At 41.0% G+C, this 1,153,433-nt stretch overlaps 7 protein-coding genes, 5 long non-coding RNA genes, 1 other non-coding gene and 2 pseudogenes across 57 annotated transcripts; 8 read left to right on the top strand and 7 right to left on the bottom strand.

The window, feature by feature from the left end:
• Positions 1-50,052: 50,052 nt before the first annotated feature.
• On the bottom strand, positions 50,053-53,796 carry LOC138848466 (uncharacterized). Its single transcript, XR_016228919.1, has 2 exons — positions 53,267-53,796; positions 50,053-50,312 (listed from the first exon to the last, which is right to left on the bottom strand). It is a non-coding gene; the product is annotated as an uncharacterized LOC138848466 (long non-coding RNA).
• On the top strand, positions 53,784-82,465 carry AADAT (aminoadipate aminotransferase). 6 transcript variants are annotated; one of them, XM_089325505.1, is made up of 14 exons: positions 53,795-53,908; positions 54,409-54,520; positions 55,506-55,674; positions 57,475-57,607; positions 62,294-62,368; positions 64,738-64,947; positions 69,555-69,620; positions 71,283-71,365; positions 71,763-71,859; positions 74,220-74,281; positions 75,123-75,187; positions 77,102-77,208; positions 80,885-80,986; positions 81,904-82,465. In XM_089325505.1, exons 2-14 carry the CDS (start codon positions 54,454-54,456, stop codon positions 81,943-81,945), a joined length of 1,278 nt encoding a protein of 425 aa, XP_089181631.1. In that variant the 5' UTR covers positions 53,795-53,908; positions 54,409-54,453; the 3' UTR covers positions 81,946-82,465. The 6 variants fall into 6 exon arrangements, with proteins under 6 accessions (XP_051698528.3, XP_089181631.1, XP_089181632.1 ...); XM_089325506.1 differs by having other exon boundaries at positions 53,906-54,010; XM_089325504.1 differs by lacking the exon at positions 53,795-53,908 and adding an exon at positions 53,998-54,127.
• A 43,065-nt stretch (positions 82,466-125,530) lies between these two features.
• Positions 125,531-127,495, bottom strand: LOC149127761 (uncharacterized). The gene is made up of 2 exons (XM_089325503.1): positions 127,246-127,495; positions 125,531-126,201 (listed from the first exon to the last, which is right to left on the bottom strand). The coding sequence occupies exons 1-2, from the start codon at positions 127,360-127,362 to the stop codon at positions 125,815-125,817; spliced, it is 504 nt and encodes a 167-aa protein (XP_089181629.1). The 5' UTR covers positions 127,363-127,495; the 3' UTR covers positions 125,531-125,814.
• On the top strand, positions 126,733-169,079 carry MFAP3L (microfibril associated protein 3 like). 2 transcript variants are annotated; one of them, XM_008249776.5, is made up of 4 exons: positions 126,733-127,007; positions 151,118-151,155; positions 151,237-151,548; positions 163,407-169,079. In XM_008249776.5, exons 1-4 carry the CDS (start codon positions 126,961-126,963, stop codon positions 164,336-164,338), a joined length of 1,329 nt encoding a protein of 442 aa, XP_008247998.4. In that variant the 5' UTR covers positions 126,733-126,960; the 3' UTR covers positions 164,339-169,079. The 2 variants fall into 2 exon arrangements, with proteins under 2 accessions (XP_008247998.4, XP_069924394.2); XM_070068293.2 differs by lacking the exons at positions 151,118-151,155; positions 151,237-151,548 and having other exon boundaries at positions 126,744-127,007.
• Positions 169,080-258,943: 89,864 nt separating this feature from the next.
• Positions 258,944-260,095, top strand: LOC100355106 (protein phosphatase 1B pseudogene; annotated as a pseudogene).
• A 99,055-nt stretch (positions 260,096-359,150) lies between these two features.
• LOC103345455 (uncharacterized) lies at positions 359,151-389,586 on the bottom strand. Of its 3 annotated transcripts, none has more exons than XR_011386267.2 (3): positions 389,102-389,586; positions 384,672-384,730; positions 359,151-359,851 (listed from the first exon to the last, which is right to left on the bottom strand). It is a non-coding gene; the product is annotated as an uncharacterized LOC103345455 (long non-coding RNA). The 3 variants fall into 3 exon arrangements; XR_016228918.1 differs by lacking the exon at positions 359,151-359,851 and adding an exon at positions 375,385-375,519 and having other exon boundaries at positions 389,102-389,227; XR_016228917.1 differs by lacking the exon at positions 359,151-359,851 and adding an exon at positions 383,574-383,712 and having other exon boundaries at positions 389,102-389,227.
• On the top strand, positions 388,487-414,862 carry HPF1 (histone PARylation factor 1). Of its 4 annotated transcripts, none has more exons than XM_008249759.5 (8): positions 388,487-388,594; positions 392,179-392,338; positions 395,503-395,692; positions 397,752-397,850; positions 403,005-403,155; positions 404,502-404,589; positions 412,081-412,253; positions 414,633-414,862. In XM_008249759.5, exons 1-8 carry the CDS (start codon positions 388,544-388,546, stop codon positions 414,762-414,764), a joined length of 1,044 nt encoding a protein of 347 aa, XP_008247981.1. In that variant the 5' UTR covers positions 388,487-388,543; the 3' UTR covers positions 414,765-414,862. The 4 variants fall into 4 exon arrangements, with proteins under 4 accessions (XP_008247981.1, XP_089181627.1, XP_089181628.1 ...); XM_089325500.1 differs by lacking the exon at positions 388,487-388,594 and adding an exon at positions 390,475-390,560; XM_089325501.1 differs by lacking the exon at positions 395,503-395,692.
• A 70-nt stretch (positions 414,863-414,932) lies between these two features.
• LOC138848464 (uncharacterized) lies at positions 414,933-418,069 on the bottom strand. Its single transcript, XR_011386271.2, has 2 exons — positions 418,001-418,069; positions 414,933-415,164 (listed from the first exon to the last, which is right to left on the bottom strand). It is a non-coding gene; the product is annotated as an uncharacterized LOC138848464 (long non-coding RNA).
• A 3,399-nt stretch (positions 418,070-421,468) lies between these two features.
• CLCN3 (Cl-/H+ antiporter 3) lies at positions 421,469-515,818 on the bottom strand. 7 transcript variants are annotated; one of them, XM_008273874.5, is made up of 14 exons: positions 514,887-515,818; positions 500,739-500,914; positions 460,097-460,254; positions 456,542-456,641; positions 455,046-455,233; positions 452,591-452,713; positions 451,291-451,497; positions 446,398-446,478; positions 445,135-445,680; positions 442,415-442,601; positions 437,712-438,110; positions 431,957-432,173; positions 426,177-426,252; positions 421,469-424,463 (listed from the first exon to the last, which is right to left on the bottom strand). In XM_008273874.5, the coding sequence occupies exons 2-14, from the start codon at positions 500,896-500,898 to the stop codon at positions 424,305-424,307; spliced, it is 2,601 nt and encodes an 866-aa protein (XP_008272096.1). In that variant the 5' UTR covers positions 500,899-500,914; positions 514,887-515,818; the 3' UTR covers positions 421,469-424,304. The 7 variants fall into 7 exon arrangements, with proteins under 7 accessions (XP_008272096.1, XP_008272107.1, XP_008272119.1 ...); XM_008273885.5 differs by having other exon boundaries at positions 515,188-515,451; XM_008273897.5 differs by lacking the exon at positions 426,177-426,252.
• A 9,012-nt stretch (positions 515,819-524,830) lies between these two features.
• Positions 524,831-728,150, top strand: NEK1 (NIMA related kinase 1). Of its 23 annotated transcripts, XR_016228913.1 has the most exons (37): positions 524,831-525,476; positions 534,153-534,301; positions 536,472-536,568; positions 540,921-541,018; positions 543,820-543,903; positions 548,786-548,853; positions 548,984-549,070; positions 550,736-550,790; positions 552,316-552,516; positions 556,442-556,502; positions 562,112-562,263; positions 579,320-579,379; positions 579,845-579,904; positions 579,991-580,038; positions 580,190-580,264; positions 587,360-587,523; positions 587,605-587,736; positions 607,591-607,693; positions 635,459-635,542; positions 635,969-636,052; positions 636,244-636,321; positions 636,864-636,959; positions 647,498-647,629; positions 649,788-649,886; positions 651,086-651,151; positions 651,235-651,463; positions 659,858-660,010; positions 680,130-680,306; positions 687,159-687,279; positions 692,488-692,576; positions 693,516-693,763; positions 703,197-703,348; positions 703,732-703,855; positions 706,862-707,070; positions 708,701-708,831; positions 708,983-709,115; positions 726,752-728,150. XR_016228913.1 is itself a non-coding variant. In XM_008249720.5 (36 exons), the coding sequence occupies exons 3-36, from the start codon at positions 534,185-534,187 to the stop codon at positions 726,763-726,765; spliced, it is 3,858 nt and encodes a 1,285-aa protein (XP_008247942.3). In that variant the 5' UTR covers positions 524,853-525,476; positions 526,763-526,853; positions 534,153-534,184; the 3' UTR covers positions 726,766-728,150. The 23 variants fall into 23 exon arrangements, 15 of the variants coding, with proteins under 15 accessions (XP_069924388.2, XP_008247936.3, XP_008247956.3 ...); XR_016228912.1 differs by lacking the exon at positions 649,788-649,886 and having other exon boundaries at positions 693,630-693,763; XR_011386260.2 differs by lacking the exon at positions 649,788-649,886.
• On the bottom strand, positions 699,438-852,302 carry LOC138848463 (uncharacterized). 3 transcript variants are annotated; one of them, XR_011386269.2, is made up of 3 exons: positions 852,164-852,302; positions 841,086-841,242; positions 699,438-700,200 (listed from the first exon to the last, which is right to left on the bottom strand). It is a non-coding gene; the product is annotated as an uncharacterized LOC138848463 (long non-coding RNA). The 3 variants fall into 3 exon arrangements; XR_016228915.1 differs by lacking the exon at positions 699,438-700,200 and adding an exon at positions 834,046-834,428; XR_016228916.1 differs by lacking the exon at positions 699,438-700,200 and adding an exon at positions 839,670-839,876.
• Positions 768,513-770,073, bottom strand: LOC100346430 (SERPINE1 mRNA-binding protein 1 pseudogene; annotated as a pseudogene). The gene has a single exon (XR_016229918.1). The product of XR_016229918.1 is annotated as an SERPINE1 mRNA-binding protein 1 pseudogene (transcript).
• Positions 790,686-790,806, top strand: LOC127490469 (U6atac minor spliceosomal RNA). Its single transcript, XR_007918416.1, has one exon. It is a non-coding gene; the product is annotated as a U6atac minor spliceosomal RNA (small nuclear RNA).
• SH3RF1 (SH3 domain containing ring finger 1) lies at positions 852,252-1,047,812 on the top strand. Of its 3 annotated transcripts, none has more exons than XM_002709468.6 (12): positions 852,252-852,514; positions 854,077-854,565; positions 973,779-974,054; positions 975,041-975,136; positions 1,008,364-1,008,666; positions 1,013,478-1,013,588; positions 1,021,407-1,021,597; positions 1,023,434-1,023,604; positions 1,025,929-1,026,188; positions 1,026,987-1,027,348; positions 1,036,336-1,036,694; positions 1,045,427-1,047,812. In XM_002709468.6, the coding sequence occupies exons 2-12, from the start codon at positions 854,173-854,175 to the stop codon at positions 1,045,593-1,045,595; spliced, it is 2,691 nt and encodes an 896-aa protein (XP_002709514.4). In that variant the 5' UTR covers positions 852,252-852,514; positions 854,077-854,172; the 3' UTR covers positions 1,045,596-1,047,812. The 3 variants fall into 3 exon arrangements, with proteins under 3 accessions (XP_002709514.4, XP_017193617.4, XP_008247919.4); XM_017338128.4 differs by having other exon boundaries at positions 852,260-852,514; positions 1,026,987-1,027,036; XM_008249697.5 differs by lacking the exon at positions 1,013,478-1,013,588 and having other exon boundaries at positions 852,260-852,514.
• Positions 1,047,813-1,067,507: 19,695 nt separating this feature from the next.
• LOC149127760 (uncharacterized) lies at positions 1,067,508-1,081,853 on the top strand. The gene is made up of 2 exons (XR_016228911.1): positions 1,067,508-1,068,496; positions 1,080,986-1,081,853. It is a non-coding gene; the product is annotated as an uncharacterized LOC149127760 (long non-coding RNA).
• The last annotated feature ends 71,580 nt before the right edge of the window (positions 1,081,854-1,153,433 follow it).

The following is a 1,153,433-nucleotide window of genomic DNA, read 5'->3' as shown; positions in this document are numbered from 1 at the left end:
GTGAGTGAACCAGCAGATGAAAGATTCTGTCTCTCACTCTCTACTTCCCTCTCCTCTCCCTCTCCCTCTCCTTCTTTCTCATCATCTCCCTCTCTTTGTTTCGCTCTACTCTTCAAATAACTAAAATAAATCCTGTAAAAAAGGAAAGTGACCATAATTTCTGAAAATCCACTTTCTAAAAGAGTAAAACATTGAGGAATTAACTGTTTACATGTGATAATGAGAGTTGATATGACTTTAAAGGAGTCCTTATGTTTTAGAGATACATATTGGCATGTGAGTAATATCTGGGACTTACTTCAACACAGCCTGAGGCATGGAGTATGTAGATAAGGCAGCCATAAATTTGTACCTGTTGAAGCTTGGCCATGGGCAGTTGTGGACTGATTTTACTAATTCTCCCCTTTTTCATATCTACTTGATGATTCCCATGATACAATGTTTAAATCTTCTCAGAGATGCATCTGAAGATCTGTGCAGAGGGCTGAGCATTACAGGACTATGTGAAATAGTCAATACTGGTAATAGCCAAAATACCCAACCATGGGAAAAATCATCAGATGGATTATAGTATTGTGCCTCCAGTAAAAATCCATATTTTCAATAGCTAGTTAATGATATTAGAAAAATTTTCCTGATACAACATTGAGTGAGAAAAGATGTATATAAACACCAAACCATGGATCATGTAATTGAGGAAGGGGTCTTTTTCATCGACAAATTTAAAAAGAAACATCAAAATATGAACAATAGTTAATCTCTAGGTAATAAACTGTGATTTCTATTTTTTATTATTTTTCTGTTTTTTCCAATATTTTAAACTCTTAGAGTGAACTTTTTTTAACATTCAGTAGCAAAACATGTTATTAAAGAATCTAAAGAGCACAAAGAAACCTGACTGTTCAGGAAGAAGAAGAGTCACTGGAGACTATTTCAGGGGTCACTGTTCCACTATTTAAACCCTCGCTGTAGAGAGACTGCACACAGTCACACTATCTCCCTGACAGACTGAGCTGACTGTCATGTCCTGCTGACATTCTGGAGTCAGGAAGCCAGGAGCCAAGTCAGACCTGCCCTTCGCTGGCTTTATCAAACATTCTCCACCTGCATATTTTGTACACATGACAAAATAGGGGCAGTTGAGTAATTATAAACAGAACAACTATAAAAATAAATGAATGACCTAGCAAAGTTGTGAAAAAATGTAGGTGTATTATACATTACCAATAGTGCTAAATACTATTTCTAGGCCTCTGAAAGTAAAACAAAACCAACAAAAACTTGAAATGCACAATAAAAGGCAACTTAGATAGAAGATTCTTAATTGCCAAAAAAGGTGACTTTCACATTAATTTTAAAACTCCCAGTCCAAAATCTTTGTCCTTCAACTTCATTTACATTCAAAATAATGCCAAAGGTAAGCTGCTTGCCAAATGCTAGGTAAATGGATATATCTGATTATCATGCTACCATAGAGAGTGTCGCAAAAGAGTAATTCAGTATGGATGCTTGGGTCAGCATTAATTCTCAATCTGAATATTTTCCTAATGGCTGGACTCGTCCTTGAAGATAACTAGGTGAAAAACTTCCTTACCCCAAAATGATTTTCTGGGCTGTGAGCCTGTGAATTCAGACTTCTATTATTGTTGTGGTTGTTGCTGTTGTTATTTCAGAAGTGTGTCCTTGGGAAGAGTGTAGACTTTTTAAAAAAAATCTCTCTTTGTAGATGTTTATATCCTCTTTATATTAAAAAAAGAAAACTTCATACTCTATCCCCACCAAAAAGAAACAGCTCCTTTCCACAATTCAGGGCCTGAAGTCACCATATGTTCATGTCATATATAAAATACATTTAGAATTATTATATATATATGTAAAAATTATTTCATCATCACTGATTTCTTAACTTATAACTTTTATTTTGCAGGGTTCTAAATTGGTCCAAAGAATCTATAATAGCTGCTTCATTAGCACCCACATCTCAGATACTTGAACCCATGCCATAGAGAGCTAGCCTATTCCCAACATCCCAGAGTGGCTCATGCCTCTCACATGCTCACACTACATACCCTAGGTATGTATGCTTGTCTCTGGTTATGAGGGAGTTAACACCACTATGGGCTAGTTCACATGATAGGACCTAGAAGTTTGACTATCTACACAAATATATCCTCCAGACAACAGTACATCATCACAGTTACTTTGCTTATACCCTGGCCCCCAGAGTTCCTGTCACTTCACAGGTACCAAGCTTCAGGTCCTAGATTCATGGTCTCTCCATTGGCACTATACATCTGAAGCTGTGACCATGTCCACAAGCCAGACCAACTATCAAGGATTCCCTCAGCTACAACTTCCCATGTGGTAGGAAAAAAGATCAAGAAATTCTCAGTCTTGGCCACTGAAAACTCTAATAGATACCACCACCACTGAAGACACCCACAGTCTGAGCTGATGATGCCTCAAATGTTCACTAATGATTATCTCAGCTGACAGAACTTGAAGGATCCTGCACCACTACACCTTCACAGAACCACCCTCTCAATGTCAATGCCTGGCACTCACCCCTGAGGGAAACTCCCCTACAAAACAAACTCATAAACTCTGGAAGAGATGGCTCTGAGAGGAAAATGTGCAAATATCAATACAAAAGAACAAGAAACATGAAAAGCTAAGAACTATCATACAACCAAAATAATGTAATAGTTTTCCAGAAACCAACCACAAAGAAAAAGTGATTTATGAATTGGCTGACAAATAATTCAAAATAACTATTTTAAGGAGGCTCAGAAAAATAGAAAGCAATACAGAGCAAATTCAATAATATCAGAATATAACAATGGGCAATTCCAGGGCCAGCATTGTGGCAGAGCAGTTAAAGCTGCTGCCTGCAGTGCCAACATCCCATACGCCTGCCAGTTCAAGTCCTGGCTGCTCCACTTCTGATCCAGCTTCCTGCTATGGACCAGGAAAGCAATAGAAGATGGCCCAAGTACTTGGGCCCCTGCACCCACATAGAAGACCCGGAAGAAGCTCTACACTCCAGGCTTAGGATTGGCACAACTCCAGCCACTGCAGCTATTTGGGGAGTGAACCACCAGATAGAAGACCTTTCTCTCTCTCTCTCTCTCTCTCTCTCTCTCTCTTGCTCTCGCTTTCTCTCTCTCTCTCTCTCTCTCCCTCCTCCCTCCTTCCCTCCCTCTGTCTCTCTGTAATTTTGCCTTTCAAATAAACAAATAAATCTTTAAAGGGAGAATCTAAGATGGCTGAATGGGTACAACACGTACTGCTTTAGACAAGGGGAAAACAGCAGAAAAAAAAAAGCAGAGAAAGTACATTTCCAAGGGAGAGTTGGAGAGAATTTGCAGTGCAACTTCTACAGAAGGAAGAGGGAAGCCGTGGAACAGCATGAAAGGTGCAAATGCACACGAACAAGCATGGACACCACACATGATCCCTGCAGCTAAGAGCTGGGGGATATGCCAACTTTGGACAGCAAAGTGAGAGCAGACTGCAGCAGCCAGTGGCACTGGTGATATTACCAGAGGGAGAGCCTTGCAGACCACAGTGCCTTTGAGTCTGACCTGGAGCCCTAACTGGGTTACCTGTCTAACCCAGCAAAACAAAAGCATGTTTCTTTCACTCAATCCCCCAATAAGAGCAAATCCCTTCAAATAGCAGGGAGAAAATGCCATTTTGGCACCAGTAGTAGCTGCAGCAGTTCTTATGCACATATGTGATTAGGGGAATTTACAAGAGAGAAAAATCCTCATTCTCCACTGACTTAGTCTAGCTAGGAGGGTTGACAAGGGGCTAGACATTCATGTAGGACTGTGAGGTGCTCCCAACCTCTCAACATATCACAAGCTCGAGGGCTCACCCGCCAAGATGTAGCACCCACAGGCCTCTGGCTCTAGGAATGTCTGCTCTCTCAGTGGGTGGGACAGGATAGTGGGGTAGAGCACAGCCTCTGCAACCTGTGACTGTGGGAGCTTTACATGCTGAGACTGTGGGAACCATGTGACTGCCCAATAGGATGCAGAGTACAGCTAAGTCTCTGGGAAATTGCTGTATCCGGCGGCAGAGGCTCAGAGCTCCCAGATTGCCTGGGGAAGTTCATTGCAGAGGGATCTGTGCTCACGCTGAAGACTGCACAGATTCTTTGTGCAGTTTATTCAGCAATGTAGATGAGTGTTGCACCCATGATGGGCTAACCCAAGCCATTGTTTGTGATTATTTTTTTAAAAGATTGATTTATTTACTTGAAAGTCAGAGTCACACAGAGAGAGAAGGAGAGGCACAGAAAGAGAGAGAGAGAGAGAGAGAGAGGTCTTCCATCTGCTGGTTCACTCCCCACTTGGCCGCAATGGCCGGAGTTATGCTGATCCGAAGCAAGGAGCCAGGAGCCTTCTCTAGGTCTCCCACGTGGGTGCAGGGGCCCAAGTACTTGGGCCAACTTCTACTGCTTTCCCAAGCCACACCAGAAAGCTGGATCAGAAGTGGAGCAGCCGGGTCTCGTACCTGCACCCATATGGGATGCCAGCACTACAGGCAGCGGCTTTATCCACTATGCCACAGCGCTGGCCCCATTTGTGCTATAGACAACAGAGGTGATCATATTCTCCCCACATTGATACTAGAGGAGATCTACCATGCTCATGCCCATGGAGGATACTCATCCCACCCTGGAACACTGACCAGAGTTCCCTGGCTACATTCAACATGCTTCTGGGCATTCAGTAAAAGAACAGACACTCCACTAAGCCACAGAGAAACAGTTTAAAGGTAAAATTCATTAGAGGATAAAATGAACAAGAATTTCCATAAATGCTAAAAATAAATGCAGAAATTCAATAAATAAGAATAAGGAAGACAACATGATGCCCCCAAAGAAGCACAACACTTCTATAATTAGAATGTGACAACAAAGAGACTGATGAAACATTTGAAAAGGAATTCAAAAGAATGATCAAAGAATTAGTCAGAAGCAATGACAATTAATTCATGAGTTAAAGAAATCCACACATGACATGTAGGAAAAATTTTCGCATGAGATTGAGATTTTGAAGAGAAATCAAACTGAAATATTAGAAAAGAAGAATTCAATATGTCAAATAAAAATACAGTAGAAAGCCTTAACAACAGACTTGGTGAGGTAGAAGAAAGATATCTGAGGTAGAAAACAAATCTTTGGAAATAGTCAGACTAAAAAAAGGAAAATTAAAAAATTAGAAGCAATGTTCAAGATTTAAGGGATACTATCAAACAACACAACATACAGGTCTTAGGAGTTCCAGAAGTTGTAGAAAGAGAAAATGAATTAGAAGGCCTACTTACTGAAATAATCACAGAAAGCTTCCTTATTTTTGAGAAAGAAAGGGACATTCAAGTATACAAGGCTCATGAAATTCCTTATAGATGTGACTGGAAAAGATATTCACCATGATACATTGTAGTCAACCTTTCAACAATAAAACATAAAGGATTCTAAAATGTGCACAAGAGAAACATCAGATTACTTTCATAGATCTCCAATTAGACTCACAGCTGACATCTCAACTGAAACTCTACAGGCTAGGAAAGACATAGTCCAAGTCTTTTTTTTTGGGGGGGGGGGGGCAGGCAGAGTTAGACAGTGAGAGAGAGAGAGACAGAGAGAAAGGTCTTCCTTTCCATTGGTTCACCCCCAAATGGTGCGCTGTGCCAATCCAAAGCTAGGAGCCCGGTGCTTCCTCCTGGTCTCCCATGCAGGTGCAGGGCCCAAGCACTTGGGCCATCCTCCACTGCCTTCATGGGCCACAGCAGAGAATTGGACTGGAAGAGGAGCAACTGGGACAGAATCCAGCACCCTAACTAGGACTAGAACCCTGGTGTGCTGGCACCGCAGGTGGAGGATTAGCCAAGTGAGCAGTGGTGCTGACCAGTCCAAGTCTTAAAAGAAAAAAAAAAAACCATGAACCCAGGATACTGTACCCTGCAAGACTCTCATTCATGAATGAGGGTGACATAAAGACCTTCCATAAAAAACAGAAATTGAAGGAATTTGTCACTATTCCTCCAGTCTTACAAATGGTGCTTAAAGATGTGCTACACACAGGAACACAGAAAGATAGACATCATTACAAAGGAATGTGAAGGCAGAAAATCTGGCAGTAAAAGCACAAAGGAAATTCAATGCAAATAATGTGAATACTTCTGGGAAAATGTCAAGGTCAAGTCATTATTTATCAGTAGTAGCCTTAAATGTAAATGGCCTAAATTCTCCAATATAAAGATACAGGCTGGCTGAACAGATTAAAAAACAAGATCCATCTATCTTCTGCCTCACCAACAAAGATACATATAGACTGAAGGTGAAAGGATGGAAAAAGATATTCCAATTCCATGCTAACAGAAAGCAGAAATGAGTGGGTGTAGTCATCCTAATATCAGATAAAGTAGACTTTAATACAAAAAATGCTAAAAGAGAAGTAAAAGGGCCTTGTTTAATGATTAAGAGATCAATTCAATAGAAAGATGTGACTACAACAAATGTATATGAACCCAACGCCAGGACATTTGTCTATTTAAAAGAAATCTTAATGGATCTAAAGAGATACATGGACTCCAATGCAATAGTAACAGGGGACTTCAACATCCCACTTTCATCAATGGACAGATCAACTAGAAAGAAAGTCAACAATGAAATAACAGAGTGAATCTAAATTATGAACCAAATGTACCTAACATATCTACAGAATCTTTCGTCCTACAGTTGCAGAATACACATTCTTTTGATCAGTGCATGAACTTTCCCTAGGGTAGACCATTTGCTAAGCCATAAAGCAAGTCTCAGCAAATTCAAAAAAATTTAAATCATACCATGCATCTTTTCTGAACACAATGGAATGAAGCTGGAAATCAACTACTCAAGAATCTCTAGAAAATATGCAAAAACATGGAGACTGAACAACATGCTCCTGAGTGAACAGTGGGTCATAGAAGAAATGAGAATGGAAATCAAGAAATTCATAGAAATGAATGAAGATGTCAATACAACATATCAAAACTTAGGGGATACAGCAAAAGCGGTGTAAAGAAGGAAGCCCATAGCAATTGGTGCCTACATAAGGAAAATTGGAAAGGCATAAAATAAGTAAGCTATCAATGCATCTCAAGGACTTAGAAAAACAACAACAAACCAAATTCAATATTAGAAGGAGGAAAGAAATAAGGAAGTCAAATTATCTCTGTTTGCAGATGGCATGATTCTATACAAAGGGGAACCACTGCACTAAGAGACAATTGGAACCCATAAAAGAGTTTGGTAAACTTGCAGAATATATGATTATTAGCTGTCAAATGCTGGAGACAAAGAAAAATCTTTAAAACTACAAGAGAACATAAGATATATATTAGGGAATACTATTCAGCCATAAAAAAGAAAGAAATCTTGTCTTTTGCAACAAAATGGATGCAACTAGAAATCATTATACTTAATGAAATAAGTCAGTCCCCAAAAGACAAATACCATGTTTTCCCTCACCTTTGGTAACAGAGTACTAAAAAATATAATGTATAAGAATTAAATTGACATTTTGAGATTCAATGATTGTTTACAAACCTTGTCTCTACTGTTGAGGAACTGTTTTTTCTTCTTACTACTTGTTGAACTCTTTATGTAGTGTAGGGTTAATATTATGAGTATAAACTAAGCTTAAAATAGATCATTGTAAAAATTGCGGCTCATGGCCGGCACTGAGGCTCAACAGGCAAATCCTCCGCCTGTGGCACCAGCACACCGGGTTCTAGTCCCAGTCGGGGCGCTGGATTCTGTCCCAGTTGCCCCTCTTCCAGTCTAGCTCTTTGCTCTGGCCCGGGAGTGCAGTGGAGGATGGTCCAAGTCCTTGTGCCCTGCACCCGCATGGGAGACCAAGAAAAGCACCTGGCTCCTGGCTTCGGAACAGCGTGGTGTGCTGGCCACAGCGTGCCAGCCACAGAGGCCATTGGAGGGTGAACCAATGAAAAAAGGAAGACCTTTCTCTCTGTCTCTCTCACTAACTCTGCCTGTCAAAAAAAATAGTAATTAATTAATTAATTAATTAAAAAAGAGAGAGTGGAAATAGGAGAGGGAGGAGGAAGAAGAGTGGGAGCATGGGCAGGAGGAAGGGTAGGGTGGGAAGTATCACTATGTTCCTAAATTTGTATTAATGAAATACATGAAACTTGTCAAACTTTAAAAAAAATTTTAAAATATATAATAATGAAGAAAATGAGACACTTAACAGAGATATTTAATAACAGAAATAGAGAACTAAGCCAAAATTCTGGAACTGAAGAATACAATGAGTGAAATTTAAAAATGCATCAGTTAACATCAACAGCTGACCTGGTGAAGCCAAGTAACAAATCTGTGAACTCAAAAAATGGTTATTTGAAAAAAGTCAGTCAAGAGTAGAAAAGAAAAAAGGAAAGAAGAAAACCTATTGGATTTATGGGACACCATCAAGAACACTAACTTTCATATTATAGACATTCCAGCAGAGAAGAGAGAAAGTGCCAAAAAAAACTCATTTAAGGAGGTAGTGACTGGAACCTTCCCAAATCTGGGGAAAGACATAAACATACAGATAACAAGAGGCACAGAAGACTCCAATCAGCTTCTTCCCAAAGACTATACCAAGACATTGTCATCCAGTGAGATTTTCCATATGCCCAACAAGATAAAAAGGACATGACCCAAGCTATAGTACTGTAGGACTTGTAACCAATATGCTTTTTATTGCTGGGATGGATCGTGTAATGACAATACACATGCCTCTTGGATACAAAATCTCTCAAGCATCAAACAAAAATATTGACGGTTTTGTTTTTTAATATTTACGTCGGTAATCCCAAAATCTGCAGGCAGTGGTTCCAAAGAAATATTTCAGAATGTAAGAACTTTATCATTGCTTCCCCTCAGGAAGGTGGTTCCAAAAGTGTTACCTAATTGCAGACAGACAAATTCATGCCTAAATATGAAGAAAATGAGATGTACAGGTTGATTTTGTTTGATGCTGTTAAAACTATGTGCCTATCCTTGTGAACAACAAAGCTGACATATGTAGCCAATATGCCACACTGTATACAAGCTCTTCTTGGCTGGATCCATGAAAGCTTAAGATATTCTTAGTCATGGAAACTTCTACTGCCAGAATCAATAAGTTTGACTTTGAGGCTGGCACCACCAAAATACAGTTTCCAGAGAGAAAATGAAATAGTTTGCCAGGATTCAGGTTGTTCCTATTTTAATTATCTTGATGAGGCAATCTAGGACAGGTGAATCCAGGTCTTCTCCATTTAGCGATGTCCTGATGTTACTACAAATACTGTATTTTGAACTATTATTTCAGTACATTTGCTTGTTTTTGTTTTGCCGTTCTTCTAATGCTGATCCAATCACATCTACATACACACACACACACACACACACACACACACACACACACGGTGCTAGATAGTATTTTATTCCTGTCTCATTTCTTTTTAGTTTGATTTCTCTCTGGCATATTAAGGCTTCTTTTGTCTGATGCTATAATTTAGCATGCATTATTAATTCTCTTAACCTTACACTACTCACAAATTTGATGAGTGTATCCTCCATATCTTTATGCAAATCCCTGGTGGATAAGCCACATTAAAGCCATGATACCACTGGAAAAGTGATGTCCGATTAACAAGTTTTGTGTTCAGATGTTCAGTTAGAAACTCATCACAATAAGAGTGCTATCATTCAGTTTGTAATGCTCCCTCTGTGCAATATAAACAAAAGACTTTAAAGAAGATATCTGGGCCGGCACCGTGGCTCAATAGGCTAATCCTCCGCCTTGCTGCACTGGCACACCGGGTTCTAGTCCCGGTCAGGGCTCCGGATTCTGTCCCGGTTGCCCCTCTTCCAGGCCAGCTCTCTGCTGTGGCCAGGGAGTGCAGTGGAGGATGGCCCAAGGGCTTGGGCCCTGCACCCCATGGGAGACCAGAAGAAGCACCTGGCTCCTGCCATCAGTTCAGCATGGTACGCCGGCTGCGGTGGCGGCCATTGGAGGGTGAACCAACGGCAAGGGAAGACCTTTCTCTGTCTCTCTCTCTCACTGTCCACTCTGCCTGTCAAAAAAATTTTAAAAAATGAAAAAAAATAAAAAAGAAGATATCTGACTTTTGCCATAAATTAAGAAAATAAGTAATCTTCATGCTTCACACAGATAGCATACAACTGAGCTCTCAGAAGTCAAAAATTTATTGAAATAGAGTTGAGCTCTATCTTAACAGTAAAGTGACTTGGAGAGTCTTTATTGTGTTCACTACCATAAATAGGCAACTACTTTACACAATGCAATCACCTGTGACTGGGCTTTTCCACCATGGACCCCTAGTATTTGTTCTGTTCCCATAAATAGGACCAAGGCTTATTCATCGCTCTTTATTCTACAATACCTGCATACAGCCTCATACATAATGCTGTGGAGTCTACTTCCCACCTTTTTTAGGTCAAGGTGCTACCATTGTGGTGGAAGTCCAGAAGTCATTCGAGTTTACTATTCACTATTTAAGAGAGAGAAGAATACGCTGGCTGAAATAAGTATAATGCTCAAAGCATGAGGTGGAACACTGTTCCTCATTTAACAGATGATAATTCACAAGTATCTCTAGGTGTCAGCAGGGACATATTGTTCCTACTGTACAGTCAATGTCTTAATTATTAATTTTGGATGTTGACAATTTTGAATGAAGCACAATAATGCTTCTACTTAGTAACAAAAGTGACTGCTTGGCTGGGAGAGATGTTCCAGCTGGGTCATCCCAAAAGTCACAGGGTTTGGACACATGAAAGATGTATCCAGGCCACGTAACCATCCACTGTCTATCAGGTCCTAGAGGGTACAGGCCAAACCTATCCTTTTGCTTACTTCCCCTCCTTTTCAGAAGTTTTCCCCTGCCCTGTTTAAGCTTTCATTACCCCTCCCACAAGAAAATCTTTTTCCTCACAACAGAATTCAGTGTGCCCCTCCCAAATCAACAGCAACACAGACCATATTTATCATTTTCTAAGATAGAGGTTGTATATTTTCTGGAAAAAAAATTTCCCAGTCTACACATTCCAGTGAATAAGAGAGATTCTTTATGACATCATGAGAAGTTTCTATTTTCCCCAAAATGCATCAGAAACACAACCTGCATTTTCACGTCAAAACATAGGACAAGACTTTGCTGCACACAAAACACAAACTCAATAAACATTTCTTCAGCGAGTGTATCATGATCAGCATGACTTTACAGAAGATATTCTGAATAGAGGGCATAAAGAGAACCGAGGATGCATGTCCAGGCATGGGGTACAGCTGGACACTTCCCAGTAAAGAGCAGAACCGTCGGGCTCTCGAAAGTAGTGAGAGGCGCAGAATTAAGAAATCTTGTTCTTCAACTTTCCAGGGAGTTGAGGCGGGAGAATGAAGTTCAAGCAGACAGCAGGCATTAGCAGGAGACTGCCAAAAACATCAGAGAACCTGTGAACACCAGTGGAGCGACTCAGAACTCTACCTCTAGTGCCTGAAATCCCCTGACAGAATCCCGCGGCTGAAAACCAGTGCGGCAGAGACACCTCGTGGCCAAGTGTGTGAATGCTGCTGAGGCCAAGCTGCCTTTGCCGCTGGACCCCAGGCATTGAGGACATTGGTGCCAAGCACTAGGTCACCTTCACCTCGGTGTGTGCAAAAAGAAACACAAATAGCTGTATTAAAAATCGAGCCCTTCAGAGATGTCTTTAATCCATTCCATTTCATAGCCCACTCACTCTTTTTAGCTAGAGGAAAACTGAGTTCAAAAGAGAAAACTCGCTAGATAAGCAGTAAGACAAGAAAATGTGCAGGGCCTGAACTCTGAATGTCTTCCCTCCTTTGCCCAAAGCTTTTCCTGCTACTTAGACCACCTCAGTGCCAAAATCGTCTTTTCAGCCGGTCTACTATGAAAAGGAGAGATGATGATAAAAGGTTGATAAGACAGAGTAATAAAATGAATCCCAGTTTCCTGTCCTGCACTCACCTTCAGCAGGTTATTATAACAATGCTATAGGTCAGAGAGAGAAAGTCCCTGGGAATTGCCACTTCATTATGGTGTTTCTGGAAAAGTTAACACACTGTGGGTTCACCTCCTCAAACTGGGCTAGTTAACAACCCTCTCTATGACAATACCAATCTTGGTGCAATTAAAAATATACCTTCTTAGGACAGGACTTTGGCCTAGCAGTTAAGATGCTGTTAGGGGTCTCACTTCCCACCTCCCAGTGCCGATTCCACATCTGGCTATGCTGACTGTAGCTTCCTGCCAGTGCCGACTCTGGCAGGCAGCTGTGATGGCTCAAGTAGTTGGGTCCTTGCCACCCATGTAGGAAGCAGGGTTGTCTTCAAGGCTCCAGGCTTTTAGCTGGCTATTGGGAGTATCTGGGGAGTGAACCAGCCAATGGAAGATTGATCTTTCTCTCTCTCTCTCTCTGTGTCTCACACACACACACACACACACACACACACACCCCTTCCCATTCCTGTCTCCCTGCCTCTTAAATTTAATTTTTAAAAAGCTGTTACTTCCTTTCTTTTAAAAAAAGATAGATTCCTGAAGCAAAGGCCTGAGGTGCAGGTGATGTGTTTTCTGAACACCTAGTAATATCTACCGATTACTGAGTCCCATGAGAGTTGATTGTTAGCTCAGACTGTTGCAGCAGCTTTGCAATCCAAGCATTACTGTACACAGATTCTGTATGAGGAAACTGAACTCAGGACATGTGAGTGATATATCCAGACACATGCCTAAACTGCAAATTTAAGTCCAAGACTGTCTCCCAAAAGCCAGGTGCTTCCCGTATGATCCACCTTGTCTCTCAGGCATGTGTTGCATCCCTGCTGAACTTTATTCAGTGTAGGAAAATGGATGTCATAGAAATATTTTTACATGAATGTTGCATTGCCTGTGAATACACAGAGTAGTGTTTCTCTCTTACAGTTATGCAAGTAATTCCACTTGATCTCTTACCTTCCAAATCAGAGCAAACATTATTTTTAACAGCTTCTTAAATTTTGTTAGCATTTATTTCATATGCATTTTCAAATAAAATAGTTAATATTTCCTCTCAAGCAACATTCTCCAATTTTCTAAAGAGGAATTAAATTTGTTTATACTGCCTAAAGTTACAAAGCCTAGTAATGGCATAACCAAGCCAAAAATGCATATTTATTGTGTACTTTTATGCCCATTTCTTTCCACATACCATGACTTGTGTAACTCTACTGTCTAGACTTTAATTTTCTCCATGATGTGGTTCTACCTTAACTCTGTCAACTAACTGAAAAATAAGTAAAATAATTAAAGTTTTCATCTTTCATAAAATATTTATAGAATACCTCAGATATTCCAGGTAGTAGGAAAGAAGTTCATTCTGAAAACAAAAGTAAAAGAATAAGGAAGGGTGGCTGCGGCTGCCCTCAAACAGCTTACTAGCTATTGAAATGACCTAGGAGCAATATTGTAGATACTGCGAAGAATCAGCAGACTAATGGCAGGAGGTAGGAAACTAAAACCAGAAAGCAGATGGGTATTTAACTTAGTGCTTATGAGGCCAGTGAATACTCTCCCATGAACTATATCAGAATACCTGAGTTCAATGTCCAACTCCAGCTTCTAACTCTAGCATTCTGCTAACACAGACTCTGGTGGGGAGCCGTGATGGAGTGCCACATGGGAGACATGAATTGAGTTCCTTGTTCCTAGCTTCAGCCTCCCAGCCATTGTGGGCATTTGGGGAATGAACCCATAGATAGGATCTCTCGCTCTCGCTCTTGCTCTCGCTCTGAAATAAACAAACAAGAAAAAAGAAAAAACAAGAACCTTCACACTGAGTCTAACAGAGACCGGTGAACTTCGAGATTAATTATCATGCACATGTCCTTTGTTCCAGTTGATCATCTTTCTTGATGACTTTCTCCTACTCATTCCCCGCCCCTTCCTCCTATTCATGCATATCCCACCCATCCATGTGCAACAAGTGACCTCAGTTACACTCCATAACCTTGTAAGGTAATCCCTCAGTTCTGATCTCCATATTCAACCAGACACAATTTAAAGGGGACAATTCAGTGAGTAACTGCTGTAACACTGCATGAATTTAAAAAAGAAAAAGAAAAGAAAAGAAATACAGACCACAGAATCAAACACAGCCCAAACTGAAAATGTGATCCATCACGGGACAAATCTCACACAGGGACATCCTGCAAGGTGGTTGTTGCTGATCACGTATCATCATCATGCACAAGTCGGATCCAGCCTCCCTTAGAAAGACTCTATATGTTTTTCTGAATAAAACAAGAGACAGATCCTAGGCACACTATTCTCACAAGATTACAGCCAAGATAGTGACCAACATGAAACAGCCAAAGAGGAAAGGAATGCCTGGCACCCCATCAACCACCTCCACAAAATCAAACCTGGGAATCAGTTTCAGTGTTGAAGGAGCTACCCTTGCCAGCACCCACACATCCAGTAACAGCCACAACAAGGCCTAAAATTCCCACTGAGGAGGAATTTTAAAAATCCCACTGAGTGGGAATATTTTCCTTTTGTTTGGTGATCACCATTGTTTTCTTTCTTTTTCTTTTCTTTTTTTTTTTTTTTTTTTTTTTGACAGGCAGAGTTAGACAGTGAGAGAGAGAGAGAGACAGAGAGACAGAGAGAAAGATCTTCCTTCCATTGGTTCACCCCCCACAAACGGCCCTCCAGCTGGCGTGCTGCGGCCAGCGCACTGCGATGATCCGAAGCCAGGAGCCAGGTGCTTCCTCCTGGTCTCCCATGCAGGTGCAGGGCCCAAGCACTTGGGCCATCCTCCACTGCCTTCACGGGCCACAGCAGAGAGCTGGACTGGAAGAGGAGCAACCGGGACAGAACCGGCTCCCCAACCAGGACTAGAACCCAGGGTACTGGCGCCACAGGCGGAGGATTAGCCTAGTGACCTGCAGCACCGGCCACCATTGATTTCTAGATACAAGTTGATCTTGTGGATTAATGCCTCATTCACATTGCCAGTTTTAATTTCTACTATTACTCCCATGTGAACTCACTAAGAGATCTGAACAAAACTACAACTAAATTATCTTTAGCTTTTTACATTTTATAATAATAAAATTCAAAATATGTAGTTCTGTTTCTCTTCTTCCATATGTTAAAACACCCAGTTTTTTACCATCTTATTCCAGATTTTAGCATTTTTTCCATTTTTACTAAGCAAGTTGTTTCTTTTTTTTTTTAACTTTTATTTAGTAAATATAAATTTCCAAAGTATAGTTTATGGATTACAGTGGCTTTTCCCACCATAACTTCCCTCCCACTTGCACCCCTCCCATAACCCACTCCCTCTCCCATTCCATTCACATCAAGATTCATTTTCAATTATCTTTATATACAGAAGATCAATTTAGTATATATTAAGTAAAGATTTCGTCAGTTTGCACCCACACAGCAACACAAAGTGTAAAATACTGTTTCAGTACTAGTTATAGCATTACTTCACATTGGACAACACATTAAGGACAGAGATCCCACATGAGGAGTAAGTGCACAGTGACTCCTGTTGTTGACTTAACAATTTGACACTCTTATTTATGGCATCAGTAATCTCCCTAGGCTCTAGTCATGAGTTGTCAAGGCTATGGAAGCCTTTTGAGTTCGCCGACTTCCATCTTATTCCGACAGGGTCATAGTCAAAGTGGAAGTTCTCTCTCTCCTCCCTTCAGAGAAAGGTACCTCCTTCCTTGATGGCCCCATTCTTTCTACTGGGATCTCACTCGCAGAGATCTTTCATTTAGGTTTTGGGTTTTGTTGTTTTGTTTTGTTTTGTTTTGTTTTTTGCCAGAGTGTCTTGGCTTTCCATGCCTGAAATACTCTCATGGGCTCTTCAGCCAGATCCAAATGCCTTAAGGGCTGATTCTGAGGCCAGAGTGCTGTGTAGGACATCTACCATTCTATGAGTCTGCTGTGTATCCCGCTTCCCATGTTGGACCATTCTCTCCCTTTTTTATTCTATCAGTTAGTATTAGCAGACACTAGACTTGTTTGTGTGATCCTTTTGACTCTTAGACCTATCAGTGTGATCAATTGTGAACTGAAATTGATCACTTGGACTAGTGAGATGGCATTGGTGCATGTACCAATGCCATCTCAGCAAGTTGTTTCTTAAAGCAGAATCTGAAACTTCCACTGAACATTGTGTATAATCCACACAACCAAGTCTTCATCTTAAATTATTATTTCAGATGTTGGCCAAAACTCTCTCAATTTCTTAGACTTAAGAATGAGGTTACATTCTAATACAACACTGTACACCAAAAAAATTTTAAGTCAAAAATGCATTTTTGATCAGGATTTGGCACAGTGGCTAATACATCACTTAGGACACCCATTTCTAGTTTCCTAGTAATGTGTACCATAGGAGGCAGAAAGTAATGGCTCAAGTATTTGGGTTGCTGCCACTCACGTGGGACACCAAGACTGAGTTCCCAGCTTGCAGCTATGACCTGGCCTAGCCATGGCTATTGCAGATATCTGGGGAACGTGCCAGCAGATGGAATCTATCTCTCACTCTCACTCTCTCTCTCGCTCTCGCTCTTGCTCTCTCTCACTGCCTGCCTGCCTCTCTCCCTCCTTCCCTCCCTCTCTGCCTTTCAAATAAATCAAAAATAAATAGTTTTGAAGTGTATCTAATACTCCTAACCTACCCACCATCTTAGCTTAGCAACACAGCACACTGTAGAGTATTGATTGCTCCCCCTCAGAATCACACAGCTGACTGGGAGCTGGGCTCACAGCCTCTGCTCAGCAACACCATGCAACTGCATATACACCTGTATGTATGTATAGCCACAAAGGCATGCGCACAAGCAGCTGTAGAAGCATACAGTAAAGCATCTAGTTGCCAGAAGAAATTTCATTCAGGAACTTGCCCATTCATTCTGCCCCCTTCACTTAAAAAAAGTGTTAAATATTTTTAAAAATATAAAAAAGCAAATCTGAACTCAAAAATAATGTAGAGTTTTATAAAACTGATCTACACAGTGGTGTACAAGGCATGAAGACAGAGACCTATAAGATTCTGAGACTGGGAATGGCAGTGACTTTCAGTATTTCATCTGCCAAAGGAAGAGAGCAAACTCAACTGGCACCCGGAGAGAGCAGGATCCAAGATCCCCACGTGAGAAGTGGGGTGGAACATAAGGCTCCTTTTCCCATGAAGGTGGGATGAAAACAGCTGAGAGCACTTCCAGGGCAGAGAATGAAAAGATGCCACTTGCCGCCTAGTGGGAAAGAATGGAGAAGGCCACATAACTGAACACGTGTCAAGCCAAGTACTGCATGTGGAAAGCATCTGTGGTATTCTGTGGACAACAGCCACAGACTCTTAGAGCAGAGCTGACTGCATAATCCCTTGGAGTTTCGGAGGAAGCAATGATTGCCAGAAAGGAAGGGGGAGTGCTAGGAGGGAAAATACCAAGCTACCTATTCAGATCATCAGAGTTGTGAGGAAAACAAACACCATGAGATGGGGGCCAAAAGAAACTCAGCAGATGGGAATTCATTCTTGTAAATATGAAAATAAGAAAGCAATACAATGAAGACTTCAAAACATAAATTTGAGGGTAGGCATCTGACACAGTGGTTAAGATGCTGCTTGGGATACCTGCATCTCAAATCTGAGTGCCTGGTATCAAATCCTGCCTATGCTTGTAATCCCACTTCCTGCTACTGTGCACCCTCAGAAGTAGCAGATGTTTCTGGTAGCACAAGTACTTGGTTCCTTATAACCTGTGTGGGAGATCTCTGTTGAGTCCTCGGCTTTGGACTGGCCCAGCCCAGTTGTTGGCATTTAGGAATTTGGGAAGTAAATCAGTGGGTGGAAGATTCTCTCTCTCTCTCTGTCTTGCTCTCACTCTCTCTCTCCTCCTAATAAATAAAAATGAATACAATTTTTTTAAAAAACAGAAACAGAAAATTTAAGATCTCAACTAAATAGTGGAGAAAACTGCATTCCTATTTTAAAATCTAAATTAAGCAGGCAAATATGTGAAAGAATCATGAATATGGAAAAGAACCAATCAGAATTCCAGAAATAAAAATATCATCATTGGAATCTAAAGCTCAGAAAACTGAGTTAAACAATTACAAATGATTGGATATAAAAATTCATCATTTAAATATAGAACTAAGGGGGATGAGATTAAGATAACCACATTCCACCTCAGAGTTCCTGAATTGTACTCCTGGCTCTGGCTTCTAACTCCAGCAACCTGACAATGCAGATTCTGAAAGGCAACAGTGATGACTCAGATGATTGGGTTTTTGCCATCCACTTGGAGACCTGGATTGCATTCCTGGCTCCTAGGTTCAGTGCAGGCCCAGGCACAACTGTGTGGACATTTGAGGAGTGAACCAACAGATGTGAATGTTCTATATCTCTATTTCTGTCTCTATCTCTATCTCTGTCTCTCAAATAAATAAAAAAAAGTATTCAAATAAAAAACTAAAGAAAGCTCAGTCTGAACACAGAATGGTGATTACTAGAGGCTAGGAGGGGCTGTGGGTGATAGAGGGAGTTTTAATAATGAGTACCAAATTGGAATTAGACTGAAGGGATAAGTTCTTGGTGTTCCACAGCATAGCGAAGTGAGTATAGTTCACACTAACTCATAAAGTAATGTCAAAGAAGGGGAAATATTGACCAGTACACATTGTATACATGTATTGAAATGTCAAACTGGAACCTACAAATACAGATACCTACTATTAATTTAAAAAATGTTGAAAAATAACACTAATAAATTTACCAAAACACATGTATCAATAGTAAAAAAAAAAAAAAAGAGAGAGATGTTAGAAGAAATGTGGGACAGACTGAGAAGCTTCAAAACACATATAATATAAACAAGCTAGCCTATCCATGACACATGTGCTACAACAAGAACAGCAGGACACCAGATGAGTAACATCAGCCGTTTGACCACTGAGCAACCAGCATCTGAAATGACAGGGACAGCCTTCTACTGCAGCCTTCCATAGTCTTCTATCTGGAGATTCTATTCTGTCTCTTTCCAAAGACCAAACCCATAGACTCAATGTGCAAGGGTTGGGATTCTGACAGTCCTCAAGGTGATAGTGCTCCAATTTAATTATGGAGCCCTGAAGTTGACTGCCCATTTCATGATAGGTTGTATCTGCCATCAGACTTTGACCGGAAATTCTATTATGATGGTTATTATTATGAATCTCAGTAAACTTGTCTCTGCCAGCCACAACAGCTATTTTTGTGCTTCTCCTACATACTATAAACTGCACATCAATTAATTAATTAAGATCTTAAATACATATGCTTCAACTGGAGTATATTGGCCCCTAAGGCAAGGCTGTCCAATTTGACTAGGGCAGGTACCAATTAAGGATAGCATATTTTCAAGTTACTAAACATGTGATCATATGGTTATCTCAGATGAGGCATGGACAAGCATAAAAGCCCAGTCTGAACAGCATTTAGGTTTTGCCCTTACTGGTTAGTGGGAAGACATTCAAGTGTCCATTGTGGACTTTGATCAGAATGTCTCATATTTCCCATCCATCATCCCAACCAAGAAACCTCAAACTGATTACAGAGGCTGATTTTGTCTGGATTCATGGCTGCACTCTCACTCTCGTTGGTTACTCATCAAAGTTGAAATTCTACCCTTAGCAACAGTTCATCCATCCATTCACTTTGCTCCCATCATCCTATCAATAATGTATTATGGAGGCCAACGCTGTGGCACAGAGGGTTAAAGCCCTGGTGTGAAGCACTGACATCCCATATGGGTGCCATTTTGAGTCTCGGTTGCTCCACTTCCAAACTAACTCCCTGCTAATGCACCTGGGAAAACTGCAGAGGATGGCTCAAGTCCTTGGGCCCCTGTAACCATGTGGGAGACCCAGAGAAAGCTCCCAGCTCCTGGTTTGGATCCGCTCAGCTCCAGCCATTGCAGCCATTTGAGGGGTGAATCAGTGGATGGAAAACCTTTCTCTCTCTGTCTCTACCTCTCTCTGTAACTCTTTCAAATAAGTAAAAATTAATTAATTTAAAATAATAATATATTAATTTAAAATAATTTAATATTATGTTAGCAATGGCATGATGGCAGCAACTCAGATTGACATCATTGGGAACCAGGCTTAGACAAAGTATTGGAAAGTTTATTTGTGCTTAGATAATACAACAAGAGATATTCCATGAAGGAGATAAGCCCATGGGTTGTGAACCAGGTTGTCTGTGTTCAAATATCAGCAATTTTATATGTGACTATATGAGCTTTCTATACAGCAATTTCCTCTTCTACAAATGAGGCCAAGAATAGTATCTATCTCACAGAATTGAATTTTTTTAATGAATAAATCTTTTTATTTTATTTTTTTGACAGGCAGAGTTAGACAGAGAGAGACAGACAGAGAGAAAGGTCTTCCTTTTTCCGTTGGCTCATTCCCCAAACGGCCACTATGGCCGGCGTGCTGCACCGATCTGAAGCCAAGAGCCAGGTGCTTCCTCCTGATCTCCCATGCGGGTGCAGGGCCCAAGCACTTGGGCCATCCTCCACTGCCTTCCTGGGCCACAGCAGAGAGCTGGACTGGAAAAGGAGCAACCGAGACAGAATCCGGCGCCCTAAGCAGGACTAGAACCCGGGGTACTGGTGCCGCAGGCAGAGGATTAGCCAAGTGAGCCACGGCGCCAGCCCAGAATTGAATTTTGAAACTTGATTTTTAATCAGCTGGATCTCAATTTTTCTACACATATAAAACAACTTTCTCTTATATTAATATTTAAATCCCTAAGTAAAAAAGGAAGAAAGTTAAATATATGTGCACTCACATTTTACAATTGCAGTCTTCAAAAACTACTCTGATCTCACCTTCCAGATTTTCATTCGTGTCTTGCAAAGTTACTTGTATGGGACTCTTATCTTGCTTAAACTGCTTCTTACTTAGATTGGGAGTTAGGGTACACAAAAGTGAATTCACTGGATAACATGCAACTTCTATTAATTCCATATGCCCACGGAAGTCAGTCTTATAATCTTCCTGACCTAACAGGCACACTATCTGCACCTTACTAAGGATGGCCCTCACTAGCCACTTTACCCACGACCTTGTAAAAAATTTTTTCACATGTTGACAGCATCACAGTGAAACTTTCATCATTTTTCTCCCATTTTTTTAACTCTGTGGTAATAATCTATTTTTTACAAGGGACAACAGGCATGGAGAAACAAATGTCATTGCTGCTGAAAGTCATGGGTACATTAGTCATCTTTTCATTACTACAGCAAGATACCTGAGACAAGTTACTTATGAAGGAAAGAGACGTTTATTTTATTTATAATTCTGGAGGTCTAAGTTCAAGATAAGCCAACTCCATTTGTTTAGCTTCTGATGAGAGTGGCAGATGGCCATGAGAAAGGCTGGTCCACTTAAGACTTTCATAATAACAATTTCATAATTCACCTCCTGAGAATTACCTTCTGAGGGCATGTCCCCAGTGATTCAAGGACTTCCCACTAAGCTCACCTCCTAAGCACCATAATCATATTAAGTTTCCAATATCTTAGTACTATTAACTCATGACTTTGGAGTCTAAATATCTTTCATGAGTTCAGGAGCCAAACCATGTTCAAACTGTAGCATACACAATTCACAATCAAGTGCTATAAATCTTCATTGCTTCTGCCATTTGGCCATAAATCAATCACTTATTCTCTGCTTGGGAAGATTCTTGGGAAGAAAATCCCACTTTAGGCTCCATTTTTTTTTTTTTTTTTTTTTGAATGAACATAGATTCTTCTATTGACAATTGTACCTTTTGTGGAATATCTTCTCTCTTAGGGGTAGTGCATTAGACCTAGAAATCAAAGGTTATGGTCAAGCTATGCCAATCAGGCTCAATCTTTGGGCTCTGAATCTTTATTAGAGTAATACAAGAATGAAAACAGCTGGAATTTATTCCAGGGGTAATTCTTGGACAAGATCATAGAACAATTTTGTTCCAGCAGCTACCTGGTTCTTGTCCTTTATCAGACTTACTCTTTAGTTTTTCTCCATAAACTTCTAACCAATTCCCCCTTTTTTTTCTTTCAGCCTGTACTGACTCATGCTCCTTGGAACAAAAGGATCCTAATTGATAATATACCATTTATGGTCACAAGTTAAAAATTAAAATCTCCCATGATGCAGATTTGCTCTTCTCACTGAAAGTAGCAATTCCAGTTACATTTGACAGGCAGAGTTAGACAGAGAGAGACAGACAGAGAGAAAGGTCTTCCTTCTTCTGTTGGCTCATCCCCCAAACGGCCACTATAGCCATTAAACAAGAGGTATGCCACTTTTCATTGAAGAGGCACTTTGCAAAACAGGATTATGGTAGGAATCCAAAAAACTGGTTGTTTCCCATCCACCTCTGCAAATATGCTCTCCCTTTGCTTCTCTGCCCTGCCTCAGGCAATGGAGCCTCAGTTATTTGGATTTATCAACAGACACTGTGGCTTTCTGCTGTGCTCAGTTAATAGCAATACTTCAGAAAAGTGTGAAGAAAGTGAGATTAGGGTACTTAGCCCTGGGACTCCCTCCCTACAGATGAGCTTCAGGCTGGCTGCCTCTACCCCAGGCCACAATCTCTGCCATAAAGCTTGTTCCCAATCTCCTCACCACTATAGGACTGGGGTGGTATAGCCTGAAAGACTGAACTGTCTTAATGGCTCCTCCAAACGCAAGCCATGCCATGATAAATACTGCTACAAGTTAGAGTGTTTCATCTCCTTCCTGGTAGAATCCTAACTTATTTAGTAAAAGTAAATTCCAACTCAACAGACTGACCTTGTCTTCCACATGTAAGAATCGCCTGTTGCCACCACTACAATGCAGTCATTGATATACTGTGACTATGTTCAAGAAAGAAGTAGCAGAGATGATTTGATGGAACAATGACCCAGACAGCTGCTGTACTTTCCTTTTGGGGGCCAATCTCAAGGCTCTGCAAGATGAAGGCCCATGATAAGCTATCCAAATTTGTAGTAGAATTCTATTACTTTTTCTAGGGAAAAAGGTATACAGGACAGGTAGTAAGGATGGCTCTCAGCTAAACTTCAGCAGCAGGGAAAGTGAAGCACTGCTGTAGCCATAAGCAGCATTGATTCATAAGGCAAATACACACAACAGACAGAGCGCTGACACTGTAAATTTAAAAACAGTTCATGGAACAGTCATTCCCTTTTTTTATCTGATGTACATATATTTCTCTGACATCTCTTTGCTTTAGGCAAAGCACCTGAGCCATTTCCCCAGTTACAAAGTAAGGGTAGATGTGCCAACTTAAGTCCAAGGGCTGCTGATCCCTCAGGAGTGAGTGGAGTGTGTGTAGTTAAGTGCTAAATATATGGAAAGAGTAGTACACTGGTCATTTGCACTTAGTTGTGAGTATCTGCTTCGATTTCCACATACGTATATATGTTATTCTACTGTAAAAGCTATTAGAAATCAAAGCAAGTAGACTTGCAACCCAAATAGGAAAGGTGTAACTTCTTTAGATACTGAAGCAGAACTGTGGTGAGCCGTTGCCAGACTTTCTATAGCATAGAGATAGATTCCTGTGGCTCTCTGAGGAATCATATAATATGATAAGAAAGAAACAATTTAAGAGGGATGATGTAGCCCTGCAGCAAAACTATACCTCTCTGCTCTTCTGCATGGGCTACTCTGACCACTGAAGGTGTCTCACTTGATGTTAGCTGACATATATCCTTTGTACTGGTTGTCATTTTTTATGTTGACTCCAAGTGAGAGTAACCTTGCACTGAGGAAGTCATTTGCCCAGTTTTCAAATCCAGACCAGACTCTTTGTATGATCTAACTCAGTAACTAAAGTGGCCTAAATGTGAGGCTATTAGGCTGGCTCTCATAATAAACAGAACTTATTGCTTAGACTCTTATTTACTGGCTGTACGTCTTTAATCAAAGTATTTCACTTCAGTAAGCATCAGTCTCTACAGCCTACATCTACATCTCAAATAAAATGAATTTAAAACATTGAGAATAGTACCTGACACATAGTGAACATTCCTTAAATATCAGCTATTATTGTTATTACATTATAATGCCCGAAAAGAACTATAAAACTAAAGATCAGGCCTAAAGGAGTGATTTTTCACATTATAAATGCAGTGAAGACCAGGAAGTACGTTATAGGAATGCTTTTATACTTTAAACCTGCCCCAGAATAAGTGAGACTCATAAGATCAATTTTATCTAAATTCTGCAATAAAACTTCCTAGCAAGGCAGCAAAGTTCAGCTTGTGCACCAGAATTGAGTATCTGTGCTGATTACATTGGACAAGGCAGATAACAAAAATATTAAACAGAAAAAGTCAGAACCTGAAGAGATAGTGCTCAGAAGAGAACTTCATTTTAACCCTTAAGAGGAAACAACAAAAAGTTCAATCTACGCTATCTATAAAAGCATAAAAAACTTGGGCAAGAAGCGACTTCAATCTGAATGTTAGACTTTGCTTGACTTTAGATGTATATTCCCTCATGTCACACTTTGACAGCATGGTATGCTTAAAAAAAAAGTCAGGTAGCAGCTTGTATTTTCCAAAGATTGTCTCTACCATATTTCCCATCCTGTGTGCACCTCTGCGATATAACTTTGCGCTTCCCCATGAAGAAATGTTTGTTTCTGCACTAGATTGAATCTCAGTATGCTCTGTGGTGCTCTGATTAACTGAACACAAAAGGAGTCATTTTGTGCCAGTTTCAGCTGTAACCATTAACTGGCCTAGCAGCTGTGGTGCACAGAAAAACTTAAGCCAAATGGAGAAGCCATGGATCAGCCAAACATTCCACATCCCTAGCAGGGCTCCTCAGCCACAGTCAAGACCAACCGCCAGCCACATTACACAGCTATCCTGCAAATCCAGCCCAACAAAACCCTCCAAGGACTCATTCCCCATCTCCATCAGACTAGACCCAGGAGACCTCGGAGGAGAGCAGCCTCCAAGATCCATCAACCCACAGAGCCAGCAGAATACAGTTATGCCATGCCCTGACCTTCAGAAACTCTAAGATAATGAATCTGAGTTGTTCTAATCCACTAAATTTGTAGCGATTTGCCACACCGCAATTGAAAACCAGCAACTGAAAGAAGAAATTGCTCATCTGTGGAGTCCACATAAACCTTTTGGTCAGTAGCAACATGAATAGCCTTAAAACAAACTTTCCACAAAAAGATGATCTGGAATTTGTGTAATGGACAAGCTTATTGCTTTGTGTTTTTTTTAGAAAGCTGTTATTAATAAATATAAATTTCATAGGTACAGCGTTAGGAATATAGCAGTGATAAGCTTATTGTTGAAATAAAAATATTTTCCATTCCTACACAAAACTGGGTATATTCTCATGGCTAACAAAAGAACAGATATATTAAAAATGAACATTTGAACAAAGATTTCATAGTTGCTTTCGTCTGACTTTCTTTGTTTCCAAAAATTCCCATCCCCAGGGAGACAGTAAGGCCTCTAGGAATGGGATTAGGGACTTTATGAAAGTGACCCTTGCACCTTCACTGTGTAATGATACAGTCCAAAGGTATTGTATAAGAATCAGAAAGTCAGCCCTCACTAGACGTTGAACATGCTGGCAACTTGACCTTGGAATTCTCAGCCTCCCACACTGCAAAATAAATTTCTGTTGTGTACAAGCTACCCAATTTATGGCATTTTGTAATTGTAGTCCAAATAGACTAAGACAGTAGTCAAAAGAATAAACTTTATTTCTAAATATTTCACACTCGAAGTCATAAAGATATGAGTTGAAGCCAAGCAAGCTTTCTGATATAAGCTCTTTCTGCTAATAGCCTAAAAAACTTCCTCATTTAGTAAATAGTTTAATATCCCTCAAATATTTAATCATGAGAGAATCAAATGATAAATAGGCTAGCAAACATGACAATCTGAAATAACTAGGTCTGAAAATATATGAACTGCTCTTTCTTAAACATTCATATTTTAAAATGCAGACACTTACATATATCATGTACTGTTCTTTTGCCCTTTGTGGGGAAATTAGGCACATGAGGCAATTCAAAGATGGTGCCCAAAGGAAGTAAGGTGGGCAGAACATAAAGGTGTTTACCACCAAAGCTAACTGGCCACATAACATCAGGGGAAGTGACGACAACTGATAATGAGTGTATAGACATATGGCTAGTCCTATAAAAATCATCCCATAAAATGACTGTTTAAGTGATTGGTTGGTCCTTGTGCCCTGCCCCAATGACTCTGTAGTTTTGTGCTTTAAAAGGCTTTGTTATGCGTGCAATAAACGAGTTCCTGCTTGACTTGACTCCCCACTGCATCTGACTGTCTCCGGGATCAGGAGGCTGGGAAATGAGCAAGCAGTGCGCTTAGCTTTCCTCTGGCCCAGTCCATCCTCATTCAGGTGGACTAAGACCCTGCATCTGGCCCCCAACGTGGGGCACGACTAGTAATTTTCAGCTGAGGCTAAGCAGTCTCTCAGGGTAAGTGAAACGCTCAGTATGGGTAATGCAATTTCATCCAATGTGGACTCGGCCTTAAAGGCCTTACCCTATACGTCAGCCGTCATAACCTTGGCTCCTTGGATTCAGATGGCCAATCTCTTTTCTTGGAACACTTGGTCATGGGCGAAAAGAATCGCCCCTGAGAGGGAAACACTTTGATATATCATCTCCTCTGGGGTTTGACCCCACTATTACCACCCTTAAAGCTTCCTTCCACCCAGACACCATACCCCTACCTTCTGAGGGTGAGAGGGAGAAAGAGGAAGCACAGGACTTGGGAAAGCCCAGAGACTCAGAGGAAGATGGCGGAGAGAGAGAATGGGCTAAGTTTAATCAAAAAGTAAAAGTCACCCCACCTAGCCCATCCGCCCCAGAAGGACCGGAAACCACCCCCATACCTCCCGAAGGCAGAGGCAGCCTCCTGCTATGTAGAGCCGTGGAGGGAGCTACCTGATCTGGACCCTTGCAATTGCCCAGGAGGAGGGAGGAGAAATGAGGTAACCTATGTGGGAGCAGCCACTGGCATGGCAGCGGCCAGGCCGCTCGCTCTGCTGGTGCTGCTGCTCCTGGGGCCAGGCAGCTGGGGCCAGAGCCCCCACATGACACCCTGTGGGAGGATCACCCCACAGGGGACATGCCCACAGGGACATGGCCACGGCCTTCCAGGGCCCCTGGGTGCACCTGCTGCACTGCCTCACCGACCCCGCCGAGGGCTGCTGTGTGCTGGCCATGCACCTGGCCGGCCCGTACCCCGTGCAGTTGCTGTTGGAGCTGTGCGAGGAGCCGCGCCTGGCACTCGTGCAGCTGCTCGGCCTGGCTGTAGCACCACTGCCACGTCACACCTGCACGACGCGGTGCGCGTGCTGCATTGCACCCTGCAACGCAGCGCATGGAGCCCAGCGGGGACCACCAGAGCCGCAGCGGTGGAGGCAGGGGCAGCCCCAGGCCAGCAGTGGCCTCGGCGTGGGGCCAACAGCTGCCACCCACTGAGTCGAGCAGCGGCACAGACCCAGAGGAGGACAATGGCGGTAAGCGCTGGGGTCGGCAGCCCAGGTGGGGGCCCCGGCATGGGGGGGAGGGGAGGGCTGCGGCTCCAGGCCCCTCTCTCCACCGCCAAACAAAGCAGGGGATGCGGGGCCGGGTGAGGAGAGGCCGGGGCAGCTCGCCAAGAGGCCGCAAAGCAAATGCGAGCCGGTCGCAGACCCAGGCCCGAGCGAGCGCACGTCTCACAGCCCCGGGCCACACCTACCGGGTATGGGGTGTTCCACGGCCGCCTGAGGCCAGGGCCTGGCCTGGCCACCCACGGTCCGCAGGAGCGCTGCGCCCCAGGCACTCACTGGACCCGGCCAGAAGCAGAGGGTAGTGTGCGCTGAGTCACGGGACTGCGCAGGCACCAGTTCTGAGTGCAGCGAGAGGGCGCGCCCTGAGGAGCACTGGAGATGTCCTGGCCATGTCACCTCCTGTTCAGATACCTGTTCCGGCCCTCCTGCTGCACAGGCTGGGAGAGGGTTCTGCCCTCCTTCATCCAGACAGCAGGTCCCATCCTAGGTCCTTGGAGAAGAGCGCCTGGAGGGCTTTCAAGGAATTGCAGTACCATCACATGCTGAAACATCTGCACAATAGCGCGCGCATCACCGTGCAGATGCCACCCACCATTGAGGGCCACTGGGTCTCCACGGGCTGCGAAGTCAGGTCGGGTCCAGAGTTCATCACCTGGTCTTACAGATTCTACCACAACACCACCTTCCAGGCCTACCAGTTTTATTACAGCATCAACCGGTACACAAACCCCACCTCCTGGAAATGCTCATTCAGCTGCCTACCAGCTTGGTCACCAAGGTCTCCATCCAGTTTGAGGGGGCCTTCTCAAGTGGACCGAGTACACTCCAGACCCCAACCACAGCTTCTATGTCAGCCCACCCATCCTCAGTGCCTTTGTGCCCAGTGTGGTGGCAGCCACACCAGTGGACTGGGAAGCCTGCACACGCCGGACTTCAGCATGCTCTAAAGGAACAACTTTTAAAACAAAAAGAGGGGACCAGCCCCCATCTCAATGGGGGTGTGAGACTACGGGGATGGGTCACTGGATTAGTCAGAAGGGTCTCAGGAAAAAATCTTGAATGGATGTCAAATTGTTAATGAGACCTTAGGCCAATGGGTGGCACCCCAGAAGGGAGGGATGTTTTGACTATGCAGGGCTACAGGACTCACACCTTGTATTTCGATAGGAGTATTAGTGCACAACAATGATTCCTGCACGCCAGTGACCCTCATCCCCCATGTACTATATCACCTAAATGAAGAAGTGGCAGTGTGCCTACACCAGCATCAGTGACGAGAGGTTATGACCGCCGTGGCAGTAACCACACTCATAGGTTTGGGTGCCACAAGGGTTGGCTTAGGAGCTTCTTTTTTTTTTTTTTTTTTTTGACAGGCAGAGTGGACAGTGAGAGAGAGAGACAGAGAAAGGTCTTCCTTTTTGCCATTGGTTCACCCTCCAATGGCCACCGCGCTGATCTGAAGCCAGGAGCCAGGTGCTTCTCCTGGTCTCCTATGGGGTGCAGGGCCCAAGCACCTGGGCCATCCTCCACTGCATTCCCGGGCCACAGCAGAGAGCTGGCCCGGAAGAGGGGCAACCAGGACAGAATCCGGCGCCCCGACCAGGACTAGAACCCAGTGTACCGACACCGCAAGGCGGAGGATTAGCCTATTGAGCCGCGGTGCCAGCCAGGAGCTTCATTTTTAATAAAACTAAAAAAGGAGGGGTTCCAGGAAGTACAGGAAGTACAGGATGTTATGACAAAATTAATAAAAAAAAAAAAAACCTCTGTGTAGCCGGGACGTACTTCCTAATGGAGGTGTCCGTATGCTTGAACCTCAAATGAGGTGGGCATGCTCAAACTTCAAACGAGGTGGGCATGCTCGAACCTCAAACGAGGTGGGCGATCAGCTAAAACAAAAAAAGGGGGAATATGCGGGGAAATTAGGCACACGAGGCAATTCAAAGATGGCGCCCAAAGGAAGTAAGGTGGGCAGAACATAAAGTTGTTTACCACAAAGCTAATTGGCCACATGACATCAGGGGAAGTGACGACAACTGAAAACGAGTGTATAGACATATGGCTAGTCCTATAAAAATCATCCCATAAAATGACCGTTTAAGTGATTGGTTGGTCCTAATGCCCTGCCCCAATGACTCTGCAGTTTCGTGCTTTAAAAGGCTTTGTTATGCGTGCAATAAACGAGTTCCTGCTTGACTTGACTCCCCACTGCATCTGATTGTCTCTGGGATCCGGAGGCAGGGAAACGAACGGGCGGGTGGCGTGCTTACCTTTCCTCTGGCCCAGTCCATCCTCATTCAGGTAGACTAAGGTCCTGCAGCCCTTCTGTTTCATTTTATCAAAAATGGGAGAAGAGGGGATAGAGCTTCAGAGAAAGGGCAGATAAAAGAGAAAATTCAAAACAGAAATAACATGTTTAGTGACATTTTTCCCATTATCTCTTAATTTTGCCTAATACATCAAAACTAAAACATTGATGAATATTGAAGCTCACTCCAGTTAGGAGTGAATGTCTGTGTCCTCTCAAAATTCATTAACCCCCAGTTGTGAAAATATTTGGAGATGAAGTCATTGGGAAATTAACAGGTTTAGATGAGGTCATGAGGGTAAGGCCTTCATGATGAGATTATTTCCCTTCTAAGAAGGGATACCAGGGACAGGTATTGTGGCATAATAGGCTAAGCCACTGCTTAAGATGCCTTCATTCCACATCAGAGTGCCTGATTCAAGTTCCAGCTATGCCATGCTTCCAATCCAACTATCTGATATTGCACCTGGGAGGGAGATGATGACCCAAGTACTTGGGCTTCTGCAACAAAGCATGTGTGAGACCCAGATGGAGCTCCCACCTACAGGCTTTGGCCTGGCTCAGGCCAGCCTGTCGTGAGCATTTGGAAAGTGAACCAGCAGATGGATATCTCTCTTCCTTTCCCTGTATCTCCCCCCTCTCCCTGTAACTCTGCCTTTCAAATAGAGAAATACATCAATTAAGAGAGAGAGAGGTTGGCACCGTGGCTCAGTTGGCTAATCCTCCACCTCCGGCACCGGCACCCCGGGTTCTAGTCCAAGTTGGGGTGCTGGGTACTAGTCCTGGTTGCTCCTCTTCCAGTCCAGCTCTCTGCTGTGGCCCAGGAGGGCAGTGGAGGATGGCCCAAGTGTTTGGGTCCCTGCACCTGCATGGGAGACCAGGAGGAAGTACCCGGCTCCAGGCTTCAGATCAGCACAGAACTGGCCCTAGCGGCCATTAGGGAAGTGAACCAACAAAAGGAAGACCTTTCCCTCTGTCTCTCTCTCACTGTCTATCTCTCTCTCTCTCTCTCTCTAACTCTGCCTGGCAAAAAATAAAAAAAGAGAGAGAGAGATCAAAGTTTGCTCTATCTCAATCCTCCTGCACACACTGAAGAAAGCCTATGTCCTCACACAGCCAGAAAGTAGCCATCAACAAGCCAAGAGAGCCTTCACTAGAAACTGAATTCAGACATTCAGCCTCAAGAACTGTGAGGAATGAAGATCTGTGATTTAAGCCACCTGGTCTACCATATATTGTTAGGGCAGCCAGGAGGAACAAAGACAATCCCATATTCTTAAAGAGCTACCAGGTATGTCCTCTGAACCATATTTAAAAAGTAGCTAAGACAGTCCTGAGCCCATCACCCCATTATCACCTCCAGCCCATATGAAGAAAACTTAAAATTTCTAGGCGTTTAGTAGGGCCTCTGGGCAAGAATGTAGCTTTTCCCCTTCCTTTCCATGGAAGTTACTCTACTTCCAGGTTGAAGGGGAGGGCTCTGAAAGAGCCATTCTTGAATATTAGAGAAGCCTCCTAAAGATGAGACTGGGCTCTCACTGTCTGGTTGGACACACGGTTACAACACAGCAAACTGGTTGACCTGCTTCCTTTCTGTGTACAGACAGAAGGAAAATGACAGGACAGGACAGAGTTTAGAGGACAATGTGTTACTCCCACCTTTGCAAGAATATATGAGTTTCCATTGAGCCAAGTGGACACCCAGGAATGTAGCCAGCCCTGAACTAGTCTGTTTTGCCCTTCCACACTTCACAGAAGAGAGCTATTTCATTTAAGAGACTACCAAGTGTATTGTGTGTTGACAGAGATACTCTATGTCGTCTCTCATGACACACCCTGAAGAAAACCCTACTGTCCATTCCTGAGTTAAAAAAATTCCTTCTAGTTTGAAGTTTCCCTCTTGAGCCTTTTTCAGTTCTTAGAATCTGGGCAGTCCTTGAGGGACTCAGGAGATACACCCCCAAGGAAGGAGGTGAAGGCTATAGACTGTGCCTGTGAACAGACTCGAATCTTCAAGAGGCATTGGCATATGTGTAGGTGGCTTTCAGAGTCTACAGTATCACATGCTGCCAACAGTGCTTTGGCGTACTTGTGTTTTGTCCCACTCAGAACCACCACCCCTTGACTATTCCCTAGACTAGGTCCACTGCTTTAAGAGATAGGTTTCATCATTGTTCAGGATGGTATGGCCAATAGATCAGGAGACAACTGCCATTAAAAAGATTATTTGTTACAGATCACAGATGAAGGGGTAGACCATACTGTGGGGGAACACGCATCCCACAGGAAAGCACATGAGTCAACCAGGAGGCAATGGGAGGGGGGCAAACTGTGACAAGAGCCTTTATTGCATTTACAACAGGAAGGAACTGGTGAGGCAGAGTAAGCAGGCTTGGTATTGGCTAGTTTAAATAATTTAGTGGCCTCCAGGGCACATGGGTTGCCCTTGGTTATCTCTTACCTGGGCCTGGATTAATTAGGGAAGGTGGGTGGTGGCCCACAGTGTAAGAGCCCTATAGGGAGATAGTTGGGGATATGAGTTCTGGATTTTTTGGTCTGCATGTGAAAGTCATGCGCCTGAGTTGTATACTCTTCTCTAGAAATCAGCTAGCCTGGTCCAAAGCAGTAAACTACAGAAAATTTTAAAAGATGGTTAAAACTCACAGCAAAACATTGTGTCTCCTCACTGACATGCTCTCACATGCAAAGTTAGGCTTTGTTTCTCAATCCACAGGGAATATAAATCCCACTTCTTGATGAAATTGGGTTTGGACGTCAATCAGAATTCTGTGGATACAGGACTCATCTGAAAATCTATACAATTCTAGGACTGGTAAAATCCAACCTCTGTCTCTGCCACGTCACCTATTTTGGAGCCCAAGCAATATGGGGGAATGGAAGTTTCTATGGCAACCTGCACTGTGCCAATCCTGCTGGGAGTCAGCAGTGGTTTTTATCCCAGGATACTTTGCTATTTCCCTGATTTGTTCTAACACCTTCAAGAATTTAAGATAGTAGGCATGCATACATCAGTTTCTTATTGCCGTCCTCCCAAGCACAATTTCTGAACCATGTAAGGATAGTAGATGAAGGTTAGGTCCCTTCTTTGTGGAGTTTTAGGATTGTTTCACCTGATCCCCAGCTTGGGCTGTCAGACACAAGATATCCACTCTACTTCCCAGAGGCCTGTGAGGCTACTAGAACGTTCAGAGGGTTGAAGAGCTTCTCTTCTACTGCCAGGACACTGCCCAGCACAATTAAGCCTATGTTCAAAAAGTGCATCCCTGGCCAGAAAGGGCAGCCTTGGTCTTACCCTCTTTCCTCTGCCTGACCAGCTTCAATAACTAGAATTGAATTATCTTAGGTTAATCCTAGATGGAGAACCCCTGGTTCCTAGTTGGTCTGAATAGGACTGATGCATATTTTCTTCATCTAGAGCCTCCAGCCAAAAACCTCTGTACCAAACTCTCCAGCTTCGGCACACAGCTTTTGCTCCATCTTGCTCTTCCACACTCAAAAATTGTTCTGTACTACCCAAGCTCTCTACTCACCTTAAAGTGTCATCACAGGTACCTACCCCTTTTGTCACCATTACTTACAGAGTGCTTTGAGAACAAGAGTGACCACTAAGGCTGCTTATCCTGACATCCCAAAAGCTACTCATGTTTTTCACAAGCTGACGCCTGCTATTTTATCAGTACCTTCATTTTATGCGCTCATTTGCCCCAAAGGCAGTCCTTCATTATGCTAGAAAGAAACTTCCAGAAAAGAACTCTAACTACTTTTTTTTTTTTTTTGACAGGCAGAGTGGATAGTGAGAGAGAGAGAGACAGAGAGAAAGGTCTTCCTTTCGTTGGTTCACCCCCCAATGGGTGCGGGCCCAAGCACTTGGGCCATCCTCCACTGCCTTCCTGGGCCACAGAAGAGAGCTGGACTGGAAGAGGAGCAACCTGGACAGAACCAGCGCCCCAACTGGGACTAGAACCCGGGGTACCGGCGCCACAGGCAGAGGATTAGCCTAGTGAGCCACGGCGCCAGCTTCTAACTACTTTCAATAACCATTCTCTTCTAAGGAACTGCCTACCATAGCAGTTGTCTTCTCATGAGGAGCATTACAGTGAAAACAGTTCCCTATTGATCCCTACATGTTCCACGAAATGACCAAGAGCAGCCAACTGCTCCCCCATTCCAAACTGAACCATCCTCCCTCCTTCGAAATGCCCTGGAATTGCTCATTTGTCTGCTTACAGACAACCAAGAGCTACTGCATGCACCCATTAAAAAGTCTTGCCTGTATCCCCAAGCCTCATCTTAGTAGAATGGTTGCCAATCAGTTTCCTCTATAAAATTTACTCTCCTTTCTAACACCTCTGAACACCTAATGAAACAAAAGCAACATAGATGGGTTCCATTGCAACAGTCTGTCTAACCCTGCTGTGCCAATTTTGTCTTAGTTTGCCTTGACACTTCATCATACGGGGCATAATTTTTTCCACAGTATGTCATAGTTCTGAAACTTTCTGAAGACCATACCATAACTACTTACCTGTCTCTACAAACAATTTTAGCAAAGATAATGCTAAGCCTGTAGATCAATTCATGAGCACTTTATAGTAGTTGCAGTGAAATAGCTTCAGAGACACCCCCTGCTATGGGTGGGATGAAGTTTGTGCCCCCAAAAATTCATATTGAAATTTAACCCCAACCTAACATTGAAAAGTGATATGGCCTTTAAGACAGGATCAAGTCATTAAGAGGAATCAGTGTCTTCCCTGAGGGACTGCGCTCTTACTCTTTCAGGCCTGTGTCAGTGACTGGGAGAGTTTTCTGGGGCCAGCACTGTGGCGTAGCCAGTAAAGCCGCCGCCTGCAGTGCCAGCATCCCATATGGGCACAGGTTTGAGACCCGGCTGCTCCACTTCCCATCCAGCTCTCTGCTATGGCCTGGGAAAGCAGTAAAAGACAGACTGAGTCCTTGGGCCCCTGAACCTGCATGGGAGGCCAGGAAGAAGCTCCTGGCTCCTGGCTTCACATGGGCACAGTTCCAGCCACTGTGGCCATCTGGGGAGTGCATCAGCAGATGGAAGACCTCTCTCTCTGTCTCTCTCTCTCTCTCTCTGCCTCTGCCTCTGCCTCTCTGTAACTCTGCCTTTCAAATAAATAAATCCTTTTAAAAAATGAGTGTTCCATTCAATTATTGTTTACAGCTGTTGTCTATATTCTCGCTAAACTAGGGTCTTTCTGTTTTTTACTTGTTAAACTTCTTATTCTGTGAAGTATTTAGCCTTTTTACTGTAATATAATTTAAAATATGTAATGTAAATATAAAATATGGTATCTCAAAAACTAAAAAAAAAAAAAGAAAAGAAAGGGAGAAAGAAAAATGTAGCAGGGAAGGGAAAAGGAAGGTAGGAAGGAAGAGAATATCATTATGTTCTTAGCTACAAATCACATTGAATCTGTTTTTTAAAAAAACTAATGAAAAATTAAAAGAAAAAAAAGAATGAATTCAGTGAGCTAAGCTGCCACATGCAATGCCAGCATCCCATAACAGAGCACCATTCAAGTCCCAGCTGCTACATTTCTGATCCAATTCCAAGCTAACATCCCCGGGGAAAACAGCAAAAGGTGGCCCAAATACTTGGGCTGGTGCCATCCACATGGGAAACCTGGATGGAATTCCAGGATACTGGCTTTGGCCTGGCCCAGCCCCGGCAGTTGCAGCCATTTGGGATGTGAACCAGAGGACGGAAGATCTATTTCTCTGTCTCTTCTTCTCTTTCTGTAACTTTGCTTTTCAAGATAAAATAATTTTTTAAAAGAATTTTTAAAATGCAATTTAAAAAGAAGAAAAGAAATGACAGGGGGAAAAAAGCCCTTCCTAAACAAACTCTGCGGGAATTCCTTACCACCAGATTGGCCTTCCTGAAATTCTTAAGAGTTCAACATAGCCAGCGCCATGGCTCACTTGGTTAACCCTTTGCCTGTGGCGCCAGAATCCCATATGGCACCGGGTTCTAGTCCTGGTTGCTCCTCTTCCAGTCCAGCTCTCTTCTGTGACCCAGGAAGGCAGTGGAGGATAGCCCAAGTGCTTGGGCCCTGCACCTGCATGGGAGACCAGGAGTAAGCACCTGGCTCCTGGCTTCAAATCGGCGTAGCTCCGGCCGTAGCAGCCATTTGGAGGGTGAACCAATGGAAAAGGAAGACCTTTCTCTCTGTCTCTCTCTCTCACTGTCTAACTCTACCTGTCAAAAAATAATAATAAAAAAATTTTAAAAAGAGTTCAACAAATGAAATTTAAAGGGTGATAATTACTATAATAAAAAATGAAAAAATATGAAATTCACTGTAAGAGGCAAAGTCATAACCAAGTTCAGAATATTTCAGTATTAATGCTATGAAAAAAATTTTTATTTATTATTTATTAATTATTATATTATATTATGTATTATAATTATATATATTAATTATAAATTATTAATTTATTTAATAAATATAAATTTCCAAAGTACAGCTTTTAGATTACAGTGGCTTCCCCCCCCAATAACTTCCCTCCCACCCGTCTCCTATCTCCCGCTCCCTCTCCCATTGCATTCACATCAAGATTAATTTTCAATTATCTTTATATACAGAAGATCAATTTAGTATATATTAAGTAAAGATTTCATCAGTTTGCACCCACACAGAACATAAAGTGTAAAGTACTGTTTGAGTACTAGTTATAGCATTAATTCACATTGAACAACACATTAAGGACAGAGATCCTACATGAGGAGTAAGTGCACAGTGACTCCTGTTGTTAACATATTTAGACAAGGTCACAGTTAAAGTGGAAGTTCTCTCCTCCCTTCAGAGAAAGGTATCTCCTTCTTTGATGACCTGCTCTTTCCACTGGGATCTCACTCGCAGAAATCTTTCATTTAGTTTTTTTTTTTTTTTTTTTTTTTTGCCAGAGTGTCTTGGCTTTCCATGCCTTAAATACTCTCATGGGCTCTTCAGCCAGATCCGAATGCCTTAAGGGCTGATTCTGAGGCTGTTTAGGACATCTGCCATTCTATGAGTCTGCTGTGCATCCCACTTCCCATGTTGGATCGTTCTCTCCTTTTTAATTCTATCAGTTAGTATTAGCAGACACTAGTCTTGTTTATGTGTTCCCTTTGACTCTTAATCCTACCATTAGGATCAACTGTGAACTGAAACTGATCATTTTGACTAGTGAGATGGCATTGGTACATGCCACCTTGATGGGATTGAATTGGAATCCCCTGGCACGTTTCTATCCTTTGGGGCAAGTCCGATTGAGCATGTGCCAAACTGTGCATCTCCTCCCTCTCTTATTCCCACTCTTATATTTAACAGGGATAACTTTTCAGTTAAATTTAAACACCTAAGAATAATTGTGTGTTAATTAAAGAGTTAAACCAATAGTATTAAGTAGAACAAAAAAATACTAAAAGGGATAAAGTATTAAGTATCAATGCTATGAAAAAATTTTTAACCTTTACATTTTTAAATAGTCAAAAATAACTATAACTACAATTAATCATTATGGATATCACAATATATAAAAAAGATGTAAATTAAGGCAATAAAATGCAGATTGTTACAGGTAAGGTAAAAGTATAAAGAAATTTGGGGCCAGAGTTGTGGAACAGGAGGTAAGCCACTGCTTGAAGCACCAGCATCTCATCTGGGCACTCGATCGAGTCCTGGCTACTCCATTTCCATCCAGCTCTCTGCTAATGTGCCTGGGAAAGCATCAGAGGATGGACCAATTTATTGCTCACAATTCTGGAGGCTGAAAAGTCCAAGGTTAAAATACCACTGGATCTGGTGTCTGGTGAGGGCTCACTCTCTGCTTCATTCATGGTAACTTAATGCTATGTCTTCACATGGCAGAAGGAGTTAACAAGTTCCATCAGGCCTCTTTCTTTTTATTTCTTAAATATTATTTAAGGTATACAAGTTTCATGTATTTCATATATACAGACTGAAGAACACAGTGATACTTCCCACCCTAATCTCCCTTCCACCCACACTCCAACCCTTCTTCTTCCTCCCTCTCCCATTCTCACTTTTAATTTTTTTTTTAGATTTATTTATTTGAAAAATAGAGTTACAGAGAGGCAGAGAGAGAGAGAGAGAGAGAGAGAGAGAGGTCTTCCATTTGCTGGTTCACTCCCAAAATGGTCACAACAGCTGGAGTTAGGCCAATCCAAAGCCAGGAGCCTGGAGCTTCTTCTGGGTCTCCCAGTGGGTGCAGAGGCCCAAGGACTTTGGCCATCTTCTACTGTTTTCCCATGCCATTAGCAGAGAGCTGGATGGGAAGTGAGGAGCAGCTTGTACTTGAACCAGCACACACATGGGATGCTGGCACTGCAGGCAGCAGCTATATGCCACAACACTGCCTCCCCTTTTAATTTTTAAAACTATATATTTTCAGTTTGCTTAATGATTGTAAAGTTAACCCTACACTAAGTAAAAGAGTACCTTTCTCTGAAGGGAGGAGAGAACTTCCACTTTGACTATGACCTTGTCTAAATAAGGTCGGAGTTGGCAAACTCAAAAGCCTTCCATAGCCTTGGCAACTCATGACTAGAGCCTAGGGAGATTACTGATGCCATAAACAAGAGTGTCAATTTGTTAAGTCAACAACAGGAGTCACTGTGCACTTACTCCTCATGTAGGATCTCTGTCCTTAATGTGTTATCCAATGTGAATTAATGCTATAACTAGTACTGAAACAGTATTTTACACTTTATGTTCTGTGTGGGTGCAAACTGATGAAATCTTTACTTAATATATACTAAATTGATCTTCTGTATATAAAGATAATTGAAAATTAATCTTGATGTGAATGCAATGGGAGAGGGAGCGGGAGATAGGAGACGGGTGGGAGGGAAGTTATGGGAGGAAAAAGCCATTGTAATCCAAAACTGTACTTTGGAAATTTATATTTACTAAATAAAAGTTTTAAAAAAATAAAATAAAAATACTATTCCTCCACAGAAGAGACAAGGGCTGTAAACAATCATGAAATTTCAAAATGTCCATTTCACTCTGTCGCTCCCCGTCTTCATGGAGGAACGACACAGGACCCTGCGCTGTTCTTTTGTCTGCTCGGCCCTCCCCGGGTTTGCTGCTGGTTCTTCCCGGGTTGGCTGCTGTCCCTTCCACCTCCGTGGAAGGGCGGTTCCCCCTGCCACATTCCCCACTTCCGCAGGGGAGCGGCACACCGCCGGCCGGCTCTCTCGGGGGCTGCACAGGTGTTCCTTCAGATAGATGTTCCCCTTAGATGTTCCTGGTGCATGCCATCTCTCTCCTCCCTTATAGTCCTCTTCCACCAATCCCAACTCTGCTACCCACATGCCGAGTACACTGCTCTCCTCCAATCAGGAGCAGGTCCCACAGTTTATTGGTTGAACTGGAGGCAGCTGTGTAGAAGCTGTTTCCTCCCTTCTCAGCGCCATATTGTGGGAAAGCAGATGCATAGAATAAGTCTTAATTCCAGTAACTCAGTCTAGTCCGAGTTGCTCCCAGTTGCTCCCCACAGATCCCCCTTTCTTTTTATTTTTGGCGTTGATACGCGCCTGTCTTCGGTGCCCCACGGCACACACTCTGCTCTGCTTGCTAGAGTTGCCCACAGGTTCTTACAAGTCCTATCAATCAGGCAAACCGAATCCGGGTCCTCTCTTCACCATGTTGTGAGGAGGTTTTTAGGCGCTGATGCGTGCCTGTGTTCGGTGCCCTGCAGCGCATGCTCTGCTCTGCCTGCAGGTGCTTACAAGCCCTAGCAATCAGGCAAACCGAATCCAAGCCTTCTCATTGCCATATTGTGGGGAGACTTATTGGTGTTGATAACGTGCCTGTCTTCGGTGACCTGCGGCGCATAAGCTGCTAGCCGCCCGCAGGTGCTCATCGCCTCACTAATCAGGCAGACCGAATCCAAGCTCTCTCATTGCCATGTTGTGGGGAGGCCTTTCTATTTCTCTATTTCTCTATCTCCGGGCATTCCTATTTCTCCCATTTTACTTCTATCTTCCAGCATTCCTATTTCTCTCATTTTACTTCTAAACTTCTGTTTCTCTTATCCCTGCGGCTTCCCGGCGCCCGCCCCGAGGCTGCTTCTCGGCACCTCGCCCCGCGGCAGCTTCACTGCTCTGTGCGGCTTCCCGGCGCCTCGCCCCGCCGGCGGGCTCCCGGCTCTGCGCGGCTGGGCTTCGCGCGCACACTCCGCGGTCTCCACGCCCCTTCGCGTCCGCACCATGGCCTCGCGCCAGCCCCGCGTTCCCTATCTATTCACGCCCCGTGCTCTCTCTGCACGCAGCGGCTTCCGCGAGTCACACAGCGTAGCTTACGTCTCCGCCACTAGCATTCAATCCAAGTTCCCCGGACTAACCTGGCGAATTCCAACCTGGCGGCCCACGTCTCTGCCTCTGGTTCCAGATCTTCGCCTCTTGCTCCCCGGGCTGACTTGAAGAATTCCAAGATGGCTTACGTCTCCGCCTCAGCCTGCACTCGCGGCTTCATCCTCCCTAACATTTTTCTCTATCCGGTATGTTTCCCTAAGTTTTCTTCCAACAATATTCCTCCCTCATTTCTCCTGGCTTCTCCCCACAGTCCGTATCCAAGTCTAAGTTTCTTATAGGTTTCACTTTCACTTTCAACCTGCAGTCCGTATCTGAATCTAAGTTTCTTCTTGCTTTCACTTTAAATCCTAACTTCTTTCCCACAGTCCGTATCCGAGTCTATGCCTAGGCTTTCAATAGCTTCTTCCGACACCTTTTTCGTCCGGCTTTCCCCTAGGCTCTTTGCTAGTCTCTCTCTCCGGTATTTTCCCATTTCTTCCCTCCTAAGTTTCTTATCCGAGTCACGGCACCATTATGTCGCTCCCCCTCTTCGTGGAGGAATGACACAGGACCCTGCCTAGGCTTCATATCCGAGTCACGGCACCATTATGTCGCTCCCCCTCTTCGTGGAGGAACGACACAGGACCCTGCGTTGTTCTTTTGTCTGCTCAGCCCTCCCCGGGTTTGCTGCTGGTTCTTCCCGGGTTGGCTGTTGTCCCTTCCACCTCCGTGGAAGGGCGGTTCCCCCTGCCACATTCCCCACTTCCGCAGGGGAGCGGCACACCGCCGGCCGGCTCTCTCGGGGGCTGCACAGGTGTTCCTTCAGATAGATGTTCCCCTTAGATGTTCCTGGTGCATGCCGTCTCTCTCCTCCCTTATAGTCCTCTTCCGCCAATCCCAACTCTGCTACCCACACGCTGAGTACGCTGCTCTCCTCCAATCAGGAGCAGGTCCCACAGTTTATTGGTTGAACTGGAGGCAGCTGTGTAGAAGCTGTTTCCCTTCTCAGCGCCATACTGTGGGAAAGCAGATGCATAGAATAAGTCTTAATTCCAGTAACTTAGTCTAGTCCGAGTTGCTCCCAGTTGCTCCCCACACACTCCAATACATTTTAAAACAGGTATGTTTCCTCCTTACTGTTAACAGAAGATAATGCAAATGTATTTTGGAGGGGATAAGCCTTGCATTTTTTTTCTAATGGAAATTCTAGTTAATCTTAACTACATAAACTTCTTATATCGGTATTATCGATCAGAAAAACTAAAATTTGCTTCCACACATTTAAGCTTATCAAGAAAGTTTGTGTTCCACTAAATGAAAATTGAATTTTAATTCTAAGAACCTTTTAAATAATTACTTAATTTGTATTTACTTCTGCATCAGATCCCAAAACAGCATGCCAGGTCATCTCCCTGTGTGGATGCCTTCAATATCCTTGCATCAGGCCTTTCATAAGGGCACAGAGCCTGTTCGCAAAGGCTTGTACTCATGACCTAGTCATCTTGTAAAGGTCCCACATTTTAATTTTCCAGCACTGGACATTAGATTTCAAAACATGAATTTGGGAGAGGACACATACATACAAACAATAGCAAGGGGGCTTAGAAAGCAGGTTCCCACGAATCCCTTCTTTATATCAACTCCTTCGACCTTTTCCACCATCACAGAATTTATCATAATTCCCTAAGTGATTCTGACACAAGTGCTCTAAAGACCGTGCTCTCAGAAAAGCAATTCTTCAAAGGGTATCTAAATCACAACCACCAAGACATACATCCCTGTTTCCCTTGGTTCCTGTCCAAAATTAAAACCTTCGGGTTGTTTACACTCTCTAGCACTTCTATCCCTCAAGCTTTTCCTTGTTTCAACAATCCTTCTTTCTCTCTTCTGAGCCTCAGGGATGACTGGACCATCATTAACTCCTTGAGACTTTAAATTCTGCTCCACATCTCCTGGCTTTACCAAACTGTAGATTTATGGAAACCTGTAGCTCTCTCAGATAAAAACTGCTCATCTCCCTACTGCCCAACAACTTCACATTTGGAAAATAAGGATAGCATCTCTGTTTCTCCCAAAACCACTTCCATACTGTGAGTCCTACACCTTCTTGCAAAAGCTTGTGCTTCCTGAGACTCATGCTATTGGTTATACATTCTGTTTCTATGCATGTACTATTTTCACCTCTCCTCCCACCATTGTATACCCACCCCTTTCATTGTCAATGAAGACACTGACACTCAGCTCACAATATTCCTTGCAAGGCAAGTCCTGCTATCATCCTGGAATTATTATCCTGCTGGACAAGTGATTTAGCAGCCTGTTTTCATGTTCTTAACTTCATCGACTCTATCACTTTAGCTAACACTCTACAAACAAACTGAAATTTGTAATCACCTGAAAGCACCCACTTCTAATACTTCTAATACATCCTACTTCTAATTCAGGCATCTCACCCTCTGCTCATAATCTTTCCAGCCCATCCACTGTGATTCTTATCACATGGGCCCCCTCAACTTCCAGGGCACCTCCAGTCCATAGACTCCCCCTCCACTTTCCCCTTATCTAGCCATTGCTTCATTTCATCACTTCCCTCTTTTTTCTTAAGTACAATCTCAATTCCTCTTTCTAATATTTTAAACTCTCTGGTTCCATAGATCTCTCATTGCATACATGTGCAAAAACCCAAAACCTGGATGGGTCCAATTATCCTTCTTTGTTGCTAAGTGCTAAATGTTATTAAAGATAAAACTTGTAGTAGTGCAAATTGGCCTCCACCTATAGTCCCCAACCTCAACCTCAACTGGACCTGTAGCAATACTCGTCTCTATTTGCCACAGCAAATATTTCAAATATTTCCCCTTCATCAAACCCTCAATCCTTCTACATCTCCTTTCTCTGGTCGTAGGACCTCCTACCCATTTTGAAAAATAGATAAACACTCTTATGCCTGCTTCACCATTTTCCTACTTCAACCCTATTCATAAAATAAAAAGTGTTCCACTCTCCACTCAGTGCAGCCAAGTGTAACAGGCAGTTTGTTGCCATATAGGTGAAAGATTCAACATTACTGAGAGCAGACAATGCACACACCAGGATCAAAAGATATAGAATTTACTTACAGCAAGTGGTGAGAGACTATAAAAGATCAAGCCCTTTGCAACATGCTTGTCCCCCATGATCGGAAGACTTATGTAGAGATGATGTGAACACTGTGGTTGGTACACATCCTACTTCATGCTGCAATAGGAGGACCTCAACGCCTCTGAAATTTAAAAGTTTGGAGTATGCCTGAAGATTATTAATACAATACACCAAGCTCAGAGTAAGAAAAGATATTCCCTCAAATCATAGACAGAATAGACAGTGAGAGTTCTTTACATCTTTGCAAAAAAAAATGTTCCAGGCCTAAGGCCACTTTTATAGAGATATGTTAGAGGTACAAAGCTGTTCAAGACTGTCTTTCCCAACAAAACTATCTGAATTTCCATATAACACCAATAAATCCAAACTGGCTCTGAATCAAAAATCTCCTTCCAATCCCTGTATCGACCTACGGATATTATTAAATCTCTCTATGCCCCTTCAACTAACCTTCTCAAAAGAACCACTACTTCATTTCCTCACATTCTGTTCATCTTCAATCCACTCCAATTCTGCATATAGTACCAAACATTCCCCAAAATTCTTTAGGTCAGGTTAGCAATAACTTTACATCATTCATTTCAAAGACTTCCCTATTGTATCTTGATTTAACTCTGAAATTTGGTATTCTTCAACACTCTCTCCTTCTCTAAATTTTTCCTCTCTTTAGTGTCTGTGACATCACATAATTCTTATTTTTTTCCACCTGATACCTCAGTTTCCTTTGCTAGCTTTTTCTATTATATATGACCCTTATACTTTGGAGCAACCTAAAGTTGTCTTTCTCTCTGATGAAACTCAGCTAATTTTATTATTTCTGTTATCTTCTCGATCATTCACTCATTCATTCAGGCACTCCACATTTAGTGAGTATACATAGCGATTTGCCAGGCACTATACATGTTGCTAGTATTCAGAAATAAGACCACTCTATTGCATTGCTCCACAGAGCACTATTCACCTAGTATGTTATACAAGGCAGTGGTGCTGTTTAGTGGTTCATAAAACAAATATGGTAACTATTCCCATAGGCTTTACTGTTTCAACATAGAAGAAATATAAATAAAACAAATAATTTATAAAGTAATTACTTAGTACAGAAGGGATTTCAAAGGAAAAGAGGCAGGTTCAGTTTAGTCCATTCTGAAGAAGCAGCACTAAAGCTGGGCAACCTGAATAGAATGGAAAGTTACTGGTGAAAAAGTGTGAAGTTTACCAGTAAGAAAACATCAAGTATAAAGTAGTGAGGTAGAAAGAAGCTTGGTACATTGGATCTGCTAGAGAATTAGTATGCCTGGAAGGAAGGAATGAGAGAGTGGTGATAGATAAACTAGGAGTGGTAGACAGGAGCTAGATCATGCAATGAGTATAAAGTCCAAAATCTTCATATGGACAAACCCTTCTGTGGTCCAGTCACCTTGCAACCTCAAAGTCAACCCTCAGGGGCCAGTGTTGTGATGTAGCAGGTAAAGCCACCGCCTACAATGCTAGCATCCCATATGGGTGCTGGTTCATGTCCCGGCTGCTCCACTTCCAACTAGCTCTCTAGTAATGGCCTAGGAAAGCAGCAGAGGATGGCCTAAGTCTTGGACTCCTGCTGTCCATGTAGGACACCTGGATGAATCTCCTGGCTCCTGGCTTCAACCTGTCCCAGATCTGGCTTTTGTGACTATCTGGGGAGTGAATCAGCAGATGGAAGATCTCTCTCTCTCTCTCTCTCTCTCTCTCTCTCTCTCTATCTCTCCTTGTTTCTCTGTAACTCTGCCTTTCAAATAAATCCTTAAAAAAAAGTCAACTCTCAGCACCCACTTCATCACTCTCTCAACTCCATTTAGAATAAACTTCTGTAGGTTCCTCCACCTTTCCCCGTTTTCACATGAAGTCTTTAGGAAGTAACTCCTAAAGATCAACACACTTTTACCTATACACTAAAATGCAAGATCTGTAACAGCGGAACTTCATCTGTCATGATCACTGGGATACTCCCAGTGCCTGATGTCCTAGAAAATATAAGCACTTTGAAAGAATAACACAAAATTCAACAACATTTTCTTGAGCTGCACTAGACCAAACTGGATCAGGTATATTTTTCCAGAAATCCAGCTTTCAACTTAAAATGTATTTTAATAAAAGAATGTAGAAAATTCAATCACATTTTTAACTTTGTTTCTATAGAGATAAAATATTGTCATCTAATGTGGCAACAAATGAATTGTTGCTCATAATCTGTCTGAAAATTAGGAACTCTCTCCATTTGAAGTGTGCTTAATAATCATTACCACTTCATTTGATCATTTAAGACTTCAAGCTAATTGTTTACATATAAATTCTCTGAGCATTATAAGTGGAGAGGGCATCACTAACCAGAAAGCTTAGAGACAGGGAAGAAGAATAAGTGAAAATAAAAATGATATATCTTGGCCTGATGGGACCACACTGCTGCCTTTCCCTTTCTTTCCATAGGGTCAATTGTTCCAAACTTTCACTAGTGCATACTGGTAGCTTGGAAGAAACAATCATCTTTCTAAATAAATGTGGTCCTATTTCCATCATTCTCTCTTCCTGTCATTATTCTACTATTTGTCCCAACCAGCAAAAAAAAAAAACTAATGCAGTCCTGTTCTGCATTCTCAACTAATCCATGTGCTATATTGATGCTTACAATGCTCATTATTCTTTATGTGGTATACCGATTTATATAAAAATAACAGGTGCACTGTCATGTCTCCAAAAATCACAACAGTAATTATTCAAATACAAATTTCTTCCCATGATCCCAAACTCAATAAATAGTGCCACTATCCACATTTCTCTGTCATGCAAAGAAACATGGAAATCATTTTTGTTACCTCTTTCTCCCATCTCCATTTACAACCCAGCAAGTACTACCAATTTTTCTTCCCAATCTGTACACTTCTATTTTTACCTTCATAACCAATTCTCAGTCCAAATAAAGTCAATCCCCACCTGTATGACTACAGTAAGCTACTAAATAATCTTTTGCCCACTTTTGTCTCCTCTGTTCCATGCTGCACATGGAAGGCAAAATGCAAATCATAGAGAACTACCCTTCCCAATCTTTCTTCACCTCCCACACTCCCTCTATGACTACCACTGTCATCCAATTTGTCCTCTGCAATTATTTTTCTTATTGGACAAGGACCAGAATTTGGTCATAGCATACAAGGGCCAGCATGATTTGACCATTGGATATCTCAATTGTTTAATGTCTTCCCAGTGTGTGGCCTCTTTTCACATCTTTGAATAAGGCATGCTCCATTCGTTCAGGAAAGCTTTGCACATCCTGATCGTGCTGCTGGGAAAATTCTCCCCTTCATCCACTTTCTTTGTCTTCTTTTCCTCAACTTTTAGATCACAGTGGAAAAATCATTTCCTTACATAACTATCAACCTCTTACATAACCTTCAACCTCTAAGACTGCATAATAAACCATTGTACATTATTTATAGCTCATTAAGTATTATCAAACACTACATGTTTCTCTCCTCAGACCTTATCAGTGCCCATTAGAGTACTGGTACATAGAGGATATCAGATGAACATTTACCAAATTAATCCCTATCCTGGGGGATTTGACTTGCCAAAAACAACAACACTTTGCTACCCATTTTTAATCTAGTTTCACTGACATCTGAATATTCCCTCTCACCAAAAAAGCCAAGAAACTATAAATTCTTCTTTCTTTTCTAAGCATACATTAGATCTAATAGTATCTAGATATTACTTATCTCTCTTTACTACAGTTTGTAAGGCCAGAATACACCCCCAATAAATTTGGTTCTCTGAAAGTTAAATCTCTCTCAGATCAATAATAGATTTATGTGCTGAGGAACAAGTGTTCCCTTTAAAATTAATCACCCCCATCTCTGTGTTTTATATGCATACCATGCTCCTGTGCTCCATACTTTTCACAGTTTTATTATAATATGTTTTTAGTGCTCATTAAATAGACAGGCACATATACTTTCCCACTGAGAGAAGATGAGGTTTACTTGTCTTAGTAAATTCAGCCCACAGTTTGTACTTCGTAAGCATTCAGTGATTATTTCCAACTCAGGAGATTTATTCCACTTAAGCTTGAGAGAACTCCTTCCTAAGTTTTCTCAGAATATGCTGAGTTGCCTCTTTTCTCATTATTAATACTGTGAACAATAAAAATGAAAACAGCTGACAGTTATTAGGCACTTATATGGCAGACGTTATAAAGGAAATTTATGTGGATTTGATGGTGATAATAATCCTATGAAATAGACAACACTTTTATCCTTTTTTACAGGCTAAATGACTTAGCTTTAAAGAGGTTAAATAATTTGCCCAAGTACACCCAGCACATAAGTGGTAAGGCTAATATCTGAAGTCAGGCCATCTGATTCTAAGCCACATTCACTCACTATATTCTGCTACTTAGGAAGTAGTGCCCTTTCAAAAGGCAAAGCCACACGTCTCCACTTTGGGCATGATCAGGTACATTCCTACTGGACTCAATCTCCTACAGATAACAAATGTAAGTTCTGCACAAAATATAAGAAGGTAGGAAGGGGAGGGACGGAGGAAGAAGGCAGGGAGAAAAGTGGGAAGGAAAGAAAGAAAAATGGAAGGATCTGAAAAGTGAACAAAGGTCCATAGAACCAGCATAGACTACACATTTGGAAGAGGACAGTCCCATTTTTTACAGTTTTCAGGATGAGAACAAACAAATCGACACCTCATGGGGCAGCTAACTCCCATAGAAAACCTGCAGTTTCTATGCTTCCTCCTAAAGAATGAAAGGGCAGTGTTTGAAATAAACAGAAGCACTGGGAAATGGAGGGAGAAGTCTCAGAAGGGAAAAAGATCAAGAGAGGGTATTCCTTGGTCTGCACCTCATGCCCAGGCTAGTCCTTGAACCAACCACATGTGCACAGGGAAAACTCAAAGATGCCCAGCTAAAGATGAAAGAGCTGAATTGAAACCTGATCTGTTGCCCAAGAGATAAAAATTATACTTTGATTCTAACCAAATTAACTGCCTGCTAAAACAATAATTTAAACAGTCTTTGGAGGAATGTAATCAGAATCTCTATAGCATAACATTCACAATGTCATGGTAAATTCAAAATTATTCAGAATACAAAAAAAGACTACGAAAATGTAACTTAGTCCCAAGGAAAAACACAAAGGAAATGAACTCTGAAATGAGCTACATGTTTAAATTAAGCAAGAAAGGATCTGAAGGTAATGTTATAACAATTATTAAACCAACTATAACTAGCACAAAAGTTTGGCCAGGAAAACAGATTTATTTTGGCTCATGGTTCTAGTCCGAGATCAACAGATTGCATCTGGTGATGGCCTTCTTGCTGGCAGATCCCAAGGTAACACGGGACATCACATAGGAAGAGACAGGGAGCACACATGAGTGTCAACATCCTCTGGTCTCTCTCTCTCTCTCCCTCTCTCCCTCTTTCTTAAAAGCCACCAGGATTCCAACATGGGGGGTCCATCCTGATGAATTTATACAATCCTAATCACCTCACAAAAAATCACCTGCTTCTAAACATCATTAGGTTACATTTTCTCCCTCATAACATTTCGCAATGAGAATCAAATTTCAACACATGAACCCTTGGAGGACACATAAACTGTATCCAAACCATAGCAGAGTCTAACCCTTAGTGCCTCTCAACTGGGGCCTTACTGGAAGACAGGGCTTTACAGAGGCTACCAAGTTGAAATAAGGTCCTTATGGTGGCTAATCCAACGTGACTACTTCCTTCTTGGGAGGGGAATTTTGGACACAGACAACAGAAAGTGAAGATAAAGCTAGGGATCAGAGATGGAACTACAAGCTAACAAAAATGAAAGATCACCACCAACTACCAAAATCTAGGACCAAATTACATCGACCATCCAGCTCTCTGCTGTGGCCTGGGAAAGCAGTGGAAGATAGTCCAAGTGTTTGGGCCCCTGCACCCACATGGCAGACCTGGAAGAAGCTCCTGGCTTTGGATAGGCTCAACTCTGGCTGTTACGGTCATCTGGAGAGTTAACCAGCGGGTAGAACTTTCTCTCTGTCTCTCCCTTTCACTGTCTGTAACTCTACCTCTCAAATAAATTTAAAAAAAAATGAATAAATAATTATGTCGAGCATGTTCCTCCACAGATCCCAGAAAGCACCAATACTGCTGACACCTTTATCTTGTACTTCTAGCCTCCACAACCATGAAACAATAACTCTTTTGTTCCGAGCCACCCTGCTTTTGGTATTTTGTATGGCAGCTGCAAGAAACTAAGGCATCATGTAAACGAGCCACTTCACAAGCAGCTCTCCCAGTTCAAGTCAAGCTTTCAGATGGTACAACCTTGACCCTCAGCCAGCCTACTGGTTAAGCAGCTTCTCCATTTCTGACCCACAGAAATTATGAGCTAGATATCTGATGTCTTCACTGCTTTTGTGGACTGACTTTTGCCCTACCATCACCAAAATAAATTCATATGTTGAAGCTTGTCAACACGGAAAAGAAACAACAGAGAAAAATACCTCCATGTGTAACAAATTTATTTGGAAATAAGCAAAAAGGATCATATGCTGGGTTGCACACTAGGAAAAGCCACAGTTACACTTGAAGAAGGAAACGGAAGGCAAGACTTTATTAGCAAAAATAGATGAATCACACAAGCTGCTTGGATAAAAGTGCATTGGTCTTGGAGACCTGAGGTAGGAGCTGGCATCAGTTTATTGGTGGAGGTGCACTGCTGGGCAAATGTTCCATCCAGAGCACTTTATATGAATTGTTGTATTCTAAAACAACAGTAAAGACAAACTTTGTTACAGAAATATATGTCCACGTGTAAGATTAGCAAAGTATAGGGTGCATGTTGGAAGAGAAGGCATTTGTTCTGGGGTTTTTAGAAAGTCCTTAAAATAATAGGTATGCAGCTTCCTCTTTCATAACTCCCAGCTCTAATTTTGTCTGGGTTTAACAAGAATGACTTCATCTTGGAATCAGGAATTTCACAAGCCCTTACTTGCAGTGTGACTGTATTTGGAGTAGGCATTTCACAGAAATGATTAAGATTAAATGAGGTCCTAAGGGTTGGGATCTAATCTAATATGACTTATGTCCTCAAAAGAGGAGGAAGAGACACCAGGGATGCAGGTGCCCAGAGAAAATGCCACATATGCACACAGAAATAAGATGGCCATCTGCCAGCCACAGAGAACAGCTACAGGGGAAACCCAGCCTGGAAACTCCTTGATCTTGGACTGCCAGCCTCTAGAACTGTAAGAAACAAATTTCTGTTGTTGGAACCAGCACTGCGGCATAGCAGGTTAAGCCTCTGCCTATAGCACAGGCATCCCATATGGACTGTTCCACTTCCAACCCAGCTCCCTGCTAATATCTCTGGGAACGCAGCAGAAAATGTCCCAAGTGCTTGGGCATCTGCAACCATGTGGGAGACACAGAGAAGGACTCTGGCTCCTGGCTTCCATCTGGCCCAGTTCCTGCCACCGTGGCCATTTGGGGCATGAATCAGAGAATGGAAGATCTCTGTCTCTCCCTCTATCTCTCTCTGTAACTCTGCCTTTCAAGTAAAATAAACAAATCTTAAAATAAATAAATAAATTTGTTGTTGAAGCCACTCAGTCTATGGTATTTTCTTATAGTAGCCCCAGCAGACTAAGTACACAATTAAGTTTTTGAATAATTTGTCACATGATAACATACTCCCCCATGCTACCTCCCAAAAAACATACACATTTGAAACTCTATTTACCACACAACATGGTCACAGTCTAGCCCCAAAATGGATAAAAATTAGGAACTTGAGCAAAATTTCTGTAAAGTAACTTAGTGTTCTGAAGCTTCCTTCCCTCGGATTATGGTAAAGGCTCTGAGATAAATCTGTCAAGTGAGGAACAAGTGTTCCCATGAGTGATTTCTAGGCTTTAAGTAAACTAGCAGAGGATGACAGTATGCTCAGATTCTGTTTGTAGACTGTGACCATGACCAAAACTCTGGCAGGCAGACGAGAGGACAAGAAGCTGTGTTCCTAATCTAACTGTGAACTTCTGTCCACTACAAGTTAATCACTACCTCCTCTCTGCTTTCCTTATCTACCCCTGCTAAGGACACTGCATTTTATGAAGTTGCTGATCCTCAACGGACAAACTCTGATTCTTCAAGAGCAGTGACTCATCTCTGGTATCTTCTTAAATTCATCACAATTCCTTGTACAGAGTAAGAATTTGAGAAAAGTTTAGGGAAAGGATTGGTGCCTTTAATTCCATGTTCAGGCAGTCCTATCCCTAGTCCTTCAAAAGGCAGCACTGAGTGGTGAACCTTGCTCCTGCACCTTTCTTTCTCAACAGACTTCCTTTCCTCCATGCTCCTGACAAATCCAAAATCTGGTTTCTCTAGCAATCAATTTTGCCTTCAATTTTCAGTTTTTGATCAACTGGTAAGCTCATCCCAACTTAACTCTTCCCTATCCCTCTCATGATTACATCCTCTTTAAAGATTTTTTTTATTCATTTGAAAGACAGACTGAGAGAGAAAGAGATACCTTCCATCAACGGGCTGAACCAGGCCAAAGCCAGGAGCCTACAACTCCACCCAGGTCTCCCACATGGGTGGGAGGGGCCTAAGGACTTGGGTCATCTTTCAGTGTTTTCCCAGGTGCATTAGCAGGGAGCTGGACCAAAGTGGAGCAGCACAATGTGACAAAAAATGACCTACACGAAGGATCTCTTTGAGTGAGACTCCATTGGAAAGAAGGGGCCATCAAAGAAGGATGTACTTTTCTCGAAGGGAGGAGAGAACTTCCACTTTACTTATGGCCCTGTCTAAATACTGACGGAGTTTGTGGACCCAAAAGGTTTCCACATCCTTGGCAGCACATAACAAGAGCCTCGGGTGACCACTGACATCATAAATAAGAGTGTCAATTGTTAAATCAACAAGAGGGGACACTGTGCACTTGCTCCCCATGTAGGACCTCTGTTCTTAATAAGTTGTACTATGAGAATTAACGGTAAAACTTGTCCCAAACAGTACTTTATACTTTGTGTGTCTGTGTGGGTCCAAACTGTTGAAATCTCTACTTAGAATGGAGTTGATCTTCTGTATATAAAGATAATTAAAAATGAATCTTAATGAAGAATGGGGTAGGAGAGGGAGGTGGGATGGTTTGGGGGTGGGAAGGTGGGTATGGGGGGAAGAACTGCTATATTCCAAAAGTTGTACCTATGAAATTTATATTTATTAAATAAAAATTTCAAAAAAAAAAAGTGGAACCTGGTTCATACGGGATGTAGTTTTTATGTGCAGGTGGTGGCTTAATCCACTGTGCCAAAACACCAGCCCCATGGCTAGGTTCTGCCTCGTATTTTCTAATCGCAACCCCCAAGTGCCTCCCGCATCCCACAGCCTGCCCTGGGTGTTGCTTCTGTCTACCTGGCCCGAATCACCACCCCGTTTTTAACCACCCAGCACCATCAACCATCTCACCTATTCAACTTCAAGAAGGCTGAAGAGAAAAGCCAGTAAACTGTTTAAGGGTTGAGAGCCTGCATCTTAGGACAGTAGAATCTCCTTAGCGTTGATGCTGGGAAGACAGAGTGTGAATTCTGTCCTCGGTTTCTCCTACGCTACGCTGAAAGCTTGGAATGCAGCAAGGTGGTGGCTGTTGGCCTCGGAACTAATCCCCAAAGCCTGGACACGAGCACCTGCTTCCAGCATCCCGGGACCTCACCTGTTCGCAGATCTCTGCAACAAGAAGCGCCAGCGGTGAGAGAGACACCTCCACGTTGAATTTTCCATCCTATCGGAGCAACCAGACTTTAACAGTTTGGAACTCACTATGTGGTTAATGTCTCTCATCTGTCAAATTTCTTCTTTCTTCTCCCTTTCTTGAAGCCAGGTGAACCTAAGGAAAATTCTCTGAGCACGGCCATAAACCGGAAGATTCGTGAAATCCAACTTTGCTTATCTCATTTCCAGTACATATGCAACACATTCCCAACCTGTCAGAAAACTCAAGGGGAGCTGAAATACTAAAACTGAGGAGACTTTCAGAGTGAGTCTTCGAAAGTTTCTGTCAGCACACCACCGTCGCTCTAAACTAAATGCTCAGACCTTGGAGAAAGTGATGTTGGAATTCATCTGGGTCGCCTTGGTGACTTTCCACGATAACCCCTACAGTTTTATTCAGGAAACAGGAGAAAGAGGCCCAGCAAAGTACGGGTTGAGCCTGTAAAATGTTGAGTTCGCAAGGTCGCCTGAGGCCAGGTGAGGCGCAGCGCGCTCGCACGCACGCGCGCCTGCAGGCGCGGCGCGGTTTAGGCAGCGGCCGCAACGGATCAAAGCGACCGCCAGAGGGTACTCAAGGATCGAGGTGAGGTGGACTTCCGGTCTCCTCCGGCTGCCCCCGCGCGAAACCCGAGACCCGCGCCGGAGCAAACCCGAACTCTCGTGTTGCTGCGACTCCAGCAGCAAGGTCGAGTCGTGCTGGCCTAAAAGCTGTGTCAGGCACTAATCCAAGGCTGCAAATTTCTCGCGGCCAGGCCTCACGCCCATGCCCTGCGCGCTAAGGGAAATGACCCGGGACGGGGAGGTGCGCGCGGCCGGCGGCCATAGGCCGAGGCGCGGGGCGGGAGGGGGCGCGGCGAGGCGTCACCAGCGTGTGCCGGTGCGGCGCCGACTTAAGAGACCGCGCGGCATTCCGCGGGCGGACTTTGCGCTCCTGCCACCGGCCCCAGGCCAGGTTCGCCGCGGAGACCGACGCAGCCTGCAGCCGCGGAGCCTAGGCGGTGCTGTGCGGACGCTGCGGGTAACAGCCAGTGGCCGGAGTGAGCGCTGAGACGGAGGACTTGACCGGGCTCTTTGGTTTCCTAGTTATCCACAACTGAAGCCGGAGCTCGCTGCTTGGCTGTACCAGGCATGAACTACGCACGGTTCATCACGGCCACGAGTGCGGCCAGGCGGCCTTCTCCCATCCGAACCACGGGTGAGATGCGGAGCCAGCGCCGCTGCCCCCTGTGGTGGGGTTTTCCTCGCCGAGCCCCTAAGAATTGGGTGCCACCAAGTGACCCTCGGTGGCATCCGTTCATTGAACGGCGAGAGCTCTAAACGCGCAGGAACGACGTAGGCCCTGCAGCCCTTGTGGGCAAAGAGTGCACGGGCTGGGACGCCGGGCGGGCCGTAGAGTGTCGGTACCAGATGGAGCTGGAACTGCGGCGGAGAGGGACAGGTGCTGGGGACGTGCATGGACTGCACTGCTGTCCTGGGAAGCTGGGTGCCGGCCGGCACTACCCATGGTTCTGTGTGGGGCGGGGAGGGCCAGGTCAATGGCAGGGAAAGAGCTGAAGGAGCTCCCAGGCGCCACAGGCAGGGTAGGATTAAGTGGAGGAGGCTGTAGGGGCTCCTTGGTTTTCGCTGGCTTCCTGAGCACGGATGATTACTCCTCGATCACCCCAGTAGTCTCTCCACCAGTGCGGAGACGGGAAAGTACTCCATAGTAAACTAGCATCCTTAGTCCCTGTGGGCTGCTGTCTAGACATGCCGTCACGTGAGTAATTTAGCAACAACACAGTTCTGGAGGCTAGGAAGCCCCAGATCAAGATGCCAGCACATTCCATGTCAGGTGAGACCACGTTCAGTAATAACAGAGCCTTGTTGCTTTGTCCTCATGTGACAAAGGGAGCTACCTGGGGTCGTCACGGGCGGAAAGGAGCATACACACTCCCTCGGACCTCTTTTTAAGGATATTCCTCCCATTCATGAGGGCAGAGCCCTCCTAAAGGTCCCACCCCCTCATGCTATGACGCTGGGTGTTAGTTCCAACATGTGGATTTGAGGAACACCAACATTCAGATAGTTGCACAGTCCATCATAGCCATTGTTAAACTTTATACGTAGTTGACTGTAATCAACTGTCTCTGCTTATAAAAATCCTCAAAGAAATTATTTCTTTTCTCTCATGTTTATTATAGCTGATGTAATAGCCAAGGCAACAAAATCACTCATCTCCTTGGCTCCTGGATACCCAAATCCAAGCACGTTCCCCTTTAAGAGCGCTGTTATCACTGTAGAAAATGGAATGACCATCCAATTTGGAGAAGAGATGATGAAGAGAGCACTTCAGTATTCTCCAAGTGCTGGGTAGGTTATCAACAATTTCTTTGGGTCATTTTCATGAACAGTATTCTAAGGCTACTGGTAAAGGGACTTGTATCTTTTTAAACTGAGTGTTCAATGGTTAGGTTTAAGGAAAGAGTTTTCAAAGAATGATTAAGAGCAAAAAGGATATTAGGTCAGGCATTGTGGTATGGCGGGTTGAGTTTCCACTTTTTTGGGATGCCTACATCCCATATCAGAGTGCTGCTTCAAATCCCTGATGCTGTGCTTCCAATCCAGCTTCCTGCGAATGCATCCTGAGAGGCAGCAGATGACTCAAGTACTTAAGTACCTGCCCCCAACATGGGAGACCCAGATGGAGTTTTGGGTTCCTGGTTTCAGCCTGGCCCAGGCCTGACTATTACAGACATTTTGAGAGTGAACCTGCAGATGGAAGATCGATCTCTCTCTCTCTCTCTCTCTCTCACTCAGTTAAATAAGATGAAAATACAGTCACTGGGGAGTTTTAAGAATAAATACTCCTTTTAAAAAATGTGTATCTATTTTTATCTACTTCAAAGGCAGAGAGAGAGAGCGAGCGAGTGAGTGCCTCAGGAAGGAAGTGCCATTTGAGCTGAGTGAAAAAAATGAGAAGCCAGTGAGGTGAAGAAGTATTTTGGGAGAAGGGAGGACTAAGGAAGCAACAATTTAATGTTCCTGAGCAATTTTCTAATAATTATTAATAATTATCTAATAACCCTTTCTAAATAGACAGATATGCAAATATGTTCTCATAGGTTCAACTGTCTTTAATTCCTTCAAGGCAAGCTAAAACACATACCTTAAAACCTTATTTAGCTGACTATCTTTGAATGGTAAATATTTATGGAGAGCCTATAAATTATACTTAATTCAAATCTTTTTTCTATGATTGAAAAGTATATTGAAATAATGTTATTATATGTGAGTAATATGTGTTTGGGCTTTTCTCTCCATGATACAAAGAACTTATTGAGCCTGAACTTCTAGGTAGCTTACAGATACCTCCTGAAGAACAAAGAATCAATTACTCATTGAATGCTCTAGCATAAAACAGAACCTCAGGCTTTGGAATAAGAAAGATTATAGCTTCAAATCTCAGCTCATTGATTGATTAAATGACTGATTTTATGTGAATTTTCTAATCTCCAGAGAGATCTAGATTGAGTTCCCTGGGCTCCTGGCTGCCAACCTGGCGCAGCTTCACCCATTGCAGCCATTTGAGGAAGGGAGCAGAAGATGGGAGTTCTTTATCTGTCTCTCTTCTTCCCCACCTCCCCTCCCCACCCCGTGTGTGTGTGTGTGTGTGTGTGTGTGTGTGTCTGTGTCTATCTCCCAAATAAATAAGTAAAAATTTTAATGGGATTATTAATACTGACAGAGGCATTTGAAGGCTTTTACATTGAATGTATAAAAGACTTGTTATAAAACTACCATTTACTTCATGTCTATTTTTATCTTTTGGGAATTTTTTTTTTCAAATTTCATGTGTTTCGTAGGAACATAGTGATATTTCCCACCCTACAGTACCTTCTGCCCACACTCCCAGCCTTTTTCCTCCCTCTCCTATTCTTACACTTAATTTTTATAAAAATCTATTTTCAGTTTACTTTATACTCATAAAATTAACCCTACACTAAGTAAAGAGTTAAACAAATAGTATGACGGAAACAAACACTGTTCCTCAACAATAGAGACAAGGTCTATAAACAATCATTGATTCTCAAAATGTCAGTTTCACTCCATGTCTACTATTACTATGGTTTTTTTACTACTACAGAATTAAAAACACACTTTATGCTTTAGAATTCCAGAGCTTTTGTCCTGGCTAAAACAATTCCAAGTTAAATTGCACAGTCCTCCCACCATCCACTATCCACCTGATCAAGGACAGATGGATATCTGTGTTACATCTGGTAGCCAAGATGGGCTTTGTAAGGTAAGACTGAAAGGACAAGGTAACCTACATGAAGAATTAAATGTGTTCTTCTCACTGAACCACAAGAGGATCACATTTTGTGGATTATTGGTTGTCTTTCTTGTCTTCACTTAGAATTATAAATGGGAATGCAAAGACAAAATGGAATTCTTTGTATTCACTTCACATCTAGATTAAAATATGACTGTTATTTAAAGAGTAATAAAAGTAGCTTTCTTTTTTCTTTAGTAGAAATGTAAAAACTATAATCTTGCTTCCATTAATGGATTTTAATTAAATTACACAATAATTGTTTGTATGCCTAGAAATATTTTTTAAAGATTTTCTGAAATTGAAAAAAGTTTCTGGACGGCGCCACAGCTCACTTGGCCTCTGCCTGCGGCACCGGCACCCCAGGTTTTAGTCCCAGTTGGGGCGCTGGATTCTGTCCCAGTTGCTCCTCTTCCAGTCCAGCTCTCTGCTGTGGCCTGGGAGGGCAGTGGAGGATGGCCCAAGTGCTTGGGCCCTGCACCCACATGGGAGACCAGGAGGAGGCACCTGGCTCCTGGCTTCGAATCGGCGCAGCGCACTGGCCGCAGCGGCCATTTGGGGGCTGAACCAACGGAAGGAAGACCTTTCTCTCTGACTCTCTCTCACTGTCTAACTCTGCCTGTCCAAAAAAAAAAAAAAAGAAAGAAAAGAAAGAAAAAAGTTTCTTCTTTTTCCATTTAATTATGAAAAGAGAAGAGATTGTTTGGGTTTTTGCTTGAAGAGAATCATTTGTGATTCAATGGATTGATATTTTCAAAGTCTCTTTCTATGAAATGTTTTTCATAGGGAGGGATCCTATGAGCTTTTCTTACAGGACAACGCTCAAGACAATTTCTTCTTTAGTTGTCACAACAGCAGTGATATCAAAGAAGGAAGATAGCATAACTGGCCAAATGCATCAATAATTTAATCAATAAGACATGCGCATTTTATTACAGAGCCTTAATAGGAATCTAGTTATTATTTCATCTGTCACAGATGGTATTTTAGGTCCCTGTGTTTCTGTCAACATCTATTAGACAATGCTCCCAGCTGGTAAACAGCCGTCCCTTTTAATTTAGCATATTTGACATGTGTATAGCCCTAACCAACATAGAAAATATATATATATGATTAGGTTTGCTTTGATCTATTGGTAATGTACATGCCACTCAAGTGATTTCTCAGATCCCAGGATAGCCTGTAAAGCCTGAGCCAGTTAGGAAATTTTCAGAGGATACTGTTTGTTGTAAGAAGCCAAAAGCTCATAAGGAAAATATGAATTGAATATGATGGGTCCAGTTGGGGAACCAAAGCCAGATCTTCTGTCCCAATTGATTATTGTGCTCCCTGTTTGTTGTGAGATGTAGGTGGTTAGGGGTTTAAATTTTAACTGAAGAGTGATCCCTGTTAGGAATTTGGAAAACATTATGCTGAGTGAAATAAGCCAATCCCAAAGGGACAAATACCACATGTTCTCCCTGATAGGTGACAACTAACTGAGCACCAAAAAGGAAACCTGTTAAAGTGAAATGAACACTATGAGAAACGGTGACTTGATCAGCCCTCACCCTGATTATTAATGAACAACTTATTATGTTATCCCTCTTAGTATTTTTTTTGTTTGTTCTACTTAATACTTTTGGTTGAATACTGTAATCAATACACAATTATTCTTAAGTGCTGAAACTTAACTGAAAAGTGATCGCTGTTAAATATAAGAATGGGAATAAGAGAGGGAAGAGATGTGCAATTCGGGACATGCTCAAGCTGACTTACCTCAAACAGTAGAGTTAGAAACATACCAGGGGATTCCAATTCAATCCCATCAAGGTGGCATGTACCAGTGCCATCTCACTAGTCCCAGCGATCAATTTCTGTTCACAATTGATCATAATGATAGGACTAAGAACCAAAGGGATCACATAAACAAGACCAGTGTCTGCAAATACTAGCTGATAGAATCAAAAAGGGAGAGAATGATCCAACATGAGAAGTGAGATACACAGCAGACCCATAGAATGGCAGATGTCTTAAACAGCACTGTGGCCTCAGAATCAGCCCTTAAGGCATGCGGACCCAGCTGAAAAGCCTATGAGAGTATTTCAGGCATGGAAAGCCAAGACACTCTGGGGGGGGGGGGGGGAACCTATATGAAGGATCTCCGCAAGTGAGATCCCAGTGGAAAGAACGGGTCATCAAAGAAGGAGGTACCTTTCTCTGAAGGGAGGAGAGAACTTCCACTTTGACCATGGCCTTGTCTAAATATGATCAGAGTCAGTGAACCCAGGGGGCTTCCATAGCCTTGGCAGCTCATGACAAGAGCCTAGGGTGATTACTGATGCCATAAACAAGAGTGTCAATTTGTAAAGTCAACAACAGGAGTCACTGTGCACTTACTTCTCATGTAGGATCTCTGTCCTTAGTGTGCTGTACATTGAGATTTAATGCTATAACTAGTACTCAAACAGTATTTTTCACTTTATGTTTCTATGTGGGAGCAAACTGTTGAAATCTTTACTTAATGTATGCTAAACTGATCTTCTGTATATTAAGATAATCGAAAATTAATCTTGATGTGAATGGAAAGGGAGAGGGAGTGGGAAAGGGGAGGGTTGTGGGTGGGAGGGACGTTATGGGGGGGGGGAAGCCATTGTAATCCATAAGCTGTACTTTGGAAATTTATATTCATTAAATAAAAATAAATATAAGTTGAAAAAAATGATAGAAAGAAGGGCTTGAACTGGGGATTATGGTTTTCACAAGGGAAAGGAGGAATATATTTTGATGTATGTATAATTTAGTCCTAACAGACTCCTTTGATTTAGACTGGAAAGTTCAGTTTCCTGAGTCTAACGTCAGTAAGTATCATATCGTTCATAAAATGTCCTAAGATTTGTCAAACCTCGTCTTCCTTGATTTCTGTAGATCTGGTAACTGCCATCCTCCCACTCCTTTCTGAAGCACTCTCCCTGGCTCTCCCTGTACCCCTGGTGGGGGTCTCCTCCAGCCCACTTGCCCTGCCTATTTGCAGTGTCCTCTTCTACCTGGTCATTATTTATTGGGGCTCCTTAAGCCTCAGTCCTTGAGCATCTTATTTCCTGGGTCTGTACACATTCACTGGGTGCCTCCATTCTCACCCACATGGTATCTGAGTGCTAGTAACTCCCAAGCTCCTTCCATGTGTCCCTCTGCCCCCTGAAATCATTGCAGACTGTTTTCAAAGATACCTAAACCAAAACAGCTCCTCATCATCTCACTCAGATATGGATAATTCATTGGCTCTGTGTTTCCATGAAGGGCACCACTGCCACCGTGTCTGTAGTTCTGCAGCCAGAAATCCAGGAGCCATTTTATAGACCTCTTCCTTACTCCTGGATAGTCCATAATCAAGCTCTGTTGGTTTTTATTTCCTAAACATCTCCAGTTCTTCTGTTTAATTCAATCACTGTACTTCATATTATCCTAAGTTGTCCCAGAACTGAAGCATAACTTCCCAAACTAAAAACTTCCCAAGCTCTTCCCAAGATACTCATCCTACAGCCAGATTGATCTTTCCAAAATACATATCTGATAGTGTGACTCTTCCTCCCTACCCTTTCTTAAAATTGATACTTATCTTCCTTGGCCCAGACACCTAGCATGGTGTACTGTCTGCCCATATCTCTGATGTCATTCACTATCTGCTTTACACTCAACTCAGTCCCCAGATTTTTTTTTCCATTTTCTCAAAATGTGCGTGTTGCCACCCCCAATACTAACTCATCACTTCCACAAGGAAGCCTTCTCTGAATTCCCTGACTTCCCATTGTCTCTTACAATGAGCTTTTACAACTTTGTGCCTCTTCAGTTAATCACACTCACTACTACTTTTAATTTTTTATATCCTTATTTGGGCAGTTATTTGATAAGTTTCTAGCTTTCCCAGTGAACTGGCAGCTTTATGAGAGTAAGAACCATGCCATTTTGCACTGTATTTTGAACAGGCCTGACTCATAGGGGACATTTAATATAATTTTTTTTTTACAGGCAGAGTGGACAGTGAGAGAGAGAGACAGAGAGAAAGGTCTTCCTTCCATTGGTTCACCCCACAATGGCCGCTGCGGCCGGTGGGCTGCGGCAGCACACAGCGCCAATCCAAAGCCAGGAGCCAGGTGCTTCCTCCTGGTCTCCCATGCTGGTGCAGGGCCCAAGCACTTGGGCCATTCTCCACTGCCCTCCTGGGCCACAGCAGAGAGCTGGACTGGAAGAGAAGCAACCGGGACAGAATCTGGCACCCCAACCGGGACTAGAACCTGGTATGCCAGTGCCGCAGGTGGAGGATTAGCCAAGTGAGCTTTGGCGTCGGCCCATTTAATATATTTTCAAAAAAGCATTGAAAAGAATAAATGAATTTTAGGAATCACACCAGTTATTTTCTTTTTCATCTTATCGTAGCACAGAGGTTGGCAGACAATGACTTGAAAGCTGAATTCAGCACTTCATCTAATTTTGTAAATAAAGCTATGTTAGGGCTCTGTGACACCCATTTATTTCTACATTGTCTGTGACGGCTTTCTCACTATAAAAGCAGAGACTTCCTGTCTCCTACTCTAGAATGCCCAGAACTGGGGCTTGAGAAGGGGGTTCTGAGAATGAAATTATATTGTCCCACCTAACCTGTGCTTCTTTTATTAGGTATTTGAAATGATCATTAACCCTGGAGATAATATCCTCCTAAATGAACCTATTTATCCAGGAACACTTCAAGCTGTGAGTATACACTTTTACAAAAGGCACCTCTCTTGTAATAAATAAGAAAAGAAAAACATTCTACCTTTACAATTATCTGTCCATTGAAAATAAAATGGCATCTTTCATCTGTCAATAGCATCTTTTTTTTTCTTTTTTTTTTTTTTTTTTTTTTTGACAGGCAGAGTGGACAGTGAGAGAGAGAGAGAGACAGACAGAAAGGTCTTCCTTTGCCGTTGGTTCACCCTCCAATGGCCGGCGCAGCCAGCGCACTGCAGCCGGCACACCGCACTGATCTGATGGCAGGAGCCAGGTGCTTCTCCTGGTCTCCCATGGGGTGCAGGGCCCAAGCACTTGGGCCATCCTCCACTGCCCTCCCAGGCCACAGCAGAGAGCTGGCCTGGAAGAGGGGCAACTGGGACAGAATCCGGAACCCCGACCGGAACTAGAACCCTGTGTGCCGGAAGACAGAGGATTAGCCTAGTGAGCCGCGGCGCCAGCCCTTGTCAATAGCATCTTGAATGATATATTCAAAATCAGGTAATTGTATGAGATGAAACAGACATAGGGCCCACTGGTCCACTCCCCAAATGTCCACAACAGCCAGGATCAGGCCAGGCTGAAGCTGGGAGCCGGGAACTCAACCCAGTTATCCCATGGGGATGGAAGGGACTCAGCTGCTGGAGCCATGACCTGCTGCCTCCTGGGTGATGACTTGTAGGAATTGGGACAGGAATCCTGGCAGTCCAGTAAGGAATGTGGGCATCTTAACTACTTGCTCAAAGTTCCACCAGCATTTTTTTTTAAATCTAAATGTATAGGTACTAAAATTAGGTTGTAAAAATTGCGTCCAATTTTCTTAATTTTTTTCTTGAAATGTGACTTAATTTACATTTTTACATATATTTTAATTTCCATCTTTTATTACCATATGCATAAGTATAACCATGTTACATATAAATTTAATAAAGTTCTAAACTACTGTGGTGTTAACTAGGACTATCACATTAGTGTTAAGTCAGCAGAACTATAATATCCTGAATGAGGAAGCTGAGTTCCTGAGTGTGCTGGGCACTGTCAGAACACTGGTGAGAACTGGGTTTCTTTTGGGCTCTCTGCTTTAGGATGGAAATGTCTGCAAGTGAGCCCATTCAGAGAAGCATAGTCAGAATGAATAGGGAGCTGGAAACCACACCACATAATGGATGTTTCTAAGAATTGTAGTTGTTTTTCCCAAAGGAAGGAGACTTAACAAACAGAATTGTCCTTAAGTATATAAAAGTTAGCCATGTGACAGAAGAATTCTATTTATCTGTCCCCATGTCCTTAAATTAATAGAACTAAAGAGTGGACTTTGAAGGAAAATGACCTCAAACCAGTATAAGGATTTTGTAACCATCGACCTCTCTGACGGAGGAGGTGAAGTGCTGCCCATCGATGCATGCTCTCAGAGTTATCCACTTTGTAAACCAATGCCAATTATAATCATAAAGGTATTCAGTCTGAAGGGCCAGATCAGCTGTAGAACAAATGATCTCAGTATCTCAGTAGCTTGCCACCACAGAGGTTTCTGTCTTTTACTCTGTGTGCCCACTCCAAGACCACCATGGCTCCATGGCATCTTTACTCCAAGCCTTAAATCCACAGAAGCAGCCCCAGTCTGGAAGGTTGCCCATCTCACAGCAGACGGAAAAGAGGCCCAGAGAGCCACAAGTTGGATGTTGAAGCTCTGTTTCAAAGGAACACGCATCAGAATTATGTGACACTTCTGCACACAGTTTATTAGCCAGAGCAAGACACATGGACAAACCCAGTATAAATGGGACAAGAGGGCAGTCTTTGTGGAACAGCAAGATAAGGTGCCACTTTGGATGCCCACATCCCATATCTGAATGCCTAGTTCAAGTACCAGCTACTCTACTTCCAATCCAGCTTCCTGTTGTGCACCTAAGAGGCAGCAGATGATGGCCCAGATACTTGGGTTTGTGTCTCTAGTGTGAGAGACCCAGATAGTGTTCCTGGCTCCTGGTTTCAGGCTGCCACAACCCCAGCTGTTGTTGGTGTTTGCAGAGTCAGTAGATGAATGATCTCTATGTCTCTGTCACTCTGCCTTTCAGATAAATTAATTAAAACAATTTTTTTAATGGGACAAGAAAGTATAGTCTCTCCCCTCAGAAAGGACAAGAGATATTTTTGAACAATCACGGAAACCACCCCAGGGAAACCTTAGAATGAAAATAAACAACTTAAGCCCACTGGAGCATTGATTTGAGTGCAGGTTTATGGATCTAAGGGGATCAGCTGTAACGTTGGTTGGTGTTAAACCAAAGCTCAGTGGCACTTAACATGCATTCATGTCTGACTCGGGCTTTCCTTTTTGTACTCAACAGCTGCAGCCCCTGGGCTGCAACATGATTAATGTTGCCAGTGATGAATACGGGATCATCCCAGACTCCCTCAGAGAAGTCCTTTCCAGATGGGAACCGGAAGATTCAAAGGACCCTAAGAAGAACACTCCCAAGTTCCTTTATACGGTCCCAAACGGCAACAACCCTGCTGGAAACTCATTAACAAGTGACCGCAAAAAGGAAATCTATGAGGTATTTGCAAAGAATGGATGAGGTGGTTACCTTCCTGCTGCTTCTTGACCTTTCAGAATACTATGCAAGTTCCCTTACTTATTAGGCTCCTGTTTTCAAAGAAGGTAATTATTAATAAAAGGAAGTCATATATGCCAAGGACCCAATAAATTTAGACATAGTAAGTTACTGCTTCCTTTGTTAATTATTTTCTTTTAATTGGTGTACTAGAAACGAAACAATATGCTTGTTGTGATGTTAAATTTTATGAGATTATTTAATATCTGACCTCAAGTTTGATTTGTATTATTTCATATTTGTGTTGTTAACTTGTCTCTCTACCTCCCTCTTGTCATTTCATGTTACTAAGAATTCTCTAAATATAAGAGGCAAGCCTCCTATTTTGTAAAGTCTCTTTTAAGTACCTACCTAGCTTTTCACTGTAAATTTTTTTAAGTTTCAAACATTTATTGAGCTCAACAGAAATCTCTGAAAAAGAAGAGAAATACGACTTTCCTAAAGTCTTTTATGTACCTGACAGTGCTCCCTAACCTTTTAACTCCAAACAATCCTTTAGAACTGTTAGAACATAGTGCCAAAACTATGTTAAAACAGAGAATTAAATCATGTGCACTGGAATCATAAGAGAGATTATAACCAGTTTCTTTTACTTAGAAAATACAAAGTTTCAAAATACTGTCTTATTATTTTGAATACCATCCTGGGCTCTGTCCAGAGTTCTGTTCCCTACTCTATTTACACACTTGCCCCAAACAGCCTCATCCAGTTCCTTGCAGTCAGTCCCATTCTGTGTGTGATGACTCCCATGTTGCCTAGACCCCCCCTCCCTCTTCCCTCAAACTCCAGACTTGTATCCAAATTTCTACTGGACACCTCTACATGGATGTCAAATAGGCATTCAGACTTAACATGAACAATGGCCAAAGTACAACTCCTGATTTTCCCCAGACATCTCATCTACAACCACTCATGCATTCCATCTCCATAAATACTATAACCATGAACTATTAACCTTTATTCCTCCCCTTCCCTTCTCTCCTTCCCTCATCCAGTCTGTGATGTGGACCCCACCACCACCACCACTACCACCATGTTTATCTGAACCTGCCCATTCTCTGCTACCATTACTGACCCGATTTGCCAAGTCACCTCCCCACTGCTATCATAGAACCTTTACAAGGACTTCTTCACTGCACCTGCTGCTTCACACGTGGTCTCTCCCCAGTCATTCCTCACAAAGCAGCCAGTCATGCCTCTCCCCTGTTGCAGTATCAACATAAAGCAGGTTCGTGGAGCCCTGGTGGCTTCCCACTGCAATGAAAATAAAGTCCCAATGCCTTGATCTGTTTTGCAAAGCTAAGTCCTTTTATTTATTTTTTAAGTCTTTTTACATTCCACAAAGGTTTTATAAATTTTCTTGAGCAATATGTAATTAGTATACAGATTTATGGTATTATGATACTTTTTTTTTTTTTTTTTGACAGGCAGAGTGGACAGTGAGAGAGAGAGACAGAGAGAAAGGTCTTCCTTTGCCGTTGGTTCACCCTCCAATGGCCGCCGCGGCCGGCGCGCTGCGGCCGGCGCACCGCGCTGATCCGATGGCAGGAGCCAGGAGCCAGGTGCTTTTCCTGGTCTCCCCTGGGGTGCAGGGCCCAAGCACCTGGGCCATCCTCCACTGTACTCCCTGGCCACAGCAGAGAGCTGGCCTGGAAGAGGGACAACCGGGACAGAATCCGGCGCCCCGACTGGGACTAGAACCCGGTGTGCCGGCGCCGCTAGGCAGAGGATTAGCCTAGTGAGCCACAGCGCCGGCCTAGATTTATGGTATTATGATATTTTAAGACATTTAGAAGGCATTTAAAATAAACAGCATTCCCTTCCTGTCATTTATTTATGTTTGAAATCTTTGAACTCCTCTCTTCAGTTCTTCATAAAATATGAAAGTAATATCGTAAGTGATGGGTTATTTTGAAATGTAGTCCCCCCAGTGTGGAACACTAGAACATGTTCCTTCTATCTGTTTTTTGCCTGTTATCCACCTTCCCTGTATCTCCACTATTTCCCAACCTCTAGTAATTACTAGTCTAAATTCAGATCAGCTTTCCTTTTCTTTACCTACCACTTGTGAGAATATACATATTTGTCTCTCTATGCCTGGCTTCTTTCATTTAACATAATGTCCTCCAATTCCATCCATTTGACTACAAATGACAGAATTTCATTCTTTGTGGCTGAATAATACTCCATGTGTACATAAAACACATTTTCTTTAACATTGATAGGCACCAAAGTTGATTCTATACCTCTGCTATTGTGAATTGTGCTACAGTGAACATGGGAGAGCAAGTATTTTTCATATGCTGATCTCCTTTGTGTGTACACTCAGAAGTGGAACAGCTGGGTCAGATGGTAGAACTACTTTTTGTTTTGTGAAGAACTTTCATACTGTTCTCCATAATTGCTACACTGCTTTGCAGTCCCACCAACAGTGTATGAGTGCTCCTTTTTCTCTACATCCTCACCCACATTTGTTGATTTTAGTCTTTTTAATTATAGTCATTATAATTGGAGTGAGGTGATATCTCATTGTAGTTTTGATTTTGATTTGCATTTCCCTGATATCTAATAATATTGAGCATTTTTTTCATATATTTGTTGGCCATATGTATTCTTTTTTTAAAAAAGTTTACTTATTTATTTGAATGGCAGAGTTACAGAGAGGCCGAGGCCGAGGCCGAGAGAGAGAGAGAGAGAGACAGAAAGAGAGGTCTTCCATCCTCTTGTTCACTCCCCAGATGGGCAGACCGAGCCAATCTGAAGCTAGGAGCCAGGAGCTCTTTCAGGTCTCCCACGCAGGTGCAGGGACACTAGGACTTGGGCCTTCTTCCACTGCTTTCCCAGGCCATAGCAGAGAGATGGATCAGAAGTGGAGCAGCTGGGGCTCGAACCAGTGCCCATATGGGATGTACTGCAGGCGGCGGCTTTACCCACTACACCACAGCTCAGGGCCCTGTATTTCTTCATTCGAGAAATGTCAGTTCAGATCCTTTGTCTACTTTTTAATTGTTTTTTTTTTTTTAAGATTTATTTTATTTCTTTGAAAGTCAGATTACAGAGACGGAGGTTCAGAGATCTTCCATCCACTAGTTCACTCCCCAAACGGCTCAATGGCTCGAGCTGGGCCAGGCTGAAGCCAGGAGCCAGGAGCTTCATCTGAGTCTTCCATGTGAGTGACAGGGCCCAAGTACTTGGGCTATCTTGTGCTGGTTTCCCAGGCACATTAGCTGGGAGCTGGATCAGAAGTAAAGCAGCTGGGTCTCAGATGGCACCTATATAGGATGCCAGCATTGCAGGCAGTGGCTTGGCCCACTGTGCCACAATGCCAGTGCCAGTTGGATTATTTTTTGTTGTTGAATTTTTTTTGTATTCTTTTTTTTTTAACTTTTATTTAATGAATATAAATTTCCAAAGTACGACTTATGGATTACAATGGCTTCCCCCCCATACCGTCCCTCCCACCCACAACCCTCCCCTTTCCCACTCCCTCTCCCCTTCCATTCACATCAAGATTCATTTTCGATTATCTTAATATACAGAAGATCAGCTTAGTATACATTAAGTAAGGATTTCAACAGTTTGCTCCCACACAGAAACATAAAGTGAAAAATAATAGATGATTTTTTTAAAATGATGATGAAATCAGATCAGACCTATTGTCATGTTTAATCCCAGTGAGAGTCAAGTTGGGAATTGATAATTTCTTTTTTTTTTTTTTTTTGCAGAAGATCAGTTTTGTTTTACATGAAAAACATTAACAAATCTTAATCATCCTTCTTGCTGTAGCCACACTAGCTTTCTTTCTATTCCTTAAACACATCAAGTTGTTTGCTCACCAAACGGCCTTTGCTGTCACTCATCCCTTACGTAGTCCAGAATCTTCTTTCTTAGTATTTGCACATCTGACTCCCTCTGAAGGACTGCTCAATGATTAACCTAAAGTAACTCTTCTATTCCTGTCCCTCCTAAAAAGGATCCATTGGAATGCTCTGCTAAGCACGTAAATAACCTCTCCATCTAACAGATTTTTTTTTTTATTTATGTGAGATGTGGAGAGAAACACAGAGATCTCCCATCTGCTAGTTTACTCCAATGCCCTCAACAGCCAGGACTGGGCCAGGACAAAGCCAGAAGCCAGGAACTCAGTTCAGGTCTCCCACAGAGGTGGCAAGGACTCAACTACTTGAGCCATCCTCTCCCCCTCCCATTGTGTGCACGAATAGGAAGCAGAAGTTCTGGGCAGAGGCTAAACTTTACCCAGGTGCTCTGATATGGGACACAGCCATCCCAAGCAGCGTCTTAACTGCTGGGCCAAATACTCACCGAGGACTACTTTTGTTTGTTATCCATATTATTTATATTCTGTCTTTCCCACAAGAATGTAAGTTCCATGGGAGCAAGAATCTTTAGTTCCTTTTCATTTCTTTATGCTCACTAAGACAAGAGAGATTCTGTAGTTTCTTGAATAAATGAGTATATATACTTATGATTCCAAATTGTTTTAATTTTGGAAAGCCCTTTAAAATAAACATATTACTTTAATATTTTAGCTCGCAAGAAAATATGATTTCCTCATAATAGAAGATGATCCTTACTATTTTCTCCAGTTCAACAAGGTAGGTAATGATATTAACATATTTCACTATTAGAAGATAGGGTATTGTAACTTATTGCCATGCATTTGATAATTAGCCTGGCTGCTAAATCAAAGCTAATCAGTTTCACAACTTTAATTTTTTTTTAAAAGATTTATTTGAGAGTTACACAGAAAGAAAAAGCGAGGCAGAGAGAGACATCTTCATCCATTGGTTCACTCCCCAGTTGGCCTCAACAGCCGGAGCTGCGCCAGTCCAAAGCCAGGAGCCAGGAGCCTCCTCTGGGTCTCCCACGCAAGTGCAGGGGCCCAAGTACTTGGGCCATCTTCCACTGCTTTCCCAGGCTATAGCAGAGAGCTGGATCAGAAGTGGAGCAGCTGGGTCTCAAACCTGTGCCCATATGGGATGCTGGCACTGCAGGCAGCGGCTTAACCCACTACGCCACAGTGCTGGCCCCAACAACTTTAATCTTTAGTCTTCCAATTTTATCATAGAGTTAGTACTTTTCATTTTTTGGTATTACTCCTCTTCTAGAAATTACTTAGCTTCGTAATAGTAGCTCGTTGTCAATGCCATGCATGCGGACAGGCAAAGTTAGGCCGATGGCCATCTTTAACTGTGACTCTCAAGTAGGTTTCATGTTGGGTGTCAACGTCACTCTCTTGATAGAGGCTGACTAGAATGACGGCTCAGAAGGATGAAGCTGCAGGACACAGACAGCTGTGCTCAGTCAGTGATGTCCATTATGGACACAAGCAGCAAACCACAGGTGTGACATCTTGGTCATTGTGTCCCTGGATCATACCTGAAGAATAATGGAATTTATATTCATTCTCACTATACTTGTATGCCACTTTTCATGATGACTGTTCTCTGATAGACAGTGGAGTGGTACAGACAACCAAAGTCTGAGTCCTCAAAATCCAATAAGATTCTTTATTTGATCACAAAGCCACAGAGAACATGTACTTGGATTTTCCTCTTCTCCCACCCCCCCACCATTAAGTCTACTGAGAAGAAAGAAAAGTTTTCTGTTTTCTCTATAGAGCTTACAAGAACATCACTCTGCCTACCTACCACACTCTGGCATGACCCCTTTTCTCTATGTGAGAGTACTTGTAAATATTGACATCCATAGTTCGTGCTGACAAAATTTCTCATCTTCATTCTCTATGTGAGAGTACTTGTAAATATTGACATCCATAGTTCGTGCTGACAAAATTTCTCATCTTCATTCTCATCTTTTTTATCTCTAGTTAAATCTAAAGGTCTTCATTCTTACTCTACACAAGCCTAAATGCTGCTGGCCCTCTTCATTTTTATCTTGTGCCAAATAGTTGTTCCTAAGTTCTTTCTCTAAATCTATTTTTTCTGGTTTTCTGCCCTTCGAGGCAAGGAGGACCTGTTTGAGGTTTCTCTAAATTTATAATAATGGTATCTTGAGCAAATGAAGAAGGCCTGTGTGTGTGTTTGGCAGAAAAGCCATGAAGACAGGCGAATGTTACTTAAGAGCATGCACCTCTGTTTTGTATTCCATGTTAAAGGGTTGAGATAAAGGTAAGAGAGACTTGTGCTACTGCTATCCAAGCTCATGCCCTCATGTTCTACGTACAGTAATCATACAGGAACTAAGTTCTCAAACGGTTTTATTATTATTATTTTTGTTTTGTTTTTCATTTTAAGTCCCGGGCACCAACATTTCTTTCCATGGATGTTGATGGGCGTGTCATCAGAGCTGATTCTTTATCAAAAGTCCTGTCCTCTGGGTAAGACCCCATGTGTCTAAGTTCTTTTCATGTAAGTTGCTTCTCTTCCACTGGCCTGAAAATACCAGTTTGATTATGAATATGAATACAGGCCTTTTCTCTCTTTACTCATTTCCAGCAGTCAAAGATGCTTGGCCGTTAATCTAAATATAGGGTCTGGTCAGAGTTGTGGTATCACATATGAAAAAGCACTTTTGAAAAAGCTTGATCTGACTTGCATTATATTTTAAATGTACACTTAAATTTAAATTTATGTTTGAAGTGTTTTATTAGAATTTTTCAATTGTCTCAATGCATTTGTGCCCATGCCACCACACTCTTCCCAGCTGAGTCAATAAGATGATATGTATTAATTGTGACTATGGGATTGGTTTTGTGCCTTTTCTTTTTTGTGCAGGTTGAGAGTAGGGTTTCTAACTGGCCCCAAACCCTTGATTGAAAGAGTTGTTTTACACACCCAAGTGTCGTCATTGCACACCAGCACTTTTACACAGGTAAGGACAATTTAGGAAATAGGCATTTTTAAAAATCACATCAGAATAAAAAGTAGATGTTGGCAAGTAAGATTCAGTTAAGGTGAAAATCACCAGTATTGAATCACCAAAATTGTATCACCAATATTGAATCTCCAATATTGAGTCCCCAGTTCCAATATAATACACCAAATGCTACAGGTGTTTACTCTAAAAGACAAATGAGAATTGGATTAACTGGTGTTACTGTGCAGCCTAATCCAAACTTCTTAAGGGTCAGAGTATCTTATTCACTCCATGTCCCTAGCATCTATCCTAGGAACTCCGTAAAAATGTTGTGAAGCTGAATCAAATGGAACTGACCTTGGTGAAGTAGTATGAACTTTGCTGTTGTTGTCTTGGAATCTAAAACAAGAGCAAGGATTCCAAATCTATGTAGTGATTGATTTCTTGCCTTCATTGCACATGTGCTATCCTCTCCAGAAACACTGGTTGGAATGCATTTTTATTAAAGTAAAGCTAATTTTGAAGAATGTATATGTTTCCTCAGAAGTGTTGAGAAATTATTGGATAGCTATCACAGCTCAATTGTTTTATAAGATCTCAGGGTCAGGCATTTGATTCCGTGCTGAAGTCACTGACTGGAATGCCCGCAATCCGTATGGAGGTGACTTATTCCTCCAATTCCAGTCCAGCTTTTGTTAATGCAGCAAGTGATGAATCAAGTGCTTGGGTCCCTGTCACCCACGTGGGAGACCCTGGTGGAGTTCTGGCTGCCAGCTTCAGCCTGGCCAAGCCTTGCCTATTGCAGGAATTTGGAAAGCGAACCGAACCAATAGATGGAAGATCTGTCTCTTTCTCCCCCTTGCTTTTTTCTCCCTCTCCCCTTTCCACTTCCTCTCTGTCCCTCTACCTGTTTTTCAAATAAAATGTGAATAAATGACTACCTTTAATTAAAAGCAATAAAGAATTCAAAATTACTAGAAAAGTGTGTGCCGCTGAGTACATCATCTGTTTGATTTAGTGCATTCTATTTTTTGTTGTTGTTCTTGACAGGCAGAGTGGACAGTGAGAGAGAGAGAGAGACAGGGAGAAAGGTCTTCCTTTACCGTTGGTTCACCCTCCAATGGCCACTGCGGCCAGTGCACCACGCTGATCCGAAGCCAGGAGCCAGGTGCTTCTCCTGGTCTCCCATACGGTTGCAGGGCCCAAGGACTTGGGCCATCCTCCACTGCACTCCTGGGCCACAGCAGAGAGCTGGCCTGGAAGAGGAGCAACCGGGACAGAATCTGGCGCCACGACCAGGACTAGAACCTGGTGTGCCGGCGCCACAGGCAGAGGATTAGCCTATTGAGCCACAGTGCCGGCCTGATTTATTGCATTCTATTAAACACAGATATCCACATGTTTTTACAAAACTCAGAACATTTTTCGTGTTTTTTGAATTTGTTACAAAGGTAACAAATTCTATCTATAACTATTTGGAGAAAGTCTCCAAATATATTATCTAAGTTTATATATCTACCATTTAATTTTTGTGTTTAGAGAAGCTGTAGAGTCTGGTAGTTAATAGCATGCATCTGGAGCTGACAGTCTGACCTTGAATCCTGGCTGTGTGACTTCAGAGAAGTTAACCTTTGTGCCTCAAGTTCTCATCAGTAAAATAGAAATCACCTGCAAAATAAGATAGCTATTAAGATTAAATATGTCAATATAATATATATAGTATAGTAGTGCCTGGCACATAACAAATACTAAATAGTTATTTTTTTCTAGTCTGTCATTGTTATTAAATAACATTTATTATAATTCACTGACCATATAAGGTAGATATATGTTATGTCTTTTCATGGTGGTTTATGTGTAATTAAGAGTGATTTGTTTTCCCTGATCTGTGGTAATTAATAGAGAACCTAAAATGTAATGTATAGGACTGAAATTGACATTTTGAAATTCAGTGATTGTTGACAGCCCTTGTCTCAACTGTTGAGGAACAGTGGTTTTCTTTTCTTCATACTATTTGCTGAGCTATTTACTTAGTATAGAGTTAATCTTACGAGTATAAAGTATACTGAAAATAGATCTTTGTAAAAACAGTAGGAATAGAAGAGGGAGGAGGAAGAAGGATGGGAGCAGGGGCAAGAGGGAGGACAGGGGGAAAGTATCACTATATTCTTGAATCTGTATATATGAAATACATGAAATTTGTATATTTAAATATAATTTAAAAAGGAGTGATCTGCATGTACCTGGAATACATAAAATCTGTTCTCTATATTAATTAAAAATTTTTTTAAAAAAAGAGTGACTTGCTTTTTGGTTTGAAAAAAACATTTTTAGGTGATGAACCATAACATTAGTTATTCTCTTACTTCTTTTAGCTTATGGTATCCCAGCTTTTACACCAGTGGGGAGAAGAGGGTTTCCTGGCTCACACAGAGAGGTATTGAATCCTTTGTTAAAATGTTTGTGGACAAAATAGCAATTCCAATGGACAAAGGACAGATCACGCAGAGTATTGACTTAATATTCTTCCATCTTAACTATCCTAAGATAGACACTAGGAACCATCTGTTAGAAGTCAGACATCTGTTCATTTCATTAGCTCTCCGCCTAGAAAGTCTTGACTGTCAGGAGCAAACAGGGTATGATTTGAAAGTGGAATCCACCTTACACCTAAGGTAATCTGAAATTCCCACCAGATTAGGATTCACTTATTCAACTAATTTAGAAGGTAAACTATCAGACTTATAAATATTTTCTTTAATAACTAACTCTAAGGGTTATATGACACAGGAATTGGCTCAGATGAGTAAGAATATTATTTGCCTGAATAATCACATATCAGTGCAAGTTGTGAATTAATTTAGTTAGGTATTGTGGTTACTGCTAGGCCATTTAGAAGTAAGGAAAGATGTCCTCATTCCCAAACCAGTGATTCATCGTTTCAGTGGTGTTTTCTTGGATGTTGACTGTTCTACCCACAAATGATAGTCATTATTTTAGACAACCCAACACAAAGGCTCACTCTGCTACCTCTGTGTTCCATGATGCACACAGAAATAGACTGTGCTCTGTTCATTTTCATTTTTTAATTATTCCACAATAAGGGAAAAAAACAGAATGTTAAAAAAGTTTATCACCACGTAAGTTAAACAGAAATGTTCTGTTCTCTTATTTTAATCAAGACAGAAAGCAAATTCTCACAGCCTAGAGCCTAGTGCCTTTCTTGTTTCTGCAGTCAATATAGTGAAGACATCGTTTTCACTGATTTCTTTTTCTAGGGTTATTCATTTCTATAGGAACCAGAGGGATGCAGCACTGGCAGCCGCAGACAAGTGGTTAAGTGGTGAGTGGACCGTGCATGCGCCCTGGTGGTAAATAGTAGCACCTATGAGAGAGGGTGACCAACACACAGATTATTAACAATCCTGGAGGAAGAGAAGCAGCAGTTCAAGGGTATTCTTGCCAAGAGAATGTTACCCTCTCAATGATTATACAAGTAACTCTATAAATCCTGGCACAGTGTAACCTATCTCTACTCATCTGCTACAAAGAATTTGTGATTTAAAAGAAAGGCCAAAAATCAAGCAGCCATAACTTACTTAAAGCTAAATAATGTCTTATGTTCAAAAAATGTTCAAGTTATTTCAGAATTTGCCCCAGATAGAAAATACCGAACAACATATTCCATTTCTAACCAAACTACCTAAAGATAAATATGAGCAGACTTCAAAAAGTTCATGAAAATGGAATTAAAAGATGTTCATTTTGATGCAAAAAATTTTTGAAATCCATGCAATTTTTTCTTAATATGTGATTTTCATGAAGTCTTTGAAGACCTTTTAGATAAGACAGATCTCTCAAATGATTTTCTTTGTAATTAACATTACTTATTTGTAAAAATGTTCTTTTGCTAATTTAATGGCAATGTTTTACATTTATTTTTTATTATGGAAGAAACCTGGATGAATTAAATGGTTTTAATTACAAGATATGTGAAAAAGTTCAAAAAATAGAAATAAAAAATTTATTTTGGTGCCAATTCCATGCATATGAGGAATCTTCAAAAGATCCATGGAAAGTGCATATTTTGAAGAAACTATGCATGGATTTTAAAATTTTTTGCAATAAAATACACTCATCTTTTACTTCTGTTTTTCTGTGAACTATCTGAAGTACCCTTGTTTATCATTAAAAATGTCTTTAACATGAATATCAATAATATAAAAATATCAATTCCTTACTTTTGTCATATCCCATTCCCTATAAAATCTTTCTAAATAAAAATCAACTTTGGATAAGAGTTCTGTCCTACCACTTTGCACAGTAGTGCTAATGAAAAAGTTTTAACTCACAGCAAGTTTTCCTTTTACAAAAAATAGTAATTAAAAGCAAATTAATTATATTTTCTTCTTGATTGCTCTGTCTTAATAGTGAAATATAAAGCTTAAAAGTGCATCTGGAATTCTTGAGTTTTAAGCACTTGTACTTACATTCTGATAAAAAAAAATAATCTGTTGTACATCTAAATTGTTACATAAATGACAAATTTATTAACATGCTGTAAAACTTCAGAAAGACTTGAAGAATCCTCTTTTAAAACTGAAATGGGCTAAATTGCTTGATGCCTTATTACCATGTCAGAGGGCCTAGGTTTGATTCTTAATTCCAGTTCCCTACTCCAGCTTCCTGCTAATGCAGAGCTGGAGAGACAGCAGTAATGCCTCAAGTGATTGGATCCCTGTCACCCATGTGAGACATGGGATTGAGTTCCCAGCACCAAACTTTGTCCCAGCGAAGGCCCAGTCACTTTTTCTCTCTCTTTACAGCTCTTGCTGTCACTCTCACTCTCCCTCTCTTACTCTTTTTCCCTCTCTCCTTCCATGCTTCTCAAAATTTTTTAAATTTTTTAATAAAATAATTAAATGGAAACAGCCCTTTGGGTATTAGTTCTAGCTAACTGAAGGAGAGAGAAGCACTAGATTTCTTGCTCTCTGCTAAGACTGGCAATTGTAAATGTGCACAGAAGAGCTATTCAGCCTTCATCTGCATCTCTCATCCCCCTCCCTCATGCACACTGACTCTGAAATTAACCCAGAACATCATTTTTCAAGGCCCATAAAAATGTATCTTTTAAACTATTATCACTGAAGAAACTTTTTTGGAAGTACAAGTGTATAATTCCTGCACTTACGTGATTTTATAGTATGCTTGGCACCAACTCCAGTATACTTGAAAGATGTTTTTTTCTCATTTGTAGGTTTGGCAGAATGGCATGTTCCTACTGCTGGAATGTTTCTGTGGATTAAAGTTAAGGGCATTTCTGACGTAAAAGAACTGATTGAAGAAAAAGCCATTAAGAAAGAGGTAAAACTGGGAAGTGGTACACACAGGGGAGACCCAAAGAAAAGTGGCACATTTTCTTTAAAGTCATGCTTTACTCAACCAGAAATAAAAAGAGATGATTTTTGTTGCCTACCACCCAACTCATAGTGTTTTAATGATAATATCTCATTATTAAAAATCATAATGGGTTTTGAGTTATTTAATTATTCAGCTGGTCTAAATTAATGGAAATACAGCCACTCCTCTCAGCTGCTGATTAGCTTAGTAGTTAAGGACACTTATTGGAGTCGTACATCTGAGTTTGAATCCTGGCTCCATCCATGTGGCTTTGGATCAGTTAATCTCCTGTGCTTCTTCTGTAAAATAGAATAATAAGAATTCCTCTCATCAGGATTCTTGTGATTAATGAATTAATATGTAGCACACAGTAACACTTCACATGTTGTAAATGCTCAATAAGTATTAGCCATTAGTATTTGAGATGGATGGATGGATGGATGGTTGGATGGTGATGAAATAACAGGTTATTTTTAAACTCTTGGGGATGGGCCAGTGCTGTGGCATGGCAGGTAAAGCCACCCCCTGCAGTGCCAGCATCCCATATGGACGCTGGTTCAAGTCCTGGCTGCTCTCCTTCGGATCCAGCTCTCTGCTATGGCCTGGGAAAGCAGTAGAAGATGGCACAGGTCCTTGGACCCTCATACTTGCATGGAAACCTAGAAGAAGCTCCTGGCACCTGGCCTTGGCTCAGCCCAGCTCCAGCCCTTTGCAGCCATCTGGGTAGTGAACCAACAGATGGAAGACCTCTCTGTCTGTCTGTCTGTCTCTCTCTGTGTGTGTGTGTGTGTGTAACTCTGCCTCTACCTCTCTGTAACTATGCATTTCAAATAAATAAATCTTTAAAAAAAAAAGCTCTTGGAGGCTGGTGCTGTGGCATAGTAGGCTAAGCCTCTGCCTCCAGCACCAGCATCCTCTTCCATTACACCTTTATGCATTTTCCAAATTTCCTTCTGTGAGTCTATTTTACCTTCATAATTATTGAGAAAACCCCCTCTATTTCAAATACTAATGGCTAATACTTGTTGAGCATTTACTAAACACAGGTATTTGTCTAGGTGCTTTACACATACTAACTCGTTAAACCATCACTGCAGCCTTTGCGAAGGCCATTATCCTTCCTACCCATTTTATTTGAGAGCAGAACTCTTGCTGTAGTCATTGTTCTAATCCTCATAACAGTAAATAGTAGATACTTCATAAAAAATTTAATTGACTTATTTCAAACAGATACTTTTTATTTTATTTAAACGTCATGCATTTCATATACACAAATTTAGGAACATAGTGATTCTTCCCACCCTGTCCTCCCTCCTGCCCATCCTCACACCCTTCTTTCTCCTCCCTCTCCTATTCCCATTCTTATTTTTTACAGATCTATTTTCAGTTAACTTCATAGTCGTAAGATTAACCCTCCACTAAGATTAACCCTACACGAAGAGTTCAGCAAATAGTATGAAAAAAAAAAAGTTCCTCAACAGTCAAGACAAGTAAATTTTTAGATGACTCAAAGATGTAGTCATAGAAAATAATTTGTTAATAACCTGATCTTTCATAGCAAACTCATGCAACATTGGAAAGAGACACTTAAAGAGACCAGAGCAGGTTGTATACAGTCTCCAAAACATTTTCTTGCCAGTATCATCTATACTCAAACATGAGGTTTATTTAACTGTTGAATAATATCCTGCTGTGATACTGATAATAGTCTAAATGCCAGCCATTTGATAATTAGAGGTAGGCATTCAATATATAATAATGTTATATATTATTATTAAATAATTCAATATAAAATGTTAATTGAGGAAATAACATCTGCCATTGAGTGAACAAGTAGAATGCATTCATATCCCCAAATGTACTAATCCTGGCAGAGAAAATGTTCTGTTTGCTAATACTCATGATTCCAAACAGATACATTTTAACACAATAAAGTTTTTTTCTTTGCTTTTTTTTTTTTTATCAATGCCATTATCAAAACCATTTGGTAAGTAACTGTATGTATCTCTGGGCTGGGTGCTAGGGATGTAGACTTCATATTTTACTGTACTTTTTTCAGACTTCATTTATTCCCTATGTTTTGTTGCATGTTCCTTTACATTTTCCACATCATTTCCAACTGTAATTCCACTACCTTGGCCCAGATTTTGGTCGGCTTGCCTTTGGTCATCCTCTGCCTTGGTTCTAGTCCACCCCAAAGTTTTCCACTATATTGAGAGAATTAATAGTTTGCATTGTATGGTTATTCAGGACAAAGAAACCCGTCTTTTGTCTTGAAACATTTTCACGAGAGTGCCCCAACTCATTTCCCTCTGGCTCATCTGGTAGCAGACAGTATCCAGATTCATACCATGTCATCATCACAAGCAATTACTTAATAGTTTTGAAGACCATGATTGTAGTAGTTAATGCCAGCTGTTTTGAAACATAAACTCCCAAAATCTCAAAGGCTTAACACAATAGAAGATTATAGTTTACTCGTAAGATTCAAAGATGTGATCTGCAGGCAACTCTGCTCCCTCAGTGATTTGGGGACCCTGGTTGTTTCCATCTTGTTACATTTTAACCTTCAACACTTGGATCCAAGATTGCTACAAAATGGGAAAAGTGCAGTTGGTCACTGGTGGAAAGATTTTTCTAGGGGAGGCCTAGAATTTGCTCACATGGCCAGACACAACAAGAAAGGGGCTAGAGAACAGTGTGTATGCCCAGGAAGCAGATGGAGTTTACAGTCATTCAGCATTCTCTGCCACAGGTCATCTGGAATAGCAGGCCTGTGTCCCACATTGCAGTGTCTAGGTTCAGTCCCTGCTTCAGCTTCTAATTCCAGCTTCCTAACAATGCAAACCCTGGGAGACTGCATCATTTAATGGTTCAAGTAATTGGGGTCCTGGCAGCCACAGGGGATACCTGGATTGCCTTTCCTGCTTCAGCCAGCTGGGACCCAACTGTTGCAAGCATTTGGGGAGTGAACCAATAGACAGGAGCACTCACACTTCTGACCCACATCCCACCAATGTGTGTCTCTCTGCCTCTCATTAAAAAAAAAAAAAAAAATAGCAGTTCTCATCACCCCATCTTACACACTTTTTTAAGAAAAGATTTATTTATTCATTTGAAAGGCAGAGTTACAGAGAGGCAGAGGAAGAGAGAGAGGTTTTCCATCTGCTAGTTCACCCCCAAAATGGCCGTTATGGCCAGAGCTGGGCTGATCCAAAGCCAGGAGACAGGAGCTTCTTCCAGGTCTCCCACGTAAGTGCAGGGGCCCAAGGACTTGGGCCATCTTCTACTGCTTTCCCAGGCCATAGCAGAAAGATGGATCGGAAGTGGAACAGCCGGGACTCGAACTAGCACCCATATAGGATGCCAGCACTGCAGGCAGCGGCTTTACCTACTACGCCACAGTGCCAGCCCCTCTGTGCATTTTTTATACATAGAGGAGAGTATTTTCCACATTTGTAATAAACACTTGTCTAGTTTTGTTCATTATATGACATATACAATTTTTATATAAATTGTTTTGTCTTCTTGTGATTTAACTGTTTTTAAACTTAAAATTTCCTTCTCCACTTTGAGATCATGTTTACCTGTATTCTAGTTTTTCTTTCATAGCATGTTACTTATTTTCCAACCCTCTTAGGTCTTGCTGGTTCCAGGAAATGGTTTCTACATTAACAGCTCTGCTCCCAGCCCTTACTTGAGAGCTTGCTTCTCCATAGTTTCTCCAGAACAGATGGATGTGGTGAGTACAGTGTTCTCATCACCGTAACACTGTCAACTCTGGTTCTGGTGCCTGTGTTCACTTTGTGAGTTAAAACATTGCTTAATGTCTTCTTAGGCTTCTGAAAGCTTATTCATGGACCAATCATCAGCTAACATAAAGATCCCTTTTACTCAGTGACTAGATCTCTACAGACAAATGAGTCTAATGTGAAGTTAAAATTTGTTGTCTTCATGAATAACTGTTCAGAACATACTGAGCAGTGTTGGGAGAGTACCAGTGTGTTACAAGGAAAATCTCTTTCCTTTCTTCATGGAATTAACTGAGCAAAAAGTAGAGCTTCATGATAGTCACCAGTCTCTTTGCTGAAGAAAAAGGATTGGTGAGGGTAAAGAGAAATCAGTGAAGTCTAGCTTTCACTGGAATAACAGGAAACAGAGAAGCAAGATCCCAAGAGCTGTGTGTCTGGAAATCCAAAAAGAAGTTATAAATTAAACAGTGATATTAACCCTGAGGAGAGTTCTTATTTACCCTGGGGGATGGACATTTTTGCTGTGTCTTGGGTTTACTTGCTTTCTTATGTCATTGAATGTGCTTTTCATAAGTTCTCTCTGCTTTTATGTATGAGTAGAGTAGAATAGTTAAAAAATGTAAAATGTATATACAGGTAAAAGATTATATGAAATTATAAAATAATGTGAATAATATAGAAAAGGATCATTAGAAGGGCTTATTTATGGTCAAACAAAATCTAATGTACTTATAGCTATGTATTTTAGTAGATTCAACTGATGGCATCTTGCCAGATAAAACTGCCATGATCTTGATTTTTCATTGCCTTATCTCAACTTCCAATGGGCATTCTGTTTGAATTTTTAAAGTTATGTTTCCAAAAGAGATCCTAATCTCACCACTTCTTATCTTTTTTTCTATTTTAGGCCTTCCAGAGATTAGCTGAACTTATAAAAGAATCTTTGTGAAGAACTCAAACTAATCATAATACTCATAGAATTTTTTTCAAATGAATTATTTCTATTTAGCTGGAAGAAATCATCATGCATGTTAGCCTTACAGGTGGATTTCATCAAGCATATCATATCTGTAATTTAACTAGACAACTTTTAAAGTACTTTTGTATATCAGATTGCCAAAATATATTTATAATCTACTTGTGCCTTTTGATAAATTTTCAAGCTGCAAAAACTATTTTATCTTGGATTTTATTGTAAAGAGCTCTATAATTGCCTTTGAAACTAACATTTTACACAAAATTATTTTGGAAAATTTAAGGAAATATTTAAGTTCAAGGTGGTATATAATGTGTACCTTTTCTATTTTCAGGAAAATTTTATAGATCTTATTGCATATGTTGTAATTTGACCATTATAAATGATTTTTAGTAAGATTCCCATAATAGCCATTATGTTATACCACAGAAATCCCTTTAAAATAAAATTCTGAAAATAAACATACTTAAAGAATCAGAGCTATTAATATTAAGCAAGGAGGGGAGATCATGGGCTTAGAAAATTTTACTGCATTGCATTTTTGTAACACCACATAATTTATTAAAGCAGTCTTAGCAGTTAAATTCTAAACAATGAAATATTGGGATTTCCCTTTTTGATGATTTTCTTTCTCATCTTTTAAAATCTTTATATTCCCATCTGATTATCAAAGTAATATATGCTCATCTTAAATTTTCAGATAGATAAGAAAGCAAAATAAATCAAGTAAAAGTATCCACTCTTTCACCCTGTGATAACTGCCCTCAGCATTTAACATTCCACTTTTGAGATGTTTTTCTGTGCATGCACATGGAATATCTAGAATAGGATCTCATTGTCACAGTGTATCATAAATGCCTTGACTTCACTTTCTATCACTGTTTAAGAAAATACCAGAGTATTCCAACAACCAGTAACTGTACAATTACAAGCCCCTTTGAGGAGTGGGAAATTTATGCCATTATTTTATTCTATTTTCCCCAAAGAAACCATTTATTTAATGAGTATGAATTTCTTAAGTTCAGCTTTAGGAATATAATGATTCTTCCCATCATACCCACCCCCACTCCAACCCCCCCTCCTTCTCTCTTTCCCATTTCCAGTCCCATTCTCCATTAAGAAAAAAAGAAAAAAAAAAAAACTGTTCCTCAACAGTCAAGACAAGGGCTGTTCAAATAATTGTTTCTCAAAGTGTCAATTTCACTTCTACAGTTTTCCTTTTAGGTGCTCTATTAGTTAATCACAGATCGGGGAGAACATATGGTATTTGTCCCTTTGGGACTGGCTTATTTCACTAAGTATAATGTTTTCCATATTCATGCATTTTGTTGCAAATGACTGGATTTCATTTTTTTTACCACTGTGTAGTATTCCATAGAGTACATATCCCATAATTTCTTTATCCAGTCTTCAGTTGACAGGCATTTAGGTTGATTCCGTGTCTTAGCTATTGTGAATTGAACTGCAATAAACATGAGGGTGCAGATAACTTTTTTATTTGCTGATTTCATTTCCCTTGGGTAAATTCCCATAGTGGTTTTACCAGTTTACATTCCTACCAACACTGGATTAGGGTACCTTTTTCCCCACATCCTCACCAGCATTTGTTGTTTGTTGATTTCTATATGAAAGCCATTCTAGCTGAGGTGAGGTGAAACTTCATTGTGGTTTTGATTCGCATTTACTGATGGCTCATGATCCTGAGCATTTTTTCATGTGTCTGTTGGCCCTTTGGATTTCCTCTTTTGAAAAATGTCTGTTTAAGTCCTTGGCCCACTTCTTAATTGGGTTGTTTGTTTTGTTGTTTTGGAGTTTCTTTTTTTTAATATTTTTATTTATTTATTTGAGAGGTAGAGTTACAGACAGAGGGAGAGGCAGAGAGAAAGGTCTTCCTTCCATTGGTTCACCCCCCAAATGGCCGCAATGGCTAGAGCTGTGCCAATCTGAAGCCAGGAGCTAGGTGCTTCCTCCTGGTCTCCCATGCGGGTGCAGGAGCCCAAGCACTTGGGCCATCCTCTACTGCCTTCCCAGGCCACAGCAGAGAGCTGAACTGGAAGAGGAGCAGCCGGGACTAGAGCCCGGCACCCATTTGGGATGCCAGCACCACAGGCAGAGGATTAACCAAGTGAGCCACTCACCAGCCCCTATCAGCCTATTTTGATTATAACTGCCTTGTAGTATGTCTTGAAATCTGGTATTGTGATGCCTCCAGCTTTGTTTTTGTTGTATAGTATTGCTTTAGTTATTCGAGATCTCCTGTGTTTCCAAGTGAATTTCAGCATTATTTTTTCATCTGAGAAGAATGTCTGGTATTTTGATTGGTATCACATTAAATCTGTAAATTGCTTTTGGTAGCATGGACTTTTTAATGATATTGATTCTTCCAATCTATGCACATGAAAGATTTTTCCATTTTTTTATATCTTCTATTTCTTTCATTAATGTTTTGTAATTCTCATCATAGAGATCTTTGACATCCTTGGTTAAATTTATTCCAAGGTTGTGGGAAGCAACTGGGAGCAACTCGGACTAGACTAAGTTACTGGAATTAAGACTTATTCTATGCATCTGCTTTCCCACAATATGGCGCTGAGAAAGGAGTAGCAACTTCTGCGCAGCTGCCTCTCGCTAGCTTGGGTGATGACCTGCAGGAGCTGATCCTGCTCCTGATTGCAGGAGAGCAGTGTACTCGGCATGTGGGTAGCAGAGTTGGGATTGGTGGAGGAGGACTATAAAGGAAGAGAGAGACAACATGCACCAGGAACATCTAAGGGGAACATCTACCTGAAGGAACACCTGTGCAGCCCCCGAGAGAGCCGGCCGGCGGTGTGCCGCTCCCCCGCGGAAGTGGGGAAAGTGGCCAGGGGGAACCGCCCTTCCACAGAGGTGGAAGGGACGGTAGCCAACCTGGGAAGAACCAGCAGCAAACCCGGGGAGGGCCGAGCAGACAAAAGAACAGCACAGGGTCCTGTGTCGTTCCTCCACGAAGACGGGGAGCGACATAATGGTGCCGTGACTCAGATATGAAGCCCAGGCAGGGTTTAGTGTCGCTCCTCCACGAAGAGGGGGAGCGACACAAGGTGTTTGATTTTTTTTTTTTTTTTTTGTAGCTATTGTGAATGGGATCAATCTTTAGAAGTTCTTTTTTGAGCCATGGCATTGTCTGAGTATACAAATACTATTGATTTTTGTATATTGATTTTATATCCTGCCATTTTACCAAACTCTTCTGTGAGCTGCAGTAGTCTCTTGGTGAAGTCTTTTGGATCCCCCTATATATAGAATCATGTCATCTGCAAATAAGGATAGTGTGACTTCATCTTTACCAATTTGAAACCTTTGATTTCTTTTTCTTGCCTGATGGCTCTGGCTAAAACTTCCAGGGCTATATTGAATATTATGCCATTGTTATTTATTTCATCCTGGGGTATATAAACATCCCCATCATATTGTTTTACTGACTCTGAATCAGATGTTCCATTTTCTAACTGCTAAAGTTCTTGAGCAAATATCTCTACCTCCAAGGTCAAAATAACTGATTCCATGCCTAAGTCTCTATTTCTAAGCAAATGGTAGTACTTAGGAGAGATCAAAGAGATGCAGGGCATAGAAAAAGGCCAACATGAGGCCCTGACAATTCGTTAGCTGTGAGAAAAGGAAACTATAAATTAGAGATTCATAAAAGTAAAATATGTGCCTTCTTACTTTGTTTAATAACTTTCAACAATAACCCAATTTTCCTAGTCCAGAGACATAATGAGTGTTGTGCTTTGTTTTGGTGGGCTTTATTATTGTTGTTTTTAACATCATCATCATTATTTATTTATTTGAAAGGCAAATAGAGTTCCCATCTGCTATTTCACTCACCAAATGCTCACCATGGCCAGGGTCGGACCAAGCCAAAACCAAGAGCCAGATATTCAAGCTAAGTCTCCCATGTTGATGGCAAGAACCCAGTTACTTGAGCCATTACCACTGCCTCCCAGGGTCTGAGTCAGGTGCTGGAGCCAGGTATCAAATCCATGCATGGGCATCTCAACTGATTCCTAACAATGAGGCGCAAACACCTATCTGTGTGTTTGTTTAGACTATTATCATGGGGTGGTTGATCCCTGGCTTTTCAAGCACGCTGTTTCCCCTACCTGGTATCTATAGGAATCTGTATTTTCAAAGCAAAACAGAACAAGAGACAGGGAGAACCACTGTGCCTTATTACTCAACATCCATTTTTGTCCTTTAAGAATATTTTTCCCTCATTAGAGTACTTGAAAACATTAGGAAAATGCAGCCTCCTTCATTGGCTTTTGCCACTATAAAGTTTTAAAACATTTTGGGAAAGCACTTTGTCAGTGTGTATCAAGAGCCATTAAAGTGTTTAAACTGTTGAAAACTTAGACAAATTAAATTTAACAGAGTTTAAATGAACAGAGGAAAAAATTTCATAAACCAGGTAGGACTCAGGACCAAAAGTGGTTCACAGAGCACTGCTCCACAGCATGCGGAGGGAGCATGGACAGCTAAGAGCAAAGTGGCTTACAGAGAATTGGCCTGATTTGTTGGACTTTGACATTTGCCTTATTTGGAAATGTTTTGACAGTTTACACCCTGTGACTGACTGAAAGCTTGCCTGCTGTGATTGGCTGAGACTTGGCTACTTGGTACAAGAATATGCTCTCAAGCTAGGTTGCAGTTTGTTTACATATTAAGGTACATTATTGTTCACTATGTGTAGATGGAACTTCAGGCTAAATTTAATTTAACTTAATTCAGCCCCTTTGGTTAGCCTTACAATTTTGTGATTGACCAAAACCTTGTATACTGACACTACTTTATGTCATCATCATAAGGCACCTTTGTGGTCTTGGTATGGAATTCACAGTGTCAAATTAATTGGATGGTTCTTTATGTTTTCTTTGTTGTTTTGCTATTTTAAGTGTAATGAGACCATTTGATGTGCAAAGGATGGCTGAATGTGAGGATTTAAGACTCTTGCGTTTACAATACTTCAGGGAGACCATTCAGATGGCTATTAGGGTAATACCAAGTGACCCCTTAGCAGGAGTCTCCACAAACTGAACTAGTCAAACAATTCAGGGTTCAGGCAATATTGAGACTGTAACAGCATTCAAGTCATGTTGACTAGGGTCTTTGTTTGAGGCATGATGCTTAAGGATCAAAGTTTACTGGAATATGGCCTACTTTAAAGAGGTATCCATTTTTATAATTGGCCTGATAACACAGGTCATAGTTAATTTGGAGACGGCTAAGAGAAATATAAGGATTAGAAAACATTACAATAGCCCATCTTGCCACCCATCATTCAGGATGACAGCTCCCTTAAACATATCAAGTGTTTCTTCCCCCCTTCAAGTATTCAGTGGCAGTGTCTAAAGAATTAGCAGTGTTAGTCACCTCTGTAGTAGTAAAACCTTGAGAAAGATAGGTTTAACATTCAGTCTCATTCAGCACTGTATATAAGCCCCCAACGTGGATGAAGAGGAGATCTAAGGCTGTTTGAAATTCCATTGAGTGTTTTTATTGAACATGAGTGTTCTCATCCATTTTTCAGAGAATGGTATATATCCTTTTGCACCCCTGGGAGGTCTAATTGGCAACAAAATCCAGGCTTTCCCCAGTTGGCAGTTTAGCTTCAAATATCTGACAACAGTACACTACACCTTGACCTCCAATAGTCATCCCCAGAAACAATTTGCCCAGGAATTATCTTCATCTGTTTCAAGGTTGGTACCAACTTTGATTTCTGACTATAGAGGCATTAGGAGAATTTTCAGGGAAAGTTGTTAAGAAGGAATGAGCTAGTCCAGTTAGCAAGATCTGAACTATCAAGGAGCAGAACAGAGCAAGCAAACTGCAGGACCAATATAAGATCTTAGGATTGGGGAAGAGAGCCACCTAGTGGCATATGAGCAAAGGTTAGTTGTATTTGTCCCACAAGTCTGCAGAGCTCCTGAACAAGGCCCAATTGGAAACTTCACTTTTGTGGTCTTTTACAGCATGCTGTAAGGGTGCTTAATCACATTTAACGGAAAGGGGCCTTACTGGATTTAGACTAGGGATGTGCCAGCCATTGCTCATACCCACACAGGGAGTTCCAGGTCTTGTATGAGATACCTATAAACAAATCCTTTTCAAACAGTACTCTGGCAAGTTTTCTATATTTGGTAGCAATTGGAAAGGTCGTGACACTATGAATATTTCTAGCAAGTGTGGGAAAGCATACAGCAGTGGTGGTGTCTTGGAATATCAAGAATAGCCTGCCGTTCTTCCTTTGGGGTTTCAGGGTGAGTCTGGGAACACAGAGACACATTGGTATTGGTGGAACTGTTTCCTGATTTAGGGACATTGATCCACAAACTTAAAAAGGCAGGTTTCTTGCTAAAGCATAAGCCCTTGCCAAAGCCTTCCACAGATTATGGTCCCAAGGATTGATCTGTAAAGAAAGAGAAGGAATTGTGACAGCAGGAAATAGATGGAAAAGGACAACTAAAATAAGGTGCTCAATGACAGCAGAGAAGTCTTGATCTGTGGTCCTGAAAAAGCTGTCCATGTCTAGGAGGCCTTCTGCTTTTAGGGAAAATATCCTTGGTCAGCTTTCCTTAAGGTCTCTAACAGTTACACGCTTCCAGGAGTCTGGACAAGCACTTTGGAGTTGTGAGATAGAGACCCAAGGTTCAAGGCCCTGAATTTTTATTGCAGTGTCAGTGGTGAGAACTTAGCATGGCCCTTCCGATACTGTTTAAGGGTAGGCTCTCCGATACCATTTCCAGAAAACCCAATCTCCAGGTTCAAGATCATGAAAGGTTTGGAGTCCTCACTTTATCACAGAAAGCCACTTTTACCTGATGGAAATACACTTGGGCCAAATGCATTAAAACCTTGCTGTATTTAGTCAAGAGTTCAAGAGAGAAGGAGATCAAGGGCCAGAGCTGTGGCATAGCAGGTAAAGCCACCATCTGAGAGCCAGCATCCTATATGGGCACTGGTTTGAGTCCCAGCTACTCCACTTGTGAGCCAGCTCTCTGCTATGGCCTGAGAAAGCGGTGAAAGATGGTTCAAGTCCTTGGGTCCCTGAACCCGTGTGGGAGACCCAGAGAAGCTCCTGGCTCCTGATCAGCCCAGCTCTGGCCATTGCAATCATTTGGGAAGTGAACCAGAGATATAAGACCTCTTTCTCTGTGTCTCTGCCTCTCTGTAATTCAGCCTTACAAATAAATAAATCTTTAAAAAAAAAAAGAGAGAGAGAGAGAAAAGGAGATCCATGAGGTTCTGCTGTTAGGGGTATTGGCCTCCCAGTAGCTGTTCTGTAAGGAGTTAATTTTTTTCCAATGGGAGTAGATCAGATTGCCATTCATTAAAGCTAATGGTAATACCTTTGGCAAAGGCAATCCAGTTCATTCAGTTGACTTTGCCAAATTCAGTTTTAAAAGACCACTTGTTCTTTCAATCTCATCTGCCTTGTTAAAGATGTATGTATGTATGTGAATCGCAGAATGACAGAGAGGGAGAGAGAGACAAAGAGAAAGAGAGAGCTTCCATCCACTGGTTCACTCTCCCGCTCTCCACAACAATGGCCATGGCTGGGCCAGGCTAAAACTAGGAGCCAGAAACTCCATCCTGGTTTCCCACATGAGTGGCAGGGGCCCAAGTTCTTGAGCCATCTTCCACTGTTCATCCCAGGATAGGAAGCAGAGCAGCCAGGACTTGAACTGGCACTCCAGTATGGAGACTTGAACCTGCTGTGCCATGTTGCTAACCCCCTTTCAAAAGACTGAGGGTGATATGGGCAATAATAATGCCACTGTGTTTGTAACACCTCGTGTAACTGCTTTTAATTTGCCCAGTAAAATGAGTCCCTCTGTTGCTGGAGATTTTTCTAGGACTACTCCATATAGAAAACATGTTTGCTAGTAACTTCTTAGCTACCATCAGAGCATCAGCTTTCCTGGACATGAGAAAGCTTCTATTCAACAAGAAAAGATGCAAGCTATTATAAGAGCATACTAACACCCCACTGAGAGCAGCAGCCTAATGAAATCCATCAGTGTGTGTTAAACTGGTCCATCAGGTGGTAGAAATTCATCATAAGACATGATGTCTTCCCAGGATTATGGGTTTGACAAATGTTGATTTTTTTTATAAACTATTTTAGCAAGTTTAGAACCATCATCTAACCAGTGTTTCATCAGAATTTGGGTCATCATACCTGTTGTAAGATGAGTTGTAGAGTACAGAACCTCCAGGAAACATCAAATAATCAGGATCAGGCAGCCTCTAGGTCCTCTATGAATTCATGCTTGATACTGAATTTATATCCTTCCAGATACCAACTTTGATTTCCCAAATCAGTTGTACTGAACCGTTTATTAAATAGGTCATGTAGAGGAGGTGACTTGCCTCATTCTTACAGCATTCATTCAGATTACATATCCTAACACTTTCAGCACTCTCTCTCTAAGCATAAAAATCTGCCAGGGCATTCCCTTGATACTCAGGTTCTGTGTTACAGGTATGGGCTCCAATCTTTTTTAAAAATTATCTACTTATTTATGTATTTATTTATTTATTCAAAGGCAGAGTGACAGGACAGAAGAGAATGAGAGACTTCTTCCATCCACTAGTTCACTCCCCAGATGCCTACAACAGCAATGGCTGGGCCAGGCTGAAGCTGGGAGCCAGGAACTCCATTGGGATCTCCCACATGGGAGCAGGTGCCCAAGCACTTGAGCCATCTGTTGCCTCCAAGAGTGCACATTAGCAAGAAACTGAATTAGAAGCAGAGAAGCTGGGAATCAAACCAATACTTATCATAGAATGTATGTATAACATGCAGCAGCTTAACCCACTGTGCCACAAAACCCACCCTGGGATTCAGTCTTAGTAATGTAATTTGTGAAAGTAACAGGATAGGAGAAAGGAGTTCGTCTACTTGGGGGTCCAGTTTTTATAGGGTTCCCAATAGAAGTAAGAAACCTTCTTTGTTTCTATAGCATGCCAAAATCAGACTATTCTAGAAGCATCTCTACTATTTGTATAAACATTTTCTGACTAGCTACATGACAAGCTCAGGTGAACAAAAAGCTCTTAGGGTTGAGCTGATGTAAATTAGAGATGAGTTCCCTTTTCTGTTAACTAATTTTGCGTTGTAATAGCATCCCCTGCCTGATTCTAAGACCCATCAACAAAAAGTATGAACTCAGGATCTTCCATGGAGTATCTTGTTGGTCAGTACAAACAACCATTACTTCTGTTACTGTACTCACAGCATTGTGGTCTTCACTAAATTCAGGTAGACATAGTAGTAGCAAAGTTAAATGAGTTTCAACATTTTAGATATGTATTAGGAGACAGAACAATTTCATAAGAGGTTGAATGCTATATTTGACTGCATTTTAAAAGGCTTTCCCACAGTACCTGGAACTTGCAAATAAAGTTAATTTCCTGAAACTGGCTCGGGTGAAACCTCAACCAATCTGACTGCTTCTGGTACTGCTTTTAAACAGTCAGGGTATGCCTTAGCTACTGGGTCTAACTGCACTGAGCCTCCATTTTCCTCATATTCTTGGGTAAGAACTAATGCCTGATTTATTGTGCCCATGAACAACGTGAAAGGTTTCTTATAGCTTGAAAGTCCTAGAGTGAGGGGCTGTTTGAAAGCCAGTTTCCTTTGATTCAAAGTCTGCTCATCATAGTCTCCCCAGGGTAAAGGCTCTGGCACTGGTTTCTAGTGAGCGCTTCCAATGGGGAGGCCATTAGGGAAAAACATGGGACTCAGGATCTGTACTGCCCCACAAGTGCAAGTAAACCTCTTAATTGCCTTTTGGTTGTAGGCCAGAGAAAACTGAATAGTTTTTATTCTCTCAGGCAAGAGAGAAGTCCCTTCAGCAGTCAGGTCATGTCCTAAATAGTGGGCATTGTCCCTTGAAAACTGAAATGTTTCCACTGAAGCCTTGTGACCTTTATGTTCAAGTTCCTGTAAAGGGTAAACAAAGTCCATTTCAGAGCACTCTAGTGGAAGCACATAAAAACGGATCATGTACATATGAATGAGAACAGAATTTTGGGAAAACTGCAGGGTTGAAAGAAGGGGCTTCAATAAACCCCTATGGCATTATCCTTCAAGTGTACTGTTGATTTTTCCAAATATAAGCAAACAAATACTGTTTCTCAGTGGAAATACAAAGGCTGGGCAAAAGTTGATTACTGTGCACCTTCTTGGTTTTTGGTTTATATTTGACTTTGATGTTTCACTTGTTTTTAAGTTCTATTTCTTTGAAGGACAGAGAGAGAGAAAGAGAATCTCCCAACTGCTAGTTCACTCTCCAAAAACCTGCAACAGCCAGAACTGAAACTGGAAGGTGGGAGCTCAGTTTAGGTCTCCCATATATTTCACCTGGTATCCCCCAGTTTCTGTATCAGCACAAAGCTGGAATTGGGACCAGAGCCATGCATTTTGATATGGGATGTGCACATCTTAAGTGGCATCTTAACCACTATGCCAAATGTCTGCTCTTGTTGTTTCTTCTAATTACAGATCATTTATTATTTTTATGTCAGTACATCACATACAGATGATTCTTCAATTCTTTTTTCTTTTTTGTTTTTTTTTTAATTTGTATAAGGGGAACAAATTTCATGAGTCTTCAGTTCTTTAGAGAAGTAGTATAAATATTGTCCTATTTATTACTTAAGTTCTCATAATTGAATCCCAGATCATGATACTGATACTGACATTCAGGTGAACCCAGTTTGTAAAATAAACATTTCAAATATTTTGGCATAACCTGACAAAAGTATCTCAGTTGACTCGGGGTGATTGTTCTTCTTGTGGTCGTTACTACGAATGTCTGAGGATGCCTCATGCTTTCTCTGCTGAGTGTCCACTGCCTTATCTTGAATGCTCACATGATGGGTCCGTGGCTTACACATCTTTTTAAAAGCATTTGTGTTCTTACTGTTATATAGCTCTTTCACAGCCAACATTCAGATGCTGTGCACCAGAGAATATTCTTGCGGTTTCGGTTCTTGTGTACTTTTTAATTTTTGGAGCATCAGTGTATTTTCAGGCATGATGCTATTTTTCAGCGTTTAAGGAAAGAAAGACATGGTGACAAAGGATATAATTCTGCTTATAGATATATATGTGGGAATTGTTATAGAGTTATTTACTATCAGTTGCTTTTCCCTTGGCATGTTGTCCCTTAAACACTCTACAGAGGCCCACTCTGTGGTGCAGTAGGTTAATTCTCTGCCTGCGGCACCGGCCTCCCATATGGGCACTGGTTCTAGTCCCAGCTGCTCCTCTTCCAATCCAGCTCTCTGCTGTGGCCTAGGAAAGCAGTAGAAGATGGCCCAAGTGCTTGGGCCCCTGAACCCACATGGGAGACTGGGAAGAAGCACCTACCTCCTGGCTTCAGATCGGTGCAGCTCAGCCATTGCAGCCACTTGGGAAGTGAACCAAGGGAAGGAAGACCTTTCTCTCTGTCTCTCCCTCTCACTGTCTGTAACTTTACCTCTCAAATAAATAAAATAAACAGGTCCCTGTTTAAACAAAAGAAAAAGCTCTACAAACTTGTGTATATGAACAATATAGATTGAAAATCCAAAATGCAGGGCTGGTGCTGTGGCGCAGCAGGTTAAAGCCCCTGCCTGAAGTGCCGGCATCCCATATGGATGCTGCTTCTAGTCCCGGCTGCTCCACTTCCTATCAAGCTCTCTGTTATGGCCTGGGAAAGCAGTAGAAGATGGCCCAGGTCCCTGGGTCCCTGCACCCATGCGGGAGACCTGGAGGGGGCTCCTGGCTCTTGACTTTGGATCAGCTCAGCTCTGGCCATTGTAGCCATTTGTGGAGTGAACCTGCAGAAGGAAGATCTCTCTCTCTCTCTAACTCTGTCTTTATAATAAATAAATAAATCTAAAAAAAAAAAGGAAAAGAAAAGAAAAGAAAATCCAAAACGCTCAGGACCAGAGTGTTTTAGCTTTCAGAATGTTTTTTAGATTTTGGAATATTTCCATAGACTTTACCAGTTGAACATCCCTAATTTGAAATTCTGAAATTAAAATACATTATGCTGTAAAACTTTCAGAGTTTTTGATTAAAAATGCTCAAACTGGGGCCAGTGCTGTGGTACAGTAGGTTAAGCCTCCACCTGCGGCACCAGAATCCCACGTGGGCACGAGTTCAAGTCCTGGCAGCTCCACTTCCGATCCAGGCTAATGGCCTGGGAAGACAGTGGAAGATGGCCCAAGTACTTGGGCCCAACACCCATGTGAGAGACCTGCAAGAAGCTCCTGGCTTTGGCTCAGCACAGCCCTAGCAATTTTGGCCATTTGGGGAGTAAACCAGCGGATGGAAGATCTGTCTCTCCCTGTCTCTGTGTGTAACTCTATTTCTCAAATAAAAAATAAGTAAATCTTTAAAATAAATAAAGATGCTCAAATTGTCCATATATGTACATATATGTGAATGCATATTTAAATTTGCTTCCTTAATTTCATCTTACTCTTGAAGGTGTGGTGAGTGATGAGGTAGAGAGAGGAGTGAGGAGAGGGTAGGCGTAGGAGGGAGGAGTGTAAGAGGTCGGCTGTTTTTCCTACACCCACTGGGCCACAGCTTGCTTGTCATGAGCACCCTTGGAGAGGGTGGGCAGAAAAATGTCTGTTCAGTTGTTGTCTGACAGTCCTTTTGCTATCTGTTGGGAAGGAAGATTCAAGAGGAGTAAATTCTTTTTTTTTTTAAACTTTTATTTAACAAATATAAATTTCCAAAGTACAGCTTTTGGATTACATTGGTCCCCCCCCCCATAACTTCCCTCCCAACCGCAACCCTGCCATCTCCCGCTCCCTCTCCCATTCCATTCACATCAAGATTCATTTTCAATTCTCTTTATATACAGAAGATCAATTTAGTATATATTAAGTATAGAGTTCAACAGTTTGCACCCACACGGAAACACAAAGTGTAAAATACTGTTTGAGTACTAGTTATAGCATTAATTCACATTGGACAACACATGAAGGACAGAGATCCCACGTGGAGAGTTAAGAGCACAGTGACTCCTGTTGTTGGCTTAACAATTTGACATTCTTGTTTATGGTGTCAGTAATCTTCCTAGGCTCTTGTCTTGAGTTGCCAAGGCTATGGAAGCCTTTTTTTTTAACTATTATTTAATGAATATAAATTTCCAAAGTACAGCCTTGACCTACACACAGCCTCTGAAGACCAGGCTTCAGGAGGAGTCTGTCTCCTCCCCTCAGAGAAGCCCTTCTCACGGACATGGCCGTGTTTTCCATGGTACGGTTTGCGAATGCACCATGAGGTAATTAACCTTCCCCGTGACGTTACTTTCAAGACTGCAGTTCCATTTGCGAGCACTATTTTGACCCAGCAGGAAGCTGGATCAGAAGCAGAGGACCCAAAACTCACCATGCATTCCAACCTGGATGCGGGAGTCCCAAAGCAGCAGTGAAACAGCTGCACCCATGTCCATCCATTGTCCATCCTTCTTCTGTGTAGTACATGATTATAAGAATGACCACTTTTGTGTGGGGAAAAATCTTTAGGGATTAAATGTAAAAGATTTCAGCATTTTCCTCTATTTCCTTCTGGCTTTTTCTTGAGGAAGTCTGGGAGGGGTCCTTAGCATCCTGCTCAGGTCTCTCCGTTCTGCCGCTGCATCTGTTTTCAAGCTTTGCCAGGCCCCACTATCAGGTGAATAATTGGTGAAGTTCAGGGAGTCCTGGATCATAAGCTCCTCTGAGAGCTTACTTCACCAAATCCTCAGTAAATTTTGAGGACTTTCTCTCGAATTAAGGAAGGTTTTTGTGACAGCTCTAAGCTTAATTTTGGACCATGGAGTAAAACGTGGTTATGGCAGGCAGGCCTGAATGAGCACAGGGTCTCACTTTGTAAGGCGTTTGTCCAACTTCCCCTCTTTTACAATTTTCAGGGCAAAAAGATAACGGAGCAGAAAGGTGGTGGACTCAGAGTATTTAGGTAACAATGGATGGAGAAGGACCATCCTCAGCTTGTTGTGTAAGCCTTTTATTTGCCTTCTGTAAGGAATTTTTTAAGGAAGCAATTTTCATCTGATTCGATCTTTCAGATGTCTCTCTGGATCAATTTAAAAATATGTTCCTTTGTTTTTGATCCATTCTTTTCTAATGTGCCATGCAAGAAAATAATTTTTTCTAAATTAAGTCTTTATCTTTCACTCACTCCTTTGTATATGTGTATGTCTGTGTGTGTGTGTCTGTCACTCTGCCTGTCAAATAAATAAGTAAATCTTTTAAAATGGGCAAAGGGGTCAGGGCCTGTGCTGTAGCACAGCAGGTTATACGGCTGCCTGCAGCCTCAGCATCCCACATGGGCACCAGATAAGCCACTGCCTTGCATGCACACATGCCCATCAGAGTACCTGGTTCAAGTCCTGCCTCCGCTTACAACCCAGCTCCCTCCTATTGCACCTTGGAGGAAGCAAATGATGACCCAAGTCCTTGGGTCCTTGCCTTTCAAGTGGGAGACCTAAATGGAGTTCTGGGATCCTAGCTTCAGCCAGGCCCAACCCCAGATGTTGTGGGCATTTGGGGAGTAAGCTGGAAGATAGAAGAAGTATCTTTCTCTTCTTTTCAAATAGATAATTTTTTAAAAAAAAAAAACTTACACACTGCAGTAATTTTAATTCTAACTTGTTTCTAGTATGATTAATCACTTTTTTCTGAAATTGCACTAGTTCTGGGTCCATAATCTTACACATAAAATCAATTTGGTTTCCAGAGGGTGGGGTCCCAGCATCCTTGGATTCAGACAAAACTGTTGTCAAAAATTATCTATCCAGGCCCAGCGCTGTGGCACAGTGGGTTAAAGCCCTGGCCTGAAGTGCCTGCATCCCATATGGGTGCTCCACTTCCGATCCAGCTCTCTGCAATGGCCTGGGAAAGCAGTGGAAGATGGCCCAAGTCCTTGAGCCCCTGTACCTATGTGGGAGATCTAGAAGAAGCTCCTGGCTCCTGGCTTTGGATCAGTGCAGCTCCGGCCCTTGTGGCCAACTGGGGAGTGAACCAGAGGATGGAAGACCTCTCTCTCTCTCTCTCTCTCTCTCTCTCTCCCTCTCCCTCTCCCTCTCTTTCTCAAACTCTGACGTTCAAATAAAAATCTTAACAAAATTATCTACCCAAGGCCTCTAGCTGGATCTAATTCCAGTAATTATCAGGTCTGATCCTGGATGCAGTCCAATCTAAGAATTTCTTGAATAAACTCAGAGTTTAAAACACAAATTAGTGGCACTTGAATCAGAGAACTTGCCCACAACCTCCAGTTACTGTGAATTATTGAGGAGTACAGTGGTCCCTGGCAGGTGCCTTCACTAAATCACTCAGTCCTCCTGCAGGTCACTGGATATCTACTTTGTATCCCTCTTCTAATAACAATCTGTTAAGAAGAAAAACATTAAGATAAAGTAAATGTAATAGAGCTTATAAGCAGAAAAAAATAAAGCATGGGTGCAGAGACCCAAGGACCTGGGCCATCTTCTACTGCTTTCCCAGGCCATAGCAGAGAGCTTGATAGGAAGTGGAGCAGCCGGGACTAGAACCAGCACCCATATGGGATGCCGGCACTTCAGGCAGGGGCTTTAACCTGCTGCACCACAGCAACAGCCCTGCATTTTGGATTTTCAATCTATATTGTTCATATACACAAGTTTGTAGAGCTTTTTTTTTTTTAAACAGGGACCTGTTTATTTTATTTATTTGAGAGATAAAGTTACAGACAGTGAGAGGGAGACAGAGAGAAAGGTCTTCCTTCCCTTGGTTCACTTCCCAAGTGGCTGCAATGGCTGAGCTGCACCGATCTGAAGCCAGGAGCTAGGTGCTTCTTCCCAGTCTCCCATGTGGGTTCAGGGGCCCAAGCACTTGGGCCATCTTCTACGCTTTCCCAGGCCACAGCAGAGAGCTGGATTGGAAGAGGAGCAGCTGGGACTAGAACCAGTGCCCATATGGGAGGCCGGTGCCGCAGGCAGAGAATTAACCTACTGCACCACAGAGCGGGCTTCTGTAGAGCTTTTAAGGGACAACATGCCAAGGGAAAAGCAACTGATAGTAAATAACTCTATAACAATTCCCACATATATATCTATAAGCAGAATTATATCCTTTGTCACAATGTCTTTCTTTCCTTAAACGCTGAAAATTAGCATCATGCCTGAAAATACGCTGATGCTCCAAAAATTAAAAAGTACACAAGAACCGAAACCGCAAGAATATTCTCTGGTGCACAGCATCTGAATGTTGGCTATGAAAGAGCTATATAACAGTAAGAACACAAATGCTTTTAAAAAGATGTGTAAGCCACGGACCCATCATGTGAGCATTCAAGATAAGGCAGTGGACACTCAGCAGAGAAAGCATGAGGCATCCTCAGACATTCGTAGTAACGACCACAAGAAGAACAATCACCCCGAGTCAACTGAGATACTTTTGTCAGGTTATGCCAGAATATTTGAAATGTTTATTTTACAAACTGGGTTCACCTGAATGTCAGTATCAGTATCATGATCTGGGATTCAATTATGAGAACTTAAGTAATAAATAGGACAATATTTATACTACTTCTCTAAAGCATCTCTAAGGCACTGAGTGGCATCTTAACCACTATGCCAAATGTCTGCTCCTGTTGTTTCTTCTAATTACAGATCATTTATTATTTTTATGTCAGTACATCTCATACAGGTGATTCTTCAATTCTTTTTTCTTTTTTTGTTTTTTTAAATTTATATAAAGGGAACACATTTCATAAGTCTTTAGTGCGGCAGGTATGGCTAGACCTGAATAAGGGGAGTGTAATTCACTCACATGTGAGAGAAAGGGAGAAGCAAAAATAAAAACTGAATATAAAAAGACTAATGTATTTAAGGTAAAAAGGTCTTATATGATTCCTACTCTCATAAAATTTGAATACATAGCTCATCTTTTTCCTCTTAGCTCAATTTGGCTGATTTCCTTTATCTTTATTCCTGCTCTCAGATTCTTTTATTCCCATTTTATTTCCTGTACTTTTTGTAAACTGTTTCATGCCTTCTTTTATTTGTAATTTAGAAGTGAAATAAGCACCAATCTGTAATATGGTCATAATTTCAGTAACATTTAGCATTTATATATAGCTGATTAGCTCAGATACTACTATAATGTGTTCAGTAGAATCTTTGCAAAAGCAATCAAAATTAGAACCAAATGGAGGCTTTAACGACTTTATACTTAAGAAAGAAACTAGGTGCAGGGAAACCAACAAGGTTTGTCACTCCACCTCAGAAATCTGGGAGCCTGGTTTGAGCATTCAGATCTTCTGCAGCTCCCTGTGGTTGTTGCGTTGCATTGATCAGCATTTCCTCCAGGGCCTTCTTTTCTGAGGCTCCTTGATTGCCATCTGAGACAGGGAACCTGGGATCTCCTAGACATCTTAAACTTGCAGCCTCCCAGCAATGGCAGACACAGCAAAAAAGTTCAGCAAAGAAAAGAGGAAGGGAGAATAGATCTGCACAGTTCTAGGGATTCGTCTTAAGGAAATAATTTATGAACATTCACCACTGCATATATTAGTGAAAGAAGCAAACAGCCTAGATGTTTGTCCATAATAACATTCATTCAGTGCTCCAATCTGGCCCTACACATTTCACATCTAAGTCGTATTCATCTTCCAGGGTTCAGTTAAAGCTCCATTCTTTTAAAACATTTCATCATAAATTTATTTAGTTGTTAACATTGTATTTCAGAAGTTTTAAATTTATAAAACCAAAATTGTGTCATAATACAAAAAATTCCCATATACCTCTCACCCCTTGCCCCGTCACTAATAACTCCTATTATCTATTTGTCACAACCCAGCTTCCCTTATTTTTTTAATCCAAACCCCTTCTATCGCTCCCACCCCTTCAAGTTCCAGTTCTGAGAGGCCCTTGCCCGGGGCCCTAAGACAAGGTGGTGGCCCTTTGCTACTTATGCATACAGCACCCTATCTCTCTTCCTTTAAAGCACTTTCCACAATAATGATAGTCATTCCTCAAAGTCCTCTGGGAATTGGTTCCAGGACCATTCCCTCACCCCTGCGCTCTGAGGATACCCAAGTCTGCAGATGCCATAGTATTTGCATGTAAACTATCTGCATCCTCTTGTATACTTTCAATCATCTCTACATTACCTATAATACCTAATACATTGCAAATGCTAGGTAAATAGTTGATATAGTTATTGTGGAGGAAATAATGACTAGGAAAAAAAAAGCCTGGACATGTTTCATAAAAACGCAGTTATTTCTTTGAATATTTTCAATCCGAGGTTGGTTGAATGCTGTGGATGTGGCAATCACATGAAAGGTCAAGTGTAGTTATTTGTGCAATTATTACTTAATGCTCACCTGTTTTTTCCTCCTTCCAGACAGGAGCTATGTCCATTTCGTTTACCATGCATCCTCAAAGCCCATCCTAGTGCTTGGCAGAGAGCAGTCTCCCAGTAAATACATGTTGGCCTTAAATGGTACAGTTTTCACGGTGCCTCTTAGGGTATATGAATTTCAAAAAACTGTTTTTACAAAGAGGTTACTATTAAAACACAAACAAATTGACTATATAATTCAACAGCAAACTAACAAAAATTACCACTCACTGGTACACATTCTGGGTAGAAAAAAATTATTTGTCTAAGTTACATGGGAAATATTCAAGAAAGATTATGCAAAAGATTGTTTATAAAGCAGTTTACATGCTGTGATCCCATTTTGGTTTTGCTTAACAAAAGGGTATTTCCATCCAGTCAATCACCTATTTGAATGTTGATAATGCCAGGCACCATTCTCAGGGCTTGTGACACATCAGTGAGTAAAGATTCTTGTTATCATGGAGCTCACACTCTAGGATGGGAAAGAGACCATCAGTAATAAATACAGTCATATGCCACATGGTGGTATTTCCTGCATATATGACAGCGATCCCACAAGATTACATCAGCCCGTGACACTGCACCCATCTTTGGTTGTGTGTAGACACTCTACAATGCTCATACAACTGTGAAATCCACTAACAATGGGCTTCTAAAAACATATTCTTGTAGTTAAGTAAAGCATGACCATACAGAACATGTTATGATAGAAGTTCAAAGGGTGAATTTATCTCAGGAGAGAGTCAAGATGGTGGAATAGGGAGGCAGCTTACTGCTCTAGGTTAGGGGAAGATTGTTTTAAAAAAAAGTGTAGAGTTCAGTCTCAGGGAAGAGTTAGGGAGAAAACGGCAGAAGAAACTCCATGCAAATTAGAGGGAGACTATGGACCCACGTGGAGGGTGTGGACATGTAAAACTCAGGACCCCAGCAGCCGAAAGCCTTAGCACCAGCTTTAGAGTGAGGTGAGACCAGACTTCAGCAGCCCAAGCCACTGGCGATAAAGCTGTGAGAAGAGCCTGGCAGGAATCCAGCTTGGAGCCCTGTGGGGACAGTTACCTGCCAACCTAGAGGGTAAAAAGGGGGTCATATTTCTCTCTCCGACCACTCAGCATTGGTGTCTTGTTACTAGCTGAGAGATAGTGGGCACCATTTTGGACACATGAAATAGCTGTGCTAGGTCATGTCCATTTGCCCAGCAACCAGCAGAGAGGAGATGCTTGAGTCTGGCTGTGAGAATTGACAGGGCTGGGTATTTGTGATTTTTGGGAGTCTTGTGTGCTGGGACTGTGAAAACACTGTGGCTGTGTGAGAAGGCCAGGGTGTGGCTGGGACTTTGGGCAGTCAGTGTGGGCAGCTCCACATACTCAGGGCTCCCTGATCCCTTGGTGAGGGTCATTGCTGTGGGATCTGTGCTCACATTGAGAACTGCATGGATCCTATGTGTGGTTCTTATAGCAGCATGGATGAAAACTGTACCCACTTAGGCTAACACCTAGGCATTGGTCTCCTTTGAGGAGAGGATATAAACATGAGACTATGACAACAGAGCTGAACAAACCTCCCTTCTAATAAAAAAAAATTACCACACCCAAATTGGGTGTCACCTTAGACACTCCCCTCACACTGAAGCACTGAGCAGAGTTCCCTGGCCACACCCAGCACATGCCTCAGGGTATTCATTGAGAGAGCAGACACTCCACTAAGCCACAGAGGAAAGTTCAAAGATAAAAGCCATCACAGAGGGAAAAACAACAAGTATCACCACAAATGCCTAATAATAAACACAGCAATTCAAGAAACCAAGAATAAGGAAGACACATTAACACCTCCAAAAGAACACAACACTTCAACACCAGAATGTGAAGATGAAGAGAATAATGAAATGCCAGAAACAGAATTCAAAAACTTGACCATAGGATTACTTAGAAGTAATCAGAAGCGCCAGCGCTGCGGCTCACTAGGCTAATCCTCCGCCTTGCAGCACCAGCACACCGGGTTCTAGTCCCAGTCGGGGCGCCGGATTCTGTCCCGGTTGCCACTCTTCCAGGCCAGCTCTCTGCTATGGCCCAGGAGTGCAGTGGAGGATGGCCCAAGTGCTTGGGCCCTGCACCCCATGGGAGACCAGGAGAAGCACCTGGCTCCTGCCTTCAGATCAATGTGGTGCGCTGGCCACAGTGCGCTGGCTGCGGCGGCCATTGGAGGGTGAACCAACGGCAAAGGAAGACCTTTCTCTCTGTCTCTCTCTCTCACTGTCCACTCTGCCTGTCAAAAAAAAAAAAAAAAAGTAATCAGAAGCAAATTCATGAACTAAAGAAATCCATACATGACATGAATGAGAATTGAAATTTTAAAGAGAAATCAAAATAAAATCTTGCAAATGAAGGATTCAATAGAACAAATAAAAAATATGGTATAAAGCCATAAGAACAGTCTTGGTGAGGCAGAAGAAAAAATATCCAAGTTAGAAGACAAATCTCTGGAAATTTTATAGTAGACCTCCCCCCCCCCCCCCCCGCCAAAAAAAAAAAAAAAAAGAAGATGGAGGAGGAGGAGAAATAAGAAAACTAAAAAACAATGTCAGAGATTTATGGGATACTGTCAAACAACCCAATATACAGGTCTTTGGAGTCCCTGAAGATGTGGAAATAGAGAATGGATTAGAAGGCCTTTTTAGTGAAATAATTACAGAAAACTTCCCTAATTTGGAGAAAGAAAAGGACATCCAAGTACAGGAAGCATATAGAACTCCTAGTAGACATGACCAGAAAAGATCTTCACCACTACACATTGCAGTCAAACTCTCCACTGTAAAACATAAAGAAAATGTGTACAAGAGAAATATAAGATTACTTTCAGAGGATCTCCTGTTAGACTCACAGCTGACTTCGCATCAGAAACCCTATAGGCTAGGAGAGAATGGTGAGATATACTCCAAGTTTTAAGAGAAAAAAAAACTGTCAACCCAGAATACCATGCAAAACTCTCAATTATGAATGAAGGTAAAATAAAAACCTTCCATGAGAAACAGAAGTTGAGAGAATTTGTCACCACTCGTCCAGCCTTACATGAGATGCTTAAGAATGTGCTACACACGGAAACATCATTATCACTATGAAAGAGGGTGAAGGCAGAAAATCTCCCAGAAAAAGTACAAAGGAAATCCAAAGTAAGCAATAGGAATATTTATGGAAAAGTGGCACAGCCAAGCCATTACTTTTCAATAGTCACCTTGAATGTAAATGGCCTCAGTTATCCAGTTAAAAGATAAAGACTGGCTGAATGGATTAAAAAACAAAGCCCATCTATTTGCTGCCTACAAGAAACACAACTCACCAACAAAGATGCACACAGACTGAAAGTGAAAGGATTGAAAAAGATACTCCATGCTAGAAGAAACCAAAAAAGAGCTGTTGTAGCCATCCTAATATCAGACAAAATAGACTAACATAAAAACTGTTAAAAGAGACAAAGAAGGACACTGTGTAATGATTAAGGGATCAACTCAACAGGAAGATGTGACTATTATAAATGTATGTACACCTAATTACAAGGCACCTGGCTATTTAAAAGAAATGTTAAGGGATCTAAGGGGAAACCTAGGCTCCAATACAGTAGTAAGGGGAACTTCAATGCTCCACTTTCAACAATGGACAGATCAGATCAGACAGAAAATCAGCAAGGAAACAACAGACTTAATCAACACTATAGACCAAATGGACCTAATGGACATCTACAGAACTCTTCATCCCACAGGTACAGAATACACATTCTTCTCACCAGTGCAAGGAACTTTCTCTAGGAGAGAAATTTAAAAGTTTTGGATCCAAGCAACTGGGGGGTGGAGTTGACAATAATAGAGATGAATGGACAACGAAGTTGGTTTGGAGAGCAAGAACTGGAGTTTAGTTTTGCACATGTTGTTTTTGAAATATTTACTGGACACCTGTGCTAGGCTGTTTTCAACTCAGCGTCAGGGACACCCTCTTCTCAGTTATCTGCCAAAAAGAGGCTGAGGATGACATCTCCCAGAATCCCCTTCTCCAGGTAAGTCAATCAGTAAGAAACCCGAGATTGGAAAGACAAAACAAGACAGAGGCCATCATTCTCTGGAAGCACCTGCGGTCAGAGTGAGGTCCAACAAGTTGGCTTTGGAGTGAGCTTTCTGAGCATTGCTTGCTCTGAGAATTCCTTGTTATTCACAGCAGCTTCAGGACATGACTGCTGTGGGCTAAGAGAGCTGATGGAAATGTGCCAGCAGTTCTTAAACTCCAAGACATCCTCCAGATGTGTGCTTGCTGAAGGATGACCTGGAAGTGACAGCCTGTTTGACTGTCCCTCCTCACAGGGCCTTAACCATTGTTTACTTCTAATTCCCTTTGGGCAAAACTTGCCTTCTCAGAATGCACAGACTATCTTCTGCTTTCCTGACTGATACAATGTGTAAGTGTACATGTGGACTAGGCAATTGAAAACGGGAATCTGGAGTCAGGAGAGAGGTCAGGGCTGGAGATAAGATTTAGAAAATATCAGCAAATGATGGCAGAGGTTTAGAGAGAAAAAGTCAAGAACTGAGCCTCAAGCAGACCAACAAGAACAGGCTGTAGGAAAAAAGAGAGGAAAGTAGATGGAGGAAGGACCAATGAGGTAGAAAGGGCCAGGGAGCATGGAGGCAGGGAGGCAAGCAGGAGAGGATGGCCAGCGTGCCGAGCTCTGCCCATCCATCAGGGGAGTTACCCAAGGACTGAGAATCGCTCCACCAGATTACACAGGTGGAGGTTACTGGACCTGGGCAAAAACAGTTTTTGTAGAGTAGATGGTATTTGAAACGTGGATAGTAGTTAGATCTAAGAGAGAATAGGAGGAAAATAATTAACCTTGTAAAAAGCCTGGTAATATACATGGAAATGAACAAGCAGTATTACTAGGTCATGAGATTTGTTTATCTGGGTCATGAGATTTGTTTATCATGTCTGTCTATCAAGTAACTGAAATAAATATGAATTCCTTCTCTAATAAGTGAAATAAAAATTATTGGGGTCAGTATGGTTGAAGATGGGTTAAGCTGCTGCTTACAACAATTGGATCTCATATGAGCACCAGTTTGAGTCCTGGCTGCTCTGCTTCTGATCCAGCTCCTTGCTAATGCACCTGGGAAAGCAGTAGAAGATGGTCCAAGTCTTGGGCCCCTGCTGCCCATATGGGAGACCCCGTTGGAGTTCCTGGCTCCTGGCTTTGGCCTGGACCAGCCCCAGCTGAACCATCTTGTCTCCCCCTCTATGTGTCACTCTACCTTTCAAATATAATAAAAATAAATCTTAAAAAACTAAAATTTATTATAACCATCTGCCCCGAAATGCCTTAATCACTGACTTGCTCTTTCCTGAGGCTGGCACCCTCATTCCAAGGGGCTGAGGTCTGAGAAACAGGAAGTACAGATGCAAGGCCTCAGATGTCAGTGTCAGTTCCCAGGCATTGCTCCACCTTTTCCTATTCCCAAGAATTCAGAATTCTCCACGACCTGTTTGCTGTTCCCAAACCTAAATTACTGTCAAAAGTAATGGTACTCTGACAACTTCAAAATGCTTTTCAATAATTAAGTGTTTCAGTAAGTGTTTAAGGACCACTTTTCAGACAGCAAGAACGTGCTAAACATGGCATTTAACAGGATGAGCGTGTTTCCCAAATGCTTAATTTTCACCATGAACAGCATGTATTCAGGATAGTCAGAGCTTCATTCAGCAGATGGAGTCATTCAGCTCTACTCAAGAAATAAAGCAAACATGAGGAATTTCAGCACTTGAATTTGTAAGTCCATAAAAGGTTAAAAATGGGGCCAGTGAGGTAAAGCCACCGTTTGTATTGCCTGCATCTCTGGCATCCCTTATCGGTGTTGGTTTGTGTCCCAGCTCCTCCACTTCTCTCTCTCTCTCTCTTTTTTTTTTTTTTTTTTTTTTTGACAGGCAGAGTAGACAGTGAGAGAGAAAGACAGAGTGAAAGGTCTTCCTTTTGCCATTGGTTCACCCTCCAATGGCGGCCGCAGCCGGCACACCACCAGGACAGAATCTGGCGCTCCAACCTGGACTAGAACCCAGTGTGCCGGCTCCGCAAGGCGGAGGATTAGCCTATTGAGCCGCAGCGCCGGCTGCTCCACTTCTCATCCAGCTTCCTGCTGATAGCCTGGGAAAGCAGTGCAAGATGGCCCATGTGTTTTTGCCCTGCCACTCCTGTGGGAGGCCTGGATGACCTGACTCCTGGCTTTGGCCAGGCTATTACGAGCACTGGGGGATGTGAACCAGCAGATAGAAGATCTTGCTGGGGCTGGCACTGTGGTGCAGCAGGTTAACGCCCTGGCCTGAAGTGCTGGCATCCCATATGGGTACCTGTTTATGTCCCGGATGCTCCACTTCCAATCCAGCTCTCTGCCATGGCCTGGGAAAGCAGTAGAAGATGGCCCAAGTCCTTGGGCCCCTGCACCCACGTGGGAGATCCGGAGGACCTGGCTCCTGGCTTCAGATTGGTGCAGCTCTGGCCATTGTGGCCAATTGGGGACTGAAACATTGATGGAAGACCTCTCTCTCTCTCTCTTTCTCTCTCTTTCTCTCTCTTTCTTTCCTCTCTCTGTGTAACTCTGACTTTCAAATAAAAATAAATAAATCTTAAAAAAAAAAGATCTTGCTCTCCCTCATTCTGCCTCTCTCTTGATAACCCTTTTCAAATACATAAAATCTTTAAAAAAAAAAAAGACGTTTAAAAACAACTTGCAAAATCAAAAATGTGACGTTGTGTAATATCTATGAATATTACTCTCTTATTGAGATTAAATCAGTTAATTTGTTTTGTAGTTTCGTACAGGCACTCGTTTCCTGACCTTGTATTGCCAGTACCTCTCACAGTAGCTGCACATAGCATTTAATTAACGTTTATTGAACTAATCGTCTTACTTGCTCTTGTTTACTGGAAAAGTCATAACCATTATCTCCTCTCTCCAGCAACTGCAAAGTTAGATTTAATGAGTACAGACTGAGAAGCAGACAGATAAAACTGGAGATGCTGCAAACAGGGTGGAGGCAGGAGGATGTTTACCTGGACTCCCTGTGACTTCTGTCACACTACTGGTAATGCACTACATTCCCTAGTCCCCGGGATAGTATTCTGGAGAAGTATCTGCTGATAAGAGGGTCTTCCGAGTACATGAGTGGGGAAAACAAGGATTAAAAAATGGATTTGTCTATATAGATGACAGGAATAATCACACTGTCACATCTCGGTGAATCTTCTAACGATTGATGATAGACATGCGTAATAGCATCTTAAAAGGCTCAGAAGTAACAACAGTGAAGCCAAGTTCTTTTCATGCATTACTTAATTTAATGCCCCCAGAAAACTGGAAGCAGAATTATCAGTCCCACTTTATAAATGAGGAATATGAGGTTCTGGGAGGTTGCCACATAAGTGGTTAGGGGAAGCACAGGCCTTCAAACTCAGACTCTCTGTCCACAGAGTCGCAGTGCAAACCTCTGCCACCTTAGGGATGTGCTAAGTGATGGATGGCCTCTGGTCAGACAGAGGCAGAGGAGCCAGCCTCAGATTACTGTCTCAGAAGAGGAGCAAATAGCATTACCAACATGTTTGTGAAGCAGTGGTCAGAAGAAGAGATAGAAAAATAAAATTATTCAGCAGATTCAGCAACACATAGGGACCTCTCACTCCAGACAGATGTTGACTCATAATTGCTCAAGAGAAAGGAGACTAAATTGAACCCACTCCCTGAATCAAAGACTCAGAAATATGCAGCCATAGATTTGTTATTGGCTGTCATCGAGAGAAAAATGAGTACCAAAAGCTGGTGGGAATTACAGCTTTTGGAACACCCAGGTTTCAGTCATTTGTGACAGTCTAGGAGATCTCAGAAGCCTGTATGTAGGGCTGCTTCAAATTGTTTCACATTCTAAGCAATAGTGAAAAAAAATGCCATTTATTTGAAATGTAAAGTGAAGTAACAAACATTGACCAGCAGGTGGCTGCCTCTCCTCATGATGCAGCCTAAAAGCTTGCAGAAGATTCCATTAAATTTTTGATTCTGAATATAGTTCTAGAAATCCAGATATAACACATATTTAGAAGAAATTATTAATATAATATTATGTAATAATACCGTGGCCTGAAGTTTTATGACTAACGTTGACTAAACCTGTTCATCCAATTAACTGCAAGAATGCAAGATAATACAAGTAGGCATCAAGTGAATCGTGGAGACGTATATCTGTATTAATAAAAATTACAATGTCCAAACCATCCTAAGTCATAGTGAAGGTAATATATTTAAGCACTGATATTTAATACTTTTGCCTTCCCATGTGAGGCCTGTGTAATTTTCTATTACATAAGCCAAAAGATACTATTTTAAAAAGTGTTCTCATTCATTCTGAAGAAGTATGGAAATCTATTTTCAATTTTTAGAGTGGTTAATATATAGTTGCAATTTCTAAAGTATTAAAAAGTATATTTCACATACTATTCAAAATTAAAATGGCAAGCTCCATTTGTTAATTCACAGCAGATTTGTCTTTACTGAGCCCATGACAGCATGATATCACATTTTTTTCTTACTGACCTTATTTGCATTGAGGAAATCTCTGGCCTCACTAGTAGTGTAATAAGTTAACAAGCATGCTCTGCCCCTAGCAGTATGCTGGGCACTGAGAAGCAAGAGCAAACATTCTTGTCTTCAAAGAGAACATGATCTTGTTACAGAGATGGCCCGGTGGATTTCATACCTCTGGAAACTTTCTCAAATCCCTAAATACGTGCCTGCATGTACACTCCCAACAACATGTGTACATTATCAAAGCTGGTTTGATTTTTGCATCAAATACTCAGTTGGGTACTCTCAAAGAATTCAGTCACTCATTGCCACCTCACTCTTCAACCTCTTCATAGTTAATAGTTGATTAATCTACTTTTCAAAATTAAGGTGTTTAAAACTTTCATCTCAGAAAAGCTCATGTGCCTAAGTATCAGGATTCCTTTCAATGATAGACCCGGAAAATATTCAATCTATGGATGCCAGGTGTCTGGTAAATGCATGGCATGATTGATCATGTAAGGTGAAATGTGTGTTTCAAGTGCCAGAAAAACCAGGAGAGAGAACAAACCAAATTATTAAAGGTTGGTAATGCAGATTACTGGTGCCAAGCTGGGGAAGGTCTCTGGCCATAGCAGTCAAAGATTTCTTGATGGCAATGAAGGTGACCTATAATTGGGGTGGTGGGGTGACTCAGAGAGAGAGAAGAGCCATTAGGATTGGGAGGAAGGCATGAGAAAACACAAAAGAGCCTTATTAGGGAACATTGGGAAGACTCTGTGCTGAATTTTTAAAATAACATGCTGTTTACTAGCCAGTGACATTGGGTGCAAAATAAGGCTTGTACCAGAAGCTGACTGGTGTTAATCCTCTATAAATTATCCTCGTGCCAATCACACTATTAGGAGTGAATTGTGTGCTCCCCAAAAATGGATATGTGGAAATCCCAAGCACGAGTGTCTCAGAATGTGGCCTTATTTGGAAATGAGGTTGTTGCAGATGTAATAAATTAAGATGGGGTCATACGGGGTCAGGTGGGCCCTAATCCAATAAGGCTGGTATTCCTATAAAAAGGGGGAAATTTGGACTCAGACATGCACACACGGAGAATGCCGTATAAAGACTGGAGTTATGCTGCTGCAAGACGTGGAACTGCCAGAAGCAGAGAAAGGCCAGAATCAGATCCTACCTCACACTCATGGTCCTGTAAACAGCATCCTCTCAGACTTCTTGATTCCAGAACTTTGAGTCAATAACAAATTTCTGTTGTTTAAGCCACTAGGTTTGTGGTACTTGGGTACAGCAAACTAATAACACACATCAACCAAAATGCACTACCTTTAGTTCAATATTTGTGTGCATGAACACATGCAGTGAAATCAGGATTAAGATAGAGTCGACCCATTAGAATTGCAGATGGGGGCGTGGTGTTTCATGCAGACGCTGTATAAATTCAAAGACTGGGTAAATCTTTTGCCAATGTATAATTCAATGTGGCTAGTAGTGGAGGGTAGTGAAAAAATAGCAAGAGGGGCCAGCTGAGGCTCCTCTCCTGGCCCTGCAGCATATGGAAGGCTGCCTGCACCAATGATGTATACATGTCAGCTCACTAGGAACATCATCCTGGCTTTAGGTGAAAGTTCATACTGCCCTCCCAACACACCCTCCGAATTGCTTTCTTTGCTCAAACAGTGCACTGGTTGGCACATGTTCCACCTGGTATGGGGGAGCTGGGCTTTAGTTCTGACTGCAAACCTGAAAGATGATCCAAGAGGCTCCTGAGCCTGACCCTCAGACCTGTGCCCATCCATCTTCAGTGTACGCACCGCACTGATTCTGAAGAAAAACTCTCCATCTCTCCCTGTGTATTTGGTGCACTTATTTAATTAACTTCCCTATTTCCAAAAAGGAACTGAGGTGACCATCCCTAGAATCCCATTATAAGTGGTACAGCCTGAAATGGACGGCATGGCTACACATTCTATCAGGTCTGCAAGGTCGGCTCAGACGCCCAGCGGAAATATGTGTTTCTTCTGTGATATTGGAACAAGCTGCGCTTTCAATGACTGAAATAAGTTTTATCTGCCGTGAATTTCCCTTTACATGCAAGCAGGTAATCAAAGAAAAATCCATCAGTATAAATGACAAGGAAAAGAAGAAAAAAGTACTCACTTCTCATTTGCATTTTCAAGGTACCATCTATGTATTTCCCCATAGCAAACTCAGTAACACAATGTAACTCCTTATGTGCAGAGTGTTGGGATTTTTGTGTTTTTAATTTGCTTGTCTATATATTCTGAAGGTGACAATTTCTAAAAGATAAAAAAGATAGAAAAAAACTAAGACAAGAGCTTGTCACAGTTTTGGATGCTGAGTATCCCACAGTAGCCCATGTGTTAAAGGCCTGGTTCCCATGGTGGTGGTGTTGGGAGGTGTTGGCACCTTCAGAAGGAGTTCCGAGTGAGAACTCTTTGGGCCACTGGGGGCCTTGCCCTGAGAGGCAGTTCTCCTGGAGACCTCTTACACTCTGGCAAGAGGATTGTTATAGGAACCTAAGTTTGGCCCCACCCACTCTCTCTTCCGCTTCTGGCTTGCATGTGATCCTTCCTCCACACCGGCCCCACCACGCACTATCCTGGGCCCCTCACCAGAGCTGGCGCCAGGACCAGGTTGTTTGAACTTTGAGTCTCCAAAACTGTGAGTTCAGTAAACCTCTCTTTACTTCAAAAGTAGCCTGTCTCAGTGATTTCACTGAAGTAACGAAAAGCTGCCTATTAGATAGAGAACCAAATAATATGACAGGAAACCACAGAGTGTAATTAATGAACTAAGTGAATAATCTTTTCTAAAAAATAACTCTCCAAGCACTACAAATCCTGAAAAGTTTTTCTCACAGAGAAATACAATTTAAGAAAAAAGGTAGGGCAGCAACGTTGTGGTATATTGGGTAAAGCCACTGTCTTCAACACCAGCATCCCATATGGGTGCTGGTTTGAGTCCCAGTTGCTCCACTTCCTATCCAGCTCCATGCTAATGCACCTGGGAAAGCAGTGGAAGATTGCCCAAGTGCTGGGGCCCCTGCACCCCTATGGAAGACCCAGATGAAACTTCTGGCTCCAGGCTTCAGTCTGGCCCAGCCCTAGCCATTGCAGCCATTTGGGGAATGAACCAGCAAAGGGGAAAGCTCTCTGTCTCTCCTTCTCTCTTTCTTTAATGGCACCTTTCAGATAAATAAATAAATCTTTAAAAAATGAAAAAAGAAAAGGGGGTAGAGTGAGCAAATATCTACAACATATACATTTTTTACAAATTAATTTTTTAAACTTTGAAAGAATAAATCAGAGCCTAAAAATGTATATTAGCAACAGCAAAATGACCATAGGCATTTTCTCTTAGAGATCTAAATTTTTCTAAAGTATTCCCAAATAAGCAAACACACACACACACACCCAGTGTTGCACTAACATTGCACTGGAGTTGGCCACTTCTTAGGCTGCCAACCAGTTGTCCTGCTGTAAGCTGACTCCTCCATCCTGGGAGATGTGAGTCAGGGTAAGACTAACAAAGGGCGACACTATGTTCTAGATGAGTTGTTTTTCTGTTACTCATATGAGCCCAGCTCATAAACCCAGCGGGACTCAACCCAGTGGATTTTGAGTCTCCACCTTGGCTAAGATGATGCTGTGCAGGACACCATGACAGCAATGGTTTATTTTTGTGTAGAGCATAGCAGTGAACATTCAAACACAGAATTCCCTTGCACCTTTGTATATGAGATCACAAACACTGGAAGGTGGGAGTCTTATCCCCATTTTCAAAATGAAATGCAACTCCAGTAGCGGGGCTACACAACTGCGGGAAAACGTTTGTGGCAGCTGGCCAGAAGATGCTGCAGAATACACAGTGAGTAAGACTCCCTCCCAAGTAATTCAAAGTTTGGAGGTCCAGCTACTTTGCCATCATATAAGGCCAGGCCAACAGGAAAAGGGATTTTTTTGTACTGTACTCTGGGTTAGAAGTATTAAGTATAATCAAGTGCAAAGCGCAGAAAACTTCATGGAGCCCACAGAACCCACACTCTATCATTCAGTTTCTGATCAACAATATGGCAAGTAACAGAAAACCATTCCAAAGCTGAAGTTCTCCATAGAATATTCAGGAATAATCTCTGTGAAATTAGGCTATCATGATCACTGATATTTGGAACCTAAACTTCAGTCAATATTCCTGGTATCTAAACTGTCAAGTTGTTTGGGGATAAAAGTTGCACCAGCTTTGATAATTCAGGTCCCTTAAGCAGGTAAAACTAGGACCCTGGATGACACTTAGATTAATAAGGATATCATTAAAAGAAAGGCTTAGATACATACAGTGAACACACACAAATGGAACAGAAATATTACACATTTTTCCAAAAGCATTATTAATAATGAACTTCAGAAATAAAAATATAATCAGCTGCCCTCCAGATTTTGCGTGTTTTTCCTTATAAAGGTGACAAGCTGCACTATATACTATGCCATATGCAATCTGCCTTGTGACCACCTTAAGATGGTTAGAAGGGTTGGCACTGTGGTGTAGCAGGTAAAACCTCCACCTGCAGTGGCAGTGCCAACATCCCAAATGGGTGCTAGTTCAAGCTCCGGCTGCTCCACTTCTGATCCAGCCCTCTGCTATGGCCTGGGATAGCAGTAGAAGATGGCCCAAGTTCCTGGGCCCCTGCACTCACATGGGAGACCCAGAGGAGGCTCCTGGTTCCTGGCTTTGGATCAGCTCAGCTCCAGCTGTTGAGGCCAATTGGGGAGTGAACCAGCAGATGGAAGACCTCTCTCTCTCTCTCTGCCTCTCCTTCTCTCTGTGTGTAACTCTTTCAAATAAATAAATAAATCTTTAAAAAAAATATGCTTATAAAGAGTCCTTCTAAGACCCAGAACGAAGGAAGGTAAATTGCAAACATAAATGATATCTTGGATTTGCTGTCAAGAGGCAATATATTGTAAGCTGAGAGCGATAACTAGCCAAACATGACTTCATCAAGCAATTCTTTGCTGAATCAAAACCTTTCTGGGCTGGGGCCGGCACCGTGGCTCACTTGGTTAATCCTCCACCTGCAGCGCCGGCATCCCATATGGGTGCTGGGTTCTAGTCCCGGCTGCTCCTCTTCCAGTCCAGCTCTCTGCTGTGGCCCATGAGGGCAGTGGAGGATGGCCCAAGTGCTTGGGCTCCTGCACCCACATAGGAGACCAGGAGGAAGCACCTGGCTCCTGGCTTCGGATCGGCATAGTGCGCTGGCCGTAGTGACCATCTGGGGGGTGAACCAATGGAAGGAAGACCTTTCTCTCTGTCTCTCACTGTCCACTCTGCCTGTAAAAAAAAAAAAAAAAAAAAAAAAAAAAAAAACAAAAAACAAAAAAAACCACCTGTCTGGGAAAACTCCACTCCAGGATGCTTAAAGCATGGAGCCACATCAACTCTGAAACAATTTCAGTGAATCAGAAATTCTCATGGACTTACAGCTTCGCTTCACATGAGGTGAAGCCATATTTATAAGATAAAGGGAACTAGATTGCATGACTTCCATTTCTGGCCCTTCCCAAATAAGATACAGAAAATGTGACTCTTTCCTATGTTAATCCTCAAAGTGATGTGTATTAAAGTTATATGAGTTTAGGCTGGCACCGTGGCTCACTAGGCTAATCCTCTGCCTGCAGCACCGGAACCCCAGGTTCTAGTCCCGGTCGGGGCGCCGGATTCTGTCCCGGTTGCCCCTCTTCCAGGCCAGCTCTCTGCTGTGGCCAGGGAGTGCAGTGGAGGATGGCCCAAGTACTTGGGCCCTACACTCGCATGGGAGACCAGGAGAAGCAACTGACTCCTGGCTTCGGATCAGCGCAGCGCACCGGCCGCAACTGTAGCGGCCACTTGTGGGGTGAACCAACAGAAAAAGGAAGACCTTTCTCTCTGTCTCCCTCTCTCTCTCACTGTCTAATTCTGCCTGTCCAAAAAAAAAAAAAAAAAAAAAAAAAAAAAAAAAAAAAAGGTTATATGAGTTTAATATTAAAGCAAAATGGAGTAAATCCTGGGGACACACAGGAAGCCCAAATGTCTCCCCAGCCTCTATCACCTGGTCATCAGGTAGACACCTTCCAGGCAACCACTGTGACTGCCACCCAGACATCTGCATAGAGACGTTCCTGTCATCCCTCTCTTTGGAAATTCTGTGCGCATAAGAACTACTGGATAACAGCTGGCATCGTGGCACCGTGAGTTAAGCCATCACGTGGAACGCCACATCCCATAACAGAGTGCCTGGGATTGAGTACACCAGTGCAGTGCTCCTGATCCAGCTTCCTGCTAATGTGCACCCTAGGATAAAGACAGTGATGACTCAAGTACTTGGGTCCCTAGCACCCTGTGGCAGACCCAGATGGAGTTCCGGTCTCCTGGTTTTGGCCTCCAGCCTGGATTTTGCAGACATTTGGGCAGTGAACCAGCAGATATTTCTCTCTCTCTGCCTTTTAAATAATTAAATATAAATAAATAAATTTTAAAAGAGAACTACCATATGGATAATATACTCAAACAGGTTTGTTAAATTTTATGGTCAATGTAAGTGATTTTCTAGGTTAATCTTTAATACATTATAACTTTAGAAGCTCATCCTGCATGAAAAGCCATCTCCTCAAATATCAGTTGCTTTTAATAAAAAAAAAAGTCAGTTTTATTTTAGGCAACTATTCAAAATGAAGTCATTGCTTTTTATGTCATATACCTCCTTTCCCAAAGTATACCAGTTTATTTGAAAACTATATAAATCACCACTGAGTTTCTATTGTCATTGTAGACATTCAGCCAGTACCTCTGTGTAATATCCAGGATATTACCTGGATGCAGAAGCCACAAGAACATGAGGCATGTACATTAAATGTAGTTTACATAATGAACCAGTTTTAATATTGTGCAGATACAAATAAAATCATTTAATTTGCTGCTTATCAAAACTCTTGGTACTTATTAAAAATGTAAAATTCATTTTTAAGGTTGCTGGCATTTTTTCTTGCTGTAATTATGTCACTGAAAATGCATTCATCATGCTTAGTGTTTTTATTAATCTTCCATCATAAATAAATCATGGGATGAGCATCACTCTCCAATTTGTTTTATGGCTAAAAAAGTAAGACATCCTAGCTCTTTTGTAAATGAACTGTCACTATAAATTATGCTAGGAACCTAAATGATTACACAAATCTGGAATATGTATTTTATAATAAATTAAAATGTATACATTATACTTGATTTTCCCACTTATTCACAGTATTAGTTTCATTGATCCAAAATTTTGTATCTAATCCATTCTAAAAGTTCATCAGTTATAGAGTTCACTTCTTGTGATAACATTAAGAGCAAATCACACAGATGCTCATATAACATTACCCAACTTACCACTTCATAGACATGGTGGTGATCTATAGTCAGCTTAATGTTTAGCTTAACTTTAGCTTAGTGTTTAGTTTAACTCTCAGCTTATCTGAGCATTAATGCAACAAATGAAAAATATTCTCTCCCTAAAACTGTCAGTATGCATTTATTTATCCTAAAGATACTGATTCTGTTAAAAAGCTGCACTCCATGGATGAGAATTTGAACTGAAGACATACCCACACCACTTCTTAATTTTCTAGGTTCTGTCATTCTGTGGTTCCTGCCCTAAGCTACTCTTACTGAACTTACTGCCCCAACTGCAACTCCAGAAAAAGCTCCAGCTCTGGGAAGCTGGTGGGATTTGGAAAGACTCTGAGGAAATCCCCGGCCCCCCAGGCCCTTAAACAGGATAAGGTAAGGTATAACAGTACCTCAGCACTGCAAACCGGAAGGCCATCAGCCATGCTTGGTGCAGCAGTACAGTCAGAGGACAGTGGGGAGTCCTTTCAGCCCCAACACAGGCTTCAACCTCTAATGCCACCATGAGGGGCTGGGAGGTTGTAGTTAAGATCAATGGCAAATGACCACCACATTCGTCCATCACCACAACCCCAGTGACATGGGACAGGGGCCAGGAAGCAGCTGAAGCCTGAAGCAGGACAGGATCCCTCCGACAAAAGGTCCCCATCACCCTGTGTTTTCATCTTGCTGTCCCTGGCTCCAGGCACTGCCCGTGTAAAAGTATGTGTAGACCATCACCTTCTCCTACGAGAGGCGAAACCCTGACAGAGCCGGGGCAGAGCCACTCTTGGGAAGCCAGGGAAGTTGAACAGAAGAACTTCAAAGAGCAGATAGTAACACGATGGCCTCATCAAAGCTGGCAATGCTGCTTAACATGATTTCTTATTAGTTCCCTGTGTTCTGTAAGCAGATCTTATAAATATGAAAAGGTGTATTCACTGTGAGTCAAAAAGGCAAAAGTCCATGAATCAGGTATTGTGGTGGAATGAGAAGGCCATGCCAAGATGGCCACTGGCAAGCGAGTGTCAGTTACTCAGGAATGGCTTCAAAACCCACCTGACAACGGAGCCTGCCTGGCAACAGGCTGTGATTGGTTAGGGCATAAATTGCCCCTTGACCGGATTGGCTGCCTTGGCTATTTAAGCTGCTGTACCAACTGAAATAAACGAGTCTGTGGGCTGCTCGCCTCTGGCCTGCTTTCACCTGACTCCCGGGGTCTGTGTGGTGACTCTGGCCTCTTGCTCCCACCACGCTCCTCCTCTCAGAACGAAACAACTGCAACAAGGTATCTCCCATGTTTCTGATGTACCTGTCATATTCCATCATGCTTTTAATAACTTGTTTGACACAAGTATTATTTAAAGGAAATCTATGCCTGAGCCAGAATCTTCTAAGAAATAATCAACTACTTAATAACGTTGTCTTGGAGCCTGCATTGTGGTGCAGCTGGTGAAGCTTCTGCTTGTGACACCAGCACCCCCTACTGGAGTGCTGGTTCAAGTCCTGGTTGCTCTGCATCCATCCAGCTCCCTGCTACGGCCTGGGAAAACAGCGGAAGAAGGCCCAAGTACTTGGGCCCCTACCACCCACAAGGGAGACGTGGATGGAGTTCTGGGCTCCTAGATTCAGCCTGGCTCAGCCCTGTCTGTTGTACCCATTTGAGGAGTCAAACAGTGGATGGAAGATCTCTTTCTCTCTGTGTCTCTCCCTCTCTTGTTCACTCTACCTTTCAAATAAATAAAGAATAAATCTTTAAAAAATAAAAAGACTTGGCCTTTGAAAACTGTACTGAAAGGCCAAGAAGGAATGCTATCAGAGGGCGATAGCTTGGCTTGGATCTGACAAGTGTCTAAAATCCTTCCAGCTCCTCATTTCCCCATCAGCGTTCTCCTGAGTCATCACACAACATTATGAAAGGAAAGCGAACTCTCAAGAAAAATAAATAGCTTGAGTATGAGTGAAAACAAGAGACAGAAAATTGGGTTAAGACCTTTAGAACTCAAAGCAGCCAAGTGCCAAAAGGAGTACAAACTCAAAATAAAAACAACTCCAAGCTGTGAAAAGAATGGAAGCCAGAGTGAAGGGGTGTGGCTTTCCTATAAGTGACTACTTTGGGATCCTTTTATAAGATTAACACCTTCCAAGCTGTCCCTGGTGACCTCAGAATGTGGGTCCAGCGCTGGGAGGATTAGAGGTTGGTAAATAGCTAAGAGATAACGGGCAGTTTTGCTCCAAGTGAACTCATTACCCACTGTGTCTCTTATGGGCAATAAGCAATAGTGGACTTTTAACATAATTAAATCTAATATTCATGCAACAGTCAAAGATTCTGAAGAAGGCTAGGTATTCCCCTTTTAAGCTGAATCCATTTTCAGTAATTAGAACTGAAGGCAAAAGCATACACATGGCACTATTAATCACTGAAATCAATCACGTCGAAGAGATCTGCAGGGTCCTTTTATACTCTGCTCTGTTCTCTCCCTGTCATTGCCAGCCAATGTCATTACATTTATTAGTAATTCTTAGCTGCACTTCTTATCCCATACACTCCTTTCTGTGAGCAGGAAGTCATAATTTCTATTCAGTTTAAGAAAACTCCCCATTTCATTCTTTATTTTTTTATTTTTTATTTTTTTTTCTTTTATTTATTTATTTATTTTTTGACAGGCAGAGTGGACAGTGAGAGAGAGAGACAGAGAGAAAGGTCTTCCTTTGCCATTGGTTCACCCTCCAATGGCCGCCGCAGCCAGCGCACCGCACTGATCCAAAGGCAGGAGCCAGGTGCTTATCCTGGTCTCCCATGGGGTGCAGGGCCCAAGAACTTGGGCCATCCTCCACTGCACTCCCTGGCCACAGCAGAGAGCTGGCCTGGAAGAGGGGCAACCGGGACAGAATCCGGCGCCCCAACTGGGACTAGAACCCGGTGTGCCGGCGCCGCAAGGCGGAGGATTAGCCTAGTGAGCTGCGGCGCTGGCCCCCATTTCGTTCTTACATACAATCACAACAATCCTCAATTTTAGGGACTGTTAAGTTAAACATGTCTTTAAAATTCCTATTAAAGCAGTAAAGAAGGCTTATTGAAAATAATAGCAGAGGGGCCGGCGCTGTGGCACAGCGGATTAATGCCCTGGCCTGAAGTGCCGGCATCCTATATGGGCGCCGATTCAAGACCCAGTTGCTCCTCTTCCGATCCAGCTCTCTGCTGTGGCCTGGGAAAGCAGTAGAAGATGGCCCAAGTCCTTGGGTCTCTGCAACCATGTGGCAGACCTGGAAGAAGCTCCTAGCTTCTGGCTTCGGATTGGTGCAGCTCCGGCCGTTGCAGCCAACTGGGGAGTGAACCATTGGATGGAAGACCTGTTTCTGCCTCTCCTCTCTCTGTGTAACTCTGACTTTCAAATAGATAAATAAATCTTTAAAAAAAGAGAAAATAATAGCAGAAATGCTAAGCTAGTCAAATAACCTATGGACCATGATACTGAAAAAATAACCACTATTTTTCAGTTAGGTTGTTCATCCCAAGTTGTTCATATACTTGGCCAGACATTCATCTGAACATATTAGTATATTAGTCTTTTTGCTGCCTGACCCAAATCCAGGAGAATTATATTGGTAATAGATCTGAAATATCTCAACAAAAAGAAAAGCAGGATCAATAGCATATGGACGTGAGACCAAAGTCTTAATGGCATTCCTGACCAACCAAGGGGACTGACAGTATCTGTATTTTAAAATGTCCACCTGCAAGACATTCTAACAAGTGGCTCTAACACCAGTTACACTCTATAAGTCAACAAGGCATCTGTTCTGTGCCAGAAATCATGCTGGATTGGACTGAAAAGACTCCTAAAGAGAAGCTGCAGAGCTGAGATAAGTATATGCCTGAAAATCAAATGCAGTCCAAATAAGGAGGACTATTTCCTCAGGTGGGTAATTGCAGTTAAAACACAACCTCCACACAATTCCTCAATAAAGGAAAACTAGTCATAAGCAGACTCATACTTGATGGAGATCAAAATGAACAAAGCAATCACTCCTGGAATTGAGTACAAATTGTATTTACCTGGGGGGGGGGGAGAGCAAGCATCTCAAGGGTGGGCGTTTGGCACAGCAGTTAAGACATGCTTGAGACACCCACACCCCATGTCAGAGTGTCTGCTTTGAGTCCTGGCTCCATTCCCAATTTTCACTTCACTGCCAATGCACACCCTAGGAGGCGGCAGGTGATAGCTCCAATAGTAGAATCCCTGCCCTCTATATGGGAGCCCCAGATTGAGTTCCAGAATCCTGGCTTCGGCCTGGCCCATCCCTGCAGGTGAGCATTTGGGAAGTGAATTCAATGACAGAAGACCTCTGCCTGTCCATCTCTGTCTCTGCCTTTCAGATGGAAAAAAGAAAAAAAGAAAAGAAAGGAAGAAAGAAAATCACACTTGGACTGTGCCTTTGTGGGAAAGAAAAAAGTTTCAATTGGTCAGGAAACTTCATTTCTGTGTAGGGTTGGATTTCAAAATTATGACATCATCCAAAGTAAATTTTAGTGCCAACCTTGCTTTCCTTTTGTAACTACTCACTTGTAGATGTCCTGGGGCTTCAGCTCCTCTCTGGTAGGGCCTGTCAGGGTGGGGCCTGGGCTTTGCACAGCTGGCTTCCTGCTTTATGGAAACCTCACAGAGCAGAGGAGAAAGTCCTCAGAAAAGAAGCCATATGCCCATTTAAAGCAAGGCTTTTTGGCCTAGAAGTGTCCTCCAAATCCTTCCACAGGAAAGCCAATGTTCTCTACCTACCAACTGCCTGGCCAATGTGTTATTCTCCCCATTTTTGCCTCTGTGAGGACCCTGGTATCCCAAAAGACTTTTGTGATCCCCCCCTTCCATTCATCTCTGTCTTTTCTCTCCCTGCCTGTGCCACATTTCAAGGTTTCGCCTCAGCCCTTGCCCTGGTAGGAGCTTGTGTCCACACCCAGACTTTTGGTTCCACATTTACCCAAAAGATAAAAAACAGAATTTGCTTTCCTTCCTCCTTAATTCTAGTAAAGTACTATTCAAAATAGACAGGGCCATGAAAACCACTCACACACAAAATCAGAAATCAACTTGCTGAGTTTACTATGAATTTCTCATCAAGCAGAAGCAAAGGCTCAGTTATTCCAGCTGAGGTCACAATGAAGTCGCCAAAACCTTCTGTGGGCCTTGAGAATCCTAATTCTGAGCAAAGTGGTCTCTGGGGCCAAAGGATTCACCTGCGGGCCACACTCCCGGAGAAAACACAGATGTTGACTTCTTCAGATGTTTGTCAGCCAGTGATGTCTGCTTGCCTGCTCATTTGATGATTCGGATCCCCTAACTCCAACCTCATACAGTAGGAATGGGGAAGCTTGGCCTCACTCCTTCCTAGTGAAAGTGTATATATATAAGACTTGAATCTTCCAGAATCCAAGGACAAATCACCTGCCGTCAAGTTCTTTACAAAGAGTCCCCTCTGGAGCTCAACCACCTCCCTAGTCAGCATGTCCAGAGCTATTTTATGCCTCTCTCACGTACAGCTTCCCTCTAACCTCCCCATGCAAACACTCACTCACTGCTCAGGAAATCCCCATCGCTGCACACAGGAGGCAGAATTCTGGTTCATCCTTTCTCTGACCAATATTTTATGTCTCTAAATCTGAGTCACTGTCTAGAATGAAGCTCTGGAGGGTGAAGTCTCATTAGTGTCATGACCATTAGTGTCCCTGGCTGGCAAACTGTGCAGGAGGGAGGATTCTGGTGTGGTCTTGGAGAGTGGTCCAGGAAGGGTGTGGATCTTTTGCCCCACGGGAGTTGCAGGCGTGCCGTTTGATCCTTTAATTGTCTGCTCTTTCCAGCTGGAGAGCTGCTCAGACAGACCACACACGACCATGCATATCTCCAAAGGACCAACATCCACGCTCTAATTTCAGAAAGAGGAAGGGAACATTTTCCTAATGCTGACTCAGCCTTCTTATTCTCCTGGGCCAGCGAGTCACAAGATATAGAGAGAAATATTTGCTTCCTTTTATTTTTCCACCAACTGTCTTCTTTAGTGTGTTCTTTCAAACTTATAAGGAGAAGGAAATGGTATTTCAACTCAAATACAACTTTTAGTCCTCTTCCTGGAAGGGTATGAGATAAAAACTTCCAGTGCCCCACTCATTGTATGCCCAGGGAGGCAGATTTAGGACAGAGGTGCAGGAGAGTGGCATCTGTCCTCCACTGGTTGGTGCCCAAGCAAAACCCCTATGTAGCTCAACAAATGGAAAAACAGGCGGCTACTTCATTAGCTTAGTCTTCTACATTTTCCAACCTCTCAAATATAAGGTAGGACTGTTCAGCAAGTATGAACATATATAATGCTGTTTTTTAATGGACTGATAATAGCCCTCCCATTCACACGTATCTTTCTGCCAAAGAAATCCAATACAAGTGGCCAGCATTGTGGCACACTTGCTCTCTCTCTCTCTCTCTCTCTCTCTGTCTTTCCCTCTCTCTTTCTGTAACTCTGCCTTTTAAATAAATGAATAAAATTAAAAAAAATATATAGGGGCTCCATGAAGTTTTAGACCAGCAGTGATTATTTTCCATTTAATCTATAAGATTTGGAACTGTTTCTCAAATGTACTACACAGAAGCATCTGGGAAGCTTGCTAAAAAGCACTGCCTTTGGACCAGTCTATCCAGCAAGTCTGGAATGCGTTCATCACCAACCTGGGGAGGATGAAGGTGGTCTGTCCTCTATACTTAGTTCTAGGTGTTTTCAGCAGATAATATGAGCTGTTAGAGCTGCGAAAATTAGTTAATTCCTAAAGAGTTCATGTGCCCTCTGGGATGCCAGAGAAAAAATAAACAAAAATCTATTCTGAGGAGTAAACACGTACTTAGAAGCTACACCAAGGAACAAAGTGCGGTGATAGAGAACAATGGAATTTGTGGCTTAATAAGCAGCAGAGTGCTGTGCTTCATGCAGTTACAGACCAATAAAACAAGCACAGCAGAGTGGTTCACAAAACCTCCCAGTTTTTAAAGTTGAAGAAAGTTCACTGGGTTTAAGGCAGTCAAACCTGCAATCTCAATCGTATTACTTAAAGGTGCATACCCACTCCACAGGTTGTATGTGATATGACTTTGTTCAGGTATTTTTTCTTTGTAATCTATTTACAACTCTCAAAAAGAGTTTTTTAAAAATCATAACCTTTAAATATTACATGGATGCATATGTTTGTCTTTCATTTATTAAGCAGAATTCTATTGAGGACTGAAAACAAAGGCCATTGAGACATTGTCCTTGCTCTCAAGATTCCTACAGTGTACTGGAGGCGATGAGGGAAAATGAATCAACGTTAGGTGTCCAAGTGGAGACGCAGCTGAAGCATTCATGAGGAAGTCACCTTGGGAGCTCAGAGGACATTCAGCCCGAACTCAGTCCTGAAGACGTAAGTTTCCCAGGTGAACAAAAGGACAGGAGAGACAGAACAACTAACAGGTATGTGGAAGTCATATGATCTAATTCAGATTGGCTAAGACATGGGATACTAGAGGACACTGGCTAGAGACTTCTAACCTCAAGAGAAAAGCAGGGACCCGTTCATACTCAAAACTGGGATCTTATCCTGAGGGTACTATGATTCATTTGTGGATTTTTAGCAGACAATTATAATATAATTTGCTTAAAAAGAAAAGTATGGAGTGGGTGTTTAGCCAAATGGTTAAGATGACAGAGTTCCATATCCGAGTGCCTGGATGCAATTCCCAGCTCGGGCTCCTGACTCAAGCTTCCTGCTAATTCAGACCTTGTGAGGCAACAGCGATGGCTCAGGTAATTGTTTTTTTGCCACCCTTGTGGCAGACCTGGATTGCATTTCCAGCTCCCAGCTTCAGCCCTGCCTAGCAGGGTGGACTGTGCCAGGTGACCAGCTGGCTAACAAGGGAGAGGTAGATGAACACATCTAGGATAATACAGATTTATGATGTGCATGGCTGAAAAACTGGGAGTGCCAGCAATCAAACTAGGAAATACAAGCAGAACAGCTGCAGTTCACAGGTCCTGTTGGGGACACAGGGATCCAAGTTTCCTGAGGCTCACACCTGAGCATGCCTGAAATACACAAGCATAGGAATGAACCACTGGCATGGCCACAGGGACAACCGTCCTCAACAGCCCCTGGACAACGGCAATCATCAAAGATGAGGGCAGGAAGATAAAGGTCACAAAACCACCCCCCAACCCCAACCTCCGTCAGTTGGGAGGTACAACAGAGGAGGACCTGGAGGAGCAGGATGAGAAGGAACAGAAAGGAAGGGTCACATCATGAAAGCCTGGGGGAGCAGAAAGTTCACACAAGTGGGAATGGAGCATAGACTGTCAGACACCTTGCCCATCCTTACTCAGGCTAGACTACTTGTGGTGTGCATCTCTACCAAGTTCAAGAGCAGGGCGTGGGCTGTACCAACAATAATGGGATCTCAAAGCTCAGGAGGCACATGAGGGCGGTATCAGCACAGGTTAGGACTTGAGTGGGCAGCACCGAAGTGAACGTGTTCTTCCTGGAGTGACCTTCCACTAAGAAGATGTCTCCAACCAGGCGGAAGCTGATCTGGGGCTGGGTGAGGCTGAGACAAAACAAAGGTCAGCTCCCGCTGAGGTCATTTTCCATTGTCACACCACACTCCACCGGGCAGCTGATCCACCTGTCCGTCTTCTCCCTCCTCAGACAGAACACTGACAACCAACCCCGTTCCCCTCCTTGGTCTCAAAGAAAAGTTTTCACTGGGTTCTGGAAGTTACTAATTTCAAGTCTGCAAAACCTTTCCCTTGTAATCTTTTTCCAAGTGTCGGTCTTTCTTCTGTGCATGGGGATTAAGGGCAAGTTCCCACACCCACCTCAAGTATTTGTTAAGATAACAGGAGAGCATTTTGCAGCTTTTCTGAGATTTTAGAAGACAAGGGTGAAGGGAGGAGATAGGCAATGCAGAAATGCCTGAGAACACCGCTGCGGAATTATTTGAAAGTGGGGACACGGGTTAAATATTCATCAACAAGTGAAAATTCAGCTCTGTGGTGCAAATGTAAATTATGGTTATTAAGCACTTAGATGTCGGTTTATTGGAAGAAAGTTCATTGATATAAGACGTAATAGTGAAATAAATAAAATTGTTACTGGAGACACTATAAAAGTAATACCAACACAGGATCATTTCAATCTTGCAGGGGAAAAAGCAGGCTTCGGTTGCTTCCCAAGCCGGACACGGCGCTCCGGCACCGCACGAGGCCCTCGGCGCGGGTGTCCCGTCCGCGTACCCAGGCCGTCGCGCCCGTCTGGAGCCCCCCATCCGCCGCGTCCCGAGCGCCGGTGTCGTGAGGAGCTACAGCAGCCGCAGCCGCAGCCACCTGGGACGACCACATGCGCCGTCCCGAGCATGCTCAGTCGGGTCCTGACCCACTTCTGCCCGTCGCAGGTCGGCGAGCGTGGTGAAGGCGCTGCCAGAATCCGAGAAAAGCCTAGAGACGGCGAGCCGCTGACAGCCTCCTCTCCCAGACATTGATTCCTGACCCGGCGGCGAACAGCCCGGGTCGGCTGCAGGCGCCACCGGGAGCGTCAGTTCGGAAAGTCCACCTCTCCGGGTTTTCTTAGCCGCCGGAGCAGAAGAGGGCGGAGCCGAGTAGCAGGCGCGGGGAGGCGTGGCCGAAGGGGGCGGGTACAGAAGAGGGGGCGGGGCCTGGCCCGGACTGAGCGGCGGTCTCTGTGAAGTCTGGAAAAAAAGTCTACGCTGCAGATCATGCGGGGAAACTATTGCGGGTGTTAAAAAATAAACTAATTTAGGACAGTTTTTTTTATTATTATTACTAAGAGCCATTTCTTATTAGAGAAAACGTAGAAACTATAAATTAAAAAAATACAGAAAATTAATTTAAAAGTAACCCCGAATCCCACTACCCCGCAGCAGCAGCGAGCGCCCCGCCGGCCTCCCGCGCCGCGCTGCGCTCTGACACGTTCAGCTGCACGGCAGCCGGCCTCACGCCGTCGCGTGGGCTGCGTGGCTCCCGCTCCCGGCCCGGCATGCGGCCCCCGCCAGGCGCCTCCTCAGCACTCGTGCCACGCGACACCGGAGAGTTGCGGTGCGAGCCCCGCGGCGTCGGAAAGAGATCTACTAAGCCTCGGCTGGCCGAGCCGACCCCGGGCCCGCGGGCCGCCGCCGCCGACCTCCTGCGAGGGAAGCTCCCACCGCTCCCGCACGCTCACCCGCGCCCCGCCCCCGCCCGCGGCCGCCGCCAAAACCCGGCGGCGACGCCCGCTCGGCTCCGCGCCTCCGCACCGCCCGGCGGGCCGCACTGGGCATGCTCGGCGCCGGCCGGCTCCGGCTCCGGGAGGTGGGAGGCTCCGCACTCGCGGCCGCCCGCCGTGCAGCCCGCATCGCTGCCAGGCGCCGGAGGAGGCGGCTCGCCCGCAGCAGGCGCTGTCAGGCGTCGGGCGCAGAGCCGGGGGCGCGGCGGCAGCGGTGCGGCTGGCCATGGCGAGGGGTGCGCGGCGACCCCCTGAGTGGCGCAGCGGTGTCAGGTTAGCCGGGGCGTCCCTCGAAACGGCGCGGCGGGGCTCGGCGGGAGGGAGCCGTACCCGATCGGCGGCCGGGGCCGCGGAACTTTCGGGTGCCTGGGCTGGCGGAGCCCGCAGCGAAGGCTGCGCGCGGGAAGACAGCAGCAGCTGGCTGCGGGAGGGTCGCAGGATGCTTGGGAGATCCGTCCCGGGCGGGGGCTGGCGGGCAGGGGACAGCCGCGTCCCGGGGTCGCGCCCTCACCTTCCGAGGGCGAAAGCCCCGGTGTCCCCTGCGCTCCTTCGGGGAGCCTCCCGCGTCTCCGGAGGAGAAAAGGACGCCAAGCAGTGGCGGGGGTGGGGGGTGGGGGCCTTCGCCCATCCGGGGTCGCTTGGAGCCCCGTGCCTCAGTTTACCCCGCATAGGCACGAGGCTGCCCTGGCCGCGGCGCCTAAGGTCTTGAGTGCGGGTTCCCCATCGGGAACCGGAGGGCGCCGCGTCCTCCTGCCGCAGGAGTGCTGGGAGCTCCGAGTGCCACGAGCCGCCGCCTCTTGGCCGGAGCTCTCGGAGTTTGTCGCATTTGACACCACAGCAAGTTGACAGCGAATTGTTTGTTGGCTTAAAGTGGGGAAACGTGCTTCAGTGGGCTTAGGAAATAAAGTAATTGCAGAACTGATTTATTTTAAGCCTAATATTTAACACCATTACCTCTTCCAAAAAAATTACTTGACTTGCAAATTCCAAGATGCATAAAGCGAGCTAGCAAAAAAGCAAGAAGAATCTTTGCAGGTCTATTATGTGCTCATAATGTAGAAAATAATGTTATGGTTGAATTGTTATTTAAGAATACTTGTTAGCAGAAGAGTCTGGTTACTGTAGCAGTCTATTTTGCCTTATCTTGGAAACATAGCATTGCAGAAGAGCAATGTTTTTTGAGATTTTCTCACTTTTGTTTCTAAGTGAAACACATTTTTTCAGTTGCTACTATGTTGAAACATAGTAAAATTTCAGTATGAAATCCAAGATGGAAAAAGATGTCTTTTAAAACAATGTAGCTCTAGTGATATTTTACATACTACAGAAAAATGCACTTTGTGTGCCCCACTGCAGTTTTTGCAGTTTCTTCCTAGAACATTTAGTACTGCAGCTGTAAGAATTACCTGCATCTAATAGGAGTACGGTAGACAATCCTTGTTCTAGCAAGAACAAGTTCTGCCTCTAACCACAGCTAGATTCTCAAGCCTGTTTCCATAAGTATTGCTTAATGGGTTCAATTGTTTTATTTGTTAAGTTTGTTGTAAAACTTCTTGTTTGCATTTTTAATAGACCTTAATAGACTTTAAGAGGGTATTGACTTTTCATTGGGTTGTGAATAGTCTTCAAAAGTAGGGGCTTGCTTATAAGCCAGAGATGGCTCCAGCTCTAATTCCAGATATTTGGGTGATTTTCCCAGATTGGCTGTGTGCTGTACTTGTACACAACTGAGATTTAATATCAGGAAAGCCTTGAGCTATTGGAACAGCAGTAGCAGCAGCAGGATTACTATTTGTGAAAGTTAGACCTTCACTTCTCATTTTAGCTACATAGTTTGGTTGGAGATATTCATTGCTTCTAAATGTATTTCTAAGGACTTTTAGCAAAATTGAGAAGTTTAAAAAACTCAGACACAGATACTGAATTGATTTAAATTTTTTGTTGACACATAATAATTGTCCATATTTATAGGCTACAACGTGATACTTAGATATATGTATATAAAGTGTAATGATCAAATCAGGTAGCTAGCTTTGTGCTTCCTTTTTCTTTAAAAATGCATCAGGTTTAAAATCTGCATGGTTTGTTTCCTAATATGCATTTTCTATGAACTTTCTAAAGACTCCCTGGTATGAATGGATTTAAAAATTTTTTTGCACCAAAACAAACTTTTAATTCTATTTTCCGTGAAATTTTTGACATACCCTCCTATGCGGGTCTCATTCTCAGATTGCATTCCCAAATGGAAACAACCTTAGCCTTGGGTTTTTTCAGACATAGAGGAAGCAGCTAGGCCTTATTTACCTTTTGTGAAGAAGAGGTTTAAGACAGATCAATGGGCCCTTTTCCTGATCTAAAAATCCCAAGCCATGAAATTCAACCAAAGGCTTATACACACTGCCCTTAACTTCAAAACTTCTACGTTCTCCTAACCTAAAACTAACAAAAACCAACAGGGGTTAGGTTGAAGAGGGAGTCTGTTATTGCTCATGAAGGAAAAGTAACAAAGTAGAATTTGTATTTAAGTTACAAAACAGGTGATAATTGTTTATCTTTTGTACTAAACTATTGGGTTCTTGCAGCTCAACTGCTAGGGACATAATTTTTAGTTTTGTTTCCATCTTAGGTACTTCTTTGATTTGATGTTGTCACATCAGCTATTCATGGCAAACTATTGCCTTTAAAAGTAGATCTTCCCCCATATATATATATATATATATATATATAATATGTAATATATATTCAAATTCTTTGGCTTGCAATTTAAATACTTGAGTCTATTTAAATTTGACTTGCTGTGGATTCTTATTCTGTTTCTAAAGTGAGATACTGAAATACCAAATAAATATTCTAGCCAAGTTGTGTTTAACACAGCTCAAGCCAATTTCTTAGGCAAGTGGGATGGTTTTTTGCTTTTTTTTTTTTTTTTTTTTTTTTTGAATATCACTTCTAACTCAGCCTCTAACCCAGCACTTGGAATGTGACTAACCTCGTCCAGCTTAGCCCAGGAGGACCCGTAAAACTTGGACAGTATTTTGTATTCCATGGTCAGTCACATTAAAGTTAGGAATCGGGGCCGGTGCTAGCATTCCATAAAGGTGCCAGTTCAAGTCCTGGCTGTAAGGCTACCACAAAACACCAAACCCAGAGTAAGGGAACGGGTTTATTGGGGGAAACCCGACAGACGGGAGGGAAGGGGAGAAGAAGGAAAAGAGGGAGAAGGAGAGTGTAAGAGAGAGAGTGAGAGACATCAAGAGACAGAGAGAGAGAGAGAGAGGCCATGAGTTCAACACTGGTGGTTGGGCCATGGGGTCTCCTGGCTTCCAGCAACGGTGGTGGGAGCTAGAGCCTATAATGGTGTTCAGGCTGTAAATCGTACCATAGATAAGACTGTGCCATTATTTTTTTTTAAAGATTTATTTATTTATTTATTTGAAAGAGTTACACAGAGAGAGGAGAGGCAGAGAGAGAGTAAAACGTCTTCCATCTGATGGTTCACTCCGGAGTCAAACTGGCTGCAACGGCCAGAGCTGTGTCGATCAGAGCTTCTTCCACGCTTCAGGCCAACGTGCCGGCCCCAGGGCTGTGCCGTTTTACTAACACTGGCTGCTCTACTTCTGATCAAGTTCCCTGCAAAAGGCCTGGGAAAGCAGTGGAAAGTGGCCCAGGTACTGGGATCCCTGGAAGAAGCTCCTGGCTCGGATCAGCTCAGCTTCTGCTGTTGTGGCCATTTGGGGAGTGAATCAGTGGGTGAAAGATCGATCTCTCTCTCTCTGTCTCTCCCCCTCCTTCTCTCTAATTCTGCCTTTCTAATAAATAAATAAATTAATCTAAAAAAAGTTATGGATAGCTTTAAGGTACCACTGGTTTAAATTGACTATACCTTTCTGGAATGGTTAAAAGATTAAAGGGTTTGGTTCATTTGGTTTATATGTTATCCTCCAAACAGAAGCCCTGTAAATTTATTGGTCTTGACTCTGCCTCCACTTGAAATCTTTACTCATTAAAATATCACATTAATTTTTCCTTCCTACAGACTTTTATAGTTAGGCCTTGAGGCTGCAGAAATGAATAAGACGTGGTGACTCACCATCTAATTGGACAGAGATGCTTGAGGATGAATAAATTGCAGTATGAGATAAGTGCTCCAGGAGAGGAATGCACATGGGACTGGGGAGACCGAGAGGGACGAGTTCCTTGGACTGGAGATGAGGAGGGCCTCAAGGAGGTGGTGACATTTCCATAGGACCTTACCGAGTGCCTTAGGAATTGCTAAGAGTCTTCTAAGCAGGGGAGTAGACACTTCAGGCAGAAAGACCACCATTATGGTAGGCAGAATAATGGCACCCCCAAATATCGAGCTTTGGATTTTGCAGATATATAGTTAAGTTGGGGATTTTGAGATAGGGATACTATTCTAGATTATCTAGGTGGGCCCAGTATAATCACAAGAGGTAAGCAATAGAGCAATGCCATATGAGAAAGACTTGACTTGGCTTTGAAGATAGAAGGGGACCATGAAACACAGAATGCAGGCAGCCTCTAGAAGCAGGCAAAGGCATGGAAACAGATTCTCCCCCAGAGTCTCCAGGAGGGACAGAGCCCTGTCAACTTTTTTATCTTAGCCCATTAAGACCCATGTTAAACTTGCAAGCCACAAAACTTCAAGATAATATATTTGTTTTAAGTCACCATATTGGCAGTGATCTGTTCCTAGAGCCATGGAAAACTAGCAGAACCATATACAAAGAGAGGGTTGGTATGTTTGGAAAATGGGCAGGGACAGGAGGAAGGGATGAAGTGCTCCTTTTGTTGTGATGCGCCAATGTGATGCAAAGAAGTTTGGATTTTATCCCATTATAGATAAATAATGGGAACCCAGCTAAGGTTTTCTAAATAGCAACATGAAATGAACAGACTGCTGCCAGCTTGCTTCTCCTACAAAAGCAATGCGTAGAGCTAAACCCCAGTTTCACAGGGCAGTGTAGTAAAAGGTGTCTAACTAGAGGTGGCCCGTGGCCCATAGGGATCTGGAACCAGTGTGTTATAAGTCAGATCTATGAGTTGATTCAAAATGACTGTGTGTGTGTGTGTGTGTGTGTAAGCTAATACTTTATGAAGAGTTCTATTCACAATTCTTAATAGAAGAAAGGCCTAGGAAGTAAAGCAGAAGGGGCAAGTCCTATTTCAGTTACTTTGCTTCTTCTCATTGTACTCAACAGTGGTCCGCTGTTCTGCTGTCTACAAACTATGCACATATGAGCAGGCAGCCATGAAAGCTCAAGTTTAACAAAATTAATTTGAGAATGACCAGATTTTGCATGGGTTAACCCTGACCAGTCAGTAATAGCAGCTTGTAATGCCCCGCGCCTGTCCTGGCTCAGCTGGAAAATTGCCACAATCAATTAGCAGTGTTTGCCATGGGCTCCATATTTGGCAGGGGATGGGTGACAGCTCTAATACTGGATGACCTAGCTTCTCTGTTTAAATATAAGTAATCCAGTCATTCTTTCCAAACATTCAGCCAGTCTCTTTTATGTACAAGGCCTCAATATCTGCCCTGTAAAAGTTTATGGTCTGGTTGAGTTGACTACTCTGTGTCTGGAAAACCTAAATGAAGCAATCTTCCACCTTGCTGTTACAGAATAACTTATTCAAAACCGAACTACATATAAGAAAAACTTGGTAAGAGAGCAACTTATTTTCAGACAATGTGCTATTACCCTAAACTAGCAATATCTGATAGTAGAAACAACAGTAAAAGTTGATTAAAATTTATCTTAATAAAAACAAAACCATACTTTACATTGTGCAGCTTCCATCTGCATAATTTCATAAGATATTTTACTCAGACATCCTTATGCAATGATGCCATACTTCTCTGTCTCTCTCTTTCTCTCTCTAAGATTTATTTATTTATTTGAAAGAGAATTACAGACAGGCAGAGAGAGAGAGAGAGAGAGAGAGGTCTTCTATCCACTGGTTCACTCCCCAGATGGCTGCAATGCCCAAAGCTGCACCTATCCGAAGCCAGGAGCCGGGAGCTTCTTCCGGGTCTCCCATGCAGGGGCAGGAACCCAAGGATTTGGGCCATCCTCCACTACCTTCCCAGGCCATAGTAGAGAACTGGATTGAAAGTGGAGCAGCCAGTACCTGAACTGGTGCCTGTATGGGATCCCGGCACTGTAGGTGGCAGCCTTACCTGTTATGCCACAGAGCTGGACCTGATGCCATACTTATTCTCCACTACAGAGTACCAGCTCAGTATAAAGCACTCTGTTTCTTGGATCTTCTCTGCCTTGATCTTTGGGATACTGCACCCTTAGCTATTCCTATGATTTTTTTTTTTTTATTGCCCTTTCTCCAAGGGTTTCTTTTCTGCATTCACTGGACCTTTACCTTGGTCTTCTCATCTGTGGCCCAGTGTGTTCTTTTCTGGGTGATTTATTTTTCCTCATGACTGCATCAGTAATCCACATACCAGTGTCTCCACATCTTTATTTCAATCTAGCCTCTCTCAAGTTCATGTTCAATCCATTTACTAAGTTATTGATTTATTCAATATTGAGAACCTGAGGTTTTTTCATCCCAGGGACAGGTGTGCAAAAAGACATGAGAGTGAAATATAAATTTGTGGATAAAGGCTGGGGCTACTTTGGGGAGTACTGGAGGGCTTTGACAGATATGCAAGGTAAAGAATGCAGCATGACTGGGGACACAGAGCTGTTATGGGGAACTACTAGGAGCTCAGGAAAGGGTCTGTGATGGGGTGGGGGTGATGGCAGGTGGGAAAAGGGGCTGCTCCAGAGAAGAAGTTAAAGAGGTAGATGGGAATCAGGTGTGAAGGATCAAGTCTTAGAACTTGAGTCTTACACTACTGACAAATGAAAACGTGGACAGTGTTGTAAATCAGCTCTTTTTTCAGACTGACTTTCAGAGCAACAGGGCACATGGATTGGAGGCAGGCCAGACTAGAGACAGGACTTCAAGGAAGGAGTCTAGTTCAGTGGTGCCCGTAAGAGATGACAAGTACACCAGGGAAAAGCCAAGGGAGGTGGTAGCCAGAAACAGGACTGAGAATCTCTGAGATGCAGTGATTGATTTGTATGTCTGGGCAGGACCAGAAAGGAGGCATTTTACACAACTCCCATGTAATTAATTAGAGTATCTTAGCCAGGTGCTGCGGAGAGGAGGCAGGCACACCTGTCTTGAGAGATGAGGGGCTGAGAGCGGTTGTGAGGGCTCACCTACAGGGCGAGGCTGGCAGCACCAGAATCATTTCTCAGCACGTGGTACAGCACTTATAAGAGAGGCATCCCTGATGCTACCACTGCCCCCAGTTCCCCAGCTTCTGGGCAGAGCACTGGGGGCTTGCTGATGGGACCAAAAGAACATTGGTGTGGGTGGATTTGCCTAGTTCTGGACTGAGACAGCAGCTCATTCAGAGCTGGGCCCAAACTGACTTCTTTGTAATCAGTGGGAATGGGAAGCTTGCTGAGCAGATACTTAAATACAATCCTAAACTTGCCTTCCATTGAATATTTGAGTTTGCTTATGGTGCAAGGAATAACTTAAGGGAAGGGTTTGTTCTTTATTGAAAAAATTAAAAGGTTTGAGCAAAGGGCTCTAGAAGTATCCAATGATAGGGCCAACCGATTTCAGACAGGGCTGGCAGGCACAAGCTCAGGGCTAATCCAGATCACTCCCATTGGCACGTTACAGCTGTGCCTGTCGTAGACAAGAAAGGAGGTGTATATTCCCCAGGGCTGTACTTTCTGTCCCTTCTTGAAATCAGTGCAGGCTCTATGTTTGCAGCAATAGGGCCCATGTCAAGGAGACCAGCCACCTCCTTTCTTGCCCAAAGGCCAGACTCCCCTGGCTGGCAGTTAGTATAGAGCAACCATGTGGAAAGCTGCAAAGCCCACTCTCCCTGGCCCTCAGCAGGGGAAGGTATTTGAATGAAGACTGTGTTAGTGTTTGACTCCAAGCTTTACCCAGGGCTCTCTTCCAGGTGTCGCCAGGCGGCAATGGCTTAAACTTTCAGTAATAGAAGTGGGCATGAGCTGCACTACCCAGCTGCTGGCCCAACCTGGCTGCTGCTCTGCTTACTGCCTGCCTGTCTTTATGCTGTTTCTGCTGCCAATCCCAAGAGGGAAGAGTTTTTTTGTTGTTTTGTTTTGTTTTGTTTTCCCTACATCTGGGCTATTAGACTTTCTGAAGATAACCTGTTTTTCTCTATTTCAAAATAATTTCAAGGGACTTGAAACTCACTTCCAGGAAACTGTGGACTGTCACCAGTGCTTCACCTTGCTTAGCCTTTCTCCTCAGTGTGCAGGACCTACGGAGGACTTTGAGTCCCTCCTGCCCTAGTGGGGCTTCTCATCCTCAACATGGCTGCCTCTTCTCCCTTCTCAGGGCGTCAGTGTTTGTGTCCTAAGGAATGGGTCGTCTGTTCCAAAGCCCTCATTAGCATTTCCCCTTCTTATGAAATAGCATTTCTGGAGGAGGGCCCTAAACTCCCAGGATTCTCAAGACAAGCGTGCATAGCACACGCTCTGCAAGGCCCTATATCGTGGACTTTTATTCCTTGGCAGGCCGGGTTTATTTCTAACCCCTACTTGTCTCAACTAAGCCATTACTCCTGTTGGGGGAACTGTCCTCTCTCTTTTATTCCCCTTTCAGGTGTTAGCCAACCCCAGGGAGCAATCTCACCTTTCTAGCTTGTCCTTCTCTGAATTTCTCTGTATTTCTAATACATAGTTAAGTGTATAATTTTTCTAGTGCATAATAATTGCTTTATATTCAGATGTCTCCAAGACTCCAAAGCACCTTTTGTGTAAAGACCTGGTCTTAAGTGTTTTTTAATCCTTACAGCAATTGGTATTCAGCTGCTAATACAGTCTTATAAATACTTTGAGTTTTGTGTAATTGATATGACTGGCTGCTGATTGTTTTTATCACTTAGATAAAGCTGGCTGGCCAGCTGACAGATCATTGAGAACACATGCAAAATGTGCTAGGCCTATCAGGGACTTTCCCCATCAAAGTGAGAGAAAAGCAAAGTTCCTCCCTTCAAAAATTCTGTGTGGAGATCATTGAATGCCTATTTTCTACTTTGTTCTCTTTATGATCATTTGCCATATTGTCGTATCAACATAATATCAATTTGTCAATGGCACATGGTTTGGGGATGTCTCTGACAAGGCTGGTAGACAATTTTTCAGATCCAAACAAATCCTACAAAGGATTGTTTTATGCACAAAGTTTTAAAGTAACTATCTGGACATGCATGACAGATTGGACATCAGCCCAGGCTGTGTATTCAATCGTTGGTCACGGTGGACAGGGCACAATTGTACTGCACTGAGTCAGAAAATGTGGGCTCTGTGAGTGCTCTCTGTTCATGGCTTGGGGACTTGGCCCCTGCTTCTCACACTGTCATGTGGGCAGAAAAGTGCAGATCTGCCCTCACTTAAAGAGGTGGTGAGGTTGGGGTGGGGTAACAACTTGGGGGGAGGGGGTTGTAAATGTAAATATTGGGCAAATGTAAAGGAAGCTACTGTGCTCTTAAGAGTTACATCAAGGAGAGTTTGAATTACAGGATCCCCTCTGTGTTTCCCTGAGAGCCAGTTCTTAGTGAAAGAAACTATAAAAACACTTCACTTGCAGGACTGGGAGGAATGCTCATTATGCAATTCTGCTTTGTGATCCTAGGCTGGTAAAGGCGGAAAAGCTATTTAACTGCCCTCTCAGCAAGAAGCAAATAGATGAAGTTTTATTCTGATGAAAGAAGAAACCCTAGGTGATCCCTTTCTGAGTCGTGAATCCAAGTGGCCTTACTCAAAAAACTAGAGATACAGGAGTGAGGCTGGTTCCGTATTTTGAAATGCAGGTTAAGTAGGCAATTGCTTTTCATTTCAACAATAAGGGCATATATTTCAGTCATGGAAAGTAGCCCGGCAGGAGCCACAGCTCACTAGGCTAATCCTCCACTTAGCGGCGCCGGCACACCGGGTTCTAGTCCCGGTCGGGGCGCCGGGTTCTGACACAGTTGCCCCTCTTCCAGGCCAGCTCTCTGCTGTGGCCAGGGAGTGCAGTGGAGGATGGCCCAAGTGCTTGGGCCCTGCACCCCATGGGAGACCAGGAGAAGCACCTGGCTCCTAGCTTCAGATCAGCGCGGTGCGCGGGCCGCAGCGCGCCAGCCATGGTGGCCATTGGAAGGTGAACCAACGGCAAAGGAAGACCTTTCTCTCTGTCTCTCTCTCTCACTGTCACTCTGCCTGTCAAAAAAAAGAAAAAAGAAAGTAGCCCCCACAAACTCACCCTTTTGCAGCCTCTGCCTCCTCTTCCAGGTGACTCAGGACCTCTGCACCCAGAGCCTCCTTTGGAGTACACGACCCTCTTCAGTTTCACAGGGAAAAAAAAGGATGCATCTCTGAAACTGACTTTGAAAAAAATACTGGTCTATATTTTCAAGTTAGTTTTTTGGTAAAAAAATAGACATATTTACATAAAATATCCAAGCAATGGGTGAAATTTGTAGGAAATGTAGAGTCAATGGAGATGACCAGTAAGTTAGTACTAGATGGAATTTAAAGGGCCTAAAAGTAGAATAAATTCACTCAACATGTATTCACATCCTTGCTGCGAAAGAAGCATGTTTTGAGACCCTGGGGACACAGTAGTGAATGACATCAGTGATAGAAGCCCAGTTCTCCAGAAGCTCACATCTTAATGGGGGCAGAAATAGCATATAAATATATAGAAGGGGGCCAGCATTGTGATATAGTGGGCAAAGCTGTCACCTGCAGTGCGGGTGTCCCATGTGGGCACCAGTTTGACACCCAGCTGCTCCACTTCCGATCCAGCTCCCTGCTGGTGTCCCTGGGAAAGCAATGGAGGATGATGGCCCAAGTGCTTGGGCCCCTGCACCCATGGGGGAGTTCTGGAGGAGGCTCCTGGCTCCTGGCTTCATTCTGACTCATCCCTGGCCATTGTGGCCCTGGAGGGAGTGAACCAGTGGATGGAAGACTTTCTCTCCCCCCCCCCCCCCACTTTCTCTAACTCTGCCTTTCAAGTAAAAAAAAAAATCTTTACTAAATAAATATATAGAAGGGGAGTCTTTGAAAAGTTCATGGAAAATTCATATTACAAAAAAAGCATGGATTTCAATTTTTTTGCACCAAAATAGACTTAGCCTTTAATTCCATTTTTTTCTCAGAGCATTTTGAAGTATCCTCATATACAGCAGCTAATGCTGTGCAGACAAAGGCAGAGCCAAGGTAGAGAGTGATGGGATGGACACTAGTTTTGCATAGATGACCAGGGAGGACCTTGTTAGTAAGGTGGCATTGAGCGGAGGCCTAAAGAGCAGAAAAGAGGCATCCACAACTGGTTCCAGACAGAGGCAATAGTAAGTGCAAGTGTTCTGGTGTGCCTGGCACATTCCAGGATTAGCAGAGCCCAGTGAGGCTGGCAGCTGGTGGGGAGTGTGCCAGGGGGACAGAGGTTGAAAATGCAAATTGTGCAAAAGCCAGGAGCCTCCCCTCAGGCCACAGGAAGGCCTTCTCTGGCTCCTACCCTGAATGGAGCACAGCTGGGGAATGTACATTGCAGTAACTCATGAGTCTTAGTGTTCTCTTTTTTCAAATTTTTGTTTATTTGAGAGAGAGAGAAGGAGGTTCTATCTGCTGGTTCACTCCTCCAACTGCCTGCAACAGCCAGGGCTGGACCACAGCTGAAGCCAGGATGCTGGAACTCAATCCAGGTCTTCCACATGGGGGTGGGGGTGGGGGGAAGAAGTGAGAAAAACACTTCCACTAACAGTACCTTAAGAGTTTACCAGGTATCTAGAATCTGCAAGAAAATATAAGCTCACATTGGCTTCAGGCCAATATTGAAGAAAGCGTATTAAGAATATTGCTCTCTGCTTTGTAGCCATTGTGCTCCGAAGGCTTCCCAGGGGACATGCGTTTGCCTCCTCCATCCTGGCAGGGCTCTGTCAACCTGAACTTGTGGGCAGGTAGCTAGGGGTTAGCACTTCAATAAAACCTCTTTCTGATCCATGAGTTCCTCTAGCTTTTTTTTTTTGGGGGGGGGGGGCTAGAAAATATTGTGGCTCGTGGTGTCCAAGCTTCCAGATAGCCATCAGCTCCTACAGGACTTCACTCTGAATATAGGATTTAATATATTAAATACTCCCAGAGCTTCTTGAGAAATGGAGAAATGGACTTGGGAGCAAATGAAAACAAGAATCCCAAGTTGGCAGGATTAGGGCTATAGATTATCAAGTGACATAGCAAATTCATTGGACTAGAATGAAAAATTAAATCTTCCTATGTATGCATTCCAAATACATCAGGAGAATGTGTTGAAAGGTCATTATTTTTAAAGGACAGAGGGGAGTGTTGAGGGGAAAAAAAATCCCAACAGAAATATGTTGGGAAGGACAGGTGCTTCTGAACCAATAACAGGTTGAGTCAGGAACCTGCTAAGATTGGTGTTGATGCTGACACAGCGTGGTGACCCTTTTATCTGCATCACAATCAGTTTTGGGGACTCTCCTGACAGTATAAAGTACCATCAACCATCGACCAGTGCATCTGTCCTGTTTGTATTCAGTTCCTAAGTTTGATTTATTCCCTGGCTCATCAGATATGTGAGGAGATGTCTCTGATCAATTACAGACTTACCTTTACTGGATCTAAACTGTTTTAGTCAACTCATTTACAATGAGACTTTGTTGACAACAAGTCCGTGATGAAACATCAATAAGCTCTTCTAAAAGATATACCTGTAATTAGAATGGCCTTTGTTTCATGTCTTAGTTGCTGACATTTAAAAATCACCTTTATAGAACCAAGAGATTTTAACATAATCTCCATAATCTCTGGCCCCATGTGAATCCCAGGCCCCATTTGAATGTGAGCAGCCATGGGCTTTTTATTCTGGTTTTAAGCCACTAAGTTAATTGTGCGACCCTGGGCAATCATTTATTTACTCTGGGCTTCCCTTTCTCAGTTTGTATAAAGGAAAAACCTTTATGAAGACATCTAAAATTTCCTAGGTCTAATGTTCTAGTTCTGTGAACAAATATGTATGATAGACCTTATTTTCATCTTGTTATATTACACCTGTAGATAAAAAGCCTTTAATAGAATTTTTTTCTCTCCCTGCTTTGTAAGAGTTTGATTTTCAGTTTCTCTGCAGTAGTGAATCCCATGAGGACATCCCTTTTGGTGATCAAGTTAAACCAACTCTTGTGTTTAGTAGGATATCAGTATCTCACTTGCATATTAAAGTTACATTTTTAATGATTTGATGACCCAGGGTAATTTAAACATTCCACTTCTTAAAGCTGTACTTCGTATAATTCTTTCTCTCAATCAGAAAAAAATACCATGTAGAAAAAAGTGTGATGAAGATCCAAGAATAGTTTCTTACTACTGTGCACTATTGAAAATACAGTCATAAGCTGCCATACAGCTCTCAGTTTGTGACAGTTTATACCTTTGAATGTCATCCCTGCTGCCTGTCATTGTAACACCCTCCATCAGTCAGGTGTTCAGAGAGACAGTGAAGCCAGGAGGAGAGGTGAAGGGATCAGGAAGGAGCTACCATGGCGTCTCCTAGGCTATGCTGGCAGACAGGCCTTCCTCCAAATGCTGCAGCAACAGAGTGCTGCCCAAGAGACTGTTAGTTGAAATTCTTAATTTATGTACATTCCACTGGCAGTGCCAGACATCAGTTTTTGGCAAATGAGATGCTCCTTCCCTAAGAGAGTTGTTGCTATAATTGTAGACATCGCTGGTGTTGCTTTAACCTGCTACAAAATAGTCATTATATTCTGTATGTTCCAATTCCTTTGCCTGTTTGAATCTTGCCCACTGCGTTTAGTTCAGGCCCCTGTTTGTTCTTTCCTTCTTGGATGCTAAAATAGTCTAGGCCACCTCTTCATCAGCAGCCACGCTAAGGTCAAGGCCATCTTTTTTTTTTTTTTCTTTTAAAAAATGTTATTTATTTTAAAGGTAGGGTTACAGAGAGGGGAGAGAGAGAAAAATCTTCCATCCACTGGTTCACTCCCAAAATGGGACTGAGCCAGGCTAGAAGCCAGGAGCTTGATACTCCATCCGGGTCTCCCATGTAGGTAACAGGGCCCAAGCACTTGGGCCGTCTTCCACTGCCTTCTCAGGTGCATTAGCAGGAAGCTAGATTGGAAACAGAGCAGCTGGGATGCCAGTGTAACCTGTAGCACCACAATGCCAGCTTCAATGCCATCTTTCTAAACACAGAACCAGCCATATGCCTATCCTTGGCATTTATGGGTTTTAATTATGTGGGAAAGGAAGCTGCAGAATACATCCATAGTCATATACATTTCCTCAGCTGTGTCAGGTTCTCTTTAATCACTATTTCTTTGAATTTGTTGTTCCTTTTTTTGGGTCAACATCTCTCCTCTGCTCCATTTGGTGACTCCATTAAAATTAAACCAAGCATTCACTTCTTCCAGAAAATTCCTGGCTCTTCCAGACCACGTGGTCTTCTCCTTATCCCAGCGGATCCTTGATACCCCTTTGCTGGACTGCTGTCACATTGACATGTAATTGTGGACTTGTGGTTCTATATCTTCCACCGAGATTCTTGGAAGACCAAGAGTAAAGATTGTGTCTTACCTTTCTAGTCCCCAGTGTGCCTTGAAGGGTAATTTCTCAGTTATTGTATATTGATTTGAATTGACCTCCCCTGGATGCTTCTAAAAGTACCCCAGATGTGAGGCCATTCCATACTTTGATGTGATAGCATTTGCTGTCTGATTCGCATATTACCTTTGTCTAATCAGAGGCATCAAGGATCTGTGTACACATATACACTCCAGAACATGTAGAAGGAAGGAGGGCACATCTCTTTCTGAGACATGACTTTGGCCACTGAGACAAAACTTAATGGATTTATTGGTTAAATGATTTGATTCCAGGCTACAGTAACTGCTATAGAAACATACCTGTCCTACAAATTTCTTGGTCATTAACCAGATTCAGAGACCACCTTAGCTCCCTGAAACTGTAGAATATGCTGGGTTCGGTACTGTGGCTCAGTGAGTTACAGCCCCAGCCTGCAGTGCCAGCATCCCATATGGACACTGGTTTGAGTCCTGGCTGCTCCACTTCCAATCCAGCTCCCTATTGATGGCCTGGGAAAGCAGTAGAAGATGGCCCAGGTGCTTGGGCTCCTGCACCTGTGTGGGAGATCCAGAAGAGGCTCCTGGCTCCTGACTTTGAATTGGCTCAGTTCTGGCCACTGTGACTATTTGGAGAGTGAACCAGTAGATGGAAGTCCTCTTTCTCTCTATATATCTACCTCTCTCTGTAATTCTTTCAAATAAATAAAATAAATCTTTAAAAAAAGTTCAGTATATGCTGATCATGAAGAAATTAGGTGAGTCAGAATGGGTGATTGAGAATTTTAATGTTATAATTTTTCTCTAAAATGGCTTAAAACCACTTTTAAAATATGTTTTTAATAAACATTGTATGGATTTTATTTAATTTTAAATATGGGAAAGGAAGTTGCAGAATGTGTCCATAACTGACATGGCTTCAATGTGCTACCAGCCTTAAAGAGATAGTGTTAATGATTTAATGAATGTTATTCTCTTTCCAACTCATATGAATTTAATTTTCCACTTCTTGTTTCATGAGTAGAAATCTATTCTCAATCAGAGGCAGCTTTTGTGCCTTTGGTATCATTTGTGCACAGATCAAAATAGTGATGCATCTTAAGTAGATGCTGTGATAAAATCTCCTTGTGTGACTATACAGATTTCTCATCATAATGGGTGGGAAAATGCCAGCACTAACACTGCCAAGAAAAAAACAATAACATGTCTTCATCCAGTTCAAAACACCCTTAAACAAGAGGGCCTTTTCCTCCCAGTTCCAGAAATGCATGGACAAAATAGTCTTGTTGATGATAGGAAGAGAAACAAGAAATAAGACTCAAAAAAGTGTTTTATTAAACATTTCTAGGTAAAATACAATTGTTGGGAGGTAGGTACAGGGGACCATTAAAGAGGATACATTTGGTGTTTGCTAAATATTTTCTTTTGTTCTATTTATAGAAGGTAAAGTATTTTATGAAAGTTTTCCCAAAGGCCGTGTGCAAACACTTGAAACTGCACAATTTGTTCATTGTAGCTTTTGTGTTAAAGCCTGGTTTTGAAATCTGTGGTCTTTGTTCTTGTATTCTGAAGGACTGCATTTTTAAGCTGCTGGATTATAGTACTTATGGCCTACTCTTTAGTAGCTAAAATGTCTTTCACAATGTTAGAGTGCTATTAACTAAACTTTTTGTATTGCTGTGTAAAAGATCCTTGTCTAACATGCTAAAAAAGCTGCATTTATCTACATTCCCAAGATTCAGTTACACGATGTCTTGTGTTCTTGAGGTAATTACTCTTAAACAGTGACCAGTGGTTCTAAGTGTAGCTTCATATAGCAAGTATATAAGATTATGGGTGCCCAGTGTTAAGCAAACCCAACAGAACTATATGTGAGGGTTTCTGACCCCCAGGAGCACTCCTGAGAATTGGAAAGTTGTTTCCTCAACATAGAACAGGAAAGTGCAAGGATCATATGCCATGGAGAAGAGTGAGAAGTTTGGTACAAGCTGCAGGAATTAGGGGAAGGTTGGAAGACCTAGAACCTTGATGAGCCCTGGAACTCACAGCAATGGGATGGATGCTGGGTAGGCATGCAACAAACACTGTCTGTCTGCAACACCTAGGCCCCTCCCACTATCAACCCCCAAGCCCATAGCACCCAGAGATCATACTGAAATTAACTGTCTCTCTCTTCCCAACCATACAGTGAATGGATATGGCCTGCATTTTTTTTTATTTGTTTTTTGTTGTTGTTTGATTGATTATTTGCTTTGGTTTTTATCAAAGAAGCAAACAGATATCTTCCCCTCGTTTACCCTCTAAGTGCCCACAAGGCCAATGCTGGGCCAGATTAAAGCAGGGAACTGGGAACTCAATCCAGATCTCCTACATGGGTGACAGGGACCCAACCTCCTGAGCCATCACCTGCTGCCTTCCAGGGTACACATTAGCAGGAAGATGGATTTGGGAGTGGAGCCAGGACTCCAACCCAGGCACTCTGATATGAGATGTGAACATCCCAAGCCCTCTCTTAACTCTTCAGCCAAACACCCACTCCTGGCCTGTGATTTGTTGAGCTTTGTAGAATTCCCCATTTCTTGAATCCCTGGCAGTGTGCCCAACACATAATAAATACATTAAAAAAAAACTGAATGGAAAGAACGTGGTATAAGACACAGTGAATCCTTACTAAAACCACTAATTTATTAGTGTTCACAAGTTCATTTATTTTCAGAAATAAGTTTTCATAGAGTTTCAGGGTAAAAGCACTCTGATGTCAATAACCTGTGAATTGTATATCACATTTTCTGCACCTTAGTAACTTTTCGAACTGGGAAAGGATGGGAGTGAGAATGGAGAAGAGGAGGAAGTCAGTTTGCTGACTGAAATTCCTGCATTAAAACAAAAGTCCCTGCCTCTGTGTATCTGCAGGGCTCTAAGGGAGCTGGATGCAGTTTCAGAACAGTTGCAATATTTCTGGCCCAAAGTGCCTGCTGACACTATTAAAATATAATAGCACAGCTGTCTCCCTTCTTTATTCTTGCTGCCACAAACAATATGTTTGAAAGTAGAAACCAATGTGACTGGCCTCTGTTTGGAAACAGCTCTGGAGGTAACACATTTGAAAATTTGGTTTGATCTTCCATTTGTTGCATTCGCTATAACTGTTGGAGGGGGGAGTTATAGTATATTTACTATGTATATTTATTAGAACCTGTCTCCTAGTGTGTCATTTATTTATTTACTTATTTTTTTATTTTAAAGTCAGAGTTACACAGAGAGAGAAGGGGAGAGAGGGAGAGAGGGAGATAGGGAGGGAGGGGAGGAGGGAGGGAAGGAGAGAGGGAGGGAGGGGGGAGAGAAAGAGAGAGAGAGAGATCTTCCATCCGCTGGTTCACTCCCCAGTTGGCTGCAACGGCCGGAGCTGTACTAATCCGAAGCCAGGAGCCAGGAGCTTCTTCCAGGTCTCTCACGCGGGTACAGGGGCCTAAGGACTTGGGCCATCTTCTACTGCTTTCCCAGGCCATAGCAGAGAGCTGGATCAGAAGTGGAGCAGGCCAGGTCTCGAAACAGCACCCATATGGGATGCTGGCACTGCAGGTGGTGGCTTTACCTGTTATGCCACAGCACTGGCCCCTCCTACTGTCTTTACTCTGACTCTCCCAAGATATTTAGTAGGGCGTCTGCTCGGACATGGGCATCAGGGAGTCTAAGACGAATGACTCCAGCTCCTACCCTCAGATACTCACTGCAGCAAATGCCTAGATGGGCAGCTTGTGCCTTCTTGGACCGGGGTTCCTGCAAAGGATCCCTGTGCTGAGAGTCACTTGTAATGACTTCTGGTGATGGCATGGCAGTCTGTAATGTATTAAACGAAACCACAGCCAAGGATTTCTGTTTTTTAAGATTTATTTATTTGAAAGGCAGAGCTAAAAAAAGAGAGAGAGAAAGAAAAAGAGAAAGAGGGATATCTTTTGATTTACTGGTTTATTCTTCAAATGGCCACAGTGGACAGGGCTGGGTCAGGCTGAAGCCAGGAGCCAAGAACTCCATCTGAGTACCTCATGTGGGTGGCAGGGGGCTAAGCACTTGGATACACATCTACTACCTTCGTATGTATAATAGCAGAGAGCTGGATTGGAAACAGAGTTGCCAGCACTCAAACCAGTCTCATATGGTGTTGGCAGGCAGCAGTTTAACCCAGTGTACCACAATTGCTGGCCTCCAAATATGTCTCTTAAAACGCGTAACTTAAAATATACTCAAGAAGCCCAGTTTGAATCAAGGGTATTTTATCCGTTATGCTAATTCTTGATCACCAAGACAAGCAATAGGTAAGAGCTTGGTGTACATGTGATTGTGAACCCTTACACTTGTACTGTGCTTAGTGAGTATTTAGCCAAAACAGCCAACTTAAGGGGGTTAGAACTGGGGTCTTGGCCCAGTCTGTCTAAAACCCAAGCCCATGCTCTTAACAACTATTTTTTATTGAACGTAGGAGTTTTACAACCACCCTGATAAAAGGAACCACAAGGGTATTCAAGGAAAGAAAGGCAGTTGCAAAGTCACAGGAGGGCATCAGTCACGCGCTGCAGCCACACTGCTCCTAGCCACAGGGGTTTGGCTGGCAGAGCAGTGTGCTGGCCTCTCCAGGGCAGGAAGGCCCTCCAGTCCTAAGGGGCATGTGGAAATCTACAGCACCGTGCTGAAGAAATATATGCCCTGAGGCTAATTAATCACCACCAGGTACCTCTTCAGTTTTACTGTACAGAATTGGAATACTAATTTCTGCCTTTGGAGAGATTCTTCATTCATCCAGCAGACAAATTCATTGAGCATCTAACATGTCAGGGGCAACTTCAGACACTGCAGATACAAAGATAAATGAGGCAGACAGTGTGGTCACTGTGGTACTGGTGTAAGGACAGGCATAATAGGGCTGTGGAACAGAATAAAACAGTTTAGACATAGCCCCACACACATGCAATTGTTTTCAAGAAAGTCATCCATTGGAGAAAAGATGATTTTTCTTACAGAGGGTGCTGAATCCCCTGGACATATATATGAGGATTGGACCTTCACCCTTTTGTATACACAAAAATAACTGGAATGGGTCAGTGTGAAAACTGAAACTGGGGGCTGGCGCCGTGGCTCAATAGGCTAATCCTCCACCTTGCGGCGCCGGCACACCGGGTTCTAGTCCCAGTCAGGGCGCTGGATTCTGTCCCGGTTGCCCCTCTTCCAGGCCAGCTCTCTGCTATGGCCAGGGAGTGCAGTGGAGGATGGCCCAGGTGCTTGGGCCCTGCACCCCATGGGAGACCAGGAAAAGCACCTGGATCCTGGCTCCTGCCATCGGATCAGCGCGGTGCGCCGGCTGCAGCGGCGGCCATTGGAGGGTGAACCAACGGCAAAAGGAAGACCTTTCTCTCTCTGTCTCTCTCTCTCACTGTCCACTCTGCCTGTCAAAAATAAAAAAAAAAATTAAAAAAATAAATAAATAAATAAAATCTTATAAAAAAAAAAAAAACTGAAACTGGGAAGGAGTACAGGGAAACTCTTGGTAGCAATGGATATCTTGCGTATCTTGTTTATTGTGGTAGTTCCACAGGTGTATAGACTTGTCAAAACTCACAAACACGTGTACCTACAATGAGCACATTTTATTTTATTGTGTGTAAATTATACCACAGAAAGTCAGTTTTTAAAAGGAAATTATATCCTGTCACTCCCTTGCTTAAAAATGTCAAATGGGGGCTGGCGCTGTAGCGTAGTGGGTAAAGCCACCGCCTGCAGTGCCAGCATCCCATATGGGCGCCAAGTCCCGGCTGCTCCACTTCTGATCCAGCTCTCTGCTGTGGCCTGGGAAAGCAGTAGAGGATGGCCCAAGTCCTTGGGCCCCTGCACCCGTGGGAGAGACCCAGAAGAAGCTCCTGGCTCCTGGCTTTGGATCAGCGCAGCTCCAGCCATTGTGGCCAACTGGGAGATGAACTAGTGGATGGAAGACCTCTCTCTCTGCCTTTCCTTCTCTTTCTGTGTAACTCTTTCAAATAAAAATAAATAAATGTTAAAAAAATGTCAAATGAATATTAGATTAAGGTACAAACTCCTTACTCTAGTCTACGAACCCTAGGTGACTTGGGCTTGCATCTCTGGCCCATCCTATAATTCCTCTGCCCTTGCTTTCTTGCCCTGATGGGCATTCGTGGGATGGTTTGCTTTTGGTTTCCTAGAGTACTCTTCTTTCAGCTGTCACGTAGCTCAGGGCCATGAGCACTGAAGGAGGACCGAAGTCCTCCCGGACTGCATAACTCAGTAATGAGCACATTATGGTGTGTATTTTCAATATGTATTTTTAAAAGATTTATTTATCTGCAAGAGTTAGAGAGAGAGAGAGAGAGAGAGAGGTCTTTCATCTGCTGGTTCATTCTCCAAGTGACTGCAGTGGTCAGGACTGAGCCAAGAACTCTATCCAGGTCTCACACATGTGTGGCAGGGGCCCAGACACTTGGGCCTTATCTTCTGTTTGTCCCAGGCCATTATCAGGGAGCTGGGTTGGGAGTGGAGCAGACGGGACTTGAGCCAATATCCATATGGGATGTTGGGGTCACAGGCAGTGGCTTTAACCACCACACCACAACGACATCCCCTATAGCATCATCACTACTGAAATTCGTATTTATACATGTAGTTATTTATTGTGTGCTCTTGCCTTTGAGAACATAAATTCCACATAACATTAAAGATTCTGTATCTCTAGGATTCAGAATAATGTCTATCCAATAAGAGATATTCACTAGATATTTTTGAACGATTAAAAGGTAAGGAATTCATATCTTATAACGTAGGCAGTAGAGACATTGAAGGTTGCTAAGTAAAGGAATGGCGCTGCATAATTTGAGTTGTAGAATGGAAAGCTCTACCAGTGGTGTCTGGAACTGGAGTAAGACTGAAGGCAGGCAATCGTGTGGAATCTACCACATGATTTCTAGTAAGAAGATAGGGAGATCCAAACTGAGACTCATTGAGAGAAGACAGCAGGATGGAGTAGCGCCAAGCAGTGTTTAAGAGTGGAGTTGTTTGTAGTCAACAACATGTAATTCTTGGTGTTTTGAGGGCATGAGGGCAATAGTTGGATTGAGAAAGGTGCTGCTCTGAACTGAACTAAATGCTCTGAGAAATGCTACATGTTTAGCAGATAAGAAAATTAGTCGGGCTTGGGAATGTTCAATTTGAGTTACTGGAAACAAGCAGTTAAGATCCCTGCATGCCATACTGCAGTACCTGTGTTCATTTCCCAGCTCTGCTCCAGACTTCAGTTTTCTGCCAGTGCAGACTCTGGGAGGCAGTAGTGATGGCTCAACTCACTGGGTTCCTACCACCCAGGTAGGAGATCTGGATAAGTTCCCAACTGCTAGCAATGGCCTGTCCCAGCTCTGGCCATTGCAAGCATCTGGGGAATGAACCAGGGGGTATGAACTCTATCTACCTACTTCTGTCTTTCTGCCTCTCAAATAAATAAATAAAATGTAAAATCTGAGCTACTTGTAAAAAATCCAGGTAAAAATGTCCAGTGGACATTTCAGGAAAGAGTCAGGACTGAGGACATGGGTTTGAGAGTTATTAGGTATGGTGGCAATAAAGCCATGGCAGTAGAACTGTGTGTTAGAAGACAAGAGGGCCAATATTGACTCCCCAGCAGTTAACTAACTTTTAAGGAGTAGAAAGCAAAAGAGGAGTTACTAAGGAATAATGAAAGCAATTAGGAGGAACCAAGTTGGGAAGCTATGGAGAATTTTGAGAAAGAATGCCAATAGTAGCCATTATCATAGAGATTTGGTAAAAGACTAAAAACTTGGCAACTAGGAGAACTGGTTCCTTGAGCAAGAGCTATTCCAGGAAGGAGCAAATCAAATTCAAAATGTAGCTGTTTGAGGAATTGAGGAAAAAAATGTAGGTTGCTTTTCTCAAGGTAGGAAGATGTATAGAAGGAATTCATGCCTACAAGCCTTAGTAGATGAATGTTGGCTTTTGTTTTGCTTTTGAGAAGGTAGGATACTACAGGGCCAAAATGGTTGGCTTGAAAGCTCAAGATGGGCGCTGTCGCTGTGGCACAGTGGGTTAAAGCCCCGACCTGCAGTGCCAGCATCCCATATGGGTGCCAGTTCAAAGTGCTGGCTGCTCCACTTCTGATTCAGCTCTGTGCTATTGTGCCTGGGAAAGCAGCAGAGGATGGTCCAAGTCCCTGGACCCCTGCACTCATGTGGGAGACTCGGAAAAAGCTCCTGGCTCCTGGCTTTGGATTGGCTTAGCTCTGGCCATTGTGGCCATTTGGAGAGTGAATCAATGCATGGAAGACCTCTCTCTCTCTCTTCCTCTCCCTCTCCCCCTCCCCCCCCCTCTACCTCTCTGTAACTCTGTCTTTCAAATAAATAAAATAAATCTTAAAAAAAAAAATAAAGCTGAAGATGTCTATAAGTATTGTGGGAAGAGGATACTGAACATTCTAAGCCCTGATAAAACAGACTGTCAGATGTCACTGATGGCCTGGCAAGGATTGGAGATCATTTGTTTATTTTGGCAAGAACTGCACAATTGTTATCATTTTCAAAGTAGTACTCCTGTATCCTGGGTATAGGGGCCAGGATGACAAAGGATTAGCATGATCAAGTTTGTATATTGGCAGAGTAATTGTGGCATAGACAAGGGATGAAGTTATTGTGGTTTTAAGTCTGCATGTCTGGGTCTCGACTTAGAAATAAAGTTTGCAGGTCAGCAGTAGTGGGGGATATAGGCAGATTGAAAGATGTAGAAGAGCTAAAAATCCCAGTGAGGGGAGTAAGAGATCGAGAGCTGGAAGAATGGTTAGTAGAAGTTAAAAGATGGTTTGTTTAGAACTGCACAATTGCTTGGAACTTTAGAATTTAGAATTTAGAAAAGTGAAAGGCCCTTGTTGTAGCCAAGGATTAGTGGGTGAAATGGAGGGTAGAAGGATAGATGAAGGTTAGACCTTTGAACATGGAAGTAACAGCCACCTCTCTGCTACCCCATACCTACTGATCTTTTCTCTCCAGCCTCTGGGAGTTAGATGAAGACTGAACCCAGGGAATTCAGTGAGTGATCAAGAATCAGTAGATGCCAGTTACACAGAGTGCAGACAGCAAGATGGGGTGGAGCTCAAAGGAGCACAGGCACTGGCATAAGGGGGAAGGACTGTCCCAGAAGCCTTAGTGGAGTTACAAGAATGCCAGCATGACTCTGATGAAATCCTTCCAAACGCTGGCAGAGCCCAAGCTCTGACCACTGGAATAAATGGGAGGTCATATTTACTGGAATAAAAGTGGTTAAGGAACACATGAGGTGAACAGTCGGGTCATTTCCAGTGAAAACAGGTGAGGGGGTGGAAAGAGTCCTTGTGATACTAAAGGAAAGAAGCCTGAAATGATTTTTTAACTCAGTGAAGTAATGTGATATGAAATAAATTCAGGCTAAGAAATGTATTTGTTCCCACTAAGAGTCCTATGTTCTAATAGCAAAAATAACAAAATTACATTGTTATGACTTCTGTGAAAAACATAATTTAACCTTTGGAACATCTTCTGAATGTGTGTTTGAAAATTATATAGGTTTATATTTTACCTGGATTGCTAACTTTGTAAATATGAGTAGTATTTTTAAAAGTATGAATGCTAATATTTATGTATGTATGGCTTTTCTTTCTTAACAGATTCTTAATCAAGTACCAGCTCTGTGGATCCAGGACAGGTTCGTCCCATGGCCTGCTCTGAACAGTGTGTTGTCTAGTAGAAGATTCCATTGGCAAACCATCTCTCTATTGCCTTACAGAGCAAGCTAAGAAGATGGGTCGATTGAAGAGCCATCTGAAAGTGTGCTTTCTACCTTCTGTGCCCTTTTTAATCTTAGTATCCACTCTAGCCACTGCTAGGAGTGTGACAAACAGCACTTTAAATGGCACTGACATGGTCTTGGGCTCTGTGCCTGTAATCATGGCCAGAACTGACCATATCATAGTCAAGGAAGGGAACAGTGCCTTGATTAACTGTAGCGTTTATGGCGTCCCTGACCCACAATTCAAGTGGTATAATTCCATGGGCAAGCTGCTGAAAGAAGAAGAAGATGAGAAGGAAAGAGGAGGAGGTAGGCCTTAACGTCGACTGTCATAAAATGGAAACACAGGCTTTAGAGTCAGCACTCACCATGTTAGTTGTTCTTATGCAGGTCATCTAGTGATCTCATTTTGTCTCTGTTTTACAAAGGCAGAAGACAGACTAAACTTTCAAGGCTCAAAGTATTAATTCGTTTTTTTTTTTTTTTTTCCCACTCATTGAATCAGAAGACAAAGGCCAAATGCTGAATTCTTTTAAAAGGCCTCTTGGAAATTTACAATGTAATGCATATTCAAATCTTTATAGAGACATATGCAAAATGGATTTTCCTTAAGTATATGTTCCATTTATGAGGCAGTTTTGTTTTCTTTCATGGAGATGGCTCAAATAAACAATATAGCAGTTGTTGGAAGATGTCAGTTGAATTCATTGACTGTGAATTTAAAGACCACACTTGTTAAAAGAGGTCTACCCAAGCTCTAAACTCCTGGCTGGGATCATTCTGTGCTCCTGGAGACCTGGCTGCAGTCTCTAGACTAAGGCTAAGAGGGAGAGTGGATGCAACAGTCAGAGATGGCACACGGCAGTAGAAGAAAGCTCGGTTTTTAATGAATGAGTTTCTGACCAAACAGTGTGAATCACCTTTATAAGCAGTGCATTTACTTCGGATGACTCCAGCCAGAGACAGGATTGGGTCACTGGGAATCAGTAGGCTTTTTATTTTAGATGAGAGAAGTAATTGTCTGAAAAACCCAAGGCTGATCTGATTGGCCTGCAGGAGTTAATCTACTTTCTCAGCATGTACGTGGTGATGAAGTGGGGACTGGCTGTGGGGGAGCAAAAGAGACTACTGTTCTGAGGTGGAAGCTTATTAATTTCTTTCATTCATGTTGCACTCCCCATTCTATGACCCTATAACCAATGAACAGTCCCCAGAAGACTTTCTGCTCCAGGAAAACCTACATTTTTAATCTCTTTCCTTCATTTTATCTTAATTGCTTTGAAAAAGAATAGAGGCTAATGCCTTAAATCTTCCTCTGGAACTAAGTGAGTGAAATTTTAGTGCAGTTACATCTTTCTGGTTCACAGCTGTATTCCTAATGGTCAGGCTGCTGGAAGTCCAGCTGACCTTGAATGTGCCGTTTCACTATGGTGCTATCACTTAGGTGCCTTTTGGTCAGCCATTCAAGGTTGCACAGCAGAATAAAACTTCTTCCTATAATTCAAAATGTTATCCATTATCAATCATCTGCATGTTTAACCTGGGAGGGTGAAACTCCTTTCCCACCAAGTAAAGTTGTAAAACCATAGAAATTTTAAATTAGAAGGCATCATAGAAACATTATGGCCCAAATACCTTTTTACTGACATTGGCCCAAGTTTCTGCTGTTACTAAGTGGCAGTGACTAGAACCTTCATGCTGACTGTGGAAAGATGAGGGATCACCATCCCTAGCCCATGGGCAGGTTTCCATTCCTGCAGCCGCTTCTTCCACACTTCAAGTCAAAAGGAAAGGACATCACTCTTGTGAAGGGACTAGTAACCATGGTAACATATACACACTCAGGCCCCAGTACCTTATCATTCTTTCTACAGGGTTGGGCCAACTGCTAGGGGATCAGGGTGGCCGAACTGAGGAGAATGATGCCAGACCTGAACCTCGCTTTCACAAGGATTCTGAAATGCGGGTTACCCCTGAATATTAGAGTTGGGGCTGGGGCACTGAACCTTTGATTCCTAGGGAGGAAAAAACGCTACAGCATAGTGTTGAGGCTTGAATCTCAGTACCAGCATTTTGAGTATTGTCCCAAAGTGGTACCTTCAGAGATAATAGGTGATGTCTTAATTGAAAAGACCCTTGTAACTAATGACTCAATCTAGGCGAGTGGACTCTGTACCTTCTTTATCTGTGTATTGAAGGAGTTGATAGATGGGAGTCACATTTGGATCAGTTTTGGTTTGGGTGCTTAGGTGGTCTGTAGAAGTAGCCTATCAGTAAACCCTAGTGAGTGGGAGGAAAGCACAGAAAATGGCTCATCAGAATGTAGCACTCTCATTTGATTTGCAGCCAGTAGCCTCACTGATAAATCAGCTATTTTAAATCTCATAAGGAAGATGCACTTTAGATTTTTAAAAAGAACTCATGATACTAGTACTTGATGTTCCAGCTCAGCCTCTGTAATTACAATGCATAATAATAGTAATTTCAGGGAGCAAATAACATGGGATAATATACAAAGCATTATACCTAACAACCAGGCCCTACACAGAAAATAGCAGAAATGAGAGATTCATCATCATAAAAGATTAGAATTTTTGTGCTGCAGTGGCTTTTTAGAGAACCCAGAGTTCTTAACTTTTCATTTCTAATGAGGAAAATGCTCACAACATGGACATCGATTTCATTTTCAGGCTGATAAGCTAGAAGTTTAAATGAAGCAGTGTTTCATTTATAACTAAAGGGAAGTGACTGAATGTAGTTGAAAAATGGTGCTAATATCCAAGAACTTTACTGAGATACACCAGGACCATTATTAAAATCAAACTAACAAAATTAAGATCATTAACAACTACTGCCACTTACTAAGCACCTGTACCAGGCAACTAATTTCTAATTTCCATAATAAGCATGGCAATGAGATGATTAATCCTCATGGTTACAGAAGAGAAACAAGGTGATTGGAGAGGATGTTACAAAACCAGAGTGTGGCCAGCTGATCTTTAGTGTCCTGCCAGGCCCAGGGAACCCAGAGAGTCTATGCAAATTGATTGGGTCTTGGTAGGTGAAAAATGCTGAAGAGCATCCTGAGAATGTAGGAAGAATTCCTGGATGGAAGAGGCGCGTGGCCCCAACAGCAAAGACAAAGAGCGTTGGGTTCTGTGCTATAACTGTGTATGTGTGTGGACGTGTGTGGACATGGCATTTCATATATACAGATGTATTCAGAATCATCATGAGCTGTTCTGGCTGTAGTCTGTCATCTGCTTTGTGATTATCTAGAAAAGGAACAATTTCATTTTTTGTCTCTGCTGAAAAAGTGAGATAACTATTATTCATGCCAGCCCCAGCAATCCTAGAATGAATAGGGTGCTTTCTTGTCCTTGGCAGGAACCACAGCTGGTTTCCTTGGCTTTCCTAACGCTTGTCACTCCAATTCCTCAGGACCAAGAGAGGCTAATGTGTGATATATATATCTGGGAGATTTCTTTTGGAAGTTCACCAAAGCACCTGCTTAAGGTGGTCTACTAACCATATTACAGAAATAACTCAGAATTCGAATAACACTAATAACCGCAAATTACCAAGAAATGTGCCATTTTCAGGTTTCATTGAGTAGAAATGTAGAGTTGCCAGGATGTATTATGAAAAAGTCCCAAATATTTCAGGTACTAATTATCTGGTGTATTTCTCATCTGTAAAATGGAGAAAATCCTTTTTTCCCACTGAGTGGAGTTGTGCGTCTTGAATAAACTGTTATGTATTAAATATTTACCAGAGGACCTGGAATATACCAAAGTCTCAAATAAATGGCAACTGCTATTATTGTTGTTAATACTGTCCTATATGCTCACAGCAATAGATTCCAAATGCTTAAATCCCTGTTTGTTTAGGTAGTGTGTTATTGAACAGAAGGAAATGGTTTCAGAATGATTTGTAATTCTCTATTCCAGTTTCTCAACCTTTAAAAAATTCAGTAAATACAGAAAAGCTTATATCCTTTAAATGTTGTTTGAAATTTCAAAATACTCATATGACTGCTATGATTGCAGTTTGGAATTCTGCCCTCCATCAAAGGTCTACCTTTCTCAAAGTATCACTTTTGTGTACAAAGGGATCTTTGATGCCCAGTGTGATTCTACCTCTGAAAAAGCAATGCATGCAGAAATCACAAAATACATTATGCACAGGATGAACTGCACATTTGCCTAACCCAGTGAGTCTCAAGTGGGGGCCATTGTCTTCCTAGAGAACATGTGGCAAAGTCTGGAGACCTTTTCCATTGTGATAACAGGGCATGGGTGAGGGATCTTCAATTGTGATAACAGGACAGGGGGAGGGAGTGTGGGTGAGAGAGGAGGGAGTTATGCTGTTGGCATCTAGTGAGTAGAGGATGCTAAATAGCTAAATAGTGCACAAAACAGGTCCTATCACAAAGAACTGTCCATCCCAAATGTCTGTAGTGCCAAATCTGAGAAGCTCTGTTCTATGGCCAACTGAAGATCATTCCTCAGTCAGGTATTTGGACACATGGTGCATTTTCCCATAAAAGGGGTTTGATTTATGGTACTTAGGTTCACCACTGAGCTGTATCATGGGCCACCCTGGTAATCACCATTTGTTTGTTTCTTTAGTGAGTTTGGTGCACCAGTGGGATATGAACCCAGATAACTTTAGTCTTACTGGTGAAAAGACCCCTGCAGATCTGTCTCAGATAAGGATGACACTGGGATTCCCAAAATGGAAGTTCCTTGTAGGATCTGCATATAGGGGGCTCTTGTTTTAGAAGACCTAGCCACTCAGCATGACTGTTGGTAGCCTGCATGGAATTACTTGCTTGTGTTTTTTTTTTTTTTTTTTAATGAAGATTACCAGCCAGAGGATGAGATGTTTCTTTTTCTGGGATATAAAAAGACAGTGGGTTCCCTTCAGATATGAATACCTTGAAACAGAACTGCAGATTCTGAACAACAAATTCTGTCCACCTCTACCTTCCTGAGCTGAAAGCTGAGCTGAGCCTGTGTTATCCCAGGCCACCTTTGCTCCACATGGTGTAGGAAATAACTTGTTAAAGCTGCCCTTATAATCACTGAAGGAGGTCTCTTGGGAGGCTTAGAGGGTGAGGGGCAGCACAGGAGCGCTTGCGGCTTGTGGTGCTGATAAACTGCCTCTTTTTTTTAATTTTTTATTTAGTAAATATAAATTTTCAAAGTACAGTTAATAGATTACATGGCTTCCCCCCCCTATAATTTCCCTCCCACTCACACCCCTCCCATTTCCCGCTCCCTCTCCCATTCCATTCACATCAAGATTCATTTTCAATTATCTTTATATACAGAAGATCAATTCAGTGTATATTAAGTAAAGATTTCATCAGTTTGCACCCACACAGAAACACAAAGTGTAAAATACTGTTTCAGTATTAGTTATAGCATTACTTCACATTGGACAACACACTAAGGACAGATCCCACATGAGAAGTAAGTACATAGTGACTCCTGTTGTTGACTTAATAATTTGACACTCTTGTTTATGGTGTCAGTAATCTCCCTAGGCTCTAGTCATGAGTTGCCAAGGCTATGGAAGCCTTTTGAGTTTGCCGACTTCGATCTTATTCCAACAGGGTCATAGTCAAAGTGGAAGTTCTCTCCTCCCTTCAGAGAAAGGTACCTCCCTCTTTGATGGTCCCATTCTTTCCACTGGGATCTCACTCACAGAGATCTTCCATTTATTCCATTTAGGTCTTCCTTTTTTTTTTTTTTTTTTTTTTCCAGGGTGTCTTGGTTTTCCATGCCTAAAATACTCTCATGGGCTCTTCAGCCAGATCCAAATGCCTTAAGGGCTGATTCTGAGGCCAGAGTGCTATTTAGGACATCTGACATTCTATGAGGATAAACTGACTCTTTGCAATAGCTTCAGGGACCCATCTCTACTGCAGAGGCCTCCTAACAGGTGCACCTTGCAGTGCTAAATTTGTTTTCAATTTTGTATTGTAAAAAGGCATGGATCCTTTCTCTCTAGTAGCCTATATTTCAAATAGTAGAAAATCTGCACTACATTCATACACACACACATACACACACACACACACACACAATTTTATGCTTATTTCTAAAGTCCCAATTCAATGTGATACTCATTCAAGTGAATGTTGTACTTCATTGGTGTCTGAATCAACATTTGTTGGGACTCTACCACCTGAATATTTTATTTAAGTTGGTCTCAACCCAACTCCCACGTGGAATGTGGGGGAGTTTCCTTTTCCCCACCTTCTCAGCAATATAACATATACTCAGTACTCCACCCTCCCCTCCATGTATTTTGCCTGTCTGAAAGGTGAAAATGCTACATCCCTAAAAATTAATTCAGTCTCCTTACATCAAATTGTAATTTAATCCTGATTTCTTTTATATTTTTTATTCATTTCTATGAATCACCTAGTCGCATCCTTTTTCCATTTTTAAAAAATGTTTATTTATTTCTTTATTTGGAAGTCAGAGTTACAGAGAGAAAGAGATCTTCCATCTGCTGGTTCATTCCTCAGATGGCTGGAGTGGGGCCGAGCCAAAGCCAGGAGCTTCTTCCTGGTCTCATGAGTGAAGGGGCCCAAGCATTGGAGCCATCTTCTGCTGCTTTCCCAGGCACATTAGCAGGGAGTTTGATCAGAAGTGGAGCAGAGTGGGATTCAAATGGATGCCCATATGGGATGCCAGCATTGCAGGCAGCAGCTTAACCCTCTATACCACAATACCAGCCTCTCTTTTATCCATTTTTTCTTTTGGGTTGCTTGTCTTGACTTGCTTGATGTATAGTATTTCTTGGGGGAACCCTAATTCTTCAAATATTTTTATTTTCATTTTATTTAAAGACCTGAGAGACAAAGAGATCTCCCATCTACTGGCTCACTCCCCAGAACTCAGTTCAGTCTCCCATGTGAGTGGCAGAGCTCAAGTACTTGTGCCATCACTTGCTGCCTCCCAGGGTATGCATTAGCAGAAAGCTGGAATAAGTACCAGAGCTGGGACATGAACTCAGGCATCTAATATGGGATGCAGATGTCCCTAGAGGTGTCTTAACTGCTACACGGAACAACTACACTCCTTCACAGCCTTTCAGATTCTTGAAATGTTTTTAAAAGGCTTTCCTCTTTCAAGATTATAAAAATATTTTTGTAGCCTCTATTAATTTTATACTTTTACATTTAGATCTTCAGAGTACTTGGAATTTATTTCTATGTATTATATAAAGTAGGATATTACTTTATTCTCCATCAGGTATCTAATCAATTATCCCAGGAGTCTTTCCCCACCACTGATGTGAAATGCTGTCTTCCTCATTTTTAAAACCCCTACGCTCAGTTCTGCTGATTTAATCAGGGGTCCATGAGTGGGATGGAAGGCTGGTGTCTGAAGTGGGCTAAGGAAGTGCTGAGTGGGGAGGAAGGAAGGCCTTCCAGACAGAGGGGAAGCATAGGGAGAGGTCCTGTGGCGTAAGAAGTGAAGTAAGGCAAGTCTGTCATGCAAAATGAGATTCTGAGCGAGGAGGGGCCTCTCAGCCTCCCATGGGATGTACAGGAAGCTTTTGTGAATGTTGAGGCCCTTCCATAACAGACAAACTGACCTGGTTTTGTACCCTGCTTCTCTAGGAAACCCTTCCTTGCTGTCTCCCCACCCGCACCACGTGCCGTCACACTTGCCACAGGACACTGTAGCTGTCTGACAGTCTGTCCCTCTGTCGGGACTGGATGTTTTTTTGCAGTCAGCTTCCTGCCGTACTCATCTTTGTATTCTCATCGTCTAGCATGGCACCTGGTGCAAAGACAGTTTGTTCAAGGGTATTTGTTCACTGAATGAGTGAACAAGATCAAAAAGGTCCCTGCCCTTCTAAAAATGTCAGCTTTGTTGTGCAGCGCAGCACACGCGCTGCAGTACAGCTAAGAAACGACAGTTGTTCTATCACTACCGTCCTCGGCCTCACATGAAGGTTTTCACTTAGGATTCTCGTGTCTGGAGCTTCCTGGGGAAGACAGCGGCAGGTTTCTGGGCACTCCTGTCTCCAGCAGACCTGCAGCAGCCCTTCTCCTGCGCGTGTTATTATTTCAGACGAAAGCCTCACATGTATATACCACCCGATAGGACAGCAGTGAGAAGAGAGGATGGAGAGATGGATTTCCCGGGGGGAGCCACAAGCTGAGCAAAACACAGAAAAGGAACGAGGGAACCAGCGTGAAGGGTGTTAAGGAAACACTTTATGCATGACTTTTTGTATTATTTTCAGAATGGAATGTTAAAACATCTGCTCTCTTTTATTTCCTCCAGAACCATTGCATGGAGAACTGACTGACTTGGCATCCATTGCTGACATTTTAGGTTTTTATTTGTGCTGAAGTGAAGCAGCTTCATGAGAATTCAGCGCATTAGTTTGGCTTTTCCACTTGGTTTAAAATACACATGCGACAATACCATGTGTACCTGCTTCATGCCTGTAGCATGGGAGATTTCTTGTGATGGTCATTGAGGGGATTTTTTTTTTTTTTAACTCCTGGCAGTGAATGTTAGGACCCTTTCCAGAATGAGTTGCAGGGCAAGGTGTCAGTAGACCAGGCTGAATGGTAATGTGCAGCACAGAGACTGCTCTCAAGATGTTCCCGACTGGCCACATGAGATTCTTCTTGATCCTGGACCCAGCTGATGTGGGAAGACCCCTAAAACACAATTTGTGCCATCTTCATAGTTTTCAGAGCTGTAGGTAATACTAAACTATGCAGAAACCTATTTTTCAGTTAATTAAAGGAGAAGAGGCTTAGAGGAGATATTTGGGGTCATAGTTCTCAGGAAAAAATGAATGTATCAGGCTTTAAAAAGGAGAAAGAGACATATGTAACCTTTGAGGTCAGAGCTTTAGTTCTCCTGACGTTACAGTCCTTGGAAGTGCATGTGTGTGTGTTGTGTGTATGTTTAGGCTTCAGTACACTTGAACTTGCTTTGTGGTCTGGTAATAAGAGTGTTTAATCCAGGTCACATATTCATTTTACCAAATCACACCTGAGCAGAATCCCAAGTGGCATTAATATCACCTTAATCCATAAAATAAATATTTTTTTCAAGAGGCGTGCAGTAAAGAACTGAAAACTCAAGAGATGTTTCAGTGTCTCTGTCCTAGATTGGAAGTAGGAAATCTTATTTACCTAGGTGTTAGTGATAACTGTTTTAGGATCTTAATATATGTATTCATATTAGTCATAGGTTGTAGTTAAGGCAAAACAATAACTTTACACATACTTGGCTGAGCTTCTCAAACTAAGAGCAGATAAGATTAAACGCTGGGTAAAGTATATAAAAGAGGGTTCTCTAAGGACCCACTGTCATGGGCTGAAAATCAGAAGACACTCCTAAGTAATAATTTATCTGCTAGATATCTCACACTTTGCCCCAATATGAACCACATGTATCACCTAATTGGATTGTATTTCATTCCAAACTATGCCTTTTTAACAAAGTGACAAGAAACCTTTGAAGTATCTACCAGTTGTCTGAATTTAATTACTTGGTTCCAGGTTAGATAAGTACATGTCAGTAGACAATTATAAGCACTGAAAATAGCTATCAAGTTCAAGTTCAGGAACATTTAAAACTATTCACTAGAAAAAAGTATTTGCATGTTATCACTGGTATATATTTCTACACTTTATTTTTCTAGAATGACCAGAATCAATCATCAGTAAAATGGCTATTTCAGTGTGGGGAGAAAACTATAATACCACCAGATGCTTGTCCTCCTAGTTTGGTATTCTCTCCTGCTTTTCTTCCTTTACATCCAAATTTGAACTACTCTGTCAGATACAGATAATTTCTCCACAAAAGGGGCACAGGTAGGAGGAGGAGATAAACAAGTTGATCCTAAGCATTCCCCTTCTTACCCTCCCCACCCTTTTTTCTGCTATATTTTCCAACAAGAGAAGGTAGTCCCATACCTTCCATAGCTTTCTGCAATAGGCTGGAATTTTTTCCCTTTGTTGACAGTGGTTTACTTTTATGAAATATGCAGATTATAAGAATGAATTGCTAAAGAAATTTCCTTGGCCTCAGGTCATTATATATTTGGATGAATTTGCTGCTGAAGAATAAAAATTCATGTTCAGGGAATGAAAGGATGGAAACCTTGTTCATGCCCCATCTGAATGAGTGAGAATTTCACAGACGGGGTGCCAGGTTTGTCAGTTGATGCACATTCATAAGAAACTGAAACTTCACTAGGTTTTCCAAGCCAGTGCTGCTACTCTTAGGGGATATACACTGGCTGAATTGTCAGAAGAGGGTTACACAGGGACGCCAGGAACTGCTCTTCACAGATGTTCTTTTCAGAAAGCAAAGCAATGTGACAGCATCTATAGAGAGCCTCCAGCCAGATTCACCAAGGCTGGCGAGAGGGAGGAACTGGGGGCCCCCACGAGGTACCTCCTTGCTCCATCTGGCTTACGAATGTTTCTGGAGGAGAGGACACTGTCATACAACAGGCCCTCTGTTGCCTCCTTCCACGGTCTATCCAGCCCCTGGGTACTTCTGTGTTTATGAGATTGAATAAAAAACCAGCATATTCCTTTTGGAAAACATCAGGCTTTTAATTAGAAGTAAAAGTCACTGCTCTAAAGGGAAGAAACAAGTAATATATAATGTGATAATAGATACTTGAAAGGAAACTCCATGGTAAATTGTCCCAGCTCTCTGGAGAGGTTTCTCTGGTTGGCTTCAGGAACTAAAGTGCTTTCATGGAGAAATTCTGCCTGCTCCTTAGAATTCCCAGAGGCCTTGCCTGCAACCTGATTGTTTAATGGGCAAGTCAGGGAGGGTGGTATTTCAGAAGGGCTTGGACCCTAGACCCTGAGGCCAAACCCAGTATCATGTTTCACAGTGGTCCTCTTAGCAGCGGGTATGTGGGCTAAGAATTCATCCAAACTGCAGAGTTGCACGGGACGCAGAACTCCAATCCCAGGGCTGTCCTTTCCAGGGAGGGGGATGAGGAGTTGCGTTGCTCAGCACCTGCTCTCCTCTGAGTCAGGGTTATTTTCAACTTGATGGGTCTGTAATTTTTTTTTTTTACAAGGCCAAAGGAAATTGATATTAGTTCATACCCTGTCTCTCAATCTTCACAGTTAGCTTGTAACTTTAAGCATAGAAACAATTCATTACAGATCCTCAAAATTCATGTCATAATTTATGTTTAATTAACTGAGGTCATATAGGGATAACTCCAATCTTAAGAGAAACCCAGGAAAACAATTATAATTTAATTGATTTACTGCAGATCTTTTGTTGAATCTCAACCACTTTGTATTCTGAGAGGCATTAAACTTCCCAGTGAACATAGATTCAGTACAGCCATGCTGACTGAGCAGGTTAGAAAACCAGATGCTACAGATAGGAGTTCTTGAATAAGAATACAGTATTCTCCAGATTGCTTATTTCTCTCATTTTTCACTAGGATGTGGAGTTATATAACATGGAGTTTGGTGATTAAATGTATAGCCATTTGAGTTCAGTTCATCTTCTAGTTTTTTTTTTTTTAAGATTTTTTTTTTATTTATTTGAGAGGTAGAGTTACAGACAGTGAGAGGGAGAGACAGAGAGAAAGGTCTTCCGTCCCTTGGTTCGCTCTCCAAATGGCTACAACAGCTGGAGCTGTGCTGATCCGAAGCCAGGAGCCAGGTGCTTCTTCCCGGTATCCCATGTGGGTGCAGGGGCCCAAGTGCTTGGGCCATCTTCTACTGCTTTCCCAGGCCACAGCAGAGAGCTGGGTTGGAAGAGGAGCAGCCGGGACTAGAACTAGCACCCATATGGGATGCTGGCACTACAGGCAGAGGATTAACCTACTGTGCCACGGCGCCGGCCCCTCATCTTCTAGTTCTGTTCCCAAACTGATGACCTTGGGAAGGCTGTTTAATCTGCCTGTGCCTCAGTTTCCTCCTCTTGTAGAGTGGGGCCAGTATTAGTACGCACCTCATAGAGTTGTGAAGATTAAATGAGTAAATGCGTATCACCAGCACACAGTAAGCATGCCAAGTTCATCACTGTGAGTAGCAGGAGATGTTTCTAGAAATGTGTCAGTGTGTCTTCATGGGAACTGCACTGAATTCTCTTCTTGGTTGAATTCTCTTCTCTCCCCTCCAACAGGAAAATGGCAAATGCATGACAGTGGCCTCCTGAACATCACCAAGGTGTCTTTCTCAGACCGAGGTAGATACACGTGTGTGGCTTCCAACATCTATGGCAGTGTGAACAACACGGTGACCCTGAGAGTCATCTTTACCTCTGGGGACATGGGCGTCTACTACATGGTTGTCTGCCTCGTGGCCTTCACCATCGTCATGGTCCTCAACATCACCCGCCTGTGCATGATGAGCAGCCACCTGAAGAAGACTGAGAAAGCCATCAACGAGTTCTTTAGGACAGAAGGTGCAGAGAAGCTGCAGAAGGCATTTGAGATCGCCAAGCGGATCCCCATCATCACCTCAGCCAAAACTCTAGAGCTTGCCAAAGTCACCCAGTTCAAAACCATGGAGTTTGCCCGCTATATTGAAGAGCTTGCCAGGAGCGTGCCTCTGCCTCCTCTCATCATGAACTGCAGGACGATTATGGAGGAGATCATGGAAGTGGTGGGGCTGGAGGAACAGGGGCAGAACTTTGTGAGGCATACTCCCGAAGGCCAGGAGGCTGCAGACAGGGACGAGGTCTACACGATCCCCAACTCTCTGAAGCGAAGTGACTCTCCCACCGCCGACTCAGATGCCTCGTCCCTGCACGAACAGCCTCAGCAGATTGCCATCAAGGTGTCCATTCACCCACAGTCCAAAAAGGATCACGTGGACGAGCAAGAGGGTGCACAGTCTGAAGTCAAAGATGAAGAGGAGACAGAACCATCGGGCGAACATTCCCCAGACACTGCAGAGCCTTCTACAGATATAACATCCACGGAACTAACGTCTGAAGAGCCGACCCCTGTTGAGGTATCAGGTCGAGGGCTGCCACCACCTCACCCGGAGACTGCAGAGCCAGCAGTGACACATGACAAAAACACCTGCATTATTTACGAAAGCCATGTCTAATATCAACTCCGAAAAGCTATGCATATCAAGAAAATCAGGGGCTGCTCCTTGTAATACAGATGTAGTACGCACTTGCCGCCAAGCCTTACCAGGAGACTCTCATCCCTTAGGTAGGAGTGATGCTGTTTTAAAAGGGGAAACACCCGTGTGCAGTGTATGCGACTGGAATTTCCCCAGTAGGAAAGGATGCAAGCAACATCAGGGCGCGAACTGATCATGTTGGACAGAAGGTGTCTGTCCACACGATGTGAATTTCAGAGGCCATTCTCTGCCGAATCCTTTAATTGGTGTTGCCCTTTTGGCAAAGAGTACACTACTGTAAGATATCCTGAGTTAAGAGCCCTGTCCAATGCATACTGCATTGCTTTTCCTTTTAAAAATTATAGGTCTGCTACACTAGCAAATGCACGTAATTGGGTTTGTTGCACTTTCTTCTCAGTTTTACTTACTTACTCTCCCTGTTCCTTTATAATGGAGTAGTTAGTATTTAATACTACTTGCTCTTTGTTAGTCCTCTTTGCCACTTTTGTCCTTATTTTTCCCTCGTACGTTTACCTCACAGGCTTCAGTGTCTGTCATCAGTACCAGGGCTGATATCTACAGGTCATTTATAATGTTTCAAACTAGCTTTCTAGGCTCTTTTTTTTTTTTTCGTTCCCCAAGCCTATTTTCATGCATTGCTTTTTTTGTTTGTTTCCAGTGAAGCTGCTGTTATGAAACTGAGAAAAACTTTGCCCCCAGAATAGCACTTTAATAGTCAAATAAAAATGTATTTACTTATCCAATTCTGAGAGCCTTTTGGTGAGCTCAACTGGAGGGAAATTGTAACAGGTTAAATACACCCTTATTACCCATGGACACCTTTGTTTATGCTTAAGCAACATCAGCCTCCAAAGACTGATTCTTTACCTGGAAAACCTGTTACTTACAAAGACAGATACATTTGCTGAATTCCTGTAGGTTGGCTTTCCAGGAGGGCTTTTCAGGGACCATATGCCATAGGTTGATTCAAACACTTGATCTGACATTTGTGAACTAGTGTAACCAGATCTACTTTTCTTAAATGTATAGCTGACTTGTTGATGGTCAAGGGAGTGAAAAGTTAGCATAATGGCATAAACTTTCTTGTAGAGATTGTTCAATTATTGTTCAGTCACACAAGAAAGCAGTTACATATGAGGGTGCATCATGTTATGGAAAGAAGACAAAACTAGTCATTGAAAAGTACAATACCTGACTGTGCCCATGACCAGCTGCCTGCTTTGCAAAGTCTGGGACTCAGTTTCCATATCTGTAAGAGCGAGCAGAACAGACGAACCCTGAGCACCATTTCAGTGGTCTCACTCTAACAGAACCAAACATATGTTAGCATCCTTGCTCTCTTCCACAATTCCTTTAAGGGTTTTTGCCTCTTCTCTGGGTCCATCTAACTTTTTTGTGCTGCATTACTTAAAGAAGGAGGATCGGTTTTAAAACATTATAGCATATTAAACAAATTGTGAATTGTCTCCCCCAACCCCCAAATCATTAGGACCACTTGTACAATTTAGATTTAATCCTGTTGAGAATGAGTGTTATCACTTAGAGGTAAGGGAGGCAGTAACCTTCAAGCAGTTACAAGGCCATGACCATGTCAAGTGACAGGATTATGATGTTGGAGGTTCCATGGGCCACACTGGCCATGAGAGAGCATGTCTAGATGTTTAGTCCTCATTCTGTCACCACCTGGGGAAGTGACCATAGGCAGCAGTCTTCCTCTCTGTGGTTTAGTTCTCATCTATAAAATATGTAAGCAGCACTTGATCCACAAAATTGCTTTCAGCTAGCTCTAACACAGTTTTAAGGAAAATGTGTGATCTGTGATAGGCTCCATTTCACAGGATAAGCAAAACTGGAGCAAAAATGAAATGCCTGAGACGGGATCCTTTTGCTGATCAAACTTTATAGCAAACATAACTCAACTCTGTAACTCAGGGCAGTTACAGAAGCAGCAGCTTAAATGGGCTTATTTATAAATCACTGGTATGGAAGGCAATCTGACAAGACATGGAGGTTGATCAGACATCTCTTTCAAGCAGTGAACTACTGACATCTTGTTAGAAGTGTCTGAAGTGGCCGCATTAGTCGTAAGCAATCAAGCGAAATGATGACTCCTGTTTGGGTCCCCTGAACTAAGCTTTTGTGTGTTTAGATTATAGAAATATTTTATTTCCAGCTCTTAGAATACAAAACTTTTCCAGTTGTTAGTGAAGTTACATTCTTACCATGGATTTTGTACCCTCAGAGCAACAACAATATAAGAAGCTCATTTTCTAATATTGTGTGAAATTTTCCCCCTTATGTTCGGTTCTCATTCCTTCTAAACCCATGTGAAGATTTTCACATGGAAACTACAGGAGAAGGCGTCTATTCCATCTAGGGAAAATAAGCTACAATAGGGCAGATTTGTTAATGAAGCAAGAGCAGAAATGTGTGACCAAAGAATCTTTCCAGATTGGTTTCTGCTTCTTTAGTCCACAGTTGATTCAGAGATTTTCGAAACTTTCTCCCTCTTTAAGGCATCAACATGCTCTTCAAATAATAGTAGCCACTGTAAAGGGAGGTTGGTTTATAATGAGAATTTCTCCTGCCAGAAATTCTACATTCTTCCTCTCCATCTTACAGCTTCTTTATGAAGAGAGACCTCCTGCTAGAATATGAAATGCAGACCTCATGACTTCCTGCTGATTTTTCAAAGATCAAATGAGCTGTTCAGCTTCATAAAAATTCACAGGAGCGCATGAATATGTGTGCACATGCACTCTCATGCACATTGGATGCACTGGGGCAGTTTTAAAGATTTAACACTACGTCCTGAGCCCTGTCCTTAGCGTCTTGTGTAGGCATTCTGAAAATCAAACAATTTCTGGTTTGAGTCATCCAGATCACATACCTATCTTGCAGTAATTTTCTTGACATTCTGAAAATGATTCACACCTGTGTGCATATTTAATTCCTTTAGATGATCTGTAAACTTGGATGGTATTTATTCTAAATGGGGAAAATAGAATTTTATATGGAAAATCTATGTAATTTATAATGGTTTTGTTTTATATATTATATTTTCATATCTTTAGGGCACATCTACTATTCTCATCTTTTTGTACATCATACTTGGCAAAAAGAAATACTAATACTTGACTAAAATCTCTAGGAACCAAATGTGATATGTGTGATTATATAATGTGTAGAAATGGCTCTAAAACTATCTGAATGTTCTCATCCATCCCAAGCATTCTTGTGTCACTGGATCTAGAATGATTTGTCTTGGATCTGTATATCTTTTTTGCAATTAAGGCTCAAAGGCTTGACATATCTCTTACAATGGATTCTAGAATCCCCTTCCCTTTCTTTCTTATTGTATGTCTTATTTTTAATTGCATAAGTCATTGTCATTTCCTTTTGAAGAGCAAATGTGAGAACTCAAGAAAGCAACTTAATGGAAAAGAATGAATGAATTTAACTATGGCTATGTAAATGATTTTTCAATAGACAGATAACATGTTTCAAATCTAATGCTTGGGGTGTTATTTACCAGTGATCCAAGATCTGCTTGACTGTTTAGCATGTGAAGAAAATGTGAGGCGCAAAGAATATTTGCATGTTTTGAACAGGCACACTTGAAACAGTGCAGCCAACACAAATCAGCTTGACCAATCCCAGCCCCTGAAAGAAATATTTTAAAAAACCAGACTCCTTTTGTTGTACCATTCAAAATATGGTGTTGTAGCTCTGCTGAAATCCTTGAGTGGCAGTCCCTGTGGTTCTGTCAGCTTGGGATTTCCTTTCTGATTTTCATTTGGTCTGAAAATGGAGCAGTTAGCTTGTATTTCAGAGCCTCAAATTTCTCAGTGCAGTTAAAGTGCCATCCTTTACCCACCTTCACATGTCCTTCGGTAGTCCTTTAATTCCCGTTTCCCTTATTGCTTTTTAAACTAACTTATTGGTACTCTTTAAAGATCTACGAAATTTCATTATATTCACATACATATTTTGAGTACCTGTTATCTTCAAGATATTGATATTCACCTATTCACTTAAAAATCCTCCAGTTGATAACCAAGTTAATTTTCCTAATGATTTTTTAGGGTTTCTTCAGTGATTAACTGAGTTTAGGTTAAGCCAATCAATTTGTGGAGTGTGCGGTAGAGGGGGTGAGGGGTGGAAAAAATAAAACAGCCTTGCTTATTGTATTTTTCAAAGGACTGAGTATTTATCTATTATCCAAGAAAATATCATACGAGGATGCTAATGATCTTTAACTCAGATTTTTTTAGAGATGGAATTCCTAAAGGGGCTAGTACTAACACTACCAGCATCATAACTGAAGCAAGAAGATATACACATAGAAAGTTCTAAGAATATTCTGACAAATTATTTTTAACTGACAATAAAAGCCCCCGAATATATCTTTCAGACACCATAGAACTGCTGTAGTTGAGTTAGGATCAAAGATGTCTGCACTTGTGTTTGGTTTGCTGTATTACAGTAGTTCTGGATGTCATTGGTTAAGTGGGAAAAGAAAATAAATGTTATCTGGGCAGAAATGTTAATCTGGTGATTTTGTGAACTATAAAATGTTCACATTTTTAAAGAGATAAACAAATGACTAATATATAGGTTGATATTACAGTAGCAAAAACAACCATGTTACCCATTCTGTATTTGATTTTTGCTTTAATAAAGGGTTTGCACAGGTCTATGGAATGTGTGTCGTGTCCTGCCTGAAGGGCATGTAATTGTGGCCTGATTTACTATTTCAAATTATGTGAAACCTGTCATCAGTTCTTGTCCCTACCTTTTGCATCTGCAGCATTTCTCAGGAAAAGTAAAAAATGAAATAATTATTATGCAAAACCTTATCCAAATTCAGAAGACTTAACTACATCCAAGTTTTATAGCAATTTATTTTTATCTATATCAAGAAGTAATTTTTAGCACTTAACATCAAGCTTTGCTATACAGAATTCAAAAAGACCAGGACAAGCATATCCCCAGAAATTCCACAGAGAGAAGGCCCTAAGGGCAAAACTGCCACAAAACACCTAGACAACACAAAATCCAGGCCAAAGCCAAGAACACACTACATTCTGTAACAATCAGTAAGCTCCAGAAGCTAAACTCCTCTCAGATGAGGTGAGTTGCAGGATGTGTAAGAGAACCAAGAAGAGGAGTAGATGTTTGGCCTTGCAGTTAAGACAGTATTTTAAGATGAAATATTCCACATCAGAATGACTGGGATTTGAATCCCAGCTCCTTTCCCCACTCTAGCTTCCTGCTAATGTGCACCCTGGGAGGCAGAAGGTGATGGTTCATGCAATTAGGTCCCTGACACCCACTTAGGTCACCTGGATTGAGTTCCCTGCCTCAGCCTGACCCAGTGCTGGGGACTGCAGGTATTTGGAGAGTGAACCAGTGAACGGGAGTGCTCTCAGTCTCTGTCTCTCTCCTTATCAAATAAAAAAAAAATTTACTCAGTTATCAAGCTGTATATATAGCCACTCAGAATCAAACTTCAAAAAATTTAATAAAAATATGCTTGGGGGCAGGCATTTGGCACAGTGGTTAAGTCACTCCTTGAAATGCCCACAATCCACATCAGAGTGGCCAGTGTGAGCCCCAGCTTTTCTGCTTCCCATGCAGCTTCCTGATAATGCGTATCCTGGGAGGCAGCAGATGATGGCCCAGACCTTGGGCCCCTGCCAGCCATATTGATATTAAGAGTTCCAGGCACCTGGCTTCAGCCCCACCCAACCCTGGCTGTGGCAGGCATCTGAGGCATGAAACAGCAGGTGGAAAATCTCTTTCAAATAAAATGAAATTTTAAAAATGTTTAAAATATGCTGGCATTAATGAAAAAGTTAACAGTAGCATTACCATAGCAGAGAAAATAGGAAAATTTTGTTCTGAGAAATTTTAGTGAATATTTTCAAGACCCAGAACAAACAGCTGCTAACTACTTTTGCAGGTTTGGGGATGCCATGTTCTGCTTGGGGTTAAAGCAAAGGATACAGGTAAGGTTTAGTATTAATGAGTGATTTTCAAAGAAGTATACCATACTCACCGAGTTGGAAAATCGGTGTGAGGCTACCTGATTTTTTCCCCACAATGTCACCAATGAATAAATGGCTCAGCTCTGTTTCCAAACCTCTAGTAACTGGGGAGCTGATGGTCATACCCTGTCACTGATAGGTTTTAACTGCTGAGTCAAAGATCTGAAAAGTCATATTCCTGGTTCTTGAGCCATCTGTGCCTGGAAGCATGGGTCAGCCCTGCCACTATAAAATTGCCTTCTTGGACCCAGTGTTGTGGTGAAGCCTATAACACTGGCAGCCCATATCTGAGTGCTAATTCAAGCCTGGCTGCTCCACTTCTAATCTAGCTGCCTGCTAATGCACTTGGAAAAGCAGCAAATGATGGTCCTAGTACTTGGGCCCCTTCGACTCACATGGGAGACCCTGATGGAGTTTCTGGCTCCTGGATCTTGGCTTCAGCCTGGCCCAGTCCTGGTCATTGTAGCCATCCGGGGAATGAACCAGCAAATGGAAGATTCTCTCGCTCTCTTACTCCCTTGCCCTCTCTCTCAGTTACTGCCTTTTAAATAAGTTTTAAAAACTTTTTAAAAATTGTCACCTTTACTGTCAACACAGCACTCAGAACTAAATATATAAATATATTCATAAAAAAGAGGATTACAACAAAAGCACAAGTACCCTGGGTTCTACTATATTAATTATGCCACATGGTAAACATCCTTCCAAGTGAAAATTTTCTATCAACATGTATGTTAAAGCAAAATCAAGTACTCTCTCCATCCCTTGAGATACCCTAAGACTAAAACTCATTAAATAAAGTGTTGCTCAAAACTAGAAAAAAAAATGGAACCAGCAGATTCGTTGCCTCAGCAGATTAGTGCTTCTGAAGGAATACTAGAATTGACCTCCTGAAAGAAGTATATTTGATGGTACTTCAAAAAGTTCCTAGGAATTGCATTAATATACTAGCATGGATTACAAAAGTTGTCTGAACCAAAATAAGCATCTTTTAATTCCATATTTTTACAAACTTTATGAAGGGTAAAATCACAATTTTCTTAAGACAGATATCAGCAAATATTAAATAAGTTTAAAAAGAATGAAATTAATAATGCAATATACATTTTTTCAAACAAATTTCTTACTACCCCTATATTTTCAGCCTCTGGCCCAATGTGCATTGAAAAAGTAAATTATTTTGGTGAGCACTTGCAGGCAGCTAACTGAACACAGGGGACTGTTTAACCATTGGCTCATGTTTTAAATGTTCATCATGAAATGGGAAGACCAATGAGCCATGTGAAAAATCACCTAGGCACAGAACTCCAAGAGAAATAGGAGAATTTTATCTTGTTCAGTGTACAGCATCTATTTCCTGAAAATCTTCCTGACTTGGGTGCACCCTTGAGTGATCACTGCCTCTGGTTTGCAGAAGGATTACCAAATAAGTAAAGTCCCAGACCTTTAAGAGGATAAATTATTCTAACTGCCTAGGTTTGTCCACAACGTGGGCAAAAACAAAACAAGTTTGTCTGAAGAAGGTAAAATTATTCTGCAACAGCATTCCAGATAACCCTCACTGTTACAGTGTTTCCATTCTCTTCCTTGCTGGTATTGCATCAGCTGTCCAGCGCGCACATTAAGTTATTATGCATGGGCTAAAATGTTTAGTTATGGAATGTATTCTATCAGAAAGCTCATCTGCATGTAATAGATACCTCATAAGTTCAACATAAAAGAGCTCAAATTTAATGCTGGCTATGTCTGCAACTATTTGAAACACTATAAAAACCAGGACCTGGAAGTATGTATGTAGAAATATATTCATCTAATAAAAAAATTTTAAAGCATTAAAACCTCAGAAAATTTAACTACATGGTCTCCATTCTATGTGAAGGAGAAAAGTGACAACTAATAAGGGGAACCTATGACCAATATTTTTTAAAAGGCAGAATATCAAATCAGCCTAAATTATCTTCACAATAATAACCAAAATGCATTAATGATATATCTGAACAATTCCAGAACCTGAAAAAAATCCAGATTTAAACTACTTGTATTTTGTATTCTTGTTTCATGTTGACTATTTTAAGTTACCTTCTCTCATTCTAAAATAGATTGGGGGTGACTAAATTAACCGCATTTTACTTTCTGTAAATCCTTTGAAATTGGTAATTGCTGTGTTTCATGCAAGCTTACAAACTCACAGGCTACTTTATTAAATATTCCACTCCCAATCCTTCTGAATCAATGAGAGATTTACAGTAGGATTATAAAAGCACAGCAGCTGGATGATCTATAATGTTTATCTGGTGCTAAAAAGGGAAGGCTTTCTGCTATAACACAAATGAGACATTGTTATTATACTATGCTTACATAGAGGGTGTAGAGTGGAAAACAGTTCAAGAATATATAAAACATTCAATGTCCTTCCTTCAAGTCCTTATATATAGATTTGGTTTGCCTTTTTAAATTATTCGAGATTTTTTTAAAACAACTAAAAATAAACATCAATACACACAAAATTATGAACCTTCAGGCTATTTTCCTTTGTCATTAAACATTTATACTAATCAGCATATAAAATGCTAACATAGTAATAGTTTTCCCATTTGTGTAAGGTCTAAGGAAGGTGGTTATTCTTATGATATCTGATTTAGCCAGCTTATTACCAAAACAAAAATGGTCATCCAATTGCTTGCAAAACTGTATATACACTCATTGTGACCATCTAAGCCCTGACTACCATTGTGAATGAGCAGGTTCACTTATGTATTGCCTGTGTTGAGTTTTATCTTTCTGAATTCCCTGAGCTTTGGACATAGAACACATTTTTTAATTAGCCTTTTTGTTTTGAGATTATTGTGGTTTCACATGTCGTTGTAAGAAACTGCTGTGGCCAGGAAGGGCAGTGGAGGATGGCCCAAGTGCTTGGGCCCTGTGCCCGCATAGGAGACCAGGAAGAAGCACCTGGCTCCTGGCTTCGGATCAGCGCAGCCATTGAGGGGGGGAGGTGTGAACCAACGGAAGGAAGACCTTTCTCTCTGTCTCTCTCTCTCTCACTGTATAACTCTGCCTGTCAAAAGAAAAAGAAAAAGAGAGGAAAAGAAAAAGAAAGAAAGTAAGGAAAGAAAGAGTATTCTAGTACATAAAATGTCTGAAATTCACAAGTCCCAATGCTACGGCTCCAGAGTTGTAGGTAGAAAATCATGGGTAGGGGCCATTGTGGCCATTTGGGGAGTGAACCATTGGATGGAAGACCTCTCTCTCTCCCTCCCTCTCTCTCTTCCTTTCCTCTCTCTGTGTAACTCTGACTTTCAAATAAATAAATAAATCTTTAAAAAAAAAATCATGGGTAAAGTCTCAAACAACCTCCATAACATTGGTGGTCTGTTATCTTTGCATTTTCCTCCCTTGGACAAGGCAGGATTTAGTATTAAATGTCCAGTACCTTGGTGATAATGAAATATCTATCAATTCTGATTTTATTTTAAAAATATATAAGGGCCTTGGTTAAAATCTAATACCATCTCAAGTATTGGAATGTGACAACATTGTCACAATGTTGAGACCAGCTCAAAGGAAGATGCAGAAAGTAGACGACTGAACCTGGTAACTCTGCCACGTTCTTGTTCATAGCAACTGAAACACTACCAGGAAAGAGCCATTCCTTTAAAGTTACATTTTTCTTACTACACAAGAGCCCTAGACCTAGAAATATCTAGAAATAATTTCCCTGTAAGGAATTATTAAGCCATAGTATGAATTGGTTTAATCCTATCATGCAACTTCATCCCCTAAAATCTGAGTGACTGAGGAGATAAGAGTGTTGGAGGCCAGTGCTGTGGCATAGAGGGTAAAGCCACTGCCTGCAAAGCTCATCCCTTATGGGCACCAGCTGTTCCACTTCTGATCCAGCTCTCTGCGATAGCCTGGGAAAGCAATGGAAGATGGCCCAAGTCCTTGGGCCCCTGACCACTGTGGGAGACCTAGAAGAAGCTCCTAGCTCCTGGCTTTGGATTGGCCCAGCTCCAGCCATTGTGGCCATTTGCAGAGTGAACCCTCAAATGGAACTTCTCTCTCCCTTTTTCTGCCTCTGCCTCTCTGGAACTCTGCCTTTCAAATAAAAATAAATAAATCTGAAAAAAGAAAAAGAGTGTTGAAGAGAATAGCAAACAAGAGTGATATTGACTCCAAGGAAACTTCAGCAGAGCTGCCCTTGGATGTGGAAGTCTAGAGTACTCAGAAAGCATAAGAAATGCTGATCTCCAGCCAGCATCATGGCTCACTAGGCTAATCCTCTGCCTTGCGGCGCCAGCACACCGGGTTCTAGTCCCAGTCGGGGCGCCGGATTCTGTCCCGGTTGCCCCTCTTCCAGGCCAGCTCTCTGCTGTGGCCAGGTAGTGCAGTGGAGGATGGCCTTGGGCCCTGCACCCCATGGGAGACCAGGAGAAGCACCTGGCTCCTGCCATCAGATCAGCGCGGTGCGCCGGCCACAGCGCGCCGGCCGAGGTGGCCATTGGAGGGTGAACCAACGGCAAAAGGAAGACCTTTCTCTCTGTCTCTCTCTCTCACTGTCCACTCTGCCTGTCAAAAAAAATTAATTAATAAATACCTTAAAAAAAAAAAAAAAGAAATGCTGGTCTCTTGAAGCCTAAGATAAGAGTTGCCAAAGGGAAGCATGAAAAAAGTGAAAAGCAACTTTGACTTCATGCTGCTACCCAGGACCAGCCATGCCCAGACAGCAATGACTTTTTTTTTAATATATTATTTATTTTTTTAAATAAAGATTTATTTATTTGAAAGTCAGAGTTACACAAAGAGAAGGAGAGGCAGAGAGAGAGAGAAAAAGAGAGAGAGAGAGAGGTCTTCCATCCACTGGTTCACTCCCCAATTGGCTGCAACGGCCGGAACTGTGCTGACCCGAAGCCAGGAGATTCTTCCGGGTCTCCCCCGCAGGTGCAAGGATCCAAGGACTTGGGCCATCTTCTACAGCTTTCCCAGTCCATATAGAGAGCTGGATCGGAAGTGGAGCAGCTGGGAGTTGAATCGGCGCCCATATGGGATGCCGGTACCTACCTGCTACACCACAGCGCCAGCCCCCAGCAATGAGTTTTTAAACACAGCATAGAGTATATGAATCAACTTGTGTAAACTGATCATTAAAATCAGAGAAGATGATATTCACTGCCCAATTTCTAGCCAAGAAATCCCTTCAGTCTAAATTGTGCTTGTCTCCTCAATCACTGGAACCTCAATGCTTAACCGTTTTGGCATAAGTTCTTGGTATCTTGTTATAAAAATTAAGTTTTCAAATCATTTCCAAAAAGTAATTCCATTGATTGTGGAGGGAAGATTTTAGTCAAGTAACAAAATTAAATCATCTTTCAAATACTTGTTCTTTTTTGAATATGATTAATTAGGATACTTTATTTCCACTGGGCTCAAAAATATTATTATTGCCACACGGCATTGCTATTCTATATTTTCACTCAAAATTCAGGAGTATGCCCAAAAATCTATCTACCAGACCCCAACTATGACGTTCAATTTTATTCTGTTTTGAATCTAAGCTTTGCTGTATTTGCTCTGCATGTGATATATTTCAGACTTTCAAAATTGTTTATACTCATTTTTCAACAGTGGGCTTTGATATTTTCTGTCCTCCTTTTTTGGTATCAAAGAACATTTAGATAAAGCCAGATAAACCTTTAATTCTCTTCCCCTTCATTGCACTACTTGCCCTTTTTTTCTTCCCTGTCTTACACACAGGTTAGTTCAAGTAACATAAGCTTCTAGGCTCTAAAAAACAAAAACGTTGGGTCTGGCACTGTGGCATAGTGGGTAAAGCCTCCACCTGTCATGCCAGCATCCCATATGGGCAACAGTTCAAATCCTGGCAGCTCTACTTACAATCCAGCTCCCTGCTAATGCATCTGGGAAAGTAGCAGAAGATGGCCCAAATGCTTGGGCCCCTGCACCAATGTGTGGGATCTGGGAGAAGTTCCTGGCTCCTGGCTACTGGCTCCTGGCTCCTGGCTCCTGGCTCCTGGCTCCTGACCTGCCCAGCTCCGGAAATTGCAGCCATTTGGGGAATGGTTTTCTCTCTCTCTCTCTTTCTCTTTCAAATAAATAAATAAATCTTTATTTAAAAAAAAGTTAAGTAATTACCCCAAGACCACAATAGCAAGTGCAGAAGAGATTTTGCCACTGTTAGACTGTGAGTTCTACAAAGACAGGAATCGCATCTCTATCTCCACAATGCTCTCAAGAAACTTTGCTTGAATAAATGAAAGCGGTATATCACCCAGCTAATAAAGATTTAGCAGAGGTGGATTAAATGCATTTATTCTTAGGGCCCAGCTAAGGGTAAAAAGGTATACTTGGAGGATCACTTTGAACCTAAGCCATCCTGGCACACACCCCCTTTCCCAGGGTGGTGGCTGTGGTCTGGATGTTTAAAACCCACCCTCCCCTCTCCCCCAGTCTCAAATGCACAGGTCAAGATCCAAACCCCAAAGGGAGAGTATTAAGAGGGGTGGCCATTAGGAGGTAATCAGGCCATGAGGATGAAGCCTGCATGCATGGAATCTGTTTTCTCATAGAGGAGACCCCAAGGTAGCATGTTCACCCTGTCCACCACACAAAGACAAAGCAGGAAGGTGCTGTCTGAGAAAGCAGGCCTTCTCCTGATACCTTATCTGCCAGCACAGCACCTTCATCATGGACTTCCAAGACTCCAGCACAGCAGAAATAAAGTTCTGGATGAGCCACTCGGTTTACGGTATTTATGTTATAGGCACCCTAACAGACTAAGACAGTGGTTTTTCTGGGTGATTTTTTTCCCCAGAACAAAAATTACTTAAAACTTTTTTCCATTTTATTTTCTTGCCACTTTAATGCAATATTTGAAAGGGTGGTTGAAAAGGGTTTTGTCCACTCTGATTCTGTCATGCAGAGACAATTTGCTACAATTAGATATCCATGGTGAATTCAGAAGGAATAAATTGTGACACTGCAATGATTTCCATGTCATGATGTGTCATGTCCTCTGCAAGCACTTTATAGTCACCGGAGAATTGAGAGGAACAAATCACCTCCTTTTCTGCACGGCGGATAATAGGCAGGGACGGTAAATGCAGCCCAGTTATAGGTTAACATATTAACTGTCCAGAGTGCTCTGGCTTGGCGCTATGTTTCTTTTTCTCAAAATTATTTACCTCCAGTAATCTGACTTCTCCTCACTGTCCCAAACTCTGCACCTCACAAGCTCATTTCATCCTCCCTTTTGGAGCCCACCCTCCACTGACCTGCACCCTGCACTGTCACCACCTCCAGTCTTTGCCCTTGTTCTTCAGAGTGAACAAATTCATCTTCGAGACTTTGAGCTCTTGGGCACCAAACCCTATCCCTATGGGACAACTGCTCTTGCAAATTTTTATTTATTCATCTTTACTTCATTTGAAAGTCAAATAGAGAGAGATCTTCCACCTACTGGTTCACACTCCACATGCCCACAAGAGCTGGGGAAGCACTAGGCTGAAGCTAGGAACATAGAACTCCATTGAGATGTCCCACATGGGTGACAGGGACTCAAGGACCTCAGCCATCACCTGATGTCTCCCAGGGTACACATCAGTAGGAAGCTGGATTAAAACCTGAGGAGCAGACACTCCGATAAGGGATATAGGCATCCCAAGCAACATCTTACCTGTTTTGTGAAATGCCTGCCCCTATGACAAACTTCTTACGCACCCACGTGTCCTATTTTGCATCACACCTGCACAGGAGTTTATGTGTGCACATATGTTCACACTCACACACCTTACACACAACCCAGCACTCCACTGGCCACCAGGAACAGGCCAGCAGAAGGAGGAAGTAGTAACAGGGTTGTAATGCATCGTGATCATTCCCACAGTGAGTGTGGAGAATCAAGAAAGCCTATCTTACAAGAGCAGGAACCATATCTGTAACCACACGCTGAAGACAGAAATGCCCTCACCACAGAAACAGTGGATCTGTGTCTTGGTTCTAACTTGACCTTCCCATTCTAGAGGTGGAAGAGAGGATGGAACACCGAGACAGAGTCCCAACTTATTTCTGCTGGAGTCCATTTAAGGCCACTCTGTCACACTCTCCTTAATGGCCAAATCTTATAATTGCTGCTATATTAGTCTGAGAAGGGTCTTAGATCCCAGGGCTGTTCTCCAACCCGGTATCCAGCAGAGTTGCCAGTGCTACTCTCTTATGTAACATCAGCCTGCCCCACAGCATTTGCACAGTCACGAGAAGCTGGACTCTAGGTATTATTTAACTCAATGGTAGAAATCCTATTGAGCCCTCCTTGTAAATTATTTCTTTTGTGGCTGTGCTTCTCTGAGCACTTCTTGATCTCTTTATTACCATCTGATAAAGGCATGGTTAGATTTAAATATGCATAGAAAGTGGGCCCAATTTTTAAATATTTTTATGAGATTATATAAATAAAATCTTAATTGTTCTTGCTAAATAGTCAGGAATTTAATCTTATCAGTTATGAAAGTGCTTATTTTGTAATCTGTTCTTAAACTAACTGGGTCAAAACAAATCCTACTGTGGCACAGAATTACATTATCTTCTTACCCACTAGGCAATGAGTTTATGGAAATGAACAAGATAGATTTACTATATAATTTTCCTGATCTAAAAAACTTGGGTCTATTTCTACTTCATACTTTTTCATACTGTGTTGTAAATGTAAGGTATATAGCTGGAAGAAATTTAAGGGTAAGAAAATATCCAGTGATTTTAGATTATTCTCAGAATTCCCCCTTGCATGTGTGTTGTTTTTCTGCAGACCAGCTCATTATGGATTCCTGAGGTTCAACAGGATCTCCTGTGTGTTAATTGGTAACTAGGTAATTGTGCATCTCATCAGGATGCCTTCACGTGAAAAGCAGTGCACTAACCTTGATAAGTAGAGAAGTCTGCCAGGACAGTAAGCATTTATTTTTATAAAAGTATCTGTCATCCTGATACATATGATGCCCTGACTCATCACAAAATGGCATTTTTCTTTTTTTAGTAGAGCAAAACAATCATTCTTTTAAAAAGTTGAAGTGATGATCTTCAGGTGCAAAGCCAAAAAATACTAAGGAGTTTGAATAATAATACTGAAGCATTTAGCTGTTATTCAAACTATCAGAGTAAGAGAATCTCTGCATTAGAAAACTAAGTGTGGATTCCCTTTTGTAGTTGACATGAGGCTGAATTCATCATCCTTTAAACAATTCTCCCCATGTAGTCTATGAATGAGCAGCTGAATACAATGATTTATTTTTTGAAATTTTATTACATTTTTCATTACAATGTTATTATGAATTATGAGGAGGTTTAGCTACACAGAAGATACAACAGAAAACCAGTCGTTCTTTAGTAATTCAACTTTACTGAGTGTTTGCAATAGTCAAGGAAATAATGGGCTGCAAGAAGAGCACAAAAATGAGTAAGAACAGGGATGGGGGTACAGGTGTGCAGCAAAGTGGCCACTGGAAACATTCATGGCCCACATTGGAATGCCCAAAGCCTAGCCATTCTGCTTCCAATCCAGCTTCCTACTAATTGTACATCCTGGGAGACAACAGATGATGACTCAAGTATGGGGATCCCTGACACCCATGTGGTAGACCCAGATGTATTTCCTGGTTCCTGGTTTTGGCCTGGTCCAGCTTGGCTGTTACAGGCATTTGGGGAGTGAATGCATGGATGGAAGACCTCTATTCATCTGTCTCTCTTTCTCTGTGCCTTTCAAATAAAATGAAAACAAATAAATACAAAAATTTTTAAATAACAAAAATAGTCCTTGTCCTGAAAGACTTCACCTGTCTGAAGAGAATAGAAGCTTTGGGAGGGTTGCTGGTGGGAGAGAAGTTATTGGGGGGGGGGGGTCATTGTAATCCATAAGTTGTACTTTGGAAATTTATATTCATTAAATAAAAGTTAAAAAAAAAGATTTGTAGCAAATGACTAGACAGCAAAAAGCAACAATACCTTCATTGGTAAAGAGACAAAATCCTAGGGAAATATAAGGGAAGAATAGCATCCTTTGGGCAGGAAAGAAACAGGAGAACTTGGTCAAGAAAAAAGTAACTTGAGATAATCGGTGATAAAGATAAAGGTAAGGAAGAAACTCACTGTGGGATAAGGGGTTGAGGAAACACAGAGCAAAAGCGTCTCCTGAGCCAGAATGCAGGATGTGAGAAAGGAGGCTGCAAGGTTGTTTGGAACCTCCTCATTGACCTTGAGAGCCCAAGTGCAGAGCTCTGGCCTTATCCTTGGGCAGCAGTAGCTTCACTAGGAGAGAGTGAGTACAATAAACCTCTGTTTAGAAACATGAATGGAGAGACAGTGGAGGCAGACAGCTGCTCAGGAGACTATTGATGAGGGTCTGATCTAGGTTAGTGGCAGTGAAGGCAGAGGAAAAGGAAAGGATACGAGAGATATATCTAAGACGGCACCATCAAGACTTGGCAACACACGGATTCTGAATCAAGAGAGAAGGAGGAGCTGAAAATAAATCTGAGATTTTGAGCCTGGGTAACTAAAAGAATGATGCTGCCATTAGCAGAAGCAGAGAACACTAAGTTATTAATGTCATTGTTAAAAATCCACTTTAACTGGTTAAGATTGACAGAAAGTATATAGAAAGACGTCATTTGACAGAAATGTTTTTTGTCTCCCTCAGTGTATTGGGATTAAATATCTTCTTCTCCTTGGACTCCCTCAAGTGGCAGGACTGTAAGAGCTTGCTGAGTTAGGAAAACATGCAATGGCATTTGATATACTGAAAATAAAATACAAAAAGCCTGAGTTTCCTAGCACTTAAAAATGGAATCAATAATTAGTCTTCTGTTGGAAACAGGCTCATCATCTTTGAGCTCTTGACGTAGTAATTACTTGAAAATCTCGCTGTTCAGAAGTTCCTACACCAGTGAAAAAAGGAATTAAAAAGACATGTTGAACAAACAAGTGGAGATGGCTTAGAGAGGATGTTTTTGGCTGTCAGTAGGAGAAAACTCAAAATGACTTAAACAATATTGAAATCTTAAAAAAAAATCCCAAGGAATAAAGAATAAGAACTCTGGAGGTGGAGAGGTTCCTAGATTGGAGAGATCATCGCATAATTAAGTATAGTTTTAATATTCCTAATGCAACATCCAAAATGCCAGCAAATTTGAAATTTTTTGAGCAGTAGTATGATACTACAAGTGGAAAATTTCACATCTGACCTCATGTATAGTTCAGTCAAAATGCAGATGTCCTGAAAATATTATATAAAATTACCTTCAGGCCATGTATGTAAGGGGCAATAGGAAACATAAATGAAGTTGTGTTCTGACTTGGGTCCTTCTCCAAGACAATTCACTATGTATGTGCAAATATACAAAATCAAAGAAAACTGAAACCCCAAACTACTTCCGGGCCGTGCATTTTGGATAAGGGATTCCCAACTTGTACCAAGGCTTTCTTCAGCTTCCAACAGCCCTACTTCCCCATTTGTCCTTCAGCTAGGTTCCCTCATGACCTCCAGATGGCAAAAGCAGCTACAAGCATCATCTGTTCATGCTTGCTATTTGACAAAAAAATTGAAAAGGCTATTTCTTCTTGTTTGTCTTGTTTTGTTTCAAGGAGGGAAACGTTTCTCGTAAGTATAGTCAGCAGACTTCTCCCATATCTCATCGTGCAGGACTGAGTGAAATGCCCACCCCTAAATCAGGCTCTGACTTAGACCAGTCACAACAGACATCCTACAGTTTGTGACACCTCCCCTGACATCCTGAAATCAACAGCTATTAAGAGGAGTGAACAAGAGCAGGGTTATGTTAGCAAGGAAGACAAAAGTAGAGACAAATGGTAGTTGAGAAGTTACAATCCCAGTGGTGGAGGGGCAGTCAAGAGAGAAAATAAGCAACTTGAGAGTGAACTTGGGTGGAGGGCTTTTAAAAACATTTTATATCAATGAATTCAGAAAATTGAGAACAATCTGCCCTTACTTTCTGTCAGTCACAGGGAACTTTTGTAGCCATAGAAACTAGGACTGATTGGCATGGAGTTCTTGGCCTCTGCAGCCACCGTCATCGCTAGGAAGGGAATTCGAAGTCCCCGAAGGGCTAACGCTTGTTCTTGGGAGAATGTGAGAGCAAACCTTCTCATGCTGCCAAACTGGCACAGGATAGCACAGCCACTCTGCAAACGAACAGCGCACAATGAACAAGGCGAGGGGAAAAGCTTAAAGTTCTAAATACCCTCTTGAGGGAAAAGAGAAGTTAGTTCCTGGGAACAGTGAACAAATCCTTTCAGAAAAGTGGAATCATTGATTTCAATCATGAATGACTAATGATCATGATGGTGTGGTTTAGCACAGAAAGGCAGCTTCTGCAGCCAAGAGAACTACCAACCTTGTCTCCTGTGATGTTCCATTTACACTTGCTTGATAAAAGCATCCCAATAAATTAGACCATCTTAGGTTTGTTTAAATGCATCCATTTCACTTACATGAAGCATTTACCCATGAATCCAATTTTCATTTGCATTTGTTGTGTCTATGGGACTTTTCTTACTCAATTAGAGATGAATGATACATGTGTAGGGTTTGGGCAATATAAATATTACATATACAGCTGAGCTCTCAGTATCTTCATGTCAATACAATGGTCTTTTTGGCATGCCAATTTGCTTGATTTGTGCATTTGCCATCAATAGGCAATACAAAGGCCTTGAAAAATTCATCCTGAGCTAGCCAAATCCAACTGACTGCCCACCCATCCTTGCCCAAGCAAGTTAACAGATCACCCTGTTTGGGATTCTCAACTCCTTGAATCGTACATAAGCACTACCACAGTCGAGCAGTCAAGGATATTCTAGTCTATTTGTTAATTATACCATCCCCCATTCTCCTCTGATCATGCAAATCAGCATGAAGAATATGTGTCAAAACACCAAGACCAAAATATGCTACCACAGCAAATCATAATGATGATGATCAGGAGCTGGCATTTAGACTAGCGGGACACAGGTGTCTTATGTTGGGCTGCTTGGGTTCAATTCCCAGCTCCAGCTCTTGATTCCAACTTCCTGTCAGTGGAGATCCTGAGAGGCAGTGTTGAAAAAACTAATTCAGTTCCTGCCACCTATATGGCATTCCTGGACTGTATTCCTGGCACTTGGCCCTTGCCCCAGCTATTATGGTTCTGTCCATCTGTCTGACTCTGTCTCTCTGCAACACAAATAAATAAATAAATAATTTAAAAAGATTAGATTGTTTGGTGTAACAGTCATGGCACTGGTAAGTTGCCTATATTTCAGGCATTGTGGCACACCAGGTTAAGCCACCACTTGGGGTGTCCACATGCAATATCAGAACATCAGTTCAGGTCCCAAGTCCTCTGCTTCTGCTCCAGCTTCCTGGAAAGCAGCAGGTGATGGCCCAACTCACACAGAAATCTGGATAGAGTTCTGAGCTCCTGGATTCAGCCCGGCCTTACCCTGGCTGTTGTAAGCATTTGGGGAGTGAATCAACACATAGAAGACCTGGGTGGGGGGAGGTTTAAAATACGTAAGAATAAATACATATTTCTTGAAGATGCCTGGATTCCATATTAAAGTACTTGAGTTCAAGTTCCAGTTCCACTCCTGATTCCAGCTTCCGGCTAAGGTGGACTTTGGGAGGCAGCAGGCATGGTTAAGTAGTTGGGTTCCTGCCCTCCATGGGGGAAACTCAAACTGAGTTCCAGGCTCCTGGCTTCAGCCTGGCCCAGCCCCAGCTATTGCTGCATTGCCCAGGCACTTGGAGAGTGAATCAGTGAATGTGACTTTTTTTCTTTCTTTCCTCTTTCTCACTGTGCCTCTCAAATAAGGAAAGAAAAACAGTTTTAAAAGGATTATGACATTAATGATAATTAAGTTTAGCATTCATTCTACAAACACTGTTAATTGACTACTAGTATATATGCTAGATACTATTGTAGACTTTGGAAACATAACAGTGAACACAGCGAAGTACCTGCCATTATGGAGTTTATGATCTAGTTAGCACAGACAGTGAACAAGAAGCCCATTCAAATAAGATAACATTAAAAAGTAGTTATTGCTATGAAGAAAATAAATTGATATATGATGCAGTGTATAAAGTTGTAACAACAAGATAACCTCTTATAGGTGTGTATCTCTTCCTTACATACATATTTATAAATATTAGTAAAACTCTTGCCATAGATATGTATGAATCCACATAGAAACTTCCTCCAGATGGGCACACCAAAATTTTATTTTACAAAAATACCAAGTTGCTTCAGAATAAATGTATCAAACCTAATAAGTCTTTAACCTACCCAACAGATATTTACTGAGTGTCTGTAACCAACAGGTAGGCACCATTACAAATACTGGAGACACATTATCTAAAACAATAAAATTCCTTCTCTCATGTCACTAAAATTCTAGGAGGGCAATGCAGAAAATAAGCAAAAAGACAAATGTATAATGCAGCAGATGGTGATAAGTGCTAAGGTAAAAAATGATTCAGAGTTAGGAGGAAAGGAAGAATGTCTTTATGTCCTATGGGGTCATTATATGAAGGCCCCAATAATGAGAACAAACGCAAATCCCTGGAGCAGAGAGTGCTCAGTTACTGAGGAGAAGCACTGGGAGCTAAAGCAGAAGAGAGGCAGACTGGGTAGTGATTTGTCAGCAGTGTTATGAACGGTGACTCTAATTTTTTTTTAAGTTTTAAGGATTTTATTCAGTAAGAGAAACAGAAATGCACAGAAGAGTGAGGGCTTTATTCATCAGAGAAAGAGATGTCTAGAAGAGAAGTTAGGACCATACCAAGCAGAGAATAGGCCAGGGGCAGACCACATGGAACAAGCATGTAGGTAGGAAAGCAGAGAGCCAGCGACCCAAAGTCACACGTCCTGAAGGCAACAGGGGCAGCAAAGAGTGAGGGGACCCACCGTGCTCCAGGCCTTTTATCCATTTCCAAAAGGGAGTGGTTACAGTCTGATTGGCAGGTGGGCATACAGGTGGGGTCAGGTAGGGGCATGAGATCACACAGGGGTGTGGTGAAGGCATGGGCTTCCAGGTCACAAATCTAATCAATTTTATCCTGTCTGCCTACTTACATCACGCCCCTCTCAGAGACTCCAGTCCCTTAATCCTAAGGGATGTAAGAAGGGCATAGAATCATATCTTCTATAGCTGCTTCCTGCTTAAGAGGGGTGTAGCACAGGCCCTGCCTGTCCTGGGTCTGGAAGTCTCTGCCTATCTCATCTAACAAATTCACTTTATGAACTAGGACACTTCAGTCACCACCAATGGCTACGCCCCTGCATTGGGTGACTAATTTGAGGCAGGAAGCCTTTGGAAGGTTTTGGTCATGGGCATGGCATGACCTAGAGAGCTGTAAAATAGGTAGGTAACTTAATTACTAACCTAAAGTCTAAGGTTTAAAATGAAAATGTGTGGGGTAACAAGCCTGAAGTCTTGCCTTCACTAAACTGGGCCTGGTAGAGTATGGCACCTCTTTCTTGGAACCCCATCCCTCACACCACTTCACCTTTAGCCCAGGTAACTCATTCTGTCAAACTGCATACTGGTTTTGTCATTAGAGAATAGTTGTCATTACTTTCGGCAGCTCAGTGACTAAACTCCTTTCCTGTGTTTAAGGAATACCCTATCCTTCTGAAACAGAGGCTGGCTCTCACTTGAGAAGCTGAAAATTCTGAAATTCTACCAGCTTTCCTTGTGGCTAAGACATGGCCCCACAAATAAGACATACCCTCCACAGACGCTGAATAGGAAGACAGCAACCTGTGGAACCAGGCCCCTGCAACACCCACCCTCCTGAGGGCACAGAGTGGCAGCTCTTCTATTCCTCCCTGGCCAACAATACCAGTGGTTTTGTTGCCCATGCTACCACATGTGATTATAGTGGTAAAAGAAGCTGGCCGGTGCGGCAGCTCATTAGGCTAATCCTCCACCTGTGGCGCCAGCACTCTGGGTTCTAGTCCCAGTTGGGGCGCCGGTTCTGTCCCGGTTGCTCCTCTTCCAGTCCAGCTCTCTGCTGTGGCCCGGGAAGGCAGTGAAGGATGATCCAAGTGCTTGGGCCCTGCACCCTCATGGGAGACCAGGGAGAAGAACCTCGCTCCTGGCTTCAGATCGGCGCAGTGCACTGGCCGTAGCAGCCATTTGTGGGATGAACCAATGGAAGGAAAACCTTTCTCTCTTTCTCTCTCTCTCTCACTGTCTAACTCTGCGTGTCCAAAAAAAAAAAAAAAAAGTAACATCTGTACCCACAAACCGAGGAAGTACATTGTTTTCTATTGCTGTACAAGAAACCACCGAACAACAATTATTTTATTATACACACAGAATCTGTGGGTCAGGAATTCGCACATAGTGAAGATGTCTTATATTTGTTCCATGATATCTGGCACCTTAGATTCGATTCTAAAATACATGGAGGTGACTCTAACGCTTGGAGGTTAGAATCATGTGGATGCTTGACACTCACATCTTGGGGCTGGACTGGGAGAATTCAAGCAACTGGATGCTCACTAAACATCCCTTTCTCCTGTAGTCATAAGACCTTTCCTTATGGTCTCTCTGCAAAACCATAGGAAGCTGGACCTTATGCATAGTAGCTTAGGGCTCCAAGAGCAAGGACCTAGCCCGGGAAGTCGCATGGCATCACTTCTGCCATATTCTAATTTTTTTTTTTTGACAGGAAGAGTGGACAGTGAGAGAGAGAGAGAGAGAGAGAAAGGTCTTCCTTTGCCATTGGTTCACCCTCCAATGGCCGCCGTGGCCGGCGCGCTGCAGCCGGCGCACCACGCTGATCCAAAGGCAGGAGCCAGGTACTTATCCTGGTCTCCCATGGGGTGCAGGGCCCAAGCACTTGGGCCATCCTCCACTGCACTTCCTGGCCACGGCAGAGAGCTGGCCTGGAAGAGGGGCAACCGGGACAGAATCCGGCGCCCCGACCAGGACTAGAACCCGGTGTGCCGGCGCCGCAAGGCGGAGGATTAGCCTAGTGAGCCACGGCACCGGCCCATATTCTAATTTTCAAAGCAGTCACAAACCCACCTGATTCAATAGGAGGGAACACAGGCAATAGACACAAGGCAAATAGTTTGCAGCCATGTTTTAAAATCACTTCAGCTGTCTTTATGGAATCCTGTGCCATGATTTTATCCCTGGCTATGCAGTCTCTAAACCTGGCTATTCTGCTCTCTTCAGAAATTCGGTGGACTACACAATATCCTTTAATAAACTCCTTTTCTAGCTAAATTATCCAGAATTCATTCCTAGTGCTGTCTGTGGCAACTCTGACTGGGACAAACGTCAACCTCACTGAAGAATGATCACCCCAGACAATTCACTAAAACTGATAAATACAAATGGCCTTAAAGCAATGTAATATAGCTCCTCATTTCTGGAATGCAAGCCTTTGCATCAGGGCCAACTGCACATTTCCTACCTCTTACTGAATCCATTCCTCACATTCAATCCCTATTGCTGTTTCCCATGTTCAGCCCTTCATCTTCTCTTACTTCCTTGTTTATAATCTTGTCCCTGTTCAATCTATTTTCCAACTTGTTCACAGAAAGAACTACCAGTTCAGGTAAGCTCCTATGCTGCCTTCCACTCAAAACCCTCCTTATCTGGCCCTACAAAGGCCACCTACTTACTCATCTCCTTCCCTAACCTCATCCTTATCGCAGCACCACAGGCTTAGATCTCTTTCCTCAACGTTATGCTTTGGCTTTCCTTGTCTCTGGTATTCTGCTTCAAAAACAACAAGCTGCTCAAATACTCTCCTCTTCTGTCTTGCTCAAGGGACTCTTTCTACTTAAAATGCTTCCCTTCCTTCTTTTCTTTCCAACCTCCATCTACATATTCCTGGCTAACTCCTGCTCATTCTAGATCACCTCTCAGAATTCTTCCCTTCTTAGTCTGAGTTGGTTTCTCTCCTTTGATTATCTCTGAGGCTGTAGTTAGCGTACTGTATCTGCCTTTCAGAACTGTGAATCCATGAAGACAAGAGGAAGATCTTGAACATTAATGAGTCCTCGCTGTCAAGGTTAATACCAGCTAACAGTAAATGGATTTTGGTTAAATAAGTAAATAAAATAGACGGTGGGTTTTGTGTCTGATTGCGTTTGTGCTCACGGATGCAGCCGGACTCTTGTGATTAAGCAGACACAGAACACAGTGAAGCCACCATCAGTCCATTGTGTCAGCCTTTTTGTTATGGAGGCTAGTACTTAATAAATGATGGCAGAAAGAGTTTAGCAAATAATGGCAGCTTTTTCACACGGTGACTTCTCTGTTGAGCCCCAAGGGGCATGTGGAGCAGTCTGCTGACTTCATGCTGGCTTCTAGCAAAGACCTGCAGGCTCCAAATCGAGAGCATTTTTGTTACCACTGAAATCACTTGATAGTTGTTGTGATCATAGAACTATCTTGGGTCTAAGGACTTTTCTCCCTTTACTCTGTTCTAGCATTTTGAACCCCCTCAATTGCTGCCATGGATAAAAAATTTTGAGAAGTCCCTGCCAGATCGAAAACCTCCATCCACCTTCAGGATGTCAGTCTATATACAAGAGCTATCAGACTGCTGGGTCTAAGGGCACAGACACAGACAACCAATTGAAATAGCAGAAGAAAGAAATAGAAATTAAGAGTACCTACTGCTGCACATTTTTGACTACTCTTAAAACTTGCAAGTTGAGAGTTACCCATACAAACAATAATATTTTATGGGGAAGCTTGGGTTTTTAAATCTCACTATTCTACCAATTTATGATTTATGAATAGTTTTCCATAGATGGTCCATGATTTATCTAGAAACAGCATATTTTCAAGAATAGCTGTCCTAAGGATTGGTAAGCAAATAGAACTCTGAAACGTCATGTACCCTATAACCAGCAGATTAAACACATACAACGTCATCAACCACAGTCAGAGCGACTCATATAAAATGCTGAGAAACATGGTTTCTTTGTTTCTTTGCTTGTTTTCCAATGGAGGATGGGCATCAAATGTTGTGGGGTTGGCGGGAGTGCAGTATGTACAGATTCATCAGGTTGAAATATCTCAGAGGCTAAAATACATTTCCAATGGCTTCCCATGTAACTATTTTAAGCCATAGCATTTCTCATAGATTGGATGTGTGCCTAATCATACAATCAGATTGCTTCAGCTACCAGATGCATATGGGCAAAAATAATAATTCCACACCAAGTTATTATTAGCTTTTATGCCCAAATCATGACCATTTAGTTTTATTCTTTTCCTTAAATATATTTTTATTTTTATTTCAAATTGACACAGAGTAATTATACATACTTATGGGGTACAGCATGACACCTTCAATGTATATACAATGTGTAATGACCAGATCAGGGTGACCTATTTTTTTTTAGAAGTGATGTTGTCATAATCATTTTTTATAGCCAACTTGAATATTTTCCGCCTAGCTTGTGCCCCTATTAATAGTTCCCAGTAAGAAATCCTCTTATTAATGAAGTCCTTCCTTATGTGTCATCATTTTAATCATAAACCTTTAAGGAAGTCCTGCTACATATGTTATGTAACATGTTTTCCTTATAAAGCACTGGCATTGGACATTGCTATTATTATTAGGTCTAAGGCTCTGAAGTAAAAGCCAATCACCCAGAATAAGAAATACTGAAACAATGAGAATTACCTACTACACAAAGGAATAGAATCAGAATGGTCAAGTCCATAGTGATAACATGCGGATGCTCTTTACCTGACAGGAAGCATAGAGTACAGGAATCACTACACAAATGTGTATGTGTGTGTGTGTGTATGTGTTACTGAATAACAACTTGGGGAGTTTTATTTCAATAAAATTGACATAAGCTTTAAGATCTAATATAGGAGCCAGTGCTGTGGTATAGAGGGTTAAACCATTGCCTGCAGTGCTGGCATCCCATAAGGGCACCAGTTCGAATCCTGGCTGTTCCAGTTCTAATCCAGCTCTCTGCTAATGTGCCTTGGGAAGCAGTAGAAGATGGCTTCAGTGCTTGCACCTCTGCATCCATGCAGGAGACCTGGAAGAAGCTCTTGGCTCCTAGTTTCAGACAGGTACAGCTCTAGCTGTTGGGGCCATTTGGGGAGTGAACCAGCAGATGGAAGATCTCTCTTTCTCTCTCTGATTCTGCCTCTGCCTCTCCCTCTCTGTAACTCTGCCCTTCAAATAAAATAAATAAATATTTTAAAAAAAGATCTAATGTAACAATTCTAAGCCACTTAAAATTCTATTAGTGTTGTAATAAAAGTAGATTACATTGAAGTATAGCTATAACAGGCTGGTGCCGCAGCTCAGTAGGCTAATCCTCCACCTTGCAGCACCGGCACACCGGGTTCTAGTCCTGGTTGGGGCACCGGATTCTGTCCCGGTTGCCCCTCTTCCAAGCCAGCTCTCTGCTGTGGCCTGGGAGTGCAGTGGAGGATGGCCCAAGTCCTTGGGCCCTGCACCCCATGGGAGACCAGGATAAGTACCTGGCTCCTGCCTTTGGATAGGCGCGGTGCGCTGACCACAGCGCACCAGCCGCAGCGGCCATTGGAGGGTGAACCAACGGCAAAGGAAGACCTTTCTCTCTCTCTCTCTCTCTCTCTCTCTCACTGTCCACTCTGCCTGTCAAAAAAAAAAAAAAAAAGTATAGCTGTAACAACAAAAAGTGTTTCATTATTCAGAAGCTATGAGTTGGGTGTAACTTATACAAACAATATTTGGTGTTTTCTAAGACAAGAAGTTCAGGTTTAACATGAATTTAACTAGGCTAATTAACCCTCTGTTAAGAAACAGCCCTTCATGGAAAGTAAACAAACTTTTAAGTGAGTGTGTGTAATGCCAGTAAAAACTGACTTGTTTCCCTGTCTTTGAGGCCCACCACTTACCAGGCTGAGGAATGCACTTGTTGAGCCACAGGGGAAGAGAAGAAGGTGAAGTATGAAAGACTTGGCTTTGTTAGTTTTCCACCATTCCTTTCATTTTTGCACCTCATTCCTGATCCCTCAGATTCTCCAATTTCTCATCTTATATCCTGCTTCTACTGGGTCTTATGTTTGTCCAGCTATTCTAAATCTCTAGGTTTGAGCCTGATAACTTATTAAACAAGATCAAAGAAATGCCTTTGTTATGTTTCAGATACGGTTTGAGTGTGCTTACCAAAGGCTCATATGCTGGAGGCTTGGTCCCCAGTATGTCAGTGTTATGAGACAGCAGAACAACTAGGAGCTATGGCCAAATGGGAGTAAGTAGGTCTCTGGGGGATGTTCCCAGAAGAGATCAACGTAGTTTTCTCAGAAACCCAGTTAGTTCCCATGAAAGCTAGCCTGGTCCCCGAATCTCTCTGGCTTCCTTTCTTGCTGTGTGTTCTCTCGCTGCCACCCATGCTCCCTCCTTGATGCCATCCTCTATAATGTAATGTTTTCAGAAGGCCCTCACTAGAGCCAAGAAGATACCATTATCATGCTCTGGATCCCCAGAACTGTAAGTTAAATAACCCTCTTTTTGTTGTAAAGTAGCCAGCATTAGGTATTTTGTCCTAGTGACACAAAATGGATGCAGACAACCTCTGATGGAATTTCAGGAAAATAGCAATAAGTAATTTAGACCAAAAATGGGTGCTTGGAAAAAATGTGACAAAAGAATTTTAAACCCTTAGCCTTCTCCATTCTACCTACACTTAGGTTCTCAGGGTCAGAGGCCAAGAATGTTGGGAACATCTCATTATTCCTATTTTTGCCTATCACAAGCTTTGGCCAGACCAACCCCTAAATAATGCCCTTAAAATAGATGAGCCAGAGACATTGGCTCACTCTGATCTATCATTCTTCTGTCAATAAAACATTTTAAGTAACTATAAATAACTTAGAACATAGTTACTGGAAAATGGCAAAGCAAAGAGCTCATTCTACAGTGACATAAAAGTAACATTTAAATCAGATTGGACTGAAGCACTGACAACATTTAATAAAATGTTTCTAAGCAACAGGGTAGAAGAATCAAAAGTTTCAATAGAGCTGACATTAATAGAATGAAGAATCCAAAAATAGCCTCTTGTTCTTATAAGCAATTTGCTCTGGAAGGTAAAGCAAACTCTTTCCCAAAACCCAATTTATTGAATAATAAAGTCTTTCCAAACATCCCATGTATGGTCTCAGCATGGAATGCCCACCTTAATAGCCAAGGCTTAGGATGTACAAAACACTTGGAGACTAAGAATTGGGAACAACCAGAATTTGAATGTCCTCGCCACAGGAAAGCTGCTCCTTCAACCCTTGGGTATCAACATAACATGCAAATAAAGAGAAATGCTTAATATCCCCTTTTATGGATACATTCAGCCCATCTAAGTAGAAATTTTTGATATCCCATTGCTTGTTATGCCCTAGCTTTGTCAGCAGGAAAGATTTTCTGAAGAGAAATGAGTGTCTGTAATAGACCCGAATAAGTACTTAATAGATTCTGCTCTGGAAGAGAGTATGTGATCTTTTCATGTCACATTAGTGCCACAAAATCAAAGGCCTTTTCATACTTGAGATCAATTCTCCCACCATTGTTTTTGAAATGATAGCTTACAAATCAGTGAAATGTCACATTAGCTTATCCAAGAAATGAGTGCAGTATGTGTGAATGTCCCTTTTAAATAACAGTGTGAAGAAAAGGCTTGTGACATACAAATGTGTATTCTTGGCTCTCCATTACCAAAAAAAAAATTATATAATGAAGTAAAAAAATTAAAAAAGGAAGCCATTGTTTTGGGCACTAGTCTGATTGACAAACAGGTACTAGATATTTTGATTTCTTCATCCCTTCTGCCAGCTGGCACTAGCTATACAGAATCAAGGTAGAGAGTGTGTAGATCATTTGATGGGGGAAAACAGAGTTTGTGTGGAATAGACATACATTAGTATATACGTCTATGCAGAAAGCATACTTTATAGTTGCTTATTTAACATTTCTTAAAACACACACACATACACTCATAGTACCTTATATCCACTTAAGCAAACCAGAGATAACCTATGAGGTTAAGGGTACATAACTGCTCTGACCCCAGTGATCAAACACCAAAATAAGCCCCATTTTTCTCCCATATTAGGTCTTTATATATGCCATATACAAATTCTAGAACTATCATTTTGCTCTTTTAAACTGTCTTTCGTTTGAAAAGTAATCAAATGGGCCAGCACCATCGGTAGTGCTGGCATCCCATATGGGTGCTGGTTCGTGTCCCGGCTGCTCCTCTTCTGATCCAGCTCCCTGCTAATGCATCTGGGAAAGAAGCAGAGGATGGCCCTGCATCCACGTGCAAGACTCAGAAGAATCTCCCTGGCCATTGCGTCCATTTGGGGAGTGAACCAGTGGATGGAAGATCTCTCTCTCTCTCTCTCCTCTTTGTAACACTGACATTCAAATAAATAAATATTAATCTAAAATAAAAAAAGAAAAATGATCAAATTATCTTCATAAGTCTTCTTGGTAGGCTTTTTTTTTTTTTAACATTTATCTTTATTCAATTGAGAGGTAGAAGAACTGAGAAGACAGAGACAAAGAGCTCCTCCCCACTGGTTTACTCCCCAAATGCTCATCACAGCTGTGACTGGGCCAGGCCAAAGCTACAAGTCCAGAATCTGGGTCTCCCAAGTGGGTTCCAGGAAGCCAGCTACTCGAGTCATCACCTGCTAACTCTCAGGGTGTGTATTAGCAGAATTTGGAGTCAGGAGTGAAGCTAGACTTGAACCCATTATGGGATGAGGGCATCCCACGTGGTGGCTAAACCACTAGGCCAAATAACTGCCCCATTGGTAGGCATTTCTAAGGCAAGGATTTGATGTTAGAGTTTTTGTTGTTTTTGTTATTCCCATCACTTTCTAATGTATCTCAGTGAAGGTGTAAAGCCTATCACAAAGGAAAATGTTTTCAATTGTTACAGAAAAAGATTAGTGCAAAGTTCATTTAAAGTGTATGAAACCTAAAATCAAGCTGCCAATTGCCCCTATCATTTTTCTTAGGTAGCTGTGACCATGCATTCCCCATTGTTTTTTTTAACCATTATGTATTTTAGGTTCTAACATAGTGCTCAAAGGAATCAGATAGGTGAGATGCAAATTGAATGCAAGGCTAATGTTCTTTTACTCAGCCTGCAGCCCTAATACTTTTCATTTTGGTAATGTAGTGTTGTTTTCATTCAGACATAGTGCCTACATTAATACTGCCTGACCCAACTGACATCAGCACAGATACTTAAATGGCACCCGCCATGCAGCGAAACACTAGGTCAACAGCAGCTCATGGCAGCACAAAACAGTGCTGCTGTGATGAGAAACAGCTCCTTCTAATTACACACTGTGTTTCAGCCTTGAGAATCAAACTGCAGAAGAATGTTCTGCATTGTCCTAGATTAGCCTTAAACAATTTTGTAGGTGAGTCAAGAGATTTGGCCTAAGCTGGGGGCATCCCCTGCAGATAAAACCAAACTGGAAGGGCCATGAATGACCTCCATCACTTCACCAAGAATCCAGGCTCTTACATTATTGTTTAGGAGGTTCAAAAATGATATGAACCCATAAAATAGTATCTCCAGGCACAAGAGCTGTAGGGAACAGTGATGTACGCCAAATTAAAAAACTAGAGACTTATTCTAGTCTTGGCTCATTCACTGCCTACCTTCATGCATTCAGTGGAAGCCACACTTAGTTCCCTCCCAGACGTGCTGTAGCTCACAGCTGCCATTTATATCAAATTTAAGCTCATAGTGTTGTCTTCAGCCTCAACCACTGTTCTGCTCCAGCTGTCTGAGGGTGATCTAATGCAGTGGTGAAACTGAAATACTTGCACTTGAGTCCTTGGGCTGCCAATGATCAGCTATGTGACCTTGGGCATGTTATTCAATCTCTCTGGGACTCAATTTCTTAATCTGTAATGGAAAGATAACACCTATCTGATAGGCCTTGGTGAAGACTGAGTTGAAATTGTGATATCTATAGTACCTGACAGACAGCAGGTATTATGTGTTTGTTAAAGAAATAGTAGTTCCTTCACTTAATCTTCAGCTTTAAACCTATCTGCTCCGCAGAGCTTTCCCAAATAAATAGATGTGGTTTAAGAATCAGCAGACAGTTGCTGAGCTGGATTAGCAGTTCCACTATGCTGGTGTATGCATGGTGTCTGGAAGCAACAAGCCGGGCTACTCCTAGATGCTTGATCTACTTCATAGTCACCCCCATGTCTTTATTGTTCTTCTTGTTCCCTGTGTATGTGGCAGCCTAAATGGTGGTGTTCTCTATGGGGAACCATTTGTCACCCACCTTACTGCTCCTGGAAAACTTCTATTCCTCTTTCAACATGAAGCCCAAATATCACCTCCTCTGTGAAACCTTCCTGATTTCCTGGGTTAGGAAGACACTCTCTTTGCATGGTAGTGTTTTAAATGGCCACAAAATTATTTGATATTCCTCACACTGAAAATCAAGGTCAGGGCCAGTATTGTGGATTAAGCTGCCACTTGTGATACCAGCATCCCATACTGGAGTGTTGATTCCAGTCCCAGTGGCTCTCCATTGAACCAGCTCCCTGCTAATGAGCCTGAAAAAGCAGCAGAAGATGGTCCACATACTTGGGCACCTGCTACCCATGTGGGAGACCCAGTAGGAGTTCTGGCTCCTGGCTTTGGCCTGGCCCACACCAGGCCATTGTGGCCATTTGGGGAGTGAACCAGCAGATGAAAGATCTCTCTCCTTCTGTCACTATGCCTTTCAAATAAATAAATCTGAAAGAAGAAAAAAGAGTTAGGGTTTACATCCCTTCGCCTTGAATTTGAGTGGGCTTAAGGCTGACACATCCAAGACTATGGCAGAAGTGATTGCTAGAGTCTATTTTTTTTTTAAGATTTATTTATTTGAAACACAGAGTTACAGAAGCCGAGAGAGAGAGAGAGAGAGGTGTCTTTCATCTGCTTCCAGGTCTCCCACGTGGGTGCAGTGGCCCAAGGACTTACATCATCTTCTACTGTTTTCCTAGACCATAGCAGAGAGCTGGATTGGAAGTGGAGCAGCTGGGACTCGAACTGGCACCCATATGGGATGCTGGCACTGCAGGCAGCTGCTTTACCCAGTGCTGGCCCGACACCAGAGTCTTACAAGGCTAAATCACAAGAGGGGCTGTAGCTTTTACCTTATTTGCTGGCACGTGCTCACGTGGAGGCTGAGCCTGCCATGCTGGGGGAAGCTTGGCCCTTTGGAAAGGCCATGTGTACACACTTTGGTTGGCAGCCCTAGTCATCATTTTTTTCCAGTTGGGGTCCCAGATGTCATGGAACAGAGACAAACCATGTCTTCTCTGTGTCTTCTGTGCCCTCCTCTCCAAATTCCTAATCCACCAAATTTGCAAGAATCATAACATAGTTGCTTTAGGCCTGTAAGTCCTGGGCTAATTTATTATAGTAAAAGTAACTGGAGGAGCCGGTGCTGTGCTGTAGCGAGTAAAGCCACCTCTTGTGGTGCTGGCATCCTATATGGACACCGGTTCAAGTCCTGGCTGCTCCATTTCTGAGCCAGCTCTCTGCTATGGCCTGGGAAAGCAGCGTAAGATGGCCCAAGTTCTTGGGCCCCTACACCCACGTGGGAGACCCAGAAGAAGCTCCTGGCTCCTGGCTTCATATAGGCCCAGCTCGGCCACTGCAGCATCTGGGGAGTGAACCAGCAGATGGAAGACCTCCATCTCTCTCTCTCTCTCTGCCCCTCTAGCAAATAAATAAATCTTTTTTTAAAAAAAAAGTAACTGGAAAAAATTTTCTATGATTCAAAAAGACTTTGTGGGCCGGTGCCGCAGCTCAATAGGCTAATCCTGCACCTTGCGGTGCCGGCACACCGGGTTCTAGTCCCGGTCGGGTGCTGGATTCTGTCCCGGTTGCCCCTCTTCCAGGCCAGCTCTCTGCTGTAGCCAGGGAGTGCAGTGTAGGATGGCTCAAGTCCTTGGGCCCTGCACCCGTATGGGAGACCAGGAGAAGCACTTGGCTCCTGCCTTCGGATCAGTGTGGTGCGCTGGCCACGGCGGCCATTGGAGGGTGAACCAACAGTAAAGGAAGGCCTTTCTCTCTGTCTCTCTCTCTCTCACTGTCCACTCTGCCTGTCAAAAATAAAAAAATTGAGGGCGGAGCCAAGATGGCGGAATAGTGAGGGCGCGCTCCGATAGTCCGGGAAAATTTAGTTTAATAAAAGGGGAGTTACGGTAGCCTCAGAAAAAAGAACCAGGAAAATATTGCAGAGGAAACTCTTCTGGATCAAGTGGCCGTGAATCGGAGGACCTACTGGGAGAACAAGGTCGCCCACCGCGTGGAAGCCAAGCCGTGGGACCGAGCCGCGGAAGCCGCAGGGTCTGCGCGCCAGTGCTCGAAGGGGAGTGCGTGCCACACAGACAACAGCGGGGAGGCTTGGGACGTCCAGGGCTCCGAGTCCACACATCAGCGCTGGAAGGGGAGCGGACCTGCGTGGAGAGCGTGGGAGCCCACAGTTTGGGACACCAGCGGCAGACTCAACACACCAGCGCTGGAACGCGAGGTGAGCCAAACCTCAATAGCCCGAGACACCAGCAGGCAAGTGGAGAGAGGAGACTAGAGGGAACGACCCCTGGCGGGGGGGGGGGGAGTTCACCAGGCTAGCTGGAAGAGAGAGAGAGAAAAAAAAAAAAGGTGACTGGTACGGACACGGGTTTCTCTCTCTCCGCTCACCTCTCAAGGGCGAGCAAGACAAAGAGCAGGCGCCATCTTGGACATACGTCATAAGCAGAGCGACCTCAGGTCTGCACCGGCCCTGAGCCTAGCAGAAAAACCTGACTCTGGGCGGGGCGAATTAACAGGAGATTAGGACCTAGTAAATTTGTGGTGCTACTGAACTGAGACTGTGAAAAAAGAGACGGTGGGGGAGAAAACTCATGGAATTCACGTGAGCACTTTCCAGAGACGCTACAATTCCGTAACTTTGGCAACCCAGTGGGAGACTGAAGGAGAATTTGAGCCCACTCTGAGGGCAGAACAGATTCCCTGTGTGGTCCTTGGGAAAGAGCTTCCAATCTCTGGCTCCTGTGGGTATATCATTTGCCTGCTAACTACCTCCAACTTCGTTCAGCTGTGCAGAATAACTTCCCTTTTGAATCAAAAAAAAAGAAAGAGAGAGAGAGAGAGAGGTTTACCAAGCCTAACCTGGGAGTGTCACCTTTGGCACACCAAACAGAGCTCTCAGGCCACACCCATCTCAAGCCCTAAGGCTCCATCAAAAACAGATAGTCCACGTAATCTAGATCATAGTATAACAAGAAAAAGCACCATAGTGAAGAAACCAAATATCTCCAATATGACAAATAACAAACGCAAAAACCAAGGTAATAAAAACAAGGAAGTCACCATGAAGCCCTCAAATGAAAAAGACACCCCAATTCAAGATTATGAGGATGATGATATAGAAGAAATGCAAGAAGCAGATCTCAAAAAATTGATAAGAACATTAAGAAGTTCTCAAAAACAAATTCTTGAACTACAGAAATCCCTAATGGACAAGATAGAAAATCTCTCTCACGAAAATGAAATATTAAGGAGGAATCAAAATGAAACGAAACAACTAGTACAACAGGAAACTGGGATAGTGACTGAAGTGAAGAATTCAATAGATCAAATGAAAAATACAATAAAGAGCCTTACAAACAGAATGGGTGAAGCAGAAGAGAGAATATCGGACTTAGAAGACAGAGAACAGGAAAGGATACAGTCAGACCAAAGAAAAGAAGAGGAAATTAGAAATCTAAAACATATTGTCGGGAATCTGCAGGATACTATTAAAAACCCCAACATTCGGGTTCTAGGAGTTCCTGAAGGCATGGAGAGGATTAGAAGGCCTTTTTAGTGAGATATTAGCAGAAAATTTCCCAGGTTTGGAGAAGGACAGAGACATCCTAGTACAGGAAGCTCACAGAACCCCTAATAAACACGACCAAAAGAGATCCTCACCACGACACGTTGTAATTAAACTCACCACAGTGAAACATAAAGAAAAGATCCTAAAATGTGCAAGAGAGAAACGTCAGATTACTCTCAGAGGATCTCCAATCAGACTCACAGCTGACTTCTCATCAGAAACTCGACAAGCTAGGAGGGAATGGCGAGATATAGCCCAGGTACTAAGAGAGAAAAACTGCCAGCCCAGAATATTATATCCTGCAAAGCTATCATTTGTGAATGAAGGTGAAATAAAGACTTTTCATAGCAAACAGAAATTGAAAGAATTTGTTGCCACTCATCCAACCCTGCAAAAGATGCTTAAAGATGTGTTACACACAGAAAGAAAGAAACACGGTCATCAATATGAAAGAAGGTAAAGGAAGGAAACCTCACAGCAAAAGATCACAGGGAATTCAAAGCATATATTAGAACTTATCTTTGGCAAATGGCAGGGCAAAGTTACCACTTATCATTAGTCACATTGAACGTGAATGGCCTGAACTGTCCAGTTAAAAGACACCGATTGGCTGATTGGGTTAAGGAACAAAACCCATCTATTTGCTGCTTACAAGAAACACATCTTTCCAACAAAGATCCATACAGACTGAAAGTGAAAGGCTGGAAAAAGATATACCATGCCAACAGAAATGAAAAAAGAGTGGCTATAGCCATCTTAATATCGGACAACATAAACTTTACCACAAAAACCGTTAAGAGAGACAAAGAGGGACACTACATAATGAAAAGGGTTCAATTCAACAGGAAGATATAACAATTATCAATGTATATGCACCTAACTACAGGGCACCGGTTTATCTAAAAGATTTGTTAATGGACTTAAAGGGAGACTTAGACCCCAATACAATAGTACTGGGGGACTTCAATACTCCACTCTCAGAAATAGACAGATCAATAGGACAGAAGATCAACAAGGATACAGTAGATTTAAACGACACTATAGCCCAAATGGATCTAACAGATATATACAGAACTTTCAATCCTACAGCTAAAGATTTTACATTCTTCTCAGCAGTACATGGAATCTTCTCTAGGATTGACCACATACTAGGCCATAAAAAGTCTCAGCAAATTCAAAAGAATTAGAATCATACCATGCAGCTTCTCAGACCATAAAGGAATGAAGTTGGAAATTAGCAACTCAGGAATCCCTAGAGCATATGCAAACACATGGAGTTTGAACAACATGCTCCTGAATGAACAATGGGTCATAGAAGAAATTAAAAGAGAAATCAAAAATATTCTGGAAGTAAATGAGGATAACAGCACAACATACCAAAACTTATGGGATACAGCAAAAGCAGTGTTAAGAGGAAAGTTTATATCAATAGGTGCCTACATCAAGAAATTGGAAAGGCACCAAATAGATGAGCTTTCAATTCACCTCAAGGATCTAGAAAACCTACAGCAAACCAGACCCAAATCTAGCAGGAGAAGAGAAATAATTAAAATCAGAGAAGAAATCAACAGGATTGAATCAAGAAAAACATTCCAAAAAGTCAGCCAAACGAGGAGCTGGTTTTTTGAAAAAATAAACAGAATTGACACCCCATTGGCCCAACTAACTAAAAAAAGAAAAGACCCAAATCAATAAAATCAGAGATGAAAAAGGAAATGTAACAACAGACACCACAGAAATAAAAAGAATCATCAGAAATTACTACAAGGACTTGTATGCCAGCAAACAGGGAAACCTATCAGAAATGGATAGATTCCTGGACACATGCAACCTACCTAAATTGAACCAGGAAGACATCGAAAACCTAAACAGACCCATAACTGAGACAGAAATTGAAACAGTAATAAAGGCCCCCCCAACAAAGAAAAGCCCAGGACCAGATGGATTCACTGCTGAATTCTACCAGACATTTAAAGAAGAACTAACTCCAATTCTTCTCAAACTATTCAGAACAATCGAAGAAGAGGGAATCCTCCCAAATTCTTTCTATGAAGCCAGCATCACCTTAATTCCTAAGCCGGAAAAAGATGCAGCATTGAAAGAGAATTACAGACCAATATCCCTGATGAACATAGATGCAAAAAATCCTCAATAAAATTCTCGCCAATAGAATGCAACAACACATCAGAAAGATCATCCACCCAGACCAAGTGGGATTTATCCCTGGTATGCAGGGATGGTTTAATGTGCGCAAGACAATCAATGTGATACACCACATTAACAGACTGCAGAAGAAAAACCATATGATTATCTCAATAGATGCCGAGAAAGCATTTGATAAAATACAACACCCTTTCATGATGAAAACTCCAAGCAAACTGGGTTTGGAAGGAACATTCCTCAATACAATCAAAGCAATCTATGAAAAACCCACAGCCAACATCCTATTGAATGGGGAAAAGTTGGAAGCATTTCCACTGAGATCTGGTACCAGACAGGGATGTCCACTCTCACCACTGCTATTCAATATAGTTCTGGAGGTTTTAGCCAGAGCCATCAGGCAAGAAAAAGAAATTAAAGGGATACAAATTGGGAAGGAAGAACTCAAACTATCCCTCTTTGCAGATGACATGATTCTTTATTTAGGGGACCCAAAGAACTCTACTAAGAGACTATTGGAATTCATAGAAGAGTTTGGCAAAGTAGCAGGGTATAAAATCAATGCACAAAAATCAACAGCCTTTGTATACACAGACAATGCCATGGCTGAGGAAGAACTTCTAAGATCAATCCCATTCACAATAGCTACAAAAACAATCAAATACCTTGGAATAAACTTAACCAAGGACGTTCAAGATCTCTACGATGAAAATTACAAAACCTTAAAGAAAGAAATAGAAGAGGATACCAAGAAATGGAAAAATCTTTCATGCTCATGGATTGGAAGAATCAATATCATCAAAATGTCCATTCTCCCAAAAGCAATTTATAAATTCAATGCAATACCAATCAAGATACCGAAAACCTTCTTCTCAGATCTGGAAAAATTGGTGCTGAAATTTATATGGAGGCACAAGAGACCTCGAATAGCTAAAGCAATCTTGTACAACAAAAACAAAGCTGGAGGCATCACAATACCAGATTTCAGGACATACTACAGGGCAGTTGTAATCAAAACAGCATGGTACTGGTACAGAAACAGATGGATAGACCAATGGAACAGAATTGAAATACCAGAAATCAACCCAAACATCTATAGCCAATTATATTTGATCAAGGATCTAAAACTAATTCCTGGAGCAAGGACAGTCTATTCAATAAATGGTGCTGGGAAAATTGGATTTCCACGTGCAGAAGCATGAAGCAAGACCCCTCCTTACACCTTACACAAAAATACACTCAACATGGATTAAAGACCTAAATCTATGACCTGACACCATCAAGTTATTAGAGAACATTGGAGAAACCCTTCAAGATATTGGCACAGGCAAAGAGTTTCTGGAAAAGACCCGGGAGGCACAGGCAGTCAAAGCCAAAATCAACTATTGGGATTGCATCAAATTGAGAAGTTTCTGCACTGCAAAAGAAACAGTCAGGAGAGTGAAGAGACAACCGACAGAATGGGAAAAAATATTTGCAAACTATGCAACAGATAAAGGGTTAATAACAAGAATCTACAAAGAGATCAAGAAAATCCACAAAAACAGAACCAACAATCCAATTAAGAGATGGGCCAAGGACCTCAATAGACATTTTTCAAAAGAGGAAATCCAAATGGCCAACAGGCACATGAAAAAATGTTCAAGGTCACTAGCAATCAGGGAAATGCAAATCAAAACCACAATGAGGTTTCACCTCACCCCGGTTAGAATGGCTCACATGCAGAAATCTACCAACAACAGATGCTGGCGAGGATGTGGGGAAAAAGGGACACTAACCCACTGTTGGTGGGAATGCAAACTGGTCAAGCCACTATGGAAGTCAGTCTGGAGATTCCTCAGAAACCTGAAGATAACCCTACCGTTCGACCCAGCCATCCCACTCCTTGGAATTTACCCAAAGGAGTTTAAATTGATAAACGAAAAAGCGGTCTGCACCCTAATGTTTATTGCAGCACAATTCACAATAGCCAAGACCTGGAACCAACCTAAATGCCCATCAACGCTAGACTGGATAAAGAAATTATGGGATATGTACTCTTTAGAATACTATACTGCAGTAAGAAACAACGAAATCCAGTCATTTGCAACAAAATGGAGGAATCTGGAACACATCATGCTGAGTGAAGTAAGCCAGTCCCAAAGGGACAAATACCATATGTTCTCCCTGATTGGTGACAACTGACTGAACACCAAAAAGGAAACCTCCTGAAGTGAAATGGACACTATGGGAAACGGTGACTTGATCAGCATAGCCCTGACTGTTAATGAACAACTTAATACATTATCCCTCTTAGTAGTTTTTTTGTCTGTTCTACTTAATATGACTGGTTTAATTCTGTAATTAATACACAGTTATTCTTAAGTGTTGAAAATTAACTGAAATGTGATCCCTGTTAAACATAAGAGTGGGAATAAGAGAGGGAAGAGATGTATAATTTGGGACATGCTCAAGCTGACTTGCTCCAAATGGTAGAGTTAGAAACATACCAGGGGATTCCAAATCAATCCCATCAAGGTGGCATGTACCAATGCCATCTCACTATTCCAAGTGATCAATTTCAGTTCACAATTGATCATAATGAAAGGACTAAGAGTCAAAGGGAGCACATAAACAAGTCTAGTACCTGCTAACACTAACCGATAGAATAAATAAAGGGGAGAGTGATCCAACATGGGAAGTGAGATACTCAGCAGACTCATAGAATGGCAGATGTCCTAACTAGCACTCTGGCCTCAGAATCAGCCCTAAAGGCATTCGGATCTGGCTGAAAAGCCCATGAGAGTATTTCAGGCATGGAAAGCCAAGACACTCTGGCAAAAGATCTCTGTGAGTGAGATCCCAGTGGAAAGAACAGGTCTTCAAAGAAGGAGGTACCTTTCTCTGAAGGGAGGAGAGAACCTCCACTTTGACTATGACCGTGTCTAAACAAGATAAGAATCGGAGAACTCAGAGGGCTTCCATAGCCTTGGAAACTCATGACTAGAGCATAGGGAGATTACTGATGCCATAGACAGGAGTGTCAATTGGTAAAGTCAACAACAGGAGTCACTGTGCACTTGCTCCTCATGTAGGATCTCTGTCCTTAATGTGCTGTACACTGAGGCTTAATGCTATAACGAGTACTAAAACAATATATTTCACTTTGTGTTTCTATGGGGGTGCAAACTGTTGAAATCTTTACTTAATGTATACTAAACTGATCCTCTGTAAAAAAAAAAAAAGAAGAAATTATCAACTCCCAACTTGACTCTCACTGGGATTAAACATGACAATAGGTCTGATCTGATTTCATCATCATTTAAAAAAAATCATCTATTATTTTTCACTTTATGTTTCTGTGTGGGAGCAAACTGTTGAAATCCTTACTTAATGTATACTAAGCTGATCTTCTGTATATTAAGATAATCGAAAATGAATCTTGATGTGAATGGAAGGGGAGAGGGAGTGGGAAAGGGGAGGGTTGTGGGTGGGAGGGACGTTATGGGGGGGAAGCCATTGTAATCCATAAATCGTACTTTGGAAATTTATATTCATTAAATAAAAGTAAAAAAAAATCGGAATAATAAAAAAAAGTAAAAAGCAAAAAAAATAAAAAAATTAAAAATTAAAAAAAATAAATAAATAAAAAATAAAATAAAACAAAAGACTCTGTATACAAATATTAAAGCACTGAATCACAGTGGAGAATCATGATTTTATCACACTCTCTGGATAGCAAATTTCCCATGGCAAGAACTCTGGTTTGTTTACCTTTGGATGCGAAGAGCCAAATATGGTTTCTGGCACACGACAGATGCTCAATATGTCTGTAGAATAAATTTCTTTTTGAAGGTACAGACATCAAATAATATTGAATTAAATTATAATAAAATTATAATCTATAATCAGAAATTTTTGTCTAATGCCTCAAATTCTGTGACTTCACAAGAATTGTCTGGCTGTGCATATACATTTAACACCTGTGAATACACACACCTTTTGTGTGAGAATCAGCTCTCTCCCCACATACACTGCCTGATTTGTTGGGTTCATCATTCAAAGAGATCTCCTAAGTTGGATTAGCTTAGAGGAAATTCCTATTTCTTTTTTTTCTTAAAGATTTATTTATGGAGCCAGCACTGTGGCGCAGTGGGTTAAAGCCCTGGCCTAAAGCACTGGCATCCCATATGGGCGCCGGTTCTAGTCCTGGCTGCTCCTCTTCCGATCCAGCTCTCTGCTGTGGCCTGGAAAAGCAGTAGAAGATGATGACCCAAGTCCTTGGGCCGCTGCACCCGTGTGGGAGACCTGGAAAAAGCTCCTGGCTCCTGGCTTCATATCGGCACAGCTCTGTCCATTGCGGCCATCTGGGGAGTGAACCAGCGGATGGAAGACCTCTTTCTCTGTCTCTACCTCTCTGTAAAGTTAGATTTACTCAAAGGGAGAAGGAGAGGCGCAGAGAGAGAGAGAGAGAGGTCTTCCATCCACTGGTTCACTCCCCAATTGGCCTCAACAATTGGAGCTATGCTGATCCAAAGCCAGGAGCCAGGAGCTTCCTCCGGGTCTCCCACGCCGGTGCAGGAGCCCAAGCATGTGGGCCATCTTCTACTGCTTTCTCAAGCCAAAGCAGAGAGCTGGATAGGAAGTGGAGCAGCCGGGTCTCAAACCAGGGCCTATATGGGATGCCACCACTGCAGATGGCGGCTTTACCCGCTACACCACAGTGCCAGCCCCTAAGAAAATTCCTATTTCTCCCCTGCCACATAAACCAGGCCTAAGCATAAAACCCTCTTTGGAGTCATCCCTGTTGAATTAGCATGGAACCTGACAAAGAGCTGCCCTCTGGCTTCTGAACCAATCAGGCAGGCAGACTGCAAGAATCTTAACAGATTCTTTCATGCCCACACCCTTTAACGAGCAGTAGCTTGCACATTGTTCCTTTGATTATCAAACACTCTATTTTTATGCAGGTTGAGTAAGCCAAGAAAGTGCAGAGTTGTTGTTTTCATCCCAGCTTTGGCTGCCTATATATAGATGCAGATCATATGCTCACATAGATACGTAACATATATCTGTATATTCACACCACGTTCTCTCCACCGGGTTAGCAGCCTGATTTGGCTCCACTCTGCAGCTTAGAGCTCCTGTAACACGTCAGGGAATGCTGTTCACTTGCTCCTCTGCGTGTTATGGAGGCAGAATCTGCCAGTCCTGCTAAATGCCAAGCAGAAGCTTCATCCTGGCATCGTTTATTCTGTTGAATTTGAGGTAAATCTTTAATTCAGTGTGCACATGCTAATCAATTATGTCACTTCTCAGATGTCTACTTCTGTAAACAGCATTTCAAGAGGTCACATAAGTCAACAAGTCATGGAAAGGGGCTGCGATGAGACTATACATAACATTTACCTAAAACTTCAAGACTCTGAGATTTGGATTTATGGAAGGATGCTAATTTGTGACCCATAAAAGTGGGAGGTGAGAATTTCTGGGATGGGGTATAGGTGTGTGTATGGCCAATGCAAGGTGTGATGGATGGTGATGGGCCATGTGGGACAGGAGCAAGAACACACTAGCCAAGCAGCCATGGACTTGAGGGCTTCTGGCCTGAGAAATTTGGGAACCTAGTGAACTACATAAAAAGAGGGGCCAGTGCTGTGGCATAACAGGTTAAACTCCTGGTCTGCGGCTCCAGCAACCACTATGGGCATGGGTTAACATCCAGGCCGCTCCACTTCCAATCCAGCTCCCTGCTGATGTGCCTGAGAAAGCAACAAAGGATAGCTCAAGTCCTTGGGCCCCTGCACCCATGTGGGAGACCCAGAGGAAGCTCTTAGGTCCTGGTTTCGGACTGACTCGGCTCCAGCTGGTGTAGCCATTTTGGGGAGTTAACCAGTAGATGGAAGACCTCTCTCTGTCTCTACCTCTCTCTGTAACTCTTTCAAATAAATAAAATAAAATCTTAAAAAAAATAAAAATAAAGAGAGGCCAAACAGTTACTGAGCTCCAATTGATTTTCTGCTTAGGATTTGTCTAGCTATATGCCACCTCAAGGCAGGCAATTTTTTTTTTAAAGATTTACTTATTTATTTGAATGTCAGAGCTAGAGAGAGGGAAGGAGAAATAGAGACAGAAAAGTCTTCTATCTGCTGGTTCACTCCTCAGATGGCCACAATGGCTGGGGTTGGATCAGGCCTAAGCCAGGAGTCAGGAGTTTCATCTGGGTCTCCTGTGTGGGTGGCAGAGGCTCAACCACTTGAGCTATCTTCCATTGCCTTTTCCAGGCCAGCAGGGAGCTGGATCAGAAGTGGAGCAGCTAGAACTTGAACTGGTACCCATATGGGATGTCCGCATTGCAAGCAGCAGCTTTTACCCTCTATGACAAAGCACTGGTCCCATGGCAGGTGATTTTGACCTCGCTGAGCCTATCTCTGTGATAGTGGCTCTTCCTGCCAAGAGTGGTCCACCTCTAGTCTCTCTCTCTTCACTGTGTCCAGGGTTGCCTAGCACAATCCCATTCCACCTTCAAATTTCATCTCAACTTTTGTTTATTGCTTTTTTTTCCTGACTTCAGAAAAACTGTCCAAGTCTCCATATTGGATCTCAACTTTCCTGTCTCATATCTTCAGATATTACCTCTGAATTGGCTGCTTCCCCCTAGCCTATGAATGTTCTCAAATCTAGAAACACCTGTTGACTGTTGCCTCCTGCAGAGATCTCATTGTCTATTTTGAGAAATGTTAAGCCCCTGAGCATGATGTTCAAGTCCCTCTAAATATGCTTGAAATAGTTGTTTCCAACCTTATCTCCACTTCCCTCCATTCACGTCATCATTGCTGCATCTATCAGATTCTGAACCCTATGCCTCTAACCGCCTGAATTTTCCACATGTATATCTTTACTAAACTCTTCCCTTTGCTTCTCTGTCCACTGAAATCCCATTTACTCCTCTAAGTAAATCTTAAATCACATTCCTTCCAGAATACTTACCCAAGATCAACTGTAAAATGAATTTTTTTTCATGGGTACCAATATGTTTCAGCACAACAACAACCAACCCCAAAACCTAAGTAATCTGCGATAAAACCTGATTTCTTACTCTTTGTATGTATTAGCTGTGGATCGTCTCATTCTAGGGCCCAGGCTAAAGGAGCAGCCCAATCTGGGTCATTCTTGTGGCTAAGGAAGAACAAGTGAGAGGAGAAATCGGCAATGAACCTTACATCTTTTGCTTGGAGATGGCATCTATCTGGTTCTCTCACATTCCATTGGCCAAACCACATTGTATGGCCAATTCAGGTCTGGGAGGGTGGAGATATCTAATTCTCTTCTATGGAAGGGAAAAGTCAATAACTGCAAATATGATCTTACAGTGTTTTGCCTTCACCTTTATTAATGTAAAGTAGTATGCTTTCTTTCTATTCATTTTATTAGAAGAACTGTGTTTTGATCTTCTTTGTATCTCCATCTTATTCTTAATATTGAGATATTAGAATATTTAGAGATTGTAAAATACATTTGTCTAATGTAGGATATGTAATTTTGTTTTTAGTTAAATGTCTGTATAGTGGATAAGAACTGCATTTAGTAAATATTTATAGAACACTTACTTTGTATATAAAGCATTGTATGTCACACTGGAGATTCCAAGACAGTTCTATATAGTGAATTTGACTGATTGCTTAGTGAAGTTTTAACCAAGAGGACAGTTATAGTCAGGGTTTTTATACTGAAATACATAAAATAGGTGTTAATTAGTATAATTTGTCTATTAAAGTGCAGTTTAAATTCAGTATCAGTAGGTCTGATGGGCTCAGACTGAATTTTGATGTAAAAGTGGGACTCAGGGTGGGGCTGGGGAGGGCTTGTGGCACAATAGGTTAATTCACTATTTGGGATTCCCACATCCCATATCAGAGTGTTGGTTTGAGTTCTTGCTCCTCTGCTTCCAATCTAGTTTTTTGCTAATAAGGCAAGGCAAGTGCTTGACATTTCAAGTACTTGGATCCTAACACCTACGTGAGAGACCCAGATAGAGTTCTGGGCTTCTGTCTTTGGCCTGGCTCAGCCCTGGCTGTTGCTGGCATTTGGGGAGTGAACCAGCTGGTGGAAAACCTCTCACTCATTTGCTTGTTCCCTCTGCCTTTCAAATAAACAACGCTTTTTAAATAGGGACTCTGAAAACTGCACCTCTTCACCAGCGTTACGTGAAGGATAAAAGATGATAGAAGACAAGTAGATAAAAGGAATGAGACAGATGAGAGGGAAGATCCTGGGTAATAAGCAAAGCACCTGACAAGCTATGAGTTTCCACTCTTTTCCTAGAAGATGTGATGGCTGAGACTCCCTTGGCTATCTAGGGAAACAGAATTCCATGAAGGGAGGTCTTTAATTTTACAGATTTCTTCGTAAGCTATGCAACCTAGGATGAAAATCAGTGCTAGTAAGTTGAACAATATAGAGGGAAAGTGTAATGTTAGGCCTTATCTTTGGAATAGGTACTGATGATTAAGATTGACTTTCAACAATATTTTTAGTAGTGAAATACTAAGTCCACTATTGAAGGAAGTCCTATTCTCATCACACAAATACCTTCATTTTTTCATATTTTGTTCCAGTCTCAGTCATGGGCATATCCTTTTTTTTTTTTTTTCTGACAGGCAGAGTGGACAGTGAGAGAGAGAGAGACAGAGAGAAAGGTCCTCCTTTTCTGGTGGTTCACCCCCCAATGGCCGTTGCAGCCGGCGCACTGTGGCCAGCGCACCGCGCTGATCTGAAGCCAGGAGCCAGGAACCTCTACTGGTCTCCCATGTGGGTGCAGGGCCCAAGTACTTGGGCCATCCTCCACTGCACTCCCTGGCCACAGCAGAGAGCTGGCCTGGAAGAGGAGCAACCGGGACAGAATCCGGCACCCCGACCAGGACTAGAACCTGGTGTGCCGGCACCGCAGGTGGAGGATTAGCCTATTGAGTCGCGGCGCCGGCTGGGCATACCCTTTCAATTGATAGTTGCTGTGGTATGGGTATGGTTTGTCTCTCAAACAGTTCATGGGCTGGAATCATGGCCCCAATGTGGTGAGGCTGAGAGGTGGTAAGTGGAGATGAGAGGGTGGGAATGTACTTACAACAATGGTGACAGGGTTGTCAGAGGAAGCATCCCAAGAATGAGGAAGCTGCCAAGCCAGAAAGACACAGTGTCACTTCTACCATGTTTATTTTTTTTAAGGACTCACAGGGTCTGTGAAAATCTAAGGCAGGAGTGACAGAGCCCATTGTAGAGGACCATGTACTCTGGAAAATATTGTGGGCATTGTTGGAAAATACAATCAGCCACACTACCCTAATGTCAGGATTAAAACAGCAAGATTTGAAAGATATCTTGTTCATTGTGATGTAGAATAAAAATCGGGGAGCTATAATCATGTTGGTGAAAATTTCTATGAGAATAACCTTCCTCCTCTCTCTTATATTTTGCAATAAACTTACTCAGAAACCTCACGGGTCGGTAGGGTTGTGGAGGACAGGGAGAATGGCTCCTGGGTTTCCTGTTGTTGCAGGGGTTAGTACTACAGGATCCAGAAGGTGCCCAAGGTTACGGTCACATCATAGGGTCAACCCACTCGGGGGTCGTGCCCCTCACAGCTCCATCCACAGGCATTTCTACAACACCTTTGCTCATCACGCCTTTAACAGTCAAAGTTCTAAAGGTCATGTTTCAAGGAAATTTCCCAAATATTTTTCTAGCTTCCAGGATCTCAGCAGGGAAGAAAGGAGGATTAGGAAAACCAATCTGAGAGGGAATCCAATTCAATGAGAGAGGACCTTTGGAGGCATACTGACACCCACTTAAGGCTTCTTTTACGTTCATCCTCACAATGTTAGAGTTAGGATTCATCATATTCTGCATAATGAACAAAGAGGAGCTATATTTTTAGGCTTTGATTGTGACAGCAAAACCCATTTTCTCCTCTGAATCATGTATTCAGATGGCCACCCCTCTTCACTAGTCCACATCCCAATACACTAGAATTTGCATTCTGATCCCACCCTATTCAGCTGAAGCTGTTCCTGGTGTGGTCATCTAAACACTGATTACACCAACATGTAAGAGAGCAAGAAGGGAATTTCATAGGCTGAGCCTAGAACTTCTGGTGCCACTCTTCCCCTGTGCCCTAAATTCTACCCAACTGAGCTACTGTGAAGTGCTCCTAAAACACCTGTGTGTCTGCAGCCTCTGCACATGTGCCGTTTTCCTGGTGTTCACTTTCCCCGTTGGTCTATCTTTGGACTCTATCTTAAGGACAGTACCAGTGTTACTTCCTTTTTATACCTCTCCTTAATACTTCCTCTCTCATTCCATTAATTGCTCCTTATCTATATTTTCTATATTTTATAGTCTCCTCTTATACCATATCTGAAGTACTTTAGATGTTTAGATTTACTTCTTCTTACAGTGCATTGCACACAAAATGATAATTAAAATTTGTTGAATTCATGCCTCTGATCTTCGTTTGAAAGAAAGGAATTGTCACACTTGTTATCCATCACCCTACATATGCAGTCTCCCCAGAGCAGACGGATATGAGCTCAGGAGCATACACACAGTGTGCTCTGGTTCTGGAAGAAGGCTGCTCGGGAGCTTAGAGGAAATCCAGATACTTACAGGTGTACTGAGGTTCACATGAGTGATTGTGATGAGTCTAACACAGATCTAGGATGACTCTTTAAGGCTTTTACTGCAAAAACAATGACAGAAATTGAAGACATGAGATGGTGATGGAGGAAGTTACAGAGACAGGAGGCATGCCCCACCTTGCTCTGCTTCAAGTACTCTCTGGAATTATATGACCCAAATTGTACTCTACATAAGCCCAGTTGGCAGCCATTGCATTTTCTCAGACTACTATTCAATGTTCTTGAGGTACAGTTTTATTTCATCATTACTTAAAGAATCTAACTTCCAAATTTACCTTAATAGAAAACCTCTTGGCAGCAGGGAATAAAAATCTTATTACCTGTGGTTACTAAACTACTCAGGCAAAGTTCCAGCCCAGCATGGTCAAGGTTTCCTGCAGGGACTGACACTGTGGTATAGCAGGTAAGGCCGCTGCCTGCAGGGTCAGCATCCCATATGGATGCCAGTTCAAGTTCTGGCTGCTTCACTTCTGATCCAGCTCTCTGCTATGGCCTGGGAAAGCAGTGGAGGATGGCCCAACTCCCTGGGCCCCCTGCACCTGCGTGGGAGACCCAGAAGATGCTCCTGGTTCCTAGTTTTGGATAGGCACAGCTCTGGCCGTTGTGGCCGTATGGGGAGTGAAGCAGCAGATGAAAGACTTTTCTCTCTCCCTCTCCCTCCCTCCCTCCCTCTGTCTCTCTGCCTCTGCCTCTCTGTAACTGTGCCTCTCAAATAAATAAATATTTAAAAAAAAAGTTTCATGTATATCAGGATCACCTAAACAGTGAAGAACACAAATTGCTGCGTCCTATCCTTAGATTGAGCAGATCTGAACTGGGATCTGAGTACTCACCTTTCTAACAAATCAGTCCCAGGTGATGCTGATGCTACATGTCTGGGGACCTCACATTTTAAAAATATTACTTATATATTTGATATTATTTTTGTGAAAGAGAGAGAGAGGGGTCTTCCATTTGATAATTTACTCTCCAAATGCCCACAATGGGTAGGCCGGGCCCACTGAAGCCAGGATCCAGGAATGTAATAAAGGTGTCTCAAATGGGTGGCAGGAAGTCAAGTAACTGAGTCATCATTGCTGCCTCCCAGTGTCTGCATCAGCAGGAAGCTAGAGTCAGGAGCTGGAGGTGGGCACTCAACCCAGTCCCTCCAATAGGACATATGAGCATCTTAATTGCTAGGTCAAATGTCTACTCCCTGTGACCTCACTTTGAGAACTGGTGCTTTTGCTCATTTCTCATGTCCTTCTCCAGGTAGGATTTTGTAGGTCTTCTTGGCTTGATATAATGCTCCATAGCATCCCCATATAATGGGGTGTGATCACAGGCAATGAGTGTCAATAATGTGAGGCATGCTGCATCAGAAAACAACAGAGAGGTGGATATTAGCCACAGTGACTTAAGTTGCCACTTGGGATGCTTGCATCTAATATCAGAGTGCCTAGTTCAAGTCCAAGCTACTCACTTCCAATGTTCTAGTGCACATCCTGGCGAGCAGCAAAATGACGGCATAAGTACTTGGGTCCCCGTCACCCATGTGGGAGACCTAGATGGAGTTCCAGGCTCCTTGCTTAAGTCCGGCCCAACCTGCCTATGTGGGCATTTGGGGAATGAACCAGTGGATAAAAGATCAATCTTTTCTCTCTCTCTTTTTCTCACTGCCTTTCAAATAAAATGAAAATTAATAAAATGTAAAATAACAGAGACAAAGTTTCCAAAAAAAGAAAGACATACATTTAACTAGTAAGAAAAAAATAGGTATCTCACGAATTCTATAACACCAACTTTTACCTATGTCAAGGGTAAGTATGCCTCCCTTTGATCTCTTTTGCAAAGACTTAAAAAAAATTATCTCACCTAAAAAAGTTCTGTTTGATTTTTCTCAAAAACATATTCTCTTTACCCAATTGTTTGGCCAATCCTCCCTCCCATTGTTCTATGCAAAAACAATGCTGAATGACTTAAGGTCATTATGTTAATAAGAGTAATCACATACATACACACATTTTTCACAACTTGGTGTCAACTGGCACGTCACTTTGTGCTTTGGAATCAAATAAAATTGGCTCAAGTCCCCAGCTCACACACTGTGAGAAATTATTTAACCTTCCATGTACTTTGTGGGCTTATGTTTTTGCCTAGTCATCTGTAGCTACTATTTTCTTTTCTGTTTAATTTTTAAATCATTCTCATTCTTTGCTTTTTGAATTTGACACTTACACAGTTCAATCACCTAAATGAGAACCTGTATTCTCACAAACACTAGTCCTCTAAGACTTTTTTGTATTACGGGCCCTACTGAATATTTGTGGATAACAGAAAGGGATTAGATAATTCTAATTTAATTTAAAAATTTGAGTGTTAGACATCTTTTTAAATGCTAAAAAAAAAAAAAGCTGGGGCTGGCACTGTGGCATGGCAGGTTAAGCCTCCACCTGCAGCACTGGCATCCCACATGAGCACCGGTTCTATTACCAGCTGCTCTATTTCCAATCCAGCTCCCTGCTAATGGCCTAGGAAAGCAGTGGAGGATGGCCCAAGTACTTGGGCCCCGGCACCCATGTGGGAAACCCAGAAGAAGCTCTTGGCTCCTAGCTTCAGATCGGCCCACCTCCAGCAGTGTGGCCATTTGAAAAGTGAACCAGTGGGTGGAAGACCTTTGCCTCTGTCTCTCCCTCTTTCTGTCTGTGATGCTCTCAAATAAATAAATATTAAAAAAAAAGCTATCAACTTGGAAAAAGATAGGAGATGACATGGAGCCACACAAAAAGCCACTTCTGTGAACTCTATCAACACTTGGAATTGCTTGGCCTCCAAGATTCTTTCATTCATTCAACATGTATTTATTGAGCAACTGCCATGAATCAGTTCCAATGAAAGACACTGCAGGTATAATAACTACTAAGACAGAGTAGTGCTGGAGAGAGAAAATGAGGTTAGTAAACTAGACTATGATAGATTTGTGTTCGTAAGAGAGGTTTAACCTAAGCTAAGTGTGACTTCCTCTATATAGGTAGTAACCTTAGCTCCTTCTTGAAAGGTGAGTTGGAATGAGCCAGTTAAAGAGAGAGGAAGAGAAGGATGAGGTTAGAGGATTTAAGTAATGAATATCCTGAAATAACATGCCAAGGGATTTGTATTTCAATGGTAAAATGTAAATCGTAGTGCCTGGTATAAAATGAATTCTTATTAAATCTTATCCTTCATTTTTTATGCTATGGGCAATAGAAGTCAGTGAAGGATTTTAAGTGGTGTGTGTGTATGTGTGTGTGTGTGAGGATGGGGGATGGTGTTGACACAATAAAATTTACAGTGTGGAGCTCCCTTTGGCTACAGGGAGGAAAGAGATTACAGAAGATCACTAACAGCAGTAGTGAGGCAGCGTGGAGCCTGATGGAGTAATCTGGCAAAGTATGATGCTGGCTACAGAAGAATAGCAGTGGGGAAGAGAAAAAAGTGGTAAAGTGTTATATAGATGGGTATGGGGGTGACAAAAAGGGTGGCGCCAGGCAAATAACCAGTGAGGATGCCATTCTCTCAGACAGGGATCCCTGGGGAGAGGGGAGGGGCTAGGAGGAGAAGGAAATGATGCTTTCTATGTTCAGGTGCAATGCCTGTGGGACATACAGGCAGCTGGACATAGTTTGAAACTAATGAGAAAATCTGCACTAGAAATATGAGTTTTGAAATTTGGCAGCCTGTAGAGTAACTAAATCCAAAGCATGTATGAAGTCACCCTGAGGCAGATGAGGCAAGAAACTTGACAGCCAGCTTTAGTCGGAAGATGAACAGAGGTACAACAGTTGCTCCACAGGAACAAGACTCCAGAGAAACAGGAAAAAAACCAGAGAGAGCAATGCTACGGAAGCCAAGAGGGAAAGTATTTCAAGGAGATAGTGTTGCAAATTTCAGTGGAAATTCAAATCAGATTAAAAATGTAGAGGCCGGCATCATGGCATAGTGGGTTAAGCTGCTGTTTATGACACCAGCATCCCACATGGGCACTGGTTCATGTCCCGGCTGCCCCACTGCTGATCCAGCTCTCGGTTAATTGTGTCTGGGAAAGCAAGGGAAAATGGCCCAGGTCCTTGGGTCCCTGAACCCACATGAGAGACCTGGATGAAGTTCCAGTCTCCTGGCTTCCTTCTGGTCCAGCCATGGCCACTGTGGCCATTTGGGGAGTGAACAAGTGGATGGAAGATCTCTCTCACTCTCTTTCCCTTTCTCTCTCTCTGTAACTCTACCATTCAAATAAATTAATTTTTTTTGACAGGCAGAGTGGACAGTGAGAGAGAGAGACAGAGAGAAAGGTCTTCCTTTTGCCGTTGGTTCACACTCCAATGGCTGCTGCGGCCGGCGTGCTGCGGCCGGCGCACTGCACTGATCCGAAGGCAGGAGCCAGGTGCTTCTCCTGGTCTCCCATGGGGTGCAGGGCCCAAGCACTTGGGCCATCTTCCACTGCACTCCCTGGCCACAGCAGAGAGCTGGCCTGGAAGAGGGGCAACTGGGACAGAATCCGGCGCCCCGACTGGGAATAGAACCCGGTGTGCCGGCGCCGCTAGGTGGAGGATTAGCCTATTGAGACGCAGCACCGGCCTCAAATAAATTAATTTTTAAAAAGGATTTTAAAAATTTCTTTACTATTCTCTCAGTCTTAGTTGAAACTACTATACACTTTCGTGGGAATATGCCCTCTAAACTGTTGTTATTAGAATTTTTATTTATCCTTGACTTCATTTGCCCCCTTACATAGCTTAAATCCCTTAATCAGACAATTTAACATTGTCCTGGTGTAGCAGGCCAACAGTTCTGAAACAACTCATGTTAAACAACCTAGGTTGGCACTGTCTGCTGTTTATTATCCCTTTTTCTACCTGTTTCCACTTCTTAATCAACGTCTAAAACCTACCTCATTGTATGTGTTTGAAACATTTTCCATTTTCCTCAAAGCACAAATCCTCTCTCAACTCTCAAACTCAGCAAAAACATCCACTGGTGTGAGCTTCCTTGGAAACCTCCATTTTCACACTCAGACTGTCTTACCTCCTCCCCTTCTTTCCCTCTTTCAGTCTCCCTTTCTCAATCTGACCTCCTGTGACCCTCACTACTGCTCACAAACTACCCCTGAATGCATCTGATTTTCTTTCTACTTTTGCCATGGCATTCTAGTCTGTTATGAACTTGAACCGTTATGTGCTAGACAGACTCTAGGATGCCCTATAACCCTTGCCTAATTAATTCATGCCCTTTACCCCAAAATAGCCCTTCCCTAAAACCTCTATGTCCTCCAACAACCATTATTTTTCTATTTTTCATTTGTTAGAATAATTCTAGAAAGGTAAATAATCTCGATTAGCTGCGTTCACATTCTTATTACTCACTCTGTAGTGCATTGAAAATGACCTCAAATTCTTGGACATTCCTTCCATTGGGAAGTAGAGTCTATGTCTCATCCCCTTGACTCTGGGTGAGCTTTGTGACTTCCTTTTATGACCAGAATGTGGTTCAAACAATACTGTGTAATTTTAGAGAATGGGACTTAAGAGATCTACAGCTTTAACTCTTATGCACTTAGAAGATATCCTCCTGCAATCCCACTAACATGCTATGAAAAGCCCAAGCCTCAAGCATACACCATGGGAGGGATAAGCAATGCTCTGACATCAACAGCCCCAGCTGAGTTCTCAGCCAACAGCCAGCACTGACTGCCTGTTCTATGAACGAGTCATTTTAACATTCCTACTCAATCAAGCCTCCAGACAACTTCAGCTACCAGTGCCCTCACCAGCATCATTTGGAGCTGAAGAATCACCACACTGAGCCCAGATAATTTATAGAAATGTGAGAAAGAATAAATTATGCTATTATTTCTTTTTTTTTTCCTTTTCTTTTTTGTTTAAACTTTTATTTAGCAAATATAAATTTCCAAAGTACAGCTTATGGATTACAATGGCTTCCCCCCATAACTTAACCCCTCCCATCTCCCGCTCCCTCTCCCATTCCATTCACATCAAGATTCATTTTCTTTTTTTTCTTTTTCTTTTCTTTTTTTTTTTTTTTTTTTTTTTTTGACAGGCAGAGTGCACAGTGAGAGAGAGACAGAGAGAAAGGTCTTCCTTTGCCGTTGGTTCGCCCTCCAATGGCCACCGCGACCGGCACGCCACAGCCAGCGCACCGCGCTGATCCGATGGCAGGAGCCAGGTGCTTCTCCTGGTCTCCCATGGGGTGCAGGGCCCAAGCACTTGGGCCATCCTCCACTGCACTCCCTGGCCACAGCAGAGAGCTGGCCTGGAAGAGGGGCAACCGGGACAGAATCCGGTGCCCCGACCGGGACTAGAACCCGGTGTGCCGGAGCCGCAAGGTGGATGATTAGCCTATTGAGCCATGGCGCCGGCCTAAGATTCATTTTCAATTATCTTTATATACAAAAGATCAATTTAGTATATATAAAGATTTCATCAGTTTGCACCCACACAGAAACACAAAGTGTAAAATACTGTTTGAGTACTAGTTATAGCATTAATTCACTTTGGACAACACATTAAAGACAGATCCTACATGAGGAGTAAGTACACAGTGGTTCCTGTTGTTGACTTAACAATTTGACACTCTTGTTTATGGCATCAGTAATCACCCTAGGCTCTAGTCATGAGTTGCCAAGGCTATGGAAGCCCTTTGAGTTCGCTGACTTCAATCTTATTTAGACAAGTCCCTAGTCAAAATGGAAGTTCTCTCCTCCCTTCAGAGAAAGGTACCTCCTTCTTTGATGGCCCGTTCTTTCCACTGGGATCTCACTCACAGAGATCTTTCATTTATTTTTTTTTTTCCACAGTGTCTTGGCTTTCCATGCCTGAAATACTCTCATGGGCTCTTCAGCCAGATCCGAATGCCTTAAGAGCTGATTCTGAGGCCAGAGTGCTGTTTAGGACATCTGCCATTCTATGAGTCTGCTGTGTATCCCACTTTCCATGATGGATCGTTCTCTCCCTGTTTGATTCTATCAGTTAGTATTAGCAGACACTAGTCTTGTTTGTGTGATCCCTTTGACTCTTAGACCTATCCGTGTGATCAACTGTGAACTGAAATTGATCACTTGGACTAGTGAGATGGCATTGGTACATGCCACCTTGATGGGATTGTATTGGAATCCCCTGGCACGATTCTAAATCCACCATTTGGGGCAAGTCCTATTGAGCATGTCCCAAATTGTACATCTCCTCCCTCTCTTATTCCCACTCTTATATTTAACAGGGATCACTTTTATGCTATTATTTCAAGACACTGCATCTGGAGGTATGTAATAAGCAGCAATAATTAACTAAAACACTCAATGCTTTTCGTCTATCTGTGCTGCTGAATAAAATTTACAAGATGCCATTGGTTTGGACTGAGTTCCTGCACTAGGCTCAACAGACCAAACAAAAATGAAGTCACTCCCATCGAAGTTCCACGTCACCAAGCTGAAACTGAATTCTTTATCACAACTTCCAAGAAATCACATAAGTGAGAGATAACAGCCAAATCCCCAAACAAGCCAGTTATAGCAGAATAAGAAGTCCCCTCTGCTCTGACCTTTACAGAGAAAATAACTTTCATCAATACACTTTTTCTGTTTCTTCTCTTCTCAGCTCTTTACTGTGCATAAAAGCAACCTCCCCTGTTCAGCTCAGCAGAACATTCACTTTATTTTACAAAATGTTGCCAGATTCTAGAATTTTGTTGAAAATGCCAATTAAGATCCTTAAAATACATTTGATGTAATTTTGTCATCCGACATTACTGAAGAAATTCTTATTGAGAAGCTAGTTACCTTTGGCTCAAAATTCAGGTTTTTGGTTTTTGGTTTCTTTTGTTTTGAAACAGCTCCAAGGCATATGACACTAGTGACATTCTTTCTTTCTATTGGTGCAACTTTTTCTCCCTTCATTTCCATAGCAAAACCTGGCACTCAATTTCATCTCTTCATTCCCTAAATATAGATGCCTCCCAGGCACTGTCCTTGGACATTACTTTCTGTGCTGTTTTACACAGAAGTCACCAATCTCTTTTTTTTTTTAACTTTTATTTAATAAATATAAATTTCCAAAGTACAGCTTATGGATTAAAGTGGCGTTCCCCCCCCCCCAACTTCCCTCCCATCTCCCGCTCCCTCTTCCATTCCATTCACATCAAGATTCTTTTTCAATTCTCTTTATGTACAGGAGATCAATTTAGTATATATTAAGTAAAGATTTCAACAGTTTGCACCCACACAGAAACACAAAGTGTAAAATTCTGTTTGAGTACTAGTTATAGCATTAATTCACATTGGACAACACATTAAGGACAGAGATCCCACATGGGAAGTAAGTGCACAGTGACTCCTATTGTTGACTTAACAATTTGACACTCTTGTTTATGGCATCAGTAATCACCATAGGCTCTAGTCATGGGTTGCCAAGGCTATGGAAGCCTTTTGAGTTCGCCAACTTTGATCTTATTTAGAGAAGCTCATAGTCAAAGTGGAAGTTCTCTCCTCCCTTCAGAGAAAGGTACCTCCTCCTTTGATGGCCCGTTCTTTCCACTGGGGCCAATCTCATTTAAAAAACACCACTATGCAATAACGTTCAAATCCTTTAAAAGGCATAATAACCCAAAGCTCAATGTTTGGAAATGGGCCAAACAGGATTTTAATCTTGGACATGTGGCATTAGGCAAATGGTTTAACCTCTCTAACCCTTCATTTTCTCTGCTTATAAATCTGAATAATAGGGTCTTGCTCTTAGAGATATCACATCAGCCTGCCACAGAAAAAGTATTGAGTATATCAGTGCTTTCCAATGTTTTACACCCCTTACATACAAAAAACAGAACAATGGTTATATGCACTCTGGGGTTAAATGGAGGCAGCTACTCAGGTCAAAGAAAATAGGGCATGAGGGCCTAGCCTCTCTAGCCCCTCACCCAGCCCCCATCCCAGGCCATGATCAATATTTAGACCCATCAGCCCATTATTGGCACACCAGTGGGAAGCACTACAGGAAATGGAAGCAATTATCATCCTCATGGCAGGTCCTGACCTTTCTCTAGGGCTCCAAGCCCACAGTAACAACCTCTGCTGGACACTTCATGCCAAAACCAGATGGTGGCTCTAAAAGTGAGGGAACTGGGCCAGCAGCAGCATTTCCTGAGCCTGGTGGAAATGCAAATTCTCAAGCTCCAACGCAGACCTACCGAATCCTCAGCTCTGGAAAGGGGCCCACCAGAGTGCATTGTAACGAGCCCTCCAAATCATTCTGATGCAGGCCAACGTTCAAGGACCACTGGTCTATGGTGATGGCAACTCTGACCGGCTATTCCTGCTCCTCTCCCTCTGCGACCTAAGCTGATTTATTCCACGGCCCTCCCAGCTACCCTGGCCCAAACCTCCCACTCATTCCTCATTCCTTCAGCCACCTGCCTTCTGCATCTAATCAGTCACCAATCCTGTCTTATTCACAGTGCTTCCTTTCTCGTCTGTGTTCTCAAGACCATTCCTCAAAGGGGAAGCTAGTCTATGTCTCCCGTACCAATTCATTTAAAAGTCAATTTGCCTATAACCAATTCCACTAATTGCCAGTTAGAATAAAGCAAATCTATTTAACAATTAATTGCATGAAGTCAAAACTGCCCATAATTCATGACTTCTATTACTTCTAAGTTTACTGAGTTCTTGCTGCTCTCCAGATATTTGATAAATATCTAATTCTATTTTTCTAGTTGATTTTTTTTAATGTTTTAGTTTTCTTGCACTAAATTGGAGTTTGTTTTGGCTTTGGGTGTAAAATGTCTTTGGGTCAAAATGTCTCTGCCTGCTTACTCTGTCAGGGAGAAAGCTCCTAATTAATAATTTGAAGTTCTGAGCTCTAAGCCACTTACTACCTTATTGCCCCCAGACCGAGCAGGAACATCAAAGTCCATAGCCAGGAAGACTGAAGTGCTGTGAATGTCCTCTCACAAGGGGGTGACTGTCCCACTTTCTACATTTAGCCCTATCTTTTATGAGTAGTTAAAATGGGTTAATTTTCTGGAAACTAAGACAGAAATATCCTTGGACAACTCAACTGAAAATCCTTAAACTCCCCAAAATTAGTACAGTTGGCTCTCCATATCTTTGGTTTCTACAGCTATAGATTCAATCAACAGCAGATTGAAAATGCCCCCCCCCCAAAATGTTACATTGTACAGTTAGGTCTACATAGCTGCATGTATACCAAATATGTGCAGAATTCTTTCCTTATTATTCCATGAATGAAGGATGGCAACTATTTACATAATATTTCCACTGTATGTGAAGGATTGTGGCCTAGAGATGATTTAAATTATACAGGAAGATTGTGTAAATTATATGCAAATACTATACCATTTTATATAAAGACCCTGAATATGCATATACTTTGATATCTGGAGGGTCTGGGAATCATCACATTCCTGGAAGATAATGAGGAATGACCTTACAGGGCAGCCAAATTTTCTAGATCTTTCCTTACTCTGAGACAGTTTCTCTATCTGCCCCTCAAGGCAATCATGGCCCTAAAGAAGGAAGCAAGAAGGAGGAAATAGAGTAGGAGACCACTTGGTTAGAGAAAAAGGTGAGCCCAACCCTTCTGCCCTCAATGAATGCATAAAGAAAGAGGAAGGCACTAGGTTCAAGACTGAGAGCCCATACAACAAATGAAAGATGAGGAGAGAAGCATACAAGACTATTTAATATGTGTGTTACACAACACAGAAGCTTTCAGAAACGAAGATCCATGAATACAGAAAATCTATACATCTTTATGGACAAGCAGGCAGAGGTGTGGCTGGAGGACAAAGGGGTGTGATCTTAGGCTAATGAACTGATGGGAAGTGGGGGCAAGAGTAGCAAGCCTTGTTTGTTCAGATTCTTCTGTGTGATATTCCTTCACCTGGGATGTGAGGTAGAACACCTGTCACATGTGGGTCGTTAAGAGAGAGGGGAAAGGAGGAGGTCAGAGAGTGATCTTCCTATGTTTTATATCCTGTATCCTGAAGAAGAGCAAGAGACAGTGACAGTGGCATTTCTGCTTCTGGTTTTTTGTTTTTTTTTTTCCCCCAATTTCCAAGGTGCCATGTTCCGGGTAGTGTTTCCTATACCCCAGCAGGAGACAAGGGTCGGACACATGTGGGATCACTACTCCCTGCCAGCCTTACATCTGGCAGTGGCAGCAGCTTCCTATCAGAAGGAGGGGAAAGCCAAACCCAGAGAGGGACTCAGCAACAGGATGCCTGCTGCGGGTTCCTTACCAGGAGCAGCTGCAGCTGAGTGGCAGGGGAGGGCAGCCTGGTTAGGCAGAGCGAGCCTGAGCTCCTGGCCTGAGCCGCCCTCTGCTTCTATGCCACAGGAAGGCAAGTCCTTTCACACCGCAGTGTGGAACGCAAAGTCACTGGGCTGAGAGCAGTGGACCTGAACTGGGGCTGTGATGGCCAGGGGAAAAGTGACCCTTCTGCAGAGGTTTCAGAGGATTGAGGGAGATGCTGTTGAGACACAGAGCAGCCAGCAGACCTCACAGATCCTATGAGGTCAAATCAGCATGGGAAATCCATCAGGACCTGTTGGATCCAAGTGGTAACAGAAAGTGCCCCACCTTGCCTCCTGGGCAAGACCAGAGCGGCAGCCCTGCATGGTCACAGCGAGACTCCAGAGTACAGCAAGAGGGTCTAGACAAGAGCCTCCTTCCCTGTGTCACTCCCCAGGTCCCAGATACCTGGAGAGGAACAAAGAGGTCCCTGAGTGAATATTTTCTAAAGATGACCACTTAAGCCTCTGCCTATTAAAAGGCCCAATTGTGTCTCCTTCCCCTGCTCTCAACACCATCCAGCTGGGGAAGGGTGGATGAAGATTTCATTTCTACAGCAAATAAAGAACCACATGTGATTTACACATCAGAGTAGATATGTGCAAATCAGCACCCCCAATACATAATAAGAGAATTAAATGCAATCTGAGTTTGAAAGAAGATATAAAATATAACTTTAAGTTGAAAAACTCGGGAAGTTCTTGGAATTTCCAGCCTTGAACAAACTATTTTCTCCCACAAAGTAATGCCATCTTGCTTGCATTAATTTTGTAATTTATTAATAAATTAAAAAATTAATATTTGCAAAATATGTATAATGTGTAAAAAATAGTGATTCAACAAAAACCCATAGACCCTTTTGTAAACAGAGGTACCCTCAAAACTCTGAGGACCCTCCCAGACCCCTTGCAACTCTAAGGGAACCACTAATCTAGGTTCTACATTCATCATTTCCTTGTTTTCTTGGTAGTTTGTCTCCCTAAATAATATGCTGTTAACTTATGCAAGGTTTTTCTAATTTTTTTGTTTGTTTTTGTTGTGCACTTTATATCAATAGTCTTTGTTATGTGTATTGGGGCTCTTTTAGGCCAGCATTTTGTTTCTCAGATGATCCCAGAGTAACTTATAAGTAACTGTACTTCACCCATTTTCACTGCTAGTTAGTTTTCCAGTGCATGTTTATACCACAGTTTGTTCATCCACGTTTGGACTGTCCTAATTGTCAGCTTTTCCCAGAAGTGCCACCCTGAACACTCTTGTCCACACCTGAGCTGCACAATCGGTTTCCCTGAAGCTTATATCTAGGCAGAGCCAGCTTACCGGATGAAACGTGTGCAATCATATAGGCCTCTACATTTAGAACACTGTGTATGGTTTAAGTTCTACATCAATTTCTTGAACTCTTACTTTTTTTTAATAAGGGGTTTTGTTTTTTCACTTTTCACTGTCCCCCACAAATAAAGTAGCTGGTCCTACACCTGGAATGGACTCCCAGCTCACAGCATCAACTTGAGTAGGTTGCTGTACTGCTTGTTAGCAAAATGGTGTCGCCTTATCTAAAAGCACCGTCTCAGGCCCCAGGCTCCATCTTAGGCTCTGGCCCCAGTCGCCATCTTGCACAGTAAGCTTCGGTCCTAAGGCCAGCCTGGCTTGCTAGAAGTCAGGTGACTTAATGGCCAAACCACAAGTGTCAACTCCACCCCAACCTTAACAGGATTCGTTGCCCCCACTTCCCTACCGCCTGCAAAGCTGTAACAGGACCTGTTTCCCTCACCTGCGCTCTCTTGACCTCTCTGTCTCTATCCCTCTCCCTTCTTGCCCTTTCCCGCTCTCTCCCTCCAGCCTGTCAGGGTTTTCTCACCTAACAATAAATCTTTCCTTTAACTCCTGTGTTTGGTGTGTTTTATGGTGGCCTTTCACTGCTGTTAATTTAGCAAAAGGCTTTCCAAAAGTATTAAACCCATTTATGTTTCCCACCAGCAGTGGATGAAAGTTCATGTTAATCTATATCCTTGGCCACATTTATTGTCCAACTTTTAAAATTTTATTAATCTGGTAGATATGAAGTACATTTTATTATTTTCTATTAACTTCAATTTTGAGATCATTGTAGATTCACTTAGAAACAAAATAGAGAGCTCCCTCGAGCCCTTCCCTTGGTCTACCCCAATGGTAATATCTGCAAAGCTATAGCATGATATCACGATCAGGACACCAGCATGAATACAGTCACCCATCCTGTTCAGAGTTCCTGGTTTTATCTGTTCTTGTGTCTGTTTAGTTCTAGGCAACGTAATCACATGTGTACCTTTGAATAACCACCATCACAGAAAAGATAGAGAACACTTCCATTACCACAAGGATCCCGAGTGTCCCCACATCTAACTATACCCACTGCCTCCCCAGACATCCTTTACTACACCAAGCCCCTTCCATCCCCAACTCCTGACAGTCACTCATCTATTGTCCATTTCTATAATTTTTCAATTTTAGGAATGTTTATAAATGGAATAATATAATATACAGCCACTTGAGATTTCTCTTTTCACTCAGTAAATGCCCTTAAATCCATTCAGGTTGTCATTCGTATCACCGGTTCTTCTGTTTTATGACTGAGTAGTGTTCCATGCTATAAATGTACATGGTCTGTTAATCACTCATTTGACTTAGGAGATGAGTTGTTTCCAGGTTTTGGCTATCATAAATAAAGCTGCTGTGAACATTTGCATACTTTTGCATAGAGTCCTTTTGTGTTTTAAAAATGAATTCCCCTGAAAACTCAAGTTACACACTTTCTCATTTATTTACAGGCTTTCCAGCTGCTGAATAACTGGTGAGTTTTCATGACTATGGGCCCCTGGAGTTCAAGTTTCCAGTGATGATGTCCTTCCCACCAGTGCTGGGGTAGGCAGAATGGCCTGCAGGGATGTCCATGCCCTAATCCTGATGCGAATATGTTACCCTCCACAGCAAACAGGACTTTGCAGATGTAATTTAAGATAGAGACCCTTAAAGATTGGGAGATTGTCAGCTAAACCCAAGCTAACTACATGAGCCCTTAAAAGCTACAGACAGAAGAGATAAGGCAGAAAGGGAGGTGAGAAAGAAAGTGTGAGAAGGACTCAACCTGCTCTTGTTGACTTTGAAGATAATAGCAGTTCCTGGAAGTAGGAAATGTCCTTCAAGTGACTTGGGTCACATACACAAGTGACACTGCATTCTATCAATAACCCCAGGCAGATTTTTCCCCAGAGTCTTCAGATAAGAGCCTGGGGCCAGCCAACACTTCGATTTCAGTAGAGAGACCACACAAGCCCACCCAGACTTTGACCTAAACAATGGCGAGATAATAAATTTGTGTTGTTGGTAGCAATATAAAGTAGTACAAGTGCCTAACAATGGGAAGAGTACTGATGTCTGGCAGTATGTTCAATCCTATCCCTGTGTTACCAAGGATCACGTAGGAAAGAATTCAGACGTGAGAGAGTAGTGGTAAGCATTCCACCAAAGTTGGGAGAGAACTAATGAAAAGACGACCAGACCACATCTCAGGGAAGAACTGAGAGCCTAGTCTGCATTCAGATCGGGTGTGGGTCTTCTTTCTCCTCCCCCTATACCCCTTCTGGAATATTGCTAGCTAGAGGGCTTTCTGGGTGTAGAATCCCTCCCAGAACTGGATGAAGGGCAGATGAGAGTCCTCTACGCTTCCCCTAGGGAGAGGGCTGGGACCCGGCAAACCAGGTTATTGAACAATGGCAAGAGCAAGACATGTAAATGTTGATTTGCTTCCAAGACTTGCTTCTTCCATCACACAGAAATTCCCCTTTTTCTTCAGCCTCTCAGACACACATAGGCTCCTGTCTACCCAGGTACCTTAACATCCCTGTCACAAGTATTAGCTTTTCAACTGGGGTTCTGTATCCTGATTGTTGAAAAGGACTGTAAATTCCTGTTTAGCATGGCTCACAGAGGCAGTGGGGAATGTGATAACTTATATAAAGTGCCTCATGGATGATAGTGAGGTAGGGATTTTCAAGGGGGAAAGTTAAGGACCCTCCCAGATCAAAGGGAAGGTTAAGGACTCTCCCAGAACAAAGGAAGGGCAACATAGCCTATCCAGTAACTATGCACACACTCACAACCTTGTAGCCACCTTATAGTGATCCTATAGCCCAAAATACCCAATCAGAAGGTATGCAACCATATAAGGGAGACAAAGAAACTAACATTGTATAAAACGCAATTCCCGCCTTGTTGGGGGCTCAGATTTTTTGGATATGAACCCCACCCAGCCTTATGCCAGCATAAATAAATCCTGCTTCCTGCTAGAACCTCAGTGTTGCATTTCTCTCCCCCAGTATCCAGCTACAATAGAGTGACCAAAAATAGCCTCCTGGGGCCAGTGCTGTGGTGTACCAGGTAAAGCTGCTGCCTGCAATACCAGAATCCCATATGGGTTGCTGGTTCAAGACCCAGCTGCCCCATTTTCAATCCAGCTCCCTGGTAATGGCCTAGGAAAGCAGCGGAGGATGGTCCAAGTGCTTGAGCCCCTGCTACCCATGTGAGAGACCTGGGAAAAGTTTCTGACTCCTGGCTTCAGCCTGACCCTGCACTGGCCAGATGACTGCAGTCATCTGAGGAGAAAACTAGCGGATGGAAGACCTCTCTCTGTCTCTTTGTCACTCTAACTTTCAGATAAATATATTAAAAAAAAATTTTTTTTTGAAAAGGAAGAAAGCTTCCTCCCTTACCTAGGCCACATATTCCCACATTCATGCCTCTGCCTTGGCACTGATGTTCTAACTTCATCACTTTCACCTGCTGCCCATTATTCATGGCCCACGGGGATTTTGCCCCTTTCAAAAAGCTTCTGTGACCCATCAAATAGCCAGTCACATCCCACTCTTGTGAATTCTTGCCCCTTGCTGGTTTTTTTTGTTTTTTGTTTTTTTTTTTGACAGGCAGAGTTAGACAGTGAGAGAGAGAGACAGAAAGGTCTTCCTTTTTTCCGTTGGTTCACCCCCCAAGTGGCCGCAACAGCTGGCGCGCTGCGCAGATCTGGAGCCAGGAGCCAGGTGCTTCCTCCTGGTCTCCCATGTGGGTGCACAGCCCAAGGACCTGGGCCATTCTCCGCTGGACTGGAAGAGGAGCAACCGGGACAGAACCGGCGCCCCAACCGGGACTAGAACCCAGGGTGCAGGCGGCACAGGCGGAAGATTAGCCTAGTGAGCTGCGGCGCCGGCCCGACCCTTGCTATTCTTACCTCAGAGCAAGATTGGGGATCAAGTCTCTTATTTCTGTGGAATCTCAGGAAATGCAGAACTTTAAAAGTTTCTATTAGGATTCATTCATTTCACAAATGATATGCGGGAACAAGCATGAGGTGCCCCTACATTTTGCTCTTTCCCCTCCCCACCCCCAACATCCATAAACATTCTTTCAGTTATCTGAATCCTAGTTGTCTTAAACCATTTTGTGCTGTGATAACAGAATACACAAGATTGGATATTTTACAAAGAAAAGAAATTTACTTGGCTCGCCGTTGTGATGGGAAGCCTGTATCTGGTAAGGGTCTTGCTGCTTCATCCTGTGACAGAAGTTAGAATGCCAAGATAGCACGGCTGGAGTCATGACGCAGTAGATTAATCCTCCGCCTGCAGTGCTGGCATCCCATATGGGCACCGGTTCTGGTCCTGGCTGCCCCTCTTCCAATCCAGCTCTCTGCTGTGGTCTGGGAAAGCAGTGGAAGATGGCCCAAGTGCTTGGGCCCATGCACCCACGTGGGAGACCAGGAAAAGGCACCTTGGCTCCTGGCTTTGGATCAGTGCAGCTCTGGCCGTTGCGGCCATCTGGGGAGTGAACCAATGGAAGGAAGAGCTTTTTCTCTGTCTCTCCCTTTCACTGTCTGTAATTCTACCTCTCAAATAAACAAATAAAATCTCAAAAAAAAAAAAAAAAGCCAACATAGCACACACACTCACAGCAGAAGACAAAGTGGGTGGGGAAGGGAGCCAAACTCATCCTTTTGTAAGAAAATCATCCCCTGCAATAAATGGCCCATTCCCAAGATCACTATTACTAACACGTTTATGAGGGCAGAGCCCTGATAACCTAATCACATCTTAAAGGTCCCGCCTCCCAACAAAGTTGCATTAGGGACTCAGTTTCCAACACAAGAACTTTGGGAGAGACATTCAAACACAGCACTGGTTGTAGCTTCTTGGGACATAAGCCATATATAGAAAATCTCAACTTGCAATGGCTCAACTTACAATGTTTTGACTTTATGATGATATAAATGTGAGACATATTCAGTAGAAACTATACACGTAATTTTGAATTTTGACCTTTCTCCAGGCTAGTGGTATGTGGTATGATACGTACAATCCTGAGTGGCAGCAGTTTCTAGTTGTCCATGTGATCACAAAGGGACACAACTACACCCTGGCATACTGTGCTGCTAAGCCGTGATGTTCAGAAGCTGAGCTGGATCACATGCATTTCCAGTTAACAATATTTTCAACTTAGGATAGGTTTATTGGGATGTAGCCCTGTCCTAAATTGAGGAGCATCTGCGCTAGGATTAGGAAGTTAGGTTAGGTCCCTGTCAGAATGAGAAAAAGAGAAGTCAAAATGCTGGCCTCTCCCCAGTAGCTGCCTGTAGAAAGACAAAAGACCAATCCCACTCCTTTGAGTTTCTAGTTTTATCATGAGAATAGAAAGACAAAGTTACCTATCCCACCCTTCCGAATTATGTTTCCTCTCCCAAATTCATGCACCCAAGTCCTAACCTAGATTACCTCAAAATGCAACTGTATTTGAAGACAGAGCCTTGAAGGAAGTGAATAATTACAATGAGAAGGTGAGTTTGGGCCCTAATCCAATTGACTGATATCATTCCAAGGGCAGAAAATTTGGACACACACAGAGATACCAGTCTCTCTCTCTCTCTCTCTCTCTCTCTCTCTCACACACACACACACATACACACACACACAGGAAAGACCATGTTGTTGCAGGGAAAATGGCAACTAAGGAAGATGACCTTGGTTCTTGTCTCACACAGAAGAATTTCCACATGGACAGGACAGTGTGCAAGATTTATTTGTCAGGAACCTCCCACCACAGCAAGCAGGAGGGCGGCTCCAAGAGAGGAAGACCCAAGAAATTTGTCAAAGTGGGTGTCTTTTAAGTGCAATTTGTGTGAACAGAATAACAGCTAACAATCAATCAGAGGGCAGGGACAAAACCCAGGAGAAGGCCAGAATTGTAATCCTGTCTAGCCTGCTCATGATGAAACAAAAAAGCCATCCATTGGAAGAGTGGGGTAGGTAACTTTGTTATCCTATTCTTATGATAAAATTCAGAGGAGTGGATTGGTATTTTATCTTTCTAAGGCAGCTACTGGGGAGAAGCCATCATTTTGACTCTCCTTTTCTCATTCCAACAGGGACCTGACCTAACTGCCTATTAGCTCATCTAACTCCTCACAATGTGGACACAACAGGAATATGTCTGCAAGTTAAGCAGAGACACTTCAGGAGAAACCAAACCCTATCAATACCTTGCTCTTGGGCTTCCAGCTTCCAAAAGTGTAAGAAAATTCATTTTTGTTTAAGCTACCTAGTCTGTGGCATTTTGTTATGCTAGTACTAGCTGACAGATTCTGGGAAAAATATACTATGGAATAGACACCTGATAATAGGTAAATATCAGTCACAGGTGTATCTGGTTTTGCTTAAAGTTGATTTTACATTTAGGAATTTCCATTTCTTTTTAATTCACTTTGTATTTTGTCAGAATAGGTCTTTAAGAGCCACCACGAAGAGTTCAGAGTAATGGTCCAAGATGAAACACAAATCTGTATAACCCAAGGGTATTTGAATCTATCTTCCTTCACAGAAATAACCAAGTTCTGGGGCACAAGAGAGAGGACTAAGTTACAAGCGGAGACATCCTGCAATTCTCTAAGCAAACATTTCTATCCAACCCAGATCACTGATCACTTTTAGTAGCTGCCTTTAGTGTCCTGGAGGAGGCTGCGGATACTCCTGTGTATAGGCCCCTATTACTCTACCAGTGAAAGTTACTGAACAGCCACTCTGTGCCTCTTCAGACTGAATGAAAAGCTCCCACTGCTACTTGCCCTCTAACGTGCTTACGTGCTTCATCAGTTTTATCCTGACAGCAGGCATTGCCAAGAGGTAAATGTTTACTGTGCATTGTTCAGTTTATATATTTTCTCACCACTGGCAACTAAATAATTAACTGGTAGTGCTCTCTAAAGGTAAGAGAGACAGAGACAGAAGGAGGAGGAGGGAAAGGAAGAGGCTTTACCTTAATCCATGGTACCTATGCCTCCACAGCTGTAGTTTCATGCTTTGTCACAGGCTACAAAAGGGGGATAGCCACATTGCTGTCCTTTCTGACACACTGTAGTACAAACAGCCTTGCGAATAACCTAAATAATAGCATCCCCTCTTCTCCAAACTATCCCCTTTATCCCTTCCTACAAGTATAAAAGAATTTATCTGATATATATATATATATATAATTTATTGGCTTTTACACTTAAATCATTACTACAAATTTATTTACCTCCTTAGAGAGATTAAAAGCTCACAGGCCTGTGATAAATTCCAGCAACAAGCACAGAGTCTGGTACATATTTATTTAGTGAGTGAAACGCAGTTCCCAAGAAAAATAGCACCAAAGCCTTAGAGAGGAAAGCCATGTCTTAATAAATCACCTTCAGTCCCATGTCCCATTTATTTATTTCTGTAAGTCCCAATCTGAATTCCTCTGACTGAATATTTGAGCGTTCTAACCCTCCAGTTTTGAGCAGAACCTAATGCAGTGTCTTATCTGTTGAAGAGTAAAATCTGGCTCAAAGCAATACTTGTTCCCACCTCTTTTCCTCCATCTCAACAATCCCTCTGCCTCTGAAGCCCTTATGCTCTTCTTTGTCTTCTCAGATTCTCTGCCTTCATGTGTTATAGACAATTCTACTTCTTTCATAAAGCTTAGTCCAACTACTGAATTTCATTTTTCCTTCTAGAAATTCCTGTTGCATGTATTAGTACACACAATTCCCTTTTTGTTGATTCATTATTGCTGTTCCCCACCTACCACCAGACAATATGTTCTCAGAACTCAGTAACTTGGTTAATTGGTTTAACAGTCCCTACACATGCTACTTGATTCATATCAGGAATTCAATAATTGGCTTGTTAACTGGTTATCTAAACTGAGAGGCAAGTATTTGCCCATCGGCCCACATCTCTGCTACTTCCTTCTCATGTCTCCCCAAAAGGCAGAGACACCTAATCAATTTATCCTATTGCAGAACATTGAATGGGCCACATGTACTACTGGGAGGATGACTGTTAAAAATCATTCATCTATTCAGCCAATATCCATTGAGAACTGGTCGAGCAAAGACGACACTATTTTAGGACAAGCCAAGCCCAGGAGATGTAGCAGTAGACTTATAATGTCCCTTGTAGACAGAGAAGGTAATAAGTATATCAGCAAATAAATGAGATCATTTTAACTAGTAAAGAAGGCTAAGAATAAAATAGAACAGAGTAATGGGGCTGGGTAAAGAGGTGATCATTTACTTTAAGATATCAAGAAAGGTCACTCTAAGTAAGTGACAATTTAGATGCGATAAATTCTCTTAAGCAGAGAATTTAATGATCATCTAAATTGTTCTGTAACAATCAGATGATGGGCAGGGGAACAGAAGCAAGGCCAAAGAGTCCGGAGCAGATTTAGGGGGTAGATAGTGTCAACAGTGGTTAAGTGCAAGAAGAAGACAGCTGCCGGATCATGAAGAACCATGAAGGGCCATGATGACCAGGATGGCCAAGAGGTTGGGATTTTACTTTAAATGCTTTGGGAAGACACTGCTAGATTTTACACAGGATATTAATTGACTACAAGTGGACCCTGAATTGTGGCCGCAGTGTTGGGAATCATTGTTTTAAGGCAGGCATACAAGCAGGGATGTAGTTACCAAACTAGCAAAGTGATCCAGGCAAGAAACAGCAGAATCCTGGACAAAGGCGACAGCAGGAAAGTAGTGAGAAGTGTATAGATTCAGAAGACACTCTGGCGCTAAAACAACAGGATTTGCTAATGGATCAGATATTGTGGGTGGGAATAAAGAAAAGGCAGGAATCTGGGGCTAGCGCTGTGGCATAGCAGGTGAGGCTGCTGCCTCTGGTGCTGGCATCTATGTGGATGCCGGTTCTAGTCATGCCAGGCAGAATTAGTGAGAGAGACAGAGACAGACAGAGTTACAGACAGTGAGAGAGAAAGGTTTTCCTTCTGTTGGTTCACTCCCCTAATGGCCGCAATGGCCGGTGCTGCGTTGATCCGAAGCCAGGAGCCAGGTGCTTCCTCCCTGTCTCTCATGCGGGTGCAGGGACCCAAGCACTTGGACCATCCTCCACTGTACTCCTGGGCCACAGGAGAAAGCTGGACTGGAAGAGGTGCACCCGGGACTAGAACTTGAGGTGCCGGCGCCGCAGGCGGAGGATTAGCCAAGTGAGCCATGGCGCTGGCCCCTGGCTGCTCCACTTCTGATCCAGCTCTCTGCTATGGCCTGGGAAGGCAGTGGAGGATGGCCCAACTCCCTGGGCCCCCTGCACCTGCATGGGAGACCCGGAAGATGCTCCTGGCTTCAGATTGGCACAGGTCTGGCCATTGTGGCCAATTGGGGAGGGAACCAGTGGATGGAGGACCTCTCTCTCTCTCTCTGCCTCTCCTTCTCTCTCTGTGTAACTCTGACAGAAAGGAAAGAAAGGAAAGAAGGAAAGAGAGAGAGAGAGAGAGAGAGAGAGAGAGGCAGGAATCCAGAGTGACTCAGATTTTGGGCTTAAGCAACTGGGTGCTATAATTGATATGGAGAAGACATGGGAATGTGCAGGTTTAGGACATGGATTGGATATGGAGACTCCTGTTTTGGACATAACTGTTAGGCATTGTTTAAGCTCATATGGAAGGCTCAGTCAACTCATCATGCTTGTCTTAGGAGCACACAACTGTGTCTTTCTTCTTGTATGGTTACCTGAACTGACTGAGCTTATTATAACTTATACAAGTTATTCTTGTAACATAGCTGTCCAGAAGGAATGATAGCAGTATTTCAATTTTTAAGATAATGAAAACATCAAAGCTCCACATGGACCTCTAGCCTAAGTCCACATGCACCATTCTAGAGGTACGGGTAATAATGAAGGGTCACTTCATATAGGACCAAAACAATATGGTCCTAGAATCTCAGCTTTTACCCCTTTACAATAGTCATTTACCATATAGTTTATTGTTTCTATTTTTGCACTCCTATCTATCTATCTGTATATGTATTTTATATAGGAAGAAACTGGAAAATCTATGTTGATCATATGAATTTCTCTTGAGGTTTGCTTTAATATTATCTTATTCTCTAAGCTTTTGGCCTTGGGAGTTCCCAGTAATCAAACATTTCTTGGATTAGATCCTCTGAAGTTACCTGAATCCTTTGTACCGCACTGCTAAAAATTTTTTCCATTGCCTAAAATTATTCATTTTGGAGTTAGTGGTGATACCAGGATTAGACCAGGTTCAAGAAGTTTTTTAAAAGCAGGTATGCTACTGATGAAATTTGTATTCCTTTACAAAATACATTAAAAAAGAAACAAAAAAGGCAGGTGTGTTATTTTTTGTTTTTCTTTCTAAAATAGCTCTCTGGAGACTCTCATAGGAGACTAATACCATCAAATAATGCCAGTTCCTAACGCATCTTATTATATAGCTGATATTGCTTTCATACAAAATTGTACTACAGTAATTCCATTAGCATATATCATGGCTAAAAGCATCAGAAAACAAATAGATACTAAATTGTGCCTACAATAGAATTATTCACAATTCTTTTAAAGGAGCTTTGAGATTTTTTGAAATAACCTAATAATTAATTGATTTAGAAAACAGACAAAAATTTAATTATCAATTTGAGATATACTAATAACTCCATAAAAATATCAACCAGTAATTCACTTACACACTAGATTGAGAATACAAAAGTCAAATCATGCACACACAATAGTTCCTTAGTTATTGAAAGTCATTAAATGTTGATAGGGACTTTCATAAATTTATACATGCATATTTTAAAATATCCATATGCATACATGTATCTATTTCAATATTTTTAATAGCTACTCCAAACAAAAGAAACATACTTGAAATAAATTGAAATTCTCTTTCTTTGTCTTTACGAAGGCTCTAGAAGGCCAAAGGATCATGTTTGTCTCAAAGCCACCAGAGATTTACTAGGCACAAGTATTAAGGGAAAAAATGGGCAAAGGTCCTCCTCTTCTCCTCCTGACAAATGGGTCAAAATTGAAGTCTTCCCCAGAGGAGGTCCAGCAATCTCCCTCAGCAAAAAGATTCCTCTTGTTCTCTTCCTCATATTAGCAGCTTGTGCAGCAACTCTACATTACACTTTAAGAAACTGGGGATATTTACATTTAGAGTCCTGGGCAAAATATAATTGGTGTGAGTCCTTAGAGAAGTGAGAAGGTGTCTTTCTACTTGACCTGGCTTATCTGGTTCCTGTCTGGAGGACAGGAATTTTCTGCTCATCTTCCAACCTGGCACCCAGAGGATCTGAAAAGACTTAAAAGCTTCATAAGTCTAGCCTGCTGATTTAGCACCAATCCAGACTGATTTTCGAAGTAACTTTCTTAATTTAATTGAAATTTTTCTCATTTTTCTGTTATTAATCACTGGTCTAAGTGTTTTATGTTCTTTCTCACTAAATATGGCATTTTCTCCTAAGTATTCAAATTGGAGGAATTCATTCAACAATGTCAGAGTTGAAGGTATAAATCCAAGAAGACAAGGACCCCATCACCCCCTTACCAACTACATTCAAGTTGCTCTAACTTAAGTGCCTCTCTCTGCACCCAGTTTAATTTTTTAGAGACAATATCTGAGATCTTGTGTGACTTTTAAATTTAATTCTTATTCAATAGAAGAAGAAAAAAATAGAATTATGAGCTTCTCTTTGTGGTTTTAATATGTACTAACCTCAGCCGCACAGCATGAAGGGATGGGTGTAAAACAGAAAGCAAAGCAAACTTGTCTCTATTTTTGTGGGTTTCCCCAGCTCACTGGGAGGCAGTTACATGTGCATTGCCCCTCTCTTTTTCCTTTCCACCCTCTCAACTAAAAATAACTTCCCTAAAATCCAATGTTGTCTTGCAGGACTTACACAATGTTGTTTTTAAAGTAATGGATGTGGAAGGATAATTATTCAGTGGCCATCAACTTTGCTTCAAAATCATTCATCTGTAACTGATTATTTGTTGGTGATAATGTACCATTGGATACATAGGGGTTTCTATTTCAATAAGGAAGAAAAATTTACAAAAGTTTTGTCACTGACTTCGATGAAGTAGAAGTCTAAATGGCATCATAACACAAATAAATGCAAGCCACATTCTTCTAAAGCTACTCTCACTGAAAAAACAAAACACACAGAGAAATGATAAAAGGATCCCTTAGCATTTATGCTATAAATATTAATAGTGTCATGTATAAGTATAAGCACCACACCATTACAAAGAGATGTCTCATTTAACCTTTTATTTGTTCCCCTACAACACCCTGAGATAAAGGAAGGAATGCTATTATTATTTTTTTCCACATGGTACCAAACCTGGTACAGAGGCTCAGGGTCACACATTTTGTGAACAAGAGCTAGAATCTAGAACTAGAACTCCCTCACTATATTAATAATGTGCCATCCTTGAAATATAAGGCCAAGGTTTTGTGCTGCTTTTCCAGTAATTGTGATAGACAGTATAAGCCATAAACATTCTGTAGCCTGGTCATCAAATATCATGTGATGTACATTGCTTAAAAGGCTAGTCCCAATCTGTAAATATGAACTAGACTTTTTATTTGATTGGCCTATGTGGAGAATTATACTGTGATCTTGGTTACATTCTTGCCATGCTTTAACCAGAATATTTTTTTCCACCTTACTAAAGTAACTTTATAAATACCTATCCACCCTCCTGCTGAATGCAAATTTTTAAAAGGAACAAAAATATAATTTCTGACCAGAACAGAGAATATGGCATTTCACTGGTCACAGTAATTATTATATAGTTATCATATTCTATTGAGACTGGCACTGCTCTTCTCTCCTCCTATCGTCACCCCTATGTTCCAGTGTATTTTACAATCATTCAGCCCTTTTGAATAACCTTAACAGGACAGTCATTGTTGGAACTGAGATGCTATATTCATCAGACTAGGGCAGAGATTTATCTCCCTGGGTGGTACTTCTACAGTCTTCTACTGCTCTGGGTTTTCATCTGTTTGTTTTCATCAGATACAGCAACAGGTTATCATGTGCATTCTGCTTTAACTTTGAATACTGATCAGGTTTCCTCTACTTTCTATGTAGGATTTATGTAGTTTTGCCATTCTGCTTTCACTGGGGTTGACCATTAGGAAAGAAATTTGTGGATCCAATTGATACCCTTGACACCCAGATTTCCTGGATTCATCTTGAGCACTCCAAAGCTTGTGTATGCATTAGGGTGACGGGCTGCTTAGAGAATGAGAAGGGAAGCTTACTGGACACATCCGCTGAATTGGAGATAGGTTTTATGTGCTGTAAAGTGTTCCCATCTATTTTGACAATGACTCAATTTTTATAGTGGTGAGGATGGGAGGGTTGTGGGAAAAAAGTGTTTCCATGGAGAAAAGGAGTTTAATTTTAGAAAATTTTGTCAAAATGCATTCCATTGAACCGAGCACTCAGCTTCACAGTACAGCTCTCATGATACTGGTAGACATTAGGAGGCCAGTGTTTCTGAGATCTCACAAGCTTCACACCTACTCCTAGAACCGCATAAAGGCTACAGGCTTTTGAAGGAGTAATTCTAGGGACAGAAACTCAATTCTGTTCTCCTATTGGTGCAGTAGTGGGGAAAAGAGAATAGAGAATTTTAGAAAAGAGGAAACTCACACCTGCTAAAACATTTAGTAGCATTATAAGGTAAGTCAAGACCAAAATCACTGGGCCGGTGCCGTGGCTCACGTGGTTAATCCTCCGCCCGCGGCGCCGGCATCCCATATGGGCGCCGGTTCTAGTCCTGGTTGCTCCTTTTCCAGTCCAGCTCTCTGCTGTGGCCCGGGAGGACAGTGGAGGATGGCCCAGGAAGAAGCACCTGGCTCCTGGCTTCGGATTGGCACAGCACTGGCCATGGCAGCCATTTAGGGAGTGAACCCATGGAAGGAAGACCTTTCTATCTCTCTCTGTCTCTAACTCTAGCTATCAAATAATAATAATAAAAGACCAAAATCATTGCTTTCTTATCCTGAATTGGGAAATAGGACCACAGGGCGATCAAGAGACAACATACTGGGGCAGGCATTGTGACACAGCACATTAAGCTGCCATTTGGAACACCCACATATCAGAAGGAATGAGATGGAGTCCCATGTCCACTTTCTATCCAGCTTCCTGTTAACATGCCTGGGAGGCAACAGATGATGGCCCAATTAATTAGGTTCCTTCCACCTAACTAAGAGACGTAGACAGGGTTTCTGGCTCTGGGTTTTGGCCTGGCCCAGCCTTGGCTCTTGTAGGCATCTAGGGACTGAATGAGTGGATGGAACATCTTGATTCTCTCTCTGAAAATAAATAATAAATAAATGAATATTAAATACAACTTACTTCTTTGTATATTAATTCATAGTTACAGCTAACATGCATTGAGAAGTTACTATATACACAGGCACTTTAGATTAATTACTTCTTTTAATCTGCATAAGAAGGCTATTAGGTTTCAATAGTATACTCATTTTACCAGTGAGGAAAATGAAGTTTAAAGAGGTTAAGTATCCTACATGAAGGATCTCTGTGAGAGAGACACCAGTGGAAAGATATGCCATCAAAGAAAGATACACTTTTCCCTGAAGGAAGGAGAGAGCTTCCACTTTGCTCATGGTCTTGTTTAAATACTGACAGAGACTGTGGACTCAAAAGGCTTCCACAGTCTTGGCAGCTCATGTGAAGAGCCTCAGGTGATCACTGACATCATACATAAGAGTATTGTTAAATTAACAACAGGAGTCACTGTGCACTTCCCATGCAAGACTTCTATCCTCAATGAATTGTCAAACTTGTTTTCTTTTTTCTTTCTTTCTTTTTTTTTTTTTTTTTTTTTTTTTTTTTTTGGACAGGCAGAGTGGATAGTGAGAGAGACAGAGAGAAAGGTCTTCCTTTGCCGTTGGTTCACCCTCCAATGGCCTCCACGGCTGGCGCGCTGCGGCCTGCACACCACGCTGATCCGAAGCCAGGAGCCAGGTGCTTCTTCTGGTCTCCCATGGAGTGCTTGGGCCATCCTCCACTGCACTCCCTGGCCACAGCAGAGAGCTGGCCTGGAAGAGAGACAACCGGGAAAGAATCCGGCGCCCTGACCGGGACTAGAACCCGGTGTGCCGGCGCTGCTAGATGGAGGATTAGCCTACTGAGCCGCAGCACCGGCCAAACTTGTTTACAAAGTTTGTGTGTGTGTGTGTGTGTGTGTACATGCGTGCATGTGCAAACTTTGAAATCTTTACTTAGTATAGAGTTGGTCTTCTGTATATAAAGTTAATTGAAAATGAATCTTACTGGAGAATGGGACTGGGAATGGGAGAGGGAGGAGTGGGGGAAGAAGGGCAAGTATGTTGGGTAGAATCACTATATTCCTAAAGTTGTATTTATGAAATTTGTAATTGTTAAATAAAAGGTTTCTCCTGGGAAAAAAAAAATTTTTAAAAAGAGGTTAAGTAACATGTGCATGTTTTCTTCCTAGACTGTTACCAATCCTCTGTCTCCTTGATCTTGGAGTCTGTACTGTTTCCCACTGGCTTTTTGCCAAGGAGGAGACGCTTCTGTTCTGTGGGGCTGCCCTAATTCGGCCTAAATACTTAGGCAGCTTCCCAAGTCTTAACCCTTCTCAGAGACTCAGATGAAAGGCAGCTGCGTGTAACAGAAAAGAGACTGAACTAAGAGTCAAAAGCTTCTTTTTCCAGCAGTTGCACTTAATGATCACATGAACCTGATATAATCTTGTGGCCTCTTAGAACCTCAGATGTAAGGGGGGAGGGGGATACTTTCTCTTCCAATCTGACACAGTTGTTGAAAAGAGCAAATGAGGGGCCGGCGCTGCGGCTCACTAGGCTAATCCTCCGCCTTGCTGCGCCAGCACACCGGGTTCTAGTCCCGGTCGGGGCACCGGATTCTGTCCCGGTTGCCCCTCTTCCAGGCCAGCTCTCTGCTGTGCCCAGGGAGTGCAGTGGAGGATGGCCCAAGTACTTGGGCCCTGCACCCCATGGGAGACCAGGAGAAGTACCTGGCTCCTACCTTCGGATCAGCGGGGTGCGCCGGCCACAGCGGCCATTGGAGGGTGAACCAACGGCAAAAGGAAGACCTTTCTCTGTCTCTCTCTCACTGTCCACTCTGCCTGTTAAAAAAAAAAGAGAGAGAGCAAATGAGGAATACTGTCTGTGTGAACCAGCTTCGAAAACCATGAAGTGTGTCAAATGTATTAGAGTGAAGATGAGGGCGGATTTGAAGGGTAGCATCTATTTTGGTAATTTCATATACCACCCATGCTAGGTGGGTGGCTTCTAGGTATTTCAAGAGATTCAAAATAAAGGTTGAACCAGGAAGCAGTCTAAAAACACTAATGTACCCATCTCATTCATCTTTTTTCTTTTCCCCAATTTTCCCTTAATGAAGATTGGCTGAAAATATTGATGTTGCATTTTACCAGTGCTTTGGCCTTATGAGAGTCTCTCTATTTCCTTACCTGCCAAATAAACTTGATAGTCTAGATCTGCATTATCAACCCAGAACCAACCACTGATAGCTATTTCAATTCAATTCAATTCAATAAGATTTTAGTTTCTCAGTCTTATCAGTTGCATTTCTGGTGGCCACTGGGGACACTTTCATCGTCTGAGGAAGTTATATGAATAGCATGAATCTAGATCATTTGTAAAGGCCAGTTGAACTCTAACTCCTATTGAATTGTTTAACATCATTTATTGTTTTTTATATGCTTTGTGTTAAGTCCTCTTGCATTTGATACATGAATATACCTGCACACTATGAAAAAGACACTGGTTTAGTCAACAAAGTACATAGTAACCTTGGCACAGTACATATATTGAATATTGTTCAATTTCTAATTAAAACATTTCCTGAGACAATATATTTACATTAAAATCCTGAAAGAGAGAACTTTCAGTGTACTTAGAAAGAGGAGCCTTATTTATACCAACATTTTCTCACTTTCTTTTGAACCTAGAAAGGGGTTTCTTGTATATATCTTTGTTGTTCACCTAACCTAATTCTGCTTTAGACAAATGGATAAAGTGGATGCCTCTGCCCAGTAACCTTGCCCTCTAAAACCAGTAGCAGTTTCCCGAGTAGCAGCTGCTGCTTCCCTGGGGGTTTCAGCCTTTTCAAACAGTTACATGGAAGAAAAAAATAGAGTACATTAGTCTTCCATTTTTCTAAAATGCTGACACAAACATCACTCAATCATAAGCTGAAAATAAGCACTGAAATCTCCTAGTACTTAAGGACAAAAAAGTCAAAGATTAAAGTTTTCTAGTTGGTTGTATCAGTTTCTTTCTCTCTGACAATACTTGAGACTACCTATTTCCATCTTCTCTCTAATTTTTTTGACCTAAGAGAGGCCTTGGTCTATGTCTTTATTCTCCCTGAGTTATAAGCTTTCACAGCTATAGGTTTAAAGGCACCATGTTGTGAGAAGTTTGGAAACCTGGAGAAAACGGTGAAAGGGAGTATCTGAAGTCCCACTAGAGGCTCACAATGGCTATTACTACTTTGACCGACTTCAAGTCTTCTCCTATAAACACTTGCTTTTATTTTATTTCCCTTTTTCCTTATATAGACATCTTTATTATATAGGTAAGCAGCTGTATACTTAAAAAAAGTAACACTTCTATGTTTTACATTTACCAACATAAAATTAGTAGTCTAAATAGAGCACCTATTTGTTTTTACTCATTCCTTCTAAAACAATTCCAGTGTTAAAGGAGGAGACAAGAAGCTTTACTCCCTTTAAAATTAGTGTTGAGCCAGTTAAGTATGGTCAAATTTACTGATGCCAAGCTATTAAATAAGCGTTTGATGGGGACAGAGGAGGAACTTCCTGCACAAAGGAAAGTCTATGCAAGTTGAGAGTGGTCAAAAGAAAGTGCAGCCATCCCCTACCCATTTATAAGAAAACACAAGTTTGTTCATAGACTGTATAACTGTTTATTCAGATTCCCACTGGGGTAGTCCAAATACCAGGGCATTCTACGGCATATATGGATTGCAACTCTCAATTTTAAGAATCCTTCAAATTTTCAGTGGATTTAAGTCCAAAACAATAGTGTCCACTCTCCTACCCCTTAGATACTCAAGGACAAGTCAAAGCTCACCATCCTCCTCTTTAGAAAGCAACCATCAATGTGGCTCTGGCCTGAAAACTCCCGAAACCTGTGCATCTCAAGTCCAAATTTCAAATTCCTAGGTAAAATATTGGAACAGTTCAGTTTGGTCAAGCATATGCCTTGCCCAAGCTAAATGGGCCAGGAGACATTGTCAATGGATGCTAGAAGCTCCTCCATGCAAGCTGAACAATGATACCTACAGACACAATTACTGTCTAGCTTCCTGTAAAGAACTCTTATCCTGAGTAACACATTTTATAATGAGTTTTTTTACTAGACCTTTTTATTAGACTAACTAAAAATATGATAGGAGTATAAGAATAGAAAAGTAGAAAGCCTGGAGCAAGCATTTAGCCTAGTGGTTAACATACCTGCCTCTTACATCCCATATCAGAGTACCTGCTTAGATTCCTGGCACCACCTTCTTTTCTTTTCTTTTTTTTTATTTAAAGGATTCATCTAATTTATTTGAAAGGCAGAGTTACAGAGAGAGTGGGAGAGACAGAGAAAGGTCTTCCATCTGCCGATTCACTCCCCAAATGGCCATAACATCTGGGTCTCAGCCAGGCTTAAACTAAGTGCCAGGAGCTTCCTCTGGTTCTCCCATGTGAGTGCAGGGGCCCAAGGACTTGGGCCATCTTCCACTGCTTTTCCAGGTACATCAGCAGGGAACTGGATTGGAAGTGGAGCAGTCGGGACATGAACCAGCCCCAACATGGATGCTGACATCTCAGGCGGTGGCTTTACCAGTGGCTCCACTTTCTTACCCTATCCTCTCACTAAGGCAGACCCTGGGAGATTGCGGTGATGACTCAAGTAACTGGGTTCTTACCATCAACACAGAAGACATGGATTGTACTCCTAGCTAGAGGTTTCCCACTCCTAGCTTTGGTCCTGGCCTCCTACCCCAGCTGTTTCAAGAATTTCGGATGTGAATCAATGGGATCACATCTAACTAGCGCTCTCTCTCTCTCTCTCCCTCCTCTCTCTCCCACCTTCTCTCCCTCTCTCTCTCTCCCTCCCTCTCTCTCTCTCTCTCTCTCTCTCTGCCTCTCAAATACAAAAAAAAGAGTAGAAAGCCTATTTTGGGGCAAATGCTATTTGGGAGATTAATATAAGAACTCCAGAGTCAGAGGAAGAAGTTTCTCATGTGCTTCAAATCCAAACTGCAGCTAGAGTCACATTTGGCTAGTAGAGCAGCTATACTTTTCCCAAAGGCCACTGTAGTGAGAATAGCTCCTGGTCACTGCTCAGTAGGCTGACCATGTGATATCTGGTTACATTCTGTGGTACAAGTGCAGCAATGGGCGGAACTGGCAGCACAAATTTCAAACGCAGTCTCACCAATGAAGTCTTCCCTCTCCACCCAGCTAAAAGTCCTCTTCTTCCTCATCCTGCAGAAATGGTGGACCTCTGGGGCATGGCATTACTATATTCTATTAATTCATCCACATGATCTCCCATTTATCATTAGGCCAAATGATATGTTTCACCCATATAGTTTCTATGACTCAATCTATGTTACTGTTAGGACCTATGTTCCTGACTTTACAATATAAATGAATTGATTCTAAATTACATAAATATACAATTCCTCAAACAAAAAATAATCAAAGTAATTACCACATGTGACAATCTCCTGATGGTCTGACGTTAAAAAGGGGCAGCTCAAGATGCGATGTGACAGGGAAAAGTACAAAAGGACACCAACAGGACCAAGGCAGATGTGGCTTTCTCAGCAGCATCTGACTATAGCTTTAGTAAGGCAAAATTTGAACTCTGAAACCATTCTTCATATAAATTGTGCTAAATGATATGTGAGTAAAATTATTTCATATAATAACTTTGTTCAGTGAGCAAGTGTGTAGCCTAGGTTACAAGGCCCACATTCTATATCAAAGTGTCTCGGTCTGACTCCTGACTCAGACTCCTGCTAATGCTGATCCTGAGAGGTAATAGGTGGTAGCTCAAGTAATTGGGTTCCTACTCATGTGGAAGACCTGGACTGAATTTCTGCAGGACTCCTGGCCCTGGCCCTGGCCCTGGCCAGGTGCCTGTTATTACAAGCATCTGAACTCATGGTTGGGAGCTCTCTGTCTCTCTGCCTCTCAAACAAACGAAAAGTCATTAAAGATTTTTTTTCTTATGTTCAACTTAATGACTTACTAAATAAGTACATGTATTTATATAAGTAGGTTTTTTATTCGCTAAAATGAATTAGCATGTTTATGCACTTAATAAAATAGAACTCAATAAAGTTAAACTCAATGAGAAAAAAATGACTCATGCTCAAACCTATTAGAGATCACTTTAATCTGTACCAGTCCTGTGGTAAATACGACCTTGTAAGTGATCTTTGTCATTTATGCACACATTATCTCTTCTTACTCTTTATTGTCTCTTGCTCTCTCTGTGTTTTGTATGAAGGAAGTATTCAATAAATATTTGTTTCTGAAAGTTTACTCTTTCCTGGGCAAAATGAAATTGTTGGGCAGAATCACTGCAGAATGCCAAAGTCTGGCTGGGCTCTTCTCTCCTATCCTCTGCCTGTGCCCTGTGCCCCATGGGGGTTACATAACGGGCTGCTCAGCTCAGAGCCACACCGTCTCATGATTCCTCCCTCTCCTTATTCCCACTCTACCCACTGTGAATCCTGCCTCCCTTCTTCCCCTCTTCAGAACATAATTTTTGCAGTCTAAGACTAAGAAAACAGTGTTTCTCTGAATCTCATTAGGGGAAATATTTAAACCAGCAACTCATCTCTATTTATAAAAATTTAACTCGTACACCAAGAAAAGTCTAACAAACCAAAACCTTTTGCTAACCATTTCAATTCAGATTTAACCACACATAAAGGAGACCATTAAAGGTCCAATGAACTAGAGCTTTAACCTGGCCTAATGTACAATATTTAGCAGTGAAGATGAATTTCGATTGCGTGCTCCATTTTATTGAATTTGATTTTCCCGTATGGTGAGTAATGCTGCTTTGAAATTTGACTTTGCTAAGTCATTTTTCCCTACCAGATCTCTAGAAGACTAAGTTCAAATTTTGCGTAAATGCCTCAATTGCTGAGCCAAAAAGCTGGTACAGTGCTAATGCTATTTTCCAGACAAATGACCATGCAGGGCAACCTTTTGTTGTCCCTGTCTGGAACCTGTGTGGCAGAACAAAGAATCTGAGGCATAGGTGGGAGCTTTGCCAGTGGAGACCCTGACACCTGGACAGTGGCCATTCAGCAGCTCCCTGTGTCCTCAGAGGATGTCACAACTACACTTAGAACAGACCGAGGCTCCACCAGCAGCAGGAGCATTCTGTTTCCTGTCCTAACTCACAGCCTTGCAGGACTGCTATAGCCTTCATTTCCTTTTGTGCTGTAGAAGAGAAATTATAGCCTGATGTCAGCACAGTGATTACTAGGCCAAAATGGAATTATGCTATAGACTGGGAGACCAGCACCTTCTGGTTCCCAACAAAGATTTCAACCCTTTTTCTATCTCCCTTCCCATCACCCTGCATTCTCTTCAGTGTCTCTTTCTCTCTCAATAGAATAAAATAGAAAAACAGATCATCTCCATCTCCATCCCCATCTCCCCTCTCTTCCTAATGCAGTTCACATCTACAGGTCTGGAGGCCCCTTGGGCCTCCAGCAACCAAATAAACAGCTAGAGGAACCTGGACGCATCACTCAGAGTCAGGCAGATCTAATTGTATGCAGCTATTTTCCACCAAGGAAAAAAGACAGCAAGTTCAGGAACATTAAGAGACAAAAATTAAAGACATTTTGTTTTGTTCTTTTTCTCTAGGGCTGTGAATAATGTCTTTAGATCATTATGTGTTTAAGTTCTTGGTTTTTAGGTCTAAAATGCCCTGCCTGTCCAATGGAAATATTAAGTCACCAGATCAATGACAGTGCAGTCTGCATTGTTGCTAGGGCACATTACAGTAAATGATAATGTTAGTTACCTTTCCTTATTTATTCTTAGTGCAATGCAGCCATGCAGGGCGTGCTGTAACTCTCCAACTCCCTATAGCATATCTGCTGTTTGTTTCTCATTGTGCCCAGAATGTGAACCCACAGTCACTGCATCCTGTAGCATAGTTCTTGGGTGTTGTGGAAGGCATGATGGGAAAGGATGAGAGAGGGGAAGAATGGTAAGCACAGTAAGATAGGTAGGGGCAGAGAAAATGTGTATATGCAAACATATTCTGGAAAAAGAGAGACTGGCCCAACCATGCTCTTCCTAATACTTTCTCTACTTGGGGTCCAGGCACACATACAAGTGCCACACACTTTGTACTACGCATCACTGCAAGTGGTTCCTACCAAATATGGAAGCGACCCAAGTGTTCTTCCAGAGAAGCTGAAAGAATACACTTCTACTGTGGTCCTCTTAGCACGCTTTGTCCCAGCTCAGAAGGGGAATGCTTGAAGGACTTAAACAGCACAAGTTGCATTCAACACCATAGTGGGGAGAGAGGGGACAGCATCTTGCTAAGACACTCCAGGATTATCTTTGCATTTATATTACATGTGGGCTTCAGGATCCAAAGCCATTCTTTTGAATAATACTTTGGTATGTTTTCAGCTTAGGAGCCTGAGTAGTACTGGATGGAGCAGTAAAACAGTGAAGGTAATGGGAAAGCATTACTTTTCCCAAAGGTGAATCTCTATTCCACTTCAGCAACAGGCCCCAAATTGGGCATCACAGCTCTCTTCTTCATCATTACTACAATTTTCCATTCAATACAGCCAAGTGAAAAACAAGTATGTCTTTGCATTTGCTGTTAAATTTAATCAGAGACCACCTTTACAGCCACTCTGGATCATTATCATCAGCATAATTACTGTTTAGTGAACAATAATCACACATTTATGTAGCACAGATATGCAGGGAATCAACTAGAGGAAGGTAGAAGAGCAAGGAATGCCTGTTAAGATTTTACAGAAGCTGTAATTAATATTGAAAATTAACTAATTCATATAAAGGAACAACTCTGTATAAATGTTATTGACTCAATGGGTTGGGAAAAGTAGAATGAAGATGGAGCAAAAGAGACAAAGAACACCTGAAATTCCACAATTAGAAGTAATCTGTATTTTTCAGGTTTAAGAATTATCTCCAGTTAAAATGTATTATCGGGGCTGGCACTGTGGCGTAGCAGGTAAAGCCACCACCTGCAGTGCCAGCAACCCATATGGGCACAGGTTCAAGTCCTGGCTGCTCCACTTCTGATCCAGCTCTCTACTATGGCCTGGGAAAGCAGTAGAAGATGGCTCAAGTCCTTGGGCCTCTGTACCAGCATGGGAGACCCAGAAGAAGCTCCTGGCTCCTGGCTTCGGATTGGCTCAGCTCCGGCCATTGCGGCCATCTGGGGAGTGAACCAGTGGATGGAAGATCTCTCTTTCTGCCTCTGCCTCTCCATAGCTCTGCCTTTCAAATAAATAAATAAATCTTTAAAAAATACAATAAAATGTATTATCTTGGATGAAGATGTCCACTGACTCCAGAGCCAGCACTTATGTCTATGCATGTCCATGTATGCTGCAAAATGAGTTGAAACATGTTCATATTCTTTTTTTTCCCTCACTTTTTTTGTACATGACATTTTTCCCTCTTCAACCACAGGACCCCACTGGCCTGAGGGAGAATCTGAAGCACTATGGAAATGTAAAGACAAAGCAAGCTTTTGACTCCCAGAATAGGACTTTGAAACCCACAGAAACGTAACAGTCTTGAAAACCTAAAAGTTTGAGACGGAAACTAATTTCTGAAGCCTCAAATATTTACTTTCCATCTCAGGAGCAAAACTAACAGAACTGATCATAAATTAACTCTAAGCTACTGGCAGGAAGAACTTATGAGATGCCACCAAGAAAATTCCAGCCAGAAAAAAACTTTGTACTTTGTATGTTTTTTTGCAACTTTATGATGAGGGAGTTGTGAAAATTAATTAAATAACATGCCTGAAGCATTTACCACATTTTTTAGCATGTGATAAACACTCTCATGTTTATAATAAATATTGTACTCACCACACTACCTAGTACATATTACCTCTCTTCTTGTCTGCTTCCTTCCACCTAGGCCATAACTGGATTGCGCACAGTTTCCATTTTATTCATCAATTCATTTTGGACTCCCATCACAGAGTTTGGTGCTTAATAAATATTTATTGAGGGAATGCACCTTGCCAGTTCCATGTGCAATGAGAGGGGAATGTGGCCCTTGCTCTCTGTTATCTATCTGCCTGACACCATTACCTCTAGCACCAGTCTATGACTGGTTATGTAAAAGAAATGAAAATCTAAAAATCAATCATTTCAGTCTTAGATTAAACATGAGGGTGTTTTTCCTCTCAAGATGCTAAAATAAAAATCACCTGTCTCCTTAAAAATGTGGGGGACTTTCTATTCTCACTGAGGTCCTTTCGATGTGAATTACATCTGTCCTGGATGATTTAGACATTCCTTTGTCTGAAGACAGAGAGATTGGGGGTGGGGAGCGGTATTTGTTACAATGACTAAGACACTGCTGGGGAGCATGCATCCCATATCAGGGTGCCTGGTTTGAGTCCTGGCTGCTCTGCTTCTAATCCAACTTCCTGATAATACACGCCCTGGGAGGCAGCATGTAAACGGCTCAAGTACTTGACTCCCTACCACCCATGTGAGGAACCTAGATGGAATTCCAGCATTCTGGCTGGGCCTGGCTCAGCTCTGGCCACTGCAGGCATCTGGGGAGTGAACCAGCAGGTGGAAGATTTCTCTTTCTCTCTCTCTCCCCCTCTTTCTCTCCCTCTGTGCCTCTCTGTCTCTGCCTCTGTCTCTCCACACATCCACCTGCCTTTCGAATAAAATAATTTTTTTAAAAGACCAGATTATCTCTGAAAGAACCTTCAACTCTATGATCCTATGATTCTATTAAGTAGTTAATATTGTTTAAGTTGCTCTTAGCAACAGACTGATAAAATTACAGTTTCTTCCATACCATGCAAATCTAATACCACATGCCCACTATGCCTGCTCCAACAATGTTACTTACTCAGCAATCCTGAAGAATTATTCAAGGACACCTTCTTTTCTTTTGTTCAACTAAATAAAGGACATTCTTAGAATCTTTTATAAAATATATTTAATATTTGATGTTTATTTTATTTAAATTTATTTTATGTAAATATTTGCTTTTTAATTTACTTGAAAGACACAGAAAAGATCTTTCTCCTGCTGGTTTACTTCCCAAATGTCTGCAACATATAAGGCTAGGCCAGGCAAGTCAAGAGCCAGGGATTCTTTTGGTTTTGTTTTGTTTTTAGAGTGAGAAGAGCAGGATTTATTGAACATACTGCAAGAAACAGCAGGCAGGCAAGTTAAATAGGGGTTGACAACTGCTGCAGGAACCAAAGATGCCATCCAGGTCTCTCAGGTGGGTGACAGGGACCCAAGTAATTGAGCCACACCTAATACATCCAAGAGTGTACATTAGCAGGAAACTGGAATGAAGAGTAGAACAAAGACTCAAACCCAGGCACTACAAATATAGGATGTATGATCCCAAGTGGCATCTTAATTGCCACATCAGATGCCCAGTCCAAGAGCTTTAAACTACTACCTGTCATAGGCTTACTACTTATTAAAATTCTACTGGAGTTTCAGACATGTCATTTACCAGGCCTTAAATTCCTCCTTTCCCTTCTTTCATTGCACCCAAGTTGTATATACAAGGGTGCTTCAAAAAGTTCAGGGAAACATGTATTATGAGGAAAAAACTGTTTGATATTAAAAAAATTTTTGCACTAAAATAAATCTACTAATTTCATTTTCCATGAACTTTCTGAAGCCCCCTCATGTAAATTAAGTCTGTGTCATTTTTTTCCCCTTTTAGCACAGACCTAGAACACCAAATTCTCAAAGTTAGAGAAGAAAGTTCCTGGGGATCTAGATGATTTGAGAACTCATTTCTGCCTCGTCTCCAAAACTCTCTTCCATAGGAGAGATCAGAATTGATTACTCAAATGAAATTTACTGAGACAATGAATGCCATGTTTTCACAAACTGCCTGGCACATCCAAAAGGAGAAACAGAGTCTGAATGGATGCTTGAAGCCTTGAGTCAAAGGTAGCTCTTTAGGGCTGGCATTGTGGCATAGTCAGTGAAGCTGCCACCTGCGACTTTGACATCCCACAAGGGCACCAGTCTGTGTGCTGTATGCTCCCCTTCTGATCCAGCTCCCCAGCTAATGAGAAAGCAGTGGAGAAAGCAGTGGAGGATGGCCCAAGCCCCTGGGTCCCTGCCACTCACATGGAAGACCTGAATTAAGCTCCTGGCTCCTGGCTCCTGGCTTCAGCCTGGCCCATCCCCAACTGTAGTGGCCATTGGGAAATGAACCAGCAGATGGAAACTGTCTCTTCTTCTCTCTCTGTAACACTGCCTTTCAAATAAATAAATAAATCTTTTTAAAGTAACTCTTTTGCTGCTCACAAGTCACACACTGTTCAACTCTGCCTCTGCTGAGCTTGTCTTCGTTATACTTCATGAATCAAGTAAAAAGGATTTCATGAGAACAATGATCTACTAGGTGCCAAATATGTACCAGGCTCACCAGTTGGGCAGTGCCATGCATATCACATTGCACAACGGCAGCCCTAAAACCATGAGGTATTACGGCCTGGTCCATCACACAATCACATAATTCAATCTTCATAATCAAACAGAGAAATATTATCATTCAATTTACAGATAAGGAAAAAGGCTCATTGAGGTAACTAAAACTACCAGGGCCACACAAATAGTAAAGAATGGAGATGAATTAGAAACTGAGGCCTGATACCAAAGGGCCTGCTATTATCAGGAATAATTCTCCATGCTGTGGGATTTAAAAATAAGCAAGGTGGGGTGTGGCTGGCACTGTGGCATAGTGGGTAAAGCCACCGCCTGCACTGCAGGCATCCCATATGGGCATCGGTTCAAATACTGGCTGCTCCAGCTCTCTGCTTTGGCCTGGGAAAGCACTGGAAGATGCCCCAAGTCCTTGGGCCCATGTACCCATGCGGGAAGACCTGGAGGGAGCTCCTAGCTTCAGATCAGCTCAGCTCTGGCCATCACAGCCATCTGGGGAGTGAACCAGTAGATGGAAGACCTCTCTCTCCCTCTGCCTCTGCCTCTTTGTATCTCTACCTTTCAAATAAATAAATAAATCTTTAAAAAAAAATAAGCAAGGACTGGTGCCATGGGGCAGTGGGTCAAGCTTCCACTTGTGACATTAGCATCCCACACTGGTGTGCTGGTTCAAGTCTTGGCTACTCAACTTCCAATCCAGCTCTCTACTAATGTTCCTCGGAAAGTAGAAGAATATGATTCAAGAACTTGGGCCCCTGCCACCCATGGGGGAGATGTGGGTGGAGTTCCTGATTCCTGGCTTCAGCATGGCCTAGCTCTGGCTGTTGTGGCCTTTGGGGAGTGAACCAGCTGACAAAGATCTCCACTCCTGCTCCCCTTTCCTCCGGCCACATACTTTTTGTTGCTCTGCCTTTTAAATAAAGAAATCTTAAAAAAAAAAAAAAAAAGAGCTAGTGGGCCTGGCATTTGTCTGAAATGCAGTTAGAGAAAATAAGACAGAATCATATAAAATTAAATAGCAATGAAATATTGAAATAATGGCTCAATTCAAAAGAGAAAATGTGTCACATGGAAGACCATGATTAATTGCTAAATAGACCATCAGGCAATAATTGGTATAACCATTTAGAGGAAATGGAAGTCTATAAATATTTACAGGCTTTTACAAACATAGTCAATGTATTGGGGATTTCTAAATAAGTCCCTAAAACTGGAGGCAGCACAAAGGCAGATAATAAAAGAAAAACATGACCTTGATTCTTCTGCAAAAAGGTTTAGTGGAAGAGTAGCCAGCAGGTACTTGTAGAGGAGGAAGATAAAAAAGATCCATGGCAAATATTTCAGAACACTGGGAGAGAGATTTGACATGTTTGTTTTCCTTTAGAAAATTTTGATTTTGGATTTAGCTGAAGGCTTTGGGAGTTCAGTATTTTAAACATGTGAATGATATCACTAATGTGAAAATGTAGTATATGCTTTGAGTTTTATTTTGTTTTTAATACAAAATTAGCTAAAGGAGCTATTGATTTTAGAAAAGGAATGTAGAAAGATTTTCTAGTAAGTTAAAGGCTGATAAGAAGGAATTGCACTGTTACTTTTTTTTTTTTGACAGGCAGAGTGGACAGTGAGAGAGACAGAGAGAAAGGTCTTCCTTTTTCCGTTGGTCCACCCCTCAATGGCTGCCACGGCTGGCCCACTGCACCGATCCGAAGCCAGGAGCCAGGTTCTTCTCCTGGTCTCCCAGCGGGTACAGGGCACACTTGGGCCATCCTCCACTGCCTTCCCAGACCACAGCAGAGAGCTGGACAGGAAGAGGAGCAACTGGGACAGAATCCGGTGCCCCGACCAGGACTGGAACCCAGGGTGCCAGTGCCGCAGGCGGAGGATTAGCCTACTGAGCCACGGCGCTGGCTAGAATTGCAGTGTTACAATCTGAGTAGTAATTTCTAATGTAAATCTAATGTTGATGGATATGACAATTAAAACACTATGTTCTATGTGCAAATCATGTGGGTAAGGAGATGGAGATGCTGATAAATGCTACAATTTCTCTTTAAAATCTGCATTGCCAATAACAATCATGTGAACTTTTGACCAAGGACAAGTAAGTAGGGTTTGTAAGAAACCTAGAAACAGAATGTCAAATTCAGGCATGGGTTTGATGTCTTCCTCTGACAATGCTTCTCTCAAATAGTTAACTAAGTTATTTGTTAGACAAAGCACATTATAGTAACTGCCAAAGCTATGAGGGCAGAAAAAAGTATGCTCCTACATGGTTGTATATGACTAAATAAAGAAGAAAGGCTAATATTTTATAGGCTTTAGCATGAAAATCACTTTTACGTGCATTTTAGCCTGCAACTGCTTATGTGATAAATATTTATTAGACCAATTTTATAGACGAGAAATTGAGCTCAATGAAATTAAGCAATTGGCCTAGTAAGCTGCAGAATGACACTTAAAGTCATGTATTCTAAGTCTGGCTCCAAGAGCTCACAACAAATGCTTGAAGGAGACTTATCCTATCACAAATATACATGTCCCTTCTTCATTTCTACACACTTGTATGGGAAACTTGATTAACCCATCTAAGTCGATATGTCTTCGACATTCAAGACATAGGGAGTTTCAAAAAGTGACTGTATCGGATACAAAGAGCCAAAAGAATTAAAATTAGAAACAGTCATTGGTGGTTAAAAACACTGAATTTTGAGTCAGACCAGCATCTGGCTTGGCCTCCAACTTTTGAAGCAGCGTGATCTTCAGGAGATTTTTGACCTCTCTTGGTCTTCATTTCCTCATTTGTGAAATGCAGGTACGGGACCTAGCTAATGTGATCATTAAATATTCTGTATGCCAAAAACTTAGTTAATACTTAGAATATAACATTTGGAAATAAATGGCAAATCTGCTACCATCATTTCTTCACAAAATATTATATTGAGTATGCATTAGATGACAGGAATATGGAAAAAGAATATGGTACTTGCCCTCATGATATATTTTAGCCCTAGATGCCATCACAATTTTTATCAGAAGTTCACTATTTAAAATTTTTTTCAATCATCCCCAACATATTCTAGCATGCATATATAATTTATAAATTATATGCGGACATTACTAAAATTATATACTTCATAAAACATATACAACAAATAACTGAAAAAGCATAAACAATTAAGATCTTGCTGGATTCTCCTGTTAATCCCTTGAATATACTTTGGAGTTCCTTGTTTTACATCAGGAATCAGGACACTTATCTGCAGAGGGCCAGATAGTAAATATTTAGGGTTCTGCTGACCACACAAAGTCTCTGCTGTAGGTTCATTGCTTTAAAAATGATCTAAACAACCCTTTAAAAATGTAAAGAAACACTTAGCATCAGGATGCAGGATGTAAATTGCCTGTCTTTCTTTTAGATTGTAGACTTCTTTAGAATAAATTATTCCAGACAATGAACTAATAAATTTCATAGTAAGTTCTGAGTGAAATAAACTCCTTCATGCAGTGGGGAGTGAAGGAGAGGAAGCCACCTTCAGCTAAGATGGTCAGGGGAGACCACATTTCCCCAAGACCTGAAGCATGGGAAGGAGCCAGCACAGAAGAGCAGAAGAAAACCTCCCAGGCAGCGGGAAGAACATGCAAGCACAAGATCCCGAGGCGGAAAATGACTTGTGTGTTCAAGGGCTCACAGGAAGTCTGTGTGCCTGGAAATAAAGGAGCTAAGGTTTGGGAGTCAGGTGGGAGCAAATTTGGGGAGTTTTGAAGATGATTTCCATAAAGTAAAGCATTTGAAGCAGACCTGTAGTTAGAGGGTATAAAATCCGCTGATTATATGTCTCAGGAAAGTTCACAGACTGAAATGATCACCAGAATGTGGTGGATCGAGGTTTGGCTGCTGGGACAAAACAAAAGTTAGAGAGGTAGACTGTTTTGATGGTGTCCTCTGTTTAAGACAATTATTAAACTTGTAAACTCTTCATTGCTATTCAACCTTGAAATAAAGTCATCACTGAGGCATATGCTATTCTTCCATTAGCCACACCAAGTTTAGACCAAAGCCCTCATATTCCCATGTACTAAAATTAAAATTACCCTGATATGTCTTCCTTGGAAGACCACACAAGAAGTAGGTAACACTGCTTGCCACAAGAAAGGGAAACTGGACTGGGCCGGCGCCGCGGCTCACTAGGCTAATCCTCCGCCTGCGGCACCAGCACACCGGGTTCTAGTCCTGGTTGGGGCGCCTGATTCTGTCCCAGTTGCCCCTCTTCCAGTCCAGCTCTCTGCTATGGCCCGGGAGTGCAGTGGAGGATGGCCCAAGTGCTTGGGCCCTGCACCCACATGGGAGACCAGGAGAAGCACCTGGCTCCTGCCATCGGATCAGCACGATGAGCCGGCCACAGCGGCCATTGGAGGTTGAACCAATGGCAAAAAGGAAGACCTTTCTCTCTGTCTCTCACTGTCCACTCTGTTATAAAAAAAAGAAAAAAAAAGAAAAGGAAACTGGGTATCTACAGCAGAAGTGGGAGGGAAACAACAAACCATGTATCTTATTATGCTCCAGAATCTTGAACCATATGGTTCTAGTACTTACTTGTAAAGCAAATAAATAAAATTAAATTTAAATGTCTTAACTACATTAATTTTGTGCAGCACCACGAAAATGAAGCAATTCTCTAAAGATTCATTTGACTGGAGAAAACAGGAAATTTTGCCACTCCAGTATTGTCAGAACATGATTAAATGACAACTTGGCAAAGTGTGTATATGCATGTAACAATATGATATCCCAAAAATCCTAAGTTAATGAAAAAATTTAAGAGAGAATGGAACTCTTTATATGCAGAGGATCAGTTTGGCATACATTAAGTGAGGATTTCGGCAGTTTGCTCCCACACAGAAACATAAAGTGAAGGGTACTGTTTGAGTACTAGTTATAGCATTAAATCTCAATGTACAGCACACTAAGGACAGAGATCCTACATGGGGAGTAAGTGCACAGTGACTCCTGTTGTTGACTTAACAAATTGACACTCTTGTTTATGGCATCAGTAATCACCCTAGGCTCTTGTCATGAGCTGCCAAGGCTATGGAAGCCCCCTGAGCTCACCGACTCTGATCATATTTAGACAAGGCCATGGTCAAAGTGGAAGTTCTCTCCTCTCTTCAGAGAAAGGTACCTCCTTCTTTGATGACCTGTTCTTTCCACTGGGATCTCACTCGCGGAGATCTTTCATTTAGGGTTTTTTGTTTGTTTGTTTCTTTGTTTGTTTTTCCCCGCAGAGTGTCTTGGCTTTCCATGCCTGAAATACTCTCATGGGCTTTTCAGCTGGATCCGCATGCCTTAAGGGCTGATTCTGAGGCCAGAGTGCTGTTTAGGACATCTGCCATTCTATGGGTCTGCTGTGTATCTCACTTCCCATGTTGGATCATTCTCTCCCTTTTTTATTCTATCAGCTAGTATTTGCAGACACTGGTCTTGTTTATGTGATCCCTTTGGTTCTTAGTCCTATCATTATGATCAATTGTGAACAGAAATTGATCACTGGGACTAGTGAGATGGCATTGGTACATGTCACTTTGATGGGATTGAACTGGAATCCCCTGGTATGTTTCTAACTCTACCGTTTGAGGTAGGTCAGCTTGAGCATGTCCCGAATTGCACATCTCTTCCCTCTCTTATTCCCACTCTTATGTTTAACAGCGATCACTTTTCAGTTAAGTTTCAGCACTTGGGAATGATTGTGTATTGATTGCAGTGTTCAGCCAAAAGTATTAAGTAGAACAAACAAAAAAAAATACTAAGAGAGATAACATATTGAGTTGCTCATCAACAGTCAGGGTGAAGACATGTACCCATTTTTTGTGTGTATTTTGCTAGTATGTATAATTCTATGATAAACTATCCTCCTATAGATGGTTTTGACATTTACAGCTTCTTTTGTATTGTTTAATTATTACTGTTAAGCTTGAATATTGTAATTTGATTTCAGTTAATTTGAATTCTGCCAGGCTATTGTCTGTTCATAGCTTCATGTACTTTTCTGTTGTTCTATTTCATGATATGTGTATAAGTCTCTTTTACCCTTTTTGTAATTTTTGCCATCAATTTGTAAAAGAACATATTTGTACTAAATATATTATTTGTTTTAAGTTTACTTTATGATGTTTCTTCAATTTCAGAATCATTCTATTTTTGAATCATGTGCATTGCTTGTTTCTCACACCCCCAAATGACCCTATTTCATTAAAAAATCTTGGGAAAATACTAAAAAAATAAATAAATAAATAAATAAAAAAGAGAGAATGGAAGCAGAATATTTAGTATTTCAAAAGTCAACTTACAGGACGGCGCCACAGCTCACTTGGCTAATCATCCTCCCGCTGTGCCGGCACCCTGGGTTCTAGTCCTGGTTGCCCCTCTTCCAGTCCAGCTCTCTGCTGTGGCCCAGAAATGCAGTGGAGGGTGGCCCAGGTCCTTGGGCCCTGCACCCGCATGGAAGACCAGGAGGAAGCACCCGGCTCCTGGCTTCAGATTGCTGCTGGGGGTGAACCAACGGAAGGAAGACCTTTCTCTGTCTCTCACTGTCTAACTCTGCCTGTCAAAAAAAAAAAAAAAAAAAAGTCAGCTATGGCAATACATCCCCACGTGCCTGCCTTCCTTGTTTCCCACTCTCCACCCTCTGCTGAAACAAAACCACCACCTTTCCCCAGCCTGCTTCCGGTCTTCGTCTGTGACGTCACTTCCGGTCTCTGCACTTAAGAGAGGCGTTTATTTCCTCCAGTGAGGGCCTAGGAGGACTTTTTTTTTTTTTTTTTTGGAGGACTTTATTACTAGCCAATCAGTAGCCAACTCCCACAATTCCGGGTGGGTCTAGGCCTCCACACCTATAACTGGCCAGCCTGTTGGATCCTTTATGGCAGTTATTTAACTCAAGGCTTAGAGGTCAGAGATAAGGGGGCACGGCCCTGGCAGAATGGAAAGGATCCGCACACTTTCTGGGTTGACCATTTTTGAAGACTAGCCACTTTTTGGATACCTCCCAGCCTTTTGTGTGTTCATTTAAAAAACACCTGTGTAAAGGACTTGGAAATTGGTTCCGTGATGGACACGCACAGAAAGCCAGTAACTGAGAGTTTGAGCCACCGTTTGGACCCATAATAAAGGGAATCACTAAGGCTCGGGCTGTGCCGGGCATGGCGCACATTCATTACTAAACATGGGTGCATTTCTGGATAATCCCAAAACTGAAAAGCATAATGCTCATGGATGCTGGAAATGGTTTATATTATGGCCTGAGCAGCATGCAATGATGGTGAGTGGAGATGGAAGATGTGCACACAGCTGTTGTGGGTATTTATAACCGCTTGGAAGACTGGTCATTTTTTGCAGTGTATGATGGTCATGTTGGAATCCGAGTGGTGAACTACTACTGCTCAACACATTTGTTAGAACAGATCACTATCAATGAAGACTTTAGGGCAGCTGGAGAATCAGGATCTGCTCTTGAGCCTTCAGTGGAAAATGTCAAGAATGATATCAGAACTGTCTTTGAGACTTGATGGCTTTGTGACTAACTTTTCAGACCTCAGAAATGGGATGGACAGGAGTGGTTCTACTGCATGGGAGTTATGGTTTCACCTAAGCATGTCTGTTTTAACTGCGGTGATTCATGTGCCATTCTCTATAGAAACAGACATGTCTGTTTTCCTACCCAGGATCACAAACCCTGCAATCCAAAGGAAAAGGAGCGAATTCAAAATGCAGGAGGCAGCGTCATGATACAAAGTGTTAATGGTTCATTAGCAGTGTCTGGCGCTCTGGGGGACTGTGATTAAAAGTACGCTGAAGGCAAGGGCCCAACAGAACAACTTGTTGCTCCAAAGCTTGAGGTTTATGAAATTTTAAGGGCATAAGAAGATGAATTTATCATCTTGGCTTGTGATGGGATCTAGATTGTTATGAATAATGAGGAGCTCTGTGAATCTATGAAGTCTAGGCTTGAGGTATCTGACCACCTGGAAAACGTGTCCAATTGAGTAGTGGACACTTGTTTACATGAGGGAAGTCTAGTACCATGAGTATTGTACTAGTTTGCTTTTCAAATGCCCCCAAAGTCTCAGATGAAGCAATGAAGAAAGATTCAGAATTGGATAAACACCTGGAGTGAAGAAATTACGGAGAAATTTGGTGAGGAAGGAAGGCCTGATCTTGCCCATGTCACAGCATCTTGCCTGCAAAAAATATCCCAAATTTGTCTGCTGGGGGAAGTCTCGCTGGCAAGCACAATGTGATTGAACCTGTTTACAGTAGACTGAATCCACACAGAGAAAGCAATGGGGGTGCTGGATATCTAGAAGACCCATGGTAGCCTTAGAAATATTTTAAAATGCTTTTCGTTCCAGAAATTGGAGGCAAAAAACTTATAATTACAATTTTATTCAATACAAGGGAAAACCACTCTTGTGGATTCCCAATGTTTTGTGATACATGAGCAGAAAATCATTAGCATTTCCCATCATTTGTTCATATTTATGTTTTCTGATAATTGCCATTTGTAGTATTGCCTATACTACAGTATATTTTGCCAACCTCAGGCAAACTGGTTACATCTGTGATGAACTTCTGGCCCTAAAAACCAATGGAGTTATTTTAACACAAATCAATAAATGTGCCTGAGGTGCATAGGAATACAGTTAGCTATACTCTAAGATATATTTTTTTTATCAAAACACACAAACACTTAAGCCTGTAAGAGCAAAGAATTATATGACCTGTTCCTTTTTTCCATTCATCAAGTTGGAAGCCTTTTGCAGCTCTGTGGCTTGGAATTGCATCTGAGCAATTTACTATAGAATATGTATTTATTATTAATTATTATTTAATTTTTCCCCAAATTTACCTGTATTACCATAGTAGGTTCTCCAATAATGTCCAAATTGTAATATTACCTTGCTTCAATATAAAGTGTATTTGGCAATAATATAATCCCTTACAAATTTTATGCATGTTATCTATAACATCCTCAACTCTCACAAGAAATCTTTTGAAACCAAATGGATTAATTTATGGCTATTGATAATTTGCTTTGACATCTCACTGCTGCAATTTTTTTAAATGAGAGTTGCCTTTATATTGTAAATTGCGATTTTTATTTTACATGTGAGTTTCCATAGTTTTTCAGCTTTTAAGATAGAAGTTTTGTGTAATTTGGAATAATTTTATAGAAAAAATAATAAAAGTCAACTTACACACTGGAAAACATCTGGCAGTTCCTCAAATAGTTAGTTACCTCATGACCCAGGAATTCTACTCCTATATATATATATATATTCTCAGAAGAAGTGAAATCACATACCCATATAAAACATATACACAAATGTTTAGAGATTTATAATAAACAAATGAAAGCAACCCAATTGGCCATCAGCTGAAGCGCGGATGAAATAAATATGGCATATTAGTGCAATGGAATACTATTATGCATCAATATAACAAAATGAAGTAGACACTGATAAATGCTACAATGTGGATGAACCTTGAAAACTTTATGCTATGTGAAAAAAGCCACTGACAAAAGATCGTATGTTGTATGATTCCACCCATGTGAAGTATACAGAATGGGCATATTCACAGAATCAGAGTAGATTAGTGGTGGCCTGGAGCTGATGTGGTGAGGAGAGATGGAGCTTGACCACTGGTAGTTATTGGGTTTCTTTTAGTAGGGATGAAAATGTTCTAAAATTATATTGTGGTGGTGGTTATGCATAACTCTGTGAAAATAAGAAAATATTAATGGGTAAATTGCATGATATGTGAATTATATCTCAATAGAGCTAATTTTTTAATGTAAACTTACAAAGAGGCTACTCAAGCACAACACTATAATTTAAGGTATAGGTAAACTGCCATTTAATATAAAAGACTAACAATGGCAATCAATATATGAAAAACATGGATTCATAAAAATGGAAATCAACAGAACATTTTTTGCTACCCAAAAATCTACTTGGGATTTCGTATTCTGAAGAAAGCATGACCTCCACAGAGTTAGTTTTTCTGGAACCCATCAAGTTGCCTGCAGCAAGCTCCTTTCCTCACTGCCCTTGATTATGCAAGGTAGCAGGCTAAGGAGGTGAAACATTACAAACGACCAAAGCCCTGAAATCAATGAGAATGCCCTTTAGGAAGCACTTTGATACGCACAGATATTCAACTTGCAATTCCCTTTTCCCTTAGAGGACACAGGTCATGAAACTGCAGAAAATCTGCAAATAATCTACTTGAGGATAATAGGGAGTTGGCACACTGCATATGTATGGCTGGTTCCTAAAATGCATTTCAAATAGATTGTTACACTGACAGAATGAGCAATAATTTCTTTTGTTTATTTTATTTTACATACTTTTGTTTTGCCAATTTTAAAAGACCCTAAAGTTAGTACTGCAGGGGTTTATATGACAATTGATAATAGTATATACTGTCCATAGTAAATCTTATTCTTGCAATACAAAATAATACCAATAAGTTACATGTGGCCATATGCAAATTCCCAACATGAAAATTCAATGGCTAGACAGGAATATATTTACTCTTCTCTTTAAAGCTAAATTTGTAAAGACACAGCTCAGTCCTTAATTTTATAATTTTTTAAGAACATATACATTCAGTAATGATGTGTTCAAAGTGTTTTTCAAACTTTTCTGGGGCAGAATTGCAAGCTAAAACAAATGTGTTTATTCAGCTCCCGTTACCAGGTAGAAAGGTACATAATGGAGAGGGAGTTGTTACAATTGTTGGATTGAAATCACATATTTGCCAACATTGTCACTCATTATAACGAACAGTAGCTCTCATAGAATAATATGTATAATTTGTATCTTTACTGTGGCTGCTTTTATCCAGCTGCTGATGTGATATCTCCACACGGCTGTCTCCTAGGCATTTCAGCCTTCATGTGTCCAAAGCACAGCTGCTAATCTTTGCCCCCAGATCAGCTCCTCCTGATGTCTTCTCTATCTCAGTTAAGGATGACTTAATTTTTCCAGTTTTTTAGGCTGAAATCTTTGATAGCAATCTGTTTTCTAAAGATTGATTTTATTTATTTGAAATACAGAGTTACAGAGAGGTGGGGGGAGAGACAAAGAAAAAAAGTCTTCCATCTGCTCATTCATTCTCCAAATGGCCATGATTCCTGGGGCTGGGCCAGGCTGCAGCCAAGAGCCAGGGACCTCCTCTGGGTCTCCCACTGGGTAGCAGGAGCCCTTGGGCCATCCTCTGCTGCTTTCCCAGGCTCATCAGCACAGAGCTGGATTGGAAGTGGAGGAGCTGGGATTTGAACTGGTGCCCACATGGGATGCTGTTGTCACTATGCCACAATGCTGGCTCTTTGATAGCAATCTTAACTCTACATTTTGCTCACGTCCCACATGCAGTCAGTAACAAATCCTTTCAGCTCCATTTTCAAAAAGAATATAAATTTTCAAAATGAATACAAATTCAAAATGAATATAGAATTTAAACACAGACTTTTCACTACTTCCCTGCCTGCAATAGATTCCAAGCAGACCTTTTACTCCGATAGATCCACCATTAACTCCTACAGTACCTTTGTGCAAATTGGAAAAAATTGCTCTTCTCCAAGGATATCTGTAAGAAAACACGTTATGATAAATGCAAAAAATTGGGGATGCTTATAACGTGCCATGCCCTCCCTTAGGTTATGTCTTCTTTCTCCAGGGAAAAAACTGAGTAATTGTATGAAACTGCTTTTCTTCCTAACATATGGTATTTTTACTTATCTGTCTTATTTATTATCTGTTTCTCCCAATAGCATTCATTCCTTGTGAGGGCAGGGATTTTGGTGTCTTTTTCTCTATTGTATCCCCAGCACCTAAACTGCATCTGACATATAATAGGTACTTAGTCCTTGTCTGATGAATGAAAATGACCAAAGAACGAAAGGGTCACATCACCAAAGCCCCTGAGAATGAGCGGCCAGCAGCTAAGTATTCTTCTGAAATCAATTGATTAGATGCAAATCTCCAAGCACATTATTTATGTGGAAAGACTATTTGAAAATAGAATCCCTTTGGGTTGTTGGTTTCCTGTTGAAACAAACATTTCCATAAAGAAAATCTTTAGTGATATATAAGCCCAACCATAAAAAGCAAGGCATAACTGAAAGAGAAGTGGATTGGGAACTCTACGTCAGGGCCTACCAGATCCTGAAAGAATGTGCTGTGTTGAGTGGTCCATCATTTCACTTTTCATTACTTTAACTCAAATACCTAAGAGGTGCTTCTTGGGAAGGAATAAATTTATTCTGGCTTATAATCTGGAGGTTCCAGTTCAGGAACAGGGGGCCACATTAGCCTAGTGTCTGGTGGAGCTGACAATGGCAAAACAGGTACAGAAGGAACAATCACAGGGTGAGCCAGGACACACAGAGAAAAGTTAGGCCAAGCTCAGCTTAAATAACCAAGCTAATAGAAGAAATATCTTCTACTGGTAAACCTCTAATGACCTAAAGACCTCTCACTGGCCCCAGCTCCCAGATATCATAATTAAATCAAGTCTCCACCGTTAATCCATCAACTGTGAACCTAAGACTTGGAGGTTCAAATGTCTGCACAAGCTTGGGTAGCTTACTTGGGTAAACTACTTGGGTAACTACTTGGGTAGTTACTCAATCCATAACTAGTGAAAATCCAGTTGTTCTGTATGGAGAGAACAGAGGGGAAAAAAAAAGAAGAAGAAGATAGGGCTTTTTTTTTTTTTTTTAATTTTTTGACAGGCAGAGTGGACAGTGAAAGAGAGAGACAGAGAGAAAGGTCTTCCTTTTGCCATTGGTTCACCCTCCAATGGCCACCGTGGCTGGCGCGCTGCGGCCGGCGCACCGCGCTGATCCGATGGCAGGAGCCAGGTACTTATCCTGATCTCCCATGGGGTGCAGGGCCCAAGCACTTGGGCCATCCTCCACTGCACTCCCTGGCCACAACAGAGAGCTGGCCTGGAAGAGGGACAACCGGGAAAGAATCCGGCGCCCCGACAGAGACTAGAACCTGGTGTGCCGGCGCTGCTAGGTAGAGGATTAGCCTAGTGAGCCGCGGCGCCGGCCCAAGATAGGGCTTTTGTCACCTCCTCTCTGGCTTTGAGAACAATCAGTATATCTAACTATGACCCTTAGCAAAACTTCACTGAAGTGGTGTTTGGCTCAGCACTTAAGATGCTGCTTAAGGCATCTGCATCTAGATTTGAGCCCTGGCTCCACTCCCAATTCCAAACACCCTCAGAGGCAGCAAGAGATGACTCAAGTACTTGAGTCCCTGCCACCCACACGAGAGATTTGAACTGAGTTCCTGCCTCCTGGCTTCAGCGTAGCCTCTTTCTGGCTGTTGCAGGTTTATGAGGAGTCAGTGCAAAATTTTCAACTGAATGCTACTTGATTGAGCTTGTGTTTTGAGAAGATCACTCTGGCAACAGAGCACAAGGCATACTGGGAGACATTTAGAAAGAGGTCTACTTAAAGTATACAAATGCAAGGCTACTTAAATTATCCAGAAAAGAATATGAAAGGCCATATCCAAGACAATGGAAGTGGGGATTATGCCAAACCATCTTCAATGTTGTCAAAACTCCAAAATACTAGATGTAGTAAACATCAGGTTTTTTTTTAATAAAATTAGACTTAAATAGTGTTAAAAGACATTGGTTTCTGAGAAAATAAGTGGCTAATTCACACAGTTAATCAACATCCAAGCTGGCCTTATATTAAAATTACACCTAGTACATTTGGTAAGTGTTTAACGTGTCCTTAAATTTCAATCAAGGATGTTAAATAGTCTATAACAATTAATTATGAATTTCAAAGCAAGAAATTATATTATTTTAAGAGATGGAAATGCTTAATTACCTGATTTGATCATTACACATTACATACTTGTGTTTAATTACAATATAGTGCCACACAAGTACAAATATTAGTTGGTTAATATAAAATAAAAATATATAAAAAGAAATTCAATACAGTACTATACCCAGATATTATTTCATAAGTAAAAAGTAAGCCTATCCTACCTTTTGAGAGATATGAAGCAAAGAAAAATAGTGTTAAAATTAAACAATCAAACTGGGGCCCGTGTTATGGCACTGCAAGTTAAACTGCTGCTTGTGACACCAATGTTCGAGTCCCAGCAGCCCAGCTTCTGATCAAGCTTCCTGCTAATACACTTGAAAAGGCAGCCGAAGATAGTCCAAGTAGTTGAGCCCCAGCCACTTATGTGGGAGACCAGGACGGAGTTCCCTGCTCCTGGCTTCAGCCTGGTCAAAGGCTGTGGTCGTAGCAGCCTCTTGGGGAATAAAACAACTGATGGAAGATCTGTCTCGCTCGCTCTCTCTCTCTCTCTGTCTTTCAAATAAATAACCAAATAAATAAGTCTTTTTAAAATTGTAAGTTATCTGAGAAATGATAAAAGTAAAATGAGTAAAATTTTGCCACTAAAAGGTATATATTCATGCAGAAATATTTCTAGCAGATATCATTCCTACTGATTTTTTAATAAAACATGAATCCCCATGTATAGTATTTCTCCGGTTTTAAGAAGTTTTGTAGATCAATTATTTATAAAGAACTGTTTTCTATAGCCAGTCCTCTCCTCTTTGCTTGTGTTTCTCCCAGAACTGCACCTCCAAACATTTTCTTTTTATCTTTTATGGTAAAAGAGAGTAGTAACTCATGTGACTAATATCCCAGTGTCCCAAGATATTCAATCTCAAATAAACAAACAAAAACTATGCAACACTGCTTGACATAAAATATTTTTCAAGATAACCATTAATCTCCTCTGGCACATCCTGATATATTTCGGGTTATAAATTTTACTTTACTCATCTCTTAGATTTTCTTCATGAGTCTTTTTTTTTTTTTTAAAAAAAAGACAAATGTGGTTTACATAAACAAACTAGGGCTCCACAACCACAATTTCATGCACTATCTGTCTCTCCAGGAAAAGCATAGTGGCTAAGATTGATCTAGTTCCTTTCATTGTTAGATTTCTTTCTTTTATATTTCCCAACTGTTACCATTCTGTAGCACAACCAAGTAAGAGCAAAATAAATACAAGTTCCACAGGCATTTACCTGGGAAGGGCTTTGTCCTCAGAAAGACAAAGAATATTATAGATCCAGCTCCCCTAGGGCCCGATTAGACCTGAGTTTACAAGACATACACACACACACACACACACTCACTCAGGCCTTATTTCCATAAACTAAAGCAATAAGAACAAAGGTCAAAATATCCCCCCCTCCCCACTCCAGGAAAAATTATGGTATGCTATTTAAAAGGGAAAAAAGGGCAGTGAGGTGTTTATTGGTCCTTTGAGCATTTCAAGAAAACCAGCATTTCTAACATGCTAGCGAACAGATCTGCCACCCGGCTCAAGACACAGTCACAGAACAGGAGTTGGGCTGGAAAACATTTCAGAAGTACAGATAAGGAAGGGTATACTATTTAAAATCCTAAACCAAGCCAAAACTTATAGCCATCCTTTCCTGGGAATTTACTATGTACCGGGCACTGTAGTGGGGGAATTATATGTCTATATCCTTACTGTAATCTACTGAGATAGGTATAATCAGCTTATGGAAAACCAAAGTCAGGTTAGGGGATTAAGTGATTTGCCCAAGACAGCACAATCAATAAATAGCCTAGCCTGGATTCAAACCCATGTCTGCATCAGGCATTTGTCTCACAAATATTCAATAAGAACTTGCTATGAGCCAGGCACTGTTTTGGGAATTGGCAAAATAGCAGGAGGGTGAAAAAACAATAGACAAGAAATGTGTGTATGTTTGTATGTTTGTGTATGTGTGTATACTGTGTGTCACACATTTTGGTCAACTACACACCACATATATGACAGTGATCTTATATAATGGGGCTGAACAATTCCCATTGCCAAGTATTTTTATTATAGCTTTCTTATGTTCATATGTGTTTAGATACCTACATACTTACTGTGTTACAGTTGCCTACAACATTCAGTACAGTAACATGCTGTGCTGGCTTGTAGCCCAAGAGAAATACCTTATACCAAATAGACTAGGTCTGTTAGTAAGCTGTATTATTGAGTTTTGTGTAGATATGCTCTATGATGATGTTCACACAACGATGAAATTGTTTAATCAATCAACTCTCAGAAGGTATCCTCATTGTTTTGTTTTAATTTTTTGTTTATATGAAAGGAAGAAAGATAGGTATGGAAAAGACAGGGAAAGAGAGAGAAAATTCCTCAAATATCCACAATGCCCAAGGCAGGTGCCAGGATACAGAACTTAATCCAGGTCTCATGTAGTCAGGAATCCAACTTTGAGCCATAACCACTGCTTCTCAGGATCCACACTAGCAGGAGGCTGGAATCAGGAGTCAGAGCTGGGCATAGCAGCCAGGCGCTCAGATGTAGGATGCGGGCATCCTAACTCACATATTTCTTAATTGCTAGGCCAAACTCCTGCCCAGTATCCTTGTTGTAATGCATGAAATGATTGTACATGTGTGTGTATGTGTGTATGTGTGTGTACATAGACAGCGATGTAGATGTAAAGTCAGTGCAGATTATTGCAAAGAAAAGAAAGCAGACTGAGAGATGTGAAGAAAATAGGGTGCCATTTTACGTGGGGTGCCCAGGAGACCTCTCCAGGAGGATGACTCCTGAGCAGTGAATGAACAAAGTTAAGGAGAAGCCATGCAGGTATCCAGGACAGAGCGTTCCATGGAGAGGAAAAGGTGAGCGCAAGGTCATTATGCAGCAGTGAGTGGGCAAGTTAGGGCAACAGCAGGAACACCAGCTGCATCTGTGAGTGGGGGAGTAGGATGGGAGGGAAAGCAGGAGGCAGGGCCCACAGAAAGAACTGCGGCCCCTAACATAAGGAGAAGATACAAGTAGAGGTTTTCTGAGCAAGGGAATTGAAGATCTGTTTTCTTTCCAATGCCACTGTCCTCTCTGCTCTACCTCCAACCCCAGAGCAGGCAGTTTCCTTCTCATTCGCCCAGCACCTGCTTCTTTGAAACCTGTTCTAGGACCCTGACTTCCCTGACCTGTTTCTCTCATCACAATCTTGTAGCTATGTGGGCACTGATGGCTTATTATTGTTAAACCCTTCCTTCCACTCTCTGGAGACTTGGGGACCCTATACCTAGTCTGCCAAGGGCAGCTTTCTGAGTCCCGCCTGGAAGATACCAACGCAGGAAGACAAGCAGAGACTTTCCAAGGCACAGCCCTCCCACGTCTGCTTCTCTGCACTTAACATCTCCACAGGTTTTATACTTTGCTGTTTTCATCATAGTGCAAGGTTAATTCAGATTCAGTCACAGCCACAAACTCCTGAAAAGGAACAAATAGGAACCCCTATTAAGCTCCAGATAATCCCAGGAGTTGAGGAAACAGAAGCCAACAGGACAGAGTTCCCCGAGCTGTAGTCTACACTCTATGATTAGGTATGGGAAAGGGACCTTCTCAGTGCAATAAAGTGATTGAAATAAAATATTTGCTATGTTTTCATTTGCAACATTTTGTTTATTTAAAAATATTAAGTAACACTAAAAGGCAACATGTTTTACATTGATGGGGAGTAAATCGGCTTTAAAAGGCCAAAACACGTATCTGAACACATCTAAACTGCAGCAGTAGTCTAAAGGGAGAATTTCAGATGATAAAACAGGGAAGAAGGTATCATGAAAATGGCTAGGAGGGATTGTTTGAGAGCAAATGGAGTCTCAACTGGGCCTAGGCCACACACACATAGAAGCTGTCCAGTTGAGCAGCCCTACCTCTGTGTTACACCTCTGTCCTTACTGGTGCTGTTTCCAGGCACTTTTCTGACCAGGATCATAGTCCCATGAAGTTCTAGTGAGTCTCTTTTCTTTATTAGAAACTAATTTTAAGAGCAGAACAATCTGGACACATTGGCCCTTTGTATTTATAACACAATGCAGATCACCCAGCAGAGGCACCAAAATTAGTGATTGGTTCATTTCCTCATGCCTTGTCAACTGCCTACAGGCATATGAGTGTAATATATATGTATATGTGTAAATATGTACACACATGCACATATCTGTAGATATCATATATCCAGTAACTGTTTGCTCTATTCATCAGAGCTAAAATTCTTTTTATCTTCCAACATTGCTCATGGCCTTTATCCCCACAGATTTTGTGCCTTGATATTTGTATTTTAAGCTGGAGCAAGATTCACTCAGAGTCACAGTCACATCTTCTAAGACAGAGGACAACATTCAGATCACTGTTTCTCAACCACACGTTCTCTAGAGCACCAAAGTGTCTCCTGGATATTGACTCCAAATGTTTCTTCTCGGCTTCCTTCCAGAAGCAGAATGTTGTCAAGGACTGACTTCTCAATCCCTAAACTCCTGGAAATTCTAGACTTTAGAGGGACAGTCACACAGAACTGCCTCCCTATGCTAATCTTCCCAACATCTCCCCCTCTCCAGCTCCATGTGTCCAGGAGCACAGGTGTTTCCTCAGCCCACTTCTGAGAAAACTAAGCCCAAGAACAGGGCAGACCAAATGGTCCAAGACAAGACTAAGGCCTGAGAAACAGATTCCATCTGTGTTATTTTTCACCCTTCAGCTGTTGGATATGGAAGCAAATGCACATTCCATTCTCCTCCTAAGCAGGTGAAGACATTGCTTAAGCCTGTGGCCAGCTGTGTGACTGCAGGCTGAGTCTCTCCACGTCCCCTATGTTTCTGTTCCTCCCTCGTCTTCTTTGACAATAAATTCCTAGCTGTCATTGTTCTCGATGATTCACAGCTTCCACAAGTGTTTATTGAGAAGCCTACTGTGTATTCTGTGCGTGCTGCTATGTGACCCTAAAAGACACTTAACAAAGATGTGGTTCCACATTTGGAATTGCTTACATTGTAGGTGAAAAACAAAAACAAGCACGAAGCATACATGGACTCTGCAACAGTGACAGGAAACTCAAACGTGTGGGTTGGAAGGCTTTGTGGAAGACAGAAGCCTAAGCTGAACTCAGAAGGCTCGCGCATCATCGGTGTGTGAGGGTGACTCAGGAGGATATTCCCAGCAAAGCACGAGTCAAGCATGAGCGAGATGCGTGGGAAGGTCAGTGAGTAGACTTGCCGCTCCATCAGATTTCCAGCATCCCTGTTCTGTAGTGTGTGTGTCCTCAATCTGAAATAGCTAAATGTTACTCTTTTGAAAAAGATTTATTTAGTTATTTGAGAGGCAGTCACAAAGAGAGGGAGAGACTGAGAGAAAGGTCCTCCATCTGCTGGTTCACTCCCCAGATGGCCACAACAGCTGGAGCCAGGCCGATCTGAAGCCACCAGCCAGAAGCCCGCTCAGCCAGGAGCCCCGTGTGAGTGCAGGGACCCAAGCACTTGAGCCATCCTCCATTGCCCTCCCAGGCCACAAGCAGAGAGCTGGGTCAGAGAGGAGCAGTAGGGACATGAACCAGCACCCACATGGGATGCCGGCACTGCAGGCAGATGCTTAACCTACTACACTACAGTGCAAGCCCCTAAATATTACTTAAAAAAAAATGTCTCCCAAGAATAGACAAATTGGAGAAGAGAAGGCAGAATGATTCACCTCTTCTCAAGGAGGAGCCGAAATAATTTAACATGGAGAGAGGCCCCAAGTACTATCATTTTAAGAAAAACACAGAAACTCCTCAAAGCACACAATGAATGGCACTAGAAGTACATTTGAACTGAGTTATACCCCCACTGGGATGGCCCTGCCCTGTATTTCTCATTGTATTTGTGGATGTCACTCTGCCCACAAAGCCACCTGAATAAATTCCCAAGATGTTCATATCTCCTCCTCTTCCTCTCCTTCTCCCACCTTCTCTAGGAAAAAAAATGCTTGACTACTCTCTACGCCCACTCTTGCTTCCTGCTTTTGTATGCCACCTGTTCCTATAGTGTTTCAATGAATACGCATAAACCCTGACTCATAAGACTAAAATGAGCACTGTTCCAAGGACCTGAATGTGCCTCGGAGAGTCACAGCCAAGATATGTAGGCTGAGCCGAAAGCAAGAACTTGGATTCTTTTGTGATTGTGTTTAACACCTACATCTTCTCACCCTATAACGTTTTGTGTGCTTCACTGGGCTCCATGACTCACCAGTCCTTGCCTATCATTCAGATAGACGGGGTTGGTTTGTTTTTAAGGGATTTGGGGGGTGGAGATTAAGGGTCTAGAAATGCCAGACAATAAGGAACTACATTTTCTGAAGGAAAGAGCAGCTTCCTCTACTATATTTTACTCTGAGATTCAGCTGTTGGCAGCACCACATTGATTTTAGCTGCCTTGTTTTGCTGGTAAATGATGGCTGGATGAGCTGCGGCTTATACCTCCCTCACTGTAATCAGTTCTAGGCTGAGAGAGGAGGAATTATGCTTGACAGGTAATTAACAAAAATGACAAGTAGCAGAATTGGGGCTCTCTGATGGTGAACTACAGTTTGTAAAAGATAATCTAAATTTAATTTACCAGACATCAAATGACAAAGCTATGAGTACCATGGCCCCTGCATGAGGTTTACATTAAATTAATCTTTCTTACCTTTTACTGTCCTTTAAATTTTAATTTGAACATAAGAGGGGAGAATTAAAATTCTGCACAGTTTGAATTTGGAATGTAACAGTTTCTGGGTCAGTGCTGAACATAAGATGTGGAAACACTGATTGAAATGCAGACTTCTTGGGCTGGAATTGAGACCAGACTACCAATGTCAAAATAGAGCAGCCATTCATGATGCTGCAGAATGAAGGAAAGGAGAAACACATATTAAGATGCCAATATAAGAAATGAAATAATTTCAGGATCTTATCTTCATCTCAAATAAGAGCAAATGAAACAAATAATTGACCCCATCTGCAAGCCCCTAGGGGGAGTTGTTTTACGTCTCAATAACATTAGGATGAAGAAAGAGCATCTCTTTCTCCTGTGTTTGGCAAGAGTTACTTTCCCCAAGTTTGCTCTCTGTGTACACACAGGGGCCCCATGCCGCAGATCTTCTGGAAAGCCACCATATCAAATATTCAGACTGGGTCAAGGCTAGGGGTAGGAAGGATTTTTCCAGTGAGAACAATCACCCATAAACCAGTCTTCACATTCTCTCACACACAACCTAGATTTCCCTTTGGTTTTAACCTGTTTTCTGGCCGGCGCCGTGGCTCACTAGGCTAATCCTCCACCTGCAGCACCAGCACCCCGGGTTCTAGTCCTGGTCGGGGCATCGGATTCTGACCCGGTTGCCCCTCTTCCAGGCCAGCTCTCTGCTATGGCCCGGGAGTGCAGTGGAGGATGGCTCAAGTGCTTGGGCCCTGCACCCCATGGGAGACCAGGAGAAGCTCCTGGCTCCTGGCTTGGGATCAGCGTGGTGCACTGGCCGCAGCGGCCATTCGGGGGTGAACCAACGGAAAAGGAAGACCTTTACTCTCTCTCTCTCTCACTGTCCACTCTGCCTGTCAAAAAATAAAAAATAAAAAAATATATATAACCTGTTTTCTTCCCATTCATAGAAATAGCCTTTTCCCCCATGGAATGGCCAGGAGGCACTCATGGTTTGAGATTTTGGGAGCTAGGAATAGAGATCTGCTCTGAAATTCTTTCCTTTGCTTGGGTCTGCAAATACAGGAAGAGAATTACCATCATTATTCCTAAGAACTTTGAGTACTATTTCCTAGAAAATACAAAGGGGAAAAAAACTAACATCTCAGATTTTCCTCTCTGTCCATTCCAGGAATTTTATGATAGATGCAATAAATCATTATTGTACAGGCAGTGGCGTTGTGGTGCAGTTTGTTAAACTGCCACTTATAATGCCAGCAGCCCATCTGGGAGTGCTGGATTGAGTGCCAGCTGTTCCACTTCTGATCCAGCTTTCTGCTAATGTGCCTTGGAAGTCAGAAGCAGTGCCCAAATGCTTGGGTTCCTGCCACCAGTTTGAGAGATCAGGATGGAGTTCCTGGCTCTTGGATTCAGCCTGGCCCAGTCTCGACTGTTGTGATTATTTGGAGAGTGAACCAGCAGATGGAAGATTCTCTCCCTCTCCCCTCTCCCTCTCCACTCTCCCCTCTCCCCTCTGCCCCCTTCCCTCTGCCTCTCCCCTCTCCCTCTCCCCTCTGCCCTCTCCCCTTTCCCTCTCCCCTCTCCACTCTCCCCTCCCTTCTGCCCTCCCCCCCCCCCGCCCTCTCCTCTCTCCCATCTCCCCCTCCCCTCTCTCCTCTCTTCTCTCTCTCCCTCCCTCCCTCCCCCCCCTTCCCAGAAGGTAGCTGGTAAAGCAGTTGGTCCCTCTCATCCATGTGAAAGACCTGAATTGAGTTCCCACTTCCCTGCTTCACCACTGGATCAACCCCAGTTGTTATGGGCATTTGGGGAGTGAACTAACAGATGTGAGCTAGTGAGCACTCGCTCTATATCTTTCTTTTTCTGCTTATGAAATTAACTAGACAAAAAATTAAAAATTAGCAGAAGACTATGTTTAGAGGTGTGGACAAAGTTAAGAGAACCAGCAAGGCAGATTTGAGGCATCTAGAGACTAGCAGGAGCAGGCAGCCACCACTACCCCAAAGCTGAGAGAAGACGCGTTGAGTGACGGGAGGAGCTGCGATCATGAAGGCACACAGCATTGCCAAAGATAGGAAGCTGAAGCAAAGCAGCAAGAATCTGAGGGGCATGGGATGCCTGACTTCCCTCTCCTCCCATTCTTCAATCTTCTGCTAAAATTTCCTATATGCTGAATCTGTTTAGAAGGCAGAATCAGAGATGCCAATGGAATGCAGTCTGGGAATCAGCTTCCAGGGTGTGGAGCAGAGTAAAGGAAGGGAGAGAATGGATGGGGTGGGGAGATAGGACAGATAACCAGGAGAGGGCCATCTTCAGTGTGTGTGTCCAAGAGTCTCAGAAGTTACAATATTGCCTCATACCACCGAATAGAAGGTGGGATTTCAAGAAGTTAGTCAAAGTTAATAAACATCAAGCAACACCACATGCCTCCTGCTGCACAGAGGAGGACACGGGATCACTTCTGAGATGTCCCCACCAAACACTGTATCTTAAATCTCAGCAGAAAAACCCAAACTGAGAGACAATGTGTTTTCTTCAAAATGGTCAAGATCATAAGAGAGAATGACCAAGGAACTGTTCCAAATTAAGAATCTAAGGAGGGGCCGGCGCTGTGGCGCAGCGGGTTAATGCCCTGGCCTGAAGCGCCGGTATCCCATATGGGTGCCAGTTCTAGTCCCAGCTGCTCCACTTCCAATCCAGCTCTCTGCTGTGGCCCGGGAGGGCAGTGGAGGATGGCCCAAGTGCTTGGGCCCCTGCATCTGCATGGGAGACCTGGAAGAAGCTCCTGGCTTTGGATCAGCGCAGCTCTATCTGTTGCGGCCATCTGGGGAGTGAACCAGTGGATGGAAGACCTCTCTCTCTCTGCCTCTCCTCTCTCTGTGTAACTCTTTCGAATAAATGAATAATTAAAAAAAAAAAAAAAAGAGTCTAAGGAGACATGAAAACTAATGGAGCAGGCCATCTTAGACTGGGTCCTGGATCAGGAAATCTTATTTTCTTTTAGTATAAAAGGACATTAGTCAGACAATAGACAAAATTTGCCTAGGGTTTGAAAAATAGAAAAATATGGTAGCCTTGTTAATTTTCCAAATTTTGGTAATTGTACTGTGATTACATAAGAGAATATTCTTTTTTTCATTCAAACATAATATACTTGGAAGTATTTCATGGTAAAGGGAAATAATGTCCCCAGCTTACTAAAATGATTTTTTTAGGCCGGTGCCGCAGCTTACTAGGCTAATCCTCCATCTTGCGGCGCCGGCACACCGGTTTCTAGTCCCGGTCGGGGCGTCGCATTCTGTCCCGGTTGCCCCTCTTCCAGGCCAGCTCTCTGCTGTGGCCAGGGAGTGCAGTGGAGGATGGCTCAAGTGCTTGGGCCCTGCACCCCATGGGAGACCAGGAGAAGTACCTGGCTCCTGCCATCGGATCAGCGCGGTGCGCTGGCTGCAGCGCGCTGGCCGCGGTGGCCATTGGAGGGTGAACCAATGGCAAAAGGAAGACCTTTCTCTCTGTCTCTCTCTCTCACTGTCCACTCTGCCTGTCAAATAAATAAATAAATAAAAGAATGAAGACAATTTTAAAAAATGATTTTTTTAAAAAGTACATGAGGTTGGGGGAAGAATAATAAAGTAAGCAAAGAGGGGGAAATGTCAACAATTTGGTAGAAATAGGTAAAGGAAATCTAGGAGTTCTTGTTCTGTTCTTTCAAGTTTTCTATGAGCATGAAGAGGGAGAGAGCGGACTTATCCATGGAATGAGGATGCTGGAGACAGGCACTGCTCATTTACATTGAGAGAATGGCTAGTTCCCCTTGGTGTCTCCAGAGCTCATTAAATGAATGCTACACAGACTGTTCTGGGTGCTCAGTGACTACTCTCATTCTAGAACTCCTATTGGGAACTCTATTCCTTTTATTAAGATTTGTTTTTATTTTTATTAGTCTGGTCACAATATTTCAATATTGGAAGCAGCTTCTAATTCTTTTTGGAAGTATAAATTATCACTGTAAAATAAGACGAAACCAGGCAAAGCAGAAACCTACACCATATCTTTGTTGGAGAGCTTGGCATGAAATCACCAAGCTTTCTGCCACTGATGCAGGGAAGTGAGTGATGAGAATAATACTTCTGCTAGCCTTGAAGCTGGATTGTTTTCCCCCACCACGCTGCTTCTATAATGTTTTCTGGGGGAGGAGGGGATGAGAGCAGTTTGCTTATTTCCCTACCGCCTCATTCCATCCCCAGAGCAGTTGTTTGAAACAACCATGATTACATATATGGTGCCACATACATCACCCTAGAATTCTTAGTGAAAACCAATAGCTTCAATGGTTTTAAGTGTAAGAAAGTCACAAGTAAACCTACTATAATTTCAAGAAAAGTTAGAATATGATTCCAGTTTTAGCAGAATTCTGATACCAACTGTAGGGTTTGATTTGCTTTGGTGTTCGACTGTTTCCATTTGAGGAGTTTGGGGATGTAGGGATGTCTGTGCTTTCCAGCATGCTACCTATTTTAGTCTAACTCATGTTACTACAGGACTCTAAGAAAAGTGAAGAAATTCCATAATGTCACTATGTAAGACAGAAAAAGGAAAACCCTGGTACTGAGTATCAGAATGACTGGGTTTCAGATTTACTCTGCCAGGCAGTATCATTAGCTTGAGTATCAATTTTTAAGACAACAAAATTTCAATGTGTAAGTAATTCAACAAACGAGTATTAGATACCTACTGTGTGCCAGGTACCATGGAGAAATAAAGTCAAATAAGGTTTGATTTTCCCCTTGTGTTGCTTTCATGATTTCCTTTTGCCAGTGGGATTGATGGTTATAGAAATACAATATAATACCCTAGCAGGTGTAAGTTCCTATCAATGTTGTTATTTATTCCAAGAACTATACTTAAAGAAAAAAACACATCAGGAAACTCACAGGGCAGGTGACAAGGGTAAAACAGGAGTGTTGTTATGTGGGCACATTCAGAGCCTAAAGAGCTAAAATCTGAACCAACAATAGTCAGACCACAGAGAGATCATTCATATGTGATTTATTTTGCTAACAAGTGTCATTTTGCTAAGCTAAAGTTGAGTGTCAAAAGCACATTTTTGAATAATATATCTGGTTTGGTATTGCAAAGAGAGCAGCAGCAGAACAGAGATTCATAATGTGTGAATGTGTGTGTCTTTTTTTATTTTCTTTTACATTTATTTATTTATTTGAAAGGCAGAGCTACAGAGAAGCAGAGGCAGAGAGAGAAAGGCCTTCTATCCGCTGGTTCACTCCCCAGATGACTACAACAGCTGGAGCTGTGCTGATCACAAGCCAGGAACCAGGAGCTTCTTCCAGGTCTTCCACACGGGTGCAGGGGCCCAAGGACTTGGACCATCTTCTACCACTTTCCCAGGCCATAGCAGAGAGCTGGATCAGAAGTGGAGCAGCCGGGACTCGAACCAGCGCTGATATGAGATGCCGGCACTGCAGGCAGCAGCTCTACCCGCTACGCCACAGTGTCATCCCCCTCCTCTTCTGATTGAAATTCCTGCTAATGTGCACCCTGGGAGGCAACAGATGGTGGATCAAGTACTTGGGTCCCTGCCACCCACGTGAGACTGGAGATGGCATTCCTGGCTCCTGGCTTCAGCTTGGCCCAGCCTTAGCTGTTGCAGGCATCTGGGGAGTTAACCAGAAGATGGAAGATTTCTGTCTCCTCTCATCCATCCTGGTATTCTGCCTTTCACTATCTAACAAAGCAAATCAGTTTAAATTGGGATCTTGATATCTGTTGAATCATACTTGCAAATGTACAACAAAAGTACATCAGAGACTGTGACCATGTAGTAAACAGAAATAAAAACTGGGTAATATTTCAGATAATTTGAATGATGTGAAACAGAGGATAGGAGTTCCTCCACTACTCAAGAGATTCTGTGAATTTTATTAAATCAACTGAATAATTCAAGTCTCCTAAAGGTTAGAGTTCCTTTTAACTTCAATATGTGTGTGTGCATTTATCCTCTTGAAAATGTGTGTGTGTGTGTGTGTGTGTGTGTGTGTGAAATTACTTCACTTTTCACCAAAAGCCTTGAGATAGACCAGAAGAATGAAATGCAATGTTGGGAGGGTAGAAAATCAAGAAAAAAAAAACAGGGAAACAAATAAAACTGACTTAGTATAAATGATCTATTCTTGTAACATTTAAAATAATTGTTAAAGAAGGATTTTATCTTAGAGAGATCTTTTAAAACTTTTTAAAATTTTAAGCAGGTTGGCCTGGGCAACGCTGTGTGAATCTTCTTTCTGGGCTCCACCATTCTTTGCTTCCCGGCTCTGCTCCTGGTCGCAGCCTCCCCTGGTCAGCCTTTCCGCTCCCTCTTACAGAGACCTCAGGACTGGGACTCCTCAGAAGCTGGAAAATGGTAGACTTATAGACAGTGAGAGAGACAGACAGAGAGAAAGGTCTTCCTTCTGTTGGTTCACTCCCCAAATGGCCACCACGGATGGCGCTGCGCTGATCTGAAGCCAGGATCCAGGTGCTTCCTCCTGGTCTCCCATGCGGGTGCAGGGGCCCATCCTCCACTACCCTCCTGGGCCACATCAGAGAGCCGGAATGGAAGAGAGCAACCAGGACTAGAACCCGGCACCCATATGGGATGCCGGCACCACAGGCAGAGGATTAACCAAGTGAGCCACGGCGTCGTTCCTGGTTGCCTATACTTCTAATTAGTTTGAAAGAACTTCATTCAAGATGCTATAAAAATACTATATATAAAATGATGGGACAATCATATTAGGAAAAGATTATTCATGGATTTGAAAATATTTTTTAAACTTTTGTTTAGTAAATATAATTTTCCGGGGTGCAGTTTATGGATTGCAATGGCTTCCCCACCCATGACTTCCCTCCCACCCGCACCCCTCCCATCTCCCGCTCCCTCGCCCATTCCATTCACATCAAGATTCATTTTCAGTTATCTTTAAATGCGGAAGATTGATTTAGTATATATTAAGATTTCATCAGTTTGCACCCACACAGAACATAAAGTGTAAGATACTGTTTGAGTACTAGTTATAGCATTAATTAATTCATTAATTAAGGAGAGGGATCCCACATGAGGAGTAAGTGCACAGTGACTCCTGTTGTTGACTTAACAATTTGACACTCTTCTTTATGGCGTCAGAAATCTCCTTAGGCTCTAGGCATGAGATTCCGAAGCTATGGAAGCCTCTTGAGTTCGCTGACTTCAATCTTGTTTAGACAGGGTCATTGTCAAGGTGGAGGTTCTCTCCTCCCTTCAGAGAAAGGTACCTCCTTCTTTGATGGTCCATTCTTTCTACTGGGATCTTACTCGCAGAGATCTTTCATTTAGGTTTTTTTTTTTTTTTCCCCAGTGTGTCTTGGCTTTCCATGCCTAAAATACTCTCATGGGCTCTTCAGTCAGATCCGAGTGCCTTGAGGGCTGATTCTGAGGCCAGAGTGCTGTTTGGGACATCTGCCATTCTGTGAGTCTGCTGTGTACCCACTTCCCATGTTGGATCATTCTCTCCCTTTTTTATTCTATCAGTTAGTATTCGCAGACACTAGTCTTGTTTGTGTGATCCCTTTGACTCTTAGACCTATCAATGTGATCAATTGTGAACTGGAATTGATCATTTGGACTGGTGAGATGGCAATGGTGCATGCCACCTTGATGGGATTGTATTGGAATCCCCTGGCACATTTCTGACTCCGCCATTTGGGGCAAGTCATCTTGAGCATGTCCTAAATTGTACATCTCCTCCCTCTCTTATTCCCACTCTGATATTTAACAGGGATCACTTTTGAGTTGAATTTCAATACATAAGAATAATTGTGTGTTAATTACAGAGTTCAACCAATAGTATTAAGTAGGACAAAAAAATACTAAAAGGGATAAAGTATTAACTTGTACATTAACAGTCAGGTCAAGTGCTAAATATTGAGGGCATTTTGTTCCCAATTGCTCATTCTGTGTTATTTATATAGCAAAATAAAACAAACTAAAGCATAGAAAATACATCCACAATTTTTTGATGAAAGACAAGAATTCAGAGTTTCAGAACATAAGGAAAATTTTAAAAAGCCACTTAATATATATGAGTGCTTCAAAAAGACTGCAAAAAGTGAAATTAAAATCAACTTTATTTTGGATAACCAAAATATATGCTGTATGAATAACACAAAATGAGTAACTGGGAATAAAACACTTTCAATATTTATTTAGGAAGAGAGAGAAAAAAAGAGAGGGAAATTGAGTGAGAGAGATACCTTTTATCTATGGTTTCCCTCACCAAATGTCTGCAACAGCCAGGACTAGGCAAAGGCAAAGGCAGGAACTCCATCTGGGTTTTCCACATGTGTTCCAGTGATTCAGTATTTGGATCATCATCCACTGCCTTCTTTAGTACACTAGCAGGAAGTTGAATTGGAAGTTGAGCAGCCAGGACTCAAACCAACACTAGGATATGAGATATGGGCCTCACAAGTGGTGGCATCACATGACTTGCCACAGCACCAGCCCCTAATAAAGAAATCAATTTCTTAGAGGCTAAACCTTGAGCAGCCTAAAGCAGAGGGCCCACCTGAAAAAGGTCATTTTCCTGCATCATAATAAGACAGTTGATATCACATGCTGAGAGAAAGCAAAAAAGGGAGCTCATAACCTCAAGCTCTTTAAAATTAGCAGTTAATCTATTCCAAAGAAAAGAAACTGTTGCCTTGGGGATGCAGTTTCTAACAAATGCTTTTTGGGAGTATGTTAATGTCCTACCATACTTTTTTTTTTTTATTTTGTAGATGTGTTGTTTAGCCTACAAGTAGATTTTCATTTTAGTAACTACTTTACATGTATAGAATTAAAACTGAATTTTTTTTTTGTTAGTTTATCATTCTTTTCACTGGCAATCCAATATATATATATATATATATATATATATCGTTATTTTTGTAAGATTTACTTTATTTAAAACTGGATCAGAAATGGAGCAGACAAGACTTGAATAGATACCCATATGGGATGCCAGCACTGTGGACTGGGGATTTAACATACTGCACCACAGTGCCAGCCCCTATTTTATTCTTTTTTAAAAAAGAATTATTTATTTGAAAGGCAGAGTAAGAGAGAGGTGAGATAGAGAGAGACAGAGAGTGAGATCTGCCATCTGCTGGTTCACTCCCTAAATGGTCACAATTGCCAGGGTTAGGCCAGGCCAAAGCCAGGAATCTGGGACTCCATTCATGTCTCCCACATAGATTCGTGGGCCCAAGCACTTGTGCTATTTCCTGCTGCTTTCCCAGGCACATTAACAGGGATCAGCAATGTCAAAGTTTTCTTTCTTTACATGTGTGATATTCTGAATTTTACCTTGAGGATTGTAAATCAAGTGTCTCAAAAATTGTGAATATTGTTTTATTTCTCAGAAGAATGAGTTCTCTTTTACAAGAATCCAATTAAATGGCTGGATTCAAATTCTAGTTCTTTGTGGTATTTAGTAACTGAGAATTTCTCTCAACTCCAAGTGACTGTTTTTTATTGAACCCTCTGAGAGCTCCAACACATGTATAGTTAATCATTAACCCAAAATTTTGGTGGACTTTATGCCCAAATCTGGGTATTCAGTGAGTTCCCTTGAGGATTTCTCTTCCTCTTCCTCCATTTTGTGGTTGTCTTAACAGCCCTGAACTTGCTACTATAGCATCCTGACTCATTGACACTGAAGTTTTACTTTGTTCTGTGTGTGAACAGGAGTGTTCTCTGGTGAAAAGTCCAGAATGGATTTGTGTCTCTTAGAGCTTCCCTTAATCCAGTTTCTGACTTTATTTTTATTATTGTCTTTTTCAAACCTCAAATAATTGTGCCACAAATTTTCTTTAAATGTCATAATTCTTTATACTTTCATAGGCTCAATTTATTAAATCCTGTGCAATTACCATTATCCTTTTGATTTGTTAATATGAAATCTATGTCCTATACTTTCATTTGCTTTTATTCATAGAATAATTTTTCACTTATCTGGACTATTGCTTCAGATCATCTTCCATCTTATTTTTTTACTCTGTAAATCAGGTTTTTCTTGCATAGGAATAATTTGTACAAAATAAAAATAAGTTTAGCTGTTGTATTTACCTCACTTCCTTTTTGTATGACCTGTGGTCTCCTTGGTTGGTTTATTGTTGTGATTACTTAAATGTTTTGTGATTCTCAGCAGTTACCGTTGACTGTGGTCTGTTTTCAAATAGTATCATACCTCTTCATGTATAATATGTTACTTTTATTGTATCATAGTTTTAGTTATTTCTTTTGGGGTTCTATATCATGCTTAAAATACATTTGACCTCTGCATATTATAAGCTCCTCATACATTTTTATTGTATTGTTTGAGATGTTCAATGATTTATTAAATAGTTTAAAAATAAAAAAAAACTTTTAAAAATTTTAAACCAGAAGTAAATTCTAGATTATTTCAACAAAACCTGGACATTGAACCAACAGAAAAAGAAGATAAAAGTAAGTAAAATTAAACTTCTTATCTTTACAGTGATAGGGAAGATCTGGATATAGTTTACATTTCTACTTTGCTTAAGAAATACATTATGAAATTATTATTTAAATATAATCTTACCCCTTAGAAGAATAGATTTAGGATATATAATTTCTAAATAGCAAGAGAGGGAAAAAGAGGATAAAGAAAGCATAATATGGTATGCAAATTATATGACATTTTGGAATGGGTAAAACTACAGAGATGCCTAAAATATCAGTGGTTACCAGGGCTTGGGGGAAGTGCAGAGAAGAGAGGGCCAAACAAGTGGAATACTGGGGCTTTAGAAAGCAGTGAGGGGCTGGCACTGTGGTGTAGCAGGTAAGCCGCTGCCTTCAGTGCTGGCATCCCATGTGGGCATGGGTATGAATCTCAGCTGCTCCATTTCTGATCCAGCTCTCTGCTAATGGCCTGAAAAAGTGGCAGAAGATGGCCCAAGTCTTTGGGCCCCTGGACCCACGTGGGAGACCCAGAAGAAGCTCCTGGCTCCTGGCTTCAGATCAGCGCAGCTCCAGCCATTGTAGTCATCTGGAGAGTGAACCAGCGGGTGAAAGACCTCTCTCTCTCTCTCTCTCTCTCTCTCTCTCTCTCTCTCCCTGCCTCTGCCTCTCTGTAACTGCCTTTCAAATAAATAAATAAATTTTTTAAAAAAAGCAGTGAAACTATTCTGAAAGATACCATATACCATAATAACAAAACATAACATTATATGTTTATGAAAACCCACAGGAGTATAAAGCACAGAGGGAACTCATATGTAAACTGCAGACTTTAGGTAACAATAAATGTATCAATACTTATCCAATGATTATAACAAATATGCTGTACCTAATAGAGTATATTAAAACTGAGAAAACTAGGGTGTGGGAAGTGGAGCAGAGGAGATCTATGGGTAATTTTTGTGCATTTTCCTCTGTAAACCTACAACTGTTTTAAAAAGTAAAGTCTGTCAAAGACAGAAATCATGAGAGAAATCAAGAAGGAGGAAGAAGAGGAGGAGGAGAAAGAGAATGAGAAAAAGGAAAACACATATGAATCAGTTAAAGGCCTATATTCTTTTTTTTTAACTTTTATTTAATAAATATAAATTTCCAAAGTACAGCTTAGGATTACAATGGCTTTTTCCCCCCATAACTTCCCTCCCACCCGCAACCCTCCCATCTCCCGCTCCCTCTCCCATTCCATTCACATCAAGATTCATTTTCAATTATCTTTATATACAGGAGATCAATTTAGTGTATATTAAGTAAAGATTTCAGCAGTTTTTACCCACACAGAAACACAAAGTGTAAAGTACTGTTTGAATACTAGTTATAGCATTAATTCACATTGTACAACACATTAAGGACAGAGATCCTACATGGGGAGTAAGTGCATAGTGACTCCTGTTGTTGACTTAACAAATTGACACTCTTATTTATCACTTCAGTAATCACCCTAGGCTCTTGTCATGAGTTGCCAAGACTATGGAAGCCTTTTGAGTTTGCCAACTCCGATCTTATTTATACAAGGTCATAGTCAAAGTGGAAATTCTCTCCTCCCTTCAGAGAAAGGTACCTCCTTCTTTGACGACCCATTCTTTCCACTGGGATCTCACTTGGCGGAGATCTTTCATTTAGTTTTTTGTTTTTTTGTTTTGTTTTGTTTTTTTTTTTTTTGTTTTGTTTTTTGTTGTTGTTTTTTGCCAGAATGTCTTGGCTTTCCATGTAAAGGCCTATATTCAAACGTAGAACAAATCCAGCTACATGAGGTAGATATATTAATATAAGGGAAGTGAAAAGCTTACCATGTGCAAAGAGAAAGAAAGCAGAAGTGACTGTTAAAAAAAAAAAAAAAGAAAAAGAAATTGACAGGCAGAGTGGACAGTGAGAGAGAGAGACAGAGAAAGGTCTTCCTTTTGCCGTTGGTTCACTCTCCAATGGCCGCCGCGGCCGGCGCACTGCGGCCGGCGCACCGCGCTGATCCGATGGCAGGAACCAGGTACTTATCCTGGTCTCCCATGGGGTGCAGGGCCCAAGTACTTGGGCCATCCTCCACTGCACTCCCTGGCCACAACAGAGAGCTGGCCTGGAAGAGGGGCAACCGGGACAGAATCTGGTGCCCCAACCGGGACTAGAACCTGGTGTGCCTGCGCCGCTAGGCAGAGGATTAGCCTAGTGAGCCGCGGCGCCGGCCGTGACTGTTAATTTCAAAACACACTTACGGGGGGCTGGCGCTGTGGCACAGTAGGTTAATCCTCCACCTGCGGCGCCAGCATCCCATATGTATACCAGTTCTAGTCTGGGCTGCTCCACTTCTGATCCAGCTCTCTGCTGTGGCCTGGGAAAGCAGCAGAAGATGGCCCAGGTGCTTGCACCCCTGCACCCGCGTGGGAGGCCTGGAAGAAGCGCCTGCTCCTGGCTTTGGGTTGGCCATTGTGGTCATTTGCGGAGTGAACCAGCAGAAGGAAGACCTTTCTCTCTTGTCTCTCTCTCACTGTCTGTAACTCTGCCTCCTACCTCTCAAATAAATAAATAAAATCTTAAAAAAAAAAAAAAACTTCAAGAAAAGTTAGTCCTTTTTTTTAAGAATTATTTATTTTACTTGAAAGTCAGAGTTAGAGAGAGGCAGAGGCAGAGGCAGAGAGAGAGAGAGAGAGAGAGAGAGAGGTCTTCTATCCACAGGTTCACTCCCCAATTAGCCACAACGGAACTGTGCCTATCTAAAGCCAGGAGCCAGGAGCTTCTTCCGGGTCTCCCACATGGCTGCAGGAGACGAAGAACTTGGGCCATCTTCTACTGCTTTCCCAGGCCGTGGCAGAGAGCTGGATCAGAAGTGGAGCAGCTTGGACTTCAACTGGCATCCATATGGGATGCCGGCACTGCAGGCGGCTGCTTTACTCTCCATGCCACAGTGCTGGCCTAAAATTAGTTGTTTTTAAAGGGACAGTTGCTGATGTGTTACTTATATCTACCCATAGCAAGATAATCATAAGCTCTTTTGTATTATGTGATATTGTACAGAATTGAAAAACTGGTAGAATATGACACATCCACCATCACATTTAGAGATTTTAAGATTTCTCTTTCAGAATTTACTCTTTCAGAACATAAACATATAATATCAGCATAGAAGAAATTATCAACACAATTATCATTCTTCACCTGAAAGCTATTTAGAAACTTTATCAGCAAGTAAACTTGGTTTCAATTACTTATGTAACATTTACAAAAACTGATTATGTATTAAGCTGGAAAGACATTAGAGGAGAAAATATTATAAGCTTATAATGGAGTGGCATGGAAATAAACATACAAATAGAAGTATAACCATAAAGTACTAGGAAATATAGGTATTAAAATATACTATAAATCTACAGAAAATTAAATTGGTTTGGTATCAAGAATGACAAGATAGATCAATAGGATATACCAGAGAGTTAAGATATTGATCAAAAATGGGAATAAAAAGCAGTATTTCAAATGAGTTGGGCTGAAACATTAAATCATGTTTTACAATTTATTATAATCATCTGGAGTGGGACGGAATTGCGTTCTTTCTTCATCTTTACTTCAGAATAAATTCCAAGCAGAACATCTATTTAAACATCAGAAAATTAAATGATGGAAGTAGTAGGAAAAATATAGGAGTTTTGCTCTCTGCACTCTCTGCGCTCTCTGCTCTCTCTGGTCTCCTCTTCTCTCTCTTGCCTCCTCTGTTCTCTCCTTGCTAGCTCTTCTCCTCTCTCTTTCCTTCTCTCTGTTACACTCTCCTTCTCTTTTTCCTTCCTCATCTCTTCCCTCTGGCCTGCTGAGTTTTCCCCAATAACTCCTTTCCCTGAAAAAAAAAAAAAGAAAGAAAAGAAAAATATAAGAGTTTTTAAAAAAATTAAGGAAGGCCTTCCTAAGTAAAACATAAAATAGAGAAGAGATAAAAATAGATTGATAAAATTAATTTCTATAAGGAAAAAATCCAAATCTAAGCATTTTTTTCATAATATGCATTTTCCATTAAGTTTTTGATGAGCCCTCATAGTTTATCATGGATAGGTTTCAATTTTTTTGGTACCAAAATGAATTTATACTGTAATTCCATTTTTCTATGAGCTTTCTGAAATCTTCTCATATCTTCCAGCAGATTAATCTGGGTTTGTTCATATAGCAACAGAATTCTTTTCTTTTTTTTCTTTTTTTCTTTTTTTTTTTTTTTTTTTGACAGGCAGAGTGGACAGTGAGAGAGAGAGACAGAGAGAAAGGTCTTCCTTTGCCATTGGTTCACCCTCCAATGGCCGCCGCAGCCGGCGCGCTGCGGCCAGCGCACCGCGCTGATCCGATGGCAGGAGCCAGGAGCCAGGTGCTTTTCCTGGTCTCCCATGGGGTGCAGGGCCCAAGCACCTGGGCCATCCTCCACTGCACTCCCTGGCCACAGCAGAGGGCTGGCCTGGAAGGGGGGCAACCGGGACAGAATCCGGCGCCCCGACCGGGACTAGAACCCAGTGTGCCGGCGCCGCTAGGCAGAGGATTAGCCTAGTGAGCCGCGGCGCCGGCCTGTATAACAACAGAATTCTAAGAGGAGCAAACAGACAAGCTCCAACACATAAGTACTTTTCAAAAAAAATGCTTATTTATTAATTTTAATTGACTTGGAAGACAGAGTCACAGACAGAAAAGGAGACAAAGGGAGATCTTTAATCTGCTGGTTTATTTCCCAAATGTCCACAAGAGCTGGAGCTGGGCCCGACCAAATCCAGGCCTCCCATATCAGTGGCAGGGGCCCGAACACTTGAGCCACCTTCTGCTGCCTCCCAAAAAGCATCAGCAGGAAACAGGATCAGAAGCATTAACAGCTGGGATGTGAATCAGCACCCCAACATGGGATGCAGGCATTCCATAAAGTAGCTTAACCCACGGTGACACAATGTCCATTCCAACAAAAACTTTTAAAGTGTCCATATATACAAAGTTTGCTACTATTTCATTAGCCAAAGTAAATCATATTTACAAGCCTACAGTCAGTGGTGGTATGCACTACCAAAGGACCTTCATATAAGGAGTAAGCAAATTGGGACCTTTACTGTGATCAGTCCAACACAATGAATTATTCAATAAATGATGCAAGGAAAACTGAACCATTTTGAGGCAAAGTAGGTTGAACTCCAACACTGATCCAAATCAATTCCATACATATTAAAACTTGAATATAAAGATTATCATATCTCAATAATAAAGTTGACAAACAACAATGTAGAAAAATATTTGCAACAGATATGGCAATGGGTTAAGGGTATAACAATAATAAACTTTTTTAAATTCCATTTTCCCATGAGCTTTTTGAACTACCCTTGCATATAAAGAGAGATTAGAAACAAACAAGATAAAGATAAAGCAGTGAAGAATATAAATGGAAACATTAGAGAATACAAGTGGACTCTAAACACAGAAAAACATGCTCAGCATCAGTGATGACCAAAGAAATGCAAGGGAAAACAAAACTGAGGCACCAATTTTGGACAAATGGTTTGATACAATGATATGTTAATGTTAAGTGCTAAAGAGTTGATTGGAATATAAATTGGAAAAACACTTCAGATGGGTAAATGAACAAAAATGTTCATGTGAAGGGGCTGGCATTGAGGCTCAGGGGGTTAAGATTCCACTTGTGGAGCTGACATCCCACACAGGCGTGCTGGTTCAAGTCCTGGCTGCTCCACTCCTGATACAGTTCCCTGCTAAGCATCTGGGAAGGCAGCAGAAGAGGATCCAAGGACTTGGGGCCCTATAATCCATGTGGAAGATCAGAATTCCTGACTCCTGGCTTCAGCCTAGCCAAGACCTCGTTGTTAGCCGCCATTGGGGAGCAAATGGAAGATGAGTAGTACCAGTTAAGAGTTACCTATGTGAACTAAACAAAAAGGAATAATCTTAGGTAATTCCTTAAAATCATTTAGCACATCCACTAATGCCAAAGCTGATGTCAGCATTGGAAAAATAAGTCTTCTATCTCTTCAGGAAAACAGAATGTGCCAAGGAAGGTGGTTTTCATCAAAGACCAAGAACCCCATATTCTAATGGCTTAGGCATAAGTCCAAATTGAGAAGATGATTAATTTTTAAATGTGGAAATAATTGACATGAAAAAATAAAGACCCCATTAAGTTCAAGGGCATTTATTAAATATGAAAAAGGGTCAAATTCAAGGACATTTATTAAATATGGAAAACATTGAGAGATAAGTAAGGAGTGCTGGTTGGCCACTGGGCTGAACTGATAGTGACCCCAAATGGCCACTGTATTTTGAAGTTGCATATAATTATCAACTACCCAGTGAGGACAGTGCTCATTTTGAAGATTCATCATAGATTTGGGGAAAACTATCTCACCTTTTAAGGTTTTTAAGAGGAAATTTTTACTGCAAAACACAAATTTTGAACTCCAAACCCTAGTTTCCTCTTCTGAAAAATGGGCAAAATGTGATTCACATGATGGATGCTGTAAGGATTAAATGAGACAATATAGACACATACGGGCTGGAATGTCATAATGATCACATGACTTCTCGTTCTTGTGAGGATGTCTAGGCTCTCTTCTGGCTGTTCATACCTTCCTCATCACTCACAACCCACGTCCTACATGAACTCACTTTTGCTTCTCATTTAATGTCTGTTACACGAGCTACGTACATGCTTGAAGGATGGGGAGAAAGGCTTCGGTTCATTTAACAATTAGGTCAGAGACTCCTGTTCTTTTGGGCATGCCCTTTGCTCGTTAACTAGATTAGAAGTACCCTGTGCTCTGAGGCATTGTCTTGAACTCCTGTTTCTCCCACAACACCCAGCATACAGTAACATTTACTAAGTAATTATGAGATTATATTGTTTGATTGGTAGAGAAATTTTATGTAACACCTACAATGTTTGAGTAATTCTTTTTTTAAATTTTTAAATTTATTTGAAAGACAGACATAGATCTCTCATAGGCTAGTTCATTCTCAAAATCTTCCTGCAACAGACGGGCCTGGGCCAGGCCAAAGTCAGGTGGCTGGATCTAAGGGATGGTGGCTACTCATAGTTTTTGGTGCCAGGAGCCAGCCCTCAGGATTTGCCCTTACTATACAGGGAATGGACAGCCCCTCTCAACCTGGGTGTTACAGGTGTCAGGGCAACTCCTCAGAGGCACAGGCATCCACAGCCCTGCCTCGACCCTGGCCTGTACCCTCTCACTAGGGGTCGAGGTCAACAAATAGTTACAGCAGGGAGAGCCAGGGAGGGACCTGTCCAGTCCTGTGGAGGAAGAAGCCTCCCACAATAGTCCCAGTTCCAGTCAACAGTCAGCAAACCATCTATCCATTGAAAGTGAAAACAAATGGCAGGTAGGCAGGAAGAATAAGGCTGGTGCTGCCCCTAGCCTCCATCCAACACAGGAGGAACAGGGCTGAAATGCCCCCACTAGAGTGGGGCGAAGTGAGGGAAAGGAAGTCCCCACCTATGTAGCACCCCCACAGCCCAGGGACTAGGGAAAAGGCAGCTATTCAGTGCTATAGCTCCTGGCTGGGCTGGGCCCCAGGGAAGCTTGGAAGAAAGCAGGCCAGGGCAGGAACCAGGCAGGAGGATTTTCTGAGCAGTGTTTGCCCTGCAATGCTTCTGGCAGAATGGCTGAGGAGGCTGGCCTGTTAACTCTGCCCTTAGCCCTTGCCAGCCACCAACCACCTCTCGGCACACTGCAGGACAGCCCTGTTCACAGAGGAAGGTTCTGGGCCACTGGAGTTTATTCAGTGCTGTGGCCCCAGTCTGAGCTCCACATGGGAAGCCTTCACTGTGAGCTTGGGGGTTTCATGCTGGGGCAGGGGTGCTTGGTCTGCCACCCCCAGGCTCACACGAGAAGATCACAGGGAAATGCATGGGGATAGGGTGGGGCGGGGAAAGAATCCAGCTTCACGGTGCCCTTGGTCATCACAGTCCTACACACCCTCCTCAGCATGGCGCACTTCTGTCCGCTCCTGGTATGACTGCCTCCTCCAGAACTCATCAAGTCCCCATCCTCATCACAGAACACAGAGCCACACACGTGAATAAGGAGAGGGGCACGGTTTGATCTCTAGGCTGCACTAAAGCTTCCTTAGTGCCCACCTGCCGAGGCCCAGAGCTCTGGAGCTGCTGGCGCTGTGTCAGGGTCGCTCTGCTCTCAGTGCAGTGGGAGCCACCATGCACTGCACTGTTCACTGGCAGGTGCTACAGTCTGGGGCTGCAGGCCAATTTTTTTGTTTTTGTTTTTTAAATAATTGAAGTATCTATTTTTTGAACATACATTATAAACTTTGACTAAAAAATGATTGATTAGGATAATGAAAGAAAGGAATTTTTAAAAATCTATTTCCAGAAATTATATGTTGTATACTAATTTGGTTTACTAATAGGAAATGTTTCAACTAACCTAGTGAAAAAGGCAAAAAGACCAGTCTAATCATGGTATCAACATTTTAGTAATTATTACATAATAGCTATACCTCATTGAAAAACAAGTATTTCACCCTAAAGGTATGAATTTTTTGTTTATTTTTAAAGATTTATTTATTTATTTTGAAAATCAGAGTTACACAGATAAAGATGGAGAGATGAGAGACAGAGAGACAGAGTCAGAGAGATTTTCCATCCATTGGTTCATTCCCTAGATGGTCACAATAGCCAGGGGTGGCCCAGGGCAAAGCCAGGAGCTAGGAGCTTCATCTGGGTCCCCCACATGGGTGGTAGGGGCCCAAACAGTTAAGCCATCTTCCACTGCTTTTTTCCAGGCCATTAGCAGAGAGTTCGATCAGAAGTGGAGCACACAGGACACGAACCAGCGCCCATATGGAAAGCAGGCACTGCAGGCAGTGGCTTTACCCACTGCAACATAGCACTGGCCCCTTAAATTTACCTTTCATTACCTAGACACTTTATGATAAAATTTCTAGTTTTACATTTCCTATTTGCCATGAATAATAGAGGATAACACCAAAGACCACTCTAGAACATGTAATGCTATAGCCCTTTGTTAACATGATTCTAAGGGAAAACACTCAGCCATCCCAACTAAGTAACAGAGTGAGGCTTTGTTGAGTGAGGGGAAGAGTACACTGAAGGGCAAGTTCTGGGACATTCAACAGCAGCAGATCCTGTAGGAAGGGTGAGCCACTGAGATGAGGATGGGGTAGAAGAGCAAATTGGGAACTAGTACAGCTGTCACTTGTTAATGCAGTCCAACAGCCTTTACTAGGATCCACTTCTACTTCAAGGCCCTCCATCTTCCAAGTGCCTGGTGTTTTCCAGAGTTGTTGTTATTCAGGTTTTGCAGCAAGAGACACAAACCAACCATCCTCATCTGGTCAGACCCTACTGAAAGGGCAACACCTGGCACAGATGGTTCAAAAAATCTCCAAAGGTCACCCTTCACTTCATTTTAATGCTAAGATCTCTGCTCCAGGGGAAGTTTTAGCCTTATATGCATTATCATAACATGCAATGAATTGTAAAGGCATGATTCTGATTAGCATTTGTGTGAACTTGTACCCACTCCTACATGTGATGACAAGAACTCGCCATGTGGCAAATTCATGCTTCCCCTTGCTTGGGTAGTCACTTTGGAAATGCTTCCCCATGCTTTCCTTATTTGCTGCAAATAAATGACTTTGTGACAACTAGTTCCCCTGGAGATTTTGATTTTTTTTCTCCTTAAGAAGTGAGCCTGTTCTGGTTTGGTGACACAATGATTCAGTTGTCATTGTTTCAACATTTTTGCTAAAAACAAAACGGGTGGAGTGTGTAAGGCAGGTGAGCAGTCTGGAATCAGATTAGATCTGTTGAGATGGGTGGAGTGTTCTGTAGAATGGCAAAGACCCAGACAATGGAGTTGTACTTGGCATTCAGGAAGGAATGCTGGAAAACACAGTTATAGACACAACCGGAATGCGGTTAAAATAACCTGGACTTGCCATGAAAAGAACTAAACCCAAGATCTAGCTCTGGTATTGATAATCCCTCTGAAGGTTAGTGTTTTCCTCTTTAAAATGAAGGAAATAATGTCTGCAGCAGTGAATTAAGAGGACTAAATGAATCTTTATGGAAATTCTTTCATAAACTCCGAAATGTCTATTTACACTATTGTTTTTATTTTGTATGGTAATCTCTACATTCCTACCTGTTCCTCCTGCTCTCTTCACTGGGTTTTGCATATCAGTTCAAATAGAGGTACTTCATTTTTTTTAATGGTAACACAGTATTGCTCCCTCTGTTAATACCAAAATTTTCTAAGGTGTGTTTGTTGTTGAGAAAACAAGGCCTCCTGGGGATGGACATTTGGCACCAGGCTTAAGATGCCACTTGGGACACCCACATCCTACATCAGAGTTCCTAAGTTTGAGTCCTCGATCTGCTTCTAATTCTAGCTTCCTGCTAATGCATACCCTTATTTGCCCTTAGGTCAAACAATGGAGCTTTTCTAGGAGAAGCTGAATGATTAAAATTGGACCAACATAAGTACAGAGAAACAATTACCCACATTGATCTGGACATCATAATCCCAGTTATATATCTAAAATTCTCATTAGCTTTAAAGATTACTTATTTGAAAGTCAGAGCTACAGAAAGGGTTGGGGGAGAGAATGAATGGATCTTCCACCCACTGGTTCACTCCCCAAATGGCTACAATGGCCAGGGCTGAGCAGTCCAAAGCCAGGAGCCAGGAGCTTCTTCTGTGTCTCCCACATGAGTAGCAGGGGTCCAAGCACTTGGGCCATCTTCTGCTGCTTCCCAGGCCATTAACAGGGAGCTGGATCAGAAGTGCAGCAAATGGGACACAAACTAGAGCCCACACAGGAAGTAGGCATTGCAGGTGGCGGCTTTACCCACTACTCCACGATGCTGGACCCTCATTAGCTTTTTAAGTAGGCAAATCAACTTGATAGCTTATATTGTGCATGTACTCATATAAAATTGTAAAGACTTTCTTTTCCTAACAATAACTAGTCCTTACTTTATAATTGTGTTGCTGATATTTGAAACCAAAGTGCCACATTCTTGTTCTTGTTAAATTGTATCCTGCTGATTGTACCCCTTGGGTCCAGCCAGCTGAGAACAGCCATCAAAAGTATCAGCCTCCTCTCAGAACTACAGAACCCATGAGAAGTGGCACCTGCCCTGGAGAAGCTGTGACATCACATAAGGAGTAAACTACATTTGCTAAACATCCAATCCTGCCTGGATAGCCATCTTGGAGATTTATAATGTGCGTTACCACAGTGAAGGCTCTCATGGTCAAATGCCCACAATGACTGACGGGGCAGGATGAAGCTGGGAACATGAAAGTCAATCCAGGCCTCCCATGTGGGTGGCAGGAATACAAACACATGAGCCATCACTGCTGCCTCCCACTGTCTGCGTTAGCAGGAAGTTAGAGGCAGGAGCTGGAGCCAGGTTTTGAACTCAGGTACTCTGATGTGGACCAGGGGTATCTTAACCAGCACCTTAACCACTGGACTAAACAAGCATGCCCAACTACATTTTAAAATAAGTAAGCTATGTATGAGTATACGTGTACAAAGACACCTAAATACCTACATGGCAAGGCCTGAATGATAAATACCTTACAGCTTTCAGTGGCTACACCCAGAGATAGCTACAAGTCCCACTGGAATGGTAATGGAAGCAGACCTTTGTATTTTACTCTATAGGTTGCAGATTGTCTGAATTCTTTACACTGACAATGTAAACAAAAATCTAAATTAGTAAACAAAATGCTTAAATTATTATAGGATTGTAGGATGTAAGGGACCATTATTTGTCATTGGTTATGTATGAAGACATTTTTTAGTGACTACACAAATGTAATGACAGAAACCAAGCTGGGATTATAAATTGGCACAGCCATTGTGGAAGATAGTTTGGAGATACCTCAGAAATCTGAATATTGACCTACCATATGACCCAGCCATCCCATTCCTGGAAATTTACCCACGGGAAATGAAGTCAGCATATGAAAGAGTTATCTGTTACCCCTATGTTTATTGCAGCTCAATTCACAATAGCTAAAATATGGAACCAACCTAAATGTCCATCAACTGAAGACTGGATAAAGAAATTATGGGCTATGTACACCATGGAATATTACATAGCAGTAAAAAAAATGAAATCCTGCCATTTACAACAAAATGGTTGCATCTGTAAAACATCATACTTAGTGAAATACACCAGTCCCAAAAAGACAAATAATATATGTTCTCCCTGAGCTCTGGTAACTAATAGAGTATCTAAAAGGTAATCTATAGAAGTGAAATTGACACTCTGAGATACAGTGATTTCGTTTTTTTTTAAAGATTTATTTATTTATTTGAATATCAGAGTTACATAGAGAGAGAAGGAGAGAGAGAGAGGTCTTGCGCCACTGGCTCACTCCCTAGTTGGCTGCAACTGGCCAGAGCTGCGCTGACCTGAAGCCAGGAGCCAGGAGCTTCCTCCAGGTCTCCCACGCAGGTGCAGGGGCCCAAGGATTGGGCCATCTTCCACTGCTTTCCCAGGCCATAGCAGAGAGCTAGATCGAAAGTGGAGCAGCCAGGTTCCCGAACCAGCACCCATATGGGATGCTGGCGCTTCAGGCCAGGGCTTTAACCGGCTGCACCACAGTGCCAGCCCCGAGATACAGTGACTTTGAACAGCCCTTGTCTCAACTGCTGAGAAACAGCTTTTTTTTTTTTTTCCCATACTATTTGTTAAACACTTTACTTAGTATAGAGTTAATCTTACGTGTATAAAGTTAATTGAAAATAGATCTGAGTAAAAAATAAGAATGGGAATAGGAGAGGGAGGAGGAAGAAGGGTGGAAGCATGGGTAGGAGGGTAGGTATGGTGGGAAGAATCACTATGTTCCTAAAGATGTATTTATGAAATGCATGAAGTTTGTATACTTTATGTAAAAGGTTTCTGGCTTAAAAAATACAAGCAAATACAAATATGTACTATCGACAAAATAAGCAAAAATTATACTTCCTCTTCAGATTCTTAAACACTTCGTAAGACAAATAAAACAGATTTTGAAATATGGTGGAAAATACTTTGCAGTTTATCCAGATAAAAATCTGGCACTTGTGTAGTACAATTCTCACAACCTGCCCTGAGAGTGCTAACTTCATGATGTGAAGGTAACCAAAGACAATGCTCAAAAAATTATTCAAGAGTAAAATAAGGCGGCCCTGGGGAAGAGCGCAAATAATAGTTATGAGCTCAAACTCAGGATCCTATGCTTTCTGATTAAACCTCAGTTTCCGTATCTGTAAATATAAGGTAAGACTTAATCAGAAAATAGAGGTTAAACTATTTTGGTTCAAAATACTGATTTTTCCCTATAAATAACTTCTTGTACTGCTTTTAGGAGCAGGCTAGCAGTCTCAGAAAAATACAATATTTCTCAGAAACAAAACTAGAAGATGAAAGTGGAATTCAAGAAAACCCATTTCAGTTGCCTTTGAGTTTTAATACTAACAACTCAGTGTTTCCTACTGAGCCACAAATGTAGGAGCTCCTGCCCAGGGACTCAGAGCTGTGCTCCGGGTTCCCTGGTTCTATTCCCTGAACCCTGACAGGCAGTGAGCTGTTTTGGTCTCGGAAATACTTCCAGTTGAAGTGAAATGAGATTTCAGACCCTTAGCAACTACACAAAGGTGCATGTATGGGAGCACTGTGTCTTAAAACATTCTTAATAGACATATAGTATCACTCCCAGACTTCTAGGGTCATAATAAGTCACTAAGCTAGAAAAATGAGTAAGAATACAAAGGAGAAGGGATTGGGACTTAGGAACAACCCTGAAGCACCAGGACAATGAAAACAGTATCTACAGGAAAGTAAGCCAAAAATCATGAGAAAAAAATATGATGCCAGGAAATTATATAAGCGTAGATATTACAAATGCTAAATTATAAAAAAGCAATGGAATACCTCAATTAGCATCCATTAAAAGGATTACTGGCTCTAGGTTGACAGTCTTGACCTTTCTGTGATTTGTATCAGCTCCTTGGATCCTGTTGTAAACTCCTTTAACATGTAACCCTGTGGGAATAAAGAGTATCAAGTCAAGGTATGCAGTGAATCGCAAATAATTTCTCTTCCCAGGGACAAGGGAGCTGCGTTGCCAGGGAGACAAAGTGGCATCAGGACGAGCCCCTCAAAGTACTCAGCCTTCTCAAATGCCTCTTGTGATGAGGTGGCTGTGCCGACAGCCAGTGTGGTAATCTGGGGGTACATTACTCAGGTTGAGGATTTTTCATGGGACAAACTGCCTAGTCACCCTCACATCTCTTAAGCAACCATCATCTGTAGGCTGCGCTGCTGAGAAGGAAATAACTTGTTGTCTGCTGGTTTCTGTTGAAAGGAATTTTCCCCAAGTCTCCCTCCACCATGTCCTCCCTCTATTCCTGGGGACCTGAGGGAAGAATAACTATCTGAGTCGTGGCCCCACTCCTTTTGGTCCCATGAAGGAAACCTGCTCGTCAAGAATTTGTCTTCTCTTGGACTCTTCTTGGCCTGAGAAGCTGGCCAGAACTCAAGGTAGAAGACACCAGCCTGGTTCAAACTGTTAGGGTCTGAGTCATAAATCAGGCTAACCCTGGGTTTTGGTTGGGACAACAATTTACCTTCCCATGAAGTCACATCCTCCTACCTGGCCTCTGTTTTGTCATGGACAAGATTTAAAAAAAAAAAAAATTACTCATTTTAAAAATTGTATTAAATTGTGGAGAGGCCAGGTGGAGAGGAGGGGTGTTGCTAATTGGAATCCCCCTCAGATGCCTTAACAAGAATGCTCAAATATGAATTTGGTTTTGTACAAAAACCACCCAATTCAAAAGGATTTAACTTAATGTACTGGTGTGGGCTCCAAGAGGTCCATGAATCCATGGAAATCTTGGCATATAAATACATTTTTCTGTCCTTGACAAAGGTTGAAGAACTCCCATCTAATTATTGACCCCCCCAAAAAAATCTTTGTTTTTTAAAGATTTATTTTTATTTATTTGAAAGTCAGAGTTACATAGAGAGAGAAGAGGCAGAGAGAGAGGTCTTCCATCCGATGGTTCACTCCCCAGATGGCCACAATGGACAGAGCTGCGCTGATCTGAAGCCAGGAGCCAGGAGCTTCTTCTGGGTCTCCTACATGGGTGCAGGCACCCAAGGACTTGGGCCATCTTCTGCTATCCCAGGCCATAGGAGAGAGCTGGATCGGAAGTGGAGCAGCCGGGACTCGAACGGGCAACTATATGGGATGCCGGCACTTCAGGCCAGGGCATTAACCCACTGCGCCACAGTGCTGGCCCTCCAGAAAATTCTTAAATGAATCATGCTACCAGGTATTTTTTTTAGCAAGCTACAAAATTAGTGATAATTAGATTACTTCAAAGTTTGAACTTTAAATGAAATAGAAGTGTGACTCCGTTTGTACTGCTTCTGGGTATCACGCTTAGCTAAATGCCACATCCAAGTAAACTGCTTTCTTACTGTACTCAGCCTGTAGCAGTTTGTTTGGTTTGGTTTTCTTTTTATAAAAAAATTATTTATTTATTTATTTGAAAGGCAGAGTTACAGAGAGGCAGAGGCAGAGGCAGAGGCAGGGGGAGAGAGAGAGAGAGAGAGAGAGAGAGAGGTCTTCCATCTGCTGGTTCACTCCCCAAATGGCCACAACAGCCAGAGCTGAGCTGATCTGAAGCCAGGAGCTTCTTCCAGGTCTCTCACAGGGGTACAGGGGCTCAAGCACATGGGCCATCTTCTACTGCTTTTCCAGGCCATAGCAGAGAGCTGGATCAGAAGTGGAGCAGCCGGGACTCGAACCAATGCCTATATGGGATGCTGGTACTGCAGGTGGCGGCCTCACCCACTATACCACAGTGCCAGCCCCTGGTTTTGTTTTTAATGATGACTCCTTGGCCAATTCATTACCATCCTTGGGATAAGTAAAATAAGGAGTCTTTCCTTAAGTTTTGGGAGTTTTGGGGTTTTCTATCTGTCAAAAGGAAAGGCTAAATATTGAACAACTGACTACTCACTAAAAATTTACCCAGTAGATATGGAAAATAAAAGATTCTAAATACTGAAAAATCTTGCATAGAGGTAATCCAGAGCCTTTTGCCTGTGGATGGGTAAAACAATGAATAAAATGTAAATATAAATGTGGATGCATGTGTATAAAATGTGAGAAAAATATTTTGAAATGCCCTGCAAAACACTGAAGTTTTGTATTATGAGCAGGTCTAAATTCCTCAGTTGAAAAATTTATCTCAAACTAGTGATAATTCAAGCAGAATCATCACAGTAAATCTCCACAATACTCAATAAACACAAATAAAAATCAAAACTAGCTAAAATATGAGCCAACATGAAAAGATTACAGACTTCACAAGGAAGCAATCCACCCTAAGGCAGAAATAGCAGATGTGACCAACAAAAAGATTAACATCTTCAAGAACCCAGGATATCAGAACAGTTCAAGAAAGGCTACATAATCAATATGCTTTAAATTATTCAAGGAAAGATAATAATAGCTAACACTTACTGCTTGATTTTTTTTTTTTTTTTTTTTTTGGACAGGCAGAGTTAGACAGTGAGTGAGTGAGAGAGAGAGAAGTCTTCCTTTTCCATTGGTTCACCCCCCCAAATGGCTGCTACGGCCAGCGTGCTGCACTGATCCGAAGCCAGGAGCCAGGTGCTTCCTCCTGGTCTCCCATGTGGGTGCAGGGCTCAAGCACTTGGGTCATCCTCCACTGCACCCCCAGGCCATAGCAGAGAGCTGGACTGGAAAAGGAGCAACCGGGACAGAATCCGGCACCCCAACCGGGACTAGAACCTGGGGTGCCGGCGCCGCAGGCAGAGAATTAGCCTAGTGAGCTGCGGTGCCAGCCCTACTTCTTGATTCTTAAACATATAATTGAGCCGGCGCCGTGGCTCAATAGGCTAATCCTCCACCTTGCGGCGCCGGCACACCGGGTTCTAGTCCCGGTTGGGGCGCCGGATTCTGTCCCGGTTGCCCCTCTTCCAGGCCAGCTCTCTGCTATGGCCAGGGAGTGCAGTGGAGGATGGCCCAGGTGCTTGGGCCCTGCACCCCATGGGAGACCAGGAAAAGCACCTGGCTCCTGGCTCCTGCCAGGATCAGCGCGGTGCGCCGGCTGCAGCGGCGGCCATTGGAGGGTGAACCAACGGCAAAAGGAAGACCTTTCTCTCTCTGTCTCTCTCTCTCACTGTCCACTCTGCCTGTCAAAAAAAAAAAAGTTAAAAAAAAAAAAAAAAAGTTAAACATATAATTGTTGGCATTAATGGAGAGATTACATGGCTCAGATAAATTTATGTTAATTATAATTCAGCATAAAAATGAAGCTTAAATAGTATGAAAATGAGTTTAATAGTCATAAAATATAGACCTCGAAATTATATGTATATATGTTTTAAAAAAAGTATTCAGAATTGGACAAAGACACAAATCCTCAGATTTAAAGCTGGTTAAAAACAAGATAAGTAAAAGTAAATCCAGGGGCTGGTGTTGTGGTGCAGCTGTCTAAGTCACTGTTTGTGACACAGGCAGCCCATATCAAAGTACCTGGTTTAAGTACCAGATACTCTGCATCCTTTCCAGCTTCCTGTTACTATGTGTGGGAAGGCAGTGAAGTATGGACCCATACCCACAAGTGCTTGGACCCGTGCCACTCATGTGGGAGAGCCAGATGGAGTTCCTGGCTCCTGGCTTCAGCCTAGCCCGGACTTGACTGCTGTAGCCATTTAGGGAGTGAAGCAGAGGATAGCAGATTTCCTCTGTCTCTCTTCCTTTCTCTGTCATTCTGCCTGTCCAATAAATAAAGTAATTGTGGGGAGCAACTTGGACTAGACTAAGTTACTGGAATTAAGACTTATTCTATGCATCTGCTCTCCCACAATATGGCGCTGGGAGAGGAGGAAACAGCTTCTACGCAGCAGCCTCCAGTTCGACCAATAACCTGCAGGAGCTGATCCTGCTCCTGATTGGAGGAGAGCAGCATACTCGGCGTGTGGGTAGCAGAGTTGGGATTGGTGGAAGAGGACTATAAAGGAGGAGAGAGACAACATGCACCAGGAACATCCGGATAACATCTGAGCAGCCCCCGAGAGAGCCGGCGGTGTGCCGCTCCCCTGTGGAAGTGGGGAAAGTGGCAGGGGGAACCGCCCTTCCACGGAGGTGGAAGGATCGGTAGCAAACCCGGGAAGGGCCGAGCAGACAAAAGAACAGCGCAGGGTCCTGTGTCATTCCTCCACGAAGAGGGGGAGCGTCAGTAATCTTAAAAGAGAGAGAGAGAGAAAGAGAGAGAGAACCAGCTGACTGGAGCTTTTTGTCTCTGTCTGTCAAATAAAGTTTTTTTCAAAAATACATAATAATAAAAAGGAAAATTTTACCAGGAAGATACAACAATCCTGAAGCTCTGAATAGCTTCGAATTTTGAATTCTTCAAAACAAAAACTGGCAGAATTACAAAGAGAAAGTGACTGATCCAGTCTCATATAGATTTAACATACCTCTCTCAGCAACAGATAAAACAAGCAGTCAATAAAGTAAATGATATGTAAGAATCAAAAAAACATTAAACCGTCAACTCCTGAATAATTGCCTATGAAGAGTAGACAAGTCTTATTTCCCAGGAAAGAACTGAGAGATGGCTGCACTCCACAGGGACCAGCCAAATGAGGTTAGTTTCCCTTTGTGACTAAGGAAAAGTAAGGAGTAGATACCCCTGTTGGAGGTGTGCAAAACACACTAGGAGGAAAAGCCTAGAACCCACCTTGACTTTCTAATAAGAGAAGAGCAACCACATCACCTAAACAAAGAGGTCTCCAGCTAAGTATCCACAGACTGCAGGACACAAATTCTCCAGGCTCTCCATGGAACGTGACACCTACAGGTGAAGACAACGAGCCTGGGCTGACCAGTTATCCATGCACAAGTCTGACTATACAGACTGGGAGGGGGATGTGGACATGGGAGCCAGGCCTGGCCAGTCTTCTCTGTAGGACGGATACTTCTGAGAAAGCAGAGTTCGTCTTCCACGCATCAGGCTGCAGCATCCTTTCCCATTTCTTTTCCCCTAACCAAGCTTAGAGGGAACGATAGAGTCTCACAAGGTAGAGATCTTAGTCCCTAATACACCATGGCCTCCCTCTTGTCTGGGTCATGCCAACCAACCTCTGAGAATACTTCATTTATATACAGCGAGAGACTGCTAAACTTTTAGAACAGTCTCTGAACACAGGTTGAAATTAATAAATCAACTGGGTTATTCTGTCAAAGATCTCAAGGATATGGGGACGTACAATAGGTTTTCAGACAGAATCTAATAAGTAACACGAATTTGGAGGCCCTGTTCCTGCATACACAAAGCTGTGATCCCTGAATTTGGGTTACAGGAAGTGAGGGCAGAGAGATTAAACGACTGGGTGAGCCAGTGAGCTGCACAGCCAAGATTAGAACAGGCTCCCAGAGCCACTTCCTCTGTGTCACCACCACTGCCTTTTCCTGTTTTTCCACTCCAGCTGATCACTACATGAAATTTGAAAACCAAGCTGAAGAATGTAAAACCTTCAGATGATTAAAGACACTGTTTATGAACAGCCTAGAGAATGCATCCATGCTTTAAATATTTCCCCTTATGCAAAGTAAACAGATGCGAACCCCAGCTATTGGGATTAATATCCTATTTCATCTTGCATTTAGCTGATAGTTCCATCAAAACTAAAGATATTTTGAGAGAGAGAGATGCAATGCTGCTTTTATTTGTTTATTTATTTAAGTTTTCTGATTTTAACTTTTCAAAGTCACTCTTGAAATTGCAAGAAATAGATCAATTAACGAACCAAATCAAGAATCCAAATATTTTTTGTCAGATCCCTAAAACATATATTTATTTATAATTTCAATGACATAAAATAGAAATAAGCTATCTTTCATAAAAACTAAGACATAGGGGCTCGGGCTGTGGCACAGAGGGTTAAAGCCCTGGCCTGCAATGCCAGCATCCCATATGGAAGCAGGTTCAAGTCTCCAGTGTTCCACTTCTGATCAAGCTCCCTGCTAATGTGCCTGGGAAAGCAGAGCAGGATGGCCCAAGTCCTTGAGCCCCTCCACCAATGTGGGAGACCTGGAAGAAGCTCCTCGTTCCTGACTTCAGATCAGCTCAGCTTTGGCCGTTGTGGCCATTTGAGGAATGCACCAACGGATGGAAGATCTCTCTCTCTGTCTCTACCTCTCTCTGTAACTCTTTCAAATAAATAAAATAAATCTTTAAAAAAATTCATGGATAAACAGAATTTAAAAGATGTTTATTAAAAAAAAACTAAGATACAATTCTTGTAAAAGGCTATATTTTCATTTTCTGTATGTTCATTCATTTCTGCTATTTTTTTCTTTTTTTACTATGCTCTGTCACAGAGTTTGGCAAATTGTGTCTACAAGGATGAGATAATAAATACTTTCAAGGTTCTGGGCCACGTGATGTCTCGCGGTTACCCACCTTTGCCATTGTAGCAGGACAGCAGGCATGAATGGAATGTAAAGGAATTACACAGCCGTCTCTGTGGTACAGATCATCCTCAGTGGCAGCTCAGGATAACTGGCCAGTACATTGTCTAGACCACTTGGTTGACATTTTTGTATGTAATGAAGTGTATTTAATCTCTTTTCTTTACAATTTATTTGTTCTTCGTGCTAATAATATGTAATTTCTTATGATATCTTATGATATCAAAGTGTTTACTGCTATAGGAATTTATTATAAATCCTAATTGTTATCATTTCAGCAGAGTATTATCTAAATGGAATAAAATAATAAAAACTGAATTTAAAATTAATGTAATAAAGACTAAGAATACCAGTTAAATGAAAACTGACTCTTAAATTAATGAAAGGGATGGTGGTTTGGCCTAGCAGTTAAGATGCCAGTTAAGATGGCCGCATTCCACATTAGTATGCCTGAGTTCAATTCCCAACTCTGGCTTCCAAGTCTAGCTCCTAACAATGCAGACCCTGAGAGGCAGCAGGTACTGGCTCTGTGCCACCACATGAGAGACCTGGACTGAGTTCATAGCTCCTCACTTCAACCAAGCCCAGTCCTGGTCGTTACAGGCATTGGAAGAGTGGATATGAGTGTTCTCTCTTTTCTTTTACTCTGCCTCTCGAATTTTTAAGACAAACAAAAGAAGTGCCGGTGCTGTGGCACAGCAGGTTAAAACCCTGGCCTGAGGCACCGGTTCTAATCCTGGCTGCTCCTCTTCCAATACAACTCTCTGCTACGGCCTGGGAAAGCAGTAGAAGATGGCCCAAGTGCTTGGGCCCCTGCACCCATGTGGGAGACCCGGAAGAAGCTCCTAGCTCCTGGCTTTGGCTCGCACAGATCCAGCCATTGTGGCCATCTGAGGAGTGAACAGGCAGATGGAAAAGCTCTGTCTTTCTCTATTCTCTTTGTAACTCTGTCTTTCAAATAAATAAAATAAATCTTAAAAAAAAAGAAACAACAACAAAAAAACTAATGAAAAAATCAAGACTACCTAACAAGTGAAATGACTGAGAAAGGTTGCCTAATTTGGTATGTATTATAAAAAGCAAGTTGTATGAAAATCTTTATTAATGCAAAATTATCAGTGATTATGCTCAAATGAAAGCAGGAAAAATAAATTAGGTAATATTTCATCAGTTGTGGATATCTGTATTTTCATTCAAATTTCTAAGCATAGTCCATGAACAAAATATGCATACAAAGTTCCATAATCTTGAAATTTTGCTGACTTTTAGTCATATTACAGGTATAAGTTTACAAATATTTTAAAATTTTGTTATTAAAAGTATTTATTTGTAAAGAACATAAACTAACATATTTTTCCTTTTTTTAACTTTTATTTAATAAATATAAATTTCCAAAGTACAACTTTTGGATTATAGCAGCTTTTTCCCCACATAAGCTCCCTCCCACCCACAACCATCCCATCTCCCACTCCCTCTCCCATCCCATTCACATCAAGATTCATTTTCAATTATCTTTATGGGCAGAAGACCAACTTAGTATATACTAAATAAAGATTTCAACAGTTTGCACCCACACAGAAACACAGAGTATAAAGTACTGTTTGAGTACTAGTTATACCATTAATTCTCATAGTACAACACATTAAGGTCAGAGATCCTACATGGGGAGTAAGTGCACAGTGACTCCCATTGTTAACAATTGACACTCTTATTTATGGCATCAGTAATCACCCAAGGCTCTTGTCATGAGCTGCCAAGGCTATGGAAGCCTCTTGAGTTCACCAAATGAGCTAGCACATTTTTCAAAATTATGATAAAACACACATGAAATTTATCATCTGAATTATTTTTTAAAAAGATTTATTTATTTATTTGAAAGTCAGAGTTACAGAGAAAGACAGGCAGTGGCAGGGAGAGGTCTTCCATCTATTGGTTCACTCCCCAAATGGCCGCAATGGCCAGGGCTGAGCCAGGTGGGAGCCTGGATCCAGGAGCTTCTTCCAGGACTCCCACATGGGTACAGGGGCCCAAGGACTTCGGCCATCTTGCACTGCTGTCCCAGGCACATTAGCAGAGAGCTGGATCAGAAGTGGAGCAGCCAGGATACAAACCTGTGCCCTTATGGAATTCTGGCACTGCAGGAGATGGCTTTACCTGCTACAACACAGCACCAGGCCCATCTCAATTATTTTTAAGTGTACAGTTCAGTAGTGTTAAGTACACTAACACTGTTAGAAATCAATCTCCAAAACTATTTTCATCTTTTTAAAAAATATTTATTTATTTGAAAGGCAGAGTTACAGAGACAGGGAGAGACACAGAGAGAGATCTTCCATCTGCTGCTTCACTTCCGAAATGGCCACAACAGCCAGAGTTGAGCCAATCTGAAGCCAAGAGCCAGGAACTTCTTCTGGGTCTCCCACATAGGTTCAAGGGTCCAAGGACTTAGGTCATCTTCCACTGCTTTCCCAGGCGCATTAGCAGCGAGCTAGATAGGAAGTAGAGCAGCCAGGACTTGAACCAGCACCCATATGGATACTGGTGGCACAGGCAAAGGGTCAACTACTACACCACAGTGCTTGCCTCCTATTTTCATCTTGAAAAACTGAGTCTACACTCATTCATTCTTCCTCCATGTACCCTGACAAACACCATTCTACTTTCTAGATGATTTATTCTCAGTACCTCATAGGAGTGGAATCATATTTGTGCTTGTGTGATTGCCTGATTTCACATAACAGAATATCATCAGTATTCACACATGTTGTAGCATGTGTCAGAACTGCCTTCCCATTTGAGACTGAATAATAATCTGTTATGTGTATATGTCACATTTTGCTTATCCACTCATCCAACTATGGACACAGGGCTTGCTGCCACATTTTGGTTATTGTGAATAACACTACTAGGAATATGAGTATATAAATATCCTATCCAGATCCTCCTTTCAGTTATTTTGAGTATATACCTAGAAGTATATGTTTTTGATTTGCTGAGGAACCACCAATTTGCTTTCCATAGCAGCTATACTATTTTAATTCCTACCAAGAAGGCTCAAGGGTTTCAATTTGCTATTTTCTGCTTTGCTTCTTGGTTTTTAATAGCAGCTCTCCTAATGTAGATGAGGTAGTATTCCTTGTAGTCTTTACTTACCTTTTCCTAATGATTAGTGATATTAAGCATCTTTCCATGTGTCTTGGGGAATTATGTGTATTTTATTTAAATTTGTTAGTTTGATTTATAACTTTAGACAGATAGCATCTGGGTCTCCATTTAAAATCTTACCTTGAACTCAGATTCCCAATCCATTCAAGAGCATTTTGGTGGGGCCAGCACTGTGGCACAGCAGATAAAGCTGCAGCCTGCAGTGCCAGCATTCCATATGCTGGGTCATGTCCCAGCTGCTCCACTTCTGATCCTGCTCCCTGCTAATGCACCTGGGAGAGCAGTGGAAGGTGGCCCGAGTACTTGGGCCCCTGTGCCCACATGGGAGGCCCAGAAGAAGCTCCTGGCTCCTGGCTTCAGCCTGGCTGTTGTGGAAGATCTACCCCCCCCCCCCGCGCCCCGTTTCTTCCCCTCCCCCCTTTTGCCTTTCTATAACTCTACCATGCAAATTAAGGGGGGGGGAGCATTTTGGTATACAGTTACGTAGTGCTTGACCCTGTAAAGTAATTAAGATGGTAGTACTAGATGCAATAAATAATTTTATTTTAACTAAAGATAGAATTAATAATATTCTACTTCTTCTAGCACTTTGCCACTACAAGAGTGGTCTCCAGATCAGCAGCTTTAGCATCACATGGAAGCATGGTAGAAATGCAAAATCTGAAGCTTCACCCCAGATGTGCTGATGAGAACATGCATTTCGGGCTGGCACTGTGGTATAGTAGGCTAAGCCTCTGCCTACTGCACCAGCATCCCATATGGGCGCCGGTTCATTTCCCGGCTGCTCCTCTTCCAATCTAGCTCTCTGTTTATGGCCTGGGAAATCAGTGGAAGATGGCCCAAGTGCTTGGGCCCCTTCACCCACATGAGAGACCCAAAAGAAGCTCCTGGCTCCTGGCTTCAGATCAGTGCAGCTCCAGCAGTCGCAGCCATTTGGGGAGTGAACCAGTGGATGGAAGACCCCCTCCTGCCCCATAACTCTGCCTCTCAAATTATAAATAAAACTTTAAAAAAAGAGCATGCATTTTAAGAAGATCCCCAGCTAATCTGAATGAGCTTTGAAGTTTGAGAAGCACTGACCTGTATATTCATACAGGTAACCAGAAAGGCTAAAAGCAAAAACTTGAATAACAATATTAGTAACATTTATTGCATGCTTAGCATGCACCAAGAACTGGGTCAAATGCTTTTCCTATATTATCTTATTTAATCTTCACAACAAAAGTATAAGGTGTTGATAAAACTGAGGTTATTTGCCCGGGGATGGGCGGTAAGCAGCCAGTTAGAATGCACATATCCCACACCAGAGTGCCAGTTCAAGTCCCAACATCCCTGCTAATACACTTGGGAAAGAAACAGATGATAACTCAAGTTTCTGGAACCCAAACACCCATGTGGGAGACTCAGATAGAGTTTCAAGTTCCTGGCTTCGGCTTGGCCCAGCTCTCTCTGTTGCAGCCATTTTGGGAGTGAACCAGTGCATGAAAGATGGATGGATCTCTGTCTCTCTCACTCCTTCTGTCAAATAAATAAATAGTTTTTTTTTTTAAGAAGGGTTATTTTCCCAACTTTCATAGCCAATAAGAGGTTGAGCCACAATTTAAATCCAGGCATTCTGAAAATACCATGGATATCACATGATATTTTGTCTCTTTAATGAATAAATGGTAGTGCGTATGACTGTATCTCCTGATAGACTCAACAAAGCACATTGCCATTACCTATTGTCTCCTATAAATCAGGCACTGCAAAATATTCTTTTTTTAAAAGATATATTTATTTATTTGAAAGGCAGAATTACAGAGAGGCAGAGGTAGAAAGAGGTGTTCCATCCGCTGGTTCACTCCCCAGATGGCTGCAACAGCCAGAGCTGGACTGATCTGAAGCCAGGAGCCAGGAGCTTCCATGGGTCTCCCACGCGAGTGCAGGGGCCAAGGACTTGGGCCATCTTCTACTGCTTTTCCAGGCCATAGCAAAGAGCTGGATTGGAAGTGGAGCAGCTGGGACCCGAACCAGTGCCCATCTGGGATTCCGGCACTGCAGGCAGCAGCTTTACCTGCTGCACCACAGCACTGGCCCCACAATATTTTTTTAATATCAAAAATAAAAAGTCAAGAAGAGAAACTTTTATTTTCCTTTTGCAGAGATGTTAAATAACTGCAAAGCCCCATAATTAGATGCTGGAGGCCAAATTCTAATCCAGTCTAACTCCAAACTCGGTTCCATCAAGCTGTCTCCCACATCTCTTTCTCATTCTTGTCAGTCTCCTCAGGGAAACTGTTACCTCCCATCCATGATATCTCTACTTTCAGAAGGGTAGGAGAGTGGCCACAGTGTTTCGCAGATGGGATAGCTCTGAGAGGGGCACAACCTGGTGAGTGGTCAGGTACTCGGAGAGGAGTAGTGTGCCTGGATTCACACCTTGGCCTTGAAAGTGGCTACAGGGCCATGGAATCAGCATCTGGAGAGACATACTCTGATGACTTCATCTTCTGACCCCATTTGTATGTTCTCTGTGTTTCTCAATCAGTCTCTGCTTCTATATTTTGAGGGGACAAATGTTTCTAAAATACATTTTTAAACTTTGTACCTCTGATGATAACTCTTAAATTTGTATGTAAGTATATTCTGTACCATTTGGATAAGCACTTAATGGTCAATATTCAATGAAGTTTCTCAGGCTTGGGTGTGTGTTCACAGTCCCATTTGTTTTGCTAAGTTATCTTTGGGTAACAGCATTTGGGGCTAATTGCACTGCTTCTCCAAGAATGGGGTCCATGCACCTGTATTCTCAGGGGTTTTCAAGGGCTCTTCTCTACCTGTAATCAAGCACAGTAACTCGGGGCAGCTGCTGTAGTGTAGGGGGTACAGTGCCACATCCCATATGGGCACCAGTTTGAGTCCTGGTTGCTCCACTTCTGATCCAGCTCCCTGCTAATGGCCTGGGGAAGCAGTAGAAGATGGCCCAAGTCTCAGGCCCCTGCACCCATGTGGGAGACCAGGAAGGGTCTCCTGGCTCCTGGCTTCAGAGCAGCCCAGCTCCAGCTGTTGTGGCCACGTGGAGAGTGAACCAGTGAATGGAAGATATCTCTTGCCTTCTCCCACTCTCTCTCTGCAACTCTGCAGAGATAGTTTTAAAAATAGATCTTTTTTAAAAAAGAACAAGAACAATAACTTCACTACTGCATTAGGAGCATTATAAAGATTACATCAGAATTACAAAACATTTCTATAAGATGCTACAAATATACTGGTACTTTCTTCCCATATCATACAGTCTCTCTTTCAACACTATATGAAAATTTTTAATTGGGGAAAGCAGAAGTTTAAAATATGACAACTGCCAGTCTTCAAAATCTTAAGGAGTTACCCACTCTGGAGGGGGTGGATATTTCTTCTACTCGGAGCCTTCCTTCTAGGTGGAGAGCAGAGGGAGTTGTTGCAGAGAATCACCTGTCGCTCTGCAGATGGTGTGCAGGGAGCAGCTGGACAGGTATGGCCGGGCATCCCCACTCCTGCCCCTTCCCAGCTGCAGCCTGTCTACAGAAAGCGTGAGCTGTGCTCTCTTCTTCCTTGTGGTAACTTTTACGGTGTTAGTCCCAGTCCTGGGCAGTTAGATCTGATCATCACGGGGTTCAATAGTATTTACGAAGCCCTCTTTTCACAGACACACATGCTGCAACCTGTGGTATCAAATGATACTTGAAACTCCAGTTTGCCTTACACTTTCATGTTTGTTTGTTTGTTTTTAATTATTTGAAAGGCAGAGTGACAAGGGGAGGGGAGGAGAAAGAGAGATGGAGAGAATCTTCCATCTATTGGTTCACTCCCCAGGTGGCCACAGCAGCCAGGTCTGGGCTGAAGCTAGAAGCCTGGAACTCCAACCCAGGCTCTCACATGGGTGGCAGGGGATCAAGCACTTGAGCCATCTTCCATTGTTGTCCCAGGGATATCAGAGGGAGCTGGGTCAGAAGCAGAACAGCCAGGATTCCAACTGGCACTCTGATATGGGAAACTGGCATAACAAGTAGCAGCTTAACCCAATGCACCACAACATGGACTCCTTACTTTTTCCTGATATTTACCTACTATTTCAAACTTTGTTCTGAAATAGTAATGTATTTTTTCAGAGCCCCTCACATTCAATACTGACCATTTTAATTTTAAATAATATTTATTTTAAAATAATTTTATTAATATTATTTAATAATATTTTGGGGCCAGCGCCATGGCTCACTTGGTTAATCCTCTGCCTGCAGCGCTGGCATCCCATATGGGATCTGGGTTCTAGTCCTGGTTGTTCCTCTTCCAGTCCAGTTCTCTGCTGTGGCCCAGGAAGGCAGTGGAGGATGGTCCAAGTACTTGGGCCCCTGTACCCGCGTGCAAGACCAGGAGGAAGCACCTGGCTCCTGGCTTCAGATTGGCATAGTTCTGGCTGTAGCGGCCATTTGGAGGGTGAATCAATGGAAGGAAGACCTTTCTCTCTGTCTCTCTCTCTCTCACTGTCTAACTCTGTCAAATAAAAAAATTATTTAATGATATTTTAAATAATTTATGCTATTTTAAGTAATATTTTAAATTTTTAAACTATTATATGACAAAATATTTTTAATATATTAGACTAACCAATGATATAAAATTCCAGATATCAAGAATTACTACACCAGTGGTTTAACTGACTGGAGACCTTATGCTTCTCTTTTCACATGGTTCTACTGAGTACGATGCTTGAGAAAGGATACCGGTATGTGGTCACAGAAGGCAGCAGGATGAGTTTCTCTTGGCACTCTCCACCTTAAACCTTGTTACCCCAGATCTGATGGTAACTGTTTTCACACAAGGCATTTGTTTGCTTGCTATGATGATGTAACAGGTACAACATGATCATTTTATGTAAATTACTCATGGTCCAAAAGGGTTAATACAAACTTAAAACTAATTTATTTGGGGCACACCTGTTTAACAATACAGTGATGGGATAAACTTGTTCTATGGTAATTACTATGATTTACAGCATGTCCCAAGTGCATTATAGAATATATAACTTCAACATCACAGGGTAGGAAGCAAGCAATGGTTTATCGAAGCAACATCACAGCCTTTATATGTAGCTTGCTGATTATTAAGATTGAAAAGCATTATGTAGCTAGTATTTCTTCCAATTAAAGTGACAACAAACAAAGTACCTTTTAGTACATAAAGCATGAGCAGTCTGTTGGTCAGATTATGATAATGATGATGTAAGCACGGAGGGGGTCACATAGATGAAGAGGGAGGTCACCCTGCTGAGAAGTAAAGGGGAAGACACTAAAAACCTCTGATCGATGAGAATGCTCGGCCACAGTTTCATTTTTCGCTTGCCTGTTACAAGAGAGATACATGAAATCTGAGAAAACTGGATTTCCCTGTGCCTGTGGGAGAGATATAATATTCTACACACATTAAAGGGGTACATTCGCATCACTGCAATTTGTGAGCAGTCAGGGGAAAAAACTTACTTTGGTCCTGCTACATGGTACAGAAGAGAGAGAAAGACTAAAAGTAAGCAAGGAATACCTAATGGAACAAATTTCCAAAGGATTTCTTCTTTACAGATAATCAATTGAGGTGGGGGAGGGAAGTCATTCTCACTGTGGCGGAATTCCCTGAAGTCATTTATTCCTGAACTACTCAGAAGGCTTTTGGACTGTTGTCCCTACCGATCAAGCCATCAGAGACTCCTAAGACAGACAGGCTAATGCCGGTATTAGCCAGATTGACAGGTAATTAGCACAGAAAACCAGCTTGGGCACTGATGCACAATGCATTCTACATCAAATATAAATGACCTTTAGCATATGCTGTTGTTTGCTTTTGCTAGTTGTAGGATGGGAGTTCCCAGTTCTTATGTTAAGTATTGCTCTGTCAGAGATGGACTCAGAGATAATAATACCTGTTATCTATTGAACACTCTGGCACTTCTTGTTATCTCATTTCATCTTCATCACAGTTGCTCAAGGTAGACTTTTCACACACTTAATCAGCAAGGAAAGTGAGTCTGAAATGTGCAAAGCTGACTCAAGACAGGAATTGTAAAGAGTAGAAGCAGAATTCAAGGCCATGGTTTTTGCACCAAAATATATGTACTTTAAACTCTGTCACCAAAACATTTAGCAGTTATTTATTGCTTTACTGTTTGTCACAGAGTGACGCTGACTTCCTGGCAGGAAATATGGTGCAGGTATGTACTTACCAGCTACATATTGATTCCTGTGCAAATACAGATTTCACTATTAAATTATAAAATAAATTCCATGCAAAATGCCCAGACAGACTGCATGTGGAATGCATAGAACTTGGGGAAAAATGGAAACCAAGGAACTGATTTTCTCAAGCTGTTCTTTTTTAGCAGAATCAGGACATAACTTCACTCCCTCCTCAGTCATCTCCCCTTTCCTCCTCCAGAGCACAGTCCTCTTCCACTCTCTGGCCACAGACGGGATCCAGTTCTGGTAGACCAGCTGCCTTCATAGAGTCAGTTCCCATAGAGTCTCCTCAGTTTCCCCTAGGATTTCCTCAACTCATCTGGGACAGAATTCCATTTGGAAAGGGCTTAGGGGCAGCATTCTTATCTAAAATAGGGAACTGAGTCTGCAGTATGGCAGCATTTTACAGAAGATGGAAGAGGCACCATGGCAAATCTCTAAGACAAAGGACAAGAACCCCTGCGGTCTCCTGCCCTGGAGGCCCTCAGCTCTCACCTCTGCCCCATTGCCTTCACTTGTTGTTGTCTCTCCTCCACTCAGGACCTGACTTGTTTTTCTTGCCCAACTGTTTACATTCCCAGACTTGCTGAGATGTTGAGAGAAAACGAGGTCAGAGTGTTTGTGGCAGGTTCCAGGCCCCGCCCTAACCCCTGGCTTTCTGATTTTGTTGAAAACAGGCAGCTCAGTCTGCAGTGATGAACAAAGCTTACAGAAAGAGTCATCTTTTCCACTTGCTTCTTTTTTAATTCTTTAGGGTTATTGATCTGCATAGTTTTAATACCAGGCAATTGTTGACAGGAGACTAACAACAGAGAATATCTTCTCTGCTCAGTGTATCCAAAGTCACCTCTTACAGCTGCCACCACCCTCTGCCCTCTTCTGCCTGTCTTCAGTTTGGATGTGATGCAGATTGAGCATCCTTCAAATGAAAATCCAAAATCCGAGAAGCTCAAAATATGAAACCTTTTGAGCTTCAACATGATGCCATGGATGGAAACTTCCACACCTGGCCTCATGTCATGGGTCTCAACCAAAAGGCAGATACACTAAAAGTACTGCATAAAATTTCCTTCAGACTATGCATATAAGGTATCTATGAAACAGAAATGAATTTTGAGTTTAGACTTGAGAGCTATTTCCAAGATATCTTATTGTTAGAATAGCAAATATTCAAAACAAGTCCCTAGCATTTTGGATAAGGGATACTCACCCTCCACCACACACATTCCAGGGATGAACATGGGGATCTGTAGACACCCTACAGCCACCACTTAGCAGCCTTGTGACCTTGCCTGAACTTCTGAACTCCTCTCAGCTTCAGTAGCCCTATATGTCAAATGGCTACTGAGTCTTCATTTCATAGAACTGTTGTGAGGGTGATGTGAAAAAAAAATCCATGTAACATGCTTAGCTCAGTCCCTGGTATTTTATTTGTACTTAGTAAATGATTATAACTATCACTACTCCCAAATAGCCTTTTATTATTATTATTATTATTATTATTATTATTATTTGACAGGCAGAGTGGACAGTGAGAGAGAGAGAGAGAGAAAGGTCTTCCTTTGCCGTTGGTTCACCCTCCAATGGCCGCCGCGGCTGGCGTGCTGCAGCCGGCGCACTGCGCTGATCCGAAGGCAGGAACCAGGTGCTTCTCCTGGTCTCCCATGCGGGTGCAGGGCCCAAGCACTTGGGCCATCCTCCACTGCACTCCCTGGCCACAGCAGAGAGCTGGCCTGGAAGAGGGGCAACCGGGACAGAATCTGGTGCCCAGACCAGGACTAGAACCCGGTGTGCCGGTGCCGCAAAGCGGAGGATTAGCCTATTGAGCCGCGGCGCCAGCCTGCCTTTTTCTAAAGTCTCTGCTTGTTAGAGACCTAAGAAATACAGTATTCAGATTCTAATGAATGTTCAATAATAACTGATGTCTTCTTTAAATTTTTTAATAACAGAGAAAACAGATTTCGTGTATTTCATTGGTACAGTTCTAAGATGATAACAATAACAATACTTTCCTCCATTTCTCCCTTCCTCCCTCAATCCCCCTCCTTCTTTCCTGTTTCTTTTTATTTCAATCCACTCTATAATCATTGACTTAATGCAGCACTGACTATAATATTCAACATGTAAAAAGTAGTTCCACAGGAGTATAAACAAAGGCTAAAAGCAATAATCAAATCATACAATGTCCATTTCATTTCCATATATACATATATATATAAACACACATATTCTGTATTCTATATTAACTCCCACATGTCAGAGAAAAACATGATACTTCTCTTTTTTGGACTTGCTTATTTCACTAAGCATAATGGTTTCCAGATGCATCCATTTTATTGCAAAAGACAGGATTTCATTCTTTTTTTATGGCTGAGAAGTATTCCATTGTGTCTACACATCACATTGTCTTTGTCTAGTCATCTGTTGAGGAGATAACTGATATCTTCTATGGAAGGATTTGTTGAACATGACATGGCTTTTTGCTGGGACCCCTCAAAGATATCCTCTCCTTGGGGACATGATTCACATAGAGTGAATGCCCTTAATTCTATCAGGGTCTCTCCAGGCTACACACTGGAGCCCTGAAACTCCTTTGTATGACATCAAAGTCCTTTATCCTTCAGTTGGAGATAATGCCTAAATTGTAATAATTCCATTTCTGCTCCCATAGTACTGTTCCAGTACTATGAACAAGGTGGTGCTTTTACATCTGCCTGCAATTCATCTCAGTAGCACCACAGTCAGTGAAGAAAAGGTAGGAGCCCATCAAGTTACTAGAGAACATTGGAGAAACCCTTCAAGATATTGGCACAGGCAAAGAATTTCTGGAAAAGACCCGGGAGGCACAGGCAGTCAAAGCCAAAATCAACTATTGGGATTGCATCAAATTGAGAAGTTTCTGTACTGCAAAAGAAACAGTCAGGAGAGTGAAGAGACAACCGACAGAATGGGAAAAAATATTTGCAAACTATGCAACAGATAAAGGGTTAATAACCAGAATCTACAAAGAGATCAAGAAACTCCACAAAAACAAAACCAACAACCCACTTAAGAGATGGGCCAAGGACCTCAATAGACATTTTTCAAAAGAGGAAATCCAAATGGCCAACAGGCACATGAAAAAATGTTCAAGGTCATTAGCAATCAGGGAAATGCAAATCAAAACCACAATGAGGTTTCACCTCACCCCGGTGAGAATGGCTCACATGCAGAAATCTACCAACAACAGATGCTGGCGAGGATGTGGGGAAAAAGGGACACTAACCCACTGTTGGTGGGAATGCAAACTGGTCAAGCCACTATGGAAGTCAGTCTGGAGATTCCTCAGAAACCTGAAGATAACCCTACCGTTCGACCCAGCCATCCCACTCCTTGGAATTTACCCAAAGGAATTTAAATTGGCAAACAAAAAAGCGGTCTGCAGCCTAATGTTTATTGCAGCTCAATTCACAATAGCTAAGACCTGGAACCAACCTAAATGCCCATCAACGATAGACTGGATAAAGAAATTATGGGATAAGTACTCTTTAGAATACTATACCACAGTAAGAAACAACGAAATCCAGTCATTTGCAACAAAATGGAGGAATCTGGAACACATCATGCTGAGTGAAATAAGCCAGTCCCAAAGGGACAAATACCATATGTTCTCCCTGATCGGTGACGACTGACTGAACACCAAGAGGGAAACCTGTTGGAGTGAGGTGGACACTATGGCAAACGGTGGCTTGATCAGCATAGCCCTGACTGTTAATGAACAACTTAATACATTATCCCTCTTAGTAGTTTTTTTATCTGTTCTACTTAATATGACAGGTTTAGTTCTGTAATTGATGCACAGTTATTCTTAAGTGTTGAAAATTAACTGAAATGTGATCCCTGTTGAACATGGGAGTGGGAATGGGAGAGGGAAGAGATGTATAATTTGGGACATACTCAGGCTGACTTGCCCCAAGTGGTGGAGTTGGAAGCATACCAGGGGATTCCAATTCAATCCCATCAAGGTGGCATGTACCAATGCCATCTCACTAGTCCAGGTGATCAATTTCAGTTCACAGTTGGTCATGGTGGAGGGACTGGGAGTCAAAGGGAGCACATAAACAAGTCTAGTACCTGCTAACGCTAACCGATGGAGTAAATAAAGGGGAGAGTGATCCAACATGGGAAGTGAGATACTCAGCAGACTCATAGAATGGCAGATGTCCTAAATAGCACTCTGGCCTCAGAATCAGCCCTAAAGGCATTCAGATCTGGCTGAAAAGCCCATGAGAGTATTTCAGGAATGGAAAGCCAAGACACTCTGGCAAAAAGATCTCTGTGAGTGAGATCCCAGTGGAAAGAACAGGTCTTCAAAGAAGGAGGTACCTTTCTCTGAAGGGAGGAGAGAACCTCCACTTTGACTATGACCTTGTCTAAACAAGATAAGAGTCGGAGAACTCAGAGGGCTTCCATAGCCTTGGAAACTCATGACTGGAGCATAGGAAGACTACTGATGCCATAGACAGGAGTGTCAATTGGTAAAGTCAACAACAGGAGTCACTGTGCACTTACTCCTCATGTAGGATCTCTATCCTTAATGTGCTGTACATTGAGATTTAATGCTATAACGAGTACTCAAACAATATATTTCACTTTGTGTTTCTATGGGGGTGCAAACTGTTGAAATCCTTACTTAATGCATACTAAACTGATCCTCTGAAAAAAAAAAAAGAAATTATCAATTCCCAACTTGACTCTTACTGGGATTAAACATGACAATAGGTCTGATCTGATTTCATCATCATTTAAAAAAAATCATCTATTATTTTTCACTTTATGTTTCTGTGTGGGAGCAAACTGTTGAAATCCATACTTAGTGTATACTAAGCTGATCTTCTGTATATTAAGATAATCGAAAATGAATCTTGATGTGAATGGAAGGGGAGAGGGAGTGGGAAAGGGGAGGGTTGTGGGTGGGAAGGATGGTATGGGGGGGAAGCCATTGTAATCCGTAAGTCGTACTTTGGAAATTTATATTCATTAAATAAAAGTTTAAAAAAAAAAGAAAAAAAAAAAGAAAAGGTAGGAGCCTACAGGGGAGAATCCCTGTACCGTACATTCATTTTCTTAAAGTGTTATTAGTTATTATTATTATTATTTTTATTTGAAAGGCTAGGGGAGAGAGAGGGGAGGGGAGGGAGGGAGAGAGGGTGGGAGAGAGGAAGGAAGAGAGCGGCCAGTCGGTCTTTCATTTGCTGATTCACTCCCCAAATGCCTACAACAGTCAGGTCCAGGCCAGGCCAAATTTAGGAGCCAGGAACTCTATCTGGGTCTCCCACATGACAAGAACCCAAGTACCCGAGCCATTATCCGCTGCCTCAAGGTGTATTAAGGAAACTGGATCAGTAGTGGAGGTGGGACTTGATCTCAGGTATGTAATATGGAATGCAGATGTCCCAAGTGGCAGCTTAACCAGCTACACCACCACACCCACCCCTGCACCACATATACTACTGTTCAGAATACTTATACAACAATGGTAACATTTCTCTTCTCTGTTGAACCTTCTCAGTGTGGTAGAGGAAATGACCCTCTCTTCTCATTGTCATGGTTCACCCCATGAGAACACAAAAAAGAAGAGAGACTGACAATTCCATGCAGGTGGTACAAGAAGGAAATTGTTGTCTCAAAGTTTCAAGAAATTCTCCAATAAACCCTGAATATCTCTGTTGGTGAGCCAGTATTAAGGATGTTAAGATTAGAGAGGGAAGAGATGTATAATTTGGGACATGCTCAAGCTGACTTGCCCCAAATGGTAGAGTTAGAAACATACCAGGGGATTCCAATTCAATCCCATCAAGGTGGCATGTACCAATGCCATCTCACTATTCCAAGTGATCAATTTCAGTTCACAATTGATCATAATCAAAGGACTAAGAGTCAAAGGGAGCACATAAACAAGTCTAGTACCTGCTAACGCTAACCGATGGAGTAAATAAAGGGGAGAGTGATCCAACATGGGAAGTGAGATACTCAGCAGACTCACAGAATGGCAGATGTCCTAAATAGCACTCTGGCCTCAGAATCAGCCCTAAAGGCATTCAGATCTGGCTGAAAAGCCCATGAGAGTATTTCAGGAATGGAAAGCCAAGACACTCTGGCAAAAGATCTCTGTGAGTGAGATCCCAGTGGAAAGAACAGGTCTTCAAAGAAGGAGGTACCTTTCTCTGAAGGGAGGAGAGAACCTCCACTTTGACTATGACCTTGTCTAAACAAGATAAGAGTCGGAGAACTCAGAGGGCTTCCATAGCCTTGGAAACTCATGACTGGAGCATAGGAAGACTACTGATGCCATAGACAGGAGTGTCAATTGGTAAAGTCAACAACAGGAGTCACTGTGCACTTACTCCTCATGTAGGATCTCAGTCCTTAATGTGCTGTGCATTGAGATTTAATGCTATAACGAGTACTCAAACAATATATTTCACTTTGTGTTTCTATGGGGGTGCAAACTGTTGAAATCCTTACTTAATGCATACTAAACTGATCCTCTGTAAAAAAAAAAAAAAAAAAAAGAAATTATCAATTCCCAACTTGACTCTTACTGGGATTAAACATGACAATAGGTCTGATCTGATTTCATCATCATTTAAAAAAAATCATCTATTATTTTTCACTTTATGTTTCTGTGTGGGAGCAAACTGTTGAAATCCTTACTTAATGTATACTAAGCTGATCTGTATATTAAGATAATCGAAAATGAATCTTGATGTGAATGGAAGGGGAGAGGGAGTGGGAAAGGGGAGGGTTGTGGGTGGGAGGGACGGTATGAGGGGGAAGCCATTGTAATCCATAAATCGTACTTTGGAAATTTATATTCATTAAACAAAAGTTAAAAAAAAAGATTAAAAACAGAGGAACCCACTGCCAGCATCATATAGAAAGAGGAAATATTAGAAGCATTTCTACTAAGATCTGGAACTAGAAAAGGATACTCAGTTTTATTATTGCTATTCAATATAGTCCTGGAATGGAAAGCCAAGACACTGTGGCAAAAAATGTTCTACATGAAGGATCTCTGTGACTGAGACCCCAGTGGAAAGAAGGGATCATCAAATAAGGATGCATTTTTCTCTGAAGGGAGAAGAGAACTTCCACTTTGCTTATGGCCCTAAATATTGACAGAATATGTGGACTCAAAAGACTTCCATAGTCTTGGCAGCTCATGTCAAGAGCCTCTGGTGATCACTGATGTCAAAAACAAGAGTTGCTGTGTTCTTACTCTCCTTGTAGGACCTCTGTCCTTAATGAGTTGTACTATGAGAATTAACTGTAACACTTGTTCTCAAACAGTACTTCATACTTTGTGTGTATGTGGAGGTACAAATTGTTGAAATCTTTACTTAGTATAGAGTTGGTCTTCTGTATATAAAGTTAATTATAAATGAATCTTAATGAAGAATGGGATGGGAGAGGGAGTAGGAAGTGGGACAGGAGTGGCTGTGGGAGGGTGGGTATAGGGGGGAAGAACCACTAAAAGCTGTACCTATGAAATTTGTATTCATTAAATAAAAGCCTTCTTAAAAATATATAGTCATGGAAGTTTTACCCAGATCCATTAGGCAATAAAAAGAAATCTAAAAGATACAAATGGGAAAGGAGAAAGTCAAATTATCCCTGTGTGCAGATGACATGATTCTATACACAGAGGAACCTAAAGACACTACCAAGAGACTATAGGAATACATAAGAGAGTTTGGTAAAATCGCAGGTTATAAAATCAACACACAAAAATCAATAGCCATTGTATACATAGACAATGCCAAAGCTGAGAAAGAACTAAAATCAATTTCATTCACAATAGCTGCAAAAAATTGTAAATTCTTAGAATAAATTTAACCAAGGAGGTGAAATAACTCTATGATGAAAATTACAAAACACTAAAGAAAGAAATAGAAAAAGACACAAACAATAGAAAAAAACTTCCATGTCCTTGTATTGGAAGAATTAATATCAAAATATCCACACTGCCAAAAACAATATACAGGTTCAGTGTGAGCTCTATCAAAACATCAATGACATTCTTCTCTTATCTAGGAAAAAGATGCTAAAATTCATATGGAAACACAAGAGACCCCAAACAGCTAAAGCAATATTAAACAACAAAAACAAAGCCTGTGGTATCACAATTCCAGACTTCAAGACATACTACAGGGCAGTTCTATTCAAACAAGGCTGTTACTAGCACAAAATAGACATATAGACCACTGGAACAGAACAGAAACCCCACAAATTAATCCAAGCATCTACAACCAACCTTTGACAAACAATCTGAAATCAATCCCTTGAGAAAGGATAGTCTCTTTAACAAATAATGCTGGGAAAATTTATCTCCACATGCAGAAACAGGAAACAAGACCCTTACATTACACCTTACAAAAAAATCCACTCAAAATGGATCAAGGACCTAAATCTGCAACCTGATACCATCAAATTAGCAGAGAATATTGGAGAAACTGCAAGACATTGGCATTGACAAAGACTTCTTGGGAAAGACCCCAGAAGCACAGGCAGTAATGACAAAAATAGACAAATGGTATTATCTCAAGCTATAAAGCTTCTACACTGCAAAGGAAACACTCAATGAAGTGAAGATGCAACCAACAGAATGGGAGAAAATATTTGCAAACTATACCACTGATAAAGGATTAATATCCGGGATCTACAAAGAGTTCAATAAACTCAACAACAGCAAAACAAACAATCCAGTTTTTTGCAAAGGACATGAACAGGCAATTTTCAAAGGATGAAATATTAATGGCCAACAGATTCATGAAAAAGGTGCTCAGAATCACTAGCCATCAAGGAAATGCAAATAAAAACCACAATGAGGTATTATGTCACCACAGTTAGGATGGCTATCATCCAAAAAACAAAAACAATAACTGTTGGTGAGGCCACAGTAAAAAGGTACACTAATCCACTGCACTGTTCATGAGAACATAAACTAATACAACCATTATGAAAGATAGTATGGAGCTTCCTCAGAGATCTAAAAATAGACCTACCCTATGATCTAACCAACCATCCCACTCCTGGAAAGAGATAGTTTACCCTCATGTTTATTGCAGCTCAATTCACAATAGCTAACATATGCAATTAACTGAGATGTGCATCAGCTGATAACTGGATAAAGAAATTGCAGGATGAAGCCCTTGTTTATACCCCTGTGGAACTGTGGCTGTCCTACTTTTCATTTGTTGAAATTATGATTAGTGGTGAATTAAGCCTGTAAATATAGAGTGGGTTAAAATTATGGTTTTGCAAAGACAGTGGAGGGAGGAAGCAGGACAGTGAGGGAAGTGTGGTTGTCTTCTTGGAATTGTACCTATGGAATACATAAAATCTGTTCTTTTATATTAACAAAAAATGTAAATATATTTATATGACTTATCTAAAAAAAAAAAGGAGCCCAAGGCTGACATTATGGATACAGCTGGCCAGGCCAGGCTCAAAGGGTAGGTAATCCAGTAGGGAGAAAACAATGGCAAGAGGGACCCAGGAGAAAGATGCTGGAATTCAATGAACTCTGGTCATTCAGATTGCCACATAATCCCAGTCCACCCAAGTACAGTTACATGTTTTGCAAGCTCCTCTCTGTGAAGCTTTTGTCAAGACACTCTGGTAGGGTCTGATGAAGCTCTTCCCCAAAATAGATGAACTACAAGATCTCAGGTTCCCCCCAACACCCAAGATGGTTGAAGTCAAGGATTGAGCTGTTTAAAAACATTTAGGGACAACTAAAGAAAATACATATTTTTCACATATCTTTCTTAATGGCTTTTAACATGAGTTTCACCTCCTGGAAAAACTCAATGTCATCTGGACAGAGGCAAAAAGGCTGAAATTTTATTGAAAGAAATTGTTCATCCTTTACACAGTATAGGTGTTCATCCATCCATCCATCCATCCATGTCTCTCTCTCCTTCTTTCTCTCTCCCTCAGCTGGAAAAGAAATGCACCCTGTACCAATAGAGGATCTCTTTCTTTGTCTCTCTCTCTGTTTCTCAGCTGTAAAAGAAATGCATCCTTCACCAATAAAGGAATGTCCAGAGTTACATAACGGGAAAAAGTAACAATTCTGGAACATTTGCAGTACAAATTTAATTAGGAGAACCTGGAATAGCACAATCTCTAATTTTAGCTCCCTCCTTTTGCTCCTTTGTTGCTGCCTCCTTGCCTGTCACTTCACCCATTTTTGTCCTTAGCAAAGATTGCAAGGAACAGCTGTTTCAGAATTAGAAATCCTCTATACTACTAATTAGCTCTACCTTGCATCTTTCCATTGGATAAGAATAATTTTGTAATATTGTTTCATTTTCAATAAAAATTCATATAAATTCATCTTAATATTTTAATAGTATCCTCTGAGATGGTTTTTTACTAACAAATCCACATTTGTAGTCACTGAAGAGTATATATTTGTTGGATACTTCTAAAATTTTATTTTTAATTTGTTTGAGAGATACAGAAACAGAGACAAAGATCTCTCATCTGTTGATTCACTCTCCAAATGATTTCAATGAAGCCAGCAGCCAAGAACTCAATCCAGGTCTCCCTCATGAGTGGGAGGAACCCAATTACTTAAGCCACTACTGCTGCCTCCCAGTGTCTGCATTAGCAAGAAACTGGAGTCAGAAACAGAGGCAAGTATTGTGCCCAGATACTCCTATATACATAGGTATCTTTACTGACGTCTTTTTAAGATTTTTTTCATTCTATTTGAAAGGCTGAGAGACAGAGAGAAAGAAGAGCAACACAGGAAGGGGAGAGAGAGTGTGAGAGAGGGAAATGGGGATGGAGGGAGAGAGAGGAGGAAGGGAGAGAGGGAACAAACGAGAGGGAGGAAGAGAGGGAGAGGGAGAGAGAGACATTGAGATTTTATATCCACTGGTTCACTGTTGAAATCAGGCTGAAGCCAAGAGCCCAGAACTCCATCCAGATCTCCAAATTGGATGGCAGATTTGAAGTGTCAGAGCCATCATCTGCTGCTTTCCAAGGTGCGTATTAGCAAGGAGCTGGAACAGAAGCAGAGAAGCCACAACTGGAGCCAAGCATTCCAATATGAGATACAGGCTTTTCAAGCAGCAACTTCATTCCTGCACCCACCAAATGTCCATCCCTTAATCAATGTTTTAACCACTTAACTAAACACACACTTCTGCTGGGTTCTTAAGTTTCTTCAGCAAGGGGAAATTTATTTCAGAAGAATATTGTTACAGTTCTACAATCCTTTATCCACAATTCCAAAACTCAAAAAAAAAAAAAAGAAACCTCTTCATTTTAAAGATTTATTTACTTATTTGAAAGGCAGAGTTAGAGAGAGAGAGAGAGAGAGAGAGAGAGAGCACAAGAGAGAGATATCTTCCATTTGCTGGTTTACTCCCCAGAAAGCTGCAAAGGTTGGGGCTGAGCCAGACTGAAGCCAGGAGCCAAGAGCTTTTTTTGGGTCTCCCACATGGGTGGCAGGGCCCCAAGCACTTGGGCCATCTTCTGTTAATTTCCTAGGCCATTAGCAGGGAGCTGGATAAAAATAATGGAGCAGCCGGGGCCGGCGCTGTGGCACAGCGGGTTAACGCCCTGGCCTGAAGTGCAGGCATCCCATATGGGTGCTGGTTCTAGTCCCGGCTGTTCCTCTTCCCATCCAGCTCTCTGCTGTGGCCTGGGAAAGCAGTAGAAGATGGCCCAAGTCCTTGGGCTCCTGCACCCATGTGGGAGACCAGGAAGAAGCTCCTGGCTCCTGGCTTGGGATCGGCACAGCTCCAGCCATTGCTGCCAATTGGAGAATGAATCAGCGGATGAAAGACTTTCTCTCCCTCTCTCTCTCTGCCTCTCCTCTCTCTGTGTGTAATTCTGACTTTCAAATAAATAAATAAATCTTTAAAAAAAATGGAGCAGCCAAGACTCGAACCAGTGCCCATATGTGATGCTGGCACCACAGGCAGCAACTTTACTTGCTATACCACAATGCTGTCCCCTCAAAAATCTCTTGATAGTTGTTCAGAACACAATTGGCAGTAAATCTGATCTGATTTGAGCTCATTTGAAGGCAAAACCTAACATGCATTGTCATAATCCCTTTCATAATTTAAATTGCTCTCACTGCATAATGCAAATATAAATACTTTTCTTCAGAAACAATAATATGCCTCATCACTGGGGCTGTCCTTTATTTCATTTCACATAGTATGTGATACATTACCATTCTAAAGTATGAAAAAAGCTGAATTCTAAAATATATCTGACCTCGAGAGTTTAATTAGGAATTGTGACCCAGAAAATATTTACTGAATAAATAAATTAATGACTTAAGTGTATGTTTTACTATGTTAACTTGATCCAACTCTGGCTGTAATCTGTAATTTTTTAAAACGATGACTATGACCCCCTTTGTCATGTCGGTAGCTATTCATCTAAGCAGTGGGGAGCTCTGAGTCTCTGGCACTGCCCACAGTGGCCTCAGTTTCCTCTGTCATTTGTAGTCATGAATGGAACTTGAGCCCTGGGCATCCATAGGCTCATTATACCATATCATCCATTTATCCATTTAGCTTCCATTCATTCACCAAACATTTATTAAGCTTTACAACCAGGCACCATGCTAGCAGAAGAAATACAAAGATGAATGAGAGTTAGTCTCTACCCTCGAAGAACTCCTGTTTATAATATGAACATTTATAAAGCAAAATGTTAGAGACCCATAGTTATCTTTTTGATAATACAGACATCCATTCTTCCTCACACATGTTTACTAAATTCTACTCTGCCAGGCAGTAGGGATACAAAAATACATAGACCTTGTTTGGGTGGGCAGTGTGACTGGGGAGGCTGGTGCTCAAAAATATGTATCCTTTTGCTGCTATTCTGACATAGTGGTGAGAAAATACCCATCTCTGGCTAAGAAAGTCAAACTGCTTTCATAAAGGTAGTGTTTTTGGAGCTACAGTAGATGCTTATTTAGAAAGACAACCAGAGAAAGGGTATTCTAAGGAGAAGGGCAGAATATGCAAATGTGAGACTAGAAAATATGTGGCTAGAAATAGCTTGGCACACAGAGCTAGAGTCAGTTTGGAATGGCTGGAGTCCAGGTTGCACATGGAAACAGAACACTTGAAAAAGTAGAAAGCCAGATCATAAACAACTACATTCCAAGCTAAGGATTGTACATGGTTTCCTCTAGCCAGTGAGGAACACCTGGAAGATTTTAAGGTAACCAGTTGACACAACTAGATTTTTATATGAGGATATTATATGAGGAAGATCCTTCAGATGGGGAATAGTTTGGAGGAGAACAAAAAAGATACTGAATTTCTGTTTCCGACAAGATGCCCTTAGTAAAGAATGTTTGTATCCTGCAGGACTGCCCTGAGTGGAAGCTCTGAGGCCCTGCATGGAACCGGGAAGCAAGCTAAGTGAATCTTCTGTACTCCTCCACCACTGCACCTCCCATGCCTCACTTCCCCATAGATGTCTTCAGGTGGCACTGAGATGCCCAAACCAACCAATGTGCACTGAGGGAGAAATGATGTTGCATTCCATTTAAATAGGAGGGTAATGGCTAGTAAATAATTTCCTCTTCAAATATTTTTTGCAGTGAGGGAAAAGTTGATAACTTATACAACATAAGCATCATTTTCTCTTTCCTTTTCTTGAGTGCCTGTGTTCTGTTTCATATACTGAGAGATAAGGAGCATCCCAAGAGACAAAGTAGTAGCTGTGGATTGACTGTTCATGTGGAGCCCCTGGAGTCAGCATAATGTGGCAGTCATTTTTTGAAAATTCTGGTTGAATTCATAAAATCTAAATAAAGGCAGTAGGGTAACAGTAAAAACAATTGCCTGTTGCTCCTCTTTAAAAATAAATATGGAGCAAATGTGTTTGTTGAGTCTTTTTTGTACATATTTAGTGTTGAACATGATATGTAGGTATACATTGTGAAATGATTAACACTCATGGGTGGAGCTCAGAAGTATTCAGGGAAAGAAAATGTATATTTACACTCTTTAATAAAACAGTAGTTAACAATGACTATTCTCATTCTTCTTGCCAGAAAACTCTCCCTTGCCTGTTATTGGCTACAAAAGGATAGGGTGTGCTTGATAGGGTTTTTCATGTCACTTAGTATGGCTACAGTCATATGCACTCTTAACAAATGAGGTGAGATGGGGCCATGCTGTGGATTAGAGGATAAAATATGGCTGCCAGCAGTGCTGGCATCCCATATGGGTGCTGATTTGAGTCCCGGCTGCTCTTCTTCCAATCCAGCTCTCTGTTATGGCCTGGGAAATCAGCAGAAGAAAACTCAAGTCTTTGGGCCCCTGTACCTCTGTGGGAAACCCGAAAGAAGCTCCTGGCTCCTGGCTTCAGATCAGCGTGGCTCCAGCCATTGCGGCCATTTGGGGAGTGAACCAGTGGATGGAAGACCTCCCCCCAGCCTCTGTTCTCTACAACTCTGCCTAGCAAATAAAATAAACAATAATAAAAGCAAATGAGGTGAGAATGCTGAAATGTTTGATCTGAGATGCTATCTGGAGTGTTCTCCTTCATCTGTGTACCTGTTAGCTTCACTGAGACTAGAATTAGAGTATTGCCTTCTTTTGTGTCCTCTTATCTCAATGCAGGTGGAGCCTTAAAAATTAGAGTAAGTCCTAAATGAAGTCTCATTTAAAAATGTTAAGTGGCTTAAAGCCACACAGCTAGCTTGAAAAAGACCAGAATCTGGTTTTAATTTGTTTTGTTATTCATTCACACACTTTCTGTTGCCTGATAGTAATCTCAAAAAGAAGCCTGAATAGGAATATATTTCAAGGCTCAAAGCTACAGAAAATTGCTCAAATGAAAAAATATTTATTGACTGCCTCATTGAATGTTAAGCACTATTAAACATAGCTCTTGCCCTCACAGACCTTAAAACACTACAATGTGTCAACAGTACAAATATGATTCTCTGAGTTCTAGTTGTGAATCTCACTGCCCATGGGTAACCTGAAAGGCTCATTCAGCTCATCAAGCCTCACTATGTAGAAAAAAAAAAAAAAAAGGAAAAAATTCACCCTTATCTCCTTTTCATAATGATTGAATGGTTAGATCAGGCAAATTATAGCCCATGGACTAAATCTGGCCCAATACCTCTTTTTGTAAATAAGACTTTATTGAACCACAGTTTCAGTCATTTACTTCTACATCATCTATAGCTACTTTCCACGGAGTCTAGTAGGTGCCAGAGACCTTAGGTCTATAGAGAATTAAATATCAAAAAATTTGCCAACCCATGGTTTAAATGACTGTAGTTTATGTGCAGGAATTTTCAATATGGCACATATATTTTATAACTTACGTAGCAATAAATGTCAGGCTGGGCAGAAGACCAGTCCTTCTAGAGTTTAGGACATGTAAGACACTAACCTTTGATTCATGACATTTATGGTAAACTCAGAACAATATATTAGGGTCATCACCCTAGACCTAGCAGGTTTTGTTTTTTTTTTTACATTTATGTCTGGTGAGTGTTCAGAGCTCTGTCAAAAACCAGGAAAGCATCAAATATAAATGCATAAGTAAAAATTTAAAAGCAAACATGAAAACAGTAGATCATGAATATCTTACAGAATCTGACATAATCCTCCCCAAAAAGGTATATCCTATGAATAATCCTGTGGGGCCCAACAGGGGAGAGAGCTTCAGTCTGAAGCATGCTGCTACATAGCTTGCTTGGAGAAGTCATCCATGTGCATCTGTCTCAGAATAAATGTATTCTTTTAAAATTGAGATACAATAAATTATATAATATTTAAGTGAACACTTCAATGAATTTTTATATATGTATATATGTAAGTGGTCAATGCCTAGACCAAGATATATAACATTTTCAAAACTCTAGGACTCCCCTCAGCCCCCATTCACTTGGTAAATCCGAACAGAGACTGAATATTATTTTTTTAAGATTTTATTTATTTATTTGATAGGCAGAGTTACAGACCATGTGAGAGAGAGATAGAGAGAAAGGTCTTCCTTCCGTCGGTTCACTCCCCAAGTGGCCGGAGCTGTGCTGATCCGAAGCCAGGAGCCAGGTGCTTCCTCCCCGTCTCCCATGTGGGTGCAGAGGCCCAAGCACTTGGGCCATCCTCCACTGCCTTCCCAGGCCACAGCAGAGAGCTGAACTGGAAGAAGAGCAACCAGGACTAGAACTGGAGCCCAGATGGGATGCTGGCGCCACAGGCGGAGGATTGAACCAGTGCGCCACGGCATCGGCCCGAGACTGAATATTCTAATATCTATCAACTAAAATTAGTTGTGCCTGGATTTCAAACATCATATAAATGGAATCAGCATTAGCTACATTTTGTGTCTGGCTTCTTTTGATGTAGACAAGCCTCATGAATTCAAGATCAGTCTCTCTTGGCTGTGAAGGCAGTCAAAAAGACAGAAGTATCAGAAATTGGGACAACAAATCCACACCACCTACCCAGATCTGGTGTTATTGGTTAAATGTGGACTCTCACAGGTGCTCTTTAGCCCATGCAAAAATCAGCTGCATTGCAATTTTAAAATGGTAAATATTGTTCTGGTCCCTAATAGCTACAGGCCCTTCTTCCCTATAATCAAGCAAGTGCCTCAGCATTGCCTGCTTAGCATACAAACCACATGCTCAGCTGTCTGCTCTCTAAGATCCGTGCTGAACTGCTGAAGGTCTGAGCCTCAGCTTACACCCTGCTGCCTGTTCCTCTGCCTCTAGAGAAACATGACTATCTTTACAAAAACAGCCCCTTGCCTGTGACCGAATCTAGCAAAATTACAGCTTCCCTTCATGGTAAAAATCTAATGTGCTTAGCACCTACTACAGAATCACCAAAGCTGAGGACATCAACCAAGCCAGAAACTTCAATCTTCATGCAACATTTTAGTCTCATATACTTTGCTTCTTATTAAGGTCCCAAGACCCACAGCCCATTGACGCCATGACACATGGGGCTGTGAGATGACCTGATGACTGAGGCCTCTTCCCCACTGGGACCCCAAACGATTCAGAAATGAGACAAAAGAGTCAGGTGATGGAAAGCCAAAATGCCACATTACACAGAGAAAGTCCAGATGGAAGGACATAGATTATATCTGCAGGTAAACAGACTTCCTAATATTTTATTCTATTTTTAATGAGTCATTTATTTATTATTTTAAAGGCAGGCATAAAAAGAGAGTGAGAGTGAGAGAGTGAGAGAGTGAGAGAGAGAGAGAGAAATCTTCCATCCACTGGTTCACTCCCACATGGCGGCGACAGCTGGAGCTGAGCCTATCTGAAGCCAGGAGCCAGGAAGCTTCTTCCAGGTCTCCCACACAGCTGCCGGGTCCCAAGCACTTGGGCTATCTTCCACTGCTTTCTAGGGCACATTAGCAGGGAGCTGGATTGGAAGTAGAGCAGCTGGGACTCAGACTGGCACACATATGAGATGCCAGCTCTGCAAGTGGAGGCTTAACCCACTACACCACAATGCTGGCCCCCAGACTTCCTAATATTAAACCCTAAAGTGAAACAACTACTCCTCTAATCTCAGGCAAAACTACATCACTTCAGGTCAAACCTAAGCATGGAGAATTTAAAGGAATGTTTGTTCCCTGTGGGCAGTGCCCTCCCTGGAGGAAGGAACAGAGGAAGGAGCTGGGTTTCCTGTGCCCAATTTCTCCTTCCCAATTCACAATACAGATTTAGTCATTTTTCTTCCCTTAGCGGAGTGATTGAGAAGGTGTAGAGAAATGAAGGGAGGTGTTCTCTCCACATGGGAGTAAACATGAGAAGAGAGAAATAATGATCCCTTCAACAGAGATGTAAACTATCAACAAATCATTAGTTAATACAACATTAATCATATTGATGCTTAAAAATGTTAAATCATGCTTATGACATGGAGTAGATAATAGCCAAAATGGTATTAACTAATTGAAAACCCCTTTACTGATCATTGAGATATGAAATTTATAATTTTATAATATTTGTAAATGGCCTTAGATATCAGAACAAAATAGCTTACAAATAAAGCATCCTTGTTTCGAACGGGCTATTACTTACTTTCAGGATTCTCTTTAATAAGAAGATTTTTCTTTATAAGAAATCATGACAAAATAAAATGCAGAAGCCTTATCACAAGGAGAATTAAAAGAACCAAATTACTGTTTAAATTTTTTAATAATCAATGATTATCCTCTGGTTAATATTTCCATCACAAATGACTATGGGACAAAAATAAAAGAGCTATATGTAACCAAAATATTCTTTGGAGTAGAGCACTATTACAGCAAGTCTCAATTTTATCACAGTCTAACCTAAACACACTGAGGAGACGTGTAATCACACAGTCCCTCAGATGCTCACATCTGAATTACTGAATACTCACTATTCAATTATTTATGATACATGAATTATCATTGCTTTAGATCAATCTGCAAAGGTAAGTTTTAAGAACAGAAAAGAGGGGTGGGCATTTGGAACAACGATTTAAAAACCATTTGGGAAACTTGCATCCTATATCCAAGTGCCTGAGGTTCAAGTCCTGGCTCCACACCCCAGTCCAGCTTCCCACTAAAACACAAAGAGCAGCAAGTAACAGCTGAAGTAGTTTTGTCTCTGCCACCCATATGGTGGGCCCCATGTGGTGGGCCCAGATGAAGTGCCTGGTTCCTCGCTTCAGACTGGCTCAGCATTGACTGTTGTGGACATCTGGAAAGTGATCTGGCACATGAGAAATTTCTGTCTGACTCTCTCCATCTCTTGGCCTCTCAAATAATTTTTTTTTTTTAAAGAACACAGAAGGGGGCCAGTGCTGTGATGTAGTCGGCTAAGCCTCTGCCTGTGGTGCCAGCACCCGTATGGGCGCTGGTTATTATACCAGCTGCTCCTTTTCTAATCCAGCTCTCTACTGTGGCCTGGGAAAGCAGTGAAAGATGGCGCAAGTGCATGGGCCCCTGCACCCACGTGAGAAACCCAGAAGAAGCTCCTGGCTTTGGATCAGCTCAGCTCCAGCCATTGCGGCCATGTGGGGCGTGAACCAGCAGATAGAAGACCTTTCTCTTTGTCTCTCCCTCTCTCTGTCTGTAATTCTCTCTTTCAAATAAATAAATAAAATCTTAAAAAAAAAGAACAGAGAAGGGAGAAACGTACCAAAATATCCAAAGAAGGCACCAAAGCTCCATGGATAAGAGACGGAGAGCCCTGCACCTCTGCCCCTGGCCAGTTGTGTGCTTTCGGGAGAGTCACAGTCTCTGCCGGCTCCAGTGTCCTCATCAGTAACTGGATGTCACACAATTAAGTCACCTCCCAAGTCCTTACAGTCCTTCCACTTGACAGAACCAGTGACATTCGGTTGCATGAATTTTGGTTATGAGTTCTGACTTTACCAATTAGCTAGCTATTGGTAAAGTGCCTTCTTGAAAATTAAGCTACTCTATATCAATATTTCAGTACTAGTAATAAGGTAGAACACAGCCATACTATACATATAATAGAAATGCCCAAGAGCACTCCAAAAGGTCCACATAAAATGGAATTAAAAGATATATTTGTGGGATGGGCATTTAGCTAAGACACTGTTAAGAGCCTGTACCCCATATCAGAGTAACTGTGTATGATAACTGACTTCAGCTTCTGACTCTACCTTCCAGCTATTCTGGGAGGAATCAGGTGATAACTTAAGTAATTCAGTTCCTGCCACCATTGTGGGAAACCTGGATTGAGTTCCTAGCTCTCAACTTCAACCAAGCCCAGTTTGGCCATTGTGGGCATTTGGGGAATGAACCGGTGAAGGGAAGTTCTTTCTCCCTCTCTTTCTATTCTCTCTCTTTATGTGTGTGGATGTCTGTGTTTATCTCCCTGTTCCTTAAATTTTAAAATAATCTGGCCTGGCAAAGCAGTGGAAGACAGCCCAAGTGCTTGGGCCCCTGAACCCACGTGAGAGACCCGAAAGAAGCTCCTGGCTTTGGATCAGCCCAGCTCTGGCAGCTGCACCATTTTGGGAGTGAAACAGCGAATGGACAACCTCTTTCTGTCTCTGCATCTACCTCTCTGTAACTCTTTCAATAAATAAATAAATCTTTTTTTAAAAAAAATACATTTGAGAAAAATTTTGAAATCCATATAGGATTTCTTTTTTTTTAGATGTATTTATTTATTTGAAAGTCAGAGTTACACAGAGAGAGGAGAGGCAGAGAAAGAGAGAGAGAGAGGGAGGGTAGGTCTTCCATCTGCTGGTTCACTCCCCAATTGACTGCAATGGCCAGAACTGCACAGATCCGAAGCCAGGAGCCAGGAGCTTCTTCTGGGTGTGCTACATGGGTGCAGGTCCTTGGGCCATCTTCTACTGCTTTTCCCAGGCCATTGCAGAGAGCTGGATAGGAAGTGGAGCAGCCGGGACTGGAACCAGTGCCCATATGGGATGCCAGCGCTTCAGGCCAGGGCATTAACCAGCTGCACCACAGCACTGGCCCCTACATGATTTCTTTATATACACATTTTCCATGAACATTTTGAAGACTCTCATATAATAGGGTCATGGAGGTACAGAAAATGAAGATATTTTTATGTAAAAATTATATATTTTATATATCATAATTGTCTATATTTATATGAAATGTTTAAAATTTTTCTGTATAATTACATAAAATAAATAAATAAGATAAAATATTGTTACAAACACACAATTCAGTACTTTCTTTATTTTATTTTATTTTTTTGACAGGCAGAGTGGACAGTGAGAGAGAGAGAGAGAGAGAAAGGTCTTCCTTTGCTGTTGGTTCACCCTCCAATGGCCGCCGCGGCCGGCGCACCGCGCTGATCCGATGGCAGGAGCCAGGAGCCAGGTGCTTTTCCTAGTCTCCCATGGGGTGCAGGGCCCAAGGACCTGGGCCATCCTCCACTGCACTCCCTGGCCACAGCAGAGAGCTGGCCTGGAAGAGGGGCAACCGGGACAGAATCCGGCGCCCCGACCAGGACTAGAACCTGGTGTGCCGGCGCCGCTAGGCAGAGGATTAGCCTATTGAGCCGCGGCACCGGCCCACAATTCAGTACTTTCCAAACTGAGTTCTTTAGAAGATACTTGAGTTAGCTGGTAATAATTATTTATACTCTGATTTATCTTTTCAGTCAACCATTGATCGCATTAAAATCGATTTTCTGCTTTGTGGATTATCTGAGGAAATTCAGCACTTTATATTTCTACTGCAAAATTAAGCCATAAGTCACCAACAGAAATGCAAAGTTAGTACAGCAGCATGGGAACATGAACTGCTATGAAAAATCACGTACTGATTTCCTGAAAACTGCTGCTGGAAAAACACATTTCATTAGATCTTTTGGGAAAACAGGGAGAGAAATATACTGTAATGAACCACAGGTATTTAAGTGAAAATAGCCTTTATTTGGAGGATACCATTTATTGACTGACATTTGAGGGGTTTAAGAGGACTTTGAAGAAATCCCTCAATACCTTTCTTATTGACCCACTTGTTAACCACAAATGTCAAGGGCTTCCTAAGTAGCGAACTTGATGGTTCTTATCACCCAGCTTTACACTCTAAGGTACATTTTTTTAAATTCAGGTTCTGTAAATTTACTCAATACCAATTAATATCAATTAAATAAGACCATTAAGGACTCTGTTTCATGCTAGAAAGTTATTTCTTAATTAATGAATTAAGTAATTAATCATTCTGAGCAGCGATATGTATGAAAGCACATATAAAGAGACTTTCAGGGGCTGATGTTGTGGCACAGTGCGTAAAGCTGCCGCCTACATACCAGATGGGCACTGTTTTGTGTCCTGGCTGCTCCACTTCTGATCCAGTTCCCTGCTAACAGCCTGGGAAAAACAGCAGAAAATGGCCCGAATGTTTGAGCACCTTCCACCCACGAGGGAAACGTGAGTTAAACTCATGACACATGGCTTTGGCCTGGCCCAGTCCCAGCCATGGAGGCCATCTAGGGAGCAGATGGAAAATCAATCTATCTGTCTATCTGTCTCTCTCTCTCTCTCTGCATGTGTGTATCTGTAACTCTGACTTTTAAATAAATGAACCTATTTTGAAAAGTGATATATTCACATGTCTGAATGTGTGTATGTGTGTGTATATGCAAACATGCATGTGTGTATAAAGGCATATGTCTATACATATACATGGATGTACGAAGAGATATACACACATCTACAAAGAGATACATAAGGATTCTTCAAAAAGTTCATGAATAATAATAAGTCTATTTTGGTGTCAAAGTATTTGGAATTCATGTGTAAATTTTTTAAAATATATATTCTCCACAAACCTTTGAAGACTTCTCCTATATACATGTCTATATCACTATATACTCATTAAAGCATATGTTATTTGCTGAAATGCTACTGTGTTTGCAAGGTACAGATACAATTTCTACAAATATCAGCCGAATTCTCTAAGCAAATCTTAGGAGTTGGTATAAATATCACCATCTTGATGTGAGAATGGGTAGGGAGTCCAAGGTTCACATCTCAAGCTTGGAAAAAGAAAAGGAACTCTGGAATGTCACCTGCAGGGTTCTGATGGGCCAGAAACAAGGAGCATCTGGAGCTAACCACTTAGCAAGGCTATCTCAGCTCTGGGAAATAACTTAGGTTGAAAGGAAGCTGGATGTGCCTTCCTTTGATATGACAGCTGTGGCCCCCAGCACTGCTCCACCTGAGTTCAAAATGTGTAAATTCCTCCAAGCTGGCTCCTCTACAGTCAGAATTCCCCGAGTTCTATTTGAACAGAAGCCTAACATTGTCACAAGTACTTGGATACAGACCTTCAGAGAATTTAGTTTTCTCGGAGATGAGTTCACTCAGGCTATGTCCCCAGGAGGTATTTATCCAAAAGCTCCTAGGAGTTGTAAAACCAAACCAAAAGTTCATATGAGTTGTATGGCAGGCTTGATGAGGGAATGACTCAAATCTAGTCAAGAATATGTGTATCGCCCCAGAAACTCCAAAGGGAAAATGAGACCAGTTTCCTGAGCTGTAAGTGCTGAAATATTTTTTCCCATTATGTTCATTTTCATGTTGAACACCAGTGGTTAATAAGTGAGCTTACTCAGTGAGCTTACTTTCTGCTGCTAACTCTCTCAATTCTGTAGTTGCCAGCACTTACACTGGGAATTAAATACATTTCAAATTAAATACTTTTCAAAGAAATCAGATCACATTCATAAAATTTAAACTAATTTGTTTCAAAGTGTGACCAGATAAATGAGTCTTCTACTATTCTCTAAGGTTCAATACAAGATATAGATAAAAACCATTTCCATCTTGGCCGGCGCTGTGGCTCACTAGGCTAATCCTCCGCCTGCGGCGCTAGCACCCTGGGTTCTAGTCCCAGCTGGGGTGCCGGGTACTAGTCCTGGTTGCTCCTCTTCCAGTCCAGCTATCTGCTGTGGCCCAGAAGGCAGTGGAGAATGGCCCAAGTTCTTGGGTCCCTGCACCCGCATGGGAGACCAGGAGGAAGCACCCAGCTCCTGGCTTTGGGTTGGCGCAGCGCCAGCCACAGCAGCCATTTGGGGAGTGAACCAACAGAAGGAAGACCTTTCCCTCTGTCTCTCACTGTCTATAACTCTCTCTGTCTCTCTGTCTCTCTCTCTAACTCTGCCTGTCAAAAAAAAAAAATTCCAGAAAATGACCTTTAATATAAAGCAGTCACACTCAAACATGGACATTACTAATAGAAATGTTAAATAAAAGAGGGAAAATGGTAATTCGACAAAATATAACTAGACCCTAGAAAATACGTGGATCTATTTAATCACTTTATTCATTTATGTCTTCCATTTAACTGCCCCAAAATACATTTCTTGGGGGTATGGATTTAAAATTGTATTTAATCTGAATAAAATTTACCATCTTAGTCATTTTTAAGTGTTAGTTCAGCAGTGTTTGCTATATTCATAAGGTTGTGCAACAAATCTCTAGAACATCTTCATCTTGCAAAACTGAGGCCCTATACCCACTGACCAACATCTTCACATTTCCTTTTCCTCCCAACCCCAGGAGACTACCATTCTATTATTTGGTTCTCTGAGTTGGAGTACTTTAGCTAACACCTGTAAGTAAAATCATACATGATTCATATTTGTCTTTTGGAGATTATTTTATTTATCATAGTGGCCTGTACGTTCATCCATCTTGTTGCAACTGACATAATTTCCTTCTATTTTAAGGTTGGATGGTATTCCATTGTGTGTATAAACTACATTTTCTTTATCCATTCATCTGTTACTGGCCATGTAGACTGATTCAATCCTTCTGCTATTATGAATAGTGCTGTAATAGACAGGTAGGTGCAGATATGTCATTGACATACTAATTTCCTTTCCTTTGGAAAATCCCACAAAGTGAGATTGCTGGATAATATTGTAGCTCTATTTCTAATTTTTTGAGGAAGCTCCATAATGTTTTTAATATGCTATGAGTCTTTTAACAAAAGTACACTTTTATTTACTTACTCCTCTGAAAAATTTATTTTTATACTGAATTTCTAACAAATTCACTGAGTTATATTTGACATATACTAAATAGAAAATCACGTAGTTAGTATAGTCACCGTCTAAAATGCCAGCATCCCATATGGGTGCCAGTTTGAGATTTGGCTGCTCCACTACCAATCCAGGTCCCTGCTATTGTACCTGGGAAAACAGCAGAAGATGGTCCAAGTGCTTGGGCCCCTGTACCCTTGTGGGAGATCCAGAAGAAGCTCCTGACTCCTGGCTTCGGCCTGGCCCAGCCCCAGTGGATGCAGCCAATAGGGGAGTTAACCAACCAATGGAAGATAGAGCGCGCTTGCTCTCACGCTTGTGCTCTCTCTCCCTCTCTCTCTTTGTGCAACTCTTTCAAATAAATAAATAAATCTTTAAAAAAATGAAAAAAGCATACAGTTTTGTGTGTAAACCCATAAAATAATGACCACAATAAAGGAGGTGAATGTTTCCAGCATGCACAAAATTCTCGTGTCCTGTCTGCTACCCTATCCTCAGGCTTCCTATCACTGCCAATTGCTTTTCATTTCCTAGAATATTATATAAACTGAAGCAGTGTGTATACATTTTTGTGTAAATTCTTTCAGTCAGCATAATTACTTTGAGATTCATCCATATTGTAGAGTATATCAAATAGTTCATTCCTTCCCACCGCTGGGTAGCATCCCATGGTATGTGTGTATCACTGTTTACTTACTTATTCTGAAATATTTATATTCTACAATTTACTTCATATTCCATTAAAGGGAAGAACAAGAAGAATTAGAATCAAGTCTTCAAGGAAATACAGTAAGAGGGCCAGAAATTAATCTATAGTAGTGGCCCTCAAATTCCTAGACCTCACTGTTACAGATTCTGATTTGTGTTCCTTTTAAAAGTTCCCCAGTGACCCCAATACACAATAGGTTTGGGAACCATTAATCTAGGTATAACTAGGGCAGCTGTCACAGCAGACACTGTCAGAGTCACAAAAAAAGACTGGTCAGGTGAGGCACAGAGGTTAGACAAAGCCAGGCCAGTCATAGAATTTGGTTCACATGGTAGAGACTGGCTTCTTTCTGACAAAATGACAAGTGTCATGGAAAGCAGAGCAGCAAGACAGCTACTAGAGGTTAGCTCATGGTCAGAAAGTGCTCATACAAAAGGCCAGTACCCTGGATAGCTCCTAGTTGGCAACACGGATTCAAACACATCTGAGGTCTTCCATTCCCAGAAGCCAAGAATTATGTGATGAATTCCACCTCCAGGAGATCTTGTTTGGCTAATAAAAGTGCTGCACAAACATGCTAGATACCCTTCTTGTAGCATAAGAGAAATATCTTTATTCCCCACTACAATGACAACCACCAAGTTTTTCATCTCTTTCAAATGGGAAGGATTCGCAGAACGCCAATGGAGTGGCTACACCCCTTGAGGATTAAACAGGATAGTTCATGTGGCAGGGGACACTGGAAAGTTATCCTCCATGAATTGTTCCCTTCCTAACTGTATGCCACACCCAGCCAGACTGCTCCTCCAGTTATTATTAATACTATTCAAACTATCAATAGTGTTAAAATTGTCTGAAGGATCCATACAAAAAAACTGATTTCTGAACACTGGTAGCTGAGGAGAATCACTGATTATGACCAATGACATCTTCATTTCCATGGCAGACCTCCAGCTACATGAAAGAGACAATGACATTGAAAATACTCTGAAATTTGAAGGTAATTTCCCCCATTCTCTCAAAAGAAAAAGGTCCTGTTTTAGGGTGGCATTGATATGAAAGTCCAAGAAGTGGCAATGGCTTTATAAACAAAATGTTAACTCATAATTCAAAGCCCCAAACACAAATGTACTACAGAGCACAGATATTCACAATGACAGTACAAACATGACCTTTAATGTTGTTGTTCTTCTAACAGGTTTTAACTCAACCTGCAATCAGCAGGCTACGTGAGACAAATTGGATACTGAGTCCTAGAACAGGATTATTAGTACAAATAGCTGGCAAGCCTGGTAGCTTTCATGAAATCTCTGAAGTAATAATTGCTACATGGAATTTAGCTTGAAGACAGTGAATTGATCCCTCTAGGGATACTTAATTTAATTAGGGTAGCAAGTTGCCCAAATAGTTACAATGAAAAAAAATCTTAAAAAGATGCCAGAGCCACAAAAATGCACTTAAAGCACCTATAAGAAAAACTGTAAGGAAAAAAACAGCCCTGTCAGAAGCAGTATATCCCCTAAGTCATATTTCTTTATTTTGTTCACCTTCCATTATTACAGTAAACCAAAGTCCCACAGGACTCAATTGACCTTGGGTTTTTCCCCAAATGGAACAAATTTAAATACAGACTGAAAGCCACCATTTTTACCTATATATTATTTTTTTTGTTATATTTATTCTGAGTTACCAACACCTGATATGGAATTAGGGAATCACACTGAAAACTTTAAAGCCAGTCTCCCCTGCCTAACATATACACTGGTATGTGTGCCAGATATGACACTGAGAGGCTGAACTGACAGTTGCCAAGGAGAACTATGAATATCTCAGCTGCTCATGCTGCTGAAGGGAGAAGGGGAAGACTAGGGTTTTCTACATAGGATTAATTTGTGAAGATTAGTCTTTTTCATTATAATTGATATTTATATATAGATTAGGTATATATAACATATATATGTCACTCAACACATATATTGAATGACAGAAAGAGACACAGATAAAGAGACTTCTAATCTACTAGCTCACTCCTTAAATGCCCCCAATGACCAGGGCTAACACAGCCGAAGCTGGGAGCCCAGAACTCAATCTGGGTCTTCCATATGGATGTCAGGAACTGAGCCATCACCTGCTGCCTCCCAGAGTGAGCATTAATAGGAAACTGAAATCAGAAACACAGCCAAGACTTTAACTCAGGCATAATATAGGGCATGGGCATCTTAGCCACTAGGCCAACCACCCAAATCTTGAGTTATAGATTCTTACTCATATTCACTGGTTTACTAGTTTGAATGACATCACATGTTTACTTACTATTTAGACACAGCATTCTAACCAAAATTAATAATAAACAATTTATTTCAAATATTTCCATATGTTTATTACTACAGTACTCAGTTTATTACAGGACATTTATTTAAAACATTTTAAGGTTGTAAATGTACTTCCAAGATGACTATACTGAATTTGATTGCCATATCAAAGTAATTTCCAAGAATATTGCTGCTAATATAAACTTTGGCTGGTTTTATGTAAAGTTCATCATTTTATAGCAGTGTTTCTCAACAAGCGGTCCTTGAACACTTGCATCAGAATTACTCCAGATGCTCATCACATGTAGATTCCTAGCTGCTGCCCCAAACGCATGAAATCAGTGTTTGTGAGAATGGAGCCCAAGATGCCTTATGCTTAGAAGGTTGGCTGGTGACACATGGATATGGTAATGTTTGAGATCTACCGATATACTAGACAGAATCAATTTCTGCCTTTTTCGTTTTTTTAATTTTTTAAATTTTATTTAATGAACATAAAATTTCCAAAGTACAGCTTATGGATTACAATAGCTTCCCCCCCACCCATAACTTCCCTCCCCCCCACAACACTCCCCTCTCCCACTCCCTCTCCCCTTCCATTCACATCAAGATTAGTTTTCAATTATCTTTATATACAGAAGATCAATTTAGTATATATTAAGTAAAGATTTCAACAGTTTGTACCCACACAGAAACACAAAGTGTAAAATACTATTTGAGTACTAGTTATAGCATTAATTAAACACCTAAGAGTAATTGTGTATTAATTACAGAGTTCAACCAATAGTTTTAAGTAGAACATAAAAAATACTATAAGGGTAGAGTATTAAGTTCTTTTTTTTAATGGAAAAATCTTCCATGCTCATGGATTGGAAGAATCAACATCATCAAAATGTCCATTCTCCCAAAAGCAATTTATAGATTCAATGCAATCCCAATCAAGATACCAAAGACATTCTTTGCAGATCTAGAAAAAATGATGCTGAAATTCATATGGAGGCACAAGAGACCTCGAATAGCTAAAGCAATCTTGTACAACAAAAACAAAGCTGGAGGCATCACAATACCAGATTTCAGGACATACTACAGGGCAGTTGTAATCAAAATAGCATGGTACTGGTACAGAAACAGATGGATAGACCAATGGAACAGAATTGAAACACCAGAAATCAATCCAAACATCTACAGCCAACTTATATTTGATCAAGGATCTAAAACTAATTCCTGGAGCCAGGACAGTCTATTCAATAAATGGTGCTGGGAAAACTGGATTTCCACGTGCAGAAGCATGAAGCAAGACCCCTACCTTACACCTTACACAAAAATCCACTCAACGTGGATTAAAGACCTAAATCTACGTCCTGACACCATTAAGTTATTAGAGAACATTGGAGAAACCCTTCAAGATATTGGCACAGGCAAAGAATTTCTGGAAAAGACCCGGGAGGCACAGGCAGTCAAAGCCAAAATCAACTATTGGGATTGCATCAAATTGAGAAGTTTCTTTCTGTACTGCAAAAGAAACAGGAGAGTGAAGAGACAACCGACAGAATGGGAAAAAATATTTGCAAACTATGCAACAGATAAAGGGTTAATAACCAGAATCTACAAAGAGATCAAGAAACTCCACAAAAACAAAACCAACAACCCACTTAAGAGATGGGCCAAGGACTTCAATAGACATTTTTCAAAAGAGGAAATCCAAATGGCCAACAGGCACATGAAAAAATGTTCAAGGTCACTAGCAATCAGGGAAATGCAAATCAAAAGCACAATGAGGTTTCACCTCACCCCGGTTAGAATGGCTCACATACAGAAATCTACCAACAACAGATGCTGGCGAGGATGTGGGGAAAAAGGGACACTAACCCACTGTTGGTGGGAATGCAAACTGGTCAAGCCACTATGGAAATCAGTCTGGAGATTCCTCAGAAGCCTGAAGATAACCCTACCGTTCGACCCAGCCATCCCACTCCTTGGAATTTACCCAAAGGAGTTAAAATTGACAAACAAAAAAGCGGTCTGCACCCTAATGTTTATTGCAGCACAATTCACAATAGCCAAGACCTGGAACCAACCTAAATGCCCATCAATGGTAGACTGGATAAAGAAATTATGGGATATGTATTCTTTAGAATACTATACCGCAGTAAGAAACAATGAAATCCAGTCATTTGCAACAAAATGGAGGAATCTGGAACACATCATGCTGATTGAAATAAGCCAGTCCCAAAGGGACAAATACCATATGTTCTCCCTGATCAGTGACAACTGACTGAACACCAAAAAGGAAACCTCCTGAAGTGAAATGGACACTATGAGAAATGGTGACTTGATCAGCATAGCCCTGACTGTTAATGGACAACTTAATACATTATCCCTCTTAGTAGTTTTTTTTGTCTGTTCTACTTAATATGACTGGTTTAATTCTGTAATTATCACACAGTTATTCTTAAGTGTTGAAAATTAACTGAAATGTGATCCCTGTTAAACATAAGAGTGGGAATAAGAGAGGGAAGAGATGTATAATTTGGGACAAGCTCAAGCTGACTTGCCCCAAATGGTAGAGTTGGAAACATACCAGGGGATTCCAGTTCAATCCCATCAAGGTGGCATGTACCAATGCCATCTCACTAGTCCAAGTGATCAATTTCAGTTCACAATTGATCATAATGAAAGGACTAAGAGTCAAAGGGAGCACATAAACAAGTCTAGTACCTGCTAACACTAACCGATAGAATAAATAAAGGGGAGAGTGATCCAACATGGGAAGTGAGATACTCAGCAGACTCATAGAATGGCGGATGTCCTAAATAGCACTCTGGCCTCAGAATCAGCCCTAAAGGCACTCGGATCTGGCTGAAAAGCCCATGAGAGTATTTCAGGCATGGAAACCCAAGACACTCTGGCAAAAAGATCTCTGTGAGTGAGATCCCAGTGGAAAGAACAGGTCTTCAAAGAGGGAGGTACCTTTCTCTGAAGGGAGGAGAGAACCTCCACTTTGACTATGACCTTGTCTAAACAAGATAAGAGTCGGAGAACTCAAGGGGCTTCCATAGCCTTGGAAACTCATGACTGGTGCATAGGGAGATTACTGATGCCATAGACAGGAGTGTCAATTTGTAAAGTCAACAACAAGAGTCACTGTGCACTTACTCCTCATGTAGGATCTCTGTCCTTAATGTGCTATACATTGAGGCTTAATGCTATAACGAGTACTCAAACAGTATATTTCACTTTGTGTTTCTATGGGGGTGCAAACGGTTGAAATCTTTACTTAATGTACACTAAACTGATCTTCTGTAAAAAAAAAAAAAAGAAAGAAAAGAAATTATCAATTCCCAACTTGACTCTCACTGGGATTAAACATGACAATAGGTCTGATCTGATTTCATCATCATTTAAAAAAAATCATCTATTATTTTTCACTTTATGTTTCTGTGTGGGAGCAAACTGTTGAAATCCTTACTTAAGGTATACTAAGCTGATCTTCTGTATATTAAGATAATCGAAAATGAATCTTGATGTGAATGGAAGGGGAGAGGGAGTGGGAAAGGGGAGGGTTGTGGGTGGGAGGGACGGTATGGGGGGGGAAGCCATTGTAATCCATGAGTCGTACTTTGGAAACTTATATTCATTAAATAAAAGATTAAAAAAAAAGATTTTAAACTAAAAAAAAAAGTTCTTTTTTTCTTTTTCTTTTTTGTTTGTTTGTTATATAGTTATTTTTCTTTTATTTAACAAATGTGAATTTACAAAGTGCAACTTTTGTATTGTTGTGGCTCCCCCCCACCTCCCTCCCTACCGTGGCCCTCCCCTCTCCTACTCCCTCTACCATCCCGCCCTTCATCGAGTTTCATTCTCAATTACCTTCATATACTGAAGATCAACTTAGTATATACTAAGCAAGGATTTCAACAGGCTGCACTCACCCAACCGCACAAGGTATAGGATATTGTTTGACTAGTAGTGTTGTTTTTAGGTTTCATAGTAGAACACATTAAGGACAGAGATCCTACCTGGGGAGCATGTACCCAGTGACTCCCGTTGTTGATTTAACAATTGTCTGCCTTTTTCATTTAATGACTTTATTCATTGAATATTACTAACTAAAATCTTTTTAAAATTATATTTAGTCATGGTTGTCTTGGTTTTGGATTTATTTATTCAATGGATATTCATTGCATAGACACTATGAACTGCGTACTTGACTAACTCTGGAAACACCAATGAACAAGATAGAAATGTTTGAGGGGCCGACACTGTGGCACAGTAGGTTAATCCTCTGCCTTTGGCGCCGGCATCCCATATGGGTGCTGGTTCTAGTCTCGGCTGCTCCTCTTCCAGTCCAGCTCTCTGCTATGGCCTGGGAAAGCAGTAGAAGATGGCCCAACTCCTTGGGCCCCTTCACCCACATGGGAGACTGGAAAGAAGCTCCTGGCTTCTGGCTTCAGATCAGCGCAGCTCTGGCTGTTGCGGCCATTTGGGGAGTGAACCAACCGAAGAAAGACCTCTCTCTCTGTCTCTCCCTCTGTCTGTAACTCTACCTCTCAAATACATAAAATCTTAAAAAAAAATTTTTAAAAAGAAATGTTTGAATCAGGGGCCAGTGCTGTGGTGTAGTGGGTAAAGCCACCTACAGTGTTGGCATCCCATATGGGCTCTGCTATGGCCTGGGAAAGCAGTAGAAGATGGCCCAAATCCGTGGGCCCCTGCACCCACATGGGAGACCTGGAAAAAGCTCCTGGCTCCTGGCTCTGGATCGGCATGGCTCCAGCCATTGCGGCCAAATAGGGAGTGAACCAGTGGATGGAAGACCTACAGCTCGCTCTCTCTCTCTCTCTCTCTCTTTCTCTGCCACTCCTTCTCTGTATAACCCTGACTTTGAAATAAATAAATCTAAAAAAAAATTTAAAAATATTTAAAAATGTTTGAAGTATGAAACTAATCCAATCAGAAAAGGCAAACAGCAAATAATGTCATAACTATTGTTCAATTACAATTTTTTGAGAGGCCAGAGAGAGAGAGAGAGAGACAGTGAACTCTCATCTGCTGGTTTACCCCCACCCCCCACCAAAATACACACAATAACTGGGCTGGGTCAGGCCAAAGCCAGGAGCTAAGAACTCAGATCTCTCATATGGGTGGCAGGAGCCTGCCATTACCTGCTGCATCACAGGGTCTGCAGTATCAGGAAGTTGGAATAAGGAGACAGAGGCAGGTATCATTGAACCAGGCACTCTGATGTGCGACACACTCATTTTATTTGGCATCTCAGCAAAGGCCAAATATCCACCCTTAGTTTGCAGTTTGACAGGTGCTACAAAGAAAAAATAAAAAGTACCGAGATCAGGGGCTGGTGATGTGCTGCAGTGGTTTAAAGCCCTAGCCTGCAGTGCCAGCATCCCATATGGGTGCCAGTTCAATTCCCAGCTGCTCCTCTTCTGATCCAGCTCTCTGCTGTGGCCTGGGAAAGCAGTTGAAGATGGTCCAAGTTCTTGGGCCCCTGTACCCGCATAGGATACCTGGAGCAGGCTCCTGGCTCCTGGCTTCGGATTAGCTCAGCTATTGCCCGTTGTGGTCATTTGGGGAGTGGTTGAACAGAATGGAAGACACCTCTCTATCTCTGGCTCTACCTCTCTCTCTGCCTTTCAGATAAATAAAATAAATTTTAAAAAATGAAAAATTAAAAGTAAACAAATTTTTTTAAAAAAGGTACTAAGATCAAGGGGCACTAACACAGTTAGAACTCAAGGATGCCATGCCTGGGAAGGCATGTTCAAACAGGGATCTGAAGAAGGTGCAGGATAGAGCCTCTTAGGAGGAAGAGCATTTTCAGTGGATGAAACATGTGCCGAGGCTCTCAGAAAGGAAGAATGAAAGCCAAGAACAAAGCAGTGAGAAGTGCAGCTGCTAGAGCAGGCAAGGACCAGATAATGTGAGACTTTGCTGAGTCCTATTGAAGATTTTGGATTTTATCTAGAGAACGATAAGGATCCATTAGAGAGTTTCAAAAATGGTCCCCCATTTATGATTTTTCAACTTTACAATAGTGTGAAAGCAATATGCACTCATTAGAAACCACACTTCAAATTTTGAATTTTGATCTTCCCCCAGCCAGCGATATGCCGGGCATATAATCCTGAGATGCTGTGCATTGGCTGCAGTTCCCAGCCAGCCATGTGATCATTGGGAGAGACAACAAATGCTCTATAGTGTACTGTGTTGCCAATGGTTTTTGGATTCAGATATTCAATAAATTACATGAGCTACTCAAAACCTTATTATAAAATATGCTTTGTGCTCAATGATTTGCCCAATTGTAGGTTAATGTAAGTATTCTGAGCACATTTAAGGTAGGCTAGGCTAAGCTATATGATGTTCAGTAGGTTAAGTGTAGTAAATGAATTTTCAACTTATATTAGGTCTACTGGGATGTAACCCATTGTAAGTTGAGGCGCATCTGTACATTTGCATTGTCAATCAGTCCTGCAACGCATAAATGAACAAACAAGAACTTCATAATACAGCAAAGGCTCAGGAATATTTTCTCTAGAAGCAACAGGGCAGAAAAAAACTATGCAGCAGAAATAAAGTGCCTAAGTGAAGATGTCCAGTTTATGTCTGATGAAGGAAATGCCATAGAACATTTTAAGGACCTTAAAATATCAACAACCTAAGCTTATCAGTTTAAAAATAACTCAAGGTACATTGCCCTTTAGAGTTTGTGAGAATCATTCATGAGAATGAAAACTAAAAACACCAAAGTAACGAATTGTTCATTCCACCCCACACCACAGAAGGATTTTATGTGGTTTGTGGCTGCAGCCCTTTGCCTCTCAAAGAGAAGACAGATTTGGTTGGGGCCCCTCTCAGACTGGGAGTACCACCCCTATTAACTTGCAAACTGTAATCACAGTGTTGTTGAGGAGCACAACATTAAGATGCCAGAATCTTTATTCTAGAGTTAAACATAGGTTTAAATCAAAAGATAATATGTTATTTTAAAAGAAGCATCAACCAGTACTCTGCTTAAAAACACAAAGTAAGTTAGACTAACTATAACAAAACTTCAAAGGAAACATGAAACGAAATCATTTTGGAACTTCTAATCTATAATAGGTCAGTCCCTCTTTTTATCCTGAGCTATGATAAACAGCAAAGCCCTTTACTTTTCATCCACAGAGCACTGATAGTGTGGTTTGAAGCTCTGATTTGGATTATATGTGGTAATAGTAATTCTTTGAAAGTACAGTCAACTACCACAGGGATTTTCTACATAGAGAGATGTATAATAACCAGATTTCAACTGCTAGCTCCATTTGTTTAAATACCATTAAATCAAAATATATGAGATCCAGTCTGTTCCAAGACTCACATTTAATATCATAAAAAATTTTGGGGGGCAAATTTGTAACACAAGATTGGAAGAATATGTAAAAAAAAAAAACACCTTATAATATGAAATAGAAGGATAGTCACTGCGGAAATAATTAACACACTACTCACAAGTATCTTATCTACTTAAGATCCAGTGAGATGTCTAACAAAATCTATAAATATTTGGTAAAATAAGACAGGCTTTCTCCTACAACCATAGTTAGATAATTTATTATTCTGATTAATTAATGCTTATTATAAAGAAATGATCAGTTCTTCAAGAATAGGCAACAAAAATATTATTTCCAAAACTTCTCCAAACACAATTATTCTTTTTATTTTAAATTTGTATATGGTTCAGTGCTATGAGCTATAAGACCTGCACAGACTCTTACAATCACCACCATAAACAAGATACAGAAAAAAATGCAAAACTCCAAAGAATTTTTCCATGTTGACCCTTCTTGTAATCAAACCTTTTCCCTGTCCGGAACCCCTGCCAATCACTGGACTACAGTTTTGCCTTTTGCAGAATGTCATAGAAATGGCATGTAATCTTTTGAATGTAAGTTCTTTCGTTTAGCACAACTCCCTTGAGATTCGTCCATGTTGCTGCATATAGCTTGCTGTGTTGATTCCCTAACCAACTTTACAGCCCCTTAGGCTATGTCTGGATGAGAATATCTATATAAAGTGACTAACAGGTAGAAAGTATAGGAGATATGGTGGAGTTATTTCCTGTGGTAAACGAAGTTGTTCTTTTTGTCAATGAGATCTCTATATCAGATAGCTTGTTTGCCATTTGTTTTTAATAAAAAAATCACCCAGAAAATCCATGGTAGTTATTTTACTTCATTTAATCCCTCAGTTTAAAATTTCCAAAGCTTCCCATTGCCTATCAACTTCAGACCAAACTCCTATTCAACCAAAGTTCCCTCACAGAGGGCAGGCACTGTGGTGCAGTGGGTTAGACCACCATCTGCAGTACAGGAATCCCATATGGCTACTGGTTTGTACCCCAGCTGCTCCACTTCCATCCAGCTCCCTGCAAATGCACCTGGGAAAGCAGTAGAAGATGGCCCACATGCTTGGGCCCCTGTACCCACATGACAGACCCAGAAGTTCCTGGCTCCTGGCTTCAGATCAGCCCAGCTCCAGCCATTGCAGCAACTTGGAGAATAGACCAGTAGATGGAAGTTCTCTCTCTGTATCTCCCTCTCTCTGTAACTCTGCCTTTCAAATAAATAAATACATTTTGAAAAAGAAAAACTTAAGAATTCTCTCAGAGCATGTTTCCAATCCTCTCTCTAGCAACTCCCTACAGATGTCTGTTCTGGCCTTTGGCTTGTCTGTAAATGCACAAGTTGTATTAGACATGTTTGTCTCAGTCTTCCCAAAATCTTACCGCTCTAACCTTGAGACATCCTAACATCTCCGAGGTAGATAGACATTGATACTTGGCCTTGCTTTTCATCCCCATCCAGCTCCCTCCTGAGACAAAGCTGAGCCCAAAGAGTAAGCTCGGAGCTTGCTTGGCTTTTCTCTAGTCTTTGCTGAAATAGACAACAGTGGTGCTGCACTCAATAGTGCTCCACAATCTTAGGAGTAAACGATAGGGTGGAAAAAAAGTTCTATTTCTTTTAGTCGTGTTTTTAATTATTTTCAAATAATGACAGGATGGAAGCCTCACCCATAATGCAGACACATAGCTCTCAGTATCTGCAGGATTCAATGTCCACAGAGCTTCAGTATCTCAGCTCTTAACATATAATAAAAATTGTCAGACCTTGAATTTATAGTCAACTGTCCCTCTAACATATCTGGGGCTCTATTTGAATAACTATTCTGCCTAGGACTCCACTCCTCCCCTTGGGGTGAATGAGCCTCTTGGGAAGATTGATGAACTCCCAAAGGAGCCTCTGGGGAATTGTTGAGCTATATTCACTCCCAACAAAGGAGATCCACCACCACTATGAGTGAGAGTTTCTGTTTCTGGCATCCCCAAGAATGGGCACAGGCACACAACTCAGTCAAATGGCCATTGATGACCAGAGATTCTACTCCAGTACCTCCTCAGCTCTAGAGCGCTACCCACTCAAAGAACAAGTCTTACTTTTTGATACCACACTGAGTGGCTTAACCTTAGCCAAATTATTTACTCTCCCCGGACTTAGACTATGAATACATTTATAAGCTCAACCAGAAGTGTACATATAGAAGGTGACGAGAGGAAAACTACATGCTAAACTCTTGGTTTCAGTCTCTGGGGAACTGTCAAAAACCTGTCTTCAGTAGTTACAGAAAAAGGTGCTGGGTATTCAGGTCTCTACATCCTTTAAAAATAGATGATAGCATTTAAACCTTCAAAATAGAAGTTTAACTATTTTGGTAAAGGAAGATAGATATACCAACTACCATAACAATACTGTGTGGTATAATAGTTACTATTATCGTTGATTTTGGATATGAAAAACACCTCTAGACTGAATAATCATAATAGATAACATTCATTGAATACTCACTTGATTACTATTAGCATTTGAATGTATGTGTCCCTCCAAAATTCATGTTAGAACTTAATACATAGGATAGAGTTAAGGAGCTTTTGTGAAGCGATGAGGTCAGAAGTGTTCCACCCTCATAAATGGAATTAGTGCCCTGGTCTCTTTAGTCTTTGCCTTGTCTGCTACATGAGATGCCTGAAGCAGGCACCATCAATGGAAGCGGCCTTCACCAGACACCGAATCCACTGGTGCCAGGATCCTGGACTTCCCAGGCTCCAGAACTGTGAGCAGTATATTTCTGTGGTGTTTTGTTATAGCAGTCCAAATGGACTGAGGCAATTATTACTTTCATGTACTTTCTAGACACTTTAATTTCTCATGTCCTTTAATCCTGACAATGGACCTACGAGGTGGGTGGGTTCTATGACTATCCTCATTTTACAGATGCATAAACTAAGCACAGAGAAGCTAAGTAATTTGCTGAAATTCACACAGCTATCAAATCTCCTTCTGTTCTGATTCCAGGGTCTATTCTCTTGGCCTTAAGCCACAACAGATCAGTGAGGGAGAGAAGAGAAGTAAGGTGGGCAGATTTATTAAATACAAATATAAGACACTCAGTTAAATTTCAATTTCAGATTAAGAGTAATTTCTTTTTTTAACTTTTATTTAATGAATATAAATTTCCAAAGTACAGAATATGGATTACAATGGCTTCCCCACCATAACGTCCCTCCCACCCGCAACCCTCCCCTTTCCCACTCCCTCTCCCCTTCCATTCACATCAAGATTCATTTTCAATTCTCTTTATATAGAGAAGATCAGTTTAGCATACATTAAGTAAAGATTTCAACAGTTTGCTCCCACACAGAAACATACAGTGAAAAATACTGTTTGAGTACTAGTTATAGCATTAAATCTCAATGTACAGCACACTAAGGACAAAGATCCTACATGGGGAGTAAGTGCACAGTGACTTCTGTTGTTGACTTAACAAATTGACACTCTTGTTTATGGCATCAGTAATCACCCTAGGCTCTTGTCATGAGCTGCCAACGCTATGGAAGCCCCCTGAGTTCACTGACTCTGATCATATTTAGACAAGGCCATGGTCAAAGTGGAAGTTCTCGCCTCCCTTCAGAGAAAGGTACCTCCTTCTTTGATGACCCGTTCTTTCCACTGGGATCTCACTCGTGGAGATCTTTCATTTAGTTTTTTTTTTTTTTCCCCAGAGTGTCTTGGCTTTCCATGCCTGAAATAGTCTCATGGGCTTTTCAGCCGGATCTGCATGCCTTAAGGGCTGATTCTGAGGCCAGAGTGCTGTTTAGGACATCTGCCATTCTATGACTCTGCTGTGTATCTCACTTCCCATGTTGGATCATTCTCTCCCTTTTTTATTCTATCAGCTAGTATTTGCAGACACTATTCTTGTTTATGTGATCCCCTTGGTTCTTAGTCCTATCATTATGATCAATTGAGAACAGAAATTGATCACTAGGACTAGTGAGATGGCACTGGTACATGCCACCTTGATGGGATTGAATTCGAATCCCCTGGTATGTTTCTAACTCTACCGTTTGAGGTAAGTCAGCTTGAGCATGTCTCGAATTGCACATCTCTTCCCTCTCTTATTCCCACTCTTACATTTAACAGCGATCACTTTTCAGTTAAGTTTCAGCACTTAAGAGTAATTGTGTATTGATTACAGTATTCAACCAAAAGTATTAAGTAGAACAAACAAAAAAAATACTAAGAGGTATAACATATCAAGTTGCTCATCAACAGTCAGGGTGAGGGCTGATCAAGTCACCGTTTCTCAGAGTGTTCATTTAACTTTAACAGGTTTCCTTTTTGGTGCTCAGTTAGTTGTCACCTATCAAGGAGAACAAGTGGTATTTGTCCCTTTGGGATTGGCTTATTTCACTCAGCATAATGTTTTCCAAATTCCTAACAGGGATCACTTTTCAGTTAAAATTTAAACACCTAAGAATAATTGTGTATTAATTACAGAGTTCAACCAATGGTACTAGAACAAAAAAAAAATACTAAAATGGATAAAGTATTACATTGTACATCAACCGTCAGGACAAGAGCTGATCAAGTCACTGTTTCTCAGAGTGTCCATTTCATTTCATTTCATGTAATTTCTAACACAAGGATCTCCTGTATAATATTTGGAGCAACTTTCTACTGAAAAAATTATTTGTTGTTCATCCAAACTTCAAGATTAAGTGAACGGTTTGCATTTGAACTGGCAGCCCTGTAGGGAAGGCGGCCTGAGAATGAAGCCTACTCCTCTTTCCAGGGAATCTTCTAGTTCCTGCTTCTGTATTGAACACAATGCTGCTAAGGTCAAAATCATATTTTTTAATTAATTTTTTTGTATTTAATTTTTTTCTAGATTGATTTATTTATTTGAAAGACAGAGTTACAGACAGGCAGAGGCAAAGAGTGAGAGAGAGGTCTTCCATCTGCTGGTTCACTCCCCCAAATAGCCAAAATGGCCAATCTGAAGCCAGGAGCCAAGAGCTTCTTCCTTGTCTTCCAACTGGGTGCAGGGGACCCAAGACCTGGGACAACTTCTACTGCTTTCCCAGGCCATAGCAGAGAGCTGGATTGGAAGTGGAGCAGCTGGGACACAAATCGGCACCCATATGGGATGCCAGCACTGCAGGCAGCGGCTTTACCAGCTACACCACAGTGCTGGCCCCCAAAATCATATCTTGATCTTGTTCCTGGTGCCAGGCTTAGTCAATCATTGAAATTAAAAGGGCAAACAGAGACTGGAGCTGTGGTACAGTAGGTTAATCCTCTGCTTGCAATGTCAGCATCCCAAATGGGGACTGGTTGTAGTCCTGGCTGCTCCTCTTCCCATCCAGCTCTCTGCTAAGGCCTGGGAAAGCAGTACAAGATGGTCTAAGTGCTTGGCCTCTGCACCCAAATGGGAGACCCAGAAGAAGCTCCTGGCTCCTGGCTTTTAATTGGCACAGTTCCAGCTGCTGCGGCCATTTGAGGAGTGAACCAGCAGATAGAAGACCTTTCTGTCTCTTTCTCTCACTGTACTTGACTCTACTTTTCAAATAAGTGAATAAAATTTTTAAAAAAAAAAAGGAGCAAACACATTATGGTAATTAAAATTGACAACACAGTAATATTTTTCAGAATAGCTAGTAGATAATATTTTGAATGTTCCCAACATAAGAAATGACAAATACTTGAGGTGATGGACATGCCAGTTACCCTCTTCTGATCATTATACCTTGTATACATGTACTGAAATGTCACACTAGGGTGAGCATTGTAGTGCAGTAGGTTAAGCTGCCACTTGGAATGCCTGGATTCCATAGCAGAGTGTCTGGTTCAAGTCCTGGCTATTCCACAATTCCAATCCAGCTTCCTGTTAGGGAGCCTGGGAGGTAGTAGATAATGGTCCAAGTACTTAGACATTCCACATGGGAGGCTTGGATGGAGTTCAGGCTCCTGACTAGCTGGGCCTACCTGTGACTGTTGTAGGCATTTGAGGAGTGCACCGGTGGATGGAAGACATCTCTCTCTGTCTCTACCTCTGTCTATAACTCTGCCTCTCAAATAAATAAATAAATAATCTTTTTTTTAAAAAAAGATCCAGTAATGGGGCTGGGCATTGAGGCATAGAAGATTAAGCCACCAACCAATTACAAAACCTGCATCCCATATCAGAGTGATGGTTTGAGTCCTGGCTGCTCTACTTCTGATCCAGCTTTGTGCTGATGTGCCTAGGAAGGCAGAGGAAGATGGCTCAAATACTTGGGCCCTGCCATCCATTTGGGAGACCAGGATGGAGTTCATGGCTCCCAGATTCAGCCCTGGCTATTGTAGCCATTTGGAGAGTGAACTAGTGGATGGAAGATTCATTCTTTTCTCTCTCTTTCTCTTTCTTTATCTCTCTCTCTCTCTCTCTCTCTCCTCCCCCTCCCTTTCTCATTCCTTCTCTCTCTCTCTGCTTTTTAACCGAATAAACAAATCTATTAAAAATACAGTTAGAAATAGGGTTGAGGGCAGAGAAAATACAGGAAAACAACCAGTAATCATTGACAAGCGAATTCTGAGCTCCAATTTCCCTTGTAACATGTGGGCCACAGCCCCACCTTGAGCCAGGATGATGACATTTAACTTCCTACCCACAGGACATGTTTGAATACTTACTCAGGATCCAGGACCACCATAGTTTAATGCAGGAATTTTTCCAAAGGCCTCTGCTTTAGAATATTTGGCTGGTTTCTCTTTAAACATTAAATGATGTCTGTTCTTTATGATTCAGATAAGTCTGTCTGTATTCCCATAAGCATTGACATCACATGGATGAGTCAGCAGAAAACCATCGTTTTTACCACATTTCCTATTTACTGACAATCATTCTAGATACAGCTACCCGTTATACAACTTCAGAAGCTTCCCTCTCCCCTTTTGGACAAAACATTTTATGGGAAGAAAAGGACCTTGGCAGAATCCTGGAATTCAACCTGAGGAAAACAAATGTACAAGTTTGGCCCATAACAAAGAGATAAGAATTTTGCTCAGAAGCCTAATAATCTGAACCACAGTTAGATATGCCAATTGAGAAGAATTACATTTAGGAAGCCTTCCCCCTAGAGAGAGATGCAAGTTCTGGCACTTCACTTAATAGCTTTGTGACCTTGTGTAAATCTCTGTACCTTTCTATTTTCTGTCCTTAAAATGAAGACAATACTAGGAGCTACCTTATGGGGTTGTAAGGAATTAATGAGCTAGTTCACATAAAGTATTTTTTAAAGTAATTCCTGTTAATTTTATGTTTTTGATAGACACATAATAAGAGGACTATGATGTTTTGATCCATGCATATATAGGATAATGTTCAAGCTTGGCTATATAACACTAAATATTGAATATTATTACTGTTATTACTATGGTCACTTGAGTTCAAATAGTGTTGCCCTGTCAACAGTCCCTCTATGGAAAAGCTTCTGCCACTGGGACAAGCCCCCTCAATTTAATTGCATTCTCAGGGGAAGGGTTGACAGTGTAGCTATTTTATAACTGAATTCATGGCATGCAAATACATCTATAATTTTACTTCAATGTTCTTTAAAAATGAATTTTCAAGTCATAATTTGCACATTTCTTTTAGAAGTCTGGTGATTTGCACAGATGTTTAAATATTAAAATCATATAGACTAGTTGTTAAACAGTAATTTTTCAGGAAAAGCTTATTTCTTCATGTTTATGAATAAGTGTTAAACATATCCAAAAGAAATTTTCATATCCTTGTTATTTAACTGAATACTTTTCTACAGCTAAATGAAATCTAAAATTAGATTTGAAGGCAAAAACAATTCTCTGCCTTTAATAACACTATTTAAGATGCAAATTACATTACAGATAAAAAGAATTGAAAATTTCAGCTTAAAAATAAATGGGATCCCGGAGTCAATATCATAAAAATAGGTGCCCATCTGGCCAACCTTACGATTGCCAAATTTCTTCCTTCAATTGTTTCCTTGTGTTCAACAGGAGTTTAAACAGCTCCCTCTTGTGGCCCACAAAGCATTGGCAATGCAGAGTTTGGTCAACTTTCCTTTGATTTGCAGCACATTTGTTTAATACATTATATACTGTGTGTTTGCTATGTAACAGAAAAAGAGACAGAAACAGAGGACTTGAATGAATGTCATTGCCTGTGGGTTTTGTATGAATTTAACCAGCTTGAAAGTTTTAAAGTGCAACTTTGGCATGGTACTACTTTTTTTTTTTTAAGATGTATTTATTTATCTGAGAGGCAGAGAGAGAGAGAAAGAGAGGTCTTCCATCTGCTGGTTCACTCCCCCGATGGCTGCAATGGCTGGAACTGCATTGATCCAAAGCCAAGAGTCATTGGAAGTGGAATAGCCGGACTGGAACCAGTGCCCATATAGGATGCTGACACTGCAGGTGGCCTGGTACTTCTAATGCTGCTTCTAACTCAGTGACTATGTTTCTCTAAAATAGAAGAATGAGCTTTGACCAGAGCAGCTCATTATGTGATAGGCTGCCCATGCTGGATGAGCTTCTAGGTGCTCAAAAATCTTGATACCTAATCTACATATTTTTAGCTGAAAAGCTTCAAAAGATAGAAAAGTCCTCAATGATAACATTCACCTACATTTTTCTGGCAAACATTGCTATGGTCCCTGAAGCTCTACTTTTACCTGTTCATTGCAGCGGAAATTTTTTTTTTTTTTTTTTGAGCAGCCACTGTGTAACAGGTACTGTGCTAGATGCAACAGGAAAAGAGACATGGCTCCATAGTGTTCACAGTCCAGAGGAAAGACAAGCATTAAACAACCACCCAGTATTTGTTAAATGTAGTGAATACTGATGTTCATAAATGTAGTGAATATTGCGGTTTCATTTCCAGTTCATTATAAATGATAATGACAGTAAGATCAAATGTAAACAAGTACATCAAGAAAGGAGTCTGAGGAATCAGAGCAGGAATGTGCCAACTTAAAGAAGGATAGGAAACTATTTCAAGATGGGAAAATTACATATACAAAATTTGAGAATGGGGATGAATACAAGGACACAGTTAGGCACAAGCTAGCTCATCCAGGGCTTTGGGCATTATCCTAAACACACTAGGCATTCATGAAATGTTTCAAGTATCTAACGTGACACAATCTGCCTTTTTTTTTAAAGCTCTTCCTCCAGGACCGGTGATCTTAGAACACATTTTTCCCCCAAGATTTATTTATTTATTTGAAAGGCAGAGTTAGAGAGAGAGAGAGAATGAATGAATGAATGAATGAATATGAATCTTCCATCTGCTGGTTCACTCCCCAAATGGTCACAGTTGGCTGGAGCTGGGCTGGTCTGAAGCCAAGAACCAGAAGCTCCTTCTGGTCTCCCATGTGGGTGCAGGGGTTCAAGAACTTGGGCCACCTTCTGCTGCTTTCCCAGGCACTCTAGCAGGGAGCTGGGTGGGACGCAGAGCAGCCGGGACTCAAACGTACCCATACGGAATGCTGGCACCACAGGTGGCAGCTGTACCCACTATGCCACAAAGCCAGCCCCCATAATCTGCCTTTTTACTTACTTCATTTATTTGAAAGGCAGAGAGACAGAGAGACCTTTCATCCATTGGTTCATTCCCTAAATACCCACAATAGCCATGACTGGCCAGGCTGAAGCCAAGAGCCAGGAACTCAATCTGGGTCTCTCATGTGAGTGACAGAGACTTAATTACTTGAGCCATTACCTGTTGCTTCCTGGGTTGAACATTAGCAAGAAGCTGAAATGAAGAGTAGTGGTGGGGCCGGCGCCGCAGCTCACTAGGCTAATCCTCCGCCTGTGGTGCCAGCACACCGGGTTCTAGTCCCGGTCGGGGCGCCAGATTCTTTCCCGGTTGCCCCTCTTCCAAGCCAGCTCTCTGCTGTGGCCCGGGAAGGCAGTGGAGGATGGCCCAAGTGCTTGGGCCCTGCACCCCATGGGAGACCAGGAGAAGCACCTGGCTCCTGCTTTCGGATCAGCGCGGTGCGCCGGCCGCAGCGCGCCAGCCATGGCAGCCATTGGAGGGTGAACCAACAGCAAAAGGAAGACCTTCCTCTCTGTCTCTCTCTCAAAAAAAAAAAAAAAAAAAAAAAAGAGTAGTGGTGGAACTTGACCTCAGGTACTACAAGACGCAATGCATGTATAGCAATTGGCGGCTTACCTGCTGTGACAAATGCCTGCCTCAATCTGCTCTTTGTCACAGGTTGCATTGGCTGCATGTGTGGGCAGGATGGGAGAGAAGCAGGAATAGAAGGGACGATACTCATCCAAAGACAATGGCAGCATTCAAGTAACAAGTACTGCTGGCTAGAACCTCAGTGGTATCTGAGGAGATGGCATGAGGGAGTCAAGACTTCAGATGTGTTTAAAGACTACATGAGTAGGACTCAATGATGGGATAAAAGAATGGGTAAGGGAAATGGAGATTTTAAAGAGGACTCACAACACAGCAAAGAAAATGAACAATTTTCTACTATCTTCAAAATATATGGATTACTCTACATATGATGTTGAACTAAAGAGCCAAACAAAATAAAAGTCAACCACAGAAGGCATTCCACAGCCTCACCTCTCTGAAACTGCTGGGTGCCCACCAGGCCTGTCTTGGTCCAGTCTTCCTTCCAAAGTCACATCGAGGAGAACTGACAGGAAAAATCAAAGCTTAGGCTGAGTAGTAAGACAACCAATGAGCAAAGAAATTTACATCTAGCAACTGAGATGATCAAGGAACTGCTAAGACTCTGAGTAGAAATAAATAGACCATCTATTTCCAAGTAGTATTCAATATAACATAATCTGAGTATTCTAGTCAAAAGATTAATGGAAGTAAAAAACAGAATGCCTGTGTTTTTCTGTAAAGATGAAGTGCTTAGCGTGCATATATGTTGAAAGACTTTCTGTGCCACCAGAACCATGAGCAATGTTACCTTGAATTTCCTGCTTATTTTATGCCCATTGTATCACAGATTTTCCAGTTGCTGGTAGATGATCAAAATTGATTTTCTAGCCCCAAAGTAGAAAACACCTCTAGTCAGAAAAATGAACACGAGCCTTTCAAATTTTCTGTGAGAATTAGTTTGAATAAGAATCCTAAGCCTTTCAGTTGAGGAAAACATACTTGAATGCAGAAGATCACCTGAGGACATTATTGGAGAATTTCCTCTAGCAGTATCTGACCAAAGGAGAGAGAAACATAACCATTTTAAACAGGAAACAAAATACAAGGAAGAGAATAAGGAGTATACTTTGATAGCTTAATTCAGTAATTCAAAGGTAGATGAAAGGAAAATATTTAAACAAAATTGTTTTATTTGTTCAAACAAGTCCCACGCAGAATCAGAAATCTTTATTACTTTAATCTCACAAAAAGGAAAAAACATTCTCTTCATTAGGGCAGGAAATAAACATTCTTTTTTCTGATTTAGATTAAGTATTGAGTCAGCCATTTTCAGATCTGATACATTTCTCATTCTTCATACTGGTCTCAAGGAAGAAAAGACAGTTTTCCCACAAGTCAGTGAGACTGCATTTCTGTATAATATTTAATGTAACACATTTTAATCTGATGTGCAATTGCTGGTTTTAAAGCAGAACCTCACAAGAGATTTGAGGTGGTGCAAACCGTACAGTGAGTAAGCTACCTTGCATCCCTTTCAGCATCGAAGGCCTCACTGTCCCAGATGCTGGGAGTGCTGGCAGTTTGCAATTGGATGCCCTCTCAGGGAAGCATTCTCACCTGAAAAGAGCCTACTCCCTCAAAGCCATGCCTTTTCCTCGGGGGTGGCCTGGGTCCTATGACTAGTCAAGGTGCAATATGAAAGTCCAGCCCTCCACCACTGCAACAGGGTAATATTCAGAAGTTTTAAGACTCTCCATGGGGTCAGCTGAGGCATTTGTCACATCTTCAGTATCGCCCAGATTCTTCCCTTGCACAGTCTGCTGTTCTTCCATATCATCTGCAGCTTGTCAATCAATCCAGACTCAGAAACTACAAACATTAAAAGGAATTTATTTGAAGCTTTCAGAATTGCAATTCAAGAGAAATGGATTCAAATCACCTAAATTAGCATTCTGAAGAAAAAAGGGGGAGGTGGGATCTTATACTGAGCAAACAGTGTTGATATATTATAAAGCAAAACAAATTCTTTTGTTGGGAAACCTCTATTGGACAAACTGTGACAGGGACCATATAACTCATAGAAGAGAGAGAAAAGAATGTAAATATTTTGATAAAAAGGTCGTAAAACAAGAATCTGATAACATTTTGATATGCATCTTGAGTCTCTGGGTACAATGTAATTATCTATTCTGGGTGTCTGCAGTCAAGGGCTGAAGGTGACTAAGGCTCACATTCCTAGGTAGACTCCAGAATTCTGACAGAATCCTGCTTCCTAAGGGCTTCCAACTCCATTCTGAAAAGTTCTCTCAGTGTTGCTCACACCAAAATTTTTCATTCTTTTCTCACAAGGTGTGAATCTTGAGTGTGCTCCCTGATCAGCTTCCTGCCTGCTGAACTCCATCCGAGTCTGCTTCCCATGGAACACACTGGGATTATCAAACTGGTGTGCTGCTTTGCTTTCCTAGATACAAGGGTGAAGGAAGGAGGTTCTTGGGTTTGGCTCCTACTCTTTCTTTTCTTTGAGGAACAAAAAGAGATGTGATTATAAGAGGTTCCACTTAGAAAAACACTGAGTCAACCTTGTATGATAACAAACCAAAACAATCTATAGTCTCTATGAAAATAAGGGATTGTACCTCATTGTTTACTTAGTTTTTGTACCTATATTTTCATAGGAAAATATTACTGTAAATTGTGAATAGTTGACACATAACTATGGTATGCATATCTGACTGTTGGCAATGTCATCTCTGAGGAACAGATAAATAAAGTTTATTTACTATACAAAAAGAAAAGAAAAGAAAAGAAAGGATTGAGGCAAATCATGATGCTGCTCTTCTTATTGGAAGTCTTTCTTCTTAACACCAACATTCTAATCATGTTGTGGTCTTTCTTGCAACCAGCACCCAAACTGAAGCTACCTAGAGGCTCCCAGCCATCAGTCATCTTATTAGCAACAAAAGACACTTTTATCACTCCAGAGATTCTTAAGGCCTTGGAATCTTCTGGCAGGAATCAGAAAATAAGAACAAATGTAACAAAAATGGTCCTATCACTCAGAAAATTACAAGGTTTTAAGGAGCCCTGTGCCAGAACCTGGAGATAAAGATTTTTTTAAATGTAGTTATTATATCACAGTATCACAAAGTTGTAATTTTTTTTAAAAAAATGTAGTTCAACACTTGGATACTAAAGAAATGACCAGGGGCCCAGAGCTGTGGCATAGTAGGTAAAGCCGCCAACGCAGTGCTGGCATCCCATATGGGTGCCAATTCATGTCCTGGCTGCTCCACTTCCAATCCAGCTCTCTGCTATGGCCTGGGAAAGCAGATTAAGATGGCCCAAGGCCTTTGGCCCCTGCACCGGTATAGGAGACCAGGAAGAAAATCCTAGCTCCTAGCCTGTGGCCATCTGGGGGAGTGAACCAGTGGATATAAGACCTCTCTCTCTCTCTCTCTCTCTCTCTCTCCGCCTCTGCCTCTGCTTCTGCCTCTCTGTAACTCTGCCTTTCAAATAAATAAAATAAATCTTAAAAAAATATATAATCAGATGCTTATGCACCTTCCAATCACGATGACAATCAAAACTTCCAACAAATTTCTAACATGATAGCAGGAGCTGTTTCACTTTCATTGAATACCACTGGTTTAATAATTTAAGATAAGGAAATATTTACTATAAATGTTTGAAAGATGGAATCTACTTCTAATATTTCAAGATTTATGCTTGGAGTTTATCTTTGATCTAAAGAGAACAAGACTAAGTAGGAGGGGCCCAAGCATTTGGGCCACCTTCCATTTCTTTCCCAGGCCACAAGGGGATTGCTGGATTGGAGGAGGAGCAGCCAAGGGACACCAACTGGCGTCCATGTGGGATGCCGGTGCCGCAGGCAAAGGCATGGCCTACTATGCCACAGTGCCTGAATGATGTCTTAACATGTGTTTATGAAAATGAGGACAAGGCCTCTTGTATAAAATATGTGGTTCCTGCTATCCTAAAAAAGTTTTGTGAACTCTCTTTGTGGGGAACAGTTCTTCCCTCACATCACTCTTTTGGTAGCTAAACACCATAGTGAATATACTCTGCACACAGCCTGTATTTTTTATTTTGAACACTTGGCATACTTATGGTTATACATTTCTGCATAATTATTTAATAATTTTCTCCTCTTCTCTATAGTTTTTTACCTCAGTGAAAGAGTAACTGGGGGGGCTGGCATCGTGGCTTGGTGGGTAAGGCTGCTTCATGTGACACTGACATTCCACATGTGCTCTGGTTCAAGTCCCGGCTGCTCCATTGCTAATCTAGCTCCTTGCTGATGTGCCTGAGAAGGAGTGGAAGATGGCCTGGGTGCTTGGACCCCTGCGTCCATGTGAGAGATCTGGATGAAGCTCCTGGCTCCTGGCTTCAGCCTAGCCAAGCCCTGGCCTTTGGGGCTATTTGGGAAGTGAACCAGTGGATGGAAGATCTCTCTTCTTCCCTCTCTGCAACTCTTTCAAATAAATAAGTAAATTACTTTTTTAAAAAAGAGTATTCCATTGTGTACAACTAGGTAATTACCACTTAATAACTGGTGCTCAGTATATCTTTATGTAGGCATTCACTAATTATTTATTTAATGAATACACATTTACAAATGAGACTATCAAGATTACAAGTCATGGGGCCAGGGTTGTGGCCTAGTGGGCTAAGCCTCTACCTGCAGCACTAGCATCCCATATGGGCTCTGATTCATGTCCCAGCTGCTCCTCTTCCAATCCAGCTCTCTGCTATGGCCTGGGATAGCAGCAGCAGATGGCCCAAGTACTTGGGCCTCTGCACCTGAGTGGGAGACCCTGAAGAGGCTCCTGGCTTCAGATCAGCCCAGCTCCAGGCATTGCAGCCACTGGGGGAGTGAAGCAATGGATGGAAGACCTCTCTCTGTGTCTATAACTCTGCCTCTCAAGTAAATAAATACAATCTTAAAAAAAAAAAAAAAAAAAAAGATGAGGCCAGCGCAGCAGGTTAACACCAGGGCCTGAAGTGCCGGCATCCCACATGGGCACTGTTTCTAGTCCCGGCTGCTCCTATTCCAATCCAGCTTTCTGCTATGGCCTGGGAAAGCAGTAGAAGATGGCCCAAGTCCTTGGGCCCCTGCACCCGCGTAGAAGGCCTGGAAGAAGCTCCTGGCTCCTGGCTCCTGGCTTCGGATCGGCGCAGTTCCAGCCATTGTGGCCATCTGGAGAGTGAACCATCGGACGGAAGACCTCTCTCTCTCTCTCTCTCTCTGCCTCTCCTCTCTCTGTATAACTCTGACTTTCAAATAAAATAAATAGAACTTAAAAAAAGACTAAGTAGGAACACATTCAAATAATGTCCTGTTACAGGCTGTACCATGTCTTCATAAAATTCCTACGTTGAAGCCTCAATCCCCTAGTATCTCAGAATGCAACTATATTTGGAGACAGAGCCTACAAAGAGGTGATTAAGTTAAATGGATTGGTTAGGGTAGGCCATAATTCGGTATAAATGGAGTCCTTACAAGAAGAGATCAGAACACAGACAAAAGATCACATGAGGAGAAAAGAAGAAGATGGACATTCACACGGCAAGGAGAGAGGCCCCTGAAGAAAGCAAACCTGCTGAAAGCTTGATCTTGGACTTCTAGCTTCCTGCATTGTGAAGAAATATAATTCTCTCGTTTAAGCCATCAATGTGTGGGACTCTTTAAGGGCAGACCTAGCAGACTGCAACACACTGCTAGGTGGGGGTTGGGAAGTTCCAAGAGCCCCAGAGGTGCTGCTCAGGACTGGTAAATGTGAGAAGGCAAGGACTGAGAAGAAGTACTAGAGAGAAGTGGGAGGACTGGCTAACTTTCGTGTTTAAGGATTGTGTTGCCTGATCATTTAACTTAGTATAGTGTTTAACTTCTGGAAAAACAAGGCACATCCTCTTAGACAAGTCAGCATTAGCAATAATTTCTATATAAGGCAGTAGAGGAGAGCAATTGTGAGCAGAAAACAAATCTGTAGTTGCACTCTCAAAATGTAGTGTAAAAATACATAAGGAAATTATGCAAGTAAATGTCTAATTTTTGCACAGTTAGCAAAAGTTCATTCCTGACAGAATGGAGGGTAGTGCCTCGCTGTGTAAACTAATAAGAATCCATCTGTAAAGACTTATTTTTATTTTCTGCATTCTGCTCTACCACATGTTCATTTTGATACATTACTCTGTTACTCTAACTCATTAGATTTTCATTGCATTCTGCACATTTTCACTATCATTACTGATTCACAATGGATCTGAGTTTAACTAAAAGCTTCCTTGCAATCAGCTCTTCACGCCTTGATCAGTATTATTAGCATGGTAGCCATATCTATCCTAGTACACAAAAAATCCACACCAGCCACATTCCAATGGAAAGTACAGAAAAGTAAATTGAGTAAATATACTAATCCTTTCTTCCTTTGAAACAGCACAGCAGCAGGAACAATGTGGACACTACGTGAGCTGAAAGGAGAAAATGTTTGCTCCATTGCCCACAGAAGCATTAAATATTTATTAAGCTTTTATTATGTTCTGGATTCTGCTAAACATTGCAGAAATACCAAAGAAGTGAAAGATGGCCCTTGCACTCCAGCAATGATCATCTAGAAAGACAACACAAGCACATATCAAGCAATAGTTTGGAGAGCAATTAATCGCTAAACTCTAAGATGCTGATCATAGGTCTATCCTGACTGAGGGGATCAATCAACCCAGAACCAGTTCATTCATTCAAAAAGAAACACATGCAGCAAATGAGCCCAGGTCTCTATGCTTACCTAGCATTGAGATGGTACTTGTGACAGTAGATGGCATCAGCAATCACAGAGGCACCATCATGGCACCAGCATCCTCCTGGCTTTCCTAGTGATATCTGTGTCAGCATTTACAGCCATGTCCTACTCAGCTCTTCAGTTCTACAACCAAACACCTAAAGGCAAGCTGCTTTTATTTGATCAGTTTTATTTGACCCACAGTTTTGGAGGTTCACAGTCCAGATTGGACCAGCACAATTAATTTGGCTATCTGGTGAGGCTGGAGGATGGGAATGACAGCATGCCCAGAGGAAGGATCTCATGGCAAGTCCAGAAGCAGAGAACAAAAGAGAGGGGGCAGAGCCCAGCCCAGGTTTTATAACCAACCCTCTCATGAAAACAACTTTGTGAAAGCACATCCACCAAGTAATTACCGACCTCCCACTAGGCATATCTACCCATGACCCTTGATTTAAAGTCTCACATGAGTTCAGGAGCCAAATCATGTTCAAACTTTGCAGAGTAACCTATTTTGTTATGTGTAATATTAATTGTAAGATGCAACAGAGGGAGATTTGAGGCAGCATCCACAACAAGGAATAACAAACTCAAAGTATATTAATAAATAAACTGCTATTCTTATGGGTAAGACCATGAAAGTAAGCCTGGATGAGATCAATTATAGATTTAAAACCCTGACATTCATGGAATATCTGTACAATTCAGGAAGGAGCAAAGAAAAACTAGCAAGAAAATAAGGACAATTAAGTGCTCCAAAGTGAGTAGCTCAGCATCAGTAGATTGCTTGAGAGCTCTTTTACTAGAGTAACTGGAGTTTCCCAAGGCCTTGTGAATTTTTGCAGACTGATAGGTCCTATTACATTACAACTCAGTTAAGCAGATTCCTGTCCCTGCCTCATGATATAGGGCTTTGGCCCTCTGGAGAGTACCTGTTAAGTATTTCTGAGAGTCCAAAAGAATGGCCCCTATGTGCCCAAACAGGTCTCTCATGTTCTTGTGTTTCAGTTATCCTCATGGGCACTGAGTGCTTCAGCAACGGTATAAATCTTGGTCACTCTCCCTGTATATCTGTACTGTCTCCTGATATTTCTTAGAGAGGAGCCCAGAAGGTGTTGAAGTCTAAGGTCTTCACTGCCCCAAAAGCATGTCATGTTTCTTGGGGCAATAGGCAGGCTTTTTCTCTTCTGTGGGCCACAGTTTTTCAAATAGGAATAAACACAAGTTCCCCATGTCTCAGTCTCACAAAGCCCTTCCTGCAGCCCTCTCCTTACCCGGCTTAGAAAACAGTTCAGCAATGAATATTTGAGAAACATACAATATTAACAGTCAACACTTCCATTGCATGTATATGTGCCATGCATTGCTCTAAGCAGATTACACATATTAACTCAAAAAAACCCTAAAAGGCAGGTAACTTCACATATCCCTATTTTACTTTACAGATGAAACTTGTATACCAAAGACGAAGCAACTTGTACAAAGTTGCCATGAAATGGTAGTACTGGGACATGATTCCAATGTCTTCTCCCTGTGGAATCTGCACACCAAAACACAACTGCTTGACAAACACTGATGTGTTTGTTGACATTCCTATCTTTTTCTCATGCCAACACCAGCCAAATCCCCAGTGAGAATAAATTTCTTGCAGTACCAGCTCAAACTGGGTCCCTCACTACACAAGCATATTCCCAAGTATATTTTTCTCACTATAACTTAAAAATAGTTATCTCAAACCCAGAAGACATGTACCAGGCCATTAACTTTCACTAATGACTTGATGTGTATGTCATATTTCCTTGCTGTTTTCTTGGCACTGAGAAGTTATAATGGAAGAACAGGAAAGTCTGAAAGAGGTACCACTGTGCTTTGGCAGACCCTATTGTGGGCATTGATGGAAAGCAATGGGAAGTGGAGGGGCAGGAGGAAGGCACGGAGAGGAGAGGAAAGGCAGAGAGATGACTAAATAAACATTTCTGACATTTTCTACATTTTGCCACAGGACCACTTTTTATGATGCTATAGCCAAATCTGATTTCTCTAATTATTACTCCAAATCCATGGGCATTAAAACTAGTCCACCTAATTCCTAGCTTTGCTAGCCTTCAAATGCATCTTTCCTACCCAAGAAAATCCAAATGAACACTTGAGAGTTCATAATGTCATATGTATTAATTTGTGAATGCTAGTCTCAAATGAATCTTAAGTGCAGCTAACATAATTGGCATCATCACAAGGCTTTGCCAGCTAGAGGTATAACTGTAAGTCAACTGGTTGTCAGTGATTCATTCTGTGACAGAAACTGTAGGTAACTTTTCTGACAGCATCTCACACAATAAAAGGGCTTCTGTTTGTGCTGAATACCATGGCAACTGACAATTACATCCCAATAGAAACATTAAAAAAAGTGATCTAACAGATATTTGAAAGAATCAGAACTCTCCTGAGAGCCCAGTAAATTGGTGCACTTGCTCCTGACTTGTGCTGGAGGTGGGGGGCGGGGCAGGAAGCAAAGGCTATACAGTGACTCAAGGTGGCAGTTTTGCAATAGGGATGAGAGGAGCTTATCACTTGGTAAGGGGACAGGAAGAAGTAAATGATGATGATCGCTGAAACTTCCACATCCTTGTAGCAATCAAGACAGTTGGATGGGAAGGAGCTAATGGCTATGTCGCAGTAGCCCTTCCCCTTTCTGCAAGGAGAAGGTCATCCTTTCACAGCCTCTAACTTCTTTCGATGGCTTTTATTTCTCTCCCTGCAATCCCTTCTACCTCTACACTCAGTCAATCTCAAGAAACCATGACATCAGCAGACAGGATTCTTGGGGTGAAATTATAAAACACATTCACTTTCCTGCTTGATTATTTAAATTCACTCTTTTGGTCTGGCTCTTACTCCAGTGTTTGGATAAAAATTAGGATGGATCACATATCTTTTAATTATTTCTCAAATACCAGAAAGTCTTTTGGCAATGTCAACTCATAAAAAATTAGTGCTGGTTCAGTGACGAGTATGTCCAGTCAAGTGCAGTGTGTAAAATGTCATTGAAAGTGAAATCCTCCCTCTCAGATAAAGCCTGTCATGGGACAGTGGAACTTGGAACATTCTTCTCCTTTCTGGCCTCCAATTCCCACATCTGGTGTCTGCTTATTCACAGGCATCTGGCATACCAGGAGCTGAATTCTCCAAACAGATTCATCACTCCTGCTAATCCACTTTAGAAAACCATAATCCCTCTATATGGGTAATGGATTAAGAGTTGTAAAATTGGTTTTTAATTACCTATATTACTGATTCACTCAACCAATTCATAAAATCATTCATTTGACTTTTTGATTTAATTATTATTTTGGGAATGTCTGCTGTATACAGAACACTTTTCTAGACACTGCAATAGGTAGCACCCAAAAGTTTTTCCTCCAGTACAGATGAGAAAATATACACAAGGAACTAGACCACAAGATTGTTCATACTAAGAGTTTTATTGGTCATGATAACAGTAAATGTTACAGAAATCAGCAAAAGAGACATTCCTTTCCAACATGGGTTACTGGAGATGACTTCATGAGCAAGTGTGATTTGATTTGAAAACATAAAGGCTATGCATTAATAATAACAGCTCAATGTTGTACTTTACAGGCATATTATTACTTAATCCAACCTTATACTCTATACAAAAATTAATTCACAGTGGATCAAGGATCTAAACCTAAGTCTGACACCACCAAAATGCCAAAGGAAAACATAAAGGAAACACTGCAAAATATTGATCTAGGCAATGACTTCTTGGATAAGACCCCAGAAGCATAGGCAATAAAAGCAAAAATAAACAAATGGGATTACACCAAGCTGAGAAGCTTCTGCACTGCAAAGGAAACACTCAACAAAGTGAAGAGGCAGTTGACAGAATGGGAGAAAATGTTTGCAAACTATACATCTGATAAAGGATATATTTAGAATATATAAGGAGCTCAGGAAACTCAATGACAATGAAAATAAGCAATCCAGAAATGGGCTAAGGATATGATTAGGCATTTTTCAAAGGATGAATACAAATGGCCAATAGACAGGTGAAAAGATGCTCAAGATCACTAGTCATCAGGGAAATGCAAATAAAACCACAATGAGGTTTTACCTCACCCATATTAGAATGGTTATCATCCAAAAATCAACAAATAACAAATGTGGTATATTTGAGGAGAAAGGTACCCTAATACACAGTTGGTGGCAATGTAATCTAGTACAACCAATTTGGATGACAGTGTGGAGATTCCTCAGAAATCTGAAAATAGATCTATCATATGACCCATCCATCCTATTCCTGGGAATTTTACCAAAGAAAATGAAATTGGCATATGAAAGAGTTACCTGTATCACCGTATTTCTAGCAGCTCAATTCACAATAGCTAAGATAAGGAGTCCATGCAGATGTCAATCAACTAATGAATGGATAAAGAAAATGTGGTATATATAAATGATGGAATACTACTAAGCCATAAAAAAGAAAAATCCTGTCTTTCACAACAAAATGGAGGTAACTGGAGACCATTATGCTTAATGAAATAAGCCATCCCCTAAAAGACAAATATGTTTTCCTTGATTTGTGCTACAAAAAAGTAATATATATGAGTGAAATTGACATCTGGATATTTGATTATTATTTGTAGCCTACTGAGGAATAACAGGTTTTCTACTTACTACTTGTTGAATTTTTACTTAGTGCAAGATTGAGCTTGTCATTATAAGGTAACTTGAAAGTATGTCATTGCAAAAATTAAAAGATAAATGAGAAGGGAAGGAGGGAGGGAGGAAACTGCATATATGAAATACATGAAATCTGTTCCCTTTACAAAAATAGATTTTAAAAATGTATGAGGCAGGCACTTTTTCTTAATAAATTCATCCAAGTTTCTAGTTTCTAAAACATTATTTTTTTGAAAGGCAGAGAGACAGAAAGAACTCCCATCCATTGTTTCATCCCTGAATGCCTACAATGGCTGAAGCTGAACCAAGAGCCAGCAAAGCAATTGGGAGGCAAGTACTATTATGATTTGCACTTACAGATAAGAAAATAAAATGTAGCAGTTTTAAGTAATTTCTCCAAACTTACATAGGTAGAAAGTGAAATAGCAGAGGTTCAAACCAACACTGTCTAGTCCAGATTCCTGGAGAGAACCTTCCAGAGTGGGAGGTGGAGGTGGAAAAAATCATAAACCAGGGAACAAAGGAAGGAAAGGTAAAGGATGGTTAGAGTTTGGGCTCACAGGACATCCAATTTGACCAGATGGAATAATCTCAGAGATGGAAGATGATTTTAAGAGACAGATGAGATAGTCTAAACTTAATTGTCGCCAAATCTGAGCAGCCATTAACAAGGTTCTTTCAAGAAAGAGCTTGTCTGGCAAGCATATCTGCCATCTGTATTCTCCCATCTTCCCTAGAGCTAAGCACTTGACAAGTTTTTCTTGACCTCAAGCCTGCCTTTATTTCACTTCACTTCTTTATTATGGCAGCAGAATTTGATTTGACAACATTTATATGAGGAGGGTTTCTATCTGCATCATCTTGTGTTCAGGTATATTGGCAGTTCTCTTTTTTCACAACTCAGATAAATTAAAATGACAATCAAAAGTATCCAGTAAGGGGACAGGTGTTTGGCCTTGTGCATAAGACACCTATATCCCACATGGGAGTATGTGAGTTCAATTCGCGGCTCCAGTTTCTGACTCCAGCTTCCTGTCAATGCAGACCCAAGCAAGCATCACTGATGGCTCAAACAGTTGGGTTCCTGATTGCACTCCTGGGCCTTGAGGAACTACTGCTGGCATTTTTGGAGAGTAGCAGATGGGAGATATTTCTGTGTCTAATTAATTAATTTTTTTATAAAGAACGTCTCTAGTAGGGAAGGCTGTTTTATTTTAATCTTTTGGTGTGTTGAGGAGCAAGGGAGAAGACATAAAGAAACTCTGGAAGATATAGAGAGGAGTTGTCAACACTGGAGAATAAAATACTGAGAAGAACTGGAGAACAGATCTGTCAAAACAAGAAAAAGTAATTAATTTGTTCACAGGAAGACCATCACTTCAGATTTTCAATGAGTTCTTAGGAGTTATAATATAAATTGCCATTTTGCCATAAGGATGCTTTTTGGCTTAAAAAATTGCCCACAGCCCATTGCTGCTCAGTTATTTACAGAATGACTTCCTTATAAAATTATGAGACTAATAATTTTTCCTCAAAAATCAACAGTTTGAAGTGCTGTTCCTTCATGCCCCCTGGGTGACCATTTCTCCCCCCAGAGCAACTGTCTATTCTCAAGTGCTTTATCTTTCACTGTCAAATACATCACTGAGATTTTGGTATCTAATAACCTCCGCATGCATTTGACTACTCTCCCTACCACCACACTAGTCAAAGGGAAGCAAACTAAACGACAAGTGCACCACTGACCACTGACAGCTGGAGAGAGAAGGAATTACAACTTCAAAACTCAGTATCTGGGTTGTTACTGGCCCTGATCTTGTTGTAATTTCTGTAGGGGTAGCTATGACTTTTCTGTGAATGAAGTACAAAAAAAAAAAAAAGAATAAAAGGAAACTCCAAAAGAATCTGACATAGAACTGAAATTTTCCCATGTGTTTTCACTATTGCTCAGGAATGCCCTCAAATTTCAGATTCTCTTTTCATATATATACACACACACACACACACACACACACTATATATATATATATATACACACATATATACACACACACACACATATATATAAAATAAAACGTGTAAAATACATGTAAAGTCTCAAAACCCTGCTTTTGGTCCCTAAAAAGAGTAGCAATTATTTCAGGTTTTTGAAACACATGCATGAAATGCACTCTAGGATATCCATAGCAAGGTGCTGATAACCTCTGCAGTAAAAACTTGCATTCAGTCACCTGGAAGTTTCTATATTTTTCTTTGTATCCTTCCTATTGCCATCCTGTAGAGACACATGGTAGGAATTACTGTTATAGATGAAAATAAAGACACACAACATCTGGCCTGTCAGATTCAATTATAATAAAAGTTTTTGTTTGACAGGGAGAAAAACAATGAATAACATACAACTGTAAGTACATTATTTCATGCATTAGATACCTATAATATGCATATCATGAATGTAAGGTATTGCTGTGAATTTTTAAATGTTTAAGATAAAAATAAAATGGATAAGTCAGAGCTTATCATTTCAAGTCTCATTTTTATGCTGTTTGCTACAGAAATATACTCTAAGTTTCAAGAAAATTTGCTAGAATTTTTAAATAAGCATTCTCAATGGACTTGAGCTGTGTGCTCGGCTTTTACTTCACCTTTATGAATAGGTGTGGTCCACTGAAAATTGCAGACATGCAATCATGTGCCAGGAAAGTACCACTGCAGAATTTTCTTTTCCCCAGAAACTGCAACAGAGCCCTCCCATGGCTAATAAAATACGGCAAATTTTCCCTGATCTAAGCAGAAATGTATATAAAGAAGCAGTTTTACTGCAGCTGTAGCCATGACAATGGTCTTTGTGTTTGAGGGATTTGGAAACAAACAGACCATGACAAAGATATGTTTCCTGAGAAAGAGGAGATAATGCCTAGGGATGGAAGGAAGACTAATTTTTTATTTTGCATCTGAAGCTATTTTATCAATTTCATGGCAGTAGTTTACCAAAGGGAAAGACCTGGAATTTAGGAGTGATGGCAGCAATGGAAAAATAGATGTGCCTTTAGAAAAGGAAAACCACCTATTTCCATAACTTTAATTTCCACAACTCTAATTTCTCCCATTTATCTTGAAATAGTTTATCTAGCAGATCTCCACTTATCCAAGATACAACTCAAAACCAGAAAATAAGAACAGAAAAAAAAAAAAAAGACTGTTGTAAAGTTTATCTATTTAATTGATAGTTTGTGCTTTCTTAGGACCAAAAGAGGTTTATTTTTTCTTTTTTTTTAAGATTTAGTTTATTTATTTGAAAAGCAGAGTTAGAGATAAAGAGAGGGAGAGAGATCGAGAGGTCTTCCATCTTCTGATTCACTTCCCTAAATGGCTGTAATGGCCGAGGCTAGGCCGGGCCAAAGTCAGGAGCTTCACCTGGGTCTCCCATGTGGGTGCAGGGGCCCAAGGACTTGAACCAACCTCCACTGCTTTCCCAGGTACATTATCAGGGAACTGGACTAGAAGACCAGCTGGAATTTGAACTGGCACCCATATGGGATGCAGTGCTGTAGCCAGCGGCTTAAACTGTTAGGCCACAACACCATCCCCAGGTTGTTTCTTTTCTTGCCTCTTAGGAGCATTTGAAGATGTGCTCATAGTACATCTGCAGATGTAATTTTCCACACATCTCTCAATCACAGCTCACTTTTTAATGATGTTTTATCTTCTTTGTAAAGACATTTTATTTACTTGAAAGAGTTAGAGAGAGAGGTAGAGACAGAGAGAGCGCTCTTCCATGTGCTGGTTCACTCCCAAACTGGCCGCAAAAGCTGGAGCTGCGCCTATCTGAAGCCAGGATCCAAGAGCTTCTTCTGGGTCTCCTACACTGGTGCAGAGGCCCAAGGACTTGGTCCATCTCCTACTGCTTTCCCAGGCCATAGCAGAGAGCTGGGTCAGAAGAGGAGAAGCTGGAACTAGAACCGGCGCCCATATGGGATGCTGGCACTTCAGGCCAGGGCTTCAACTGGCTGCACCACTGCACCGGCCCCAATGTTTTATCTCTTTCAGCTCAAAATTTCCATGACTCACCCTGATAATGTCCTGCTTTGATCCTGTCTGTGGACCCCCTTCTAATATTCTTCCCTCATGTATGGCAACTGCCACTCTTGCTTTCACCCTAATGTAATCTTTACAAAAGTGCATGAACTGGTTGATTTTGAAATCTCATCCACTTTCTAGAGAAAGAGCTCTCAATAAGTCTGTTTTCATTAGACTGCCCCTGGTTCTAGGAAGAATAGTATATAGTGGCTAAGTGATTTCAGGGCCTCTAGACTGTGCCTAGGCACTCACCAAGATCAACCCACTGTGCCGCACATATCAGTGATCCCCAATGAATGGCTGGTGAGTATATGCATGAATGAAAATGTGCTGGCTAGTATTAGACACCTACTTTATTCTTGATTTTCAAGTAATACACTTATTCATTCATATTCATTATGACATATACTATATGTGCTTCTGTAGTTTAAAAAAAGCTTCTTATTTCTTACATTTCGGAAAAACTTACCCTGCTAGTATGCCCTGGCTAATAGGGCCTTTTGGGGAGTGAACCAGCAGATGGAAGATCTCTCATTCTCTCCTTCCAGCTCTATAATTCTACCTTTCAAATAAATATTTAAAAAAGAGAGAGAAAGAGAATGTCCAAAAAGGTCTTGAAAAGAGTATTCTCATAGACGGTTCCTAATTGACAAAACATTGCTTTACATTTCTTTTTCCTCAAGTATCTTTCAATTTGGGAAATATGTTTCTACAAAAATGATAGATTTCTGAGATTTTTGGCAATCCACTGTTTTTTGGATTTGTCTATTTTGTTAAACCTAATTATTTAGATTCTAAACTCTCAAGGGAGTGAAGACAAATGAACCTCTACTTTATTATCCTACCACACATAGTGTTAAAGTTTATGGGATGCCAAGTTTTTGGAATAGCTTGCTGAGAAATGGGTCAGTAGACAAGACTAGATCAGAATGAGTTCACTCATGCTCCATGTAATCAAACTAAACTTCTAAACAGACTAGATTTCTCAAAACACATTAGAGGCTCTAGGCTACCAGAGCAAAGGCAATAAGGAAGGACACTCCATTTTAACTCCATGTGGAAGGTAACTTTGAAATGATTAATCCACTTTTGTTCCCTGTTTCTGCTTCCTCTTGCTCTTCTCTGTCTATAAAGCCAACCGCCCCTGCTCACCTCACTGGAACACTCATTCTATTTTATACAATGAGGTCTTGCCTGATTCTAGAGCACAAGAGCCAATTAGGAGAAGGATTAAGGTGGCAGGGCAGGGAGGGAGCTTACTGCTCTAGTCTAGAAGATAGTTTTTAAAAAAGTGGAGAGAGAACAGTCTCAGGGAAGAGTTGGAAAGAAATTGGCAAAGGAAACTCCATGCAAATTAGAGGGACACAGTTGACCTACATGGAGGGCGTGGATGCACAAAACTCTGGACCCCAGCAGCCAAGAGCCTCCATACCAGCTTTTGGGAGTGAGGTGAGACTATTCTGCAGCAGCTCAAGCCACTGTCAATAAAGCCACAGGAAGAGCCTGGAGGGAGTCTGGCTTGGAGCCCCCTCTGTGGGGGCCAATATAAGAGAAGAAAATAAAGGGGAATATACATTTTTCTCTCCCAATCATCCTTCAATGGCATCCTGTAACAAGCTAATAGAGAGTAGATGCCATCTTGGACATATGTAACAGCTGTGTGAACTCATGTCTGCACCCAACAACCAACCGAGCGGAGATTCCTAAGTCTGGCAAAGAGAACTAACAGGGAGCTGGGTGCTGGTGACTATGGGAGGTTTGTGTGATGGGACCATGAAAACACTGAGGCTGCTTGGAAGGGCTCAAGGTGTAGCTGGGACTCTGGGCAGTCACTGTTGGAGGTTCCACACACTCACGGCTCCCTGGTGAGGGACATTGCTGGGAATCTGCTTACACCAAGGACTGCACAGATCCTTTGTGTGGTCCTTGTGGATGCGCGGATGAATATTATACCTAGTATGGAGACAGTATGGAGATACATCAGAAATCTGAAAATAGACCTACCACATGACCCAGCCACCCCACTCCTGAGAATTCAACCAAGGAAATGAAATCAGTATATGAAAGAGTTATCTGAACCCCTATGTTTGTTGCAGCTCAATTCACAATAGCTAAGACATACAATCAACCCAAATGCCCATCAGCTGAAGACTGCATAAAAAATTATGGGATATGTATACCATGGAATACTACTCAGCAGTAAAAAAAATGAAATCCAATCATTTGGAACAAAATGGATGAATTTGGAAAACATCATACTTAGTGAAATAAGCCAATCTCAAAGGGACAAATATCAAATGTTCTCCTTGATCTATGAGAACTAATAGAGCACCTAAAAGGCAATCTGTGGAAGTGAAACTGATACTTTGAGAAGCAATGATTTGAATAGCTCTTCTCTTGCCTGTTGAGGAACAGTTTTTGTTTTCATACTATTTGTTGAACTTTTTTACTTAACATAGAGCTAAACTTATGTATATAAAGTCAAGTGAAAATAGATCTCAGTAAAAAATAAGAGTGGGAGGAGGAAGAGGGATGGGAGTATGGGTGCGATGGTGGGCACAGTGGCAAGAATCACCATGTTCCTAAAGTTTTAACTATGAAGTATATGAGGTGTGTAACTGTAAAGCTGTATAGTTCTGCATATATTCCTAAGGACTTACTTCTAAGGGTACATTCTAAAAACTTGCCAGGGGACCCCAAATCCCCTTACACTGGGCAGTAAAAATACCATCTTAAGTGTCAAGGTGATCATATAGATAGGATTAAGTGTCTGGTAATATTAAAAGATAAAATTAAAATGGAGTGTATGCTCCAACATGGGAAGCAGTCCACAGTCAACTCATTGAATGACAATTGCTTTAAGTAGCACTCTGACCTCAGAATCAGCCCTTAAGCCATTCTGGTCTGGCTGAAAGGCCCATGAGAGCATTTCAGGCATGGAAAGACAAGACACTCTGGCAAAAAAAAAATGTCCTACATGAAGGACCTCAGTGGGCAAGACCTCAGTGGAAAGAAGAGGTCATCAAAGAAGGTACTTTTCTCTGTAGGGAGGAGAGAACTTCCACTTTGCCTAAGGCCTTGTCTAAATACTGATGGAGTGTGTGGATTCAATAGGCTTCCATAGTCTAGGCTGCTCATGTCAAGAGCCTTGGATGATCACTGACACCATACATAAGAGTGTTAATTGTTAAATTAACAACAGGAGTCACTGTGCACTAACTTTCCATGCAGGATCTCTGTCCTCAAAGAGTTGCATTATAATTATGTCTAAGTATTCGCAAAAGATGTATCATTCTTGGGTATGATAATAATTAAGTTTCTTAAAAAAAAGTGATATTCAAGATACAATGAAAATACAGAATAATAGCTGAGGTGGTTTCTAGGTGGTGGGATGTAGTAATTAATATCCTTTTAATTTTTTAGTGCCATAAATTTTTTCTAAAGTTAGTGTATATCATACATTTATATTCAGAAGTGGAAGGATAAGCTTGGAGGGTGAGGTGAATGACCTTGTATAAGACAGACAGCACTCGGCAGTAATAGCTAGTTGAATTCCTTTAACGGAACTGTCCCTCACATTCCCATCTCCTGTTTGTTTTGCTGTTTTCCACGTAATTGATCTTGGCTGCTCTATTGAGGCTCCCTGTAACATCAACTAGTAAACTCCTTTTTAACTGAATTTGCTCCCCACCACACTGCTCTTTGCTGCTGTGTCATTTATTGCTTCCTGGTAATAAGACTATTTACACAGAATTGTATGTATGAACAACCATGATATTCAAAGAGTAAAGTGATTAAAGTAGTTCATTTATGGAGACTGGTCTGCAGCAAGGTGCTACAAGACTGGAGTATGATTAAAGACTCCAATAATATAGTAGTTCATTTTTAATTATAATTTTTAAAATTAATAAACAGAGAGAGAGATGTTCATTGGTTTATTCCCCCAAAATGTCCATAATGGCTAGAGCTGGGCCAGGACTGTAGCCAACAGTAGAGAACTCAATCCAGGTTTCCCAGATCTCCCAGTGAGGGTGGCAGAGACCCAGTGACTTGAGCCAACAATCCTGCCTCCATGGTCCACATTAGCAGGAAACTGGAGTCAGAAACTGGAACTAGAATCAGATATTGAACCAAGGCACTTTGATATGGCATGTGGGTGCCTTAACTGTTAAGTCAAACACTGGCCCCTGCAATAATATAATTCTTATAGTCCTTTAATGTGAATAACAGAAATAGACTGCACTAGATTTATAAGATTCTTCAGTACTGTAATTTTGTGGAAACTAGCAGCTATATCATCTTGGTTTTCCCAGTGTCTAACAGTTCTCATACATAACTGGCACTTAATAAACATTTTGAATGAGCAACTGGTGAATGAATAAAGGGTTGGATGAATTGGCGGATGGGTGAGTAACTAATGTTGTCAATTGTGGTTCACTCAAGTCAGTTAGTAAATCAGTATTTATTGAGCACCTATTATGCCAGTCTGCTCTTGGAGCTAGATTTCAAGAAACTGCAACAATAATGATAATAAATGAACTGGTTGGTCACTGAACTTGTCACCTGACATAAACATGAAGCCTGGGGAATATTTAGAGCTTTTCAATGATGTGTTTGGATCATCCAGCTAGTGTTGGTTACATGATCCCAGGGCTATTGATGTGCATTAAGCATACTTGGGCAGACCAATCTGGTCACAGTTTAGTTGAGTAATTTCCCAGACTCAGATGTCAGCATGTGCTGTCAAAGGTTAACACTGCAGCTCATTGGTTGCTCATCACCGTAGTAAACACTTGGGTTCAGCTCTGTCTGAACTTTCTGCTGACTTCTAAAACATCAATTTAAACAAAATTCGCCCTTTCCAACTTTCTATTTCTTCTGGACTTAACACAGTCACCTGTACCTCCCTAATTAGAGCTCCCACTATTAATACCCCCAAAGAAGCAGCTTGAGAATCTGACTGTCTTAGGGGTTCTAGGAGCTTCTCAAGGTTAATGTTACGGAGTTGGTGTTGTGCTACAGCAGGTAGGGCTATTGCCTGTAATGCCAGCTGTGGGGAGCAACTCGGATTAGACTGTTACTGGAATTAAGACTTATTCTATGCATCTGCTCTCCCACAATATGGCGCTGGGAGAGGAGGAAACAGCTTCTACACAGCTGCCTCCAGTTCAACCAATAAACTGTAGGACCTGCTCCTGATTGGAGGAGAGCAGCGTACTCGGCGTGTGGGTAGCAGAGTTGGGATTGGCGGAAGAGGACTATAAAGGAAGAGAGAGACAACATGCACCAGGAACATCTGAGGGAACACCTGTGCAGCCCCCGGGAGAGCCGGCCGGCAGTGTGCCGCTCCCCCGCGGAAGTGGGGAAAGTGGCAGGGGGAACCGCCCTTCCACGGAGGTGGAAGGGTCAGTAGCCAACCCGGGGAAGAACCAGCAGCAAACCCGGGGAGGGCCGAGCAGACAAAAGAACAGCGCAGGGTTTAGTGACTCGGATATGAAGCTTAGGCAGGGTTTAGTGTCGTTCCTCCACGAAGAGGGGGAGCGACATAATGGTGCCGTGACTTGGATATGAAGCCTAGGCAGGGTTTAGTGTCGTTCCTCCATGAAGAGGGGGAGCGACAGCCAGCATCCTAAATGGGTACAGGTTCGAGTCCTCGCTGCTCTGCTCCCAATCCAGCTCCATGTTAATGCACCTGGAGCAGAGGAAAATGGCCATGTGGGAGTCTCGGATGGAGTTCCCAGGATCCTGACTCCAGACCAGCCGTTGGGGGCTGTTTGAGAGTTAACTAGAAAATGGATAATCAATCAATCTATCTATCTATCTATCTCCCTGCCACCCTCTTCCTCCCCCTCTCACTGTAACTCTGCCTTTCAAATAAATAAATGAAGCTTTAAAACAAACGAAAGTGGGGCCAGTGCTGTGGTGTACTAAGTTAAGACTCCACCTGTGGCACTGGTATCCCATACAGGCACCCATTTGAGTCCCAGCTTTTCCAATTCTGATCCAGCTCCCTGCTAGTATGCCTCAGAAATCAGTGGAAGATGACCCAAATGCTTGGGTTCCTGCACCCACATGGGAGTCCTAAAGGAAGTTCCTGGCTTCTGGCTTTGGATCAGCCCAGTTCCAGCCATTGCAGCTATTTGAAAAGTGAACCAGTGACTGGAAGATTCATTCTCTCTCTCTCTCTCCCCCTATCTCTCTGTAACTCTGCCTCTCAAATAAAGAAATCTTTTTTAAAAAACATAAAAACAAACAAAAGCTAATATTGCCTTACAGGGGTTGGCAGTGATCTTAATCACAGGGATTCATCTCATTCCTAATTGCAAGGATAAATGATTTCCACTATTCAAAGCTTTATGAATTGAATTATCTAAGCCTGTAATTCCTTACACAAGTTCCCCTGTATGTGATTATCTTGCCTTGAACACATTTCAATGCCCAGAGTCTGGCTACATTCAAAGACCTGGAATCCTAAGTATGCATCCTGTCTTTTATTTAATTTTCAACAGCTGTCACAACAAATGCACAAAGAAGTACTTAAGATGCTGGTTGTGACATCTATGGACTTGAGAATACTCAAAAAAGATTGGAAATACATACTTTAGAATACAAGAATTGGGGCCAGCACTGTGGCACAGCAGGTTAAAGCCCTGGCCTGAAGCACCAGCATCCCATTTGGGCACCGGTTCTAGTCCCAGCTGCTCCTCTTCCCATCCAGCTCTCTGCTGTGGCCTGGGAAAGCAGAAGATGACCCAAGTCCTTGGGCCCCTGCACCCACATGGGAGACCCAGAGGAAGCTCCTGGCTCCTGGCTTTGGATCGGTGCAGCTCCAGCTGTTGCAGCTGTCTGGGGAGTGAATCAGCAGAAGGAAGACTTCTCTCTCTGTCTTTACCTCTCTCAGTAACTCAAATAAATAAAATAAATCTTTTTTAAAAAAGAAGACAAGAATCACTTTTAAGGAATACTTGCACATAGGAATTGTTGTTTCCATGTAATAATCTATGTTTCACTCAGAGCCTACCACCTACATAGTAAATCCAGTTAACTTTCAGATTTAAAAAACATACACATTCTTTAGCTATTGTTGCAGTATGTGTTTTCTAAATCCGAATTGTGGTTAGAATCCCCCCCTTTTTTTAGTATTTTGTTTAAGAATCTTGAATTATGCCATCTTAACATTTCACTTATTTTCCTTTTCACTTGTTCTAGAAAAAGTTGGCATATAAGAACTGGCTACCGATGGCTGAAGGAGGCAAGAGATCAAACAGAAAACAAATTCAAGATGACATAGACTATAATTTATACAGTGGGGACTTACAGACAGAAGAGTGGACTCAGGCTAGCCTCAAGTCGATGGATCCACATGACCCCAGTCCATAGTAAGGGGCTTCTCTGTTAAGTTACACAGAGGCGACCTGAGCTAATCTAAGTATACCTGGACTTTCTCAAGAAGCAATAACATTCAGACATTAGACAGGGACTTTCTAGGGTCGTCAGAGGAACACAAGCCAGGTATTTATCTTAATGACTTCTGCCCCATAAAATTTGGGATAACTGTCAGGGTGACTTAAAGGGCAAGATAATGGTTATGCTCCAAAGGGCTATGATCAGTTCAACTCTATATCCCTAGAGAGACCTGGTAGCCCTTTTTTGAATTTTCATTCATTAGAATCCAAAAAATCAAGCATTATATATCTTCTTTGGCATATATTTCTATAAAAAACATATTTTAAAATATCAGGGCTGACTCTGTGGCACAGCCGGTAAGGTGCCGCCTGCAATGTCGACATCCCATGTGGGTGCCAGTTTGAGCCCCAACTGCTCCACTTCTGATCTATCACTCTCCTATGGCCTGGGAAAGCACTAGAAGATGGCCCAAATCCTTGGGCCTCTGCACCTGTGTGGGAGACCTGGAAGAAGCTCCTGGATCCTGGCTTCTGATCAGCCCAGCTCTGGCTGTTGCGGCCATTTGGGGAGTGAACCAGTGGGTGGAAGACCTCTCTCTCTCTCTGCCTTTGCCTCTCTGTCGCTCTGATTTTTGTAACTCTGCCTTTCAAATAAATAAATAAGTAAATCTTTAAAAAAAAAAAAAAAAAGCTGGTAAAAATGCCCATCTCCCACATCAGAGTGCCTTAAGTTTGAGCCATGGCTTTGCTCCTGAATCCAGCTTCATCCTAATATGGACCCAGGAAGGCAGCAGGTTATGGCTCAAATAATTGGGCCTCTGCCACCCACAAGGGAGACCTGGCTTGAGTTTCTAGCTACTGGCTTTTGCTTGTCTATCCCTGGATGTTGCAGGTATTCAGGGAGTGAACCAATGAATGGGAGGTCTTTCTGTCTCTCTGCTTCTCTGCCTCTCAAAGAAAAATTTAAAAATAATGTTATGATTCTTTGCATCATTTTTAATTTTTGTATTTTAAATTAACACATAATAATAGTATATATTTGTGGGGTACAGTGTGATATTTCAATACATGAACACAATGTGTAATTATCAAATCAGGCTAATTGACATATCCATTACCTCAAACATTTATCATTTCTTTGTATTAAGAACTTTCAAAATTCTCTTTATAAGCTATTTTGAAATTTACAATTAATTTCCACCAACCATAGTTATCCTACTATGCCATCAAATTAGAAGTTATTCTTCCTATCAAAATGCATCCATGTACCTACCCATTAGCCACCCTCTTTCCCCTCCCTCTTACTCTTTCTAGTCTCTGGAAACCATTATTCTACTCTTTTCTTCTATGAGATCAACTTTTTAAAGTTTCCACTGGAGCCTCCCTGGGTGCACATTAGCAGGAGGTTGGATGAGAACTGGAGGCAGAACTTGACGCCAGGCACTCCAATATAGGATGTGAGCATCCAAGCAGGGGCTTGATCTGCTGTACCACAACACCCAACTCTGTAGTTTAGTCTTTTTTTCTTTAATAAGATTTTATTTGTCTTACTTTAAAGTCAGAGTTACAGAGAGGCAGAAGGAGAGAGAGAGAGAGAGGAGAGAGAGGGAGGGAGAGAAAGTCTTCCATCTGCTGGTTCATTCCCCAGATGCACCAATCTGAAGCCAGGAGCCAGGAGCTTCTTCCAGGACTCCCACATGGGTGCAGGGGCCCAAGGATTTGGGCCATCTTCTACTGCTTTCCCAGTCAATAGTAGAGAGGTAGATTGGAAGTGGAGCAGCTGGGTCTCAAACCGGTGCCCATATGGGATGCCAGCACTGCAGGCAGAGGTTTTACCCACTACACCATAGCGCCAGCCCCTGTATGTTAGTCTTATCTCTACTGTTTGCTTTATTGTATAGCTTTTTGGTTTAATATAATCCTGTTTATCAATTTTTGCTTTTATTGCTAGTATATTTGTCCAAATCAACATCCTAAGATAGTTCTCCTGTGTTTTCTTCTAGTGGTTTCATAGATTTTGGTCCTGTGTTTAAGTCTTTGATCAATGTTGAGTTAGTTGATTTTTTAAATATGGTGAGAGGAATCTAGTCTCATCCTTTTACATATGGATATCCAGTTTTTCCAGCACCATTTATTGAAGATACTGTTCTGTCTCCACTGTATATAGTTGGTGCATTCATCAAAAAAATCAGTTTTCTGTGGCTTTATTTCTGGGTTCTCAATTCTATTCCATTGGCTTATGTGTCTATTTTTATGCCAGTACTACACTGTTTTTGGTTACAACAGCTTTTTAGTATGTTTCAAAATTAGGTATTATGAGGCTTTGTTTCTTTTGTTCAGGATTCCTTTGACAATCTGGGATCCTGTGTGATTCCACATGAATTTTAGGATTTTTTATTTTCTATTTCTGTGAAGAATGTCGTTGATATTTTGACAGGGATAGCCATACTGTAATTCTTTAACTGAGGTTTTTGTCTAAAAATTGTTTATTATGTCATTTTAATCTCTTTAAAAATCAGGGAAAGAGGGGGAGAGAAAGAGAAATAGAGATCTTCCATCTTCCTAAATGCTGGTTCACTCCCAAAATGCTCCAATAGCCAGGACTGGGGCAAGCCAAAGCTAGGAGTCCAGAACTCCATTTGGGTCTCCCACATGGGTGACAGGTGCCCAAGAACTTGAGCCATCTGCTGCCTCCCAGGATACAATCAGGAACTAGACTTCATGTTTACAGTCTTCCTAACTGTGAAGGAATACGTTTTAATTGTTGTAAGACATTTAGAAGAGTTATTTGTTATGGTAGCTCCAGGGAGCTAATACACAGAGTAGATGGGACATTAATCAGCACTCTGATATCAGATGCAGGCATCTCAAGCAGCAGTACAACCCACTGTGCCACAATGCCTGATTCTTCACAGGAGAATCAGAGAACCTGATAATCACCAATTAATTTTTTTACTTTCACAGAAATTTTTCTATAGAAGTTCATTAGCATCATTAACAACAAAGTCATCCATTTAATCATACATTACTAAAGATTTGACCAAAATGAAAAATCATAAAAACAAATACAATTTTTTTCCAGTAAGGTCAACAATCTTATACAAAGTTATAGATATACTTTAGCTGACTTCTAGGGAAATTTTGCTCTGTCTTGCTGAGAAGTTTTACCAAAAGTCTTTGAAGAAAGAAATCTCCACAGAGGATACGGCTTATCACCCACTTATTAGAGCAAAATTAAGTATTGAGAGGAGAACAAGGTTAGAATTTCAAACCATTTCCTCTGAAATTTTTTTGATGATTTCCCAGTAATCACACAGACATGCTCAAAGTATCAATGAGCTATGGTGTACAAGAAGATAAATTATTTCTCCCAAAGTAGTGACAAAGAAATTCCCAATTAACTTAAAAAGAACAGCAGAAAATAATTGTTGCAAAGCTTATTTCCTCTTTTAGTGACCATTCTGGCAAAGAGGGAGCCATAGTTTTATCCACTCTCCAGAAGACACAGTAAAAAAATATGCATTCTTTAGATATGAATTTCCAATTAAATTAGGATAAAAATGCAACTGACTCTCTGAACTACAGACCTTATTCAGTGCAATTGCATGGTTCTATAGACTTCACCAATTGCTAAAGAGGCAGTCTTACTTGGTGTTGAAAGTGCTCTGGATTATCAGACTATTTAAGTTTGAATCTTACCTCCAATACTTGATGTGTGATCTTGAACAATTCACTTCTCTGAATTTTGGCTTTCTTATCTGCAAAACGAGGATGAAAATAGGAATTATCTCATAGGGTTGTAATGAGGATTAAATAATTAATGTGTATAAAAATAGTGCTATTGTAGTTTGTGAAAAAAATATTCAACATGATTAATCATCCGGGAAATGCAAATCAAAATCGCAAGATATCACTTCACATCTGTCAGAATGGCTATTATCAAAAAAGAAAGATAATAAGAGTCAGTGAGGATGTGGAGAAAAGTGAACCCTAGTACACTGTTAGTGGGAATGTAAATTAGTACAGCCATATGGAAAACTGTATGGAAGCTCCTCAAAAAGTTAAAAATAGAATTAATATGGTCCAGCAATCCCACTTCTGTGTGTGTATATATATATATACATATGTATATATAAATGAATTAAAATCAGTATGTTGAAGAAGTATCTACACTTCCAGGCTCACTGCAGCACTTTTCATAACAGCCAAGGTATAGAAATCACCTGAGTCCATCAACATGTGATTGCCAGCTAAGAAAGAGGCATGGAATTGATTTTTCCCTCGTAGCCCCCAGCAGGAACTAGATTTCATAATTATATCTCCCTAACTGTGAAGGAGTAAGTTTTATTTGTATAAGACATTTAGAATAGTTATTTGTTATGGGTAGCTCAAGGAAGCTAATACACTGGTAAACATACAGACTAGGAAAACTGGCACAGCAGACCAGATGAGAGAAAGCTGAATCCCAGGTATTTTCAGAGGCAAGACCTCCAAGTAAGCTGATTGGCATTGCAGACCCTCATAGAGGTTCAGAAATCGGGAGCACCATACCTCCTACTGAGATGACCCAAAAAATGACAGATGAAAGTCCTAGAAGCAGTTAGACTCCTAGATTCTCTCACTTAACAAGCTCAGGAGAAAACTCTATTCCTCATTCTCAACCTAGAATCTGCAAAATTATTCCTTTGTGTATACACTGAACCAGGAGGACTTTGGAGTCAGTGATGCCAGACACAGTTGAAAGCAATAGTATCATAATGGAGCAATAATTTAAGTGAAGGTGTATGTGATACTTAATTTCATGAGTCAACTTGATTAGAGCACAGGATGCCCCAATATCTGGTTGAACACTATCTCTAAGTGTGTTTGTGAGGGTGAAACACGAAGCAGTTTATCCTCATCAATGTGGGTAGGCATTATTTAATCCATTCAGCGTCTTAATAAAAAAGGTAGAGGAAGGGAGGATTCACTCTCTGCCAGACTTCTTGAGCTAGATCATCAATATTTTCCTGTCCTTGGGGAAACTCATTTTCAGGCTTTCAGCCTAGGTCTGGAATCCACACCATTGGCTCCTGCAGATTCTGTGCTCTCAGAGCTGCAAATAAAACACCAGCTTTCCGGAGTCTCCAGCTTGCAGACAGAGGATTCTCAGACTTCTCAGGCCTCATAACCACAATGAGAAAACACAGACATATACAGAAATGGATATATATATAGACATAGATATCCTTTTGGTTGTTTCTCCACGGAATCCCAGTATGGTGCACATGCTTAAATTATTAGGATCTTCTGTGTGCTTCTCTCACTGGGCTCCAAAGAAAGTAATTAGAAGATTACTCTATGGAAGCAAACAGCTGTGCTCTTTCTCCACCACGGTACACCTGTCCAGCAGGTGAGAAGCCCTGCCTATGTCCCCCAAAGTACTTTTTCAGAGTACTTTTCACTTTTACATATGAACAGAGAGCAAAGATCACTACACAAGATGTTGAACAGCTCTGGGATAAAGGACAGAGAACAAATACAAACAAAAAACTAAAAAAGAACACAAAAAGAAGCCAGTGCAGAATTATGTAGAAAGCATTTTAACACCCTGTAATTTGCCTTTAGAGATAAAAGAAGCTATATCCATGAAAGAATAATGTGATGCAATAAGGACCAGAAAGTAAAAAAGTTGTTAGAAATGAAGGCATAAGAAATGATTTGATAGAACTGTCTAGCTGGAAAAGGCACTCTGAAAGTAGAATAAGAAGATGTAAACAAAGTAGAAGGACAGACTAACAGATAAGAACATCAAGAAAGTCCAACAACGGAATAATGAATTCTTGAAAAAGAAGAGACACAAGGAGGGGTGGGAGTGGTAAAGGAACTTATTGAAAAATAATACTAGAGGGGGCCAGCGCTGCGGCACACCGGGTAAAACTGCCTCCTGTGGTGCCAGCATCCCATATAGGCACCGGTTCAAGGCCTGGTTGCCCCACCTCTGATCCAGCTCTCTGCTGTGGCCTGAGAAAGCAGAAGATGGCCCAAGTCCTTAGGCCCCTGCACCCATGTGGGAGACCTGGAGGAAGCTCCTGGCAGCTCCAGTCACTGCGGCCACCTGGGGAGTGAACTAGCAGATGAAAGCTCGCTCACTCCCATGCACGCTCTCTCTCTCTGCCTCTCCTTCTCTGTGTAACTCTTTCAAATAAATAGATAAATCTTAAAAACAATAATACTAGAAAAATTCCCACAACTTAAGAACATGTGTTTAAAGATTGAAAACAGTCAGCCTATACATCAAGATACATGATTGTGACCAGAACTCCGGGAATAAACGAATAAACAAGAGATTCTAATTGTTTTAATAAAGAGAGTACTCGTTCATTCGAAAGGCATGGAGAAAGGGGGAGGAGGGAGGAAGGAGAACTGAGTAGGAAGCAAAGTAGTTGGGACTCCAACCAGGCACTCTGATATGGGATGCAGGGGACCCATGGGGGAGGTTTAACCTGCCCACCGCACCTAAAACTTTTTGAGACAAAACAGCAATAGCAGGTCACATATAAAGAAATTACTCATCAACAAAAGTAAAGGAATCCCAATGGCACAGTGTTTCTCAACAATACTGGGAGCTAGCATACTCCAGTATTCTGAGTGAAAATCATTTTCAACCTAGAATTCCACCTTCACTAGAATGAAGAGGGCGACAGACCTGCAGGCTCTAAGGGATGGGGCTGGGAACGAGCAGCAGCATCTGGCTGCAATGTTCCTGAAGGAACTATGGGAGGACCTGTTCCCCAAACCGAGAAAAAGGAAGATGCAGATTCCGCAAAGAGAGAACCCCTCGCAGCAGTGAGAAGACAGACCCTGCCAGGATGGCAATGAGGGAGACCCCGGGCCCCCGGTGGAGTCACCTCTGAGACTCTGATGTGCAAAGAACAAGAGGCGGGGCGGGACATCTTATTAAAACAGATTTGGATTTAGGAAGTCTGAGTGGTACCTGGGGTTCGGTGTTTTTCCACAAGCTCCAGCAGTATGCCGACTGCAGGTTCAGGGGCTACACTTTGGGAGTGCAGAACAACCAGTCTACACTGCACTCCGAAAGGGAGGGGGTGGAGAAGGAGAGAGAATTGCCTTTGGGAGATAACTGGGGATAGACTAGTGTCAGGCAATTATAATACAGTAGGCAAAGAAGAGGAATGGAAGAGAAGGAAAGAATAATTTTTTCAAATTTATCCGAGAGCGAGAGACGGGGACAGAGAAATAGAGTCCTAAAGAAAAAACAAGCCTGCCACCGGTAAAACCTGAGGAGGAAGGTGGACTCCCTTGACCCACCCAAACTCGGTGGTCGGCAGCAACCTGCACCGCTACGCAGACCGCCGGGACCCAAGATTCGGAGCCCTCGCGCCCCGCAGGCAGTGGGCGTGGCCTCGGCCCGTCCGGGCCCGGCCTTCAGTGGGCGGAGTCTTTCTCCTAAATTGGCGCGCCCACGGCAGTGCAAGGATTCGGATTGGTGGCTTTTGAACCCGGAAGCAGTCGGCGGTGCTCGGAAACAGCCGCGGAACGCAGGGTTTCGCTGGCGCTGCGGCTGCAGAATGGTCGGCGGCGGCGGTGGGAAGCGCAGGCCCGGCGGGGAGGGGCAACAGGTACTGCCAAGAAAGGCTGTGCGGGTTCCGAGGGGGCTCTTTGGGACACAGCCAGGGCACCTAGGGGCAGCTCGTTTCATACGTCCCGTGATCGCTGGGCGCCTGTTGTGTGTCGAGGCCCCTTCCCAGGGCCGCCGTTTCCCGCTCTCTTGGGGTTGGAGCAGGCAAGTGGTGCCTTTGCGTCTTCTGCCCGACTCCTCTTGATGCGCTTCCTGGGCAGACTAAGCCAACCAACGGTTCATTCATTCAGCCGGCCAAATTGATTGGAGCCCGAGCACCGAGCACCTGCGAGCCATTGCGGAGCGCCGCGGATTCCAGATGAATCCGGCTAGCCCTGTCCACGTAGAGCCCCCAGCGTGGAGAGGCGGGACAGAAGTGCACCCCCGCGCCCGTGTTCTGTAACGGTTTTGTTTGGGATTGTAACGAAGCTCCGTAGAAAATGTGGAGACCGAAGGAGGACTTAACACATCTTAGCGGCTGTTAAGGAAGACTTTTAAGGCAACTCACCTTCGAAAATGGTTCTTGCAGGCAGAGATGAGAAATGGGAGATCCGGTGACGTGAAAGTGCAGGCTGTTTGGAGAGCGTTCGGTCTTCTGGAGCCTGGGGGTTGGGAAAGAAAGGGGCTTGGTCACAAAGGCGCTAATGAGGGAGGATACACAGGATGTGCGTTCTCGAACTTCTGTGAGATTTTACAAGTTCTGTAACGACTGAAGTTCAGAGGAGTCGCGAAGATAGTGTTATCGTGATAACTCAGGTTTTAGAAAAATTACTGTGGCTGTTTTATAAAGTTAGGCGTTGTCGGAGAGCTTCCTTAGCTGTTCCGTGGCCATGGCTGAGGGCCTTCTCCAGACTGGGCCATGCTAAGGAGGAATACCAGGGTAAAGGATACTTAGCCTTTGCCCTCTGAAGGAAACAGCTGTCCTCGTTGTGAGGGTTTTGGAGGCGCTGAAAGAGTGTGCATGAAGGTAGAACTGAAAGATCTTTATCTCTCTTAAAAGAGGCAGTAAAGAAAGCCTTTGGCAGAGTCATAGGCTTAGTCAGAAATACAATACCAAAACAGAAGATGAGCCTGTGGAGACTTAGAGCTAGCTAGCAGTAATAGCCAGCATTGATATGTGATAGGGCTGTTCTGTTTATCTTAAAATAACTTACTCTTCATGCCAGTCTATGATATAGGTACTACGTAATCTGCCTGTGTAGATGAGGAATGGTAGAGAGAGGTGAAGTTGCCCAGGTGAGAGCTGGAAATCAAGAGGAGTCAATCCAGGCAACCTAACCCTTCTACCACACTGCCTTTCAGCAGCCAGAGAAGGATTCTCCAGCATCCTAGGTTTGAACCAGGCTTTGAAAATCTAATCTTAGATATTTATAAAAACAAAAGTTAACACAAAGTTACAAAAACAACAGAGGACTTGATAGGTTCTGGCTATGCTGTATTTATAGCTGTATAATGGTGGTCTGTCTAGCTCATAAGATAGTTGGCAGGGTTAAATTAGTTAATCCATAGAATTGCTTAGAACATGGCATAATGAGTGCAAGTATGTGTGTTTGTGGTTATTTTCTTGCAGTTTTCATGGACACGCACTTTTAGATCCATGTTTCAACAACCTCTTCAACTTTTTACAATCTCAGAAAGATGCATTATGATTTTTGGCATAATAAACTTATTGGTCAACCTACGGTCTTCTCTTATTTATTTAATAATAAAACAAACACTAGTGAACTGCTTGATCAACCCAAGAACTGAAACACTGACAGTAGCTCTACATCTATGAATGTGTTCCTCCCCTATACTTCTTGTCTAACTAGCTCTTATCACCCTGTTCAATTTAGCTACCTTCCTGAGTCTTGTGTTTTCCCTGCCTTCTTTTTATAGCTTTATCTCCTATAGGTGTTTACATAAACAAAAGTTTGTAGCTGTTTTTGAACTTCATAAAGAATAGCATGCTGCCTACAATCTTTAAGGTATCTTTCTTCATTAAATATATTAAAATTCATTCATATTGTGTAGTGTTTCTTTCATTAAATATAATATTCCATTGTTTGAGAGCCTTTTATGTCCATTCTGCCAATAGGCGTTTTATTTGTTTTTCTGCTCTTAGGAACAGTACCATCATTTGTATGCGTCATCTGATGCTTAAATACATATTTGTAGACTTTGAATGGCACTGAAAATTAGTAAACTTGATGGAAGAATGTAATATCAGAAACATCGAGGTCAGAATGCTCAACTCTAGCACTATTGACATTTGAAGACTTATTGACAAGGCTTTGTTGAGAGGGCCTATCCTGTACATTGTAGAATGTTGAGCAGCATCCCTTGCCTCTATACCACTAGATGACTGTAGTATGCATCTGCTTCCCCCAAATTATAACAACCAAAAAGATCCCAACTAAATGTCCCCTGAGGGTGGGGTAGAGATGAGAATCACCTCCAGCTGACAAACATTGATCCAGATAAGAATAAGAAAAAAATTATAATAAAACCTCCAGATTCCCAGAAGGAAAACAGACTGCTATTGTTAAACGTGGAAGACCATGGGTTTAGACTGGGTACCTGCATTTCCCCCAACAGACCAAACTAATAGAGTTTAATCAGTAACAGCTTTGGCCACAGAAGGCCCAGCAGCCAGTTAACTGATAAGGCTGTAAACTAATAGTTCAGCTGTTACCAACTGAGTGGTTGACTAGGCTGTAGCCAGTTCAGTTGTTTTTTGTGTCTGCTTTGTTTCCCTGTGAATGCTACCTGACAGTGTTGGTTATAGTTCTCAAAACCTCTGGTTCTGGGAGCTGCCTGATTCCTGAATTATTTTTACTGTAATGAAACAACTGCATTTAATTGGTCTAAGGAACTTAGCAAACTAAAGTTAAACTCCAGCTGAGCGTTTTATCTTTACAGAAATTTATTAAATATCTAATAGACATTATAAAACCTAGTATACTTATATTGCAGAGGTTTTAGAGGTGAGGTTTATAGCTGAACTGTGGCATTAAAAGGCCTTTTCTGAATTAATTGGGTTTTTGGCCCAGAGGTGGTGGTTGTTCTGGTAATTTTGTTAGAGACTGTTGATGCATGATGGTCTCTAACCTTCTCTGTCTTTATTTGGAGTATTAAAAGGGAGTTACCTGCTTTTAAAGTGAAGGCTCAGTAATGAATGTAGTGAATACTCTAGTTGGACTATTTTGCTGAAGAGCTGTTTAACTGTCAAATCACCTTATATTCGGTTATTGACAGTTTAATTATGGTGTGATCAATGATATTCTTTGTTCAAACCACAAAAACAGAATGATATCCTATTAATCAAAAGAGAACAAAATCTTTCTTTATTCCTGTTGTTGGTTTGCTTTTTTAAAGCTTTTTGTTGCTTCTGATAATGGAAAAAATTTTAAAACTTGATGTGGGGATCTCTTTTGATCACCATATAAACTGTTCTTTTTTCTTTGCCCCAAATAATCTGCTTTTACTGAGAAAAGCCAGTTTTAAGAAGACACATGTATCTCAAAAGAATGAGCAAATTTGTTATGCACTGAAAATTATTGACATTAATTTTGGAGAACTAAAGTTTTACATGCCCATTTCCAGAGCGAAAAAACAGTTGATGTAAAGAAGAGCAAATCCTGTGAAGCTGATGTCTCTAGTGACCTTCGGAAAGAAGTAGAAAACCATTATAAGCTTTCCCTTCCTGAAGACTTCTATCATTTCTGGAAGTTCTGTGAAGCGCTTGATCCTGAGAAGCCAGCTGGTGAGTTGCTCTAGGGTCATTCTCCTGCTTCTGTAAGAGCTGAGCGCGACCCCGGGAACTTGATTTATCCACAACGAAGTATAAGGCAGATGAATAAACAAGAGGGCGATTTTTGGCAAAGTTCTATTGATGTGAACAGAGTGAACAGAGATAACTCGTTGCCAAGTGGCTCAGTGAGAGGGACCTTCTGAAACCTTATTGAAAAGAGCAGAGAAGACTCCTGGGAAGGCAACCAGGAAGTGTTCTTCTCAGCAAGAAAAAAGCTGTTACAAAGAAGTGGTCTGGAGGTTTTATACCCTCTGGAAGTTTGTACAAGTGCTTTAAGAATAATGTTCATCATGTGATGATCTCATCCTGCCGTATCTCCCATTCTTCCCGTTTGGTCAGTCTCCGGGTCCAGGTGTATTATCTATGGTTCAGCCAGTCCCTGTTAGCTTGCTATTTATGGCTTTGGGCTCCTTAGCTTACAGTCACAGGTTTTTCTTTTATCCTGTTAATTTATAGTCTCCAGGCTTTTGTTTAAGTTTCCTTTTTAGTTTTTGCAAAGTGTATCTCTTAAGCACATACCCTTGTGTGCCTTAGTAACCAGTGGCTACTCCCCTGACCAAGTAGCCCTCCAATCTTTTGCTGGCTGCCTAAGTCTTACCTAACCTAGCTTGATTTCTCTTACCTGCATCACTTCCACAAATGCAAAACAGCATAGGAAACTGAACCAAGGATAAAAAACAGTTCATGGAAAAGGAACTTTTTTTTTGACAGGTAGAGTTATAGACAGTGAGAGAGAGACAGAGAGAAAGGTCTTCCTTTCCATTGGTTTACTCCCCTAATGGCTGCTACTGCCGGCATTGTGCCAATCTGAAGCCAGGAGCCGGGCGCTTCCTCCCAGTCTCCCATCTGGGTTTAGGGACACAAGCACCTGGGCCGTCCTCCGCTGCACTCCTGGGCCACAGCAGAGAGCTGGACTGGAAGAGGAGCAACCGGGACTAGTACCCGGAGCCCCAACCAGGACTAGAACCCAGGGTGTTGGTGCCGCAGGTGGAGGATTAGCCAAGTGAGCCACTGCGCTGGTCCGGAAAAGGAACATCTCTGCAAAGATGTTTCTAAAAAGAGAAATACAGTTAGAAAAATGTAGTATACCACTGTCACCTGTTATATTGGTAAAGGTAAATAAATAACTTCTTGACATTCTTTGATAGGAGTATGATGGAAAACAAGCACTTTGATTCCTGGAGTTTTGTACGATTTATGGTCCTTGGAATTTGTTGTACAGACTGGGTAAACTATGTTCAAGTATCTTTATTGAAACAAGTGGGAAGTGGCCCATCAGTAACATATCTAGTCAATGGATATTCATAGTTTTGAAAAAAATGAGGCAGATTTTAGAAAATTATAAAGTATCATGCCTGAAATATGTTAATTGAGAAAAGAAAATAGAGAGCACGCTGCTATTAATAGTAAGGGATACACATATCTTTGCATATTTTTCATGTACTTGCTGTTTCTGAAAGATACATGAGAAACTGATAATGGGTTATGATGGAGTTAGTTTTCAGTGTGTACTTTTTATACAGTTCAGATTTTTAAATGAGTAAGCATTTTCATATACTGTTGGTGAAAACATATATTGCTATGTACTCTATGAATTAACAATATACCAGAACACTGAAACTGTGCTGGTTTCTCTAAAAATGGTTATAGCTGTATACAAACATTTGTAAGCAAAGATTCATTTTATAATAAAATTAGAATAAATGCCTATTAATACGAGAAGAGATGGATATCTACCTCTTCTAATGGAATATCATGCTGTATTAAAATCATGTAAAAGAACATTGAATAACAGGAAAATATTCAGGAAATCTAAGTGGAGTTGGATGGAGGACGAAAAGCAGATGACGAAGCAGCGTGATCTCATTTTTAAAATATTAATGTCTGGTCATAGGGAAAAGTGTGCAAAGTTATTAGTGTAACATGCCATACTGTTGACCCTTGTTATCTCTGGCTAGTGACATAAGTGGTTTTAGTTATCTTGTTGCTTTATAATTTAAAGTATGCTCCCTAAGCTACAGCCAACATGAACTGTTATTTCCCTTCGGAGGAAACTAGCTCTGTTTCATTGTTATACCTCTTGCCAGGTGTTGTCTTGCTCTCTCCACTCCTTTTTTTTTTTTTTTTTTTAAAGATTTATTTATTTATTTGAAAGAGTTAGAGAGAGTGTCTTCCATCCGATGGTTCACTCCCCAATTGGCCACAACGGCCGGAGCTGCGCCAATCTAAAGCCAGGAGCTTTTTCTGGGTCTCCCACATGGGTGCGGGGGCCCAAGGACTTGGGCCATCTTCTACTGCTTTCCCAGGCCATAGCAGAGAGCTGGATTGGAAGTGTAGCAGCCAGATCTCGAACTGGCGCCCATATGGGATGCCCGTGCTTCAGGCCAGGGCGTTAACCTTCTGCACCACAGCGCCCGCCCCTACACTCATATGTTTTAAATATAACTGGGCCCTGCCTATAGTGCTTACCTTCCACTTAAACCAATAGCAGGGACCCATCTGATATTAGAAATTGCACATTTATATACTTGGTGATTGTGTCTGATTCCCTTCCACTGATGTATAAATGGAGAAAGAAGATGGAATCATCTAGGGTTAGAGTTGGCCAAAGAGATTGTCCAAGAGTCAAGGGAGTCTGGAGTAAGAATTATCTGAGGTGGAGGGAAAAGGAAGGAAATTGCTTTTTCCCATCCTTAATCTACACTTTCCTATTATCTTGTCTCTCCCTTAATCTGTGTGTTCTGTAGTAGCACATTTAATCTGTGTTTGAGGCAGTAGCAGCGTGGTAGTGAGAAAAGGTAAGGGGCATGGCTCCGAACATACCTACAAGGATACCATACTGTCTTGCTTTGGTTAAAATAAGAAACAGGGATGTTTGAAATGCGTTGGTAAATTTAATAGGAAATTCTAAATGTAAATGCCACATCTCTGTTACCGTGATTCCTTTTCCATTGAGTTTTTCTTTTTCATTGTTTATAACACCTGTATGCGTAACAAAAGATTTTTTACTTTTAAAAGATGTTTAAGACAATTTTTAGAAGAGGTTTATTAGTGAAAAAGCATTGTTTCCTGTCTACCTCTAGAAAGTTATCCAGATAAACTTATTTTTTTCATAGATTCGCTTTCCACGAGCCTTGGACTTCGATTAGTGGGTCCTTACGATATCCTTGCTGGAAAACACAAAGTGAAGAAAAAACCAACAGGCGTCAATTTTAACCTTCACTGGAGGTTTTACTATGATCCTCCTGAGTTCCAGACCATTATTATTGGAGATAATAAAACTCAGTACCACATGGGGTATTTCAGGTAAAGGATCTTTTCTCTGGAAAACAGCCACTGTCCTGATCATAGGAGCGCATTCACTAGCATCACCCAGTGTGAAGGGCTTATTTTCCCCTTATTGGAGGATACATAAGCTCCCAGTTGTTCTGTTACCATTTCTACCTGCTCTAGGATGGGTTAACTCTGAGGTTAACCTCACTAGTTTCTCCTTTGTGGGTATAACCTCTGCACCTCTCTTCCCCAACTTTGGGTTCAGAAGATCTCTTTTAGGTCAAGTAAGATTATTTAGAGCACCAGTTGTTTTTATTAAGATTTATTTGAAAAGAATTACTGAGGGGCAGAGAGAAAAATCTTCCATTCGCTGGTGCACTCCCCAAAACGGCCACAACAGCCAGGGCTGGGCCAGACCTAAGCCAGGATCCTCGCGCTTAATCTGTCTCTCCCACATGAATGAAGGAGTCAAAACACTTGGGCCATCTTCTGCTGCTTTCCCAGATGCATTAGCAGGAAGCTGGCTTCAGTAGAGCAGCCAGTACTCAAACCAGTGTCTGTATGGGATGCTGGCACTGTGGTGTAGGGGGTAAAGCCTCTGCTTGGAGACCAGCTTTACCCACTGCGTCAGAATGCTGGCTCCATAGAGCAGCAGTTGTTACTTAAATGCCGGAGTAGCTACTGATGGTTAAGAGTGGGTTCTAGAATCAGACAGACTGACCCTATTGCTTATTATGACTTTGCCAGTTTTTAGTGACTGTGACTTTCTTTGACTCAGTTTCCTCTCCTGTAACCATAGTGGTAATTATACATACCTGATAGGAATATTACGAGGATTAAAAGAATATATGCAGATGCTTAGGCTGTTAAGAAATGGAAGTAGGTTGAGTGGGAAAATACCTTGTCCACGTGTAGCAGTAGAGATGCTATGCCTTAAAGTGGAGATTAAATGTAAAATAATAGAAGAAAACACAAAATATGCCCAGGGTGATGTATTGTGGTAAAGCACAATGCTTATGGAGCCATAAATTGGGTTATATGGGTTCTGCTTCTGGCTTTGACATTGGCTTAACTATTCTAGTAAGTTAATGTCAAAGTAACTGAACCTCCGTGTATAGGTTTTCTTGATTTTAAAATAATTTGGTTGTATACATGAGTAGTATCCTTTCATCTCTAATTTTTATGTATTTGAGAGGCAGATGGAGGAGAGTAAGGTATTATCTGCTGGTTCATTCCCCAACTGCCTGTAAAACACTAAAGGTAGGGGCAGGCCTGGTCTAAGTAAGGAACACAACTGAGGTCTGAGTGGGAGGAACCAGTTACCACCGTCTCCTAGGGTCTCATTGGTAGAAAGCTGGAATTGGGAACCAGAGCTGGGAGTCAAGCCCAGACACTTTGTTATTGGACCCAGTCATCTTAACTGCTAGTTTAAACACCCACTGCTCCCCTCTAATGGTCTGTCCTGTTTTTTTTATTTTTCCACCTTTCTCTCTTTTTCTCTTCTTTCTTGTCAGACTCTAGGACAGAGGAGATGATATATAATTTTCTCTATTTCTTTGGAGAAACCTTATTCCCCCTTTCACTACATTTGGAAATAAAGCAAATATAAAGGGGCTGGTGCTGTGGCACAGAGGGTTAAAACCCCAGCTGCTCCACTTCCAATCTAGCTACCTGCCGATGTGCCTGGGAAAGTAGCGTAGGATGGCCCAAGCTCTTGGGACCCTGCATCCACGTGGGAGACCCAAAAGAAGCTCCTGGCTTTGGATCAGCTCAGCTCTGGCCATTGTGGCCATTTGGGGGGTGAACCAGAGGATGGAAGACCTACCTCCCTTTGTAACTCTTTCAAATTACTAAAGTAAATCTTTTAAAAAAATTTCAAAGAATCTTGAAATAATTTTTGGTTATATAAAGAATTTTAGGTTCTGTTATAAAAATAAGAATTGCCATTGATAGTTTTAAGAAACTTGGAGGTTTAAACCTGGCAAATTTGTTTCAATTGAAAAAAAAAAAAACTTACAGGTATAAAGTTATTGTCTATGACCTAAAATTCTAGCTTGCCTGATAATTGAAAATATATATTTTGCTTAAACAGGGATTCCCCTGATGAACTTCCTGTATATGTTGGTACAAATGAAGCAAAGAAAAATTGTGTAATTGTTCAACATGGGGATAATGTGTTTGCTGCAGTCAAGTGAGTACATATTTTATTTCAGTTCCTTTATTTATAGTTAAGTATGTTTAGTTTTTATAATGTTACAAAAAGGAAGTACAGTTTTGAGATCATTCTATATTTGCATATAATTTTATCCAGTTTTATTTTGCTACTTTTCCCCCTAAAATATTTTATTTAACAAAAATATTATGGAACCATTATACAACCATTTTATTTACAGAAAATACTGCTTATTCTGGACCTCAGATATCCCTTGGCAAATTCAAAAGCTTTTTTAGACATTTGACTTTAAACACTATCATAGAGAATTCAGTTTAAGAAGTTCCAATCATTTCAGTAAGGTAGATGCTTATAAAATCCTTGGAAGGGCTGATGGAACAGGCTGAATCTCCAGGAATGAGTGTCATGTTGCAAAACTGGCTCCCTGATGGTGCTTATACTGCCCATATCTGTCTTTGATATGGGCAGTAAAATAGATGCCCTGCCCCCTGCCTGTCAACCTCCATGTAGCTGAGGATGAGTTAATGAACTCTCAGCTACAGGTGCTACAGAACAACCCGATGCCTCTTCATCTGGGCTCATTGATGAAAGCAGCATAAGCACAGCCTCCCCTTGATATCTCCCCTACCTTTCAGATTTCAAAAAACTGCGTTGCTTGGGAGACACTGGTTCTCAGGTGGAGCCTACACTTGAAGCGTGGTATGGGAAATGCAGCAAGCTTTCATGTGGAAAGGCTTGGAATGGAGCTGAGTGAGCCAGTCCTAATCATATCAGCATGACTTCCCATAACTGACATGATTAGAAGCCATGTGTCATCAGCTATGCAGTTTTTTTTACAATGTAATCTGTCATTTTTACATAATTAAATCACTTTTAATATGACCTCATTTAATACTGCCCCCTTCCCCCTTAGTTTATTTGAGAGAGCAAGCTCCCATCTGCCAATTTACTAAATGGCCAGAGCTGGATCAGGCTGAAACCAGGAACTGGGAACTAAGTCCAGGTCTTCCATGTGTGTGGCAGAGACCCAATTACTTGAGCCATCCTTTGCGGTCTCCCACAGTGCATGTTAGCAGGAACCTGGAATCAGTAGTGGATCTGGGACTTGAACCCACAGGTACTCCACTGTGGGATATGGGCATCTCCTGCAGTGTCTTAACCACCAGGAAATATACCTACATCTACTCTCCTGCTAAAGCAATTTTATTCCTTATGATTTAATAGTGCAAATTTTCAGTGAAGAGAATTCAAACTAACCTAGTGTAATCAGCTTTACATACACGGTGGTGTATCTACATGGTGGTGTATCTAAAGGACAACTACATTGTAGGTGTATAAAAGACTTGTTACTCTTCTGAGTTTTTTTTTATAACATGTTGCTTGGTAGTTGTAATTTATAGCTTTTTTAAACCTTTCACACTTATTTAATTTAAATTGGCGCCATCTTTACTAGCAACTCTGGTTATTTACTTGCTTATTTGTTTGTTTACTGGTTATTTTCTTGGCATCTCTGGGGGAGACGCTTCGTCTTGTGCAGGGTACCTGCCCCATAGTAGTTGCTCCATAAATCATAATTCATTTTACAAATACCTGGGCATGTAAAACATGCAATTTTTTTTTAATTCTTAGTGTCATTTGTCTTAACAGAAATCTCTTTAGAAAGATAACATAGTAGTGGTTATCTAAAATAATCTAACCTTTCTGGTATTTTTTAGCTTATTGGAGAACACAGAAAATGAAAATGAAAAAAAAATATCATGGGTGCTATTATTTATAATTTAGGTGAAGACCAGCAAGTGAGTATTTGAGGAACTACTGCCAATAATTTATCTCAAACACGGGGGTAGAAGGTTATTTTGAAATATAACTATTTTAATACTTAAGTATTATCACTGTTCTAATTTGGGGCAAAGGAACTTCCTATACTTAAATCAGCTGATCAGAACACTTAATTTTTCTTTATATTTCTGATTTATCAACCTGAGTAAGATCTTCCAAGCAGTTTGTTAGACAAATTATTTTTATACACAGAAGAAAATTCTGTCAAATTTAATAGTAGCTAAAGAAATCCAAATTAAATCAGCAAAGATCAGTGAAGGTTAGAACTGTACTCACCAATAATAGCTACACTGTAAGAAACTGTAGTGATGTGTTAATTTGGAAAATCTTTGTAGAAAACAGTTTGAAAAATGTTTAAGCAACCATTTCCCAAGATATGACAGATAATTAACTTGCCTGGTAATCTACTAAATACACATTTTATACCCTTGAGTCAGCAATCCTGCGTCTCTCTGTTGATTAAAATGATTTTGGGGGCTGGCATTGTAGCATAGCAGGTAAAACCACCACCTGCGATGCCACCATCCCTTGTGGGTGCCAGTTGAAGTCCCAGCTGCCCCACTTCTGATCCAGCTTCCTGCTAATGGCATGAGAAAAGCAGAGGAGGATGGACCAAGTGTTTGGGCCCCTGCACCCACATCTGAGATTAAGAAGAAGCTCCTGGCTTTGACTTGCTCTGGCTCCGGCCGTTATAGCCATTTGGGAAGTGAACCAGCAGATGTAGCTCTGCCTTTCAAAAAAATAAAATCTTTTTTTTATTTTTTTTTATTTTTTGACAGGCAGAGTGGACAGTGAAAGAGAGAGACAGAGAGAAAGGTCTTCCTTTGCCATTGGTTCACCCTCCAATGGCTGGCGCACTGTGGCCGGCGCACCGCGCTGATCCGATGGCAGGAGCCAGGAGCCAGGTGCTTTTCCTGGTCTCCCATGTGGGTGCAGGGCCCAAGCACCTGGGCCATCCTCCACTGCACTCCCTGGCCACAGCAGAGGGCTGGCCTGGAAGAGGGGCAACCGGGACAGAATCCGGTGCCCCAACCGGGACTAGAACCTGGTGTGCCGGCGCCGCTAGGCGGAGGATTAGCCTAGTGAGCCGCGGCGCCGGTCCTCAAAAAAATAAAATCTTAAAAAACAAAAGAATTTTGGACAAGTATACAAGAGCTCATTACAGATTGTCTATAAGAAAGAAAAATTGAAAACAGCATATATCTCCAGCAGTAGGGAAAAGTAGGTAAATATAAAATGCCCAAACGCTATAATGCCATGATAATAATTTACCTTTTTGTGAAGAGGGTAGATAACAGAATAGTATAGAATGATCCTGTTTCTTACTCTGATGCATATGGAAAAAAAAAATCTAAGGATATTTAGGTTTAGAATATTTACCTTTAGACAACAAAATTAAGAGTGATTTTTTTTTTCCTTCTGTCCTTTTTTTTCCCCTCCAAAATAATAAAAATAAACTGTTCCAGGGAATTCTAAGTCAAAACTACTTGTGATAATAAAATGCAACACAAATATGGGTAAGACTGTTGTCACTGTGGCAAGAATCAAGGTGGTAGCACAAATTAGCAGCAGTTGGCCTCGAGGCAAAACACACTGATATGATGGTTTGAGTTGAACATTCTCCCACTGTCACTGAGAAAGAGTGACCGACACACTCTGGTAATCTGGGCATGGGTGATTGTAGAGCAGAGCACATATTTTCTCAAATGAGCCAAAGACGACACCTGACTGATTGCATTTGTTGCCAGTGATACAATGAAAGGATTCAGACAAAAATTAGGCTGGGGAAATTTTAAGCTTGACAACTTTTCATTACATAAAGACTTTTCTAAGGAGATTTGTAGTATTAACAGATGTGATTTTTTTGTATTCTTTTGTAATGAAATTAACTTGATATGATGAAATGTCAACATTTAAGAAAATCTGTAACTTTGTAAGCCTGTATTTTCCAAATAACCATTGCAAAACTGCTATGAAGCATGCATATGCAAAAGATTCAGAGTTCAGGGCAGTGGATTTAATGTAACAACACAAAATGTCCATGTTTACAGCTTCAGTTCGCACACTGGACCTTATCTTTAAGCATCACCAAGTAGAGTATTGGAGAATAGGTTAGAAGCTGGGAAAAAAAGCTTGATAAACTGATAGTGCTGCCATCTTACACTATTACCATTATTATGACTGACTGCCTTAAATAGTGGTGGAAGTCAGGCTGTTTTATCTGGGTCTTGATAGGTGTATAAGAACTTACTAGAATGTGAAGAAGGGCATTTTAGCAGAAGGAGTGATATATGCATCAAAATAAGGAAATAAGTGGCACAGAGTATTTGTATGCCCCATATGCCATGCCAGAGAGGTGGAAGAAGACTGAGGACTGATTGACACAGGCCAGATATGACCAAGTTCACTTTTTATGGTTAGTGTAGACATATTCTACTGATACACTATTGATTGTGACTGAAGGTAGAATTTAGTGTGAGTTTCAAAAATGGAGCTAATAGCACCCACTATAAATGTTCTAAGCCTGTCTTTACAGTGCCCAGCTATGGTTCATTGGAGTAAATACTATACACCCTCAAATGCTGATAGTAAATAAAAGTGAATTTCTTCCTGGAGTCTGGTAGTAGTTACAGTTGAAGGGATTGGTTTGTGTGTCCAACTGAGTGTCACTTCTAAGCTTCATTTGACTGTTGACCCTTTATACTATTGTCAAAAACTTAACCTGTTTATAATAAAATAGTAAATTTTTATAACATGTACAACTCATACTTTTGAAACTACCTCAGATTGTGCTGTTGTATGGGCTTATAAATTAACTTTTCCTTTTCTTAAATTTATTTTGAAAATTTTTCTAATTTTTCTAAACTTAGATTTGAAGTTAGCATTTAAAAAAAATTGGCTAACCTTAAATTATAGCAGTTTCCTCTGGCTCTTTAAAAATAAAAAAAATCACTTTTGGTATATACATACAGCTTTTTACTCTTACACCAAACTTCTCCAAGACAGGATGGCAATCTTAATATCAAGAAGCAATGCAACTTAAGATGACTTAATCTCAGCTTTTTAAATACCTCCTAGGTCTTTTGCTGGACACATTAGAGAGTTAATACTAACTTACCATATTTGTTATTTCTGTGACTGGCAGCTCTTAATATTCCTTTGCCCTTTTTTGGAGAGATCTATTCCAGAATCTGAGAGAACCATTGGCAGTTACTCTGCAGACTTTTTCTTGCATGGAACTTGACATTTTAATGTAGCTGTCTTAATTTTCCAAAGTCCATGTCCTTAATATAGTGGCTTGCAATATAATAAGGACTTTTACTTCTTTTTCAGATTATTTTTGATGAAAAAGCTTAAAGAAGTAACAGATAAAAAGAAGACTAGTCTCTTGAAAAACATAGATGACAAACTCACAGAAGCAGCCAGGGAGCTGGGATATTCACTGGAACAGAGAACCATGAAGATGAAACAGAGAGATAAGAAAGTATGATTTAAATCTGTCGGTCTCTGTTTTGCTGTATAGCACATTTTCTGTTCTTGAAAAATTCAATTCCACTAGTATATGTGAGTGAATGACTTTGTCCCTGTGTGTGATTAGAAATACTCATGTTCTGTCCTAGAATAACAAAGCACTATATAGCACACCAGAAATCAGTGTTTTTATACTGACACTACCTTTCAGTACTTTGTATGCAAAGTCTGCATGTTCTGAGTTCCCTCATTTAATCCTTACAGTAAATCTGCAAAGTAGGAATTAACCATCTTACGCAAAGTAAGTTGAAGCTTGTTTAAGCTATGTGCCTTGTCCAAAATCATAAGTGAGGGATCTGAGACTTAATTTTACATCTTTATTTTGAGCATTCTTTCTACCCTGTCTTACTAATTAGTTTTATCCCGCTTTGCCTTGTCTATAGCTAGATTATTTTCATTTTTGAAAATGTATACTAGTTAAATGATGCTAAATGACAGTACCTCATTCATTCTACCTGCTTCCAGTGTGAGACTTTAGGCTAACACTCAATCCTGTAACAGGATTTTCCGAACTTCATAGTTCTAATCTTCATGATAAACGTAAGATTCTGTTGATCTGCTAATAACTGATACCTCTTTATAGACAGTTAGTACAGTTAATTCTTTGTGAAAAATGTGAAAGTACATCCTTATCACGATGGCTATTGTATATCATTCACCCTGAATAAAGAAGAGAAGTCAACAGCTACACCACTGTCTTTGTTACCTCACCACTGTACTATGACTTGCTTTTTACACTTATGAATATCTTAGATTACTACTTCATATTTCCAAATTTAAGATTAGATTTTTCATTAATTTTAAAAGAAAACATAGTGTTAAAAACTTTCACCCTGAGATCCAAAGTTACGGAAACAGAATGTCATGGAATTTTATGTTTTGGCAGGAATCTTGAGGATCCTTTTTTTAAAGATTCATTTGAAAGTCAGAATTACACAGAAGGAGAGGCAGAGAGAGAGACAGAGGTCTTCCATCTGTGGGTTCACTCCCCAGCTGGCTGCAACGGCCAGAACTGCACAAATTTGGAGCCAGGAGCTTCCTCCAGGTCTTCCTATGTGGTGCAGGGGTCCAAGGACTTGGGCCATTTTCCACTACTTTCCCAGGCTATAGCAGAGAGCTGGATTGGCAGTGGAATAGCTGGGACTTGAATTGGCACCCATATGGGATGTTGTCACTGCAGGTGGCGGCTTTACCCACTATGCCACAGCACCGCCCCTTTTTTGTTTTTAAGGTGTTTTGGTTGGTTGGTTGGTTATTTATTTACCATGGTTAAATTTTTTCTTTTTTTTTTTTTCTTAGGTTGTCACAAAGACGTTTCATGGAGCAGGCTTGGTAGTTCCAGTAGATAAAAATGATGTTGGCTACAGAGAGCTCCCTGAAACAGATGGTAATACATTTCATACATAAACATGTGCCTATGTGTTGATATACTTCCAATAAGGAAAACCTCCTCAGTATATAACTGCATGAATGTCTTTTGTGAGACAGTCACTAGACCTTAGTTATAAAGAACAAGCTGATTTTAATCGTGCCTGAATTAGAACTGGGTTTGTAGCTGTTACAACCTTGAACAAAGTATAACCTCACTAAACTTTTTTTATCTGTAAAATGGAGTTAATGATACTCACCATATTAGGGGTACTTGGGGGTATAAACATAAGATGCTTAAGCACAGTGCTTATGCAAAATATGGTAGTCAGTGTTAGAATTTGAAATATTTTAATCTGTTGCCTAGTTTTACTTAACTATTTGATTCTTTGACATTAATCATCTTGCAAAATAGTAATTATTAAAGTAGGGTACGTTTGTTTTATTTCTTTGTGAACATTTCTTATTTGCAAGCAAAACTAGCTTTAAGAAGCCCAAGATCCTGAACTATTTCATCTATTTAAAGATGAAAACTTGAGAAATTAACTATAAGATATAATTATTGCAATGTTGAAGAGAATTTTTTTAACTTTTATTTAATGAATATAAATTTCCAAAGTACGACTTATGGATTACAATGGCTTCCCCCCCATACTGTCCCTCCCACCCACAACCCTCCCCTTTCCCACTCCCTCTCCCCTTCCATTCACATCAAGATTCATTTTCGATTATCTTAATATACAGAAGATCAGCTTAGTATACATTAAGTAAGGATTTCAACAGTTTGCTCCCACACAGAAACATAAAGTGAAAAATAATAGATGATTTTTTTTAAATGATGATGAAATCAGATCAGACCTATTGTCATGTTTAATCCCAGTGAGAGTCAAGTTGGGAATTGATAATTTCTTTTTTTTTTTTTTTACAGAAGATCAGTTTAGTATGCATTAAGTAAAGATTTCAACAGTTTGCAACCCATAGAAACACAAAGTGAAATATATTGTTTGAGTACTCGTTATAGCATTAAATCTCAATGCACAGCACATTAAGGACAGAGATCCTACATGAGGAGTAAGTGCACAGTGACTCCTGTTGTTGACTTTACCAATTGACACTCCTGTCTATGGCATCAGTAATCTCCCTATGCTCCAGTCATGAGTTTCCAAGGCTATGGAAGCCCTCTGAGTTCTCCGACTCTTATCTTGTTTAGACAAGGTCATAGTCAAAGTGGAGGTTCTCTCCTCCCTTCAGAGAAAGGTACCTCCTTCTTTGAAGACCTGTTCTTTCCACTGGGATCTCACTCGTGGAGATCTTTTGCCAGAGTGTCTTGGCTTTCCATGCCTGAAATACTCTCATGGGCTTTTCAGCCAGATCCGAATGCCTTTAGGGCTGATTCTGAGGCCAGAGTGCTAGTTAGGACATCTGCCATTCTATGAGTCTGCTGAGTATCTCACTTCCCATGTTGGATCACTCTCCCCTTTATTTATTCTATCGGTTAGTGTTAGCAGGTACTAGACTTGTTTATGTGCTCCCTTTGACTCTTAGTCCATTCATTATGATCAATTGTGAACTGAAATTGATCACTTGGAATAGTGAGATGGCATTGGTACATGCCACCTTGATGGGATTGAATTGGAATCCCCTGGTATGTTTCTAACTCTACCATTTGGGGCAAGTCAGCTTGAGCATGTCCCAAATTATACATCTCTTCCCTCTCTTATTCCCACTCTTATGTTTAACAGGGATCACATTTCAGTTAATTTTCAACACTTAAGAATAACTGTGTATTAACTACAGAATTAAACCGGTCATATTAAGTAGAACAGACAAAAAAACTACTAAGAGGGATAATATATTAAGTTGTTCATTAACAGGGCTATGCTGATCAAGTCACCGTTTCCCATAGTGTCCATTTCACTTCAACAGGTTTCCTTTTTGGTGTTCAGTCAGTTGTCACCAATCAGGGAGAACATATGGTATTTGTCCCTTTGGGACTGGCTTATTTCACTCAGCATGATGTGTTCCAGATTCCTCCATTTTGTTGCAAATGACTGGATTTCATTGTTTCTTACTGCGGTATAGTATTCTAAAGAGTACATATCCCATAATTTCTTTATCCAGTCTACCGTTGATGGGCATTTAGGTTGGTTCCAGGTCTTAGCTATTGTGAATTGTGCTGCAATAAACATTAGGGTGGAGACCGCATTTTTGTTTGCCAATTTAAATTCCTTTGGGTAAATTCCAAGGAGTGGGATGGCTGGGTCGAATGGTAGGGCTATATTCAGGTTTCTGAGGAATCTCCAGACTGACTTCCATAGTGGCTTGACCAGTTTGCATTCCCACCAACAGTGGGTTAGTGTCCCTTTTTCCCCACATCCTCGCCAGCATCTGTTGTTGGTAGATTTCTGAATGTGAGCCATTCTCACCGGGGTGAGGTGAAACCTCATTGTGGTTTTGATTTGCATTTCCCTGATTGCTAATGACCTTGAACATTTTTTCATGTGCCTGTTGGCCATTTGGATTTCCTCTTTTGAAAAATGTCTATTGAGGTCCTTGGCCCATCTCTTAAGTGGGTTGTTGGTTTTGTTTTTGTGGAGTTTCTTGATCTCTTTGTAGATTTTGGTTATTAACCCTTTATCTGTTGCATAGTTTGCAAATATTTTTTCCCATTCTGTCGGTTGTCTCTTCACTCTCCTGACTGTTTCTTTTGCAGTACAGAAACTTCTCAATTTGATGCAATCCCAATAGTTGATTTTGGCTTTGACTGCCTATGCCTCCCAGGTCTTTTCCAGAAATTCTTTGCCTGTGCCAATATCTTGAAGGGTTTCTCCAATGTTCAATTCTCAACTTCCATTTCACCTCTTCTTAACTTCCCTATTATGAACATCCCTGTTGATATTACTTTGTTATCTGGTTCTGGGGGTTAGGGAGGACATGGGGATAAAACTTAAAGGGAAGTCAATTATTACTTCCTCAAATAAAAATCAAGTATAGGAATATATTCAAAATACAGAATACTTGGCATCCTATTTTTCAAAACAGAACCCACTCCCTTGGTAGTTACCAGTGTTTGGAGGTGGTTCCTGGAACCTGCATTTTCAGGCAGTGCCCTAAAGAAGCTGTTCTCAAGCTGTTACTGTACAGAGTCTGCAGTCAGTAGGTTGAGATGTTTCATGTGACGGCTGTTCACGTGTAGCTTTGTGCTGTGTCCCTGTCACCTTAGATGAATTCCATGGGGGAGATGACTGAGGCAGAGTCATCCAGTACTAGCCACTAGCCACATGTGGCTACTGAACACTTAAAATGCAGCTGATGTGACTGAGAAAAGATTTATAATTTTGTCTGTTTTATCTGTTGAAACAAGATTGAATGTTTTTATGTTGAATATATATCAAAATGATACTACATTGGAAATAATGGTTTAGCTAGATATATTTAATTTTTACTGGTTTTTTTTTGATATGGGTTCTGAAAAAATTTAAACTGCCAATGTAGCCCGTGTTGTATTTTATTTCTCTGGGAGAAGCTGATCTGCACCTATGTCTCCTCCTGAAGCCAGAGGAATCGGTCTCTGACGGGGAATGAATGCAGATTCTGCCTGCTGTTGATTTTTGCTTGTGCTCTATGTGATCATCTGTTCTCTCTGCTCATTAATCCATATAAAGCTTTAGGAAGCACTTTGCCATATTGTTTGGGAAAGGTTGAGAACGTGTGTTGTACAGATGGCAGTGTCTGACACGTAAGGGTAGTGGATATTCAGCTGTATGCTCTGGACTAAAGCTTGTGGTCCTGGGCTTTGTGTCCAAGCCTAACATGATACAGTTGATCCTTCTGCAGTTTACTGACATTTTAACGAGACCTAGTGGCAAGACAAAATTAAGGACCTAATATATTTTTGTTCTTGCTAGGTATTGTAATGGATTGACCATTTGTTAATGTGTGCCCATGATCATCAAATCACAATGAAATTTGCTCCCAACCAGTATCTCCTTTGAAACTGCTTATGATAATGTTTTAACCTGACAAGGAAGATACCAATACCAGTTATTGAGCAATTCTTAAATGCTATGTATGATTTATAATATCAAGTAATATGTATATAATTAATATTATTTAATCTTCACCCAACTTATTAAAGTAGATCTTTTCTCATTTCTACAAGGGAAACAGATCCAGAGTGGTAACACTAGTAAATGAGGGAGCTAGATCTCAAATTTGGTCTGACCAAAGAAAGGAATATTGCTGAGCTAATTGACTGATTTTTACTTTGCCACATCACTATGGCTTAGCTCAAGTATTCCAGTTGATGTTGGTGACTAGCTTAGTAAAAGTTCCTTACTCTGTTCTAGTACATATGTGATTTGCTAGGGACAAAAATGGAAATATGATATGGAAAGTGATAAACTTTAAATTATTTGCTAACAAGATAAATTGGACTTCACTTCCAATACCAACTCTGATTTGTTATGGCTGTCTGGAGCACTGTGGGGAGAGCACTTACAGGTCTCTGTCAGTCAGTGAAATCTTATGGGTGCTATTAAGAACCATATAATTTCCTAGGCTTAAGAAAGGAGATTTTTGGAGGACACCCTGTTGGCTTGAAATGATTAGTGCTGATTTTTTTCTGAAGGAAGGCCATGAAGCTTAGATAAAATCTTTTGATTTTGTAAAAGTTTAAAATCAATAAGGATATCACTATGTGTTAGGGATAGGCAGGAATTAGGTGATAAAGGTTGCCATTTGTCCAGTGTGATGCTTGCCTATCAGAGATGGGAAAGGAAATACATTTTGTAACCTCATGAACAGCATGCATTCTGTATGGTTGTTGTGACTGAATCAGATACTCAGACTGAACTTAAAAGCCCTAGTATATCTTTACTACCCCTGATAATCTCTTTTTAAAAGACTCATTTATTTATTTATTTGAAAGGCAGTAACAGAGGAAGAGGCACCCAAGTGCCTTTGTAACAGCTGTGATGGGGGCAGGCCAAAGCCCCCCAGGAACCCCATCCCCATCTCCCATGTGGGTGGCAGGAACTCAAGTACTTGAGCCATCATTTGATGCCTTCCCAGGCTCATTAGCAGGAAACTGGACCACAAGTGAAATAGCTGGGACTCAGACCAGCACTGGGATATGGGGTGTCCCCAGTGGTGGCTTAACCTGCTGTGCCACAACTCCCCAGGCTTGATAATCTTATTGTACTGTGTATTTTTAGTATCATAAGGATATTGTAACTTTTAGATAGAATTTTAAATTGTGGGTTTTTTTTTTTTTTTTAAATTATTTGAAAGGCAGAGTTGTGGAGGCAGACAGACAAATCTTCCATCTGCTGGTTCACTCCACAGATGGCACCAATGACCAGGGTTGGGCCAGGCCAAAGCCAAGAGCCTGAAACTCCATGAGATCTCCCACATGGATGACAGGGGCCCAAGTACCTGGGCCAGTTTCCCAGGCACATTAGCAGGGAGCTGGATCAGAAGTGGAGTAGCTAGGATTCAAACTGGTGCTGACAGGGGATGTTGGGCATTTCAAGCGCCATCTTAACCTGCTGTGCCATAGCACCAGCCCCAAAATTACTTAGTCTTAAGTGTCATTGTTAATGTTTTAACCAGTCCTCCTCTGGCTAAACATGTATATTGGTGGCTTGAAAAATATCCATTCTTTCATTATTAGATTACATTCAGCAAAGTGGTTTGTCAAAAAGGGGGCATGATTAGCAAAGGGAGGTCTAATTCATCATTTTTCATTACCTTCAAACTCACTTGCATCCTGAAATCTGATGCACAGTGGCATCCGGAAAATGACGAAAAATGTTAAAGTCAAAATAGAAATTTGAAGCTGCTGATTTTTTTTTATTCTTTAAATAAATATTAAAAATTTTCTGTTCTTAACCTCAAATTATTTTGCCATGGCAACACTTGTCTCTAGTCTATTTTTGTTTAATTCACATCACTAGTAATTTTTTGCCCTATCTTACCTTTATTTTCTTTGTAAGGTTTTGTTAGAGGGAAAGACAGAGAAAGGCCTTCCTTCTGCTGGCTCACTCCCCAAATGGCCGCAATGGCTGTACTGCACACCAATCCGGAGCCAGGAGCTTCCTCCCAGTCTCCTACACAGGGACAAGGGTCCAAGCATTTGGGCCATATCCTCCTTTCCCTTCCCAGGCCATCGCAGAGAGCTGGATGAGAAGATCTAGCAGTCAGGGTTAGAACCGGTGCCGCAGGCAGCAGCTCAACTCACTGTGCCACAGCACTGGCCCCCGCCCCATCCTACCTTTTTTTTTTTTTTTTTTTTTTTTTACAGGCAGAGTGGACAGTGAGAGAGAGAGACAGAGAGAAAGGTCTTCCTTTTGCTATTGGTTCCCCCTCCAATGGCCGCCACGGCTGGTGCGCTGCGGCCAGCGCACCGCGCTGATCTGAAGGCAGGAGCCAGGTGCTTCTCCTGGTCTCCCATGGGGTGCAGGGCCCAAGCACTTGGGCCATCCTCCACTGCATTCCCGGGCCATAGCAGAGAGGTGGCCTGGAAGGGGGGCAACCGGGACAGAATCCGGCACCCCGAGTGGGACTAGAACCCGGTGTGCCGGCGCCGCAAGGTGGAGGATTAGCCTATTGAACCGCGGCGCCGGCCCAATCCAATTTATTTTTAAAAAGTAAATTTTACTCTTAATCTGGATTTTCTTTCATTGTTTTAAAAGATGTATTTTATTTGAGAGTTAGAAGGGAGAGACAGAGATCATCCATCCATTGATTCACTCCCCAGGTGGCTGCAACAGCCGTGGGCCAAGAGCTTTATCTGAGTCTTCCACGTGGTTGGGAGGGGCTCAAGCACTTGGGCTACCTTTTGCTGTTTTTCCCATGCCAATGGGAAGGAGTCAATGGGGGTAGATGCTGAGCAGCCAGGACTCCAATGGTTGCCTACATGGGATACCAGCCGGAGCATAACCCACTATGTCACAATGCTGGCCCCAGATTGTCTTTTTTTATAATCCAACTCCTAATTTGGTGCATAGGCTAACCTATGGACTGGAAGATTTTCTGTATAGGACCAGATGGTAAATGTTCTAATTTTTCTGAGTTGCTTAGTTTTTGTATATTGGTGTTTTATTTTCCAGCCACTTAAAAAGAAAAAATATACTTAGCTTGAGGGCAGTTAAAAATAGGTGGGCCCCCTTTGGCCAAAGTTTACTCATTCCTGCACTAGCTAGCCTACTGAAAATCTTTGAAAGCTTATATAAAACCATGATTGCAACTAAATCCATTGTGAAATAGTCACACCTAGCTATTACCAAGAAATCTTTTCAGCCATTTTTGTGCTTAAATTTTAAGTAGAAAAATTATAATGTTGCCATTCTACATTATAGTTCTGTAGAATCCTACCCCAAGGGGCATCAGTTGTATTCCTTCAAAGTCATATGAGAACTCTTCCCCCTCTAGTCTTCCTGTGGTTCCAAGTTTGTTTATAAGTTTTTGACGGTATAGATCATCTTTGTATGTCATGGGTTTCTTTCAGCTGACCTCAAGAGAATTTGCAAGGCAATTGTTGAGGCTGAAAGTGATGAGCAGAGATTAAAAGCTTTTGCACCCATTCAGGAAATGATGACCTTTGTGCAGTTTGCCAATGATGAATGTGATTATGGCATGGGGCTCGAGCTGGGACTGGATCTTTTTTGCTACGGTTCACACGTAAGTAAAAAACATTTCCACCTCTCACCCACCACCAAACCCCCTTCTTTTCCTACATGTACATTTATACCCAAGTTCCAGCATAGGTAGACAATGAATTTAGCTTGTATGTCAAAATGAACTTTTATTTAAAAAAATTTATTTGAAAGGCACAGTTACAGAGTGAGGGACAGAGAGAGTCAAAGATCTTCCATCTGCTTGTCATTTGCAATGGCTGGGGCTGGGCCAGGCTGAAGCCAGGGGTGAGGAGCTTTATCCAAGTCTCCCACATGAATGGCCAGGGCCCAAACATTTGGGCCATCTTCTACTTCTCCCAGGCCGTTAGCAGAGAGCTGGATTAGAAATGAAGCAGTTGGGAAATGAACGGGCACTGATACGGTATTTAATTGCCACAGGCAGTGGCTTTACCTGCCACGTTACAACTAAGGCCCCAAAATGAACTTTTTGAAGTGATTTTTAAGCAGCTATTCGAAAAATATCCACTTGAACTTCATTTTGTATTTGGGCAGTTGTGAGTAACCAAGATAATTTGCCTTTGGGTTAACATTACACTGAATTTATTAGACATATTATAGAGCTCTCTGCTTAAGTTTGGTCTGGATATATGGCTGTGGGTATGCACACACACCTTTCCTTAGGCTCTGCTGCTTCTCCATGTGGAAGAGGGTATTTCTTATGGTGCTCAGACTCTTCAGATGAAGAATATTATTTTAAACATCCTTTAAATTTAAATATAGGAGTGGTTTATCATGAACTATTCATGCATTAACTAAGAAAAATTTTCTTAATATCTTTATCGGTGCCTATTCTACCGTAGTTGCCCCGAAATCAAAATTAGGCAATAAGGTGTGGTGACTATAACATGCTTCTGGGGCTGTCTATTTAAAATCACATCTTCCCTAGCTGTTACCTGTTTCCTTACCTGTAAAATAAGGACACACATGCACATGCAGGCACACAGGTACCTGAACCTCTTAATTCTCATTTAATTCACTCAGAGGCAAAGTATCTTCCCTGAGTTCACCCAGAGTCAGTGGCCACCTCTAATTCCCAAGCTGTCCAGTAGCTGTGAACCACCTGGTTGTTGAAGTCAGCCTTGTTTTAGTAGGTCTGGGAGGAGACCTGAGACTTTTTAAGTGCTCCCCGGCGACGGTAACATTGCTGCTCTACGGACCACACTTAGACCAGCAAGACTGAACAAGTAGCTCGGAACCTTTAACGTGCTTCAGAATCATCTGGAGGGCTTGTTAGGCATAGTTTGCTTCCTCCCACTTCCCTCAAGTGTGAATGAGTTCTTGGGTGGGTCCTGAAAATTTGCATTTCTAACAACTAACATGTGAAGCTAGCTGATGCCACTGGCCAGGGGAGTATGCTTTGAGAATTCTGCCCTTTACTTCATACATGGCTTGTTATCAGTTCAGCTAACCAACATGCTTAACAGCCAGAATGACACAATCAGAATAGTGCTTGCCCTGCCAGAAAGGACCTAGCCTGGTAAGTAAGTAGCACTGTGAAATGTGAACTAGCTAAATAGCAGATTTAATATGAGAATGAAATACTAGGAGTTATGAAAAGATTTAGCTCATAGTAAATGTTGTTTATCAACAGAAGAAATGCAGCATTACTTGTTTTTCTAAAAATTACTTGATAAACCCAAGGCAACTAGTTGTTTATCTGAAAGGCAGAGTTAGAGAAGGAGAGAGATCTTTGATCTGCTGGTTCACTCCCCAGATGGCCACAAGCCAGGAGCTAACTCCCAGTCTCCTACATGGAGGCAGGGGTTCAAGCACTGGGAGCATCTTCTGCAGCTTTCCCGGGAGCATTAGCAGTGAGCTGGGCCTGAAGTGGAGTAGCCAGGATTCAAACTGGCGCCCATATGGAATGCCAGTGCTGCAGGTAGCAGCTTTACCTGCTACGCCACAGCACCAGCCCAAGGCAATGACTCTTTACCAGGGATGGTGGTAGTTAAGTGGTAAGGAATGAGAGAAGTAATTTGAGGATAAAGGGGACTGCAATTTGAAACCCCACATTCAGTATACCTATTCTAGAATCAACAAAGTAAAATAAATCAAAATATTGCGTGGTGGGAGTATACTGCAGAGAAGAAAATATTTGAGGGCATAGTTTGACATGAAAAAAGGTCGCTAATACCTCGGAATATGGAAGTTTTTTGTTTGGTTTTCTTCAAGATATGCCAATAGTCTTTGAGTAAAGATTGCCCTTGGATAGAATGTGCAGTGCTTATCTCAAAATGCACTCTACTGATCAATTGAGAGAACAGTAAAAATGATTTTGGAAGCAGACTTTGTTAAACAAGTGCTTTCTCAGTGTATTTTCTGCTACATTCTCTGCTTAATGTAATATTCTTTTATTTTTCAGTATTTTCATAAAGTTGCTGGCCAGCTCTTACCTCTTGCATATAACCTGTTGAAGAGGAATCTGTTCGCAGAAATTATAGAAGATCATCTGTCAAACAGAAGTACAGAGAACGTAGACCAACTTGCGGCCTAAGTGAGATTGGCTTTGATGTAAAGCTTTACTATTAAACTTAATTTTTGTTTTGTTCTTAAGGAATACAGAAAATAAACTGATGGAAACTTTACTAAAAACTTTTATAAGGCTCTTCTGCCCTTTCTTTCATGTGTAAATAAGCGATAGTCAAATCATCTAAATGGTGAAATCTTTTTTTTTTTTTTTTTTTTTACGGTTTACTTATTTATTTGAAAATTAGTTACAGAGAGAGGGGGAGAGAGGTCTTCCATCCACTGGGTCACTCCTCAATTGGCCACAACAGTCGGAGCTGCGCCAATCCGAAGCCAGTAGTCAGGAGCTTCTTCTGGATCTCCTACAGGATGCAAGGTCCCAAGGACTTGGGCCATCTTCTACTGCTTTCCCAGGCCATAGCAGAGAGCTGGATCAGAAGTAGAGCAGCCAGAACTCGAACTGGCACCCATATGGGATGCTGGCACTGCAGGCAGCAGTTTAACCTGCTATGCCACAATGGTGAAATCCTAACCACATTTTAGAAGACAACCAAAGTCATCCTCTGAACGTCACAGGAAGTCACTAATGCTTTTGGGATCAGTAACCTATCCTCCCCTTCTGGGAAGTCCTTTTTGATATTTATCACATGAGCAACTGATAACTTATTTCTTCTGAGTCTTGAGTTAATAGTAGCTATTGCTTTAAGAACTGGGTTTATGGGAGGCCAAGAAAGGGCACGGGAGAAGGAAATGCAAAACTCTGTAACTAGCATTCTCCCGGAGTGCCTGACCTCAGACCTTCCCAAATGGTATTTTAACAATATCTCCAAGTGACTTACAGTCTCCCAACAAGCAGTCCAGGTATCTGATGATACAGTCTGAATTAAAAGAATTGTTTCAAAGGATGTAACTTACCAAAGTAATATAGTATATTGATACAGTACACAGCATTAGTATAATACGGCATACTAATCAGTATGCTATTAATTTAGATGTTAAAATTTTCCATTGCAAATTATCCAAGTTTCTATTAGAAACCCAAAGAAATATCTGTGTTTTGCCAGATGCAGATCCTCCTTAGACCTGACAAGATGTTTTTCATTTTGAAACAGAGCAAACCGTGAAATGCAAAATAGCAAACTTCATAGATTAGGCTACAGAACCTTTTTCTTTTATAGATCTTTTTCCTTTGTATGAAGTTCAAGATAGAAAAGCTTTTAGGTCTTCAGATTTAACCTCCACATTTTGTAAAGGACTGACTTACCCAAATAACTTTTATTGAATACTCGGTTGTTTCCAAAGTTCTCACTTAGCTATCTGCTTGAAATAGATTTGAATAACTTTTTTTAAATAGACAAGATTTAAGTGGACTATTAAACAACAGCCCTTAAGGTTAGTATTTTAACTGAGAAGCATTTTTTAAAATAGCTGAGAAACTATTTTGTTGAGATGCTCATGAATTAAGGATCCTTGACTTCTCAGACCAAAATCCCTTCTGCTGTAGCCTAGATCCATTCCCTTTCTACCTATGGCCCATGCCACCCTTATGGGCAGTTAGGATGTTTTCTTCAAGGGAGGCATATTTTGTATAATAGCCAGAATGAAACTGACAAAGTCTTTACCCTTATTTTGTTTTTGTTTTTGTTTTTTAAAAAAGATTAATTTTGTGTATTTGAAAGGTAGAGTTACAAAGAGACAGAGGGAGAAATGGAGAGAGAGCTTCCATCTGCTGGTTCATTCCCCAAATGGCTGCAATGGCCAGGGATGGGCCAGGCTGAAACCAGGAGCCAGAAGCTTCCTCTTGGTCTTCCCTGTGCGTGCAGGGACCAAAGGACTTGGGTCATCTGCTGCTGCTTAGCCAGGTGCATCAACAGGGAGCTGGATCAGGAGTAGAGCAGCCAGGATGCGAACTGGTGCTGATATGGGATGCAGGTAGTGCAGGCGGTGGCTTTACCCATTATACCACAACATCAGCCCCTTAATCTTCATTTTCACAGAAACTCTTATAGTTCTGACAGTGAGATCTCACAGGGTTTAAGGGTCTGCCATCTTAGTTACATAAGAAACTCCAGGGCCTAGACCTGTTGGCATGCCCTATTAACTTACATTAAAACTTTACAACAGGCCTGGCGCTGTAGTGTAGGTTAATCTGCCCGGGTGCCAGCATCCCACATGGGCGCAGGTTCCAGTCCCAGCTGCTCCTCTTCCAATCCAGTTCTCCGCAGTGGCCAGGGAAAGCAGTAGAAGATGGCCCAAGCATTTGGGCCCCTGCACCCCTGTGGGAGACCTGGAAGAAGCTCCTTGCTCCTGACTTCAGACTGGCCCAAATCCAGTGATTGAGGCCATTTCGGGAGTGAACCAGTGGATGAAGACCTTTCTCTCTACCTCTACCTCTCAAATCTTTTTTAAAAAAAAAAAAAAAAAACTTTACAAGAACGATTAGCTCACACTTCGGTTAGAAAAGATAGCCAAATCACACTGTCTTACGTCTAACACTTTGGAAGCTTCTGTTTTTCTCATTTTTTAGTCTCCCAAGCATTTGTTCATTATTTCTAAATATTAACACCCCCAAATTAACATATAATTCAAAATTATAAAAATTCAAGTATCTTCAAAATCTGCTTAACTAGGAATATTGTGTTCCTTTTATTTCTGCATTTGGTGGGATCCAACAGTCTCAAATGTGTAGTTTGGTTTTTATATACTTGTGAATATGAATTGTAAGATGATTTCTTATCAAAGGGTAAAAATGATCAACTTTTCCTCCATTCCTTACACAAACTTAACATGAATGTTTATCTTCAAAAAGCTGAATCTATCATTATAAAGACATATGAAATAAGATTATGTCAGCCATAATTTGGATAATATACTTGGAGTTGTGATAGTGTTTCTTGAGGGCAGGAAAAAAATGTGGATTTCCAGTCTCAAACTCCAGCCAGTTGTGTCAGAGGACAAGTAACTCAGGTGGCAGTGAGCTTCCAACACTGAACATTAAAAAGCAAACTCCCTACAGTAGGATCCTAACTCTTCCTTCCTTACCTTCTTCCTTCACTAATGGCATGATCCATTTAAGCGCTGTTCACTAAAAGTTTTTGCTTATGAAGGACCTGGCCACTCAAGTGCTATAGTAGCTTCCGAATGAGACCTATCTACCTCTGTTCTCTGAGACCACATATTGACTACACACTTCCATGATGAACCTTGATTCAACTGGGATTTAACATGGCAACTGTTACCCAACTCAAATTTAGTTAAGCTTACCTCTTGGAGAACAGAATTTCTATATAATCTCACAAACATGGGTACAGAATGCAATACTCTAGGAAAAATGAAAGCTATATAAGATACTGCTATATAAATTACTTGGCAATGACACTAAACCTTTGCACTAGCTTAAATACCATCCTGGCTTAATTTCATTTTATCCAAATTTCAATTAAATTCCTATTCACTTTAATATATATATTGATGATCCCTCTGATAACTAGGCCTCTCCTTATTTTTAATGATATAGGCTAGGGTTCAAAAACTAGCACTTTGTTAATACCAGTAATGAAAATTTTAATTTCAAGCATTCTGTCTAAGCATCCTCACCCAGCTACCTCTTTTAACATCCCAGCAAGTTTTCAAACGTTATAGGTCACTGATCTAAACACTTTGTTCATTCTGCACCCACTGCATTCCTCCCTCTTTACCCAACCTTCAGCTTTTCACTCCCCATCATCAGAACCACTCCCATATTCTCAGCTCCATTTGTTGTACTTACCTGTTAGAACCTTAAGACAAATAAAAACAGAAAACCAAAAAATCTGTATAATTCTGACATGAATCTGTTCAGTATCAGGTAGCTAGAGGAAAAATAAAATAGAACCATGATGGCTGACCTTATTTTAACCTTAAGTTGGCCATACTGGATGCCCACCAATCCTACTGCCTATTTGCTCTCATGCTCTTTCACTTAGGAAATAGAATCAAAATGACTCCAACAAAATCTCACCACCCTACCAATTATGCACCATACTCTGCGTTCCCTCATTAATTTCCCCTCTCAAATATTCCCATAAACAGCCAAAGAGCTATAATATACCCTGCATTTTAACAGTCATATTCCTTTTCTGAAAACCTCACAGGAAGAACTTTATAAGCTTGTTTTCAATTTCTCTGCAGTCAAACACACTCCAATCAGGCTTTCATTGAACCTGCTCTGCTTGCATACTCAGTTACCTTCCCAGAGGTCAATTCTCAAGCATCATGTAATTCACTTATCAGCAACATCTGACAGTTGAATCCATCTTTAACACTATCCAATGGGCTTATGGCACTGCTCACCACTCTAGCTCACTCATGGCTCTCCCTTTTCCTGATTCCTTATATCCCCAAATCTTCATCAATGCTCAATTCTTCTACCTCCCCTCCATGTCTAATCTTTAGCAACCTCACCTTGTCTCAGGATGATGCCTGTCCTGGTTAGCTGAGCCTTTCTAAGTCCCAGTCTCTCATACACTTGTGTCTACCTGACACTTTCACTTGCAAATCTAAAAGCTATTTATAGCTTGTTTTTTATTTTGAGAGGCAGGGAGAGCATGGGATCCCATGTGTTGGCTCATTCCCCAAATGTCCACAATGGCAAGGGCTAGGTCAGGCTGAAGCTGAGAGCCAGGAATTCAATCCAAGTCTCCCATGTGGATGGCAGGGAACCAAGTACTTGACACAGTTACTTCCATCTCTACATCAGCAAGAAGCTGCAGTAAGGAGATGGAACGAGGAACTGAACCCAAGCACTCTGATGTAGGATATAGGCATAATCATTAGGCCTCATGCATTTAAAATTTAATGTCTAAAACCAGGATTTGTCACTACGCTTCCTCAAAACTAATCTTTGTTGAACTACTTCCCAACTCAGGGATCATTCCATTGTTCTGTGATTACTAAAGGCAAAAACTCTGCAGACACCCTTGATTTCATTCTCATCCCCTCCACATTCAATCCATTAGTAAATCCTGTCTCTTCCACCTTCAAAGTATCTAGAATCCTACCACTTTCACCACACCACCAGCTTCAGACAGGTTCCAAGCTCTATCATGTATTATTCCCAGAACCTTCTAACTAGCCATCCTGTTTCCACCCTGTCCCCTGTAGTCTATGCCCAAAAATGACGTCCGGTTACTTGATGCCGTGTGGTGTTGCTTCTCTGCTTCACTGGCCCCCATCTGACTTGAAGTGAAAGTCAAATCTCAACACCCTGCACCTCCTTGGCCCACTTTACCCCCCTTCCTGCTGTCCAGCCACAGGGACCGACTTGGTGTTCCTTGACTGGCAGCAATGTTCCACCGTGCAATGTCTAATACAGCATTTTCTCCTCTTAGATGTTGTTCTCATAGATAAATGGCTTCCCTCAGTCTAAGTTTTGCTCAAATGTGACCTTATCCCTGAGGCCATCCGTGAATACAGTGTGCATGCCTGTGCACATGCACATACCTTCACTTTATTTTCTCCCATTAGATGACCTCTATTAGAGCAGGAAGTTTTGCCTGATTTTCTATGCTCCTCACAGTGTGTAGCACATAGGAATTAAACAAACAAACAAAAAAACGAACTGGGCCTAGCACTGTATAGTGGGTAAAGCCACAGCCTGCGGCACCAGCATACCATCTGGACTCAGCATAAGACAGTCCAAGTACTTGGGCCCCTGTACCCATGTACGACCCAAAGGAAGTTCCTGGCTCGTGGCTTTGGATTGGCCCAGCTGTGGCTGTTGTGGCCATTTGGAGAGTGAACCAGTGGATGAAGTTCTCTCTGCTTTTCAAATAAATCTTAAAAAAAAAAAACTCTGCTGAACTGATTAATCCATGGTATTTGTCACCATCTGACACACTATACAGTGAATGGTCCTTTTGGGATCTACCCTGGACTTTTAGTGTTTTCCTTTCTACTAAAACTTTACTATTAGAAGACTACTGAAATCTCATTGAAATATTATTACCACCCCCTTTTAGGCAGCTCTATTAGCAAATTTCCAAAGTAAATTTTTATTTTTTTTTAAAGATTTATTTATTTGAAAGTCGGAGTTATAGAAAACAGGAAGAGGCAGAGAGAGAGAAAGAGAGAAAGGGAGAGAGAGAGAGAAAGAATATCTTTCATCCATTGGTTCACTCCCCAAATGGACGAAACAGCTGGAGTTGGGCCAGGCTGAAGCCAGGAGTCAGGAGCTTCTTACGGGTCTCCCAAGTGGGTGGCAGAGGTCCAAGCTTGGGCCATCTTTCACTGCTTTCCCAGGCACATTAGTAGGAAGCTGGATTGGAAGTGGAGCAGCCAGGATTTGAATCGGCACCCAGCTGGGATGCTGGCATGCAGGTGGCAGCTTTACCCGCTATGCCACAGCACCAGTCCCGCAAAGTAAATTTTTAAGTTAATCATTTACCTGTTTTCCCTTCATGCTAATACCATATTCTAAAACAATCAAATTTTTAAAAAGTGAACCTAAATGCAATCTCCCTGCATACTGGCAACTTTCGCTGATTTTGCTGGTGGATCATATGTCCTATTGGTCCACCTGGTACCTACTCCTCTGTGGCTCCTCATTCGCAGTCCAGGAGCAGCTCTGCAACCTGCGAGTATTGCAGTCTCCACCCCTTTGAGGCTGCATGTGCCAGGCATGTTGGCCCACACTGCATAGGGCAGCTGTAAGGAGGGAGGACTGCTACAAATATAATTAAATGCCAAACCACACATTGTCACAGAGATTTTAATAGATTTTCTGATGAACTCATCACAGTAATCATTTTTACTGTAATGATATGCAGCTTTACTACACTAGTATAAATAAAAACAGATAAATACAGCTCTAGGCAACATCACAGATTAACAAACTAAGCAGTCTTCATGAACCAAAGCTGAAAACAATATTAATAAGAAGAGATGCTGACACCCTTGCCCATTCTCATCATACCTTCTAAGAAAGGGTACTCAAATAAGGCGCTACACTTATATTGGTCAGTTTGCCAAATAGTCAGGCACGTGTATTTTCATGGTCTTCAGTATTTCATCATTTGGCTGAAAAGCAGACACACTTCACTGTATCAAAAGGGAAAATGGAATAGATAGTAACATCAAAGAAAAACTACTGAATGTGTTTAAAAACGGCACTTTTCCTGTATTTCAGCAGTAAGACATACCAGGGATAGAAATATCAAGGAAAAAAATTAACACTTTTACTATCTACCCTGAAATGTCAATCTCCGAAGCAATCGCAATCAAAGTAGGACCTGAAATCAAAATGGGAAACGTGGAAAATAAAATCCATGTGCAGTTTAATAGATGAAGCTATCCGCAAAGAAACTGCTTTCATCTTTGAAGGCTTCTAACTCAGGACAAGCAATTAAGTTATCCCACAGCCACACGGAGGAGTTCATACTCCAGCAGTGCCACACACACTGCAAATACTCTTAAACATATTTGAAACTGTCATGTGGTAACGATTGTACTCTGAAGGGGCTGCAAAGAAAACCTGAAGTCTACCAAAGGGAGTAAGTCACTAGGGCAAAATCTCAATCCTAGGCAGCATAGCTAAGAATGCATCACCAAAAAAAAAAGAATGATTCACCAAACTTCCAAAATTTTGCCAAGCTTTCAATTGTTATCCTAATATGGCTTCATGATCTTTTAAGTCTTTACGATCTTACAGATCTTATGTGATCTTACAAATCTCCAGGTATATTATTATTAACAACTAGGAAGTGAAGAACCACTTCTAAAATGTAAAAACAGCTTGTTGCCAGGTGCATTTCAGAAAATGTCTGCAAAAATTCATTTTCCTATCAAAAATGCATAATCCTACACTATTTCGGCCAGTTCTTAGAATAAATTGCCTTTGCCAATAGTGACCCAAGACCATGATTAAAACACGTATTTCCAAAAACAAAAATCCCAAACACAACCCAGTACATTTTAACTCATCCTGCAAAAATGTGCACTGGTGATATCCAAACCATTGTGGAACACTTCAAATATGGATACAACCTACATGCTTAGATTAAAATGTAAACTGCTATCTTTGCAATTCTATGCTTTCATTATTTGTTGCTGATTTTTTTTTAAATGGTTAATACTATTTAGTTTTCGGTTTTAATCTACATAGTAATTTGTAGTGTTTCAACTTTCCAGTTAATGGGTCAAAATGGACAGATCAGAAGACATAAATCAGGGGATGGCAGTGAAAGATCAGAAAAAAGTTTATGTACACATTGGATCATAGAGAAATAACCACAACCTCTTTTAAACCCTTGCTCCCATTGTAAACTTTGTTCATATCTCCATATTTGTAAGTCTGAATTAGTCTATAAAAATCACATTAAAAAGGTAAAGTTATTTAAGTGCGATATTAACTGATCTGTATTTTATAAATTTTAATCCATAAAAATATAAATAAGAATGGTAAATTTTTAAGAAAAGAAATATACATTTAGTGCAAGTTATGAATTACATTTCTTCTTCAGTGTCAGCAGTGAAATATCTTGAGGAAAGAAAAGAATTACTCATCTAATTTCAAGAAAAAAAATTCCAGTGTTTTAACATGCAATTGATATCGGATACAGCTCAACAGAATACTTCCTTCTAGTTCCTGTCAATGCAGCAGCATTTTGTTTCATTATGCCGAACAGCACTTGTATATCCTAATAGTTTTAGAAATAGAAAACTTGCATAAGACCAGGTCACATTATCCATAGTCTGAGATGAAAAAAAGAAAACTGTTTATCCTTTAAAGTCAAGTCTCATTTTTTTTTTTTTGATTCTGAATCACACAGCACAGAAGCTGAGATTTCATTCATGCTTCTTGAGATTTTACCTGTTTGATCAGCCTTTGTTGTGGTGCATGTGCGCTGTTCCGAGCATTTAGTGGTGGTGCAAACTACATGGTTAATGGCACAAGAAACACTCCCTTCTTGTGATAAACCTCAATAAAATCACAGTACATCTCAATATGAGAAAGGACTGCTTCAAAAGGGTACACCAATTTAAAGAGGCTTTGTTACAGCTCAGGAGAGACAAAGAAGAGAGAAGAGAGGAGAAGTAAGGAGAAGTGAGGAGAGCAGAGGAGAGAGAGGAGAAGAGAGGAGAGGACAGAGAAGAGGGAAATAAAAGCTCTTCTGGAATGTAGAAAGGTAATGCTTAGCTATACAATTCATGAATCAAACAGAACAGTTTTGATAAAAAAGGGCAAGACCTTGCAGTCTTACAGATGGCTCAATTCAGAGTAATCCCTCCAGAAATAGGGACTGATAACGTGTCTTTGCAATGTTGGAGGCACAGACCCAGGTGCTCCAGGACTCCGGTGTCATTCTCCATGGTGGCTCAAGCCTGCACTATCACGGCACAATCTCAGATGCATCCAGTGCAGAACAATAGGAGTTGATCGCTGCTGTCACTTAGGGAAACACCTCTCTCCTTTCCCTCCCCAAACAACTCCTCCATTCCACCAGCATTATTTGCAAACCATGTTGCAAAAGCCTGGCTTTTATATTTCTTTTTTTAAAGGAGGAAAAAAAAAGTAGACGACTCCCTCAGGTTAAAGAGTTGTGCTATTCAACAGATGAACTTCCTCTTCTGTTTCCTCTCTCTCCTCATCTATGGGATTCAGTTGAACATTATTGAAGCGGGGTCTTGGTTTGCCGTCTGGGCCATATGACGGAGGATATCTTTTTTTGTTATAATGCCAAGGAGGCGCCTGAAAGGGAACAGAACATTGCTATTAAAATAAAAGGGAGAAGAAAAAAAGAAGCTACATCTATAGCTAAGTCCTTTTTGTTGACAGGAATAGAGCAAAGCAAGCAGCCTGATTTTATATTTTCAAAAAGTATTTTATTGGTAAAGGTAACAAAATTATCCAGCAACCATCCTTTGATACGAACAGTATTATGGTCACTAATAATCTAATGTCCTTTCCACTGAGACTCTGAGGACTACATGCCTCATTAAAGTAGAGCTATTTTGATTATTGTATGCCAACAAAAAAGTAACAAAAATGGGAGGGTGCATGAACAGGAAATGATACTGATCCCATTTGAGAAGGAAAAATTCATTGTCATCACATCAAGAAAGCAGCAAAATGCTTGATGACCAAGCCCCCTCAATACTTCATTTTTTGTTAAACCAAAATTAACTAGTGTTTAAAATAAATATAATTTAAGGATTGCTCAGTTGTATGCAAAATCTTCATGAAAGCACATACAATTGAGAAAGAAATGCATATAAAATGGTCAACACCAAACTTCAATCCCAAACTTCAAAACCCCAAGAATAAATCTATAAGACAACTCAAATTTCTAGGACACTCCCCAATGTTTTCCTTTTGTTATTTTGGTAAAAAAAAATTACGATAAAGTGCTTTTATGAAAGTCTTAGTTGTTAATGCTTACATTAAAATAGGTGAAAAAAAATCAAAAAGCAGTCCTGAAAGATTACTGGTGAAGCAGAAAGCAGAATGAATGAGCAACTACTATATTATTCTGGTTAGTAGTTTTTAAAAAGGATGCATGAAACACTTGTGAAATATTAGCATACAACAGAAATACATAATCAGTTGTGTACTTAAGCAAACTGGGACAGGTTTTATATAGTTATGACAATTGCAGGACAAAATAATTCCAGGCATTAATTGCTAAAGCCAGACAATTTTTATGTTATATAGTAGATAATTCAAAATTTATCTGTATTCATGAAACCACTAGGACATAAAGGCGGTTAAAACAAATACATCCAACCCCAAAGAGGTGCTTATAGCATTCCAGAGACATCATACAAAAGGGGCACATACATGATCTAGGTACAATTCACTAATGAGATGGCAGGACACACAATCTGACTTTGAAGGTATGCAGACTACAGGAAAACTAACACTATTATCACAGATACATACACATTACACTCTAGGTAGTGTGCCCATTAAAATAATCCATCTAACTGTCAGCAGTTTCAATTGCTAAGCTCAGTTAAAATCAATTAGGAGCTTAGACTCTACCACAGGACTACCAAGATTAGTAAACAAAAAAGAAAAAAGGGTTTGGGCGACAAGGCAGACATTTTTAACCAGTCAGGAGTCTGAGACTGGTGTATTGGCTAAGGTCAACAGATCAGTTGTGATGACTTTAGGATGTCCAATAATCTGTTCTCATTCAACTACCAAACTGTTTACAGTTCTTAAATTGTAAAAAAAAAGATTCAAATGAGCAATGTTAACCTTTGCATACTTTCTATGAATGGAAATTTACACATATCTAAATTGACCTTACAGACAACATCAGTACAAATGTAACTGGCAGCATAGTAGGTAAGTTTTTTTGTTCAGCAGGTATCTGGGACAGAGAACTGAACAGTTCACAAGTTTCATGCTTCCTGACTTCTAAGGTGTCTAATGAGGAGATCTGATATATCTAATCACCAAGGGCTCCACGTGCTGCTTTAGTTGCTCGAGATGCTCTAATATGTTCTTCTTTGTGATGATCCCCAAGACAATCCTGAAACAGATTATTATGCTAATAACTGTGTGAGAAATCAAATTAAAAGAGGTTCCAATCATAATGATAATGAGAGAGAGAAAAAAACATGAACTATAAGAATGCTTCTGAAGAACTTTAGAAAAATAAAAACCAAAAATCATCTAAAATTCCAGGTTCTTTTTGCATAAACACTATTGACTTTCAAAAGTGACACCACACCACAATATTTCTCAATATTGGTGTGCTATTTTCATTTTAAATTAAAATTATAAAAGTTCAGAATGAAGATGATTACAAAGAAAAGTACAAAAGAAACTTAATGATGACACACAGCTATGAACCCCTGAAATTTAGTTTCATTTTCAGGGTTCTCTACTTAGAGATAATGCAGCAGCTATCATTTGAATCCATGTCAGCAGTAGTAAAGGCTTATTAGTCTTAATGCCTCTTAAGAAATCCCTTGGATTTTGCCATGGTTTGGAATTTAAATTAAAAACAATGTATACTAAATAGATAATACCAACCAGGAGAAACACACCCTAATTTTCAGGAACTGTGAACATGTCTTCCTAAAATAAGTTAATAAAACATTTACGACTAAGGGTCAAAATGATTTACTTTCAGTATTTTTCCCCCAAATTAATGATTATTTCTCTGTTGACATATTGTTACATGAAGCAAAGTGACAGACATAAATTCTCATGAGGCTCTTTGAAATGAAGCAAAATTGGAACAAAATTCTGGTCACAATTTTATAATGGAAATTAATTAACTGCAATATGTGGCAATGCAGTGTAAGTCAACAATCTTTAAAAAACACTTTAACCTTTAAATTCTGGAAGCCCACCCAAAATACCCTTCAGGGTAATTGGACATTTTCCTGCTGATTTGGTTAAGGCAACCTTCCTGTTATGCTGCCTTTGAACACTGAAATTTTTAAAGAGCCCTCATGAGGGCACTTCAAAATAGTCTGGTTTGACACATGCATTCATTATAAAATAGTTCTTTAGATGAAGGCTGGGACAGGGCTGGGGAAACAGAGAGGGTGGAAAATTGGAAAACCACATCTAAGTTGTTTGTTCATATTATTATTTTAAAGAAAAAGCATATTGACCCTTCAGAATAAGTTGAAAAATTCTCAGGGTATGGGAACAACTTCCTCCCTGAAAAAAGCAGTTTACAAATGAGCAATCAATCAGTAGATGTACTTCTCACACTAAAACTTTCAAGTTTAAAAACAAACAAAAAGTTGTCAATGCACTTAATTTTATGGTTTTCTTGAGCCAGGAAAGTAGAAATCTTGGCAATTAAATACAATAACACCAACTTAATTCTTACTCATACTTTTCTATCCAATAACATAGACACAGTTTGTTAGTATCACCTAAATTATTAAACTCTGGCAGATCACAAGATACATAAACAATGAAGAAAGTTACAAGCTTATAAGAACCAAGTGCAAATTTAGAAATTTACAAAATAGTCTGATTTTTCAAAGCAATATCCCTAAAAAGGGAGGAGCAGTGCATACTGTTCCTCTCTGTCATGAAAAAGAGAGAGAGTAATGAGAATTGACAAGGTTCAGTACTACTTTATTAATTTTAGGGTGTGGAAGGAAAATCAATGCAAAAATGTGACTCACATAGAGGGAATAATTTGCTGTTTCCTTTCAGGCCAATAAGTAATGATGTAAGAAGTTACAGGGTATAACCCAGCATTTCCTATAGACTGTTCCAAGAAACAGCAGTCCTTCTTCCCACCCCCAAATGGTTGCACTTTCCAGTAAGTTTAGAAAACTATGTTTCCTATTACTCTTGTCTGAGAACAGAAGACTAACAACACTTTAAAAGTTTTGACAAGTTTCACAGTAAAGAAACCTCAACTGTATTTCACCTAATACTTCTATCACAAAAACTTTTTTTAAGTTGGTCCTAATATCCTACTAATTCCACTAAAACCGAAAGATTTTAAGAAATTATGCTAAATTAAAATATACAGTGGGGGAAATGAATAACTAATGGACATCTTTAGCTTACAGACACATTTCCCCTCATCTCTGTATTCCTTTTTTCTCTTTGCATCCAAGGCTCTATAGCTATTATGTCTCGTCCCCAAATGACTATTTTCCATCAGTGCAAAGTATTAACTATAAAACATGGCTAGCTATCCAGAATTTCATATGCTCCACTAAAAACCAGAAGATATGATCTCTTTTCTGGATTTAAGGCATTTAATTTTAAGTGAGAATAAATAACCAACTCCTATATACAAGAGTCCCAAGAGCTACCTCCCCAACTGATCTCTTTTCTTTCCATATATATCAACTTATTTTCCTTGAATCAAGGACAGAAATAAAGAAAATATCATGAAGGCAACTAAACATTTTTACACTGAAACACCCTTCTCTTTCATATAAACAGGCAGCATCAGATATAGTTTTAATTAGCTATCTTTTTAACATTTTCCTTTATTATCTATTCTGCCAAAAATTTGGAAATTAATCAAGGTGAAATATGAAAATTAACCCATACAGCAGCTTTGCCACCATAGATCATAATATTCTCATAGAGAATAACATTTACATTTGTTAGTACATAAACATATATACTGGGGGGTGCCAGCGCTGTGGTGTGGTGGGTAAATCCCCCGCTTGCAGTGCTGGCATCCCATTTAGCCACCAGTTCTAGTCCCGGTTGCCCCTCTTCTGATCCAGCTCTCTGCAATGGCCTGGGAAAGCAGAAGAAGATGACCCAAGTCCTTGGGCCCCTGCACCCATGTGGGAGACCCGGAAGAAGCTCCTGGCTCCTGGCTTTGGATTGGCACAGCTCTGGCCACTGCGGCCAACTGGGGAGTGAACCAGCGGATGGAAGACCTCTCTCTCTCTCTCTCTCTGCCTCTCCTTCTCTGTGTAACTCTGACCTTCAAATAAATAAATAAATCTTTAAAACAAAAAAAGGACATACTAGGAACAAGTGTTTAGCCTAGCAGTTAGGACACTTGCAACCCTCATCGAAATGCCTAGGATAGATCCCAGTCCTGACTTCTGACTCTAGCGTCCTGCCTGACAAATACAGACCCTGAGAGGCCGCACTGATGGTTCGAGTACTGGGAGACGAGAAAAGAATTCCCAGCCCCTGGCTGAGGTCCCCTGCCCAGTCCCATCCTTTGAAGGCTTTTGAAGAATTAAATCAGAAGACGGAGCTCTTTGACTATATCTCTGTGTCTCTTTCTCAACAAAAAGGAGAAACTATACCATGCACAGACAACACCTAGAAGCAAATAATACCTTATAACAACTAAGCATAGGTTCCAACTGAGCCATTCAATCATTAAAAGGGCTAAGGATCAGCAAGGCTTTATGAAAAGTTATCTCATTTAAATAGTACTTACTAAGCTTTTAAGCAATGGCTTGATGGCATTTTTAAAAATTAAACAATATTAAATTAGCAACAGTAATACTTTCTTATTCCCTAATCAGTATTTATGGAATCTAATAATTCCAAACTCCCTACTGTTAAGATTTTTATTTATTTATTTGAAAGGCAGAGTTAAAGAGGGATAGAGAGAGAGATCTTCCATCTGCTGGGTCACTCCCCAAATGGCCACAATGGCCACGGTTAGGCCAAGCCAAAGCCAGGACCCAGGAGCTTCATATGGGTCTCCGATGTGGATGCAGGGGCCCAAGTACTTCGGCCATCCTTTGCTGCTTTCCAGGCATGTTAGGAGGGAGCTAGACCAGAAGTGGAACAGCAGGCACTTAAACGCCCAAATGGGATGCCAACATCGCAGGCAGCAACTTTACCCATTATGCCAAAATGCTGGCCCTTTCTATTATATTTCTATTCTTAAAACAATATCATCTAATATATTGGTCAAGAAAATATTTTAGTAGTTTAAAAAATCACAAAGGAAGAGGGTATATTTTATCAGTCAACTACAGTATAAGAGTAGCAACAGAATAGTTTTAAAATTTATTTATTGTATTTATTTATGAGGCAAAGAGACACATAAAGAAAGGCAGAGAGAGACAGACACACACACACACACACAGATGGAAATAAAGAGCTCCCATCCACTTATTCACCCTTGAAATGCTTGTAGCATTAAGCTAGGAGCCAAAAACTCAATCCAGATCTTTCTGTTGAGTGGCAGGGACTCAACTACTTGAGCCATCCCTTCTTACTTCTCAGAGTACGCATAAGCAGGAAGCTGGAATCTCCAGTGAAGCTAGGACTCAAACCTAGGCACTGTGATGTGGGATGCATGGTGTCCCAAGAGGTATCTTAGCTGCTAGGCCAAATGCCAACTCCAAGAGATTGGGTTTTAAAGCTGGAAAGATAGATTCCCTGATACACAACTTGCTCACTGTGTGATTTGGGACAAATTATTAAACCTCTGTGAACTTCAATTACTACATCTGTAGGTAGGGATATTACCATCTACTTTCCTGAGGTTCTTCAAAGGTAAATAAGTAAGTATGTGCCTTCCTCTCAGTTTCTTTTTGTCTGCCTTACCCTAGACAGAGGTCACGTTGTTTCTTCAGCCATGTATCTGATACACAATGTTAAAAACAAAACCACCTGCTATGATCCCCTAAGCTGTGATTACAGTATTTCACCCAGCTTCCTGCTGGGCAGGGAGTTTCTGCATAATCCAAGAATACCCTCTGTTTCTCCTTTGTAGCCTTTGTTATCTGCCTTCAGATGAAAGAAGTCCTGAAGGATGTCAATAAGGAACAGTGATATAATGGGAACAGAGAGCTCTAAACAGCGCCTAGGTCCAGGAGAGGAGAACAGTGGTGACCAAATGGAAGCATACTGGCTCAGGCACCCTCAGCTTTAAGTCTCTGCAATCCTTTGACACCTGTCACTCTCCTATATTCCTATCAGGCAAGAACACTGCAGTTTATGCATAAAAGACAGAAACATAGATTATCAATGCCTACATTTTAAACACATGAGCATTTGTCACTGGCCGTTTCCCCAAAAGATTTGTAGAAAATTTTTTACGCAAAAGATTTTACATAAAAATTCATGCAAAAGGTAGAAAGGGAAAAAAAAGCATTTGTTAAAGGAGATTTTTAGTTAATTTACAAACCTCATTAAATTATATGATAGAGATTCAAAAATTCACAGAAAATTAATTAAACGATAAATTTTGATATGAAAAATTTGAAATCCATGCATTTTTAAATATGCATTTTCCATGATCTTTTTGAAGAAGCTTTTCCTTTGTTATATGATAAATCAACTACTGAATGAAAGAGGAAACAGTAAGATAACTAGAAAGTTAGTATTGTACTAGAAGTTTTAATACTAAAAATAAAATACTTAAGAAAAAGAAAAGCGGTTTTACAGTGTTCCATACCAGTTAGGCCCACCACTGCTCTAAGAACAGAAATATTCTGCTCAACAGGCTGTTCAGGTTGGGAGATCTTTTAGCACCCTTTTTCTAACTTTAAAAGTTCGGTATTCTCGAGAAATGGCACTTTATGTTTTGGAAAAGAGCAGGCACTTTCTTATAGGAACACACTTTCTTACAGTAAGACATCATTCTTATTCTCTGGCAGGTATGATAAAGTCCCTTATTTATAACCACGCTAAGTGACAGATCTTCCCATGGGGCAGCGGACTCACGTTCTTTGCTAATAACCACATGAAAATTCCACTAAAAGGGTCACAAATTCTGCTAAATGAACTGACTTCTGTGGTGCCAAACTTACCCATTGTGAGTTACAAGGCACTGCCTCAGCCCCAGCTTTCGGAAGATGTCCACCACAATCTCCATTGGGGTGTGGTCTGTCACTGTAAAAGGGCTCATGTCAAGAATGCTTCGGAGCTTCAAGGGTCGAGGACTTTCTGCTGGAAGAGATGGGGTGTGCTGTGCAAAACACACTCGAGAGCTACCAACGATACCTTCTTGTTTTTTTCTGGCACTTTCTGAAAGAGACAGAGAGAAGACCAACATTTAAGTCATTAGGTTTTATTCTTTTCATGGACAACCTATTTAATTGGAAATACAAAATAAATGTTTCCCATGACTTTTAGTCCCCTTTCTCCTATCTTCTCCATAACAAAGGATATCAAACGAAAAGTCATTTAGCAATTTCTTGTATCTGATTGAAATGGAATCCACCAACAAAATAAATTTTCATGTAAATACAATATTTTTGGTATAATATACACTGGTACAACATTCTTTACTGAAGCCAAAGTTTTTTATGTTTGGGGGGCAAGGAAAATAGAGTTTAAAACTTGTACAAACTGAGAGGAGCTTATAGGAATCTTTTATTCCGTGAAGCATGCACGTGGTGACTATCACTTACTCTACATTGGAAGTGAGACTACAGTTTCCTCCTTGCTTTGACTAGGAAGCATACTCCCTCCTCTGAATTAGCTGATTCTTTCTCTTTTCTGATGATAAAGTATAATTTTATAGATGATCAATGAACATTACAGGTGGGCTGAAATTACTATTACACTCTTAATGGATTTGGAAGATTTTCTAGGTTGTTTAATTTGCAAAAGTTCTGTTAATTTCTCCTTCATCTCAATGTGCTCTGCTTTGAATGCTTCTGTCCTCCTCTCTATTTCCACTCCTACCTTTGAAAATGCTGGATAAGAAGTAGCAAAGATGGGGAAAAGTGCAGAGACCACAAGAAGAAGGAATCCCATGGAATAAACAAAATAGGAATAAAACAGTCATTCAATTTTATATTTTTTACATATTATGCAACACCGTGTATACATAATCGGTCGGTTGTTGTAGCAAAACACTTTTATTATTAACTGTACTATAAAAATATTTAAGCCAAGATATTAATAACTACCAGTCATAAAACTGGAGCAGATATTACTGTGGCAATGCTTTCTACTACTTCTGACTAAAGCATTATTTAGCCATGTTGTAACACACTCCAGTTGGAAGGCGCTAAGTGAAGCTCCCAATGGCCAGCACTTACTAGACAACCTCAAAAGCATGGTAATGGTAGGAAAGAAACCCTCAGCAATTGACATAAATGATTTTTGGGAAATACTTATTAGTTGCTTATAGTCCAGAAGACGAATCTAGCTAATGACCTGTGTCTGACAATTGAATGGTACAGTGTAAAAACCATTAGCATGAATCAGGAATGGGTACACAAAATAAATGATGTGAAGTGAGACATTAATGACCTAAAACATAGAAAAGGGAGTAAAGTTTTTGTACAGAAATAAAGCTGTTACCAGAAATATTCAGGTAAAACAAACGAAAAAAAAAATGAAATGCATAGGCAAATCAGAATATTCTCACAATGTAATAGGGTCTGTGAATCACTTTTAACTCTTGTATAAAAGTCAGGAGACTAAAATAATTAACTCTAGCAAGGGGCAGGAGGTGTTTGTCACAGTGATTAAGCTGTCACTTGGGACACCCAAATCCCACACTGGAGTGTCTGTGTTTGAGCCAGCGCTGTTCTCCGTTCCAGCTTCCTGAGAACACCCACTTTGGGAGGCAGCCGGAGGACGCTCAAGAGCTTGGGTCCCTGCCATTCACATGGAAGACACAGATTGAGTTCCTGGTTCCTGGCTTCTATCTGGCCCAGTCCTTATTGTTGTGGGCATTTGAGGACTCAATCAGCAGATAGGAGATCTCTCTTTGGCTCTCTGGTGTGCTTTGTCTGTCTGTCCATCCATTTATCTGTTCTCTGTTTGTCCCTTTTGCCTTTCAAATGATTCAATTTAAAAATCTTTAAAAACTATGTCTACTATAAAGTACTGATAAGTAAACAAAATAAAAAGATACCAAGTGTGCTATCAAATAGCAAATATGACATTCTTAGTTAAAACTAACCACCTCTGGACTATGGTCTTTTTGCTCTTATTTGTTGAATATTTTGTTTAGTACAGCCATTAAGCCTTTGACTATAATGTAAATTATGAGTGATCTTCTGCTGTCTTCCCAGGCAAATCAGCAGGAAGCTGGATTAGAAGCAGAACAGCCAGAGTTGAACTGGCACTCCCATATGGGATGCTGCTGTCATAATCAGTGACTTAATCAGCTGTACCACAACCTGGCCCCTTGAGAATATCACTTTTAATCTTTTATTTGAAAATATCTGAAAGAGTATATTTTAAATATTCTCACCCCCCAAAAAAAGCAGGTAAGATATACTAATTAGCTGATTTGATAATGTCACAATGTATATGTACATCAAAATATATTAATCCATAATTTGTCAATTAAAATTTAAAAATCACTATCACTTTTATATGAACACAGTAATTTAACAAGCATCATTTATTGAACATTTACTAAATGACATTTTTCTTTATTTAATTTCTAAAATTATTATTTGTATTTACTTCTTTGAGAGGCAGAGACACAGAGAGGTCCCATCCGCTGGTTCACATCCCTAATGCCAGCAAAGACCAGGGAGCCAGGAATGCAATACAGTTCTTCCATGTGGGTGGCAAGGGTCCAACCAGTTGAGTTCTCACTGCTCACCCTCAGAATGTACATGAGCAGGAAGCTGGAATCAGGGGAATGGCCAGGATTCAAACCCAGGGACTCTAATATAGGACACAAGCATCCCAAGTGATGGTTTAACTGCTACACCAAATGCCCACCTCCATTTTTAAAATTAGTTTTGATGCCAGTCCTTCAAGGGCCCTAAAAGCAGAGTTTATCATAGTTTTTCAATTTCTGATACAATTCAGACATTAAAAAAAGAAGTCCCATTACTTCCATTTTAATGACCTGAAGCAATCTGAGACTTCTTGTTTGGATTTAATATTCTATAAAATCCTGTGTTAGTATAGAGAACTGGGGGCTGGCATTGTAGCACAGCAAGTTAAGCTGCCACTTGCACTGCTAGCTGCTCTAATCAGAGTCCTGGTTCGAGTTCTGGCTGCTTGGCTTCTGATCCAGCTTCCTGTTAATGCACCTGAGAAAGGAGTAGATGATGCCTCAGTTACTTAGGCCCCTGCCCCCCCATATGAGACCAGAAGAGAGTTCCTGGCTCCTGACTTTAGTCTGGGGCAGACTTGGCTGGTGTGGCCATTTGGTGGACTGAACCAGTGTATGACACTTCTCTCTCTTGTCTCTCCGTTCTGTTGCTCTCTCTTTCAAATAAATAAACCTTCAAAAAACAGGGATGGGGAGTGGGTAACATCCAATTTAGCAGATTTCAAATACCTTATTTTTTGAGAGACATGTAGAATTTTTTTGTCCTTCATTAATACATAGTTTTTATATAGAAATTATAATATAGGCTATAATGGAATACAAACATGGAGCCCTCAAAAAATTCATGGAAAATGTATTTAATGAAAAAATTATGCATGCATTTCAAAATTTGGGACACCAAAATAAACTTATCTTTTGATTTCACTTTCTAAGAACTTTTGAATACCATCATATATATAAAAAACCTAGTATATGGTTTGCTTTTCCTAATCAAAAATTTAACCTTTGAGGTCAGTGTTATGGCACAGGTTAAGCTCTATATGCAGTGTTGGAATCCCACACTGGAGCACCGGTTCAAGTCCCAGCTGCTCTGCTTCTGATCCAGCCCTCTACTAAAACATGTGGGAAACAGTAGAAGATGGTCCAAGTATTTGGACACCTGCCACCCATGTAAGAGACTCAGATGGAGTGCCTGGATCATGGCTTTGTTGCAGCCACTTTGGAAACGAAGATTTCTTTCTCTGTCTCTCCTGTTACTCTTTCAAATAGATAAAATAAATCTTTAAAACATTTAAAATTTGACAAAAATAATTATTGGTATTTGTGGTGTGTTCAAAGCTCATTCTATGTCTAATATTTCTGATGACATGGCTTGATATCTCACAAATCTATCGTACCCATAAATTCCCTTAAACCAATATTATCTCCTATTCTAATATTCTCTCAAGACAGTGACAGAACTTCTAAAAATATGTCCACAGGATCAGTGAGAATATGAGTAATTCTTTTTTTTTTTTAGATTTATTTGGAAGACATTGTTACAGAGGAAGAAAAGGACAGAGGCAGAGAGAGAGAGAGAGAGAGAGAAAGTGAGAATATTTTATCCTCTGGCTCACTCCCCGGAGTTGGGCCAGGCCTTCCAGATCCCCAATGTGGGTGCAGGGGCCCAAGGACTTGAGCCATCCTCTGCTGCTTTCCCAGATGCATTACCAGGGAGCTGGATCAGAAGTGGAGCAGCCATGTTGGCATTTCAGGCTGTGGCTTAACCCGCTGTGTCATAGTGCCCCCACATGAGTAATTCTTAATTTTAGCACTTCTTTATCTTTTAAAAATCTGGTCTTTATTTTTCTATGATGGCTGGCTGCCAGTGAAATCTGGAGCATGGGAATACAGTCAATTTGGTTTTGACTAAGTTTGGCCATGGAAATGGCTTAGAAGCTAAAATGTTTGAATACAGCCAAGTCTGACAATTTACTTTGTCATCTCTGGCAACTACTATACTATTCCTTAGGCAAAACTTGAGTTGATGGAATTGCTAGTCTTTGAAAAATTCTTCTACAGCTGTATCCTTTTTTTAAGCTGAAGAAAATATTCTCTATAGGATCTCATTCTTTTCCTCCTTTTTCTTCTCTGCTTCAATGTTTATTAGTACTTACAAATTAAGTTTCAAGTTTGATTTGAGAAATACTCCATATATATTATACAGTCTTCACTCCTCAAAAGGCACAGGAATTATTTTATAATCCTTTAGCAATGATCACAGAGGTAAGGAAGGGAGATGACATGTTCACAGGAATGTCCTTTGGGCACAGGTCAAATGTTTGACATTTCCATCTCATACTGCACCAAATACCGGGGAGTAACAAAGCAACTGCTCGATGGCTCTCTATACTCTATCACCACCATGGGCAGGGGAAGGAGAGTCAGACTGCATTGTAAAGGACTGACATAGTCATACTGGTCTTCTCATCTTGATCACAGGACTATATCTTTTAAAGAACTTTTCAATAATTATTTATTTTTATTTACTTGAAAGGCAGAAAGAGAGATCTCCCATCTGTTGGTTCATTCCCCAAATGCCTGTAACTGCTGGGACCAAGCCAGGTTAAAGCGAGGAGCCAGGAACTCAATCCAGGTCTCCCACCTGGGTGGCAGAGACCCAAACTACTTCAGCCATCACCTGTTGCCTCTCAGTGTGCACACTAGTAGAAACTCAAATCGGGAGTGGAGCTGGGAATTAAAACCAGCACTCTAATATGGGTGCACGTGTCACAAGCAGCATCTTAGTCTTAACCTGCTCCACCAAATGTTTGTGTCTATATCCTTGATTTTAAGTGGAAAGAGGAAAACTACTTTTAACAGTAAAATAATCCAAAGAGGCATAAATTCCTACAGGATATAAGACTTTCAAGGACACAAAATAACATCCCTTGCTCTGCAAACTCAATCTATTAAATTTTACTCCGTTTTTCCTTCCAGAAATCTATCATAAACACACACTCACATACACACTCAATTTTTTAAGGTACCTATTGCAATTGTCAGATCTCTTCTGAGAGCAAATCCCACTAATCTCTGAGATTCTTTTGACATTATAACAGGAAAGCCATTGTAGCTTGTTTCATTTATCATATTTTCTATATCATCCACTGTCATATTGTCCTGTGTCAGAACCGCTAAGGGTGGATCATTCCGTCGAGGTCTCATGACATCAGCAGCCAAGGTAGTATGAGTGAATTCTTCTTTTGCATCCAAGAAAGGGTATCCATTTAATCGGATGTGAGCTTCATAAATGCCTTCTCTACCAAAGGCATCTCCGACCCATTTACTCGTCATGACTGCAGCCATGAGCGGAACAATATATTCCAAGCCGCCAGTTAGCTCAAAAACAATAACCACGAGGGACACAGTCATCCTTGTCACACCACCTGAAAAAAATAAGCACCACTGGTCAAGGAAGGACAAGATCCTCACTACCACATGTTATAGAAGTTCCACACTATAAGGTTGAACTCAAAATCGTAAACAGAACCTAGTGAAAGGTATTATCATCAAAAACTATTACTCCTCCCTTTGATCAATACTAATATTTACAGAATCACGTATCTTCTTTGTTTATAACACAGAAGATTATTAAAACAATATTCTGGGGCCGGCGCCGCAGCTCAATAGGCTAATCCTCTGCCTGCGGCGCCAGCACACAGGGTTCTAGTCCTGGTTGGGGCACTGGATTCTGTCCCGGTTGCTCCTCTTCCAGTCCAGCTCTATGCTGGACTCTCTCTGCTGGAGTGCAGTGGAGGATGGCCCAAGTCCTTGGGCCCTGCACCAGCATGGGAGACCAGGAGAAGCACCTGGCTCCTGGCTTCAGATCAGCGCAGTGTGCTGGCTGCAGCGGCCATTGCGGGGGTGAACCAATGGAAAAAAGGAAGACCTTTCTCTCTGTCTCTCTCTCACTGTTCACTCTGCCTGTCAAAAACAAACAAAAAAACCCAATATTCTGAAACTTGTTTAATCACATAAAAAAACAACTCATAGATAACCAAATAAGACAGGTTGTCATACTGGTCTACTGTTGTAGCAAAAAACATAATTTCACCCTTAAACAATCGAACTTTAGGAATTTGATGGCTAACTTGTTTGATATAAATTTAGACACTAAACTTATATATGGGTAGATTATTCATTTGATCAATTTATATTCTCTAAATCTTTAGGAGTAAAATATGTTTTTAAAGATTTTATTTCTTTATTTGAGAGTTACAGATGGTGAGAGGGAGAGAGAGAAAGGTCTTCTATCCAGTGGTTCACTCCCCAAATGGCTGCAACAGCTGGAGCTGAGCTGATCCGAACCCAGGAGCTTCCTCTGGGTCTCCCACACAGGTGCAGGGGCCCAAACACTTGATCCATTCTCTACTGCTTTCCCAGGTCACAGCAGAGAGCTGAATTGGAAGTGGAGCCGCTGGGACTAGAACTGGCACCCATATAGGATGCCAGCACCGCAGGCAAAGGATTAACCTATTGTGACTAAGTGCCGACCCCGAGTAAAATATTTTGATAGCTTGTGATTTACATTAGCAATGTAATAAATAACCCCCATCCCCATAGAAAACTTACTTATTCATTTACCCAAATCATCATTCTTATCTACGGTCTCCATGGTGATCTTTCCCAGCCTACATCTTTCTACTTTACTCTTGCCTTTGCCCAATGTCTCATATTATGCCTATCATAAATTGTTGCTTCTGTCTCACTTTTAGAAGATTTGATGATCCACTGTCACAGAAAACACACCATGCACTTAAAACCAAATTCTTCATTTTCCTCAGAGATATTCATCCCAGTTTCCTCGATTCCAACGTGGGGTACCATATTTTTCCTAGCAACCTAGGTAGTCATTCTTGGTTCATTCCTTTACTTTATTGCAACACCTACATCATCACCTAGTCTCATCTGATTTCTTCTACAAAATACTGCCAGTCTTCCATATCTGCAGGATCCACATGCACAGATTCAACCAGTCATACGCAGAAAATATTTGGAGACACATGTATCTGTAGTATACATGTATAAACCATTTGACATTGTTCTCTCAATAACTACTTAGTATTTATATTATATTAACCATTACAAATAACCCAAATTATTTAAACTACCCCAGAAGATATGTGTGGGTTATTTCCAAAGACTCCATCATTTTATATAAAGGACTTGAGCATCCTTTGATTTTGGTATCTGTAGGGGTCCTACAACCAATCCATCACAAATACTGAGGGATAAGTATTTGCCTATAGGTCCCTTTCTCAGTATTCTCACTATTAATAACCTAGTCCAGGCCCTCAAGACTTTGTTCCTTAATTTTAATACCATTTAGTCTTACCTCCTGGACTTCAAGCCCCATTACCTTCAATCTACTTGGCTTCAGATTGGCACACCGGCTGCGGAGGCCATTGGAGGGTGACCCCAAATGGTCACTGTATTTTTTTTTTTTTTTTGACAGGCAGAGTGGACAGTGAGAGAGAGAGACAGAGAGAAAGGTCTTCCTTTTTCTGTTGGTTCACCCCTCAATGGCCGCTCCGGCCGCGCTGATCTGAAGCCAGGAGCCAGGTGCTTCTCCTGGTCTCCCATGCGGATGCAGGGCCCAAGGACCTGGGCCATCCCCCACTGCACTCCTGGGCCACAGCAGAGAGCTGGACTGGAAGAGGAGCAACCGGGACAGAATCTGGTGCCCCGACCAGGACTAGAACCCAGTGTGCCGGCGCCACAGGCGGAGGATTAGCCTATTGAGCTGTGGTGCCGGCCCTTCAATCTACTTATAAGTCATGTTCCCAAGTTAATCTTTCCTAAGTACTACTTTCACTATGTTGTTCCTTTGCTCAAAAGCCTACCAGGACTTGACAGTTCATACTGTATTAAGTTTAAACTCTTCCTTTTTGCCTTTTTTTTTTTTTGACCTAACAATAGAAGGGGAGAGGATGTATTATATATTACATATCTACTCTATGTTTGACCTGTCCTAGTCAGCTTACAAAGACATTATAACTAAGCACTTATTTTATTACCAGGCATTACACTAATAGCTTTACATGGTTTTTATCTCTTGTCTCCCTTAAAACAATCATAGGAGACAAACAACTGTTATATCCAGTTTATAAATGAGAAAATTAAACATTAAAGAAGGAACTTTCCCAAAGTCATCAATCTAAAAAGGACAAAATCAAGACTGTAGTACAGATCTGATCAATTCCAAATGTAAATTTATCCTGTTATAAATCAGGTGCCTTGTCTTTTCAAAATCTGCTTCTTCTCACCAATCCAATATCACTTCCCATGAGTATCCAAAATATACTCTCTACTTAAATATAGTTTCTTCAAATCCCATGAATATTCAACTTACTCCTATTCAAATTACTTTGTCTCCATATTATAATCTTCAGCAAATTCTACTCTTCTTTAAATTCTACTAACCTTTTAAAAATTAAGCTCACATTCTGCCTTTTCTGGACTATTTCACCTCCTTATTCCTCTAGATTCCTCTAGTATTTGAACCATCTTAATACTGTACATAAATCATTATATATTGCTCACTATTGTTTTCTCAGTGTTGCTTATTTTCCCAAATTGCTTGCAGTTGAGATTGGGCCCATGTTTATATTTCTTTTTGTATCACTCACTGTATCTAACACAGAGCTAAAGAGAAAGTAGATGCTTAATAAATACCTACAGCTTTGGTAAAAATGATTTCTGTAGTTCCCTTTCATTTGATACTAAACTTTTAAAGATAATTACATAATTGTAACTCAGGAAGTGAACAAAAATAAAGTCAAGATACCAACTATTATTCAATATTATAACCAAATTTATCATTTTTCATACCAAAGAGGACAATATGTAGATTTGTAAATATTCAATGTTTTTCTTTCAAATAAATTGAGTAGTTATCTCTTCTCCTTTCACTATAAATATATCTTAGATGGGGGGGTCTGATAAATAACTTTTTTACTAAGGTTAACAATAAATTATGATAAAGCCCAAAGTAAAACTATTCTGACTTAAAAATGCTACTCTTGGGCCAGCGCCATGGCTCACTTGGTTAATCCTCCACCTGTGGCGCCGGTATCCCATATGGGATCCGGGTTCTAGTCCCAGTTGCTCCTCTTCCAGTCCAGCTCTCTGCTGTGGCCCGGGAGGGTAGTGGAGGATGGCCCAGGTCCTTGGGCCCCTGCACCAGCATGGAAGACCAGGAGGAAGCACCTGGCTCCTGGCTTCAGATTGGTTCAGCGCGATGGCTGTAGCGGCCATTTGGGGGAGGTGAACCAACAGAAGGAAGACCTTTCTCTGTCTCTCTCTCTCTCATTGTCTAACTCTGCCTGTCAAATAAAGAAAAAAAAGCTACTTTCATGAACCATGCTGGTATAGGTAAGCCATGAGTGTTGGCAACGACAAAATCAACAATCTCCTTGTGATTCAAATTCAGCATATGTTATACTAAGATGGTTTCTCTTGTAAGGCATCAAGTGATATTGCAAATATGTTAATTACTATCAAACTTTTGTATTAACAAATGTTCTGAGATAGATAAAATAAAAACTGCTACTATATAATGCCATAGTAGTGCTACTATTTTATTTCTATTAAAACAGTCCCTCTACTTGTCCCATACACTTCTCCCATCAACCCATCCATGAGTGTAGATCAGCAAACATTCATACACAAGCAAACACAATCACATTACCTAAGCATGCAGCAGCGCCAACCATGGCATAAAGGCCAGGTGTAATACAGTCAGCCCCGACCTCACACCACTCCTTAAATATAAACCAGTCATGGTGATAGTACGCAAGTTGTTCCACTGCAATCCCCACTATCCTCCCGGCAATCGCTCCAATAGCCATACTGGGGATGAACAAGCCTGACGGAACCTACAACAACAACAGAACGCTGAATGAGGCAGAGATCTTCTACTTCTGTACTTGAAACCTACATCCTATGAATTTATTTCTGACACTTTTGAGTCATTTCACATTTTATTCATATAAAAATTCTAATACAAATAAAACTGTAACAAAATATTATTATAACAATACCTTAGCAATACCATAAATTCAGTTACAAAGTAACATCATATTCTGTAGATCAAAGAGAAAATAACTCAAGGGTTATTTATTTTTTGGCTCATGGGTTCCCTAATTGCAGTCTCTAACAAAATTTTCATTAGTCCATGGTGAAACAAGAAAAATAAACAAAAAGGGACAATATAAAGTATTTTTCATAAACCTATACAACTCAATTTGAAGTACTATACTTTATTCCATTATTATGTCCTTCTTACATATATACAAATGATGGTGATATTAGGTATTATTCCACTTAAGTGCTACAAGGCAGGCAATCTTCAGTATCCACCCAGTATTTTGATTATATATATACATATATAAAATCAATTAAAAAGAGAAAAATATTTGAATAAATTTAACAAGGAAAACAGGAATAGCAAACACATTCATTAAGATCATTTAAGAGTTCTGTACGACTAACAACTCTAAACTGTTCTGGATATGCAAACAAGTCCAGCACAGAATGACGGTGTGTGGGAGCATGTCAAGATCATTAGAGATACACAACAGAAAGGATCAAAGAATGTGCTGAATTCTCCTGCCAGTTATGATCCTTTAGCCAGACTTGAATGTAACACAGAACTTAACAAATGCCTATCAATTGCCTCCAGCTTCCTGTGGTTCAACTAATGATGAGGAAGCTGGGATTTACAGAAAACTGATTTTGTGTAGGAAAAAATGCTTTAACATCTCCCTTAATTTTATTTACTAAAAAGAGTAAAAAAGTTAAACTTCAAGACTTCTCTATTATTTATCTCACAGTGGACTAAACACACAGTACAACAGAAAACCAACCTCCAAAAAGTAAAACCACTCCAATCACATTGAAATAAAGTTGTTATTCTACATAGATTTATACCTGTGAAAGCACACTGCCACTAGAAAATACTATTACATGTACAGAGGTGTAATAATTTAAATTATAAGGATAAACTGACATATGCTTCTGCATATGTTATGTGCTATGACAGTACTAGAAGAAAATTATATTTACTGATATATAATCAATGAATGTTATTCTTACTTTGGTAAGTTCAACGGAAGCTATGTCTGAGGGCAGAAGGTCCAGATGGCTTACATTCTTGATGGAAAAAGGCACGGGATTCACAGGACTCGCAATGTAATTCTGAGTCTACAGTGTCCTCACAAGCTACAATAAGCTAACATCCTAAAGCGATATGACAGGTTTTCCAAAGATAACCATATCCTGGTTTCTAAAACTTGTGAATCTGTTATGCTACACAGCAAGGAGGAATTAAGTTTGAAGATAGAATTAAGGTTGCTAACCAGTTGATATTAAAACAGGAGATCATTCTAGATTATCTGGGTGGCCCTAAAGTAACCACAAGAGTTTTTAAATGAGGAAGAGAGCTTTAGAAGTGTTAGTGTCAGAGTTATGAGATGAGAGAAAGACTTGACTAGGCATTCCTGGCTCTGACGGAAGAAGGAGGTCATCAAGCAAGAAATGTGGGAAGTCTCTAAACGATGATAAAGACAAATAAACAGACTCTCTCCTACAGCCTCATGAGCATCTTTATCTATCCTTTTCAGACTTCTGATCTCCAGAACTGTTAAGGTAACACATTTGTGTGATTTCTAAACACTAAGTTTGTGGTAATTTATTACAGCAGCAATAGTGAACTAGTACATGCAACTGATACATATCATGTATACATACAACTAATATATGATTATGAATTTGCTGATGCTCCCTTCTCCTGAACCAAACTGGACCACTGTGATTATCTCAATGAATAGACTTGAAAGGGAAGTCATGTGATAGGATTTCTCGGGCCAGGCTCGAAACAGCCATCTGGGACACTTGCTTTTAGGGTGCTGAGTTACCATGTAAGAAATACAAGTATCCTGAGAACATCATGCTGGAAAAACCAGAGACACAGAGACACAAAATGACAATCTATGAGCTCAAATGTTCCAGCTCCAGTTGTGTGAATCTTCTCAGCCCAAGCACTAGACACAGGAATGAAGAGAGCTTTGAGATAACCAGGCCCTAACCATGTCTGATGATGAGCAATTACAAGCAAAAAAACACCCAGTTGACTGACCCCTTCCCAAACTGTTAACCCAGTATCAAGAACAAATTAAATAGTTATCTTAAGCTGCTGAATTCTGGATTAATTCATTACACAACAACAAGTAACATCTTCAACAATATATCCTAAGGAATTTTTTCATTACTTAAAATTAGACTCCAAGATAAGTATCTTTTCAGCCTACATTCAGAAAACAACCTTTAGATAAAAACTGCACCTCTCATTTTACATTAAGTTTTGAATGTACCAAGATTACTTAAATATCACCTCATACCAGCACTTACCTTAATACCAAAAGTGAACACCGTCATTATGATCTTAAATATGAGTGCTAAGCACAACTGCCATATAGCTGAATACACGCCAATGCCTGCTGGACGATCAGGAATATCATCAACAATTTTACTGGCATTCATGTCATTTCTGTAGTCACAAAGAGAAGAGGACTCCAGAGGCCCACAGTCTGTAAAAAGCTCTTTAATCAGTTCACTGGTGTTGAGTCTAGTGTATGGATTAGGGAAGGCAATCACAGCTGTAATGGCTGCAACAATAATGACTTCAAGAACAGGATACTTTCCAAATTTGGTGGATTTGCGTCGACGACACCAGGCAATATTTGCCCTAATGAAAAAGGCTCCCCAAAGCCCTCCAAATACCCCTAGGAGAATAAAAGGAAACAGTTCAAAAAGGTACCATGGTGTATGATACTCCACATAAAAAAGGACCAGACGACTGTTACCAAACGGATTGATGGATCTCAAAACAAATGCAGCCACTAAAGCAGCAAAAAATGATCTCCATAAAGTTTTGAGAGGAAAATAATAGCTAACCTACAAAAAAGGGGGGGGGGGAGAAAGAAAAATCAATGCTATAATTTTTTAAGATTATAACTTGACCAGTAAATATCTCTAAATTACAGATAGCAGACTTTATATAATGAAAAGATATTAATATTTTAATATATTTACCTATCACATTATTACAAATTCACAATATCTAGTAATCATTAAAAAGTAAATTTAAAAATAGTCCTAGCTATATTTTTGTGTAAATATTTTAAAAAAGGAAGAAGTCTTCACATCAATGAAAACTCAAAACCAAATTATTCTACTGAAGCAACTAAAATGATTTCCTTAAATGTCAATAATGGTATCAGAAATAACCATACTCATAAAAAGTTTACAAGACAATTTAGAATTAAAATATAAAAAAATAAAATCACAGGCTATTATTTTAGCCAATACATGTAGACTGTTTTAAAAGTCTTCTCTTAAATAAGTTCAAAACCTCTTAAATATGTCACAATGTAAAGTTAAATTTTAAAGAACTACTAATATTTACACATGAAAAATAGATTTAAATTTTTTTCTCCAGGTAAAAAATACATGTAGCAGTTTTTATATAAAAATTAGTGAAAAATTTTATATAAAATTTGAAAAGACTAACAAAAAGTATGAACTTTTAAATTAGCTATAAAACTGAAACATGTGCCAAAATATATTTGTAATAATTATGTATAGTTTTAACTGCTGTAACTTTTGACCTACCTCCTCCAGACTAAAAAGAACTCCTCCAATCGGGGCACCAAAAGCTACAGAAACACCTGCAGCAGAGGCAGCTGATAGCACCTAGAAAGAGGATGTGGCTTATTTCATATTTTCTTGTAAAGTCAGGTATATAAAATAAATATCCTTAATATTATTTGAATTTTCCAAATGTCTCTTCTAAATTTAACTTATATGTCTCCCTCCTCCCCAAGCAAAGGGCAAATATTCATTTCTTTTAAAAATATTTTTACTCTTCTGCTTTCAACTGAAAGGTCATTCATACACTCACTATTCAGTCAAAGACATTTGAGCCAGGCATACTAATATGAACAGAATGTAAAGAAAGGGAGGCTCCTAGAGCACAAGCAGCTTTCAAGATGTTATGTTTATCTGGACAAGAGCAGAGAGTATTAACTGAGATTTGGGGGACAATTTTGTTTACTTATTTAAATAGGATATCATTTCTTCAGATTTTAGAGCATACTCCTTCACCATTAATAATTACTCTATTCCAAATACTAGAAAGATTTTCAGAGAATTAACACCTATTCAAACTTTGTATTTTCACTACCCTAAACCCTCTGAAAATATGCTGTTGTCAATATACAGAGTCTCATTCTAGAAATACAAATCACAGCTCTTCAAGTGAGCTTCATCAACCAGAATCCCTAAAGTAAAATTAAAAGAAAAGAAAAATCAACCACACATTCTTCTGTTCTCTAACTCCATAGTCTATCCCTCAACCACTGCCAGCAGTCTAGCATCAACCACAAATATAATTTCACTGGGCACTTATTTCTAACTATTTTTCTAGAGTCTTTAATCCTTTCAATACTTTAAACCAGGCAAACATCTGAGGCTACCTAAAGCATTTTCTCAAATAGCAAATGTTTGTATTTCTTGAAGAGAAATTAGAAATAATAAAAATTAAGTTGTAAACGATTAAGACCATGAACTACATAGTCAGGCTACTGGGTTGCAAATTCTGGTTCTGCCACTTACTAGTTATATGGCTTACACTATGTACCTCAGCTTCCTCTTCTCTAAAATGGAGATATGTTATCACCAAGTTCATAAAGATTGAGTAAATGCACATAAAGTGCTTAGAACAGTACTTGGCATTCAGTAAGCACTATATAAAATTTGGTAAGTCACAAAGTAACTGGTATTTGTTTTAATTAAACTGTACCTGACTACAGAAATAAGGATTCTGCTTGTTTGGGGGGAGGAAAGGAAACAACTTTAAATTCCATTTTTTTCTAATAATAGGATTGCATACAACACATTTATTTAAAGTTCTAAGTCTACATGTTGATACAATAGAATTTTATAATCAAGCTAATATTATGTATCCACAACTCACACACAATTGAATCCGTTCCAAACGTTAACTAAGAAGCACTTACTTTAAATACATCAAAGAAGTAGGCACTGGAAGCAAGCTAAAATATGGGGCCTTAATGCTTTCAACTAACAAATGAAATCTTGCATTTATATACTACAGTCAAAGAATAACAATGCCATAACATTAACTAATGACCACACAGTGTGCACATTACAAAGTAGGTGGATTAAGTTAATTTCTGTAACATTTTCTAATAAACTACATTTTTAACTTAAAATGAATACATTACAATTTATCCATAGTGTTTCAACAGAAAGAAAAGAATTGAACTGGGAAAGTAAATACTATAGCTCTATCTTGGCCAATAACTTGCTGTGCTCTAGTATGATACTTTTAGGTTTTATTTATAACTTACAAAAAGATACACCCACACAGCTGTAGTAGTTTTATAGTAGTAAAGAGCAGATTTTGAAGTCAGAGAAAAATGAATTTTAATATATATGCTGCAACTAACCACCTCTGAGATCTTTTGGTGAGTCATTTTAAGCCCTGATTTCCTATTCTATAAATGAGAATAATAATACCTTGTTATCAGATTATGAAATGAAATTTCTACATGCATGTAAAGTACCTGCCACAGTACCATGTACACAGTCAGTAGTCAATAATGAAGGCTATTTTTGTTTCACAGTAACATATTGGAATCACAATTGTTCAGAGATGGAACTGTGAGGTTCTGAAGTGTTCAGCATAAAATAAAAAAAAAATATTTATTTGTTTTGAAAGAGTTATAAGGTGGGAAGGGAGAGATCCTCTTGCATCTGCTGGTTCACGCCCCTAATGTTCACAACAGCCAGGACTGAATCAGGCCAAAGCCACGAACCAGGAGCTTCATCCAGTCTCCCATCTGGGTGCCTGGGTCCAAACACCTGGGCCATCCTCTGCTGCTTTTTCCAAGCACATTAGCAGGGAACTGGATCAAAACAGGAACAACTAGGACACTAACTGGCATCCAAATGAGATGCTGGCACTGCAAGTGGTGGCTTTACCCATTATGCCAAAATGCCAGCCCCGGGATTGGGCTCCTGAAGTCTAGAACTAATTTGCAAAACTTTAGGAGCTCATTTTCTTCTAGAAAACTCAGAACAATCAAAAAACATCAAGGAAAGCCTATAAAAATATATGTAAAGTTTAAATATCTCCTAGAAGATCTCAGCCTAGTCTGAGGAAACAACAGCAGGGGGCCAGTGTGGGGGCATAGCGAATAAAGCCCCACCCACAATGCCAGCATCCCGTATGGATGCGAATTAGTGTCCTGGTTGCTCCTGTTCTGATCCAGCTTCCTGCTAATGTGCCCAGGAAACAGAGGAAAATGGGCCAAGTGCTTGAACTCCTGCATCCATGTGGGAGACCTAGAAGAAGCTCCTGGCTCATGACTTCAGCCTGGCCCAGCTCCGGCTGTTGTGGCCATTTGGGGAGTGAACCAGTGGATGCAAGAGCTCTCTCTCTCTCTCTGTGTCTCTTCCTCTCTCTCTGTAACTTTGACTTCCAAATAAATAAATAAATAAATATTTAAAAAAAGAACAGGAAAGAAAACTGCCTTAAACAGCTGAATAAAGAGGATTTCCTGCATCCTTCTTTTAATGTGAACTGCTGATTTAAACTTCAGGAGTTCTTAAATGTCCTTAGAACGTCCCCCTAGTGCTGGACAGCTTTCTACATATCACACACCACTTCCACTGGCATTAGATACTACCTTCAGAAGCAAAACACAGCAATTAAGATTTCCCAACTGTGAAGATAGAATACTGTTGATAAGTAAAAGCAAAAACACTATGCTTGGAAAACATGTCAGAAAAGAAAAAGTACATAAGGCTATGTGAAAACAAATGGAAAGATCTTTGCAACATTCAACTGAAACCCAATGGGTACTAAGTAAACCATGCAAAGCTTCTCTAAAATATACGGGCAATACACTGAAGGAACTGCATCTCCAGAGAAAGACACATCAATGGGGACTCAGGAGAGGCCTTCCATCCCCAATTTAAAAAATCCTGATGAAACTCAATGGCTCTAGAGAATCCCCACCCCAAACATCAATGATTCCAACATGAACTTGACACCACAGAATCCAGCTACCCTTGGATAAATAGAATGCTCTTTGAGACTCCTCAGCCACACATTTTCATCAACATGAGTGATTCCGGCATGTATTTGATAGCACAGGATTAAGTCAAATACACAATGCAGAGGCAGGGTCAAGAATGCACTGCATTCACCCACCAACAGCAGGAAGAGCTAGAGAATTTGTTTTAGCCAGATCATGAGCTCAGAGAAAAATCTACTGTAGGAACTAGTTTGAAACCCATTCTACTGAGATCAGCAATAAAAGCATAATTTGGAAACAGATGATTCTGAGGAAGCAGCAGCAGCAATCACTAATGCAACCAAGCCAGATCCTTCCCATCAAGACTTCACTGAGACTGTCTGCCAACTCTTTTTCATTTTGGCCTGTGCTTTCAGATTTTCAAAGCTCCCTTCCTCCTCAGTCCCAATGTCCTACCAACTGGGCATAGGACTCTATCTCTATCTCCAGAGAGAGTCCTACAAGTGATTTCTCCTTGCAAGATTCTTGGGTAGAGAGCTGGCAGCCTCAGCTCACACTTCACACTCACTCTGAAGCCTATAACATAGATGAAATAATACTAAAACTGCACACTTTTCCTGATAAGGATGAGATATCCAGCTCTTCCTTCCATGCCTACATCAGTATCTCTCACCCACAAGGCCCTATCACGAAGGACAGGGTCCTTTCATAGCACTCTGGCTGATCCAGCTGCAGGTCTATCTCCTGGACAAACCTGGTCAGTATCAGAAATCAAGGTTTTGGAGCCTACAGTCTAAGACATAGCATGGAACTCCAGAAAAACTCCAGTATGAACTTCTCTGATCAAGTAACTAATAAATATTAGATCATTTAGAAAAAAGTAAATAAATAATATCATATAGGAGTAATTGAGTAGCTCTGGAAAGGAATTCTAAAAAGATGTTAGAGATTATCCAAAAAAAGAAACACAAACTAATGTCAAATGAAATTTTTAATCTGAATACAGCATTTACCCAAAAAGTACAGAGTAAAATACAATGTTGACATGAGGAAATTATTTAAAAAAATTTTTAAAGTTTCTTTGAGTTATTTATTTGAAAGACAAAGAGAGATTGATCTTCTGTCTGGTTGCTCACTGCCCAAATGCCCTGGCACTGGAGCAGGCAGCCCAGAACTCAATAAGGGCCCCCACATGGGTAGCAGGGACAAAACCACTTGGGCCATAATCTGATGCTGCCCAGGATCTGAATTAGCAGGAATCTAGAATGGAAGTACGCATCCACACTCAAACCAACCACACATGCCAATATAGGACACAGGCATACTGGGCAGTGGCTTAACTGCTGCATCACAACACTTGCCCCAGAAGTTCTTCACTGACATAAAGTCTACATAACAGATCATTTGTCTGTCAATATGAACAGAAAACACAGACACTTACCTCCCTTTTTTTAGCTTCATTTGTGCTATACTTTGGAAAGAGGTAGGAAAAGATATTTCCACAGCAGCAGGCAACATGGACCAAGGGACCTTCTTTTCCTAAACTCAAACCTGATGCCACAGCCAGAACCAAAGTGATGGTTTTAATCATTAAAGTCCATTTTCCCAAGTAACCTCTGATGATGAATCCACTCAAAATGGTTTTAATCTACAAAAGAAATATTAAGGCAGTTTATAATCTCTTTTAAGAAATAGGATATTCTAACTAATCTAAGTTATTCTCTTGTTTTTCTCATAAAACTATCTTGCAAATTTGTGACAAACTATGAAACAACTCATTTTTCCAAAAAATTTTTGTTACATATAATAAATCTGTATCACATTCTAATTCTCATGAATAAAATCTAAATATCAAACCACGTTAAAGTCAATACTTAATTAGAAGGGTTATAATATATTTCAGGAACAGTCAAATATGAATTCTTTTGTTATGAAAATAAGCATAACATATTTAGATAATTGCCTATATTCTGTGTCAGAAATAAAAATATGCCTGCTCGGAGTACTGTAATTACATATATCACTTTTCTGTATATCACGAAGGATGAAAGATTAGTAAATACTATACAATATTGATTCTTATTAAAGATGTCAACTAGTACAGCTTTTAAAATCAATAAAATTTACTTGTAAAAAGAAATGTATTAGGAAAAGAACTAGTAATTTATTTAAGGACAGAAAAACAAAGAAGGCAAAGAAAGGAATTTACATCAAGTTCAATCCTAAGTATAATTTTCTGTTAAATTATAGTTGATGGGAAAACAAAACTCAAAATTTGGTACTACTGACACACTGATATCAAATGCTTTCTCAAAATATACAAAAATATACAATAGCCAAATTCAAGAATCATTAACTAATCAAAAGACAATTATAAAAAAGAAGATGACTATTAAGATCAGGGTTATTAGAGGAAAACATCAAATAATCCATCAAAGAACTTTAGGCCACAGGATATTTTTCCTGGCCTTTGATGTTTAATTAAGGGTTCTAAGAACTTATTTAGACATGTGCTGAATGACTGGAAGAGGAGAGAAAGAAATCAGCCTACACAATAAAAATGATAAATAACTATGGGGAAAAAATTTTAATGATATCAACAATCAGTTTATATTGTTTGAAAATGTGCTTTTGAATATTACAAATGACCCAATTTCCCCAAAAATATTTTTTCATTCAAAGCCCAAAAGATAAGCACTATAACAATTACTGTTCAATGATACTAAAATTATATAGCTTACCTCTGGAATTCCAGAGCCACAGGCATATGGAGCAAATACCTTTACCAGGGAAACTGCAAGAAAGGCAAAACTCAAGGCCCAGAAGATGTACATTATGTAGTTCATGATGTAAGAACCAGGACCCTAAAAAAGCAATAAAGTCAAGGGTTTGAATTTAATAGTGTACCTCTAATGCAACTGCTTGCCAAAAAAGAAAAGCCGGGTAAAGCATGTAGAAGTTTTCCATTTTATTTTTACAAGAAAAATGTGTCCAACTCTGCTTATCCACAAACCACCTTTTGCAAACAGTTGGTGGGGACAAGATTGCACTGGCACTCAAAATTCACTCTGCTGTACTTCTCCTGAATTTCACTAAACTCAATTCAACTAAGACAAGTGAAAAACAGCACACTGTCCATCTTGTCAGCAAATATAATCTTGCTAAGATTACAAAATTTTAAGAATATAATCATATATGACCATGCAACAATATGTATGACATTGTGAGTTCTAGAATATTCTTTTATTACAGAATATCATAGTAGTAAAATAATCATTTAAATAAATACTGTAATACAAAAAAAAAAAAAAAACACAAAATCTCTGAATTTCTTCAAGATACATCCATTTAGAAGGTTTATTTTTAAGCCGGCGCCGCAGCTCACTAGGCTAATCCTCCGCCTAGCAGCGCTGGCACACTGGGTTCAAGTCCCAGTCGGGGCGCCGGATTCTGTCCCGGTTGCCCCTCTCCAGGCCAGCTCTCTGCTGTGGCCAGGGAGTGCAGTGGAGGATGGCCCAAGTGCTTGGGCCCTGTACCCCATGGGAGACCAGGAAAAGCACCTGGCTCCTGGCTCCTGCCATCGGATCAGCGCGGTGCGCCAGCCGCAGCGCACTGGCCGCGGCAGCCATTGGAGAGTGAACCAATGGCAAAAGGAAGACCTTTCTCTCTGTCTCTCTCTCACTGTCCACTCTGCCTGTCCAAAAAAAAAAAAGGTTTATTTTTAGGGATAAGAATTTGGCAGAGCAGTTAAGATGCTGCTTGGGACATCCACACCCCATATTAGAGGGTCTGGGTTCAAGTCCTTGCTCCCCTTCTGTCTGTGGCTTCCTGCTATCCCTGAGAGGTAGAGGTAGCCCGTGAAGGCTCATGTGTTTAGGTCCCCACCACCCACATGCGAGACAAAGACTGGTTCCAGGTGTCTGACTTCGGCATGACCCAACCCAAACTTCTGTGGGAGTCAGGAATGAATCAGCAGAAGGCAGGTCTCTGTTTCTCTCCCTTTCAAATTAAAAAAAAAAAAAAAAAAAAAAAGCCTACTTTTTAAAAAGATTTGTTTATTTATTTGAAACACAGAGAGGGAGAGAGGGAGAGAGGGAGAGAGGGAGAGAGGGAGAGAGGGAGGGAGGGAGGGAGAGAGAGAGGGAGGGAGGGAGAGAGGGAGAGAGGGAGAGAGGGAGAGAGGGAGAGAGGGAGAGAGGGAGAGAGGGAGATTGACTGACTGATTTTCTATCTACTGATTCACTCCCTAAATGGCCTCAACAGCCAGGGCTGGGCCAGGCCAAAGGCAGGGGCTTCATCCAGATCTCCCACATTGGTGCAGGCAGGGGCCCAAAGACCTGGGCCATTTTCCACTGCTTTCCCAGAGGCACTAGCAGGGAGCTGGATCAGTAGAGCAGCCAGGACACAAACCAGTGTCCAAATGGGATGCCTGCATCACAGATAGCAGTTTAACTCGCTATATCACAGCACTGGTCACCAAACTTTTTTAAAAACCACTTATTTATTCATCTTTTTCATAATTCATACTTTCTAATCTTAGTTACATAATGTTAAACGTTTTTAAAAATTGTACTCACATTAACCTTACATAGATCTTATTCTTTTCTACAATTCACAATAAACGTACTTGTATTTGCAATATAACCTAATGGACTTGTATATGACTACATGGTTAACTGATACAAAAAACTAATTGAGATAATACAGATTAAGTATCCCTTATTCAAAATGCTTGGTAATGGAAGTGTTTAAGATTTTTTTTATTTTGAAATATCTGCACGTATATGATGAGATATTTTTAACAAAAAGATATTTGTTAAATTCATTTTTTACATACACCTCATAGACATGGTCTGAAAGTAACTTATACAATATTTGCAGTGTGCCTGTATTTTGACTTCAACCCTTCATATGAGGCCAGGTGTGCAATTTTCCACTTTGGGAGTTAAATCAGCACTCATAAAGGTTTAGATTTTAGAGCATTTCAGATCTTGCATTTTTCACATTAGAGATATTCAACTTGAACTATTTCTTTCCTGCTGCAATGTATCCTCATATTTTCCATTCTATTCTAATTTTTCTTCATTTAATGTAGGTTACATTCATCTAATACGTGATTAATTCTGTAATTAAGTGAGATTGAGACCCTTTGCTATTATCAATTATTAATTCATCTTGAGACAAAGCAAGACTTACTTCTGCTTGGCCTATGATTAATTCTGCCCATGTTTTCCACTGTGGACATTTATCTCTCTCTTCAAATGTTGTTTCATTAGATCCCCAACAACACTGTTCATGGTTGTACCATAACGCACTAAGGCAAATGCCCTCCTTCAAGTCAGTCATCCAATCAGCAGCAATGTCTATTAAACCAGCCAATGCCCCTGTAAAAAAATATTCAGGATAGTAAAAATATTAATAAATCCATTTTTGGGGTGTCAAGAATGATCTAGATTCAAGAGGTAGAGACAGCAGAGGACTTGCTATAAATAAAGGGTCATTTTGAGACTACTACATGAATTACAGATTTTCAAATTGTAATAAAAAATGTTCATTTTTTTAAAACTATAAATAGTTGTTCTGTAAAATAGTTATTTTGAATTAAAACCAGCCATATCATTCAAGTTAACTTATTTTTTTAAAAGGTGCTTCAATGACACTGAAACATCTTTGCAAGGCTACTTGGAAGGAGGTTCACAAATCTGGTTAGGAAGTCAGGAATTTTACTAGTATGTTTTCATCCAAAATTTAAATAACACAATAAAATTTAATGTCCACTAGAAATTGTGAATCACAGTATTCATGAATTACTGTGACAAATTTGCAAGTTTTTCTTAAAACAGAAAACCATATAGACTGAGATTATTTTGCTGGCAGAATATAAACAAATATACAAATTTATGGTCTAATCTGGGCCCTTCTTGTCAGATGAAAAATAAATGGGTCATGTACACAGAAGCCACAAAATTCTCATGCGTGCAACTAGTACTTCCCTCTATTCTTCACAAAATTTTAATATTTCATGTTCTTCTGTACATAGTCTTCCACGATGGAAACTGAAAATGATTACAACAGTCCTTAATATTTGTTTTCAGATCCTAAACAGTTATTTAAGTTCTAAATACAGTAACTTTTTGTGGCCATTCTGTATAGCGTGGCGATTAAAGGAGCAGGCTTAGATTCTAGTTCTGCCATAGCCACTTACTAGCTGTAAATCAGGTTACTTAACTCCTCTTCTGTTTCAATCTCCTCATCTTTACAATGGTTATGATGACAGTATCTATACCATAGGATTGCCATAAAGTTTACATAATATACATGTGAACTTTTTAGAACAGTGCATGACACATACTAAACAGTCTCTAAGTATGTGGTAGTTATTATGATATTAAAATCAAAAGATATTTTCCTGATTATCTGCTCAAAAACCACTCATTTTGATATGGAAGTTGAGCTCATTAATATCAATCAAGTTGCCAAAACTAGATTTGGAAGCCTCCTACCTCCTAGTCTTATATTTAAGAAGATTTTTTTTAAAGGAAACAAACAAATGTGTTTTAAAATCCAATAATAAAAATAATTTTAAAAAGATTTAGCAGTACTTGAAATACAAAGAATTGAGTCAGGGAGGAGAGAACTATTTACAGTTCTTATAACTAAAAAAAAAGGATTGTTTTTAAGTTTTTCTTTACCTGATGCCAATCCTGTTAGTGTTACTACTAGCCATCCTGACCACGCATCATACAAGCTTTTTGTCATTTCCCATGCTGATTCTTTCTTTTTGCTGTTGATCTGAAATAAGAAATGTCCATGCTTCATTTTCCAAACTAAGAACAGAAGCCACAATTCTAGAATCTAGTAGTTTGTCTTATTTTCTACACAGAACAGTACTTTCTGACCTAAATAATAAGAAAGGTAATTTGGGGACAAAATACTGGTATACCTGTATAACCAGATGATAAGCATTAACCCAGAGATCTGTGTATTCAGTAAGTACCTTCAGATTTTGGTGCAAGAATTCCACAAATCATAGAAAGTCTGACCTTAGGTTGTTAGGAATTGAAACAAATTCAAACTTTAATTGGCAGATCTATTTTTTTTCATTAATGGAAGGCAACATGGTTTGAAATGTCATCTCCTAGTCCTATCAGTTAAGTGGATTACAATTTTCTTTGAAAGGTAAGATCAGTGAATGATAGTAAATTCCTGTAAGTACATTATAGAACAGTCATATGGACAAAGAAACTTCCAAAACTCTTATCCCTGAAAATATGCAGGTGTGGAGAGGTCCAGTCCCACTGGTAGGGTACAAAGGATCTTTAACCACTGTGCAAAGCCAAAGAAAATTGTTGTCCACTGAATACAGATTAAGAAATTTGGGGATTGACAAGAAAGTACTAATTCTGATCCATCTAGATCTCATTCTACTAAGATACAAGAAAGCTAGTCTCACCTCTCTAGACAATGTACTTATTCTAAACCTTTCCATTGTGAGCCCAAATTTCTGTCCTACTAGAATTGTTGCTTTTAAATACCATTTTCCTGGGCTGACATTGTACAGTCAGTTGAGCCAATGCTTGAAATGCTGGCATCTCATCTTGGAGTGCCAGTTCAAGTCCTGGCCATTCAGCTTCCAATCCAGTTTCCTGCTAATGCACCTGGGAATGCAGTGGATGATGGCTCAGATACTTACATCTCTATCTTCCACACTAGAGAGCGCCACATTAGCCCCAGCCATTGTGGCCATTTGGGGAGTGAATCAGCATATGAAAGGTGTGTGTTGTGTGTGTGTGCGTGTGTGTGTGTGTGTGTGTGTGTATGTGTGTCTCCCCCACTTCCTGTCATTCTGCCTTTCAAATAAATACATCTTTTTTTTTTTTTTTTTTTAAGCCATTCAGTACTTTAGTACCTTGGAGCATGGCTTACAGCTTTGAAATTCATTGACTTGGTCTAATTGAAGAGAACCAACCAGATGGAAGAAGTCTCTATCTTTGTCTCTTTCAGTTGTTCTGCCTCTCAAACAGATGTAAATAAATAACTAAACATTTGAAATAAAAAAAAATTAACTAGGGGGCCAGTGTTGTGGCTTAGCAGGTAAAGCTGCCATCTACAATGCCAGCATCCAAAATGGGTGCTAGTTCATGTCCCAGCTGCTCCACTTCCAATCTAGTTCCATGCTAACGACCTGGGAAGGCGGCAGAATATGGCCCAAATACTTGGGCTCCTGCTACCCAAGTGGGAGACCACATGAAGTCTCTGGCTTTAGCCTTGCCCTGCCCTGAGCATTGTGGTCATCTGGGAAGTGGACCATTGGATAGAAGATCTCTCTGTCTCTCTTTCTCTGTAACTCTGTCTTCCAAATAAATAAATCTTAAAAAAAAAAAATTAACAATCTAGGGAGAGATGACTGATATGATTAGCTAAAACACACAGGTGATTTGGCTACTTCATATATAGCTATATTATTTTGACACAATTATTTTCTTACTAAATATATTTTAGTTTGGAAAATGTGGTCAGTTTTATAAAAATGTTAATATATAATAAGTTGTATTATTTTACATTAATAATTATTTTTTAAATTTCTGTTTTAGTATTAAGCATGATAAATATCAACTGATAGTACCTACATAAATAAAATCTCCTTAGGGAGTGTTTTATTTATATATTTTTTGACAGGCAGAGTGGACAGTGAGAGAGAGAGAGAGAGAGAGAGAGAGAAAGGTCCTCCCTTTTCTGTTGGTTCACCCCACAATGGCCACTGCAGCCAGCGCACCACGCTGATCCAAAGCCAGGAGCCAGCAGCCAGGAGCAGGGCCCAAGGACCTGGGCCATCTTCCACTGCACTCCTGGGTCACAGCAGAGAGCTGGACTGGAAGAGGAGCAACTGGGACAGAATCCGGCGCCCTGACCGGGACTAGAACCCGGAGTGCCAGCGCTGCAGGTGGAGGATTAGCCTACTGAGCCATGGCGTTGGCCTCCTTAGGGAGTCTTAAATGTTTTATTAGAGCTTAAAGGGAATCTGAGATCAAAAAGTTTAAGAATCACTGGATAAGCACATTGATTTCACATACTATGTTTTCCTTCAGTGATGCCTAAAGGTTTAAATATCCCCTGGATAATCTCAGAAGTTGTACTTCCCACAAAAAAAAAAAAAAAAAAACAAAACCATAATCTAATCCCAATTTCAGTTTTCATGGACATGTACACCTTATTGTGAAAGTTTATAACTTATTTATATGAAATTATTCTTGATAAAGTACATTTTGGATTACATTATGTCCATAAGTAATGATCAACAACAAAAAGGATCCAAATATTGTACTTTATGTTGAAGTCATTTTGGAGGTTGAGGAGTGGAATTAGTGATTCATTTCAACACTCAGTAAGCCTTACTTGGGAGCAGCCTGAGAAAATACGACAGAATTTTAAGATTGGTAAATGGTATAAAAGAACGTATCAAAATTCTACAAAATTGTCTCACTTGAACATTTATTCTTTTTTTTAACTATAAGAGTTATGCGGCCGGCGCCGCGGCTCACTAGGCTAATCCTCCGCCTTGCGGCGCCAGCATACCAGGTTCAAGTCCTGGTTGCCCCTCTTCCAGGCCAGCTCTCTGCTATGGCCAGGGAGTGCAGTGGAGGATGGCCCAAGTGCTTGGGCCCTGCACCCCATGGGAGACCAGGAGAAGCACCTGGCTCCTGCCTTTGGATCAGCGCAGCGCACCGGCCGCAGCGCGCTGGCCGCGGCGGCCATTGGAGGGTGAACCAATGGCAAAAGGAAGACCTTTCTCTCTGTCTCTCTCTCTCACTGTCCACTCTGCCTGTAAAAAAAATAAAAAAAAGAGTTATGCAACAAGTTTCCCCTTTTGCCTCAGCTGCAGGCATGCTCAAAGCCAAAAACCATACAGGTCTTTATATCTTCAACTTAACTTGATCTTACCCAAATTTCTATAGTGTGTTTTTTCTTTTCCTTCCTATTTTGTCTACTTAGTGAGTTTATCTGTTTGTAAGCTACCACAAATCCTTTCCAGAAAGGTATGATATATAAATAATCAATAACAACAACAAAAACACACAAAGAAAAAAAAAGTCACATATGAAATGTAAAATTTACCTAAGTATATTTTAATGTGTAACTTATATGTTGGCAACAGGAGATCATAATAATATAATAATAATATTATATTATATTATTAAATAACTTAATTACTTATTATATAAATACAAAGTATCAAAAACACTTACCCGTCTATGTCTTTCTCTGTCTTTACATTTTTCTCGAACCCAGTCAATAGTATGGAAATCATCATATGTACCAACACCTGGAATTGGTTCATCCAAAAGATCCAGTAGATGTGTAGAACTGTTGATGCTACCTCCATTCGTCATTGTATAATGAGTTCCTTGAGAACAAAAAAGGAAAGGAAAGACAAACACTTTATGAGAGACAACAGTGAGTTATGTAATCTTAGAAGTTCAATGTGGGGGCTGTGGCGCAGTAGACTAGGCCTCCGCCTGAGGTGCCTGCACCCCATATGGGCACTAGTTTGAGTCCCAGCTCCTCCTCTTCCGATCCAGCTCTCTGCTATGACCTGAGAAAGCAGTAGAATATGGTCCAAGTCCTTGGGCCCTTGCACTCACATCAGAGACCCAGAAGATAATCCTGGCTCCCGGCTTTAGATCAGCCCAGCTCTGGCCATTGTAGCCATTTAGGGAGTGAACCAGTGGATGGAAGAAATTTCTGTCTGTCTGTCTCTCTCTCTCTGTAATGCTACCTCTTATATATATAAATAAAATCTTAACAAAATAAGTTAACTGTGAACTCACAAAGAAATACTATCATTTGAGATAATTGAAACAAAATATTTTAAAAAACTATCCAAAAATTATGCCATACCCTTTCAATGTCATAGCACAGTACTAATTAACAACTCTGCCCAACTCTCATCTGATGTGCTGGAGAAGAGAATTGTATGGCTTGCTCTTTAATTGTGACTGGGGGATAGAATACATAAAGTTAGAAAATGCCTTGTAGAAGACTGATAAATAGAAAATGGTGATTTTCATCTGTTCAAACACAAATGGAGGGGCAGACATGTGGTGTCATATCCCATATCTAAGTGCCTGGTTTCAAGACTCAGCTCTGCTCCCAATTCTGATTTCGGCTTCCTGTTTATGTGTACCCCGAGAGGCAACAAGTGACAGTTAAAGTACTTGGGTACACGCCATTCATGTGAAGACACAAATTGAGTTTCAGACTTTTGGCCTGCTCTAGTGCCAGCTGTTGAGGCCATTTGGGGAATGAACCATCAGGTGGAAGATTCTCTCTTATATGCTCTGCTTTTCAAATAAGTGAAAAACAAAGCAAAACAAACTACCACACGGCAGATTCTATCCAGGAAAATTAGTAACAAAGGGTAGTGGTTTGCTAGACTCTCTAAGAAAATTTTTCTTCCAATAACTATATAATTTCAGCCTTATATATCATCTTTGGAATAAGCTTCATTGTTGTGATGGCCTCATTAGAATTAAATCAATCTTTGACAAATGTTCCGGATATAGTATATGTGGGTACAACAGACAAAGAAAGTAATAGGAAGGACAATGAAAGACAATTCAAGGGAAAAATACAAATGACTTTTAAATATGAAAAGTTCAATCTAGCACATACAAAGAGATGTAAATCAAATCTACAATATTATTTTCTTCTATCAGACTGGTACACTTAAAAACATGTGTGAGTGCACTGAGTTGGCTAGGTTATGGAGAAAGAGGTCCCATCACAAAATTAGTAGTTTAAATGTAAATTTATGGGGGGCCGGCTCTGTGGCACAGCAAGTTAATGCCCTGGCCTGAAGTGCCAGCATCTCATATGGGCGCCAGTTCGAGACCACTACAATATATATATTGCAGTTAAAAATGGCCTGGGAAAGCAGAGGAAGATGGCCCAAGTCGTTGGCCCCTGCATCCGCATGGGAGACCCAGAGGAAGCTCCTGGCTCCTGGCTTCGGAAGAGTGCAGCTCCGGCCACTGTAGCCAATTGGGAAGTGAACCATCGGATGGAAGACCTCTCCCTCTACCTCTCTCTCCTTCTCCTCTCTCCTTGTAACATTGATTTTCAAATAAATAAATAAATCTTTTCAAAAAATAAATATATATTTATATAATCCTTTAAGGAAGGCAAAAGCTACCAAAATTTAACATACACAGGTACTATCCCCCGGCAAGATTACTTTGAGGAATTTTCCTGCAGTTACACTTATACATATAATTGAATAAATCCATAAATTATGCACAGTGTGGGCAGAACATATTACTATGTGCTATAAAAAGAAAAGAAAAATGTATTCATGCCAAAACGCTTATAACTTAAAAGAGGGGCCAGAAAACAATCACAGACTAACATTTTAAATTTTGAGGTACATACAGTTGCAACGATTCAATTCTGTCATAATAACACAAAGGAAATCAGATAATACCTAAATGAATGTATATGAATACATTCCAGTAAAACAGGAATGAAACAGGTATGAAGGGCAAGATTGGGATCATGGGCCATAGTTTGCCAAGCCCTGACTTAAAGTCTGCACAGCACAAACTAAAATCAACAAAAGACATTTCTTTTTTTTTTTTTTCTTTTTATTTTTTTGACAGGCAGAGTGGACAGTGAGAGAGAGAGACAGGGAGAGAGGTCTTCCTTTTGCTGTTGGTTCACCCTCCAATGACCACCACAGCCTGCGCGCTGTGGCCTGCACACCTCACTTATCCGAAGCCAGGAGACAGGTGCTTCTCCTTGTCTCCCATGTGGGTACAGGGCCCAAGCACTTGGGCCATCCTCCACTGCACTCCCGGGCCATAGCAGAGAGTTGGCTTGGAAGAGGGGCAACCGGGACAGAATCTGGTGCCCCCACCAGGACTAGAACCCAGGGTGCTGGTGCCGCAGGCGGAGGATTAGCCTATTGAGCCACAGTGCCGGCAACAAAAGACATTTATTAAGAATTTTTTTAAAATATAAATGACACTCTTCTATACAGTATACAAGATATAACTATAATAAGAAAACCACTGTCCCTGACTTCAAGGTGCAAGTTCTAAGTTCCCATTCCAAATTATATTTTAAAGCAAAGTTCTAATATCAAAGCACTTTAAGACAAATGTTATTTGTTAATTACATTTAATTCGACACAGAGAAATCTTAGGATTATGACATATAGGATGGGATTAATTTAAGAAAATTTCCTTAAAATATAAATTTTACGTAATTTAAAATAATGAGGCTATGACTTCACAATGAGAATTACAGCTTCACATTCTATGTCAAATATATGCTTACACCTATCTCTGAAAAAAAAAGGATGTAAACATGATTATTAAAATAGTTTCTATTACTATTAGAAAAGAGTATAGAGGGGTAGAAAAAAAGTCTGTAAAAATGCAATAATTCAGGCCAGCGCTGTGGTGTAGTGGGTTAAAGCCCTGGCCTGGAATGCCAGCATGCCATATGGACAATGGTTCTAGTCCCAGCTGCTCCTCTTCCAATCCAGTACTCTGCTATGGCCTGGGATAGCAGAAGATGGCCCAAATCCTTGGGCCCCTGCACCCACATGGGAGAACAGAAGAAGCTCCTGGCTCCTGGCTTTGAATTGGCACAGCTCCGGCCGTTGCAGCCATCTGGGGAGTGAGCCAGTGGATGGAAGACCTCTCTCTCTCTGTCTCTATCTCTCTCTGTAACTTTGTCTTTCAAATAAATAAAATAAATCTTTAAAAAAAATACAATAATTCAAAAGTGAAAATAACTGGATTTGACAGTGGAAGGAAAGAGAAGTAGCCAGGGAGCTATCAAAACTAAGATTTCTACTTCTAGGAATTGATTCAACAAATGCAGAGACTTGAATATTTCATTATTTGCAATACTGAAAAGTTCAAAGCAATGGAAATGTCCCATCCATTGGTAATAAGTCCTGTATATTAATGCAATGGAACATAATGCAGCATTTAAAAAAGATGAGGTGGATTAATAAATGTACATATAAAAAAGCTGGCTACAATATATTGCAGTTAAAAATGTGCCAAGTGAGTAGAAGCATGTTTAATATGAAACTTGCTTTGAAAAATTATTTTGGTTTAAAAAATAAACTTCCCGTGTCTGCTTATAGAGAAAATAGTATTACCAGATAAGAGACAATATCTTAATAATGGCTTGGGATGGCACTGTGGAATAGTGCGTAAAGCCGTGCCTGCAGTGCCAGCATCCAATATAGGAGCTGGTTCAGTCATAGCTGCTTCATTTCCAACCCAGCTCTCTGCTATGGCCTGGGAAAGCAGTAGGAGATGGCCCAAGTCCTTGGACCCCTGCACATGCATGGGAGATCTGGAGGAAGCTCCTGGCTCCTGGCTTCGGATTGGTGCAGCTCTGGCCATTGCGGCTAACTGGGGAGTGAACCAGTGGATAGAAAACCTCTCTCTCTCTCTCTCAGCCTCTGCCTCTCTGTAACTCTGACATTCAAATAAATAAATAAATAAATATTTTTTAAAAATGGCCACCTCTAGGGACCATAAGTTAGAAAAAGCTGAGCACAAACTTTATTTTTTACTTTACACACACACACACACACACACACAATGTCTATATATTATTGATACAGACTCCCATCTCTGTGAATGTGTATATCATATATCTAAGTTTAAAGTAGAAAATAAGAGTTTATAGTTATATACAAGGAAAATTATTTTTCTAAATAAGGGCACACTATATTTTCATAGGAACATGAACAGAAGAAAAATTCTAGTATAAATCAATGAAAAGAGCACAAAAATTGAACACAAGGGCCCAGACTCTACTTCCTGACATCTAGGCAACATTGGACAATACATTAAGGATCTGTCAGCATCCATGAGAACCACATGATACATACTATAGCTTACACAAAGCAAGGACACATTTTAAATGTTTCCAAAGCCCTGTATATATCATTTCCAACAGTGATTTTAGCATAAGTGATTCTAAAATTACATCCTCAAATCATTTATCAGAGATAGAGATTGTATACCAAAAAACAGTAACTTAAGCAGGTAAAGCCACCACCTGCAGCACCAGCATCCAATTTGGACACCAGTTTGAGTCCCGGCTGCTCCACTTCTAATCCAGCTCTCTGCTATGTCCTGGGAAAGCAGCAGAAGATGGTCCAAGTCCTTGGGTCCCTGCACCCATGTGAGAGACCCAGAAGCTCCAGTCTCCCGGCTTCAGATCACTCTAGTTCCGGCTGTTGTGACCATCTGGGGAGTGGACTATCAGATAGAAGACCTCTCTCTCTCTCTCTCTCTCTCTCTCTCTGCCCTCTGTAACTCTGCTTTCGGATAATAAATCTTTTTTTTAAAAGGACATCATTTTAATACAAATATAGCTAATTCTTTAATACAAACTATATGGAATGGAATGACACTATGCTCGTATTTCAAGGAAAGATGAAAAAGTAAAATACATGAGACCTGTTCATTTCCTTCTAACTTTTAAGAAATGAAGCAATTGGGGCTGGTGCTGTGGCACAGCAGGTTAAAGCCCTGGCCTGCAGTGCTGGCATCCCCTATGGGCACCGGTTCTAGTCCCGGCTGCTCCTCTTCTGATTCAGCTCTCTGCTATGGCCTGAGATAGCAGTGGAAGATGGCCCAAGTCCTTGGGCTCCTGCATCCATGTGGGAGACCCGGAAGAAGCTCCTGGCTTCAGCTGGGCCCAGCTCCGGTCATTGCAGCTGTCTAGGGAGTGAACCAGCAGATGGAAGACCTCTCTCTCTGTCTCTACCTCTCTCTGTAACTCTTTCAAATAAAATAAAAATAAACCTTTACAAAAAAATGAAGCCAAATTTGAAGACTATTCTTGCATCTTTCTATAATCTTTCTGGTTTAACTGACTGACTTTTGTTTACAGATAAAGAAACACAGGGGTTCAATGCCAGCATCCTACATGGGCACTGACTGGTTCCTGTCCAGGCTGCTCACTTCCAATCCAGCTCCCTGTTAATGTGCCTGAGAAAGCAGCAGAAAATGGCCCAAGTCCTTGGGCCCTTGCACCCAGATGAGGCTCTTGGCTCCTGACTTTGGCCTGGCCCATTCCTGATCATTGCAGCCTAATGGGGAGTAAATCAGCAGATGCAAGATTGCCCTCTCTTTGCATAACTACATTCAAATAAATAAATAAATCTTAAAAATAAAGAAACAATCATAAATGTTAAGTCACTTAACAAAACTCTCATGTGGCAAATCCAGAAACTGAACTTTCCCTAATCACTCTGAACACTCTTTAAACAAATGAAGAAAATGTCTTAAATCAGAAGAGGGCAGGAGTGAAAGGGTGCACATAGAACCACAGTGCCAACACTAGCACTTCATTTCATCACTACAATACAAGCCAAAGAAGCTATACTATAGTTTGGAAGCTCTGTTTCTTGACAATTCAGAGAGATTGTAAGAACAAAACTTGAACATAGAAGGGATTAAATAATGCAATAAAGTAAATTTTGCACTAAGAAACTTAAATATCTATTTGTTTTTACCAGGTGTCATAGGGTTCTCTTTTATTTCTATATTTAATTAATACATCTGAATGTTTGGTTTGGAAAGGTACAAAATCTCTAAAAGGAGAATCGCATATTGTTTTCAGTGTTTTGGCAGAAATGTTCTAGGAACAAGTAATTTACCACTCTTGACTAAGGGTTTAAGGTCCAATTCTTGAGTGCAAAGCCCATGTTCATTTACATAAAAAACTTTATAAATGTAAAGCTTTAGGCTCTTCCCTAGTCTCCACCTCCCTCCACTCACCTATCCTGATTTTATTCAGTAAACTTTGTGAAAGTTAACTGAATGGCTACCAATTTTCTTAAGAAAAAGCACTTGAAAAAGAAATATAATAAGAATATTTAAAATACCTTAACATACCTGAGAATCTCTAATTCTGCTTTCCATATGAGTATGGTTTTTCATAAATAAATCAATCTTTAAAAATGCAGTTATAGAGAGGCAGAAGCAGAGGCAGAGAGAGAAAGTCTTCCCTCCGCTGGTTCACTTCTCAAATGATTCCAGTGGCCAGAGCTGGGCTGATCCAAAGCCAGGAGCCAGGAGCTTCTTCCTGGTCTCCCATGTGGGTGCAGGGGCCCAAGGACTTCGGCTGTCTTCTACTGCTTTCCCAGGCCATTGCAGAGAGCTGAGTTGGAAGTGAAGCAGCAAGGACTCGAACCGGTGCCCATATGGGATGCCGGCACTGCAGGCGGCGGCTTTACCCACTAAACTACAGCACAGGCCCCTGAGATCTATTTTCAATTGACTTTATACACATGTGATTAACTATATGTTAAATAAGGAGTTCAACAAATAGTATGAAAAGAAAAAAAAAAAACTGTTCCTTGACAGTCAACACAAGGGCTTTTCAAGCCATTGCTTCTCAGTGTGTTAACTTCAATTCTATAGATTGCCTTTTAAGTGCTCTATTAGTTACCACAGATCAGGGAGAACATATGGTATTTGTCCCTTTGGGACTGGCTCATTTCACTAAGTATGATGTTCCAGATTCATCCACTTTGTTGCAAATGACCAGATTTTATTTTTTAATCACTGTGTAGTATTCCATAGAGTACATATCCTGTAATGTCATTATCTAGTCTTGACAAGTATTTAGGTTGATTCCATGTCTTAACAATTGTGAATTAAGCTGCAATAAACATGGGGATGCAGATAACTCTTTTACTTGATTTCATCTCCTTTGCATAAATTCCCACAAGTGGGATGGCTGGGTCATATGGGTAGGTCTATATTCAGCCTTTGGAGGAATCTCCATACTGTCTTCCATAGTGGTTTCAGCAGTTTACATTCCTGCCAACAGTGGATTAGGGTATCCTTTTCCCCACATTTTTGCCAGCATTTGTTGTTTGTTGACTTCTATATGAAAGCCCTTCTAATGGGGGTAAATTGAAACCTCATTGTGGTTTTGATTTGTATTTCTCTGATGGCTAGTGATCCTGGCATTTTTTCATATGTCTGTTTGCCATTTGGATTTCCTCTTTTGAAAAATGTCTGTTTAAGTTCTTTGCCCATTTGTTAACTGGGTTGTTTGTTTTGTTGTTGTGGCGTTTCTTGATCTCTTTATATATTTTGGTTATTAATCCTTTATCAGTTGTATATTTTGCAAATTATTTCTCCCATCCTATCAATTGCCTCTTCACTTTCCTGAGTGCTCCTTTTGCAGTATAGAAGCTTGTAGACATTTAATATTAACAACCAATTATAAGTCTAAACTTAAAATAACCATATTAGCCAATAATTATACTCACACCAGTGTTATTTATGTAATGAGCCTTTATTGTTTTTGCCCACCTAGTATCCCTTTTCCCTCCTTTCTATAATGGAACACAATTATTTTAGGAAACTTCTATCCATCACAGAATGCAGTTTTGGTGTGTGAGGGTCAATGAAGGTTCCCACCCTTCCTCAACTAGGGAAAAGGCACAAACTCCAGCTCCTGGAAATTTAAATCTGAGCATAGTGACACAAAGGTACTTGGAGCCAATTAAGTGCCATAACTGAACCTTCGAAAGAATATAAAATAGTTCTTGCCACATAGACCCCTAGATCTTCGAACATAAGAAAGTATGAGATGAATGTTAGTAGCTTTCAAATTTCAGACAAGAAAAAAAAAATCGAACTTTTTTGTGGAGGACTATCAGATGCCAGTGACTGACATTTGTACTAACTAATTCTACTACCTTTTGGCTGAAAATAAACAAAAAAGATGGAAATAAATATCACTCTCCTTGCAGAGAGGTCTGGTAGAGAAATTCCAAAGCCTTAATGAAATGTGAGGTCAGAAAGATGTAGAGTCAAATTCCAGCTCTGCCAACTATTAGCTGCAGCATAAGTTACATACTGACATCTTTGAGGTACCATACTTTTCTCAACCAGTTGCAGAGTATGATGAACAGACTGCAGATAAATATACCTTTTAATACTATATTGGCGAACAGTAGTTAATCAATGAACACAAACTATTATTTTTACTCAAATATTTTGGTGTTTAAAGTCCCAAGGCTGAATTACAGTACCCATATGGCACTAACCTTAACCACAAGGTTAACAAAAGTCCCAGAAAAGAAAAAGTGTCATAAATTTGGACAGTAAGTTTTTCTTACAACTGGATATTGGGCAAAAAGCCTATGGATTTTTTAATACCAGTATGGACACAGAAACAAATTTATAAAATGTATGGTAAATAACCAAGTTTTCAATCATGGACATTTCATGGTTCTTATATCACTAAATAAAATATCTCAGCAAGTAAGGAAAACAACCCAATCAATGAAATGTAACAAGTCTGCAACTTACCCGGAAACATTAATAAGAAAAAGTCTAACATTGTTTATTTTACTATTTTCCACACAGAAATTTACAAAATTTAAGGATGTCTATGGATATACAAATCCATTATTTACTGGATTTATTATAATCAAAACAAAAGACTTTAGAAATTATCTGCAGAAAAATTAGGTTTAAGATTATTCAATATTCTTTGAAGAAATATTTCCTTAAAGGGAAATACTTATCATTTCAACAAATCATGCTGGGACAACTGGCTAGCCACCTGCAAAATAGCAGAACTGGACCCTATCATACACAAAGACGGACTCAAAATGGGCCACAGACTTAAATATAAGAGATAATATCAAGAAATCCTTAAAATAAAATGTAAGACTAACTTTTTGTGACTTTGGGTTAGGCAATCATTTCTTAGATATAAAACCAAAGAATAAGTACAAAAGATAAATTAACTAGACTACATCCAAATTAAAAATATCTTTCTCACACAGAGGCCAGATGCTGTAATCTTGCTCATGTCTAATTCTAACAATAAAAATCAATATTCATTGAGTACTTAACATGTGCCAGATATTGTTCTTAGTATGCTATATAATATTAGTTCATTTAATCCTCACAACAACCTTGTGCAATGTTATCTCGCGCTTATAAATTTGAAAAACAAGGCAGAGAGTTAGGAAATATGCCCAGGGTCATACCACTAGTAAGTAAGGAACACAGATTCAAGTTCAAGCAGTCTTGAGTCTACATATATTTCTGAATCACTATACAATAAAGCCCAATAATTAATTTCAGGGTTGGTTTACTTGCATATTTTAAGATATGTGGGTATTCTTTTCTTAGAGAAAGTTGATACTATTAAATGGTACCTTATCCCAAAACACATGTGTGCACGCACTGCTTTTGGATAATTAATACAACCTTCACCATCAATATTCCTCTTTGCTTTTGATTCCAGACCACTTTTGTCTATACTGTTTAGGAAGCTGCAATAAAAACATACCACATTAGTAGTCATGGGCACGCTGTTGCTCTGTACTTACATCCCAATGCTTTAGCAAAACCCATGACAACAACACACCCCTATTTTCACCCTCAGGTTGCTCTAGACTAATCTTATACCACAGAAAGGCTATCTTTACTCCATGCAGAGTTAATTCCCACTCCAGGGATATACTTAGAAACTTGTTTTGAAAACTTTTTTGACTATGGCCCACAATAGGAAACATTTCTTCCTGACATAGTATGTAGGCATGCCCCAAAGTACAGTCAAAGTTTAGGAAAAACTACTCTTACTACTTGGTATATAGTTACACTTAACTACTTGGGATAGTTCACCTTCATCTTTTTTTTTTTTTTTTAAATACTGGTTACAACCCAACTGACTTCATGATCAACATGCTAAAACCTGAAGTTCAAAAACAAAAAAGACTGAAATGGGGCCAGCGCTGTGGCTGTGTGTTAACACCCTGGCCTGAAGCACCGCATCCCATATGGGTGCCAGTTAGAGACCTGGCTGCTCCACTTCTGATACAGCTCTCTGCTATGGCCTGGGATAGCGGTAGAAGATGGTCCAAGTTCTTGGGCCCCTGCAACCACGTGGGAGACCCGGAGGAAGCCCCTGGCTCCTGGCTTCGGATCGGCACAGCTCTGGCCATTGCGGCCGATTGGGGAGTGAATCATCAGATGGAAGACCTCTCTCTCTCTCCCTCTCTCTGTCTCACCTCTCTAACTCTTTCAAATAAATAAATAAATCTAAAAAAAAAAAAAAACTAGAAAAAATTAATGAAATTATATGCTTTCCTACTAACAAAAAAAACCTTTATATTCCTACCCACTTACCCTCAAACATATATTTGTAGAACTAAAAAAATTAAATAACTACTGAACTTTAAACTGAGTTCATTAGTAAATTTCCCATTAGCATCAGCCCAAGTCTTTTGTCAAAAGAGAACACTCAATTTTACACGAAAAAAAGGGTATATAGTTATAAGATTGCAACTTGCTAAACCTCTGAAGTCTTTTGCCATTTAGGCTCATACTACAGACTACAATCCTCAGACACACATAAAATACATATAAATTCTTTTAAAAAACGATGGAAGAGGGGCCAGTGCTGTGGCATAGCAAGTAAAGACACTGCCTGCAGTGTCAGCATCCCATATGGGTGCCGGTTCGAGTTCTGGCTGCTCCACTTTTGATGCAGCTCTCTGCTATGGCCCAAGAAAGAGGCGGAAGATGGCTCAAGTCCTTTAGGCCCCTGCACCCATGTGGGAGACTCAGAAGAAGCTCCAAGCTCCTGGCTTTGGATAAGTCCAGATCTGGCCATTGTGGCCATTTGGAGAGTGAACCAGCAGATGCAAGACCTCTCTTTCTCTGACTCTGCTTCTGCCTCTCTGTAACTCTGCCTTTCAAATAAATAAGTAAGTATTGAAAACAAAATAGGCCGGCGCCGCGGCTCACTAGGCTAATCCTCCGCCTAGCGGCGCCGGCACACCGGGTTCTAGTCCCGGTCGGGGCGCTGGATTCTGTCCCGGTTGCCCCTCTTCCAGGCCAGCCCTCTGCTGTGGCCAGGGAGTGCAGTGGAGGATGGCCCAGGTGCTTGGGCCCTGCACCCCATGGGAGACCAGGAAAAGCACCTGGCTCCTGGCTCCTGCCATCGGATCAGCGCGGTGCGCCGGCCGCAGCGCGCCGGCCGCGGCGGCCATTGGAGGGTGAACCAACGGCAAAGGAAGACCTTTCTCTCTGTCTCTCTCTCTCACTGTCCACTCTGCCTGTCAAAAAAAAAAAAAAAAAAGAAAACAAAATGATGGAAGAAGGAAAGTAGAGACTCAAAATGCAGTTGCTTCTGTGAATTAAGATCAGGAAGTCTAATCCCTACTATATACTTTTCTCCCTCTGTGACCTTACTGATAAGAAATGGTCATCCTGGTAAGGGAGGAGAAAGTAAATGTTAAAAATTGATAGTGAGGGCAGGCATTTGGAGAAGTGGTTAAGAGGCCACTTGGGACAATCAATATCCCATATTGGAGTGCCTAAGTTTGAGTTCCAACTCTGTTCTGAATTCCAGTTCCCTGCTAATGTACACCCTGGGAGGTGGCAGGTGATGGCTCAAATAGTTGGGTTCCTGCCACCATGTGAGGAAACCTGGATTGAGTTCTGGCTCCTGGATTCAGCCTGGCTCAATTCTGGCTGTTGTAGGCATTAGGGGAGTGAAGCGAAGCAGCAGATGGGAGACCTCTGTCTCTGCCATTCAAAAAAAAGGTTGACGGTGGAAGCTCCAGAAAACCAGCAGACTTCCAAAACAAGGATTAAAAAGGTAATGCTGAGGGGTCAGCATTGTGGTGTTAAGTCGCCCCTGCAGTGTCAGCATCCCAAATGGGCACTGGTTCAAGACCTGGCTGCTCCACTTCCAACCTAGCTGCCTGCTAATGCTCCTAGGAAAACAGTGGAAGACGACAGATCTTCTATCTGTTGGTTCATTCCCCAAATAGCCTCAAAAGCCACATCTGAGGCAGGCTGAAAAGCCAGGAACTCTATCCTAAACTCCCACGTGGGTGGCAAGAACCCACGTACTTGAGTCACTCTCTATTGCCTTCTCAGGTACATTAGCAGGAAGCCTAACAGATGGGACTCGAACTGGCAAACAGATGGGATGCCAGCAATACAAGCAGCAGTTTAACCTCCAAGACACAATACGGCCCCTACATAAAATAAATTTAGTGATAGGGCTCTGTTTTATACTACTGTTTTAGGATATAAAGAATTTCTAGCACCAAATAAAGGACCTCTATTTGTTCTTTTAATTACAAAAGCTTACATGGATCAGTTTTTAGGAAGAGGTTTAACTTTCTGCTTGGATAAATGGTATAGGAAAAGTGCAATAAGATTTGAGCCCTAAAAATCACTTTGCAAAGAGCCTACAGACTGTTCCTCTGGCAATAATATCATATAATCCTATATCAGGACTTCCAAATAATATGCAAAAACTACTACTACTAAAAACACTAACTACTGACACTTTTGGGAGAGAAGTGATCAAATTCACCTATGGTAACAGAACGAGAAAGCTTTACTGAATACATCACCGAGCTAGTGAATGTCAAGCAATGACTTTGGCAGAAATTTGAAATACTAATACCCCAAATCTTTATTTCTTTTTTTAATGTTTAATTTTTTAACTTTTAATTTTTAAAAATCCTATTTAGGGTATACAAACTTCATGTATTTCATGCATACAAATTTGGTGAAACAGTGACTCCTCCCCAATTTCCCTCTGTCCCACCCACACCAAACCTTTATTTCAATGGCAAAGCTGTCCTTTTGGTGGTTATGACCTCTTGAATCTGGCACTTTTTAACCTTTCTATACTATTCCCTTTACTGATTCACAATAAAACTATTATATTGGTTTTACTATAACAAAACTAACCAGTGAGAAATATGCAAAGCATTTGCTCTCATTCACTCTTTTTATCTGCCAGCAGCATTGCCCTATCAAATTCCTGGATGTACTTGAAAACATCCTACTTTAATAACACTTGTCAAAAGGACACTTATCTCTTCCTCCCCTGAAGTCCCACAGAAAATACAGTCTATACCATTCAGTAGAAATGTATTAACTTCCTTGGGATTTTGTTTCTTTGTTTTTCAACTTGGGAAAGCTCTTTTATGCCTCTATCTGACTGTAAACATAACTTATTTCAGAGATCTACACAATAATACGCATTATACACTCATTAGAGAATGAGCCAAATATCTAGTTTGAATCCTAACTTTTCCTTTACAGTTCTTTACCTCAGTTTTGTCAACTGAAAAGTAGAAATTGTAACAGGACCTACTTCACAAGTTGTGATAAGAATTAAAATAATTTAATACATGTAAAGCACTTAAAACAGTTTCTGGCGAACACTAAAGTTCTACAATTAACTATTACTAATACTACTATTATCCCCACCCCTATTCTCTACAGCATTTAGCAGTGCTTTATATATACATAACAGCTCAATAAATACTTTAAGTGAAATAATGTTCAATTTTTTCAAGACCCTTCATGGGGTAAATGAAAGCTCAAGGCCCAAAGGATCAAGCCCATTATAAGGCTTGATTGAATTCAATCCCTCCAACTATTTAAATTTTGTGAGCAAATTACAAAGAAATGTCAAAGTACTGTATCGTATAAACCCTGTAGTCTAAATAAGCCAAGTTCATTTTTTTATTTCCTGATAAGTTTCTATACAGTAAATTTAACCCCAAAGATGACTTTCTAAAATAATTTTAATTTCTATCAATAATATACTAATTGTACTTTGAATTTGCTTATACCTCCAGCCTCTATAGTATTCATTCAAGTAAGAAGCTTCATTATTTACCATCTTACCAAGAAAAACAATACAGTGTGAAGTTTAATATATCTGACAAAGGTACTCCCTAGTTCTAGCACTCAAGGATTTAGTAATTAAAACCATGTTTACCTTACTGATACCCTTTACAATTTTATGCTTTATCTGTCTCTTCACTATCACGCTGAAGATCTATTTCTAATCATTGGAGTTTTGTCCTCACAGGAAAGCTGACTCAGTTTTCTTGATTTATGTTAGCTACCTATCTTCACGGCATCAGTTCCTTTGTGTTGACCCATGGCTACAATGGATCATAAATTATGGAAAACAAATAATCTCTTACTCATGGATACTAGGATACTACAGTATGCTTTAGATAAGACAATATAGTCAAGCAAGCCTGGTAACTGACTGATTTGTACTATAAATATACAATGCTACTTTTCAAATAGTGCTGACGTATTAATAAAGTAGGTCTCATGAAGGGATGTGAACTTCATTTGAGCTGCCAAGAACGGGTATAACCTTAAGCACAATTCCCAGAGGCTTATTTATGAAAATATTATACAAATTTTTATTTGTATTTATTTTTATTTTTATACTGTATTTTGGTAATCACCAGTAATCATGCCGACTCTTGTAAAGTTTTGCTTTATTTCTTATTATTAGCATATATTAAACAGAGACAGAGTCTGTAAGTTCTAGCAAAGACTGTCAAGCCAACACAGGGAATTTAAATTTTTCAAGCTCAGGTCTTTGGTTTATCATCATTAACAAATGGATGTTATAAAGGCTCAGAGAAAAATTTAACCTGTCTTGTTTCACAGCTTAATTACTGATTAGCAAATAATGTGACATTCATAATGTCACCATTCATTTACCTTGATTCCTATGTAAAGAAATCCCCTACAGAAAATTGACCATGAGAATATAGGAAAAAGGAGAACATTTGATCACAATGTTAAGAACTAAAATAAAAAAAAAATTCTGAGTGGTGAGATAATGAGAAATTATTTTCTTCTTTATGCTTTTAAGTATTTCTCCAAAGGTTCTAACATAACATATTGGAATTTTATAAAGGCAACTCTGTAAGCAAAAGCACAATATATATAAAAATCTTTGTACAGTTCTTTTTTCAAAATGTAGAAAGAAAGCTTTTACTAACTATATAATACTACGGGATAAATATTACAACTGTTCAGAGTCTAAAATAATATCAAGCAGATATAATGCAATCAATAATATTTGTTGAATTTATTATAACTTTAAAATTATAATAGCAGTTAGTAGTTTTAAAAAAGCGTCATCAGAATACAAAGAATACTTGAAGCACTCACAAAGTGGGATAAATATGTTCAAGAAAATCATGACTTCCTTATTTACTTCCTAAACAAAAGTTTGCATTAAACCATAAGGTTTGCAATATCATGAGGTAATTTAAAACTAACAAGGCTTATAAAATTCAATTCTTTTCCACAGTAACAAATGTCAATCTATTTACAGAATAATCAACTTAAGAAAAAATGAAAAATGAGCAGTTTATTCAACATACAATTAATGTTAAGAAGACTGAAGCAGTGTCTGCCACAGGATTTACATCTGTACTGGAAGCTTTTCCATTTTTCACTAACTGTTGATTTTCATTTGTTTTTAATATGTAAAAGTAACCTAAATGTATTTTATCATATCAAATTTTACAAGATACCTGTGGCAATGTAGTACATTAAGCTGAAATGAATATTAAATGAAAAATATTAATGTAAAAGTGTGTTCATCTTTGTCATCTTAAAATGTTATAAAACCTAAATAGAGTTTTTATTATAAATTTACTTTGTGGTATAAAATCTACAAAGTAACTGGTAGCACAGAAAATATAACAGTACATAGATACTAGATTTCTCTGTGTAAATGAAAGGAAACACAAGTTTTCTGAAAGAAGAAAAACCTGACTTTTTAGGTGCCAACCGCCGCAACTTTGGTTAGCTGTAAAAGAGGATTAATTCATTTCTGTGGTTAAATAGAAAGAGGATTTTCACACAGAAGATGGAGTCGGAGGCCGATGTGATCTGAAGCAGTACTAATCTGCACAGAGAAAACAATCGGGGACTACAGAACCATTCTGACGCTGGCATTTTCCCCTTACTAACAACCCAGGGCAACCAACAACATACTGCAGTATTTAAAGGACAAACAAGAACCTATTTAAACCAGAGAACCGCCCAGCCGCATGCAAAACATACCAAAGGAGGATTCATAGCAAGGGGATGGTATTACCTCTTTTATGTAATTCCCTCAGGGGAATATTGTCTCCTCCCCCGTCATAAGGCAAATAGGGATCAGAAGAAGCATCCATGATTGGAATTTTTAAAAAGAAGAAAAAAAAAAAAGAAAGAAAGAAAAAAGCTTGCTAGCTTAAGAAGACAGTGGCATTTCTTCCACCCCTGCAACAGCAGGCAAGGGAGATGCCATATTTGATGAGGGTTAGAACTGTAGTTCCACTCGCTGAAGCAACTGGGTTCTTCCACAGTGGATGATGTCATCAAAGGGAAATTATTGCAGCCTGGTTGCTAGTGGCTACAATCAGGCCAGGCTTAGAGGCGGAACAGCCTTCTTAATCAGGTCCTGCTACGTAAGATGATGACTAAGCTCCAAGTATAACAGACAAAACTGGTTTGAGAATTTTAAAGCACTCACAATGTAGCTTCTATAGCATGAGTGGCAACTACGACAAAACAATAGAAACATTATTTCTTTTTGATTTTAAGATAAGCATAAGGGAAACAAAGTAACAGAGATGTAGAAAGGAAATTCTAGAGGTAGACAATGCCCTTTTATATTTCTAATATAGAAAAATGGGAACAACACTAATAAGGTAGAGAGATTTTCTTATATAAATACTAATTTCATACAGGAATGATATGAGTCATAACAAAAGCTATAAAATTTCAAGATTTCTCAACGGTTTGATTTTAAGTCTATACTTCATTGTCCAAAACATACAGAAGGCTTCTACTGAGGATTTAAAAAAAAAAAAAAAAAAAAAAGCCTGAGTAACTGAAGTTGAATAGTTTTTACCTCACTTTCTAATCCTCTCCAGAACCCTCTGGTTTCCTTCCTTCAAGGAACTAGAAGGTGAGAAACTTCAGCTTTTAAGGAAGAAAAAAAAAAGTATCAACATACCAAGTAACTTGTGTGCAGCAACTGTGCAAAAAAAAAAAAAAAAAAATTATGAATTGATTTTTTTCTGTCTCTACTATCTTCATATTTCTCGAAGATTTTGTGCTTTTTAAAAAAGACTTTTAGTAAAGAGTATTTCAAAGTGAAGTACTCCAATTGTATCACTGCTGGAAATTTTCATTAAATAAAGACATAAAGCAACTATATTAAAACAAAAACAAAACGAAAAACCCTGATGCTCATTTAAGATCAGAGTTAAAAATTTCACAGTAAACTCTGGTGTGACTCCTCTAGATTCTCGTTCTCAAATGCCTATTACGCAGTGCCACTAAATAAAAAGGCGCTGTTCATTAGGAGCAATTCCACAGAACTCAGCAGTCCTGTAGAATTCCCTTTCTGAAGCACTGAATGAGACAACCTCTGAGGTCCACCCCAACTCAAAGAATTTATATGAAAATTGCAGTTGGAAGGAAAAAGAACTCAGAAGGCAGGAGACAGGGAAATTCTGTTCAATTTGTTTAGTACATTTTAGTTGTTTAGGATTTTTTAAACTGTATAGGTTAAATCAAGTTCCTATATTTCAAAAACATTTGCACCTCAGGTAACTAGAGCTTCTTATAAAATCCCACATGGGATTTGGGAGACCGGGTACAGGAAGGAAACACAGATTAGAATTACAAACCCAAGAATATTCTATCTAATCCTGATTGTAGCTATTTACATGTATTACTGAAAAAGTAGGTTGGAGTTTCCTTTTTTTATACCACGAAAAACGGGCATTTGCTATTGTGGTTAGGACACGGCTGGAGGCTTCCCCTCATATCCCAAATCATAGTAACTGACTTCAAGTCCCCACTCCTTGGTAATGAGCACCCTGGGAGGTTGCCTGTGATGGCTCAACCCCTTCAATCCCTGATCTCCATGTGGAAGACCCAGATTGAGTTCCCAATTCCAGGCGTGAGGTTGGGCCACCCCTGGCTATTGTCGCCATCTAGGGAGTGAACCAGTGGATGGGATACATCTACCTTCCTCTTTCAAGTAAGTTTTATATAAAATAAAACCAGGAGACCCTTGACAAAGAGCTACCTTTATTAAATTAGTTCAATATACATATATATGATCATTTATGGTTCTTTGGTATATTATAGTACCCCAAGATTATTCTAAAACCACATACTATATGGTACACACATATGATTTGTTATAACTATATATATTTTTTTTCATGAATTTACGTAAGAGGAAGATCTAGTTACAAGGTTTCCAGGTATTTGTAGGCACTCTCTTAACTTGGTATTCCTGATCTACAACTTGGTAAGAAAGAATAACAATGACAGCAACACTAAGGGCCAGAGGGGGACTACAATAACCTCTCCATAACAATGGTTGCATAAGACTGAACTCCTACAGGAATGTTCCTAATATAGAGGCAAGACCCAGCCTCTTCTCTGTTCCCTTACCACAAGGTATCCTTGCCTGTCCTTCGTCAAAAGGAATTCACTGAATTGATGGGGAGGCCAAGGCAACTTCAGCTGGCTGACAAGGTCACACAGAAGGTCTGTCTCAGCAAGATGTGAGGACAGCTGAAGTCCTCTTGGTGGTTTTAGGTTTGTTGGGAACTACACTCTGCATAAGAAAGCCGGAGCTTCCTGGTGGTCCCGCTAATGACTGCTGTATTCCTAATTTTAGGGAAGAATGCTTAGTCTCATTATTCCCAAAATGTCCACTGCTTTGCAGAATTCTAATCAAATCAAATGCTAGCATAGGAGATGGGGTAATGCTTTACACAAGGTTGAGTTGTTTGTGGAAAAGAATTAAAAGGCAACAGGCTCCCTGGTATATACTTCCCACTAGAATAAAGATAGATGTTATTAAAGTTTCAATTCAATATATGCTACAAATACAACAATGGTTAGGATATCAAAACTGTAGAACAGATTTTAAGCGAATCTTTAAATAAGTACAATAAAGAAATTAGAGTTCCAGAAAGAACTGCAAGGAGGGGATATATTTTTAAAAGGCCTGCTTTAAACACTGGGGCTTCTAGTAAAGATTAGATTAGGAAGGTGATATTCTATCTTTGTGTAGCCAATTTCTGCATAACTCGACAACACTCCAGGCCTTGGCTTGTGTGGGCAGCCCATTATGTTGCACCTGTCTATGATTGTAACCCACGCTCTGAATATGCCCTTAAGAGTCAAAGAAATTGTAACTAGATGTAGACATAGAGTTTAGAAGCAACATAAAACACAAAGTCAATGGTTCTAAGAAAATGGACAATAGAGTTTTTATTGTAAGAAAAAAGGAAGCATTATGTGACTTATAAAAATAAAGTCTGGTGCTTGAGAGCCAGAGCCACGCCATCAGCCTTGCTATGAGTGTGTCTCTCATTTCTTCAAGCGCTGACACCTCTCACACCTTGGGACCCTTGGACTGGCTGGAGCTGGTCTCCGGCAAATTGAGAGTGGTACAGCTGGCCCTACAAGGTTCTAATCAGCAGACTCAAGAAGTCATTTGCTTATCCTATAGATAAACCTTGTAGGCCAGTAATGTCCAGAGAGATTTGTTTAGAATTCCAGGTACAGGCAGGGAAATTCCAGGTCTGAGGCAGAAGGCAACTACCACTTGCATATAACCCCACCCCACCCCCAGAACAACTGAAGCCCACCTGGCCATCATAAAAATTCCCTAAAAAGCAAGGCACTACCAATCAAAGGAAGGTCACGAGCACAACTGACCAACCTAGAACTTGGAATATGGACCTCTCAGCCCCAGTGTCAATCTGTAAGAAGCTTCACCCCTAACTTGGGAATTAAGCAATAGCTACCCAGCTTAGCTCTGTGCTTCCCAAATAATACCTACTTTCTTCCACTACCTAACATTAGTGATTGGCATTCTGCATGTCAGGCAAGTTGATACAAGTTTGGGGTTCTATAAGAACACTGCCAACTAATTTGAGGGGTTGTTCTACAATACACACACAAACATTTTGTCAACACATTTGAATTATTTTTAAAGATCAAAACTGTGTATACATATAATATAGAATTATATTTACATATAGTTTAGAATGAGACATATCAAATTCAATTCTTATTGAGAAATGAGGCAGAAGTGGGTAGAAGAGGTACAGTCATTTTTTACAGTTCTAAATTTTAATTTTTTTGAAAAAAATTATTTTATAACAAATATGAACATTTTTTAAGATTTCAGAAGTAAACACACCTACCGTGTGTATGGACTCCATAGACACCATTTTCTCTTCAAGAGAAAGAATCATTACTTAGGTTAAAATGTTTCCCAACCACATTTTGGGAAAGGACAAGGTACACTGGAAGGTGTGACAGAGGACTTTGACACAGATTTGGTATTACTAGGCCAATAAAAGGCATTACAATAAAGGTGGGACTGAAGTGGAAAGAGAGCAGAAGGCAAATTAAAAAATTCCTATGCACAGTTTCAAGAAAAATGCTCAGGATGGATCCTCTGAACAACCAAAAACACTTAAGTGGTAGCACATAAAAGAAGCAAAAAATTCACAGGGGAGGATATTTGTACTTACAAATGCACCCTACATTGTAATTTCAGCTTGATATGGGATTCTGGATAAATCACAACCACTTTGGCATGTGCTTTCCTATCTGTAAACTAGTGAGGCAGAATATATGACAACAGTATCATAACAGTTAAACCTTGAATCTATAACATGAATGACCCAAGAGCTCTGTAAAAACTGAAGCATCAAAATCTGAAAAAAGAAAAGAAAAAAGATTTTTTGGCCTTTGGATCTAACTACCAAATTACAGAAAATACAGATAGAGAAACATGTTAAATAATAGCAAAGAGGAGACCAGCACTGTGGTGTAGCTTAGGTTAAGCCTCCACCTGTGCAATCGGCAGCACCACTTCCAATCCAGCTCCTTGTTAATGGCCTGAGAAAGCAGTAGTAGATGGCCCAAATGTTTGGGCCCCTGCACCCATGTTGGAGAAGTGGAAGAAGCTCTTGGCTCCTGGCTTCAGACTGACCCAGCTCTGGATGTTATGGCCATTAGAAGAGGAAAGCAGCAGACAGAGACTTCTGTCTGTCTCTCCCTCTGTAATTCTGTCTCTCAAATAAATAAATGAATTTTAAAAAAAATAATCAACCAGGAAAACTAGGAAACAAACTAGGAAACCAAACACCTAATTTATTTTAAAAAAACTTGTTTGGGAGTCAGAGAGAGAGAGAAAAAGAGAGAAAGAGAGAGAGAGGGAATCTTCCATCCACTAGTTCACTCCCCAAATAGCCACAATGGCTGGGGCTGAGCCAGGTCAAAGCCAGAACACTGGAACTTCATCAAGTACTATACTGCTTTCCCAGGCACATTTGTGGGGAACTGGATTGGAATTGGAGCAGGTGGGGCTTGAATCAGCTCTCATATGGGATGCCAATGTCAGACAACAGCTTAACAACTCATTTCACCATAATGCTGATCTCTGAATGTCCTAATTTCTTAAAGAGTAAAAAAACTGGAAGAAAGGGGAACCCATAGGGGGGAAAAAAAAAGACAACACATATCAATCAGTTTGATGTGCAAATTTTAATGAATTAACAAAATGTGAAAGACAAGATATTAGACCTCTAGGACTTATTCATATTTAAATATGATAACAGCCTTTTAGAGATATACAACAAAACACATATGTATATGTACCCAACTATATAGAATACAATACTTCATATTAATTTCAAAATAAGTAGGAAGGGGTAGGATGAAATAAAATTGTCCATGAGTTGATCAATATTTAAACTATACTATGAGAACAAGGTCAGAATACTCTTCTCTGTACTTTTAAAATATTCTATAATGAGTTATTTTTAAATTATTTTAACAAAATAAGTAAAATCACTTGTATGAGATAGACATTAATAAAAATTAACTGCTTACTCTTCAAACTAAATACATTACTACAAAAAGTGGCAGTTTAACAACTGTGGATTACAATCCACAGGTATGGCTGTATTACATTTACATTTAGATACACTACTTGCCACTATGCTTTAACATGAATTCAGTCCTTCTCCTTAAGAAAAAGCATCAGAAAAAAAAGACAAAGCAAAACTTTTTTCTTTTAATTTATTTGACAGAGTTACAGACAGTGAGAGACAGAGACAGAAAGGTCTTCCTTCTGTTAGATCACTCTCCAAATGGCCGCTACAGCAGGTGCTGCACCAATCCAAAGCCAGGAGCCAGGTGCTTTTTCCTGGTCTCCCATGTGGGTGCAGGGGCCCAAGCCCTTGGGCCATCCTCCACAGCCCTCCCGGGCCACAGCAGAGAGCTGGACTGGAAGAGGAGCAACCGGGACTAGAACCTGGCACCCATATGGGATGCCGGCGCCGCAGGTGGAGGATTAACCAAGTGAGCCACCGCGCCAGTCCCCAAAGCAAAACGTTCAAGGACAATTAATTCAAACTGCAACTTTAGTTGTAAAGTCATTAAGCAGGTAAGAAAAAAGAGGTGGTAATTCTAAAAAATGACAAGCCAGAAAATAAATTGAAAAAAACAAGATGGTTTTGCAACATTTCTACCTTATATCCACAAAGTTTTAGTTCTCAGCATGGCTGCCCATTACCCAAACATTTCACAAGATTAAAAATATGAAGAGGGGCCAGCGCTGTGGCACAGAGGGTAAAGTCACTGTCTGCAATGCCGGTATCCTGTACAGGTGCCGGTTCGAGTCCCAACTGCTCCACTTCCAATCCAGTTCTCTGCCATGGCCTGGGAAAGCAGTAGAAGATGGCCCAAGTGCTTGGGCCCCTGCACTTGCACGGGAGACTTGGTAGAAGCTCCAGGCTCCTGGCTTCGGATTGCCACACCTCCAGCTATTATGGAAATTTGGGGAGTGAACCAGCAGATGGAAGACCTCTCTCTGCCTCTCTCTGTAACTGCCTTTCAAATAAATAAATATTTTAAAAAAGAAACCTGAATATTTTATTTCATAAACATCACAAAATGATCACTTTTTCAAAATCTGAATGAAAAACAGCCAATATTTTTAATGCCTAAACAATCTCATTTCAAGGAATTTGTCAAATACACTCAAGGCAGGGCTGGAATTGTGGCACAGCAAGTTAAGCCATCACATGCAATACTGACATCCCAAATGGGCACAGATTTGAGTCCTGGCTGCTTCACTTCCCATCCAGAGCTAATTGACACTATAGACCAAATGGATCTAACTGAAACCTACAGAACTTTTCACCCCACAGTTGCAGAATACACATTCTTCGCATCAGTACATGGAACTTTCTCTAGAATAGACCATATGCTAGGATATAAAGCAAGCCTCAGCAAATTCAAAAAAATAACAATCACACCATGAATCTTCTCTGATCACCATGGATGGAAGCTGTATATCAACAACTCCAGAATCTCTAGAACATATGCACACACGGAGACTGATCAACACATTTTTGAATGAACAATGGGCCATAGAAGAAATCAAAAGAGAAGTAAAAAAAATTTTGGAAATGAATGAAGATAATACATCATATTAAAACTTATGGGATACAGCAAAAGCAGTGTTAAGAAGGAAGTTAACAGTGATAGGTGCCTACATCAAGAAACTGGTAAGTCACAAAATAAATGAACTATCAATGCATCCCAAGAACTTAGAAAAGCAACAGCAAACCAGACCACAGATTAGTAGGAGGAAAGAAATAACTAAAATTAGAGAAGAAATAAAATTGAAACAAACAAACAAAAAATTTGAAAGGGAGGGTATCCTCCCAAACTCTTTCTATGAAGCCTAATTCCAAAACAAAAAAAAACCAGAAACAACAAAGAGAACTATGAACCAATTTCCCTGGTGAACATAGATACAAAAATCCTCAACAAAATACAGGCCAATGGAATCCAACAATACAATACATTAGAAAGATCAACCACCTGGACCAAGTCTGATTTATCCCTGGTATGCAGGGATGGTTCAACATTCCCATATCAATAAAGGTGATAGATCACATAAACAAACCAAAGAACAAAAACCATACAGTTATGTCAATAGATGCAGAGAATGCATTTGATAAAAAACAATATCCTTTCATGATGAAAACCTTCCTCAACATAATGAAGGCAATCTATGACAAACCCACAGCCAGCACCTTACTGAATAGGGAAAAATTGGAGGCATAACCAACAAAATCCAGAACCAGAGATGGAAGCTCACTCTCACCATTGTGATTCGATAGTCTTGGAAGTTTTAGCCACAGCCATTAGACAAGAAAAAGAATCAAAGGGATACAAATTGGAAAGGAGGAAGTCAAACTCTCCCTACTTGCAGATGACATGATTCTATTTATAGGGGATCCAAAAGACTCCACTAAGAGACTCTTGGAACTCATAGAAGAGTTTAGTAAAGTAGCAGGATATAAAGTCAATACACAAAAATCAACAGTCTTTGTAGACACAGACAATGCCATGACTGAGAAAGAACTTCTAAGATCAATCTCATTCACAACAGCTTAAAAAAAAAAAAAAAAGACAAGTATCTTGGAATATACTTAACCAAGGATGTCAAAGATCTGTACAATGAGAATACTTCAAAAAGTCTGCTAAAAATTTAATTAAAAATACATGAACATTTTGAAGACCCTTCATGTATCTTTTAAAGGATTCACAGAAAATTTACAATTATACAATGTATAATTTAGTTATACAATACATGTTCTCTGATCACAATGCAATGCTACAAATCAATTAAAAAATAACCCAAATTTCCTCATGTTTGAAAATTATGCTACACTTTTTTTTTTTAATTTATTTACTTGAAAGTAAATAGAAGGAGAGGCAAAGAGAGAGAGAGGGAGAGGAATGGAGGGAGGGAGGGAGAGAGAGAAAGAGAGATCTTCCATCCATTGGTTCACTCTCCAATTGGCTGCAACAGCTGGAGCTGCACTAATCTGAAAGCAGGAGCCATGAGAATCCCTAGGTCTCCCATGTGGGTGCAGGGGCCCAAGGAATTGGACCATCTTCCACTGCTTTCCCAGGCCACAGCAGAGAGCTGGATTGGAAGTGGAACAGTCAGGACTCAAACCAGCACCCATATGGGATGCCAGCACTGCAGGCAGTGGCTTAACCTGCTACACACCACAGCGTCAACCCCGCTACACTTTCTTTTGTAAGATTTATTTTATTTATTTGAAATTTGAAATGCAGTTACAGAGGGAGAGAGAAAGACAGAGAAAGCGAGTTCTTCCATCTACTGGTTCACTCCTCAAAAGGCCACAATGGCTGGGGCAAGGTCAGACTGGAGCCAGGAGCCTCATTCAAGTCTCTCCTGTGGGTGCAGGGACCCAAGGACCTGGGCCATCTTCTGCTACTTTCCCAGGTGCAATCAGCAGGGAGCTGGATCAGAAGTAGAGCAGCCAGAAATCAAATTGGCACTGCCAGTACTGTAAGGTGACTTAACCTACTGAGCTATAGCTCTGGCCATCATGCAATAATTTGATCAGGAAAAATTTAATGTAATAATTATTAACTATTTTTGATGAATTAACCTTTAAAAAGTAAAGAGAATTTGTGGTGGTTTAACCTGTTATGCCACAATGCTGGCCTCATGTGCTATACTTCTAAATAATCTATAAGCCAAAGTAGATATAAGCTAAAAATAATTTCTAAAATTTAAAATTTATTTGAAAGGCAGAGAAAAAGACTGAGACAGACACTAAGATGTCCTATCCACTGGATGTCCCCCCAAATGTCCACAATAGCCAGGGGCTGAGAGCAGGCCCAAAACCAGAGACTAGAAACTCAGTTCATTTCTTCAATGTGAGTGGCAGAGACAAAATTATTTGAAACAACACCTGATGCTTCCTCGGGTCTATGTTTATAGGAAGCTGGAATCGGGAATTGGAGCTGGGAACTGAACCCAGGCACTCTGGTGTGAGATGTGGGTATCTTAACTGCTTGGCTAAATGCCTACCTTTTCCTGTTGATTTTTTTTTTTTTTAATTTGAAAGGCAGACAGATGGAGACAAAGAGAGAAACAAAACCTAATTTCTAGCTAGTGATAATAATAAAGGTTCATGGCATGGGGATAAAACAGTATCTGGAGGAAAATACACAGCTTTAAACATACAGCTTTTAAGAAGAATGATTACAAGCTAAGGGGCCAACAAGGCACTTGAAGAAGTTAGAAAAACTACAGGAAAGTAAACCCAAAGAAAGAATAAGGAAACAAGATCATAAGTTAAACAGAAATAAAATTCATAATACAAAAGAATAGGGGCAGGCATGATGGCACAGCAACAACATGGGACAACTGCATCCCATATCCAGATGCCTGGTTCGAGTCCTGGTTTCTCTGATTCTGATCCAGCTTCCTGCTAATGAAACTGAGGCAGATGGTGGTCTAATATTTTTGTCTCTGCCAACCACATGGGAGACCCAGATGGAGTTTCTGGATTCTAACTTCAGTCTGACTAGCACTAGCTACTGTGGGCATTTGGGGGGTAAATCTCTCTTTATTTTCCTCTCTTTTTCTCTCCTCCACCCCCCTCTCTGCCTATCAAATACATTTGATAGTAAAAATAGGTTAATTATAGTACTTTCATAAAAAAAAGAATGATAAATTATAGTACTTTCATAAAAAAAGAATGATATAGTTTAGAGCAGCATCACAAACAGCTACAAACTGCATCAACATGAATGACTCTTAAAAATCACATTGCCTAGGCTGGCGCCGTGGCTCAATAGGCTAATCCTCCGCCTGTGGCGCCAGCATACCGGGTTCTAGTCCCGGTCGGGGCGCTGGATTCTGTCCCGCTTGCCCCTCTTCCAGGCCAGCTCTCTGCTATGGCCCAGGAGTACAGTGGAGGATGGCCCAAGTGCTTGGGCCCTGCACCCCATGGGAGACCAGGAGAAGCACCTGGCTCCTGGCTTCAGATCAGCGCAATGCGCCGGCCGCAGCGGCCATTGGAGGGTGAACCAATGGCAAAAGGAAGACCTTTCTCTCTCTCTCTCTCACTGTCCACTCTGTCAGAAAAAAAAAAAAAAATCACATTGCCTAAAAACAAAAGTTAAATATGTCATAAGATTTCATTTTCTTAACCTTCAAAAACAGGCAATACTGAATTATATTCTTCAGAATGCATACTTACATGCTCAAACCACAAAGTAAAACAAGAAAGCAATTAGACTGTAGGTCAGGGTTGTGGCACAGCAGTTAAATAGCCACAGGTAATACCCATCAGAGCACTGGTTTCAGTCCTGGCTGCTCTGCTTTGAATCCAGCTCCCCATAATGTGCCTAGGAAAGGCAGTGAATGATGGCCCAAGCGCATGGGCCCCTACTGTCTTTGTAGAAGATCTAGATGGTGTTTGGGCTACTGGCTTCAGCCTGAGCCAGTGAGGTCATTTGGGGAGTGAACAGGAAGTTACCTGATCTCTTTCTCTCTGTGTCTACCTCTCTGTTGCTGTGACTTACAATGAATTTTAAATTTTTAAATGTAACTCAATTTTTAGAAAACTGATTAGACATACAGCAAACACTATTTTAGAGGAACAGGAAGGGGTTGTGATTAAGAAAGTAAATGGAAGGGGCTTCTGAAATATAGTTTGCTTTGTTTTCTTAACGTCAGTGGGCTGCAAAGATGTTTGTTTTGTCTCATTAAACTGTACTGTTAATCACAATTTCTAATGTCTGTTACAATGCAAAATACAAATTTAGAAATTTAACATAATCACTATTACCATCTAAACCCTTTTACTCTTATTTATAGTCTCAATTGGTTGTAGGTAACAAACACCCTAAGTATCTACACTGCTTTTTTTTTAACTTTTATTTAGTAAATATAAATTTCCAAAGTACAGTTTATGGATTACAATGGCCTCCCCCCACCAATAATTTCCCTCCCACTCGCAGCCCTCCCATCTCTCGCTCCCTCTCCCATTCCATTCACATCAAGATTCATTTTCAATTCTCTTTATATACAGAAGATCGATTTAGTATATATTAAGATTTCATCAGTTTGCACCCACACAGAAACACAAAGTGTAAAATACTGTTTCAGTACTAGTTATAGCATTACTTCACATTGGACAACACATTGAATACAGAGATCCCACATGAGGAGTAAGTGCACAGTGACTCCTGTTGTTGACTTAACAATTTGACATTCTTGTTTATGGAGTCAGTAATCTCCCTAGGCTCTAGTCATGAGTTGCCAAGGCTATGGTCTACATTGCTTTTTCACTTCTGGTCATTACTTCTTCCACTTTGGAACAATTTAAACAGATTCACACAGTCCCTATGATTTTACACAACTTGTTGATAACTAGATACAGCCTTTTCCAACTGAAACTCTTTTTTTTTTTTTGACAGGCAGAGTGGACAGTGAGAGAGAGAGACAGAGAGAAAGGTCTTCCTTTGCCGTTGGTTCACCCTCCAATGGCCGCTGCGGCTGGCGCGCTGCGGCCGGCGCACCGCGCTGATCCGATGGCAGGAGCCAGGAGCCAGGTGCTTTTCCTGGTCTCCCATGGGGTGCAGGGCCCAAGCACCTGGGCCATCCTCCACTGCACTCCCTGGCCACAGCAGAGGGCTGGCCTGGAAGAGGGGCGACCGGGATAGAATCCGGCGCCCTGACCGGGACTAGAACCCGGTGTGCCGGCGCCGCTAGGCGGAGGATTAGCCTAGTGAGCCGCGGCGCCGGCCTTCCAACTGAAACTCTTGCTCAGAACCTCAATAGGAAACACTTTATTACTTTTTCAAGTCTCCCAAGGACAGTTCATAGGTAATATTCTACATGCAAAGAAGAAAAGTTAATTCTTACAACATCTGGACGAGACTGATAAAGAGGACACGTTTTTAAATTAGTCATAGTTAACTTTCTTTGAACATTTTTAAAAATTTGGTATCCTAGGCTTATTTACAAGGGCACCAGCTTATTAACAACCAGTTCTTTTTTCATAGTTCCTTAGTAACATTTTGAATTACAGTACTTCATAATGTTAGTATTTGTTAGTTTTCCCTAACTGGTTTACCTTAATGTTAAATAAACATATGGATTGGGTAGTCCCTTACTTCACATATGTTCATATTAAGGCAGATAAGCAGCTTGCTCTGACAGTCTGGAGACACAGGTGCAGAAAATGTTTACAAGATAGTTGGCAACTAAATGTGAAGGGTGTCAAATGTATTAAGACCAAGACTCTGCTTAGAATTAGTATCCGACGAACCTTAGAAGTACTTATTTATTTCTAAAAATAATTCTGAGTAGACCATTTGAAAAAGTTTTGACCTTTTACCAACAGAAAAACATTAAATGTTAGTGGAAGTGTGTTGTCAACTTCATTTTAAGAATTTCTAAACAAATCTGTTACTAAAGATTCACAATGTAACTATTTCATGCTTTTTAAAAGGATTAAGAGTTTATGTTGCCAAATTTGACTTTAGAATTTGACATGTTGCCAAGTTTCACTCATTATACTCATTAGAACAATACCAATGTTACTTGGTAGATGCCAGATAAAACAATAAAGTTAAAATCACCTTGTCATCTACTGGAGAGAACATGCACAAACATAACCTTTGAAACACTGTAGCAAAGTCAAACTATTCTAACTCAGAATAACTTCCTTGGATTTCTACACTATATCCTAACTTTATACTATCAGATACTTGTTTATAAATCCACATCAAGGACACAATATTTACTTTAAAAATATTGTAAGATTTTACTAATGTTTTATGTCTAAAGTTGATACCAAAGAGCTTCGTTATTCTTATTTATATCAAGAAACCAACTGCAACTGTCTTACCAGTATTTAGACTTTTAATCTTTAGCAACAATTCCACCATCAATTTTCAAAACACTGTATCCCAACATCTCTCATATGAATTACTACACTTACCTCCATTCTCTCATCACCTACCAGATTCATTTGTCCATAAAACAACTGAATAATCTTTTAAAATTACAAACATCATATTACCCTTTGCTTTAAAATTCTCAGTGGTTTCCCATCATACTTAGAAAAGAGTGTCAGAACCTTAACAACATGATTTACCTTGTTTAACCCTCTTTAGTATTGGTCTCTCCCTTATTAGCCCTGATTCTTTACACCAACCACCTTTCCCCTAGAGCTTCCAGCCCCCTCCTACCCCCAGGGCTTTCTCACAGGCTGTTCCCTCAGTGCAACTGTGCCCTGTAATCAAGCTCCCAGCACCTCCATTCCACTGCTTCCTTCCTTCACCTACCATGATTGTACTCATTCTTCAGTTCTTATTTTACTTTTTAAAGTTTTATTTCTTTTCACTTTTTGAAAGGCAGAAAAATAGAAAATCTTCATCCATTGGTATATCCCCCCAAATGCCCACAACAGCTGGAGCTGGACCAGGCTGAAGCCAAGAGCTCAATCTAGGACTCTCAGGTAGGTGACAGGGACTCAAGTACTGTGGCCATCACCTGAGGCCTCCCAGAGTGTGCATTAGTAGGAAGCTGGAATCAGAGCAAAGCCAGGATTTATATCCAGGCACTGTGTATGGAATGTGAGCCACCCAAGATGTGTCATAACAACTGTACCTGCCCCATTCTCATTTAAAATGACATATCTTGTCCCCACTCATGTTCTCACATCATACTCTTACATCACAACTTTAATTGTTTTTTGTGCGATTATTTATTACAATAGTACTCTCTTGCTAGAGTGCAAGCTCCTTAAGAAAAAGACAGACATCATTCTTGTTCTCCGCTCTATTCCAAGCACCTACTATGGTATCTGATCCATAAATTAGCCTAATAATTATTTGTTGAATGGAATATGCACAGAATTAAGCCTAGAAGCAAAATACCACTATAGTCAGTTATCCCTGGGTAACAGGATTTTCATTTTTTCAGCCTTATATGTTCTATAACTCATACCTTCTACAATAAGCAAATTTTGCTTTAATTATTTAAAACATCTTCTGACTCATTAAAAACAAAATCCATTTTGTAATAGTTTTAACTATACAAGAATTTGTAAATATAGTACAGAGTTCTCAGTTTCCTCAGTTGTTAACATCTTATGTTTCCACAGTACATTTTTCAAAACCAAGAAACTGACACAAGTACCTTACTATTCAGTAAACTCCAGGCTTATTTAGGTTTCAGCTTTTCAATTAATGCCTTCTTTCTATTCCACGTTTTAATCCAGGATAAACATTGCATTGAGTTATTTCTCCCTAAACTCCTTTTGTCTTTGACAGCTTTTTGGTCTTTTCTTCTTTATATGACCCTGACTTGTCAGGCTTCCTGTAACAAGTCTAGGTTTATTTACTGTTTTGCTTGTGATTAGACCTGGTTATAAGTCTTTGGAAAGAATATCAGAAAGATGGCATGTTCCTCATGTCACATATCAGGCATACATGATATCTATCTTACATCATTGGTGATATTATTGTTCATCATTTGGCTAACACAGTGTTTGCCAGGTTTCTTCATTATAAAGTTACTTTATTTACCTTTTTTCCTATTTGATTCTTTGGAAATGAGTTCTTAAATCTATCCTTTGAGGAAGGAGGTAAGAACTAAGCTTCTACATGAGGATAGCGTATCTATAAAAATTACTGGGGCTGGCACTATGGCATAGTGGGTGAAGCTGCTGCCTGCTGGGCTGGCATCCCATATGGGTGCCAGTTCGAGTCCCAGCTGCTCCACTTCTGATCTAGCTCTCTTTGCTATGGCCTGGGAAAGCAGTAGAAGATGGTCCAAGTGCTTGGGCCCCTGCACCCTTGTGGGAGACCCAGAAGCAGCTTCTGGCTCCTGGCTTTGGATCAGTGTAGGTCCAGTCATTGTGGCCAATTGGGGAGTGAACCAGCAGATAGAAAAGACCCTTTCCTCCCTCCCTCCAACCTTCCCTCCCTCTCTCTGCCTCTCCTTCTAAAATATAAAAATAAAAATGAAAAAAATATAAAAATTACTAAAAGACAGATTTGCCTTTTTTGTTTCATTTCTTTTTCCAATAATTTATTTATCTGTTAGGGGTTCATTTTACACTTTGGATTATAATCTATTCTACATCCTTTTATTTTCTTGCTCTAATGATTCCAGCTTTGGCCATTAAGAACTCTTTCAGATTAGCTCCCTGTTCCTTTGACAAACCACCATCCTTTTGTTTCTTGAGCACTTCCTTACCTCTGGTATTACAAAATACTTCAGAGTCATCATGTATTTCCCCTGCCCAATGTTCAAGTCATTACTAAGTTCTGAAGTTAATCATATGCATTGTTATGAATCCATGATAATCTTTCTGAATGTCATGATGTCATCTGTTTGATGGCTGAGGTAAGTATATGTAAGTTAAATCTGTACCTACTGAAAACTGTCACAAAGGATTCTCTTGTATTACATCACTATTTCTTCTATCATATTTTTTCGGATAAGAAAACTGAGAAACAGAAGTGAAGACAATAGTAGGTTAGTTATTATGATAGCCATTATCTTCTGTGGTTTTTCTCCTGAGCTTAAGATTTAAAAAAAAAAAAATTATTTATTTGAGTAGCAGAGTTACGAAGAGAGAGAAGGAGAAACAGAGAGACAGATCTTCCATCAGGTGGTTCACTCTCCAAATGGTTGCAATGACCAGGGCTGGGCCAGGCCAAAGGCCAGGAGCCTTCTCTGGGTCTCCCTCATGGGTACAGGGGTCCAAGGACTGATCCAGGGAGCTGGATCAGAAGTGGAGCAGCCAGTATTCGAACCAGCATCCATATGAATGTCAGCACTGCAGGCACAGCTTCAACCTGCTGAGCCAGAGTGCTGGCCCCTCCTGACTTTCTAGCGCATCCCTTTTCCCACTAGATTCCACTACCATTTTGGTGTGCTCCTTTTCTATACAATTATAATATAGAGGTGACAGAGCTCAGGCTACTCCAGTAAATATTCTACCAACTTTATAAGTGTTCAGCTAAATCAAAACTTTTCTCTATATACACATTTTGATTCAATAAAAAAAAAAAAAAAGGAGAAGGCTCCTAAAAGCTATCAACTAGGCCTAGCTAAAATGTTAACTGGATGAATATTTTATAAAATGGAAAACTTTTACTGAGCTCCTACTGTGTGCCTGCCAATATATTAATCACTGTAAGAAAGGAGGGTAAACAAACAGTACACATGGCCGCCTAGGATATGCTACATTACTTCCCTAAAGAGTCTAGAAATAAGGAAAAGAAGATTGTTCATCTTGAATTAGACTACACAGTCAAAACATAATGATCACCTTAAAATACATTATGAGCATAGAAAAATCAATTATAATCTAAAAGGAATTACTAAAACTTAACTGGAAAAAATATCTAGTTTAATCTAGGCAAAAGGTAGGCTATAGACAGGTAAGATAAATAAGAACAAGAAAGCAAACACAGTAGAAGCACCCACTTTATTATATAGGAGGCTCTCAGCTCCACCTTGAGAAGCAGGATAAGGCTTTCTAAAGAGACTGAGGGCCAACATGAGAAGCAAAGTACAAGCATTAATTGCAATTACAGTCAAAGAAACATGTACAACAAAGACCTAGAAAAAGGGCAGCCAGGTCCTAGCCCAAATCTAACAATTATGAGCACAAGGCCGAGAGAGTTAGTACAAATACTTAGTATATAAATATTTTAAAGTTATAAATGAACTTAAAAAGCTGTTAATGAAGTATATTCTATCTTCCTACATTGACAGATATACTTTATAACAACCTGGAAGTTGAAGTTTCAGGTTCAGTATTCTAATTCTGCAGCCAAATTGTCGACAATTTGGAAAACACTAAGAACTATGAAGAAAAATAAAAAGCATCTCAACTCTATCACCATGAGAAAGAAATCATTTTGGTGGGGGCTGGCACTGTGGCATAGTGGGTAAAGCTGCTGCTGGCAGTGCTGGCATCCTGTGTGGGCATCAGTTCGAGTCCCAGCTGCTCTGATATGACCTAGGAAAGCAGTAGAAGATGGCCCAAGTTCTTGGGCCCCTGCACCCATGTGGGAGACCTGGAGCAGCTCCTGGCTACTGGCTTCAGATCCGCACAGCTCCAGCCATTGTGACCAACTGGGGAGTGAACCAGTGGATGGAAGACCTCTCTCTCTCTCTCTCTCTGGCTCTTCCCCTCTTTCTCTGTGTGTAACTCTTTCAAATAAATAAATCAATCTTTAAAAAAAGTTTAAAAAAGTAAATTATTTTGGCATATATCTCTCCAATTTTTCCTGTGTGTCTCACATTTTAAGAGAACTGAGATATAGACTTTTATATAAATCTTCCGCTCTTGTAGTTTATAACACCTTATAAAAAGTCACCTTATTCAGATACCCAGTATGCATTTGCAGCTTCTCAAAGTGTGATTCAGTCTGATCTGTAGTCCTAAAAATTTTAGCATCTTAAGAGCTTTTCAGGGCCTCTGTGAGGTTAAAGACATTTTCAGTAATACTAAGATATCGGTATAAGTTTTCTATTGCAGGATAACAAACTGCCTCCAACTTTGTGGCTTAAAACAACCCAAATTATTTTCTTATGTTTCTGGAGATCAGAAGTCTTAGATCAAGGTGTCAGCAGGGCTGAATTCCTTCTGGAAGCTTCAGAGAACAACCTATTTCCTTGCCTTTTCCAGTTCCTAGAGACTACAGCTTTGTATCTCAAGGCATGTTTCTCACATCATTTCAACCTATGCATGCATCACTGGGTCTGCTACTGCTGACTCAGATCCTATCACCCTCCCTCTTCTAAGGATCCTTGGGATGACACTAGGATCACCCAGTTAATCCACAACAAATCCCGAATCTAAAGATGTTTAATTTAATCACATCCACAAAGACCCTTTTACCACATATTTACAGGTTCTAGGACCGGATTGGAAAAGGAGAGGCTGTTATTTCAGCTGACAACATTATTTTATTATATTTATCTTATTTGAGAAGCAAAAAGACAGAGATAGACCACCCATTTTGTCTTGAACTAGTTATTTTCAATTTCATACATAGAGTTTATAATTGGGAGGCCCAGTGAAGATTGGGGAGCTTCTGGCAGTTTCAAGAGGCTAAGGAGGGGGCCCAGCAAGTTAAGCTGCTGCCTGCAAAGCGAGCATCCCATATGGGTGCAGCTGCTCTACTTCAGATCCAGCTTCCTGCTAATGTGCCTAGGAAAGCAGTGGAAAATAGCCCAAATGCTTGTGTCGCTCCCCCTCTTCATGGAGGAACGACACTAAACCCTGCCTAGGCTTCATATCCGAGTCACGGCACCATTATGTCGCTCCCCGTCTTCGTGGAGGAACGACACAGGACCCTGCGCTGTTCTTTCGTCTGCTCGGCCCTCCCTGGGTTTGCTGCTGGTTCTTCCCGGGTTGGCTACCGTCCCTTCCACCTCCGTGGAAGGGCGGTTCCCCCTGACCACTTTCCCCACTTCCGAGGGGGAGCGGCACACCGCCGGCCGGCTCTCTCGGGGGCTGCACAGGTGTTCCTTCAGATAGATGTTCCTCTTAGATGTTCCTGGTGCATGTTGTCTCTCTCCTCCTTTATAGTCCTCTTCCACCAATCCCAACTCTGCTACCCACACGCCGAGTACGCTGCTCTCCTCCAATCAGGAGTAGGTCCTACAGTTTATTGGTTGAACTGGAGGCAGCTGTGTAGAAGCTGTTTCTCCCTTCTCAGCGCCATATTGTGGGAGAGCAGATGCATAGAATAAGTCTTAATTCCAGTAACTTAGTCTAGTCCGAGTTGCTCCCCACATGCTTGGACCTCTACACCCAGATGGGAGACCTGGATGAAATTTCTGGTCCTGGCTCAGATCGACCCAGCTCTAACCATCACAGCCATCTGGGGAGTGAACCACAGATGATGGAAGATTCTCCCTACCCTGTAACTCTTTCTTTCAAATAAATAAATAAATCATAAAAAAAAAATTCCTCTCTGTAACAGTATTTAATCTAGAAGGAATAACCAATAACTAGCACATAAATCAAAAAGTAAAACTCAGGGAACAACATTGTAGTGTAGCGGGTTAAGCTGCCACCTGCAATGCTAGAATCCCACATGGATGCTGGTTCAAGTCCTGGCTGCTCCACTTCCAATCTAGCTCCCTGCTAATGCGAACTTAAAAAAAACTGACTAGAAATGGGCACTATGGCACAGCTGGTTAAGCTGCTGGTGTTGATGCTCATGTTCAATACTGGACTCCCAATACCTCTGCTTCTGATCCAGCTTCCTGCTAATAAACCATGGAAAGGTAGTGGATGATATACCAAATATTTAGGTCACTGCCACCCACCTAGGAGATACGGATGGAGTTTCTGGTTACTAGCTCAGGCCTGGTTCAGTCCTGAGCATTTGGAGAGAGAACCAACAAATGGAAGATCTCTGTTTGCCTTCTACCTCTCTGTCATTCTTTCAAATAAGCAAATAAATCTTTAAGTATATTAAGGGGCCAGCACTGTGGTATAGTAGGTTAAGCCTTTGCCTGTAGCACCAGCATCCAATATAGGTACCAGTTTAAATCTCGGGTGCATCACTTTCCATGCAGCTCCCTGCTAAGGTGCCTGAGAAAGCAGTGGGAGATGGCCCAATGGGACCCAAGTAGGAGACATGGAAGAAGCTCCAGGCTCCTGGTTTCCAACTGGCCCAGCTTCAGCCACTGTGGCCATTTGGGCAGTGAACCAGCAGATGGAAAACTTCTCTTGCGGTCTCTCCCTCTCTCTATTACTCTGCCTCTCAAATAAATAAATAAACCTTTTAAATAACGTTTTTTAAAAGTATATTAATATGGGGATTTTCTTTCAAAGTACAGAAATCTATAAAAAGTAATAAAAAAGAAATTTTATAGCTGGAAGATAACTGAAATCTAAAACTCAATAGAAAATGACAATTAGATATACTACACACCTGTTGGAATAATAAAATCCAAAACACTGACAACACAACGTTGAAAAGGATGTGAAGCAACAAGAATTCTCATTCACTGCTAGTGGGAATACAAAACACTACAGTTACTCTGTAAGATGGTTTGACAGTTTCTGAAAAAACTAAACATATTCTCACCATAGGATCTAGCTATTATGCTCCTTGCTATATACTCCAATGAGCTGAAAGTCACATGAAAAGATAAAGGATGAATAATACAGAAAAGAACATAAAAGTCACAGTGAAAAGATTTAACACGTGCAACTGGAATATCAAATGGAGAAAGAAGAAAGAATGGCAGAAGCAACATTTGAGGCTACACTAGTTAAAACTGTCCAGTGACACACACACACAAAATTAAATCACACACTTAGGAAACTCTAATAACCCCACATAGGATTAATACAAAGAAAATCACACTTAGGAACATCCTGGTTAAGATTCTGTAAACTAAGGACAAAGAAAACAAAAGCCTCTTAAATCCAGACAGAGGGGGAAAACATTAAAGACACATTACCCTTCAAGAAGCAATAATAAAACAGCTGACTTCTCAAGAGAAATAACAGAATGCAAATGACATTAGAGTCACGTCTTAAAAGTGTTCAAAGAAGATAACTATAAATATGAAACATAACTGTAAAAATGTCCTCCAAAAATAAAGTTAAAACAAAGACTTACTCAATGTTTATTGTGGCTCAATTCGCAATAGCTGAGACATAGAATCAATCTAAATGCCTATCAACAATAGACTGGATAAAGAAATTATGGGGTATGTACTCTATAGAATACTATACAGCAGTAAAGAAATCAATGAAAACCGGTTATTTGCAACAAAATGGAGGAATCTGGAAAACACCATGCTGAGTGAAATAAGCCAGTTCCAAAGGGACAAATATCATATGTTCTCCCTGATCGGTGACAACTGAGCACCTAAAAGGAAACCTGTTGAAGTGAAATGAACACTATGAGAAACAATAACTTGATCAGCCCTTGTCCTGACTGTTGAAGAACAACTTACTATTTTAATTCCTTTTAGTATTTTTTTGTTCTACTGAATACCATTGGTTGAACTCTGTAATTAACACACAATTATTCTTAGGTGTTTAAATTTAACTGAAAGGTGATCCCTGTTAAACATAAGAGTGGGAATAAGAGAGGGAGGAGATGTACAGTTCGGCATATGCTCACTCGGACTTGCCCCTAACGGTAGAGCTAGAAATGTGCCAGGGGATTCCAATTCAATCCCATCAAGGTGGCATGTACCAATGCCATCTCACTAGTCCAAAATAATCCAAAAGTTGTACTTTGGAAATTTATATTTATTAAATAAAAGTTGAAAAAAAATACACTTACAAAAACTCACTGAATATATTGCTAGCAAATGATCACTGAAGAAATACTAATGGAAGGGGCTGGCCTGTGGCGCAGTAGGTTAATCCTCTGCCTGGGGTGCCAGCATCCCATATAGGCGCTGGTTCTAGTCCTGGTTGCTCCTCTTCCAATCTAGCTCTCTGCTGTGGCCTGGGAAAGCAGTAGAGCATGGCTCAAGTGCTTGGGCTCCTGCACCCATGTGGGAGACCAGGAAGAAGCTCCTGGCTTCGGATCAGCACAGCTCTGTCTGCTGTGGCCATTTGGGGGGTGAACCAACAGAAGGAAGACCTTTGTCTCTGTCTCTCCCTGTCACTGTCTGTAACTCTCTCTCTCAAATAAATAAATAAAAATCTTAAGAAAGGAAAAAGGAAAGAAAGGAAAGAAAGGAAAGAAAGGAAGGAAAGGAAGGAAGGAAGGAAGGAAGAGTAACGGGAGTTCCATAGGCAAAAATTTAACTCTCCCAGATATAAATATGACAATGCTTCTATACAGTACACAATGAAGATCAATGGAAAAAGATGTGGATAAATCTGAGTAGTCATTGACCATACCAAAAAAGAGGGGCTGGTGTTGTGGTGCAACAGGTTAAGCCGCTGCCTACACCAACGGCATCCCAAAGCGGCACCAGTTTGTATTCCCACTGCTTTATCTCCAATCCAGTTCCCTGCTAAGGGGCTTGGGAAAGCAGTGGAAGATGGCCCAAGTGTTTGGGTCCCTGCCACCCATTTGGGGGATCAGAATGAAGCTCCTGGCTTCAGAATGGCCCAGTTATGGCTGCTATGGCCATTTGGGGAGTGAACCAAAGGATAGAAGATCTCTCTCTCCACCTCTTTCCCTGTAATTCTGCCTTTCAAGTAAATAAATCTTTGAAGAAAAAAAAGTAATACCTTGTGCAGTTCCAAATACACAAAGAATTAAAATCAAGAACAATGGAAGTACAGAAAGCAGGAATGGGACAAAAAGACATCCTCACATTTTTCCATAAGTGGTGAAAGTTTAAATTTATAGAATTAATCAAGGGTACCTACCAGAATCTCAAGAGTACTCACTAAACAAAACAGGTATATGTATAACTACTGTATAAGGGAATAGTAATAAAGAGAGAGGCTGGTGCCATGGCTCACTAGGCTAATCCTCTGCCTGCAGCACCGGCACCCCGGGTTCTAGTCCTGGTTGGGGCACCGGGTACTAGTCCCGGTTGCTCCTCTTCCAGTCCAGCTCTCTGCTGTGGCCCAAGAGCGCAGCAGAGGATGGCCTAAGTGCTTGGGTCCCTGCACCCGCATGGGAGGCCGGGAGGAAGCACCCAGCTCCTGGCTTTGGATCGGAGCAACACCGGCCATAGCAGCCATTAGGGGAGTGAACCAACGGAAGACAGACCTTTCTCTCTGTCTCTCTCTCACTGTCTATAACTCTCTCTCTGTCTCTCTGTCTAAATCTGCCTGTCAAAAATAAATAAATAAATGAGAGAGAGAGAAAAGAACAGATGCAACAAATATAAAAATGGAAGATCTAAAATAAAATATAGTGATATTTATATTAATGTAATTGGACTATGGGTTAATAAAAGACAAACTTAAAAAACAAAACTCGTACATCTGCTAAATGCCACTGAATGTCACATTTAAAAATGGTCAAATTTGTCATATGATTCATCTCAGTTAAAAAAAAAGGCAAAAAACTGCCCTCAATAAAATAATATACAGTTTAGGAAAAATTCATGACTATGAATATTGAGCTGTAACATGGAACTTACCAACAGCTGTATCACCATCTAACAAATTGTCATCTTCAGAAGTTTGAAAGTCCATAATAACACCTGCTCCATCTAAAAGTTCCTCGTCACTACTTGCACTCGTTATACTGTTGTAGCTGTTTCTATAGTAGCCTCTATGGAACAGCTGCTCAGACTCCATTTAGCTGTCTGATTATCTGAAACAAAAAAAGGAGGCAAAAAGTGGCTTTAACATTTTCCCAACATATAATAAAACTCATCTAGCTTAGCATGACAAAAGGAAAGTTCTGATCTTTGTATTAAAAGAAATATTAAGTTCATTCACTGTAACTATATAATTACAGCTACTTCCATTGTTAAGTATTTTGGGGAGATTTAATAATTTTATTCTCACTATACAACAGTACAAGAGAAAGCATTCTTGAGGTAGTGATATAAAACAATCTCCAGAGGGAATTGTTAAGTTTAAAAAAAAGTGCATAATACACAGAAGCATTCATAACATACAATAATATAAGTGGTTTTTACTCCCAGGAAAGGTGGTAGTGGGTTGAGGGGAGGAGAGATACAGTGCCCAGTTGCTTAAATCTGTATAGGCTATCTTGGGAGGGATTTTTAAGAAAGTTGCCCAGAGAGAAAGGAACAAGATGGCTAAAGTACCAGGTCTGAAATGGAGACTGCGCCTTTTAAATATTTTACCAGGTGTAAGTACTGTGTAATTTGAAAAAAAATTAACTATAAATTTAAAATACTCATTTAATTCTCCTCTCATCATTCTAAAATTTATAACCTCAGGGCCCACAGTCAAACATTAGCCATGAGAACAATGATAATAGGTAACAATTTTTGGTTTTTCAAAAACAAATAAGCATGTTTCATTGTTTTTATTCTCCATGTTCCAAAAACAATTTTACTCTTAAGTAGATTATTAAAATACACCTACTTACTTGCTCAACATCAAAGAATTTAGCAAAAGTGTGGTGACACTAGCAATACACTGGAAAAGTACATGTGTAGGACTTCAAAGATATAGTCACAAAAGCAGTCAAACCAGTAAGCCTTGTAAAACAGGACTTACTAGGCATGCCATAGTAAATACATACACACATAATGAAAGCAAGCACACTCCAATTCTAATGCTGAATTCTAATAGTGATTTATGGTACTGAATATTCATTTCAAGAAAATCTCTTATCCTCAGTACATTTTCCTCTGCACATGGAAAAATAACCTAATAGAACTTCAGAAACAAAAAAGTATTTACAAAGCCTTTACAGTTTTTTAAAAACTTTAGGTAGTATTGATAATAGTTATCTTTTTAACTGAGTCAGTATAGAAGTTTCCTAACTTAAAGACCACTCTGAAGAAGACAAAGTTCTGAGAACTGCTTAAGAGCACCCTTCTATTCTCAGCACCTGGCATACTAACTGTAACAGTATATGGACAGCAAATGTCAAAACTGTTTATTCAGTCAATGAGATAACAGAAAGAAATGTGGAATGGGTGTTTCACTTAGCACTAACATGTTAATTACGGCACCTACCACCCACACTGAAGTGCCTGTGTTAAACTTCCAGTTCTGACTCCTAATTCTAATTTCTTGTAAATGCAAATTCTGGGAAGCACCCATGTGGGAGACCTGAATTGAGTTCCTGGCTCCTAGCTTCTGCCAGGTCTAGACCAGCTGTCGCTCCCCCTCTTCGTGGAGGAACGACACAGGACCCTGCGCTGTTCTTTCGTCTGCTCGGCCCTCCCCGGGTTTGCTGCTGGTTCTTCCCGGGTTGGCTACTATCCCTTCCACCTCCGTGGAAGGGCAGTTCCCCCTGGCCACATTCCCCACTTCCGCAGGGGAGCGGCACACCGGCCGGCTTTCTCGGGGGCTGCACGGGTTCCCTTAGATGTTCCCCATAGATGTTCCTGGTGCATGCCGTCTCTCTCCTCCTTTATAGTCCTCCTCCGCCAATCCCAACTCGGCTGCCCACACGCCGAGTACGCTGCTCTCCTCCAATCAGTAGCAAGTCCTACAGTTTATTGGTTGAACTGGAGGCAGCTGTGCAGAAGCTGTTTACTTCTCTCCCAGCGCCATATTGTGGGAGAGCAGATGCATAGAATAAGTCCTAATTCGAGTAACTTAGTCTAGTCCGGATTGCTCCCCACAACCAGCCTCAGTCCTTATGGAAGTTAACCAAACCACGGGAGCTTTCACTCCCTTTCTCTCATTTGCCTGCTCTCTCTACCTCTCAAACGTGAAAGAAAAAGGTATTCAATTAAAAATATATATACCTCCCTGCAACAGTGTTAAAGTAGAGGAAATAATCAATAATTAACACATAAATCATAAAAAAAAACACTTAGGGACTAGCATTGTGGTGTAGTGGGTTAAGCCTCTGACTGAAACGCTGGAATCCCATATGGGTACTGTTTCAAGTCTCGGCTGCTCCACTTTCAATCCAGCTCCCTGGTAATGTGCCTGGAAAAGCAGCAGAAGATGGCCCAAGCGCCTGAGCCTTTGTCACCCTCATGGGAGACCAGGTACTTGAGCCATCATCTGTTGCCTCCCAGGGTGCACATGAACAGGAAGCTGGGATCAGAAGCAGAGCTGGGACTCAAACCCAGGTACTCCTGACATGGGATGAGGGTATCACATGTAGCATCTTAACTGCTGCACAAAAGACTCATCCCAAGCTAAGAAATTTGTGCTTCTATAGTGGCAACTAAAACATTGTTAACTGTTGAGTAAATAATCAAAGAGTTCCTTAAAAAACACTAATGTTTTTATATATTGTATAGTTCAAGAATGACTTGTATTTTAAAGTATCACAGCATGTTTGCTAAGATTTTGCAAAGAACACCTACATCCTATCCTTCACTTCTTTGCATGATAACAGAGTAGAAAGGCTTCCTACAGGTGATAACTACTTCAGTGCCCATTAGCTATAGGGTTTTACACAGCACTGGGAAATCAATATAAAATAAACCTTTCTTTTCACCTGGGATGTCAATCAGAAAACCCCAATGTATCTCCCTTCATTTCAACCCAGAGTCCGTCACATACCAATAAATAATAACACATACCAATAACTCTCAAACTGTTAAAAAACAATTTCATGACATCTCTGAGACATATAGAGACCAAACCTTTCTTTATAACAGCATCCAATTCTACTCCAAATAAATTAAACTAATGCCTTTGTCAGTTATTATTTATATAAATCTGATAACTTAAAAAAGCAAAGTGGGGCTAGCGCTGTGGCGCGTAGGTTAAAGCCCCGGCCTGCAATGTCGGCATCCTATATGGGCACCGGTTTGAGTATTGGCTGCTCCACTTACAATCCAGCTCTATGCTATGGCCTGGAAAAGCAGTGGAAGGTGGCCCAAGTGCTTGGGCTCCTGCACCCATGTGGGAGACCCAGAAAAAGCTCCTGGCTCCTGGCTTCAGCTGGGCCTAGCTCCAGCTGTTGCAGCCACTTGGGGAGTGAACAAGCGGATGGAAGACTTCTCTCTCTGCCTCTGCCTCTCTATATCTCTTTCAAATAAATAAATAAATCTTTAAAATCTTAAAAAAAAAAAAATCAAAAAACTAAAACTCTCATTAACCCAGAGACCTACAGAGCTAACTAGCTGATAGAACAGCCATTAGCCATAGATGGCTCTGGAGCCCTTGAAACATGGCTAACCCAATTTGAAATACAAAGTATAAAATACCTACTACATTTCTAAGACTTAACATGAAAAAAGTCAAATATTTCATTGATAGTTTTTTATTGACTATATATTGAACTAATGTTTTAGATACCTGAGGTTAAATAAAACACATTATTAAAAAGACCCTTGCCAATTTCTTTTTACCATTTTAATGTGGTTATTAAAATTTTTTAAATTATACATGCAGCACAAATATTTTTATTGAGCAGCACTACTATAAAATATTCAAATTTCACTGGCAGCATAAAAGACACATAACAGAAGAAAATCTCAATATAGTGCTAACTCTTTTTAGTTTCTAAACTGAATTCCCAGGCTTGTCTATAAAAGACTATTTATTTAAAACAACAAAGCAGCTGGAATTTTGCATATTTAACAACAGAGAAAAATAATAATACAGTCACCTTTTGTTTTAAATTGTAAAAAAAAACCTTAAAATTATTTCAAAATACTATAATATATGCACAGTAACTTGAAAATATATTCTTGCAGAGCTGGGAAAATTTACAATAACCTATAAAAATCTTCAGAGATAAAGCCTGGTTTACTTCAACCAACTCCTAAATGATCTATGTACAATCAGCTTGTCCCCCTCTGATCTTCAGACTGCAGCTAGCATGGTTATTTTCAAAGACCAAGTCTGACCAGCAATCTCTTCCCACTCCATGGATTAAAATCTTTTAATCCTTCTCACTGTAATTAGGCAGACAGAGTCCTATGCAGCCTGGCCCCTGCGTGGTTCCTCAGCTTCATGTTGCAGTGTGGACTTTTCGAGTTTCCAAGACTCATTGATCTTTCAGTCTCTCAGTCCTATTACTACCTCTTGCCTCCTGCCCCAGGGCCACTGCTGCTTCCACTACTGGCAAGTGCCCTGTCTTTATCTACTGACTCTTCTACTCATTCTTCAGAGTTATGGCTGTTTACTTAACAAATTCTTTTTTTTAATTAATGTATTTATTAGAGAGCAGAAGTTCTCACATGCTAGTTCACACCTCAACTGTTCACAAGTGGTTGGAGGTGGCACTGAAGCCAGGATCCTACAATTCAGTCGGGCTTCCCACACGGGTGGCAGGACCCTAACTACTGGAGCCAACATTGCTGCCTCCCAGGGTCTGCATTAACAGGAGGATGAGTTCAAGAGCCAGAGCCAGGGACTGAATCTAGGCACCAACAAATTTTTTTTTTTTTTTTTTTTTTGACAGGCAGAGTGGACAGTGAGAGAGAGAGACAGAGAGAAAGGTCTTCCTTTTGCCATTGGTTCACCCTCCAATGGCCGCCGTGGCTGGTGCGCTGAGGCCGGCGCACCGCGCTGATCCAAAGGCAGGAGCCAGGTGCTTCTCCTGGTCTCCCATGGGGTGCAGGGCCCAAGCACTTGGGCCATCCTCCACTGCACTCCCTGGCCACAGCAGAGAGCTGGCCTGGAAGAGGGACAACCGGGACAGAATCTAGCGCCCGACCAGGACTAGAACCTGGTGTGCCGGCGCCGCAAGGTGGAGGATTAGCCTAGTGAGCCACGGCGCCAGCCACCAACAAATTCTTAAACAGAGTTCACCCTCCACTGGGCAATAACCTAAGCACTTTACAAATACATTCACTTTATATTTGTATTAATGTAATCACAACCTTAGAGCTTAGGGATATTATTATTCCTGCTTAACAGCACCATTTATTGAAAAACCTATTTCTCCTTCTATTGAACTGTTCTTGAGCCTTTGTCAAACACTGGTTGGATATTTTTGTATACATTTATTTGACAGTTCTATGTTCTGTTCCACTAATTTACAGTTCTAAAACTATATCCATACAGTCTTCATGACCGTAGACATATAATAAGTCTTCAAATAGGGTAGACTGATTTCTCACATCTTAGTCTTCTGTTCAAAACTGCTTTAGCTGGAGCTGGCATTGTGGCATACCAGGTAAAAGCCATGGCCTGCAGCGCCAGCATCCCCATATGGGCACCGGTTCAAGTCCCGGCTGCTATACTTCTGATCCCGCTCCCTGCTAATGTGCCTGAGAAAGAAGGGGAAGATGGCCCAAGTTCTTGAGCCTCTGTACCCATGTGGGAGATCCAGAAGAAGCTCTTGGTTCCTGCCTTTAGCCTGGCCCTGCCCTGGTTGTTGCAGTCATTTGGGGAGTGAACCAACAGGTGGAAGATTTCTCTTTCTCTCTTTCAAATAAGTAAATAAAAATCTTTAAAAAAATTTTAGCCATTCTAGTTTCTTTGCCTTTCTACATACATTTTAGAATAATCTTGTACATAACAAGCAAACAAAAAAACTCTCACTGGTTCAATTAAATTTATAAGTAAATAACAGATGAATTGTACATCTCTCCCTATATGTCGCATGAGGATTCAAATTCAACAAGAACACTACAAATAAATATCTGCCCAAAGCTGCTTGTCCTCCTACTTTTCCTGTGTTTACAAGATCTCTATCTATCTAACATCAAAGCTAGTAATGAGAGTCAGTCATTAACGTATTCAACATCAATTTACTGAGCACTCAACATGTACCAGACAAAAAGTCAGGTACTAGTATAATGTTTCCTGTTCCCACAGCAGGTACAATGGTTTGAATGCTTCCTCCAAAACTCATGTTTGGAATTATTATTATGATCACATTAACAGAACCCTTAAGAGGTGATTAAGTCATATGGGCTCTGCCTTTATGAATGAATTATGCTGCTACTGTGGGAAGAGGTTAATTATAGTGAGAGTGGATTCCTAGTAAAAAGGAGTTCCTCGATTTTCTTTCCCTCTCTCCCACACAATCATGCAGCATGAGGCCCTCATATGATGCTGGTGCCGTATTCTTGGAATTCCCAGTCTCTAGAATCTTGAGTCAAGTTTCTTTCTTCATTAATTACCCATCATAGGTATTCTGTTATTGCAGCAGGAAATGGACTAAAACATCACTGAAGGTGAGAGACAAATTACTGTACAGTGTGGTATGTTAAGCATCACAGGAGAGTCATATACAAGGGGTTCAGTATCACTGAGAAGTAAGCACGCTGGTGGTAAAGATCCTATAAAAAACACTGCATGGGGGGCCACCACCTTTAGTGCCGGCATCCCATATGGGTGCCAGTTTAGTCCCAGCTGCTCCACTTCCAATCCAGCTCTCTGCTATGGCCTGGGAAAGCAGTGGAGGATGGCCCAAGTCCTTGAATCTTTGCACCCATGTAAGAGACCCTGGGGGAGGCTTCTGGCTCCTGGCTTCGGATTGGCCCACCTCGAGATGTTGTGGCCATCTGAGGAGTGAACCAGTGGATGGAAGACCTCTCTTTTTCTCTCTGCCTCAGCCTCTCTGTAATCCTGCCTTTCAAATAAACAAATAAATCTTCAAAAAAAGAAAAACACTGAACAAGAGAAAGTTTAAGCAGCATATTGAAAGATCAGGATGAGTCAACTAGGTCAAGCACAAGGTGAAATGTCAATATAGGGAAACAGAAAAAAGAATGCATGACAACACAAAGCATAGTAACAAAACCTGCTTGTGCGGCTTATGTAAGAGGTAAAGGACTAGAGAATAGCTAGGGAGGTGGAGATAAACCGGATCATGGAGGTAGGGCCTCGAATGTCACGCTAAGATCTCATATGTATATACATATATATATATATATACACTCATCTACACACATGGAGAAACCATGAAGGGCTTATTTTTTAAGATTAATTTATTTATTTGAAAGGCAGAGTTACAGAAAGGCAGAGGCAGAGGCACACACAGAGAGTAAAGTCTTCCATTCGCTGATTGACTCCCCAAATAGCTGCAATGGCCACAGCTGAGCCAATCCAAAGCCAGGAGCCAGGAGCTTCTTCAGGGTCTCCCACATGGGTTCAGGGGCCCAAGGACTTGGGCCATCCTCCACTGCTTTCCCAGGTACATTAGCAGGCAGCTATATCAGAAGTGAGGGAGGGCCGGCGCCACGGCTCACTTGGCTAGTCCTCCGCCTGCGGCGCCGGCACCCAGGGTTCTGGTCCCGGTTGGGGCGCTGGTTCTGTCCCGGTTGCTCCTTTTCCAGTCCAGCTCCCTGTTGTGGCCTGGGAAGGCAGTGGAGTATGGCCCAAGTGCTTGGGCCCTGCACCCACATGGGAGACCAGGAGGAAGCACCTGGCTCCTGGCTTCAGATCAGCGCAGCACACCAGCCACAGCATGCCAGCCATAGCAGCCATTTGGGGGCAAACCAATGGAGGGAGGACCTTTCTCTCTGTCTCTCTCTCTCTCTGACTCTGCCTGTCAAAAAAAAAAAAAAAAAAAAGTGTAGCAGCCAGGACTTGAACTGGCGCCCAAATGAGATGCCGGCACTGCAGGCCAGGGCTTTAACCCACTTGCCACAGTGCTGGCCACTCCGTGAAGGGCTTTAAAAAGAAAAACCACATGAACAGATAGGAATTTTAGCAAGCCAACACTGACAGCAGAAGGGAAAACAGATTAGAAGGGCCAGAGAAGAATAAAGACAGTGGGAGGAATCAGGTGAGAGCAAACCACTGAACAATTCTGAACATGAGATAGTGAAGGCACAACTGAAGTAAGATACAGCAATATGGAGAAGCAGAGAGAGTTCTAAGAAAATTTTCAGAGGATTTGGTAATTAATAAAAGGTGAGGAATGGTGAGAAGAAATTTAATGTCACTAAGTTTCTGACTTGACTGATTGAGGAGAGTTTGCAGAAACAAATTTCAGTCTCCTAAGATAAGGACATTGTGAGCACCAAGAAAATGAGAACCAGAAGGCATTGTGATGATGTTTAGCAATGAAACTGAAGCAAGGAAAATATAAAGTTAGTTTAGTGAAAATTTTAGTATAACTTTTGCTATCTATGTAAAATGAATTCTGTAAGTAATGCTACTGATCTGTTTAAAAGAAATAAGGGTGTAATTTTCCAGTTCAATGATCTTCAAAAGATCATGAAGGGGATTGCTGGGTCTCCTAGAGTGATAAACATTTAAGAAGTGCAGGGTGGGAAGAGGGGTTGGGGCCACGATGTGGCCTCTGCATTACAAAATAAAGCCCTGGATATCCTCGTTTAAAAAAAAAAAAAATTCAGTCTCCTACAAAACTCACAGGACTCAAAATCAGAGTGCTCTTTCCAACTTCAGGATTTTACATCAGGCTTTAGTTTCTATGCAAGATCAGAGTACATTAACAGGTGTGGTTCCCTTCAGTATACTGACCTAGCACCAAACTACAAACACTAAGCACACCACCAGAACTGGGATGGGAGGATGAAGAAACAGGATTACTTAGCAAACAGTTGGCTAAGTGATACCCAGCCTTAAGGGAGGCATATTAATTTTTTATAGCCTTGGACAACGTTTTCAATCTCCCACAATGGAAGCTTGGTAGATCATGGCTAAGTCCCAAAGGTATGTTAGTCAACTGGAAAAAGCAAATATAATCTGAGTGTAAAAGGAAATGAGGGGACCGGCGCTGTGGCATGGTGGGTAAAGCTGCCACCTGCAGTGCCAGCATCCATACAAGCGCTGGTTGGAGTCCCAGCTGCTCCACTTCCTATCCAGCTCTCTGCTATGGCCAAGCAGAAGATGGCCCATGTCCTTGGGCCCCTTAACCTGCGTGGAAGACCCAGAGGAAGCTCTTGGCTCCTGGCTTCAGGTCAGCGCAGCTGCGGCCATTGTGGCCAATCAAGGAGTGAACCAGCAGATGGAAGGCCTCTCTCTCTACCCCCTTTCTCTCTCTGTCTCCCCCCTCCCTCCCTCTCTCTCTCCCTCTCCTCTCTGTGTAACTCTTTCAAATAAATAAATCTTTAAAAAAAAAAAAAAGGAAATGAGAATTTTCAATGTCTACAACTAGAAAGATAGAACAAAATACACATAAACAATGATGGCTGGGAAGTAAAACCCAGACTGATCTAGTCACTGGCATGCAAGAAACATTCTCATATAAATACTGTAAGAAATGTTTGTGCTAAGTGCTGGTTGGTCACAGAATAAAATGTCACAGTGAATTTCAACATAATCACTTCTTCACTTACTAATGTTTTTCTAATAGCTATCAATGTTCCAAAAATGTGCTAAATATAAAAGTTTTTGTATTGATGTCATATTCATATTTGCATAGGTCTTACAGCTTTCAATAAACTTCAGTATATATTACATGATACACTGTTGTCAAGCAAGAGGCTACATTTTCCTATAAATTAGTACATATCCCTGTAATAAAAAGTATATGACAGATGTCACAAAAACAAAGGGACTGCAATGAACTTAGAGAAAAGATCACATCTCACTGTGATTGATAAGAAGCATTTTTTTTCAAAGAATTATTCCTAAACTGGACCAAAATAGCTAAATTAGGTTTTTATAGGGCAGAAATGGGAGAAGAGCTGGGGTGCAGCAAAATTAATGGTATGAGTCAAGCTATGGAGCTGAGAAAGCAACAAAAATATTTGTAGGTCAGTAAATATGTGCACAGAATACTAGATCTGTAAAAGGCTTCACGGTTAATAAGTTTGGGTAATACATCATACTCCTGTCTAGAATTGTGATGGCTAACAGCACTAAAAATGGCTCTTGATAAAACCTCAAAAACCATTAACTTCATAAAGAAAATTTATGGAAAGCTTCTCAGATTTATTTCACCAGGGAATTACCCCTCAACTCACAGCACCTGTTAATAGTCTGCAGCACTAGTATTCTTAGATACATTTTGGGAATCCTGCCCTAATGCACAAGGCTATGATATTCCTGTTGGGACGGAATACAAGAAAGCTAGAAAAAGAAATGAGAGGGGCCAGCTCTGTTGTGCAGCAGGTTAAAGCACTGGCCTGAAGTGCCAGCATCCCACAGGGGTGCCAGTTCAGGTCCCTGCTAATGCACCTGGGAAAGCAGCAGAGGATGGCCCAAGTCCTTGGGCGTCTACACCCATGTGGGAGACTGGGAAGAAGCTCCTGGCTCCTGACTTCGGATCAGCTCAGCTCCAGCCGCCGCGGCCATTTGGGGAGTCAACCAGTGGATGGGAGACCAATCTCTCTCTCTCTCTCTCTACCTCTCTCTGTAACTTTTTCAAATAAAAAAAAAATCATAAAAAAAAAAAAAAAAGAAATGAGAGCCCAACCTTGAAAGAATTTGACAGATTATAGGGTGGTGGGGACGGTTAAGCAAAAGAATGATGAAGGCAAAGCTGGGTGATGAGGAGATAAAATGGAATTTATGTAAGGAATACTCCAGCAAGAGGAAACTAAAAGCAGATATTGCTTAGAAAGTTTTGGAACTGTTTCAAGAAGAAACAATAAAGTATCTAAAGCCACAGAAAAAACAAAACAACATATATTCAGGGGTCACAAAGAACAAAGATCAGTAAATCTGAATTTATAAAGCACTAGGAAATACAAGTATCAATGAATCTAATGTATGTGTTACTTCCTCTACATACAATGAAAAGACCTGTTGTCTACAGAAATTAGTCAATTAAAAATGTTACTTGAAAAATGCAGAAAGAAAATCAGCAGACATGTTGCATGTGATGATCTCAGGATATCTGCATAGAAATATCTATCCAGCAGGCAGCTGGACCCAGTGGATCCCCATTTGAAATAGGCATCATTTTCTTTTTTTCCATCTGATTTCATACAGGAAGGAGAAATCTCTTCTTTCTTTCTAACCAAGTAATTACAATGTGGTTCGGGTAAAACTAGGGCTATTTACTAATTAATACTAATTAACTGTACAAAACGAGTACACCTTTATTTCAGAATCACTGGAAAAAGGAAATCAGATGTACAGTACACACTTTTTTAATAGTCTATTTCAATTCATTTGAGATGTATCAAACTGATGAGACAGGACAATATGTAGTAAAACAGCACAGTTTTTAAAAAGCATGTATATGTACTTGAAGAAATGTAATTCTTAACACAGTACAGGGTTGGTTGGGAAAAATTTTAAAAACATCTGAAAAGACATATTATAAAGGTCACCATTATGCCATGGGAATTAAGTGTGGCCCACTGATTACATCAGCACTGGGCAAGGTCCAATTTAAAACAAGTCATCAAAGTAAAATCAACATAACATATATTTGTTGCACAGATCTCATCTTAAACTGATTTTAAAAAGCTTATTCATTTTTAAAAAATGATTTTTGAAAGGCAGAGCAAGGGAGAGAGAGGGGAGAGAGAGGAGAGAGGGGAGAGAGAGGAGAGAGGGGAGAGAGAGGGGAGAGAGAGTGAGTCACCCATCTACTGGTTAACTCCCCAAACACCCACAACAGCCAAGGCTGGACCAGGTTGAAGCCAGGAGCTATGACCTTTATCCAGGTCTCCCACGTGCGTGGCAGGGACCCAAATACTTGAGCCATCACCTGCTGGCTTCCAGGGTCTACAGTGGTAAAAAGCTAGACCAGGAGCAGAGCTGGGACGTGAACCCAGGCACTCTGATACTGGATACAGGTGTGCAAATGCTGTCTTAACCACTAGGCCAAATGCCTGCCCTATAGGATCTTGCATGTGTTGACAATTTGTATCAGAATAGATCGCTTCTGTTTCAATAATCCTGTGGGCATAATTAACAAACAGTTCTACTCCTTCTGATCTTGCCCTTTTGAATTTTTAATGTTTATTTTAGCAAATAAGAGAATGGTTACAATTTTTCCTACTTTTCTGTTAGAAGACAGTGATCCTAATGTGTAATTGATTTTTTTAGAATTCAGTAGTGGGGGACTTCTCCCTCTCCCCCTCTCCCTAATTCTGACTTTCAAATAAATAAATCTTTAAAAAAAAAACTCAAAATGAATTACAGCTACCATGTTTAGATACAGTTGTAACTGTACATACAAAAACAAGAGTATTAGAGTAGATTAGAATTGTTCTTTTAAAAACACTATTTCCAATGCTTCTATAACATTACATTATTCTTATAATTTAAAAATAAATGAATCTGGTGCCATGTCCCTCAAACCATCTATTTCTCTGCACATTCTTACTAATGTAACTGCAGTATAGTCCAGTTACTGAGAGCAAGAACTCAAATTATATCATCAGGCTTCAGTCCCAGTTCTGACAACTAACTTTGAGGGTGTTGTGCAAGTTAACTAAGTCCTTTGTGCCTCAGTTTCCACATCTGTAAAATGGGAATAGTGAGAGTACCTACTTCCTGGGAGGTGGGATGAAAATTGAGATATTCCACAAAAACCACTCAAGAGCCTGAACCATAGACTGCACTCTACAAGTATTAACATTTATTATATCACATTATATGTTTTTGATTCCTGCTGACAAGTTTGACAGAAACCAAGCTGGAAGTTCTGTAAAGCAGTGATAGTGGCAAAACCCCACAGGATGCTGCTTTGATATATAACCAACCACAGAGATCAAATCTAGCTTCCTGAGCGGTCTGAAAATTATTACCAACATGTCACAACAGGAAATGGAAAGCCTATTCATCAACATGACCTGGAAAATAGCCAATTTACTAACACAAAGCCATAACCTCAACAAATCTGTTCCCCAATATATATATATATCCACAGCCAGGTTAAATATTTACATTTCTATTGAGGTATGTATGATAGATAACACATGCTAAAGCTCAATTTCCAAGTAAAGATAGAGGTACTGTAAATTCATATGGATTTCTTAAAATAGTTTGGTTTTAAGATGAAATTCAACAATACTTAAGCATTTTCATTCATTGATGTAGTCTTGAACTAATACTATTTTGCAGTGACCCACAAAGGCATGTAGAATTGACTGACAGTTTTAAAATATTTCCAAATTGACTTTATCAAGAAAATAATCTTGTGAACCAACTCAGTAGAGATGAAAGGAAAAGCATTTCTGGAAAGGGTCAACAATCAATGACACAAACCACAATGATGCTGCAGTAACTGAACTGCATGGTTCAAAAAAGTTTAAGTCTGCACAAGCGAACTTTTGAAATGTAAATTACATATATAAAGGTGTGGTCACTGCTGATTCAATTATCATACACAGGAATTTTCCCCAAAGGAAACACAAATCTTGGTCTCTAAGAAGCATCCTGTATACATAATTACTTCTAAGTGCTGCACGGCTGCACCATGCTATATATATAAATACAGGATACCACATGCAAAGTTCATTTCTGAGATTCGAAAGAAGCTTCTGTTCCAAGTTTAAAGTCAAAACGCAAATACCAAATGTACCCGAAAATGCTTTCTATATACATTTAAAGACAAATTTAAATGTTATTTTTAAATGTGGGCAAATTTAGCGAAAGTAAAACCCACTCTCTACTTTTACAATGAATCTCTTCTTGGCACCTACTTCCATTCTATTTAAAAGGCCTTCGACGGCTCCTGAAGGAAATGGGTGAAATTTTAAAGAATGACCGAGGGGGTATTTACATAATCGGGTGGGTTTAACATGTAGAAACATATTTTAAGAGAAACCAAGATGAGTACCCTGACCTCGCAGCTGCCCCCAAATCCGTGAACATGACAACTAACGAATGCAACTCACCTCGCAGCTCAGAGGCATAGCAAAATCGGTGGCTGGTTTTTGCGCTGCCTTTGGATTCTGCATCTGTTTCAAACCTAACTACCCTGGAAGCTTCACCTGAAAAAAGCCTGGCACACAACGCAAACTACCGCGATTTAAAAGATACCTGGTGTTTTCTACCGGAGGTTACGCAAATTGTGCCAGGTGGGACTTTTTATGTCCTCCTTCAAACACGGGAACAGCATTAAGTTAAACCCTCTTGCTTTGGAGGGCCTGGGAGTCAACCTGCTTCTACCCAAAATTAAAAATAAAAAGCTCCAACCTCACTTCTCTCGGAAAAGACTAAAATTGAATCCATGCTCCAACTCTGGAGTAAAGTAGGATGGCTTTCAAACACCACACTCTTCCTTCCTCCTCATCCAACCCGATTCCGGGCCGCGGGCGAACTAGGACTCTGAGTAAGGGGCCGTGGGTCCTGGACCGCACCAGCCCCTAACCACGGAAGGGGAAGAGAAGCGGCAGGAGCCCGGAGCCCGACAGGTACGTCCCCAGCGTCGGCGCGTGACGTCACCACGTAGACGTGAACGGCCGTTCAGCGTCCGGCCGCCCAAACACGCCCTCCTGCGGCCACTCTCGGGGCCGCGTCGGCGCCTATTGGGCGATGTGAATCAGTGGGCGGTCTGGGGCGGGGTCTGGGTCGCCAGGAGGAGGAGCAGAGCGAGCTGGAGGGCCCTGAGGAGCTTGCTGGGTGAGAAAGCTTTTCTCGGCGATCAGCTCACGTCACACACGCTTTCCTGTTTGCCCCGCTGCTGACCTCGGGAAAGGACAGGAGGCGGCCGCCGAGTGGGAGGCGTTTTCTGAAGGCCACCTGCGAGCGCCACCTCCAGCGTCATCGCGAAGCTCCAATTCCACCCGGGCGGGAGACCACAGCGTCGCCATCGTCGGCCTCGAAACTGCAAAGCAAAAGCAACTAGTTCCTGAAACAGATTGAGGGAAGTGTTGGCCTTGTAGGTAGACCAGCACCCTGGGCTGCCCTGCATGTAGGTCGCGGGCAAAGAACGTATCGGTGTCGCTGTGCCTTCTACGTCGCCGGCGAGGGACGAAAAACCGAAAATCCTAATTCAGCCATCACGCATTTTCAGATACAATGCTTGGAAATTATTTTGGAAAGAATACATAACTTGAGGTTTCTACACGGTCTGGATTGTGTTTATATCCGTTTAGCGAACATTATTGAGCCCCTGTCGTGTTAGAATTCTAATAGTCCCCATTCTGGTGATTAAGGATCGATAGCCCCCATGTCTGGGCGGGTAGTCAGAGGAGGCCTAGCAAGAATGCCTGGCCCAGGCTGTAGCTTTCGCAGGAGCCTGGTGAGCCAATACAGGTTTTACATTTCTTGGCAGGAGGTGTGAGACTAGTTTGTCACCGCTGGGTGGCAGAATTAAGACCTTTGAATATTTAGTGTCTCCTATATATTTAGTATATTATGAATATACAATGGTTAATGAATATTAAGTGCTTCTTGTATACTCAATAGCTCGTGTATATTAGGTATGTATTGGTCTTTCTGGCCTTTTTTTTTTTTTAAAGATTTATTTATTTATTTGAAAGTCAGTTACACAGAGAGAGGAGAGGCAGAGAGAGAGAGAGGTCCTCCATCCGATGGTTCACTCCCCAACTGTCCGCAATGGCGGAGCTACCCCGATCCAAAGTCAGGAGCCAGGAGCTTCTTCTGGGTCTCTTACGCGGGTGCAGGGGCCGGAGGACTTGGGCCATCTTCCACTACTTTCCCAGGCCATAGCAGGGAGCTGGATCAGAAGAGGAGCAGCCGGGTCTCGAACTGGCGCCAATATAGGATGCTGGCACTCCAGCCTTTTCTATGTATATTCACATGCATATGCCCTGCTGATGTTAACCAACAGGTTAGTATTTACCTGTGTTTCACACATGAGTTTTGTTTATTTTTTCTTGGGCAGAATTAAATATTCTCAATCAGTACAGTCCTGGCTTCAGGGCTGATGTAGTGCCCCTGGTGATGATGGGGGTGCTCACAGATGGCACCAAGCTTCTTGTGACTGTTTCATTACTTTTATTAAGGTGGAATTTGTGGAACTATGCTAATATCCAAGCACAGTTTTATTTGCCTTGGGACATTGCTGGGTAAAGTTCATAGGGTCTTTTCAGAGAATATTAAAAGGCAAGCAAAATTTTTCTAAACAAAGTGGAAATTTTTGCAACAGGTTTGTATACATCAGATTTTCTGCTCTCCCTACAGATATGTAGTTTAACTTTGAAAAAGGAAACCTAAATTTTGAGAACAGTAAACAGTATGTTAACCCATCTTACTTGCTTTCTCTGAGGTTAAAAAAAAATCCTTTTATGGTGACATCTTAATCTTTGTGAAGATTATTCCAAGGATCTCTTTTAAGTGAAAAAGAGGTCTATTTGTACATTTGGTTTTCCTTAGTATTACTTATATTATGCACTATCATATTCCTTTGTGAGAACTTGCTTATTTTAATATACATGGTTTCTGGCATACATAACCTTTGCACCAGTAGTTCTTAGTCTTCACCCTTGCATCAGAACCATTTAGGGAGGCTCCATTACCAGAAATTCTGTTTAAATTATTCCGAAGTTGAGCCTGAGCATCCCTGTATTTCAGTAATCCTGGCTGATGTGTGGAGCTGAATCAGAAACACTGCATTAGACATGAGGCTATTTATTTAAATAATGTGTTGTGTGATCGTTTAGTGATAGAACAATAGACTGCATCTGGGGAACAGCTTTCTGTATAATTTCTGTATTTTTCTTAGAGAATCTGGTGTTGTTAAGTGTCCTCTTCATCAGAGTTGGGTGGAAGGAAAAATAGCCTCTAGCTGTGGGGAGCAATCCGGACTGGACTGAGTTACTGGAATTAAGACTTATTCTATGCATCTGCTCTCCCACAATATGGCGCTGGGAGAGAAGTAAACAGCTTCCGCACAGCTGCCTCCAGTTCAACCAATAAACTGTAGGACTTGCTCCTGATTGGAGAGCAGCATACTCGGCGTGTGGGCAGCCGAGTTGGGATTGGCGGAGGAGGACTATAAAGGAGGAGAGAGACGGCATGCACGAGGAACATTTATGGGGAACATCTATGGGGAACATCTAAGGGAACCCGTGCAGCCCCCGAGAAAGCCGGCCGGCGGTGTGCCGCTCCCCTGCGGAAGTGGGGAATGTGGCTAGGGGGAACTGCCCTTCCACGGAGGTGGAAGGGATAGTAGCCAACCCGGGAAGGACCAGCAGCAAACCCGGGGAGGGCCGAGCAGACGAAAGAACAGCGCAGGGTCCTGTGTTGCTCCTCCACGAAGAGGGGGAGCGACACTAGCCAACAAAACTCCTAAACTCTCAAGTAAAATGAAAAAGAAGAAAAGGGTTAGCATTGGAAAGAGTTTACCTAGTTCAGCCAGATTCAGAATGGCATATTCTCCCTTGGCTTTCCGGTATACCCAGGTAGATACAGAGAAATAAGTGAATGATATTACTAGTGGGTGGTGGTAGTATAAACCTTTCTCTGTGCCAGAAATTCTACTACTCTGGGAATGGCATGTTTTAGGATGCTATTTTTTAGAACTGGCAAAAGAAATCAGAAGAACATTGGGAATCATATTTCAGTTGCTCCTAGATTCTTGTTCCATGGACCCAGTCAAGCTGCTCCTGCCTTGCCTTGAAGGGAAAAAGAAAAAAAAAAAAAAAAAACCTGGGCTTAGAGTTATTTTCCATTACAATCATTACAATTTAAACTTTTTTTAAGATACATAGGAAATCCGAGATAAGAACCAGACTAAATAGATCTCTTTTATGGATTTGTGAGTTTTTTTAGAAAAAGAACTTTTAATGCACATGTTTCATACATACAGAAAAGAGGCAATGGAAGGAATTACGATGTTCTGCTAGTGAATAGTTATAGTTCTAGTCTAGAATTTCCTCCTGAGTCCATTAGCATTGGGGAAGTCATTAAAAATGACCTTTATCTTTTTCCAGAAGATAACATGAACTTAGCTTTGTGTTTCTGGAGGCCCCTGAATGTGGCAAACAGCCTTTGAATTCCACACGATTCTTTGCTACAAAAAGCTCTTGCCTAGGCTTCACAGGGACTTGATAGGCCCTGAGTTATTTCAACCAATCACATCCTCAAAATGAAGTCATGAGATGACTTCCTTCTCAGGCCCTGGGTAGCTAAGGGTTCATTGTTTTGTTTTAGTCTTCATAGAACTTAACATCACTCTCTTCAGGTAACTGACTCTTCCATGAGCCTTGGCAGATGACCCAATCCAGAAACCCAATATACAATTAGATAATGTTTTTATCTGTGCATATGGAGCTAGGTCTGCCAGATTAAGATCCAGAAAATCAGCAGGCTGCTACAGTTTAAGTCCTAACTGCATATAGCTAATGGTTCAAACTAGAATAGACTTCAGCAATGAGACTTAAAACTAACAACTGCTGTCATAGAATGTAGCAAGAGAGAACACTGAATGCAAAGTCTGAATTTTTTCTCTTAGATTTGAGTATTACATATCGCAAAGAAATCTAAATTTTAGAGAGTGCTTTTCTTCATATTTAAAGTTTTAGGGCCTTCTTCCCACCACTCACAAAAGATGACTCATATGACAAGATAGTTTATTTGATCACATATACTTACACAAATATATGGTCTTTTAATAAAATTGAATTTTACATAGTAACAACAAAGAGAATATATTTGGTCTATTTCTACTGCCAACCATTTGCTCTAATTTGTTATACTCTAATTCATTATTGCTGCCTGCCCAGAAAGATCAAATAACAACACTCATACCTCAAAATGTCTGTCTCCTTCATTCAGCCTATTGCTCAATTCATTAAGGAAGCATGACAGAATGTCTGTCTGAAATGTTTGCAGTGGGGTATTTCACTTTAGGAGTACTGCTGGTTGTTTTCCACTTGCCCTATTATACTACCACTATTATAACAATAATATATAATTATATAATAATTATAATAAAGACTTATAATAATAAGTTAGATAATAAATAGATATAAATAAGTTATAATAAATAAGTTAGATATAAATAAGATAAATAGGTTAGATATAAATAATAAAGATTTTATAAGACTGAAGGAATTTGCATTTTTTTCTATTTGAAAAGCCTATAACTTTATAACCACCTTTAATATCCAAGATTATAATTTTTTTTAAAGATTTATTTATTTTACTTGAGAGTCAGAGTTACACAGAGAGGAGAGGCAGAGAGAGAGAGAGAGGTCTTCCATCTGATGGTTCACTCCCCAATTGGCTGCAACGGCTGGAGCTGCGCAAATCCAAAGCCAGGAGCCAGGAGCCCTCTCTGGGTCTCCCATGCCAGTGCTGGGGCCCAAAGACTTGGACCATCTACTACTGCTTTCCCAGGCCACAGCAGAGAACTGGATTGGAAGAGAAGCATCTGGGTCTTGAACCAGTGCCCATATGGGATGCCGGCGCTTCAGGTCAGGGTGTTAACCTGCTGCGCCACAGCACCAGCCCCAATATAATTTTTTAAATTTAATGTTGACATTTCTTTTCTTCAAAATGGAAATACTGTTACAGTATTTCTTGATTATCAAAACAAACACTACTTTTTTCAAGTGACTGAAAATTGAATAAGCACCTTCTACAATTTGGGTGTGGTTAGTCCCCTCCAAAATGGGACTCATGTTGAAATTTGCCCCCCAAAATAAGTGTTGAGAGGTGGTAGGATCCTTAAGAGGTGTTTGGGTCATGAGGGCTCCACTCATGAAGGGATTCATGCCATTTTTGTAGCACTGCATTGGTTACTGTGAGGCTAAAGTGCTCTAAAGTGAGACTGCCCTTTGTGTTCTGTGTCTTCCACACATGCCCTCCTGCCCTTCTGCTTTTCTGACACATGATGCAGACCAAGGCTCTTGACAGATGCAGCTATATGACTTGAGAACCATGAGCTAAAAAAAAACCTCCCTTTATAAATCACACAGTTGAAATAATGGGGAACAAAAAAAACCATCCAGCAGAATGCTGCCTGATACTCTGGCCAGAAAATTTGTGAGAAATAATAAATCATTGTTGGTTTGGCCCACTAAGTTTTAGGGTGGTTTGTTGTACAATATATAATCCAAGCACAGGAATATTTGTCAAAATGAAAAAATACACATAATTTTGTCTTAGCAAACCTTTTAGGATTCTATCTCTCAGAAATAATACCATTGGAAATGATCTCTATGACTAGTAAGTAGCTGTGATTGAATATATTTTGGTACATTCATATCATAGAATATTAATGTCATTGACAAAAATTAGTGTTCTCTGGAGAAATGTTTATGACATGCTGTTAAGTAAAAAAACGAAACCAGGTTGCAAGGGCATGTGGATTAGCAATTAGGATGTTGCTTGGGATTCCTTCATCCCATATCTGAGTACCTAGGTTTGGGTCTCAGTTCCACTTGTGATTCCAACATACTATTAATGCACAACCTAGGAGGCAGCTGGTGATGGACAGTTCAGGTAGTTGGGTTCCTGCCACTCATATGGGATGCCAGAATTTTGTTCCAGTTCGACTCTGGCCTGGCCCAGGCTCTGCTGTTACAGGCATTTGGGAAGTGAACTAGCAGATAGGAGACAATTGTCTCTCACTCTTATTCTCTGTCCCTCTTTAAAATAAATAATACAAGTTGCAAAATAATGTTTATACTGTAATTCCATTTTATAATATTAATATATAAATATATACTTATGTATATTTTATGAAACTAGAGAAAATGTAGATGATATTCATGAAATTGTTAATATTGCTTTCATGGAGGAGTGAACACAGAGATAAAGCTCTGGAATGGAGACTGGAAGCTTTATCTTTGTGTATTTATGTTACTGGTTGGTTGCAAAAAGCAAAGCTCCTTTGTTCCAAAGAAAAATCCAATTAAATAAAAAAAGCAATGGAACTCAGAAACATTATTTTGTAATAATAATTAATTTAGACTGTATAGAGGTTTATAAACCAGAAAGGGAAATCATCAAGTAATCATCTTAATGCAGAAAGAATAACTTGCTTTATTTACTTGATAATGTCAGGACATTTTTCTCTATCAATAAAAATGGACTCTACTCTTTTTAATCACTTTAGGGTATTACATTGTTTGAATATAATTTAATTCCTTATTAGACATTTACATTGTTTCTAGTCTTTCTGACTATATGCAATAATGATTATCCTTGTTTATACATTTTTGCCCAGTTTAACTGTGAGTCAAAGGCTATGCATGTTGCTAGGATGTCTCCTAGAAACACTGTAACTGTATATTCTCACCAGCAGTTTATGACAGGAGCTTAAATTATCTTAAGAAGACACCTGGCTAGACCTCCTCCTGCAAACAGCAAAAATGAATTTGCTTGTATTACCAATTGGCAATGTTTTCATGCAAATGGATGTGAGTAGAATGAGAGCTATTGTGCAGATACCAAACTTCCTGCTAACTAAGAGTGGGAGAAGCCACAAGATGTTTGCCCAAAGAAGGAATAAGGAAAATAAAGTCTTTATAGTTGCATGGAGAGTGTGAAGAGAAGAGAAAGTGCTGCAGATCTGCTCCAGTTTGCCCAGTAGGATGGCTTGCAGTGCCATCTTCTGGCAAAGATGCCAGGAACAACATTTCTGGGGCAAATATTGTGGCATGGGGAGTTGAGATGCCTGCATCCAATACCAGAGTACATGAACGGAGTCCCCACTCCCCTTCGGATCTTGCTTCCTACTAGTGTGCATCCTGAGATGCAAGAAGTGATCATGGGTCAAGTACCTAGACCCCTGCCATCCATATGGGAAACCTGGGACAGGGAGTTCCTGGCTCCTGGCTTCTACTTGGCTAGGAGCTAGTTGTTCTGGGCATTTCTGAGTGAACCAGTCGATGGAACATTCTCTCACTCTGCCTTTCAAATAAATAAAAATTACTTTTATTTTTTAAAAGATTTATTTATTTGAAAGTCAGAGCTTCAAGAGAGGGTCATACAAGAAAAAGTGACAGAGACATCTTCCATCCACTGGTTCACTCCTCAGATGGCCACAATGGCCAGGTCTGGGCCAGACCAGAGCCAGTAGCTAGGAATTTCTTCAGGGTCTCCCACATGGATGCAGGGGCCCAAACACTTACGCCATCTTCCGCTGCTTTCCCCTGGCTACAAGGAGGCAGTTGGATTAGAAATGAAGCAGATGGGACTTGAACCAGCACCCATACAGGGTGCTGGCATTGCTTACGGTGCCTTTACCTGTTAGGCCACAATGCTGGCCCCTAAAAATAATTTTAAGAAACTAAAATAACACCCTTTTAAGTTTCCACAGTAGTTATAGAGCATTTCTTATAAGCACAGCAAATCCAAAGACTGGCATGAAAACCCAGATAAGTTGACTTGGAGGGGTGGTGTGTTGGGGAGGAGATGGGATAAAAGGAGGTGGGTTTTTTTTTTTCAGTTTATTAATATAAAGGGAACATTTAATGTATTTCATATATATAGTTTTAAGAACATAACAATACTTCTGGCCTTCCTCCCACCTTTTTTTATTTTTAATGTTTGCAATAACATACTTTCCATTTACTTCATACTCACAAACTTAATCCTCCACTAAGTAAAAGAATTCAACAAGTATGGGGCTGGCCCTGTGGCGTAATGGGTAAAACCATTGCCCATGTTGCCAGCAACCCATACGTACGCCAGCTCAAGTCCTGGATGCTCCACTTCTGATCCAGCTCCTTGCTGATGTGCCTGGGAAAGCAGCTTAAGATAACCCAAGGTCTTGGGGCCCTGTAGTCAAGTGGGAGACCCAGAAGAAGCTCCTGGCTACTGGCTTGGAACCAGCCCGGCTTTGGCTGTGGAGGCCATTTGGGGAGTGAACCAGCAGATAGAAGATCTGTCCCTCCCTCTTTCACTCTCCCCTTCCCTGTAACTCTGCCTTTCAAATAAATATTTTTAGGAAAGTTCAACAAGTAGATCATCGTTAGGAGATAGATATCTTTTTTTTTAAACTTTTATCTAATGAATATAAATTTCCAAAGTACAGCTTATGGATTACAATGGCTCCCCCCCACACACAACGCCCCTCCCACCCGCAACCCTCCCCTTTCCCACTCCCTCTCCCCTTCCATTCACATCATGATTCATTTTCGATGGAGATAGATATCTTTAAAGCAAATAGCTGAACCCTTCAATCTGAGGTCTCTGGCAATGTTTCTGGTCTCTCCACCCAGCTACATCTAACGCTTGTATAAGAGGTACCAGTGAGGAGGGCAACGAAGTTAGCAAACAAGCCACTATCGTCCTACGGCTTCAGGTTTGGATTCGCCAAAGTGGTGAGGTTATTTTATGCCAGGTAACCTGGCAGCTTACAGGGCAGAGGATCTGATCTCTCATAATAGCTTTAGGCGAGTCTATCTTTGCAAGCCCTGCAGTGAGGAAAAGTATTTAGACTGCTGTGCACTGCCACACACTGCGGCATGCAGATGAGTCACGTGTACCCAACCCAGATATAAAGTGCAGAAAGCCACATTATGCTACTGTCCTTTTACATTTCAAGACTTAAAAAATACTTCCCTGCTTAAATCATCCACCACGACATGAAAAATAGTAAGAAAAAGGCTTGCTCTTTAAAGCAAAATCCCTTTGTAAATTGTGGCATCTCTATGTTAGCAGTATACGTTCAAGTAAAAATAAAATCCTTTCCGGTGTAGTATGTGTGGGAAAAAATTCGTAATATGCCTCATTCCAGAACAGCTTCCACTGGTGCGTTCGGGCATTGCTGCCTTGCCCCTTCCAGCTTCACAGCCCTCTCACTCCAGTTCCTCTTCTCCCACACCGTCCATTCCTCCATGCTCTCTCCCACCTGCAGTGCCGCGCTCTCAGCTCGCGCGGACCCCGCCCAGTCTCGCCGCTCCTTCCCCGCCAGCTCGGCGGCGCGCCGGCTACCGCGCGCTGACGTCACACGCCGGCGCCGGTGACTAGCCGGCCGCTCCTCCCGATTGCTTTCTCTGCACCCCCTACCCGCTCCGCCCGGGTTTGGGGCGGCTTGCGTGTGGGGTCCTTACCCTGGAGTTCCCAGCGGTGGTCCCTATATCCCGGATTCTAGAGCTGGCATTGCGAGGCAGGAGTGCGAAGCAGTCAGGTAGCCTCTGACTCCTAGGTGCTGCCCGTCCGCCTCCCCGCCACGCCCCGCCGAGGCCACTCGCCGCGACCTCGGTGAAGTTGGAGAGGCGGTCACCGAGGCGCTGCCCCTGCCGCCACCCGCCGTTTCCAAGGGGGTCAGAAACCAGTTTGTTTGTTTCCTCAGGCGCTGTGGGCCTTTGGGGCGCTAGGCGCAGCGACACGGAGTTAAGTCTGAAGTGTCAAGCACAGACGAGTGTCAGGTGTGGGAGCCTCTGCGCCCCCTTGCATTCTGGGCTGTGAGCTGCTCCTGCTTAGCCAGTCTTGGTTTCAGGATGTTTTCAAAATGCACGATGGTGCCTCCGCCTCGTTAAGTCCAACAGGAAGACCGCCATACCTGGACCTGTGCTTACTGGTCATCACCGTTATTCCTACCAAAGTCCTGTGTCATTAAGGTGAGTCGCATTTGGGGGAAGCAATGACGGGCAAAATACTACAGTCATACTGGAAATGAGGACTCCTGCTTGTTAGACTTGCTTCTGTAGAGATTGCATGGCTACTTACCTTAAGAATTTATTTGCACGGGAAAGCCCTCCACCTCATTAAACTGTTAATTCTCCAAGGAACTGTGTATATTACCGAGCAGTCCTTGGCCATTATTTTTAAAGCTAGAGTGAAAAGAGAATTAGCAGCCATTTAAATTACCTGTATCATACTTGTCTCCTATCTTAAAGGAGATATACCTTTTCATTAGGAGACAATGAGTAGCAGTTAACTGGTTAAGTTAACGTTTCAGTTTTCATGATTTTTCAGTTTCCGTATTTAAAGCATTAAAAGTTTTGTAAGAGATCATTGTAACTCTTCATACAAGCCTATTTATTATTATTGTCATGTAACATCTCCAAGTAGTAGAACTTTTTTTATGTTTTGCGAAGTTGCATTAGAAATGTTTATGGAGCTTTAATAGTAGTTTCCAATCTAAACTAATAAAGACCTTACAGTGCAGCAGTATTGTTGAGATGGTGGAGGGGAGCCAGATATGGAGAGAAGTTCTTTGTTTCTAGTTTAGATTGGATTGATGTTAGAGAATCTACAGCTCTGTTTCATTGCCTATTATTGTAGGTGAAAAGTAAGAAGGTTGCTTTGTGGGAAAACAGGTTTTTGCACAGAAAAAGTCACTGTCAGGAATCCAGTAAAGGTTTTAGAACTTGACCACAAAAGTTCTTTTGAGGTCATGTTAATAATCTATTAGGGGCAGGCATTGTGGCGTAGCGGGTAAAGCCACTGCCTGTGACCCGGGGTATCCCATATGAGTGCTAGTTCGAGTCCTGGCTGTTCTACTTTTGATCCACCTCCCTGCTAATGGCCTGGGAAAGCAGCAGATGGCCCAGCCCCTGCTGTTTCGGCCATCTGGGAAGTGGACAGTGTATGGAAGATATCTCTCCCTCTCTCTCTGTAACTCTGACTTTCGAATAATACATTGACAGTGTATTCCAAGTGAATTTTACACTTTCTAATCTCTTGTCTTCTCATTTAAGTCATGAACTTGACATTTTTTTTTAAATTTATTTGAAATGTCTGCTGTCTGTCTCTCACTCTCTCTGACACATGCGCGTACACACACACACACACCTATCTTCCATCCCCTGAATTACTGATCAAATGCCCACAATAGCCAAGGCTGGGCCAGGCTAAAAATACAAGCCAGGAACTCACACCATGTCTCCTACATGTTTGGCAGGGACAGAACTACTTGAGCTATCACCTGCTCTCAAGCTATCACCAGGATGCACAAGAATCAAATTGGGAGCAGAGCCAGGACTTAAACCCAGGTACTCTGATACAGGATGCCGGTGTCTAACACTGTGCCAAATGCTTGACACAGTTCTTTATTTGCATGTTGGCAGTGCCCATTACAGAATCCATCCAATGTTGTGTGAATAGATTTACAGAGAATAAAAGTATTTTGAAATAAGTCTAATAATAATCTCAATTTTTTCACATAATGAGAAATACCGAAGGGACTTTATTCCATGAAAAGTTAAATTCTCTCTCACAATTCCAAATTGTATTTATTACTCTGGGCAAGCTGGATGAATGAATTATAGCTGCAGAAAATTCCAAGACATTTTAAAATGTGTTCACATTGCCTTTACCAAAATTTCCCTTCAGGACAACCTGCCCATCAAATATCTGAGGCAGTTGATGCAGGCTTAATGGTTATCAGCATGTGCTCTAGCCCAATGGGGATAGGTGTTTCCTTCACATACCCTTGACATTTTTTATATGTAGTGCACAAAATTTCATTTTGTCAAATACTGCTTTGAAGAAATTCTTAGTAAAATGTGAGGAAAGATGTCCAACTTGTCTAGGAGTGGAGATATTTTTTCTGAAGCAGAGTTCATGTACATGAGAAGCATGATGCCACAGAAAAATTTAAAATGTCAAGATCAGGAGTTGGAAAATGGGGAGCTGTTTAAGGATTATAATTAGAGGAATTGATTTAAATAGCATTATTTCTATTTTTAATTTCACTTCTTATTTTAAATAGATAATATATTCATATAGTTTAAAATTCAGAAAGTACAAAGGATTGAAATATCTTCCTCGATACTCACTTCCCTCCCTAGAGGCTATCACTATTGCCAATTTATTCTGCATCTCTCCAGATGTATTACATATAGTTATGTGTTTGCATTTTTGTAATTTTCTTCTAACTTTTATTCTCTTTGAGTCACTGACTATTAGAAATGGTAAGGTCTTTATGATAGTGTTATGTTTTAGTGTTTTTAGATGAAGACATTAAAACGCAGAGAAGTCAGATGTTTAGCCTTTGATTATGTAGCTGATTTTGTACACAAACATATTAAAGTAAATGTAAATATACATATATTTTCTTTTACCATTTAATGATAGCATGCCACATTTATTACTCTGATTCTTTTTAGAAATTTAGCACTAATTTTAGGAATTTGTATCAACATAAAAATTGCTTCTTTGTGTTATTTAAACTTTGCCATTAGAAACAGTGCTGCAAATGATAACTTTATGTATCACTTTCATACAGTTAGAAATATTTGTAGAGTAAATTCCTCCATCCTCCTTTGTTTAAATTTCAAAGGCAGAATGACAGAGATCTTCCATCTTCTGGTTCACTCCCTAAATGGCCCCGATAGCTGAGGCTGGGCCAAGCCAGAGCCATAAGCCTCAAATTCCATCCAGGTCTCCCATGTGGGTGGCAGGGACCCAAGTACTTGGGCCATCCCTCTACTTTCCCAGGAGCATTATCAGGGAACTGGAGCAGAATTGGAGCAGCTAGGACTGGAACCAACACTCCAATATTGATGCGTGCATCACAGGTGGTGGCCCAATCGGCTACTTCACAACATCCCTGTAGGGTAAATTCTTAAAAGTGAAATCACTGAATGAGAATTTACATATATGATCTTGGTAATATTGCCTAATTGTTTTCCTTAGTGTGATTTGTACTCCCATTGTTTTATTTCCTGCTATTTAAAAATCTTTTGGATATGGTGTAATGATACAATTTACAAATTTTGTCATTCTGCTGGGTAACAAATAATATTTCTTGTTCTTTTTTTATTGTGGTAAAATACACATAACAAAATTTTTTCTTCTACCTTCTTATTTTTAAATAAACATCTTTTTTTTTTTTTTAAAGTATTCATTTGAGAAGCAGAGAAGTAAAGAGAGACAGAAAGAGCTCCAATCTGCTGCTTCACTGCCCGAACTCCCCCATCAGCTGGGGCTGGGCTAAGCCAAAGCAGGTAGCATGGAGTTCAGTCCAGTTCCCCCTTGTGGATGACAGGCAAACAACTTCATGAGCTGTCACTTGCTGCCTCCCACAGTGTGCATTAGCAGAAAGTTGGACTCAGCAGCAGAGCAGGACTCGAGTCCAGCCATTCCTCTACGGGATGCCGGTGTCCCAACAGGTGGTTTGTCCAGGAGGCCAAGCGCCTGCTCCTGCACTTTTTTTTTTTTACCCTTTAAATAATTAGGTTAAAGAGATTGTTATCATGACTTCTTTTTCTTCCTTTTTTTTTTTTTTTTTTTTGAAGGTTTATTTATTTATTTGAAAGGCAAAGTTGCAGAGAGAGGGAAAGGAGTCAGATCTTCCACCCGTGGGTTCAGTCCCCAAATGGCTGCAATGGCTAGGCTGTGCTGGCCAGTCAAAGCCAGGAGTCTGGAAATCCAGTGGGGTGTGTTTGGGTGAAGGGGCCCGAGTACTCAGATCATCTTTAACTGCTTTCCCAGTCACATCAGCAGGGATGCTGGGTTAGAAGTGGAGCAGCCAGGACTCAAACCAGTGCTCATATGGGATACCAGTTTATGCCAGCAATAGCTTAACCTGCTGCACCATAGTTTTGGTTCCTTCTTTTGCCTTTTTTGATAGAAAGGCTTTAGCTATATTTTTCTATCATTCCTACTCCTTGAAGCTAATACTGCAGTTATAAATAGTGCTGAAATTTGCTATTTCCTGACCTAGTTTTTATTTTTTTCTCTGTGAGTCATTGACCATTAGAAATGGTAAAGCCTTTGCGATAGCATTATGTTATGCTTTAGTGTTTTTAGATGAAGAAATTAAAACCCAGAAAAGTTAAATGTTTAGCTTTTGATTATGCAGCTGGTCTTTTCTATTGATTTTTAACTCCTTGATTTATTTGTTATATCATGTAAATCTTTGAAAAGCCCAGAGGTCAAAAAAATCTCTTAATTTTATGCTTTTTTTAAATATCAGATATATAAAATGGAGATCAAATTAATATAATTGTTAGAGACTTTAATACTGTAGAGTGAGTCAAATTAGTATTGTGCTTTTTATTTGATATTGGAAGCTGAAGCATAGAAAAGGCAAATATTTATTTATAATTTGAATAATAATTTATAATTTGAATAATAAAGTCCAAACCATATTCTTATATTCCTTCAGGTATGTGTTATGATGATTTTGGATGTGGGGGTCTATAGACAATTTTGTTTTTTTTTCTTTTGAAAAATTTTCTAGTATTGTAATTAAATTGAGAAGTCTAGTCTCATAACTAGCAAATAAGTAGTTCAGTTAAATATATTGTATGACCTTGAAAGTAATCTATTTTTTCCATGTTTTCCCTTTTCCTCTAGTGTATATTCACTCTACAGAAAAGTGGACTTGTCAATTGTTCTGAAACTAACTTATCACTAGCCTTTCATTGTTTTGTAGGTGTCTGCACTTGACATTTTTTGATGGCAATCCAAGTCACTTTTCTTAATGCTAATCTAGATAAATAGATTCTCTTATGCTTTACTGAGTTAGAACCACAATGCTCAGTAATGTGGTTGGCAATGGAATGCAATATTAGGGACTCTTGGAGCTTCCATCTTATTAGTTTTGTCCCCAAAAGGAACAGGCAACCAAATTTTGAGGAAGGGCCAAATTGACTAATTTTGTTTTTCCTGTCTTAGCAAAATTTAACAGAATAATTATAATTATGAAATAAACTCATGTAGTTGTCATTTAATGTAATTTAATTTATGAAATTTAGTTTTCTTAGATAAGTTTATTTTGATTTTTTCCTAAGTAGCATAGTAATATATATTAAACTTTCATGATTAGGAGAAATTAAATTTTGGCTGTTGCCCAGATAGCTTGAAAATATGTTTAGAATGACTTTCTCTAACTTACTGAGAAGGTGCTATAGTGCTATGATAATGGGTCAATTTTTGTTTCTCTTTAAGTTACTAAAAGAGAAGCATTCTTGTTTCCTGTGGAAATTTTGAAATGGAAAATGGTTATAATTTTTCTAAGACAGAGAAATGCTCTTCCCCACAAAATTTCATGAAATATAGTTAAACCATCAATTTACCACATCTTGCCCTTTAGTCTTAGAGGCCCAGAATATGAATTTTGTTATTTAAGGAATTCAGATTATTTTTTGTGGTAAAATAAAGTGAAGCACATTTAGTGACAAATAAAATGACAGGATAGATTTATTTACAATGAGAAATATGGTAAAACATAAGAGAAATTTTAAAATAGTTTCATAAGTTCATTTTTTCTTTGTAGCAAATGATACAATTGGAAGCCTGCTTGTTATGAATGAAATAAATGATAGCATATTGGGCAAATTAACTGTTTGCTAGCTTCAAATTAACTTAGTGACTTCAAGTATGTCTGCAATCAGAGTGATGTTGTCAGTAGGTCATGCTGTTGCTTTTATGAATTTCTCTCTTAGGCTTTACTACCTAGCACATTGCACTCTAGTTGCTCCTGAACTTGGCATTACTAAAGCTACTAAGTACCTTAATTATTTTTATATAAGAGTCTAAGTATGATATTAAAAGCATAAATATAAAGAAAAAATAAATACATTTATTTACATCAAGATAAATTTATTGGGACGGCTTTGTTGCATAGTGGATAAAACTGCCACCTGTGATGCCATATCCCACATGGGTTCTGGTTCTTGTCCCAGCTGCTCCACTTCTGATCCAGCTCCCTACTAAAGGCCTGGGAAAGGTATTTGGGCCCCTGTAACCCATGAAGGAGAGCCAGGTGTATCTTCTGGCTCTCGGCTTTGGCCTCACCCAGAGCGGGCTATTGTGAAGATCAGGGGAGTGATCCAGCAGATGGAAGATGTCTCTCCCTCATTTTCTGTAACTCTTTCAAATAAATAAACAAATAAATCTTTTTTTAAAGCAGGATAAAATTTTTAATTAACATAGGCTTTTATATTTAAATTTGAAAAGCAAGTAATAAGGGAAAATTCACTTATTATATGTAAGGACTTCATTACATGAGGATATTAAATTATTATTATTACCTTTTTTTTTTCTACTTGAGAGGCAGTACTCCTTGCTCATTTCATTCCCTAAATGTCGGAGTTGGTCTGATGCCAGAGCCAAGATCTGGAAACATAACCCAAGTCTCCCATGTGGGAGATAAGAACCCAATTACTTGAACCCTTGCCACTTCTCAGGGTCTTCATTGATGGGAAGCTGGAGTCAGGAACAAAGGAACTCCAGTGTGAGACGTGGGCATCTTAACTGCTAGGTCAGAAGTCTGGTCTCTAGAATTTTTTATAGATTAATGAAAAAACAATCCTAGTAGAAAATAGACAAAGAATATGAGTGAAAAGTTCAATAGAGTGGAGATACAAATGTTTAATAAACGTGGAAATATTTTTTAAATTCACTCATAAGCAAAAATATTCAAATAAAAATGAAGTACCATTTCCCTAGCAAAAATGAGCAAAAACAAATAGTGAAACAGTGCTCACCATATACCCCTGTTCTTAGTACATTGCTTAGCTAATCATCCCAACAGTTCTGTAAATACATAATATAGTTATCCATATTGTACAGAAGAACAAAATGAGAAACATAGAGTAACTTGACCAAGGTCACATGACAAAGAAATGAGAAAGCCAGGATTTAAACGCAAGCTTTCTGATGCAAAGGTTTCCATGCTCTTTAACTATTACTCTCACTGCCTCTCAAAGGTTTTAATAAATAATAACGAATGTCAGTAGAGTACCCAGTAGCAGGCATTTTTATTCACTACTGTTTAGACTATAAATTGGTTGATTTTTTTTTAAGAGTAAGTGCTCTCATCTGCCTTGCTCACACACAGCTTTTTTATTTACTTTTTTTTTTTAATTACTTATTTTATTTGAAAATCAGAGTTACAGAGAGGGAGAGGCAGAGGCAGAGAGAGGAGGAGAGAAATCTTCCATCTGCTGATTCTTTCTCCAAATGGGCACAATGGCCACGGCTGGGCCAGGCTGAAGCCAGGATCAGGAACTTCAACCAGGTCTCCCACGTTGGGTGCAGGGTCCCAAGCACCTACACCATCCTCTGCTATTCTCCAGGTGCATCAGCAGGGAGCCAGATTGGAAATAGAGTAGCTGGGACTTGAATTGGTACCCACATGGGATGCCAGTACTGCAGGCTGCAGCTTCAACTGCTACACTGCAATGCAGGCCCGGTTAACATTTTCTATGAGGCATTTGAGTAATATGTTTGGAAGCTTTAATGTATGTTTCATTTTTTGAATTCAGAATTTATCTGTAGGTGTCCTTATAGTACACTAAGGTATATGTACAGAAATTTTATCTGAATATATTTTTAATGGCAAACATTTTAAAAAAGATTTATTGATTTATTTGAAAGGCAGAGTGCAGAGAAAGAGGGAGAGTTAGAGATCCTGTATCCCCAAATGGCTGCAGCAACCAAAGCTGGGCCAGGTATAAGTGCTACTGCCTTCCCAGGTGCATTAGTGAGAAGCTGGATTTGAAACAGAGTAGCCAAGATTCGAACAACACTGATACAGTATGCCAGTGTCACAAGCAGCCACTTGATCTGCTGTGCCACAAAGCCAGCCCAGCTGCAAACATTCTAAACAATTTAAATGTGTGAAAAAGGTCATCATTAAATAACTTTGAAAAGTGGTGTCTTACTAAGCTTATATTCTTTTTAAGGATTTTAAAGTAATGCTACTTATTAATTCATTTATGAAAAAGTTTACTTTTCTCTCCAAATAGATATATGTAGTACTCAGCTTCTAAAGCATTTTGATAAAATTGAAATATCACTATTTGCTTTCTAAAAAAGATTTATTTATTTGAAAGGCAGAATTACAGAGAAAGAGGGAGATAGAGAAGGAGAGAGAGACAGAGACAGAGACGGACAGATCTTCCATCTGCTGACTCAGAGATGAGGAATCAGCCAAGGCTGAGCCAGGCCTAAGCCAGGAGCTTCTTCTGGGTCTTCCACATGGGTGACAGGGACCCAAACACATGGACCATATTCTGTTGCGTTTCCCAGACCATCATTAGCAAGGAGCTAGATTGAAAGTAGGGCAGCTGCGACTGGAAACTGCACCCATAAGGGATGTCAGTATCACAGAGGGCTTCACCTGCTATGCCATAACACCAGCCCCTGATCTTCTCTTTTTAACTATAATTAGGTTGAATGAGTAAAACTAAGAGGAAATTTACTTAACTTTGAATAAAGATGTTAAATACTGTTTTTTAAAGTTAGCAAATCACTAAGGAATTAGATTTTGAATTAAAAATTACAGTTATAGAGGACATGCTGTACCTCTTTTAATGGTTGCTTTCTTTAATGTCTAGCATATCTATAAAGATGCCTTAGAATAAGAACCATGGAGAAGTATGTTAGACTACGGAAGATTGGAGAAGGTTCATTTGGAAAAGCTGTTCTTGTTAAATCTACAGAAGATGGAAGACAATATGTTATCAAAGAAATTAATATCTCAAGAGTAAGTATATTTTTCCTTTACTTACAGTAGTGATAATTTGGTTGCAATAGGGCTAGTTTTTAGAGAGTTTTTTTAAACAGATATGGCTATGTGTAACTTGAAGACTCTCATAATCCCATTTCAGAATAGTCTATATCCTTCCAGGATTATTTTTTCTTCTGTGATGTGTGCCTCTGTTTTTGTGTTTAGAAAGCTCAGTTTTGACATCTTAAAATGTTTTAAATTGAAAAAAAAATGGATATAAGACCAGTGGAACAGAATAGAAACGTCAGAAATCAATCCATGCATCTACAACCAACTTACCCTTGATAAAGGAGCTAAAATCAATCCCTGGAACAAGGATGATCTCTTCAACAAATGGTGCTGGGAAAACTGGATCTCTGCGTGCAGAAGTCTGAAACAGAACCCCTTCCTTATCCCTTAACACAAAAATCCACTCAAAATGAATCAAAGACCTAAATCTATGACCTGATACCATCAAATTATTAGAGAACATTGAGGAAACTCTACAACATATTGGCATAGGCAAAGACTTCTTGGAAAAGACTCCAGAAGCGCAGGCAGTCAAAGCCAAAATTGACAAATGGTATTACATCAAGCTGAGAAGCCACTGCACTGCAAAAGAAACACTAAGCAAAGTGAAGAGAGAACTGACAGAATGGGAGAAAATTTTTGCAAATTACGCAGCTGATAAAGGATTCATATCCAGAATCTGTAAAGAATCAAGAAACTCAACAACAACAAAACAAACAATCCAGTTAAGAAATGGGCATCTTTTTTCTTTTTCTTTTTTTTAATTTATTTTATTTATTTGAAAGACAAAGTTACAGAGAGACATAGAGCCAGAGAGAGAGAGAAAGGGCTTCCATCTGCTGGTTCATTCCCCAAATGACCACAAGGGCCAGGAACCAGGAGCTGCTTCTGCGTCTCCCACGCAGGCACAGGGGCCCAAGGACTTGGGCTATCTTGTACTGCTTTCCCAGGCCATAGGAGAGAGCTGGATTGCAAGTGTTACAGCTGGGACTCAAACCAGTGCCCATTTGGGATGCTGGCACTGCAAGCTGGGGCTTTAACCTGTTGTACTACAGTGTAGGTCCCCAGGTATTTTTCAAGAGGAAATCCAAATGGCCAACAGGCACTTGAAAAAATGCTCAGGATCGTTAACCATCACAGAAATGCAGATCAAAATCACAATAAGATTTTACCTCACCCCCAAAAGAATGGCTATCATACAGAAATCACCAAACAACTAATGTGAAGATGTGGGGGAAAAGGTACCCTAATTCACTGTTGGTGGGAATATATATTGTTGCAGCCATTGTGGAAGACAGTATGGAGATATCTCAGAAATCTTAAGACAGATCTACCATATGACCCAGCCATTCCACTCCTGGGAATTTACCCAAAAGAAATGAAATCAGCATATGAAAGAGTTATCTGTACCCCCACGTTCATTGCAGCTTAATTCATAATATCTAATACATGGAATCCACCCAGATGTCCATCAGCTGATGACTAGATAAAGAAATTATGTCATATATACACTATGGAATATTACTCAGTGATAAAGATATTAAATCCTGTTTTTTTTGCAACAAAATGGATGCAACTGGAAACCATTATACTCAGTAATTAGCCAGTCCCAAAATGATAAATACCATATATTTTCCCTGATCTGTGGTAATAATAGAGTATCTATAATGTAATGTATTGGAGTGAAATGGACATGCTGAGATTTGTTGATTGTTACAGCTCTTGTCTCCACTGTTGAGGAACAGTATTTTTTTTCCTCATACTGTTTGTTGAACTCTTTATAGTGTATTGTTATTCTTATGAGTGTAAAGTAAACTGAAAATAGATCTTTGTAAAAATTAAGAGTGGGAATAGGAAGGAGAGGAGAAAGGATTGGAGTGTGGGCAGGAGGGAGAGTAGGGTAGGAAGAATCACTGTATTCCTAAATCTGTATATATGAAATTCGTATACCATAAGTAAAATTTAAAAGAAAAAACACAAAAAATGTTTTAAATTAGATTTCACTTTCTCTTTTTAACTTCTAGGTATATTTTATATTTTGGTGCTATTACTTTTTTTAACCACTGTCTTACTGGTGGACTTTCAGGTTGAGTATTGGTTTTTTAGTTTACTGTTTTCTGTTTTCTTTCCATTTAAGATGTCCAGTAAAGAAAGGGAAGAATCAAGGAGAGAAGTTGCAGTATTGGCAAACATGAAGCATCCAAATATTGTCCAATATAGAGAATCATTTGAAGGTCAGATATATTTTCTAAGAGCTTTCAGAATAAGTCCTAAGCCATTAATGATTTTTGGATATTCTCACTGTGGGGACTTTTTTGTGAATTGTATTCTCAGGAAAGAAAAAGAATATAAATTTTTTGCTTTTTTTTTCTTAAGATTTATTTATTTATTTGAAAGGCTGATAGTTACATAGACAGGAAAGAGAGACAGACAGATCTTTCATCTACTCCCCCAGTGGCTGCAACAGAAGGGCTAAGCCAGGCTAAAGCCAGGAGGCAGGAGCTTCTTCTGGGTCTCCCACGCAGGTGCAGGGGCCCAAGGGCTTGGGCCATCTTCTCTTGCTTTCCCAGGCCATAGCAGGGAGCTGGATTGGAAGTGGAGCAGCCGAGACTCAAACTGGCACCCATATGGGAGGCTGGCACTGCAGGCTGGGGCATTGACAGCGATGGCCCCAGGGGTAAGCTCTTTATTAGGTGATTTCTTTGGTCCTACAGGGTCAACAGAGTATACCATGTGACCTCAAGAGTAATTATTGAGCACAGTGTTTAGGTTTCTTCAGAAAAAGCTTAGAAACTGGAACAGTGAGCCCAAGTCTAGAAGTGGAACTGGAAGACCTCAGTCATGTGTTGCTTCCCCAATTCCAGGCTAATTTTTAAGTTAATGATTTTGTGTGGCCCACATATGGTGTTATAAATATCCAAATGGCCCTTGGCAGAAAAAAATTTCCATACCTACTAGAAGATAGTTGAAATGACTTTGAGGGTCATACTACATACCAGTTTCAGAGTGTGAATTAGAGCCAAAATCACTTTTTTTTTTTAAAACCAGATGAGCAAGGTATTAAAGTAAAACATAGTTTTTAAAAAATATGGGGCTGAGCTGGCGCTGCGGCTCACTAGGCTAATCCTCCGCTTTGCGGCACCAGCATACCAGGTTCTAGTCCCGGTCGAGGCGCCGGATTCTGTCCTGGTTGCCCCTCTTCCAGACCAGCTCTCTGCTGTGGCCCGGGAAGGCAGTGGAGGATGGCCCAGGTGCTTGGGCCCTGCACCCCATGGGAGACCAGGATAAGTACCTGGCTCCTGCCATCGGATCAGCGCGGTTTGCCGGCCGCGGCGGCCATTGGAGGGTGAACCAATGGCAAAGGAAGACCTTTCTCTCTGTCTCTCTCTCTCTCTCACTGTCCACTCTGCCTGTCAAAAAAATAAATAAATAAATAAATAAATAGAAAAAAAATGGGGCTGGCATTGTGGCACAGTGGGGTAAGCTGCTGATTGCACTGCCAGCATTCCATATTCGAGTGCCGGTTCAAGTCCTGGGAATTCTGCTTTCATCCAGCTTCTTGCTAATGTTCCTGGAAATGCAGCAGAATATAACCCGAACACTTGGCTCCCTGCCACCCATGTGGGAGACCAGGGTAGAGTTCTTGGATTTTGGCTTTGGCCTGGCCTAGACCTAGCTGTTTCAGCTATTTGGGAAGTGAACCAGCAGACGAAGATATCTGTCTCTTCTCTCTGTTACTCTGCCTTTGAAATAAATTTTTAAAAATTAAAAAAAAGGTTCACTTAATATATCATAAAGTACCCAGTTTATGTATTTTTTTTAAATGATGGCAGTAAAATGAAGATGTATCTTATGTGAAAGAATACCATGGTAACCAAGTCGTCCTTCACAGGAACTTGAATTTCCTTTATTTATCTTTCCCCTAGCATCTGATTTTTAGTTTCTTTTCTCTTTTCCTTTTTAAAAAAGGATTATTTATTTGAAAGACAGAGTGATAGAGAGGAAGCTACCTAGGACAAACACACACACACACACACAGGTCTTCCAACTGCTGATTCATTTTCCCTAAATGGCTGTAACATCCAGGTGTGGGTCAGACCTAGTCACCTGCCAGGAACTCCATTTTGGTCTCCCATGTGGATGACAGGGGCCAAAATCCTTAGGCCATCATCCTTTGTCTTCCTAGGTGCAATACAGGAAGCTAGATAAAAAGCAGAGTAGCTGGGATCAAACTGGCTCTCCTAAATGGGATTCTGGCAGCTTAACTTGCTATACTACAATGGTGGTCCTAGGTTCCTTTCTCTTTCATCACCAGAATTTTATTTTATTATAAATACGTATTTATTTATTTGAAAGGGAGGGAAGGAGGGAGGGAGGGAGAGAGAGAGAGAAAGAGAGAGAGAGAGATCTTCTATCTACTGGTTGACTCCCCAAATGCTTGTAACAGCTAGGCCTGGGCCAGACCAAAACCAGGAGCCAGGAACTCCATTATGGTCTCCCATGTAGGAGGCAGGGACCTAAGTACTAGTGCCATCCTCCCCTGCTTTCCTAGGCTCATTATCAGGAAATTGTATCAAAGTGGAGTACCCCCCCCCAAAAAAAAAAAATAATTGGTGGAGCAGTTAGTAATCAAGCCAGCACTCTGATATGAGATGTAGGCATTGCAAGCTGTGGCTTAACCTGCTGTGCCACAATACCAGCTCCGACATCTTACACTTTGCCTACTACAGCAGTATCTCTATAGCGGTGAACTTTTAAGCTAAAAGGGATAAGAATTCCTGTGTTTCACAAGCTCTCCAACCTCAACTTAGAGGTTCATTCTAAAATTCGTATGGTATAGGGGCTGGTGTTGTTGTGTAGTAATTTAAGCTGCTACCTGCAATGCCACCATCCCATATCAGACCACTGGTTCTAGTCTACTTCTCATCCAGCTTTCTACTAATAGTCTGGGAATGTAGTAGAAGGTGGCCCAATTCCTTGGGCACCTCCACCTGCTTGGGAGACCCAGATGGGGTTTTAGGCTCTTGGCTTCAGCCTGGCCTAGCCCCAGCCATTGCAGCAATTTGGAGAGCGACGGAATATCTGTGTGTGTGTCCCTCTATCTCAAATAAATAAACCTTAAAAATAAATTTTTATGGTATATTTTTATCTTATGGATATATATTTGGTCACAGTCCCTGTGCAGTACTAAGATCATTTTCTCTCTATTCTATATAGCCCTTTGAACTTCTCTTTAATTTTTTTTAAAGCTTTTTGGGAACACAAATATTTAATTATCCTCTTGAATAATTAAAAATAATTTATATAAGCATTTTAAATCTAATTTTTTTAGAAAAGCAACTTAGTTTAAAAATGTAAATTTTAACATTATTTTGAATATTTGTCATGGAAGATGAGGAAATTATTTTTGTTTATCTTGATATAGAATCATGGCCTCAGCAGCTCTTGTCTTGAATCTATCACTTCAAGAGTAGGGGATCTTTTTCTGCCAACAGCCATTTGGATATTTATAATGTCATTGGTGAGCCATACAAAATTATCAACTTAGAAATTATCCTGCTTTAGATTTATTGAATTTTGAGCCCCACCTGCAGCTGCCTTGGCAAAACCAGACCAAATGATTTTGTGGGTCTTAAATGTTCCATATACCGAGCCTTCCTCACCCTTGCTTTAATCAAAATGGATGCAAATGCTTTCTTGGAAGCCATTTTTCAGGTAAAGAACAGTGAAATCAAAGAAAACTCCAAGAGAGTAGAGATTGCCTTTTTACAGTTGAATCCTTGGAGTTTATCATAGTGTTTATTATTTTGTCTGATAAATACTTGATTCAAATAGATAAAACGAAGTTGAAAATTAATGGTAATTTAGAAACTAAGATTAACCATCTGACATATTGGTGGAGAAACATGATTTTATATATGACATTTAAGAAATGTAGTATTGAATAAAATAAAGTATATCTGTATGCATTTTGTCTACATTTCAGAGATGATGGTCAATGTGAACACCACTATCCAATAAGATGGTATAGTCTTTATTTTTTTTTTAAGATTTGTTTATTCATTTCATAGAATTACAGACAGAGAGAGGGAAGAGACAGAGAAGTCTTCTTCTGTGGGTTCACTTCCCAAATGGCCGCAATGGCTGGAGCTAAGCCAATCTGAAGCCAGGAGGCAGGAGCTTCTCCCAGGTCTCCTATGCGAGTTCAGGGTCCTAAGCACTTGGGCCATTTTCTGCTGCTTTCTCTGGGCATTAGCAGGGAGTTGGATCAGAAGTAGAGCAGCTGGAACTTGAACCGGTGCCCATACGGTATGCCAGCACTGCAGGCGGAGGCTTAACCTACTATGCCGCAGCACCAGCCCCAGGATTTTCTTGATAGAAAAATTGTTGCTAATGGAGTTTCCTGTTATCCTGTCATTATACAAGCTGTCTGACCAGTGTGCCTTGAATTTGCTCCTCAGTTCTATTAAGTATGCTTCTGTTTTCTGTTTAGTTGCTGCTTTCTAGAAAACTTTACGTACCCATAATTTAGCTATGCTTTTTATATATCTTTATTTTAATGAAATGTTATGGTTATGTTTTGTAGAAAATGGTTCTCTCTACATAGTGATGGATTACTGTGAAGGAGGGGATCTGTTTAAACGAATAAATGCTCAAAGAGGCAATTTGTTTCAAGAAGATCAAGTAAGTTAGTATGTAGGAGATTGACTCCTGTTAGTTGAAAGTGTGCTGATTAGTATATGCATTTATTTTTAACCATAAATGTTAATTATAGCTACTAGAGCAATTTGGTGTAATGTCTAAATCTTGGTCACATTTTTGTCTACCTCCCACCTTTGAATAGTTTTCTCACCCTCATTTTCAGTCTGTAAGAATAGATGTTAGACACACATCTATGTAAACTTAATTATTCATCATCGCTGGTTAAGTATTCTATATCTTGTCAATCTGACTTACTGGTGCCAAATCAGACCTTCCTAAAATTAGGCTTTGCCTGGTAACTCCAATTCTAGAAGCTTTGCATTGGCAACTGAGTTAAATCTAATCTGTTTTGATTTTAGGGTCTCTAAAATATGTCCTTATTCTACTTGAGCAGCCTATTTTTTCTATTCTTTCCCTGCACCTCTTCATTTATTATATCAGATGTTTATTGAGCATACACTTTGTTTCTAGATACTGGGCCTTGTGTTTGTACAGTTTATTTTCCTTCCTGTGTATTTATTCTGATTATTTTATTTTAGTAATGACTTTCACCCAACACTTTTTTGTTGTTGTTGTGATTTACCTATTTATTTGAAAGGCGAATTACAGAGAGACAGGGAGAGATCTTCCATTCATTGATTCACTCCCCAAATGGCCTCAATGGCCAAGGCTGGGCCATTCCTAAGCCAGGACCCTGGAACTCCATCCTGGTTTCCCATTTGGGTGGCTGGGACTCATGCACTTCTGCTGCTTTCCCAGGCACATTAGCAGGAAGCTGGTTTGGAAGCAGGGCAGCCAGGACTCAAACCAGTGCTCAAATGGGAAGCCAGGCATTGCATGCATCATCTTAACCCACTATGTCACTATGCTATCCCCCCCACCAACTCTTTTTCAACCACTTTTTTAAAGCTCAACTAGTCTTGCTTCTTTAAATTTTCTGTAACTGCTGTAATATCCTGTGATCTTTTCCTTCTCTAAATTCCTGGTGCATTTCTCATTATCACCTTTCTTAATTTTAATTGCATACTTTTACTTAGGGGAATAAAGGAAGCACTGTACTAGAAGTTCTGTAATTATATTTTGCCAGATGACTATAGTTAACCTTCTGACAAACAGGATATGAAAAGTGTTATTTTCCCACATCTGGCCAACATTGTATAATATTTCATTGTAGTAAAGTCAAAATGATATCCTGTTTAGTTATTTTTAAGTTGGAGGGAGGTTTATATTTTGCATTCATGTTTATTGACATTTTCTCTCCATCACTTACTTTTGCATTTTTTTGTTCATTTCATGTTTTTACTGCTAGTATTTTTCTCAGTGACTTGGAAGAACATTTTGATGTAAAAGAAATAGCAATCTATGAATTATATTGCAAGCACCTTCTCCATTTATTATTAAACTTGATAATTTATTTTGCCATACAGATTTATCAGCTTTATCAGTCTTTCTCTTGTGATTTGAATGGTTGCTGTCATGTTTTGAAAGTCCTGCTTCAACTAAGATTTTGGAAAATAGCCCATGGTTTTTTTTGTAATTTCATGAGTGATTTTTTTTTTTTTTTAAGATTTATTTATTTGAAAGAGTCACAGAGAAAGGTAGAGACAGAAAGAGGTCTTCCATCCACTGGTTCACTCCTCAAATGGCCGCAGCAGCTGGAGCTGAGCTGATCAGAAGCCAGGAGCTTCTTCCGGGCTCCAACAGTGGTTTAGGGGTCCAAAGACTTGGACCTTCCTCCACTGCTTTCTTAGGTGCAGTAGCAGGGAACTGAATCAGAAGTGGAGCAGCTGGGACTTGAACTGCTGCCCATATGGGATGCCAGTGCTATAAGCTGGAGTTGCTTTTTTTTTTTTTTTTTTTTTTTTGGACAGGCAGAGTGGAGAGAGAGAGAGAGACAGAGACAGAGAGAAAGGTCTTCCTTTGCCATTGGTTCACCCTCCAATGGCCGCTGCGGCCGGCGCACGGCGCTGATCCAAAGGCAGGAGCCAGGTTTTTCTCCTGGTCTCCCATGGGGTGCAGGGCCCAAGCACTTGGGCCATCCTCCACTGCCTTCCCAGGCCACAGCAGAGAGCTGGCCTGGAAGAGGGGCAACCGGGACAGATTCTGGCGCCCCGACTGGGACTAGAACCTGGTGTGCTGGCACCACAAGGCGAGGATTAGCCTGTTGAGCTGCGGCACCAGCCCTGTAAGCTGGAGTTTTAACCCCCTGTGCCACAGAGCTGGCCCCATAATATTTTTATATCTAGGAATGTCATCCACTTGGAATTACTTTGGTAATACTTGGTATTGAGGTAGACATTAAGTCATTATACCTTCAAGTGACTGATTCCAGAAACAGTGTTTACATATAGTAAATGTGGGAAAAGGAAAAAAAAATCAGATACTTTTCAAATTTCCAGCCTTATTATTTTCCTATATTGTGATTTTTATTTGTATTTTTAAAAAGTATTACAGAATTCTTTTAAAAATGAGAGTCACCTTCTGTCGTACTATTATAAAATATATAAAAAGTTTCCATTTTTCACTCTTGAAGATTTTTATTTAATTTTATTTACAAGAGATGCTACTATTTTAGATACTCCATACATTATTTATGTTAATTGGCTTGAACATCTTCTTAATGTTAGTGCCTACAAAATAAAAGGAAATTGTAGCCTAAACATTTTTTAAATGGATTTAGTTCCCTTCAACCCCAAATATACCCAAATCATTTTTATGGTCAGGAAAGACTACTGTGAAATGTTAATTTTAAATGAAATGACAGATCTGATTTTTCTCCTTAGATTTTGGACTGGTTTGTACAGATATGTTTGGCTCTGAAACATGTACATGATAGAAAAATTCTTCATCGAGACATAAAATCGCAGGTATGTATGTTTTGTCACTAAACTTTCCATGTAAATTAGGACATTAAGCATGCATTTCCTTGGGCCATAAATTTTGGAAACTGATTCAATGTGCAGTAGATTATCTGTCTTCTCTTTTTTCTATTTCTCCTAACTCTAGTCCCAGAAATCCTCTTCATCTACATTGCATAGTAGATCTGTTATTTCTCATGTCTTCCTCTTGGTTTGCTCCCAAATTATGATGGAATAAATCTAAAAAATAGATGTGTGGACAATATATTTGTGGGGATTTTCCATGTTTAAAGATGACTTTATTTCATGCTTTCACTTTAATGATCATGTGAATATAAGCTTCTAGGTAGGAAATTATTTTCCTACAGAATTTTAAAGATAGTCCCCACTGTCTTCTGGATTCTAAAAGCCATTATGATTTCTAATCTGCATATGTTTTCTGAGGAATATTTTAGGATATTCTCTTTGTTCTCATTGTACTGAAATTTCACAGTGTTAGGCTTTGGTGAGGCTTGGTTTCTAGTCAGTATACTGTGTTCTTTTTAATTTGAGAATATATTTTCTCTGGAAATGTTCTGGAAAGTATTTAGCTATAAATTTTCAATATTGTTATCTATTATTTACTTTTACTTTTAATCTTCTGGATTTTCATCTAGAGGTATTTACATCTTTTAAAAATTTATTTAGGGGGGCCGGCGCTGTGGTGTAGTGGATAAAGCCGCTGCCTGCAAGAGCCAGCATCCCATATGGGCGCCGGTTCAAGTCCCGGCTGCTCCACTTCTGATCCAGCTCTCTGCTGTGGCCTGGGAAAGCAATAGAAGATGGCCCAAGTCCTTGAGCCCCTGCACAAATGTGGGAGACCCCAAGGAAGCTCCTGGCTCCTGGTTTTGGATCAGCACAAGCTCCCGCCATTGTGGCCAATTGGGGAGTGAATCAGCAGATGGAAGACCTCTCTCTCTCTCTCTTACTCTCTCTCTACCTCTCTACCTCTCTCTCTCTCTACCTCTTCCCTTCTCTCCCTGTGTGAGAACAAAGAACAAGAATTTTGTTTTGACTTTCAATTAAATAAATCTAAAAAAATAATAAGATTAAATTAAAAAATTTATTTAGGGGCCAGCGCTGTGGCATAGCAGGTAAAACCACTGCCTGCAATTCTGGCATCCCATATGGACACTCATTCAAGTCTTCAATGTTCCATTTCTGATCCAGCTCTCTGTTACGGCCTGGGAAAGCAGTAGAAGATGGCCCGAGTCTTTGGGCCTCTGCACCTTCATGGGAGACCTGGTAGACGTTCCTGGCTCCTGGCTTTGGATAGGCCCAGCTCCAGCGATACCCCCATTTGGGAAGTAAGCCAGTGAAAGGAAGATGTCTCTGTCTCTCTCTGCCTCTCTGCAACTCTGCCTTTCAAATAAATAAATAAATATTAAGAAAAAATTATTTATGCATTTGAGATGCAGAGAGACACAGACAGAGCTCCTAGCCACTGGTTCCCTCCCCCAAATGCCCGCAACTCCTGGGGCTGGTTCATGCTGGAGATTAGAGCCTGTTCCAGGTCTCCCATGAGGGTGGCAAGGACACAGCTACATGAACAAATACCTACTGCCTCTCAGGGTTTATGTTAGTAGAAATCCGGAATTGGGAGCAGAGTCCAGACTCAAATCCAGATACTCCAATACGAGATGCCAGCGCCTAAAGGGTGCTTAACATCTGGGCCAAACACTAGCACCCTAAGAGCTTCTTAATCGGTCACTTCATGTTATCTTTGTCCTTTCATATTTTATTTCTTTCTCTGTGGAATTCTAAGTGAATTCCCCTACCTCCTTCCCAGTTAACTAAATTCCTTCTTTTGTGTGAACTAAAGCTTATCTATTTACGTTTTTAGCTATAATGACTTTTTTGTCTTCAAGATTGCTGATTGGTTTTGTATCTGTTCTTATTTTCCTTGGTTTTTGATTCATAGTGTCTTGTTCTTTTGAAATGCATTTCTTTGCAATTTTCTACACATACTTAACGTTTTTTGTTGGACTATTTTACAAAATCATTAGTGAATTTTTGTTCTGATGATTTTATTGGGTATTTTTCTTTACAGTGGAATACTTTCATGTCTATTGGAGTGTGTGTGTGTGTGTGTGTGGAATTATTCTGTGGGAAATATTTTGTCTCTGTTCCTCATTCATCTTTACATGAAGGATTCTTGAGTGCCTCATTTTAGCCCTCTCAGTTCCCAGGGTGGGGAATATAGAGGGCATTCAGCTGCTTGTTGTCCATCTTCTTACTTCTTGAGGCCTGTAGTTCCCTTTGTAGCCTAACAGTCCCAGGATGAGTAGCAGGAAGAAGGGAACTATAGTGGGACTGTATATTCCACCTTTCCAATTCCCCCAACACTCTGCCCCCTAATCATATTTCACCTCATCTTACTCCATCCCAGTTAACTCCAGTCTGTCATCTTGGCATTAAGCATTTGCCTGACTGAAGTCTCCTAATTAGGAATTTGGTTCCTGCTATCCTACAAACTCATGGCTTCCACCACTTGAAGTTCTATATTAATGAATGAAAATAGTTGGTAAATTATTGGAAACTCTTAACATTAATTAGTTGCCTTTAGGCTAGTTAGAATTTTTAAGTAGGATTTTTTTTTTTTGGAAGGGAGGGGTTCAACTCATTGAACTTTATTCATATAATGTAAAATTCACTCATTTAGAGCATTTGGTTCAGTGATTTCTATACACTCACAGAGTTGTGGCACTATCACCAGCTCTAATTCTAGAATATTTTTAGCACCCCAAAAAGAAACCTTGTACCTGTTAGCAGTCTCAGCTCTTTCAGCCTCCATCAAGACCCTGGGAACTACTAATCTATTTACTTTATGGATTGCCTATTCTGGACATGTTGTGTGAATGGAAATCAATATATACCTATTGCCTATATTTATTTATTTCAAAGACAGGGAGACAGACAGAGATCTCTCATCTGCTGGTTCAGTACCCGAATGCCCACAGTGGCAAGGGTTAAGCCATGCTAAAGCCAGCATCCAGGGACTAGTCTGGGTCTCCCAGGGAGTTGGCAGGGACCCAAGTACTTGAATCATCACCTGTTGCTCCCAAATATGTGCATTAGTGGGAAGATGGACTCAAGAGCAGAGTCAGGACTTTAACCCTAGCACTCTGATGTGAGATGCAGACAACCCTAGCCATGTCTTAACCACTATGCCAAGTGCCTGCCTGCCTTATTTTTAAAATTGAGTTACTAGTATTTTTGTTATTCTAAGAGTTATTTTTCTGGGTACAAGTTTCTTATCAGATATATGGGTTGTGTTCATTTTCTTCTTCTGTTTTTTTTTTTTTTTTTTTTTTTTTTTTTTTTAAGGCAAAGTACATTGGCAGGGAACTGGATCTAAAGTGGAACAGCTAGGACTGGAACCAGCACTCAAACGGGATGCCAGCAATCCAGGCAGTGGCCAAAAAACAAACAAAACAAAAAAAAAACAAAAAAAAAAATTGTGTCTCCCCGCCAAAAAAAAGTTTTGTGTTTCCAAAAAACAAATTTTTTTATTTGTATATTTTCATTTTATTTGAAAGGCAGAAAAGGAGAAAGAAATCTTCCATCTGTTGATTCACAGCCCAAATACCCACAACAGGCAGGGATGGGCCAGGCTGAAGCCAGGAGTTAGGAACTCAATCTGAGTCTCCCATCTGCTGCCTTGCAGGGTATGCATTCCTTCTTTTCTTATTAGGAAACCAAAAGCAGACTGAGGTTAACTAACTTCTTTACAGTCCCTCAGCCCAGTAAGTGGTAGAACCAATATCCAGGAAGCTAGATCCAAACCAGAGAAGCCAGAACTGAATCCAGACACCCTGATATGAGATACAGGTGTCACAAGCAATGTTTTAATCACCGTGCCAAATACCCACCCTTATACAGTTTCTACATGGTATCCTTCGATGCATAAACGTTTTCAATGTTGACCAAGTTCAGTTTGTCTTTTTTTTTAGCTTGTACTTTCAATGTCACCTCTAAGAATTGCCTAACAGAAGGGCCTGGACATTTATCCTCTGTTTTCCTCTAGGAGATACCTAGTTTTACTTTTTATACTTAGATCTAGAATCCATTTTGAGTTAATTTTTGTGTGTGGTTTGAGATAGGGAAAAATATTCCTTTGCATATGGAGACTCAGTTATTCTGGCATTGTTTTTAAAATTTTTTGGGGGGTTTGGTAATATTACTTAATTTTTTTTATTATGTCATTTATTTGAGAGGCAGAGACAGAGTGAATTCCTGCCCACTGGTTTACTCCTCAAATGCTCACAATTGCCATGGCTAGGCCATGGCTGGAGATGCCAGCTGTTATTATCAGTTCTCTCACATTTTTTGTGACAGGAACCCATTTACTTGAGCCAAAACTGTGGCCTCCTAGGATCTACACTGGTGGGAAACTTGAGTCAGGAGCCAGAGCTGGGAATTGCATCCATGCACTCCGATATGATACATGGACATTTTAATTGCTAAGATAAACACCCCTCTCCTGTTTTTCTTTTTTCTTATGGAGTACAATACAATATTTCAACACATACACTACATAAACTAGCAATTACATAAACTGCCAGGCAATTAGTCTTAGTATTTCCTTATCTTTTCTGTGTGTTTGGAATCTACCGGTTTCCCTCTTCTAGTTCTTCTACTGAACATAACACATTTTTGTGAACTGTAGTCATCCGCTATGCTATGTAATACCAAAATCTTCACCTACCTGCATTTTGGTACTCAGTATCTTGTCTCCTGCCATTCTCCCACCCCCTAGTATTATTTTTTAACTGGAGTAATTTTTGTGAAAAATGTTGTTGATTCAGAACTGGACTATGACAGTATTTGTGTTTTTTTCTGTCTTCCACAGAACATATTTTTAACCAAAGATGGTACGGTACAACTTGGAGATTTTGGAATTGCTAGAGTTCTTAATAGGTAACATCACTATTATGCATTGTTTTAATATGATATCTTCAGTGACATTTTAATCTCTAATGAATATGTAATAATTTATAATATCTTTTAGGTGTCTTAAATTTTTCCAACAATTTTCTGTTTATTCTAGTACTGTAGAGTTGGCTCGAACTTGCATAGGAACCCCATACTACTTGTCACCTGAAATCTGTGAAAACAAGCCCTATAATAATAAAAGGTATTAAAATGATATCTATTATATATTATTGCCTTTAAATCTTTCAGCTATGCTATATTAATTAACCTTAAGAATACTATTCTAAAAAAGGATACTATTGTAAAATTAATCGTACGCATATCTAAACATATATGTACACATAAATATTTTTTAATATCTGATTAAGATAATTATAAAAAGGCTTTTTCTTGCTGAAGGAACTGTAGAATCACTATTATGTAAGTTATAATTGGAAATAGAATGCTTTCTTTGGTCTTAACTCTTTGTAACAGTCACTCCCCATTGAATTATAGCTGCTATTTACTGAGTATTTAATAACTGCCAGGCACTGATGTTTTTTAAATTTTGTTTTTAAAGATTTATTTATTTATTTGAAAGGCGATCTATAGAAAGAATGAGATCTTCCATCCACGGGTTCACTCCCCAAATGGCCGCAATGGCCAAAGCTGGGCCAGGCTCAAGCCAGGAGTGAGGTGCTTCTTCTGAGTCTCCCACGTGGGTGAAGGGGACAAAGCACTTGGGCCATCTTTCACTGCTTTCCCAGGCACGTTAGCAGGGAGTTGGATCAGAGCGGAGGAGCTGAGACTCAAACTGGTGTCATACGGAATGATAGCACCACAGATGGTGGTGGCTTTACCCACTGTGCCATAGCACTGGCCCCCAGGCACTGATTTGCATGCTTTCTGTGTATTAACTCTTCATCTTCATAATAATTTTGTGAGATATAGGTATTCATCATTCCTCCTTTGCTTATTAGGAAACCAGATGCAGAGCGAGGTTAAGTAACTTCTTTATAGTGCCTCAGTCCAGTCAATGGTAGAACTAGTCAGCGAGCTGTCATATGGCCAACAGATTGTGTGATATGTGGGTGGGAAAAGCAATCCTGCCATTGAATATGTCACCCTTTATTTTCTGTCTTTCTGATTGAAAAATTACAACCAAGAAACATCCGTGTTTTGAATGTTGCAGGTTTCTTTCAAATTATTTTCAGTAAATTAACATTTTTATGTTAATTAAAATATTATGTTGCTTTTATAATGCTTTTGAAAATAATAGAATTTTACAAATAATTGAATAAGGCAGTTTGATTTTTGCAAAATAAAAATAAGTAAATAGAATATATATGAAATTTTGTTCTTTTAAATATAGTTTCTTTTTATGTTTTTTAAGAGACTGACTTATTTATCTGAAACGCAGAGGCAGATAGAGAGAGATTCCTCCCACTGGTTCACTCCCCAAATGGCTTCAGTGGGTGGAGCTTCTTCCCAGTCTCCCATGTGGGTTCAGGTGCCCCAACTACTTGGATCATCTTCCACTGCTTTCCCTGGTCCATTAGCAGGGAGCTGGGTTGGGAGTGAAGCAGCCAGGAACCAAACTGGTGCCCATTTGAGATGCCAGCACTGTAGGCCACAGCTTTACCTGCTACACCACAGTGCCAGCCCCACATTTCCCTAATAAAACCTTCAAATAATTGTTTGAGCAGCTATTACTTTTCTATTTTGAGACAGCTGTTTTTGTCATTGGTTATGATTAAAATTTTGAGTGTTATAGTTTTATGGAACACATCTTTTTCTAAGGCATTTTATGCTGTTTATGTTTCCTTTAGGTGAAAGACTTTTAAAGTAGATTTTGACTGGGGGAATTTCTCATTTTTCTTTTCTCTAGTGACATTTGGGCTCTAGGATGTGTCCTTTATGAAATGTGTACACTTAAGCATGCAGTAAGTAGAAATTTCTGATATGTTTTTAAAATTATTTCAAAATATTAAATTATGTCATGGTAGAAATTCTTCTCTAAGTCAGTTTTTTAAATTTCTTTCTGAAGTATAATATTTGATTGTGTTTCCACTAATATATAAGTTACCTGTTTATTATTACAATATTTGATACTTTTTTCCCAAAATTATTCCTGAGAGAAATAAATTTTGTTCTTTTTTATATGTTAAATACATTTGTGAATTTGATGTTTAGCTTAAAAGTTTTTTTGAATTTAGAATTGAAGTAACTTAGGTAACTTTGTACAACATACCTATCATGGGATTTTATCCATTTAAATGGATTGTAATTTGTAGTGTTTAAAATTTTTGCCTTTGAGACTTTTTGAAATTGCTAATAAGCAACACTAAAAAGGAAGAGTTCTTGTCTTAAACAGGCTTATTTTTACATTTCAAAATTCCTTTTTAATGTTTCTCCCTGATTAAGCCAAATATTTTCTTTATATAAATTTCAGAAAGATACATAAAAATGTAAAGAAATGAGTGCATATCATCAATGATGTTTCTAACCAGTATAAGTATTTATAATAGTTTGTTGTTTCTCCCCAGACTTTTTTCTAGATTAACATATAAAATGAATTTTTAGTATTTTCCCCTCCCCATAAATTTGATTATACTGTATTGGCATTTTTGTAGCACATTTGTATTGCTGTATCTTGTGTATATTTGTAAGTGTTTTCATTGTCATTGTTTTTTTTTTTGTTCCTGTGTTGCTTATTTGAAAGAATTGGTTAGTTTTTTACTAACGCAATCATTTTAGATTTAAAATGGGTTTTTATTTCTTTTAAAAAATCTTTTTTTTTTAAAGACTTATTTATTTGAAAGGCAGAGTTAGAGACAGAGAAAGAGACAGAGAGAGAGATCTTCTATCTGTTGATTCACTCCCCAGATGACTGTAACAGGCAGTGTGGGGCTTTAAAAGATAAAGCTTGTATACCTCCTTGGAATATTTGCTGCATTGCTGATTCAGTAGCTTTTGGGAGCATCACACATAGAAAATAATAATAATAATGGTTACTGCCTAAAAGGGAATTAGTAGTTTTATTTATTGTATTTTCCCTAGTTCTACAGTTAATTTCTTGTTCTAGTCATTACAACAAAGACACAGGGCAATAGGTCATAAATGAAGACTACTAGGTCGTTGTTTTTTTCCTCTTTGTGGTTCTTTAGCCCTAATTTTGCTGCCTTTTTAATCATTAACATCTTGATTATTATCAGGGTTTATTAAAATCTTTAATTTCTGCATATCATCTTTTAGCAATGTGAATAAAAATTACTCATATCAAATTATAACATTTTAATTTTTGAGGACTGATATTCTCTTTGAAATGTGTTTATAGATAACCAAGTAAACCTTGCTCTAGAGAACACATACTGATTATTTGGAAGAGGATTGTATTTCTCATTGCTGAAATTTCTAGTTTCAGTTTATGTATGTTTCATATGTGTTGATGTATTTTCTGGATTTTAGTTTGAAGCTGGCAATATGAAAAACTTGGTACTGAAGATAATATCTGGATCTTTTCCTCCTGTGTCATTGCATTATTCCTATGATCTCCGCAGTTTGCTCTCTCAGTTATTTAAAAGAAATCCTAGGGATAGACCATCAGTCAACTCCATATTGGAGAAAGGTTTTATAGCCAAACGCATTGAAAAGTTTCTCCCACCTCAGGTATGTATTTGGTTTTTTTTACTTTGTAATTAAAATCAAGCAGCAAGTTTATGGTGCATAACTAGGACTACCCTCTGTTTTTGAGGACATCATATCTGGACCTTGGCAGTAGGGTGCCTTTCTCACTTTCCCTTCCATTCATATATAACTCTTTTTCTTCCTGTTTACTTTCCAGTTGTGCATCATTCCACTTAGCCATTCTACCATTTTGTGCTTCACTTTCTTTACTTGTGAGCAGTGGGTTTATAAATATATCTGTATCGGCCAGCGCCGCAGCTCACTAGGCTAATCCTCCGCCTTGCGGCACCGGCACACCAGGTTCTAGTCCCAGTCGGGGCGCCAGATTCTGTCCCGGTTGCCCGTCTTCCAGGCCAGCTCTCTGCTGTGGCCAGGGAGTGCAGTGGAGGATGGCCCAAGTACTTGTGCCCTGCACCCCATGGGAGACCAGGAGAAGCACCTGGCTCCTGCCTTCCGATAGGCGCGGTGTGCCGGCTGCAGTGCGCCGGCCGCAGCGGCCATTGGAGGGTGAACCAACGGCAAAGGAAGACCTTTCTCTCTGTCTCTCTCTCTCTCACTGTCCACTCTGCCTGTCAAAAAATAATAAATAAATAAATAAATCTGTATCGTGAGATTGTTGTCAGAATTAAATATGGTAATAACAAAGTGGTTAATTTCTATCCCAGGAATGCTCAAGCTATTTAGTGTATACTAATTATTACCAACATACCAATTTGTTATGCTAATAAATCTGATGTTAACATAAATTGCACAATTGTATTTCATTTGATAGAAAATTATGGAAAGCATTGTTAAATGGGTGTGTGTATCTATACATACTAGATTTTTGATTCATAATTTACCTCTGTTACTCACATAGAAGGGATCTTCAAAAAGTTCATGGAGAATGCGTATTGTGAAAAAACTATGCATGCATTTCAAAATTTTTTTTTTTTTTTTTTTTTTGACAGGCAGAGTGGACAGTGAGAGAGACAGAGAGAGAAAGGTCTTCCTTTGCCGTTGGTTCACCCTCCAATGGCCGCCGCTGCAGCCGGCGCACCGCGCTGATCCTATGGCAGGAGCCAGGAGCCAGGTGCTTTTCCTGGTCTCCCATGGGGTGCAGGGCCCAAGCACCTGGGCCATCCTCCACTGCACTCCCTGGCCATAGCAGAGAGCTGGCCTGGAAGAAGGGCAACCGGGATAGAATCCGGTGCCCTGACCGGGACTAGAACCCGGTGTGCCGGCGCCGCAAGGTGGAGGATTAGCCTATTGAGCCACGGCGCCGGCCAGCATTTCAAAATTTTTTTGCACCAAAATAAATATGTTTTTAATTCCACTTTTCTCAAACTTTTGGGAGTACCCTTGTATAGGTTCATACTAATATTTGTAGAATTGGATTTTAATTTGGCAAGATTTATAAGATGCTCTATCAAATCAGTTGACATGTTATTCATAAAATTATGATCCCCTGAAATTATAATTATTTTATTTATTATAGCCTTTCCTAATTTAAATAATCACTGTTAAATGCTGTATAAGTAAGATATCAAGCAAAATCATGATTTTGCTATTACTTTGCATATTTTGGAGAAGATAAAGAAATGCCATATGTACATCTAACTTAGTATCACATTTTTGTGAACAAATAGTTTTCAGAAAACAGAGATGTGGATTTAAATAATAATACCAAGAGAATGTGTTCGTAAGCAAGAAAGCCAATTAAAATTTGGAGGTTAAAGGTTACTTGTATAGTACATAGCAACAATTCTGAAATGTGGGTGTCTTACAAGACTCCTTTTGTTACAAGTAACATTTACAAGGACAGTTTATGATGCAGTGTACTGTTGTATTTTTGGCAGCTACTAGAGAAGAAACAATAACTTCATTTAATCTTGCTGAGGTTTCCTTCCCCTCATACCAGCAGTTAGGACATTAAGTCTAAAGGCTGAAGCACTGGCATTCAACTTGCTAACAATGATAGGGGAAATATTCAAGCATGAAATATGAAAAATTTATAAGAAAAAGGCAACATATAATTATGAACAAGTGGAGTGTTTGACATTACATGTTTAGTATATTCATAGACCCTTCTTTTGATATTTAAATACCACTAAGATTTCATTATTCTTTATGAAAAAATCCTGTATCTTTTTTCTTCAGATTTGTTTTCTACTATATGTATCATGTTCAGTATTCAGGTGAGAAGGTTTGTGATTCATTTTTTTAAGGCCACAACTTTGAAACAATTTTTGAGCTTTACAGTAACACACAAATGATTATTTATCCTATCACTGTAATTCTCTATAGTGTTTATTTTTTTTTTATTAAAAGATTTTATGTATTTACTTGAGAAATAGAGTTACAGACAATGAGAGGAAGACAGAAAGAAAGGTCTTCCATCCACTGGTTCACTGCTCAGATGGCCACAGTGGCTGGAGCTGAGCTGATCCATAGCCAGGAGCCAGGATGCAGTAGCTTCTTCCTGGTCTCCCATGCAAATGCAGGGGCCCCAGCTCTTGGGGCCATCTTCTTCTGCTTTCCCAGGCCACAGCAGGAGAGCTGGGTTGGAAGAGGAGCAGCTGGGACTAGAACCGGGGCCCATATGAGATGCTAGCACCACAGGCGGGAGATTAACCTATTGCACCACAGCGCCAGCCCTCAGCGTTTACTCTTTTTTTAAAAAAAAAGATTTTTATTTATTTATTTGAAAGTCAGAGTTAAACAGAGAGAAAAGCATATGCATGTGAATATACATAGAAAAGGCTGGAGGGGCGCAGTGGGTTAACGCCCTGGCCTGCAGTGCCAGCATCCTATATGGTGGCCAGTTCGAGACCAGGTTGCTCCACTTCTGATCCAGCTCTCTGCTATGGCCTGGGAAAGCAGTAGAAGATGACCCAAGTCCTTGGGCCCCTGCACCCACGTGGGAGACCCGGAAGAAACTCCTGGCCGTTGTGGCCAACTGGGGAGTGAACCAGCGGATGGAAGACTTCTCCCTCTCTCTGCCTCTCCTCTCTCTGTATAATTCTGACTTTCAAATAAATAAATAAATCTTTAAAAAAAAGAGAACGAGAACCAGTGCTTTAGGGGGTTCACTAATACAAAAGGTGGCCATCTCAAGTCATAGTTTATTAACTGTTTAGTGTCTATTCTGGTGTTACTGTAGGGATATTCCCTCCACCAGGCCTCAGATTTCTTTAAAAAAAAAAAAAAAAAAAAGAGAAAATTCCCTTGCCTTTCCTATCTTTAGCCAGTAAGAAAAAACAAACTTAAACTGAGTTAAATGATTGTCATAGTTTTGCACTTCAGGAAGGCAAAAACAGAGTAAAGAGAAAATTACTCAAAGGAACTGTGAATGATTTTTGCTTCTCACAATATAGTTATACATTCAGTGAATAGGTAACAGAGTGTTTATAGTAATATTAAAAAAAAGATACTTATTAAATTATATGAGACTACCCAGTAACATTGGTAATCATGAGTGTGAACTCACTGGAGATGTGGAAAGGATTCAGAGTAATGTTAATATTCATGAAAAGTTATTTTGAGAGAGGTTTTTAAAACAAAATGGTTTTAGAGCAGTTGTGAAGTAAATGAGGGATATGTATGCACACAGATTGCAGAGGTTATTCCAGAGAGGTGGTTGTACTAAACTGCTGATGTAGGGACCAGGTAAATGGTGTAGGGAAACCTACATGGTACATTAGAGTAAGAAGAAGGCTTGTCTAGAGAAGTAAAAGTAAATCAGTAGGATTAGGAGAGAGTTGGCATGAAAGGAATTTGCTGAATACATTATTTGATTTTAATTAGTACATTTTAATTAACAGCATAAATAATGACTGAAAAAGGAAAGAATGTATTCTGATTAATACATAATGAAAAAGCTTTTATTTTGGAAATTTAACACCTTTTTTGTTTCTTTTAATCTAAGCTTATTGCAGAAGAGTTTTGTCTAAAAACATTTTCAAAGTTTGGAGCACAGCCTGCACCATGTAAGTGAGATTTAATAGGAAGCCTTTTCATTTATTTGCAGTATTCAAGTTTAATCATACTAGAAATGTATGTTGATGTAATAAGCTGGGATAATTGTGTAGGGTAAATTAAATCTAGAGGTAATGCATGTTAAAATTCTTTCTGATGTGTTTTGATGAATAAAATACATTTATGACAAATTAATTAAATTTTCATTTCTTTTTTGGTCTAATTTAAATAAAATATGCTTGAAACGTATACATATATAATCATTGCTTAGCTGGTATATATATATTTGAGAACATTGTTATAAAATGTTAAAATGTGCAATTTAGATATAAATATTTTTTAATTTTAAAAATTCTTATTTTTTAAAAAAGTAAATAGTACAGTCATAGTTCATTTTTTTTTCCTCTCCAAGATTTATTTATTTGAAAGGCAGAGTTAGAGAGAGAGAGAGAGAGAGAGAAAGAGAGAGAAAGAGAGAGAGAGAGATCTTCTATCTTCTGATTCACTTCCTAGATGACTGTAATAGCCAGGGCTGGGCTGGTCTGAAGCCAGGAGCCAGGAGCACCTCCTACTTAGGTGGCAGGGCCCAAGCACTTGGACCATCTTCTGCTGCTAAGCATAACCAGCACCCATATGGGATGCTGGCTTCACAGGCCAGAGGCTTTATCCACTGTGTCACAATGCTGCTTCCATGTTTTTAGTTTTTAACACATTCAATATAGTTCATAGATATAATACTAAGATTATGATATTCCAATCCCTTCCATTCCCTCCCTCCCTCTCTTCCTTTTTTCCTTCCTTTTCTTTCATTTTTGAAATATGTGAAATGTTTTTCTTTAAGAAGCATAAGTACTTTATGTTCTAAAAATTTTTAAGAAAATTCATGTGAAATCAAGCACTTCATTAAGGATAGAAATTAACATATTTGTGGATGTTATTTAGTATGAATATTATATATATATATCTGTGAGAGGAAATTATTTTTTTCCATATAGAGTGAATTCAGAGTAGATTTCAAACATCCGTGGAAGTTACTTAAGATATGAGGAGTATATTGTTTTACAGACATAATGCCTTGCATGTTTTATTGCATTTTGAGCTTGGATAAATTAACTAAATAGCATGTCATAAAAATAAGTCCACGTAAGCTGGAAGTGATATGGCAATGTTTTCAGGAAGCCCAACTGCTCTTCTTTTTTAAATTAACATTGTTGATTTACTTACTTTTTTTTTTTTTTTTAATTTGAAAGGCCAAGAAAGAAAGAGGCAAGGATCTCCCATCTTTGCCATAATTTACTCCCCAAATACCCATAAATCTGGGAACTCAAACCTGGTCTACCACGTGGGAGGCAGGAACCCAACTAGTTGGGCCATCATCTGCTGCCTTCCAGGGTATGCAATAACAGGAAACTGGAACTGGGAGCAGAACCCAAGTGGCATCTTAAAAACCAAGCTAAATGCCCTCTCCTGCCCTTATTAAAGACCCTTCGCTTAGTTTCTTTCTGTCATTGTGTGGACATCATCAGTCACAAATAAATCAATTGAGTTTAGACAAAGTTCAGAAGAGACCAAGACACAGTAGAATCTCTTTCAGCAGTCAAATTTGCTAAGAAGTCAGATCCTAATCAAAAGCTGCCTTGTGTCAAAAGCCAGAAACACCCAACATAAGCACATTCTCTCCATGAATATGCCTGTGTAGAAATTAGAAAGTTATCTTTTGTGAGAAAAGTTGAGTCAATGAAATGTTTAGTAGTATAGGGCTAAAATAAGAATGATACTGCTTATAGATACTTAGTGGACTCCAGCCCTCTACATTAAGCTTCATGTTACAGGTATCCTTGACACTGAGAGTAAAATATATTAAGAAATTGGGTAAATAGTTCTTCCTTGGGAAGTAGACAGGAACTACATATTTATGTATCTCCTAGGAGTTTTCATTTTTATGATTTTGTGCATCTAATCCCTTTTCTGGCATTGACAGCATATGGGTGTATTAATACAGTTAGCCAGGACACCATATTGTGACTTTATTTTTTATTCAAATTTGATCATGCGGTTGAACTTTCAGGGAGAAGTTTTCCTCACACTTACGGTCCCTGGGTCAGCATGTGATTGCAGAATGTGTTTGAAAAATCTTATCCTACCATACTGTATCACATTATTTTCAACACAGATTGCTTCTGAATTTCTAAAATTCCAACCAAAAGACCAATATTATTTTTATAAGATTTTACTAATGTATATGAATGTTATTTATAAACATTAGAAAAAAATCCCAGTTTAAACACATGCTATTATATTTGATGTATTTTTTTTCTGTGATGCTATATACATAATGAGTGAATTTTGTGTGTGTGAGCCTGTAAGCAAAGTAGAAGTTTTATAGCAAGCAAGGAGCCTCCTGTTGTAGCAGGCAGGAGGAGGAGCTCTAAGGAAAGAGTTGCCTAGAAAATTGTTTTGTATTACAAAGTTTTATTCCTACTCACACTATTATATAATGAATATTTTGTAACACAGTTAAGTTTTTTGAAAGAATTGGTAATATCAGTTAACTGCCAGTTAAATATTTTTGTTTTAAATTAAAAAATATATTTATTGATTTATTTGAGAAGCAGAGAGACATAGTTTCAATCTTCTGGTTCACACCCCAAATACCCACAACAGCCAGGGCTGGGCCAAGACCAAAGCCGGGAATAAGGAGTGTTATCTGGGTCTCCCATTTGAGCCATCGCCACATCACAGATTCCACATTAGCATTCCACATTAACATTCCACATTAACTCCTGGAGTCAGGAGCTAAAAGTGAGTATTGAACCCAAGAACTCTGAAACGGGACACAGGAGTCTTAACTGCTAAGCCAAATGCCTGCTCCTAAGTATTTTTCACCTTCCCCCTCTTTAAAAGGAAGAATGCTTGTTGGAAGAGATTAACTTACATTGATTTAGCACATAATAAAATCCTGAGGTATATAACATTCTGGAAGAGGAAAGGAGAAAACTGCTTCTCAGGTTATCAGGGAGTTTTGGTAGAGAGGGATATTAGCAGATGTGGAAAATAGAGAAAGTAAGTTTTGCTAAAGTTTGATGTAGACTGTAACTCATTGAGTTCCTTTAATATCCCCAAGAGATGTGAATAAATAGAATTTCCTTTTTATTAATTTAACTTTTTAAACTTTTCTTGGGGTAAAGATTTATTATTCTATTTATTTGAAATGCAGAGTTACAGAGAGAGAGGGAGAGACAGAAAGTAAGAGAGAGAGAAAGAGAAAGAATGAAGATTTTCCATCTGCTGTTTCACTCCCCAAATGACCACAATGGCCTGGGCTGTGCCAGGCCGAACCAGGAACCAAGGCTTGTTCCGGATTTCCCATGTGGGTGCAGGGGCCCAAGAACTCAGGCCATCTTCTGCTGCCTTTCCAGGCCATTAGCAAGGAGCTGGATCAGAGGTAGAGCACCCAGAATTCACATTAGTGCCCATATGGGATCCCAGCTTCACAGGCAGTGGCTTAAACCACTATGCCACAGCGCTGGCCCATTGAACTTATTTTTCTAAGACTCAGTCTCATCTAGGCTTAAGTAAGGGTTAAATAACAAATGCTATAGAGTTTATCTTTGTATGTAAATTTTTTTATTCCTCTGATTATTTCTTTAAAATCAGTTGATAAGTACTGTAGTTTTTTTTTTTTTTTAAAGACTTATTTATTTACTTGAAAGAGTTACACAGAAAGAAGGAGAGGCTGAGAGAGAGAGAGCTAGAGAGAAAGGTCTTCCATCCGCTGGTTCACTCTCCAATTGGCTGCAAAGGTCGGAGCTGCGCCAATCCAAAGCCAGGAGCCAGGAACTTCTTCTGGATCTCCCACGTGGGTGCAGGGACCCAAGGACTTGAGCCATCTTCCACTGCTTTCACTGGCCATAGCAGAGAGCTGGATCAGAAGTGGAGCAGTTGGGTCTCATATGGGATGCCGGTACGGAAGGCGGCAGCTTTAGTCACTAACCACAGCGCCGGCCCCAAATACTGTGTTTTTTAAAAAAACACTTTTAAATTCTCATTTTATTTGAAAGAGACAAAGAGAGATTGTCCATCCTCTGGTTCACTCCCCAAATGTTCACAAGAATCAGGACAAAGCCAGGAGTCTGGAACTAAGTCCAGGTCTCTCTCGTGGGTGGCAGAGACCCAGGTACTCAGCTGCCTCCAAGTTTTGCACTAGCTGCCCAGGATGTGCATCAGCAGGAAGCTGAATCAGACATGGAGGAGGCAAGACTTGAACCAGGCGCTTGATGTGGGATATGATATCCTAGGCAGCAACTTAACCACTGTGCCAAATGCCTGTCTACATGTTTTTAATATAGAGTCCCATCCAGAAAGTTTAATTCATATTCTAACCCAACAATATAAAGAGGTACCCATTTCCTGGGATTCTTAGCTATAATGATTGTTTTAGAGTGTTTGTTCTTCAAAGATCTGTTAGAGTAGACATCATTCAAATTGCATAGAAAGTATAAAAGTTTATCATAGTGCTGGAATTAGTGTTTGACAGTTGGTCATGAATTTTGTGTTCTAATTTAGAAAGTAATTTCTAACCAACATGAGTTTTTGAAAGTTTATTTTTAACAGCAATGATGTATAATTCACATACCATACAATTTGCTCATTCAGTGTCTACAATTCAGTGTTTTTATAGTATATCCACACTTGTAATCATCACCCACAGTTTTAGGAATGTCATTTTTTATATAAAAAAATTAAACATCTTAGAGGAATTTGACTCTGCTTCTTTCAGAAGTGACTGGGGTAAAATAGTTGAGTCATTGATACATGCTAAAGAGTGAATAGAATATTTGATTGAAAGTCTTAAATGCTGGCCAGTGTCCTGGCTCACTAGGCTAATCCTCTGCCTGCAGTGCCGGCACCCCGGGTTGTAGTCCCGGTCTGGGCGCCAGATTCTGTCCCGGTTGCCCCTCTTCCAGTCCAGCTCTCTGCTGTGACCCAGGAGTGCAGTGGAGGATGGCCCAAGTCCTTGGGGCCTGACCCACATGGGAGACCAGGAGGAAGCACCTGGCTCCTGGCTCCTAGTGGCCATTTTGGGGGTGAAGCAACAGAAGGAAGACCTTTCTCTCTGTCCCTCTGTCTAACTCTGCCTGTCAAAAAAAAAAAAAAAAAAAGTCTTAAATGCTGTCAATAATTGTGTGAATGAAGGCCAGCGCTGTGGCACAGTGGCTTAACACCCTGGCCTGAAGCGCAGGCATCCCATATGGGCGCCAGTTCGAGTCCCGGCTGTTCCACTTCCCATCCAGCTCTCTGTTATGGCCTGGGAAAGCAGTAGAAGATGGCCTTAGCCCTTGGGCCCCTGTACCCACATGGAGACTTGGAGGAAGCTCCTGGCTCCTGGCTTCGGATCGGCGCAACTCCAGCCATTGCGGCCACTTGGGGAGTGAACCAGTGGATGGACGACTTCTCTTTCTCTGTGCCTCTCCTCTCTCTGTGTAACTCTGACTTTCAAATAAATAAATAGATCTTTAAAAAAATAATCATGAGAATGGGAAAGTGCTGACTTGAAGAATTTTTCAAGTAAATGTTTAATATGAGTAATTGCTGGAAAAAATTCTTTTTTTTCATGTAGCTAAAAGACCAGCTTCAGGACAAAGCTTGGCTTCAGTTATGCCTGCCCAGAAAATTACAAAGCCAGCTGCTAAATATGGAGTGCCTTTAACTTATAAGAAACATGGAGATAAAAAATTGCCTGAAAAGAAGCCACTCCAGAAACATAAACAGGTATGTGAATTAGTAAGAAATTCAGCTTAGCCTAATATATCACAGCTTAATTTATAGGATAATTTTATTAAGTTCCTGAGGAACATTGCTATTTCTGCTTCACCAGTATTCTTAAAATTAAGCCTTACATGGAAAGCCAAGACACTATGGCAAAAAAAAAAAAAAAAAAAAAAATGACCTAAATGAAAGATTTCTGTGAGTGAGATCCCAGTGGAAAGAACAGGCCATCAAAGAAGGAGGTACCTTTCTCTGAAGGGAGGAGAGAACTTCCACTTTGACTAGGGCCTTGTCTAAATAAGATCGGAGTTGGCAAACTCAGGAGGCTTCCATAGCCTTGGCAGCTCATGACAAGAGCCTCAGGTGATTACTGACGCCATAAATAAGAGTGTCAATTGTTAAATCAACAACAGGAGTCACTGTGCACTTACTCCCCATGTAGGACCTCTGTCCTTAATGTGTTGTACTATGCGAATTAACGGTATAACTAGTACTCAAACAGTACTTTATACTTTGTGTTTCTGTGTGGGTGCAAACTGTTGAAATCTTCACTTAGTACATACTAAATTGACCTTCTGTATATAAAGATAATTGAAAATGAATCTTGATGTGAATGGGATGGAGAGGGAGTGGGAGATGGGATGGTTGTGGGTGGGAGGGAGGTTATGGGGGGGAAAAGTCGCTAAAATGCAAAAGTTGTATTTTGGAAATTTATATTTATTAAATAAAAGTTAAAAAAAAAAAGTCTGTTGGCTGGCACCGTGGCCCACTAGGCTAATCCTCTGCCTGCGGTGCCGGCACACTGGGTTCTAGTCCCAGTCGGGGCGCCGGATTCTGTCCCGGTTGCTCCTCTTCCAGTCCAGCTCTCTGCTGTGGCCCGGGAGTGCAGTGGTGGATGGCCCGAGTCCTTGGGGTCTGCACCAGCATGGGAGACCAGGAGGGAGCACCTGGCTCCTGGCTTCAGATCAGCGCAGCACGCAGGCCACAGCGGCCGTTGGGGGGGGGGGGTGGTGAACCAACGGCAAAGGAAGTCCTTTCTGTCTCTCTCTCTCTCTCACTGTCCACTCTGCCTGTCAAAAAAAAAAATTAAAAAAAAAAGATTTATCTATTTGAAAAGCAGAATTAGAGTAGAGAGAGAGATCTTTCATCTAATGGTTCAATCCCCAAATGGTTGGTAACAGCCAGGGCTGGGCCAGACACTAAGAGCTAGGAGCTTCATCCAGGTCTCCCACATGTGTGCAGGGGTGCAAGCGCTTGGACCATATTCTGCTGCTTTTCTAGGTGCATTAATGGGGAGCTGGATCAGAAGTGGAACTGCCAGGATTTGAACCAGCACACACACAAGATACTATTGCTGTAGGTAGTGGCTTAACCCACTGCACCACGGTGCTGGCCCCATGGAATTATTTGAACAGGAAAAAATTTAATATACATAATTGTTAACTATTTTTGAGGAATTAACCTTTAAGAAGTAAAAGGAATTCAGAATTCAGAAATTGCAGCTGTAGGAAGCTGGTGCTACTCCTAGTGCTGAGGCAGAGTTCTCAAAAAAGGAAGAAATTTTTTAAGATTCTTCAACCTCATCCTTTTTTAAAGATTTATTTATATATTTGAAAGTCAGAGTTACACAGAGATAGAAGGAGAGGCAGAGAGAGAGAGGTCTTCCACCTGCTGGTTCACTCCCCAAATGGCCACCTCGGCCGGAGCTGCGCCTATCAGAAGCCAGGAGTTAAGAGCTTCTTCCGGGTCTCCCACATCAGTGCAAGGGCCCAAGGGCTTGGGACCATCTTCTACTGCTTTCCTAAGCTACAGCAGAAAGCTGGATTGAAAGTGGACCAGCCGGGACTCAAACTGGCTCTCATATGGGATGCTAGCACTGCAGGTGGCGGCTTTACCCGCTACGCCACAGAGCCAGCCCCTCAACCTCATCATTAAGGCTGAGGTTCAGACTTGATTAGGGAGGTTACGACTGTAGCCCACTAGATAGTAGAGTTCTTAAACCTGCCACTATTTAAGGATAGCAAATAGCAAACTGTTGTGAACTGATAAAATGGCCTGGGAAACTGCCTGGACTCAGAAGTGGGTTGGAACCATTGAACTCACTGAGAAGATTGCTGGGATTCTGGGGGCAACTTGCTGAACTCTTTGAGAAGCAAGCTGGGATGTGGCTAGGGCATTAGCAAAGTTCCATAGGAAGCTGTCATTAGGGGTGCTGCTGAAATTCACAGGGATGCTGGGAGGGGCACTGGCAGAACTCTGCTGGAAGATGCCTGCAGAGATGAGTGCCCTGTGTGTCCCAGATGATGTAGTAACAAGAAGAAAGGAAATTCTTGAACCAGAGAGAGAAGCTCTTTCCTTTTACAGTGTTCTTACATCTCTTGAAAAAGCAAGGTGGTTTTGTATTGGCAAAGCAAAGAAGAAATGTTGATAGTGTTTGGCTTCAGTATCACAGGCAGGGCAATGAAGGTATATTTGGAGCTGAGGGGCAATATAATAATTGGAACCAATTTTATCTATTTTTCCTTTTGTTATATTACATTTATTCAGGTGTAAGTGGGCCAACTCTACCATTTCTTTTACTTTTTTTCCTCTTTACTTTAGTCACCACAGGAAGCCTAGGGCTCTGGGCTTTCCCTTATTACTTGGTCTCTCATCTCCTAAAGATTCTGGTCATACCCTGGTTTGCCAGCTATCCCTTCTGCACGGTTTCTTAAACTCTACCACAAAGTCCTCTTACAAAACATCATCAGCAAAACCTCCAATTAGCAAAAAATTCTAAACTTCTAAAGATTATCTTCACCTTTTTTGTTCCCAAACCTGAATTGTCCCTGCACATGTTCTTCTGCAGGTCTCTTAGTGGCTATTTTCTCTCTAATCCCTTCATATCACTGGGTTTAAAGGTAGAATGAAGGAGGTGATTTCCTTATTTCTCATTGACAGACTCTCCCTGTGCCCTATACTCACCCAATCCCCATTTTGATGCTTTTTATTACAAACTGCTGCTTCTCAACAGTGTCATAATCCTTGGTCATTTCAGTATCCAAAAAGATGATATTTCCTATAGTTTATGACCTTTTATTTTCGTGATCATTTTCTTTCAGTTATCTTAAAGCCTCCTAATTTACCTGAGAACTGTCATAAATAGTTGTGCCATTTAATATGTCATTGTCATTACAAGTGGAGTATCTGTTGTCTGAATGTTTGAGACCAGAAGTGTTTCAGATCTTGGAGGTGTGTGTGTGTGTGTGTGTGTGTATCTGAAAGACAAAGGCAGAGTTAGAGATTGGGAGAGATGGAGAGAGAGAGCTTTTTACTGATTCACTCCCCAAATGGCTGCAATGCCAGAGCTGGACCAGGCCAAAGCCAGGAGCCTGGTATTCCATCCAGAAGTTCCTGCCACTTCCACATGGGTGGCAGGGGCCCAAGCACTTGGCCCATCTTCTGCTGCTTCCCAGGTGTATTGATAGGGAGCTGGATTGGAAGTGGAGCACCTTGGACTTGAACCAGCACTCATATGGGATGCCAGCATTTTAGGTGGTAGATTAACCTCCTACACTGCAATTCTAGCCACAGATTTTTGTTTTTATTTAGCAATATTTGCAGATACAAATACTGAGACATCTTGGGGTGATGAAATTTATTTGTTTCATTAAAATGTATATTTTATTTGTAGTGCACCTGCCTTTTCACTGTGACCTATTATTTGAGGTCAAGTGTGAATTTTCCACTTGTGGCATGATGGCATGATGTCAGGTCTTTTTGTGTTTAGAACATTTCAGATTTGGCATATTTTTTTAAGAAAGGACATTCACTTTTTTTAAAAAAAGATTTATTTTATTTATTTGAAAGAGTTACAGAGAGAGGCAGAGATGGAGAGAGAAAGGTCTTCCATTTGCTTGTTCACTCCCCAAAGGCTGCAACAGCTGGAGTTGAGCTGATCCAAAGCCAGGAGCCAGGAGTTTCTCCTGGGTCTCCCATGGAGGTATAGGGGCCCAAGGGCTTGGGTTGTCCTCTGATGCTTTCCCAGGCACATTTAGCAGGGAGCTGGATTGGAAGTAGAGTAGCCAGGACTCATATGGGAGCACTCATATGGGAGCACCCATATGGGATGCTGGTGCTGTGGGAGGGCTTTAACCCACTGGGCTTGGGTTAAAAAATGTCTACCTTTGGGCTAGCACTGTGGCATAGACCTGAACTCTCAGTCTGCTACATAGGAGGCAGACACCCAAGCACTCAAGCCAACTTCTGCAGACCCCCAGGATGCACCAGCAGGAAACTGAATTGGAAGTGGAATAGCCAGTTTACCAGCTGGCACTCTGATACGGAATGTGGGTATCCCAGTCAGTGGCTTAACTTGCTATATCACATTACCCACTCCAGAACCTGTAATAGTAATTCTTCCTCAGTCTTAAACATACTTATCTGTAACCTATATTTCCAATGTTTATAGCTTATTCCTCTAGGAGTCTGCCTCCAAATCTGCTTTGTCACATTTGGATTCATGGATCCTACTAGTTTTTTTCCTGTCTCTCTTCTTGTTTTTATTTTACTTATCTGCTTTAGATTTCATGTTCTCTCATCAGAGTAATTTCCAAGACCTCAACAACCTTGCTCTTTTCTTCTGTTATTACAAATAATCTGCCAAAAATTTTACTTGGTGAAATATGGTCTTTTTCCCACTTTCTGCCTTAACTTGGTAGAGGGATGTGGCTGAAAAATATGTGTGGCTCTCCAACTGGTTGAACTTTATATTTGTAATCAACATTGAATTAGCACCTTCTTGGCCAGCGCCACCGCTCACTAGGCTAATCCTCCGCCTGCAGCGCCGGCACCCCGGGTTCTAGTCCTGGTTGGGGCGCCAGTTCTGTCTCGGTTGCTCCTCTTCCAGTCCAGCTCTCTGCTGTGGCCCAGGAGGGCAGTGGAGGATGGCCCAAGTGCTTGGGCCCTACACCCGCACTGGAGACCAAGAGGAAGCACCTGGCTCCTGGCTTCGGATTGGCGCAGCATGCCGGCAGTAGCGGCCATTAGGGGAGTAAACCAACGGAAGGAAGACCTTTCTCTCTGTCTCTCTCTCTCACTGTCTAACTCTGCCTGTCAAACAAACAAACAAACAAAAAATTAGCACCTTCTGACCACCTTACAGTAGTTCCTTAGAACATTACTCTCCCTTCTGCTTATTCCTCACAAAGACCAAGTCTTACTTTGTATTTCATTGAGAAAAATTGAAAAGAATTGGAAGGGGGGCCAGCACTGTGGTGTAGCAGGTAAAGCCGCCACCTACAGTGCTGGCATCCCATATGGGTGCCAGTTCAAGTCCTGGCTGCTCCACTTCCAATCTAGCTCTCTGCTATGGCCTGGGAAAGCAAGAGAAGATGGCCCGTGTCCTTTGGCCCCTGCACCTGTGTGGGAGACCTGGAAGAAGCTCTTGGCTCCTGGCTTTGGATCAGCACAGCTCCAGCCATTGAGGCCTTCTGGGGAGTAAACCATCGGATGGAAGACCTCTCTCTCTTTCTCTCTGCCTCTGCCTCTCTGTAATTCTGCCTTTCAAATAATTAAATAGTTCTTAAAAAAAAAAATTCCACTTGGTCTCGGTGAAAATATCACCTGCAAATGTCGCTGGGAATATTCACATGCATAATTTTTATCCTCCCAGGGAATAAAACTGCCATTCATAGAGGAGCAGAGTAGTGAGGTGTATTAATCTTTGTGTCATTAAATCAGTAAGGAATACATACTTGGATAGTCTTGTAGAAGCAGAGTTGTTGCATCTCTTGATCCTTTTAGCCTAACTGGAGAGATCAGAAGTATTGGGGAGACTGAATTCATGATGAAACAGAAACGCCTCACCTTTGAACGGGATTGTAGCCAAGTGTTTGTTTTTTTGTTTTTGTTTTTTGTTTTTGTTTTTTGACAGGCAGAGTAGACAGTGAGAGAGAGAGAGACAGAGAGAAAAGTCTTCCTTTTCCGTTGGTTCAACCCCCAGTAGCTGCTGTGGCAGGTGCACCGCGCTGAACCGAAGCCAAGAGCCAGGTGTTTCCTCCTGGTCTCCCATGCGGGTGCAGGGCCCAAGGACCTGGGCCATCCTCCACTGCCTTCCCGGGCCACAGCAGAGAGCTGGACAGGAAGAGGAGCTACTGGGATAGAATCTGGCACCCCAACAGGGTCTAGAACCCGGTGTGCCAGCGCCGCAGGCGGAGGATTAGCCTATTGAGCCGCAGTGCTGAATGCTCACAATTTATAAAAGGAACTACAAGGGATACAAAAGTTTACTTCTAAAAAAGGAAATATTAAAACCTTCTGCTTCCTTTAGAAAGCAACATGCTATAATTTAAACTGTGCACAGCTGGTTCTCTGTATCTGAGAGCTGGACTGGAAGAGGAGCAACTGGGACAGAATCCAGCGCCCCGACCGGGACTAGAACCCAGTGTGCTGGCACCACAGGTGGAGGATTAGCCTAGTGAGCCATGGCGCTGGCTATAGCCAAGTTTATAATCTGAGTTTTCAAATGGTTGATAGAATTAAACAATATGTTGATTTTATTAATGTTACTTTCTTTTTCATTTAATATGAGCACAGTATTCTATTGAACTTTCAGATTTCAATTACTAATTCTGAATGATAAATATCCTTCACATATTCTGAAAGATATAGAAATGATTCAGATGATAGTTAAAAATATTTTGGACTTCAGGCAAGGTTGTTGCCCTCAAATATTTTTATGTAGGTACGCATAATTTTTTTAAGAGATTTATTTATTCGAAAGTCAGAGTTACACTGAGAGAGGAGAGACAGAGACAGAGAGAGAGAGAGGTCTTCCATTCGATGGTTCACTCCCCAATTCTCCGTAACAGCCGGAGGTACGCCAGTCCGAAGCCAGGAGCCCGGTGCCTCCTCCCAGTCTCCCATGCGGGTGCAGGGGTCCAAGGACTTGGGCCATCTTCCACTGCTTTCCCAGGCCACAATAGAGAGCTGGATTGTAAGTGGAGCAGCCGGGTCTTGACCTGGCGCCCATATGGGATGCTAGAGCTTCAGGCCAGGGCATTAACCTGCTGCGCCACAGCACTGGCCCTGGTAAGCATAATTTTCTAAGCCAGACCATTAAGAACTAAATAGTAAACAGCACTTGGGATGTCATACAGCTTATTATAAACATATTTTACTTAAAACTAGATTTCTGTGTACAACAGTATAAATGTATTTAATGCCATAGAACTGTACACTTAAAAATGGTTATAGTGGTGTATTTCATTAAGTATATTTTATCACAGTAGAAAAAAAAGGAAAATAAATAGGAAAAAAAAGAAGAAATGGCAGTTTTCAGAACTCTCAACAACAAAAAGTATTAAAGGGGAACAAGTTTCCAAATTATTTTAAATATGACTTTTAACATGTCTTTCTTTGATTTTACATGACTTTAAAAAAAAGACTTCTTTTTTTATGAGAAACTCTAAAGCATCTTTTAGATTCAAATTAATGAATTTTTAGATTTTTTAAAGATTTATTTATTTATTTGGAAAAGCAGAATTATAGAGATAGAGAAAGAGACAGTGAGATCCTATATTAGCACTCAAACCAGTGCCCGTATTGGGATGCTGGGAGGTGCAGGCCATGCGTATCCTGCTGCATCATGGTGCTGGCCATGAATTTTTAGAATTTTAAAATTTCAACCTTGAAAATGAGAAGTTTATGAGGAAAACCATAACTAATTACATATATTGTCTGTCACATTTCAGTCACCAAATATAAACTGATGCTTATTATCACGTAGCAGGTCATCAAAACATTTGCATGTCACAAGATTTGTATTACTATAGTAATCAGTTGTTTACCTTTTTAAGAGGCTCTGTTAAAGAACAATTAATTAAGCCAGCAGAGGGAGCTCCATGAAAATATATCAGTATATGGGCTCTGACCTTAAGAAAGAGAATGATATAGTTCTCTATCAATGTTTTATCATAGTTTTCAGTGTAGAAGTAGTGTTGTGAAAATTCTTGTGTCATCTCAGAGGAATAGTTTGATATTCTTACTTCCCATTTATTTTTCTATCTTAAATGTAAGGAAATATGGAATAACAGAAAATGAATGTGATCCTTCTGTATAACTTACCACAGGATATGTAAGTGTCTCCATTAAACATTTCCATCTTGTTCCACATTATTGTGTAATCTAGGTAAAAGCTGGTCATTTAAAAAAGTATGTTATTGTTAACAATTATTATCCTACTGTGAGTAGAACACCAACAGGATGGTTTTTGCAATAAGGAAAGAAAGTACTTTTTGATTCGACAAAAGCAGACCTTTCTGTGGTATAATTTATGTTAATTATCCTAATGTGATCATTAAAAGATACACATGTATCAATATTACACTGTACCCCATAAATAGGCACAATTATTGTTTGTCAATAAATAAAAAAATATCTAAAAAAATAAAAGCTGGTCACTTGGGGCTGGTGCTGTGGCGTAACAGATTAAGCCTCTGTTTGCAACTCTCTTATGGGTGCCAGTTTGAGTCCCAGCTGCTATGTTTCCAATCCAGCTTCTTGTTATTGTAACTGGGAATGCAGTTGAAGATGACCCAAGTACATGGGCCACTGCACCCATGTGGGAGACCCTGAAGAAACTCTTGGCTCCTGGCTTCCACCTGGCCCAGGCTGGACTTTACAGCCATTTGGGGAGTGAACCAGCAAATGGAAGTTTCTCTCTCCCTCTTTGTCTCCCTTCCTCTCTCTGTAACTCTGCCTTTCAAATAAAAAAAAAGTCTTAAAAGAATGGGGCTGGCGCTGTGGCTCACTTGGTTAATCCTCCGCCTGCGGCGCTGGCATCCCATAGGAGCACCAGGTTCTAGTCCTGGTTGCTTCTCTTCCAGTCCAGCTCTCTGCTGTGGCCTGGGAGGGCAGTGGAGGATGGCCCAGGTGCTTGGGCCCTGCACCTGCATGGGAGACCAGGAAAGCACCTGACTCCTGGCTTCAGATTGGCGTAGCTCCGGCCATGGCGGCCATTTGGGGAGTGAACCAACGGAAGGAAGACCTTTCTCTCTCTCTCTCACTGTCTAACTCTATCTGTCAAATAAATTAAAAAAAAAAAAATTTAGAGGGGCTGGTGGTGTGGTGTGCAGTGGGTAAAGCCACTGCCTGAAGTGCCAGCATCCCATATGGGTGCCGGTTCATATCCCAGCTGCTCCACTTCCAATCTAGCTCTCTGCTATGGCCTGGGAGAGCAGAAGATGGCCCCTGTCCTTTGGCCCCAGCACCTGTGTGGGAGATCCGAGGAAGCTCTGGCTCCTGGCTTTGGATCAGCACAGCTCTGGCCATTGCAGCCAATTGGGGAGTGAACCATCGGATGGAAGACCTCTCTCTCTCTGTGTAACTCTGACTTCCAAATAAATAAATAAATAAATCTTTAAAAAATTTAGAAAACTTGTCATTTATATTGAGCTTATGTATTATTCACTTTTATATATATATATGTATATATATATATATATATTTTTTTTTTTAACAGGCAGAGTGGACAGTGAGAGAGAGAGAGACAGAGAGAAAGGTCTTCCTTTGCCGTTGGTTCACCCTCCAATGGCCGCCGCCGCTGGCGCGCTGCGACCGGCGCACCGCGCTGATCCCATGGCAGGAGCCAGGAGCCAGGTGCTTTTCCTGGTCTCCCATGGGGTGCAGGGCCCAAGCACTTGGGCCATCCTCCACTGCACTCCCTGGCCACAGCAGAGAGCTGGCCTGGAAGAGGGGCAACCTGGACAGAATCCGGCGCCCCGACCGGGACTAGAACCCGGTGTGCCGGCGCCGCTAGGCGGAGGATTAGCCTAGTGAGCCGCGGCGCCGGCCTCACTTTTATATTTTTTAGTTGGTGTTGTGGTTCACAAATTTTGAGAATGGTGCTAGGCTGGCTACTTAAGAGTCACTTTGTGGGCCGGCTCACTGGGCTAATCCTTCGCCTGCGGCACCGGCATCCCGGGTTCTAGACCTGGTTGGGGCACTGGATTCTTTATTTATTTATTTGACAGGCAGAGTGGACAGTGAGAGAGAGAGACAAAGAGAAAGGTCTTCCTTTGCCGTTGGTTCACCCTCCAATGGCCGCCGCGGCCGGTGCACTGTGGCTGGCGCGCTGTGGCCGGCGCACCGCGCTGATCCGAAGGCAGGAACCAGGTACTTATCCTGGTCTCCCATGGGGTGCAGGGCCCAAGGATCTGGGCTATCCTCCACTGCACTCCCTGGTCACAGCACTGACCTGGAAGAGGGGCAACCGGGACAGAATCCGGCGCCCCGACCGGGACTAGAACCTGGTGTGCCAGCGCCGCAAGGCGGAGGATTAGCCTAGTGAGCCGTGCCACCGGCCGGGGCACTGGATTTTGTCCCGGTTGCTCCTCTTCCAGTCCAGCTCTCTGCTGTGGCCCGGGAAGGCAGTGGAGGATGGCTCAAGTGCTTAGGCCCTGCACCCACATGGGAGACCAGGGGGAAGCTCCTGGCTCCTGGCTTCGGATCGGTGCTGGGCGCTGGCCATAGCAGCCATTAGGGGAGTGAACCAACGGAAAAGGAAGACCTTCTTCTCTGTCTCTCTCTCTCACTGTCTAACTCTGCCTGTCATAATAATAATAATATAATATAATAATAATAATAAAGAGTCACTTTGTAGGGGCTAGTGTTGTGGCACAGCATGTTAAGCTGCTGCTTATCATTTCAGCAAACCCAAATCTGAATGCCGGTTTCAGTCTCAGCTGCTCCACTTCTGATCCAGCTTCCTGCTAATGCAACAGGGAAGGCAGCAAAAATTAGCTCAAATATGTGGGCTCCTGCCACTTATGTGGGATACTAGGATAGAACTTCTGGTTCCTGGCTTTTATCTGACCCAGCTCTAGCTGTTGTGGTCATTTGGGGAGTGAAACAGCAGATGGAAGATATCTCTTTCTCTCTCTACCCCTTCTCTCGCTCTTTCTCCTTCTCTACCCACTTTCTCTACTGCTCTGCCTTTCACATAAATCTTTTTTTTAAATATTCATTTATTTATTTCAAAGGCAGAGATAAATAGAAGCGGGGAGAGAGAGTGTGTGTGAGTGTGTTATTGTGTGTGTGAGGGTGTTTCTATCCATTGGTTCACTCCCCAACTGGTGGCAATGGCCAGAGCCAGGCCAGACGAAAGCTAGGAGCTTCTTCCAGGTCTCCCACGTGGATGCAGGGTCCCAAGCACCTGGGCCATCTTCAGCTGCTTTTCCAGGTGCATTAGCAGGAAGCTAGATTGGAACTGGAGCAGCCAGGACTGGAACCTGTGCCCATATGGGATGCCGACATGCAGGTGGAGACAACCTTCTAAGCCATAGCACTGGCTCCAGAAATATGTTTCTTACTGTGAGTTGCCTTCAGAAAAAGCTTAAAAGCTACTATTCTTTAGATGTTTCAATATTATTTTGATTTCATCAAGTCTCATGCCTCTTTTTGGGTTAAGTAGTAAGGTAAGATACAAGATTATCTAAAGTGAAATTTGAAATAACAAGCCAAAGTTATTGGTTAGGAGTTAAGAATTAATAATACAGTAAGGAGGTGGAGTAGTTCTTAGAGTTTACTGTATGGATTCCTTTGTCAAGGAAGTAAATTCAGTATTTTTTTTTTAATTTGACAGGTAGAGTTATAGACAGAGAGAGAGAGACAGAGAGAAAGGTCTTCCTTCTGTTGGTTCATTCCCCAAATGGCCGCTACTGCCAGCACTATGCCAATCCAAAGGTAGGAGCCAGGTGCTTCCTCCTGGTCTCCCCTGCAGGTGCAGGGACCCAAGCACTTGGGCCATCCTCCACTGCCCTCCCAGGCCATACCAGAGAACTGGACTGGAAGAGGAGCAACCAGGACTAGAACCCAGCACCCATATGGAATGCTGTCGCTGCAGGCAGAGGATTAACCAAGTGAGCCACGGTGCTGGCCCTTACATATAGTATTTACTTATTCATGAGAGTGGAATCAAGTGTGAGACTTGGTACTGTTTATCACGATGTCAATGAAGCCTTCAGTTAAAACCTGTATCAATAAACACATAGTAAGAGCACATAGTAAGAGAATTAATATTCTCATAAATTTTTCAATCTATTGGGTAGCATTACATCTTTTATTTACATAAAAATATCAGCATTTTGTCAGGCTCAAAATCCTATATTCATTCAAATAAAGTAGTTCTATTTCATAAGAAGTTGGTCCAAGGGAATAATGACAAAGAAAAAAGTCTGAATATGTTCAAGACAGAAGCAATTAAAAAATATTTTAGATCGGGTTCTAGACCCTGTTGGGGTGCCAGATTCTGTCCTAGTCGCTCCTCTTCCTGTCCAGCTCTCTGCTGTGGCCCGGGAGTGCAGTGGAGGATGGCCCAGATCCTTGGGCCCTGCACCTGCATGGGAGACCAGGAGGAAGCACCTGGCTCTTGGCTTCGGTTCAGTGCGGTGCGCCCGCCGCAGCAGCCATTGGGGGTTAAACCAACGGAAAAGGAAGACCTTTCTCTCTGTCTCTCTCTCTCTCACTGTCCACTCTGCCTGTCCCAAAAAAAAAAAAAAAAAAAAAAAAGTGAGCATTATAATTTAATACTGTATTTCTGAAATCTAATTTCATATTGATTGAGGATCATGTTTATTTTGTATTGATAATATTTGTAATATAATGATAAAAAAAATTGGAATCATTACTATTAGAGTCAAGAACAAGATAATTAGTATCATTTAATGTTGTGACAGAGTCCTTCTTAGCCAATGCAATTAGAAAGGAAAGAAACTAGAAACATAAATTTTAGAAGGAAAGGAAACAGAAAATTTTAACAGATAATATAATTAATTACCTAGAATAACTTAGTGAAGCAGCAGAAAACTATTAATGAATTCAGTAAAATGGCTCTGATATAAGATCAACATGCAAATATGAAGATTTTGTTAGAAATTAAAATGGAAAAAAATAGCAACACCCCATACCCACCACCCTCCAGACAGAATGCTGCAGAATAGACCTAATGTGAAAAGATAATTGCATAATTAAAAAACTGTATATCAGAGAACAAAGCAAATGTAGATAAAATAACTACATAAGTGAATCTCAAAAGTAATATGCAAAAGAAGATACAAAAGTGTGGGGAGCAAACCGGACTAGACTGTTACTGGAATTAAGACTTATTCTATGCATCTGCTCTCCCACAATATGGCGCTGGGAGAGAAGTAAACAGCTTCCGCGCAGCTGCCTCCAGTTCAACCAATTAACTGTAGGACTTGCTCCTGATTGGAGAGCAGCGTACTCGGCGTGTGGGCAGCCGAGTTGGGATTGGCGGAGGAGGACTATAAAGGAGGAGAGAGACGGCATGCACCGGGAACATCTATGGGGAACATCTAAGGGAACCCGTGCAGCCCCCGAGAAAGCCGGCCGGCGGTGTGCCACTCCCCTGCGGAAGTGGGGAATGTGGCCAGGGGGAACTGCCCTTCCACGGAGGTGGAAGGGATAGTAGCCAACCCGGGAAGAACCAGCAGCAAACCCGGGGAGGGCCGAGCAGACGAAAGAACAGCGCAGGGTCCTGTGTCGTTCCACCACGAAGAGGGGGAGCGACATAATGGTGCCGTGACTCGGATAGCAAACTTAGGAGGGAAGAAACGGGAAGAATTGGGAAAATATCGGAGAGAGAGACTAGCAAACAGCCTAGGGAAAATACCGGAGAGAGAGACTAGCAAACAGCCTAGGGAAAAGCCGGACGAAAAGGGTGCCGGAAGAAGCTATTGAAAGCCTAGGCATAGATTCGGATACGGACTACGGGGGGAAGCTGGGAGAAATCTCTAAGGTCGAAAGCAAAAGTGAAAGCTAGAACAAACAGACTCGGACGCGGACTGTGGGGAGAGGCCAGGAGAAATGAGGGAGGAATATTGTTGGAAGAAAACTTGGGGAAACATACCGGGTAGAGAAAAATGTTAGGGAAATTGAAGCCGCGGGGGGCAGGCCGAGGCGGAGACGAAAGCCACTTTGGGGTTCTCAAGTTAGCCCGGGAATAGGGGGCGAAAAGTTGAAACCAGAAGCTGAGACGCAAGCCAGGTTGGGATCCGTCTGATTAGCCCGGGGAGCAAAGGACGGGAAGCCAAACCGTGGGGCGGAGACGTACGCTGGGTTGAATTCGCCAGGCTAGCCCGGGGAACTTGGATTGAATGCTAGTGGTGGAGACGCAAGCTACGCTGTGTTACTCGCGGAAGCCGCCGCGTGCAGAGAGAGCACGGGGCGTGAATAGATAGGGAACGGGGCTGGCGTAGGCCGTGGTTCAGACGCGAAAGGGTTAAGCGTGGAGACCGCGGAGCGCGCGAAGCCGAGCCGCGCAAAGCCGGGAAGCTGCGCAGATGAGAGAGGCGCGCGGGCTGAAGCGGCGCAGAGCCGGGAACCCGCCGGCGGGGCGAGGTGCCGGAAAGCCGCAGGGATAAGAGAAACAGAAGTTTGGAAGTGAAGTAAAAGAGAAATGGGAATGCTGGAAGATAGAAGTGAAATGGGAGAGGTAGGAATGCCCGGAGATAGAGAAATAGAGAAAAATAAGGCCTCCCCTCAACATGCCAATTAGAAGGCTTGGATTCGGTCTGCCTAATCAAGTGAGGCGATGAGCACCTGCGGGCAGCTAGCAGCTTATGCGCCACAGGTCACCGAAGACAGGCACGAATTAACATCAGTAAGGCTTCCCCACAATACAACAATATTAAGCTTGGATTCGGTCTGCCTGATTTAAGGCGGTAAGCGCCAGCGAGCAGCTCGACCAGAGTGTGAGCTGCAGGTCACCGAAGATAGGCACAAACCAACACTAATAAGTCTCCCCCACAAAAGGCAATGAGAAGGCTTGGATTCGGTTTGCCTGATAGAGCTTGTAAGCCCCTGCAGGCTCGACCAGAGAATGTGCTGCAGGGCACCGAACACAGGCACGCATCAGCGCCTAAAAACCTCCTCATAACATGGCGAAGAGAGGACCCGGATTCGGTTTGCCTGATAGGACTTTTAAGAACCTGTGGCAACTCTAGCAAGTAGAGCAGAGTGTGTGCCGCGGGACACCGAAGACAGGCGCGTATCAACGCCAAAAATAAAAAGAAAGGGGGATCTGTGGGGAGCAAACCGGACTAGACTGTTACTGGAATTAAGACTTATTCTATGCATCTGCTCTCCCACAATATGGCGCTGGGAGAGAAGTAAACAGCTTCCGCGCAGCTGCCTCCAGTTCAACCAATTAACTGTAGGACTTGCTCCTGATTGGAGAGCAGCGTACTCGGCGTGTGGGCAGCCGAGTTGGGATTGGCGGAGGAGGACTATAAAGGAGGAGAGAGACGGCATGCACCGGGAACATCTATGGGGAACATCTAAGGGAACCCGTGCAGCCCCCGAGAAAGCCGGCCGGCGGTGTGCCACTCCCCTGCGGAAGTGGGGAATGCGGCCAGGGGGAACTGCCCTTCCACGGAGGTGGAAGGGATAGTAGCCAACCCGGGAAGAACCAGCAGCAAACCCGGGGAGGGCCGAGCAGACGAAAGAACAGCGCAGGGTCTTGTGTTGCTCCTCCACGAAGAGGGGGAGCGACACAAAAGAGTATGTATTGTTGATACCATTAATATAAAACTCAAACAGATTAAAAGAATCTCTAAACTATATTAGATAAAACAATAAAGAAGAGCATGAGGATGATAATCACAAAAGTCATAATGGTTACCTCTAAGGGAGCAATATGGAGTTTAGCGTGCTACTTGGGGAGTTTCTGGGTGTTCATTTCATGTCTTGAATGGTGCTTACACATATCTTGTCTTGATACTTGCTAAACTCTGTGTATCTTTGTATCTACTCTTCTGTAAGTGACTTATGCCATAGTAAAAAAAGGAGAGGGAAGAATTGGATAAGTGATTAAAAATAGTCAGATTTTATCAATGAAAAAAATTTGATACTACCTCATTCCTTGATTTAAAAACTATATTGCAGATAATGAACTAGATTTTAAAATAAAACTAACTTAGTTACAGAGGCAAATATAACAGTGAGATCTAAAATGTCTTCCTTGGCAAGACAGTATATGTGGGTACCACAAAGGAAAATCTTGGTAGATTTAGCTATACATAAGTTGCAAACTTTGGGGCCAGCTCTGTGGAGTACTAGGCTAAGCCTCTGGCTGTAACTCCAGCTTCTCATATAGACACCAGTTCTTGTCCCAGCTGCTCTTCCTCCGATCCAGCTCTGTGCTATAGTCTGGGAAAGCAGTAGAGGATGACCCAAGTACTTGGGCCCCTGCACCCACATGGGAGACCCGGAAGAAGCTCCTGGTTCCTGGCTTTGGATCAGCCCAACTCTGGCCATTGTGGCCGTTTGAGGAGTGAACCAGCAGATGGAAGACTTTTCTCTGTCTCTCCCTCTCTCTGTAATTCTACCTCTCAAATAAATAAAACCTTTTAAAAATTGGAAACTTATGTGCAATAAAATAATAAATTAAAAAAATCAAAAATAACAGGAAAAATATTTGCAACATCTATAATAATACAGCTTTATTTTCCATTATTACTATATTATAAAAACACCTAAAACTAAACACCTTCAAAGTCAGCTGAACGAGGAGCAAGAGCTTCTTCCAGGTCTCCCACATGGGTTCAGGAACCCAAGCACTTGGGCCATCCTCTACTGCTTTCCTAGGTGCATTAGCAGGAAGCTGATTGGAAGTGGAGTAGGTGGCACTTGGACTGGCTCCCATATGGGATGTTTGCACTGCAGGCCATGGCTTTAACCCACTTAGCCACAGAGCTGGCCCCTATCTCTCCTCATTATTGAACTTTTGAAACAATGTTCTATCATAATATTAGAATACTTACAATTAGCACCAGTATATAAAGACAAAGCTATTTAGTTGATGATTGGAAAAAGAACTGTTTTCCACGATTGCTCTGAATTTGTTTGTCTTTGTTTGACAACCTATCAAGCACTACAGTGTTTCTTTAAAAAGAGAGTTGTGGTTGTATTAGCTTTGCCTTTTTATTGTTTTAAACTTGGAAATTTAAATGACTGCCTTAAAGTCATTATCTAATTTGTAGTTCTACTTTTTGTCCAGGCCCATCAAACTCCATTGAAGAAAGTGAATCCTGGAGAAGAAAGGAGGAAAATGTTGGAGGTAGAGAGACATCTGTCTACTTATTTTGAACTTTACAAAAATAATTTTTCAAAACAATCAAAATCTTGGGGCTGGTATTGTGGCAGATTAGGTTAAGCCTCTGCTGGCTATGCCTCTGTGGAGTAGTGGGCTACTCCCATATGGGCTCTAGTTTAGGACCTGGCTGCTCCACTTCTGATGTGGCTCCATGCTAATGCACCAGGGAAAGCCGTGGAAGATGGCCTAAGTCCTTGGGTCCTCACACCCACATGGGAGACTCTTAAGAAGCTCCTGGCTTTGGCCTGGCACAGCCCCAGTTGTTGGGGCCATTTGGGGAGTGAACAAGCAGATGGAACTTCTCTTTCCTTCCTTCCCTGCCCCCCTCCCTTCCTGGCCATACCTCTGCCATTTGTGTACTTACTTTACTGATGAAACTGGAAAATGTAGTAATTTGTTGTTGATAAAAATGTCCTTTTTTAATTTAAGGAAGCCCCAAGAAAGACAAGGTTGGAATTTGTTGAAAAAGAAAAGAAACAAAAGGATCAGGTAGTTTTTTGTTCTTATTTTTCTTCCTTTGCCAAGTTGTAGTTGATAAGTGTTTCAAGAGTTCTAAGAAGTTTGTCTCATTACAGATTAGTTTATTGAAGCTTGAACAAATGAAAAGGCAAGAAAAGCAAAGGGTAAGAAAATAATCCATTTTTTAGTGGTGCATTCTCCCCCCCTAACATATTCCTTTTTTTTTTAAAGGTATACACTCACTGGTTTTAATTTTATTACTAAATGTATTTCATATTAAATATTTGAAATGGTTTTTGTTTGTTTTCCCCAAAGCTGGAGAGAATAAATAGGGCCAGGGAACAAGGATGGAGGAATGTGTTAAGCGCTGGTGGAAGTGGTGAAGTAAAGGTAGGCATTCAGCACCTTCATACTACTGTGATTTTTTTTTTCTCCAGTTTTACCTTGATTTTTAAAATAAATAAATAAATAAATAAATGTATAGCTGACTTTTTTCATAGAGTTAATATTTATTTAAACTTATCCAGTATTTATTGTGAATTCTTAGCTTTTCTGTCCTTATGTGATATATAGCTAATCTTGATATCTTATGTGTGACATTGCTAAAATTGCTTTTAAATGTTTTTTTAAAGATTTGTTTATTTATTTATTTTGAAAGGCAGAGTTACAGAGAGAGAGAGAGATAAAGAGAGATCTTCTATCTGCTTATTAATTTGCTAACGCCCCCCCCTCAATGTCTGGGCCTGGGCCAGACCAAAACCAGGAGCTCAGAACTCCATCTGGTCTTCTATGTGGTCGTCAGGGGCCAAGAACTTGAACCATCTTCTGCTGTACACCCAGGATGTGTTAGTGGGAAGCTGGATTGCAAGTAGAAAAGCCAGGACTCAAACTGTATTCATATGTGATGCTGGGATTTCAGGCAGCTGCCTAACCCACAGTGCCAAAATGCCAGCTCACTTTTTTTTTTTTTTTTTTTTTTGACAGGCAGAGTGGACAGTGTGAGAGAGAGACAGAGAGAAAGGTCTTCCTTTTGCCGTTGGTTCACCCTCCAATGGCCGCCGCGGCCGGCATGCTGCGGCTGGCGCACCGCAGCCAGCGAACCACGCTGATCCGATGGCAGGAGCCAGGTACTTCTCCTGGTCTCCCATGGGGTGCAGGGCCCAAGCACTTGGGCCATCCTCCACTGCACTCCCTGGCCACAGCAGAGAGCTGGCCTGGAAGAGGGGCAACCGGGACAGAATCCGGCGCCCCGACCGGGACTAGAACCCGGTGTGCTGGCGCCACTAGGTGGAGGATTAGCCTAGTGAGCTGCGGCGCCGGCCCCAGCTCATATTTTTAAAAGTTTTGTGTGGAAACTGATGCATCCTTCCTTTCAGAAAAATCTCAAGTACAATCAAATATCAAATCATCTTGTCACACCTCTGCTGAAATCCTTCTGTACTTTATGTAGCCTTGAAGATAAGTCTTCGAAAGATTTTTATCTGGTGCCTGCCACTCTCTCCAAGTTCATCTCTATCCATTCCCTGCTACACACTGTATGTTCCATTCATGCTGAACTAAATATACATGTTTGTAGTTTCCTTATTGTATTTAGCCCATGAATCCATTTTCTTAAAATATTTTATTTATTTATTTGAAAGTCAGAGTTACACAGAGAGAGAAAGAGAGGCAGAGAGAGAAAGAGAGAGAGGACTTCCATCCACTGGTTCACTTCCCAAATGGCTGCAATGGCCAGAGCTGCGCTGATCTGAAGCCAGGAGCCAGGAGCTTCTTATGGGTCTCCCACATGGGTGCAGGGACCCAAGTCCTTGGGCCATCTTCTACTGCTTTCTCAAGCCATAACAGAGAGCTGGATCAGAAGTGGGGCAGCCAGGATTTGAACCGGCTCCCATTTGGGATGCCGGTGTTGGAGGCAGCAGCTTTACTTGCTATGCCACAGTGCCAGCCCCAAATCCATTTGTTTTTGTACTTGTTTCTCTTGAAGAGTATGCATTCCTTCCTCCTCGACCTCACTCTACTACATTCTTTTATCTGGATAGGCAATAACCTAGATAACCATTTACCTACGTACCTTAATTAAACATTTCCTTTGGGAAGATTCAGACTGTATGATTTTAGAAAAGCTACTTAATTTTTCTGAGCCTCAGTTTCTTCATTTTTTTTTTAACTGAGAAGGGATAATATAGTATTTCCTTTTCCCTTTCTTTCTTCTGCCAATGTGAGTCTTGTACTTCTTCTTTTCCTCACATAGCATTTTGTAGATGTCTATTGATAGGAGGCCAAATTATAAGATGGTCTCAAAGATTTCCAATGCCTGCTCTACATAGCTTGTATTATTTCCTCTCCTTGAGTATGGAACCTGTGAGTATGGTAGTATAAAAGTTCCCTCAATTAGGTTATGCTGTAGTGAAAGTGTTAATAGAATAGTCACTGCCATGTAATGTGTAAGACTTCCTCATGGCAGACTTGAAAAAGAAATCAGTAGGATACATTTCTGCTGGCTTGGAAGATAGCAAACATTCTTATATCAAGAAAGTTTAGGTGGCCTCTTAGATGCTATTAGTGGTCTTTGCCCAAGAACTAAAAAGAAAAAGAGTGGCAACTTTCGTCTTACAGTCACAAGGAAATGAATTTTTCCAATAACTCATGCACTTGGAAGGGATCCTGAGCCTCAGATGAGACTTGTAACCCTGATTGGCAACTTGATCTCTGGTTGATGAGATCCTGAACTGGGGACCCAACTAACCATAGCTAGATTGCAGAGACAAGGAAACTGAGATAATAAGTGAATATTATTTTAAGCTGTTACATTTGTGATAATTCATTACACAGCAATAGAAAATGAGTACACTATTATTTTTCTTTATTATGATTATAATTTGTATCATTGAATCAGCTCTTAATCAACATTTCTTTAAATTGTAAATCCCTTTGACTCATATCCATTAACCTTGGTATGTAGGTGTGCAATAGATATTTGTCAACTTTAGTTGGTTACCAATCCTACTAGTTTCTTTTCCCCAAAACATAACTTGAATAAAAGTTTGCTTTGTTTTGTTTAGACATAAATATACTCTTTTTTTTTTTTTTTTTTGGACAGGCAGAGTGGATAGTGAGAGAGAAAGGTCTTCCTTTTTGCCGTTGGTTCACCCTCCAATGGCCGCCATGGCTGGTGCGCTATGGCCGGCGCATTGCGCTGATCCGAAGCCAGGAGCCAGGTGCTTCTCCTGGTCTCCCATATAGGTGCAGGGCCCAAGCACTTGGGCCATCCTCCACTGCCTTCCCAGGCCACAGCAGAGAGCTGGCCTGGAAGAGGAGCAACTGGAACTAGAACCCGGGATGCCAGCGCCGCGGGCGGAGGATTAGCCTGTTGAGCTGTGGCGCCGGCCTACTCTCTTGGTTTTATAGATTAGTTTTTCAGTTTCTTGAGCTAAAGATATTTTTCATATGATACGTCAATAATTCAGTAAGAGTCACATTTTTCCAATTCTGTATTTTAAACTGAATGTCTTTAGCAGTACAATTTTATCATACTATTAAATAAAAGTACTATCCTTTGGATGATAATGAATGACTCAGGCAAAATTTGATCCATTCTAAAATAACGTGTGTTTTATAGGCCCTCAGATCTTGGCAGGCATTTTGTATGAAGTGTGTGATTAGTGTTGAGATTTTTTTTTTTTAAGATTTATTTGTTTGAAAACCAGAATAATGAATAGAGAGGGAGACAGGTATCTTCCATGTGCTGGTTCACTCCTAAATGGCCCCAACAACCTGGGTTTAGCCACTTCAAAGACAGCAGCTGGGAACTCTGTCTGGATCTCCCACATGGGTGGCAGGGCCCCAAGTACTGGAGACATCTTCAGCTGCATTCCTGGGCATATTAGCAGGGAGCTGAATCAGAAATGGAGCAATGGAACTTAAACTGGTGCTCAAGTATGGGATGCTGGCATCACAGGCAGCGGCTAAGCCACTGCTCTACAGTGCTGGCCTTCATTCTTCTTTTATGTTTATCTTCTGCATAATAAAATATATTATGACCCCTTTTAGTACTAAAAATCCAGTTTGTCAATGTTGTTTGATAGCTTTTTGAACTTTTTGTTTTTCAATAGATACTATGTGCTTAATAGATTTCTACTTTATTTTATAAACGTCTGTAACATTTTCATTCAGAATTAATCAGTTTGTTTTCATGATATAAAGATAGCCTATGTTACTAGTTATTTAGAATATTTAACTTGTTAAGGTGTTTGATTTCTGCATAGTTTGTAAGAGCCTGGAGGCTAGTATAATAAGAACCAAACTAAAGAGATTTCCCAAAATAAAAATAAAATTAAAGCTAAACATTAAGGGAAATATTTCAAAGTTAGTACTATTAGGATGTACCTCTAAATAATAGGTAGTATTCTTCATAATATATATCCATTTGTCTTTAATTATTTATATCTGCCAAATCTCAGAATTCTTTGCCTTCTTTGTTTTTAAGAGTGTTTTAGGAAGTTTATTATGTATTTCATAAAAATAGTTTGATCCAATGGTGATTGTAATAAGTCTTTATTGTTTGAAAATATATTAGAATACTGTTCAGCAATAAAAAGTTTGTTTATACGTGTGACAATATAAAGGAATCTCAAAAACAGAGTGAAGGAAGCCAGACTGAACAGTACATATTGTATGATGCAATTTATTTGATATTATAGAAAAGATTAATCCAATTTATAGGGACAGAAAGCAGATGAGTGGTTGCAGGAGCATTGACTGCAAGTGGACACAAGGGGACTTTGTGGGATAATGGATATGCTTTTGATTGTGGTGGTGATTACATGTGTATACATATGTCAAAATTCATCAGCTTATGAATTTATATATGTTATGCCTCAAAAGATAATATTGCTTCAGGATTCTAATATTGTATTTCAGCACTTTAAGTATAAGCATCTTTAGAGATGTTTCTATAGTTTTGTTTTTGCTAAAGAGAAACATTAAACACTCAAAGTCAAGTTGTGATGATATCAGCACTGGGCTAAACTCAAGGAGTAATCAGTGTCATAGGAGATGTTAACAACCTTTTTGCAGTATTCTGGTTCCTAACATAAGATGTACATTTTGAGGATATGTGTAAGGATCCCCTTGATAGAGTTTCCTGCCTGATTTGACTTTCCTAATTCTGATGACTTTGATTTTGTTATTTGAACATCATTAATTTTCCATGTTTATCCTGAACTGATTATTTAAAGTCATGCCCTCTTACAAGATTGTGTGCAGGTTGCAGTGCCAAGATGTTAATATGAATTTTATCTCGGCCAGCGCCGTGGCACACTTGGCTAATCCTCCGCCTGTGGCGTTGGCACCCCGGGTTCTTGTCCTGGTTGCTCCTCTTCCAGTCCAGCTCTCTGCCGTGGCCCAGGAAGGCAGTGGAGGATGGCCCAAGTGCTTGAACCCTGCACCAGCATGGGAGACCAGGAGAAGCACCTGGCACCTGGCTTCGGATTGGCACAGCGTGCCAGCCGCAGCACCCATTGTGGGGTGAACCAACGGAAAAGGAAGACCTTTCTCTATGTCTCTCTCTCTCACTGTCTAACTCTGCCTGTCAAAAAAAAAAATAAAAAAAATTTTTTTTAATTTAAAAATTTTAAAAAAAGTTTATCTCATTGGATTATCCTGAGTTTTTTTTCCCCTTGATTCTAATATTTTTCTCTCTTTTTTTAAGTTTTATTATTTATTTGAAAGTTAGAGTTACAAGAGAGAAAGAGAGAGAGAGGTCTTCCATCCACTGGTTCACTCCCCAATTGACCACAACAGCCGGAGCTGTGCCAATCCGAAGCCAGGAGCCAGGAGCTCCCTCTGGGTCTCCCTTGCCAATGCAGGGGACCAAGGACTTGGGCCATCTTGTACTGCTTTCCTAGGCCATGGCAGAGAGCTGGATTGGAAGTGGAACAGCCAGGACTCAAACTGGTGCCCATATGGGCTGCCGGCACTGCAGGCAGTGGCTTTACCTGCACTTGCCCTTTGTATCTTTTCTTCACTTCTTCCTTAAGATATTATCACTTGGAAACTCTTCCTCATACTCTCATTATTCTGGTTTCTGTTCTCAACATTTCAGAAAAAAGAGAGTGATTTTTAAAGGTTATCACTCATCTTTTGGCATATCTTTTTGTCTTGCTTGCAATGCTGTTGACTTCCGCACTTGATGTTTTTGATTTGCTCTTAATTAAGATAATTTTTTTATATTTTTTTCTATTTTGTAAATTTGCTCAGTACTTAATACTTTGGCATGTCCTTGTTATCATTGATTTACACAGGATTGAAATATTTTTCTGTTTTTTTTTTTGTTTTCTTTCCCAAGAAGTTTAGAAACTAAGATAGAATGTTTAGCTTCTTTTATCTCCACATAGAGTATGTCTCTGTAATATTTATATCTTCATATCTGCTTGGTGAATTGAAGGATTTAGGGTAAATTGAAAACCATATGCAAATAGTTTTGTTAAATATAATTTTGTGTGATGCCAAAGCAAATCTCTGCTTAAAAGCCATATAAACTTAATAGAATAGAATCATCAAATATATATTAGAAGCTTGTTTAAAAACTTAAAACCAGGGCCGGCGCTGTGGGTGAGGCTGTCGCCTGCAGTGCTGGCATCCCTTATGGGCGCTAGTTCGAGTCCCAGCTGCTCCACTTCCAATCCAGCTCTCTGCTATGGCCTGCGAAGGCAGTAGAAGATGACCCAAGTCCTTGGGCCCCTGCACCAATGTGGGAGACCCAGAAGAAGATTCTGGCTCCTGGCTTCGGATCAGCACATCTCTGGCCATCGTGGCCATCTGGTGAGTGAACCAGCAGATGGAAGATCTCTGCCTCTCTCTCTTTCTCTTTCTCTCCCTCTGCCTCTCTAACTCTGTCTTTCAAATAAATAAATAAATCTTAAAAAAAAAAAAAGTTAAGGGGGATGGCGCTGTGGCGTAGCTGGTTAAAGCCTTGGCCTGGGGCACGGGCATTCTATATGGGCGCCAGTTCTAGTCCTGGCTGCTCCTCTTCTGATCCAGCTCTCTGCTGTGGCCTGGGATAGCAGTGGAAGATGGCTCAAGTCCTTGGACCCCCGCATGGAGACCTGGAAGAAGCTCCTGGCTCCAGGCTTCGGATCTGCGTATCTTTGGCCATTGCGGCCATCTGGGGAGTGAACCAGGGGACAGAAGACCTCTCTCTGTAACTTTGTCTTTTAAATAAATAAAATAAATCTTAAAAAAAAAAGTTAAAACCAGATTTTTCTGGATTTTCATAAGTTTCACAGTTGTTGGTCACATTAAATTATGCTTTCTTGGTAATAACAAATTATACTACTTTTGATTGTTAATGGTTATAATACAGTAAGAAAATATTTTATTCTAAGTTATTTATTAATATGTTCAAATTAGGTAATTGCTTTTAAAATCAAGCATTGAAATTTACCTTTTATGGATAAACGTGACAGCTCTCTATTTAATCCCTAGGCTCCCTTTTTTGGCAGTGGAGGGGCTGGAGTGCCATCATCTTATTCTTCTCGAGGACAGTATGAACATTACCATGCAATTTTTGACCAAATGCAGAAACAAAGAACAGAAGATAATGAAGCTAGGTGGAAAGGAGAAATACATGGTCAAGGGCTTCCAGAAAGGTATGTCTGTGTTCTGCAGAAATTACTTAACCCTTTATTTCAGAGAAAGTAATGAAAATCACTGTGCATATTTATCTACAGAGGAATTCCACCTGGAGTTCGTCCAGGATTTCCTTATGGGGCTGCAGGTCATCACCATTTCCCTGATGCTGGTGCTATTAGAAAAACTTTGAAAAGATTGAAGGCCGTGTCTAAACAAGCCAATACAAACAGGTTGGACTGTGGTGATCATGAATTCATCCTTGTGTGTAATTCTGTCTTGTCATACATAGCTTAGTGGCTCTACTTTGTAGATGTTTCTTCAAGTGATAACATAGAATATTCGTTGCCTCCTGAATGCAGTAATTTTCTCAGGTGCAGATTTGACTCTGTGTTGCATTATAGCAAACATGCTTTTCAGTTAAGTGTGATATTTGTGGCTTACTTATGTGTTTTGACTAACCGTACTATTTAAAAGAATATGGATAAGTTTCAGCCAACATACAGTTGTAATCATTTCATCTACTTGATTTAAATAAATCAATATAAATTTTATTTTTATTTATTTATTTTAAATATTTATTTTACTTATTTGATAGACAGAATTACAGAGAGAGGTAGAGCCAGAGAAAGAGAGGTCTCCCATCCACTGGTTCATTCCCGAAATGTCTGCAATGGCCAGAGCTGAGCCGATCCGAAGCCAGGAGTCAGGAGCTTCTTCTCAGTCTCCCACACTGGTGCAGGGGTCCGAGAACTTGGGCCATCTTCTGCTGCCTTCTCAGGCCATAGCAGAGAACTGGATCAGAAGTGGAGCAATGAGGACTCGAACTGGCGCCCACATGGGATGGTGGCACTGCAGGCTGGAGCTTTAACCCACTGCACCACAGCACTGGCCCCAGGATATAAATTTAAATGGAACGGCACTTTATACAAAACTCAAAAGCTTGTTTCTTTATTTTCTTTTCTTTTTTTTTTAAAGATTTATTTATTTATTTGAGAGGTAGAGTTACAGACAGTGAGAGGGAGAGACAGGTCTTCCTTCCATTGGTTCACTCCTCAGATGGCCGCAATGGCCAGAACTGCGCCCATCCGGAGCCAGGAGCCAGGAGCTTCTTCTGGGTCTGCCATGCAGGTGCAGGGGTCCAAGCACTTGGGCCATCCTCTACTGCTTTCCCAGGCCACAGCAGAGAGCTAGATTGGAAGAAGAGCAGCCGGAACTAGAACCTGCGCCCATATGGGATGCCAGTACCGCAGGTGGAGGATTAACCTACTGTGCTACTGCAACGGCCTCTGTTTTTTTCTCCTCTTTTACTTTGTCACTCAGAAACTTACATTTCTTTGTCGTCTTTGCATGTTTTTTCTTCATGTTCATCTTTTGATTTATACCTCTGTGATCTTGTTCAAATTTTTCTTTATCCTTTTACTGAATTTACTAATGGTACCTGTCAGTAATAAATTTGCTTAGTTCTTTATTTCTTTCTTTCTTTCTTTTTTTTTTTTTTTTTTGACAGGCAGAGTGGACAGTGAGAGAGAGAGACAGAGAGAAGGGTCTTCCTTTGCCGTTGGTTCACCCTCCAATGGCCGCCGCAGCCAGCACACTGCGGCCGGCGCACCGCGCTGATCTGATGGCAGGAGCCAGGTGCTTCTCCTGGTCTCCCATGGGGTGCAGGGCCCAAGCACTTGGGCCATCCTCCACTGCACTCCCAGGCCACAGCAGAGAGCTGGCCTGGAAGAGGGGCAACCAGGACAGAATCCGGCGGCCCGACCGGGACTAGAACCCGGTGTGCCGGCGCTGCAAGGTGGAGGATTAGCCTAGTGAGCCGCGGGGCCGGCTTAGTTCTTTATTTCTTAATTATTGCATATATGTTTTCTTAGACATTCTCACCTGTTCTGTTAATCATTCTGGTGAGTTACAGATAATACTTTGTCAAAATTTAATTAGATGATCTTTTTGTTGTGATTTTTTTGAAGCAAAGTAGTCATCTAGGGTTAAAAAATCTTTATGATTTCCATCCCAATATATAGATTATGTATTTATTTTTATCTGAAAGGCAGAGAGACATAGAAAGAGAGGGATTGATCTTCCATCGGCTGGTTCACTCTCTAAATGCCCACAACGGCTGGAGCTAGGCCAGGCCAAAGCCAAAAACCAAGGACTCTATCCAGATCTCCCACATGATGACAGGAATCCAAGTACCTGAGCCCAGCACTGCTGCCTACAAGGGTGCACGTTAGCAGGAAGCTGGAATTGGAAGCATAGCACAGGCACTCTGATATGGGATTGTGTGTTCCCTTTTTCCCATTATAAAAGATGATTAAAATATACTTGAGCAGAGATAAAAAGTTCAGGTAAGCTTCAATTAATATAAATGTTAATATATCATAATGAACATATGGGGCTGGCGCCATGGCTCACTTGGTTAATCCTCCGCCCATAAGGTCGCCGGGTTCTAGTCCTGGTTGCTCCTCTTCCAGTCCAGCTCTCTGCTGTAGCCTGGGAGGGCAGTGGAGGATGGCCCAAGTGCTTGGGTCCTTGCATCTGCATGGGAGACTAGGAGGAAGCACCTGGCTCCTGGCTTTGGATCGGCACAGTGCCATCTGTAGTGGCCATTTGAGGAGTGAACCAACAGAAGGAAGAGCTTTCTCTCTGTCTCTCACTCTCAGTCTATAACTCTACCTGTCAAATAAATTTTTTAAAAAATGAACATAATATAAATTATATTGAGAAGCCCAAGGTTTAAAACTCAATTCTTTCTGTTTTTTGAGAGAGGAAGGCTACAGATTCATACATGCATATTTTTGATATATGATAAAGTGGATTTTACTTGAGGTTTTTAATCTTCTGGTATTATTGATTTCCCAATGTATATCTTTTAATTAATATAATAAACTCTTTATGTTTTTAAAAATTTTTATTTATATAGGGTGAACAAATTTCATGTATTTCATACATACAAATTTAGGAGCGTAGCGATATTTCCCATCCTACCCTCTATCCCACCCATGCTCCCACCCTCCTTCCTCCTTTCTTTCCTTTTTTTTTTTTATTTTTACAATGACATGCTTTCTACTAATTTTATAATCATAAGATCAACCCTCCACTAAGTAAAAAATTCAACAAATAGTACAAAATAAAAACACTGTTCCTCAACAGTAGAGACGAGGGCTATAAACAATGATCAAACCTGAAAATGTCAGTTTCACTCATATACATTACATTTTGTTTGTCCTTTATTATTAGTTACCACAGGCAGGGAAACATATGATATTTGTCTTTTTAGGACTGGCTTATTTCAGTAAGCATCTGTTTTGGCGGAGAAGACAGGATTTCATTCTTTTTTACAATTGAGTAGTACTCCACAGTGTATATATACCACATTTTCTTTATCCAGTCATAAATTGATGGACACCTGAGTTGATTCCACAGCTTAGCTATTGTGAATTGAGCGGCATTAAACATGGGGGTACAAATATCTTTTTGTGTTTCAAAACTATTTTTAGAGCAGTTTTAGATTCACTGCAAAGTTGAACAAAGTATAGAGAATTCCCATATATCGCCTCACCTACCCCACCCCCGCCATCACATCTCCCTGTGAACATCATCCACCTGAGTGGTAACCCATTAAGTTATGGTAACCCATAAGTCCATACTTTGTGTTAAGGTTCACTCTTAGTGTTGTTTATTTTATGAGTTTTGACATATATATATATATATATAGTTCCTTGTATCCACTGCTGTAATATACAAAATAGTGTCACTTCTCTAAAAAGTCTCCTGTTCTCTAATTATTCATCCCTCTCTCCCTCTTAACCCTTGGCAACCGCTGATAATTTTTCTAAGTCTACAGTTTTACTTTTTTTTTTCTTTTAAAGCTTTATTTATTTGAAAGTCAGAGTTATACAGAGAGAGGAGAGGTAGAGAGAGAGAGGTAGAGAGAAAGAGAGAGAGAGCGAGGTCTTCCGTCTGCTGGTTCACTCCCCAGTTGGCTGCAATGGCTGGAGCTGTACTGATCTGAAGCTGGGAGCCAGGAGCTTCCTCTAAGTCTCCCATTCGCATGCAGGGGCCCAGCAACTTGGGCTACTTTCTGCTGCTTTCAAAACCAGGCCATAGCAGAGAGCTGGATCGGAAATGAAGCAACCAGCACTGCATGCAGTGGCTTTACCTGCTATGCCACGGTGCTGGCCCCACACAGTTTTAATTTTTTCCAGAATGTTACATAGTTGGAATCATATAGTAAAGGCCTTTTATGATTGGCTTTCTCACATTTAGTAATGTGTATTTAAATTACCTCCATATCTTTCTATAACTTGATAGCTTATTTCTTTTTTGCACTGAAAAGTATTTCTTTGTATAGATGAACCACAGTTTATCCATTAACCTACTGAAAAACATCTTGGTTGCTTCCAAGTTAGAATAGTTGTAAAACTACTACAAATATCCATGTGCAGATTTTTGAACAGATGTAGATTTTTAGCTTGGGTAAATACAGAGGAGCACAATTACTGAATCTTGTGGTAAGACTATGTTTAATTTGTGAGACTCCATGAAACTGTCTTCCAAAGTAGCTATAGCATTTGCATTCCCACTAGTAATGAATGAGAATTCCTGCTGTAACACATCTTCTCAGCATTTAATGTTTTCAGTGTTCAGGAGTTTGGTACTTTTAATTATTGTGTATTTTAATATTGTCTTTATTATATTTCCCAAATGATATATGATGCTGAACATATATTTATGTGCTTCTTGCTTTGTATTGTCTTTCTGGGAAGTTTTCTGTTCAAATCTTTCACCCATTTATTTATTTATTTTAAAGATTTATTTTATTCATTTTGAAAGACAGAGTTACAGAGAGAGGTAGAGACAGAGAGGTCGTCCATTCACTGGTGCCTCCCCAGATGGCTGCAACAGCCGGAGCTGCGCCGGTCTGAAGCCAGGAGCCAGGAGCTTCTTGCGAGTCTCCCACATGGATGCAGGGGCTCAAGGACTTGGGCCATCTTCTACTGCTTTCCCAGGCCATAGCAGAGAGCTAGATCGGAAGAGGAGCAGCCAGGAATCGAACCGTCACCCATATGGGATGCTGGAGCTTCAGACCAGGGCTTTAACCTGCTGTACCACCGCACTGGCCCCTATATATTTATTTTAAATATTTATTTATTTGAAAGGCAGGGTTAGAGTGAGAGAGACAGAGCGCTTCCATATGCTAGTTCACTCCCCAAATGGCTGCAACAGCTGGGGCTGGCCCAGATCCCAAGTTAAGAGCCATGAGCTCCATTGGGTCTCCCATGTGGGTGCAGGAACCTAAACACTTGAGCCATCTTCTTCTACTTCCCCTGGTGCATTAGTAGGGAGCTGGATTGGAAGTGGAGCAGCTGGGACTGGAATTGGTGCCTATATGGGATGCTGGCACTGCAGGTAGCAGCTTAACCCACTGTGCCACAACACCAGCCCCTGCCCATTTTTTTTTATTTACTTATTTGACAGTCAGTTATACAGAGAGAGGAGAGGCAGGGAGAGGTCTTCCTTCCAATGGTTCACTTCCCAGATGGCCACAACGGCCCGAGCTGCGCCCATCTGAAGCCAGGAGCCAGGAGCTTCTTCCAGGTCTCCCACGTGGGTGCAGGGGCCCAAGGACTTGGGCATTCTTCTTCTGCTTTCCCAGACCATAGCAGAGAGCTGGATCAGAAAAGGAGCAGCTGGGACTAGAACTGGCACCCATATGGGATGCCTGCGCTTCAGGCCAGGGAGGTAACCTGCTGCACCACAGTGCCAGCCCCTGCCCATTTTTTAATTAAGATATTTCTTGTTGAATTGTAAGAATCCCTTGTATATTTTGGGTAACAGTCCTTTATCACATACGTCTTTTTGCAAAAAGTTTTCTCCCTCTCTGTAGCTTTTCTTCTCATTCTCTTGATTATGTCTTTCACAGAGCACATGTTTGTAATTTTTATCAAGACCAGCTTATGAATGTTTTTTCCTAAATTGTGCCTTTGGTGTTATATCTTAAAAGTTATCATCATACCTCAGTTCATTGAGATTTTTTTCTTAGATTATCTTCTAGGAATTCTCTCCATTTGTTTTGTTTTTATTTAATATCTTTCATCAAAGTTTTGTAGGTTTTCTAATAAAGATCTGTGCATATTTTGTTAGATTGGCAACTATGCATTTAATTTAAGGATTGCTAATTAACAATATATTTTTAATTTTAAATTTCACTTATTTATTGATGGTAAATAGGAATGCAAAAGACTTATATATTAACCTTTATCCTGCAGTATTGCCTTAATTGCATGTCAGTTTCAGGACTCTTTTATTTTTGAATTTCTACGTAGACCATGAAGTCATTTGTAAACAGAAGAAGAGGCAGAGAGAAAGAGAGAGAGGTCTTCCATCTGCTGGTTTACTCCCCAGTTGGCTGCAATGGCTGGAGCTATGCCAATCCAAAGCCAGGAACCAGGAGCTTCCTCCAGGTCTCCCACATGTGTTCAGGGGCCCAAGGACTTGGGCTATCTTCCACTGCTTTCAAGGCCATAGCAGAGAGTTGGATTCTAAGTGGAGCAGCCGGTATCGAACCGGCGCCCATATGGAATGCCAGCACTGCAGGTGGCGGCCTTATCTGCTATGCCACAGCACCGGCCCCTGTATTTCTGCCTTCTCATTGGTGTACCTTTGAGCAAGAAAGCTAAATTTCTCACCATTAAGTAAGAAATGGTGGACTTTTTGTAGATGTTCTTTATGAAGTTGTAAAAGTTTCATTCTATTCCTAGTTTTCTGTCCATCCATTTGCATTCAGTTGATATGTGTCTTAGCATTTAAAATGGGCTTCTTGTGAACAACATATAATTAGATTTGTTTTTTAATCCATTCTGACAATCTGTCTTTTAGCCAGTTGATGTTTGAAATGATTATTGATATAGGTGGGCTTAATATGTACCATGTTTGTTACTGTCTTCTATTTGCTGCGCTTTTTCTTTGTTGCTATTTTCATCTTCCATATTCCTTCTGCTTTTTCATTTTTGATTGAGCATTTTATATGAATCCATTTTCTCCCCTTTCCTAGCTTATCAGTTATATATAATATATACATTATTATTGTGTATAAGTATATATATAAATATTTTCAGTGGTTGCCCCAGAGTTTGCAGTACAACCCATCCAAGTGCACTTTCAAATGACTCTGTACAGCTTCATGCATAATCAAAGTAACTTATAATAATGAAATATTTCTGCTTACTAGATTGTGAACTTCACCAGTAACTTTCAGTATTTTTTCCCCTTTAGGAAGTACAAGTTGGCTGGAGCTGTATGTTTTCCTTCCTCCACATGGAAGGCTAGATTTGGCTAGAGATGGGTATTTCCTTTCCTATAGGTGGGTTAAACTGAGAAAACTCTAGCAGGTTAGGCTCAGGTAAAGTACTTTTTCTTGAAGGTAGACCCTATCAAGAACAAAACGCCCTGACATATTTCAGTATGGTTCCCTTTTCCCTTCTGCTAGAAACAAGAAGGAATTTTTCTCTGATATTTACTGTGATGACATGGTGGAGTTCTTGGAGATAAATGTCACAGAGGTGGAATGTACTCCTATGTCCGGGTTCCTGGAGTTTTTGACACTCAGACTTGTTCACACTAGTAATTTGTTAATTATAGCTCATGTTTTCCTACCCTTGCATTGTTTCTGAGGATTCTACTCCAGTAGATTGTAATTCCTAATATCTACCCATCTGTATCTCCAGTTTTGTGACCCCAAATTTGTCTGACTACTTCAGTTTCTCTAATGGATCTAAGAAGAATTAGTGATTTTTCAGGCTTCTTCTGCTTTTTGTTTCTTGTTAGAATGAAAGGATTGGCTACTTCTAAGTGCTTTAAATGCTGTATCACGAAGTAGGACCTCTAAAGTATGTTTTTTTTGTTTTTTTGTTTTTTTGTTTTTTTTGACAGGCAGAGTGGACAGTGAGAGAGAGACAGAGAGAGAAAGGTCTTCCTTTGCCGTTGGTTCACCCTCCAATGGCCGCTGCTGCAGCCGGCGCACCGCGCTGATCCTATGGCAGGAGCCAGGATCCAGGTGCTTTTCCTGGTCTCCCATGGGGTGCAGGGCCCAAGCACCTGGGCCATCCTCCACTGCACTCCCTGGCCATAGCAGAGAGCTGGCCTGGAAGAGGGGCAACCGGGACAGAATCCGGTGCCCCAACCGGGACTAGAACCCGGTGTGCCGGCGCCGTAAGGTGGAGGATTAGCCTATTGAGCCACGGCGCCGGCCCTAAAGTATGTTTTGCTTGCATTTATTTTTAAACATTTTTTAAAGCCAACACATCCATGTTATTTGATAAGGAGATAAATAAGGAAGAAAAGTAATTTGTTTAATACACACACAAATGTTCATAATAAAATAAGAAAGGGATACTTTTATGATAATTAGAGTCCTCATTTCTTTGACTGGTTACTGGTCCTAACTCTGCCTGCGTTGGGTTGTTATAGTTTTACATTGTCTTTATTTTTTTTTCTTTTTCCATCCTTTTATTTAATTAATATAAATTTCCAAAGTACAGCTTATGGATTACATTGTCTTTAATAACATTATGGAAATACTAAGAGATGGCCAGCATAAGGAATCTTCTATATTCTAGACATATCTTCCTTACCTCCACTGAGAAATAGCAGTTTAATTTACCCTTGGTAGTCAGGATTAATCACTCCAAGCCAGCGCAGTAATTCCCTTCTTTGCCTGTTGATTCAGAGATAGAAGTTCACAGTGGCTGGCAGTCTAAACATCTAATTGAACAGATTCTCATGGTTTCTCCTTTTAGAGCTAAGATCTCTAGTCCCTTAAAACATAACTTTTCAGAAATATGAAGGAAAGTTTTGCTAGTGAGTCGTAAGGGGTAATTGTGGATCATGTTACTCTAATTTACACCCCTTGGTTCCCGAACCTGTGAATCTTGGTTGTGGGAGAAAAAGCTTCATATATTGGATGCTGGTTCAGAGCATATTAAATCTCCTGGAAAACCTTGCCCCATACTGGCAAGGTATTGCCATTTAGATGTAACTATAACTGAGTCTTCAAAAAGCCATTCCACTTTTCTGTCAAATTGACTGCTTCAGAATGATGGGGAACATGATTATACAAGTGAATTCCATGAACATGAACCCCAGACCACATTTCATTGCTATATAGTGAGTTCCTTAATCAGAAACAATGCTGTGTGGAGTGTCATGATGGTGAGTAGGACATTCTGTAAGTCATGGGTGGTAGTTTTAGCTGCAGGGTTGCAAGAAGAAGGCAAATCAATCCAGATTAAGTTTCTATTCTGTTCAGAACAAAAAGCTGCCTTTTGTAAGATGGAAGCAGGCCAGTGTAATCAAGTAGCTAGTTGATCACCTTAAGGAATGGTGCCATATGGAAACTCAGTATTGGTCTGTTGGCAGGTTAGTGGAAGACTTAGGTTACTGGAAGACTTATTGCAGAGCTCAAGCATAGCCTCTATCCCTGCCACCATGGCCATCACACCATTTAATGACCAATGGGCATTGTCAATGATATCTTGGTAAAGAGATTGACTGGTATGTATACAAAGGATCACTTTACTATTAAAATCCTTGTCTGCTGTCCCTTGCTGAGCATTGGCATGTGATACAAGGATTTTCCTATTTTTATCCACTCAGAAAGGTCCATTCACCCATCTCTTCCACAAACCTTCTTGTCATCAATGTCATCAATTTTCCAACCACATTCCTTCCAAGTCCCTGACCATGTAAGCAAACCATTGCATATAGCCCGTGAATTGGTAATTAATTGCATGTATGGCCATTTCATCTTCCAAGTACAGGGAACAATCAAGTACACTGCTTGAAGTTCTGCCCACTGAGAGGATTTCCCTTCACCACTGTCCTTCAGGGATGTCCGAGGAAAGGGCTGTATTGCTGTGGCTGTCCACTTTTCTTATGTCAGCTTATTCTGGAGGGCAATATTGCATATTTTAAAAGTTTCAATTGGAATCTTCTGAAATATATGTTTGAAAAAAATAAGAAAATCTGTACTATACTTTATCACACTGTTCATATTCCAGACTGTCTCTTAGTTCTTCATAGTTGTGATGACAGATAATTGATTACATTGTATCATTTACATCAAACTGTTATAAACTTGAAATATTTGTATATATTTACAGTTGATTTTCAAATTGTTTTTAATGTCTCTGTATATCAGTTACCTCTTATGTATCACACCTGATATTCAGTCTTTGTTTAAATGTCAGATATAGTTTGCTATTTTAACTTTCAGTTTTTAAACTGTTTATCATTTGATTTTTATCTATTCTTGTATACTTAGTGTTACTCAAGATACATTTTCTTTTAATTTATTTTTATTTAAGCATCAGATAGAGACAGAGATACAGAGAGATATTCCATTCACTGATTCATTCCCCCAAATGCCAACAATAGCCAGGGCCAGGCCAGACTGAAGCCAGGAGCCAGGAACTCAATCTGGGTCTCCCATGTGCTTGGCCAGGGCACATGTACTTGAGCCATCAGTGATGCCTTCCAGAGTGCATATTAGTAGGAAACTGGAAGGAAGCAGAGCTGAGACTCAAATCCAATCACTCTGATATGGGATGTGGGTGTCCCAAGTGGCATCTTAACCACTGTGCCAAATGCCTGCACCACAGTATACATTTTCTTGCATTCATGTCCTTGTTTTACCAAGTACTATATGTTAGTCCATTTATTCATCACAACAGCCCTTTAAAGTAGATATAATTGTTATTACCCATAAGGAAATTAGAATTTACAGAGATTTAAAATACATCATCATGCTAATAGCAAATACAGAGTTGGAATTTAAACTAAGTTCATTTAACTGTAGAGTTCAACTTCCTTTTTATTTAACTTTTATTTAATAAATATAAATTTCCAAAGTGCGACTTTTGGATTATAGCGGCTTTTTCCCCCCATAACCTCCCTCCCACCCGCAACCATCCCATCTCCCACTCCCTCTCCATCCCATTCACATCAAGATTCATTTTCAATTATCTTTATATACAGAAGATCAATTTAGTATGTACTAAGTGAAGATTTCAACAGTTTGCACCCACACAGAAACACAAAGTATAAAGTACTGTTTGAGCACTAGTTATTCACATAGTACAACACATTAAGGACAGAGGTCCTACATGGGGAGTAAGTGCACAGTGACTCCTGTTGTTGATTTAACAATTGACACTCTTATTTATGGCATCAGTAATCACCTGAGGCTCTTGTCATGAGTTGCCAAGGCTGTGGAAGCCCCTTGAGTTCACCAACTCTGATCTTATTTAGACAAGGCCATAGTTAAAGTGGAAGTTCTCTCCTCCCTTCAGAGAAAGGTACCTCCTTCTTTGATGGCCCGTTCTTTACACTGGGATCTCACAGAGATCATTCGTTTAAATCTTTTTTTTTTTTTTTTTTTTTTTTTTGTCACAGTGTCTTGGCTTTACATGCCTGAAATAGAGTTCAACTTCTTAAACATGCTTAATTATTTCTGAAAAGTTTTGAAACTTTGGTTGCCATGGTAGCTTGATGTAGAGATTGTCAAATGGATTATTAACTGGTTAAAGAACAGTATTCAGAGGATGTTGGTTAAGATTTTTAGCTCATCCAAATAAATGTTTTAGAGGCTTGTCCTCCATTAATTAAACTTCATGTTTAGGAAGGACCTGGAAAAAATATTCAAAGGATATAGCTATCAAGTTCCAAAAGTCATACAATGGAGAGATCGTATAAATATTGCATGATTGATCAGGAAATAAAATAATCTTAGTAAATCATAGCTACAGCTAATTTCATTTAGCTAAAATTTAGCAGAAATAAATTTAAATCTGAAAAATTACCTAACTGAATATATACTTTGAAATGGTTTATAAACAGCATACATTAATTGCTTCTTGGCCCTTTAGCTAAGATCAAGTGTGTAGCATACATTAAGAAAATCAAAGTAGGGGCTGGCACTGTGGTGCAATGTGTTAAAAGCCCCAGCCTGCAGTGCTAACATCCCATATGGTCACCGGTTCAAGTCCAGGGTGCTCCACTTCCTATCCAGCTCCCTGCTAAAGTGCCTGAGAAAGCAGCAGAGGATGGCCCAAGTACTTGGGCCCCTGCACCCTTGTAGAAGTTCCTGAAGAAGCTTCTAGATCCTGGCCTTGGCCTGGCCAGCCTCAGTCTTTGCGGCCAGTTGGGGAGTGTACCAGAGGATGGAAGACATCTTTCTTTCTGTCTCTACCTCTCTCTATAACTCTGCCTTTCAAATAAATAAAATAAATCTTTAAAAAAAGAAAAAAACTAATTGCCTTGCATTGCCACTTGGATCAAATTATAGCCCTTGAATGGCCTGTAAGTTCTTTTAGAGACGTCTGTGTGCTTCCATGGTATTATCTTGCTATTCCTGTTCTCCTATTCTGTGAGTGTAAAGGTAATGGATTTTTTTTCTGTTTGTTCTTTTACTTGTTTCTCTTGCCTGGAATTTCTTTGCCTTGATGGTTTTAGCCACTAATGCCTGCCTTGACCTTGGCTTGGGTTAGTGATTATTTACTAGGTCTTAAAAATGAAAATTAATTTGGGACCAATGAGTGATCCCAACTTTTTTAAAAATTTCATTTATTTATTTGAGAGGTACAGTTACAGAGAGACAAAGTTCTTCCATCTACTGGTTTACTCCCCAAATGGCCGCAATGGCTGGAGCTGGGCTGATCTGAACCAGGAGCTTCTTCTGGGTCCACATGGGTGCAGGCCATCTTCTGCTGCTTTCCCAGTCCATAAGCAGAGCTAGATCAGAAGAGGAGCAGCCAGGACGTCAACCAGCACCTATATGGGATGCTGGTGCTATAGGCAGAGGCTTAGCCTACTATGCCACAATGCTGGCTCCCCCAACTTTTAATTTCGCCAAGTAAGCTCACTTTTTTTTAAATTTATTTGACAGGTAGAGTTATAGACAGTGAGAGAGAGCGAGAGACAGAGACAGAGAGAAAGGTCTTCCTTCCGTTGGTTCACTCCCCAAATGGCTGCTACGGCCAGCGGTGTGCCAATCTGAAGCCAAGAGCCAGCTGCTTCCTTGTGGTCTCCCATGCGGGTGCAGGGGCCCAAGGACCTGGGACATTCTCCACTGCCTTCCCAGGCCACAGCAGAGAGCTGGACTGGAAGAGAAGCAACAGGAACTAGAACCCGGTGCCCATATGGAATGCCAGCGATGCAGGCAGAGGATTAGCCAAGTGAGCCATGGTGCCGGCCCCAAGTAAGCTCACTTTTTAAAAGTTGTCAACTCTACTTCATCTTTTGTTGAGAATGGACATTTCAACATAAAAATAAGATGATATAATCTTAGAATACAGATTGTATTTCTGAATTAGCTTGTGCTTGTAAAAGTTGTAGTTTCTTTATATTGTTGAAAACTTATTGATGGACTATTGCTGGCCAGTGGCTCTAGAATGACTAGTCACCAGCTCCAGCTGGTATAAGCCTGAATTAGTCAGTCTTCCCAAATACTCTAACATCTTGATGTATGCATCTATATAGTAGAAATAAGCATTTTTGAAGAGATTTTTAAGTTAAGTTTTGAATCTTCTCCATTGGTCATTGTTTGGAGAGCACAGCCCAAAAAGAGTTTCTCCGGTACTCATTATCATTGTCATCATTTCTTTCACCATTACCACTCTCATCATCTTAGGGCTTTTCTATTATTACTATTTCAACATATTATTATGATTAGGCTTCAACAAAACCTTGTCTTTTCCAGCAAAGCATTCTGTCTCGTTATGGTAGTCTTAGAACTTTTCTAAAAAATTGTGTAAAAATTATTTCTCTTATTGTGGAATATATGCTAAAGTAGGTTGAGTTGGGAAGAAAGAATTTCATAAATTAGAAATCTGAAACATGTTAGATATGCTTCTTCCTAAAAATTTATTATAATAGAAGAGCCTTAAAACTAGTATGGTTATATTTTGGTGTAAGAATAAAAATGAGTTCATATCTTTCATAATTGATAATTATTGTTAAGGAAATGATTTAATATTTACGTGTATGATATTCTCTTTATCCCATTGTACTAATACTCATTGTCTCATATTTCCATATTCACTGTAATCCATTTCCATTGTCATGTATCAACAACTTTAATTACTTGATCCAACTTAAACAATTGTCTTTGCCTGTGGATGTTTGGCTGTTTTTCTCTCATTCTCAAAATCCCTTTGAATATTTGCTGAATTCAAGAATGCTTATGTATTTCTGTTTAAAAATACTAGTGACTAACTACCTTGTTATTACCCTTTTACCTGGTATTAATAAGCAAATGTCCATATCTTTTTTTTCCTCTTGCTTGTGTCCAAGGAAAAGAAAACCTGAAGAAAAGTCACACGTGGCTTTTTTGTGTTGTATTTCTGCTCACCAAAGTGATATGGGTTAGTTTTAGAAAAATTGGAATGTGTGCAGGCCGGTGCCGAGGCTCACTAGGCTAATCCTCCATCTGCGGCGCCAACACCCCAGGTTCTAGTCCCGGTCAGGGCACCGGATTCTGTCCTGGTTGCTCTTCTTCCATTCTAGCTCTGCTGTGGCCCGGGAGTGCAGTGGAGGATGGCCCAAGTATTTGGGCCTTGCACCCGCATGGGAGACCAGGGGGAGACACCTGGCTCCTGGCTGTGGATCAGCGCAGTGCATCGGCCATAGTGGCCATTTGGAGAGTGAACCAACAGAAAAGGAAGACCTTTTTCTCTCTCTATCTCTGTCTATCAAAAAAAAAATTGGAATGTATGGGAGAATGTTAGAAAAATCTTTCCTAATCTTTGCATAGGCAGTACTCAGTGAAGTATACTTTTGTTCTTTTTAACATATTTTTTCCTTAGATGGTAAGATGAAATCCTATGTACTAATTAACAACTCTTTTTAAAAAAATGGCATGTGCCATGTCTTTTTTACATTAAAAATTGCTTTATGTGGAGGGTAGTCATTTTGCCTAGTAGTTAAGCCACAAGTTAGGATATCTGGTCCTAGAGATCCTGGGTTTGAGTCTCTGCTGACTCCTGACTCACTAGAAATCTGGAGCAGGGAAGGATAGCAGTGATGGCTCAAGTAGTTGGATTCCTGCCACCCATGCAAGAGACCTGGATTGTGGGCATTTGGGGAGTGAACCAGCAGATGGGAGCTCACTCGCTCTCTCCCTCTGCCTCTCAAATTCTTTTTTTACTATTATCGTCATCCTCATTATCACTGTTCACTATTCAAGGGGCTGGAACTGGGAACTTAATCAAGGTCTCTCATGCAAATGGCAGGATGCAACTTAAACCATCACTTCTGCCTCCTAGGTTCTACATTAGAAGAAAGCCAGTGTCAGGACTCGGATCTGGGAGTTGAACCAGGTTATCCAGTGGGATGGAGATGTCCTAACCAGCATCTCAACTGCTAAGCCTAGTACCTAAAATTTAATCAGCACTCTTGTCTGGACCTGTTCTAAGCTATTTACATCAATGGCCAATCCATATTATAGATGAATGCCATGTTTTTGAATTTGCCTACTTGCTAAAACTCATTTGTATCCCCAAAATCAATGCTTAGTATTTTTTCATCATCCATGGGCATGCTCAGAACAGCACACAATTTGAGTTATCCAATGCACAGGTTCCCAGCTGAGGTTTAATTAACAAGGTGATGCTCTGTCTTATGAATTTTGTTTAGTATTTAAAATGCCCTATAACATAGGGCTAAAATACTATCCAGTGTTCCAACATCCAAGAAGGCTTTAATATGCCTCAGGGAGAAAATAAGTGTGCTAGATAAGCTTTATTTATGTGTTAGTTGTAGTGGTGTTGGCTGTGAGTTCAGTGTTAATGAGTTAGCAATGTTTGTTAAATGAGATTTCTTTTTTTTTTTTTTTTTTTGAAAGGCAGAATTACACATACACACAGATGCAGAGAGAGAGAGAGAAAAGAGGGATCTTCCATCCCCAAATGGCTGCAACAGCCAGGGCTGTGCCAGGCTGAAACCAGTAGCCAGAAGCTGGAAGGTCTCCCATGTGGGTGCAGGGGCCCAAGGACTTAGGCCATCTTCTACTGCTTTCCCAGGTGCATTAGCAAGAAGCTAATGCAGAATTGGAGCAGTTCGGACTAAACTGCTGTCCATTTGGGATGCCAGCTCTGCAGGTGATTACTTAACCAGTTACACCACAGTGCCAACCCTAAATAATAATATTTCTTTAAACAGAAATACATATAAAACCATGTTCTGTATTAATCATTTGACAAAAATATATCAAGAGACTCACAGGAATCTAACCTTATACTTCTTATAGAAATAATGGTTCAGGCCGGCGCCGCGGCTCAATAAGCTAATCCTCCGTCTTGTGGCGCCGGCACACCGGGTTCTAGTCCCAGTCGGGGTGCCGGATTCTGTCCCGGTTGCCCTTTTTCCAGGCCAGCTCTCTGCTGTGGCCCGGGAGTGCACTGGAGGATGGCCCAAGTGCTTGGGCCATGCACCCCATGGGAGACCAGGAGAAGTACCTGGCTCCTGCCTTCGGATCAGTGCAGTGCGCCGGCCGCAGCGTGCTGGCTGCGGCGGCCATTGGAGGGTAAACCAATGGCAAAGGAAGACCTTTCTCTCTGTCTCTCTCTCTCACTGTCCACTCTGCCTGTCAAAAAATAAAAGTAAAATAAAAATTAAAAAAAAACTTCATAAATAAAAAAAAATAATGGTTCAATGTTTGTTGATTACATGGTCATCATAACTTTGTAGAGTATAACTGCTTTAATTCATTTAATTATCACCAGTGCTATGAGGCAGATATTATTGCTGCTCTGGAGAGTAATACATTGAAGTACTTCATGATTTAGTTGTCTAGTTGAACCTCATTTAACTATTTATAACAATTTATTAGTGAAACAAAGACTGGACAGTTTGGTTTCCAAGTTTACTTACCTAAGAGTTGTACTATAATGACTTTACTAAGGCTTGAAGCATTTTATAAGGAAGGTGGGGATTTATCTACAATTAAAGAAAACATGGTTAGAGGAGCAAGCTTGGAAGAATTTGGTGGCTTGTCATGTAGGAGAGGGATTAAATTTCTTTTTATTTGCATAAGTTACAACTACTGTGAATAAGAAAAGTATAGAAATGGATTTTGGCCCAGTATAAGGGCTGTTCAATGAGCAGACTGTGGGATTTAGTGAATGTATTCAAACTGCAATTATTATCCAGATCTTTAAATGACAACGTGTCAGGAATATTTATTTTTAAAAGTTTATTTATATTTATTATTTGAAAGTCAGAGACAGGTAGAAAGTGATCTGCCATCTTCTAGTTCACTCCACAAATGCCCCCCAATATTCAGGGCTGGTCCAGGCCAGAGTCAGGAGCTAGAAACTGCATCCTGCTCTCACAACGGTAGCAGGAACCAACTACTTGAGCCAGCATCTGCTGGTCAAGTGTTTTTATATTTTAAATAGGGAAATAGTTGGTGAAAAGTTGAGCTAGTTAATACCCACGGTCTCCTCTAATCTGAATATTATTCTTTTTCTTCAAATATTTATTTATTTGTTTGAAAGGCAGAGTTACAGAGAGAAAGAGAGAAATCAATCTTTGAACTGTTCACTCCCCAAGTGACTGCAATAGCCAGAGCTGGGCCAGACCAAAGCCAGAAACCAGGAGCTTTATCCAGGTCTCCCAGATGGGTGCAGGGACCCAACCACTTGGGCTGTCCTCTGTTGTTTTCCCAGGTACATTAGCAGGAAGCTAGATCAGAAATGGAACAGCTGGCGCCCATATGAGATACCGACACTGCAGGCATTGGCTTATCCTGCTGTACCACAGCGCTGACCCCTGTGATTCTTTAGTTTTGTACTTTTTGTATTATAGAACATTTTCTTCATACTGTCATAATTTCTGGTTCTTATTATAATCCGTATGTCATTGTCATTCATGATTAGTTATTTTCCCTGATTCAAAACTGGGCCAACAAACTGAAATTTAAAATCATCTAGGACTCTTTAGAATTCTCTTTTACCCATATTTTGGGTCACTCATATGTTCTTGTTCCTTCTTGATGGTTTACTTTATGTTTTCCTTTCTTATTATTAGTTCTGGCTAGTCTGGTTTTGTTTATATCCATGTCTTGTTAACATACCTCTTCTATGAGATTTTTAATATTGGGACCCCAAGCCATGTAAGACTTCTTTATAATAAATTTTTGAGTTCTCTGAACATATATGTTTTTGTAGTGCTTTAACTTTTCCAAGTCTTTCCTGATATTGCTTCATTTAAATTGGATAAAATGAACAATAATTACATTCCATCAGATAGACATTATTCTGCCTTAACAGATGTGGAGGTTAATGAATAAGCTTTCTACATAATTTTATTTTCTCATCAACTGTGTGCCACTCCAATGCTTCTAACTTAAACCATACTGACTCATTTTTATTTCTCAGATTATCTGTATTACCTAGAGTGCTACCTATTTTTATGTTGTTTTCACCCTTTGAAATATTTCATTTATAATCATTCTTCTAAAATTTTAAATTTCCCTTGTCACTACAGAGTTTTTTTGTTTGTTTGTTTGTTTTGATAGGCAGAGTGGACAGTGAGAGAGAGAGAGACAGAGAGAAAGGTCTTCTTTTGCTGTTGGTTCACCCTCCAATGGCCGCCGCGGCCAGCACACTGCGGCCGGCGCACTGCACTGATCCGAAGGCAGGAGCCAGGTGCTTCCTCCTGGTCTCCCATGGGGTGCAGGGCCCAAGCACTTGGGCCATCCTCCAGTGCACTCCCTGGCCACAGCAGAGAGCTGGCCTGGAAGAGGGGCAACTGGGACAGAATCCGGTGCCCAGACCAGGACTAGAACCCGGTGTGCCAGCGCCGCAAGGTGGAGGATTAGCCTAGTGAGCCGCGGCGCCGGCCTGTCACTACAGGGTTTGAACCATGGATATGAGATATGAAGTTTCTCCCCTTCTCTTGCCACTTATTCATGCATTTGCAAGAAAAGGAAGGAAAACAACTTATTCCCTTTTCTCCCTTCTATTGTCAGGGTAAAATAAAAAGGAAAAGTTTGCTGTCAAATAATTATTTTCTCAATTAAAGAATACCAATGTTTTGTTATTTCATTGTTTAATATCCCATATCCTCTATGTAATACTTTAACCCATTTTAATTTATTTCACTATGCAGGTTACTTATTTCCTACTCTGTACTTATGTTTTATATGGTATTAATATCTTTTTATTACTAATCCAGGTTGAAATTTTTTTTTTAAATATATTTTATTTATTTGAAAGAGTTACAGAGATAAGTAGAGATACAGAAGTCTTCCACCCACTGGTTCACTTCCCAAACGGTCTCAATGGCTGGAGCTAAGCCAAGCCAGAGCCAGGATCCTGGAATTCCATCAATGTTAAAAAACATTTGTAAAGAGAAAATGAGTAAATTGAGTGCAGTCGTCCTTCAGTATCCATAGGGGACTTGTTTTAAAGATTTATTTATTTATTTGAAAGCCAGAGTTAGAGAGAGAGAGAGAGAGAGATTTCTATTCTACTTTTTTTTTTTTTTTTTTTTTTTTTTTTGAAAGGCAGAGTGGACAGTGAGAGAGAGAGACAGAGAGAAAGGTCTTCCTTTGGTTTTGGTTCACCCTCCAATGGCCGCCGCGGCCGGCGAAAGATCGATACTGAAGTGAAATTTGTATTTCATTTTTAAATTGCTACTATACTGCTTTTATTTGGCTTCAATACTAATTAAAGAAAATTTTTACTGTAGTTGAGTTCTGATACAAACTTGGAAATACTCAGAATCATCTAAAAGTAAAGTCTAAAATAATTTTATATGTAATTAGTATAGATCAAATAAATATCAAAGAAGCTTCATCAGATATAAGGATAACATTATAGATTGTGCTTCTCTTTAAAATAGTCACATGTGATTTAGGTAGCAGATAACAATATATGAGTGTATGTAGTGAGTTTTTTTATTATAGAGAATTTTTTCAGACCAGCCTTTCTTCATTTCTGCAATGAGAAGAAATTACCATGATTTTCAGATTTCTGGTATATTTCATATTCAGAATTCCTGACTCTGTAATTTTTCCAATTTAGGCAAAAAGGACAGCTACCTATAGAAAGAGCTAAACAAGTGGAAGAATTCCTGCAGCGAAAACAGGAAGCTATGCAGAATAAAGCTCGTGCTGAAGGGCATACGGTATGATTTTTTTTTTTTTTAGATCTTAAATATACTATTCAAACTGAAACTGGAATAAGGTAAGTATAAATTAAAAATGATAATCTAACAATCTATACATAATTAAGAAATAAACATACTCAAGGTAATTTGCAGAGGGCTCAGTTTTGATAAAACTTAGTCTCTATTCTATATTTTTTTTAAACTAAAGGTAAAATTCTATTGTTACTTTGGGTAATTGGGAGTATGTTCATAATTCTTTACTTTAAAAAGCATAGAAATATATACATCAGCCCCAATATTCATACTTAAGAAATGAGTGCTTCATTGCTGGGTTTTCTGTTTGCAATAGTACTTCTGGTATTAAATAATTCTAAATAATAAACAATTTTAGAAGAAAAATGGGAAAGAAATTTGTGTAAATATATGTATCATTTAGAAACAAAATTATGTTAAAACCTGCACTTACATCAATTAACCAAATTAAGTTCTATATATAAATTAACCAAATTAAGTTATACATTTCCATACTTAAAACTCTTAAAAAGCCTTTCATTCTTTTGTCCATGGAACAACTGATTATTGTTTCTGTCAGGTAAGCACCCCATGAAGCATTATATTCACATAGGAGTGAGATCATTAGATGGCAATAGATTTTGATTAGACTTATTTATATACATTCTAAGTCCATAAGTTGTATCTTTGTGAGAAAATTGCATATTTTTTTCTTCAAAATGATATAGTAAGATAGTAAAGTTTTTAATGGTTACCATTTATATGTTTAATACATACAATTCAGTCATTCTAAAATCTAGACTTAATCTGAATTTGTATCCTTTTTCTGTATAGTAGAGGCACCTCCTGTTTTGTTTTTTTTTTCATGTTAATAGCATCTGGAATTTTAGTTACGTATTTTGTTTAAAATATTCTTGAATGATTATTAGACATCTAGTTTACTACTTTCCTCAACAATGTTCATTGCATGCTACTCTTCTGCCTTCAATTTGTTTTTCTTCTTACCACAGAATAAATTTCCAATAATTCTTTTGGAGAGACACCGGTCACCTTTTGTTGGGAAATGCCCTTATTTTTATCCTCACACTTAAATTACAATGTCTAGTGGTAATCTGCTGGTAATTTGAATAGTATTTGTACATATGCAACTGCATTATGCCTGTTTTTAGTTTTGTAAAAGATTTTATTTATTTATTTGAGAGGTAGAATTACAGACAGATCTTCCATCTGCTGATTCTCTCCCCAAATGGCCACGATGGCCAGAGGTTGGCTGATCTGAAGTCAGGCTCCAGGAGCTTCTTCCAGGTCTCTCATGCAGGTGCAGGGGCCCAAGCACCTGGGCCATCCTCTACTGTTTTTCGAGGCCAACGTGGGGAGCTGGATCAGAAGAGGTGCAGCTGGGACATAAACTGGTGCCCATATGGGATGCCAGTGCTGTAGGTGGAAGCTTAGCCCACTATGGTACAGCACCGACCCCACAAATATTGTCTTTTAGTACTTTATTTATTTCTTGACATTTTTTACTCTCCCCCCAAAGAAACGCTTTTATTTAATGAGTACAAATTTCATAAGTATAAATTTAGAAATATAGTAATTTTTCCCACAATACCCACCCTGCCATCCTATCTCCTCCTCCCTCTCCCATTCTGAGTCCCATTCTCCATTAAGATTCATTTTCAATTAACTTTATACACAGAAGACCAACTCTATACTAAGTAAAGATTTCAGCAATTTACACACAGACACACAAACTATTTGAGAACAAGTTTTACTGTTAATTCTCATGAAACAACAAAATGAGGACAGTATGGGAAGTAAGTGCATGGTGACTCCTGTTGATAATTTAATAATTAACACTCATGTGTGATGTCAGTAATCACCCAAGGCTCTTGACATGAGCTGCCTAGGCTATGGTGGCCTTTGGAATCCACAATCTCCATCAGTATTTACACAAGGCCATAAGCAGAATGAAAGTTCTCTCCTCCCTAAAGAGTAAAGTACATCCTTCTTTGATGTCCACTTCTTTCCACTGGGATCTCACTCACAGAGATCCTTCATGTAGGATATTTTTTGCTACATTTTCTTGGCTTTCTTTTTTTTTTTAAGTTTTTACTTTTTTTATTTTTTTTTAACTTTTATTTAATGAATATAAATTTCCAAAGTACGACTTATGGATTACAATGGCTTCCCCCCAATACCGTCCCTCCCACCCACAACCCTCCCCTTTCCCACTCCCTCTCCCCTTCCATTCACATCAAGATTCATTTTCGATTATCTTAATATACAGAAGATCAGCTTAGTATACATTAAGTAAGGATTTCAACAGTTTGCTCCCACACAGAAACATAAAGTGAAAAATAATAGCTGATTTTTTTAAATGATGATGAAATCAGATCAGACCTATTGTCATGTTTAATCCCAGTGAGAGTCAAGTTGGGAATTGATAATTTCTTTTTTTTTACAGAAGATCAGTTTAGTATGCATTAAGTAAAGATTTCAATCGTTTGCACCCCCATAGAAACACAAAGTGAAATATATTGTTTGAGTACTCGTTATAGCATTAAATCTCAATGCACAGCACATTAAAGACAGAGATCCTACATGAGGAGTAAGTGCACAGTGACTCCTGTTGTTGACTTTACAAATTGACACTCCTGTCTATGGCATCAGTAATCTCCCTATGCTCCAGTCATGAGTTTCCAAGGCTATGGAAGCCCTCTGAGTTCTCCAACTCTTATCTTGTTTAGACAAGGTCATAGTCAAAGTGGAGGTTCTCTCCTCCCTTCAGAGAAAGGTACCTCCTTCTTTGAAGACCTGTTCTTTTCACTGGGATCTCACTCACAGAGATCTTTTGCCAGAGTGTCTTGGCTTTCCATGCCTGAAATACTCTCATGGGCTTTTCAGCCAGATCCGCATGGGATCCTTAAGGGCTGATTCTGAGGCCAGAGTGCTATTTAGGACATCTGCCATTCTATGAGTCTGCTGAGTATCTCACTTCCCATGTTGGATCACTCTCCCCTTTATTTATTCTATCGGTTAGTGTTAGCAGGTACTAGACTTGTTTATGTGCTCCCTTTGACTCTTAGTCCTTTCATTATGATCAATTGTGAACTGAAATTGATCACTTGGAATAGTGAGATGTCATTGGTACATGCCACCTTGATGGGATTGAATTGGAATCCCATGGTATGTTTCTAATTCTACCATTTGAGGCAAGTCAGCTTGAGCATGTCCCAAATTATACATCTCTTCCCTCTCTTATTCCCACTCTTATGTTTAACAGGGATCATATTTCAGTTAATTTTCAACACTTAAGAATAACTGTGTATTAATTACAGAATTAAACCAGTCATATTAAGTAGAACAGACAAAAAAACTACTAAGAGGGATAATGTATTAAGTTGTTCATTAAGTCAGGGCTATGCTGATCAAGTCACCGTTTCCCACAGTGTCCATTTCACTTCAGGAGGTTTCCTTTTTGGTGTTCAGTCAGTTGTCACCGATCAGGGAGAACAACATATGGTATTTGTCCCTTTGGGACTGGCTTATTTCACTCAGCATGATGTGTTCCAGATTCCTCCATTTTGTTGCAAATGACTGGATTTCGTTGTTTCTTACTGCGGTATAGTATTCTAAAGAGTACATATCCCATAATTTCTTTATCCAGTCTACCGTTGATGGGCATTTAGGTTGATTCCACGTCTTAGCTATTGTGAATTGAGCTGCAATAAACATTAGGGTGCAGACCGCTTTTTTGTTTGCCAATTTAAATTCCTTTGGGTAAATTCCAAGGAGTGGGATGGCTGGGTCGAACGGTAGGATTATCTTCAGGTTTCTGAGGAATCTCCAGACTGACTTCCATAGTGGCTTGACCAGTTTGCATTCCCACCAACAGTGGGTTAGTGTCCCTTTTTCCCCACATCCTCACCAGCATCTGTTGTTGGTAGATTTCTGCATGTGAGCCATTCTAACCGGGGTGAGGTGAAACCTCATTGTGGTTTTGATTTGCATTTCCCTGATTGCTAATGACCTTGAACATTTTTTCATGTGCCTGTTGGCCATTTGGATTTCCTCTTTTGAAAAATATCTATTGAGGTCCTTGGCCCATCTCTTAAGTGGGTTGTTGGTTTTGTTTTTGTGGAGTTTCTTGATCTCTTTGTAGATTCTTGTTATTAACCCTTTATCTGTTGCATAGTTTGCAAATATTTTTTCCCATTCTGTCGGTTGTCTCTTCACTCTCCTGACTGTTTCTTTTGCAGTACAGAAACTTCTCAATTTGATGCAATCCCAATAGTTGATTTTGGCTTTGACTGCCTGTGCCTCCCGGGTCTTTTCCAGAAATTCTTTGCCTGTGCCAATATCTTGAAGGGTTTCTCCAATGTTCTCTAGTAACTTGATGGTGTCAGGTCGTAGATTTAGGTTTTTAATCGATGTTGAGTGAATTCTTGTGTAAGGTGTAAGGTAGGGGTCTTGCTTCATGATTCTGCACGTGGAAATCCAGTTTTCCCAGCACCATTTATTGAATAGACTGTCCTTGCTCCAGGAATTAGTTTTAGATCCTTGATCAAATATAAGTTGGCTGTAGATGTTTGGGTTGATTTCTGGTGTTTCAATTCTGTTCCATTGGTCTATCCATCTGTTTCTGTACCAGTACCATGCTGTTTTGATTACAACTGCCCTGTAGTATGTCCTGAAATCTGGTATTGTGATGCCTCCGGCTTTGTTTTTGTTGTACAAGATTGCTTTATCTATTCGAGGTCTCTTGTGCCTCCATATAAATTTCAGCACCATTTTTTCCAGATCTGAGAAGAAGGTCTTCGGTATCTTGATTGGTATTGCATTGAATCTATAAATTGCTTTTGGGAGAATGGACATTTTGATGATATTGATTCTTCCAATCCATGAGCATGGAAGATTTTTCCATTTTTTGGTATCCTCTTCTATTTCTTTCTTTAAGGTTTTGTAATTTTCATCGTAGAGATCTTGAACGTCCTTGGTTAAGTTTATTCCAAGGTATTTGATTGTTTTTGTAGCAATTGTGAATGGGATTGATCTTAGAAGTTCTTATTCAGCCATGGCATTGTCTGTGTATACAAAGGCTGTTGATTTTTGTGCATTGATTTTATACCCTGCTACTTTGCCAAACTCTTCTATGAGTTCCAATAGTCTCTTAGTAGAGTTCTTTGGATCCCCTAAATAAAGAATCATACCATCTGCAAAGAGGGATAGTCTGAGTTCTTCCTTCCCAATTTGTATCCCTTTAATTTCTTTTTCTTGCCTAATAGCTCTGGCTAGAACCTCCAGAACTATATTGAATAGCAGTGGTGAGAGTGGGCATCCCTGTCTGGTACCAGATCTCAGTGGAAATGCTTCTAACTTTTCCCCATTCAATAGGATGTTGGCTGTGGGTTTTTCATAGATTGCTTTGATTGTATTGAGGAATGTTCCTTCCAAACCCAGTTTGCTTAGAGTTTTCATCATGAACGGGTGTTGTATTTTATCAAATGCTTTCTCGGCATCAATTGAGATAATCATATGGTTTTTCTTCTGCAGTCTGTTAATGTGGTGTATCACATTGATTGTCTTGCGCACATTAAACCATCCCTGCATACCAGGGATAAATCCCACTTGGTCTGGGTGGATGATCTTTCTGATGTGTTGTTGCATTCTATTGGCGAGAATTTTATTGAGGATTTTTGCATCTATGTTCATCAGGGATATTGGTCTGTAATTCTCTTTCAGTGCTGCATCTTTTTCCGGCTTAGGAATTAAGGTGATGCTGGCTTCATAGAAAGAATTTGGTAGGATTCCCTCTTCTTCGATTGTTCTGAATAGTTTGAGAAGAATTGGAGTTACTTCTTCTTTAAATGTCTGGTAGAATTCAGCATTGAATCCATCTGGTGCTTGGCTTTTCTTTGTTGGGAGGGCCTTTATTACTGTTTCAATTTCTGTCGCAGTTATGGGTCTGTTTAGGTTTTCGATGTCTTCCTGGTTCAATTTAGGTAGGTTGCACGTGTCCAGGAATCTATCCATTACTGATGGGTTTCCCTGTTTGCTGGCATACGTCCTTGTAGTAATTTCTGATGATTCTTTTTATTTCTGTGGTGTCTGTTATGTTTCCTTTTTCATCTCTGATTTTATTGATTTGGGTCTTTTCTCTTCTTTTTTTAGTTAGTTGGGCCATGTCTTGGCTTTCTATGCCTGAAATGCTGTCATGGACTTTTCACCCGGACCAGAATCCCTTAAGGGCTGATTCTGAGGTCAGAGTGCTGTTTAAGTGATTGTCATCCTATGAGTCTGCTGTGTGGACTGCTTCCTGTGTTGGAACATTCTCTCCTTTTTAATTTTAATTCTATTATTATTACCAGACACTTGATCTTATTTATATGATCCTTTTGACACTTAATCCTATCTATATGATCACTTTAACAATTGATATGATCACTTGAACACTTATAATGGCATTTTTACTACGCAGCTTCATGGAATTCATGATTTATGGCATATTTTTTAACTTAACACTTAAAAGTAACTCCGGGCCGGTGCCGCGGCTCAATAGGCTAATCCTCTGCCTGCAGTGCCGGCACCCCGGGTTCTACTCCTGGTCGGGGTGCCGGATTCTGTCCCGGTTGCCCTTCTTCCAGGCCAGCTCTCTGCTGTGGCCCAGGAATGCAGTGGAGGATGGCCCAAGTGCTTGGGCCCTGCACCCCATGGGAGATCAGGAAAAGCACCTGGCTCCTGGCTTCGGATCAGCGCCATGTGCCGGCTGCAGCGCACTCGCCATGGCAGCCATTGGAAGGAAGACCTTTCTCTCTGTCTCTCTCTCTCACTGTCCACTCTGTCTGTCAAAAAAAAAAAAAATTCTGTAGCAATGTATACAGAACTATACAGTTTGGTAGATACAAACTTTCTCCTCCCTATATTATTCCCACTCTTATTTTTTATTGAGATCTATTTTTTAGCATTTATTTATTTATTGGAAAGAGTTACACAGAGAGAGAGAGAGAGAGAGAGAGGGAGAGAGATAGAGAGAGAGAGGTCTTCCATCTACCAGTTCACTTCCCAGTTGGCTGCAATGGCCAGAGCTGTGCTGATTCGAAACCAGGGCCCAGAGCTTCTTCCAGGTCTCCTGTGTAGTTGTAGAGGCGCAGGGACTTGAGCCCTCTTCCACTGCTTTTCCAGGCTACATCAGAAAGCTGGATCAGAAGTGGAGCAGCCAGGACTTGAACCGGTGCCCATATGGGATTCTGGCACTGCAGCCGGCTGCTTTACCTGCTACACCACAGTGCCGGTCCCTAAGATCTATTTTCATTAGACTTTATAGACATATGATTAACTCTATGTCAAGAAAAGAGTTCAACAAATAGCATGAAGAAGGAAAAAAAAAAAAAAACTGTTCCTCAATAGTCAAGATGAGGGCTGTTCAAGTCATTGCTTCTCAAAGTGTCAGTTTCACTTCTACAGAATTCCTTTTGAGTGTTCTATTAGTTATCACAGATCAGGGAGAACAAACATATGGCATTTGTCCCTGTGGGACTGGCTTGTTTCACTAAGTATGATGTTTTTCAGATTCATCCATTTTGTTGCAAATGACCGGATTTCATTTTTTTAACCACTGTATAGTATTTCATAGAGTACATATCCAGTAATTTATTTATCTAGTCTTCAGTTGACAGGCATTTGGGTTGATTCCTTGTCTTACATATTGTGAATTGAGCTACAATAAACATGGAGGTGCAGATAACACTTTTACTTGCTGATTTCCTTTCCCTTGGGTAAATTCCCAAGAGTGGGATGGCTGGGTCATATACTAAGTCTGTATTCAGATTTCTGAGGTATCTCCAAACTTTCTTCCATAGTGGTTTTACCAGTTTACATTCCCACCAACAGTAGATTAGAGTACCTTTTTCCCCACATCCTCGCTGGTATTTGTTTGTTGATATCTGTATGAAAGCCGTTCTAACTTGGGTGAGGTGAATTCCCATTGTGGTTTTGATTTCCATTCCCTGACAACTAGTGATCCTGAACATTTTTTGACCATTTGGACTTATTCTTTGGAAAAATGTCTGCTTAAGTGCTTTGCCCATTTCATAACTAGGTTGTTTGTTTTGTTGTTGTTGACTTTCTTGATCTCTTTATATATTCTGCTTATTACTCTTTTATCAGTTGCATAGTTTGCAAATAATTTCTCCCATTCTGTCAGTTGCCTCTTCACTTTCCTGACTGTTTCTTTTGCAGTACAGAAGCTTCTCAATTTGATATAATTCCATTTGTTAATTTTGGCTTTGATTGCCTGTGCCTTTTTGGGTCTTTTCCAAGAATTCTTTTCCTGTCCCAATGTCTTGCAGGGTTTCCCAAATGTTCTCTAATAATCTGATGATATCAGGTCATAGATGTAAATCTTTAATCCATTTTGAGTGGATTTTTGTGTAAGGTGTAAGGTAGAGGCCTTGCTTCACACTCCTGCATGTGGAAATCCAGTTTTCCCAGCACCGTTGGTTGAAGAGACTGTCCTTGCTCCAGGGATTGGTTTTTGCTCCTTTGTTCAATATAAGTTGGTTGTAGATGCTTGGATTGATTTCTGGTGATTCTGTTCTGTTCCATTGGTCTATCCATCTGTTTTTGTAGCAGTACCAGGTTGTTTTCATTACAATTGCCTTGTGTTATATCTTGAAATCTGGTATTAGGATGCCTCCAGCTTTGTTTTTGTTGTCTAAGATTGCTTTAGCTGTTCGAGGTCTCTTGTGTTTTCATACGAATTTTAACATAATTTTTTCTAGATCTGAGAAGAATGTCATTGGTATTTTGATTGGTATCCCACTGAATCTGTAAATTGGTTTTGGAAGAATAGACATATTGATGGTATTGATTCTTCCAATCCATGAACATGGAAAATTTTTCCATTTTTTGTATCTTCTATTTCTTTCTCTAATGTTTTATAATTCTCATTGAGAAGATCTTTGACATCCTTGGTTAAATTTATTACCAAGTATATAATTTTTGGTAGCTGTTATGAATGGGATCGATGTTAGAAGTCTATTCTCAGCTGTGGCATTTTGTGTGTTTACAAAGGTGTTGATTTTCATGTATTCATTTTATATCTTGTTACTTTACCAAACTTTTGTTGAGTTCAAATAATCTCTTGGTGGAGTCTTTTGGCTCCCCTATAAATTGAATCATGTCATGTGCAACTAGGGGTTGTTTGACTTCCTCTTTCCCAATTTGAATCCCTTTGATTTTCTTTTTTCTTGCCTAATGGGTTCTGGCTAAAACTCCCAGTACTATATTGAATAGCAGTGGTGTGACTGAGCATCATTGTCTGGTTCCAGATCTTAGTGGGAATGCACCTATCTTTTCCCATTCATCAGGATACTGGCCATGGGTTTGTCATAAATTGCCTTTATTGTGTTGAGGAGGGTTCCTGCTAAACCCAATTTGCTTAGAGTTTTCATCATGAAAGGGTGTTGTATTTTATCAAATGCTTTCTCTGCATCTATTGAGATAATCATATGGTTTTTCTTCTTCAATTTGTTAATGTGATGTATCACATTGGTTGATTTGTGCATATTACCCTGCATACCAGGGATAAATTCCACTTGGTCCTGGTGAGTGATCTTTCTAATGTGTTGTTGGATTCTATTTTCCAAAATTTTTTTGAGAATTTTGCATCTGTGTTCATCAGAGAAATTGATCTGAAGTTCTCTTTCCCTGTTTTGTCTTTTCTGGGTTTAGGAATTAAGGTGATGCTGGCTTCATTGAAAGAATTTGGGAGGATTCCCAACCTTTCAGTTGTTTTGATTAGCTTGAAAAGAATTGGAGTTAGTTTTTCCTTAATGTCTGGTAGAATTCAGCAGTAAGCCATTTGGTCCTGGGCTTTTCTTTGTTAGGAAGGCCCTTATTACTTTTCATTTGCCGTCTGGTTGTGGGTCTAATTATGTTTTCTGTGTCTTCATGGCTCAATTTAGGTAGGTTGTATGTGCCAGGAATCTATCCATTTCTTCTAGGTTTCCCAGTTAGTTGGCATACAGCTCTTCGTAGTAATTTCTGATGATTCTTTTTATTTCTGTTGTGTCTGTTATTACATTTCCTTTTTATTCCTAATTTTATTAATATGGGTCTTCTGTCTGCTTTTTGGTTTGTTGGGCCATTGGGGTGTTAATTTTGTTTGTTTTTTTCAAAAAACCAGCTCTTTGTTTTGCTAATTTTATGTATTTTTAATTCAATTTTGTTGATTTCTTCTCTAATTTTAATTATTTCTTTTCTCCTACTAGTTTTGGGTTTGGTTTGCTATTATTTTCCTAGATCCTTAGATGCATTGATAGCTCAATTATTTCGTGCCTTTTCTATTTCTTGCTGTAGGTACCAGTTGCTATAAACTTTACTCTTAACACTGCTTTTGCTGTATCCCATAAGTTTTGATATGTTGTATTGTTATCTTCATTTGTTTCCAGAAATCTTTTGATTTGTGTTTTGATTTCTTCTCTGATCCACTGTTCATTCAGGAGCATGTTGTTCAGCCTCCATGTGTTTGCATATGTTCTAGAGATTCCCAAGTTGCTGTTTTCAGCTTCATTTTGTTGTCTGAGAAGATACATGGCATTATTTCAATTTTTTTTTTTTTTGACAGGCAGAGTGGACAGTAAGAGAGAGAGAGACAGAGAGAAAGGTCCTCCTCTTCCGTTGGTTCACCCCACAATGGCCGCCGCAGCCGGCGCACCGCACTAATCTGAAGCCAGGAGCCAGGTGCTTCTCCTGGTCTCCCACCCGGGTGCAGGGCCCGAGGACCCAGGCCATCCTCCACTGCACTCCTGGGCCACAGCAGAGAGCTGGACTGGAAGAGGGGCAACCGGGACAGAATCTGGTGCCCCGACCAGGAGTAGAACCCCTGGTGCCGGCACCGCAGGTGGAGGATTAGCCTACTGAGCCGTGGCACCGACCATTATTTCAATTTTTTTGAACTTGCTGAGACTTGCTTTATGGCCTAGTATGTGGTCAATCCTAGAGAAGGTTCCACGCACTGGGGAGAAGAATGTGTATTCTGCAACTGTAGGATGAAAAGTTCTGTTGATATTTGTTAGGTGCATTTGGTCTTTAGTATCGATTAATTCAGCTGTTTCCTTGCTGATTTTCTGCCTGGTTGATCTGTCCATTGCTGAATATGGGGTATTGAAATTCCCCATTACTATTGTATTGGATTCTATGGCTCCCTTTAGCTCCCTTAACATTTCTTTTTAAGTAGCCAGATAGTTAAATCTTCCTATTGAATTGATCCCTTAATCATTACATAGTGCCCTTCTTTGTCTTTTTGCAGTTGTTGTGTTAAAGTCTATTTTGTCTGATATTAGAATGGCTACACCAGCTCTTTTTTGGTTTCTGTTAGCATGGAATACCTTTTTCTATAATTTCACTTTCAATCTGCATGCATCTTTGTTGGTGAGATGTGTTTCTTGTAGGCAGCAATAGATGGGTCTTTTTTTTTTTTTTAATCCATTCAGCCAGTCTGTGTCTGGAGAGTTGAGGCTGTTTACATTCAAGGTGACTATTGATAAGTAATGAATTTTCCCTGCCATTTTTCCATAAATATTCTTATTTTTAGTTCAGATTTTCTTTGTACTCTTACTGGGAAATTTCCGTCCTTTACCTTCTTTTGTAGTGATAACTATGTTTCTGTGTTTCTTTGTGTAAGGTATCATTAAGTATCTTTTGCAGTGCTGGACAGGTGCTGACAAATTCTTTCAAGTTCTGTTTGTTGTGGAATGTCTTTATTTCACCTTCATTCATAAATGAGAGCTTTGTAAGGTATAGTATTCTCAGTTGGCAGTTCTTTTCCCTTAAGAGTGGGAATATATCTCGCTAGTCTCTCCTAGCCTGTAGGGTTTCTGATGAGAAGTCCGCTGTGAGTCCAATTGCAGATTCTCTGAAAGTAATCTGGCATTTCTGTCATGCACATTTTATAAATTTTTTTTATAGTTTACTGTGAAAACTTTGATTATAATGTGTCGTGGTGAAGAACTTTACTGGTCATGTCTATTAGGAGTTCTTTGTGCTTCTTGTACTTAGATATCTTCTTCTTTCTCCAAATTGGTGAAATTTTCTGTTATTACTTCATTTTAAAGGCCTTCTAATCCTTTCTCTCTTTCTGCACCTTCAGGACCTCCTAGAACCCATATCAAAGACCCAATTGGGTCTTTGATAGTATTCTGTAGATTACCAATGATGTTTTTTAGTTTCTTATTTCTTCTTCTTGTGTTTTGTCTGACTGTATAATATCCTGTGTTTTTGTCTTCTAAGTCAGATATTCTTCCTTCTGCTTCACTGATTCAGTTTTAAGGCTTGGCACTGCATTTTTTATTTGTTCTATTGAATTCTTCATTTCCAAAATTTCATTTTGATTTCTCTTTAAGATATCAATTTCATGGGAGAAATTTTCTTTCATGGCATGTGTGGGTTTCATTTGTTTGTGCATTTGCTTCTGATTACTTCTAAGTAATCATATGATACATTTTTCGAATTACATTTCTGGCATTTCTTTTTGTATTTTTTAAAAATATTTATTTACTTGAAAGTCAGAGTTACACAGAGAGTGAAGGAGAGGCAGAGAGAGTGAAAGAGAGAGGTCTTCCATCCGCTGGTTCACTCCCCAATTAGCCACAGCAGTCAGAGCTGCGCTGATCCAAAGGCGGGAGCCAGGAGCTTCTTCCAGGTTTCCCACATGGGTGCAGGGGCCCAAGGACTTGGGCCATCTTCTACTGCTTTCACAGGCCACAGAAGAGAGCTGTATTGGAAGTGCAGCAGCCGGGATTCAAACCGACGCCGATATGGAATGCTGGCACTGTAGGCAGCGGCTTTACCCACAATGCCACTGCGCCAGACCCTTGGTATTTCTTAAATCTCATCATCCTCACAATCTACTATTAATTGTTGCGTTCTTTTGTTGGTGTCATGTTTTCTTCCTTATTCTTATTTCTTGAATTGGTACATTTGTTATTTGGCATTTGTGGAGATACTCGTTGGTTTCTTCTTTTTTTTTTTTTCTGCTTTGGGCTTTTATCTTTGGGCTGTGTCTGTGAAGAGTTAGTGGAGTGTCTGCTTTCAGGGATTACCTAGAGGTGTGTGGTAGGTATAATCAGAGGGAGGTGTGTGCTTGTCTGTTGGCATAGGCTCAGCTGAGCTCCTCTCCTTGAAGGAGACCAGTTCCTGGGTGCTATCCCCAGTGGGTGTATTATTCATCCACTCTGCCACAAGCACCACACAAAGGATCCGTGCAGTCCTCAGTGTAAGCTCAGTTTCCCCAGCAATGTCCCTTGCCAGGTAACCAGGGAGCCTTGAACGTGTGGAGCCTCCCAAAGTGACTGCCCAAAGTCCCAGCCACACCGAATCCTCCCATTGCAACTTCAATGCTTTCACAATCCCAGCACACATGCCTCCCACTGTAATGAGCACCCAGCCCCCTGTCTGTTCTGCCCACCAGACTCAGGAGTCTCCCCTTGGCTGGTTGCTGGGCATGAATAGGAGGTGGTGTAGCTGTTACATATGTCCAAAATGGCACCTACTCTCTGTCGGCTTGTTACAGGACGCCGTTGCAGGGTGATCAGGGAGAGAGAAAACGTGCCCTCCCACTTGTTTTTTCTCCTCTAGTTTGGCAGGTATACTACCCACAATGGGGCTTCAAGCCAGATACCCTCTAAGCTCTTCTTACAGCTTTGTCGCCAGTGTCTTGGGCTGCTGCTTTCTGGTCTTGCCTCACCCTCCAATGCTGGTACGCAGGCTCTCAGCTGCTGAGGTCCTGAGTTGTTTGTGTCCATGACTTCCACGTAAGTCCACTGTGTCCCCCCAATTTTCGTGGAGTTTCCTCTGCTGTTTTTTCCCTAACTCTTCCCTGAGACTGTATGCTCCACTTTTTTTAAACTATCTTCTCTCAGACTAGAGCAGCAAGCTCCCTCTCTTCTAGTACTTTAAAGATGTCTCTCCACTAATGTTCTGGCATGTCCTGTGTCTGGCAATAAGGTTTCTGCCATTGTTACCTTTTTCCTCTGTATAAAATGTGTCTTTTTTCTATGACTACTTTTTTGTTGTTGTTAAGATTTATTTTATTTGTTTCAAAGGCAGAGTTAGAGAGAGAGAAGAAAATACAGAGAGAGATCGAGAGATCTTCCATCTGCTGGGTCACTCCCCAACTGGTGGCAATGGCCAGGGCTAGTTCCGAGCAAAGCCAGGAGATTCTTTCAGGTCTCCTACATGGATGCAGGGTCCCAAGCACTTGAGTCATCTTCTGCTGCTTTCCTAGGAGCATTAGAAGGAGCTAGATTGGAAGTGGAGCAGCTGGGACTCAAACCAGTGCCCATACAGGGTGGCTGGTGTTGCAGGTGGTGGCTTTACCGCTACACTGGCCCCCTGATGACTTCTAAATTTTTTTCTTTATCACTAGAAGCTGGTTGATTATGATGTGGCTTGTATAATTTTCTTCATGTCTATTTTGTTTATTTTTTCTTTGGTTTTTGCTTGTTCATGTAGTCACTCCTTATACAAAATTACTTATCCTCTGTTTTTTCAAAGAAGTCAGACAGCATTCGCCATGTTTAAGTAGCTGGCCATAGAAATTCCAGCAGCACATTGATCTAAAGGGCATTCCAGATTATGACACTAATTTTGCCATTCTTCTCCTACTTGTATAATTTCATGGTAAACAAAGTGACCCTTGTCTTCTGCTGCTTCTTCTTGGGAGCAGTGTAAGTCTTCTTGCTTTTCTTAGTATCTCCATGAAGTCTCAACACAAGATGAAAAGTAGTCTCCCTTTGAATGTTGTAATCAAAGTACATTCTCCATCCATTTGCTTTCAGTTAGTGATAAGAAATTCACTTTTTATCCTGTTTCTTGACCTTTGCATTTTCTATTGTGTCTGAGGGTTCAACCTCCAGAGTTATAGTCTTCCCTCTTAGGTTTATACAAAAATCTGTATGTTGTTGGCAATTCCACCACAGAGAAGATGGGAAAGCTTAATGTTTGTGGGGAGCAACTGGGAGCAACTCGGACTAGACTAAGTTACTGGAATTAAGACTTATTCTATGTATCTGCTCTCCCACAATATGGCGCTGGGAGAGGAGGAAACAGCTTCTACACAGCTGCCTCCAGTTCAACCAATAAACTGTAGGACCTACTCCTGATTGGAGGAGAGCAGCGTACTCGGCATGTGGGTAGCAGAGTTGGGATTGGTGGAAGAGGACTATAAAGGAGGAGAGAGACAACATGCACCAGGAACATCTATCTGAAGGAACACCTGTGCAGCCCCCGAGAGAGCCGGCCGGTGGTGTGCCGCTCCCCCGAGGAAGTGGGGAAAGTGGCTAGGGGGAACTGCCCTTCCACGGAGGTGGGAGGGACGGTAGCCAACCCGGGAAGAACCAGCAGCAAACCCGGGGAGGGCCGAGCAGACGAAAGAACAACGCAGGGTCCTGTGTTGTTCCTCCACGAAGACGGGGAGCGACATAATGGTGCCGTGACTCGGATATGAAGCCTAGGCAGGGTTTAGTGTCGTTCCTCCACGAAGAGGGGGAGCGACAAATGTTTATTTTGTATTAAGGTTCATTGAGCTCCAATCTTTGAATTTATAATTTTTATCAAATTTGGAAAAATATTCTGCCATATTTCTTAAAATCTTTTCAATCTTTCCTGTTCTGAGAATTTAGTACACATCCATGAGCCTATTTGTTGCTCTCCCAGCCTCTCATTAATGCTCCTTTCATTTGTTTGTCTTTTTTTCTCTGTTTCATTTTAGATGGTTTCTATTGCTGTTTTCAGCTGAATCAATCTATTCTTCTGTGTGTTACCTGCTGTTAATCCCATCTAGACATTGTATGTTGTATTATTTTTTTAAAGATTGGTTCATTTACTTGAAAGGCAGAGTTACAGACATAGGGAGAGCACAGAGAGAGGTCTTCCAGTTGTTAATTTACTCCCCAAATAGCTACAATGGCCAGAGCTGGGCTGATCCAAAGCCAGGAGCCAGGAGCTTCCTCTGGGTCTCCCACAAGAGGTATAGGGGACTAATACCTTGAGCCATCTTCTACTGCTTTCCCAGGCTGTCAGTAGGGAAGTGAATCAGAAGTGGAGCAGCTGGGACTTGAACTAGCACCGATACGGGATGCTGGCACCGCAGATGGATGCTTAACCTATTGTACCGCAGTGCTGGCCCCAAACATTATATATTTTTTAAAAATACTCAGAAATTTTACTTTTTATATCTTAAAGCATATACAGGTATTTTCATATGTTCCCTGACTTTATAATACTTAATGCTTTCTCTTTTTGAACATATAGATATAATTATAGCTGTTTTAATGTCCTTACCTATTAATTGTGTCATTTTGTTGCTCAGTCTCTGTTAATTGATTTTCCTTGTTAGCATCAACATTTCCTACTTTATATGCCTGGTAACTTGTGACAAAAATAACAGGCATGTGTATTTTGTTCTGCAGTTTTCTTTCTCTTTCTTTTCTTCGTTCCTTCCTTTTCCTTTTCCTTTCTTTTGTTAATTTACTTGAAAGACAGAGTTACAAAGAGAGGATTAGAGACAGAAAGAGAAATCTTCTGTCTGCTGGTTCTCTCCCCATATGACCACAGCGGCCAGGGTTGGGAGAGGCTGAAGCCAGGAGCCCAGAGAACTTCCTGTTCTCACACATGAATGCAGAGACCCAAGCACTTAGGCCATTTTCTGCTGTTTTCCCAATTGCATTAGCAGGGACCTGGATCACAAATGGAGCAACTGGGTCTTGAACTTGTGGAATGCCGATGTCACAGACAGAGGTTTAACCTGCTGTACCACAACACCACCCTGTTCACAACCTGCCGCCCCCTCCCTCCCAACTTCTTATATTTGTTAAGTATTTGGGGGATTTATTCTGGAATTCAGTTAAGTTCCTTGGAAATATTTTGATTTTCAGGTCTTCGTTTTGAGGTATTAGGCAAGTGCAGATCAGTCTTTAGCCTAGTTCTAATTTGGCCCACTGCTTTAACAGTACTCTTTTGAATACTCAGTGCTTTAATTGTTTGGAGGTCTTTCACTCTGGCTATTGGAAATATGAAACTACTGCAGCCTTGAATGAGCCTCGGGTGTTATTGATAAGATACAGTTTATCAGGGCCGGTGCTGTGGCGTAGCTGGTAAAGCCATCGCCTATAGTGCTGGTATCCCATATGTGTGCAGGTTCATGTCCCAGTTGCTCCACTTCTGATCCAGCTCTCTGCCATGGCCTGGGAAAACAGTAGAATATGGCCCAAGTTTTTGGCCCCTGCATCTGCATGGGAGACCTGAAGAAGCTCTTCTTGGCTCCTGGCTTTGGATCAGCATAGCTCCGGCCTTTGCAGCCATCTGGGGAGTGAACCAGCAAATGGAAGACCTCTCTTTCTCTCTCTCTCTTTCCCTTTCCCCCTCTCCCCCTCTCCCCTCTCCCCTCTCCCCCTCTCCTTTTCTCTTTTTCTCCCCTTCCTCTCTCCTTCCCTCTGCCTCTTTATAGCTCTGCCTTTCAAATAAATAAATAAATCGTTTTTTAAAAAAAGATAGTTTGTCAGTCAGTAGAAGACTCCAGAGTTCATTAGATCTTTGATACCCTTTTTCTGTGCAGCTCTCTTCACTACTTTGACCTGCAAATTCTGATCGTCTCCAGTTTCCCAAGCTCTGAATGCTATTTCCTCGACTCAGAGACTCCTGACTCTGGGTATTCTCTCCTCCTCTACAGCCTAAAGAAACTTGCCAGGCAGTAAGTTGGACAATTTGTTGGGCTTACCTCCCTGTAGCTCTTCTCTCAAGGATCACTGTTTTGTGTAGTCTGTTGTCCAGTGTTTGAAAACCATTGATTTATATGTTTTTTGTTGTTATTGTTTTAAAGATGTATTTATTTTATTTGAAAGTCACAGTTACACTGAGAGAGAAGGAGAGGCAGAGAGAGAGAGAGAGAGAGACAGAGAGGTCTTCCATCTGCTAGTACACTCCCCAACTTGCTGCAGTGGCCGGGGCTGTGCTGATCCGAAGCTAGGAGCTAGGAGCCTCTTCCAGGTCTCCCACGTGGGTGCAGGGGCCCAAGGACTTGGGCCACCTTCCACTGCTTTCCCAGGCCATTGCAGAGAGCTGTACTGGAAGAGAAGCAGCCAAGACTTGAATTGGCTCCCATATGAGATGCCGGCACTGCAGGCGATGGCTTTATCCACTAAGCTACAGCACTGGCCCCTTGTTTTGTTTTAAAAGTTTTTATTTTAGTTTTTAATTAGTTTTTAACAAATTCAATATAGTTCATAGGTGCAATTCTAAGAATATAATATGTCCTTCCTCTCTTCTTCCCTCTTCACTCTTCCCCCATCTTCCCTCTCTCTCCCTCTCTCTGTATTTTTGTTTTTTAAATTTACATTACAGTAAAATGGCTTAATGCTTCACCAAATAAGAAATTTCACAAGTAAAAAACAAGTAGACTATAGGGAATATTATACATAATAGCTATAAAAATAATTGTATGAAAAAATGACCTTTTCACCCATATACAGTAAATTTTAAAATAATTACAGATCATTAAAACTATAATAGTAAAACATTCTTAATTATTGATTTGACAAATATATAAAATAAACTTTTTAAAAACTATATTTGCAGCAATACTGATACACACAGGCATTTCTTCTTATGTTTTTGTTCTTTTGATTATTTTCTTTTTTTTTTAATTTAGCTCCCATATATAAGGGAGAACATGCAGTATTTGTCTTTTTGTGTCTGGTGTATTTCATTCAACATGATGTCCTCCAGTTGCATTCATTTTGCTGCAAATTATTGAATTTCTTTCTTTTTGTATAAGTGAATAAGATTCCATTGTTTATATATGCCACATTTTCTTTATCTGATGATGGACATATTGGTTGATTCCAATTTTTGGCTATTGTGGACAGTTCTGCTATAAACTTGGTGGTTCAGGAATCTCTTTGATACAACATATTCATGTCCTTTGGGTATATACCCATTAGTGGTATTGCTGGATCATAGGCAAGTCTATTTTTTTTTTAAGAAATCTCCATGCTATTTTCCACAGTGGCTATACTAATTTTCATTCCCACTAATATTGTATAAATGTCTCCCCTTTCTTTACATCCTCACCAGCATTTATTACTGTTGGTGTTTTGGAGGTTTGCCTTTGTGACAGAGGTGAGGTAATATCTCATTGTAGTTTTGATTTGCATTTCACTGATGGCCAGTGATGTTGAGTATTTTTCATATATTTGTGGCCAGTTGTATTTTGTATTTTTTCTTCTTCTGCCTTTTTTTTTTTTTTCAGATTTATTTATTTGAAAGGCAAAGTTACAGAGCTAGAAAGAGAGAGAGAGATCCAATCTTCTATCTGCTGGTTCACTCCCCAAATGTCTACAGTGGCCAGAGCTGGGCTGATCCAAAACCAGGAGCTTCTTCTGGGTCTCCCATGTGGGGCAGGTGCCCAAGGACTTGGGCCATTTTCTACTGCTTTCCCAGGCCATAACAGAGAGCTGGATCAGAAATGGAGCAGCTAGTACTTGAAAGGGTGCCCATGTACCCATAAGGGATGCTGGCACTGCAGGCGGCAGCTGTACCTGATATGCCACAGCGCTGGCCCCTGAGGTTTTTAAGTTGCTGGTATATTCTGGATGTTAATCTTTTGTCAGACAGTTAGCTTGCTAATAGTTTCCCATTTTGTTAGATGTCTGTTTACCCTTATTGATCATTTTCGTTGCTGTATAGAAGCTTTTGGGTTTGATATAGTCCCATTTATTTAGTTTTGCTTTTTTTGCCTGTGCTTTGGGCACAGTGCTTTTTTTTTTGTCCAAGAAGTCATCCCCTACACCAATGTCTTAGAGTTTTTTCCCTGTCTTTTCTCCCAGTAACTTCATAGTCTCAGGTCTTAAATTTAGGTCTTTGATCTATCTTTAGTTGATTTTTGTATATGGTGAGAGGTATGGATTTAATTTCATTCATATATATCTATATTTATATCCATATCTATATTATATATATATCTACAGTTTGCCAGCACCATTAATTGAAGAGACTATTCTTATTCCACTGTATAGTTTGAGTACTTTCATCAAAAATCAGTTGGCTATATGCATGTGGATGAATTTCTGGGCTCTCTGTTCCATTGATCTGTGTATCAGTTTTTATGACAGTACTATGCTGTTTTAATTACTATAGCTTTGTAGTATATATTTTTTTTGACAGATAGAGTTAAACAGTGAGAGAGAGAGACAGAGAGAAAGGTCTTCCTTCCGTTGGTTCACCCCCCAAATGGCTGCTACGGCCGGAGCTACGCCAATCCAAAACCAGGAGCTAGGATTTTCTTCTTGGTCTCCCACGTGGGTGCAGGCACTCAAGCACTTGGGCCATCCTCCACTGCCTTCCCTGACCACAGCAGAGAGCTGGACTGGAAGAGGAGCAACTGGGACTAGAACCCGGCACCCATATGGGATGCCGGTGCCGCAGGCGGAGGATTAACCAAGTGAGCCACGGCTCCGGCCGCCTGTTGCATGTTTTGAAGTCAGATTTTATGATGTCTCCAGCTTAATTTTTCTTGTTCAAGATTACTTTGGCTATTCTGGATCTTGCATGACTCCATATGAATTTTAGGATTGCTTTTTCTGGTTCTGTAAAGAATGTCATTAGTATTTTGATAGGGATTGCCTTGAATCTATGGATTGTTTTAAGTAGTGTAGATGTTTTAATGATATTGATTCTTTGAATCAATGAGCAAAGAGTATCTTTCCAGATTTTTGTGTCTTTGGTGATTTCTTTCATCAGTGTTGGATAATTTTCATTGTAAATATCTTTCACTTCTTTGTTTAAGTTTATTCCAAAATATTTTATTTTTTTGTGGCTATTGTGAATGTGATTTTTTTTTCTCTTTCAGTGAGTTCATCAGTAGTATATAAAAAATGACTGTATTTTGTATTTTGTATGTTTATTTTATAACCTGAAACTTTACTGAATTGGTTTATTATCTGTTTTGTCCAGACTTTTAGTTAAGGTGAGAGGGTAGATCTTATCACTGTTTCTCTGTTGTGGCTGCAAGCAATTTTTGAATGATGATTTAGCTAGATAAAAGAAATCTAAGTTTCAAGTTCTTTTTCCATAGCACTTTGAAGATTTTGCTTTACCTTCTTCTTACTTTCATTGTTGATAATAAGAGATGATATTCTGAAATTTGGGTTTCTTTTCTTTTAAAAATGCGTACTTTTATGTCTATGAATTTTAACAAATGTTCACTAAAACTCTTTGCTTCTGCTCTCATTTTCCTGATTACATTATACATATTCTAAAATCTTGCCCTAAGCATGCTACTGACTATGTTAACTCACTTTTTCAGTTTTTAAATTTCTTAGCTGTTTTATGGAGCCAGTGTTATTTTAGATGTTTAGTATACTTGATAGTGTGTTCATGTGAGCAATGTGAGTTTTGTTCCTCATTGCCTTTGTTTGATTGGTCCCCTAGGAAGAGGACCATGACTTGTACTCTGCACAATTTTCAGTGGGAATAGAAAATGGATGGAACAGAATGATATTCTGCCAGTGCAGATATCTTGAAGTTTATTTTCTGTGCTTCAGAGACATTATTTTGAGGTATCACCAGTCACCTAAAGCATTGGCCTTTCTTCTCACTCATTATAATCTCTGTCTTGTCACTTCTGTCTCAAGATCACTGGTAATACTTTCTCATTTGTGGAGATGGGTAGTGTACCGGAGGTAAACCACCAACTGTAACCTCTGTTGTCTGTTACTAGATCTTGTCATGTTCTTAGCTCTGCGACACAGCTTGAAGCATGTTTCATATTTTTTTACACCTTTTGTGTTAGTACTCCGTCTGGCATGGTTTTGCTTATTTTAAGTTTCACACTTTAAAACTGATTTTTAACTCTTTACCTCTGGATTCCTTTGGTCTTAGGACTGTCAGAGATTTTATTCTTTTTGAATGCTAGTATGTATTCATGTAAAACAATAACTTTTCTATTCAAGATTTTGCAGGAAAGGAAGCTGCAGTGTTCACTCTGCCATCTTGTAATCAGATTAGTGTGTTTTGTCTTATTGTTGTGTTCTTTTTAAAGAGGAAAACATGCTTTAGAGATCATAGTGTATTCTGAGAATGATTTTTATATGAGTTTTTAAAATTCATTCTGTTAAGGTATATAGAAATTCTTCATTCCCTAGATGACTAAATGTATCTGGTATGTGTTATATGGGTCCTCTGCTCATAGTCTCATAAAACTGAAATCAAGACATCAGCTGGCTTTGTCAACGTAGATTTTCAACTTAAGAAAGGTCTTCCCTCTCTCCCTCTCTCCCTCCCTCCCTCTTTCCCTCTCTCCTTCTCCCCCTCCCCTCCCCTCCCCCTCTCCCTCTCTCCCTCTCCCTCTCCCTCTCTAACTTTCAAATAAATAAATAAATCTTTTAAAAAATATTTTGTGGAAGTTCAGTTCTCATTCATGATTTTATCAAACTCAGTACATTAGAAATAGAGGAGATCATTCTCAGCCTCATAATGGGAACTGCAAACACCTACATCTAACATGGTTATAGGTAGAAGGCCTAATGCTTCCTTTGACATAGTACTGCAAGTTATAGTTACTACAATAAGATGAGAAAATGAATTAAGGCACACAAATTTGAAAAGAAGAAATAAAATTGTTCCTGTTTTCAATTGATCTGAATATTAGTTGGAAAAAATCATAAGAACCAGAACTAAAAAGTGAATTCATTATTGTTGCAGAAATAAGATCAATATACAAGAATCAGTTGAGTTTCTGCATGTTGGCAATGAGCAGAGGAAAGTGATATGAAAAATACTGTATCATTTTCAGGTTTTTTAAAAGAAATGAAAAATATATAAGATTTGTGGAATAAAAATAGCAAAATGTGAAAACAAAGATCTAAGTAATTCGATATACATATCATGTTCATGATTTGGAAGACTCAGTATAATAAAAATGGCAGTTCTTCTTAATATATAGGTTTATTGTAATTTTTCCTAAAATCTCAGAAAAATTATTTTTGTAACTATTAAAACAGTTATTCTGGCCAGCGCTGCAGCTCAATAGGCTAATCCTCCACCTAGTGGCGCTGGCACACCAGGTTCTAGTCCCGGTCGGGGCGCTGGATTCTTTCCTGGTTGCCCCTCTTCCAGGCCAGCTCTCTGCTGTGACCCCGGAAGGCAGTGGAGGATGGCCCAAGTGCTTGGGCCCTGCACCCCATGGGAGACCAGAAGCACTTGGCTCCTGCCTTTGGATCAGTGCGGTGCACCGGCCACAGTGCACCAGCCGTGGCGGCCATTGGAGGGTGAACCAACAGCAAAAAAGGAAGACTTTTCTCTCTGTCTCTCTCTCACTATCCACTCTGCCTATCAAAAAAGAAAAAAAGAAAAAGGTTATTCTAAAATACCTATAGAAAGAGGCTTAGTCTGTTTTTTTCTTACTATAATAACATACTTTATACTGTTTTCTTATAAACAAAAGATTTTTGGGGCTTGAAGGTCGAATATCATGCAGCAACGTCAGTTTGTCTTCTGTTAAATGGAATCACAATGGCAAACGTACATGTAGAATACAAAGGCTGCTTACAGTTGAATCCTGGCTAGTCTACTTCCAGTCCAGCTTCCTACTAATGCATCTTGGAAGGTAAGCAGAAGAGGCCCAAGTACTGCAGACCAAGATAGAGTTCCTGGCTCCTGACTTGCTGTTGTGGCCATTTGAGAAGTGAACCAATAGGAGGAAAGTAGCTGGAGGAATGTCTCTCCCTATCTGTGTGACTTTGCCTTTCAAATAAATAAATATATAAATTTTTTAAATAAATACATTTTTAAAGGAATACTGAGATGTAGAACAGATTAGTGATTGATAGGAGTTGATCATGGGAAGTGGTGAATGTGACTATGAAGTATTATGGTAATGACACAGTTAAGTGTCTTCTTTATGATGTACTTACATAGGTCATTGTGGGTGATCAAATTATATAGCGTGCATGCACAGACAGATGTGTGCACAACTATGTCAATTTCATTTAAAATGATAAAATTGGATGAGGCTGTATGAAGATTGTGCAAGATGCCCCTGTACATTTCTTTTCACCTTTCTGTGATTGTATATTACAAACTACAAAAAAAATTTAACTCTACAGCACTCATATTCATGTATTTCTCAGATAACATGAAAGGAAGATGTAATCCAGAACACTGTTCAGCCAGGAGCCTCTCTTGTCACTCTATAGATATTCTGATAAAATCTTTTGAGAATTTGCCTGTCTTTGCCTGGCACAGAAATAGTTTTTTATTCTGGTGTGCTTATGAAGTAAGTGATATTATTGTATCCAGATTTATTGCAGGTTTTGATAATTTTAGTTCGGGTTAACAGTGTGTTTTTTATAGATTTATTTATTATGTCAGAGTTACAGAGAATGAGAGACAAAGAAAGAGAGACATTTTCCATCTACTGGTTCACTCCCCAGATGAGCGCAGCAGCCAGGGCTGGGCCAGGATGCCAGGAGCTTCACGAGGGTCTCCCATGTGGGTGGCAGGGGTACAAACACTTGGGCTATTTTCCACTGCTTTTCCAAGCCATTAACAGGGAGCTGGATCAGAAGTGGAGCAGCCATGGCATGAACCAGCACCCATATGGGATGCCGGTGTTGCAGGCAGCAGGTTAACCCAGTGTACCACAGCACTGGCCCCATGTCAAAAAATCTTGAAAGGTTACTCTGAGTGCATTGTATAGAACAGGCAGGAGGGTTATGACACTAAAGTAAGATGCTAAGTTATGAAACTATTTTGGAAGTCCAATAGTCAAAAGAAGAAGCCTGAGCTTAGGCACAAATTAAGGGATACACGATAGTTATTAGGAGATAGAATTTGGCATTCATTTGAATATGGTAGGTAAAAGAGGAGCAAAGATAACTCTCAACTTGCTGACTTGGGTGGTGGATTTTGATCAATAAATGAGCCAGGAATAAATGTGATTAAAAAGAGTTACAGTTGGGGCCGGCACTGTGGCGGAGCTGGTTAAAGCCCTGGCATGAAGCACTGGCATCCCATATGGGCGCCGGTTCCAGTCCTGGCTGCTCCTCCTCCGATCTAGCTCTCTGGTATGGCCTAGGAAAGCAGTAGAAGATGGCCCAAGTCCTTGGGCCCCTGCACCCACATGGGAGACCTGGAAGAAGCTCCTGGCTCCTGGCTTCACTTCCAGCCATTGCAGCCAATTGGGGAGTGAACCAGCAGATGGAAGATCTTTCCCTCTCTCTCTATCTCGACCTCTCTCTGTAATTCTGTCTTTCAAATAAATCTTTTTTTTAAAAAGAGTAATAGTTACGTTTATAATTTTTCTTGTTTTTTGTTTTTTATTTTAAAATTTATTTTATTTATTTGAAAGAGTTACAGAGAGAGGTAGAGCCAGAGAGAGATCTTCCATCCTCTGGTTCACTCCCCAAATGACTACAACAGCCAGAGCTGAGCTGATTTGAAGCCAGGGTCCAGGAGCTTCTCCCACATGGGCACAGGGTCTCAGGGACTTGGGCCATCTTCCACTGCTTTCCCAGGCCATAGCAGAGAGCTGGATTGGAAATGGAGCAGCTGGGACTCGAACCGGTGTCCATAAGGTATGCTGGCACTGCAGGCCACGGCCTTAATCCACTGCAACACAACGCCAGCCCACGCTTATAAATTGAGGTAGTTTTGCTGCACAAGAGTGAAGTATCTCAGATATCAGCTTTTTTTTTTTTTTTAAAGATTTATTTTATTTGAAAGGCAGAGTTACAAAGAGGCAGAGGCAGACAGAGAGAAGTCTTCCATCACTGGTTCACTCCCCAGATGGCCACAACAGCCAGCGTTTAGCTAATCTGAAGCCAGGAGCCAACAGCTTCTTCCAGGTCTCCCATGTGAGTGCAGGGTCCCAAGGACTTGGGCCATCTTCCACTGCTTTTTCAGGTCATAGCATCGAACTGGATCAGAAGTGGAGCAGCCAGAACTTGAACGGTCTTCCATATGGGATGCTGGCACTGCAGGCGGCAGCTTTACCCACTACGCTACAACACCAGCTCCCAAGGAGTCAGTTTAATATTGAATTCTGTAGTTCAGGAGAAGGAGGTTGGGATGGGCATTGTGGCACAACTTGTTAGGCTTCTGCTTGGGATGTCTCCATCTCGTACTGCACCTCAGTACTGATCTGAAGCCCAGCTCCTCTTCCACTCCAGCTTCTTGCTAATGCACCCTGAATTGCGGGTGAATCAGTAGATGGACGGATTCTCTCTCTCTCTGCTTTTCAAATAGATTAAAATAAAATACATTTTTGTTAACGAAGCATCAAAAGACTATATTTTTCAAAGAGAGAGAAAAAAGGACTGTCAGGTTAGTTTAGCTTTTAGCAGCATGTGTTAAAAATAAGGTAGACCAGAGTATGAAACTCTAGACAATATTGATATTTAGTGATGCACCAAGTAGGAGAAAAACCTGTGAAAAACAGTGAAGATTACAAGAACCCAAAAGAGTGCCATTATGCATATTGAAAAGAAGATTTCTTTTTAAAATGTGTGAAGTACAATCATTTACATAGTGGAATACTGTGAATATTGTATTGTCACTTAAGAATAACGTTTTTTAGAAATATTAAATGAATTTAGGAAGACCCTAAGGTTATAATAGTAAATGAAAAAAATCTGTATCTCTAGTAAAATCCCAGTTTGTACAAATAAATATGTATGTATTCAGACATACACATAAAAGGAAATTTGGAAGTTAATACCCTTAAATCGTAAGTTTATCATATGATAGAATTATTTAATGATTGATATTTTATAAATTTTCTACAGTAAATGTGAGAGATAAATACATATACAAGCAAGTTTGGTCAAAACTGATTTCCAGTGGAAATGTTAAGTGCAAAAATTTCTCATAAGGATCCATTTGAATTGTAAACTTGATTGTCATTGGTATCTTAGAAAATTAGGAGACTCGTGGAATCAGAAACTAGATTGTAGTGGGTTAAAACTTTATGAGAAGCGAGAAAATGGAAATGATGATTATGAAAAGAACACTTCAGCAAGATGATAAAAAGGCATTAGAAACAGAAAGTGGAGCTTTCAGTTTACAAATTGTAAATTAGGAGGGACTTGAAGAAGGCTTGTATCCTAAAGGAGGAGAAGGATAATTTGAAAATCTGATTTTTCACTGAATGAAAACCCTAAGATCGAATAAGATAATTCCATGTTATTGATATACTGTGTTATCAGTTTGTAATTGGTTGATCATTTGCAGATATTAACAGGACATGCCTGACTGCAGAGTTTGACCTAGATGTCCTAATTAATGAACAGTATATTCATTGAATTCTGAAGGAGGGAACTCAAGTGTCTGTGTGTTTGTGTATGAGAGAGTGATATAAATAGACATGTAGAAATAAATTGACTTGGAAAAAATTGGAAAAAATTGACTTGGAGTTTTATCCAACCTCCATGGCAGTTCTAAAAACTATATATATTATATATGTATAATATATATAAATATATATATAGCTGGTCTTTATTTTGAATAATGTTTGGAGTTTAATTGCTTCCTTCTATTCTTACTGAATTTATTTGTTAGATTGTTCTGGAAAATGCCAGGTTTTTTAAATCAGAGTTTATCAGCTTAATAATCAGTATTTTCCAAAAGAAATAAAGTGGCACCTGGATATTCCTAGGTAAGATAATGATGTAGCCTTAGTCATCCTTTAAACTTAGTACATTAAATGATGAACAGGGAATCCTGCAAAACCTGGCAGCTATGTATGGAGGCAGGTCCAGCTCTTCAAGAGGAGGGCAGCCAAGAAACGAAGAGGAAGAGGTATGCGTCCCGCATGTTTGCCACCTCCATCACATAGCCGCTTTTGAGTTTATTGCCTTCTTTTCTTGCATGGTTTAAATTCTTAATGATTATTTGAAGATTTTATAGGTCTATAGGGACCTGTTAATATTTGACTGACATGCTGTGTCATAATTTTGCCCAGTAACTGTGTTACTCATTATTCTGATTTCAATTTCTTTTCTCCTATTAAAATTTATAATTATAATATATTTCTTTCTTTTCAGAAATACGTTGATCTAAATTAAACACTTGAAAGCTAATATCACATTACCGTTAACCAGATTTTGAGAATTTTATTTCTTATATTCAAATAACACTTTTCCTTAAATTAAAAAAAAAATCAGTAAAAATATTGATAGTTGTTTTTTAATACTAACATGTTGGGTGTTTTTTTCCTCTTTGTAGGTTTATTTGGCAAGACTGAAGCAGATAAGACTACAAAATTTCAATGAGCGCCAACAGATTAAAGCCAAACTTCGTGGTGAAAAAGTAGGTGATCTTTTTGCTCCATTTTCTATAATGTTGCTAGTTCAGTTTCAGCTTTGGGAGAAACATAACACCGAGTCATTTCCCATTTTAAAATCTTAGACATTAATTTACTCATAATATTTTTCACGAAGCTCTGTAACTGAGTTTGATGGTTCGTTCCTCGGTGCTTTACTTTTCTACTTATCTTATAGAAAGAAGCTGATAGTTACACAGGACCGGAAGGAAGTGAAGAGGCTGACATGAGGCGCAAAAATAACGAATCATTTAAGGTATGGACTAGGAACAATACAGATTTTCTCAGAGAAAATTACAAGCTGCAAATGGAAAATTTTTGCTTTGGTTTGGCACAGTTAAATCACTGTATTCTCTTTAATATTCCTTTCTTCTTTGTCTTTTACTTTTACCATTTTTAAAAATAGCATTTTCATCTCCTCTTTAAATCATATTTATGAAGAGCACTTAGATGAAACTGTGGCAGAAATACAAAAAACCAAGCCACAAGTAACCTTAAGAAGAAAATATGGTAATCTTAAAATGAAAGATACACAGTTGTTAGTTGCTGTAAAGATAAATTAAGTCCATATGTGATAGTCATTTAAATTTTTGCAATTATATTTCCATTCAAATGCACCTTTATTTATTTTCATTCAACAGATATTTACTGAACTTCTCAATTTCTAGGTGTTGAGCATACGTTTTATTTATTAACCACATAAACTTCCATTTTGGCAAAGAAAATATATTTAAAGATCTCAGGGAAAGATGTATTTTATCCTTTCTGATGAAGATATTTGATTGATTGTTTTTTCAGGCCCAAGCAAATGCACATGCTGCTATACTAAAAGAAAAAATGGAACGAAAAAGAAAGGAAGCATATGAGAGAGAAAAGAAAGTGTGGGAAGATCCTGTAAGATGTAGCTCATATTCTTAGTCCTGGTAGTATTAATGTTTTATGTCTGTAATTTTAAAATATATTTTATTATCTTTTTCTGTGTGTATCTCTGTTTAATGGTTGATCTATGGGGGAGTTATTTTGGGATTTGATTTAAGTAAGAATCTTATTTATTTTGTCTTTATAAAATTTTTACTTATTACCAAGTAGCTAAATTCCCAGCATCATTTTAAGACTGTATCTCCTTTTTGCCACTAGTTTATAATGCTGTATTTAAGATTTATTAAATTTGGGTTGTTTTTGTGAAAATTTTTATTTATTTTCATTTCATTTGAAAGGCAGAGAAACAGAAGACAGATGGAGAAAGATTTTCCATCTGCTGATTCACTCGCTAAATACTTGCAACAGTCAGGGCTGGACCAGGTCAAAGCCAGGAACCTAAAAGTCAATCTCCCACATGGGTGGCAGGGACCTAAGTAGTCCTGGCTTCTTTTTGAGTGATAGGCAGATGTTCCAAAGGAGAGCAGAATTTGCTGCAGGGGCTTGAAACTTGAGCATAGTATCACAAGTTTTGGGATTGGAGCTTCAAACCATGAATTTGTTTCTGCTACCTAAATACCTTTAGCTATCCTGAGTCCTATTCTTTTGGAAAACTCCTCCTTGCTTTTGTGGTCCTACTGATCTCTTTTCTTTCCTTTTCCTTTCTTACTTTAAATTTTCTTTATTCCTTTTTTTTAAATCAAATCAGTATGTTTATTTCAATTAGCATAATGTCCTCCAGGTCTTTCTATGTTGTGGCAAGTGGCAGGATCTCCTTTTTAAAAACAAAACAAAACAAAACAAAAGTAAAAAAACAAAACAAAACAAAAAACCACAGTGTTTTCACATTCTTTATTAGTACACAGATTTGAATGTTTGAATATTTGAATTTTTTTTAAGATTTATTTATTTATTTGGAAGAGTTACAGAGAGGCAGAGGCAGAGAGAGAGAGGTCTTCCATTTGGTTCACTCCAAATGGCCACAATGACTGGAGCTGGGCCAATCTGAAGCCAAGAGGCAGGAGCTTCCCAGTGTCTTCACACAGGTGCAGGGACCCAAGCAGTTGGGCCATCTTTGACTGCTTTCCCAGCCCATACTAGAAAGCTGGATTAGAAGTGAGGCAGCCAGGTCTCAAACCAGCACCCATATGGGATGCTGGCACTGTAGACTGAGGCTTTAATCCACTGTGCCGCAGCACCAGCCCCTCTTTTTTTCTTTAAAAAAGGACTGAATAATATACAGATATGATGTATGTAAACATACACACACACACACAATGGCTGGAGTCAAAGCGAAGAGCCAGAAAGCAATCCGGGTCTGCCATCTGGATGGCAGGAACCCAATTACATTGACCCATCACTGCTGCCTTCCAGGTACCCACATATTAGGTAGCTGAATCAGAAGCCAGAGCTGGGAATCAAACCCAGCTACTCTAACATGGGATGTGAGTGTCATAACCACTAGACTAAATTCCTGTTCATCTTATTATTATTGTGTTGCTATCTATTTTTCCCTTATGCTAGTACTTATGAAGTACTACAGTGTTAGCTTCACATACATTTACAGTTGTCATGTCCTCTTGAAGAGTTGACCTCTTTATCATTAAATAATGACCTTGTTTGTCTCTGTTGACAGTTTTTGACTTGAAATCTATTTTGTCTTATGTAAATACCAATCTTGCTCTCTTTTGGCTACTATTTGCAGATAATCTTCTTTTATCCCTTCATTTTCAGCCTGTAAATGTTCATAAAGCTAAGATATATCTCTTGTATGAGCCTATAGTTGGATCTGTATTTTCACCCATTACTATAAAGATACAGATCCTCTGTATCTTTAAATTGGAGAGTTTAATCCATTTATATTCAAGCTTATTGATAGGTAAGGATTTATTGGTACCATTTTGTTAATGTTTTATTTTTTGGTTTTCAGAGTTTTTTTTTTGTAGATTTTTTTTTCTTTATTTTTTGCTGTTTACTTTTGTGGTTTGGTGATTTTATGTAGTGCTAAGCTTTGATGTTTTTCTCTTTTTCATTCATGTGTCTGCTATAGTTTTTTGCTCACTTGTTACCATGAGATGTATATAAAAATTATTATTGACTATTTTAAGCTTGATAACAACTTAACTTCTTTTGCATACAAATACTCAAGACTTTACCCTCTCCATCCACAATTTACATTTTTGTTGCTACAATTTGCAAACTTTTCTCTAATGTTTTTCTTAACAACTTACTGTAGTTACAGTTTTTTTAAAAATTATTTTTGACTTTTTAACCTTAATAATAGAGATTTGACATTCATGGGGTATTCTTTTTTTTAAGACTTATTTATTTATTTGAAAGCGTTACACAGAGAGGAGAGGCAAAAAGAGAGAGAGAGAGAGAGAGGTCTTCCATCTAATGGTTCACTCTCCAGTTGGCCTCAATGGCCAGAGCTGCACCGATCCGAAGCCAGGAGCCAGGAGCTTCCTCTGGGTCTCCCACGTGCGTGCAGGGCCCAACGTCTTGGGCCATATTGTACTGCTTTCCCAGGCCATAGCAGTGAGTTGGATTGGAAGTGGAGCAGCCGAGACTAGAACTAGCGCCCATATGGGATGCTGGCGCTTCAGGCAAGGGCATTAACCCACTGCGCCACAGCGTCGACCTCATGGGGTATTCTAAATTTGATGTATATTTACCTGTACTAGTGAGTTTTATATTTTTATGTTTTCATTAATTATCATCCTTTCATTTTCAATTCAAGGATTCCCTTAAGTATTTCTTATAAGTTAAGTCTGGTGGTGATAAATTCTTTGAACTTTTGCTTATTTGGAAAAGACTATTTCTCCTTCAGTTGCTCAGTATAGTATTTTGGACTTTTTTGTGGTTGTCTCTCTCCCTATCCCCCACCCCTCACCCTCAGCACTTTGAGCATATCATCCCATTCTCTCTCTTGACTTACAAGGTTTCTACTGAGAAATCCACTGATAGTCTAATAGAGACTTTTTTAAGATTTATTTTATTTTATTTGAAAGGTTGAGGTACAGAGAAAGAGGGAGGGAGGGAGGGAAAGAGAGAGAGAGAGATTGAGATTGAGATTGAGATTGAGATCTTCCAACTGCTGGTTCATTCCCCAAATGACTGCAAATGACTGTAACAGCCAAGGCTGTGCCAGGCTGAAGCCCCAAGCTTCATCCGCACCTACCACCTGAGTGCAGGAGCCTAAGAACTTGGGCTGTCCTCTGCTGCCTTCCCAGGTGCATTAGCAGAGAGCTGGATTGGAAATGGAACAACTGAGACTTGATCCAGTGCCCACATAGGATGCTGGTGTTGCAGGCAGCAGCTTTACCTGCTGTGCCACAATGCTGCCCACCATTGATTTCATCTTATGTCACTTGACACTTTTACCTGCTGCTTTTTAAATTCTCTCTTTCACTTTTGATATTTTATCATTTTTTATTATTTATTTGAAAGGCAGAGTTACAGAGAGACAGAGGCAGAGAAAGAGGGAGAGAGGTCTTCCAACTGCTGATTCACTCCCCAGATGGCTGCAATGGCTGGAGCTGTGCCAACCCTGAAGCCAGGATTCCAGGAGCTTCTTCTGGGTTTCCCATGTGGATGCAGGGGCCCAAGCACTTGGGCCATCTTCTGCTTTCCCAGGCGAAAGCAGAGAGCTGGATTGGAAGAGGAGCAGCCAGGACATGAACCGGCACCCATATGGGGCGCCTGTGCTGCAGGCGGAGGATTAACCTATTCCGCATGGCACCGGCCCCATTCAGCAGTTATTTCATCACAGAAGCCTTCTGTGCCTCTCTCTTCAGCTCCCAGAATGCAGATACTTGTCCACTTACAAAACTTCACAAGTCCCATACACGTTCTTCACTCTTTTACATTCTTTTATTTTCTCCCTCTGGATTATTTCAAAAGACCCATGTTCAGGTTCACAAATTCTTTGCTCTATTTGATCTAGTCTATTATTTAAGTCATCAATTGTATTTTTTATTTCATCCATTGAATTCTTCAACCCCAAATTTCTAGTTTTTGGTTTTTAATTTTTATTTTTTACATAGAAACCTTATATTTAAGGTATATAAACTTCATGCATTTCATATATACAAATTTAGGAACATAGTGATTCTTTTTTTTTTTTTTTTTTTTGGACAGGCAGAGTGACAGTGAGAGAGAGAGAGAGACAGAGAGAAAGGTCTTCCTTTGCCATTGGTTCACCCTCCAATGGCCGCCGCGGCCAGTGCACTGCGCTGATCCGAAGCCAGGAGCTTCCTGGTCTCCCATGGGGTGCAGGGCCCAAGCACTTGGGCCATCCTCCACTGCACTCCCTGGCCACAGCAGAGAGCTGGCCTGGAAGAGGGGCAACTGGGACAGAATCCGGCGCCCCAACCGTGACTAGATCCTGGTGTGCCGGTGCTGCAAGGCGGAGGATTAGCCTATTGAGCCGCGGCGCTGGCCAGAACGTAGTGATTCTACTACCCTACACTCCCTCCTGCTAGTACTCCCATGATTCCTTTTTTTCCTTCTCCTATTCCCATTCTTAATTTTTACAAAGAAATATTTGTTTACTTTATACTCATGAGATTAACTCTACACCAAGTAAAGAGTTCAACAAATAATATAAAGAAGAAGAAAACAAAACACTGTTCCTCAACAGAGACAAGGGCTGTAAACAGTCATCAAATCTCAAAATGTCAATTTCACTTCAATACATTACATTTTACGTACTCTATTACTTACCACAGATCAGGGAAGACACGCGGTATTTGTCTTTTGGGAACTGGCTTATTTCACTAAGTATAATGGTTTACAGTTGCATTCATTTTGTTGCAAATGACAGGATGTCATTTGTTTGTTTTCATTTCTATTTTTGTGGAATAGTCCAGCACTAGATGCCTCTAGTCAGCCATCTTGCTGAAGTTTTCCTCTTCCTTCCTTTCCTTTTTTTTTTCCTTCCTCCTTTCTTCCCTCCCTGCTTTCTTACAGACTTAGTTTCTGTTGCTTTCAACTAAGGAACCTTATCTGATTTACCATATGTATTATACAACATGGTACCTGGTAAATTGTATCACAAATAAATAAACAAACTGAGAATTCTGTGGTTTATATTATCATAGAGCTATACACAGAGAAGTGTTTGGTAAACACTTGTTTATTGAATATATCCTGCTTTAGTGAGTGTATATTAAGCTACAAATCAGAATACCTAGTTTTTAGTCTCAGCTGTCTCTCTTGGGGGACTGGCTTAATGTTTGCCTTTATCTTCGTCTCTCCTAGATGAAAGATTTGCTCTCTAATATAGATCTCTATTATAATTTAGCCTGGATTTTAGTCCTGGTTCTGCTCCTGGTTCCAGCTTCCTTCTAATGCATACTCTGTGGGGAGCAGGTGATGGCTCAAGTAGGAGAGCTGGATTGAGTTCCTGACTCCTAGCTTTGGGCACAGTCCCACCTGTTGCAGATGTCAAAATATGAATTCAGGCCATTTACTAAGATTTCCCTAACATACATTAAATCCTTACTAATAACTCAGCAGATAGAGATAGCATAGTATTTGTATTGATCTCTGCTTTAAGGATATGTAAACTGATAGCTTATGTGTTTATAGATCTGGCCTCATTAGTCAATGAAATTTTCAGTTTTGTCATTTGGTGGCACTCCTGGTAAATTTTTTAATACTTAATCGACACATGAATAGAGACAGTGTTAGTAAAAACTTTTTTTGGAGATATAAGGAATATGGAAAAGTCTTAAGTTTATATAAAGCGTGGTAGAAGATGGCTAAAGCATTTTTTTAACCTGACATAAAATTTTCAGTGTTTAATTCTTGTTGCAAATTTTTACATTTAATACTGATTGACTTTTGAAACACTGTACTTAGAATCGAATATATATTCTAGACTCTGCTAAGCAATCAATTTTTAATTTGATTTTTTTGTTTTAATTTTTGTTTTTGTCTTATATGATTGTTTCCCTCGTTCAGTTAATTTTTGTGGTGTTTTGTCATATTTGATCAACTTTCTGAAGTAAGGGCTTGGTGTACTATTTTCTCTTTTTATACCGTACATTATCATCTTCTTTCTGAATATCTGGTTACCAATTGGATAGTCTTAAAGTTCTGGTTATAAATAATATATCTGTGATGTTCACAGCAAAGGCCCAAGTTCTTTTTTTTTTTTTTGGTCCAAGTTCTATACTAATAAATTAATGATGTGTCTGACTATGGCAGTAATAATATTGCTGCATCTTGTTAATTACCCTTAACCATCTTTAAATTTTCAGTGTATTAGGTGATTATAAGGGTTAGAAGGATGAACTGTTTGTTCATTAGTTTAGATATCATGTCTGAATTTCTTTGCATGTTTGTTAATTCAGATTCTTCTGATCTGTTTACTTTAGTTGAACCAAGGGAAAGACTAATGTAGATTTAATGATAGAAGGTAAGCATTTGCTGAAGGCTCCTGAAGATCATTATTAAAAAGGGGTCCTTAAAGTTGTTATACACAGTAGACCAGATATTTTGGATGAAGTGCTATATAATACTCATTAGTTTTTTATATATATATGTGTGTGTGTGTGTGTGTGTGTATATATATATATATATATATATATATATATGCGGTGGTATTTCAAAAATTTCATGGAAGGGCTGGTGTTGTGTCATGCTGGGTTAAGCTCCCACTTGGGATACCTGTATCCCATATTGGAATGCATGGTATAGAGTTCTACCTCCTGTTTTGCTTCTGATCCAGCTTCCTGATAATGTGCACCCTGGGAGGCAGCAGGTAATGGCTGAAGTTATTGAGTCTCTGTCACTTATGTGGGAGACCCCAGCTGAGGTTCCTAGCTCCTGGCTTTGGCCTGACCCAACCCTGGCTGTTCAGCCTTTGGGAAGAGAATTTGCAGATGGAAAATCTCTCTGTCTCTACCTGGCCTCATCCCCCACATACATCACTCTACCTTTCAAATAAATAAATAAACAAAATTTTTACAAGTTCATGGAAAATGGAATTAAAATAAAATTATTTTGATACAAAAATTTTTGAAATCTAGGCATAGTTATGATATGCATTGTTTATATGTTATATTGTTTATATGGATTGTTTATGGCAGTCAGACAGCTTTTAATAAAATATATTTTAAAAAATTTTTAAGATCTATTTGTTCTTTTTGAAAGGCAGAATTAGAGAAAGAGAAGGAGATCGAGATATTCTGTCTGCTGTTTCACTCCTCTAAATGGCCGCAATGGCTGGAGCTGGGCTGATCTGAAGCCAGAAGCCAGGAGCTTCTTCCGGGTCTCCCACATGGGTGCAGGGGCCCAAGTGCTTGGGTTGTCCTCTGTTGCTTTCCAAGTCACATTAGCGGGGAGTTGGATCAGAAGTGGAGCAGCTGAGGCTCAAAATGGTGCCCATATGGGATGTCAGCGCCACAGGCAGCAGCTTTACTGCTATGCCACAGCACTGGCCCCTGAAGAGAATTTAATAGAGACCATTTCTATCTTTGTGTGGTCACTACTTGTACTGAATTTATCTTTAACTTCATATTTTGTCTAACTTATAGCATCTTACTGTCTTTGTTACTTGCACTTAATATCAACATAGAAATATTTCTGTTCAATATATTTTAGTTAAGAATATAAGGTCAAGATAAAGTATTTTCAATTCCCTTATATTTAATTTTGCTATTATTTAACTGAGGATAAATCCTATTAAGTATTTCCTATACCTATTTAAATTTTTTCTTAGGCCATATGTCTTCAGTTTCAGAGTTGTGCCAGTGCCATGTATAAATTTTATAAGAATCACATTTGCATGTGGATAAGAACAATTTCAAAAAGTATGGATAAATGAATTATAATTAGTTGGACCCGTGGGTGTATGTAATTGTCTGCCCAATATCTTTAGAAATGACTTTTAATGTAATTTATGAGTATGAATGAAATTGAATTTTAAGTTGAGTAGGGAACTTGGTGCCATTCTTATTTCAGTGAAATTGGCTAAATCTGTATTCTCTCTTCTGTTTAATTACTCATACAACAAAATTACTTCCTTGATCATATTTTGAAATCTTGTTTTCTTTAAATTTATCATGTAAAAAATTTGACTTTCAGTCTTATGTTTCTTGTCAAATTCTGTGTTCTTATACTATGTAATGCACAAATTTTAAATCCTGATCATGAACAGTTAAGAAGTTTGTTTTTATTCTGCATTCTAAAGATCAGAAATTTGCTTCCTGCAATTTAATTCATTGTTGAGGATTAAAACTAGACTTTCAGTTTTAAACAGAAAACCTTGTTTAATAGAAACCAAGTAAATGTTTGTTATTGGATGTTTAGGTTAAATACATCATTTAAGAGAGACAAAAAATAAATATTTACTATTCATTTATTAGGTACACAACTGTGTACTTTACATAAATTGTCTCATTTAATTCCCACAGCAAGGAGACAGTAAGTACAACTTTCCCATTTTAGAATGAAATAATATAAGATTCAGAGAGAATAAGAAACAATTGAAAAATCACAAGACAAGTAAGCGAGCTTTGGGATTTGAGTGTTGAACAGTCCTACTTCAACTCTAAGGCCTTCTTGAACAATGAATGGATGTTCCAACAGTAGTTAGTCTATGAAGGCTGTCTCACTAGTCCCCCTTCCTGGCTTTCCTCACTTAGTTCTTTCTCTGATTTTATTTTGTTTTGTTTTTCTTCAATCAGTATACATCTTTTTATTTTTATTTCTCTGCGGCATACTGATTGGTTTATGTGTTCCCTTTCTCTTCTACTTCATAATCGTTTGAGAGAAAACCTGTGTTATACTTATTTTGGATTTTTGTTATCTAGAACTCTGCTTAATGTTTAATAGGTACTTAATATACCTTGTAATTTGTTGATAATTTTTGTCAAATATTGTGGATTTGTTGCCTCATAAAAGCCACATAGTATGTATTGAAATAGCAAAACATTTCTTTAAGTGAATTAATATAATACAGTTGATAAATATATTTGGCAGCAAACTGAAATGAAAGTGAAAGAATTTGCACTTCTCAATAAATTATTTTCTTTCAAAATAATCACCTAGGGAAATAGATGTTTGTTTTCCAAGTATGTTCTATGTTTAGAACAACTTTGGAGCTTCTTTTTATTTCCTCAGAATTTATAAAACCTTTTTTGAATATATACTCTGATAATAAAAAATCATAAAAAGAGTTTTTACAATCTTTCAACATATTCTTTTTTTAATTAATTAATTTATTTATTTGACAGGCAGAATTAGACAGAGAGAGAGAGAGACAAAGGTCTTCTTTTTTCCGTTGGTTCACCCCCCCAAGTGGCCACTATGGCCGGCATGTTGCAGCCGGCACGCTGAGCTTATCCGAAGCCAGGAGCCAGGTGCTTCCTCCTGGTCTCCCATGCGAGTGCAGGGCCCAAGGGCCTGGGCCATCCTCCACTGCACTCCCGGGCTACAGCAGAGAGCTGGACTGGAAGAGGAGCAACCGAGACAAAATCCGGCGCCCCGACCGGTACTAGAACCCAGAGTGCCAGTGCCGCAGGCGGAGGATTAGCCTACTGAGCCACGGCGCTGGCCTTAACATATTCTTTCAATGTATAATACTTGGCTAGATATTTTAAAGTGTTATTTACAGACATATCCTAAACATGAGTAGACTTTTCCAGTTATACTGAACTATGGATTTAAAACAGTGTCTCCATCTTTTTTTTTTTTAACAAAGTAGATAATGGTGTAAACTGGAAGTCTGAAAGCTGAAATATTTTAAATGTATTACTAATTTATTTTTAGGGGATACTTGGTAAATATTGTATTTGAAATGTATACTCCCTAGAAGGTCTTATTTACTGGTTTGAGAAATAGTAGAGAAGTGGAAGTAGACTTCCTTCCATTTACTATTAGCTTACCTGTAAATGTCATTTTCTCATTTACTTATTAAAGGTTCAGAATGTTCATATTGTTTACAATTTAACTGGCAGGATAAAAATGAACATATACACAAATGTAACATTTTCAGTGAAGGAAATCTTATTACCTATAGATGTCACTTCTTCTAGCTTTATTATCTTGACATTTTTATAACAAGTGGTCTTGTAATTGGGTGACTGCTGTTCAAATTTTAAAGAGATTTATGCCAAAACTTGCAGAAATTGCAGAAGCATTTGTTTTTGAGGTATAAGATTAATAAATAAGATAATCTTTTTCTTCCTACCAAATGTTGTAATCGATTAAAGTGAGAAGACCAATAATTATAGGATCATTTTATGACACATGGATTAAGGCCATAGAAACAAGTTATTTAGGATTACATGACACATGATTATGTTTACATCTGAAGCCAGAGAATAGAGGGTTTCTCTCTATTCATTGCTGTATCTGCAGCATCTAGTGTGATGACTTGCTCAGTAAATAATTACACAGTGAGAAAACTGCTGTGGATAAATTTGATCTTATAGATGTCGTTTTATTTATTTGTACAAATATAAACTATCTGATATATTTAATTAACTTTTTTATTTTTATAGTTGGTGGCTAAAGGAGTAAAGAGTTCTGATGTTTCCCCAGCTTTGGGACAGCATGAAACAGGTGGTTCTCCATCAAAGCAACAGATGAGATCTGCTATTTCTATGACTTCAGCTTTAAAAGAAGTGGGTATGGTAAGTTTCCTAAAGCAGCCTCACTATTCATAGGTTTTATATCTGGGATCACTTGGTAGATAAAAATACATTAAAATTACTTTTAATTTAAAAGAATAGTGAACAAATAAAGAGATATATGGAAATATACTAAAAATAATGCAGAAAAACATTTTTATACCCCAACCCTCTTGAATAATAACTTTTTTTTTTTTTTTGAATCCTGGTATTTTTTATTTTTTTAATTTTTTAATTTTTTTTTATCTTTTATTTAATGAATATAAATTTCCAAAGTACGACTCATGGGTTACAATGGCTTCCCCCCCCATACCGTCCCTCCCACCCACAACCCTCCCCTTTCCCACTCCCTCTCCCCTTCCATTCACATCAAGATTCATTTTCAATTATCTTAATATACAGAAGATCAGCTTAGTATACCTTAAGTAAGGATTTCAACAGTTTGCTCCCACACAGAAACATAAAGTGAAAAATAATAGCTGATTTTTTTTAAATGATGGTGAAATCAGATCAGACCTATTGTCATGTTTAATCCCAGTGAGAGTCAAGTTGGGAATTGATAATTTCTTTTTTTTTTTTTTTTTTTACAGAAGAGCAGTTTAGTGTACATTAAGTAAATATTTCAATCGTTTGCACCCCCATAGAAACACAAAGTGAAATATACTGTTTGAGTACTCGTTATAGCATTCAGCCTCAGTGTACAGCACATTAAGGACAGAGATCCTACATGAGGAGTAAGTGCACAGTGACTCCTGATGTTGACTTAACCAATTGACACTCCTGTCTATGGCATCAGTAATCTCCCTATGCTCCAGTCATGAGTTTCCAAGGCTATGGAAGCCCCTTGAGTTCTCCGACTCTTATCTTGTTTAGACACGGTCATAGTCAAAGTGGAGGTTCTCTCCTCCCTTCAGAGAAAGGTACCTCCTTCTTTGAAGACCTGTTCTTTCCACCGGGATCTCACTCACAGAGATCTTTTTGCCAGAGTGTCTTGGCTTTCCATGCCTGAAATACTCTCATGGGCTTTTCAGCCAGATCCGAGTGCCTTTAGGGCTGATTCTGAGGCCAGAGTGCTATTTAGGACATCCGCCATTCTATGAGTCTGCTGAGTATCTCACTTCCCATGTTGGATCATTGAGTAATAACTTTTTAAAACATAATGTCTCAGCAGCTGGCATTGTGGTGCAACAGGTTAAGCTGCAGCTTGCAATGCCGGCATCTCACAGCCAAACACCGATTCAAGTCCTAGCTGCTTTACTTCCCATCTGGCTCCCAGCTAATGCTCCTGGGAAAGCAGCAGATAATGACCCATGTACTTGGGCTGCTGCCACCTAGAAGGAAACCCAAGTGGAGTTCCTGACTCCTGATTTCAGCCTGGCCTAGCCCTAACCACTCAGCCATTTGGGGAGTGAACTAATGGATGGAAGATATCTGTGTCTGTGTGTGTGTGTCTTCATCACTCTGTCACTCTGCCTTTTAAATAAATAAGTAAATAAGTCATTTTTAAAAAAATGTTTCTTTGATACTTAGAGTAACTATAGGAATTAAGTTTACATTTATTCAAACCAGGTTGATATTTATTTGAAATTTTGGCAAAATAGGTTTACATTTATGTGCAATTTTGTGACCCCAAGTGTTAGAGGACTCCTGGGAATTACACTGAATTCTTCAATTATTTCCTTTACCTTCTATGAATGAATTGCTGTCATCCTACACAGAGAACAAAACAAAGAGACCCTGACCATTAAAAAGTTTAAACTTTTAGAAGAATGTGACAGGTATCTAAAGTGTGAAGACTCTGTCCTGGGGTCAAGAGAAAATGATCAGAATGTGGAGCTTCTGCCTAGAATCCAACAGACAAAGGGAAAAAAGTCTGTTAATTAATATAATACTTTAATCCCATTTTCTGCTTTCCTGGTAATCGATGTCTGTGTCTTTTATTTGTTGAGTTTTGTTAAATTTTGGCAGATAACAGAGGATATTAGTACATTAATCTTTTGCAGCTTTTGTGTTTATCTTGGACATAAAACAGTCGGAAAATTTAATTTTCTTGAGCACCCTCAAGAACTTCGTATAAGAAATTATTGTTCTGCAAGTAGGTTTAGTCTTTTTCTTTCTGGTAGTGACTTTGCATGTACTAAGTTGTTCACTTCAACTTTAGATAAGGTGGTGGTTCCCTTCCTGGTACCCAGTCTCACATCTCAAGTAGCTGTTCATCTTTCTGGTTGTAGTGACTGCTAATTCCTGACTACTTTACTGGGTAAAATGTTCTTTGTCTCATTTAAATGTATTACATTAAAACTGACCACTATACTCTTTTATATTTTTTCAAACATTACAAAATTTGAGGTAATTCATGTAATTCAATTTTTTTCTTTCTATGTTATGTTGGTAGACACTGCTTACTTAAAGTTTTGAGAACTTCTCATGTTGAGTTTTCTAGATACCTCTGCTTCCATAACTACTAATTTCATCATATATTTTAAAATTCTAGGTGGTCTAGGTTATTTTGATTATACTAATCAGAAGGCAAATTTTATATTGTTTGTAGTACAAATGACTCATTCTTGCTGCCCTCTTTGCTTAGGGAAGAAAGCCAATTCTCAATTGTATTTAGAAATATGATTTAACAAAAATAAATGTACATGAAGCATAAAGATAATTTCAAACTAACATAGCCTATCTTGAATTATTTTATCCATCAAAATTTTCCCTAACTCTAATTAAGAGAATATATGAACTGATTTTCTTTCTATTTCTACTGTTGACTTGAAATTGCAAAAAATCATATGCCAGGAATGAGCATGTGACTTAGTGGTTTAGCTGCCCACCTTGGGATGCCCACATCCCTTATCAGTGTGCTGGGATCAAGTCCTACTTCTGCTTCTGGTTCCAGCTATTACACGCACGGGGAGACAGCAAATGATTGTTCAAGTACTTGGATCTCTGCTACCCATGTGCAAGACCCCAGATTGAGTTCCCCATATGTGACTTTATCCTGACTCAACTGTTGGTGTTGCTGGCATTTGGGGAGTGAACAAGTAGATGGGCAATCTCCCTCTCTCTCTCTCTTTCTCTTTCTCCTTCTCTTTCTCTCTCCCCACTGCCCCACCTCTCTTTCTTTGTTTCTCTTTCTCTCTCCTCTCTGTATCTGCCTTTCAAATAAATAAAAAAAAATTTAAATTTAGGTGCCAAAAAGTATATAATTAAATATTTAACAGTAATCCAAAAATAGGACAAATAATTGAGAATTGGCTCTTCTACCATATTAAGTCATTAGTTGAAAATATTTAAATATTATCATTGCTGATAATGAAGAAATCTTGTGTTAACATTTTATAGGAATTAAAATTCACAAGGAGCAATTTAATGAAAAGCAAAAAATAACAAAAATATTAGATTATTTAGGGTGAATTTTAAAATAATATTTTTTAACTCTGTAACTATCTGTGTTTAAAGGACAGAAGTTTAATTGATATAGAGGAAACCTCAGAAGAAATTCAAAAGACCAACAATGCTATTTCAGTAAGCACAATTTTCCAAATTTCTCTGTCAGTCATTTTACTTAATCCTATCCATATTAAAATATACCATTATAACTGTTTCAGAGTAAGCGAGAAATATTACGAAGATTAAATGAAAATCTTAAAGCTCACGAAGATGAAAAAGGAACACAGCCTGGCTCTGATATTTCTGAGATAATTCTTTATGAAAATGCCAAAGAGCATGAAAAAGAAAAACCGGTTTCATCTGATCGCAAGAAATGGGATGTAGGAGGTCAACTTGTGATTCCTCTGGATGAGTTAACACTGGATTCATCCTTCTCTGCAACTGAAAGTAAGTAGCAAAATCTTTCTACCCATGTTGCCATGGCATACATATGAACTTGGAAACGGGCCACTCTGAAAGGATAAACCCTTACAGGAACTGAGAGAGGCTGGGACATTTTACATGTTTTCCTCTTCGGGAATAGAAGTAACTTTCTCCCCTAGTGAAATGAGAAGACTGGAAAAAGCTATTCAACTCTGTCAGTAGCAAGGATTTTTATTACAAGAGTTTATAGTGTAGGAGAGGGAACTAATTTTAACCCTGTTAGTGAATCTGAAGGGGTTTAACTAATTAATAATGTTACATTAATCTTACTAGGAATAATTCTTGATGAGAACCAAAGTGGTAAACTTGAATAAACTCTTTAAAAGATCCCTTAAGCAGTTAGCAGGGGTACAGACTTATTTATTCAACAGTTATTTATTAAAAACCTATTGTATGCCACTAATTCCTAAGCAGTAGGGATATAGTAAGCATGAAGACAAAGTTCTTCATCTTAAGGAGCTTAGGGACAGATGTAAGGGAAGGCAAGTAAAGAGTCAATTGGGCCGGCGCCGCGGCTCACTAGGCTAATCCTCCGCCTAGCGGTGCCGGCACACCGGGTTCTAGTCCCGGTCGGGGCGCCGGATTCTGTCCCGGTTGCCCCTCTTCCAGGCCAGCCCTCTGCTATGGCCAGGGAGTGCAGTGGAGGATGGCCCAGGTGCTTGGGCCCTGCACCCCATGGGAGACCAGGAAAAGCACCTGGCTCCTGGCTCCTGCCATCGGATCAGCGCGGTGCGCCGGCCGCAGCGCGCCGGCCGTGGCGGCCATTGGAGGGTGAACCAACGGCAAAGGAAGACCTTTCTCTCTGTCTCTCTCTCTCTCACTATCCACTCTGCCTGTCAAAAAAATAAATAAATAAATAAAAAAAAAATAAAAAAAAAGAGTCAATTGGAGTTGATAATAATATGCTAGAAATAATAATAGTCTACTTTAAGAATATATATGAAGGCATCAATCAGTTTTGAGAGGGCCAAGAAAATGATTTCTGGAAAATGTGATATGCTGAGGAAAAAAGAAACAGCTAACCCAGAAACCAAGCAGATGGATTTAGGCAAAGAATTTTTTTTTTTAAAGATTTTTTTTTTCTTTTTTTTTGACAGGCAGAGTAGACAGTGAGAGAGAGAGACAGAGAGAAAGCTCTTCCTTTGCTGTTGGTTCACCCTCCAATGGCCGCCGTGGCCGGCGCGCTGCAGCTGGCGCACCACGCTGATCCAAAGCCAGGAGCCAGGTGATTCTCCTGGTCTCCCATGGGGTGCAGGACCCAAGTACTTGGGCCATCCTCCACTGCACTCCCTGGCCACAGCAGAGAGCTGGCCTGGAAGAGGGGCAACTGGGACAGAATCCGGTGCCTCGACTGGGACTAGAACCTGATGTGCCGGCACCGCAAGGCGGAGGATTAGCCTAGTGAGCCGCAGCGCTGACAAGATTTATTTATTTATTTGAAAGTCGGAGTTACACAGAGAAAGAAGGAGAGGCAGAGAGAGAGAAAGGTCTTCCATCCACTGGTTAACTCTGCAACTGGCCGCAACTGGCCGCAACGGCCAGTGCTGCGCTGATCCAAAGCCAGGAGCCAAGAGTTTCTTCTGGGTCTCCTACATGCGTGCGGGGCCCAAGTACTTGGGCCATCTTCTACTGCTTCTTCAGGCCATAGCAGAGAGCTGGATTGGAAATGGAGCAGCCAGAAATCGAACCGGTACCCATATGGGATGCCGGCACTATAGGTGGCAGTTTTACCTGCTATGCCACAGCACCAGCCCCTAGGCAAAGAATTGCCAAGGTACAAAGGTGAGAGATCACATGAACTCAGGGAGAAACCATCCAGCATGGATGACTAATGCTCAGAATTCAAGACAAAGAATGGCAAGCAAGAAGCGTTGAAAGGGAAGCAGAGGCAGATTACGAAGGGTCCTATACACTGGCTCTAATAACCAGTCTAGACTTCCTCTGACTGCAGAGGGTAGTCTTCAGAACAGGAATCTGCTAGTAACCAGATACTAAATATTTTAGACTTGCTGTCCTTACAATATCTGCTGCAGTTTCTCAACTCTGACAGCTGTAGCACAAAAACAGTAGTGTGTATAAACATGACTGTATTTCAATAAAACTTTATTTATGGACACTGAAACTTGATTTTCATATAATTTTCTTTGTATCTTCTGTTTCTTTTCTCAGACTTTTGATTTTTCCATTATTTTTATTGTTATCAAGACTGCCCATCATTGCTTCCTAAGGCATTTTTGTAATAGCTCTTTTAAAATCTTTGTCACTTAATTCTTTTTTTATAGAAAACTTTTATTTAATAAATATAAATTTCAAAATTTACAACTTTTGGATTATAGCAGCTTTTCGCCCCCATAACCTACAAACCCACAAACCATCCCATCTCCTACTCCCTCTCCCATCCCATTCTTCATTAAGATTTATATTTAATTATCTTTATATACAGAAGATCAACTCTATACTAAGTAAAAATTTAACAGTTTGCACCCACACAGACACACAAAGTAAAGTACTGTTTGAAGACTAATTTTACCGTTAATTCTCATAGTGCAATACATTAAGGACAGAGGTCCTACGTGGGGAGCAAGTGCACAGTGATTCCTGTTGTTGATTTAACAATTGACATTCTTATTTATGACGTCAGTAATCACCTAAGGCTCTTGCCATGAGCTTCCAAGCTATGGAAGCCTCTTGAGTCACTTAATTCTAATATCTGTGTCACTGATGTTGTGTTATCCCATGAGAGTTAAGGTTTTCCTGCTTCTTGACTTAGGCTGAGTAATTTCTAGTTGTATTCTGAACATTTTATATATTACCTTGTGAGTATCTCGATCTTCTAATCATATTGAGAATGTTAATATTTTTGCTTTAGCAGGCAGTTTGGGTTATGCCATAAATTCCTATTTACCTTCTATGTGGTTCGTGATTCTAGTAACAGTTCATTTTTCCAAGCCTGTCAATACTATTTGGATCTACCCAGCATGGGCACCACTCCCTGACTAGTCTGGAACCTAAGTAGTAGTATAAATCTTTGATATGCTGAATAATATCAGACCCATGCATGTTCATAAGGAGGGTAAGCCCAAATAACAATAAATAGCTTTATGAAGTCACTTTGTTGAGCTTTATTGGCTTCACTATGCCCCTGGTGTTCTCTGGTTTCCTGTCCTTCTTCTCTTTGGTCATCTAGTCAGAAAGCTGAGGTTTTCATTACTTGGTTATGCTGATGTACTTAGAGCCATGTTGCCAGAAATTAGAGAAAAATAGTCCCGGGACATGGCTCCATCCTCATGATACTGCACCTGCACCAAACAGAAAGGAAGCTTCCTCTCTCCAGTCTTGTCTCCTTTATTATTTTGCTGCTCCCACCACCAGAGGATTGTATAAGGGTAAGAAAGTAGTTGATGGAGTAAAGAAAGAAAAGTACTGGGGGATTTTTCTGTTTATGCATTAGGAATTCCTTTCCCCACTCTTGAGGCTAAAATATGAGAGCATCTTCCAGGGCTCACTTGTTTGCAACCACCTCTGGGGTTCTGTCATTTTCAGTCATGACTGGGAAAATCCTGGGTGCTTCACCACTGGTTTGGTGTACCTTGAATTTTTTTCTTCTCTCACAATGTAATTGCTGTTTGCTTTTTAGAATTTTCAAATAGCTGCCTCATGCTTTCTGTCCTGATTTTATAGTTGAATTCAATAGGAGATACAGGTTAATGTGTGCTTATTCCATCTGATAATGAATCAGAACCCTGTCTCTGGCCCCTGGCCATTTCAAGCATTTGGAAAATAAACTGGCAGATCAGAGTTCTCTCTCTTTCTCTTTCAATTTCTTATTTTCCTTCTCAGGTAAAAATAAAATGTTTTTAAAGTTACTGGTGACCTTAAATAAATTACCAAAAGGTTATAGAGAAGAGGATAAATAAGAGGATACTTTTAAAAAATTCATGGAAGTTTTGTATTATGAGAAAGCTATACCTGGATTTCAAAAGACTTTTATGTCAGCTTAATTTTTAATTCCATTTTTCACAATCATTTTGAAGTTCTTTGTGTGTATATTTGGAGAAATATATATACATCAGTAGATGCATATTTTCTTTATATTGTTTATTATTTATAGTTATTATTTGTTATATTTATATACTTGTATTTTTCTGGGCCATATATCTTATGGTTCTGTTCATACCACTACATAAGAAAATTCCCGGGGGCTGGCACAGTGGCATAGTAGGTAAAGATGCTACCTGCAGTGCTGGCATCCCATGTGGGCGCCAGTTTGAGTCCTGGCTGCTCCAGTTCCGATCCAGCTCTCTGCTATGTCCTGGGAAAGCAGTGGAGGATGGCTCAGGTCCTTGGGCCCCTACACCCACATGGGAGACCAGGGAGAAGCACCTGGCTCCTGGCTTCGGATCAGCACAGCTCTGGCCATTGCAGCTAGTTGGAGAGAGATGGAGGACTTCTTTCTCTCTCTCGGCTTCTGTTTCTCTTTCTATGTAACTCTGACTTTCAAATAATAAATAAATCTTTAAAGAAAAAATTCTTATGTTCTTTTCTTAAACCTGTGTAATACTCCATTTCCAGCATCTTATTATGAAGAATTTCAAGCATATGGAAAAATTTAAATAATTTCACAATGAACATCATATAACCCTCCATTTAAATTCTACAATTTACATTTTACTATGCTTGTTTTATCACACATGTAGCTGTGCATCCTTCTATCCATCTGTCTTCTTTTTCATACAATTCAAAATAAACTGGACATTGCTCCACTCTGTCATAAGTACTTAACAACATATAAGCATTAATAAGAGTTCAATATTTTTTAGAGGGTTCTTCTTTTTTTTTTATTAGTTTTTTCTAGTTTTTTTTTTTTTTTTTTGACAGATAGAGTGAGACAGTGAGAGAGAAAGAGAGAAGGTCCTCCTTCCACTAGTTCAACCCCCAAATGGCTGCCATGGCCGGAGCTACGCTGATCCAAAGCCAGGAGCCAGGTACTTACTCCTGGGCTTTAATGCGGGTGCAGGCGCCCAAGCACTTGGGCCATCCTCCACTGCCCCCCTGGGCCACAGCAGAGAGCTGGACTGGAAGAGGAGCAACCAGGACCAGAACCCAGCGCCCATATGGGATGCCAGCGCCACAGGCAGAGGATTAACCAAGTGAGCCACGGCACCTGCCCCTTTTTTTTTTTTTTAATTTGACAAGTAGAGTTATAAATAGTGAGAGAGAGACAGAGAGAAAGGTCTTCCTTCCGTTGGTTCACACCCCAAATGGCTGCCTCAGCCAGCGATGCGCTGATCCATAGCCAGGAGCCAGGTGCTTCCTCCTGGTCTTCCATGCGGGTGCAGAAGCCCAAACACTTGGGCCATCCTCCACTGCCCTCCTGGGCCACTGCAGAGAGCTGGACTAGAAGAGGAACAACCAGAGCTAGAACCCGGTGCCCATATGGGATGCCGGCACTGCAGGTGGAAGATTAACCAAGGGTTCTTCTTTTATGTCAAATTTACAAATAGTGAGATGCATACATCATAAATGTCTTTGCCTCTAGCTTCCCACAGGCAACTTTTCCTGATTTTTGTTTAAAGTTTTATTTATTTGAAAGAGTTAAAGAGAGAAGTATAGACAGAGAGAGGTCTTCCATCTGCTGGTTTACTCCCCAGATGGTTGCAATGGCTGGAGCTGTGCCAATCTGAAGCCAGGAGTCAGGAGCTTCTTCGGGGTCTCCCATGTAGGCAAAGGGACCCAAGCACTTGGGCCATCTTCTGCTGCTATCCCAGGCCATAGCAGAGAGCTGGATTGGAAGAGGAGCAGCTGGAATTAGAACTAGCGCCCATATGGGGTGCCACTACTTCAGGCGAGGCTTTAACCTGGTGCACCATAGTGCTGGCCCCTTTGAATTTTTTCTGTTTTTAGATTGTCTTTCCCTCTTGCGGAATATATAAGCAGACTCTAACAGTTTGTACTCTTTTGCATGTGGCTTTGTTCTCTCAGCAAAATGATTTTCAGGATTCATTTTTGTTGTAATTACTAATAGTTTGTTCCTTTTTTCAAAAAGTTGTTTTGTTTAAGGTTTACTTTGATTTTGAGATACTTCAACTTTTTTTCAACATGAGTCTGGTATATCTTTATGATTTTATTCCTCTCATTCTATATATGTCTTTATATTTAATTCCTTAAATTTAGCTCATTTAGTTTATTTAAAGGAGATAAAAAGGGCTCCCACTTAGGTTTACTCCCTAAATGCCTGCAAACATCTGGGGCTGGGCCAAGTTGAAGCCAGGAGCCAAGAGCCAGGAACTCCATCTGGGTCTCCCACATGGCTGCAGAGACCCAAGCACTTGAGCCATCACCACTGCTTCCCATAGTGCACATCTACAGGAAGCTGCGATTGGGAGCAAAGCCAGGACTCAAACCCATGAATTCTGATTTGGAACATAGACGTTCCAAGTGGCATCTTAATCACTATGCAAAAACAGCTACGCCTATGTCTTTATATTTAATGAGGGTTTCATGAAGGTAGCATATTGTTGGTTTTCTTTTTTAATCTACTTTTAAAACCTTTAAGTGGTAATTTTAGACCATTTACGTTTAATATGATTATTTGCTTAATTTAAATAGACTCTTTTGCTATTTGTTTCATTTATCCTTTCTATTTTTTCTTTCATTTCCCTCCTGTTTTTCATCTTTTAGAGGGATTAGTTTAGTGTTTTTGTGATTTCATTTTATCTGTATTTTTGGCTTATTAGCTATAACTCATTGTTCTGTTATTTCAGTATTTGCTTTTGTAGTATATATATTTACCTTATCACATTCTATTTTTGAGTGACTTATGGTACTACATCTATAGTGTAAGAACATTGCAACAATATGTGATTACTTAGATTTTTTCCTCCCCGCCTTTGTGCAATTATTTTTCTTTTTTCTACACTGTGCCATATATCCCATAATATATCAAATTCATTTATCTTTCTTTTTTAATATTTATTTATTTATTTGAGAGGCAGAGTTACAGACAGGAAAGGAGAAACAGAGAGAGAGAGATCTTCCATGTGTTGGTTCCCTCCTCAAATGGCCACAACAGCTGGAGCTGGGCTGATCTGAAGCCAGGACCCAGGAGCTTCTTCTGGGTCTCCCACATGGATTCAGAGGCCCAAGCACTTGGACCATCCTCCAGTGCTTTCCTGGGCTATTAGCAGAAAGCTAGATTGGAAAGTTTAGCAGTCAGAACTTGAATTGGTGCCCATATGGGATATGGGCGCTGCAGATGGAGGCCCAACCCACTATGCCTCAGCATCAGCCCCTTAAGTCATTTATCTTTAAGGAGATTTAAATAGTAAGAGAGTTCTTTTATAGCTACTTATGTAGTTAACATTTTCAGAGCTCTTTATCTTTTTGTAGAGCATGTTTTCATCTATTATCATTTTTCTTTTCCTTGTTTGACTCCTTTTAAAAATTTTTGTAGTACAGTCCTGCTGGTGATAAAGTGTTTCAACTTTTGTATGTCTGTAGCAGTTTATATTTTGCTTCTTTTATTGATAGAGAATTCTAAGTTGACTTTTTTTTTTTTGTTTACTCTTTTAATGACATTGCACCACTATCTTCTGGTTTACATTACTTGTGATGGGAAGTCTTCTGCCATTCTTCTTTATAGATTTATTACTTTATATGTAATATGTCTTTTCTACTAAGTGTTTTTCAGATTTTCCTCCTTATTTCCTTGGTACTAGTGAATTTGGTTATAATGTCTTTTGATATCACTTTCATCAATTTTTTTACTTGAGTTGACTCTGTTTTAATCATTCTTTACACAGTTAGTTCCCTATTGGTAATAATTTTGGATATCTAAAACTCAATATTGTCTTCTAATTTGCATGTACTTACTTCATAGAACAGGTACATAAAACTGTATCAACATCTGTAAGCTTACTATTCAATGTCTGTATAACTTGATATCCCTTAATATGTGATATTGTATCCTCTGTATAACTACTCAGTACCTATATGTTTCATGTGTCGTTACTGGATATTCTATGGCCTCAAACTGAAGTTGCTAATTTGTTATTTTTTGCTTTGCTAAATTTTATTAAAATTGTTTTCTCAAAATCATTTCTATTAAAGAGAAAGTATCATTGGCCTCCTTATGTTAGATAAGACAAAATACATTTTCTTAGAAATTTCTTCCTCTACATTTTAACCCTGATGAATATTTATTTCAAGATTTGTTTTCTATATGATGTCTTTGTGATATAACCTGTTTTTTCTTATGAAACACTCATTTAGATAAAAGATGCAAAATCTGCCATACAATGCAGTGTTATTAATATTTTCTACCATTGAAAATTATTTCTTTCTGTCTTTTTGTAATAGAACATACAGTGGGAGAGGTTATTAAATTAGATCCTAGTGGATCTCCAAGAAAAGTCTGGGGAAAAAGCCCTACTGATTCTGTTCTAAAGATACTTGGAGAAGCTGAACTACAACTTCAAACGGAACTGCTGGAGAACTGTATTATTAGAAATGGTAAGCAAAAACTAATTTTTTCTCTTATTAGAAGTAATATTAGGGGCCAGTGTTATGGTGCAGTGAGTTAAGCTTCTGTTTTGAAGCTGGCATCCAATATGAACACTAATTCGAGTCTCAGATACTCTACTTCTGATCCAGCTCCCTGCTAATGTGCCTGGGAAAGCCGTGGAAGATGGTCCAAGCACTTGGGCCTCTGATCAGGGTGGGGTTCCTGACTCCTGGCTTTGGCCTAGCCCAACCCTAACTGTTGTGGCCATTTGTAGGATGAACCAGTTGGTAGAAGAACTCTTTCTCTGTCTCCATAACTATACCTTTCAAATAAATAAATCTTTAAAAAAAAAAAAACAAAATAGATGGGCTGACGCTGTGGCGCAGTAGGTTAATCCTCCGCCTGCAGTGCTGGCATCCCATATGGGCACTGGTTCTAGTCCCGGCTGCTCCTCTTCCCATCCAGCTCTCTGCTATGGCCTGGGAAAGCAGTATAAGATGGCCCACGTCCTTGGGCCCCTGCACCCATGTGGGAGACTCGGAGGACGCTCCAGGCTCCTGGCTTCAGATCGGCGCAGCTCCAGCCGTTTTGGGGAGTGAACCAGCAGACAGAAGACCTTTCTTTCTGTCTCTCTCACTGTCTGTAACTCTACCTCTCAAATAAATAAATAAAAAATCTTAAAAAAAGAAGTAATATTATTAAAAATTTCATTATTGTTTTAGGAAGGTTCCATTTTAAGGGAATTATTTGTAATCGATTATCATTATGTGGTTCCATGGTTAAGATGCTGCTTGGGATGCCTGCTTCCCATATTTCAATGCCAAAGTTTGGGTCCCAGCTCTACTTCTGATTCCAGCTTCTTGCTAATGTATACCCTGGGAGGCAATGATTATGGCACAAGTACTTGGGTCCCAGCCACCCAAGTGGAAATCCTAGATTGAATTCGGCTCCTGGCTTTGGCCTGGCCGAATCTCAGCTATTGTGAGCATTTGGGATATTGAACCAGTGAGTGGAAGATATCTATCCATCTCCCTCCCTTCCTCCCTCCCTCATTCCCCCCACCCTGTCATTCAAATTTAAAAAGTAAAAATAAATTTAAGGTTTTTTAAAGATATAATTATTTTTTAAAATTCCTTATTAGATGAAGAATTATATTTTCTGGGGGATTGTCTCAAATAGTAGTCTTTAGTTTTGACCTGATGTGGCTTGAATAGAATCTTAAAAGAAAAAGAAGTATGGGGAAGGAGGACTTCATAAGTCAGAATGATATTTTACATAAAGAAAAATAGAGCAGTGCATTAAATGATGAATGGTATGTGTTTTGATGTACATTCAGGAATTAAATTAACTAAAAGATAGCTGTAGTTTTGTTTGATTTTGGTATTCCAGCTATGCATAAAGAAGAAAAATAGGCTTTTTCAGATTATACAGCATGTTCAAATGATGAGAAAATTGATGTCGTTTTCTTCATTTTCAGTGTTATGTCTAGGCATTAATTGGTTTTCATGTCACTTGTGTGTTCTCTCTTTCTCTGTATCTCTGATGCTCTTATTTTATTTTCCTTAGAGATTAAGATATGACTATCTGAAGCTAGTAGAAAAAAACATAAGAGGTGAGGAGGTGAGGCTGTGGACATGATCTATAGTGGAATTAGCCAGAAACTAAGAATAATTAGCCAGTAAAATGAACCAATGCATGTGTTACCAAAATGGCAAAAGTAGATTGCTATTTCCTTATTAAGGGTGAATCTCCTAGCTGTTAATCATTCTATTATTTTCTTTAATGTTATAGAAAAAAGAATTTAAGTAAAGAAGCTTATTTAACCATTTGAAAAGAGGCAAAAGCACAAAGTGTCTATAATTAATTTGTTCATATAGTTATATATCAAGATATTGTCCATTTGTGTGCCATACACTAATTAAAAGCAAAAATACTAGTAACTTAGCTGGCACCGCGGCTCACTAGACTAATCCTCCACCTAGCGGCGCCGGCACACCGGGTTCTAGTCCCGGTCCGGGCGCCAGATTCTGTCCCGGTTGCCCCTCTTCCAGGCCAGCCCTCTGCTGTGGCCAGGGAGTGCAGTGGAGGATGGCCCAGGTGCTTGGGCCCTGCACCCCATGGGAGACCAGGAAAAGCACCTGGCTCCTGGCTCCTGCCATAGGATCAGCGCGGTGCGCCGGCCGCAGCGCGCCAGCCGCGGCGGCCATTGGAGGGTGAACCAACGGCAAAAGGAAGACCTTTCTCTCTGTCTCTCTCTCTCACTGTCCACTCTGCCTGTCAAAAAAAAAAAAAAATACTAGTAACTTAATATTCTTACTTCTTAGTCTAAGCTTATTTTCAAAATGGTTTGGGCTTTTTTTAGTACAGAAGTGCCCCAAAGCTCTAAAGAATTTTTTTAACTGATAATAAAAATTTCAGATTATTTTATAGTGTGAAAATCTAATATACAAAGATTCATTAGAATTATTTAGAAAAAATCAGATTCTGGTTCCTCTCATATAAAATTTTTATTGTTTAAATGTGTGGAATTTTGTATACAACAATATGTAAGGGTGAGAATTTGACCCAGCAGTTTAGATGCCAGTTTAAAACTCCTATGTTCCACATCAGAGTACCTGGCTTCAAAACACAGTTTCAGTTCCTGACTCCAGCTTCCTGCTGCTGTGTGGACCCTGGGAGGCAGCAGTGGTAGCCCAAGTTATTGGGTTCCTGCTACCCTATGAAAGACCTGTTATGAGTTCCCAGCTCTCAGCTTCAGCTTCAGCTTCAGCTTCCAAACCAGAGCTATTGCAGACATTTGGAGAGTGAACCAATGGATGGGAATGCTTACTCTCTCTCTCTTCAAAGAAAGAACGAAAATATTTAGGCAGTATAAAAGAAAAGCTTTCATCCTCCATATTCATCAATCCATCTATAAGGAATTAGAAATGAGAAATAGCTTATTTTATGATTTGTCCTTTTTAAATTTAATTCACCAGCTATTTATGTAACACATAAAGCTACAAAGAGAAAAACAGTTCTCAGAATGAACAAAAATGATAACCTTGCATGAAAAGGTCAAGAAGAAAAAGTATGCACAGAGTTCAAGAGTATTACAGAGAGTTTTTTAAGTATTTGACTTTATCTTAGATAGATGAGAATGTCTTCCCAGACTTGTCATATGTCCTCTGTTTTATTTTTTCCACAGTTGCATTTACTTAGAAGAATATGCTCATTGCTGGAATTTTAAGACAAAGAAATGATAGTTTTAGCATTGTGGAAACCACATGTGACAAAGTCTGTGTTAAATATATTATATATGAGATTTTCCAGGGCCAGACAGATGAGGAGGTTTTACTTGAATAATGTTATACAGTTCATTAATTATGCTGTATGTGGCCCTTCTTGGATTAGTGAGAGCCACAAACAGACCAGATAATTTTGAGCTAGGTCTAAGTGTTCTGTTTTTATTTTATTTTTTTATAAAGTTCTGTAGGTGGAAAGAATGAAATTCAAATCAACATGCAATTCCAATATATGCAAAAATATAAAGATCTAGTTAGTATGTATATGGGAGCAGCTTTGTGTTATGAAAGTAGAATAAGCTGTTCCACTTCCAATCCAGCTCTCTGCAGTGGCCTGAGAAAGCAGTAGAAGATGGCACAAGTCCTTGGGCCTCTGCACTTGCATGGGAGACCCCGGGGGAAGCTCCAGACTCCTGACATCGTGTGGGCTCAGCTGCATCCATTGCAGCCCTTTGGGAAATGAGCCAGCAGATGGAAGATCTTTCCCTCCCTCCCTCCCTCCCTCCCTCCCTCCCTCCCTCCCTCCCTCCCTCCCCCTCTCCTTCCTTCCCACTCTCTCTCTCTCTCTCTGCCTCTGCCTCTCTGTAACTCTTCCTTTCAAATAAATAAAAATAATTTTTTTAAAAAAGAATATAGAATAAGCTTAGGTTCCAGTTCAGGCACTATCACTAGCTTAGCAACCATGGTTATGTTATTCTGACTTTGACATTCAGTTTCACCATGTGTAAAATCAGAACACTATTATCAATGATGGTTCTGTGTGTTAAATGAGAAACATAAAGGAGCTGTGTGTTCTTAGTGTTTCATTCCTTATATCAATATCTCTTATGTCAGTTTGATCATTTGAAACTCCTTTTTGTAATAGATTCTTTAGGAAGGACAAATGTGATCACATACTACACTCAGATTTTTTCCTGTTCATAAGAGTTTATATTAAGACTTTATTCTTAAAGGTCAATTTGGCTGAATATAAAACCCTTGACTTAAATTTCTTTTTTGTTTGACTGTCTTTATATTTCTTCATTGTATTCTGGCAGAAAGCATGGCTGTCAGAAATTCTGATGACACTTTTATTTTCTTTCTCTTTAAAGTAACTTTAAAGTATCTTTCTTTTTCCTTAAAGTCCAAGGTCTTAGAATATATTTTGTTGTTGGGTGCCTTTTTTGTTTTTAGTAGACTTTTTTAAGATAAGTTTTGAGTTCATAACAAATTGAATGGAAAGTACAGAGACTTCCTGCATACTGCTTTCTCCCACAGATTCACAGACGCCACCATCAGCATCACACACCAGAGTTAGAGTTGTTAGAAGTTGTTAGAGTTGGTGAAGCAGCCTTGACACATAATTATCACCAGCATCCATAGTTTACATGACAGTTCACTTTTGGTGTTTTACTTTCTGTGCACTTTAACAAAGGTACATGTAATGAATTGTATCCCCTGTTATAGGGTCATACAGAACAATTTCCTTCCTTAAAATTTCCCATACTCTTTTTCTCCCTCCTGGCCCCAAATCTCTAGTAATGAAGGATCATTTTAGTGTCTCCATAATTTTGCCTTTTCCAGAATGTCATATAGTTGTACTAGATTTTCTCATTGAGGCACTTAAGATGCCTCTGTATCTTTGTGTGTCTTGATAGCTCTTTCTTTCAGCACAGAATAATAGAACATTGTATGGATGTGCCAGTTATTTATCCGTCCAACTACCAAAGGACATCTTGGTTGCTTCCATGTTTTGGAATTGTGAATAAAAATTATAAAAACATCCATGTACAGGGTTTTGTGTGAATATACATTCTCAACTCATTTGAGTAAATACAAAGAACATATTTTTTAATGGTGTGATAAATATATGTTTACTGTGTAAGAAACCAGCAAACTGTCTTCCAAAATGGTTGTAGCATTTTATATTTCCACCCTCGTTAAATAGAAACTTCCTGTTTTTCCACATCTTCCAGCATTTAATATTGTAGTGGTTTTGGATTTTGATCATCTTAATTGGGGTATAGTGGTATCGTATTTTAATTTGCAATTTCCTTATCAGATATTTAGTGTATTTTTATATTTTCCTTACCCTATGTTTATTTGCTATCAGTATGTCTCATTGGTTAGCTGTTCACATCTTTTTGCCCACTTTTAATGGGTTGTTTATTTAAAAGCTGTTGAGTTTTAAGAGTTCTTTGTGTGTTTTGACTAACAGATATATCAGGAATAACTCTGCAGTTATTCTCCAAGGCTGTGGTTTATTGTCTCATTTTCTTGACAGTGTCTTTCATAGAGCAGGCATTTTTAATTTCAGTAAGTCCAGTTAATCAGTTCTTTCTTTCATGGGTCATAGCTTAGGTGTTACATCCAAAGAAGTCTTTTGCAAACTACTTTCATCGGTATTATATTCTAGAAGTTTTATAGTTTTATATTTAGGTCTGGGATCCATCTTGAGTTAATTTTTTTGAGAGTTGTAGCATCTGTATCTAGGTTGATTTTTCTTGCATGTCAATGTTCGATTATTTTAGCATAATTTGTTGAAAGGGTTTCTTTTTCCAATGAATTACTTGTGTTCTTTTGTCTAAAATCAGTTGACTGCATTATATGGGGGAATTTCTGGCTCTGCATTCTGTTCCATTGATTTTTTTTTTTTTTATCTCTTGTGCCAATACCACAACTCAGTTCATTACTGTATCTTCATAGTACATGCTAACGTCAGGTATCATCAGGTTTTCAACTTTGTACTCCAATATCAGATTGGTTATTCTGGGTCTTTTGTATCTCTATATGTGCTTTAGAGTCAGTTTTTCAGTATTTACAAAATAGCTTGCTGGGATATTGATTGGGATTATGTTGAGTTCAAAGATTAAGTTGGGCAGAATTGATATCTTAACAATATTGAATTTTCTGCCCATGAACCTGGAATGTCTTTCTATTTACTTAGTTTTTCTTTGATATTTTGATATTTCTCATCAGTTTTATAGTTTTCCTCACCATGATTTGTTTTATGATTATTTGAGAGGCACAGAATAAGAAAGAGAGAGAAAAAAAAAAAAAACTCCCTTCACTGATTGACTTCCCAAATGCCCAGAATGGCCACATGGATGTGAGTGAAACCAAGAGCCAAGAATTCAATCCAGGTCTCTCATGTGGATGGCAAGGAGCCATCCACCACTGGATCCCAAGGTCTGCTTTAGGAGGAAGCTGGAGGTAGTAGATAGAGCCAGGAATTGAACCCTGTTACTCCCCAGCATGGGATACTGGTGTCTCAACCAGCATTCCAACCACTAAGCTAAACACTTGCCCTGTATTATGTTTTTTTAAATCTGTGGTTCCCAGTGTTTTTTCCTCTGAATTTTGAAGAAGTATTCTTAGATTATAGTTTTTATCCTTTTGTGTTCTATTTCTTAAACCTTCTTCAGTAGTGTCTACTATGTATATTTTGGATCTTATTCCCTTTTCTATCACCTTTTCTTGAAATTTTTTATTAATTTTTTAATAAACTTTTTCTCGTGTTCAATTTTTCTTAAGGCATTATAGGTTATGTTTACATGATCTGGTGTTTATTTTAGAATCATTATTTCCTTTTTTTACTTTATTTTTTCCCTAGAAACCTTTATTTAAGGTACACAAACTTCATGCATTTCATAGAATTATTTTTTCTAAGGCCCTTTTTCCCAGTTTTTTTTTTTTTTCTGAGCTCCATAATTCCTGATTTTCTTTCTCATTGTAATTCATGTTATTCTCTTGCATCCTCTGGTTTTTTTCCATTAATCTTTAAATATTAAGTTGTCATTTTAATTTGTTTTGTGAGTTTCACTTTCTGTGACAGTAGTTCTCATTTTGCCCTCACAGTATACTTTACCAATGTCTGGAGACATTTTTTAGCACTGGGAAGGGTACTGTAGTATTAAGGAAGGCTGGTAAATCTGCAGTGCACACTGTAACTCCCTAAAACCAAGAAATATGTGACCCATTCGTGACAAAGTAGAGAAACAAAAACCTTAATGTATAGGGACATTCTTATTATTATTATTCTCTTATGATAGTTTATACAAGATTCAACAATGATCTTAGTATATTACCCTAATGTCATGATACTAGATTTACTTAACTTTTAGGATTGAGGAGTAGGTCAAACTAACTTTTACTTCATTACTTAGAGCTTCCTCTTCTGTTATTTTTATGAAGTGACAAAGAATTATATAGCCTTGTAATTTCTGGATTCTGGCTCATCTACGTTTTCCATTTCTTTTTCTCCCCATTATCCCTGTATAGATAAATTTAAGTTCTCATTCTATTAGTATCTCTTCAATGTGGGATTTTATTCTAAAAGGGAGCCTCAATTTTTTTTAAAGATTTTATTTATTTATTCAAGAGGTAGAGTTACAGACAGAGAAAGGGAGAGACAAAAAGGTCTTCCATCCACTGGTTCACTCCCCAGATGGCCACAACGGCTGGAGCTGAGCCGATCTGAAACCAGGATTTCATAAGATGTAATACATAAACAACACAGTTTTATATGTCCAATGAAAAAGGATAATAGAAACTGGAGGCTTACAGTAGTTTTGTTTTTTGTTTGTTTGTTTGTTTAAGATTCATTTATTTACTCGAGAGGCAGAGTTAGAGAGAGAGAGGGAGAAACAGAGAGATCTTCCATCCACTGGTTCACTCCCCAAATGGCCACAATGATCCGAACTGGGCCAGGCCAAAGCCAGGAGCCAGGAGCTTCTTCCAGGTCTCCCACACGGGTGCAGGGGCCCAAGGCCTTGAGCCATCTTCTATTGCTTCCCCAGGCCATAGCAGAGAGCTGGAAGGGAAGTGGAACAGCCGGTTCTTGAACTGGTGCCCATATGGAATGCCAGCACTGCAGGCAGTGGCTTTACCGGCTATGCCACAACGCCGGTCCTGAGAGTTCTTAAAATTCTGTCAAACTGGGGCTGACATTGTAGCATAGCAAGTTAATCTGCTGCTTGTTGCCCTGGCATCCCATATGGGCGCTGGTTCAAGTCCCAGCTGTTCCATTTATGATCCAGCTCACTACTAATGTGTGTGAGAAAGGAGCAGAGAATGGACCAAGTGCTTGGCCTCCTGCACCGATGTGGGAGACCCAGACGAAGCTCCTGGCTCCTGGCTTTGGCCTGGCCCACCCTGACCATTGTAGCCATTTGGGCTGTGAACCAACTGATAGAAGACCTCTCTGTCTCTGTCTCTTCCTCTCTGTAACTCTGCCTTTCAAATAAATAAAATAAATCTTTTTTAAAAAAATTCTGCCACACTTTTTCCAACTTTTCTATTGACTCCTTCCATTTATGTACAAAAATATTCCCATTTTAGCCATTATATTAGTAAAATTTTTAAACTTTGCCTTATCAACATTATTTCTTTTATTTGGAAGGCAGAGAGAGAGACACATACACACACATACAGCTAGAGATCTTCTACCTGCTAGTTCACTCCTCAGTTGCCTGCAATAATGGGGGCTGGGCCAGGTCAAAACTGGGAGTTCAGAACTTAGTCCAGGTCTTCCAAATTGGTGTCAGAGACCCAAGTATTTGAGCCATCACCTGCTGTCTCCCAGGGTACACGTTAGCAGGAAACTGGAACTAGAAACAGAGCTGGGATCAAACATTGGCACTCTGATTTGAGGTGCAAATATCCCAAGCAGTGTCAACTGCTACACCACACACTCACTCACCCCAAAGCTGTTCTTTTTAAGCTGGTCTGCCCATCGTGTTCTCTTGTGAGTACCTATAGGCTTTTTTAGGGTTCTCTTGATCTCTTGATCAGGTACCCTGTTGAGTCCCTCTGCTTTCTTTTCAGTAGATGTTATTACTACTTACATCAGGAGAGTGTCAGTGATCCCTATCCATTACCAGGGAAAACACTTCATAAGATATATTTGCCTATAATTTTCCTGCTTTTTTAGTATTTATGATGTGTTAGTATCAAAGTTTTGCTGCCCTTTGGAAATAGGTTGGAAAGTACTCCAATTTTCGCATTTCTGGAAGACTTTGTGAGATACATATATTTATCTTTGTGAGATATATATATATATATTTTTTTTTCCCTGAACTATTTGAAAGAATTCACCTGTGACACCATGTGAATCTGGAATTTTCTCTTTTAGGAAACTTTTTTTAAAGATTTATTTATTTATTTGAAAGTCAGAATTAGAAAGAGGGAGAGATTTTCCATCTGCTGGTTTACTCCCTGGATGACTGCAACATCCGAGGCTGTACCAGGCTGAAGCCCAGAGCCAGGAGCTTTATGCAAGTCTCCCACAGAGAGGCAGAGGTCCATGTCCCTGGAACATCATATGCTGTGTTTCCCAGGCCATTAGCAGAGAGCTTTACCAGAAGTGGAACAGCCAGGACTTGAGCGTGTGCCCATTTGGGATGCCAATGTTATGGCCCCACTTTGGGAAGATTTAAAGTATAGGTTCAACTACAGTTGTAATTCCTTTTGAATATTTGGATAATTTACAAGTATTCTGCTGAATTTCCTAACATTTGTGAGTTCTCTAGTAATTTTTCTAATATTGCTTTTTAATTTATTTCCATTGAGGTGAGAAATAGCATACTCTGTGATTTTACTCCTTTGAAACTTTGAGACTTACATTATGACACTATGTACGGTCTGTTCTGAAAATGTTCCATGTGTACCTGAAAAGAATGTATAATTGAGTGTGGCTGTATATATATGCAAGTATAGTCAGTGTCAAGTTATTTAACTATCATGTTCAAATATTGTGTATGTTTGTTGATTATGTGTATTTGCTTATTCTGTCACCTTCTGAGAAGGGTATTAAAATTCACAAGTATAATTGTGGACTTGTCATTTCTCTTTTTAAGTCTATCACTTTTTGCTATTTATATTTTAAAGATGTTCAATGCATAGCAATTTAGATTATTGCATCTTCCTTATGCATTGACCCTTTTATTTCTATGACATGTCCCTTTTTTTACTTTTTTTTTAATTAATTTATTTATTTGAAAGGCAGAGTTACATAGAGGCAGAGACAGAGGCAGAGAGTGAGAGAGAGAGAGACAGGTCTTCCATCTGCTGGCTCACTCCTCAAATGGATGCAAAGGCCAGAGCTGAGATGATCCAACACCAGGAACCAGGAGCTTCCTTTGGGTCTCCCACACGGGTGCAGGGGCCCAAGCACTTTGACCAAGTTCTGTTGCATTCCTAGGCCACAGCAGAAAGCTATATCAGAAGAGGAACAGCTGAGACTCAAACAAGCACCCATATAAGATGCCGGTGCTACAGGCGACAGCTTTACCCTCTATGCCCCAGAATATTACATTCTTTAAAGTCTGCTTTATCTTATATTATTTAACGACATCAGCTTCCTTTTGGTTAATGCTTGCTTAGTATCTTTTTTCCATGTCTGTTTCTTCCAACTTTTCTGATTTTTTTAGGTTCAAGTGTATCTTATTTCAAATTTGGTTTAACAATGTTTATCTTTAATCAGTTTCATTTATTTACATATAATGTAATTTTGTTAGGATTTGATTTTTAGTCTATATATATATTCTTTTTGTTGTTTATTTGCCTCATCTGTTTCTTTATTTTATAATTAATCTTCCACTTAAAATAAGTATAGGGCGGCACCATGGCTCACTAGGTTAATCCTCCGCCTTGCAGCGCCAGCACACTGGGTTCTAGTCCCGGTCGGGGCGCCGGATTCTGTTGCGGTTGCCCCTCTTCCAGGCCAGCTCTCTGCTGTGGCCAGGGAGTGCAGTGGAGGATGGCCCAAGTACTTGGGCCCTGCACCCCATGGGAGACCAGGAGAAGTACCTGGCTCCTGCCATCGGATCAACGCGGTGCACCAGCCACAGCGTGCCGGCTGCGGCGGCCGTGGAGGGTGAACCAACGGCAAAGGAAGACCTTTCTCTCTGTCTGTCTCTCTCGCTGTCCACTCTGCCTGTCGAAAAAAAAAAGTGTTTTAAAAAAATAAGTATAAATGATGAACAAAATGCATTAAAAAGCTGAAATCTTTGGTAAAGAATTGATGCAGGCAAGGCATGATGGGCTATAATTCTTGTTAGAAGGCAGATACTTAATATTAATTTTTCTTCACCCAACATTTTCATTTTTTCCTCTTCTATTAGTTTTTAGCCATACATATTTTTAATTTTAAAGATTTATATATTTGAAAGGCAGATTTATAGAGATCGAGTGAAACAGAGCATGAGAGATCTTCCATCCACTGGTTTACTTCCCAAATGGTGGCAATGGTCAGGGCTGGGTAAAATCAAAGCCAGGATCCTGGAACTCCTTCTGTCTACCTTGTAAGTGGCAGGGGCCCAAACAATTGTATCATCTTCCATTGCTTTCCCAAGTGCATTAGCTGAGAGCTGCATTGGAAGTAGAGCAACTGGAACTTGAAACCCGTGCCCATATGAGATGCAGCATCTCACATGGCTACCTAACCCCCTGTTCCACAGTGCTGGCTCCATTAATCTATCCTTTTTTATTTTTAAGAAAAGTACTCATTTTTCCATTGTGAAGAGTTGGCCAGTTGTATAGATAAGACATAAATATGGCAGGCAAGAACATGAAAAAATGCTTAACAACATTAGTCACTAGGAAAACATAAAGGAGCACTCAAGGAATAACTCATTACATGCCTTTTTTTTTTTTTACTATTAGAGTAGTAGTTTTATTGTTAATTTGCATAATACAACACATTAAGGACAGAGATCCTACATGGGAAGCAAGTGTACAGTGACTCCCGTTGTTGATTTAACAATTGACACTTATTCATGACATCAGTAATCACCCGAGGCTCCTGTCATGAGCTTCCAAGACTATGGAAGCCTCTTCAGTTCACCAACTTTGACCTTATTTAGACAAGGCCATAATCAAAGTGGAAGTTCTCTCCTTTCTTCAGAGAAAGGTACCTCCTCCTTTGATGGCCCATTTTTTCCGCTGGGATCTCACAGAGATCTTTCATTTAGGTCATTTTTTTTTCTTTTTTTGCCACAGTATCTTGGCTTTCCATGCCTGAAATACTCTCATAGGCTCTTCAGCCAGATCCAAATGCCTTAAGGGCTGATTCTGAGGCCAGAGTGCTGTTTAGGACATCTGCCATTCTATGAGTCTGCTGTGTATCCCACTTCCCATGTTGGATTTTTCTCTCCTTTTTAATTCCATCAGTTAGTATTAGCAGACACTAGTCTTATTTATGTGATCTCTTTAACTCTTAATCCTATCATTATGATCAATTATGAACTGAAACTGATCACTTCAACTAGTGAGATGGCCTTGGTACATGCCACCTTGATGGGATTGATTTGGGAGCCCTTGGCACGTTTCTAGCTCTACCGTTAGGGGTAAGTCCAAGTGAGCATGTGCCGAACTGTACATCTCCTCCTTCTCTTGTTCCCACTCTTATATTTAACAGGGATCATTTTTCAGTTAAATTTAAACACCTGAGAATAATTGTGTGTTAATTAAAGAGTTCAGCCAGTGGTATTAAGTAGAACAACAACAAAAAATACTAAAAGGAATAAAATAGTAAGTTGTTCATCGACAGTCAGCACAAGGGCTTGATCAAGTCATTGTTTCTCATAGTGTCCATTTCACTTCAACAGGTTTCCTTTTAGGTGCTCAGTTAGTTGTCACAGATCAGGGAGAACATATGATATTTGTCCCTTTAGGACTGGTTTATTTCACTCAGCATGATGTTTTTCAGATTTCTCCATTTTGTTGCAAATGACCGGATTTCATTTTTTTTATTGCTGTATAGTATTCTATAGAGTACATACCCCATAATTTCTTTATCCAGTCTACTGTTGATGGGCATTTAGGTTGATTCCATGTCTTAGGTATTGTGAATTGAGCTGCAATGAACATTGAGGTGCAGACAGCTCTTTTATTTGCCAATTTAATATCCTTTGTGTAAATTCCAAGTAGTGGGATGGCTGGGTCACGTGGTAGCGCTATATTCAGGTTTCTGAGGAATCTCCAAACTGTCTTCCATAGTGGCTTTACCAGGTTTCATTCCCATCGACAGTGAATTAGTGTGCTTTTTTCCGCACATCCTCACCAGCATCTGTTGTTAGTCGATTTCTGTATGTGAGCCATTCTAACCAGGGTGAGGTAAAACCTCATTGTGTGTGTGTGTGTGTGTTGTTGTTGTTGTTGTTTTTTTTTTTTTTTTTTTTTTGACAGGCAGAGTGGACAGTGAGAGAGACAGACAGAGAGAAAGGTCTTCCTTTGCCATTGGTTCACCCTCCACGGCTGCCGCGGCCGGCACACTGTGGCCGGTGCACCGCGTTGATCCGATGGCAGGAGCCAGGTACTTCTGGTCTCCCATGGGGTGCAGGGCCCAAGTACTTGGGCCATCCTCCACTGCACTCCCTAGCCACAGCAGAGAGCTGGCCTGGAAGAGGGGCAACCGGGACAGAATCTGGCACCCCGACCAGGACTAGAACCTGGTGTGCCGGCGCCACAAGGCGGAGGATTAACCTAGTGAGCCATGGTGCCGGCCCTCATTGTGGTTTTGATTTGCATTTCCCTGATGACTAGTGATCCTGAACATTTTTTCACGTGTCTGTTGGCCATTTGGATTTCCTCTTTCGAAAAATGTCTATTGAGTTCCTTGGCTCATCTCTTACGTGGGTTGTTTGTTTTGATGTTGTGGAGTTTCTTGATCTCTGTAGATTCTGATTATTAATCCTTTATCTGTTGCATAATTTGCAAATATTTTTCCCATTATGTCGGTTGCCTCTTCACCTCTTCACTTTCCTGACTGTTTCTTTTGCAGTACAGAAACTTCTCAATGTGATGTAATCCCAATTGTTAATTCTGGCTTTGACTGCCTGTGTGTTTGTCATAAATTGTCTTGATTGTGTTGAGGAATGTTCCTTCTATACCCAATTTGCCTGTAGGTATTTCAAGTATAATATGTAATGCCCACAGTGTCCCTCTGCTTTAGCATTTCCCCTGCTGTTTTCTCGTTAACTCTTCCCTGAGATTAAACACTCTCCACTTTCCACTTTTTTTTTTTTTTTTAACTGTCTTTCCCTAGACTACAGCAGTAAGCTTCTTCCCTATTCTACCATCTTGGTGTGTCTCCTTGGCTATACTTTTTTAGTTAACCTGTTATAGTGGTCCTAAAGAATAGATTTTTGTATCCTGTATCATTGCTTAATTCTACCCTAATGCTTATTTAAATCTATCTTAATTTGGGAGTTATGCTGCTTCTTAAACCATGCAAAGTCCTCTTTTTAAAAAATTCTAAAGAATTTTTTTTTGGACTAAGGGCTACCAGATAAAAGCATGTAATTTTAGGAGGGAATAAAGATCATTGTAAAGATTATACTGTGCCCGGCGCCGCGGCTCACTAGGTTAATCCTCCGCCTTGTGGCGCCGGCACACCAGGTTCTAGTCCCAGTCGGGGCGCCAGATTCTGTCCCAGTTGCCCCTCTTCCAGGCCAGCTCTCTGCTGTGGCCTGGGAGTGCAGTGGAGGATGGCCCAAGTGCTTGGGCCCTGCACCCACATGGAAGACCAGGAGAAGCACCTGGCTCCTGGCTTCAGATCAGCGTGATGCGCTGGCCACGGCAGCCATTGGAGGGTGAACCAACGGCAAAGGAAGACCTTTCTCTCAGTCTCTCTCTCACTGTCCACTCTGCCTGTCAAAAAAAAAAAAAGATTATACTGTGAGTAAATGTAAATATAAATGAATATTGATTGTTTACCACAGTAATTTGAATCTTACAATATTTATAAGATATGTAAAAGTAAAGCATAATAATAAGAATACAAAGAGTTAGAGGGAGATAACTGCAAAGGATATTGTTAAAACAACTTAGCTATTATCCTGTAGTATCCAATTTTCCCTTCTTCATTTTAGTAATAGACCTTTCCCCTTCCTGCCATGGGTTTTGGTGGGGAATATGTCAGCATATGGAGAGATTACATTTCCTAGCTTTCTTTGCACCTCAATATGGCCAAGAAAATAAGTTATATCCAAATTACCGTAACCAAATGAGCAACTTTTCATGTGTTTATGGGCCATTTGGATATCCTCTTATTTGAAGTGTCCATTCAAACTTGTAACTCTATTGAACTGTTTTCTTTTGCTTTCTGGGAATTCTATGAATATTCTGGATACAAGCCTTTTGTTAGTTATATATGTTATATTTTATCTTTAAATGGCTTCTCATTTTACTGGGTGACATTTTTTGAAGAGCACAATTAGTTAATTTTATTTTTGTCCAATTTATTTGTTCTTTATAATTGGCAATTTTTGGATCCTGTTTTTAAAATCATAAAGTCATGATGATATTCTCCAATGTTGACTTCAGGAAACTTTTTTTTAATTAAAATTTAGACCTTCAGTTTGTCTCACACAGGTTTTTAATATGGTGAGGAGATATATTTTTTTTCAAATTTAATATCCAGATGACCCTGCACCATTTATTAAATACTTTGCCATGCTATTTTTGTTGCAAATCAAGTGTCTTCATATGTGTTGCTGGACTCTTTTAATCACTGAACTCTGTCCATAATTGCACCAATATGGTACTATCTTAATAATTGTTATTTTTAAGTCTTAAATTGATTGATCCTGTATTCCCATCTTGTTCATCAAGATTAATTTGGGGTCTGATAATTGTAGTGTAGTGGGTGAAGCTGCAACCTGTGACACTGGCATTCCATATGGGCACTAGTTATGGTCCTAGCTCTCAACTTCTGATCTAGTGCCCTACTAATGGACCTGCAGAAGCAGCGGAAGATGGCCCTAGTCCTTGGGCCCCTGTACTCACGTGGGAGACCCAGAAGAAGCTCCTCGCTCCTGGCTTTTGTCTGGCCCAGCCCTGGCTGTTGTGGCCATTGGAGAATGAAGCACCTGATGGAAGATCTCTCTATGTCTCTACCTCTCTCTGTGTGTGTAACTCTGCCTTTCAAATAAATAAAATAAATCTTTAAAAGAATGGGGGGGGGGTAATGTGGTTAATCTAACCACTTGTTTATTGCATATAAATTTTAGAATAGGCTTCTCGAGATACACCAAGAATACACTTGACCATTTGGGAATATTTTGAATCTATAAATCAGTTTGGATAGAACTGGTAGCTTTAGAATATTGATTCTTCCAATCCATGAATATGTGTATCCTCCAGTTATTTACATTTTTATTTCTTTTAACAGTAGGCTGTAGCTTTCTCCATAGAGATTTCTTAATCTGAATAGATAATGGGAAATATTTTATATTTTTCTTACTGTTGTATTTATTGTTTATATTTCATTTAATAACTCTGGCTGATTTATAAAACTGAATATAAGTAATGTTTACCTATTGAACTTATCTTCAACAATCTTAATCAATTAATTTTAATAATTTATGCATAACTTATCTTGATATTTTTGTGTAATCAGTGATTTTTCTGTAATGACCATTTTATTCTTTTTCAATTCTTATGCCTCTTTCTTTCTTTTTTCTTCCTTACTGCTGTGGTGAGGAAGCTAAAATTTCCAGTAAAATGTTGAATGGAGCTTATAATAGAAGTGAGATATTCCTGATTTATAAGGGAATATGTATTAATGTAAGCCTTTTAAAAAAAAGATTTTTTTATTTATTTGAGAGGCAGAATTACAGAAAGAGAAAGAGAGAGGTCCTCCATCCACTGATTCACTCCCCAAATGGCCACAACAGCCAGAGCTTAGCTGATCCAAAGCCAGGAGCTAGGAGCTTCCTGCAGGTCTCCCACATGGTTGCAGAGCTCAAGCACTTGGGCCATCCTCTACTGTCTCCCCAGCCATTAGCAGGGAGCTGGATCAGAAGCGGAGATGCGGGGACCAATTGGCACCTATATGGGATGCCAGCACCACAGGCTGATGCCTAACCCACTATGCCACAGTGCCCATCCCTAACTTAAGACTTTTTTGAAAATATTCTTTATTAATTTAAGGCATTTCCTTCTAGTCTGAGTTTATGAAGAATCATTGAATGTTATCACTCCCATATTCTGAGTCAATTGAAATTATTGTATGATTTTTCTCCTTTGTTATATTAATGTGACAAATTCCATTGATTGATTTTTGGATATTAAATGAGCCTTAATATAATCACTTTTTTTTTTTTATTGTTACCAGTCTTATAAGCTGTGTATTTCATTGGTTTCAGTTTTGGTTTTCTGATGTAAGTGAATTTCATTGTGGTAAATTCTATTAACATTTTTAAAAATTTTTATTTATTTTAAAGTCAGAGTTAGAGTTAGAGAGAGAGAGAGAGAGAGAGGTCTTCCATCTGCTGGTTTACTCCCCAATTGTTCGCAATGGCCAGAGCTATGCCAATCCGAAGCCAGGAGCCAGAAGCTTCTTCCAGGTCTCCCACATGGGTGCAGGGGCGCCAGGACTTGGGCCGTCTTCTACTGCTTTCCCAGGACATACCAGAGAGCTGGATCAGAAGTGGAGCAGCCCGTCTCGAACTGGAGCCCATGTGGGATGCCGGTGCTTTAGGCCAGGATGTTAACCCACTGTACCACAGTGCTGGCACCTTTATTAACATTTTTATTTGCTTCTTTATAAATTGTTATTTATAGTCTTTGTTCTTTTTTTATATTGCATGGGCCATTTTTGCCAATTTTTAGTGATTTTTTTTTTGTCTGGTATAAGTAACCTAATCCCTCCCCATCACTTCCCTTATCTATGTCAATATTTAGGTGTAAAATTTTTCATTCACATACTTTACTAAATTATTTAATTAAACCTATTAAGTTTTAGACCTGGACATACCAGATGCTCAGCATGTGCAGGTTCTATCATCATTAATAAGAAATAGGTTTTGTGTTTTATATTCTGATAATTCCCTTTCCTGTTGCATTTGTTAGACCCTCTAAAACAATCTTTAATGATAATGATGTTGTCTGATATCCTTGTGTCTAATTTTAATAGGCAAGATGTTTTAGCAGAATGGTAAGGCTAAATGATCAAACACACAGATATGACCTCTGCCACAATCAATTTGTTGTGGCAAACAGTTGGTTGAAGCTCAGTGAAAGGGAATGATTCCAAGGCATTAGCAGCACTATAGTTTTATTCTGTTGACAAGGAAGAAATAAAGCATTAAAAAACTCACAAATACCTAGATACAACATTTTTATCTAAAGAAGTTAGCTGAACCAAGACTAGACAGTTCCTGTTAACCTAGTGTTATAAAGGACTGTAGGGAACACAAAGGGCCCACTTGACTTTAGAGATAATGAATTGAAAGTAAGGCAGTAAGCAATGTTTTCCTCCAACCATTTCAACTACACATGTACAGAAATGTTAAGTAGAGAATTGGATATAATTACAAGGTTGGGATTTTTTGCATGAGTACAATGAGGTAAGTCACCCTGTTGAGGATATATACAAGAGAAAAATTATGATGAACTTTAGATTTTTTTAAATATGTATTTGTTTATTTGAGAGGAAGAGCTACAGACAGAGAGAGGGAAGGATAGAGAGAGCTTCCATCCACTGATTCACTCCCCAGATGGCTGCAACAGCCACAGCTGGGCCGATCTGAAGCCAGGAGCAAGGAGCTTCTTCTGCATCACCGATGTGGGTAGAGGCCCAAGCACTAGAGGCATCTTCTGCTTTCCCAGGCCATTAGCAGGGAGCTGAATCAGAAGTGGAGCAGCCTGGACTTGAACCAGCACCCATATGGGATGCCAGCGCTGCAGGTGATGGCTTAACCTACTACTCCACAGCACCAGCCCCTTTTATTTTATTTTATTTTATTTTTATTTATTTATTTATTTATTTTGACAGGCAGAGTGGACAAAGAGAGAGAGAGAGAGAGAGAGAGAAAGAAAGGTCTTCCTTTTCGGTTGGTTCACTCTCCAATGGCCACTGTGGCCAGCGCACCACACTAATCTGAAGCCAGGAGCCAGGTGCTTCCTCCTGGTCTCCTGTGCGGGTGCAGGGCCCAAGGACTTGGGCCATCCTCCACTGCCTTCCTGGGCCACAGCAGAGAGCTGGACTGGAAGAGGAGCAACCAGGACAGAATCCGGCGCCTGGACCAGGACTAGAACCCAGTGTGTCGGCGCCGCAAGGCGGAGGATTAGCCTAGTGAGCCCCGGCGCTGGCCTCCCAGCCCCTTTTAGATGAGTTTTAATGTCGATAATGGAGAGAGAAAATCTGACAGGGTCAATGCATTATACGTATAAGTTGCAATAGTAGAGAGAGACAAAATGAAAAATACAATGACAGAAATTGGAGAATAGGATTCTTTAACACTGAAGATTTTGAGGGAATGTATAAATGACAGAATGTCTAAGGTATAACCATTGGAGTGACTGAGAATACAGTGATGACTGAGGTAGGGTGAAGGTGAGTGAACTGAAAGTCCTGGATATCAGAAGAATTACTAATTTAACTATAAAAATCATCTAATTAGTTATGTCAAAATTAGATTGTGATGAACTCATTTACAAATAAATGGGAGTGACCTAGAGGTAGAAACTATAGCAAATTGTTCTGAGGTTCATCCATTCTATCCTGGTGCCAATTAAAAGCATGGAGAGTTTCAGAGCAATTACAAGTAAAGACCAATATAAGTAAAAATAATCAGTTAATAACTTAAAAAATATTATTCTGATATACATATATGCTGCCAAAAGGGAACAAATGTAAACCACATTACCTGTCCTAGAAATAATATTCAGTTGAAATGAAATTTGACCATCATATATCTTAATCATTTATTCATTTCTAGTAAGTAACAGAGCTTAAGTAGCAATTACCTATTACAAGGATGCAATTTTTAAAAAAATTACTGTAAATGTCATTACAAGTAAAATATGTCTTGTTAAGAACTAGTATGATTTTTTTTTCATTTTTTCATATTTACAGAGATTTCTCCTGAAGGGGATGAGTTCAAAGATTCAATTATTGGAGAAGATAAAGTACAGTGTATTTCACATGAAATAAACCCATCAGCTGCTGTTGATTCTCCTGTTGAGACAAAAAGTCCAAAGTTTAGTGAGGCATCCCTACAGACGTTATTGAAACCAGGAGAAAATTTGGAAGGTGTGTTTCAATGGGTCAAAAAGAATTGTAATTGATTTAATAACATTTAAATATTTTCTTTATAAACAGGTCTTCATTAACAAGTTATTAAAATATGTGCATATATGTAAATAATTCATCTCAGATTAGCTTCAGTATTTTTATACTTTTAATAACTGGCCTTTTTTTTATTGCTACCTGACAAGTCACCCAAAAACTAAGGGCTAAAACAACATCTTTTTTATTATATTTCATGTAAATTTCAGGAATTAAATCAGAGCTTGATTAATGTGAATTTCGTAAGTCACGTGCCTTTGACTTGGAGATCACTCGTTGTGAGATTCAGCTAGTAACTGGGCTGTCCAATATGGCTTCACTGTTGTCTTAGAAGGTACAGCCAAGAGGCTGTGCTAAACTGGGCCCCGTTGCCTCTTGGTGTTGTCTCAGGGCCATTCTATGCACTCTATCCAGTAGGAGAGTCCAATATCTTATATGATGGCCCAGGTTTCACAGATGCTGAAATGGAAGCAGCTTGCCCCTTAGAAGCTGGCCTCAAAGCTTGCATCATATCAGTTCTATCATATTCCTTTAGTCAAAGCAGCCACAGGCCAACCTTGATTCAAGGGCGGATGGGGACAGAGCCCACCTCCCAGTGGGAAGGCTAAAGAATTTGCAACCCTTTTTAATCTGCCATAGCCTACCTTCAGAGCAGAAATTACTTCTATTTCTCCTACATATAAAATATATACACCCTTCTCAAAGCCTCATTGCATTATGGGATTAGTTCAAAGTCTAATATGATGTTATCAAAGTCAGGTCTGTGTGCTAATTGCTTTCCTAGAGACATCTCTTAAAGTAGTCTCTGTCGAAAGACCGATGAGTAAAAAGATGTTACTCAACTTTCATATACACTTAGCATACAACAGTGCAGTAGAGACCCCTTTTCAAAATCGGGGAAGATGGGAAGCCCATACAGTTACCGGTCCATAGAAAACTCAGAAATTCAGCCAGGAGTAGTAATGTTAGTCTGCTTCTTTTGCACCAAACGCTGGTGCCTTTGAGGCTGGTTCTTTTCCAAGTGAGCTTTGCTTTCCCTTTCAGTGAAAGTTGGTGGGTGCTTCCGTAAGTAAATAATTCTGTGGGTTTTGTGTAAATGTAATTGACAATCACTACATTTGACAAAAATCACTCATGTTTGTTTGGGTAGGCCTTTCTCTCCTTATGTTGTCTATGAGGGTGCTGTGAGGCAGTGCTCTCATTCTTGGAAATCCTTTTGTCTAGCAAAGACTATGCACAAGCCTTTAAATCTTTCTGTGCTGTAACAGAAGGTCTTCTGGTCATATCCTTGATTTTACCTTTACTTTCAGGCCATATTTTAGTGACCCTAATTTAATTTTTGTGTTGAAGTCTTGTCTTCCTTTGAGGACCATTTGTTGCCTGGAAGAAATTATCCTAGGTCCTCTATATCTGTTCTTAATTCCACTTATGATCTAAAAATCCTTTCTTCAATTAATCTCCCTTGTACTTTATCAGAGGCTGCCAGAAGGAGGTAACTGGCCCTTTCAGTGTCCCCAAGCCCCTCATCTGAGTCACTGAATCCATAAGCACATTTATATCTTCCTTATTATTCCATGAGTCAAATTTTCTGCCTCTTTATTACAATAATTCGCTTTTCTCCAGCCTCCAGTACCTTTTTTCCACTGGTCAGTCTCACCAATAGTTTCCTTTAAATCTTTCTGTCTGCTCCCCAGTCCCATAAACAGTGCACATAATTTAGGCTTTTATGTCCACACTTTATTTTCAGATATAAATTCTGCTTTAGTTATCTATCGGTAAAAAACAAATTACTCCTAAAACTTACTAACTGCAAGTAACTCATATTTTATCTCACCCTTTTGTGTCAGAAACTGGGAAAGTTCTTCTGCTCCATATGGCATCAACCAGTGTCATTAGTGTTCCCAGCTATCAGTTGGACTTCTCTGGAAGTGCATTGCAAGATAATACCACTGTCATGCCTGGCATCATGGCACGGCTAAATAGAGTGCCCCTCATTCAATTTTGTCTCCCAAGATTGCCTGTGGTCTTTTCAGGATAGTTTAATTTCTTTCATGATGAGTCAGGGTTCAAGTTCTTAGAGATTTAGCCTGGAACTGCCATAGTATTGATTTAACTGTGTTCAGTTAAGTCAAGGCATTCACAATACCAGCCAGAATTAAAACAGCTCGCTCTAGATAAGAGACTGTGCAAGAGGTGACCATGTGTAACTCACCATAGTATCATAAATACTTTTATTAATTAGAATCATAATTACTAGTATCTTTCATGGACTAAGTATGTTCCCCCAAAATTTATATGTTGAAATCTACTTCCTATTGTAATTGTATTTGAAAGTAGAGCCTTTGTAAGGTAATTAGAACATTACATGGGATTAGAGCCATTATAGGAAAAGGCCAGAGAGCTAACTCTCTGCCATCTGCCATATGAGGATACAAAGAGAAAAAGGCTGTTTTCTGCAAACAGAAGAGGGCCTTATCCGGAATGACCATATTGGCGGATTCTGCAGCCTCCAGAATTGTTACAAATAAATGTTTGTTGTTTCACCCACCCATTCTATGATATTCTTTTATTACAGCATCATCTGAAATTCTATGTTATACCTTTTTTAAAGAAAAGACAACTCTTAGGCATATCATGAATGCTGTCGAGCCTAATGCAGGGGTTGGCAGACTTTTTCAGCAAAGCAGATAGTAACTACTTTAGGCTTTACAGGCACTTCAGTCACAAAGTAAGTTTATAAAATTAGAATAAGTCAATACTGATATGGCTTTAGGTACTAGAGAACAGGGTCACTCATTAAAGTATAAGATGTGAAATAATCTTACCTCCCAAGTTCTTACTTTGTGTAAATGGAAAAAAAAATATTTGAATCAAAGATGAAAACTTTGAGATTGGTACAGTATCAGTTGTCTCAAAGCAGAACATATATTTGGAAATTTTAAAAATGAAAAAGAGAAATATGTCTGGAATTCAGGGGAAAAAGGAGGAGATAGTATTGGCCTAAAAAAAGAGATAGTGTTGATGATGTAATTAGGAAGGAAAAAAGAAGTTAACAAATGAAGAAAACAACTTTTCTCATCTCTGTTTACTTTCAGAAAATATCAGCTAGGTAAAGAATGAGTCACCACCAGAAAACAGAGGTAGCACCATGGTGTTTAATTATTTGAGTCTAAAAAATTAGATTTAGAGAACTCCAATTATGTTCTCAAAATCACTATAAAAGTCTAAAAACTAGTACTTCTTTGTTCTTTTTTGGTAGTTTAGGATAGATTTTAAAGGTTGAAAAAAATTTCAGTTATTTAGTAGTATCAGTGATATTGCAGTCTTTTGTTCTATGTTTCTTTTTTACGAGAAAGTTTTACTGTGTATCTTATTTTGCTACAGAGCTGCTTCGTTGTATAAAATAGCACTAACAAATGCAGTATATTACAAAACTAAGATAGTGCTGTTCTTTCTCTGGCACTGTACAACTAACAAAAAACTGTTCTCCATTCCCAGATACTTCCAATGGAAAGATCATTACATATTTTGACCCAATCAAGAGATGGCTATAGCAAGTTATACTACATTATATTACATTAGGCTTAAAATAACAATGTTGTCCTTGAATTACATTATTTTTTAAGATACATTTTTTATTTATTTGAAAGAGTTACAGAGAGAGGTTGAGACAGAGAGAGAGGTCTTCCATCCACTGGTTCTCTCCCCAGATGGCCGCAATGGCCAGAGCTGTGCCATTCTGAAGCCAGGAGCCAGGAACTTCTTCCAGGTTTCCCACGCAGGAGCAGGGGCCCAAGGACTTGGGCCATCTTCTACTGCTTTCCCAGGCCATAGCAGAGAGCTGGATTGGAAGAGGAATAGCCAGAACCGGCGCCCATATGGGATGCCGGCACTTCAGGCCAGGGCTTTAACCTGCTACGCCACAGCGCTGGCCCAAATTACATTATTTGTATAACTAGTTTTAATCACAGGTAATTTCATGTACTCTGAAGACTAGTGCCTAGAGCCTAGGATAAAAATCACAAGGTATTGTGAAAAAGATGCATATTGTGTTCATTTGCAGTCATTACAAAGTTAGGGTTTATTTTCTTCCTACTAGTAAACACATTGAAAATAGTATCTCTTCCAGCCGGCACCATGGCTCAATAGGCTAATCCTCCGCCTGTGGCACTGGCACCCCAAGTTCTAGTCCCGGTCTGGGTGCCGGATTCTGTCCCCGTTGCGCCTCTTCAAGTCCAGCTCTCTGCTGTGGCCCGGAAAGACAGTGGAGGATGGCCCAAGTCCTTGGGCCCTGCACCTGCATGGGAGACCAGGAGGAAGCACCTGGCTCCCGGCTTTGGATCAGCGCAGTGCGCCGGCTGCAGCACGCCAGCCGCAGCTGCCACTGGGGGGCGAGCCAACGGAAAAGGAAGACCTTTCTCTCCCTCTCTCTCTCTCTCTCTCACTGTCCACTCTGCCTGTCAAAAAAAGAAAGAAAGAAAGTAGTATCTCTTCCTATCAATATTGCTAAAAGTTGCTATTTTAAGTCTTCTATCTGCTACTAATTTAAGATAACTGTGCTGGATTAACTTATTCCATACTTGTTCATGTAAGTGTTCCACCTTAATTCCTCAATGAATTTTATGCATTTCTCACAGGCTTCTTCACTCATTAGTTCATCTAGTTCTAAAGGGTTACTCAGTGTCATCACAATTAGCAGTCCTCATAACAAGATTTGTTGACGAGTCCTGGGTTGTCTGCAAGGGCTTCATTAACTTCAGTTACTTTTCTGGATAGAGTAGAATAGAGTTCACTAGCAGCTTTCACGCTTTCCAAAGCACCAAACTCCTCTTGTTTTTTCAATTTTGTCCCAACTTCAGGCAGGCTACAATAAACAATATCTCCCAAAGCTTTCTGTGCAAAATTGCTGATTCCCACTGTTCCAATTCCATTTTCTGTTGTTATCCATTCATGTTTCTCTGAATTTATGAACTGAGAACAGAGCATCCAGAGGGCACTTCCCCACAGTCCCCAGGGCAGAGGTAGACAGGGCGCAGTGGGTGCTAAGGCCACAAGCAGGCTGCAGGCCATGGCCCCTCTTTCTTTCTTTTTCAAAGATTGGTTTATTTATAAGGCAGAGTTGCAGAGAGAGAGAGAATCTTTCATCTGCTGGTTCACTCCCCCAATGATTGCAACAGCTGTGGCTGGGCAAGGCCAAAGTCAGGAGCATGAAACTCCATTCAGTTCTCCCGTGTGGTTGCAGGGGCCCAAGCATTGGGCCGTCTTTGCTGCTTTTCCAGTCAAATTAACAGGGAGCTAGCTTGAGAAAGGAGTATTTGGGACTTAAATAGGCACCCATATTAGATGCCAGCACCATAGTGCTAGCCCCTATTCTTCCATATTCATAACTACAGACATCGTCATACTTAAACTAGATTTTATAACTTCTTTAAAAACAATTTATATATTACTAAAATTTTAATGAAAAGAAAATGTTATGAAAATACAGGCTATACAGCGCTTAATTTTTTTTAAGATTTATTTATTTATTTGAAAGTCAGAATTACAGTGAGAGAGGGAGACAGGGAGGGCGTGGGGGAGAAGAGATCTTTCATCTACTGGCTTACTCCCCAAATGACTACAATGACCAAGGCTGGGCCAGGCAGAAGCCAGGAACCAGGAACTTTATCCAGGTCTCCCATGTGAGTGCAGGGCCCCAAGCACTTGATCAGTTCTCTGCTGCTTTCCCAAGCATATTAGCAGGGAGCGGGATGCAAAGTGGAGGAGCCAGGACTTTAACTGGCACCCATATGCTTAACCTGCTACACGTCTCCCACAGCATTTCTTTTAAGTATTATTATTACAGGTAAAAGGCAAAAAGAAGCATCTCATTTTAAAAAATAACTACAGGAGGGGCTGGTGCTGTGGCACAGTGGGTTAAAGCCCCAGCCTGCAGCACTGGCATCCCATATGGAGGCTGGTTTGAGTCCTGGCTACTCTACTTCTGATCTAACTCTCTGCTATGGCCTGGGAAAGCAGTAGAAGATAGCCCAGGTCCATGGGCTCCTGCACGCCTGTGGGAGACCTGGAAGAAACTCCTGGCTCCTTGTTTCAGATCAGCTCAGCTCTGGCTGTTGCGGTCATTTGGGGAGTGAACCAGCAGATGGAAGACCTCTCTCTCTCTCTCTCTCTCTCTCTCTCTCTGGCTCTACCTCTCTCTTTAATTCTTTCAAATAAATAAAATTAAACTTAAAAAAAATGACTAGTGGGATCTACATTGTGGTGTAGCGGGTAAGCCACTGCCAACAACGCTGGCATCCCATGTGGGTGCGGGTTCGAGTCCCATCTGCTCCACTTTCAATCCAGCTCTCTGCTGATGCACCTAGGAAAATAGCAGAAGATGACCTAGGTCCTTGGGCCCCTGCACCCACATGAGATACATGGAGGAAGCTCCTGGCTCCTAGCTTCAGTCTGGCCCAGCCCTGACCATTGTGGCCATTTGGGGAGTGAATCAGTGGATGGAATCTCTCTCTCTCTCTCTCTCTCTCTCTCTCTCTCTCAGTTCTCCCTCTCTCTGTAACTCTGACTTTGAAATAAATAAATCTTTTTTTTTAGTATATGTGCTGCCGAAGTGAGCACAATAAATCTTAAAAAAAAAAAAACTAGAAAATTAACCCACCATCAAAGATTAAAGACCTATGTGTGAAATACTTAATTTTTCTATAATTAATATATTAGCCTAAATCTAGATAGTGATAATTTACAGAATGCATATTCAATTTTCTTTCAGTGAAATTTGCTTTGAGATATGTGTCTTGTTATGCTTTTGATTTGTAGAACCTGATGATTTGGAAGCAGAAGTTCTACAAGAGCCAAGAAGAACAAAGAAAGATGGGAGCTTGCCCTGTGCTGTTACTGATGTGTGGATTACTGAGAAAAAAGAAACAAAGGAAACTGAGTATGTTACATCTCTTCCTTATATTTAAAACCTGGGTCTCTTATTTTACCTTTGTAAAAATTATCCTGTAATAATAATATATCATAATATTATAGTATATTATAAATAATTTAATTTTAATAGATATTCACATTTCAGAAATCAGTAGTTTTATCAAATGTGTGAAAATACAAGTAAAAAGTCTTTCCTGCCTGTATCTCCATCCAGCCAATTCTTGCTCTGTCATTCAGATAATTTTAATTTATTCATAAGGAAAATTAAAGTATGGTTCTCCTCCCTTTCTAAATACATTTGTTAGCATAATGTGTACTACCTCATTTACTTTCAGTCAGTAATAAATCTAGGACATTTTTTCTTATATAAGGCCTTATGGCTAATTCACTTTCATTTTTCTTTCTTTTTGAGTTATTTTTGGTCTTTTTTACATTTTTTTCCATGTGAGTTTAGAATTCATTAATTGGGACCCCTTTTTACCAAAAATAGAAAGAAAAATCAGTTGGCATTTTATTGGAATGTTAAATTCATACATTGCCACAGCAGAAATCAATATGCTGTATTCTACCTTTCAAGAATATGAAAAGACCTTTCTTTTTGGTCAGATTTTCAAGTTTTATAATTCTCCTTATCTAGATTTTATGCTTAAATTGGTAAACTTATTCCTAGATATATCTTTATTGTTTGCTGTTGTAAATAGTGCCTATTCTTAAGATCTTGTAACAAAAGGGTTGTACAAAATCCATGCATACAAGAGGTCTTTAAAATGTTCATGAAAAATGCATATTATGAAAAAACTATGCATGGATTTCAAAAAAATGTTTTTTAGGTTTTATTTATTTATTTGAGAGGCAGAGTTACAGAGAGAGAGAGAAAGAAAGAAAGGTCTTTATCCACTAGTTCACTCCCCAAATGGCCACACGGGCCAGAGCCGGGCCAATCCGAAGCCAGGAGCTTATTCTAGGTCTCCCACATGGGTGTAGGGGCCCAAACACTTGGGCCATCTTCCACTGCTTTCCCAGCCTATAAGCAGAGCTGGATGGGGCAAAGAGCAGCTAGACAGGAATCCTCGCCTACAACCTAGTAACACCACAGAACCAGCCCCGGATTTCAAAATTTTATTTATTTATTTATTTATTTATTTATTTGACAAGCAGAGTTAGACAGTGAGAAAGAGAGAGACATAGAGAACGGTCTTCCTTTTGCCGTTGGTTCACCATCCAGGTGGCCGCTACCACCAGTGCCTTGCAGCCGGCGCACTGTGCTGATCTGAAGCCAGGAGCCAGGTGCTTCCTTCCTCCTGGTCTCCAATGCGGGTGCAGGGCCCAAGTACCTGGGCCATCCTCCACTGCACTCCCGGGCCACAGCAGAGAGCTAGACTGGAAGAGGAGCAACCAGGACAGAATCTGGCGCCCCTACTGGGACTAGAACCCGGGTGCCAGCGCCGCAGCGGAGGATTAGCCTAGTGAGTTGTGGTGCTGGTCCTCAAAAATTTTTGCACCAAAATAAATGTATCATTAAATTCCATTTTCCGGCCGGCGCCGCAGCTCACTAGGCTAATCCTCTGCCTTGCGGTGCTGGCACACCGGGTTCTAGTCCCAGTCGGGGTGCCGGATTCTGTCCTGGTTGCCCCTCTTCCAGGCCAGCTCTCTGCTGTGGCCCAGGAGTGCAGTGGAGGATGGCCCAAGTGCTTGGGCCCTGCACCCCATGGGAGACCAGGATAAGTACCTGGCTCCTGCCTTCAGATCAGCGCGGTGCGCCAGCCGCAGTGCGCCGGCCGTGGCGGCCATTGGAGGGTGAACCAACGGCAAAGGAAGACCTTTCTCTCTGTCTCTCTCTCTCACTGTCCACTCTGCCTTTCAAAAAAAAAAAAATCCACTTTCCATAATCTTTTAACATTATATTAAATACATCTTTCTTAATATTTTATACCACATTACAATATTTATATCTGTTACTGTTCTGAATTTGAGTTGATATTTTTCAGAAGTACAGTCATACCATATGAAAAGTGATGGCTTTGTCTTTCCAGTTTGTTTCAACTATAATTTCTTTCTCTAATCACAGTGGTTGATGCCTTTTATATAATGTTAAATATTGATAATATTGGTGTATTTGTCTTTTTCTCAACTTTAAAGAAGTTGATTCTGTTATTAGCCCTCATTAAGCCTGACTGTGCTTTATAGCTCAGAAAGCTACCTATTAATATTTTACTACATAATTTTTAAAAATCAGAAATGAATTTTGTTAAATGATTTTCAACCTCTGTGGGCATTTATATAAATCTTTTCCTTTATCAGTTAGTGCAATTATCTATTAGTATAGGTTATCCAATATTGGGCCATCCTGATACCTTAAGGAAACTCTGCTTGATCATGATGCATTATTAATTTAGTATACTTCTATTTGCTAATACTTTATTTAGCATTGTTACATTAATACTTGTGAGGGTCATCTATAGTTATCTTTGTAATTATGGGAAATCATTGTTGGGTTTTGGTGTTCTTATTAAACTTCCTTCACAAAAAGTAATCAGAAGTTTATTTCTTCTCAATATTTTGTGATGGGGATTGGAAGCTGTTTCTTGTTAAAAATCAGATGGCAAATATTTTAAAGTTTTCAAACAATGTGGTTTCTGTTGCAGCTATTCTGTCATAATACCACAAAAGCAACCATAGCTAATATATAAACAAATGAGAATGACTGTTCCAGTACAATTTATAATAAACAGGAGGTTAGCTGGGCTTGGTCTACTTGAGCTATAGTTTGTCAACCCTTGCACTAGAACTGTTTAAATATCAGTGGGATTAATCTGGTTTTAAAAAGTTTAATGGAATATGTTTGTGAAAAGATAGGGCCTAGTGATATGGAGAGGAGGTGTGGCCTTCTCTTTCTGTAAGAAAAGAATATGTTCAGATATCCTAATTCTTCTAGAAAAAAATTTTTGGAATAACATTTTCTTATGAACCATTTCATCCAGGTTTCTAAATTTGTCTGAGTTTAAGAAAAATAATTACTTATACACATACATGAGTAGTCCTGAAAGTGGATTCTTCCAGTCTGTTTTTGTTTAAAAATAATTTTATTCCCAGCTATATTGACATAAATTTGTGAGTCCTTTCTTTTAAAAAAAAAAAAAAGATTTATTTATTTATTTGAAAGTCAAAGTTACACAGAGAGAGGAGGAGAGGCAGAGAGAGAGAGGTCTTCCATCCGCTGGTTCACTCCCCAATTGGCCGCAATGGCCGGAGTTGTGCCAATCTGAAGCCAGGAGCCAGGAGATTCCTCCAGGTCTTCCCACATTGGTGCAGGGGCCCAAGGACTTGGGCCATCTTCCACTGCTTTCCTAGGCTGTAGCAGAGAGCTGGATTGGAAGTGGAGCAGCCGGGACTTGAACTGGCACTCATATGGGATGCCAGCACTGCAGATGGTGGCTTTACCCGCTACACCACAGCACCAGCCACGAGTTCTTTATTTTTGATAATCAATCTCAATTCCCTTCCTGTGAGGGTTAAAGTATTTTTTGTGAATATCATTTTGTTCATTTTTCTGTGCTGCACACTATTTTTTTAAACTCTGCACCATTTAATACAAATTCAACTACAAATTACTTTGTTTACTTAACCATATATCTTAATCAGTTTACATAGATCTCTGCATCATTTTTTAAAATTTTATTTAAATTATACAAGCTTCATGTGTTTCACAGTTTCACATATGCAGATTTAGGAAGATAGTGACACTTCCCCTCCTCTAACCTCTCTGTCACTCACGCTCCAACACTTCCTTATCCCTCACTGATTCCCACTCTTAATTTTTAGTAAAATCTGCTTTCAGTTTACTTAATGATCATATAGCTAATCCTACACTAAGTAAAAGAGTTCAACAAATAGTATGAAGAAAAAAACCCAACACTGTTCTTCTGTGGAAGATACAAGGGCTGTAAACAATCATCAAATCTCAAAATGTCTATTTCACTCCAATACATTGCATTTCAGTTTCACTGTTAGTTACCTCAGACCAGGGAAAACATAAGATATCTGTCTTTTTGGGACCGGCTTATTTTATGAAGTATAATGATTTCCAGTTATGTACATCTTGTTGCAAAAGACAGGATTTCTTTTTTTTTTATATATATAGCTGAGTAGTACTCCATAGTGTATATATACCATAATTTCTTTATCAAGTCAACAGTTGATGGACATCTGGGTTGATTCCATGTCTTAGCTATTGTTAATTGCACTGCAATGAACATGGGATTATAGATAACTCTTTCATATTCTGATTTCTTTTGGTTTGGGTAAATTCCCAGGAGTGGGATAGCTGAGTCATATGGTAGGTCTGTATTCAGATTTCTGTGGTATGTCCATATTGTCTTCCATAGTGACTTTTCTTTTCTTTTCTTTTCTTTCTTTTTTTTTTTTTTTTTTTTTTTTTTTTTGACAGGCAGAGTGGACAGTGAGAGAGAGAGACAGAGAGAAAGGTCTTCCTTTGCCGTTGGTTCACCTTCCAATGGCTGCCGTGGCCTGGCCACTGGCAGGAGCCAGGTGCTTCTCCTGGTCTCCCATGGGGTGTAGGGCCCAAGTACTTGGGCCATCCTCCACTGCACTCCCTGGCCACAGCAGAGAGCCGGCCTGGAAGAGGGGCAACTGGGACAGAATCTGGCACCCCGACTGGGACTAGAACCCGGTGTGCTGGCGTCGCAAGGCGGAGGATTAGCCTAGTGAGCCGTGGCACCGGCCCCACAGTGGCTTCTTTGCATCGTTTTTAACAGCTTCATGATATTCCATAATATTTATCATGATTGTTTTTATATATTCCACTATTTTGCAACATTTGGATTCACTAAAATAGTGATTCTCTGACAGCACACATTAGACTCACTTTGAGATTTTCTGAAACAAATTGCTGGTCTTTATCCTCCAGTGTTTCTGATTCATATGTTCAGGGTGGGTCTCAGACTTCATTTCTAATGTGTTTCCGTATGTTGCGGTTGTTGGGACCATGCTTTGAGAACCATGGTGAGGCTTGTTATTGTGAATGATTAATGATTGGAGAATGTCTGAAAAGAGTAAATGACACAGCATGGTTATGAGAGAAATACTTGGAAGAGAGATTCTAGGTTGCTGGTAAACTTGGAACTCATTTTCTGTGTTTTAGACTACTTTTATTTCTGGTAAACTGTTTTTCTACTGGTGTATCCATCTGTGGCAGGTTGGAAGACAAGACCACCATTCAGCACAATGAATTGTCTGAAGATGGAATCTCAAGGAATGTGGACCAACTTAGTGAAGTTCATATAGGTAAGCACCATTGCATTAATCTAGTTACTTTCTGCAAAGTTGCTAACCTGCTTGGGCAGCATAAAAATATAGAATATCCTTTACTAATCATTTTAGTCATTTAAAAAAAGTAAAGGGGGGCTGACATTGTGCCAAAGTGGGTTAAAAAGCCACTTGCGATGCCAGCATCCCATTATCAGAGTGCTGGTTTGAATACCGGCTGCTCTGCTTCTGATCCAGCTTTCTGCAAATACACCTGGGAGATAGCAAAAGAGGCTCAAATGCTTGGGCACCTGCCACCAATGTGAGCCTAAAATGGAGGCCCTGGGTTCTGGTTTGGTCTGGCTCATCCAGGCTGTTGCAGCCATTGGAGGAGTGAACCAGTGGGCGGTAGATCCCTCTCTCTTTCTTTCTCTCTTCTCTCTCTTATTCTGCCTTTCAAATAAATAAATAAATATTTTAAGAAGAATATAATGAGCATAGAGCTCTAGACTCTGCACTAATAATATGATTTGTTGGCAACAAGGGCCATGTGAATATTTGGTCATTTATATTCTTGAGTGTTCCAAATGAAAATAATTACTTATCTGAGCTAATGTTTTAAGGACTCTAAGTAAGTGAATGTAAATTTTTCTGTCTAACCTATAGAAATAAATATAAATTAGAACAAGATATGAGGGTCTGAATATGATTTTTTTCACATTCCCTTGAGTTTATATCTATATTTAGATCTTACAATATAATGAAATATATAACAAATTCAATGTACTTTCTGAAAATAAAATATGTCCTGTTAAAGATTATTTATAAGGAAATGTACCTATGTGTTCATTTTGTTTTCCTGAAAGATATGGGATTTTTTGTTGGAATTCTTATTAAATAGTATGCCATATCAATATTACTTTGAATTTTATGAGAACTATATTGACTTTTCCACATAATCTACTCTTTATACCACAGAACCTGGAATAGATGATTGTAAATACTCTAAAAGTGATGTAGCTAAATCTATGCAACCAGAACCGTTTTTCCATAAAGTGGTTCATTCTGAATACTTGAATGTCATTTCTCAAGTTCAACCAATTCAGTGTTCTCCAGAAGAATCCTTTCCACTTCGATCTCGCTCTGATTCACCTCCAAAAATTAAAAACAAGAATTCCTTGCTGATTGGACTTTCAACTGGTCTGTTTGATGCAAACAACCCAAAGGCAAGTATGATCCTCACATAGAAAATCTTTCCTTTTGATAACATATCTCAGTGATTGTTTTCCCTGAAAAATATAATGCTGAGTTTTAATCTCTTAAAAACACAAATATGCACATATCAGAACAAATACAATAGAAAAACTCGTTCCTTTCTACTGTAATTCTGAACACAAATTGCAATTGAGTGTACCACTAGGATAAAGAATATTTTTTTAACTCCCTGGTCATAATTCTTTTTATAGGGTCTACTTTGATTTAAGCAAAATACCTCCCTCACATGCTCATGCACTATTTCTCACTATCCAACCTGCCTTCCATTTTTAAAATGAGACCAAGTTAAGCAATGTATCATAAATGAAGGAAGAGGCCATACTGCTTCATTTGTATGTAAGAGGATTGATAGATGTTCATATGCACTTGCTGGTAAAATTTTTTCAGATCTCTTATTTTTTCTCATTTGCTGTTTCTAAATATATGTAACCAGATTTTTCTTATTAAGAAATTAAAACATTTTGTCTCTGTGAATTTTTGATATATAAAATTATTACAAAAATAGGACTTTGTTGGGCACGCATTTAGCTTACCACTTAAAATGCTGGTTAGAGAGCAGGTGTTGTGATACAACGGGATAAGTGGCCACTTGGGATGCCCACTTCCCATATCAGAGCCAGTCCCGGCATCTCTGCTTCTTTTTTTTTTTTTTAACTTTTATTTAATGAATATAAATTTCCAAAGTACAGCTTATGGATTACAATGGCTTCCCCCCCCCATAACTTCCCTCCCATCTCCCGCTCCCTCTCCCCTTCCATTCACATCAAGATTCATTTTCAATTCTCTTTATATACAGAAGATCAGTTTAGCATATATCAAGTAAAGATTTCAACAGTTTGCACCCACACAGAAACACAAAGTGAAAAATACTGTTTGAGTACTAGTTATAGCATTAAATCACAATGTATAGCACATTAAGGACAGAGATCCTACATGAGGAGTAAGTGCACAATGACTCCTGTTGTTGACTTTACAAATTGACACTCTTGTTTATGGCGTCAGTAATCAGCCTAGGCTCTTGTCATGAGTTGCCAAGGCTATGGAAGCCTTTTGAGTTCGATCTTATTCAGACAAGGTCGTAGTCAAAGTGAAGTTCTCTCCTCCCTTCAGAGAAAGGTACCTCCTTCTTTGAGGACCTGTTCTTTCCACTGGGATCTCACTCGCAGAGATCTTTCATTTAGGTCATTTTTTATTTTATTTTATTTTATTTTTATTTTTTTTTTTTTTGCCAGAGTGTCTTGGCTTTCCATGTCTGAAATACTCTCATGGGCTCTTCAGCCAGATCTGAATGCCTGAAGGGCTGATTCTGAGGCCAGAGTGCTGTTTAGGACATCTGCCATTCTGTGAGTCTGCTGTGTATCTCGCTTCCCATGTTGGATCGTTCTCTCCCTTTTTTATTCTATAAGTTAGTATTTTCAGACACTAGTCTTATTTATGTGATCCCTTATGGCTCTTAGACCTATCATTATGATCAATTGTGATCAGAAATTGATCACTTGGACTAGTGAGATGGCATTGGTACATGCCACCTTGATGGGATTGAATTGGAATCCCCTGGCACGTTTCTAACTCTACCATTTGGGGCAAGTCAGCTTGAGCATGTCCCAAATTGTACATCTCTTCCCTCTCTTATTCCCACTCTTATATTTAACAAGGATCACTTTTCAGTTAAGTTTCAACACTTAAGAATAATTGTGTCTTAATTACAGAGTTCAACCACTGGTATTAAGTAGAACAACAACAAAAAAAAACTAAAAAGGATAAAGTATTACGTTGTTCATCAACAGTGATGACAAGGGCTGATCAAGTCACTATTTCTCATAGTGTCCATTTCACTTCAACAGGTTTTCTTTTTAGGTGCTCAGTTAGTTGTCACCGATCAGGGAGAACATATGATATTTGTCCCTTTGGGACTGGCTTATTGCACTCAGCATGTTTTCCAGATTCCTCCATCTTGTTGGAAATGACCGGATTTCATTGTTTTTGACTGCTGTATAGTATTCTATAGAGTACATGTCCCATAATTTCTTTATCCAGTCTACTGTTGATGGACATTTAGGTTGATTCCACGTCTTAGCTATTGTGAATTGAGCTGCAGTAAACATTAAGGTGCAGACTGCTTTTTTGTTTGCCAATTTAATATCCTTTGGGTAAATTCCAAGAAGTAGTGTGGCTGGGTTGAATGGTAGGGTTATATTCAGGTTTCTGAGGAATCTCCAAACTGACTTCCATAGTGGCTTAACCAGTTTGCATTCCCACCAACAGTGGGTTAGTGTCCCTTTTTCTCCACATCCTCGCCAGCATCTGTTGTTGGTAGATTTCTGCATGTGAGCCATTCTAACCGGGGTGAGGTGGAACCTCATTGTGGTTTTGATTTGCATTTCCCTGATGGCTAGTGATCCTGAACATTTTTTGATGTGTCTGTTGGCCCTTTGGATTTCCTCTTTTGAAAAATGTCTATTGAGGTCCTTGGCCCATCTCCTAAGTGGGTTATTTGCTTTGTTGTTGTGGAGTTTCTTGTTCTTTCTGTAGATTCTGGTTATTAATCCTGTATCCGTTGCGTAGTTTTCAAATATTTTTTCCCATTCTGTCAGTTACCTCTTCACTTGCCTGTTTCTTTTGCAATACAGAAACTTCTCAACTTGATGCAATCCCAAAAGTTAATTTTGGCTTTGACTGCCTGTGCTTCTGGGGTCTTTTCCAAGAAGTCTTTGCCAGTACCTATATCTTGCAGGGTTTCTCCAATGTTCCCTAATAATTTGATGGCGTTGGGTCGTAGATTTAAGTCTTTAATCCATGTTGAGTGGATTTTTGTGTAAGGTGGAAGGTAGGGGTCTTGCTTCATGCTTCTGCCATGGAAATCCAGTTTTCCCAGCAACATTTATTGAATAGACTGTCCTTGCTCCAAGAATTGGTTTTAGATCCTTGATCAAATATAAGTTGGCTGTAGATGTTTGGGTTGATTTCTGGTGTTTCAATTCTGTTGCATTGGTCTATCCATCTGTTTCTGTACCAGTACCATGCTGTTTTGATTACAACTGCCCTGTAGTGTGTCCTGAAATCTGGTATTGCCAGCACCTCTGCTTCTGATTCGTCTTCCTGTTAATACATCCTGAGAGGCAGCAGATGATGGCTTAAGTACTTGGGCTCCTACTGACCCTTTGGAACACCAGAATGGTGTTCTGGGTGCCTGGTTTTGGCCTAGTCCAGCTATCTAGCTGTTGTGGTCATTTGGATAGTGAATTGGAAGATGAATGATCTCTCTCTCTCTCTCTCTCCCTCTCCCTCTCCCTCTCCCTCTCCCTCTCTCTCTCTCTCTCCCTCTCTCCCTCTCTCCCTCTCTCCCTCTCTCCCTCTCTCTCCTCTCTCTCTCTCTCTCTCTCTCTCTCTCTCTGTGTGTGTGTGTGTGTGTGTGTGTGTGTTGCTCCGCCATTCAACTAGATGAAAATAAATAAGCATTGAAAAGCATTGCCTGGATAGGATCTCCCATACCATGTCACAGAGTGCTTGGGTTTAGTTCCCAGCTTCCTAATACAGATCCCAGGAAGTGTCAATGATAAGTGATAGAGTTCCTGCCACCCATAGGATTTTCATATGTTGAACCAATCCTGCATAGCAGGATAAACCCACTTGGTCTGATCTTTCTGACATGTTGTTGGATTCTATACACTAGTATTTTGTTGAGAATTTTTACATAAATGTTTATAAGTCTGAATTTAAGGAACTCAGAGTATTATAAATATATAGATATATGCATTCATCTATAAACTGTACCAAAGCATTTTATAATCAAACTGCTTGAAACCAGTGATAAAATCTGAAGAAATCCAGAGGGGGAAAAAAGCATATTACATGCAAAGAATGTACCTTTTTCTGGTTTTGAAATTGAGGTGATGCTGGCTTCATAGGAAGAGTTTAGGAGGATTCCCTCCCTTTCAAGTTTTTTTCATAATTTAAGAATTGGGATTAGTTCTTTAAAAGTTTGGTGAGGTTCAGCAGAGATGCCATCTGGTCCTGAGCCTTTCTTTGTTGGGAGGGTCTATGTTACTGATTCGATATCTGTCTTGGTTATTAGTCTATTTAGATTTTCTATATTTTCATGACTCAATTTTGGAAAATTTTGTGTGTAAAGAAATCCATTTTTTTCTGAATTTTTCAATTTGTTGGCATATAGCTGTTTTTAGTAAGTCTGATGATTCTTTTTATTTCTGTGATCTCCAGTAACATCTCCTTTTTCATACCTGATTTTATTAATTTGGGTCTTCTCCCAACTCCCCCTTCCTTTTTTTTTTTTTTTTTTTTTTTGTTAGTTGGGTCGATGATATATTAATGTTGCTTATTTTTTCAAAAACCAGCTCTTCATTTCATTGATATCTTGTATCATTTTAGTTTGTTTCTTTACTTCCTTTTTACTCATGTTCTAATTTTTTAAAGATTTATTTACTTATTTGAAATGCAGAGTTACAGAGAGGCAGAGGCAAAGAGAAAAAGAGAGGTTTTCCAGGGTTGGCGCTCTGGCATAGTGGGTAAAGCTGCTGCCTGCAGCGCCAGCATCCCAAAAGCCAATTCAAGTCCGGCTGCTCCACTTCTGATCCAGCTCTCTGCTCTGGCCTGGGAAAGCATTAGAAAATGGCCCAAGTCCTTGGGCCCCTGCACCCATGTGGGAGATGAAGAAGAAGCTCTTGGCTTTGGATCGGCTCAGCTCTGGCTATTGGTGGCCAATTGGGGAGTGAACCAGTAGATGGAAGACCACCCCCACCCCCCGCCTCTCCTTCTCTGTTTGTATAACTCTGACTTTCAAATAAATAAATAAATCTTTAAAAGAGAGGGAGAGGTCTTCCGTCTGCTAGTTCAGTCTCCAAATGGCTGCAACAGCTGGACCTGAGCCAATCTGGAGCCAGGAGCTTCTTCTGGGTCTCCCACGAGGGTGCAGGGGCCCAAGAACTTGGGCCATCTTCTACTGCTTTCCCAGGCCACAGCAGAGACCTGGATCAGAAGTGGAGCATCTGGGGCTTAAACTGGTGCCCATATGGGATGCCAGCATTGCAGGCGGCAGCTTTACCCTCTATGCCACAGTGCCGGCCCCCATACTCCAATTTTAATTATTTCTTTCCTCCTACTAATTTAAGGATTGGTTTATTGTTTTTTAAATCCTTGAGATGCATTGTTAGATAATTTATTTGATGTCTTTCCAGTTTCTTGATGTAGGCACTAATTGCTATAAACTCCCCTCTTAACATTGCTTTTGCTCTCTGTAATCCTTAAGTTTTAAACTGTTATGTTGTCATCTATTTCTAAGAATTTTTTTATTTCTCTTTTGATTTCTTCTATGACCCATTGTTTATTCTGGAGTATGTTTTTCAGTCTCCATGTGTTTGCATATTTTCTAGAGTTTCTTACGTTGTTAATTTCTAGCTTCATTCCTTTGTGGTCATAAAAGATACATGGTATGATTTCAATTATTTTTTAATTTGTTGAGACTTGTTTTATGGCCTGGCATATGGTCTATCCTAGGGAAAGTTCCATTCACTGATGAAAAGAATGTGTATTTTGCAGCTTCGGGATGAAATGTTCAGTAGAGATCAGTTAGGTCTATTTGGTCAATATTGTAGACTTGCTCCATTGTTTCTTTGTTGATTATTTTGTCTAGTTCATCTGAATACTGATGAAAATGCATTATTACTGTATTGTAGCCTATGTCTCCCTTTATATCCATTAATAATACTTTTAAATAGTCAGGTCCACTAGCATTGAGTGAATATACATTTATGATAATCACATCTTCCTGTTGAATTAATCCCTTAATGATTAGATAATGCCCTCCTTTGTCTCTTTTAATACTCTTTGTCTTAAAGTCTATTTTGTCTGTAATTAGGATAGCTACTCCTCATTTCTTATTTCTGTTAGCCTGGAATACCTTTTTCCATCCTTTCACTTTTAGTCTATGTGTATGTTTGTTGGTGAGGTGTGTTTCTTGCAGGCAGCAGATAGATGGGTCTTGTAATCTACTTGTCAAGCTCCAGTTGCTAGGAGATTTGAGAGGTAGACCCAGCGTGCCTCTGGATGCAGGCATAGGTGTGACCTAAGTGTATCTACCCCAAGGCTGCAGAAGGGAGACAGGATACACATCCTTGATGGCAGGTGAGACATAAAGTAGGGAAGGGTGTGCACTTTATCAGTGCCTTCTCTCAGGTTTACCTTCAGTCATTTAGTCCTGCCTCCCTTAAGGGAGCATAAATAAAGGATGGAGAGACACCAGTATATTCTGCTGATACTTTTCTTTCTGGAGATAAAAGCAGAAGATTGACCTCTATGAAGATTTGAGCATTTATTTTTAGAATTGATTTCCTCTCTGAAAGTTTGAGAATTTCTTTTCTTGTTGCAGCATCTGCAGAGTGGGAAAAGAGAAAGATTAATATACAATTCACAAATAGAAAATTGCCTTAAATGTCCTCTTTTGATTTACTAAAATATGCATTCTTATATAACTTCTATAATTTTTATCTTTGGTAAGAGTACACAATTTTTTAAGTTAATGTTTCAAATCAATTTGTGCAGCAGCTTAAGTTGCTGCTTGAGACACCTGCATCCCATGTTGAGGTGCCTTGTTTGGGTCCAGGCTACTCTGCTTCCCAGCCAGCTTACTGCTAATGTGCATCCTGGAATGCAGGATGGTATCTCAAGTACTGGAGTCCTCGTTGCCCATGTAAGAGACCTGGGTGGCATTCCAGGCTCCTGGCTTCAGCCTGGCCAGCTGTTGGATGCTGCATTTGGGAAATGACAGTGGATGGAAGATCTGCCTCTCTCCATCTCTCTGCTTTTCAAAGAAGGTGAATGAAAGTTAAAATGCTTAAAAATGTTTTGGGGCTGGTGTTATGGTGAAGCAGATAATACTGCCTCTTGGGACACCCAAAACCCATATCACAGTACCTGGAATTGAGTCCCACATCTGCTTCCAATCCAGCTTCCTGATAATGTACGTAGGAGGCAGTGATGATGGCTCAAGTACTTGGGTTTCTGTCACCAACACAGGAGACCTAGATGGAGTTCCTGGCTCCCGATTTTGGCCTGATCCAACCTGGCTATTGTGGGTATTGGAGTGAACCAGAGTATAGAAAATCAATCAATCAATCTTTCTCTCTCTCTCTCTCTCTCTCTCTGGCTTTAAAATAAATAAATACAACTTTTTATAAGATTTATTTATTTTTATTTGAAAGGGAGAGAGAGGGAGGGAGGGAAAGAGATTGAATGAATGAATGAATGAATATGAATTGGTCTTCCATCAGCTGGTTCACTCCCAAAATGGCTGCAATGGCTGGGGGTGGGCCAGGCTAAAGCTAGGAGACAAGAGCTTCTTCAGGTCTCCCACATTGGTGCAGGAGCCCAAGGACTTTGGCCATCTTCCACTCCTTCCAGGCACATTAGCAGGGAGCTGGATCTGTAATGGAGCAGTTGGGGCTTGAACTGGTGCCCATGTGGGATGCTGGCACTGCAGGCAGAGGCTTAACCTTTTACACCACAGCACTGACCTCATAAATACAGCTTTTTAAAAAATGTTTTAAAGTTTCCTAAAATATTGCTCTTGAGTTTGATCTTACAGTGGTATCAAATGTTAGCTGTGTAAGTTATGGTGTAGAGAATGTAGAGAAAAATCTATAAATGAGGTCAGATCTAAGGGAACATGTTAGGGATGAGCTATTTTCAGGAGGATTTGTGTGGATGTTAAAAGTATAGAATACTGTTTAAATAGTATGAAAAAGTAGTAGAATCAGAATTATAGAATGGAAAGTGTTCTTACATGGAAGCTTTCTGAGATGAGTATCCTAACAAAACTTCACAATATATTCAAGAACACAGTGAACTTAAGGGATTTTTTTATTGGGTGGTTATTAAGCTCATTCCAGGAGGCCAGTTGTCAAAGTACATAAACGTTTGAAATTTATTCCTAACTATCTTATTTTATGCTGGCGTGTAAAAGTTACTTTAATAATGAAAGGAATAAACTGGAATTGAGGTTATTTTACCAGGACTTAGTAAAATGTGTCACAACCTTAAAAAGTCTTTCTGTGTAGTCCCCTCAAATTTAGGTGTATAGTGCATGTGTGCTGTTTATTTTTATGGATCAGCAACAAAACTTCATGAGTATCTGTTTACATACTGCTGATTTATAATATATGGAGTTCAAAGTGTTAAAATAATAAACAAGTCAAGTGTAAGTAGTTCTGACAGTGGGAAAGTCATCAAAAGAAACACTTTCCTTGCCGTGAAGTACTTTAACAATAGTGTATCTCTACCAGCTTCACCAACAGCTGGGTATAAATTATGGTCAAATAATGGAAATCTATCCTTTTTATTGTTCTCAAAAGCAGATTGTACCAATAAAATTGGCTGTGTATATATATTTTCATTAATGTGCTAAACGATGTGTTTTCCTCACAGTCTACCATCTGGCGTAAGGCTCCTATCAGGGACTTAGTAGTCATGTTTCAAATATCACAGATTCCTTTAGGGTGAAGCCCACACAGAGATTTATGTATGTAGTTATTTGTTTCATAGCTCTGTCTATCCATCACATTCTAATTGTTGAAAGGTTGGTGGACAGCGGCTATTCCTGTTATCCCTGTTCTTATCCTACATACATTAAATTTTCAACACTTCAACTGTGCATTGTTTTTTCTCAACTCAGTTGGCTGGGTTTCTTCTCTCTGCTGTCAGAGATGATTCTCAGCACTGACAGCAAAACCTTTGTCCTTTCTGTGATTCCCCTCAATGGGAGAGGCTTCATTTATACTCCCTTGCTCAGGAAAGCAGTTTTAGTCTTCTCTATACTAATTTCATGCCTTGGTTTGACCAGCATTGTCTACCCAACAGGCAGCTCCTATGATTAGGTGATAAATAGGGCTGCCAATTTGGTGTGATCGTGTTTAACTGAGCTTCAGACTAAATCCCTCCAGCATATGGACAAGATTATTTGGGGATAGTTGATCATTAGAAAGGTGAGAGAAATACTTAGCAGAATTACATGAAACAGAAACAATATGCGCCATGAATGAGAAGCAGAGAATGGACAGTTCACCATCTGATTTCTAAGAGATTTATTTCCTTTTTCATTCCATATGTTTACCTAAATAAACACCTCTCCCCACTTTTTAAAGGTGACATCAAAACTCAAGCATAACTTAACAAGTTTTATCTGAGGAAAAGTAGAACTGAAATTCAAGAGAATTAGATTCTAACTTGGGGGTAATCAGATGCAAATCCCTAGCTCTGTGTATGATCTCTATACTAAATAAAATAACAAAATTATTGTTAGCTCCAGTTTTTTCTTTCATCTTTATTCTTAATATTCTTACTCCTAATTAGGACTTTGTTCACATTTTTTAGATGCTGAGAACATGTTCACTTCCAGATCTCTCAAAGCTGTTCAGAACCCTGATGGATGTTCCCATTGTAGGAGATGTTTGCCATGACAGTCTTGAAATAGATGAAATTGAAGATGAACACATTAAAGAAGGACCTTCTGATTCTGAAGACATGTGAGCATACTGCCCTTATGCCATTATGAAATACTAGCATTAGTATAATTTCTCCATTTATGTAAAAATTTCTAAAGAAGGTGGCTTACCTAGGTAATTTTGAAAAATATGTCTGTAACTGACTTTCCATTACCACTTTCACTTTTCACAACTTAAAGTACAGTAATGCAAAGCTTAATAATGTCTAAATATAATGTAACTTAATCTCAACTGAGGAATTTAGGAAAATGGTTTCTGCTGTATTCACTGTTTCCTGTCCATTTATCCACTAAACATCCAGCATACTGACCTGCACGTGGTAGGTGTTTATAAATACTGGTTAAATGAATGAATTTTAGTAGGATAATGACTATTTAATGTTGGATCACCACCACTTGACACAGGGATTACAATGGAAAATTGTGAAGTAATTAATACTCTACAATTCCCAAGGAAAATGACCAGAAAACTCCACATGTACCTCCTGCCATGTGGGATATCAAAACTATATCAATAGGGAGTTAACAGGTAAACTAATTGTTCTGTGTGTGTAGATGTATGTGTGCGTGCACACATGCCAGTGTGTAGATGTGTGTTCTATGTGTAATTTGATTGCATTCTTATGATTCCTTTCCTTGTGATTTATGGAGAATTAGAATCCAGGAAGGAAATTTAACAAGAACACTTTGAGATCTTGGAGTGAGGGCCCTTAGGTAATATATGTGTGCTTCAAAAAACTCTGGAAAACAGTGGAATTTAAAGATAAGTTTACTTTTGGTGCAAAAATTTTGAAATCCATGAATATCCTTTTATAGTATACATTTCCCAGTGCCCTGTTAACCTTAGGTCATCAGCCCTCTAGCCCCTGAAACAGTATTAGAAACTTTTTAGGGAAGTAAAACCAGAGCACTCTAAAGTGTTCAAGAAGGTACTTTTGTTCCAATTGCTTGAAGAATAAGCTATAAAATGTTAGCATTTATAAATTTATTTATGATATTTTTTACCTCTGCCTTTTTATAGAACATTTATTGTGATCTGATTAAGGGCATTACATCAGTTTCACAACTTTTCCTTCCATAACACATAAACCAGGACTATTGCATCTGGCACATTTTGTTTTTTCTTCAGTCTTGCTTATTTGTAATGAAGCTTGTCTTTTCTTGGAAGGTTATCTTTTTTCATTTCTCATTAAGTTCTGTAGATCTTTACTAGTGAACCTACAATTTGGAGTCAAAATTTTTACATCTTTATTTGTTTTACTTGACATTGTTCATTAAGCATTTTGCTGTTTGTTGTTTTTTTTTTTTTAAGATTTATAAATTTATTCGAAAAGTAGAGTTACAAAGAGGCAGAGGCAGAGAGAGAGAGAGGTTGTCCATCTGCTAGTTCGTTCCCCAAATGGCTGCATCGGCCAGAGTTGTGCCAGTCAGAAGCTAGGAGCCAGGAACTTCTTCCAGGTTTTCCACACGGGTGCAGGGACCCAAGGACTTGGGCCATCTTGTACTGCTTTTCCAGGCCATAGCAGACAGCTGGTTCAGGAGTGGAGCAGCTGGTACTCAAACTGGTGTCCATATGGGATGCCAGTCCTACAGGTCACCGGTTTACCTGCTATGCCACAGCACCAGCCCCAAGAACTTTACTTTTGTGTTATTATTAACCCTATGGAAGACACAACTTTCAGCAACTTTATAGCTGGTAGAATGCTAATTGTTTTCCCAAAATTTTCCTAAGATCAATTTTTATTAAAGTGAACTGTAGTTTATTTGCTATTTGTGTTCTTTTAGTTTCTAGTTGATGACAGCATTTCATTTTAAAATTTAAGTTAGAATCCTTTAGTATTATTTGAAAATGAACTTTAAAAAATAGTTATTCTATATCTATACAGAAAATTTTCACTGGATGTTTCTCTTTGGGAAATAATTTTGGTCCAAATTTTACTCGAAATATAAGAACGCCAACCAAAATGTGAATGTACAGCTAGATTTTAAAGTAGCTCAAGGGGTTTTTGAATGTTAATTTCATAAAACATAATTTTCTCATGTTTTTCTTACAATGATAGGCTTAGCAGCCTCACAAACTTGAATACCATCTATACAGGGCCCTAATTTCTCTAATCTGGCTACTAGAAGATTTTATCAGCAAGGCAAATGTTTAGTCATTGTAGTAATATTACAAAGTAGACATGCATGATTTAGTCAGTCTTATAATTAAGTATTATGTTAAATGTAACTAATGGCATGATTGAAAAGATGAGACTCTCATTCTGATTAGATGCTTTCCTTTTCTATAGCTGCTACTAAGTCCAACTGTAGAAGTTTGTACACATAAGTATAAAGATATTTCTTCATATTTCTTTTTCTATGAATAGAAATTTTATTTAAGATCTTGTGTAATACTGTTTATATTTTAGTTCTTTAGTAAATGGTTGCTTGAGTCTAGACATTTAGAAGGCCTTACTTGGTCCTTTTGTCCTATTTTATCAATTTTTCTGTTCAATGAAATCCTCAAATTTGATACATAATCTCTTTCAGAAGTCTTAATGTATATTCTAGAACCTTCATTAACTTAAATTCTCAATCTATAAGCTTTTGCATTTGCATGTCACTTTAGGGAAAAGAAGCATATCATAAGAGGAAAAAGTCTTTAAGTACATTTCTTGGGTATTGTAGAAGTGGTTAAAAAGTATATTTCAGTCCTCTGTCATATATTGATTGACTATGTGACTTTGAGTAATTTAGACATTCTGATTCAGTTTTCATGTCTCAAAAATGAACTTTATGTGGATAAAATTTAAATAATAGGCTAAAATTACTTAAGAAAGTACTATATAAATGTAAGTTATTTTATGTATAAATTAGTTCATTCCAACATTTATAATCCCATGGAAATAGAATTAATATCCTGATAAATGCCTTGAAAATAAGATTCTCCAGTAAGATTATGATGGGTAGGATACTCTAATTATACAGGCAAGTCTATTTGTTATTATATATTTTAGAAACATTTTTAAGATTAAGCATCTTAGGGTTTCTCGTTGCCATTTTATTTAATTTAGCCCAAACATAAATTTAAATATTTCCATTTCTAAAAGTTGAAATATGCAATGGGCATTTATTATGGAAAGCCTTTGTAAAGATACAACTCTTAGGCAACTATATGAAGATTCTGCTGAGTATTTTATATTTATTGTAGAAAGCAAGTGAAAATCTTAAGTCTGAACTCTGAAAATATCAAAACATTGTCTCAAATTGTAAGCAGGGAGTAATATTTATGGTTTTATGATTCTTATTGGCAACTGATGAACATTTTAACACGTCATTTCCTGGATTATGTATTCCAGAGTATGTGTCATGTTCTGTATTTATCAATTGTATTCATCCTCATTTCATTGATTAAAAACTGTGTAGGCTTTTTTAGATTTCTTTTTATCTACTCTTAACATTTTTAAGAAGCATGGAGTGAATACATACTGAGTTAAAGTCAAATTTAAGAGTGAAGTAAAGTTTTACTGATGTTTAATTTTTAAAATTGCAGTGTTTTTGAAGAAACTGACACAGATTTACAAGAGCTTCAAGCCTCAATGGAACAGCTACTTAGGGAACAGCCTAGTGAAGAATATAGTGAGGAGGAAGAATCGGTCTTAAAGAACAGTGATGTAGAGCACACTGCAAATGGGACAGATCTGGCAGATGAGGATGACAATCCCAGTAGTGAAAGTGCACTGAATGAAGAATGGCACTCAGGTGTGTGATCACGGCTGTGGGCCTTTTCCTTTCACAGTGTGTGCAAACATTTCCAGGAGAGTATATTGTTCTGATACCTGATATAAACCATTTCCAACTTTAAATAAACCTGAGACATGCTTCCATCTTTGTTCCTTTTCTTTTTTTTTTTTTTTTTTTGAGATTTATTATTTATTTATTTGAGAGGTAGAGTTACAGACAGTGAGAGAGAGACAGAGAGAAAGGTCTTCCTTCCGTTGGTTCACTCCCCAAATGGCCGCAACGGGTGGAGCTGCGCCGATCAGGAGCCAGGAGCTTCCTCCGGGTCTCCCACGTGGGTGCAGAGGCCCAAGCACTTGAGCCATCCTCCACTGCCTTCCTGGGCCACAGCAGAGAGCTGGACTGGAAGAGGAGCAACCAGGACTAGAACCGGTGCCCATATGGGATGCCAGCGCCACAGGCAGAGGATTAACCTAGTGAGCCGTGGCACAGGCCCCCCCATCTTTGTTCCTTTTCATTCTTTTTCTTTTCATGCAAATATGCATACAAGTACAGGTGTTCCGTTTCTTTCCCATTAATTATGGCAGGGATTTTTGGCGTATTTTAATTCTGTTGTTCTCCATTCCTTGATTTATTTGTTCTCCATTTCTTGAGAGTTTTTTCAGTAATAAAAATAGTAACAGTATTCTTAGCACTTTGTTTTACAGAGAACTTCCACTACATATAGTGGTTGATTAGTGGGGTTAATACTGAAAGGAGTTTTTAAATCTTGATTTTTTTTTTTTTTGGTTTGGAAACTATTGTGTTCATAACATTATCCCTAACATACATATAACTACATTATATTTATTTGAAAGAGCTGTGAAAATTAATATTATTCTCAAGTATCTTGAGCCATGAACATTGTAAAACATATTGGGCATTTATAATACTTTCTAGTGTTCTCCTAAAGCCTCAGGATGTGCATTTTCGGTTGTTTGCCCTCTGTAAACTTTTTCATGTTATAGTTTGTATTATCAACTTTTAAAAAATGATTTATTTGAAAGGCAGAGTTAGAGAGGAGAGACAGAGATCTTCCATCTGCTGGTTCACTCTAAAATGGCTGCAATGGCTGAGGCTGGGCAAGGCCAAAGCCAGGAATCTAGACTGCCATCCTAGTCTCCCATGTAGATTTCAAGGGCCAACGCACTCAGGCCATCCTCTGCCACTTTCCCAGGTACCTTAACGGGGAGCTGGATCAGAGGTAGAACAGCTGGGTCTTAAACCAGACCTCTGATATGAGATGCCAGTGGCTTAAGCAGCTGAACCGCAGCACTGGCCCCATCAGCTTTTTCAAAGAAGCAGTTAGGAGTGGTTGTTTCAATCCAGAACATGCATGTTTTTTCCTCTTTTCATTAAATTAAAAGACATCTGTAGGGGTGTTTTTATTCTAATCTATTTTACTATTACATCCATTAAAGATTCCCAAAGTAATTTTCTTTTTAGACGGGTTATATCTACTTTGATTACTTATATAAATGACCAAAATTAAAATGACAAACACTATTTATATGGAAAGTAGAAGTCATCTATTTCAATGGCATTATTCACTTGTCACAGAATTCTTTTTATTATTGTATTTCTTAATATCTTCTTTTGATTATGTTTTCAGATAACAGTGATGGTGAGACCACTAGTGAGTGTGAATATGATAGTGTCTTTAACCATTTAGAGGAACTGAGACTTCACCTGGAGCAGGAAATGGGATTTGAAAAATTCTTTGAGGTTTATGAAAAAATAAAGGTAAAACATTTACTGTTGAAATGTGATATGTTTGAATATGAGAGATAGTTGATGGCTTTTATTGTTCATTAGGTTTATTATAAATAGTGAAGACTCCATTTAGAGAAAAGAAATCTTCAAATATTAATTTCTATTTGGTATTTTGGCAAAGGCTATTCATGAAGATGAAGATGAAAATATTGAGATTTGTAAAACAATAGTTCAGAACATTTTGGGAAATGAACATCAGCATCTTTATGCCAAGATTCTTCATTTAGTCATGGCAGATGGAGCCTATCAAGAAGGTAAGATTTCCTTACATGTCTTTATATTTTAAAAAAATTTCAGAGAAACAGAATAATAAGTGTCAATTGATAATCTTATATAATATGCATTGTGCCAAAGTCTATATTGGAATCATATCTGTTTCTTTTAAGCAACTTTGTCATCTACCACCCTTCTTCCTCCTCCCTCTCCTATTCCCATTCTTACTTTTTTACTAAGATCTATTTTCAATTAACTTTATATACTTATGATTAACTCTGGGTCGAGTAAAGAATTCATTAAATAGTATGAAAAAAAAAAAACTCTTCCTCAACAGTTGAGATAAGAGCTGTTCAAAGTCATTGTTCCTCAACAGTTGAGATAAGGGCTGTTGCTCTCAAAGTGTCAATTTCACTTCTAAAGATTGCCTTTTAGGTGTTCTGTTAGTTATTACAGGTCAGAAAGAACATATGGTGTTTGTCCTTTTGGGACTGGCTTATTTCACTAAGTATGATGGTTTTCTAGTTTCATCCATTTTGTTGCAAATGACCGGATTTGGTTTTTTTTTCCCCACTGTGCAGTATGCTATGGTGTACATATCCCATAATTTCTTTATCTAGTCTTCAGCTGATGGGCATATGGGTTGATTCTATATCTTAGCTATTGTGAATTGAGCTGCAATAAACATGGGGGTTTCATATGATGATTTAATTTCCCTGGGATAAATTCCCAGGAGTGGGATGGCTGGGTCATATGGTAGGCCTGTATTCAGATTTCTGAGGTATCTCCATATTGTCTTACACAGTGGTTATACCAGTTTAGATTCCCACCAACAGTGGATTAGGTACATCCCCCCGCCCCCCACTCCTGCCCCCTTGCCAGCCTCTGTTGTTTGTTGATTTCTGTATGAAAGCCACTCTACAGGGGTGAGGTAAAATCTCATTGTGGTTTTGATTTGCATTTCCCTGACAGCTAGTGATCCTGAGGATTTTTTCATGTGTCTGTTGGCCATTTGGATTTCCTCTTTTAAAAAATGCCCGTTTAAGTCCTTTGCCCATTTTTTAACTAGACTGTTTGTTTCATTGTTGTTGAGTTTCTTGATCTCTTTGTATTCTGGTTATTAATCCTTTAACACTTGCATTGTTTGCAAATAATTTTTTTCATCCTGTCAGTTGCCTCTTCACTTTTCTGAGTGTTTCTTTCGCAAGGCAGAAGCTTCTCAATTTGATGTAATCCCATTTGTCAATTTTGACTTTGATAGCCTGTTCTTCTGGGGTCTTTTCTAAGAATTCTTTACCAATGCCAATATCTTGCAGGGTTTCCCCAATATTTTCTAATAATTTGATGGTATCAGTTCATAGATTTAGATCTTTAATCCACTTTGAGTGGATTTTTTTGAATAATGTGTAAGGTAGGGGTCTTGTTTCATATTTCTGCATGTGGAAATCCAATTTTCCCAACACCATTTGTTGAAGAGACTGTCCTTACTCCAGGGATTGATTTTAGCTTCTTTGTCAAAGATAAGTTGCTTGTAGATGCTTGGATTGATTTCTGGCATTTCTATTCTGTTCCATTGATGTATCAATCCAGTACCAGGATGTATCCATCCAGTACCAGGATGATTTGATTACAACTGCCCTGTAGTTTGTCTTGAAATCTGATATTGTGATACTTTTGGCTTTGTTATTGCTATGTTAGATTGCTTTAGCTATTCAGGGTTTCCTATGTTTCCATATGAATTTCAGCATAATTTTTTCTATATCTGAGAGGAATGTCCTTGATATTTTGACTTGTATCGCACTGAATCTGTAAATTACTTTCAATAGTATGGGCATTTGATAATTTTTCCATTTTTTGTATCTTCTAATGTTTCTTTTTTTTAAGGTTTATTCATTTATTTTAATGTCAGAGTTATACACAGAGAGAAAGAGAGGCAGAGAGAGAGACAAATGTCTTCCATCTGCTGGTTCACTCCCCAATTGGCCGCAGTGGCCGGAGCTGTGCCAATTTGAAGCCAGGAGCCAAGAACTTTCTCCAGGTCTCCCACATTGGTGCAGGGGCCCGAGCACTTGGGCCATCTTCACTGCTTTCCCAAGCCATAGCAGAGAGCTGGATTGGAATTGGAGCAGCCAGGACTTGAACCAGTGCCCATATAGGATGCCAGCACTACAGTAAGTGGTTTTACCTGCTACACCACAGCACCAGCCCCCATGATCTTCTATTTCTTTAATGTTTTATAATTTTCATCATAGAGATCTTTGACATCCTTTGTTAAATTTATTCCAAGGCATTTAATCTTTTTGGTAACTATTTTGAATGAGATTGATCTTAGAAGTTCTTTCTGAGCCATGGCATTGTCTGTGTATACAAAGGCTGTTGATTTTTGTGTGTTGATTTTATATCCTGACACTTTACTAAACTCTTCTGTGAGTTCCAGTAGTCTCTTAGTGGAGTCTTTTGGGTCCCCTATGTGTAGTATAGGATCATGTCATCTGCAAATAGGGGTAGTTTGACTTCCTCCTTCACAATTTGTATTCCTTTAATATCTTTTTCTTGCCTAGTGGCTCTGGCTAAAATCAAAGACGACATTGAATAGCAGTGGTAAGAGTGGGCATCCTTGTCTGTTTCCATGTCTCAGTGGGAATGCTTCCAACTTTTCCACATTCAGTAGGATGCTGGTTGTGAGTTTGTTATAAATTACCTTGACTGTGTTGAGGAATATTCCTTCTATTCCCAATATTAGAGTTTCCATCATGAAAGCATGTTGTATTTTATCAAATGTTTTCTCTGCATCTATTGAGATGATCATAGGGATTTTGGTCTTCAGTTTGTTAATGTGATATATCACATTGATTGATTTGTGAGTGTTAAACCATTGCTGCATACCAGGGATAAATTCCACTTGGTCCAGGTGAATGATCTTTCTGATACGTTATTGGATTTGATTGGCTAGTATTTTCTTGAGGATTTTTACATCTGTGTTCATCAGGGAAATTGGTCTGTAGTTCTCTTTCTGTTGTATCATGTTTAGGAATTAAGTTGAATGCAGGCTTCATAGAAAGCATTTGGGAGGATTCCTTCTCTTTCAATCATTTTGAATAGCTTGTGAAGAATTGGAGTTAGTCCTTCTTTAAATGTCTGGTAGAATTCAGCAGTGAAGCCATCCAGTCCTGGGCTTTTCTTTGTGGGGAGGGTCTTTATTACTCATTCAATTTCTGTCTTGTTTATGGTTCTTTTTAGGTTTTCTATGTCTTCATGGCTCAATTTAGATAGGTTGTATGTGTCCAAGAATTGAGCTGTTTCTTATAATGCATTCTTGGTGTAAATTACTGACATGAGGACAGAGAATAATTCCATTTAAGTAGATCTGTTGAAGAGTATGATACCAGTTCTAGTCATACCCAGATGGTTCACCCCTCAGAGGATTCTCCATAAGAATTGTTTCAGTAGATTTTTTCATTCAGTTCAGAAACAATGTGGCTGGTTGGGGGTTCAGTTTTGGTTGTCTACTATGTGAACATACTGTTATTTTGCTTTGCCCCTAGAATGGAGAACTATAACAATCAAATGAGCCACTTGGTAGAATTGATACCCTCTTTTGACAACTGGGTGGCTTCAAAAGGATATATCCCTCCATAGAAGGCCATTCTTCCTGCAGAGAACCACAGATCAGACTAGGCCAGTATACTCATAAAACAATTAAAAGCAAATGTCTACCCCAACTGCCTTTTTAAAAGCAATTCTTAAAATATATGAAAAATATAAAAAAAAAATGCTCACTATCACTGGCCAACAGGAAAATGCAAATCAAAACCACATTCAAAGAGCGACAAGATGGCGCAATAGGAAGGGAGCACACTGATAGTCCGGGGAGAGACAGTTTAATAAAAGTGGAGATACTGCAGGTTCAAGGAAGAGTAGGGGAAGAAACAGCAGAGGAAACTCTTCCAGAACGCGTGATTCACAGTGGACCTGCGTGGAGAGCGTGGGAGCCCACAGTTCGGGACACCAGCGGCAGACTCAACACACCAGCGCTGGAACGTGAAATGAGCCGAACCTCAGTAGCCCAAGACACCAGCAGGCAATCGAAAAGAGGAGACTAGAGGGAGTGACCCCGTGAGGGAAAGTTCACCAGGCTAACTAGAAGAGAGAGAGAGAGAAAAAAAAAAGTGACCGATACAGACACGAGTTTCTCTCTCTCCGCTCACCTCTCAAAGGCGAGACAAAGAGCAGGCGCTATCTTGGACATACGTCATAAGCAGGGCGACCTCAGGTCTGCACTGGCCCTGAGCCTAGCAGAAAAACCTGATTCTGGAGGGGGTGAATTATCAGGAGATTAGGACCCAGTGAATTTCTGGTGCTACTGAACTGAGAATGTGAAAAAAGAGACGGTAGGGGAGAGAACTCACGGAATTCACCTGAGTGCTCTCCAGAGACGCTGCAATTCGGTAACCTTGGCAACCCAGTGTGAGATTGCAGGAGAATTTTAGCCCACACTGAGGGCAGAACAGATTCCCTGTGTGGTCCTTGGGAAAGAACTTCCGATCTCTGGCTCCTGTGGGTATTTCATTTGCCTGCTAATTACCTCCAGTTCCGTTCAGCTGTGTGGAATTACTTCCCTTTTGAATCAAAAAAAAGAGAGAGAGAGATTTGCCACGCCTAACCTGGGAGTGTCACCTTTGGCACACCCCTGACCCTGAGGAACCAAACAGAACTCTCAGGCCACACCCATCTCAAGCCTCTAAGGCTCCATCAAATACAGACAGTCCACTTAATCTAGAGTCAAAATATAACAAGAAAAAACACCACAGTGAAGAAAACAAAGAATATCTCCAATATGCCAAACAACAAACGCAAAAACCAAGGTAATAAGAACATGGTAGACACTATGACGCCCCCGAATGAAAAAGACATCCCAATTCAAGATTATGAAGATGATGAGATAGAAGAAATGCAAGAAGCAGATCTCAAAAAATTGGTAAGAACATTAAGAAGGTCTCAAAAACAAATTCTTGAACTACAGAAATCCTTAATGGACAAGATAGAAAATCTTTCTCGCAAAAATGAAATATTAAGGAGGAATCAAAATTAAATGAAACAACTAGTAGAACATGAAACTGATAGTGACAAAAAATCATAATGAAGTGAAGAAATCAATAAATCAAATGAAAAACACATTAGAGACCCTTAAAAACAGAATGGGTGAAGCAGAAGAGAGAATATCGGACTTAGAAGACAGAGAACTGGAAAGGATACAGTCAAACCAAAGAAAAGAAGAGGAAATCAGAAACCTAAAAAATATTGTGGGGAATCTACAGGATACTATTAAAAAACCCAACGTTCGGGTTCTAGGAGTTCCTGAAGGCATGGAGAGAGAGAGAAAGGATTAGAAGGCCTTTTTAATGAGATAATAGCAGAAAATTTCCCAGGTTTGGAGAAGGACAGAGACATCCTAATACAGGAAGCTCATAGAACCCCTAGTAAACATGACCAAAATAGATCCTCACCACGACACGTTGTAATTAAAGGCAGCACAGTGAAACATAAAGAATAGATCCTAAAATGTGCAAGAGATAAACGTCAGATTACTCTCAGAGGATCTCCAATTAGACTCACAGCAGACTTCTAATCAGAAACCCTACAAGCTAGAAGGGAATGGCAAGACATAGCCCAAGTACTAAGAGAGAAAAACTACCAGCCCAGAATATTATATCCTGCAAAGCTCTCATTTGTGAATGAAGGTGAAATAAAGACCTTTCACAGCAAACAGAAATTCAAAGAATTTGTCGCCACTCGTCCAGCCCTACAAATGATGCTTAAAGATGTGTTGCACACAGAAACACAGAAACACGGTCATCAATATGAAAGAAGGTAAAGGAAGGAAACCTCACATCAAAAGATCACAGGGAATTCAAAGCATGTATTAGACAATATCTTTGGCAAATGGCAGCGCAAAGTTACCATCTATCAATAGTCACATTGAACATTAATGGCCTGAACTGTCCAGTTAAAAAACACCGATTGGCTGATTGGCTTAAGGAACAAAACCCATCTATTTGCTGCTTACAAGAAACACATCTTTCCAACAAAGATGCATACAGACTGAAAGTGAAAGGCTAGAAAAAGAAATACCATGCCAACAGAAATGAAAAAAGAGCGGACGTAGCCATCTTAATATCAGACAACATAAACTTTACCACAAAAACTGTTAGGAGAGATAAAGAAGGGCATTATATAATGATTAAGGGATCAATTTAACAGGAAGATATAACAATTATCAATATATATGCACCTAACTACAGGGCACCGGTTTATTTAAAAGATTTGTTAAGGGACTTAAAGGGAGACTTAGACCCCAATACAGTAGTACAGGGGGACTTCAATACTCCACTCTCAGAAATAGACAGATCAACAAGGATACAGTAGATTTAAACGACACTGTAGCCCAAATGGATCTAACAGATATCTACAGAACTTTTCATCCTATACATAAAGAATTTACATTCTTCTCAGCAGTACATGGAAGCTTCTGTAGGATTGACCACATACTAGGCCAAAAAGCAAGTCTCAGCAAATTCAAAAGAATTAGAATCATACCATGCAGCTTCTCAGACCATAAAGGAATGAAGTTGGAAATTCGCAACTCAGGAATCCCTAGAGCATACACAAACACATGGAGATTGAACAACATGCTCCTGAATGAACAATGGGTCATAGAAGAAATTAAAAGAGAAATCAAAAATTTTCTGGAAGTAAATGAAGATAACAGCACAACATACCAAAACTTATGGGAGGCAGCAAAAGCAGTATTAAGAGGAAAGTTCATATCAATAGGTGCCTACATCAAGAAATTGGAAAGGCACCAAATAGAAGAGCTTTCAATTCATCTCAAGGATCTAGAAAATCTGCAGCAAACCAGAGCCAAATCTAGTAGGAGAAGAGAAATAATTAAAATCAGAGAAGAAATCAACAGGATTAAATCCAAAAAAACATTACAAGCTGGCGCCGCGGCTCACTAGGCTAATCCTCCGACTTGCGGCGCCGGCACACCGGGTTCTAGTCCCAGTCGGGGCGCCGGATTCTGTCCCAGTTGCCCCTCTTCCAGGTCAGCTCTCTGCTGTGGCCAGGGAGTGCAGTGGAGGATGGCCCAAGTCCTTGGGCCCTGCACCCCATGGGAGACCAGGATAAGTACCTTGTTCCTACCATCAGATCAGCAAGATGCGCCGGCCACAGCGCGCCCGCCGCGGTGGCCATCAGAGGGTGAACCAACGGCAAGGAAGACCTTTCTCTCTCTCTCTGTCTCTCACTGTCCACTCTGCCTGTCAAAAAAAAAAAAAAAGAAAAGAAAAGAAAAAAGAAATCATTGAGGGCCGGCGCCGCAGCTCACTAGGCTAATCCTCCGCCTAGCGGCGCCGACACAGTGGGTTCTAGTCCCGGTCGGGGTGCCGGATTCTGTCCTGGTTGCCACTCTTCCAGGCCAGCTCTCTACTGTGGCCCAGGAGTGCAGTGGAGGATGGTCCAAGTGCTTGGGCCCTGCACCCCATGGGAGACCAGGAAAAGCACCTGGCTCCTGGCTCCTGCCATCGGATCATTGAAAGAGAATTACAGACCAATATCCCTGATGAACATAGACGCAAAAATCCTCAATAAAATTCTCGCCAATAGAATGCAACAACACATCAGAAAGATCATCCACCCAGACCAAGTGGGATTTATCCCTGGTATGCAGGGATGGTTCAGTGTTCACAAAACAATCAACGTGATACACCACATTAACAGACTGCAGAAGAAAAGCCATATGATTATCTCAATAGATGCCGAGAAAGCATTTGATAAAATACAACACCCGTTCATGATGAAAACTCTAAGCAAACTGGGTATGGAAGGAACATTCCTCAATACAATCAAAGCAATCTATGAAAAACCCACAGCCAACATCCTATTGAATGGGGAAAAGTTGGAAGCATTTCCACTGAGATCTGGGACCAGACAGGGATGCCCACTCTCACCACTTCTATTTAACATAGTTCTGGAAGTTTTAGCCAGAGCTATTAGGCAAGAAAAAGAAATTAAAGGGATCCAAATTGGGAAGGAAGAACTCAGACAATCCCTCTTTGCAGATGGTATGATTCTTTATTTAGGGGATCCAAAGAACTCTACTAAGAGACTATTGGAACTCATAGAAGAGTTTGGCAAAGTAGCAGGGTATAAAATCAATGCACAAAAATCAACAGCCTTTGTATACACAGACAATGCCATGGCTGAGGAAGAACTTCTAAGATCAATCCCATTCACAATAGCTACAAAAACAATCAAAAACCTTGGAATAAACTTAACCAAGGACGTTAATGAACTCTACGATGAAAATTACAAAATCTTAAAGAAAGAAATAGAAGAGGATACCAAAAAATGGAAAAATCTTCCATGCTCATGGATTGGAAGAATCAATATCATCAAAATGTCCATTCTCCCAAAAGCAATTTATAGATTTAATGCAATACCAATTAAAACACCAAAGACATTCTTCTCAGACCTGGAAAAAATGATGCTGAAATTCATATGGAGACACAGGAGACCTCGAATAGCTAAAACAATCTTGTACAACAAAAACAAAGCTGGAGGCATCACACTACCAGATTTTAGGACATACTACAGGGCAATTATAATCAAAACAGCATGGTACTGGTACAGAAACAGATGGATAGACCAATGGAACAGAATTGAAACACCAGAAATCAATCCAAACTTCTACAGCCAACTTATATTTGATCAAGGATTCAAAACAAATACCTAGAGTAAGGACAGTCTATTCAATAAATGTTGCTGGGAAAACTGGATTTCCATGGCAGAAGCATGAAGCAAGACCCCTACCTTTCACCTTACACAAAAATTCACTCAACATGGATTAAAGACTTAAATCTCCGACCCGACACCATCAAATTATTAGAGAGCATTGGAAAAACCCTGCAAGATATAGGTACTGGCAAAGACTTCTTGGAAAAGACCCCAGAAGCACAGGCAGTCAAAGCCAAAATTAACTATTGGGATTGCATCAAATTGAGAAGTTTCTGTACTGCTAAAGAAACAGTCAGGAAAGTGAAGAGGCAATCGACAGAATGGGAAAATATATTTGCAAACTATGCAACAGATAAAGGGTTGATAACCAGAATCTACAAAGAAATCAAGAAACTCCACAAGATCAAAACAAACAACCCACTTAAGAGATGGGCCAAGGACCTCAATAGACATTTTTCAAAGAGGAAATCCAGATGGCCAACAGACACATGAAAAAATGTTCAAGATCACTAGCCATCAGGGCAATGCAAATTATAACCTCAATCAGGTTTCACCTCACCCCGGTGAGAATGGCTCACATTCAGAAATCTACCAACAATAGATGCTGGAGAGGATGTGGGGAAAAAGGGACACTAACCCACTGTTGGTGGGAATGCAAACTGGTTAAGCCACTATGGAAGTCAGTCTGGAGATTCCTCAGAAACCTGAAGATAACCCTACCATTCTACCCAGCCATCCCACTCCTTGGAATTTACCCAGAGGAAATGAAATTGGCAAACAAAAAAGCAGTATGCACATTAATGTTTATTGCAGCTCAATTCACAATAGCTAAGACCTGGAACCAACCCAAATGCCCATCAACAGTAGACTGGATAAAGAAATTATGGGACATGTACTCTATAGAATACTATACAGCAGTCAAAAACAACGAAATCCAGTCATTTGCAACAAGATGGAGGAATCTGGAAAACATTATGCTGAGTGAATTAAGCCAGTCCCAAAGGGACAAATATCATATGTTCTCCCTGATTGGCGACAACTAACTGAGCACCAAAGGGGAAACCCTTTGAAGTGAAATGGGCACTATGAGAAAGTGACTTGATCAGCTCTTGTCCTGACGGTTGATGTACAATGTAATACTTTATCCATTTTAGTATTTTCTCTTTGTTTTGTTCTAGTACTATTGGTTGAACTCTGTAATTAAGACACAATTATTCTTAGGTGTTTAAATTTTAACTGAAAAGTGATCCCTGTTAAATATAAGAGTGGGAATAAGAGATGGAGGAGATGTACAATTTGGGACATGCTCAAGCTGACTTGCCCCAAATGGTGGAGTTAGAATCATGCCAGGGGATCCCAATATAATCCCATCAAGGTGGCATGTACCAATGCCATCTCACTAGTCCAAGTGATCAATTTCAGTTCACAATTGAGCACACTGATAGGTCTAAGAGTCAAAGGGATCACACAAACAAGACTAGTGTCTGCTAATACTAGCTGATAGAATAAAAAAGGGAGAGAACGATCCATCATGGGAAGCGAGATACACAGCAGACTCATAGAATGGCAGATGTCCTAAACAACACTCTAGCCTCAGAATCAGCCCTTAAGGCATTCGGATATGGCTGAAGAGCCCATGAGAGTATTTCAGGCATGGAAAGCCAGGACACCCTGGAAAAAAAACAAAAGACCTAAATGGAAGATCTCTGTGAGTGAGATCCCAGTGGAAAGAAGAGGTCATCAAAGAAGGAGGTACCTTTCTCTGAAGGGAGGAGAGAACTTCCACTTTGACTACGACCTTGTCTAAATTAGATCAAAGTCGGCGAACTCAAAAGACTTCCATAGCCTTGGCAACTCATGACTAGAGCCTAGGGAGATTACTGACGCCATAAACATGAGTGTCAAATTGTTAAGTCAACAACAGGAGTCACTGTGTACTTACTTGTCATGTGGGATCTGTTCTTAGTGTGTTGTCCAAAGTGAAGTAATGCTATAACTAGTACTGAAACAGTATTTTACACTTTGTGTTTCTGTGTGAGTGAAAACTGATGAAATCTTTACTTAATACATACTAAATCGATCTTCTGTATATAAAGAGAATTGAAAATGAATCTTGATGTGAGTGGAATGGGAGAGGGAGCGGGAGATGGGAGGGGTTTGAGTGGGAGGGAAAATAAAAAAAAATACACAATTACTCTGAGGAGTTTAATGCTATAACTAGTACTGAAATAGTATTTTACACTTTGTGTTTCTGTGTGGGTGCAAACTGGAAATCCTTACTTAATATATGTTAAATTGATCTTCTGTATATAAAGAGAATTGAAAATGAATCTTGATGTGAATGGAAGGGGAGAGGGAGTAGGAGAGTGGAGTGTTGTGGGTGGAAGTGAAGTTATGGGTGGGGGAAGCTATTGTAATCCATAAGCTGTACTTTGGAAATTTATGTTGATTAAATAAAATTTAAAAAAAGAAAAAAAAAACACATTCACGGGATGGAATCCCCTAATTTGAGTCCTGGCTGATTGGAATCCCACTGATTTGTATCCTGGCTGCTGCACTTCTGATCCAGCTCCCTGATAATGCATCTGGGAAGGTAGAAGAATATGGCACAAGTGCTTCTGTCTCTGCCTTTCACATGGATAGTGGAATTCCTGACTCCTGGCTTAAGCCTGGCCCAACCCAAGTGTTTTAGACATTTGGGGAGTGAACCAACAGATGAAAGATATCTCTTTCTCTGTTTCTCCCACTCCTATGTCATTCTGCCTCTCAAATAAAATGAAAATATTTTAAATATAATAAATTTATAATAAAAATAAAATAAATATAAATATATACAAATTAATTTTTTAAAAACCACAGTGAGAGATATTATCTCACTCCAATTAGATTGGCTGTTATCAAAAAAATAATAATAACAAATGGTAACAGATGTATAGAAAAGGGAACTTTATGCACTTATTGGTGAGAATGCAAAATAGTACAGTTGTTGTGGAGAATGGAAATTGCTCCAAAAAAACTAAAAGTAGATTTACCTTGTGACCCAGCTATATATATTCTAAGTATGTATTCCAAGGAATGAAATCAACATGTCTAAAAGTCATACCTGCACTCCCATATTAGTTGTGGCACTATTCATAGCCAAGATAAAGAAATGATTTAGGTGTCCATCTGTGGATGAATGGATAAAGAAAGTGTATTATGTTTATGCAATGGAATGTCATTCAACCATAAAAAAGAATAAAATTCTGAAACTTGCAACAAATGGGTGGAACTGGAGATTATTATTTTATGTGAAATAATCCAGACTCAGAAAAACAGATACTCTGTACTCTCTGTCATATGTGGAAGTTTAAAGAAGTTTATCTGAACTTAGAATAGTGATTACTAGAGGCTGAGAGACTGGGGAAGTTGGGGAGGGAGAATAGAGGGAAGCTGGTTAATAAGAGCCAAAACACAGGAAAATCAAAGTAATCTGTTCTCATGTTACATGGAATGCTGGGTGACTATAGTTCACAAAAGTATAATATATATTGCATAAAGATCTAAAAGAGACACGGGCATTGCAGTATAGGAGATGAAGCTGCTACCTGCAACACCAGAGTCACCATATGGGTGCTGGTTCATGGCCCAGCTGTTCCACTTCCATCCAGCTCCCTGATAATGTACCTGAGAAAAGCAGTAGAAGATTACCCAAGTATTTGGGCCTGTGCTACCTACAAGGGACACCGAGAAGAAGCTCTTGTCTCTTGACTTCTGCATGGCCCAACACTGGCCATTGCAGCAATCTGGAGGAGTGAACTAGCAGATGAAATATCTCTCTCACTCGTTCACTTGCTCGCTCTCTCTCTGTCTCTCCAACTCTTGACTGTCATAAATAATAAATCTTTAACAAAAAAAAAACCTATAATAGAGGAGATGGGAGGCTCTGACCAAAAAGATAAGGACATAAAAAGCTAATTTATTGATTTGATCAATTTATACTATATATGGGTATGTTGACATATTGCACTGTACCTCAATAAAATGTTCAAGTATTAGATGTTGAATACTGTAATCAATACACAGTTATTCTCAAAGTGTTGAAACTTAGCTGAAAAGTGATCACTGTTAAATAAAAGAGTGGGAATAAGAGAGGGAAGAGATATGCAATTCGGGACATGCTCAAGTTGACTTACCTCAAATGGTAGAGTTAGAAACATACCAGGGGATTACAAGTCAATCCCATTCAGGTGGCATGTACCAATGCCATCTCACTAGTCCTAGTGATCAATTTCTGTTCACAATTGAGCACACTGATAGGTCTAAGAGCCAAAGGGATCACATAAACAAGACTAGTGTCTGCTAATACTAGCTGATAGAATAAAAAAGGGAGAGAACGATCCATCATGGGAAGTGAGATACACAGCAGACTCATAGAATGGCAGATGTCCTAAACAGGACTCTGGCCTCAGAATCAGCCCTTAAGGCATTCGGATATGGCTGAAGAGCCCATGAGAGTATTTCAGGCATGGAAAGCCAGGACACCCTGGAAAAAAAACAAAAGACCTAAATGGAAGATCTCTGTGAGTGAGATCCCAGTGGAAAGAATGGGGCCATGAAAGAAGGAGGTACCTTTCTCTGAAGGGAGGAGAGAACTTCCACTTTGACTACGACCTTGTCTAAATTAGATCAAAGTCGGCGAACTCAAAAGACTTCCATAGCCTTGGCAACTCATGACAAGAGCCTAGGGTGATTACTGATGCCATAAACAAGAGTGTCAATTTGTTAAGTCAACAACAGGAGTCACTGTGTACTTACTTGTCATGTGGGATCTGTTCTTAGTGTGTTGTCCAAAGTGAAGTAATGCTATAACTAGTACTCAAACAGTATTTTTCACTTTGTGTTTCTTTGTGGGTGCAAACTGTTGAAATCTTTACTTAATATATGCTAAACTGATCTTCTGTATATAAAGAGAATTGAAAATGAATCTTGATGTGAATGGAAGGGGGGAGGGAGAGGGAAAGGGGAGGGTTGCGGGTGGGAGGGAAGTTATGGGGAGGGGGGAAGCCATTGTCATCCATAAGCTGTACTTTGGAAATTTATATTCATTAAATAAAAGTTAAAAATAAAAATTTGAATTAAAAAATTTTAGTGTGCCTATAAAATACAACTTAAAATAGGGTAAGGCAGTTAATCTGACCCTGGGGATGCCCACATTCTGTATCAGAGTATCTGGGATCAAGTCCTACCTCTGCCTCTAATCCATATGCCTGATAATGTGCACCTGGAAGGCAGTAAATTATGGTTCAAGTGCTTAGGTCCCTGCCGCCCACATGGGAGATCCATATAAAATTCCAGTCCCTGCCCTGCCCCAGCTGTTGTTGTAGGCATTGCGGACTAACTAGAAAATGGAGGATCTCTCTCTCTCTCTCTCTCTCTCTCTCTCTCTCTCTCTCTCATGTCCAAATAAACATTAAAAAAATTTTTTTGGTGGGTACCAGCATTGTGGTGCACAACAGCTCTATGCGTCGCAACAAGTTAAGCCACTGTTTGCAACATCCATGTCCCATCTCAGAGTAGGGGTTCAAGTCCTGGACACTCTGCATCCTGTCCAACTTTCTGCTAATGAGCCCGGGAAGACAATAGAGGATATCCCAATTACCTGGGCCCCTGCAATCCATGTGGAAGATCAGGATGGAGCTCCTGACCCCTGACTTCTGCCTGACCCAGACCTTGCCGTTGTGGCTCTTTAGGGGAGTGAACCAACAAATGAAAGATCAGTTTCTCTCCTAGGCCAAAGCCAGGACCCTAGAACTCCACTTGGGTCTCCCACATAACTGGCAAAAGCCCAAGTTCTTGGGCCATTTACTGCTGCTTTCCAAGATATATTATCAGGAAGCTGGATTGGAAACTGATCAGCCAGGATTCGAACTAGCCCTCCAGTATGGGATACCTATGTCACTCAGCAGCTTAACTCGCCATACCACATCACTAGTCCCAGTAAATAAATCTCTCTTTTTTTTTTTTTTGAAAATTTATTTATTTATTTGAAATACAGAGTGTCAGAGAGAGAGAGGTCTTCCATCTGCTGGTTTTACTCCCCAAATGGCCAAAATGGCTAGAGCTGGGTCAGTTAGAAGCCAGGAACCAGGAGCTTCTTCCAGGCATCCCGTTGCAGATACAGGGGCCCAAGACTTAGGCCATCTTCTACTGCTTTCCCAGGCCATAGCAAAGAATTATATTGGAAGTGGAGCAGCCGTGACTCGAACCACCACCTATATAGGATGCCAGCACTACAGGCGGTGGCTTTACCTGCTATGCTGTAGAGCTGGGCTCAATAAATCTTAAAAAATTTTTTTCAAATTAAAGAAATGTTCGTATATCTCATCAAGTATTATGACTTACTAATGTATCTAATAAAATGGATATAAATATATTGAATTATCTCAATAAATTAATTTGCTATTTTGTGTCATTAATCATTACACTTAGATTTTAGCCAATTACTAGATTTGGAATACATGGCCTGGAGCCTTCTTTTTGGAAGTAATTAGACCCTGTATCTAGCTGTCTTATAGAATTGTCTTTTTGGCATAAAAAAGAAAGCAAAGAATATGTATCGGTTTCAAGGTACAGAAAATGGCCCTGAGGAAGTGAGAGCATTAAGATTGGAAATTGGCTTTCTCTCTCTGTAATATGATGGTCTTCAGCAAGTTCATAGAAAATGTACTTTATCTTAATTTATTTTCCATGAAGTTTTTGAAATAACTTCTTGCTTTTCCTTAAATATTCCAAACTTATAGGCCCACTAGTTAACTTTTGTATTCTAAGTATTAAGTACGTATGTATTGATGACTTACTTGTTCACTGACACCATTTTAGAATTGTAAAAAAAACTAAATTATAGTACATGGTTTATAAGTATAACTTTGGAAGCAATAATATGAAAGGTGCATAAAGTAATAACCCAACTATACTGGAAGAATAGTGGAGACAAGAATAATAGATCTTCCTAGGGAAGGAGACTTCAGAGTTAGATTTTTGAAAGATGATTAGGAATTTGCCACACTTCATTATATGTGTGTATACAATGAGTTTTAAATTGTTGTCATCGGGGAATTATAAGCAACTGTATATTGCTATGCATAAATTATGGAGTGGGGAAAATGGGTGAATGAAAGCAGGGAAAGCTAGAAATATTAAATAGATCAGATCATGGAGGGCTTGGCAATCCATACTAAGGAACGGGGATTCTATCCTGAGGAGTAGGGAGTTCATGAAGCGTTTCCAGCAGTGCTGATTTGATTTGATATGGATTTTAATGAAAGAACACTTTTGCTATAATGTGGAAGGTAATGCTTGTTATGGAAGATGAAGATAACCAATCTAAATTCATTCACTAGTGTTTTTAAGAATAAAGTAAAGTTGGAAATAACCAATATGTCTGTAAACAGGAATAGTTAATTTAGTTATGCCGTATCTATAAATAGAATACTATGCAGAGTTTGGAATTCACATTGGATATACTCAAGATTTATTCTTCTTCAGCATTTTATAAAGTCTTATCATTTGGAAAAGTTGAAAGAACTTTACTGTGATGACCCGTGTACCCATTCCAGCATTGTTTGTTATCTTGCTTTATCATGTATTTTCCATCTATTATGTATTTTAAGTGAAAAACTCAGGTCTCAAAACCACATTACAGGGCCGGCTCTTTGGCACAGTGGGTTAAAGCCCTGGCCTGAAGCGCCAGCATCCCAAATGGGCGCCAGTTCTAGTCCCGGCTGCTCCTCTTCCAATCCAGCTCCCTGCTATGGCCTGGGAAAGCAGTAGAAGATGGCCCAAGTGTTTGTGCTCCTGCACCCACATGGGAAATCCAGAAGCAGCTCTGGCTCCTGGCTTTGGATCAGCTCAGCTCCAGCCGTTGCGGCCATCTGGGGAGTGAACCAGTAGATAGAAGACCTCTCTCTCTCTCTTCCTCTCTCTGTAACTCTGTCTTTCAAATAAATAAAATCTTTAAAAAAAAAAACACGTTTCAGTTTAATTTTTAAAGATTTATTTATTTGAAAGAATTACAGAGAGAGGGAGGGAGGTAGAGAGAAAGAGAGATATCTTCCATCTGCTGATTCACTCCCCAAATGGCCATAATGGCCAGAGCTGGGCCAGGCCAAAGCCAGGACCCAGGAGCTTCCTCTGGTTCTCCCATGTGGATGCAGGGGCCCAAGAACTTGGGCCCATTTCAGCATAATTTTTAAAATGTTTTTTGTGTGTGCATAGGAAAGCTGTCTGAGATGATTTATATAAAATTATAACTTTGGTTGTCTTTTGTTTATATGTGATTTTTGCTTCTCACTTTAATTTTTATTTTCATTTATTTGAAAAACAAAGAGCAGGATCTTCCATCCTTTGGTTCACTCCCAAAAAGCCTGTGATAGCTAGTGCTAGGCCAGGTTAAAGCTAGAGTATGAAGTTCCATCTGGATCTCCCACATAGGTGGCACAGACCCAAGTACTTCAGCCATCACCTGCTGCCACCACAGTGTGTGTTAGCAGGTAAGATAGGAAGCGGAGGTGGGACTCAAACCCAGGCACTCTGATATGGGATGAATGCATCCCAAGCAATGTCTTAACCATTGTACCAAATGCCTGCCCCATTACTTCCCACTTTGTTCTTTATTGTATTTGTATTTTCTCTATATTTAAAATGAGTATATGCTACTATAAATATATAGTATAAATATAAATAATAAATATATAATATATAAATATAATATATAAATAAAAACTATTTTAAAATACATTAGAATTATTTTCCTTTGGCATGAAAAAGAATACTTTTTTAAACTGAGTAAATACAGCATGATTTGAAATTAAGTAAATTAATATTTTTCTTTTCTCTACAGATAATGATGAATAATAGAACATTCTTTAGTTCTCAACTATATGAAAGCATTTGGATTTGGCTCATCAGAACAACAAGCTTCAGTGGGAAACATAGTGATTATTTATTGAATATCAGACTTAAAATGGGCGTGCTTACTGCATGAAAAAGATGGAGAAACATGCTTTTTTAAATCAATATTCTAGTATTTTACCTGCTTTCTTTGATTTATTGAGTTCTACAGTTTAATCCTATAGGATATATACTTTATTAAATCACCCAACCAAAGCATAAGAGGCATTGACCCATAAGTGGACTTAATGACTTTGAAGATTTACCACACAATCAGGTAACTTTGACTTTCAACAGATATCTTCAGGTTGAAGGAATTGCCTATGTCATGAACGAGCTGCCTGTGGTTTTTCAGTTAAGTGACTATGCCTGCCTTTTTGTCTGTCTAGTACTTGTTTTCATCCTTAGCCAGCAATTTTACATTGAATAAATTGTCAAGGGCTCTATTTAAATCCTTACATTTTGAAGATGGAATATTTAGCCTTAAAGTTTATATACTGAAGTTATTTTTCAACCAGTGTGTCTCCTGAACTGGCTCAGTGGAAACAGACTGTAGATACAGTCTTGGTATTCATTGAAAGGTTTGATTATAAAGTAACAGTAAAATTATATTTCCTAATATTTAAAAAGTTGGTTAATTCTGTTTCCCTTTAAGGATTATAACCAGTAATATTATATCTACAAATTAGTCTGTGAACTTTATCATTGACCTAGCATATAGCTTAAAGTTGCTCTTTTTTTTGCTCTTTTGGTTTTTAACTTCCTCTCATGTATGTGCTACAGGTGCAATATTAGGTTAAAAAGGAAAAAGAATCATTTTTGACACTGCTAGTTTTGTTAATTAGTATCCCAAAGAGAAGAAATATTTGCCTCTTTTACTTATTTCCATTGTCAGAGAATTTAATTAGGTCATGAAGATGATGGTCTGACACCCTCAACTGCAGTATGCCAAGTGTACATGATTCCATTAGAGGTATCTACAGTCCAGATAATAAATAATATTTATAAAAGCAGGATTTTTGAGCTTCTGAGTACGAGGTGGCCTTGTACTCAAGATTTACAATCTGTAGTTTGAAAAATAAAATCTTATCTTGCAGCTTTATCAGTACCATGTTGAGTTTATTATGTATATCATTTCTAATATCAAAAGTAAACACTTGGTTTTTATACATTTGCTTACCTTAAGATGCTATTAAATTTTAAGTATCTGTATGAGATATCCTATTGATTGTATTTTCTTTGTTAGCACTATTCTCAATAGAATGCTTGGAACACAGCTGACAATATTTTTGTTTGGTTTTGTAAAAAACTCTAATAAAAGCAAATAATGCTATAACATCATAGAAAAAGTTGTTTTAGCCATATTTGAAAAGACTACATGTATCCAAGAATAGGGATGAAGTCCTAGGTTCTGTCTGGTCACTTGGTAGCCAGTGGCTCTGCAGCTTTATTATAGAAAGGCTTTCTGTGTTGGTGGGGAGGGGAGCTGTGCTATTCAGAAAGGTCTTCTGGAAAAAGCGTAGAGGCATCTATAGATGGATAGAGGATGAGATTCATAGAGGATATAGATGCATAGAGGATGAGAGCTGGAAAAGGCTGTCAGGATAATTCAGTACTATCTCCATCTAGTTGGTAAGGACACTGTGTTGTAACATGAAAGCAAGTCACTTATAATAAAGGGCCAGGGTAAAACTAGTTCCTAAGTATCTTACACTGTGCTATTATTTGCAGGTTTTTTCAGCTGTTTATTTTTTTCATTTTTTATTTTAATTAATTTTTAACAGGTTCAGTATTATTTGTAAATACAAGTCTAAGAAAATAATGATATTCCTTTGCTCCCTCCCACCCTCCTTCCTTCTACCTACCTACTTTTCTTTCATTAAAATTTTATTTAAGTTATATAGGTTTCATGTGTTTCATATATACAGATTTAGGAACATAGTGACACTTCCACTTACCCTCCCTCCCACCCATGCTCCAATCCTTCCTTCTCCTCAATCTCTCATTCCCACTCCCAATTTTACAAAGATCTATTTTTAGTTTACTTAATGATCATATAGTTAACCCTACACTAAGTAAAAAGTTCAACAAATAGTATGAAGAGAAAAAATAAAATGAAAGCACTAATCCTCTATAGAAGAGACAAAGACTGTAAACAATTGTCAAATCCCAAAGTGTTTGTTTAACTCCAAAACATTGCATTTCAGTTACTCTACTTGTTACCTTGGATCAGGGAAAACATATGATATCTGTCTTTTGGGGACTGCCTTATTTCACTAAGTATAATGGTTTTCAGTTGCATACATCTTGTTGCAAAAAACAGGCTGGCATTTTTATAAAAGCTGAGCAGTACTCCATAGTGTATATATACCATAATTTCTTTATCCAGTCAATAGTTGATGGCCATCTGTCTTGATTCGATAACTTAGGTATTGTGAATTGTGCTGCAATGAACATGGGGGTACACATAAGTCTTTCATATGCTGATTTCTTTTGATTTGGGTAAATTCCCAAGAGTGGGTTGGCTGGACCATATGTATTCAAATTTCTGAGGTATCTCCATGCTGTCTTCCACAGTGGCTGCACAAGTTTCCATTCCAACCAGCAGTGGATCAGAGTACCCTTTTCCCCACAGCCTTGCAACAATTGTCATTTATTGATTTCTGTATGAGAGCCATTGTAACTAGGGTTAGGTGAAACCTCACTGTGGTTTTGATTTGCATTTCTCTGATGGCTAGTGATCTTGAGAGCATTTTCTCAAGTGTTGTTGGCTGTTTGAATTTCCTCTCCTGAAAAATGCCTGTTCAAGTCCTTTGCCAATTTCTTTACTAGATTGTTTTTGTTGTTGAGTTTCTTGAGTTCTTAATAGATTCTGGATGTTAACCCTTTATCAGTTGCATAGTTTGTAAATATTTTCTCCCATTCTGTCTGTTGCCTCTTCACATTGCAAAGTGTTTCTTTTGCAAGATGGAAGCTTCTCAGCTTGATGTAATTCCACTTGTCAGTTTGGGCTTAGATTGCCTGTGCTTCTGGGGTCTTTTCCAAGAAGTCTTTGCCCATGCCAATGTCTTGCAGAGTTTCCCCAATATTCTCTAGTAATTTGATGGTGTCAGGTCATAGATTTAGTTCTTTGATCCATTTTGATTGGATCTTTGAGTAAGGTGTAAGGTAGAGGTGTAGGTTCATACTTCTGCACGTGGAGATCCTATTTCCCTAGCACCATTTGTTGAAGAGACTTTTCTAAGCTCCAGAGATTAATTTTAACTCCTTTGTCAAAGATAAGTTGGTTGTAGATTCATGGATTGATTTCTAGCATTTCTGTTCTGTTCCATTGGTCTACAACTCTGTTTTTGCTCCAATACAAGGCTATTGAGATTATAACTGCCCTGTAGTATGTCTTGAAATCTGGTATTATGATGCTTCCAGCTTTGTTTTTGGAGTATAAGATTGGTTTAGCTATTTGGGCTCTCTTGTGTTTCCATGTTGATTTTAGCATCATTGTTTCTAGATTCATGAAGAATGTCTTTAGTATTTTGATTGTGACCTCATTGCATCTGTAAATTACTATGGGTAGTACAGACATTTTGATGATGTTGATTCTTCCAATTCATGAATAATGAAGATTTTCCATTTTTTAATGTCTTCTTCTATTCCTTTCTTTAATGTTTTGTAATTTTCATCATAGAGAATATTGACATGCTTGGTAAAATTTAATCAAAGGTATTTAATTCTTTTTTAGAGCTATTGTGAATGGGACTGATCTTACAAGTTCTCTCTCAGCCATGACATTATACACACAAGGCTATTGATTTTGTGTGTTAATTTTGTATCCTGCCACTTTACCAAACTCTTTTATGATTTCCAATAGTCTCTCAGTGCAGTCTTTTGGGTCCCCTATGGATAGGATCATGTCATCTATAAATAGGGATAGTTTCACTTCTTTCTTCCCAATGTGTATCCATTTGGTTACTTTTTCTTGTCTAATGGCTCTAGATAAAACTTCAGGATTCTACTGAATAACAATCATGAGGGTAGGCATCCTTGTCTGGTTCCGCATCTCAGTGGGAATGCTTCCGGCTTTTCCCCATTCAATAGGATGCTGGCTGTGGGTTTGTCATAAATTGACGTGATTGTTGAGGAATGCTCCTCCTATACCCTATTTGCTTAAGATTTTTTTTCATGAAAGGATGTTTTATTTTTTCAAATACTTTCTCTGCATCTATTGAGATAACCATAAGGTTCTTGTTATTCAGTTTGTTAATGTGATATATTACATTATTGTTTTGTGGATGTTGAACCATCCCTGCATACCAGGGGTAAATCCCGCTTGGTCTAGGTGAATGCTCTTTCTGATCTGTTGTTGCATACAGATGACTTAGACTTTGTTGAGGATTTTTGCATCTAGGTTCATAAGGGATATTGCTCTATAGTTCTCTTTCTCAGTTATATCTTTTTCTGGCTTAGGAATTAAGGTGATGCTGGCTTCATAGAAAAGGAGTTTGGGAAGATTCCATCCCTTTCAGTTGTTTTGAATAGCTTGCCAAGAACTAGAGTTAGTTCTTTGAATGTCTGGTAGAATTCAGCAGTGAAGCAATCTGGTCCTGCTCTTTTCTTTGTTGGGAGGGTCATTATTACTCATTCATTTTCCACCTTGGTTATTGGTCTGTTTAGATTTCCTGTTCTTCATGACACAATTTTGGTAGATTGTGTATGTCTATTTCTTCTAGATTTCCAAATTTGTTGGCATACAGTTCTTTGTAGTAATTCCTGATAATTCTTTTTATTTCTTTATTATCTGTTGTTACATTTTCTTTTTCATCTCTGATTTTCTTGATTTGGGTCTTCTTCTTCTTTTATTGGTTAGTTTGGTCAGTAGTGTACCAATTTATTTAAAAAAAAAAAACAGCTCTTCATTGCACTGATCTTTTGTATTTTTTTGGTTTCAATTTTTCTTATTCTCTAATTTTTTGCATTGATTTATTTATTTTTGCATTTCATAAATGCAACTTTAGGATTATAGTGATTCTTCCCACCATACCCATACTCCCACCCCTCCTTCTCCTCCCTTTTCCATTCCCAGTCCCATTCTCCACTAGGATTCATTTTCAGTTAACTTTATACAAAGATGACCAATGCTATACTAAGTAAATATTTCAACAATTTGTACAAAAAAAGGAAAAAAAAGAAAAAAAACTATTCCTCAGGAGTTGAGATAAGGTCTATTCATATCTTCCACTTAATACACTAAAATGAAATAAATCTTTGAGAACAAGTTTTACAGTTAACTCTCACAATTCATTGAGGACAGAATAAGTGCACAGTGACTCTTTTTGTTAATTGAACAATTAACGCTCTAATGCATGATGGCAGTGATCACCTGAGGCTCTTGACATGAGCTGCCTAGGCTATAGAAACCTTTTAAATTCACAATCTCTGTCAGTATTTAGACAAGGGCAATGGGGAAGTTCTGTCCTCCCTTCAGAGAAAAGTACATCCTTCTTTGATGGCCACTTCTTTACACTGGAGTCTCACCAAAGAAATTCTTCATGTAGGACATTTTTTGCCACAGTGTCTTGGCTTTCCATGCCTGAAATTCTCTTGCAGGCTTTTCAGCCAGACCAAAATGCTTTAAGCACTGACTCTGTGTTCAGAGTGCTACATAAAATGATTGCCATTCTATGAGCCTGCTGTCCACGCATTCTATCTACAAGTCTGCTTCCTAAGTTGGAGCATTCTCTCCTTTTTAACTCCTATTACTATGACCAGATACCTAATCCTATCTATATGATCACTTTAATACTTAATCCTATCTTTATGAGCATGTTAACACTTAACCTTATCCATGTGATCACTTTAACACTTGGGATGGTATTTTTACCACCCATCTTAATTGGGGTCCCATAACAAGTTATTAAACTGTACCCTTAGAAGTAAGTTCATAGGAATGTATTGAGAACTATACAGCGTTAGAGTTACAAACTTCCTCCCCCCATCTCTTATTCCCACTCTTATTTTTTACTGAGATCTATTTTCAGTTGACTTTATGCACATATGATTAACTCTAGGTTAAGTAAAGATAGTTCAACAAATAGTATGAAGAAAAAAAAACTGTTCCTTAACAGCCACAAGAACTGTTTAAGTTGTTGATTCTGAAAGTGTCAATTTCACTTCCACAGATTACCTTTTAGGTGCTCTATTAGTTATCACAGATCAGGGAGAACATATGGTATTTATCCTGTTTCTGTGTGTGGCACATTCTTGAGCATCTTTTGTAGAGCTGGGCTGGTAGTTATAAATTCTTTCAGTTTCTTTTTGTTATTGAAGATCTTTATTTGTCCTTCATTCAAAAATGAGAGCTTTGCAGCATATAGTACTCTGGTTGACAATTTTTTCTCTTAGGACCCAGAATATATCTCTCCATTCTCTCCATGCCTTAGGGTTTCTAATGAGAAGTCCACAATGAGTCTAATTGGAATTCCTCTAAATGTGATTTGGCATTTCTCTCGTGTGCATTTTAAGATCTTTTCTTTATGTTTTACTGTGATTTTTATCACAATGTGTCATGGTGAAAATCTTTTCTGGTCCTATGTTTTGGGAGTTCTGTATACTTCCTATACTTGGATGTCTCTTTCTCCAGATTGGGGAAGTTTTCTGTTATTATTTCACTAAAAAGGCCTTCTAATCCTTTCTCTATTTCCACACCTTTAGGAACTCCTAGTACCTGTATGTTGGGTCATTTAATAGTATCCTGTAAATTACCTACCGTGTTTTTCTAATTTCTTCTTTTTTTTTTAGCCTGACTGTAAAATTTTCAGAAATTTGTCTTCTAGTTCTGATATTCTTTTTTCTGGCTCACCTATTCTGTTGTTAAGGCTTTCCACTGCATGTTTTATTTGATCTCTTGAATTCTTCATTTCTAATATTTCATTCTGACTTTTCTTTAATATCTCAAATTCATGGGAAAACTTTTCATTTAGTTTCTGAATTTGCTTCTCATTGCTTCTAAGTCATCTGATGATTCATTTTCTGAATTCCATTTCTGGCGTATCTTCAATCTCTTCATCTTCACCTTCTATTGAAGTGTTATAGTGTTCCTTTGGAGGGCTCATAGCATCTTCCTTATTCTTATTTAGGGTTTTTCCTTTGTTTTTTTCGCGTGTGTGTATTTTTTTTGTCTGGTTGCTTTTCTCTTTGATTTGTGTCTTTGTAGTTTAGTGGGATGTCTATACTTTTAGTATCAAGAGGTGTTGCTCGATGTGGCCTGTGTGCTCTGTTCAGTATGCCAGGGTGGAGCAGGTATTCAGGGGAAGGCCCCCTTTTTAGATTTCCTCTGTTTATTTGGATGGAGGAGCTTGTTCATTTCTGTTGGTGTGACCTACTCTTTTCCTCACAGTTATGGTATGCCCAGTATTAGTCCCTGGTGTGTTTACCCTGCTTAATGAACTGTACCTCCGTCCTTTGGGGACAGTGCCTTCTGTTATGAGCTGCTATGGGTCTGTGCTTTGCGAGCTGGTGTGCAGAGCCCTGCCCTCTGGAGCCTGGCTCACTTCTTAATGGTGGTGGGGTGGAGTACAAACTTGGGTGCACAGAGACCCACCTACTGGAACCCAGCTCACTTCTCATTGGTGGTGGGGGCTGGTACGAGTTTCCTATAGTAACAACTTCTCCTTGCAGTACAATTTGCATGGTGGGGAAAGAAATTGGTCTGACTTGTTGTCATCCTTGTTCCTGAGTGGAGTGGGGTGGGGTGGGGTGAGGAGACCCCCGCTATTGATGGGCGCATGCATGGAAGGCAAGAGCAGCAATCCCCTGCTTGTGTCCAAAAATGTAAACAAACAAAGGGGCAAAGTGGTTTCTCCCAGCCAGCTGCAAGTCTGGGTGGGGGCAGGGGGAAAGGAAGTGGGCAGGGAGATGCACAACCTCTCTATTAGTTCCTCTATGTTTTCTTTTTTCCCCCATGGAACTTCAAAAGCAGTTTGCCAAGCTGTCCCTCCCACTGCTCTCTACAGCTCCATGAACAGCAGATTCTCATCTCACCTGGTCCGTTGGGCCTGGCACTGATCTGCCTGGTCTGAGCCTCTGCTGATTCTCTTTCTTACTTTCTCTTTCAGCACGGACTTGCCCAGTCTTTGCTATCTCTTGGGTTTCTCACTGCAAGTTTTCTATGGCTTTATCTCAGGTGTGGATCTTCTCCTTTTTAATTATCAGTTTTGTCCCATGTGATTCAATCATCCTGTCCCTATTCCACCATCTTGGAAACCTATGGTCTTCTCTAATTTTAATTATTTCTTTCTTCCTACTAATTTTGGATTTGCTTTGTTGTTATTTTTCTAAGTCCATGAGATGCATTGATAGCTCATTTATTTGGTACCTTTCCATTTTTTTCATGTAGGTACATTTTCCTATAAACTTACATCTTAACATTGCTTTTGCTGTACCCATAAGTTTTGATATGATGTATTATCATCTTAATTTGTTTCCAGAATTTTTTTGATTTCTCATTTGATTTCTTCTGTGACCCTGTTCATTCAGGAACATGTTGTTGAGTCTCCATGTTTTTGCATATGATCTAGAGATTCTTGAGTTGATTTCCAGCTTCATTCCATTGTGGTCTGAGAAGATTGATGGTATGATTTCAGTTTTTTTTTTTTTTTTTAATTTGCTGAGACTTGCTTTATGGCCTAGCATATGGTCTATCCTAAAAAAAGTTCCATGCACTGATGAAAAGAATGTATTCTGCAATGGTAGAGGGAGGGGTGGCAGATGTACTGTGAATATCAGTTAGGCCCATATGTTTCATAGTGTCGACTAGCTATGTTGTTTCTTTATTGGTTTTCTGTCAAGTTGATCTATCCATTGATGAAAGTGGGGTGTTGAAGTGCCCATTACTATTGTATTGGAATCTAATTCTCCCTTTAGATCCATTCACATCTCTTTTAAATTGCCAGGTGCCCTGTAATTGGATGTGTATACATTTATTATAATTAAATCTTCCTGTCGAATTGATCCCTTAATCATTACATAGTGCCCTTCTTTGTCTCTTTTAAGAGTTTTTTTGTTAAAGTCTATTTTGTCTGACATTGGGATGGCAACACCTGCCCTTTTTTGTTTTCTGTTAGCATGGAATAACTTTTTCCATCCTTTCACCTTTAGTCTGTGTGTATCTTTGTTGGTGAGATGTTTTTCTTGTAGGCAGCAAATAGATGGGTCTTGTTCTTTAATCCATTCAGCCAGTCTTTATCTTTTAACTGGATAATTGAGGCCATTTGCATTCAAGGTGACTATTGATAAGTAATGACTTGGCCATGCATTTTTCCATAAATATCTCTATTATTTATTTTGGATTTCTTTTATAGTTTTACAGGAGGATTTTCTGCTTTCACATTCTTTCATAATGATGGCCATCTTTCTGTGTTTCTGTGTGTAGCACATCCTTAAGCATTTTTTGCAGGACTGGACAAGTGGTGAAAAATTCTTTCAATTTCTGTTTGTTATGGAAGGTTTTAATTTCACCTTTATTCATAAGTGAGAGCTTTGCAGGGTACCATATTCTGGGTTGACTGCTTTTTATTTTAGGACTTGGGCTATATCTTGCCATTGCTTTCTAGTCTTTAGGGTTTCTGATGAGAAGTCAGCTGTGTTTGGAGATCTGATTGGAGAGCCTCTGAAAGTAATCTGATATTTCTCTCATGCACATTTTTTTTTTTGACAGGCAGAGTGGAAAATGAGAGAGAGAGACAGAGAGAAAGGTCTTCCTTTGCCGTTGGTTCACCCTCCAATGGCCGCCGCGGCAGTGCACTGCGGCTGGCGCACTGCGCTGATCCGATGGCAGGAGCCAGGTGCTTCTCCTGGTCTCCCATGGGGTGCAGGGCCCAAGCACTTGGGCCATCCTCCACTGCACTCCCGGGCCACAGCAGAGAGCTGGCCTGGAAGAGGGGCAACTGGGACAGAATCCGGTGCCCCGACCGGGGCTAGAACCCAGGGTGCCGGCGCCACAAGGCGGAGGATTAGCCTAGTGAGCCACAGCACCGGCCCTCTCATGCACATTTTAAAATCTTTTCATTATGTTTTACTGTGGAAAGTTTGACTACAATGTGTTGTGGTGTAGAGCTTTTCTGGTCATGTCTGTTAGGAGTTCTGCGTCCTTCCTCTACTTGGACATCTCTTTCTTTCTCCAAATTGGGGAAGTTTTCTGTAATTATTTCACTGAAAAGGCCTTGTAGTCCATTCTCTGTCCATTCCTTCAGGAATTCCTAAGACCTATATGTTGGGTCATTTGTCAGAATCCCATAAATCTGACACTGTTTTTAAGTTTTTTGTTTTCTTCTGGTCTGACTGTAAGATTTCCAAAGATTTTCTTCCAGTTCAGATATTCTTTCTTCTGCCTCATCAAGTCTGGTGTTAAGGCTTTCCACTGCATTTTTATTTGATCTGTTGAAATCTTCATTTCTTTCTTTCTTTCTTTCTTTCTTTCTTTCTTTCTTTCTTTCTTTCTTTTTGTTTTTTTTTTTTTTTTTGACAGAGTGGATAGTGAGAGAGAGAGAGAGAAAGGTCTTCCTTTTTGCCGTTGGTTCATTTCTAATATTTCATTTTGATTTATTTTTAAAATCTCAATCTTGGGAAAAATAATCCTGTGATTTTTGAATTCTGTTTCTGGCATTTCCACAATCTCTTCATCTTCACATTCTAATATTGAAATTTTATTATGTTCATTTTGGGGGGGATCATGGTGTTTTTCTTATTCTTGTTTCTTGAATTTCCACATTTGTTTTTAGGCATTTGTGGAGTTGATTTTTGTTTCTTTCCTCTGATGGCTTTTATCTTTGAGCTATGCCTCTTTGGCTTCGTGGAATGTCTGCACTTCAGTGAATACCAAGAAGTGTGTGGTGGGTGTGGCCAGTTAGCTCTGGTCAGTGTTCTAGGGTGGGGAAAGTATCCAGAGTTACACCTAAGTTAGGTTAAGTTTGCCTAAGTTAGGTGTGGTAGACTTCAGTGCACAGGTGCTGGCACCCAGTGTGTTCTGTGCCACCATATGAACCACACAAATGATCTGTGCAATCCTCACTGTGAGCACAGTTCCCACTACAATGACCTGCTCTGGGCAACCAAGGATCTCCAAGCTTATGAAACCACACTCAGTGATTTCCCAGAGACCCAGTTATACTCTGCACCTTCTCATGTAACCTCTGAGTCCCCATGGTCAGCACACTAAGCTCCCAGAATTGCTGGGTGCAGAGGTTTTTCTCTGCCCTGCCAGCCTGTCCAGTCAACAGAGAGGCAGATGTTCCCCGAGACATTTCTGCCTAGGCATCTTGATCCTGGGAGGCTGTGGGCACCTCACCGTCCTATGTAGTTGCCCAGCCACCTCCCATCCAGGTTCAGAATCAGTGGGTACTGCAGATTGTTCCCTCTGCTAGAATCTCTGGGTTGCACCTGTATACAAGAGCACTGGTGAGAGAGAAGCACTCCTTGCTTCTCTCCCTGCCACTGCTGGCAGTACTGCCGAGAAGATGGCGTCCTATCTCAGCCAGCTGCTGTGAGCCCACACAAAGTCTTCAGCAGCTCCCACCCAAACCCAAAATGGCACCTGCCTTTTCTCAACCAGGCAACAGGCACTGTTGTGGGGAAGTTGGGGTGAGATAAACATGCCCTTCTACTTCCACTGGGTCTGTGGACAACTGCTAGCATTTGCTAGCCTTCAGGGCTCCAGTCTGGAATCAGGCTATGCTCTCCCAATTGCTATGTTACCCTGGGTTGATGCAGGCCTGTCTTACCTCTATCTCCAAGCTGCTGCCCTTTCCGGCTATTGGCTGCTGCGGATGTGTGCCATGTTCATGTTTGTGCTGCACATCTGTATCCTCTGCACAAGTCCTCTTCCTCTCATAGGATTTCCAGCGCAGTTTTTATCCAGTTCTTCCCTGAGAGTGTACTTCCTACTCTATCTATCTATCTATCTATCTATCTATCTATCTATCTATCTATCTATCTCTGTTTATCCCTTGCCTAGTGCAGTATGTTGTTCCTTAGTCCACCATCTTGGAATCCCCCTCTGATCCATCCCCCCTCCCTCTCTCCCTCTCTCTTTTTTTCCCTCTCTTTCTCCCTCTTTCTTTTCTTATTTTACTTATTTGAAAGTGTTTTACAGAGAGAGAGAGATATCTTCCATCTGCTGGTTCACTCCCCAAGTGGCTGCAATGGCCAGGGCTGAGCCTGGCTGAAGCCAGTAGCCAGGAGCTTCATCCAAGTCTCCCACATGAGTGGCAGGAGCCCAGGCATTTGTGCTACCTTCTGCTGTTTTCCCAGGCTCATTAGCAGGGAACTAGCAGAAGCAGAGCAGCCACTCCACAAACCAGCTAACATACGGGATGCTGGCATTGCAGGCAGCAGCTTTACCCACTATGCCAAAACAAGAGCCCCCTCTACCTTTCTTTGCCACAGCTCTTGCCCCTATACTCAGCATTAATGTATTAAAATTTTTACAGGTATTTTTTATTTCTGGGAATAGCATACTATTCTATTTAACCTACCTGTTGAGAACAGTTTGGAAATGTTAGACAAATGGGTTTTTTCCCCTTGAATTAACACATGTGTTCCAATCCTTATCACTTTATTGATGTTAGAATTTTTTTTAAGATTGTCTGTGTGTGTGAGAGGGAGGGAGGGAGGGAGGGAGGGAGGGAGGGAGGGAGGGAGGGAAGGAAGGAGGCAGAGAATGACATTCATACCTAAAAAAAAAAAAAGATAAAAATATGCTTAATTGAGTCTACTGGTCTGGCATAGCACCACCTTCACTTTCAGCATCCCATATGGGCACTGGTTTGAGTCCCAGCTGCTCCACTTTCTATCCAACTCCTTGCTAATGGCCTGGGAAAACAGCAGAAAATGGCCCAAGAACTGAGGCCCCTGTGTCCACATTGGAGACCCGGATATATATCCTGGCTCCTTGGCCACTGCGGCCATTTGGGGAGTGAAACCAGAAGTGCTTTCTCTCTGCCTTTCCTTGTCTCTATATAAGTTTGCCTTTCAAATAAATAAGTCTTTACAGGAAATATGATGACTCAAAAGATCAAAGCTTTGGAGAAAGGCTTAACCCAGACAGAGAAGTGTATTACTGCAGGGAGGAAAAAGCCACTTTTGACTCGAAAGTATGTCCGCTATGTAACACTTTGGTATAGTGGGACAAGGGTCTAAAAAGTTAGTCTAAGAGCCATCCAAATTAGAGAATCCTACAGAAAGCCCTACATTAAGGCTGGATAACCCCAAAGGCTTATATCCTCACACTAAAAGAGAACTAAATCTAAACCCAGCCCATAATTTAGAAACCATAAGAAAAGGACAAAAATCAAAAACTTGTGGCCACAGGCGAGCCTTCTCAAGTGGCTTCATGCCTTGGACACGAAAACATTAGTGAGCCAAGGAAAACTGTACACGTAAGCATACAATGAGGTGGTCCCCAACTCTTGGTGTCCCATGAAGCTGGCAGGAGACATGTTGGTCCTTCTGAAGGAAGGTACATTTATTCTGTCTTGAAAAGTACCATAAATAAATTCAAGAGGAATAATGCTCATGAATTAAAAGAACACAAAGAATCAAGGCTGTAAAAGTACAAGATAGTTGGAACAGGATCTTAACAGGCTGTAGATATTGGAATAATTTGATATGTATTATAAAAATATGGTTATGTTCAAAATGATAAACACATTTGAAAATATCTGTAGGAAAAAGAAAGCCAAATAGGATTCACATAACATGAAAAATATAGTAATCAGAATTTTAAAACTCAGTAGACATGCTTGGCGCCAAACCACATGACAGGAGAGAGAATTAAAGAACTGAAGGAAATTTTCTGTAATGTAGCACAAAGGGAGAAAAAGATGAAAAGTGTAGAAGAGAACAGAAGAAACAGAGGTTCAATGAGAAGACAGAAGATGTCTGTTTGATTGGAGTCCCAGAGAAAAAGAAAGAATGCTATAAAGTAATTTGAAGAGAAAAAGACCATGAGTTTTTCAAAATTGTTGGAAAACACCAATCCACCAGGTGCAGGTGTACAGTGAATTTCAAGCAGAATAAAGTAAAAGAAATGCACACTCTGTCTCTTCCAAGTGAAACAGAAAAATCAAAGACAAAAAGAAAATTATAAAGGAAACCAAAGATAAAAAGGCATACAACCTTCAAAGGAATGTCAAATACTTACATGACAGTTGACTTTTCAACAGTTGTAATGAAATAGCAAAATGATAGCTTCAATGAAAGAATATAATTGTGTTTCCAGAATTAGTTACTTAATAAAAAATACGGTCCCAGAGTGAAGAACAATGAATTCTGACTCACACTTCTGACCATGATGAAGTAAAAACAGATCTCCCTCTAACTTTTAGCAACTAAAACATCAGATAAAATACATGAAATAATTGTTTTCAAACATTGGGCAACAGACAACAAAGGACAACCACAAAAGAAGGTAAAGAAATGAGGGATGCTCTCTGATTTCAAAGGTAACTACACTGAAATAACATGGAGTGTGGGGAGAGGGGCAGGCACAATGAAGGCAGGAGTTGCCCTACAATACAGAAACAAAGAGGTGAAAGCAGCTAGAATTTGCAAGGCAGAAAAAGAAAAACTACACAGGAAGAGAGAAAGCTGCAGAGAATTGCTTCGGTGTCCTCGCCGCAGCTCATGAGTAAACTACCTAGTAAAGGGGAACCACTAGAAAGGAGATTGGAATCATCTCTGAGCATTCCACAGGACCTAGAATAGTCCTGTTGGAACTACAGCTCCACCACACCAAATAGACCTAACATCTACAGTTCAGGGTACAGAAAGATGATGCAAAATTAGTGGAACCAGCGGATTCCTACATAAAGGTCCTGTCTAACAAAACTTAAAAGCAAACCTTGAAGTGATCATACTTAATAAATCTCAAAAGTATGTATGTAGTAATTTTAAAATTATTTTATTTATTTAAAATGCAGAGTTAGAGGGGAGAGAGAGTGAAAGATCCTCCATTAGCCTGTTTACTCCCCAAATGGCTACAGTGGGCAGGGCTGGTCCAGACCAGAGCCAGGAGCTTCCTCCGGATCTCCTACATGAGTGCAGGGGCCCGAGCAGTTGGGCCATCCTCTGCTGCTTTCCCAAGTGCATTAGCAGGGAGCTGAATCAGAAGTGGAGCAACTGGGACTTGAACCAGTGCCAATGTAGTACCTCCATGCTGCAGGCAGTAGCCTAACCTGCTATGCTGCAGCACTGGCCCCTCAAAAGTATTTAAGTAAATCCCTAACGTGTCAGCATTCAACAGACTAAAATTCACCACAGCGGTCACCCGGTTAAAATGGTCAGACATACAAAGAAATAGGAAAATCTAACTCATATTACAGAGGAAATCTGTCAGTGGAACCATGTAGAACTGATGCAGATAATATGAGGATACTAGATAGAGTTTGTGGAAAATTTCATGGGTTTCAAAAAATTTTTGGAACAACATAAAATTACCTTTTAATTCTATTTTCTATGAAGTTCTTTGAGGTGGCCCTCATTCAATTAGTAGTCAAGGGTATTAAGCTGTCTATTAAACTAGTCCCCTTGCTTACAGTTTTATGGTCTACAATTCCAGTTACCCATATTCAGTTGCAGTCAGAAAGTATTAAATGGGAAATTACAGAAATAATTCATGAATTTTAGATCATAACACTGTTCTAAGCAGTGTGATGGAATCTCTTGCTACCCCACTCCATCCTGCCAAGGATGTCCAGTTTGTCCACACCGCATGTGCTATCCTCCCATTAATCAGTCAGCATAGCCATTCTGAGTTACTAAACAGATGGTAATCATAGTGCTCATGGTCAAGTAATACTTATTTTAATTAACAATGGCCCCCAAAACCAATAGGTGATGCTAGCAACTCACATATGCTAGAAAGAAGCCATTAAATGTTTGCTTTCAGTAAAATGGTGAAAGTTTTCAACTGAAGAAAATAATTTTTTTTAAGATTTATTTGTTTGAGAGGTAGAGTTACAGACAGTGAGAGGGAGAGACAGACAGACAAGTCTTTCATCCACTGGTTCACTCCCCAAATGGCCACAACGGCTGGAGCTGAGCCGATGCAGAGCCAGGAGCCAGGAGCTTCTTCCAGGTCTCCCATGTGGGTGCAGGGGCCCAAACACCTGGGCCATCTTCTACTGCTTTCCTAGGCCATAGCAGGGAGCCGGATTGGAAGAGGAACAGCCAAGACTAGAACCAGTGCCCATATGCAATAGCAGCGCTGCAGGCAGAGGATTAACTCACTGCGCCACAGCACTGGCCCAAGAAAAGAATTTATAAAGTAGATTTTACCATAAATATGTTTAATACCATCCAGTTTCATCCAGTGGGAGTCTTAGAATGTATCCACCACAGATGAGAGAGGACTTCTACATATGCTCCATCCATTTTAAATGGTCAAAGAAACCATGAGAATAAAGAAGACTTCTCAGATTTTATAACACATGTGTATAGCAAGCATAAATTCTAAAGATAAAAAATACTTACGTTGTAAACAGCAGATTAGCTACTGAGAGGAAACCATTAGTGAATTATACTCAGTTGACATAAAAACTCCATGCAAAACAAAAATGACTAGTACTTTCAGACATATGTGTACTTTTACCAAAATAATATTTTAGACCTAAAATTAAATGAAAAAATTTTAAATGATTCATATCTTACAAAGTATGTTTTCTGACCATAGTGGAATTAAATAGGAAACCCATTTTTTAAAATAGTCCCTAGATGAGATCCCAGTGGAAAGAATGGGCCATCAAAGAAGGAGGTACCTTTCTCTGAAGGGAGGAGAGAACTTCCACTTTGACTGTAACTTTGGCTAAATAAGATCGGAGTTGGCAAACTCAAAAGGCTTCCATAGCCTTGGCAACTCTTGACAAGAGCCTAGGGTGATTACTGATGCCATAAACAAGAGTGTCAATTTGTTAAGTCAACAACAGGAGTCACTGTGCACTTACTCCTCATGTAGGATCTCTGTCCTTAATGTGTTGTACAATGTGAATTAATGCTATAATTAGTACTCCAACAGTACTTTACACTTTGTGTTTCAGTGTTTGTGCAAACTGTTGAAATTTTTACTTAGTATATACTAAATTGATCTTCTGTATGTAAGGCGAATTGAAAATGAATCTTGATGTGAATGGAATGGGAGAGGGAGCGGGAAATGGGAGGGGTGTGAGTGGGAGGGAAATTATGGGGGGAAGCCATTGTAATCCATTAACTGTACTTTGGAAATTTATATTTACTAAATAATAAATAAATAAATAAAAAGAATTTCATGATACAAATAGTATAAAAATTGAATCTAGGGGCCGGCACTGTGGCGCAATGGGTTAAAGCCCTGGCCTGAAGCACTGGCATCCTATATGGGCACCGTTTCTAGTCTTGGCTGCTCCTCTTCTGATCCAGCTCTCTGCTGTGGCCTGGGAAAGCAGTAGAAGATGGACCAAGTCCTTGGGTCCCTGCACCCGCATGGGAGACCCGGAAGAAGCTCCTGGCTCCTGGCTTTGGATCCGCACAGCTCCGGCCATTGCGGCCATCTGGGGAGTGAACCATCGGATGGAAGACCTCTCTCTCTCTCTGCCTCTCCTCTCTCTGTGTAACTCAGACTTTCAGATAAAATAGAATAAATCTTTCAAAAATTTTTTTAAAAAAAGAAATTGAATCTATATTTAAGAACATTCCCCTCAGAGTAAATTTCTGATCCAAATGGTTTAACTGATTAATTATATCAAACAAGTAAAAAATGATACCAGTCCTTACAGGCTGTTTCTGAAAAGTTGAAGATGAGAATATATTTGTGAACTCTTTTTATTGAGTTCAGTATTACTCTGATACCAAAACAAAAAAGCAAACAGAGTTTACTATTTTAGAAAATCAAATCCACCAACATATATAAAAGGTAATAAACTTTTAGCTTTTTTAAAAAGAAAAACCACATGATTAATGGATACAAGGCCAATGGCTAGGGAGTCCTGGCAGTCTCTCATAGTTGGAAAAAACATGAAATGGACCCTAAAGCCTGCAGCCAATTTTAGAGCTCTGACCTTATATAACTGATAGATATTAACTGGCTATTGTTTTAAGCTTCTAACTTTTTGTAAGAATTTTTTACACAACAATAATTAAGAAAAGTTAGTATAGGCTTTGGTGCCTGGAAGTAGATGCTAACATAAGAAATCTAAATATGGCCGACGACGCAGCTCACTTGGCTAATCCTCCGCCTGAGGCACTGGCACCCCGGGTTCTAGTCCCGGTCGGGGTGCTGGATTCTGTCCTGGTTGCCCCTCTTCCAGGCCAGCTCTCTGCTGTGGCCCGGGAGTGCAGTAGAGGATGGCCCAAGTGCTTGGGCCCTGCACCCCATGGGAGACCAGGAGAAGCACCTGGCTCCTGGCTTCGGATCAGCGTAGCACACCAGCCGCAGTTCACCAGCAGTAGCGGCCATTTGTGGGGGGTGAACCAACGGAAGGAAGACCTTCCTCTCTGCCTCTCTTTCTTACTGTCTAATTCTGCCTGTCAAAAAAAAAAAAAAAAAGAAAGAAAGAAAAAAGAAATCTAAATATGTAGTATGGTTTTTGAAATCACGCAATGACAGACTGCGAATTTTGAGGAATATGGTGGTAAAAGCCTAGATTGCCTTGAATAAAAAACTGTTAAGAGAAATACTCATGTTAATGATGTTGCTCTTGTGAATTCAGAAGGAATGGAGTATTACAGAGAAATCTTAAATGAGTTCAGAGAAAGCCTGAATCACTGTGAACAAACTAGTAACAGAAATCTGGACGTTAAGAACACTGCTGACAACCTTGCAATGCATCTCAAGGACCTAGAAAAACCCAACTTGACATTAGTAGGGGAGAAATAATAAAAATTAGAGCAGAAGTTCATGAATTAGAAATTAAAATATAAAATATCAGTGAAATGAAGAGTTGGGCTTTTGAAAAGGTAAGAAAAATCAATAATTAGTTGGAGTGAGAAAAAATGGAGAGGGCTCAGATAAACAAAATCAGAGATGAAAAAGGAGCTATAACATGCGATCTCACTGAAATAAAAAGGGGTCATTAGGGAATATCATGAACAACCATATGCAAACAAACTGGAAAACTTAGAAGAAATGGATAAGTCTCTGGACACATAAAACTTACCAAAAATGAACTATGAAACAAAAAACCTGAGTAATCCCGTAATGGGTAATGAGGTTGAAGCAGTAACAAAAATTTTCCAGTCAAAGGAAAGCCCATGGCAAACTGATTTCACTGCTGAATTCTGCCAAACTGTCAAGGAAAATCTCATGCCAGTTCTCAAACAACCAAAAACTTAAAGGGAGGAAATCCTTCTAAATTCATTCCATGAGACCAACATTACTTTGATTCCAAAATGGCAAATACAGAACAAAAAGCTAAAAAAAAAGAGAGAAAGTGCAGTTCATCTCTTGATGAACATAAATGCAAAAATTCTCAAAAAAAAAGAGCACATTAAACCCATCAACATGTCAAAAAGTTTTATTAAAGGGATACAGGAATGGTTTGTAATATGCAAATTAATCGTAATACAACATGATACATCATACCAATACAATGAAGGATAAAAATTATATAATCACCTCAATACACACAGAAAAAATAACAATATGCGTTCATGTTGGAAAATAATCTTGAACGAATTAGGTATAAAAGGAACGTAATGCAACATAAAGCTACATATGACAAACGCAACAACCAACATCATATGGAATGGGAAAAAGCTGAAAACATTTCCTCTAAGATCTTAAACCAGACAAGGATGTCTGCTGTCACTTCTCTTGTACAATTTATTTATGGAGATTTTAGCCAAAGCAGTTTATCAAGAGAAAGAAATGAAAGGCATATAAATAGAAAAGGAGAAAGTCAAATTACCCCTGTTTTCAGAGGAGATTATTCTATTTAAAGATGTCACCCAGAGAACAATAGAACTGATTAATGAATTCAGTAAAGATGCAGGATACAAATTCACTACACAATATTCAGTAGCATTTTTATAGACCAATAACGAACTCACTGAGAAAGAAATTATAAGAGTAATCCCGGCCGGTGCCGCGGCTCACTAGGCTAATCCTCCACCTTGTGGCGCCGGCACACTGGGTTCTAGTCCTGGTCAGGCAGCGACCATTGGAGGGTGAACCAATGGCAAAGGAAGACCTTTCTCTCTGTCTCTCTCACTGTCCACTCTGCCTGTCAAAAAAAAAAAAAAGTAATCCCATCCAAAATAGCTGGAAAAATATTAAGGTATCTTAAAATTACAAAATTCTAATGAAGGAAACTGAAGAACACACACATACACACATACAAAGACCTCTCACATTCATGAAACGGAAGGAATAATATTATTAATATGTCCTTAGGGTCCCAAATTAATTTACAGATCCCACACATTTCTATCAAAATACCTATGACATTCATTCTTCACATAACTAGGAAAAAATTCTAATAATCATATTACAGCACAAAAGACTCTGGAGAGCCCAAGTATTCCTGAATAAAGAAAGCAAATATGGAGGCATCACAAAACCAATTTTTCAAGACATTCTTCAGAGCTATTCTAACCAAAATAGCTTCTACTGACATAAAAGCAGACATGCAGAGAACCATGAAAGAAACAGATCCATGAAAGGCAGAAATAGAAATCCATGAAATAAATCTGCATGTCTACAGCCAACTTGTCTTTGACAAGGGTGCTGAAAACAAACATACTGCGGAGAAAGGACAGTCTGTTCAATAGATGATGCTATGACTCCTGGGGCTACAAATGCAGAAAATTTAAACCAAGACCCATCCCCACCACACAGACCCCCCCCCCATTGAAAACTCAAAATGTATCAAAGATCTAAATGTAAGACCCGAAATTATGAAACTACTATAACAGGACAAACACCTCAAGGCTTTGGCATAGGAAATTACTTTTTTATGTAAGACCCCAATAAAGAAAAAAAAAAAATAGACAAATTGGATCACAACAAAGAAGCTTTTGCACTACAAAGGAAACAGTTAACAGAGTGTGAAGAGACAACAGATAGAATGGTAGAAAATACTTGCAAACTATTCATCTAACAAAGGATTCATACCAGAATACATGAGGGCTCAAAATACTCAACAACAAATAAACAATGGAATTAAGAAATGAACAAAAGATATGAATTAGACATTTCTCAAAAGAAGAAATATAAATATGCCACAAAGAAATATGGATAACAGTATGGAGTCTGCTCAATAAACTAAAAGTAGTTCTACTATATCCAAAATATCTCACTTCTGGGTGTATATCCAAAGGAAATGAAATCAGAATTTCAAAGGGGTGCCTGCACTCACATGTTCATTGTAGCACTATTTGTGACACTCAAGATACGGATTCAAGCTAGGTGTCCACTGACTGGTAAATGGATAAAGTAAATGAGGTGCATATACCCAGTGGGATATTATACAGCACCAAAAACAATGCAGTCCTGACATATGCAGCAGAATGGATGGAAATGGAAGTCATTAAATAAAATAAGCCAGGCACAGAAAGACAAATACCACATTTTCTCTCTGATGTGGAAGTTTAAAAAAAAATGTTAGTGAATGTGAACTTAAAATGATTACTGGAAGGTGAGAAAGGTGGACAAAGGGGTGACTAGGAAAGAGTGGGTAATAGACACCAAAACACAATCGGTGAGTGTAACGGGTTCTGCTGTTCTGCAGTGTAGTAGCATGAGTGGTTTAAGATAGTGTCCTACATTCTGCAGTAAAGAACCAGAAGAGAAGAGCTGGTGAACTCCAAACTCAAAAATGCGGACACAGAATGGTTAATTACTGTCATGGTTAATTACTGTACATGTTGTTGAAATGTTGCACTATACTCCATAAAAAAGTACAGTTATTACATGTTAATCTAAATTTTTTAAACTAATAATTTTTTAGACAAGGAACAATGCTCGTGAGCACTCAGAAAAGAGTGAGGAACATGTTATTGAAAACTGGATGAAGGGAGATCCTTGTATGTAGTAGCAGAATATTTAGTAAAATTTTGTTCTATAGTTATTTGGAAAGCAGAAATTGTAAATAATGAACTTGGATACTTATCTGAGGAGACTTCCAAGCAAAGTGTTGAAGGAGTTTCCTGATTTTCTCTTGCTGAATATAGTAAAATGCATGAGAGAAAAGATAGGATCCAGGAAGAATTGTTAAGCAAAAAGTATAGATGATTTTATTTAGAATATTCTCAGCCAATCCAGATGTAAAAAGCTGCCAAAATTCAGAAATGGTTTCCTGAAATACTGATGTAGTAGAAAAAAAAAAGAGAGAGAGAGAGAGAAAGACCAAAAGTGTGACTTTTCAAGCCGTAGCTAAAACCTTGGCATGGTCAAAGTACTGATTCACGAAAGACGAGTTGTGTGACATTCAGGCCTTCTCAGTCAGACTGAAGGGCCTCTAAGAAATCTGAAAACATCATGCTAACCCATCTTAGTAGAAACAGAATATAAAAAAGGATTAATAGCCAGCACCACGGCTCACTAGGCTAATCCTCCGCCTTGCGGCGCTGGCACACCAGGTTCTAGTCCCAGTCGGGCGCCGGATTCTGTCCCGGTTGCCCCTCTTCCAGGCCAGCTCTCTGCTGTGGCCTGGGAGTGCAGTGGAGGATGGCCCAAGTCCTTGGGCCCTGCACCCCGTGGGAGACCAGGAGAAGCACCTGGCTCCTGGCTTCGGATAGGCGCGGTGTGCTGGCCGCACACGCCGGCCACGGCGGCCATTGGAGGGTGAACCAACGGCAAAGGAAGACCTTTCTCTCTGTCTCTCTCTCTCTCACTGTCCACTCTGCCTGTCAAAAAAAAAAAAAAAGAAAAAGAAAAAAAGAACTTCATGCCAGCAAAAGCAGTTCCAGTTGTACCAAAAGGGACAGAATATTTACACATTCAAAAACCATCAGATCCTAAAACTCCACAGAAAGGAAGCAGGCTGACGAAACTACTCAGCTGGAAAATATTGACTCAAAGGATGAACTAAGAGTACATTGATGGGAGCGAGAGCCCAGATGGCAGAGCTAAGAAACATAGGTAAGTATTCCCAGTCCTTGAAGCCTAATCAAAGAGATTTTCTATTTCAAGGTAGATTTTGTAATGGGATGAGATTTTTGAGAACTTGGGGATGTAGTTATGTGTGTTTTTGTTTGTAGGATGGATATGGATCACTGACGGACAGAGGACAGATCTTCATAGGCAGACCTCTGAGCATGAAAGCCTGTGTCCCTCATCTTTGTATAGCACCATTCCCCCTGAGTGTAGGCAGAACCTGGAAAGATGAATCAGTTGCACTCTTGTGATTATGTTACCTTATATAGCAAGAGAGATTATAAATGACTTAAACCACACAAATCTTCTAAACACCGAGAATATTTTTAAAGATTTATTTATTCATTTGAGAGGCAGACTGACAGAGAGACTGACAGACAGACAGACTCTCAACTGCTGGTTCACCCTCCATATAGCTACAACAACCAGGTCTGGGCCAGGCCAAAGCCAGAAGTCATGAACTTCATCTGGGTCTCCCACATGCATGGCAGGGCCCAAGCGTTGAGCCATCTTCAGCCTTCCCAGGTACATTAGTAGGAAGCTGGATCCAAAGTGGTGCATCTGGGACTCAACCAGCCCTTTGATGTAGGATGCAGCATCACAAATGGAGGCTTAACCCTCTATGTCAACCCCAAAAGCCAAGAATTGTATTTGGTCACAGAAGAGTGAATCAGAGAGATTCAAAGTATGAGAAGGATTTGGTACGCTTGATGCTGGAGACAGATAAGGAAGAATATAGGTGGCCTTCAGAGTTGAAAGCAGCCCCTGGCTGACAGCCAACATGGACACAAAGACCTCAGTGTTACAACTACAAAGAACTGAAGTCTGCCACCAACCTGAATGAGCTTGAACATGAATTATTTCCCAGAGACCTTAGATAAGAGCCCAGCTGGGCCAACACTGATTTCACCCTTGGAAGACCCTAAGCAGAGAACTCAGCCATGCAATGCCATACTTCTAACTTAGAGAACTGTGAGATAATAAATAGATGTTTCTTGAAGTACTAAGCTTGTAATAATTAGGAAGCAGTAGAAAACTAATAAACTATAACTGTACTTATCTATTTCTTCTTGCAGTCCTATAACTTTTAGTTTCATGTATTTTGAAGTTCCCTTATTGGGTGCATAAACTTTTTTTTGCTTTTGGAATTTTTATTAGATATAAACTAATGGAAATAAATGATTAAATTTCTATTAACTATATAGTTAATAAAAAACTCAAGAAGAGTTACAGAACTAGAGCTACAGGGAAAAATGGATAAAGTTTACAAATATGACCAAATATTGAACAAAAAAAATGAAAACAGGCAAAAATAAACTGTAGTCACATCTTGTTTAATAACAGAAATTTGTTCTGATAAATGCTTTGTTATGCAGCTTTGTTGTGAATACATTAGAGCATACTTAAACAGTCTTAGAAGGTATGACCTACTGCTCTTACTCTTCTCTCTCGGTTCCTCTCTCTAGCCTCCTCCCCTGGTCTCTTGGCTTTTGGTTCTTCTCTCTTGGCTCTGCTCTCCTCTCTACTCTTCTCTGTTCTATCTTCTCTCCTTGCAGGCTCCTCTCCTCTCTGTTTCTCTCTCTTATACTCTCTTTCTCTTTTTTTCCTTCACCGCCCCTTCACTCTGGTCTGCAGGGTGTTCCCCAATAAACCCTTTCCCTTAAAAAAAAAAAAAAAAGAAGGTATGACCTACTACATACCCAAGCTACATGGTTATAAGCAAATAAAGCAGATTATTGTACTTAGTACTATAGACAGTTTAATACAATGACATTTGCATATCTAAACATATAAAAGGTAGAGTAAAACATGATATTAATGTTTTTAAGAAGATGAACATCAGGCCAGCGCTGTGGCTCAGTAGGCTAATCCTCTGCCTAGCGGTGCCGGCACACCGGGTTCTAGTCCCAGTCGGGGCGCCGGATTCTGTCCCGGTTGCCCCTCTTCCAGGCCAGCTCTCTGCTGTGGCCTGGAGGGCAGTAGAGGATGGCCCAAGTCCTTGGGCCCTGCACCCCATGGGAGACCAGGATAAGTACCTGGCTCCTGGCTTCGGATCAACGCGGTGCACCAGCCACAGCGTGCCAGCCACAGCGCACCGGCCGCGGCGGCCATTGGAGGGTGAACCAACAGCAAAAGGAAGACCTTTCTCTCTGTCTCTCTCTCTCACTGTCCACTCTGCCTGTCAAAAAAAAAAAAAAAAAAAAAAGATGAACATCTATAAAGGGCATTTTCCATGAGTAGAGCTTGTAGAACTGGAGGTTGCTCTAGATGAGTAGGTGTGCATAAACATTTAAAAACTGTTATGTTCTCTTGATAAGTTTATCTCCTATGTGTTACAGAATTACCATCTTTATCCCTAATACTGATATCTACCTTGTCTGATATTACTGTATTCAGTCCAGCTTTCCTTAGTGTCATGTTATTTTTCATCCTTTAGTTTTGCTCTTTTTATGTTTTTATAGGTAAAACAGGTTACTTTTAGGAGGGCTTCCACTTGATGAATTCTTATGGCTTTTGCATACCTGAAAATATGCTTATGTAACTTCTATTTTTTTTTAATTTTTTTTTACAGGCAGAGTGGACAGTGAGAGAGAGAGACAGAGAGAAAGGTCTTCCTTTTGCCGTTGGTTCACCCTCCAATGGCTGCTGCTGGCGCGCTACGGCCGGCACACCGCGCTGATCCGAAGCCAGGAGCCAGGTGCTTCCTCCTGGTCTCCCATGCAGGTGCAGGGCCCAAGCACTTGGGCCATCATCCACTGCATTCCCTGGCCACAGCAGAGAGCTGGACTGGAAGAGGAGCAACCAGAACAGAATCCAGTGCAGAGACCGGGACTAGAACCCGGGGTGCCGGTGCTGCAGGTGGAGGATTAGCCAAGTGAGCCACAGAGCCGGCCCAGAGTTGTTTTCTAATACTTAAAAAAATGTTTCTCAACAGTCTTCTGGTTGCCATTGTTTCAGACAAGAAGTCTGCCATCAGACTCATTGTAAATAGTGTGTCCTTTGCTGCTTTTAAGATTTTGTCTTTGTTACTAAAGATTTTTAATTTGCTTACATTTGTTTCATTTTCTTCATGTTTTTTATGTTTATTGGGATTTGAATCTGTGGATCCATACTTATCATTAAATTTGGAAATTTTGCCCCCATATTTTTTTTCTTTAAAGATTTATTTTATTTATTTGAAATTAAACGTTAGAGGAAGGGAGTTATAGAGGAGCCAGGAGCTTCATCCAGGTCTTGCAAATGGGTGCAGGGACACAAGCACTTGGACTACCTTTCAGTGCTTTCTCAGGTACATTAGCAGGGAGTTGAATCAGAAGTGCAGTAGCCATTTGATAAAAAACAACATTTTTTCATGATGAAAACTCTAAGCAAACTGGGTATGGAAGGAACATTCCTCAATACAATCAAAGCAATTTATGAAAAAACCCATGGCCAGAGGAGGCAAGATGGCGGAATAGGAAGGGAGCACACTGATAGTCCGGGGAGAGACAGTTTAATAAAAGTGGAGATACTGCAGATTCAAGGAAGAGTAGGGGAGGAAACAGCAGAAGAAACTCTTCCGGAATGCGTGATTCACAGTGGACCTGCATGGAGAGCGTGGGAGCCCACGGTTCGGGACACCAGCGGCAGACTCAACACACCAGCGCTGGAACGCGAGGTGAGCTGAACCTCAATAGCCCGAGACACCGGCAGGCAAGCGGAGAGAGGAGACTAGAGGGAATGACCCCCGGGGGGGAAAAGTTCACCAGGCTAACTGGAAGAGAGAGAGAGAGAGAGAGAGAGAGAGAGAGAGAGAGAGAGAAAGGTGACTGGTACGGACACGGGTTTCTCTCTCTCCGCTCACCTCTCAAGGGCAAGCAAGACAAAGAGCAGGCGCCATCTTGGACATATGTCATAAGCAGAGCGACCTCAGGTCTGCACCGGCCCTGAGCCTAGCAGAAAAACCTGACTCTGGGCGGGGCGAATTAACAGGAGATTAGGACCTAGTAAATTTGTGGTGCTACTGAACTGAGACTGTGAAAAAAAGAGACGGTGGGGGAGAGAACTCCAGAGATGCTACAATTCCGTAACTTTGGCAACCCAGTGGGAGACTGAAGGAGAATCTGAGCCCACCCTGAAGGCAGAACAGATTCCCTGTGTGGTCCTTGGGAAAGAGCTTCCGATCTCTGGCTCCTGTGGGTATATCATTTGCCTGCTAACTACCTCCAACTTCGTTCAGCTGTGTGGAATTACTTCCCTTTTGAATCAAAAAAAGAAAGAGAGAGAGAGAGGTTTACCACGCCTAACCTGGGAGTGTCACCTTTGGCACACCAAACAGAGCTCTCAGGCCACACCCATCTCAAGCCTCTAAGGCTCCATCAAAAACAGACAGTCCACTTAATCTAGAGTCATAGTATAACAAGAAAAAGCACCACAGTGAAGAAACCAAATATCTCCAATATGCCAAATAACAAACGCAAAAACCGAGGTAATAAAAACAAGGAAGTCACCATGACGCCCTCAAATGAAAAAGACACCCCAATTCAAGATTATGAAGATGATGAGTTAGAAGAAATGCAAGAAGCAGATCTCAAAAAGTTGGTAAGAACATTAAGAAGTTCTCAAAAACAAATTCTTGAACTACAGAAATCCTTAATGGACAAGATAGAAAATCTCTCTCATGAAAATGAAATATTAAGGAGGAATCAAACTGAAACGAAACAACTAGTACAATAGGAAACTGTGATAGTGACGAGAAATCATAATGAAGTGAAGAAATCAATAAATCAAATGAAAAACACATTAGAGACCCTTGAAAACAGAATGGGTGAAGCAGAAGAGAGAATTTCGGACTTAGAAGACAGAGAACAGGAAAGGATACAGTCAGACCAAAAAAAGAAGAGGAAATTAGAAATCTAAAACATATTGTTGGGAATCTTCAAGATACTATTAAAAAAACCAACATTCGGGTTCTAGGAGTTCCTGAAGGCATGGAGAGGGAGAAAGGATTAGAAGGCCTTTTTAGTGAGATATTAGCAGAAAATTTCCCAAGTTTGGAGAAGGACAGAGAAATCCTAGTACAGGAAGCTCTCAGAACCCCTAATAAACATGACTAAAAGAGATCCTCACCACAACACGTTGTAATTAAACTTACCACAGTGAAACATAAAGAAAAGATCCTAAAATGTGCAAGAGAGAAACGTCAGATTACTCTCAGAGGATCTCCAATCAGACTCACAGCTGACTTCTCATCAGAAACCCTACAAGCTAGGAGGGAATGGCGAGATATAGCCCAGGTACTAAGAGAGAACAACTGCCAGCCCAGAATATTATATCCTGCAAAGCTATCATTTGTGAATGAAGGTGAAATAAAGACTTTTCATAGCAAACAGAAATTGAAAGAATTTGTTGCCACTCGTCCAGCCCTGCAAAAGATGCTTAAAGATATGTTACACACAGAAAAACAGAAACACGGTCATCAATATGAAAGAAGGTAAAGGAAGGAAACCTCACAGCAAAAGATCACAGGGAATTCAAAGCATATATTAGAACTTATCTTTGGCAAATGGCAGCGCAAAGTTACCACTTATCATTAGTCACATTGAACGTGAATGGCCTGAACTGTCCAGTTAAAAGACACCGATTGGCTGATTGGGTTAAGGAACACAACCCATCTATTTCCTGATTACAAGGACCACATCTTTCCAACAAAGATCCATACAGACTGAAAGAGAAAGGATTGAAAAAGATATACCATGCCAACAGAAATGTAAAAAGAGCAGGCTAGCCATCTTAATATCGGACAACATAAACTTTACCACAAAAACTGTTAAGAAGCCGGCGCCGTGGCTCAATAGGCTAATCCTCCACCTTGCGGCGCCGGCACACCGGGTTCTAGTCCCGGTTGGGGCGCCGGATTCTGTCCCGGTTGCCCCTCTTCCAGGCCAGCTCTCTGCTATGGCCAGGGAGTGCAGTGGAGGATGGCCCAGGTGTTTGGGCCCTGCACCCCATGGGAGACCAGGAAAAGCACCTGGATCCTGGCTCCTGCCATCAGATCAGTGCGGTGCGCCGGCTGCAGCGGCGACCATTGGAGGGTGAACCAACGGCAAAGGAAGACCTTTCTCTCTCTGTCTCTCTCTCTCACTGTCCACTCTGCCTGTCAAAAAAAAAAAAACTGTTAAGAGAGACAAAGAGGGGCACTATATAATGATTAAGGGATCAATACAAGAAGAAGATATAACAATTATCAATGTATATGCACCTAACTACAGGGCACCAGTGTCGCTCCCCCTCTTCGTGGAGGAACGACACTAAGCCCTGCCTAGGCTTCATATCCGAGTCACGGCACCATTATGTCGCTCCCCCTCTTCGTGGAGGAACGACACAGGACCCTGCGCTGTTCTTTCGTCTGCTCGGCCCTCCCCGGGTTTGCTGCTGGTTCTTCCCGGGTTGGCTACTATCCCTTCCACCTCCGTGGAAGGGCAGTTCCCCCTGGCCACATTCCCCACTTCCGCAGGGGAGCGGCACACCGCCGGCCGGCTCTCTGGGGGGCTGCACAGGTGTTCCCCTTAGATGTTCCCCTTAGATGTTCCTGGTGCATGCCGTCTCTCTCCTCCTTTATAGTCCTCCTCCGCCAATCCTAACTCAGCTGCCCACACGCCGAGTACGCTGCTCTCCAATCAGGAGCAAGTCCTACAGTTTATTGGTTGAACTGGAGGCAGCTGTGCGGAAGCTGTTTACTTCTCTCCCAGCGCCATATTGTGGGAGAGCAGATGCACAGAATAAGTCTTAATTCCAGTAACTTAGTCCAGTCCGGATTGCTCCCCACACACCAGTTTATCTAAAAGATTTGTTAAGGGACTTAAAGAGAGACTTAGACCCCAATACAATAGTACTGGGGGGATTCAATACTCCACTCTCAGAAATAGACAGATCAACAGGACAGAAGATCAACAAGGAGACAGTAGATTTAAACGACACTATAGCCCAAATGGATCTAACAGATATATACAGAACTTTCAATCCTACAGCTAAAGATTTTACATTCTTCTCAGCAGTACATGGAACCTTCTCTAGGATTGACCACATACTAGGCCATAAAGCAAGTCTCAGCAAATTCAAAAGAATTAGAATCATACCATGCAGCTTCTCAAACCATAAAGGAATGAAGTTGGAAATTAGCAACTCAGGAATCCCTAGAGCATACGCAAACACATGGAGATTGAACAACATGCTCCTCAATGAACAATGGGTCATAGAAGAAATTAAATGAGAAATCAAAAATTTTCTGGAAGTAAATGAGGATAACAGCACAACATACCAAAACTTATGGGATACAGCAAAAGCAGTGTTAAGAGGAAAGTTTATATCAATAGGTGCCTACATCAAGAAATTGGAAAGGCACCAAACAGATGAGCTTTCAATTCACCTCAAGGATCTAGAAAACCTACAGCAAACCAGAGCCAAATCTAGTAGGAGAAGAGAAAGAATTAAAATCAGAGAAGAAATCACAGGATTGAATCAAGAAAAACATTACAAAAAATCAGCCAAACGAGGAGCTGGTTTTTTGAAAAAATAAACAAAATTGACACCCCATTGGCCCAACTAACTAAAAAAAGAAGAGAAAAAAAACCAAATCAATAAAATCAGAGATGAAAAAGGAAACATAACAACAGACACCACAGAAATAAAAAAAATCATCAGAAATTACTACAAGGACTTGTATGCCAGCAAACAGGGAAACCTATCAGAAATGGATAGATTCCTGGACACATGCAACCTACCTAAATTGAACCAGGAAGACATCGAAAACCTAAACAGACCCATAACTGAGACAGAAATTGAAACAGTAATAAAGGCCCTCCCAACAAAGAAAAGCCCAGGACCAGATGGATTCACTGCTGAATTCTACCAGACATTTAAAGAAGAACTAATTCCATTTCTTCTCAAACTATTCAGAACAATCGAAGAAGAGGGAATCCTACCAAATTCTTTTTTTGAAGCCAGCATCACCTTAATTCCTAAGCCGGAAAAAGATGCAGCATTGAAAGCGAATTACAGACCAATATCCCTGATGAACATAGACGCAAAAATCCTCAATAATTCTCGCCAATAGAATGCAACAACACATCAGAAAGATCATCCACCCAGACCAAGTGGGATTTATCCCTGGTATGCAGGGATGGTTTAATGTGCGCAAGACAATCAATGTGATACACCACATTAACAGACTGCAGAAGAAAAACCATATGATTATCTCAATAGATGCCGAGAAAGCATTTGATAAAATACAACACCCGTTCATGATGAAAACTCTAAGCAAACTGGGTTTGGAAGGAACATTCCTCAATACAATCAAAGCAATCTATGAAAAACCCACAGCCAACATCCTATTAAATGGGGAAAAGCTGGAAGCATTTCCACTGAGATCTGGTACCAGACAGGGATGCCCACTGTCACCACTGCTATTCAATATAGTTCTGGAGGTTCTAGCCAGAGCTATTAGGCAAGAAAAAGAAATTAAAGGGATCCAAATTGGGAAGGAAGAACTCAAACTATCCCTCTTTGCAGATGATATCATTCCTTATTTAGGGGACCCAAAGAACTCTACTAAGAGACTATTGGAACTCATAGAAGAGTTTGGCAAAGTAGCAGGATATAAAATCAATGCACAAAAATCAACAGCCTTTGTATACACAGGCAATGCCATGGCTGAGGAAGAACTTCTAAGATCAATCCCATTCACAATAGCTACAAAAACAATCAAATACCTTGGAATAAACTTAACCAAGGACATTAAATATCTCTATGATGAAAATTACAAAACCTTAAAGAAAGAAATAGAAGAGGATACCAAAAAATGGAAAAATCTTCCATGCTCATGGATTGGAAGAATCAACATCATCAAAATGTCCATTCTCCCAAAAGCAATTTACAGATTCAATGCAATACCAATCAAAATACCGAAGACCTTCTTCTCAGATGTGGAAAAAATGATGCTGAAATTCATATGGAGACACAGGAGACCTTGAATAGCTAAAGCAATCTTGTACAACAAAAACAAAGCCAGAGGCATCACAATACCAGATTTTAGGACATACTACAGGGCATTTATAATCAAAACAGCATAGTACTGGTACAGAAACAGATGGATAGACCAAGGGAACAGAATAGAAACACCAAAAATCAACCCAAACATCTACAGCCAACTTATATTTGATCAAGAACTAAAACCAATTCCTGGAGTAAGGACAGTCTATTCAATAAATGGTGCTGGGAAAACTGAATTTCCATGTGCAGAAACATGAAGCAAGACACCTACCTTTCACCTTACATGAAAAACCAATCAACATGGATTAAAAATCTAAATCTGCGACCCACCACCATCAAATTATTAGATAACATTGGAGAAACCCTGCAAGATATAGGCACAGGCAGAGACTTCTTGGAAAAGACCCCGGAGGAACAGGCAGTCAAAGCCAAAATTAACATTTGGGATTGATTCAAATTGAGAAGTTTCTGTACTGTGAAAAAAGGTCAGTAAAGTGAAGAGGCAGTCGACAGAATGGGAAAAAATATTTGCAAACTATGCAACAGATAAAGGATTAATAACCAGAATCTACAGAGAAATCAAGAAACTTCACAACATCAAAACAAACAACCCACTTAAGAGATGGGCTAAGGACCTCAATAGACATTTTTCAAAAGAGGAAATCCAAAGGGCCAACAGACACATGAAAAAATGTTCAGGATCACTAGCCATCAGGGAAATGCAAATCAAAACCACAATGAGGTTCCACCTCACCCCAGTTAGAATGGCTCATATTCAGAAATCTACCAACAATAGATGCTGGAGAGATGTGGGGGAAAAGGGACACTAACCCACTGTTGGTGGGAATGCAAACTGGTTAAGCCACTATGGAAGTCAGTTTGGAGATTCCTCAGAAACCTGAATATAACCCTACCATATAACCCAGCCATAAGACTCCTTGGAATTTACCCAAAGGAAATTAAATTGGCAAATAAAAGAGCTGTCTGCACCTTCATGTTTATTGCAGCTCAATTCACAATAGCTAAGACATGGAATCAACCCAAATGCCCATCAACAGTAGACTGGAAAAAGAAATTATGGGACATGTACTCTATAGAATACTATACAGCAGTCAAAAGCAATGAAATCCGGTCATTTGCAACAAAATGGAGGAATCTAGAAAACATCATGCTATGCTCAGTGAATTAAGCCAGTCCCAAAGGGACAAATATCGTATGTTCTTCCTGACCATGACAACTAACTGAGCATCTAAAAAGAAACCTGTTGAAGTGAAACGGACACTATGAGAAACAATGACTTGATCAGGAGAGGATTAACCTACTGTGCCATGGTGCCGGTCCGGATATTGGTCTTTCCAAGACTGGCTAACTTCACTTGACATAATGATCTCCAATTCCATCCATTTTGTTGGAAAGGTCAGGATTTCATATTTTTTTAACTTTTATTTAATGAATATAAATTTCCAAAGTACAGCTTATGGATTACAATGGCTTCACCCCCCCCATAACTTCCCTCCCACCCAAAACCCTCCCCTTTCCCGCTCCCTCTCCCTTTCCATTCACATCAAGATTCATTTTCAATTCTCTTTATATACAGAAAATCAGTTTAGCATATATTAAGTAAAGATTTCAACAGTTTGCACCCACATAGAAACACAAAGTGAAAAATACTGTTTGAGTACTAGTTATAGCATTAAATCACAATGTACAGCACATTAAGGACAGAGATCCTACATGAGGAGTAAGTACACAGTGACTCCTGTTGTTGACTTAACAAATTGACACTCTTATTTATGGCATCAGTAATCACCCTAGACTCTTGTCATGAGTTGCCACGGCTATGGAAGCCTTTTGAGTTCACTGACTCTGATCATATTTAGACAAGGTCATAGTCAAAGTAGAAGTTCTCTCCTCCCTTCAGAGAAAGGTACCTCCTTCTTTGAGGACCTGTTCTTTCCACTGGGATCTCACTCGCAGAGATCTTTCATTTAGGTTTTTTTTTTTTTTTTTTTTTTTTTTTTTTTTTTTTTTTTTTTTTTTTTGCCAGAGTATCTTGGCTTTCCATGCCTGAAATACTCTCATGGGCTTTTCAGCCAGATCCGCATGGGATCCTTAAGGGCTGATTCTGAGGCCAGAGTGCTGTTTAGGACATCTGCCATTCTATGAGTCTGCTGTGTATCTCGCTTCCCATGTTGGATCGTTCTCTCCCTTTTTTATTCTATCAGTTAGTATTAGCAAACACTAGTCTTGTTTATGTGATCCCTTTGACTCTTAGTCCTATCATTATGATCAATTGTGAACAGAAATTGATCACTGGGACTAATGAGATGGCATTGGTACATGCCACCTTGATGGGATTGAATTGGAACCCCCTGGTATGTTTCTAACACTACCGTTTGGGTCAAGTCAGCTTGAGCATGTCCCAAATTGCACATCTCTTCCCTCTCTTATTCCCACTCCTATATATTTAACAGCGATCACTTTTCAGTAAGTTTCAACACTTAAGAATAACTATGTATTGATTACAGTATTCAACCAAAAGTATTAAGTAGAACAAACAAAAAAAGTACTAAGAGGGATAAAGTATTAAGTTGTTCTTCAACAGTCAGGGCAAGGGCTGATCAAGTCACCATTTCTCATAGTGTTCATTTCACTTTAACAGGTTTCCTTTTTGGTGCTCGGTTAGTTGTCACCTATCAAGGAGAACAAGTGGTATTTGTCCCTTTGGGACTGGCTTATTTCACTCAGCATAATGTTTTCCAGATTCCTAACAGGGATCACTTTTCAGTTAAAATTTAAACACCTAAGAATAATTGTGTGTTAATTACAGAGTTCAACCAATAATACTAGAACAAAAAATACAAAAATGGATAAAGTATTACATTGTACATCAAGAGTCAGGACAAGAGTTGATCAAGTCACTGTTTCTCATAGTGTCCATTTCACTTCAACAGGTTTCCCCTTTGGTGCTCGGTTAGTTGTCACCGGTCAGGGAGAACGTATGATATTTGTCCCTTTGGGACTGGCTTAATTCACTCAGCATAATGTTTTCCAGATTCCTCCATCTTGTTGCAAATGACCGGATTTCATTGCTTTTGACTGCTGTATAGTATTCTATAGAGTACATGTCCCATAATTTCTTTTTCCAGTCTACTGTTGATGGGCATTTGGATTGATTCCAGGTCTTAGCTATTGTGAATTGAGCTGCAATAAACATGAAGGTGCAGACAGCTTTTTTATTTGCCAATTTCATTTCCTTTGGGTAAATTCCAAGGAGTTGTATGGCTGGGTTATATGGTAGGGTTATATTCAGGTTTCTGAGGAATCTCCAAACTGACTTCCATAGTGGCTTAACCAGTTTGCATTCCCACCAACAGTGGGTTAGTGTCCCTTTTCCCCCACATCTCTCCAGCATCTATTGTTGGTAGATTTCTGAATATGAGCCATTCTAACTGGGGTGAGGTGGAACCTCATTGTGGTTTTGATTTGCATTTCCCTGATGGCTAGTGATCCTGAACATTTTTTGATGTGTCTGTTGGCCCTTTGTATTTCCTCTTTTGAAAAATATCTATGAGGTCCTTGGCCCATTTTGTGTTTCCTTAGGAATTCTAGGACTATTATACTTAGTGAAATAAGCCAGTCCCAAAGAGACAAACATCATATGTTCTCCCTGATCTCTAATAACTAACACAGCACTTAAAAGGAAACCTGTAGTGGCCAGTGCTGTGGTGCAGTAGGTTAATCCTCTGTCTGTGGCACCAGCATCCTGTATGGGTGCCGGTTCTAGTCCCAGCTGCTCCTCTTTTGATCCACCTCTCTGCTGTGACCTGGGAAAGCAGTGGAGGATGGCCCAGGTGCTTCGGCCCCTGCACCATGTGGGAGACCAGGAGGAGGATCCTGGCTCCTGGCTTTGGATCGGCATAGATCCAGCTGTTGTAGCCGTTTGGGGAGTGGACCAACAGAGGGAAGACCTTTCTCTGTCTCTCCCTCTCACTGTCTGTAACTCTACCTCTCAAATAAATAAATAAAATATTTTTAAAAATGGAAAAAAGGAAACCTGTAGATGTGAAATAGACACTATGAGAAGCAATGACTTGAACAGCCCTTGTCTTGACTGTCGAGGAACAGTTTATTATTTTATTTTTGTTTTTATTATTTTTTTGCTACTTAATACCATTGGTTGAACTCTTTACTCAATATAGAATTAATCACAGGTGTATAAAGTCATTGGAAAAATAGATCCCATTAAAAAATAAGAGTGGTAATAATAGAGGGAGGAGATATGCAGTTTGGCACATATTCCCATGGACTTGCCCCTAAGAGTAAAACTAAAAACTTAACATGAGACTCCAAATCCCATTAAGCTGGTTGGTACTAATGCTAGCTTACATGCTATAGTGATCATATTAAGTATGTAACTGGTCATATAGATAGGATTAAGTATCAAATGGATCACATAAATAATACCAGTGTCTGGTAATAACAATAGATAGAATTAAAAAGGAGAAAATGTTTTAACATGGGAAGCAGTCCACACAGCAGACTCTTAAACAGCACTCTGACCTCAAAATCATCCTGTAAGGCATTCTGATATAGCTGAAAAGCCCATGAGAGCATTTCAGGCATAGAAAGCCAAGACACCATGGCAAAAAATGTTCTACAAGAATGATCTCTGCGAGTGAGACCCCAGTGGAAAGAATGGTCATCAAAGAAGGATGTACTTTTCTCCAAAGGAAGGAGAGAACTTCCACTTTGCTTATGGCCCCAAATACTGGCGAAGTTTGTGGATTTAAAAGGCTTCCATAGCCAGCCAGCCATGGCAAGAGCCTTGGGTGATCACTGATGTCATAAATAAGAGTGTTAACCGTTAAATCAACAACAGGAGTCACTGTGCACTTAGTCCACATGTAGGACCTCTGTTCTTGATGAGGTGTACTAGGAGAATTAACTGTAAAAACTTGTTCTCAAACAGTACTTTATACTTTGTGAGCCAATTGTTGAAATCTTTATTTAGTATAGAGTTGGTACTCTGTATATAAAGTTAATTAAAAACTAATCTTAATGAAGAATGGGATGGGAGAGGGAATAGGACGTGAGATGAGAGTGGGGGTGGAAGGATGGGTGTTGGGGGAAGAACCACTATATTCCTAAAACTATACCTATGAAATTTGTATTCATTAAATAAAAAAAAGAATTGCAGGATTGCTTTTTCTAGTTCAGTGAAGAAAGTTCTTGGAATTTTTATTGAGATTGCATCGATTCTGTAAATTGCTTTAGGTAGTATGGACAGTTTGATGATATTAATTTTTACAATACATGAACATGGAAGATTTTTCCTTTTTTGTGTCTTCTTTCCTTTCTTTCTTTCTTTCTTTCTTTCTTTCTTTCTTTCTTTCTTTCTTTCTTTCTTTTTTTGACAGGCAGAGTGGACAGTGAGAGAGAGAGAGAGAGAGAGAGAGAAAGGTCTTCCTTTGCCGTTGGTTCACCCTCCATTGGCCGCCACAGCCGGCACACTGTGGCAGGTGCACTGCACTGATCCGAAGCCAGGAGCCAGGTGCTTTTCCTGGTCTCCCATGCAGGTGCAGGGCCCAAGGACTTGGGCCATCCTCCACTGCACTCTCTGGCCATAGCAGAGAGCTGGCCTAGAAGAGGGGCAACCGGGACAGAATCCGGCGCCCCGAGCGAGACTAGAACCTGGTGTGCCGCGCCGCAAGGCGGAGGATTAGCCTATTGAGCCACAGCACTGGCCCTCTATTTCTTTCTTTAATGTTTTGTAATTTTCATTGTAGAGACCATTCATATCCCTGATTAAATTTATCCCAATGTATTTAAATTTTTGTAGCTATTGCGAATGGGACCAATCTTATAAGTTCTTTCTCAGTCAGAACATTTCTGGTGTATAAGAATGCTATTGATTTTTGTAGCGTTGATTTTATATCCTGCAATTTTGCCAAATTTTCTTATGAATTCTAATACTCTTTTAGTGGAGACTTTTAACTCCTCTACATAAAGGATCATGCCACTTGAAAACAGGGGTAATTTGAATTTATCCTTTTCAATTTTATCCCTTTGATTTATTTTCCTTGCCTAATGTCTCTGGCTGAAACTTCCAGAACCATATTGAATGACAGTAGTGAGAACAGACATCCTTTTCTCATCCAGATCTTAGTGGCAATGCTTCCATCTTTTCCTCATTCAACAGGGTGCTGGCTGTTTGTTTGTTGCATATTGCATTTATTGTGTTGAACCATGTTCCTTCTCTACCAATATTTTAAAAGTTTATATCAAAAAAGGATATTGTATTTTATCAAATGCTTTCCCTGCATCTATTGAGATAATCTGTTGCTCCCCCTCTTCGTGGAGGAACGACACTAAACCCTGCCTAGGCTTCATATCCGAGTCACGGCACCATTATGTCGCTCCCCCTCTTCGTGGAGGAACGACACAGGACCCTGCGCTGTTCTTTCGTCTGCTCGGCCCTCCCCGGGTTTGCTGCTGGTTCTTCCCGGGTTGGCTACTATCCCTTCCACCTCCGTGGAAGGGCAGTTCCCCCTGGCCACATTCCCCACTTCCGCAGGGGAGCGGCACACCGCCGGCCGGCTCTCTCGGGGGCTGCACAGGTGTTCCTTCAGATAGATGTTCCTGATGCATGTTGTCTCTCTCCTCCTTTATAGTCCTCTTCCACCAATCCCAACTCTGCTACCCACACGCCGAGTACGCTGCTCTCCTCCAATCAGGAGCAGGTCCTGCTGCTTATTGGTTGAACTGGAGGCAGCTGTGTAGAAGCTGTTTCCTCCTCTCCCAGCGCCATATTGTGGGAGAGCAGATGCATAGAATAAGTCTTAATTCCAGTAACTTAGTCTAGTCCCAGTTGCTCCCAGTTGCTCCCCACAATAATCAAATGTTTTTCATGTTTCATTTTGTTGATATGATGCATCACACTTATTGATTTGCATGTTAAACCATCCCTGCATACCAGGGATAAATCCCACTTGGTCAAGGTGTATGATCTTTTTGAGGTGTTATTAGATTCAATTTGCTAATATTTTATTGAGGATTTTTGCATCTATGTTCATTAGTGACATTGATCTGTAGTTTCTTTTTTGTTGTATCTTTCCTTGATTTGAAAAATAAGGTAATGCTGGCAGTTTGGAAGTGTTTCCTTTCTTTGAAATGTTTTGAATAGATTAAGAAGAATTCTGATTAATTCTTCCTTAAAAGTTTGATACAATGCAGCAGTGAAGCCATCCAATCCTGGGTTTTTCTTTGTTGGGATCCTTTGTTATTCGTCTATTCAGTTTTCAATGTCATCATGCCTCAGTTTTGGTGAACTGTAAGTGTCCAGAAATCTATCATTTTGTCTGAATTTTCCAATTTGTATATATATATATATGTATATACCAACAATATATTTTTTATTTATTTTTTATTTATTTGAAAGACAGAGTTAACAAAGAGAGAGGGAGACACAAAGAGAGAGAGAGAGAGAATCTTCAGTCCACTGGTTTACTCCCCAAATGGCCACAATTGCTTGGGCTGGGCCAAGCTGAAACCTGGAGCCTGGGGCTGCTTCCAAGCCACCCACATGAGTGCAAGGGCCCAATCACTTGGGCCATCTTCCGCTGCTTTCCCATGTGCATTAGCAGGGAACTGGATCAGAGGTAGAGCAGCTGGGTATTGAACCAGCACCCATATTTTATGCCAGAATCACGGGAGGTGACTTAACCTATTATGCCACAATGCTGGACTCTGTCTGATTTTATTACTTTGGATATTTTTCCTATTTTTTTGGTTGGTTGGGCCAATGGTTTATCAATTTTGTTTATTTTATCCAAAAGTCAACTCTTCATCTCCCTGATATTTTGTGTAGTTGTTTAGTTTATTTGTTAGGTAATTTTTATAATTTCTTCCCTCCTACTAATTTTGGGTTTGGTTTGTTCTTGTTTATCTAAGTTCTTGAGATGTATTGTTAGACTATTTCTTGGATAACTTTCCAATTTTTTATGCAGGTACTTATTGCTATAAACTTTCCTCTTAACATGGCTTTTATTGTATCCTGTAAGTTTTAATATGTTGCTTTCATTTTCATTCATTTCAGGGAATTTTTTGAATTCTCTTTTTTTGTTGTTTTTGTTTTTGTTTTTGTTTTTTACAGGCAGAGTGGACAGTGAGAGAGAGAGAGAGAGAGAGAAAGGTCTTCCTTTGCCGTTGGTTCACCCTCCAATTGCCACCGCGGCCGGTGTGCTGTGGCTGGCGCACCGCGCTGATCTGAAGCCAGGAGCTAGGTGCTTCTCCTGGTCTCCCATGGGGTGCAGGGCCCAAGGACTTGGGCCATCCTCCACTGCACTCCCGGGCCACAGCAGAGAGCTGGCCTAGAAGAGGGGCAACCGGGACAAAATCTGGCGCCCCGACTGGGACTAGAACCCGGTGTGCCGGCACCGCCAGGCGGAGGATTAGCCTAGTGAACCGCAGCGCTGTCCTTGAATTCTCTTTTAATTTCTTTATAACTCACTGTACTTTCAGGAGCATGCTGTTCAGTTTCCATGTGTTTATGTATTTCCTAGAGTTTCTTTTGTTGTTAATTTTCAGCTTCATTTCATTGTGATCAGAAAAGATACATGGTATGATTTCAGTTTTTTTGAATTTATTGAGCTTTGTTTTATGACCTAGCATATGAACTATCCTAGAGAATATTTTATGCACTGAAGTTCTGCAGGTATCTATTAGGTCCACTTGGCTATAGCATAGATTAGTTCTGTTGTTTCTTTTTGACTTTTTGTCTGGTTTATCTGCCCATTGATGAGAGTAAGGCATTGACATCCCCCTTGTTATTATATCAGAGCCATATCTCCTTTTGTATCTATTAACATTTGTTTTATAAAACTGGGTGCCCTAGCATTGGATGCATATACATTTACTATACTCACATCTTCTTGTAAAATTGTTCCTTCATCATTAAATAATGCCCTTCTTTGTCTCATTTAATAGGTTTTGTCTTAAAGTCAATTTTGTCTGGTATGAATATAGCTACTCCTGCTGGCTTTTGATTTCCATTTGCATGGAATGTCTTTGTCATCCTTTCATGTGAGATGTGTTTCTTGGAGGCAGCATATATTGTAAGCAGTCTATGTATTTCTTAAAATAAGATTTATTTATTTAGTTGAAAGGCAGTGTTACAGAGAGGCAGAGGCAGAAAGAGCGAGAGCGAGAGTGAGTGAGCAAGCGAGAGAGAGAGAGAGAGAGAGGTCTTCCATCCACTGGTTCACTCCCCAGATAGCCACAATGGTCAGAGCTACACCAATCTGAAGCCAGGAGCCAGGAGCCTCTTCCAGGTCTCCCATGTGGGTGCAGGGGCCCGATGACATGGACGTCTTCTTCTGCTTTCCCAGGCCATACCAGAGAGCTGGATCAGAAGTGGAGCAACCGGGACTTGAACAGGCGCCCATATGGTATGCTGGCACTGCAGGCGGCAGCTTTACCTGGTACGCCACAGCGCAGGCCCGTCTATGTCTTTTTTTTTTTTTTTTTTTTACTGGTACACACTGTTCACACCTATATTTCAAGTTTGGAAATGCATATTTGCAAGCAGCATTACAAAAGTATTCATGAAGAATGCATAATCTCTGAAAATTATGAAAACATCCCTGCTACTAATACATTTCTAAATACAAAACTGACTACCATATTTGTTACTTCTGTGTAGCGAGAGAAGTTCATTTTCAAAACAGATAAAATTCAGTCTTTAGGTGTGAATGGTATGAATGACAGTCTTTTGTTTGTTTGTTTTTTAAATTTCTTAGTCGTTTGGGATCCTTAAGCATGCAAAAGCTTTGAACAGGAGGGTCCACCAAGGAACCAGGGTTGTCATGGCATCCAGTTAAGCCAGAGCTGGAAATGCCTCTGGGTCATCCACATCAGGAGCAGAAGCACTTGACTTGTCAGTCTTGCTGACGTCCACCACGCCCACGTCCACCTCGCCCTCCCCTGCCACCACGTCCTGGGCGGCCTAGGTCTCCAAAATTGATCTCCAGCTGAGACGTTATATCATTTGCTGGCTTCCGGAAATTATGGTCCATAACAGAGTCTTCAGCATGAGCCTCTTCACTCTTTGATTTATGAAGAACAAATCCTTTCTTCCATTGCCCATCAGCACCTTCATTTGGTTTTCAGATATTAAATTCTACTTTTGCCCGGTCTTTATTCTGAATTGCCTTCCACTCATCCAAAGTCATCTCTTTTGGACCCTCTTCCTTTACCTCTTCCACTTCGTTTTCCTTATTTTCAGTGTCTGCCACTGGATGTTCTTCACCTTCAGGTGTTTCCTCAGTCACATTTGATTGATCCAAGTCAGTTAATTCATCTTTGACAGTTCCCCAGTTGTGAGATCCGCTACCTCCACGTTTGTCCTCGTGCTTCAGACCACTGTAATGTGAAAAAGATCTATCACTTCCACTATGCCTGTCAAATTCACGTTTGCCACGAGAATCAAATCCATCTCCTCAGCCCATTCCACGTCCACGGCCTCCTTGACCTCTTCCAAGACCACCATGGCCTCGGATAGGTCGGTCAATTATAGGCCTATCAACTGAAAACTCTCCTCCTTCACCCTTTTCTTCTAGTAGCTTTTCAAATCTTCTTTCACGAGGTGGTCGCCTTTCTGGTCTTCTATCAATTATTTTCCCTTCACCTTGAAGTTGTTGATCAGGTCTTCTCCCAACACGTCTTATTCCTTCTTTCTTGAGCGCCACGGGCGGCTGCGTCTCCTCTTTCTTGTCAACCACGCCAACGTTGGGAGGCAGCGGGTTTTTGCGGTCTTTCTGGGACTCTTTACGCAGCTGTTTGCCTGCCGCGTTGGAGTTGGTCTGGGCCGCGGCCTGAGCTGCGCTCTTGGCCCCGGGGCCCCCAACGCCGCCCCCGCCGGCTTCTTTTTTCTTGTTCTCTGCTGCCTTCAGCACCTCGAAGGGGTCCGATTCGTCGTCAAATAACTGGTCGAATCGGTTGGTGACCACGCAGCCGAAGCCTTCCTGTAGGTGCCCAGGCATGATGGTGGCTCGGCGGCGCGTTCCTCCACGGATTGCAGCAGGCCACGCCGAGCCAAGAGCCCTATGTCTTTTAATTGAAGAATTTAGTCCATTTATATTCAAGATTTTATTGGTAAGTAAAGACTTGGTCCTATCATTTTTCCATAAATATTCCTATTGTTTGTTTTGAGTCTCATTTGTTCTTTTACTTGGAGATGTTCTATCTTCACATTCTTTCATGATTCTGATTGTCTTTCCCTGTTTCTTCTATATGTAGTATATACTTAAGTATAATTTGTAAGGCTTGCTGGGTGGTGACAAATTATCTCAGTTTCTTCTTGTCTTTGAAAGTTTTTATTTCAACTTCCTCTATGAATAAGAGCCTTGCTGCGTAAAGTCTGCTGCATTGGCAGTTTTTTTCTTTTAGGACTTGGTCTATATCTCTCCATTCTCTCCTGGCCTATAGGGTTTCTGTTGAGAAATCTGCTGTCAATCTGATAGAATTTCCTTTAAAAGTGACCTGGCATTTCTCTCTTCCAAATTTTAGGCTATTCTCTCTGTTTCCCTTTTAGAAGTTTGACTGTAACGTGTCACGGTGAGGATTTTTTTTTGATCATGCCTATTTGGTATTTTATGCACTTCTGAATTTGGATGTCCACATCTTCAAATTTGGGAAATTTTCTGCTATTATTTCATTGAACAGAATTTCTATTCCATTCTTTTTTTCTACTCCTTCACTCCCAAGACTCCTGTATTTGGTCATTTTATGGTATCCCATAGATCCCATTCATCCATTCTAATTCTTCTTCTTTGTCTTTTTCATCTTACTGAGCTAGTTCAAAAGAGTTGTCATCTAGACTTGATATTCTTTCTTCTATCTCATCAAGTCCATTTTTAAGTGTTTCCCCTGCATCTTTTAAATTTGACTTACTGAACATTTCTTTCTTTTCCTTTTTTTTTTTGACAGGCAGAGTGGACAGTGAGAGAGAGAGAGAGAGAGAAAGGTCTTCCTTTACTGTTGGTTCACCCTCCAATGGTCGCTGCGGCCGGCGCACCGCGCTGATCCAAAGCCAGGAGCCAGGTGATTCCTCCTGGTCTCCCATGTGGGTGCAGGGCCCAAGGACCTGGGCCATCCTCCACTGTCTTCCCGGGCCACAGCAGAGAGCTGGACAGGAAGAGGGGCAACCGGGACAGAATCTGGCGCCCCAACTGGGACTAGAACCCAGTGTGCTGGCGCCGCAGGCAGAGGATTAGCCTATTGAGTCGTGGCGCCAGCCTGAACATTTCTAATACTATTGTTGAACTCTTTTTCAGTATCTATTTCTGCTGATTTTTTTCATCCATGCTGTATAATGATTTCCTAATTTCATTTAACTGTTTCTCTATATTTTTTAGTAACCTTACAATCATCTTTTAAATTTTTTTCAGGAGTTTCATCAGTCTCCCTTTCTTCATAGTCCAATAGTAACACATAATTGTGTTCCTTTTTGGGGAGTCATGTTGCCTGTCTTGTTCATGCTTCTTGTGTTTCTACACTGATTTTTGTTCATTTTGGGATCTCTTGTTTCTGTAACTTCCAGAAAGTTTTTTTTTTTTCAATAAGGGCTTTATTCCTAGAGTTATGCCTCTGGGGCTTGGTAGAGTGCATAAGGCTTACACTTAAGCTCCAGGGGTGTGTCCTGGATTGGGCCAGGAAGCTCTGGCCACTATATGTGGGTGGGTAAGAGTCCAGAGAGACACCAAGATGGATGTGGTAAAGTACCTCTGGTTACAGGGAGGGGATGTTTGAGCTGACTAGTGTGTTCAAAGTCACCACTTTTCTCTGTGCCAGTGTAAACTAGCTGATTCCCAGGTTAAAGCAAACTCATGGTACCAGCAAACTTCACCCACCCAGGTGTGTGCACTGTCCAGAGCACTGACTCAATGTGTACTACAACCTATGACCCCACACTGAGCTATGTCCCTAATGTGCAAGAACCTCTAAGTCTCCACAGTCAGACTGAGCAGGTGCACAAGAACCTAGCCTCAGCCTGCTATTTTTCAAGTAGTTATGGATGAAGAGCTGTGGGAATGAGAATGGCGCTCAGCTTTGTCAGGGTGTGCCTTCCTTATTTCCAGAGTACTAGGGGCTGCCCCAGCTGCCCTGCCCCCTGCTGTCCACCAGCGCCTGGAACATTATTTCAGCCTAGACTCTAGCAGCCACTGCCACGCTGGGCCCAGCGGGACCTGCGGGGCTCAATCTTCTCTACTGGAATACAGAAATGTCTCTGCACCCCTAGAAAGAAGATAAGTAAGAACTTCTTGTAGGTGACTCCCCTCTCAAGACGGTACCTCCCTGCCACAATGTCTGCTCTGAGAAGTGGGGGTGAGAGCCACGTGGGTTCCCCCTCTGAAGTCCAGGAGCCCCAGGTTGCAGGATTCCTTTCTAGGGAGGATCACTGTTTAGACATCTGCACACATGTGCTCCGCCTGTGCTCTCCTGTTTGCCTTCTTCCCCAAATGGAATCCTCTGGCCCTGGTGCCCCTGAAACCACCTCTTTCCTCTCCGCAAGCTGCTGTATCTATTACATGTGTCCCACTGTGTTCCTGCTTCCTTCCTACTGCCTCTGTGGTCTCGTCCGCAGTCACTGACTTGTAGATGTAGCTGCTTTGTAGTATCTTGTAGAGGATGCAGCAAACACTAGATTTTCCTATACAGCCATCTTTTATCCCCTTTCAGTAGTGCCTAATTTACAGTAAATTGTCAATAAGTGTTGATTGAATGGATGAATGAAGAAATCCTTTACAACTTGTGGAGATTCTAGAAATAAAATTTTCTTTCAATATACAGTTTCTATCTTTTATTAATTAGACAAGAGCAACTAAATTTATAAACTCCCTCTAGTATGCAAGTAAAGGTTAATGGACCATATTACACAGCTTTTACATTTGGCCACAGAAATATTTTCACCTGAAAATGGAAATTTCAAACTTTAGTTAAGAAAAGTTTTCTTGATTAAGAACATTTGATTAAAAAGAGCTCATTAATGAAAAACAATACTATTTTTATAAGGACTAAGCTCTTTTTATTTTGCCCTGGTTTGTTTCACGCTTCAGTAAACAGCACCTTTTGGCCGTTACGGCTCCTTGCACTGCCAAATGCAGTATTCGTGACTCTGGTTATGCCCTTCCTTGACGTCACTCTGAAAGAGGTCATCAGCTAATTAGCTGCATAAGCTGGTCACCATTATTGCTTCCAAGCTCTAAGTTGTGCCATCTGATGGGAATCACAATGACTTTGAAAAAGGAATTGATTCTTTCTTGATGCCACAAAAATGCTTCTAAGAACATTGAAACTTAGGACAATTATAATGGAATGTACCTGATTAAAGGTGACCTATAGCTCTCCAGGAGAGCAGAAACAATTTGCTCAGATGGGATGAATAATTTGGGCTTTTTCTCCAGACTACACATGCGAAAAGTTTCTGTTTCTCAGATTTTAACTGCTCCATCTCCAGCTCCCATATCCAACAATTTATCTCCTGCTTGTCCAAATGCTACCAACTGTTTCTTCTCATAAAAGTGCAATCTGTCTTCCAGGCTCTTCTACTCACATCTCTTGTTTTCTCTGAATTGTTAGTGCCTTCAGTCTGCCCCTTGCCTGCTGAGAGCCCACCCCTGCCCTATGAGCTTTTGAGTCTTACTTTTTCTTTTTAATATTTATCTAAAATTTATTTACTTCATCTATTTTGAAAGGCAGAGAGACAGAGACAGAGATACAGAGAAATATCTCCCATCTGCCAGTTCATTCCACAAATGCCTGCAACACCATACCTGGAATTGTGGGCAGGCTTTCTAAGTAGTGATGTGGGTATCGCAAGAGGATTCCAAACCACTGCATCAAATGCCTACCCCTAGGTCCTGTTTTCCACTTGAAGACCATACTCTTGTTTCCCAAAGTGATAGTGTAGAATCTTTACTCCTTTGCAAATCTGTTAATGATCAATCTTTCTTAAATTGTTTTAAATTAAACTTAGTCTAGAAGCAATTCTGTTGCAGACTAGCAAGGGAGATCTTGGGAGAGGGAAAGTGAATTTTGAAGGGCCCTTGGATTACAACCTAAGATTTTAGATCTTATTTCCTTCTCCATTTCTCTGCTTGGGAATGAATTTCTGATACAGAGCTTTTTTTAGCTAAGATTTGAAAATCTAAGGGGTCAATATATTACTTTAAAAGGTCACTATAAAATAAAATATGGGTCCGGCACTGTGGAATAGTGGGTAGGGCCGCTGCCTGCAGTGCCAGCATCCCATGTGGGTGCCAGTTCGAGTCTCAGGTGTTCCACTTCCAATCCAGCTCTCTGCTGTGGCCTGGGAAAGCAGTGGAGGATTGCCCAAGTCCTTGGGTCCCTGCACCCACATGGGAGACCTGGAAGCTCCTGGCTCCTGGCTTCAGACTGGTGCAGCTACAGCCATTGTGGTCATCTGGGGAGTGAACCAGTGGATCAAAGAAGACCTCTCTTTCTCTGCCTCTCTGTAACTCTGCCTTTCAAATAAATAAGTCACTTTTTAAAAAAAATTATATGATATGGTTTTCAAAATAATTAATAGAACACAGAATAAAGATCTGAATTGTGAGCACAGAAATTGACAACAGAACTCTCATGATTATTTGAAATATATACAAACCTAATCAAAACATCACAAGAAATAGCATATCAAATTGTGAGCTCCATAGTTGGAGAAGAGATTATATTTATTTCCCTTTTCTTTTTGTAGGGTATCCAGCATAGAGTTTCATAAATTTGTTGAAATGTTATTAATATTTTGTGTGCATATATGTGAGAAAAAGAAAGGATATATTATGTAGACGATATAATTATTAATATTCTTGAGTTAATCCATATAAGAGACCTCTTAGGTCACAGCTTTTACATAAAACAGTAATATACCCCGAAGAAATCCCTTAGACTCAAGAAATTTGCTTCAGACTGAAGTGAGTTTTAGCCTGGTAACCTAGCTCAAGCTAGCTCTCAGTCTACACATCTTCAAAGTATTTTTCAAGTTAAGTGAGATAACATAAAATGCCTTATATAGCGTTTGATGCACCATCAACAGCCAGGATATGTAAATTTCTCATTTTCCTGCCTTCTAGTTTTATTTTGAGCAGCCTCAGTACACCTTATCAAAAATGTTATCTACAACGCGGCCATGGATAACATAAACAAAAATAGAAGAGATTGAAAGATACTCCCTAACTCAGGCACTTCAAATATAGCTACCTACTGTACTAAAAGCAACCCACAACCCTTCTTTGTTGAGGTATGTGCTCATTTTATTACACTGTACCTTATTAGTTAAAGACTCTTGGGCAAATTATAATCTAGTCAACACAGTGTCCCCCCCTTTTCCTCAGAGGTTGCCAAGATTCACGGAGGATACTTATAGACAGCCCAGAACACTTTACATGCTATGCTTTCTCCTACACATACATACCTGTGATAGAGTTTAATTGATAAATGAAACACAGTGGTGGATAAAGATAATTACTACTAATAAACTAGAACAATTATGATAATATACTGTAGTAGAAGTTATGTGGAAATGGTCTCTGTCTCTCATAAAAATATATTATCCTAAAGTACTCACTTTTCTTAAAATTATTTGAGGTGATACAATGCCTATGTGATGAAAGACGGCAAGGTGAATGTCATAGGCATTGTGATGTAGTGTTAAGCTACTACATAAGGTTTCTTAAACACAGACACTTTCACACCCAGTCAACCTGATAACTGAGACAGCTACTAAATGACTAATGGACTGGTAGTGTATGCAGTGTGGATATGCTGTAAAAATATGATTCATGTCCTGGGTGGAATACAGTAGAATGGTGCAAGATTCCATCATGCTACTCAGAATGCCATGCAGTTTAAAACGTATGTATTGTTTATGTTTGGAATTTTCCATTTAATGTGTTCAGATCACAGTTGACCTCGGGTAACTGAAACTGCAGAAGGCATCGAAAGCCAAGACACTGTGGCAAAAACGACCCGAATAAAAGATCTCGGTGAATGAAATCAAGCAGAAAGAACGGCCCATCAAAGAAGGAGGCACCTTTCTTTGAAGGGAGGAAGGAATCTCTACTGTGATATGGCCTTGACTACATAAGATCAGAGTTGGTGAACTCAGGAGGCTTCCATAGCCCTGACAGCTCATGGTAAGAGCCTCGGGTGATTACTGACGTCATAAATAAGAGTGTCAATTGTTAAATCAACAACGGGAGTCACTGTGCACCTGCTCCCCATGTAGGATCTCTGTACTTAATGTGTTGTACTATGAGAATTATAACGGTAAAACTACTAGTCAAACAGTACTCTATATCTTGTGCAGTTGTGTGGGTGCAGTCTGTTAAAATCTTTACTTAGTATATACTAAATTGATCATCTGTATATAAAGATAATTGAAAATGAATCTTGATGAAGAGTGGAATGGGAGAGGGGGTGGGAGATGGGATGGTTGCGGGTGGGAAGGAAGTTATGGGGAAAAAAGCCACAACAATGTAAAAGTTGTACTTTGTAAATTTGTATTTATTAAATAAAAAGAATTAAAAAATAAAAAAACTGCAGAAAGTGAAACATGGATAAGGGAGCATTACTTTAATAGAAACAGATACATTTCCTACAAGTGTTAATGTCTTAACCAGTGTGTAATTGATCATTTGTCTCTTTCTTCTGGCTAATAAAAACCTTAGAATCAAATTTGTTGCTGAATGTTTAGCAAGTAGATCGGACTTCATTGTATAGGTTCTAGCATTAACTTTATTCCTGGCTCTATTTTATATCGCTATCATTTTTTTCTTTTCTAGTATATTTTACCAACATTTAAAGTGATCTTGATATATTATAAACTATGTATTTATAAGCTATGTTAATATAATAAGTAAAAATATTTATAAGCTATCTTTTCAACTTTTATTTAATAAATACAAATTTCCAAAGTACAACTTTTGAATTATAGCAGCTTTCCCCCAATAACCTCCCTCCCACTCGCAACCATCCCATCTTCCACTCCCTCTCCCATCCCATTCTTCATCATGATTCATTTTCAATTATCTTTATATACAGAAGATCAACTTAGTATATACTAAGTAAAGATTTTAACAGACTGCACCCACACAACTGCACAAGATATAGAGTACTGTTTGAGTAGTAGTTTTACTGTTAATTCGCATGGTACAACACATTAAGGACAGAGATCCTACATGGGGAGCAGGTGCACAGTGACACCCGTTGTTGATTTAACAATTGACACTCTTATTTATGACGTCAGTAATCACCCAAGGCTCTTGTCATAAGCTGTCAGGGCTATGGAAGCCTCCTGAGTTCACCAACTCCAATCTTGTTTAGCCAAGGCCATATCACAGTGGAAGTTCTCTCCTCCCTTCAGAGAAAGGTGCCTCCTTCTTTGATGGCCCTTCTTTCTGCTGGGATCTCACTCACAGAGATCTTTCACTTAGGTCATTTTTATTTTATTTATTTATTTATTTTTGCCATAGTGTCTTGGCTTTCCATGCCTGAGAAACTCTTACGGGCTTTTTAGCCAGATCTGAATGCCCTTAGGGCTGATTCTGAGGCCAGAGTGTATAAGCTATCTTAAATTTTCTGAAAGAGAATAGATAATAGATAGATAGATGATAGATAGATCCATAGGTTCCACATCCCTGGATGCTGCAGCTGTAAATTCAACCAATCTTGGGTTGAAAATATTTGAAAAATGAAAATTGTATCTGTACTGAACATGAACAGAATTTTTTCTTATCATTATTTCCTAAATAAAGCATAGCAACTATAGCATTGACACAGTGGTAGGTATGATATGTAATGTAGAGATGACTTGAAGTATTCAAGAGATGTGCATAGGTTATTTGCAAATACTATGTCATTTTATAGAAAAGACTTGAGCATCCCCAGATTTTGGTTATCTGTGGAGGGTCTTGGGACCAATCCCCCCATAAATGCCAAGGATGACTGTGTAGTAGTTCCTTAGTAGGGGGGAAATATGTCCTGATACTACAGCAGAACTCCTGCCTCTATCACCCTTGAAGACTGAATGTCGCTGTCAGTGCTGCCAACAGAGAAGGTTTTCCACAGTCTCCTTCTCTTTGTATCCTGCACCTGATTCGGTGTTCTTGGTGAAAGCCTCATACTGGCTTTCCTAAGGTCACATGATCATTCTCTAGTTGCATGGGAAAATGAATACTGATGATTTTCTAATCTTTCCTCTTTTCACTCTTTTTTAGTAAAAGAAGAGTTCTACTCCTTTCCATACTCATCCAGTGGAGAATCTCCCAAATGTAGAAAGAAGGTTCAGATCCTGGGTGGACAAAACTCCCAGTGTACCTCTTATGTTCACACCTACATCTTTTTAAAAAGCATGTTTATCTAAACAGAAACAACAAAAACCACATTTCCACTCCTTAGTGCCATACAATCCAAAGCTTCATCAGTCAGTGCAGATAGCTTCATCTCCCTCTAGTTTGCATTAAAAAAAATTTTAAAGATTTGTTTACTATTTATTGGAAAGGCAGAGTTACAGATAGGGGGAGAGAAAGAAGGAGGGAGGGAGAGAGGAAGGGAAGGAGGGAGCGAGGGAGAGACAGATCTTCCATCCACTGGCTCACTCCCCAAATATCTGCAAAAGCTGGGGCTGGCTAGCACGAAGCCAAGAGCCAGGAGCTTCTGGGTTTCCCACATGGGTGCAAGGGCCCAAGGACTTGGGCCATCTTCTACTGATTTTCCAAACATATTAATAGGGAGCTGGATCAGAAGTGGAGCAACTGGGTCTTGAATCAGCACCCATATGGGATGCCAGCATCGCAGGTGGCAACTTTACCTGCCACAACGGCAGCCCCTTGGGTAAAATCTTGAACAGTCAGCTATAATCTATTTAAATTTCACCATCAACAACACACCCTATATACAACAATGTAGAAAAAGGAGAAGAAACTCTCAACTTCATTGAAATAGTAAACATACATTCATGAAATTAAAAGGGAAAATCAGTGGAAACTTTTCATTCTACAGAAAAAATCAAGTTTCAAAATTCTGATCAATATAGAATCTTTGTGATCTATTTATTAAAATGTATACATACGAAATCAGGCTTCAAAACTATTCATTTCCTAGTTAACATTCAAGCAATAACTCAAATCTGGTTATAATTTTATAATTATAGCTATAGTTTTGGTAGATATTGTTTTATTGGCATTTATGAATTTACTATTCTTGTAAATGATTTAATTGTATATCCTTACCTATGTTGTGAATATAAATTTTCAATAAGCAGGACTTCCTTTTAAATTTTAGTTATTTTCATTTTATTTGAGAGGCAAGGAGTCAGAGATACAGAAACAGAGAAAGACAGACTTCCAGTATCATGAGTGCAAAAAGAGCATAACACCTATGGTTAGGTTATAAAATAATTATTTTTAAGTATAAAAGCCTGTATTTGGGGCCTACAACACTGGCATTCCATGTGAACACTAGTTTTAGTCCCAGCTGTTCTACTTATGATCCAGCTTCCTGCTAATGCTCATGGGAAAGCAGCAAAAGATAGCCTAAGTGCTTTGGCCCTTGCCACCCATGCAGGAGACCTGGATGGAGTTCCAGGCTCCTGGCTTCGGCTTGGCCCAGTCCTGGCCATTGTGGCCATTTGGGGAGTAAACCAGCAAATGGAACATCTCTCTCTCTCTCTCTCTCTCTCTCTCTCTCTCTTCCTCTCTCTATAACTCTGCCTTTCAAATAAATAGACCTTTTTTAAAAAGTCATATATATGACACCTAATTCTATGTGACTACTTTGAATAAAATTGTAAACATTCCTCTCTAAGTGTGCAAAATAAAATATTTTCTTGAGTATTCTTCCCAGAAGTTAATTCAGTAGGGTTCTCTTTTTTATGTTTTATTTATTTGAAAGAGAGAGAGAGAATAGGAGAGAGGAAAAGATATATTCCATAGGATGTTTCATTCGAAATGCCTGAAACAGCTGGGGCTGGGACCCAGTGAAAGTCTCCCATGTGGATGGCAGGGACTGAAGTACTTGAGCCATCACCTGCTGCTGCCCCAGGTTCACATCAGTGGGAAGCTGAAATTGAGAGCAGAGCTGAGACTCAAACCCAGGGATTTTGATATGGGATGCAGCAACCCGAGTGGCATCTTAACTGCTATGCCAAATGCCGCCCCCTACAACAGGGTTCAGACTTTCATTTAAAATACTTGAATTATAGGGACCAGCACTGTGGCATAGCAGGTAAAGCCATCATCTGCATGCCAGCATCCCATATGGGTATCCCACCTGCTCCACTTCTGATCCAGCTCTCTGCTATGGCCTAGGAAAGCAGTAGAAGATGGCCCAAGTCCTTGGGCCCCTGCACCAGCATGGGAGACCCAGAAGAAACTCCTGGCTCCTGGCATCTAATCTGCCCAGCTCTGGCCATTGGGCCATTTGGGGAGTAAACCAATGGATGGAAGAACTATTTCTCTCTCTACCTCTGCCTTTGCCTCTTTGTAAACTCTGCCTTTCAAATAAATAAATTAATCTTTAAGAAAAAATACTGGAATTACACCCACATTTCCATATCTTCCCCTAGAAAAGTATTATTGTCACAAACATTTAATTCTTACTATGAATGAAACACTGCACTTAAATTCCTAAAGGTTAAAGCTAGAATGAACTACTGAGATAGGTAATCTAGTCCAATATCCAAATGACAGCAAGGCAAAATAAGATGAGATTAACTTCCCAAGGTCACACTGCTGTCTTCAGCAACTACAATTACTTATGGACTTTTATGATAGAGTCCTGTTGAAATTGTCAGAGATGATATGATAATAGTTGAAGCAGGTGTGAGAACTGCTCTCAAAAGACACAAACTCTATGAAGAATCCTGTCTTTTCTTAGACCCTCTGTCTCCATCCCTAACATCTTCACCCTGTGGAGAATGGATTGAAATTTTATACACCAACAATCACAAACAACATTAATAATGTTTTATTTTTCAGAATGCTGTCGAACATTTCATGTAGAATTATTGAGTTTTTGAGTTGAATGGTGACTTATACATCTAGTCAAGTAGCTTGCAGTCATTGGCTGAATAGTGTAATTGCCTGGGGAGTTTGAAAAATCATTGACTCTGATTTTTTTTTTAAACTTTTATTTAATGAATATAAATTTCCAAAGTACGACTTAGGGATTACAATGGCTTCCCCCCCATACCGTCCCTCCCACCCACAACCCTCCCCTTTCCCACTCCCTCTCCCCTTCCATTCACATCAAGATTCATTTTCGATTATCTTAATATACAGAAGATCAGCTTAGTATACATTAAGTATGGATTTCAACAGTTTGCTCCCACACAGAAACATAAAGTGAAAAATAATAGATGATTTTTTTTAAATGATGATGAAATCAGAGCAGACCTATTGTCATATTTAATCCCAGTGAGAGTCAAGTTGGGAATTGATAATTTCTTTTTTTTTTTTTTTTTACAGAGGATCAGTTTAGTATGCATTAAGTAAGGATTTCAACAGTTTGCACCCCCATAGAAACACAAAGTGAAATATATTGTTTGAGTACTCGTTATAGCATTAAATCTCAATGCACAGCACATTAAGGACAGAGATCCTACATGAGGAGTAAGTGCACAGTGACTCCTGTTGTTGACTTTACCAATTGACACTCCTGTCTATGGCATCAGTAATCTCCCTATGCTCCAGTCATGAGTTTCCAAGGCTATGGAAGCCCTCTGAGTTCTCTGACTCTTTGACTCTGATTTAACCTCGCAGATTCTGATTTAATTGGCCTCAGGTGTGGTCTAGGCAGTAGGCTTTTTCAAATATCCCTAGGTGATTCTAATGTGCTGTCAAGGTTAAGTGCCTCTGAGCTAGTCTAGTTACTATCCCATTCTCCTCCACATTGGCTTTGTGTATTAAGTGGGACTGCGAGAGTTTGGGACTTGGCTCAAATCACCAGCTGGTAAGTAACATTTAGTTCAGAAACATCAATTTAACCCCTTTTTCCTGACCACAGACTAGGGCCAGTAAGTGAACATGAGACTCACTAACAAGACTCCTCTAGGCTAACACAGGACATTGGTTGGCATCTATCCATGGGACTTCTGGAACCATCACACTAGACAAAGCTCCACTATTGAATCCAGATATCTCTGTGATGCTGGCATGAATCATTCCCACTTTATGAATGATGAAGTTGGTGTTTATGTAGATTTCCGTAAGGTCAAATAGTTATATATGGAGCTTTTGAATAAAATCTCATGTAATTATCTCTAAAATATCAAATGTATTGTGTTTATTTTTAGAAGCCATATCCGTTATCTTGGCACTTAATTGATCCACAGCCTCACATGAATGAAATGAAAGATAACATTCTTAAAAAGAGAAACATATTTTCTTTTTTTAATTTTTTTTTTTATTTTTTGACAGGCAGAGTGGACAGTGAGAGAGAGAGACAGAGAGAAAGGTCTTCCTTTGCCATTGGTTCACCCTTCAATGGCCGCTGCAGCTGGTGTGTTGCAGCCGGCGCACCGCGCTGATCCAACGGCAGGAGCCAGGTGCTTGTCCTGGTCTCCCATGGGGTGCAGGGCCCAAGTACTTGGGCCATCCTCCACTGCACTCCCGGGCCACAGCAGAGAGCTGGCCTGGAAGAGGGGAAACTGGGACAGAATCCGGCACCCCAACCGGGACTAGAACCCGGTGTGCCGGCGCCGCAAGGCGGAGGATTAGCCTAGTGAGCCGTGGCGCCAGCAAAGAAACATATTTTCATTAAGGAATAAACAGTTTTACCCTTGAGGAGATATTGTGGTCCACAAGATTTTTTTTCATGCCAATAATTTATTCATAAGAGCATCCATATAAAAGGATTTTTCTTATAATAGAATCTGAGAAACAAAATCTAATGGGAAATATTGATTAGCATGAATAAAATTCATGAAACCATGTGTAAAAGGATCACACATAAATAATTGCATTTATAAGTCCTATTTTGAGGATGGGAGGTAATTATGGTTTCACTTGGAAGACTGACTAAGCATTGACCAGTCAGTCCACTGGCATTTGGACTACTGTTGGCAGATCTCTCCCTGTCCACACCAGATCTGTAACTAGGGCCTGGCTTTGAGGGAGGAGAGGTGTCCTTATTCCAGAGGAGAAATGTCCTTGATTGATGATTGAGGGTGAGTGTAAAAGAAGGCCACCCCCCCCTGACTCAAGCACAGTGACTCATGCTCTGACCTCTGGGGAGATGGTTACATATTCACACTGTTGCTTCTGACATCCTTGTATCATAAATAGTGGCTGTTGAAAATGTGCTGCTCTGGGGGTAACCACCTTCTCAGTTCTCCGTCTCCTTCTAGCTGCTGGCCAAACCAAGAAGCCAACAGACTCCTCTTTCTGTTCCTGCACAAGCCCCTGGCCATCTGCCCACTGATGAATCCATCCCTATGCCTTCCATGTAAGGTAACTGTGATTTTTTAGAGTCTTGGATATCTGACAAATACCTAAAACCTCCCACACCAATCTATCTTATTTTTGTGCAAAGGTAAGAAAAAAAGGGTGTTCCTTTACTAATGTTGCTTTCAAGACTATAACAAAATGTTAATATTCAGATATGTATAGTTTCTCTATCATCTCTATCTCTCTGAGCAAAGAAGATAGAAAAGAAATACACAAAAAAGATTAAAAGGCCAAAATAATGGGATTTCTACCCCCCACTTCTTTGTTTATTCCCAATGTTCTACTCATATAATAATCTAGTTTACTTATATTTGCAAAAATTATATAGAAATTTTCTCATTGTAAGTATAAACCATCCCATCTGATCGGTGGCAAACAGTCTAATAAACTAAGTATTGATTTACCTTAATATAGGAAAGGTAGGTTCTTTAAATGAAAAGTTTGGTTTGACCAAGAAAGTATATTTAAAGAAAACTGAGAAAGCTGAAAAAATGGTAATGGCTATAAAGAGGCAACAAACAGAATCCTGGTCATGACAGAAATGTGCTGTATCTTTAGTGTATCAATATCAACATCCTGGTTTATATTATATCGTAGTTTCATAAGATGTTATTTTTGGAGAAAACTGAGGGTCTTTCTATATTATTTCTTACAGCTATATGTGAATCTACAATATATCCCCCGAATTTTTAAGTTTTAAAAAAGACATTTCTCTGCTATTTTTTATTATTTGAGAGGCAGACATAGTTCCTATCTGCTGGTTCACTCCCCAAATGTCCACAATGACTGGGACTGAGCTAGGTCAAAACCAGGAGCTGGAAACTCAATCCAAGCCTCCCACATGAGTGGCAGGGACCCAACTACTTGAGCCATCACCTGCCGCCTCCCAGGCTCTGCACTGACAGACAGCTAGAATCAGGAGCCAGAGACAGAACAAAAAGTCAAGAACTCTATAGTGGGAGGTGTACATCTTAACAGCAGCACCTACAGTCTCTGCTATTTCCTAGGTAAAATATTAGCAGAGATACTTTACCATTATTATCCATCTCAGACTTATCCTGGAGATGAATGTTTGGTATTCTCTCCTAATGATTTTGATAGCAAATTTGTTTGCATTCGCTTTAATGTTTTATGCAGTCATTTCAAAAATAAATGTGAATACCTGGAAGAAGATTTCATCAAATGACAACATGAGTATCTGAAAGTCAGTTCTCATAGCTCCTTAAGTAACTGCACGTCTTGTAAGCAAGGCACTGACTGCTCCTTGTTCTGGATTATCTCTTCAGGGAGGCTGGTTTTCTGAATAGCCCTGGAAGCTGGAGTTTCTCCTCTCAGAGAAAAGGGCAGACAAGCTTGTTGCTCATTTAGAAATACGTAGTTCTCTCAGCTCAAGGTTCCTCTCCCACTACACAACCCGCAGGGTATGCAGTGAAATCAGGACCTTTTAGTGTCACTCTGTAGGAATTAGGGCTCAGGGAACCAGTGGTAAAAATGCTGATTCGCAAGCTATTTCTGTTGCTGTAAGTACCAAATTGTCTTTTCCTCTAACTCAGGAGTCTCATGTCTTCTTACAGCAGCCATGAAATTATATCAGGCTACCTTATTACTTGAAAGTAAGGCAAAGTCTCAGACCCTTCATGGTTCTTGATGATTTTGGTGATGAGGATGGGATAACCACCACAGAATGTGACTCTTCAGTCGGAAGGAATTGTGATTTAGCTAATCGGATTTGAGGGAAGTCCATGGGAGATAACAGGAAGCATGCTTACTGAATTTTATAGACAACAATGTGATGAATGGTCTACTTATTACCTGTCAATAAAGGGGAATTGAATATGTGGTTTTAGGCTAAATAATAGGAAATAAGTTCAAAGACAGCTGCCCAGTGCTGCCACGAACATTGTTAATTACTCTCTAAATGGAGGATTTCCCTGACTAGCTGACAATAACCTTGGGTACACCCAATTGTAAAAGCTGATACCAAAATTTGTCCTGGGTGGGCAGAAGTTTCTTCCCCCTTTTGCAGGAAACAGTATCAATCATGAGGACACTGCCAACCAATATATGAGAGTGCTTCAGGAAATTTGTGGGAAGTGGAATTAAAAACCGAGTTTATTTTGGATTAAAAATGTTTTAAAATCCACTGAGAGTTTTTTTTCATATTATGCATTTTCTACGAATCTTTTGAAGACTACTCGTATGTTAGTTTGTACCAAATTAACTCATCATTCATTCAGTTTTCCCACAAACATTGTGAAGTCCCCACATAGAGCATTTGGGGGACCCAAAACAATGGTAATGCATTGGCTTAGCAGTGAGCCATACTGTTGAAACTGAATCAAAGCCTTTTTAGTTGCTAGAGCTACTCTCTACCTTCATGTCTGATTCTTCCCTTTTCTTCTACCCTACCTAAACTCTGTTAAGAGGAAAAACAGAGGTGAGGCTGAGTTCTCCCTGTCCATAAGGGGTATCAGAAACCATACTTATCCACCCACGCATCCTGGATATTTAGCAGGAAGAGGGGACATACAACTTTTTTGGGGGGAGCAAATACTTTTAATGGGTTATTTATCTTTTTTCAAATACACTGGAGGATCATGCAATGCTGCCTGTGTTGGATGCAATCTTGGGCCACAAGTCTGCACACTCCTCTGCAGCTGGTTCAGTGATGGCAGAACCTTTCAGCTCACATTGATTGTTTGCTATGACCCCTGCATTATCTTCAAAATATAGAAACATGCTCTTTTCTCTGAAAAGATTGCTGTCGAAATACCACTGCTAGATGTACCTTCTTTCTGAACTCTGGCATGCCTTTTTTTTTTTTTTTTTTTTTTTTTTTTTTTTTTTTTTGACAGGCAGAGTGGACAGTGAGAGAGAGAGACAGAGAAAAAGGTCTTCCTTCGCCATTGGTTCACCCTCCAATGGCTGACGCGGCCGGCGCGCTGCGGCTGATGCACTGCGCTGATCCGAAGGCAGGAGCCAGGTGTTTCTCCTGGTCTCCCATGGGGTGCAGGGCCCAAGCACTTGGGCCATCCTCCACTGCACTTCCGGGCCACAGCAGAAAGCTGGCCTGGAAGAGGAGCAACTGGGACAGAATCCGGCGCCCCGACCGAGACTAGAACCCAGTGTGCCGGCGCCACAAGGTGGAGGATTAGCCTGTTGAGGCGTGGCACCGGCCTGGCTTGCCTTTCTTGTCCGAGGCCATCAACCCTGTTACCTACACCAGTGGCAGGAAGTCTGCTCAGCCATCCCTTGGTCCCCTTCACAGACATGATATACAGATTTTTGGCTCCTATGTTTTAGCACAGTTGATCATCACATCTACTGGAAGACCCAGGGAAATCTGGCATTTCATACCCGCGGACCTGCCACATCCTCACTTGGACATCTTGAATGCCAGAAAGAGACAGCGACATACAATTTTACAGCTCTGCTGGAGATGATTGCCCAAGTCAATATCCTCGCTGATCCAATGGGGAGAGTTGGTTCTCAATTCAACTGATGGAATTTTGGGAAAGTTTGCAGTAGGAAAGAGAATCTAATGTGGTCTTCTGCCAGGACCCTTTAGTCAAATATCATGTACATTTTTTGTGGATTCCATAGTTGAACATGAAATTGCTATTGATGTTTTACCTGCTTTTGTTATAAATATTCATAACTGTGGTGGAATGAGAAGGCCATGCCAAAATGGCCGCTGGCAACAGGTTTTGACTGGATGGCTTCGGAAACCACATGACAACGGAGCCTGCTTGGCAACAGGCTGTGATTGGATGGCTTCAGAAACCACATGGCAATGGAGCCTGCCTGGCAACAGGCTGTGATTGGATGGCTTCAGAAACTGCCTGGCAACAGGCTGTGATTGGTTAGGGCATAGACTGCCCCTTGACCAGATTGGCTTCCTTGGCTATTTAAGCTGCTCTACCAACTGAAATAAACGAGTCTGCGGGCTGCTCGCCTCTGGCCCGCTTTCACCCGACTCCTGGGGTCTGTGTGGTGACTCCGTGCCTCTTGCCCCCACTGCGCTCCTCCTCTCAGAACGAATCCACAGCAACACATAATGTCCACAGGTAATTTTCCTAGTTGATAAGAGTAACATTTAAAGATGTGCTAGTGGAAGCTATACACTGCTCCTCAGTCTCCCTCCCTGTCCGCTCCTGGGAGGTCCAACAGAAACAGTATAGAATCTCAGAGGGAGAAAAGCCCTGATTAAGAATTTAAAGTCAGGGCAGGAGTTTGGCCTAGCAGTTAAGAAGATTGCATCCCATATTGGAGCACCTGGGTTTGTTACCCAGCTCTGGCTCTCAATTCCAGACTGCTGCCTGTGCAAACCCTGTGGCAACAGGTGCTGACTCGTAGTTGGGTACCTGCCACCTACACGGGAGACCTGGATTGAATTCCCGTTGCTGATTTTGGTTTTCATTCTAGCCCCCAGCCATTGTGGGCATTTCTAGTCAACCAGCAGACAGGCACTCTCCATCTGTCAATTTGTCTGTCTGCCTCTCTCTCTCTCTCTCTCTTCATATCTGCATCTCTCTCTTTCTCTTTGCCTCACAAATAAAAAATTAATAATTTAAACAGGGATTTCGTAAGATGTAATACGTCAACAACACAGTTTTATATGTCCAATGAAAAAGGATAATAGGAACTGGAGGCTCACAGGTTTTTTTTTTTTTTTAAGATTCATTTATTTACTCGAGAGGCAGAGTTACAGAGAGAGAGGGAGAAACAGAGAGGTCTTCCATCCACTGGTTCACTCCCCAAATAGCCACAATGATCAGAGCTGGACCAGGCCAAAGCCAGGAGCCAGGAGCTTCTTCTGGGTCTCCCACATGGGTACAGAGGCCCAAAGACTTGGGCCATCCTCTGCTGCTTTCCCAGGCTATCAGCAGGAAGCTGGATTGGAAGTGGAGCAGCTGGGTCTTGGACTGGCACCTATATGGGATGTCAGCACTGCAGGCAGATGCTTAACCTACTATGCTCAATGTCAGTACTTATCTTGGTGGAAACACCAAGTTAAATTTTTACTTACTCTCAAGCCATTGTTAGTGGCCTACATGCCACTTTGAAAACTATAAAGACAACTAATTTGGAGGCTATGAACTGTGAATATTAGAAACGAATTGTGGCTGCTGATTGAACTACCTGTATCATTTACATAGGTATCCACATTAAGGGACCTTTCCTTGTCTGAGACCAACTGGAATCAAGCTGCCCACTGAGTCTGTACCACCTAGAATGCCAACAATGCTGCCTCAATCCATCATCATAGTGGACATGGAAACACATGTCTGAGACCACCACCATAGCTTTGGCACAAAGTAAAGGACTCTGTTTCTGATGGAGAGGCTACCACTATATGCCAGACTTGTGACCCTGTCATAGTTGGCCCATTTGTCTTGCTGTGCTGGAGGCCACATTGCATGAAGTGTTGCTCTTGTAAACTCCTAGCAGATGGGGTAAACTGAACCTTTGACCCTTTCCAGAGGCTCTTGATGATGCTCATCATTGTTGACACTTTTTAAGGTTCCAGATTTGCTATTGAAATCTGAACAGCTGACTCTAGCCACATCAATGCAGCCTTTCAAACTTGTCTGTGAAGAGCTTTTGGCTTTCTGGATGACTTGCGGTCTGACAATGGTGCACCTTTTATCACAAAAGCTGGTCAACAAAGCACTAATAGCCAAGGCATTCAACAGTTCTTCTGTGAGTCATGCAATCCACAGGCATTTGATACTGACCATTGGAATGGCCTCTTCAAAAATGCACTCAAAAACATTTGTGACTCAACCTCCCTAACTTTGTCTAGGTTTCCATATGTGTCTAAGACAATTTGGTCACACGATATGGCTGTCCCCAGAAAGTGATGGACTTTGCTCAGATGTTTCCTAGTTTTTATCTTGATAAAAATGAAGGGAAATTTTTGTTTGTTTATTTTGCAAAAATGTGTCTGTCTTTTCTCTGAGAGCAGCCCTAAGCAGTCCTGGCTTGTATACTCTCTTGGTGAAAACCTGTCTAAAATGGAAATTCTGTTTTCCATTATTGAATTGACATGTCCTGGATGGCCAGGATAAGGATCACAGAGCCCATTGTTCACTGAATCTCCCTGTGCTGGCCCACTTGGGTCTAAATGGAGGAAATAATGGGTCTCAATAAGCTCTATAAAAATGCTTTTCTGTCACTTGCACCTAACATATCTAGACAGAGTCTGGGTGCAAGTAAGAGATAACTAGAAAGAAGTTGTAACTACTAGAATGGACATATGATTTTAGTGGTGGTGGGACATGTAAAAGGAATATCGCACTTCAGAAAAAGTATGAGGAGGGAAGAACATTCATGATTATTTTTTAACCACTCTAAAATCTTTTTTGTTAAAGATTTATTTATTTATTTGAAAGGCAGAGTTACAGAGAGGCAGAGGCAGAGAGAGAGAGAAAGAGAGAGAGAGAGAAAGAGAATAGTGTTCCATCTTCTAGTTCACTCCCCAAATAGACACAACGGCCGGGCCCATCTGAAGCCAGGAGGTAGGAGCCTCTTCAAGGTCTTCCACATTGGTGCAGGAGTCCAAGGACTTGGGCCATCTTCTACTGCTTTCCCAGGCCATAGCAGGGAGCCAGATCAGAAGTGGAGCAGCTGGGACTCGAACCGGCACCCATATGGGATGCTGGCACTGCAGGCTGCAGCTTTACCTGCTATTCCACAGCGCCAGCCCCACTCTAAAATCTCACCCACAAATGTCCTAGTGCATTAACAGCTTTACATTTAACCGACTTCTGGACCTTCCACCTCACCTCCAGCCAATTCTGATCAGGATTTGATCTCCATTCCACTTAACCTTATCAGGAAGTATACTGAAAGTAGCAGGGGATAGCCCCAGGCATTGCCATCCCATGCAACAGACTTGACAGCACCTCTGGATGTCTTTCACACTTCCATTCTTATAGGCATCACTTAGTCATCCCATGGAGCCAATAAATGACAACCAGCTACTGGTGTGGACAAAAAGGGAAGTCAATCTCAAAAAACAAGCACTAGACATGATTGTTCTACTCCTGTTGAAAACCCTAATGCCTACAAGTCCATCAACAGAACACATTTGAGGCATTGTCAACCTGTGGTCTCCAAACTGATGTAAATCTCACTGCAGAAACACCAACAGTTCTAAACAATCATTTCTTTCTCCAGCACTTTGTGCATCTCAAAAATTATATGTGTTGTATGAATAGAGAGAAGGTTAGCCCCTCCTTGACAAGCATGGACAAGGCTTTGGGGCTTGGCAACATGAATTCAGGGCATTTTTACCTACACTGTGGCATCTAACTATCATTTTTTAGGAATCCCTGCAATATAATTATAGATGAAGGATGAAGAAATAAGTGCCAAGTCAGAGGACATCTCAGAATCATAAACAAGATGACATTTAAAATGCTCCATGATCTTGCATTTTGAAATCAGCCGTATTGAATAATCATTGCAGCCATTTATAGTGCTGGCCTCATTTTGAACCACCCCTGCTTTATCCTGTGCTGCAGTACCAAACTGCTTATAAAGTTTTCCACAAATCTTACCTTCTTTCCCTTGCTACTATCCAGTGTATTTTGTAAAAGGGTTTTAAGGAAAAAAGAAAGAAACTGTAATTTTCCCCCCAGAAACCTTTTATTTAAGGAATACAAACTTCATCCATTTCATAATTACAACTTTAGGAACATGGTGATTCTTCCCACCGTACCCACCCTCCCACCCACTCTCCCACCCTTCCTCCTCTTCCCTCTTCTATTCCCATTCTTATTTTTTACTAAGCTCTATTTTCTTTCTTCCTTTCTCTCTTTCTCTGTTTCTTTCTTTCTCTCTCTCTCTCTCTCTTTCTCTTTCTTTCTCTTTCTCTCTTTCTCTTTCTTTCTCTTTCTCTCTCTCTTTCTTTCTTTCTTTCTTTCTTTCTTTCTTTCTTTCTTTCTTTCTTTCTTTCTTTCTTTCTTTTGACAGGCAGAGTTAGACAGTGAGAGAGAGAGACAGAGAGAAAGGTCTTCCTTCCATTGGTTCACCCCCTAAGTGGCCGCTACGGCCGGCGCGCTGTGCCGATCTGAAGCCAGGAGCCGGGTACTTCCTCCTGGTCTCCCATGCGGGTGCAGGGCCCAAGCACCTGGGCCATCCTCCACTGCATTCCTGGGCCACAGCAGAGAGCTGGACTGGAAGAGGAGCAACCAGGACAGAATCCGGCGCCCCAACCGGGACTAGAACCTGGGGTGCTGGCACCGCAGACGGAGGATTAGCCAAGTGAGTTGCAGCACTAGCCTAAGCTCTATTTTCAACTAACTTTATAAACATGTGATTAACTCTATGTTAATAGTTCAACAAATAGTATGGGAAAAAGAAACTTCCTCAACAATCAAAACAAGGGCTATCCAAAGTCATTGCTTCTCAAAGTGTCAATTTCACTTCCATATATTACCTTTTAGGTGCTCTATTAGTTATCACAGGTCAGAGAGAACATATGTTATTTGTCCTTTTGGGACTGACTTATTTCACCAAGTATGATATTTTCCAGTTTCATCTATTTTGTTGCAAATGACAGAATTTCTTTTTTTTTACTGCTGTGTAGTATTCCATATAGCCCATAATTATCTAGTCTTCAGTTGATGGGTATTTGGGTTGATTCCATATCTTAGATATTGTGAATTAAGCTACAGTAAACACGGGTGCATAGATAACTCTTTCATTTGCTGATTTCCTTTCCCTTGTGTAAATTCCCAGGAGTGGGATGGCTGGGTCATATGGTAGGTCTACATTCAGATTTCTGAGGTATCTCCATATGTCTTTTTTTTTTTTTTTTTAACAGGCAGAGTGGACAGTGAGAGAGAGAGACAGAGAGAAAGGTCTTCTGTTTGGCGTTGGTTCACCCTCCAAAGGCCGCCACAGCCAGCGCACTGCAGACAGTGTACCGTGCTGATCTGAAGGCAGGAGCCAGGTGCTTCTCCTGGTCTCCCATGGGGTGCAGGGCCCAAGGACTTGGGCCATCCTCCACTGCACTCCCGGGCCACAGCAGAGAGCTGGCCTGGAAGAGGGGCAACCGGGACAGAATCCGGCACCCCGACCAGGACTAGAACCCCGTGTGCCAGCGCCGCTAGGTGGAGGATTAGTCTATTGAGCCGCGGTGCTGGCCTCTCTGTCTGTCTTACATAGTGCGCTGGCCTCTCTGTCAGTCTTACATAGTGGCTTTACCAGTTTACATTCCCACCAACAGTGGATTAGGGTACCTTTTCCCCTACTTCCTTGCCAGCATTTGTTGTTTGTTGATTTCTGTACGAAAGGCATTCTCGTGGGGGTGAGGTGAAACCTCATTGTAGTTTTGATCTGCATTTCCCTGACTGCTAGTGATCCTGAGCATTTTTTCATGTGTCAGTCAGCCATTTGGATTTCCTCTTGTGAAAAATGTCTGTTTTAGTCTTTTGCCCATTTCTTAACTGCATTGTTTGTTTTGTTGTTGTTGAGTTTCTTGATTTCTTTATAAATTCTGGTTATCAATCCTTTACCAGTTGCATAGTTTGCAAATAATTTCTCCCATTCTGTCAGTTACCTCTTCACCTTGCTGAGTATTTCTTTTGCAGTACAGAAGCAAGAAACTGATTTTTCTGTGAACCCCATGCATTAACCTGCCTTCCTTCTGGAACCACAGTGGCATGCACATTAGGTGTGGTCATAAAAGAGTTTTGGATGTTGAAGGAAACAAAATTTCAGCCCGGGGGGCCATTCAGATAACTTCAATCCACTGGCTAGGATTGTTGTAGATGATAGAAATCGCCCAAGACTTCCTCCTTGTGAAATTGCTGTTACATCCTCCTCTATCTGGAGTAATGCCTGCAGCCAAGTGGAAAGGTCAAAACCGAAAGAGAAAGCCACCTGGAGTTCCAAGGCTGTCCCTTATTCTTTATAGGATGTGTTTCAACTTGAGCCTGGAACTCTGCGGAAGTGCACATGATTGAGTTCAATACTGCAAATTGGCCTCGTTTTGGTGCTTAGAGTCTTGTTAATAGTAGTTTTAATTAAAGTCTAATGGGGACAGTTTGAATGGATTTGTTTTTAACCTTTGTCAATCAGATTAATCAGTGTGGCTGATGTAGTCAGGTATTCATGAGAAATTTTACTGGGTATTAACTCCCAGATCTGGTGACTATGACCTCATTTAGAAAGAAAGGGTCTTTTCAGATTGATTAAGGATCTTAAGATGAGATCATCCTGCATTATCTGGGTAGGCTCTAAATCTAATAAATAGTGTTCTTATAAGAAACACGTGGAAGTGGGATACAGGAGAAAAGAGAAGGTTGTGTGAAGGGAGAGGCAGAGATTGGAGTGATGTAGCCATAGCCAAGACATACCTATGGTGACCAGAAAACTGGAAGGGGAAAGGAAAGATTCTCCCCAGAGCCTGTGGGGAAATGCGACCATGCCAACAGATTCCGTGCCTCCAGAACTGCATAAAAATGAGTTTACGTTGTTTTAACCCACACAGTCTGTGAGGATCTGTTATGACAGTCTTGGGAAACTAATGTACAGAATGGAAATGAGGGTGCATATTGTCAGGAGCAGTTTTTTTCACCAGTCGTCTCATGTTCCTGTACATCTTGCAAGCAAGGGACTGATTACCCTTCCTTTTTATGGACAATATTTTCAAAGATGTTTGCTTAGTGAATAGCTTTGGAAGATACAAGAAGTGTTTCCCTTTAGAGCAAAGGGCACTGTCCCTTAGAAAATATTTGAATTCCTGAAGCACAGAGTTCCTTTCCTGTCCTGCAATACACTTTGTGTTTAGGTGTCATGCAGTCCTCTTCACCTCACCTCATGGGAACTGGGGTTAGGGAACCAGTGCAAAAAAAATGCTGATAGTTGTAGCTACTGCTATTAGGGTGTCACAAATTAGCTTTTGTCTAACCATAGGAGTCTCATATCTTATACCAGCATCCATAAAACTGTGGCAGGTTAACTTTTTAGGTTGAATTTAGGTTAAATTTCAGACTCTTTATAATTATAGACAATTTTGATTCTTAAATCTTCTGTAATTAGGCCATGAACACCACTATAGCTTCCTCCATCTCTCTTGTCAATGCCTAATTTAATCCTATCCTCTTCTTTACAATGCTCTAAAGTTAGATTGATGTTATTGGTCAAAGAAGCAGATAAATTATAGAGATTGATATGTTACAACATTTTGCATTTTCATCTGTTAAGGAAGGGCATAATGAAGAGGGAAATTTTTGCCTCTGAAAAGCTGCCGAGTCCAGAAGTTGAGACACTGATGAACATATGAACATGAACAAATTGTATTATCTTTATAAAGTCATATGCTGCCAAGAATGCTTTAGTTGGAATAAATCATTCCTACTTGTCACCTCAACTTAAATGCAGAGCTGACTTGTTGACAACTTTTCTTCAGGCTAGAGACACATATTTTACTACTCCCATCTTCTGCAACCCGCCCCTTATAACTGAGAGAAGAGATGAGACTGGTGCACACTGAACTTTATGAAATGACTAATTGGTGCCATCTGTGGTTAAATATTGTAAATGCATCATATCAACAATGCTGTCATCGTTCAAAATAGGTAAGAGAAAGAAATCGGAATAATGTTTTAGTTAACAAGCTTAAGCCAGTCAGGGCAGGCTGCAGGCAAAGTCATGAAACTGTTTTAAGTTTGTCTCCAGCACCACCCACTCCTTTCCTTGTTTTGGAACCTTTCACCAGGATCTCTGGGCTATCTCCCAGCTGCCTCAGGCCATCCTGTGCAGTGCGAAAGCTCTAGTCCTCTCTGACTCCTTCCCATACCAGCAAAATGTATGTATTTGGGGATTTCCACATTGTTACTGTTGCAAACCAACAGCATCCCATTCATCTTTCTTTGCTTTCCAATTAAGCATTCACAAGAGCCCCCAGAAGACCATGATCGACTGAAAAAGAGCCATAAATTAAATTCCGAAAAACTGGATCTTTGATGGTTTGAATTGAAAAATAAATTTCTATGTTGTGAACACCCTTGCCTTTTGCATTAAAGAAAGAGGGAGAGCTGTAACGATCCAAAAAACCCTTACTTAGATCCTGCCACAGTCTTCCTCTAGCTTCAGTGAGAGAAGGTAGAATAGCAAATGGGCAGACAGCCACCTTATACTGCCGAAGAATTCTCTTCTTAGCCACAGACACTGCCAGCACTTCCTGCTCCTCTCTCAATGCATCTGTTCTCCGACATCCATTCCCTGCAGGCCACACGGCTGAGGGGAGAGACATCCATTCCCTGCAGGCCACGTGGCTGAGGGGAGAGACATCCATTCCCTGCAGGCCACGTGGCTGAGGGGAGAGACGCGGGTGCCTTGGCGCTTCTGGAAAGGCTCAAAGGCAGTGATGACAGTAAGAGCAGATGAAGACCTTGTTCGTTAATCCCTTCTAAACCGGAGAGACAAACCAACACTGTCATCTAAGGAAAGGAGTTACCACTGTATTTGTCAAGACTCTCTCTGTCATCAGATAGCCCAAGTAAAAATGGTTCAATTCAAAATAAATATACTGGGGCAGACATTTGCTCTAGTGGTTAAAATGCTGTTTGAGATGCCTCTATTCTGTATCAGAGTAACTGCATTCAAGTCCCAGTTTCGCTCCTGATTCCAGCTTCCTGCTAATGTGCACCCTGGGAGGCAGCAGATGATGACGCAAGTACTTGGGTTCCAGCCAGCCACATGGGAGACTCTAGTTGAGGTCTGGGCTCCTGACTTTGGCCTGATCCAGCTCTGGCCCATGTGGAAATTTTGGGAGTGAGCCAGTAAATGGGAGATTTCTCTCTCCCTCTCAAATAAATAAATTTTTAAAAACGGATTTATTAGCTCACAAAATTCAGGGATTGAAAATATATCAAAAGGCTCAAGAAACCAATGATGTAAGCAGGTGTCCCCTCTCTCTTTCTGTGCCTTGGCCTCTCTCTTGCCTTTGCTCTTGCCTCCAACATGTTCCTTGTCTCTGAGTGCCTTTGGGTATCCTCTTGATGATGGGGTATCAAAGGGCTCCAGGCTTCCACCATCCCAGTTCACAATTCCAGGTCAAAGTGGTTTCCTTCAAGTGCTTAAAAATAAAATCTAAGACAAAGACTCCCAATTCCAGGGTGAGCGTTGTGACACAGCAGGTTAAGCTGTCACTTGTGACTCCAACATCCCATAAGGGAATGCCTATTTGAGTCCAAGTTGCTCTGTTTCCTGCTAGCATGTCTGGGAAGGCAGAAAATGATGGTCCAAGTTTTGAGTCCCTGCCACCAATGTGGGAGACCTGGATGGAGTTCTTGGCTCCTGGTTTCAGCCTGGCCCAGCCCTGGTTGCTGCAGATTTGGAGAGTGAATCATCAGATGTAAAGTTCTCTCTCTCTCTCCCTCCCTCTCTCTCTCTCTCTCTCTCTCTCACACACACACACACACACACCCACACAAGACTCACACACACACACAGCCTTTCAAATAAATAAATAAATCTTTAAAAACAAATTGACTCTTAGTTCGAGCCTAGGTTACACCCATTTGGGGACCACTCTCTGACCTAAGAATGGGCAGGCCAGGCTCACTTTCCAACCTTGTGCTATGATAGCCTCACCTTTACTTCGTGGAATGATGAAGGCTAAGCTCCCTAAAGGACATTTTCTTTTTTTGGTAGGTGCAGATGGGAGGGTGAGGGACAGAGATCCTAACCAGATCTGGCAATAGATGCTGCTTCTAAAGCTTACGCAGACTCAGTTTGGATATGGCTGTGAAGTTAGGTGCATTCACATCTGCACAGATCATTGCTAAGGCAGTTCACTACTTAATCACACAGCTGGCATGGATCTAATCAACCAATCTCTGGAATTTTGGCCACCTTCAGCTGACTGTTATCTGGGGAACATACTTCATAATCGAAGTCCACTAGTAGATAGCACTGAGTCATGTAGAACTGAGTCACGTATAAGTTTCCAAGAAGCCAAGGTCTTTTAATCGTTGCTCCCTATTGATTTTTTATATAAACTATTTATTTTTTAATTTTACCTAGAAACATTTTAATTAAGGTACACAAATTTTATGCATTTCGTATCTACAAATTCAGGAACATAATTATTCTCGATCTTTACACCTTATGTCACACCTGTTGACAGTTATTAGGAAAGGGGCAGCAATTATTCAAAGTTCATTCTGTCAGTCCTCACTTCCCTGCCCCTAGAAGACATAACTATTTAACCAAAAGACATTTTCCCACTGTGCCCAAAAGGGCCTCAGAATCATTCTCAACAAAGTTCCCTAGGCAGCCATTACCCACCGGTTGGAGTTTGTGTTTGAGATAAAACTTGTTTTCTTAAATCTCACAGCTATAGTGTCACAACCAGTTAATTAACAATCTCTCTCTCTCTCTCTCTTTTTTTTTTTTTTTTTGTTATGCCTTGACCAGTCAGCACAGGTAGGATCTCTGTGAAACTTCTATTGGTAAAATTACAGAAAGACTGCACAAGATTGAGGAAGCAGTGCAGGTTTGTCCTCTTCGAGGGCTGTAGCAAGTGATGAGCATTGTGCAAAAAGCCTCTCTTAATTCTAAGTGAAAGTTGCATACTAGAAGGATATGTAATATATCAGATACAAGAGTGCTGTTGTTTTCAAGATAATAGGTATTCAGGCATTTTTCTAACAAAGAGTATACATATGCTCCTTGCAGATCTCCTTATTTTTGAAGGAATAAACTGAAATAACAATACAGGGAATGTAAAAGTTCAAAAAAGTACAAAGATCCTGGGCCTGATGGTGCAGAATAAGTATGCATACTTTAAAAGAAGATTTTCCATGTAAGAAATGGAAGTCAGCCTTGGAAAGCAACTTATTTGTTATCTCAAACAATTTCAGAAACCTATTTTTTTTTTTTTTTTGACAGGCAGAGTGGACAGTGAGAGAGAGAGACAGAGAGAAAGGTCTTCCTTTTTTGCCGTTGATTCACCCTCCAATGGCCGCCGCGGCCGGCGTGCTGCGGCCAGCGCATCAAGCTGATTAGAAGCCAGGAGCCAGGTGCTTCTCCTGGTCTCCCATGGGGTGCAGGGCCCAAGGACTTGGGCCATCCTCCACTGCACTCCCAGGCCATAGCAGAGAGCTGGCCTGGAAGAGGGGCAACAGGGACAGAGTCCGGCGCCCCGACCGGGACTAGAACCTGGTGTGCGGGTGCCGCAAGGCAGAGGATTAGCCTACTGAGCCACGGTGCCAGCCCAGAAACCTATTATATTTATAGTATAATATGGACAATAACAACAAAAACTCCACAGGTGAAGATGAAGGTTGAGATAAAAATGGAATTAGATGAGCAGGGTAGAACAAAAAATATGTAATAAAGTAACTATGAATTAACAGTGTAGAAAACTGGATTTGGAATATAAAAGCCAAGTATAAAAATCTTCTTTTTTTTAGATAAATAAATAAATCTTTTTTTTAAAAAAAAGGTTTATTTGAAAAGTAGAGTTACAGAGGCAGAGAGAGATCTTCCATCCAGTGGTTCACTCCCTAAATGGCCACAACGGCAGGAGCTGGGCCAGTCCAAAGCCAGTAGCCAGGAACTTCTATGGGTCTCCCATGTGGGTGCAGGGGCCCAAAGACTTGGGCCATCCTCTACTGCTTTCCCAGGCCAGCAGAGAGCTGGATCAGAAGTGGAGCAGCCATGACTTGAACCGGCACCCATATGGGATGCTGACACTGTAGGTGGTGGCTTTACCTGCTATGCAACAGCGCCAGCCCCGAGAATCTTAGTAATCATAAGGACACTGATGAACAAAGCAACAAACCAGTTCAGTATATATAAATATGTATATGTACATATTTACACATATATACAGATATATATCTATCTGCAGTAGATCCAGATATTTTTATAATGTTTAGTCTAAACATTTAAGAATGTATCATCTTTATTATATATACTATTTTATAGAGAAGATGAAGTTCCCTAACTCATTTTATGAGACTATAAATGTTCTCATTATCCAAACCAGAAAAAAACAGCAGTATAAAAGAAAATTATAGACTGATTTTACTCATAAACATATACTAAATCATGATAAATAAAATATTAACACATCATATTCTGCAATGTATAAAACAATAATATATAATTACTAATTGCAAGAATGGAAGGATGTTTTAATATTAGGCAATTGAATATGATTCAACATATGAGCAGATTAAAGAATTGGCTTGAGTGAAGCAGAAAATGCATTAGATAGAATTCACATTTATTTATCACTTATAAAAAGAGAAACTTGGTAAAGTAAGACTAAGAGAAGATTTCCTTAAAATGATAAAGAGTATCAGTCAAAAATGTACATAGCACAGTATACTTAATGTGAAATGTTAAGTCTTCCCTTTTAAAAAGTGAAATGCTAACTATCTACACATCTATTCAACATTGTATGGAAGCTGCAAAGTATGACAAGAAAAAAATTAGAAGAGGTAAAAACTAGAAAGGAAGAAATGAATCTGCTATTGTTCACAAATAACATTCATTTGTACATGAAAATCATGAAAGTTTATTAAGCGCTTCCTATGCTATATATTGGTATGTGCATGTGTACGCCATACTCAAACATTTGGTGAGTAAATTAAGTGCCCACCTTATGCCAAATATAGTGCTGCATGTTGGGTATAGGGTGATGAATAAGAGGGATGAACACTATGCCTTGGAGTGACGGTTCTGGAACAACAGGTTAAGCCACTACTTGGGAACCAGTAGCCCAGGTATCAGTGTCAGAATGCCTGAGTTCTGGCTGCTTGGCTTCTGCTCCTGCCAATGCGCCTGGGAGGCAGCAGATGATGGGTCATGCACTTGGGTCCATTCCTGGCTCCTGGTTTTGGCCTGGAGCAAGTAGGGAGTGAACCAGCAAATTGAAGATCTCTCTCTCTCTGTCTCTCTCTATATATGTGTCTCAAATAAATAAATAAACAACAAGTCTTTAAAAAAAAAAAAAGAGCTTGCCTTCACATTTCACCATCTTGTGAAGGAGACAGGTAGCCGAACAAAAAGATAATAATACAGTGAGGTAAGCATTATCATCACAGGGGGAGAACTGCAGATTGTAGCAGGAGTCTTTAATCTTGTGCAAAGGCAGGAGGTCAAATAATCTTACTAAAATAATCAATATGAGCTGAATAAACTAATCAAATATGAGCTGAAATGTGACAGCTGAAAAGCTGTTAGGCAAAGAGCCTGGGGCAGAGTGTTCCAGCCAAGTGAGTACCATTCACAGGTGTGAGAGACAGTGTGTGGGCTGGGAGATTAGCATAGTGGACAGGAGAGCGTGAGCACTGCGTGGAGAGGGCTGCTGGAGCGTGGAGGTGAAGGGCCTTGGTAACTGTGGTCAGTGGTTTGAACATTATCTTGAGAGGGCAGCTGGAAGCTATCCAAGGCCTTTAAGCAGTTTGCATTTTACAAAACTACTCTGGCTGCAACATGGGCAATGAACATAGAGAGGGACTGCCAGAGTGGAGGCAGGAGACTGGTTAGGGAGACAGTGCAGAAATCCAGGCGAGAAATGATGGTGGCTTAGTGTTGGTGGGGAACGGGAGGAATTGGGTGGACTTTGGATACATTCAGAAGATTAGGGGTACTGACTAGAACTGTTAGGATGCAATTCATGAGGAAGGAATGATATTCAAGTTTTAGGGTACACCACAGACTGGAAGGAAATGCACCCACAGTGTTAAAATTATCTTTTAGCTGTAGAATGTTAATAGGTTTGTTTTCTTCTTTGTATTTTTTTAAGTTTATATATATGTTGAGCATTTGCATTATCAAGAAGAGGTTATGAATAATCATTTTCTTGTTCTTAACATCTGTTCCTTAGTTCTTAGCTCTCCTCTAGAAAACTAGAATAACCCGTGTTACATGTGACGTAGTTTGCTTTTTCTAAAAAAAAAAAATTATTTATTTATTTGAAGGGCAGAGTTACAGAGAGACGAAGAGACAGAGAGAAAGGTCTTCCATCTGCTGGTTCACTCCCTAAATGGCCACAACGGCTGGAGCTGGGCCAATCCAGAGCCAGGAGCCAAGAGTTTCATCCAGGTCTTTGACATGGGTGCAGGGGCCCAAGCACTTGGGCCATCCTCCATTGCTTTCCCAGGCCATTAGCAGGGAGCTGGATTGGAAGTAGAGCAGTTGGGACACAAACCAGCGCCCATTTGGGATGCCGGTGCCACAGGAAGAGGTTTAACCTACTACACCATAGTGCCAGCCCCACATAGTTTTCTTTTTATCGGTGGCTTCTGAAGGGAATTTGTAATCCTGAAGGACTGCATATTTTATTTTAAAGTTTATTTATTTATTTATTTTAGAGGGGGAGGGGGCAGGCCTTCCATCTGCTGGGTTAGTTTCCAAATGCCTGTAGGAGTCAGAGACGGGCCAGGCTGAAGTCAAGAGCCAGGATTTCCATCCAGATCTCTCATGTAGGTTACAGAAACCCAAATATCTGAGCTTCCCAGGATGTGCATTAACAGGAAGCAGGAAAAGAAAGTGGAGGTGGGATTCAATCCCATGCATTCTGGAATGGGATGCAGGCATCCCAAGCACCATCTTAACTCACTGCCCACAACACCCACTGCAGGACTGCATATTTTAGAAGCTAGCAAGTAATATGGAAAAGTACAGATTTTGTAGAATCGAGGACCTCTACTGTTTACCAATAGTAAAAGTTACTAAAAAGTTACTTTAAAAGTTACTAAAAAGTTACATGGCAGTTACCTAACCTTTTTCAGTGTCAAGTGTAAATAATGTGCAGGAAGCACTTGTCAAACATTGTCAGATGTTAGTATGCTATGTGGCCTTGCCTACAAGGTAAAGCTCAAACTTCTCTGCTTGTACTTAGGACCTTCAAAAATGTACCCAAAATTAGCCCTCCAAACCCATCTTCTCATACATTGTTCCTCTACTAAATGCTCCCTAAAATTATTCTTCACTTCCTCAAGCCTTCCTATATATAATTATTTGCAAAGATTCAGGCAGGAGCATACGTATTTTCAAGATGATGATTTATAGTTCAGGTGATCATATGTCCCGGTTTTCCTGTTGTCCTGGCATCTCATGCATTTTACATTTGTCCTAAATGACAGTGCCCCTTATTGCATTCAGCTTTAGGAATTTCAGACTTACTTGGTCTGGTTAATTCCAGAGGGCTTTGGTTTCAATGCCACAGGACTCAGATCTTGGGCAAATTATCTCCCTCTGAACTTCAGTTATTTATCTGTAAATTGGAGGTAATAGTCTCTACCTTCTGGAGATTGGAAATGACATTCAATGAGTGAGTATATGTACCTACATAGAGTAAGTGCACTATAAATCCATATTGTTATTCCAAAGGTGCTATTGTGATAAGTCTGGTGATCTTGTGTTTTCCAAGACAAAGAAACAGAAGTTCACTATTGTCATCAATATGATCAGTTTTTGGTGAAGCACAAATACAAATTTATATTTTAATAATGTTTTACATATCTTTATATCACATATAATGTTCTGTAATCCATTTGTGTAATTATTTCAAGAATGTGCTGGACTTAACACAACTAAAGGTCGACCATTCAATAAAGACAAGTGCCCCAAATCCAAAGCTTTAGCACCACTGAGCAGCTAAGAGAAGACTATATCCTTTTACTCACTGCTCCTATCAACTCATTTTATCATACATTCTAGGTTTTCAGAAATGACAGATAAACTGGATAAAGCTTTAAGGAAAGGAAATGAGGAGTATTAACAATCAGAGAAAATCAGTCAAACATCATCCCTTCAAGCTACAGGATGACAAACACTTTCAATTAATATGTCCCCTGGGAAATATAGAATGAAAAGAACTAAGCATTAAATACATTTAAAAAATCATATTAAAATTACCTTTCACCCTTTTAGACTTCCAGACTGTGAACTGGGGCTCCAAGCCTTCAAAAGCTACTTCTTCTCTTGGGATGAGAAACTGGCAATAGTAGCAGCTGTCAAGTGACTCAGAGGGCTGGGCTAAGATAAGACTCAAGGATGTGTCAAAGCTACACCAATCTGTCATCAAGGAAGACCAAGGACCTGGAGGTACCAACTGACATTTAGCAGCAAGAAGGGTTCAGAGCTGGATTTCTCAGGCAGCCTAATAACATTTTTCAACCATCCTCTCTGCTCTTTTCCAAGACTAGGGAAGTAAAATTCCATTGTCCATTTTCCCTAGGAATTCCTCAAGAAATAGTACACTGCGGGCATTTGTACAGCCTGCTTTATGAGAACATCAAAACTGGGAGCAGGTCCACAAACAGAGTAGAACCACACAGGTACACATAATGCCAGAATGCTCCAAAAAGTTGTTCGGTATAGATGTGATTTATTTTTCTTACATGAGCAAAAATATTCTTGTGGGTTCCCTTGCTCAAGAATGATTTAGCCTTGTCTCATGGTAAAATGATTCCATTATCTATCTCTGTTTGGGAAGTCCTATTTGATATGCTACAACTATTGACGTGGCCATATTAATCTTTTTTGAAAGATTTATGTATTTATTTGAAAGGCAGAGTTACAGAGAGGCAGAGGCGGGAGGGGAGACCCTCCATTCACTGGTTCACCCCCCAGATGGCTGCAATGGCCACAGCTATGCTGATCCGAAGCCAGGAGCCAGGAGCTTCTTCAGGTCTCCAAAGTGGGTGCAGGGGCCCAAGCATTTGGGCCAACTTCTACTGCTTTCCCAGGCCACAGCAGAGAGCTGGATCAGAAGTGGAGCAGCCAGGACTTGAACCGACACCTATATGGGATGCTGGCACTGCAGGCAGCAGTTTTATCTACTACGCCACAGTGCCTGCCCCCATATTAATCTTATTCTCATTCTTTTTTTCTGAGGGCTACAGATTGTCCTATGCATACTCTACTTTGATAATTTCTAGAAACTATTTCACTTTTTATTTCTTTTCATACTTTTGTATGTCTGTCTTTGACATTTAAGAAAATAACATATTTACAAACAAGGATGGTTCACAAGTACGTTTTTTCCCTAGGGGAAAATTTTTATGGTGTAGGCTGTCCATGAAGATGCTCAAAGATGAATCTAAGGATTTTAAATATTGGGGGACTTTAAAGAGAGATTTTAAGTCCCTCCGAACTGTATCTTGACCTCACCTCTATTTTTAGGGTTAGAAGGGTGAAAACACTTGTCTGTGAAACATGAAACGAGATCTCTGAGAATTAGGTGTCAGTGGGTCTCCAGGAGAGTACACCATACAGCAGGAGCACAAGAATGCCAGTCACGTGTTCAAGCAATGCATCCAAGGGTGTTTGGCTGCAGTTCAAGCAAGCATGTCACTGGCCCAGAGCCAGAATCATGAGCCGCAGGAACGTTTGCACTTTGACTCTCTGGAAAGTGCTGGTGGATTTTGAAGCATGCCCATACCTCTGTAGAGTCCATATACTCCCTAGAATTACATGTTTTCTTTTGTTATTCAGTGATTTTAGACATATTTCCATTTCTGTACTTCAGTTTTTAATAGAAGAATTATAATGGAAGAATTCCTGTAGTTCACTTAAGGGAAGCAATTGAATGGGTTTTATTAATTTATGAGCTGAAAAACCATATAAACTGTTTTATAGCATGGATTTTATATATTTATATATATATTTATATATTGGGTGAGACGTGAAGTACAGATATGACATTTCACATGCATAAAAAGCCTGATAAGCCAGTCTTCTGGTTTTGCTATCTCGTTTGATCATAGCACAAAGAGACAAAGGGGCAAGATGCTTAAAACGTGTAGACTTTAGAGGCAAAAGCAGCTCTATTGCTTATCAACTATGCGGTATCTCCTAAGTCAATTTCCTTATGCTTATCTGTTTATTGGGGGATAAGAACAAAGAACCTCCTTAAGTTGTAGTGCAATCGCACAATAACCATACCTGATGGACAATGAATACCAGGCTCATTTCTTTTTCCCAACGTTTGACTTGATAGCACAGGAAGATTAGTCCAACTCACTCATTAAATGTGAAATAAGAACCCATTATTTTTTAGAGCACCAGAAATGTCCAACAAAAATATAATCCTGCTCATGTGTTCAGTATAACTAGGCACACTGAAGAATATTCTAAACCTATGAAGTATATAAATAACACAATAATGAAGATAATACAGTTATTCAGAATATAAGAAACCCTACAACTCAACAACAAAAAGACCAATGACCAGTTTTGAAAATGGGCAAAGGACCTGAATAGACATTTCTTCAAAGAAGATTACCAGTAAGCATGTGAAAATACACTCAATATCACTCATCATTAGGGAAAAGCAAATCAAAATCACAGTGAGATACCATTTAACATCCATGAGGATAGCTTCAGTTTAAATAAGATAATAACAGGGACTGGCACTGTGGTATAAAAGGCTAAGCCTCTGCCTGTGGTGCCTGCATCCCATATAGGCACTGGTTCATGTACTAGCTGCTCCTCTTCTGATCCAGCTCTCTGCTTATGGCCTGGGAAAGCAGCAGAAGATGGCCTAAGTGCTGGGGCCCCTGTTCCCATGAAGGAGACCCAGAAGAAGCTCCTGGTTCCTGGCTCTGGACCTGGCCAAGCTCTGGCCATTTTGGCCATTTGGGGAGTGAACCAGTAGATGGAAGACCTTTCTCTCGGTCTCTCCCTCTCTCTCTCTGTAACGCTACTCTCAAATAAATAAAAATCATTTTTAAAAAATTGTATTTAAGTTATACAAGTTCTGTGTACTTCATATACACAGATTTAGGAACATAGTGATACTTCCTGTCCTACCCTCCCTCCCACCCATGCTCCAAACCTTCTTCCTCCTCCCTCTCCTATTCCCACTTTAAATTTCTACAAAGATCTATTTTCACTTTACTTAGTGACCATAAAGTTAGCCCTACAAAAATAAGTAAAGAGTTCAACAAATAGTATGAAGAAAAAACACCGTTTCTCAACAGAAGAAACAAGGGCTGTAAACCATCATCAAATCTCAAAATGTCAATTTCACTACAATACATTACATTTTAGGTACTCTATTAGTTACCCCAGATCAGGGAAAACATACGACATCTAAGTATTATCTTTAAAAAAAGACAATAACAAATGTTGACAATAAATCTGTACCTGCATACATTGCTAATAAGGGTGTAAAGTTGTGGAAAACAGCATAACACTTTCTCAAAAGGTTAAATATTGTTTTCACAGGACCTAGCAATCCTATTCTGAGATACATACCTGAGAGAAATGAAAACATATCCACACAAAACTTGTATGTGAATCTTTGTAACAGCATTGTTCATACTATCTGAAAAGTGAAAACAACCCACATGTTCATCAACTGATAATAAACAAAGTGTGGTGTGTTCATATAATAGAATACTGTTCAACAATAAAAATGAGTGAAGTACTGATATATGCTACAATCAATGTGGATGAACTCTGAAAACATTCCAAGTTGAAGAAACCAGTAGGAAAAGAACTTGCATGATACAACTCCATCTACATAAAGCATCCAGAGATTGATGTGTAGAGGCAGAGTGTAGGCTTTGGTGGTTTACTAGGGTGGGGGCTGTAGAGGGTTGCTGGTCACTAGAGAATGAAATGTCAATTAGTACAATGTGATGATAGATACTGGAGATGGTTAGAAAGAAACAGCATGGAGTAGCATAATCCCAGAAAGTTTCATAGATAAGATGTGACTTAAAGGGAACCTTTACATACAAGTGGGATTCAAAATTACTTCTCTGGGGATTTAGAATAGGTAGAAATTCCCTCAATACCCCATGCTATCTTTGGTCTCTAGGCCTTTACTCTTGCGGTCACTCTGCTTTGTACATTTTTCCTTGTCCCTTGCTTCCTGGAGTCACCTATGCCTCCTGCGTTGGGTTCCAGTTCCAGGGGACTTTCTTCCTGCCACCTTGCCTATATCTCGCACTGACCCACACCTCCAGTGCTGAAATTGCCTGGCTGGCAGACAGGGTGGGATGGACTGTCCTCCATTCTCTCTGCACCTTCCTGGGTGGTGTGGAACCCAGGCTGTGCTAGCACAGAGATTTGTTGGGAATCAGCTGATTCTGGGAAGAAAGTGATTTGTTGCTCCTTTAGATGCTCCACTGGAAAGAATCAGGGAGACAGAGATCCTCTCTCTGCAACCAAGCTTAAGTAGCAATCAAGACTGATTTGTTGAAAACAGCCAAAACTAAGCCACAGTGAGGGGAGGAAAGGAAACTGAGGAAGCATAAATGGTAGTGAGTCTTGGAGGGGGCCCTGGCTGCTTCTATATGGCCTCTTCCATTGAAAGGGTAAAGAATTGGCTCTGAATCATTTCCTGGACTCCATGTGACTAATATTAAGATCATTGTTTTTCTGGCAATGGCCTGTTTTTCAGGTGCTGCCAGTTGCTCTATACATTTCCTACTAGACCACAAGAAACCTGAAGGCAGAATCGAGTCTTGCTCATTATAGTGTCTCACTGACAAAGCACAGTTCCTGGTGCATAGTAGCCTCCAAAACTATTTTATACATTGTATGTATTCCAATTTATTCCTAGCTCTTAGGCACTGATTTCTTGTTTTCTTTAATACAACTACTACTCTTGTAATCTCTGGAGAAAGAGTGATAGGCACTTGTAGAACATTATGAACATAAATCCTGATAGAGAACTATTTTCATACAATTTTACAACATTCAAACAAAATTAATATATTGATAATTATTTTAAGTAATGCTATTAACATTATCTGAAGGTCATCATCAATATTAAATAGGATATTTTCTTATTTTATACCACTTGTCTAAATTCTCCTTTCTCTCAGTACAAAAATATAATGTTTTACACAAATAACATATAAAAATGAGCCTGGACATGCAAATCCAGCTGAAAAGCCCTTGAGAGTATTTCAGGCATGGAAAGCCAAGATACTCTGGCAAAAAAAAAAAAATGACCTAAATGAAGGATCTCCGTGAGTGAGATCCCAGTGGAAAGAACAGGTCATCAAAGAAGGAGGTACCTTTCTCTGAAGGGAGGAGAGAACTTCCACTCTGACTACGACCTTGCCTAAATATGATCAGAGTTGGTGAACTCAAAAGGCTTCCATAGCCTTGGCAACTCATGACAAGAGCCTAGGGTGATTACTGATGCCATAAACAAGAGTGTCAATTTGTTAAGTCATCAACAGGAGTCACTGTGCACTTACTCCTCATGTAGGATCTCTGTCCTTAATGTGCTGTACATTGAGATTTAATGCTATAACTAGTACTCAAACAGTATTTTTCACTTTGTGTTTCTATGTAGGTGCAAACTGTTGAAATCTTTACTTAATATATGCTAAACTGATCTTCTGTATATAAAGAGAATTGAAAATGAATCTTGATGTGAATGGAAGGGGAGAGAGAGAGGGAAAGGGGAGGGTTGCGGGTGGGAGGGAAGTTATGGGGGTGGGGGAGCCATTGTAATCCATAAGCTGTACTTTGGAAATTTATATTCATTAAATAAAAGTTAAAAAAAATGAGCCTGGAATTCTCAAATTTAACCAAGCATTGGAGTACCCAAGACATCTGTAGAAAGTGCATATAAGTTCCTGATTCTCACTTCTAGAGATGCTGGTAAGTGGGTCTGTTGAAGGGTCTGGGAGTAAGCTTTAACAAACACCTAAAGTGATTGACTCTGATGTGGGTGCCTACCAGGCCACACTTGGAAAAACATTGCAATAGAACCTCCAAACTGAAAGCCAGCGTCAAGGAGAAGAAAGCCTATAAAATGGTCATCTAAAGGGTCAATACAGTGGTTCTAACTAGGTATTTTGAGTGACTTGGCAATTCTGGCAGAGGGAAAGATAGAGATGGAGTTGGAGATGATAGAGATGGAGATAAAGATAGAGATGGAGCTGGAGATGATAGAGCAAGTTACATGACTCTCATTATTGCAAAAGTGGAAGTATACTGATTCTCTAGGGAGGAAACATTTTCCTTACATCAGAGACTGAAAATATTTTTCACATGGGGGTTATACAGAAGAGATGCCTTGGCTTACTTCTAGGGCTCCTTTCAAGGCTGGGCATGGAAAGGGACATTTGCTGCATGAGAAGTTGGGACCAATGGCTCTGTTCTCAGAGATGCAGCAGCAGGAGAAATGATAAACCCATATGCAGATTAAGTTCTGTTCAGCAGATGTTTATTTGCCATTTACTATGCATCAGGTCCTCTACTACATGCTGGTGAGACTGCAAACAGGGATTACCAAGATGTTTGCACTGAGGAAGGGGACCTTACCTTTCAGTAGGGTGAGCTTTCTATGTAAGTCCTAACCTCTTGCCTCACAGGAGCCACAGCTGGCCAGAAAATGAATCGTATGTGATCATGTCAATTATTAGTCATGGATGTTGATGTTTGGTTTTCCACATGAGTTAGGTTCAAGATTATAAGAGAAAATTGCAGCTAGTCAAAGTTACTCTTGTCATACTCCTCATATTGTCCATAAGATGTGCATATATATGAAACATATGTAGAACCATGCAATATGTAATAAATAGAACATAGGCAATATATATTTTTATACTATTTAAAATTGTATCATGTAAATTATTTCTTACCTACTGTCTAAGTGCAAGTGGTTGGTTACGTAAGTTTAATGTGTGCATCATAAGAAGCCACTGAAACAGATGATGTTGTCCATATGATTTGTCTTTTATTTCAACAGATACAAAAACAGATTTCATAGGACTGGTACTTACAGCACTCCAATAAAATCTGAACACTAAACATCTAAGTGTAAACCAGTCAAAATGATTCTAGCACTAAGCACGGAGGCCTGTAATAGTGTTCAAGGTGCTCACTTGAATCTAGGTGGAATTTAGAAAACCTACCATTGCTGAATTCTAGACACATCAACCCCATGACATTCCTAAAATATTGACCCTCTAAAGGGCTCTTTGTAATAACTGGCTGGCAAAACGTTTACCATTTGTTCTCTGGTAAAAGCTGTGGTTCTGGTCTTCTCTATTTCTAATCCAGGACAATTTCCTTAGGAAACCAAGGGAGGAGAGTGTGAAGATGATGTTCAAATGTGAAAGTGGAATTTAGTCTGTGTTGACAGAATGGAAGGGTATTCTACATGCACAGAGTGGCCACACACATGCTTTTTTTCAGGACCAGCTTTGGAGCCACCTTAGTATTTAAATAAATACTTCCCCCGAGATTCTGAATTCCTCACTATTAAAAAACCCCAAACAGATGTTACTGGCTATTCACTATGGACACAGAAAACTTTCAAGAATGGCTTGTCTGCTGGTGAGCAGGATGGCACATCTGATGTGGCTAGAATAAGTCAGTCATAAAATGTATGAGGTTTTAGACTCCAGCTTGTCTCCAACTTGCTTTCTTTGCATGGCTGGGTTTTGGCCTTATGTCCACATATTCCCTCATGCTTGAACAACAGCAGCCTGTGTTAAGATTCCCCCTTTACTGTGCTGACAGCTCATAGTGGCCTCACTTTGCTCAACAGTGAAGATAGTCTAGCTCCTTTAAACCTAATCGCCTATGAGTGGAATTCGAAGATAACATTGTCCCAGAGAGCCTAGAGTTACACTAGAATTACAGAAAGTAAGACTCAAAGATACTTTAAACTGATGTGGGCCTGGGCTTCTTAATTTTCACTCCAAGTTCTTGCCCCTCACAGCGATAAAAATTCTAAACAGAGCTGTTATAGTGTACACAAATAGGAACAGGGTTTTTTCTTTTTTTAAGATTGATTGGTTGATTGGTTTGAAAGGCAGAGTTACAGAAAGGCAGAGAGAGAGAGACAGAGAGAGAGAGAGGTGTCTTCCATCCACTGGTTCACTCCCTAGTTGTCCATAATGACCAGAGCTAGGCTGATCCGGAGCCAGGAGCCAGGAGCTTCCTCCAGGTCTCCCACACGTGAATTGCATCTTTTACTGCTTTTCCAGGTCATAGCAGAGAGCTGGATCAGAAGTGGAGCAGCCAGGACTCGAACCAGTGCCCATATGAGATGCTGGCACTGCAGGGGCAGCTTTTCTCATCATGCCGATCCCTGAATGCATTCTTATTACAAAGTTTCCACATGCAACATTATCTTGCTCTGATAATAGAGTGGCTGTTAATAATATTTGTCTTGCATAAGATTTATCTTATTATTTATTTTGAGGCGATTATGGCTCATTTTGCTTTTATGCTTACACATTTTTACCAAGCTTGAGATATATAGTACATATAGATTGGTTTCCTTTGAAGTGAACATATGGGGCAAACCTAAGGGTTTTGATTTCCATGGTATCTGCTTTGAGGGTGTTGACTGACAAGGCTCCTGTGACAGTCTGAAGGTAGAGTTCTCCCTGGTGTGAGACCAGTCCATTCCAACTGGAGTAGGGCTTGCCAGAGGTGGTATTGGTTGTTATAAATCTATAAACATTTTTTGAGAGATCATTATTTACCTCAAAGACTATAAATAGAGTATGGTTCCATTTCTCCTACAAAATAATAGCCCTCAATGTCCTTGAATTGATCTTTGGTGAGCCTGGAGACACCAAATTTAACTGGGCTGCTTGGAAGTAGTACAGACTCCTCCCAGATGGGGATTGCCTTTGGACCCATCTGCACGTATCTGAAAGGGTAAACAGACAAACGAAACACCTGAATGCTGGAATCTTTTTTTTTTTTTACCAGATCTACCACTAGGTCCTTTACATTTCAATTCATTGAAACTAATGGCATATGTAGAATTCTCTATCTTTGAAGATCAGGAAACTGCGGCTCAAGAAGACTGATAGCTTTCCTAACATCATATACCTAATAGATAATAGAAACAGAATTCAGATCTGTATCTGTGTGACTCTGCAAAGCCAGGATAGCCTGTGAATGGTATGAGAATATTATGAGAAACTTCAGAATCACCTTGGTCATTACAATAAGAAATTAACAGATGAAAAAAATTTTTTTCATTTACCTGTATGTGTAGATACACAGATGCTTATTACTTGTTGTTTTATTTGAGTTGAGGTTTTAGGGGGAGGAGTAAAAAATATGCATATAATGTAAAATTTACCATTGTAACCATTTAGAGTGAACAATTCAATGACATTTTGTACTTTTGCATTGTTGGAATCATAACTACCATCCATTATCCAGCATATTTTTCATCTTCCAAAACTAAAACTCCTTATCTGTTTATACTACCCCTTCCAAATGTTTTGGGTAAGGCTTAAGGCACATGAAGTAATAGGCATGTGAAGGAATTTAAACCCTGACTTCTGCCATTCTTTCCTCCTTCCCTCCAGGGCTCTCACAAGTAGGAAGACCAGATGTCAGATTCACTGGTCATATGGGGAGCAGAGCATACATTTTACTAATGGATAAGCAGGATTTCCAAGAAGCTGTGTTGGAGGATGAAGCTTAGAACTGGAGGCTACAGTTCCTCTGCTCCTGACTGAAATCTAGACTTGAAGGGCTCCACTGAGTTCACGTACATCATCGCAGCCAGAGATCCTCAGGCTGGCCTTATCTTCCCATCCGCCAGCAGGAAGAAGGAGAGGAGGAGAAGTATTTGCACAAAAAGCACAGGACACAAAAGGAGATCCCAGGCTACCTAACGGCCTGCAGACCCAACAGAACCACAGGCCACCCAGGACCCCAGTCAGATACTCCTATCTTCCAGTAAGGAATGGCCTAAGGAATGCCAGGCACTTGCTCCCTGGCAAAGGAAAGACAGCAGGTGTCCTCACTCTGTATTCCCTGCTCAAGGCAGAGAACAGCAAATCCCGTCCTCTTGGGAAACATGAACAGAGATTATAAATATTCTTGCGCATTTGAGCTATATTGAGAGCATGACTGAAAACCAGAAATAAATGAGAGGCTTGAGCCAAGATGAGGTCACAGTGGCAATCTTGTTACCCAAGCAGAGTTCATGCCCATAGGAGTTTATGTCATTGTAAGGCTTTACCCAGAAGCAGGTGGCATCATGTTCCCTCAGCAGTTTTTCTTGGTTTCTGTTTGGTATATATCTTTATATGCAACTTGCTCTTGTATTTTATTATGCAGTTAAATATAGTGCTTTCTTGGAAAGTATCACCTGATTTTAAACAAAATGATCCCAAATTCATTGTTTTACTCTTTAGTTTGTACTAATTCACTCAATTGTTAAGTAGGTGTTGACATTTCAAGCACTGATGTTGCAGCTACTACCTAGTTACAATAGCTAAGGGATTTTTTTTTTGCATCTTATTTGTATAGTAAAATAATTTCCTATGGTAGTTACAGATTTATATTGTTCCTATCACCAGTTTGATACTTGAACTTTTCCAATAGCACAAAGCACTGGGGTCCTTCAAAAATCACCAGAACTAGCACTAATATGTAACCATATCCCACACACTCTTCTCTACATTTAACTCATTCAGACCTCTTCAGAATCCTTTAAGGTACTTACTATTATTAGCCTTATGTAATAAAAAGCAAAATAAAAATTTTGAAAGCTATTTAGCCTCTATAAAAGAGATACTCAAATATGCTATCACACATACACGTGCACACACACACACACACACACACATGCAGAGTTTTCCTCACTAGCTAACAGTATATATAGTTTTGGAAAATGCACATTATGAAAGAACTATGCATGGATTTCTAATATATTTGGATGCAAACTTTAGTCCAGTTTCATGAAGTTTTTGAAGTACCCTTTGTAAAAATGTCTATTTTTTTTTTTTTTTTTTTTTTTTTTTTTTTTTTTTAACTTTTATTTAATGAATATACGTTTCCAAAGTACGAATAATGGATTACTATGGCTTCCCCCCCATACCGTCCCTCCCACCCACAACCCTCCCCTTTCCCACTCCCTCTCCCCTTCCATTCACATCAAGATTCATTTTCGATTATCTTAATATACAGAAGATCAGCTTAGTATACATTAAGTAAGGATTTCAACAGTTTGCTCCCACACAGAAACATAAAGTGAAAAATAATAGATGATTTTTTTTAATGATGATGAAATCAGATCAGACCTATTGTCATGTTTAATCCCAGTGAGAGTCAAGTTGGGAGTTGATAGTTTCTATTCTTTTTTTTTTTTTTTTTTTTTTTTTTTTTTTTTACAGAGGATCAGTTTAGTATGCATTAAGTAAAGATTTCAACAGTTTGCACCCTCATAGAAACACAAAGTGAAATATATTATTTGAGTACTCGTTATAGCATTAAATCTCAATGCACAGCACATTAATGACAGAGATCCTACATGAGGAGTAAGTGCACAGTGACTCCTGTTGTTGACTTTACCAATTGACACTCCTGTCTATGGCATCAGTAATCTCCCTATGCTCCAGTCATGAGTTTCCAAGGCTATGGAAGCCCCTTGAGTTCTCCGACTCTTATCTTGTTTAGACAAGGTCATAGTCAAAGTGGAGGTTCTCTCCTCCCTTCAGAGAAAGGTACCTCCTTCTTTGAAGACCTGTTCTTTTCACTGAGATCTCACTCACAGAGATCTTTTGCCAGAGTGTCTTGGCTTTCCATGCCTGAAATACTCTCATGGGCTTTTCAGCCAGATCTGAATGCCTTTAGGGCTGATTCTGAGGCCAGAGTGCTATTTAGGGCATCTGCCATTCTATGAGTCTGCTGAGTATCTCACTTCCCATGTTGGATCACTCTCCCCTTTATTTATTCTATCGGTTAGTGTTAGCAGGTACTAGACTTGCTTATGTGCTCCCTTTGACTCTTAGTCCTTTCATTATGATCAATTGCGAACTGAAATTGATCACTTGGACTAGTGAGATGGCATTGGTACATGCCACCTTGATGGGATTAAATTGGAGTCCCCTGGTATGTTTCTAACTCTACCATTTGGGGCAAGTCAGCTTGAGCATGTCCCAAATTATATATCTCTTCCCTCTCTTCTTCCTACTCTTATGTTTAACAGGGATCACATTTCAGTTAAATTTCAACACTTAAGAATAACTGTGTATTAATTACAGAATTAAATCAGTCATATTAAGTAGAACAGACAAAAAAACTACTAAGAGGGATAATGTATTAAGTTGTTCATTAACAGTCAGGACTATGCTGATCACGTCACCGTTTCCCATAGTGTCCCTTTCACTTCAACAAGTTTCCTTTTTGGTGTTCAGTCAGTTGTCACCGATCAGGGAGAACATATGGTATTTGTCCCTTTGGGACTGGCTTATTTCACTCAGCATGATGTGTTCCAGATTCCTCCATTTTGTTGCAAATGACTGGATTTCGTTGTTTCTTACTGCAGTATAGTATTCTAAAGAGTACATATCCCATAATTTCTTTATCCAGTCTACCGTTGATGGGCATTTAGGTTGGTTCCAGGTCTTAGCTATTGTGAATTGAGCTGCAATAAACATTAGGCTGCAGACCGCTTTTTTGTTTGCCAATTTAAATTCCTTTGGGTAAATTCCAAGGAGTGGGATGGCTGGGTCGAACGGTAGGGTTATCTTCAGGTTTCTGAGGAATCTCCAGACTGATTTCCATAGTGGCTTGACCAGTTTGCATTCCCACCAACAGTGGGTTAGTGTCCCTTTTTCCCCACATCCTCGCCAGCATCTGTTGTTGGTAGATTTCTGAATGTGAGCCATTCTAACCGGGGTGAGGTGGAACCTCATTGTGGTTTTGATTTGCATTTCTCTGATTGCTAATGACCTTGAACATTTTTTCATGTGCCTGTTGGCCATTTGGATTTCCTCTTTTGAAAAATGTCTATTGAGGTCCTTGGCCCATCTCTTAAGTGGGTTGTTGGTTTTGTTTTTGTGGAGTTTCTTGATCTCTTTGTAGATTCTGGTTATTAACCCTTTATCTGTTGCATAGTTTGCAAATATTTTTTCCCATTCTGTCGGTTGTCTCTTCACTCTCCTGACTGTTTCTTTTGCAGTACAGAAACTTCTCAATTTCATGCAATCCCAATAGTTAATTTTGGCTTTGACTGCCTGTGCCTCCCGGGTCTTTTCCAGAAACTCTTTGCCTGTGCCAATATCTTGAAGGGTTTCTCCAATGTTCTCTAGTAACTTGATGGTGTCAGGTCGTAGATTTAGGTCTTTAATCCATGTTGAGTGGATTTTTGTGTAAGGTGTAAGGTAGGGGTCTTGCTTCATGATTCTGCATGTGGAAATCCAATTTTCCCAGCACCATTTATTGAATAGACTGTCCTTGCTCAAGGAATTAGTTTTAGATCCTTGATCAAATATAAGTTGGCTGTAGATGTTTGGGTTGATTTCTGGTATTTCAATTCTGTTCCATTGGTCTATCCTTCTGTTTCTGTACCAGTACCATGCTGTTTTGATTACAACTGCCCTGTAGTATGTCCTGAAATCTGGTATTGTGATGCCTCCGGCTTTGTTTTTGTTGTACAAGATTGCTTTAGCTATTCGAGGTCTCTTGTGCCTCCATATAAATTTCAGCACCAATTTTTCCAGATCTGAGAAGAAGGTCTTCGGTATCTTGATTGGTATTGCATTGAATCTATAAATTGCTTTTGGGAGAATGGACATTTTGATGATATTGATTCTTCCAATCCATGAGCATGGAAGATTTTTCCATTTCTTGGTATCCTCTTCTATTTCTTTCTTTAAGGTTTTGTAATTTTCATCGTAGAGATCTTTAACGTCCTTGGTTAAGTTTATTCCAAGGTATTTGATTGTTTTTGTAGCTATTGTGAATGGGATTGATCTTAGAATTTCTTCCTCAGCCATGGCATTGTCTGTGTATACAAAGGCTGTTGATTTTTGTGCATTGATTTTATACCCTGCTACTTTGCCAAACTCTTCTATGAGTTCCAATAGTCTCTTGGTAGAGTTCTTTGGGTCCCCTAAATAAAGAATCATGTCATCTGCAAAGAGGGATAGTTTGAGTTCTTCCTTCCCAATTTGTATCCCTTTAATTTCTTTTTCTTGCCTAATAGCTCTGGCTAGAACCTCCAGAACTATATTGAATAGCAGTGGTGAGAGTGGACATCCCTGTCTGGTCCCAGATCTCAGTGGAAATGCTTCCAACTTTTCCCCATTCAATAGGATGTTGGCTGTGGGTTTTTCATAGATTGCTTTGATTGTATTGAGGAATGTTCCTTCCAAACCCAGTTTGCTTAGAGTTTTCATCATGAAAGGGTGTTGTATTTTATCAAATGCTTTCTCGGCATCTATTGAGAGAATCATATGGTTTTTCTTCTGCAGTCTGTTAATGTGGTGTATCACATTGATTGTCTTGCGCACATTAAACCATCCCTGCATACCAGGGATAAATCCCACTTGGTCTGGGTGGATGATCTTTCTGATGTGTTGTTGCATTCTATTGGCGAGAATTTTATTGAGGATTTTTGCATCTATGTTCATCAGGGATATTGGTCTGTAATTCTCTTTCAGTGCTGCATCTTTTCCCGGCTTAGGAATTAAGGTGATGCTGGCTTCATAGAAAGAATTTGGGAGGATTCCCTCTTCTTCGATTGTTCTGAATAGTTTGAGAAGAATTGGAGTTAGTTCTTCTTTAAATGTCTGGTAGAATTCAGCAGTGAATCCATCTGGTCCTGGGCTTTTCTTTGTTGGGAGGGCCTTTATTACTGTTTCAATTTCTGTCTCAGTTATGGGTCTGTTTAGGTTTTCGATGTCTTCCTGGTTCAATTTAGGTAGGTTGCATGTGTCCAGGAATCTATCCATTTCTGATAGGTTTCCCTGTTTGCTGGCATACAAGTCCTTGTAGTAATTTCTGATGATTCTTTTTATTTCTGTGGTGTCTGTTGTTACATTTCCTTTTTCATCTCTGATTTTATTGATTTGGGTCTTTTCTCTTCTTTTTTTAGTTAGTTGGGCCAATGGGGTGTCAATTTTGTTTATTTTTTCAAAAAACCAGCTCCTCGTTTGGCTGATTTTTTGTAATGTTTTTCTTGATTCAATCCTGTTGATTTCTTCTCTGATTTTAATTATTTCTCTTCTCCTACTAGATTTGGGTCTGGTTTGCTGTAGGTTTTCTAGATCCTTGAGGTGAATAGAAAGCTCATCTATTTGGTGCCTTTCCAATTTCTTGATGTAGGCACCTATTGATATAAACTTTCCTCTTAACACTGCTTTTGCTGCGTCCCATAAGTTTTGGTATGTTGTGCTGTTATCCTCATTTACTTCCAGAAAGTTTTTGATTTCTCTTTTGATTTCTTCTATGACCCATTGTTCATTCAGGAGCATGTTGTTCAATCTCCATGTGTTTGCGTATGCTCTAGGGATTCCTGAGTTGTTCATTTCCAACTTCATTCCTTTATGGTCTGAGAAGCTGCATGGTATGATTCTAATTCTTTTGAATTTGCTGAGACTTGCTTTATGGCCTAGTATGTGGTCAATCCTAGAGAAGGTTCCATGTACTGCTGAGAAGAATGTATAATCTTTAGCTGTAGGATTGAAAGTTCTGTATATATCTGTTAGATCCATTTGGGCTATAGTGTCGTTTAAATCTACTGTATCCTTGTTGATCTTCTGTCCTATTGATCTGTCTATTTCTGAGAGTGGAGTATTGAAGTCCCCCAGTACTATTGTATTGGGGTCTAAGTCTCCCTTTAAGTCCGTTAACAAATCTTTTAGATAAACCGGTGCCCTGTAGTTAGGTGCATATACATTGATAATTGTTATATCTTCCTGTTGAATTGATCCCTTAATCATTATGTAGTGTCCCTCTTTGTCTCTCTTAATGGTTTTTGTGGTAAAGTTTATGGTGTCTGATATTAAGATGGCTACGCCTGCTCTTTTTTCATTTCTGTTGGCATGGTATATCTTTTTCCAGCCTTTCACTTTCAGTCTGTATGGATCTTTGTTGGAAAGATGTGTTTCTTGTAAGCAGCAAATAGATGGGTTTTGTTTTTTAACCCAATCAGCCAAACGGTGTCTTTTAACTGGACAGTTCAGGCCATTCACGTTCAATGTGACTAATGATAAGTGGTAACTTTGCCCTGCCATTTGCCAAAGATAAGTTCTAATATATGCTTTGAATTCCCTGTGATCTTTAGCTGTGAGCTTTCCTTCCTTGGTTTCCTTCCTTTACCTTCTTTCATATTGATGACCGTGTTTCTTTGTTTCTGTGTGTAACACATCTTTAAGCATCTTTTGCAGGGCTGGACGAGTGGCAACAAATTCTTTCAATTTCTGTTTGTTATGAAAAGTCTTTATTTCACCTTCATTCACAAATGAGAGCTTGGCAGGATATAATATTCTGGGCTGGCAGTTGTTCTCTCTTAGTACCTGGGCTATATCTTGCCATTCCCTCCTAGCTTGTAGAGTTTCTGATGAGAAGTCAGCTGTGAGTCTGATTGGAGATCCTCTGAGAGTAATCTGACGTTTCTCTCTTGCACATTTTAGGATCTTTTCTTTATGTTTCACTGTGGAGAGTTTAATTACAACGTGCCGTGGTGAGGGTCTCTTTTGGTCGTGTTTATTAGGGGTTCTGTGAGCTTCCTGTACTAGGATTTCTCTGTCCTTCTCCAAACCTGGGAAATTTTCTGCTAATATCTCACTAAAAAGGCCTTCTAATCCTTTCTCCTTCTCCATGCCTTCAGGAACTCCTAGAACCCGAATGTTGGGTTTTTTAATGGTATCCTGAAGATTCCCGACAATATGTTTTAGATTCCTAATTTCCTCTTCTTTTCTTTGGTCTGACTGTATCCTTTCCTGTTCTCTGTCTTCTAAGTCCGATATTCTCTCTTCTGCTTCTCCCATTCTGTTTGTAAGGCTCTCTATTGTGTTTTTCATTTGATCTATTGAATTCTTCACTTCAGTCACTATCCCAGTTTCCTGTTGTACTAGTTGTTTCGTTTCATTTTGATTCCTCCTTAATATTTCATTTTCACGAGAGAGATTTTCTATCTTGTCCATTAAGGATTTCTGTAGTTCAAGAATTTGTTTTTGAGAACTTCTTAATGTTCTTATCAATTTTTTGAGATCTGCTTCTTGCATTTCTTCTATGTCATCATCCTCATAATCTTGAATTGGGGTGTCTTTTTCATTTGAGGGCTTCATGGTGACTTCCTTGTTTTTATTACCTTGGTTTTTGCGTTTGTTATTTGTCATATTGGAGATATTTGGTTTCTTCACTGTGGTGCTTTTTCTTGTTATACTACGACTCTAGATTAAGTGGACTATCTGTTTTTGAGGGAGCCTTAGGGCTTGAGATGGGTGTGGCCTGAGAGCTCTGTTTGGTGTGCCTAAGGTGACACTCCCAGGTTAGGCGTGGTAAACCTCTCTCTCTCTCTCTCTTTTTTTTTTTTTTGATTCAACAGGGAAGTTATTCTGCACAGCTGAACAAAGTTGGAGGTAGTTAGCAGGCGAATGATATACCCACAGGAGCCAGAGATCAGAAGCCCTTTCCCAAGGACCACACAGGGAATCTGTTCGGCCCTTAGAGTGGGCTCAAATTCTCCTTCAGTCTCCCACTGGGTTGCCAAAGTTACGGAATTGTAGCGTCTCTGGAGAGTGCTCACGTGAATTCCGTGAGTTCTCTCCCCCACCGTCTCTTTTTTCACAGTCTCAGTTCAGTAGCACCATAAATTTACTAAGTCCTAATCTCCTGTTAATTCGCCCCACCCAGAGTCAGGTTTTTCTGCTAGGCTCAGGGCCGGTGCAGACCTGAGGTCGCTCTGCTTATGACGTATGTCCAAGATGGCGCCTGCTCTTTGTCTTGCTCGCCCTTGAGAGGTGAGCGGAGAGAGAGAAACCCGTGTCCATACCAGTCACCTTTTTTTTTTTCCCCCTCTCTCTCTTCCAGTTAGCTTGGTGAAGTCCCCCCGCCCCGGGGGTCGTTCCCTCTAGTCTCCTCTCTCCGCTTGCCTGCCGGTGTCTCGGGTTATTGAGGTTCGGCTCACCTCGCGTTCCAGCGCTGGTGTGTTGAGTCTGCCGCTGATGTCCCGAACTGTGGGCTCCCACGCTCTCCACGCAGGTCTGCTCCCCTTCCAGCGCCGATGTGTGGACTCGGAGCCCTGGACTTCCCAAGTCTCCCTGCTGTTGCACTCCCCTTCGAGCACTTGCGGGCAGACCCTGCAGCTTGCGCAGCTCAGTCCCGCTGCTCGGCTTCCGCCAAAAATGTCTATTTTTAATAAAGTTCTATTTTTAGACCACTTTTAGGTTGAGTAGAAATTATGAAGTTTTCCTATATATTCTGTGCCCTCATTCCCACATAGCTCCTCTATTATCAGCTTCTGGGACCAGAGCAGTACATTTGTTTAAAATGAGGAACCAACATTGACACATTATGATGATACAATGTCTGTGGTTTACATAGGTTCACTGTTGATGGTGTACTTTCTATGGGTTTTGAAAAATTTCCAGTGACACGTATTCACCATTAACATATTGACAGAGTTGTTTCACTATCCTAACAATCCTCTGTGCTCCACCTAGTCATCTTTTCCCCATCTCTAGCCCCTAGCAACACCTTATCTTTTTACTGTCTCCTTAGCATTGCTTTTTCCAGAATGTCATACAGTTCAAATCATGCAATATGTACCCTTTTTAGACTGGCTTCCTTCACTTGTAATATGCACTTAAAGCTCCTCCATGTCTTTTCATGGCTCAATAGCTCATTTTTTACTGCTGAATAATATTCCACTGTCTGCGTTACCACAGTTCATTGATCCATTCTACTACTGGAGGACATCTTGGTTGCTTCCAAGTTTTGCCAATTGTGAGTAAAGAAGATATAAACATACATGTACAGGTTTTTGTGTGGACAGAAGTTTTCAACTCATTTAGGTAAATACAGAGGAACATAACTGCTGGTTCATATGGGGAGAGTAAGAATGGGTTTCAAAATGTTTGTGGGAAATATAATTAAAAGATAAGTAAATAAACTTAAAATAATGGTGCAAAAGAATTTTTGGTAGTTGAAGAAGGTAGTTATAAACATTAGCTATGACTACATTACCATTTATAGAAATAAAGCTGTAATTATGTTTCCTCTTTCTTTGCTAAGAATGTGTGTGTGTGTGTGTGTGTAATCTTTGCTTTCTTTCAGCTCTTATTCCCTTATCACAAAATAGAAATATATTGATATTATATCATGATGTTTAAGTATTGTTGACTTTACATTATTGTAGTTGAGTTACAGCATATCAGGGGGAGAGAAAACATCTCTAAAAGACTTTATCTCCTCTTCTAGGGAAGGAGTTAGTGCATTTTTTATTATATGCAAGATAGTTGTATCATGTCCAGGTGTAATTATGGCCTTGTTGTAATCTTTATTTGGAGATGAAGTGTGGCTTAGGGAGGTGTTTATGGGTGCTAATTTGACAGGGCTTGATTCTGTGTTTTTTTTTTTTATATTAAGATGTATTGATTTATTTGAAAGACAGAGTTACAGAGAGACATAGAGAAAAATGTCTTCCATCCACTGGTTCACTCCCCAAATGGCTGCTCTGGCTGCAGCTGAGCTGATCTGAAGCCAGGAGCCAGGAGCTTCTTCCAGGTCTCCCATGTGGGTACAGGGGCCCAAGGACTTGGACCATCTTTGACTGCTTTCCCAGGCCATAGCAGAGAATTGGATCAGAAGTGGAGCAGCTGGGACTCAAACTGATGCCCATATGGGATGCTGGCACTGAAGACAATGGCTTTACCCACTACACCACAGAGCCAGTCCTGATTCCTGTGTTCTTTAAACTTGTATTTATTTTTATTTACTTAATAGACAAAGAGAGAGACAGAGGAGACAGAGACACATGGACGGAGAGAAAGCTTCCATCTGCTGGTTCACTCCCAAATGCCCTCAACAGCCAGAACTGGGCCAGGCTGAAGCCAGGAACTCAAAGCTCAATTTGAGTCTCCCACATGGTTGACAGGCACCCAAACCCTTGAGCTGCTTCCCAGGGTGTATGGTAGCAGGAAGAGGAGCTTGGAAGTGGAGGCATGACTTAAACACAAACACTCCAATATGGGATGGAAGTGTCTCAAGTGGTATCCTAACACAGAGCCAAATTCTCACCCCATCAGGGATAGATTTGTGATAGCTGATTTTGTCTCAATATGAGTGGGTCAAGAGGTCCAGAACAAATATCGTTTCTGGGTGTGTCCGAGTGGGTATTTCCAGATTACATTAGCATTTGAATCAGTGCACTTACTAAAGTTGATGGCCCTCCTCAGTCTGGTTGGGTATCATCAAATATTTTGAAGAGAACAGAAGTTAGAGAAAGGAGAAATTCATCCCCTACTTTTTCTTCCTGCCTTTCAGTCGGAACAGGGACATCTCATACCATCTTTAATTACACTCAGACTGGGATTTATATCATTAGTTTCCCTGGTTGTCAGGCCTTTGGACTCAAGTAAATTACAGTACCAGCTTTTCTGGGTCTCCGTCTTGCAAACTGCTTCCATACTCACATGAGTCAGTTCTGGATTTTGGCCACTCTGAGAGGACTTTACTGATATTTCATTGTTTTTAAAATTTGTATATCTTTTTATGAAAAAGATTTATTTGAGAGGCAGTTATAGAGAGAGAGAGAGAGAGAGAGAGAGAGAGAGATCTTGTATCTGCTGGTTCACTCCCAAAATGGCTGCAATGGCTGGGACTGGGCCAGGAGGCAGCCAGGAGGCAGCCAGGAGCCTGGAACTCTATCTGGTTTTCTCACATGTGTGCAGGGGCCCAAGCACTTGCACCATTTTATGCTACTTTCCCAGGCACATTAGCAGGCAGCTGGACTAGAGGTGGGGCAGCAGGGACATAAGCAGGTACCCATATGGGATACCAGAGTCAAAGGCGGAAGCTTACACCAGTGTACCACGACACATGTTCCCTAGTTTGTATTTCTTAATGATGTGTGATTAGATTATATTTTAATATTTACCATCTCTTTGATGTGGAGTCTGTTAAATGACTGTGGTCTGCCTTTTTTTTTTTTTTTTTTTTTTTTTTGACAGGCAGAGTGGACAGTGAGAAAGAGACAGAGAGAAAGGTCTTCCTTTGTCGTTGGTTCACCCCCCAGTGGCCACTATGGCCGGCGCACTGCGGCCGGTGGACTGCGCTGATCCGAAGGCAGGAGCCAGGTGCTTCTCCTGGTCTCCCATGGGGTGCAGGGCCCAAGGACTTGGGCCACCCTCCACTGCACTCCCTGGCCACAGCAGAGGGCTGGACAGGAAGAGGAGAAACCAGTACAGAATCCAGCACCCCGCCGGGGACTAGAACCGCCGCAAGGCGGAGGATTAGCCTATTGAGCCACGGCACCGGCCTCAGTTGTTTGTTTTGTTATTGTTCAGATTTAAAAGCACTTTGTATATTTTAGATAATATTCCTTTACCAGATACAACTTTTTTTTTTTTTTGACAGGCAGAGTGGACAGTGAGAGAGAGACAGAGAGAAAGGTCTTCCTTTGCCGTTGGTTTACCCTCCAATGACCGCCTCGGCTGGTGCGCTGTGGCCGTTGCACCACGCTGATCCAATGGCAGGAGCCAGGTGCTTCTCCTGGTCTCCCATGGGGGGCAGGGCCCAAGGACTTGGGCCATCCTCCACTGCACTCCCTGGCCACAGCAGAGAGCTGGCCTGGAAGAGGGGCAACCGGGACAGAGTCCGGCGTCCCGACCGGGACTAGAACCCAGTGTGCCGGCGCCGCAAGGTGAAGGATTAGCCTTGTGAGCCACGGCGCCAGCCACAGATACAACTTTTGAAAATATATTCTCCATGTCTGTATCTTGGCTTTAAAAAAAAGATTTAATTATTCATTTGAAAGGAAGAATAACAGTGAGAAAGAGAGAGGGAGGGAGGGAGAGAGAGAGAGAGAGAGAGAGAGAGATCTCCCATCTGCTGGTTCATGCTTCAAATGGCAGCAACAGCCAGGTCTGGGCCAGACCGAACCAAGAGCTAGGAACTCCATCATTGTCTCCCACATGGGTAGCAGGGGCCTAAGTACTTGAACCATCTTCTGTTATTCAACGCTTCCCAGGTGCATTAGCAGTAAGCTAGATCCGAAGTGGAGTAGCCACAACTCAAACTGCCATGCCAATAAGGAACACTGGTGTTGCAAACAGCATCTTTAAAAAAAAAAGATTTATTTGTTTATTTGAGGGGTAGAGTTAGAGAGAGGCAGAGGCAGAGAGAGGGAGATCTTCCATCCACTGGTTCACTCCCAAAATGGCCACAATGATGGAGCTGAGTTAGGCTGAAGCAAGGAGCCAGGAGCTTCTCTCGGATATCCCAGTGGGAGCAGGGGCTGAAGCACTTAGGACATTCTCCACTGCTTTCCCAGACAGATTAGCAGGGAGCTAGATTCGAAGTAGAGCAGCCAGGACTTGAACCATTGCCTACATGGGATACTGGCACTGCAAGCCATGGCTTTAACCTGCTATGCCACAGCACTGGCCCTGCAATGCCCACAATGCCAGACCCTGCATCTTGTCTTTTAATTCCCTTGAGTGTATCTTTTACAGAGTATATGTTTTTTATTTCAAGGTAGTCCAGATAATCAATTCTTTCTTTCATGGATTGTACCTTTGGTTTTCTATCTGAAAGTCATTGCAAACTTAAGGTTATCTACATTTTCTTCCAGTTAACTTGTAAGAATTTTATAACTTTGAGTTTCTCTTTTACGAATGTTTATTTTCATCTTCTTGAAAAGCAGAGAGAGGGAGAGAGAGAGAGAGAGAGAGAGAGAGAGATTGAATCTGTCCACTGGTTTACTGTTCAAATGCCCAGTCAGTAGGGCTAGGCCAGGTGGGAGCCAGGAGCCAGGAACTCCATCTGGGCTGGCAGGGGCACAAGCACTTAAACTGTCATCTGCTGCTTCCTAGCATGATTAGTAGGAAGCTGTGTCAGATGTGGGGAAGCTGGTACTTGAACTGGCCTTGGATATGGGATATGAGCATCCCAATCAGTGGCTTAATCTGTTGGGCCACAATACCTACCCCCTACAGTTTTGTATTTTACATTTAGGTCTATGATTCATTTTATATTAATTTTTGTAAAGAGAGTAATATTTATGTCTAGATTAATTTTCTATATGTGGATGTCCAATTGTTCCACTTGTTGAAAGACCATCTTTAGTCTATTGTAATGCCTTTGCTCCTTTGCAAAAGACCATGTGCCTTTATTTATGTGGATCCACTTCTTCTGATGTTTTTGTTTATTCTTTCACCAACAACACACTATACAATTACTGTGATTTTTGTAGTAAGTCTTGAATTTGGATGGTGGCATTTCTCCAATTTTGTTCTTTTCCTTTAATATTGTATTGGCACAGAATACTGTGTCCTTTGGCTCTCCAAATAAATTTTAGATTCAGTTCGTCAATATCTAAAACACAACTTGCTTGGATTTTGGTTGGGATTATGTTAAATCTACATACCAATTTGGAAAAAACCACCATTTTAACAATACAGAGTCTGCCTATCCATGAACATGGACTATCTCCCCATTTATTTTGTTGTTTGTTGATATCTTCCTTCAGTTTTTAGTTTTCTTTATATAGATTTTGCACAAATTGATTCTTTTGGGTGCTAATGTGATATTATATTTTTATTTCAAATTTCTTTTTTTTTTAAGATTTACTTATTTGAGAGGCAGAATAATAGACAGAGAGGGAGAGACAAAGAGATCTTCCATCCACTGTTCATCCCCTAAATGGCTGCAATGGCCAGAGCTGGGCTGATCCAAAGCCAGAAGCCAGGAGCTTCTTCAGTTGAGTGCAGGGGCCCAAGCACGTGGGCCATCTTCCACTGCTTTTCCAGGCACATAAGCAGGGAGCTTTATCAGAAGTGGAGCAGCTGGAACTGGAACCAGTGCCCCATATGGAATGCTGGTACTGCAGGCAGAGGCTTAATCTACTATGTCATGGCACTGGCCCCTTTATTTCAAGCTTCACTTGTTCATTTCCAGTATATAAGAAAATGACTGATTTTTGAATATGTGTTTTGAATTTTGCAACCTTGCTTTAATTACTTATTAGTTTCAGTAGATTTTGTCATTTCTTTTGGATTTTCTACATGGATTATCATGCCGTCTGTGAATAAAGACAATTCTATTATTTTCTTTCTCAATCTACATAATTTTTGGTTCCTTTTCTTCTCTTACCATATTAGGTAGAACTTCTATAATGATGTTGAAAACTAGTAGGGAGAAGTGACATCTCTGCCTTGTTCCTGATCTTAGAATTCAGTGTCTCTCCATTAATTATTATTTTGCTTGTAAATCTTTTATAAATATTCTTTATCAAATTAAGGGAGTTCCTATTTCTAGTGCACTGAGAGTTTGATAATAAATGTGTTGAATTTTGTCATTTTGTATCTGTTGATATGCTTATATTTTCTTCTTTAACCTGTTGATGTTATGGAGTACAGTAATTGATATGAAATCAGCCTTGCATAACTGACATGAATACTCCTAGTCATGGTGTAAATTCTTTTTATATACTATTGGATTTGATTTGCTAATATTTTGGTGAGAATTTTTCCATATATGTTTATGAGAAATATCCACTCAAAGTTTTCTTTTCCTGTAATAGTTTCATCTGATTTTAGTGTTACAGTAATATATACCTCACAGAGTAAGTTAACCCTCCGCCTCTATCTTTTGAAAGAGATTATAGAGAATGCTATAATTTCCTCCTTAAATGCTTGGTAGAATTCACCACTAAACCTATCTGTGTCTGATACTTCCTGTTTTGGAAGTTTATTATTTAATTAATACAATTTCTTAATACATATGACCTAACAATACTGTCTTCTCAGATTAAGCAGATTAAGGCACTGCCTGCAATGCCAGTATCTCATATGTTCAAGTTCAAGTTCAAGCTGTTTCATTTTTGATACAGCTCCCTGTTAATGTACCTGGGAAAGCAGCAGAGGGAGGTGCTTTGGCCCCTTCACCCATGTGGGAGACCCAGAGGAAGCTCCTGGCTCCTGGCTGTGGCCTGGGTCTATCGAGGCCACTGTAGTTATCTGGGGAGTCAACTAGCAAATAGAAGATCTCATTTGGCCGGCGCCGCGGCTCACTAGGCTAATCCTCCGCCTTGCGGCACCGGCACACCGGGTTCTAGTCCCGGTCGGGGCGCCGGATTCTGTCCCGGTTGCCCCTCTTCCAGGCCAGCTCTCTGCTGTGGCCAGGGAGTGCAGTGGAGGATGGCCCAGGTGCTTGGGCCCTGCACCCCATGGGAGCCCAGGAAAAGCACCTGGCTCCTGGCTCCTGGCTCCTGCCATCGGATCAGCGCAGTGCGCCGGCCGCGGCGGCCATTGGAGGGTGAACCAACGGCAAAAGGAAGACCTTTCTCTCTGTCTCTCTCTCTCACTGTCCACTCTGCCTGTCAAAAAAAAAAAATCTCATTTTTTTCTTTCTCTCTCTCTCTCCCTGCCCCCCACCATCCACTCTACTTTTAAATAAATAAAGTTAAATCTTAAAAAAAATGTAAAAGACTTTCTTCATTTTTTGTGCCTTTTGGCAGATTGTGTCTTTCAAGGAATTGGTTCATTTCATCTAGGTTACCAAATCTGTGGGCAGAGTGTTCAAAATATTCCTTGATTATCTTTTTAACATCCCTGCAATCTTTAATAATGTTCTCTCTTTAATTTCGTTATTAGTAATTTGTGTATTTTTTCTTTTTCTTGGTTAGCATTTTTCAAAGCACCAGACTTCAATTTTGTTGATTTTCTCAATTGCTTTCCTGTTAATTTTATATAATTTTTATTATTTACTTTCTTCTTCTGACTTTTGATTTAATTTGCTATCCTTTTTCTAGTTTCCTGAAGTATCTGCATTCAATTCTATAAATTTCCTTCATGTACTGCTTTAAAAATATTTATTTGAAAGGCAGAATGACAGAGAGGGAAGAAGGCGGGTGAGAGGAAAGAGAGAGAGAGAAAGAGAGATCCATCTTCTACCCACAGGTTCAGTCCCCAAATGCATACAACAGCCAGTGCTAAGCTGGGCCAAAATCAGGGTCCAGGAACTCCATCTGTGTCTCTCACATGTGTGACAAAAATCCAAATACTTGGATCATCATCAGCTGTCTCCCAGATGCATTTGCAGAAAGCTGGATTGGAAGTGTGAAGTAACTGGGTCTCAAACCAGACACTGCAATATGGAATGTGATCATCCCAAGCCATGGCTTAACCTACTGTGCTGCAGTACCTGCTCCTCTAAGCATTGCTTTTACAGCATCTTGGAAATTTGGTAACTATATTTTTATTTTCACTTATTTCAAAACATTTTTTAATTTCCCTAGGGATTTCTTCTTTAACCCATGTATTATTTAGAAGTAGGTTTTTCAAATTCAAGGCCATTGTGTTATTTATATTTCTATGTAGTATTTAATCTACTAATTCTCTTTAATCCCACTGAAGTCCAGGAGTAGACATTGTCATATTTTTATTTTAAAATTTGTGAATGTGAATTTTATGGCCCAGAATGTGAACATGAGAATAATGTGTATTCTGCTTTGTTAAGTGAATTAGTTAATAGATGCTAATTATATTCAGTTGGTTGGAGATATTGTTGAGTTCAACTATATTCCTAATGATTTTATGCCTGTTGCATTGGTCATTTTTGATAGAGGGAGGTTGAAGTCTTCAATTATAGTGGATTCATCTTTTTTTTTCCTTACAATTCCATCAGTTTTTGCTTCATGTGCTTTGACACTCTGTGTTAGCCACAAACACAAAAAAGACTATTATGTCTTCTTGGAGAATTGACCTTTTATCATTACATAATTCTCTTTATCCCTGAAAACTTCCCTTGCTCTGAAGATTGCTCTATCTGAAATTAACATAGCTATTCTCACTTGCTTTCTTTTTGTAACATTATTTGTTTATTTATTTATTTATTTGAGAGGTTGAGATTCAGAGACAGAGATGGAAAAAGGAAAATGGAGAGAGAGCACGCTCTCATCTGCTGGTTTATTCCCCAAATGCCCAGAACAGTTAGGCATGGGTCAGACAAAAGCCAGGAGCCAAGAACCCAGTAGAAACTTACAATCAACCCAAGTTCATTTTTAAATAATTCTATAGTGCAGACAGTTCAAGTACCTTATAATAACAAATTAATCCTAATCCTTCATTCCCATCCTTTATATCATTTCTGTCATTTATTTCTGTTATCCATAAGTGCATATGAGAGTACTTGAGAAAGTTAATGGGAAATGGAATTAAAAGATAGGTTTATTTTGGTGCAAAACAATTTTGAAATCCTTGCTTTAAGGGACCTTCAAAAAGTTCATGAAAAATGCATATTATAAACAAACTATACATACATTAAAATTTTTTGAACCAAAATAAACTTATCATTTTTATTTTTATGAACATCTTAAAGTACCCTCATATTAATGTTTGAATACATCATTGTTATTACTTTTTAAAAGACCGTTATGTGTTATATTAATGAAGAGTAAGTCCTTTTCTTATTCCTTCTCTGATGTTCTTTCTTTCCTTATGTAGAACTTAGTTTTAGGTCTGTGTCATTTAGCTTCTCCTTGAAGAACTTTTCTTAACATTCCCTGCTAGGCAGATGTACTGAAAACAAATTCCTTCAGTTTTTGATTGGGGAATTGTTTCTCTTTCACTTTTGAAGGATAGTTTCACGAGGTACAGATTTGGGGTTATTTTCTGTCAACACTCAAATATTTCACTTCATTCTCATTTTGCTTGCATGTTTTCTGAGAATTCAGATACAATTTTCATCTTTCCTACTGTCTAGGTAAAAGACCCCCCCCCCCTTGCTTCTTTTGGGATTTTCTCTTTATCTTTGAATTTATGAGATCTGAAAATAATATGTCTAGGTATAGAGCTTCTTTTTTGCTTGTCATTTAGTCTGCATTGTTTTCTCTGAGTTTCCAGGAACTTGGTTTAGTATCTGAAATCAGTTTGGGGAGATTCACAGGCACTACTGTGCAAGTATTTCTTCTGTTCCTTTTTCTCGTTCTTCTCCTCTGGCTTTTCCAGAATGTGTATATTGCACCTGTAGCAGTTGCCCCACCATTCTTAGATAGTCTTTTTATTTTTTTCAATTTTTTTTGCATTTGTTTTCAATTTTGGAATTTTCTGTTGAGATATCCTCAAGCTCAGATGTTTTTTCTTCATCTGTGTGCAGTATACTAATGTGCCTATCAAAGGCATCCTTCATTTCTGTTACAATGCTTTCAATTTCTAACATTTGATGGGGTGTGGATGAAGGGTTATTAGGATTTCCAGTTCTCTACTCAAATTGCCTATGTGTTTTTGTATGCTGTCTATTGTAGCCATTACAACTCTGTGCATAATAATAATTGTTGTTTCACAGTCTTGATCTGCTAATTCTACCATCTCTGCCATATTTGAGTCTGATTCTTATGTTTCTCCTCTTTTCAGACTTTGCCTTTCAATATGTCTTGATTCTTTTTTATAGCTAGACATGATGTACGTGGTAAAAGGAACTCTGTCAACCAAGCTTCAATAACAAAGTGGTATGATGTGAGGGTGGGGAAGGGTTCCATAGTCCTATGACTGGGTCTCAATTTGTTTCATGAGCCTGTGACTCTGGATTATCAACTTCATATATACTTCTCAGTTCCACTCCCTCTTAGGTGGAGCAGAATGACTAGAGTATGTTAAAATTGAGTATTTCTCTGAAGGAGTTTGTGGATTCAAAAGGCTTCCATAGCCTAGGCAGCTCATACCAAGAGCCTCAGATGATCACTGATATCATACATAAGAATGTTAATTGTTAAATTTATAACAGGAGTCATTGTATACTAACCTCCCATGCAGGTGTTATGAGTGGTGTTATGAGAGTTAATAGTAATACTTGTTCTCTCATTTTAGTGTATTAAGTGGAGGATATTCTTATGTCCTATAAGCTTCAGATAAGCCTAAGCCAACTCCATTGCCTGTCTCCTTAGGTGCTTCTTTGATTAATGATAAAGCTTTTCTCAAAGAAAAAAAAGTGTATTATTGCAAAAATTCAAAGAAAATAAGAAGGGAAGCAGGAGAAAAGGTGGGAATGAAGGATTGAGGGAGGATGGGGTGGAAAGAGTCATTATGTACTTAAAATTGTATGTATGAGACACGTGAAATTTGTTCCATTTATATAAATAAAAAAATTTAATTCAAAAATAAATGAATAAATAAATAATTGAGTATTTCCCTTCTCTAGGTCAGTTAGCTGCTAATGAAACTCCAGCAGGTTAGACTCTGCTTAAATAGTTTGTCCTGAGGCAAGCCTTGTTGAGAAGAACAAGATGCTGTATGGTATTTCCAAATGTTTACTTTCTCCCTCCCCTTTCTGGAAGCTGGAGAGGATTTATCTCAGATACTCACTGTTGATATCAGACAGGTACAAGATTTCCCTGGAGTTTTATATCCCAGACTCGTCTACACTAAGCCACTGGGAATTTATGATTACAGTTCAGGTTCCCTGCCCTGACACTAGATCCTCAAGAAGTTACAGCTCATGGGGTTCTGCTTGGTCTTTCCAATCTGGGGGCAGTGGTTTACCCTTTGACTTTGCTTCTCTTAAAGATCTAAGATTTGGTGATTCAGGTTGTTTAGCTTTTTATCTATAAGGGCAAAGTGGACACTGCCAGGCTTTCCCATTCCAAATGAATGGAGGCCGGACAAAAGTGGAGATCAAAGTTGTGAAATTAGTTCTTTTGAAACCTTAGAATTTTGAGCAGAATTTATTACATGGAATGACCTATTCTATCTCATTCTTCAGAAACTGCTTTTATTTCAGCCTCAGACTGGGGGTATGAATCCAACTAGGGTACATTCTGAGTGAGATTCCCAGTGGAAATAGTCTTGAATGATCTAATCACATCTCAAATAAAAATTGACTTGAAGAATTTGGATTGTCTGGTTATCTGTTTCTTATCATACCTGACATTCTTCTGGTATAGTGCTTGGTATTTTTTGTTTGTTTGTTTTTGCTTTTGGTACTTCCTTCTGTAATTCTGTCTTTGCACTCCAGTTTGGCCTGATTCCTCTCAAATTCCTCTCAAAATGTTAGTTGCTGCACAACTAACATTTGGGAAATGCCTTTCACTATGCTCCTTGGTTTGATCCACTCTTAGGTGTCACACTTGTTTCACTGTTGTCTATTTTCTTGTTTTCTAGAGCACATCCAGAAGTTGTAATGTGGGATAATAATGATAAAACAGGTCAGGCAAATATTTAAGCAAATAGATGAAGAAAATCTTACAGAGCTAAGGAAAAATTTTTATCTTGGGATAGAATTCTTTGAGTTCCAAGGAAGTAGAGATGAAAAATGGAACGCATGAGAGATTCTAGTACAATGTCCAAATTCCAGTGATACTGACAAAGTTCTACAGCTTTCTAAACAGGAAGAGCAAGTTTTTAACACAGAGAAAGAATTAGACCGGTTTTAGTTTTCTGTCTCCAACTCTGAAATCCAAGGACAATAGGATAATACCTAGTGATAACTGTTACTGCGGTTTAAAAATCAAAACCAAAACACAGGTTACTTAAGAAATCCACTTTAAATAAAAAGTAATAAAGAAAGATTGAAATTCAGAGGATGTGTAAAGAGCTATTACCAGCTAAGTATTAACCAAAGGAGTCATCTGGAAATATTAATATCAGACCAAACAAGATAAATATTAACATTATGTAATGATAAAAGGTAAATTTATTAAACAAGTATAACAAACATAAACATGTTGACCTAAAATATATAAATATAAATAAATATAGTTGTTTAATACATAAAGCAAAATATTTTAGGAGAATAAAATAAAAATATAAAAGAATATTTTAATTTGCCTTTTTCAGACTAATACAAATCTAGTAGACAAAATAAATGTGAACAGAGAAAGAGAAAATAAACCAACAAATTTGATCTAAAAGACATATGGAACATCATCTCTCATAACTGTATGTCTTGTATTTTAATGGAACATTTGCAAAAGTTAATCTTTTCTTTTGTCCCCAAGAATATCTAAGCCATAGGATATTTTACCAGAGACTTTAAAGACGACAGTCCTTTATTATAATCTAAAAAAGGAAAAGAGAGAGGTGAATAATGAAAGGGATACCCCCAAAAACAACATTCTAAGTACTTGCAAATTAAAAACAATATTCCAAATAACCATTCATTAACATGTAAACAAACCTGAAATTACTAACGACATGCAAGGATGAAGAAAACTTCCAACCAAACTTATATTACTTAGTTCAAATTATTCTTATTGGGAATTCATAGTTCCAAGTGCCTTATCATTAAAGAAAAAAAGTACAATTTAAGGAATTAGAACAAGTACATCAAAATGCATCAAACAAAAAGCTGGAAGGGAGAATAAAGATGAAAACCAACAAACAGAAAATAAAGTAGAAAGAATGAAAACATTGTAAAGCTGGTTCTTACGGAAGACTCTCCCAGATAGAAAAAGTCCCCGGGGAAATCCGCGAAGCCTCAACTGAGGAACACCAGGGAAGAATGGGAATCTGAAAACTTGACACAAGAGAGGGCGAAGGACGGGCAGGAGCAGAGCACAGACCGTGCCTCTGCAGTCGCCCTGTCCAAGCTCTGCACACACTCCCAGCCCAGCTCTAGGGGAGGCTGGGGAGGCGGGGGAGGGGGGGGCCTCTGGGAGCAGGCACAGGCATTCCCCTTCTCAGCCCTGCTCTAGAAAGCAGCCACACAGCCCAGAGCTGGGAAGACAGGAACAGCTTTGAAGTGAATGAGATACTGAGGTTTCAATTTAGATGGACGTGAACTACACACTGTCTAAAAATGAGACTGTTCTCAGAATCAAAAGCAGCTGAAGAGCTATGGGATCTACCAGAAATGTCACCAAGAGCACTAAAACGTTTCTGACAGAAAATGTGGGAGGCAGGAGTTGGAGAGACAGAGCTGTTTCCTCACTGCCCCCTTTCAAGGCTGGCTGGTTCCGTCAGCCTTGTGCTCAATCGGCCTTGTATTTTCTTTCCATCAGACTTAAGAAATTCAGCACCAAAATACCTAATGATAGTAACACCCATAACCCCTTGAATGAAAGTTAACACCATGGGTACATGCTGATATCTATAAATAATACAAAATTAACGGAAAGTTTGGTAAGTATGGAAATATTTGCATAGTCTGAAAGTACTTCCTAAGAAATTACTACGGTGAGAAAAGATTACAGTGAAGAGGACTGGAAGACACTAGAGTAAACAGGTTACCAAATTCAGTAACATTGAATTCAAGCCTCCTGCTACCTGGTAGGATGTCATGAAAGGAACACAGCATTACTTCTGTGAATTTTTGTTCAAAGAAGTGTAACTAGCATCTAATAAGGAATATATTAAAACCCAGATTTTACAAAATATCTTCAAAAGAATCCATTAATGAGGGGGCTGACATTGTAGCACAGCAGGTTAAGATGCTGCTTGGGACACCCATATCCCATATCAGAGTGCCTGGGTTCAAGTTTCACTACCATCTCATCCAACGTCCTGATATTCCATACTCCGGGAGGCAGCAGGTGATGATGGCTCAAGTACCTGGGTCCTTGCCCTCCTTGTGGGAGGCTTGTGTGGAGTTCCTGACTCCTGGACTTAGTCTGGCACAGTCCTGGCTTGTTGTGGGCATCTGGAGAGTGAACCAATGGATGAAGATCTCTCTCTTGCTTTCTCTGTCTCTCTCTCTGTCACTCTGTCTCTCAGATAAAAACAATTATATATATAAACTTAAAATACAGAATTCAAGAATGAGATATGAGTCCCAAGTTGAAGGAATAAAAGATATATGACAGCTTAATTCAATGCATGATTCTGAAATACATTTTTTGGCATAAAGGATATTATTGGGGAATAATATTTTTAAAAATGTATTAGTAATAATTATACATATTTATGGGATTCACTGAGATATTTCAATTCATGTATACAATGTGTATTTCACAAAACAGAGTAATGAACATTTCCCCTTCTTTAACATTACTGTATGATTGGAGCCTTGGAATTTCTATTTGTTCATTCAGTATATCCTAGGTTATTGTGAATTACAGTCTCCCCTTTGATCTGACTCTGATGCGGTACCCATTATCCACACACCTTCTATTCCCGCACCCCTCCCAGTATCTAGTCATCACCCTGCTGTGGTAAGATCAAATTTAATGTTTTAGCTCCCACATATGAAGGAGAAAATGCAATATTTGTTTTTCTCTGTCTGGCTTATTTCACTTACTACGATAGCCTCCTGTTCCATCCATTTTGTTGCAAATGCGAGGATTTCATTCTATTTTATGGCTGAATAGTATTCCATTATGTAAATATACCATTTTCTTTATCCACTCATATGATGGACACTTTGATTTCATATACCGATTCTTGTGAACAGTGCTGAATAAATATGGTAGAGCACGTATCTCTTTGATACAATGAGTTCATGCATTTTGGATATATACCCAGTAGCAGAATTTCTAGATTATATGACAGTTCTATTTCTAGTTTTTAGAGAAATCTCCATACTTCTTGTTTGTATTAATTTCCCTTCCTAACATCCGTGTATAAGATTTCCCCTTTTTTAATATCCTCTCCAGCATTTGTGACTTTCTGTCTTTTTGATAATAGCAATTCTAATAGGGGTGAGGTGATATTTCACTTTGGTTTTGATTTTCATTTCATTTACCTGATGGTTAGTAATTTGTACTTCTTTTTCTGAGAACTGTCTGTTCAGGTCCTTTGACCATTTTTTAATTGGATTGGTTGTTTTTGTTGTTGTTGCTCAGGTCCCATGAAGTTAATATGGATTATACTGGGTACTGCACACTGGCAGGTGTGGGCCTAGAGTGGTAGAACGCTGGTGAGGTCCTCCCTATGTGCTACAGAATGTGTTCTGGTGACCCTGAGGAATATGGTACTAATAGTCACAGTACTGTATCTACAGGGGCAAGAAGAGTATCTTGTCCAGGTCCCATGGAAAAACTGTAGGTTATGCAACTTAGGGCCTGCATCAGTGGGATGGAGACAGAGCCTTTCCCAGGTCTCACAGGATAAGCACAGGTGTCCCTGATACTTATAGAGCCAATGTAGTCCTAGAGCTGCAGGATGCAGTGGAGACCTCATACAGGGCTCACATACCATGCGCAGGTTACGCTGATGATTGTGCCATGGCAGGCATGAATCTGGAGCAGTGGTCCCATGGAGGGTTCTCAGCTAATTGTGTGGAGTATAGCTGCAACTGTTCCAGTCCCAAAGCTGCAGGACTCGGAAGGTAACTTATCCATGTCCCACAAGTTGTTCACAAATAATGAAGGGGATTGTGTACTAGCTGATGCAAATCTGGATCAGTAGGATACACTTGGGGCCTTCCCCATGACCTGTGGGTGAGCACAGGTATCGCTGGGACTTATATAACAGTCACAACCCCAGAGCTCAGGTCCTTGGGGAGGAATGCAGATAGGGCACTCCCCAGGTCTACAGCTGTTCGTAGGATTTGTAGAACCAGCAGTTACTATCTCAGAGCTGCAGGATGCAGCGGGGTCTTAACCCAGCTCTCATAAACTGAGTGCCAATTACACTTGGGATTGTAGACTGGCAGCCAAAACCAGAACAAGAGGAGTACAGTGGGGGCCCTGCAGGTTCCTGGGTGAGTGTGAGTTACTCCATGCATCAACAGCCACAGTCCCAGAGCTGCAGGACACAGAAGATACTGATTCCAGTCCCCAGAAGGCAAGCAAGGGTGATGATGGGGTTTATGCCGTGGCCACTCACACCTTGTGCTAAGGAGAAGGAGACATCCTGAGGTCTAATCCTCTGGGCTTCTTTATTGGCTGCTGCTGGTGACGAGCCCCTGGAGGCAGAGGGGTATTACCCTAGGTCAGGCAGAGCGAGTGAGCATGGCTGTGGGACCTGTGCCCAGTAATCCTGCAGTTGCAGAATGCAGAGGAGCCTCTTTCCACCCTGGGGGCTGCCTTGGCTTTGGCTCTGGGGGCTTCTGGGAGAGATGGGGCTGCTGGGTGTCTCCTAAGTCAGAATGGAGTTTAGCTATGGCTATGCCACAGAAGCTCAGGTCTGGGACTGTAGGGGCAGAGAGAGGTAATGTGGGTTCTTTTTAGGGGCAAAGAAGACACTTGGATCCCATTCTGCTTACTTTTCCTAGCAACGAGGAGCCCTCCCCTGCCCTCTGACAGGCGAGCCAGGGAAGGAGCCACAGTGTGCTTCGTGTACCTGTCTCTGCTGGTTTGAGAGTCTCTACGCTGTTTACAGTTCTAGTCACTTCTTCACTGAAATTTTCCTTCTGTCAGTATCCTGGAAACATTGTCCTTTCTTTGTTGTGCTGGTTTTTCTCTGTTCAGCCATCTTGGATCCCTCTCATTATTATTAGTATTGACAAATTTTACTGGTGGTGATATATGAATGCTAAAGTCTCAACTTCGGTGGTTGTACTGTGTATGTAGGAGAACATCTGTAAGGTAATGGGATATCATGTTGGCAAATTTCTCTCAGATGATTCAGAAATAGTTCTCTGGGTTGAACTTGCAACGTTTCTCTAAGTTTGACACTGTTTCAAATTTTAAAAATAATTTAAAAGTTATAGAGAAAGTGAAAAGATTAATTACCAATTGAGAAAAATATTAGCAGTGCCAATATCAATTAAGGGAGCAATATTCTTAACATACAAAGAGCTCCCATTAAACTGATGAGAGAAAAATTAACTAATTCAAATAAAATAAAATGCAAATGACGAATAAAAGAGGTTACTTCATTAGTAAACAGTAGTCAGGAAAATGAAGTTTAATTAAATATTAATCATATATCACAAGGCACTTACCAAAACAATAAAATTTGCTTATTTATTTTAATTAACTAATAATTTTGGAAAGGAGAGAGAGAAACATTCCTGTCTATTGGTTCAAATACAACAGCTTGGCTAGTCCAGGCTGAAGCCAGGACTTTGGACCTCAGCTTGTGTTTTCTATGTGGTGGCAGGGACCCAAGTACTTGATCCATCATCTGGTGCTCCTAGGGTGTGCATTACCAGAAAGCTGAATTGGAAAAGAGACTTGAACTCAAATCCAGGGACTGCAATGTGAGATGTGGGCGTCCAAAGTGGCATCTTGACTACTGAGTCAAATGCCTGCCCCTGGTGACATCCAGCAAGGGTGATATGGTGATGTGGGATGGGTATTTTCATTCTTGATGATAGAAAGCATCAATCTGATACTTTTGATTATAGACTTGTTCAAATTTTGTGGTATGAAATCTAGCAGCATCTGTGAAAAATGGGTATTTCCATTGACTCAGAAATTCTTTTCTTTAGATTTATTTTATTTATTTGATGTTAGAGAAAGAGAGAGAGAGAGAGGGAGAGACTGAGAGAGAGGTCTTCCATCCACTGTTTCACTCCCCAAATGGCTGAAACAGCTGGGGCTGGGCCAGGCAGGAGCCAGGAGCCAAGACTTTTTCTAGGACTCCCATATATGCCTCAGAAATTCTATCCTGGGGAATCTATTCCTATAGAAATATACAGAAACAAGAATGGTTATTTCAGCTTTGTTTTTAGCAGCAAAAAAACAAATATTGAATGAGTATTCATAGAAAAGTGATTTGGACACAACCATTCCATGGCAAACTAATCATTAGAGTAAGTTAGTTTTATGCTATGTTGATTAAAAAGGGTTTCCACAATATATATAATTTTAGGAGGGGGAAAAAAGTAAGAAACAGATAAAATTCTGGGTATGTTTTTGTTTTGCTTTAATTTTTTTAAGTTAGTTTATTTACTGGAAAGGCAGAGAGAGAGATCGCCTATCAACTGGTTCACTCCCTGGTTGCCCAGAACAGGCAGGCCTGGGTCAGGTCAAAGCCAGCCACCAGTAACTCAGTCTGGGGACTATAGACTGGCAGCCAGATCTGAGTATCCTGTGCATGCGGCAGGGTCTCAAGCCTTTCAGCCACCATCTGCTGCCTCCCAGGGTGTGCATTAGCAGGAAGCTAGAATCGGGATCAGAGCCAGGAGTGGAATCCAGGTACTCTAATATGTGATGCAGGTGTCCCAAATGGCCTCTTAACTCCTAGATGAAATGCCTGCCCCAGAGTCCTGTTTGTATTTCTATTTTAAATATGGTTACCTGAGCATGTAGAGAGATTTGAAAGCAACTTTCATGGCCATTACATTGGTTGGATAAGAAGTAGATGAATTTTGATGATATAATTCCATTTTGACTAATTTCTACCATTCTACATATAATTCTTTTTTTCAGCGCACTGTGGTGATCTGAAGCCAGGAGCCAGGTGCCTCCTCCTGGTCTCCCATGAGGGTGCAGGGCCCAAGGACCTGGGCCATCCTCTACTGCACTCCCAGGCCACAGCAGAAAGCTGGATTGGAAGAGGAGCAACCGTTTGGATAAAATAATTGAGAAAAACTGCCACTTGGAAAAAAGGGAGAAGTAATAGTCTATACAATGACTGTGAAGCTCTAACCAGGAATTCTGGAATCTGAGCAAATCAACAGCTGGAAGCAGGACATGTGACTAACATGCTCAGAGAGAAGTATGTTGCAAGTGAGGTCCAAGAAGAGGCGAGGAAATGCACAGCTGAAGGTTATTTACCAAAAGTGGATGAGAAGGTGGTGAGTGGGAGACAGAGATTCCAAACTTAAGCAATAGCATCACTGGATATTGAAAGCACGAAATATACAAAGACTTAGAGTCTGGTTCTTACCGTGAGAATCATGTAAATGGAAGAGGAGTCTAGCTTAGCTTTGTCTCAGACAAAAGAAGCCGAGAGCATTCTGGTTCCGGGAGCCCCTTGTGGACTCTTCCTCCCGTGTGGCACATCCAAACCCTCACCATTAAAAGGTTTGGACAGTTTCTGTGGTCTGTAAGAAAAAAAAAAAAAAACGAAGAGAAAAACTAAGTTCTAATAAGCATAGTAAAAAATATAGGATCCTGGTGTTATTGAGAGAAAAATAATACTGAACACCTCACTGTGAAATAATCATGTCAATGCTAACATAACTTTAATAATACTGAGACTAGTAAGCTTCACTGAATTCTAATTAACTGCCATATAACACACCAAGCATTTTAAATATATTATATATTTTTTTAAAAAAATTACTTATTTATTTGAAAGAGTTACACAGCGAGAGGAGAAGAGGCAGAGAGAGAAGTTTCCCATTTGCTGGTTCACTCCCCAGTTGGTTGCAACGGCCAGAGCTGCGCCAATCCAAAGCCAGGAGCCGCTTCTGGGTCTCCCATGCAGGTGTAGGTGCTCAAGGATTTGGGCCATCCTCTACTGCTTTCCCAGGCCATAGCAGAGAGCTGGATTGGAAGTGGAGCAGCCAGGACTCGAACCAGTGCCCATGTGGGATGCTGGCACTGCAGGTGGTAGCTTTACCTGCTATGCCACAGCACCGGCCCCAATATATTATCTCTTCTAAGCTTTGTAAGAACCTACTGAGTAGGTACCATTATTTCCATTTTACAGAAAATGAAACTAAGGTTAACACAGGTAAAAATAACTGTTGTAAAAATCACATAAGTAGGGGCCGGTGCCGTGGCACAGTAGGTTAATCCTCCACCTGCAGTGCCAGCATCCCATATGGGCGCCGGGTTCTAGTCCTGGCTGCTCCTCTTCCAATCCAGCTCTCTGCTGTGGCCTAGGAAAGCAGTAGAAGATGGCCCAAGTCCTTGGGTCCTTGTATCCACGTGGGAGACTGGGAAGAAGCACCTGGCTCCTGGCTTTGGGTCTGCACAGCTCTGGGTGTGGCAGCCATTTGGGGAGTGAACCAATGGAAGAAGATCTTTCTCTCTGTCTCTCCATCTCACTTTCTGTAACTCTACTTGTCAAATAAATAAATAAAATCTTTAAAAATAACATAAATAAAAATTCAGATGCAGGACTCACACCCAAGTCTGTCTGACTCCAGTCTCACTATTCTGTTTGTACAGTGCCTGATATTTGTAGTAATAGCCTGGTGTCATATCCAAATGTTAATTTGTCCAGTGACTTCTATTTCAAGAGTCTGGGACATTTACTCTATTTCAAATATTTGTATCCAAATAAAAATTGATTTTCCAGGGGCTGGCATTGTGGCATAGTGAGTAATGCCACCTTCTGTGATGCCAGCATCCCATATAGATGCCAGTTCAAGTCCTGGCTGCTCCACTTCTAATCCAGCTCCCTGCTAATGTGTCTGGGAAAAGCAGCAGAAGATGGCCCAAGTGTTTGGGTCCCTGCTACCCACGTGGGAGACCCAGATGAAGCTCCTGGCTCCTGGCTTTGGCCTGGCCCAGAAGTGGTTACTGTGGCTATCTGGGGAGTGAACCAGCAGATGGAAGATCTTTCTCTCTCTCGGTGTGTGTGTCTCCCTCAATCTATGTAACTCTGACTTTCAAGATAAATAAACACTAAAAAAAAGTTGGTTTTTCAGAGTGACTCATTCTTCAAGAATTCTGTGTATAACTGTAGCTTCTTACCAGATTTCAATAATTGGAGCTCTACAAATTGAAACTGAGTTGCAAATAAATTTCTATGAAATGCTATAAAATAAATTGGTTATAAATTCTGAATACTGCATACATTCTGTCTATTGCATTTCCTTATGAATTCGATTTAAAAATCCTTTTTGATGTTTTTGCTAAGGTTTTGTTCTAAATAATACTTCAGTATGGACTTTTTCTTGGCAATTCATGTGATTTCCTGGAAGTTCCCACTGAGTATACACTTACTATGTAAACATAAAACTTGATTCCTCTAGTAAAACCATCAACCATTTGTAAATGCCAATAGGCTTTATGGGCAATTTTCAACCGCCGAGTAAGGTCATTCCTTTTTTTTTTTTTTTTTCTGTATTTCCCCTAATGCTTTGTAGTACGGGTCACAGAACTTTTACTAAGGCTATTTGCTAATTCTTCTTTACTTTACATCCCCCTTCCCCCACTAATCTTTTGACTGACCACCCCTTCATTTTCCTAAAGAACCTGATTTAAAAACTCCAATCATCTTACCTGATCACATTTCCTCTAATATGTCAACTTAACCATAACTGCTTTGAACATCTAACCTTTCTTTAACCCCCATCACGTTCATGCAACTACACATAACAATATATACAGTTCTTTTTCATTTATCAAAAGAAAAGAATCCTTGGAGAATAAAGATTTGACAGCTCCTGTTACAAGATAATTGTAATACTTAAAAAAAGAGAGAGAAAGAGAGATGAGACAGATGGTGTACACTGGAGACATGTGGAAGTTTGCTTGAAAAATAGCTTTAGAAATTCAATTGAGACTGAAAAGAAATTATGCAAATCATCCTTTTTGCATAAAAGCATCATGGAAAACAAGGAAATTATCTTAATCTTCAATCTTGCACAATCTTGTCACAGAAAAAGAATGTCAACTGGACTGATAGTATCTTGGATTCCTATTTAAAAGAATTCTATAGACACTTATTTGAGTTACAGGAGAAAGATTATTTTCAGTGAGATTAAAAACATTATTCTCTAGATTGTAATATGTAGGTTTAATTCAGCAACATCAACCACCATTACATTTTTGATGAGTTACTCAGTACTTTTATACATATTTTGTAATTTACATCAGGAGTGATTTATAATACTTCCATTACATATTCTTTAAGATTAATTTATATATAATGACAGAAATTTAATTTTTAAAATTGTTTATTAGTCTTGAAAAAGATTTTTAGATTGTCCTTTTAAACTTGATATACTTTCCTTATTCACACATTACATAATTTTTTTAAAAAAGAAAACATGTATACAAAGCTATGAAAGCAGAAATTCTAAAAAATAATGTGAAAGTTAGAGTGAAAACTTTGTAGTATATGTTTTTGAGGAAAGTGAGAGAAACCAATTTCCCAAAAAGGAGGAATACACTTAATGTGTTCAAGAAAGTTTTCAGAAAAACAAGGTTGAAATGTAGTATGATTGGTACCAGTTAGGATGATAACTATGCTTTTGTGAACATAAACACACATTTTATTTAGGAATAAGAAAAGAACAAGATGAATAGTTTGCTGCAGACAAAAGAAAATGTTATGATGGAATCATTTTTACTCATTATGAAATACAGAGTAAAGCTTCTATTTCATTATACATATGGATTCAGGTGGGTAAACTGATGAAGACTCACATCTTTTGCTGAACACTGTAAGGAAAAAAAGACTCCTGACTCATAATTTTTGAGTCCCTAGTGAATTCACACATATGGTTTTCTTGAGTATTTTGAAGATGGCTTACTTAAATGAATCAGAAAGGTCATTTTCTATCTTTAAGTTCAATCAGAAAAAAAGGAGTCTGAGAATTGATAAATAATCTTTAATAAATGAAGAAAAGTTCCTAAGGAAGTTTATGTTATGTCATTTTCCAAAGATAGTTAGATAAAGGATGGGAATTTATCTTTCTTTCTTTCTTTCTTTCTTTCTTTCTTTCTTTCTTTCTTTCTTTCTTTCAGATTTCTTTCTTTCTTTGAAAGGCAGAATTACAGACAGGCAGAGGCAGAAAGAGAGAGAGGTCTTCCATCAGCTAGTTCACTCCCCAGTTGGCCACAATGGTTGGAGCTGGGCCCATCTGACGCCAGAAGCCAGGGAGTTTCTTCTGGGTCTCCCACGGGGTGCAAGGGCCCAAGCACTTGGGCCATCTTCTACTGTTTTTCCAGACCACAGAAGAGAGCTGGATCAGAAGAAGAGCAGCTGGGTCTTGAACCAGCACCCATATTGCAGGTGGCGGCTTAGCCCACTATGCCACAGTGCCAGCCCCTACGTCTGTTTCTAATGAATTGGATTAGGAAAAGTTTGCTTGGAAGCAAGACAGACCAGTTCAAGGTTTAAACTTTTAAACAAACAATAATGGAATTAGACCAAAAATGTATTTTAATAGAGAGGAAAAACCTTATTTTCCTCCCTCATATAGGTTAAGTTTATCTTTGAATGAACTTGGGTCAGAAATATATCAGCAGCATCTAATTTTCAGGCATGTTTTAATTAAAAGAGTACTGAACAAAAGGACGTTCTAAGATGTGGTATGGGTGACTTCTGGCCACACTTGGAGTGAATTGAAGCCAGCCATGTATGTTTCTCTGGGCAGAACAATACCCTGGCTCCCTTTTAAGACTGATTTCCCTTAAAGATCTGTCCAACATTCATTAAGAGGAGAGACTGGTGGGCTGAGCAGGAAGAGGGAGGCAGGCTGGACTGAATAAATGCAGGTGGCAGCACTCATCACTCTCCCATTGTCACAAGCAACCCAATTCCAGCTCCCACATCCCATGCCCTTCTCAATGAACCCGAAGCCCTAGAGTGCCCTTTATAGATTAGCTTCCCCGGTCAGTGTTCCAGCTGCTTTCTTTTTAATGTGCTTCTGGATGACTCTAGGTTAGTGTTTCTCAAATTGTGGTCCTAGAATCACCTACATTACAATCCTTTTTTTTTTTCTTTAAGATGTATTTGTTTGAAAGACAGAGCAACAGAGAGAGAGAGAGAGAGAGAGAGAGAGGTATCTTCGCTCCGCTAGTTCACTCCTCAAATGACCACAATGACCACAATAGCCAGGTCTGGACCAGGCTCAGGCTAAAGCCATGAGCTAGGAACTCCATCTTGGTCCCCATGCAGGTAGCAGGGGCCCAAGTATTTTGGCCATTTTCTGCTGCCTTCCCAGGCACATTAGCAGGGAGTTGGATCAAAAGCGGAGCAGCTGGGACTCGAATTGGCACTGTGATATACAATGCCCATGTCTCAGGTGGCAGCTGAACCCATCGTGCTACAGCACCAGCCCCAAATCACCTGATTCTTGAATCCAGGCTGGGCCTATGAAACCTGAGTCTTTAGGAATGAGGCAGAGTATCTGCATGTTTAGAGTGCTTTGCAGGTGATTCTGATTGAGCTAAGCTGCAAGAACTATTTGCTGAAGGCTGGGTTATAATTAGTCCGTTTAGAGAACTCTAGCTCTCCCCAGATTTTCTGCAAACACAGCTCCTCAAATGCTCAGACCTGTTTCAAGAAGGCTGGAGGAAGACACGGTTCAGTTACCTCCTACTCATCAGTCTAACTTTCTCCATAGCATCCTCTCTGACTGAAGTGAAATCCTCGGGAAGTGCCTATAAATACTCCATCTGCTCAGATTTTTTTTTGTCAGACAGTGGATTTTGCACCACCTTCCCACTACTGCACACCAAAATAGCCGTGCTGGGCTTGCCTGGCTGTGACAACCCTTATTTCCTGTCAATTCTGGTGCCTCCTGACCATTTCATAAGAGGGGATTCCATTGCCCTAGGTTGTCCTTTATGCAACTAGGGTGGAAATAAACTTTTGATTCTGAAAAAATCCTTAGACATAATCCAACCCACATTCTAATTATATGGAAACAGATGCAGACAGATACATAGTAAAAAGGAAGGAAGCAAATATTATTGAATCCCTACTATGTGCCAGAAATGGGGCTGTTCTGTTTTTCAACAGGAGTTTTGTCACTAGCTTTTACATCAAGCTATCAAAGTAGGTAATATTATGTCCATTTGTACAGATAAGGAAGTTGAAACTCAGAAAACTCAGAGAAAATTGCCAAGTCATTCAATTAATGGGTAGTAGAAACAAGATTAAATCTAAGTTCTAATAAAACTCCTACGGTCATTTGTTAAGCATTTACCATGTATAGGGCATACTTCTAAGCATTTTATTTCTATAAACTTACATATTAGAAACTTGCCTGAGGTCATCCAGTTAGTATGTGGTAAAGCTTTTGACACAAAAGTTCTCTCCAGAATTAAGTATCCTGGAGAGACCACAAGCAGGGAACATAGCTATTGTTCAAGTGGGAAATAAACAAGTCTGAAATAAGTATTCAGAGGAAAAAGGGATTTAAGAAGGACTTTTGTTTTGTTTTGTTTTTTTTACAGGCAGAGTTAGACAGTGAGAGAGAGAAAGGTCTTCCTTTTCCGTTGGTTCACCCCCAAAATGGCCGCCCCCGCCAGCGTGCTGCGCCAATCCAAAGCCAGGAACCAGGTCCTTCTCCTGGTCTCCCATGCGGGTGCAGGGCCCAAGCACTTGGGCCATCCTCCACTGCACTCCCAGGCCACAGCAGAGAGCTGGACTGGAAGAGGGGCAACCGGGACAGAACCCGGCGCCCCGACCGGGACTAGAACCCAGTGTGCCGGCGCCGCAGGCGGAGGAATAGCCTAGTGAGCTGCGGTGCCGGCCTAAGAAGGACTTCTAATGGATCTTCTTCTCTGGATCTTCTATCTTGATGGTAAGTGAGAGAGGGATCAAGGGATGTAGGGAGAGTTGAACACAACTGTTTCTTGCTTGCTTGGGGAAATAGGTAGATGGTGACATTATTAACTAAAACCTGGAATGAAAATAAACTGGCATTGTATTTATGTTCTGTGTCATATGGTTAGCTGTTTCTCTAGCTTAGCTATGAAATATAAAAGAATCACAAGTCCTTGTCTTCTACATAGAGCTTATTGATTAATAGATTATAAGACTCCAAGTGAAACATGAAATATTGCCTATAAGGAAGTGAAGTGCTAAGAATATATGTAGCTGTAGAATAGCAATAAATGCAACTGTATACTGGGTTCACTCCTCGTTTAAAAATTATTCACTGGCACCCAAATGTGTTGGCTGTCCAGGATACAATGGTGAAGAAGCAGACCCATTCCTTGCCTTCAGAAAACTTATATTTGGGTAAGAGAGATAAGTAAGGAATCAAAAAACTAAACTGCAAAAAAGAGGCCATAAATTAGAGAGCATAGAGTGCTGTGGTAGAGCATGATGTTGTAGGGTCCAGGTGACATAGGATTTTATAAGATATGGAACATGTCTGATTTTTATTCCAGTGTGAGGGAAAGAAATTATTGACAAGGCAGTAACATGAGATGTTATTTATTTATTTATTTATTTATTTATTTTTGTAGCTTATCCTGAATGTCACTACATTCAGGTTAATTATGCAGACAAGAGTGGCAACACAGATGACATTAGGTGAGCAAGAAGCAAAGGGTGATGGAGGCTTAGAGTGCAATGGAGGTGTTGCAGTCTAATTCTTTGATGTATAATAGAACATGTGAGATTGAGGAATTCTAAAGAGTAGAGGTTTATTCAGCTCACAGTTCTGGAGGCTGGCAAGTCCAAGAGCATGGCACCAGCATCTATCTGCTGAGCTCATCATGAAGGCCTCATGGCAGAAAAGCAACTGCTGGGGAGAGAGAAAACACAAAGGGTAGCCTTGCTTCATAGCCAGCCCCCATCCTTGCAAATTGAGCTCACTCCCAGGAGAATTCGCTCAATTCATCCGGAGGCATCAATCTCTTCATTAGGGTGGAGCTCTCATGACCCCAAACCTCTTAAAGTTTCCACCACTTCTCAGCACTGTTACAGTGGGGATCAAATTTCAACATGAGTTCTGGGAAGGGACAAACCATATCCAAAGCGTGGTAGGTGGCAAAGGAACATGGATAAACATTTTTTAAAAAATGAAATATATTTTGGGAGAAGCCAGAAGAGTTGTTGATGGATGGGATGGCAAAGAAAAGTAAGAAATCAAAGATGACCCTTGGGTTTCTAGTCCAAAAAAATGGATAAACAGTGCTGTTTAGTATCACAGCAACTGGAGGAGGGAAAGTTTTAAAGAAAAATGATAATCACACACACACACACACACACACACACACGTGTAAGCACAGTACCAAATCTTATCAAACAGTGCTCTAGTCTAGAATTTTAAAACCCTGATTTTTATCTCCACTAAGACCAATAACTTCTCTACACCTTGTTTATTCTAATCTGCAACGTGGGGATAATTATATCTGTCTTTACTGCTCCAGAGGGATGCTGAGAAGATAAATTAGATAATATATATGAAAGTACTTTGAAGTCTTGGGAGGAAAAGAACTGTGTAAATCTAGGCTATCATTATTATGTCACAGGGTGTGTTTATATTTTTCATCTATCTAGTCAAAGTCACAGGGGTCATAGCATAACATGTCTATATTCTTTCCTTCATGTTCAGTTACCAGAAATAAATAAAAAAGGAACATATTTCTCTTTCCCAAACTGTCCCTTCCCCTACAGTATCCCCTTGACAGGATTTTGCAATTACTAGTATTGTCTAATATTTTTAAGATCCTGGGAAAAAAAGATTTTGCCTGGTTTAACTGCTAGAGAGAGATTCATGGTAGATAATGATAACAATGATATGTTCCTTTAAAAGATAAGTACAGAGCCGGCGCCGTGGCTCAATAGGCTAATCCTCCACCTTGCGGCGCCGGCACACCGGGTTCTAGTCCCGGTTGGGGCGCCGGATTCTGTCCCGGTTGCCCCTCTTCCAGGCCAGCTCTCTGCTATGGCCAGGGAGTGCAGTGGAGGATGGCCCAGGTGCTTGGGCCCTGCACCCCATGGGAGACCAGGAAAAAGCACCTGGATCCTGGCTCCTGCCATCGGATCAGCGCGGTGCGCCGGCTGCAGCGGCGGCCATTGGAGGGTGATCCAACGGCAAAAGGAAGACCTTTCTCTCTCTGTCTCTCTCTCTCACTGTCCACTCTGCCTGTCAAAAAAAAAAAAAAAAAAAAAAGATAAGTACAGATTACAAAGAGCCAGCACACTGTCTCATCTAATGGTCCAATGATACTCTAAGTTTTTTTTTTTTTTTTTTTTTTTTCTCACTGTTTGATGGACAGAAAATGACTCAAGTAGTTTAAGCAACTTAGCCAAGACTTTATTTTCTGGCTGGAGTAACTAAAGCTAATAACATAATTGCATTCTAAACAATATTGTGAACATGCACCTGGGGTGTTCAAAGAACTGTAATACGCATGGGATGTGTGTGCTGGCGACTTTGATCAGTGCAGTCTCAGGACACATTGTCTTCTGATCTTTGAAAATAGTGTGACTCCTGGTTTTCTTGTCTAGAGTTTCAAGAGCTAACTCTGAAATCGTGTCCTGTTCTCTCTAGTAAAGAAACAGAAAACAAAATAAGAACAAAATTTGCCCTTTCATTCCAGAGTAATGTATGCTTAAATTTCTTCTTTCTCTAGGGAACAGGCATGCTGTCCTCAATTTTGCCTGGGGTAGGGGATATGGTGGTGATGTGCAAAAGATAGGGCTTTAGTTCGGCAGAAAGAAAACTGGACGAGGAATCCAAAGAGTTAAGGCTGACTCATGGTTCAACATTATTTATTTTATGGCCTGGGGAAGGAAGTTAATCTAGTTGAGCTTCAGTCTTAATGACTGTAAAGTGAATACAGGAATCCTGAATCCTTATCTATTCACTAACTTTCCAGCTAGCCTCCTCTTCACCTGCAGTTTCAGCTGCAGAACTGTATGGCCTAACCAATCACTTTCAGAATGCCTTGTTTACAGATGATTGGATTATGAATTCTCCATCCGATTCAGTCCCCTCGTCTTTCTCAGCTCAAATTCATGTACACTTACTCATTTCCAATGGAGGGAGAAGTGGGCTGTTATTTTTGGTGTTCACACTGTATGACTCTCAGCATATTAATCTACTTAGAACAAAGCTGAAGAAGGATGACATGGAAGATGGCTGTGAGAACTGAATTAATACATGGAAAATGTTTTGCAGAGTGCCTGGCTCCTAGTGAGGATAATTTTTGAGTTGTTACAATTTTTTCTTACTTAGAGGGCCCTCATTTGTCTTGAATGGTTTAGCTGTGGCCCTGGAGGAGACTAGAGGATAATCTGATTCCTCTTCAAACTGTCAGCCTGGTTGATGGCCTCTCAGGGATTTCTTGCACAATTTGTCTCTATACCTCCGTCTCCTGGTCCTCATCTAGTTTATGCTCACATTTGAGAAAGGATATTTGGCATACTTTTTGGTTGGTTAACAGAAAATGCAAATAAAATAACAACTTTGAGATCAACGACACCTTTAACTTGCTTTCTCTCTGAACTGAGTCTGAAAAACAAACCCTAACTCCTGTGGACAACACGTTTTTCCAAACTCTTCTTCGGAGTTTACAGGTGTGTGCCTGGAGCAACGAAAACAAAGGTTACAGCGACCATGCCGACGGAGGCCTCCCAGGCGCAGATGAAAGAGGTGTCCCTCAGCTAGCTCCACGGTGCCAGCTCGCCGGAGGTGCCACTTTGAATGCTCCCCTGTAGGGCAGGTATAGCAGAGCCTCCCAAGGCTGGGTTTTAAACCCGCACGAGTGTTCTCCCCTCTGGTTGTGACCGTTCAGGCCAGTGATCCTCCAGGCTGGCTCTGGCTCTCGTCCCGAGACTGGGGCCCGGCGGCTGGACAGCCGTCCTCGGGCTGCCCCCACCGACTCCACGAGCCTCGCCTCGCCTCGCCTCGCCGGGAACTGAGGGGTAACATTTTGCCCTTGCTCCACCAAGCAAATACCCGGGGGCCCGACGGGCAGACGCAAAGGGAAAATGGGACCGGTTCTTGCCGGGGTGGCTCCCACCCGCCCGCCGAACCCAGCCTTTCCTACGCCGCAGCCGCTCTCGCCCAGAGAACGGTCTGTCCCGGGTCGCCCGGCGCCGCTGGGCAGGAGGATAACGCAGCCAGTCCATGCCCCGTGGCTCCTTCATCTTCACTCAGCCGCCACTCCCGCCGCCTCCTTCCCTCCCTCGGCAGCTCCATTTTTTTTCAGCTCCATTTTTCCCTCAGGGAAAAGGCGTCTGTCCCAAACCCTTCCTCCTCGCTGCCCCCTGGGGTCCTCGCTTCCCCGACTCCCGGCTCTCCCAGCGTCCCCTAAGGCCACTGCTCCCCACCCCGGCCCTGGAGCCAGCGGGGTCCGGCGCGCAGGTACCTCAGCGGCAGGAGGAAGGCGCGGCGACCGGGCGCCTCCCAGAGGTGCGGCGCCCGCTCCGGGGGGAGGCGCTGTGGCGCGGGGCCGCCCCCTTGCGCCCGGGGCGCCGGCTGCGGCTCGGCCTCCTCCTCCACTACCTCCTCCTCCTCCTCCTCCCTGGCTGGGAAAGTGGGAGGCGGCAGCGGCGGCGGCGTGGTGTGTGCGCGCGTGAGGGGGGCAGCAGAGAGGAGTCTCCCGGTGCCACCGCGGCGTCAGAGACACTGCGAGCGGCGGGCGCGGCGGGGCCGCATCTGCATCGGCCGCCGCCGCCGCTGCGGGGCTGCGAACAAAGAGGAGGAGCCGAGGCGCGAGGTAGGGCGCGCGGCGGCCGCGGGGCTGGCGGGGACGCGGCGTCGGCGGACCCTCTCTGCGGGTCGCTGCGGAGGAGACGGTGGTCTGGGCGTTCTCGCTCCCCTGCACTGGTCAGGCTCTGTCCCCTCACCTTCGGGGTCTCCGTGGGCCAGGAGTCCGGACCTGCGGCCACGGAACCCGCGGCCTCGCTGCCGTCTCCCGGCAGGAAGCAGCCTGGGCTCGGTGCCGCGGTCTCCCGGGGCGCAGCCCAGCACCCCCTGCTTCCCGGATGGCTCCATCTCCCTGGGGACTCTCGCCTCATCTCTGCGGGATTATAGATCTGTTTCTCCGTGGTACTTTGTAGGGCTGAGTTTCGCAACTTAAGGCCGCGCATTTATTTTTAACTCTTTGAAAACTTCCAGCAGTCGTGGGGGGTGGGGTGGGGTGAGATTTTTGTCCCTGGCTTGACCTGAAGGGAGGCGGAGGTGGGGCTGACTCTTGGAGAGCCCCGTTCCGCGACGGCCCGGGCCGCAGCCCCAGCCCAAGTCCGCCCCTGCCCGGGCGCTGGCGACACCTGGCTCCGGGGTGTGTCTGCGGCGGGCGGCCGCCGCGCCTCCCCGCGGGCTCGGGCAGTACCTGTGCGTGCGGCGTGGGAGGGAGGCGCAGCCCTGTAGCTCCCTCCCGGCCTCACTTTGTCAAGAACAGCTGTTAATGCTTCCATCCAAATCTTTTTACCCCCTTTCTCCTGGGTATTCACGTTTTACATTTATTTTGGTGGCTGGGGGAAAGAGCGGCACAGTAACAGGTTTAAATGCTTTTTCCTGAATGGCCCCATTTTCTTATTATGCTCACAGTTTTCAGTCCAGCATTCCATTGTCAAATTCTTTTGGTGGCAGTTTGGCCAGATTTTCTGAATGGGATTAGAACAGGCCGTTCAGAAATCCGTCCACCACTGCTCTGAAGGGTGCTTTTATGTGCATTTTAGCTGCTTTCCAGCAAGTCTCTAGTTGTGTCCTTAGAATTGTCAACCTTCAGCTCTTTCTGGTTGGGCAAGATTAAGTAGTTGTATTTTTAAGAGCGTCGAAGAAACATATGTATTTAATATTGGGGTCATTTACCACAAAGATCACATGAAGCATGGTTTCTAAGATGCCAAAGTGACTTAAAAATTGGGAACTTCCTCGGATTTAAAAGCGATTTCAGGCAGAGGAAACTTTTGATTGCTTCTGTTCGGCTTATTCTATGAGTTGAAGACTTAATATCATTTTCAGAGCTGAAGAAATTATGTTCTTAATTGCACTTCATAAATCCTGTTTATTGCAAGGATCCTGTATAATGCTTCATAGCTGTTCTGCACAGCAAACTCCTCTATATCTTTAGGGATTAATTTTGAATTGTTTGAAAGGCCCATTTTGTTTTCATTGACTTTGTAGTTGAGGAACCACATCCAAAAGCAAAACTACACCATGCAGAGGAAGCACTGCTGTGTACTTTTCAGCTCTTGGCTTCTCTGTGAACTTTTTCCCCAGATAACAATGCTGATTTTCTCTTTCTCTTTTTCTGCTCTCTCCCCATGACTCTAGAGCAAAGTCTGAAATGGATGTTACATGAATCATTTTAAGGGATGCACACGATTATGAACGTTCCTGAAGCTTTCCTGTCAGTCAAATAGATAAAAGATGGATGAATCTGCCTTGTTGGATCTCTTGGAGTGCCCTGTGTGTCTAGAGCGCCTTGATGCTTCTGCAAAGGTTTTGCCTTGCCAGCACACGTTTTGCAAACGATGTCTGCTGGGGATTGTAGGTTCCCGGAATGAACTGAGATGTCCCGAGTGCAGGACTCTTGTTGGCTCGGGTGTGGAGGAGCTTCCCAGTAACATCCTGCTGGTCAGACTTCTGGATGGCATCAAGCAGAGGCCTTGGAAACCTGGCCCTAGTGGGGGCAGTGGGACCAACTGCACAAATGCGTTAAGGGCCCAGGGCAGCACGGTGGCTAATTGTAGCTCAAAAGATCTGCAGAGTTCCCAGGGTGGACAGCAGCCTCGGGTGCAAGCCTGGAGTCCCCCGGTGAGGGTGAGTAGCCTGCAGAGGCAATTTGGTGCCCACATTCTTTGTTTATTCTTTGGCTTGATGTTTTCCAAATCAGCTTATTGCATAAGAAGCCACACTTTCTTTACCAGATAGGAGATTATATCTCTGGAGCTTTCTTTTTGTCATGGTGGAATGAGATTGGAGATGATTACTGATAAAATTCTCTCCAGATAGTGTCTGTTATCTTTTAAGATACATTTTGGGAAACAGGTAACCATTATTAAATGAAATCTAAAAAATACAGCAGTATTTTTGTGATGATTTAAAAATGGAAACCTGGTATGGTTTCACCCTTTTGGTGCAGTTGGGAGTGGTAGTTGTGTATGTGTGTGTCCCTATGTGTACGTATGTGGTGAATATATATACATATAAATCATAAGTAGGAAAACAAGCCTTCCTCTTTACATTGCTTAGAGTCATTCTATTGGTTTTATGAATGCACAGCACAAAATTTACTGGTTGGAGGAATTCTTAACAAATCATGGCCACAGGTAGCAGAGCTTCGTTGCCATGGCAACAAAAGGGCACTTACCACTACGCTGAAGCATCTAGCTTTATGTTGGGCTTTACAGGAAGTGAAACAAAGTATTTTCATCAAAATGATTTTTCTTGGGCTTTGGGCTGAAATAATTTTAAGTGAAGCTAAGTGTTCAATTACCACTACTTAAATTTCCAGAAGGTATTCCAAAGAAATATAAATTATGTTGTGAATGATGGCTTCCTGATAAAATGTACTTTTCTCCTTTATGTAAAAAATAAAATAGTCATGGATGCCAGCTTATTGAAACAATTCCATTTTTGTTGGAAGAAGCAATTTTTTTATTTTTTATTTTAAATATTTATTTATTTGCAAGGCAGAATGACAGAGAGGCAGAAGCTGAGAGAGAGGGAGGGAGGGAGAGAAAGAGAGACCTTCCATTCGTTGTTTCACTCCTTAGATAGCTGCAACAGCCTCAGCTGTGCTGATCTGAAGCCAGGAGCCAGGAGCTGCTTCCAGGTGTCTCATGAGGGTATGGGGGCCGAGGACTTGGGCTATCTTCCACTGCTTTCTCGGGCCATAGCAGAGAGTGGGATTGAAGCAGCTGGGACTCGAACCAGTGCCCATATGGGATGCTGGCACTACAGGCAGCAGCTTTACCCGCTATGCCACAGCCCCAGCCCCAGCCCCAGCAGTTTTCCTAATTGGTTAAATAGGTAAAATCTCTTTGTCAAGAATGGTTAATCTATATGGGAATTTTTGTCAAATATTCAGTCAACATTCAAAATTTACTTTTACTTGATGTAGGAACTGCACACTGGGATGGCATTAGACGATACAAATCCCCAGATGTGTGAGACAGCTGTAACAGTGGTTTCCTCCTTCTGAAGCTCATTTTTTACAAATGATATAATGTATTTACATCACTAGATGTGAAGTATGTAAAGCATTTTAATCACTCGAAAACTGTGGATCCTAGAAGACAGTTTCCTCAGTAGGCTCTCATGTTTCTTTTGATTCATAATTCATTTTTTTAAAGATGGTGAGAACTTTAGGAGGTTTTCCTTCCTTATTTGGAGCCCACGTGTGGTGAAATTGATCTGCTTACAGTGGTTTTTTTTTTTTTTTTTTTTTTACGTCTCCTTTTATTTCATGGAGTTTAATGGTGACTTGGTTAATACATATGGATTCATGAATATTTTAACCTCAGAACCAGTGATCAGGCTGATAATTTCTGAGACACCTAACCCAGATCTGCTCAGCTTAATGAAGGGGTTGATTTGCATCCTGCAAGAGGCCTTGTTTCCCTGTGAATTAGGGCAGGGAAAGCATAGCTTCTGGCTATGAAGAGGAGTAATTCAGTTGTTGACACATAACCTTACCTGTTGTGAGGAATGCATTGAATGTTCGATCTTGGATAAAAAGGAATTTAAGGAGCAGCTAAAGAGTTCAACTTAATATCCTTTGAATTTTAAGGTTTTTTTTTTCTTTCTGAAGATGACTGTATAATGCCACTGAACTGCTAGATACCTAAAATTGAACTTTACTTTTCTTAGATAAATGATTTGGCAGTATCAATCACATTAATATTATTTTTCTGGCATACTTAAATTAATTTTGTTTAATTACTTTGTTTCTTATTTAGCATGAGGAAAATTACTTGCCAAGAAGCTCAACTGTGCTTGAGCTTTATAATTGGGATAAAACACTTGAGGTAGATAAAAGTGGGGATAAGCCTGCTGCTTTGATGGGAGGAGTTACTAGTACCTTTTGGTTTCAAGCATTCATAACAATTAGAACCACACAGAATACCCAACTACTTAAAAGAGAAATAATCTGTAGAAAAGAACCCTTTTGAAAGTAAAACAAATAAAATTGTAACAGACAGCCACACAGAAGATGTAATGTACTCCCTTGGCCACTACCCTGAGGTGAGTGACTGTAATAAATCCCAAACATGTATCTTACTCCCTTCCATGTTCTGACACAACCAAGTGGTGCAGTGAGCCTGTTTCCACATGTTGTGCAAAGCTGAAAGTGATAACATGTGGAATGTTGCTTCAGTTTATTAGTATGTTCGATGTTACATTAGATTGTGACCATGTGGCTTCCTCATGGATTTAGCTGAGGCAGAGTGAATGTTCTCAGCAGATTCGAACATTTCCAACATGTGACACACATCTTGTTCCCAGAATTGTAGCGTTTCCTGCGTAATAGGAAGGAAAAAAGGAAAGAGTGTTGGAGTCACCATGGGATCCTTCAGCTTTTTACCTCAAGTGAAAAATCTCCTGTTGGTTTCAGGCCAAAATCAAGCAGTGGAATGAACTACAAGGAGAGGGAGGCCACAGATACTTCTCTCAATGGATTAAAATATATACCTGTGGATGATACATTAGATATTAGAAGACAGATTTAAATAGTTTCTGTAGTGTTGTGAGCTAACAGAATAATTAATTTTCTGCTTTTTATGTGTAGTTCCATTGGTTTAAGATCTACTCTGCTTATATATCTATACAGATCTGGCTAGATATCATTACTTAATGATTTCACGCCAACTTCACATCAAAGTGAATTTATTCAAAAATAGGCCACATGATCACTGATTTATATTTTATTTATACTTTCCTTTCTTTAACAATTGTTTATTAAGCACTTGTAGGGTATAAGTACCACAGTAACTGCTGGATAGATGATGATGGGCGAACCAGATACAGATTCCATTTATGAACCTTTGAGTATGTGATAAGTCTCATGGGGGAGGCACATTAATAAAATAATAACAGTATAGGTATGTAATTAAATTTGATAAATTCAATAACAGATAAATTCAATGACAGAGAGCTAGGGGAGAGGGTATAAGGACCTGTGTTTAGTGTGAGGGCAAGTTTGTTTGTGATGTGTGTGTGTGTGTTCCTCAAAAGCTTCCTTGAGAAAGAAGAATTTGAGCTGAGATCTTAAGGGTGAAATGGTATTAGTTAGGTGAATGATACTAGGTAGGGGAGGAATGTTCAGAAGACCTTGACCTACAGCAGATGGGGACATGGCTGCTAGAAAGAATTGACACAGTTGAGTGTGAACCAAGCAAGCCACTGGAACAAGGACATAAGGTGAGCCCACAAATTTGAGGCATCAAGAACCATGGGGTTCAGGGCCAAACTAGTGGTACAGATAAGAAGTGATGTGCATTTTGTATAAAAGAAAGAATGAATCTGTATCATGAGGTTTGTGTTGAGTGGTCCCTGGGTTAAGTATGAATTAGGGCGGTCAGGATTTGCTTGCTCCCCTGGTGTGGAAGGTTCAGTGCGAACACTGATTGTCAAAAGAATTGGTGTCTCTGCAGAGCTGGGGAAGAGGGTCTGTATTAACTCATAGTAGACATACACAAGACATTTGATGTGATGGTTTGGATGAGGGGAGTGTTTTGATGTTTCATAATGCCTGAGTTGAAGTAGAAAAGGTGTCCCCCCCCCAATAACGTTTAATGCAGACATTCTTGAGCTCTGATTTTTATCACTTTCTCACTTTGTCTTATTTTTCATTATTTTCTCTTTGGCCCATGCTCCAGGCCTCCCATGTGCCCCTTAGCTGACTTTTCCTTTGTTCCTCAGTCAGGCTAAGTTCCTCCGTGGGGCTCTGCAATCTGCAAGAGGGAGGAGGGCAAAGAAGACGAAAGGAATCTGGGGTGTATGCTAATTGGTGATTTTAAAACAGAAATGTTTAATTATTTTATATCAGGTAAAGTATCATGTAACCATTGTCATGTAAATCTCTAGGGTGAAGTATTTTAAAAATGAAAAAGAATACAGATTTCAAAATGAGTACATAAAATATTCTGAGTATAAAAGAATTCAACAGTATAAAAGTATGTTATAATAAATACTGGTAAGGATGTAGGGAAAAAGTATCATAATACACTGTTGGTGGGAATGTAAGCTAGTACAGCCATTGTGGAAGATAGTATGGAGATATCTTGGAAATTTGAAAATAGATCTACCATATGACCCAGCCATCCCACTCCTGGGAATTTACCCAAAAGAAATGAAATCAGCATATGAAAGAGCTTTCTGTACCCCCATGTTTATTGTAGCTCAATTCATAATAGCTTAGATATGGAATCAAACCAGATATCCATCAATAAATGACTGGATAAAGAAAAGGAGATATATAAATATATACACACACACACACTATGAAATACTACACAGCCATAAAAAAGAGTGAAATCCTATCTTTTGCAAAAAAATGGATGCAATTGGAAACCATTATACTTAGTGAAATAAGCCAGTCCTAAAAAGGCAGTTATCATATGTTTCCCTGATCTGTTGTAACTAATAGAGTACAAAAAAATATAATGTATAGGAGTGAAATAGACATTTTGAGAATTGATTACAGCCCTTCTCTCTACTGTTGAGCAACAGTGTTTTTCTTATTATTATTTGTTGAATTCTTTACTTAGTAGAGGGTTAATCTTACGATTATAAAATAAACTGAAAGTGTGTCATAAAAATTAAAAAATCAGGAAAGAGGAGAGAGGGTGGGAGTGTGGGCAGGAGGGAGGGTACGGTGGGAAATATCACTGTGGTCCTAAATCTGTGAATATGAAATTTGTTCACCTTTTATAAATAAAAATTTATTTTAAAAATGTGTTATCAGATGTGTATATATTCTTCCAGGTCTTTTCATGTGTATTTAGTTAGTTGTGCATATAGTTTTTTTTAATAGAAATAGAAGTTCATATATTAAATGACTTACTGGTTCATTTAATATGTCTGAAAACTTTTCATGTCTGAGAATATAGATCTGTCCTAAGTAAAACAAGAAACTGTCGGTCTATAATATACATACGGAAAAGTGCACATACTATAAATGTGCCACTCATTGACTGATCATACTTTTTATTTAAATGACTATAGTATTTTTCTGCTTCTAAAATTAAAAGTATACATGCTCATGGTAAGAAATCTGATACCAGGAAAGGATATAATGAAGAAAATTAAGGCTTCCAATTTCTTCATAATCCCCAGGGGTGACCACTGAGAAGAGGATTTTGGTGTGTGTGTGTTTTCTTCCAGAAAAGAAAAGAAAGAAATGGGATCATATTAAACATGCTCTTCTGCAATTTGAGGTTTTTTTTGTTTAAAGATAGGACTTGGGCAGCTTTCCATATGTGTTCACATTGATGTGGTAGGAAATATTAAGCATTATTATTTTCATGTTCTAGATATAGGAAGGATGGCTGTCAAGTCCTCGTAGCTAGTGAGTGACGGAGACAGGATTCCACCCTGGGTCTTTTTACTCAAAGTGGCAACCATTCTCCCTGGGTTCTCAAGCTGCTTTCAGTAGGCAAAGCTCTTCTCAGTGGTAGCTGGGGAAGGTTTTTCTCTTCACTGTCCCTGCTACCTGTTCCCTTCCCCTCCATCCCAAAAGGCAGACAAATAAAGCTCCTTGGTAGTAACAGTGGGTCAGGAAACCAGGCCTTCCTCAGCTTGGCCTATGGGAGGGGTGTGGTTTGGAGGTCAGAAGTCATGGCCTCTGCCAACACTGATGTCGTCTGGCTGTGAGTGTTCTCTTGGCTTCATTTCTTCAGCACAGAGGTACAGAGCCGTTCAGGACCTACGCTCCATGCAAGGTGGTTGGGGAAAAGGGGATGAGGAGTTAGGGAGAGTTTGGTTCATCTTCGACTTTCCAGAACCCTTTTAGTGTCTGGGAGATGCACTCACAGAGGCTTGTGGAATAAATGAGTGAACAAGTGGCCGGCGCTGTGGCTCACTAGGCTAATCCTCCGCCTTGCGGCACCGGCACCCCGGGGTTCTAGTCCCGGTCGGGGCGCCGGATTCTGTCCCGGTTGCCCCTCTTGCAGTCCAGCTCTCTGCTGTGGCCAGGGAGTGCAGTGGAGGATGGCCCAAGTGCTTGGGCCCTGCACCCCATGGGAGACCAGGAGAAGCACCTGGCTCCTGGCTTCGGATCAGCGCGGTGCGCCGGCCGCGGCGGCCATTGGAGGGTGAACCAACAGCAAAGGAATACCTTTCTCTCTGTCTCTCTCTCTCACTGTCCATTCTGCCTGTCAAAAAAAAAAAAAAAAAAAAAAAAAAAAAAAAGAGTTTAGGGATCTTTAGCTGTGTATTCTCCCACTATCTTATATATGCTGAACTCCTCTTGTGTGCTATTTCCCTGAAATCTGTAAAATAGGGCTAACACTTGCACAGCCAATTAATAGATTATCTTGTGGAGAAATGCAAGAATTGGAGTAATTTGAATACTTTAAAGAAAATATTTATTTATCTGAAAGGCAGAATTAGTGGGAGAGACTGAGAGATCTGCCATCTGCTGATGGACTCCTCAAATGACTATAACGGCCAGGGATGTGCCAGGGTGAAGCCAGGAGTCTGGAGCTTCATCCAGGTCTCCTATATGGGTGCAGGGGACCAAGAACTTGGGCCATCCTCCGCTGCCTTCCCAGGCACATTAGCAGGGAGCTGGGTTGGAAGTGGAGCAGCCAGGACACAGGCGTCCATATGGAATGCTACACCACAATGCTGCCCCTAGGATTTTAAAGGCTATTTAAGTGGATGTAATCACTATCAGTCTTCTTCATGAAGGAGTGTATTTGGGGATGATGAGACCTAAGTAATTTGAAAAGAAATGCCCATAAAATGGATGTAGTGTCTGGATACAGAGCTCCACAAAATGGGGACATGAGCTCAGTTATTTTGGTCCTTTCCTGTGAGAAGCAGCCTGATAAAGGTCTGTTCTGTTCAGCAAGGCCTGAGGGTGTCTTTCCCTGTTTCCCCATTTATATCACTATGGCTCCAGTCTTTTTTTTTTTTTTTTAATTTCTCCTTTAGATGTCTGAGGAAGGAAAGAAAAGATGATTATGCTGTTGCTGATTGGGCAAGGAAGAAGAAAATTAGAAAAGGAGGAAGAGATAAAATCTGTTGCTTTAGCTGAAGGTCCCTGCTGTTCTTTGAAAAGTTCCCCCTCTGCCCTGTTCTTGGCTTCAGCTCCTTACTCGTGGTTTCTGCCGCAGCTGGGGTAAAGCCTCTGTAGTTTGTTCTCTTGCCTGTCTTCAGAGCAGCTTGCTTTGCTTTGCCCGGCTAACATGGTCTGCACTTTCCAAGTGGCTAATAGGACCACAGTGGGTGAAATGGTACAATAAAGCGGAGAAGGAAGGCAGCATTTCTGTTGTACTTCATTCCTTTCCTTGAATTGCTTTTCCAGGTTGCTTTCCCAGATCGCTCTTTTTGCCTGATAGTTAGCCTGTGGTCTCAATGAAGGAGAAGAATGAAAACAGAGGCATGGGTGTGGCAGCAGTCTGTTCCTGCGCCTGCTCTTCTGTTGTTCGTGGTCTCTCCTGCAGCACTCCCCCAGTCCCTGGGTCCCCTTTGCATACCTCCGTTCTTCAGCTCTCACCTCTGTGGAAGAATGCCTGCTTTCCCCCTTCTAGTCAGATACTCTGTTTATTAATTCAAACCCTTTCCACTCTGCTGCTGAACATGGTTTAAGCAAAACCAAGACATTATGTGAAAAGTCTGTTTTATTTTAAAAGCAAAAGGCAAATGACTTTGTGCCTCACTTTGTGTCCAGATTCTCCATAACGGTGTGCAGTAGTGTAGGAATCTTGTATATGTGGTAGAGTAAAATATGCTTGTGATAGAAATATTACACAGCAACACAGTAAAGAGATACCAGACAAGCCTCATTTACATAGCATCAGAAGTACACTGAGATATACTTAGATGGAAATATTATCCTAAGCCTGGCCAGAAAGCTCCCTCCCTGTGGAACTTAGACCCAATCATCCTTCCAAAACATTTAGCATAAAGCGTATGGATGTTTTCCACTATTCCCCCCTTTTAAAATTTTTCAGAGATTTCTGGAAGTAGTAACTTTTAAAAAAATTCTGAGCCCCAGCCACCCTTTTTGTGGCTCCAAAATCATTTCCAGCGCATGTGCCTGCCAATGCTTAGTCAAGAGGATGGTAGCAGTTGCTTCCTGAATTGTGACATATGGGTGACTGTAAACACAGCCATTTTAAAGATAGATGTGCGAGTGGGCTCTTTTGGGGTAGTTGGGAAGGGAATGGAGGTGCCATTTCAGATGGTTGACAGTAGTGGTTAAGTAGTAGATTATTTGCGTCGTGAAACATGGGAAAAATGAGCAGTAGGAGGATTTGCAAATGAATTTTTAAGTTCCATTAAATATATTGCAGAGGCATGAGCTGTCAAGTTTGAACGTTTTTCTCTTGGCCTAAGGAAAAAAATTCCTTAAAGTATTTTTTTTTTTTTTGCAAGAAAACAAGTCACTTTGAATGCTATTTTCACTGCTTATAATTTGGGAATGAGTGAACAGGAGTGAATTTTCATTATTTTAAAATGCTACGAGTGGTCCTAGGCAATGAAGAATTACACAGAATTGAAAGTACAGTTTGTTATAGGATGCTTCCTAAATAGTTTCAATTTATGCAAGGTACCTCTCAAATAATACATTAGCAACAGAGTAAGAATGCCAGCGTAGGATATGATTTGTGTAAGGTTACCAGAAGTATGTTTGAATACTAATGCTTTTAGATGTAAGAAACTTCAATTCCCATAGAGTTAAAAATATTCTTACATTACTAATTATAAAACTGCCTAGTTTTAAAATATCTTTAAAGAACTCTAAAATTCTTTAAAATATTAAGCATGTAGATTAAACATTAGTATGTATAATAAAATTAAATTTCAAACCTTGCATTTTCATTTTCTCAGTTATTCAAAGTAACAGATAATCTGTTTCATTTCAATATTAGACTTGTGTTTTTATGTGCGATTTTTTTTTTTTGACAGGTAGAGTTAGACAGTGAGAGAGACAGAAAGATCTTCCTTCCATTGGTTCACCCCCCAAATGGCCGCTACAGCCAGAGTTATGCTGATCCGAAGCCAGGAGCCAGGTGCTTCCTCCTGGTTTCCTGTGTGGGTGCAGGGCTCAAGCACTTGGGCTATCCTCCACTGCCCTCCCGGGCCATAGCAGAGAGCTGGACTGGAAGAGGAGCAACCGGGACTAAAACCCGGCACCCATATGGGATGCCGGCATCGTAGGTGGAGGATGAACCAAGTGAGCCACGGCACCAGCCCCTATGTGTGATCGTTGATGAATGATTTCATGTTTTTAATTTTCCCACATAGCTGAACATCATTGAGGAGCTTATTATGAGCCTAAATGGTTTTTTGCAATTTTAGTGGACCTGATTATTTTCCTCAAAAATATTTAGTTATTATTTTTAGAAGATTTATTTATTTATTTGAAAGGAAGAGTTACAGTGAGAGAGAGCAAGACAGAGAAAGATATCTTCAGTCTGCTGATTCACTATCCAAATGACCACAATGGCTAGAACTGGGCCAGTCCAAAGCCAGGAGCCAAGAGCTTCTTCCAGGTCTCCCATGTGGGTGCAGGGGCCCAAGTACTTGGGCCATTGTCTGCTACTTTCCCAGGCATATTAGCAGGGAGCTGGATAGGAAGTGGAGCAGCCTCTGGACTAGAACTGGCACTATATGGGATGTGACGTCACAGGAGGTGGTTTTACCCTCTGTGCCACAATGCCAGCCCCAAGATTTAGCTATTTGAAAGGCAGAGTGGCAGAGGGAGAGAGAGAAAGAGATCTTTCATCACTATCTAGCTGGCCACAATAGCCAGATCTGGGCCAGGCTGAAGCCAGGAACCAGGAACTCATCTTGGCCTCCCACACAGGTGACAGGCCTCAAGTACTTGGGCCATCTTCTACTGCCTTAGCAGGGAGCTGGGTTGGGAGCAGAGCAGCTGGGACTTGAACCAGACCTCCAATATGGGATCCTGGCATCACAAACAGTAGCTTAACCTGCTGTGCTACAATGCCAGCCCAGCCTAATTATTTTCATTGCTGTCTTAATTAGACTAATATTAGCACTTTTTATTTTTCTGTTTGCTACTTAGTTTTATAAAACAAACCCAGAATATTAGAAATGTTGAAAGTGTTAACACTGTTGTATGAAGACTGTGATATTGCTGGAACTGAAGTGTTGGTTGGAAGACACCATCACCTGGTAGCTATTCTAAGAAAGTCCAAGTCTAGCTCCAGAAGAGTGTTGGATCTCAACACAAGAGCCATGACAATGTACGATGTGTGGAACTTAAGGTTTCCTGTATGATGGGGAAAAGGAAGAGAACTGGTTTTTAGTCTTGGCTTTCTGATTTTGGGTCAATGTTTTCTGTAGGTCATACCTTCTGCTTTCATAAAACAGGCTTGCTTGATACCTGAGTTTCTTTGCAGCTCTGAAATAATTGCACTAGAAGAGACCAACTTTGATACTGAAAATTCAGAACAGAGTTAGGTATCTGGATGTCTTGGTGCAATAACACATGCCTCTTACATTCATGGGCACAAGAAACCATCTCTGCTGTCCACTTGGAAGCTCACACTGTTCCTGTCCTGGGAAGCTTCAGGTGGACTGTTAGATCTGTACATTTATAGATGAAGTAGAGCAGAAAAGCAAGGATGGGGTCCAGTGTTGTGGCATAACAAGTTAAGCCACTGACCACAATGCTGGTGTTTCATATGGGTGCCTATTCCAGTACTGGCTGCTCTGCTTCCGATCCAGCTCCCTGCTGATGTGCCTGGGAAAGCAGCAAAAATGGTTCAAGTCCTTGGGCCCTTGCTACCCAAATGGGAAACCCAGATGAAGCTCCTGGCTCCTGGCTTCTGCTTGGCCTAGCCCTAGCTGTTCATGACTGGGGGAGTGAACCAATGGATGGAAGCTCCCTCTATCTCTCCTTCCCTCTCTCTCTGTCTCCCTCGACCCCATAACTCTGCCTTTCAAATAAATAAAATAAATATTTAAAAAATAAAAAAGAAAAGCAAGGGCAGTTTTAGGAGCCTAAGGACCAACTGCCAAGTGAGGCTGATTTGCTTGAGAGGCGTTATGTACCCAAGATGGTCTCCTGCCCCTGTTCTGCCTCATTTCATGTGAAGTTGTCACATTGTCTGAGGTTAGAGTTAGACATTGTCCACATATCAGAGTGTTGTGCTCTTTGGCCAAAAGGGCATTCAGTCTTTGTGTTTTTCGCAGTTAACTGACATGAGAACCCTTGCTTTGATGGACAGGTATTTATATTGAAAGAGAGGGACAGCAGGTCTCCTAGTCTTCATTCTGCTGCTGTAACAGAACTCCACAGACTGGGTAATACACAGTTTTGGAGGCTGGGAAGTCCAAGGAACGGCATCAGTATCTGTGATGTTATTACATGGCAGAAAGGTGAAAGGGCCAGTGAGCACACGCCGGAGAAAGAGCTTGAAGGTGGATTCGCTTTTTTAACAGTTTGCCCTTGGGTAACTACCCCACTCTCAGGATAATGACAGAAATCCAATCACCTCTTATCAGGCCCCACTCCCACTGCTATTGCACTGGGGATTAAGTTTCCAACATGTGAATTTGTGGGACAGGTTCCAACCACAGCAGCAGGTAATTGAGCTTCTTTGGGGTCAGGCAAACTTGGATGGGGAGCTGTAGTGAGGGCCTCAAGTGAGGTGACCATGCCATTTATCCGCGACTCAGGGGCACTTTTGTGAATGAAAAGGGATGCTACTGATACTTCTGCAGAGCCAACAGGAGTGAACCAGGACTGACTGGGTACACATAGGATCATACGGGTTCCTTAGCTGAGGACATTGTGCGTGAACCCAGGATGTAAGTTTCATCAAGTGTAGCAGGGAAAATAATAAAGGACACAGAATCTTCCCCCCAAATTTCAGGGAAAATATAGAGGAATTGACTTCTTACTGTGAAAGCTCCTTTTTGTGTTCTCTATGGTTCCTGCTAGATAGAAAATACAAGGTAGCAGAAAAGGCAGTGGCTTTAGCACCAGGCAGAACTTGTGCATTCCTGTTATCTCTGTGGTTCTTGGTAGCTTAATTTCTTCATTTGTAATTCTGTGAAGATCTGCTTTCCAAGCGTGTGAGGATTACACAATACAAGGCATCTTAAGTGCATAGCACCTAGCTGGTCAATAAATATAAGTACCTTCAGCTTTGTCTTTGTAGAAATAAGAATTTTTAATATAATTTTGCAGTTCTAAAATAAACTCTTTGTGTGTAGTCTGGCAATTTGTTTAACTAATGTGAATAATCTTAATGCCACAGGACATTTTGTTCTGTTTTAAACAGCCAAAACTTTAGATAGCCAAAGTATTCATAAATTAGTGACTGTAAATGATATGAAATATGTGGTTTAGTCCTGGTCTCACCTCTGACCACAGTGTGACACTTGTTGAGTCAGTTTCTCGGGGCCTCAGGGGCGGAAGGCAGTGGGGAGCAATGCTATCTCTAGTGCTTCTCCCTATTCTCTCATCCTTTGAGAAGACATTGGGGTGGCAGAATTCATGATGTGTTGGGCCATCTGGGACTGTTTTCATTTCCTTCCTTCTTCCCTTCCTTTCTTCCCTTTCGCCCTGTCCTCCTCTGTCCCTGCTCCCTGTCCTCCCTTTTTTGATGTGTGTATGTGTGTGTGGGGGGGGGGGGATAATAGCTCAAATAATTTAAAATACAGATCTTTTGAGTGAATTTTCTATTTAGCACAGCATTGAAAAGACTTAGATTCCTAAGACTCACTGTAAGGAAAACTAGGTTTGCTTTGTAGTACAGTTCCAGGCGTGTTTTTGTTTTGTTTTGTTTTTATCAACATTGGGATAAGTTGTATGCCCTCCCCTGGATGCTGTAATGCCTCTTTTGGGCCAAGTGTATGTGTGTTCTGTTTCTTTGTGGCTGGTTTTGATTTACACTTCTCATCATTGCCCACCCCCCCCCCTTTCATAGCATTAAAATTATGTTGCTTTAATAGATACTACTCTTCAGTTTATCCATGTTTTGAATATTTTTATATCTCATATCTAGAATAACTGATTGTCTTTTTTATGGGAACCAGAAATGGTCCTAGTCATACATATAAACAAATGTGCAACTTTTGTGATGCGTTTTGGAAATGCAGTGATAGTGGAGAGCCTTGCAGTGTTTCAGCTTTCAATAGGTTTGTGTGTGTGTGTGTGTGTGTGTGTGTATTTTTAATGGAGCTTCTGTGTGTAGTGAAAATACAGATTTTGAAGGGTAGAAAAGGATATTGAGTGAACACTTGCAAAGATGGTCATCTTCTGTTTTTTTAGAAGTCTCTTAAGGACTTTTCAAAAACTTGTTAGTAACTTTGTCCAGTGCCTTGCAATCTTTTGAGCCAGTTGGTTCTCTTGTATCAAATATAGATCCCTGTCCTTACACTGTAACCTCATTGCTCTCGTCCCATCCTAATGGAAAAGAAGGGCTCCCTTGTTCACTCTTCTTCCTGACCTTGCAGGCGGCTGGAGCAGCCCTGACCTCCTCCGGAGCCATCTTTTATCTGGACTAAATAACCGCGTTTCCTTTCCATGTCCTCTTAGGACCCATTTCCGAACATTGTAATCATTTTAGTCACTCTCCTTTGGATGCTGTCCAACTCCTCATCTTGTTTGGGTTCAGGTCCAGAAGAGCTCTTAGCGAGGTAATAAAGTTCCTTGGTGTTGTGGAAGGGTTATCACGTGGCCCTGCTGAGCATGCTGCTGCTTTTTACATCCTGGTGCGTGGACCTTTAAAAACCTCACACCATTGCTCATTCACACTGTGCTGAGACCTCAGATTCTTCTCTTGTAATAGATAGCTAAGCTTTCCCTCATCTCCTATTGGTCAGTTTTTACTACCATCCCAATTAAATGTCTCTTGTTTGTTTCTGTGATCCTTATGGTAGTGTCAGCAATTTGCATCTATCAATGGGAACTGAAAAATGTCAGTCCAAATGCTGTTTCTTTAATGAATGTCATTATATGGATGCTTGATCTCAAGCACATCTGTAACTTATATTTCTTTTTGGTCTCCTGTGTACCTATTTGGTACTTAATTATGCTCTACTTAATTGTGTTTTAGTTTTGTCCCCTCTACCAATTTATAAGGAACTTGAGTGCAGGAGCTCTTTTGTGTTTTGTGCCTATTTTCTGTTTTTTTTTTTTTTTTTTTCTGTTTTGTTTTTTTTAACTAGGGAAAAAGTAGAGGATGTTTAGTTCAGTAAATGTCTTGATGGCATTGATAGATAAGTGCTCACATTCCATAGTCCCAAGGTCCATTTGGACATGTTCTTACCTGCATAAGTGAGAGTGCCTACCCACATGTATATTTCTGGTGAGCTTAATCACATTTATTTTTCCATTATTTAAATTAGCAAAGGAAGTATAACCCAAAGGCTGGATAAATCCTCATGAAACTTGATTGCAGTTGGATATTGAATAACAATTCTCTTGAGGGTGGCCCTTAGAACATTAGTGTTGCGCCCACTATGGTGGTCTAAAAATCATATTTTCTTAGTTTATTACAAGAATGTTCTGAGTTGAATCACAAACTCAGTAACAGTTAAAATATGTGATGTGTTATCTCCTATCCCCTAGGCACATCATTCTGACACAGGAAAATGAAACAGATCTATTAGGAATTAGTTATCCAACTGGCATCTTGACCTTTACCAAACACTTAGTGATTTTTTTGCACGCCAGACCTCCTTTTGGAATGACAGTGTTAAATTTCATAAAGGCCTCTGCTTTGATGCAGGTGATCCGCATACCAAGTGATTCCTGTGGTGGCCAATCCTATATATGGCAGGCTGCACAGGGAATGGTGTGGTTAGCAGTAGCACCTCGCACTTTAAATCCCGTGAGAGGTAACATGTACATGCAAAATTAAATTAAAATTCCTGAGGATGAAATGGGAAGAGGAAAGAAAAGGGCATTTCGGAGAATAAATTAGTCCTTAGGGATCCTTTTGAATTCTTATATCATAAGCCAGCTGGCTATGATTTGAAACATGACAAGGGCTTGTGAACTCTCCAGTTCAGGTACCTGCAAGGCTGATTCTCTATGATCATTAATGTACTCATAGTTTAAAGTGTGCATGGACATAACCTGAATTATTCTAACTTCTCTCTGGAGAGTAAGATATTCCATACCTACAAATAAGTAACAGTATATCTACCTAATGTTTCATTATGGACTAAAGAGAACGGCAGATCTCAAGGAGCAGCATGTTAGGAAGGAATATGTTAGTAGCTTTAGAACTGTGTCACACCATCATTTCTAGGTGTGCTGTGAATGAAGAGCTTTTCTGGAAGGAGTGGGAATTCTTTGTGAATATTTATTCAGATTTGTATATATTGCTAGGTCTCTTTACATTTCTTTGCCTCTTGGACTGACAGATAAGTTTACTTAACGTTTATTTATTTTCATCTATGAGAGAGAGAGCAATTTTATATCCACTGGTTTACTTCTCAACTCCCCAAATACCCACATCACCTCCCATGTTGCATTATCAGGAAATTAGGTTAAAAGAGGAATAGCTGGGCCTTGAACCAGCACTTTTTTCTTTTCTTTCCTTTTCTTTTCTTTTCTTTTTTTTTTTTAAGATTTATTTATTTGAAAGTCAGAGTTACCGAGAGGCAGAGACAGGAAGAATGGTCTTCCATATGTTGGTTCACTCCTAAATGGCTGCAACAGCCAGAGCTGCCCCGATCTGGGGCCAGGAGCTTCTTCTGGGTCTCCCACGCAGGTGCAGGGGTCCAAGGACTTGGGCCATCTTCCACTGTTTTCTCAGGCCATTGCAGAGAGCTGGTTCGGAAGTGAAGCAGCTGGGACTCGAACTGGCATCCATATGGGATGCCAGCATTGCAGATGGCCGTAGTGCAGCCCTAGAACTAACCCTCTTGAAATGAGATGCAGACATCTGAAGTGATGGCCTCACCCATAGACCCATAGCATCCACCATGGCAAGTTTGTTTTTTACATTAAGCTGATGTATACATTTCTTAGCCATTCCTTGGCTTTTTTTTTTTTTCCTGTCTCATTCAGTGGTGTTAGGACAGTATTTGGGCAGAGGGTACTCATCTTTAACAGTTAGTGTCTTATCTTTCTCTAAACTGCCCCAAGCTATAACTCATCTGGGTTGCTGCCAGTTTAGGATTTATTTTACATGCCTTATGTTCAGTGGTATATGTTGAAATTTAAGATGCATGAAAAAAGTGCTTATGTTTTGCTCATGAAAAAATCAGTCCATCAGTACATATTTATTCCGTGTGCCTGAACTGAAAGGTCACCATTTCATGGCAATATTACCAGAATACCACGATATTAAACCCAAGAATAGAATAGGTAGGTTAAAGATAGAATGAGGAAAAAATTGATTTACAGCTTGGTACTTAAAAGTGTTTTCTTCTTCAGTTGAGTGTTATCTGGCAATTACACAAAGTTGCTAATTATTGGCAACCTTGTACTAGATAATAGAATCCACACAGTTGGGAGTAATTAGATTGTAACTAAGGGTAGCTTTAGAATGAAAATAGTAGCTAGCAGTTTTAGTTTGACAGCAAAATCACTTTTAAATGGTCATGAAAACACTTAAAAAGCTGATTCTGTGGAATAATGTGTATCTGACTTCAGAAAGTAAATTCTTGATATATTATGGGGGGAGTGAGAGATATGTAACAGAGGGGTTCTATAATGTAGAAAGAGTGAAGTAAAATTTAGCAACTCTGTGTTCTGTTTGTTGCATCTGATTTAATCAAGAATGAATTCATTCTGTTCTCAAAGAACTTGCTTTGCCTTGGTATCACTATGTGAAAAAGGAAACTGTGGTAGATTTCAGAAGCTGGAAGACTCAGCGTGCTCCAAAATGTGGAATACAGGCCCTCTTATGTGCAGCCTGAAACAGGGAGTTAATTGCCTTTACGTGGCAGGTCTCACATGGGTCTTAGGTCTCTGGACACCATGCCAGAGTCCTTGCTAGTGTAGGCACACAACCTATCCTTTTCAGTCTCCAACTGATAAACCCATGTACTTGACACAAACACCTTTGATCAAAGGTGATCTGAACAATACATAAGTTTTTTTCAATGGACATGCAATCCTTAAAAAAATGTTTAAACAGAGACTGATATCACAAACAATTTTGTTAATAAAATAGAGGTTAAAGAAAGGATTGTTCCTAGTGGACTGCGAAGCCCCAAGTCATTCAAGAGTAATGAAGTGGCTTTCTGAAACAGATTGTGTTTCCTTATGAAGGAAACCACCTTTGTTCCCTGTCATTGATGCATTCCACATAGGTGAGGTCACTCTGGATTGCTGATATCTTTCTCCTTTCATAAAAGGGAGATGTCTGCAGACCGCTCCCAGTGCATTCCATTTCTCACAGTCCATAAAATAGGGCTTCAACGTACCTGTCCATTAAAAGCTTTGAAGGACGAAAGCCAACCTCAGAGGCTGTGTGAACCATGAATTGAAAATAAAAGACAGTATGCTTGTTTTTCAAATAGCCTGTTTTAAGGACAAAAGAACTATTCACTCCTACATGGCTTTCATGTAGTTATAATAAAAGGAAGGAGGATGGTCATCTCATTTTGTGCTTGATTTTAAGGCTGTTTGACTGAGATTATTTGAAACAGTAGTTTTCAATTATTCTGACTAATAAAGTCACTGAAAGGAATGAGTGTTATAGAGTGTGTAAATATTTTTACATTGTGGTGCAGCAGGTTAAGTAAGCCACTGCCTGAGATGCCAGCATGCCCTGTGAGCACTGTTTCCAAACCTAGCTGCTCCACTTCTGATCCACCTCGCTGTTAATGTGCCTGGGAAGGTAGTGGAAGATGGTGCAAATGCTTGGGCCCCTGCCACTCCTGTGAGAAACCAGGATTGAGTTTCTAGCTCCTGGCTTTGGCTTTGCCCTGTCCCGGTCATTGCAACTGTTTGGGGAGTGAACTTGTGAACGAAAATCTGTCTTTGTGTATCTCTCCCTCTCTCTCTCTGTTACTGTGTCTTAAAAAAATAAATAAAAATAAATACATCTTCAGAAATATTTTTACATCTATTTTTTTAGGTAGAAAGAAATTTAAGAAGTTACTCCTTACCTTCCACCTCCATCCTGTAAAACAGGAAGAGTAAAAGCATTTAGAGAATATTAGAGTAAATTCTCAGTATTGAAATAATCCCCTAACCCATCTCCCTGATCCACTTGTGTCTCTTAGCATAGCACCTTTGCACCTCAGTAAGAAAGTCACTGTTACGCAGGGCTGTACCAGGATGATGTAATAGTGCATCAGACTTGGGCAACACAGCCATACCCAGCCTTTCCTCCACCAAATCTCCTACAGGTATGTATTCTTTGCTAGCAACACAAGTTTTCTTCTTCATCAAACCAACAAGGCCTGGGTCTTCACACTCCCTCTTCACCTACCTGGAAGGAAGATCTGCTTTAACCAGATCTCAACATGACTGTCTCATTTACCTAGTTTGTTCTCTTCTCAAATGTCACTTCCTTAGAAGTATCTTCTCTGAACCCCATATCCAAAAGGTCCCCTCACCCTGTTGTTAATCTTCTAGTCCCATCCTATTTTATTTTTATTTGTGGTACTGTATCCATCTAAAATTATGTTTTATTTATTGACTTACTTAAACCTCTACCTCCATAGACAGTAAGCTCTATGAGGGCCAGGACTTTGACTAAATTTGTTCTTGTCTGTGTCCCCAGGAAGCCTGAACACTGCCTCATATATAGTAGGTCCTCAATAGGAATTTCTTAACAAATGAATCAGTGGATGGGTTTTACTTGATGTGTATTGCTTTGACAAAGGATATCAAATAGAAAAATGATGTTAATCATTCAGATGCTTAAGTTGGAACTGAGAGTTTATAGATGAGTAAATTAAAGTGTAATATTTATTTGATATTTCACTTTATATTGTTTTAGGAAGATAAATGTGGAATGACTTTAAAAATATTCAAAAATAATCTTGCCATGAACCCCTTCCTCTTTTTAAAAACAGAAAAGATAAGCAACATGATTCTAAACTATACCAGCATCTCTGTTTTTAGCTCTCATAAATGAGTACAAATCTTTTATAGCTGCCAGTGTTGGTGTACTTCAGCATTCATACTTCCGAGGCTGCCTAGAACACCAGATTTGAGAATGTGGAAAGGAACAGCTTTTCATGTTTCTGCAAACTTCTGTGCTTAGTATATTCTTGGGAAGAGAAGTGACATTGTTTTCTGTACCTAAAACTGTTTAAGGAGTGGGAGGAAACACCTATTAATCTTAGCTGTGTCGTGACTTGAGCAAATATATTTCCTCATATGATGTAGCGTGAATTCAAATTAGCCTTCAAATAACCTTTATTTTTTTTTTCCTTTGCAAGATAGTACAACTGTGTTAAGGGTTGATTCTGCTGAGTGTCTGGAGCCAGATGATTAACATCAGAAATGAATTTTTTTTTCTAATATGATCATTGTTGTTGTTGTTGTGTGTGTGTGTGTGTGTGTATTATGTAAAATCCATTTAGCATTCCTGTGTAGGCACTCATTCACATAACTACAGTCACGTTTCACCAATTACCACACAGGCTTCCTCTAACTTATTTACTCAGGGAATCACAGCTTGCTAAAAATGTATCCTTCCTGTTTTTGCCTTGTGTGTTTTCATCAGGGGAATGAATCCTTGTGTTTTTGTTCCGTCAGTGGGTAGTCATGTGCTTTCACAAGCAATGGTACGTGCCTTGCTTTCTGCGTAACAACAGACGATGCCTTCTATTCCCTCTAGCAGAATATCATGGTCCATGTCTGTTGAACAGAGTACTCAAGACAAATAATTTACAAAGGGTAGAAATTTATTTCTTACAGTTTTGGAAGCTAGGAAATCCAAGGTCAAGTCACTGGCAAGTGTGTTTATCCGGTGAAGGTTGCTCTCTGGTTCCAAGATGGTTTCTCTGGAGAGGTGCGATACAGTGTCCTTGGTCAAAGATGAAAGACAAAAGAGACTTCATGAAGGCTATTTTATGAGGGCATTGGTCCTATTCATGAGAGAGGAGCTCAGTCTATTGCCTCGTTTTAATTTTTTTTTTTATTTGAAAGGTAGAGTTAGAGAGAAAGAGGAAGAGTGAGAGAGAGCGAGCGAGCGAGAGAGAGAAAATCTTCCACCTGCTGGTTCACTCCCATGGGCTGCAATGGCTGGGGCTCGGCCAGGCCAAAGCGTGGAACTCCATTTGGGTCTCCCATGTGGGTGGCGGGGGCTCAAGCACGTGGGGGCCATCTTCCACTACTTTCCCAGTAGGGAGCTGTACCAGAAGTGGAACAGCTGGGACTCTAACTGTTGCCCATATGGGATGCTGGCATCCCAGGTGGAGGCTTAACCTGCTGTACCACAATGCTGGCCCCCAGTCAATCACCTCTTAAAGGCCCCACTTCTTAATACCATCACATTGACAACACCTGAATTTTGTGTGGGTCCCATTCAAACTGTAGCATGAAGAATTAGCAAAAATAATGTTGAGTAGCTCTATGAGGATATGGTGAGTACAGTTCAGACTGATGGAGCAGTTGGTGTCTGTGTCTGGATAGTCACAAAATCTGCCAGATGCGTGCCTCTGAACCCTGCACTGGGAAGCAGGGCTGCCCCTATGGATGCTTCTCCCTATCTCTATTCCTGTCCTCAGTTCCAACATTTCTCTCTTTTGCCGGAATGTTGTGATACTTCCTCACACGCAGACTACAAAGCCAACAACTCTTTTATTGTTTTCAGAAAGGTAGGACTGTTCTCTCTAGTTCATAGCACAAATTTGTGCCTTTATCCACTCCATCCCGTGCCCCATATGTGTTAGGTGATGGTAGCTTATCCACCTCTCTAGATGCCAGTCTTCCTCCTGAACATATGTAGAGATCATGGTAGTGTTGGACCTGCACATTTGGACTTTCCTTCTCCTCCTCCAACTGAGGTACCCACCTTCAAGACTTGCCTCATGGGGCTGGTGCAGTGGCACAGCTGGTTACGCCACCACCTGAAGCACCATATGGGCTCTGGTTTGAGACTTGGCTGTTCCTCTTCTGATCTAGCTCTCTGCTAATGGCCTGGGAAAAGCAGAGGACTATGGCTCAAGTCTCTGGGCCCCTGCCACCCATGTGGAAGACTTGGAAGAAGGTCCTGGCTCCAGGCTTTGGCCTGGCCCATACCTGGTTGTTGTGGCAATTTAGGGAGTGAACCAGTGGCTTGAAGACCACCCCCCCCCCCCCGCCTTCTTTCTCTGTCTCTTGCTCTCTGTGACTCTGACTTTCAAGTGAAATAAATAAATCTTAAAAAAACAAAAACAAAACACTTGCCTCATGTTAAAAGGGCTACTTGCAGCTCTGTGGTTTCCCTGTCTTATCACATGTTGATCACTCTTCCCTGGACATGACATATACCTCTAATGTTGCTGTGGACACTGTCCACCTTTCATTCACTCAGTAAATATTTCTTTAGGAGGAGAGCCCTCAGTGTGTCTGCCTCTCCTGCTGCAGTCTCTGGCCCTGTCAAACTTGTTTCTTCTCTTTCCACCCCGCCCCTTCACTTTGATTTGCCCCTTGTTCCTCTCTAGCCCCTCCTGCCCATCCCCAGTTTCAAAGTCTGAGTCTTTATCTCCATCACCCTTTTTCCCATCAACACATCATGTCTCCCTCTGCTAAGTACCCCTTAAAGTCCTTTTTAAAAATTCCTGAAGTACTTTCGATTTATGGTAGAAAATGCAGTGGAGAATAAAGAACGTGGTAAAAGGTGGCTGCTTTAATAGAGTACTTCTCTAATTTTCCTGCAAAGTGGAACTTTGTCCCTTTCCACCTTCTTCCTTTATTTTAGATGAAAAGCTATGAGATTATTCAAGTTTTTCTACAGCAGTCATGTAAGATTGTCATATCTACTAGGGAATTATTTTATAGATGAAAAAATTTGAATGGGCTTTTAGTTTCACAGTGAAATAATTGCTAGTTAAATGACTTACATTAGTGGATCAGGCCCTGTTATTGTAAGTTTGTGTCTCTCTTAAAATAAAAGTTGAAAAATTAAATTTACTCCTTGGTAATTTGATTTGTAGGAAGTGGGTAACAAAGGATTCCAAACAGGGCTTTAAAAATCAGTTCTAATTAATTGCATGTGCAGATGCATCAGCTAAGATTGGGAGGCAATTAGTCTAATTATGTTTAAAATACAGTTGCATGCTTAAATGGATAATCACACCCTCAGGCCTGCCTATCTTTTTCTACTTTCTCCTATAGGCACTAGTGAATTTTTTGGCCATTAAGCATGACCTCTTCAGTGTCTGTGGAGCAGAACAAAGTGACAGAATGCAGACTGGCGGGAGTTCACAGACTCCTAGCTCAGAGTTTAATGCTTCAGTGATAATATCTGTACAGCACTTCTAGATGGAAGTATTAAGATATGCTACAGAAATGTCATGTTCTCCAGCTAAAATCCCCCCCCCCCCTTTGTAATCTTGTTTTTGGAAATCAATTCTCACTATGAAATATCTGCTCCAGTTAGAGTTCTAGATGAGTCCAATTCTGAATGTTAAGAAATAATCGGAGTTTCAAACTAAAACTTAGCAGTATCTCAATTCACATGAAAGATAGCCAACTTCTGAAAGAGTTACACAGAGAGAGGAGAGGCAGAGAGAGGTAGAGAGAGTCTTCCATTTGATGGTTCACTCCCCAATTGGCCGCAATGGCCGGAGCTGCGCCAGTCAGGAGCCCGGAGTCAGGAGCCAGATGATTCTTTCAGGTCTCCCACGTGGGTACGGGGGCCCAAGGACTTGGGCCATCTTCTACTGCTTTCCCAGGCCATAGCAAAGAGCTGGATTGGAAATAGAGCAGCCAAGACTTGAGCCGACACCCATATGCGATGCTGGCACTTCAGGCCAGGGCATTAACCCACTGTGCCACAGTGCCGGACCCCATAGATTGGTTTTTATCGGAAGAATCTATTGAAGGTGGTCCCTATTGCTATTCCTTTGGTTTCTGGAAGCATTAAAAATCATTTACAAATTATATTTTCATTTTACAGGATATCCTGCAGTTAGGAGACTGTAGTCTTTATTGCTAACCCACTGCAGCAATTTTGCTTTTCCTTTCAGCTGTATTTACTGTATTTCTGGCCATGATATTTGTAGCAGAAGCTGAGGTTTTTCTATCATTGCTATATTTATATGGGGATTATGTGTTTTTCTCCAAGTAGGCAAGAATGTGATCTTGATAGAAAGCTGGTAACGTTAGGCCAGTTGAAGTTTGCTTCCTGCACTCTTTTTGTTAATCCTGGTATAGGGATCTAAGCTTACTTTACCTTATGTGCTATCAAAATATTGGTATTGAATTTGATATAAGCAAACTTAGATTGAGCTTTGAAACATGGACATTTGAATATGCATATTATTTATCAGTATGGCTTATACTGTGACTCAGTTATACACAGTCATGAAGTCCTTCTATTCACATTTCATCCAGAGATACAGGCTTAGATCTAAGTAGGTTTGTTCAGAGGAGACAGTTCCATTTTACTTCCTTCTTTGACATTACTCTGTCAGAGCTGGTCAAGTGATGGCTGGAGTACTTGGGTCTCTGGTACCCACGTGGGAGACCTGGATGGAGTTACTGGCTTTGGGCTTTGGCCTGGCCCTGCCTCACTTGTATGCATTTGGGGAATGAGTCAGAAGACGAAGATAAATATTCTTTCTGCCTTTCAAATAAATTAAAATAAAAACTTTCAAAAAATTTGATTTTTTAAAAAAGATTTATTTATTTATTCAAAAGTCAGAGTTGCACACAGAGAGAGAGACGGAGAGGCATAGAGAGAGAGAGAAAGAGAGAGGTCTTCCATTTGCTTCCATTCACTCCCCAGTTGGCTGCAATGGCCAGAACTGGGCTGATCCAAAGCCAGAAGGCAGGAGCTGCTTCTGGGTTGCCCACACGAGTGCAGGGGCCCAAGGACTTCAGCCATCTTCCACTGTTTTCCCAGGCCATAGCAGAGAGCTGGATCAGAAGTGGAGCAGCCAGGACTTGAACTGGCATCCATACAGGATGCCGGCACTGCAGGTGGCAGCTTTACCTGCTGTGCGACATTGCACTGGCCCCAATTCTTTATTCTTTTAAGGAAACTACTATTCTTACAAACATAAGCAAAGTCTTTTTTTTTTTTAAATATGGTTTTATTTATTTATTTATTTATTTGAGAGTCAGGCTTACACAGAGAGAGGAGTGGCAGAGAGGTCTTCGATCTGATGGTTGGCCGCAATGGCTAGAGGTGCACTGATCCGAAGCCAGGAGCTTCTTCCAGGTCTCCCACGCAGGTGCAGGGGCCCAAGGACCTAGACCATCCTCTGCTGCTTTCCTAGGCCACAGCAGAGAGCTGGATCTGAAGTGGAGCAGCCGGGTCCTGAACCAGCGCCCACATGGGATGCCTGCGCCTCAGGCCAGGGTGTTAACCCACTGCGCCACAGCACCAGCCCCAACATAAGCAAAGTCTTTTAAAACCTAGACCAGTTTAGGACTTTGATTGTAATGTAGCAGGATGGAAGAATTATTTTAGTAGAAGTTTATGCCAATGATGCTATCATTGTTATACAATATCAGCTTACAGAAGATGGATGTGTTTACTGTGGTGTATTTATCTGTATGTCAAGTGATCTGTGTAAATACGTAACTTACATAAAAACTGGATGACTCATATTTTTGGTTTGTTATAACTTATTTTTATTTTTTATCTGAAAGACAGAGAGAGAGAGTGATCTCTACCATCTGCTGGTTTACTTCCCAAGTGCCCACAGGAGTAGGGGCTGGACCAGGCCAAAGCTGGGATCCCAGAACTGATTCTGGGTCTTTCATGTAGGTGACAGGGATCCAGGTACTTGAGTCTGCTGTCCCACAACACATATTAACAGGAAGCTGGAATTGGAAGTAGAGTTAGGATTAGAAGCCAGACACTACAATGCAGGATGTAAGTGTCCTAAGTGTTGTCTTAATTATTGGGTCAAACATCTGCCAAGTTTGTTAAAATTTAATAATTTTACCTCTTTGTTCAGATTGCTATATACCACTCTTTGTTTCTTTTTTTTTTTTTTTCTTTTTTTTTTTTTGACAGGCAGAGTGGACAGTGAGAGAGAGAGACAGAGAGAAAGGTCTTCCTTTGCCGTTGGTTCACCCTCCAATGGCCGCCGCGGCTGGCAGGCTGCGGCCAGCGCACCGCGCTGATCCGATGGCAGGAGCCAGGAGCTAGGTGCTTTTCCTGGTCTCCCATGGGGTGCAGGGCCCAAGCACTTGGGCCATCCTCCACTGCACTCCCTGGCCACAGCAGAGAGCTGGCCTGGAAGAGGGGCAACCGGGACAGAATCCGGCGCCCCGACGGGGACTAGAACCCGGTGTGCCGGTGCCGTTAGGCGGAGGATTAGCCTAGTGAGCGGCGGTGCCGGCCCCCTTTGTTTCTTACTAATAAAATATTAGGGGCTGATGTTGTGGCATAGCAGGCTAAGCTGCTGCCTGTAACGCTGGATTCCCATATGGGCACCAGTTCGAGTCCTGTTTGCTCCACTTCCAATCCAGCTACTTGCTAATGTACCTGGGAAAGCAGTGGAAGGAAGATAGTCCAAATCCTTGGGCCCCTGCCACCTAAATGTGAGACCTGGATAGTGTTCCAGTCTCCTGGCTTCAGCCTGGCCCAGCCTTAACTGTTGTGGAACAGCAGATGGAAGAGCTGTCTCTCTCTCACACTGTGGCTCTCGCTCTCTGTGTCTCTCTCTCTCTTTCTGTAACTGTGCCTTTCAAATAAATAAATAAATCTTTAAAAAAATGTTAAATAATACTATAGGGGCAGCATTTGGCATAGCTGTTAAGGTGCTACTTGGGATGCCCACATCCCATAACAGAGTACCTGTCTGTGAATCTGGGCTTTACTTAGATTCCAGCTTCTTCCTAATGTGCAGCCTTGGAGGCAGCAGACAGTGGCTCAAGTATTTGGGTCCTTGCTACCTGTGTGGGAGATCTGGATTGAGTCCTTGTACAGTCTGGCTGTTGCCAAACATTTGAGGACTGAACCAGCAGATGGGAGATCTCTCTCTGTCTTTGTCTCTCTGCATTCAGATGAATAAAACATTTAAAAAATTTTCTATTTAAAGACATTAAAGGAATTAACAGTTTATAACAACAGCTAAAGAAAAATGGATAAAATTTAGAATAACTGAGCACTGTGAGATTGCCATTATCTCTCAGTTACACATGTGCAACTTACAAAATGGGATTATTTTACCCTATGTATTAATTTATAAGACATCCTTCATGTATAAGCTTATCAAAATATTTCCACATACATTTTGATCAGGACACTGGATTTTATGTGAATGCTGTATGTAGTTAGATAATTTAAATTATTAATTTATGATGCAGGAGAACTTAGATTGATTGACATTCTGGCATTGGCAGTGTAGTGCAGTTCTTGAGTCCACAAAAAAGATGTTTTGTGAAACCCTAGAATTGGGTAGAAAGAGATCATCTGTGTAGTGGCTTAAAAAAACAAAACAAAAAAAAACTGGGAAGAGCATTTACAAAAGCAGCAGGAAGTGCTTACTGAATCAGCACTGGTCCATTGTGTGGAGGGGTTTGCAGATTTTTAATTAAGCTGCTGAATACTTACAGCCCTCAATTCACATGGAAAAAAATTTAACTGGTGTAGGGCACATGGACATTTGTGTGTTTATGTAGGACAGCCAAATATAATGATTTGAGAGTAAAAACCAGAAATAATACTTGCTAAAACAACAACAACAGAATAATTCAGAGAGTGCCTTAAAAAATAGTAGAACAACAATGGAAAAATCAGTCCGTGTAATTTCGAGATCAGACAAAGGGATGGCCAGAGCATAATAGGAGCATGTAGAAGCCTGTTGCTAAATCAGAAATGAACAGGAATGTGGTTCCAAACCTCATTTACTACTCTTTAGTCTGTTGCCCTAGAGACAGACTTAACATATTGACTTTGGCAACTCCAGGGTAGCTTGCCATGTCTGCAGTTATTTAAGTAAAAAAAAAAAAATCTAAATTTGTGACTTAAAAATATAAGTTTACTGTAGCCACTTCAACAAATTACATTTATGATTAGGTGGAAATTTCCAGGAGGTTATAAGTCATTTTTTGGAAAATAATGAAATACGTATATCAAGTAAAAAATTCTGATTTTTAAAAATTTCAATAAGAAAACACAGTAAATGAAAGCAAGGCTTCTTACAAACCCCATGCAGGAGACTGTTGAAGACTCATTTAAATTTCAGGCATTCGCTCCCTTTGTAGCATGAATGAGGTAACTGGAGAATGTAGATAACAAAATTAACAGTCAGGGGAGTGCTTAAAATATTATTCAAAGATTAAAATGGGAGAATTAGCCTAAAATGATCAAGATGCAATCCAGTTCTAATTTTGAATTATAGCTAGTGAGCTTTTCAGTTTTCTCTTATTCTGATATGCCTTGCCTTTTGGTGTTACTATTTTTCTGTAACTGTAGTAAGAAGGATGTTTCCAAGATTTTCTTTGAAAAAGAATAATCCAACCAGAGATTGTTTTAAAAGTATCAATGAAATTTAAAACAAAGAACGGAGTTGGGAGAAGAGGCTTGAAGACTGGGTGGTTATCTCAGAAATGAGTTCTCTTGCATACAGTGCTATTCTTCACGTCTTTACTCAGGGCCACCTGCAACAGAAACACCTAGGTGCTTGTTAAAAATGCAGACATTTGGCCCCAGCCCAGATGTTCTGAATCCAATTCCCTAGGATTGGAACCCAGGAATCTTCATTTCAGACAAGTTTCCCAGGAGATTCTTGTGCACTAACAAAACGTAAGTGCAAATCTCAGCTATTATGACATATGAGTGTAATGTTTCAAATCTCTCTTTCCTCTGGGTATAATTTTGGAAATGGTATTTCATCTTTCAAAAGTAGCTTGCTAGGAGATTACAAAGAAGCTAGAAAGGGCCACTGCCTAAGCAAGGTGTCAAGGAGAGAAGTTTTCATAGCTAAGCAGCTTTTTTTAGTGATTATTTTATGCATCAGATTAATAATTGGAATGAGTTTAGACAGAGTATTTCTCCTCTGGGGAAGAGTGAGAATTACTTAGCATTATAATTTTGACTCTTGTAAAAAAGTCACTTTAATTTGAAACAGAAAATGAATTAATTAAGAATTTATAGATCTCTGCTTTCCCACAAATCTTCCTATTTACAATATTCTTTTACATATAATCTAAATTGTTTTTCTGTACAATCCTAAGATTTTATTTAAAATCTAATTAAAACCCCTGGTGATCTGAAACTTTATCTCATATATTTTAAAAAAATAGCTTTTGATATTCTTTTTGCTGTTTAGCTTCCCGGTGATAGGCTTAAGGATCCCAACTGTAAGGGCCAAAGAAGTAGGAAAACCCAGGGTGTTTGCAAAGCATCAGATAGCTTCATGGAAGGAAACTACCTCCTATTTCCCAGGAAATGCAATGTTTGTCTCTGTAACCACACTAGGATTTCAGCTTGTGTTTGTGTGTGTGTGTGTGTGTTTGTGTTTTTCCCCCATTTTGGAAGGATATCCACGTTCTCCTTTTGACGTAGAGGCATTTTGTAAGCAGCTGGATTTGGACTCTACTCCAGAATGCACTAGCTTTCTCACCTGTGTGGAGTTCAGGAGCATTGGTGTTGGCTACAGGCCTGTGCCAAAGCACATCCTATTAACTCAGATGCTTCCAACCCTTAATGCCTTTACTTCAGTGGATGATAATTTAAAATGCAAACAAAGGCCTCATAAAAATCAGACCAGACAATCCTATAAAAATTTTGGGGATGAAGTTCACTGCCTTTCCACTGAAGGGTGAATTTGTTATTGAAGAAAATCTGTCTTTTCAAGGTCCTTCTAAATAGTTGTTAGCATGTATTTGCTTGCTGTGCCAATTTAGATGTTTAAATGTGAGTCCATTTTACATGTCCTTGAGCAAAAGCGTAAATTTAAATTTTTTGACCCCAAATAAATGTTTACAAAAGAAAGATTTCCCACACTTTCAAAAGGCCTCCCTGCAGTGAGGGGAATGCCTGGGTGATGCTCTGTTAGGCCTGGTGAGTACCTGGATCACTGCGCTGAGGGAGGGGCTTATGTTTAAGTCAGACAGTGAATAGAACAGATTCAGGCAGCATGGAGACTGTAGTTCATAGTGATGTGTTAGATACTTGACCAGCTGACATAGATTTTATATGTTCTCATCAAAAAATATGTTAATTACCTTGATATAATTAGTTTATAATGTATATGTGTATTCAAATATAAATAAATATGAAAAGTTTAACATAAATATACAAATTTTTATTTGTCAATTTAAAAAACCCCAGAAGGACAAATTAGTAAGACATAGTTTCTAATACTGAGTGAAACTGAGTTTATCATAAAATGTCTTGAGAAGTTTTAATTGATTCTCTAAAAGTTGATCATCTTAAGAAATAACTAGATGTCTCCACTCTTGGATGGTTCAGGGCCACTTCGAGGGTTTCTGTCTTGTAATTCTCTATGTAACTCTTAGCTACTTAAAAATATATTTTAAATATTCATTTATTTATTTTATTGGAAAGGCAGAGAGAGAGAGAGCGAGAGAGAGAGAGAGAGAGCAACTGAGCTTCCATTTGCTACTGGTTCATTCCCAGATACTTGCAACCTCCAGGCCTGGGCCAAGCTGGATATGGGAGCCGGAGAACTCAATCTGAGTCTCCACCGTGGGTGGCAGGGACCCAACTATGTGAACCATCACTCTGGCTCTTGGGTATGCATTAACAGGAAGCTAGAATCTGAAGAAGAACTGTGATTGATCGCAGGCACTCTGATGTGGCGTGTAGGCATCTCAAGTGGGAACTTAACCTCTGCACCAAACGCCCACCCACTAGTTAGTTACTTTTAAAGAAGTTTCTAATAGATACGTCTTGTGTTATACTTTGCAGTGATGCTTTGCTGCTGTAGCTTTAATCAAGCCTGGAATTATTTTGGGCATTCTTAAAGATAACATACTAGTTAAGATAGGAATGTTAGAAAATGAAGTATATATTACTAAAGATAGAATAAAGATTTGAAATATATTAATGCCTTTTAATTTCTTCACAAAGTCTGATAAAAGGTAACTTTGAATAGTTATTTAAATAAAAACACATATATTCACATGGACTAAGTTGCAGTGTCTAGTTCCAAGGTTGGTCCTCACAGATGTCTTTTCTTGTTTTATGAACAGCACTTACGTTTCAAAACTCACTTCATTAACCTCTCATAATCAGCTTTTTTTCCTGCATGTCACTTTGGGTGCTCAGCCTGCAGCATATCCTTCATGTTTTGATAGAGATATGTGATGGTAATGAAAATATTCCCCATTTGAAAAGTAGGTAGATTTATAACCAGTCTTGTTGGCACAATCTTGGCAGAAATAGCCACCCACGTATGGTTGTGAATGGCCAAAAATTCCAAGTTGAAGAGGGAGGTAAATAAGAGAAAAGATTGATGAAGCAGCACTTAATTGAACCAAATGTATCTAGTGTGTGCTTGGTGGAGATACATTCTGAGAACTGCATTGTTAGGTGGTTTCATCTTTGTTTGAACATCATAGAGTGTACTTGGACAGACTGGGATGACTGCAATGCCATTAGGCAATATAATCTTGGAGGATCACTGTTGTATATGTCGTCCCTTGTTGACAAAAAGGCCTTTATACAGTGCATGACTGTACTTCAGAAAGCTTGTGGAAAATGTACTTTCTCTTTTCATTCCATTTTTTAAATGAACCTTTTGAAGTGTTTTTGTATATTAAGGAATCGACCAAAGTCAGTGCTGAGAGCAATTAAGCCATCATTTTTTAAGAGTGTGTGGAGGACGGACCTGGCATCTTGAGACTGGGAGAGAGGAAATAAGGAAAAAAATAGCTTTGAAATTATTTACTTCTCAATTTTTATGTCTAAAGCAGTTAAATAGTCTCAGAATCAACTGGGAAGGGGAAAATGGGAAATCTTTAACAGCTGCTTTTGAAATTATGAGAAGCAGGGCCAATTTGGATAGGAGGAAGTAGAAGGAAGATGGTGATGATAAAAGAATGAAAGCACTATATTAGGGTAGCCAACATGTTTTCAGAGTAGAAGTGAACACTCCCTAAGCTGACAGGCCTATACTAATGTTTGTTTAGTAGTTAAGTGATATGGAGGAATAAATCCTGGTGTTGTGGTTGACTGAGTTACGCTGGATTCAAGGAGGCAATGACTCACTCCTTGTCGAAGCAGCACAGAGGTGATTCTTAGCCTTCCTGCTGTCTACTCCAATCTTGGTAAAGTTCTACCTTGATGAATCATTCATAATTTTCAGCCCTGCCTGAGATGTCTGTTAAGCTGTAAGAACGTACCTGATGGGGCCGGTGCTGTAGTGTAGGAGGTTAAGCCTCTGCTTGTAGTGCTGGCATCCCATATGGGTGCCAGTTCAAGTCCTGGCTACTCCACATCTGATCCAACTCCCTGCCAGTGTACCTGGAAAAGCAGCAGAAGATGGCCCAAGTCCATGGGCCCCTACACCCACATGGCAGGCCTGGAAGAAGCTCCTGGCTCTTAGATTCAGCCTGGCCCAGCTCCGGCAGCCATCTGGGGAGTGAACCAGCAGATGGAGCATCTCTCTCTTCTTTTTTCTCTCTATCTCTGCCTTTCAAATAAATAAATGAATCTTTCAAACAAATGTGGGTCCTGGATGTTTGCAACAGGGCATTTCATGGTTTCATACTATTGATAAATTGGGAGGGCTGCAGAGTATCAGTGGCAACTCAATATTTGTTTTCCTGAGGGTGAGGAAAGCTTGTGAGGCAGGACTTCATTTGAACAGTGTTAGAGTTCCCTATATCCTTCCATGCTGTGTGTTTGGTGGCTCTCTCTTCCTGTACTGTGCTGAATTGCAATAATGCAAGCTAAACTTGGCTGCCACACCAATTCTGATCAAGTGTGATGTTAAATTATTCTGACACTTGTGAAAATGTTAGAAGAGAGGCCAGCACCGTGGCATAGCAGGTAAAGCTGCCTGCAGTGCCAGCATCCCATATGGGCGCAGGTTCAAGTCCCAGCTGTTCCACTTCTGATCCAGCTCTCTGCTGTGGCCTGGGAAAGCAGTAGAGGGTGGCCAAGTCCTTGGGCCCCTGCACCTGCGTGGGAGACCCAGAAGAAGTTTCTGGCTCCTGGCTTTGGATTTGCCCAGTTCTGGCCATCTAGGGAGTGAAACAGCAAATGGAAGGTTCTCTCTCTCTCTCTCTCCCCCCTTCTCCTCCCCCTCCCCCTCTCCCCCTCTCCCCCTCTTCTCCTCTTCTCCTCTTCTCCTCTCCCCCTCTCCCCCTCTCCCCCTCTCCCCTTCTCCTCCTCTCCCCCTCTCCCCCTCTCCCCTTCTCCCCCTCTCCCCCTCTCACTCTCCCCTTCTCCCTCTCCCCCTGTATCCATTTGGGGAGTGAACTAGCAGATGGAAGACCTCTCTCTCTCTGCCTCTGTCTTTCAAATAAATAAGTAAATTTTTTAAACAAATAAAATATAAGATTTTATTGGAGACCATTGTATTTGAGTTTTGGAATAGGGGAGACAGAGTGGATGGAAAATTACTAAGAGGAGACATCAAAAGTAAAGAGGACCCTCACTAAACTGACTTAGCAGGATTCTTGCTAAAACTGGGCCTCCAGGTCTCGAATAAGCTCATTTTTTTTTTTATCTGCAATCTAAAACTCTCTTTAGCCATCCCCTCCCCCCCCCATTTTTATGTGAGAGGCATAGAGTCAGGGAGAGGGAAGGTGTGTGTGTGTGTGTGTGTGTGAGAGAGAGAGAGAGAGAGAGAGAGAGAGAGAGAGAGAGAATGAGAATGCTCCCCTATCTCTTTACTCCTGAAATGCCTACACAGGCCAGGGCTGGTCTGAGGCCAAAGCTGGGAGCCAGGGACTCAATCCAGGTTTCCCACATGGGTGGCAGGGAACCAGTTACTTGAGCCAGCACCACTGCCTCCCAGGGTCTGCACCAGCAGGAAGATGTTATCAGGAGCTAGAGCCAGGGATTAAACCTAGGAGTCCAATAAGGGATGGGTGTCTCCCCTCTCTTCAGTCTTATTACTGATTCCTTATGGCAATTAACCACATTTGCCATATTGTCTTTTTTTCAGTACTCTCATTAAAAAAGTCTCCAGAAAAAGTCTCATACATTGAAGCTATGCTTCTCAGTCTTCATTACTGTACACATTAATTAGCTGTAGATACCATTACAGTAGGCACATTTGGGGCCTTATAAATCAAATCTACATTAACAACCTCATAAAATTCCTGATGTATAATTTTACTATACCTTCCACTGAATAGTTTTAAAATTTATTCTATTTATTTGCATGTTATTTGAAAGGCACAGAGACAGAAAGAGAGAGAGACAGAAGAAGATCTTCCATCTGCTGGTTTACTCCCCAAATACCTACAATAGCCAAAGCTGGAGCAGATTGAAGCCAGGAGCCTAGAACTTGATCAGGGACTCGCATGTGTGTGGCAGGGACCCAAGTACTTGAACCATCAACTGCTGCCTCCCAAGATGTACTTCAGTAGGAAGATGGATCTGAAGCAAAGGAGCTGGGACTCCATCCAGATATGGGATGTGGGTGACCCAATTGTTGTGCCATATACTTGCCCCTGAATAGTTCATTTTCTGATAGGGCTGCATGTTTTCTCACCATGTAAGTAGTTTTTTGCTTTGCTTTTAGGAAAGTCTTTGTTTTGTCCACCAAACTTGTATCTAATAAGGACTTGAAATGTGTATGTTTTGCATGCGGATGGTTGATATGGGCATGTATAACCATTCCCTTCTTGAAATCAGTTTTAATTCTCCCAAGTAAGAAAGAAAACACTCTTTAAAATGCTCTGTGATTTTAAGCATCATCAGTCACCCTCACTGTGTGTCTAGGAATATTCCAGGCTGGTTTTCCACTTCATGTCATTCCTTTTCTGCTTATTGTATGCCCAGTTACAAGACATCAGGGGCTGGTTTATGAGTAGACATTACTGTGCATGTCACACAGCCAGTTGGCATCACATTCTTGGCTCTTTTTGTAGAAACTTTTTCTAGTAGGCTGGCAAATTAAATCTATTCACTGGGGGATAGAGAGAGAGAGATACAGAGGTGAGGTGGGGAGAGAGTATTTATGCTTGTGTATATATTACTGGTGGGACATGAGGCAGAAGCAGAAGTTGGGTCAGTTAAATTCATTCATCTCTCTTTCACTTTTCTAGTTTTTGAGTTTTTTCTTGTGACCTTTGATAACAGGATTTTGAGGTTTTCTTTGTCAGTCTTTTTATGCCTGTTAATTATTTTTTAGCATTTGAGTGTATTTTTAAAATTTTGTTATTAGAATAAGAAGAAATAAAATATAAGCAATACATGCATTTGCATTTCTATTTCTCAAATTGTAGAGACCTGGAGCTGTCATTGTGTTAATGCTGGCATCCCATATGGGCACCAGTTTGTGTCCCAGCTGCTCCAATTCTGATCTAGTTCCCTACCAATGACATGGGAAAAGCAGCAGGAAGAGGGGCCACATGCTTGGGCCCTGCCACCCACATGGGAGGCTCAAATGAAGCTCCCGGCTATTGGCTTTGACCTGCCCCAGCCCTAGCTATTGCAGCCATCTGGGAAGAAAGCCAGGGGATGGAAGAGCTCTCTTTGTCTCTGTAACTCTGACTTTCAAATCCTTAAAAAAAATGTAGAGACCTTCGACCAAAGGGATAATATCCATGAGTTAGCCTGTATGAGAATATCTAGGGAGAGTACTGGGCTCTACTGTGTGCTAGGTAGTATTTTGGGTACTTTATGTGTATTAACTATTAATTCTTATAACAACAGTATGAAGAAGTTATTACAATTATCTATATTTTACAGATGAGGGAACAATATAGAAGGTCAGTTGACTTATTTTAGATCATACAGCTTGGGGTTCAGCATGGCACATGAGCTAAGCTATAGCCTCTAGTGCTGGCATATCCCATATCAGAGCATGTGTTCAAGTCCCTGCCACACATGTGGGAGACCCTGATGGAACTCCAGGCTCATGGCTTTGGCCTGGCCTAGCCCCCATCATTGTGGCCATTTTGGGAGTGAACCAACAGATGAAAGATCTTTCTCTTTTCCTGTCTCTCACTATCACTCTACCTTTCAAATAAATAAATCTTTTAAAAAATTCATGCAGCTTGGGGCCAGCATTGCGGCACAAGAGCTTAAACAACCACCTACAGTGCCAGCATCCCATATGAGCACCTGTTCTAATCCTGACTGCTCCACTTATTTTTTTTAAGGTTTATTTATTTACTTTAAAGTCAGAATTACACAGAGAGAGGAGAGGCAGAGAAAGAGAGAGGTCTTTCATTCGATGGTTCACTCCCCAATTGGGCGCAATGGTTGGAACTGCACTGATCTGAAGCCAGAAGCCAGGAGCTTCCTTCAGGTCTCCCATGCGGGTATAGGGGCCCAAGGACTTGGGTCATCTTCTACTGCTTTCCCAGGCCATAGCAGAGAGCTGGATGGGAAGTGGAGCAGCCAGGACTAGAACCGGCGCCCATATGGGATGCCGGCGCTTCAGGCCAGGGCATTAACCCGCTGTACCACAGCGCTGGTCCCTGCTCCACTTCTGATCCAGCAGAAGATGGCCCAAATACTTGGACCGTTGTCATCCACATGGGAGACCTGGATGGAGGCCCTTGGCTTCAGCCTGGTCTAGCCTCAGCTATTTGGGGAATAAACCAGTGGATGGAAGATCTATGTCTACCTTTTCCTCTGTAAGTCTGCCTTTCGAATAAATAAAATAAATCTTAAAAAAAAAAAAAACCATATAGCTAAGAAATAACAGTATCACTTAGAATACTTTAACTTATGGCATAGTAACAAACAACCTTGAAGTTTGAGAGGCTTAATAACAGAGGCATATTTCTCACTCATGATGCATGTCATGTGGATTGGCAGAGGGATGCTGATGTGGGTTGGCCAGTAGACCCTGCTTGTTCTAGTCTTCATAGTTCCTCAGAGACCCAGGCTGACAAGGGCTCCATGTTAACACATGCTTCCCAGAGGGGAACTGGCATGTTGAACTCTGGCTTAACGCCTCCACCTGGAAGTGACACATTTCACTTCTCATATTTCATTGTCCAAAGCAAGTTAGTAGGCCATGATTCCACTCAAAGGAATCACATCCTGCTGTATGCCTGGAGTGAGAGAAGAATTGTAATGTTTGTGGTAGAGCCTGGATGGGAATCAGGACAATCAGGCTACAGAGGCTGTGCCAGCGGCTGCCACTCCAAGAAAATTATTGGCAGGTGTCCCTGGGCATATGTTATCCATAACAATTGTCATTTTGGATTCAGAAATTTTGTCGTTGGAAAAATTAAGTAACCCCTCCACAATACGCTAACATATAGATTTGTAATTATTAATATGGCATGTTACTGTGTAAGAAGCAGTGTAGCATAACAGGTAAGAACATGGATTATTGAGTTAGGCTGCTTGCAAAATGACGTCTCTGTCACAGATGACCTGTGTGATCTTGGGCAAGTTAGTAAATTTCTCTGTGCTTCAGTTGCTTCATATTTAAATGGAAATATTAATAGTAGTTATAGAATTATTACATCATTGGGAGGAATTTAAAAAGTTCTGTGAGTATATACAGTAAGTTTTGAAATTATGTTTGCTGCTATTTTTTATCATGTCATACCACAGAGTAAATAAAATTTCTAAAAACTTAATTGCAAACAAAAACGTTTAATGATCAGGTTAGTTTGTAAGGATATCATTGTGTTATGGGGGTCAGATTGCCATAAGGCTTGAGTACTTAAAGTTTTTTTAAAAAAAATTTATTTGAGAGATAAAGTGTGTGTTCCCATTGTTGGTACATTTCCCAGATGACTCCAAAAGCCATGACTGGGGCTGAAATGGGGAGCTAGAACTCAATCCAGGTCTCCCATGTGGGTGTCAGGAACCCAATTACTTGAGTCATCTCTGCTGCCTTCCAGGTGTGCATTAGCAGGAAGCTGGAGTCAGGAGCTGGAACGAGGTATCACACCTCAGTATTTCTGATACGGCATAGGGGATCTTTACTACAAGACTAAATGACTGCCCTGGGTGCCATTACTGTTTAAAATTCCCTTTGTTTCATTTTTGTTTTGCACAGTAGGATAGTGGATGGACTCCTGTCTTAAGAATATCAATGTAAAATAACTTGTTGATTTAGTTATTGTATTTGTATCCAGTGACCCTAATATATTAAAATATATATGTGGAAAACTTAAATTAGAAATTGACTTCTCTTTTTTTAAAAAAAAAAAAAAACAGACTTCGGGGCCGGCTTTGTGGTGTAGCTAGTTACGCTACCTCCTATAATATTGTAGATGTCCCAATTGGGTGCCAGTTCATGTCCCAGCTGCCCCACCTCTAATTTAGTTTTCTGCTAATGTGCATAGGAAAGCAGTGGAAGATGGACCAAATGCTTGAACCCCTGCCACCCATGTAGGAGACCTGGATGGAGCTCCTGGCTTTGGCCTGGCCCAGCCCCGGCCATTGTGGCCATTTGGCAAGAGAACCAGTGGATGGAGGATCTCTATCTTTTTCTCTCTCCTTCTCTGTAACACTGCCTTTCGAGTAAATAAAGAAATGTTTTTTTTTTTTTTTTTAAAAAAAAGGCCTGTAAGACAGGTTCTTAGTGGGGTAAGAGAGTGATCCTTCCCCGTCACCTCCAGGGACATTTGGCAATGTCTGGAGATACTTGTTCATGATGGGTGGAGGGGTGGGGTGGTGTGCCGCTACTGGAATCTAGTGGGTAGAGGCCAGAGAATCTGTACATACAGCAATGCACAGATCTGCCACCCTCACCAACAATGAATTATCACACGAAATGTCAGTGGTACCAATGTTGAGAAACCCTGACCTAGAAATAAAAATCAATGTACCATAAATTTATTTTAGTAAAAAGATCCCTTAGAGTGCAGAAAATACAGTGGATTCCTGTGGTAGTAAATATCCTATCAGTCGTTGTAATAACCTTTTGGAGTTGGTACGAGGCAGCTTCTAAATACTGTCAGGCCATTTTTTCCTAACAAAGCTGTGTGCTGTGAGGTATAGCAAAGTTGATTAAATGGCAATCCACTGTTAGAAGTGTGTTAATTAATGCTCACCCATGAAAGCAGCTATTAGGATATCACTGTTTAGTGAATGTTCTTTGCCATGATGTTCTGAAGCTGCCATGACAGTGTATTTAAGAGAGGTATTTTACTTTGCTTCTGGTGAGAAATGTAAAACTAGTAGTTGGTTTGAGATCCTATTCTAGACCAGGTTTCTCAGCCTTGCACCATTGACATTTTGGACTTGATAATTCTTTGTGTGTGGGGGATCTCTTTTGTGTGTTGTAGGATATTTAACATCACTGTGTCTTTATCCACTAGACACCAGCAGCACATTCTTCTTTCCCTGATTAATTGTCATCAGTTGGGACATTAAAAAAAATTGGCCACTGTTAGATGTTTCTAGGGACTGGGCTTGAGAAAAATTGACCCATGGAGAAAAATTGTCCTAGGGTAGTTTGGAGGAGGACAGTGGTTTCTCAGGTGTGTTCAGGTGAACTAAAAGGAGAGCCTAAGAGTTCGCAGAGTGAGATGAGAGAAGAAAAACAACCGCAAAATAGCAAACCAGGATTACTTACCAGCTTTAGGGATGCTTGGAGAACCATGATGACAGTTGTATGGTCTCTCAGAACACAGGATATGGAAGCAGGTAGTAACTCACAGGGACAGGAAACTTTATAGCTGCTTGGGGACAGGGGTACAAATAGAGGAATTGTGGAGAAGGAAGACCCTCAGACTTACCTGAAAGCTAGATTTTCAATTATGTCTCTTAATGAAATGTCAGCTTATAAGGGCAGAGCTGCCAAGTATGAAAGAGTGATGGTTCTGTGAAACAATAGGGTAGAGGGAGGTGGTTTGCTGATTAAGTTGCTCATTATCTGGAGGCTATGAAGAAAATCAGTCAATGAATTATTGTAGTGAAATATAACTTTCATTTTCCCAGAAGCCAGACAGCCAAAACGATCTTAAATAACTAGGTTTGTTTTTCATGACTTAGGACAGTTCTTATTTATCAGTGAGTTGAATGAGGTGAAGTGTAATGAGATAATACGTATATATAAAAGATTTAGAAAAGGACCTGTCCCATGATAAGACTTTTGTAAGTATTATTTATCACTAGCTGTTAAAATGAAGGCCATAAATAGTTACATTCCTAATGGTTTTAGCTTTAATGTCTTTTTTTCTTTGAAGATTTGTAGTTCTTTCATTATATATATATATAATATATATATGAAAAAATATATATGACATGTTAAATGCCTAGGTAACTAGAATGTTAAATTAATTTGAACTTCCTATTTATCAGTTTTGAGTAAGGCATAATTGTCTACATGTGAAGGCTTAGTATGTATAACCCCATGATTGTAGATACTGGTCAGCAGATTAGACTATTTGTTCAGAGTTTAGGGTTTATACCGAAGTGCTGTTTAAGTGTGTGGTGGGCATGAAGCTTACTTGAGGCTTTGGAGCACCTCACTGAAGGGGGTTAAATGAAGTCTAGTAGGCAGCCAGTTTTCAGGACTAAACACAACTTCTCAATCTACCAAATCAACTCCATTTTATTTAGCTGTGATGCTATGTACTGTGCTGTTAGAATCAGTAAGTATCTAGCTAGTCAACTTCAGTTCACTTGCCCAGCTCTGCTAATACCAGTCCAGGATGCAGCATGACCAAAGTTAAGCCTTTATTTTAACTCTGAGGAGGAAAGGAGAGGGGGTTAGTGGAATGTGAAGACCTGGATTCTAGGGATGACTTCAGTCTTTTATTCATTATTATGTGACCTGGGGCCAGTCTTTTGATCTTCTTGAAACCAGTTTTCTGGGGGTAGCCGCCCCCACTTCACACAAAGTTCTTTTAAGAGTGGACACATTTTGGGGATGGTGCTGTGGCATAGCTGGTAAAGCTGCCACCTGCAACGCAGGCATCCCACATGGCCGCCGGTTAGAGCAAGTCCTGGCTGCTCCACTTCTGATCCAGCTCTCTGCTATGGTCTGGGAAAGCAGTAGAAGATGGCCCAAGTCCGTGGGCCCCTGCACCCACATGGGAGACCTGGAAGAAGCTCCTGGCTCCTGGCTCCTGGCTTCCAATCAGCTCAGCTCCAGCCATTGCAGCCATCTGGGGAGTGAACCAGTGGATAGAAGACCTCTTTCTCTCTCTCTGCCTCTGCCTCTCTGTAATTCTGTCTTTCAAATAAATAAAGTAAATCTTAAATCTTGAAAAAAAAAAAAAAAGAGTGGACACATTTTGAAGGCCGTAGGAAAAACATGAAGCTTGTTGACTTGGTTTGCGTGTTTCTAGTTTCTAAAGTGTTCCTTCCTAAATGTGGGTCTGAACAATTAACTCTCCTTTCAAAATTCCTTCTGAATCTTCTACTGAATACAGAATGATGTCCAAAAGTTTAACATAGTTTGCAAGAGAAGAGCCTCTTGGGTCTGACATCTCTCTTGCCTTACTGTTGACCTTTCTGGTCTGTTTAGGCCATTCAAGATTGAGAATGCTCTAAGCCAGTCCCTGTGTTCCTGTGTTTGTGCAGGATGTCGCCTCTACCTGTAGTACTTGTCCACTGGACAGCTCCCTAGCCTGGCACTCTCTCTCCTCAGTGGAGGCAGTCAGATGTTCCTTTTTGCAAACACCGTGTCTTGGACATAGCACCGCTCTAGAATTTTTTAAAAGGTTGAAATATTTTTCTCCTTTCTTTCCTTGTAGATTAATAGATATTTTTTTTATTTATTTTTATTTATTTGAAAGGCCAAGTTACAGCGGGAGAGATCTTCTGTCGGCTGGTTCGCTCCCCAGATGGCTGCAATGAAGCCAGGAGCTCAGAGCTTCTGCTGGGTCTCCCACACAGGTGCAGGGACCCAAGCACTTGGATCTTCTGCTGCTGCTTTCCCAGTTACATTAGCAGGCAGCTGGATTGGAAGTGCAACTGAGTTTCTAACTGATGCCCATATGGTATGCTGGCATTGCAGGAGGCAGTTTAACCTGCTGTGGCACAACACCAGCCTCCACTTTTATTATTTTTAAACATATTTCTTTTTTTTTAAAATATGTATTTGAGAGGTGGGGGGAGAGAATACGAGAACACACAGATGTTTCCATCCACAGGCTCCCTCCCCAAATGTCAACAACAACAGCACCTGGTTGGGGCTGAAACAGGATCCAGAATCTCAGGTGGGTACCCAGTTACTTGAGTTTCTCACCACTGCCTCCCAAAGTGTGCCTTGGCAGGAGGCTGGAGGTGCTGGAAGTCTGTGTCTAACCCAGGTGCTCTGACATGCGATGCCGATATCTTAATTAGTGTCTTAACTGCTAGGCCAAACACCTGCCCCTATTGATAGGTTTTAAAAGATAGGACCTGATTCTTACATATATTTGATTGTCCAGTGTCAGACAGTGCCTTGATAGGTAGTGGGTTTTGGACGAATTAGGAGAATTATTCAATTTTGAAGAAATATTTCTGAATAAATAAATAAATCTAAAAAACCCTGAAATCTGAAATGCTCCTGGTTGCAAGTGTGTGAGATAAGGGAAACTCAACCTGCACTGATGTTTGTTTAGGTGGGCTACCTGTGGTCCAAGACTACCTGTTCTTAGAGCTAATGTTTTCTAATGTAAATTTTTATTATTAGGGAAGGTATATATTTAAAATACATTTTCAGTGATTATCTACTTACTGCTCCTGGAAACAGCTTAAAAAGTAGAATAATGAAATAAGTGCTTAAAGAAGATAATAGTTGAAAATCCATTATGTTACTTAAAAATTTACATATTTGTGTGATATTGTGTGATGTTTTATTATGTGTATATATTATGTAATGTCCAATGATAGAATATACCCCCAACTCAAATATTTAACATTTCTTATGGTGCAAACATCTAAAATTCTGTCTTTATAATACTCTTATAGAAACTAAAATCCTTAATAAAATTCAAATCAGGCATTTAGAATTCTTGACTACATGATTTGTAGAGTTCCCTTCATTCATTGTTATGACAATATTTTTTTAAAGAGTTTCCCTTATGAATTTCATGAATTGAAATTTCTGGGATGTAGTATATTTGTTCAAATATATAGGGATGGTGTGTTTACCAGTAGCAAATTCCGCTGTAGCTGTCCCAGTGCCCTTTGGAATTCATTGTAAAGTCGCTGGGTTCGCCTTCAGTGGCCACTGCTTTGTGTTTGGAGATACGAAGTCTGTATAGTTGCAAATTGTTTCCTGTCCTCTGGTGAAGAAGGATACATATGGAAAGTAATTAAAGATCAATATGATAGCATGTTAGATACATAATGCATAGATTTATAGACCATCCAGGGATCCCAGCTATTGCTGAATGTTTCAGTGTATAAAATGTTAAATCAGATGTTTAAAGAAACATTATGTCATTGTGGACTCCATTACAAGTTGTAAAGTGTAAATTCCAACTCGATACCTGACACCTATTATGAAAACCACATATTTTTGAAGTTCGCGGATAGTCTACATAAATCATTTCGACATGTACCTATCAGTGAAAAATGAAATATTTGGTGTCAGATATAGTTCATTCAAGAAGAATATTTTCTTTTTTTATTTTTATTTTATTTTATTTTATTTTACAGGTAGAGTGGACAGTGAGAGAGAGAGATAGAGAGAAAGGTCTTCCTTTGCCGTTGGTTCACCCTCCAATTGCCGCTGTGGCCGGCGCGCTGCGGCAGGCGCATCGCACTGATCCGAAGGCAGGAGCCAGGTGCTTCTCCTGGTCTCCCATGCAGGTGCAGGGCCCAAGCACTTGGGCCATCCTCCACTGTACTCCCAGGCCATAGCAGAGAGCTGGCCTGGAAGAGGGGCAACCAGGACAGAATCCGGCACCCTGACCGGGACTAGAACCCGGTGTGCCGGAACCGCAAGGCGGAGGATTAGCCTAGTGAGCCGCGGCACTGGCCACATGAAGAATATTTTCAAGTATGTGAAATTAGGAGTGGTTCTTGCTTTCAGTTGCCATGTCAAATCTTTTTCATTTTTAATGGAATTTTGGATATGGGATATTGATTGTTATAATTAATGATTTTTATTCTTTCCCATTTATATCATTTTGTAATTGGAATTAATTGAACTATTGGTTCTTTTTGTGTTTTAAAAGCAGTTAGGTAACAGAGACAACACAACTTAGATTTAGAATTAGCGGATGACAGGGTTGTCATTGTGGTACAGCAAGGTAAGCTGCTGCTTGTGACACTGGCATTGGGTTTGAGTTCTAGCTGTTCTGTTTCTGATCCAGCAATTTTGAGAAGTGAACCAGTAGATGGAAGAGCTCCTTCTCTCTCCCTCTCTCTTTTTCTCTCTCTTTTCCTCTCTCGCTCTGCCTTTCAAATAAAATAAATCTTAAAAAAGAGGATGCTGAATGATAGCTTAAATCGTTCAATTTATCACCCTATTACAGTTATTATAAGACTTTAGCCTCAGGACTGGCACTGTGGTGTAGTAGATTGAACCTCCACCTACGACACCTACATCCTACTTGGGCACCACTTCAAGTCCCGGCTGCTCTACTTCTGATCTGGCTCTCTGCTGATGGCCTGGGAAAGCAGTAGAAGGTGGCCCTAGTGCTTGGGCCCCTGCACCCATGTGGGAGACCTGGAAGAAGTCTTGGCCCTTGGCTTTGGATCTGCCCAGCTCTGGCCATTGTGGCCATCTGGGGCGTGAACCAGTGGATAGAAAACCTTTCTCTCTGACTTTCCTTCTCCCTGTTTATAGCTCTGCCTCTCAAATAAATAAATAATTCTTAAAAAAAAAAAAAAAGACTTTAGCCTCACTGACAGTTTTGCCACATTGTATAAAATATTTACAAATGTAAGTTTTCATGATCTATAGTAGTTTCATCAAAATGTGATGGTGTATTTTGGCCAATTATTTAAAAAGGTATGGGCTTGATACATTCGCTGCTTGGGGTATGTTTTTCTTGTGCCTTCCTTTTTTGAGGAGTAAGGACTGGTTAAATTAGATTAGTATGGGCTATGATTGACTATCTTCTTAATTATTTAGTTCATACATTCTGGGTTTTTTTCCTCTGTGTTTTTTTTTTTTTTCTTCATTATTATTAATCAAGCTCCATGAAATGTTCCTCAGAGTATTTAACTGTTACTCCCTCATAGTATTTTACTTTTCACTGTTGTGGAATGGTGCTGTTATGGTGACTAGGGAGAACTTGGTATCTTGTGCTTCAACTGTGATGAAAAACAGAATCCTTGTGATTTTTGAATTTGAAACTGAACTGTAAATGTCAAGTGATTGCAAAAGACAAACCAAGTGGGAGTTCAAATTAATTTCAGAAACAAAATACTTCATGCTTTTTATGTATAGCATCATTTTCATTGTCTGGAAGGTTTATCTTCATTCATTTAGGGAAGATATTTAACCACCTACCTCTTTCATTCATGTTAAGTGTGCCAAACAAAAGATATAAACTGTGAGTCACAATATTTGGTTGTTCTGATGTCACGACATTAACTAGAATAATGGTATTAGTCAGAATATTGCTCCTCCTAAAAGTGATTATGGAGAGTGTATTGCTTTATATAGCTTTCTTCCTGTCTCCTCTGGTAGGTTCTGAGAGGGCTGTCAGCAGTGTGGCAGCTGCTGTGAGCATGGGCCCATTGGTCCTCTGTCTGCTAGAGAAAGAAGGGTCCTTTGTTGTGTCTCGGCCTGTCTCTTGCTTTTTGTTCTGGAGTGGATTATGTTGTGTCATCTTGCAGTTTCAATCTCACCCTTTCCACTGGATTCTTCACTTCTACCTCCCCAAATTAATAATTAATTCTTACTTTAAACATGCACACATACTCACATAGCCTTCCTTCAACTCTTACTCCCTCAAGCTACCACCACTTTCATCTCTTTCCTTTTATAACCCAGCCTTGAAAAATAGTGTACAGTCATCTACATTTCCACAGACTGACTCACTTCCTTCAGCACTTTGCAGTCAGCTTTCTGTCATGGCAAAGTTGTGCTCTGACAGTCTCCAGGCTCCTCGTAGTCATGAAATCCATGGCTTTTCCTCTGTCCATCCTCCTTTACACTGTGCATGTGACCTTGCACATACTTGAGCCTCAGAACCGCCTCCTCTCTTCCTTCTGTCCCCAGTGTTCTCACCAAGGTTTTCCCTGCTCAACTTCCACTTTGGTGATGTCCTAGTTAAGTCTCGTGACTTTAGTGGCCACCACCTTTCAGATGACTGAAACCATCTCTGTGGCCTTCACATGTGCTTGAGTTCAGGTCTCACGCGTTCAGCTGACTCCTATCTGTGCGGTTTGGACGCAGCCAAGCTAGTGTGTCTGACGCTGAAGGTGGTCATGCTACCTTTCTTCTCAGACCTTGTCTCCTTCCATAATGTCTTGTGTTGCTCATTGCCTAACCATCCCTTGCTGCCCAGGGCTGAATTTGTTTTGGTCAGTCATCAACGCTGGCTAACTCTGTCTGTGGGAGACCTTGGGGATTCTTCTTTGCAGAGCTTTGTGCTCTTCTCACTCAGGAATGCAGTACCTGGTCTGTCTCCTACCTTTCATTTTTTCCCTCTTTCCCAACTGCTGTCCCTGCTTTAAAGCACAAAACTTTCTTTCACAGCCTAATACTACAGAATGAGACTACATAGCTCTTGGACCCTCAGTGATCTGGTCCCAGTTTTCCATTCCAACCTTATTTTTTTTTTTAAGATTTCTTTATTTATTTGAAAGGCAGAGTTATATAAAAGCAGAGTCAGACACTCACATACACACAGAGAGAGGAGAGAGAGAGGCCTTCCCATCTGTTGGTTCACTCCCTGAATGGCTACAACAGCCAGAGCTGAGCCAGGAGCCAGGAGCCAGCAATTTCCTCTGAGTCCCTGACGAGGGAGCAGAGGCTTAAACAGTTGGGCCATCCTCCACTGCTTTCCCAGGCCATAGCAGAGAGCTGGATCGGAAGAGGAGCAACTGGGACTCAAACTGGCACCCATATGGGATGCCAGCACCGCAGGCGGCAGCTTTACCTGCTCTGCTACAGCGTCAGCTCCCCAACCTTATCTTTGACTTCCATCCTTTGGTACTCTCCTCCAGCCCGGTGGAGTTACGTTAGGCAAATCCTGATGGTTCTGTCTTCGATATACCCCAATCTTACTAATTCTGAGCATTTTCACTATAACCACACTAGTCTAAGCTGTCATAATTTCCTGAATTACTGAGGTATCTTTGTACCTGATTACTTCATGGTTACTTCTACCTTCTAGTCATTTTTTCATAGAGACATCATTTAAAGCAAAAAATTAGATCGTGTCTCTGTAGAAATGGACACTATGACATTTGTTTTTTTACAGCTCCCTGGTAGCTTCTTCCTTACCCTAAGAACCATTTATGCCAACAAGGCCATACAGGATCTGTCTCAGTGGTACTCAGTTAGAAGTACTGCCGCCTTTTGGTCCCTTTTCCAAACAGTCATGAATATTTAGAAGTTAGCAATGACTTCTTTGATTGTTAACAGGGCTGGTACTGTTGACAGTTTGTGCCACCAAGACCTGTGGTGCTACATGGGAACAAGACTCCCCAACTGCCTATGGTACCCTTAAAGAGAAACACTCATTTTCACCCTTATTTACCTTTCCAATGGCATCTCTTTTGTTTCTCTGATTCACTTCTTCTACACTGGCCTTTGGTTTCTTTCTTTTTCTTTTCCTTTTTTTTTTTAAACATTTATTTATTTATTTGAAAGTCAGAGTTACACAAAGAGAGAAGGAGAGGCAGAGAGAGAGGTCTTCCATCTGCTGGTTCACTCGCCAATTGGCCACAATGGCCGGAGCTGCGCCAATTTGAAGCCAGGAGCCAGGAGCTTCTTCTGGGTCTCTCACGTGGGTGCAGGGGCCCAAGGAGTTGGGCTATCTTCTACTGCTTTCCCAGGCTGTAGCAGAGAGCTGGATCGGAAGTGGAGAAACCGGGTGGTGAACTGGCACCCATGTGGGATGCCCTGCACTGCAGGCGGCAGCTTTACCTGCTGCACCACAGCGCCGCCTCTCCTCCCCCGCCTTCTGTTTTTGGAAAATGCCAGATTCTTTGTCTCAAGGCCTTGCCCAAGCTTCCTTCCATACCCCTCTGTTTAGATCACTTCTTTGCCTGCTTGATTCAGGTCTCTGCTTACATGTCACCCTCTCATTGATCACCCTTTAAAAAATCCTTCACTCTACCCTTTGTACTTTTCACCGCTTGAAACTAACTTCCATATTCATGTGTTAATCTCTTTGTCCATCTCCTCTGCTAGAAAGTAAGCTCCCTGAAAGCAGTGACTGCCTGTCTTGTTCACAACATTTCCCCAGCATTTAGAACATTGCCTGTGAAAGCATATGTTCAGTAAATGTTTGTTGATGGTGTGAGTGAGCAGATGTCTCACACTAGGCTGCCTCATGCTGTGATTTTCTTTCTCCTCACCTATCTAGAGGGCACTTTATTTGCATCTACCGGTTTCTCCTCATCCTTTTAGGGCCATTTGAGATGTTACTTCTTTTCACATGCCTTCTCTGATGTTGCCATTCCTCAGAATTCTCACAGAACTGTATCTATGTTGTTTCTTACACATGCTGCATTCTTTAGAGAGGTGTGGTTGCTTAAGTTTCTATTTTCCCTGCTGGTCCATACTCAGTGTCTATTTCAACCTTTTATCCCTATGTGCTAAGCATAGCACCTTGCACTCAAGGCACTTGTCAGTTGAACACATGTCTGGATATATGTCTTTTTTTTTTAACTTTTGTTTAATAAATATAAATTTTGAAAGTACAACTTTTGGACTATAGCGGTTTTCCCCCCCATAACCACCCTCCCACCCACAAGCCATCCCATTTCCTACTCCCTCTTCCATCCCATTCTTCATCAAGATTCATTTTCAATTATCTTTATATACAGAAGATAACTTAGTATATACTAAGTAAAGATTTCAACAGTTTGCACCCACACAGACACACAAAGTATAAAGTACTGTTTGAAGACTAGTTTTACCGTTAATTCTCATAGTACAACACATTAAGGACAGAGATCCTACAAGAGGAGTAAGTGCACAGTGACTCCTGTTGTTGTTTAACAATTGACGCTCTTATTTATGAAGTCAGTAATCACCTGAAGCTCTTGTCATGCGCTGCCAAGGCTTTGGAAGCCTCTTGAGTTCACACACTCCGACATTACTTAGACGAGGCCATAATCAAAGTGGGAGTTCTTTCCTCCCTTCAGAGAAAGGTATCTCCTTCTCTGATGGTCCCTTCTTTCTGCTGGAATCTCACTCACTGAGATCTTTCATTTAGGTAATTTTTTTTTTTGCCACAGTGTCTTGGCTTTCCATGCCTGAGAAACTCTCAGGGGCTTTTCAGCCAGATCTGAATGCCTTAAGGGCTGATTCTGAGGCCAGAGTGCTGTTTAGGGCATTTGCCATTCTATGAATCTGCTGTGTATCCCGCTTCCTGTGTTGGAACTTTCTTTCCTTTTTAGGATATATGTCCTTTCGTGTCTTCCTGGGGAAAGATTTCCCTTGAATTATTTCATGCCAAGAAGGCCCAGGGGCAGTGCCTAAAAAATGAAGCTCCATGTTGGAGATAATACTGTGTTTACTTCAACCTGGTAAAGAGCCACAGCTGGTCAAACCATGTGGCATGCCGTAATATGCCTCATAAAAATCTACACGAGCAGCAGGAATTTGGCATAGTGGTTAAGATTAACGCCTCTTGGGATACCTGCATCCCAAATCAGAATGTCAAGGTTTGCGTCCTGGCTCTGTTCCCTATTCCAGCTCCCTGCTCATGTGCACCTCAGTAGGCTGCAGGTGATAACTTAAGTACTTGGGTCCTTTCCACCCATGTAGAAAACCTGGATTAAGTTCTGGGATCACTGTTTTGGCCTGGCCCAGCCCCAAGTGTTGCAGGCATTTAAAAAGTGAATCAGTAGATGGGAGACCTCTGTCTTTGTCTCTCTGCCTTTCAAATAAATAAAAATTTTTAAAAAATTCACATAATTCACATGAGAGCACGGATGCTATCTTCTGAGGCTTTTCCAACAGCCCATTTGACTTCATACTCAGACAGCTTAGAACTTTCTGTTTTAGAAGTAAATTTTCTCAGCTGAATTTATGTATTGTAAGTGTGGTTGGGAGCAGGAAGGAATAAACATGTTCCATAAAACTTAAAGTCTCACATAATAGAGTTGTTAACATAATTTCTTTTTCACTTGTAGTTGTAAAATGAATTTTAGAAGGTGAAAGATTAACAAGGGAAGCAGTAAACTGACTTAAATTTGTCCTGACATTACTCTTCCACTTTTATTGAAGCAGATTTTGTTATTATTTTCTTTTGGGATTTATCTAACCATGTTGTTAATTTGGAGTTAAATTCTGTCATCTTAAATTGCTGTTAGGCAGTCATCAAAATATATACAATAATCAGTGGTTTATAATTTAAGAGTGCATAATAATTGTGGTGCTGCTGATTTTGTAGTGCAGTACATTTTGCCTTGGGAAAATTAGTCAACTCTAAATAAGAAACAACAACCCAAACAAATGGATTAAATATATATTATTATTACATTGTAGACATCTACACTTGATAATGTTCCAAGGAAAAACTAGTTGTGGAGTGTTCTTTGGATGGATGAAGTAAAAGGCTTCCTTGGGACTGATGTAGTTTGTAGCCTATTATTATTGCATTCTGTTTATCCACTTAAGTACCAAACTTATACTTTAGCTTAGCAGTTCACTGTGTGTACGCATAAAGGTTTTGGGTCCTCTAATAAGAAAGCATCAGAATTGTAGAATTCAGGAATTACATGAATGATGAATTTTAAAATTCATGACAAAGTTTAGGGAGTAAAAGATGAAGTGTTATGTCATCTAGGATTTAACAGTTATTATTAAAATAAGACTTGAAAGGGATCAGTGTTGCAGTGTAGTGGGTTAAGTCACAGTTTGTAATGCCAGCATCTCATATGGATTCCTGTTCATGTTCTGGCTGCTCCACTCCTAATACACTTCCTGCTAATGGCCTAGGGGAAGCAGTGCAAGATAGTCCATGTCTTGGGCCCCTGCCACCCACATAAGAGACCCAGATGAAGCTTCTGGCTTCTGTCTCCTGCCTGGCCCAGCACTGGCTATGACCCAACAGGTGAAAGATCTCTCTGTCTCTCCCTCTTTCTCTGTAAACTTTTCAAAATATGTAAATAAATCTTTTTTGAAAATTTTAAAAAAGACATAAAAGATGTTGCATTCAATCATAGGTTATATATTTAGAAATATAGTGTTTATATGTTACATTGAAGTGCTGTCATAAAGGTTTTAGTCTAATATTAAAATATATTTGACTCTTATTTTCCAGAGTTCATGTTTTCTAATTCTCAAAACAGAATGGTCAGTATAACTGATAACGTGTGTGTTAAGTTATACATTGTGTTTCTGTGATGGGGACCAAACTCAGTAAGTTTGGAAATTCTGAGTTTTATTTTTCTGGAAGCCAAGTCTTAAATGTCCATTGTCTATCCCAGTTTGTTGGAAAGACCTTTGTGTGTGTGTGTATGTGTGTGCGTGTTCAGATACTTCTCAGAGTTCTGTTTATAAACATTGTCAGAAGCATAGAGTGGTAGGAATCTTCCACTTGAAAGAGAAATGACAAAAAGAATTAAATCATTGCTTGACTTGCCCATGGTTTTGTGTTCAGCCTCTCATCTTAATGCCATTGAGGATTACTGTTGCTCACTAGAGAGAACAGAATGATGTTGTGTCAGCAAATTGAAAACAGTGCAGCATGCAGTGTGTGCCTCTCATTTCTGATTAACCATTTGCGATCTTTTGTAATAAGGTTGTGTTTCAAGTCTTTTGACAGGTGTTGTTAAAAACCACGTCCTTTTAACCCAGAATTATCTGCCTAAACATCTATCCACCTTTAAGACAAATTTTACCTGTGCCTGACCTTGAATCGTGTTAATTTTAACAATAATCAAGAATGACTTTGTTCTTGAAAATTAGAAATTGTGGATTTGTAGATTCTTACCCCATACTGCATTTTCATATAAATTCAGGTTTCTTTGTACATTACATAGCAATTAGTAATAACAGGTTGTTAGCATGTTTAAGCTTTGTGTTGCATGATGGTGAACTATAGAGCTTTGCGGGTCAGCTGTTTACCAGCGGAGTCCAGTGTAGTGAAAACTAATCCCTTTTGGAGCTGGGTCCCCAGGTACTTGGAGGCTGGCAGAACTGTGAATTGCTAAAATCTGCAGAGCCTAAATAAAGGATTTCCCATCCCCCAATACCTGCCCCACTGAAGCCACCCTTACCAAAATATGTGTTCTAAAAGAAAAAGAAAAAGAAAAAGAAAAAGGAAAGTGTGTCTTGTGAGAGAGAATATCAACCAAAAGTTCATTTGTCTCATTCTTTTTTGACTGAGGAAAGCTAGCATAAATATTTAGTTATAGGACTTGTGAAATAGCATGTATTTAAAATGGAATTTTTTCTTCTTCAGCCTTAATATGAAGAGTTAGCTAGCTGTGGGCACCACTTCATGTTTTTCTTTTAGTTTCAGTTCTAAGAAGCTCATGGTAAAGAAAGACAAATGTCATTTTCATTATTAAAGCAGAGTCCAGAGCAGTTTTAACACAGCTGTTTCCTACATTAGTTTCTTTTCTCTTACAGATAGGCAATGAAAAATAAGACATGTTGGTAGACAGATGATTCACATTGATTGATTTGAAGTAATTTTAGTATTTCTTTGAGACAAAAACCAAACGTTCCTCTTTTCTCATTTCTTTTTTCCCCTCCCCTATGTTTTTCCCCAAATTTAGATTACCACGTGCTAAGTTTAATTTACTTCATGGAAGTGGATTGCTAATAACACACTGTCTGTCCAAGTATCGTGTTAGTCATCTTAGACAAGATAAAAATCCAGGAATAAAAACATGGCATTTAAGTGAATTAATGATCTAATACATGGTGGCAAGTAAATAACTGATTTGCATGATGACTTGCAAAAGAGGAAGGTGGAGTATGGCAGAAATAAGGAAATGTCTTCACCTTCAAAATTTATCGACCCCTAGTTTCCACAGTAAAAAATGCTTGAACACACAGATCTTGAGTGTGAGTTCTTTGAGTAATCAGAGCAGCTGTCCACTGGCCCTCTGCCTGCAAATAGGCCTAAAGGAAATAGAAAACAGTAGACAAAGCAGAACAAACACAAGCTGCCCCTTATACACCATTCCTCAAATATTTGGTTAGGGATTTCAGTGGAGAGTACATTCTTTTTTTTTTTAAGAGCAGATAGTCTCTGATAGTTTTGAAATAATTTCTTTTAAGAAGAAAGACTTGAAAATAATGATTCCTTCATTTGCATTGGTTAGGAAATAAGGTGTTCTTATGGGTGAATATTTAGCTAACTGGTGTTTGTAATGTCAAATGCCAGATCCCTTTTAAATAATTTTTATTAAATCTTTCCTTGAGTATCTCAAGTGTTCCCTACATTGATGGAACCCTTTCCTACTGATTTAGGATTGCCATTGTATATACTCAACTACTGCACCACGTCTTAATGTAGTCCAGACTCTTTCTTTTACTGTCCTTTCTATGGTCAGACTGTCAGTTGTTACCTCTTCTATTATTATGCTTGTGTTATCAGCTCCTCCTCCTAATGAGCTGAAAAGTCAGGTAAGAAAACTTATGGGTGAATTCTTTGCTGTGTAAGGAAGGGTTATTGAGGAGTTTGAATGTGGAAGCTTTGTGGCAAGTTGTGTTTAGGTGGAGGAACTATATTTCTTTCCTCTGGGCTATATTTTAGAATCAGGGAGCTGTCAAAAGTCTGACTTCTAAATACTGTAAATTACTACATACTGAAGGGACCTTGAAATAATAGTTAACTCCTAATTGTTTGAAGCACATTTTTGCTTCTTGATTGCTTTTACTTTTTTTATTCTTCAGATGCTTCATTCCATTAACTAATCAATTAATTAATGTATTTATTAGGTACAGCATTACCTATTTACTTTACATACCTAGAGATGCATTTTTTTAATTTATTTGTATTTATTTGAAAAACAGAGTTATATATAGAGGTCTTCCATCTGCTGGTTCACTCCCCAGATGGCCGCAATGGCTGGAGCTGCGCTGATCCGAAGCCAGGAGCCAGGAGCTTATTCCGGGTCTCCCACGCGGGTGCAGGTGCCCAAGGCCTTGGGCCATCTTCTACTGCTATCACAGGCCATAGTAGAGAGCTGGATCAGAAGAGGAGCAGCCAGGACTAGAACTGGTGCCCATATGGGGTGCTGGTGCTTCAGGCCAGGGCTTTAATCCACTGCACCACAGCGCCGGCCCTGAAGTACATTTCGATATTAGCTTCACCCAGCTCCAAATAGGCAGTTATATCTATTTTAATACTTAAATATCAATAAATGATATTCTGGTTCTGTGTGTATTTTGGATCATGGATGATGCTGTCCTGTGGTGCCTGCTCTTCCTTCCCTCCCTGTAGGAAGAGTAACTGAACCTCATCACCAGGGAAGTGGGTAAAAGGAGTTTCACACCAGACTGGTGTTTTGTTTTTGTTTGGGGACAAATATTTTATATCACCTGATGCCAACTCTGCTTCTTCTCCATGGGGACAATAGCACTCACATTTGCAATATTTTCTTGCTAGAAGTTCAGTAAGAAAGAATATTCTTTGTGTTCTGATGTTTTGGAAGATGATAGGAAGGAAGATTCTCAGGGAAGTTGAAGATACCCAGTGACTTTGATCAGTGATAGTAGTAAATATTTTTAACCTCACTGAAAAAGATTTCTGTGAAGTGCATATACCGTACAATTCACCATTTAAAAATATACAATTCTGTGGTATGAAGTGCATTCATATTTTTGTGCAGCCGTCACCACTATCCATCTGCAGAACTTTTTCTTCTCCACCTAGAACTCTGCACCAACTAAATAGGCCAGTGTTTCTTTTTTCATTATCAAATTACAAATGGTGCTGGGGCCTTGTATCCCTTCGTTTCGGGACCTGTCTTGAAGACTTTCCAGGTTAGGGCTTTGCTTTTCTGTCTATAGTATTTCCTGTTCTTTCAGTTACACCATGCCATGCCCTACTCCCAGGTTCTAGTTGAGGATTCTGGGTCCTATAGCCAACTAACCTACCTTGTCCCCCCCCCCCCCCCCAGCTGTCACCTAATCTTGTTTCCTGTTTGTGCATCTTGAGGACAGGCATTCTTGATGGTGATGGCTTTCTTGGACCAATTTGTTGTCCAGCATCCAACAATAAAAACTTGCCTATTGACTTCTAGATTTCATCCCTGCTTGGTCTGCTCTTTCCACAATTGCCTTTACTGCCAGATTAAGTCCATTGCTGGTCCTCTCCTCCCTGTCTAGCTTAGGGTGGTTAACTAAGCCTTGTCTGATCGTGTAAGAAGTATCAAGTATCAAGCACATTCTAAATTCTTCTTTTGTTGAAGACCCTGGGTGGTATACTGCACAATGTACTAAACGATATTTTATTTTGTTTCAACATTGCAACATGAAATACTAAATTACCAAATAAATAAATAAATAAAAAGTAAAAATACTAGAGACTATGAAACTAGCTTTCTAAAACTAATTGTTGAGTTATCAATTAATGGATAATACAAAAGGGGTATAAAATAATTTTCTTTAATAAATTTGAATACTTTTAAAAGAAATTGTTGGCCGCCGCCACGGCTCACTAGGCTAATCCTCCGCCTTGCGGCGCCGGCACACCGGGTTCTAGTCCCAGTCGGGGCGCCAGATTCTGTCCCGGCTGCCCCTCTTGCAGTCCAGCTCTCTGCTGTGGCCAGGGAGTGCAGTGGAGGATGGCCCAAGTGCTTGGGCCCTGCACCCCACGGGAGACCAGGATAAGTACCTGGCTCCTGCCATCGGATCAGCGTGGTGCGCCGGCCACAGCGCGCAGGCCGTGGCGGCCATTGAAGGGTGAACCAACGGCAAAGGAAGACCTTTCTCTCTGTCTCTCTCTCTCACTATCCACTCTGCCTGTCAAAAAAATTACATAAATAATAAAAAAATAAAAAAAAGAAATTGTTATTAACTGAAGTTATAGGGCAATTTTTCTATGTTGTATAATTGTTTATTTCTGTAGACAAACATCACAAAACCTGGTATCTCAAAACAGATGTGTATTATTCTCATGATTCTTGAGTTGGCTGGGCCTAACTATGAAGTTCTATTCCATGTACAGTCTATTCAGAATTTGGCTAGGGTTGGAACATTCAAGGTTGTTTTACCCTCCTGTCTGGTGCCCTAAATGCAGCTCCTGGACATTTTTCCCTCAAAGTAGTCTATCGGTATTAGGCCAGCTTTCTTACATGGTAGCTGTATTCCCAAAGATTTTCAATTCTTTTTTTTTATTAAAGATAAATTTATTTGAAAGTCAGTGTTACAGAGAGACAGAGGCAGAGAGAGAGAGGTCTTCCATCCAATGGTTCACTCCCTGAATAGCTGCAACAGCCGGAACTGAGCCTATCCAAAGCCAGGAGCCAGGAGCTTCCTCCGGGTCCCCCAAGAGGGAGCAGGGGCCTAAACAGTTGGGCTGTCTTCCACTGCTTTCCCAGGCCATAGCAGAGAACGAGATCAGAAGTGGAGCAGCTGGGACTTGAACCGGAACCATATGGATGCCGGCACCGCAGGCGGCAGCTTTACCTGCTACGCCACAGTGCCAGCCCCTCCCTTAGTTAACTCTTTTTTTTATTTTATTTATTTATTTTTTTTTAGACAGGCAGAGTGGACAGTGAGAGAGAGAGACAGAGAGAAAGGTCTTCCTTTGCCGTTGGTTCACCCTCCAATGGCCGCCACGGCCAGCGCGCTGTGGCCGGCGCACCGCGCTGATCCGATGGCAGGAGCCAGGTACTTATCCTGGTCTCCCATGGGGTGCAGGGCCCAAGTACTCGGGCCATCCTCCACTGCACTCCCTGGCCACAGCAGAGAGCTGGCCTGGAAGAGGGGCAACCGGAACAGAATGCGGCGCCCCGACCGGGACTAGAACCCGGTGTGCTGGCGCCGCAAGGCGGAGGATTAGCCTAGTGAGCCGTGGCGCCGGCCCCCTTAGTTAACTCTTTATTCTAACATATAAACATTTTATTCTTTTTTAAAAAAGATTTATTTTTATTTATTTGAAAGAGTTACAGAGAGATGTAAAGCCAGAGAGGTCTTCCATCTGATGGTTCACTCCCCAAATGGCTCCAATGGACTTGGACCATCCTCCACTGCTTTCCCAGGCCATAGCAGAGAGCTGGATTGGAAGTAGAGCAGCTGGGACTCGAACTGGTGCCCATATGGGACGCTGGCACTGCAGGCTGTGGCTCTACCCACTATGCCGAAGCGCCAGCCCCAACTTTTTATTCTTAATTTGATTTGATTAATTTACTATTCTCCCTTTTGATGCAAAAGTTAAATGCATCATATTTACTCACTGTGTGTGTGTGTATGTGTGTGTATGTGTGTGTGTAGACTGTAGACTAGAGAGGAGAAATTCTTGCTTAGAATAAGAAGGCATTAGTTCTGCACATGTAACTATAACATTCAAATGAATTGCACTTTTGAGGTGTTCCTTGTATTAGAGTATAGCATGAAATATTGATATGGAAACGTAAGGAGAAAGCAGTTCTAATTTCTGAACAGATGTCTATATGCCCCATAGAAGCAATTGCATAAATGTTATTTAATGCGTTACAATAATCAAATGAGCAAGAGCAGGGATTAAAAAAATTTAGTTAAAAATGTGCTATCGAAATTTTCTTTTTTTTTTTAAGGATTTTATTTATTTATTTACTTGAAAGATAGAATTATAGATGGAGGGAGAGACAGAGAAAAAGGACTTGCATCAGCTGGTTCACTTCCCAAATGGCAGCAGCAGCCAGAGCTCGGCTGATCTGAAGCCAGGAGCTAGGAGCTTCTTCCAGGCATCCCACACCAGTGCAGGGGCCCAAGCACTTGGGCCATCTTTTGCTGCTTTGCAGGCCACAAGTAAAGAGCTGGGTCAGAAGAGGAGCAGCTGACAGGAATCAGCACCCATATGGGATGCTGGCGCCCCCACAGGTGGCACCTTAGTCTACTAAGCCACAGTGCTGGCTCCCTCAAAATTTTCTTGAGAATATCTGGGCATCTTTAATTCAACACTCATGATGGCAGATAGTGAAGTTGTTTTTTTTGTGTGTGCGCGTGTGAAGTTGTAAAGTGCTTAAAACTCTTAATTTAAAACATTTTAGGTTCCAGTTTTTCTAATTTTTTTGTAGACTGTAAACTTTTAAAGATTTGTTGTGTTATTTTTTGCCTGCCTTAGAATACTTATCTAGATATAGTGATATAGTCTACATTGCTTGGCTGTTAGAAAACAAGTTTGTGTCCCATGCATTCATAGAAAATAAATCTGTGAATTTGGTGTTTTTAAGAAAAATATTATTCATTTTTCACAAAAAGAAAAATAGAGCAAATGAATAGACAATGTGAATAGGCCTGTCTCTATTCACTAAACTGAATTCAGTTAATAGCCATTAAGAACAAAGTCCCAGGTACAGATGAATTCACGGATATATTCTACCAGACATTTAAAGTATAGATTATACCAGCTTTCTACAGTCTTATTCTGAAAATAGGAACAGTGAGAAAACTGGCTAATTTATTATATGTGGCAAGCATTGTACAACTAGATAAAGGCTTTATTGGAAAAGAAAGTTTTAGACTAATAAAAGGGTTATCAAAGGTTCATGAAAAATATGTATTATGAAAAAATTATATATGGATTTCAAGAGTTTTTTACCAGAATAAACTTATCTTTAATTCTATTTTCTATGAACTTTGTCATACCCTTGTATCTCTCATGAATGTAGATACAAATATCTACAACAAAATATTAACAAATGAAATTCACCAGTATATAAAATGAATTATACATTATGACCAAGTGCAATTTATCTTAAGTGTCCAAGGCTAGTTCAACATTTAGAAGTGAATAATTGTAATTCATATCTGCAGGCTAAGAAAAATATCACATGAATATATCAATAAATGCAGAAAAATATTTGACAAAATTCAACATCCAGTCATGCTAACAACTCAATGATAGGAAAAGAGGGAAACTTGATAAAAAATATCTATTTTAAAAAACCTTACAGATGGCACCATACTTAATGGTTAGAGACTAGAAGCTTTTCCACCATGATCAGGAGCAACACAAAGATGTCCCCCTTCACTGCTCCTTTCCAACATCATACTGAAGGTCCTAGCAGTAATAATAAGACAAGTAAAGTAAACAAAAGGAATATAGATTGGAAAAAAGGAGCTAAACCTATCTTTATGTACAGATGGCATGATTATCTGTATAGAAAATCTAAAATAACTGACAAAAAAAAAAAAAAAAAAAAACCACCAAAGAACTCCTGGAACTAGTAAATGGTTGTAGAAGGGCTGTTAATATGCAAAACATCCCTTTTCTATATGCCGTCAGTGAGCAAGTGACATTTGAAGTGGAAGACAATATGATTTGTAGTAACACTGAAAGTAATGAAACATTTAGATTTAAATCTGTCAAAATATATTTATGGCTTATATGAGGAAAACTATAAAACTTTGGTGAAAGCAAGTTGAACTAAATAAATGGAGAGATACCATGTTCATGGACAAGAAGACTGAACATTGTCAAGATATTGATTCTTCCCAGCTGGATAAATAGATTCCATACAGTCCTAACCAAAATCCAAGCAAATTATTTTTTAGATATTTACAAACCAATTCTAAAGTTTATAAGAAAAGGCAAATGCCTTAGGATAACCACACAGATTGAAAGAGAACAAAATCACAGCAATGACTTACTATAAATCTACAGTAATTAAGGCAGTGTGGTTTTGATGAAAGAACAGACAAATAAGTCAGTAGACCGGGGAATAGAACCAAAAAAAATGTATACAAAAATAGTCTAGTGATCTTCAACAAAGAAGTAAAGGCAATACAATGGAGAAAATGTAGTCTTTTCAACAAATGGTGATGGAACAACTAGACATCCAAATGCAAAAAAAGAGGGAATCTATATGTGTCACAAAAATTAACTCAAACTGGATCACAGATGTAAATATGATATACAAAACTATAAAACTCTTAGAGGATAACAAAAAGAAACAAGTAGATAAATGTGAGTTTGGTGATGACTTTAGAAATGTAACACCAAAGGCATAACCTATGGAAGAAATAATTGATAAAATTTGTGCTTTATGAAAGACACTATAAAGAGAATGATACTGACTAGCTATTGGTGGAGCATATTTCAACCAAAGTACCCAGAGAACTCTTAGATGAAAAACCCAATTAAAAAATGGGCAAAAGACCTGAACAGACACTTCACCAAAGTAGATATACAGATGGAAAATTAGCATATGAAAAAATACTCCAAGTATTAGTGTGTGTCATTAAGTAATGCAAATTCAAACCAACTGTTAGACATCACTACATACCTATTAGCATGGCATTAATCCAGAACACTGACAACACCAAATGCTGATGAATGTGAAGCTGGTTCATTGTGGGTGGGAATGCAAAATGATACAGCCAAGCTTTGGAAGACAGTTTGGCAGTCTCATGTAAAACTAAACATACTTTTACCATATGATTAAGCAATTGCATTCCTTGATGTTTACCCAAATGAGTCTATACAGCTTCCCCCTCCACAAACACACACACATGGATGTTTATAGCAGTTTTACTTATAACTCTAAACTTGGAAGCCATCAAGATATCCTTTGATATCTTTGAATGGATTGCTAAATTGTGGTGCATCCAGACAGTGGATCATTATTTTTCAAGCCATGAAAAGACATGGAGGAAACTTAATTGCATATTACTAAGTAAAAGAAACCAATCTGAAAAGGTGGCATATTTTATTATTCCAACTATCTGGCATTCTTGAAAAGGCAAAACTACAGAGACAATAAAAAGTTCAGTGGCTGCCAGAGATACGAGTTCTAGTAGGAAGAATAGGTGGAACACAGAGGATTTTTCAGTAAGTTAAAACTACTCTATAATAACAATGGTATATATGAAATACATGGATTAAAAATTTTTAATGAATTAACACAAACATACACACAAAGTGACATAATGGTGGATACATGTGATTGCATATTTGTCAAAACCTATGGAATACAACACCAAGAGTGAACCCTGATGTAAGAAATGGACTTTGGGTGATAATGATAGAAAAGTGTAGGTTTTTCGAATGTAATAAATGTACCCCTCTGGCAAGGGGTATATTGATGGGGGGAAGGCTGTGTTTGTGTGGGTCAGAGAGCACCTGGGAACTCTGCTCACTTTTATTGTGAACCTAAACTTGCTCTAAAAAATAAAAACTATTTAGAAGGAAAAACATGGAAGGAAATGATGCAAAGAAACACACACACACACACACACACACACACACACACACGTTTCCTTGATCCAGAAATCTGAACTCTGAAACTTTTTGAATGTCATTAGCACTAAACAAATTTTCAGATTTCAGAGCAGTTTGGGTTAAGGATGTTTACTGATAAAGTTTATACAATATTCTAAAATCTGAAACATTTCTGGTTCCAAGAATTTTGCATTGGGGATACTCAACCTGTGCTTATATATATTTGCTTAAATATTAGAAACTCTTGAGATTATTTTGTCATTCTGTTGTTTTAAACAAATAACTTTTACTTTTTTCTTTGGTACTGATTAAATATTTCAGACTCTTTTCAAAAACTAGAAAAATAAGCTCTCACAATAATACTTATTGATTTCTTCTAACGTATTTAACAAAAGGGTAAGTATGAGTAATCTAATTGAGGGTGAAAAGATTAGCCACATATGAGAAGAAGGATGTAATATTGGCTTTTGCAATTTTCCTTACATTTTGGTATTAAGTTATAAAACAGGTCACAAGGTTTTCTTTAAAAAAAAAAAACAAAAAAAACACATTTATTTAACAGATGATCAGACTATTACATTTAGCAATGAGCAGTATGGGTACAAAAAAACCACTTCATTGAAATCTTTTGTTGGAATGCTTGTTTATACTTTCTACAGAACAGAAACTAAAATAACCTATTGTTATAAAGTTGTCACAAATACAATCCTTGTGTTTTTTGCCCATACACATGAAGATTGTCTAAAACAGGTCTTCTTTGTAGCAGCAAAGTCCTGCCACTACTCCGCTTGGCTGAGTTAATAAGTTTTTTTAACCTGTGGTTTTTCACTTCTCGCCCTCATTTCCTGCCAAGCTTTTTTTCTAGTAGTAATTAAAACCTCTTACTACTGCCCTAGCTACTGCTGCTGCTGGAACCACCACGGCTACCTTGATTGCACGGTTTGATGAAATATTGGCCTGTACCTCCACAGGAGCCAGAGTGTCTGCCTCTAAGGTTTCTTCTCTTTGTGGGTCCAGAATTTGAAGATTGATTGTTTTAACTGCCACACTCATTGTAGCTTGCACCACCTCCAAAACTGTTTCTACCATCACCAGATCTGTTGTAGCCATCCTCACTCCCATCAAATCCACCACCGCCTCAGCTGACATTAAAGCCACCTCAACCACTGAAGTTGCTTCCATGACTGAATTTGTCGCCACCAAGCCCACCTCCAGGACTACCGCGAACGTTTCCAGAGCCATTTAGACCCCTGGTTGGATGAAGCACTAGCCGTCTCTTGTTCCGCAGAGCTTTTCTGACTGAGTTGGGGCCGATCACAGTATAGTATTTGTGAATGAGAGCCATATCCCTGAGAGTCCTCATTCTCAAAGGTCACAAAAGGAAAGCCCTTCTAGCTGCTGCTTCATTCAGTCATGATTTCAGTCACTTCAGATTTTCCACACTGTTCAAAGTAATTTTCAGGTGTTGTTCTTCAGTGACTTCTTTCATGCCAGCAACAAAGGTCTTTTTCACAGTTAAGTGGACCTCTGGTTTTTGAGAATCTTCTCTTGGAATAGCCCTCTCCAGTTCACATCTCCTCCACCCACCTCGTGTGGCCTTTATTTATAGCTGCATCCACCTCGTCCACTGTAGAGTGTGCAACAAGCGCAGAGCCCTTGACATGCTTGCTTACCACACAGCCTGAGAGCATCCTCATTGCCCAGCATGACTACTCAGATTCTCATCTGTGGTTTCAAAGCTCCACTGTCTAATGAAGAGATTCTGCAGGTCTGCAGGCTCTTTAGGAGCCTCTGACTTAGACCTGATGACAGTGGGAAGAGATGCTTTCATGATGCTTTTGGGGAGGCATCTCTGTAGCAGGGCACAGATTGTAAGTTAACATCATGTTGAAAAGCCCCCTTGCAGAGAGATGGAGTCAGGAGTGGGGACCATTCAGATGAGGACTTGGGATGGGGTCAGCAGTGTTAGTTTTGTTAGCGTCTGGCAAGTTCTCTGATAATACAGTGAACTGAAACTTCAGATTATCTTCATCCACAAACCACATCCCAGCATGCATAATTTGTATCTAGGCTTTAGTTATTTATGGTGGTTTCTCCCTTTTAGTTATAAAAAAATGCTCTAGCAGCACAATTCATTGTAATCATACTAAGTACCGGTTGACCTGTCATTCATAGTAGACAGATGCCGATGGGATCATCTGCTTATTCTAAATTCTCCAGTGAGTTTGGCAGCTCAGTGGGTTGACTTAATTCCTTCCTTGGCTAATGAGTTGAAACACTCAATCCTGCTTGCCTAGAGACAGAGACATTTTATGGACTTAAGTGCTATGTTTTTTGTTCTTATTTACATTATCCTATGAAAATAATTCTCTTTGGAGAAAAGTCAAAATTTTTGAGAACATTTAAGCAACATTACAAAAAAATAATTATGCATGTTATCATGAAAAGATGTTGCATAAACAGTTTAGGTAAATATAATTCAGTTTCAGTAAGTTTGCATGTTTTGCAATTTTAAAATAGGCTCAACTCTCTTAAAAATAAGGTCTGTATGTTTCACTATAATTTAGAAAATTAGCATTTATTCCAGTTTTTATCATATGATGAATAATCATAGATTAAAATAATATGTAGAGTGTGAGCCAAGCTGTCATATTGTCTTAATGTGAATTAAAGGTAAAGTTTACAGTTTTCAAATGCAAATGATACTTCATGATAAGAAGATGAAAATAAAGGGAAATGCAGAAAGAAGATTGGGAGGGAAAGGCGATAGAGTGGAGAAGGGCAAATTGGTAAAAAGTTACAAGATGGAAGCAAGAAGGAGAGGTATTTATGAAGGAGGAAGGTAAAAAGGGACCTGTCAAAATGGAGAGATTTGAAGACTAGTGAAGAGGCATGGAAAAAAGGAAAGCAGTTCACTTTCAGTGCCTACCATGAAACGTGCATTGTGCCATTATCTGTCTCATTACCTCCACTTTTACAGGTAAGGAAACCGGACTGTCCTTCCGTCACAATGCGAGTTAATGGTGGAACCAGAGTTTGAACTTAAATTATTCAATTTTCTAATAATACTGACTCTCTCCACTTAAGTTACAAGATAGAAGCGATCCATGTCCTCACACAGTTTATGTTCTGGTGGGTTAAGGTGGACAAGTAACTGCTTAGTTACAATGCAGGTGATGCACACCATAGAGAAACAGTGGGAGATTGAGGCTAGCACATCTCAAACAGAGGAAGCAGGAAACAGAAGGAATGCTTCCTAAGGGAAGAGGGCCCCTGACTAAGAACACATTGGACATGCTGACCAAGACAAAGGCCATTTTCCTTTTCTATTACACTTGTGTCATTTTGTATGTTTGGCATGTTTTTCAACTTTTCCCTCATTTCTATTTTTTTCCCACTGTAACTATAGTTCTGAGAAAAGTTCTTAAACCTTTATTTATCTTGAGGGCATTCTGTGTGGTTGGCCCCACAACCTGTTTCTGGCTTTTTTGCTTGAATCGTAAGGGACTGGGATTGCCCTTGGGTAGCTTTGCAGAGCAGCTTCAGACTAGACCTTAGATGCCTGATTCAGAATTCCCCATCTTCTCCGCTTGCGCTTAGGGTTCTAGGCTAGGGCAAAATAGATGCAACTGATGCAGCCAGTTGTCATTTCCTTCTAGGTTATCTGTTCCAGGAATGAAAGTTGTTTACCAGATCATTAGGAAAGAAATATTTGCCTTGATGAAATCACACACACATACACACTGTTAAACTTTTGTGTTTGATGTATTAAAAGAAATTTAAAGTATTGACTTAATTTTCACATCCACCACCCAAACCAATGCTGTTTCCTTTGCTGATTTAGGGTTTCATTAGGAATATGTGTAAAAGTGAGAGGGAAAATGGGGTCACAATGGGTTTCAGTGGGCAACAAAAGGATGAATGAAATTCCTATAGAAGATAAAGTGGGTAGGAGGGCAGAGGTCATTTAAGCCCTGGACAGAAACTGCTGTTACTTGGGGTCAGACACCGGGGGGGGGGGGGGGGGTGATGAAGAGGGCTAGTGAAGGAATGTGGTTTGTTATTAGGAAAAAAATAAAACTTGAGGCCTTAAGTAGGCAGTTCTGGACCCAGTCTTTGTTTTTAATGAAGTTCTTTTCCTTTAGTATGTTTGATTTTGCCTACTGCATAGCATCTTACCTGAAGATATGAAAACCTGGAAAATCAGACTAAAGTCTCTACCCACCTGGTTTTGGTTTTCCCCTGGATCCTGCTCCCTCTGGGCAGGATCTACCCACCCCCACCGACTCTCCCATGGTGTCATTAGGCCTGTGATCTGGGTCCAGCTTTGCCGAGAGTGGATCTGTGAGAGCCCTTTGCAAAGTGGCACCTGTGTAAACAACCCCGTCTCCTGTCCTTTGCTGAGTTTTGGTTTTTGACATAGGAGACAAGTGGTTAGGACAAAGGAAGCTTTCTAAACAAACATCAGCCATAGAGGTAGATTGGCTGGAACTGGCCCAGCCATCATGCTGTACTGTTGGGTTTATCTTCACAGCAAAGCTCACCACAGCCAGAAACTAGAGTAAGGCTGCCACAAAACACAGCAAACACCCGAGTAAGGGAAAGGGTTTATTGGTGGGGAAACCTGACAGACCACAGACAGGAGAGAAGGGGCGAAGAGGGACAGGAGAGAGAAGGAGAGCATAAGAGAGAGCGAGAGAGTGAGAACCACGTGTTCAGGAACAGGTCCTCTTAAAACCAGTGGGGGTGGGGTAGTGGGAGTGAAGGGGGTGGGCAGGGAAGTAGGAGCAGCGAATCCCATTAGGGTGGGAGTGGAGCTGACACCCATGGTTGGACCACGGGGCTTAGGTCTGAAGCCTTCGAGGCTGGAGCCTACCATGGTGAGTGAGGCATGGATGGCACAACATGGACTGTGCCATTTTACTAGCAGCCATTCCTCAGGAATTAGGATGACCACTGCAGAGCTGACCGCATATAATGGGCAGAGTCTGAGCTTGTTAGTCCTTCCCAAAGGTATTGTCGATTCCAGGGCCAGAACCAGATCTTGTAAGTTTTATATTGCTGTGACTTGCTTTAAAATGTAAGGAGTTTGGCTTAGTAGATGGTATAATATCCAGAAGCTAGCGTATCTCATTTCTTTTAAGATTATTGTCCTCGGCCAGCGCCGCGGCTCACTAGGCTAATCCTCCGCCTTGCGGCGCCAGCACACCGGGTTCTAGTCCCGGTTGGGGCGCCGGATTCTGTCCCGGTTGCCCCTCTTCCAAGCCAGCTCTCTGCTGTGGCCAGGGAGTGCAGTGGAGGACGGCCCAAGTGCTTGGGCCCTGCACCCCATGGGAGACCAGGAGAAGCACCTGGCTCCTGCCATTGGATCAGCGCGGTGCACCGGCTGCAGCGCGCCGGCCTTGGAGGGTGAACCAACGGCAAAGGAAGACCTTTCTCTCTGTCTCTCTCTCTCACTGTCCACTCTGCCTGTCAAAAAAATAAAAATAAAAAAGATTATTGTCCTGTTCACTTTGTCACTGACCTCATTGGTTCTTCATTTCCTACTGGTAAATTGAGAGCAATACTCAATGTTTTCCTTATATCTCCCGAGGCGTATGTGTCTTGCACAGTAAACTGAATAAAGATCGACCTTTGATGTACCCAGTGTGTCCTTTGAGCTTGGAATAAGGATTCCCTGTATAATTTATCTTTGTAGCACTGGTAATCAACACTGCATGTAGCAAGTGGGTGCTCCGAATGTTTGTTGAATTCCATTTATTTAAGTTATTCCTTTGAGCACACTTTTTGGATGCTAGACTCTAGGGTAGTGTTGTCAGACCCCTGGATGGGAACAGGTTGCTAAATCATTGCAAGGGGTGCATGAGTGCAGTGTAGCTTCAGCATCCATTGTAGACTGAATCAAATTAATGGCCTGCAAAGGTGTCGTTTCCAGTGTTTGGAAGTGCTGTGGTTTATGGCAGTGATGATTTCATGGGTTTAGTCATATTTTCTCAGTGTTGCCCTAAGGTATTCTAATACTCAAGAGGTACTCATTGAAACCACTCTTTTAAATTCCTTGAAATTATTGATCTTGAGGGAGACCACCAACATTGCTGTGTTTGCTGTGTTCTCCAATTTTATCACTATTTATTTAAAATATGAATTTGTTCTCATACTGTTGTTATCAAAATAAAGATCCAATGAAAGAAAGACCACAGGTTCTAAGTATAGTTAAAATGTAAAAGGCCCTAGTGAGCGATGATTGCATTTTCAGAGGCCATTTTGCTGAGGAGGATTTAGGATTTCTGTTAGATATGGTTTGCTTGTTTTCTCAAGCTAGTAAATAGTGTGTTTTGCATTTGAGCTTGTGGTTAAGGAATTCTTTAAATATTTCTGTAATTCCCTTTTCTCTCGTTGAGTCAGAACAACTTCAATCAGTGTCAATTTGTTACACTGATAAATTTCAAGAAAGAGGAAAATAGAAATTTATCCATCTAGTTAATGTCATTGGACTTCTCTCAGAGTAGGCAGTAATACTAAGTGAAAAAAATATGCTGGAAGAATTTCTGAAAAGTAGGTATTTGTCAATACTCTAATGACGTCAAATGCTCAGAAATAAACCTGGGAGGATATGCTCAGTCCTACAAAGTGCCTGCAGTGAAGGGCAGTGTATTCCACTGTAAATTTGCCTACATTTTTAGGTGAATGATTTTTTTCATAAAATTGGTTATTAATATAAGAGATATAGCACTTGGAAGAGTTTGCCTTAACTATGACTGCCTTATCAGTGGGATTACAGAAATAGAAATTATTTTTTATGATAGAAATCTGACAAGTAATTTGTTTCTCTAAAGACATACACCTGGTCTTAATTTTGACCTGTTCATAGATCCTCTGATACCCTAACACATAAAAATCATATGTAAAAACCTAGACTTACTTGCTTTAACCTTCTTGCAGCTCTTGCCAACACAGAAATACTATGTACTAAATTTGAATCTGATTTCAAAACAAATGTCAAAATTTTAAAATGCTGGATTTACCGAAATATAAATAATGCATTTAATGAAACTATTTCCCTGGGACTCCCTTGTTACTCTGTCAGCACATCAGGCAACTCCATGTTGTTGGTAAATTTCCATTTTGATATATTTCCTCCCTTTCCTTAGTTTACTAATGACTGACTGACATACACAAAGAAATTTCAGCCCTGTTAAAAAGTCTTTTAACCAGCAGTTAACTTCTTAATTTTAGAAATTGCTTTAAATGGCAGAAACAAAATAAATGAGAAGTCTTTAAAAATTATGGAAAAACTATGCATGGATTTCAAGTTTTTTTGCACCAAAATTAAATTATCCTTTAATCCCATTGTCCATGAACTTTTTGAAGTGCCCTCATATAACTCCAGACTCTTCAAAGGGGAAGGCTAGTATCTGTGATAACCAGGCAAGATTGAGTGTTATTGTGTAATTTTATACTGAATGTTCAACTTTATACTCTTGTTTTGTACTGAATGTTCAACTTTATACTCTTGTTTTTAACTTATTCACATATAGAACGTTGAACTTGCTTTACTTTGTAAAGTTTTTTTTTGGAGGGTTGTTAGAAGAAAGAAACACTGTATTATAAACAATAGACCTTTTGATTTGAAGGATGATAAACTCTTTGACAGAGAATATAATAATTTAATGAAGTTATGTGCTGGAAGGATGATTGAGTTATTTTTATTAAAAGAAAGTATGCTGCTTAAAATTAAAAGATACTACAGGGTGGTTGTTGTGGGGCAGCAGAGTAAGCCACAGATTAGGGGGCCAGAGCTGTGGAATAGTAGGTAAAGCTGCTGCCTACATTGCTGGCATCCCATAGCCACTGTTGTTTTTTTTTTTTTTTTTTCTTTTTTTAGATTTACTTATTTACTTGAAAGTCAGAGTTACACAGAGAGAGGAGAGGCAGAGAGAGTGAGAGGTCTTCCAATCGCTGGTTCAGTCCCCAGATGGCTGCAACGGCCAGAGCTGTGCTGATCCAGAGCCAGGAGCCAGGAGCTTCTTCCAGGTGTCCCACGCGGGTGCAGGGGCCCAAGGACTTGGGCCATCTTGTACTGTTTTCCCAGGCCACAGCAGAGAGCTGAATCATAAGTGGAGCAACTGACATTTGAACCATAGCCCATAAGGGATGCTTGCACTGAAGGCAGTGGCTTTACCTGCTACACCACAGCGCCAGCCCCATGCACTGGTTTATGGCCTGGTTGTTCCACTTCTGATCCAGCTCCCTGCAAATGTGCCTGGAAAAGCAGAGGAGAATGGCCCAAGTGCTTGGGACCCTGCATCCATGTGGGAGACCTGGATGAAGCTCCTGGCTTTGGCCTGGCTCAGCCCTGGCTGTTACAGCCATTTGTGGAATGAACCAGTAAATGGAAGATCTCTCTCTCTGTAATTCTTCCTTTCAAATAAAAAAAAATCTTAAAAAAAAGCCACAGACTGGTAGTCTTATGACTCATTTCAGAGTACCTGGCATTGAATCCCAATCCAACTTCCCTGCTGATGCTGACCCTGGGAGGCAGCAAGTGATGGCTGAAGTACTTGGGTCCCATCAACCATGTGGGAGACTTTCATGGAGTTTATGGTTACTGGCTTTGGCCTGCACACGCTCTGGCTGTTGCAGAAATTCAAGGAGTGAACCAGCAGATGGAAGCCCACTGTCTGTCTCTGCCTTTCAAGTAAATAAATAAAATAAGCACTTAAAAAAAGACAACTACAGTTTTCAAGACCTTTAGAAATACACCTAGGGGGTTGTGTTGCGATCTTTAAACGATTTTCCTCATTTAAATGTATTCTGTGGAATTTGTTTTGATTTACCGCATCTACCATGAAGTTTTAGTTATCCTTGAGTCCTTTTTTCCTGAAAGTTTAAATTAGGTTAAGGTAAGTTAGAATCAGGGAGAGAAGAGAGGTGACTAGTAATTTTTTGGTACATTATTTGCGCCAAGATTATGCCAGTCACTTTCTTCACAGTAGTTCTGTGAGATTTAAATGTTTTACTTTAATCCCTCATTTTGCACTAAGTAATCACCCAAAGTCACACAGCTTGTGTGTAGTGCAACCAGACTTTAATCCCTGTCTTGGCTCGCAGCAAGGTCTATACTGTTTCTTCTGTGGTGTGCGACTACATACGTGATTTCATAGAATCACAGATTTCTTAAACCTCTTAGAAAGTCTGGAAGGGTAGATTAGAGTTATCTCTTGGATAGAATTAAGAAAAAATAGAAGGATTATTCAATCATTCACCCAACAAGTATTTTTTTTTTAAAGATTTATTTATTTATTTGAAAGTCAGAGTTACACAGAGAGAGGAGAGACAGAGAGAGAGAGAGGTCTTCCATCTGATGGTTCACTCCCCAATTGCCCGCAACAGTTGGAGCTGTGCCGATCCGGAGCCAGGAGCTTATTCCAGGTCTCCCACTCGGGTGCAGGTGCCCAAGGACTTGGGCTGTCTTCTACTGCTTTCTCAGGCCATAGCAGAGAGCTGGATCCGAAGTGGAGCAGCCAGGTCTCGAACTGGTGCCCATATGGGGTGCTGGTGCTTCAGACCAGGGCATTAACCCGCTGCGCTACAGCGCCAGTTCCAACCAACAAGTATTTTTATATACCAGATACTGTTCTAAGTATCTCCTCAAACAGTCAGTACAGCTTACATTCATATATATCTTTTAAATATTCCATCTGTTTATAGAAGATAACTTTTATTTCTGTAGGGATCATTGAACAATTAGAGAACAACCTCAGGACACCTTTATGTGAGGAATTTATAAATTGCAAAAGTTTTCATTGAATGCTCAGTGATGTGCCATGTGTAGCTAGTACCTGTGTTAATGTGGCGTAATGGGAGTACTGAATCACAGGATTTCTTTAGGTGTTTTCTGTGGGGCATTTGGTCAGATAATTGTGAGGAATACTTGGTTAATTAACAATAAGCAGGTTTGCTTATTGCAGAATTTCTTAGAGCTCATAGTGTGCTAAAGGGCATTGTCAGTCTTGTGAGGTATTTGCCAAGCTTATTTGACCTAACTCTTCTCCCCGACTCCTACCCTCCAAGAGCCATCTGTCCCAGCTAGCATTCAAGGGAATATACATTACTCTCTGGGTAAAGAATGCTGTGTCTTCCTCATTCATTTGGATTTTTCCCCCTTCCTTATCTATTGCTTTCCTGCTCAGAGAGCATGCAATTGTCAGTATTTCCAGGTTCCTTTTATTGAGACTACCTCAGCATTTCTATTGGTAAATTTGCCAAGCTCTGCTTTAGATGCGAAGTTTAGATATCTGGTGACAGCAACATATCTAAGGAACTCAAAAACGGTTGGGTTTTTATTTTGTCATCAGCTATTTCTCCTCTTGTCTTGAAGCTGATGCATAAAATTATTAAATTATTTTTAAGAAATAGTTACACAGGCTTGGGATTAGTTGATACTTTGCTGTCTAAGGGCAGATATTTACTACCATTATATTTCAGAGGCTCAGACGATTGTCACTATGCTTTAACCGAAATAATAATAATGTTAGACTTTTATTCTAAGATTCGTTCACTTCATATTATCCTTTGAAAAGAATCACAGCCCCATTTTCAGATGAGATGGCTAATTGAAAGAGTGCTGCCCAGCCTGAACTCCATTCCTCATCCACACAGAGGCTCACTGTTGGAGGCTGGTAAATGTGTACTCTATTTTCCTGACTCTGTGGGCACGAGAGAAAAATACAGAGGTTCTGAGAATCGATGTTGATCTCATAGCAGGAACCAGCCTCCTACAGAGGGAGGTAAGCATTAAACTGAAGCATCAGGGAAAAGAAGCAGTTTTTGTTAGGGCCAAGACACTAACACTATTTCTTATTTTCCCAGCACCAAGAACACTGTGTGCCACAGAGTAGGCAGTCAATTAGTATTTACTGAATGAAAACAAAAATAGCATCTAGTTTAACTCTGAGGTCAGAGATAACTGTAAGTTCTGGGGGAACCCAAGGCTTTTTCTTTCCCATTTAATTCTCCCAAGAGCCTTGTGAAACACCTTTTCATTTTGCAGATGGTTAAAGTTGAGAACATTAGACACTGTGCCCACAGACCCATGCATGGTAGCTGGTGGAGTCGGGATGTGAACCCAGTCTGACTGACTGTACTTGAAGCAGTATATTTTGCTGCTACATTTCTCTACTTGCCTTTCTAGTGACGACTGGGGAAGAGTGGCTTCCGATTTTAAGATTTCAAGCAGAGGACTTTTAATAATAAAGCTTTGCTTTACTTACAAAAAAATAAAATCAACACATGATTTCAGCTTGGAAACTGGAGCTACAGAAGTCAGTAGTGTTTTCTCTGTGACGTCACAGGAAGTTACCATGGAAAATGCTTATGGTATTATGAATACAGAATTATAACTTTGAGTGGGAAAGAAGCTGTCCAAGGAGACAAAACACTGAGAAACAGCAATGTCGTCATGAAATGCTTTTTAGATTTTAGATGAACAGCCTTAGCGACTTGAGATCTAAATGCCTGCTCTCTTTCAACATTCCAGAAACATCAGTGTTAAATTATTCTTTTAACTCTCCCTGGTTTTGTTACTGCTTTCAGGACTTGTTGAAAGTAAAATAATTCCCATGTGTGTCTATGTGTTTTTAGTTTAGCAAATATTGTTTTATATGGATCCTCCTTGCCCCAGCCCCCCATCTAATCCCTTCTTCAAAATATTCCCAATGGAGATGACTGCTTCCTGGTTTTTGCATCAACAACTTTCCCTGCAGAGTAAGTTAGCACTGGTATTTATTAATTGTTAAAAACCCATTTTGGCAGTTACATGGGGAGGGCGCAGGAAGAAAAATGTAATTTTTTCAAAGGAACTTTTCATTCCAAATTTCATTGTTGCTGTTACTCTTTGTCAAATTTAATCCTTTAAAAATGTCAATCAAAAATTTAAAGCTTGTCATAATTAGAAAAGATTTTTCAGATAGTCTCTAATCAGAAGTGACGACATATTGTTTGTCATCCTAATTTCTTCGTGTTTGGAATCATCTAATGTTTTTATTTATTTAGTTGACATTGTGTCTGGCTGGCTGCAGGAAACAGTGAAGACTTCTGTTCTCTTACTTGCTGCTGTCTTACTTTGAAGGAGTGAAGCATGCTGGACAGGACCCTCAGTTATTATAGCCTACTAAGCTCTAGAATTGTCAGTTTACCCATTTCAGTTATGTACCACAAAGTATTCTGGTGTCTGAAGTTTTCTTTCTCACCAGACTGCCCTGAGGTCTAGGTAGAATGGTGAAAGCAGTGAAACTTTCCTTTAAATAAAGGGAGTGTTAAAAATAGTAAGAAGAGGCCGGCGCCGCGGCTCACTAGGCTAATCCTCTGCCTTGCGGCGCCGGCACATGGGGTTCTAGTCCCGGTCGGGGCGCTGGATTTTGTCCCGGTTGCTCCTCTTCCAGTCCAGCTTTCTGCTGTGGCCCGGGAGTGTAGTGGAGGATGGCCCAGGTCCTTGGGCCCTGCACCCACATGGGAGACCAGGAGAGGCACCTGGCTCCTGCCTTTGGATCAGCGCAGCACGCCGGCCGCAGCAGCCATTGCGGGGTGAACCAATGGAAAAGGAATACCTTTCTCTCTGTCTCTCTCTCACTGTGCACTCTGCCTGTCCAAAAAAAAAAAAAAAAAAAAAAAAGTAAGAAGAGCACATAGAGTTGATCTGGCCATAGATGATGGTAATACTTGCAATGTATGAAAGACTATGTAAGATATGAAATTTGCATATAGACTAAGTAACCTGCTGTTTAAGGTCAGCACATTATCAATTCCAGTGCGGTCCCATTCTTCTATCAATTTGTGTTACTGTTTCACTTGTCTTGTAAAAGGAGTTGTGTAGTTTATCACATAAGTAGGTATAGTTGCTGTTGTTTTAATGGTAGCACACTAGCTGTAGCAGGATTTTTTTTGTCACTTAGTATTGTATTTCTGACTCATTGCCAACTTGGTGATTTAAAATTTGTTTTTATGTTACTGATTTTAACCTACTGCTTTGTCATTAAGGACCAAGGCCCGTGTAATACCTGTTTTCGGAAATCCATTGAGACTTGTTTTGTGGTTAACAAGAGGAAAGTTTTTCAAAGTATAAAAACATGTTGCAAGCACCTACTGTCACACACCTCGACAGTAGCAAGTGCGATGTACAACTTGTCAGTCACGGGGAAGAAAGAACACCAGGACACAAGACTGTTTTTCCAATGAGAGATTTTATTTCTTACACACCAGGGGTTTTTTATCACACTACTACTCATCAGCATGCTCACTGAGGTCAATATACTTATCAGTATCAATATACTTACCAATCTATACTATTTAATACACTTATCAATAAACTTAACATCACTACTTAGCTTAACATAACTACTTAGCTTAACTACTTAGCTTATAACTACTTATCTTCTACTTAACTTACTTACTATAATACTTAACTATCAGAGTAACACTATTTCCTTAATAACTAGAGGGCTACTGGAATCAACACCATTAATATCAATATCAGTAATACTACTTGAACTCATTCATTAATCCACAGATCACAGTAGACAGTGTTAAAGTAATTTTGAGAGCTATCCAATTGTAATAGTATATGTACATCAAGGTCTCCAGCATTATTTGCAGATACCTTGCATGGGGTCAAAACATAGGGTCAAAGCATAGTTATATTATATTACACATGACTAACATTTGTAAAAGCTGCGTTTTCAAGGCTCATATCATGGTCATGAAAAGTGTCAGTGTCTTGGCAGAGAGGAATCTGGGATCAGTCACTTACAGGCAGAAAGTTGTGGGAAGGCTGTCACTCTGGGCAGTCGGCTCAAAGTTCCCAGGTGGACCACAAGGTGAGAAGTTGGAGAAGTCCCCTGCTGAGAGGCCTGGTCCGGTTCTGCGGTCAACTCTGGCAGCGGGCTGATAAGGAGCTCCACTGGTCAGGCATGGCGGCAGGGCAGCAACGCAGCAGCGCCGCTGGCCTCTTGATCCCGTTGTCGCCTTGTGCCGCATAGCTTGCAGTTGAGCAGTCCAGTCAATACTGTTCCCGCCTTACTTATGTTTGAGCTGTCCAGTCAGCATGGGTAGGAGGGTATTGCCCATAGCGCACTGTTATCTGACTGACCAGAGATGTCTGCTTGGTATGATTAGGAGCGTCTCCCTAACAGCTGTTAGGTATTGCCTCAGCCCCTGATTTATAACTCCACTTTACTTTTATTTTGTGGCTAGTGGTAACTTTTCAGTGTTTTCCTGTGGAGTTTCCACAGTTCATCTCCTTTCCAGGTAAGCGGTGATCCGTGACTCTTTTTGAGATTCCTGTGGGGTTCCCCACCGAGTGGAAAACAACATAGATTCTTATTTGGTGTACTACATTATCTTCTATATCAAACCTTTCTCAGATTTCCTATTATATGACGGGTTTACTAATTTATTATGTGCTTTTGTTACATTTTGCCCTATTTGAGGCTATTCTAATCCATGTTTACACATATGGAATTATTATACCTTCCTGTTAAAGTCTGTCATTTTGTAGAAGCTCTTTCCGTTCCTTCTTTTTGATGAAGTACATTTAAAAATGACATTGATAAAGCTGTGTAACTTTATTTAGGTTTGTATTATCTGGCATATTTTCCCTCCATCTTCAACCGTTCTTGTCTATATGTTTTAGATATGTCTCCTGTAAACAGCACATTGCTGGATTTCATTATTATTCTTTTAATATACATAATAGTCTGTGAACTGCAAGATTTATGTTTATTATGATTACTGATATGTGTGATGTTGTTAATATCATTTTACCTCACATTTTGTTTCACCATTTTCTCCTTTTATCCATAATGTCTTCCTTTTTCACTACTTGAATTTTCTTTATTTTCTTATTTCCCCTGGTTTTTTTTTTTTTTTTTTTTTTTTTTTTGACAGGCAGAGTGGACAGTGAGAGAGAGAGACAGAGAGAAAGGTCTTCCTTTGCCGTTGGTTCACCCTCCATTGGCCGCCGCTGCAGCCGGCGCACCGCGCTGATCCGATGGCAGGAGCCAGGGTCCAGGTGCTTTTTTCCTGGTCTCCCATGGGGTGCAGGGCCCAAGCACCTGGGCCATCCTCCACTGCACTCCCTGGCCATAGCAGAGAGCTGGCCTGGAAGAGGGGCAACCGGGACAGAATCCGGCGCCCCAACCGGGTCTAGAACCCGGTGTGCCGGCGCCGCAAGGTGGAGGATTAGCCTAGTGAGCCACGGCGCCGGCCGTATTTCCCCTGGTTTTATAATTTTTATTTTTACTGTGCTACTGAACATTAGAAGTATTCCTCCTATCCAGCTGCACCTTTATAACCATTAATCATCCTCGTTCAGTATCCCACTCCCACACCTTCCTATATGCTCTACTTCTGATCCACCCTCCTGCGAGTACACCTGGGAAAGCAGGAGCAGATGATGGCCAAGTATTTGGGGCCCTGCTCTGCACTTTGAGAGACCTAGGTGGGGTTCTGTACTCCGGCTTTCCACTTGTCAAGCCTGGCCATTGTAGCCATTTGGGGAGTAAACTAGTGAGGGGAATATTTCTTTCTCTCATTGTCTGTGCCTCTCTCTCTGTCACTCTGCGTTTCAAATAAATAAAATAATATCTTATTAAAAGATTTATTTATTTATTTGAAAGACTGACGGAGAGACAGAAAGAAAGAGATCTTCCATTTGCTGGTTCATTCCGCAGATGAGCCAGGCCAAAGCCAGGAGTCAGGAACCAGGAGCCAGGAGCGTCTTCCAGGTCTCCCAAAGGGTAGCAAGGGCGCAAGGGCTTAGGCCATCGTTTGTTTTTCCCAGGCCATTGGCAGGGAGCTGAATGGGAAGTGGAGCAGCCAGGATGCTGGCATTGCAGGCAGCAGCTTTACTCACTATGCTCCACAAAATATTTTTTTAAAAAAAGTTCTAATGGCTAAAGTCCTGTCACTAATAAATCCTCTGTTTCTTTAAAAGTTTTTATTTTATTTATTTGAAAGGCAGAGATAGTTCCTCTCTATTGGTTCATTCCCCAAATGTCCACAATGGTTGGGGCTGGGCTGGACCAAAGCTGGGAGCCAAGAACTCTATCCAGGTTTCCCACATGGGTGGCAGGAACCCAATTAGTTGAGCCATCAACACTACCTCATATGATCTGCATTAACAGGAAGCTGAAATTAGGCGCCAGAGCTGGGAATTGAACCCAGGTATGCCAATGTAGGTTGTGAGTGTTCTAACTAGCATCTTAACTGCTAGGCCAAATGCCCAGCCTTAAATGCTCTCAGTTTTGATCTGCACATACAGGTCAGTGTTCTCTTATTCTTCTTTTAGGTGAGAGTTGATAGATTTTCTTTCAACATGTTAAAGGTATTTCATTTAGATACTTTTGGTCTCTGAAGTTTCTGTTGAAGTCTGTTTTCAGTCTAAATTGTCTTTTCTTGTTAGATGATCTACTTTTGTTAAGTCTTCTGTTTATCTTTGAGGTTATGCAGTTTCATTATAATATATTTAGATGTAATTTCTTTTTGTTTATCCTCTTTAGTATTCCCTTTGTTTATGTATTTATATGTGCATTTGTAAAAATGTGTATAAATTAGATGCTGTAAAAAAGATCATTTGATTCATTTCCATAGGGAATGCATTATTTCTAATACAAACTTGTTACAAAATACTGTACAAATCAAGACACATGTGTTGGTACATATGTATTATGCCTAGCATAACATAAAAAGTAGGAGCAAAAACAAGTTTATATATATATATATACACATGTGTGTATATATATAAAACAAATTTTATATATATACAAATATATATGTTTTATACATTTACAAAGGTGTATTTTTTTAACTTTTATTTAATGAATATAAATTTCCAAAGTACAGCTTATGGAGTACAATGGCTTCTCCCCCATAACTTCCCTCCCACCCGCAGTCCTCCCCTTTCCCGCTCCCTCTCCCCTTCCATTGACATCAAAATTCATTTTTAATTCTCTTTATATACAGAAGATCAGTTTAGCGTATATTAAGTAAAGATTTCAACAGTTTGAACCCACATAGAAACACAAAGTGAAAAATACTGTTTGAGTACTAGTTATAGCATTAAATCACACTGTACAGCACATTAAGGACAGAGATCCTACATGAGGAGTAAGTGCACAGTGACTCCTATTGTTGACTTAACAAATTGACACTCCTGTTTATGGCATCAGTAATCACCCTAGGCCCTTGTCATGAGCTGCCAAGGCCATGGAAGCCCTTTGAGTTCACCGACTCTGATCATATTTAGACAAGGTTGTAGTCAGAATGGAAGTTCTCTCCTCCCTTCAGAGAAAGGTACCTCCTTCTTTGATGACCAAAGGTGTATTTTTTCAAAAACACATTTGTATTGACTAGCCCTGTGGACAGTTATAGCATACAAAGAGTGAAGCATCTGGTGATTTATCATTCCACTCTGTGTAGACTGTATGCTGTGTGGAACGAGACCACATATTAATGCAAACATGGATGTTGAAAGCTTTCATCGTGCCAGTATTCTAAGGATTAGGCCTTTCATTTGTGGTTGAAAGTGTTAAGGCTACAGTCACTTAGATTTCTGATGATGGAAAGCAAAAGAAAGATGGAAACAGAGGACCTTGTTTTGGACTTTTCCTTAGGTAATTTACTTTTTTCCTTTTTTCTCCAGCCTCAAAATATTGCCAGAAAGTGTAGAAACTGTTGTTAGATGCAATCATCTGGACAAACTGATTAGGTACACTTAAAAAAATCTTTGCATTTGTCCTTTGAAAGAACAGCCCAATTTTAGAGGTCACTGAATTTAGCAGTCAGAGCAAGAGTATCAACTATTTTTTTATGTAGCAAAGAAAATAGTAGAAATGTTGGATATTTTATGTTGATTGGTTCTGTGGTCAAGAGTCAACTTTTAGTCACATTGTAAAGAGAGGGAATAGGGAATGGTGTTGGCATAGTGGGTTAAGTTGCTGCTTGTGATGTCTGTATCCCATCTGGGTGCCTGTTGGTGTCCCAGCGCCCCACTTCCAATCCAGTTCCCTACTGATGTGCCTTTGAAAGCAGATGAAGATGGCCCAAGTACTTGGGCCCTGCCACCCACATGGGAAGCCTGGGTGAAGCTTCTGGCTCCTGGCTTTGGCCTGACCAAACCATGGCTCTTGTAGCCATTTGGGGAGTGAACCTGCAGATGGAAGATCTCTGTCTCTCCCTTGCTGTCTGTAACTCTTTCAAATAAATAAATTGTTTTAATCAAAGCATGCTATAGAATTTTCATCACTTACTATTTGTAAGAGTACCAAATATGCTAATTTGTGATCTTAATATAAATTACCAGTAAATTTACTTATTTATTTTAAAAATGTTATTTAACCATTCTGGGTGTTGTTTGTTTTATAAATTATAATATAACAATTGTATTTATTATATAGTAGGTCTTTATGTAATTAAAAATTAGAATGATGTAATTAAGGATGACCACTTCCTTTTTTTAGTGCTTCTTATTTATTAATTTTAAAATGAAATAGTAAAAACTAGTTAAAGGATTTTAAATATAGAATAATGTCTTATTGGGTAAAGCTAAAGCAACAGTAGACTAATTTAATAGATTAATATTTGGATAGTATTTGAGGAAGTACAGTAAAGGAACAGCTTATTAATATGAAACACAGGGCCAGGAGTTTCCTATAATAGTGAATCAGCCAATTTGGGTTAACTTTCCTGCTGAATGAGACTAGAAAAGCAAATCAAAATATGAAAAAGTATGCTTGACAGTATTTGAGAGATAAGATTGTGAACAATTGTGGAGCTGAACTCAAGGAGCATGAATACCCACCTTTTGGTCTTCTTGTTCCCTGAAGTTACATTAGCATGCTAGTCCCACAGGTAACTGGCAGGAACAAGTTTAAATCCCCTCAATAATGTCTGATAGATAATGAAAAATAAAAAATAAGATTTGAATAGGAAAGAAAACATTAGCAGAAATCCTGGAAACAATAACATTATAGAAAATACATCAGAAGCACTATAGCTTGATGTTATAGAAATAGATTTTTAAATTATTGTGTCTGCTAATTTTGGGGAAAGACAAGAAATCAAGAGAATTAGAGAGTATTAAAGAGAACTAAATAGAAATTCTAAAACTGCAAATTTGTAGAACAATTCATTGGATAGGTTTAACAACATACTAGACACAACTAAAGAGAGAATTAATACAGAGAAAAATTAATGAAAGAAAATATGTATTATAAAATTCAGAGAGGAACAGGATGGAAAACAGAAGAGGGGCTAACAGGCATAATGAATACGACGAGAGATCTTGAAAGACTTATAGCTGAAATTGTGGTAGAAGATGAGAGCAATGCAGGAGTAAGGCAGTATTTCAATAGAAAATTGCTGAGTACCTTGTAACCTTGATAAGTAACCTCTACCTGTAAACACAAGAAAGCCCATGAACCCCTTGTTTTGGGTAGTCATACTTAAACATATCCTGGAAAGTAAATAAAAGCAAAAACAGAAAATTTTAAAGGCAACCAGAAGAGAAAATGATAAAGTTCTTTCCTGGGGGCTATTATTATATCAACAGCAGACTTTTAAACAAAAACAGTAAAAGCTATAAAACCAGAGTAGTATCTTTAATGTCTGGAAAGAAAATAGGTGTCAACCTAGAGTCATAAGCTTTCAAAATATTCAAATATCAGGGTGAAATAAAGACTTTTCTTGATAAAAGTTTCAAGTTTTCTTACCTGCAGGCAGCTGCCAAAGAAAATACTGAAGAATGTTAGATAAGTAGTAGAAAAATAATCCCAGGTAGAAAGTCAGAAATACAACTAAACTTGAGCAGAGGAATCTAAACAACTTTTGATTGTGCAAACAACAATAATGTCTCATTGGGTTTAAAATACACAGAGTTAAAACACAGGACAATTAGGCTTTTGAAAGGTGCTCAATATCATTATTACAGGGAAATGAGGATGAAAGACATCACCACACCTACCACGTGTGGCAAGGATGTGAAGCAAGGGGTGCTTTTATTTACAGCTGGTAGGAAACATGAATTACTCCAACTACTTTGAGAAATTTGGATAATCTGTAAATGTTTCGGGTGTGGATACCCTGTGATCTAGCTGTCTCATTCCTTAGAATACACTCAACAAAAATGCAAACAAAAGGCACCTTCAAGAACATTTATAATGACACCATTAATAATAACTAAAACCTGGAAAGAACTTAACATACTCACTAATATCAGATGGGTAAATTCATGTTTTTGTTCAATGGAATAGCAATAAGCTATTGCAATAATATAATATTGCTATAAATATAATAATTGCAATAAACTGATAGAAAGCAATAAACTGATAACTACTATAACCAAATGGATAAATTTCCAAAAATAATGTGGAGCAAAAGAAAATAAAGACAAAAGAATACATACTGTGTGACTTATTTAAATTAAGTAACACCTTTAAAAGACAAAACAGAATCATAGTGTCTAAGGATGCCTCCTCAGGTAAAATATCACGATGGTGGTTGCCTTTTGGAAAAGGGAGGGGTCGTTGTTAGTAGGGTGATGAAGATAGCATCAAGCTCTATTTCTTGTCCTGGTGGTGGCTTATATGAGTGTTTCTTTTGGTGATAAATCTTTCAACTGCATATCTTATTTTTGTGAATGTTTCTGTGTATGCTTTGACAGTTAAAAAATAAAATTAAAAAACACACACTCATAAAATTTTAGTACTATCCATAAAGGATTTCAGGGGCCCGCATTGTGGCATAGTGGGTTCATGTCCCAGCTGCTCCACTTCCAGCTCCCTGCTAATGGCCTGGGAAAAAGAATGGAAGATGGTTTGGGGAGTGAACCAAAGGAAGGAAGACCTTTCTCTCTGTCTCTCCCTCTCACTGTCTGTAACTCTACCTCTCAGATAAAAATAAAATCTTTAAAAAAAAAGTGGAAGGTGTCCCAAATATTTGGGCCCCTGCCACACATGTGAAAGACCCCGGAAGAAGCTCCTGTCTCCTGGCTTCAGCCTGGCCTAGCCCTGGTTGTTATGGCCATCTGGGATGGGAACCCGTGGGTTGTAAATCTCTTTCTCTTTCTGACTCTCTCTCCCTCCCTCTCTCTGTGTAACTGTGACTTTCAAATAAATAAATAAAAAAAGGTTTTAGATAGACAACTCTCTTGACTTCATACTCCCTAAATATGTGTGTTGTTTGTATGTCTCAAAAAAATATTTGGGGTGTGGTGAGCATTTGGCCTGGCAGTTAAGACGTTAAGACAGCCTTTTGGACACCTACATCCTTATCAGGTGTCCTAGGTTTGAGTTCTAGCTCTGTGCCTGATTCCAGCTTCCTACTAATTCATACCCTTGGAAGGAAGAGGCCATGGCTCCAGGGGCTAGTTCTGTGCCACCCATGTGGGAAACTCGGATTGAATTCCCGGTTCCTGACTTTGGTCTTACGCAGTCTCAGCTGTTAGAAGCATTTGGGGAGTGAACCAATAGATGGGAGATCTGTCTGTCTCTATCTCTCTCCTTCTCTCTGCCTCATAAATAAATAAATAAGCAAAAATTTTAAAAGATAAAATTTGGGCCGGTGCCGCGGCTCAATAGGCTAATCCTCCACCTGCGGCGCTGGCACCCCGGGATCTAGTCCTGGTAGGAGCACCGGATTCTGTCCTGGTTGCTCCCCTTCCAGTCCTCTCTGCTGTGGCCCGGGAGTGCAGTGGAGGATTGCCCAAGTCCTTGGGCCCTGCACCCCATGGGAGACCAGGAGAAGCACCTGGCTCCTGGCTTCAGATCAGCACAGTGCGCCGGCTGCAGCGGCCATTGCGGGGTGAACCAATGGCAAAAGGAAGACCTTTCTCTCTGTCTCTCTCTCTCACTGTCCACTCTGCCTGTCAAAAAAAAAAAAATTAAAAAAAAAAATTTTTGGAGGCTCTCTCTCTTTTTTTTTTTTTTTTTTTGTAAATGTATGCCTGTGAGAGATTTTTTCATCCACTGGTTCCCTCCTCAAATGCCCACAATGGCCAGAGCTGGGCCAGGCTGAAGCGAGGAGGCCAGAATTCAATCTGCGTCTTCCATGTGAGTGGCATGGACCTAAATACTTGAGTCTCACAGGGTGCACATTAGCGGAAAGCTAGAATCGGGAACGAAGCCAGGACTGGAACCCAGGCACTCCCGAATGGGATGGGGTGTCCTTTGGTTGAACAGTGCCTTAACCATTGTGCCATATATCTGCCCCGTTGGAGGTTTCCTTCTTACAGTTTTCCAGCAGCTCTCATGCTGGTTACAAGTCTGGCCCAAGTATGAACAAAATCCCATCCTATAAGGTGCCTTCCCACAACTGAAAAAAGACTTTGTTTTTCCATGGAAAGCAACAGGGGGAAAAAAATACCAGTAGCAGTAACAGTGGAATCTAAACCCAAAAGAAATTCCTTTTGTTCAGATTTGTGTCTAAGAGCAGCTATTTTATTCCCAGAGCTCATAGATTATGTTCTTCCCTGTCACTGAGAGAATTAACTTTTCTCCACAGAGAGCTCATGCTCAGCTCCAGTTTCTAGGATGAGGGAACCTTCTTCAGGTAGCTAGCAGGGCTGGCTGGGGAGATCCCTTCTCCTAGTACAGGAGTGATTTGTGCTCTTCCTGGGCCTGCAGTGTAATAATTACTCAACGATGCATTAAGCCGTAATACCCCTAAAGTCTGTTTGTCACAGAGGCAGCAATTTTGGAATGACAGTTTTAACTGGCAGACATAATATCTGTGTATACCAAAGTAGAACCTACCAGCCCTGGAATAGCTGCTGGCTATTCCTTATTTATGTTTATGTTTAAAAGAAAAAATATCTCCCAAGTAACTCTCTGCATGTGGAGTCTTTGTGCTTTGTCTGTTGGAAGCTGACATAGCTGCAACATTTCCACTCAGTAAAAATTTAAAGCTGAATTTAGCTGTGGGAAGAGGGAGAAAAGGAAAAGGAACTAACATTTGTTGAGTGCAGCAGACCCCAGCAGTGTCGGATGCTTTCCATTCTCAGTCTCCCTTCTGCCTCCCAACGCTCAGCATGGGTGAGCTCTTTGCCCAAGAGTGCATACAGCTAAGCAGCAGTGGAGCAGAGGTGGGCACCCAGGCTGGCTTGTTGCCAAGCTCACTCTTTCCTATGCAGCACACCTTCTCTAGCATTCTAAAGTAATACTGATTTTATTTTATTGTTTACTATTATTCAATAGGCAGAGATAGAGACAGGGAGACAGAAAAAGCTCCCATACACTGGTTCACTCCCTCAGTGTCCAAAGTCAGGGATGAGCCAGGCTGAAGCCAGAAACTGGGAACTCAATTTAGGTCTCCCATGTGGGTGGCAGGGACCCAACTACTTGAGCCATCAATCACCTGCTGTGTCCCTGAGTCTGAATTCATAGGAAGCTGGAAGTGGGAGTCTGAGGTGGGTCTGGAAACCAGGTACTACAGCATGGGATGTGGATATCTTAACGGGGTTCCTGAACTGCCCCGAGTCTGTTTTACAACTGTGCTGTAGCACTGATGACCCTGGAATCAGAAAATCTGTGACTTCAAAGTTGTCTAGAGGAGTCCTGGGAGGAGGAAAGCGACAGTATTCTTGCTTTCACACACAGCGCTTTCCTGCCCTAACACTAATCTCTGTTCTTTCACCTCCAGAATGGTGGTGAGGAGCAAGAAAACTCATGCAAACTCACCAGGATGTCTACCCCCGCCCCTCCCCTGCTGGCCCATGTGGCACTAGTCAAAGCAGAATACCAGATCTTTAAAGTGTTTTTAATAGAGCGAAAATAATAGCAGAACATCAGCATGAGGTGCTGATAGCTTTACTGCTTTACGACATAGTTGAGTAGCCTTTTCTGAATTGATTTAAATCGGTGAGGGGAAGGGTATTGTGTTTGCATATTCAGATAAATACTTGTTTTTTGGGGGGATGCACTTGAATGTTGCATCAGTGGAAATAGAATTAGGGAAACCACAATGTACTTCACCTTAGACAGCTGGAAAAACTTCCACTTGATCTGGTAAGAGTCTCTTCAGAATAACTAAGCCAAAGCTGTTTGATACACTGGAATAATACAGTTTAATTATATCCCCAGAAATTTGTATTTTCAGTGTCAGGGTGACTGCATGATGCCATTGAAAGAGTCAGTTACAAGTGCTGCATTGATAAACTATTTCCTTTGTGATGCAGCCACCAAAATATTGGAGAAGAAAAGAGCATGTGTTTAACACTCCTTGCTGAAAGTTTGAAGCACACACACAAAATTGATATCAGGAGTATGGAAGGAATAATTTTGGCAATTTTGACCATTTCTGCACAAAGCTTTTCATTTAAAATTTATTGGACTGCGGCAGGCATGTTGAAATTGTTAAATGCGCCAGGAAAGCTTTAAACTTCTGAGCATGTCAGTGATTTTACCTATGAACTTTCTTCCCATCTTCATTACTTTTTGTACTGTAAATAGGAGAGTGTTTTCAGAAATGATTAGAGAAGAACAATATATTGATTTCCAGTGGTCACACTTTTAGACTAACAAGCTGTATACAGGGCTTTTCATTTTTGTAGTTAGATTTTGCTTAGACCTCGAAGCAGTGAAAAGTTAAAAAGAATTACCTGAATGTGTGGACACCATGGTATAGTGAGAGTGATAAAGGAAATATAAAGATTTGTTGCTAATATTAAGTGGGAATTTGCACTAGTACTGTACATCTTTTGTATATTATTATTATTTCACTGTAGGCATGAATGGGGACAGGAAAGCCGTTTTTCTCAGAGCATGCCTTTCCTTCGAAGAGACGGTATTAGTTTCCTAGGGCTTCCATAACAAAGTAGCTTAAAACAACAGCAATTTATTCTCTTACAGTACTAGAGATTAAGTTGTTGGCAAGCCTGCATTCTCTCTGAAGGCTGTTAGGAAGAATCCTTCTTTTTCCTTTCCTGGTATTCCTTGGCTCATACCTACATCATTCCGGGGTCTGCCTTTTGTCACATAGCCTTCTTTGCTCTGTCTGTGTCTTCACATGGCTTTCTTATAAGCACATAATTGGATTTAGGGTCCCCCTGAATCCAGTATGACCTTGTCTTAACTAATTGCCTCTGCAAAGACCTTGTTTCCAAGTAAGTTTGTTTTCTGAGGGTCAAGGTTTATATGACTCTGGAGGGTGTGGGGGTGAGGGGTGGAGCACTATTCAACCCAGTAAAAATATCCTACTCTGTGCTAAAGTACATTTACTACTTTTTACTAGTACCTTATTTACATATTATGTTAACCTGCTGAAATAAATGAGTGCTTTAAAACATTAACATAAAAATTTGAATTAAAAGATAAGCTTAGGGGCAGGAATTTGACCTAGCAGTTGAGATTTTGGTTGTGATGCCCACGTGCAATATTGGATTGTGTGGGTTCATTGCCTAGCTTCAGCTCCTCACTCCAGCTCCCTGCTGGTGTGGCGCTGGAGGCAGTGATGACGGCTCAAGTGATTGGGTTCCTGCCACAAGTGGGAGACATGGATTGAGTTCCAGGCTCCTGGCTTCAGCCTCAGCCCAGCCATTGCAAGTATTTAGGGAGTGAACCACTGGATGGGAGGGAGTATTTCTCTCTCTGTCTCTCTCTCTCTCTTCCCACTTCCTCACCCTATCCCTCCTCCCCTCCCTCACATTAAAAAAATAAATAAATTAAAATTTGTAAAATGGAAGATAAATTCAACATAACATAACACTTTGAAGTTCCTACCCCCTGGCCCACACCTGTGCTGTAGTATTAAGTTCATCTCCTTCCACTCACCCCCTTCAACCTAGACCCGTTTTCTCCTTCTCTTCGTCTTCCCCTTGCTTTGTTTCTCTTTTCTGTCCACGCTGGCTTTGAGGGTAGCGTTAGCAGTTGGCAGTCGCCTATTAAAAGTTAAAATAGGGGCCAGTGCTGTAATGTAGCGGGTAAAGTGGCTGTCTGCAGTGCCGGAATCCCATATGGGTGGCAGTTCAAGACCCGGCTGCTCCACTTCTGATACAGCTCTCTGCTAATGGCCTGGGAAGGCAGTAGAAGATGGTTCAAGTGCTTGGGCCCCTGCATCTGCATAGGAGACCTGGAAGAAGCTCCTGGCTCCTGGTTCCAGATCAGCCCAGCTCCAGCCGTTGTGGCCACTTGGGGAGTGAACCAGCAGTTGGAAGGTTCTCTCTCTCTCTCTCTTTCTCTCTTTCTCTGCCTTTCACATAAATAAATCAATCTTTTTTTAAAAAAATTAAAATATTTCCTAAAAGAATAATGCTCCTTAAGAGTATTTTTTTCTTCCTGTGCAGCTAAGCAGATCAGCTGAGATTGCAACTCACTTTTAAATTTTAAAATTCTTTCCTTTCTCACGACTGCATCTAGAATAGTTCAACTGCTGGAGAGGATTTCAAGTGCAAGTCTACTGCTTCCTCCCTCTGCAGCCTCTCTCCTGGCAGCTGTCCCTGCATTTTGGGGTGGAATCTGCCTTGTGCATCATTTTATCCTCAGTGGTTAGCATGGTGCTTAGCATATGTTAATAAATATTTGTGAGATGAATGAGAAAAATGAAAGAACAACTGTTTTAGATAACTATCTTAATAAAGGCAGGAAATCTTGAATTTCCTAGTTAAATTTGTCCTTTTGAAGTGAAAATTCATCCTAGGAAGCAGATAACTCCTAATCACATGTGCAAGACATTTGGAATAAGGGGGTGTGTGTCCTGGTGGTCCTGTACCATCACAACTTGGAGACTTAAGTGGAAGAAATAAAGCATTTTATCTCACAGATAACCATCTCTCACAAGTATAATCTTGTTCACTGCTGTTTGTTTTCTGTTGCTTTGTCCAGTCTAGTTTTAGGTGAGGCTTTTCAAGATGTAATTTAGATCATTTACCCTAGGGCACAAGCTCTGTCTTGGAAAAAAAAAAAACAAACCCTCTTTTACCTCAGGTAATTAGGAAGTTAGGAATCTTCTCACCACCAGTCTCCCTCAGCCAATGATAGACATCTCCTTTCCAGTGGCTCATAGTTAATTAGTGGTTATTGTGGACTGAATTTAAAGGTCATGAGGGTTTAGTTCTCTGCAGAATGTTATTACACCATGAAAGCTGAATGCCTCAGAAGGAGAAAGAATAACTCTGCTCATGTGAAGCTCGGGGAAGTGAAGTAACTTTTACAGGGAAGCAAAGCAACCTGGACTCAAGCCCAGGTCTGACCGACTTCACAGCCCATGTTGGTTACATGCTGCTCTGTGGTCTTGCCATCTGGTTCTCTAGAATCTTTAAATGTGGAAGGGAAAATCTGTTTTGATATGTGCATGTGTGATGTGCTCTGGTATTGCTCCGATAGAGCTGGAAACACCTTACAATTCAGACTTGAGTTAAGAGTGTTGCCATGAAGCAGTCAGTAGATAATTTGCTCTTGACATCCTGCAAGAGCTCTCCACCATATGGAATGGGTTTCCGAAGGAGGGGTTGTGGGTTCGCAGTGAGCCTGCTGATGGGTGTGCTCTGAGGTCTGGTGCTTCTGTCCACGCCACACATTCGTGAGAGTGAATTCCCATTAGTCGCCAAGGATTGTTTGCTCTTACTCTCCAGCCTCCGTTCTGCTATATCCCAGATAACAGGCTAAAGCAAAAAGAGTGACTTAAGCTATTACTACTTTAAAAAACAAACAGACCTTCCTCTTAGCCTGCTAATGGAGCAGTCTGTCAGTTTTATCTTTGTACTCCCATAGAGTTCATGAATTTTTGGAAATAAAAAGCCCCTTCGCTACATTCCTATTATTTTAGCAAAGCCTTCCAACAAGCAATCACGTGTTAACTCATGTCGTACTTGTTGACTTTTTTTTTTTCAGGAGTTTTTAAAATGTCTTGGACAAAACTACTGAAGACTGCCCCCACCCTTTTTATGTTAGAAAGAAGCAATTCTTGACATACTAAACCTACCTATTTCAATGTGAGCTCTTTAACAAAACAGAGTAAATAGGCTGGTATCTGGACAGTCTGTCTTCTTACTCTGTACACCTGAACATTTTGCCTTCTACAAGTCCTTTTGCAGTAGAGCTGACCATGAAAAGAGGCAAGAAAGGAGAGATGGATCACAAACGGGGAAACTTAACCATTTATGTTCAGGAAAGACAGTTCTTGTGAACCATTTGTAAGACATGTCAGAGCAAGTCTGGATCTAAAATCTTGCAATTAGTCTGTCATAGAGACTAATAAAATGTCTCTTTTACTTTAAACTCTGGAGGTTGTTTTTTTTTTGTTACCATAGTTTCCATACCCTCAAAGCCTCCATCATAATATTTTTTTAAAGATTTATTTTTATTTATTTGAAAGTCAGAGTTACACAGAGAGGAGAGGCGGAGAGAGAGAGATGTCTTCCATCTGATGGTTCACTCCCCAGTTGGCTGCAATGGCCAGAGCTGCGCCGATCCAAAGCCAGGAGGTGGGAGCTTCTTCCAGGTCTCCCACACAGGTGCAGAGGCCCAAGGACTTGGGCCATCTTCTACTGCTTTCCCAGGCCATAGCAGAGAGCTGGATGGGAAGTAGAGCAACCAGGACTCGAACCAGAGCCCGTATAGGATGCCGGTGCTTGAGGCCAGGGCGTTAACCCGTTGCGCCACAGTGCTGGCCCCCATCATAATATTTTTAAGGAGTTTTGAATTTTCCAGGTAACAATAAGAAATTTTTAAAACTTAGAAAAGAAAAAGGAGTTTAGCATCTTTAATTAATTTTATATTTGTTGAAATACATAGTTTGGACCATTCAGTCTCCTCACATAAAATAAGTTACTCACAAAGTAACTTTTTGTCATTTTCTTTTATTAGTGATTATATTTCACACAGCTTGAATAGAAAAAAAGTTATTTCTAGTAAATCACTTGCACTAATGTATTATCTTTTCATTCAGAGACAAATAACTTTATTTTAAAAAGATTTTAGTTATTTAAAGTTAGAGTTGCACAGATTGAGGAAAGGCAGAGAGAGAGAGAGAGAGAGAGAGAGAGATAGGTCTTCCACCCGCTGGTTCACTTCCTAATTGGTCGCAACAGCTGGAGCTGGGCCAATCTGAAGCCAGGAGCCAAGAGCCTCCTCCAGGTCTCCCACATGGGTGCAGGGGCCCAAGGACTTGGGCCATCTTCTACTGTTTTCCCAGGCTGTAGCAGAGAGCTGGATAGGACATGGAGCAACTGGGACTCAAATGGTGTCCATATGGGATGCCGGCACTGCAGGCGATGGCTTTACCTGCTACACTGCACTGCCAGCCCCATCAGAGACAAATAACTTTATTTATTTATTTATTTATTTATTTATTTTATTTTTATTTATTTATTTTTTTGACAGGCAGCTTGGACAGTGAGAGAGAGAGAGACAGAGAGAAAGGTCTTCCCTTGCCGTTGGTTCATCCTACAATGGCCGCCGTGGCCGGCGCACTGCGGCCGGCGCACCACGCTGATCCGATGGCAGGAGCCAGGTGCTTCGCCTGGTCTCCCATGGGGTGCAGGGCCCAAGCAGTTGGGCCATCCTCCACTGCACTCCCGGGCCACAGCAGAGAGCTGGCCTGGAAGAGGGACAAACGGGACAGAATCCAGTGCCCCGACCGGGACTAGAACCCGGTGTGCCGGCGCCGCAAGGCAGAGGATTAGCCTAGTGAGCCACGGCGCCGGCCAGAGACAAATAACTTTAAAATTATTTAGTTGGGGTGGGCATTTGGCATATCAGCTAAGTCATAGCTTGGGACATCAACATCCTGTATTAGAATACCTCGTTTGTGCCCCAGTTTCTCTGCTTCCAGTCCAGCTTCCTGCTAATGTGTACCCTGGCAGGCAGCAAATGATTGCTCAAGTACCTGAGTCAGAGAGTTGGAATTCCAGGCTCCCAGCTTTGTCCTGGTCCAGTCTTAGCAATAGCAGGCTTTTGAGGGGAGTGAACCTGTAGATGGAAGATCTCTCTTTCTCTCTCTGTCTTTGCCTCTCTGCCTTTCAAATAAAAAAAGAAACTAAATCAATACAAATTTGAAAGCAAAATCATTAAACGAGTTGCATTGACTCAAGGTTAGGTAGTATAAGCATGGCAATAGCATGTTTGCATTATCTGAAATCAGCTCTATTTCAAATATTCTATTCTGTTCTCCCAAATAAGCTGTTAAAACTCCATTTATTCCTTCAACAAAAATTATTGGAGTGCCTCTATATGGCAGGCACAGCTATAGACACTGAGGATATAGTAGTAAATACAAATATGAACCTCTTTTTATTTCAGTGGTAGAGACAGACAACAATGAACCAAAAATGCCTGTTCTTTTAAGTATCTAATAGAATATCATATACATGAGGATACTTCAAAAAGTTCATGGAAAATGGAATTAAAAGATTTTTTTTGATGCCAAAAAATTTGACATTCATCCATAATTGTTTCAAAATGTACATTTCCATGAACTTTTTGAAGATTTTGCATGTGTTTAGATGGATACATAGATAGATGGATATGCAATAGACTGTAGGTACTGTGGAAAGAAAAACACAATGAGGGGATTTAGACAGTGGTGGAGACATAAGTATCAGACCACTTTTGTCAGACTGTGCATCGTTCTTCTCTTGCCTCATGATCTTGACAACAGTAACAGAGTTCCACAGAATAAGAAAGAGAGTGGATTTTAAAACGAGCAAGGGAAGGAGTTACATTTATAGGAATGCTATAGATTGTTGTCCATATATTGTAGGTGCAAGAGTGGTGGTGACAGTTTTTCACACTCAGACATCATCAGGGTGCTGCAGCTTTTCATCACTATTTTCATTTCTTTGGGTTCTAGAAGATTTTATGGTCTTCAGGAGTGAGGACTTACAAGGTTTTTCCAAAATGAGTATTTGCTAAAAGAATTTTGGATATGAGATGTAAGATAGGGAAGGATGACGAGCAGGTGAGATATCAAATAAGAGAAGAAAGACATGGGATACATCCCATAGAAAAGCATGGCTCCCTGAAAGGAACAGGAGCCAAGCCCTCTGTTTTTGTCTTTACCCTGGGGAACAATGGCAGAAGGAACTGGCCCGGGAATGCTGAGCGTAGCAGGGTTTCCTGATTTCTTTGAATAGGGAGAAAAGATACTGCAATTCTGTTTCTTTCCAAAAACAACAAGAGTGGAATAGGTGATTTCTAAGCTTCCTTTCCTGACCTAGTTCATGGGACTGAGGTCTCAAACAATTGGGAAGAAATGCTCATGGTTGGCATCCTGATAGTGTGAGCATTCTGTGTAGGATGTCTGAGGATATTCTGAATTCTCCATGCGATCTTCCTGAGGGCCTGGGCCAGGCTATGTTTCAGAGTTAATTTATTTTCCCAAGAAAAGAATATAGCACCCTCTGGTCCCTAGAGCATGTGTGTAAATAAAGAGAAGAGAAAGGGTCCCTGGTAGGTCCCTTTCTCAGGCTAGTGCTGGCAAGACTCATAGCTTCCGGAGGTGCTGAGGATGTTTGTAAAGTAATTTTTGGTTTGTTTATATTAGAATTTGAAACGTTGAAGAATAAAAGCATCTGAAACTGTTGGGTATAAGTTTTTAGTTTGTGTTGAGTTTTTAAAGTTGAAGCATAAAAATGTCTGAAAGTTCCCTTCATGGACACATTAATCTGATATAAATTAATATAGTTTTACTAGTTCACAGTGTATATGAGGTACTTTTACTAAATCTTACTTCCTTAAGTAAGCAACTACCAAAAGCTGAACCAGCTAAATAAAAATACAAAAATGGAGGTGGAGGGGGAGAGAAGCACCAAGAACCTCAGTCTTACTTGGGCCAGATTCCTCTTGTTTCACTTTGTGTTAGTCTGCATACTAAATGTTCTCTTTTCTTTGCCCACTTTTTCTTTGAAGACCGGCACACATGTAGCTGGTGATGGGCAATTCACTAGAGTAGTTAAAATTCCTCCTCTGGCAGCAGTGTGTTAAGCTGTAGAGTTATTGTTGTAACTGGCTAATTATGTAATGTCAACAATTCAATGAGGTGCAGGATCAGTATTTATACAAGCAAGACTTGGAACACAAACCCCCAGACTCTCTCTGGTTGGGGCACATTTTTTTCTCTCCAGGTTTTCAGTTTAACTCTTTTTTTTTTTTTCTTTTCCATCATACTTTATTTTTCATGGGTAATCCCTTTCCAAATTGAGACACAGTATGTTGGAAATTGGAAAAGAAAGAATCAGTTAAAGCTTGGGTTGCATTATGCATCTTTCCCCCTCGCCATTATGCAGATGGTCTGGCTTTCCTCTTAGATTTACAAGTCTTTCCTTTTGTTTCTGCTTGCCTGTCTATGCAACAGATGTGGCCCAGGTTCACACAGGTTTCTTTGGCACATTGCATTTAAGATGTTTGCTATCTTCACACCTTCCTCTAAAAAGCTTACTGCAGAATGAAATTCTAGGGATTTGTGTTCGCACCATCATCTACCCTGATTACCAAGGCTTCTGGTATGACTTAGTGGGTGGAATATGTCATGTCTTAGGAAAGAAAATGCGTAATTCTGACAAGATGCTTGTGGGAAAGTCCAGCCAGCTGTTTCAAGTAGAACACTGTAAAATTTATTCAAAGTAAGTTTTGTTTCACTTGGAAGCAAATATAGTTCAAAGACTGAGCTAAAGTAAACATTGAAATTTAACTTGCTCAGAGTTGGTGCAGTGTTGTCTTTGAATAGGGCTTTTAGGACCTTTGTTTTCTGTTGTCAAGCTGTGTGCCATTCTACTCAAGTTATCCTGTATAATCTGGGGCGGGGGGAGTTCCTCAAAGAGATGGGGTAATATAAGGCTCTGTTTCATGTGGCCAAGGGATGAGAATGTTGGATATTAGTATTGGTTCACATAATGTATTCATTTTCTCTTGTAGCTGAAACAAATTACTGCAAAGTTAGTGACTTAAAACACAAATTTGTGGGTCAGAAGTCCTGCACAGGTCTCTTCCATCTGCTGGTTCAATTCCTAAGTGGCTGCAAAAGCCTAAGGAGCTAGGAACTCTATCCCAGTCTCCCAGGTGGCTGGCTTGGGCCACCTTGTGCTGCTTTCACAGGCACATTAGCAGGGAAATGGATGGGGAGCAGAGCAGCCAGACTTGACTCAATATGGAATGCCAGCATCCCAACTTGTGGCTTAACCTGCTGTGCCACAATGCTTGCCCCAAGATCTTAATTTCACTACATTTGGAAGTCTCTGTTGCCATGGAAATTCTAGTGGACTGTTATTCCACCAACCATTGTTCACTCTGTGGTCCCCAAAGATGTATACCTGTTCCACATGCAAAAATGTATTCACTCCTCAGAGGTCCCCCAGGGTCTCCAAAACGACTCATTACAGATTGAACCCAAAGTCAAAATGACTTCTAAATCTCACCAGCTCAAAAGTCCTATATCTCATTATCTAAATCATCTAAGTTAGGTATTGTCCAGACTGCATATAATCTATGTGGGGGCAAAAAGTCTTTTCCATCTGTGGATCTGTAAAACTAAGAAGAAACAAATTACTTGCCTCACAGGTACACTGGTGGCAGTTACAGGAAAATAGTTGTTGACATTCCAGCTCAAAAGGAGGTAAAGTAGGAAGAAAAAAGGGGTTTGCTGGTCCTAAGTAACTGGGAAATGCCACCAAACTGGTTCAGTACCTGAGAATAAACTGCTGTGATGTTTGGACCTACCCTCTGGACTTAAAGCTTTGCTTTGTGGAATGTGCCCTGCTCTTCATAGAAGTTAGCATGCACTTGCAGATGAATAGTTTTATCAGTCAGCTAATTTCCTGTGGAATTTGAGGACTGTTGTATTGTGGTTATTATGTTTTATGTATTATGTTGCAATACTGCAATATTTGGTCAAAACGAAAGTACCTGTGTTCTAGAGATGTCTCACTCAGGTCTGGTCCTCAGTCTTGGCTTTGTTGTTAATCAATTGTGTAATTGGCATTCAGTTTATTTCCCTGTCCTGATGTGAAGTACCTGGGTTAAATAATTCAATTCCTAAGATCTCTTTCAGCCTCAAGACCTTTTGATTCTGTGCTTCAAAGTAGGCCAAGTCCATATTTCTAAATACATATTTTCAATCCTTCTGAGAGAACGAAGGCCTTAGCAACTTTATGTATAAGCTTTATGGGTGATATATATGTATACATATATATATAATTCACATTATACACACTTTTCACTGAAATATACAGGGAAATAGAGCTATAAACTATATATAGATCTTTCCTCTTTTAACTCCTAAACTCTATGGAAACCTGTATATATATATATATGTATATATATGCCTGTTTTTATATATATCGGAACAATTTGAAAAGCAGAGAGATATTTAAACCATGGATAAATATTTATTTTAAAAATGGATACTGGTGTTTGGTTTGTGAAGACAGTGCTTGGGATGACCACATCAGAGTGCTTGGGTGCAGGTCCTGGCTCTGCTCCCAATTTTAGCTTCCTTCTAATGTGCACCCTGGGAGGCATAGTGACTCAAGTAATTGGATCCCTGCCACCATGGATTGAGTTACCCTAGCTTACTCCTGCCCTGCCCCCAGCCAGGGACTGCTGCAGGCATTTGTGGGGTGAACCAGCAAATAGGAGCTCTCTCTCTGTTACTGCCTTTCAAATAAATAGATGAATAGGGGCTGGTGCTGTGGTACAGTGGGTAAAGCCCCAGCCTACAGCCCCAGCATCCCATATGGGCCACAGTTTGAGTCTTGGCTATTCTACTTCCTATCCAGCTCCCTGCTTATGGGACTGGGAGAGTAGTGGAAGATGGCCCAAGTCCTTGGGCCTCTGCACCCACATAGGAGCCTCGGGGGAGACTCCTGGCTTTGGATGGGCTCAACTCCAGCTGTTGCAGCCATCTGGGGAGTGAACCAACAGACAGATAGACCTCTCTTTCTGTCTCTACCTCTCTCTCTAACTGTCTTTCAAATAATAAAAAATAAAAAAGGTAAATAAAAATTTTTAGTAAGAGTAAAAATGATAGGTCATACAGCTAACACATAGTTAAAATGTATATAGTTGTTTAATATGTAAAATTGCTTTTATTAGACTAATCCTTTTAGTGATTTGGATATATAGAATAGATAATGTTCTTTCTTGTTTAATGTATTCTCATCCATTGCATTTACAAATCTATTGTGTTTTCATTAAAATCAATGTAGATATCTTTCAGTGTTTTTTGTAATATCTCTTTGTTTCTGCTGTTACAAGTATTGGCCTTTGCTAAGTTTATGTCTTCTTGATTAATTAGAGAATGAAAATGATCTCCTTTGGTGTAAGTGGGTATTTATAAAGTAAAGATCCTCTAGGGTATAAACTGAAGAAATCTTTAGGAAAAGATCTGTGTTTTCTGAGAGAACCTAAAATTGGAAGACAGAGATGAGTAAAGCTGTAATTGTGTCCATTTATGTCTACCAGGCAGCTGTGTTGAGATAGGATGGCATAACTTGCCTTATGTGTTTTATAATAATTGAATTACATTCAAGTGCTGTACTGAAAAGATTATTTCTCATCTGTTCAAATGTAACTAACCAGTAGTGTTTTGAAGAGTTATAAAAATTACCACCGAGTATTCTTTGCTGTGGGTCTGAGGTAGGCCTTTAGGTAGAAAAGGAAGTATGTATTGTTGTAGAATCATGCAGAGGGAAGGAAGGGACCTCTGAGCTCCCACCCAAATCTGCCATTTTCTGGGCAGCACACTGGCAGATGGTTAGCCAGTCTCTACTCAAATAATTGGTATTTTTTAAAAAGATTTGTTCATGTATTTGACAGGCAGACATATATAGAGAGAAGGAGGGTGGGAGGGAGAGAGAGAGAAAGAGAGAGGAGACAGGAGAGAGATCTTCCATCAGCTGGTTCACTCCCCAAATGGCCACAATGGCTGGGGCTGGGCCAGGCTGAAGCCAGGAGCCAGGACCTTTATCCCAGTTTCCCACATGGGTGCTGGGGCTCAAATACTTGAGCCGTCTTATGCTGCTTTCTCAGGCACATTAGCAGGAAGCTGGATTGGATGTGGAGCAGTCGGGACTTGAACCAGTGCCCATATCAGATACCAGCAGTGCAGGCAGAGGCTTAACCTACGCCACAGCACTGGCTCTTGAATACTTGATATTGACAGGGAGCTTATTTTTACAGAAAATTCTTTCTTACATTGAAAGTGAGCTTGCATATTGTAACTTCTTTCTGTTTTAGTTTTAGCCTCAGAGCTATAAAGAAAATAAATAATATAGTTCCATATGTCTACCCTACAAGTTTTTAAAGGCTACTTCCTGATTGTGAGTGTGAGCTCTAGAATCAAACCGTGTCCTTACCAAGTCTGTAATCTTGAATAGGTCACACAACCACTGTGTCCCTTGGTCTCTGCACCCATTAAAGGGGAATAACAATGACACTCATCTCATACACATACTGTATGTATGAAATATGTATGTGGCACATTGAAAATGCTTAGTAAATACTGAATTTATAGCTATTTTTTTCAATATTTAAGTCTTCTAGGTCCTTTAGACTTCCCTAACTATTCACTAGACTATTCACCTTTCCATATTTACAGATCATCTTACCAATATCTCTTGGAAATTAGGGTAGAAAGAACTAAACAAGATGCTCCAGATATCATTGTTCATTCAGTATGTGAAAGCACTATCTCTGCTTGTCACCAGCAGGTCATTCATGCAATCTGAAGTCCCCATTAATTTTCACAGCTGTGTTACCTATGACTCATATTGAACTTGCACACAGCAAAAACTATTGTGTCATTTTCATTCAGTCTGTTGTTGATGCACGTCTTCTGTATCTGTGCAAGTGATTTTAAACAGTGAAATAGATTTATGTTCATTTTAGTAAACATTTCCTTTTGGGTCCATGTTGATCATCTGTGAAAATTTTTTAAAATCATGTGTAAACATATAAGCTAGCTGGTACTTCCTTCTAGGTTTGTGTCACGGGCAAAGTAAACATTCCTTATATGCCTTCATTCAACTGATGTGTTTAAAAGCACCAGATCACTTTTTTTAAAGATTTATTTATTTATTTGAAAATCAGTGTTACATAGAGAGAGAGAAGAGAGATAAAGAGGGAGAGATCTTCTACCCTCCAGTTTACTCCCCAAATGGCCTCAACAGCTAGAGCTGGGCCAGTCCAAAGCCAACAACCAGGAGCTTTTTCAAGGTCTCTCACATGAGTGCTGGGACCCAAGGACTTAGGCCATCCTCTGCTGCTTGCCCAGGTGCAGTTAGCAAAAGCTGAAAGTTAATGGGTGGGATAAGTTGGAGAGAGGACCAGAAAAGTAAATCAGGGCCAGATGACAGAAGGCCTTAGAAGGCTGCTGTTTGGGAAGTGGGAGGGAAATCCACTGGGTGGCTATCAGGCAACGTTGTTTGGAGATGGACTCCAGAGTGGCAGTATAGAGTCACTGTTGACTTGGCTTATGCTGGTAGCAGTATAAATTGCAAGAAGTGGACTGATTTGGATATATGAGTATTTTGAAGTTAGAACCAGCAGGTTTGCTGATCAGTTGGATGTGGGTTGTGAAAGAATGAGAATAGAACCATCATGGGAAGCTCAGACTTTTGGCTCAAGCATCTAGGCCCATGGTGGAGCTAAGGAAAACTGGTTGATGTCAGGTTCTGGTGGAGGCAGGTGGAAATCAAGAGGTCTGTTTTGGACACATCAGCATGTGGATGCCTAGTAAACTCGTAAGAGGAGATACAGAGCTCAGGTGAAAAGCCATTGCTGAGATCAGATCAGGGACTCATCATAGTGTAGATCTTATATGAGAATCAGTGGGGAGCTGTTAAAAATACAGGGACTTTTGACCCAATCCTAGATATTTTTTATTTAAGTGGTTTGGGGTGAGGCCTTTGAAAACTTTAAAAGAGGCAGAAATGACTCCCTCATTTATTGTAATACGCGGAGGGTTAAGGATGCCTTGTGTAAGTGATTTTAAAAGAAGGAAATAGATTAGATCATCTTGGGAGTGAATTTAGATGGAAAAAGGGAAGTGTGAAGATTAAGCCTTGGGGCAACCTAAGAAGAAGACCCTGCAAAGGAGAGATTGGGAAGGAGACATCGCTACTGCCCAAAGTGTGGTTCCCATGGCAGCATCAGTACCCGCTGGGAGCTGTGAGAGATGCAGAACTGCAGGCCCCAGCCAGACTTCCCAAGTCAAAAAAGGCATTTAACAAGAACCCCAAGTGGTTCATGTCCTCATTGAAGTTTGAAAAGCACTGGTTTATATTTTGGGATCAGGATAGGGCTATTTCTGGCCTAAGTCCAGTCACCATTTCTCCCATGTTCATATGCATGGATTTAAAATGTTTCAGTGTCAATATCAACTTAACTTTAAATTTTGTTTTCCATGAGTTTTTTGACATGCCCGCATATGTGGGGACTCAGGGGGATTAAAGTTGAAGTATATAATGTCATATACTTTTTTTAACTTTTATTTAATAAATATAAATTTCCAAAGCACAACTTTTAGATTATAGTGGCTTTTTCCCCCACAACTTCCCTCCTACCCGCAACCATCCCATCTCCCACTCCCTCTCCCATCCCATTCTTCATCAAGATTCATTTTCAATTATCTTTATATACAGAAGATAACTTAGTATATACTAAGTAAAGATTTCAACAGACACACAAAGTATAGAGTACTGTTTGAGTAGTAGTTTTGCCATTAATTTGCATAGTACAACACATTAAGGACAGAGATCCTACATGGGGAGTAGGTGCACAGTGACTCCCATTGTTGATTTAACAATTGACTCTCTTATTTAGGATGTCAGTAATCACTCGAGGCTCTTGTCATGAGCTGCCAAGGCTTTGGAAGCCTCTTGAGTTCACAAAACTCCGATCTTATTTAGATAAGGCCCTAGTCAAAATGGAAGTTCTCTCCTCCCTTCAGTGAAAGGTACCTTCTTTTTTGATGGCCTGTTCTTTCCGCTGGAATCTCACTCATAGAGATCTTTCATTTAGGTGTTTGTTTGTTTGTTTTTGTTTTTTTTGTTTGTTTTGTTTTGTTTTTTGCCACAGTGTCTTGGCTTTCCGTGCCTGAAATACTCTCATGGGCTTTTTAGCCAGATCCAAATGCCTTAAGGGCTGATTCTGAGGCCAGAGTGCTGTTTAGGGCATTTGCCATTCTATGAGTCTGCTGTGTATCCTGCTTCCCATGTTGGATTATTCTCTCCTTTTTAATAATATCAGTATTATTAGCAGACACTAGTCTTGTTTATGTGATCCCTTTGACACTTAATCCTATCATTATGATCAATTATGAACTTAAACTGATCATTATATGATCACTATATGACAATATGAATAGTTTTAAATAGTCATAGTCTTAAATTCACTGTGTGTGTGGGGGGGGTGCTCTTTCTGTTTTGAAGGACTGAGAAAGAAGGAAGTGGCTGTATTTCCCTTGCTTAAAAGTCTTATCTCTAATTAGTAAAGTTTTCATGATTTGGGTCCTTAGTACCTTCTTTTTAAAAAGTATCCAGTCATTAGGATCACACTTTGATTTTTCTGTGTGAGGAAGAGGTTTTTTTGAAGGTGACATGTCAGGTGACTCCCATGGATTTCACAGGTTCCATAAATTAACACCTCTTGAATTGAGGGGATGTATTTAGACTTCTAGTATTTCCTCCAAAGGGAAACAGCTCCAGGCTCCATGATCCAGTGCCTCTGAATCACCAGGTCCTAGACATAAACTCTCACAGTGAAGTCCATACCAACTAATTGAAGAACAAGGTCCTGCTGAAGCAGGGAGACAGATTGTGGGCACAATTTATGTCTTGTTTTTCTTTTTCTTTTAACAGTTGGCCTTTTTGTGCTCATTTATTCCCTTTTCCGACCATAAAGGAACTAAGCATAGCAAACTAAAAAGTCTGTGTTTATTGTAAGGATTGAGTCTGAATAACAAGGGACATAGTGGGAGTTTTACTGATGTTGTACTGACACTGCATTAAAGTCTTAGAGTCAGTTATTTAGTATAACTCAATATCCAATCAGGAATAATTAGGAGCAAGTGGGAGAGAGACCAGGGGGTAAGTGTTTAGGGACAATAGCCAGGGTGGATCTAGCTTTTATTCCTTTCTTTTCAAACCTAAACTATTATGTGGTTGGTTAGGAAAAATATAAGAGGTGTCAACTGCATTTAAAATACTTTATTTCTCAGGTTGGGTTGTGAGTACAATGAGGTATTTTTATATTATTCACTTTCTTTCTATGTCTGAATTATTTAATAAACAAAATCTTAAAATTTGTAGCGAATACATTAGAATTTTAGCACTGTATTCCTTTTCTTATGCGTTTTAGCTTGAAAGTAATACCTGTTCATAGTAGAAGAAGCTTGTACCTACTTTCACAGAACAATCTAAAGTAAAATGAGTATCCCTGCTGTCTCATCCTGTGGTCCTGCTTTCCAGAAGTAGGTGCTAATATGGTTTCTTTTCTTTAATTCTACTGCTTACTATTGCACCCTCAAATAATGCATTCCAATTTTTTTGTTTCTTGGCCTTATAGAATTAACCAGTTTCAGATCTCATATGATGAAATTTAGATGACTTCTACCTCCTACCTCCTTTTAAAACTAACTCCTGATTTTTCTTCTCTTGTATTGTTATTTTGATATTGTCAGGATTGATAACATTCTCTATTGCCACCGTAATTAATTCTTTACTGTGTGTGGAGATTGAGTCTTACAATGGAGGTCCTGTAAAAATAATATTTATGGTACTATCAATATATAAACAGGATTCACTACTCTGTGGTTGGGTCTTTGAAGCAGCAAATGTAACCCACATCACCAGTCCCTGCTTCACTTCTAGGTCCCAGGGATCTTCTTTAAATTTCTTTTCTTTTTTTCTTCATGTCTTTTAAATAATATAGAACCTTCCTGTTTCTTGTATTACATGTCATCTTAGAGTCTTCGGAGATGTTTTAAGGGTTTAAGATAGGCTGGGAGATTATTTCTTAAGTAGTTCAGTTTTTTTTTCCTCTGAAATATACAGGTGATAAACTTATGGAGATATTTTGTGTTCAAAAATGTCCATTTTGGTCCACACATTTTGTTTTAAAATATTTGTTTATTTGAAATTCAGAGTGAGAGAGATAGAGAGACAGATCTTCCATCCATGTTTCACTTACCTAATGACTACAATGGCCAAGACTTGACCAAGCTGAAGCCAGAAACTAGGAGCTTCTTTTGAGTCTCCGTGTGGGTGGCAGGGTCCCAAACAGGCCATCTCTGCTGATTTCCGAGGCCATTAACAGGGAGCTGAATCATGAACCAGTGCCCATATGGGATGTCGGTGTCACTGGCAGTGGCTTTATTCAGTATGCCAAGATGTTGGCCCCGGCTCACACATGTTTGACAGTTAGCTGGCTAAGTTCTTCTAAACCATGTCCCTTTAGAAATTAAAGGCATTGCTCTGCTGTCCTCCTTTATCCAGTGTGGCTGCCAAGAAGTCAGGTTCTAGTTTCATAATGGCAAGCTCCTCAGATCCAAATCTTCAGAATTTTTCTCTTATCATTGGAGTTTTGAATTGTAATGAGTTTTATATGAATAGGGATCTTTTTCCTTCTTGTTAATCCAGCTTGACACATCATGAGCCTGTTCTAGACATCAGGGGTGTTTCTAAGTTAGGAAAATGTTTTCCCTTACTGAATTTCTTTCAGAAGTCTTCTACTCATTGTCTCTAAACCTGGCTTTATGAAACTCACTTGAGGTGGATATTGGACCTTTTTAAAGCCATGTTTCATGCCTTTTAACTTTTTACAGTCATTTTTCTATCTCTTTTCCATATGTTTTGGGATATGTATTTGATTTTCTGAAGTAGGTAAACACCTTGGTCTTGGTCCATGTATTTTTTTTTAAAGATTTTTTTTTTTTATTTGAAAGACAGAGTTACAGAGAGAGAGAGGTAGAGAGAGTGAGAGAGATATCTTCCATCTGCTGGTTCACTCCCCAGATGGCCACAACAGCCAGAGTTGCACCAATCCAAAGCCAGGAGCTTCTTCTACGTCTCCCACATGGGTGAAGGAGCCCAAGGACTTGGGCCATCTTCTACTGCTTTTCCAGACAACAGCAGAGAGCTGGATCAGAAGTGGAGCAGCCGGAACTAGAACCGGTGCCCATAGGGGATGTGGGTCTTTCAGGCTAGGGCTTTAACGTGCTATGCCACAGTGCCGGCCCCCCATGTATTTCTTTTTTTTTTTATTTAATTTTTTTTTTATCTTTTTGACAGGCACAGTTAAACAGTGAGAGAGAGAGAGAGAAAGAGAGAAAGGTCTTCCTTTTTCCATTGGTTCACCCCCCAAGTGGCTGCTATGGCTGGTGCATTGTGGCTGGCGTGCTGCGCCAATCCGAAGCCAGGAGCCGGGTGCTTCCTCCTGGTCTCCCATGTGGGTGCAGGGCCCCCGTGTATTGTTAAATACAAATTTTATCTGTTTTCACTTTTCAGAAGTTTCTGAAAAGTTTTGACATGCTAATTGCATTTATTTAGCCTACCATTGCAAAGTACTACCTTGAATTAAGTTTCTTACTATGGTTTCTTTATAGAAGTCCTCTAAAAAATAATAATGAGTACTGCAAACACTCATGCCAATGCTCTGACTTTCTGCTTGATTGGTATTATTCAGGCCATGCTACTAATTTCCTAAACAGAATTCCTTAGAGTTCAACACTAGGCACAGACACCAGTAAGAACAGAGGTATATAAGATAGAAGCAGAGAAACCTCTTTCTTCTTAGAATTATATAGGGGGTGGGAAGAAGAATTGCTCAGAAAGAGAGAGATGATCTAATTCATTTCAGGAAATATTCTTGCTATATATAAAGAACATATAGTTTATATATTGACTCTTTCGGTGATTACAGAAGATATAAGACCCTATCTATCCTCAACAGGTTTACAGTTTAATAGTAAATACTCAAATATATGTAATAAAAGGTATGATCAAGCCACCTGAGAACTGTAAATAAGCCTTTCTGGGGTTAAAAAGAGAATATTATGGAAAATATATATCTGTATTAGAGAATACAGAAGGGACATGGAAGATGTGGTATTGAATTGTATATTAGAGTTGCCGGAACTTCTGACCATAGACATGGGATCTGGGGAAGAGGGTTCTTTGGGTAGAGAATGGCAGAGAAAAGACTCAAGGCAAAAGATAAGCCAAATCTAGGAACCACAGGAAATGTAATTTGGTTAGAATGCTGGATGCTGGTCAGAGAGGAGTATGAGGTATTTGAGAACATAGTTTGGAGTCATATTGTGGGGTTTTAAGTGCCAAAGAGAAGGATTTGAATTGAATTTGGTAGAGAGCGATTTGGAGAAGACTCAGAGGGGTGATCAGATGAAGGTTGTATTTTCAGATGATGAATCTGGCAGAATGGAATGAAGTAAGTGGCAGCAGAAAAAGTGCTCTCACAAGGTGATTCTGTGAAATGTGCTGAGCTGTCAATGTGCAGAGATGAATGAGGCTCAGCCCCTGCCCTCAAGGAGCTCACAATCTGGTAAACAAGAGCTAGTTGCTTTGTCTTAAAATATCTTAACAATTCCTAACAGCTACACCGATACAATATATTGTTAAGATGTTTAAAAATTATAATTTAATGTTGCCATATTGTTAAATATCCAATGATCAATTTTCTCATTATCTTAAATTTTCCATTATTATGAATACAGCTAGTATGATCTGTTAGCTTCTTATACAGTATATAATCAATGTTTACTAAAAATAGTCTCAGGTGTACACCTAGGCTTTCACTTGATTTGATGTTCTTTCATAAATATTTAATCACCTTGAAATATTTTTAAAATATATCATTTTTATATAAATGGTTCATTTTTGTTGAAAACACCTGTAATTCATATCCTATTATTCAGTTCTTTAGAGTAAAATAAAAGAATTGGATTTAGGCTTATTAGTTATTAAACTTTTTTTTACCTTAAGTTGCTCTTATGTCTTATTTTACGTAATCAGTGTACTCGAATTGGAATACCTAAAAAAAGTATATATATATATATTTTATTAATTTTAGAGTCAGGAAGACACACACACACACACACACACACAGCACTCCCTTTTGCCAGTTCACTATCTAGATTCCCGAATGCCCTGGGCTGTGCCATAGCCCAGATCAATCCAGGTCTCTCACATGGTAGCAAGAACCTATTTACTTGAACCCTCACTGCTGCCTCCTGTGGTCTACATGGGCAGGAAGCTGGAGTCAGGAGCTGGAGCTAAGAATTGAACTCAGGCACTCCAGTGTGAGATGTGGGTTTCAACCCTTGTGTTAAATTCCCATTGCTTGAAATACTGTTTTTTGGAGGGTAAGAGGACCTCATCAAAACTACTTATTTTAAAATAATCATAAACCTGTCAGTAAAGTTATTCATTGCAAATGGAGTTTTCTTTCTTTCTTCTTTCTAGTAGCATTGTGTGCAGATGTATGAAGGGCCTTCAACTAGTTCTTGCATGGATTTAAAAATGTTGTACACCTAAATAATTTTGTCCTTTGCATAATTCCATTTTCACATGAACTTTTTGAAGTACCTCAAAATAATGGAGAAATTAGGGAGTAAAGGCAATTAACATGTTGTAGCAACACTCATCTTTGTACTACAGAATATTACAGTGGTTTTTGAGCATCAGTCCCAACAGATTTAATCAAAGGTGAATGAACTTAGCAGAAAAAACTACATGTGATCTTTACATGCAGCTTTCCATGAATCCTGTGTGAAAACCAAGATTCCAAAGCATACACGCAATATGCATGTAGGTTTTTCTTTTTTTTCTTCTTCTACTTTTCTGTCTTTGTTTTTCTTTGTCCTTCCTTTTTCTTATCCTTATTCTTCATAAAAAGACCTTGATTCTACTCATTGCGTTTTATGGGATAGTTTTCTATCCTTGTATAAATTTACATGAAAGTAAGAGTAGGTTATCCCAAGGAAATTATTCCATCTTTGTAAATATCACATGTAATTGACTAATAGACCATGCCACTGAAAAATAACAATAGTAACATGTACAGTGGATGGATTACTTTTCTTACACAGTGAAAATAAAGCAGTTTAGTGTGCTTGGCTACAGTTGGGCTGGTCTCTACTTTTCCTAATAACATTGTGATAGACTTTGGAAGATTGAGGCTGACTTGATTTGATTTTTGTTGGCCTATTATTTTGCTTTCCTTCCAAATGTCTCTTCCTCATTCATCCTCCCACACCTCATCACTATACTTATTTGTGAGAGCCTACCTCTAAAAAAGACACAAAGGACAAAGTCATTAAAAATAAAATTTTTTCTCTCAAATGGTCTCATTGCCAAGACAATCATAATATTATTAGAGATCATAAGTCATAATCTGTTTCTTTGCCATTGGGCAGGACCAAACTTGAGACACGGTCCTGTTTTTTGAAGCCTCCAGTGATGGAGATATCATAATCCATTGTAATATAAAATGGCCCTCTCTGTTAGGAAATTATTTTATCCAACTTAAATAATGCGTGCATGGATTTAAGCCCGTATTTCTCCTTCAGTGAATATGAAGTCATCTTATTCTCTCTGTGTGAGACCTTTTCATCGTGTCTGAAAGCTTTCTCTAACACTGTTCCACTAATACATCTGTTTCTGCAGCTTGTCTATTATAATATTTGCCAACATTTTTGTCGTCTTTATCTCTCCCTCATTGAGTATACCACCATTTCTGTTCATTGTGTTTATGTGATTTACAATGTATCCTGGACATCTAGAGATTGCCTGGTGCTTAATGTTGGGTCAGATTATAGCAGACATACCACATTACATATGTCCATTTCTGTTCAGTGATAGATTTCCTTTTGGAAAAATAACCATCATTTTAGGTTACTTTAGTAGTCTCTATACCGCAAGGTTTCAAATTTCTTGTTTTTCCAGTTTTGCCACTTTTTTTATTTTAAAGGTTTATTTATTTATTTGAAAGGCAGAGTTTACAGAAAGAAGGAGAGGAGACAGATCTTCCATCTGCTGGTTTATTCCCCAAATGGCTGCCACAGCCAGAGCTGAGCCAGTCTGAAGCCAGGAGGCTGGAGCTTTTTCTGGATCTCCCATGTGGGTGACAAGGCCCAAGCATCTGGGCCGTCTTCCGCTGCCTTTGCAGGCAGATCAGCAGGGAGATGGATTGGAAGTGGAGCAGCCAACATTTGAACCAGCACCCACATGGGATGCCAACGTCGCAGGCAGCAGCTCTACTCACTGTGCCACAGCACCAGCCCCAGTTCTGCCATTCTCTTGATTGCCAGCATAGCCTGCTGTTCACTGTGCTACCTTTGTGTCTTCACTATATTCATACATATTCACGTTCCTGCTGTGTGTGGTCCTCTTTTTTCTTGCTAAGTATTGCTGCTAGTTTATTTTTTAAAACACATTTTTATGTTGAGGTAAAATTGACATGGTAAATCATAGTTTTTGAGTATACAATCTTAAAAGCTTTGTATTTCTACGTCTAGATAGCTAGCATCCTGGTCAAGATATAGAGTATATCCATAATCTCTGAAATTTTCCCTTGTACTTCTTCCCAACCTGCTGACTGCTCTTTTTCTATCAATTAAATTTGTCTTACATATTCCTTCTGTCATTTCATTTATTTGAGAGATAAAGAGAGAGCACTCCTCTCTGCTGGTTTACTCCCCAAATTTCTTTAATGACCAGGGCTGGGCTGGGGTTGAAGCCAGGAGCCAGGAACTCAATCCAGGTTTTCTACATGGATGACAGGAACCCCAATTACTTGGGCCATCACTGCTGCTTCCTGCCGACTGCATTAGCAGGAAACTGGAATCGGAAGTTGTAGCCAGGAATCAAACCCAGGTACATAAATGTGAAATACAGCTGTTAGGCTAAAGACCCATCCCTGTCTTAACTTATTCTTGAATGTCATGTAAATGTAATAGAATAGCATGTATTCTGATGTTTTTACCCACATGAATCAATAATTAATTTTTTAAATAGCTAAGTAGGATTCCATCACTTTTTCTCCTATTGATGGACATTTAGATTGTTTTCAATGTTAGTGCTGTAGTGATTATTTTTGTAGATGTCTTTTTGTGGACATGTTTTCATTTCTCTCAGAATAATATGTAGAAGTGGAATTGTTGAGTGATAAAGTAGACATAGGTTTGACTTTATAAGAATTTGTCAGGTCTGATGCTGTGGCTTAGTGGATAAAGCCACTGCCTACAGTGCCAACATCCCATATGGGCACCGGTTCGAATACCTGCTGCCCCACTTCCAATCCAGCTCCCTACTAATGTGCCTAGGAAAGCAGAGGAAGATGGCTGAAGTTCTTGGGCTCCTGCGTCCACATGGAAGACTGGGAAGAACCTCCCAGTCTTCTGGCTTCAGATCCGCTCAACTCTAGCCATTGCGGACATTTGGGAAATGAACCAGCAGATGGAAGACCTCTTTCTCTCTGCCTCTGCCTCTCACTAATTCTGCCTTTCAAGTAAATAAATAAATCATTTTTTAAAAAGAATTTGTCAAAAAGTATTAGACTCTCATTAACAGTGTATGTGATTTGGGGCCGGTGCTATGGCGTAGTGGGTTAATGCCCTGTTCTGAAGCATCGGCATCCCATATGGGCATTTGTTTGAGACCCCACTACTCCACTTCTGACCCAGCGCTCTGCTATGGGCTGGGAAAGCAGTAGAAGATGGCCCAAGTCCTAGGGCCCCTGCACCCACATGGGAGACCTGGAAGAAGTTCCTGGCTCCTGGCTTTCGATTGGTGCAGCTCTGGCTGTTGCAGCCAACTGGGGAGTAAACCAACAGATGGAAGACTTCTCTCTCTCTCTCCTTCCTCTCTCTCTCTGCCTCTCCTCTCTCTGTGTATCTCTTTCAAATAAATAAATAAATCTTTTAAAAAAATGAAAAAAAAGTCTCCCTTAAAAAAAGTATGCGATTTCTATTTACTCCATATTTTTGCATTTCCTGTTTTTAGTCATTAAGTTTAATGCATCATTGTAATGAATGTGAAAGAATATCTCATTGTGGTTTTATTTTGCATTTTCTTATTATTAATAATGCTAAGTACATTTCAATGCTATCCATGTATTTTCCTTTTTGAAGTATGTGTTCAGATCTTTTGCCTGTTATTTATTTATTTATTTGTTTGAGAGATAGTGAGATACAGATTTTTGCCTATTTTTAAATTGAATAATTGTTGATTTTTTAATATTTCTGGATTCAAGTCTTTTATCAGATTTATGTATTGAGAGTATTTTCCCAATTTGTGGCTCTGTTTTTGTTTTCTTCATTGTGTCTTTCAGTGAACTCCAATTTATTTTTAGGAACCCCCGCTCCGGGTCTTTTTTTTTTTTTTTTTTTTCCTATCCTATCACTAAGATAGTTAAGATATGCTTAACTCCTAGAAAATTTATTGTTTTAGTTTTTACATTTTATTCTGGTATTTATCTCAAGTTAATATTGTATATGGTGTGAGAAAAGTCATTCCCTGCCCTCTATGGGCTTCTAATTATTCCAGAATCCTCTTTTGAAAAGACTTTCTTTTTTTTTTAAAGATTTATTTATTTTTACTTGAAAGTCAGAGTTACACAGAGAGAGAAGGAGAGGCAGAGAGAGAGAGGGGTCTTCCATCCGCTGGTTCATTCCCCAGATGGACCCCAACGGCTGGAGCTGCGCTTATCCAAAGCCAGGAGCCAGGAGCTTCTTCCAGGTTTCCCATGTGGGTGGAGGGACCCAAGGACCTGGGCCATCTTCCACTATGGAAGGCAATAGCAGAGAGCTGGATCAGAAGAGGAGCAGCTGGGACTAGAACCGGCGCCCATATGGGATTCCGGCACTTCAGGCCAGGGCTTTTTAACCAATTGCGCCATAGCGCCGGCCCCTGAAAAGGCTTTCTTTTCCCAATTGATTTGCCTTAGCACTTTTGTCCATGTACAAGTATGTGTAGTTCTTTTACAGTGTTGTTTTAATTCTGAAACACTGAACTATCTTTCACATTTAATGTTGTGTTTAAATTATATGAGCACAGTCTCTCCAGTGATTTTCATGAAAACACTAGAGCAAAAAACTAAAACCAAGGAATTAAATTTGATTGAAGCCTTATTTGACCTCTTTATTTAATATGAAAAACTGCTCCCACTCACCCTATTCCCTCTGAATTTCTGATTCCCCCTTCTCTCCTAGGCTTTTTTAAGGATTAGATAAGGTATGTACAGAGTTCCTGCCACATGGGCTTTCCTCCTCGTCCAGTACCACAATGCTTGGGGTCAGAGAGGGGCAGGGCAGATTCCTTACCAGGAATCAAATTGTTTTCTTAATATGTGGAAACTTGATCTTTTACCAGGAAATATTCCCCATCCTGCCATTAGTCCTCAGGCTGATAACCCAAGTTACTGCAGGGAATTTTCCCGATAAATTTTTCTGTTCTCTGCAAAATACTATCATAATTACTAAACATGTAGTGGAACAGAAAACTAATATTCAGAGCAATGAGTGACATGAATTGCCTGCATTTTACTTCAGAGATTACATTCTCAATAGTGGGCTTTTCTTATAGACATTCATCAGAGTTGTTTTCTTTAATGATTTGTCTGTCAGTAAGGTATTCTCCCTCTTAGGAACATCAGGAGAAAAAGCTATACATCACCTACGTGACTATTTCCTCATAACCGCCAAATGAGTTTGTAAGGAAAATATTTGTTTGCTGTGGTTTGTTACATAATTCGTTTCACATTTTTCAAATGCCAGCAGTTTGCTTAGTAAAAACACCCCTTCCCTTTTTCTGAATGTACATGTTTTTGTTACATGTCCAGAGCATACTGGGGTGGATGGCAGTTAATAGGACTCGCCCAGGTTTCCCAGCAAATTCCTCCGTCAGAATCCCTTCCTCTCCCATGGCACAGAATCAGTTGTCACCCCATACAGTGTTCACAGGAGGCTCTAAGGACAATTTCAGAAAGATAGATTAGCAGTCTACCATTCATGAGTATCCAGAGACACGTAGTAGTGTGACTGCGTACTGGTGAACCTGACTCTCCGTAGAGTTGTCTTTTTAGTTGGTTTTCCTTTAGATATGGTATTTTTCTGTGTGCTTATTTACACATTAGCACTAATCCCATTGGAGTAACATCCACAAAAGTATATTCAGGGACTCTGAGGTAGTCGCTCATGAGGTACTCGTTGCAGTCCCGACTGCACCACTTGTGAGCCAGCTCTAGATGATGGCCCAAGTACATGGGCCCCTGCCACCGCCACCCATGGGGAGACTGCTGGAGTTTCCCACTTCTGGGTTTGGCCCAGATCAGCCCCATCCATTTGGGCCATTTGGGAAGTGAACCAGCAGATGGTAGATCTCTTCCTCTGTTTCTCTTTGTCTCTGTCTTACCTCTCTCTCTCTGAAACTCTGTCAAATTAATGAAGAAATCTTAAAAAAAAAAAATAAAAAAGATGAATATCTCATGGTCTTAGATGTCCAGGAAGTTACAGTCTAGCAGGGGGGAATGGGTTGTAGATTGAGTGAGACAGAGGCCATGAAAACAGTTTATGTAAGCCATTCCGGGTCTGCAGAAGAACGGGTGAGCAGACTCTGCGCCAAGGAGGCCCTGCCTGAGCTGGATCCTGCAGGGCAGTGGTACTTCCCTGAACCTACACAAAAATCAGATCTTTGATCCTCTCCTTACCTACACCTGATCCCAAAGAGCAGAAGCAGTCATCTGAGCAGACATAAAAATGCAAGGGAAAGCAACGCCACATAATTACTAATTGCAGGTGTGTACATGTGCTAGGGACTCTTCAGGTGGGAGGTGGCGGAGGATGCGCTGTTCTTTATGAATTTTGGTGGAGGAGGAATGGTTTATTTGAAGTTGGAGGTGATGATTACAGACTGGTTTGCTTGCTGAGAGTGGAAAATATGGGGTGGAATGGTCAGTCCAAATGGAGAGCCATAAAACGCGTGATTTAGAACATTAATTTGATTTAGGGCATAATCAGGAGCAATCTCCAGATTATAAAATATAGATGATGTGATCAAGACTGTGCTTCAGGACTTATCTTGCTACTATGGTTGTATTTTGCGAGTTCTTTTTCTAAACGTCCAGTTCCTATCATTTTTTCCTATCCTGTAAATAATAAGTGATTTTCTTGCCCTACAACACTGACCTTCAAACTGCTCCAGGGTACCCCCTCAGGCACTCCTGGCTTAGTAGAAAGAAGAAGGTAGGGCAGCCTCATGATCTGCTCCCTACAGAATCTTTTGGGTTTGTTCTCTGTGTTGTAGTTCCTGGGAAAAACATGTAACAAAGAACCTCATATCCTTTTTTTCATTTTGAGGTTTGGAAAACTCTTCATTTTCTCTGTGAATGTTTGAACTTACTCTTTAACCTCAACTAACTTTGTTATGTAAATTATTAAGTAGTGGTGAGAGTATAGCCCAAGGAAATGAGTAAGAAAACTACTACATTGTCTCTTCTCCCTTCAACCTGACTTCTCTCTCCTCTTTCCCTAACCATCAATACCGCAAAAATAGCAAGACTGAGAACTCTAAATTGGCTGCTTGCTATTTGTTTAAGAGTTGGGTTAGATTCTGCATGAGGGCTGGTGGACTGGGTTGCAGGAGTGGTGTGGGGAGAATGGAGAGTATAACACATGTGAGCAACACCGAGTGTGCAGCCCCATTTCTGGGTAAGGGAGTTCATGCTGAGGAGATGTGTGCATTGTAGCCCTGAAGAAGCAGCTCACAGTCCTGAGCCAGGGTGGAAGTGGAACCAGGCCTGGAGTAGAGGAGGGAGGTTGGTGGATAGTCTGTTCCAGGAGAAAATCAATGAAACTGAGTGAGCAAGAAAAGGAGACACTGGGATAATAGAAGAATGTCAAAAAGGAGTAACGGAAATGGGGAAACATAGTTCTCTCTCAACTTCTATTTGTAACTACTGACATCTAAGTGATGGTAAATTTGATTGAAGTTAGCATGAGAAGAGTATTTTACAAGACAGATTTGGGGTTGGTGGGAGGTGGAAGCTAAAATGAAGAAAATGATCAGATAATAATTACCCAACACAGTGATCTCCACAAATAAATGTTAATATAAAGAACAAATAAAAGATGGTCTTTGGTAAGAATATGAGATTCTCAGTCTGTCTGATATTGCTTTGGAAAAATAATTATTTATCTTGGATATTTGTCACATTTAAGTTGAAACATTTCAAGCGATAGCCAAATCCTATTTGAGTGATTGCCTCACCTAGACATCTTGAGAACAATACTTATTAGCTATTACTGCATCAGTTGTTTCATGAAATACTTTTATTATATCTTGATAGATATTTTACTTTGTAGGAAAAAGTCAACATGCATTTTGTTGTACAAAGGACTTTTTAAAGAAAAGTCTTTCCTCACTCCGTTTTGCTACTTGTTATTCTGTGTATTGGTACTTTGCATTACCATAATTTCTTTGTGTCTCAGTTCTTTGTGGAAAGTTTTTGAAAGTCAAATTGGAATCAGCCAGAGTTTACATCAATTTAGATATGACTAAATTATTAAGTTATACACATTTTATAGCTGTTCCCACTACAGAAGTGTCTCCTAGATTTTCGTTTTAGTAGGTCATTGAATCTTCCTTGCTTTATGGAGCAGTAAGAAATGCTTGAAGGAATTTGAATTTAGAGAGGCTGTCTTGCATGTATATCTGAGCATTGGCATTTAGAGCCTATAAAATAAATTGGCAGTGAGTGTTTTATTTACCTGTGAGAATCACAACTAGATCATCAAGTAGCATTTTGGCAGATATATTGGGGTATACTTGATGGCACAGAAATGTGAATTAAATGTAAAGCATTTAATCAGAAATATTTGTGTGTAGATTACATAAGGATTTTAATGTCTTATAGGACATCTTGTGTGTATAATTTAGAAGCAAAAATGATTTGAAAGGTAAAGTTGGTCCACTGTTATACATAGTTTTTTAAAGGGAGCAGAACTATTCACTGTTTATTGAGATGAGTTTTAGATACAGAATTGTTATAATACTTGGCTGTCTGAATTGCCAAGCTTTCTGATGAAGCTGGCAGCATGAGTGACAGCCACAAGCCCAAGGTTAGACTGCAGAGTCAGTTTCTCTCTGGCTTTTTCTCCTTTTAAGCCTCCCTTTCATGTGTAGCCAAGTGAAAGTCTCCAAGTGAAATGTAAGCTCCTCTGGGGCCTTGGCCCGATGAGAGGATGCTGAAGAAAGGCAGCATTTCGGAAAGGCTGCGGAAGGCACAGAGGGCAGAGGGCTGGGGTGATGACATGACTCTCCGACCTTTCTAAGGAGATGAATGAGAAGGCAGTGCCTCTGTGGGTTCCGGACATATTTTACCCACAACAGCAGTCCTAGGCTATCAGACCAATTGTTTTGGCTTTATTCTTCAGATGTTGCCAAAGGAAAATGTGTTCTTTTATGGTGCTTCCAAGTCGTTTAACCGTTTATCCTTAATCATCTGCAGTCTGTGTGGGAATAATTCTTTTTAAAGATCACTGAACTTTGCTTGGTTTGAAATCAGAGTAGAATTCATTTTATTTAATGTGGGAAACTTTCTTTTGAGAAACTTAACACAAACTGACTTTTTAACTTCTTAGAATTTAATTGAAAAAGAAAAATAACCAGATGTACAACTGTCTGCTTATGGGTTAGATTGCCATAAGCTGTCTGATTCTTTCTCTGTGGTTATTGATCACTGAGAAAACTTTAGCTGTCAAGGTTTAGCAAGTCAGTGTGAATGAATAAATTGTTGGTTGTCAGATTAGGGATGTAACCCAAGGCTAATCATAATGTACTGTGATTATTATATACAGTTACTATAATCAGTTTTCTTCTTACCGTTTGTTCTGTTACAAGTACTTGATGATTTAGAAGCACTTAATATATTTGCTTCATGGAAAAGTTACTAAGTCTATGGCCACTGATGTGTGGAAGTGATCTGTAAAGAAATAAATTCCTGGGACTGGTGCTGTGGTGCAGCAAGTTAAGCCTCCATCTTTCTTGCCAACATCCCACATCACAGTGCTGGTCCAAGTCCCATCTACACTGCTTCTGATCCAGCTTCCTGATAATGTGCCTGGGAAAGCAGCTGAAGATGGCCCAAGTGCTTGGGCCCTCTCCACCCACATGGGAGACAAGGAAGGAGTTCCTGGCTCCTGGCTTTGTCCTGGCCCAGACCTGGCTATTGGGACCATTTGGGGAGTAAACTAGTGAATGGAAGATCTCTTTGTCTGTCTGTCTGTCTGTCTATCTATCTTTCTCTTACTCTGCTTTTCAAATAAGTCTAAAAAAAAAAAAAAAAAAAAAACTACCTTTAGTCCCTCCATCAGGACATCACAAAAGAACCATACTGTGGTTATTTAGAATTTTACAAATCTCTTCAAGGAGCACTTCAGAATGGTTTCTAAGAGTGCTAAATTTGTATCTTGGTGCACAAATTTGGCTGGCATGGATTTGGACAGAGTGGGCCAAACAGAGCAACAGAGCTAATTGAGATGGGGAAAAATTGGGAGAACAGGCCATAATAGTGAATAGAGTTATTTGTCACTCAGTTTGTAATAGGATTTTCAATTAATTCACGCAGGCTTCCAATGCCTTACATTAGCCCTGTCAAGATGAAGTACAGCCACATCTAAAATGCCATCCCCTATTAAATGGTGCATGTCAGTGAATTTGTAATTTCTTCTGTTCAACCAGAGGATAAATGGATTCTACTCATCAAACAAATATGTGCTTCAGAAATGCACATTTTGAAATCCTGAACACTTCCTAGGAGGAACATTCTTTGCATTGTTATACAGTGACTATATATTAAAAATGTAATTGCCATGTGACTGCAGCCAAAAGGAAAAACATCCAGCTGCATGGATACAAACAGATTGTCAGGTGCCCCATGTCACTGGTGAACAGTTTTCTCATGCTGGGCAAGAGTGATGATGATAGTTCACCCATGTACTGCCTGCTGGGCCATTTGAGGTGGCTTACATATATGAATTTACTAAATACTCACAAAACAACTCAGATGAAGAAATGAAAACGCAGAGCGGTTAGTCTGTCCAAGGTCATGCAGCTGGTAAGTGGCTGAGCTGGGATTCAAATCCCAGCAGTCTGGCTGTGGAGGCTGTACTTGTACCCAGTTCTCTATGTGTTGCCCCATCAGAGTCTTTTTGGCTAGATTCCAAGAGTTAGTTTAATAAAATGCTTGTCAGCTCTTTCTTTCTCTTTCTCTCCCTGCAGTCGAATTTATTGCTGTCTTATTCACTATTATTTCTCAAACCTATCTTGGGAAATGTTGTTAAGCTATGATAACCAAGCTTCCGGAAATACATAGTAGAGAATCTAGTGAGGCATCTGAGAGGAGAGGCAAATATTAGAATTCTTACTTCTAGGAAATTGGACATTAAATGGAATAAGACTGAAGTTCACAGGATTATGAAGGACCAGATTTCCTGACGGACATTTCCTTTCTGGGGAACCCTAAGGACAACAGAATTGCCTAGAAGATTAAGTCAAAGCTGAACAAGAGGAGTCATGCTTCTGGAAGCTACATCTTAGTACTAATACACATGAGGGTGTCAGTACTGGAAGGCTCAACTGCCGTCCTCCTGGATGTATTGGCCTCTCAGAGCAGCTTTAATAAGCCATCCACAGCATCACATGGTTGAAGCCAAGAAAAGATGATTGCTGATAGCATTTAGAGAGCACGAATTACCATTCTCTTAAGCCAAACACAAATATTTAACAAAAAAGCTTGGCTTATGGATAGGCAAGATTATAAATCTCTGACTAGAAGCCAAACTAATTGTTGAAACTGTAATATGAAGTTCTGTTTCATTAAGAGTATAAAATTTTGATCCACTTTTGTAAGAGGAAGAGGAAGCAATGATAAGAATAATGTTACAGTTGGTTTACTTTATTGGAAAGATTAAATTTTTTTAGAAGACTTATTTATTTATTTGAAAGGCAGAGTTACAGAAAGGCAGTGAGAGAGACAGAGAGACAACGACAGAGACAGAGAGAGAGAAAGGTCTTCCATCCGCTGAGTCATTCCCCAATTGGCCGTAATGGCCGGAGCCGTGCCAATCTGAAGCCAGGAGACAGGAGCTTCTTCTGGGTCTCCCACGCAAGTGCAGGGGCCCAAGGACTTGGGCCATCTTCTGCTTTCCCAGGCCATACCAGAAAGCTGGATTGGAAGTGGAGCAACCAGGACTTCAACCCACACCCATATGGGATGCCAGCACAGCAGGTGGTGGCTTTACCTGCCATGCCACAGCGCCAGCCCCAAGATTAAACTTTTAAACAAATCAACTGGGGGCCAGCACCGTGGCTCACTTGGTTGATCTTCCTCCTGCAGCACTGGCATCCCATATGGACGCCGGGTTCTAGTCCCGGTTGCTCCTCTTCCAGTCCAGCTCTCTGCTGTGGCCCGGGAGGGCAGTGGAGGATGACCCAACTGCTTGGGCCCTAAACCCACATGGGAGACCAGGAGGAAGCATCTGGCTCCTGGCTTCAGATCGGTGCAGCACGCGGGCTGTGGCGGCCATTTGGGGGGTGAACCAGCGGAAGGAGCACCTTTCTCTCTTTCTTTCTCTCTCACTGTTTAACTCTGCCTATCAAATAAAAAAAAAAATCAACTGGTTTAGGCCTGTGCTTATTACATGACTGCTTGCCTTCCCACTTCATGTCTATTTTCCATACTACTACCAGCCTAATCTATCTGGCATATGATTTTACCATGTCCATCAATGCTTCAAACCTAAGGGTGACCTATCATTGCCTGAAGAATACGGCAATCTACACTCAATACCTTCCACAGACTGGTTTCTTCCTTCCTCTCCTACACATTATGTTCCAAAATTCCTCTCTTGGAACATCAGATTCCTCACAGACCTCAGTCTTCAACCTGCTACGTCGTACCTCCATGCTTTTGCTGGCATCACCCCTATGCCTGGAATGGGCTCTTTGCTTCTCATTCCTCCACTCCACTGCCTGGCTAAGTCCTGTGTATTCTTTAAGTCTTGAGGAAGCATTTCATTTTCTCACCCACCAACCCCTGGAAATGTCATCAGAGTGCATATCTCTATCATTGCTTTTACTACACTGTACTGTAATTATTCTAGCATCTCACCCTTTAAGGAAAAGAACTCCTTAACTCCTCAGCACCAGCATGTCGACTAGTAAAAAATAAAAATTTTATAAATGTTTTCTGGTTGGATGAATAAGGACACAAAAGGCAGGAGCCCTGTAAGCTCATCCAGTGAGTTATTCTAGACATGTTTGATTTCCATTTATCCTGTGATTCAGTGATAGACAGCAGTGCCCCAGAGAGGCCAGAGATCTTAAAGTGACAGCTAATGCTCAACAATGGCACCTCTAATGCCACTGGGAAGTATCATATTTAATCTGTGTGATGATTAAATTGCCTTGGGGTGCACATAATTTTAAACTTGTCATTTAAAACCATAATAATGCAATCACATTTAAAACTTCACCTCTTAGCTTATCAGCCTAACAGTGCTTCTCTAACCAGGAAAGGGTGAAGTTGATCTTAAACTGTAAAAGATTGACTGTCTACACATTTACAGATTATAAACCCTGAGGGGGGCAGGCAGTGTGACCACCTTACTCACTGTTGTACACTAGATTCTGCCCCAGAGTGGACTTTCAGTGACTGCTTCATAAGTTTATGAAAGAATAAGAATCTGTCACACTAAAAGCAACATAAGGAGATTTATCCAAAAGCAAAACTCTGATTTTTATAAATCAAGCTTAAGAGCAATTAATAACTTAATGAATTGTGCTTCTGTTTAAATTTTTTACTTGTAAAGCTTACTTATCCTGATGAATGAAGTAGTTAATACAAGATATTTGTTTTCTCTTAGTTTTTGAATTTCATACCAGGAAATCAGACTCAGCAGTCATATTTTCATGTTGTAATAACTCTGAACAAATAAGGCGAAATTCCTCCAAAATTAACTTTAGGAATAGAAGGCTAAATTGTGGCTGGGGGCATGGACTTCCTACTCTATAAATGTCATTCTGGACATTTATTATGTATTTGCTGTTTATTGGTAGCATATATCGTGTTTTTTTTTTTTTAACATAGGATTTTCTTCAGAGGCAAGTGCAGAGTTGAATTTGACTTAGAAACAATGATAGTACAGTTGTATTTTCAAAGAATTTTGAAACATCCTTTCATTAAAATTTGTCTTTTTCTTTAAGGGTATACCTCAGTTACCATGTGCCAAAGCATTATACAACTACGAAGGAAAAGAGCCTGGAGACCTTAAATTCAGCAAAGGAGACATCATCATTTTGCGAAGACAAGTGGATGAAAATTGGTACCATGGGGAAGTCAATGGGGTCCATGGCTTTTTCCCCACCAACTTTGTGCAGATTATTAAACCATTACCTCAGCCCCCACCTCAGTGCAAAGCACTTTATGACTTTGAAGTGAAAGACAAGGAAGCAGACAAAGATTGCCTTCCATTTGCCAAGGTAAAGTTAGAATGAGTTTGTTTTTGTTTTGCAGCTTTTCCTCTGTACCTGGATATAGGCATATGGCTAAATTGTGTGTGAACTATCTCATTGTGCTTCTAAAAATACCTGGAACCAATCTTTAAGTTGAAAGTAATTTTGTATGTAGACTTCTTGCATGAAAGACAATTTTGGTTGATGCTCTATGTTTCTCTTTAGAACCTAAATTTATTTTGAAGCCACTTTAAAGGGAGTATATGCCACCCAGGGATTTTTAAAGTACTGAATTATGAATAACAAAACATTAGGGGCTCATTTAGCCTAGTGGTTGAAATGCCTATGTCCCACATCAGAGCACCTGAGTACCTCCTTTCAATTCCCTCCGGACTCCTGGCTCCAGCTTATTGCTAATGAGCTCCCAGCTCCCCGCTTTGGCCCCAGGCCAGTCCTCGCCTGTTGAACCAGTGGATGGGAGCTCTATCTCTCTGCCTGTCAGATAAAAAAACAAAGCAAAACAAAACATCTTTGCTTCCTTATTTTACATGTAAATCTCCCTGATTAAAAACATAGGAATATATTTACTGAATTGATAAAATGGTTTAGAATTTTAATGAGAATATTGTGTTCTTGTAAAGAAAGGCAGTAAGATATGCATTTGAATGGGCACTTGGTGTGTTATCAGCGAGAAAGTGAGAAGTATCTGAGATTCAATCTAAAGCAAATTTAAGAGAGGGGGGTAGTTATAATTTGAGGTTGCAAATTGTGAGTCTAAACAAAATAAGTAGCCAACCCTTTGTGAAGGAGTTCAGATTTTACAACTCTCTGAAAGGATACCAGGTTGACTGATAGTTACCATTATTTGATGAGAATGTTGAATTCCTGTGCTAGGGATATGTCACTACATTTTTATTCATATTCTCATGAAACCTGAGTCCTTGTATTGCAAAAGAAAATTACATCATAAGCTTAATGAGATCGGGTAGACTAACAATTTGTTATTTCTTCAGGATGATGTTCTGACGGTGATCCGCAGAGTGGATGAAAACTGGGCTGAAGGAATGCTGGCCGACAAAATAGGAATATTTCCAATTTCATATGTTGAGGTAAGCTAATGTAGAGAAACTTGGATCATGTTAGAATTCAGATTAGTAAATAAATCTTAGTTATGCCATGTGAGTGTTAAGAAGTCTGCACAACATAAAGCATGAGGGACGTCTGTTGGAGATCACTGGGTGTTGGGAAGACTTCCTCCATCCTTTCCTGCAATTACTGAAGACTGAAATCTTTGAAACTCTTTACTTTGTCTCCTGCTAAAAAGCATTCCTATGTCTCACTCAGTATTATTGTGTACTTACTGTCAGTCACCTATACTATTTCCTGCATTCTGTATCTTGGGATTAGTTGATTAAATGCCTAAGGTGGAAGATTAGTGTATTTTTTTATTTGTTTACTGGTTTCTTATCTGTCACATCATCGGGGCTACCAAAGTGCTTTGCAGAACAGGCTTCAAAAAACACAAAATAAATGAATGAGTCTCCTTCCATTCCATCCCAGCAACTACCTAGCCACCTGCCCTCTTTTAATTACTTTTAAAAAAAAGAAAAAAGATATATTTATTCATTTGAAAGGCAGGGTTAGAGAGAAAGAAGGAGAGACAGAGAAAGACAGAGAGGTCTTCCATCTACTGGTTCACTGCCGGAATGTCCATGATGGCTAGGGTTGGGATGAATTGAAGACAGAAGTCAGGAGCTTCTTCCAGGTCTGTGGCCTACACAGGTGCAAAGGCCCAATCACTTGGGCCATCCTCTGCTGCTTTCCCAGGTACATTAGCAGGGAGCTGGATCAGAAGTGGAGCAGCTGGGACATGAACCCACACCTGTATGGGATACCAGCATCACAGATGGTGGCTTAACTTATTATGCCTTGATGCTGGCCCTTAATTGCCTTTACTCATAAAGCTATGGCCAAAACTCACCCAGTGAAGTCATTTCAGAGAATATGTATAAAGTAATACAGTAGTATTATTTCAGTGAATAACACAAATTAAAAATTAACCAAGAAGTTTTGATTATAGTAGACCTTCATTATGTCATATAAACTAAATGTTCTTTAGTAATAAGAATTTCTTGCTGAAAATAAAATTAAAGGCATTTTCCAAGAATGAAACACAAGCATACAAGGTTAGCTGGGGTCACAGAGACTTCTGGGAACACATGAAATCTTTGTGGATACCTACGTGATGTATCAGTAGAGGTGAAACAAGAGAAATGGAAAAGGTACATTTTGTGGAAGGAGGAAGATCTAGACAGGAAGATCAGAAGCCAAAATGTAAAATCACACATTGTTTGGAGAATTGAAAGTAATTGTGTTGTTTAAAATATCAAAGTATAGATTTTAAGCATGTGAAAAAGAAAAGCAAGCATCATGTATTTTGCCATCTTTTTATCTGAAGCGTTTGTTTTGGCATAATTCTGAAAACTAAAATGACAAATTGTGTCATTGTAGCCAGCATTCAATTTCCTCCATAGACTGAGAGACTGCCAGCATTTCCATAGAAAAAAAATCAATTTGACTACCGTACATCCATGGGAAAGTAATTCAAACCATGTACAAGTCTTGAATTTTATCCATACCCTTCAGATGTTCCTATTTATTGAAATATTTTCTGTCTTTGAAAGTAAACAGAAAATAATTCCTTAACTCTCAGACAGTCCTTCCTCTACCTTAGTTATATATTCTAACTGTGGGTCATGGAAAACTAGAAGCATTTCCAAGTATTTGGATAGTTACACTGAAGAGCATGAGTAAGCACAAGATTAGTAATGAAAGCCTGTCTCTACTTGTTAGGAATTATCAGTGTTACATGGTTGGCTTGTGATGCATGAAAAGGAATTGCTTTATTTTTGTTATCATGCAGGTGTAGAATTGAAGGGATAGGTGTAAAAGATCTACCTGTGGTTAAGTCTAGAGTCACTTAAGTCATTCGAGTCAGTCAGATTATTGTACTGTGTCTTCAACCAGATAAATTTATGCCCTAATTAAAGTATTTTCATTCTCCTTATTTTTTTTGAAATGAGCGTTTTCCTCATTTGAACTAGAATTTTGTTAGTTGAAAGGCAGTAAACAAATCATCCATCACTAGGAGCCTATGAGCATTTCTTTGATGTCAAGCCATTAGATTGAATTCCTGGGTAGGGAGCAGAGCAACTGGGAACTAGTGACACCTGGTTCAGCCCTTACAGGACCAAAATGGAGCCGATTTCAAACGCAGTGATGAAAATCCAACTATCTTGGTAGTGTAGGCTGTCTTACCAGGCAGTCTCAAATGTATGAAGTGGCCAGCGCCGTGGCTCAAACAGGCTAATCCTCCGCCTAGTGGCGCCGGCACACCGGGTTCTAGTCCCGGTCGGGGCGCCGGATTCTGTCCCGGTTGCCCCTCTTCCAGGCCAGCTCTCTGCTATGGCCCGGGAGTGCAGTGGAGGATGGCCCAATGTGGAGCTGTGGAATTAGGAGTATAAGGTGAATTGAAAGGAGCTGAGCATCAGAGGTGGGCAAAGGCTGAGTGGAGAGACTGAGGTGGGGGAAAATGCTGCTGGAATAGTTTGCCCTTCTCTCCTGTTATCAGTGATCCTTTCTGTCTTTTCCCCCAGCAACTTATAAGTGCAGAATGTGATCTCCAGCTGCGTCAGAGGCAGGGAATAGTGATGGTGGCATAGTGGCTTGCAAATAAGTCTCTTACTGAAGTAAAAACTTTCCTTATTAAAGTAAAACATAGGGGCAGGCCTTGTGGTGCAGTAAGTTATTAAGCCCCTGTCTGGGACACAGGCATCCCATATGGAGTGCCAGCTGAGTTGACTACTCTGAGCTTCCAATCCAGCTTCCTGCTAATGTACCTGGGAAGGTAGTGGATAATGGCCCAAGTCTAGGGTCCCTGCTACACACACAGAATACCTGGGTGGAGTTCCTGGCTCTGGTTTTGGCCTGGCCTAGCCTTGACAATTAACAGGCATTTGGAGAGTGAACCAGCAGATAGAAGATCGATCTTTCTCTTTCTGTCTCTCTCTCCAAACAAATAAAAAATCTAAATTTAAAAAAATAATTTAAAGGAAATTTATTGAAGACAGCATTGTGGCATAGCAGGTTAAAGTTGCTGCCTGTAGCTCGGCATCCCAAATGGGCACTGGTTTGATTCCTGGCTGCTCCACTATAACCCAATTGCTTGGGCCCCTGCACCTATATGGGAGACCTGGAGGAAGCTCCTGGCTCCTGGCTTCCAACCAGCCCAGCTCCAGCCGTTGCAGCCATTTGGGGAGTGAACCAGTGGATGGAAGATCTCTTTCTCTGTCTCTCCTTCTCTCTATGTAACTCTACCTTTCAAATAAAATTTTAAAAATCTTTTAAAAAAGATTTATTTATTTGAAAGGCAGAATTACTGAAAAAGAAGAAGGGAAAGATCTTCTATCCACCAGTTCACCAGAGATACTGAAAGAGAAGAAAGGTGAGAAAGATCTTCTACCCACCAGTTCACTCCCCAGGTGACTGCAACAGCCAGGGTTGGGCCAGGCTGAAGACGAGAGCCAGGAGCTTCATTGGGGTCTCCCACGTGGGTGGGTACAGCCTCAAGTATTTGGGCTGTCCTCTTCCGCTCTCCCAGTGCACTAGCAGAGAGCTGAATTGGAAGTGAAGCAGCCAGAACACAAAATGGCTTCCATATGGAATGCCAGCTTCACAGGTGGAGGCTTATAACCTGCTGCTTCACAACACTGGCCCCCAATAATTTGATTTTTAAAATAATAAAGCAAAGTTCTTGAAGGATTGAATAAAGGAGAAAATCTGGTTTGCTATAGCTCAGATTTCTGTCCGTAAGAGTCCTTGTCTAGCTCTTAAGATAAGAGTTCTTTTGCTCTGAACACATTCACTCTTCCCATCTGGAGAGTTTCTCAGCAGACCCCTCTCTGGTCAAGCCTTAGAGGTTGTGGATTTTATTCTTCATTAGATAGTTTCTTTCTTGACTTGAACAAGCTGGAAAGTAATGAGGGATAAGAGTTTTGTGGGAAAACATGGGGAATTATTTTTTATTTATTTTCATTTTACTTGAAAGGCAGAGAAACACAGAGGGAGAAAAAGAAAGCAGTCTTCCTCCTGCTGGCTTACTCCCCAAATGCCTGCAATAGCTGGGGCTGGGCCAGTCTGAAGCCAGGAGCCTGGAACTCCTTCTTGGTCTCCCATGTGGGTGACAGGAAATCAAGTAATTGAGCTATTACCTACTGCCTCCCAGACTGCTCATCAGAGTTGGATGGGAATTGGAGGCTGAACGCATACCCAGGCACTCCAGTATGGGATGAGAGTACACCAGGTGGCAATTTAACCCATGGTGATTTAATCCACTGCACCATAATATTCACCAGCCCATCCCTGCCCAGGGAATTTTTTTTAGATTTATTTATTTACTTACTTTGAAAAAACAACAGAGAAAGAGAGAGAGAGAGAGAGAGAGCTCTTCTATGTACCAGTTTTCCTCCAAAGATCTGTAAGAGCCAGGTCTGGGCCAGGCTGAACCCAGGAGCCAGGAACTCCATACTGGTTTCCCACATGAGTGGTAGGGACCCACACACTTGGGCTATCTTTTGACTTCCCGGTTACATTAGCAGGGAGCTGGATCATAAGCGAAGCAGCCAAGGCTCCAGAGAGTGCTCAGCTGTGGACTGCAGCAGTTTATCCTGCTATGCCACAATACCCCCCACCCACAGAATTCTTGACAACATTGTGCCAGAACATGCATTAAAGGGTATACTTGTCAATGACTGACTGAAATTTAAAGAAAATAAATAAAAATTAGTAGCCTGATTCCCTCTTTGTTCAAAAATATGAATTTTCTACAAAGTAGAATGGAAGATTATAACAACCTCATTAATTTGACACTGACTCATTCAAGTTTTGCAATCATTTGGACAAGCATGACATGATTCTTAGCCAAGTAAAAAGTTTGAATCATGTAGGTACTGAATAGAGAATGTTGAATGTTTTTCAATTATTATTGTGTATTGTAGGCTTATAAATTTTTATTGTTTCCATTTACTTGGATCCCAGGCCATGTGTTTGAAATATTGCTATCCCAAGTTTTTCAATAGTGGAAAAGCCATAGATAATATTAAGATGATCATTCACATGTGCAGATGGCCTGTAGTAGGGGCAGCCCAATAGACAACTATTTTTTCTCTCTAACTAATGCCATAGAAGGACTACATTTTTTAGATCTCACCTTGGATATCACTTCCTCTGATAGACTTTCTCTCACTGCCTTATCTAAAGTAATTCCTCCTCCTCATTTGCTTTACCTCAGACACATCAGGGTATGAGAGTGAGGTAAAACTTGGATTTTGGAATCAGATGGCCAGGATTCAAGTCTTGACTGGACCAGTAATTATGAGTGGCTTGGGGCCTGGTCTCTTCATTTTTAAAATAATAGAGCCTCTTCCTGGATGAATCAGTTCCAGTGATACTTAAGAATAGTGCCTATCACCTAGTACGAGCTATGCAACTGATGGATATGATTATTATTGCTATTATTATTATTCCTTCATAGCACTTAAAAATATTTATTTAATTGAACAGGCAGAGAAAGATCTTGTATCTACTGGTTTACTTCTCAAATGCCCCCAAGGCTGGGCCAGCCTGAAGCCAGGAGCCAGGAGCTTCATCCTTGTTTCCTGCATCAGTGACAGGGGCCAAAGTACTTGACTTATCATCATCTGCTACCTCCCAGGCTCATTATTAGGCAGAGGATCAGAAGTGGAGAAGCTGGGACTCAAACCAGGCACTCCAGCATGGGATGTGGGTATCTTGAGCAGTATCTTAACTGCTGGGCCAAATGCCTGCCCCCATAGCACTTTTTTCTGTCTGTAACTATTAAAAGTTATTTTAATAACACATTATTAATTTAATAACAAATTAATTAATATGATGACCAACTCTGCCACCACCTCCTCTTCCTTATCAGAATATGAACTCCTAAGGACCAATCCTTTTCTGGCATACTTCAATACCCGGAGGTTCTTTCACACAGTGTCCCCATAGTAGACTCTCAATAAATATCACTTGACTGAGTGAATGAATCACCTAAGAGCTTTTATAGTTGACTCAAAACCCCAACTGGACTGAGGATTTTGCCAGCTTTTACATTTTTCGTGTGATACATACACTCCCATCATTCCCTACCTGGGCATTATTTATCATTGGTTTAACTTGATGTTATATCAGGAAGCTTCTTTCTTTCTAGCCCCCTTTCCTTTATCTCTCTGTTTTCTTTCTTCTAAACTGGTTATGCCTAGTTTAGAATTTTCTCAGACTAAAATATTGGTACCCAAACTTGTGGATTAGATCCTATAACCTGTACTGATTATATCCAAAATAGAGCCGACACTTTAGGGGACAGAATTGAGAAATGTTGACCAAAGGATACAGATTGGGGTGGGTATTATGGCACAGTGGGTTAAACAAGTGCTTAAGACATGGGATCGAGGCTGGTGTTGTGGCACAGCAGGTTAAGCTGCTGTCTGCAATGCTAGCATCTCATATGGGTGCCGCTTCATGTCCCAGCTGGTACACTTACCATCCTGCTCTTGCTAATGGCCTGGGAGAGCATTGGAAGATGTCCCAAGTGCTTGGGTCGCTGCTACCCATGTTGGAGATGCAGATGAAGCTCCTGGCTCCTGTCTTCAGCCACGCTCAGCCTTAGTCATTGCAGCTACTTGGAGAGTGAGCAGGTGGAAGATCTTTCTCTCTCTCTCTCAACTGACATATATAAATAAATCTTTAAAAAAATAAAGACATGGGATTGAGTCACGCCTCTACTTCCAATCTAGATTCTTGTTAATGCTTACCCTAGGAGCCAGCAAATGATGCCTTAAGTCCCTTCTACCCGCATGGGAGACTTGGATGAAGTTCCTGGCCACCAGCTGCCATGGGCATTTGAGGAGTCAGCCAGCTGTTGGAAGATATTTCTCTGTGTGTCTCTCTCTCCCTTTCAAATAAATATAATTAAATAATTTTTTAAACAGATACAGAGCTTTAGCTGGATAGGAGGAAGGAGTTTGGTTGTAGAATGTAATGTGTTATCAGCCGTAACAGTTGAAAATAAAATGTGCAGGACTCACCCAGCACAAGTAGTTTTAAGGGTGGGAGTGCTAGCTTCCTTCTCCATGGAACGAGGGAATTGGACACAGTGATCTGTGTTCTGAAGAATAAGAAGTAGAGAGGTAGGTACGTAGTTTGAAGTTTTCAAGGTGACCCTTGGAGGAGCTAAGAAGAGAAATATTAACTTGAGTTTTTAACTTAAAGCCTTTCCTCTAGAGAATAATGGTAGCAGAAGGGCAAAATAATAACCTTTGATCTAATCATCATAGATTTGACTGATTTGTATGGAAATAGGCTGTCATTTATATTTTTGAGTGAATTATTTTTTCTTTAAAAAGTGCCATCAATGTTTATAAAAGAAATTTAGGGAAATTGTTAAGAAGTGGAAAGAGAGAATTACAATATTGCTTAGCATCCAGATTTCTCTTTCATTTCTGAAGTAAGTTAATTTTTATAAGTGAAATATAAAGATGTTGAGAAATTAGAGACTATTGCTCAGTTGCTTAGCACCATACTTTCATCCTTAAATCTGAGTGAGTCATTGGTTCTGTTTTTGAGTAGCATTTTTTTAGCACTGTGTTGTGAGTCTTCATATTTCATGAATGCTATCAGCTCAATACAAGTAATCATACCTTTTCCTTCCTCTCTCATGATAGAAAGCAAGATCAGCACTGGCTTGCCAAGGTCTAAAGGCTAAGGTAGGCTCTTGTGCTCCAGGACGACTAACTGGTTAATACTTAAAGCTAGAAACCCAGCCTGCAGAGGAGTCGTTTAGAATTGGGAAGGAACATTATTTAAGACAGTTTATGCTCCACTGATTTCTCAGCAGTCTCTTTCTAATTTAGGAATCTCTTTTTGTTTTCCATCAGGAAAACATTTAAGGAGCCGAAATTCAGTTAATGTTTGTTGAGTTTTCACTGCATGAATGGACAGTTTCCAGGTTCCCTGGGTCTTTTCATAGAACATAAAAATGCAGATTTCCTGCATAGCTTTCACTAGGATAGTGATCAAGTGGTATCTAATATCCACAATGCTTCCCAAAGAATTACTAAATTCTTTAGCTTGTCATATTCCCGTCTACATACCCAATACCCTAGCTAAGTTTACTGATCATTCCTGTAAAGTATTACCTGGGGATTGTTGTCTTTATAGCTCATATGAGATGCCTGTACATCTGTAGACAGCTCACCCTTTCTTCAAGGTCCAAATAAATAATCACATTTCTCAAAAACCCTTTGCTTACTGATTTTCCTATGCAGCAACAAAAATTTTATGAAACCAAACCAAACAACAGCAAACAACCCTCTCCTTGCTTTCAACTTCAACAATACTCAATTTGAGTCATTCTTACGGAGTTGGCCCATGCTAACAGTACAGTTGTGCATATAGATGATTTATTGTTTTCCTGTGTTCCTTGAGAACCACATATTTTTTTTAATTTTTCCCAGAATCCTTTTATTTAAGATATACAAACTAAATGCATTTCATAAATACAAATTTATGAGCACAGTGATTCTTCACACTCTACCCGCCCTCCCACCAATACTCCCACCCTTCTTTCTTTTTCCCTCTCCTATTCCCATTCTTATTTTTTACTAAGATCTATTTTCAGTTAACTTTATACACATAATATTAACTATACTAAGTAAAGAGTTCAACAAATAGTATGAAAGAAAAAAAAACTGTCCCCAACAGTTGAGACAAGGGTGGTTCAAAGTCATTATATCTCCAAGTGTCAATTTCACTTCTGTAGATGACCTTTTAGGTACTCTATTAGTTACCACAGATCAGAGAGAACATATATTTGTCTTTTGGGGATGGGCTTATTTCACTATGTATACTGTTTTCCAGTTGCATCTATTTCATTAAAAATGCCAGGATTTCTTTTTGTTGTTTGTTTAACCACTGTGTAGTATCCCACCATGTACATATCCCCTAATTTCTTTATCCAGTCTTAGGTTGATGGACATTTGGGATGATTACATGTCTTAGCTATTTTGTGAATTGAGCTGCAGTAAACATGGGAGTACAGATAACTCTTTCATATGATGATTTCATTTCCCTTGGGTAAATTCCCAGTGGGATGACTGGGTCATATGGTAGGTATATATTCAGATTTCTGAGGTATCTCCATACTGTCTTGTGCAGTGGCTGTATCATTTTACATTCCCACCAACAGTGGATTAGGGTACCCTTTTCCCCACATCCTCACTAGCATTTGTTGTTTGTTGATTTCTGTATGAAAGCCATTCTAACAGGGATGAGGTGAAACCTAACTGTGGCCTTCATTTGCATTTCCCTGACAGCTAGTGATGCTGAGCATTTTTTCTTGTGTATGTTGGCCATTTGGATATCCTTTTTTGAAAAATGCCTGTTTAAGTCTTTTGCCCATTTCTTAACTGGGTTGTTTGTTTTGTTGTTGTGGAGTTTCTTGAGATCTTTATAGATTCTGGATATTAATCCTTTATCAGTTGCATAGTTTGCAGATAATTTCTCCCATTCTGTCAGTTGCCTCTTTCTTCACTTTGCTGAGTGTTTCTTTTGCAGTGGAGAACCTTCTCAATTTGATGAATCCCATTTGTCAATTTTGGCTTTGATTGCCTCTGCCTCTAGGGTCTTTTCAAAGAACTCGTTGTCTATGCCAATGTGCATTTAGGTTTATTATAGTCACATCTTCCTGTTGAATTCATCCATTAATCATTACATAGTGCCCTTCTTTGTCTCTTTTAAAAGTTTTTGTGTTAAAGTCTATTTTGTCTGATATTAGGATGGCTACAGCAGCTCTTTTTTGGTTTCTGTTAGTATGGAATATCTTTGTCCACCCTTTCACTTTCAGTCTGCAGATATCTTTGTTGATTTGATGTGTTTCTTATAGGCAGCAAATAGATGGGTTTTGTTTTTTAATCCATTTAGCCAGTCTGTATCTTTTTACTAGAGAGTTGAGACCATTACATTCAAGTGAGTATTGAGAAGTAACAACTTGGCCCTGCCATTTTTCCATAAATATTCCTGCTGTTTACTTTGGATTTCCTTTATACTTTTACTGGGAGATTTTCTGCCTTTACCTTCTTTCATAATGATGACCATAATTCTATTTTTCTGTGTGTAGCACATCCCTAAGCATCTTTTATTAATGCTGGACAAGTGGTGACAAATTCTTTCAATTTCTGTTTGTTTTGGAAGGTCTTTTTTTTTTTTTTTTACCTTCATTCAGAAATGAGAATTTTGCAGGGTGTAGTGTTCTGGGGTGACATTTTTTCCTTATGTTTTGAAATATATCTTGCCATTCTCATCTAGGCTGCAGGGTTTCTGATGAGAAGTCAGCTGTGAGTCTAATTGGAGATCCTCTGAAAGTAATCTGGCGTTTCTCTCATACACATTTTAGAATCTTTTCTTTAGGGGCCAGTGCTGTGGTATAGTAGGCCGAGCCTCTGCCTGCAGTGCCAGCATCCCATATGGGCACCGGTTCGCGTCCCTGCTGTCCTAACCATGAAAGCCATAGCTTAACACAAAGAATAGTTTTAATCATTTATTTCTGGGACAGAATAATTTTTCATAAAATTCGGAAAGAAAATGAATATTACCAAATCTCTTCACTATAATCATGACAATGTTCCTCAGTTCTTTTTGCTTACACATTAATGATATACCCATGATGTTGCCTTTCTCCACCTAATTGTAGTACTGTTAGCTGTCAGTTTTCACAATGATGTAATAAAAACTCTAGTGGCTAGACCAAAATTAATTATTTTTCACATTGTTTTTAGACACATGTCTTCTTTGGGGGGATACACAGCCAGTAATTGGTATGAGAGCTGCAATCTCTATCCCACAGTCCATTATGGCTTTAGAATTCCATCCTGCACTAGCCTCAGAGCACATGTGAGAATTAGCATTCTTAATGGTTGTGCAGAATCACTGTTACTGTTCAGCTTTGCTTAAAAAGTTTATAGGAAATCTTGACTTTTCATTAAAAAAGTATGAAAACTTTTCAAGTTCTATCATGTAGAATGTTAATTTTCAGAAATGATTTATAACAACAATTTCAAATGTCTGAGGTTGCCTTGTTAAAGAAAAATGTCATTAAGTGTCTTCAATTTTATTATAATGTTACTATTTTATTATGTTGCTGTATGCATCCTGAATTTTGCAAGCAACTAAGGCTTTACTAAACAAAGCAGATTTCTTTTAATTGACCAAGTGTTAAGTCATGGTTTCTATCCTGTGAACAAGATTGCACATATGTAGCTTATAAATAGCTTGAACATAAGCATCTTGATTATTAAATCAGGGGGGAAAAGCTTTTTCAGAAAATCTTTTCTGAGTGTTATAGAACAACATTACATTTATACTTTTGAGAAAGAGGGAATACATTTTCATTGGCCAGCAATAGCCAAAGGAAGATCCGGGCCAAAATCAGGAGCCAAGATTGCAATTTAGGAAACCCATGTAGTGACAGGAACCCAATACTGCCACCTCCCAGGTTCTGCAGCTGGGATCAGAGTTGAGTATTGAACCCAGGCACTTAGGGGATGCAGGAGTCTTACTCAGTGGGCCAAATGCACTCCCAACATTTTGTTTTGTTTGTTTTAAGATTTATTTATTTGTTTGAAAGGCAGAGTTACAGAGAGGCAGAGACAGAGGCAGAAAATGAAAGAGAGAAATCTTCCATCCACTGGTTCACTCCCCAAATGGCCGCAACGGCTGGAACTGTGCTGATCTGAAGCCAGGAGCCAGGAGCTTCTTCCAGGTCTCCCACATGAATGCAGGGGCCCAAAAACTTTGGCCATCTTCCACTGTATTCCCAGGCCATAATGGAGAGCTGTATCATAAGTGGAGCAGCTGGGACTTGAACCACTGCCCATATGGGATGTCAGCATTGCAGGTGGCAGCTTTACCTGCTGTGCCACAGTGCTGACCCCATCATTGTTTTGTTTTGTTTTGTTTTGTTTTGTTTATTTATTTATTTATTTATTTTTGACAGGCAGAGTGCATAGTGAGAGAGAGAGAGACAGAGAGAAAGGTCTTCCTTTTGCCATTGGTTCACCCTCCAATGGCCGCCACGGCTGGCACGCTGCGGCCGGCGCACCGTGCTGATCCGAAGGCAGGAGCCAGGTGCTTCTCCTGGTCTCCCATGGGGTGCAGGGCCCAAGCACCTGGGCCATCCTCCACTGCCTTCCCTGGCCACAGCAGAGAGCTGGCCTGGAAGAGGGGCAACCGGAAAGAATCCAGTGCCCCGACCGGGACTAGAACCTGGTGTGCCGGCGCTGCTAGATGGAGGATTAGCCTATTGAGCCGTGGCGCTGGCCCCCATCATTGTTTTTTATAATACAGTTTGGTGACAGGATACCTATTAGGCTTCACATTGGTGTTGGGTAAAATTTTCAATATATACTGAGAGGGAAGATTTTAAAAGTGCAAAATCATGATGGTCAGTATCTTCAGTATTCTTTCTTTTTCAAAAACTTATTTATTTCAAAGGCAGAGTTATAGAGAGGGCAGGGAAGAGAGATCCTCCATCTGCTGGTTGACTTTCCCCCTTCTCCCCCGCCATGGCTACAATGGCCAGGGCGGGCCAAAGCCAGGACCCTGGAACTCCAGCTGGGACTCTCACAAGTACTTGGGCCATCATCTGCTTCTTTCCCAAGAGCCTAGGCAGGGAGCTGGATTAGAAGTTGAGCAGCCTGAACTCGAACTGGTGTTCCTATGTGATGCTGGCATTACAGGGCAGCAGCTTAACCACCCACTCCTTCTTGACAGTCGCTCTCCCTCCACACCCTCTAAACACACTCTCCCATCCCCACATACACTTTAGGTATCTAGGTCGGGGAGATACTTGTCCGCTAATTTATTAACTGATTACACATTACTGTGGATTTTCTGCCAGTGTGTCAATTTCATATTGACAAATATTTAGTTAGAATTTAATGACTTCCATATTCTAGCCTCCTGATTTTATATATATATATATATATATATATATATATATATATATAAATAAATTTTTTACTCGATAGTATCCCTACAGCTGGTAATGAGGTCCTGTAAAATAAATCATTGGAATGTATGCTTTTGGTTAATAGGCATTTCTGATTTATGGTGTACGTTTGGTGAACAAATACGAAATAGAAACACACACACAACATTTCCTGAATTGTCAGATCCAATAAGCACAATGAAGTGACTTGAGCCCAAATTAAAATTTATCCATTGGGCTCTTTCCCCTGCAACAAAATTAATTAGATTGCAGATCTGTTGCTTGAGAAGTGATAGCTATTAGACACTCTTTAGCCTTCACTTTCAGGATTGAGCTAGCCTCTGTCTTTTAAGTTTTTCTTCAGATTCACTGTTGTGGTCATGAAACATTTTTCCTCCTTTGCTGTCACTGCCTTCTCCTCCAAGGGCTTCCATCCTCAAGGAGCTTGTTTACATCATGTGTATCTTTTCTGTTTTGCTTGGCAGTTATCCTCTTTCCCCGGGTACCTCCTTCCTTTAGGAAAATGGTCAGCCTTTTGCTCTCTTCAGAAGTGTGTTCTTTGACTTCTCTCACTTCAAATTATGATTCCATTTCCTTTTTTCTTTTCTCTGCCAAAATTCTCAAAAGAATCATTTATTCCCACCCATGTGTTTGTATTCTTAGTCCCTGCAGTTAGCCTTTGGCTCCTGGAGTCCCTGAAATTGCCCTCCTGGTTGCCAATCTGCCTTTGCTTAACTGCAATAACATATATTCACTATTCTTGATCCCCTGAAACACTGCCTTTTTTGCTTCTCGGGCATTGGTTGCATGGTTGACCTAAGAAACTTTAGAAAGTCTTCTCAAGCGGCTCACTAGGCTAATCCTCCGCCTGCGGCACTGGCACCCCGAGTTCTAGTCCTGGTTGGGGTGCCAGATTCTGTCCCGGTTGCTCCTCTTCCAGTCCAGCTCTCTGCTGTGGCCCGGGAAGGCAGTGAAGGATTGCCCAAGTGCACCCATATGGGAGACCAGGAGAAGCACCTGGTTCCTGGCTTCGGATCGGCACAGCATGCTGGCCGTAGCGGCCATTTTGGGGGGTGAACCAACAGAAGGAAGACCTTTCTCTCTGTCACCTTCTCTCTCACTGTCTAACTCTGCCTGTGAATGAAAGAAAGAAAGAGAGAGAGAGAGAGAAAGAGAGAAAGAGCGAGAGAAAGAGAGAGAGATAGATTCTTCTCAAAGCCCGAGATTCTGAGTGCCCTTTTTGCTTTTTCTCTTAGCCCTGCTGTTTTGTGTTTTCCTCCCGAATGACCCCAGGTGACTTTTATGCCTGACTTATGAGGGGTTTTGTTTCAATTACCTGGACAGGTATAAAGTCAGGAAGTTTTACATAAGCCTAATTTCTAGTTTTCCTTAAAAATCAAGTACAGGCTTTAACACAACCATTATGACACCAGTTAAGAAAGCTGCATCCCATACTAGAGTGCCCAGGTTCAATTCCCAGCTCCTGACTCCAGCTTCCTGGTTGTCAACCCTGGAAGGCAACAGTAATGGTTGAAGTACTTGGGCTCCTGCTACCAACATGAGAGACTTGATTGTATTCCCACTTCCTGGCTTTGGCTTCAGCTTTTGTAAGCATTTAGAGGGTGGAAGTCCACTTCTCTGTCTCTATCTCTCTGTCTGTCTCTCTCTCTCTCTCTCTGCGTGTGTCTCAAATAAATAAAGATAAAAGGGCCGGCGCCGCGGCTCACTAGGCTAATCCTCCGCCTAGCGGCGCCGGCACACCAGGTTCTAGTCCCGGTCGGGGCGCCGGATTCTGTCCCGGTTGCCCCTCTTCCAGGCCAGCCCTCTGCTGTGGCCAGGGAGTGCAGTGGAGGATGGCCCAGGTGCTTGGGCCCTGCACCCCATGGGAGACCAGGAAAAGCACCTGGCTCCTGGCTCCTGCCATCGGATCAGCGCGGTGCGCCGGCCGCAGCGCGCCGGCCGCGGCGGCCATTGGAGGGTGAACCAACGGCAAAGGAAGACCTTTCTCTCTGTCTCTCTCTCTCTCACTGTCCACTCTGTCTGTCAAAAAATAAAAATAAAAAATAAATAAATAAATAAAAATAAAATAAATAAATAAATAAAGATAAAAAAAAAAAAAAACTAGCTGATACTGCCAGCAGTTGCCCCTTGGAGGGGAGCAGAAACTCCCAGTTCACCAAGTGCACCCTCTATTCACTGTTGGTCTCTGTCAGGCCTTCTTCATTCATGGATCTCATGTGCCCCGGCTCTGCAGACCCGTGTATTTGCACCTCCTACCCGTAATGTTAGAAAATAATTATACTGTTTTCTAGTTTCTCTTTTCTTCTGAGTCTGAAATGTGTCTCTGTTTCCCTCTTTTCCCCCCCATCAAATTCTGTGCCTGGCTTATAATATCACTCAAAACAAACAACAAACGATTGTGGGGCTGGCGTTGTTTCGTATTGGATTAAGTCACCACCTGCAACCACACTGCATGGGTACCGATCCAAGATGCAGCTGCTCACTTCCCATCCAGCTCCAGGCTCCTGGCTTCAGCCTGACATAGCCCCAGCTGTGGCCGTCACTTGCGGAGTGAGCCAGTGGAGGGATGATTCTCTCTCTCTCTCTCTCTCTCTCTCTCTCTCTCTCTCTCTGTAACTCTGCCTTTCATATAAATAAAAAATAAACCTTAAAAAAAAAGACTCCATTAGGTTTTATTCTAGTGACTGATGATCTAAGGGCTCTATACTTAACATAGACTGCTTTGCCTAGTGGGTATTTTGAATGGGATATTTTTGTTTTGGGTTAATAGAAGGTGTTAAATGTCACCTAAGCATACCACTGTACAAATCATTAAGTTAAACTTCATGTTACATGTGAGAAATCAGAGGCACATACAAGACAAAGCGAGTTAGTGGTTAGCTGGGACTCTTCTGATCAGTAAGAGTAACTCATATGGCGCTTTATAGGTTACTAAACACTTCAGTAGCCAGCGCCACGGCACAGTAGGTTAATCCTCCACCTGCAGCGCTGGCATCCCATATGGGCACTGGTTCTAGTCCCAGTTGCTCCTCTTCCAATCCAGCTCTCCGCTATGGCCTGGGAAAGTAGTAGAAGATGGCCCAAGTTCTTGGACCCCTGCACCCATGTGGGAGATCCAGAAAAAGCCCCTGGCTCCTGGCTCCTGGCTTCGGATCAGCACAGCTCTGACCATTGCAGTCATTTGGGGAATGAACCAACAGACGGAAGACCTTTCTCTCGGTCTTTCACTCTCACTGTCTGTAACTCTACCTCTCAAATAAATAAATAAAATCTTAAAAAAAAATACTTTAACCTATAAACACAATTGATATTATCTTCCCCATTTTATACAGTTAAGGAAATTTGAAGCCATAAGCTTAAATGGTTCACCAAAGATGCAAGGTTCAAAAAATTTAAGTGGTTCAACTGGCAAGACTTGCCTTAACAGAAACCTTTTGACTTCAAATTCAGGACTTTGCCTGAAGTTTTCTCTAACACTGCTTTTTTTCAGATAGCAAAGCTAAAATTCATCTTTACCTTCCTTTTCAAATTTAGAAAACTGAAAAAGAAAATTCTGGTTTGTTTTTTGCCAGCTAGAGACAACATAGGTGAAGGTAATTACAATAAGCAAGAAGCTCCGTCACTGATGTTTAATCTCCTCAGCCAAGTGCAGCAAGGCAGTAGCTCTGAAATTCTTTCCCGGTGGCAGGATATGGTGAGGTTTAAGAGCCCCTGCTGCTGGCTGCACTGCTGCTTCAGTGAGTAACCTTTGTTGTCCTGCTGTCAACCAGTGAACTGCTTCAGGGCTCAGGAGGTCAGGGGAGTAGTTTCAGTCGTCTTATCTCGGCTCAGCAAGTTCTTTGGGCTTACTGCACCTCGGGAGCACAGCCACCTTGTGCAGCTTCTTTCTCCTCAGCGGCGGTGCAGCGTCTAGAGCCCGACAGATACACTCATCACTCCTAAGCAGGTTGAAAGGTGGCCAGTGCCAGCTGAGCCGTGGTGTGAGTTCACCATACACACTGGATTTAATTTTTTACATTGATTGATTACATTTTATATCTACTGAGCCAAAGAACGCATAGTATTAAAATTAATTTTACCTGTTTCTTTTCATCTTTTTAAATGTGGCTACTAGCTAATTGAGAATTGCATGTGTGGCTCACATGATACGTTCCAGTTGCACAGTGCTGGTCCAGAGACAGTACTTCTTTCTCTCCATATCTCTAAGAGACACATAGTTTTATTCACTCAGCAATGTTTACAGAGACCTAAGTGAAGCTGCCACCTGAGGGAGACCTTTTTACCAATTTAAAAAGACTCCTGAGTAATCCCTTCAGTCTTTCAGATCATTCCTCTTTTGTAGGTAGTATGTATGTAAGTTGAATGAAGACTGAGCTAGCTCTATATGTAGGTTATCCAACAGCTAAAATCTTATTTATTACCTGAATGGTAGGGCAAAAAAGAAGATCAGTGGGAATAGAAATTCCTCATTGCCTTTATGTAACAATGAGGCAAAGTATTTTTATCTGCTAAGAGGATGTAAATAGGCATGAGTTTCTATTCCATAGCATCCATTCACTTGTTTTCTTCCAACTCTCTGATTTTCTGAGATAAAGGAATACTGGACCCAGACATGCATCAGATTGTTGAAGTGCTACATGTAAAACACAGCTTTCAAAGGGTCACCTTTCACATCAGTGAAGAAAAGATTGACTGCTATTTAAATGGCGATGGAACAACTGCTGGGTGATGTGGAATAAACAAAATGCTCTCTCCACTTTATTCTTCACACAAAACCACTTGGTCATGTGTTTTAAGGACTGAGATATCAAAAAAAAAAAAAAAAAAAAAGAAGAAGAAGAAAGGAAAGAAGGAACCATTGAGATATTGAAATTGAGTTTAAAAAAAAATAAGATTTTTTAAACATGTTGTTAAATGAAGATGCTGTAATTAAAAAGATTAAAACTTGGCTCATAAAATAAAAATTCATTTATAAAAATCTTATAACTTAAAAAACACATTACAACAATATTTTTAACTTGGTAGACATACACATACATAGATATTATTTAAAGAGCACTTGAAAGATGATATATATAGTATTTATAATATAAATTGATGAAAAAAATACCAAAAACCCAGTAGAATTATAGCTAGAGAATGAAAATAAGCAAATCCTCAAAAATAAAATAGGTTATATTCTCAATAATAAAGACATTTAAATTAAAACAATATAATCTAGTGTCTTCTCTCTCCAATTATTAGAAGCTTAAAAATTATTGATAACACCTAACATTGTAGGGGAAGCAGGGACTTTTATGCACTATTGGAAGTGGTAAAAATTGACACCATTTTTGGAGTAATATTTGGCAGCATTCTCCAGGAATATTTTTAAACTTACACTTTGATGAAACCACTTCACTTTTAGAAGCTTACTCTATAAATGTGCATGCACAAGGATGCCAAAATACATGAGGATTAAATAATGACATCTCTATATGAAGTTACTCCAAAATACTCAGGAAAAAAAAATGGAATTAAAAGATACATTTATTTTGGTAGAGAAAAAAAAAACCCTGAAACCCATACATAGTTTCTTCATAATATATATTTTTCCATGATTTTTTGAAGACTCACCATATGCATGAGTTTCAAAAATTTTTTATAGAAAGCTTTTATTTAATAAATATAAATTTCCAAAGTACAACTTTTGGATTATAGCAGTTCTTCCCCCCATAACCACCCTCCCACCCCCAAACCATCCCACCTCCTATTACCTCTCCCATTCCATTCTTCATTAAGATTCATTTTTAATTATCATTATATACAGAAGATCAACTTGATCCTAAGTGAAGATTTCAACAGTTCACACCCACACAGACACACAAATATAAAGTACTGTTTGAAGACTAGTTTTACCATTAATTCTCGTAGTACAACACATTAACAGAGATCCTACATGGGGAACAAGTGCCCAGTGACTCCTGTTGTTGACTTAACAAATGACACTCTTATTTATGATGTCAGTGATCACCCGAGACTCTTGTCATTAGCTGCCCAGGCTTTGGAAACCTCCTGAGTCCACAAACTCCAACATTATTTAGACAAGGCCATATCAAAGTGGAAGTTCTCTTCTCCCTTCAGAGAAAAGTACCTCCTACTTTGATGGCCCGTTCTTTCCACTGGGATCTCACTCACAGAGATCTTTCATGTACGTAATTTTTTGCCATAGTGACTTGGCTTTCTATGCCTGACATGCTTTCATGGGCTTTTTAGCCAGATCTGAATGCCTTAAAGGCTGATTCTGAGGCCAGAGTGCTACTTAGGGCATCTATCATTCTATGAGTCTGTTGTGTGGCCTGCTTCCCATGTTGGATCATTCTCTCTTTTTTAATTCTATCTATTATTATTAGCAGACAGTGGTCTTATTTATGTGATCTTTTTTACACTTATTCCTATCTTTATGATCAGCTATGAACTTAAACTAATCACTTTAACTAGTAAGAAGGCATTGATACCTTCCAACTAAATAGGATTTGTAGTCCCATGACAAATTTTTAGCTTTACCTTTAGGGGTAAGTCCAAGGGAACATGTGCTGAACTGTATATCTCCTCCCTCTCTTATTCCCACTGTTATTTTTAACAGGGATCAATTTTATCCAAGAATAATTCTGTGTTAAGTAAGAAGTCAATCAGTGGTATTAAGTAGAAAAAGAATAAAATAGTAAGCTGTTCCTCGACAGTCAGGACAAGGGCTGATCAAGTCACTACTTCTCATAGTGTCAGTTTCACTTCTACAGGTTTCCTTTTAGGTACTTAGTTGTTACAGATGAGGGAGAACATGTAATATTTGTCCCTTTGGGACTGCCTTATTTCACTCAGCATGATGTTTTCCAGATTCCTCCATTTTGTTGCAGATGACCAGATTTCATTTTTATTGCTGTGTAGTATTCCTTAAAGTACATATCCCATAATTTTTTTGTGCAGTCCTCCATTGACAAGCATTTAGGTTGACTCCGTGTCTTAGCTATTATGAATTGACCTGCAATAAACATGGAAGTTCAGATAGCTCTTTTATTTGTCAATTTAATTTCCCTTGGGTAAATTCCAAGGAGTGGGATGACTGAATCATACAGTAGGGCTAAGTGTCTACAATTTGTCTTCCATAGTGGCTTTACCAGTTTGCATTCCCACCAACCATGGATTAGTGTGCCTTTTTCCCCCATCCTCACCAACATCTGTTGTTTGTTGATTTCTGTATGAAAGCCATTCTAACCGGGGTGAGGTGAAACCTCATTGTGGTTTTGAATTGCATTTCCCTGACGACTAGTGATCCTGAACATTTTTTCATGTGTCTGTTGGCCATTTGGATTTCCTCTTTTGAAAAATGTCTATTGAGATCCTTGGCCCATCTCTTAAGTGGGTTGTTTGTTTTGTTGTTGTGGAGTTTCTTGATCTCTTTGTAAATTCTGGTTATTAATCCTTTTCCGGTTGCATAATTTGCTAACAATTTCTCCCATTCTGTCAGTTGCCTCTTTACTTTCCTGATTGTTTCTTTTGCAGTACAGAAACTTCTCAGTTTGATATAATCCCAATTGTTAATTTTGGCTTTGGCTACCTATGCCTCTGAGATCTTTTCTAAGAAGTCTTTGCCTGTGCCAATATCTTGCAGGGTTTCTCCAATGTTCTCTAATAATTTCATGGTGCCAGGTTGTATATTTAGATCTTTAATTCATGTTGAGTGGATTTCTGTGTAAGCTGTAAGGTAGGGTTTTTGCTTCTTACTTCTGCATCTGGATATGCAGTTTTCACAGCACCATTTGTTAAATAGACTGTCCTTGCTCTAGGGATTGGTTTTAGCTCCTTGATCAAATACAAGTTGGTTGTAGATGTTTGGGTTGATTTCTGGTGTTTCTTGTCTGTTCCATTGGTCTATCCATCTGTTTTTGTACCAATACAAAATAAAAATGGCTGTTTTGATTATAACTGCCCTGTAGTATGTCTAAAATCTGTTATTGTGATGCCTCCAGCTTTGTTTTTGTTGTATTAGATTGCTTTAGCTATTCGAGGTCTCCTGTGCCTCTATAAATTTCAGCATCATTTTTTCTAGATCTGAGAAGAATGTCTTTGGTATTTTGATTGGTATCACATTGAATCTATAAATGGTTTTTGGGAGAACAGACATTTTGATATTGATTCTTCTAATCCATGAATATGGAAGATTTTTCCATTTTTTGTTATCTTCTATTTCTTTAAAGTTTTATAATTCTCATTGTAGAGATTCTTGACATCCTTGGTTTGTTTGTTCCAAGGTATTTGATTTTTTTTTCTGTAGCTATTGTGAATGGGATTGATATTAAAAGTTTTCTCAGCTGTGGAATTGTCTGTTGATTTTTGTGTGCTGATTTTATATCCTGCTACTTTACCATATTCTTCTATGAGTTCCAATAGTCTGTTAGTGTAGTTCTTTTGATTCCCTAAATAAAGAATCATAACGTCTGCAAATAGGAATAGTTTGACATCTTCCTTCCCAATTTGTATCCCTTTGATTTATTTTTCTTGCCTAATGGCTCTGGCTAAAACTTCCAGTACTGTATTGAATAGCAATGGTGCGAGTGGGCATCCCTGTCTGGTACCACATCTCAGTTGGAATGCTTCCAACTTTTCCCCATTCAATAAATGCTGGCCATGGGTTTGTCATAAATAACATTGATTGTGTTGAGGAATATTCCTTCTGTACTCAATTTGCTTAGAGTTTACATCATGAAAGGATGTTGTATTTTATCAAATGCTTTCTCTGCATCTATTGAGATAATCGTATGGTTTTTGTTCTTTAGTTTGTTTATGTGGTGTATCACATTGATTGATTTGTGAATGTTGAACCATCTCTGTATACCAGGGATAAATCCCACTTGGTCTGGGTGAATGATCTTTCTGATGTGTAGTTGGATTCTATTAGCTAGAATTTTGTTGAGGATTTTTGTGTCTATGTTCATCAGGAAATTGGTCTGAATTTCTCTTTCTCTTTTGCATCTTTTTCAGGTTTAGGAATTAAGGTGATGCTGATTTCTTAGAAAGAATTTGGGAGGATCCCCTCTCTTTCAATTGTTTTGAGTAACTTGAAAAGAATTTCAGTTGGTTCTTTAAATGTCTGGTAGAATTCAGCAGTGAATCCATCTGATCCTGGGCTTTTCTTTGTTGGGAGAGCCTTTATTACTGATTCAATTTCTGTCAGAGTTATGGGTCTGCTTTGGTTTTCTATGTCTTCATGGCTCAATTTAGGTAGGTTTTATGTGTCCAGGAATTTATCCATTTCTGCTAGATTTCCCAGTTTGGTGGCATACAACTCTTTGTAGTAAGTTCTGATGACTCTTTATTTTTATTTCTGTGCTGGTGGTTGTTACATTTCCATCTCTAACTTTATTGATTTGGGTCTTCTATCTCCTTTTTTTGGTTAGTTGGGCCAATGGTGTGTCAATTTTTTTTTTTTTTTTCAAAAAACCAGCTCTTCGTTTTGCTGATCTTTTGTATTTTTTTTTGATTCATTTCTGTTGATTTCTTCTCTAATTTTAATTATTTCCTTTCTCCTACTAGTTTTGGGTTTGGTTTATGTTGTCTTTCCAGATCCTTGAGATGGATTTGATAGCTCATTTATTTGGTACCTTTCCAGTTTCTTGGTGTAGGCACCTATTGCTATAAACTTTCCTCTTTACACTGCTTTTGCTGTATCCCATAAGTTTTGATATGTTGTATTGTCATTTTCATTTGTTTCCAGAAAGGTTTTGATTTCTCTTTTGATTGCTTTTATGACCCACTGTTCATTCAGGATCTTGTTGTTCAGTCTCCATGTGTTTAGATATGCTGTAGAGATTCCTGATTTGCTGATTTTCAGCTTCATTCTATTGTGGTCCTAGAAGATGCATGGTGTGATTTCGATTTTTCTAAATTTGCTGAGACTTGCTTTATGGCCTAGTATGTGGTCAATCCTAGAAAAAGTTCCATGCACTGCTGAAAAGAACATGTATTCTTCAAGTGTAGGATGAGAAGTTCTGTAGATATCTGTTAGGTCTATTTGATCTGTAGTCAATTAAATCTGCTGTTTCCTTATTGATTTTCTGTCTGGTTGATCTGAAGTCTACCATCCAATGGTTCATGCCCCAGATGGCCACAATGGCTGGAGCTGCACCGATCCTAACCCAGGAGCTTCTTCCGGGTCTCCCATACAGGTGCAGGGCCCAAGGACTTGGGCCATCTTCTACTGCTTTCCCAGGGCATAGCAGAGAGCTGGATCGGAAGTGGAGCAGTGGAACTTGAACCGGTGCCTATATGGGATGCCTGCACTTCAGACCAGGGTGTTAACCCACTGCACCACAGCGCCGGCCCCCATCCACCCTTTCACTTTCAGTCTGCATGTATCTTTGTTGATTTGATGTGTTTCTTATAGGCAGCAAATAGATGGGTTTTGTTTTTTAGTCCATTCAGCCATTCTGTGCCTTTTTACTGGAGAGTTGAGGGCATTTACATTCAATGTGACTATTGATAAGTAATGACTTTGCCCTGCTATTTTTCCAAAGATATTCCTAATTATACTTTGGACTTCCTTTGATCTTTTACTGAGAAATTTTCTTCCTTTACCTTCTTTCATATTTTGACCATATTTCTGTGTTTCTCTGTATAACGCATCCTTAAGCATCTTTTGCAGGGCTGGATGAGTGGTAACAAACTCTTTCAATTTCTGTTTGTTATGGAAGGTCTTTATTTTACCTTAATTCACAAATGAGAGCTTTGCAGGTTATAATATTCTGGGATGACAGTTTTTTTCTCTTAGGACTTGGACTATATCTCACCATTCTCTCCTAGCCTGTAGGATTTCTGATGAGAAGTCTGCTGTGAGTCTCATTGGAGATCTTCTGAAAGTAATCTGGTGTTTCTCTCTTGCACATTTCATAATCTTCTCTTTATGTTTCACTGTGGTGAGTTTGATTATAGTATGTCGCAGTGAGGATCTTTTCTAGTCATGTCTATTGGGAGTTATCTGTGCTTCCTATAGTTGGACGTCCCTTCTTTCTCCAAACCTGGGAAGTTTTCTGCTAGTGTTTCACTAAAAAGTCCTTCTAATCCTTTCTCTCTCTCCATGCGTTCAGGAACTCCTAGAACCTGAATGTTCGTTTTTTTGTTTTGTTTTGTTTTGTTTTGTTTTGTTTTTTAATAATATCCTTTAGATTCCCAACAGTATTTTTTTAGTTTTCTAATTTCCTCTTGTTGTGTTTGGTTTGACTGTATACTTTCCTGTGCTTTGTCTTCTAAGTCTGATATTCTCCCTTCTGCCACACTGATTCTGTTTTTAAGACTCTCCACTGCATTTTTTATTTGTTCTACTGAATTCTTCATTTCCTTTTGATTTCTCTTTAAGATCTCAATTTCATGTTTATTGAATTCTTCATTTCATTTTGATTCCTCTTTAAGATCTCAATTTCATGGGAGAAAGTTTCTTTCATATTCTTATATCTCCTTGTCTTCACAATCTAGTATTGAAATGTCATGTTCTTTTGGGAGCATCATTTTGTCTTCCTTATTCTTGTTTCTTGGATTGTTGTGTTTGTTGTTCAGTGTTTGTGGATATACCCATTGGTGGTTTCTTCTTATACTCCTCCTCCTTCTCCTCCTCCTCCTCCTTCTCCTTCACCTTCCTCCTCTTCCTCTTCTTCCTCTTTTTCTTCCTCTTCCACTTCTTCCCCTTCTTCCTCCTCTTCCGCCTTCTTCCTCTTCTTCCTCCTCCTCCTCTTCTTCCTCCTCTTCCTCCTCTTCCTTCTCCTTCTTCCTCTTCTTCTCCCCCTTCCTCTTTCCCTCCTCCTTCTCTCCCTCCCCCTCTCTCTCCCCCTCCCCCTTCTCCCTCTCCTTCTTTTTGCTGTTGTAGTTTTTATCATTGTGCTATGACTCTGTAGATAAGTGGAATGTCTGCTTTCAGTGAATCTCTAGAGGCTTGGAGTGGTTGTGGCCAAAGAGCTCTATTCAGTTCTCCAGAGTTAAGGACATGTCTAAGGTAACACCCAGGTTTGGCATGTTAGATCTTCTCTCTTTTTTTGAATCAGAAGGCAAGTATATTCCGCTCAGCTGAGCTCTTCTCCTCAGTGGAGACTGATGCCTGAGCGCTAGCCCCAGTGGGTATAATATTTGTCTGCTCTGTCCCAAGGGCCACACAAAGCATTTGTGCAGTCCTCAGTGTAAGTTCAGATTTCCCCACAATGTCTCTCTAGGTAACCAGGAAACCCCAAACTTGTAGTGTCTCCCACTGAGACTGCTCAAAGTCCCAGCCACACCACGATTCCTCCCATAAACCCTCAGTTTTTTTCACAGTCCTTGTTCAGAAGCTTTACACAGTCACAAGCTCCTAGCCCCCTGTTATTTCTCCCCACCAGAGTCAGGAGTCTCCACTTGGCTGATTGCCCAGGGCAGACACGAGCTGGCACAGCTGTAACGTATGTCCATAATGGTGCCCACTCTACTTTTTTTTTCTCCTCTAGTTTAGTATACTTTCCCCCACGGGGCTTCAAGCCTCTTTCCCTCTAGGTTCTTCCTGCTGCTTTTTCGCCAGTGGCTTGGGCTACTGCAGTCTCATCTCACTTCACTTTCCAGCGCTGCTGCTTAGGCTCTCGGCTGTTGGAGTCCTGAACCATGGGTGCCCACGCACTCTACATAGGTCCACCGTGTCCCTCATTTCAGTAGAGTTTCCTCTGCTGTTTTTCCTCTAACTCTTCCCTGAGACTACATTATCTCTACTTTTTTAAAACTATCTCCTCCTGGTCTAGAGCAGTAAGCTCCCTCCTTACTCTGCCATTTTGGAACCTCCTCAAAGTTTTTTTGTACAAAAATAATCAGCTTTTAATTCCATCTTCCTTGAACTTTTTGAAGTATCCTTGCACAGTGGAAACAATGCAAACAACCTGTCTGTATTGAAAGGGAGAGTTATTCACAAGATAGCATTAAAGGAAAGAATGACATATACTGCTCGGTTTCATTCATGTTAAAAATTAATTAAGTAAAAATAATGAAGTAGATGCATATATAACAACATCCATATAGAAAATATTATGGAAAGATGTTCTAACTTGTAGACAGATCGCTGAAAGGAGTAGAAAGGAGACAGATGTGAGGAATTGCCTGGGGCCTTTTACTCTTATAATAGTCTATATTATTTATTTGCTTTTTTAAAATAATGAAGCAAATGTTACTTTTATAATACATATTTATTTAAAGTGTTTATTTGCCTCTTGCCAAAAAACAATTAGTTCAGGAACACCTAAGTGAGCAAATTAAAATATTTTCTTTTCAAATCACCTATTTATATTCTCCAGTGTTAAAAAGCTGCACTGATTCATCTGTAAACCTTCATATAAAATAGTGACTATTTGACTTAGTTTTCATTAAATTGTTCCCTCTGGACCAGTGTTGCAATGCAGCGGTTAAAGCCACTGCATATGCCACCGACATCCCATTTCTGAGCGCCAGTTCCAGTCTTGGCTGCTCAGCTTCCATTCCAGTTTCCAGCTAATGCTCCTGGGAATGCTGGGAAAGATGGCCTAAGTACTTGGGCTTCTGCCGCCATTGGGGGAAACCCTATTGGAGTTCCTGGCTCTAGGCTTTTGTCTGGACCAGACCTGGCTGTTATGGTCATTTGGGGAGTGAACCAATGGACTGAGGATAATCTCTCTCTCTCTCTCTCCTTTTCAAATAAAGCATTTAATTTTTTTTCTCTTTAAAACTACATAAGTCCTGTCTTTTTTTTTTTTTTTTTTTTTTTTTTTTTGACAGGCAGAGTGGACAGTGAGAGAGAGAGACAGAAAGGTCTTCCTTTGCCGTTGGTTCACCCTCCAATGGCCGCTGCGGCCGGCGCACCGCGCTGATCCGATGGCAGGAGCCAGGTACTTCTCCTGGTCTCCCATGGGGTGCAGGGCCCAAGCACTTGGGCCATCCTCCACTGCACTCCCTGGCCGCAGCAGAGAGCTGGACTGGAAGAGGGGCAACCGGGACAGAATCCAGTGCCCCGACCAGGACTAGAACCCGGTGTGCTGGCGCCGCAAGGTGGAGGATTAGCCTAGTGAGCCGTGGCGCCAGCCAAGTCCTGTCTTTTTAAAACACCATGTACTCTTTACCAAAGAGGACACCCATATACGGTTTTCTTAATATTTCTAAAAATGCCTGGTTTTGTTATTCATATCTGTTCAGTATTTGATCTCCTGTTTATTTATACTTCCAGTGACTCACAAAGGCAAGTTCTTGTTCATTTAATTTTTGTTTGTTTATTTATTTGAAAAGCAGAGAGACAGGGAAGATAAATACAGAGATCTCTCATCTGTTGGGTCACTTCGCAAATATCCACACAGCTGGGCTAAAGCTGGGAATTAGGAACTCAGTCTCCCACGTGGGAGGCAAGGACCAAACCACGGGAGTCATCACCTGCTGCTTTTCCAGAATGCGCTTTGGCAAGACGCTGGAATTGGGAGCAAAGCCAGGAACCAAACCCGGGCTCTCTGAAACTGGATGTAGGCATCCTGGCAGCATCTTAACAGCTGTGCCAAACACTCGCCCCCTCAAAGACAAATTCTTTCTAATTTTAGGCTTTTACTCAAAAAAGGACATAAGTCTTTTAAGATCAATAAATCTCTTTAGTCCCTGCTTTGGCTCCAAAATACTGAATTTTGCCTTGTATCCAACCTGTCTCACCAGAATTCCTTATGAAATGCTGGGAGAAAGGTATTTTAGGACACACATTTATTTTGCAGGTGATGAGTGTACTCCTCACTTCAAAAGTCATGGTTAGATAAATGTCACAGAAAGCCCACATTACTGATCTCAAACAAACATTCACAAATGAATTTTATCAAAATTCTATTAAAAACTGTTGGATCTTTGCGTTCCTGTCATCACCAAAGGTTAAGTTACCCTTCTTGTAACTTTCTGCCTGATTTATTTAATGCCTCTGCCAAATAGTCTTTATGATTTTCTCTGGAATATTTAAAGGAAGAAAGGAGCCTTGTTTTTAATACTAACTTCTGCTGCTTGAGAAGAAGTCTGAAGTAATTTTAAAGTATGACAACATCTTTCTGACAAATATTATTGTCTGTCTATAAATCAAGTGCAGAAATGATGTACTAGGCTATTTAGAACAGAAATAAAATAGAAAATGAACCATGTCTGGCTAAAGTGAGCTTATGCATTATATATGGTGAGCTAGAAGAGACATCAAAGCATCGATTAGTAGGAGTAAAGTCACTCTGTTAAGGTCAAAAATTTAGTTAATGGTTGTGTTAGAACTAGAACTGTGAACTTTGGTCTGCCAGTTTGCTAGTTCTGCCACACCATGCTGTGTGTCCCTGCATATACTCACACATGCTTCTGCATGTGACTGTATGTGACCAACATTGTGGTCCAGAAACTCCACTTGGGATATATACTCAACATCCAAGTGAGTGTTTATATGCATCAAAAATCATGTACTATATAGTTCATTACAGCATTGTTCTTCCTGGCCAAAGTCTGATAGAATGGAGGAAAGATAAATTACAGTATATTCACACAGTGGAATATTAGACGTCAATTTAAAAAGAAAGAACTGGTGCCCTGTGCTGTGGTACAGTGGATTAAGGTGATGCCTGCAGCGCTGGAATCCTGTAACAGAACACCTGCCTAAGTCTCGGCCGTTCTGCTTCCAGTCCAGCTCTCTGCTAATGTGCCGGGGAAAACAGCAGAAGATGGCTCAAGTTTTTGGGCTCTTATCATCCATGTGGAAGACCCAGATGGAGTTTCTAGCTCCCTGCTTCTGTCTGGCCCAGCAGAGGCCATTTGGGGAGTGAACCAATGGATCTCCTTATCTGTCTGTCTTTCCCTCTGTCTTGTCACTCTGCCTTTCAAATTAGGAAGGAAGGGAGGGAGGGAGGGAGGGAGGGAGGGAAGGAAGGAGGGAGGGAATGGGAGAGGGAGAGGAAGTGGGGGAGGGGGAGGGGAGGGAGAGGGAGACGGAGGGGGGAGGGGGAGGGGAGGGAGGAGAAAAGAACTACTAAGACAGGTGTTTGGCTTGGTATTTAAGATGCTGTTTGGGTTCCCACATCCCACATCAGAGTGCCTAGGTTTGACTCCTGCTCTCCAGCTTCCTGCTAATATACACCCTGGGAAGCAGTAGGTGGCGGCTGAAGTATAGGGTCCCTACCACCCATGTGGGAGAACTGAATTGGGTTCTCAGCTCCAAGTTCCATCCTGGCCTTGCCCTGGCCATTGCAGGTATTAGGGAACTGAACTAGCAAATGGGAAATCTCTTTCTGTCTCTTTCTCTGCCTTGCAAATAAATTAATTAAAATTTTTAAAAAGTAATAATAAATTTAAAAAGAACAAACTAATGCTTCATGAAGTGATATGGAGAATCCCCTAAAATCATATTGTTGAGCAAAAGTAGCTGAACGTAAGTTACAGGAGTGGGTATTGTGGTGCAGTGAGTTAAGCCACCATCTTGGACACCCACGTCTCATATCAGAGTGCTGGTTGGAATCACAGCTACTTTGCTTCCAATTCAGCTTCCTGTTAATGCGCCTGGGATGGCAGCAGATAATAGCCCAAGTACTTGGGTCCCTACCACCCACATGGGAGAGTTCCTGACTGCTAGCCTTAGCCTGGCTCAGCCTGGGCTGCTGCAAGCATTTGGAGAGTGAACCAGCTAATAAAGATCTCTCTCTCTCTCTCTCTGTCTCTCTCTGTCTCACTCTCTCACTCTTACTCTGCCTTTCAAGTAAATATATAAATAAATCTTTTATAAAGAAATGATAGAAAGAACTTGTATTTTTATGTCTTTGATGAGGTCCTTAAAGGCAGAGATAATTTCTGTGCAGCTATGGGTCTTGCATACTCAGTATGTTACTTAGCATGTAATAGGTGCTCAAGGGATATTTATTTTAATGGAGAGTGTATGATGTGGAAGAAGTCACAAATGAGCACCCAGTATTTTTCTAATGAGAAAAACAGCAGAAAATGTAAGAAATAATACTTCAGTTCTCAGATGTTTTTACCAGAGCACAGCATATGGAAAACTGAAATGTTAGCACTATGTTAACTGTAACTGACACTTGGCTAGGTATGACTGTCATGAGGCTACGGTAATATTTCACAATATTTCAAAATTGACACAGCCAATAAAGCCTCTGGTTTGACCCCAGAATTAATCTAAACATGTTATCAGATAGTTTCTACAATTCATATTTTTGGCCTCGATGAGGAAGAGATCATCACAACCCGTTCTACTACTTCTTACTCAATAGAACTGGAATGCTGTGTTGATTGGTAAGAGGCTTTTAAGGGTTGGTGTCTTGGGGTCTACGTAAGTTTATTATGGAACAAGGCATTCTCTGGCTCCCTTTCCTCTGCATTTTTCATTTCATGAGAGTGATGAGTTTGGAATGGGAGAAATTAAGTAACTCTTCAGTCTGTTTCACTTCCAGATCCTTAGACCCAACTTGTGTATGGATGGCACATGCCATCTACTAGAGCTGTACACTTAGGGCCAGCCTCACCATCATAATAAAACACTAAAACACTACTTTGCTTCTTTTGGGCACTTGATTATCCTAGGGACCACCCAGAAGGTGGGATAACTGTACCTAAGTAGAATTTTTAAATTCTGAATCTCCTGCTGTGACAGGGCCACCCTTTGATAGCATCTCATTCCTTCGTCCCTAATCATATACCACAAGTCTTCATGATCCTCTTGTTCTACCATTGGTTCTTTAGCTAATGATAGGTGTTATTCTGGTATTAGTGCCTATTACTCTTGAAGGTTTATTATGTGAAAAAACCCTTAAGTCAGAAAAACAGATTCACTCATGTTTGAAAAAGATGTGTCCTACTGATTATAGATCAGACAGGCCACCTGACTTGGGTCCCCAGGGAGCCACAGGAACAAATTGCCAGTCAATTTGTAATCATCTTTAGAAACCCTGGCTGCTGAGCAGCAATTATCACAGTTTTGTAAGGAGCCCTGTGCTGAAGCAAGTGTATTTCCTTAAATATTGACTAGCAGGATTTCCCTTCTCCTAGTAGGCTTGTCTCATCAAGACAAAGTTCAAACAACTTGGGTGGGTGGGAAAAACTTTACAGGATGTTATTTTATATAAAGATATTTGTGGAGTGCTGAATGTGTAATGCTAAGGTGGAAAAAATTTCTATTTTCCTTAATATTACCTAAATTACCTTTAAAAGTTCATTGTTTTTCATCTCAGTTTTTTATGAAGGGTTACATTTTGTCCTCAGTGTTTTCCCATTATTGTAGTCTCTTGTAAGTTTTATGTAGCTTGTTATCATTGAGGCTTTTCGGAAATGTTTTATTTTACCTCTGGGAAAGAAAAAGCTTGTGTTCTTTCCTTTCTTGCTGATGTTATCAGCCCAGTGCACAGATTTTGACCCCTTGTACTCTTACTTTACACTGGAGCTTTTCAAATTCATTGAGTTAGCTTGCCAACAGGATTTGATTTTCTGTCTTACCCTATTAATGATTTAAAATTAATGCATATTTGAAGACAACTGACAAAATGATATGACAAAAAACATAATGAATTTTTACTGGGGTGGGCCTTTAGCTTAATAGCTAAGGCACTCACGTCCCTCCTTGGAATACCTGGCTTTGGTACCCAAAGTTTAAACCTGGCTCTGGCTCCTGACTCCTGGTTCCTGCCAGTGCAGACTCTGGGAAGCATCAATGATGGCTCAGGTCACTGGGTTCCTGCCGCCCATATGGGAGGCCTGGATTGTGTTCCTAGCCCTTGGCTGTGGTCCCAGAGCAGCCTCAGATGTTGGCATTTGGGGAGTGAACCAATGGATCAGAGTTCTTTCTCTCTGCAAACCCCCCCTACCCCAGTCTCTGTCTCTCAAATTAATATATTGTTAACACTTATTTATTTGACAGCCAGAGTGTCAGAGAGAGGGGGCGAGGAGAAGACACAGAGAAAGAGATTCTCCATCTGCTGGTTCATTCCCCAAATGACCATAATGGCCAGGACAGGCCCCAAACCAAGCCAGGAACCTGGAACTGCATCTGGGTCTCCCATGTTGATAGTGGGGCCCCCAAGGACTTGGGTCATCGTCTACTGTTAGAAAGAATCCCTACCAACATTTTTGTGAGGTTCCCCCAAAATGCGTGAAGATCTTAGATTAACTTACCTTGAAATCCATGAGTTAATATGGAATGGCTCCATTCTTTGTCTTCTGCAAGGCATTCAGACAAATACAGTTTGAGCATCCCTCATCCAAAATGCTTAGGACCAGAAGTATTTCAGATTTCAGAGTTTTCAAATCTTGGGATATTTTCATAGACTTTCCCAGGTGACCATCCCTGATCTGGAAATCTGAAATTCTGAATCAAATATCAGAGCATTAGAGATTTGGGGTTTTCAGATTAGGGGTACTCAACTTGAATACTTTTTTGATTACTCTTTTCTAAATTTCATTAATGTACTGTAGTCAACATTAATTTATAACTGGCAATTTTTTTATTTGTTTATTTGACAGATAGAGTTAGACAGTGAGAGAGAGAGACAGAGAAAGGCCTTCTTTCCATTGGTTCACCCCCCCACAAATGGGCAAAATTTAAAAGTAGAAAAAAATTACCATTTCAGTTTGCATTGCATTACTTTTAAAGCATTTATTTATTTGGAAGGCTGAGAGACAGAGAGAGGGAGAGACATGGAGAGGGAGGAATCTTCTATCCTCTGGTTTACTTCCTAAATGGCTGCAACAGCCAAGTCTAGTCAAGCTGAAGCCAAGAACCAAGAATTCCATCCGAGTCTCCCATATGAGTGTTTGGGGCCCAAGTACTTGGGCCATCATCCACTGCTGTCCCTGGCACATTAGCAGGAAGGTGGATCAGAAGTGGAGTAGCAGGGACTTGAACCAGCTCTCCAATATGATGGTATGCTGGCACTGCAAGTAGAGGTGTAACTCACTGAGCCACAATGCCAACGCCTGGGAATTTTTTATTGATTTACTATCTTCTGTGAGATAGATATGATGACATTTCAATATCAAGCAAAAAGACACCCCACATGGAGAAAACATACTTACATATGTAACCTTTAAAGTGAGGACTTTAAATTTTAGAGGAAATGTTGACAGTAAACTTCAGCAAATCATTGAGAGCCATCTAACCTTCTAGTGTCGATTTCTTGGTTGCCTTTACAGTTTAACTCAGCTGCTAAGCAGCTGATAGAATGGGATAAGCCTCCTGTGCCAGGAACTGAGGCTGGAGAGTGTACCTCTGCAGCAGCCCAGAGCAGCACCGCCCCAAAGCACTCCGACACCAAGAAGAACACCAAAAAGCGGCACTCCTTCACGTCTCTCACCATGGCCAACAAGTCCTCGCAGGCATGCCAGCACCGCCACTCCATGGAGATCAGCCCCCCTGTCCTCATCAGCTCCAGCAACCCCACAGCGGCCGCGCGGATCAGCGAGCTGTCCGGGCTTTCCTGCAGTGCCCCTTCTCAGGTAAACCCTCAAAAAGGATTTCTGCCATAGAAGGGCCTCCTCGCGAACAGATGTGTCCACTAGGTGAAAACTAGTTTATTGTGAGCTTCTGAAGATTGTAGCTTTCCCGGGAAGCAAAGACTATGCATTTTATAGGTGGAAACATGGAGAAGGGAAAGCTAGTGTGATAGTGTCAACCCAGAATGGACCACGCCATCATTCTCAGAGGAAACATCAGAACGTACAGGATTATTTAAGTAATCCCTACCGCCAGGACTAGTAAAGCTAATGATACTTTTCACCAAGCAATCTTTCAGTTTTACAGAGTTGTCTTACGGTGCTGCTTTGGGAGATCTTGCCAGCTAAAATGTTTTCTCTACCCAAACTTAAGGCCCTGTACTTGAAGTTCATCAGGTTGCAGCTGCTTGCATCTGTGTAACTTACCATGATATTTAGGGCTGTCAGAACTAGAGAGAAGGAAGAGAAAGGTTGAAGAGAAAGATTGAAAAGAAATGTTTAAGTTAGAAATTGGCCTCCCATTTTTTTTAAAGCTCATTAATTCATCAAGACTTTGGACTCGCTTGAAAAATAACTATACATTATTCTTGCATTAAAATAATAGATGATTGTGTTAAAATAAAAGATGATTGGGAACATGCATTAATTCATTTTTAAAATGGGTATTCAATACCTTATTATACTGTGTATACCTCGGGCCTTAATTCTCAACTATAAAACAAGCCTAATGGTGGCCTTGCCCAAGCTACAGGGCTGCTGTTGTTATCCACTTAGGTAACAGCTGGATTTTCACACCTTAAAGGTCAGAGAGCCTAGTCCAAAGGCTCTGACACACTGCGAGAAGTTTCTTTTGTGTCTCATGTTTCATTTTTAAAGTGCGTGTAGATTTTACATTCCACTCCACAATATAGCTGTGGGATTCTGTTTCTTTAAATAAAATGAAGTTATTTTCCTTGAAGAAAGAAATGAAGAGGGGGGAGTAGCAAGGGAAGAAAGAAGAAAGGGTGATGGGAGGGAGGGAGGGAAGCAGGCTGGCAGGGCGACAGACAGGAAGACATACATGGAATTCTTTCCCTTGAAAAGAGGGAACAAGACGTGCGTGGCCCTGGGCCCCCAGAAGTACAGTTTTTGGTATTCTTGCCCAGTTTTATTACAGGTTGTTTTTTCTCAGTCTCACTTATTTGACCCTGCTCCATCAGATTCATATTTCTTGTTGTGAGTTAAGTGCATTCACTTTTTCTGAATAAGATTAAGGTTTTTCAAGTGGTGGAACAGTTCTCTTATTGAGAGAGATAGGACATATGCACACACTCACACAGTCGACTAGAATGTGAGTGCAGTGAGGGCAGGGGTCTGTGTTTTTGTTCATTGATAATATTGCAAATGGAAGATGTACAATAAGCACTCAAAAAACATTTGTTGAATGATTGAGTCAACTGAAAAATGGGTGGAGGAGGGAGCCCTGTTATTTCACTTGTAACTAATCACACCCATGTGAAACATAGCTGTGTATTACGGATCAGAGTAGGAAGTGCCAAGTGCATTGAATCTAGAAAGGTATAGAACAGATTTTTGACTAAAGTTCTGAAGGAGGGACCTGGTAAAGACGGCCATTCTGTGCGATCTAGCAGCACTTCTACAGTGATGTGTGCTTAAAGTGAATGACAAACATCTGCCGAGGATAACCCAGGGAGGGAATGGCTCTCAAAGAAGGGACAGTGATCTTTCGGCAGTAGGGAAATTTCAAAGAGAAAGGAAGATAAAATGAACATTTGCATTTCTGCAGAGAACTCTGCAGTCAGGTGTGAGCATGTGTGACGCTGCTGCGGCAGAGCCGGGAATGAAGACTGCAGAAGTAGAGCTATTTTTGTTTGGGTTGGAGTAGCTTAGGAAACAAGGCTCTTTCTGTGTTCCATTAAAACAGTTTATCTTTCAGCCATTCCACCCCTCCTCCCATAGCTGAGTTCCTTCTGTTTTCAATGGTAATGTGTTGCCTTAGGGAAGAGATATTTCTAGATGGGGCTGGGAGATGTTTGAAGTACTGCCTGCTTTCTCCAGCCTTGGTTTACAGAATACACTGCTACCAAGGGCACTGTGTACGTTGGAAAGAACCATAGTCCACAGTCAAGTATCGAGTATATGTAGTGTATGAGATGTGCAAATGCTTCCTAACCATGGAGTTCAGTGACTGGGAAAGTGGCTCTTGTGAGACTAAGATAAAGGATCCTGCCTTCCCTCAGACCCCACAGAGCACCTATCAGTAGATTCAAGTGAGCACCATTGCTGTGACTGGCCTGATTTTCGTCTTCTTTCCCTGACTCATGCTCATCTTTACCTTGTGTTCTTTCCTTTTATTTTTTACTGTTCATATATGCATGAATTTCAAAATATTTTTAGACCAAAATGAGTTTATCCATGAATTATCTAAAGTACTCTTGTATTAGGATTGGCTTTGTATGCATTTATTGGGAAATAAAAAGTAGAAGGCCTAAAGAAGTTATAATTAATTTTGTTTGTCATCTGCATGAAATCTAGACATAGGCAGTTGTGTGCTGTATGATGACACCACAGGGTTGTTAGGGACCTAAGCACCTTCCAGCTCACTTTCCACCATGTAGGTAGTCCTTATCCTCATGCTTCTGGGTCGCTATTACAGATTTCACTCTCACATCCAGATTTCAGGCAGCAGGATGGTGAAATGGACACAAGAATGGAGCACTGGGCTTGCTTGCTGTTATAGTGAATTGCTATTGAGTGGTGACTGAATGTTCAGATACATAAACTGGAAGATTGTTGATAGGCTGTGCTGTCCAGGTGGGTCACCAGATGAGATCGATGTGCAGGGATGACTGTGATTCATATCTTAAACACACATGATTGTGCAAGCAACCAAGACATTTTGTGTGCTCCTCTGACCACACCTACGGTATTTTTTTGGCCTCTGGCAGCTGGAGGAGTGATTCATTGTGAGTGTTCCTATGGCCTTTATACAGTGCCAGTGGCCTCAGGGAAAGCGAGGGCCCACCCATGCCCATTTGCTTTCCCCAGCCTTTTTCTGCTCTACATTTAACCCTTTCTTATAGAGAAGACTGAACTGATTTTTGCAGTTCTATGAGGAAAAGAGGAACTCAGCAGAATTTCAGGTTGGCCCTATTCAGGGCATTCATTCTGGGCTGGTCTACTTCGTTCTGGTTTTAGTCCTTCTTTGGTGACTTCTCTTCCTTTGCCCCAGCCTCATGTTGAAGTGGTGCTTACAAGATTCTCCTTGTGCTGTGCTTCAGGCCTGCAACTCCAGTGGCAAGGACTTTGGGGAGCCTCTGTTCCCACACTTCATGGGGCTCCAGAGATAGGAAGTGACTTACCCCAAGACGATTAACAGAGAATTATTCTGACTCCCACTCTGGGGCTTTTAGAGAAATATCAGTCAATAAAGAGATCTCAGGTATTTGTAGGGAGAGGCCTAGAAACTATATTTTGGTGAGTTGTTGTTTTTTTCTGCCCCAAAGTTTCCTTGATAATGATGGCTACTTTGCAGTGAACTTCATTGTGCTTTCTAAGAAGGCCTCCTCTTTTCTGCGATGCAGACGTAGAAATGTCCTTTGCGAAGGTGTATAAATAGATTTACTGGGAAAAATAACTGAAGGCCATGATTTTTATCCTAGAATGAAAAACTAGTGTGTTTCCCATTAGAAACTGAATTTTATTCACAAGAGAAACAGAAAATGCGAGTTTGGGGAGAAACTTGTTAATGGCACCACTGGATCTACTTAAATTCAGGTCTTAAGTTCCTTCAATAAATGGGATAACACGCACAAATGTACTTTACAAGATGGGGGACTCCATGTATAACACAGATGTGTGGAAACAGATCGTATGATATGGTACGGATTATCCCTGGCCTTTGTAGGGCCTAACTCAGGCCCTCTGCAGACCAATCATTAAGCTTTTCTTTGCCCTGATCATCTTTTTCTAAATTTATAGGAATTAAGGAAACTTTGCTCAGTATTACATTGTTATTGAAAAAATCCTAGCATTTTTTAATGTGTCATTGTCTCCTTCGGGAAAGAAGATATCAACCAACCACATTGCTTCTGTTCCCAGTGGAGGAAAATCCACTGCATTTGTTCGGGAACCCACGCCCTACAAGGAACACCGCTGCATCCTGCAGTTGGACCTACTATGCAAACTGAGTGAAATTGATCGAGTAGCTGAGTACAGGCAATGAAATGACCTGAATAACTCAATTTCTTCCTAGTAAATTAATCTTAGGTGGTATCATGCATAAGACACCTTTGGAAATAACTGATTTAGCTTGACAGTGTTCCTTTAAAGGTTCTATAAATAATTGCCTGCTATGGGCATGTCTAGGCAGCTGCATTTTAATTACGTACCCCCACTAAAAGGTAAAAGTCATGAAGAGTGATACTGAAAACAGCAAAATACCTTAAGAATGTTACATAGGTGTAACATACTGATGCACAGGTGAGCATTCAGCCACAATTCACCCTAAAGGGGATCTTCAGGGAATTTGTTAGTAGGCTGGTCAAGCTCCAGGCTGACATCTGAAAAGTCCTTTGATTCATGGTAGCGTGCTGAATGAGGCAGTATGTTACTGTGAAAGCCAATACCAGTTGAATACCATCGGCAAAACATCATGAAAAGATTCACCTCTGTAGATGTAGAATACATGGTACAAATTAAGTAGCCAGTAAATATCGGTTCAACATTCCCAAAATAACAGAAACTACAGATTTTAGTTAATATGAGCTGTCCTATTAAGCATAGTCTTTTTAATACCTTTTTTTTCTTGGCAGGTTCATATAAGTACCACCGGGTTAATTGTGACCCCGCCCCCAAGCAGCCCAGTGACAACTGGTCCCTCGTTCACTTTCCCATCAGATGTTCCCTACCAGGCTGCCCTTGGAGTGAGTATAGTTTCTCCCATCTTTATTTCTCTTTTAGGTATTTAGCCTCCTTACTCTGGCAGGCTCTATGTCCTAAGGCCTGCCAGATACTTGCTAGGTGGGGTGGATCTCTATCTTTCATTTGTTATCTCTGTTAATCTTACAAAAAGTCTGTTGCCTACAGCCTGCAAAAATCTCCCACAGTGAGGATTAGTGGCCTGAAGCTATTAGAACTCTGAGAAATACATTTAATTTTCATTAAAGTTCAACCTGATTTCCTGAAGACATAACCTTTATTTCTTTTGTGTTCCTGCTTATTTCTTAGAAAGATACATTTTATAGAATTACTGAGGAAATGGGTCTCAGAGGCTAAATAGTTTGTTTTGATACATTGATACCAGATCTCTACATTTAGTATTCATCCTTTAATTTTTTATCTTCTATTGGGATAACCTGTGGCCATGGCCGCCTAAAGGTATCTGCTGTCTTGGAAGCCTCCCTCAGATTCTGTTTGTTTCCATCAGAAAACATAATATCTGCATATGGAACCTAAATATTGATTGCTTTAAAACATCTGAAAAGGGAAAATTAGGATAGCCAAGGGAAACAGATACAAAGAAGAGGAATGCTGTGGAGAGAAAATTAAAAGGGAAGAAACAAGGAAATATAACTCTAGGTAGCAGAGAAGCACAGTAGTTTAAGGCCAAGTTTCTGAAACTGTAGGCGATTGAACTGAAAGGAACCAGCCGTTGAGAGACATCTCTCACCCAGGCCAATGCCGCGGCTAATACTTTTAGACTATTTGTTTGAGCTCTGAGTTGGAGATTGTTAAATCAGATTACCTGAATCAATTGTTTCACCCTGCCCAGCCCCTCCCATACCTTGTGATGCTGTCAAAGAAACCGTGTGGCCTGCTGATAGGGCTGCAGGCCTGGGATGAAACACACCTGGGTTGAAGCCCAGCTCAGCCACTTACCTGTTAGATCACTACAAAAAATTACTCAGCTTCTGTAAGCCTACTGTCCCTTCCTATAAAATGGGATTGTTAGTACCTCCTTCAGAGAGTGAGGACATTGAAGGGGATGACTACTGCTGATCTCACTGGCCTCTGCTGAGGACTGTTGCAAGGTGGGCCTGTGACATGTGCCAGTAATTTAAGAATGCCTTGGAGGGTCTGGTTCATTTTGTTATAGTTTGCTCTGCTGTTTGTGCCAAGAGATAGTGAGGCTTCTAAGCAACTGGTTTATTTTCCGGTTGTGGATTTTATATACATTGTAAAGATTACATTTCCCTCTGCTAGACTGCTTAGAGCCACATTTGTAGCCCCTCCAACCAGGATCTCACAGTCAACATACTCTGCAGTATGTTGACTCTATCTATTTTTATTGTCCTCATTTTTCATTTTTCTTCCTTTGTATTTATTTTATCTTGGTGCATTCTATAAATAATTGAAAACTGATTTTGAAACAAGTGGGATATAAATAAATGCAGAATTATATTAACTAACTTGATTTAGATATTCAAAACTTTGTAGATTTAAGCCTGTCGTTTTATTTAAAGGAAAGTTAATAATGTTATAGTTAGAGGCTGAAGTTAGTTTGTTTCTTAGTGTTCCCTGAACAGTTACACCTCCCTGAATTATACAGCTGTTTAGTGAGGGCGAGTTGCCTTGATTCATCTGGGGGAGAAGATGAATTTCAATTAACTTTTATTGAAATGTGGTTTCCATGAGATTCTTTTAGTCCCAGACATTTGACTAGAGCCAAGTTCCATAACCGTCCTGTCCTCTAATATCCAGGGGAGACTCCCTCCTTTTCTTCCCACCCCCAATACACACATACAACCAGTTGGAATTTCCATTTCCACAGGACTACCTTGCATGGAAACATTCTGGTATAATTTCTTAGGGTGGAAAAAAGGGCTAATTTTTCTGATCTTAGAAAAGCTAATTAGCGGGCCGGCGCCGCGGCTCAATAGGCTAATCCTCCGCCTAGCGGCGCCGGCACACCGGGTTCTAGTCCCGGTCGGGGCGCCGGATTCTGTCCCAGTTGCCCCTCTTCCAGGCCAGCTCTCTGCTGTGGCCCGGGAAGGCAGTGGAGGATGGCCCAAGTGCTTGGGCCCTGCATCCCATGGGAGACCAGGAGAAGCACCTGGCTCCTGCCTTCGGATCGGTGCGGTGCACCGGCCGCAGCGCGCCAGCCGTGGCGGCCATTGGAGGGTGAACCAACGGCAAAAAGGAAGACCTTTCTCTCTATCTCTCTATCTACTCTGCCTGTCAAAAAAAAAAAAAGCTAATTAGCAAAAAAACCTTAAGACTGCCTAAATTTCAGTCCTTGTGTGTGAAAAATTTTACATGTTAAACAGCCTATTGCTTTTAACTGAAGGTTCACTCTAGGGCAAATCAGTGGGACAGGTCACAAGAGAGTGTGCATATACAAAAATTAATTTACATTTTATCTTAGGGTTATATAAGAAAACCCGCCTCTTAAGCAAGTGAAAGATTTATTAAACAGCATGTGTACTGTGCCAGTTCCATTTAATGAAAAACCATAAACAGACGTGTCTGTCTTCTCAGGAGATATCTAGATCTCAAAGTCCCCGGTAGGCTGGCAGAAATGTTTTGGGTTTAATATATTAAGTTTATGTGGAAAACCTCAGTAGCCCATGTCCTGTGTACCTTCCATTAATTGTGGCAAGTATTCTATTTAAAATTTGAAATATTTCCGAAGACTTTGAGTACTATCACAGCAACAGTGGAGAGCTTGGTGGAAAAAAAGCAAGCTTTTCCTTGTGGGCATTTGTAGTCATTAAATGCCACCACTAGAATAGCAAATGAAAATTATTTCCAGTGTTTCCTTCGTGCATTAAGATTTTTTAATATTTTATGCAGAATAAAGTAATGAATACATTGTCCCATGCATTTCACATGTAACATTTAAAATGTTAAATCTAACGTTATGAGAAAAACTGATATTACATCTATCTAATTCAGACATCAAATTGGGATTTTTTTTCTGATTCATTTTGTGGGGAGAGGAGGGTGAAAATCTTAGTCTTCCATCGTCTGCACAATAACAGAAGAATTTTCAAAACAGGATATTAAGCCGGCGCCGTGGCTCAATAGGCTAATCCTCCACCTTGCGGCGCCGGCACACCGGGTTCTAGTCCCGGTTGGGGCGCCGGATTCTGTCCCGGTTGCCCCTCTTCCAGGCCAGCTCTCTGCTATGGCCAGGGAGTGCAGTGGAGGATGGCCCAGGTGCTTGGGCCCTGCACCCCATGGGAGACCAGGAAAAGCACCTGGCTCCTGGCTCCTGCCAGGATCAGCGCGGTGCGCCGGCTGCAGCGGCGGCCATTGGAGGGTGAACCAACGGCAAAGGAAGACCTTTCTCTCTCTGTCTCTCTCTCTCACTGTCCACTCTGCCTGTCAAAAAAAAAAAAAACAGGATATTGAGATTAATAACCCCTGATCCTCTGTACCTAGGGAGAGGTGTTAAACTGCAAGGTGTCACAAGTAGCCAGGTCAGTAAAAGCCAACAACTACCTGTGGCCAACTTATAAACAGATTGCTTTCTAAAACTATTAAGACCTAATTGAAATATTTTATACACACACATTTGTGTGTGGGGGGGTTGTATTTAAAGAAACACAATTCAGTGATGTCGGGTTCTCAGAATAGCCAGGATACAGTTAGCCCATTGTATCGCATGGCAGAAGCTAAGCAGAATTTGTTGCTGTTGCCAGGATTAAGGAAGGGCCCTGGAAGTAGTGGGATAGGGACTGCCAACCATGACAGATGAGAGGTAGAAGTAGACCCTTTGGGATTGTCAGGAATTCTGAAATCAGGGGAAGGGATGAGATACAGTCAAAGCTTTCATGGCAACAGAAGAAAAGGAGTCTACCCTCTCAGGAAGTAAGTTCTCTGGCTCCCTGTCATATTGTGCTAAGAAGGAGGAGGAAATGCAGAATGTTTTCTAATTCATGAAACTCTCGTTAAGAATCTCATATCTGCTGCCTGCAAATCTGGGTTGCCAAAATACAACAAGAAAGACAGCCTCTGACTTCACAGTCTGATGAATCATAACAGCCATTTGCATTTATTGAGCTTCTGCTGTGTTTCAGGACACTGGGAAAGCCGCTTACATAAACTATTCCTGTTTATGAAGTCCATCTCTCAGATCAGTTTAGTGAGGCATAGAGACCTTCTGTAGTTTACAGTTAATTAACCAGTCTAGATATCTCATTTCTCCTTTATAGATCAAATACAGAGCAATAAATCTACAAATTTATGTGCATAGATGGTGATGCTGCTGACTTGAGGAAGCACCCGCTGGATCTTTCCCCCTGTCCTTAGTCCATTCCAGATCTAAGCAGACTCTAGCCTGGTTCCATGAAAGGCGAAAGGAGGAGAGAGTGCCAGAAAGGAGGATTTTCACACTCATATGGAACGTGAACTTTTCACTCAGTGTCTACTAGCAAACGTGGTCTGTCCACGTCCTAGAATGCTGCCCACTCACGAAAAGATGCTTTTTCCCCAGGTACCCATTTGAGCAAAGTGGGGAAGTTGAAGACTGCCCTAACAGGCTGAGCCAGAGTTGTAATCTGTTTTTGCTGACCCCAGAGCCCTTGCTTCTCCTACAATACTAAGCTGTCTTTTCTTTCAAGATCAGTGGGTCAGGGGAGCAGAGCATGAATATGAGGAAATTGACTCATTTCACATTAGCAAGCCACTCCTAAGTCTGTGCATGTGTTTGTTTTTGTTTTGTTTTGAGAGACAGAGCTCCTATCCACTGGTTGGCTCCCCAAACGCCCACAATGGCTGAGGCTGGCCAAGGTCAAAACTGGGAGGCAGGACACAATCCTGGTCTTCCATATGGGTGGAGGAACCTAATTACTTGAGCCATCACTGCCATCTCTCACAGTGTGTGTTAACAGGAAACCAGAGGCAGGCATCAAGCTCAAGCACTCCAATATGGGACGAGGACATCTGAGCCCATGGCCTAACCACTGGCCAAGCACCCACCCCAGTCTTGTTTTTATTAAACAGGATATTTTTGACAAGGTGTAACGTATGTTTCTAGCAGATCTAGATGGTGGTGGAGTACACATCAAGGCCTCTGGGATCTAAGCTAGTCCAAACCACAAACTAATAGGCAGGTCTCCAGGTCAACTCTGGGTGAATGAAAGGCTGTAGTTTGCTCTGTAGAAATTTCAGGTCTTACAGGATGGCAACTGCCTGAAGCACAATACACAGTGGATTACCTTTTGAACTTCCGCATCACCAGATTATTTCAGTTTAGGGTGTTTATAAAGCAACCCACAAAACTTCCTAGTCCATCACAGGCCTGGACTCACCAGAGCCCTATCATTTTACTAACCACATGGGGCTGAGCAACATCTAGGAATCTGACTTTAATCAGATATTCTGTCTTGTCTTCATCTGTGTGCTTATGTACACACTACACATGCAAACACATATCCACATTTACAGCATCGAGGTAGGAGTGGAGGGAATCTGCTCGGTCTTATTAAGACCATCTATGTTCCCAAGATTTATTTATTTGAACCATCTATATTTCAATCATGCACACATACAAGAGTATTTTTTTAAGGTTCATTTTATTTAATTGAAAGGTGGAGTTACTCAGAGGGAGAGACAGAGAAAGAGAGATCTTCCATCTGCTGGTTCACTCCCCAACTGGCCGCAATGGCCAGGGCTGGGCCGGGCTGAAGCCGGGATCCAGAAGCTTCTTCTAGGTCTCCCACATAGGGGCAGGGGCTCAAGCACTTGGGCCATCCTTTGCTGCTTTCCCAAGTGCATTAGTGGAGAGCTGGATTCGAAATGGAGCAGTCAGGACTTGAACTGGCACCCACAGGGGATGTTAGTGCTGCAGGCAGTGGCTTAAGCCACAAAGCCAGCCCCAAGAGTATTTTCTCTACGGTAACCATTGGGATCTTTCAGAATATCCTCTTTTATGCTATATCTCAATGCCTAACTCTCACTCTTTCCAAAACTAATGCACCTGAAACATTTGCTGACTGTATTTCATAATAATAAGTGATATTTCTTTGTATTTTGGTAACAGAACATGACATAACTTGTTTTGTCAGGTCCGTAGATGTCTTTTGCCTTTTTCTTCTAGGGGAAATTTATTGTAGCCCCTATTTTAATAAAGCTAAGACATGATAGACAACTTTAATTTCCTTGTTGAACATACACCATTTGTCTTCTGCCTCTCTACAGCTATACTTCTTTGAGACTGGGCTTAGAGAGATTTAAATGAAAATCAGTTAAGTGGTAATTTTACATTTTCTCCATATAGTACCCCATGTATAATGTACTGTTGTTATTTCACCCATCAAATCACTGGTGTGTTATCTGTGAACTGCCCAGGTCACATTCGCTAAGTATTTTACCAGGATTATCTTTATTTCTCTCTACTTTGTCACTGGAAGGAGGCCAAACAGAGTGAATGCTTGACCTTCCTCTGCTTAAAGATTTTGGAGGCTCTAAGCCCCAGTTCGTGCACATTCCAGAAGTATAACAAAGCTTAATGCTGCTATGTTTTGTGTAGAGAATGCAACTTTTTCCTGACATTCTAACTTTTTGAACTGACCTCTGCCTTGTTCAGGTTAGCACTCTGCACGCAGCTCTACACCTCATTTATTGCTGCACCAAATGTTCTACATCAACTTCAGCTGCAGTGTAGGAAAAAACTTTTACTGCAAGTCACTTTGGCAAAAAATTAAATGTAATATGTGAGACAGTTGCAGCATGTGTCCAGAAATTTGGAATTTCTGTCTACTATATTATGTTTCTGGAATGAACTATGTACATTAACAGACTGATGAAGTAAATATTGATGAGATTCAAATTTTCCTTGTAAAAACAGAAATAAAACGACTGTTAGGAGCTATGTGTGGAAGTCCCTGGATGTTTCTTATTCATATGCCGATGTGTACAAGCCATTTATGCTTTCCTAGGTGCATTATTCAGTGCCCTTTGGTCCATTTTTTGCATCTAGTGGCTCAGTGATTTGAGGAGAGCAAGATGAGGGCTCAGGCAGTCTTTGTGTGGCTGTTCTCTCAGGAGTTTCAGTGTCCAGACCCTAAAGAATAATCTGGGGTTTACAGATCAGAAGGTAACAATTGCTCCATTGATTTTCAAAAGGCATGGAATCCTGTAGGCAGAATCCCATCAGACTGTGCCCATAAAGGACCCAGCAGCTTTTCACCGGTATACTTGTTAAAGATTACCAGCCTTGATAGTACTAAATTTCAAAAGCTGGCAAAGTTTAAAAAAGAATAAGCAAAAGTAGCAACAATAGCCAGTGGCTGTGGCTTGCTATTGTTTGGGCTTTTCAGAGATCAAGCATCAAAGGGAATTTTCTTCTGAAGGAATGATTTGAGATATTAGTGCAGCTGAGTTGTTTTGTGTTGTGTTTGAGTTTCAGGTTACAGAAACAATCACAAATTGATTCCTAGCCAGCAGCATGACACTATAGCTGCCCCGTAGAAAGGCATTTGGATTCTTATCCAAGTCCCTACTTAAAAGTGCTATTAATCTTAAAATTACAAGCAATTGTTTCATTTTTTTCCCCTCCTCTCAAGGGTGATTACTTACCTGTTTGCTGAAAAGGTGCTGTGGCTTTAAGCTCTTGAAGGAGACCAAGAGATGAATTTTTAAAGAAGGCTTTCATAGGAGTGAGCCTGCTGGTCCTGCTCAGTGTGGATTCCATTAAAGTCTTGTTCTATGGATTTTTGACTCCTTTTTCTGCCCACCTTCCATAAAAACATAAATAAATATTTTGTCCACCCCCCCCTTATCTTTTCCTGTACCAGACTATGAATCCTCCTCTCCCCCCACCACCTCTCCTGGCTGCCACTGTCGTTGCTTCCACACCGCCAGGCGCTGCTGCTGCTGCTGCTGCCGCCGCTGCCGCCGCCGCCGCTGCTTCTGGAATGGGACCGAGGCCCGTGGCAGGATCCACTGACCAGATTGCACATTTACGGCCTCAGACTCGCCCCAGTGTGTAAGTCAGGGTGTCACTTTATGCTTAAACACTTAAAACTAAGTCCAAACAGTCATGGTAGAGAAATACCTTTCTGATGTGAGCTGGTGACAAGTTTATGGCTCACCAAGTAGTTTGTATCTTGCAAACTTCTACCTGGTCCTTCATGTATTAGGAAAGTGCTGAAACAAAACACGTCTGAAGCACAGGCTTGCTAGGTAGCTAACCTGCTAAATGAAGGCCTTTCCTAGTTTAGGAAAATACCATTTGTTTCTTTATAATAGTATGTGTATGGAACTGCCTTTTTTTCTTTTTAAAGATTTATTTATTTGGACCGGCGCTGTGGTGTGGCAGGTAAGTCTGCCGCCTGCAGTGCCAGCATCCCATATGGGCGCCAGTTCGAGTCCCAGCTGTTCCACTTCTGATCCAGCTCTCTGCTGTGGCCTGGGAAAGCAGTAGAGGACAGCGCAAGTCCTTGGGCCCCTGCAGCCACATGAGAGACCTGGAGGAAGCTCCAGGATCTTGGCTTCAGATCGGCACAGCTCCAGCCATTGCAGTCATCTGGGTAGTGAACCAAAAGATGGACAACCTTTCTCTCTTTCTCTGCCTCTGCCTCTCTGTAACACTGCCATTCAGATAAATAAATAAATATTTTTTAAAAAAGATTTATTTTATTAATTTTGAAAGTCAGATCTACAGAGAGAAGAAGGGAGAGGGAGAAGACAGAGAGAGATCTTCCATCCACTGGTTCACTGCCCAAATGGCCGCCACAGTCAGCACTGGACCAGGCTGAAGTCAGGAGCCTAGAGCTTCTTCTAGGTCTCCAAGATGGGAGCAGGGGCCCGAGCACATGGGCCATCTTCTGCTGCAGTCCAAGCCATTAACAGGGAGCTGGATCAGAAGTGGAGCAGCTAGGACATGAACTGGCACTGAAATGGGATGTCAGCATCACAGGCAGTAGCTTTACCAGCTCTGCCACAATGCCAGCCCCGGAACTGCCTTTTTTGTACAACTTCTATTTGAGGTTTTTCCTTTTCATTTTCATTCCTTGCATTGGAATCCAAAAAGCATTCTATGTTCTAATATTCTCATACCTGATCTAGTTGAAGCATATGTGTAAAAAAGCTGTTAAGTCCCCAGGAATAAATGCCAAGAAAATGTCCTATTCAGAGCTTACTGATGGCAGAATACAGTGAGATTTTTGTGGCTCCTGCATGTACGTATGAACAGTTTAGAGCACAAGAGAGGAATATTAGTGTTCCCTGCCTGGTTTCCATGTATTGATGAGTGCAATCACCTTGCATTGTAGAGCTCTTTTGCATTCTGTGTCATCTAGAGTTACTTTCCCTTTGGCTTTTTCAAACCCATTCTTCTTCCAGGCTGTACATATAAAAACAGGTGCAGCCCAAGCCTCTAGGTTGAGCTTGAGCGTGGAAGGCAGCATATTGTGCTTCCCAGTGGGATTGCATACCATATGTCCTCATTTGGGGCTACTTCCCAAGTCTAACAAGTGCCATTTGAAGAGCTCAGCTTTCCCAGTGGGGTCCTAAAGCCTAGCAGCAAGTTAGGCCCTCTTGGAAGCTGCTCCGATTGTTTCACACCACACAAATACCATTTGGTGGGATAGTCATTTCCACACTGAGAGGAGAAGGTTCAGCAATACTTAAACAGGAAGGCCTCTGCCTATGTTTGAAAGAGACAACAAAGCCTCTTTCAGTGGAGAATTGCCAGTACTGTTTATCAGTCAAAGGATTATACTATACAAAATGCTTAAGACTTTGTACCAAGCAAGAGTTTTGAGCATCTTGAGGTTTGTCTGTTACTCAGCCTAAAATCAAATATTCTTTTCTATTCTAGGTATGTTGCTATCTATCCATACACTCCCCGGAAAGAGGATGAACTAGAGCTGAGAAAGGGGGAGATGTTTTTAGTGTTTGAGCGTTGCCAGGATGGCTGGTTCAAAGGGACATCAATGCATACCAGCAAGATAGGGGTTTTTCCTGGAAATTATGTGGCTCCAGTCACAAGGTATGGTTTAGAATAAGTGGTTTACTAAGTTCTAAACAGAGAAATACTGTTCTTTTTCATGATTATTAGCCTATCAAGATTCTTTCTCCCTTTGGAATTGTCTAATACATAGCTAAAGTTTTAAAAACCCCTACCTATCCACTAAGGTTCCTTCTAACTGTAATATTCTTACTATCTGTTTCAGATGGATATATGTGAAATTATAGGTTTCTGCCAATAAATATCCTGGATTTTATCTTGCTTTCTTTAATTTACATGTGAGAAGAATTAAGTATAGCATTTTTAATATTTTTCTTTGGAAAATAGAGAGCATAATGTTTGATATAAACAAAGCCCATATTATTACTTTTTACATGTTTTTCTAATTCCTGCTATATGCCAGACAGGTAGATTTCTAAATATGTTATACTTATTAATTTTAAACCCTTAAACTACTCATTAATGTAGTTGTTACTATCCCCATTTAACACACAAAAAAATCTCTCATAGAGAGATTAAATAACTTGACTGGGATCATATAGAGAAGAAGTGTTCAAACCCAGGTAGTCTGAGCATTTATTTCATTAAGTTGGTGATTGCCTCTGAATTCTGGCAATTTTTAAAATGCAATCGAAAAGAAAATAAATAAATAAATCCTCTCAACTGAGGACAGTTTTGCACCCTGGGGAACATTTGTCAATATCAGGACTACTTATATTTTTGATTTGATTATATTATTTAGACAGGTAGGGGTTGTTACTAGCATCTAGTAAATGGAGGCCAGGGATAATGCTAAGCATCCTACAATACATACATAGGACAATTCCCACAGAAAGGGTAATTGGGCCCAAAATGTTGCTGAGGTTGAGAGACCTTGGAATAGGGTGACGGCTTTACATATATTAAAAATGTCTTTATTTTGTTTAAAGAAGTCTGCTTTCTGTTCACTGGGGAAGTAGCCTTGGAAACTGAATGAAATAACCTATAATGAAATCACACTAAGAGGCCCAAGTTTCTGACCACTGGACTTGTAATAAATGGTTCAGGTTTAACTGTGTTAAATCATTCCTCAAACCCTCTGACTTTAAACAAATGGCTTAATGAAGTGACATGTTTGTTAGCTGTTGGCTTTGATTTATAGGTTGGCTAGCAGCCTAATCAAATGAAAATCACTATTGTTGCAGATGGTGACAGAATGTTAGCTTCAATTTGACTTGCAAATCTTTAATCAATATAAACTCTCTATAAGTAGCCTCTCCAGATAATGGCAGATAGACCCTTTCTGGTGCAAAAACATAAAAATAAGTAAGGGAAATACCCCCAAAAAATTAATGAGGGAAAACATTTTTATAAAATTCAAAAACAATTAAAAGTCTCTCTGCTTGTTTAACTCTGGAGAAATGGTTGCTCACAGTAAATTCTCTGTTATTATGGTTAATAATAAGATGATAATACGACTCTAGCTAATGGAATATTTTCTTAATAGAAAGTTACTGTATACAGAAATTTTTATTGTTTAAGTAAATTAAGAATGTAAAAAAATGCATTACACAAAAATACACTGAACTTAATTAAATTCATCCAGTAAATGTTTTTTAGAGCTGACTATATCTGGTAACTGTACAAATACTGAGAGAATGGAAAAAGAACCATTTCATACTGGTCCTGACTTCTGGCAGTTTTCACTGAGTCTGTAGTATTCATTAAGAAATGTATTAAAAAATAACACAACACATTTTGTAAACAAGAACCAAAGTATAAACAATGTATGGGCTATAGAAACAGAATGAAGGAAGAAATCTGTATTACATAGAGTCATAAACTCGGGCAAGGCTTCTTGAAATGACAGGGTTTGTGCTGGATCTTGGAGCATCAGTGAGATTAAGATAGGTCAAGAAAAGCCAGAAAGGACATTCCAAGAGTGTGTAATACACACCTATGCCTGTGTATACACAGGCAAGCGTGTGATGGGGGCCAGATGCAGATTAGGGAGAAGGTCAGAAAACAGGAGCCAAGCCCTGGGCATGGGGATTTGGTAAAGGAACAAACCTGGCTTGCTCAGTAGATAGAGCAGGAGAATTTGGGGTCCTGATGTGGAAAACTGAACACAGTAATTACATATTCTTGAGCAGAATGTGACTTAGAATACAGAAACATCGAGATCTTCCTCTGCTTCAGGGCCATCGTTACTTTGAACATGCTGTTCTTAAAACTCTGTAAGACTAATTCCATTCATTTTTAAGACATTCTGTCTTTAAAGTTCTGAGTCATTTTTCTTGCATGCAATTGTTCTGTCTCCCATTTTGCTGATGGATGGTGCTTTCCATCTGTTTCTGTCTTGGCAGGGCAGTGACAAACGCTTCCCAAGCTAAAGTCCCTATGTCGACTGCTGCTCAGACAAGTCGAGGGGTGACCATGGTCAGTCCTTCCACTGCAGGAGGGCCTGTCCAGAAGCTCCAGGGAAATGGTGTGGCTGGGAACCCCAGCATGGTCCCCACGGCGGTGGTGTCTGCAGCTCACCTCCAGACGAGTCCTCAGGCTAAGGTCTTACTGCACATGACTGGGCAGATGACAGTCAACCAGGCCCGCAATGCCGTGAGGACAGGTAAGGAAGGAAACCAGGCTGGAATATTTCAGGGAAAGGATTGATCTCTTATCTTTTATGATAGATATTGAGGAAAATAGGCATAATATGAACATAATAGGAAATAGAAGCAGCACAGTATCTTCATTTGGGATATGCTTGCCCTGCCTAAGATTCCAAGCCTGATCTATGTAGAACTACAGTTTGAAGGACATTAGAGTGATCCTAAGAATGTCTGTAGTCCTTGAAAACATGATGTCAAGCCTTAGGGCCTCATGATCTCAAATCTCACTGTTATTAGTTGCATGACCACTGCATGATCCTCGCTAACTGGGGTTCTGTTTGTTTTTGATGAATGTAGCCATTTGTCTGTTTTAGCTGCAGTGGGATCTTGAATAGCTTTTTTGATTTACAGCATCGAAAACCTGCTAAGGTAGGTAACTATAAACTAAAGCCTTGAGAACAGGATCATAGAAACAGAAAGAAGGAAAAGGCCAGTGTGGACTGGCACTGTGGCATAGCGTCAGAGACTGGCTCAGTGTGTCTAATGCTGTGGAAAGGTTTTCTCTGTAACTCAAGGGCCTTGGGGTTACACCTGAGCTTCCAGGCACTCACAGACTTGAGGATTGACTTGGAAGAAAAATAATATCTAGGGACTCCACCAAGATTGTTTGTATACCACCATGCATCCATTCTTTTATTGTAATAGATGCAATAGCAACCTTGCAGTAGGATCTGTTGCAGTGGAATGACTTGTTTAGGTGATTAGCAATTAATAGGAAGTTGACTTTTGCTGTGTTTCCTTCTGTCCTCTGCTAGTTGCAGCACACAGCCAAGAACGCCCTACAGCAGCAGTGACGCCTATCCAGGTACAGAACGCCGGCTGCCTTGGCCCTGCGTCTGGGGGCCTGCCCCATCATTCGTTGGCCTCTCCACAACCTCCGCCTCCAATGGCAGCCTCTGCTGCCCACGTCGCTGCTGTCAGCATCAGTCGAGCCAATGCCCCCCTGGCCTGTGCAGCAGCGGCTTCACTGACCTCCCCAGGTGTCACCACTGCCTCTCTGGAGACGGAGCCCAGTGGCCGGGCGGTGACCATTCTCCCTGGTCTTCCTGCGTCTTCTGACAGTGCTTTATCAGCTTGTGGAAACAGTTCAGCTACCAAACCAGACAAGGATAGTAAAGTAAGATCAACTTCCTGTTTCTCTACTTGGGTTGTGTCCCGTGGCTTCTAGCTGGTAAAAAGACTCATTGTTCCACAGTCCTTCAAGCGCTCACCATGGGTGAGTTGCTGTGCCAGGTGCTAGGAATGTGGTGGGGCAGAAATCTGGGCTCCACCCTGCCCGCTTATCCAGATCACATGTTCTCTGCATTAAACACCCACTAGCTGCCAGGTCCTACGTTGGGTGTGAGGGAGACCACAGTGAGGAAGGCTTGGTCACTCCTCCTCATGAAGCTTCCAGCCTCCTGGAGGAGTGTTGTCTCCCCTTTGGTTACTCATTCTGTCCTCATTTTGCTGTCCTCGGTTCTTCCTGTTCATTCAGTCTTGCTGGTCAACAGTTGTATTTTTGAAAAAAAAATTTAATATATGAAGAGGTTGAAAGAGCAGATCAAATATGTTATTTGTGGATTGATTTTCTCTACTGTACATCTGACCATAATCACATGGTTCCTGAGAAATAGGAATTAAAATACAAGGAAGAGTTTTCTTTTAAAATCATAGATTTCATAAATCTCTCATTTGGGGCCAAATTTCAAGAAAAATGAATGGAAAGGTAGGTTTGAAAGATTGGTGGTTAGAGGCAAGGAAACCTGGTAGAGGTTAAATGTGAACAGAAAGAGTAGAGCTGATGACAAGATCTGGACAACTGTTGTAATCACGACTTTTTCCTTAAATTGTCAAGTATTTCCCCTAAAGCTCTAGACCAGTTCTGGGAAGCTCTAGGGTAATCATAAACTCTTAGCCACCTGATTCAGTGGTAATGTGTGCTGCTGAGTTTAAATGCTTGCTAAGCTTGTAAACAGGAGTTTATAAGGAAATAAACTTTACACCCTACTTAAAAGTTAATATTTAATTGTTTGGGTAACATGAGAATTTTTGAAAAAGATTCGTATCTGAACAGTGTTTATAATTAACTGCATTAATATACTCAACCTGGCATTTGTATTCTGTTAATATCTTTAAAAGAATTGTTTATATGGTTTAGATTTTAAGGCTTAAAGACAATGTGGCTTCAGGTCCTTGTCACAGATGAAAATAGAGGCTGTTCAGTTTCTGCCCTCCCACTGCAGGGTTTATAGAATCTTCAAGTCTGCAAAGGTGCCAATGGAGACAGAAAAATGGCTTTCCAAGGATATCCACCTCCTAATCCCTGGAAACTTTGAGTATATTTCCTTGCAAGGGACAAGGGACTTGCAGATGGGACTAAATCCAGAGTGTTGAGATGGGAGGATTGTCCTGGAGTATCTGGGTGGGCCCAGTGCATTACAAGGATCCTCATTAAGGGGAGGCAAAAGGGTCAGGACCAGAGGAGGAGATGTGGTAGTGAAGCAGATGTGAGAAAGAAGCCACAGCAGAGGATGCCGGTGGCCTCTGGAATCCAGAAAAGGCAAGGAAACACTCTACACTCCCAGCCCCCGGAAGGAATGAGACCCCGCCAACACCTTGACTTTAGGTTTTTTGTTATTGTTGTTTTGTTTTTTAAGATTAATTCTATTTATTGAAAGAATTACAGAGAGAGGTAGAGTAAGAGAGAGAGGTCTTCCATCCACTGGTTCACTCTCCAGATGGCCACAATGGCTGGAGCTGTGCCAATCAGGAGCCAGGAGCTTCTTCTAGGTCTCCCACATGGGTGCAGGGACCCAAGGACTTGGGCCATCCCCCACTGCTTTCCCACAGCAAACTAGTACAGGACCTTAAGGGTCATCCCATGGAGTGGTCATCTCTGACAGATGGCTGCTGGCCTCTGCTGGAACACCCCAGTGACCACAAATACCCTAGCCCTGATCACCCTGTGGCATTTCAGAGCTCTAACTTGGTGGCAGATGATTGAGCACTTGTGCCCTGTGCCTTCCAACCCTTGTTCCTTGTTTTCAGGGGCCACATAGAAAGTGTTGATCTTTTTTATGCAATGCCCTGAGGTATGTTCACGCTTATCCTCTTAGGTCTTCTTTAAGTCTATACTCTGGGAATCTTTTTCATCTGTTCTGCACATCACAGATTTTACATTTTCTCTTGTTAAATCTACCACCTTTCTTCCGGTGGATATAAATTCAGTAATACCATGATTGTCATCACTGGGATCCTCACCCATAATGCCATTTAGCCTACTGTCTTCTGTCACGGCTGCAAGGACATTGTGGGATAACTCACCAAGGTGCCACGTTGAGATCCACCTGTCTTTTGTGTTCTGCCATCACAGCAGCTCCCTGGTTTTGCCTCATCATTTCTGCTGTTACTGATTGTTAGCAAACATCTCCTGGAAGAGGTTCACCCGAAGTGTCATTTCCTTTTGCAAGCACTCATAAACCTTTCTTTTTTTTTTTTTTTTTTTTTTTGAAAGCCAATGTACTCCAGATTTTTATTATCAGATCAGAACAAATGAAGTAGCAGCAAAGGGGTCCACAGTTTGGCTTCTGGTAAACCTTTCATTTTAATACTAAAGTTTCCCTGTGAGTCTACAAAGTCCATTGTTGTCTTCTTTTTGAAAACTGGGACTAACTTGCCCTTCTTTGCCTATGGAGTTGACCCTGCCAGAGTCTCTCAAAGATTGAGGTTGTGTTTCTGTGGTTAGCTTTCTCTGTACACTGGAGTGAATTCACCCTGTCGAGTAGTCCTTTATTCTCTCCCAGTCTCCACCGGTTTCCCTCTCATGAAGGTTTGTTCTTCTTTTCCAGTCTGAAGATTATCCTCCTCTTTCTTCTTGCCTTCTGAGAACCACCACCCACCCCGGACAGCAGATCTGTATTTTTCTTGTTCTTGCTTCAAACATAACTCTATAAAATAGCACTTTAAAAATATGTTTTTGTCTTTAGCATTTTTGCAGGTTTAAACTCATTCTGATCATTCATGCTTCTTGAATTGTATGGGCCCTGTCCTGTTCTTTGTTATGGGCCTTTCTCTTGGTCTTTTTGCACAGGTTCTTTAAAACCTTGAGCCCATTAGACTGCTCCCTGGGAGGTCACATCAGTACCTTTATATGCCTTTATGTTTCATCTGCAGGGGTAATTTGCAGTTGTATGGCCAGAAGTTCACTTTTGAGAGCCCTCCCATTCCTCTTGAAGCATCTCCCTTTTTGAATTTCATGTCATGCGTATATTTTCTTTGAACTTTTATAATCTGTTCTTCAAACTTTAGAAACATGACTATCACCAGTGTCTCTTTGGGTGCTTTCTTCCAAGGTCATGATATTTCTTTTCCAGGAGAACATGTCTACTACCTACCTATCTGGTCTTTGCCTTTCCCCACAGTTGATAAGAATTAGATCCAGGGGGCCAGCATTGTTGGGTAGCCAGTAAAGCTGCTGCCTGTGATGCTGGCATCCCATATGGGCACTAATTTGTGTCCTGGCTGTTCCATTTCTGATCCAGCTCCCTGCTAATGCACCTGGCAAAGCAGCTGAAGATGGCCCAAGTGCTTGAGCCCCTGCCACCCACGTGCGAGACCCAGACGAAACTCCTGGCTCCTAGCTTCAACCTGGCCCAGCCTTGGCTATTGTGGGCATTTGGGGAGTGAACTAGAAGGTGGAATCACTTTCTCTCTCTCTGACCATGCCTTTCAAATAAATAAATAAATAAATCTTTAAAAAAAAAAAGAATTAGATCCAGAGTTTCAGTTTGCTCAACTTTCTCTGAGATTAAACTGTCATGAAGTCAGAAAAGGTGTAGCAGAGATTCTAGTTTTGGTTGAGACTTCCAGCAAATATCTAGGTATTTGACAATGCCCTCATTATTTCTGTCTTCCTTCATCATTTTGTAATCATCATCATCATCATCATCCATTTACTTAATCCCACCAGGTAGTGCGTGGTGTATCCCCCTGATGGCAGCATGTCTGTTACACTCACCTTTCTCTCAGTACCCCAATGTTCTGCAGTGAATTACTGCTGGGATTCCAGAGTGGGTCAGTCTTCAGTGTAAACACAGGCCTGCTGTAGCCCCTCTCCTAACTGGGCTATTCCTTTGGAAGTCCTGTCTCACGAAGTCTCAGGGATCTCTAGAATCAGGGCTTTTGTTCCTAAGTTAAATCTCTAGCTCACTTTGGCATCTGCACTCTGTGTTTGATAAACAGGCATCTGAAACTGAATTTCCAACATCATCTCAGTTATTTCTTGTTTGAAATCTTGGGCCATCCCCCATTGCTATTCTCTCTGGGAGATCTCTGATACCTTCTGCAGTCACCAGCTAAACAGCTTTATCTGCACATTTTTCTAACCCATCACTGTTTGATCAGCTAGTGTCAAGGAGAATGTTTCCAATCTTTACAAGATATTCAAATATATGCATCTATGTACATATCTATAACATATATGCTTTATTATTATCTTTTAGTTATACATATTTATCTAGAAGGTAGAGAAATGCAGATATCCAAACACCTAAATGTGATCTAAGATTTTGAAGGAAATGACTAATATTACGATATCTGTGTATGTGTGTGTACATATGTATGTGGGGGGGGGATTTTTTTTCTCTAAATGCTAACATATGACAGATATCATTTTGATATATTAAGTTTTCATCCAGGAAACACAGCCTTTTCCCTCAGCACAGCTGTATAACTGTTCTTGTGCTCTCTGAGCTCTTACCCTCATTTCAGGAAAAGAGAAAGAACCCCTCTGGTGCCCCTCTGGAAGCACACGCTTCCAGTTTTGCCCCTGCCTCCGTGGGCTCTAGAGACGCTTTGTAAGTCTCTTCGGACGCTGTCATCTATTCCCATACCAGTCAGCAGGAGTGGGTGTTGGTTGACAGGTGCTCTGCTGTGTCCTGGGTATGTTTCTGAAAGAGAACATTCCTGTAAGTAGGCCAGGAAAGGTTAACATTTAGTTTCTCAGATTCCCCCGACCTCAAATTCCTGGTGGCAGTGTCCCTTAGGAGTTGGTCGCAGGTTTTCTTTTTAATCAGTTCCTGTTTGATGGCCTATTCTATTAGTCTTGCTCTTCTTCAGCAGAGGGTCCTATCCAGTTTTCAGATATTCATTTTCTACTATTCTGAACACTCTTCCCAAAGTGTCTACTGATCATTTGCTTTGCTCGAATGACCTACCCTTCCTCCCAGTTCTTACTTTGCAATGAGAAACAAGATCATGGTTGCCTTTTCTTAAGGATAAGCCCACCCTCTCCTTAGGTGGCCACGGTCACTGATCCTGCCCCTGCACACAGTGGGATCCAGACAAGGTCTTGGCTGTGCAGATCTGCAGAGTTCACTGAAAAGCAACCTTTGTGATCTGCAGCCTGGGGTGAATGTGTCTGCTCATGCTCCTCCACACTGCAGATCTGCTTCTACACATGCTTTTCTTATAGAAAGGATGAGGGGGCTTCCTTCAAATCTCACTTCACTTCCATCTCTTACTAGCAATGTGATTTTAGGCCAACTTGGAGAGCTTTAGGAAATGAGAATGATAATTGATTCCTATTTCATCAGGTTGCTGTGAGAAATAAATATGGAAATCCTTGCAAAAGTCCCTAACAAGATTCTTGAACCTGGTGAGATTTAACTGCCTCTAGAAATTCACATGGCCCTAGGATCTCCTTGATATTCTCTCTTCCCCCTACTCTGCTTTATTTTTCACAAGTCACCTTTTTACTGCCATGATTTTGTCTCTGCTAGAGAATGTCTCTGGTTGTTGTCTTTTTCACAGTTGTATTCCCAGAGCCTAGTATATTGCCTGGTTCATGTTAGACACTTAAATATTTGTTCAAAGTATGAGTGATTATTTTTAGACAGTCTCATAAATTAATATTGTGAGAATCTGTAGCAAGAACCATGACTGATTATTAGGAGGCTGGCTATGTAGATTATTGGTGATCAGTGGCCCAAAAGACTATTTTTGGTGATTTCTGTATATGTTGAGGGCATAGAAAGGAGAGAGAGAAGACTGAGTGGTAGAGTATTGTTAACTGTGCGTTGCTTATTTAAAGTTGATTGTTCCCTGGAAAGGAACTCTGACTTGGTGTCTCTCATATTGGGCTCATTCTCTGTTATATGACTAATAGAAAGGAATTGAGTTGATGTTCAGAATTATTTTGTATATAAAAATTACTCTTTGATTATCTGGTGTTTATTTTTTGGCCCAGATTGTTCTTTTTCTATGTGTGATGCTATTTTAAATCATCAGATCTTCTGAAGAGAAAATTATGACCATAAAAACATGATTTCATCTAGGAATAATTTCTTGGAAACCCCATGAGGGGATGAATTATTAAGGTTTATGCTAAAAGATGTCCCCCTTTTTCATGTGTACTACCATTGCAGTTTAAAAATTGTTAAAGTGTAGTTTTTATTAATTCATCCATAGTTTTCATTTCTCCTGTTGGATTTTGAAAAAAAACCACAAAGGTGCCCTTAGGTGGTAACTGCCTGAATTTGCAACATTCTCTCTCTCAAGTGGCACATTGTTCTGTTAATGCAGAAAGCATCAGAATATGATATTAAAAGCAAGGTCCTTGGAACTAAGACAGCCTCCTCCCTGTGTTAGCATCCCCATGCCTTACCCTTGCACCCCACCATGATACCTAATCCTCTGCCTTCTGCTCCATGGGTAGTCAGCCTCGGTTGATGATGATAACACATCCCTTAGAAGTCATTAAAGCAAGCTGTACTTAATGTGCTTAATCATTTTACATGAACCAACTCATCTTCTTAATCACTTTAGAGGCTGTTCCCTGAGCACCAGTCAGTTATCTGATATTCTTCTGAGTGCCCAGAACTGAGTTTAAGAAACATCTTTAGCTGTGGCTTGCTGAGATTGTAATTTATCAATGGACTTGATGTTCCCAGCCGATCCATGGGGGTCCAGGGATTAGAGTGAGCTTTCTTATATAGTGGCAGGAATAGCTGGAGGTTGCAGGAAGTGGGAGCTACTGGATATTATTCTCTCCCGGCTCATCTCTTCACCCTCTGGACCTGAGGCTCGCTATAACTGTGGCAGCAGCTCTGCCAGGTATTCACCTGGTCCACACTTGTTAGAGAAGAAGCTTTATCTCCTCAGCACATTCAGAGTGTGTGCTGTTAACCAGGTGAGGTGAACGCCAGTAAAACGTGTTGAGGCCAGGCGCTGAAGAGAAATGCAAAGGGACCTTCCTCCGCCTGCAAGAGGGGAGGGGGAGGTTAGCGCTCTGCTCATCTGTAGTCCAGGCGGAGCAGGTACAGAGAGGACCAGAGCATGCCCCCCTCCCCCTCCCACCCCTTTCCCATTTTTAGCCTTGAGTTCATGTGTACAATGACCAACACAGGTAAATGGAGACTTCAGTGCCACTTACCGAAGCTGCTGGCTCGTCCTTTGATGATGATCTGTCTCCTCTTTTTTTTTTTTTTTTTTTGCCATTCTGTAATGGAACTGTGTTATCATGGATTCATCTTCATTTCTCTGAGGGGTTTTTATGAGTCTGAACTCACTCATATTACCAAGACAAATTCTTCAGTGTTACATCTTTTTGTGGGGCATTGGTGAGGCCTTATTACTCCCACTGTGCTTAGATTTTCTAAGGAAGGAGTTCAGCCTGAAATGTGTCATTTTCTATGCAGTATTTCCATTCAGAGGACTTTAATGATGACTTTGACATCTTAATAAAAGTTTTAAATAATGATTTTTAAATAATGATGTTAAGGTTGCTCATCAAAAAGAACATCACTGACAACTGGGGGCTGAGAATGAGAGTGAGCTAGCTTATGACCTGGAGAGTAGAGCAAGATGTGACAGTATAAAAGGGGGGGAGGGGTCTGTTGTGGCTCAGTAAAGTTAAAATTCTGCTTACAGTGCCAGAATTCCATATCCAAGTGCTGGTTCCAGACCCAGGTGGAGGTCCCTTCTCCTGGCCTCAGCAAGGCCCAGCCCCAGCCATGGTGGCCATTTGGAGAGGAGAGTGAACCGATGGACAGGCAATCTCTCTGTAACTGTAAAAATAAACAAACAAGTCAATCAATCTTTGAGAAGAGAGAGTGCAACAGAAATTCAAGTGGTGGCTTCTATGGGATGAAGTTGTTTGTACATTTGCTTACCAAAAGAGATAGAAAAATATTTGTGAACATACTGAACTTTCCTCAGAATGGTGTGCCATTGTTTTTGGGTTTCTAATAATGACGTGCTTGTACATTCAGAATGGTTTGACTTCTTTTAAACTTCATCCAAGGGGTGACATGTGAGAAGTGTGTTAGTGCTTAGCCAACTGTAAACAGAAGGCTCAAGTCTGTGAATGTGGAGTTAAGTGCTTCAGGTTTACATCTCATTCAGCATACAGCCAGCTGTCTTACAGTAATTAGAGATAGGACAGGCAGAATTTCAGGAAATTAAATCCATTATCTTAGATTTCTGTTTTGTCCTGAAACATCTCCTTTTGCCACCCAAGATGCTAATTGATGAGTTTTTTTGTTTTTTTTTGGTTTTTTGGGTTTTTTTTGCTTTACATCTTTTTATTTGTTTTCTGTGTTTAAACTTTTATTCCTTTATTTGAGAGGCAGACATAGGGACACAGATGGACAGATTGAGCTGCCAGACTATGGTTCACACCCCACATGCCTGCAAAGGTTGGGGCTGAAGCCAGAATCCTCACTGCTTCTACCTGAGTGCACATTAGCGGGAAGCTGGGACCAGTAGCTGGAGCCAGGGATCAAGCCCAGGTACTCAGCTGTGGAACGGAGGTGTCTTAACCACCAGCTTAAACGCTCTCCCCACTTTTACACCTTTTTTATCTGCCAACTCTACCTCACTGGAAGATGACAATGAACAACAGAATGTTCACAACAAACCATAAAATGCAGGCAGAAAGAGAAAGGAAGTGAACCGTGGGGTTAACACTACACAGAAACTTGTTGCCAGATTATGAATTACCAAATAACTACAGAAGTAACTTGGAAAGATCAAATAAAAAGTTGAAATTATAGGGCCCAGTGGGTTACATCAGAAATAGTACTGCTCATCTCCTTAAAATAATACTCTTGTTTTCTTTTCTAGAAAGAAAAGAAGGGGTTGTTGAAATTGCTCTCTGGCGCCTCCACCAAACGGAAGCCCCGCGTATCCCCTCCAGCATCCCCCACCCTGGAAGTGGAGCTGGGGGGCAGCGAGTTGCCCCTGCAGGGAGCAGTGGGTCCTGAGCTGCCACTAGGGGGCGGCCACGGGAGGGCTGGCTCCTGCGCCTTGGACGGAGATGGCCCAGTGGCAGCGTCGGCCGTAGGGGCTGCCCTTGCCCAGGATGCTTTTCATCGGAAGACCAGCTCCCTGGACTCTGCTGTCCCCATCGCCCCCCCTCCTCGGCAGGCGTGCTCCTCCCTGGGGCCTGTCATGAATGAGTCTAGGCCTGTTGTTTGTGAAAGGTGAGTTCAGTGTCGTTCCAGGAGAAACCTAACAGATGAGTATGTTGGAACTTTTTTTGCTGATATTATGTTTTTCCATATTCTCCTAATGTTTAAGCTGAATTTGTAATAATAACCAAGTACTAATTTTCTTTTACCACTCGCCACAACACCCTAATTTCCCCTTTTGTCTCACGTCTCTTCCCTGGGTTAGGCTTCCAGCCTTCTTTTCCTTTGTTTTCTCCATTCAGCCACTACAGGACTGTGTCCAGATGAACTCTGGCGGTCAGTGGACCCTGGTTCATTTCACATCCATCTTCTTGTTTCTGTCCCAGCACCAGCAGCTGCTCCCGTGTTTTACTCTTTGCTTGTTTTATTAAAGGCTGACATCATTATCTGCTAGTTGCAAAGCAAGTGGGGAATTCTGTGCGCCAAGAGAATTCTGTCCTTTGCCTCCTGAGGCAGACGGGTATGGCTAAGCTCTTGGTCCCAGTTCTGGCTCTACTTCTGTGACTCAGTGGCTTGGTTCAATTACAGTCAGGGTATTGAGCCCTGTTTTTGTGATTCTGTCTTTGAATATTAATTACAGAGGGGAGTGGTTCGGTTAATAAAAGCCCCTGAGTTTCTTAGGAATGTTTTGCAGAAAGAAAATACATTTCATAAGGCAAACATCTACTAGAATTATACAGACTAAAAAGAGAAATTGTTTGTTGTACACGAAAACATCATAAAGTGCACTGAAAACAACAGACTATTTTTACATAACACATAAATAGATGAACATTTGTTTTCAGTGTCATCTGTTTTATTGTTTCTGTAAGCTTCATTCCCTCTGTACCTGCATTTCATAAACAAAGCAGTTTTCTAATTTGTGGAGATGTTACTGTTTTGGTAGCATTTTCCATGTTGCTTATTTGAAATCCCACCATAAAGGGTTACACACTGCCTACATTACCTTACCTCTGGATTTCAGACGGAGCCTTGTGAATGTTAATACTCATCAAAATCTTGGGCCTCATTCCTATGATTTTTGGCATACTTTTTCACTTGAAAATAGAATATGAAAAACTGAAAAAAAAAAACTTTAAACAATCAATGTGTATTAAGTTCAGAGTATACACTTTATCATATATTTCTGTAGTGAGGTGAAACAATTTTCTATAGATCTCATCCTTCTAAAACTAGATTGGAAATGAGACATTGCCCTAAAAGTGTTCCTTCTCTCCAGATGAAACCATCCCATCCTCTCTGTCATCTGTTGTGCTCTTAGAAAAGCTTTGAAATGCCCTGCTGAGTTCACTTCATCTTCATTCTGAGCGCTGCTCTGCTTTCCAGGGACAGCGACTGCCGTCCCTGGAGTTGGTCTACTTACTTGTTTACTCTCTTTTGGTCACAGAGCCTCCCTGCGTGCCTGCAGGCATTGATCTGCCGTGTTCCCTTCATGCCTGGAGGCACTCCCTGTCACGGGTGGCATTTGTGTGACTGTCTGGAGTGACGATTCACTTTGCCCAGTTCCCCCTAGGCGCTGGCTCTGGGACTGCTGCCCCCCTGCTCGCCCCCACTCGGCGTTCCTTTTCAGCTGCCAGATGTCCTCAATCGTGGTAGCGTCTGCATTCCAGCCCCTTTCTAGCAGAGCAGCTCATTTCCAACAGCAGGCTCCTGCTGTTCAGTGCGTCGGAAGAGGAGAACTCACTAAGGCGGACAGGTGATGGCGTTTCAGGGAGCACGGGCCGCACATCAGATAGGGAATGGCGAGAACTTAATGACGGGACAGATGGGCACGGGCACTCTGGCATTCTCTGGCAGGTTTGCCTATAACCATGTCGATTTTTACATGTGGGAAAGGGGTCTTTGGAGAAGATTTCTGCCCAAGTTCATATTTTTCTGATCCATTATTCTAATAGCCAGCCTGTCCAGCATTCCACAGTCCTTTGCTTTCAGATAATGATGGTAATAGGGTTTCTTCAGCTTGGGGTTTTAGGTCTGCCTAACTGTAAAATCAACAGAAAAGGCTAGCATAGGAAAATGTTTTACTCTCCACTGTGATTGGAAGTTTTTGGTTAATAGAAAGCTACCAAATATGTAATTTAGGGATTACCTGCTTTCTTATTTCAAAAATTTGAACACACCAAAAGTACTTCATGCTAAAAATGAAGGAAGGATTAACTTCCACATTAGTGTGTTCAGCAAGCATTCCAGCATCTTACAGTCCCCTGCTTCACAGTAGTAAACAGTAAAATAGTAAACAGCTCCTGCCCTGGCGAAAATGCAGAAGCCCCAGTGTCGCTGTAGAACTGTTACTGGTAGAATTTCATAAAGCTATTCTTTAACGTATAATATTGAACAAGTGGAGCCAGGATTCTTCTACAGATTATAATGAGAACAAGCATAAGGTTTCTGCCCAAACCATGACCCTGTCCCATATACCTAAGGTAAAAGAATATGAGTCGAGCAGCCGGTGCTGTCAGTGGGAAGATGCATTGGCACGATATAAAGACTTAAGCAATCCCATAATAAGGAAGAATGAAACATGAAGTGTGTTGACAGGTCTTAGTGTCAGCCGCAAGAATCCTCTGAGGAACAAAGGGATTCTTTTGTGTTTGTCAGAAAGGCCGAAAAAACAAGCAAGAAATAGCACTATATCCTAGAGGCAGAAAATGTATAATTGATGACAGCAGAAATAATAGAACAAGGATTTTAGGCTGTGTTTTAGGGGATTGAGAAAAAAAATTAGGAAATTGTAGTGAGAAGAAATAAAATGTTTCAGACAGGATGGCAAATATAGTATGTGTGACAGGTATTTTTTCTTTTCCTAAAAATAACAAATATAAAAAGGTTTAGGTAGACACAGTAAGTCATCTCTGAATATATTTTTAAGTTCAGGAATTAAACTGATAACTGCATACCTATAAACCTGTCTTATAAATTGGAAAAGAACATATGATCTTTGATCAGGGATTAAGCTAGAATACTTGGAAACATACAAATTGGATAGAGATAGATTTACAGAAAGGCAGGCAGGCTTAACCAGCATGATTAATTTCTTTGAGTCAGTGACAATGAACCCACTGGGTAAAGCAATGGACATAATTTACTTGGACTTTGAGCAAGCTACAAAGCGAGCTGGTATGGTTTTGCCAGTAAAATACTTAATTGGATATTAGATTGCTGTGGCAACTGGCAGAAAGCAGCAAATGGTTACTCTCCCAGACCAGTGTGATGGACAGCGTGCCTCCCAGAGCCACGGGGGGCCAACTGGGGCTATACCAGGGAAAATTAGAAACGAAAAGGTGTGAACTCCAGAGAACACCAGAGAGGCCAGGCATATGAAGCAAATGACGGTTTATACTAATTAAAGACTGCAAATGCCTATTCTGATGGAAGCTAGGATACCAAAGCCCAAACCTAAAAGACTGGCTTCAGATTATCAGTGGAGCTTCTTTATATAATCACAGACTCTTGAATTCCACTTTGGTAGCTATCAGCAAAAGCGGAGTTATGGTCACAAAGCCACCAGGAGACAGAGACCCATTCAGGGCCAAATCTGTGAGCCACAGCACGGCATGCTTTGTTCAAAGGGAGGAAGGGTTATTTTAAGCAACAAAGGTACCAGTCAGCTTTGTGCATTTCTGTCTTTTTTAAAACTAATATTTACATTATTTTTGTTGATTTATGCATTTGTTAATTTTATTTTTTTGAAATTATGGGAAATATATATAATGTATCATTTTTTTGAAGTATGCAATTCAGCAACATTATAAGGACAAAGGAGTCTTCAAAAAGTCCTTGGAAATGCATGTTATTAAAAAACTATGCATGGATTTCAAAATTTTTTTGTGGCAAAATTAGTTTTTTTGTTTTGTTTTGTTTTGTTTTTTGGATAGACAGAGAGACAGATGGACAGAGAGAGCTCCTTTCCGTAGATTCATTCCCCAAATGCCTGCAGTGGTCTGGGCAGGGCCAACGCTGAGGCCAGGAGCAGGGAACTCAGTCTAAGTCTCCCTTGTTGGTGGCAGGAACCCACGTTCTGAGCCATCCCTGCTGTCTCCAGGAGGCACATCAGCAGAATGCTGGAGTTAGGAGCCGAGAGTTGAACCCAGGTTTTCTGATGTGGGACACAGGCATCCTAGCTAATGTCTTAAAAGCCGAACACCCACCCCTAAACTTACTTTAAGTTCTATTTTTCAATGAAACTTTAGAAGTACCCTGTATATTCACATTGTTATAGTGTCACCCATTGTCAATCTCTAGACATTTTTCATCACCCCAAACTGGAACTCCATATCCTCGTAAGCAGTAGCTCCCATTTCTCCTCTCCTAGCCCACAAAATGCCCATTCTGATTTCTCTCTGAATAGCAGTTCTGGGTTCTTCAAAAGCACAGTTATAGAACAGTTGTCCTTTTGTGGACAAATTTCACTTAGCCTGTATTTTTAAGGTTCTTTCATGTTGTAATGTGTCAGAGTTTCATTTCTTTTAAGGAAATTTGAACATTTTAAAAATAGTTTTATTATACAGTTAGGCCTTTTCATCATTCAGTATGCTTATTAAGAATCAGCACATGTGCTGTGGATAGTAGTATAAGGCATATAAAGTGAATTTCGCATCATCTCACCCCTCAAGCAGATTATGGTCTGGTGGAATAAATGAGACAGGGACACAGATGGTAATAATACAATGTAGACTGTGCTAAATGCCATAAGAAATATACATGGAAGCCTCTGGGATTTAGTCAAGCATGAAATTACTTCCAGCCGTGGGGCAAGGGATTTCACAGGGGAGAATTGGAGCCAGGCATTGAGAGATTGATAGGGCGCGGATGGGCAGAGATATTGTCAAAGGGAACTCCCAGTGGAAGGAATCATTTGAGCCAGTTTAAAGTAGGAGAAGTAAAGTCCCATCTCTAGGGGATATGTTCAGGCATAAAGGGGTGTTTGGTACATTCATGGAGATAATAGTAGCTCTGCTTTAAAGAGAGATTAAGGTCAGGATCATTGAAAGCTTTGCCTACTAGGATGAGGATTAACCTTACTCACAGGCACTGGAAAATTAACGATGATTTTTTGGCAATAGGTAGCCATCAATAGAGCCGCCACTTAAGAAAATTAATATGCAAGTTCTGTGTAGAATGTATTGGGGAAAGGAGAGATTGAGGAAGAAAGGACAGGTGGATGATTTTGTCCGGATGGAAGGTAATGAGGTCATCAACCAGGATGGTGACAATGAGAGTGAAGAGGGTACAGATTTTGAAGGTGCATCAGCAGGTCCCACGGATGTCATGGGAGAATAATCGTTGGCTCCTGAGGTTCAGAACTGCTCTGAAGCCCTATTCATATAAAGACAAGCATAATCCCAGTGAGGCGTAGGGTGGAGCAGCAGATGGAAGAGCCCTGCAGCTGTGCCCTACATCTGTGTGTTGGTCTGTAAACATTCTACTTGGCACCGCCTTTCAGTGCCTGAGACAGTTGGCCAGTTGTGCCCAGTTTTTGGCCTCATGTGTCTGTACTAAAACTCTCTGTGCAGACTGCCTCTCAAGGCTCAAGGCAGCACGAGAGCTGGGAGATCCCTGAGTCCAGTCTGTTACTGCTACACCTGGTAGTCTTCACAGGATGGAGACTGTGTCACAGTTTCCATTATGCACATGGTTTCTCTTTCCACCCCCCAGAGGTTTATAACTTAGCAATGAAAATGTGCTCCCACTGGGAACTTGGCAGGAAGATTATGTTCTCAGCCCAGCAGCAGTTCAAGTTCAAAAAAAATTGTTTGACAAAATTGGTTTAGTGCATTTTATAAAATGCAAATATTAATCTAATTCACTTCAAGATTTTCAGAACTACTTTTTTTCCCATTTCACCTTTAAGGCAGCTCATAGAAAACCAGTAGGGAATACATCTCATGTAAAAACCTATTCTGAATATGTTTTGAGTCATTTATAGACTTTTTTCCAGAATTGTAAAGCTTTGCTTGAATTTTAACTTGCCCCAAATGGCAGTTACATCATTGTTTTTTACATGGATTCTGAGCATATTGGCATCAGACTTGAGAAATCTCATCTGGACCCTGCCTTCAGATAAGTCCGTGATGAAATTATTTGTTTTGCTCTTTTAAGGATGTCAGAGAAGAAATTCCAAAACCCTAACCATGTCATCCTGAAGTTTGTCAAGTCTCAATATCAGGAAATTCTGGCCTGGATTTGCGGCCAGCTACTGAGTGGCCCACCTCCTCCTAGGGGTCCCAGGTCCCTGGTCACACTAAGAGCTTTACACTTGCAATCACACTCTACTGCATTTTTTAAATGTTTGACTCTTTGCAGCTATGTCCTGTAGATGAAGAGAACGAAACCTAAAAAGTTGAGATGACTGGTCCAAAGTGAAGCTGCCTTGAATGACCTTAAAGACTGTCACCCCGCAGGCCAGGGCTTCTTTCAAAGCTATGCCTCCTCCCTCATGCCATGCTTGATTGAACCCAAGCCTTATGGTCTTTAAATATTCATGTTTGAATTAGCGGAACCTTTCTTGGGAATGATAAACCAGGCTCTGTGCTGTGCTGTTGCTTCAGGTCTTGGAGAGTAATTTGGTCCCCGTGTCCACAGGAGTTCAGGAATTGTTTGAGCAGCGCTTACTTAGCCCTTGCAGTGTTTTTGATGGACTGATAGTGCAGAACTCTTGCTATAGGCTTCCTTAATGTGAGCAGAATGGAGAGAGGTGGAAGAGCCAGGCTCTGATGGGTTTCAATTGTTTCGAATTTGTACCATCATTTTTAAGCTGGAACATTTTTCACTTGCAGTTCAGAGAGGGTCCTGCGAGGTCATAAACTCAGTTTCTGACTTTGAGAACCAAATGAAAGGTGGAAACTCAGAATCACCTCTGTGCTTGAATACTCACTCCTTAGCATCAGAGAAAGATGTATCTCGGCTTTTATTAGTTATCTGTTGCTGTGTAACAACTTATCCCCAAGCCCCAGTAGCTTCAAACAAAAATAAACATTTACTAATTCAGTTTCTGTGGATCCAGTAATCAGGGAGCAACTTGTCTGGGGGACTGTGGCTGAGGATATTTCTGGGAATTGCCATCAAGATGTTAGCTGCTGAAGGCTTGGCTGGGGCTGCAGGAGCACGAATGAGGGTGGCTCATCCGTGTCACTGCCAGCTGGTTGGCTTTGACTTTGGGAAGATGCCTCGGTTCCTTACCATGCGGTCTCCTCCCTGGGGATGTTGAGCTTCTTTACCACGTGGCAGCTGATTTTCCCCAGAGTGAATGCTCCAAGAGAAAGTGCAGTGGAAGCCACAGTCCCTTTTAAGACCGAGCCTCAGGGACCCACACACTGTAATACTTGATTGGTCACCAAGGCCATCCCTGTGGATTATGGGAGGAGACTACACAGGAGAGTGAATGCCAGTTGGCAAGGATCCCTGCGGCCCTCTTCAGGACTGACCATCCTGCACAACCACTTTTCCTCCCCTTGATTGGGAAAAAAGAAAGAAGGAGAGGAGACATAGAATATTGGAAAAACAGAGAAGGTTAAAAGGATGTTGCATATACAATAAAAGTGACTTATCTTTGCCTTCCCTGGCAGCCCACCATAATTCTGCATAGGGAATCTCAGGAGAATGGAGGCAAGATAGATAATATTAAACCAGTAGGCTTCTGGGCTTTGTAGGCAATAACTATGCCTTTTCCCTCTAATGGAAGTTGAGATCTTAGTAGAAATAGTCACAGGTATTCCAGAGTGATAGAGATGAGAATGGCACCCTCGTTGGCTGGTGCTGGATTGCAGTTAGTAGCCACTGCCCTTCCCTCCATGTTGACCTTGGAACAACCTTCCTGATGGAGGATCTTTGGAGAGATGAGCTCCTTCAGAATCACTGCCTCCCGCACATCAAACCCCAATGTAAGGATATAGAGAGACAGACTTCCCAGACCTGCCTGTAGTAGGCAGGCCTGATTGCTGACCTCTGGCCCCTGACCCCTCTGTGCTTACAACAAGAAAGCAGGCAGAACCCACTCCGCCTGTAGGGCTGAACTTGCTGACTCAGCTGCTCCTCCCACTCAAATAAATTCGCTCCTCTCTTCCTAGAGAAGAGGGGAGATGCAGAAATGGTTCTCCTGGGAAGTAGTACAGAACTTCCCTTCTGGAAGTGGACAGGGATGGCTCTTCCTGTAAAGGTCACTCAGGCAGACAAATGTGGGCCATCAGTCATGGGCTGAGGGAAAAGCGTGCATTGTCTAGGAGGTTAAACTGCCAGTTGAGACAGCTGCATCCCTGATGATCCTGCATGCCTGGGATCAAGTCCTGCCTCTGCTTCCAATCCAGCTTCCTGCTGATGTGCCTCTGAGGCAGCAGGTGATGGCTTGAGTACTTGGGCTCCTGCCACCCATGTGGGAGACCTGGACGGAGTTCCTGGCTCCTGGCTTTACCCTGGCCGAGTCCTGGCTATTGCAGGCATTTGGGAGAGTGAACCGGCAGTTGGAAGATTTCTCAGACTGTCCCTGTCTCTTTTTCACTCTGCCTTTCAAATAAATAAGTAAATCTTAAAAAATAAAATAATGGCAGATACGCATTCCCAAACTACATCTTTGCTAATATGAACTCTCTACTAAACAGAATAATTGTATTCCCAGCTGTTTTGCAAACTCTTATAAAACAGTCATGCTATTTCTCTTTTTTTGATGTTGAAGACTTATGAAGACTAATAATACACCATTTTCTATCACTGCTTTGAAAAACCTTAACTAAAATCTCTCTCTTTTGTAGGCACAGGGTGGTGGTTTCCTATCCTCCTCAGAGTGAGGCAGAACTTGAACTTAAAGAAGGAGATATTGTGTTTGTTCATAAAAAACGAGAGGATGGCTGGTTCAAAGGCACATTACAACGTAATGGGAAAACTGGCCTTTTCCCGGGAAGCTTTGTGGAAAACATCTGAGGAGACCAACACTGAGAAGGCTTCACGTCACATCACACAACAAAATAGCACAACGCAATTTAATGGAAAGAGCACATCGTGAACTTCCGGGCGATCAGGAGCTGAGCGAAGGTTGGTGTGTAACTTCAGTTACACCAGTGAGCAGAGTGAAGGTGTCAGTGTGGGCTCTCGCACTCTGCATCTGATGTGGAAGGTGTGCCTTGTACTATCTTGTACCATACAGACAAAACCGTTTTTCGTTTTTTTTTTTTTTTCCCTAAAGGTATATAACTAAAATGGACAATTGTTTACAAGGCTTAACTAATTTATTTGCTTTTTTAAACTTGAAATTTTCTTGTAATAGATAAATTCTTTGGATTATGATTTTAAGAAATTATTAATTTATGAAGTGATAGCTAAGGAGAAGCTGGATTATCTCCTGTTGAGAGCAAGAGCTTCTTTGAGAGCGAATGCGTCTTCCCCTCCCCAACAACCCCTACCCCTGCTGTTACACTTTGCTTCTTTGACACAGAAATTCCAGTTCTCTGATTTGGTTTTCCTCCTGGAGAAACCAAACATACAACTGAATCAGTAGCCGTGAAGACCTGGGGTGGGGAGACAGAGACTTGACGGAAGTTAGTGAATCTCTGTCTTTGTGATTTGGCAAGAATCACCTTAAGACCTAGTCCTCAGTTTAGTTTTGTGGGTTTTTAATTTTCCTAGACTGATATCAGTGAAATGATGAGGAAGAATAAAGCACAACCTTTGAATAAAAATGTATTCATAAATATATGTACTTTCCTAACAGAAGCAGTTCAATTCATTGGTTGGAAAGTAGGGAAAATGGAAGTTGTACTCGTTGTCTGAGAATGGCTATGAAATGTCATTTCCCATTTTACCCCAAGTGGTCTGCATGCCCAGGACACAATAAAATGTTTGTGAGATAGTGATGGTAAGTGATGCACTCATGTTAAAGTCAAAGGCTGTAAGAAACACTGTGAAAAGTTGACATTCATCCATTGTGAATCTTTCCCCCACCACGTTGCATGTGTTGTTGGCGTCCCACAGTAATGTAGACTGTGCATGGTGTGTCTATGTCACTGCAGTTTCCTGCCGAGGTTAGTTTGCACTCAGAATTGACCGAGGCAGGTGGTGTAAAATAAACAGTATTCTCTTCTCTACCCCCAAAGCCACTGCTGACCAGCATCTCTTGAGTGCACTCGCTCCTTCTCTGGTGAAGGCATCCAGTAGCCATTACACATGTCCTTAATAAAAATGCTCTTTCATTTCCTGCCAGCAGACTGACATGAGCATGAGCTTTTCCGGGAGCTGCCCCGTGACTGTTCTGGGGAAGCTCTGGAAGGCTTGACGGGAGTGGATGTGCCCACACCTTACAATTGTGGCAGGATGCAGCTGAGCCCATCTTTTTATATCCACACTTTGATGTCATTGGCCTCTCCCACCAGTTTCATTACGGTGCCATGCAGTTGTGGGTCTGGGTAGTTCTGAAAACAAAAGGAGGGAAGACAGCCTGGTAGGGAATAAGATCGTTAGTACAATTTTCTCATGGGAAATAAATAAATAACTTTTTTTTTTACTTCAAAGAATTAAAACTGGGAAATAGAAACATGAACTGAAGTCTTCTTATAAAGGAAGACATTTCATGGTCTTAAAGAAATATGTGGTTGAAAGTGGAATCATTCCTAAAGTAACTTTTTTTTTATAAAACACTGTACATTATTACATTCTTGTGTGTTGAATTTTTAAAAAAAAAACTTCAATATTCATGTAATATATAAAGGGTTGATGAAATGAACTTTAGAAAAAAAGCTGACATCAGCTTTCATCTGTGTAAGTTGACACCAATGTGTCATAATATTCTTTATTTTGGGAAAATTAGTGTATTTTATAAAAATTTTAAAAAGTAAAAAGACTACTACAGGTTAAGATAATTTTTTACCTGTCTTCTCCATATTTTAAGCTATGTGATTGAAGTACCTCTGTTAATAGTTTCCTGGTATAAAGTTGGTTAAAATATCATCTGTTACTAGATCATTAGGTAATATAATGTATGGGTTTTCTATTGGTTTTTTGGAGACAGTAGATGGAGATTTTGTAACAAGGGCTTGTTACACAGTGATGTGGTAATGATAAAATTGCAATTTATCATTCCTTTTCATGTTAATGATTTGAGGACTGGATAAAAGGTTTCAAGATTAAACTTTGATGTTCAACCTTTATGTGTTTCTTGTGTCAATCCTTAAAACTTTGCTCTTTTTTTTTTTAAACCTAGGACATATTTGACTTAATTTCTACTTCATAAAAGTTCTTTGCATGCATCTCAGACAGAAGATGTCTACAGGAATCAGCTTTATGTTTGTGATTCAGTTAATGTCTTCAGCTAACAAAATTTATTTCCTTGGTTCCCCAAGGAATTAGAGTCTTCTTAAAAGTATGGAGTCTTACAAGGTATTATTTAACCTTTCTGCCCCCACTCCTTTAGGATTCTTTAGCTAGTGAGAGCTAGAAGTTGGCTTGTCCACAGAGGACTGACAGAGCTATCCCAACCAGGTAGTGACCAGTAGGTCTCAGCATCTCTTAGGAACCTCCTCTTGGGGTTCACCATCAGTCTAATGTTCCATGAAATGAAAGCACTGTGTAAGTCATGTTAAAAGGACATTTTCCTGGTGGGCGCCACAGTTCAATAGGCTAATCCTACACCTTGCAGCGCCGGCACACCAGGTTCTAGTCCCATTCAGGGCGCTGGATTCTGTCCTGGTTGCCCCTCTTCCAGGCCAGCTCTCTGCTGTGGCCCAGGAGTGCAGTGGAGGATGGCCCAAGTGCTTGGGCCCTGCACCTGCGTGGGAGACCAGCAGAAGCACCTGGCTCCTGGCTTCGGATCAGCCGCAGCGGCCATTGGAGGGTGAACCAATGGCAAAGGAAGACCTTTCTCTCTGTCTCTGTCTCTCTCACTGTCCACTCTGCCTGTCAAAAAAAAAAAAAATTTTTTTTCCTATTAACTTTCAGTTACTATCAAGTTACTTATCAGAATTAAAGATCAGGAATTCCAGGTTGTTTTATTACAGTTTTGCCAAAAAAAAAAACAAACTAATTTTGTAATCACCTGGGCAAGTGAATTATTACTAGTTTCCTAGTTTCCTCCTGTTACTGCCCTATCTACCCCAATGGGTGGAGGTGGGGAGCAGAGGAGATAACGCCATTGTTTTGAAAACTGCCATTTTAATATGTAGCTTTAATTCATCTCTGGTTTCAAATATTTCTTCTTACTTGTCTGATGTGTAGGATATAATGCCCTCCTGGGCTTAATAGGTTTGGAAGGAGCAAATTATGATTATGTTTCCCACTGCTGTGCATTTAATTTTCTGTTCCTGTGATAATATGATAACATTTCCATACCCCTAGAAGTTTAGGTGAATGTCAGTGCTGAACTATAAACAATATTAGAAGTCAAGTTTGGAAAGTGCATTTGGTAGATGTTTGTGCAACTCCTTGTGTATATCTATATGAAATGTTTAGAAGTGTATTTTGAACCAATTAAGCTGTGTCCTTATCAAAGTAGCATCCTACTAAAATTACATCTTTCCAAGAAAAATAACTTGCCAATCTACCAAAATAAACAGGAGGATATTTATGAAAGGGGTTAGTCAACAACCAGGCCCAGCAAAGGGTCCAACCGTCACTAACTTCTGTGACTCGGGGCTGTCACAGCTATGCTGGAAGTCTTTGCCTCTGCCCTTATTAATTGTCACCTGTGACAGGAAGGAGCTGTTTCAGTTCACCAGCCAATGTGAGCAAGGACAGTTTTAAAATAACCCCTCTGTGGTTTGCACATGAACATTCCTTTGATTCTCTTTGTGTTTCCTATTAATAACTTCCTGATTTGGCTGTTTAGATTTCCATTTCAGGAACACCACGTGGCTCTCACTCAGTGCAAATTCTTAGGGGACTGCCATGACGCAGACTCCCAGTCCCATGTTGAAGGGACCTAGAGTTAGCATTAATCTTGGAACTTCCATTCAGTGCTGTTATTAAAACATGGGAAATCTTAAAGATAATGGAATTATCCCAGTCAGTAATCAGTGAGTGAGCTACCACTAGTATTACTTACAGCTTAGATGAGAAATGTGGTCCCAAGAGGTCTTTGAAGTTAAATCTTCTAAGGTCTGTATCCTCAACTAGAAAAGTTTTTAAGATGTCAAACATCGTAACATACAAAACATTTTAAAAATATTTGTAAGGGGCCGGTGCTGTGGTACAGCAGAATAAAACCCCATTTTGCAGCTTTGACATCCCATATGGGCGCTGGTTCAAGTCCCGGCTGCTCCTCTTCCATCCAGCTCTCTGCTATGGCCTGGGAAAGCAATAGAAGATGACCCAAGTCCTTGGGCCCCTGCACCCACATGGGAGGCCTGGAAGAAGCTCCTGGCTTCAGATTGATACAGCTCCAGCTGTTGCGGCCATCTGGGAAGGAAACTGGAGGATGGAAGAGCTTTTTCTCTCGGCTTCTGCCTCTGCCTCTTTGTAACTATATTTCAAATAAATAAACAAAATTTTTAAAAAATTAATAAAAGAAAATATTTGTAAGACAAGCCATAAGGCGGCTTTTTTTTTTTTTTTTTTTTTTTTTTTTTTTTTTTTTGGTGACAGATTGAGTTAGGCAGTGAGAGATAGAATGCCTAAAACAACTGGAACGGAACTCTTATAAGTGGCCTTGTGTTTGAAATCACAGCCGATGTTAACAGCTCCTGCCTTCCAGGCAGTTACCACTTTCCTTTTTATTTATTTATTTATTTGACAGGTAGAGTTATAGACAGTGAGAGAGAGAGAGACAGAGAGAAAGGTCTTCATTCCGTTGGTTCACTCCCCAAATGGCCTTTACGAAGCCAGGAGCCAGGTGCCTCCTCCTGGTCTCCCATGTGGGTGCAGGGCCCAAGCATTTGGGCCATCCTCCACTGCCCTCCCGGGCCACGGCAGAGAGCTGGACTGGAATAGGAGCAACCGGGACTAGAACCTGGCACCCATATGGGATGCCGGCACCACAGGCAGAGGATTAACCAAGTGAGCCACGGCGCCAGTCCTGCCATAAGGCAATCTTAAAGATGGAAGACATTTATACTATGGTAGAGAAAGAAAGCTGACAATTCATCGAAAATGAAATGAAGTTCAAACATGTTAAAAGAAATTCCACTGGGGCCAGCACAGGTTAACAGCAGGTTAACGCCCTGGCCTGAAGTGCCAGCATCCCATATGGGCGTTGGTTTGAGACCCGGCTGCTCCACTTCCCATCCAGCTCTCTGCTATGGCCTGGGAAAGCAGTAGAAGATGGCCCAAGTCCTTGGGCCCCTGCACCCGCATGGGAGACCTGGAAGAAGCTCCTGGCTCCTGGCTTCGGATCGGCGTAGCTCTGGCCATTGCAGCCATCTGGGGAGTGAACCAGCGAATGGAAGACCTCTCTCTCTCTCTCTGCCTCTCCTCTCTCTGTTTAACTCTGACTTCCAAAAAAATAAAAAATAAATCTTTAAAATAAAAAAAAATTCTCTTCTCCTAGGGTGAATGTACATTAACCACAGAGAAATATTATTTTTCATGTATAAAATTGAACAAAAAACTTGAAATTGTGTTGGCAAAATCGGAGGCACTCAATATCAAGATTACAAATGGATTTATCTTTTCTACATTAAGAATTTGTCTTCCAGAAGTATTTATTCATCAGGTATAAAATGACAGTACCATATGCATTGCAACATATTTTATAAAAGAAAGCTCCTGCCAGCGCCGCAACTCACTAGGCTAATCCTCCGCCTATGGTGCCAGCACCCCGGGTTCTAGTCCCGGTTGGGGCACCAGATTCTGTCCTGGTTGATCCTCTTCCAGTCCAGCTCTCTGCTGTGGCCCAGGAGGGCAGTGGAGGATGGCCCAAGTGCTTGGGCCCTGCATCTGCATGGGAGACCAGGAGGAAGCACCTGGCTCCTGGCTTCGGACCGGCGCAGCACGCCTGCCGTAACGGCCATTTCGGGGGTGAACCAATGGGAGGAATACCTTTCTCTCTGTCTCCCTCACTCTCACTGTCTAACTCTGCCCGTTAAAAAAAAAAAACTATCTACTGGTCCACTCCCCAAAGGCCAACAATAGCCAGGGGGCTGAAGTCAGGAGCCTAGAACTCAATCCAGGTCTGCTGCATTGAGGGAACCCATACAAATCTTATTTTCAAATGATCATATACACACAAAAAGGGAAAAACAAAACCACTGCATTGCCATGTGGTTGTTGGCTGCTTTTTGGAGGCTTCAATTTATAAATTAAGAACTATAGGACTTGATTGTGTTACAAACCCTACCAGATATGTGAAAGCATCTTAGCTTTGAACAATAGGTATGATTTCTTTAATTTTGAATACTTTCTTCTTCCCCAAGCCCTCCATAAAATAGAAGAGATTAAATTCAAGAAGAGAATTGGGGGATTCTACTAAAGCCTTTTGGTCTAGCTGAGTGGACTATGACTTCCAGGCAAGGGGAGGCCCATAATTCCCCAAACATCAGCTCCTATCTCTCTCGCATATTTCTTGATTTTAACATTCACTATGAACTTTGGTCATCTAAGGATCACCCGAATGAACACATGACTCAAAGCTATTAGGATAATGATCAGATGATCTGCTTACTGGGAACTTAATGGACATTTTCTCAGCAAACTGAAGTTGGGATTTACATGGTGTGGGGGGGTAATGGCACTCTAGCCCTCTAATTAAACATGAAATGACATCTCTGGAACAAAGGCCATGCTGCTTGTTCCTCGACCCCTGGAGCAAGGTCAGTTCAAGTAAAGGCCAGTGCCTTATCTTTCCAATCACATCTAGTTCATTTCTTTTGCCAGCGAAAATTGAAAGCTTAATGGAATTACTTTCTCCATTTTTTAAGCACTCAGGGTGTTACAAGATATAAAGCAAAAATGTCCTCTTGAGTAAAACCAATTTCCTTATAAATTATACTACAAAAGCACATTCAATAAACTCCCTAAAGGCAGAAACACCTTGCTACCAGCTCACCCTTTAATATAAGCTAATTCAGCCATTCCCTCTGGTCTTAATTTGTAATTCCACTTTCATTTTTCCCTTCCCTACCGAGGTTTAATATGAACTGTTAAGAACTGATTCTGATTGAGAATCTTGGGTTGGGAGGAGAAGGTAGGATGCAGATTCTATGAGTAAGAATTTCTTTTGAGGCTTTAGATACTAAATGCTAGCACCACTGAATGTTTTGGATCTTGGTGCAAAACAGCTCACTTCAAACTACTATGTATCAAATGAGACCACCTTGGATGTTGAAATCTTCTCTGCGGGTGAGTGTTTGCCACATTCGGTTAAGTCACTGCTTGGGATGCCCACATTCCACACCAGAGTGCCTGGTTGGAGTCTTGGCTCTGCTTCTGATACAGTGTCCTGCTAATGTGCAACTTGGGAGGCACCAGGTGATGGCCCAAGGACTTGGGTCCCTGCTCCCTGCATGAGAGCGCCAGTTAAGTTCCAGTTCCTGGCTTAGGTCTGGCCCAGCCCTGGCTGTTATGGGCATTTGAAGAAGTACACTAACAAGTGGAAGAGCTCTCTGTCTCTGTCTTTCAAATAAAATGAAAATAAATTAAAACGTAAAGAAAAGAAACCCTGTGTACAGTAAATAGATAATTTAAGAGACATACAGGTGCTTAAAGGTGCGAGTGTATTGTGTTGGCCCCCTATGGTGTCAAGTCCACAAAAGCTGGCAACCTGCAAGGACCAAGACTTGGGTAAGAAGTGGGACTTCTTCCACTGCTGCCTGGGAAGGAAGGGCTGAGCGCCCACAGAGCCAAGGACGGATGACAGGCTGCCTGCCTCCCTGTCTTGCTCAGGCCACTATGGCAATGGGGCAGTCCATTTATAGCCAGCACTGCTTGTTCTACCAGGGTAGCAATTGTGGGATTCCTATGATGTGGTGTTGGTTGCAGAAATCAAAGTTGGGCTTGAATTTCTACCCTTTAAACTGACATGTTGCTTTCCTGTGATTTGTTTCCCCAAGACAGATGTGTGGGATTGGCATATTATCAGTCAGCCCCTACAATAAAACGGACATGAGCGAAGCTTTCAGGAGTGGGTATCACTCCCTGGAGCAAAGCTGTAATCATCTTTCCCACCAAACACATTCACCCCACAGCTTAGGACTGAGGAAAGCAGATTGAAAACTTCTAAAATCAGAATCTTAGCCTTTGATCCTGAACTATTCTTTATGCCAGAGAATGCATTTCTTTTCTTCTTAAAAAACTAAACACAGAAACTATGTTTTGGATTGTTTCTTCCATTTCTCTTATCGTGTCATCTTTCTCTCTCTCTCCCTTATACCTCCACCTCTGCCTATGTTATCCCCTGTCCCGACTTCCCAGTGCCCCATGCTATGCTGTCAGTGGAGGTGCTGGAGCTTGGTGTCTGGTGGAATACACCATAAACAAGTGTCCTCGTCTTGAGACAGTGTATTTCCAACCTCTCCCCTTGAATTTTCATCTAAGCCTCTTTTTTAAAAAAATTTTTCAGTTTGTTTGTTGTTGCTTTTTCTCTCTCTTTAATTTTAGTTGTTTCAAGTCATTATCAAGGTACTGGGACAGTATCAGAGGGCCCAGCATGGTGGTGCAATGGTTAAGCCACTGCCTGCAACTCCAGCATCCCAGGTCAGAGCACTGGTTTATGTCCCAAGTCTTCTGCTTCCAATCCAGCTCCCTGCTACTGCGCCTGGAAAAGCAGCAGATGGCCCAAGTCCTTAGGTCCCTGCCACCCACATCGGGGATCCAGATGGAGTTCCTGGGTCTTGACTTTGACCTGGTCCAGCCCCAGTCATTATGGCCTTCTGGGGAATGCATTAAGAATGGAAGATCTCTTTCTCTCTCCATCTTTCCTTCTCTCTCTCTCTGCCTTTCAACTAGGAAATAAACAAACAAACAAAATGAATATTTAGAAAGAGATGAATCAGAAAGACAAAAGCCCTAATGCTTCTATTTAGATTCACAATCAAGGAGCTTAAATAAACTTTTTTTAAAGCATTATTTTTTTTAAGATTTTTTTTTTTTAATTTGAGAGATAGAGTTACAGACAGTGAGAGGGAGAGACAAAGAGAAAGGTCTTCCTTCCATTGGTTCACTCTCCAAACGACCGAAACTGCCGGAACTGCACCAATCCAAATCCAGGAGCCAGGAACTTCTTCCCGGTCTCTCACATGGGCGCAGGGACCCAAGCGCTTGGGCCATCCTCTACTGTTTTCCCAGACCATAGCAGAGAGCTGGATTGGAAATGCAGTGGCTGGGGCTAGAACTGGCGCCCATATGGGAAGCTGGCGCCATAGGCAGAGGATTAACCTACTCTGCCACAGCACCAGCCCCTTAAATAAACTTTTTATTGGCCTGAAATTAACACATGTATGCCTCAATATATTTCAAAATCAACTGCATATTTACTGAGGGCATTTTTACATCCTGCTGTGTGTTTCTTCTATACTTTATGGAAGATATAGAAGAAATACTTTTTAAATTATACCAATGTTTGCCTTTGGCTTCCAAGAAAACATACAGTATAAACAGGTAAAATATAGGATTAGGAAATACAAATAAGGTATCAAGAAGAGGAGATGATTGAAAGGAAGAAATAAAAGACAATGTTCCCACCCTCTAGAGGATTTCAGGTTGTTGGAGAAAAAATACAAACTCAAAACTTCAAGAAATACTAGAAAACAGTGCATCATTATAACAACTCTATGGTAGAGACCACAAATATAATATGAGTTTAGAGGATGAAGGCCTAGGAAAGCAGGCATGCTTTTAGATAAAAGCAGGGGGCTAGGCCTGGGCAATGGAGAACAGAGACATTTTGAATACATATCAGAGAAAGCTATGGACATGCCCAGGACAGGGCCACACATGGCAGACACCAAGTGGACACAGCTGTGAGTGCTGTGGTATGCAGGGTTAAGCCGCTGCCTGCAATGCTGGTATCCTCTATGGGTGCCAATTCCAGACCCGCTGCTGCAGTTCTATCCAGCTCCCTGCAATGCACCTGGGAAAGCAACAAGGATGGCCCAAGTGCTTGGGCTCCTGCCACCCATGTTGGAGACGCAGGTGAAGCTGCTGGCTTCGGCCTGGCCCAGCCCTGGACGTTGCAGCCATCGGGGGAGTGAACCAGCAGATGGGAGATCTCTCTCTATCTCCCTCTGTCTCTCCTTCTCTCTCTCTAACTTTGCCTTTCAAATAGATGTTTAAAATAATAAGAAAACTGATGTCCAAGGCAGAAAATGTATGTATATGTTGTAGTTAGCCGAAGGCGAGTGCTAGCGAGTCATGAAAGTAGGAACTTTACATTGATGCTGCTGAAGGTCTCCTAACACAGAAGTGAGGTGAAATGTAGATTGGGCTGGCAGTTGTCTGTAAGACCAGAGTCAGGGAGACAGTCAGGAGGTCAGGGGTCAGGGAAATTAGGGAGTAGCAAGCCATCCCATGGGGGTGACAGGGGCAATGAAGGGGAGAAGAGTACAATCAGAAGAAGTGTTTCAGGGCCGGCTCCGGAGCACAGTAGCTTAATCCTCCGCCTGCGGCGCCGGCATCCCATTTGGGCGCCTGTTCGAGTCCTGGCTGCTCCTCTTCCAATCCAGCTCTCTGCTATGGCCTGAGAAAGCAGTAGAAGATGGTCCAAGCCCTTGGGCCCCTGCACCCACATGGGAGACCTGGAAGAAGCTCCTGGCTCCTGGCTTCGGATCAGCGCAGCTCCAGCTGTTGTGGCAATCTGGGGAGTGAACCGGTGGATGGAAGACCTTTCTCTCTGTCTCTCTTTCACTGTCTGTAATTCTACCTCTCAAATAAATAAATCTTTAAAAAATGTGTTTTTTTTTTTTTTAAATAAGAGCCCATTAGAATCAATGACTGGAAATACAGGAAATGGAGAGAAGACAAAAATAACACTTAAGTTCTATATCAAAGTGCCTGTGGCCATGGTGGGCCCTTTGGACAGCATCCAGATGTTGAACAGGAAGTGTATTCCCAGGGTAAGTTTTATTTGGGAAATGTTGAGTTTGAAATAATGACCAGGGTTGAAACTATAAATATCTTGTAGGCAGCTGCAAGTCGGAAATTTAAATTCATATCCATTGGATGATTTTGAACACCTTGCCTTAAAGGAAGAGGAGTATGAGAAATGCATAAGCTCATAACGAAACCTGCAGTGTGGGAAAAGTTCCCAGGGAGCCAACTGCATGTAGAGACCATCACAGGGCAGGAAGAGAGGGTCAAGATGCGGCTCACATCACAGACGTCAGGCGGTCGGCAGCCTGTTGCAGCAGAGAGAGGAACTAGGAAAGAACTTTGCATTTCCTGGTCTCTTCTCATGTCCCCGACAGTCCAGCGGAAGCCCTCGATGGGATGTTACATCTGACTTTCTGAGAGACTGCTCACAATGCTTTGGAAACAAACCAAGCTGTGCTTGGCAGTCATCCTGACCCTCTTCTCGCTCCTGCCTTTTTTTTTTTTTTTAAGTTACTCTCTTCAGGAAAAGAATGCAAAGATCTTGTAGACATGATCAAAGTTGAAATAAAATCTCTGTGTTCTTGCCACAATGTAATTGTGTAATGATGTGTACATCCTGCTGGCAGATCATGTGGGGACTGACATATAAAAAGAACATCTTTAAAATCATATAAAAATCCCATTGAACACAGCACAATCTTTGATGTATAAATATGACAATGCTTTGCTTCCATTGATTTTTCCTGTGCAGAATAAGAACAGATCATTTATGAGAACAGTCATATATCCTCCTTGCCTGCTGTGCTGTTGGTACTACTGTATGTAGAGAACTCATGTCCCTGATAAGAGTAGCAATTTCAGCAAGTGCCGGCTGCTGGGGACACTCACAAGTGTCCCTACTGGCTGCTTAGATTCACATCTTGGCCAGTCACTCCCTTCATGTGATTTTTTTTTTTCCATCTCTAATAATTTTCTCTGCTGCTTATATTACATCTCTCACTCTGGGCATAGGGCCACACAGAGGAAAGAAACATGCATCATTGTTGATTGTGTCAGGCTTGGGATGTCTATTAACTCTGCTGGTGACTTCTCAAGATCAAGAACATGGGGTGACTTTAAAAAGTGCATCTTGACTCATGGGACAAAATGGAGGAAAGTACCTGGAATTGTCTGTGTTTCTTCCTAGCAGGAAGGAAATGTCCTGGGAGCTGGACAACTCCTTGCCAGTCCTCAAAGATAGCAAGTCCAGATCTTGGATTCGTGTGCATCACATTGCAATGCGTGTTCCTTTATGCAAACACTGTGCCCCAAGGCTGCTTTCCCAGGACTTGCTTTGCCATGGGTTGGGGGTCCTTGGGAGAAGGAGAGTTGTTGTCTGTCGAGACTCCAGATGCCCCTGACAACCCGTGCTTGTACATTTTCCTCCTCCTCCTCTGTCCTGGCTTGATCAGTTAGCACATACAAGCCTGAGAAAGAAAGGGCCATTCAGAGATGTCACAGGGTACCAACCTATGCAGCATGAGGAAGGTGGCAGGTGGGGCTCAAACATGCAGTCTGCAGCCCACTCCAGCCTGGGTCCTCTGATTACAAGTGACTGTCAGGTGTCCAGCAGGAAAGCTACTGCAGAGAGCCATCTGGAACGCCTCTCATTTTTGTAATTAGTTATTAAGAATATGAGTGAAACATCTAGGCATTTCTCCAGTTTCTTGCAGTGTTCTCTGAAACAGGCTCTTTACGCTCGTCTCTCAGCTTGGTCTCCTTTTCTTGGTCCAATCTTTGCATGTGTCTCATGCCTTTTGGTCTGTTCTGGTTTTGCTTATCCTTAAAGAGAGAAGTGGATGTATCTGGTCATGGGAGTTAAGATGTGCCTTTTAGAGTGGTGTGGATTCTGCTGCAAACCTTTGGGAAAGGAAAATGTTTTGATTTGTTGTTCTTTAATATCTTACAGACACGGAGGGGGATATGTTGCTGGTACCAAAGGCAGCCATATCCTTTGGGGCTAAAGGTTTCTTGCAGGAATAGCATGATCCGTTCTACCCCCTAGTTGGCAAATATTCAAGATCCCCTTCCTGTGGTAACAGGGAATTCAGGTGCCATCTTCCAGAAGGGGTCCAACCCCCCCCTTCTCAGTTATCCACGACTTTCCTAGTAGCTTAGATAGAAAGATGAGTCTGGATGGACTTAGTCTCCTGGCAATGTGCATTTAGCGTGGAGAGGAACTGATGGATAGGACCTGGGATGAGAAAATCATGCCCAAAGCCCCGAGCTGGACAAAGCCCCAAACTCACCTGGAGGCCAAGGCCATTCAGGGAAGAGGCAATGCACTCTGCAGAAATTGACCTCAGAATTTGCATTGCCATCGCTCCCAGTCTTACTGGCCAGGGGCCTTCAAGGTGAAGACTTCTGTGGGTGGATATGGTTTGAGTGTCCCTCAAGGCTTCCTGTGTTGCAATTTGATCCCCTTGTGAGTTATTAAAAGGATGGAAACTTAATTCGCCAATGGTGCTTAGAAGCGGAGCCTGGGGAGGTGATTAAGATCACACGGATCATCAGAGTGGAGCCCCCGTGGCTGAATGCTGGTGGCTTCTCAAGAAGAAAGGGTGACTGGTGTCCACATCCTCATGCTCCCTGTGCCACCTTGGGGCTCTGCCAGCAAGAAGGTCATCACCATGCAGGCCCTCGACCTAAGACTTTCAAACCACGAGCCCAAATAAACCTCTTTTTTTAATAAATGTATCTAGCTTCAAGTATTTTGTTATAGTAACACAAAATGGGCTAACACAAAGACCTTCCACTTACTTTCCTCTCAGTCAAGGAAGGAAACGCCCAGGGACTTTGAGACAAACCCCTTCCATCCTTGCCAGCTCATGGGTGTGGGCTAGCAGAGAGCAGTGGCGGGATAGCAGCTGAAGAGTTGAGCAGAAGAGGATAAGGCAAGGGTTGGATCTGCCCCTGAATTCTGTGTGCTCTGCCCCTGCTGCACCATCCAGGCTGGAGCCAAGCCCTTTTGCAGCAGTTCTGGAAATAGTCTCTCCCTAGAACGAGGTTTGGTTGTGGGCACCTCATTTCCCACTAGGCTCAAGCCCCGAGAGTTACAGTTGCTAGTGACCAACCATCTCCCCATTTGAAATTCACCCCAGGAGTATAAATCCTCCCCAAGAGATGGGACCCAGCTACATACAACTGGGTCCCCTGCAGAGAACACTGCTCATTGCGTCTCCCGTGAGAATGGTGACTCCTGAAATGCGTGAATCAGCAATAGCACTTCTAAGACAGCAGATGCGGTCTAACAGCTCACTGCTCAGAAGGCCCTCATGAGAGGGTGCTGCTGTGTTGAACAGAAAAGTGGACGGGGGCACGCATTTTGCAGGGTGGTTAAGGTACTGCGTGGGACACCCACATTCCATATTGGAGTTCCTGGGTTTAAGTCTCAACTCCTCTTCAGATTCCAGCTTCCTGCTAATGTGCATCCTGAGACGCAGCAGGTGATGGCTCAACTACTTGGGCCCCTTCCATGCAAATGGGAGATCGGGAATGAGTTCTAAGCTCTAGGCTTTGGCCTGGCCCATTCCTTGCTATTGTAGGCATTTGTGGGGAGAAGGAGGGGGTAAATTAGCAAATGGGAGATTTGTCTCTATCCCTTTTTCTTTGTCTCTCTGCTTTGCCAATAAATTTCAATAAATAAAATAGAAAAGTGGGCAGTACTAGAGAACTTTGCCTTCTAGGAAGTAGCAATCTCAGAGAAATTTGAGTCAATAGAAAAATGAAATATTTGATTAAAATGGAGTGAGCATTGAACATATCCATGTTTGAAAAATGAAACATCAAAATCAAAAAAGTCTTTTCTCCAGGAATGGAGGGGCCTGTGGGAGTCAGGGTGTGGAGAGGGTGTTATAGGGTTCTATTTTCTCTCTGTTCTCTTTCGCATTTTCTTCCTTCCTCCCCTCTTTCTTTCTCTACCCTCTGTCTACTTCTACTTCCTCTCTACTAATTATCACTCAGCTTTCCTTCTTGTACTTTGCTCTTTAGGAATTAAACAGAAGTCTAGGGATTTTGTGTTCAAGTTGCTAGTTTGGATAATAATTTGGGCATACCCCAAAGGCACATGTACAGACTTTGGTCCACAAAGTCTTATGTTAGTGGTTAATGAATTACTGCTAATATTCAGTGGATTTGATACAATTATAGTGTCTAGTAAGTGGGCATAGTCACTGGGGGCTTGCCCTTGGAAGGTAGTTCTCCTAAAAGGGTTGGTTATGTAAGCTGAGGATGTTCCTTACCTCCCTCCCTCTCTCTCCTGTCTCCCTGTCTCTCCCACCACATAACCCTCCCTCTGCATATATTTGACCAAGGACCACCCTCATCGGATGCCAACTGTGAGCCTCCAAAACTGTGAGCTGAAATGAGCACTCCTCCTTTGTAAGTAACTCCTCTCCGGTATTTTAAGTAATGAAACGAATACACAGCATAAACAAGTGTTGCAGGAATGTTAGATGACATGAAAAAAACTTTATAGAGATTTATGGAGTGCTCTGAACAGATTCGGCCTCCCTAAAACAACTCTTTTCTCATGCACCTCATCCTCTTCTTCCTTTCTTGGACATTTTGCCTTTCTCACCTCCAAGTCCATTTCTAATGGCCTGAATACTTAACGAACTGAATATCAAAGATCTTCCGACAAATTAATGGAACTTGATATTATGACTCATGATTTAAAGAAACAATTCAGAATGATCTTGTAATGCATTTGTGAACCAAGGATAAGCTAGTGATGTTAACTGAAAACATGTTTAATGAAGCTATTACCTGAATAATATGTTATCTGTCATGTGATAATTAATACTTTTATGATAGAATATCACTATGCAATCATAGAAATAAAGTTCAAAAGGCAAGAAGGTATGACTGGGATAAGTTATCGTCTCTTGTTAGCTTTATTCCACCAACATTCATAAGGCTGTTACTATATATGAGAACAGTGTATGCAGACTTGAGGGTACAGGGGTTTGGTGCGGGTCTTGACGTCACAGAGACAGAGGTGGGCTACCATTTTGCCTTAGTCTTTAAGAATGTGGTCAGGCTTTGAGGAGATCCTGTGGGAAGTGTGATGTGTTAGTCTGTTTTTTGTGATTGCAACAAAATACCCGATGGAGGCCACTCTATATATACAGAGGCTTACTGTGGCTCATGGTTCTGGAGGTACAAGGTCTTGGGGCTAAATCCGGTGACAACCTTCTTGCTGGCAGAGATGCCACAAGACTCACACGGCGAGAGACAGGGGACACGTGTGTAGAAGTGTGTCTGTCTGGTCTCCCTTCCTCCTCTTATAGAGATGCCAGGATTCAGTCCTGAGTGCTGCACCTTAATGTCTGGTCTCTAACCATCAGCACTTTGCGAAGGCCTCACGTCTGAACACAATGGTTGAATGAGGTTTCCTTCTCTCAACATCTCACCGTGGGGATGAAATTTCAACCCATAACACCTCAAGGGACATTCAAGCCACACCCAAACCATAGCTTGTGTTCAAAAATAACAGCGACCATGAAATTCCTCAACCCTTGCTTTCCTGCTGTCTTTTCAAAGAGGAATACTCTTGCAACCAAAAAGCGCAAATCAAACCTCTGAGAGGATTACATGAGAGAATTTGCCTGGGGAAGAAAACTGGATTCCGGGATGTTGAGGGAGAATTTGCAGATACGATTGTGAAATCTTTTGGATGATTTTTGAGGAATTATAAAAAATAACAGAGCCCCTAGAGATATGAAAGCAGAATTGTACATCTCAAAAAGAGAAAGAAAGTAGATTCTAGAAACTGTGGATTCTAGAGCTCGGTTTGGATTCTTGCGGAGAGTGTTGAGACGCACACCACTAGTTGGTTTCTGCGCTCTTGGGAACAGAGCAGTGATTATGCAAAGCCGGCACAATGTCACTAAAAACCGACTGTGTCAGGTTGATTTGATCCTTTCTCTGACAAGATCCTTTGCCGAGACACTGGTAAACAAAACTGATACAGTGTGCCCACATTTCAGGGAGGTGTCTGGCATGGTGGTGCTGGTGCCATGGGGATGAGGTGGAGAAGCAGAGCGTGCCCTGTTGTTGCTAGGTTACAAACAACAGCAACAAATGCTAGTTAGTTTAAGCAGAAAAGGGATTTCATTCAAGGATCCAGGTCAGCCTCTAGACCCACTAGAAGGGGTAGACAGCCAGACGTCAACACCAATCAGAACCACATCCCCGAGTCACAGAATCTGGTCGTTGGAGGACAGGACAGCTTATCTGCACTGGCACGAACACCACTGCTCTGCTGACACCACTGTCCCTGCTGTCCCGAAAACAGTGCCAGGCTGTTCCCACACTGCCAATGGAGTCCTGAAGGTCCCAACTCCTCATCTCTAGCTCCTGAATCAAAGTTCAGCAAGATGCTTCTGTCTGGTGGGGCCTAGGTCGCATGCCTCTGCCCTAGCCACGGAGGGAACTGGGAAGGCCAGTAGCACATTTCCCACCGTTCAGGGTGGGCAGTGGGCCCTGCCTTCAGAAAGACTCACTGGTAAGGCTGGTGATTCTCCCACATTGAAAGAGGCTTTGGGGCGGGCGCAGTGGCGCACTAGGTTAATCCTCCGCCTGCAGCGCCGGCATCCCATATGGGCACCGGTTCTAGTCCTGGCTACTCATCTTCCAATCCAGCTCTCTGCTGTGACCTGGGAAAGCAGTGGAGGATGGCCCAAGTCCTTGGGCCCCTGCACCCGCATGGGAGACCAGGAGGAAGTACCTGGCTCCTGGCTTCGGATTGGCACAGCTCTGGCCGTTATGACCATTTGGGGAGTGAACCAACGGAAGGAAGACCTTTATCTGTTTTTCCTTCTCACTGTAACTCTACCTCTCAAATAAATAAATAAAATCTTAAAAAAAAATAAAAAGAAAGAAAGGGGCTTCACAGGATGGGCTGCCACACAGAACAACAGCTGTCTTCCTGTAGTAGTCTGTTTTCTGTCACTTTAACAAAACACTTGGGGCAGGCTAGCTTTATGAAGAAATGTTGGAGGCTTGAAGTCCAAGGTCAGGGGGCCCCATCCATTTGGCATGTGGTGAAGGCCCCTGCTGCAATATAAGGGCATCATGATAGGAGTACTTGCAGGAGCAAGGAGTCACATTGCCGACAAAAAGTCCTGGAGAAATTGGGGTCCCATCATCCCTTTTAAGGCATGTGCCCACTAGGCCCCTATCTCTTAAAGGTCCCGTCTCTTCCATACTGCCACACTGAAGACCAAGCTTCGAAAACACAACTGCTTGCAGAGAGAAAGCACATCCAAACCCTAGCAGCTTCTCATGGGGGTCCAGGGATAGTGAAATTGAGTGGGTTTTTACCGCCTGAAAGATCATAGCCGAAGTTTGCTAATTTCAATCCTTTTTAAATTAGAAGATTTTTCTTGGCATACCACAAGACTCTGCATTTTTATGCTGCACTGATTTTTGTTTTTATCAGTGACTGCTGAAGATCAAAAATAAGCTTTTTGTATTTGCAGGTACCACAAAGCTAGAGTGGAATGCTAGTACAGTCAAGAGCAAAATCAGAATCCCCAAGGATCTCTAAAAACGTGAGCCATTCCTCCCCTATTATGAGATAAAACCCATCCGTGGTAAATAGCAGACTCTTGGTATGGGGGTTATAAAATCTAACTCCTCAAATACGCACTTGCTGCTAAGAAACAAGCCGTAGTTTCATGTGGTTGCCAAGAAAGCTAATTAAATCCTTGGCTGCTTAATAGATATATAATATTTAGAACAACGCCTTCCGCCTCCTCTGCACTGGAGAGAACACAGCTGAGTGCTGAGCCAAGCCACGAGTGCCACCGTTCCCAGGAAGCCGACAAGTGGGAGGACACCCCGAGGAAGTGCCAGGTGTAGCCAGAATGATAACCGGCTGGGGGAGCTAGGCCCGTGAAAACACGCTCTGCAGGGGGAGAGAAGGGAGTGAGCACCAAGGATCCAAAGGACTTTCACATGGAGGCGGGTGAGACTCATCCCACAGGGGGTCAAGAGAGGCAACCGGGGCTCCAGCTGCGAATCAGGGAGGCTTCAGTCCTGCAGAGCCATCAAAAAAACAGACAAGCGTGCTTGGGGAGGTAGTGAGTTACCTGTCCCTGAAGATGTTCAGAGAGAAAACTGGCCAGCTTTTGGGGTGCACTGGTGTGGCCTCAAGCTATGCTTACATTAAATGAATCTTTGGCTTGAGGGCTTAATTTTTTTTTTTTATGAAAAAAAGCATCCTAGAGGTAATATAAACCAGCTCTCATGTGCATGTGAACATTTTTAAAGATTGTTAATATAAAAATGGGTAAAGCCGTATGGAGGACGACCGAGGCTACCAAAGATGGCTTAAGAATTTGCATGGGAAGCTGCAAAGCCGGGGACCCTGCACACCGCCGGGGTGAGGGCTCGTAAACAGCCGACAGCAAGAACCTTCCTGGGCTTGTTTGGTTTGGACTCCGTGAGCGTGGGCCACAGAGCACAGAAAGACACTGCTGGGAATTCAGCCGCTCTGTTAAGGAAGGGCTCAGCGCGGAGCCAAGCTGCCTCCCTGCCAGCGCTGTTTCTGGCAGCCCACACAAGCCACCAGGCTACTCTGGGGGCAGCTGCGCCAGACACCGGGTAGGCCGTTCTGTACTCTTGGCCCCCACCCAGTGGATGGCAGAACTGAAAGAACGTCCTTATTTTACCGACAGGGTGGGGATGCTTTGATTTCTAGTCCCCAGCAATCGGCGCCGTCTGTGAGTGGCAGCTTCCTTGGAGAGGCCGGAAGAGGAAAAGTGATCACACCAGAGCGAGCCAGCAAGGGGACAGCCACAGCCTTAGCCTTTGCCCCACACCCCAGGAGATGAGCCATCCAGAGGCCCAACACAGGCACCCCCAACGGGCAGGGCTCTGTGAGGGGTCCCCAACTGCTGTGGAGGCCATTTAAAGGGACGGTTACTGCAAATGTTGCATTATCATTTTCTGCTTCCAACACACCAGTCAAGTTGAAGGAAGGAGAAATGGGGGAAGGAGCAGAGAGGACACTTACCAGACCGTCTTAGCTTAAGACCGCATGGTGGTCATTATGATTATTAAGACAACACTGGGACCAGCAATGTTCATGTCCTAAGGAGCCTATCAAAAGACTGGGATGTCTCTCTCTGGAGTGTGTCCCTAAATTGGATCCAGGAACCCCCTCAGATGCCAAAAATCTTCCTTTCTTTTTTTTTAAAAAAAGATGTGTTTATTTCTTTGAAAGGCAAAGTTACAGAAAGATAGGGAGAGACAGAGAGAGAGCTCTTCCATCTGCTGGTTCGCCCACAAAATGGCCACAAAAATGGGGCTGAAGCCTGGAGCCAGGAGCTTCATCTAGGTCTCCCATGTGGGTGCAGGGACCCAAGGACTTGGGGCATCCTCTGCTGCTTTCCAGGCATATTAGCAGTGAGCTGGATTGGAAGGGGAGCAGCCAGGACTCGGACCACTGCTCATATGGGGTGCTGGTGCTGCAGGCAACACCCTAACCCACTGTGTCAAAGTGTCAGCCCCAAAATGCTTTTTTTTAAAGATTTATTTTATTTATTTGAAAGACAGAGTTACAGAAAAGAGAGACAGAGCCGGCAGTGGGGGGAGGGACAATCTTCCATCCGCTGGTTCACTCCCTAAATAGCTGCAATGGCTGGAGCTGAGCCAATCCAAACTCAGGAGCTGGGAGCTTCCTCCAGGTCTCCCATGTGGGTGCAGGATCCCAAGGACTTGATTCACCCTCTGCTGCTTTCCCACGCACATTAGCAGGGAGCTGGATCAGAAGTGGAGCAGCCAGGACTGAAACCGTTGCCCATATGGGATGCTGGCGCTGCAGTGGGGGGTGGGGGTGGGAGAGGTGGTTTTAACCCACTGTGCCACAAATTTTTTTTTTTTTTTTTTGACAGGTAGAGTGGACAGTGAGAGAGAGAGACAGAGAGAAAGGTCTTCCTTTGCCGTTGGTTCACCCTCCAATGGCCGCCGTGGCCGGTGCGCTGTGGCCGGCGCATCGCACTGATCCGAAGCCAGGAGCCAGGTGCTTTTCCTGGTCTCCCATGGGGTGCAGGGCCCAAGCACTTGGGTCATCCTCCACTGCACTCCCTGGCCACAGCAGAGAGCTGGCCTGGAAGAGGGGCAACCGGGACAGAATCCGGCGCCCCGACCGGGACTAGAACCTGGTGTGCCGGCGCCACAGGCGGAGGATTAGCCTATTGAGCCGCGGCGCCAGCCCAGACAAATTCTTTATTGTTAGACGTATTTTATTTATTTGAAAGGTAGAGTGAGAGAGACAGAAATTGATCTTTCATTCACTGGATCACTCCCCAAATGTCTGCAATGGCCGGGGCTGATTGAGGCCAAAGCCAGGAACCCAGATCTCCAACAAGGTCTCCCATGGGGTAGCAGGGGTCCAGGTACTTGAGCCGTCTTCTGCTGCTTACCTGGGCGCCATTTGCAGGGAGCTAGATTGGAAGGGGAGCAGCAGGTACTCGAACTAATGCTCCAATGTGGGATGCTGGCATGGCAGAAGACAGCTTAGCTCACTGCGGCATAACAGTGTGTGCCCACCATCCCACCTGCAGTTCTTGGCTTCTTAACTCTCTTACGTAAAATAGCAGAGCACCTGCAAATAACCTATGCAGTCCCTCTCTGCACTTCAAGCGATGTCTAGTTTACTTATAATAGCTCCTACAAGGTAAATAGCTGTTGCACTGTATTGTTGAGGGACTAATGACATGTTCAGTATGGACACAATTGTTTGTTTTTCTGAAATGTTTTCAGTCTGGAGTTGATCGAGTGCATGGCCTAGGAGCCCACGGATACGTAGGATCCACTACATTGCCTACTGCTGTGCGTCTGGCCCAGAGCCTGCTAATCACAACCCTAAATGCAGGCAGATTGTGTGGGTGCACAGCTGCCGCTGAGACTGGAGCATGTTGGAAGCATCCATGGAGGGCAGGGGTTTGAGAGATGCCCAGTGGGTTTCGAGCCTGTTCTGACATCTCAGACCCGCAAACATGGAATGTGTGTTCTCTGTAACTGCGCTCAATTTGCTCCTGAGTTGGCGCTTTAGGGTAACTGACCCTTTCCTGGCTCAACAGCCTCTGTTGGGTAATTCCTCCATCACGTTGGAATTTTAACTCCACCAGGGCTGTTCACCCACATTCTCTCCTCTGTGTGAGCCTGGGTCCGACTCCCAGGCGTCCCGTCCTCTGGTGCACATTGGCCTTGGAGACGCCTTGTCAAGTCGGTCCTGGGCGTCCATCTTTCTAGCTGTCGTCCGCTCTCAGGCAGCATGCGGCGGCTGCTCCCTGCTGACCGGCCGGGTCGCCGCCCGGCAGGTGCAGCTGTAACCACTCATCATTCTCAGCTGACTTCCTTGCCCTCAGAGCGGCAAGCTCCCTTGCCGATTTTCCCACATAGACAGGAAGGGAGGAGGGGGCTGTGGTGGGGTGCTTACATGAGGCCCTTTTTCAGTCTAGCTTTGCCCTGCCATGTTTTTGCAGGTTAGGCTGCAAGGGTTTCAGAGGGAGACAAGGCCCACTGTGGTGTGCGAGGGATCCAAGTGTGTTGCCTAAGAGCTCAGGTGTTGACATTTAATGTCCATTGTGCAGTATTAAGAGGGTGGGGCTTGCTCCTCCTCCAGTGTTTATCTTCAAGAGGTGACTCGGATGGAGTAGGTTGTCGGTGGTGTGTTTGAATCTTGGGGGCTTTATGAGAAGAGAGAGACCAGAAGAGAATGTATACGCTCCGGCCTCTGGCCACGCCATGCCTTGAGCCACCTCGAGGGTCTGCCTGCAAGAGGGCCATCCCCAGATGCAGCACCGTGACCTTGCAGCGGAACTGTGAGCCAACCTAAACTTTTTCTTTATTGACTGCTCAGCCTCGTATACTGCACACAGGGTGGGGAACCTTTGTTCTGCCAAGGGCCATGTGGATATTTATGACATCATGGTGGGCCACACAAAATTACCAACTTGGAACTTAGCCTGCTGTAGCTTTATTGGATTGAGTCCCACCTGCAGTTGCCTTGGCGGGGCCTTATGCGGCCCGTGGGCCGGCCGTTCCTCCCCCTTGCTACGGCAAGCCGACTAACACAAGGCTTCCAGCCCTTGCGCCCTGACTCCTCCACCCCCTGCCCCAGCCTGCGGCTCTCTGGGGTTTTGCCCTCCTAGAACTCTCACAGCTCTCTCTGTCTCTACCTGCCTGGGCTGTGCTCCTCAATCCCCTCTCTCCTGAGTCAGGATAGCAATTTTTATTGCTTCCCTTTGTGAGAAGGAAATGACCTTGACCCACGACCCGCATCCTTGAGAGGTTAACACCTATAAACACTATGCACTGCTCCTCTAAACTTTTATTAGCACCATCTCAAAACCAAGCCCTTTTGGAATTCAAAACAAAACCACCTCCTCCCTCTTCACTTCCTCTTTCAAGTCCCTTGGCCTTCAGAAGCCGGGCGTTATGCCTCCACTCCGCATCTCCACTGATTGCTTTGTTCTGGATCACTTCAAGCCGTGCCTGCCACAGAGCCAATGGGGGGCAGACCCAGTCCTTCAGGAAGGAAAAGAGCCTCAGTTTAAATTTTAAAATATGGTTTTAATTTTTGATAACTCGTGTGCCTCCACTTTAAATAAATGATGAGAAAATGTGAGAATGTAAGTCAAGATGACATCAGTTCGTCCCAGTTCTGTGTTAGCGTATATCGGGAAGCGCAGGTGTTCGGAGCTATGGGTCAGAGTAACTCATCAAGTTTGCTATTTCTCTGCTATTAAGCCATCCGCAGAGAAAATCACAGGGAGATCAATGTCTTCACTAAAATCTAGTGGGGCCTCGGGTCATCTGGATTCCGGTTTCTAACTATAAAATGGGTAGACGTTTAAATGAGCGTGGTGATTTGTCCCGCAGCTTGTCGTGAAGGTTTTCCATTTTAGATTCCTGTTCTTTGAGTTTGCCTTGGACTGGTCCTCCGTCCTCTCTGTTGTAACTTTGTTAAGATCCGTCGTGAGAATGATGGTTCAGTGCAAGGTGGCCCAGTGGTAGCCGGGATAGCTGCCATGCCCCCTTGGGGGTGTGGTCACAAGAGTGGACATCACCAGGGGTCCTCCTGCTCTGGAGACCATCTCCGCTCCCTCTGCCATACCCGGGCCTCCTCCAGTTGCCTGTACCTCTTCAGCATTGGTGGACACGTCTCCCAGCAGCCGAACTCTTGGCGATGATCCTGAGGGGGGCAGAGGCAGGAGCCAGGGAGAGGTAGCTCTGCGGGAGAAATGTGTGTGCTTGACCCAGCTGAGGCAGGGTTTGTGGGCAAAGCAGGGAGAGGTTAAAAACCAGGCAAAGTGATTTTTTAATGAGGAAGAGATAACAGTGTTCATTTCTGCAAACACTTGGCACTGCTTATCAGCATTTTTTTTAAAGATTTATTAAAGGCAGAGTAAGAGAGAGAGCACTCCATCTGCTGGTTCACTCTGCAAATGGCCATAATGGTGGAGCCAGGAGCCAGGAGCTTCCTTTGGGTCTCCCATGTGGGTGCAGGGCTCAAGGACTTGGGCCATCTCCTGCTGCTTTCCTACACCAGTAACAGGGAGCTGGACTGGAAGTGGAGCAGCCAGGACTTGAACTGGCGCCCATATGAGATGCTAGGGTGGCAGACAGAGGCTTTACCTGCTACAGCACAGTGCCAGCCCCTGCTGTCAACATTTTATGGGCACTTTTTCCAAATGTAGTAGAGGACAGAAGTGAATCTTGAAATGTACACAACTGGGGGACATTTTGCATGTAAAATTAATTATGATGGGGCCAGTGCTGTGACATAGTGGATAAAGGTGCCGCCTGCAGTGCTGGCATTCCATATGGGTGCTGGTTCGAGTCCTGGCTGTTCCACTTCCAATCCAGCTCTCTGCTGTGGCCTGGGAAAGCAGTAGAAGATGGTTCAAGTGCTTGGGGGCCCTGCACCCATGTGGGAGACCCAAAAGAAACTCCTAGCTCCTGGCTTTGGATTGGCATAGCTCTGATTGTGTGGCCAATTGGGGAGTGAACCAGGAGATGAAAGACTCCTCCCTCCCTCCTTCCATCCCTCCCTCCCTCCCTCTCCCCCCTTTTCTCTTTCCTTCCTCTGTGTAACTCTTTCAAATAAAGAAATAAATATTAAAAATTAATTATAAAGTTAATAAAGAACTCACAACAAACTGCATATTTTAAAAAACTAATAAAACCACCAAACCCAGAAAAATATATTTTATTAATTAACTGCTTGTTACACCTTCTATAATACACACACACACACACACACACACAACCAGTAGTCTTTGGCCATATGTTCTTTGGTCTCCTTTTCAGGAAAACAATTCTGTAATTTCATTTCTGTAGAGAGATGTTCAGAATTCAAAGTACAGTGTCTACCAACTTTTGGGCCATCATAGTTGGAAAATCGCCAAGCGGCACCATTATAGGTCAGAAATTATCTTACATATCAGGGGTGGGAATCCCTGCACAGAAGCAGGGATCAGATTCTGGCTGAGAAGACCAGTAAAAAAGAAGCCCACAGAGCCACAGTGCCTGGTGAGTGACTGCTGACCATGCCACTTCGAAGGCGAGATGAGGCACTGGGTGGCTGACACTTGGAGACCGACCAGGGGACTGCCTGCGGGTCCTGAGTGTCTGCATGCCCGCTGCCCGCAGGCACAGGCGGATCGCCGTCTTGGCACAGCCTCCTCGTGGTGGATTTCCAGAGAGACTGGAGCGAAGTCTCGGCCACCTTCGCTGTTCGGACATGAAAGTGTTAGATTTCTGTGGCCACCACGTTTTCCTTCCGTGTTGCTAGGTGGAACAGCTGTCCCAACTTGTTGTTCCGTGAGGCGCTGGTGGACAAGGGGTGCTCTCGGATGCACCTGAAATGCACCACTCCTTCCGCCCCGGGGGAGAGTTAGCAGGGGAGCACATTGACTTGCAGGACACAAAGCAGCCTGTTATTCGTGAGGGTCTGTCTTCTCTGCGGGGAGAAGTTCCCGAGTTTCTCGGTTGCTAGCAGGGAGGGAAGTAGGCCCTAGGAGACTGTGGCTGGCAAGGACAGTCTGAAGTAGCAGGGCCACTCTCTTTACGACACCTGAGGGGGCAGCAAGGAGCCCAGTAAGAAATACACAGGGCTGCTTGTGGGATGGCCCTTTCTCCCTTTTCAACAGGAAAAAGATATAGCCACGCAGCCCTGGGACCTCTGGCTTACAAAACTTCTTTGTTTTGGGCTGGTGCTGTGGCTCACTTGGTTAATCCTCTGCCTGAGGTGCCGGCATCCCATGTGGGCTCCGGGTTCTGTCCCAATAGCTCCTCTTCCAGTCCAGCTCTCCGCTGTGGCCCGGGAGGGCAGTGGAGGATGGCCCAAGTGCTTGGGCCCTGCACCCGCATGGGAGACCAGGAGGAAGCACCTGGCTCCTGGCTTCCGATTGGTGCAGCGCACCAGCCGCAGCAGCCATTTCGGGGCGTGAACCAATGGAAGGAAGACTCTCTCTCTCTGTCTCTCTCTGTCTCTGTCTCTCTCTCTGTCACTCTCTCTCTCTGTCTCTCTCTAACTCTGTCAAATAAATAATAATAATTAAAAAAACTTCTTTGTCTTGTCATCAAGGCCATTATGATGGCACAGAAGTCAGCACGAGGAGTGACCACCACTGGGTGCTTGTCCTGTCACTGCCATGTCTGATTAATGCAATCAGGTTTTTTTTGTTTGTTTGTTTAAGTACCCTTCTGGGTCGATATTAGGGGCAATGCTTAAGTATCTTTGTTTTTCCTTCTTCCTTTATATTTTCACTTCCCTCTGAATCATTGCCAAAGTAACTAAAGTCATATAATTTTAGAGCTGGGAGCTCGGGGAGAGAGATTAGGATTCTGATGAGCCAAGAGCCGGGGGACTGAATATTGGCTGGCGTTGGCAGAGCTTTCTTTTGGGAAGACTGCAACTTTCTGTGCCCCTCATAAGCAGGATAGGACGTGGGGAAAGAAGTCAGTTTAATTTAGAAAGGCTCTGGTTTTTATTTGATACCAAACAAATCATGCCTTTTACAAGTCCTGTGGTGCTCTAAGACTGAACCCACGGCGTCTGATCTGCTGCACGGAGTCTCTGAAAGACAGCTGCCACGAAGCGGGCCTTGAAAATAGGAGACGGCGGTAACTGATTACCCTGGGAGTTTCACCTGTGGTGGCTCTTTCTGTTCTTTTATTATAAAATTAATAACCTGGCATCCTCTTTTTGCACCTCAAATGCAATTTTTTTTTAATAAAAAGGTATTGATTTATTTATTTTCTTTGAAAGGCAGAGAGATTCAGAGAGAGGGACAGAGTTAGAGAAAGCTTTTCTCTGCTGGTTCACTCCCTGTGTGCCTCCAACAATTGGGGCTGGCCCAGGCCAAAGCCTGGAACATAATCTGGTTCTCCCACGTGGGTGGCAGAGACCCTTGTACTTAAGCCACTATCACCTGCTGTCTGTCAGGATGTATGTTAACAACAAGCTGGGATCAGAAGTGGAACTCGGACTCAAACCCAGCCACTGTGGTATGCAGGTTCAGTGACAACCTCCATGCCAAATGCTGGCCCCCCACCCCCTGCAATGCTGTTTACTGAAACACATGTTACTGGGACAAGAGGCAAGTTGGAAGGCCAGACTGGCTTACATTATTCTCCAATCTGCCAGCTTTTGTTTTCAACTCAAGTATTTAAATATATGGCATGAGAAGCCTCATCCAGTACTAAGCAATGAGTGTGCATGAGGATATTACATAATTCCAAACTGCAAGTCCAGGGTTTCAGATGCACCTGCTTAGCTGGTGGAGCACACCTCCCACAATGTCCTCTGTGCTCTGAAAGCCAAGTGCTGCAGGAGGTGCGTTGCGTTCGCGCTCCCCCAGCCCACGAGGGCTGATTGGCATTTTGCAGAGGGAAATCATCTTCCCTGCTGCACAGAGGGGTGGGCCTGTCCCGGGTTCTGATACCCTGCTCCCCAAGGTAAGAGGCAACACCACCCCAGAGATTACCTTAACAATCAGCCCAGGCCTGCACAGCCCACCTGGTGCTGCCAACGGGCTTCCACCACAATCCCAGTGAGATTCCAGGCCACAGGGACTTGGAGAACCCAGGGATTCCCACACTGTGCAAGGAGAAAAATAGAGGGAAAGAGTGAGGAATACGGGCTACCTGAGGGGTGCAGATATATTGGTGATTTTCCAGGGTTCCAAAGAGAACGCGACAGTGTCAGCCGTTAAAGCCCAAGCCCCCGGAGGCACTGTGACTCCAGTGGCCCCAGGAAGCTGAAACTGCGGGCTCCAGTCAGCACATTTTGCACATCTCCCAGAATGAAATTCGGGCCTTGAATGCTCTGATGGAAAGGAAGCTGACTTTAAGAGATCTGGTTTTGGGGGAGCTCCAAGAGCTGAATGTTAATTTTATTTGTTCCAGAAAGTCCTGGCAACTCGGTACAGCAAATCTGATCAGCACCATACGTCCGACCTGTCTCAGTAACGGGGCCGTGCGTGTGACTAGGCTGCTAAGCAGCTTGTGTTCGTGGGGAAATGACAGGCACAGGAAGGAGAAGCTGAGAACACTGCGGCTGTCCCTCCCTGTGCCTCGGGAGACGGAGGCTACTGTCTCCCGGAGCGCAGTGTTGGCTGCCGGAGGGGAGTGATCAGCAGGGCTGGCAGGGAGCGTGTACACTGCCTGTGTGAGCCACAGGAGAGGCAGCAATCTGGAGGGGCCCTGAGTCAGGGGCGAAGCGGCAGGGAGCTGGCTGGTGACCCAAAGGGGCCCTGCCTGGCAGCCGTGGGGAGGGCTCCTGCTGCAGAACGGCTGAGCTGTGACCCAGCTACTCCTGTTTCCAAGGGCTCGGAAGCACAGGCAGGTCTGTGTAGCCTGCAGAAAGATAGGCAGTCAGAGGGTCTCTGCTCTCTCCCCCCTGCCAAGCCTGCTGCTCCCTGCAGAAGGCTGAGGCTCCCGGGCTGTCCCCAAGGTACATGTCTTCCCAGTGGGACAGCCAGCAGTCCCCACTCCGGTCCTATCCAGTGGGCGTGGCTGATGTTTGGCAGACAGTGGTGTCTCCAACCCTAGCCCGCACAGAGGAACAAACAGATCAGAAAGAGATGTTTGTCAGCACTGGGAAATGCTTGATTTTCCCAAGCACAAGCCGTAGAGGAACTGCTGAGGGCCTGCACGGCAACTCTTGACTTGTCCAGAAGATGGGAGATGCTGGAACTGTTGGAGACGCTGTCCCTGGGGGCTCTTTTCCCAGCCTCCCCAACTCCCACATTCACACACTCAGCCCTGAGGGGAGCGGTGTCCCTGAGACGCAAGGCAAGCTTCAGTGGGTCTGCTCGGGAAAGTGCTATGATGTGAGTAGACATGGGTGTCCTGCCCTTGGAACCTGGGCTGAGCACTATGTGGGGGCGGGTGTAGAGGAGGCTCCTTCCTCACTGTGCTTGAGTTACAAGTACTTCTTACCATGGAGTGTGAGGACTTCTCACCGTCACTGCTGGATCTGTGAGTCCCCAGGCGAGGGACTGACCCTGGAAGACTCTTACAGACATGGTGGGGCCACCACCATGGCCTTTTGTTCCTGCAGACGACAGGAACTTTGCAAAGTAGGGTCACACCATCGCTGCTGCAGGCCGTCTTCCCAGACTTGCCAAAACCCAAGGTCCTCCATCTTCTGCTGTTTTACATGTTTTGGAAAAAGTTGTTGTTCAAAAATAAACTACTATGTTTCAAGTGTATAGAAGAGTGCAATAAATAACACACATCCACTGTCCACTGCCCAGATTTTTAAACTGCTCACATTTTGCCCCATCTGTATCAAATATTTGAGAAAATTGCAGATAGTTAAAATCTTGCATATCTATTTTTAGTAGAGGGAAAATATAAAGCAGCTTCATTCTATTAAGTTGCTGGCTATTCCCAGAAGCATCCTTTGAATCCTCAGATACCGGAAGCTGAGGATTTTTTTCAAAGCACTGAAGTCTCAGACATCTGTCCTAACCAGCAAGATTGCCAGTAAAGTATCGTCTTGCTACTTGAAACCTACATTGTGCATCTTTCTCCCAAGTTTGCTGAGTGTACATTGGGTTTCTACCTATCCCAGGCAAACATCCAGAAGCCTGGCGCTCCAAAGATAGAGAGTGTGAAAATGTACACCCTAATCTACTCAAGGTTATGCTTCACTAATTAAGAATTACTATTTTTGAAACTAAACAACTTATTAGATAATGTTTTTGAAAGATTTGTTTATTTGAAAGGCAGAGTTAGAGAGAGAGAGAGAGAGGTCTTCCATCTGCTGGTTCATTCCCCCAAGTGGCCACAGTGACAGGAGCTGTCCTGATCCAAAGCCAGGAGCTTCTTCCAGGTCTCCCATGCAGGTGCAAGGGCCCAAGGACTTGGACCATCATCTACTGCTTTCCCAGGCCATAGCAGAGAGCTGGCTGCGAAGTGGAGCAGCCAGGACTCAAACTGATGACCATATGGGATGCTGGCACTGCAGGCGGTTGCTTTACCTGATACGCTATAGCACCAGCCCCTAAATAATGTTTGAAATTACTTAATGCTCACATCAGCATGAAAAGCTAAGTATTAGTTCACCTACTATTGTAGATACTAGACAGTTTGATTATATAAAGATACATCTCTCCTGAATTCCAGTCCTAAATTTCCAGTTCAACTCATTCCCACTAGAATTTTCTGTGAATGTTTCAAGCTTGAAATGCCTGGAGCATTTCCATCCAATTACATTCTCTTCCCAGCCTCCTCCCCCAAGCTTTTTTTCCTTCTGTTTAAAACCATCACAACTCATCCAGTCACCCTGATGCACAGCCTGGGAGCCAAGTTCAATTCCCTCATCTCCTGTGTCTCTGTCATCCGATTATTCACTAACTCCTGTTGAATCTTTCTTCAAAATAGTTCTCCTATCTGTTTACTGCATTCCAGGCCCACTGCTGCTACTCCTGTTGGGCCATTTTTCACCTTGATGGTCTGACTGTTGCCACAGCTTCTGCCTTTCCCTTTTGTCTTTTCCATTCATTTGCAATTTCAGATTAATCTTCTAAAATAAGCACTTTATGTGATTGTGCTCAACATAAATTCAGTGATTTCCAAATGGCTTACTAAAGACTGATTTTTTAAATGTAGAACCTTTATGGTTTTTCACGATCATTTGTAAACCTACCTCTCTAGACGTATCCCACTTTAATACCCCCATTGGTCCCTCTGTCCCAGGCACTTAGCACTGCTCGCCCTCTCTAATTCTCTGATTCCTGATTAAGTATTCCTCTGTCTAGATCTTCATTCTCCTTCATTAACCTAACCAACCTTCTTTGGGTACCTATTGTGAAACAGACCATATAGTAAGGATGTAGTCCAACAGTAAACCATCTAGGTATAAGCCCTGCTCATATAGACCTTGCAAGTCAAAGGAGAAAACACAGTGATGAATTGGCAATTGGCATGCCAGATTATGCAGGAGGTGCTATGACAGGAAAGACAAGGACCCCAGACCCAGGCATGGAGACTGAGAGCAGGCTTCCCAAAGGAAGGGAAACCTCAAGTGACAGTTCGTTCTTCGTGATGGCTGGCTGTAAGAAGGAGAGGGAGATGATGTGGGAAGGAAGTCTACAGCAGGAGTCATCCCCTCCACTTCCATCTGTCCCTGACAACCCTCCTCAGATGCGTTCTTGACCAGACAGACGGTGCACTAAGACAGCACAGCCATGAAGCCACACACACTCAAGTTCTAACCTGGCTCTGCTACACACAGGTTGCATAAACGACCATTCAAGGGGCCGGCCTCATGGTGCAGTGGGTAAAGCTGATGCCTGCAACATTGGCATCAGTCTGAGTCCTGGCTGCTCCACTTATGATCCAGCTCCCTGCTAATGTGCCCGGAAAAGCAGCAGAGGATGGCCCAAGTGCTTGGGCCCCTGTACCCATGTGGGAGACCCAGAAGAAGTTCCTGGCTCCTGGTTTTGGCCTGGCCCAGCCCTGGTCATTGCAGCCATTTGGGGAAACCAGTAGATGGAAGACTTTGTCTCTCTAACTCTGTCTTTCAAATAAATAAAAATCTTAAATAAATTATCATGCAAAAGTCACTCAATCTTACTGAGATTCAACCTCCTAATCTCTAAAATTACTAACTCCTATATCACAGAGTTTATGCATTTGATAAATATTAAGCACAAGATCCAGGTACTACTCATCTTGATAATAAGGATATATTTTTTAACTTTCATTTAATAAATATAAATTGCCATAGTACAGCTTATGGATTACAATGGATTTCCCCCCCATAACTTCCCTCCCACCCACAACCCTCCCATTTCCTGCTCCCTCTCCCATTCCATTCACATCAAGATTCATTTTTAATTCTCTTTATATACAGAAGATCAATTTAGTATATACTAAGATTTCAACAGTTTGTACCCACACAGCAACAAAGTGTAAAGTACTGTTTGAGTACTAGTTATAGCATTAATTCACATTGATATATTTCTGAACACGATGGAAGTCCTGGTCTCTTATGGCATTTACATTCTTCTAGGGAAAGATAATTACAATAATTACAATAAATGTGTAAATGATAGAGTATATTGGAGGATGAGAAGTTCTATGGAGAAAATAGAAAGCAAAGATAGGAGTTTATAAGGGGATGAGATTTTTTTCACAACTTAAAATTTTTATTCCTTCTAAAGATTTGATTTGAAAGGCAGAATGGCAGAGTGACAGAAAGAGATTGAGATCAAGATTGAGATGGACCTTCTATCTACTGCTTCAATGTTCCAAATAGACACAATGGCCAGGCTGGACCAGGCCAAAGCCAGGAGCCAGGAACTCTATCCAAGTCTCCCACATACCTGGGGGGCCCAAGAACTTGAGCAATCTTCTGCTGCCTTCTCAGGCACATTAGCAAGAAATTGAATCAGAAGCAGGTAGCCGGAAGTCAAACAGGTGTTCCGATAATGGAATGCCAGCATCACAAGCAGTGACTTAACCTGTGCCACAATGCACTGGCTCCCAAATTTTTACCTTTAAAACTTATAAATGAGTAAGTAAGATACTATGTGAATAGACTTTGCAATTAAATAGCAGGAAGAAGTAGGCAGTGAAGTGCAAGTGCACATCCAACCCCAGTCACCAGTTCACAGGCCCAGAAACAGCACCCTTGCCAATTCCTCATGGATGCTTCCAGAAGGGTTCTTTGTGTATTCAAACACTTGAACTGAGGTGGGCATTGTGGCGCAGCAGACTAAGCCATCTCTAGGAACACCTGTATCCTATATTGGAGCACGGTTCAGGTCCTAGCACCTGTTTCCTATCCAGGTCCCTGCTAATGCACCCTAGGAGGTGGCAGGTGGCAAGTGATGGCTGAAGTACTTGAACCCTTGCCACCCATGTGGGAAACCTGCATGGAGTTGTGGGCTCCTGGCTTAGGCCTGTCCCGGTACTGGTTGCTGTAGGCATTGGGAGTGAACTAGAGGATTGAAGCACCCTCCCTCCCTCCCTCCCTCCCTCCCTCCTTTCTCCTCTCTCCTCTCTCTCATTGTCTCTTCTCTCTCATTGTCTCCTCTCTCTCAAGCTCTGCCTTGGATTCTCACAGCAGACAACGCTGTCTGCATCTCTCAACTGAGAAAATTGAATTTAAGTCACTGCTGCAAACAATTAGTCAACCCAGTATCTATTAAATTCCTGTGTGTCCACATAAGTTTCCTAGGCCTGCTGTAACATCACCACAAACTCTGAGTTGTGACTCAAAACAACAGAAACTCATTCTCATAGTTTCAGAGGCAAGACGTCTGAAATGACACTGTCCTTGGGGTGGGTGCCTTTTGCAGGTTGGAGGAAAGGGTCAGGGTCATGTTTCTCCTCTAGCTGCTCTGGTTGCCAAAATCACTCCGATCCCTGCCTTCTTCCCTGTGTGTATCTTTTGCTGGGGATGGAGTTTTATTCACTCATTTATGTATTCTTTAGCTTATTCACTTGTTCAAAGAAATGGTATTGAAAGCCTGCCACAGGCCAGGCACTATTCTCAGTCCTGCAGATACAGCAAGACCAGCAGACCCAAATCCCTGCCTTCCAGACAGAGACAAGAAACAAGATAAAAAGAGGAAAATGTGGAAGTATTAGTGTAAAGTAGAGAAATGGGTATGAAAAATATATTGATGTGTTTAAATATTAGACAAGGAGGCGAACTAAGTCTACCAAGGAAGCAGAATTGGTGAAAGAGAAGGAAGAGTAAGGAGACAGCCATGTGAGCAAGCAGAGGAAGCCCAAGAACTTCAGGTGCAAAGATGTCCAAGGAGGACCATGCTGCTGTGGTTTGGAGGAGCAAGTGAGTGGCAGAGCAGAAAGAGAAGCCAAACAGGCCCTGCGGGTTATTATAAGGACTTGGGCTTTGACTTAGAGTGATATAGACAGCCAGTTTGGAACAGAAGAAAGACTGATCAGACTTGTGTTTTCAACAAGATGTCTGTGGTTGCTATGTCAGATAGACTGAAGAGGGATAGGGTGGGATATGGTGGAGAGGTTGGGAGACTACAGCAATAATTCAGGCAAGAGAGTGGTGGCTTGGACCAGGGCAGTAGCAACTGAGGAGGGGTAGCATCTGGATGTATTGTAAAGGCGGAGCCAACAGGACTTGTGATGGGTCAGATAGAGGATGCAGGAGAAGTGCATTGATTCCACTTTTGGCCTGAACAACGGAAGAATGGAATTGCTGTCTACTAAATGGGGAAGACTCCAGGAGCAACAGCTTGGAGGAAATATCCGTCCAGCTTGTAACAGGTTGACTTTGAATTGCCAGAGGTTTCTCTGAAAGGGAGACAGTTTGGTAAAGACTTGAGAGCAAGCAAAACTTGGGAGGACTAAATGAGAACGTGGAGGGAGCACCTGGCACAGCGCAGAGCCAGGCTAGCTCGGGCCCATTCATCCCTTCATCTATGACAATTTCTTAGCCTCCGGGGGTCAGTGACTGATGTTTATTCTTGTTACATCCTCCCTCTGCTGAGTGGACTGTACCTTCTTGTCCTTTGTAATTGCCAAACTAGACTTGCTGAATGTATTGGAGGGAGGGACCATCTGTAATCTGTAAAGGAAACTGCTCCCATTGACTTCTCTTTCTCCTTCCTTTCCAAAGAAGAGCTCCTGGCCAAGATGCCAGAGTGTGGGGGAGGGGAACTGGAGGTCTCGGCCCCGTGTCTTATGGTTTACACAACGTCGTGGTTCCCCTAGTGTGCCACTACCTGCAGCAGAAATCAGCAGGGACAGCGGGAAAATATGAATTCCTGGACCCTTTCCCAGACATTCTCATTCTGTACTTCCAGGAGAGAAGCTGGGAACTTGCTGCTTTAGACACATCAACTGCTTCCTCACAAACTAAAGTTTCCGAACTACTGACGCTAAAGAAGATGACCTTGCTTTGACATTTTTCCTCGGAGGCAGATAATTTCCAGCCATGATGTGGTGAATTACAGCCACTCTGCAATCTTATGATAATGTGTGCTCATCACCTAATCAAACCGCTTCAGCTGAGTTAGAGCCGGGCTGGCTCAGAGCCCCACGCACATCGTCAGGTGATTGCTCCAGTAAAAGGCCTTTTGCCAAATACCTCTCAGTTGAACTTTGCAGCTTGAGGAGAGAAGCATTGCATGGGAGGGGATGCATCAGGGCCGAATCTCTTCCTGCCATTCTAAGAGTTTTAAAACAATGAATAGAATTCCAGCTCCCATTCTTAAGAACCAGCACAGCCCATTTCTCTCACTCTCAACTGCAACCAAGGGAGGAACTCAGTTTCTTCACATTGCACAGGGCATCTAGGCCACAAATAGGACTGCAAGGTGCATGTTGACTGTGGACATTTTTCGCGAGTACTTATGTGGTCCACCTTCCAATGCCATGAAGATATCAGCTGTACGATATGTGTCAATGTTGCTCATCGCTCTCTCCCGATGTGTTTAGAAGAGTACCTGGCACAGTAGTCATTGACTAAATGAATACATCCAATCCACTTCCCGCACAGAAGAGCCACATTCACACACATTTCCATCTGTGGAGAAGCGCTGTTTCTTAGAGTTTACTTCCACATACCTCAGCCCTCAGTTAACTGCCCCCTGCATAAATCTGTACAGTTTTCACTTAAGATATAACTTTCTGGTGACCCCATAAAAACTTGGCAGCAATCCTCAGGAAGGATGATATTGTAATTGGTCTTGTGGGGTTCCATGGAGGGGTAAATTTCACATTATTCATGTTTCCAGATGGGTTTTTGTCCCTAGGGCAGTCATTCCAGAACCCTTTCTCAGCGCTAAGTTTACTCCAAGAAATATAAATAGTGATTTAGGACTTGATCGCTGCCACGAAAGTCTCCCCTGTTTTGGTGGAGGGTGGGAAGCAGGGCAGAAGAAGAGGCAGCTGGGAGGTGGGAGAGGGGCTGGCGTCCGTAGGGAGGGCACCGCGTGTGAGCGAGATGCTGGTCTGCGGTGTCGCTGGAGGACGAGGGCTTTGGAGAAGGAGATGGAGAACTAGCTGGAGAAGGAGGGATCCACGGGCAAGCACGTGGGAAGCCATGAGTGGCACTGAGCCTTGGGTGGCAGCTTGTGAGAGTGACGTCAGTGTGGGGCCATGTCCTCCCCACCACAAGGCAGCCTTTGGGGGCAGTTGTCTGGTGCACTAGTAAAGTCTCTGCTTGAGACACCCTCATTCCATATCAGAGACCCTGGGTTTGAGTCCTGGCTCCACTTCCTATTTCAGCTTCCTGAAGGCAGCAGGTGACGGCTCAAGTGCTTGGGTCCCTGCCCCATCACGTGGGAGGCTTGGATTGCACCCTGAGCTCCTGGCTTCTGCCTGGCCTGTCATGGGCTATGTGGCCTTTTGTTGAATGAATCAGTGGATCAGTGATTTTTCTCTTACTCTCCCTCTTTTCTCCGTTTCCCTCTCTCACCTATTCACTCTCCCTTTCTTCTCTTTCTTTTTTTTTTTTTTTTTGTGTGTGTGTGCACGTGTGTTTCAAATGGAAACAAAAGCAAAACAGTGTTCAAACACCAAGGCTAGTGTCCAGGGCTAGTTAGTTTAGTTGGTATGCTATACTACTAAGGTTTAATTGTATGTTTCTCAAGCTCTTTCCAAGCTAATATATTGACACTCTCAACTAATATTTGTGTAGTAGCTTTTAAAAATAGATTTTATTTATTATTATCATAGAGATGGCGGGGAGAGAAAGAGAAAGATCTTTTGGGCCGGCACTGTGGCTCACTTGGCTAATCCTCTGCCTGTGGCACTGGAATCCCATATGGGCTCCAGTTCTAGTCCCAGTTGCTCCTCTTCCAGGACAGCTCTCTGCTGTGGCCTGGGAGGGCAGTGGAGGATGGCCCAAGTGCTTGGGCCCTGCACCCGCGTGGGAGACCATGAGGAAGCACCTGGCTCCTGGCTTCGGATCGGCACAGCACTGGCCATAGCAGCCATTTGGGGGTGAACCAACGGAAGGAAGACCTTTCTCTGTCTCTCTCTCTCTCTCTCTCTCACTCTCACTGTCTAACTCTGCCTGTCAAATAAGTAAAAAAAAAAAAAAATCTTTTATCTGCTGGTTCACTCCCCAAATGGCTACAATAGCCAAAGCTGAGCCAAGCTGAAGCTTGGAGTCAGGAGCTTCTTCCAGGTTTCCTGTGTGGGTGCCAGGGACACAAGCACTTGGACAGTCTTCCACTGCTTTCCCAGGTTGTTAGTAGGGAGCTGGATCAGAAGTGGAGCAGCTGGGTAATGAACAGGCACCAATACGGTCTGCTGGCGTCACAGGCAGTGGCTTAACCCACTAAATCCCAACGCCAGCCCCATGTGACAGTTTCTGTGCTGCATGCTGGGACAATAGCCGTGGGAAAACATGCAAATTAAGTGCCATTTGACCAGTGAGTTCTGCTCCATGGCCTAGTATTCTAGCCCTTGTCAGATATTTCTCAAATGCCTTATGTAGTTTCTAAAGTACGACATCAGGAATAGGCAGATCGGATTACATTCTTCAGGAGCTTTCCACTGTGAGTGGAACCCTGGTATTCTAAGGATATGGTGATATAATTTGTGACTGAAAAACCTCCAGGGCCCGGCGCTGTGGCGTAGTGGGTAAAGCCACTGCCTGCAGTGCCGGCATCCCATATGGGCACTGGTTCATGTCCCGGCTGCTCCACTTCTGATCCAGCTCTCTGCTGTGGCCTGGGGAAGCAGTGGAAGATGGCCCAAGTCCTTGGGCCCCTGCACCCACGTGGGAGACCTGGAAGAAGCTCCTAGCTCCTGGCTTCGAATTGGCGCAGCTCCAGTCAATGTGCTTATCTGGGGAGCGAAGCAGCAGAGGGAAGACCTCTCTCTCTCTCTCTCTCTCTCTGCCTCTACCTCTCTGTAATGCTGGCTTTCAAATAAATGAATAAGAAAATAAATCTATATAAAAAAACCCAACCAAACACACGAAGGGTATTCCAATCATATAGGGCTCCATCAGAATTTCAGTATGAACCTAACTGACTGGAATGTTCATTTGGGGAGTACAATATTGTAGCCTATCTGGGCTGCTGCAAGGTCTCCCAGCTGGAATCCTTGTTCCATTCTGGCTTGGCAGAGTCTGTTTTGCACATAGCAGCCAAAGTGTATTATTTTGATGCTATGTTTCCATGTGGTTCCTCCCCAAGGGTTCCTGTGTTGGAACCTTGACCTCCAAGTCTTTCTGTCACTAAGGGAGTTGCTCTTGAAAAGAGCTAAAATAGTTCTAGAACTACTCAGTTTGCATGATGGATTTTTTTTATATTTATTTATTTGAAAGGCAGAGTTACAGAAAGGGAGGGGTAGAAGGAGAGAGAGAGAGAGAGAGAGAGAATGAATGAATGAATGAATCTATCCACTGGTTCAGTCCTCAAATACCCTCAACAGCCAGGCCTGGGCCAGAGGGAAGCCAGGAGCCCAGAGCTCCATCTGGGTCATCTTTGTGGGTGTCAGACAGCCAGGCACTTGTGCCACCATCTGCTGACTCCCATAATGCATTAGCAGGGAGTTGGATTTGGGGGCCAGCGTTGTGGTGCAATAGGTCAAGCCACCCCTTGCAATGCTGGCATCCCAGGTCGAGCTCCCTGCTAATGTGCCTGGGAAGGCAGCAGACAATGGCCCAAAAGTGCTCGGGTCCTGCCAGCCACATAGAAGATCTGAAAGGAGTGCCTGGTTCCTGGGTTTAGCCTGTTACAGCTCCAGCTGTTGCAGGCATTTGGGTTGAACCAACAGATTAAAGATTGGTCTCTCTCATATACTCTGCCTTGCAAATAAATAATTTTTTCGAAAATAGGAGCAGAGTGGCCAGGACTCGAACCAGCACTCCAATATGGGATGTGTGTTCTATATAGTTGCTTTGCCTGCAAGGCAACAATCTGCCTCCACCCCCAATGCTTTTTGGTAAATTGATTTGAACTAAATCAGCACCACAGCAGTGATGGAACCAAAGAATTTCAGACAGTAATCTAGGAAGAGGAGTCCACAGTGGCTGCTGGTCCAAACACTTGATGTCATTCTGTGGTGCAGTCATGTTGGAGCCCAGGGAGCATGGTGCTGCCCACTGAAAGACACAGCACAGAACAGGGGTGAGGCTGGTTGAGATGTGATGGGTGGGGATGGGGCAGTAGTCTTGGGCTTGGTGTCCTATGGAGACTGGATGTTGGTGGGCTGGTGGCCTTCTGTAATCTGTTTAAAATTGCACCTGCTGAATTGCCAGCCTCTCTGTTTAAGACTGACAAGGGGAAAATTAAAGCTTGCCCTGGTTTCGGTGTCACATGTGAATAGCCAACTGCCTCTTAGCAGCTACTTACAATTCATATCTCCCTTGGCAGGTCTTTAGCAACTATGATGAGCAGGTTAACCGAAGTCTCCCCTCCCCTCACCATATTGCGTTTCTCTCCATATAAATCTCTTCTTCTGTCTCTTTGACAGCACCTTATCAGAAATGGTGCATGATCTCCACAGATGTTCCATGTTGGAAAGCGCTTGCTCTTATGTAAATGGACAGCCATGAAGAGACACTTTATGTATCCAACTCTTTTAATGACTTGAGGTCAAAAGTTGTTTTTTACTCAGTGCAATGACCATCAACAAAAAGGATTTGTCCCCCACCAGGGACTTGAACCTTTTCTAATCGTGCAGGGATGGGAAATTCTAAACACTGCAAAAGAGACTTCGCCATCCATATCGATTGACTTACAGATCCCAGACCAGTCAGCCCTGTCGCTGCCTGATGGGAAATAGAACTCACTTCAGCTTGGGCACATTTTGCACACCTGTGAAACACCTGGCCAGGCTCTCCTCCTCTTCGGCTTTGTAGAATGAGTGCGTCTCAGAACTGTGGAAAACAGCCTCTCCTTTCTCTTCATGGTTCTTCTTGATCCACAGCTTCCACAGAATAGCAGCTGAGACTCACTTACTGGCAGCTGTAGCCACAATCCTCTCTCCAAATCGCAGAGAAATAACTGTGTGGGGAATTAAGAGTTCTCCCTAGGTTTCACAAACAATGTGGTGGGAACACGGCTGCTCGCCACCCTGTGTAAGCAGTGAGAGCTGGAGAGCAGGATATGAATTTTTCTCACCCTCGAGAAACCCAAGGGAGATCCTCCCCTAAGGTTTATAGGAAATTTGCTTCTGACCCAAAGGTCAGAGAATAGCTTACTGTGAATTTTAATTGGCTGCCAAGTAATTGCTAATTCCTTTCCAACTTTGGCAGGAAAAAAAAGAGCGCAGTGTCAAAAGCAATAAATTCAGCAGAGAGATTCTCTCCGCTTCTCTCTGTCTCTCTCTCTCACACGAGCAGGGCCCTCCAGCTGCAGAAAGCCTAGGCGAGCGGGTGGTGGGAAAGCATATGGAGACAGGGTGCATTCATTTTCAGAACTTTGCGCTGGAAGAGGAATCTGGAAAACAGCAAGATTCATTTTGGATTATAAATCTTTTGTGCTGACAAGAGAGTTATGCTGCTACTGCAAAAAACAAGCCAAACCAATTTTGTGATGCTGTGTGACAAGGCGGATGGGGTGGGCGACGCTGGAGGGACAGGGCGCCAGAGAGCCTGTCACAACCAGAGGTCAAATAAAGCTTTGCTTGGAGAAACTAACATCGCAGGCCCCTGACCTCACTTCCTGTCCCGTGGACTTCAGAGGGGCCGTTCTTGTCCCTGCTCATTCCTCTCATTTCCTCTTTCCCCTGCTTTTTTTTCCCCTGACTTTTCTTTGCTCAAACTCACATTTTCTCTCTCCTACTTCATGTTTATTACATAACATGCAATATATTTTAAAAGTCATAGTTGAATCATCAAACATCCAAGTATCTGTAATATATGTAAATTGAGCATTCTTTGCAGAATGTATGCTGCTTGGCAGATCATGTCAAGCTGTTCCCTCAACATGCGTTCCCACTCACCTGTGGCTTTGATTTCTTTTATTGTGGAGGCCAGAAAGAAAAGTTCTCAACCTCCCAACTTCCTCTGGGGCTGAGTGGAGACTGAGTAGTCCTGCTCCTGGTTGAAACTTGTCTGTGATTTTTCAGGCCACAGCACAGGCAATTTCCAAGGCTTTACCTGGCAGGCCTCCTAGTGGGGAGCCTCCCCCCCACCCCAGACTTGGTGCCCAGCCTATACACCCAAAGGCAGTTGCAGTCCAGAAGCCAGGCACCCCCAGCCAGCTGTGCTTCTGTGCATGCCTGCATTCCTTGGTTTGGGAGGAAGCAGAGGACCTGCACAACACTTTCCTCCACTCTGACTCAGTACTTCTGTACTCTTAGTCCTGCTCTTTTGCTCCCTACTCTGCCCCACCTAGGCACCAAGTCCATAAAACTCGTAACACTGCAGGAGGCTTTTGTTTAGGGCCTTCGAAAGAGTGAGATGACTCCTACGTCTGTGCTGACCAATTTGATCTTTCATTGATGTCGGTGCACCCTTCCATGGAAGAAATGAAATGTGGGAGGGGGCACTCTCTCCCGTAATAGCCTCTTACTTGTGCTATTGTAGTAAGTGATTAAAGGCTTCACTGTTACTTGCATTTCGGCTCATTGCTGCTTTAATTGGCTACTCTGACACCTCTCAGCCCAGTGCTTCTCTCCCAGCTCAACTGAGCTCCTGACAGAGCTGCCTAATGCAATTTTAGGCAATTAATTCTGATAGGAAGCCACCAGCATGGTTTATATGAAAGTGGGAGAAGGAGAACAAATAACGGTGTACTTTCCTCCTGCCTAGAACACAGGTGTGATGCCTGGAGATGCAGCATTCATTATAAGTACATATTATATACCAAAACCCTAAAGAAGCTGGGAAGAAAGATCGAAAGAGCCGGGTTCTTGATACCATTGTTGAGACACTACAATAGCTTTGGGGTATCTATCTTTGTACTTCTTCTTGTGTAAGAAAACTAAAATTATGGAAGTGATTTTAAAATACATCCTCAAATTGTTTGACCTTCTTCCCATCAAAGAGAAAAGTCTAATATCCTTTCCCTTACTTAGGGGTCCAGTTATTGACTAGCAAAAGGCTAGAGAGAACACCCAGACTACAAAAGAGATTGATGTCTAAAGACCCCTGCTGTTTCAAACCCCTGATGTTTGAATGTGCGAAGGCACTAGACAAGTAGGTGAAGAGGTCTACACAACTCAGTGATCACAGCCCCTTCCCAGTTAATGCAAGGAGGAGCATAGGTGAGCTTCCCATGCATAATCATGTTCAAATTGCAAATGTGTAGGTACAGTTAATATTATTTAAGTCACAAACTAGTGTCGTGCTACCTAGCATAGATAACCAGAATATTTAGTAACTTAAGCTATAGTTAGTGAGGAGCTTTTTATAGCCAGAAGCATTCCTAACTGATAAATGTTGTAGTATTCATGATGACTAGTAAATGTCATAATCTCATCAAAGATTATAAGATGCTTCTTTAGCATAGCCATCTTCATGGTAAATTTCAATTTACTAAAACAAATGTAAGGACAACGTGGAGTTGTGGAGTCTCTTATAGGAAATAAAGATGGTATCATAGATTTTACATAAATAGATTTTTACACACAAGACTCAACTGGATTGAATGATTTTCCTTTTCTTTTTAATTATTAGAATCAATATCTATTCATTGAGCATTTGCTATTTGCTAGGTACTGAGGACACAATAATGAACAAGATAATTCATACAACTTCCCCGTCCTTGTGATGCTTACACCCTAGTGGGGGGAGAAACATGATAAAATGCAAATGAGTATATTATCACAGTAGCAGATAATATAAGTTTTATGGAGAAATTTGTGTGGAGGCTGAATCAGGGATAAGGAATAGGTAGTTTTACTTTAGCTAGAGTTAAGGAAGGTAACTCTGAGGAGGATATTATTATTTTTAAAAAGATTTATTTATTTGAAGGTCAGAGTTAGAGAAGGAGAGACAAAGAACGAGATCTTCTATCTGATGGTTCACTTCCCAGATGACCACAATGGCCAGGTTGGGCCAAGTTGAAGCCAAAAGCTGCTTCTAGGCCTCCCATGTGGGTGGCAGGGGCCCAAACACCTGGGCCATCCTCTATTGCTTTTCCCAGGGAGCTTGATTGGAAGTAGAGCAGCTGGGATATGAATTGGCACCCATATGGGATGCTGGCATTGCAGACAGTGGCTTTATGTGCTCCACCACAACACCAGCCCCAAGAGGAGGATATTTTAAAGATGGGATCTGGATGACAGAAAGGAGCCATCTGTGTGCAATTCTGAGGTAGAAGTAGTTCAGACCCAAGGAGCCCTGAGGCTCAGATAAGCTTGGCATGTTTCAGAGCCAATAAACAAGGGAGAGTAGCCGTTGGTTAAGGAAGGGAGGAAGGCAGAGGCCGGATGACTTGAACTTCCTTGGCAATGTAAGCCATTGGAGGTTTATAAGGAGGGTGGTGATCTGTATCTTTAAAAGATCACAATGTGGAGAATGGAGTACGGAGGGAGAAGAGTTGAAGTAAGGAGACCAGTTGGAAGGCTTGGCAGTAATCTGGAAGAGATCATTGCCACTTGAATACAGGCTGGCAATAGATGTGGTGAGAAGCTATGAGATTTGGAATGTATCAGGCCACCATTTGAAAGGGAGCTGATGGAAATTGCTGCTACAGGGCGAATAAATTTCCACTAGAAAGGCCAATGATTAATTTTTGTGAAACTCAGTGACTTTGTCACTGGTTGTGTGTACTATCCAGTGGTCCCCTTGGATTGTTTATGGTATTTAGAGGCAAAACCAAATGAGTGTAGCAGTGTAGAGACCAGGGATTTGAAGATGAGACCACACATGTCCTATACATCATTTCCAGCAGCTGTCTTTAATCAATACCGTCTCTGGCCGTGCTGCAGCGAGCTGTTTAGTCCTCCTTCTGGGGTCGTCTTCCAGCTCCAGCTTCCTTTTGTTCCAAATCAGAGAGATTCAGAGCTCTAGGATTTGGATTACTTTGGTTTTGACATGACTCATTCCTGGGGGACTAAGATGAGGGGAATGAATGCTGCTAATTAGCTTGCTAAGTGTACTCTGTAATGAGAGGACATTTGATTGCAACTAGAAAGCTGAGGCAATTATCTCTTTATTATGTATGACTCTTATTTACATGATCTACATGGGCATGTATGACTAGTTAGCTCAGATAAATGGGTTTCCAGGCTAGTGATGACATCACAGATTCACACCCTCTGGCTTCCTTCTATTCTAGGGCTTTGGGCTCCATCCCTTGCACTCCAAGGCAGCCACAAAACTTGGAAACAGAAAATACTTCTATTGTGTAATATTAATAAATCATCTGTTGTATATTTGCCTATTTCCAGAACTTGGTGGCCATCCTTGGGACACTTGTTGGATGTGTTTACTAACACTCAACATTCCAGCTTTCAAACCATTCCGCTATTTCAGAGAAGTGCCACGAATGCACATAGAGGGCTTGTGGAGACTCTGCCTTCTTTTATGTGACTTATGCTATGGCCTCAGATGATTGAACATGTGGTAAACAATCCTAGCAGGGGCAATCCAGCTGTTTCTCCAAGGACTGTGAATGGAACGTCAACCAGTTAGTCTTTGCCAGTGACTGGAACAGTCAAACTTGTTAGCTGTGGTTCAGCCACATTCAGCTGCGTCAATAGAGAAGGACCGGTAGCTGGAGTCTCATGTCAGAGAAGGAGGCAGAAATGCAATGAAACAAAACAAAGCAGCAGAGAGACGGATCACGAGTGCTTTGGGAAAGTGGGTGCTTGTTCTCAATTCCAGACCTCCACCAGATCGGGCAGGACTCCCACCCTCAGTTCCTTGACACACTTCGTGTGTGTGTGTGTGTGTGTGTGTGTGTGTGTGTGTTAAGATTTATTTATTTGAAAAGTAGAGTTACAGAGAGAGTGAGAGAGGTCTTCCATCTGGTGGTTCACTCCCCAAATGCCTCAACGGCTGAGGCTTGCATCATGAAACCAAGAGCCAGGAACTCCTTCTAGGTCTCCCACGTGGGTGCAGGGGTCAGGTGCTTGGGCCATCTTCTATTGTTTTCCCAGGCACAGTAGCAGGGAGCTGGATCGGAAGTGGCATTGCCAGGACTTGAACCAGTGCCCATATGGGACACTGGCACTGAAGGTGGCTGATTAACCCACTATGCTGCCATGCTTTATCTTTATTCCAAATCCTGTCTTTGTGCAGAAGCAGAATCAAACTGGCTTCCATTACGTACTACCAAAGGGTCTTAACCAACATGACTTTAAATTGCATTTATGGTCTCCGCAGGGAATGTCCTTGGCCATGAGGATTGGGAAGGAATGTGTGGATAAGTCTGAGTTCACTGTCACTGGCACTCTGCCAGCAGGTGCCACAGTGTCATATTCAAACACAATGACAGCTGCATGGGTTTTACAGAGCAAGGAAAGTGTCTCTTTAAATCTCCAAAGTGGCTCTTTTTCTTGTAGAAAGGAGTTTCTCAAGGTACTGACAGAAAAACCTGCTCTTTGAAAAACAACATCAAGTTCTTACACTCCACCGGATCTTCACTTCACTGAAATAGAAAGCTGTCCTCAGATACCCATGCCTGCAATGTCCTTGTCAACTGCTCTTGCCACTCTGTAGTAAAACTACCTCCACTGAGTGTAACCAGGCAGAACTGCTCTGCCAGCCTTTGTGCTCTGCACGATGCCGCCAAACCACACTGAATTGGAGAAGGGTGAGGTTTCTCATTTTCAGATGGTCAGCCTTAGGAGACGGGAGCAAGCCTCTTTGTATCACTGTAATATCCCTCTTGTTTATAGCTGGTAAGGTTGACCAGAAAGTACCTGCCCCCATAATGGCAAAAGACTTTAAACATGAATGAGAAAGACAAGAATGAAAGAAGGCATGGGGTGGGTATTGTGGCACATTGGTTAAGCTACCACTTTGGATGCCTGCACCTCATATTGGAGTGCCTAGGATCAAGTCCTGCTTCCATTTCCAGTCCAGCTTCTTTCTAATGCACACCCCCCCCCCCGAGGGGGTGGCAGCAGGTAATGGCTGAAGTGCTTGAGTTTTTGCCACTCTCGTGGGAGACCTGGACAGAGTTTTTGGCTCCTGTCCCAGGCCAGCTATTGCAGACGTCTGGGGAGTGAACCAGCAGATAAAAGATTGAGCTTTCTCTCTCTCTTCCCCTCTATTACTCTAACAAATAAAATAAATAAATAAAATAAAAAAACTTTAAAACAGAAAGAAGGAAGAAAAGGAAAGAGCTAACGATCCAAGAAATACAATAGGAAGCAAGGGGTAGGGAGGAAGTCAGTAGGTGAGTTCCTTAAAGGCACGCATCTCTTTGTCCCAGGGCGAAATGTTGTGCCTGGAATAAAACAAGAAATAAATGTTTATGTAATAAACTGATTTAATAGAGAAATGATTGTGAGGATTTGATATGGTGTAACTAGGCCATTAACAAAAGTTTAGGTGAGCTGGGATTCTTGAACCCTGCAAGTGTTTATCTCTTTAACTGCCAGCTCGATATGCCCCCCTTTCCAGGATGCACCTGTCTCATCCGGAACCACCCCATTTGTATATCCAGTGAAGGTACCACCCCTTGCCTTAGAAAAGAGGCTGAGAGAGGGGGAGTTATCTCTCTCTCCACCACGGACCACGCTTCCACGCTTAGAGGTACTGCTTCTGTCCCCCCACCCACACACTTTCTTTTTCATGGGCAGCCCTCTGACTCACTCATGATGGGTGGCCCATACTTGCCTGTGAATGTGTGTTTATTCCCTCACTGTGGAATAAATCCTGTTCCTATTTGCACATGTTACTAGTCTCTGCTTAGAATTCTTATCTCTGTGTGAGACAAGAGCCTAGAGTAAAATTAAGATGTTCGTTACCCACACCAGATTGATAAAATGAAAGCCGGAAAACTGTATTACCCACTGCTCATAGGAAGCAAATTTGCTTCTGTCAAATTTAAAGCATTAAATCCTCCTGAATTTGTTCAGCCGGTTAAAACTGCATGAAGTTTCTGTGTATAAAAGGTAAAATTCTAGGGGCCAGTATTTTGAGCAGTGGGTTAAACTACCGCTTAGGTACTGGCATCTGATATTGGAGTGCTAGTTTGAGTCCTGGCTTCTTCGTTTCCAATCCAGCTCCCCGATAATGTGCCAGGGAAGGCAGCAGATGATGGCTCAAATGCTTGAGCCTGTGCCATCCACATGAGAGACCCAAATGGCATCCCTGGCTCCTGGCTTCAGCCTACACCAGACCTAGCTGTTACAGCCATTAGGGAAGAGAACCATCAGGTGGAGGATGTGTCTCTGTCTTTCCTTTTCTCTCTCTGTCACTCTTTCAAATAAAAATCTCTCTCCTTTTTTTTCCTAAAAGGTAAAATTCTAGAAGCTTGTCAGGGTCCCACAGTTAATGTTCTTGTACTACTTTGAATGTGGATGTAAATCCCCCTGCCTCGAGCCACTGACCTCCCTGGCGTATTTATGAATAGGAGTTTATTCTGTGAACTCTGTATGATCGATATCCCAGTGGCTGCTCTACATGAGCCTCTCGGCTCCACTAAAAAAAAAAAAAGACTGGGAGGAAGTGCCTCTGACCTGGTGCCTGCAGCCTGGTGCCAGCCCTGTCACAGGGCTCAGGGAACCACTGCCACCCTTTTAATTACAGTCTCTGGAAGAAGAGGCCGAATCCCCTCTGATTTGGAGAAAGCCTAGTTTCTCTATCTTATTAACAATAACATATCCCAGTGCTCCAGTAATTACAGACCTATTCCTAAAGCAATCAAGTTGCTTATTTGAAAGAAAGCTTGTTTCCTTCCCCTGATGAATGGGAACAGGCCCCCAGAGCCTGGAGGCGATGGGTGTGAATGCCCCCCTGTAAGAAAGAAAAGCAATGATATATCAATGACACAGAGCTGCTCTGTTCTTAAAAACCACTGCATGAGAGACTTGCATAGTGATGGGACTCAGGAGATTTTAATTATTCTGCCTGCAGGAAAATGATACTTTGTTCTTCGCTGGCACCTTTGTACAGAGGAGCTTTAAGCGCCTCTGTAGGCATGGCCCTGTTCACCCTTCCCAGACCACTGACAGACACAATTTGCTCTGTTTTTGGAAGCAGAATCTGAGGTGCAGCCAGATGAGTATTTCTGTTCTCATCGGGCTGGCTGAAGGTTCATATGTCATCATAGTCAACAGAGTTTTATGTCTCTTCCCTACTCAACAGTTCTGATAACTGTATTTGAAAAATCTACCGAAGGGGGAAAGCGCGCGGGAGGATGTGAAGGTGGAGGTGAGCTTTTACTTCTCTGAGCTGCCAGCTTCTTCAAATAATTTGTAAAGGAGATGTGCATGTATGTGTGCATACAGATGATTGTCTTTTGTTGTGAAGATTTATTTATTTATGTGTGTGTGTGTGTGTGTGAGAGAGAGAGAGAGAGAGAGAGAGAGGTCTTCCGTCTGCTGGTTCATTCCCCAGATGGTCGCAACGAATGGGGCTGGGCCAATTTGAAGCCAGGAGCCAGGTGCTTCTTCCAGGTCTCCCACACAGGTGCAGGGGCCCAAGGGCTTGGGCCATCTTCCACTGCTTTCCCAGGCCATAGCAGAGAGCTGGACAGGAAGTGGAGCAGCCGGGACATGAACTGGTGCCCATAAGGGATGCCAGCACTACATGCGGTGGCTTTACCCGCTATGCCACAGCGCCAGCCCCAATTGAGTGTCTTTTTAAAAAAATTGTTATCCAAAATGCAGAGAGAGAGATACACGCACACATGGGGGAGAGAGAGAGAGGGAGAGAGAATGAAAACCAGAGAGTTCTCATGTCCGTGTCCCTCCTCAAATGCCCACAATAGCTGGAATTTTGTAGGAACTCAGCCAGGAATCCCATGTAGGTTGTTGGAGCTCAATTACTTGAGTCATCACCATTGCTTCCTAGGGTCTGCATTAGCAGGACCTGGAATCAGGAGCCAAGAATCAAACCAAGGTACTCTGACATGGGACATGGGCATGCTAACCAGCATCTTAACCACTAGGTCAAATGCCTGCCTCAGTGTGACATGGTTTTGAAGTCAGGATAGGAATGGAAAATAGGAAGAGGTGAGGGTATTTCATTTCAGCCATTTAACACTAGAGTAACTGCCTGTACTCGTCCATTGTTTTGGTTACTATAATGAAATACCCAAGGCAGGCTACTTTTGGAGAAATTTATTTAACTCGTAGTTTATGAGACTTAAAGTCCAGCATAGCACCAGCACTGGTCAAGGCCACATGGTGATTGGCAGGAGGGTGCATTTGTGGGAGAAGAGCTCACATTTCAAAACAGAAGGCTAGAGAGCGAGTCAAGTTTGGACTGTTTCCTGTAACAACTCTTGTAAGAGCTCGGGGGTCCCGTGAGTGCTGCCTTAATCTCTTCTGAGGACAGCAACCCCCATCACCTAAGGACCTGCACCAGAACTCGCCTCTTAAAGATTTTAGCATCTTCCAGCATTGCCACACTGGGGACCAAGCCCCCGACATGTGCACCCTTATAGGACACGCTGAAATCAGAGCCACACCATGGCACTATGACGTACCTGAGGCTGCAGCCTGTGAAGCTGAGGACTTGTGATAGCCTTGGGCTGGAGGCAGATTAATAAGAAGAATCATCTGAATCACTGTTCTATCAGACCAAGGTACCCTTGGTGTAAATCCTGTATAGTTTGAAGAAAGCACCTGGTTACTATTTGATACGGGACCCCCCATGTGAGTCCTACTGCTGCCCGGAATGGCAGTTTTTCAGTAATATTTCACTTACAGGTCATGCTCCAGACCACTGAGAAGTTGACTTGTTACCCTTTGCCATTTTGAAAAACTGAAAATTGAGTCCATTTAAAATTATAGACTTCAGTTTGCAACTAAAGTATTTCCAATAATTTCCTCAGGAAATGGGATCTTTATTTATTTAATTTATTTGATAGACAAAGGGGCACACACAAACAGACAGCCGGTGGCGGGGGTTGGGTTAAGAAACCCCCATGTGATGGATCCCTCCCCAATTGCCCACAATGGCTTGGGCTGGGCTAAGCCAAAAGAGAGAGCCAGAAACTCAGTCCAGGCCTCCCACATGTTGGCAGGAACCCCTTTGAGCCATCATCTGTGTCTCTCAGGGTGTGCATTAGCAGGAAGCAGGACTCAGGAGCTAGAGCCAGATACTGAACACAGGTCTCTGATATGTATGGGTGGGACACAGGCATCTTAAGGGGCCTCTTAATCTCTAGGCTAAGTGCCTGCTTTGAGCTTGGATATTTGTATTTCCAGATATTCCTCACTGCAATATCAAGTTATCAGTACTTCTTTGGTGGGTTTCTTGATTCTGGATGACATGTGCCTTTGCATTTCTTTGTACAGTTTTTAGCCATATGATATTCATCAGGAGTTGGCAGATTCCTCCCACAAAAATTCAGAATAGCCTTATTTCTATTTATTTAAAAAAAAAAAAAAAAACAGAACATAGGCCGGCGCCGCGGCTCACTAGGCTAATCTTCTGCCTGTGGCGCCGGTACCCCAGGTTCTAGCCCTGGTTGGGGCGCCAGATTCTGTCCCAGTTGCTCCTCTTCCAGTCCAGTTCTCTGCTGTGGCCTGGGAAGGCAGTGGAGGATGGCCCAGGTGCTTGGGCCCTGCACCCACATGGGAGACCAGGAGAAGCACCAGGCTCCTGGCTTCGGATTGGCGCAGTGCGTCAGTCATAGCAGCCATTTGGGGTGGGGGGGTGAACCAATCGAAGGAAGACCTTTCTCTCTGTCTCTCTCTCACTGTCTAACTCTGCCTGTCAAAAAAAAAAAAAGGGGGTGGGAACATAGAAATTATTTGGAAAAGTTTCTGGAATTTGGCTATCTATATATGTACACATACACATGCATACACACACACACATTTTTTTACCAGCCTGAGGTTCTTTGACTCCCTCACAATAGAAATTAATGAGAGGCTAACAAGCAGCCCAGACAAGGTTTACTTGGGAGACAGCACTGCTGGAAGAGTTCCTACAACTGGCTCCATGATGGGAGTCAAATGGTTTTTCACCACGGTATAGGGGCACAGCCATGCCCTGTCAGTCTCTGACTCAAGCCCCTCTGCACGTGGTGCTTTGGTTTGAACCCAGCTTGGTGTTCTGCTTGGATGCATGTTGTTTTTGGCCACATTGCTCACTATTGCCTCCCCTGGAAGGTCTTACACCATTGCACTGGCTGTTCTGGGCCTGCATGCAGTTTGGGACAGTCCCTCTCTGGACAGCAGGGGGTCTTTTGTGGTTGGAGTCTGGCTGTTCCTTGCTCCTGATTAGTTAGGAGTTGGAGATGGACACATGTCAGGTCTGGATGGATTTAATTTTGTGAGGTCTGTTTATGCCCTGTCTCAATCTGACAGTTTTAAGTGAATCATCTCATCACATTGACCAAATCACTAGCTGGTTTGGTAAAGCAATCAGCTTAACACATTGTCTAGTTGATGATCAAACCAATTAACTGTGCTTTGGTTTTTCATTTTTCATTTGCTTTGTTTTCAACATTCTGTAGGCATAGAGCAAGTTAGGCAAGCCAGACAAGCTTGTCAATGCTTACCCAAAAGAAGTTGGCAGCATGTTTAAAAATGTGAGAATCCGTATGGAAAATAGAACTTCATTAAAGAATTAGGTGGAATTAAGTGGGTTAAACTCACCAGAAAAGAAAAAATTAAAGGAAAAGGCTCTTCTTACCAAGGAATGAAGTATGTGCAGAAATTGATTACGTGGTGTGTCCCTGTGGGCCCTGGAACAATTAGCTCTCAGAAAATTAGAGGACGGCCTTGTGCTTCTGGGAATTTGGATGGAACAGGTGTCTGCTGTCCCTTAGGAAGTCGCTCACTCCTTCCAGCCTCTCAGTTTTTTTGGACGCTTGCCCCCGTGGGGTAAATCCAAACCCTTGAGAGTTCAATATTTCAAGTCATTGAGAACCTGAATAATTAGGTTCTTGGAAGACATTACTTCTGCAAGATTCCACCACAGATATACTTCCTGGGGTGTTTTTCTCTCAAAGAAAAAAAAAATCCCTTTTCCCACTGAGAGAAGGCAAGAAGGAAGAGTGCCAGATTTTCAGGGTGGGGGAAAGACAGGAGGCTGTCGTTTTCTGTCCCTTTACTGACTTCATTCTTTGGATACCATGAAGAGTGCTGGGCAAAATGAAATGTGTTCTTTGCAGTGAGTGGGACCGGGTTATTCATCACGGTCAGAAAGCAGAGCTGGCACCAAGCTGATGACCCAGGAGAGCAGCTTGCTCATTGCACTTGCCGAGAAAAAGGAAGGTGTTTTTGTTCTGAAACTGATGAAGGCCAATCTGGCAGAGGCAATAAGGAGCTTGAGTGTGAGGAACTCGAGAAAGAGGTGTCTCCTCTTCTGTGCGGGAGGAAGAAGGTGTGGGAAAGGTCTGTCTGCGTGGGAGGGTGAGAGCTTTGCTTGCGAGCAGGAGTCTGGCACATGCTTGTTCCAGGATCAGAGATTTTACTCTTTTGGAGATGTGCTTTGGAATATCGTGTAACTTTTAGCAATTGTGAAAATTCCTCTTGGAGACACTCATCTTTGGGGAATTACCTGTGAAAGATGCCGTGGGCGGAAGTGGAGCCTCGCAGGTGTGGCCAGAAGCAGGATGGGGGACTTTGCCTGAAAGAGGACAGAATCTGATGGAGGAGACAAAGGAGATATAAGAAGGCCCACAGAGGGCTTTGGCGAGAAATGATCGAGTGCCACGAACCGCATGCGACCCCTCTCTGTGGCTCTCCGAGTCTTCAGAATAGTCTCGAGTGGACGACATTCTTAGTGCCATAGATGTTTTTCTTTTTTTTAAACCCAAGAAGGTGGCCAGCTAGGAGTTGAATAGGGATCGAATGTGTATGTTGGATCTGGAAGCAGAGTGGCCTCTAACATGACAAGGAGGGGTCCAGGAATCACAAAGGGCCCTATCTGATATCTGAGTTACAGAGCAAAGTAGAATGGGTTTTGGATTTTATGCATGGCCCCTGAGATCAACCCATAACCAAAGAGGTAGGAACCATTCTGCAATGTTGAGATCTGTTTCCAGTGGTGATCCTTATCTCAGTGAACACTTTGATACATCCATTTTGGAGGGAAAGAAGACATTATCTATCAAAACCTAAAACGGACACACCCTACATAGACAAAATCATTCTGTTGCAGGGCTCTGTGGTGCTAGCTGTTCAAGTCTGTGTCTTGTGATTACGAACACTGAGGAACACAGACAACGAAGGGAGAGGCCTGAAACAAAATTTATTGAAGCAAAGGAAATTCAAAATTTTATTGGAAAGTCAGAGTTACACAGAGAGAGGAAAGGCAGAGAGAGAGAGAGGTCTTCCATCCGATGGTTCACTCCCCAATTTGCCACAATAGCCAGCGCTGCGCCGATCCAAAGCCAGGATCCAGGACCTTCTTCTGAGTTTTCCACATGGATGCAGGGACCCAAGGACTTGGGCCATCTTCTACTGCTTTCCCAGGCCAAAGCAGAGGGCTGGGTTGGAAGAGGAACAGCAGGGACTAGAACCAGTGCCCAAACAGGATGCCAGCACTTCAGGCCAGGGCGTTAACCTGCTGCGCCACAGCACTGGCCCCTAGGGGGTTATATTCTTAGGGCTATGAGGAAGTTTATACAAGGTTTTTCAGCACGTCGTTTGGTCACCAATGGCCTTGTTGCTGGGAGTCAGTATCTGAAGCCGGACAGCTCCAACTGTAACCACATGCTGTTTTGTTTGCAGTTTTTCTACCTTGTTTTTGAGTAGTGGCGGTATTTTGTTCTGGGTATATTCTCTGCATGCCAGGACTGTGTCGCCTTCCTCATGTGAGGCTTTGTTTCTTGGGCCCTTTGTGTCCATGAGTTCCTGCCTAGGATTGTATCTTAGCTGTCACCTGTCTCTCTGAATTTCACTGTAAGAGACTTGCCATACAGAAAATGTGTGGTCTCCAAGATATTACTCATTGATTTTTTTAAAAATTGAGGTAAAATTCACATTACATAAAAGAATCATTTTAATAGGTTCAATTCAATTGTATTTAATACAAATATGTTTGTAGTCTTGTCCAGGCGTCATTGTATATAGTCTCAAGATATTTTCATCACTCCAAAGTGAGTCTCCGTGTACATTAAGCAGTCTTTCCCCCTTGTCCAGGAGAAAAGAGGGACAAGAGTAATCAGTATTGAAATAGGCAGGCAGATAGGATTAAGTCAGTTCGACTCGTGAGCTGGACTACCAAGTCTTTGCCCTGCCCCCTGTGTGGTCTCACGCTCCTCCCTGACTTACTGTATACACCTACTAGGAAATGACTCCCCTTTGGAAGAGGGTAAAATGCATGGAGTGCACTGGGTCCCTCCCTTGTTGTCCCACACCTCCAGGCGTGCTGCCTTCTGGCCGCCTGCTCTCTCTGCTTTCCTGCCTGCGCTATGCTACCTGTGCCTACTCTTAACCGCAGGCTTTGCTCCACATGGCTCCTGATCTGCTGTCTGCCTGGAATGGACCCAGCTTATGCTTCTATACTCCTTTCTCCCATAATAAAGCTCTCACTTTCCTGTGTACTTCTCACACTAAATAAGGGCTAAAACTTACCATGTTGCCTGCTTTATCGAGCTGATATTCAGAATTCTAATCTTTTTTTTTTTTTTTTTTTTTTTTTTTGACAGGCAGAGTTAGACAGTGAGAGAGAGAGACAGAGAGAAAGGTCTTCCCTCCATTGATTCACCCCCCAAATGGCCGCCACAGCCGGTGCACTGTGCTGATCCGAAGGCAGGAGCCAGGTGCTTCCTCCTGGTCTCCCATGGGGTGCAGGGCCCAAGCACTTGGGCCATCCTCCACTGCCCTTCCTGGGCCACAGAGGAGAGCTGGCCTGGAAGAGGAGCAACTGGGACAGAACTGGTGCCCCAACCGGAACTAGAATCCTGAGTGCCGGTGCCGCAGGCAAGCCTAGTGAGCCGCAGCGCTGGCCAGAATTCTTATCTGAATAGATGGCTAGAACCCTCAAAGTACTGATATTAAAATAACTAATAAAGCTAACTCACAACATTGCATTACAGAGGAAAGGAAGGAAAGGGAAGCTGAGGAAGTACAAAGAAACAGACAAGTGTGTGGGAGAAGGGGGGCTGCTACGATCCCAGGGGTGAGCTCTAAAGAGATCAGATTTAAGGAGCACCTGTAAAGCGCTGAAACTCAAAATGGCTGATTTCAATTTTTCTCTTACATGTACTGTGGTTAGCAATGGGGGACTGAGTCGCTGCTGTGCCACAAGGACCAGTCACACCATGGCCGCTTACACATTGCCATTCACCTGCCCAGAAACCGCTTCATGCTCAGTCCCCTAAGAAGCCTTCTTCTTGCTTTTTTTTTGTTTGTTTTTGAAGATTTATTTATTTATTTATTTATTTGAAAGACAGAGTTAGAGGCAGGGGCAGAGAGAGAGAGAGAGAGAGAGAGAGAGAGAGAGAGGTCTTCCATCCACTGGTTCACTTCCCATTCGGCCACAATGGCCAGAGCTGGGCCAATCCGAAGATAGGAGCCTGGAGCTTCTTCCAGGTCTCCTACATGGGTGCAGGGGCCTAAGGACTTGGGCCATTTTCTACTGCTTTCCCAGGCCATAACAGAGCTGGATCGGAAGTGGAGCAGCCGGGACTTGAACTGGCGCCCATATAGGCTGCCGGCACTGCAGGAGGCAGCTTTACCCACTATGCCACAGTATTGGCCCCTTCTGTTTCTGTATTTCAAAACAACCCTACCCAGATGCTCGGAGTCTGGGCTGACATGAGTTCTGGGAACCTTGCAGGAGGTTTGGAGTGGTGAATAGAAAGCTCAAGTCCAAGTGAGTTCCTTATCAGGAGTCAGTAGAAATACAAGTATGCAACTGGCCAGGCTTGCAGAATGAACACGAGCAGTATGGAACTTAGGTCTTTTCAAAGAGAAGGCTTTAAATTTCAAATGCTACAGCACCACCAGAAACAAGGTAGACATTCAGCATTTTGTTAGCATTTGTTTTCAAACATCTTAAGAATGTTTTGTATGTTTCCGTTGACTCAATGAAGAGATTCAAAAGGGTGAGCAGGTTTGGCATCCTCAATATGGCAATTTTGCTTCTGATAACTTTCCAGAAACATTAAATGTGCTGTGAGGGATCAATTACAGTTTGATACGAGTTGTCTTGTTAAAACGTCATTGCTCTTCCCCAGCAGGCCACTTCCCTTCTCATTAAGCCAGCTGACTGGCTAGATCCAGACAATTATGCAGGTGATTTACGACCTTAATGCTCAGTGGGGGCTGGGGGCTGGGGGCTGGGGGCAGGCACCTCCCAGCGCCGTCTTCTGTGTCTCTGGGAAAGATGATGCAGCTCCCAGCTGGAACGTTAAGCACTGCGATAGAAAGCAGGAACACAGTAAAGCATTTTCACTGCTGTTAGGAGCTAAGATATAAAATGAGATTTATCTGCAACAATCTGATAGAGAAAATTGAGTCCTGGGAATTGATGTCCTAGAAAGGCTTTCAAGTCAGTCAGGAGTTACTTTAGAACGTGAGTCACACAACAAAATATGAGTCGGAGGAGGAAAAAAATCGAGTTTTGGCATTTTCTGCAGCCACTCTTAAAGATAAAGGAATCGACCGGTTTGAACAATGTGAGTTACGGTCACAATTACAGTCTTCCCTAACCCAGTCTCTCCTAACAGTTGGACACTTTGGGCCTTTAAATTGATGCCATATTTCAGCTTTTTGCTTTAAAAAAAAATACAGTTCTGCCAAATTACCACCACCACCTCCCACCCCTGTCCAATTGGTGCTCTCCTTTTCCCAAAAGGTTTCATTCTAACAAATAACTTCAAGTAATTATGATCTAGTATTTCATGCTTTCTCTCAGAAATTTAGCATTGGAATTTGAATTTAAGGATAGAGTTTTAAACGAGAGTGGAAACAAGAGTTTGTGTTACGTTTCTTTTACTCAGGTACTCACTCAGTGGCCAGTATTTGTTATGATTTTAATGTGCACTTGACATTGGTAGGGCACATTCAATGAGAGGATATATGAGTATGTGATTTTTCAGTTTGTGTGATTCAGTTAGAAAGCACTGTGGAAGCACTTTCTTTTTTTCTTTTTAAATTTATTTATTTGAAAGGTAGAGTGACAGGCAGAGGCAGAGAGAGAGAGACAGAGAGAGAGAGAGAGAGAGAGAGAGAGAGGTCTTCCATGCACTGGTTCAACTCCTCAGATGGCTGCAATGGCTGGAGCTGCGCCAATCCGAAGCCAGGAGCTTCTTCTGAGTCTCCCGCGTGGGTGCAGGAGCCCAAAGACCTGGGCCATCTTCTACTGCTTTCCCAGGCCATAGCAAAGAGCTGGGTTGGGTCGGAAGTGGAGCAGCCAGGACCAGAACCGGCGCGCGTATGGGATGCCAGTGGCTTCACCCGCTACGCCATAGTGGCGGCCCCTCCACGGTACTTTCTGTCTCTACGTTTTTGCAAACTACCAAAGGTGACAGATAAACCTAAAAAAAAAAAAAAAAAAAAAAAACACACACACACACACAAAACCTGAGCATTCTGGAATCCAGTAGGACTTGGTCAAAACCACAAATGGCCCTTTCCTTGCTGGACTCGCTCCAGTTCCTTTGAAATCAGCAATGGGACCGATGCTTCAGGAGACCACATGACTGAAAGCAGGTTCTCTGCTGGATCCTCTCGGTTCATGCCATGCAACATTTGTACAGTACTTAAGTCTGCCTCTGCTGCATTAGCTTTTTTCTGAAGTTCTGCCCATATGGGCTCGTCCACTTACTTGATGTCAAGCCTTTTCCCTCTAAGGTACAGGTACTTCTATGAACAACCAGGTGACTGCTTCCAAACTAGAAAATGTTCTGGCATCTTTTAGGACCCCTCTAGACAGAAATGGCGATTTGCAGTGATGTTCAGGGTAGCTGGGATATCCCATCCTCACTCAGCGAGGCTCAATGGGCAGCTTCTCTTTGATTTTCCTCAGTTTTTGCCAGTATTTCCTGTCCTACTTGATATGAATATGTAAAATACATGGTAGTTTTGTAGCTTGCTTATTCATCAAAATTTATTCATTTCATCTTTTTTCCCCCAAGAGAGGTTAAAAAAACACACACAGCTAATTGTGTGGTGGGTGACAGAGTGTCTTTCTGAGTCCATAAAGGGTAATTAAAAGTTTCCCAAGAGGATACTAATGACTTAAAAATCCACATCTACCTTGTATTTATATTTATCTTACTTTTTTTGGCCCATTGCTTGTGTTTGAACAAGACTAGAGTTTTTCTAATTAAAACTTGGTGCCCTCTCTCTCTCTCTGCCTCTCCTTCTCTCTCTGTGTAATTCTGATTTTGAGATAAATAAATCTTAAAAAAAAACTTTGTAAAAGTATTTTCATAACCATTTTTTAAGTCCAAGGGATATGTATGATTCCCTAATTTCTTCCTCCCTAACTCAAATTCTTCTTTCTCTTTCTATAGTTACGTCACATTAACTTTAATGAGGCAAAATATCTATCAAGCTTAAAACCATTTGAGAAATTTTAAGGAAAATGGTTGTCAGTTCCATTCAGAATTTGGATAGCTTTCTGATGATTAAGACTTTAAAAACTTTTATTTTGAAATAATATGCAGTCACATAAAGTTGCAAAATGAATAGAGTTCTATGTACTCTTTACCCATTTTCCCCCAATGATAACATTTTATGTAACTCTAGTACAATATCAAACCAGCAATAAAGAGACTTTTTCAGTTTGCACATGACCTGATTACTGTGTGTGTGTGTATGTATGTATGTATGTATGTATATGTATGTGTGTTTATAGTTCCATGCAATTTTATCCCAGGCATAGATCTGCTTAACCACTACAACAAATAAGATGCAGAAGTGTTTAAACATCACAAAAGGGCTCCTTCATTCTACCCTTGTATATTTACATCCTTCTCTGTCTGTCTCTAACTCCTGGCAACCACTCATCTGTTCTCCATCTCTATTCTTTTGACATTTCCAGGATGCTCTGTAGATGGACTCATACAATATATGCAACAGTTCAAATGTGGCCTCCAAAAGTTCACATGGTGGAAACATAATGCCCCAATTCATATGCAGATGATATTTGGATGAAGGACCTTTGGGAGGCAAATAGGCTTAAATGAGATCATGAGGGTGGGGCCCTTATGATGGGATTGGTGGATTCATAAGAAGAGGAAAAAAAGGTACTGGTGCTGTGATGTAGTAGGTTAGGCCTCCACCTGCAGTGCCAGCATTCCATATGGGTGCCAGTTTGAGTCTTGGCTGTTCTATTTCTAAATCCCATTCCTTGGAATTTACCCAAAGGAAATTAAATTGGCAAATAGAAGAGCTATCTGCACCTCAATGTTTATTGCAGCTCAATTCACAATAGCTAAGACATGGAATCAACCTAAATGCCCATCAACACAGTAGACTGGATGAAGAAATTATGGGATATGTACTCTATAGAATACTATACAGCAGTTAAAAAAAATGAAATCCAGTCATTTGCAACAAAATGGAGGAATCTGGAAAACATCATGCTGAGTGAAATAAGCCAATCCCAAAGGGACAAATATCCTATGTTCTCCCTGACCGGTGACAACTAACTGAGCACTTAAAAGGAAACCTGTTGAAGTGAAATGGACACTATAAGAAACAATGACTTGATGAGCCCTTGTCCTGACTTTTGAGGAACAACTTACTATTTTATTCCTTTTAGTATTTTTTTGTTCTACTTAATACCACTGGTTGAACTCTTTAATTAACACACAATTATTCTTAGGCATTTAAATTTAACTGAAAAGTGATCCCTGTTAAATATAAGAGTGGGAATAAGAGAGGGAGGAGATGTAAAGTTTGACACATGCTCATTCGATTTACCCCTAATGGTAGAGCTAGAAATGTTCCAGGGGATTCCAATTCAATCCCATCAATGTGGCATGTACCAATGCCATCTTACTAGTCAAAGTGATCAGTTTCAGTTCATAATCATAATGATAGGATTATGTTTCAAAGGGATATCATAAACAAGACTAGTGTCTGCTAATACTAACTGATAGAATTAAAAAGAAGAGAACAATCCAACATGGGAAGCAGGATACGCAGCTGACTCATAGAATGGCAGATATCCTAAACAGCAAAACAGCACTCTAGCCTTAGAATCAGCACTTAAGGCATTCAGATCCGGCTAAAAAGCCCATGAGAGTTTCTCAGGCATGGAAAGCCAAGACACTGTGGCAAAAAAATTGACCTAAATGAAAGATTTCTATGAGTGAGATCCCAGCAGAAAGAACAGGCCATCAAAGAAGGAGGTACCTTTCTCTTCCACTTTGACTATGGCCTTATCTAAATAAGATCGGAGTTGGTGAACTCAAGAGGATTCCATAGCCTTGGCAGCTCATGACATGAGCCCTGGGTGATTACTGATGTCATAAATAAGAGTGTCAATTGTTAAATCAACAATAGGAGTCACTGTACATCTATTCCCCATGTATGATCTCTGTCCTTAATGTGTTATAATATGCAAATTAATGGTAAAACTACTACTCAAACAGTACTTTATACTTTGTGTATCTATATGGGTGCAAACTGTTGAAATCTTTAGTTAGTATATACTAAATTGATCTTCTGCATTTAAAGATAATTGAAAATGAATCTTGGGGAGAGGAGAGATGCCTAGGGCTCCGAGTCCACACATCGGCACTGGAAGCGGAGGTGAGCTCAGTAACCGGAGACATTGGCGGGGAAACGGCGGACAGAATTTTAGAGGGACGCGGGTTTTGAAGTGGGAAAGTCCAACAGACTACAGGAGAGAAGAAAAAATAAATAAATAAATAAATAAAAAGGTGGGGGCATACTGGTACAGACAAGTTCCACTCTCCGCCAACCTTGTAAAGGCTAGCAAGAGACAAAGAGCTGGGATATACATAATAAAAGGGGAGAGTTAAGACTACAATTCAGTAGTCTAGGCAACCCAGTGGGAGTCTGCAGGAGAAACCGACCCTGCACAGACTCTTTGGGTAGAAGCCAGCGAAGCTAAATACCATCCATTCTGCTCAGCCTTGCAGTATTACTTACCTCCTGAACAAAAAATAAAATAAAATAAAATAAAATAAAATAAAATAAAATAAAATAAAATAAAATAAAAGAATAAATAAATAAAGAGAGATTTACCACGCATAACCTGAGGGTGTCACCTTTGCACACCTGTAACCCTGAAGAACCAAGCAGAGCTCTCAGGCCACACCCATCTCAAGCCTCCAAGGCTTCTCCAACAGCAGGCAGTACACTTAACACGGACATAGTATAATAAAAAAAAAAAAAAAAAACTCACAGTGAGGGAAACAGAATTAACCATGCCAAGCAATAAACACAGAAATCGAGGGAACAAGATCAACGATGACATTATGATGCCTCCAAATAAACAAAACACCCCAAGCCAAGATTATGAAGATGATGAGATAGAAGAAATGCAAGATACGGATTTCAAAAAATTTATGATAAGAACATTTAGAAGTTTTCAAAAGCAAATCCTTGAACTACAGAAATCCTTATTGGACAGGATTGAGAATCTCTCTAGTGAAAATGAAATTTTAAGGAAGAATCAAAATGAAACGCAGAAACTAGTAGAGCAGGAAAGTGTGATAGTGAAGAGAAATCAAAATGAAATGAAGAGCTCAATAGATCAAATGACAAACACATTAGAGAGCCTTAAAAACAGAATGGGTGAAGCAGAAGAGAGAATATCAGACTTAGAAGACAGAGAACAGGAAAGGATACAGTCAAACCAAAGAAAAGAAGAGGAAATTAGAAATCTAAAAAATATTGTTGGGAATCTACAGGATACTATTAAAAAAACCAACATTCGGGTTCTAGGAGTTGCTGAAGGCATGGAGAGAGAGAAAGGATTAGAAGGCCTGTTTAGTGAGATACTAGCAGAGAACTTTCTGGGTCTGGAGAAGGACAGAGACATCCTAGTACAGGAAGCTCATAGTGAAAGGAGCGGCCGACAGCCGCCATAAAAATGGCCTTAATAAAATAAAAAGAACAGGAACTGAGACAAGCAATTCCAGAAACAGTCCTGGGAAAATGGGGAGTAAACTAAGTTCACAGAGAAAGCAGATAGCTACTACCCAGAGATAAGGGCGACAGAACATCCTGGTATGCACATAAGCCCCCTCCCCTGTGCTTGCTCAAGCTTAACAAAGAAACCACAAGGCACGTAAGGCACATAGCAACCCGTTTCCCTTCCTCAACGACCCCCTCCCCTGGTGTACTCCTTTGACCTAGTACTTTTCCACTGACATTACCGCTTTCAAACTGCCATATAAGGCCAGTTGCTGAAAATTATCCAATGAACTTACGCCACCCTATAGTATGTTAATTTTGTGGTTTTGCCCTTTAAAAACTGTGTAAAATGATTGTTCGGGGCTCCTCTTTTGCCCGCTGCTTGCGGCGGCCAGCAGAGGGCCCATTTGCACAAATGAAATAAAACTGCCTCCTGCTCTTTGCATCGTCTGGTCTGGAGTCTGTGTTTCTGGGGTCATCACAAAAGGACACCGCTTTTGGGGTCCTTCAATAGAACCCCCAGTAAACATGACCAAAAGAGATCCTCACCACGACACGTTGTAATTAAACTCACCACAGTGAAACAGAAAGAAAAGATCCTAAAATGTGCAAGAGAGAAACGTCAGATTACTCTCAGAGGAACTCCAATCAGACTCACAGCAGACTTCTCATCAGAAACACTACAGGCTAGGAGGGAATGGCGAGACATAGCACAGGTGCTAAGAGAGAAAAATTGCCAGCCCAGAATATTATATCCTGCTAAGCTCTCATTTGTGAATGAAGGTGAAATAAAGACCTTTCATAGCAAACAGAAATTGAAAGAGTTTGCCGCCACTCGTCCGGCCCTGCAAAAGATACTTAAAGATGTGCTACACTCAGAAACACAGAAACACGGCCATCAATATGAAAGAAGGGAAAGGAAGAACACCTACCAGTAAAAGAGCATGGGAAGCTCAAAGCATATACTAGAAAATATCTCCGGGAAAATGGCAGGGCAAAGTCACTATGTATCAATAGTCACATTAAACGTGAATGGCCTGAACTGTCCAGTTAAAAGACACAGACTGGCTGACTGGCTTAAGGAACAACACCCAACTATTTGTTGCCTACAAGAAACACATCTCTCTAACAAAGATGCATGCAGTCTGAAAGTGAAAGGTTGGAAAAAGATATTCCATGCCAACAAAAAACAAAAAAAAGCAGGTGTAGCCATATTAATATCAGACAAAATAAACTTTAATACAAAAACTGTTAAGAGAGACAAAGAGGGGCACTATATAATGATTAAGGGTTCAATTCAACAGGAAGATGTAACTATTATAAATGTATATGCACCTAATTACAGGGCACTGGTCTGTTTAAAAGATATGTTAAGGGACTTAAAGGGAGACTTAGATTCCAATACAATAATACTGGGGGACTCTCAGAAATAGATAGATCATCCAGACAGAAGATCAACAAGGAAACAGCAGATTTAATTGACACTATTGCCCAAATGTATCTAACAGATATCTACAGAACTTTCAACCCTACATCTACAGACTTCACATTCTTCTCAGCAGTGCATGGAACCTTCTCTAGGATTGATCACATACTAGGTCATAAAGCAAGTCTCAGCAAATTTAAAAGAATTAGAATCATACCATGCAGCTTCTCAGACCACAGTGGAATGAAGCTGGAAATGAGCAACTCAGGAAAGCCCAGAAAGTATGCAAACACATGGAGACTGAACAACATGCTCCTGAATGAACACTGGGTCATTCAAGAAATCAAGAGAAATCAGAAAATTTCTGGAAGTAAATGAGGATAACAACACAACATATCGAAACTTATGGGATACGGTAAAAGCAGTATTGAGAGGCAAGTTTACAGAAATAGGTGCCTACATCAAGAAATTGGAAAGGCACCAAATAAATGAGCTTTCAGCGCATCTCAAGGACCTAGAAAATTTGCAGCAAACCAAACCCAAATCTAGTAGGAGAAGAGAAATAATTAAAATCAGAGAAGAAATTAACAGGATTGAATCCAAAAAAACATTACAAAAAATCAGCCAAGCGAAATCTGGTTTTTTGAAAAAATAAACAAAATTGACACCCCATTGGCCCAACTAACTAAAAAAAGAAGAGAAAAGACCCAAATCAATAAAATCAGAGATGAAAAAGGAAACATAACAACAGACACCACAGAAATAAAAAGAATCATCAGAAATTACTACAAGGACTTGTATGCCAGCAAACAGGAAAATCTATCAGAAATGGATAGATTCCTGAACACATGCAATCTACCTAAATTGAACCAGGAAGACATAGCAAACCTAAATAGACCCATAACTGAGACAGAAATTGAAACCGTAATAAAGGCCCTCCCAACAAAGAAAAGCCCAGGACCAGATGGATTCACTGCTGAATTCTACCAGACATTTAAAGAAGAACTAATCCCATTTCTTCTCAAACTATTCAGAACAATCGAAAAAGAGGGAATCCTCCCAAATTCTTTCTATGAAGCCAGCATCACCTTAATCCCTAAGCCAGAGAAAGATGCAGCACTGAAAGAAAATTATAGACCAATATCCCTGATGAACATAGATGCAAAAATCCTCAATAAAATTCTTGCCAGGGCCGGCGCCGTGGCTCAATAGGCTAATCCTCCACCTTGCGGCGCCGGCACACCGGGTTCTAGTCCCGGTTGGGGCGCTGGATTCTGTCCCGGTTGCCCCTCTTCCAGGCCAGCTCTCTGCTGTGGCCAGGGAGTGCAGTGCAGGATGGCCCAGGTGCTTGGGCCCTGCACCCCATGGGAGACCAGGAAAAGCACCTGGATCCTGGCTCCTGCCATCGGATCAGCGCGGTGCGCCGGCTGCAGCGGCAGCCATTGGAGGGTGAACCAACGGCAAAGGAAGACCTTTCTCTCTGTCTCTCTCTCACTGTCCACTCTTCCTGTCCAAAAAAAAAAAAAAAAATTCTCGCCAATAGAATACAACAACACATCAGGAAAATCATCCACCCAGACCAAGTGGGATTTATCCCTGGTATGCAGGGATGGTTCAACATTCGCAAATCAATCAATGTGATTCACCACATTAACAGACTGCAGAAGAAAAACCATATGATTATCTCAATAGATGCAGGAAAGCATTCAATAAAATTCAACACCCTTTCATGATGAAAACTCTAAGCAAATTGGGTATAGAAGGAACATTCCTCAATATAATCAAAGCAATTTATGAAAAGCCCACAGCCAGCATCCTATTGAATGGGGAAAAGTTGGAAGCATTTCCACTGAGATCTGGCACCAGACAGGGATGCCCACTCTCACCACTTCTATTTAACATAGTTCTGGAAGTTTTAGCCAGAGCCATCAGACAAGAAAAAGAAATTAAAGGAATACAAAGTGAGAAGGAAGAAGTCAAACTATCCCTCTTTGCAGATGATATGATTCTTTACTTAGGGGATCCAAAGAACTCTACTAAGAGACTATTGGAACTCATAGAGGAGTTTGGCAAAGTGGCAGGATATAAAATCAATGCACAAAAATCAACAGCCTTTGTATACACAAGCAATGCCATGGCTGAGAAAGAACTGCTAAGATCAATCCCATTCACAATAGCTACAAAAACAATCAAATACCTTGGTATAAACTTAACCAAGGACGTTAAAGATCTCTACGATGAGAATTACAAAATCTTAAAGAAAGAAATAAAGAGGATACCAATAAATGGAAAAATCTTCCATGCTCATGGATTGGAAGAATCAACATCATCAAAATGTCCATTCTCCCAAAAGCAATTTATAGATTCAATGCAATCCCAATCAAGATACCAAAGACATTCTTCTCAGATCTAGAAAAAATGATGCTGAAATTCATATGGAGGCACAAGAGACCTCGAATAGCTAAAGCAATCTTGTACAACAAAAACAAAGCCGGAGGCATCACAATACCAGATTTCAGGACATACTACAGGGCAGTTGTAATCAAAACAGCATGGTACTGGTACAGAAACAGATGGATAGACCAATGGAACAGAATTGAAACACCAGAAATCAACCCAAACATCTACAGCCAACATATATTTGATCAAGGATCTAAAACCAATTCCTGGAGCAAGGACAGTCTATTCAATAAATGGTGCTGGGAAAACTGGATTTCCACGTGCAGAAGCATGAAGCAAGACCCCTACCTTACACCTTACACAAAAATCCACTCAATGTGGATTAAAGACCTAAATCTACGACCTGACACCATCAAGTTATTAGAGAACATTGGAGAAACCCTTCAAGATATTGGCACAGGCAAAGAATTTCTGGAAAAGACCCGGGAGGCACAGGCAGTCAAAGCCAAAATCAACTATTGGGATTGTATCAAATTGAGAAGTTTCTGTACTGCAAAAGAAACAGTCAGGAGAGCGAAGAGACAACCGACAGAATGGGAAAAAATATTTGCAAACTATGCAACAGATAAAGGGTTGATAACCAGAATCTACAAAGAGATCAAGAAACTCCACAAAAACAAAACCAACAACCCACTTAAGACATGGGCCAAGGACCTCAATAGATATTTTTCAAAAGAGGAAATCCAAATGGCCAACATGCACATGAAAAAATGTTCAAGATCACTAGCAATCAGGGAAATGCAAATCAAAACCACAATGAGGTTTCACCTCACCCCGGTTAGAATGGCTCACATACAGAAATCTACCAACAACAGATGCTGGCGAGGATGTGGAGAAAAAGGGACACTAACCCACTGTTGGTGGGAATGCAAACTGGTCAAGCCACTATGGAAGTCAGTCTGGAGATTCCTCAGAAACCTGAATATAACCCTACCGCTCGACCCAGCCATCCTACTCCTTGGGATTTACCCAAAGGAATTTAAATTGGCAAACAAAAAAGTGGTCTGCACCCTAATGTTTATTGCAGCACAATTCACAATAGCCAAGACCTGGAACCAACCTAAATGCCCATCAACGGTAGACTGGATAAAGAAATTATGGGATATGTACTCTTTAGAATACTATACTGCAATAAGAAACAACAAAATCCAGTCATTTGCAACAAAATGGAGGAATCTGGAACACATCATGCTGAGTGAAATAAGCCAGTCCCAAAGGGACAAATACCATATGTTCTACCTGATTGGTGACAACTGACTGAACACCAAAAAGGAAACCTGTTGAAGTGAAATGGACACTATGGGAAACGGTGACTTGATCAGCATAGCCCTGACTGTTAATGAACAACTTAATACATTATCCCTCTTAGTAGTTTTTTTTTTTGTCTGCTCTACTTAACATGACTGGTTTAATTCTGTAATTAATACACAGTTATTCTTAAGTGTTGAAATTTAACTGAAATGTGATCCCTGTTAAACATAAGAGTGGGAATAAGAGAGGGAAGAGATGTACAATTTGGGACATGCTCAAGCTGACTTGCCCCAAATGGTAGAGTTAGAAACATACCAGGGAACTCCAATTCAATCCCATCAAGCTGGCATGTACCAATGCCATCTCACTAGTCCAAGTGATCAATTTCAGTTCACAATTGATCATAATGAAAGGACTAAGAGTCAAAGGGAGCACATAAACAAGTCTAGTACCTGCTAATACTAACTGATAGAATAAATAAAGGGGAGAGGGATCCAACATGGGAAGCGAGATACTCAGCAGACTCATAGAATGGCGGATGTCCTAAACAGCACTCTGGCCTCACAATCAGCCCTAAAGGCATTCGGTTCTGGCTGAAAAGCCCATGAGAGTATTTCAGGCATGGAAAGCCAAGACACTCAGGCAAAAAAAAAAAAAAACCTAAATGAAAGATCTCTGTGAGTGAGATCCCAGTGGAAAGAACAGGTCTTCAAAGAAGGAGGTACCTTTCTCTGAAGGGAGGAGAGAACCTCCACTTTGACTATGACCTTGTCTAAACAAGATAAGAGTCGGAGAACTCAAGGGGCTTCCATAGCCTTGGAAACTCATGACTGGAGCATGGGGAGATTACTGAGGCCATAAACAAGAGTGTCAATTTGTAAAGTCAACAACAGGAGTCACTGTGCACTTACTCCTCATGTAGGATCTCTGTCCTTAGCGTGCTGTACATTGAGACTTAATGCTATAACGAGTACTCAAACAGTATATTTCACTTTGTGTTTCTATGGGGGTGCAAACTGTTGAAAGCTTTACTTAATGTATACTAAACTGATCTTCTGTAAAAAAAAAAAAAAAAAAAAAAACAAGAGGAAATTATCAATTCCCAACTTGACTCTCACTGGGATTAAACATGACAATAGGTCTGATCTGATTTCATCATCATTTAAAAAATCATCTATTATTTTTCACTTTAGGTTTCTGTGTGGGAGCAAACTGTTGAAATCTTTACTTAATGTATGCTAAACTGATCTTCTGTAGATAAAGAGAATCGAAAATGAATCTTGATGTGAATGGAAGGGGAGAGGGAGTGGGAGAGGGGAGGGTTGCGGGTGGGAGGGACGTTATGGGGGGGAAGCCATTGTAATCCATAAGCTGTATTTTGGAAATTTATATTCATTAAATAAAAGTCAAAAAAAAAAAGAAAATGAATCTTAATGAAGAATGGGATGGGAGAGAGAGTGAAGATGGGATGGTTGTGGGTGGGAGGGTGGTCATGGTGGGGGGGAAGCCGCTATAATTCAAAAGTTGTGCTTTGGAAATTTATATTTATTAACTAAAAGTTGAAAAATAAAAAACTGTATTTTTAATTTCTAATTTTTATTTTTTAAATTTATTTTTAATGGAGTATAAATTTTATAAGTACAACTTTTAGGAATGTAGTTATTCTTTGTCGCTCCCCCTCTTCATGGAGGAACGACACTAAACCCTGCCTAGGCTTCATATCCGAGTCACGGCACCATTATGTCGCTCCCCCTCTTCGTGGAGGAACGACACAAGACCCTGCGCTGTTCTTTCGTCTGCTTGGCCCTCCCCGGGTTTGCTGCTGGTTCTTCCCGGGTTGGCTACCGTCCCTTCCACCTCCGTGGAAGGGCGGTTCCCCCTGCCACTTTCCCCACTTCCGCGGGGGAGCGGCACACCGCCAGCCGGCTCTCTCGGGGGCTGCACAGGTGTTCCTTCAGATAGATGTTCCTCGTGCATGTTGTCTCTCTCCTCCTTTATAGTCCTCTTCCACCAATCCCAACTCTGCTACCCACAATGCCGAGTACGCTGCTCTCCTCCAATCAGGAGCAGGTCCTGCTGTTTATTGGTTGAACTGGAGGCAGCTGTGTAGAAGCTGTTTCCTCCTCTCCCAGCGCCATATTGTGGGAGAGCAGATGCATAGAATAAGTCTTAATTCCAGTAACTTAGTCTAGTCCGAGTTGCTCCCCACAATTCTTCCCAACATATCAGCCCTCCCACCCACACTCCCACCCTTCCTCCTCCTCCCTCTCCCCTTGCCAGTCCCATTCTCCATTGATTCATTTTCTTTTTTTTTTTTAAAGATTTATTTATTTATTTATTTGAGAGGTAGAGTAACAGACAGTGAGAGGGAGAGACAGAAATGTCTTCTATCCACTGGTTTACTCCCCAAATGGCTGCAACGGCTGGAGCTGTGTCTTCCCAAAGCCAGGAGCCAGGAGCTTCTTCTGGGTCTCCCAAGCAGGTGCAGGGGCCCAAGGACTTGGGCCATTTTCTACTGCTTTCCCAGGTCATAGCAGAGAGCTGGAAGGGAAGTAGAGCAGCTAGGACTCCAGCTGGCACCCATATGAGATGCTGACACCTCAGGCAGAGGATTAACCTATTGTACCACGGTGCTGGCCCCTTAAGATTCATTTTCTATTAACTTTGTACACAAAAGGCTAACTCTAAGTAAATATTTCAACAATTTGTACACGCACGCACACACACACACACACACACACAGAACTGTTTGAGAACTGGTTTTACAGTTAACTCTCGATACAATTCATTGAGTACAGAGGTCCTGCATGGGAAGTTAGTGCACAGTGACTCCTGTTGTTAATTTAGCAATCAACACTCTTATGCATGACATCAATGACCACCTAAGTCTCTCGAAATGAGTTGCCAAGGCTATAGAAGCCTTTTGAGTCCACAAACTCCATCGGTATTTGGACAAGGCCATAAGCAAAGTGGAAATTCTTTCCTCCCTTTAGAGAAAGTACATCCTTCTTTGATTGCCACTTATTTCTACTGGGCTCTCTCTCACAGAGATCCTTCATGTAGAACATTTTTTGCTACAGTATCTTGGCTTTCCATGACTGAAATGCTCTCACATGTCTTTGAACCAGACCGAGAAGTCTTAAGGGCTCATTCTGAGGTCAGAGTGTTACTTAAAGTGATTGTCATTCTATGAGTCTGCTATGTGGGCTGCTTCCCATGTTGAACAATCTCTCCTTTTTAATTCTATCTATTGTTATTACCAAGCACTTGATCCTATTTTTATGATCTCTTTAACACTTAATCTTATCTATATGTTCACTTTAACAGTTAACATGATCATTTTATCAATTAAGATGGCATTTTTAACACCAATTTTAATGGGATTTGGAGTCCCATGGCAAATTTTAAAACTGTACTCTTAGAAATATGTCATAGGAATGTACGTAGAGGTATACAGCTTTACAGTTACAAACTTCCTCCTCCCTCTCTTATTCCCACTCTTATTTTTTACTGAGATCTATTTTCAGTTGACTTTATACACATATGATTTACTCTATGTTAAATAAAGAGTTCAACAAATAGTATGAAGGGGGAAAAAAAGACAAAAAAAAAAAAACCAAAAACAAAGAAAACCAAACTATTCAACAGTCAAGACAAAGCAAGCTCAAGTCATCCCTTCTTAACTGTCAATTTTACTTCTACAGATTTTGTTTCAGTTGTTCTATTAGTTCCCACAGATCACAGAGAATGTTTGATATTTGTCCCTTTGGGACTGGCTCATTTCACTAAGTATGATATTTTCCAGATTCCTCCATTTTGTTGCAAATGACCAGATTTCATTTTTTCCTGCTGTGTAGTATTCCATAGTGTACATATCCCATAATTTCTTTATCCAGCCTTCAGTTGATGGGCATGTAGGTTGATTCCATGCCTTAGCTATTGTGAATTGAACTACAATAAACATGGGGGTGCAGATAACTCTCATATTTATTGATTTCATTTCCCTTGGGTAAATTCCCAGGAGTGGGAGGGCTGGGTCATATAGTAGGTCTATATTCAGACTTTTGAGTTATCTCCATACTTTCTTCCATAGTGGCTTTACCAGTTTACATTTCCACCAACAGTGGATTAGGGTACCTTTTCCCTCACATCCTTGCTAGCATTTGTTATTTGTTGATTTCTATATTAAAGGAATTCTAACTGAGGTGAGGTGATAACTCATTGTGATTTTTTTTAAAGATTTTTTTTTTATTTGAGAGGTAGAGATATAGACAGTGAGATGGAGAGACAGAGAGAAAGGTCTTCCTTCTGTTGGTTCACTCTCCAAATGGCTGCAACGATCAGAGCTGAGCTGATCTGAAGCCAGGAGCCAGGTGCTTCTTCCTAGTCTCCCAAGTGGGTGCAGGGGCCCAAGCATTTGGGCCATCTTCCACTGCTTTCCCAGGCCATAGCAGAGAGCTGGATTGGAAGAGGAGCAGCTGGGACTAGAACCGGTGCCCATATGGGATGACAGCGCCACAAGTGGAGGATTAACCTACTGCACCATGCACTGGCTCCCTTATTGTGGTTTTGATTTGCATTTCCCTGACAGCTAGTGATCCTAAACATTTTTTCATGTGCCTGTTGGTCATTTGGATTTCCTCTTTTGAAAAATGTCTGAGTCCTTGGTCCATCTCTTAAGCACGTTGTTTGTTTTGTTGTTGTGGAGTTTCTTGATCTCTTTGTAGATTCTGGCTAATAATCCTTTATCAGTTGCATAGTTTGCAAATAATTTCTCCCATTCTGTCAGTTGCCTCTTCACTTTCCTGTTTCTTTTGCAGTACAGAAACTTCTCAATTTGATGTAATCCTAATTGTTAATTCTGGCTGTGACTGCCTGTACCTCTTGGGTCTTTTCCAAGAATTCTTTTCCTGAGCCAATATCTTGCAGGGTTTTCTCAATAGTCTCTAAAAATTTGATGGTATCAGGTCATAGATTTAGATCTTTAATCCACGTTGAGTGCATTTTTATGTAAGGTGTAAGGTAGGGGTCTGGCTTCATATTTCTGCATGTGGAAATCCAGTTTTCTCAACACCATTTGTTGAAGAGACTGTCCTTGCTCCAAGGATTGATTTTAGCTCTTTGGTCAACTATAAGTTAATTGTAGATTCTTGAATTGATTTCTGGTTATTCTGTTCTTTTCCATTGGTCCATCCATCTATTTTTGTTATTTTTAAAAAAATTTTTACTTATTTATTTTTATTTATTTGACAGAGTTACAGACAGTGAGAGAGAGACAGAGACAGAGAGAAAGGTCTTCCCTCCGTTGATTCACTCCCCAAATGACCGCCACAGCCGGCGCTGCGCTGTTCCGAGGCCAGGAGCCAGGTGCTTCCTCCTGGTCTCCCATGTGGGTGCAGGGCCCAAGGACTCGGGCCATCCTCCACTGCCCTCCTGGGCCACAGCAGAGAGCTGGACTGGAAGAGGAGCAACTGAGACAGAATCCGGTGCCCTGACCGGGACTAGAACCCAGTGTGCCAGTGCGGCAGGCAGAGTTGTTTTTTTTTTTTGACAGGCAGAATGGACAGTGAGAGAGAGAGACAGAGAGAAAGGTCTTCATTTGCCGTTGGTTCACCCTCTAATGGCTGCCAAGGCTGGCATGCTGCGGCCTGCGCACAGCGCTGATCCGATGGCAGGAGCCAGATGCTTATCCTGGTCTCCCATGGGGTGCAGGGCCCAAGCACTTGGGCTATCCTCCACTGGACTCCTGGGCCACAGCAGAGAGCTGGCCTGGAAGAGGGGCAACCAGGACAGAATCCGGCACCCTGACCGGGACTAGAACCCAGTGTGCTGGCGCCGCAAGGTGGAGGATTAGCCTCGTGAGCTGCAGTGCTGGCAATACTTGTTTAGTTTTAAAAGAATCTGCCAGACAATTTTACAGAGTGACTGTACATTTTGTGTTTTCTTGAGCAGTGGAGAGATCCAGTTTTTCTAGAGGTAACACAATATGAAAAACATTGAGAGAAGTCACACAAAGACCTTGTTTTGTGCAAAGTATGTAAAAGGAAGTATTTGGCTTCTATATAAGCCTCAGACCACTTTCTAGGGCAGCTGATATCTGTTTTATTTGATATAATAAATATTTCTCCAGGCTTTATTACCCTCTAACTGTAATGGCAGTTACAGTGCTATGAGTGATGGGAAATCAACTGTAGGCATTGAAACCTGTGGGGCTATTTTCCTCAGAGAACAAGAAATCCAGACACCAATGTTGCAAGGGCACAAAGAGGATGGCTGCTGCCGCCTCAGGAATCGTGTCCATACTCCTTGGGAAATGGAAGAGAAAAGGCAGTGCCTGTATTCAGAAGAAAAATGTTCTTTTGGGAATGTCACTCAATCTTGTTTTAGTCACATTGGCCAGAGCCTGGCTCAGATCCCTCCAGAGCTAGAGCATGGTAGGGAGATGGGTCTTGGAATGTGACTGGGTCAGGCATTCACCATCGTCTGCCACAGGAACAACCAACATTAATGGTCAACTTTTATCAGTTTCAGGCTTCCCCTGATGATGCATGGACTCATCTTGTTGCAGTATGCCCCATCCTTAAGCATTTTTGGGTGTTTCTATGGGTGTCTCATTTGTGCTTATGAATGAAGCACAGCCCCACTTAGATTTACTCAGCTCTGCCATTATCCAGCAGGTCCCTCAAGGATGTCTCAGGGAATTTGCCTTGCTTAGGCCTCTTTCCTGTACTTTGGCTGTCTCTATTGAGGAACCAGGACCCTCACAGCAGTTGGAACTCTATTCCTTGCTAAAGTGAAGAAACAGCATCCTACTTTGTGCACGCTATTACGTCATATGCCTTACGTTTTGTGAATACTATCTTGAACCCTCTCTTCTCTTGAGCTCATGAACTTTCACTTGCCTAACTTTCACTTGGCTAAGAACTTGTGCATGAGGCTGGGCAGGTGACCAGAAATCAGGATAGTATTCCACGGATAAGTCATTCTCATTCTTGACACACACACAAGTACATCCTAGCATGCCCTTTCTGTGGCAAATCAAGCCAAACAAATAGACCACTATGGAGAGACATTGCCAGCCTCATCTACCCTGACACAAATCTCAGTCAAAAAAGAGCACCCATGTACACTTGTCTCCCTATTTGGTCGCCTATATTAATCCAGCTGATCTGAGTGGATTACTAACCCCTTGCTTCCTTGCTGCTCATCATTTTTTTTTCCCTGTGTGTTGGAGTACTTTTTGTCACTACAAATAAACATCCAAGGCTGTGTACTTTATAAAGAAAAGATGTTTAATCTGGCTCATGATTCTGGAGGCCTAAGGTTAAGGGGCCACATCTGGTGAAGCTGTTTTTTTCCTGGCAGAGTCCAGAGGTGGTGCAAGGTGTCACATGGCAAGAAACAGCAAGCATGTGTGAATCTTCTGATCTCTCTTATAAAGCCCAGGATTCAGTCAGGGGGGGCTCCACCCTGGTGACTCTCTCTAATCAAAAGAACCAACTTATAAATGCCATAATCAGATTAAATATACACCATCTTAATACTTCACAATGTTGATTAGATTTAAACACATAAACCCTTGGGAGATGCACAAACCCTTTGCAAATCATAGCGTCTTGGAAGTAGTTTTGAAGCAAAAAGGACTACTTCCTATTCAAGGATGGAGACTTAATTAGAGTCCTCTTTAAATACCAGTGCAAAGAAAGCATGCCCTATTTTACACTTGATCTTAACTGAAAGGACAAGAAATGATTCTTCCTATTTTAATCACTGCTTTTGACTTAGTATGTACAACAGCAGTTGGGACTTTTATTAGTGTGGATGTAAATACCAGTGAGTCTAACAAAGGCCTGAATATAACAATGGTTTAAGCAAGCAGTTTATTTCCCTCTGAAGGCTCAGAACTAATTTGGCACCTCTAGCATATCAAATATCCAGTTACCTTTTATGTTGTTGTCCTGCCCTACTCATCCTACTGTACCTGTGTCCAATGTGCCTGCACTCTCACCATCTTGTTCAAATCTAACCAGGAAGGTAGAGAAAAGCAGAACAGGAGGAAATGTTCCTTTCCTTTTATGAGTATGGCTAGGAAATTACCCACAAAATTTTCACTTAAATCATATTAACCCAACTTTAGCAGCATTAGCTGCAAGGGAAGCTCAGCAGTATTGTCTATACTCAAGAAAGACACATGACTAGCTAGAGGTTCTATGATCACAACAGGATTATGGATATTATGAAGCAACTGGCAGAATCAGGTAGAATGATCTCTAGATAAGGGACTAGGAAACAGTGCTGTAATTTAGGGCAGTGGATCTTAATCAGGGGCAGTTACATTTCTCAGAAGGCATTTGGAAATGTTTGTATAATTAGTTGTTAGAATTGGAAGGATGTGTATTATTGGCACCTAATGGGCAGATGTTGACAAGTGTACTGTAATATACAAGACAAATCCTCACAACAAAAATTTTATCTGACCTAAAATGTCACTGGTGCTAGGACTGAGAAATCCTGCCTTAGAGAGCTGTTTTTATAAAATCTCAGCCCATCACATATGAAAATCTCCTGGCTTTCATTTTGAGCTTTTCTAAGAAAATTTCTAACACTTGTGTTCTCTTAGATGCAATTTCGATGATATCAATGTGTTTCCAGTATATTAGCATTAGAACTGTAAGATACTTTGACTCTATGGTCAGTTTGTTGTAGGTCAGCTTTTAAATTGGAATCTATATATATTTATTTGAAAGACAGAGAGATGGGGGTGGAGGAAGAGAGAGAGAGGTCTTTTATCTGCTGGTTCATTCCCAAACACCTGCCATAGCCAGGGCAGAGCCAGGCTGAAGGCAGGAGCCAGGAACTCAATCCAGGTCTCACATGTGGGTGGCAGGGACATAACTACTTGAGCCATCAACTGTTGGCTTCCCAAGATGAGCATTAGCAGGAAGCTGCAATCAGAAGTGGAGCTGACACTTCAGCCCAGGCACTTTGATGTGGAATATAGACATCCTCAGAGACATCTTAACTGCTGCATGGAATACCCACTCAGTCATAGGTCGTTTTAACAAAACAATGAATCTTGTTGAGCCTTGTGGACAGTTCCATGGTAGCCATTTCCAACCCAGATTTAGTCCTGAAAAGAAAATTTTTCCTTATTTAGATTTCCAAAGCTATTTAATAATTTACAAATGTATTTCAGAAAGGTTGTATAAAATACAATTAAAACATAATTTTATTTTTGTTGCAAATGATTTTGAAATCCATAAATAGTTTGGTCAACATACAGTTTCCATGAACTTTTTAAAAACCCCTTGTGCAGTATCCCACTAATCTTGAGGAAAGAAAGAGACCTATTCAGTTAAAGACAAGTGTAATTTTATTTTTAAATTTTTTAAAGATTTATTTATTTATTTGAAAAGCAGGGTTGCAGAGAGGCAGAGGCAGAGGCAGAGAAAGAGAGAGGTCTTCCATTTGCTCATTCACTCTCCAAATGGTCTCAACAGCCAGAGCTGGGCTGATTCGAAGCCAGGAGGCAGGATCCAGGTGCTGCTTCTGGGTCTCCCATGTGGGTGGGACTTGAGCCATCTTCTACTGCTTTCCCAGGCCATAGCAGAGAGCTGTAGGGGAAGTGGAGCAGCCAGGACTCGAACCAGCGCCCATATGGGATGCCAGCACTGCAGGAGGTGGCTTTACCCGACTACACCACAAGAAGTGTAATTTTAAATAATTAATCATAGTCTTTTTAAGGGAAATAAAAATAATTTGTGTTTGTAGAAGGAACCCATAATTATTCGGTGAGAAAAAACCCATTTATTAATATATCATGTTTACTCTGATTGTGTTTTAAAATGCACTGCAGTTTTTGCTGTTAGTCTGAAGCATGGAAAACCGTGTGTTAAGTTTTACCATTGCTGTTCTGATTTCCGTGTTTGATGATTAAAGATTACAAATGTAGTTTGGCATTTCAGGGCATAAATCTCAAATAATCAACCTGAGAGAACAGCTTCAAATCCTCTAGGGAGCTTTCTACCACAGGACAATGACACTTGCTAATAAACTCGGGATTAGTGATGTAGCTTGTCACTGGTTCAGCCAGGAGAATCAGGAAATGACACGGTTGCTACAGTGACCACTTAAAGTTGTGTCCTATAAATCTGCAAAATCAACTTTTGGAAATTCTTCCCTGGGGTGAAGATATGTGGTGTGTCAGCCATGCATCACGGAAACCTTTTATTATTGAAGGTTGTTATTTAGACACTGTGCATTTTTCTTGTGGACAGAAGCAAGCATATCATTCCTCATTTCCTATTTCCTTGGATCCAAGTACTTTCCTTCTAGGTCCTTCATAGGACTTTGTAATCACCTCTCTTAAAATTTCCCTTCACAGTAAATCACATACCACTTTTGCATTTTTATTCCATTTCTACCTACTGTTTTATTTTACATATTTTTATTATTTGCCTTTCCAATTAGACAGTAAATGTCATGAGGAAAAATTTCACTTATACTTAATTTCTCACATGATTTCTATTACAGTTTCCTTACATAAATAACACATGTTTGCTGATTTTTGTATTTGAGCTTTGTTTGATGCTGTGGCTATTAAGTATGCTCTTGGAATCATAATTAGATTTAGAGCCATTGTGAGCTGCATGCAATTATGTTGTCATTATTATGGAATACAAAAAAAAAAGAACACGAAAGAATTGAAATGAAAAAGATCTGGATTTTTGTGTGATTATGAAATATTTTAGGTGGAAAAATCAATGTACATGGAATACATTAAAATAATTTATAGAACTTTAGTTTGTTGTATCTGCTGATACCTAGTAAAAATCACCCAAACAGCATGCCTAGGAAATGTTACGCTTACATGGCAATGAACAAGAACTCTATAATGTCTCTGTTCATTTGTGATGTGGAAGGAGCACAGCCTTGCCATCCAAGACAAAGAGCGGGGTGCCTAGTCACACTTTACCGCTTCCTAGCTGTGCCCTGTGGGCAAGTTACTTCAATCTCAATGAGCTCCACTTTCCTTGCATAAAATGGCGATTGTGATTCGTTCCTTTCAAGGCTGATATGAATATAAAAGTTAGTGATTAGCATTCAAATCACATAACACACTGCCTGGTAGTGTCAGAGTTCTTGAGTTGCAAGAAACAGAAAGCAACCCACTAAACAGAGAAATGCACAGGTGTTAAACCCAAGGAAGAGGTGAGCCCCCAAGATTCAGAACTCAAGGCTCTGGGCATCTCAGCAGCAGGAAATCCCAACTTTTTTTTCTGGGTAAACGCTTTCTTGATGGATGATTAGACTCACATTCAACCCCTCTTTTTTCTTTGGAAGATTTCAGTTCCTAGGACGAAGATATTTATTGGGCTGAATTAGGTTACCTGGTTTTCCAAAGTTTGGGGGATGGGGTTAAGTCAGTGACAGTCTGACCAGACTTACAAGGAGAATAGGAATGGCATTCTCTGTAGAAAATGGGAGAAGTTTATACCAGAAGGGAAAAGGGGCAAGGGGCAGAAAAAACACAGCTATCCACTTGTCTGATGTGTGGTAGGAGCTCAGTCAACGCTGATTCCCTCTTGGTCACACATTTTAACTCCGTTTCATACATTGTGCTATGTGTGACATTATAATTTCCAACCAATTTATAACAATTGACAACGAAGGCTCTTATATCCCTCTTGTGCCTCTCCACGAGTGTCCTCTAACTCAGCCAGCACATTTCCCATCTTTCAGTAGAGACTTTATTATCTGGACTGTGGTCTCCGCCTTTATTCTAAACCCTGTCATCAGCTTGGTTGACTTTCACATGGACATGGTTGATCCTCCTCCCCAATACTAGCCTCTATTTAACTTTTAACTCTCCATATCTACCTCAGTTATGCATTGCTGAAATTAACTAGAAGTTCACCAGTACAGACATCATTTCTCTGAGCGTAATTGGCTTAGCCTTCTAGTTTCTTTCTTTTTTTTCTTAAGATTTATTTTATTTATTTGGAAGAGTTACACAGAGAGAGGAGAGGGGGAGAGAGAGAGGAGGGGAAGAGAGGGAGGAAGGGAGGGAAGGAGGTCTTCCATTCACTGGTTCATTCCCCAATTGGCTGCAATGGTCAGAACTGCACCAATCAGGAGCCAGGAGCTTCCTCTGGGCCTCCCATGCAGGTGCAGGGGCCCAAGGACTTGGGCCATCTTCTACTGCTTTCCCAGGCCACAACAGAGAGCTGGATCAGAAGTGGAGCAGCCAGGACTTCAACCAGCACCCATATTGGATGCCAGCACTGCAGGTGGCAACCTTACCCGCTATGCCACGGTGCCAGACTCTCTAACTTCTTTCTTAACTACTCCCAGTCTGTATTTTATCTTTTTACCATCTTTTCCTTTTTTATTATGGCCCTTATAATGCTAGATTTCCATCGTACCATACTTTCAATTACTCTTGTCTGTGAATTCTCTTCATTGTCTACCTTTCAGACTTGTCTAGAAGAATGAGCATCTCTGGGTGAACCCAATAGAACCTACACTGCAGGATGCTTCTAGGGGAAATGACACTGACATCAGCCTCAAGTAGACCCTCAATATTGTCCAGAAAACTGCTCAGCTCATACTTCTATTCTTAAGTGACTTGTTCTTTAATTTTTTTTTTTTAAAACTCCTTGTCCAGTTGATTTTTCTCTGAAATACTGTTAAGTCTTTTGACCTTTCTCCATCCTCACCATCACTACACTATTCCAGTCCACCAAATTCTAATTCCTGGCTTACTATCATCAATATCCTCCTACTTGGTTTTCATACATCATGCCTTATTTCCTCTCAACCCATTTTCCCTAGTGTACAAAAGATCATTTTTAAAAATCCTTCTGTGGCTTTCTACCTTCTTTAGGATAAACTTTAACATCTGCAATCCGTCCCTTGAGGCCTAACACAATATGACTTATGCTTGTGCTTGTTCCTTTTTTTTTTTTTTTGCATTTTCTTGTACTATTTCCTACACTCAAGTTTTGCTGGAGAAATGAGACCGGAAAATCAGTTCCTGGGCCAGTTTTCATCTAGGTCATTCCATAGCCAGGTGCCTATGACTCTCTTCTCCACATCTATTCCCCCAGCTTCACATTCTTCTTCACCTGTTTAACCCTTTCTCGTGCAACATATAAATGCAACATATAAAAAATTAGCATATTAAAATTGTGTATATATGTAGAGTACTCTGTGATGTTTTGTTACATATATACATTGTATAATATCAGATCAGTTTATCCTTTCAAGCCTTTAACATTTCTTTATAGTAAAAACTCAAATTTTTTAATAATAGAGAAATACATAATACATGAACAAAATTTGACTTATTTGATTTATGTATTTGAAAAGCAGAGATACAGAGAGAGAAGGAGGGATAGAGAGAGAGAAAAAAATCTTCCATCTGTTGGCTCATTCACCAAATGGTCGCAAAGGCTGGGGCTGGGCCAGGCTGAAGCCAGGAGCTTGGAGCATCTTCCAGGTCTCCCACATGGGTGGGTGCAGGGGCCCAAGAACTTAGGCCATCTTCCACTGCTTTCCCAGGCTCATTAGCAGGGAGCTTGATTGGAAGTGGAGCAGCCAGGACTTGAACCAGCATCCATATGGGATCCCAGCGCTGGAGGCTGAAGCTTAACCTTCTATGCCACAGTGCCAGCTCCAATGAACATGACCTATAGTCACTCTTCTGTGCAATAGAACCCCAGAACTTCATAATCATATCCAGCTACAACCTAATACCTGTCAATTAACCTTTCTCCATCCCTTCCTCCACACATTGCTCCCAACCCTCTGGTAACCACCATTATATTTTTAAATTCTCTGAGATCACCTCATTTTCAGATTCTGCATGTGAATGAGCTTATGTTATGTCTGTCTTTATGTGTTTGGTTTATTTCACTAAACATAATCTCCAATTCCATCCATGTTGCTTCAAATGATAAGGCTTCATTCTTTGCATAGCTGAGTAACATTCCATTGCGTGCGTGTGCCACATTTCTTTATCCATTCATCAGTGGAGGGACACTTAGACTGTTTCCACTTCTTAGCTGTTGTGAACAGTGCTTCAATCAATGTGGGAGTGTATATGTCTCTTCAACAGAAGGGTTTTGTTTCCCTCGGGTGTACACCCGGGAGAGGGATTACTGGACCATCTGGTAGCTCTGTTTTTAATTATTTTAGAAATCCCTTTACTGTTTACCATAGTGGCTGTACTAACCCACATTCTCACCCACAATGCATGAGGGTGCCCTTTTCTCCACATCCTCATCAACATTTATCTTTTGTGTTTTTGGTAATAGCCAAACTAACTGGGGTGAGGTGGCATCTCATTGTGGTTTTGATTTGCATTTCCCTGATTATTAGTGATATTGAGTATTTTTTTAAGTACTTGTTGGCCATTTGTGTGTCTTCTTTTGAGAACGTCTGTTTAGGCCAGTGCCGCGGCTCACTAGGCTAATCCTCCGCCTTGCGGCGCCAGCGCACCGGGTGCTAGTCCCGGTTGGGGTGCTGGATTCTGTCCCGGTTGCCCCTCTTCCAGGCCAGCTCTCTGCTGTGGCCAGGGAGTGCAGTGGAGGATGGCCCAAGTGCTTGGGCCCTGCACTCCATGGGAGACCAGGAGAAGTACCTGGCTCCTGCCATCGGATCAGCGGATCAGCGTGGTGCGCTGGCCGCGGGGCCATTGGAGGGTGAACCAACGGCAAAGGAAGACCTTTCTCTCTGTCTCTCTCTCTCACTGTCCACTCTGCCTGTCAAAAAAAATTAATTAAAAAAAAAAGAGAGAATGTCTGTTTAGAACTATTGCCCAGTTTAAAATTGGGTTATTTGTTATTTTTGTTACTGGGTTGTTAGAATTCCTTATATATATTGAATATTAACCTCTCATCAGATCTATAGCTTGTGAATATTTTTTTCCATTTTGTAAGTTGTCTCTTCACTCTGTTGGTCATTTCTTTGCTGTACAAAGGTTCTCTGTTCGGGGGGCCAGCATTCTGGCACAGCAGTATAAGCCACCATCTGCAACACCAGCATCCCTACGGTTGCCGGTTGGAGTCCCTGTTGTTCCACTTCCAATCTAGCTCCCTGCTAGTGCACATGGGAAAGCAGTGGAAGATGGCCAAAGCACTTGGGCCCCTGAACCCATATGGGAGACCGCGATGAAGTTCCAAGCTTCTGGCTTTGGCCTGGCTCAGCCCCTGCCACTGCAGCCATTTAGGAGTGAACCAGTGGATGGAAGAGCTCTCTGTCTCTTGCTCTCCCTTTGTAACATTGCCTTTGAAATAAATACATACGTTCTTTTAAAAATTGTTTGAAAGGAAGAACCACACAGAGAGGGAGAGACAGAGAGAAAGAGGTCTTCTATCTGCTAGTTCACTCCCCAAGGGGCTGCAGTAGCTGGGGCTGGGCCAGGCCGAAGCCGGGAGCCTGGAGTTTCTATCCTGTCTCTCATGCAGGTGCAGGGGCCTAAGGACTTGGACCATCCTCTGCTACTTTCCCAGACACATTAGCAAGGAGCTGTATAGGAAGTGGAGTGGCTGTGACTCTAACCAGTGCCCATAAGGGATGCTGGTGTTGCAGGCAGCAGTTTTACCTGCTGTGCCACAGCACCAGCCCCAGTTATTTTTTTTTTTAAGATTCTTTAGTTTGATGAAATCTGATTGTCTATTTTTGCTTTTATTCTGTACACTTTTGGGATCTGATCTAGCAAATCATTGCCCATTCCCATATCCTGAAGTATTTTTTACATTTTATTCTAAAAGTTTTAAAATTTCATGTCTCACATTTAAGTCTTTATTCCAGCTTGAGTTGATTTTTACACATAGGGAGGGATAGTAGTCTAATTTCATTCTTAGACATGTGGGTATCCAGTTTTCCCAGGACAATTTATTAAAGAGACTATACATTTTTTCAGTGCATTTTCTTAGCATCTTTGTCAAAGATAAGTTGGCTGTAGACTTCTGAGTTTATTTCTAGGGTCTCTATGCTGTTACATTGGTCTATGGATCTGTTTTTTGTTTTTCTAAAAAAAGATTTATTTGAGAGGCAGAGTTACATACAGAGAGAGGGAGAGACATACAGAAAGGTCTTTCATCCACTGGTTCACTCTCCAGATGGCCAAATGGCTGGAGTTGAGCCAATGCGAAGCCAAGAGTCAGGAGCTTCTTCCAGGTCTCCCACGTGGGTGCAGGGGCCCCAGCACTTGGGCCGTCTTCCACTGCTTTCCCAGGCACACTAGTAGGGAGTTGGATCAGAAATGGTGCAGTTGGGACGCAAACTGGCACCCATATGGGAAGCCAGCACTACAGACAGCGGCTTTACCCACCATGTCAAGGCACTGGTCCCATAATTTATAGTTTTTATTGTAGAGATCTTTCAACTCTTTGGTTAAATTTATTCCCAAGTATTTATTTTGTAGCTATTGGAACTGGAATTTCTTCCTTGATTATTTTCAGATTATTCACTATTAGTATAAAACAACACTACTGATTTTAGTGCATTGGCTTGGTGTTCTGCTATTTTGCTGAATTATTTATTAGTTCTAACAGTTGCTTGGTGGAGTCTGTGGAGTTTTCTATATAGAAGATCATGTCATCTGCACAGTGACAGCATGACTTCCTCCTTTCAAACTTGGATGTCCTTTCTTTCTTTTGGCTACTTGCACTAGCTTGGCCTTCCAGTACTATGTTGAATAAAAGTGCTGAAAATGGACACCTCTGTCTTGTTCTAGACCTTAAAGAAAGCTTTCAGTTTTTCCCCATTCAATATGAAATTAGCTGTTAGTTTGTTATATGTGACTTCTATTATGTTGAGGGATGTTCTGTCTATATCTCATTTGTTTTTATCACGAAGGGACGTTGACTTTTGTTAATGCCTTTTCTGAATATATTGAGATGAGATGATCACATGATTTTTTAAAAATAGTGTGATTTTATTTTCTGAAACCCAAAGCCTGTGAGTAACACTAATTTACACCGTTAGAAGTAAGGACAACAGTTGCTTTTGAGGGACAGGAGTGAATATTGATTAGGAAGATAGATTTGGGGTTTTCTGGAGTGGATATTGTGATTTTTGTCCTCATTCTGTTAATGTGGTGTGTCACATTTATGGATTTGCCTATGTTGAGCCATATTTGCATTCCTAGGATAAATTCCACTTAATAATGGTGAATGATCTTTTTATGTGCTATTGTATTCAGTTTGTTTTATTTCGTTGAGGATTTTTGCATCTGTGTTCATTGGGAATATTGGCCTGAAGCTTTCTGTTTTTGTTGTGTCTTTTTCTGGTTTTGGTACTGAGGTAATGCTGGCCTCACAGAATGAATTTGAAATTTCCTCTCCTTCTGTTTTTTTAATTAGTTTAATAGAAATTAGTGTTAATTCTTCTTTTAAAATTTGGTAGAATAGGGGTTGACACTGTGGCTTAGTAAGTTAAGCCTCTACCTGCAATACCATCATCCCATATGGGTGCCGGATGAAGTCCCAGCTACTCCATTTCTGATCCACCTCCCTACTAATATGCCTGGGAAAGCCATGGAGGATGGCCCAAGTCTTCAGCCCCCTGCACCCAGGAAGAAGCTCCTGGCTCTTGGCTTCAGCCTGGCCCAGCCCTGGCCATTGAGGCCATTTGGGAAGTGAACCAGTGGATGGAAGACCTCTCTCTCTGAACATCATCTTCACAGTACACATCAGGCCTTCAAGAAGCTGATGGTGATAGACATCAAAGCAAGTCTGTCTCACCAAGACTCATGTCTCCACCAGATAGTGGGGAAAGTCCAGAGGTTCTGCCCGCAGGCACTTGCCCAGGGATAGAAACCATTAGGATTCACCCAGTGCTGAGCTTTACCAGCCCAACACTGATTTCTAAGACTCAGTTCTGTGGTCCCTTGCTTTCTGCTCAAGGCTGTAGGAGAGTGATGAAGTCAGCCCTCTGGCAACCTAGACTGGTCCCAGGCTTTTCACACCAGAGTCCCCCAGTGACAGGTCCCCACAAAGTTCTGGGAGTTTCCACTAAGCCCACCAGAGGCCAGTAGTGACACACACCAAAATCAGTCTGATGCCCCAGTGTCAGATCTCTGCTTGATGCCAGGCAAGTCTACAGGCTCAGTCTGTGAGCGCTGGCCAGGGGCTCGAGGACCTCGGATCTATCAAGTGCTGGGTCTTACCATGGAAGGACTGGATCTGAGCTCCAAGGCTTGGTCCCAATCTCATCTCCTGACTTCTCCACGTGGCTGTAGTTTTCCTTTTTTTTTTTTTTAACTTAAAAAATTTTTTGTTATTTATTTGAAAGGCAGAGTTAGAGGGAGAGAAGGGGAGAGAGAGAATATTGATCTTCTATCTGCTGATTCACTCCCTAAATGACCACAAAAGTTGGTGCTGGCCAGGTTGAAGTCAGGAGCCTAGAACTCCATCTGGGTCTTTCATGTCAGTGGTAGGGACCAAAGCATTTGGGCTGCATTCTGCTTTCCCAGGCACATTAACAGATAGCTAGATTGGAGGAGAAGCAGTCAGGACTCAACTGATGCTCCAATATGGGCTAACCACGTCACAGGCAGCAGCCTAACCTGATGTGCCTCAACACCACCCTCTGTGGTTTTGCTTTCTGCCAGCAGTCTGGGGTAGGGTGGTAGATGCCACCTGACTGTGGAAACTCCACTGTCCTGGGAGACAGCGACTGGAGTCGGGGTAGAAGGGTGGGACTCAGCCCAGTTGTATTTTTCCCAGTGACCTTGATCCTAGGTCACTCTCCCTCTCCCACACAGAAGGCGTCTCTCCAAGCATCATCCTTTGGAGCTGGAGGAGGGATGATACAGGCAACTTTTTCCTTCTTGCTTTCTTCAATGCAACTTTTCTTAGGCTTAAGACAAGATGAGACACGGTGATCTCTTGTTTGGCTTCTTTGGTGTGTGTGCACCTGTTCATGCTAGTGTCTCTGTGGGCCAGTGGTTGCTGGAGCCTGTTACTCGGCTGCCATCTTGACTTTCTCCTTCTAATATTATTTTATTTTATTTTTAAAGATTTATTTATTTATTTATTTGAAAGAGTTACACAGAGAGAGGAGGAGAGGGAGAGGGAGAGAGGTCTTCCATCCACTGGTTCACTCCCCAGTTGGTCACAATAGCTGGAACTGTGCTGACCTGAATCCAGGAGCCAAGAGCTTCTTCTAGGTTTTCCATGTGGGTGCAGGGGCCCAAGGACTTGGGCCATCCTCCACTGCTTTCCCAGGCCATAGCAGAGAGCTGGATCAGAAGTGAAGCAGCTGGGACTCGAACTGGTGCCCACATGGGATGCCAGCACTGCAGGGGGCGGCTTTACCCACTATGCCACAGTGCCAGCCTCTCTCTAGTATTATTTTAAACTCTGGCTTAGGTTCTCATAAATACCTATGTGATCCTCCAAATTAGTAAAGAAATATCAAACATTAATTTTAAAAAATCCTAATATAGCTGATTATAGATAGTATATCAAACTCTCCTCATTGATGTGAACTTGTGTTTGTGATATATTTTAAGTACACACTATGTAGTATACATTTTTTGCTACTAAGGTACTCTTGATTATGTAATGGAGTTAAACATATTGATATCCTGTGGTGCTCCACCAAAAATCATATGTCTTCCAGATGCTATTACTGTGAGGCTGAAGTATGCTAACATTTCTGCTGTAGAGATAAGATAAAGATGAGACACCCCTATGGAGTCAGTGTCCAGTGCACACTGAGTCAAGCATGCATCTATTTCTGTCTGGTTCAGCACTTTATCAATAGCCTTAAAACAGCTCCCCAAAATCTATAGAATTCCAAACTTGTACTAACAAGAAAATTGAGGATGTGACAGATGCCAACAAAGAATTATTCATTGTCATGTTATTTTGAGGATTGGAATTGTGCCTCCTTTGACACTGATTAAAATCCTGTCATCCCATGTTGGAGCAGCTGGGTTCAAGTCCCAGCTCAACATCGGATTCTAGCTTCCTGCTGATACACACCCTGTAAAGCAACAGTTGAAAGCATAAAGTAATTGAGTCCCTGCCACCCATTTGGAAGACCCGGATTGACTTCCTGGCTCCTGGCTTTAGCCTGGCCCAGCCATGTTGTTGCAGATATTTGAGGAGTGAACTAGTGGATATTTGTATCTGTATGTCCCTCTACTTTTCAAATAAAATTAAAATATATGTTATGGGTAGAGTAGCACCTGTCACTCCCAAATTCACACTAAGTATTTAAACTCTGATGTCTTGATGTTTATGGTTGATGGATTAAGCACGGGGACCTGATCTAGTTGTGCTGGCTAGAAGGCAGGTCTGGTGGGAGGTCTCTAGGTCATTGGCGGAATGCCTTCAGAGGGTGGTTTTCAGGAGAATGTTGGCTATTTGAGTTCATGGTCAGCTTAGGCTTTCTCTCTACTTCCATAGTTCCTCCACAACAGCCCTGACCAGCCTCCAAGAATGCTGGTCTATGGGGCCACCCAGTCCTGAACCACAGTCTCCAAATTGTAAGCTGAAATAAACCTGCATTTCCCAAGAAGCTGCTCCCAGATATTTTAAAGAAACAAAAATCAGACCAACATAATAGATAAATAAATAAATACAATTTAAAAATATTTGAGGATAATCCTTTTACAAATACAGAAACTTGTCTGAGTTGAGGCCTCATATATCAAATATACACACACACACATACACACACAACACACTTTCATTGCTTTGAAAGGAATGAAAGTTAGAAACCAGAAGTGTGATTACTATGTTGCATCAGAGATACAACAATTAATGAGTCTCATAAGGAGAAACCAACTGACAAAATTATGCTTTCTGATCTGAGAAACCAGAATAATGATACAAGGCAAGTCCATTGATCTGTTAGACCTTGCCTATCTAGCACATAAGCCCAGAATTCCTCTTGAAAGAAAGAGCTTATATTTTTTTTAAAGAATGATTTATTTATTTGAAAATCAGAGTTAGAAAGGAGAGAGCAAGCTTCCATCTGCTAGTTCACTCCCCAAATGGTCTCAGTGGCCTGGGCTGGGCCAGGCCAAAGCCAGGACCAGGGAACTTGGATGAAGCTAATGGTTCTCCTAAGTGGGTGCAATGTCCCAAACTGGGCATCTTCTGCATTCTCAAGCACATTACATTAGCAGGAAGCTGGATCAGAAGTAGAGCAGCCAGGACACAAACTTGTGCCCATGTGGGGTGCCCTCTGTACCACAACGCCAGCCCCATGTGCTAATTTGCTGATCTTATGTCTGTAAATAATCCTGTCAATATTTTCCCTTTTTTATAAAGAAATTTTTATTCAGAGTTTAGTAACTTGAAGAAGACCACACTGCTTGTAGTAGAGCTGGTATTGAAATTCAGGTAGTCCAAATCCAGAGATAAATAAGATGCTATATTGCTGATCTCATTGATGTTTATAAAACTTCACCTAAAATAGTTCTAATGAATAGATATTTTTGAATGAAAAGTATTCATGCTCTAGTTTGTCACCATCTAAGCAAATTATTTTCTTTTTATTTATTTATTTATTTTTTTATTTTATTTTATTTTTTTAAATTTTTTGACAGGCAGAGTGGACAGTGAGAGAGAGACAGAGAGAAAGGTCTTCCTTTGCCGTTGGTTCACCCTCCAATGGCCGCCGCAGCTGGCGCGCTGCGGCCGGCGCACCGCGCCGATCCGATGGCAGGAGCCAGGAGCCAGGTGCTTTTCCTGGTCTCCTATGGGGTGCAGGGCCCAAGGACTTGGGCCATCCTCCACTGCACTCCTTGGCCACAGCAGAGAGCTGGCCTGGAAGAGGGGCAACCGGGACAGAATCCGGCGCCCCGACCGGTACTAGAACCCGGTGTGCCGGCGCCGCAAGGCGGAGGATTAGCCTAGTGAGCCGCGGCGCCGGCCTAAGCAAATTATTTTCAACTGAGTTATCTTCTCTCCATTCAACAGATGGGAAAAGCGAATTTTCCACAGTTTTGACTAAGAGTTGTCCACCTTAAACTCATTCATTTTAAATTGCTACAGTGTATGGGCTAGCGTAGTAAAAGTCAAATAAGTTTATATGTCATTCTTTTTTTAACCAAAGAAACCTTTTATTTAAGGAATATAAACTTCATTCTTTCATAAGTACACCATACCTGCCCTCCAGTCTACACCCCCACCTCTCCTCCTCCCTCTCCCATCCCAGACCCATTCTCCACTAAGATCTATTTTTGATGAACTTTATACACAGAAAGAAGACCAACATTATGCTAGGTAAGGAGTTCAACAATTTGCGCAAAAAAAAAAAATCTGGTCCTCAATGGTCAAGACAAGGGCAGTTCAAAGTGATCACATCTTGAAGCTAATCTCACTTCATTTTTTTGAAACTTAGTTAACGTTAAAGAAGTACCTAAGAATGATACATCTTTTGCAAGCACTTAGACATAAATATAATACAACTCTTTGAGAACAGAGGTCCTGCATGGGAAGTTAGTACACAGTGACTCCTATTGTTAATTTAATAATTAACACTCTTATATATGATGTCAGTGATCATGTGAGGCTCTTCACAGGAGCTGCCTAGGCTGTCAAAGCCTTTTGAATCCACAAACTCTGTCAGTATTTAGACAAGGCCATAAGCAGAGTGGAAGTTCTCTCCTCCCTTCAGAGAAAAGTACCTCCTGCTTTTTTTTTTTTTTTTTTTTTTTGCTTTCAAACTTTTATTTAATGAATATAAATTTCCAAAGTACAGCATATGGATTACAATGGCTCCCCCCCATAACGTCCCTCCCACCCGCAACCCTCCCCTTTCCCACTCTCTCTCCCCTTCCATTCACATCAAGATTCATTTTCAATTCTCTTTATATACAGAAGATCAGTTTAGCATACATTAAGTAAAGATTTCAACAGTTTGCTCCCACACAGAAACATAAAGTGAAAAATACTGTTTGAGTACTAGTTATAGCATTAAATCTCAATGTACAGCACACTAAGGACAAAGATCCTGCATGAGGAGTAAGTGCACAGTGACTCCTGTTGTTGACTTAACAAATTGACACTCTTGTTTATGGCATCAGTAATCACCCTAGTCTCTTGTCATGAGCTGCCAAGGCTATGGAAGCCCCCTGAGTTCACTGACTCTGATCATATTTAGACAAGGCCATGGTCAAAGTGGAAAGTTCTCTCCTCCCTTCAGAGAAAGGTACCTCCTTCTTTGATGACCCATTCTTTCCATGGGATCTCACTCGTGGAGATCTTTCATTTAGGTTTTTTTTTTTTTTTCCCAGAGTGTCTTGGCTTTCCATGCCTGAAATAGTCTCATGGGCTTTTCAGCCGGATCTACATGCCTTAAGGGCTGATTCTGAGGCCAGAGTGCTGTTTAGGACATCTGCCATTCTATGGGTCTGCTGTGTATCTCACTTCCCATGTTGGATCATTCTCTCCCTTTTTTATTCTATCAGCTAGTATTTGCAGACACTATTTTTGTTTATGTGATCCCTTTGGTTCTTAGTCCTATCATTATGATCAATTGTGAACAGAAATTGATCACTGGGACTAGTGAGATGGCATTGGTACATGCCACCTTGATGGGATTGAGTTGGAATCCCCTGGTATGTTTCTAACTCTACCGTTTGAGGTAAGTCAGCTTGAACATGTCCCGAATTGCACATCTCTTCCCTCTCTTATTCCCACTCTTACATTTAACAGCGATCACTTTTCAGTTAAGTTTCAGCACTTAAGAAGAATTGTGTATTGATTACAGTATTCAACCAAAAGAAGTACCTCCTTCTTTGATGACCACTTCTTTACCCTGGGGTCTCACCAACTGGGGGCCTTCATGTAGGAGATTTTTTTGCCACAGTGTCTTGGCTTTCCATGCCTGAAATGCTCTCGTGGGCTTTTCATCCAGACCAGAATGCCTTAAAGGCTGATTCTGAGATCAGAGTGCTACTTAAAGTCACTGTCATTCTGAGTTTGCTGTGTGGACTGCATCCCATGTTGGAGCATTCACTCCTTTTTAATTCTGTCTATTATTATTACCAGACACTTAATCCTATCCATATGTCACTTTAACACTTAAGCTGGGTGGTAAAAATACTATCTTAATGGGATTTGGGGTCCCATGGCAAGTTTATAACTGTACCCTTAAAAATAAGTCTGTAAGAATGTATGCAGAACTATACAGCTTTACAGTTACAAACTTCATGCACTTCATAGTTACAACTCACATGGTGAATCTTCCCATTGTGCCTGCCTTCCCACCCCTCTTCCTCCTCCCTCTCTTATTCCCACTCTTATTTTTTACAAAGATTTATTTTTCAATTACTTTATACACATATGTTTAACCCTATGTTAAGTAAAGGGTTCAACAAATAGTATGAAAAACAAAACAAATAAAAACTGTTCTCAGCAGTCAAGACAAGAGCTGTTCAAGTCATTTCTTCTCAAAGTGTCAATTTCATTTCTACAGATTGCTTTTTAGATGCTCTGTTAGATATCACAGGTCAGGGGGAACATATGGTATTTGTCTCTTTTGGACTGGTTTATTTCACTAAGCATGTTTTTCATATTCATCCATTTTGTTGCAAATGACCAGATTCATACTGTATAGTATTCCATGATGTAAATATCCCATAATTTCTTTATTCAGTCTTCAGTTTGACAGGTATTTGAGTTAATTCCATGTCTTAGCTATTGTGAATTGAGCAGCAATGAACATGGAGGTGCAGAGAACTCTTTCATATGCTGATTTCATTACTCTTGGGTACATTCCCAGGAGTGGGATGACTGGGTCCTATGGTAGGTCTATTCAGATTTCTGAGGTATCTCCATACTGTCTTTCATAGTGTCTACCAGTTTACGTTCCCACCAACAGTGGACTAGGATACCTTTCCCCCCACATCCTTGCCAGCATTTGTTGTTTGTTAATTTCTGTATGAATAGCATTCTTATGAGGGTGAGGTAAAACCTCATTGTGGTTTTGATTTGCATTTACTGATGGCTAGTGATCCTGACTATTTTTTCATGTGTATGTTAGCCATTTGAATTTCCTTTTTTGAAAAATGTCAGTTTAAGTCCTTTGCCCATTTCTTAACTGGGTTGTTTGTTTTGTTGTTTCTGAGTTTCTTGAGCTCTATATATTCTGGTTATTAATCCTTGATCAGTTGCATAGTTTGCTAATAATTTCTCCCATTCTGTCAGTTGTCTCTTCACTTTCCTATTTCTTTTGCAGTACAGAAGCTTCTCAATTTGATGTAATCTCTTTTGTTAATTTTGGCTTTCCTTGCTTGTGCATCTGGGGCCTTTTCTAAGAATTTTTTTCCTGTGTCAATGTCTTGTAGAGTTTCCCCAATGTTCTCTAATAATTTGAAAGAATTGGGTCATATACTTAGGTCTTTAATCCATTTTGAGTGGATTTTTGTGTAAGGTGTAAGGTAGGGGTCATGCTTCATACTTCTGCATCTGGAGATCCAGTTTTCCCCGCACTATTTGTTGAAGAGACTGCCTTTGCTCCAGGACTTAGTTTTAACTCTTTTGTCAAATATAAGTTGGTTGTAGGTGCTTGGAATGATTTCTGGCATTTCTGTTCTGTTCCATTGTCTATCCATCCATTTTTGTACCAGTACCAGGTTGTATTGATAACTGCCCTGTAGTATGTCTTAAAATCTAGTATTGTGGTGTCTCTAGGTTTGCTTTTGTTGTATAAGATTGCTTTAGCTATTCAAGGTCTCCTGTGCCTCCATATGAATTTCAGCATCATTTTTTTTCTATATCTAAGAAGAATGTCTTCGGTATTTTGATTGGTATCGCATTGAATCTGCAAATTGCTCTTGGAAGAATGGACATTTTGATGCTGCTGATTCTTCCAATCCATGAACATGGAAGATTTTTTTCTTTTTTCTTTTTGGTATCTTCTTCTATTTCTTTCTCTAATATTTTATAATTTTCATCGTAGAGATCTTTGACATCTTGGTTAAATTTATTCCAAGGTATCTGATTTTTTTTTTAGCTACTGTGGATGAGATTAATCCTAGAAGTGTTTTCTCAACTGTGGCATTTTCTGTGTATACAAAGGCTGTTGTTTTTTGTATATTGATTTTGTATCCTGCTACTTTACCGAACTCTTTAAGAATCTCTTAGTGGAGTTATTTGGATCACCTAAATATAGAATCATATCATCTGCAAATAGGAGTAGTTTGACTTCCTTCTTCCCAACTTGTATCCCTTTGATTTCTTTTTCTTGCCTAATGGCTCTGTCTAAAACTGCCAGGACTATATTGAACAGCAGTGTTGAGAGTGGGGCATCCTTGTGTGGTTCTAGATCTCAGTGGGATTGCTTCCAACTTTTCCCCATTCAGTAAGATGCTGGCTGTGGGTTTTTCATAGATTGCCTTGGTTGTGTTGAGGAATGTTCCTTCTATACTCAATTTACTTAGAGTTTTCATTATTAAAGAGTGTTGTATTTTATCATAGCTTTCTCTGCATCTATTGAGATAATTATATGTTTCTTGTTCTTCAGTTTGTTAATGTGGTGTATCACATTGATTGATTTGCAAATGTTGAACCATCATTGCATACCAGGGATAAATCCCACTTGGTCTGGTGAATGATCTTTCTGAGTATTCTTGGATTTGATTGGCTAGAATTTTGTTGAGGATGTTTGCATCTATGTACATCAGGGGAATTGGACTGTAGTTCTCTTTCTCAGTTGCATCTTTTTCAGGTTTAGGAATTAAGGTGATACTGGCTTCATAGAAAGGATATGTGAGTATTCCCTCCCTTTCAATTGTTTTGTCTTTGGGCTATCTCTCTGTGGATTAGTGGAGTATCTATTTTTCAGTGAATGTGGAGGATGTGGCCAGGGAGCTCTGTTCAGTGCTCCAGGGTAAAGGGAATGTCTAAGGTGACACCCAGTTGGGCATGGTAAATCATTTTTTGTTTTAATCAGAAAAGAAGTTTTTTTCTGTTCTGTTGACATAGACTCAGCCCACCTCCGCTCCTCAAAGGAGACCAGGGCCTGGGTGTAGCCCTAGTGGATATAATGTTCTCTGCATTGCCACAAGGATCACACAAAGGGTCTGTGCAGTTCTTGATGTAAGCACGGATTCCCTGTCAATGTCCCTCTCCAGGGAAATTGAGTATGTGGAACCTCCCACAGTTACTGCCCAAATCCCAGCCACACCCTGAGCCCTCCCATGCAACCTCAGAGTTTTCACAGTCCTGGCACACAAGCCCCCATCCATCATCCCTGCCAGACTCAGGAGTCTCCACTCGGCTGGTTGCTGGGCACCAACATGAGGTGGTGTAGCTGTTATGTATGTCCAAAATGGTGCCCACTCTCTATTGGCTTGTTACAGGATGCTGTTGCAGGGTGATCGGGGAGAGAGAAATGTACTGCTACCCCTTTCTTGTTCTTCTCTAGTTTGGCAGGTACACGATCCCCTGTAGGGCTCCAAGCCAGATTCCTTCCAGGCTCTTTCTGCAGCTTTATTGCCAGTGGCTTTGGCTGCTGCAATCTGGTCTCACCTCACTCTCCAAAGCTGGGGTAGAGGCTCTTGGCTACTGGGTTCCTTTGTTGTGTGTTTCTGTGCCCTCCATGTAGGTCTACTGTGTCCCTCTAATTTGTGTGGAGTTTCCTCTGCTGTTTTCTCTCTAACTCTTCCCTAAGACTACACTCTACTTTTTTAAAATTATCTTCTAAATCATTACGCTCCCTCCCTACTCCTCCATCTTAATCCAATCCTATATGTCTTTCTTAAAGAAAGATCAACTCTGGCCCATTCCCCACCTCCTAAGTTATATAGAGACCCATAAATATTTACTCCTCAACTCATTAATTTATGAAAATTATTAGTACTACTTCCTAGAGGAGATTGATTTTTAGTCCTGATAGAAAAGGCACATATTTTGCTGTTTTAAAAAATTCATGTGTATTTCTCCTCTGCTGTCATGACCTTTTCCATTTCTCTGCATATTATATGTCACAGGCTGTTCTGGGAGCCACTGCTGGTGACTTGGAACAAGACCTTTATAGATGATGGAAGATATTAAGCTCAGCTGCTTTAACAAGAGAAAAGCACAACAGTCTATCAAGGAAACTAAATGATGTACATTTTGCATTTCCAACAAGACCTTGTTCTAAGCAAAGATCACCTAAGTGGATGATGCTTGCTTGGGTTTATCAGACCTGCTGTGTAGCATGTGCCTAGCCCAAGTCTCATTTAGTAACTGCCTCCCGCTCTGGGTCTCTGTAATAACGGTGTTTGGCTGGGGTTGCCCCCTTTGGGTACTCTGCTCCTATAATAACAGGCCCCCCAACTCCCCTCGGGAGCTGGTCTGTCAACTGACTAAAGACCAACCAAATTCTGTCTTGAACAGAGGGAAATGGAGTTTTGAGACTTTTACTGAGAAGCTTTATGAGTCTAGGGTGGCCATTTTCAACCCTATGCTTGTTGGTGAGTAAGTAGAACAAGCGCTCGTGGGTCTACAGAAAGGAGAAATTTAGCACAGAGGAAGGCAGAGAAGGGGGACCTCTCAGTCTCAGAGCATAATGAGGAAGCAGAGGGACGTGCTGCTGTGATCTCTGAGGCTTCCAGGATTCTAGTTCCCGTTCTCACGGGGCCCCAGCTTGCTTCCTTCCAATGTGATATCTGGTACAATAAATCCTTTGGTTTGTGAATTACTTTAGAGAGCTTCTCTTCCTTGTAACCAAAAAAATCTCAGCTACATTTTCGACTGCCTAGAGAGTGTTTGCAGATTGGGATTTATGTGTGTGGTGCGTTTTCAATGGTTGCTGGAAAGATTGCAGAAAGACAACCTAATGTTGTGGTTAGAAGGGCAAGCTCCATAGCTAGACTGCGTGAGTGGAATTTCCAGTTCTTCCACTTACTGGTTGTGTGATTTTCTGAGCTTTGATTTCCTTGCTTGCAAATATAAGGGTAATGATATTTTTCTGTATCAAAGTTGTGGGGGCCTGTGTTGTGGCACAGTGGGTTAAACACTTTGCTCATTGGTGAGTAAGTAGAACAAGTGCTTGTGGGTCTGCAGAAAGGAGAAATTTAGAGCAGAGGAAAGCCAAGAAGGGGGGCCGTCTCTGGCTCTACATCTCTCTGTAACTCTGTCTTTCAAATAAATAAAATAAATATTTAAAAAACTGTTGTGAGGATGGAACACATATGAATGATGTGCTCAGTACACAGTATTTAAGTATTCACTGAGCATTTGCTATTATAGGGCCTAGCTTGTTTTATTTTTAAGATTTATTTATTTGAAAGTCGGAGTTACACAGAGAGAGAAGGAGAGGCAGAGAGAGAGAGGGAGAGAGTGAGCAAGTGAGCTTCCATTTGCTGGTTCACTCCCCAACTGGCCGCAATGGCTAGAGCTATGCCTATCTGGAGCCAGGAGCCAGGAGCTTATTCCAGGTCTCCCACATGGGTGCAGGATTCAAGGACTTGGGCCATCTTCTACTGCTTTTTAGGCTACAGCAGAGAACTGGATGGGAAGTAGAGGAGCCAGGACTTGAAATGGCACCCATATGGGGTGCGGACACTGCAGGTGGTGGCTCTGCCTGCTACACCACAGTGCTGGCCCTTATATATATATATATATTCTTGTCCTCTGTCTAAGTGACCCCAGGTTAGGCACACACTGCCCAGAAATTGTAACGCCGCTTCTCAGCTCCTCCTTTTACTTTTGGTTCGCTTGGTGAATTCACATAAGGGACTGATGATCCCAGAATTCGGAACCAAGTCATCTTCCCTCACTCGAGAGGTGAAGCTCCGGAGACACCGTGTGGGCATACGGCCTTGACCTAACAGATCAAGGAAGTCCCCCACTAAGCACAAGACATACTTACGCTCTGATATACCACTGTCTGTTCGTCTAATGTAGGGAATCCCTGCATAATGCCATCAGCTGCTGAGGTGCTAGGAATTTGTTTCATTATGGCAGCAGTGCTGTGGCTGTCTTTCCTTTGGCTAGAGTTGGCGTGGTGCCCGTTCTTAAGTGCTCAAACATGGGAAAGATACCCCCCTCTCAGAATCCTGCGCAGATTACCAAACATAATGAATCTGTGAGTGATAAGAGCCTGTCACTCCAGACCTCTGCCTCACAAGTAACAGTTGATGACTTTGGGAGAGAGAGCTCTGACAGTGAAAATGACATGACAGCAGACGACGCAGCAATGCCTAGTCAGCCACCCCCCAAATATCCATGGGATGAACTTAGACGACTTCGAGGCAATAACCCATGTGAGGTCATCACATCTGCACCCAGTGAGGATCCCCACATTTGTAGCAGTCCCTGGGTACCCCAGGCTCTCAAGGCAGCTGCTAGACCCCATCCCACCCGCATGTTTGCTGGTTTTTTTTTTTTTTTTTTTTTTTTGACAGGCAGAGTGGACAGTGAGAGAGAGAGACAGAGAGAAAGGTCTTCCTTTTTTGCCGTTGGTTCACCCTCCAATGGCCGCCGCGGCTGGTGTGCTGCGGCCGGCGCACCGGCACTGATCCAATGGCAGGAGCCAGGTACTCATCCTGGTCTCCCATGGGGTGCAGGGCCCAAGTACTTGGGCCATCCTCCACTGCACTCCCTGGCCACAGCAGAGAGCTGGCCTGGAAGAGGGGCAACTGGGACAGAATCCGGCGCCCCGACCGGGACTAGAACCCGGTGTGCTGGCACCGCAGGCGGAGGATTAGCCTATTGAGCCACAGCGTCGGCTGCATGTTTGCTGTTAATGTTGGAGTGGACATAGAATTCAGGTCCTGGATTCCAATGTCCATAAAAAGGCTTCTGCTAACCAAGGGCTGAGAATATACTTGTGTCTTTCCAGAGAATGAAGAACAGCCCATTTGGGTAGCAGCCAGAAACATGAAGCCTGCAACTGACAGCCAACCAGAACCAGCTTGAACAAGATTGAGAGCCCGCCTTGTTAGCAGACACACCTGCCCTATCATCCTGCCCTGAGGAACTGCCTATAGCCACATCTGCTACTGCTTTATATCCCACTAGCGCTGGTCAGCCACTCAAAAGGGCCACAGCCTGTGTGCGGTCATGCCATTCCTGATTACCATTATTCCCATTCCTACCCCCATCTGAGCAAGCACTCCTGTGGTCTCCTGTTTTGAGGGCTGGTTAGTCAAGGATAGGTAAGAGCTCCTGGGGGATAACCTAAGACAGGCACAGGCACATATGGAGACCACATGGAAATGGGGTCACCAATGGTATGGCCAAGAATCATGCCTCCTGTTGCTCAAAAATAAATGAAAAGGGGGAAATGTGGTGGAATGAGAAGGCTGCGCCAAGATGGCCACTGGCAAGTGAGCGTCAGTTACTCAGGAATGGCTTTAGAATCCACCTGGCAAAGGAGCCTGCCTGGCAACAGGAAGTGATTGGTTAGGGCATAAACCACCCCTTGACTGGATTGGCTGTCTTGGCTATATAAGCTGCTGTACCAACTGAAATAAACGAGTCTGTGAGCTACTCACATCTGGCCCACTTTCACCTGGCTCCTGGGGTCTGTGTGGTTACTCCATACCTCTTGCCCGCACTGCGCTTCTCTCAGAATGAATCCACCGCAATATATATATATATGTGTGTGTGTATATATATATATATGTATGTGTATATATATGTATGTATGTGTATATATATGTATGTATATATGTATATAAATGTGTGTGCATGCATATATATATATATATATATATATTCAAGCTGTATTGTCCCAACGTGGACTGGCAGCACTTCAACAATTCCACCTCAGGGCAGGGTGGGTACGAGGGGCTTGTGGGGCAGGAAACACCTGCTGACTGCTACCGGGACCTCTGGCTGCATGTGTTGCCAGAAGGAGACACGGGGCTTGGCGGGGAGTGGGTTGGACTGCAGAATGTAGCTTCTAGGTTGCTGTGAAAACCACATGCGAGAATTACTGAAAGCTACTGAAAGCCTGCGGGGTGGCTACTCTGCACCAGTCAAGGAACTGGAGTGCTACCTGCCTGGAGCCAGACGTGCCCAGTGGGGCCAGGGCTCCAGTAGTGGGTGTGGAAGGACTCCAGGGGACAGCAGCAAGGCCCAGGAGTGAGGCTGGCCAAGCAACTGGATTTTCCCCACTCCCGAAGACCCCTGCATTCTGTTCTCAGCTGCAGGAGCCAAGGGTCCACACACCTACAAGGCAGGGACATGGGTACACAGAGGGGTTTGTGGGGCACCTAACTGCCAGGCTGGGGCTCAGTCCTGGAACCCAAGTGTGGCCACCTGTGTTGCTTCAGTGTGGTTCACTGTGGCCGTACATTCACACCTGGTTCCTTGGAATGCATCAGAGCCCTCAGGGGGCACCTACAGCTGGGAGGCCCAGTTTGGGAACATCTGGTCAACCCCAGCAGGACACCACATGACTCACCCCCGTCACAACTGGCCCAGAGCCTCTGTTCTATGCTCCTCTGTGACTGCCCCTACCCTGCACATTTTCCATGAACTTTTTGAAGACCCCTATGTGTGCATTTGTGTGTATAAGTATACTGTTGTACATACACACATACATGTATACCTGGTTATCTGGTCTGAGTATGAAGCACTTCTTTCACCTTTATATTATAGCCTTTATCACTGCTATGGTTTGGTTGTGGTTTGAGGGTGTCCCATCAAAGGTTCATGTGCTGGACTTTTAGTCCCCACGGTAGCTTTATTGAGAGCTGGTGGACCCTTTAAGAGATGCAGCCCAATTGAAGGTGCTACTATCATAAGGAATTAATGCTGGTCTTTCAGAGGAGTCGGTTCTCAAGAGTGGAATGGTATAAAAATGAGACCACCCCACCCATTTGGTCCTTTCTATGTGCAAAACAGGTTCCTATTTTGTTTCTCTGCTAGGTTGTGACATAGCCAGATGGCCCTCCCAGGAGGCTGACACAGTGTCATTTGGATCTTCCAGCCACCAGATCCATGAGCTAAATTAACCTCCGCACTTTAAAAAGTATCAGCTGCAGGTGTTTTGTGATAGCAACACAAAATGGACTAACACAATCACACTGCATTGTAACATGCTTTCGTGTCTTTTCCCTCAGTGCACGTGCACTCCACAATTCGGGTAATTGGCTTCTTTGCTCTCTTATCCTCAGAGCTTTATTTCTGGCACTGGGCTATTCCTGAGCTCACTGTAGGTTTATACTGTTGGATAAGTAGAAGTTAGAGGATATTTCACTGTTAGATTGTCATCCCTTTAGCTTAACACTTGGCTCTCTGTTAAAGTCACATATCCCCAGGTGACTAAATGCTTCATGCTGTTACATTATTTACCACTTAGAGGGAATGAATTTCAAAGTGATCTCTGGAAGTGGGCTTTGGCCAGAGGATAAGAGAGAGACCTGGTGGCGTCGGCATGTCTGTGAGAGATGGGCAAGGGAAGAGGATGAAATGCACGGTTTTCATACTTTTGCTCTGGAGTAGTTCTTGTGGTAGCAGTTCCTTTTCCAAGCCTGATCACGTGATCAGCAGTGTCTGCAGGCTCTTATCTAACAGTGCTGTGTGGCTCGTTTACAGGAGAGAAGAGAGTGAACAGTCGCATTGGGTTAGTCTGCTAGGGTTGCCATAACAAAATACCGCAGACTGGGTGGCTTCCACAACACACACTTGTTTGTCATGGTGCTGGAGGCTGGATGTCTGAGATCAAGGGGCCATCGGAGTTGATTTCTGGTGTGGCCTCTCTTTCTGGCTTGTAGACAGCCACCTTCTCACTGTGGCCGCACTTGGCCTTTCCTCTGTGTGCACACAGATGGAAAGGGGAGGGTGGTGGAGAGATGGAAGCCACGGTTCTGTCTAGTATCTACTCTTATAGGAAAAGTAGTCGTATCAGATTAGGGCTCCAGCCTCACAATCTCATTTCCCTTTAATTACCCCCCAAAGGGCCTCTTGCCAAATCCATTTACACTGGAGTCAGGACTTTAACATAACAAATCTATGGGTGTGTATGTGTGTGTGTGTGTGTGTGTGTGTGCGCGCACGTGTGTGTTGAAGGGGGGCAGCGTAATTCAGTCCCTAACATACATCCATCCCAACTGGAGCCTATTTTAATGAAACGTTTTTTGTGTGGAGGCCAAGTTTTCTGTTCTATACAGCTATGTAATCAAAATCTGAGCTGACGGATGTGTCTCTGTAGCCTACAGACGAGGATCACAAATCACTAATCACTAACATGAGTTCTCCACAGTCACACAGGTGCCATCTGGAAATACAGAACTGTTGTGCTGCAGCTCAGTCACAAATGGTAAGCATACAGAATTAATCCTGGCTTTCCCAGGCGAACCTGGACGAGTTCAAACATATAGGGCCCCAGGGCAGTGAGGGCTGCCAGCCAGAGTCCATCACACTGCTCCACCGAGCCATGCCAGGCCCTTTGATGCAGTTCTGTCCATCTTGGAACGGCACTGCCAGAATGGGCAGAGCTCACTTAAGTATGGGAAACACAGCAGGTGAACTGAGAGCCCAGCAAGGCTATCCAGCCAGAAGGGCAGATCAGCGAGGGTGCCAGCAAAACAGACAGATGGAAATGGAATGGTAGGAAGCTGGGGTCGAGGGCTGAGGCCACCTCGGGAGTGCTTTCAGGAACATTGAGTTCTCCTCATATGTGGTGTTTGGTAGATATGCTGTACTGGGTGGGGGGGGAGGACGGCAGTCTGAGTTTAAGAATTCAAGAGCAGGGTTTACACCATTAGGAAAGATTTGGCAGGTGATAAAAAGAGTTTCATAAGAATTTGGGCATTATACTCTTCCACGGTCCCTCCTGATGAAAAGTCCAAGCTAAGTGATCTCATCTAGAAGTAATAAAAACTCGACTGTGATTAACAATCTCTTCCATTATCAAAAATAAATTTTAAAATTAGGGTTTTTATCCATGTAAATGACATTATCCTTCAGTTAACTTTGTAACACACTAAGGGATAGGAAATGTAGTTATCTTTCTTTGCAGTATTTCTTTTTTATTATGCATTTATTTTCTGAACATGATGTCCACAAAGAGGGCTTTTCTGACTCCTGCCCACCAGATTCGATCAAAGCTCACAGTTCTGCCCTGTCCTGGCAACCTCTATTTCCCCTTTATTGGTTTTCCTACTCTTGCAATTAAATAGTAATTGCATAATTAATAGTTTAATGTCTGCCTATCTTGCTTGCCAGCTTATTTTCCCAATGAAAGCAGAAGCTGGTTTTATCTTAGTCATAGCTGTAGCCAACACTGGTCCTTGCACATGGCAATAAATTCTTTTTAAATGAGTTATTTCATTCACCCGCTTATTCAACCATTAACAAATTTATGTTGCATTCATAAGCCTAAGAACTGTGCTACAAAGAGAAAAATTTATTTGTTGGTTTCTACTTTCAAAGAGTTCTCAATTGAGTACGAAAGGCTGTTAACCATTTTAGTGGTTAACACAAATCTCTCTGGAGAATGCCAGGAAAAAAAAGTGATCCCTCTCCCCAGAAATAACTCATCTAAAGTGGATTCATGATTTTGTATTCAACTGATTCAGAGATCCCTGGAAGTCCACACACAGTCTTTGCAAAATTCTCTGGATTCTGAGGTCAAGATCCCTCCATGAAATAAACTTACTAGGCCACATGGAAAGTACAGGGTGCAGAATGGCAATAGCATGTCGTCCTACAGATATGAAAGGGGTTCATTGCAGGACATGTTTGAGCCATGGTCTGAATGATAGATCTGATTTCCCTAGAAGTGGGAGCAGCAGAGGTTGAGAAGACAGAGTCTGGGGATGCATGGATGTGTGAGAAAACTTCAAGTACCTTGGAGAGCTGAGAATGTGTGATGTAGAAGTGGGGGACGACACTGGACAGCTAATTAGGTCAGGGAGGACCCTGCTTTATCCTGTGATTGATGGGGAGCTATATCATGGCTTTGTGAAGAACCTACAAATATCAGATTTGTATTTTAGAGGGAACCCTTGGGGTGGTGAATTCTGGAGAATGGTGGACATTCTGTCTCAGTCCTTCAGGCTCCAGGGCCTAAACAAAGAGCCGGCGATAGGAAGAGGGTGTAGGCTGTAGTGAGGGTTAGGGTGGAGAATCCGCAGGATGTTGTGACTGGGAGTGAGGTGTGTGAGAGAAGGTAGGGACAAACTCTGAGGTGGTGCCGGAGGTGGCCAAGTGCATGACAGTGCTCAGTTTACAAGGTCTCTATGGGCAGCCTCTTAGGCATGAATGCGAATTCAACAAGATAAAAGTGCTCCCAGCCACTTTTCATTCAAAATGAAATAATATTTTTAAGAGAAGTATTTATTTATTTGAAGGCAGAGTTGCTGAGAGAGGGAGAGAGAGAGTGAGAGACTTCCATCTGTTGGTTCACTCTCCAGATGGCTGCAACAGCCAGGGCTGGGCCAGGTAGAGGCCAGGAGCCTGGAGCTTCATCCAGGTCTCCCACATGGGTGCAGCGGCCCAAGTACTTGGGCCATCTTCCACTGCTTTCCCAGGCCATAGCAGAGAGCTGGACTGAAAAAGGAGCAGCCAGGACTAGAACCCAGCACCCATATGGGATGCTGGCTTCGCAAGCGTAAGCTTTGCCCACTATGCCAAAACATGGGCTCCTGAAATCGTCTTTTATAAATTTTTAAAATTACATTCCTGAAAACTTAGGTTATGCAGCAGATTGGATAGAAGAATATCAACACTGCTTCTTAATCATGAAGATATAACTGTGCAGTCATGATGAGGCAATGATCTAAACTTTCTTCTTGAAATAAGAGTGTGGACTGCATTGAGAAGCGAGTTTGGCCACGTGAAGTCTGGATAATGCTGATTACCCATCATTGCCTAAAGGATCCTTAAAGATTGCTTGTTTGGCAGGAAGAGTGATGGTTTAATTACGGATTTGCTAAGCTAGATGTGCTTAGTATAGTACCTTATATAAAGAGGACTTTTCAAGAAATGTTAAATCATAATTATTAGTTTCTTATATGCAAGTTTTCCTTATACAGGAATAAACACATTCTGACATTTGATCAACTGCAGACTGCATATGGGATGGTGATTCCCCAAGATTATATCCCCCAGTGATGTCCTAGCCATGTTAGTTTGTGGAAGGGCAATCTAGGGTGCTTGCACGATGATGAAATTGCCTAACGATGCCTCTCTCAGAAGGTATCCCTGTCATTCTGTGATGCCTGGCTGCATTTGGAATCTTAGGCATTATAAACCTTGACCTGATAAACATAGCCATGAATGGTACAATCTCTTGCATATTAGTTGGAAATTGAAGCTTCATATAACAGGGCTTTCAATTTAAATTTTAATTACAGTTCTATTGATATACAATTCATATACCATACAATTCATCCATTTAAACTATGCAATGCTTCCAATTAAATTATCTTTTCTTTAAATTGTTGGTTTCTTTGAAATTTTTTGGCAATTGACTGGTATTCCTTTTATAAATAAAAAATACAAGGAATGTATGTTTAAAAATTTTACAGTTCTTTTACCTGAGGAATTTTCTCCTTTGATTTTTGGAACCAAGGGAAAAGAAATCTGTTGTGGATTTAAATTGAAGGGTAAATTATGCTCAAAATATTACCACAAAAGTGACATATTTAGTAAGAAGAAAAGACTAAAGGTAGGTACCCTAATGGCTTGCTTTAATGTCCCACTAGATAAGGGAGACCCAGTTTAATTTGCAGACCCTCACTTTAGTATCAGAGGATTAGGGGAGTGTTACCTTGCCAATAACCCCTGCAGCTATGGCTGATATGTTGTGAAGGGTGTATTCTCACCAAGAGTAGTAGTGATATTTTATTGAGGGAAAAAATAGATAATAGTCTTGGGGTTAAAACTGAGTATGTATTGAGGGAAAAGCCTAACCTACTCATTTATTGTATATTCACAGTGAGAAAAGATGGAAGGTTGGGAGAATTTTGAATGTCACCTCACATCAGTGTTAATGATCTTTGTGATAGATGGCATAGATCTGAAAATCATTTGTCTTTGCTAAAATAACAATGTGTAGAAAGCAAACAATGCTTTTCCCATAAAATGGAGGAATTTTCCACAAGATTAAACTTCTTTGGTTTGCTCTAAGATGCTAGATGCCTGGAATACAAGTGGGATGTATATTGACCCATATATCGGTAATTTGTCTGAAATAGCTTTTCCTGTCCAAGATTGCATCTGGCTGTGTGTTTGGGGAGGGACTTAGACACATTTGGTCCAACCATCCTTCTAGCGCTGCTAGACTAAAGGTTCTGAGGCAGAACTTTCATCTTTTTCTGGAATTAAAGGTGCCTCCCTGTTCAATGCTTGTGTCTGGCTTTACAACCTGCTGTAACCCAGCACCGTCCCAGCTGTCTTGTAGTCAGGCTTGTTGCCTCATTGTTTCAGATATACAAGTGTGAAGTCATTCTTGTCTCTGTGAATTTTTCTTATATTGTTTACCTTCTTATTGCATTTGTTTTTAGTAGAGTCTAACAGATGCTATAAAGTTAGTGAAAGCATTTTTACAATGTAATTAAAAAAATTTTTTTTTTACTTATTTGAGAGAGGGAGAGAGATAGATATTCTCATTAGTAGGTTCACTCTGCAAATGTCTAGGCAGCTGGAACTGGGCCACACTGAAGCTGGGAGCCTAAAATTCATTTCAGGTCTCCCATGTGGGTGGCAAGGACCCAAATACTTGAGCCATCATCTGCAGGCACACAGGGTATGCACTGGCAGGAAGCTAGAATCAAGAGCTGGAGCCAGTACTTGAACCTAGGCACTCTAAAATGGGTTGTGGATATTCCAAAGTGCCTGTCCTCTTCCTCCACTTACATGAAAAATATTGTCTATTTACGGGTATTGTACACCTTAAAAGGCTAAGAAGGGAATTTTTCACAGATGTCTCTGTTGCACAACCAGAATGTTTGTATCTTACAGAAATTTATATTTGGGGAAGGAGGAGGGGTGAGCATAGTCTTTGCCTTTTTTTCTTAAAAAAATATTTATTTGAAAGTCATAGTTAGAGCCGGCGCCGTGGCTCAATAGGCTAATCCTCCACCTTGCGGCGCCGGCACACCGGGTTCTAGTCCCGGTCGGGGCACCGGATTCTGTCCCGGTTGCCCCTCTTCCAGGCCAGCTCTCTGCTATGGCCAGGGAGTGCAGTGGAGGATGGCCCAGGTGCTTGGGCCCTGCACCCCATGGGAGACCAGGAAAAGCACCTGGATCCTGGCTCCTGCCATCGGATCAGCGCGGTGCGCCGGCTGCAGCGGCGGCCATTGGAGGGTGAACCAACGGCAAAAAAGGAAGACCTTTCTCTCTCTGTCTCTCTCTCTCTCACTGTCCACTCTGCCTATCAAAAATAAAAATTAAAAAAAAAAAAAAAGTCATAGTTATACAGATAGAGAAGGAGAGGCAGAGAGAGGTCTTCCATCCGCTGGTTCACTCCCCAGTTGGCTGCAGGCCAGAGCTGCGCCAATCTGAAGCCAGGAGCCAGGAGCTTTTTTTGGGTCTCCCAGGTGAGTGCAGGGGCCCAAGGATTTGGGCCATCTTCCACTGCTTTCCCAGGCCACAGCAGAGAGTTGGATAGAAAGTGGAGCAACTGGGACACAAACTGGCGAACATATAGGATGCCGGCACTGCAGGCGGCGGCTTTAACTACTACGCCACAGTGCGGGCCCTTCCTCTTTGCCTTTTAAAATCATTTAGGCTTGCATTTTGCAAGTGGTTTATATCTTCAAATCTAGGTGGAATAAAAAAATTGAAACATAATGCCCAATTTCTTATAGTCTGCCATTCCCTTTTTCCCCTAAACCTCACGTAACCCTCAAGCCCAACTTTTCCAAGCACTTTCATTCTTTATTGACCTATTGTTTCTTTGAGTTCTTGTGTTAATATAATTTTGCTCTTTATTAAATATGATTTTGAGGATGCTCCCTAGGGTTTCATGAGTATCAGTCCTGTTTTCTTAGTTACATATTTTTTAGTGGTAGGGACCCAGTTAGCGCAAAGTTTCTGTATAAGCAATGCTTCCTTTCTGGGTCATAATTCTAACACATGTCACCCATTTTTACAGCACTCAGCACATCTTATTTGGGATGACAGGGGCCC

This window comes from Oryctolagus cuniculus, chromosome 2 (assembly GCF_051225735.1).
Source record: "Oryctolagus cuniculus isolate XC-2025 breed Fujian yellow rabbit chromosome 2, ASM5122573v1, whole genome shotgun sequence".
NCBI classification, from domain to species: domain Eukaryota; kingdom Metazoa; phylum Chordata; class Mammalia; order Lagomorpha; family Leporidae; genus Oryctolagus; species Oryctolagus cuniculus.
The sequence above is the reverse complement of the archived record's forward strand: the minus strand, read 5'-3'. Positions and strand labels throughout refer to the sequence as shown.

Coding starts and splice junctions, on each gene's coding strand:
- SH3RF1 (XM_002709468.6), top strand. CDS start 854,173: ATGGATGAATCTGCCTTGTTGGATCTCTTGGAGTGCCCTGTGTGTCTA. Junction 975,137..1,008,363: donor TTCCAATTTCATATGTTGAG/GTAAGCTAATGT, acceptor TTGCCTTTACAG/TTTAACTCAGCTGCTAAGCA. Junction 1,013,589..1,021,406: donor CCTACCAGGCTGCCCTTGGA/GTGAGTATAGTT, acceptor TTCCTGTACCAG/ACTATGAATCCTCCTCTCCC.
- LOC149127761 (XM_089325503.1), bottom strand. CDS start 127,362: ATGGGCGAAGGCCCCCACCCCCCACCCCCGCCACTGCTTGGCGTCCTT. Junction 126,202..127,245: donor GGGGCTTTCGCCCTCGGAAG/GTGAGGGCGCGA, acceptor CTTTTTTTCCAG/ACTTCACAGAGACCGCCGCT.
- NEK1 (XM_008249714.5), top strand. CDS start 534,185: ATGGAGAAGTATGTTAGACTACGGAAGATTGGAGAAGGTTCATTTGGA. Junction 587,737..607,590: donor AAACAAGCCAATACAAACAG/GTTGGACTGTGG, acceptor TTTCCAATTTAG/GCAAAAAGGACAGCTACCTA. Junction 636,053..636,243: donor CCAAACTTCGTGGTGAAAAA/GTAGGTGATCTT, acceptor CTTATCTTATAG/AAAGAAGCTGATAGTTACAC.
- CLCN3 (XM_008273874.5), bottom strand. CDS start 500,898: ATGGAGTCTGAGCAGCTGTTCCATAGAGGCTACTATAGAAACAGCTAC. Junction 456,642..460,096: donor ACAGAGAAAGACATAGACGG/GTAAGTGTTTTT, acceptor TTCTTATTTCAG/ATCAACAGCAAAAAGAAAGA. Junction 442,602..445,134: donor TGTTCACTTTTGGTATTAAG/GTAAGTGCTGGT, acceptor TTGTTGTTGTAG/GTTCCGTCAGGCTTGTTCAT.
- HPF1 (XM_008249759.5), top strand. CDS start 388,544: ATGGTCGGCGGCGGCGGTGGGAAGCGCAGGCCCGGCGGGGAGGGGCAA. Junction 388,595..392,178: donor CCGGCGGGGAGGGGCAACAG/GTACTGCCAAGA, acceptor GCCCATTTCCAG/AGCGAAAAAACAGTTGATGT. Junction 397,851..403,004: donor AATGTGTTTGCTGCAGTCAA/GTGAGTACATAT, acceptor CTTCTTTTTCAG/ATTATTTTTGATGAAAAAGC.
- MFAP3L (XM_008249776.5), top strand. CDS start 126,961: ATGGCGAGGGGTGCGCGGCGACCCCCTGAGTGGCGCAGCGGTGTCAG. Junction 127,008..151,117: donor GAGTGGCGCAGCGGTGTCAG/GTTAGCCGGGGC, acceptor CTTTCTTAACAG/ATTCTTAATCAAGTACCAGC. Junction 151,549..163,406: donor TGAGAAGGAAAGAGGAGGAG/GTAGGCCTTAAC, acceptor CCCCTCCAACAG/GAAAATGGCAAATGCATGAC.
- AADAT (XM_089325504.1), top strand. CDS start 54,089: ATGCCCTGCGCGCTAAGGGAAATGACCCGGGACGGGGAG. Junction 54,128..54,408: donor AAATGACCCGGGACGGGGAG/GTGCGCGCGGCC, acceptor TTGGTTTCCTAG/TTATCCACAACTGAAGCCGG. Junction 69,621..71,282: donor ATTTTCTCCAGTTCAACAAG/GTAGGTAATGAT, acceptor TTTCATTTTAAG/TCCCGGGCACCAACATTTCT.